A 1010813-nucleotide genomic window follows, 5' to 3' on the forward strand; every position below is an offset into this window, starting at 1 on the left:
AAAAATCGTGACAACGCCATCTTAACCACTATTCTTAGGGACCTCTCTGCCATTTTCTTTGTCCTATGAGCTCAAACTCCATTGAGATTCCTTTATTTTTTTCAAGAAGGATGATTTTTGCTGCACTTTCCTCAAGAGTTGAGCAAGTGAAAACAGACTAACCTTTAACATAGCAATATGGACATTTAGCTATAAAATACAATAAAACTGACACTTTGCAGTTGGTATAAGTGTTCCTGAAGGCAAAGAGATGGATAAATTATTCTATCAATATTCCTTCCTCTCTGCTGATTGCACATAGCTACTTATATTCTAGAGATGTTTAATACCAAATGGTACTATGAAGTATATGGCAGTCAATGAAAAATATTAGTTTATCAAGAATAAATGTGATTATTCTGTTCAATCATAGCAAATAGGCACATTTTCCCTACTTTGGGAAAAGCAAGGGCCGCACACATGGAGCTGACAGGTGCCATTGTGCAGTGGAAGAAACACAGGACTGTGACTGAACAAAAGGCTGGACAGCAAAGGGAGAGTCTCTTCCTCTCACAGGCCACACAGTGAGAAGAGGCAGGAGGCTAAAACTGGAGAGTGGCTTAATGGATCCCCCATTTAATGTCTGGTTTCATCTATTTTCCATACTGTGTTCTTAGTCTAGTGGTCTATTATGTATCTTCTCAGAAAGTAATAAAAGTGTCATATCCAATAATGCAAGAAAATAAACACCACCCTTTCCTCTTTTCTGAGACATACTAATGCTTGCTCTTCAAGGCAATTTAGTTGTACTATAGGAGGAAGAAAGGGCATTGCTTTAATTCTCTTCACACAGAAAGATATGTATTAAGTAAGAATGGTTCCCTGGAGCCCAAAAAAAGACAACCCAGGAGTTTCTGGAAAATATTGTAAGGCTTTTATACACATTGTTTTTCAGCTGCAAACATTGTTAAAAGCCTTATACAAATTCCACAGTCAATGAACAGTATGCAAGTGCATCAAGATGATAAATTCTAGGATGATAGAATACATGAACTCTATCCCTTGATATTATTTTCATATGCCAAACCATATCCAAAACTACCCATGTCTTCTAATTTCAGAATAATCCAGATGCATTAGGGCCACTCTGATATTGGCCTTAGTGTCAGTACTGTAACTTCAGCAGCTAGAGTATATGGGAAAATCTACCTCATAAGAAGCTGCTACCTATATGATTCTTCTCTGATGATAAATATAAAGCCCAGTGTCTTGGTAACTTTTCTTGTTGCTGGGACAAAATACCCAAAGCCCACAAGGAGGAAAAGTTAATTTTAGATCATGGTTTGTAGAGGTTTTAGTCCATAAGTTGGCCAGCTCCAAGGCAGGGTGGCATGGCAGAGGGGTGTCACAGAGGAGAAACAGTTCATGGCAGGGTAGGCAAGTAAAGCAGCAGCAAGCAAAGCAACAACAAGCCTCCCTTTCCTTTTTATCTCATCCAGGCTACAACCCTATTGGTTTGTGCCACTCATATCCAGGGTAGGTCTTCCCTCTTCACTTAATCTATTCAGCCACTCCCAGAAGTATGGTAATCCAATTTAGTTGGGTGTTTCTTACTCAAATTGACACAATCAGTAAACTATCACACCTAGATATAGTCAAATTAAGCATCAAAAGAACACAAACAGCTTAATTCACTTCAGTTTACACTTCAGCTCCATTTGTTCTGATCTCTTTTTTGTTCTTTCTAACTCCTGACCTTCCCACATTTGGCCATCAATTATGTCTGAACTTCCACTCACTAATGATGTTCTTCCCTTGCTTTAATATATGTGATAACATATAGTGTCTTATGAAATACTAATGGATCAGATTAGGGGTCTGCTGGATCAGTTTTTAAAACAATATATGAAGCTACTTTCAATAGGGTGTGTGAATCATGAAATTCTGAATGACTACCATTTGTTAGGATAACACTAGACCTGGTGACACTGTAATGATTGATTTCTCTATGTAAAGAGCTTGGAATCTGCTTGGGAAGTGTAGGTTACAAACAAATAAGAGTAAATCAAAACAGCATGTTCATGACTCAAACGGTGCAGGTCAGTTATTGGGCATTTAAAATTCAAAGAATGAGATCAGTGGTGGCTAAGACTATCAGAAAAGATGCAACAGAGCCATTCACCTACACTAGGAAATAAAGAAAGGCTAACATATGGGTAGGTGAGAAAAAGAAAGAAAATGAATATTCCAGTTAGAATAACGAAAGTCTTTATGATGCATAAGCTTATAATCCCGATGGCTTAACATAACAGACATTTATGTATTGCTTATAAAGTACAAATCAGTTATTTCTGTTTGGAGACAGTTTGCATTTGGGATGATTAAATACATAAAGTCATAATTCATACATAGGTTCCTGGCAACAGACATTATAAGCTCACTTAATGAAACTCTTTTAAATGTCTACTATAAATTAGCAACTGTTACTGGCTGATATTAGAAATACTGAGGCAAAAGGCGTCATCCTCACCCTTCAGGAATGCCTAACTGTGAGGAAGCCAGACACAAGAAAAGAAACAAATATTATCTCTGTGGAACACAAAAGAGGATGTATTTTACAGATTATAAGAGAACTCAAATGAGAACCTTTTAATGAAAATTATTTGACTGTCAAGTGAAACATTTGTTCTACTAAGTGCTTAAGATAAACACTGTAAACCACCCCATCCACTGGAAATCACCTCCTCTTTCATCTTTTTAATCTTATCAGCTACCAAGATCCCTACCCTGTCACTGCTCTTCAAGTTCAGGTATCTTTCTTCCCATGTCATCTTCTGGCACTCTAAGTACCTGTATATCCTATATTTGGTGGCCACTCCTGAGCAGAATTTTCCAGTTATCACATGGATACATCAGGAACTGCAAGCAGGGAGAAATAGGTTCTGAAACTGACTCTGCCTGTGACCAACTATGTCTGTCTGTGAGACTCATCAGTGTTCTGCTTGTACAATGATTTACAAAGTTTCTTATAGTTCCAGCTTGAAAGTATATGTTTCTAATTCTTTAATTGAAATTATATTTTTCCTCAAGATGTAGTATATTCCTCTTTGATGTAGTATATTTGATACTATCATGTTATTTACACAGCTGTAGCCATGAAAGCAATAGAGGTACTGGTTCAAAGTATGGGCTTTAACATCAGACTGACTACTTTCATTTCCTACACAATACTCTTTTTGGCTATGTGGACAAGACAGTAAACAGCTCTGTGCCTCACTTTCTGGAAATAAAAATAGGCCTTATCTCCTTTGGTTGATATGAAAATTAAATTAGTTAATTCAGGAAGCCCAAACTATTCACAGTGCCCTTAGGGTCTCAGCAATTCTTTTCTCTAGGCCAAAAGAAATTCCAATATTGTAGTTCTTTTTAAGTATGTCCAAACAACTTAGCACATATTTGTGTCCTAATAACTTACAGTAGTAGTCACTTGAAAATATAATGCATATACATTAGAAGAAAAATAGTATTTTTATGCTATTCTTAAGTAAACATTATTACTTACTAATAATATGTACATATGTGTCCCCTGGGAATCACACCATTTTCCCAACCTTGAAATCATTTCATTCCCCATGTGCATTTTCACATGGACATTTGTGTCTTACCTCAGTAACTGCTGAAGACAAAGTCTGGAAGGAATATTATGTGACTGAAGGCTGAAACTGTGAAATAACTTGAGTTATAAGATCAAGCAGTACCCTGGAGACACCAAGAATCACAGTATTTCCCTCAGGCATTGGAAGGGGTCCATAGAGAAGCTGTGAGTTGGCTGCAGTGCTCCCCCAGTACACTATTTGGGAATCTCAGAGTTAATCTGTATAAATCATTGAAAACACTACCTGCTACAACTGGGCTTCAGTACACATAGTTATTTTTCTACTTTATTTCTGATAGAGGAAGTGTGTCCCATTACAGCTATCTTCAGATTAGGAAGCTTCCAGGAGGTTAGGCATGCCACCCACTGATAGTGAGAAATGCAGAAAATAAAATTCAAGTTTATCTAAATCCAAAGTTTTCATAAACTCTTCCCAATACACCATACTGGCTTCTTTTGGTCAAAGACTTAGCTATACTGATGCACTTTCAACTCTAAGGTTTTATTCATGTTTGTAACACATTAGCTGAAGAACAGTCCCTGTATTATAATGGTGTAGATTTTATTTTTATTTTAAATTAATTACACATTTGAAATAAATTGAAAAGTACAGAAGATAATGTATAATTGCTACTAAAATTTTACAGATATTGCTATTTTGCGTATTTGTTTCAATGGTTTTAAATAAATAGATAAATACATAAACAAAGCTTTCCTTGAACTTACAACCTATCCCTCCTCAAGAAGGAACCAATATTGTGAAGCTGTGTCACTGCTATGGACATTTTTGATTTTTAACTATACACATATATGCAGTCTGCCTATCACACCAACTCTGGAGGGCCAGGATCATTATGTTTATCTCCCTATTTTCTTTTCAATGTTGTATTGCCAGTGCCTAAAATAATTCCTGGCATTGGTGGATTCTACAAATTTTCTGAATGACTAAATTATAACAATGTTTGCATATTTTTAAATAGAAAATATAGTATAAATATTATACTATGTATTCTCTTCCAACTTGATTTTTTTCAACATGTTTCTAAAATTAATCATCGACAATATATAGTTTGTTCATTCTAAATGCTATATAATTGTCCTTTCTGCATATAAACAGCATATTATCTGTTTCCTGAAGGATATTTAAATTTTTTCTGTATTAAAGCATGCTGCATAAGACATGGCTGCAGACTATAATGACATTGAGGTATTTTTTGATATTTGCCAGATTGATAAAATTTACTGTTATAATAAATGTAAGTGTTGGTAGTATGCATTGCTGGTGGGATGTTAGCAGTGGTTAGTAAAGTTTAAGATACTCCAAATCTGTGATCTAGAAATGCCACTTCTAGGTATTGGTTGACAAGGACACCAGTACAAGCATGCTCAGTCTCAATACTTTTAGAAGTCAAAACCATTTTTGCTATTTCTCTTGTTACTCTCATGTGTTTATGTGTAGCAAATTGACTTCGAAACTTAGTGACTAAAAATAACCATTATGACAATCATGGGTGTTGTAAGTCGGTGATTCAGAAAAGGAAGAGGAGGGACAGCTGCTTTTGCTCCATGAAGTCTGAGCTGTTGGTTGGAAGGAGTTCAGGTGTGAAGCATCTGGAACTATCTTTATTCACACATCTGACAGAGCATGCTGACTATTGGCAGGAACCTCAGCTGGAGCTTTTAGCTAGATTAATCCACACATGACCAGGCTCCCTCACAGCACCGAGACCTCAAACCACCATGGCAGCCCACAGCCCTTCAGCAGAATATCCAAAGAGAGCCAGATAGAAACTACTGTTCTTCTTGATCTACATTAATAAATCACACCGTATTGCTTTCAATATAGACACCATCTAGACAAAGGAAGAAAACATAGACTTCAACTATGGTCTGTGTTGAGAGTGGAGTCTTAAAATATATGCAATAAGATGGAAACCATAATCAGCTTTGTTGTCATGCATATATATATATGACATAAATATGGCACATACATAATGTCTGCATGTATACAGGCATATATATATAGTACATACCTATATCTGCATTCATAACTTTCTCTGTAACTAATACTATGTTATATCTATGCATAAAATACCACTTTTACCTGCCTTTGCCACCATGAACTGTTATGTCAACATGCTCACTACCTGGCGGTTCTTGAACATAAACAAGTGGACAAGCACACACTTGCACTGTTTCTACAGGCCTTCACTTGTTTGTCATACATGTTTATTTTTTGTTCTTTGGCCTCCTTACTTCTATAACAGGTTTTTCTCTAGCTGGGAAGATCTAGAAAACTGTAGAGTTTATTCCATCATTATTTTATTAGTTTGGGGGGTTTTTAGAGGACTTGTAGTTTATTTTTATGGCAAAATTCTTATTCCACACAGTTTTAAGTAGAACATTAAAAGCCAAAGTTCAGGGTTATAGCACAAAACAAATATCAAGTTTTAGGTTTAGAGAAAAAAACAGCAACACCAACAAAACAGTTCTGCTCATTTACAAATGAGTCAATTAGCAAAAAATATATTTTATGACTTTTGTTTTCCACTTCTCTTCCTTGTAGTAAATGCATTGCATGTCTTCATGAGTTGTTTATATGCTCTGAACAATCTTAGAATTTTATTTTGTACTGTATTCTACTTTTTATATGTTGGCACATTGTCTTTACAAATAAATTCCTAGATTGTCAACCTAAAAAATTACATTAGCATCTTTAAACATCATTTCATAATGCCTTGGTTTTTCTAAAATAAATTTGCTTGTCTTTAGGGGTTTCCCTGTGGGCTGTGGTATATTTCAAATGCCCTAGATAACCATAGGGATTTTCCAACCTCATTAAAGGGCTTCATACTCAGAAGTTATAATTTTAAATTACATGAGTAACTCAATATTTTTTCTTTTTTTTCCCTAGATCACCTAGGTTATTCAAGGCTTTATTTAATATTTGCTGTCATTAATTTTGGCCTAATCAATGAATAATGTCTCTTTTACCTTTCTTTTCACCTCTTCAACTCCCTGAATTTGTAATGTAACATTTGCTTATGCATGGATATATTTTCATTGCAATCATGCTGTTTTGTGCTTGTTTTTTTTTTAAAAAAATAAGCAATAGAAAGATTTAATGGAAATAATAAAAATAAGAAAAAAGAGAAAGGGACTGAGAAAAGAAAGTAAATGGTGAAAGTGCTTAAATCAAAGGTTAATAGAATGATCCTAGCTCTTCAATTAAGCAATTAGTTTTCCTTTCTTTTCCTTGCACTTTCCATTGGAGTCACACAAACTCAGCCACATTTCCCAATGCCCTGTGCCCTTTCCTGCCTCTCTGTGCAGGCTACGATGCCTGGAATGATCTTCCTCTTTCTTCTGCTGAAATCTTACTTTCAGCTCACATGTTATTTTCTCCGTGTCAAATCATAGTTCTTGTTTCAAATCTGAAGTTCTTTTCATGTCATCCTGAATTGTTATTTACATGTCTCTCTCTCCCACAAAGTTCCTCAGTTTTACTCATTTCTGTAACCCTAGTACCAGACAAATATTTGGTCAATAGAAGTACAAGGAATGACTACACTGTTGACTATGAATAAGATACTCAGCCTATTTGGGCTTTCTGCTTTGTAAAAGAAGGACTAATAATAGTGTCTGTCTGAGGATTGTTTGGAAGATTACATGAAATAATTCATGTAAAACATAATACCTGACACACTATTCATCTTCAATAAACATTTAGTTGTTGTGTATCTTTTTAAAAAATTTTACATTTAATCATCAAAATCATACCACTGTACATAATTGTCATGAAGATAGTTGTTTTGTTGTCTTAAGTTTTTCTTTAAGAGACCGTATCTCAGGTGGTGTAAATAACAAATAGATTTGTTTGCCACCACAACAAAATAACTTTCTGTGGAAAGACTTCATGAAGGATATTCTCATTCTATAATGGAAAAGCTGGTTTGAAATGTGACATCATAAAGTGCCTACAAGGAAGAAATACACTGAATGATTGCCAGCACCCCTGGCCATCAATGTAAGTTTTGAAATATTACGCATCTTTCTTAGTAGAACTTTAATCAATTCTTTTATAAGAAATAGCTCTTGCTTTAAATTTTTCATAATAGAAAATTCAGATTAATTTACAAACATACAACAGATACAGATTTTAGTCATGGGATTTGAAGGAGGTAAAATGTCACTATCACTTGAGTTTTTAGGTATTTTCATGTTTAGATAAATATTAAAGGTCATATCACACATATTCATTCAGACTATTTTATATTAAATATTGAATATCTTGCCAATAACAATATTCCATGAACATTTTATCTTTTAAGCTGAATATGTCCAATTCCAGCTTTCTTTTTGTTCCAGTGTAGTTCATTCAATACAGAGTATTAATGGATGGTAATTTTAAGGGTTATTTTCGGGGGGATTCCAGTGAGGAAACATTTTGCAGTCTATTTACATAACTCTTAGCTTTAGTTACCAGACTTCCCAAAATGAACACTTTGATTAAAAACATGCATCTAACCAACTTCATCCAAAACAATAAAAAAAATACACAGAGTTTAAAAAGTTTTACTTTCTAGTACCATACAACTGATCTGATCACTGGTTTATTTCTTAAATAATACAGGCCAATTATTGTATAACTCAGATGCTTCACTTATTTCAACACCTGTGGTGAATTAATCAACTATAATCGACTTATGTTCAGTAATTTTTTCCCAAACCATTGTACTTGAACACAGAGATTTCTTCATAACATTCCAGCTGACACACTGAGACAAAGGAGGACAGAAGGAAATAGTAATAACGTCAAAAGAAAAAACTCCTTAGTGTGAAGTTTTCTAGTATGTAGTCTACACTGAAATGCTTTATTCACCATAATTTTTTAAATGGGGAATGAAATGTCTTGCTTTCATTATGAGGATAGGTAGTGCAGTTGATGTACTTACTAATAAATATGTCCTGATCTCAACAGCCTCACTAAAAAAAAAGACTTTCTCATTTATGTGACATCTTCTGTGGGTCTGAGAAGCTCATGTGACCCTGTCCTTCATGTAATTCAGGTTACTTCAAGGCCTCCTCCTTACTTGCTTCATCAAATGAAAGGACAGCAAGACAGAATCTCACATGTACAATTAATACTTTGACTCAGAAATGATACTTATACTTGAATGCTTCATCCCATAAACTCATTTCCACTCACAACTTTTTATTTTCCACTCGTCTAGAAAGATGGAACTAAACATCCATGAAAATGTTAGAAATGTCTATCATGGAATTATGCATGGAACCTAACACAGTGTTTTCCCCTCAATAATCAATGTATGCATTAATTAGCTCCAGTTTTAAGTATCCAAATAATTTAGTTTAATCTGAGTTTTGTGTATGCAGCTTTGGGTCAGACATAGATGGGCCACAACTGGAATTCAGATATGTTTGATCTAGAGCTTTGATGGCTGGAGTTTTGGGGTACAGATCACTACAAAGCCCATTTTTAAGAGATATTGAGATATATATGAAGAGTCTATCTCATGGTAAGGGAGCAGAGAATTGAGAAGAAAATAGTGTTTCAATAAGAGAGCATTAGTTGTTGAAGAAGAAAGTCCAAGTAGTGATTGAGTGATACACTAAGTATAAAATTGAAGAGTCATTTTATGATCAGCTGTCAAAAGCTTTGTAATAAATTTTTCTGGTACTTACGGATACTCATTTAACAAATGTAATGCAATACAATCTGAAGAACTCTCTCCCAGCTTTGGGCCTAAAGAGAACTCAACACCCAGAAAGCTGTGAATTCTGCAATAGGAGCTGGCATTGCCTGGCAATAAATAAAAGGAGATATCCAGTAGAAGTGGCCAGGTGACCAGGCAGTGGTACCAGTGACCTGAAGACACAGTGGTATTGAGAAGATCATAATTAACTTGAAAATGATAGTTCATTACGAAAGTACATTGAAGAGCCTAGAAGAAGGGGATGGTGATACAATAGTATGACACAAAATTGGGCCAAAACCAAAAACATGGAAAATCTGTGTAGTTTCTATAGGGAAACTGAGCACATATCAGGGTAGGACCTGACATAGATCCACCTTAGCAGTCAGGATCACCTGTCTCCCAGCTGCTAGGGTGACACTGGTTCACTGTTCACAGCTGGTCCCTCTGTAGAGACTTGCTGAAAGTCAGTTGGGGATTCTCTTGCCCAGGAGATTGGCACCACCTCCAAGAGACACCCTAAAGTCAGGAATGCCTGACCTGGGGTGTTAAAGTCTGCACCTGCCTCAAGGTGGGATCTACTCTGGGCCCTAACCACATTCCCAGACTCCCTGTGGGATTGCGCTGAAGCTACCTTCTATCTGAGACCATGTACGTGGCTTGGCTTCAATTGCTGTTATCATCCCATTCTCCCTTCCTCGTGGACCTGAAGCCATTATAAATGTTGCCATTATGGACATCCTTATACATGTTTCTTAGTAGGTTTGAAGGACAACGATATATGTAATTGCAGTCATTTGATATGCATATTCATCACTGGTATGGCTTGGAAATGATTTTTTAAGTGTGCTTCCAAAATGTTCAGATGCTGGAAGCTTGGTTCTCATGGTGATAGTGGTAGTGAAATGAGTAAGAGGTGAGGCGAGAGGCCAGATGATTAGGTCGTAGGAACTTCACCCTTGGAAGAAATTAATGTAGTTTTCATGAGACCCTGCTTAGTTACTATGAGAGTTGTAAAAAGAGTAAGCGCAGGCCCCTGGATCTCTTTCTGGCTTCCTTTCTTGCCTTTTGGCCTCTTTTGCATATTCTCATGCTATTGTGATACCATTTCCATGAGACCCATCCAGAAGCCAAAGAGATGGGCCACCCCACACTTGGCTTTTTAGCTTCTAGAACTGTGAAATGAATAAACCTCTTGTCTCTATAAAGTACCAGCCTCAGATATTTTATTATAGCAACAGAAAACAGACTTAGAAGACAGTTTTATACAATATTGCTATCTAAAGTCATTGTGTGGGTTTGTATTCTTCGCATTAGCATGTAAGTATTCTCATTGTTCTTTATTCTTTCCATTGCAGTGCTATCCATACTTGATATTTTTAGTCTCTCACCATGAGACTAGTTTCATTTCTCTGACTTTTCTATCTTTTGCCTACATATGTATTGGCTTGTTTATCTTTTTTGATTTATAGAAATCCTCGTTCAGATATATATGCTAAAACTTTCTATTTCATTCTGTGGCTCATCATTACACTGCATTTATCAAATGCAGTTTTGATGCCCAGATATTTTAATACAGTGTATAAAGCTAGTTTTTATATGTATGTTTTTGTTTGCATGCTTACAAACCCTTCTCTATTCAAGTTCACAAAAATATTTTCCTATATTTTTGCCTATACAGTTGAATATTATTTTTTAATAGGTCTTAATGCATTTTAATTTACTTTTATGCGATGTGAAAAAATAGATGATTTTTTTCTTTCTATGTGAGGTTCATTTGATTCATTTAACAATAGATATTTTCCATCTTTTGGAACAATTTGAGAAATAAAATTCAGAAAAATAAATTTTTGGGAAAAAGCTTCATTATTAAAAAAAAAACCCTTATTTGAGATTATGGCTTTAGATCTCAAGTCAAATGGTTCTGCTAAGAATGGACTCCTACATTGGACATGACTTTCACCCAGCCACTGTCACAGGGGGGACCCTGTCAGCCTCAGGTGATAGAAATCCATACAGGGAAGAAGGGGAAGGAATCTCCACACCCACAGCAGATGGAGGGAGCAGGGAGGAAGGCATGGAGAGTACACACTCAAGTTACCTCAGACTCACCAATCAACTCACCAACATCCTTTCAAGATGTAGAGTCCATAAGGAGTAAGAAAGGAGGACAGAAGATAGTTTTAGCTGAAAGTCTTTGTGTAAAAACATAAGAAATGAAGGGTCAGACTCTTTGTTCCTTAATATTTGAAATATCAACAAGCACATGAATATGAACACTACATTAACGTGGGAGGGAGGGGTCATGTACAAAACTGTTAAATCAAACAGAAACGAGGTTGGAACAAACAAAGATGAGAGCCTTTTCAAGGTAGAACCAATAAACTCATTTTTGAATTTCCAGTTCCAGTTCTACTGTAGCCAGCCAGTGCTCTATTCCTTGTTTTTGAATGATTTTTTCTTATTTCATCCTTATGACTCATGCTTTGCTGTGCTTCCTAAAGTAAATTTGTTTCTTGCAACCATACAATCTATAAGTAGATTACAGAGACAGAGACAGAGACAGAGAGAAACAAAAAAGAAAATGAAAGATACTTCCATAAAATACAATTATCATATTTTCCCAGAAGATTTTAGGTGATTATACTCTTAAACTATAGCAGACAGTGGAGATAATCATGCCTGGAACAATTATTCTGAACTATCCACTGCTATATATAAGCGTTTCCACTATGACATTAGATAGAATAAAAGGATATTTTCAAATCTTACTTCTGAGAAGGGTTAAAAAATCAAAAACATCCTGGGTATGGTGGCACATCCCTGTAATCCCGGCACTGGGGAGGCTGAGGCAGGAGGATTGTAGCAAGTTCAAGGCCAGCTTGAGCTACACAGTAAGCTCAAAACCAGCCTGATCTACACAGCAACACCATCTCAAAAAAAAAAAAAAAAAATCAAAAACATAAAATGTTAAGAAGTCAAAAATAATTAAATCTATTTTAAAAGACAAACATACTTGATGCAGTGACTCTCAAATTCATCAGTTCCCATAAAATATGTATTTGATTTTAAAATATTAATATATCCCAAAGAAGTGGATTTATGATAGGAAGGCATAAGTGCTCTTATACTGTATGATCAATTAATGTTGATGTAACTGACAGAAGAAAAAAATCACACAGTTATTAAAAACTGTTAGCATACTAGTTAGGAAATGGAACTTTCTTAATCAGATAATGCTCATGCAAGTCTTATAACAAACTTCATAGTTTATTTAAATATCAATAAGTGTCCCCTGTAATCAGTAATAAGACTATCACTGCTCATTTGTTATTACCATTGTTATTTGATATAGAAGAGCAGTCAATATAACCAAGTCATTTTAGAAAGCAAAAGGATTGAAAAGGAAAACATAAAACTGATTCTTTTGGATGACTTGATAGCATGCATAAAAAAATGCCAAAAGAAGAGCATTAACCTATACTCAAAGAATTCATTGAATTGAGGAAGATTGCTCCATACAATGTCAATGTTTGGAACCAATTACACATTATCATCTAAAATAAAAACTACAAAATGAAAGTATTAAAATTAGACAGAATATTACCTAAAATAACTTAGCTAATAAGAAATCTGACAAAAATATGCACTCATAAAGCATTATTGAAATAAATCAGCCAGGAGCGGTGGTGCACAGCTGTAATTCCAATATTCAGGAGGCTGAGGTAAGAGGATTGCTATGAGTTTGAGGCCGGCCTGGGCTACATAATAAATTCAAGGACAGCCTGAACTGCATAGCAAGATCCTGTTTCAAAGGAAAGGAAAAGAAGGAAGGAGGGAAGGAAGGGAGGGAGGGAGGGAGGGAGGGATAGAGAGAGAGAAAGGCAGAAAGGAAGGAAGAAATCAAGTGGGGGAAGTAAATAGATATAGGGAAATACTATGTTCATGAATTGTAAAACTCAGGACTATAAAATTAAATTTTGTTCAAATTGATCAATGTATACATTATACAGTAATTTTTGTTATAAGTAGAGAAAGAGATTGCAAAATTTATAGTAAAATGAAAAAGCCAACAAGCCAGAACAAGCTGAAAAAAATAACAAAGCTAAAGAAATTCTATTACTAAATTGCTAGAAATTTATTAGAAATCTACAGTAATTAAGACAGTATAGTTTGGGAAAAGGGTAAATGAACTAGTAAAGCACTAGTTTAAAGTACTAATCTGAAAACCCAGATTCTAGATATATATGTATTATATATATTATATCCAACTGTTTCAGCTGATTTATGAGAAAGTAATATTGTATTACAGTAAAAAAAGAAAAGAAAAAATAGTGTATCTCAGGAAATACGAATTTTTCAACATAGGTGCTAGATCATTTGGATATTTATATAAAAAACAAACTTTGACCTCTGCCTCACACCATATACAACAATTAATTATATGCAAAATATAAAACACTAAGTTTTTATAAGAAAGAAAGGAAAATATCCTTAAGACTTTAAGACAGAAAATTATTTCTGAGATGGGATTGTACAAAAGCTGAAAAAATAAAAAATAATAAATTTGACTATGCTAAAAGAAGCAATTTCTGCTTTTTAAGACACCATTACCCTAAGGGCATCACAGTAAATTTTTAGAAAAGGGGCCAACCCCAGTGCCCAGGAGGAGGCTCCCAGCTGCCATTCTACCATTCCCAGGGCAGAGGAAGTGAGCTGCGCAGGTGCCAGCAGCATCCCCACCCCACCCCACCCCCGTGGAAATGAGAAGACACATAAACAAGCCTCAAAAACAGACTTTCAGATCACCTACAGCAACCCCAAATGGAAAAGAGATGGAACAATCTGATACTCAACCACCTAGACTCCCTGAATTGGCAACAAAAGAGGATCTGGAAAAAATGAAGTCAGAAATAATTTCTCAGATAACAGCAGAGATTGTGCCTATAGTGCAAGACATGATTAATAAATCTAGAGAGGAAAAAGATAAAAAAAAAAATAGAGGAGCTGAGGAATATGATGGAATCCCAACATAGGAAATAAATGGAATCCATCAAACAGATACAAAGAGATTTCCAGGAGATTAAAAACTCCACTGAAAGTCTACACAGCAGAATGAACCAATGGGAGGACAGAATTTCAGTTTTAGCAGATAAGATTTCAATTAGTGACCAGGAAAAGATAAATTTCTTTAAAATAGTAAGGGACCATGAGAAATCAATCTAGTAACTGCTAGACAATGCAAAGAAGAATAACATAAGACTGATTGGAGTCAATGAAGAAACAGGAGAGAGTGCAGATGACATAAACAAAACTGTTCACAGAAGTGATGGCAGAAAACTTCCCAAGAAAGGGCAAAGAACTTGACATACAGATAAGTGAGGCATATAGGACTCCAACTAGCCTTGATCAAAAAAAAATCTGCACATATGCATATAGAAGTTAGGATTCTAGAAACCCAACAAAAGAACAAAGTTCTACAAGCAGTTAGAGAAAAGAAACAAATCACATACAAAGGAAAGCCCATCAGAATCACAGCAGACTTCTCAACCCAAACCCTCAAGGCAAGAAGAGCTTGGAGTGACATATTTCAAGCCCTAAAGGAAAACAGCCTCCAATCCAGATTGATGTACCCTTCAAAACTATCTTTCAAAATTGATGGCAAAATAAGGTACTGTCATGGCAAAGAGCACCTTAGAAACTTCATGAATACCATACCAGCCTTCCCAAAAATTTCAGACAATATCCTAGGAAAACACAATGAAGATCACAAGCCCAGGAAGCCCAGCAGAATAACTCCATCTGGTACAACAAGAAATTACATGCAAAGGGAGAGAATCCAACAGAAAGAAAAAGTCATGACAATGATAAGTCAATATGCATCAGTTATAATCATCAATGTTAATGGTCTCAATTCACCAATCAAAAGAAATAGACTGGCAGAATGGGTCAAGAAGCAAGATCCAACAATATGCTACATACAAGAAACACACTTAATTCAAAAAGAAACTCATAGGGGCCAGGGATTCATCTCAGTGGTTTCACTGCCTGCTGTGCAAGAACAAGGACCCAAGTACGATCCCTGGCACACACACATACAAAAAACCAAACAAAAAGAAACTCATAGACTGAAAGTTAAACAGTGGAAAACAATACTCCATATGAAGAGAACACAAAAAAAAGCATGAGTAGCTATCCTATTTGCAGATCAAGTGGATTTCAAACCAACACTGATTAAGAGAGACAAAGAAGGATACTATATCCTTGTAAAGGGAACAACCCAAGAGGAAGAGATGGCAATCAGAAATATTTATGCACCAAACACTAGTGCACCCAACTATATGAAACAAATACTAATGGACATGAAAAATCAACTAAGCACTAATACAACAGTAGTGGTGGACATCAATACCCCACTGTCACAAATACATACATGAACTAGACAAAATATAAGTAATGAAATACTAGAACTCAATCAAACTCTTGAACAAATGAACTTAATAGATGTTTACAAAGTGTTCCACACCACAAAATCAGAATTCACATTCTTTTCAGCTGCACACAGGTCATTCTCCAAAATAGAACACATACTCGCTCATAGAACATGTTTAAGTAAGTGCAAAGGAATTGAAGTTATCCCCTGTATATTATCAGACCATAGTGGGGTGAAATTGGAGATCAATAGAAAAACAAACCACAAGAATTTCATAAACACATGGAAATTGAACAACACACTTCTAAATAACCAATGGGTCACAGAGGAAATTAAAGAAGAAATCAAACAGTTCCTTCAATTAAATGACAATGCCAATACAACATATCAGAATCCATGGGACACAATGAAAGCAGTCTTATGAGGGAAATTCATAGCAGTCGATACTCATATTAGGAAAACAGTGAGTCCAATTGAACAACCTGATGCTGAACCTCAAGCTTCTAGAAAAAGAAGAGCAGGACAACCCCAAAGCTCATACAAGGGAGGAAATTATAAAGATCGGAGGAGAAATCAATGCAATGGGGACTAAGAGAATGATACAAAAAACTCAATGAAGCCAAGAGTTGGTTCTTCAAAATTATAAAACAAAATTGACCAACCCTTAGCCAAACTTATCAGGAAAAGGAAAGAAAAGGCCCAAATCCGTGCAATTAGGAATGAAAGGGATGAAATTACAATGGATTCAGCAGAAATACAGAGGACCATCAATACCTACTTCAAGAGTCTATACACAAGTAAGATGGAAAACACAGAAGAAATGGACAGGTTCTTAGATAGATATGAATTACCAAAGTGTAATGAAGAAGACCTAAAAAATCTAAAAAACTCAATATCAACCAATGAAATTAAAAATGTAATTAAAAACTTACCAACTATGAAAAGCCTGGGTCCTGATGGCATCACCGCTGAATTCTACAAGACATTTAGAGAGGAACTGCTGCCACTACTGTTTAAACTCTTCAATGAAATTGAAAGGGAAGCAATACTCCCAAATTCATTCCTGGAAATAAGCATCACTTTGATCCCCAAAGCAGAGAAAGACCCAACCAAAAAAGAGAACTATAGGCCAATCTCACTAATGAACATAGAAGCAAAAATCCTTAAAATACTGGCAAATAGAATGCAGAAAATCATCAAGAAGATCATACACCCTGTCCAAGTGGAAGTCATCCCAGGGATGCAGGGATGGTTCAACATATGCAAATCAACAAATGTAATACAATATATCCATAGAGCCAAGGACAAAAACTATATGATCATCTCAATAGATGCAGAAAAAGCATTTGACAAAATCCAACACTCATTTATGATAAAAACCCTACAAAAATTGGAATTAGATGGTCTCTACCTCAATCTGATAAAAGCCATCTATCTATCAAAAACCAACAGCCAATATCATGCTAAATGTTCCAAAACTGAGATCCTTTACACTAAAATCAGGAACAAGACAAGTATCTCCACTATCACCACTCCTGTACAATATAGTTTTGGAAACATTAGCCACAGCAATTAGATAAGAGAATGAAATAAAAGGAGTAAAGACAGGAAACAAAGAAGTCATATTCATTTTTTATTGTTATTATTTATTATTTGCAGATGACATAATACTCTATATATAAGACCCCAAGAACTCCACCAAAAGTCTTCTAGACTTAATAACCAAATTCAGAAAAGTAGCTGGACACAAGGTCAATCCACAAAAATCAATAGCTTTCCTCTACATGAACAACAGACTCACTGAGAAATAGGGCAATCCCTTTCACAATGCATCCAAACAACTTAAATACCTAGGAATCAACCTAACAAAAGAAATCAAAGACCTCTTCTCTGAAAACTATAGCACTCTGAAAAGAGAGATTGAAGATGATATCAGAAAATGGACACACATCCCCTGGTCCTGGGTAGGAAGGATCAACATAGTGAAAATGGTCCTACTTCCAAAATTGCTGTATAGATTCAATGCATTCCCCACTAGAAATCCCAGCACCATACTTCACAGACCTTGGAAAACAATCCAAAAATTCATTTGGAACAAGAAGAGACACAGAATAGCTAAAGCAATTCTAGGTAACAGAGACATGGCATGGGGTATTACAACCTTTAACTTGAAACTATACTACAAAGCTACTGTGATAAAAATAGCATGGTACTGGCAAAGAAACAGACCTGAGGACCAGTGGAACAGATTAGAAGATGCAGAAACAACTCCAAACACATTCAGCCACGTCATCTTTGACAAAGGAGCCAAAGTCTCTCACGGGAGGAAAGATAGCCTCTTTAATGATAATGTTGCTGGAAAATTGGGTTTCAACTTGCCAAAGATTAAAACTAGACCTATATCTCTCACCATCCACTAAAAAAAATAAAAAATGATTAAAAATTTAAATATTAAAACAGAAACACTGAACTGGCTGGAACAGAGGTTAGGTAGAACTCTTGAAGACACTGGTGTTGGGAAAGATTTTATGAACAAAACCTCAGTTGCCTGTGAGCTAGCACAAAGAATCAACAAGTGGGATCTCTTCTTACTAAAAAGTTTCTGCACAGCAAGAGAAACCACCAACAGAGTGAAGAGACAACTCACAATGTGGGAAAAAATTTTCACCTGCTATTCCTCAGACAAATGTCTACTATCTAGAATCTATAAAGAACTTAAAAAAATCAGACCTCCCCAATTTAAAGACCCAATCTGAAAAGGGGCATATGAAATGAACAGACATTTCTCAAAGAAGTAGAAATAGCAAATAAACATATGAAAAAGTGTTCAACATCACTGGTCATTCAAGAGATCGAAATGAAAACAACACTGAGATTCCACCTCACTCCAGAAAGAATGGCTGCTATCATGAAATCAACCAATAACAAATGCTGGTTGGGTTGTGAGGAAAGAGGAACCCTGCTCCACTGCTGGTGGGAGTGTAGACTGGTGCAAGCACTGTGGAAATCAGTATGGAGATACCTCAGAGAACTAGGATTGGAAGTCCCATTTGACCCAGCCAATCCCCTGCTGAGTATATTTCCCAAAGAATGAAAAGAATCATACCACAGTGATATATGTGAGCCCATGTTCATAGCAGCACAATTTGTAATAGGTAAAACTTGGAAACAGCCCAAATGCCCATCAACTGGATACTGGATAAAGAAAATGTGGGTTTTTTAATAAAATGGGGTACTATTCAGTCATAAAAAATGAGAAATTTGAGTTATTTATCACTAAATAGATGCACATTGAGGCGCTACTCTTAAGTGAAATAAATAGGACACACATGTATAAATACCAAATAGTTTCTCCATGGTGAGAAAATGAAAGTGTAAATAAGGACTAAAAGGTATAATAGATAATATGAAATAGGAAGAAAAGGGGCAAATGGGAAAGGGAAGTGGTAGGGGTAGGGGAAAGGAAAGAAGGGAATGGAATTAATATGAGAAAATGAAAAAAAGGAATCAAAGTCTTTGTAAATAGGGAGGGATGGAGGGGTTGAAGGGAGGGCAGGGGAAGGGGGAAAAATAAGAGCCAGGAGAGATTATGTAAAGGTGCAAATTTCCAATGATGATGTCATTATATTGTATACCTAAAATGTACCGATAAAATTAAAATTTTTAAAAAAAGTTGTCAACGATGACCCTCAGGGCCCCTGTCTCTCTTTTACAGTGGTTCCTCTCACTCTACAGACCTGCCTTATTTTCTTTCCTTTAATAAATGTAAAACTTGACTACCTTTTGTGCTTGTCTTCTCTAATTATTTGTTGAGGACAACAAGAACTTGGAAAGAATCTCTGGGAAGACCGCACAACACCCCAGATCCTGGTAACAACAGTAATAGTTCTTTACCAAATACCCAGAGGAGTAAAATGCAACATTGGAATCCAAATTTTGTTCATCTCCAAATTACACCTGTGTTTTTTCTAACTCACCCCTGTGTTGCCTCCTCCTCTCAGAAAAGAGGGGAGACTAGAATGGATTGAATTGCTCACTAACTTCTCTATAAATAGGAAAGGTGAATATTAAATTAGAATGAATATTAAATTAGACTTTGGGGCTCTGGTGAATAATAAATAATGTTTCTCATCCAACCAAGAAGAAATAAAGAACTACGTTCCAGTGTCAGAATAGAACCAGTCTTTATTTAATTCTTTAATAAGACATTGTGACCAATTTTAACTGAACCTCTCTAGAGGAGAAAGGATTATTTTAGGATTCCCACGGAGTCTGGGAGATAAAACAGGACAACTCCAGGTGCAAGGGCACTTCAAAGCATTGCTTCCAGCCATGAAAGGTGGTTGCAAACTTCTTTAAAACAATAGTTCAGCAGGAGATAAGCAGTTTGGCATGCAGATTGCGCAATGGGGTAAGAAGGACTTGGCAACAGCACCAGCAGGTTCGGTAATAAGTGACTGTAGGAAAAAATTTCAAGAAAAGGTTTGACATGGGCACAGGTATACAGGAATGATCAAGATTTGGTCTGTGGAAACATCCACAGAGCTTCTCAAAAAACAGTTACTACTGAGCTGTTTTCTCTTTTACTAAGAATCCCAGAAAGGTAAGGTAAAGTCATAGAATTGTGAAAAAGATAAACATTGACAACTTATACCAAACATGGAAGGAACATGGTATATAGATAAGAAAAACGAAGCCCAGAAAAATCTAAATATCCTGTCCAAGGTTACAGGGCTATTTAGTGACCATTCAGCCTGGAGCTCAGGTCTGAACTCCACCACAGAGCTCTTTGCACTATTCTTGACATTATTCGGATCAGAGTATGGAATGCTCTTGTTTATTAAATGAAAGTGACTACCGCTAGATATGCAGCATAATCACATCACTAATTTTCAAAAAGATGGACCAAACTGGGCGTAATAATGCACAGCTATATTCTCAGCACTCTGGGAGGCCAAGGCGACAGATCCCAAGTTTGAGCCAAGGCTGGGAAACTTAGCAAGACTGTCACAAAAAATAAATAAATAAATAAGGCTAGGGATGTAGCTCTGTGCAAAGGTCCTGATTCAATTCACCAGTATGGGGGATTGAAGCAGGGCCTTTTTGAGGAAGAGTGAAGCCAACAAAACACTGAGGGAAACAAAAAGGATGGACTAAATTACATGGAATCCTAAAACTGCTCTAAGCAGAAGTGGGTGGGCTCTTATACAGAACCTCCAGTGCTGTCTTCTGAGAGGACCATAGGTCACTAGTCCATGTTCATCTTCTCAATTACTGCCTGATGGAGTAAATTATTCTCACAGTGGTATTTTCAAATATGTATGTATAAATAATTTTATCTCCTCCAAACAGGAAGAGAAAACTAAATAATATCTTTCTACACTGCCCTACATCTTTGTCAGCTCCCACTTGTGCAGCTTCAAAAGCTGACTTTAAAGTGGCAAACCACAGCCCTCACCCCTGCCCCTGGGGCACTTGCTGCTCGCTCTACTCTGCTTTCTTTCTTTCCTGCAAGGCAATTAGTGCAAGCTAATAAATGATAATGTACTCTTTTTTATCCTGTGAACTGGAGTGAAACACTCTGAGGGCCAGAAGGCTCCCTGACCTGGCATAGAAGCTCAGCAAAGATTTGAATGAGTGAATGAATGAATAAAAAAATATTTTTTAACTTTAAAAGTATACACAAAGGAGCCTGGCTTCATACAGATGGAATGTTTATAATATAAATTAATTTTACATGGAAGATTGAATTTCCTCTTTTCTCCAGTATATTTATTATAATGCAAGGTATAAACAACAACAAAAAAGATAATACCTAAAAGCATTTTGATCTAGTTTTTCAACCATTAGATTTTAAAATAGCTAGTAGCATTAAATAAAAATTTCATTGAAGCTTGCTAAAATTTGACTTTCATTTCATTTTTTACTTCATGGATATACAAAAAAGATTCTGGTCTTCCCAATGTGAGAAACTGCTGTTTCTATCAAAGGGTAGAAACAGGAGCACCTCCATCTTAGACTCTAGTCCACCCTAGGCAGCCCCTGCTAAAGACACTGAAATTACAGCAAAGGGCTGCTCAGTTTAAATTCTGGAAACAAAGCTGCAGACCAAGACAGCTTATCAATAGCAAAAGACCTTCTGTTCCCCTCACCCTTTCCTCTTCCACTCCTCCTTCCCCTCAGCAACCTTCCATTTGCCCTTAAACTAGCCAACTTTCATAGAGTGCTAAGCCTTTAAATTCAGCCAATGAATTTAAAGGATAGCTGCTTCCCATGTATGATGGGTTAAAAACACTGCTTCCCTACCATTCAGCGCCCACTCCCTTGTGTCTGAGTGCATTCCCACCCTTCTGTAAAAGTAAACTAAACTTTGCCTTGTCCAGTTCTTTTGCTTGCTGCTTGAGTGCATTCTTTCCAACACTGACAATTTGAGTTTGGGAGCTCATTTCTAACACTAAAACAGTAATAAACTTCAGAAATTTCTTAAAACCTGATTACTTTAAAGGTACCCCCATTGATTTACCACCTTTTTTTAAACCAGGTTTTGGAGTGCTGAAGTCCCCTTCTAGAGGTGGTCTCTAGGTTCTTTCTGTCCTAAACAAAGAATTGGTTAAGACAAGTGCAAAAGGTAGAGAGGTTTTACATTTATTAAAGGTAGGAATCAAAAATGTAGGAAAATAAGTACACTCTACAGCATGAGTGAAAACTCCTGTGAAAGAACACAGTAGTCCAAGAGCTCAGTGGTGACTGTCTTTTGTATCTCCCACTCCTCAGGCTGATGTTAGGTCTAAGCCATCCTGTCCAAAACTGCTCGAGTTCTTGGGTGAAGAACACAAGAGGGCTTTGGGAACTGTTCTGCACATGTGTCCTGTAACTTTGCAATTAACAGGTCACACCCACTTTCCCAGCCATCCTACCATGCTGTAATCTCCTGCCTCAATTCTTTTGCAAAATTTGTTGTTCTTGAGGTCACAGGCAGGAATCACCGAACAAGGTAGAACAACCTAGATAAAGCCATGCTGAGTGAATTTGTATGGAAATTGAATTTAAAAGCAATGACAATAATAACAGCTACCTGAATACATTGGAGAGATACCAAGGGTGCACCCTGTGCCCTGTAGTCAACAAGATCCAGGTCTCATACTGTGTTTCTCAGTTTATCTGTCCTCAACCTAGGAACTCCCTGCCAGTTTTACTATTTAGTTGTGTGCTCTCAAAAAATTCATTTTCAAATATTGTGGCCACAAAGTTCAGATAAACAAATGAGCTTCTATAAATCCTGCCAGACTATGAATCATCTAAAGTACATGAATTATAAATACAGCCCTGCAAGCTGAGGACATTTTCATTTCAGATAGGGGCAGTGGGCTTTCAGTGAGCTAGGTGGGGTAGAGTAGAGGTTGTCCCTCTTGTATCCTTCATTTCTTTAAGTGCTGGTTGAGACCAAGGATGTCTCTCAGGATCAATTTAGCTTTATTTTTGTATTGTGGGGGAGAGGATCATGGGGGCTTTTGGCTGAAGACAATGCAAACTATTGCAGATGTGTTTCTTACTACAGTGTTACTTTGGTTCATGAATGGTTTTGTTTGAAAGCAACTTGGTTTGCAAACAGAATCATTTGGCAAAATTTCTTTTTTGTTTGTGAACTTTGCATAAGGTGAGGAACATGACTGCAGCCATCTTTCCTGCAAGAATATGAACGTGGTTATCTTTTTTTTTTTTGGTACCAGGGAACAAACTCAGGTCCTTGTGCTTGTGAGGCAGGTGGCAGAATCACTGAGCTAAATCCCCAGCCAAACACGGCTATCTTTTCCAGAATTGCGGAATGAATTAAGTTCGTGAACTGAAGTATGAAGAAATACATACAAATAGAACTCCTAAAACTTGTGTTCATTTTTAATCAATGCTAAGTCAGACAAGATACCCTTAATATTGGTTCTGGAAATAAAAATATAATTCTAGTTCTAATAATTTGGGGGTTGTCTGACAATTTACTGAAGAGAGGTATATTCTTGTCAGAAATCTGAAATGAAGAAACTGACTCACTGTAATTTTTTAATTAATCATACTTTTAGCAGTATTCTTCTCAGAATGCATTTTAAATGAAAAATAATCTTGTGTACCAAATGAATTTTTGGATTGTTTTCTCAAGGTCCATGAAGTATGGTGCTGGGATCTCAATTGGAATTGCATTGAATCTATACAGCAGTTTTGGAAGTATGGCCATTTTCACTATGTTTATCCTTCCTACCCAGGAGCAGGGGAAGTCTGTCCATTTTCTGATATCGTCTTCAATCTCTTTTTCAGAGTGCTATAATTTTCAGAGAAGAGGTCTTTGATTTCTTTTGTTAGGTTGATTCCTAGGTATTTCAGTTTTGGGGATGCTATTGTGAAAGGAATTATTTGCCCTATTTCTCTCTCAGTGAGTCTATTGTTTGTGTAGAGGAAAGCTATTGATTTTTGTGGGTTGACCTTGTAAGCAGCTACTTGACTGAATTTGGTTATTAAGTCTAGAAGACTTTTGGTGGAGTTCTTGGGGTCTTCTATATAGAGTATCATGTCAGCTGCAAATAATGACAATTTGACTTCTTCATTTCCTATCTTTACTCCTTTTATGTATTTCTCTTGCCTAATTGCTGTGGCTAATGTTTCCAAAACTATATTGAATAAGAGTGGTGACCTAGAATAGTAAAAGCAATTCTAGGTAACAGAGACATGGCAGGGGGTATCACAATCCCCTACTTGAAACTATGCTACAAAGCTACTGTGGTAAAAACAGCATGATACTGGCAAAGAAACAGACCTGAGGACCAGTGGAACACATTAGAAGATGCAGAAACAACTCCAGACAAACTCAGCCATCTCATCTTTGATAAAGGAGCCAAACACCCTCACTGGAGGAAAGATAGCCTCTTTAACAAATGGTGCTGGAAAAATTGGGTTTCACCTTGCCAAAGATTAAAACTAGACCTATATCTCTTGCTATGCACTAAACTAAAATCAAAATGGATTAAAGATCTAAATATTAAAATAGAAACTCTGAACCGGTTGGAACAGAGGTTAGGTAGAACTCTTGAAGACACTGGTGTTGGGAAAGATTTTATGAACAAAACCTCAGTTGCCCGTGAACTACCACAAACAATCCACAAGTGGGATCTCTTCTTATTAAGAAGCTTCTGCACAGCAAGAGAAACCACTAGCAGTGTGAAGAGACAACCCACAATGTGGGAAAAAATTTTCACCTACTGTTCCTCAGACAAAGGCCTACTATCTAGAATCTATAAAGAACTTAAAAAGATCAGACCTCCCAAATTTAAAGACCCAATCTGAAAATGGACATCTGAAATGAACAGACATTTCTCAGACAAAGAAGTAGAAATAGCAAATAAATACATGAGAAAATGTTCAACATCACTGGTTATTTGAGAAATGCAAATGAAAACAAAGCTGAGATTCTACCTCACCCCAGAAAGAATGGCTGCTATCATGAAATCAACCAATAACAAATGCTGGCGGGGCTGTGGGGAAAGAGGAAGCCTGCTCCACTGCTGGTGGGAGTGTAGACTGGTGCAACCACTGTGGAAATCAGTATGGAGATACCTCAAAGAACTAAGACTGGAAGTTGCATTTGACCCAGCTATTCCCCGGCTGAGTATCTTCCCAAAGAATCAAAAGAATCATACCACAGTGATATATGTCCACCCATGTTCATAGCAGCCCAGTTTGTAATAGCTAAAACTTGGAAGCAGCCCAATTGCCCATCGACTGGAGACTGGATAAAGAAAATGTGGGTTTTTTAAATAAAATGGAGTACTACTCAGCCATAAAAAATGAGAAATTAGACATTTATAGCTAAATGGATGCACATTGAGGTGATACTCTTAAGTGAAATAAATAGGACTCACATGTATAAATATCGAATAGTTTCTCTAGTGTGAGAAACTGAAAGTGTAAATAAGGTCTAAAAGGTATAATAGATAAAGGTGCAAATTCCCAATGATGAATATCATTATATTGTGTACCTAAAATGTACCAATGATTAGAATGCATAATTGATAATGAGAAATAGGAAGAAAAGGTCCAAAGTGGTAGTGGAAGTGGGAGGGACAGGGGAAAGGAAAGAAGGGAAAGGAAAAATTATGAGAAATGGAAAAATGGAAACAAAGTCTATGTAAATAGGGAAGGGTGGAGAGAGTGAAGGGAGGCCTGGAAATGGGGAAAAAATAAGAACCAAGATGCATCATGTAAAGGTACAAGTTTCCAATGAGAAATGTAAATGTATTGTATACCTAAAATGTACCAATAAAAGAATTTTAAAAATAATAATCTTGTGTTGAAGTCCTCATACGTGGCTGAAAATAAAACTTGTTTTCAAAGAATATTGGTAAACTGTGGTTTTTAAAGATAGTTCTGTAAGTCTAAAGGTTGCATGTAAGTCATTGGAATTATATGGAATTAATCTGTAATTTTAGTGCTTCCCTCTAAACAAACTTGTCATTTAAATTTTATTTTTATTAAGGTAAGCTTTGATCTGAAAAAAAAAGTCTTGGTGTCATGGAATGCCTGCTACTTGGGAGCAGCCCCATCTGCTCCTTTGCCCAGTCCCAGAGGACTGCTTGAGGCCAGGGATGGTGCTGGGGGCACCCAGACAGCCTCCTTTGAGCAAAGATGACCTTGATTCTGGGTTCCTGAATGTCAGCAGCAAATGAGGTGTTTACTGTGAGCCTGGATGGCACTAGGACAGCAGGGCCACTAGTGTGACAAGGGCCAGATGGGGGACACTGGATGTGATGTGCTTAACAGTGATGTCTTTTAGTAAGAATCATAAACCTAGGTTAGTTTTTGGGGTTTTTTTAAAGATTCCTTTTGTTCTGAGTACAGTATTCTTATTTTTGATCTGGTAATGGTAAGCAGGGATTACTGTTTTAGAGTTCCCAAGCATTATTTGGAGTCATCATGCATGAGTAAAAAGAAAGATGTTAATCAGAAAAGGTGAAATTAGGGCCTGTAATACTGATTTTGATTTTTAAAAAACATAATCTAGAATCTCCTGAGTGATCTAGATGTACAATCATAGCATTATCAAAACAAGTTTCATATTTCTTACGAAATACGAAGAGAGGTTTTCATATCAGGTTTTCATTTTCTATTATATTAGCTACTTTTTAAAATTTTAGTTTATGTGTATTACATAATGTTTCATTTATGGCACTCGAATGATTAAAGTGATACTGACAACCTTCATCTGGTTTCTGTTTTTATTGAAGTAGTTTTGGCGTATTATCATATAAAATGATATGAACCATTAGTGTTTGTGATTTTTGCTTAAGGTTTTGCTTGTAATTAAATACAAGATTAGATTTATCCACATTCAATGGACTTAAGAATGCAGTTCAAATGCATTATGAGCTACAAAGGATCCATCAATCTTACTATTTTTAGTAAATTTCATGCATATTCTCCCTTACTCTTTAGTCACTAAGTATATCCATTTGTGTGAAATTATTAAAATAATTTAAGATACATGGACATAAAATTAATATTATCTCAATGAGTAACTTAAAATAAGCATAATAAATCAAAAAAGATGTTAAATGTATCTTATTGCAATACATAAAACCGGATGTGACTAAATTGAAATGGGTAACATATTTGTAATGTGTAATTTTATATCATTAAAGACTCAATTTTCTCTAAACTAATGAATCCCTTTAATGCTATTCAGTTAGATTCACAAGAAGTTTTCACTTTTAAATTAATAAAATCTATTTGGGGCTCAGCCATTGATCTTTGGAGCTTTAAAAGATGAAATCCGTAAAGCACTTTTTAAAGTTCACTTTATGACTAATACCTGAGGAAGCTTTTTAATGGAGATAATAGACATACATGTTCAGGACACTATGGAAAAAGAAAAAATATCTTAGATACATCTTAACTATGGATACTGTTCTCCAAGTTACTCCTCCTCACTCTAATTTAGGATACTGTGCTTGGGTTAAACATTCGTACTTCATATCTCATCTAATTTGAATCTAGGGAATGCCCAGATTCCCCGGTTAAATATACTTTGATTAGGCTGTCCCACAGTCACACTCACTTCTGAATCTCGAAATAAACACAGCTTAGCCTTAAAGAACATCACCAGCTGCAGTGGTTTATTTGATCAATCACTTTGAACCTTTGAGGGGTAAATGAAAACTGTAGGTAAGATTAGCACAGCAATCCCAATATGCTTCTGTCCCACCCTTTCCCAGCCTGGGGAAAGGTCATGCTCAAGAGAACGGACTATAGCAGAAAGTAAATGCAAACTTCATTTTAGGGATGCAGAAAATACAAGAAGAAAATGAGTACAGTTTCAACAATTGAAAGTTAAAACAAGGGTATGTGAAAACAAATCTCTTACAAACTGTGTGATTGAATATTGCAGGAATCTGAGAGAGAAGATAAAGCTAGTATAAAATAATTTAGGTGTTCAGAGGCTTGCTTTAAAAAAAAAAGCAATTTTAGAAGCTTTGCCTTTTAATGAGAAATTAGACCCCATTTCAAAACATGCGCCACTTAGGGAAAGTTATAACAGATCATCAGAAACTCAACTGAGCTTAAAGCCTCACAGATAACAGCATCCTATTCATTTATCCAAAATGTGTATTTCAGAATATAGTCATAAAATTTGCTTATGAGAACTAAAGACCTTAATGAGAGTAGGGGCCACTTTGGCTGTTAGTGAGCAAATCTGAGCACACTGCCTCAAGGAAATGGCACTTGACATCCCGTTCTGGGGGTGCAGGCCCTGATTTTACACTGTCCTTCCTGGAGCTGGAGGACAGGAAAGAGAGGAGGGGCTTTCCAGAGCCTGGGCTCCCAAGCCTCACCGCCTGCAGTCCCATTCTGCAGGTGAAAAAATTCAGAGAGGAGAAAAGGAAGGGAAGCTGATTCTCTGAAGTCTCCAGATACAGAGAAAGATGCGATAGTTTTCCTAGTCAACACATCTGCTCAACAGCCTACCAGAGAACTAAAAACTCCTTCACCTTCCTGACACAAATGAGCTTAATGCAAGTTGCTGGCTTGGCTACGTAGCAGTCAGTGCAGACTGAGGAGAGAGCTTGGGTAGATTTCTGACAAGACAGCTATAGCTTTACCATTAAATTGAAGAAAATTCAGTGGACCCTCAAATTACAGCCAGCCTGATATATGAACAACCTGAGTTAATTAGGTAAATGGAAGATTTATCCGCCTCTTGTTATCTATAGCATATACTCAGGTAACATCCAGATCTCGTCTGTATTGACCTACAACCAACTTGAGTTACAACCAGCCCTCGGGAACTGATCGAGTTCATAAATCAAGGGTCCACTGTATTGGAATAATGTTTAGAAAGATAATTGCTGGTATTTTGCATGTAGAAATCACTTCAAGTACTATGTCTCTTACTTTCCATCTAGTATGGGCAGTTGGGTGCTTTCAGTGCTGATGATCAATGTTTCAGTGTAGCGTTTTCTTTGATCACATTACAATGTTGGCATTGATAGCCTGTGATGCCTAGAAAGACCGGTGGGAAATCAGATACTGCTGCCAAGAACACCCTGGGCTCACATCTCAAGGGGACAGCAGGCAGGTCACTCACACCATGGTGTTGCAAGATGCAGCCAACATTTCTATCCAGCCTACAAAGAAGTGCTTTAAATATCAGGCAATTTCCCCTCCAAATCCTTATTCTTATTTCTGTCTTCTCTTGAAATAACCTGAGGACTCAGAAACCAGAGCCTGCATTCATCCTGGACGACAATGAACAAGAGCTGATTTCTGGCTGCCTCTTCACCCTGTCTGCCTCACGTTGTCCAGCCCACTAAGAATTTTAATTTTTAAGATGAACTCCGGACATATTTAACATTTCACAATAAATTACGTTGTACATGCCACCTCATGTACATTTATGATGTCTCCCCAATGAAACTACATTTCATCAAGGATCAGGATGCTTGTCTTTTACATGTTTCTGACCTCCCATGGAATTTCTTACTCTGTACTAATGTAATAAATGCATACAAATTTAGCTAAAACCTTATATGAAGCTTTAGAAGCATCCTGATAGCCTTGAAGTATAATGATGCACAATGAAGGAGACCATCTTCTGCTGCCCCTCTTCCTTTATGGGACTAATCCAAAGCTGAATCACACAAAGCCATGCCAACCACTTCTTCAAGATACGTCTCCTTTTGGCTTCTTTCCTTCAAGTCACAAGCAAGGCACCTTTGAAGCAGGTCCTGCCAGAGACCCGATACTGATCCATGATCAAGGAGCACACAGTGCTGTCATTGAGTCCCGGCTCCTGGTACTTACATGCTCACACTTGGCCCTGACAAAACACGTGTGCTCCAGTCCAAAGTGCTCCCTCTCAACACAGGGCACCCTGCAGGCTGTTCAGGCAAGGAGATCAATCAAGAGCCCCAAGGGCAACTAAACTTCCCTTATTTTGACATAGGCTGAGGCCAAGATGGGTCCAAATTAATTCACAAACATAGATTATTATGTAAAGTGAATGCACTTACTCTCTCCGCATTGTAAAAGGAGCCCTTAATGGATCAATATAAACTAGGTTGAAAGCACCAGTGAAATTTTTGGTGGTTTGCTGGGTGTAGGCAGTATGGAGCTGTGGTCCCATAACTATGATACACCAAGGTGGGCCAGTAGGTACAAGAAATCTGGCCTCTTTCTGGTACCTTGCTTTTTCTTCATATTTTGATAGCATGTTATGTGGTGTATTGGGAGAGCCAAATTACTGCTCAATGGAATCACTGTTATTGCTAATAATTAATAGAATTTGAATGGAATCCAAATCCTCATAACAAAAGAAAAATTGTTAGCTTTAGATCAGCCAAATGGTTGCTGGTTACAAAAAAAAGTGTAGCTACATTCATATATAATTTAGAACAAGATAATTTATAAGTCAAAGTGGTATAATTTTATCAAAGTAAAACAGGGAAGAATGTAATATTTGACATTCTTGTTTTGCAGACCCATTGGGTGTAGTATTGAGTTTTTTATAGGATGCTAGCGTTGCTCTTTGAATGTGGTTTAATCGCATCAAGTTATTTCCTGAAGTTCAGAAGATGAGGAACTAATGGACAAAGAAGGAAATGTCCCTGCAGACCTGCTTCTCATCATTCCTTCCTCCCTGAATGACCTGCTACTGGCCACACTCTTATGGTTCTGTAAAGTCAATTGTGTATTGAAGAATACAAGGGGAGACCTCACATGTAATTGTGTCCAATGAGTTACACAGCTTGTTAATAAGCATTAGTAAGTAGTAGGAATTCTATTCTTTAATATTCTACAAAACGAATTCTTGATCTTAGCCAAAATCCTATGTGCCTCCTTCCCTTCCATCTAAACACTCTTACTTTACCATACCCATCAATGCTTTTATTTTACCCTATCACAGCACCTATATTCTGAAATAATCATCTAAACATTTCTGTCATACTCACCACCTAGTGGGTGCTCCATAAAACTTTACCAAAAACTAATTAACAAATGAGGATTTAAAATTATTTTCAAGTTATTAAAGCAACATCAAAAATTTAGTGCATGTTCTTTATTTCCAAGTACATCTGCCTAAAGCATCTTGAGCATCAGCCCACCTCTTTCCATCTCTGAGCACTGATCCATTTCTTGGCTGAGATGGGGTGGGAACATAGGAGATCAGGGATGGAATAGAGTAAATCTCAAGGAAATGATACAGATTTGTTCTTCACAATTTCTAAAAATTACAGGACTCAAAAGTTTGCTGTTTTGTTTTATAGGGCACAGTAAACTATTGGTTACCTCAGCTAAAAGATAACATTGTCCCGACTCCCTTGGAGTCATCAAGCACGAGTTGTCCTGTATTTCTTCCAAGACTGCCTTTTATGGTGGAGTGAATCGGCTGGGACTGAGCTCTTTGTGCTGTCTCCTTCCTCCTCCCACCTCCTGCAGGAAGAGTCACAGAGGCTAGAACTCATTAGGGTGATGCTAGCAATGAAAGCTTCCTAAATCTAAAGGAGATAAAGGATGAAAATTGGACCTTCTGAAGGCAACATGGGGCCACCTTCCACCCTAGACTGTTATCTCTGAATACCTTTTTGACAGAAGTACACAGCTGTGTTTATCACTATTATTTAGGTTATTTCCTTTATCATATTCATCTAAAACTATGCTAATTGATGCATCATTAAAAGGACTGCAGTCAAATATTTCAAAATTATCAACTGAGTCTAAACTAACATGTTAAAATGGCTGTATTCCAATACCATACACTTTTCACAAAGCTTTTACCTCCTTTGTCATTTTTATCCTGAAAATATACCATACCCTATAAGTAAGGTATGGTTATATCCATTTACACATAAGAAAATAAGACTAAGGTGGTTATGTTCCACATCCAACATCTGTAGCTGGTAAATTAGAGTACAAATCATCAGAATCTCAGCCCAGGGCTCTTTCCAGGAAACTATATTGCCAGTTGCTAAAATATGCATCAAGGATTCCTATGTGTATCTTCTAATGACACTCATGATCTGTTTTCAGATTTCTTCACTGAGAATAGAACTTTTAAAATTTAAATACATATAAGGGAGAGTTGACACTAAGTTTTCTATTGCCATGGATGATTTCTTAAAATATTTCCATAAATTCTCAAATCTCTTCAACAGAGAAAATATAGCCAAAATGATACTATAGTCAAAGAACAGTCTTTTCTAGTTTAATCACTGGCAGTACATAAGGAATGTTGGCCTATTCATTTCAACAATATGGGCCCAATAACTGAGATGGTAGATATGAAAAGATACAGTAAGGTAAGGTCGGGGCTTGAGGTGGATTCTGCCAACACTTAGTACCAAGGTCAAATGGTGATACAATATCTCCAGTTATGGAGCCATTTGTATAATTACTGAAAAACAATCAGACTTCCATACTGAAAAATAATCAGGCTTCCATATGATCTATCCAATATGTTTAGGGCAACCATATTGTATATCAGTTTGAGTCACCTAACTAATCAAGTTGCATTAATACTACAAAAACCATTTGCTGGAGAAAGTCTGTTTTTCATGTAAAGGGAGACATTTGCCAAAGATAAGCTACAGTGTCATGTAAAATAATATTCACTATTGCATGGGTTGGTAAATTTAAACTACTAAATTAGTGGCTGGGTTTTCTTTTTTCCTGTGTAGAACTGGTTTTTGAGTATAAAATTATGGCTCTGCACTTTGGATGAATGAGCTCATAAGCAGAAAATCTAACTATTTCCAAAAGATTTTTGAACATCTTGACCACTAAGTTACTTAAACACTTGTTTGAATTTTGAGACAGTGCCATTATTTTTTCTGGAGATAAGATGAATGGCAGGCAGAGGCAATAATATCACACCAACACCAGTTCTTTGTATCAAAGACAATTTCTTCAAAAATAAGATGCCTGTCTATAACCTTATAGAATATAACTACTGTGTGATTTCTTCCCATTTAGAAACATTAACCTAGTGAAGAAATGGAGCTGTTATTCTGCCCAGTCAGTACCAATACTGTGAAGGATTTCTTGGGTGGAATTCTCTCAGGTTGTTTCCAGATTTAAGCACACCGCCTGGGATGCGATAACTTTTTGTCAGGAAACTTGCTGACTATTCTAAGACCTGGCTTCTCTCACCTGTAGCCCCTGTGTCTGGCATATACCTCTTCTTATACTGACACGTCACCTGTGTCTGGAATGCCCTGAACTCTGTCTTACATTGATGTTCTAATTCTTTGTATGGTTTTGACAATGTTTAATTTCACCTACTAAGTAATCATGTAGTAATCCACAACTAAACGCTAAGTTCTAGCTTACAATATTTAATTTGATAACCTAGACATTTGGGTAATATTTACTTAATAGATTTTAAGATATAATATTGACTCTTATGCTTTGAAAGAATTGCCAAAAACTCAGCTAAGCCTCACTTATTCCAACTTTATTCCCACTTACAAGTCACCTTTTCCTCAGAGCTAATATTTTTTCATGCTTATATCACATTCTTAGAGATGATTGATGTTTAAAATAGAAAGGTATATTACATTTTGTGATTAAATTTTCTTTCCATGGAAAAAGAAAATAAGTTTTGGTATAAAAATATTCATCATCATTGTTTCATCCTTAAACTACATTTGTTCCCAGCCAGTCTTACAGAAACTATTGATATCAGTTAAGCTGTTTAAATTACAAGTAAGAGAAAATCCAATTTAAAGTAGTGTCAACATAAAGGTAATTTCTTATCTCACAAGAAGCCCAGAAAGTAGGGTATTTCCAGAGTTGTTCTACTCAGTAAATCAATCTGATTACCAAGCACACAGGTGTTTTCCATGACTTTATTCTGTCATTTTCCACCATTGGCCTTTGTCCTTAGCATAACGACTACATAAAATAATAGTCCCAAGAAAATGTCCTTTATTATGTCTTTTTTTTTTTTTTGCTAGAAAAAAGTCTCCTAAGGATCCCATAATCTTATATATTCATTCCTAGACAAACCCCTAAGAAAGTGATATAATTACCTACCACATTTTACTTGGAAGAATCAAGTCTCAGCCTTATATCCTGATGCTTCCAGAAAACTTTGCCTATTACTTGAAACAATCAGTTATCAAGAAAGTCAGAGATGATAACCCTTGCTAAGGTGACCAAATCCATTTAGATACCAATGTTCCAGGTATGAAATAAATTAACCTTGTTGCTTATGACTCTATTTCTTTCTCATTAATTTTTCTGTTAATTTACGTTTCTCTAATAAGCTTATCAGAACTTAGCTAGGAGGACTTATTTGCAAAGAGTAACATCTAAAATACAATTTTAGATTTCCAATTGCCTTTCCAATTGTAACATCTAAAATACAAGATTTGAGAAATTCATTAGATTTGTTATTTGTAAATATTTTAAATTCCTTAGATGTTAGGTTATTTTTAAAGAATACAGTTAAAATGAAAGAAAAATTCAAGTTGATTGCTTAATTTGGATAGGTAAAATATTTCTCCTTTAAAGACTTTGAGCCTTAAAATAACCATCACATTGTTCTGAGACACATCGTTTTGCCATTAGATGCATGTAGTTTAATTTGAAGGAAAATTGTGACACAAATTATCACACAAACTTCTTAAAAACGTAATGACATGCTACATGCACATTTCATCCACAGATACAAGCAGATTTCCATCCTTAAGACAGCTTTGAAAACTAGCTGATTTTTATTAGGAAAATAAAGGATCAAACATACCTAACAATTTTTTATAAGATTAAATATAACTGTATTTCTCTTGATAGCTATGCATATGGATAAATATATATATATACACACACATATATATGCATATGTATGAAGATATACTCACATGCATATGTAAACATATATACACCCATCTGTAAACATAAAGACGTACATATAAATAGAAAGATAATTATATATATACAAATACTCTCTATTCAAATATTTTCACATTCCTTATAACCTGTACATGTAAATTTTTTTCCACTAAATTTATTGGTACATTTTAGGTATAAAATACAGTTACATTCATCATTGGGAACTTGTACCTTTACATGATGTATCTTGGTTCTTATTTTTTCCCCATTCACCTGCCCTCCCTTCAACCCCTCCACCCTTCCCTCTTTACAAAGACTTTGTTTCCATTTTTTCCATTTCTCATATTTTTTCCTTTCCCTTCTTTCCTTTTCCCTACCCCTTCCACTTCCCCTACCCCTTTAGACCTTTCCTTCCTATTTCACATTATCAATTATAGATTTTGATCCTTATTTACATTTTTAGTTTCTCACACCAGAGAAACTATTTGGTATTTACACATGTGTGTCCTATTTATTCCACTTAAGAGTATGGCCTCAGTGTGCATCCATTTAGCTATAAATGTCTCTAGTTTCTCATTCTTTATGACTGAGTAGTACTCCATTTTATTTTTTTTTAAAAACCCACATCTTCTTTAGCCAGTCTCCATTTGATGAGAAATTGGGCTTTTTCCAAGCTTTAGCTATTACAGACTGTGCTGCTGTAAACATGGGTGTGCATATATTACTGTGGTATGATTTTTTTAAATTTTGGGGGGAAGATATCCAGCAGGGGGATAGCTGGATCAATGGGATCTCTAATCCTAGTTCTTTGAGGTATCTCTTTATCAGTTTCCACAATGGTTGCACCAGTCTGCACTCCCACCAACAAGGAAGAAGTATTCCTTTCTCCCCACACCCCCGCCAGCGTTTGTTATTGGTTGATATCTTGATAGCAGCCATTCTTTCTAGGGTAAGGTGGAATCTCAGTGTTTTCACTTACATCTCTCGACTGACCAGTGATGTTGAACATTTTTTCGTATGTTTATTTGCTGCTTTTACTTCTTTCTCTGAGAAATGTCTATTCATTTCAGATCCCCTTTTTTGAATTGGGTCTTTATATTTGAGGGGTCTGATTTTTGTAAGTTCTTTATATATTCTAGATAATAGATCTTTGTCTGAGGAACAGCTGATAAAAATTTTTCCCACACTGTAGGTTGTCTCTTAGCTCTGTGGGTGGTTTCTCTTGCAGTGCAGAAGCCTATTAATAAGATGAGATCCCAGTTCCATACATGTAAATTTTAACATATTAGATACGTTATATACTCATAAAATACTTCATATTTAATTATGGTGGCATAGATGATGATTATCTATGAGGATAAAGTTGAAAAAATCAAAGTGCATTTTATACACTATGTTAAAAATACCCTATGCTTTGAGACTTTAAACAGATTGCTCAGTGTCTTTGCTGCATTGAATTTGGCCTTGGGGGAGTTACATCATTGTAATCTCTTAAAAGTAAATTTATCATTTGAGTACCATAGTCAAAAACTGATTTAAGTCTGATTTTCCCCAGGGTAAAAGTAAAGATAGCAAAGTCTTTGAGTTCACTGGGGAGGAATAGAAGCTCTGTTTGTTTGTTTTAGAATTTAGAAACATTTATTTTTTAGTTTAGGTTTACCATAGAAAATTTCCCCAACAACACTAATTATTCAGGAGCTCTTATCCCTTCCAGAAGAAGAACTAAGGGTCTCCATGTTTTTAAAAGTCATCAAGTATGTTTCTGAAGTTGTGATTTTGAGTTTAGACTTTTGCTCCAGATTTTAGGAGTGGGAGATGAAGGAGGGTTATAGCCCTCTGAAAAACATTTAAATTGGGGGATGTTGAAGAGAAAAATAAACAAGTCAATTTTTGCTTATATCATGAAACCCTGAAAGCCAATAAGCATGTTCATAAGATTTGTTTGGAAGGATGTTGTTTGGAAACCAGATTTTTCTATTCCACAAAAAGTTGTAAATTATGATAAGCTCTCAGTTTAGCTCTAAGAACTGAAGAAACAATGACACTGTAAATCCGACCACTGATTTGTCGAATTGTTGGCATTGGAAAACTCACATTACCCTGTGATATTTGATGGAAATTCTCCAGGAGGGTAGAATGATATTTTTAACAATTTTAGCAGCAGATAAATGACTGTGTGTGCATTGCTTTTCAAAGGTACATGCTTCTGGAATAGCATGAGTAGAATATCTGTACCTGATATGGATGGGGCGAGTAACAACTCTTGCTTCAGAGAGCTCAAACAGTCATGCACATGGCTGTTCGGTTGCAATGTGAACCACCCATGTGAGAGGCCCGTTTAACTGGCAGTCAGCCATTGATGAAGTGGGTAGTATTTCCTGAATGCCAACTTCAGAGTACTCACTGCGCTAGACTCTGGTGGAATAATGGCAACCAAAAGATAAAGAAGGTTTTGTCTTTCCAGGAGCTTGAAGACTAATTTGAGGTGCTGAGATAAGCAAACAATCAAGCAACCTAAAATTGCAATTGGGGTAAATGCTGGAAGAGACACATGCTCTGTTAAATAACAGAATAGGGAACTTGAAACTTGGGAATGATTTTCCTAAAAGACTTTCCCTAAAGGCTGTGTTAGAAGCGATCTGTCCAAGAAGGGTTGGGTAAACCAGTGGAAAGTCCTGAGAGGAGGCTAACGGGAAACAGGCTGAATGACAAACTGGTGTACGGTGAGATCTGAGAAGCAGATTGAGCACCAGAAGTTACCAAGCCTCACAGCTTAGGCTAAACACTTTGGTCACTAGCCTGAGAGCATTAGCAAGTCACTGAGTATTTTTTAATAAGTAGAGAATCATGATTTTTGTTTTTGTAACTATCAGTCCTGGTAGAAAATAAAGGAAAAGATGGAAAGTAAGCAGCGTTTTGTGGGCTATTGCAACAAGATGACCAGTGCTGGCAGCTTGGCCTCAGGACGTGTATCCTACTCTTCCTGACAGTTATTTAAACAAGGATTTAGGTTCTAAACCCAAAGCATCTGACTCAGTAGATTTGGAATAGAATACACAAATTTACATTAAAAACCAGTAAGCAATCATAAGAAAGGAAATTAAATAAAGATAACAGCAGAAAGCAATGGAGTCGAAAATGAAACAATTGAGAAAAATTAATAAAACAAAGAGCTGTTTCTTTGAAATATCAGTAAATTGACAACTTCTGGTAAGACAAAGACCAAAACAGATGATTCAAGTGAACAATGTCAGGAATAAAAGAGACACTGCTGCCATCAAAAGAATACTAAGGAAATACAACAAATAACTCTGCATATATAAATTTGATAATTTTGAAAAAATTGACCAATTCTTTAAAGTCATACAATTTCTACAATTCATCGAATATAAAATAAGCCACTTGAATATAACCATAGATATTAAAATAATTGAATTAATAATTTAAGAGCTCTCCCCAAAATTTAATTTTCTGGCCAAATAATTTCTCTCTGGAGAATTCAACAAAATTTTATAGAAAATTTAACACCCATTCCACACATTCCCTTGAAAAAAAAAACATAACATAAAAGACCATTTCATAATTCATTTTCTGAATCTAGTAGTTCCATGATTCCCAAATCAGAAAGACAGTAGTAAATCAAACCAAACAAAATTTCAGACCATTATCTTTCATGAATAAGATCCAAGATTCTTTAACAAAATATTGGCAAATAAAGTCTAGCAATATACAACACAAAGTATACACCATGACCAAATGGATTAAAGAGTAATTTAATATATGAGTATCAATTTAAATAGAGTTAAACATGGCAAATACGACAAATAATCTATGAAGAAAAATAATTTGAAAAAATCCACATCAATTAATCTTTCAATAAAACTCTCAGAAAAATAGAAATTAAAGAGAATTTCCCCAACTTGATAAACAAGATATACCAGAAAATCCTATAGCTAAAATTATATTTAAGGATGAAAGAATGAATGCTTGCTCTATGAGATCAGAAAAAAAGGCAAGAATATGTGCACTCACTCTTATTCAGCACAGTGCTTTAGTTCTAGCCAGTGCAATAAAGCGAGAAAAGGAAATAAAGGCATACAGTTGAAACAAAATGATAAAGTTGTCAGGTACAGATGATATGATTATCAAAATTGAAAATTGTAAAGAATGTGAAAAATAAAAACCTCCTAGAACTTGAAGGTGAGCTTAGAAAGGTAACAAAATACAAAGAAAATATGGAAAAATCAATTGCATTTCTGTATACTAGCAATAACTTTTTTTTTTTTTGTACCAGAGATCAAACTCAGGACCTTGAGCTTGTAAGGCAGGTGCTGGAACCACTGAGATAAATCCCCGGCCCAAGCAATAACTAATGAGAACAGAAATTTTAAGTACAATTTTGTGCCCACTGGTATAGCCTAGCATGTGCAATGCCCTGGGTTTGAACCTCAACACCTCAATCACTCAATCAATCAATAAAATTTCATTTATAAACACTGAAGATGACCAAAGAGTTTCATGTAATTTTATTAAAATTACAGAGCACTCCACAATGAAAACTACAATATGCTCATGGAAAAAGTCAAAGACAAACTATTCCAGTACACTCAACTTTCTTTGGACAAAGGTGCAAAAGTAATGCAATGAAGGAAAGATAGCTTTAAAGAAAGGCACCAGAATAATTAAACTTCCACTGGAGGTCCAACTGGATAGGCAAAAAAATAAACTGTGACCTAAACTTCATACCTTGTAATATAAATATTAACTCAGAAAAGATTATGAACTTAAATATAAAATGCAAAACTACAGAAGTTTCAGGGGAAAAAACATAGATTTTTGGAATTTAAGGCTAGGCAAAGAGTTTTTAAAACTTGAATCTGAAGGTATTATCTATAAAAGAAAAATGAATAAGTTGAACTTTATCAATATTAACAAATTTCATTTTAGCCAGGTATGATGGTACAGGCCTGAAATTCCAGAACACTAGAAGGCTGAGGCAGGAGGATCACATGTTAACGTCAAGCCTGGGCAACTTAATAAGACCATGTCTCAAAATAAAAAATTGTAAAAAAGGCTTTATATGTAGCTCAGTGCAAAGGCCCTGGGTTCAATCCTCCATATCAAAAAAAAAAAAAAAAAAAAAGCAAAAAATTATTTTGCTTTGGATCAGATCCTGTTAAGAGAATGGAAAGATAAAATATTGAGAGAATATTTGCAAACCACAAAGCATCCTAAAAGACTGGTATCTAATATATATAACAAACTCTTCACAGCTGCAGGTATAGCTCAGCGGTCAAGTGTTTACTTTTTAATGCATGCAAAAAATTTAAAAAGGAGTAATTCTCCATACTAGAAAATGAAACTCCAAATAATTCCATGTAATTCAATTATAAAATTGTCAAAAGACACGAATAAATATTTCACTAAAGTGGATATATAAATGACAAGCACATGACAAAATGATAAATATCACTAGTCTTCAGGAAAATGAAAATTAAAAGAAGAAATGTTCAACATTAATATCAGAATGAGTAAGGTAAAAAAAATTAGTGGCAGCACTAAATGGTAGTGAGCATATGGAGAAACCAAGTCATTAGTATATTTCTGGTTGGAATGTGCAATTGTATGGCTATTCTGGAAGACAATATCATGTTTTCTTATAAAAGATAAACATGCAACTATCCTATAAAACAGTAACTGCAATTCTGGGCATTTATCCCAGAGAACTAAAGACTTATATTAACACAAAACCTGTACACAAATGTTTATAACAATATTATTTGTAATAACCACAGAGTAGAAATAATCAAGATGTCCTTCAGGGGGTGAATGGTTAAACAAACTGTGTGGAATAACACTCGGCAATAACAAGTAATAAATTATAATCTACACAACAATTTAGATAAATCTTCAGAAAATTATGCTGCATGAAAAAAATTCGAAAACATTACATACCATATGACTCAATTTATATAACATTATTAAAATGACAAAGTTAAAGAAATGCAGACTAGATTAGTGAAATGAAGAGCAATGATTTCAAATTTTACCCAAAACTAAAACTTACATAAATGGCTCAACAGATTATTGGCCAGGGATTAGAGGAGGGAGGACAATCAGAAAGTCACCATAATATACCAGATGAGAGATTAAGTCTGAAACTGGGAGAAGAAATAGGACAGCAAGCCCCTAGTAGCCATTCAAATGATATTTGAAAGGAAGAAACAAGACCTGAACAAAGAGGACAAACTGTTTGAAGTTCTGTGTTGAGAGTGATAGACAGAAGTTAATGAAAAGTAGAAAACCCTGCATAAGGCTAAAAGGAAGATCTCAACTATGTATTGAAAAAGTAGAACCGAGAGTGTGAATACAGGCCACCCACATGTAGTATGCTGTTCATGAAAAAAAAGCAAAGATTTATCATGATGAATTGAAAATTGAAGGAAACAATATCTAAGAGGCTGGTTGCAGAAATTTAAGTAAAGATACAGCATTCTTTTTTAAACATTTGTGGTGATAAAGGATCTGCTAATCACAAAGCAGTAGAGAAATTCATTGGCAAATTTGCCAACGTCATCATTGATGAAAACCTGACCCCAAAACAAGTCCACGATGCAGATGCAACATTATTGTTTTTGTGGTTTTGCCTCAGAAAGACACTGACTACAGCTGATAAGGCAGCTCCTGGAGAAATTAAAAGTGTCAGCAACAGAATGTGCTGGCTGTACCAGTACAGTAGACAGAGTAGGTGTAAACTGGCTGCAACTAGAAAAAGCATTTGACAAAATCCAACATGCATTTATGACAAAAACCCTACAAAAAACTGGAATAGATGGTCTCTACCTCAAACTGGTAGAAGCTATCTATGAAAAACCAACAGCCAATATCATACTAAATAGTCAAAAACTGAAATCCTTCACATTAAAATCAGGAACAAGACAAGAATGTCCACTATCACCACTCTTGCTCAATAGAGTTCTGGAAACATTAGCCATGGCAATTAGACAAGAGAAAGAAATAAAAAGAATAAAGATAGGTAATGAAGAAGTCAAATTGTCCTTATTTGCAGATGACATGATACTCTATAGAGAAGACCCCAAGAACTCCATCAAAAGTCTTCTAGACTTAATAACCAAATTCAGTCAAGTAGCTCGTTATAAGGTCAACACACAAAAATCAATAGCTTTCCTCTACACCAATGACAGACTCACTGAGAGAGAAATAGGGCAAACAATTCCTTTCACAATAGCATCCAAAAAACTGAAATACCTAGGAATCATCCTAATGAAAGAAATCAAAGACCTCTTCTCTGAAAACTATGCCACTCTGCAAAGAGAGATTGAAGAGGATATCAGAAAATGGACAGACATCCCCTGCTCCTGGGTAGGAAGGATTAATATAGTGAAAATGGCCATACTTCCAAAACTGCTATATAGATTTAATGCAATTCCAATTGAGATCCCAGCAGCATACTTCATAGACCTCGAGAAAACAATCCAAAAATTCATTTGGAGCAAGAAGAGACCCAGAATAGCAAAAGCAATTCTAGGTAACAGAGACATGGCAGGGGGTATCACAATCCTCAACCTGCAACTCTACTACAAAGCTATTGTGATAAAAACAGCATGGTACTGGCAAAGAAACAGACCTGAGGACCAGTGGAACAGATTAGAAGATGCAGAAACAACGCCAGACACACTCAGCCATCTCATCTTCGACAAAGGAGCCAAACACCCTCACTGGAGGAAAGATAGCCTCTTTAATAAATGGTGCTGGGAAAATTGGGCTTCAACTTGCCAAAGATTAAAACTAGACCTGTATCTCTCACCATGCACTAAACTAAAATCAAAATGGATTAAAGATCTAAATATTAAAATAGAAACTCTGAACCACTTGGAACAGAGGTTAGGTAGAACTCTTGAAGACATCGGTGTAGGGAAAGATTTTATGAACAAAACCCCAGTTTCCCATAAACTAGCACAAACAATCAACAAATGGGATCTCTTCTTATTAAAAAGCTTCTGCACGGCAAGAGAAACCACCAGCAGTGTGAAGAGACAACCCACAATGTGGGAAAAAATCTTCACCTGCTCTTCCTCAGACAAAGGTCTACTATCTCAAATCTATAAAGAACTTAAAAAGATCAGACCTCCCAAATTTAAAGACCCAATCCAAAAATGGGCATCTGAAATGAACAGATATTTCTCAGATAAAGAAGTAGAAACAGCAAATAAATACATGAAAAAATGTTCAACATCACTGGTCATTTGAGAGATGCAAATGAAAACAATGCTGAGATTCCACTTCACTCCAGAAAGAATGGCTGCTATCATGAAATCAACCAATAACAAATGCTGGCAGGGCTGTGGGGAAAGAGGAAGCCTGCTCCACTGCTGGTGGGAGTGTAGACTGGTGCAACCACTGTAGAAATCAGTATGGAGATACCTCAAAGAACTAGGACTGGAAGTCCCATTTGACCCCCTATTCCACTGCTGGGGATCTTCCCCAAAGAATTAAAAGAATCATACCACAGTGATATATGTGCACCCATGTTCATAGCAGTGCAGTTTGTAATAGCTAAAACTTGGAAACAGCCCAGATGCCCATCAACTGGAGACTGGAAAAAGAAAATGTGGTTTTTTAATAAAATGGAGTACTACTCAGCCATAATAAATGAGAAATTAGAGACATTTATAGCTAAGTGGATGCACATTGAGGCGATACTCTTAAGTGAAATAAATAGGACACACATGTGTAAATACCGAATAGTTTCTCTGGTGTGAGAAATTGAAAGTGTAAATAAGGACTAAATGTATAATAAGTAATGTGAAATAGGAAGAAAAGGGGCAAAGGGGAAGGAAGTGGGAGGGCTAGGGGAAAGGATAGAAGGGAATGGGATTAATATGAGAAAATGGAAAAATAGGAACAAAATCTTTGTAAATAGGGAGGAATGGAGGGGTTGAAGGGAGGGCTGGGCAAGGGTGAAAGATAAGAACCAAGAGAGACTATGTAAAGGTGCAAATTTCCAATGATGAATGTCATTATATTGTATACCTAAAATGTACCAATGATTAGAATGAATAATCAATAATGTAAAATAGGAAGAAAAGTCCAAAGGGGTAGGGGTAGTGGGAGGGGCAGGGGAAAGTTAGAAGGGAAAGGAAAAAATGATGAGAAATGGAAAAAATGGAAATAAAGTATTTGTAAATAGGGAAGGGGGGAGGGCGTGAAGGGAGGGCTAGGAATGGGGAAAAAATAAGAACCAAGATGCATTATGTAAAGGCACAATTCCCAATGAGAAATGTAATTGTGTTGTATACCTACAATGTACCAATAAAAGAGTTTAATACAAAAAAAAAAAAAACAAAAAACTGGCTGCAACTGACAAAAGCTTGCATCCTTGTCTTTCAAAGGAGTGCATCTCTTACTAGTCCGTTATTATGCTAATGAAAAGTCATGGGTCCCAGGGACAACTTTTCTGATTGGTTTCATGAACATTTTGTACCAGTGGTTTTGGGCCACTACACAGAAGCTGGACTAGATGAAGACTGCAAGATTTTGTTACCCCTTGGCAGGTATTCTCTTCATCCTCATACCAAAATTCTCATCCAAAACAGTGTTTATACTATGTCCTTTCCACAAAATGAGACTTCATTAATTCATTCAGATGACCAAGGTATCCTTAGAATATCATGCTGGTAGCAGTGAAGAAAAGTGTAGATGTAAAAGGTTTCTAAAGGAAGTTTAGCATGTAGGAGGCTGTATATGCTGTTTCCTATGCTTGGAACAATCAGTAAAGTCCAGATTGTATAACTGGCACAACTTCTGGCCTGCGACTATGTTCCGCAATGAAGATAAACTAGTTGCTGACTTTGAAGAAGTCCATGTCTCAAGTGAGAAAAGAAAAGAAAAGATGCCTGACCTCCTTACATATGCAAAAGATATATCTTGAGAGTCTACCAGTAAGCTAGAAGTAGTTACTGAAGTTTTTAACATTGATAATGAAGGTCCAATTTTTCATTCATTGAAATTAACTGAAATGATTCTGAGTCAAGATGACTGTAATAATAATGGTGATGAAGAGGATGTTAACACTGCAGAAAAACCAAGTATGGTAAAATGTGTGATGAGCTTATCAAAGGACTGGAGCATTGTGCATTTATAACAAAATCAGATATCATGTTAGTTTATAAAATTAAAGGTAATTTTCTAAGACAAAAATCACTACTAATGAGGCAGATAAGGCTGAAGGAAGCATTTTTAAAAAATCATTGAACAGAATGACTCCTCATCCCTAGAAAACCACTTCCTGCTACTCAACTGCTTCTGACATTTATTTAAAACTAAAAAGTACACAAAATGATTGAATACATTGTACAGAATTTCCTTCAGGCCATATGTCTCAAGTATATGAAAAATGAATTTCTTGTATAGAAAATGAATAGAAATATATAGAAAATGAATTTCTATGTATTGAATTTCTGACACCCATCCCTAATATATCTTATTGTGTACATGTGCAATTACTCCAAGACTTGAAAAATTCAAAATCCATAACACTGCTCCTCTCAGGCACTTCAGAGAAGGAATATTCAACTTTAAAGAAAGTTAAACAATATATTCTAAGTATGTTTCATAGTAAGATGCACAGGGGCCTTCTTTTAGAAATATCTTTCTCCCAAGGAATGAGTAATCTTTTACATTAGAAGGCGTAGAGGTTAATATCAACAAATAATCCTAAAAACATCAAAATTTCCTTTCTGCCCTCTCCTTGTTTCTGTTCTCCCTTTCCTTTAAGCCAACAGCATTTCATATAAACCTTAAAATGCCAGGCATTAAAGTTAGGAATACATTTTGTATATATGGTGTATATAGTGTGATTTAGAAATTGAAAACTTTTGAGGTCTGAAAAATATGCCCCAAAGAAATGAATCGCTTATTTTTATACAACAGCAGGATTTGTCATTGCTCACAAGAACACCTTCAATAGAATTCAGTCATTCAAAATGAATTAGAGATGACAACCATGCTGTTTGTATCCACTATTAAATTCTGAAGTCCATGTTTACTGCTCAATGAATTGTTCCGTCAATCTAACTGAATAACCTTTTTAGGAAAGGTCAATTTATTATCATACAAAAAGGCTAGTCAATGTTTTTGAGTATATGAATTGTTACTACCAAAACAAAGCTACTTTTTAAAAATATAATTAGATAAATAGTAATATTTCATTTTTGTGCCCAGAAGGGTAAATTATACCAAAATCCCAAGTATCTGCATTGAGTTCCTATTAGAATGACATAACTTTCTAATTTCAACAAAAATTTTAGAAAAGTTATAATCAAACTATTTGGACACCCAAATTATTGTTAAAACAAAACAAAAAAATCCTTTAATCACAAAAACTAAAAATGTCTGTTCTATTTTGGGCTGTATAACTTACCAAAAATTTGAGAATTTAAAGTAAGTTTAGAGAAATGCCATAAGGATAACTAAGAGATTGAAAAACTGGGATCAAATAAGAATAAAGAAAAGCATTTAGACAAAGGGAGACAAGTAAAAGACTTAATGAACTTCAATTGTTGGAGAGAGTTGAACAGCTATATTCTAATGTTTGCTATCCAAATCTATTGCTTTACTTAGGAATAAGTACAGTAAATCCTTTACATGCTCTGTATTTTCATGAAAGAAGGCAATAAGGTTGTTTAAAAATTATAGAAATACAAGGAATATTCTAAGCACTATGGAATATATATATCTATATATATATTCCCATGAGACTCCTTTCATTTATCCAAATTTTTTTCTTCTAAAAGATTATCTCTTTAGAATATTAGATTTCAAGCCTATATCCCAGAGCCCATAGAGAGATGACCAGAAACAGTTATTCAAAAAATGTTTGAGACTTATTTGTTTTCTCACTTGACATTCAACAGACTTAGATCATTGTTATAACTTGACCATCAGTTAAATGAGAATTCACGGTACCACCTCAACATTAGTGATTTCTACAACATTAGTGGTTTCTACCCACAGCTTATAGTATTGAATCCTCTCTTCTGATTGCTGAAGACACTCTGATAGTGTATCTTTCCTGAAGTGTTCCTGTAGAGTAAGACTTAGGTCCATGTTCAATCCTGAATTCACACTTGTATTTACTTAGAGAATACAGAAGTATATATTTTACCTAACTTCTAGTATTGAATATCACTGTTTATGAGTTAACTTTTATAGTTATTCTGTAACTGACAATTTTATAGAACTTCACACTATGTGTGAATATTAAATTTATCATGATTCTCTTTCTTTTCATAAACTGGTGCTTGGCATTATTGTTGTTATTGTTTTTTGGTTTTGGGGGGGTTGTTTTTTGCATTTGAAAACTTGGTTTGTCCAGAACTCCAGAGAACAGGATTTGGGCCAAAGCTTCGCTAAAAGTTTAAAGGCCACATTTTATAAAACACACCCCCCCACACACACACCACACAAATTCCAAATTGCTTGCCAAATTTCATTGTTGTTAGCTTCCCACAATATTCTAAAAACTATCAGACAAACAGGCGTCAGTATGATTAATTCTGATGATTACTTAATTTTTTTCCTATGAACAGTGACCTCTAGAATCTCTGAGTTCAGCTAACTAGGCAGAATCTCTTCTGAAGTGTTTGTAAATAAATGATATCTCTTCTCCATTAACATGTCTCCATGTTGACCTACAAGAGAGGACTGCATGGGTAATGTTCGATGACTAATTTGCCTTTTCCCTAACTCATTGCAAGAAAGCAAAAAAGCTCAGAGAAACAGAAATATCTTTAAATATTCATATACTCAGGCACTACTGCATAAAGGAAACTTCTACTCAATTTAAATTTTCCTGTGAGGCTTTTTATCCATGAAGCCCAAAGTGCAGTAAATAATGACAAACAGTAATTTTACAAAAAGCCTGCCGCCTAAGTATTATTGTGCTCAAACTGCAAATGTGGAAACTGAGGCTGAGTCTCACAGACAGGAAATGCTTAGCTAGATCTTCATTTCTGGATCCAAACTCCGCCACCAAGACTGAGAATCTGAACATAGACGCACTTGACTTGAATCCATACACAAACAGAGATGCTGAGATTGCTTTTCACATATAACCAGTGAGCCACAAAACACAGAAAACAAAAGCCAAAATAGACAAATGGAATTGCATGAAACTAAAAAGCTTCTGCACAGATGAGGAAACAACAACAAAAAAAGAGATAACCTACTGGATGGAAGAAAATATTTGCAATATATACACCCAATAAGGGGGAGTTAATATTCAAAATATATAAGGAACTCAAACAACTCAATAAGAAGAAAATAACCCAATTAAAAAATGGATGAAGGATCTGAACAGACATTTCTCAAAAGAAGACATATAAAATGTCAACAGGTATATGAAAAAGTCCTCAGTAATCATGAGGGAAATGCAAATAAGTTATTAGCTTATACCTTTAAAACTGGATTTTTATCGAAAACACAACAAAAGAAAATAAATATGGGTAAAGACATGGAGAACAGGGGACAGTATTGGTAGAAAGGTAAATTAGTACAGTTGCTGTGAAACACAGTATGTTGGAGAAATGCATGTGTTCCCATGTTCATTCCAGCATTATTCATAATACCTAAGTTATGGAATCAAGCTCAGTGTCCATAAATGGATGAATGGATAAGGAAAACATAGCACATGCACACAGTGGAATACTATTCAGCTTCCGACATGAAGATAATTCTATTTGTTATAGCATGAATGAAACTGGAGGACATCATGCTTAGTGAAATTAGCCAGGTACAAAAAAGCAAATATCTCATATTCACACTTAATATATGGAATCCAAAAAACTTGAACTTGTGATTAGCAAGGGACCTAGAGTGGTGTTCTCAGACAGGGACAGGGAATATGTTGGTAAAGTTTCATTCAGATAGATAGGAAGAATGAATTTTGAAGATCTACTGTACAGCAACAGTGACTATAACAATAATATATAATTACTCAAATATTGCTGAGAGATTTTAAATATTTTCATTACTAAAATATTAAGTACATGAGTTGATGGATATGTTAATTAGTTAATTAGTCATGAAAAAATTCCCTTGTACATCATAATTTTAGACAGTTTTTTATTTGTCAATAAAATGATTAAGTTATAATAAAGAGATTTCCTCAAATTCCAATTTGCTTGAAAAGCACATCTGTGGTTAATGATATTATTCAGGCCAAGCCTGCGTTTGTGCAATTCAAAGCAAAGTGAAATAATACCTACATAATTAATTACAAGCCCTATCTATAAACTATATCAAGGATAAAAACATTATTACTTATCACTTTTTTAAAAAGTGAAATAAAACTTATATAACTTATTAGCTCCATCGACAAATTAATGAAAAGTCACCTTTGTATCCCTCCTCTCTGAAAACAAAAGAAATATACAGTTAGTTGATGACATAATCTAATTTTTAAAGTAATGCATTTTTGTTTTTTCATAATTAAAATTAATTTACTAGGTAGTTTTAGCAATCATATTATAATAATTCCTTAACTGAAATTTATGCTCAATTTTGTGTTAGTTAGCTAATATTAGCTCCTATAATTAACTTCAAAGTTTCAGTGGCTACAACAGAAGTTTATTTCTCGGTAATACAGCAGTCTATCCTGGGTATTTCTGGCAGGTTTATTTCCTTCATAGGTGTAATTAATCAGCTTCCGGTCATCATAATGAGATACTTAAGTCAATTAACATAGAGAAAAAATTATGTGGGGTGATTGCTTTAGACTGAAGGATGCAATCTATGATGGATTAGTGTCATTTTGTTTGGCCTTCTGGAGCAGCTGATCAAGGCAGAAGTTTGTGGCAGAGCAAATCACTCACCTCATGAGCCAGGATAGAAAAGAGGAAGGGGAAGACTGAGGTCTCTTAATACATGGACCTCTGGGGACACTCATCCAAACCACAGTGGCAGGATTACTGAGAGATCCAGATGACCTCTACCTTGTGGTTTTACCATCACCTGGGGCCTCAGTCTCCACTAAAGTGGCAGGAGGGGAAGAAAGCTTAGAAACAAAACACTCTACATGAGTAGAAGCATGGTTCCATTGGCGAGATCCTCTCCCACATCTCATCTAAAAGTAAAGAGAGCTGTAATCCCTGTCTCACCAGCTGATTCCCAACTAGACGTCTATCCTATAGCAGGAAGTCGTGAACTTTAGTGGCAAGCTGGCACTTCTATGTAGTTATGAAAAGACGTGTTATCTGCCAGTCTGTTTTTCATACACAATTAATCATTTTAATTCCATTTTGTGAGGTACATCTATAGCTAAGAGGCTAGGTAAATACACTTCCTTTGGGATGTGAATGCAATCTGAATATCATATCATATCAAATGTGTGACTTTTATAAAACAAAGAAAGATAAACCATATAATAATACAATACTGGATATTTATTCAGTTCAAAGAATTTGGTATATAGAATATACCTTTTACTTTATGCATGGTTTTGCATAATGATCTAGTAATAGCTAGATAGTCACATTTTCCATCTTTGATCTTGAAACAATCATAAAAGGTGCCTTTCATTAAACAGGGATAACAAAAAATAAAACAATGAATTTATAGCAGCTAATGTGACATATAATATGTCATATATTAACCATTCAACGCCTGCTGATACATTTTTGGAATGCCTGTAACAATAGAACATAATGAAATCGATTCTCTTCAAATTCTTGTTTCCTGAATTTTTCTAGGTTACATATATGAATTTCATGCAAAAATTCAATCTCCAGAATAAATGTATTAATATAGATTAATTCCATTAATATAAAGTGTATGTGAATATTTTCTAAACTATAAAGTTCATTACAAGTTTTATTACTGTAGATCTTAGAATTGAAAGCATGCTTTATAACATGAATTTGAACTTCAATCTTTAAAATGATTTACCAAATACTACCACTAGGATTGAATGGATTATATTTGGACAAACTTGTACAAGTTTTAATTGGTCATTAAAAAGAAAGTGGAAATATTTTCAATTTTTCTGTCTTTTAAGAACTTTGGTCTTAAAAATCTTTAGTAAATAACATGATATGCATAGGAAATTGTACCATAACTGAGAGGTCTAGAAGAATTCTGACTCGATAACTTGAAAAATACATTGCAGATTTAATGTCGGACTCAATGAAATTAACACTTTCTTTCAAATCTAATAACTTTTCTGCCACGTAACTACTGACAATCCAAAAATTAAAATGAAAACAATTGGTCTTAATGGTATAATTGAATACTACTGTGTCTAAATTTTGGCTTTCTGGGTTATTTCTATGACATAAGGATAATGATTTCTAGATAATATTTTTGCAAAAGCTAAAAATTGTTTATTTCATTTGCTTTCTTTTAACTAGAAGATAGTGTTATAATGGAAAGAGTTTTGAACTTGGATTCTTAAGTTGTGAATGTCCATCTCTGTCATTTTTTTTCTCCATATCTTTAGACAAATCACTTAGTCTCTTTTAACCTCAACTGACTCATGGAAATATTATTCTTTTCTCATGGAATTGTTGTAAAGAGTAAATACAATAATGTTTGTGATGTTCGGTTTCCAGTAGGTATTAAACAGTGTTGTGTGGGCTAACTTGAGTCAGAGTATACTACGTTGGGCTGGGAATGTTTAGGAAATTTTCATGGTAGACCCTGCAGAAGCCTATTTGCAAAGAGACTGGGAAACCCACAGGAGAGAACTCTCTGATAGAAAAGGGAGTCCTGAATGATGCGCTTATAACAGAAATCCATGGCTACCGGAGGTAAGAGGTGATTTGAGTGAATATGGCGTCTCTTCCTTGGATTTATCTGTTGTTCCAGGCTTCCTAGACTCATCTGACACAAACAGCAACCATATGAAAACCCACAAGGGCATCTGAATCAGGCATTGGAAGAGTAACAACACTTCCTTGACGGTCCTCAAAGAACTCTTTCTGACTTAATCCTGACACCTAAGCAGCTTTTATACAAGTATTCTATCCCTACTGGCTACAAGGGTTGGTGGGGAGAGGGTCTAGTGAACATAGAGACAGCAGATGTTGGGCCAAGATCTGAAAACAGACTGGATCATCACTGACTTGCATTTGTTGGGCAATCTCTGGTGGGGGAATTTCCAGTTAAATCACAGGGACTTTGCCCATGGGGCTTAGATCTCGTATCAGCAAGCAGGGGCAAAGCCAGGGAGATTATTACCAATATAATGATGCAATGTTCTGGTGATGTATGTGGAAAAACTCAAAATGCAAAGATATGTCATTATATCAAATAATTGTCCTAATTTTAATTTTTAAAAGAAAATCATGTTTTGTACACCCAAAGACTAAAACTTCTGTGAAATAGGATGTGAAATTTTTCAAACAATATTGCCACATTATTGAGGGTTTTTTTCTCAAAAGTAAAAAGGGATGTGAAACACTTTGCCATACTGAACATATTATGAGGATTCTTTTACAGAACAGAAATACCTATTCATTTCATTCACTAAATCACCAAACTAATATGAAATCTGAGATGCTACATATTATGATTTTAATTTTAAAAACTGAATGAACACACACTTAAATTGCCCAGGAACTTTTAAATAAAATTTGAGATGGTTTTCAAATGTCTGCTTTCTGGTTTTTTTTTTTCTCTTTTGTGGCACAGTGATATAAAGAAAAAAATCATAAACTCTTGGAATCTAGCAGTTCCTGACCCTTGCATTTAACTGGTTGCGACCCTCAGCAAACTCTTTAACCTCCTCTGTAAAATGCTACAGGACAAAATTAGATAATCTGCGTGTGACACCCAGGACATTCCCTCTGACATTCAGCAGTGTTGTTTTCCACCTTCCCAACTCCCCACCCCCATTTCCTCCAAACATACCTTTCCATTTCAATATCCACAGGCAAGACAGAAAAAATGGTTATGAAACTAAACTACTGCATGGGTACGTACTCTGTTTCTGGTAAGTTATGTTAACTTCTGTGACCTCAGTTTAGCACATTCCCCATAGCTTGTTATGGATGGTAAGCGAATTAAGTCATGTGAACTGCTTAAAGAACAAGTAAGGCCACTGACAGGTAAGCTCTACATGAATGTTTGTCACTCTTGTATCCCCGGGACATAGAACAGCACCCAGAGCAAGTAGGCATAAGTAAATGCTCAGAATACATAAATGAGCGCAGTAACGTGTTCTTTCCTCAGCCTGACCCAAACTATCCCTTTCCAGACTGTGTGCGTGGAAGGCAAGTGAAAATAATGAAGCCTCCCCTGGCTTCCTGTAACCTAATCTGTATTTTTCATTACCCTTTGTCACATGTCTCCCTAATAAACAGGACTTGCCCCAGCTTGTACAGGCACGGAACTGGGGTAGGTGTGTGAGCTCTTACATCTATGTCAGCACACCTTGCGCCACCTTCCGTCCAGGCTCAGAGGCTGGAGTCAGCTAAAGAGCAGGTGAGCGCCTATAACACCCAAGTCAGGGCTCAAGACCATGCTGCACGGGTGAATCACATTCCACAGTGCCTTGGGAAAAAATATTTGTAGTATAATGAGTTCTCTTTTGTAAACAAACCTTCAAATTTTTCCTGTCCCCTAACAATATCATTGTAAGTGGCAGTTAGATTAAGGGCATAGCAGTGCTAGGTTCCTGAAGGACTATCTTTAGTGACCACTGGCATTTGAGCAGATCAAGATTACTATGCATAACAGGCTCAGTCTGATTAAGCTGCTTTAAAAGCAAATAAAGATTTTACACTGACTTTGTCCCATAAAACTCTGTGAAGCTCAGTAAGACCTGAGCTATTTTATTTTCCCACATGTTTTTACATGTAGTTTCTGAGTTGTTAATCTCAAGCAAACCAAACAATTAAAATGACCCTAACAAGGCCTCAACCTGCTCTGATTTGCGAAAGCTTATATGATGACAGCAGACTGTGAAGGTCACGGGATGCTTTGCTGGACAAACCAAAGGAAGCCTACCCATTTTAGCGGCCTAAAACATGTTTCTTACTCTTCTTTTGTGATGAGCCAGCAAAAAGTCTACTATGAGAAGTGTCAGCCACTGCTGAAGGAACACAGTCAGATCAGCTGCCACAAGTGTGGACGGGGCACTGTGTGTAGGCCGGAAGTTCTGCATTTAACCTTCCATTTCATTGCTCCCTAAGCAAACAGCAGAGAGACAATTCCTCGGGAAAATGACTCCCTATTTTTAGAAAATTGCATTAGCTGCTCTCATTTCTTTGATCCTTCCATATTATAAAATGCCTAATGAGACTTCTTAGGACAATAGTTTTTCTTCTTGAAAGTGACCAAGGAAAGGAGATTTCAGTTCTTCATCCTAGCAATCAAAGAGGCTTATTATGATTCAAGAGTGAATCACTGTCTCTATTCCTGTAAGAAATTCATTCACTATTAGCAGACAAGAGGAACAGATATAGCAAACCCTCTTATTTGTGACTGTGCATATGTGTTCACATGGTGTGCACGTTTATGTTAAAATGCCACACTCCAAATATTTTTGGTACTTGTTATAGTTTGAGATTGATATCAAAAATACTCTAAAATCTTTTGCCATATTCTCATCTTTCCCAAATATTCTTGGCACATTTAATTTAATCTTTATTTAATTTACAAGTTGGACACGGTGGCAGAGGCCTATAATCCCAGCATTCTAGAAGATTTAGGCAGGAGGACTGCAAGTTTGAGCCCAGCCTGGGTTACTGAGTGACTTAGCAAGACCCTGTCTCAAATGAAAAAATTTTTAAAAAAAGTCTGAGGATATAGCTCCACATGAAGGGCCTGGGTTCAATTCCCAGTTCTGGAAAAAGGAAAAAGAACCTACAAATGCCAGTCTGTAAATGCTCACAGATATATGAACAGAAGCATTCCTCCCCAAAACTGAGAGCCTTAAGACTTACCTTCTATGTCTGGTTTGACACACCTCATCAGAGCATCTGTTTAGAGGATCAATGCTACAAATGTAAACACAAGTGTATGCACCCCCCCCACACACACACACTCTAGACAGCTGGGAAATAACACAAGAATAATGGGTGACAGGTGGACTTTCTTGAGCCTATTATATACTAAATGTTCATGTTCCTTTTATTTAAAAGATGACATGATGGTTGAATAACACCAAGATAGGTCCTTAACACTATTTTCAAGTCATCAACCCAGTAGGTGCAGCTCAGTAATTAATGCACTGAGAACCCCACAGCTTGGCTTATGAGTGGCTAATGCAGTAATTCTACACTTCCTTGGGGTATTAGACCAGTACTGAGGTTCTCACCAAAGCTCTAGACACTCTTACCTGAAGATGTAGAAACATAGACACACACAATTTTAAGTATAATTCCCTTGGTCTGGATCACAGTTTAACAGCACAGATCAAGTACCTGAAGTCTTTCCTCTGAAAGGCCTTATGAATAGCCATCGTCTGGACTAAGAGTCTACAAAGTATTGATAGTATTGCTTGTAAGGTAGTATACATGAACACAACTGGCAAACTCAATGAAAGTATGAGGATAAAATACACATATGTATTCATTTACCAAGTAAAATATACCTGCAGTCATCTACTTGACAGTATATATTTTACATTCAGTTGTAAGCTTTTATTAAGTTTTCCATAGTTCAAGAATCTCATATTTTTCTTCCAAATAATAGAAATGTATATTTTTAAAACAAAGTTTACTCCTTAATGACTAAATATTTTAGCTGCAAAACCATTGGCACTCTGACTTTTCCATAATAACATTTAGTTTAATCCTAAGGCAAAATATTGGCCAGTTTTTTAAAATTTGGAAACAATAATATTATAGCAGTTATATAATGTTCATTTTAAAATTTAAAAATTGCCAAATAGTTTTTACCTTAATAGGGGACTGCACTGTAGGAAAAGGATAAAATCTACCCAAAGGAAAAATATTCAAATGTACTGCTATACATACCTAGTCCTCCACTGCCTGGCTAGTGGCTGGATTTAATGTAAAATGTGAAATACTTGCAGGATTGTATAGCTATCCAAGGAGGCCAAAGTTTTATAGCCAAAATGCAATTAATACTAAGAGCTTACAGAGTCATGGCCAAATAGGCCACGAAGTCACAGTGTGACATATTTGGTTAGAAAATACTGGCGTATATTTGAAAATACTGGTATATATTTGGAATATTGTCAACTTAATGTCTATGCAGAAGTTGATGGTCAGTTTGCTATAGTTTCAACCAATGCCTGGAAACTACATGATTCCTAATGTGACAGCCACTGGGTAAACATCACCTTGGTCGAGGGTTGACTCTCAAATGGAATTGATTTTTGGAAAGAAATTCTAGCCCCAATGCTAGGATCATGCATGGGGATGGCTCAGCTCATCACTTTGCCATTCCATGGTAGCCATCCTATCCCTGATCCTAGAGAGTTTTCTGAGGTGTTCAGCAAAGCATCCAGAAATGCTCAGACATATTTTCCCTCAGTATTTCCCAACATACCTACTATGGAATGCTACTCCATAGATGCTTTGTAGAAGAAGGCAGGAGAACAATTTATTCTTGGATAAATAAGTTTAGGAAACATAGCACAAAATGTTCCCTCATATGTGAAATTTTCTAACACAAATTGGTAAAATTACTTGGAGTCTTCACAAAATTATTTCATAACCTGTTTTATTTGACTATTAATCTAAAACCTATTCACATCTTGGGAATTAATATTTTTATACACTTTGAAAAGTCCTATACCATTAGCTAGAGTTCATTCCTAGACTCTCACCAACTTGACCAGAAGCTCAATTCCCCTTATCTACTATCCCCTATCTCTACTATCACAAATTTCTTTTCCAAAAACCATTTTTTCCTTCTCTTCTCCAGAATCAATGTCAGATATGACCTAATCATTGATTTGTCCCCTGGAAACTTCCATTACAAATGCCTACTTTCCTGGAAGTTTAGAAATAGTTTGGTGATTAAAGTACCCAGTTAATAAAACATATTCTACTTTATTGTTTTTTGGTTGCAATGATTTCTCCTAATAAAATTAGCAAAATATATAGGTGTGCTAATGTAATTTGGCTGCCAAGTGGATAAATATTATTAGTTTACTGTTTATTTGATATAAATTTGGAAGATAAAGATTACTAAGTAATTTTCTATGAAAATGTCTTTTTAATTCAAATTTATTTTTAATTGATATATGAAAATTATACATATGAACAGTACATGTATAATATTTAAATCAAGGAAAGGGTATATCTCCTCAAATATTTATCATGTTTTAATTTGGAAAACATTCAAACTCCTTTCTTCTGCTTTTTGAGATACACACACACAATCATTATCTATAGTGAGCCTCCTGGGCAATAGCACACCAGAATTTCTTACTCTTATCTAACTATAATTTGGTTCCTATTGATCACCCATTGATCAGCCTTTGCCCATCTCTCCTCTCCTCTACTTTCCCCAGCCTCTGGCACCAATCATTCTGTTCTCAACTTCTATGAGATCAACATTTTCATTCCCCACATGAGAGAGACCATGCAGTACTTCTTACTGTATTACTTATTTCACTTATTATAATAATCTCCAGTTTTATTCAAGTTGCTGCAAATGACAGGATCTCATTCTTTTTATGGCACAATAGTATTTCACTGTGTTTCATCAATCAGTGGATGGACACTTAGGTTGTTTCCATATCTTAGATATCATGAATAGGGCTGCAGTAAATATAGTCCATGTCTCCTTGACATATCAATTTCCTTTCTTTTGGAATATAACCAGTAGAGGGATTATTCAAACACAGGTATTTTTATTTTAATTTTTTAGGTTTTCCATATTGTTTTCCATAGAGGCTGTGTTAATTTACATTCCCACCACTGGTGTGCCAGTATTTTATCATAATATGCTTTTGCTGAACTTGTGTCCTGGATTGACACAACCAGCCTTGAAAATGGCCTAGCTATTCATTATGCTGAAGACTATTGCTTTCTCATGGTTGACATTGGCTTTTCAACTCCCCTCAGAAAATTACAATTATTCACTCTTTCATGAGCTTTCTAAAAGTTATAGGAGTATTTCTACACCTCATTACAGAGGTGGGAAAGGTGCCAAAAACTGTGAGTACCAAACAAATTATTTTGGCTGGAAAGGGTTGGGAGTCAGAAGATGATCAACACTGACAAGTTCTAGATTGTACATTGAGAACCAAACAAATGATGAGTACTTGGACAAAATTTTCAGGTCAAAACGCTTCAAGTGCTAAATTCAACAGGTTTCAAAGCAGTTGAGTACCAATGTATGACTGTATTAGATTTCACATTAAAAAAGAAATATTGTTATCTCATATATCGTTTGAAAGGCTCCGAATTCTAATTCCTCCTATTAATCAGCACTCCACCATTCACTCTGTAACCTTGCCAAGTTAGCCATTTGTTGCCCTTGGTGTTCTAAAGTTACAAGTGATAAAAATACTAGCCAGGCATGGAGGCACATGCCTGTAATCCCAGCACTCTGAGAGGCTGAGGTAAGAGGATCACAAGTTCAACCACAGGTTGGACAACTTAGCAACACCCAGTTCCAAAATTAAAAATTAAAAAAGGGCTGGGGACATAGCTCAGTGCAAATACTCTAGGTCTAATTCCCAGTACTGAAAAAAAAAAGCTAAAATTATTAATGTCATCTTTCATAGATCTACTGAGTGGATACAGTGAGATAATCAACTCAAAGGGCTTGGAATATTATCTGGAGCATGGCAAGTGCTTAATAAATGTGAGTGGCTAATGCTTTAGTGAAAATGGTATAGATAACATAACCCAGACTTCAATATCCATCTTCAAATCCTGTCTCTCTCCACTCTAACTAGAACACGAATGTCCAGAGTAGTAAGCAGTTGATCAGAATAGAGGAAAGCAGAGCATTTGTTCCAGGACATAAGTAGTCAGAGTCAACAGAGAAGTTGTATGAATTGGCTGTGATACCAGATGTCAAGAAATGCAAAGACACAGACACTCTCAGAAGCAGCAAGTTACTAGTGCCTATGAAGACCTGAGCAATAGGCACACTTTGCCTGCAAACAGTAGGGAGAGAACACACTAGAACATTGCATGCTCTCACCTCCCGCTGTATTTGACAACATGTCACCTGCTCAGTGAGGCCTTCCCTGGTGACACTTATCACCTTTTTATACACCATGTAATTTATTGACTTATTCTGTGAAATATCTGGCTCTTTCAGCTTAAATGCAAACTTCTTTGCATGAGTAGTTTTCTTTTTTTCAAATCCATATCCCCAGCACTTAGGATAACTCTTGGTGTACAGCCAGTCCTGAATGACTGGTTTGGCTAGTGAATGAACAAGAAATCCAGAAGGAAGGCAGATACAGTTTTAAACCAGTTACTAAAGGATAGTAACAAGACTCAAGTCCATTCCATTTCTGCATTATGCCATCCACATAACTGGCTTCAACTTGAGTTTAAAACCTCATGCCTACAAAACAGCTACAGCGGTACCAGGCATAGTACCCTGATAAGACAATGTCCAAAGGAAGAAAACAGGAAAACTTTTAAAAATTAGAAAACATTTACAGAAGCTCTCAATAGATTTACACTCAGATCTCACTGAGCAGAATTTGGTCATGTAAACAAGTTGGTGTTAAAAAGAAAGGAATTTCTTTAAATATTAGACAAATCAAGATTTCCCCCACCAAATTAAAAAAAAAGGAACATGTTCCTCCAGTGGTAAGGTAAATATGTGAACCAACTTTGTGGGGGGGGGGGGCGTGTAAATTGGTGGATAGGGAGTTACTAAACAACAGTGTGTGCTACAAACTCAGAGCCCTGCTGCTATGCACTACTGAAGTGAGCTGTAGTAAGACTGGAAGCTTTTAAAACATCGAATCATACCATCCTTGGGTACATATGTTGTTATTTGGTTCTGGAATGCCCTTCCAAAGCCTCATGTGCTCAGCTCAGAAATGAAGCTTTTGGAAGTCCCTGGATTATGGGGCCCCTATGTTCATCAGTTAGGGTGAGGGTCGGCCCACTCACAGATCCATTCCTAAATGTGATGCTAGGAGGAGGGGCCTGGTCCAGCAAGAGGCGAGTCACTTGGGCCATGGCCTGGAAGGGAATGTCCCCTTCCTCACTCCTCCCTGTGCTCTCTGCTTCCTCCACCATGACCTGAGCAGCTTTCATCCACTGCACCCTTCCATCATGCTCCTTCTGTCTTGAATTCAGCTGAATATGGACTGAAAACTAAAAATCTTGAAGCCACATAGCCTTTCCTCCTTCAAGTTGTGGATGTTGGGTATTGTGTCCCAGCAACAAGAACAAACAAGTTAAGACAACAAACAAAAACAAAGCAGACCCACATTCAGGTAGGGTTAATTGGACTATTTCATGTGTGAGCTGACTTAGGGAGCATCATTCAACAACCAAAAGCAGTCGAAGGAAATTTCTATTTGCATCTTTTTCTCTGGATGCTAACTCTGCTTTCAGCAGGAGTGCAGAGGACAGTGACCTAAATAAACCCATCTGTGAACTAATCTATTCCAGGAATGTCCACTAAAATCTCAGAATGTGTTTGATATGCTCATGTTACAAAGATTACTTTTTATTTAACATAAATGATTCCCCTTTTGTTGCCTCTCCAAGTGATCAAGAAAAAAATTTTAAATGAGTATTTTTATGGGTTTGAAAATTGATGTACGGAAATATTTTATTGGTTTAAATTCAGTTTGGTACTCTTCTGAATTTGTAGTTGCTTAATAAAAATGAAAACAATGAGGCTTATAAAAGTATCTTCTAAAAAATAAAACAGCATGATTGAATATTTGCTCATGTATGCAAGTAAGAAATCAAATTTGGATTTTAAACGACTGAATTTTGCATTTAAAAAGTATTAATTAAAAATGATACAGCTTAATTGCAAACATTTCTAGTAATAGCCTGTACTTTCCTATCCTCCATCTGCTATTGGATTTTACATTATTTTACCTCGCTATTGGCACCTACACAAAAAGAAAAGTAGTTGCTACAAAAATGGTGAAAGTGAAATTAGTCCATTTTGCTAAAACTGAATACTTCTGGAATAACTCCTATCTTGGCTAGGATGACACTGCTGAATGACTGTGAATTTACCATGCCTTGTAAGGTAACTGAGACTTGAATCAAAGCCACATCCTAAAGAAATACTGAATGTTCTTCCAGAAAAGTGCAGCCTTTAAATGCACCTGACCAGAGTCTACTACAAGTAACAGATATTTCACAGGAACACGCTCTCTAACATTTTATTGGTTAATTTTACATCTATATTAGTTACTTTTCATGCATTTGATTGTCAAACCACACTTAAGGACTTCTCTGATTGCTCTATTTACAAATATTTCAGTGTTCCTCCCACCTCCAAGATATCCAGCTCCTTCATCCATCTATCTTTTTGCATCTATCACCTTCTTAGGCATAAGATAATCTGCCAGTTTATTCTATTTATTTCTTTGAAAAACTGAAAGCTGAAATTAGATAATTTATTTCTGATAGCTGTAAAGATGACACAAATTTAGCAAACAAATAATTAAGTAACACATTAAGGTTGGCCAAAAAACAATAACATTATGGTTGGGTTAATTTGTATTGTGATTTATGTGATAGGCTGGGTAGACAAATCAGATAGTAACATTTCCACATTCTACATTGTGCATCCTGAGGATTGCCTGCTTTAAGCAGAATACTTCTACCCATTTACCTGCATACTGAGGAAATTAGAAAAATGAAGGGTCAAAGTCTGCAGAAGGCCAAGACATGAGGACTCCTTTCATCAGTGGGAATGTGACGCATGTTTTCCCAGACATGCTGCCATCGCCACCCGAGAAGAGAGGGCTCTTTGTCCACAGTGTGGGAAGCTGCTGGACAATCACTCCAAAAAGTGCAAGCCTTTTTCATGGATAGGATGATCACAAATTCTGTATTCACCATAGTAAATGAATGATAAAAAAAATGAGCATTCTACTCATGATGTATGATGAATATTCTATTAAATGAGATGTCACAGTCAAGAGCCCAGGAGAAAACATAAGATCATATTTCTCACAAAGAAAACTTACTCCAGTAAGGACTGAAAAAAATGATGAATCTACTTAACTTTGAGAGTTCAAAAATACAAGAACTCATTACTATTGCAAGATTTAAGTAGCATACATTGAATAGTTTGAATGCAGATAAAGTAACTTTAGTGGCCTGGTGGGACCAAGTTTACAAGGGAATATTCAGCATAATCTGACAGCCCCAGGTCCATCACACTGACCCCCTAACTACATATTTCTATAACCCAGGTCCCTTTAGTTTTAATCATTCTGTACAAGAGACTACCTAATTGTATCTTTTTTTTTTCAAATTCTTTCTGAATAGAAGAGGAGTAAATTTTACCTGGTCAAATATTATTTTATTCCTATAGAGGAACATTTAAGATTGTAACATGCTTCCTAATATATTCATCTCCAATTTTACAGAGATATTCTCTATAACAAAAAAAGAGAAAGAAAAATCAGAAAGAGGAAGCAATTGAAATCAACTCTGTTCAGCACACTATTTAGATCGTATTTTGCTTTTGTATTAAAATGCGTGAATTGTATTTTATCTCAAGGTAACCACATTTTGGCCTTGAATTCTAAAGGTCTCTCTGTTTGTGGGAGCCAGCAGTCAAGTAACTTCACCATGATCTGGTTGAACAATAGTCAGTCACCTAAAATAAAACAGAATTGTCCAATGACAGTCAGATAGCAAAGAATTATTTCTTTCAGCCCAACATAGAAGGCTTATAGAGTGGCACTGCAAATCATAGATTCGTGCTAATATCTGAAATATAAGCATGTATTCCTCCTATCAGAAAGTATTATTTCTTAAATGTCATTGACAACAAATAGTACACAAAATGGAGGGGAAACAGACATACTGCACAGTAAACCAAACAAAAGTCATTTATAGAAAGTTGTAAAATACTCTCTCGAAATAAAATAGTCCTCTCCATGAAGATACATCAGCAGTCCTCAGAACTAAAAAAAATACATCAAAGATACTAAGATCAGTTATTAGGTATACTCAATAACAAGCTAGGCTGCCATTCAGCAGGTGTATAAACACTCAAGTATATTCCTGGCGGGGTATCACAAACAAGCAGCCTTTATAGTCTCTATCTCTTGAGAGATTATGATTTTATGAATGTTCAAATTACTGATCAATAATCTAATAATTATCACCTCCATTTGAATAGGCTATATTTCCCCCAAAACATATCCATGAAATAAACAGCAAAATTAAAGCAATTAAATACATCATGATCTGGCTTATGAAAAATTAGTATGTGTGTCTTTATTTCTTTGGTGATTGTTTTAGTTCCCCTAATGCAGCTTCTCCTTCTTAATTTCCTCTATGACTTTTTGGTCACAGAGTCAGTTGATGACTCATCTCCTCATTCTTGGGGGGAAAAAAGTGATTTTTAGTTGTATGGCTGGTGCCACAATTTTTTCTTTGTCTTCCGTGTGCCTTTTATTTTAAATACATTGTGCTTTCCTTCAATTAAGAAAAGCTTTCAACCTGTTCAAAGAATATTAGGTCTGTTGTTTTTCAAAATTTCTCCCTTGAAACCTCTAGACTTTCTAATATGATTTAAGGCATTCTGAATGTTTATCCTAGAGTCCTTTTTTAATATGATATTTCAAAAGCTCACTGAATATTAGAACTACAAACTATAATTCAGTCCAACTGGCAATTTAACACATGAGAAATGCAATACTTGGAATAGTTGTTATCTAATGGCTTAGTTAAATCATTATCTAGCAAAGAAATAAAAAGAACTTAGATTTCCTTAGCTATACACTAATACTCTTTCTAGGACACAATATAGCAGCCCATTATATGACACCATTAGAACCTCTCAGAAATAAACACTTTAATCTGCAACCTGTCATTATGTATTTATTAGTCAACATCGAGTTATTATTGAAAACAAAAACTGCATCTTATATGTGTAAAGTGTTGCAATAGGATGCAAGAACTTGATGGAGAGGTTATCTAAACAAAATATTCTTTGAACCTCTATAAATAGGTGTCTAATATTTAAAGATATCCATTCAAACAATGCCATCAGCAATATCCAATGAATTCACCTTTACAAATAATAATACTTGGAGTTGAGAAGGGAAAGCTCACAGAGTGATCAGAATGGATTGCATGGAAGAGCAGAGCTTTCCAGATGCATAGGGAATTTTAAAAGATTTTTATTGTCAAATATAACACAGAGACATGAAAATGCATCAAGGGAAAAAAATCATAAAGCAGTTACTCGTGTAGCATTACCCTGCCTTCCTCAAAATTCAACAAAATATTCATTCCTTTGCCTCCACCTCAAGACAAGTGCTCTATTATATGTGCTAATCACATTCCTCATTTTGCTTTATATTTTTCCTATTTGAGCATGGATTCTGAAATAAGATAGTTTAGTTTTGGCTCTTTTTGAGCTTTATAAAAGACACTGGCAGATGTGTTCTTTTGTATTCAACTTCTTTTGGTCAATGTTGGGTGTTTAGTATTCATCCATGAGATTCAGAGAACTGCTCCATTTATTTTCAGTGCTATCATCTGTTCTATGAATACATGATTTATTCATTCCCTCTTTGATGTGCTTTTTGCTTCCAGGGTTTTCATTATTAGGAACAATGCTACTTGGAACATTTTTGTGTTTGTAGCATGGCCCACATAATTGCGCATAAGGATTTAATTGCTGAGTCATCGTTTACATGCCTCTTTAACCTTACGGGATAAAGCCAGTTTTTACCACGTGTCTGGCGGTGTGTTCGTTCTACCTACTGGGTACGGTTTTATTCCTGGCAGTACATCTTCACTGGTATTTGGTGCTATCAGAATTTTACTTTTAAACAATGAGTGGTTTGTAATTTTTTCCCAAGATGGTTTCATTTGTATTTCCCTGATTGCTAATAAAGTCAAGTATTTTTCCATTTTTATGGCCATTTCTATTCTTTTTTCTGAAATGGCTATTTCAAGTATTTTGTCCACATATTTTTGGCTTGCCTGTCTTAGTTCTTATCTATTTGTAGGAGTTCATTACCATACTGTAAAATTTAGTTTTTTTATTACACATATGTCCTGTATGCACATGTTTTCAGGGTTTATGGATTACTTTCTCACTCTCTTAACGTAGTCCTTTGATGAAGAGAGGGTATTCATTTCAACATAGTCTCATGCATCATCTTTTTCATTCTAGATAACATTTTTGGAAGAATAGCATGGAAATGAGTGCATTTCAGCAGAAAAAAATCTAGGACAGTTCTAAGAGTCTTCTAAGTTAAAATATCTGATCTTCTTTATGTCTAAGTATTATAGAAGTATCAGGAGAAAGTTCTGTGCTGGGAAGTTCCAAGATCAGAAGGTGTTTTCAAGAGGTAAATCCTGTAATGCCCCAGTCTTAATTGGTGGTAAGAGGCAACAGGGAAAACTGCTCATATTATTTGGAAAGGCAGAAAATTCAGATGGAACTCTAAACACTTAATCACACAAAACAACCAGAACTTATGTGTTCAAGCTACTCCAATGTATGAGCACAAAAGTTTGATACATAATTATAAGATCCAGATTGCCTGGGCTTAGATACATGAGTAGTATTTAGTCCAAGTAGACATGAAGAAGGAAAGAGATGAACAAAGGCATAAATAACTCAGATAAGTAAAGAAGATAGACTATGTAATATACTAGAGAAAATTTAGATAGCTATGATGAGGCCAAACAATAGAGAGCACCCAGGGTTTTTAACAGGATAAATAAATGTATGCAGTGGTCCAATGGCTTCATGCAACAAAGTTTATTTAATCCTCACATAAATATATGGCAGAAGTCAGGCAAGGTGGTATACACCTGTAATCCTAGCACTCTGGGAGGCTGAGGTAGAAAAAAGGCAAATTAGCAACTTAGTGAGACCTTGTCCCAAAATAGAAAATGTAAAAAAGGGCTGGGGATGCAACTCAGTGCAAATGCCTGATTGGTGGGTCTTTACCTGGCAATTAAATGCTTGCTGAAATATTATACTACCAACTGTTCTTGTCAACTACAAACAGACAGTGTAACACACTAAAGTGCACAGGAGAAAAGGAAAACTGTGGGTAAAATTTGCAAGAAAATGTAGATTTCGCATGATAGATTAAAGAAAGCCATTCTTAAAATACTTCAGGAAGAAGCATAGAAGGGCTGAAGAATGTTTCAGGAAAGGCTGTGCTAGTTCTCTGCATGTGATATGATATAACATAAAGCTATAGGAATGGGGCTAGAGAATACTTAAAATGTATCTAGGGAAGTTAAGATTTAGTCTGAAGAAAATGGAGGCATAATTATGATGATATAAAGAGAAAGACAGAAGGAAATTGCAAGGTAAATGCTTGTAAAAAAGTCACTTTGGTTTCTGATGTATAAGGAGACAATGAAACAGCTAAATATAAACATCTAAGGACATAGATCTGGATTTCTGGTGACAGATATTGAAGATATTAATTCATTCCTTTTTAATACTTTATACAAAATGAATTAATTATCCACAGATAGTGAGATGATTTCTTAAAATTATTATACTTATGTGTATATTAAGCAGACTTTAATTTTGCCAAAATAGTCCTCGTGCATAAAAAATGTCTTCCTAATATCCTACATCAAATACTACCAAACCTCGACTTCCAAATAAAAATCAAACTTCCTAATATGCCTTTCCTCTTTCTAAAATCTAGCCATCTTACCTTGCCTTTCCTCACAGCACTGTTTTCTAAGCATCTTCCAGGCAGTCAAACTGCCTTTCTCTTGGGTTGAATGTGCCATGGAGTATATAAATGAATAGTAGGAGATAGATTCTTCATTTTTTCCATAATAAGAAAACATAAATTTAGTTATAGCACTAGTCTTGATTTTTACAAATATCAGCAGTAGCTTTTAAATAATATATGAAAATTTACTGTCTGCCACATCCAAACTCACTTTGTAGGAATATATAACTTTGGGGGAATAATGATTGTTCCTGGCCCATTCAGTTTGAAAATTTGTACCATCTATGTGAATTGGCATCATAACATCCTCTCTCGCAGGCCCTACTACAACTCCATGGCAGAGAATCTCAATGGCTTTATCATTAGTCAATGTTCTTTTAATTCCAGGGCTCAGAAGCTGCTGATCAGAAATATTTTGTTAAAGAGAATCTTTTCTGTAATCTGAAAAATCTATGTGCTGTTATATTGGTAGACCACATCTTTCTACCATCTTTCTGCTCATCCTAAAAAGTAATTTTCAATTTCCTGTCGTCCTAAGTGTGAACCATTGGAAAAGCTGTACCTGGTGACAGTAGGTTTTTTGTGCATTCACTGCTTTACTGTTCTCTGAGTGACAGATTTCCCACTTTGGCTAAGGATAACACCCTTTTCTATAATCAATACCTAATTTGAGAGGTGAATGAACAGTTCTCTTGCCTTTGTTAATTTTCTGAAATGTCAATCACACGGTACTTTTGAGTGATCTGTTGAAACATGTCTCCTCCTGTGAGGCACCAATGTTTACTACAGGAGTTGCATTCATTTGTTTTCTGAGATAAGTAATGAACATTATAAGCTTCCATTCTTTCATTTTGGATATTCACATGGATGCATATGTGGACATCTGATCCACATCTTATACTCCATTTAATAATATCTTGAAGCCCTGATTTTCCTTTGCAACTGTTCCAATTTGTCTGAAGAATGGCAATTCCATCCTACAGTTGCCCAGGCCTTAAACCTCACAGTTGTCTTGACTCTTTCTTTCTCTCATAACTCTACATTTAGTCTGTTAGAAAGTCTTATGACCTTCACCATCAAAAGAGACCCATAATTTGACCTTTTCAAATCTGCACTATTTTTTGGTCTGCCACTTCCACTCCAACCTCCCTTACAATCTATTCTAAAATGAGAAGCCAGAATGGCTCCTGAAACTTTATAAAACATGTGAGATATTTCCATGTCTCACTCCCTGCAATGCTTTCCCAACCACTCAAAGTGAAGTCAAGGTCTGAACCATGACCTATACCGTGTAGCCCTTGGTTTCTTCTCTTGTCATGATTTCCCGCTTCCCTCCCCTTCTCTGTGCTGGCCCACAGGCCTCTTACTGTTCACCAAACCCATGAGAAACAGTTTCACTTAGAATGCTAACACTCTCTTTCCTCTGTCTGGAACGACCTTCTCCCAAATAAACATATGACTTCTGAGGAATACAAAATAATATGTAAGCATAAATGCTTTATTAAGTATAAGAGTCCTACTAAATATCAAGTTATATGACACTGATATGTCTGTATGTTGGAATTTGCTAAAATAGTACAAGTGAAATAGCAGAGCTTTAATTGTAGCACTGGTGAAATCACCATCTGACACACCAATCTTTTAGGCAAGTACCACTTTTCTCATTAAGCTGTTCATTGCCATTTAGTGCCCCCTGTGAACCATATGCTGGATGAAAATACAATATCATATTTAATTCTTACCTTAAACCCAGGAGATAGGAAATATTTTCCCAATTTAACAAATGAGGAAATTGAGCTCTCAAAGATTAAATAACATATTTGAGGTCATAGTTAAATGTGTTGGTATTCAAAGCAAGAACCTTTTGACTCTGAAGTCTTACATAGTCCTTTTTATGCTTCACACCAGAATTAGAAAAACATTAGTGTAAATGTATGCATAGTTATCTGGTACATAATGCTCCTGAAAGCACTTGAACTATTTTGGATGCCACAGTAAGCTAGAGATAGAAAATTATTCCATGCCCTAAACGCAAGTGCAACCCTATTTCTATTTATCAGTTCACCAAATGTGGAAAATTTCTGATATAACAGTGCAGCACATTAAAGCAAAGAGCAAAAATAAGTTCAGAGTCAAAAAGCAGCAAAGAAAGAAACATGAAGCCTGTTTGTTGGGACCAGGAAAGTTTCACTTAAGGGAAAAGAGTTCCAGAATATTACACATAAAAAAAATCAAAACATGAAAACATCAAGTACTTTTTTTCTGTAACATTGAGCTCTGATAAACTTGGGTCATAGGATGGTAAGTCCAACCATAGGAGCCATAGATTCATGCTGAGATGTTTACAGTTGCCCAGAAAACAAATGGCCACATTGCATTTCTCTAGTCTCTTTTACCTGGTATTTGAAAAGGTGATGAGTTGTTTACTTTAGAGCCAACTGTGTAGTAATGTCATCTGTGCTTTACAATTTCTGGTCAAGAGTGGGCTCATGCTGGTTTTGAAGACAGCAAGCGATGCAGCTGTTAGTAGTTACCCTAAATTAGTGTGTGTTTAGACCAAAGAATGGAAGTTGTCATCTGGCTCAAGGATGCGCCTCTTTTGGATGAGGGAATGGAGTATAAGACTGTCACCCCTTGCTGAGAATCATTGCTGACCAACTGTCCAGTAACAAACACGTCTATTCCACTTGTTTGAAGGTTTTTAGAAATCATTAACTCAAAACATCGTTGCAATTGGTACACAGCTGCAAACCATAGATAGCTTGGGCACAACAGTTATAATGAAAGGACAATCAAGTATCAAAATGTTCTAGAAAGGTCTGTACATTATAAATATAATGCCGTAGCATATCCTGTAAAAGGCAAAGCAAAAGGCACTTTCAGATTTTGCTAAAGTATTTTGCATAAAAGAACTCTTGTAATAGCAAAATATGAAAAGATAACTAAAATTGTGGCTATTTGAAAGTTGTTCATAGTGCTAAAAGGGAAGAAAAAACCAACTTGTAAGGGTGGCTAAGAGGTCTTACAAATAAAGGAGGCAACACTTCCCTTTTCTTGGCCATCCAAACCCTATTTTTTCTTTTTAAGTATGCCAACGGCTATTTTGTAATCTAGAACAATCATTTTACAAAGAGGAGAAGCTGTGTTGGTCTAGATTCCATAAGTATTTGTTGAAATCCCACTCGTTCCTTTCATTTACTCAACAAATGTTTTCAAAGGACTTACTATGAACCAGACAACATTATTAGCACTAGGGATACAACAATGAAAAGATAAAGCCCCTACTTTCAAAGAGCTTCTATTTGAGTGAGACACAAAACTCATAACTGAATAAATAAATTGATATTATATAATTAAAGAACCTCAGAAGAAGATAAAACAGTAAAATACTGAGATGGTCTAAAAGAAGAAGGAAGCTGTGCATAATTCAGGGAAGCTTAGGTTTGCTGTCCTAACAACAGTACCAAAGCCTGAATGGTATGAAACCAAGGATTTACTTTTCTTCCCACAAGACACGTCTATCATGGTTCAGAATGGGCTTGGTTCCATGTTCTCTCTCAGGGACTCAGGGTGAAGGAGGCTTCACTGTTAAATGTCATCCAATAAAATGGGATCAATAAAGATGTGTGAAAATTATTTATCAGTGTTATGGTTTACATCTAAAATGTTCTCCAAAACCCTCATGCTCAAACGTGGGGCCTGGTCAGAGCAGGAAGCATGACTTGAAAGCATGTATTCTCCTCCCTGGCTCTTCCTTTCTCCCTCTCTGCTTCCTTACTTCTATGATATGAGAAGCTCTTTTCCATAAAGCCTTTCCAACATGCAGTTTCTGCTTTGGAGCCACCTTACTATGGACTGAACCTACAGAAACTATAATAACCTCTCCATCTTTAAGTTGCATGTTGGTTATTTTGTCCCAGTGACAGGAAAGTGACCAATAGAGAAAATACCACTGAATGTCGTCAAATACAACGGGATCAATAAGAAGGTGTAAAAGATTATAAAGATTTCCACCTATCAGTGTTAGTTGTGCAGTCTCACATTTTATCAAGGAAAGCAAGTCCCAAGGCCATGACTAATTTCAAGTAGTAAGGGAAATGCAGTCCTACTGCATGGTTGGCAGAAGTACTGGTGAAAGGCAATAATGAATGTCATAATCCATTTTAGGTAGTCTCACCATGGAATAGCTTTCTGAAATAAAAATATTTAAGGGAAGACTAGGATGAAGAGAAGCAATCATAAATAGATAAGCAAAGTAAGTACAAACTCTCAAGAAAGAGAAATCTTGGTGTGCTGCAGAGAAAGTTACAAAGATAAAGAGGCTGGAGCACAGATCAACAGTACAGTTAAGAAGACAGGGAGATTTTATGGATGGGATCAAAAGAGACATGTAGGGACCTTATAGTGTAGAATCTTACAGGTACTATAATAGTACCAAGTATATATTTTACTTTCAATTGAAGTCCATCTATAATATGTACAGACCAAAATGTTTTAAAAGTCAAACATAACCATTCGAGCTACAAAAGGAAGCACACATTTCCTTATTTGTTTGAACTCTTCATATTGTAGTGTCACTCTTTCTTTTCTACAGATTAGCCAAAGTCAGAAATGTTATGGAATAATGTATATTTTACAAAAACACCAGTACTTAGAAGTTCTCCTCTGAAAATATTCATAAATGTATGCAGAGATTCCATAACACGCTATTTATCACTGTGTTGCTTCATAGGATGTAACACACGCAAGCCTTTTAAGTTACATTATTAAAATGTTTAATCACTTGAGAAGATTTTTACAGTGTTTTATGTCCACGTAATTCATCTATATATTTGTAGTTTTAAAATATTCAGTTTTAGGAGAATGCATGCTTGTGTTCTATTTGCAATTTTTTTTTCTATTGGAACTCCTTACATATTTATTAAAACTCAAGGAAATACAAAAGATTTGCATGTTTCTTATTCTACATAGCCTCAAAGTCAGTTCTTTCAATGGCACTTCCATGTTCCTTAGATTCATGGAGCATCCTCAGAGTTCTTTCAAGCTGCAAATGAACGTTTACATTGCATATGTTCATCAGATTTCTAAAGACTGAATTGCAATTGCTAAGGATCAAGGACTTCCCAAAATATTTTCTGAATTCTTTACATTCAAAGCAGTTCTTTCCCAAGAGTTTCCATGTTCATTAATGTCAGGACTTATGTTAGCATCAGGACTAAAGTTTCCCCACATTTCTTACATTCATATGGTGTTGCTCCAAATGGTGCAGGTGTCTCTCTGGAAGGTGCAGGTGTTTCCAAGTGGAGTGGGTGTTTCACTGAATGGCATGGGTGTCTCTCCATATGGTGTTTCTCCGATGTGTTTCCTTAAATGTTTATTTATTTATTTTTTTTGGGGGGGGGATTTTAATTTATTAATTTTTTTTAGTTCTTTTATTGGTACATTTTAGGTATACAATTCATTTACATTTATCATTGGGTGTTTGTATCTGTACATGATGTATCTTGGTTCTTATTTTTTTCCCCATTACCTGTGTGCCCTTCACCTCCCCCCCCCCGCCCTTCCCTATTTATATAGATTTCATTTCCATTTTTTTTCTTTTCTCATAGTTTTTCCTTTCCACTTCCCATCCCTTCACTCCTTCATCTTTGGACCTTTTTTCCTATTTCAAATTATCAATTATTCATTTTAATCATTTTAATCTTTGTTTACACTATCAGTTTCTCACACTAGAGAAACTATTCGGTATGTACACATGTGTGTCCTATTTATTTCACTTAAGAGTATGGCCTCGATATGCATCCACTTAGCTATAAATGACTCTAGTTTTTCGTTCTTTATGACTGAGTAGTATTCCATTTTATAAAAACACCTACATTTTCTTTATCCAGTTTCCAGTTGATGGGTACTTGGGCTGCTTCCAAGCTTTAGCTATTTTAAACTCAATTCTAAGCAACAGAGACATGGCTGGGGGTATCACAATCCCCAACTTGAAACTATACTACAAAGCTACTGTGATAAAATTAGCATGGTACTGGCAAAGGAACAGACCTGAGGATCAGTGGAATAGATTAGAAGATACAGAAACAACTCCAGACATGCTCAGCCACCTCATCTTTGACAAAGGAGCCAACACAGGTAATGGTGAAAAAAATAAGAACCAAGATATATCATGTACAGGTACAAACACCCAATGATAAATGTAAATGAATTGTATACCTAAAATGTACCAATAAAATGTACCAATAAAATTAATTTTAAAAAAACAAACAAATGCTGGTGGGGTTGTGGGGAGAAAGGAACCCTTCTCCATTGTTGGTGGGAGTGCAGACTGGTGCAACCACCGTGGAAGTCAGTGTGGAGATACCTCAAAGAACTAGGACTAGAGGTCCCATTTGACCCAGCTATTCCCCTGCTGGGTATCTTCCCAAAAGAATTAAAAGAATCATACCACAGTGATATATGTGAATCCTTAAATGTTTATTAAGGCCTGAGTGTTCAGAAAAGGCTTTTCAATTTAAATTGGTGTGAGATCCTAGAATATAACTTGTGAAAGCATTTTTACTCTGGCCTGCAAGGGAATAATATCAACAATAATTGTCTATTTAGGTGAAAAAGTATTGTAGTCCTCTCTCACCGTAAGGTACTCACTGTTTTGGCAATAATACTTAAGACTTACACTGCAATAGAATTTTCATAATTCACTTATCTGTTGAACTCTAATCAGCACAAAAAGCAATAAACCCGGAAAAGACTTCTATCAAAATTTAAACTATTAAAATGTATTTATTGAGAACTTATATGATGTAATCTATGATATATACTTAGGCTTTTATCTCAAAGGATTTATATTTTAATTTGTCAAACAGTCACAGGATAATAAAGATTATCATTATTTATTAGTATATTTATTAATTGCCCAAATTTTGAATCCTGTCCTATCAGGAAGAATTCCTTTTCTTGTGAGTCTTAGTGGCAGGCAAGAAATCAGATATTCTTTCTCCTTAGATCCTGGCAGCTATGTCTTGGGAACATGGCAGAGATTTATTAGATATTCATATTCATAACTTTAACATTGAACAATAGAGAAGAAAAGAGAAGAGAATGAAGAAGAAGAGAACAGAACAGAAGAGAATGGAGAAGGAGGGGAAGGAAGAAGAGGAAGAAGGGGAAGAGGGAAGAAATAAGGAAGAAAGGGAGGAAGAGGGGAAAAGAGAAATAAAGAAAGATTTAGAATTGTAGTTATAGCATAAAATGTCCAGGTAGAACAATATCCAGACATGGTATTCTAAACCAACTGTGCAGACTCTCATATGCTTCCTGCTAATCTTGTAGGTTTTAACCAATTTTTAATACTGGTTATCAATATATCATGATGATTATGTAATAAAGTCAAAATAATTCTTCATAAATGAGCTGGATTTATTTTTATTGGTTGTGATCAATAATCTTGACAATGTATGTAACTACAGGCTCTGTAATGATGATACTAGTTAACATTTATTGAAGGCTTAAAATAATGTCTGTTACTTTACATCCACTATCACATTTAATGTTTCCAAGAAACCTATGAACCTATTTTGATTTTAATTTTGTTAAGATTGATTAGTTAACCTATCAAACATAGCTGATAAACAGCTTAACTGAGATTTGAACCTAGGAAGTTTGAATATAGAGTTTAGGGACTGGACCTTTACGTAGTATCTACTCTTTTTCCTTTTATAGTTGGCATCATGCATGTGATGTCAATCTGGGAAGTTAGCCTTGACTTTATATCATAGAAGGCAGAGAAATAATTACAATTCATAAGTATATTGATCAGGTTACTGTCGCTGGACAAACTACCTGACACAATTTAAAGGAGAGGTTTACTTGGCTCATGGTTTCAGATGTTTCAGTCCATGGTCAGCTGGTTCCAAGGCAGGAACATCATGGCAGAAGCATGTGGCAAAGCAAAGCTGCCTAGTTCATGGAGCCTAGGAAGAAGAGCAAAGAAACATTGCCAAAAAGGAAAAGGGCCAAGGTCCAAATATAGACGCAAGGTCACACCACCATGACCCATCCAGACGCACCTAGAGGTGTGGTTTACCAATCCTGTAGGCAGTTCCCAAGCCAATCAAGTTGATAACTAAGCTTAATTTTCACAATTTCTGGGGCCAGGACTATGATGTGTTTGTGGGTCATGAGGACAGCAGGTTTCTTTTAGAAAGCTTGGATTGTTGCATGAAACAAAGTGATAAAAAGCTGTAACCATTAGCATGGAATTTGGGTGCAAATTGATCATTTTAATAGAATACTAGAAAGTGTCTAAGTTATAAAATTGACATGACAGATCCTATTTTATTTGACTAAAATATGATTGAGCTCAAAAATTCTAAACAGTAATTTTTAGGTGTTGCATTGCCATGACTTGGTCAATTGTAAAAGAAAACAAAACTGTATAGGACTATTGATTTTTATTATAATTAACAAAAGTTCAGAGCATCACCTGTTCATAGGTAAAAGCAAATGAACTAATGTTTATCAGTCTTGGAGCACAGAGATCTAACAAACCTCTGCACCTCACATGCCATTAACTTTTTCCCACATAGTCATTTTAAAGGGCTGGCTGGATGCCTTCAGCAGGCTTTTGAGCTTTATTCTAATTGCATTACAGTTAATTGACTATTCCAGAGAATGCTTAGCTCATGGTCATCATCATCAATATTTAGTGAAGTTTTCCCTCTGGACTTCAAATGGTATAATGATGTACTCTCCTAGAACACAGAAAAGAGAAAACTCATTTCTTTCTTGCATCTTACACACTATTATGTCTAGATTTCCTCTATCCCTGCTATTATTATATCCCTTTTTAGAAAAAAACATAAGAAGAGCTGTATTTTGGGGGGTTTTAAATGTATTTTCATCATGTTGTAAGACAGAGGCAATGATTTAGCAAAATTATCACCACTGCAAGAATAACCTTTCTCCTGGATCAAATACCAACCAGTTACCACACCTACTAGGCAGTTATAGCTACATAGAAAACTGCTGGGACTTTGAAGTCATCCAGCTCTATGCTCTAAAGTGCAGAGAAGACTTGGCTCAGCTACACCTTGCTGTAAAGAAGTTTATAGGTGCTCTGAAGAGACATCATAGCTAAGAAGGGGTCCCCACAGATGATCAAATAATTCTAATAAATAAAGAGCATACTTCTGCAGTTATATACTTACAAAAAAGGAGCATGACTCTAAAGTTAAAATAGATTAATTTGCTAAACATTATTGGCAACTTACGATCTGTACTATATGGAGAGGTGTTCACACAAGGGTCATACACTTACTAATTACCTAACAGAAAATGATCAGATATGAAAATGAGTTGAGCAGGAGCTATGGCCAAGCCATGGGTAAAGTACAGGAGTACACAGCACTGGCTGATTGTTGTCATGTGGGAAGGGTGACTCCAATGTCACCCGATATTGGGACTTTTCCAGAGAAGTCAGAAATAACAGATTCCCACTTCTAAAAGTTAGCAACTAATTAATTTTTTAATATTGTGAACCAAACAAAAATTATTACAGAATTTGAAATCAGACTACTGCTGTTCATTTAATACCACAAATCTACAGAGATACCTATCATTGCTTTTCAAATCTTTTCAAGTCCCACTTAATATTTTCTCTATATATTGGAGTTCAGCCTTCATCTATTTATAATATACTAAGGGAAAATTCACCTACTCAAGAGGCATTGCTCAAAAACTACTGGTTGAATTAGTTCCAACCAATCTATCAGTCATAGACATATGGAAGGGAGGAAGGACCTTAAACCAGTAATATCAGGGAGGCAATATATGTAAAATATTAGAAAAAGTTCAAGCTCAGAGTCAGGGGGATCAGTGATTATATCCAAGTTTTGAAATTTGGTTCCTGGTTATCTGTTGGATAACATATTGTATTCTCACCCATAAGTTGAGTCTGGTACTATCTATGAGGATTAACTAGAGAGAAACATATGAAAATACTTAGAATGTCTGTAGTTTAAAGAAAAAAACTAAAAATTAGTTTTTGCCTCCTAGCAATGCTAAGGGAGTGATAGAAAATCTCTAAGACAGTCTGTCTTTAGCTTTCCTGTAAGATGTCCAGCTCAGTGGGGATTATGTTTGGCTATCTGTTATTTTTAAATACTTAAGGAAGGCAGGTCAAAAGAAGGAAATCTGCAGTTTTAGAGCAGCTCTGCTCTGTGACCTCTTCAGCTCTTTCCTGCCACCTTACTGCCATAGCTACAGTATGACTCTTGTCCACACAGTTCAAAATAGCATCTTCCTTCCAGGTCGCATGAGGGCTGAGTGACAAAAGAGAAAAGGAAGCAGGGAAAAGTGGTATATACCTAGAATCCCAGCACGTAGGGAGGCTGAGGCAGGAGGATCTCAATTTTGAGCACAGCCTGGGAAATTTAACAAAACCTTCTCTCAAAATGAAAATAAAAAGATGTAGCTCAGCACAAAGACCCCAGGTTCGATCCTCAGTCCTGAGATGAGAGAAAGAAAGAGGTGTCAAAGCTATCTCTTAAGAAAAGAAAACACTTTTTCTTTTATAGCATCACAATTCATAATAGTTAAATCTTAGAAGTGGCCTAAGGTCCATCAACAGATGAATGAATAAAGAAAACATAGTATTTACTCACAACGGAGTACTACTGTGCCATAACAAAAGATAAACTTGAATTATCTATAGGAAAATGAATGTACCTTGAGAGAACAATATTAAGTGAAATAAATCAGATGCACAAACTTAAATATCACATTTCTCTTATATAAGAAACCCAAATTATAAATAAAGAACAAAGTAAAAGATAATAGAAAGAAATAAAAGGAATAAAGATAGGAAAGGAAGAAGTTAAATTGTCCTTTATTTGCAAATGACATGATACTCCACATAAAAGACCCCAAGAACGCCACCAAAAGTCTTCTAGACTTAATAACCAAATTCAGTAAAGTAACTAGATACAAGGTCAACACACAAAAATCAATAGCTTACTGGTACACAAACAGCAGACTCACTGGTCAGAAATAAGGCAAACAATTCCTTTCACAATAGCATCCAAAAACCTGAAATACCTAGGAATCAACCTAACAAAAGAAATCAAAGACTTCTTCTCTGAAAACTGTACCACTCTAAAAAGAGAGATTGAAGATAATATCAAAAAATGGAAAGACATCCCTTGCTCCTAGGTAGGAAGAATCAACATAATGAAAATGGCCATACTTCCAAAACTGCTACATAGATTCAAAGCAATCCCATTGAAATTTCACCAGCATACTTCACGGACCTTGAGAAAACAATTCAAAAATTCATTTGGAACAAGAAGAGACCCAGAATAGCAATTCTAGGCAACAGAGACACAGCAGGGGGTATCACAAACCCCAACTTGAAACTATACTGCAAAGCTACTGTGATAAAACCAGCATGGTCCTGCAAAGAAACAGACCTGGGGACCAGTGGAACAGATTAGAAGATGCAGAAATAACTCCAGACACACTCAGCCATCTCATCTTCAACAAAGGAGTCAAACACCCTCACTGGAGGAAAGATAGCTTCTTTAATAAATGGTGCTGGAAAAACTGGGTTTCAGCTTTCCAAAGATTAACACTAGACCTATATCTGTCACCATGCACTAAAATAAAATTGCACTGGATTAAAGATCTAAATATTAAAACAGAAACGCTGAGTGAGCCGGCTGGAATAGAGGTTAGGTAGAACTCTTGAAGACACTGGTGTAGGAAAAGATTTTATGAACAAAACTTCAGCTGCCTATGAACTAGCACAAACAATCAACAAGTGGGATCTCTTCTTATTAAAAAGCTTCTGCACAGCTTTCTGCACAGAAGAGACAACCCACAATGTGGGAAAAAATTTTCACCTGCTGTTCCTCAGACAAAGGTCTACCATCAAGAATCTATAAAGAACTTTAAAAAATCAGACCTCCCAAATTAAAGGCCCAATCCAAAAATGGGCATCTGAAATGAACAGACATTTCTCAGACAAAGAAGTAGAAATAGTAAATAAACATATGAAAAAATGTTCAACATCACTGGTCATTGGAGAGATGCAAATGCAAACAAGCTGAGATTCCACCTCACCCCAGAAAAGAATGTCTGCTATCATGAAATCAACTAACAACAAACACTGGTGGGGCTGTGGGGAAAGAGGAACCCTGCTCCACTGCTGGTGGGAGTGTAGACTGGTGCAACCACTGTGGAAATCAGTATGGAGATACCTCAAAGAACTAGGACTGGAAGTCCCATTTAACCCAGCTATTCCCCTTCTAGGTATCTTTCCCAAAGAATGAAAAGAATCATACCACAGTGATATATGTGCACCCATGTTCATAGCAGTACAATTTGTGATAGCTAAAACTTGGAAGCAGCCCAATTGCCCATCGACTGGAGACTGGATAAAGAAAATGTGTTTTTTTTAATAAAATGGACTACTCAGCCATAAAAAATGAGAAATTAGAGACATTTATAGCTAAATGGATGCACATTGACATGATACTCTTAAGTGGAATAAGTAAGACACACATGTATAAATACCAAATGTTTTCTGTAGTGTGAGAAACTGAAAGTGTAAATAAGGACTAAAAGGTATAATAGATAATGTGAAATAGGAGGAAAAGGGGCGAAGGGGAAGGGGAAATGGGAGGGGTAGGGGAAAGGAAAGAAGTGAATGGAATTAATATTAGAAAATGGAAAAATGGAAACAAAGTCTTTGTAAATAGGGAGGGATGGAGGGGTTGAAGGGAGCACAGGGAAAGGGGGAAAAGTAAGAACCAAGAGAGATTATGTAAGGATACAAATTTCCAATGATGAATGTCATTATATTGTATACCTAAAATGTACCAATAAAATTAATTTTTTTAAAAAAAGATAATAGGAAATAGGGAGATAGATCTTTCTCAAATAGGGGACAAGAGAAGGGGAGTAAGAGGGGATGAAAGAAAAAATGAAGATGCACTGGGCACATGCACCACTTCCACAAAAGGAATGGAAACATTGTGTCCTGCACACATATATCTATCAACTAATTTAATTAAATTTTGAAGCAGCACTGCTAGTTTCTCAGCTTTAACGTGCTCTGGAATTCTCAATATGAGTATGAAAGACACAGAGGCAATCCCTTCTCAGGAAAAGAATGGAGCACTGACCATTTCTTCACTCATATAATTGACTGTTATTTTTCAAATATAGATCTTTTCTTCAAAAAGAAAAATATGTGACACATGATTGGAATTTAATGCATGTGTGATGACTAAGTGGGAAGAGAGAATGTGAGAAGGGAGGGGGAAAGGCAAGGAAGAAAAAGGAAGGATAAATGTCAAAGAAAATAAGGAAGGAAAGAAGAGAGGGCATCTCCACAGCATAGTAATCTCTTCTTTGACATACTGGACATTTATCCAAGTGACAGGAAGTTATTCATCATGAAGCAAGAGTCTTGCAGCTAATTATTAATGAGGTGTTCCTCCAATGGAACTAAAACCTACATCCACTAATTTCCACTTGTTCTATTCTGCCCTTTCCAAAACTAGATATTTAACTTCCACATCAGGGTACATTCGTTTTAGGAAAGTTGTTTCTGACTAACACAGGACTCACTTCCTTGGTATGAGGCAAGTTATTAAGTGGTGATGACATTAATACATCTTACAAAGGCAGACACTAATGTGTGCATTCAGTTGCTGAGTTAGGTTCAAAAGATAAAAATAGATCACGGGAAAATTCCCCACCTCCTCAGAACTCCCACAGGAGATGAAGAATCAGGCTGTGGTGAGAAAGAAAGCCAAAAAAGGGAGAGAGACAGAGACAGAGAAATTTGTTAGGATATGCAAAGATCCAAAAAAGAAAATTTTAAAAACGTAGTTCAGGATAAGGGGCTCAGAAAGATGATAAGCCTTACTGAAACATGCTGGTTAATGTTTAGATCTTGATCACTGTTCTTCAAACCTCTCACACCTGCAAAACTCCAGTCAGAGACTTACAGGGTGCAGTTTTTAGCGGGCGCTCACAGTATTGGTGCAGGATGAAGGGAAATGGGCTTGAAAAGACAACCCACATTTGCTTTAACAACAATAAAAAGCATTCATTGTGAACTATGCTGTATTTACACACAGTAGAGGTGGATATCAGTGAAAGTGAGCAGCAGACTGTGATGGCCAGAGCTGTTTATTACTCTGTCCTGATGAGCTTTAAAACCGAGTTACGATGGACTTTGACAAAGCAGCTAAAGCTACAACTCATTTGAAGTTACCATCTGCTTTTCTAATTTGGAGACTCCCCCAAAAATAGGAACTGGGTTTTGAAATATCTTACCTACAATATTTAGAATCTGAAACATTATTTTATCATTCTTTCTATATTTGCTAAATGTGTGTCCCTTTTTGGAAGCATTCTCTATGCGTGCGAATTTTCATTTTAACTGTATTTTTTAGGATAACATGTTTTCAAAACATGCAAACTGTGGGTAAAAAATAATGTTTGCCCATCACTCCATCTGGAGAAAAAATATATAATCTATGACTTTATATACACAAACTTCACATTATCAACAGAAAAGCGTCACTAGTAAGTCTCACATTTACAAGGAGCCAAATCTTTGGCTTCTCTCGCTTTTGTCTAAGAGAAATAGAGCTTACTACAAGTTAGGATAGCGATATCAACTGTAAATCACTCTTTTTTCCAAAAGATAAATAAAATTTGAATATTATAGGAGATAAAATAAAACATAGTTGAACTTCATTGAAACTATTGAATATTTAAATTCAAAGAATTTATCAGAAAGACCTTTCTTCTTTCTCCCAGTATTTGCCTATTTTTTTATTAATCTATATTCTGACAGCTATAGGTCTGTACTTATTATATAGACACACACACAGGAGTATACACCACCTGTACACACACACACACACACACACATAATTAACATTTTCTCTCACAGACACATACACAAAGGAATGTAGTAAACATACTAAACATAATCCTTCCTTTTCCTCCTGACTGTAACTACCTCCCCCTTCCTAAATGCCATATAAAAATTGTTAAGGATGAATGAATTATACTCAGAGTATGATCCTAGTCTCAGAATACACATTTTCATAAAATGGCCCAAAGTATCTAATATATTAAATATTGCTTGAAAAATACACCTTAAAAATAAAGTCCATGGCAAAAAAAAGGAGAGATCTTTGTGTTAAAGTTCATTATACAAATTATTCACATTATCCAAATTAATCTGCTTTAAGAAATGCTTGAGGAATTCAGATTGACTCACTCTCAAAACATGTGAGGGTTACTACAGTTTATCATTGGTTGTTTTATTTTGATTTTCCTGGGCCGATGTACAATAAAGGACTGATTTCAACTTTTTTTTTCAATAAAATTAAAAAGTCAGTCAGCCATCACTTTTTTTTTTTGCTTTTCACTATGCTGCCACCTGTTCCTAACTGTTCAACTACCTTTCTCCTTCAGCAGTGATGTGTAGGTTGGAGATCTCTGCAGGTCACCCTACCAGACCCTCTTCCATTGACAACAGAGTTTATGAAACTTACTCTGTTTTCTGTGCCCCCTCAAAAAAACTATCTGGAACAGAGCCAATATTTCACTCCAGGAAGAGGAAAGGATATCAAGAGTTTCCATGGCAATCAGTTGATGGAATTAAATTAGGCAGGAAATCTCTTCCGAATGCAAAGTAGTCTTGCAAAACAGGGTTATTTGAAATATCCAGGAAGTGTGTCACAGCAACATGAATGAAATGGAGACATGAATACCTCCATAACATAAACTCTTTACCCCTAAAATAAACAAGCAAAAGCTAGCCTTTGTCCCAATAAAATAAACTCCCAAACAATTGTCATTTCTAAGCAAATCTTTTGTGTCAGGTGGTTTTAGTTTTTAAATTCTTATCTGTTGTGATCAACATCATGGAAGAATAAAAATCCAATTGTTTATGTAATTGAGAAAAAATTTCTGTTATTACTGTTAAATAGTTTGTATGAAATTGTTTAAACTTCATAAGCTATTTCTTTACCAGTAAGATCAGAAGAAACTCCAAAACTTATTTTGATGAAGGAAAAAAGACGGAACATTGTTTAGTTTAGAGAAAGGAATTGGACTTTCAAAAAGGAAATTTTCATGGAAATTTAGATTACTGATTATTTTTAAAATATTGTTCCACTTCCTAGAGTAGAACAAAATGAATTTTGAAATTCTAGGAAACATAAAGAGTGAGAATTAACCAAGATTCCCTCACCTTGTCAACTGCCAAAACTTCGTAACAGTTTGCTTGAAAGTATGGTTTCTTACTATACGAAAGTAACCATTTCTAGTACACCACATACCACCTAAATGCTCTTTTTCTTTTTTTAAATGGTCGTGAGAGCAAAATTTCTTAAACAGATGGATCTACAATAAAATATATTTACACTATTTCTAAAAATCCATAAATCATTGATTACCCCAGATTATTAAGTTTAATTGTACCTGCTCTAAGTAAAATTATAGACTCTCTTTTCATAATAAACATCTAAAACAAAGATGTACATCTTAGAAGAGGACAATGCTTTAATTTTTATTTTACATATTCTGACCTTAATTTCAGTATAACTTGAAGTCATGATCTCAGTGCTTGCTGAGTACAATACAAATACCAAGCAGCATGGTTGTCATGCTTCCTGATGTTCCTCCTTGGCCTCCTTGTGCCAAGCTTTCCCCAAATTCTCTGGACTAGAAACAGCCTTGTATAGGCGCAGTTAAGCACGGCACATCACCATCATCTCTGTCTTGTCTTTCTCTCTGCTGTGACACACATGCACAAACACAAACACAGATACAGATACAGATACACACACACACACACACACACACACACACACACATCCACACAGAGAGAAAGCTGCCCAAATATAGAACTACCAATTAACACATGCCATAGATACGCACTCTTGGGAGAGCTCTTGGAAATTAAACACTGGCCATCAGGTCTAATCCCAGTTCCATTACTAGAGACAAAATGCAAGATCTCTTTAAATATAACTCTTAAAAATGTATTTTAATTTGATAATGTGCTACCTCTATATAAAAAGTAGAAAAATATTGATTTTCTTAGTTTGGGTCAGCAGACCCTGAAACAAAAAGTCAAATGCATGTGACTTTGGGGCTGGTCTGAGTAACAGAAAAAGGGAGTGAAATGAAGAAGGAAGGAGGCCGGCACAGCTAACCCCTGTACTGTCAGTGAAAACATTATCAGTGTGGGAATCTGGGTTTAGTCTCACTGGGATCCTCTGAGATGCAGTGCAAAACATTCCTTGGAGCCATCCTGGCAATGGTAGGAAAGTGGGGATATTTACCCACCACCTCTGATCCTGCATCCGTTGAGGCTCACTCTGAGGTATTACTTCCCTCACATCTCTGTCCTGCACTTCTTGGAACCCCCGCATTCCTGTGGTCAGAGCATCCTCTCAGGCACAGAGACTGAGGAAGCACCATTTATTCTAAACAGTTGAGTCATTCAGAAGCTCATAAGTGTTAATGACCCAAGTGTTTTTAGGTGCTATAGCACATATCTAGGGAAGTCTGGCATGGCAGACCAAGCCTTACTCTAGTAGCGTTACATACAGAGCAGTTTTTTTACCTGCTTGCTGGGGGCAACCAAAGTTTGTCTATAATAACACATAAACAGCCTCCTGACCCAAGTAGTTCAGTGTGTTTGAAAGTTCTTCAGTTACACATAACACAACAAAATGGCAGGAGACACAATATAGAATGAGAGCTATATAATTTTTCTGTATTGCATTTTTCTGAATTTGCTAACAAAACTAAGATTAGTGTAATCATGACGTTAACTGCTACATTCTATGAGGGGATTAATGGCAATGTGTCTTTTACTGAAATACAAGGTTTCCATTTAAATTTAAATATTGAGGAGCAGAGCCAGCCCCAGCACCAAGGAGGAGCCTCTCCGGCCGCGGGCCACCATATCACTGCCCCTAGAGCTGAGGAGCAGAGCCGCCTGCAGCTCCAAGGAGGTGAACCTATCCAGGCCACCGTACCACAGGCCCCAGTGACAAGGAGCAGAGCCACCTCCAGCACCAAGGAGGTGACCTGCATGGGCACCAGCAGCACACAAGCCACCCCCCGCTCAGCCAACACCTTCCCCATTCAAATGAGAAGACAAGTAGACAATTCTCAAAACCAGACTTCCAGATTACCTAAAGCAACCCCAAAGGGAAACAAGATGGAACAATCTGATACTCAACCACCTGGACTCCCTAAATTGGCAACAAAAGAGGATCTGGAGAAAATGAAATCAGAAATAATTTCTCAGGTAACAGCAGAGATTGTGCCCATAGTGCAACACATGAGTAATAAATCTAGAGAGGACACAGACAAAAAAAAATAGAGGAGCTGAGGAACATGATGGAATCCCAGCATAGGATACAAATGGAATCCATTAAACAGATACAAAGAGATTTTCAGGAGATTAAAAACTCCATTAAAAGTCTATGCAGCAGAATGAATCAATGTGAGGATAGAATTTCACATATAGAAGATAAGATTGCAATTAGTGACCAGGAAAAGAAAAATTGCTTCAAAATTGTAAAGGACCACAAGAAATCAATCCAGCAGCTGCTAGACGATACAAAGAAGAATAACATAAGACTGATTGGAGTCCAAGAAGAAATGGGGGAGTGCAGATGACATAAAAAGCTGTTCACAGAAGTGATGGCAGAAAACTTCCCAAGGAGGGGAAAAGAACTTGACATACACATAACTGAGGCATATAGGACTCCAATTAGACTTGATCAAAAAAAATCTACACATAGGCATATAATAGTTAGGATTCCAGAAACTCAACAGAAGAACAAAATTCTACAAGCAGTGAGAGAAAAGAAACAAATCACATAAAAGGAAAGCCCATCAGAATCAAAGCAGACTTCTCAACCCAAACCCTAAAGGCAAGAAGAGTTTGGAGTGATATTTCAAGCCCTAAAGGAAAACAGCCTCCAACCCAGACTGATGTAATCTGCAAAACTATCTTTCAAAATTGATGGAGAAATAAGATACTTTCATGATAAAGAGAACCTTAGGAACTTCATGAATAGCAAATCAGCACTCCAAAAAATTTTAGACAATATCTAGGAAAAGAAAATAAGGATCATGACCCCAGGAAACCCAGCAGAATGAACCCATTTGGTCGTGACAAATTAAACACAAAGGGGGAGAATCCAACAAAAAGAAAAGGCCATGAAAAGGCTTTTAAAACTTTTAACTTCATCTCCCTAATGAGTGTGTAATTCAATCTTGTTATTGTACCAATTAGTATTTTTCTGATTCTAGTGTTGCACACCTTTCCTTGTGCTGTACTGGCTATTTATCATCTTTCTGTGTCTGCTTTTTAATTGGGTTGTCTATTAATGATCTGTAAGAGTTCTTTATATATTCAGGTCATAGGTTATATGCATTGTAAATATGGTCTCTTTAAGGACTTTTCATTTTAATGATGTCATTTAAAGATCAAAATTTTGATGGAATCTCATTTATCAATTTTTTTCTTTTATACATCATGTTTTTTGTATCCTAGGAAGTTCTTGCCTACCCTAAATTCATAAACATTTTCCCTTATAATTTCTTCTTAAAGTTTTATACTTTTAGTATTTCATATTTAGGTTCATAGATCCTTTCAAGTTATTTTTATGTATGGAAATAAAGGGCTGAGGTTAATTTTTTTATATATGGATACCAGGTGTTCTAGTGCCATTTGCTGAAGACACTATCTCTTCCTTGGCACTTGAATTGAGTTTATATTCTATAAAATGTTAATGTTAAATAATCTTTCAAAACTCAGGGGACCATATATGTGTGGTTCTATTTCTAGATTCTCTGTTTTATTCCAATGATCTATATGTCTTTCCTTACTCCAACACTGCCTTGATTACTGTAGCTTTAGAAGAAGTCTTAAAATTAGGTACTAAACGCCTTCCAACACTGCTTTTTTTTTTCTTTTTCTTTTTACTTCTCTAGGTCCTTTGGACTCCTACATAACTTTTGAATTTCAATATCCAATTCTTCATTTATAGCAAGTATACACAGACCTGAATTTTTATATACACCTTGTGTTTTCTAATCCTGCTAAATTCAAGTACAAGTTCCAGGGGCTCCTGGAGATTTCTTAGTATTTTCTCTGTAGATGATCATTTCATCTACATATAAAGATTTTACTTCTACCTTGCCAATCCTATCCTAATTGTGTCATTTTATTGCCAGAATATTTTGGTTTAGGCATATGTTTCAAAGTTTAATGGACAGGTAAAGAGTAAGCATATCTGCCCTTGTCCCCACCTTAGGGAGAAAGCATTGTATCTTCTCCATTCATAGAAGGAGTTTTTGTTGGAAGTATGGAGTACATGTCTTTGATCTGTTGAGAAGGTTCTGTTCTACTTCTAGTCTCTTGATAGCTTTTATCATGAACAGCTGTGGAATTTAGTTTGATACTTTTGGTCCAACTAGTGACAGGATCAAATGGCTTTTTCCTTTCATCTTAAAATGATGACTTCTGAGGGTGGGTCTTCCAATGCTGAGCCAACACTGCCATACCTATAATAAAAACACTTTCTACATCCTGCCAGATCTGACTTCTAATAGTTTGTTTTGTTAAACAAATTTCTATCTGTGTTCATACTTTTTTCTTCTATTATCTTATCCAGTTTTAGAATTAGCACAATGTTGAGTTCCTAAAATGAGGGGAGAATTATTCCTTTTATTTGCTTTAAATGTTTAATATAATTTATCAGTTAAAATGTATATGAGCCTGTTGTTGTCATATAGGTAGGTTTTCAAGCTGGGAATATACTTTCTTTAATAGGTGCTATTCAATTTTTATATTTCCTCCAGAGTTAGTTTCATTAATTTGTCTTCCAAGGTACTTCTCAGAAGTTATCAAATTTATTTCAAAAAGATTTTTGTAATATGATTTCTAATATCCTTTTAAATTCTGTAAAATCTATGGTAATGTCTCCTAGATCTTCATATTGTAAATTTAAAAATGTACAGTTGATATTGTGTAATAGGAAGAAAATGTCTAAAGGAGCAGGGAAAGTGGGAGGGGTAGGGGAAAGGAAAGAAGGGAAAAGAAAAAAATATGAGAACAAAAAAAAAATGGAAACAAAGTCTTTGCAAATAAGGAAGGGTGGAGGGGGTGAAGGGAGGGCAGGGGAAGGGGAAAAAATAAGTACCAGATACTCATGTAATGGTACAAGATCCCAATGATGACTGTAACTGTATTTTATACCTAAAATGTACCAATAAACTTAATGGGAAAAAAATTTTTTTAAAGAAAAAAAATTGTTATGATTCCAGAAACCCAATGGAAGAATAAAATTCTACAAGCATTTAGAGAAAAGAAAAATCACATACAAAGGAAAGTCCATCAGAATCACAGCAGACTTCTCAACCCAAACCCTCAAGGCAAGAAGAGCTTGGAGTGACATATTTCAAGTCCTGTGGAAAATAGCCTCCAACCCAGATTGATGTACCCTGCAAAACTATCTTTCAAAATTGATGGAAAAATAAGATACTTGCATGACAAAGAGCACCTGAGGAAATTCATGAATACCAAACCAGCACTCCAAAAAATTTTAGACAATATCCTAGGAAAAGACAATGAAGATCAAAACCCAGGAAGGCCAGCAGAATGAATCCATCTGGCATGACAACAAATTAAACTCAAAGGGGGAGAATCCAACAAAAAAGAAAAAGTCATGACAATGATAAGTCAATACATATCCGTCATAACCATCAATGTTAATGGTCTCAACTCAACCAGTCAAAAGAAAAACTGGCAGAATGGTCAAAAAGCAAGATCCAACAATATGATGCATACAAGAAACACACTTACTTCAAAAAGAAACTCATGGACTGAAAGTTAAAGGATGGAAAACAACATTCCAAGCAACAGGAACCTGAAATAAAGCAGGAGTATCTATCCTCTTTGCAGATCAAGTGGATTTCAAATCAACACTGATTAAGAGAGACAAAGAAGGACACTACATCCTTGAAAAGGGAACAATCCAAGAGGAAGAGATGACAATCATAAACATATATGCATTCAACACTATTGTGCCCAATTATATAAAATAAATAGTAATAGACATAAAAAATCAAATAATCACTAATACAATAGTAGTGGGGGACCTCAATACCCCATTGTCACAAATAGATAGATCAACTAGACAAAAATAAGCAAGAAAATACTAGAACTCAATCAAACACTTGAACAAAAGAACTTAATAGATGTTACAGAGTGTTCGACATCACAAAATCACAATACAGTTTCTTTTCAGCTGCACATAGGTTGTTCTCCAAAACAGACCACATACTTGCTCATAGAACATGTTTAAGTAAGTGCAAAGGAACTGAAATTATCCCCTGTATATTATCAGACCATAGAGTGATGAAATTGGAGATCAACAGCAAAAGAAACCGTAAAAATTTCATAAACACATGGAAATTGAACAACACACTTCTAAATAATCAATGGGTCACAGAGGAAATTAAAGAAGAAATCAGACAGTTCCTTCAATTAAATGACAATGACAATACAACATATCAGATTCTCTGGGACACAATGAAAGCAGTCTTATGAGGGAAATTCCTAGCAGTGAATACACATATTAGGAAAACAGAATGAGCCCAATTAAACAACCTGATGCTGAAATTCAAGCTTCTAGAAAAAGAAGAGCAGGACAAACCCAAAGCTCATCCAAGGGAGGAAATTATAAAGATCAGAGGAGAAATCAATGGAATGGAGACTAAGAGAACAATACAAAAAAAAGAAATCAATGAAGCCAAGAGTTGGTTCCTCGAAAGAATAAACAAAATTGACAAACCCTTAGCCAACCTTATCAGAAAAAGGAAAGAAACGGCCCAAATCCATGCAATTAGGAATGAAAAGGGTGAAATTACAACAGACCCAGCAGAAATCCAGAGGATCATCAATACCGACTTCGAGAACCTATACGCCAATGAGATGGAAAACACAGAAGAAATAGACAGATTCCTAGATACATATGAATTACCAAAGTTGAACGAAGAAGACCTAAAAATTCTGAACAACCCAATATCAATCAATGAAATTGAAAATGTAATTAAAAACTTATCAACTAAGAAAAGCCCGAGTCCTGATAGCTTCACTGCTGAATTCTACAAGACATTTAGAGAGGAACTGCTGCCACTACTGTTTAAACTCTTCAATGAAATTGAAAGGGAATCAATACTCTCAAATTCATTCCTGGAAGCAAACATCACCTTGATCCCCAAAGCAGAGAATGATCGAACCGAAAAGGAGAACTATAGACCAATCTCACTAATCAACATAGATGCAAAAATCCTTAATAAGATACTGGCAAACAGAATGCAGAAGATCATCAAGGAGATCATACACCCTGATCAAGTGGGATACATCCCAGGGATGCAGGGATGGTTCAATATATGAAAATCAATCAATGTAATACACTATATCAATAGAGCCAAGAACAAAAACAATATGGTTATCTCCATAGATGCCAAAAAAGCATTTGACAAAATCCAACATGCATTTATGATAAAAACCCTACATAAAATTGGAATAGATGGTCTCTACCTCAAACTGATAAAAGCCATCTATAAAAAACCAACAGCCAATATCATACTAAATAGTCAAAAACTGAAATCCTTCACACTAAAATCAGGAACAAGACAAGGATGTCCACCATCACCACTCTTGTTCAATATAGTTCTGGAAACATTAGCCATGGCAATTAGACAAGAGAAAGAAATAAAAGGAATAAAGATAGGAAATGAAGAAGTCAAATTGTTATTATTTGCAGATGACATGATACTCTATATAGAAGACCCCAAGAACTCCACCAAAAGTCTTCTAGACTTAATAACCAAATTCAATCAAGTAGTTCGTTATAAGGTCAACACACAAAAATCAATAGCTTTCCTCTACATCAATGACAGACTCACTGAGAGAGAAATAGGGCAAATAATTCCTTTCACAATAGTATCCAAAAAACTGAAATACCTATGAATCAACCTAACAAAAGAAATCAAAGACCTCTTCTCTGAAAACTATGGCACTCTGAAAAGAGAGATTGAAGAGGATATCAGAAAATGGACAGACATCCCCTGCTCCTGGGTAGGAAGGATTAATATAGTGAAAATGGCCATACTTCCAAAACTGCTATATAGATTCAATACAATTCCAATTGAGATCCCAGCAGCATACTTCACGGACCTTGAGAAAACAATCCAAAAATTCATTTGGAACAAGAAGAGACCCAGACTAGCAAAAGCAATTCTAGGTAGCAGAGACATTGCAGGGGGTATCACAATCCTCAACCTGCAACTCTACTACAAAGCTACTGTGATAAAAACAGCATGATACTGGCAAAGAAACAGACTTGAGGACCAGTGGAACAGATTAGAAGATGCAGAAACAACGCCAGACACACTCAGCCATCTCATCTTTGATAAAGGAGCCAAACAACCTCACTGGAGGAAAGATAGCCTCTTTCATAAATGGTGCTGGAAAAATTGGGCTTCAACTTGCCAAAGATTAAAACTAGACCTGTATCTCTCATCATGCACTAAACTAAAATCAAAATGGATTAAAGATCTAAATATTAAAATAGAAACTCTGAACCAGTTGGAACAGAGGTTAGGTAGAACCCTTGAAGACATCGGTGTAGGAAAAGATTTTATGAACAAAACCTCAGTTGCCCATGAACTACCACAAACAATCCACAAGTGGGATCTCTTCTTATTAAAAGGCTTCTCCACAGCAAAAGAAACCACCAGCAGTGCGAAGAGACAACCCACAGTGTGGGAAAAAATCTTCACCTTCTCTTCCTCAGACAAAAGTCTACTATCTTGAATCTATAAAGAACTTAAAAAGATCAGACCTCCCAAATTTAAAGACCCAATCCAAAAATGGGCATCTGAAATGAACAGACATTTCTCTGAAAAAGAAGTAGAAATGGCAAATAAACACATGAAAAAATGTTCAACATCACTGGTCATTTGAGAGATGCAAATGATAACAACACTGAGATTCCACCTCACTCCAGAAAGAATGGCTGCTATCATGAAATCAACCAATAACAAATGTTGGTGGGGCTGTGGGGAAAGAGGTACCCTGTTCCACTGCTGGTGGGGGTGTAGACTGGTGCAACCACTGTGAAAATCAGTATGGAGATACCTCAAAGAACTAAGACTGAAAGTCCCATTTGACCCCCTATTCCACTGCTGGGGATCTTCCCCAAAGAATTAAAAGAATCATACCACAGTGATATATGTACACCCATGTTCATAGCAGCACAGTTTGTGATAGCCAAAACTTGGAAACAGCCCAAATGCCCATCAACTGGAGACTGGATAAAGAAAATGTGGATTTTTTTTATAAAATGGAGTACTACTCAGCCATCAAAAATGAGAAATTAGAGACATTTATAGCTAAGTGGATGCACATTGAGGTGATACTCTTAAGTGAAATAAATAGGGCACACATGTATAAATACAGAATAGTTTCTCTGGTGTGAGAAACTGAAAGTGTAAATAAGGACTAAAATGTATAATAGGTCATGTGAAATAGGAAGAAAAGGGGCAAAGGGGAAGGAAGTGGGAGGGCTAGGGGAAAGGATAGAAGGGAATGGGATTAATATGAGAAAATGGAAAAACAGGAACAAAATCTTTGTAAATAGGGAGGAATGGAGGGGTTCAAGGGAAGGCTGGCCAAGGGTGGAAAATAAGAACCAAGAGAGTTTATGTAAAGGTGCAAATTTCCAATGATGAATGTCATTATATTGTACACCTAAAATGTACCAATGATTAGAATGAATAATTGATAATGCAAAATAGGAAGAAAAGGTCCAAAGGGGTAGGGGTAGTGGGATGGGCAGGGGAAAGGAAAGAAGGGAAAGGAAAAATGCTGAGAAATGGAAAAAAATGGAAATAAAGTCTTTGTAAATAGGGAAGGGTGGAGGGCGTGAAGGGAGGGCTAGGAATGGGGAAAAAATAAGAACCAAGATGCATTATGTAAAGGTAAAATTCCCAATGAGAAATGTAATTGTGTTGTATACCTAAAATGTACCAATAAAAGAATTAAAAAAAAAATTGGTGGCCTACCATTGCCAGACAGCTTGTTTAGAAAAAAAGTGCAACTTAGACTAAAACGTTCAAAGAAAATGCAACAGACAAAATTTTCACAACTTAATGACATGCAACACTACATTGTGACACAGTTAATTTCAAAGTAACGATTCTATATTCTAGGTATGTTAAATCTTGCACCTGGATGAGGACTTGAACAATTTATAAAAATCAATAACCTTCCAAAAGTAGTTTAACTAGAACTGTAGTCTGCCTTATATCTGAGGGATACCTGAAAGTGTATCATGCATCCCTGAATTCAGTAACCATAGATAGTACTGAATCCTACATATATATCATAGTTTATCCTATGTACACATACTTGTGAAAAAAATTTAACTTTTAAGTTAGACACATAAGAGATCAATAGCAACAATGGATAATAAAATGGAAAAATTATGAAAATATATTAAAAGTTATACAAATAACTCCATCACTATAACTTTCTCCCTCAAAATATTACACTATATTCATCCTTCTTTGTCTTGTGATGATGTTAGATAGTACTTAAAGGAAGCACTCTACAGTTTCTCCTTGACATATCCAAATTCCCAGTATTTGGATGCTGCGAATTTGTGCCTTGCTCATGCCTTGGGGTCACTGTTAAATAAAATAAGAGTTATTTGAACACAAGCCCTGTGGTGCTACTATGTCCATCTGATAAATTAGACATATACAATGTGTATACACTGGACATAGGGACGATTCATGTCTTGGGGATAGGATTGGGATGGGGCAAGATTTCATCATGAACTCAGAATGGAACATGGTTTTAAGACTTATAAATGGGCTGGGGATTTAGTTCAGTGGTTCTGTCGCTTGCCTCGCAAGCACAAAGTCCTGAGTTCGATCCCCGGTACCAAAAAAAAAAAAAAAAAAAGACATATAAATTATTTGTGGAATTTTTCAAAGTGAACCATGGATGGGGAATCCAATGGAATAACATTAGCACAGAAAACAGGTGTTAGCAGTAGTGGTGTATTTGTTTAACGGCATATAGTAGTACTAGCACAAGACTAATGTAGTCACAGTATTCCATTTGTCTAGGACTATTTTATTATCAAGTATGTATACAGAAATAATTCCTTCCTATAGAGCACTGTATTAATAAGTTTGTGTTATAACAGGAATATTACCAAGCAATTTTTTCCCTATTATATATTTTAGTATTCGCTTTTCTCCAAAATTTTGTCTATTAATTAACTTAAGCCATTCTTTTCTAAGATCATTGTTATGTATCACTGAATTGGATGTTTTAGAATAAATTATTATTAAATTATTAAAATTTAGTATAAATTTTAGAATAATAATTATTTATACTGTGAAATGAATCTAAGGGGTAAGTTGGTAAAGTTAAAAAGGATTTGGAATTCACCTTACAAATCTTTTTATTTTATATGTTGGGGCTCAGATTTTAAACACAATTGTTTTTACTATTTCCCAGAAGACTGAACTTTACACTAGAAAACAAAAAATAACCTAGCCTGGTAGCACAGGTACGGTGCTAGTATGGTGGCACATACCCATAATTCCATCATTAGAGGAGACCTGTTTCACACATGTCGCAATTCACCACGAGGAATGTACTACAAACCTGCACTAACCAGAATAAATTAACTTAAGAAAAAGGGCTAGGGTCCTAGTTCAGTGTGAAGGCTCTGGAGTCACCCTGAACTAGCAAAAGAAAGAAAGGATGAGAGAGACAGAGAGGGGGAAGAGGAGGTTAAGCAATATATTCTCTTCTTTCGAGTTTCATTGGGATTCAAAAATATAAAATAAAAAATAAATAAAGTAAATTAAAAAATAAAGTAAAAAAATATATATATATATATATAGAATCATATCCAGAAGCTTGAATTAATGCCTTCTCTATTAGGAGTAAACAGAATTATTCCAAATTTGCATACTAATACATACATATGCCTAGAAAGAAAATGTGAAAGATACTTCTCAGAGTAGTAGGATGACAGGTATTTTGTTTCTAAAGCATCTATACATGCTGTCTTTAGAAGCAACAATAACTAAAAAGAGTGCACGGAAAAGGGAAGGGGCCTGAGAGAGCCTCCAGTGGGGGTGCAGATGGGAGGCACAGGCAGACAGCGAGGGCAGGTCAGTACAGACTGGTGCAAGATGTGAATCTTCTGCCGCTTTGCCCATAAACAAAGGCCCAACCAATTAACCTGGGATCTTCAAGACTATTTGACTGAGGTTGGGCATTTGCGGCAAGTTAAGTTCGTTTCTAGTCATTTACATGGAACAGGAGAGGAAAGGGAAGTGGTTAGCACAGAGGCTCTTCCCATGAGCAGTCAAGTCAGTCAGGGGACAAAGGAGGGGAGCGAGGGAAGTTTTCTGATTTTTCCTGAGAAAGAGACTTAGTGTCAGCAGCTTTCTAATTTCATTCTCTTAGCAAATTTCTTGTCCCTTGTGAGATAATGTGCACTGAGAAAAACATTTGCAGTCTCTGACCTGAAATTTAAATAACCTACTTCTCAAGATTATAGCTAATGTTATAGAAAGGCACACTGAGGGTAGAAAACAAGAAACCGGAGAGTTGGACAGAATACAGGGTGCAAAGAAATGCTCTAAGGCTCCTAGAAGTTCAACAAAGCCGAAAGTCCTCTGAGCTTCAGCTATACGAATGGGATTGATCTCCCCTGGCTGAGTCCACAGAAATCCTACCAGCAGGCTGGCATCTACCCTGTGAAGACTTGGAAGCCGTGTTCTCTTTTCTTCCACCAAAGTAGCCAGCAGAGCCAGGCAGCAGCCTTCCTGTCTATCATGGAAACCAGGGTGCTTTCTGCAGGGCACAAGACCTAAGTGTAAACCAGGATCCCAAGTCAGGCCTCCATAGCTATCATTACATCTCACTGAAAAGCTAAAATGCAGGGCTCAGTGGGCTCTCTCTAACACTGGCCCAGAGCAAGATTCTATGACACATTGAAGAAAAAAATAATTCTAGAACATGTTTGATTAAGGCTCCGTCTCAGACATATTTCAGACGTACTTCCTTTTGGAGACATGGAAGCCTTCAGAATAATTCTCTATTTACAATATAAATCTAATTATCCTTATTAGCTATTCTGTTTTTCTTGACAAATTAACATTTGATAGACTCGATAATTCTATTTAGAGATTTTATTATGGGAAAAACAACCCTCAACAAATGACTAAATTCCCTAAGCTTACCTCAGACATAATTATGGGATATAAGGTGCAGATTGCTTTGGTATTTTGGTAAATGGGATTAATGTTTCTAGGATTCTCCTCCTACCCCAGTGTGTGTGTGTGTCTGTGTGTGTGCGTGCGCGCGTGCACACGTGTATGTGTGTGGTTTAACAAGAAAATGGCAGAAGGCAAATGAGTTGAATCTAAGGCCTCTTCAAACATTGAGTGCTAGGTAGATATCCACCCCGGGCAACCAAAAAGTTCCTTTTGGCTTTTCTTTGCAAACTTCAGCTCTAGGAGGAAGATGTATTCTGATATAGAAAACTTGCACTGTTTTTATTATCTTGGGCTACATCTCTAAGCAGGGCTAAGATAGAAAGAATTCTAATGCCACTTCCTGTCTCCCTGGGTTAGCTCTAATACTTCAGTGATGACCACAGCAGATATGGTGTAGATTATAAACCACCCGTTAGCACAGGCCAGTAGATCCTGTTTCAGTCTGAAACAGCAAATGCCGCTAATCCCATTTAGAAAGTTCAGCTTTCCAAGTCATTGAAGGAAAGTATCTCTAAGGAGAAGTTTGGACATGATGGCATTAAGGTTCAATTCTCTCCTGTATTAGGGTTTGCGGACTTCTCAGTTACGAAAACAGCAACAGATCAGCAGAAACACACACACACACACACACACACACACACACACACACACGCTTACCAGAAATTTGATTGCGCACTGGTTTCTCCACCATTTTACATGAGCAAACTGAGCATTTCTATGTAGGAATCTATTTTCACGGCTTCGCTGCTTGCAATGTCTCTATTATAGTTTTTGATTTTCTGGTTTTAAAACTATTTGCCAAAGCCCAAAGCAAGGTATCTTTCGTTTTGCCTATTTTCTCTCTTTTTCATTTTTCTTTCTTTTGCTTATCTTTCACTTTCCCTTTTTTCTGCCCAACCTTTCTTCATTTCTTCTTTTGTCAGAGTGCTCAGAAAGACACCAAAGAAACACACACTGTTTTTTAGAGTTCTCAAAGTCTAAAAGAAAGTCTTAGCCAAAGCCAGAATGAAGTATTTAGATTCATAAATATTAAACACATCCACAAAAGGAAGTTTTTGGCAATAACTTCCAGAAAATTCCCTTTACTGAATTTGTGATGGTGAGACTGAAAAATAAATGTCAGTCCAGTAAAATACTCTAAAATCTCCAGACATTTACAAATTACTCAAAATGCTGAGCACTTAGAAATTAAAGATCTCTAATTTGCAGGTATTAGGTATTAAATACTGTCTAATGCAGCCTAATCCATAAATATCAGGTTCATCTGTTAACTAAGATAGCAGTTAGTAAGACAGGTATTTCATTCAATCACATAGGAAGAGGACGTACAGCTGTAATCTGCAAACACTCATAGCACTAAACAAATCAGAGTCCAGTCATGGGCTGTCACCTATTTATCTTAGAGGCTTCCTGAGGCACTGAAAGGTTTGGGTCCTGGTTCTCTCCAGTGAGAACGGGCCTTAAGCAGTTATTTCCATGTAAAAATACCATTCATCCATATCTTGTGCCTGTATAACTAGAATACAATTTTGGTCAAATAGCTTCAACTATTGGTTATTTTTAACATAGTTAAACCTACCTCTTTTTGAGTTAATATTTCATTGGAGATCAATCTTCATATTATTTCTTGCCTTTTTACTTCACATGAATAATTTGTGAGTGGAAAAGTGAAGGATTTACCTTTGATTTAATTTCCCATTATCTACATATAGAGGAAATAGAATATTCCCTTTTCACCTGCTTCTATAAAAGAAAGAATAAAGCAAAGAAAAAGAAAAAGAGAAAAAGAAATTTTTCACTTGCCTAGTTTTTATGTCTAGTGTTCTCCAAAAATAATTCATCCATTCCGACACACACCAGAGGAAAAATTCTGTTGCCATTAAGACAAGAAAACCTAGTCATAAAATTAATCTTGAAAACATACACCCACAGTTACATAGATTACCAATGTCCAAGAACCAGAAATCCATTTGGCCTGCCCCCAAAGTTAATGTCTGGAAAAACAATAATAATTTAAATTCTAATGCACATTTTCTGGTACAGCAAAGTATTTCTTAAGACTGTTTACGCTGATTACATTCAGATGTACCAACAGTATGATATTATTAAAAGTGAGAGAAAGAAGACAAGTCAAATCCCATTATCACAAATGAGGTTTCATGTTTCCATGCTAGAACAGTTAGCTCGTTCATTACACATAACTGTAATTTCAATGATGGGCTAAATTCCAGGACAGAGAGGAAGAGCTGTTAATGAAAGTAGAGATGACCCATTGAAATATCTGTACACTGAGTATAGGATATGAAAATCAAGAAATATAAAGACTTACAAGAAAAATATAGTAGAACATTTTAAATAACTAATGACTTATATGAAACATAGACTAGTAGAAAACATAGATACAAGTAAAGTGGTATTTTATTTATGTAGTGAACTAAAACACACCAATAGAATATTAAATAAAAAATATAGGTATGGGGCTGGGGATTTAGCTCAGTGGTTCCGCCACCTGCCTCACAAGCTCAAGGACCTGAGTTTGATCCCCAGTACCAAACCCCCCCCCAAAAAAAACAACAAAAAATATAGGTATGAAACAGTTTTAACTATCAATAGGTATGACTTCCCACAGAACTAGACATACAAAGGCTGGTCAAAAATGCAATGTGCACTTAAATTTTAAAATGTATTACATAAGAGACACATTGCCATTAATCTCCCTCAAAATACTCTTCCTTCTTTCAAACACACTTATCTTTTCTGAAGCAGTTCTGGAAATCCTTTTATGTGAGTATCTTTAAGAGGTTTCATCAAACATATGGTGAATGCAACCACAGAATGCCATCCAACAGAAAGGCAGTCTTGGAAAAACATTACAATGTACCCTTATCCATATTCACCACACTGGGCATCATGCAATTTCTGGCTCTTCGCCACAGTGAAAATAATCATGAAAGATGTATGTGTTTTGAATTGATTGAGGACATCAAGGCAGCCACAGTAGTCCAAATAAAGATACTCACAAAAGAGGACTTTCAGACCTGCTTCAGAAAGTGGCAAGAATGATGGAATAAGTGTGTTTGAAGTAAGGGGGAGTATTTTGAGGGGATTAATGGCAATGTGTCTTTTACTGTATAGATTTTCTAATTTAAATGTCTCATGTATTTTGTAATTATACCTTATACACACAGGAGAGCTCTCTTTCAGCAGAGCTAAAACTGAAACATTTAATGTCTCAATAAAACTCTACTATATTGACCAGACCCTTTAAGGCTCTTTCAGTCTTGACTGAATCTGTTGCTACATGGAATTCATCATACAGTTGTGTACAAAGAAAAGAATACTAGGTTTCCAGATAGAGTACATGAGTCTTGGCTTTAAGTTCCATTTTTAACTCTGTAAAGCCAAGGTTAGAAAGTCTTGCTTTATTAAATTGTATTGTATTAGGATAATTTGGCAACTACAGTAAAACTATTCTTATGATATAAACAATTCAAGCTTAAAACTTCATGGTCATGTGTGTAATGCAATATAGATTAGACATGTAAATAGAAGGGAAAGAAAATTTAGAGTCATTAGATTTGAGATGGAGATAGAGATATATAGATATAGATATATAAATATATACTGTAGTTTTGATTCTTTATAGAAGTTCTTTTATAAAATTGAATTCACAAACTACCTTTGAGGACATTATAAAGGCATTCATGAGAATATTATCATATTATGCCTAGTAGAGGAAAATTTTTGACTACGTATCTACGTTACATGTATACCATGGCTTTACACTATATAATAATGTATTTTTTTGGTAAAAAAAAGAAAAGATACAAAAGAAATATTTCTTTGGGAATTCAACATTTAAAAAAGCCCTGCCTCTCCTGAACAAAGAGTTTTCTTTCATTTTATAATCACCATGAATCTAAATACAAATTACTTTTCTCTCTGTTTTTGGAAAGCAATGGGCAAAAAGCTAAACAGATAAAAGGTCAATATCTTAATAAATGGCAGATGGTCGAACCAGTTTACCTTACTATTTTTATAATATTAGAATGAGCTCAAATTCCATCCAGCTGAACTCTGTTAAAAGAAACCACTTCAAACCATTATATGGAAAAATATCCTCGCTGAATATGGGAAACCTCTTTTTCTTCCCGGGTTTTCAGTAGTTCTAGGATCTGCTTTGCTGGTATCCACATATACAAATTATCAATTTAATCAATCTGACATTCATCACCTCATATATGATATTGTGGAACAATTAGTAATTTTTTTATCAAACAATGGTACAGAATGTTTGAGAAAAATAAATCTTAGACTTCGAATACTAAAAAAGAATCCACTTTTAGAATTTCAAAAGCTAATCCTTCTTGCATCATTTGTGCCTTAACTTTGAGATATCTGATTAATTTAGATTTTCCATTTCCTGGTTTAGGTACATGGATCATTTTGATAAGTTAGTTAGCTAAGAAATAGAACAGCCATGCTGTTTTGGTTGAGCATCTGGTAAGATCTTCTAAAAAATGATTGGAAAAGGTAGAACTCATAGTTGGCTTCCACAGCCTCCATCCTCAAATAACATTTTGAGTATTGTATCTAGACCAGGCTCAAAGTAATGAAAAGACTTGATTTTTTTATGTGGAGGTTGGCTACCAAGTTGTCTTCTAAATCAGCCTCTCAGAGAAAATTTCCTCAAGAATGTGGAATTATATTAAAAATGAATCTAGAAATGTACTCCATTCTAACAGTACAGTAGAGAAGCAAGAAAATGAGGTCACTGTGGGTTTTGACTCACAAATAAGATGAACACATGTGATAAGAGGATATTTACCATGAATCTCTTCATGAGCATAGTTGGAACAAAGCCAAAGTGGTAATGCAGGAAAGGTGACCTGAATGCAGTCAGCAGAGAATGACAATAATTTTGCTGGATTACCATCAAAATGGAAGTATAAGCTGGAAACTGGAAAAGGAAAGTTTCCTTAGCTGAAAAGAAGATAGAGTGTGGAGTTAGAGAAGGTGATCTTATCATCATATTACGCTTTTATTTATCATTCATCAATAGTACCCAATGGCTATTGGATAAGGATTTTATAATTTAAAATGTGAGACTTGTATAAGTCTTAAGTTGAGGACCTAGGTGACAAAGGAGTTCAAAACAACAGAGGGATGCAACAAAGAAAATAAAACAATGTGCTGTTTCACAGCTCATGACTCTTTTGTAGTGTAAAAAGATGATATTAGAAAGAAAAGTTGGATTCAAGTTGATGAGACCCCTGTAGACTGAGCTGAGAAATTTGTTATTAGAGAATTTTGGAACCAATAATGACTCTAGAAAAAGTTAGTATAGCTATCATACTTGTTTCTAATAAGTAACAATAGTGATAGTTTTGTGGATGATATCAGGGTGGATGAGAGGCAAGCAATACTATGAGGCAAGCAATACTGTGGACCTCCTCCAAGGAATATTTTATGACAAAAAAATAGATTTAAAAGATATGTGATTTGATAAAAGTAAAACCATATGCTGACTAATGGAGGTTGGAGAGCATCAGAAGGTATCAATAAGTCACTTACTCAACACCCAAGGGGATTTACCTAGTGGATTCCATATGCTAGGATCTGTGCTTGTTATGAAGGATAAAACGGAAAATGGAAATAAATATGGCTCCTGTACTCTTGGCAAAAAATAAGGAAATGAGAAATATAGTCATTTATTTAATAATTACTCAAAAGTATGTATTGCTCCAGAAAATAATAAGTTCTATGAAAAATAAGTCTATCTTGAAACAAGTTGTAAAAAACAAACATGCAAGAACATCTAAGATTGATACCAAAACCAGATAAGGACACACACAAAAAAAGAAAATTATAGACAAATATTCTTAAGAAACACACATGCAAAAATCCTTAATAAGACACTTGCAACCCAAATCCAACCACAGATTTTAAACAGTCATATACCATGATCAAGTTTGTTTCATTCCAAGGATACAAAGATAGTTTAATATATGCAGATCAATAAATGTAATACCCCATATAAAAGAATCAAGAATAAAAACTACATGACCAACTCAAAGGACACAGGAAATCCTGTCAACAAAAAGCAACGTTTCTTCCTGATAAAAGCCCTGAAGAAACTAGGTGTTAAAGGATCATATCTCAATAGGGAAAAGATTATATAAGACAAACCACAGCCAACATCATTCTCAGTGGGGAAAACTGAAAGGATTTCCTCTAAAATCAAGACAAGGATATCCACTCTCACCACTCTTGTTCATTATAGTACTTAAAATTTTAAGTAGAGAAATTAGGCAAGAGAGAAATAAAGGGCATATAAAAGAGAAAAGGAAGAACTCAAATTATTCTTACTTGTAGATGATATGAGCCTATATTTAGAAAATCCTAAAGAAGTCACAGAAAGACTTTTAGAGCTGATAAACAAATTCAGCAAAGTAGCAGGACACAGAAACAACACACAAAAATCAATAGCATTTCTGCATACCAATAATAAGCCTACTGAGAAATAAATCAGGGAAATAATTCCATTAAAAATATCTTCCAAAAAAAGAATTAACTAACCTGGGGTATAAAAGACCTCTACAAAGAAAATTACAGAACACTGAAGAAACTGAAGAAGATGCTAGGAGATGAAAAGACTTCCCATGTTCATGGAATGGCCAAATTAATATTGTTAATATATCCGTATTACCAAAAGCAATCTATTCAATGCAAACTTCATCAAAATTCCAATGATATTCTTCACAGATCCAGAAAAAAAATCAATCCTAAAATTCATATGGAAACACAAAAGATTCAGAATAGCCAAAGCAACCTGATGCAAAGAGAGCAAGGATGGAGGCATCTTAACATCTGACTTCAAGTTATACTACAAGCCATAGTAACACATCAAGAATGGTACTGGCACAAAAATAGACCCATAGATCAATGGAATTGAACATAACTGATGTCTGGGTTAGCAACTGGGCCTCACAGCAGAAGTTGAGTGGCTGGTGAGCAAGTGAAGCTTCATCTGTATTTACAGCTGCTCCCCATTGTTCACATGACTGCTTGAGCTTCATCTCTTGTCCTATCAGCAGTGGCATTGGATTCTCAGAGGAGCACAAACCTTGTAGTGAACTGCACACATGAGGGATCTAGATTGCTCTCCTTACAAGAATCTAATGCCTGATGATTTCAGATGGAGCTGAGATGGTTATGCTAGCCCTGAAGAGTGGCTGCAAATACAAGTTAATATTAGAAGAGATGTTTGCATAGAGACCATAATACATATGTGGGAGAAAAGACAGCCTCTTTAACTAATGGTGCTAGGAAAACTGGACATCCAACTGTAAAAGATTGAAACTAGATCCCTATCTCACTCCATATAAAAATCAGTTCAAAATAGACCAAACACTTAAGTATAAGTCTGGACATCTTGAAACTATTGGAAGAAAACACAAGAGAAACACTTGAAGAACAGTCAAAGATTTCCTCAGTAGGAGTCAAATAACACAAGAAATATAGAGAAAAATCAACAAATGAGACTACATCAAATTAAAAAGTTTCTGCATAGCAAGGGAAACAACCAATAGAATGAAGAAACAACCTTCAGAGTGGAAGGAAAATCTTTGCCAGCTACTCTTCCAGTGGAAGATTAATATCTAGAATATAAAAGAACTAAAAAAAATCAACACCAATACATCAAATAGCCCAATAAACAAATGGGCAAATGAATGTCAACAGACACTTCTCAAAATAAGTACACATGGCCAATAGCTATATAAAAAAATTAACATCATTAGTCATTAGAGAAATGAAAATTAAAATGATATTAAGAGTTCATCTCACCCTAGTCTCAGAATGGTTATCCTCAAGAAAACAATAAATGCTAGAGGGGATGTGAGGAAAAAGAAATGCTTCTTCACTGCTAATAGAAATATAAATTAATATAACCACTATGGAAATCAGTATGTAGATTCCTCCAAAAACTAAAAATAGAACAGCCATATAACCCAGCTACACCACTTCTTAGTATATACTAGAAGAAATTAAAGTGAGCATACTCTAGTACCTGGATACCCTTGTTTATTACAGCTCAATTCACAATTTCTAAGATATGGAATCAATCTAGGTTCCCACCAACAAATGAATGAAGAAAATGTGGTACATATGGACTATGTATGTATGTTATGTATGTATATAATAGTATGTATGTATGTATATTATTCAGACAAAAAGAAGAGTAAAATGATCTCATTTTCAGGAAAATGGATAGAACTAGAGATCATCGTGTTAAGTGAAATAAGCCAGATTTAGAAAAACAAGTATCCCTAGTTTTCCCTAATATGTGTAATCAGACAAAGATAACATGAAAGTAGAAAGGAGCTTCTATTAAATAAAAAGAAGGGAATAAGAAGAGGGAAGGCAGTATAAGAAGGGGTAGTGGGGAGATATTTACATAATTTAGAGGTCATGATGTTGACATGAACATGAGGTGAAAAGGTGTCCACTATGCCTCATTAAGTGAAATAGCAGGTTATATATCAGTATATATGATACTGTCAATTTTTGTTTTCAAAAATGCACTAATGTATAGCGATATCAATAAACAATCTAGAATGGTGTCCACTTAACTATTTTAATCTGTCTCTAAGAGTAAGATACTGAGCACATTTTTCTTTAACAGTATTTCTTGACTTATGCTATTATAAAATGTTTTTAAGCAGAGGAAATTAAGGATTTCCAGAAGTATATGAGGTGATATATGCTAATTAACTTTATTTCACAATGTTATGTATCTCAAAAAAAATCACACAGCTTAAAGATATATGATTTTGTCAGTTATACTCACTATATATAGAAAAGGAAAAAAAGAACGTTTAAGAGGAATTAGCACTTTACACTGGGACATGGAAGAAGTATGAGTTAACCAAGTAAAAGAACATCTGAGAATGTCCCAGGTAGAGAAAACATGGGCAAAGCTCCTGTAGGCAAGGCAATCTGACACACCTACATTGAAAAAAAGGTTATGTGGGTTCCAGGCTGAATGGTGCATCTGTGAGAGAATACAGGAAGGATGATAGAAAAAAGTAAGACTATGTGTTCTGTAGTGTACTTTTCTATTTTAAAATGTCTGCAAAACATTGGTTTGGTTGTCCAAGACAGGCAGGTAGGCAGGCTAGAATTTTGAATTCATCATTGTTCACATGATACTTTTATTAATGGCTTAATGAAGTTGCCCAAGGAATAATGTAGAAACAAAAGAAAAGAGCATTAACAAAGAACTCCAGGGGTAAACTAATGATTAAGAAATGTCCAGTAAAAAGAGAGAGAAACACAGACTGAAGAGGTCAGAAAGACAGAAAAAAGACACAAAAGTGCTGTCATGAGACTAATGCAGGAATCTCCACAGAGAAAATGGTTAATTGGGTCAAGTGCCATAAACTGATCAAGTACAATGTGCCATAGGAGCCCATGTGTGGTTAAGTCACAGATAAATTTGGCAAAAGATTTCACAATAGAGTCAGGAACGTCTCATAGACAATTGTTAAAACTAGCCTGACATTATTTTTACAAAAACAAATCTAATACCACTTGAGGAAATAATGTTGTGTTTTGGTGATTTCCTTGTAGAATCAGATCTGCTTTGCAAAAAGTCAAAAGTTACACATGAGAGTTAAGATATAATCTTACACACACACACACACACACACACACACACACACACATGCACAGAGCAGATGCCAAGAAAGCATTCAGGAGGGTGGGTAGTTAAGCAAATATTCTCTCAGTTCCGGTACTTTCCACTGGACTTTCACCATCTCAGTCTGAACTTGTCTACTGGGGAAGCAAAGAATGTAGTGGGAACATGTGTCAACAAGTGTACAGTTATTTCAAAACAGCACAAAAGAACGAAGTACATAGGTTCCAATGACTTTGAGTGCATTCACAAGCAAATGACCACTTCAAAGGGATTGGTGGACACAAATGTAAATAAATTAAAGCTTTTTAAACAGCTTTATTGTACACATATGTAATGTGTGCAAGTCAATGAGTTTGAACATAATGGAAACAGTCATGTTACCATCACCACAATCAAAGTGATAGACATACAGTACCCAACACCTCTCAAAGCATCCTTGTGTCCTGTTGTTCTCATATTTTTTGTTCCTTTTTGTGGTAAGAAACTTAACACGAGATCCACACTCTTAACAAATTCTGGCATGCACAATACCATAGTGTTAGCTATGCACACTGTGCTATGCAGCAGATATCTGTAACTTATTCATTAGCATAACCAAAACTATATCCATTGAACAGCAGCCTCCCATTCCTCCACATCCTAGCCCCAGCAATCACTATTGTATTCTCTGCTTCTATGGGTTTCATTATTAAAGAGGTCCCATGTAAGTGGAATCATAAAATCTTTGTCTTCCTCTAACTTATTTCACGTAGCATAATGTCTTCCATGCTTGTCCACGTTGTTGCAAATAGCAGAATGTTCCTTTCTTTTAAAGCTGAATAATATTCTATTATATGGCTATATCATGTTTTCTTTATACATTCATCTGTTGATAGACACTTGGGTTATTTCCATATGTTGGCTACTGTGAATAATTCTGCAATGAACATGAGAGTGTGGATATCGCTTAGGGATTCTCACCTAAATTCTTTTGGGTGACTACTCAAAAGAAAGAAATAAAACTGTATTTCTACAACTGGTGAAATACTTTTATAAGAATATTTCAGAAGTGTTTTAAAGTTATACATTCTTCTTTGTTCATGTCCTAGTATAGGTTTATGTAAAAAGACCAGTTTTTATCCCTGTTATCCCCAGGTACAAGTTAGACACACACACACGCACACACACACACACACACACACACATGCACAAATGCAAGAAGAAAACTTAGAGGCCATACAGAGCCCAAATAATCTCCAAGTTACTAATGAAGGAATAAAGCACATAATTTATTTCTCTATTAATTACTTTTAAATTATCTCTATATTAATTATTTTAGATTAGTAACTTCTAGAAAACTTTTTAAATCTACACTCTGGAGAGATTCATTAATTAGAATGTAAATGAACTTAAGAGTGTAAATACACAGCATAATATAATATAGTTGTACAATTTATGTACTGGTCTGATTATTTTTTCTGGTACTGGGGATCAAACTCAGGACCTTGCACTTGCCAGTCAGTTGTGGCCCCACTGAGCTAAATCCCTGGCCCATGATTTTATTTTATACAGCACACTTTTGCTCCATCTTGACCCCTTAGATTTAATTCCCTTTAATCAATTATAAAACCTCACTAGCTGGCTGTGGTAACACATGCCTATAAATCACAGCACTCAGGAGGCTCAGGCAAGTGGATCACTGCAAGTTCAACGCCAGCCTGGGCTACATAGCAAGGCCTTATCCCAAACAAACAAAACAAAGCAAAACTTCACTAAATGCTTTTCTATATCAATTTAGCCTAACCATCAAAACAGCAATCATGACAATAAAAACAGCTACGCTGTCTCCTGCTTCCTATTTTGTGGAAAACATGTAGTGGGTGCTTTATAAATATCACCACATTTGAAAGACAAGGAAACTGAGACTCAGAAAACTAATGCACCTTGTCCAAGGTCACACAGCAACTGTGAGAGCAGAAATGGAAACCAAGATATTCATCTGTAACACAAATTCCTACACTCACCACAAGGCAATCTCCTACCATACCAACAGCTGAGTGGAACTGAAGACATGGCCACCAGGCTATAAAACGAAAATCAACACACTAACATGTAGGAAGAAAGAAAACTAAAAAATATGTGAAGCCAAAGCTTCTTATGTGGTTTGAACGCTTGTTGTTACAGCTGAAAAATGATTCAATTTAGAAATCCCAATCAAGCATTCACAAAATAACTTTTATTCTGGAATCAATTTCTACATTGTAGCCATTTTTATGACTTTCTTAAGCAATACATTTGGATTGACCTTTGCTTGAAACTTTTTCCCTTAGTGCTTGAAGTTGAAGCTCTTGTTTTTACCCTGATATCCCCTGAAAACCACCCTAACCTCTCTAAATCCTGTTGATTCCTCTTCAAGGGAGGACATTCTCCAGGGTCTCAGCCTCCTCTGTCTCTGAAACACATCTGGTCTCTCTGCCATGCTGAGCTCCTCAAATAGGAGAACAAATTCAAAAGTTCAACCTTCGTGGCCTGGCTGGAGAAGTGGGTGCCGGTACTTTGCTGAACTGGGCACCACTCAGGATATTATCAATTTTATTATCCAATCACGTACCTGGATTGTGTGGAACAAACTACTAGGTGAGAAAAGGGAAAGAGAAAGAAACTGCACAGAGGCATTGCTGCGTTTGTTGGCTACAACTTCTATGCAAATGGCTGCAACACAGAGGCTGCTTTGTCTTGAGAGAAGTCTGAACTAACCTTGACACAAAAATGACAACTGCAAGTTTCCTCTGAAGCCACATCAAAACAAACACCCAAGGTGCACAGTGTGGAAAACTACTGGCAATCTCCCACACACAGAGATAGTCATCACCATTAGAAGTGTTATCTTTGAAGGGCCTACGACTAAGTGCTAACCAGGAAAAATACCCTAGACTGTGACACTAACAGATCAAAGCAAACTGAAGTTCCCTAAAGGAATCAGGATGAATTAATATTCATGTTTTTAAAATGAGGACACATTCAAACTATGTATATGTCACCCCAGAATATTGCCCATGGGGGTCCCCATCTAGATCACACCCTTGAGTGCAAAGGAATTCAGAGGATTAAGTTTGGCATGGCCAAGTTTTTTATGATTTTGAGGTTGGAAACCTTGAAATTCCTCACATTTCTTCCAAATCAAGATATTTAGATTGCAAACCTTTTAATCCAGCTAAAAAGAGATATTTGGGATGACTGAGCTCTCTGCCCAGATTGAAAGTTGTTTTTCGATTAGTACCAGGGATCGAAGAATTTTCTGGCATCTGCCACTAAGCAAGTATACTGAAAGAAGATAAAATAAACTTTGAAACAAAAACATCCAGCACATTTTAATTAACTTCCGGTAAGATTTAAAAGACAGCCTAAACCACAAAATGTCAGTTTCCAAAATACTGCTTTTTTATTTTTGCCAGACAGCATGACTCCACTGCCACTTATTAGTACTGATTTTTAAATACATTGCTTTTTTTATAGTAATTGATTTGTAAACAGGGAGAACATTCTCAGAAGAGCCAAAGCAATATTGGCATCTCTACATTCTTTTAAATTAATTCATCAACACTAAAATGTAAACACATGTCAATATTGACTGCTGGAATTCTTTCTAAAAAGAAAAAAGAATTAAAATATGTTATGTACATGAACCAATTTCCCACGAAGACTGCGATCATTATGTCCTACGAAGATGTACTAATAAAAAAATAAAAATGGAAAAACAAATTTGGAAATTAAAAACCATATATAAACTACTAAAAATCGAGGTCAAGTCCATTCCAAAATAGTACCATTTTCCTAAATAGTAGTCCATTGGGTTTTTAACAAGAGACTCTCTACACGTATACAATTGGGCCATAAAACTGTCTCACTTTGCCTCAACCACCCCTATTAACCTCACCTTTGGCAATATCCAAACTACAGCATTAAAAACATAGCTACACCTATTTTTTGTTATTCTGAGAAAAACCTGCCACTAAGCTATCAGGTTAGATTCATTTTTTAATTTAATTTATTAAAGTTTAGTTCACTATTAATATGACCTTTACACTTTAACTCTATCTTATAAAAGATGAAACTCTATAATGGAAATACTTATGCTAAAATCTTACCCAGGTGAGAAGTCTTATTCCTGTGGGAAATCTATTCTCCATACATAAAGGCAACCCAATGAAATGAGCTTCACAGTATGTACTTGTACGTAGCAGGGTTGGCAAAAATGAGATTTGCAGTTTTACCCCAAGAAAAGTGACTCATTAATCTGGCAATCACTTATGGCTTACCAAAGCCACTTAAACTCTGACCTTCATCACACATATGCTCCTTTATTCTGTTTGCTAATTACCTGTCTAAAGAATTAGCAATGCCTATTACAGATGTGCTACACTGCAGAGTTTACTTGTTGTATTAGTCCATTTTTTTTACTATAACAAAACACTTGAGGTGAGCCAAATTTATACAGAAAAGATGTTTATTTAGCTCACATTTCTGGAGATTCAAAGGCCTGTTACTGGCATCAACTCAGCTCTGATGAGAACCTCATGAAAAATGGCAGGAGGAGAGGGCATGTCGCCAAAGAGGCAGTCAGAGAGAGATTCAGGGGTCAGCATCAGATTTATAACAACTTGTTCTCATGGTTGGTGGGAGGTCCCAAGACAGCAACCTTAATCTCATCCAAGGACCACACTCCTAATGACCCGAGCACCCCCACACTGGTCTCCATCACTTACAGGTCCCCCTTGTTTCTTCCGTGTCACAGGAAGGACCATACCTTTAACACATGAACCTGAGGGCACAAACCATAGCCACTGCTTGGGATGTACCGAAAGGTCAGCAAGTTTTTGAAAGAAGGTGTTTTAAAAACATAATGACATATAACATGCATTTGTTTTAAAGAATACAACTGTGTAGATCAGATATACAATATGTGAAGTCTAATGATGTAGTTCTTCACCCTCTGACATTGTCTATAATTCTCTTACTCTTCACATCTCACCCTGGAGGCTACTTGAAAGATCACTGTGTTTTCCTTACTTGTTGACATTTCAGAGAGGAAACGCGATTCGATTTTTCCCTGGGACATCTTCTCAAGTGTCAGACTACAGGGCTTCATCAGAAGTTGTATATGTTTTATATGTTTTTGACAAGTGATATAAACTCAAATTTGCAGGGTCTACTTCCTTTCTTACACAACTATGAACGTTAAATTGCCTTTTTATTCCATATCCTCTGCCTAAATGGAGTTAAGACAGCCAGCTCCCATTGTCCTCCCTCTAGGTTGGCCTTCTGGACAGCCTCAGAACTGATTTTGCCTCTTGGAGATTATTTGGCCCAAGGGTGTAGCAAAATTGGATCAAATCTCTCTGGGACCCAGACACTTCTTGTGAGGAAGCCGAAAAACACAATAATCACCTGACAAAGAGTAGAGAAACTGCCATGCAGGAATAAACAATGCTCTATTCTGTTAATGGAAAGGGCATCTGTAGAGTGGGGAAAAGGAAAAAAAGCAAGACCAATCACACAAATTACAAATGAATCTCTTCAATTTTGCCCATATGACTGGACAATTGGAAATGTATAAAAGCAAAATACAAGCTGTCAAAAGACAGCCTTATCCTGATATGACCAAACCCCAACATAGTGTATGGCAAAGAGCTGCTGACAGCCCTTTCTCCTGCCCTCTCATCCTCTTCCCCCTCCTCTATTACCCAGTGTCTTCCCTTTAGCTGCTGGCTGAGCTCCCAGTGGATTCACCCACTTTTCCCCTTGATGCTTGATGACCTTTCAGCCTCAGGAAAGAGAAGAGGAGGAAAGAGAAGAGGATAAAAGAAAACAGCCTTTCTGGATCTAGCCTCAGAAAGAGCAGCAAGACCAATGGCTTCCTCCATCAGCCTGGCCACCTCCTCCCACAATTCCAGGAGTTATGACAGAGCCCTATCACAGCTTCTATCATACTGAAGACTTTTTTTCCTTTGAATTGGTGGACAATGAGGCCTCAGGGTAGGGGTATTTCTCTCTACAATACAGGAGGGGAACTCTAACCTGCTGTGCTGACTGTGAAATCCATCACATAAACTTCAAAGCATCCTAACCACAGCTGAGGGTGTTTGGAAACCCGGACTTCAAAGAACACACAGAATAGGTGAAATCAAGGAAATTCACAATCATCAGTTTGTAACACTTACCCTTTCACAGGAATTAGAGAAAGAGTCCGACATACATCATGCTTAGGACACAGATCCAAGAGGTGGGATAGACGTCGGCCACTTGAAGAGCTCTGGTTTTCCGTTCTGATTCTCAGGACTTTATTTTCTCCCTTTGTGAACACCTCACCCTAGAGTGAAATTAGCTATTTCCTCAGAAGCAAGAGAATGTAGGGAATTCAGGGAATCCTGAATGACAATATTTTTGAAGCTTTTCTATTACACAAATGAAATATTGTTCAACAAGTTGGTGGGGTCCTTTGTTCTGGAAAACCACCCACATGGGCTTTTGAGGTACACACAACTCCTCTTCATAGGTGGTGATACTTGAGATTTCAGCTCCAAGGGGCTGCGATTACTCGTGGATGAAGATACCAATGGTGACGTTAAAGGCAGCACCGCGTCTCCGTCTCCGCAGACCCAGTTAGACCTGAGCCCAACGTGGGTAGCCAAGAAAAGGAAAGGAACAATGAGCAAATGTCGAGGCATCCCCCAAACTCGCTGGACGGATGCTGTGAGGGAGCAGGTGAGATTGCAAAGGTCATGGGAGCATCTTCACTGGGAGCACCGGCAGCTCTGTCCTTCAGCCTGCAGGGCAAGAAAATGGTGGGATTTACTTCTTTGGACATCTGTTTTCTATCTGGAAATTTTAACAAATTTCCACCAATTCTAATAATTTTCCTGTTAAATTTTTTAAGGTACATTCTTATTATCTTCATTTAAAAATAATGTTGCTTAGGGCCAGGGATTTAGCTTAGTGGTTCCGCCACCTGTGTCGTAAGTACAAGGACCCGAGTTCGATCCCCAGTACCAATAAATAAATAAATAAATAGTAGTAGTAATAATAATAATAATAATAATAATAATGTTACTTTGCCCTTTTTTTAAAGTCCTACCTCCTCTTTTTATTTCTTCTTTTATTACTTTTTCCACAAAGCAGGGGTTTTTTTCCACTTTGTTTGAAGGATAGTATTGAGCTTTTTGAGTAGCTTTGAGAAATATAGATTTGAAGACAAAATACTAACGATAAAGGTGTTGAAGAAAATGATATATAAAATAGGATGACTACATAGGGCCGGGGATTTAGCTCTGTGATGCCGCTGCCTGCCTCACAAGCACAAGGTCCCAAGTTCCATCCCTGGTACCAAAAAAAAAAAAAGGATAACTACATACACACACACACACACACACACACACACACAAAGAGAGAGAGAGAGAGAGAGAGAGAGAGAAGCTAAAGAATATTTTAGATTTTTTAGCATGACCCAATGGGGAAGATTGGTAGGCATCAGAAAATAAATTATTGCATACTTTTAATGTGCACAATGGAAGATTAATGGACAATGACCAGGACTGTTACATGTTTTATAGAAACAAATGTATTACAATATGGAAAACTAAGAAAAATTTTAACATCAATTAATTTGAGCTCTTAATTTATAGACAGGGTAAAACATACGGATCAGGAAAAATTAGCACATTTAAAATATTCTATAATTCCAGGGTCTCACACAATTTTGTTGACACTGTTTTGATAACATTTAGATAAAGCTTCCATTATATGAGTCAGCTACAAATATATTGTATGTAGAAATGATTCCTAGAGAAATACTGAGAGATTACTGACACTAAAATATCCAAAAAGTAGCTATGGCTTACAAAACTTTCTCTATGATCTCAGTTGGTAATCACAAACCGTCTTTTATTCTTTTGCAAATTCCTGCCCACCAAACCTGATCTACTGATGGCCTCCATATGCAAACATGGTCCATCCTTACATGGGCAGTACAGCATCTGCCCTGTTTCCACCATTGTGCATGTAGACACATGTAGACATGTGTGTGTGTGTGCACATGTGTGTGTTCCTTGCCTCCCTCTTCTCCCTTCCCTATAAATCTTCACCATCCTTAGCCAAACTCATTTCCCTTATTCAAAGAAGGAAAACCAGTGACTTCTACTGCTTGCAAAGGCAAACCACAGTGGAAGTGGCAATTCATTTTTCCCTACTCTTAAGTTTGCTGATTATTTTCTTGGCTAAGTGGAGATTTTAAAAGAACCAAAAGGAAATTTTATGAAAATAGTTAACATGAGATAAATAATAAATAAATTTTTTAAATTATACATTAATGTTTTCAACATCTGTTCTATTTTGAAGACTGAAGTTATCCAAAAAATTAAGCAACCACTACTTGGAAAACAGTTTATTCACTTTAGTAGGTAAAAATGTTTTAATAGATGTAATTTAAGTTCCCTTATGTTGTATCTCTTAAAATACTGTCATGTATTTAGGGCAAATAGGCTGGCATTACAAGCATATTTCCCCTAGTTGCATCCCCTCACCTTCTATTAATGTATTTCACTTTCTTTTTCTAACTACCCTTCTGTTTTCAAGTGGCCCAGGGATTAGGAAGCAGTGGGTAGAAAACAAAGAGAGGATGAGGGCTATGTTGATGGGAGAAAGCTAGTTTCATGCAACCCTTTAGTTCACAAAAAAGAAATATGAGTAGATAGATGATAGATAGATAGATGGACAGACAGACCAACAGGAAATGATTTTTATCCCAGACTCTGATTCTGACAATGATAGAACAAAGCACATGCTTCCTCTATTCTTATTTTCTTACTCCATTCACTCTAACATCTGCAAAAAAAAAAATTATTAGGAAGTAATTTTTGGCATTGTTTTTGAGAAGTTATTTTTTCCCTGTTTTAGTTTCAGGACATTGGTCTTGGGCAACTTTTCCAAGCCTGATCCCAGATGTAGTAGTGGCTCTGAGTGACATTTGGTGCCTGTAATGGCCATCCTTACTGATCCTACCCTGTGGTTACCTCTTGATAACTCCAAGTCACTCAGAAAAGCAGGAGGAAATATCAAATCCCAGACAACTATGCATCTGTTCAACAAACATTTACTGTTAGGTTTGTGATATTTGTATTATGAACACTATGATTCTCTATTCAATTAACAGTGAATTTATTACATCTAATGTGCTAAAATCCCTTAGCTCCCCCTATAGGAAGGGTTGGATTAAAGTAGAGAAGAAAGGAAGATAAACTCACATACATTTAATTGCATGTCAGAGAACAAAATCTGTAAGAGTCTGTTCTTCTTGTCCCACAATGAAAAGGTCAAAAGACCAACTGAGTAAACTAATCTTAATTGGGCAGCTGCCTGGTGGAATGACCAACAGAAGAGCAATCTTTGCTGTTTTGTGGAAGAGGCAATAGCCAATTTTTTTAATCTTATCTCTGTTAATCATCCTTTCTATTTTCCTATTCCCTAAACAGCTAGGTACTACTAGCATCAGCAAAGGCTCTTATTGATGAAGTTTAATACCCAGCTTTGGTTTAATTCTCATTTAGGCCATGACATATATTCACTCAATAAATATTATTAAGCAACATATTCTATCCCATTCCATTCCACTCATAATTTCTTCCACCAATATAAATTCAATTTCTCCCCTTGACAGTCACCTTAAAATAGAGTAGACATATATACATATCTCCAAGTCATGAGAAGTAACAGAAAAAATATCAGAAAAAAGTGCTAGTAATGAACATTGAATATATTCAACCAGAGATCTATGACTAAAATAAGATTGAGGAATAGTGAAAGAATAAAACATTATATGTTCTGACAAAATGTGAAGACTTTATGTGGAGGGGAATAGAAAGAGAAATGGGAAAGAAGAATATAATCATTGGTTGTTGTATATTTAAAAGGCAGTCAGGTGATGCCATTTAAAACTAACAAGCTAGACAATAAAAAGTTAAGTCAGAATGAAAATGCAAGAGGAAATCTTCATGGTTTCTAGTTAAACAAAGTGTTTTTAGATACTAGAAGCACAATCCAATAAATAAATAATTGATAAATTGGACTATCAAAGTTAAAACACTAGTTTACTGATATATCCTGGTAGAAGAATAAAATGACAAAAAACAAAGAGAAAACATTTAAAAATAACAGGTCTGAAGAAATTTTATTGAGTATAAAAAATTTTCAAAATACAACAATTTCACAGCAAAGAACTCAGGGAAAATATATCAAAGGACCTTAAGAGACACTTTAAGAAGACATACAGACAGCAAATACACATATGAAAAAATGCTTGACATCAGTAGTTACTAGGAAATGCAAGTTGAAAGTAAGAGCTGAGCAAGGGGAACTCTCATATGTTGCTGATGAGGGTCCTAAAAATTACCTACTACCTCAGTAAATGGCTGGAAGTTTCTTAAAACTTTAAACATACACTTACCACTTCACCTAGCAGGCCACATCAAGGTATTTGCTCTAGAGAAGTAAAAGCTTATGGTCACACAAGTACTTGTTTATAGTGGTATCATTCACAATCAATTAAAAGTAAAACTCCAAATGTTCTTCACTGAGTACACGGATAGAAAAAAAAGTGGTATATCTATATAATGAGATATTTTAAAAGGAATGAACTATTTTTTTTTTCCTGTCTGGGAATTGAACTCAAGATCTTTGCACTGTGCTATATCCCCATCCTTTTTTATTTTCTATTTTGAAACAGGCTAAGTCATTACATTGCCCAAGTGAGGCTTGAATTTGCTATCCTTTTTTCTCAGCCTCCCAGAGTGCTGGAATTACAGGCTACAAATGAACTATTGATACATCCCAAAACATGAATGAAGTATATACGAATTATGTTAAACGAAGGAAGTCTGTTTTGAAAGTTTAAACACTGTATGATTCCATTTATTTGGCATTCTGTTAAAAAACAAACTGCAGGACAGAGCACATACAGCTAAGAGAGTTGTCAGGATCAATGATTACCAGGGATTATGAGCACAGGAAAGGAGTTGCTACCCTAAAAAGGCATTCTGAGGAAATTCTTTGAGGTGATGTTGCTGTTCTATAGCCTGATGATGGTGATGATTACACAAATAGACACATGTATTGAAACTAACCAAACTATACACCAAAAAGAGTTAATTTGGCTGGAAGTAAGTTTAAAACATTTTAATGATTTTTCTAGACTAAAAGAACCTGGCAATACACAAAATTAATTGCTGTGCATGAACCTAGATTAAATACTGTTATTGTTACTTTTGACAAGAAAAGAATAAAAGGAATTTTGATAAAATTTTTAATACGGACTTGATATTAGATGTTCTGAGGTGTGTGAAGAGTACTGTGTGTTTGTGGTAAATTATTCTTATTCTTAAGAGCTATAAGCTAAGATATCTAGGTATAAATTTCACAATGCCAGTCATTTACTTTCAAATGGGATGGCCAAAAATTTGAAAATATGTGTGTGTGTGCGTTGGTAAGAAGATTCATCTTACTATCTAAATTCTCATATTTGAACAATTTCATTGTAAAATGTTGAGGAAAAACATCACTAGTTGTTATGGTTTATATCTAGATGTCTCCCCTCACCCAGCCTTGCCGGGTGTGTGATGCTGGATTAGCCCACTGATGGGTTTACTGCTGATGTGGTGGGAGGTGAAATCTGGTGGGAAGAGATGGGTTATTGTGGGCAGAGCCTGGAAGGGTATATATCCCTCCTCCACCCCGATGGCTTGCTACTTCCTGTCTGCTATGCCATGGATTGTTTCTAGCCAGACTGAACCCTCTACAAACTGTGAACTAAAATAAACCTTTCCTCCTTTAACTTGTGGGTGTTGCAATAAGAAAAGTAACTAAGACACTAGGTGCACAGAGAGTTCATTTTGAGAGTACACACAGGACAAAAAATGTCATAAATTTCTGCTTTTGTTAATCTTCAGCACCTACTTCTCTTAATTTGTTTATTCTTAAAAGGTTAAAATAGAGTAGTAGAAGTTATCTACTCTTTATACTCACAATAGTGTGTAGTGAAATATTTAGGGTAAAATATACATCCTAACTATTTTTTTCTGGGAATGTATAGAAGGATGCACCCCATCAACTGAGGGGATCATCCAAGCATTAGGTGGATATGAGTCCAGGAATCCCTGACTCAGGAATAACACCAGCAAAGTCAAGTCAGTCAGAGGAGGACAACCAGCCCTGTGGAGGTGAAGTCAAGAATGCCCAATGTGTTTGGACATAGTGAGAGACTCACTACATAAATAATAGAGCTGGATTTTAACAGTAATAGGTGAAGAAAAATAAAAATAATTAGCTTCAGAGACAATAAAATGTAACAATGGGAAAATAATTATACTTTATGGATCAAGTATCAATAGTTTTTACAATGTCTCAACAAGCTGAATACTGAAAAATAAACAATATTATAAAACAATATATAAAAGGTCAGAGCAAGGGAAGTGTCCACGTGCCTGGTGAGGAGTAGAGGGAGGCAATGAAAAAGAAGTAAACTTTTCTCTTCCCTAGTACAGTCAATAGGCAATACCTAAAACTGAAAAGTGAGAAGTAACAAGCTACATAGAACAGTGTATGCCTGTAATCCCAGAACTCTGGGAGGCTGAGGCAGGAAGATTGCAAATTTGAGCCAAGCCTGGGCAACTCAGTGATTTAGCGAGATCCTGTCTTAAAATTTTTTAGAAAGGAAAGTGTGTTGGGATGTGTGTGGATGTAGCTCAGTGTGAAGGCCCTGGGCTCAGTCCCCAGTATGCCTCATACCCCAAAATAGTAGTAATGTAGCAATATAAGAATTTCTATGAGTTATGGAGACTAACAACAAAAGATACAGTTAAAAGAGATAGAATTATTAGAGAACTGGATAGGTCATACTAAACCATTTCACTCTTATACATGTCATTTTAATTAAAATAAAAACTAAATTTTAAAAATTATGATACCATTTTGATGGTATCATTTCCCTTTTTAAAAAAGACACCTGTAGAGATTGCAGTTACGATTTTAATTCATTACTCTCTTCTGTAGCCAAGGATCTCTCTCACTAAAGAGTTAGAATCTCATCCACTTCCCAACCTTATAAATACAAGCTGGCCATGTGACTGACTGTAGCCAATGAAATGATGCCTGGTGTTACAATAGCATCTGAAAAGTGCTCGCATGATTGGTCCACCATCCATTGTACCTGTGCATAGCATCAGCACATGCTTGGGTTCGCCTATTTCGGATAAGATATACAAGGGACAGAGCAAGGCTTCCCAGTTCTTTGAGAGAAAGTCAGCCCAAATCAAATGACAGTCACCCCAGAAATGTGAGTGAACCCAGCCAATCCCAGCTTAAACTGATGCACCACTGATTAGAACTGCATCACTGCTCACTGTAAGAAGGCACTGAAATTCAGGATCCCTTGTTATGCAGCATTCTTGTAGCAATAGGTAAGTTATATATGATGTACAGATTGAAGCAATATGGATTTCAACTTGAAAAGTAATGTGAGCTAAACCAGGTTAGCTTCATGTCTAGCAGGTGTAAGATGACATATTTGATGTATTCATGTTGCCTCCACTGCTCACATTCATTTCTAGGAATCCCCTACCTCTCAGGCTGACTTGAATTTTGTGGTTGAGTAGTTAAATGAAAGCCCAAATAAGACAAACAGTTTGAGGCGGAAGGAAATGGTCCCTGTTAACCCAGTTATATTCTCAGCAAACACCAATGTTCTCAGGCTACCTGGGTTTTGTGTACCAATGCATGAACTTGTGCTTTCATTCAGCTTTTCATTCTGAGCTATACTTGCAGCACCATCTGTACTGCCAGCCTTCTGCCCAGCTACTTTGTTTAAAAAAGCAAAAAACAGAATCTCCTTGATTTCACAGACCTCAAATTGAGCAAATGCCTCTTTTCTTTTTCTTCATGTAATAACTTAAAAACAGTTCCAATTTTGTCTTACCCTTAGTACCTACCTTGCAAGTTTGTGGTAGAGGTCATGTTTTGTGTGAGGTACTTTAAGTGCTGGGCATTCACTAAATATGTAGATGTTAGTTGCTGTTCTTACTGAGGAATGTGGAAAAGCATCCAAGCCAAGGTGAGACAGGTCTCGATTTATTAATAGTATCAGTCATACAACTCTGAAGGGGCAAAGATGATGCTCATTGTCCCCACTCGCCCACCACATAGCCCTGCCAGGATCCACTGGAAACTCTGACCCCTGGATCTGCCAGCTGGAGACAGAGGAAGAGAACAGTAACCATGACGACCACTGATATCTATTGAGCTACTTCTACCTGCTAGGTACTCTTTCAAGGGCTTAACTTCATTAAATCATTTAATACTTATGAAATGTGTGTCTTATGAAATACATGTGAAACTCTTTCTCAATGGAATCCCTTCTTACAGATGCAGAACAGAGGCAAACAACTTTATCTACTGACCTGAAGTCACACTCATGGTAAGGGGCACGTGTTGGTGACTAGAAACCCATCGCCTCTCATGGTAACCAGAGTTTCATTTCTACCCTAAGACCCCAGAAGCTAAGGGAGTATGGAATGATAATTTTCTAATTATTTCTCTAAAGAGGCCCATTTGCCTCTTTCCTGCAGGATGTCCTAAGAATTCCCTCAACTGGCCACTCGGGTTCAGACCCTAGACGTCTTCTTGGGTTCCTAGTGATACGGCTCCCAGGCCAACAGCTTGACTGATGGCAGTTCTGACAACACTACCTGTGCTCTTTGCCAGAGTTTCACACGCTGTATCAGTTGGGAAGGCTGACTGAAAAGTCTCAAGGTAAATAGCCAACCACTACAGCATGGTGATTCAGAATGTAGATTTACGGTTAGATATCAGAGATCAAATCTCCGGCTCTGCCTTTCAAAGCATAAACCTCCTGGTCTCAATGTTTTATCTGTATACTGGGGGCAAGAAGACCATCTGCTGATGAGGTTATCAAGATGCTGCTGCTGCTGCTGCTGCTGGTGGAGATGGAGGTGGTGATGGTAATGATGATAACACACATAAAGTGCTCACCACCAGCCTGAAAGTGTCCAGTAGACCCATTTTCCTCATTAAACTCTCATCTCCTTTTAGAATCTTTCTATAATGATTTTTCTCTTCTATCTAACTTCATTTTAACTGTCTTCTCTGACAATGGTTTTGTTTTTTGATTTTGTTTTTGTTTTTGTTTTTGTTTGGTACCAAGGATTGAACTCAGGACCTTGCGATTTCGAGGCAGGCGCTGGAACCACTGAGCTAAATCCCCAGCCCCTTAACAATGGTTTTAATGTGACAAATTACCTCTGTTTGGTCCTTTCCAAAATTAAATAGGATGCAAATAATTCAAAATTATTTATAGTGATATGAAAATACTAATGTTTGGGCAATGAAGTGCACAAATATTTTTGTCACAGTTGCTCTAATTAGGCTTTTCAGACAAGAGAAAGGAGTTGGGTAATGTAGTATTAGAGGGATGGATGGGGGAGGACAAAAGGTAAAGGAGGCAGAAGACCCCAGAACTCAATCTCACAGTGCACAGAGAAATAAGGACTGATTCTTCCATGGCTGCAGGGACCTTGGCAACCAGAGGTCAAATACCCTTCTATCTGCAAGACCCTAGTTACCCTCCCCTCTTCCCTTGTGCCTCTCCTCTCTTCTTGTACTATATTTGGCAGCAACCTCATCTTCTGCCCTATTTCCTTTACTCACCTACGCGTCTACCCATTCATAGTTTCCATCTTCTCTTCACTCACACAGAGCCATCATAGCCTGAGTCTGACCATTTCTGGTGAGTTTAGCTTTATCTCTCAGTGCCTGCTGATATCTATCTCATTTCATAGTTCAGGTTGTTGACAGAAAGATGCGGAATGACCCAGATCATCCTTTCATACCAGAATATGTCAGTCATAGGCCACTAAGCACCCTAACACTCAGAGAGTGTTCGGTTAGTTTCCCACCTTGGTCCAATTAGTGCTTGCAATAGGTAGAGTCAAATAATTCAGCCTACAACTGGACCACCAGCAAGATGCAGCGATTACCTTCCAGAGCCAGTGAGTATGGGAGGCACTGTCCTCATAGGAATGCAGGACTTGTAGGTTTGGTCAAGGTTTAGCAGCATAGGTCAGATCAGAATTAAAAACACTTTGTAACCCCTTTGTCAAGATTGTTTTTAATGAATAAAAGAAACTTACTTTGTTTCTATTAAAAATACTAAGATATCCACTCTGACAGATTCCTTGACTTAGGATGTTAATATTATCCTCCTATTTGTAGAGAGTTAGTAATTATCAAAATTAGGTTCAACTGCATACGAAAAGAAAGGAATTAACAATGGCTTAAACATGAAGTAAAAGAAGTATGGGCTCTGCAGCCCCAGGCTGAGTGGGCAGTTCCTCCGACCGTCTGTGCCCTCCCTTCTCTGATCTTTCACTCCAGGAATTTAGAGTGAGGAGCCTCATCCTCAGCATCCCAAATGGCAACTACAATGTACTTCCTGCAGCCCATTTGCCAGAACCTTGTCACATGGCTGCAAAAGGCTCCGGGGAGACTGAGAAATATTCTCCTTTAGCTGAGCAAACAGATTCTCAAAATGAATTTGGGGTCTATTAAGTGAAAAGAGAAGAAAAATGCATTTTGGATAGGCAGTTAGTGGTCGCTACTGCGATCTGTACTTTTGGATACTCGACTCCTTCCACGTCTGCTCCTTTGCTACCAAGGAGCCCATTTCCTCTCTGGGGCAGACAACCCACCATGGTCCCCAGGTACGTGCATCCCACTCCAAGTGCGGGCTGTCTGGGGGCTGTACAGTACCCCCACCAGGTCACAATACTGTGCTTCCTAATCTGGTGACCCACAAATGAATTCTGCCTCCAATACACTCGATGAGCGCTGGCAGAAAAGGCTTCATGCTGAGTGTAATAAAATCTCCCATGGGAAGAATGGCAACCCTGCCACACACATGACCCAGAGCGTTTATAAAATCCAGCTGAGCAGAACTGAAAAAATGCCCAGCCCTGGCATTGGAGTAAGGTCCCTGGTTGACCCTCTGTAGCCTCTGGTTCTACTTTCTGGAAAAACATTAATTTTCTGTGCCCTTTGCCTTTCTCCTGGGAGATTTCTCCATGTTCATGAACTAGGTCCTGGAAGGTATAATGGGGAAGGGTTATCACAGCTTGAACAGCCCACTTCCAACAGGGAACCAGGTTCACTACAGGGGTTTCATTGTCACAGGGCCCCAGACACCAAGTTTGTTGTCTCATTACAAATATCATCCCTCAAACCTTAGTGCTTCTGGTATATTTGTTTCCAACTAGTTTTATATACAAATGACCAAGATCTTATCTCTGTTTACATTTTCAGCCTGGTAACTTTCATCTTTTATTTACTGTCTTCTCTTCTTTACCTATTGCCCACTCTCTCACATGAGTAAACACCATTTCAAAAAAACAGATTTAAATGGGAAAATAAGAAAGCTAAATTTACATTTTCAATCTAGTTCCTGTAGTCTGTATGGAGCTCTTCAAATAAGGTTTGGAGGCAAAGTTCTCCCCACCTGAGGAGGATACTTTGTGTCCATCACTTGTAACAGATCTAGTTGGAGATAAAGGAAAAGGAGATTTTTCTCAGCTTCAACATCTAAAATTATAGGATTCACTGACAATTTATTCCAGGGACCGCTGGCAGAGAGAACCTAAGAAACAAGGTATTTCCTGTCTCTGCTTGAAGTCTGACTTCCAGGAGTCTGAGCTCATCTCCCACTCTTATAAGACATTGCTGAAAATGCCAAGAAATAGCCAACATGTACCAACATTCTGATATTTCCTACCATTTCCACCAGCACTCTAGCTCCAATCCATGTGTGGTTTTTATTCCAAAGGACAGTAGGTGGCAAGACTTCCAGACAAGAGTTATCAACTCTCCAGCCTGCAGTATCTGAGTCCTCACTATGCAAGCACCCCCACCACTAAACCACACCAGGGTTTGTTATGTTCTTGCAGTTTGCCTCCAGGTGCCAAATTCTGCATTCCTTAGGGTTCACTTTGGCAGTGTATAAACAAAACATCCCAAAAAACAGAATCTTAAACAAGAGAGTGGTTTGCTTTTCTTTCGAATTAACAAAAAAACCTCTGGAAGCAAATATGCAAGGGATCCCAATGGAGCAACGAGCAGGCATACTGTCAAATATGCTAAAGATGTTATCTTTCTTCAGAGCAAGGGCTGGCCTTTTATTTGCCTATTATAAAATATTTTAGTCACCTTTGAAGCTTGTTTCCCATAATCCAATCTTCTGCCTGTATTCTCTGGTCCCCTTCCATCACTCTCAGGGAACTGGACTTCATAAAACCAACACAAATGCTGGCACCCAGCTACTCTTCTTGCTGTGGATAATACAGCTTCCTCTTTCTGGCCCAGGTGTTACCTGGTTTCTTCCAGCACCCATGAAGCTGGGATGGGATAATTTCTGAGTTTAGGGTAGACTACCAGAAAAAAATCTCAGACCTTTCACCATTGTTGACAGATAAAATAGACAGTAAATATTAGTTCTGTTTCCAAGGTGAAAAGTATGCTCAAGAAGGTCACCAGAATCACCTGAAATCACACAACTCAGGGCCCCTTTTTACCCTCATCCTCCACACACTGCCACACCCATAGCTGCTTCTATGGAACCAGAAATCGTTTGGGTAAAAGACACAGAAAGAGATTGGTTGTTTTAGAAGAGGATAATGGGACTAGAATAAGGCAAATATGGCCCCCAAGGTGCAATTTAAGGAAAGACTCAGTCTCAGGGGCTCATCCTCTCTATGCCTGAGCCAGAGACCAATGTCCTTAAGTACAATGCCTTCAGACTTCATCCTGAGTGAAGTGAACCAATCACAGAAGGACAAACATTGCATGATGTTTTATGCCTGAGGTTTCTAAAATAGTCACACTCCTAGAAGTACAGAGCAGAATGGTTGTTGCTGGGGCTGGGCATCAGGGCAAAAGGAGTTTCTGTTCAATGGGATAAAGTTTCAAGAACAAGTTATAGAGATCTGCCCACAGTTAGCACACTTGGATTATACACTTTAAAATTGTTAAGAGAGTAGATCTCATGGTACATGTTCTTGCCAGAGTGAACAGACATACACGCATCCTGGCACCCACTCTCAATCCTGATCCCGCCCTTTGGGTAGGGTCCAGTACCCTTTCTGCCTTCAGATTGATTTCCCTCTCATTCATAATTGTGCCTTCTCATCTTCCAGCCCCATCATACTTGTCCTCAAAACCTGTACTTTGAAACAACCCAGAAACATTCCTACCAGCATCCAATAGCTGCTAACAAGTTAACACTATCTGCCTAGCACTGTTCAAATCCTCAAAGTAAGTTACTACCAAAGGAATGAACATTAAGAGAAGACTCTCGAGGATTTTAACCAGAATTTATGTTTCACTTGGAATGTTTTTTGGGGGGAGGGATACTGTTTTATGACACATAAAACCTAGACTATCAAAAAGTTACCTACAATGTTTATCTCTAAGATCCATGGCCCAGTGTATCAGCATTATTAATGGAAAAACAGAATTCATTTTGAGAAATTCTATCATTTAATTAATTCCAGAAGCAGAGATGACTTTAGTTGTCCATTTAAAGATGGAGGCAAGTTCTGAGGTGGAAAGGCGCTTCCACTGCAGTCTTGCTCACTCCAGCTGAGCCATGACAGGGAGGAAAGACCTTCTCCATCAGCCACACGGTGGCGAAGTCAAGTGAAGACAAACCTCAGATCCTCTGTCTGCCTGGAAGCTCCTGGCGTCTCCAGCCAAGTGCTGAACAGACAAGCCTTTGTGTGCACTTGTGATAGAGCCCTTTGAAGTCCTGGCATCCCGACTGGCAGCTTTTCCTATCTGGCCATCTCGGAGCAGGGGTGATTGGGAAACAGAGTGGGGAAGGACCAACAAAAGTGGGCGGCCTGTGACCGGCTCTGAGCCCACTGGGTAAACATGCCAGCTCCCTGCTCACACAGATTACTTTTCAAAAATGAAAAGGGAGTGTCCGGCTTCGTTTGGAATAAAGATGAGGAAATGACTCTCAGCTGTCTGCACAAAACAAAACAACCAGCCACTACAGAGTAGAGGAGACTTCCATCCAAGGTGGCCAGACAGGATTTCTCTCCCCTACCCCAAAGTACACGTTCCCCTTGGAGAATGTTTACACTACTGGTGTCTCCAGCACTGGGGCTGGGGACATTGTAATGAGATCCACAGTCTTTACTTTCTACAAAGAACACAGTCACAGACTTTCCTTTAGGACAAGCCAGCTTTGCTTTCCTGACTGCTTTCTTAATCTAATTATATAGATGGAGGCTGTGTGACTTTTTGTTTTGAATTTAGGGTTGAGTTTGAGACTCTAAGGTCCAGTTTTACTTTCATACCTAACTTCTTGTGTGGTCCTTCACAAGCAATTATTTTCCATCTCTCCTTTTCTGAACTATTAATTGGATTGTGGTGGTAGCATTTAGAGTGAGGAAAGGGAGTTATAGTTTTATACACTCAGAACTAATTTCAAGATAACAAAGTACTTAACAAGCATCTATTCTCAACTTAGTGGACTAAAGGGAAGAGAAAAAATGTAAAAGAAAAATAGAGGGATTTTCCAGTCAAGAAATTTGCGAGAAAATAGCCATTCAAGTGTATAATTGGATAATAATAGCTATAAGTACTGTAAAAATTTGAAAATATCTATCATTATCAGTGAGGGTATTTGACATTGGTCTTATAAAACAAAGAGAATTTAAGTTTAACATTTAAAAAAAGAAGAAAGAAAAAATACACTAACTCATAAAGAGAAGTAGTTTTCTTTATAAAGTAATTATATCTTCCAGATAGAAAATAAGCACAAAACAGCTTTATCATGGTTAACATCAAGATTGACCAACACATGATCTGATTCTCCTTTGTAATTTAGAGACTTATTAAATTACAACAAAAGCTAATAAAGAGATAATTTGCTGAATTATTAAGGAGACGATATTAAGATTACCACATAATAAGAGACTTTTGAGGATACTGAGCTATTATGCCTGCTCCCCAGACTCCTAACTACATCCAGCAGTATTTTTGCCACCTACTCTTTCTTCAGATTTGCATTTCCCGAGAGTCACACCAACTGATGTGCAGAGTGTCTCTTTTGAGTATTCGGCTGAATTCTGATCTTCCCATGAGTGAGGAGGAGAAATCACACAAATCAGGAAAAAGAACCACCTGAGGGGTCAGTCCTAAGATACCACAAGGGGACTGGAATAGATTGTGTCCCAGCACTCAAAGTGGAAAAACTTCATGGCACATTGAATTGAACCCATAAGATAAGGCTCAAGAGTGGGGAAAAACAAGCCCTAGCCAAAGGCTCTACTAATCTCACTAACCAACCTTAAAATCCACAAGGGTGAAGTCACTTCTTTCTCATCTTGGACAGGGTTGTCTTTGAGGACTCTCTGGCCCCTCAATAAGCATTCATCATTTGTTACTTGTTACACAAGTGGAAAGTAAATAGAGATTGTGACTCTGTCCTGACTCCCCAGTTATGCAAGTGCAAAGGAGGATGCGAGTGAAAACATCACAGAAGTGGAAAAGACAGATCACTCAATCGGCTTTCTCTTCTGTTTTGCTTCTCCCCCACCTCACCCTCAGAAGCAGAGGAATCCAACTCTCTGGATAGTCATAAAACTTAATGTCCCCATAAGTTTTTGAAGTGTTTAGGGAACTTGAGCAGGCAGCAGTGGAAACTGTTTACTTCCTTATTATGAGCAGACAATGTACCCATTGTTCAGTAGAATTAACTGCATTGTTGTTATGCAATTATCAACATAATACAGTTAAGGCATTGCCCTCCCAAAGCCGGAGCTGTTCATCTTCTCACCCATGACATTTGCTCACAGACTGATGCCACTGTTCATGAAACCATGGATTTAAAGCACTTACTAATGCTGTTATTAGAATCAGTTACTTTCCCAAGATTGGTCTTACTAGTCTTTTGCTGAAAAGAAATTTTTATTCATTTTTTTTTCTTTCTGAATTGGAAGATCCCTTACTACTTTTTGGAAAACAAAAGACTAATGTTATGATCTTACTCAGGATTTCCCACCTATTGTGATAGAAATTTTATGTTCCTCAGAAAAGCCCTGCTGATACAATCAATGCTAAATTGCTAATACTCACCATCTTGAGCAAGAATGGAAAGATACAACATCCTACAGCCACTTGGCTGGTGTCTTTGATTTCTGCATCCAGCTGCCAGGACTGGAGAGTGACTGCTGACTTCTCTATTTTGGGAGATTTGCAGGGAGGTAGGTCCTGCAAGATTTCAGTGGCTGCCTGGAATATCTGATCCTTTCCCCTCTCTCTGAGGGTCTACACAGATGAAATCAAACCTTAGGATGGAACCACATTCCTCCTTGATATGTAATACATGGTGACCTTTAATGATGAAACGTCAACAGGATGACTCTATTACCAACCTCCTCTTGGGAAAATTACAGCTTCCTGATGTTTCCTGGATTTAGCCATTGGCCAAATAAAGGTCAAATACACATGGTGGAGGGTAGATTCAGATATCACTCCTCTTTAGCTTTTTATTCAATTCATATTGTCTACTACTTTGCCAGGCAACTGAGAGAGGAAATAACCAATCAAACTCTGTCCACTCCGACCTGATATGGGTTCTGACATGTCACTGTCACCTGGTCACTGGTTTGGGGTAGAGAGGGACGCTGCCTTCCCAACTTAGCTGATGGGTCTAGAACTCCAGAAAAAAGCAGAAGCTCAGGGCTGCCCCCTACTGGGTCTAGAATTCATTCCAAGGGCACAGGGCAAAAAGAATTTGACATCATTTCATCAGCTCCCAGAGCAAAAAAATAAATTAACATCTTGACTTGAGTTTCCTGCACACAATTTCCTAAATTGTGTTAGAAAAAAAAAATCTTGAGATTCTTTAGCACATGGTGCCTTTTATGGTAAAGAAACTTTTAACTGAAGGGCACCATTTTCTCCAGTTTCACTTCATTTTTTCCTTCTATTAAATGGAAATAAAATTCAATGAGAAATCATTATTTTAAAACAGCATTATCATTTTATTCCATTTTTAAAACCATGTTTTTTGTCCTTCTACATAATAGAGATAGATAAATAGAATACACACACACACACACACATACACACACACACGCATCAAAAAATGTCTGGTATAAGTTTTGCCTGATGTTACTGATGGTGGAATTCAAGGTGGTAGGTTTCGGGTAAAATTTTTAATTAATCATTTACTTATTTACAGCTTGCTGCTTTTCAGTGTTTCATGAATAATGATGTGGATTTTCTTCAATTTTCTTATGAGGGGTTTAATTATTTATTTTTAATACTTTACTGTCTTCAAATGTCTATTCAAAATACAGCTGCTTTATTTTTAAAAGAAAGGCAGAAAAATGTTTCAATGCACTTGTAAAGACATCATAACATGTAGGGACCTTTGGAAAATGCATCCCCACAGCCCCACCTCTGAGCTGCGATGCTGAATGCAGGTTTAGGAGAAGCCAGCATTGTCTCTGCACTAGTGCAGGCCCATCTCAAACACAAGCTCAGGTAGCAAACTACAAATAACCTCAAAACATACTTTTGACATACAGCTCTTGACTATTTTTTTCCTGAAAGTCCCCTCCACGAATGGAAACAAAAGTCTTGGTACCCTACCCCCTTATTAATTTCTACCCACCCATCTAATTGCATCTTAACATCCTGAATGCATGGTAAATTAATCTCACAAGAAACTGAGAAGCTATGTCAAGCCCATTGCAATGACACCAGAAATAAAGAGGTTGTCAGTGGTAACGGATATTGCAACAAATAAATAGAATGGGCCTCACTATTATATTGAGACTTCGAGATGAGCAATGGAAAAAGCAGTATAGAAATCTAGAGAAAAATGGGAACAAGTGAAGAAACTCTGAGAAAAGTGAGTGGAAAAAAGACACTACCATCATGGATGAAGAGGACTTTATTTTCTTGCAAGATACCCTGTTATCACTCCCAATGCAGTTCATAAGGATAGAGAAGTTTAGAGAATACATACAAGCTTGGAGTGTGAAGAAGTGAGGAGTATCTAATAATATTACTATGTAATCATGGGGGGGAAGAAATTCTTGAATTTAGATAGTGTGTTAATTTGTAAGATCTGTAATTTTTAGCAGCTTTTCAGAATTCAAAGAGAATAATAGCAAAGTGGTGGTAAGAAGTGATGAAGGAAAATATTAGTGCACATTTTATTCTTTGCTTATGTTATGAAGCTTTTTGAAGAAAAACAAACATATTCTTTGATCCTGTGTTAACCCAACCAGATCTTGAATCAGTAACATAAACTATTGCTTAACTAAGGGTCAAAGTATCTTTATAGAGGACACAGGAAATAAAGTCAGGCCAGATATTGCACTCAAAACAGAAGTTTGCTTTCAAAGACCAACAATAAGAAATAGAATAAAATTATAGGATGTAATTTGCTCCCTAATTTGTGAAATCTAAAAATGATGACATGAAAGTAGAAGAGAGACTATTACTAGACAAAAGGAAGGGATGCAAGGGGGGGCTAATGGAAAGTGAGAAAAAATTATTAATTATATCATGAAGAGACCATGATGCCAGCATTAATTCATTGAGATGCAAAGGTCTCCAGTACACTCCATTAAGTGAAACAGAAGGCTACAAAACAGAATACATGGTATTGCCAATTCTTTATATTCAAAACAGTTTGTGTCTAGAATGAGGTTCACTTAACTCTTCCGGTCTGTCTCTGGGAATGAGATGCTGGACATTTTTCTTCTGACTTAAGAGTTTTTTTACTTGTGCTACTATAAAATGTGTCTAAGTGAGCGAAATTTAGGGTTGCTGTAAGTATGTGAGGTGATGGATATGCTAAATTAGCTTGACTGTAGTAACCATTTCACAAGGCATATATCTACCTCAAAACATGATTTTGTACACCATAAAAATATGATTTTGTCACTTATATTCACTAAAAATTTTAATCTGTAAATTCTACAAAAGAACACTCTATTAAAAAAATGTTAAGATCAGAACAAATAATTGTTGAACTCTTGGTCTATTCAATACATGAATGTCCACAACATGCATTGCAGAGTATTTAACAACATAAAAATGTTGGGTATGTGGAGCAGAGTGACTCCATTTTGGAGCTGTCTCCTTTGTTCTCTCAAATTTGTGCTTATCCACTCAAAATTCCTAAGTTTATTACCCAGCCATCTGTGTACTCAAGAAGGACATTCCGGACACACTATCTATAAGGTAAGCAGTTAATGGCTAACTGCCCACAAAAGATAGATGTGACCATTAGTCAGTGGATCTGCTAACCATCAGCTTATGACAGTCGACCACTAACCTTTGCCCCCTTCTCCCTTGCAAAAATCTATACGTAACCCCCTTAACCCCCCCTAAGCCTAACCAATCAAAACCCTACACTTCATATGTATTTAGTATTAACCAATCACCTGGCTACTAACAACCAAAGCTTGTTGTATACTCAATAAAAACCCTGCTAGTTTCGAGGCTCGGGGCTCTCAATCTCGATCCGCTGCGTCGGTGACAATTGAGAGTCCCTGCTTAAGCTTAAATAAACGACCCTCGTGTGCTTACATCAAAAACGGTCTCCTGGTGGTCTTTGGGACATCGCGATCTGGGCACAACATTTGGGGGCTCGTCCGGGACCCCAAGACCTTCAGGACTCCCGTACCGGAGGGTCAACGCCGGCTGGTGAGTGTTTTTTGTGTTTGTAAAGTCTGGGCCTATTTTCTGGAAAGGTCGGCAGACGGTCTAGGCGGACGCGCTGCAAGGGCCGCCGACCCGGGATCCTGAAAGACGTTCCGGATTCCGCTGGTGGGGACGGAGTGCCCCAAGAGTACGAGTCAGTGAGACTCCTGGAGGGACGGTGCGGGTCGCTCCCGCGGCACGGCAGGAGGCCGTCGTCCCATTTGCATTGCCTCCGATCAGGCGGAGGACGATTTTGTCTCGCGTGTTTTTCTGTTGTGTTTGTCTGTGTGTTATACTGACTTGGACTGAGACGATGGGACAGACTGTGACTACCCCCTTTCCCTCATGAAAGATCATTTCAAGAAAGTTAGAGAGAGCGCTCGTAACCTAAGTTTAAAAATTAAAAAGGCTAAGTTCATCACCCTCTGTAGCTCGGAGTGGCCCACCCTTGGGGTAGGATGGCCCCCCGAGAAAACTTTTGATTTGCAGATTATTCGCAGAGTTCGTAAAGCCATCCTCCCCCCCGATCAGATACCCTACATCGCCGTTTGGAAATTTCTGATTTCTAACCCGCCCCCATGGGTTAAGCTCTTTTTGCCTTCACAACAACAACAACCGGAGTTAATCCTGACGGCCAATAAAAAGGCTCCTAAAAAGCGCGCGGATAAAAAACAAACCAAAACCAAGCCAACCGCGCCACTTTACCCTGTCCTCCAGGGAGGGACCGAAGAAGATCTTATATTTCCTCCCCCCTATTCCCTCCCCTTTCTTCCGCCACAGCAGGCTGGAGGAGGTGACCCAGTCCCAGCCGGGGCTAGGGAGCCCGCCCCGGGCGCCGCCGACAACCGTAATGGTCCCGCCCAAAATACTCGTCACCGGCGCGCCGCCTCGCCGGCAGGACCGGCAGACTCAACTGTCTGCCCGCTGCGAGCAATAGGGCCCCCGATGAACATGAAAACCAGCCTCATCATTACTGGCCCTTTGCTACCAGTGATCTTTATAATTGGCGCCGACAACACGCCAATTTTTCTGATAACCCTAGAGATTTGATTAACCTGTTAGAAACCGTTTTGTTTACCCATCAGCCCACTTGGGATGACTGTCAACAGCTTCTGCAGGTCCTGTTCACCACTGAGAAACGAGAGAAAATCCAGAATGAGGCCAGAAAATTGGTTCCTGGTGACAGTGGTCAACCCACCACCAATGCAGACACCATCAACACCTCTTTTCCTCTGTCCCGACCTAACTGGGACTTCAACACGGCAGAAGGTAAGGAGAGACTTCGAGTCTATCGCCAGACTTTATTGGGAGGTCTCAGAGCAGCGGCGAAAAAGCCCACCAGTTTGGCTAAGGTAGAAAATGTACAACAAAAGTTAGATAAAAGCCCTGCTGCTTTCCTAGAAAAAATTCAGGAAGCTTTTCGTAGGTACACTCCTATGGACCCAGAAGCAGTTGAGACAAAGACAGCTGTAATAATACATTTTGTCAACCAGGCGGCGCCAGACATTAAGAAAAAGTTACAGAAAGTAGATAGGTTAGGAGAAAAGAATATTCAGGACTTAGTGACAGTGGCAGAGAAAGTGTATAACAATAAAAAAACCGCAGAGGAGAAACGAAAAAAAGCTGATGACCGCCAGACCCGAAACTTAGCTCGGATCCTTCTGGCTGCCACTGCGGGAGAGCAGAAAGAATGTGAACGTAGACTAAAAAAGATTGTGATGAAAAAAAAAAACAAAGAGAGACACAGAGAGCGCCCCCAGTTGGGAAAAAATCAATGTGCTTATTACAAAAAATACGGACACTGGGCCAGGGACTGTCCTAAAAAGAAACAGCAAAAAAGGATGCCCCAAGACCCCTATTCTGGCTGCGGATGAATCAAATGATTAGGGGGGACGGGGTTCGGCACCCCTCCCCGAGCCCAGGGTAACCCTAAAAGTGGAGGGGAGACCTATTGAGTTCCTGGTGGATACAGGGGCTCAACATTCAGTCCTACTCAAACCGTGTGGCCATATTTCTGATAAAACATCCTGGGTCCAAAGAGCTACAGGCATAAAAAAGTATTCATGGACAACCCAAAGAACAGTAGACTTGGGAGTGGGCCAAGTAACCCACTCATTTATGGTTATACCAGACTGCCCCTACCCCTTATTGAGAAGGGACTTACTTACTAAATTAGGGGCTCAAATTCATTTCCAACCCGGGGACACAAAAGTCCTTAATCAAGAGGGAAGGCCCATTCAGGTACTAACCATAAACCTAAAAGATAAATATCTGCTACATCAGAAGAGGGCCCCTCCTGATCCTGACATGAAACAATGGCTCATCATGTTCCCACAAGCATGGGCAGAGACTGGAGGCATGGGGTTAGCTGCACACAGAGCACCAGTGTTTGTAAAAATAAAACCTGGGACAGATCCTGTACAAGTTCGCCAATATCCTATGGCCCTAGAGGCCCAGAAGGAAATAACTCCACACATCAGGAGGTTGCTTGCTCAGGGGATTCTTAGGCCTTGTCAATCAGCCTGGAACACCCCCTTGTTGCCAGTGCAAAAACCTCATTCTAATGACTATCGGCCAGTGCAGGATCTCCGGGAAGTGAACAAGAGGGTTATGGACATCCACCCCACAGTGCCTAATCCATACACCCTTTTGAGTTCACTTCCCCCGAGCCATCGATGGTACACAGTCTTAGATCTCAAAGATGCTTTTTTTAGCCTTCCGCTAGCACCCAAAAGCCAACACATCTTTACATTTAAATAGAGTGACCCAAAACAAGGCCTCAACGGACAGCTGACATGGACCCGATTACCTCAAGGATTCAAAAACTCTCCCACCATCTTCGACGAGGCCTTACATGAAGACCTGGGTGAGTTTCGCCTCCAGAACCCCCAACTAACTCTGTTACAATATGTAGATGACCTTCTTGTGACAGCTGAGACACAGAAAGACTGCTTAAATGAAACCAAGAGACTCTTGATGGTCAGAAGAGAGCTGGGGTATCGGGTGTCCGCTAAAAAGGCCCAGATCTACAAACCCGAGGTAAGCTACCTGGGGTACGTGCTTAAAAAAGGGCAGAGATGGCTGTCGGATGCTAAAAAAGAGACAGTTCTTAAGATACCCACACCAGATTCCCCTCGAAAAGTCAGAAAATTCTTGGGATCGGCGGGCTTCTGCCGCCTATGGATACCAGGGTTCGCAGAGCTCGCAAAGCCCCTCTACGAGGCAACTAGAGACAGTCAGGCTTTTCAATGGACAGAAAAGCTACAAAAATCTTTCGATCAAATTAAAACAGCCTTGCTGACGGCACCAGCCTTGGGCTTGCCTGATATTACTAAGCCATTCCACCTTTACATTGATAAAAACAAAAGAGTCGCTAAGGGCGTCCTGATCCAGTATCTAGGGCCATGGCGCCGCCCAGTGGCGTACTTATCAAAAAGACTTGATCCAGTTGCGTCAGGATGGCCCCCGTGCCTAAAAATGATTGCAGCAGTAGCTCTAATGGTCAAAGACGCTGACAAGTTGACATTAGGCCAAAAACTATGCGTGACCGCCCCTCACGCCATTGAGGGAGTCCTAAAACAGCCTCCAGATCGATGGCTCAGTAATGCTCGCCTGACCCACTACCAGAGCTTACTCCTAAATCCAACCCGAGTTGTCTTTCAGGCCCCGGCTGCTTTAAACCCAGCCACACTGTTGCCAGACCCGAACTTAGAGGCTCCGCTTCACGACTACACAGACATCCTGGCCCAGGTACACGGAATTCGAGCAGATCTGAGTGACCAACCATGGCCAAACACAGACAACACCTGGTACACTGATGAGAGCAGCTTTGTTCGTGAGGGCCACAGGTATGCTGAGGCAGCTGTGGTGACAGAAACTGAGGTCATTTGGGCAGAACCATTGCCCACCGGGACCTCAGCACAACAGGCAGAGCTCGTAGCCCTGACCAAGACATTGACTTTAGGACGGGGCCTAAAGTTAAATGTATACACAGATAGCCGGTATGCCTTTGCCACTGCGCACGTCCATGGGGCCATCTACAAAGAAAGGGGACTCTTGACAGCTGAAGAAAAGACTATTAAAAACAAAAAAGAGATCCTTGCCCTCTTAACAGCCCTCTGGCTACCAAAAAAATTAGCCATTATCCATTGCCCAGGACACCAGAAGGGCGACACTCCAATTGCCAGAGGAAATAATCTAGCTGACCAGACGGCCCGAAAAATAGCTTTAAAGGTTGATCTGACACTGGCCACTCAGCTGCCCGATCCGGGAAGTGCAGCCCTACCAGAAAAACCCCAGTACACTGAAAAGGACTTAAATTAGATAAAACAATTACCTACGCCCCAGTGCCTCAACGGGTGATGAAAATCTTCTGATTCTAAAGTCATCCTGCCTAAAACACTGGGAGAACAAGTTCTCTCCAAGATACACCGGACCACCCACATGGACACTCAAAAAATGCAAGATCTCCTGAGACATGCTAAAATTAAGATCCGTGATGCTAATTCTACAATTAAACATATTGTTGCTACCTGCAAAGCCTGTCAATTGACAAATGCCACCCACAATAGGGCCAACCCAGGAAATAGGCTGAGGGGAAACCGACCTGGAGCCTATTGGAAATTGGACTTCACCGAGGTAAAACCTGGAAAGTACGGTTATAAATACTTGTTAGTTTTCGTAGATACTTTTTCAGGATAGACAAAAGCGTTTCCTACCAAACACGAGACAGCACAAAGTGTGACTAAAAAGCTGCTAAAAGACATCCTGCCAAGGTACGGTTTTCCAGTAATGCTAGGATCAGATAATAGACCCACCTTCATTTCCAAGGTGAGTCAAACCTTAGCACAGGTGTTGGGGACAGATTGGAAATTACATTGTGCATACAGACCCCAAAGCTCAGGACAGGTAAAAAGGATAAATAGAACCTTAAAAAAGACCTTAACTAAATTAACCTTAGAGACTGGCGGTGACTGGGTGACTCTCCTTCCCTTCGCCCTTTATAGGGTGCACAATTCACCCTATAAAATGGGGTTGACCCCCTTTAAAATCATGTTTGAAATTCCCCCTCCCATTATCCCCAACCTTCACTCAAATGTACTTGTTAAATTTGATGACCAAAAGTTGTTACTTTCTTTAAAAAGCCTCCAAAGTGTACACAAAGACATCTGGCCTAAGTTAAAAGCCTTATACCAGACCGGACCACCTCCTGAGCCCCATCGCTACCGACCTGGAGACTGGGTCTTCGTTCGGAGACACCGGCAGAAAGACCTTGAGCCCCGTTGAAAAAGACCCTACGTCACAGTCCTGACCACGCCCACTGCTCTCAAGGTCGACGAGATTGCTTCGTGGGTACACTACACCCACGTTCGCCCTGCAGATCCTCACACTGTCCTAAAAGACTTCGTTCCATCATGACAGGTGTCCAGAGACCAAGACAATCCCCTCAAACTCAAGCTACGTCGTCGACGATCGTGATTATGATAACTGTACTTTTGACACCGACACTAAAAAGACTCTGTGTTGCACTAGGTAAAAAATGCTGTTTCTATATAGATCATTCAAGAGTAGTCAAAGAATCCATGGCTAAAGTTAAAAAAGACATCGCCAAACGTAAACAAAAAAGAAAACAATCTCAAACCTGGTTCAAATCTTGGTTTAATTCTTCCCCTTGGCTCACTACCCTAATTTCTACCCTGTTGGGCCCCTTGCTTATCGTGTTGCTACTATTAACCTTTGGACCTTGCATACTTAATAGACTAGTTTCGTTCATTAAAAAGCAAATTAACGCTGTTCAGTTAATGGTACTCAGGTCCCAATACCAGCCAATACCTATTGATTTGACAAAATTAACCCCCAGAGGCCCATGATTGGCCCTCTATAGCACCATGAGAAGGGGGGAATGTGGAGCCAGAGTGACTCCATTTTGGAGCTGTCTCCTTTGTTCTCTCAAATTTGTGCTTATCCACTCAAAATTCCTAAGTTTATTACCCAGCCATCTGTGTACTCAAAAAGGACATTCCGGACACACTATCTATAAGGTAAGCAGTTAATGGCTAACTGCCCACAAAAGATAGATGTGACCATTAGTCAGTGGATCTACTAACCATCAGCTTATGACAGTCGACCACTAACCTTTGCCCCCTTCTCCCTTGCAAAAATCTATACATAACCCCCTTAACCCCCCCTAAGCCTAACCAATCAAAACCCTACACTTCATATGTATTTAGTATTAACCAATCACCTGGCTACTAACAACCAAAGCTTGTTGTATACTCAATAAAAACCCTGCTAGTTTCGAGGCTCGGGGCTCTCAATCTCGATCCGCTGCGTCGGTGACAATTGAGAGTCCCTGCTTAAGCTTAAATAAACGACCCTCGTGTGCTTACATCAAAAACGGTCTCCTGGTGGTCTTTGGGACATCGCGATCTGGACACAACAGGTACTTATCTGCTTTGACCTAGTTCCAAGAAAATTACCCAGAGCTATGGAAATCCTTGTCCAGCTATCTGACTTCTTCAAAAGTGGCTGTGATTAGGTGGGGCTAAAACTATGCTCCTAGGGGTGCCTGCCCCACTGCAGTTCTAACTCAGGCATGATTGGGAGGTGTGTGAGGCTTCCTCTCTTCCATCTGCCCTCCTCCCCAGTAATTGAGATTTTGTTATATTTAGGAAAGCTGCCTCGTTTGTCCCTTGTAAATTCCCGGAACTCTAATTCGGGATCAAATCTCTAAGGAAAAGGCCATCCATTTGTAAAATCTTTCTTGTGTGTTATGACTCTGATAAAAAGTCTAATTGACTCCATTTCTTTTTGAACATTTTGTTTATCGACCTAACTGTCCTGGGAAAACTGACGTGTTTACCAAGTTCAACTAAACAATTACACAGTAGAACAGATCAATAAAACAGGACTTTCAGAAAGAGTCTCGATACTAATGAGACTGTACTCTGAGTAGAGTACGTCTTATTTAGAAAGAGGATCATCTTCAGTTCAGTGGTTAAAGAGAGAATTAAATTCTCATAAAGGAAAAGGGACATCGTAAAGTGCAGCTATTAAAGCTTGTTTTATGAGCCATGTGATCATGACAGGTCCGTGTAAATCAACATAATTAAATGCAGTAAGCATTCATGTATGTAACAACATTTATGGGCTCGTTTCAAGCTATCTTCCTAGAATTTAATCAACAATTTATCTTTTAATACTCCACGTCCAGACTTGTTGCAGCACAGTGCCCTCTGTTGGCCACATGGAAGCACTGCATTATAAGGAAAACGGGAGAAAGGATGGAAGGGGGAAAGGGAAAAGACCAGTGAGAAGAATAAGATGGAGGAGCTAAGAAAGGAAAAGGGAGGAAAAAAGAAAAGAAGGAAATAAGACGTTAAATTGGGACATAAATTGGGAATCTTCAACTCCCAGCTGAGATCAGACTTTGATTGCAAAAACAATTTCAGTCAGATCCTTCAGTCTGAAGGATCAAAAATAATTTTACTGCCATTGAACGTGTTCTGGACTTACTTGTCCGGCGATGTTAATTAATTTAGATCATTTTCAAGGCACTTTAAAGGTTAGTGAAATAATGCCGGGGATTTAGCTCAGTGGTTTCGCCGCCTGCTGCGCAAGCGCAAGTTCCATCCCCATACCAAAACAAAACAAACAAACAGTTAAAAAAAGGTTAGTGAAATACAATAATGTCCCTCCCCTTCCCTTAGATTCGCTGTGAAACTAAGATTCTCACATCTGAATGATTATCAGGGGCCTCCTAGGGAATATGATTAAAATGCAGATGACTTGGGCCACATGTTTAAGGGTTCTGATTCACTAATACTGTAGACTTAAGGATCTGATTATTTGTTTAGTTTCCCCTGAGGGGACAGTGACACAGGTGTTTGGCTTTGTTCACGAGGGCTACTACGTATCCGGCGTCCAGGTTCAGGTGACAAAGCCCCAACCACAGAGGCTCCCCAGCCCACTGTTTGCATAGTAATCTCATCATAATCATCAGCAGCCACAGTTACTTCTATTTATTTGAACATTTCCTATGTGATGGAAACTACATTCTCAATGTCTTTACATTTCCACATACCTTTGACAGTCATGGTTTCAAAAGTGCCTCTACCTTCCTTCTTTAGCATCCAACTCTACATGAAAGAAGGCTGGCATCTACCTAGCACAGCGTTGGCTCTCCACAAATACTAGTTTTGCTTTCCTTTTGTGCCCTTGCTATTTTAGATTAAATGACTAATTACAGATGATCTCAGGATGCTTGTTCATCTCAGAGAACTCCTAGTTGCTTTCCATACTGATCAAAGGTATGTTTTATTTAAAAAGAGTATCAGAGACATCATTAACTGTTTCTTGGTTTTTAGTTTTGAGAATTTTTTGGTCATTTAGGGTGTTGCTGTTTCATTTTTTTTGAGACAGAGTCTTGCTATGTAGTCCAGACTGTCTTCTAACCCACTATGTAGCCCATGTTGACTCAGAGCTCAGTATTCGCCTCAGGCATCTTTAACTGCTTTCTGAAGCAGTTTTGATTTTCTTCAAAACATTGTGAAATATGACTGCTCCTTGTTGTTCTATAAAATGCTTTTATTTATGCTTCACTCTACTTTTCTCTGTCTCTAACATGCAGCCACATTTCCGGTCAGGTGTCTCTGTGTGCTGAGACAAGAAGAGCCAGCAGAGAAACTGGTGAGATTAAGTTCAAGTGGAAACCGTTTCCTTTATGTCGTAATCCACACAACTTGATAACTTCTCAGTAGACACTGCAGGGTTTTTTATAGAATTGCTTCATACCCACTTTACCTGTAGGGTCATCTCTACCTAACAAAACTTGCACACTTTAATAAATAAGGAAAGAGCAGCTGGCTAGTAGACTGAAAAGCCAGGAGATATTGCCAAATTGAATTGATGAGAACATATGTAGAAACAAATTGCATATATTTAAACTCAAACTGGTTTAAAGAGGAAAGGGATCTTTATATGCTTATACCACATGAATGTATAAGGGAAAACAGAAAAAAGGATGGAAGAGAAAAGAGAGAGAGAGAGAACAAAGAATAGGATGAAGGGAAAAGGAAGGAAAAAAGAAAAGAAGGAAACGAAGAAGTTAAATTGTGACATAATCTTCAACTGCCAGTCTTTGGTACATGGAATAACACTAGCATTGGGCAGGTTAGACTCAGGTTCTGGAAAGATGTGCTTAGAAAGCTTGTTTAATTCCTGGGTGACTCCCCACCCCAACCCCTTCTTGTGATGTTGGAAGTGGCCCTTCATAATCTCATGAAGAAAGACAAAATCTCCCTCAGTGAACTCAGCAAAAGACTTTGGTCGCCTGTCCCTAAATCAACCACCAAACAGGAGGAGAATAGACCAGAGTACATGCCCACCACCCCTTGTGGAAGGAGACAGAAATCCCAGACAAATCACACCATGGGAAAAGCAGCACGAAACTGGCAGGAAAAGAAAAATGCTCACTAGTCAGAGACACTTCTTGAAAATTGACAGAAGATAGCTTTTCGAAACTGAAGAGAAACATATCCATACCCCATGACTTACAAATCTGAAAGTGACTGTGACTCATCCTGGGTGGGAGCCAGCGAGGACCCTGATCTGGTTGAGTAACAGCAAATCTCAAAGGGGGGTAAAGAGAAGGGATCTAACACAGCCAGTGTGAATACAGGGACAGTGGCAAAACCAAACACAAAGCCAGGCTAAGAAAGCTGGTTTTCAAAATGGAAATGTTGGTACACATTTGTATTTAATAAGATGAGCTTGTTACTGAGGTTTGGAACAAAAAGGTGGTCAGAAACTGGAGACATTCTTCATAAGACAAATATGTTTTTGAAAGATTTAAAGAAAGAAAGTCTGAACTCCTACTTAGTCTGCTTTCTCTTTAAGTTTTACCAGCAGTGTTGCTGGCAGCCAATAGCTGTTCTCTGTCCATTTTCTCTGGGTTGCAGTGCACCTGGCCAAAGAATGAATCTTCCAACCTCTCCTCCAGTTGTCTGTGGCCATTTGGTGAAGTTCTGGCTAAACAGGATAAAGCAGAATGCTTAAAGAAAACTGCTCTCATTGTTCCCACATGACTCCTCCCTTCCAGATCCAGTTGCCTGAAGATGGAAGCAATGGATGGAGCTCCAGTAGCATGTTGAACCTTAAGGCTGAAAACCAGAAGGATAGAATGAAAGACCAAAAAGAAAGATTTGAATCCTCATTCCCTCAGGACCTTTTACCTCTGTTTTGTGGAAGGCAATGTGATTTTGTGCTTTCTGTTACTTACAGCCAATTTTAATGAGTAAAATGATTTTCAGATTTTAAAATACTGAGTATAATTTGAATGTAAACTTGTAAAGCACTTATGTGACGGTGAGGTGACCAGGAAAGCCTCAGGTCATTGTTAAATTCCTGACTGAAGGGATCAGAATCTGAATGGACTCTCACTTATTAGAAAATCAAGGGGTAATCAACATATATGGCAAATGTTTAATTTTTTTAAATTATTACAGTAAAAAGCACACTGCTGCTAATACCCCTCAACATACTGCCCTCTTTTCAAACTCACTTATCCCATCATTCTTGCCACTTTCTGAAATCATTCCAGAAGTCCCCTTTCATCAGTGTCTTAACAAAATGTGATTTTTAAAAGGCAGTTAATGCTACTGCCCACTGCCATCCCACAGTAACACAGGCTGGTAAAAATATCACGGTGTGTCCTCCTCCACCTTATTCACCAATCTGGTATCATGCAACTTCTGGCTCTTCCCCAAAATCAAAATGACCATGAAAAGTGAATGTTTGAATCAATTCAGGCCACCAGGGCAGCCATGACAGTGCAACTAAAGACTCGCAAAAGAGGACTTCCAGAACCACTTCAGAAAGGGCAAGACTGATGGGACAAGTGTTCAAAGTGAGGCAGAGTGTTTTGAGGGAGATTAATTGCAATGTGTATTTTACTGTAATAATTTTAAAAAATTTAAACATTCACTGTATTTTTCTTATCACACCTCATGCTAACCATCAGTTATAAGAAGGGATGACGCCTGCAGAGTGGCTCCTGACACAGCTTCTCAAAGGCCTTCCCTGGACCATGGGACCCCTCCAGTGTGATAGCGGAAGCTGAGTGCACAGTGCCTAGCTAGATTAGCTTAGGGACAGGTTCACCCAGCAGCAAGGAATTCAGTGATTTAAGAGCATAAATAGCTCCAGTGAGTGTAAACTGAGAACAGTCATCCAGAGAATGAGCTCAGAAATGAGGGGGCCGCAGTAGCTGGTAACTACCAAGAAACGTTGGCGTGGGCAGACAGCAAATGCAGACAGACTGAGGTAGGAGGCTGGAGACCCTGGAGGCCGACTGCGTAGCCAGTCTTGCCTAAGCAAGAAATATACACCAGTTTCTTTCTTTTGTTTGGATTTCTGAGAAATTAATATAGTCATTAAAATAATCATTATTCATACACTGGGGTTTTGTGACCTCAACTGATTAACATCAACATCTTCTTTTGTATTTCTTCCAGAATGTCTACAGGAAAGAAAATCAACAACACAAGTTTCTACCAATGATTAGAATGACCTTGCCTTTTCCATCTGAAAGCACACACACACATATACACACATGAAAAAAAAATAACTTAAATTTCAGAAGTCTGGAAAATCTGAATTAACTGAAAGCAACCCCATAGTCAAACATCAGTACTTTCCTAATAGAAAAGAAAGAGAAATTCTGAAGGTGAATCTGCAGGGATAACAGACCCTTCTCCTGAGCCTTCAGTGCAGATCAAAGCCATCAGCTTGCTCAGGCCTGATGAGAACACACACTCCATGGTCCTGATGCAGCAGTAAGCTCATTTGCTGCAGATTAAATAAACATGCCAAGTTGAATCAAAAAGTAAATAAAAGCCTCTTCTGACATAAGTTTGTATTTACAGAAATCCTGTGACTAAAAGCAACTTAAATTTGGACCATTAAAAAAAAAATAAGTTTCCCAAGTTTACATTAATCATACAATGTATCCAGAGACTCAGGGCCTGACAAACCATGCAGCAACATCTTAAAATATCAGCTGACTAACCAAAGGGTGTTTTAAACAAAAAATAAAGATTTTTTTAAAAAACAGTGGTAAGCTTACTCTTAGATGAATTCTAACTGTTAGTGACAACCCTAGTTATTTTGGAGTCAAGACACTAGGAAGAAGTTAAATAATTTATACCTCTGTATAAAATTCATGTATGTTATATCTCAATATCTAAGGAACAACATGATTTGACTTCTCAATCTTTATCTACTTTTAGTCTCAAAAAATAATACTAAAAGAAAAACCAAACGAGAAACCAAAATTGGCCCAAGTCGCAAGCCTCCTAACTCAATGACTCTGCCACTTGGAGATGTTCAGATCAGGCAGGCTGCCTCTCACAGGTCTGTGCTGAGTACATCACTGCCCCGGAAGGTGCAAATATGATAAGTGACATCTTTTCAGAAACAGCCAATGAATGTGCAGTGTACTGAGTGTTACAATAGCGCTAAGCGTCAAGGCTGTGGAAACAGATGGAAAGGCATCAAATCCAACCTGAGGATAGAGTCAGAGATAACTGTTTAGAAATGGTTTCTGAGAAATGAGCACTGCATGCTCTCACTCACTGGTGGAATATAAAAGACTTGCTGTCAGGGAAATTCAGAGTGGAGTGAGTGATTGATTACGAGGGGCATGAAAGAGTGCAGGGTAGGAGGGGTGGGACAGTTTGATACATGGGTACCGAGTCAAATAGAAATAAGAAGTTCTACTCCGCTACTGCGCTGGGGAGTGACGGAGCTCATTGTTGTGTACTGTGTATCTCAAAAAGTTGGAAGAAAGGATTTTGAATGTTTTCATGGTAGGTGGTTTGACAAAATAGATATGTTCAACCTGGTTACTCAATGTATACAGGTATCAAAACATCACATGACACCCCATTAATATGCACAGTTTTGTCTTTTTATGTATCAGTTTAAAATTAATTTGACAAAACAAAGAAAGGTTTTTTGGGGAAAAGTGAGACAAGTTTTTTAAGACAGCTAGAAATTATTGAGCAAAACAGAATGGAAATTCTAATCTGACAGGAAAACACTGGGCAGAGGTATAGGAGGGCAGGAAACAGGCCCTGTGATGCTTGTATTTAGTGGAAGTGGCCGTCGCTGTGGGAGACAGGAAGCAGAGAAATCTAAGACCAGAAAGTAAGCCAAGGCCAGAGCGTCTGGTGCTGAAGGAACCTAGAAGTGTGAACTTTGCCTGAAAGCTGCTGAAAACCACTGAAGGTTGGTGGTGGTTACTGGCATTTTTCTCTCAAGGCAGCAGCTCAGTTTAACCCATGCATCATAAGCCCATTCTATTTGGTACATTGGTCAGTCAGGATGGGTAGAGAAGACCGGAAGTAAGAGGCTGTTAGCCATGATCCATGTATGAAATGTCAAGAACAGCACTGAAAGCAAGAGTGGAGAAAGGAAAGATGCAAAGAAAATTAGCAATCACCTGGACTTGACAGGGTAGGAAGTAAGAAAACAGAGGCCGTAGCTGCTATTGAGTGATAGCATGGATAGCCCTTAGGAACTCAAAACCTGCAGTTATAAACACTTACAAGAATGCAATTGGACATTAAGTCATTGAATAGTAGAAGTGACCATGTCAGATGGGCAGGTAAAAGCGCCAAGAAGATAGCAAGGGAAACAATATTGGGAGATATGTATATAATACTTTATATATATACTGCTTCATGGTCTCTACAAGGGAAAGAAAGGATGTGATCCATACATCTCTCAGCAGTAAATGCAAAAGGGAAGCAAGAGACTCAGCAGAAATTCCCAGATCTGTGACTCTGATGCCACAACAGTGCCAGACACATAGAGACCCACTATCTTTCTTTTGTTACCACAATTAGGGCAAGTGAATTATGTTGCACCGCTTATTTATTGCTTAGATATCAATTCCTCAATCACAGAGACTTAATTTGTCATTCTCTAGAGTTGCAAATGGTCCTAGGTACATGTTAAGGAGTAGATAAATGCACACACACACACACACTCACACTTTCTCACCCCCTATACTTTAAATATTTAGTCTGAGGAGGTCCTCTTTTCTTTCTGTTTGGCATAAATTCTTCTCCTTTCCAAAACTAACTCCCCTGACTTTGTCCAAAAACCTATCTGATTGTCCTTCTGGAATTTTCTATGCACCCTACATACTTCATCCGCACTCAAGTAGGCACAAGATGACCCTGCTTTGAAAATAATTGCAGAATGTAGCCACATTGTGAAAGGATATACCACAAGACAAAAATTGTATGTATTTTTCTCTCTAAGGAAGGATCAGAACATCAAGTGAAAATAATTGGAGTTCAGTGAATTCTCCCCACCAGAAATATATGCATATCTTTGGATCACTTAGAGAATATTCTTCAGAAGGAGAAGGTGAGGCAGGGGAAGACAATAACCCCCTTTAGAAAGCTTGGCAAGTACCCACCTATTCGGGTAAAGCATACTATTCTGTGCCATTGATCTGCGCCTTACATTTTTAGTACCACTCTGTCTTAGACGTCTTTCCAGGTCAAGGGTCAGCTTGTTCATTCTATTCATTTTACTTTGTAGGTGCAAACAATTCCTTTGGATGGCCGAATCAGAATTTATTTAACTGTATGATTTGTGTTCTTGAAGCAAAACAGAAAACGGTTTCATCTCTGGGGAGAGGAGGAGCCAAAGTATCATTCCAGTAGCTCAGGCTCCATCCCTGACTCTGGATCAGAGCACAGTGGTGTGAGAGGACAGCAGCATGCCTTGGACCATCTGAGGCTGGCGGGTTTCCTGTACAACTGAAGTAGAGAGTGATGGTCTGGAAAGGAAACAAGAAGGAACCCACTAAGCGGGCAGATGCATCCCTGGCTTACTGGAAAGGCCAAAAGATGTGGTCATGGTAAAATTTAAGCTGTAGAGTATTTCTACAAGCTCAGGATATTTGCTAAAAAAAAAAAAAAAAAAATGAGCCAAGTATAATTCTCCATTGATACATTTCATAAATAATATCTCTAAATCAACTGCTTTCATTTTCTTTCCACTAATTACTTCTTTAAGCCTGCTTTGTTACCTATTATAACTTAAAAAGTCATGAATATTACGGATGCCTTAACTTCTGAACATAATGATCTTTCATTCATCTCTATTTGCCCTCCTGTCTCTATAGCTCTTGACAAGGTGCCACCACTAAAACTGCCAGATGGGGCTTTGGTTTTCATCCTGCTTGAAATTCTTTCTTAGTTTCACTACTCCCTGGCTATAGTCTCCCCTCACTTCTCTGTCCCTTTCCCAGCTCCACTCGTTCCTCTTCTTTTTTCTTTTTTGGTACCAGGGATTGAACTCCAGACTTGAGCTTGCAAGGGAAGTGCCAGAAGCACTGAGCTAAATCCCCAGCCCCATTGTTCCTCTTCTTTAAATTTTACTTTCCTCAACTGTGACTATGAATAACGTATGGTTAACTAGATGTCCATTATGTATTATGACATAGAATAGGATCAAAGGATAGAAAAAACCTTTGTCACAAAAATACTAGCCTAGCCAAAAGAAAACCTATGACCATAGTAGTATTAGCAAAAGTCAATTTTAAGAAAGTAGTACTAAAGATAGATATATTTTATAATGAAAAAAATCTCATGTGACCGACAGATAAGAAACTCAAAACTATAAAGAAAAAAGACAAGATCAGCAGAACTAGAGATTCATGATGACAATGGGAAAATGTAAACTACTTCCTCCAGTAACTGAAAGAGCAAGCAGGGAAAGCATTAAAGGCGCCTTGTGGAAGACCTGAAGGCTATAAGGAGCAAACTGGACCTAACTGATGTTTTTTAGAGCACTGTCCTCAACATTTCAGAACACATATTCTTTCCCAGTGTAATGGAACATATTTACTAAAACGGAAAATATGCTAGGCCATAAAGCAAGACTCAGTGAAGTTCAAAGGACTGAAATAATACCAAGAATACTTTCTGGCTTCAGTGGGATTAAGCTAAAATCAATAACAGAAAGAATATTAGAAAACTTCTAAATTTGTTAACCTTAAATAATACATTTAAAATAACCATTGGGGCAAATTGGAAAAGATGTACCTCATAAACATAATATTGAGCAAAAGAAGCCAGACACAAAGAAATACATACTGTATGATTTCAATTATATAAGGTTCCAAAGCATCTCCGAGAGAAATGAGAAAAACGGTCACCTTTGTAGGGAGGTTATTATGGCAGAGGTTTCCAGGATGGTGGTAATATTCTAGATCAGTGATGGCAAACCTTTTAAAGACAAGTGACCAAACTGCAACCCCAACCCCACTTATTTATCACAAAATACCAACATTGCAATTAAACATGAATACTGAGGTTTGAGTTTAGAAAAAACAATGCATACATTAACATCTTTTGTCTCAAAAGAAAAATAGGTACAACACATGCCATAGGTTCGCCACCACCGTTCCAGATTATTTGTGTGATATATAATTGCATCACTATAAAAATTCAATGTCTTACTATTATAATTCAATATAGACATTTGCCAAAGAGAAGAAATTCAAGTTCTTCTTTAAATGGAGCTTCTCTTTCCATCACTCCTTGTTTTTCCTCATCCACTGCCACATTTCAGTTACTTCCTCTTTGGCTTTGCTTATCACTCTATTTTTGACTGCTAATTTTAGGACCTGTCCTAAATACTTAAATTCCTTTCTATTGGCTATATCATTCATGATTCCAATGGTAACAGGTTTCAATCTGAATTCTGTTAGAATTAATATTCTGCCTTTCCCTAGGGTACAACATTTACCTAGTTACACAAGCACTCAACAATACACTTGTCTTGAAATTCCCCCTTTTTAAGTGTCCATATCTTATCAAGAATATCTAAAATATTTTCCTTTAAATTATCTCTTGCATACCTCCATTATTTTTATTTCTGCTAATCTGATAAAGGACCCATATCCATATAGAGAGCTCCACCTATCCTTGATCATATATCTACCAATTCCTAAGACTTTTGCAAAGTGTTCTCACTGGCCTCGACTTTCACACACTTCTTTTAAAACCTCCTTTATATATAAGCTGCTGCATGGATTTTCTTAAAACACTGCTTTCATTATGTTTCCATTACTAAAAAAATAAAATCTTATTATTTTCCGCAAACTGAGAGAAAAATGAAAATTTGAATTGGATATGTAGAATTGTATAGATTCTGACTCCATCTTGTTTTTCTAGTTTTTTTATAACAACATGGCTAAATTGGTCTTTTAGGTATCCCTCCTTGACCCACCTAGCTTTTAATTCCCTACCTGGCCTGCCTTCAACATTTCCCCCAAGTATTTAAATCATATCCATCTCTTCAGAGCGTTACATCCGAGGAGACCTTAAGCTTCGAAATCACAGTCTGAGCTGCAATGTCTCCGTTGCCACTTATGAGCACTGAGTTACTTAACCTAGGACTCTGAACTTTCTCATCTATGGTCAATAAATAATGATTAGATGATTTCTGCGTAGACACTGCTTACACACTCTGCTGGGCCCAAGGATGCATAAGTGAACATAAGCAGAGAAATCCGTCCCTGTTCTTATGGCCAACAAAAAGACTTTAATAAAACCATGCAATACCCACCTTGTACACTCAGTGTTAGGACTAGAGGGAATGTATGCAAGGCAAATAACACAATTTTACACACATAATAGGTTGGCAAATAATAATAATAGTACTATTAATTATTCAAACTCCAGTCAAATATCCATCTTCTGTCATTCAGTTTTGTTTTGTTTTGTTGATACTGGGGATCAAACTCATGACCTTGCAAGGCAGATGCAGCACCACTGAGCTAAATCCCAGGCCCAATTCACTCTTACACTTGAATTTCATCTCAGAGAAATCTGGAAATACATCACCTTCATGTTACCATGAAGTCTACAAAGATCTCATCATCCTCTAAATTCCTCTTTATTGTCTTTATCATACCTCTGGCAACTGATCACAGACTGTATGCGGTTATCTTTGTTATAGCGCTATTATACATTGCAAGCGTTCTAGCTCCAAACTACATCTAATCATTTGAAGAGTACAGGTGAATATTTAAATTTCTGTATGGACTAAAGTTCCCAGCACAAGCTACATATCTGTTGACTTCATGAACCCACCCCTACAAATCCAGCTCTATGAATCTCTGCAGAGGACTGGAAAGGATTCCAGAATGTTCTCCTCCCACACAGAAAGACAATCTGGCCAAGAAGATTGGGAAGTGGAAATATCATTTCTCACTTACCCTCTTTGTGAGTTTCCCTGCCCATTTTCCTCTTCAGCCTGCCAAAACTTTTCAGATTCCCAGAGTCCAGGAAAAGGGTAAAGAGAGGGATGAAATGTTGATTAAGAAGGGAAAAAGTTTTTTAAAGAGCCAGAGCCAGAGTCCCTGAAAAAAATATTTTAAAGTTGAAATTCTAAAAGGAGTCTTTATTCTTGGAGTATATTTATTTCCCCTCAAGCTTGAGAGATTTTCCAAAAGAAGTTAAAACCAAAATACTTCCCCCCCCTAGGAATGGGAGCCATTGGTTTGCCAAGTTTAGAATCTGCTAACTCACTGGGCTTGAGATTTGGAAGTAGTCACAAAGAATACTGTCACATTTTTTCCCCGGGGAAATGATTTCTAGTTTCAAAGCCTTAAAATGTTGTAAAACGTTAAGTTGTTCTTAAGTAATACTTTATGAATGTTAATACTGAAGAATAAAAACATAAGGATTACATTTTTTGTCAATTCGTTTTTGTTTGAAAACAGATGAGAAGGGTATATGGTAAGAATTTGACATTGTTTCAAATGCATACTACTAGGAGGAAAAAGAGAAAGTTATATTAAAGACTACATGGCTGGATTATAAGCAGTAACATTTTGAGAGATCTCTTACCCTATCATCTCCTAAAGAAAGCTGAAACTAGGCTTCTACAATGGATTTTTAAAAATATCCACTTGTACATATCTATGCATGGACTCTTCAATTAATTAATGCCTATTAACAAGTTTGATTGATTGGCCATATTTTGCTCCCTGTTTCTATTGAATTCCATAGGTATGTTCTGAATGACAGTAGCTTTCAGGGCATCAGGTTATTTTCATTGAAACCATAAAGATGAGCATCATAGCCTCAACCCTTCAGAGTTGTAACTCAGTGAGGGAGGGAGACATCACGAGACTAACAGAACAAGGGTACAAAGCAGAATTTTGCAAGCGTGGCTGAGTTGTGGGAGAGGAGACCTGTGCATGGGAGAGTGGGTGAATAGAAGGTCTAGACTCGTGAGGGAACCTAGGAATAGGAAGGCTTCAAGGAGAGATGGCTTTTGATCAATTATTAAGCAGAAATGTTGTGTGGACAAAAGCTTTCCAGACAGAATAAATCACTAAAAAAAGTTAAGAATATTTGCTGGAGGAGGAATATGTTGCCTACACCCTTACACATAGAAACATAGGAAAAGCTTACATGAGAAACATCAGGGAAAGGCTCAGACAAAGACAAACAACCAGGGGTTCTGTCACAGGCATATCCTGGTGTCCCATTGTGATTATGGGGCTCAGATGTAATGACAGAATCTCAAGGGGAAAGTACGGTCTAGATTCTGATGCACAGAAGATAATGAGAATCACTTCTAGAAGAGGAGTGGCAGTTGCCATGGTCAAGGGACAAGTCTAAGGAAAGGGAGGAACAGCATGGGACTCAGGAGCCAGAGCATGTGGGTGGCAACGGACGGGGGTTAAGAGGTACACATATGCTGGGAGCCTCCGGCCCCAGCCACCACTGGATGCTCCAGCCTCTGTCATGACACAGGGCCATGATGCAATGGCTCTAATGTCACCTGTGAAACCATTTGGAAAAGCAGATGTGCAGTCGATTGCTTTGGTTTCTCATCTACATAACAAGAAAAAGTGGTCTCCTTAGGGTTGTGCCTTCTATCCATTGATTCTTTCAGAATTCCACAGAGGTGACCCTCTTTTCGTGTGCATCAAAAGATGACAGAGTGGATGTCATCACACACACATTTCGGTTGTAACAAGACCCTGTCTCATAGGAATGCATCACTACATATTTTAGATTTACAAATTACATCAGAAGTATTTTTATATTCATATTTTGGAAACATAATATTGCCTATGAACGCTATAATGAAAGAACTATTGATTATTTTTACATACTTGGAAGAAAATAAATGATGTTATAAACCTGAAATATAGTTAAAGATCAAAAGTAGGAAACAAGTTATAAAACTAACATTTTTATCTTATTCTATTCAATTTTATTTTACACCTATTTTAGACAAGAATTTTCTTTGGTAGCTCACCTGCGAAACACTGACATAAAATTGTGCTATGCACCTAATCCCTAACACCCCTCTCCCTGTCACCCTCCCTCTAAACTTCTAACTCATTCCTACCATTTCTTTTCCTCCAAAATGTGGAATATATTTTTCAGCGTGATGTTATGAGGTAATTAGCAATGTAATTATGGCTTTATTATATGCAGTTTTATATAGTCTTTATTCCTTCTTTGTGAATAGACCTTCCAATAGTGGAAAGGCACAGGGGTTATTTTTTGGAAGGTGGTTTACTTTCCTTCTAATAGCACTCCAAAACTTTCTCTCCTGTCCTTCAAGAATTCATTGTCTATAGAACCAACATATGTCATGTAAAGGTACAAATTCCCAATGATGAATGTCATTGTATTGTATACCTAAAATGTACCAATAAATTTAATTTTTTAAAAAAGATTTCATTGAAAAAAAAGAATTCATTGTCCGGTGGTGCATACCTGTAATCCCAACACTCAGGAAGCTGAAGCAGGAGGATTGCTGTAAGTTTGAGGTCAGCCTGGGCTACATAGTGTTCAAGGCCAGTCTGAACTACATAGTGAGACCCTGTTTCAAAAGTCTAAAAAAAAAATTCATTATCTAATGAGCAGGGGAAAAACATCAAAGAGTACCAAACATGTACCAATAAAAAATTTAAAAAGAGCATGAAAGAATTAGGAAGACCAACAATTATGCCTCAGAAAACCTACAATACACGTGGGTCAAGGTAAATCCAAAGCAGCATGACAAACTATTTGAACATCTCGATTTAAAATAGATAGATAGATAGATAGATAGATAGATAGATAGATAGATAGATAGATAGATATATATATGTGATATATGTATCGCATATATATATAGAGAGAGAGAAAAACTAAAACTGGCAATAGACAAGCTATGACTATCAGGATTCAGAGTCTGGTCTTCACCCCATGACTATTAGCTCCTGCAAAAGAATTTTATGCCCTGAGTTAAGAAGTACAGTATCTCTAGGGCAAGCCTTACTTAACCACTGAGAAAGTATAGCACTGGAAAAGATGAAGATTTAGGGAGAATCAGAATGCGTGTGTCAAGGTGAACACTTGAAGAATCTAGAAGACATGAAGAGATACAAATTGAGTTTTGAAACCCTTGCTCCAAACTGGGATTAAATTTCCCTTCCTCTATGATTCTGTAACTCATTACCATGGTATGCAATGCACCATATTGGAGTTGTTCTTCATTTGGTTACTTGCTTACTTTGTTTTGTTTTGTTTCTGGGTTTTTTTTAATTAAGAGCATAATAACCAGTTTTTGAGCACTTAAAATATGCCAGTTACTCTTTGCCAGATATGTACACCCATTTATTGTCCTAATCATTAACAAATGAGATAAATGGCATCGTGATTCCATTTTATTGAGGAAAAAAATGGTAAAGTTGCCAAAGGCAGACAAGCTAGAGATTGACAGAGCCAATCTTGAACCCAAGGTATATAATTCCAAAGCCCATGGCCTTAACCCTTTAATATGTTCCCAGATATCACTAATCATACAATGTTCAGAAACAAATACAGTCATGCACCACATAACAATATTCTGATCAACAATGGATCACATATACTATGGTGGACCCAAAACATTATATTGCCTAGAGTTGTCATAGCTTTCTTAGTTTGTGTAAATACACTCTCTGATGTTCCTACAATGGCAAAAATCACCTAATGATGCATTTTTCAGAACACAGCTCATCATTAAGCAATGCATGACTATACATAATCTATATATTCTCTTCACTTCTTGATTGTCACTTACACCAGTTCATTAGAACTGGGTCATTAAGAGGAAGGAAAATGAAGGAAAGGAAAGAAAATGTTCATTAGATCACATTCATTAACTCTAGGAAATTGGTCACAAAGTTTTAATAAGCCCTTGTTTCTACATCAATACATAGTAATATAGGCATTTCATATCTTTCTGGATATTTTCCCCTTTTGCAAAAGAAGACTGTATGATTTAACAGAGGAATGAACTTGAATTTTAGACCCAAGTTTGCCACATGTAGAATGACCTTGGTATTTTAGGTTCCAAATGGCCCAGAGCTTTTGAAACAGACACTTCTCCAACTCTATAATTCTGGCATTCATATTTTTCATGTTAATCCTCATAGTTTTATATTACATGAAGCATTTAATTCAAATGAGGGGTGGGCAAATTGAGGACTCCACACATTAAAATTTCATTGCTCCGGAAACACTCAGCTATCCTATTAAATTTTTATTTTTTTATAAATAGATCCTAGCTATCCTCTCTTCAATCTAGTAGTTCTTGCTAATTCCAAGTCTATGATTTCAACTGCCTTTATTGCCCATCCAAAAGCCTGTGATTCACTACATACTTTAGCATTTACATTGCAGACTCAAAATAGAGCTCTGCCAGGCCCCTCTGCATGGCTTTCCTGTGTCCTAAATCCAGCCCAGCCCCAAGATAGCTATTAGCTTGGCCATCTGTCCTTTAAGTGCTGATGCTTACCCTTCCCTGAGCAGAATCTCCAGAGGGAGGCAAATGTTTGCAAAAAAGGCAGAAACAACTGCATTCATCTCACTTCTTCACAGGACTGCCCACAGTGCTTTCCCCTCACATACGGCAGCAGCACTTCTTCAAAATACTAAATACTCTTTCTGCACTGCAATTGTGGGATTTCTAGAAGCAATTTTTTTCAGCTCTCTGTAGGAATATATCTTATAAATTCAAATATAAGAAGCTCCAAATCCCCTATACCAAACAGAATTCAGGGCTTAAACTTGGATTCATAATACTGAAAGCAGAATGCATTCAATGTTATAAAAGTGTGATGGCACATACTCTCAAACACAGGATTAATATTCAATTTGAAAGATTCCAAATGGTTTTATTCTTATAGGAAAGAATATATGTTTTTATTACTGAAGCATACAGTTCTCAAAATTTTACAACTAAACCAAGGGATTCTGGCCAATTTAGCTCCATTATTTTAGCCTAAATACAAGATAAGCTAGTGGTAAAGTTTCAAGAACATGAAAAGAATTTTCAAGCTGCAAAAGGAGCCAGAGATAGAGCAGTTGAGGGACTGAACTGGGTAAGCAAGTGAAGCCCTGATAAATCTGCAGGTCAGAGCCAGGTGTGCTGGATGCTTGAGTGACAGGACCGAGAAAGAGAATGATAGCAGCCATCCACAAGGGTGTCCTGACTGAGCCTTATTTCAGATTCAGAATCTGAGCATATCAGCTACACAGACAGGAGAGGCCATTATAAGGGTATTTGCAGGGAGGGAAAAACTGCAAATTTGGCCATTGCTGAACTTCAAATTGATGCAACCCAGCAGAAATCTGTTTTCAAAAAGGCAAATGGAACTCATTTATAGATAATTCTTTCCCCAAGGAAAAGCATCAGGCAGGTAGTAACCCTTACCCAGTAACAAACCTTAGTATCAAAGAGGGTCAAGTGATTCTGAGCACCAAGAGGCAGTTGAGTATCCCCCCACCCCAGCCCCAATACCTAGCTGAGGATCGATGCAAATTTCAGCCCTAGTGAAAAGGTGAGTTTTCTTAACCACCTGTGTCCAGTAGGCATTGACCTGGGGCTGCAGTCCAGTGCAAATCCCACGGGAAAAAGCCTTTGTTCTGCCCTCACTCCACTACAACGATGAGGAAATTCTGATGGCTTTAGCACACAGGCAGACACAGAAGGAAATTGTGCCCAGCTGAGGAGCAGGAGAAGCTAAGGTGGCACCTTAATGAGCAGCTGGAGTGATATTATTAGGGTGCTGATGTGGCTTAATTTATTTCAAAAGTACTTAGAGGTAATGTTCAGGGGAGTGTAGATTCTGCATTAGCAGGTATATGTATTTACTCAACAAAACTTAAATATGGCAGTTCTGTGGCCTCATTTGTACCTAAAAGTCTGAAGATATAGTGATAGCCAATGCCTTAATATGGCATAACTACTATCTACTAATAAGTACTACAGGGGAAATTATAGCCATATATTCACCTTTCACATCTCTGCTCACCTCCTTCTTAACATTCCTCCACAAAACAAAGAAGCTGGTAACCAGACTGGTCAAACAGGGAGATTTTTTGTGTATATGTTTGCAATACATAATGTCTACATTCCTTACATGGACTTGGCACATACACATAACACATCTTAATCCCTCTTTTCATACCTTTTCCCTTCCATCCCCGTCCCTCCATCCCTTGATCCCTTCCCCTTTGAGAAAGATCTATCTCCCTACTTCCTGTTATCTATTTTTTATTTTGCTGTTTATTTATATTTTGGGTTTCCCATATTAGAGAAGCCATGAAATATTTAAGCAACCATGCGATATTGTATGTCTGATTTATTTCGCTTAACATTATGATCTCAAGGTGCACCCAGTTTCCCACAAATGGGCGCAACATTATCTTTCTTTATAGCAGAGTAGTATCCCACTGTATGTATTCCATTGTGTGTACCACATTTTCTTTATCCATTCATTTATTAATGGACATTTAGGCTGCCTCCAAGATTTCGCTATTATGAACTGTGCTGCTACAAACATGGGTATGCATGTGTCACTGTATTATGATGTCTTTAACCCATTCAAGAAGATACCTAGAAGGAAATGACTAAGTCAAATGGAATTTCTAGTTTCAGTTTTTTGAGGGACCTCCATACTGATTTCCATAATGATTGTACTAGTTTACATTCCCATCAACAATGGAGAAGGGTCCCTTTTTCCCCATAGCCTTGTCAGCATGTTAGTATTTGATTTATTGATAATGCCCAATCTTTCTAGGGTAAGAAGAAATCTCAGTGTTCTTTTAATGCATTTCTCTGGTGGCCGACAATGTTCAGCAGGGGTAGGAAGGGAAGAGGATGAATTTAGATGTATTATGTAACTGCACCATCTCCCCACAAGGAATGTAAGTATTATGTACTACAAGTATGTGCTAATAAAGAAAATGATCTAAAAAAGAAATGGAAATATCTATTGGTCATATCACTTTGGGATAGAATTCCTGTGCCCCACAAGGCATTGGTTTGTAAGTCATCCCCTTCTAAAACTGCTCCTTCTCCTCCTTGTAGCAGCGTTCACAGCTGAGCTGGAGCACACTCCTGCTGCAGGCTTGATCCTGCATCATTCACTCATTCCATGCAGTCCAATCCAGGCCTGCTTCACACCTCTCTGCAAAGGAACACCAAGTTTCAGAAGGGGCTATTAGGAGAGAAGCTCAACTTCAGCCTTGCATCTAAGTCAAATGCTCCTATTTGGCTTTTGACCAGATCTCTACTTTGCAACAACAGGTGTTTTTATACCAATAAACAATGTGGGCATTTAATACGCTTCCAGCCCATGAGACGAAATATCTCAAAATCCTCTGCCTGCCTCCATAATGCCATTATAATTCTATTAATTTTTAAGAACGTGAAAATCGACATGGTGATCATTTAAGTTCTTTAGAAGAGCAGGCTCACAAAGAACCTTTCTGTATCACAGATCTGTATTGAACTTTCCCCATCCTCTTCTAAGATAATATTGTCCATGGTAATGGGACCTCCAGATGCTTGCTGACAAAAGAAATTCCTCAGTGGGAGTCTATTTATATCAGTGCTTCTGCTGGAAGGGATCTATCAATACAATTCCTGCTGGTAGCTTGGGAGCCAAGCTCCCACCCACCACACATACCCATTATGCATAGCAAATACACCTGTTTTATGTAAATCTAGCCAGAGTATACCTATATTTTTGACCATGTAATATTAAAACACAGTCATCTATCTCTTCTCTTTGCTATACATCAAAAGCATGTCTCTCTTTCCGTATTTTCTAAAAATTAACAAGCAAAGTTCTATTATATGTTTCAATGTATCCATTGTTGCTCTGATTTTTAACACTCTATTTCTGCTCAACATTCATAAGCACTGACTACCTATTGTACATCTTATATGCACTCTGATAAAGGCTGTGGAAGTGCAAATATGATTTCAAAGATTTCCTTTTCCTTCTTTTGGTTTTTCTCTGGTTTTTGTTTTTGTTTTTTGAGATAGGCTGCCACTAAGTTGCCCAGGCTTGCATCAAATTTGTAAATCTCCTGGCTCAGTCTACTAAGTAGCTTGGGTTACAGGCATGCACCACCATTTCTGCATTCTCAAAGAAACTTAGAATTTTTAGAAGTATCTTAGAGTAGCTCTACTGTAATTGGTTGGCAGTTGATATACATGAGGACATATGGGCTTATGATCCTGACTCCACTTGGATTTTCACTGCAGTTTCTGGGGCCTACACTTCAACCATCCCAGATGTTGGAAGTGATACCTGTGGCAGATCCAAGACTAGGTTGTCACTTGATGTGTTAATTATTACTAAACTTGAGTTATTATTACTAAGCTTGAGCTTGGTCTGGAAAAACTGATTCCACTTTGGAATGTTGGCACTCAAATAAGAGTGACAAAAAACACATGGAACACCCGTCTTTTATTGTAAGCTTTACTATTGTGTCATCTTGCACAGCTAGGTCATCACAATTTTAACTGCCTCACCATAGGATTCAGAGTGACTTTCTGGAAGTCCCCAGCTCAACTTTACATAACATATCCAATTAGCTCAATTATCACACAGATAAAAAACCCAATATACTTTATCATTTCAGGGTAAGAATACATTTAACTGATAATATAACACAGCACTGAAAATGCATTTCATATATTAAAATCTCTATAGCTGAAATGAAATGCTTTGAATTTACTTCAAAATCCTGACTGCATTTGGGAAGAATGAGTTCAGTTAGAATAAGATTGTGTATGGATAATTATTGAAACTGAGTGATGAGTACATCAAGCTCATTATGATTTTATTTACTACTATGCATCCAATTTTTAATAATGTTTGAAAGATACAGGTAGTTACTAGGACATCAACTCTATGCTCTACCTATAGAGATGCCCACTCAGAGTAGCCAATTTATCATAAATATATCTTAGTACTTATCTAAGTGTTGCTATAAGAAATATCACTTAACCAATCAATAAATATTGTGATGCTATTTTATGTAAGCACTACTGTGAATTAAAGGACACAGGTATGTATCCAGCCTCCAAATAGATTCTGATTTAATAAAGTAAATAAAGCTTGAAAATGTTTAAGAATAAATCAAGAAAGTGTAAAGTGTCATAGGTCAAGTTTTGTGAGACAAAGTTTTACAATGTGTCTGAGATGAACAGAGAATTGGACAGGATTCCTGAGTCCACTGCTAGCTGCTTATCATAACCTGACCCACCCCAATAGGTCTTTCATGTCTTTTAATTTTTGTGTGTGTGTGCTTGTGTGTATACACATGCTCATAGATGAAAAGGACATCCAAAATCCAAAATAGAGGCTGAGACCCAAATATGTATGAAACATCTCCATAAAAAGTTGGTTAAATGGAGGAACCAAAGTGCTCTGTTAGACTGGAGGCAGGCTGAAGCCTCTCACTCATTCCTCAAGAAAAGGGCTGAGGAGCTCCCATGACCCCATCCTCCAAGCCCACACCTGAATTTAGGCCCACCAGACTACAACAGTTAAAGAACCTAGCCCAAGCACTGAGGAGCAGAGACCCCATCAATGCTGAGGTGGGCCTTTCGGGCCACCATACCACTGCCCCAAGCACCGAGGAACAGAGCTCCCCAAGCACCAAGGAGATGAACCACTCAGGAACCAGCAACACACACACACAAACACATGGCCCTGCTGAAATGAGAAGACATGTAAACAAGTCTCAAAAACAGACTTCCAGATCACCTAAGACAACCCCAAAGGCAAATGAGATGGAACACTCTGATACTCAACCACCTGGACTCCCCGAAATGGCAACAAAAGAGGAACTGGAAAAAATGAAATCAGAAATAATTTCTCAGATAACAGCAGAGATTGTGCCCATAGTGCAAGACATGATTGATAAATCTAGAGAGGACACAGATTAAAAAAAATAGAGGAGCTGAGGAACATGATGGAATCCCAACATAGGAAGCAAATAGAATCCATAAAACAGATGCAAACAGATTTCCAGGAGATTAAAAACTCCATTGAGAATTTACACAGCAGAATGAGCCAATGAGAGGACAGAATTTCACATATAGAAGATAAGATTTCAATTAGTGACCAGGAAAATAAAAAAATTTTTTAAATTGTAAGGGACCATGAGAAATCAATGCAGCCACTGCTAAATAATGCAAAAAAGAATAATATAAGACTGATAGGAGTCAATGAAGAAACAGGAGAGAGTGTAGATGACATAAAAAAAACTGTACACAGAAGTGATGGCAGAAAACTTCCCAAGCAGGGGAAAAAAACTTGACATACAGATAAGAGAGGCATATAGAACTCCAACTAGCCTTGATCAAAAAAATCTACACATAGGCATATAATTGTTAAGATTTCAGAAACCTAACAGAAGAACAAAATTCTACAAGCAGTGAGAGAAAAGAAACAAATCACATACAAAGGAAAGCCCATCAGAATCACAGCAGACTTCTCAATACAAACCATCAAGGCAAGAAGAGCTTGGAGTGATGTATTTCAAGCCCTAAAGGAAAAGAGCCTCCAACCCAGATTGATGTACTCTGAAAAACTATCTTTCAAAATTGATGGAGAAATAAAATACTTTCATGGCAAAGAGCACCTTAGGAACTTCATGAATACCAAACCAGCCCTCCAAAAAATTTAAGACAATATCCTAGGAAAAGACAATGAGGACCACAACCTCAGGAAGGCCAGCAGAACAAATCCATCAGGCATGACAAAAAATTAAATGCAAAGGGGGAAAAAGTCCAACAAAAAGAAAAAGTCATGACAAAGATAAATCAATACATATCAGTTATAACCATCAATGTTAATGGTCTCAATTCACCAATTAAAGGAAATAGACTGTCAGAATGGGTCAAGAAGAAAGATCCAACAATACTCTGCATACAAGAAAAATACTTAATTCAAAAAGAAACTGATACACTGAAAGTTAAAGGGTAGAAAACAATACTCCATGCTACAGGAACATGAAAAAAAGCAGTAGTAGCTATCCTCTTTGTAGATCAAGTGGATTTCAAAACAACACTGATTAAGAGAGACAAAGAAGAACACTAACTACATCCTTGAAAAGGGAACAATCCAAAAGGAAGAGATGCCAATCATAAATATATATGCACCAAACACTATTGTGACCAATTATATAAAACAAATACTAACGGACATGAAAAATCAAATAAGCACTAATACAATTGTAGTGGGGGACCTCAATACCCCACTGTCACATATAGATCAACTAGACAAAAAATAAACAATGAAATACTAGAACTCAATCGAACTCTTGAACAAATGAACTTAACAGATGTTTACAGAGTGTTCCACTCCACAAAATCAGATACACAATCTTTTCAGCTGCACACAGAATAGCTCCAAAATAGAACACATACTCACTCATAGAACATGTTTAAGTAAGTGCAAAGGAATTGAAGTTATCCCCTGTATATTATCAGACCACAGTGTGATGAAATTGGAGATCCATACCAAAAGAAACTCGAAAAATTTCATAAACACATGGAAATTGAATAACACACTTCTGAATAACCAATGGGTCACAAAGGAAATTAAAGAAATCAGACAGTTCCTACAATTTAATCACAATGACAATACAACATATCAGAATCTATGGGACACAATGAAAGCAGTCTTATGAGGGAGATTCATAGCAGTAAATACTCATATTACAAAAACAGAGTGAGCCCAATTAAACAATCTGATGCTGAAACTCAAGCTTCTAGAAAAAGAAGAGCAGGACAAACCCAAAGCTCACACAAGGGAGGAAGTTATAAAGATCAGAGCAGAAATCAATGCAATGGAGACTAAGAGAATGATACAAAAAAATCAATGAAGCCAAGAGTTGGTTCTTCAAAAGAATAAACAAAATTGACAAACCCTTAGCCAACCTTATCAGGAAAAGGAAAGAAAGGCCCAAATCCATGCAATTAGGAATGAAAAGGGTGACATTACAATGGACCCAGCAGAAATCCAGAGGATCATAAATACCTACTTCAAGAACCTATATATCAATAAGATGGGAAACACAAAAGTAATGGACAGATTCCTAGATAAATATGAATTACCAAAGTTGAAGACGAAGTTGTAAAAATTCTAAACAACCCAATATCAATCAATAAAATTTTAAAGGTAATTAACAACTTGCCAACTAAGAAAAGCCTGGGTCCTAATGGCTTCACCGCTGAATTCTACAAGACATTTAGAGAGGAACTATTGTCACTACTGTCTAAACTCTTCAATGAAATTGAAAGGGAAGCAATACTTGTAAATTCATTCCCGGAAGCAAGCATCAAATTGATCCCCAAAGCAGAGAAAGACCCAACCGAAAAAAGAGAACTATAGGCCAATCTCACTAATGAATATAGATGCAAAACTCCTTAATAAGATACTGGCAAATAGAATGCAGAAGATCATCAAGAAGATCATACACCCTGACCAAGTGGGATTCATCCCAGGGATGCAGGCATAGTTCAACATATGCAAATCAATAAATGTAATACACTATATCAATAGACCCAAGAAGAAAAAACATATGATTATCTCAATAGATGCACAAAAGGCTTTCAACAAAATCCAACATGCATTTATGGAAAAAAAACCCTACAAAAAATTGGAATAGACGGTCACTACCTCAATCTGATAAAAGCCATCTATCTATCAAAAGCCAACAGCCAATATCATACTAAATGGTCAAAAACTGAAATTCTTCACACTAAAATCAGGAACAAGACAAGGATGTCTACTAACACCACCGCTGTTCCATTTTGCCTTGGAAACATTAGCCACAGCAATTAGACAAGAGAAAGAAATAAAAGGAATAAAGATAGAACATGAAGGGGCCGGGGATTTAGCTCAGTGGTTCAGTGGCCTGCCTCGCAAGTGCAAGGACCTGAGTTTGATCCCTGGTCCCCCCCCAAAAAAAAAAACCACAGAAAAAAGATAGGACATGAAGAAGTCAAATTTTCATTATTTGCAGATGACATGATACTCTATATAGAAGACCCCAAGAACTCCACCAAAAGTCTTCTAGACTTAATAACCAAATTCAGTCAAGTAGCTGGATACAAGGCCAACACACAAAACTCAATAGCTTTCCTCTACACGAATGACAGACTCACTGAGAGAGAAATGGGGCAAACAATTCCTTTCACAATAGCATCCAAAAAACTGAAATACCTAGGAATCATCCTAACAAAAGAAATCAAAGACCACTTCTCTGAAAACTATGGCACTCTGAAAAGAGAGATTGAAGATGATATCAGAAAATGGAAGGATATCCCTTGCTCCTAGGTAGGAAGAATCAACATAGTGAAAATGGCCATACTTCCAAAACTACTACATAGATTCAGTGTAATCCCAATTGAAATTCCACCAGCATAGTTCATGGACCTTGAGAAAACAATCCAAAAATTCATCTGGAACAAGAAGAGACCTAGAATAGCAAAAGCAGTTCTAGGCAATAGAGATATGGCAGGGCGTATCTCAATCCCCAATCTGAAACTCTACTACAAAGCTACTGTGATAAAAACAGCACGGTACTGGCAAAGAAACAGACTTGAGGACCAGTGGAACACATTAGAAGATTCAGAAACAACTCCAGACACACTCAACCACCTTATCTTCAACAAAGGAGCCAAACACCCTCACTGGAGGAAAGATAGCTTCTTTAATAAATGGTGCTGGGAAAATTGGGTTTCAACTTGCCAAAGATTAAAACTAGACCTATATCTCTCACCATGCACTAAACTAAAATCAAAATGGATTAAAGATCTAAATATTAAAATAGAAACTCTGAACCAGTTGGAACAGAGGTTAGGTAGAACCCTTGAAGACATCGGTGTAGGAAAAAATTTTATGAACAAAACCTCAGTTGCCCGTGAACTACCACAAACAATCAACAAGTGGGATCTCTTCTTATTAAAAGGCTTCTGCACAGCAAAAGAAACCACAGCAGTGTGAAGAGACAACCCACAATGTGGGAAAAAATCTTCACCTGCTCTTCCTCAGACAAAGGTCTACTATCTCAAATCTATAAAGAATTTAAAAAGATCAGACCTCCCAAATTTAAAGACCCAATCCAAAAATGGGCATTTGAAATGATCAGCCATTTCTCAAAGAAGTAGAAATAGCAAATAAATACATGAAAAAATGTTCAACATCACTGGTCATTCGAGAGATGCAAATGAAAACAACGCTGAGATTCCACTTCACTCCAGAAAGAATGGCTGCTATCATGAAATCAACCAATAACAAATGCTGGCAGGGCTGTGGGGAAAGAGGAACCCTGCTCCACTGCTGGTAGGAGTGTAGACTGGTGCAAGGACTGTGGAAATCAGTATGGAGATACCTTAAAGAACTAGGACTGGAAGTCCCATTTGACCCAGCTATTCCCCTGCTGGGTATCTTCCCCAAAGAATTAAAAGAATCATACCACAGAGATATACGTGCACCCATGTTCATAGCAGCACGGTTTGTAATAGCTAAAACTTGGAAGCAGCCCAGTTGCCCATCAACTGGAGACTGGATAAGGAAAATGTGGGTTTTTTAAAATAAAATGGAATACTACTCGGCCATAAAAAATGAAAAATTAGAGACATTTATAGCTAAATGGATGTACATTGAGGTGATACTCTTCAGTGAAATAAACAGGACACACATGTAAATATCAAATAGTTTCTCTAGTGTGAGAAAATGAAAGTATAAATAAGGGCTAAAAGGTATGATAGATAATATGAAATAGGAAGAAAAGGGGCAAAGGGGAAGGGGAAGTGGGGGGGGAGAGGAAAGAAGGGAATGGAATTAATATGAGAAAATGGAAAAATGGAAACAAAGTCATTGTAAATAGGGAGGGATGAAGGGGTGGAAGGGAAGTCAGAGGAAAGGGGAAAAAATAAGAACCAAGAGAGATTATGTAAAGGTGCAAATTTCCAATGATGAATGTGATTATATTGTATACCTAAAATGTACCGATAAAATTAATTAAAAAATTAAATTTAATTTAAAAATTATAAAAAGAACCTATTAAAGGTGACCTTAAACAAAAGTCTCAATGAGGAAAGAGGCCGTTGTGCCCTGCAGCCATGAAAAGCAGTCTGAAGTATTCAATCCATGTCTCCTTTCTCATGGATTTTCTTTCCAGTAACTCTCTGAGCTGTCTGGGAGTTAGAAGAAAAGTAAGATATTTCCTCTCAAACAGGAACATACCCCAAAATTCTCTCCAGCTATAAGCAAGAGAAAAATAGAGTGAATCCAAAATGTGAGACAGTCACCAGAAAAAGGCTTTACTTCCAAGAGGATAGATTCTAAGTCTCAACCCATCTATAAACATGCTTTTAACCACTTCCATATGTACTTTAAAACGCCTATGTCTAGTGCTATTGTCCCATAATGTCCCTGAGGAAGCCATTTTATCCCCAACCCAGGTCACCATTTCTCTCCTCCTCTTCCTCTTTAGAAGTGAGAGGGAAAATAATGATTTTAAAAGCCTTGATTTCCCATTACACAAAGCATTGAACAAGATACTTATCCCTGTTGGAATCTGGCATGTCTTACAATTGTTTTCTTTGTGCATTTTTATCTTTCTTACAGGAAATTAAAAAGAAAAGGCTTAAGGGCTATCACTGTTTTCTTGATGCAAGAGAATGGACCGATCTCAACACTCAGTGATCCATTACCGAAGACCAAAGGCTCAGAGCCATTTCAGTATATTTGCTGTACAGACTCAGTGGACTGACATAAATATATGGAATCAAGTCATATATTTTCAATTATTCCATTCATGGAGATACATTTTCAATCACAACTTCTTACTGCTAGTCCAGCTGTTTGCTTCATATTATAGAACAAGTGCCAACTTTCAAAGGCAATGGAAGTTTTGTTATGCATGTCTAAAAAACAATAGCAGGCCAGCTAAGCAAAACTCTGGGACTTTATAGGTTTTACATAGTGTTAAATCTACCACATGTTGAGGACAACATTTTTCAACATTGATGAGGACTACTGAAAAAGTGCCATACCTAAAAAACAAGTTCCAGGGCCGGGGATTTAGCTCAGTGGTTTTGCCGCCTGCTGCACAAGTGCAAGGACCTGAGTTCGATCCCCAGCACCAAAAAAAAAATAAAAAATAAAAAACAAGTTCCAAATGTTACAAAACAGTTTTTTCTCATGACATACTATAAGAGTATGTCATTGGGATGGTAAATTGATGGAAAAAAATGTGAAGTTTGCTATAGGTGTTGACCAGTCCAGAAAATTGAATCTTATACAAAAATTTTAGCAGATTTGTGAGAGACAGCAGATTCAGCGAGCCGTTGTTCTAAAACTAAAACCAAGCGGTTCTCGCCAGTAGCTGATTGCTGCGGAGTGGAAACCTGAGAGATTCCCAAGCTCAGTTGTGTGGGCCACAAAACAGAGTGCACAAGGCTCCAGGTTGCTAAGGTCTCAGGGAAACAACCTTTCTTTATTGAGCTGTCCAGAGGTTATTTCTGACAATCTCTCAAATTTCCATACCTAAAGTTCTAGTTTGTGGGAACCAAGATATTTAACTATCTCTTGTAGCATTTTTTAAAAATTCTGCTGGCCAGCACCATGTATTTTGTTTGTTTAAGAAGGGTGCAGAGCAACTAGATGTAATGTTGCTCTTTGGCCTAAAGTGATTATCCTATGTTTTAATCTCAGCTGATTTCCTACTTGAGTCAGAAGAAGTTATCTTTTTATGTTTCCTTATCTGCTTTTCTGCTCTCTCTTTAGACAACCCCAGCTTGTTTGTCACATGAGGGCCATGCATCATCGATACACCCCATCCACTCTGAGTAGCCTTCACTGAGCAGGTGACCCTGATGGGTTCAAGCTCCATGTTAGGCACCAGCTACCAGAGCCCCCACAATGGGTTCTGATCTCCTGTTCAGTGCTATGGTGCAAAGTGAGAAGAAAGACACAGAGACAGAGTTAACAAGACAGAGACACAGGGAGCCAGGATGTCCAGTGCTTGAGCAGTCAGAGACTTGAACAAGCAAAGGCCCTGAACACCCAGAGCTGTTGATATTTATTGGTGACATCATAGTTAGGTTGAGGTAAAAGGGCTATGTGGAGGAACTACCTGGAGTTGCTATGGATATGTTGCTGATGTGGGCAAGGCTTGTAAAGGAAGAGACAAAGCTTCTTGAATTAGGAACAGAACAGACAAAATATAGGTTTTGGTTAATAATTAGCTTTGTCTTTTTAGTAAAACAGGTTAACTTTGGGAACAGAATTTGGGTAAGACTCACTCTGACCTCAGCATATAGGCTTTGGCTAGACTCACTTTTATAAACAAGCCAATTGTGGGGTTAACTCTTTACAGCCTGCACTGCTTACAGCCTGCTTTGGGCATAATCAAGGGGTGGTCCCTCACACAGCATAATTTATATGAAATGTTGGAAGACACAAGATGAAGAATCCATTTCTGTTTTCAGATTAATTACATCATTTTACCTGCCACTGATTCTTTGGAATGGAGAAAATAAGTGTGAATGGAAACCTATTTAGTCTTTGGGCTGCTGACAGGGACTCCTTCTGTTCCAACTAGAGAAACTCTCCTGAAGTTATGTGTTTAGCTGGAGTTATGTGTTTAGGAGACAAATGAATAGATGAAAAAATATTACTTCCACAACCTAAACTTAACATATGTAATATGGAGCCAGACAATCAAATTGTCCTTTGGATCCGTCTTTTTTCCCTGCATATGTAGACAATTTAGTGAAACAAAGAATACAGTAGCATGCTTAGGGCAAACATTATGAAGCCTTCTAAGAACTTTAAAAGAGAGAGAAATCCAAGTGCCTTCTATAACTACATGAGAAGCACATACACAGCTACATGAGTTAAAATATAAATATGTTTTATTACCAAATGTCATAGGTATTTAGTTTGTTTACTGATCTTTTTATTGGGAAAAAATTTGTTATAGAGCCACAGTTGGTATCTAATTTTATCCAATAACACTGAACTGGATTACCAGAATGCTATAAAGTAAATAATACCTAGAAAAATGATTTATATAATTGAGATGAAATTTGTAACAATCTTTCACAATGAGAAAATCACCTTAAGTCAATAGTGTCATTGCTGATATTATGTATATATGAGCAAATAGGCAATTAACAATAGCTATGGCTGTACATTTTGCTGCCTCATAGCATTAAATGTAAAGCTATATGTTTAGCAATTTTTCAGAATGTGTGTCTTAACCAACCTTGTGAACTTTTCAGTCTTATTCCTGAGCTAGAAGGAAATCTTTTAAATAACTACTTTAACAGAGTGAAAATGTAATTTTTTCTCCTTGATTTCTTATTGGTATAGAGGTATGTATTCAGTGCTGTTCCCCACTTGTTCATAATATGTTTTTCAATTATGTGTATTGTTCTGTTTTTATCTTCTTGCATGGTCACAAGAGAAAAACCTGAGAAAAATAACACCACAGAGATTTTTCTGGAAAATACACCAAAGCTAATGAGATTATCCTTTACAACCTAAAGCCCTAATTCATTAGCAGATCTAGCCCTCACACCGTCTAACTCCTTTGAATCTTCCTGTTTATGCACAAGTTAATATGTTTAGAGTGCTAGGGATTCCACTTTAACTTATTTTAGCTAAAGAACTAAAACTACATAAATAGGAAGGCCAAAAAATTTATTAACCAGACCCAGGTTAGATGTAGCAATAAATCAAGCTTCAGATTTAGAAAAGACAATAGATATTTTTATATAACTGTGTATATTCTTTTAATTTTATAAACTATTTTTAAACAACGTGTCAGCATATTTAAACTAGTTTAAAATAGAGTAGTAGAGTGACTTCTCATATCATAATACACTTAAGAAAGTAAGACTAGCTGGGTATGGCGACACAAGCCTGTATCCCAGCTATTGCGAGGGGTGAAGGAAGAGTGTGGTCACAAGATAGAGGCCAACTTGTGCAACTTGGAGAGATACTGTCTCAATGTTTTGAAAAAAATAAATATAAAAAGTGCTAAAAGTGTAGCTTAGTGCTCCCTGGGTTCAATCCCCAGTACAACACACACAAAATAAAGTCCCGCCATCTGTCATTAACGAAACAAACCTAACAATCTACTCTCATAGCAAAATACCAAACATTCTAAATTATTATTATGGGCATTTTAAACCTGCTTCAGGCATCATAAAATTCACCCTAAAAATGGCGAGAGGTTTTGAAAATATAGCCTTCTTCATAAATAGACTCATGAGTTTTTTGTTGTTACCACAGCTGCTCATTTCTTACAATGCCTGGTACACTCCATGGCAATGCACAAGCTCAAATATTATTTGATATATTTATGGCAATTGTGGTCTACCTGATCATTCAAAATAACAAACTCCAGAAATGACAGGATATGAATAGGAGTTGCCCATGTTTGGAGAATATGCAAAATGACTTGCCTTTAAATGCCCGTGAAATTATTTAAAATCTACTATGCACTAACCATGATTATAGGTGTGGAAAATTCTCAATACTTAATCTTCTCTATCTCTGATTTTGTCTGTTAGAGTATTGTGAATTTACCTCTTTCAAATAATTTTTCTGAAATTTTGTGTATTTTGTTATCCTTTCCATGTTTAAAAGGTGGCTCTGGGGCTGGGGATTTAGCTCAGTGGTTTCGCCGCCTGCTGTGCAAGCACAGGGACCTGAGTTCGATCCCTGGTACCCCCTACACACAAAAAAAGGTGGCTCTGCTGAGCAGTGAAATGATAGAAATGGCAATGATAATAATAACACCACCTTGCCAAATTGCCTTCCACATATATAATTTTACTATATTATTATTAACAAAAACAGCCACCAGCACGTGTAAGATGCAGATATGTATAATGTTATTTAGAAATTTAAAAATTAAGCCTTGGGACTTACTGAGTTCCCTTAAATAATCACATCTACTTCTGATGCAGACTCTTACTACTCATCAATTTTTCTTAAATATTAAAATAATTTAAAGTAATAGAGATACTTCTAGTAAAGCAACAGATCTATTATTATTGGTTGTATTTCTTTATAATAGGCACTGCTCTAATGCCTTATTTGGATTTTATTTAATAATGAAAAATAATATTAAAAACCACTGATAGGGTATATTTTCTTTTTTCAGCATTGTTTATTAACTTTTTTACTAGTACATATTTGTCATACATATTGGTCACATTCATCATAGGCAATTTATACTTGTATGTAATATACCTTAATTCTTCTTTTTTCTCCATTTTCCTTCCCTCCCTTCAACCCCTCTTCCCCTCCCTATTTACACCAGCTTTGTTTCTGTTTTTTCCCCTTTCATTCTCTTTTTTTCCTTTTCCCTTCCCTCTCCACTCTCCCTCGTTCCCCTTCCAATTTGAACATATTCTTCCTACTTTCCAGTATCTATCCTCCATTATGTTCCTTATTAAGCTTTGGGTTTCTCACACAAGAGAAACAATCCAATATTTAAACTTGTGTGTCCGATTTATTTCACTTAAGATTATGGTCTGAAGGTGCATCCATTTTCCTACAGAAGATTCCAGTTTATCTTTCTTCGTGGCAGAGTAGTACTCCATTGTATATAAATGCTACATTTTCTTTATCCAATCAACTTTTGATGGGCATATGGGCTGTACATTTTCCCATTTTACAGATAAAGAATTGGGCACAAGAACAGGAGGACCGTAAGTCGTTTGCCTGACGTCCCTCATTTGGGCAAGACACCAAAAGATTACAATGTTGTTTTGCCCATCTGAGTAGTAAGATAACAAAAATAGCTTAACTTTCAAATGTTATGTTTTCTTCTCATTTGTTTTGATTTTTCTGAATTTTCTACAGTAGCTAAAAAAGTAGAGTTCTTGTGAGGAAACAACACAACCTAGGGAAATCATAAAGAAAGAAGATGAAGAGGACTCATGATAATTTTAGCACTCCTGGAAATTATCTTTTTTAGGGAAATGATGGGCTGAGATGAGACTGAGGCAGGACGAACCCATTTCTCTTACATGATAGTCTTATCTGCAATTACCTCGGGGAACATTCAAGGGGAAACCGTGCATCTTTCAGTCGAAACTGGCATGCGCCAGGACAGCCTAGGGCCCGGGGTGTGTACTAATGACCTGTGTCTGACAGGTCATGCAAGCACATGCGTTACAAGCAAAGTTCTGTCTTTGGTCCCCACACAATGCAATCGCCAGTGCAGCCTCACTGATTGAAGTAACTCAGTAAGTACTAGCCTACTGGGGCAAGTCTCTGCTTTAAAAGTGAGACAAATAGTATAAAAGAAAGTGCTACACTCTCTGGAGAATCTGTCCCGTAAAAAAGCTGCTACTGGAAGAACGAAGCTATTCTATGACAAAGAGGTCTTCTACTCTCCTATTGCCATTGTGTGTTCTTCTGTCTTTCCCAAGGTTTGCCCTTGAGTTCCTGCCACAAAGCTTCAAATTAACTAAAAGGAAGCCCTTCCTAGACCAAATAACATCAGATTTTTCTTGTCTAAATGATAACATTTCACATCACGATTAATCTTCTAGATATACTTGCCTAAATTCCAGCTAGAATGTTACAGTTCTTACATGCTTATTCCTGAAATCAATGATCAAGAAAAGCAGCTTTGAAATAACTAGGGCCATTATACGTGGTTTTTTTGTTTTGTTTTGTTTTTTGTTTTTAAGAATTATGCCTCCTTCCAGTCCCTTTTACTGATTAGGGAATCACCTTATCCGCTGCCTAAAGCTTCTTCTCCTGAGATGACTTTGTGGTGTGTGTTCCACCCTGAAACCCACTTGCTTCTCTCACAGATGGGCTGTGTCATGTGATGGGGTGCATTCCTTATTCGTGGGCCCAGTGGCACTGCATCAAGGTCATGCAAAAGAAAGCACTGGCTGACCCCATGTCACTGCCAGGGAGGTCCCGTGCCCTTCCTATTGTTGCCACACAGTGAGCCACAGGGCTGTCTTTAGTGGAGTGGAACTTTGTATTTTCTTGTTGAGGAAAGCAACATGCTGTTGCCACTGTGTTACTGATACCACCCAGCATCTTAATCATCGGTACGGCGATTTTCTTCTGTAAAGCAATCCCACTGACTCTTTGGAAATACTGTTTTACAGATCAGCTAACACAACTGCCATACTGGGATTAACTCACACCACTGCTGGGTTAATGCCACTGTTCACTGTACTCTTTGAAGTTATCTTTCTTTCCTGTCTTGAATTCTTTTGTTCTTAGTGTTAACAGTGCTTGGTAAGAATTTTTTCTTCTCCAGTAAATTCTTCCAAATAAAGATATATGAAAACTATAGCTTGTAAGTCCCTGAGTCTGAGCCATTTTAGTTTGCTTTTCCACTTGGTTAATAATTTAGAGGAATGTGAAATTCTAGGTTCAAACCACTTTTTTCTCAGACCTTCCATGGCACTGATCTGTTGTTCCCTAACATCCAGGATTTCTATATTCTTCTGATTCTTCCAAATGTAAAGAAGGCATTATCTTCATCATCCTTTGACTCTCCAGGAGCGAGTTAAGATTTTTCTCTTGATCTGGAGTTTAGGAAATTTCATACAGGAGAATCCAGGCCCTCTTCTGTCACTTAGTCTAGCCATCCGTAGCTCCTTGGCTTCAAAGCCTGACTTCTTTCTTTAGCTGTGGGAAAAAAAAATGCCTTTCTCATATTCGCTGAAATTTTCCACCCTACACTTTTCTTTGTTCCTCATTTATGAACCTCAGATGTTGTAACTCTGATTTTTTTTTTTTTTGGTCATTGCTTTATTTTCTAGGCAATTTCCTAAGTACTACTGTCAAACTCTCCTGTGAAATATTTCACTTTAGTCAAGGTGTATTTAGTGTCTACATGTGTCTTCTCATTCTTTAACTTTTCATAGTTTCTTAATTCTTTTTTATTACATTATTCTCTGCTTACTCAATTATCTTCTTTCTTCCTACTGGTATCTATTCTCTTTCTTTTTGGTTTTACTTCCATTCTGTTGGTCTTCTTCATAACTTTTGGTTGTTTTCCAAACTTGAGAATAAAGGCCTGGGGATTTTTTGTCCGAGTATGCAGTAGGTTTCCTCTACTGGAAAGGTGTTGAATTCCTTCCCTGGGGTGTACAGATATACACACTTATATTTTGCCTCCATTGTCATTCTGATCTGTACATGGAAATCTATGTTCATGAGCAGGAATTGTGACTGGCAGGCTTTGCTTGGGTCCTCAGGCAGGAAACCAAGCTTTAGATGAAGAAGGTCTCTAAATAGCCCAATGAGGAGGGTTATAATCTAGGACAAAGGTATCCCACATTTTTTAACAGGAACTTCATATTATTTTCCATGTTTTGAACACAATGACAGGAAATCAGGGAGGTAGTGAATGCAGAAAGCATGTAGCTGTGAGCAAAATGAAGATCTACCTGGTGAGGCTTGAGGGTTGGTGTAAAGAGAAAACCAGAGCAAAAGAGCTGGAAAAACATCCAGAATCCTCAGTAGCTATAAATGAGAAAACGAATAGCACCCCAAATGAATAAAACATACTGATATGCTCAGCCATTTTAAATATTCAATGAGCGCCACCCAATGCTGATCAGTGCTCAATTCTTGGCTGTTCTTGAACTTGATTGTTTCATGGCAGGTGAGTAATTCTTCATACTCTTTTATCCGGCTAATAAAGAGCTTTCTTCCTGCTTCCTGCCTCTCAGAAGGCTACAGTGCAGACAAGTGTGGCCTAATCATGCACTCACCTGTTGGCATGACCCTGGGACCTGGGAGAGGCAGAATCTTGGCACAATTAACATTTACATCACCACAGCCTTACAAAGCTGAACTCTACAAGGAAGTTCCACAAACCAGAGCTGGCCAGGGACTGTTCCTGATTTTGGTCGTGCTGCAGACACTGCATTATTTATGTGGGATTGTTTGGAATTGTAACTGAACACACAAATGCACTGGTTGGTTTGTATTAAGCTCCTGTATATACATTAATGTCTCCATATTATATACGTATGGTTTTATTGCTTTGCTTACTCTTTAGCCTCTGGGAAATCTGACTTTTATTTTTTACTAAGTCAGGCTTTCACAAAGTATAAGTCTATGAATCAAATGACCCAGGGAGCTGGGTAATAATCTGGGCATTACACCAAACCCATGCTATTAAAAATGGGCCTCCTGGGCTTCTGCATTGTACCTCCTCCCCTCACTTGATACACTGGTTCTTTGGATCTTTGTGCATAATTAGGTTCTGTGAAAGATGCAAAAAAGGCCTTGAGCAACCCCTGTGCTGTGGGGAGAGGTCACCATGGGGAAAAGGTTGCAACATTTTATCACCAAATGCAAAGGGGGGGACAGTGACAGCTGTGTAGCCCAGCAGACCAAATGCCCGCAGGCCTCCTGAGCAGAGTTGTCACCTCGGAGGTGTAAGCTCAAAGAATCCTGTGGTGATTAAGAAAATGCTAGCTCCAAGCTTTGTTGAGGATAAGCCTGGAGAGGAATGAGAAAAGCGTTGGACAGGGGTGGCCTTAGCAATTTCTTAAGCAGAAAGTCATTGTTTCCCTTCCCTTTATAACTTTACTTTCAGAAAAACTACTAAAAACGAAGTGAAATCCATTCCTCTCACCTTATCAGGTAAGCATCTTGCAAACATTTTCTAGAAAGGGGCCTGGGCAGCTCAGTACAAGTGTGCAGCCATAAGGAGAATTAATTAGCCATACACAAGGTTGGGAAAATATCCCAGAAGACAAGAAACATTTGCATTTTTCATTTATATGGTAATGTTAATTTTCTCCCTTAAAGGGCAAAAACTGCGAGGCTTGTTTTGATTAAGAACATGTGACTGGGAAAATGCGAACATGCAGAAATAGTTAGCATATAGCACCCCCTTCAAAGCCAGGTGTGCCAGCCATCTTGTTACCACTCAGTGCTACCAAAATGCAAAAAGTGCTAGGTTATTTTAAGGAAGCATCTAATGTAAGTGTACATTTTGCTTTCCCAACTACAACCTTATAAATAACTTAAGTGGTCATTTGAAAGCAGAATAAAGGGTATGGAATCTGATGAAACAAAAAAGTTTCAAAGGTTAGTAAAGGGTGAATTCCTTACAGGTATACAGTCACAAAAAGTAAGGTCGGGGGAGGGAGGAGTACACTGGTAGAGAAGCCAGAAAAAAAGAGGCAGCTAAGTATTAAAAAGGGAACCATCTGGGAAAGAATTAAAAGGGTGTAGGAAGAGGTAGTGCAGCAGAGGAAGTAGCTGGGCTGTCCCCAAACCCACAGTAACCAAGCAACAGAGTAACTATTCCCTGAGCCTCAGGAGAGATGTGTTACGGTGTAGATTCTAGAACGTGCAGTCATTTCTACATGCTGTCCCTCAGCATCTGAAATGGCCACAGTTTTGCCCTTGGGTCGTCCACCTCAGGAAAATGGTACCATGAAACGACCACTGTCCTGATGTTTTCAGCCTCAGATAAAAATCCAGAGGAGCAGCAATCCTTGTCCTTCCATTTCATTGTTTTCAGGAACAAACCATAAATACTGGAGCTCCGCTCACAGCCCATTTGGTCTGCTTCCAGGGGTCTCATCACGTGCCGATTAAGCTGAGAAGCAGCAGACACCAGCTGAGGTCAGGAAGAGGATTTATCAGGTCCCACGGCTTCCAGTACTGGAGTCATTTCTCTCACTTGGTCTCACCATTGTAAGAGTTAATTAAACAGCAATAATCAATATGACTTTATGATGCTCTAATCCAATGAAGATTTTATTTACAGTTGTTTTGTGTTTTTCTTCTAAGGCAGAATCTGTATCTTTGTTCTTTTATGTCTGCTTAGAGAGAAACCAACCCACCCTGTACTCTATGAGAAACACAAGACAGATTCCTCCTGAGTCAAGTCAAGATGAAATGAATTCTTTATTTTGAGATCTCCCATGTAAAATACTGTAGGACGATTGGCAGCAGCAAACAAGCAGGAAAACAAAGACTGTTAAAATTAAGATTCTAAAATAAACTGAAGAGATTTTTTTAAAGTATAAAAATAAACTTTAATAACTTTTCTCTCTTCACACAGCCACATCCATGAGGATGCCAGTTTGGTCTTTCTTAATAGTTGAAAAGTTTCATGGAAAAATATTTGAATGGTCTTCCTGAGATATTTCTTTCCAGTAAGTATAAAATTCATTAGATTAAGGCCACTGGGAAAAAATAAAGGATAATATTTGGAATAGAACAGAAAAGGGAAGTAAATGTATATTCAGGATCACAACAAGGGGCTTGTAATGAAAGTGAATGAAAACTGGGTAATGAGAAATTGCTGGGAAGAAGTTTAAATGGCAATATCAGCACCATCTGAGCAAGACTCAAAGAAGAAAACCATATTGGTAAGGAATACTTGGAAGATGGTATAGAGAATTAAGGAATAAATTAATTTAAGGAATAACATCTCAAACTAGCCTGGAAAATCAAAATGCCATAAATATCAATTTATTCCATTTTCTATCTGCGTAGGGTTAAGTTCATGAATGTAAAACCCATATAAAAAGATTTATTCTCCAAGAAATTTAAAGAGCAGATTAGGAAACTTATAGTACCTCATTTTATAAAAGAAGTTCTGGAACTTATGGAGTCAGACCACAAAATGCAAATACCAGATGTCAACAATTGTGTTTGATGATGGCAAAGTGTGGTCAACAGCTTTAGTAGACTACTTCCTTTTCTGAACTACACAGCACCTACTTCCTCAGTCAACACTTTAGCCCCTTAAGTGTCCTGCTTAACTTGTGTAACTGTCTTTGGGCAGATATCTCAACTCCCACCTTTAGACCTGGAGATGCTAAGGAACAAAGGACATGTCTTCTATTTCTGCACCATTTGATTTTACAATATACAAGGAAATGTAACTGTTTGGTATCAATGATAGCCTTTGTAATGTCAGTGGAGAAACTTATACTTTCATTTGTAAAGTCATCTTTGAAATGAAGAAGATGATGCTTGATATTGATGGCCAGTGACTGCACTTATTACTTCAACTGAATCTAGTTTGAGAGATTTTAAAAGCTAAGGAGAGAAAAAAAATAAGGACAAAGTATATATATTGCACCACGCTCTTGGTGAAATCAATCTAACTGCATACTGTATTAGCCATTTTCTTGCTGCTGAAAAAAAAAATACCTGACACAACTTTAAAAAAGAAAAGTTTATTTTAGCTCATGGTTTCAGAAGGTTCAGTCCATGGTTTAGTTCATAGCTCCAAGGCAGAGTTGCATGATAGAAGGGCACGGTAGAGAAAAGCCCTGGCTTTCATGGCAGAGAGGGAAGGGAAGATCCAAAAAGAAAAAGGCCCTAAAAGTGTCCTACTTCTTTCATGGGATCCAGCTCCTAACTGCACACTTAGCTATGAATTTATCAACTGATTCATCTTCTAGTTGAAATAGCAACCTATGATCCCATCACCTTCTGGAAATACCACCTCTGAATAAATGAGACCTTTGGGGGACATTTTAGATGTAAACTATAACAGATACTAGGTATGCCTTGCATGCAGGGTGTCATCATCTCATCCCAAATATGTGAAAAAAAGAAACAGAATGCCTCTGTATGTATGTAGATCAGGCTGAAAGGGTAGGTAATAAACTAAAATTTAAGTGATGGGATTTCAAAAATTTACATAGTTCTTTATAAAACTGATTTGAAAGCAAATATCATAATTACCACCAATTAATTAAAAAGTGAGCATCACTAATAAATTCACTGCATTTACACATACAATTGCAATACACATAACCTGTATTGGTGACTTTGGTAAAGTCTCAAGATTCATTTTTTAAATTTCAGTTCTTTAACAAATATTTCTGGAGCACTTTTTGCCAGGGACACACACATGCAAGGTAAAAGCGACCATGCTTACTTTTTAGAGCGAGAGACAAAGGATGATGGTAATGATTTCTTAATTATTCATTCATGCAATAGATTGTCACTGAGTATTTCATATCTGCCCCTACTGTACTCTGGAAATACAGCAGTGAGTAAAACAAACTCCTTGTTGTTTTGGAGCTTAAACTACAGTGAGAAAGAGAAATCATCAATAAAAAGGTCAATACCCTCTGTATCTGTGCATTCTGCATCTGTGGATTAAACCCACTGCAGATAGAACATACTCAGGAAAAAAACTGCATCTGTACTAAACATGTACAGACTTTTTGTCATTATTCCCTAAGTATTCAATACTCCATGATTTACATAGCATTCACACTGTACTAGGTATTACAAGACAGTCAGAAATGATTTAAAATACACAGAAGGAAGTGGATAGGTTATATGAAAAACTACACCATATGCATAAAAGACTGGAGCATCCACAGAGTTTTGTAACAGTAAGGGGTCCCAGAAAACCAATCCCCCATGGATACTGAAGGACAACTGTATATTAAAATATTTTAAATGTTATGGAGCCAGATAGAGCACTAGGAAAAGAATCCTAGGAGGTCCAACATGATTTAAGTTGTGTGATCCAAGCCACCCTTTCCAACAGAAAGATAAAAGAGAGGCAATCAGCAAGGGAAAAATGTCCTACCACCCAGAAATGTTGATTTAAAGAACAGCAATAATAGTTTCATGTCTTGAAGCCTCCTTATATACTAGTAGCATTCTAAGTGCTTTGCATGTACTACTGTGTTTATTCACGAAAACCTCTGAGCAAAGTATTAAGCTCATATAACAGATGAGGCCCCTGCATTTTATGTAGAAGCCACATTAATTGTTCAATATCCCCAACTCATAAGAGTCACAATTTGAACCTAAGTGGAATAAGATAAAATTCTTGTAATAATTATGTAAACAACAGTAACAAAAAAAATTACAAACTTTGGCGGTGGACAGATCCTGTGAATAAAACAAAGGCCCGAAGGTCAACAGGGAAACCTCTCTGAGAGGAGCACATGTCACCCGAAAGCCAGAAGATGGAGACAAGTGACAGAAGATGGAGTGACAGAACTGGGATGGAACCCTCCAGGAGGGGCGAGGGCAGGGGCAGGAAGCAGGCCATGTTGGCCTGCAGGGATTCTGGACTTTTATTAGAAGCCATGAGGGAGCTATTATTCAGCCATTATCTGGTTTTCCTATTAAGGAATATCACTTTTGCTTCCATGTGGTGAAAGAACTGAATTTCCATAGGCAATTTAAAGAAAATGTGTTAGGAGGCACTTGCAGGGCTCACTTTTTACAACTATGCAACAAAAAGACAGATAAGGAATAACAAAGAGTCTCCAGCTTGTGTAAATGCATACACAGCCTATGATTCTGCCCGGTGCCTGGTGTTTACTAATAACTAAAGCAAAATTGCTTTGTAAAAAAAATTGCCTGCTTGGTCCTTTTGCCCTGTGAAACAGGCTGCATGCAAGAGGGTGTCTGCCGAGTCGGGTCTCCAAATCCTTGCTACCACAGGATTTACTGCCCAAGAAGGGGACTGTGTTTCTTCACCCTCATGAACTTCATTCTGTCGTTTTTGATCGTTTCTCTAACTACAGAAGGTCACTTGGAAGCTAGTCGGGACTTACTTGGATTTGACATGTTCAAAACCTTCTAGCCACACATTAAATTTAGTTCTCTGTGAGAAGAGGCCGTTGACCGAAGACCGTTCTGGAACTATACAAACGAACTCCCTCTCAATCTGTCTTCACAGGAATTTTCAGTGTTTTATAGCACACTGTGGTTTTTGAATTCAGGATCAAATCTGAAACTGGATGGCTTTCTGGGCAGTAAAGCAGAGCTAAAACGTCACAGCGGCAAGATTTCTTTCAGAAGTTTGCTATCGTGAGCGCCACCAAGCGGCCCGTGCAGATTCTACAAGTGCCCCGAAGTTCCAGTCCACTGGATGCTTTGCCTAGTTATTTACACGGAGAGCCCTGCTAAGTACACTCGTGCAAAGTGAGAGACTCAGAGAATCCATGCGTTAAACTTTCCCAAAATCTAACCAAAGCATAAACATTGCTGCCACAGTTTGAACTTCCAAATGTGGCATTAAGAGAACTGTCTGATGCACTCACTGTATTATCACAAAGGCATAAAGGAACTAAAACTAAGCCAGGACTTTAAAGTATCTCTCTCCCACTGATGCAGGCTGCTCTCCTTTTGCACAGCTGGAGAAATAAATTCGCATCTGTTCCTGGGGTGTAACCCAGTTTAATTGAGCAACTTTAACCTAAGAACAGGAAGATGAATTGCCAATGTCCTCAGTTTCATATCAGCACTGTTCCCATTCTACACGTGGACTAACGTAAGGTGTAAAGACCTCTCACACTGACAAGTTGCCTAATTTGTTCTTGTTGTCGTTAACTGTTCAAAAATTAGGTTCCGTGGAGCAATAGAAAATGTGGTCTCAGCCCTAGAGAGGCCGAGACTCAAAGGACAATGATACAATATCACATCCTCTTCTCTACTTACAAATGTAAAATACACATGGGGGGCGCGGGTGGCTGAACTGAGATAAGAGAGCCGACACAGAACCCTGGGAGGCTGAGGCAGGAGGACTGCAATTATGAAACTAGCCTGGGCAACTTAGTGAGAGCCTATCTCAAAATAAAAAGTAAAAAAGGGGGAGGGAGTGGAATATAGCTCAATGCAAAGGCCCTGGGTTCAAACCCCAGTACTCCATTTACAAAAAAGAAAAGGCTCCATCTTCAGCCCTTCCCATTCAATACATGCCTCACTACCCACACTGTGACAAACACAATTAGAACATTTAATCGATCCGGATTTATTCAACATTTTAGGGATTTTCATTTATTTTAGGCCCAAAGAGTGTTGTTTGGAAATGATTTCTTTTTTTCTCTTTTTTTTCTTTTTTTTTGTACCAGGTATTGAACTCGGGACCTTGTGCTTGCAAGGCAGGCGGCGGAACCACTGAGGTAAATCCCCAGCCCTGGAAATAATTTCTGTAAGTAGTAAGCAAAGGATTAAAGTTGCATAAAGTAGTTTCTAGAGGTGAAGACAGCGTGTCATGACGCACTTGCGTGGTATTTAAGATTCTGACGTAGGGAAAACACATAGGCCCGTGTCAGCATAGACAGATTTCAGAATAGACAGTGAGGAACAGTTCCCTTAGCTCCCAGGTAAGGCACTCTGGACCGACGGGTGCCCACTTTGCCCAATGACACAGAGCCCGGAAACTGCAGGGTCCTCTGGCGCCACCTTTGGAGTCACACGGTGTACTGCAGCTTACAGAGCATTCCGGTCCTCGTCCCCTTTCATCTGTATCTTACAAAGCTGTAGTAATAGGTTGAGCCATCACTCCGTGGAGAGGTGAGGAGACTGTGATTCTTGTCTCAGAGAGAGTAAAGGTCTATCAGTTGCTGAAAACTGGACTAGTCCCCGGCCAAGATGCTTGCTCTGCAATGATTGGTGTTGATTTCATTTTCAAAACACTGCAGTGTTTCATTCATTTCTCCCAAGTAGGCTACAAAATGGGTAAAGCCAGTGTCGATCCTATGTAACAAGTGAGCAAACTGACAGGAAAAAGGGAAAGTGACTGCCCGAAGGTCTTTCAGAGCTAGAGCTAGGAGCAGAATCAAATCTCCTGAATTCTAGCTCCCATTTCCTTCTCGGTATTGTCTACTGTCCCTTCTATATTCTGTTACCTGCTACAAGAATCAAAGCCAGTGTGGCTAAGGATGCTAGGCAAGTGTGTCCAACCTGTGCCCTACAGGCCACCTGCCTTCTTTTTTTAATGTTATAATAAAAACTATTTATTAAAAAGGGAAGTGTTGTTACTTGTATACATTAACTATATTATTTATTTTATATGCAGCCCAGGACAATTCCAATTCACTAAGTACTACACAGCCAGGCAAAAGTTGGACGTCCTTGCAAAGAAATAGGAACAAATTTGATGAATTTTTGAAAGAAAAAGTAGACCCAGAAAATATTTTCTGTTGTGGTTTTTGTTTGCAATCATTGGAGGGAGAAAAAAGGCATAACATACACAGAAGTCACACATTAAAGTCATGCCTTAAAGAAAAATATATCTGTCTGGTGAGTAAGTTGGAAGACAGTAAGGAAAAGTAAGCATTTCTGAACTTGTATCAGTGAATTTAGAGAGCAGGAGCTACACCTTTTTTCACAATTATTAAATAAATAAAAATATCACATATGCAAAAGGCAACTTGTGTGAAGATTTCATATTTATTAGCAAAGAGATTCACAACAAAGCTAGGTATGATGACGAATGCCAGTTATCCCAGCACGTGAGAGGCTAAGGCAGGAGGACCGCCAAGAGTTCAAGGCCAGCCTGGACTACAGTTAGGACCTGTCTCAAAAGAACACAACAAAAAAGGATTCACAACATATAGGAATTCCAGAACTATTTCTTGCAGACGGGTAAATAGATCTGAAAGCTTTGAACTTCATTGTTCAGGAAAGTCTGGTGGATTGGTAATCACAGGCGGCTCTGGACAGTTGAAAAGACAGCCAGTAAGTAGCTCACTGCTGAGACCCACAACTGTGTAGCTCTTATAGAAACACAGAATCTGAAAACCTGGTTCCATAAATCTCCCACAGACACAAAAGAATGACTGTATACATTTTTAATGTGAGTTTACATTGATGCATCCAACTCAAATTTAACATGCCATAGCATTATTTTATACTTACAACTCTTTGATGCTTTAGGTCTTGGGTCCTAATAATTTTAAGATACTTATCTGCTTCATCTTACAATAATAATAAAATACTTTCAGAATCACAATACTAATATTACTACTGCAAAGAAAACTACTCAGTAAAGAAAAAGGAAGGAAAAGAGGGAAGTAGGGTGGGAGGAAAGGAAGGGAGAGGGGAATGAAGGATGGAAGAGGAGGAAAAGGGCAGGAAGGGAGAGGAGGGGAGAGGGAAGGAGAGGAAGCAAGGGGAGAGAAAGCAAATAAACCTGGGATCCAGCTTGATTCTGCAACTTGGGAGTTAATTCACTACTTCCCAACTCAGCGCCCTCAACTGTAAAATGGTATAAATGATCATGTTCACAGTGACCCTATTGTATCAACCAACCACCTTGCTTACCTTCTCTCAATCATTCTGCACCCAACTCCATTATGTGCTTAATACATATACTCCCATTTGACTAAACCAATACCTAGGAAGTCTTTACCACATGCAGAGGTACCAAGGTCTGACTACAAAGGGCATTCCCTCATCTGCTTTATTAAGAGCTAATTCCTTTTTTCGTGGTAAAGTCATAAATTGGTGTCCTGGTTTTACATACTCATCACTCGTGTACCCTCTTTGTGATTCAGTCCCCTGAAATTCCGCTCCAACTGATGCCAAACTTCTGACATCTCAGAGCTAGAAGATCAGATCTCAAATTATGGTAACAGTGTGGCTAAGTGAAGTCCAATTAATGGTTCAGCAGCCAGTCACTAGAGATATCTCTGTAGGCCTGTTGCCAGGAGAAATTCTATCCACTATGATCCCACTGCCATCACTCTCTTGTGTTGTAACAAGATGAGGAAAAGCAGTGGATTCAAGCTGGACTCCCACTCCCAGGCTGGATGTGAGAGCCCACATTTATCACACACGAACTGTAAGGGTAAGAAAGCCATCATCCTGAACTTGGACTCTGACTAGACAGCGCTGAGATCTCAAGAGATAGTAGCAAGGACGGAAACAGACTTATTCACCAAATGTAGAATTTTGAAGTCAGCATGGGGGTAGACCTATAATACTATACTGTATTCTGTGAAAAACTAGCTAAGACCGCTTTGGGATAAAGTGAAGGGTGAGTTGACAATTGACTCAAAGAGGGAGTTGTGTTGCTTGGAGAAATGAATCGTAGGCTGGGAAAAGAGAAAAAAAATGCTGATTTTACAGCAAGGCATATTCAGACTACTGGTAGACCTAGGCCCCAGGCTACATTCATTCTCATAGACCGGAATTCGAGGCCAAAACAATTCACTCACCATCTCCTCCTAAAGCCTACAAGAAGTCAGTTTCCACAGGATCAGGTCTGGGGTTAGATAGGTAGAGGTGCAGCAAGGGCAAATGTGAACATTCTGGAAGGTGTGTGTTTGTGTGTGTGTGTGTGTTAGAAAACATTTCCACTGTAGTCTCAGGGAGTGGGTTGGGGTGATGTATAAGCTGAAACAAAAATTAGTCCTTCACTGGGGAAACACTGAACATATAAGAAAAACATTTCAGGCAAAATTCATTTCCTGCCTACTCCCTAAGTAAATATTTTAAATAAATACAAAGAAAAAATCAAGATTCTTAATATCCTTTATATAGAAACACCACCCCATTTCTCCAAATCAAGTTTGCTCTAGAAAAGGTCCAATCAGCCTAACACCTATGGACTGTTGTACAATTTGACTCTAGCTCTTTATGACTCAGGGGCTTGGTCCATCTGGTGAAAGGGATTTGCTTAACAAGTGAACCTAGTGTCAAGAGAACTTTTGAGACCCAGAATATGCAGCTAAAGAGCTTCGCAAAGATGAAGAAGAGCATCTTCCACTTGTCTTCTAGAGAAAGATACCATGCCTCATGTAGCATGGTCTGTTAAATATTAATGAATCTACAAGCTTTAAAGAACCCCTGGGGTGGCCTAATTACTATTAGAACTGTTTAATTCCTGTGAGTAATCCACTTCATTAATTTTGCCAAGTAATACTTAGTCTGTGTTTGATTTTTCATGGCTCATTTCCAAAATGTTAACATTAAGACAACAACACTGTCTGCAAACCACAGTGCGGTGATAAAACACTAACAGAAACACTAGGAACTTATGATTATATTAACTTTTCTGAGTTGCTCCACATCCTGCTTTAAGTTCAAAAACTCCCAGGTCTCAGCTTTCTAGTTTTTCCTTCCTATGACCTATAGTACTAGAAGAGTAACTCTCCTCAAAGATGTCTACCTCCTAATTCCCAGAGCCATGGATTTTTTCCTTATATGTCAACAGGAGATTTGCAATGTGGTTAGGATTCAGGTTTTGCAATACGGAGAGTGCCCTGGACCAGCCAGCTGGGGCCAGCGTGATCACAGTGGGCCTTAGAAGAGGAACACAGGAAGTCCAAGCACAGTGGAAGTCACCGTGAGAATGAAGCAGAGGCTGCAGTGATGCAGCCACACTCCAAGACAGCATCCTCTATGAGCTGGAACCAAAGAACAGATTCTTCCCTGGAGCCTCCAGAAGGAACTAGGTCTTCTAACAGTGATTTTCATCCTCTAGACTCATTTCAGACTTCCTACCTCCAGAACGGTATGACTAGAAATGTGTGTTGTTTTTAGCTGCTAAGTATATGGCAATTTATTATGGAAACAACAATAAACCTAAAAGAGATATATCTGTAAATTTATGAGATGTTTGAAACTTCACAGGAAACAGCCCATCAAGACTCAGTGGTTGCCTCATATGCTACCACTCTTTGAGCACAGAGCTTGCTTGGACAAGCTGTGGACAAGCCTGGCTCCATCTGATGAGCCACCTGTAGCTACAGATTAAGAAGAAAACACAAGGGCTGGGGATTTAGCTCAGTGACACTGCACTTGCCTTGCAAGTGCAAGGTCCTGAGTTCTATCCCTGGTAGCGAAAATAATTAATTAATTAATTAATTAATTAAAAAGATAGGAACAACAAAATATCCACTAATGGATGAAGAGAAAAGCAAATTTTGGTATATCCATACAAGGAAATATCACTTATCCATAAAAAGGAGAGAAGAACTGATACAAATGACAACACGAGTCAACCCATTATGCTACTTGAAAGCAGTCACAATGGGCACATAATATATGATTTCATGTGTATGAAATATCTATAATAGGAAAATTCAGAAAACAAGTGAGTGTCTGCAGAGTTTGGGGGGAATGGTAACCGCTTAATGGGAACAGGGTTTCTCTAGGGTGATAAATATTTTCTAGAACTACACATAGACAGTGGTGATGATTGCACAATATTGTGAATGTACTAAACTCTATACCTCTAAATGGTGAATTTCATAGTATATGAATTTTACCACAATAAAGATCATGGGAAAAGTATTTTATAAGGCATGGCAATTATTTGTCATATTCATTTATTTGCCACTACATAACTCTATCTACTGGCAAAACCATACATTGAAATGGTTTTACCATAAAACACAGCAGAAACCTCAAATGCTACTCTTCTTCTAAGTGTCTTTGGATTTGGGTTATTCCTTTGCCATCAAGGGCCCAGACTCCATGTACAACACAGATGCCTCTCCAAGGTCTCTTTGAGCCAGAACCAGAATTCCTTCCTCATGAGCCTCTCCTGTCAGCCTAAAACTTAACAGCTTGTTTTGTCAAATGGAGTAAAAAGCCAATCAATAGCATCTGTCCTGATTAATCTGATCCTATTCTAAGCTATGATCAGCAAGAAAAGCAATTCAAACTTTAGGATTATGTAGGATTTTCATTTCACAATTTTAATATATCAAGATAACTTAAATTGATTCCTTGATAAGGCTTAGTCACTAAGTAGATGACACCATTAGGAAATCATTTCTTTAAAGACAGTGACTGATACTTCAAAAGAATGTCATAGGTATGTATTACTGAGCTCTTCAAAACAACTAAAGCACTAAGTGAAAAAAAATGGTTAATTGGCCCACCCTTGCTGAAAAAGACAAAGTGGTACACTCCACTGCATTTTCTTATCAAAATATTCCAAAAGTGGATTTTGCAAGCAGCAGATGGCGCTATCAGCCTAGCTCTGAAATTAAGATGACAATGTCATTTTCTTTGATCCTCCATTATACAGAACATTATAGTGATTTCTTTCTTTTAATTGATTGTACACTTGGAATAAATGTCACTATTCTTGGAGTCAAATGCATCCCAAATCTTGAAATCCTAAGAAATGTATCTCAATTATCTCACAGAAACAGCTTTTAAAACATTATTACTATTAATTGGGTATTTTCTTATGGATAGGCACTTTACTGCATCCTCCCATACAACTTCTTACTTAATCCTGACAAACTCAAAAGACTATTGTTTCCACTTTTCAGAGACAAATGAGACAGACTTGTTCTTTGCCCAAGTTGCTCTCTCTGTTAGAAAGAGAACCAGAATTCAAAATACAGTCCAACTTCCTCCAAAGCCCACACCCTTAACCATGCACAGAGCCACAGTACTGTAGTGCTGGTCCTGGAATTTGGGAAAGGACATTTCAAAGACAAGTTCATTAGATAAATGTCAAAGTAGAAAATCTACTGATTACACAAGGGACACAAACTCACATCATTTAAAAAGCGAATGCCACTTATGTTCAGTTTTCATTCAAAGCTTCCAACAACTATGACCTTATTTCTCTCTGGGAAAAGTTAAGAATGAAAGATGGTCTCCTATTGAGTCCAACCATCTAAGACAAAGACCTTGAACAACATTCACAATGAAAGGTGACCTGAACCATAGAAATACTGCAAGCTTCATCCACTGTGTGGGGAAAAAAAAGTAAGGGAAACTGAGACAGTCTTCCCTACAGCAAAGAAGAGAGAAAGAAGCATGTCATTTGCATATATGAAATTTGACCTTTCCATCCTCAGCTATTTTTCTGAATTGTTAAGAGGAAAAATCAGTAGTTTGCCTGCTGTGGCACTATTTGGGATTAAAAAAAGCCTAGATATATAATGCAAAAGTTGGAAAAATAGTAAGGCACATTCTTTCTCTGTAATGATTTATAAATGTTATCTGTTTTTTTAAAAAATGAACATGGTATGAGAGTTTCTCCTCTTTCAAACAAAGTGTTAGTCATCTCTGAAGTAAAAGTAAACTAAGGGCCTCTCAGAACCCAGCACTCCATGTTCCTAGTCTCATTTAAATAAGTTAAATAAGGTTTTATTCTGAAACACTTGGGATGGAATAATACAAAAGCAGGTGACTCCCTTTACCTGCTGCCGCCCCTGATCGATAGCAAATCAGGACAAACCCAAGATGACAAAGCCTCACCAGGCTTTCCCATGACAGGGAGGCCTCCCCACACAGGGCGGATCATAGAGTCACAGGGCAGTGAGCACAGGACAAGGCCCAGCCCAAGAGGCCAGGTACACAAAAGCATGGCTTCCAATGTATTCCTTTCTCACCTGCACAGCCCTCACCACCTCAGCACTGTGTTCTATCAGTTTTCTTCCCTTTGATACTGTTTCTGGGGTGTCACCCAAGCAAGACACCTGTCCTATTCAAAACACAACTTTACTTTTTACCTCTTGTCATTTTTTAATGTGGAAATAATCCTTCCTTGCCCTTGGATAAACACCAGGTCTCATGCTTTTATTATAGGCAGCTAAGTTAGATAGAAGTTAATACACAGTTAGAGAAGGACTGGGCTCTCGACGAAATCAGCACAAAAAATAAAGACATCAGAACTGTGGCTTGGAGGTGCATCTGAAGGCCAGGCCTCAAGATGAAGAGGCAATGACCAGGCTTGGATGCCTCCCTAAGGGATAAACTATAACGAGATTATACTGTAATTAGCACCACATGGTCCAGTAACTCTGGATAGGCGGCAGTCACCCCGGTGGGTGGCCAGAGCATCTGGGCCCATCCTTTGCCAAAAACACATTTGTTCTTTCCATGTACCTTTACTACATGACTCATTTCCCTATTGGATCAATATTAGCTAAGTAGATATACACTTGTTATTCTATGGGCTGACTGTACTTTGACCCATGTTGTACCACATTAGGACTTTGCTGTATAAATTACCCCTGACAAAGGGCCTCAGTGGCCACTCAATCAAGACCTCTGGTGGAAATCAGGAGCTATTTGCTCCTTCTTTCCAAAAAACTCTCCCTTACTTCTTCCTTTGGTTTGTGACTTCGTTCCTTGATATTATATAGTACCACAAGCTCAGCACATTTGACATCTAACAAGGTGGGAATTGTATTTCTCCTATATTGCTTTTTCTGCTTACTCTTAAGTAATCCACAGTTTTATATATACTGAAAGTTGCAAACAGACTTATTTCAAAAATGAATACTTTGATGCAAAATATGCATCAAAACTCTTACGTGATTAAACATCAAAACCTTATCCCTTCCCCAGGCCAGGCTAGCTTCTGACTAAGCCTACAATGGGAAAATGACACATGGATAAATTCTTTGTACTTCTCCCACTGGCACTTGTCTCCTTCATGTCTTCTTCTATTTGCTAGTAAATACTTTCTCCTGTGTCAGAAGAGGAGCTGGCTGTGGGATGAGGAAGGGCAAAGTATGGGAAGTGGATGAGGAATACCACTGGAAATGATGTCACATTTGTCCAGTTTCCCCTCTGTGGCTCTGGCAGAACTTAGGGCCGACTGTGACTTACATGGAAGCCTTGTGGGCTCTTCAGAGCAGCCCATCACTGGAACTTGTCTCCTCACCCCCTTGACTCAGCAGTTGCTTCTCCATGCTGGGTGGCCACTTTCAAGAGTGAGTTTGTTTGTTTGGTTTTGTTCCTTTGTTTTGCTGCTAGCTGATGCTCCTCTCAAACCTCTTCTGTTTTGGCTTGGTGAGAACCACATTGCGCTTCCTAATGAGTTCCTCCTGAAAGATTCCTTTTCCTCCACTCTCAGTTTTTCTTGACACTCAAGGACAGCTATAAAACATTTTAATGTGCCTCTGTTTTCTGCAGCAGCAAGGCTGAGCTTTTACTAGGATACACTAGTGATCCCGTTCTTTTTAGTTGTTCAGTTGGTATTATAACAGGTCAACTTGGCCCCTGTAATCTGCAAACATTGTTTATTCAATCTGAGTCTCTTCCTCTTCCTTTGCGATAGGTCAAGGTTTATTTTCCACCTCTGTTTAAAATGATACAAATATCCCAGGCTTTTGGTCTTTATCTGCCCACTGAACACTTCATCATCCATCCGTGGCAGACTTGCATCCTGACCACCTTAAAAGACTGGACCACCACTGAAGTCTGGACCATGCTCCCTTCATCACGCCTTGGTCATCCTCCTTCTCTCTTTGGATACACTCGTACTCGTAACTGTGGAAGAATGTTTGGGTTTCAACCTATCAGTTTGTTATTTTCTATTTTTCCCATCTGTTGTTTCTTTCTTTTCTTTTTTTAACTGAGAATTAATCTCCATTACTGGTTTACTAACTTTACCTCTTCTTTAACTTCGTTTTCAATGTTAGCTCTATTGTTTACAATGCTCATCTCTGATGCATCAGTCTGGCTTCAACTATTTCATATGACTTCAGGGGTCCCTTGGGAGCATTCATCAGTACCCTCCATCACTGCCTCCACAATGTCTTTCACATTATGCTGCCCAGGTACTTGATCTCCACATACTTTAACTCCACATTACATTGCCATTGGTTTTTATTTATAGTCTTAATTACCATTTAGAGAAATTGAAACACTAGAACAGAAATTATACATAACCTCAGGGAGAAAAACTATTCAACAATTCCAGTGACAGCAGATTTATCATCAGGCCCTATAAAGACCAGAAGAAAGTAAACAACATTTTTCAAGAGTAGAAAGAAAAACATGTCAATTCAAACTTCTATATCCAGCAAAAATGTTGTAAGGAGAAAAATGAAAGATAGATAATGGGAAATAAGGAGTAGATCTTTTGCAAAAGGGAAGGGAACTAAGGGCGGGGGGGCGGGGAGCAGGGAGGGTCAGGGGAGGGAGAGAAAAGAATTAAGATGGGTTAGGTACCTGCATCAACTCTCTGCTAGGAATGTGATCACTGTGTACGGCAAACATGTGCTAATAAAAATGAAAATTGAAAGAGGGAAAAATATAATGGATATATCAAGAAAAAAAGAATCAGAGGGGAAATCAATATATTATCAGGTTAAGATAAATTCAGAGCAATTATCCCCAGCATGTCTATTCTAAAACAATGGCTCAGGAAAATTCGCAGAATGGAAATGATAAAAGATGAAACCTTGGAACATAAGCAAGAACAAAAGAAAAAGAATATGAGCAAATATAATAGACTTAACTTCACTTGAGTTTTCAAAATTATGCCTAAATCATGTTGCTTCAAGAAACAATCGTCTGAAGTAGTTCTCAGAGTATAGAAAGAAAAAATTAAGATAAATATATTGTGGGGGTGGGTAAAAGCCTTTTAAAAAGACTAGTAGTTGTCATGGGTTAGAGATGGAGGGTGGAAGAGGATAGGTAAGAAAAACAAAGGATGGACAAAGATTTTCATGATGGCGGAATAATTGTGTATCTTGATTACAACAGTGGCTGCACATATCTATGCATGTCATAAAACTACATAGAACTATATTCACACTTTTGAGTAACACTGATTTTAGTGACTGGTATTGATATTGTACTATAGGTAAGTAAAAGTGACCCCTGAGGGGAACTGGCAGAGGCTACAAAGAACCTGTGTGTTCTTCACAACTTCTTGTCAATAATTATTCCAAACCATATTTTTTAAAATAATTGTAAACTTGCCACAAAGAAAAATTAGGTCCAGGTGGACTTACAGCAAATGGTACAAAATGTTTAGAAAGAAGTAGAGTTGCAAAGAAGTCTTTCAGAAAATAGAAGACTTGATATTTCCTAATTTGTTTTATGAGACCACAATTACCCTGTACCAGAACCAAGAGGAGACATTGTAAGGAAACAATTTTGCTGATTAATATACCTAAAACTAGCAATGCAAAAAAATATTAGCTCTCAAAAATATATTAGTTCATTGATTCCAACAATGTAAAAATGATAACATATCATGACCAAATGAGGTACAAACTAGGTACAAATCTGCAGTTGGTTTGACATTTGAAAATATATTACCATATCACTTACCATATTAACAGAAGAAATAAGTAAACACATATGATCATCTAATAGACACAGATAAAGTCACCTTGAAAATGTCAACAATAATTCATGATAAAAAATACTCTCAAGACAGTAGCAATAAAATAGTACAGTTTCTCAAGGTGATTTTAAAAAACAACTATGAAACATTTACGGCTAACATTATTCTTAATTAAGAAAGATTATTTAAGGTGAGGAACAAGTAAACATAATAAGAAAGAAAAATAAAGAAAATTCAGAGATTTGAATAGGAAAAGTAAAACTATTTCTACTCATACATGTCATAAATATGTATGATAGAAAATCTTGAAGTGTCTACAAAAAAGCTACATTCATAAGTCAATTCAACAAGGTCAGAGGATATACAGACAATATTCAAAATCAACTGTACTTCTATACTCTAACAAGTAATTATGAAATAAACTAATTCAAAGAGAACCATTTATAATGCACTTACAAATACAAAATAATGGATAACAGATATAACAAAATACATCCAAGATCTGTACACTAAGTACTTTAAAACATCAAAGAAATTAAACATATGGAGAGGTATATAATGTCCACGGATTAAAAGGATATCATTTTCTCCCAAATTAATCATCAGATTCAGCAATTCTCAATCAAAATCCCCACAGGCTGTGTGTGTGTGTGTGTGTTTGTGTGTGTGTAAATTAACAAGCTGAGTCAGATATTAATGTAAAAAGGAAAATGACCTAGAATAGCCAAAATAACTTTGAAAAGAAAGACAACTTACAATGCCTGATTTCAAGATTTACTATATAGCTTAAATCAAGAAAGTACAGCACTGGCATAAAAATAAACATAAAGATTGATGGAATACAGTGGAGATGTCCAGAGATAGACTCACTTGTAAACAGTCAATGAATCTGTAACAAATGTGCCAAGGTAATTCAATGGAGAAACTTTAGCCTAATAAATAGTGCTAAACCAACTACATAGCTATATACTTTACTTAAAATGGACCTCAACTTTTTCTTTAAAAAAACACTTAAAATTAATTAAAAGTAGATAATGAGCCTAAACAAAATCTAAAACTATAAAATTTCAAGAAGGGACATGAGAAAAATTTAAAATATTAAAATGAGCAAAGATTTCTTTGAAAGAATGCAGAAAACACAAAAAAATTTAAAATAGATTTAAAATTTAAAATTTAAATTTAATTTAATAAATTTAATATTGTATTCTATAAAAATTAAAACTTCAGGGCCGAGGATTTAGCTCAGTGGCTTCGCCACCTGCTGCGCAAGTGCAAGGACCCAAGTTCGATCCCTGGTACCAAAAACACAACAAAACAAAAAAATTAAAACTTGTGTTCTAAGATACAGCAAGGAAAGTGAAAAGGCTAGCTACACCCATGAAGGTAATCTTCTCTGACAAAGAGGCTTTCTCCAGAATATGAAACTAATCTTAAACTCAGTAATAAAAATAAAACAATCTAGGGGCCGGGGATTTAGCTCAGTGGTTCCGCTGCCTGCCTCACAAGCACAAGGTCCCAAGTTCAATCCCTGGTACCAAAAAATAAATAAATAAAACAATCTAATTTTTTTTAAATAGGGAAAATATATAATAGAGTTTCCCCATAGAAGCTATATGAATGGCTCTGAAGGCATGCAAAGATCCACACCATTCATTACTCATGAGAGAAAGCCAAATTGAAACTAGAAGGAGATATCACTGCATATCAATGGGATATCAGCACCTGGTATTGTCAGCTGAAAAGACTGACAACACCAAGTTTGGCCAGTATATGAAACAAATCACAATGTAAATTAGTACAACTATTCTAAAACAGAAATTAAATTAAACATATTTTATATGACTGCAATTCTACCTATAGGTATTTAATAAAGAGAAATGAAACATATCTAAACAAAGCCTAGTACTTGCAAATATATAGCAGCTTTATTCATAATAACATGAAGTTGGCAACAGCCAAAATGTTTAATAATAGGTGAGTGAATGAATCAAGGTACATCTATGTAATGGACAAATACTCTGCGAAAAGGAGTGAACTACTGAAGTTGTACAGCTCAATCACAAAAACAGTGATTAGCAACAGAGTTAAATGCAAAAGATTGCATCTTATACCATTTTATTTAGAAATTACAAGATTAATCTACAGGGACAAAATGTAGAGCTGTGAGTGTCTGGGCTTAGGGGTGGGAGACAGATTGCTAAGTGGTAGAAGGAAATTTTGAGCATTTATGGAAATATTCTTGATCTTAGTTATGCTCCTCATTACATGGTTACATAATTCTTTTTTAAAAGTAACTAACATTTAATTTTAAACTTTTAAATGGAATACAATTTACTGTGTTTAAATAAAATATAAACTTTTTTTCGTAGATTTGAATTCACCTCCCTCCAGTAATAGCAGCCTTAAATCAGTCACCTATTGGGGCTACTCATTCTGGCTCCTTGTGTTTCTAAGCCATAAGGATAAAAACTATTGCTATTTGACAACAGCTTCCAGCCAGATATTTTTCCCTGTGTCATAAAACAAGTCAGCTTGGGCACCTTCCTTCTGCTGAGGCTCCTTGCCCACTACCAAGTTCATCCAGCAAACCCTACAAGTAACAGGTCAGACATTTAATGGAAGGACAGGACACATAGCTGTTCTGTAGCACAGGATTTTGGTATTGTGTCCTTCTTCCCAATTGCATCTCTTTCATATCTTCCCCTTGCTACTCACTGTGTCTTGATCCAATAAACCATGTGTTTTGAATATCTTAATTTGGTTTGTGAGATGTCAAATTCTGATCTCCAAAATAGTGTGCTGGCAACATACTTAGAAGTTAGCATAGAGTCAAGGTAATTTCTCATCAGGACAACCTAGCTATGTACTATGATATCCATAAATGTATAGTGAGACCAATCTTTGCATTGGAATTATCGATACTGGACCAAAAACTGTACATGTACCACCAATGAAATATAAAAGAGAAAAAATAAATAAAAATGAGTAGGTAAACAAAGAGAAATGGTGAAATAAGAAGATGCTAATTTCTTATACCATGAGAAAATATAGCTCATTCTGGCATTAGTAAAGGCCTGGTGTTGGTGAGACAAAATCCCTAATCAAGAGAAGCATTAATTTTTAAATGTATAGTTTTAAAGAATATGCTCAGATTTTTTAATTATATGACATATTTATACATTTTTTGGTGAACTAGCATAATTGTTGAAACAGCTTGGTAGGATCAGGTTGAGATATATATATAGGTGTTCTCCTTTCCTGCTCTAGGAAATTAGCATTTTTAATGTATGAAAAGATTAATATAACCCAGAAAATGTAGCTGTAGGTTTGGTTTCCAAGTAGTAAGAAAATGATGTAGGTGTCCAAAAGAACAGCCTCAGTAATTATAGCAGATTTAAAACATTAACAAAACCACTGATCTACATCATAGATCCTTTTCTTTTCAATAAGGGCAATCAACTGAAAAAAATACTGGTATCAAAGAAGAGCTAGATAAATTTGGTGCACTGATAATCTAAGCTTTGCAAATAATGCAAAAACACCTTGATCATGAAAACTGCCTGCCCACTAGGCCCTTAAAATCTAGTCTTTTCTCTCCAACCAATCTACATGGAAGAGTTTGATCATACAAGGTATGATCAAAAAGTAAAGTGAATATTTAAAAATTTTTTTAAATGTATAATAATAAATTACTATTCATTTCCCTCAAAATATTCCCCCTCACTTTGAATACACTTATCTCGTCATCCTTGCCACTTTCTGAAGCAGCTCTGGAAGTCTTCTTTTGTAAGAGTCTTTAGTTGCATTGTCCTGGCTCACTTGATGTCCTAAATTGGTTCAAAACATTTACCTTTCATGGTCATTTTGACTTTGGGGCATGGCCAGAAGTCACATGCTGCCTGAACTGGTGAATAAGGTGGATGAGGACACACTTCATTTTCACCATCCTGCCTTTCCTTTGGATACCATTCGGCCCCAGTTCTCATTACTTTTTTTAATCACATCTCATGAAGACACTCACAAAAGACTTCTAAAAGCACTCCAGAAAGATAATGGGATAAGTGTATGCAAAGCGAGGAGGAGTATTTTGACTGATATTAATGGCAGTGTATCTTTTACCATAAGAAATTATTTTTAATGTAGGCCTTCATTGTATATTTTGATCACACTACATATAATTCAAGCTTGTGTATTAATTATCAGGTGGAGGAAAGAAACAAAAACAGTGTTCAAGATACTTTAAAACAAACTGTATTTATCAGCAGTATGGAAAACCTCACTCCTGTCCTATCTTCAAGAAGAGTATACAATACGCTCTGGGATCAAGGTAACAGAATTATGTCAGATACAAACTGCCTTTCTGAATCTTCTGAGATATATTAGCTTCATAGTAAGAGTTAAAATCATGGGTACATATGAAACAAGATCTCCATCACAGCTTGGAGAAGGAAGAGGTTGTAGAAATATACAGACCAATGCTTCTCTCTGCATCTTCCACTTTTCCTCCTATGTGCAACCTTCTCAAAAGCTACCACCATGCAAAAATTAGCATTAGGGATCAATACCAAGAAGGGAAAATGAATAAACTTCAACATGTGGTGTTGGAGTCTAAATCGGACATCATCTGGGTCAAGTTAAATACATTGCCAGGCTGATAGGCACCAGTAGGTACTGGTACAGCCATCCAATTGTTAGTGTGTTGGAATATTTCACCCATAAAATGATAAATAGGAGCTGCAGCAAGTGCTCCTCATTAAATACACAGAGAATACCTTCTTTTTTCCTTGGAAATCCTACCTACCACTAAATTTGATTCACTGGGCCTATGACACATTGTTAAATATGTGGAATCTATCCAATTGCATATGCTAATTTATAAACAGGAGAAGATAAATGTAATACAACCTCCCTTAGGAGGGTGGGCTTTTTGGTTCACTGTGTTGCCTAACAATAAAAGGAAATGTTTATAGGGCCCCTTCTTGCCAATTTTTTGTAGATAGCCTTTTTAAATGAACAAATGTGGATGTACCCAGTAAGCACACTTAACACACAAATATTAGTGGCTTAAAACATAAAACTTACAGATATGAAACAAATTTTTAATTTAAGGTTACTGAGTATTATTCACATCGTTGTTAAGCAAAGGAACTTCTGAAGCACCTGAAAATTTACATAATTAAAAATATTTTAGTGGCTGGGAGTATAGCTCGGTGAGTGGTAGACAGCTTGCTCAGCATGCACAAGGCCTTGGGTTCGACTCAGCACATGTTCACACAAGGTGCGCGCACACACACACACACACGTGTTTGCACGTTATTTTTCTTTAAAAGATTTAATGTTTAAATCTTAGGCTCTTTAGAAGAACTAGACTCTTGGTGATCTTGTCTCACAAAATTCTCATTTATAACCTGTTCTGATTACTCTGCTGTGAAAATCCTTGGGTGTCTCTATCAATGGTATCATCTATTAGAGGAAGAAATAACAAAACACATAAGTTGATTAAGAGTTGTTTCTAGTCAATGTTTCAGGAAAATGGATGTCATTTATATGTGAAAAAGGAATATTAGATATACATAGATAGATACATAGTTACATACATAGATACATACATACATACATAGTTACATAGATACATACATAGATATATAGATACAAAGTTACATACATAGATACATAGGTAGATACATAGATACATAGTTACATAGATATATACATACATAGATAGATACACAGTTACATACATACATACACATATAGTTACATACATAGATACATAGAGAGATATATAGAATACATAAATCATGATATCACAGGTTCTTACCCAGGTACTCCATAAACATTTAAACATTTGTCTTCCCCCCTCCACACCCAAGCTCTGTTTCACTGCCCATGTGCTTATTCTGCTGTCCCTTGATTCCAGTGACAGTTAATGTCAGAATCAGAGATGATCTTCAGCTCAGCCTGTCAAGTTTCCCAAATGACTGGGCTCCTCAGCTGGTAAACCCTCTCTCTCATACAACTAGGATAATATTTTGGGCCAAGAAAAATATGACACAAGTCAATCAAAACTATTTAAAGTTAAAGTACAATTAGCACTTGAAACATTTTGAATTATAAATTTTTTTTTTTTTGGTACTGGGGATCGAACTCGGGACCTTATGCTTGCAAGGCAGGCAGTGGAACCACTAAGCTAAATCCCCGGCCCTTGAATTACAAATTTTCAAACCTGGCTGCTTCTCATCTTTTGGGGAAGGGACCTGAGAAATTTTACTGTATTTTTTTATTAGTACATGTTTACAAGACATAATGATAACATTCACTGTTGGTACACATATATATCAAATCTTAATCCTTTTTACTTCCCCTTAGGTTCCCCTTCCTCCTCTCTTCCTACATTACTAGATCTCCTTCACATCTGCAAAAACTCTACCTCCTCGTTTTCTATTATCTCTTTTGTTTTGCTCTTTCTCTTATATGAGAAATAATGCAAAATTTAATCTTGCACAACTGATTCATTTCAATTAGCCCTAAGGTCTAAAGATACATTTATTTTCTGCAAATGACTCAAGTCTATCTTTCTTAATTGTCTATAAGTACCACATATTCTGCATCCATTCATCTGTTGATGGACTTATAGGCTTTTTCCAAGATTTAGCTATTATGAGTTGTGCTGCTATAAACAGATATGCATGTATCACTGTAATATGATGTCTTTAACTCTTGGGAAAATACCCAGAAGTGCTATGACTGGTGTAAATGGAATTTCTATACTGATTTCTTCAGTGATTGTACTAGTTTACATTCCCACTGACAATGTAGAAGGGTTCCATTTTCCCCACAACTTCACAAGCATTTGTTTTTTGAGTTGTTACTGATGGATGATGGCCAGTCTTTCTGAAGATGGAATTCAGTGTTGTTTTCATTTGCATTTCTCTAATGGCTAGAGATGCTGAACATTTTTCATGTGCTTATTGGTCATTTATACTTCTGAGAAGTTTCTACTCATTTCAGTTGCCCAGTTTTTGACTGGGTCTTGTATTTTAGGGTGTCTAATTTTTTTTAGTTTTTATATGTTCTGGATATTAGTCTTCTGTCTGAGGAGTGCTGGCAAAATTTTTTCCATTCTGTAGGTTGTTTCTTTGTTCTACTGGTTGTTTCCTTTGCTTTTTAATTTGATATAATCCCATTTGTTGATTCTCAGTGTTACATCTTATGCAACTGGGTTCTGTCATAAAGTCCTTGACTATGTCTTCAAGAGTTTTGGCTATTTTTATCTTCCAGCAAATTAAGTGTTTCTGTTTAACAATCTAGGTCTTCAATCTATTTTGATTTTATGTTAGTACATTGTGAGAGAAATGGGTCTAGATTCATTCTGCAAAAGGATAATCTTTGCAAGAAGTATCCCCTTTACAAAATCATGTTTTGGGTCTTCACTCTGTGCTACATTCTAGCCCTTTCAAAACAACTTTTATTTTGAGAAAGGGTCTCACTAAGTCACCAAGTTGTCCAGGGTGTGCTCAAACTTGTGGTCTTCCTGCCTCAGCCTCTGAGTGGTGAGATTACAGGTGTGTACCACAAAATCATGTTTTTGGAGAATACCTAATATTATACCAGTGCATCCTCATGGTAAGAGAATTTTATGATTTAGTTCTTGGGCTTAGTGAGCTCACTTGAATAGGAGATATATAACAAATAAGAGGAACTAACTGAATTTATAATCAACCACCTTTTTTTGTATTCATTTACTTTCTCTTCACAAAGAAAAATGAGAGAGAGCAACTTAATCTTTACATTTCTGTCTTAGTTCCAATAACTATAAGAGGGCCTGTCTAGAGGAAGCCATATGTCTGGGAAGGCATTGCCTGTTTCCTGTCACCCTTCATGCTGTCTCCTATTTAGTCTTTATTTTAAAAATTGGAAGAACATCATCATCTCCGTTTACCTTAATAACTTGCCTGGGGTCACAGTGGCTCCTGATTAGGATTTGAACCCAGACATCCTGGCTTGGAGCAGAACAACAACTGGAGACTAGTAGGATTAGGATCGTTGTTCCTCACATAACTTCTAAAAGTAATAAGTTGTCATGGGAAGCATTAAGGCAATGATGAAAATCAAAAGAACCATCATGAAATGTGAGGTTAAAATCAATGCCTTCAACAGAAAATTCGCCTTTTATGCTCTTGTTTCTTATAGTTAGCACTGGAAAATCACATCCCATGGTGGCCACCAGGGTCCCACTGCTCCAGATGTTAGAAGCTGTCCTCTCATCTTCCCTAGGACCCACCATCAACTACTATCCATACTCACTGCCACAGGGGAAAAAAGACAAAATTTGGGTTCAAAAACATCTAAATTTGAGACCAATTTCTTCTACTTACAGCAAGCTTGGGCAAGTCACGTGATTCATTTTAGGTTTAACTTGAAGTGGGATAAATGATAGCTTTCAATAAAAAGTGGTGGTTGGAGCCTGAAATCTTTTGATCTCTTCTTTTAATATATTAGGGGGAAAATTGTGTCCTTAGAAATGACATTAAAGTGTACTTAACCAACCTGAAAGTTTAAGAAATCTCTCTAGGTAATATCAGAGTGAGAGGACAGATGTGGCCACAATCCAGTACATATACACAAATGAAGAAACCCTATCCCACCCCAAAAAGGTTTGCAGTAGGCCTAAAAATAAAGCTAAGTCATGTCATGGAGTGAGGGAGAGAGTCTCTGCTTGGATTTCTACAAGGTTTGATGAAACCTGGAGTCTTTGTGCAGGGAGCTACAAAGACACCACAGGTAAACCCAGTAAACTTAGTAAACTGAGTTTATTCTCAAGGCTCACTAGTTGCTATACCCCTTACAGAGTCATGTGAACATACACACAAGCTGGGACTTCCACCTAAAATGTACCCTGAAAGTCTTGTGTGTTTGAAGGTGATTAAACCATGGGCCGTCAAACTCTCCAGTGGATTTACCATGCAGATGAGTTCCTGGCTGGATGTGCCAGTAGGAGGTGGGCCCTGGCTGTAGGTGGGGCAGTGGGGCAGACCTGGAAGGGCAGATCCTTGTCCTGGCTCCTCCTTTCTCTCCCTCTGCTTCCTGACTGCCTTGGGCTGAACAGTTTTCTTCTGCCTGCCCTTTCCACCATGCTGTTTCTGTTTTGGACCCAGTGGACCATGGGTTCAACCCCTGGAAACTGTGAGCTGAATAAACCTCTCCTCCTTTAAACTGTGGGTATTGGGTATTTTATCCAAGCAATGGGAAAGTGATTAAGACAACAACACATAAATACAAGCTCTGTAGTTCTAAGCAGAGAACAATTTGAAACCAGAAAAGAGGTTTAAAATTGGAATGTGTGATTACTTTTTTAAACTGTAACAGAGGCAATGAATACACTGCATACAGAGTATAAAAGTCAAATTAGTTAGTTAGAAAACAACTTTAGAAATTCAGGACTCTGAGGAAGGAACTGAAGAGATGAAAATTAAAAAGAATACATAAATACTCATGACAGATTTCCAATGTGCACAAAATAGGATTGCCAGAAATACAAAGGTGAGCAGAGTGAAAATCAATAACCCACTAGATAATAAGAAAAACACTGTTAGGAACTTTGAGTTGGGTACTCACTCTAAACAAATCCATTGAGGTGTAGGGAAAATTACAGAATAACAATTTATATTTTACAACAATTCAGTGGATTTACTTTACTTCAAGAATAGATAGAGAATCCTATAAGAATGTAAACAGGAAAAAACCCGATAACAACATGGTCACGCAGTAAGGAGTGTCAGACTGACTACACGCCCTTCTTCCACACTCAACAACAGGAGACAGAGCACACTAACCAGGCAGAACACTAAACTGCTGCATCCAGAATGCCCTGGACTACGGGTAATTCAACATTCAAGCAACCTTCCCTTCCTAGGAGAGGCGTGAAAGACATTCTAGATTCAACAAAGATTAGTATCACCACTGTATATTTCCTCCAGAATTATACACACAAATAAAATTTTAGACAGTTATTAGTAAATCTGAGTAAATGAGAAGGATATGACGTATATGTTGAGCAGAAATAAAACCAATGAAATTAAATGTCAAAAGATTGAAAATTTAGTTATGAAACAAGCTGAATACTTTTACTAATTAAAATACTTGGCTAAAAACAACAAAATCTGATGCAATTGAACAATAACAATAATAAAATATTTTTCTTAAAACAACCCCTAAGATATGACAGGTTGGTTTAAAACAATGCAAATATATATTTTCTCCCTCTCTCTCTCTCTCTCTCTCTTCCTTCAGACTCCAAAAGACATCAACTTTGTCCTTCCTAAACACCCTCATGAGATCAAAATGGCTGCCATAGTTCCATGCATTACATTCAGATATGGTCGTATCCAATGGACAAAGGGGACTGTTTTCTTTACATTTAGTGATTTTTATTAATGAAAAAAGGTTTTCCTTGTCTTCCTCTCATATTTTATTGGCAAGAATTATACCACACATTTATGTTTATGTTTATATTTAAATTAACAGTGGTTGAAGGAGAGAATCACCATCCTTGGGCTAATATAGACCATGAGTTCTCAACATCTGCACTATCGCCATTTCAAGTTGGATAACTTGTTGTGGGGAGCTGTCTGCACCCTCCCGAATTGTGACAATCAAAAATGTCTCCAGACATCACCAAATGTCCCCTGGTTGAAAACAATGGGAATAGCCTGTCCTGGTGGCACATGCCTATAATCCCAGCACCTGGGAAACTGAGGCAGGATGACTGCTGTGAGTTCAAGGCCAGCCTGAACAACAAAATGAGACCTTGTCTCAAAAAAAAGACCACCAGAATAGACTAATCAAGATTTTCTCCTTGGTCTGGTTATGGAGGCCACCACCCCTAAATATAGAACAACACAGAAGAAAGGGAATTCTGTGCCACATCAACATCTGTCAGAAAAAGAGAACTTTTCTGAAAAAAAAAATAGTCTTAAGTAAACAATCTTCAGCATGGTAATTCTTTAAAAGGGATATAAAATACATATAAAAATATGAACTCTAATTTCTATATCAATGAATATGAAAATAAATGAGGCATTTTAGAAGGACAAACAAAGGACTGTTAGTGTATTGTCTAATCATAAATCACACAAAATACCAGTGTGCACTTACAAGAATTATAATCTGAAATTTAGTTGACTTTTATAAATATAACTTTGGGCATTTCATTGTGGATTTGAACATAAAACATTTAGCTCCTAAGAAACTTCACCAAGAATTGCACTTTTTGTGTGTATGCACACATACACACCCACAAACTGAAATGCAGATAAAATGGATGGACACACCAAGACACACACATGACATACACAAACACATAACATACACACACACGGGAAATAGGTAATTCTAATTCTAAATTCAATTTATGATTTATGTGGCCAATTAAACTTGTGAAAATACGAGCCACTACCATTGAAAAAAATTCGATCCCAAGTGTACAATATCTTTGATTTATTAATAATATATAATTAACCAGCCATAATGGCACATGCCTGTAATCCCAGCACATGGGAGACTGAGGCAGGAGGATCACCATGAGTTCAAGGCCATTCTGGGCTATATAGTGAGTTCAAGGACAACCTGAACTACATAGAGAGACTGTCTCAAAACAACAACAATAACAACGACAAGAATATATAATTAGATGCATTTATATTCTGTTCCTGAATGGAATGCTGTAGAAAATACCTACAATTTTATAATTTGGAAATTTTATGACCTATTTTTAAAAATTATAAAGAGGTATTATTTTACATGTTTTATCATATAAAATTTTCTGTTGAAGAAGGACTCTAAACAGAGGCTAACAGACAGTATTTGAGAAAATACTTCAATAAAATTAAAATTAGAATTTAAAGTATCCTCCACTGAACTGAATTTTCTCAAACTAATCAAGTAACCCAGTATCTTGGGAAGAATATCTTCTTAACCATAAATAGTATGATTTATAGAGAATTCTCAAAGCTGTTAACAATTCCAAATATTAAACACAGACAATTTTCAAGATAATTGCAGGCAATTTTATGAAAAAGTAAATAAAAGATCATGTGGAAAAAACTCAAGTCAGTATCAGAAAAATCTTCGGCCAACTGGTATCAGGCAAATACAGTTAAGAAAATGATTAACAGAGTCGGGGATTTAGCTCAGTGGAGGCATCGCCTGCCTCACAAGCTCAAGGTCCTGAGTTCGATCCCCCAATCCCCGGTACCAAAAAAAGAAAATGATTAACATAAATATATAAAAAGAATATCTTTAAATGTTTTATTATAATATAGAAAAATATAAATTTTAAAGAATTTTACTTTTGAGAATAGTCTTTAATAGAACTATTTGTGATCTATTACATAATAAAACCAAGTTTGGTTGACAAATATATATTTCAAATATCATTTTAAAATTGTGTAATTCCAATGACTTTTAGTATTTATTTTTAGTCTCAAAATTGTCTGGATGTAGGGGATAAATTATGTTCTCACACTGGTGGAATAGAGAACCAAAGATATGAATCAGCTCAGTTGCCACAGTACCTAGTTTCACTACTCTATAAATCTTTGGCTTCCTCTTTCCCATGTCCTTCTTCTTATCTATTAAAATGAATACTATGTGAGAAGATTAACAGGGAAGTAAGAATATTTTTAGTTTTATCTATACACCACTTCTAGTCAAGAACAAGTTGAAGGCTTACCAAGCCCTGCATCTGACAGAAATTTAAGAATTATTGTCCAACTGTTTTTTTGCTTTGTAAATATTGGATTTAAAATTCAAACTGTAGCCCCAGTTTCTTAGCTTTCAGCAGGAACAAGTCTTCTCTTCAAGAAGTTTATGAAAGGAAGAAAGCACATGTAGGTAAATATATAAATCAGTGGTACAGTAAAAGAAGATACAAGCTGAATACATGATCACAGAAAGGTGCAATTAGGAAAATGATAAAACTTACTGTACCAAAATGAGAATATTCAGATATCCATCTTTATAAACTTTAAATTCATTTCTGCTTTTAAGAGAATTCATATAGGTATAATGGCTGTCTTCTTAACATGATAAGCCAAATCCAACACTTAACTTCTAAAGTTAAAACACAAGAAGCACACTCTGCCTAATGTCAGGAGCAAGAAAACCATCTGCATTAGTCAGCTTCCCTGATGCTGAGGCTCAATACCTTACGCTTACAACTTAAAGGAGGAGAGGTTGAATCCAGCTCACAGTTGCAGGGGATTCAGTACATGTGCGGCAGGCTCCAAGGCAGGAACCGATCCATGCATCCTTAACTCTTAAATTTAGCCTCCTGCAAAGTCTCAGGACATGGGCATTTTGTAGACAATTTTTTGACAGAATGTAACATGCATGTTCTATAGTCCAACTGCCACAAGAATTCTTCCCAACTGAAACCTCAAGAACCTGGCCTTTACTATCTGCATTCCTGTTGCCACTCTGGTCTTCCAAGCTCTGACCAGAAGCTCCTGCCACCATCTACTTACATCCTAGGGCTTCTCTAGCCTACATCTCCAAACCTTTCTAAACTCCTCCTGCAAGCAGTTCCAAGGCTTCTAAACCACATGGTCAGGTACAGTTACAATGGCCTCACTTCTCTGGTACCAATTTTCTGTATTAGTCAGCTTTGCTGTTGCTGTGACACCTAAAATTTAATGGAAGAGAAGTTTAATTTAATTTCTGGTTTCAGAAGTCAGTCCATAGTCAGCTGGCCCCAAGGCAGAAATATCATAGTGGAAGGGAGTGGTAGAACAGATGCTTAGTTCATGGTGTCCAGGAAGCAGAGCAGGGCAACAGTTCCAGAGAGGGAGCGGCCAGGGTCCGGATATAGATCCAAAGCCACAACTCCATTACCCTCCCAGACACACCCAGGAATGTGCTCCATTAATCACCTGAGTAGATCCCAAAGTTAAGCAGAGTGACATTCCACACTAACTGCCATACCATCACTTGCATTCTTCAGGACTGCATTTGTTAATATACTCAGAGCAATTAGATAAAATAAAGAGAGGAAGGAAGGAGTAAAGGATAGAATAAAGAAAGGAGGAAAGAAAGAAGGGATTTATGAACAAATCAGTGAATTAGGGATGAAAAAACCTTGTATAAAAGGCCCATTAGTAAATATTTAAGGTTTTTTTAAATATATGGTTCTTGTTTTACCTCCTTAACATTGCTGTTTTAGTCCAAAAGGAGACAGAGATAATATGTAAGCAAAGAACATAACTATGCTCGGCCCACCAAATCTCCATTTTTGCACATGGAAATTTGAACCTCATATAATTTTCATGTATCAAAATATGATTTTTCCTTTGATTTTTTTCCCAACCATTGAAAAATGTAAAACCATTCCAAGTTCCTGGGCTATATAAAAATAAATCTACCAGGGCCGGGGATTTAGCTCAGTGGTTCCCCCGCCTGCCTTGCAAGCGCAAGGACCCGAGTTCAATCCCCAGAACCAAAAAAAAAAAAGTATACCAGACTTGTCAACTCCTGCCCTAGATCATTTTAACATCAATCAAATCAACTAATTATATTAATAACTTTCTATTGAACAAACAAAAACAAACTTATCTAATTGCCTGTTTCATTATTTTTGCATAATATGGTAATGGTTTTATAAAAATTATAAAGAATAGGCACACCCTACCAAGGTCATGAGTTGCACGGAACATGCTGAATCAGCCCACTGCAGACAGGCAGCCACCTGGTTCCACACTAGAAAGATGCAGAGGACACAAGACCACCAGACCACGGTACTAAGTCCCGCTGCTCCCGGCCCAGAGGTAGGGGCTTCTGAGCCACCATCCCACTGTTCCTGCTCCAGAGGAAGGGGCTTCCCAGCCACCATCCCTCCCACTGCTCCCAGCTCAGAGGAAAGAGCTTTTGGGTCACCTTCTGTCCTGCCACTCCTGGCCCAGAGGAAGGGGCTTCTGGGCCACCATCCCTCCCACCACTCCCAGCCCAGAGGCAGGGGCTTCTGAGCTGCCGTCCCACTGCTCCTGGACCAGAGGAAGGGGCTTCTGAGCTACCATCCAGCCTGCTGCTCCCAGCCCACAGGAAAGGGCTTGTGGGTCACCAGCCCTACTGCTATTTCTGGCCCCTGTCCCACCTCTCCCAGCTCAGAGGAGGTAATCCATGCAGGCGCCAACAGCTTCCCTCCCAGTTGAAATGAGAAAACATGTAAATAAGTCTCAAAACCAGACTTCCAGATCACCTACAGCAACCTCAAAGGGAAATGAGATGGAACACTCTGATACTCAACCACCTGGACCCACTGAACTGGCAACAAAAGGGGGTCTGGAAAAAATGATATCAGAAATAATTTCTCAGATAACAGCAGAGATTGTGCTCCTAGTACTAGACATGATTAATAAAACTAGAGAGGAGCTGAGGAACAGGATAGAATCCCAACATAGGAAAAAATGGAATCCATAAAACAGATGCAAATAGACTTCCAGGAGATGAAAAACTCCATTGAAAGTCTACACAGCAGAATGAGCCAATGTGAGGACAGAATTTCAGATAGAGAAGATAAGATTGTAATTAATGACCAGGAAAAGAAAAAGTACTTCAAAATTATAAGGGAACATGAGGAATCAATCCAGCAGCTGCTAGATGATGCAAAGAAGAATAACATAAGACTGATTGGAGTCAATGAAGAAACAGGAGAGAGTAGAGATGACATAAAAAAGCTCTTCACAGAAATAATGGCAGAAAACTTCTCAAACAGGGGAAAAGAGCTTGACATACAGATAAGTGAGGCATATAGGACTCCAAATAGCCTTGATCAAAAAAATCTACACATGGGCATACAATTGTTAAGATTCCAGAAACTCAACAGAAGAACAAAGTTCTCCAAGCAGTCAGAGAAAAGAAACAAATCACATACAAAGGAAAGCCCATCAGAATCACAGCAGACTTCTCAGCACAAACCATCCAGGCAAGAAGAGCTTGGAGTGACATATTCCAAGCCCTAAAAGAAAACAGCCTCCAACCCAGATTTATGTACCCTGCATAACTATCTTTCAAAATGGATGGAGAAAGAAGATACTTTCATGACAAACAGCACCTTAGGAACTTTGTGAATATCAAACCAGCACTCCAAAGAATTTTACACAATATCCTAGGAATACACATTGAGGATCACAGCCCCAGGAAGCACAGCAGAATTAACCCATCTGGCATGACAAGAAATTAAATGGAAAGGGGGAGAACCCAACCAAAAGAAAAAGTCATGGCAATGACAAGTCAATACATTTCAGTTATAACCATCAACGTTAATGGTCTCAATTCACCAATCAAAAGAAACAGACTGGCAGAATGGGTCAAGAAGCAAGATCCAACAATATGTTGCATACAAGAAACACATTTAATTCAAAAGGAAACTCATAGACTGAAAGTTAAAGGGTGGAAAACAATACTCCATGTGACAGGAACCCAAAAAAAAGCAGGAGTAGTTATCCTCTTTGCAGATCAAGTAGATTTCAAACCAACACTGATTAAGAGAGATGAAGAAGGGCACTACATCCTTGTAAAGGGAAGAATCCAAGAGGAAGAGATGACAATCATAAATATTTATGCATGAAACATTAATGCACCCAACTATATAAAACAAATACCAATGGACATGAAAAGTCATATATGCACTAAAACAATTGTAGTGGGGAACCTCAACACCCCACTGTCACAAATAGATAGATCAACTAGACAAAAAATAAGTAATGAAATACTAGAACTCAATCGAACTCTTGAACAAATGAACGTAACAGATGTTTACAGTCTTCCACCTCACAAAATCAGAATACACATTCTTCTCAGTGGCACATGGGTCATTTTCCAAAATAGGCCACATACTCACATATAGAACATGTTTAAGTAAGTGCCAAGGAATTGAAGTTATCCCCTGTATATTATCACACCATAGTGTGATGAAATTGGAGATCCATACCAAAAGAAACTCAAAAAATTTCATAAACACATGGAAATTGAACAACACACTTCTGAATAACCAATGGGTCACAGAGGAAATTAAAGAAGAAATCAGACAGTTCCTTCAATTAAATGACAATGACAATAAAACATATCGGAATCTATGGGATACAATGAAAGCAGTCTTACGAGGGAAATTCATAGCAGTAAATATGCATATTAGGAAAACAGAACAAGCCCAATTAAACAACCTGATGCTGAAACTCAAGCTTCTAGAAAAAGAAGAGCAGGACAACCCCAGAGCTCATACAAGGGAGGAAATTATAAAGATCAGAAGAGAAATCAATGCAATGGAGACTAAGAGAATGATACAAAAAAATCAATGAAGCCAAGAATTGGTTCTTCGAAAGAATCAACAAAATTGACAAACCTTTAGCCAACCTTGTCAGAAAAACAAAAGGCCCAAATCCATGCAATTAGGAATGAAAAGGGTGAAATTATAACAGACCCAGCAGAAATCCAGAGGATCATCAATACCTACTTCCAGAACCTATATGCCAATAAGATGGACAACACAGAAGAAATGGACAGATTCCTACATACATATGAATTACCAAAGTTGAATGAAGAAGACCTAAAATTTCTGAACAACCCAATATCAACCAATGAAATTGAAAATGTAATTAAAACCTTATCAACTAAGAAAAGCCCGGGCCCTGATGGATTCACTGCTGAATTCTACAAGACATTTAGAGAAGAACTGCTGCCACTACTGTTTAAACTCTTCAATGAAATTGAAAGGGAAGCAATACTCTCAAATTCATTCCTGGAAGCAAGCATCACCTTGATCCTCAAAGCAGGGAAAGACCCAACTGAAAAGGAGAGCTATAGGCCAATCTCATTAATGAACATAGATGCAAAAATCCTTAATAAGATACTGGCAAACACAATGCAGAAGATCATCAAGAAGATCATACACCCTGATCAAGTGGGATTCATCCCAGGGATGCAGGGATGGTTCAATATATGAAAATCAATCAATATAATACACTATATCAATAGAGCCAAGGTCAAAAATCATTTGATTATCTCCATAGAAGCAGAAAAAGCATTTGACAAAATTCAACATGCATTTATGATAAAAACCCTACAAAAAATTGGAATAGATGATCTCTACCTCAAACTGATAGAAGCCATCTATGAAAAACCAACAGCCAATATCATACTAAATGGTCAAAAACTGAAATCCTTCACACTAAAATCAGGAACAAGATAAGGATGTCCATTATTACCACTCCTGTTCAATATAGTTTTGGAAACATTAGCCATGGCAATTAGACAAAAGAAAGAAAAAGAATAAAGATAGGAAATGAAGAAGTCAAATTGTCCTTACTTGCAGATGACATAATACTGTATATAGAAGATCCCAAGAATTCCACCAAAAGTCTTCTAGACTTAATAACCAAATTCAGTAAAGTAGCTGGATTCAAGGTCAACACACAAAAATCAATAGCTTTCCTCTACACGAACAACAGACTCACTAAGAGAGAAATAGGACAAATAATTCCTCTCACAATAGCATCCAAAAAACTGAAATACCTAGGAATCAACCTAACAAAAGAAATCAAAGACCTCTTCTCTGAAAACTATGCCACTCTGAAAAGAGAGATTGAAGAGGATATCAGAAAATGGAAAGACATCCCCTGCTCCAGTGTAGGAAGGATTAATATAGTGAAAATGGCCACACTTCCAAAACTGCTATATAGATTTAATGCAATTCAATTGAGATCCCAGCAGCATACTTTATGGACCTTGAGAAAACAATCCAAAAATTCATTAGGAACAAGAAGAGACCCAGAATAGCAAAAGCAATTCTAGGCAACAGAGACATGGCAGGGGGTATCACAATCCCCAACCTGCAACTCTACTACAAAGCTACTGTGATAAAAACAGCATGGTACTGCCAAAGAAAGACTTGAGGACCAGTGGAACAGATTAGAAGATGCAGAAACAATGCCAGACACAATCAGCCATCTCATCTTTGACAAAGGAGCCAAACACCCTCACTGGAGGAAAGATAGCCTCTGTAATAAATGGTGCTGGAAAAATTGGGCTTCAACTTGCCAAAGATTAAAACTAGACCTATATCTCTCACCATGCACTAAACTAAAATCAAAATGGATTAAAGATCTAAATATCAAAATAGAAACTCTAAACCAATTGGAACAGAGGTTAGGTAGAACTCTTGAAGACATCGGTGTAGGAAAAGATTTTATGAACAAAACCTCAGTTGCCCGTGAACTAGCACAAACAATCAACAAGTGGGATCTCTTCTTATTAAAAGGCTTCTGCACAGCAAGAGAAACCACCAGCAGTGTGAAGAGACAACCCACAATGTGGGAAAAAACTTCACCTGCTCTTCCTCTGACAAAGGTCTACTATCTAGAATCTATAAGAACTTAAAAAAATCAGACCTCCCAAATTTAAAGACCCAATCTGAAAATGGGCATTTGAAATGATCAGCCATTTCTCAAAGAAGTAGAAATAGCAAATAAATACATGAAAAAATGTACAACATCACTGGTCATTCGAGAGATGCAAATGAAAACAACGCTGAGATTTCACCTCACTCCAGAAAGAACGGCTGCTATCATGAAATCAACCAATAACAAATGCTGGCGGGGCTGTGGGGAAAGAGGAACCCTGCTCCACTGCTGGTGGGAGGGTAGACTGGTGCAAGCACTGTGGAAATCAGTATGGAGATACCTCAAAGAACTAGGACTGGAAGTCCCATTTGACCCTGCTATTCCACTGCTGGGGATCTTCCCCAAAGAATTAAAAGAATCATACCACAGGGATATATGTGCACCCATGTTCATAGCAGCACAGTTTGTAATAGCTAAAACTTGGAAACAGCCCAAATGCCCGTCAACTGGAGACTGGATAAAGAAAATGTGGGTTTTTTTATAAAATGGAGTACTACTCAGCCATAATAAATGAGAAATTAGAGACATTTATAGCTAAGTGGATGCACATTGAGGTGATACTCTTAAGTGAAATAAATAGGACACACTTGTATAAATACTGAATAGTTGCTCTATTGTGAGAAACTGAAAGTGTATATAAGGACTAAAATGTATAATAGGTAATGTGAAATAGGAACAAAAGGGGCAAAGGGGAAGGAAGTGGAAGGGCTAGGGGAAAGGATAGAAGGGAATGGGATTAATATGAGAAAATGGAAAAATAGGAACAAAATCTTTGTAAATAGGGAGGAATGGAGGGGTTGAAGGGAGGGCTGGGCAAGGGTGAAAAATAAGAACCAAGAGAGATTATGTAAAGGTGCAAATTTCCACTGATGAATGTCATTATATTGTATACCTAAAATGTACCAATTATTAGAATGAGTAATCGATAATGCAAAATAGGAAGAAAAGGTCCAAAGGGGTAGGGGTAGTGGGAGGGGCAGGGGAAAGGAAAGAAGGGAAAGGAAAAATGATGAGAAATGAAAAAAATGGAAATAAAGTCTTTGTAAATAGGGAAGGGTGGATGGTGTGAAGGGAGGGCTAGGGATGGGGAAAAAATAAGAACCAAGATGCATTATGTAAAGGTACAATTCCCAATGAGAAATGTAATTGTGTTGTATACCTAAAATGTACCAATAAAAGAATTTAACAAAAAAATTATAAAGAATAATCCAATTACAAATCATTGTTCTTGGATAGGAAGAACCAATGTAGTGAATTTTAAAATAGTATTTTTATTTTCTCCTTTCAAAAAAGAGGGGACCTGATCTCTTTATCTGTTCATCATATTCCCGTAAACAGAGTAATCCTTAGGACTTTCTATTTGCTTGATATTTAATCTGGAGGCCTTGCAGAATTCCCATCAAGAACAAAGCTGTACAGAGTCTCTACAGTCATTCCCTTTTTGCTTTTTTATTTTTTTTCACAGTGCTGAATTTCAGCCAAACATATATTACCTGGGAAAGCAAAGGGTAGAGGAAAAAGAAGCACAAAACAGTTTTTGGCTTCATTTTATGAGAACATTCTATCTCATTTTAAAGAACAAAAGAAGAGCTATCTTACTGTGAGAAGCAGAAGTGGAAAGTGGTACTGAGTTTTCCAGGAAAGCCTATTTTGCTAAGTTTGCAGGAGACAATGCACCTGTTTTTTTGCAGGTGAGATTGTAGGTCATGGATGCGCGTGTATGTGTGCGCGGAGCCGGGGCGGGGGGCGGGCGGCACGCGAGAAACATCCAGAACACACTTTCAACAAGAGGACTGAGCAGGTCCGGTAAGCAAGCAAAGCTTCCAGATTATTTTATCAGTGTTCAATCTCTGTAATAATTAAGTGATCACTTTTTGCTATGAAAAAGTGAGGCTTTCAGTAAAAGAGAGAGAGTGAAATGACATTGCAATTTTCTTCTGCTACTGAACTAGAATTCTTGTGCTGGTTTTATAGTTTTATTCTCTGTTTATATTAATAATAGTGGGATAAACTGGAATCAACTCAAGATGACTCTTTAAAAATTATTCTAGAAATAATAATGGTTCTTCCTTCTATTAAGTTTTTCTTTTATTTCAAGCCATAGAATATTTTAATATAATATTCAAGTAAATGGGTTATGCTATACTACTTTTGAAACATAAAATCCTAGTGTCAGAAAATACTAACTGGACAAAGTTTATGAAACCTAATTGTGGACACGTGGTTGTATGCTTTCCAGGTATAGTGTAAGCTGCTATCTTGTCAAATTCAGCTGTATGCCCCAACTAGCTTAACCTTGTAAAGTAGTAATTTACCAAAAGAAGCCCTGTTCAACCAAAAACAGCAATGTACAAATTATATTGCTAAGATATAGAATATAGTTAATACCTATATTTATACACTATCAAACAATGTAAAACAGAAAACAAAGATCTTGATTTCGTAGAAAGTATGTGATGAGGGTACATAAATACTTGGAATTAAAAATAGTTTAGTTCTCTCTAAACTTGATAGGTTTAAAAGAGCAGAAACTGATAAAGTTAGACTTTCACCCGTTTTTTCTTTTCTCTTTCTCTGCTTTTCTGTCCCTAACAGAGAGAACCATTCTGATGCTCCCTCCAGACTGACTGTCCTTATGTCTTCTTTACACCTTGAACTCTAAAAGCATGTGAAGGTAAGTTTTTCACTTGATTTTCAAGGAAAATGACCAGACGCTCATAAAATTTTACAAACAATTTCAGGGTAAAGTGAGTTTCCCATAACTCATCCTCAGACCTTCAAGAACCAAGTGGATTGGGGTGCACACCCTGTCCTAAACGGTGCTCCTGTAGCGTCCCACCTGACATCGCACATGCTCAGCTCCTTGCTCCCCTATTGAAATCGAACTTTTGCGTGATTCGCTCTTTCAGGTACAAGATGACCAGTCCTTAAGGTACAAGAAAGCATCCTGAAATGTTTTGATTTACTAATTTGTGAGGACTTAAACGGAGATCTTTACCTGTCACCATGGTTACTGTTCAACAGGTATTCTAGTGCCTTAATACAAAAAAAGTAATAAATGGGTCTACAGCAGATTAGGAAGGGAAATTATTTAAATAAGCCAAGCAGAGAGTGGCAAACATTTTAAATTCAGAGAAGTGACGGAAGAGATATATCACTGAGGAGAAAATAGTGGAGTGAGAGGAATGAGGAAATGTAGGGAGAAACTTAGAATCCATGAACTTCCCACCAACTTGCGATTGTCTTTCATGACTACAGATGCTACTTTATATTAACTAGGCTATTACGATTGCCAAACGTTTTACCAATGTCAAAGCACTGCACTAATCTTTCAATTTTCCACAATGCTCAGTATAGTTAAATATAGCAACTTCCATGTTTGAACAGAAACAATAAAATCATTTGCTCTATTTTTGCCAAAGAATTTCATTGCTCTGGTGGTAAACTCACTTCTAAAAACACAAGTTAACAGGAAAAATGTTGTAAAGAAACTTGAAAAGTGTGAAGTCATTTCTACTCTATATAATCATTTCTACTCCCAGTACACACGTTTATCGCAAATTGGTAATAACTTGATTTTTCAAGAAGTTACAAACTGAAGTGCTTCCTTCAGAAGGATGAGAAAGATGAGTGACCACACAGGCATTGAAAGATAAGGCTCATCCATATTCCACTTGTCCTCTAATTTCTATTTTAAGCAGTATTTACTCATGTCTTATTTTGAGAAAGAGTTCAAATGTCTTAACCTATTACATCGAGAAGAATCAAAAGGCAAGAATATTTTTGTGTGCTACCAGTCACCTTTGTGTTACACTTTGCAGCTTAAAAGCAATTAACAAACCCCTAATCAACATCACATTGGAGTTTCTCTGAGGGGCTGTGCACTGGCAGTGCAGTTTTGAGGCAGGGCTATGTGGACCGACCTATTCACAGTCACTCGCGTCACACTGGCCCAGATATCCAAAATGTAACTTTTTAAAAAAATTTTATTTTATTGGTACATTTTAGGTATACAATATAATGACATTCATTATTGGAAATTTGCACATTTACATAATCTCTCTTGATTCTTATTTTTCCCCCCTTCTCCTGCCCTCCCTTCAACACCTCCATCCCTTCCTATTTACAAAGACTTTGTTTCCATTTTTTCTTTTTCTCATATTAATTCATTTTCCTTCTTTCCTTGCCCCTACCCCTCCCACTTCCCCTTCCCCTTTGCCCCTTTTCTTCCTATTTCACATTATCTAATATACCTTTTAGCCCTTATTTGCACTTTCAGTTTCTCACACTAGAGAAACTGTTTGATGTTTACACGTGTGTCTTGTTTATTTCACTTCAGAGTATTGCCTCAATGTGCATCCATTTAGCTATAAATGTCTCTAATTTCTCAATTTTTACAGCTGAGTACTACTCCATTTTATTTTTAAAACCCACATTTTCTTTATCCAGTTTCCCATTGATAGGCACTTGGGCTGTTTCCAAGCGTTAGCTATTATAAACTGTGCTGCTATGAACATGAGTGCACATATATCGCTGTGGTATGATTCTTTTGACTTGTTGAGGAAGACACCCAGCAGGGGAATTGCAGGGTCAAATGCAACTTCCAGTCCTAGTTCTTTGAGGTATCTCCATATTGATTTCCACCGTGGTTGCATCAGTCTACACTCTTACCAGCAGTGGACCAGGGTTCCTATTTCCGCACAGCCCCACAGGCATTTGTTATTGGTTGATTTCATGATAGCAGCCATTCTTTCTGGAGTGAGGTGGAATCTCAGCATTGTTTTCATTTGCATCTCTTGAATGACCAGTGATGTTGAACATTTTTCTTATGTTTATTAGCTATTTCTACTTCTTTGTCTGAGAAATGTCTGTTCATTTCAGATGCCCATTTGTGGATTGGGTCTTTCAATTTGGGAGGTCTGATTTTTTAAGTTCTTATAGATTCTAGATAGTAGACCTTTGTCAGAGGAAGAGCAGGTAAAATTTTTTTCCCACATTGCGTATTATCTCTTCACTCTGTTGGTGGTTTCTCTTGCTATGCAGAAGCTTTTTAATAAAAAGAGATCCCATCTGTTGATTCTTTGGGCTAGTTCACAGGCAACTGAGGTTTTGTTCATAAAATCTTTTCCTACACCAATGTCTTCAAGAATTCTACCTAACCTCTGTTCCAGCCAGTTCAGTGTTTCTGTTTTCATATTAAGATCTCTAATCCATTTTGATTTTAGTTTAGTGCATGGTGGGAGATTTAGGTCTAGTTTTAATCTTTGGCAAGTTGAAACCCAATTTTTCCAGCACCATTTATTAAAGAGGCTATCTTTCCTCCAGTGAGGGTGTTTGTCTCCTTTTTCGAAGATGAGATGGCTAAGTGTGTCTGGCGTTGTTTCTGCATCTTCTAATCTGTTCCACTGGTCCTCAGGTCTGTTTCTTTGCCAGTACCATGCTGTTTTTATCACAGTAGCTTTGTAGTAGAGTTGCAGGTTGGGGATTGTGATACCCCCTGCCATGTCTCTGTTGCCTAGAATTGCTTTTGCTATTCTGGGTCTCTTCTTGTTCCTAATGAATTTTTGGATTGTTTTCTCAAGGTCCATAAAGTATGCTGCTGGGATCTCAATTGAATTGCATTAAATCTATATAGCAGTTTTGGAAGTGTGGCCATTTTCACTATATTAATCCTTCCTACACTGGAGCAGGGGATGTCTTTCCATTTTCTGATATCATCTCCTATCTCTCTGTTCAGAGTGCTATAGTTTTCAGAGAAGAGGTCTTTGATTTCTTTTGTTAGGTTGATTCCTAGGTATTTCAGTTTTTTGGATGCTATTGTGAGAGGAATTATTTGTCCTATTTCTCTCTTAGTGAGTCTGTTGTTCGTGTAGAGGAAAGCTATTGATTTTTGTGTGTTGACCTTGAATCCAGCTACTTTACTGAATTTGGTTATTAAGTCTAGAAGACTTTTGGTGGAATTCTTGGGATCTTCTATATACAGTATTATGTCATCTGCAAGTAAGGACAATTTGACTTCTTCATTTCCTATCTTTATTCTTTTTCTTTCTTTTGTCTAATTGCCATGGCTAATGTTTCCAAAACTATATTGAACAGGAGTGGTAATAATGGACATCCTTATCTTGTTCCTGATTTTAGTGTGAAGGATTTCAGTTTTTGACCATTTAGTATGATATTGGCTGTTGGTTTTTCATAGATGGCTTCTATCAGATTGAGGCAGAAACAGTCTATTCCAATTTTTTGTAGGGCTTTTATCATAAATGTGTGTTGGATTTTGTCAAATGCTCTTTCTGCAACTGTTGAGATGATCATATGGTTTTTGTCCTTGGCACTATTGGTATAGTATTACATTTATTGATTTACATATGTTGAAGCAACCCTGCATCCCTGGGATGAATCCCACTTGATCAGGGTGTATGATCTTCATGATGATCTTTCGTATTCTATTTGCCAGTATCTTATTAAGGATTTTTGCATCTATGTTCATTAGTGAGATTGGCCTATAGCTTTCTTTTTCGGTTGAGTCCTTCTCTGCTTTGGGGATCAAGGTGATGCTTGCTCCTAGGAATGAATTCAGGAGCATTGCTTCCCTTTCAAATTCATTGTACAATTTAAACAGTAGTGGCATTAGTTCCTCCCTAAATGTCTTGTAGAATTTAGCGGTGAAGCCATCAAGACCCAGGCTTTTCTTAGTTGGTAAGTTTTTAATTATGTTTTCAATTTCATTGATTGATATTGGGTTGTTTAGAATTTTTAGGTCTTCTTCGTTCAACTTTGGTAATTCATACATATCTAGGAATCTGTCCATTTCTTCTTTGTTTTCCATCTTATTGGCATATAGGTTCTCAAAGTAGATATTGATAATCCTCTGGATTTCTGTTGGGGTCTGTTGTAATTTCACCCTTTTCATTCCTAATTTTATGGATTTGGGCCTTTTCTTTCCTTTTTCTGATAAAGTTGGCTAAGGGTTTGTCAATTTTGTTTATTCTTTCAAAGAACCAACACTTGGCTCCATTGATATTTTTTTGTTTTGTTCTCTTAGTCTCCATTGAATTGATTTCTGCTCTGATGTTTATAATTTCCTCCGCTGTATGAGCTTTCAGTTTTTCCTGCTCTTCTTTTTGTAGAAGCTTGAGGTTCAACATCAGGTTGTTTAATTGGGCTCACTCTGTTTTCCTAATATGAGCATTCACTGCTATGAATTTCCCTCATAAGACTGCTTTCATTGTGTCCCATAGATTCCGATATGTTGTATTGTCATTTTCATTGAATTGAAGGAACTTATTTCTTCAATTTCCTCTGTGACACATTGGTTATTCAGAAGTGTATTGTTCAATTTACATGTGTTTATGAAGTTCATGCGGTTTCGTTATTGTTCTCCAATTTCATTGCACTATGATCTGATAATATACAGGGGATAACTTCAATTCTTTTGCACTTACTTAAACATGTTCTATGAGCAAGTACGTGGTCTATTTTGGAGAATGACCTATGTGCAGCTGAAAAGAATGTGTATTCTGATTTTGTGGGGTGGAACACTCTGTAAACATCTATTAAGTTCATTTGTTCAAGAGTTTGATTGAGTTCTAGTATTTCGTTGCTTTTTTTTGTCTAGTTGATGTATCTATTTGTGCAGGGGGGTATTGAGGTCCCCCACTACTATTATATTTTTTTGGTACCAGGGATTGAACTCAGGACCTTGCACTTGCGAGGCAGGCACCAGAACCACTGAGCTAAATGCTGGTCCCCATTAGTATTTGTTTTATATAGTTGGGCACACTAGTGTTTGGTGCATAGATATTTATGAATGTCATCTCTTCCTCTTGGATTGTTCCCTTTACAAGGATGTAGTGTCCCTCTTTGTCTCTCTTAATCAGTGTTGGTTTGAAATCCACTTGATCTACAAAGAGGATAGCTACTCCTGCTTTTTTTCAGGTTCCTATCAAATGGAGTATTGTTTTCAACCCTTTAACTTTCAGTCTATGAATTTCTTTTTGAATTAAATGTGTTTCTTGTATGCAGCATATTGTTGGATCTTGCTTCTTGACCCATTCTGCCAGTCTGTTTCTTTTGATTGGTGAATTGAGACCATTAATATTGTTGGTTATAACTGATATGTACTGACTTATCATTGTCATGACTTTTTCTTTTTGTTGGATTCTCACCCTTTGCATTTCATTTCTTGTCATGCCTGATGAATTCATTCTGCTGGGGTTCCTCAGGTTGTGATCATCATTGCCTTTTCCTAGGATATTACCTCTTTGGCCTGTTATTTTTTCCCCTTCTTTTAGGCACCTCACTTCTAGACTCCTCAATTCTAGGCTCCTAAGAGTCTTAAAGATACAATAAGCCTATAATTTGGGCTTTGTTTTTCTTTACATAACTCTAAATTCACAAATTCCACAGACTTCCACCCTCAGTACCAAATAGGCACTACATCTCTAAACACACCCCCACAAATGGTTTGCATCTTAACCTCATTGATGAAGCCAGTTTTTGCTTTAGCCCACTGATGGATAACCTGATAGGCAAATAGTAAATACTCAAATAGTCCATCTGGAAGACACCCCAAAACCTCACCAATACCTCCAACCTCAGACCACCATATACTTGAGCACCTGCACGCCTTTCTGACTGCACTTCCTTGATTTTGCATAATAAACTTGCTGCTCACTGGCAATTCCTGAAATGTTTCTCTGTGGTGAGACTGGAAAAACCTACTCAGGAGCAAGTTGACACCCCCATCTCCTCTCCTGGGACCTCCTAGGACTTATTCAGTGACAGGCAGAGGCAGTTCTTAATATACTTTGCAATGCTTGTGGATGTTTTCTGTGTTCTTCTTAGTGGTTTTATTCTTTAATCTCTAATTCACATTCCCAACCACTTGTCACTAGCCCTTACAGCTCATGGATTCTCTCCTGACTTATGGCTTTCTGTTTCCTTCTCCTTTATTCTTTCAAATGTTTCCAAAACACCCATGTTTTTGTGTTTTCAACATGAAATTACCTACACCAGAATTGTTTCTAATCAGAACGCAAGGCAAAATTTAGAAGTCCCTTTTCCCATAATATAAACTGTCTTGGAAGGGATTAGCATCTCTTATTATTCAAGAGACAAAGGATGCTCAAGAGTACAGTCCAAAAGATTGCTGATAGTTGTAAGAAGTATGTCAAGATTAACCGCTATTTCCTGCATATTCTGAAATCCAGCACTTTCGCAGGATCCAGAGATATCATTTCAACCACCACCAATCATAACAGCATTTATTAAGTATTTGCTGGGTTCAGGGCCATGGTCCTGAGGCTTGAAGCACATCCCCAAATCCTCCATGCTACAATCCGGAAGGTCACCACTTCTTCGTATCCAGATGTAATTGTATGTGTTTAACATCATACAGGGTGTGGTCAAAATATATGGTGAATATTTACATTTTCACAAAATGTAATTACAGTAAAGAACACATCGCGAGCCGGTCCCAGCACCCAGAAGGAAGCTCCCCCGCCTCCATCCCAGCCTCCTAGGGCAGGGAAGCTCAGCCGGTCCCAGCACCCGGAAGGAAGCTCCCCTGTTGCCATCCCAAGCTCCTAGGGCACAGAGGGTGAGCAGGGTGGGCGCCAGAAGCACCCCCCCATGGAAATGAGAAGACACATAAACAAGCCTAAAGAGACTTCTGGATCACCTACAGCAACCCCAAAGGGAAATGAGATGGAACAATCTGATACTCAACGACCTGGACTCTCTGAACTGGCAACAAAAGAGGATCTGGGAAAAATGAAATCAGACATAATTACTCAGATAACAGCAAAGATTTTGCTCATGGTGCAAGACATGATTAATAAATCTAGAGAGGACACAGGTAAAAAAATAGAGGATCTGAGGAACATGATGGAATCCCAACATAGGAAACAAATGGAATCCATAAAACAGATACAAACAGATTTCCAAGAGATTAAAAACTCCATCGAAAGTCTGCACAGCAGAATGAACCAATGTGAGGATAGAATTTCACATATAGAAGATAAGATTGCAATTAATGACCAGGAAAAGAAAAATTGCTTTAAAATTGTAAGGGAACATGGGAAATCAATCCAGCAGCTGCTAGACGATGCAAAGAAGAATAGCATAAGACTGATTGGAGTCAATGAAGAAACAGGAGAGAGTGCAGATGACACAAAAAAACTTCACAGAAGTGATGGCAGAAAACTTCCCAAGCAGGGGAAAAGAACTTGACATACACATAAGTGAGGCATATAGGACTCCAGCTAGCCTTGATCAAAAAAAATCTACACATAGGCATGTAATAGTTAGGATTCCAGAAATCCAACAGAAGAATAAAATTCTACAAGCAGTGAGAGAAAAGAAACAAATCACATACAAAGGAAAGGCCATCAGAATCACAGCAGACTTCTCAATGCAAACCCTCAAGGCAAGAAGAGCTTGGAGTGATGTATTTCAAGCCCTAAAGGAAAACAGCCTCCAACCCAGATTGATGTACCCTGCAAAACTATCTTTCAAAATGGATGGAGAAATAAGATGCTTTCATGATAAAGAGCACATCAGGAACTTCATGAATACCAAACCGGCACTCCAAAAAATTTTAGACAATACCCTAGGAAAAGACAATGAGGATCACAACCCCAGGAAACCCAGCAGAATGAATCCATTGGGCATGACAAATTAAACGCAAAGGGGGAGAATCCAACAAAAAGTCACGACAAGGCTTTTAAAACTTTTGACTTCATCTCCCTAATGAGTGCATAATTCAATCTTATTATTGTACTGATTAGTATTTTTCTGATTCTAGAACTGCACACCATTCCTTGTGCTATACTGGCTATTTATCATCTTATGTCTACATTTTAATTGAGTTGTCTATTAATGAGCTCTAAGAATTCTTTATATATTCTACTCATAGGTTATACGCATTGTAAATATGGTCTGTTTAAGGTCTACTTTTCATTTTAATGATGTCATTTAAAGTTCTAAATTTCGATGGAATCTCATCACTTTTTTTTCTTTTATATATCATGGTTTTTGTATCCTAGGTAGTTCTTGCCTACTCTGAATTCATAAATATTTTCCCATATAATTTCTTCTTAAGGTTTTTTACTTTTAGGCTTTCTTATTTCGGTTCATAAATCCCTTCAAGTTATTTTCATGTATGGAAAAAAAGGGTTGAGGTTAATTTTTTATATACAGATACCAGGTGTTCATTCTAGTGCCATTTGCTGAAGACACTATCTCTTCCTCGGTTCTTGAATCAAGTTTATAATTCTATAAAATGCTAATGTTAAATAATCTTGCAAAACTCAGTGGACCATATATGTGTGGTTCTATTTCTAGATTCTCTGTTTTATTCCAATGATCTATATGTCTTTCCTTACACCAACACTGCCTTGATTACTGTAGCTTTAGAAGAAGTCTTATAATTGGGTGCTAAACATCTTCCAACACTGTTTTTGTTTTTGGCTTTTCTGGATCCTTTGTACTCCTATATAACTTTCAAATTTCAATATCCAGTTCTTCATTTATAGCAAGTATACACAGACCTGAATTTTTATATACACCTTGTGTTTTCTAATCCTGCTAAATTCAAGTAGAAGTTCTAGGGGCTCCTAGAGATTTCTTAGTATTTTCTCTGTAGATGATCATTTCATCTACATATAAAGATTTTGCTTCTGCCGTGCCAATCCTATCCTAGTTGTATCATTTTATTGCCAGACTATTTTGGTTTAGACCTATGTTTCAAAGTCTAATGGACAGATGAAGAGTAGGCATATATGCCCTTGTTCCCCACTTTAGGGAGAAAGCATTGTATCTTCTCCATTCATAGAAGGAGTTTTTGTTGGAAGTATGGAGTACATGTCTTTGATCTGCTGAGAAGGTTCTGTTCTACTTCTAGTCTCCTGATAGCTTTTACCATGAACAGCTGTAGAATTTAGTCCAATACTCTTTCTCCAACTAGTGACAGGATCATATGGCTTTCTCCTTTCCTCTGTTAAAATGATGACTTTGGGGGGTGGATCTTCCAATGCTGAACCAACACTGCCATCCCTATAGTAAAACCACTTTCTACATCCTGCCAGATCTGACTTCTAAGAGTTTGTTTTGTTAAACAAATTTCTATCTATGTTCATACTTTTTTCTTCTATTATCTTTATCCAGTTTTAGGATTAGCACAATGTTGATCTCCTAAAATAAGGGGAGAAGTGTTCCTTCTTTTTTCTGCTTTAATTGTTTGATATAATTTATCAGTTAAAATGTTTATGAGCCTGCTGTTGTCAAATAGGTAGGTTTTCAAGCTAGGAATATACTTTCTTTAATAGCTGCTATTCAAATTTTATATTTCCTCCAGAGTTAGTTTCATTAATTTGTCTTCTAAGTTACTTCTTAGTTGTCAAATTTATTTCAAAAAAGATTTTTGTAATATGCTTTCTATATCCTTTTAAATTCTGTAAAATCTGTGATAATGTCTCCTAGATCTTAATATTGTAATTTAAAAAATGTATAACTGACATTGTGTAACAGGAAGAAAAGGTCTAAAAGAGCAGGGGAATTGGGATGGGTAGGGAAAGGGAAAAAGGGAAAGGAAAAAATATGAGAAGAGGAAAAAAATGGCTACAAGGTCTTTGCAAATAGGGAAGGGTGGAGGGGGTGAAGGGAGGGCAAGGGAAGGGGAAAAAAAATAAGAACCAAGAGACTCATGTAATGGTACAAAAGCCCAATGATGAATGTAACTGTATTGTATACCTAAAATGTACCAATAAAGTTAATGGGGGAAAAAAAAAAAATATATATATATATATATATATATATATACACACTCATTAATAAAATGAAGGAAAAAAAAAAAAGAACACATCGCCATTAATCTCATTCAAAATATTCTCCCACACTTGGATCACACTTATACCATGGCTCTTGCCACTTTGCAAAGCATTCTGGAAGTCCTCTGTCATGAGTGTTTTTATGAGTTGTGATAAAAAATACAGTGAATACTGCTCCCAAGTGCCCTCCAGCAGAAAGTCAGACTTGTTAAAAATGTTACATTGTGTCCTCACCCACCTTATCCACTAGGTCTGGCACCATATACCTTCCAGCTCTTCCCCAAAGTCAAAACCACCAAGAAAGTAAACATTTCGAATCGACTCCAGATAGCGAGGTAGTCACAATAGTGTAACTAAAAACATTCACAATAGAGGACTCCCAGAGCTGCTTCAGAAAGTGGCAAGAATGATGAGATAAGTGTGTTTGCAGTAAGGGGGATTCGTAGTGATGTGCCTTTTACTGTAATTCACCTTTTTAATTTAAACATTCACTGTATTTTTGAATAACACCTTGTATGTCAGCTCAGTTAAATGTCTGTTGGTAGACATCTGCTATCAGAAACCCATTCCAGAGCTCTTCTTTAGTCCTGGCTTAACACATTGATTTCTCTCCTATTTCAGGATGAGGAGATGACATCACTTGGGTACAAACTTTTGAAGAAGGCCCCTTTCATGCTCAAAAAAGTAAAATGTCTCTCATCTAATTTTAAAAGATCATATAGATGCCTCATAGAAGGGGCAAAAATAAGAACTTTTGAGGGCCGGGGATTTAGCTCAATGGTTCCGCCTCCTGCCTTGCAAGAACAAGGTCCCAAGTTTGATCCCCGGTACCAAAAAAAAAAAAAAAAGGAACATTTGAAAGGATACGACAGTATTTGCTCTCCTATGTATGCTCATTGGACTAATAGTTGCTATTAAAATGAGTTATTAAAAAGGATTTTAAAAATGTGGTAGATGTATGCACAGTGGAGTATTATTCAGCTGTAAAGAAGTACAAAATTACATCATTTGAAGGAACATGGATTGAACTGGAGATCATCATATTAAGCAAAACAAAGCAGAATCAGAAAGATGAGTATCACCCATTTCCCTGAATATGCGGAATCTAAAAAGAAGACATGAAAGGGATACTATAATTAGACAAGAGGAAAGAAATGTGGGATGAAAGGGGGGGATGGATATGATCAAAATATTTTATATGCATGTATGAAAATAGCACATTGAAACCTAATATTTTGTAAAATTAATAGGCCCTAATGAAAACATTTTAAAATAAATAAATAAGCACAGAAAATATGGCACATAACACCATGGAGTACTATTCAGTCTTTGAAAAGAATGAAATTCTGTCATTTGTAATAAGTGGATAAATCTACAGCATATTGTATTTGAAACAAGCCTAGCAGAGAGAGACAAATTCTGCATGATCCCACTTATATGTGAAATCTAAAAAAGTCAAACTCTCAGAGAAAGAAAGGGACTCTGAGTGCGTGTTGGGGGTAGTGGGCAGAAATTGGCCAAAGGGCATGAAATTTCAGTTAGACTGGAAGAATACTTTCAAAAGATATATTATACATTGTGATGATGATAGTTAATAATACATTTCATACTTGAAAATTGCTATGAGAGATTTTAAGAGTTCTCATCAAAAAATAGTATGTGTGGAAATACATATATTTAAAAGCTTAATTTAGCCATTCTATAATGTATACATATATCAAAATATCATGTTGTATAGCATATAGACAACTTTAATATAAATGTACACAATTTTTCCTTGTCAATTAAATGATTATCTAATACTACAGGAAATTTTTATATGAAATGGCATTTTAAATCAGGGGTAGGAGACACGATTATGGAATAATGAACATTAGAGAGTAGTAGCCACCTGGGAAAAATAAATGTAGATTCATAAATCATACATTTGTATCAAAACAGATAACAAAGCTGTTATGAAAATGAGATCTCTGAGGTACCCATTCATCTGTTGATGGACATAAAGTCTACTTCCAAGATCGAGCCATTATGAGCTGTGTTGCTATACACATGGATCATTGTAATGTGATGTCTTTACCTCTGTTAGAATAGGAGAAGGCTGGGCTGGGGATTGAGCTCAGTGGTTTCGTCACCTGTTGCGCAAGCGCAAGGAACCGAGTTCGATCCCTGGTACCAAAAAAAATAGGAGAAGGTCAAGATTAGGAAGCAAGAAAGATGCCAGTGGTGCTAAGGGAACACTGCAGTTTCATCCTAGATGTTCCTCTTGCCTCGCCCTGGTCCTGCCTACTAGGTTTGAGTATAGTCAAAAAGAAAAAAAGACTAAAAGAAACAACTAGTACTTTGATTGTATGAATTTTCTACATGACCAAAAACTTACATAAGCAAAGGAAAAAGAGAGAAAGAACTGCAGCATATATCCCAAGAATAAATTTCTCTAATATACAAAATTTCTTAAAAACTAGTAAGTGGCACATGCCTGTACTCTTAGCACTCTGAGAGGCTGATGTAGGATGATTGCAAGTTGGAGCTCAGATTGGGCAGATTAGCAACATAAAGAGATCCTCTTTCAAAATTAAAAATTAAAAAGGCTGGGAATATGGGTCACTGAGAAAGCCCTGGGTTCATTTCCCAATACCAAACAGACAGACAAACAAACAAATAAATTGTGTGGCATGTAAAATAAATTAATAAGTGGAAGTTCAAGTCCTAGAAAAAATGAGCAACGGATTTGATAGTCCACAGAACAAAAAATGTATAACTCAAACATATGAGTAAGATTGACTACTTTGTGTGAAAATAAAACAATAATTTCTTTTCACCTAAGAAAAATTTTTAATTTTTAATCAGTCTTAATGAGAACAAAAGTGTTACCTCTCACATTACCGGAGAAAATATAAATCGGTACAGCCTCTATGGAGAATATACATCCAAATTATAAAGTCACATTCTCTAACCCAGAAATTCTGCTTCTCGAAACTTATTTATAAGCATATGTCCCCATATGCAAAATCACATATAAATAACTGTATGCTCACCAATAAATTTTTTTTTTTGGTACTAGGGATCGAACTCGGGTCCTTGCGCTTGCGCAGTAGGCAATGAAACCACTCAGCAAAATCCCCGGCCCACCAATAAATTTTTATACAAAGAGAAATGTTTGGAAACCATCTAAACTTGGAGATTGGATACAAATACCTATCTTTAACAGAATTAATTTAATAAAATATGTCCATTTAATGGAATATTAAACAAAAGAACAGTGGAATGATACTAAGAGATATATTAAAGCAAAATGTAAATTCACGTGTGCCAGTATTTGCTTTGTCCTGTTTCCTGAGACAGAGTCTCACTAAGTTGCCCAGGCTGGACTCCAAACTTGTGATCCTCCTGCCTCGGTCTCCCAAGTAGCTGGTGCTACAGGAGCACACCAAGGTACCTGGCCCTTTTTAAAAGGAAAGGAATATTTCATACACATGCACTTACGTGGATGGACATATGGACATATACAATCTGTGTACATATTCAAGAACCTGACCTGAAAAACTTCTGGGAGAAAACATAAGACTTAGTAATACTGCTTACTTATGGAAGACAAGTGGCAGGAATCATTTTTATCTTTTTAACTTCTGAATTTAAGCCAGCTGAATTTATAATCTATTGTCAAAGTAAAAGTGTATGATTTAAAGGGGTAATTTGCCAAATGACGCTGAGCAGGGAGGATTTTATGGGTCCTGATTTTAGAGACTCAAAAGTACAGCTGCTGAATGCTACTTTTTCTCTCAGCTTATGCTTCTCACAATCTGAAGTGCTAATTCATGAGGTTTTAGACCAAGGACAACCTATTTTTATACACTGTGCAAGCTAAAGAATGATTTTTACATTTTTTGATTTAAGAACTCTAAAGAATAACAATATGTTGCAACATGTGAAAAATCACATGAAGTTCAAATTTTAGTGTCTACGAAGACAGTTCTACTGCAACACAGGCACAGTCCTTTTTTTCATATATTCGTTGTGGTGTTGCTGCATAATAAAAGCAGAGTGGATTAAGTGCAAAGGAAACTTCATGGCCTTTAAAACCTCAAATATTTACTATCTGCTCCTACCGAAAAAACTTTTGGAGCTTGTCTCAAACTGCTGCTACTTTAACTTCTGCCAAAAATACTCCTGTGTTTTACTTGAAATGGCACAGTGTCTTGGTTTGAATGTGAGGACAGCTCATTCAGAGCTGAGCTGGTAAAGAGTGAGTCCTCTGTGTGCCTGAAACATTTTTTCTTGGGTGCATTAGGGCTGAAGTTAGTTGCCCAAGAGTTACTTCTGTCCCTTTGCCTAAACACTGCTGTCCTTGTTTCCAGCGGTTGTGCAGGTCTTGGGAAGAAATGGTGGCTGTTGAGGACAACCGTGACCCACACCCCTAATGTGGATTCTGTCTCAGGACACCCACACCCACCTGAGCTCAACAAGAAGAGTTATTGCATTGAAAACTCGGTTGATGCATGGAAGATCTAAGTCTAGACCTCCCTCTAAAAATATCAATAAATATTCTTAGGCTTAGCTTCCCACTAATCTGTTTTTTCACTAAGGAGTCTGACGTTGTTGGCAAATGCCAGATTTCTAACTATATCATAAATCTGAAAGGGCAAGTTGTAGGATTTCTTTTTACTTAAACTTTACTTATATTCCAAGTTTGAGGTTTAAAGTACCAACAATTCAAAGTTTGTGTTTAACTCTTATTGAAAGTAGAAAATACTGGGTTCAGCATAGGCTTATGTAATCACAGACATGCTTAGCTCTGTCAATTGTCTTTCTTTAAAGATTTATGGTGAATAAGTATACATCAGAATCTATGTTGTCTGTTGCCTACAATTTTCTCAGAACTCAAACCATATTTTAAAAATAATCCAATGTACCTATCTTAGTCTGTTCTGTATTGCTGTGACAAAATACCTAAAGCTGGGTAATTTGTAAAGAAGAGAGGTTTGTTTAGCTCCCAGTTCTGCAGGATCAAGAGCATGGCACAAGCACCTGCCTGCCTGTGGTGAGGGCCACGAGGCAGAGGGTATCACATGGCACGCAGCACACAGGGGGCATTCAGAGGAGCTGCCAGCTCACTCAGGACAATGCATCCTGGCAGGAACAAGGCCAGTCCTGTGAGACGGGACCCACCCATGGCACAGCACCGGGATGCTCATGGCAGAGCCACCAGGACCCAAGCGCCTTCCACTCGGTCCCACCTCAAAGATGCCCCTGCCTCCATTTCTCCTCCCCAAGGACCAAGCTTTCTGCACTGGAATTTGAGAAACAAACCATGTCCACACCCTAACAGTATCCAACTTGTAATTCTTTTACCCTTACCACAGTGAATGCTCTTGTTTTCTTTTAATTTAAGGAGGAAGTATTTAGCTACCATAAAAACTTTTTAGTATGAGACCACTGATAAAATAAAAATGACCCTGAAAAATGTACTGACAAGGAACTTCATTTAGGTTGTTTGCAAATTATAGGTTGGGATAAGAATGAAAGGATGTGATAATAATTATGACAGGCTTTTTCTGTAAAAACTTAAATACCAAAATTTTGGGAAAAAATTGACTCTATTGAAATCATATACCATGTGTTCACTGGAAATGAGTAATTTGTTCATAATATCCCTTCCTCTCTGGGGGTAGTATTGATTGTTATCTAACTGTACTGTAGTACATGTAAGGATCACTTCCTAAGCTATAGATTTTTTGTTTTGTTTTGTTTTCAGTTCTGTGGTTGGTTGTTTGTTGAGACACGTTCTCACTATGTAGTTCAGGCTGGTCTTGAACTCACTATATAGCCCAGTCTGGCCTCTAATTTGTGGCAATCCTCCTGCCTCAACCTCCTGAGCTAAAGATAATTTAGAGCCACCCCCTAGCAATGCTGATTGAGTGCAACTAAGATGGAACCTATGAATTTACATTTCTAATATGTTACTCAATGGTACTCATTCACATATTGAATGACACTGCTATAGACTTTATTGGGATGGTCTGTAAATACTGTAAGGTTTTTATTTTCTTATTAAAATTCTGAAACTTTTCATCTAACCCTATTGTATGTTTTGAACCAGTGTTAATCACTTAATTCCACTCTTTCTTAGTAACAACAAGCCATTGATGGTGATTGATCTCTTGGAGGATTGTCAATGCTGCCAAGGCAACTTTAGCTCCTATGATCCTATTATGAGTCTAATATGGAGTTTTTAAAACACATGTGACCTGGTTAGGATAGTTAAGAAGCTACTCAGTAAATTTCATATCTATTTATTTGTTTGTTCGCAGTACTGGAGATTGATTCTAAGGCTTTCTCACTGATCTAAATCTCCAGGCATTTTTTTTCCTTCAATTTTGAAACAAGGTCTTGCCCTTCGTCACTAAGTTGACCAGACTGGGGTTGAATATATGACCCTTCTGCCTCAGCCTCCCAGAGTGCTGGGATTATAGGCATACACTGCTACATGGTAGATTCCATTTTTAAAAAGATGTACCACCAGGGTACCACCATTTAACTAAAGTGCTTAAAACTACAGTGATTGATACCGATCTACTCAATCTATTCCTATGACATGGCCTTTGGAATTTGATATCCCTCTTCTCATTAAAAAAAGAGGTGGCATTAGGAACCTGCTGGAAGAAGTTGTCACACCAATGAGTCAGTGGGTAGCATGAGTTACTAAGTTAACTATAAACCTAGCGCTTCATTAGTGCCATCACCCCTGAATGTCTTCATGGACCAATTCTGTCACTCATCACTTCTCTGTGAGGAACCAAGAGACAGTTACTGATGCGAATGAATGCAAAACACTTTATTTTGTGATGTTACATTGAAGATGTCTTGGTTCTTAAAACTAATTGGCATTTTGTTTCCCTCACAGCACTAAAAAAAATATTTGCCCAAAATGAAGAAATACAAGAAATGGCTTAGAATGGTTTCATCATGCTGAATCTCATGGTACATGAACTAGCATATGTTAATGGATAATTTTAATCCCCCTTTTTGCTATATTCAAAACACACAGAGCTAAGCACTGGTGGATATAGAATATTATATGTAATTGTAAAAGGCCAAAATGTACATTTACTGAAAACTTAGTTCACATAAAATATTTTATATTAACTGTCAAAAACAATCTAATTCAATAACATAATTTATTTCTTCTTCTGCTAGCATGAGACCACTGACAAGAATTTACCACCTGATGGCCAATATGTGCCTCAAATCATATTTGTTGGTATGTACATAATCTCATTTTATCAGACTTACAAATTTGATAGGAATCTTAGCATTCTTGCTTTTATTTGTTTTTTAATTCCAGCTCAAGTACTATTCTTTTAAAGGGAAGACTTTAACCCAATCAATAACATTATGCTCTTGTTAATCCCACAATCAAAATTCACTCTATCACTTGAAAATTTTATGTATTTTTAAAAAGCAAATTATGCTATTAAATCAGTGTACTTTCACTGCCCCTAACTAGGTTAAGAGAAAGCTGAACACACTGAAAGGAAAATTCAGGTTAACTAATCATGAACTCACATATATGAAAGATTTATTTTGCTTATAAATTTTTCCTATTTGCTTTAAAGTAGGAAGATAACATGATTCGAGGAATATGCTGAATAATATTTCAGCAACGTTTTTTGATAGACCTTTTCTGTCAGACCTGATATACCTGGAAGATACCCTAATAGCTTATACACTCATGAGCCTACGTAAGTATTTATAAATTACCTTTGACGCTGACCTGGGACTGTTGGAAGGGCCAGTGGTGTGCTACATCAGCACTACCCCAGACCAAAACCACTGGGGCAGGTGGTGGTGTACAAAATGCAGATTCCTGGCTCCAGACACCTCAGGATCTGTTTTAAAGAAGACCCACAAACGTTCTTATAATCACTGAATTTGGGGGCAACTGAAAAGGATTTAGTACACACTAACAAGCTTTAAGAGAGACTCATTCTCTTGCGTCAAGGATCACACGTGATTTCCTCAAATAATAAAATATTTCTGTTTTCCTTTTAAAGAAGTACAGACTCAGGATTTCGATCTATTTTAAACAATATTTGCTATTAACTATCTTGAATGAGACCAATATACCTCTCAGATCCAACAGTACTGGATCAGTTTAATAAGTGATTTTTAAAAAAACAGATATTCCCTCAAAGATTCTCTAATAAAATTATTTATCATAAAGAAATTTGATCAACTGGCTCTGATTGGTCTAATCCTTAAATCTATACAGGTACTATTAATATAATATTCAAATATATATATATAAAATATTCAGTGTCACTCGTAAATTCCCACGTTTTCAAAGCTATTAAAGTGGCAAATTTCAGATCCTGGTGTTAATAGTTTACAACATTTGATACTTTGATTTATTAATAGCACAATATATGCTTACTCTTATTTCAGTGATAGAAAACATGAAGGAAGCATTAAGACTTTTTCAGTCAGAATTATAAGGAATGATGGAAAAACACCTTCTGTCATTAGTCCACCAAGGGACTAAAAAACCTCTGGCTTACTTGTATATACTAAAATGCCAGAATATGGATTAAAATACTATTTAGGTTATTTAATGTGTTCACAAACAATATTCTTTTTTTTTTTTTTGGTACCGGGGATCGAACTCAAGACCTTGCGCTTGGGAGGGAGGCAGCGGCACAACTGAGCTAAATCCCCAGCTTGTTCACAATATTCTTATGAAGGTAAAATTCTATTTCAATAAATGTTGAAACCTGAATATGATGATGTAGTAGCTTGATTGCTACTAGCAGCAATAGCAAAGAAACCTGGCCATGAGCCAAGGTCTTCATGGAGAGGTATCTACCTTGGTTGCCCCTACTTCCTTACCTCTCATTCATGCCACCAATGAATCCCCTTTTAATTCTGCCCTCTCCATATATTGAACCTGCTCCTGTAGATCACAGATTACCTCCATTTTACAAAAGAAATGGATTGATACTGTCCACTTATTTGAACTTTGAGTAGCATATTTCAGAGTTAATCACATCTTTTATTCCTTTAACATAAACATTTAAAACCTAATTATAGTAAATTTAAAATATACTTTAAAACTCCAAAAACATGTGTCCTTTAATTTACTTATTGGGTAAATACTTTTAAACTATTCATATGTGTTAAGTAAAGTGTAAATGCATCAGGAAGATTGAAGAATTTCTGGAGCTAATTAACAGGAAAGAATTATATATCTATCCTGAAATTACTAGATATTCAACCACTGGCTGAGTTTTTCACAGGAGGCTTCCAGAGGGTCAGTACCATGCCTTGCAATTCTTTAAATGACAACCAAAAATTGTGCTAAAAGAAATCCTATAATCAGCAGAAATAATTATCACAAGGTTGAAACTGTTTTAGAGGGGTAGAAATTTCCTAAACTGCAGAATTTGGTTTTATTTAACAAAATCAAAATGGTTTTGAGAGTAAAACATGCACTTTGAGCTGCGTGTGGTGGTCCACACCTCTAATCCCAGTACTAGGGAGTCTGGGGCAGGAGGATCATGAGTTTGAGGCTGGCCTGGACTATACAGCAAGACCCTGTCTGAAAAGAAAATAAAGGGGGGGTACTTTTACATGAGAGAGACAACCTCTATGATTAATTCAAAGATAGATTTCCTCTAGGTGCTATTTCATCACCATTCTGTTCATTTTAAGCATGCCTTCAGCAAACATCTATCTGGACAAACTGATCTATTTGGTTACCTGATCATCACTACTAGAATATTAAATATCCTACTTTTCTTTCTATAATCTCTTGTCTTATTTTTTATTTCAGATCAAAGTCTGGAATTACCTAGTGAAAGCTAAAAATATCAAAATGCACAGGCATCCTCTGATTAATGTGTGAAGACTAAAGGAACACAGTTGATCCCACTGCTGCATAAATGGCTAGGAGGCAGAAAATCTCAGCAGTCATTTGCTGTTAGCAGCAGGAGAGATCAGTTGACTATTTAGTTTGTTTAAAACTAGGGACCTGGGAATGTAGCTCAGTGGTAGAGCACTTGCCTAGCATGCATGAGACCCTAGGTTCAATCCCCAGCACTGCAAAAAAAAAGAAAAGAAAAGAAAAAGTTGTATAAAGAGTAAAGTTGAAGGCCAGGGTTATAGTTCAGTGGTGCTGTGCCTGCCTGGCAAGTTTCAGGTCCTGAGTTCCATCACTGGTACTGAAATGACAAACAGAAACAAGAGTAAAATTGAGCATTCACTTATTTTTCTTTAACTAGTATAAAAATGTTCCTAATGATGTATTCATTGTTTTTGTAATAAAAATGTATATGGCTTTGTAGTTTAATATACATGTAATTTTATTATGCATATGATTATATGTATAATACCATTTAATATACATGTATTATATATAATTTTTATATTAATTACATCAGTAAATGCTATAGCCTCATAGCCAATTTTTCCTGCTCTACCCTATTTTAACAAATAAACTGTACAACCTGGTTGATGTTTCTACCTAAGATATTCACTGTATGAAATTGGTTGTTTGGATTCAGTCACTTCTAAATTGACCCTTTTGAAATGTAGCACTACACTTGGAGGGGGATTCAGGCAGGAGGGTGTATGTATAACTTCACATCCATTATTTATGCTCACAATCTCCAAAAAATTAATCCTCCTGTAGTAATCCAATGCTAAGAAAAAAAAATTACTAGCACCAACTATCTGAAATAGTATGCACGGTTCCTTATGTACCAGCTTTGGTACAGAGGAGCTGGCAGAGATTTCATTTGCATTTCAAAGAGATATAGTAAAAGTGTATACATTCAAAAATGATTAGAAGAGTTGCATGACAGCCAACTAAATTTCAATCAGAAATAAACCACTTTTTAAATATAACTATGTCTTGTGCAACATTTGTGACATACTTGTATTAAAATATATTTGTTGTCTAAAATTTCAAATTTAAGTGGATGACTTTTTTTGCTTTGACTTTTTTGCTAGTACAGACAACTCTAATTTAGATTTATTGCTCTTCTCCTTTTTCTTCCTATTTTTTGACCTCAAATAGTAACATTTCCTTTACATTTCAAGGCAATCTCTCAAAATCAAATATCAAAAAATGCAATTAATGTAAATTTTTCCTAGTCATCTAACTTCTTCTTTTTTTGTTTTGGCTTTTTGCCTTTTTGAGATAGGGTCTTGCTGCATAGTTCAGGCTGGCCTTGAACTCACTATGGAGCCCAGGCTGGCCTCAAACTGGTGGTGATCCTCCTGACTCAGCCTCCCAAGTGCAGGGATTAATTACAGGCTTGCACCACCATGCCCAGCCCCAACATCAAACTTCCAATCTGTGCCAGATACTGTGTTTGGTGTTGTGGATCCAAAGATGGACCAGATAAAAATAAGGCAGTCTTGCTCCTCTGAAGGATTCAATCTCATGGTAAGGTGTACATATCATGATGGAAACAACTCCTTGTTAAACAGTGTAACTAGATGATGTGAGATTAGCAGAAAGACAGCCCAGCCTTCTAAGAGGCCATCAGACACCATACAAGGCGCAGCACGGCCAGGGGTGATGACCCACACCTGTAATCTCAGTGCTCTGGGAGGCTGAGGCGGGAAGACTGCAAGTTCCAGCCCAGCCTGGATAACTTAGCAACTTAGTGAGCTGCTGTCTCAAAATTTAAAAATAAAAAGTAGGGAGGTATGGGGAGGTAGCTCAGTACTAATGCCCTGATTGCCACAAAAGAAAAAAAATAAGGCATGGCACCCATGAAGCACGAATGATTGACTGATATGAGAATATATTCTATCATTACAGAAATAATTTGACAAAATATAAAACAAAGCACAATGTAAGGGCTAAAGAAATTCCAATTCATAAGTTTAACCCTAAAATACAAAAATATAGTTTTCTTTGTAGAGTGTTTCCAAACTTTAGAGTTCGCAAAAATATAAGCTTCAAGCAAACTTTTTAACAGATTGATTTATATACATAAAGATTGATAAAGATTGCTTGACTTTACAATAATGCTTCTTAAAACACAATTATATACAACCGGTATATTCATGGGCATTCTTACTAATGGAGAAAGGTAACTGTTTTCTTTTCTGCTTCTTAAATGTGTTTCTTGTGCCAACAGAAAATACTTGGGAGTGGGGAGGCAGAAAAGTCTCCTCCCAACTCCCCCACTCACACACACACACACACACACCACAGGACTGTGGGCTGCACCCACAAAAGGATTCAGTTAAACACATGACTCTAGTATTTGCAGTGATTTTGTTCAGGAACAACTTTTCTGCAGTGAATACACTGGGTGCAACTCGGGTCTTGCTGAGTACTGACTACTGCAAATTCTTGAAATATAGCTGTTCTCCAAGAGAGGGTACTATTATAGCTTGAAAAGTGCCCCTCAAAAAATGGTAAGTTGACATCCTAACCCCTAATACTGCCACACATGACCTTATTTGGAAACCAGGCCATTGACATCATATTGAATAGGTTGGCCCCCACGACAGTGTGACTGGGAAGAAATAAGTTTGTTATTGAGTCCACTCTGTGTGGCCTGGGCACTTTGTTACAGCAGCCAGAGCAAATCAATATGGATGCTTTCTCCTTCCAGGCCCAGTTGCAGGATTCCCACAATGGGAAGGAAAGGCCAATTTTCCCATCACACGCTTCAAAAGAAGCCCTGCTAAAATGGAAGACTCATTTCTCACAAGTTTGTTTCATTTTACTTCAATCCTCCAAACAATTTCCATCCAATTAAGTGTTATTTCGGTCCTCAGATTATCATGGATTAATCAAGCTTATAAAATACCTAAAACAAAAAAGTCATTCCTAGAGAAAGAGTGGATTATAGTTGATTTTTAGGCGTAATTAAAATAAACATATACTGAGCCTTTGTGTTTTCCAGGCACAGTGCTGAAGTCCGTGTGGCTTACTGCATGAATACCTCACCATCAATGTAAATGCTGTTGTCCTCGATTTCCTGTGGGCACTGAAGAGCCTCTGTACACCCAGCTAACCAGTCCTCAAATCCAACAAATTGGCTCTATGGCCACACACTTGACTGCCATACTATTCTGCTTTTGATTTGTATGCTGTGAAAAACATAAGATTAAATCGAATTGATACCGTGTAACACCTAAAACTAGACTATGACCTTTACTGAAGAAAAGGAACATTGATTTTAATTACATTTTATAGCAAAATCATAGGCCACGCCTCCAACAAACCTCCAACAAACCGAAGGACAGCCTCTGGCAGCCTCTGGGGCTCAAGGTAATTGTGACACAAAAACTGAGAATCATGGGGGCGAGGAGGAGACGGACAGAGCGATATTATTTCAATGTCCCATATACACTCACCACCATCTAGGATTCAGTTTCCTACAGCGAGGTTTTAAAGAAGAGAGCTGACCTTCAGCGGGATTCTTCACTTCTTTCGTCCCCTCCTGGGTTCCACATTGCCTTCTTAACTTTTCCTACCAGGGGCCCCTCCTCCCAAGAGACTTGTGAGTAAACTTTCTCAACCTCTTCTCTCTTCCTCTCTTTCAAACCCTTGTCTGCCCTTTGTCCAGGTAACCCTTAGGAGGTGTCCATGGTTAAAATAACGCACTTCTGTGAGGTATTTGTGACTAGCGGAACTTCCACTTGTATTTCCATATTTAACAGTGAGAAGCCAGCCAGGATGGACATCCCAGCTTTAGCAGTTCTAGGTATCAACAGTAAATGATAAAGGAAAGGGGCTTTCAACCACCCCTTACGGCCACCTCTTCCATCTACCTAAAGCTGAATCTCACTGAAGTCACAGTCTCCTGATTTTATTAATCCTATGAACACTTAAGGTTTTCATTTGCATTAACCGTTTAACTCTTCTGTCCTATAGAAAATTGCAGAATAAAGCAATTTGTCCCCTGAAAGCAGGTTTAGCTTGATTTGCTTTCATACTTAGATTAGGGAAATAACATGTATAAACTTCTAGAAGGCACCTCTGGAATTTTAGATAATCATTTTGTTTCTTGACTCAGGTATGGGAATATCAGTCCGGAACCTTGAAAAATTTATTGGTAATTTGTTTCAAAACTTTCACCCTTTGAAATATAGCAACTAGTCAATTTTCTTCATTTTGTGTTAGAATTTCCCAAAGAAAAATATTCTCAGAAGCCAGCCTTTCTGAGGAACACTGTATGTGAAGTGATTGATCTGAAATTTTTCTCCTGTGGAGGGCTTCTTCCAAAAGCAAAAGCAGCCACTTCAAGGAACAACTCTCCACTACAAAATCATTTTTCAGATTTTACAAACTTCCTGTTAGGTGACAGTAGTAGGCATTTCAGGCAACACTCTTACCGGAAGTATCAGCCGAATGTATGAAATATAGACCTGTGTAAAATAGGACCTAAGGGTCACTTTAAACAAACTACTGTAAGGAGTGTCTTGTTTGCTATCATCCTCTCTGCACTTGCTGGAAATAAGAAAATGAAAATCTTCAATCAGCTAAGGCAAGAAGCCATCCCTGTCGATGCTGTGCAGAATGTCCAATGATTTATTTATCTCACTAGGACGTCAGACCAGAGAATTCACAACTGTGTCCACCTTTCCAAATGTGATGGCGTCATAGCCTCTTTCTGACCCCACTACTGTAAAAAGATTTCTCTTTGAGAACCTGAAAGTAATTTTTATGGGTTGTAACAAATTCACACGCCCTTTCAGAATTTTATCAGGCAATCTCGTCACGGGGCAGCTCAAACAAACCAGGGCCCCGTCACATCAGGTGCCCTCACTTAGGAGCCTGAGAAACAGGATACCAGCCCATATCCTTCTCCTTGTAGGTGGGTGTTGGCGCACTTAAAGCAGATGGTGGGTTTATGGTTCTAATGTACTACATATTTCTCAATAGACAAATATTTGCACTGGACCAGAATAAATAAGAAAAAACCAATTTCCTCAGCTTAGCTTTCAAAGAATACCTGAAGTTTTAGGACACCTCAGCACTCAAAGTACTGAAGGAAATGAGTGAATGAACCACAAACCCTTGCGTTCCCCTTCCTTAGGCTGGAAGCTTACCCTGATCAACAAAAGAAAACATTCTAAAGGCACAAGCAGAGTGAGCTGCATTTTGGGCTCACTTTGTTTCTTCCATTCAAAGGTCTCTTGAAAACGCACAATATATTTTACCTCTGATTAAAGGATTTAACTTAAATTTCCAAAATAAGCCAGCAAATGTGGCCTATCTACTTTTCTTTCTCTAGTAATTTATGTTGTTTCTTCCTATGTACAAAAGTAGTCATTTTTTTCTGATACGTGAGTGCACTGATGAGGGAATTTGAGTAAATGTTCAACAGGTTTAAGAGAATACTATCAGGTTCACCGAACACTTTTTAGAGCAAGGGTGTGCCAGCCTATCTCTCCTGTGCAGGCTTGTTTTTCTTGTTTTGATTTTTCATGCACTTGTTAAAGAGGTGGTGTCAGTGTCTGATCTGGTTTCCCCTCTGAACTTGAAAGAGCTGCTCCCCTGCAGGGCCATGAGACCTATGGATTTCAATGAGGCAGTGAGGTCATGGAGAACACAGAAACTTCTTCAAAGCAGCAAGCAAAGAAAAGCAAGATTCAGCCTTTGTCATGAAAATCCATTGCACAAATTGAGTTAGTGTTGACATCCTCTAAAATTTGGCATTTTAACTTTTGGAATTCATGACCAGGAAACTTTAAGGAATATTCCACTCCAAAAGGAAAAGTAGTTTGAACTATAAACTCTCATCCAATGAGGCTAGAAAATTAAATTAAGAAAATTATTGGAGTCATCTAAGAGTCTCCGTAAGGAAAAAAAAAGTGGTAGAAGGATGCAATTTTCAAGGGGCTTCTTCCATGCCCTGCCAGGAGAAAGCTCCAGAGAAAAACAGCAAATGGGTCTTCCAATCACCCAAGAATGGCTGCAGATGGCTGGTAGCAAGACCCAAACCTCGGCAACCACTGGGAACCACTTGGGAGATGTGGGGAAGGTAAAATAAGAGAGAGCACAGGACCTGGGAGATAGTTGGGTACAATATGAGGGGGATGCACACAGTTACACAGAGATACATATTCATATTCTTTTGCATTCTCTCTCTGTCTCTCTCTCCTTCTTGTTTGAGAGAAATAGCAGAGGAAAAAAAGGGACTTAAGAAAAGGGAGGCTATACTCTGAAAAGAGAGATTGAAGATGATATCAGAAAACGGAAAGACAACCCCTGCTCCTGGGTAGGAAGAATCAACATAGTGAAAATGGCCATACTTCCAAAACTGCTATATAGATTCAATGCAATCCCAATTGAAATTCCAGCAGCATACTTCACGGACCTTGAGAAAACAATCCAAAAATTCACTTGGAACAAGAAGAGACCCAGAATAGCAAAAGCAATTCAGAGACATGGAAGGGGGTATCACAACCCCCACTTGAAATTATACTACAAAGCTACTGTGATAAAAACAGCATGGTACTGCCAAAGAAACAGACCTGAGGACCAGTGGAACAGATTAGAAGATGCAGAGACAATTCCAGACACGCTCAGCCATCTCATCTTCGACAAAGGAGCCACCCACCCTCATTGGAAGAAAGATAGCCTCTTTAATAAATGTTGCTGGAAAAATTGGGTTTCACCTTGCCAAAGATTAAACTAGACCTATATCTCTCACCATGCACTAAACTAAAATCAGAATGGATTAAAGATCTAAATATGAAAACAAACACTAAACTGGCTGGAAGAGAAGTTAGGTAGAACTCTTGAAGACATTGGTGTAGGAAAAGATTTTATGAACAAAACCTCAGTTGCCTGTGAACTAGCACAAACAATCAACAAGTGGGATCTCTTCTTATTAAAAGGCTTCTGCCCAGCAAGAGAAACCACCAGCAGTGTGAAGGGACAAACCACGATGTGGGAAAAAATCTTCACCTTCTCTTCCTCAGACAAAGGTCTACTATCTAGAATCTATAAAGAACTTAAAAAGATCAGACCTCCCAAATTAAAGGCCCAATCCAAAAATGGGCATCTGAAATGAACAGACATTTCTCAGGCAAAGAAGTAGAAATAGCAAATAAACATGAAAAATGTTCAACATCTCTGGTCATTTGAGAGATGTAAATGAAAACAATGCTGAGATTCCACCTCACTCCAGAAAGAATGGCTGCTATCATGAAATCAACCAACAACAAATGCTGGCAGGGCTGTGGAGAAAGAGGAACCCTTCTCGACTGCTGGTGGGAGTGTAGACTGGTGCAACCACTGTGAAAATCAGTATGGAGATACCTCAAAGAACTAAGACTGAAAGTCCCATTTGACCCAGCTATTCCCCTTCTAGGTATCTTTCCCAAAGAATGAAAAGAATCATACCACAGTGATATATGTGCACCCATGTTCATAGCAGCACAATTTATAATAGCTAAAACTTGGAAGCAGCCCAATTGCTAATCAACTGGAGACTGGATAAAGAAAATGTGGCTTTTTTATAAAATAGAGTAGTACTCAGCCATTAAAAATGAGAAATTAGAGACATTTATACCTAAATGGATGCACATTGAGGCAATACTTTTAAGTGAAATAAGTAGGACACAGATGTGTAAATACTGAATAGTTTCTCCAATGTGGGAAACTGAAAGTATAAATAAGGACTAAAAGGTATAGTAGAAAATGTGAAATAGGAAGAAAAGGGGCAAAGGGGAAGGGGTAGTGGAAAGGAAAGAAGGGAATGGAATTAATATGAGAAAAAGAAAAAATGAAAAGCAAGTCTTTGCAAATAGGGTGGGATGGAGGGGTTAGAGGGCAGAGGAATGGGGAAAAAATGAGAACCAAGAGAGATTATGTAAAGGTACAAATTTCCAATGATGAATGTCATTATATTGTATACCTAAAATGTACCAATAAAATAAAATATTTCTTAAAAAAGAAAAGGGAGGCTATGAATTATGACCTGGATTTCCATTAATGTTCTTTAAGGAGTACAGGGAAAAAATGGAGATTTTAAAAATTCTTTTTGTTGAATGGAACCATTTGGTCCCTGAGAGTTGAGTTGGAATCATCACTTTGGTCAAATATTCTGCTTAGTTATGATTCATCATCATGAAATGTTATCTTGTACATAGATATTAGAACATATCTATCTAAAATAAATATATAACATGATTAGATTTTTCCTTGAGACCCTCCTAATGTCTCAGATTTCCATCAGGCCCAAATACATGGACTATTACCTCTCTCCCTACCTTATGTAAACTCCCAGCAGGATTGCATAAAGTTAATGCTACCTTGAAATATTTCCTGTTACTATCACTGTGCATTCCAGCTTTTCCATCTGCCTCTCTGGCCAGTATTCCCTAATATCCTCCACAGCTGTTCTGGTCCTTGAAAGTGCTGGTGATAAGGAAAAATATAACTTCCTCCTTTGGTTTGCAACTTCATTTCTGAATGTTGTGAGACCATGAACTCACCACATTTAACATTTAACAGGAAGGAGTTATATTTTTCCATATCATAATGAAGGAATGAAGTTTTGAAGAAAAGAAGAAAGTTAGCAACATTTTATTGGAAATAGGAAGAAGGAGGAGGAGAGGAAGAAGAAGAATAGCTCCTCGATTTCCAGGAAGGGCCGCAACTGGGTGACCACTGAGGCTTTTTGTCAGGCATAATTGATACAAAAAAAATGCAACATGGATACAATACAACGTGGGCCAAACTACAATCAACCTATAGGACTACAAGTATGATCACTTAGCTAATATTGATCCAATAGAGAAAAGAGTTACATAGCAAGGGTATATGGAAAGAACAAAGGCATTTGGGGGAAGGGAGGGGAGCATGGGTCCAGATGTTCCAGTCACCTGGTGTGTCTGATGCCTGGCCCCACTGGACCAAGTGGAGCTAATTAGAATATAATCTCAAATTGTTGTTTATCTTTAAAAAGGCATCCAGATCTGGCTATTTGCTTTTCCTTCCTGAGGCCTGGTTCTTTTCAGATTTGTCTTCAGCCACAATCCTGATGTCTTGGTTTTTTGTTATTATTTTATTTTGTTCATTTGTTTTTGTGCTGACTTCCTCGAGAGCCCAATCTCTCTCTGACCACATAATAATTTCTACCCAACTTAGCTGTCTGTTATACTAGGACTTCATCCTAAGCCCTCCCTCATATTTTAACAATAATCTCTCCATAGATTGTTTCATTTACATCAGTTTATTTAAAACCCACTTATCTGCTGATGACTCACAATCTTATTTCAAGCTCTGACTTCACAGAGTACCAGGCTCATTACTAAAACTACATACCACCCTTATCCTCATCAAAGAAAAAGTTATCTCAAACTTTCACATTCCCAGAACTGAAACCCTGTTTTCTACTCATCCCCCAGCCAGACTACTTCTTCATATCAGTAAAGGGCACCATCTTAATTTTTCAAACCAAATGGGAAGTCATCTAGGATTGCTCCTATTCCTTGTTTCTCACAACTGGACGTTAAGTAGGTCCTGTTAATTGTACTTTTAAAGTGGATTTCTTTGCATATCTACTTTTTTCTGTCTTCAATATCACCATCCCAGGCATACTATGACCTCTCGTATATTACTACAGTTGTGTTTTACCTTTTAGTGTTCCTGGGTTTTTTTTCCTTTTGTGGTTCAATAAATGCCCCTTATTATTGTTATAGCTAGAGTAACCATTTTTTAAAAATAGAACAAAGACAATGTCACTCTGTGGCATAAAACCATATAGTGGCATCCTAATGGGCTGTGAGTCTGTTATGGGCTTTTGGAGTCCCAAAGAGGTTTTTTCCAGGTCCTAGGTATCCTGAACAAAGGATTGGACAAGACAGGTAGAAAGGGTAACAAGGATTTACATTTACTGAAGGTGGAAAAGAAATACACTCGGCAAAGTGAGAGTGGGCCAATAAAAAGGGTCCCAGCAGCCATGAGGAATAAAAGTGGGGCTCTTTTGTGTGTGGAATTCCCAGATTGCTTCTCCCCAACTCAAACAAGGGATTTGGGACTCACTTGTCCCAGCAAAACTCACTTGGCTGGAGCTCAGGTTTAAGCTATCCTCTGGAACACCCGCTTGGTTTCCTGCCAGATATAAATGAAGACTGGAATTGTCACTTTTCTAATCGGCCCCATGTACAGGGTTTGAGAACTCTACGGTCATCCCAGATTCTGTGTTCTGCACATGCGTCCTGGTTCACTGCTTAATGGGTTTGGCCCACCCTAGTCTCCTGCCTCTACTCTGCATGCTGACATAAGAAAACCCAAATCAAATTGGTTTAAGCAATAACGTACTGATGCACCCTTAAAAATTTAGAAGTAGAAGAGCTCAAAATTGTCATCAAAGTCCCATTTTCTTCTTTCTTCTGCCCTCCACAAATTGAATTTCTCCTGATGACAGCTCAAATGTGTCTACAAGGCATAATCAGGATGACGATTTGTCTTGTTTTCATGTCCAAAAGGAGGGAGAAAGGGTTCTGGTTTTCCTGGATCTGAGGCTCACACCTGAAACAATGACTTGGAAAATGCTGATCGGCATAGGTAAACCACCATTCCTTCATGGAACTGGTGGCAGCATCCACTTCCCCTTGAAGGGCATGATCAATGCACAAAGGAGGGAGAGGAGGGCTCAGAAAATCAGGACAATGAAAAGGGGGAAATGCAAGTTAGGGAGACAGTGCGCCCCCCCCAATGGTCCAAAGCCTGTAAGGTGCCAATGACCTCTCAGCTCCCTTGGTCTCCCCATCAGCCCACGTCGTTCTTGTTCTCATTGCTATGCTGAGGTTGCCTGTATCATTCCATCGTGCCAAGAAGCTCTTTCCTCATTCAGATTACTTGCAGGTGCTACTCCAGCCTGAAACGTTCTTTTCCTGCCGCTTTTCAAATAACTGAATCCTTTTGCTGCATCTTCCACTATGGCCCATGTAATCAAGCATGACAGTCTTACACAGCAACCATCTATGCCTTAGAAATCACATCTCTGTTGGATAGTTAGTATTTTTCCCTTTAAAAGAAATTTTTCCCTTAGCAAGAAATTCTATTATAAGAGCAATAGTCCCACAGAAAGAAGAAACATAAACTAATAAGTTTGAAGCTGTTGACTCAGGGCTCCTGTTTACAATTCCCATAGTGGAAGCAACAGCTCTGATTAGGCACGTGTCTTACCACCTGCCTGGGCACTGCCACCTTTTCTGAAGCATGTCTGAAGTCACCTCAATCTAGTGGAATCATTCCTTTCAAGAATAGCAAGAACTCAGACTGGTCTGGCATGTGATATGAGTTCACTGAGTAAGGCCTATAGGAACACGATGAAACTTCAAAAATGGGATGCTAAGGATAAAACAGGAATCAGCAATGTTTTGCTCATTTATAATTACAAGTGATTTTTAAAAGCTATAAATCCATATAAAAGTGTGCAGATGTGATATTTTGGGAAAAGCTAAATTTATGATGTTAGAAAAATAAATCTTACAAGAAAAAGTCAGGAAAAAAGGAGGTGAACAAAACAACTCACTGGAAAGGTTTAAATTGAATTGTGGAGTAAGCTTTTATTGTGCATATGCATGAAGTGCTTTAGTGAACTATTTACTTTTTAATATCCAATCTTGGCAACATTATGAGAGTAGCTTTCTCACCCATAAAATGGGGGCAAATGTACTGAAGTGAGAGAATCTAAACAGTTTAATAATTCCACCTGCATCACAAATTCATGCACTTTCTATTACCAAGGACTAATTCTAATTTGTTAATAAAACTATCTTCTAGAAGACATTTAAATTAAAAATTATCAAAACAGACACTTCTAGCCAGAGTTGAAAACAGGATCAAGTTGACATTAAGTATTTTTGTGAAGATAATGAACCAAGAGGGAAAAATAAATTAACTGGAAACAGATGGAAAGCAGAAATCTTCACGATTTCTTAACGTGACAAAACAAATTTTGAACAAAAAGTGTACGTATGGAAAGATGGTTCCATAAATTTTTTTTAAAAGTCATAATACGTAAACGAATGTGAACTTGTCTGCATTGATTAGCCAGAGGAATAAATGCAGATGTTAATCAGTGTTTCTGAACTCAATATTGCATTAAAAAATAAATACTGAAGGAAAATGTTTCAGAATTTTAAATATGGCAGACTTTATAGGACTGCTTTTTCCTTAATTTTTCTTTAACTTCTTAGGCAGTAACCTGAATGTTCCCCGGAGGCAACTTTAGATTTGCATTTTTTTTCTTATAGTCTTGATTAACATGCCCTTCCTAGTTTCTCTGAGATAATACTTGATTGAGCTGTGTTATTTTCTTTTATTTAAAATATGTGACACAATATAAGACAAATTTTAGAACTTTGGGAAAATTAATCTGATACCAACACTTTTATTAAATAATGCATAAAACTCTCATAAAGTTGGCTATTTACCTAATATTGTGCTAAGGAATTTAAGAAAAAGTCTTTCCTTAAGATGCATAACCAGGCTGCGGGTGTAGCTCAGTGGTAGAGCGAATGCCTAGTATGCATGAGGCTCTGGACTGTGAGGAGAAGGAGGAAGAGATGACAGTGGAGGACTAGAAGAACCAACATAACCAGATCTCAATATATAGGTCCACAACTGAAAATGCAAAAACAAATTAAGAAAATTAAACTATTTCCACAAATAAGCTTCGGACTATTTTTTTAAAAACAAAAAGACCTTTCTTGAAGCATCTCCCAGTAAGAGTTCAAATAACACTCTTATGACAGAACATTGAATTCACCCTGCCTGGTTTTAGATACCAGGCTATTTATGAAGAAATCTGGAAGCCTCTGAGAGCAGGCACATAAGTCAGGAAAGTTAGAGTGAGTCAGGAATTAAAAGGGCTTAGGGGGGTTCATTCTTGCAGAACTGGAAATTGAATGCCGGACTTCATGCATGCTAACCAAATAGCTCTGTCACAGAGCTACATCTCCAGTCCTTTGTTTTATTTTTATTTTGAGACAAGGTCTAAATTCCCCAGGCTGGCCTCAAACTTGTGATCTTCCTGCCTCAGCTTCCAGAGTAGCTGGGATTCCAGGCATGGTCCAACAGCACTGGCAGAGGGAATCATTCTTTTTTGCTTGACTATCTTTGTTATGCAAAGCTAGTTACCTATGATTTAAAATTCTTCCCTATTCAAAAAGCTGATGTTTTGAGCATTAGGTTCAAAATATAGAATAAGCAAGAACTAGTGTGTTCTTTATCATTTTACCATGGAATGAAAATTATCATTTAGAGAGAAACAGTAGTTAAAATATTTCTGCAACCAGTAAAGGATTATCAGGAAATCTGTTTCTGCAACTCCCCTCCAGGCCATCTAACACTGGATGGATGAACCTTAATTTAACGAAACTACCTGAGACTAATGAGTGGTGGTTAATGTAAATGTGCTGGCACTTTAACTTAATCCCTGAAAAAAAAAATCTTTTCAGACTCTTAATATGATTCACACTCCATAAGTGATGACTATTTGTAGGGCCATCTTAAGCATCTTCAACTTCTGTTCAAAAATAAGGAACATGTCCTTTTGTGGAAATGAACACTATTATTCAACTTGGGCCAGGTTTTCAAACTGTGAGTTAGAACTACAAATGGGACTGGAGGGAAAGGTAACAAGAGAGTTAACAGAGGGCCACCCTTGTCTCCTGAGGACAACTTCAGAGAAAGCTAATTTTTCAGGCATTAAAAGGATACAGAGAATGTCTTATGTTAGAAAACCAAGCTTTCTGGATTAGTCAGCTTTCACATAGCTAAGACACAACATCCAACACTCACAACTTAAAGGAAGAGAGGTTTAATTTGACTCATGGTTTCAGGGGATTCAGTGCATGGTCAGCTGGCCCCAAGGCAGAAACACCATGACAGAGGGGCAGAGCAGAGCAAGATGCTTACTAGTTCATGGCAGCCAGGAACCAGAGCAAGGGAGCAGCACCAGAGAGGAAGGGATGAGGACCAGATATCATCCCCAAGGCCACACCTCCAGAGACATCCAGACACACCCAGAAGTGTGTGGTATTAATTCCAGAGGTGGTTCCTAAACCAGTCAGGTGAACAACTGAGTTTAACCATCAAATCTGGCAATTGATCCCCTACAAGTAGTTTTGTGTTGTGCCTGTTAACCTCAGAGCCATCAGTCTCATGGAGCCCCATCAACACCACCAGTCAATAACCATGTACATTAATAAATTGGTTAACAGATCTGGAGCTCCCCTCAAAGCCCTAGTGAGTGCGCCTCATTCATGCTGTTGGAGATAATATAGAGTTTAAAAAGAAATATAGGGCCAGGGATTTAGCTCAGTGGTTTCGCGGCCTGTTGTGCAAGCACAAGGACCTGAGTTCGATCCCCGGTACCAAAAAAAAAGAAATATAGTTTATCTTCAAATTTAGTCTGTAACAAGACTTAGCTTATTCAAGTACTGCTAAAGGCTGCCTGTCAGTGAATGGATAAAGTTCATCTGTTTTTAATATAGAACATACACTGCATATGACACATTTATCTCAGTCTTCTGATATTTGGTTTTGTATTAAACTGCTCAACTTAGTTACTTGACTTAAGCAGGTAAATGTTTCCCTCTAAAATCTTATTTATATATTGTTTGGCACAGACTCACTTTTCCAAAAGTGTATCAAAGTTTAACATCAGCCAGCCGGATATGTGTTATCACAAGGTTCAAATGAATGATAATGGACAGCATGACCTCATAACTCTACAAAAGACACTGTTCCAAAGTGGTACTTAGCACTTAAATGATTGCATTAATAAAACTCGAAGCTAATTTTCTTTCCCTTCTGCTGTACCTAGATACTCAGACTCATCAATGGCAAAGGATTAGATTAAAAGAACAAAAAGGGACTAGAAAAAAAAGTAATGTGTAACTGTTATTGCATATATCTACATGTCTCCCTAAGACCTCACGTGCTCAAAGGTGGGGCTTCTGAACAGTGATTGGATTTTAGGTTTTGTAGATGACTTGCTGTTAGGGTGTGAGGTCTGGTTGAAGGGGAGGTGGGTCACTGGGGGCGTGGCCTGGAAGGGCTTATCTCCCTCCCTGACTCCTCCCTTCACTCTCTGCCTCCTGGATCCCACGCCCCTCTGGCCTGCCCTCCTGCCTGGAGCCAGCAGACCATGGACTGAGACTTCTACAAACCCCTTCCTCCTTTACATTGCAAGTGTTGGGTATTCTGTCCCAGCAACGAGGAAAGTAAATAAGACAGTAATAACAGCACCCTCTCTTTGGGGGTCAGGTAGTTACTGTAGTCACAGAATCAACAATCCAAGACACAATTGAGGCACATGTCAATGAATCTTATAGTAAAAGGACCTTGCCCTCTAATAGGACAGATCTGAAGTATTTGTGAGGCGCTCCAATTGATCCATGTTAATTAATAACGTACTCTGAGGGCATCTGTAGCCCCGCTACTTGAGAGACTGAGTCAAGAGCTTCACGAGTTGAAGGTCAGGCTGTGCAATTTAGCAAGACCCCCATCTCAAATAGTAAGAGTGATAATAGCACCCACTTTTCAGACTGTTGTAAGGAAGAGATAATGTAGCAAAGTGCCTAGCTGAGGGCCTAACAAATGTTTCATAAGTGGTGATTATTCATTCACTAAATATTTGTCCAATAATACTATCATAAGCTATGATTTGAAAACTAGAAGTGCACCCCATCCTACTCTGTATGGACTAAGCTCTTCATTGCAACAATGCAACTGTGAAGAGGACTATTGCACTCAGCACTGTGGAAATATTTTCTTGCAGTCTCTACATGTTTAACACATATTATCTGTGTGAGGGGATCTACTAATTTTGATACATTTATATCCTCGTGCTAATGCCATGACACCCAGAGTACTTTCCTTTCTATCTTCAGGCCTGATCTCCATTTTTAAAATGATCTCCATTTTAAAAATAAGGCCTCCTCATTTTTATATTTTATGTGAGCTAAAAGCTCAGTCTTTTTAGATCAGACAGGGATTTGATTCCTGGCTCCAACATTTAGTAGTTGTGAAATCTCTTACAAATGATTAAACTCTATGAACCTATTCACCTCATCTACAAAACTGAAATATCAGTAACTGCCTTACAATGGTATTAGAAGGATTAGAAACAAAAGCTCATACATTCCTGGAACAGAGTTGGCTCCCAATGAATGGGAGCAATATCATTGAAGTTATTTCTGTTATTTCAAATTCTAAATTTTAGTTGTAAGCTACATTATTTCATTCTTTGCAAAGATACAAATCTCATTCTGAATTTCCAGTTCCAGATGTTCTATGTAGATGTATTTTCTTCAGTGAAGGAAACAAGACAATTGGTTTCCCACACCACACTAAAAGAATGACTTAAAAACATTCTTGAAACAGAACAGGAGTTATAAAAGAAGGAATCTTGGAACTTCAGAAAGGAAGAAGAAAGAATAGGAGAAAGAGTAAGAAAATGGAGAAATACATCTGTCTTCTTTTGAGTTTTCCAAATTATGTTTATGGCTGAAGCTGAGATGATATTATACTATGTAGTGCTCAATATATGTGGAGAAAATATGAGATTATAATATACTATAATCATATATCATATTATGTAGTGCTTAAAATATATGAAGAAAATATTTAAGACAACTTTATTATAAAAGGGGGAAGGTAAAAGTACTGAGAGATGAAGCTTCTATCCTTGATTCAAAATAATAAAATGTCAATGCAGTAAATGATGCTAAGATGTTAGACACGGAGAGGCGCACGCGCGCGCACACACACACATGCACACACAACACACCTAGAGCAACCGCTAGAAAATCTACACCAAGAGATATACTCAGAAATACTATAGAAAAAAATTGATTCTAGGTAGTCATGCTTTTCACCAATATAAATTGTAGCCCGATTCAACCTCAATCTGCCTCTATTCTGAGTATTGATTATAACACATGAGTCTCCACTCAGTAAAACTCTCCAACATCCTAACGTCTTGTACACAATATTAATAAAAAGGTGCACTGAGAAACAATATTCAGGGCTGACTGAACAAGAGGCCTCTTTTGTCAGTCAGTATAGCTCTGGGTCAGGCAAGATCACAAGAGATGAGGTACTTGGACTGCACTGAATTGTGCCCCTTGACTACACACACACACACACACACATACACACACAAATATATGCAGGCATGTATGAGCAGAATAGGTCTTCTTATATTGTACTTTGGTATAAAGCTATCAGATGTGTTAATGTGAAGTCTTTTCAAAGAGACCACTGTGCATCTAATATTTTCAATAATAATACTCACCTCTTGCATTTATTGGCACCTGTTACATACCAGACATCTTGTATAAATTGTTACTAATCCTCACTACATACTCTGAAGCCAAATATTATCTTGTATACAAGTGTCTGTGCCAGAAGGGGAGCTTGGAGCTGTCTGGCTTCATCCACTCAGACTGATTGTACTGATAATTTTATTGCAACATTTTTTTCTTTTTCTGGGTTCAGTGTTCTCATGAGGAAGAAAGACCAGGACAAATTCTAAATTCAGATGAGAGAATACTGCCTAAGAGGAATTAGAATCCCAAATCCCAAGCCTGAAAGACAATCCATAGTAATTAGACTATGCAGCCAGGAGAGTACACTGGACCTATGAAAAGCTGGTGAAGACAGAAGAAAGGAAAAATCCATCCACCACAATGAATTCAGAAAGCAAAGTGTCACACTATCCTGATGTCATGTTCAAGTCCTCAGAGAAGACAACTCCTTAAGTGCTATTTTACATGAGAGTTCTAGAAATTTCAGTATAAATGGTAATTAAATGCTTTGGAATGTAAATTCCAAGGACCAGGTCATAAGGTAAGATCTGGATACAGTGGCTGGGTTTCTGTTCACTTTCTGGGGAGTTCTTGATATACTTGCCTAGCAGGAGCAGTCCAGATCCGAGCTGGGGCTTGCCAGGGTCTTTTGCTCCAAAAGGCCGCCTTTGTTGCTGAATGAGGTGATTTGGGATCTTGCCCAATTTTGTAGCACAGCAAGAGTGTTTGGTAAGCCCCCAAAACTGCTGTTTCCCCATTTGTAAAATAAAGAATCCAAAGTAATAAGTCTCTGAAGCCATTCTCAAATGTAAAATCCCAGTGGGTCACAGTGATACACACGTGTAATCCCAACAGTTAGGAGGTAGAGGCAGGGAAGTCCTAAGTTGGAGCCTAGCCCAGGTAATTTAACAAGACTCTGTCTCAAAATTTTAAAGAAATGGAGTTTTGTTTTTAAGTGCCTGGAAATGTAGCTCGGTGCAAAGGTTCAATCCCCCCAGTGCCAAAAGAAAAACAAACAAAAAATTCTGTGTTAGCTTGCTATCAGGAAGAAAGGTTTTTTGGGGCTCATGGTTTCAGAGGCTTCTGGAAGCTGGGAAGGAGAGAGAGACAAAGAGATACAAACCAACAGAGACAGAGTGAGCCAGAGGAAGGGGCCAGGGCCAAGATATATTCCCCTAGGACACACCCCTACAACCCTCTCCCTTCAATTAGTCCCTACACCCAGTTTCTGTCACCTCAAAATGATATCATCAAATGATGATCTACTGAAGAATTTGGAGCCCTTGTGATCCAATCAGTCCCCCAAAGCCAATCAGCCACCAAGCCTTTAACACAAATAAGCCTTTTAGGGGGACATGTTGGATCCTAACATAACTAATCTTATAATTCTACTGAAAATTTTGAGACAACCCTTTAAGGCTATTTGTCTGAAGACCATCATAAGCATAATTCCTGTCCAGCCACCTTGAAGTTGGGCTTATGGTTACTATTTGGATCCAGTAATTTTTATGACTGCTCAAACAACTTCATTATGACCACTTTATAATTTGTGTCATTCTTTAACATTGTTTAGCTTTTTCAACTGTCCAGAACACACATTAATACAACTGTTTTCTCATATAACTTTTCTTGCATTTGGATTGCACTGAATTGTCCCCCTCGACTACACACACACACACACAAGCATACATGCAGGCACACATGAACAGAATAGCTCTTCTTATATTGCACTTTGGCATAAAGCTATCAGATGTATCAATGTGAAGTCTTTTCAAAGAGACCACTGTGTATCTAATATTATCAATAATAATGCTCATCTTTTGCTTCCATGCCCATAAACTTTTCTTGTCACAGCGGCCAGATGATATACACTTCCCAGTGACCATGAATGGGAGCCAGCTCAGAAGATGATGACAGAGCACCATGAACCAGTTCCTGTGGAGAAAAATGCAACCCCAAACACAAGTGTCCCATCCAAGCAAGGTCCCAAGACGTGATGGGATTTGACACACGTGCAGCAAAGTGACTGTCACCAGCCAGCACAGCTCTCGGTGTCTGAGGAAATGGGGGGACACTTCCCTTGAAAGTGACCTTTTTCTTGATGTTAAAGGAATAATGATCTTGCCCCTACTTTCTCAGTCATTAGTTATAAGAGTCAAATAATAGAATGTACATATAAGAAATTCATGTGTGCAGAAGCATGACGTAAGCACCTCTGTCTTCTAGGAATTGGTTACACATTACCATATCAACAGTACAATGGTCTTGTTCTGTAAAGTATCTATTGTCATGAAACAGTTTCTTATCCGAATTCAAGATTTCTTGAAGTTCCTTCTGTGGAACGTTAATAGATGTTTTACCAATCATAGTGAAGCCCCTTCAAAACTTTTTGATCAAATAATCTTGAAATAGTCTTAATTAAGCAACATTAAATAGACTTTTTTCTTGCAGGACTTTATAAAGCCTTTAACATGTTAATGTGGCATCCTCCACAGACACGCCAATGTACAGCGATTTCCATGCTTACTTTTTGGCCATAGAACCATTTTCCTAGAGAATATCTCTTGGCTGTAATGCATACCAAGAATCATTTTGGAAACAGAGCACTAATAAACTGCTATGTTTCCTCTATAGCTTGCTGAATGGTGCAAAACCTGTTAAGCCTGTGCCCCGGAGCAGGACATGCAGGCAGACACATAGGAAGAAGGCAGAGGAGCAAATTCTAATTCAGCTTGGTTCATTATATTTTCTAATAGCATTGGAAAAATTATGATTTCTGGGCAGCAAATACTTTAGAAATAACACATCTCTAGATTCTAATGTTTTAGAGTAAAACCATAGGTAAATGGATATCATTTGGTCTAAACTCACTCACCTATGTCACCTCAGTTCTTCCTTCTTGTTTTCCATCTAGATTTTAGTGACCTATATTTTGCATCTATTTCAAAACTGGAGTCCAAATGTTTCTGCTATGTTCCTAGGGGTCGTGGTTGAAGGCAGATGACAGACTAAATAAAAACTTCTTCTGGAGCCAGACTGCTTGGATGGAAGGCCCAGGTCCAGTGTCCACAATGCACCATCTGCATGGCCTTAGGTGAGTTATTTCACTTTCCTTAGCTGCAATTCCTCCAGTATTAAGTAGATATAATAATAATATATCTTTCTTCACTGTATAAATCTCTTGCTTTCCAAACTCGCACTACTTGCTATCTGAAAACCAGGATCAAAATTGAGCAGGATATTCAAATCAGTATGATATTTGTCATTTACCAACTTTGCTACCCAAACTCAGTAGCTACATAGATTTGATAGTGAGGGATATTTATGGTATTTATATTTATGGTTCTTACATCACAGTATTGTCATGAGGATTAAATTAGTCAAGCATATGTGAGACTATTTGGCACCCAGTGCATGTTTGTCATTCCTATTATACTAGCTGATATGATGCTGTCTTCCTTAAGGAATATTAATGATAGAACTTTCCTACCCAATTCATTCCTATTGAGCACAGGATCTTGTTGCTTTAGCCCAAAGTTTTATTAAAGGATTGAGCCTCAAGTTTTACTCATATTTTCATTTGTTTTCAGTGGATGATGTTTTAGGAAAGAAAAGAACATGAAGCTATGAACTAGGAGAACTTGTTTCTAGCCCTGTCTTTGGAAAGTTTTAGTCATAACACATTAGACGGAAGACTGTCCTCTTCGAATTTGTTTCCTCTTCAGAAAAGTGGAACCAACACCTACCTTTCATACCTCACGAGATTGGCAGACAAAAGCCCTCTGTGAATGGTCACATGTTACCCTTAGGAAAGATGCTGTTGTCATCCCACATATTTTGTTTGTGGGACATAACCTCAAAATTATATTCCTCCTTCTGAAAATTACATTCAACCCACAGTTATGAACAAATCCAATGTTGCAGACAGAGGAGGAGGCTTCTGGGTATAGATCCCACTGCTCCGAGCAAAGAGGAGGAGGCTTCTGGGCTGAACTGCCAACCATCCCAGCGCAAAGGAGAAGGCTTCCAGGCAGATGTGGCACTGCTCCCAGCACAGATGAGGTGAACCTCAGGTGCCAGCAGCATCCCCTCCCTCGTCAAAATGGGAAGACATGTAAACAAGCCTCAAATACAGACTTCCAGATCACCTAAAACAACCCCAAAGGGAAACAAGATGGAACACTCTGATACTCAACAACCTGGACTCTCTGAACTGGCAACAAAAGAGAATCTAGGAAAAATGAAATCAGAAATAATTTCTCAGATAACAGCAGAGATTGTGCCCATAGTGCAAGACATGATTAATAAATCGAGAGAGGAACTGAGGAACATGATGGACTCCCAAAATAGGAAAAAATGGAATCCATAAAACAGATGCAAACAAATTCCCAGGAGATTAAAAACTCCATTGAAAGTCTACATGACAGAATGAGCCAATGTGAGGACAGAATTTCAGATATAAAAGATAATATTCCAATTAGTGACAAGGAAAAGAAAAACTGCTTTAAAATTGTAAGGGACCATGAGAAATCAATCCAGCAGCTGCTAGACAATGCAAAGAAGAATAACATAAGGCTGATCAGAGTCAATGAAGAAACAGAAGAGAGTGCAGATGACATTTAAAAACTGTTCGCATAGGTAATGGCAGAAAACTTCCCAAGCAGGGGAAAGGAACTTGACATACAGATAAATGAGGCATATAGGACTCAAACTAGCCTTGATAAAAAAAAATCTACACATAGGCATATAATTGTTAAGATTCTAGAAACCCAGGCTGGGGATTTAGCTCAGTGGTTCCATTGTCTGCCTCACAAGCACAAGGACCCAAGCTCAATAACCTGTACCAAAAAAAAAGATTGCAGAAAACCAACAGAAGAGCAAAGTTCTACAAGCAGTTAGAGAAAAGAAACAAATCACATACAAAAGAAAGCCCATCAGAATCACAGCAGATGTCTCAATGCAAACCCTCAGGGCAAGAAGAACTTGGAGTGATGTATTCCAAGCCGTAAAGGAAACAGCCTCCAACCCAGATTGATGTACCCTGCAAAACTATCTTGCAAAACTGATGGAGAAATAAGATGCTTTCATGACAAAGAGCACATTAAGAACTTCATGAACACCAAACTAGCACTCCAAAGAATTTTACACCATATCTTAGGAACAGACATTGAGGATCACAACCCCAGGAAGCAAAGCAGAATGAACCCATCTGGCATGACAAGAAATTAAATGTAAAGGGGGAGAATCCAACAAAAAGAAAAAGTCATGACAAAGATAAATCAATACGTATCAGTTACAATCATCAATGTTAATGGTCTCAACTCACCAATCAAAAGAAATAGACTGGCAGAATGGGTCAAGAAGCAAGATCCAACAATATGCTGCATACAAGAAACACAATGAATTCAAAAAGAAACACATAGACTGAAAGTTAAAGAGTGTAAAACAATACTCCATGCAACAGGAACCCATAAAAAAGCAGGAGTAGCTAGCCTCTTTGCAGATCAAGTGGATTTTAAAACAACACTGATTAAGAGAGACGAAGAAGGACACTACATCCTCGTAAAGGGAACAATCCAAGAGGAAGAGATGACAATCATAAGTATCTATGGACCAAACACTAGTGCACCCAACTATATAAAACAAATACTAACGGACATGAAAAATCGTATAAGCACTAATACGATACTAGTAGGGGACCTCAATACCCCACTGTCATAAATAGATACATCAACTAGGCAAAAAACAAGCAATAAAATACTAGAACTCAATCAAACTCTTGAACAAATAAACTTAACAGATGTTTATAGTGTTCCACCCCACAAAATCAGAATACACATTCTTTTCAGCTGCACATGGATTGTTCTCCAAAATAGACCACATACTCACTCATAGAACATATTTAAGTAAGTGCAAAGGAATTGAAGTTATCCCCTGTATATTAACAGGCCATGGTGTGATGAAATTGGAGATCAATAGCAAAAGAAATGGCAAGAATTTCATAAACACATGGAAATTGAACAACACACTTCTGAAAAACCAATGGGTCACAGCAGAAATTAAAGAAGAAATCAGATAGTTCCTTCAATTTAATGACAATGACAATAAAACATATTGGAATCTATGGGACACACTGAAAGCAGTCTTAAGAGGGAAATTCACAGCAGTGAATACTCATGTTAGGGAAACAGAGCGAGCCCAATTAAACAACCTGATCCTAAACCTCAAGCTTCTAGAAAAAGAAGAGCAGGACAAACCTAAAGCTCATACAAAAGAGGAAATTATAAAGATCAGAGCAGAAATCAATTCAATGGAGATTAAGAGAACAATACAAAAAAATCAATAAGGCTAAGAGTTGTTTCTTTGAAAGAATCAATAAAATTGACAAACCCTTGGCCAACCTTATCAGAAAAAGAAAAGGCCCAAATCCATGCAATTAGGAATGAAAAGGATGAAATTACAACAGACCCCAGCAGAAATCCAGAGGATTATCAATATCTACTTCGAGAACCTATATGCTAATAAGATGGAAAACAAAGAAGAAATGGACAGATTCCTAGATATGTATGAATTACCAAAGTTAAACGAAGAAGACCTAAAAATTCTAAACAACCCAATATCAATCAATGAAATTTGAAACATAATTAAAACTTCCCAACTAAGAAAAGCCTGGGTCCTGATGGCTTTACTGCTGAATTCTACAAGACATTTAGAGAGGGACTGCTGCCACTACTGTTTAAACTCTTCAATGAAATTGAAAGAGAAGCAATAGTCCTGAATTCATTCCTGGAAGCAAGCATCACCTTGATCCCCAAAGCAGAGAAAGACCCAACCAAAAAAGAAAACTATAGGCCAATCTCACTAGTGAACATAGATGCAAAAATCCTTAATAAGATACTGGCAAATGCAATCCAGAAGATCATCAAGAAGATCATACACCCTGATCAAGTGGGATTCATCCCCGAGATGCAGGGATAGTTCAACATATGCAAATCAATCAATGTAATACACTATATCAATACAGCCAAGGACAAAAACCATATGGTCATCTCAATAGATGCAAAAAAGGCATTTGACAAAATCCAACATGCTTTTATGATAAAAGCCCTACAAAAAATTGGAATAGATGGTCTCTACCTCAATCTAATAAAAGCCATCTATGAAAAACCAACAGCCAATATCATACTAAATGGCCAAAAACTGAAATCCTTCACACTAAAATCAGGAACAAGACAAGGATGTCAACTATCACCACTCCTGTTCAATAGAGTTTTGGAAACATTAGCCACAGCAATTAGACAAAAGAAAGAAATAAAAGGAATAGGAATAAAGACAGGACATGAAGAAGTCGAATTGTTGTTATTTGCAGATGACATGATACTCTATATAGAAGACCCCAAGAACTCCACCAAAAGTCTTCTGGATTTAATAACCAGTAAAGTAGCTGGATACCAGGTCAACACACAAAAATCAATAGCTTCTCTGTACATGAAAAACAGACTCACCAAGAGAGAAGTAGGACAAATAATTCCTTTCATAATAGCATCAGAAAAACCTGAAATTCCTAGGAATCAACCTAACAAACAAAATCAAAGACCTCTTCTCTGGAAACTATACCACTCTGAAAAGATAGATTGAAGATGACGTCAGAAAATGGAAAGACATTCCCTGTTCCTGGATATGAAGAATCAACATAGGGAAAATGGCCATACTTCCAAAACTGCTATATAGATTCAGTGCAATCCCAATTGAAATTCCAGCAGCATACTTCACGGACCTTGAGAAAACAATCCAAAAATTCATTTGGAACAAGAAGAGACCCAGAATACCAAAAGCATTTCGAGGCAACAGAGATATGGCAGGGCGTATCTCAATCCCCAACCTGAAACTGTACTCACTGAATGAAAGATAGCCTCTTTAATAAATGGTGCTGGAAAAATTGGGTTTCAACTTGCCAAAGATTAAAACTAGACCTATATCTCTCACCATGCACTAATGTAAAATCGAAATGGATTAAAGATCTAAACGTGAAAACACAAACACTAAACTGGCTGAAAGAGAGGCTAGGTAGAAGTCTTGAAAACATTGGTGTAGGAAAATATTTTATGAACAAAACCTCAGCTGCCCATAAACTTGCACAAACAATCAACAAGTTTCTCTTCCACAGCAAGAGAAACCACCAACAGTATGAAGAGACAACCCACAATGTGGGAAAAAAATTTCTTTTTTTTTTTTAGTTCTTTTATTGCTACATTTTAGGTATACAATTCATTGGGTGTTTGTACCTGTACATGATATATCTTGGTTCTTATTTTTTTCCCCATTACCTGTGCGCCCTTCACCGCCTCCACCCTTCCCTATTTACATAGATTTCATTTCCATATTTTTTTCTTTTCTCACAGTTTTTCCTTTCCCTCTTTTCCTTTCCCCTTCCCCTCCCTTCACTCCTTTGTCTTTGGACATTTTTTCCTATTTCAAATTATCATTTATTCATTGCGGGAAAAAATTTTCACCTGCTGTTCCTCAGACAAAGGTATATTTCTAGAATGTATAAAGTACTTTATAAAAATGAGACCTTCCAAATTTAAAGACCCAATCCAAAAATGGGCATCTGAAATGAACAGACATTTCTCAGACAAAGAAGTAGAAATAGCAAATAAACCTATGAAAAAATGTTCAACATCATTGGTCATTAGAGAGATGTAAATGAAAACAACTCTGAGATTCCACCTCACCCCAGAAAAAAATGAAATCAACCAATAGCAATTGCTGGTGGGGCTGTGGGAAAGAGGAACCCTGATCCACTGCTGGTGGGAGTGTAAACTGGTGCAACCACTGTGGAAATCTGAATGGAGATACCTCAAAGAACTAGGACTAGAGGTCCCATTTGACCCAGCTATTCTCCTGCTGGGTATCTTCCCCAAAGAATCAAAAGAATCATACCACAGTGATATATGTGCACCCATGTTCATAGCAGCACAGTTTGTAATAGCCAAAACTTGGAAGCAGCCCGATTGCCCATCAACTGGAGACTGGATAAAGAAGGTGTGCTTTTTTTATACAGTGGAGTACTACTCAGCCATAAAACATGAAAAATTAGAGACATTTATAGCTAAATGGATGCACATTGAGGCAATACTCTTAAGTGAAATAAATAGGACACACATGTGTAAATACCAAATAGTTTCTCTAGTATGAGAAACTGAAAGTGTAAATAATGACTAAAAGGTATAATAGATAATGTGAAATAGGAAGAAAAGGGCCCAAAGGGAAGGGAAAGTGGGAGAGGTAGGGGAAAGGAAAGAAGGGAATGGAATTAATATAAGCAAATGAAAAAATGGAAACAAAGTCTTTGTAAATAGGGAATGATGGAGGGATTGAAGGGAGGGCAGGGGAAGGGTGAAATATAAGATCCAAGAAACAAATGCAATGCAATACAATCCGAAGAACTCTCTCCCAGCTTTGGGCCTAAAGAGAACTCAACACCCAGAAAGCTGTGAATTCTGCAATAGGAGCTGGCATTGCCTGGCAATAAATAAAAGGAGATATCCAGTAGAAGTGGCCAGGTGACCAGGCAGTGGTACCAGTGACCTGAAGACACAGTGGTATCGAGAAGATCATAATTAACTTGAAAATGATAGTTCATTACAAAAGTACATTGAAGAGCCTAGAAGGAGGGGATGGTGATACAATAGTATGACACAAAATTGGGCCAAAACCAAAAACATGGAAAATCTGTGTAATTTCTATAGGGAAACTGAGCACATATCAGGGTAGGACCTGACATAGATCCACCTTAGCAGTCAGGGTCACCTGTCTCCCAGCTGCTAGGGTGACACTGGTTCACTGTTCACAGCTGGTCCCTCTGTAGAGACTTGCTGAAAGTCAGTTGGGAATTCTCTTGCCCAGGAGATTGGCACCACCTCCAAGAGACACCCTAAAGTCAGGAATGCCTGACCTGGGGTGTTAAAGTCTGCACCTGCCTCAAGGTGGGATCTACTCTGGGCCCTAACCACATTCCCAGACTCCCTGTGGGATTGCACTGAAGCTACCTTCTATCTGAGACCATGTACCTGGCTTGGCTTCAATTGCTGTTATCATCCCATTCTCCCTTCCTCATGGACCTGAAGCCATTATAAATGTTGCCATTATGGACATCCTTATACATGTTTCTTAGTAGGTTTGAAGGACAACGATATATGTAATTGCAGTCATTTGATATGCATATTCATCACTGGTATGGCTTGGAAATGATTTTTTAAGTGTGCTTCCAAAATGTTCAGATGCTGGAAGCTTGGTTCTCATGGTGATAGTGGTAGTGAAATGAGTAAGAGGTGAGGCGAGAGGCCAGATGATTAGGTCGTAGGAACTTCACCCTTGGAAGAAATTAATGTAGTTTTCATGAGACCCTGCTTAGTTACCATGAGAGTTGTAAAAAGAGTAAGCGCAGGCCCCTGGATCTCTTTCTGGCTTCCTTTCTTGCCTTTTGGCCTCTTTTGCATATTCTCATGCTATTGTGATACCATCTCCATGAGACCCATCCAGAAGCCAAAGAGATGGGCCACCCCACACTTGGCTTTTTAGCTTCTAGAACTGTGAATTGAATAAACTTGTCTTTATAAAGTACCAGCTTCAGATATTTTATTATAGCAACAGAAAACAGACTTAGAAGACAGTTTTATACAATATTGCTATCTAAAGTCATTGTGCAGGTTTGTACTCTTCCCATTAGTATACGAGTATTCTCATTGTTCTTTATTCTTTCCATTACAGTGCTATCCATACTTGATATTTTTAGTCTCTCACCGTGAGACTAGTTTCATTTCTCTGACTTTTCTATCTTTTGCCTACATATGTATTGGCTTGTTTATCTTCTTTGATTTATAAAAATCCTCTTTCAGATATATATGCTAAAAATTTCTATTTCATTCTGTGGCTCATCATTACACTGCATTTATCAAATGTAGTTTTGATGCCCAGATATTTTAATACAGTGTATAAAGCTAGTTTTTGTGTTTGTTTTTGTTTGCATGCTTACAAACCCTTCTCCATTCAAGTTTACACAAAACATTTTCCTATATTTTTGCCTATACACTTGACTATCATTTTTAATAGGTCTTAATGCATTTTAACTTACTTTTATGTGATGTGAAAAAACAGACAATTTTTTTCTATGTGAGGTTCATTTGATTCATTTAACAATAGATATTTTCCATCTTTTGGAACCATTTGAGAAATAAAATTCAGAAAAATAATTTTTTTGGAAAAAAGCTTCATTATTAAAAAAAAAAAACCCTTATTTGAGATTATGGCTTTAGATCTCAAGTCAAATGGTTCTGCTAAGAATGGACTCCTACATTGGACATGACTTTCACCCAGCCACTGTCACAGGGGGGACCCTGCCAGCCTCCGATGATAGAGATCCATACAGGGAAGAAGGGGAAGGAATCTCCACATCCACAGCAGATGGAGGGAGCAGGGAGGAAGGCATGGAGAGTACACACTCAAGTTACCTCAGACTCACCAATCAACTCACCAACATCCTTTCAAGATGTAGAGTCCATAAGGAGTAAGAAAGGAGGACAGAAGATAGTTTTAGCTGAAAGTCTTTGTGTAAAAACATAAGAAATGAAGGGTCAGACTCTTTGTTCCTTAATATTTGAAATATCAACAAACACATGAATATGAACACTACATTAACGTGGGAGGGAGGGGTCATGTACAAAACTGTTAAATCAAACAGAAACGAGGTTGGAACAAACAGAGATGAGAGCCTTTTCAAGGTAGAACCAATAAACTCATTTTTGAATTTCCAGTTCCAGTTCTACTGTAGCCAGCCAGTGCTCTATTCCTTGTTTTTGAATGATTTTTTTCTTATTTCATCCTTATGATTCATGCTTTGCTGTGATTCCTAAAGTAAATTTGTTTCTTGCAACCATACAATCTATAAGTAGATTACAGAGACAGAGACAGAGAGAAACAAAAAAGAAAATGAAAGATACCTCCATGATATATAATTATCATATTTTTCCAAAAGATTCTAGGTGATTATACTCTTAAACTATAGCAGACAGTGGAGATAATCATGCCTGGAACAATTATTCTGAACTATCAACTGCTATATATGAGCGTTTCCACTATGACACTAGATAGAATAAAAGGATATTTTCCAATCTTACTTCTGAGAAGAGTTAAAAAATCAAAAACATCCTGAGCATAGTGGCACATCCCTGTAATCCCAGCACTGGGGAGGCTGAGGCAGGAGGATTGTAGCAAGTTCAAGGCCAGCTTGACCTACACAGTAAGCTCAAAATCAGCCTGATCTACACAGCAACACCATCTCAAAAAAAAAAAATCAAAAACATAAAATGTTAAGAAGTCAAAAATAATTAAATCTATTTTAAAAGACAAACATACTTGATGCAATGACTCTCAAACTCATCAGTCCCCATAAAAATACATATTTGATTTTAAAATATTAATATATCCCAAAGAAGTGGATTTATGATAAGAAGGCATAAGTGCTCTAATACTGTATGATCAATTAATGTTGATGTAACTGACAGAAGAAAAAAAATCACACAGTTATTGAAAACCGTTAGCATACTAGTTAGGAAATGGAACTTTCTTAATCAGATAATGCTCACGAAAGTCTTATGACAAACTTCATCATTTACTTAAATATTAATAAGTGTCCCCTGCAATCAGTAATAAGACTATCACTACTCATTTGTTATTACCATTGTTATTTGATATAGAAGAGCAGTCAATATAACCAAGTCATTTTAGAAAGCAAAAGGATTGAAAAGGGAAATATAAAACTGATTCTTTTGGATGACTAGATAGCATACATAAAAAAATGCCAAAAGAAGAGCATTAATCTATACTCAAAGAATTCATTGAATTGAGGAAGATTGCTCCATACAATGTCAATGTTTAGAACCAATTACACATTATGATCTAAAATAAAACCTACAAAATGAAAGTATTAAAATTAGACAGAATATTACCTAAAATAACTTAGCTAGTAAGAAATCTGACAAAAATATGCAATCACAAAGCATTATTGAAATAAATCAGCCAGGAGTGGTGGTGCACAGCTGTAATTCCAATATTCAGGAGGCTGAGGTAAGAGGATTGCTGTGAGTCTGAGGCCGGCCTAGGCTACATAATAAGTTCAAGGACAGCCTAAACTGCATAGCAAGATCCTGTTTCAAAGGAAAGGAAAAGAAGGAAGGCAGGAAAGAAGGAAGGGAGAGAGAGAGAGAGGGAAAGAAAGAATGGAAGGAAGAAATCAAGTGAGGGAAGTAAATAGATATAGGGAAATACTATGTTCATGAATTGTAAAACTCAGGACTATAAAATTAAATTTTGTTCAAATTGATCAATATATACATTATACAGTAATTTTTGCTATAAGTTGAGAAACAGATTGCAAAATTTATATTAAAATGAAAAGGCCAACAAGCCAGAATAAGCTGAAAAAAAATAACAAAGCTAAAGAAAATGTACTACTAAATTGCTAGAAATTTATTAGAAATCTATAATAATTAAGACAGTATGGTTTGGGAAAAGAGTAAATAAACTAGTAAAGTACAATTGAAAATCCAGATTCCAGATATACATATATTATATATATTATATCCAACTGTTTCAGCTGATTTATGAGAAAGTAATATTGTAATACAGTAAAAAAAGAAAAGAAAAAAATAGTGTTTTTCAGAAAATATGAATTTTTCAACATAGGTGCTAGATCATTTGGATATTTATATAAAAAACAAACTTTGATCTCTGCCTCACACCATACACAATAATTAATTATATGTAAAATATAAAACACTGTTTACAAGAAAGAAAGCAAAATATCCTTAAGACTTTAAGATAGAAAATTATTTCTGAAATAGGATTATAAAAAAGCTGAAAAAATAAAAAATAATAAATTGGACTATGCTAAAAGAAGCAATTTCTACTTTTTAAGACACCATTACCCTAAGGGCATCACAGTAAATTTTTAGAAAAGGGGCCAATCCCAGCAGCCAGGAGGAGGCTCCCAGGCTGCCATTCTACCACTCCCAGGTCAGAGTAGGTGAGCCGCGCAGGTGCCAGCAGCATCCCCACCCCACCCCCATGGAAATGAGAAGACACATAAACAAGCCTCAAAAACAGACTTTCAGATCACCTACCGCAACCCTAAAGGGAAATGAGATGGAACAGTCTGATACTCAACCACCTGGACTCCCTGAACTGGCGACAAAAGAGGATCTGGAAAAAATCAAGTCAGAAATAATTTCTCAGATAACAGTAGAGACTGTGCCTATAGTGCAAGACATGATTAATAAATCTAGAGAGGACACAGATTAAAAAAAAAATAGAGGAGCTGAGGAATATGATGGAATCCCAACATAGGAAACAAATGGAATTCATCAAACAGATACAAAGAGATTTCCAGGAGATTAAAAATTCCATTGAGGAGTACTACTCAGCCATAAAAAATGAGAAATTAGAGACATTTATAGCTAAGTGGATGCACATTGAGGGAATACTCTTAAGTGAAATAAATAGGACACACGTGTAAATCCTGAATAGTTTCTCTGGTGTGAGAAACTGAAAGTGTAAATAAGGACTAAATGTATAATAGGTAATGTGAAATAGGAAGAAAAGGGGCAAAGGGGAAGGGGAAGTGGGAGGGGTAGGGGAAAGGATAGAAGGGAATGGAATTAATATGAGAAAATGGAAAAATAGGAACAAAATCTTTATAAATAAGGAGGACTGGAGGGGTTGAAGGGAGAGCTGGGCAAGGGTGAAAAATAAGAACCAAGAGAGACTATGTAAAGGTGCAAATTTCCAATGATGAATGTCATTATATTGTATACCTAAAATGTACCAATTATTAGAATAATCAATAATGTAAAATAGGAAGAAAAGGTCCAAAGGGTAGGGGTAGTGGGAGGGGCAGGGGAAAGGAAGGAAGGGAAAGGAAAAAATGATGAGAAATGGAAAAAATGGAAATAAAATCTTTGTAAATAGGGAAGGGTGGAGGGCGTGAAGGGAGGGCTAGGAATGGGGAAAAAATAAGAACCAAGATGCATTATATAAAGGTACAATTCCCAAAGAGAAATGTAATTGTGTTGTACACCTACAATGTACCCATAAAAGAATTTAATACAAAAAAAAACTCCATTGAAAGTCTATGCAGCAGAATGAACAAATGGGTGCACAGAATTTCAGTTTTAGACGATAAGATTGCAATTAGTGACCAGGAAAAGATAAATTTCTTTAAAATAGTAAGGTACCATGAGAAATCAATCTAGTAACTGCTAGACAATGCAAAGAAGAATAACATAAGACTGACTGGAGTCAATGAAGAAACAGGAGAGTGCAGATGACATAAAAAAACTATTCATAGAAGTAATGGCAGAAAACTTCCCAAGAAGTAGAAAAGAACTTGACAAGATAAGTGAGGCATATAGGACTCCAACTAGCCTTGATCAAAAAAAAAATCTACACATAGGCATATAGTAGTTAGGATTCCAGAAACCCAACAAAAGAACAAAGTTCTGTAAGCAGTTAGAGAAAAGAAACAAATCACATACAAAGAAAAGCCCATCAGAATCACAGCCGACTTCTCAACCCAAACACTCAAGGCAAGAAGAGCTTGGAGTGACATATTTCAAGCCCTAAAGGAAAGCAGCCTCCAACCCAGATTGATGTACCCTGCAAAACTATCTTGCAAAATTGATGGAGAAATAAGGTACTTTCATGGCAAAGAGCACCTTAGAAACTTCATGAATACCAAACCAGCACTCCAAAAAATTTTAGACAATATCCTAGGAAAACACAATGAAGATCACAAGCCCAGAAAGCCCAGCAGAATGAATCCATCTGGCACAACAAGAAATTAAATGCAAAGGGAGAGAATCCAACAGAAAGAAAAAGTCATGACAATAAGTCAATATGTATCAGTTATAACCATCAATGCTAATGGTCTCAATTCACCAATCAAAAGAAATAGACTGGCAGAATGGGTCAAGAAGCAAGATCCCAACAATATGCTGCATACAAGAAACACACTTAATTCAAAAAGAAACTCATAGGGGCTAGGGATTTAGCTCAGTGGTTTCACCGCCTGCTGTGCAAGCACAAGGACCCAAGTATGATGCCTGCTGCAAAAAACAAACAAACAAAAAGAAACTCATAGACTGAAAGTTAAAAGCAGAAAACAATACTCCATGTGAAGGGAACCCCAAAAAAAGCATGAGTAGCTATCCTATTTGCAGATCGTGGATTTCAAACCAACACTGATTAAGAGTGACAAGGAAGGACACTATATCCTTGTAAAGGGAACAACCCAAGAGGAAGAGATGACAATCAGAAATATTTATGCACCCAACACTAGTGCACCCAGCTATATGAAACAAATACTAATGGACATGAAAAATCAACTAAGCACAAATACATAGCAGTGGTGGACATCAATATCCCACTGTCACAAATACATACATGAATTAGACAAAATATAAGTAATGAAATACTAGAACTCAATTGAACTCTTGAACAAATGAACTTAATGTTTACAGAGTGTTCCACACCACAAAATCAGAATTCACATTCTTTTCAGCTACACACAGGTCATTCTCCAAAATAGACCACATACTCACACATAGAACATGTTTAAGTAAGTGCAAAGGAACTGAAGTTATCCCCTGTATATTATCAGACCACAGTGGGATGAAATTGGAGATCAATAGAAAAACAAACCACAAGAATTTCATAAACACATGGAAATTGAACAACACACTTCTGAATAACCAATGGGTCACAGAGGAAATTAAAGAAGAAATCAAACAGTTTCTTCAATTAAATGATAATGCCAATACAACATATCAGAATCCATGGGACACAATGAAAGCAGTCTTATGAGGGAAATTCATAGCAGTCAATACTCATGTTAGGAAAACAGAGTGAGCCCAATTAAACAACCTGATGCTGAACCTCAAGCTTCTAGAAAAAGAAGAGCAGGACAAACCCAAAGCTCATACAAGGGAGGAAATTATAAAGATCAGAGTAGAAATAAATTTAATGGAGACTAAGAGAACAATACAAAAAATCAATGAAGTCAAGAGTTGGTTCTTCAAAATTATAAAACAAAATTGACAAACCCTTAGCCAACCTTATCAGGAAAAAGAAAGGCCCAAATCCGTGCAATTAGGAATGAAAGGGATGAAATTACAATGGATTCACCAGAAATGCAGAGGACCATCAATACCTACTTCAAGAACCTATACACCAATAAGATGGAAAACACAGAAGAAATGGACAGATTCCTAGATACATATGAATTACCAAAGTGCAATGAAGAAGACCTAAAAATTCTAAACAACCCAATATCAACCAATGAAATTAACATAATTAAAAACTTACCAATTATGAAAAGCCCAGGTCCTGATGACTTCACTGCTGAATTCTACAAGACATTTAGAGAGGAACTATTGCCACTACTGTTTAAACTCTTCAATGAAATTGAAAGGGAAGCAATACTCCCAAATTCATTCCTGGAAATAAGCATCACTTTGATCCCCAAGCAGAGAAAGACCCAACCAAAAAAGAGAACTATAGGCCAATCTCACTAATGAACATAGAAGCAAAAATCCTTAAAATACTGGCAAATAGAATGCAGAAAATCATCAAGAAGATCATACACCCTGACCAAGTGGGATTCATCCCAGGGATGCAGGGATGATTCAACATATGCAAATCAATAAATGTAATACAATATATCCATAGAGCCAAGGACAAAAACTATATGATCATCTCAATAGATGCAGAAAAAGCATTTGACAAAATCCAACACTCATTTATGATAAAAACCCTACAAAAATTGGAATAGCCAGTCTCTACCTCAATGTGATAAAAGCCATCTATCAAAACCCAACCGCCAATATCATACTAAATGGTCAAAAACTGAGATCCTTCACACTAAAATCAGGAATAAGACAAGTATCTCCACTATCACCACTCCTGTACAATACAGTTTTGGAAACATTAGCCACATCAATTAGACAAGAGAACGAAATAAAAGGAGTAAGGACAGGAAACAAAGAAGTCAAATTCATTTTTTATTTTTACTTATTATTTATTTATTATTATTTGCAGATGACATGATACTGTATATAGAAGACCCCAAGAACTCCACCAAAAGTCTTCTAGACTTAATAACCAAATTCAGAAAAATAGCTGGACGCAATGTCATCATACAAAAATCAATAGCTTTCCTCTATATGAACAACAGACTCACTGAGAAATAGGGCAATCCCTTTCACAATAGCATCCAAAAAAACCTGAAATACCTAGGAATCAACCTAACAAACAAAATCAAAGACTTCTTCTCTGAAAACTATAGCACTCTGAAAAGAGAGATTGAAGATGATATCAGAAAATGGACAGACATCCCCTGCTCCTTGTTAAGAAGGATCAACATAGTGAAAATGGTCCTACTTCCAAAACTGCTATATAGATTCAATGTATTCCCCACTAGAAATCCCAGCAGCATACTTCACGGACCTTGGAAAACAATCCAAAAGTTTGTTTGGAACAGGAAGAGACACAGAACAGCAAAAGCAGTTCTAGGTAATAGAGACATGGCAGGGGGTATTACAACCCTTAACTTGAAATTATACTACAAAGCTACTGTGATAAAAATAGCATGGTACTGGCAAAGAAACAGACCTGAGGACCAGTGGAACAGATTAGAAGATGCAGAAACAACTCCAGACACACTGAGCCACCTCATCTTTGACAAAGGAGCCAAAGTCCCTCACAGGAGGAAAGATAGCCTCTTTAATAAATGTTGCTGGAAAAATTGAGTTTCAACTTGCCAAAGATTAAAACTAGACCTATATCTCTCACCATGCACTAAAATAAAATTAAAAAATGATTAAAGATTTAAATATTAAAACAGAAACACTGAACCGGCTAGAAGAGAGGTTAGGTAGAACCGTTGAAGACATTGGTGTTGGGAAAGATTTTATGACCAAAACCTCAGTTGCTGGTAAACTAGCACAAACAATCAACAAGTGGGATCTCTTCTTGCTAAAAAGCTTCTGCACAGCAAGAGAAACCACCAGCAGTGTGAAGAGACAACCCACAATGTGGGAAAAAATTTTCACCTGCTCTTCCTCAGACAAAGGTCTACTATCTAGAATCTATAAAGAACTTAAAAAAAATCAGACCTCCCAAATTTAAAGACCCAATCTGAAAATGGGCATCTGAAATGAACAGATACTTCTCAGACAAAGAAGTAGAAATGGCAAATAAACATATGGAAAAATGTTCAACATCACTGGTCATTCAAGAGATGCAAATGCAAACAATGCTGAGATTCCACCTCACCCCAGAAAGAATGGCTGCTATCTTGAAATCAACCAATAACAAATCCTGCCGTGGCTATGAGGAAAGAGGAACACTGCTCCACTACTGGTGGGAGTGTAGACTGGTGCAACCACTGTGGAAATCAGTATGGAGATACCTCAAAGAACTAGGACTGGAAGTCCCATTTGACCCACCAAATCCCCTGCTGGGTATCTTCCCCAAAGAATTAAAAGAATTATACTACAGTGATATATGTGCACCCATGTTTATAGCAGCACAATTTGTAATAGGTAAAACTTGGAAACAGCCCAAATGCCCATCAACTGGATACTGGATAAAGGAAATGTGGGGTTTTTTAATAAAATGGGGTACTACTCAGCCATAAAAAATGAGAAATTTGAGTTATTTATTGCTAAATGGATGCACATTGAGGCAATACTCTTAAGCGAAATAAGTAGGACACACATGTGTAAATACCGAATAGTTTCTCCATGGTGAGAAAATGAAAGCGTAAGTAACTACTAAAAGGTATAATAGATAATGTGAAATAGGAAGAAAGGGGGCAAAAGGGAAGGGGAAGTGGGAGGGGTAGAGGAAAGGAAAGAAGGGAATGGAATTAATATGAGAAAATGAAAAAAAGGAAACAAAGTCTTTGTAAATAGGGAGGGATGGAGGGGTTGGAGGGCAGGGGAAGAGGGAAAAAATAAGAACCAAGAGAGACTGTGTAAAGGTGCAAATATCCAATGATGAATATCATTATATTGTATACTTAAAATGCACCAATAAAATAAAAATTTTTTTGAAAATCCAATGTTACATAGGGAAGCAGAGCATGTTTCACAGTGATTAGTGGACCCGTGGTGTATAATATAATATATTAGAAGCAACATTCATTGAGACAACTGACATTTATTGAGCACCTCATAGGTACCCTGATCTGTTTTAGTGTCAAGCTGTTTGAGTCACAGCGCATGTGACTCACCACCTATAGAACCAGATATTACAATAAATTTCTCCTTTCACCTGCCCCATCACTGATCCTTATTAAATGCCTTATAATCTTTGCTCAAGCCTTCCCTGGAAAAATGGCCCTCTGCTTCATAAGACTATGACTATTTGTAAGAACGTGTTACTAAAATGTTTGTATTTCCTCAAAATGGAAGTCTAACTGGAAACCAGGCTACTTATCGCTAATATACCAGGGAACCGATTTCCACTGGCAATGCTTGCTTTGTTGTCCATTCATTTTCTTCCCTTGAAAGTTTAATACGTTTTATCTGAAGGGACATGAGTCCTTCCTGTATAACAGCACCAAAGGTATTTGTAGAACATTTAATATTTAGCCAACCCTTTGCAAGCTCAGTTTATTTCCCTCTTAGCAACCCAGCATAGTTTATGGCCATCACACGCTTTAGAAATGCAAAAGCTCAGGCCCCTGTATATAGTTTATCAAGTTCAACCACCAGTGTTATCTTCCCTCTTTAGTCAAGCGAGAAGTCACTAAGTTGAATAACACTTTTAGTTTTCTTTTTAATTTAACCTCTAAGTACAATTGAACATACAAGGATCTACTTGACCACGAAACAAACAAAAGGGAACAAAAGAAAACAAAACCTCAAAATATACATACAATGTCATACAATAGAAATTATTCTTTTGTTATATAAAAGAAATTATACTTCTTCTCTTTGATAGCATTTTCTCTTTAAATTGTCTGCTAAATTATGCAAATAATATGCTTTCAGGTAATCTAATACTAAATATGAAATTGCAAAATAAATACATAACCTAGGCAACTAAACGTACGTGCATCACCTCTCCAAATAAAAAAAAATCCTTGGTTTTTAGTTAGAAAATGTCAGAAGTGAGCTGCAACTCCACAGTCTCTGTACAACTTCACTAGTTCAAAAGCAGTAGTTTTCCAAAAAAAGGTCAGAAGCCCTGGCTGTCTGAGGTGACTTCAAAGCCTCATCTAGGCCCTTACAGTTTAACAATTATTTTATATACTTACTGAGTCTCACAGTGGCTGTTTGGAATCTTCTTTCCCCATACCCAATTTTACTCAAGTGTACAAACCATCTCCTCCTTGCAAAGGAGGTAAAAGTCAACCACATTGAATTCTGCCAGCTTCCCTGCCCCTCTCCACATTTCTACCTGCTGAAGAAGAGCTCACCCACAACTTTCTTGAGGAAAACTTTTTCTTTTTTTTCTTTTGTTTTTAAGAGTTTTAGATCAATAATTTAATCATTGACATTTTGTGAAGAAAAACTTTTTCACCACAATTCCTATACTGCTTTGCCATGGCTTCCGGTCTGTCTTTCCTTTACAATTCTTTTCCTGTAATCACTAGCAAGGTCAAATGGCTGCCACTGTAAAATAATCTCTTATCAGCCCTGCTAGTTTCTCAAACTATCATCTCCTTTCTAACTACAATTTCTTGAGTTATCAGTGTTTAGTTTTCCACAAATTACTCCTTACCCAACCAGACCCAAAACCTCTGAAAACCTGGCTTTTGGTCTCAGTCATCTATTTTCATACCACATACCTGGATGTATGTATTTATTCACTTTTAGAGTACATACTCTGCTGGTGCTAGGCATGCAATAGATACTTGGAGCTTACAGTCTAATGTGGAGATAGCCAAGAAACAGGTAAACACATTTTCAAGAACCTGCAAATCTTGAGGTGTGCTATGAAGGAGGTGAACGCGTTAAATGATAGACAATAGCAAAGGAAGCTGTATTAATCAGCTTTCCTGTGACTGGGACACCAACCCAGCATCCAAAACTTAAAGCTTTAATTTGACTCACGATTTCAGGGAAATCAGTCTATGGTCAGCTGACCCCAAGACAGAAACATCAGGGCAAACAAGTGTGGCAGAGGAAAGCTGCTTAGTCCGTGACAGCCAGGAAGCAGAGCAGGGGACCAACACAAGAGAGGAAAGGGGCCAGGGGACATACATGGTACCCAAGGTGACACACATGGTACCCAAGGGGACACCTCCATGATCCACTCAACATACCCAAAAGTGTGCTTTACTAATCTGCTAGGTATTTCTTCACCCTCCTTTTTTTCTTTGGTACCAGGGATCAAACTCAGGACCTTGCACTTTCGAGGCAGGCGATGGAACCACTGAGCTAAATCCCCAGCCCCTGCTAGGTATTTCTTAATCCAATCAAGTTTACAGCCAGTACAGAAGCCCACCCACTTAGGTGTGATGATTAGGAAGGCTTTTCTGAAATGGTAGCAAAAATAATCAATTGTTCTAATAAAAACCAAGTGATTCTTTGGAACAGAGTAAACAGCTCTCTAAAGACCAGATCAGGAAAGTGATAAATCCATTTGAGGAATGATGCCGATCAAAAGGATCACAGACCTGGAAAGACACTGCCTTGACTGGAGTCGGGCCAGTTCTGACTCTGATGCTGATTTTAATAGAACATCTGGTAAGGCAGGCAGAAACATGACCTAGAAATGGCAGTTCACGCAAACATTTCCAGAAAAGGGGGCAGGGATCCCTAACAAGGAAAAGAAAACATAGAAATATTCAGAAACCAAAGTGAGAAATTCCAACAGCTTCATGACTGAGCAGATGAAAAAGGCTCATTTACTAAATATCAGCTTCAGGAAGGTCTAGAAAGGTAAGGATAGAGTCTTATTTAACATTCAAAGGTAACTTTGGTTCCTTGCCTACAGAAAATTACTCTAGTACTTAACTGTGTATATGACACTGTGCCAGGTACCCCGGGAATTACAAAGAAGCCTGAGACATTATACCTGCCCCAGGGAACTTAATGCAGAAGTCAGGGATGGGGACACTAACAGTTACTGAGAGTATAGGAGGCATTTCCCTGGAGGGTATCTGCTGGTAATTTTGAAATATAAGGTCACGGACAAGCACAAGAGCTGGTCTGTGTGTAGCTGGGGTCACCAGGGCCCTGGTTCACACTGGACAGTTGGTGGCACGGCCAGATGGTGTGATACAGGGTGAATTGCTGGGGCTACAAAGACTGCACCTGGGTTGGATTTTGGCTTCCGGCTGAGAGTCTTTACGTAAATTTCTTAATCTCTCTATAGCTCAGTTTTCTCATAGGTAACCTTGCGATAAAATAGTAACTGCTGCACAAGATCTTTTAGAAGAACAAGTGAGTTAACATCTGTGACGTACCAACAGTGGAGCTTGGAACGCATGAAGTCCACTGTGGATGTTTTATATCATCCCAAGCAACAACCTCACTCACTTCTTCCTCTTTTCTAGCCATCACTTCTCTTTGGTCAAGTTACACTATCTCAACTGACAATTGCCACTTTCGTAAACAAATAACACAAACTTTTTCATGAATTAAGAATAATCTAGACACTTTTATGGAAAGATCCTGTAAACCCCAGGGTGGGAGGATTTCTTAAGTCTCCAAATTGTTAAATGTGACAGAAGCTTCTGGATAACTGAGTTTCCAGGATTAAATGTTTATGGATGTTCCTTAATAGTCTTTCACTTTATCTTCCTTTAGAGCAAACATTTTAATGAATACAAAATCAAAAGCAACATCATGTATCTATAAGTTAAAAATAATGTCTGTGCTTTCATTCACATGCAAATTGGAACTCAGAATTTGTTTCTCTCCCCCACCTACATCTATTCTAAGGCCTTAGAATCTGTAAGCTATGACATAACAGGAATTAAATTATTGAGACACTATGGTGCCATTGTAGGCTTGTCTACTCGCATTCCTATGTATAATCTGAGACTTTAACTGAGCTACTTGCTGGTGAATAAGCTGACTCACAGCACATCCAATTTATACTTGAGTTTCTTGGGGGGGAAAGTGTTTTGTAGTGGTGCAGCTGCTACCAAATAAAATTTAGCACTAGTTTACATAAAGTAACATATGATCGAGGGGGGACAAAACATGGAAGATATTTGGCAAAAATGGGGAAATTTATGGTCCACTATGAGAAATACATCTATCTTCAAGCGTAGTACAGTCAACCCTCTGCACCCCCAGATTCCAGATTCATGCTTCAACCAACAGCAGACAGGAAATATCTGGGAAAAAATTGTATCTATGCTGAACAAGTAGAGACACTTTCTTGTCATTATTCCGTAGAAAACAGTGTAACAGCTATTTACATTGTACAGTATTAGGTATTAGGAATCTAGTGATATTTTAAAGTACAAGGAGGATTGTGCAAACATATGCAAATTTTAAAGTCCAAGGGGATTGTGCGTATATGCAAATATATGCAAATACTACCCTATTCTTTGCAAGGGACTTGAGCATCTTTGCCTTTTGTTGTCTGTTGGGGTCCTGTAACCAGTCACCTACAGATGCTGAGGAACACAGCATACCTTGTATGTGCCAACCAAGTTACCTAAGGTACACTGCAGAATCACTGAAGGATCCTGTGGAAGAAGAAGAAAACTAAGGGGCCCCAAATCTCATTCAAAACAACTCACTTTATGTGTCTTATGCAGTGGTCTTCTGAGTAAAAAATTATTTTGGACAAATTATGTTAAAGACAAAACTTGCAAATTATTATTACAGATCAAGCCCTTCATTGATATTCTATCTTGTCTATCACATAGAATGATATCTGGCTTACAGGAGAAATTTAGCGTGTGTTGAGTGAAAGGAGACGGAATAATGCACACCATTCATTTAGAGCATAGAGCATGTTTAGGGGAGAAGTGAACAGGGTCACCATGGCTGAGATCTGGAGAGAACCAATTCATGAGTCAATGGTTTTCACACGACTAGTCAATAATAGTAATAACTTATTAAATTAAGTTTTTATAGGCTGACTCTGTACACTAAGTTCCTATATAATCAATTACAACCTAACTTAGAATTTAAACAAACTAGGAGTTTCTCTACAAATGGCCAGATTTCAACCAATCAAAAACCGCTAAGCATCAGCCAATCAGAGGCAACCAACTCATCACACCATGCCCAGATAAGGTAAATACTTCATGACATTATTCCTTGTAGTAAAACCCTTGCTGTGGTCAATCAGGCGATCTATCTTCTTCGTCTCTGTGTTCAGCCTGTAAAAGCTTGCTGCTTATAATACCAGGTGAGGCCTTCTGAATCTCTGCTGAGTGCTGCCCAATTCATGAATTCATGAATTGTTCCTTGCTCAAATGAACTCTGTTCAACTTGATTTTTCTGACCGTTATCTTTTAACATACTGATTTGAGTTGCTTTTTTTTTTTTTGATGGTACTGAGGATAAAGCCAAGGATCATGTGCATGCTAGCAAATGCTCTACCACTGAGCTATACCTCTGACCCAACACAGTGATGATTGTAAATGAGAGTTAGTGATTTAAGGAGGCTTTTAAGCAAGAAAAGAATCTGTTACATTGTTTCAAACAGGGAGAGATTGTAGTATAGAAGACGGTTTAGATTTGTAAACTAGACTTTAATGATAGGCTAATCTATGTTGTACCAATGGAAACTAAAAGAAGGGACAGACGAGGACTGAAACTAATTTGCAATCAATTTGGTATGAAAATGGGGAAGATACATTTCAATTTCAGATTTGTGGTTTAAAATGTTTCTAGCACTAAGTAAAATAGAATAAATGTAAGACAGCCATATTGTGATATTGTGTCTGATGGAACCTGAAAACCAGCCACGAGAAATGGCAACAAGGAGATATTTGACTTATTCTTTGAAAAAAAAATTTTTTAATCTGAACTTTCGTAGTTTCATTCTCTGCAACTGAAAAGCTCAGCTTTAGGAGTTTAAGCCCCACATGTTAGACCGATTTTGATAAATGAATTTCTGAGTTATTTCCTATGTTTAAATCTTTATTTGGTCCTTGTGCCAAAGGGTCATGTCTAGGGTTTGTCTTTTTAAAGGACATTTATCTTCAGTTACCCTAAAGAAGAAGAGTGGGTGACTTGTAAATTAGCATCAGCCAGGTCCTGGACAGGGACAAGGTTATCAGAAGATTCTGGGAACATAAGAGGCAAGCACAAGAGGCTGAGCGAATGCCGCTGAGATGCAGATCATCCTGGGGATGATGAAGGAGAACCCAAGATGCACATCAGCAAAAAGATTCATAGGATCTTTCCTTCTCAGAGATGACTAGGAGTAAAATCTGTGCCCTCAGACACCTACCCATTGTCTTACTGCAACCTTTGACCCCCACATTCCAGTTCATGCAAACCCTACAGAGCTCTGGCCCAGGATGTTCAGCCCATGGTTGGCACTGCACGGGCCCTGCTCCACCATGAAGTCCACACGCTCCTTCTCTCCCTCTTCCGGCCCCCAGCTCAACAGTCAAACATCCTTCCCTGCCCTGGCCCTCTTCCTCGGTGCTTTCATCCTTGCTCTTTCCTCTGTCTTCCTGGCTCCCTTAGCTCTTTCTCCATGAAGCCTTCCCTAAAGTCTGCCTTTAAAAAGTACAGAAGCCCACCACCAACACTGTGCATCCCTCTTGTGTTATTTTTCTCTTTCTTGCTTACCTACTAACACACTATATATTTTACTAATTTATATCACTCTCTGCCTCTCCGTACCAGATTGTCAGTTCTGAAAGGCTAAGGATTTTGCTGTTTTATTCACTGCTCAATAGCTGTGCCCAGAAAAGTGCCTGGATGGGGAAGGTACACCCCAATTATTTCTTGAATAAAATTTCCTTAACCCTTTCTAATGATTTATCACCACCAAAGATACTCAAGTACCTGGTATGCATTTACATTCAAATATAAACTCACATAAACACACATATATATACACACACAGGATAGCACATTAGATACATTTAAAACATGGTATTAAATATTAAACACTGAGTTTTCTTGGAATAAAGACTGCACATCCTAAGAAATCTCCTCACTTACCCTCTGTCCTATCAGCTTGCTTTCTTAGGTGTTTACACAAGGTGCATATATCCTGAATGTTATCATTGCTTATTCCAAGGTAAATAGAGAAAACCAGGAAATAGAGGCCTTCTTCCACTTACACAGAGAAGTCTGTAAGTAGGTGCTACTGCCATTCTTCCCATCCTGAATCAGGCCTTTCTCCACCTGGGCACCCATCTGCTGTTCACCACTACTACAGTCACCACCTGAGTGGGCCCAGGCTCACCACCCACTCTCCTCCTCATCTGCTCCATTCCTCAGTCTCCCTCTCCCCAGTCAACATGTATAGAGTAAAGCCGGGCCAGGCAGGGCTGGCTCCACCAGCATTGTACATAAAGCCACCCTTGTGTTACCATGGCAGCAGTGACTCCCCAGAAAACACTCTGTGCTATCCCTCTGGATCCCCTTTCCCAGGGAACAAATGGGTAGTCAAAGTAATCACGAGAGCTTACAGCAAAAATCAGTGCAGACCTGGGTACTGCAGCAGACTGAGTTGCTTTTATTCTCTACTCTACTCCAACTGACAGTTCCAGAAACTATTCAGAAAGGTCAAATAGAGGCAGGAGGGGGTGGCTCAGTGGTAGAATACTTGCCTAGCATGAGAAATGCCCTGGGTTCAATCCCCAGTATGAAGGGGGGGGCGGGAGAGAGACGGAGAGGAAAAGAGAGAGAGAGGAGGTAGGAAAGGAGGGAGGAAGGGAAGGAGAGGAGGAAGAGAATAGGGAGACAGGGAGAGAAAAGGAAAATGAAAGACACACTCTTATGAAACAACAAAATTCTAAGCTTGCCCTAGGTGTGCATATGGAAATGAAGTTTCTGCTATCATCTTTGGGCTGAAACCTTCTCAAGGACAGTAATTAACACAAAAATGCCCAAGGGCCAGAGAGACTAGTTAGGCACCTGCCAGACACTAATTCAGAAAAGCTCTGTAGAAACCTGAGTACTATGCAGGCAGCACCAGGACTCTAGCAGAACAATAATCCCCCAGTAAGAGGAGTTCACAAAGTTGCACAGACCACTGCAAGAAAAATGTTTGCCCAAGGAAGAGTCAATAAGTGAAGCATAGAGGTGTGTTTAGCACTTCTATCTCAAATATGTTTGAACTTATTAAGGAAATATTTAAAAGGAAAGAGACAATAAAGATAAATGGTTATAAAAATTAAACAGATGGGTTAGGAACTCAATTTACCTTCAAGATATGTAAAATATGAAGAAGTCAAATTGTCATTATTTGCAGATGACATGATACTGTATCTAGAAGACCCCAAGAACTCCACCAAAAGTCTTCTAGACTTAATAACCAAATTCAGTCAAGTAGCTGCTTACAAGGCCAACACACAAAAATCAATAGCTTTCCTCTACACCAATGACAGACTCACTGAGAGAGAAATAGGGCAAATAATTCCTTTCACAATAGCATCCAAAAAACTGAAATACCTAGGAATCAACCTAACAAAAGAAATCAAAGACCTCTTCTCTGAAAACTATGCCACTCTGAAAAGAGAGATTGAAGAGGATATCAGAAAATGGACAGACATCCCCTGCTCCTGGGTAGGAAGGATTAATATAGTGAAAATGGCCATACTTCCAAAACTGCTATATAGATTCAATGCAATTCCAATTGAGATCCCAGCAGCATACTTCATGGACCTTGAGAAAACAATCCAAAAATTCATTTGGAACAAGAAGAGTCCCAGAATAGCAAAAGCAATTCTAGGTAACAGAGACATGGCAGGGGGTATCACAATCCCCAACCTGCAACTCTACTACAAAGCTACTGTGATAAAAACAGCATGGTACTGGCAAAGAAACAGACCTGAGGACCAGTGGAACAGATTAGAAGAGCAGAAATAATGCCAGACACACTCAGCCATCTTATCTTTGATAAAGGAACCAAACACCCTCACTGGAGGAAAGATAGCCTCTTTAATAAATGGTGCTGGGAAAATTGGGCTTCAATTTGCCAAGGATTAATATATCTTAATATATATATAAGATCTATATCTCTCACCATGCACTAAACTAAAATCAAAATGGATTAAAGATCTAAATATTAAAATAGAAACTCTGAACCAGTTGGAACAGAGGTTAGGTAGAACTCTTGAAGACATTGGTGTAGGAAAAGATTTTATGAACAAAACCTCAGTTGCCCGTGAACTAGCACAATCAACAAGTGGGATCTCTTCTTATTAAAAAGCTTCTGCACAGCAAGAGAAACCACCAGCAGTGTGAAGAGACAACCCACAATGTGGGAAAAAATCTCCACCTGCTTTTCCTCAGACAAAGGTCTACTATCTCGAATCTATAAAGAACTTAAAAAGATCAGACCTCCCAAATGTAAAGACCCAATCCACAAATGGGCATCTGAAATGAACAGACATTTCTCAGACAAAGAAGTAGAAATAGCAAATAAATACATGAAAAAATGTTCCACATCACTGGTCATTCGAGAGATGCAAATGAAAACAACGCTGAGATTCCACTTCACTCCAGAAAGAATGGCTGCTATCCTGAAATCAACCAATAACAAATGCTGACGGGGCTGTGGGGAAAGTAGAACCCTGCTCCACTGCTGGTGGGAGTGTAGACTGGTGGAAGCACTGTGGAAATCAGTATGGAGATACCTCAAAGAACTAGGACTGGAAGTCCCATTTGACCCCGCTATTCCACTGCTGGAGATCTTCCCCAAAGAATTAAAAGAATCATACCACAAAAAAAAAAAATGTAAAATATAACCATTAAAGCATATTGAGAGTAGTAAATCGGGCCCATACTGTGGGCTGTGAATTTGGTCCTCAAGGACGACCGAAAGCAGTGCCATTTGTATTCTATACATGGGGACCTTCTTGGGGTGTCAAAAGGACAGCATCCTTCCCCAGTTGTATACTGCTGTGTGCAGTGAGAAGGCCCAATAATTCTCCACAGTCCTCCATGGGCTTTATGCTAAGAGACAACCAGCACGGGGCATCCTGGCTCAGCTCTGGGTGATGTAATTTCTTGTTGTGGTGTAACACTCTGCCTAGCGAATACACAGCATCTTGGAGGAGAAGCTCTGACGACACAAAATCTAGCTACTATGGGAACAGGTGCCAGGGATAAGAGAGGCCCAGCGGGCCTTCTGGGTTGAATGGCTACCTAGAAGAAGCACTGTCTCCTTTCTTCTCCTTATGCATTATCCACTGAGTCAGGACTGACCCTGGAGCTACTTGTTTCTTGGATAACGAAACAAGCTAAACAATGAACTGTGGCCATATCTCTGACCCTGACCTGTGGATGGAAATAAAATATAAAAGTTTTGCTACGTACCTGGCAGCCCAGAAGTTTGGCAATTAACTAGCATAAATCGCCCCCTGGGTACCACTTTTGTATGGCAACTTCCTTCTTCTGAGGTTAACAGGTCTTTGTGGTGTTATTGCCTAACCTAATACATCCTCCAGTGTCTTGCAAAGGAGGAATTGGCCACAAAATCAGAACCTCAGAAGGCAGTGCAAAGCTCTCATTTCCTAAAATTGTATACTTGTCCTGATCTTCAGGTCCACTGAAACCTGTAGCATTTCCAAGTGACGAGACATCACCGGATATACTATTGTTGCTGTCATGATATGCTTTGAGGAGTTGTTTTTTAAGATTAATCTTTCTTGGGCCACATATGCCAGAATAAATATTGTATTACTTCTGGTTGCTGATTTACACTAGCACAGAACATGTAGTTAGTCAACAAAGGACAGTGGTTTTGCAAAAATTCAGTTGTGTATACTGCTCAAAATGCTTACAGAAGTCACACCCAGATCCCATAAATTTCACTTTTATTTCTAACAGAAAATTACGGGAAAAACTGCCTTCAAATTCATACCTGTTCCCTAAAATGGATGAAATCACTACAGACTGCAAACATGTACTAATAAGAATAAAATATTTGGGGGCTGGGGATTTAGCTCAGTGGCACCGTGACTGCCTCACAAGTGCAAGGTCCTGAGTTCGATCCCTGGTACCAGAAAAAAATAAATAAAATAAAATAAAACCTCTTTTAAAATTCATCCTTAGTTTAGTAATCACAAAACAATAATTTCATGTCTTTTCATCCACTTTTCCATAAACCAGTAATAGTAAACTAAGTGACTCTATTAGGCAAAATTATGCAGGAAAAGGTTGATACAATGTTGACCAAAACAAAGTTAATCATGGCAACCAACACATTATGAAGAATAAAGCTAATGTAGAACATGAGTGATCAATTACGCTTTGAGAATGTTATGCTTAATAAATGAGCGCCATGATAAGGCCTCAGAAATCATAGCTATAGATTTAGTAACAATTTAAGACAAATGCTTTATCTGCTTTCAGAAATCATCAACAAATTTCACAGCCTGTCTGCTTTATTTCCCTTTTCCTGTCTTTAGGAAGTCAGGAATCCCAGTTTTCTAAACTAATCTGAGCTGCAAATGATGTACATTGTGGACGTATCACATAAAAGTCTTTGGAAAGCACTCTGAGGAAGTAGTTTCATTTAAGAGCAGTATAAATGAACCTGAGCCAGACTTGTGAAATGAATCAGAAAAAGCTAGTTAGGCTGTAAATATGTGTATATTCACTTGAATTTTTTATAAAATTCCTATCCATAATTTGCTAGTTAAAAAACTAAAAATCATTGTTGTGCTCATCTGGTATTTGAAACAGTGATTAATGATTCCATGTAAAAATCTCTATAGAATTTCTGATATTGACAGCCATACTGGCAGCCTCAAAATTCACCAAATTCGTCAAATAGTCCAAAATTTATAGTGAACAACTGGTAGAATTACTTGTACTAAGAGAGCCCTTTATTGGGCAACTCAGCCTAAAATGGGAAAAATAGAAAACTGGTTTAACGGTAATGAAGATACACTTCTAAAATTACATTCTAAATATTCACTGAATTGAAATCCATTTTCCCTCATTGTGTAGAGCCTAAAAGCCTATAAATAATGAACCAATGTGATCTGTACCTATAAGAGCAGGAGAGAAAAAAATGCCATGTGGTAAACAGAGCAAAGCTTAGTCTTGAAGTGATGACGAGGCCTTAAATCAGGAAGAAAGTAAATGTGGCAAGTTTCTTCTGTTTGCTTTTTGGGCTGACCTATTTCTGAAGACTCTGAGAATAAAGTTATTACAGAGTGAGTCATATGGAAAACACAGGCAAACAGAAGAGTACTGAGAACATGGTACGTGTTACTCTTTCATTGGTATTACAAGGATAAACATAAAAATTGGTCTGTACAAAGGGTCCCCAAAAGATTAATTTATGAAAAATATAAGTGTCTGTGTCTTTAATTTTAACTGATAAGTAAAAACACAAAAATGATACATTTTAATGGAGTACTATATGTTTTTATATATATATATATGCATTGTGTGACCAGATTAAACATATCTATCCCCTCTCTATCTCTTCTTTATGACAAAAATATTAAAAATCCTTTCTTTTAGGTTTTTTGAGATACACAGTACACCATCATTATTTATAGTCACCCTACTATGCAATAGGACACCAGAATTTCTTACTTCTATCTAGCTGCAACTTAGTGCCCATATATCAACTTTATATGTCTTTAAGTAACAATCATAGTAGTTTTTTGAAAATCCAAAAATTAACCCAACCCTGATTTTTTGGAATCTAATTTCTTTATGATGCTGCGGAATGATCCCAGCATCTCCCACATGCTAAACACATGCTATTCTACTAAGCCACATTCCTCACCCCAAAACCAGTTCCTTCATTTGGAGAATCAACATAATATCAATTGACATGAACTATAATGATGATACACTTCTAAAATTACATTCTAAGTACTCACTGAATTGAAACCCATTTTCCCTCATTGTGTAGAGTCTAAAAGCCTATAAATAATGAATAAGCACACATACTGAAAGCAAATTTGGAATCATGAATTGCAGAATATTTTGATCTTCCAAAAAGTAAATTCAATAAAGCTGCAAAACGTTGAGGTCTTGGAAAGTTGCTTATTACCATTTGACAGATAAGCGATGTATAAGCACAATAGCAACTTCCTTTTGAGATTATTGGTTTAATGGCAAAATACATTTTCTATTGTGGATTCAAAGTATTAAAATTTATGGTTTAGGCTTGTAAAAGCAAACTTCACAAGCTTCGAAGTGTTATTTTACGTGATATAGCATCTCATATGTTATATTTACCAAGATCATGTTGATATGTAATGTTCTTTTTCCATAATACACTAGTACTTATTTGTCACAGTCTTATAAAACACCTGCTATTTCAGATAGAGACAGAAAATCCAAGTCACAACCACAGAAAAATCAATTTACATTGGACAGGAAAATAATGATATAATAGCTTGTAAAGGAGCCAGGTGAAAAAAATTGAAAGAAATGTCATAGAACTGAGGTAAAAGAAAAGCTTTCTCATGCTGTAGTTAGGCTTTTCCAAAAGTCATTTCCATGACCGAGGAGGCCTGACACCTCCTGACGGTACCACTGCTTGTTCAAGACTCCACCCTGAGGAGTGTATTTGTCTTCTAATCATGTGGACTGCAGGGCAGATGCCAGCTGCTAAGGACACGTTGCCTTAACATGTATGAAATCTCCCTTCCCCATATGACTTAAGTTGAGACCCAGATTCTTTTCTTTTTTTTTTTTTCAAGGACTTCTGTTTCCAGCCTCTGGAAATTCATTAGAGTATATCATTTTGATGAGGAATTCTGAGTATTTACTGAGATTTGTTTGAAATTCCAAAAGAATGTTGTTAATGTCTCCTTTATAAACACTCATCCTCACAAAGATTCAAGTTCATGGAGAAATCATTTATCACATTGGATGTACCTCCTACATTTTCATTTTTGTTTGTTTTTTTGAGACAGGATCCTGTTATGTAGTTCAAGGTGGACTTGGAGTCACTCTGCAGCCCAAGTTGGCCTCAAACTTATGGCAGTCATCCTGCCTCAGCCTCCCAAGTGCAGGGATTACGGGTGTGCACCACACCTGGTTTAAATTACTTTTTATTCCTCCTTCCTTTTAAAGTGAAACTCCACGGTGATTAAAAGGATCGCAAGCTGTCAGCCTTATTCAGAAAAACAAGAGACTTGAATAACTATGAGGCTAGAGTCAAATCCAGTTTACTATGAAGTATTAAATTTCTGATAGCCAGGAAGAAATATTAAATTATGCTATAAAACAAGTGTGATGAGCTAAATGCCAAATTCTAAAGCAGTGGGCTCCTTGAGAAGAGCTAAGCACAGAAACTCGAACACTAGAGCAAAGGTTTTTAACCGGAGATCTATGGATTCTGCAAAGAGATCCTTGGATTGGAGTCAATATTTAAGAAAACCTTCGGAAATAATTGTAAAATTATGTGTTGACGTGCATTTTTCTGCAAAGAAAGTCAAGAGATTTCATCATCAGGAGTACATCATTTTTGGTCAAATAATGATATTTTTGAGAATAAAAGGCAACGTTCTCAATTATTATGCCCAGCAATAGGCTTATATTGAGACTATTTGGGCTTAAATTAAGGCTGTTTGGGAGAAACTGAGAATATAGTCACCTTATTCATGACCCCAAAAGATAATATACTACTATCCCAAAAGAGGTGGCTTTTCCTAATTTAAACCCAGGCACCACTCAAGAACTTTGACTTAAGGCAGCTGACTTACACATCCTCCACATGTCTGGCTCCAAGTCTCACTTGCATTTCACTCTGCAGGTTGCCTTGTGGATTCACAGGTGCTATAAATCTTGGACTCCGGCGTGGAGCACTGTTCTAGATGTTGTAACCTTGTACTTTTTGTGCTTTGTACATACCTCTTCTCCTCATCCTCCTAAATGCATGGGTATTGCCAAAGTTGGATGCTGAGCTTTCTAGTTTGCGCTTTTCCACAAGAAATGCATCTAATGACGTGACATTAAATATACCATATTAACACAATCACAAGAGGGCTGTAATTTGTATGTCTCACTGCTGGGCAGCTTGTTCCACTGGCGGTACATTCATGATTATCTCATTACAGTCAGCATGTACTACTGGTGGTTCCCGCCTGAGGTGACTTGTTAATGACTGATTTTCAGCCTTGAAGCACATCATGGTCTCAAACTTTAGACCTAGGAACCTTAGTTTACCTGAGGAGTAAATCTGCTCTCCTTCTTATTAAAGAAAAGAACAGAAATAGGAAGAGAGCTGGGCTGGGGTTTGGTTCAGGGTTTGCCTAGCAGGTACAACAGCACCACAAAAAATAAGTAAATAAATATTTTTTAAATGTTTTAAAACAGAATGGAGCTAATGAAGTTACTCAGACCTATAGTATAAAGACCTTTATATTAAGTTTAAATTTGGAAAATATTCTAATAACCTTCACGTGTTTGTCCTTTAAGGTTTTATAAGAGAACCATAAAAGATGCTTATATTTTAGATAAATATAAATGTTAGTTTTAAGCCTAGAATTATGATTTTAATTTGAAAAGTATAAGAATTATTCTAAAGCAATATGAAAATGGCTACTAAAATGTGATCCAGTGGTTTTTATTTAGAAGAATTGCTATAATGTTGAAAAAGGTATTACTGATGATTTGCAAAACTGCTCTGTTGCAAGTTTAGAAAGCTTACAAGAATTCAGTATAATGGCATTAAAATTACAAATATGGTTGAAAATATTTAAAGGAATTTCATTCATGAAGTTTGTAAAATTGAAGTTATTCTATTGAATTTATTATTTAACCTACTGAATTTAAGCATTAAAATGTAATCCAGTTAATTCAGGTGAATTTGATCTATTGAAATCAAGCTAAATTAATCACTAAGAAATAAATAAAATATGTGGCTATTTTATATCAATTTACTGTTTTCATAAAGTACATTTTTGTATAATTTCAGCAAATAGTTTGAGTTTATCTTAATATTTGAGAGGGTTTTTGTGCACACAGAAAAAAATTGTTTCTAGCTTCCTGGGTCTTCACTGATCCTTAGAATATTGAAGTTGAAACTTTAAAACCGATTCTTTCTAAACCTTAAAATCTGTAGATTTTGTGCATTTGTTTACAGTATACATGTCAAGATACGCATTTTCATGAGTCTACTCTCCCCGAGTTAGGGTATGGGGAGAGCTCGCTCATTCAGCAGTCTGCCCTGTGTTAGATGTGTGGTTTCCACAAATCTCCCGGGAGGCTAAGCCCGAAGTACTAGAGCTCATTTGCTCTGCCCTCTGCCTGACGTTCACGTAGTTCAGTTTCATGGGATTAGTGTGCATTTACAGTTTATCTTGTTACTTCCTGATGACAGAAGACAGGAAGAGGGACTGAGAGAAATGCTGATTGATTATCAGCAACTATGGGAAATTTTAGGTCTTCTCTCCTCGGTTTTGTGACTTTGGGCTACTTGTGTCTACTCATTTGAAGGTTTTTTTTTTTTTTTTTTTTTAAGAAAAACAATAAAATCTAATGAGGTTGTTATGAGGACAATTAGTTTTTCCAAGTTACATAGTGAAAGTTTAAGTCTTCTGAATCAAAAGTTCTGCTATCTGCTATTATGGAGTTAGCCTGATATCGCAATGATCATAGTGCAGAGAAGCAAACAATATATTTTGTGTTAATAATGAATATTTTTTGAGTACTTACTAGGTGCTAAGCACTTTATTATCTTACATCATCTTCCACAGTTCCTACAAAGCAAGTCTTTACAAGCTGGATGACCAAAGCAAGAGCTCAAGTAATCTCTCCTAGGTTAATAAAGTATGGAATAGTCACAAAGCTAGGTATGAATGCAAATCAGTGACAACCATACACTTGACAACCTTGACAACCACAACCACACACTTTCTCTTGAGAGTAAAGTCAAATCTCAGAGTAATATTAAAGGCCCCATGAAAATAGGCCCTAAACACCTTCCTAACTCCATTGTCTATTAGCTAACTGAATGGATCTCACCCCAGCTAGGCAGCTTCATTAAATAGCTCACAAATACATTTTTTAAAACTTTGCGTCACTATCTCCATCTGCAAGTCTTGCTTTCCACCACCAACTTGAACCTTCTAGTGGACAGGAATCTCTGCCTCTTCTGCAAACATAGTCACACCTGATGTCTATTCCACTTACTTGTGCTTTACTACACACTATTCTCCCATAAATGGTCAATTTTTAGAATTTTTCTGTCATGATTCTTCAAAGAGATTGAAGGCAAGGCCAGTGTGATAAATTTCTATGTGCTTTCTGTGTAATATGTCATCATCTACTATTACAGTTCTGTTTATGTCTAACTGACCACATCTTTCTCATCTTTATATTTTTAATGTCTGGCATAATATCTGCTACATAAATATAGTTATTGAATATTTGGTGAAGAAATGAATGAGTGAATAAATGAAACAAAATAGTTAAGTGTCCAGGCTGCTCAATAATTGGTAGTCATTATTTTTAGTTTCCAGAATTTATTCAACAATAGAAAATATGCCTGAATAAAAGACTTTAAAATTATGATGGGGCCGGGGATTTAGCTCAGTGGTTTCACTGCCTGCTGAGTAAGCACAAGGACCTGAGTTCGATCCCCAGTACCAAAAAAATAAAAAATAAAAAATTAAGAAAATTATGATGACACAGATGTTTAAAACACAAAGGTATAGCATCTTTTAATTATGGCCTTTGTTAGAGTCCTTGGTACCAAGCTCAGTTTTACTTACCAAACATTATATACTGAATTATCAAATCCTACTCAGGGAAACTATACTCAGATATTATCAAAAATATGAACCAACTATTAACATGTTTTTACAATATTAGGCAAATCCCAAAGACTGATCACGTGACAGCCCTGTTAAACACAATGAAGTTTAATAGCTTTACAAGAAAAACTCTTCCCCCAGCTACCTCAAAGCTACTGTAGGTACTCGCTTGTACCATCAACAGAATCCTATTTGCTTCCCATCAAAAAAGATACGCCAAAGATGCTATGGCCTCCAAAATGTATGTAAGTCTGAACTACTTCCTCCTTGCTGAACCTTAGCCACTATGACAAATACCAGGTTTTTACTCATATGAGACTAGCTGCAGGAATACAGTAATTATATAACATTATAATTAATTATAGAAAATCAGAGATGTTTTTGCTTATCAAATATTATGCCTGAGTAGTGCATCCCACTCATATGTGAAATCCTAATCCCCAATGCCTCAAAATGTGACTGTAATCAGAGATAGTGTTTAAAGAGTTTTAAGAGTTAAGTTAACCCCAGTTGAGTAGCATTCTCATAAGAAAAGCAAAGTAGGACATAAACAGGTACAGAGGGAAGACAGGCAAAGACAAGGGAGAAGCCAGGCATCTGCAACCTGAGAGAGGCCTCAGGAGAAACTAATTCTGCCACCATATTGATCTTGGTCTTCCAACCTCCATAACTGAGAATATACATTTCTGTGGTTGCACCTTCCAGCCTGTGCTATTTTGTTTTGGCAGTGCTAAGAGAGCAACACACCAAGTACACGTCCTCTCATTTCCTGTCTGATTCAGTAGTCAAGACAGTCGTGTGTACTGTTCCCATTTTATAGACAGGAAAACTAAAGTTCCAGAGATGTTAAATGACAACTCTGACATCATCCAATGAACAGAGAGCAGGATGCTGCCCAGACGCTTCTGACTCCAAATGCCAGGCAGTTTTCCCTTTCCCCAGATCACAGGCAAGACGACCCCTGGGCTATGCTCCCAGAGCTGGCCTAAACTACTTGTGGAATCTTGAGAAATTCATTACGTTTTGGATATCGTCATTCTTTATCTGCCAAGTGAAGAGGTTGAATTAAGTATTCTAAGAGCTAAATGGACTCATGTAAGAGCCATTCTAGTTTTAAGGATTTAGCTCCAGTCATTGTTTTCACCCCAACTCTTGAAGAAATTATCGCCGCAAACTCTTTCAGAATTGAAAGAAAATTCAGCACAGATTCACCATCCTACAGAATTCAATCCTACATTGGAAAAATACATATAATTGAAAATATTTTAAAATATTATGATCTTAACACATTTTAGCAGTTATTTTTATAGGGCTTGCATCTCCTTAGTTAAGTTTGAGTTGTTAAAGATTTGTCCAGCTGAGCTTTTAAGGGTTGTATGTGGCTTCATGAGCAAAACACAGAATCAGTATTTTCTATCAGAAAATTTGAGTTCCAGTCCTAAAATCCTCAGTGAGCAACTGATGAAACTAATGAGGAAAAAGGAAAGTTGCTTCCTGCATGTCTAGCAGAAAAGATTGCCATTAAGTAAGAAAACACCTGTGTAAAACGTTTGAACTTTTTGGAGGGAAGTTGTTGCATATATTCATCAGCAAGGCAATTATTACAAGCTCATGGTGTCAAGTTGTCTTTTTTCAATAACAGTTTTGAAATATTCTGTGGGTACTTTATTTATATTTTTTATGCCTGTAGTTAATGTGCTTTTTTCCCCCAAAGGAAGGAAGCGTTAACGTGGAAAGTAATTTGCATGGTAGTAGAGAATAGCAGGTTATAAGACTATGAGGGTTAGAATTCTGAATCATCTCTTGCCTGCTTTCATCCAATCACGTAAAGACAAATCAGCCTTCAGGCAAATCAAACGACTTCATTTAAAGCTTACCTGGATTTGGCACTCTGCCCATTTTTCCAACCCTCTTTACAACCTGCTTTCACAGTTAGAGACCTGCATACTGAAAAGCATTACCCTTTGCAATGTTAGTTTTTTAAAAAAACAAGGAACTCTAACCCAGAAAAGACAATTGCTTGGGGAAAGGAAAATTTGCTTCCGAGTTAGCAATACGTGAATACAGGATTAGTGGGTGGGATTGAGGTGAGCCCTGGTGCATAAATAGAGAGGCTCCCCGCTGCTGGCACACTCAGAAGCTTGGACCGCTCCCTGGCCACTCACGAGGCAGGTGGGTGGGGAATCCAGGTAAGGCTCTAGACAATACCTCTGGAATGGCTCTTGCTAGAGTGAGCTTTGGCCTCTGATCGCCGTGTAAAGCTGTGGGCAATGAAGGACAGACAGAAATGCAAGTTTCCCAGGGCGATAAAGTGGGATTTGGGAAGGGGACAGTGGAATTTTTCCAGACTTCCTGGGGCCTCCTTGGGCTGGAGCTGGCAGAATGTTACATTCCTGAGCAGGTGCAAAGTGATCCCTTCTTAGGAAACCAGAGCTGTGAACCTGGGTCAACTCCTGTTTTCAGCCTGGAACATGGCCCAGGAAATTCGGTCACCCGCTAAAGTTCTGCTTCTCTCCCAATGGCTAAGTAAAGCAGAAGTGCGCAGGCTTCTCAACTTTGAGAACACATCTCAGGTGCTGCCCTAGAATATGGATTGCAAGCCAGGAAACAGTTTTCTTTCTCTCTGGGGTGTAAAGAATTCTTGTTGCTTCCACCTTCTAATTGACGGGCTAGGCTTTCAGAGGAGAGAGCTGGTTGCTTTCCTGCAGCGCAAAAGAGCAGGGACACGGAAACCTCCTGCAAGTTTACCCCTTGTTAAGACAGAGATGGACAGAGACCCGTGAAAAGTGCTACTTTTACAGTGTTAGCACGCGCGCGCGCGTGTGTGTGTGTGTGCACTTCTCCAAATTATCAATATCTTCCAAAGTTAGTGTTTTGACAGGTTTATGCAGCAAGTTTGCAGAGTAGAATCTCTTCATATTATGAAAGAGAAGGATGTTTGTACAGCAGGAGTTATATTAGTCTTCCTGGAGTCATTGGGCCATAAAACACGTGCAATATATCAATAGCTCCAACCTATAACCCATGGAGCTGTTGCAAGGAGTTTTAATGGCTATTTGTACAACAACGGTCAATGGACTGAATACAAGCACTATACCACCCAGTTACTATTATTTTTTTCATATACATGTAGATATTGTTAGATAAAATACTATATTAAATGTTTGTTGATAAATTCAAAGTAATCTATGACATGTTTTTGAACCAACTAATGTTCCAAAAGTATAATTCTCACATTAAAGTTCCTTTTTTATTTTTACTTTTTAAAGACACGATAAGGGTTTATTAGAGGTGAATGTAGGACATACTCAAGAGTGGAGTACAGGTGCTCAGAGAAAGGAGGTGCAGGACAGTTGGGAGCTGGGAATCTCTAATATGTTTGGGGTGGTGGGAGTCTGTGGAATTTCATAATCTGTCATCTTAGTCTCTTCTCATGCTTAGGAGTGAGTGGTCCACCCATAGTGAGATAATGGTCTATTCGAAGGGAAAACCTGAAGGGTGGTCCATTGATGGTGAAAGAGGTTGCGTGTAAAAAGGAAATAAGCAGACCCATTTGTAGCTGAGAGGGAGTTACCCAGGCTTCTCACATTAAAGTTCTTGATTTTAATATTTTTAAAAGTCTTCATATAAGAGGGCTGGGTATCACTGACTTATAGTATGCGTGAGTTGTTTTTGCAGAACTTTAAAAAAACTGTTATTGGCATTTCTACATCTTAAGAGAATAGAAAATGAAGGAATTATACTCCTGCATTTTGCTTATGTCTTTTCTGTATAAGTCACTTTGTGGCTACGTACTAAGTCTTGGTTAATGATTGGTCAGTTTAATATAAGGCTTCACTTGGATTTGGTAACTTGGCAATGTTTTTCTTTTTTTAATCATCTCATGCTTTGCAAAGGTTCCCACTCAAACTATCAGATCATAAGAAACTTCACTCTTGCAAAAGTTAAGCAATGACAGTCCATCCTACTTCCTCTGCAGGGTTCATTAAACTTGATTCAAAACCTACATGAATTAGATGCAATAATTTCATGTTTCTTTCTAAGCAAGTTTACTGTTTGGCTTTGCCAAAACCTCAAGTCTCCAGCTTTTCATGTTACGGCCCCTGGATAACCTCAGTGACTTGCTCTACAACTTGGTCTGCTGGCTTGCTGCTTGCCTCCCTGTTCCTTCTAGAACCTCACATTCCTATAGGCACTGCTTCAGCTTTTCCTAGTAATTGACTGTGGAACAACAAAAGGGAAAAATGAATTTAATAGAGATACCCCTGGAGATTATTTCTCGGTGCTATGAATCTCACAGAATACTTTGTGCACTAAAATGCATGCCCATTACCGCCTACCTAAAAAGGTCCAGAGAGACTCAAAGAACCTCACTAGAAGAACTTGATATGATATGTCTTAGTCAATTCATAGAAAGTGGAACTTGAATAAACTACACTAGGGAGAGAATTGGGTGAGTGCCACTCTTCAGTTAAGTGACAAAGCTGGAAGGGTCAAAATTCAGTGAGGAATCAATCAATCACTTTATTCCTATCTCATTCTTCAATGGTAATGTTCCCATTTTAGCCATAGATTAAAGCAGTGTGTATGTATCTTTAGGGTATTTGTTTCAGGGAGGAAAGATGGGAACCAGCCCTACAAAATGGCAAGATCCCGAACTCTTTGTTCTGGACCCATTTCATAAATCTTTCCATCTCTCTCAACTTTAGGTTCTTATTTGTATGATGATGCATTGAGGAGGAAGAAAAGAGGCAACTCCTAACATACCTTCCAGTGCTACACTTTCTAAATATAAATTGGTTATGTAAATTTCCTCAGCTATAAGAGTGTAAACATCTGACAAGTTATTTCTTTAGAATGTATCTCTATTTCTCTTGTGAATCTACTACCCACTGATAGGTAGGGTAAGAGACAGATAAATTGATAAGTCAGTGGGTAGATAAATATCCACACTGTATATTCTTAGGAAAATTTTGTGGAAGGTAGATTTTACTCTAATCTCATGCGTCCAATGTCAAGAGAGCCTCAGTTTCTGTTGTAGTCCACTACTGAGACACAATCTGTAGATTCTGAAGATTACTAATTACTTTTTGTTTGTGTTCTGTATAGATTTGCCATGGAGAAAATTTCGGTGTCAGCATTCTTGCTCCTTGTGGCCCTGTCCTACACTCTGGCCAAAGAAACCACAGTGAAACCTGGAGCTAAAAAGGACACTCGACCCAAACTGCCCCAGACCCTTTCCAGAGGTGCGAGGCAGCTGCTTGTTGGCTTCCAACGAGACTTACTTCCTAACTCTTGGTGCTGAAGTGTGTACACTGAATGTATTTGGGGATGTGTTCTTCCTAGATTTATCATGGTTGATAGTTATTTCCACTTTCTCTAGAGGTTTTTCTTTTTCTTTGGTATTGAGTATATGTTTATCCCAGATTTTACCACTGTTTTTCAATAGGTTTGGCCCTAAAATTATAAGACAGTTTTAAATATATTGGTTCATTACTTTCCTAGGTTGGGGCGATCAACTTATCTGGACTCAGACATATGAAGAAGCCTTGTACAAAGCCAAGACTAGGTAAGGAGCTTTAGTCTTCTTAAGGCTCTCAAGAGCGCCACCTAGTGACAGCAAGCTATACACAAGGTCCTGGTCACTAAAAACCTCCCAACCTGTTTGTCCCCTACAGCAACAGGCCGTTGATGATTATTCATCACTTGGACGAATGCCCACACAGTCAAGGTAACTTATTCTCCCAAAAGTCCCTTATAGACTTTTAGGTAGGGCCAGTTTGGATCATTCATCTTTGTATCCTTAGAACCTAACACAAATAAGAAAGAATATTTTAGGTGGTAAAAACATTTCAAAATTACTTTGTGTATTTCCACATCTTGTGTTAACCATGGGTGCATATTTCGAATAAGCCCTAGGATTCATCCTGAACATCTTGACTTTATATCCCACATTCAGTACATCAGCAAATGCTGTGGCTTTTTGCCTTCAAAATGTATCCCACAGCCAGCTCTAGCTTCACAGACGTACAACCTGCTCTGCGGCACAGGGCCCGGAGCTTAGCCACTTCTCACACTTGGTTTAATGCTTGGCCATCACTGCCTTAAAATTCTTAACAATTCCTGAGCAAGGGCATCTGCGTTTTCATTTTCCCCTGGTCTTTCCAAACCACTACCTATTGCCTCAGTGCCTCAGCTTGTCCAGAGTGAGGCTGTGAAACACGAATCAGCTCCTCTCCCTCAGGTGCCCAGTGGCTTCTAATCGTAGGTAAAGTTAACTTCTAATTCCTGACCATGGCCAACAAGGCTGGACAGGAACTGGTCAGATGTACTTTCCTGTCCTAGCTCTCTCCCCAGACCTCCCGGCTCATCCCGCCTGGCCTCCATGCTGTCCCGCAACCTCTGAGCTCATCCCGCCTCAACGCTTTTGCTCTTGCAGTTCTCTCTGTCCAGGGTGCCCCAACCTCCAAATTTTAGTGATTTAGCCCCAAAATTGTCCAGTCCTCCCCTTCGGTATCCCTTCTCAAACCCGTCTCTTCAACCTGTGGCTTAATTTTGTTTTTCTTTGAAGTACATTTCTCCACCTGCAACTTTTTTTGTACCAGGGTCAAACTTGGGTCCTTGCGCTTGCGCAGCAGGCGCCGAAACCACTGAGCTAAACCCCCAGGCCACCTGCACTTTTTAAATATTTGTGCACTTGTTTATGGTCTGTCTTGCACACACTCATCTGAGCTCTTTGGAAATACATCTGCTTTTTATTATTCATTGCACTCTCCCCAGAGCATAAAACCATGCATAACACTTAGTAAAAATTCAATAAATATGGGTTGAAAAAAAGTGTATGAATGAATGAATGAATGAATGGCAAAAAGCAGAGGTAGACAACGACATAGATATTACTTCACAAATCACTTCCTAAAAGGGCAAAGTAGAAGGATTTACTTGAAACACAACAGAAAACCAGGTTTTTAACCAATGAGGAGATGCATGCTTAAAGATTTTTCTTTATATTACAGCTTTAAAGAAAGTATTTGCTGAAAATAAGGATATCCAGAAATTGGCAGAACAGTTTGTCCTTCTCAATCTAGTCGTAAGTTTATATTTTTTTCATCATCACTAACATTTCACCGCAAATTCATTCAGTGAAATGGATGATTCCAGTTTTTTCTGCATCTTAGTTATACTGAATTAACTGGAACATCTTCCAAATGTCCCATCTCACAGATTGGAAACAAGGAGATATTTCATCTTTTAATGCTCTATGTGGCCTATGCTTTTATTTAGTAGTTAATAACCTCAGCTTGGCCCTGTGGTCAGCATCATCTCTGCTGCAACTGGAAGATTCATGTATTTGCAAATTATTTCCTGTGTCATTTCCCTACACCCCTGGCCTAATCCCTGCCCTTCGCTCCCTGAAAGGGCCACTTCCTGGCTATCCCAATCCAATCCTGCCTCCAGGCTTCACCCTCATGTACCCTGCCCTCCTTCCCCAGCCCACCTCTCCTGGCTTCAAGCCTTCTTTCTGCACATTCTTTCCACTCAGTATACAGCTGGGGTCCATTTTCCTTCTAAAGTGAACAAAAATTGACTCGGCCTAACCATGTCCCTCTAAGCCTCTCTCTTCCTCACCCGAGGCTGGCTTCTTCAGAAAACGACCCACACCCACCATTCCTTCTTTCCTCCCTTCCTCTTTCTACCCCTCAGTGTCAGGGACTCGAGACATCTCTACTTGACCCACTTTTCGTCTTTCACATTCTCCACGGACATCATCTACACCTGCTTAGATTCTGGCATGCTAATTTCCACCTCTCAGTGGCAACATCTGGCAACTTGTCTATCCAGCCATCCTACACCATCTTATAATTAGCTTGAATGCAGCGTGTCCCACACTGAATTAATCAACTTGGGCTTTTTTTGTGTTTTTTTTCATATAGCTCATCTTTATTCTCTATATCACTGGATGTTCTCACTTCTTTTTTTTTTTTTTACCCCAGTTCTGAGAATTGAACCTGGGGCCTTTGCACTGAGCTGCAACCCCAGCCCTTTTTCTGAGACAGTCTCCGCTAAGTTGCCCAGTCTGGGTTTGAACTTGCAATCCTCCTGCCTCAGCCTCCCAGGATATTATTGTAACTTCTTCATAAACTCACAACCATAAAGTGTATACCTCTTTCACTCCACCTAGCTTACTACAATATTACCAAATGACTTTCTGCCTATATGAAAACCCATCTAATTCCACATGGCTGTCAGGGTAACTGCTCAAAAGACCAAATCATCGGGTTCATGGCACCTCTTCTGATCTCTCCCTAGTGGTTTTTAGCTATTTCTGAACGATGATGCACAAAGCCACGCACGAGCGGAGCCCTGCAGCATCCTGGGCAGTGTCTTCTCGCCAGCACCTTCCTGCCTCCCAATACAGTCCTTCCCCAGGCCTGGCGAGAGGGAAGCTCCATGCCCTCCATCCTCCTAACTTTGCGTCTGCTCTTCCCCTGCACAGGATGCCTTCCTTTCCATACCTGGCTCCTGTTCATTCCTTAAGCTCCTTCCTTACCCGCTTGAGAAAATCTTAGGGACACCTGCAGACAGTAAGTCCCCGACTTACAACCATTTGAGTTTTGAACTTTTGCAGATAAGAACGGACCTCGCATTTAGTTTTTTTAATGCTTTACACTGTATATTTCTGTCAGACTCACAAATGAATGTCCTCCTGGAATGGTATTTGTTTGTACATCGGGGACTTACTGTACTGAGATCAAGTCCTGCTCCAATCACTCACATCCCCCGCCAGAACATCTCACCCCCTGTACACTGTGTTCCCTTTCCTACCTGTCTCCCAACAGACAGTACCTTCACTAAAGATGAGCACTGTTTTGCTGCACCCATAAATCCTAAATACAATCCTATTTCTACAATTCCTCCAAAAATATTTTGTTTTCATGAATTTACAGTATCTGCTCCTACTTCATCCAAGATGTCTTCCCCAAACATCCTAATTCCTTCAGAACTCTCCTGCTTGAATGGTTTTGCTCCTCGTGCATCATGTTTTCAGCTGTTTATCTCACATTCTGCAACACATTCTGCTCTATTTTCTTACTATTTCATGCACACAACTTGTCTCCCCATCTGCATGATAAACTCTTTGTGGAAGAGGTGACCCTTAATGATATCTTAGGTCCCTGGCCATACGTGGACACTGTTATGTTTGCAAGTTTGAAAATAACTGCTGATAAACAAACTAAAAGCTGCTTTATTTTTTACTCTCAGTATGAAACAACTGACAAGCACCTTTCTCCGGATGGCCAATATGTCCCGAGGATTCTGTTTGTGGGTAAGTGAAGGGGACAGTAAGATACACCACACTCTTCCAGTGTGCTGAAAATGCACCCAGCACCCTTTTCTCCCCAGCGTCACCTGCCACTTCAGCACAGTGTGAGGACTAAGGTCCAGCCAGGGTATGAGACATCCTTCATTCTCATTAGGAAAATGGGGACTTTGTTTCCACACATGACTTCTTTGCTAACTTTCACTTTTCACCTTCTGCTACCAGTACATCTGAAAAGGAAGCACCATGCCTCTCATCGGTAAAATGTGCCTTGGTTATAATTCTGCATTGGTTAGGTGATGATTTCGTAAATACAGCAGAGACCGTCCCTGTCTGCTCCTCTTCATGACCCCAGCATGACCCTTTGCTAGGCTCTCAGCAAGTATTTGCTGAATGATTCAGTAAATGTATTGAGTTTGGCCTTGACCAAAGTCATATTGATTTAAGAAAAAAATCTGCAATTAAACTCATTGGATAACAGAGCTGTCTAATCAAGTGGTTCACCAGGTAGTTCATCAAAGTTTACCTTAAATGTATAAAATAGGGAAGAGAAAAAAATTGCAGAGGACCCTCAACTTACAAACTCAATTGGTTCCTGAGGGCTGGTTGTAACTCAGGTTGGTTGTAAGTCAATACAGCTGAGATCTGGATGTCTACCTGGATACACGCTATAGATAACAAGAGGCAGACGCATCTTGTTAACCTAATTAACCCAAGTTGTTCGTGTATGTCATAACTTGAGGGTCCACTGTACTGGGGGGAGGAAAGTTTTTTGTTTTCTGTTTTCTTCTTAAATTCCTTTATTGGTACATTTTAGATATACAATACATTTACATTTATCATTGGGTGTACCTGTACATGATGTATCTTGATTCTTAATTTTTCCCCATTACCTGTGTGCCCTTCACCCCCTGGGGGGAGGAAAGTTTTGTCAGAATTTAGAACATTAGATTTTTTTTCTCTTTAGTACTTCGGATCAAATCTAAATCCAGGGCTTCACTCCCACTAGGCAAGCACTCCACTAGGCCCACACCCTAGAGACTGGTTATGGCCTTATCGGAAAGGAGATCTTGTGTGCTGCTCTTGCCTCCTGAAGGACTTCTTCAAAGAGCATCTTCACCTTCTGGTGCTGAGCACAGCTCCTCTGCAGCTCAAGGCTTCTCTGTTTGGGCTGTGGGTTAGAATCACCTGGAGGCTTTTAAACCCCGCATCTCCCAGACCACACCTGAGACCCAGTAAATCAGAGCCCGGGAGGTGGGACACAGGCAGTTGATGTTTAAAGCTCTCCAGGTGATTCCACTGCCACCAGGGTTGTGAGCCACAGGCAAGTGTTTAAAATGCCATTGTGTTCATTTACTACGCACTCTCCACACCAAGCAGAAGTCTAGTCCTTAAAACTGCACTGAAAAAATAGCTGGGCATGGACTGTAATCCCAGCACATGGGAGGCTGAGGCAGGAGGATCACTGTGGGTTAGAGGGCAGGCTGGGCTACATAGTGAAACCCTGTCTCAAAACAACTGCACTGAACAAGTGAAATTCTGCTTCTGGCAACTTACATCCTTCGATCTTATTCTAACATTCTAAAATGACAGACAGTCCATTCTTGTACCAGCGACAGACTGCAAAAATGCAGATGGTCTTTGGTTTCTCAGTACTAGGGATTGAACCCAGGGCCTTTACACTGGGCTACATCCCCAGGCTTTTTTGTTTTTATTTTGAGACAAGGTCTCACTAAGTCACTGTGTTGCCCAAGCTGAGCTCAAACTGTGATCCTCCTGCCTCAGCTTCCCAGAGAGTGAAGATTACAGAAATGTGCTGCCTGCCAACCCAAGCTGAGCAGATTGTTCTCACATGTCCTCGGCTTCTTTTCAGGATAAGCTTTTAGGATCCTCTAATCACCCTCCAAATGTAAGGAAAGTTTCTAAACCCCTCTATCTTCCTATTTCCCTTTGGGTGCACTTAATGTAACTTTAAGTTACATATAAAATACCACAAAATAGTATTCATACACATGGTAGAAGTCTCTTAAATCTCTATTTTGAAAGTTTGTATTTTAACAAATTAAAAAATAGTGAGGAGCGCTGTGTATTCATCAGCTTTCCTGTGACTGGGACACAGTACCCAATGCCCACAGCTTAAAGGGGAGGTTTAATCTGACTCACAGTTTCAGGAGATTCAGTCACGATCAGCGGCTCCCAGGCAGGAACTGCAGGTGGAAGGGTGTGGTAGAGCAGAGCTACTTAGTTCATGGTGGCAGGGAAGCAGGCAGGGGAGCAGTGCCAAAGAAGAAGGAGTGAGTTACAGACCCCAGGCCACACCTCCACACCCCACCCAGACTCTCCCAGAAGTGCACTCCCGCAATCCCCTGGGCTGCTCCCCAGCCAATCAGATTATTAAGATTAACCATCATGCCCGGCAGCAGAGGCCTGTGATCCTAGCTCGTGGGAGGAGTCTGGAGGATCACAAAAGCAAGCCCAGCCCGGGCAACTGAACAAGATCTTGTCTCAAAATTTAAAAAATTTGGAAAGGCTGGGGATGTAATTGAGTGTGAAAGCCCTGGGTTCAATTCCCAGTACCACACACACACACAAAATTGATAATCACAACGTGCTCGTTTGATCTTGCTTTTCTCAAGGGCTTGCATTCTTTCATTATTGAAAAAGAAAGGCTCAGCACGGTGGCACATGCCTATAATCCCAGCACTTGAAAGGCTAAGAGGATCACTGTGAGTTCAAGGTCAGCCCAACTACATAGTGAGGCCCTGCTTCAAAACCAAAAAAAGAAAAAGAAAACCCAGGCCAGGGATTTAGTTCAGTGGCACACACCTGCCTCGAAAGCACAAGGTCCTGTGTTCATCCCCAGTACAGGAAAAAAAGAAAACCAGCATTGGAGGTTTCTGATTATCTAAGTTGCTCTTTGTCAAATATAAGTATTTCAAAAATTTGCAATAATTGCATGATAGAGAATGCTAATGTTTTCATCAAAACGAAGGAGCCCTCCCCCAGCATACGTCATCCTATTTTGGGGTCACTAGCTAGGAGCACGGGGCTCCTCGCCTTTTCCACAAATAGCACGGCGCTAGCCCCTCACCGCTCACCATGGACCTGGGTAGTGCAGTGCAGCGGCGGGCGCAGCTCCACACTGAGCTTCCCGCACAGGACACGGCTACCACGTAGGCTTCTGCCCTCAGCAGAGGTTACTTGAAAGCAAAACATCTACCCCCTGTCTCTCTGCAGACCCGTCCCTGACGGTGAGAGCCGACATCACTGGAAGGTACTCAAACCGCCTCTACGCCTATGAACCCTCAGACACGGCTCTGCGTAAGTGGCCTCCAGCCTGGGCGGGGTCGGTGCAGGGCCTGTGTTGCCAGTCATGGGACAGCCACCACTCGGGCCGCCAGAAAGCCAGCCTGACCCGCCCTGGCCTGGATCCCCAGGCAAATCACACTTCCGGTTTGTTTGTTTTTAATCTCAGTTGAGGATGAATCATTTAGATCTTTTTCTGTAGGAGGATTCTATGACCACATTACCTGTATTTCGGGTTTCCTCTCAGGCATACAAACCCAACCTGTCACAGAACTGAATGCAGGAGGTGTAATAATCTGATGCCCCCCCCCAACAAAAGTGAAATAATTTAGCCCAGCTTGTTGCTGAATTCGGATTCGATTTAAAGATGGATAGGCAAGAGGACCCAAAAAGTTGCTGTAAATGGAAGAGACAGGAGATGTCAATGGGGGGACATTGACTTCAGTGGGGGGATGCATCTGACTGTGACACCTGTCCTTTTTACATTTTTTAACTTTTATTAGCACACATTTCCAGTACATAATTATTCCATTAATGGTAGAGAGTTGGTGCATGTTCTTAACACATCTCAAACCTTTTTTCGTCCCCTGTCCCACCCCATTCCTCCCTCTCCTGGTCCCCTCACTTGCAAAAGATCCCTCTCTTTTTTTTTGTTTTTATCTTTGTGCTTAGTCTTTCTGGAAAGGAAACTGGATTTTATTCCTAGAAAACAGTTCTGATCAATTGCAGTGGCTGCCTAGAAACTCACTGTCCAGTATCTTAGCCATTAGCCACATTTGCTATTGAATTTTTACATAAAAGTAAAATTAAAATCTCAGGCTCTCAGTTGACTGGCCACATTCCCAGGATTCAGTGCACCGACACTGGACATTGTCATCACCACAGCATTTTCTCCTGGACAGCACTGGCGTAGGACGTAGGACACTGCGGGAAGTAGAGGTGGGACCTGGTCAGCAGGAAAAGCTCCTTGTGACCCATTAGCAAGGTGTCCTGTGGCAGCTGCTAGGCCAGGGGAAGCCATCCAGGTGCTCCCCGTGTTTGTATCTCAGGAAGACTGAACTCTTTAAAGGTGGTGTCTACACCTGGAATACCACAGCGTCCTGTAGAGGAGGCAGTCAGTGAATATTTGTAGTATTCTTGAATGAACAGCTTTGCAGTGCCTATCACATGGGAATCTTATTTCACTAGACCACATACCTTATTTTCACCAGTTTGCTGCTGCTGCAGGGCTAATGATCTAGAAGTCTGGATGCTGGAGCAGCAGTTCCATTATTTCTTAACTGTGTCATCTTGAGCAAATGAATCAACCTCTCTGAGCCTATTTCACCATCTAAAAGTGAAGTACTAACAGAGTATTTGTTAAAGGAATTTATCTGTGTAAAGCACTTGGTTTACTATCTTTATCATTTAAATCCCACCTACTTCTAAAATAATTTGCAGTAGCTGTACACACCTAGCAAGTCCGTATCATGAACATGATTTAAGCTTCACTTCTAAATTAACCAAAATTATTTGCTCTTGATAGAGCTTATAAAGATATATATATTTTTGCGGGGGGGAAGAAGGAGTTGGGAGAAGGCAGATCTGACAAGGAATAAAATACACAAGAGAAATGGATTGTCACAAATACCGTGTCATACAGGGCCAGGGATTTAGCTCAGTGGTTCCGGTGCCTGCCGCACAAGTGCAAGGTCCTGAGAGTTCAATCCCCGGTACCAAAAAATAAAAATAAAATAAAAAAATAAACCATGTCATATATAACTTTAGAAAAAAATTTACAAGATTACCAACTAGTCACCCTATAATTCAAACCCTGGGCCGGGGATTTAGCTCAGTGGCGCTGCACCTGCCTGGCAAGTGCGAAGTCCTGAGTTCGATTCCCAGCATCAAAATAAATAAATACATAACCCACTGAATGATGACTACAGTACTGAGGTTTGGGAGTTTATTATATCTATTGATGTAATTCATAAGGGCATCTTGCTTTTCCTTTTCCCCCTTTTAGTGTTTGACAACATGAAGAAAGCCCTCAAGCTGCTGAAGACTGAATTGTAGGGGAAAAAGCAAAATCCGCAAGCTCTTCCCTGCATGCCAGGCCTGGGGACTCAGAACCAGAGATGTTAGAAGACTGAAGCAAAGGGCTGGCCACATGCTCATTAGATTATGGTTTTATGTTACAACTGCTTTTCATTCTTAAAATTGGTTTCAGGTATACGTGTGTGAAAACAATATTGTACACTACTGCAGTAAGCCACGATTTTCTAAAAAATAAATCCTTTTGGAGGTACTTAAACTGAAGGTTTTTGCTTTTATTTTTTCCCCCAACTTGATCTTTCAGAGAACAGCTATTTGGCTCATTCAACAAACAGGACCATTGTATACGCACAAAGTTTTCATCCCACCATGTTAAGATGCTTGCAGACTAAGAGTAGGCATGAAATTAATCAATAGAAGCATCAAAGAGCACATGATTAGTGTGGAAGAGTGTGCAGAAAAGCATCGCAAGGAATTCAGCTTCCTAGAGACAACCCTCCTCACCCTGGCCAGACGCTCCTACGCACAACTTTAATTTAGAAATCCAATTTTAGTCCTATTTTGTCCCACTTAATGTTCCCAGGGAAAACCCTGGCAGCCAGCTTTGTCCTTCTCAAGACTAATCTAGTGTGAAGGTCATCCAAAGAACACCTGTCCTCCAAACATACCCTACAGACATCCTGACCACTGGTCTTGTAACAGATTTGATCTCTCAAGGATTCTCGAGTACAGGGCTAGAAGAAATTGTCTGAACCACTTCACTGCCTCACTAACGTGGGACAGACTGGGGGGGGGCGGGGGACAACAAAGGGCAGAAGTCAGAGGTCAATGAAGTCGGGAACAGTTCAGAGAGGGCATGGCTGCAGGCACGGAAGTAGCTTTCACTTTTAACTCCATACTCTGCCTGGCAAAAGTTGCAACTGTGGATTCGCTTCTTTGCCACATATGTAATCTCACATTCATTATTATGTCAAAGTCCTGTGTCACCAGCCACTGACCTCTTTGGTCCCTGGGCTGTGGTTTACACTGCACTCCACATGGACTGTCTCTAGCTCATCTTGGTTAACTTTCCTAGACAGATCCTTTTCTGAACAGTGTTTTGACATTAATTTTCTCAGGCTAAATAATGTATTTTCAATGCTTTTCTCTCAATATCACCAGTGCGTTTCTGAGCACTCACTGTTGACTTCACAACATACAAATCCTAAGCTAGAATATCACCGGGAACATGAGGTAACCCACATGTACTGAAAAAAGTAAAACATTCCACTTAGAAAGCTCACTGAAGCCAAATGGGGAAAAAAGAGGCTTCACTTCAAAAACAAATACTTTGAGTGACAACTTAGAGGTGAATCAAGTTTCTTTTATAGTACAGCAAACTGTTTACTTTTCCACTGGGCTGCTATAATATTGTTAGGTCCTTAAAAATGTACTCAGTGACCAGAAAGCAAGGTACAGATATTTATACACCCATGCTCCTGGCAGCATTATTCACAATAGCTAAAAGATGGACGTAACCCAAGTATCTGTCAATGGACAAATGGGTAAACAAAGTAGGGCACATATAGATACTGTGGAATATTGTTCCACCTTTAAAAAGCGGGAAATCCTGGCATGTGTTAGAATACGGATGAACCTTGAGGACATTAGGTGGGCTAAGTGACATAAGCAGGTCACTAACGGACAAATACTGTCAAATTCTACTTTTATGAGGTAATTTGTTTTCAGAGAGCCAGAGGGAGGGTGAGAAAGAGAGAATGGGGAGTGGTAGTCATCAGGCCCAGGGAAGGCAGAATGGAGAGTTAATTGTTTAGTGGGTGTGGAGTTTGAGTTTAGGAAGATCAAATGTTCTGCAAATAGATGGCGGTGATAGCTGCATAATATAAGTGTCATGGAACTGTACATTTAAAATAGTTAGAATGTGATGCTATATAGTTTTGTCCCAATAAATATTTTTCTCAGTTTTACCTGATCTTCCCCATAAATTATGAAGAAAAAAAAAGAGGAATTAATTTTTTTTTTTAATGCTGGTAACATAAATCATCCATAAAAGTCAACTGTGCAGACCGTCAACTGGCTTGGTGAAGCCATTTCCACCTATTTGAGAACAAGAGTTTTCTTCAAATGATCACCTCTGTCTGCCTGTGTTGTCTGGGCTCTTCTCGAATTCAGTAATCCTACAAAAACCCTAAGGTCCTCCTCTTAGTGACCACTGGTGCAAATAGGAGATGGACAGAAAAGCTCTAAGAACAGAATTATCTTCAGGACAAAAAGCCAGACTTCAGGTCCGGTCAAGTCACCCGACTTAGGGAAGGGCCACCTGCCTACTTGCAGGAGGTAAAACACCAAAAGTAAGCAACATAAGCAAACGAGGCTCCACCCTTCAAGATATGCCAGAGTCCACTCTGCCACATATTTAACTCGCCAGCAACTCCCTCAAGCCCTCATCTGCAAAGGAGTTCCAGAAGCTGGCTTCTCTCAGGACAGGAATAAGAAGTGGCCTGGCATCTGGCAGGGCAGGCTGACTGGCCCCTTTCCCATTGTCGCTGAAGTATTTCAATAAGAACAACTGCTCAGTTGTGAGATGACATTTGCTTCTTTTTTGTAAGAAACTTTTTGTTTTATGTCTTGCATTCTGAGTAACTACTTTGAAAACAGATGATACACAGTGTATTAACCATTGTTATTCTATTACTTTGTTATGAAATTTTATTTTTTCATAAAATAAAGTTTAAAAAGAAAGAACAACTGCACAGTCCTGTCTCACTACCCCTCTTTCTCTCATCAGGTAAAGGACAGGCTGCCCCCTTAAAACATACTCAGCCACACAGATTGTAGTATCATTCGGCATGGGGAGCCTAGTATAAAATCATCAGCCACTCTCAAACATAACAACTTCATATAAATCCCCTCCCAATCCAGAAAGCTAGAAAAGTTGGTCTTTAACTTGCTGTCATTCCTTTCTTTTTTTGTTGTTTTGTGGTACCAGAGATCGAACTCAGGACCTTGTGCTTGTGAGGCAGGTGTGATGCCACTGAGCTAAATCCCCGGCCCCATTTCTAATAAAACAAAACCATTCTCGTTTGAGTGATCATGTCCACACTGTCACAATGAGCACTTTTCTCACATGAATGCTACGTAAAAAAGTGGCTCTTTTTCCCTACTTTTGGAGATAAAAAAAAAGTAAAACTGTTTTCATGCATTTAGTGTATTTTCAGAAGAATAAACAAATAGGATTAAGCAAATTTTAGAAAAATTGCAGCACGCAGACTGGACCCCAGAAGCTGAGGTCTGAATGCCACACTTCTGGTTTTGTCCCCCTGAAAGGTTCCATTCGGCACACATTATTAAGGTCGAACATGCCGCACTTGGTCTTCATACCAAACAACCGTTGCTCACATAACTGAGGATCTGAAATGAACTGAAGCCACAGTGAGCTCTGATTTTAGAAATTATAGTCAAACCCTTTTTTCCTTTCTATTAGCATGATTTTCTCAGCTAAAATTTCACCTTCAGCATCAAGGCTAACCTGAAGAAATGTTCTAAGGAACATTCCTCTAAGTATGTAAACAGGGAATCAGAATTTTTTTGCAATTCCTTTTTCAACACACGTTGAGATTTGGATGGAAGGACACTTAGAAGATGTTGGGTTTGCCTTATAGCCATTTGTGGAAATTCTAGACCCTGTGTGGAAATTGTCACAGTATTCTTGTTCCCACAGGCGGGGATCAGCTTATCTGAAAGCTCACAACAGGGCCATTCAAGATTCAGGATGGATGCGTTCGGGGCCCTTTCCAGGGCATCATAACATGCTCAGGGAGTAGTGTCTGCACTCAGACACAAGACATGTCAGAGAAGGGCAGGGTAATCCATTCCCTTCAGATCTGCCAAAGAGAAAACCCAGATTCACTTGTCCAGGCTGCCATGGTGCTGGTGCCTGAAAATGTACTCATATATGTCTCGAGCAACTAATCATCAGTTACTTAATAACCCATTCGTAAAATCATATGGTTTAACAGCCCTAAAATTCATCCTGCCCAGACTGATTTTTAACTGGGTTAACCCAAATAAAACCACTGCGATTAGAACACAAACCAAGGGTATGGGCTGGTTCTCTCTAGAATAGACCTTTACACACATAATCATCTGTACCAGGAAAAGTATTATGTTAGGAGATTCCAGACCCTTACAAAATTTTGAAATGTAAATGACAAATAGGGAAAATATAGAGTGCCTTGAAGGAAGACAGAAACTTTTCCCTTCAAGTGTCTCTGAAGATCTTATCTTTGATATAAGTTGGAAGGAACACTGTTAGAATTACCCTAGAGCTCAGTAAGACATTCTGGAAACAGCACTGTTCTGTGTTTTGTTTTCTTCGAACATTAGCTACTACCACAGAGTCACAGAGGAGACATACCTACAAAACTCTCTAAAACTCTGCAGATCAGCCATTTGCCATCTTTCTTGATCTAAAATCTAACCATCAGAAAGTATCACATAAAACCTAGAATGCAAGATAAGAAATCAGTGATATTTGGTAGTTGGAAAGAACTTACATATTTTTCCCAAATAAATATGAATTACTTCCCTTTAAAAAAAAGAAGAGAAAAGAAAAACAATTTTCTCACAATGAGGACAAGATTAACAACTGAAATATTTCAATAAATGATTTTGGGATAATTACTATTTACTAGTACAGAAATTTCACTTTCATGGCTTGATTACACTAAAATAGCAACACCCAACTTAAGTCCATCAAGGAGAAACTAAAGCAGAAAAAAAAAAAAGAATTCCACCTAATTTAATTTATCAACTCTTCCATTATCTTCTCTTAATTCAAACATGGATACACAAAGAAAGGTTTCTATCTTTTAATTTTTTAACTTAATATACAGAACCACAACACTATTCCAATTTCAAATTATGGACGATATCACATTCAAATATGCTTGAATTTGACAAGTTGTTACCATACTGAGAAATTTCATGAAAAAGTTATTTAACAATTTTTAAGATAATCCAATATTGTTTTGCTATGTGGGCCAGTGCATTAATAGTAAATTGTTTTAAAATGCAGTCTTTTGGAGTTCAAATTATTAAAAAAGAACATCGAGATTATATAGATACACTTTCTGAAACAGTTATTCCATTTTGAAAATTGAAGGTGAATGTTACACATTAGAACTTCTCGTGAGATCGCTTCTCCTCTGCACTTACCTGTCGGAGTCAAAAGCAAAACCATAATCTCCTAAAGACATAGCTATTTCTACAATACATGGGTGTAATCATGAACGGCTACTCGAACTAAATTGTCACTTGTATATTAACACTTTTTACCACAACACATCTTTCCTAAAAGACAAAAATAACTGGGAATTTGGATTTCCCTTGCTGAACTTAACATTACAGACTCTCTTACTTTCTAGCCTTAGTAATGTCAGTTCTTTCCAGTGAGAGCTATCTACACAGTACATACAATGATTCCAGTGAAATGCATATTTACTTTCACAATATGATCAACATAGTAGTGCCATACAGAGGATTTCTGCAGATAAAAACGCTAAGGAAGGCCACAGTGGATAGTGCCGGACACTGTGAATGCAGTAGGTTACAGGTGTCACTGAGGATCTGGAGACCATGAGTTTCCATCATTGTTTTCAGCAATGAAAAAAGAAAAACATTTAGAGAATAAAAATATATAATTCCACTGCTGCTAATGTAATTTTTCAGATATTCTTTCCTTGGTTAAATGGACAAATTAGCTTAACTTAAAACTAGAGAAAATGGACAAAATCAGAATATGAAAGATTTTCTTGGTTTCTTCATCAAAGGAATGCACTAGGGTTAGCACGAGGATCTTTCTGGTTCCTGTACCTGTAGGTCAGCCAAACACCCAGGATCTGGATTAAAAAAAGAAGAAAAGAAACTTAAGTCTGCGGATATTTCAGTTATCAATTAAAATAACTCTGGATTTTCTAAATCGCTTTGCTCTCCACTCACTCAAAGGGGAGAGATTTTTTTCTTTTTGAATAAATTAAGTAAATCAAATGAGAGACCCTAGAAAAATTAAAATATGAACAGTGTGGCAGGCTGCACAACTGCTCCCCAAGGATGTCGACACCATGCGCCCCAGAACCTGGGAAGATGGGGCGTTCCTGGGCAGCGGGAGTCTGCAGGCATGACTGAGTTCGAGAGGACTGTCTGGGTAGGCTGATGACGCGCTCTCCGGGGCCGGGGTCAGACACACAGAGGGAAGGCAATATGGTGATAAACAAGGACGGAGGGTCAGAGAAGAAAGGCGAAGCTTGATCTTTTCTTCTCCCAGTTCATTAATAATAGCCAAATATAAAATGTTCATTCTTGAGAGGGGAAAAACAAATTAAAAATAACATTTATGAAATGTACACACACACACATACATGTATACTGTACACTAATCACAGATGCCTAAAAATGTATACACTATATACACAAATGCAATTCATCTATTATTTGTACATCTTACACATATACACACACATGAAGCATCAAAATGAGAAAGGGCTTTCTAGCATAAGTCAAAGGGATAAACCACCTGGGGGAAAAAAGCAATAGTAAAAGTAAAATCTTCTCCAAATTTAAAAAACCAAGTCATAAAATTAACAGTTAAGTATCAAAGAAGCAACAAAGCAAAGTATATAGGAAAAATGTAAAGGATGGTGACGAATTAAAAGAGAGAGAGAAAGGTTAAGAAACAGGAAGTAGGAAGCAGTAGGGAAGAGCAAACACTGGCTTAGTACTATGCCTCTCTTGCACTCCATCCCTGGAAGTGGCCTAGTATTCTTAGACATTCCTCTGTCTCACATGTGCTATTTTGAATTTGTATGTGCAATCTGAAGCGCTTCAAGTAAGACAAAAGTAAATGGGCAATTCACAAAAGAAGAAAGGAACAGTCAAAAACCATAGGAATGCATGGTCAAATTCACTACCCACTTTTCCAAAAGAGCAAATAAGAATTGAAAGTTTTAAACTACCAAATTGTCAATTATTTATAATAAAAATACCTAGACTTAGCGCTGGAATCAAAAGTTGGTAGAATCCTCCCAGAAGGCAACCTGACAATTCAGTCTTTACCAAAATCTTTTCTAATGTTCCCCTATGGTGTCATATTTCACATTTTAAAGTGTATTATAAGAGAAGAGGCTAGGGGATATATATGAAACAATCCACACACAGCAGTGACGCTGGGATTATTCATCATAGCAGCATATTAAAGGGAAAATTAAATGGTACCAGGTTAAATGAACACATAGAATTCCAACCCTACAAAATCTCTTAGGATTTTTCTGATATTCTTTTAGAGATACATGTTTACTCTTTACAAATAGCCTACTGTATAATGTCTATATTACACAGTCTTAATTAAAAGAATTATTTCATACATGTCATCCTGGTATCTGTTGAAAACAGGACTGTGAGGTGGTCATTACACCATGACAATAATAGAGGACTCCCTGGTTTTTAAATGGGGGATAATAGAGTGACTTATATATCATTAATTAATTAATTAATGGCTACAAAATGACAGCTAACACACAGCACCCACACGCACCAGGTACTATTCTATTCTGCATGTTACAAGGTTTACACCTATCAACTCCTTTAATCATGACAACAACCCGATGAAGCAGGGGCTATTATTAAACTGCGCTCATTTTAAAGATGAGGAGACAGGAGCACCCAATGGATAAGTAACTTGCCTGAGGTCTCAGAACTAAGAAGCATCAAGGCTGGGTTTCCAACCAGACCATCTTAGCCATTTGCTCCTGTGTGCCACACCTTAATTTAGCCAGCGCATTGTTCAAGAACGAAAGCTGACCTGAAGGATCCTTGTTATAAACAACAGGCAGCCTTATCTATTCATTTGCCGTAATGACACCATTATCTCCATGAAATAAAATACTAGAATTGGAATTTGAGTAAAAGAGAAAGGTTTCATCTTGATATATATTGTAAACTCAGAAGCAACAAAAATCATCCACAGATATTGAGAGTTTAATAAAGACACTGAGAGAAAAATAAAAAATAAATAAATAAATAAAGACACTGAGCCAGGCAGGGTGATACATGCTTGTAATTCCAGGATGCTGGGAGGCTGAGACAGGAAGATAGAAAGTTCAAGCCCAGCCTAAGCAATTTAGCAAGACCTTGTCTTAAAATAAAAAATAAACAGAGCTGGGGATGCAGCTTAATGTGAAGGTAAATATAAATGGAAGACAAGAGACTGTAGAGAAAACCCAGGCTAGTCTCATTTTTCATGTGTTCATTAGGTTTTACATCTAAGATGCGATATGTATATGTACCAATTCCTCAAAACAAATGTAACTACACCCGAAGAAATAGAGCGAACATCTCACGCTGCCATAAAGTTAAGCCAAGCTCCACGAGATAGTCTGACTCCAAGCAAGGGGACCTCCTGTTACCGCCCTGCTCTCAAGGGAAACATTCACATGTGTCCTCCACAACTTACATGCCATGCTAGCACGCAACATCACGCTCTCATGCCTTACGAAAGAGGATTCCCTGTGACAAAGGGGAAAACACTGAGTTACTGACACATACCTCTGTGAAGCTGAAGAAGAGGCCAATACCACCAACAAATCTCAAAACCTCCCCAGCGTATCTTCCTATTATCGGAGCACATGGTGGGCACAGATGGCCATCTTTAACACAGCTCTGTATCAATTAAAGAAAGACCTGTTATTTCAGAGTACATTATAAAGAGTATATAAAAACAGCACAGATGCCAAATTATGGTCAGGGTATTACATCCCATTTGGGGCATTTTTTTAGCAGTATGTAAACCTTTCAGATGGCCTGGGGTGTACACGCCGTGCCTGACCCTCTGTGGCTAGGCCTGTGCTATGAAAGGACAGTCGTGCCCATACTTAGGTTGTATTCTATATGACTGCATCTTTCCAGAAGGAAGATTTTTGTGCAAACTTGGATGCGGTCATGCTCAGCCACCAAGGAAACAGGGTCATTGGTCCTACAACTCTAAGGAACTAAATGCTACAACAACCACTAAGCTGGGTAACAGGACCCCAGTCCTCCCCTAAATTTCATCTTCCACCAATACCCATTTCAGCCCCATAAGACCTGAGCAGAGAATACTGCTAACCATACCCAGACTCCTGACCCATAAAAACTGTCAGACAATACACAACAGGTATTGTTTGAGGCTGTGAACTGTGTTATACAGCCATGGAAAAGTAAGACAGACACCTACAAAGAAAGAATGTCACAATTGAAGACTTTCACAGGGGGGATATCTATCTTAGGACTCAGAGAAATTCCCAAAATATAAACATACATGAACTTCTGAACTGAGCCAAGCCCTGAGTCTGTCCTCCTTGGACCCGGGTTGAAACTTCACAGTCAGGGGTCTGGCCTGAGACAGGAGTTTGGTTCTAAACAGTCCATCAATAGCTCAACTCCAAACACAAAGGGTATGAAATTGTAACGGAGAGAAGGGAGAGGGGTCTCTACCTTCAAGGTATTTAGCTAAGAAACCCAATTTAGTAGAGATCATTCTCAAGCCAAGATATTTATATACTTCCTCTAAATCTCTAAGATTGATCTATTTTCTATTCTCTTTCTTTCCCAACTTGTTCTCATAAGAGTCCAGTGGGAAAGAATTTGGGGCAATAAACCAAAACCTGTGGGGCTAACTGGGCTCTGGAATATTCAGCACTCTTGGGATATCTGAGAACAAGCAAATGCTACAATCATGTGTTTGAAAATATAATACAGGCATATGTGGAACAATTTTGAAATACAATTGAGCATCAGAAAATTCATTTCTTCCATGTTAATCATTATTTTTTAAAGGAATGCATTATATATGACGCATAATCTCTAAACTTGACTTACAGCCAGACAGGTGTCATTTGGGTTAAAACTTCGGAATCCACAGCAATCTAAATTTCTCTGGATATCATTTCGAGCACTTGCGGTATTGTTCCAACCAACCTCCAGAAGCTGACTCTAAGAAATTTAACACATAAATTAAAATGTATCATCACTGCATAAAATATACAAGCTAGGACCAACAGCTTTTAGTACTCAGCGTATATAAAATAAATACTATCCAAAGAGCATTAAGACTTTTCAAAGGTTTATCCTTTAATCTGCAACAAAAATTAAGCCACTATTTCTATCCTGGGAATAAAAGTCTTAATTTTTATATGTAATTTAAAAGAAGCACTTGGTTCATCGACACAATTCTCAGGGTAAATCAAGATAAAGTTTCTGTTGTCCCAAGAGAGGAATCCATATCTCTCTACAAACTGAAGCCTGGAAAGATGAATTTCTAAAATGGAATCACAGGCCTCCTAGAGCAAAGAGCTCACTGTAAATGGTGGGTAAAGACTGGGTAAACATCTTTCGGCAGAAATACTTTTTTCCCAGTGAGACCTACACCTTATTTAAAGGACACAAAACACAGCAACACCTCATAGTCCATTGGCTCCATCAGCCCTGCAAAAGCAATCAATTTAGCTGCTCAGAAGAAATAGCACTATTTTATACTCCAATCGCTTCTCCCTGTCTTCCTGTACTCATGCAATGCTGGTATAATAAAGTAGCAGGAAAAAGTCCACTCACCTGTTGCTCCTGATTCAGGGCTAAACAAGCACAAGACACAGAAAACTGAACAATGAATACAAGTAAGAGGATAATCATATACTGAGAGTTAACAGTTAAGGATATTTCTGAATACTCTTAAAATAGCACAAAGCAGAAGTATTGGCACAACTCTCAAATGCACTAGAAGCAATTTATTGAGAAAATAGAACAAACAGCACTTAAAACTTCAAAAAGGATACACACAATTGTTATTTTGGTAAAACACTGAGCCTTTAAATTCCTAAATATATACGGATAGATCTAGCATTAGAATTTCATTCAGAATAAAAATATTCTTACATATATAAAATAGGAAATAAGTGTAGACAAATGTCTATAAATTTATTAAATTTTAAGTCTAACAAACACACTTTTTTCTCAAATATAAGAATGTTGGAAAGGGCCCAGACCTAGAGTTCACTGAATCAATTCAAGTGAACTTTGAATTTGCAATGTGTGATTGGACTATCCTGAGCTCCCAGAATTCTTCATGACACAACAAGGAATGGGAATGTGTAAACATACAATAACTTCATGCTCAGAAATGTTCCTAATATTGGCTGAACAAATACCCCTAGGGCTTTCTAGGAGTTTCTTTCTGGAAATTAACTTTCTAATGATATTAAATTACTTGTAGTGATTAAGATAGTGATTAACAGCAAGTATGAACTCAACTCATGTGGTAAAAATCCCAATTTTAAGAAAGGATACAAAAAACAGCAACACCTGATGGTGTTTTACAGCTCCAATCAGCCCCACCAGTGCAATCAGGAACAGGAAGATGCCGACAGCAATGACCACACCGACCACTCGGAGACTGGAAATCAGCCCAAAGCCAATGCCCCAGGCAGCAATTCCGATTAGCAACAGACTAACCAACTGGAAAAACAATGGGGGTAGGGTGTCAATTTATAGAATATCAACATTTTTAGGTTGTTTAGATCTGATATCATTTAGTAATTACTAATAGTCAATACAATCCTCCCTCAGTGTTCCACAAGGGACAGGTTACAGGACCCCCATACCCAGATAAAAATCCAAGAATGCTCAGTTTCACACACAAAGGTATAGTATTTGTATAGAACCTCCACCTTCTCTTCTAGACTTTAAATCCTCTCTAGATTACTTATAATACCTAATGTGATGTCAATACTATGGAAATAGTTTTTATACTGTATCATTAAAGGAATGACAAGAGAAAATGTTCATGATGCAACTGTTTTTCCAACTAGTTCTGATCCACAGTTTGTTGAATCTGTGGTCATCTTAAGAACAGCGTATGCAAAATTTCTAAAAGCCAATAGCTGTTATCCTGACATGCTGATTTCTTTACATGGAAATTATCTTTTCCTTCAAAGCCCAAATGTCTGAGTGAATCCCTCCCCTCTCTGGCAACCTGTGTTCTTAGAATGAGGTCCTACTCTTCCCATCATCACCTCCACACTGTTTCCAAGCCTGTCTCTCCAGGAGACTAGGAACAACTATAGAATAAGGACCCACATTTCCTCACTCCTTGTCCCCCAAACCTGTCACAGGTCCCAGCCTTGGGAAACACTCAAGCACTGTTCACAGAGCTGTTGCTGAAATGAATTGTTTTAGATGTCATTAACAAGCATACTGGAATTCATAATTTCATATATATTAAGTTATATATGAAATTATACTTCATTCATACATGAATTGTATTATATATTATCTTGTATATAAATTACATATTAGCCATATATATGAAATTATATGTAATGTATATAATTTCATATAATTATATATACTTTCTTTCTGACCATTAGAACCTCTAGTACGAAAAAAGAGTATAAAAAGTTTTAGTTATTTAAAATGAAATGGCATTCTGAACAAGAAGAAATTATTTCATAGTAGGTCAATCATTCTACTTATATTTTATCCAATACAATCAGGTGAAGAAGTAGAATGCCTGTCTAATGGTTAGAACCTGTAAAACGTAAAGTTGCAATTACTTCCTTGAAATAACACTTGATGGTATGCTGGCTAAAGATTATAATTAACCACAGGAGATACAGATAGCAGATAGCAGAGGAGGGATGGGAGAAAGGTGAAGGGAGAGGGTTCCAGAACAGGACCCAGGCACCTGGAGTCTGCCATCTCCCGAGGCCATCTGATGGTATAACTCCCCTTTTGGAAGAAGTAAAATGTAAAAACAAAGTTTCCTAATAAACTCTATTTACAAATGTAAAAATGACCACCTACTCAATGGATGTATTTCTGCTCAAATGTGCAATTTTTCACATGTAAAATAGTTTATTAGACAATTTTACACTTACCAGTATATAAAACGACCTATGTAGAGATACAAGTGAACTCTAAATATTGTGCATCTATTTGTACTTCTATGCAAAAATTTTTTAAAACATTTTTGCCAAAGAGGCAAAACGTGAGGATGAAGCATTGCAGAGCTGCAGAGACTGGGGGGTCTCCACCGCAGGTCACGCACAGAAAGCTTTGTGTTCAGAGGGCGGAGGGCAGGGAGAGTTCTCACAAGTTCTGCCACAGAGAAATTTGTCTCCCTCCTTTCTCAACTGCTCCTTATCAGCAGGCGCCTTTCCTTCTGCTTCATTTTGATCATCTCCGTCTTCTCACAACGTTAAACAATTCTGCAGTTACAGAGTCCTCTGCCCCTTCACAGGGAAAGTTATTCCTGACTGTGGCGTCCAGATAGAGCTCGCTTCCCCTCGAGAGCTGGGAAAGGCCACAGCAGAGGAGGGGCGGGAGGGCCCTTGTGGTGTCCTAGGTGCCAAGCACTGCGCATGGTCGGAGAGGCTCGCTGGAGAGGCTTGCTGGAGCGGCCTGGGGGTAGCCAGAGGGACGGAACCGATAGGAAACAGCTGCCATTTGTCCGTATGTATCGATCAAGAGAAAATGATAGAAATCTTAAAGAACTGGCTCATATAATTGTCATGACTGGCAAGTCAGAAACTTGCAAGACGGGCCAGTAAACTGAGAACTCAGGCAGAATTCCTTTTTGTCCAGCCCTGGGGATTAACCACACTGAGCTCCACCCTCAGTTTTTGTTTTTTTGTTTTTTTTGAGACAAGGTCTTAAGTTTCGGGTTGGTGAGGCCCATTCACATACCAAGGTAATCTGGTTTCCTTACAGCTGACTGGCTGCACATGTCAGTCGTGCCTACAGCACACCTTCAGAGTCACATTAGTGTCTGACCAGATGTGTGGACACCATAGCCTATTCCCAAGTTAACAACAAATTAACCATCCCACTTGCCAACATTAAGTCCTGAATGGGATACTTTTCTTTGATTTTACTAATGAATATTAATTATAAATAATGGGTTTCATTATGACATTTTTCACACATGTATATAACATATTTTGCTCCTCCCCACAATATGCTCTTCTCCTTCCCCTAATTCTTCTTCCCCTTCAATTATACTTCTGTGTCTTTTTTTTCCCTCTAGATTCTACATATGACAGAAAACATGCAATAGTTGTCTGTGTTTGGCTTATTTTGCTTAACATGATGATCTCCAGTCCCATCCATTTTCCTTCTTCTTTATGGCTGAATAATCCTCCATTATGCATGTTATGGCTTGTGTGTAGCTGTCCCCCCACACCCTCATGAAGTCATAGATGGGGCTTTTCAGGGGTAGCTGGATCTAGAGTGTGTGACGCTGAGATCAAGGTGTGATGCTGGGACTGATTCATGGTACAATTCTAGGATTAACAGTGGGAATGCTACCCACTGGATAGCCTGGATAAAATATAAGAGACAGAAAGAGGGCTGCTGTTGTTGCTGCCTGTGGTTTGTCATTTGCTGCTTGCTGCCTTCTCCCTGCCCTGCTTTATCATGGACTGTTTCTCCTCTGCGATGCCCCTCTACCAAGCCACCCTGCCTTGGAGTCAGCCAACTATGAACTGAAACCTCTACAAACTGTAAGCTAAATAAACCTTTCCTCCTGTAACTTTGGCTGTTGGGTATTTCGTCTCAGCAACAAGAAAAGGAACTAAGACTATGCATATACAACATGTTTCCTTTACCGGATGGGATGTTCTCTTATTAATTCAATTAAATTCACAGGCAAGACTCTGTATTTCATTCTTTGACTCACAGAAACTTAAAGATTAGAAGCATGAGTAATCAGGCACCAAAAATTATCCTAATCCCATACAGTTTTAGAGAACCCTAAGGAATCATACCAAATCCTTACTACATTAACAAGATTGTTAAATACTGTATTAAAAATATTAAAAGATAAATATTCTTAAATATTTAAAGCTAATTATTTATCCACAAATAGTTGGTACTGATTATGTGCCAAAAGCCAGAGATAAAAAATCCCTAGTAGAACAGAAGTGAGCAAGGTTTCTCTTAAAGGACCAAGTATTACTCTCTGCCTTTCCAAATCACATGAGCCCTGGCACAGCTATTCAATTCTGACACTGTACACAATGATCACTAGAATTTAAATTCATGTAATTTTCATGACTCACAAAAATGTTACTGTTCTTTTGAATTTTTTAACCACTTAAAAACAAAAAAAAACATTCCTACCTAGCATGGTATACAGAAACAGGCAGTGAAATGGATCTGGCCATGGGATGTAGTTCACTGACCTTTGCTTTAGAAGTCAGTAGAGCAAGGAATGAACAATTACAATGAAACAAACAATTGCCTCATCAGAAAATTTTTTACAAAGTAGGTCAGAGTGTAGGACAATAGGGGGAAAAAGCCCTGGGTAAACAGAATAGGCCAAAGACTGCAAAGAAACAATAAAGGAGTAAGTAGAACAGACTGAGAAAATAACCCCACTGTGAAAATAATCTCACCTTCGACAGCAAAAGAATGAATACTGCTTATTCAGCAAAGTAAGTATCTGAAAGAGTTTATCCTGTGTATCGGATGGACCATAAATGTCACCATGAGCATCTTTATAAGAGGAGGACAGAAGGGAATTAGAGACATATACACACACAGGAAGTCAGGTAAAACACACACAAAGTAAAATAAAACGAAATAAAGCCAACAGTGATGCAGCCACAAGCTGAAAAGCTGCAGCAGCCACCAAAGACAGAAGAGGCACAGACGGATTCTCCCCGGGGCTCCGGGGGATCCGCGTGCTGCTACTTACACCCTGACTTTTGACTTCCGGTCTCCAGAACAGTAAAAGAATCAATTCCTGTTGTCTCAGTCCTGTTTGTGGTAATTCCCCACAGCAGCGTTGGGAAAGAATTACAGAACAATTCACCCACTTGGAGTTGGACAAGTCAGGGACCTGGGACCACTGCAGAGACTGCCTGTTGTCTGACTACCCAAGAAAGCCCTGCCCTGCAGCCAGTGTGGAATACGTGGGTGTCTTTTGTCAACACTCTTCCCACAAACCAAACCCTTAACATTGGCAGTATGTTGGCAAATGAGAAAACAGTTCTATGCTCACTTTGCTGCCAATTAACAAGCTCACTGATGACAATCTACTCCCCCTAACTATGTTTTTCTAAGAGATAGTTTTCCCCCATATTGCCCAGGCAGCGATTCTCCTGCTTCAGCCTCAATGATTCTTGGGCTCAAGCAGACACACACTACTGCGCCCAGCTCCAAAAAAATTTCTACAACCAAAAAGGGGGAAAAAGCACTAGCCTAGTTCTCAGAGTAGGCGCTATGTTATTGTTGAAAATATCCAGAACATTCAATACTCTGATCCCCTCACCCCTAATGAGGGAAAAGAAGAGACTGCTTCTTTCCTTAACACTCTGCTGAGGGAATTCCTCCACAAGGTGATTCTGCTCTGTCTTTGATATAATTTTCTGTCTCTCCCCATTACTTTCTACCCTATAGTCGTCTTAACAGATCTCACAAGTGTAGTAACTTAAAATGCCAGATTTGTTCTCTGCAGTTCCAGGGGTCAGAAGTCCAACTTGGATCTTCCTAGGATAAAATCACAGCATCAGTTAGGCTGCAGTTTCTTCTGGAAGCTCCAGGAGAGACTCCATTTCCCACCTTTTCCAGCATCCAGAGGTTGCATGCATTCCTCTGAGTGTAGCCCCTTCCTCCACTTTCAAACTAGCAGTGGACCATCTTCATAGGATGGGACCTCAGCTGTCTCCTTTTTTGACTCTGACCCTCTTAACCTTCCTCTTATATGAACTTTTGTGACCACAGAAGGGCTCATTCAAATAATCCAGAATAATGTCCCCATCCGGAGATTCTTAATTCAATCACACCTTCAAAGCCCCTTTTGCTGTGTAAGGGACATACTGACAGCTTCAAGGATTAGGATGTGGGTTCCTTTGGGAGCAGCAGTAATCAGCCTATCCCAGGGGGTTCTGAGAACATGGGCAACTAAATTCTCACAGAAATCTTTCCTGCTGCAAATATTTTTAAACACTGAAAGAGGTCCTATCATTTTGTTTAAACATATAGCTGAGCATAGAGAAATTATGGTAAGTTCCCATAAACCAGAAATGAAAGGAGAATCGAAAGCCCAAGCTGCAAGCAGCCACTGAAGGAGTGGGGCCCTGTGGGGCACAGGGGCTTCTGGTTTAGAACAATCCTTGAAGGAGAAAGACCTCGATGTTCAGCCAGACACAAGTAGGAAGTGGAACTGAGACTGCTGCACAGCGAGGAACCCCAAAAAGCTATTTTCTCAGGGTAAGATATTCTATAAAAACAGCAACGACATATCCAGCAGCACAGCAATTTTTGAAACTCATCAACATTCACCCCCAATTTAACCTACGAATTCAATGTAATTCTAGCCTGCCATGCCCATGTCTGGAATTTAAACATGTGTCTCCTGGGACAGACATCATCTTGCCAAGGGATTCAGATAAAAGCTGATCACAGGTTGTGATGGCAGTGAGGGAGGAAAAGCCAAACAGTAAATTCAAAAAGATTCAAGAGGGACAGTTCAAATCTCAGCCCCCAAACTATTCCCAAGTTAAAAAACAAAAAACAACAAAACAACTTTGCTACCAATCAAAAATCACAAAACACGTAAGAAAAATTAAATCTGATATCAGAGATGCAACACAGGCAGTAGAAGGATTAGAGCTCCCCAAGAACTTGAAGTAGAACTAAAATTAAAATTAACACATTTAAACTAAAAAGAGTAATAAAAATATGAGAAAATAAAACCATATTTATAAAATGTAGGCTTGATGTCTGGGGATTTAGCTCAGTGGTTCCGCCGCCTGCCTTGCAAGCACAAGGTCCAGAGTTCGATCCCTGGTACAAATAAATAAATTAATTAATTAATTTAATTAAATTAAATGTAGGCTTGAAAAAGAGCCAAAGAAAGTAGAAAAATACAGAAAGGATAAGTCATACTTATAAAAAGAAAAAAAAAAAACTTCCAGCAAAATTAAGAAAAAGAACAAGAATAAATTCCTCAAAATTTTCCTACCTGATTCAAAAAATCTATAAAAATCCCAGAGCAAAAGTCATACTCAATGACACAACATGAGAAAAATCTCCTTCAAAATTTCCGGAGCAAGATGACTTCTACTCAATAAGGTTGTGGAAGCCTTAAACAACTGAGTGTGAACATAAAACAAACATGAGGGCGTAGCTGTTACTATTCACAAATTAGTAAGTGTATCCACAAATTATTAAAGAACCAGCAAAGTGGCTAGAAACAGGATCAATATATGATACAACAAAAATATTTTTTCAATTAATTTCTTAGGATACAATTTGTAATAGGCCCCCAAAGTATAGGGTACACATGACTAAATCGAACAAAAGTAGTATAAGACCTTCATGGAGAATACTGTGAAATGGACTGGAGAACATTATAAACATCTAAGTTCATTTAGGAAATATATCATGTTCATAGAGGAGAGAGCACTCATGCCAATAAAGGATCGATTCACCCCCAATTTAACCTTTGAATTCAAGGTAATTCTAATCAATATCTTCATAGGGTTTTAAGTCCTATGGAAGAAGAGCTAGGAATATTTTTACGATTAAGGAGAAAGGCCTTTTCTGCTGTGCTTTTTCTCAACCCAGGCACAATGTCACTAGCACCAGGCAGAAGAGGTGCTCCAGGTGGCAGACAAGCACACCTTGCTAGTGCTTAAATCTAACTGTTCTGAACTCAGCCCGTGTCGCGGCTTCGTCATACTCTGAAAACCTGGAGCCTAACTTTACATCTTCTGGGTGTGTTTTATTCTTTAAAAATTTGGAAAACTAGCCAGGTGTAGTGAAGCAATCGGGAAGCTGAGGCAGGAAGACCACCACAAATTCGAGGAAAGCCTGGGCTACATGGTGAGACCCTGTTTCAAAAAAAAAAAATCAACCAAAGCAATCCACAACTTAGTGAGACCTTATGTCAAAATAAAATTGGGCTGGGGATGTAGCTCAGTGCAAAAGCTCTAGGTTCAATTCTCAGCACCACCAAATAAATAAATAAATGTAAAATTAAGTAATTAAGTAGATAATTACAAAATTTTTAAACTAAAGAGGTTAAAAACCATACTAACAAAAACCAAAACTTATTTTAATGGCTCAGTAATTAAAAATAAAAATACAGATCTAAATAAGCCAAGAGGGTAATCTTTGAGAGGGATGGAATTCTCAAATGGTATGGAAAGAAAGGGCTTAATCAGTAGCCATTTTGAAAAAGGACAGCAGGTAGTTCCTACTTCACCCCACAGATTTAACCCTAAATATGAAAAGCACAACCGAAACTTTTAGGCAAAAGTAGAAAAATACTGTCATGGCTTTGAGCAGTGAAAACTACAAGGAATAAGTCTAGAATTAGGAGAAGATATTTCCAGCGCTCACACATACTAGAGAATACATGCAATCAATTTAATAAGACAGAAAGCACCCAGAAAGGTGGTCAAAGGTAGTACCCACGCAATTCACTGTAGAAAAAAAAATCCCAAAAGTCAACCAACACCCGAACGATCTTAAATCTCATCAGAAAAAAAAATTAATTAGCACAGCAGGATCTCACCTGCACTCAAGTGGCAAAACCAAAGCCAGAAGACACCAAAGGTGTGAAGAATCTAGAACTCATGTGCAAGTAAAAGTAGAAGCTGCTGCAGCTTACAGAATAATTTGGAAGGAGGTTAAATATATGTATCCTTTACTAAGCCAGCAATTGTTTCTAGGTTAAGCCCCAAGAGAAATGTACTCATTTTACCAACAAGACACAAGCCAGGATTTGGCTGCAGCCTTGTTTGTAACAGGAAAAAATTAAAAACAACCCCCCACACAACATAAGGGAATTCATAAACTCTGCTGTAATCACACAACAGGATGCAACTGATATTTATTCCTGTGAAATCAATAAACTTCAAAAACATAACAAAACAGCTGGGCATAGTGGCCCACTCTGGGAGGCTGAAGCAGGAGTATCACAGGTTTGACCCCAGCCTGGGCAAATTAGCAAACCCCAATCTCAAAATAAAAATAAGAAGGGTTGGAGGTATAGATTTGTGTAAAAGCCCTGAGTTCAATCCCCAGGACAATGTACCACAAAAATAAAACACACACACACACACACACACACACACACACTCCATAAATCACAAAAAATAAAAGAAACATCATTTACATAGATTTTCCAACAAAAAAAAATTCTCTATGGATGACTAATATGTGAGATTGTCATAAATGTCATAGAAGTGTATGGAAATGTCAGGTGTCAATTTCAGGACAGTGACTACTTACCAGAGGGGAAAACAGAAAAATAGAAAAGGCACTATAGAGTGGACTATTAGCTCTATTGTAGTGTTTAACATTTTGTTGTTATTGCTGCTGTGTGGCGACTGAATCCAGGGCCGAGAGCATGTGCTCTACCACTGAGCAGCATCCCCAGCCCTGCATTTGGCCCCATAAGGAGAGAGGCAATGGCTGAACAATGGCATCTGTGAAATCCAGCCTGTGGGTACACAGAGCTCTGCCATGGTATTTTCTGTGCCTAGGAAATATTGCCTAATTCAAACTACAATATTTTAACAGTGCTTTCTTACAAGGGAACCAATTCTAAATTATCCTGCTTTGTTTTTCTATATAAACTGGCCCAATATTCTTCACCCAGCCTTAGTTCCTACTATTTCCCAAACCCAGTAATTTTTTTTTTTTTTGGTACTAGGGATCGAACTCAGGTCCTTGAGCTTTTGAGGCAGGAGGCGGAACCACTGAGCTAAATCCCCGGCAATTTAAATGACGATGTTCTCATTGGCTTTCAAACATTCTGTATTACAGTAATTCTAGTCAGTGAATCACCAAGCATGGTCAAAATTCCCTCTTGTAACTTGTTCCCATTTAGGAAAAAAGAAAGCTTTCAATTGAAGGTAGGATACACCTGAAGGCAGCAGGGAATGGATGATGATTTACTGGTTGTCTACACATGGGTAACAAAAAAGCATTCTCTGGGTCTCTCGCCTTTGGATGGTCTCAGGTATGAACCAAGACACAACCCTACTACCCTCTCTCTCTCTCTCTCTCACACACACACACACAAGTTTATCATTTGTAAGGGCCATTCCCAAAGGTGGATGAGAACACACACTCAACACTAATCTAAAACAAATTCTGCATCTATCTATTACCACAATGGTGAAACTAAGTTTTCATGAACTTATTGAGATGATCTATTTTCTGACTGAACCCCCAAATTATGTTTGGGTTTTTGTTGTTGTTTTTGTTTCATTTTGGTTTTATAGTACTGGGGATTGAACCTGGGTCCTTCACACTGAAGCACATCCCAGTCCTTTTTTTATTTTGAGACAGGGTCTCACTAAATTGGCCAGGTTGGGCTCGAACTTGTGACCCTCATGACTCAGCCTCCCAGAGTTCTGGGATTAAGCATGCCACCATGCCCAGCCCTGTTTGTTTGTTTTAAATTTTTATCTATTTAGTTTGTTTGCCTATTTATTTATTTTAGACAGGCTCTTGCTTTGTAGTTTAAGCTGGTCTTTAACTCACTATGTAGCCCAAACTTTGAACTCACAGCGATCCTCCTGCCTCAGCCTCTCCAGTGCTGGGATTACAGGCATGAGCCACCACTCCCAGCATATTTAGTATTTTTTTTATTTTTTTGGTACCAGGGATCGAACTCCAGTCCTTGCGCTTTCGCTTTCGAGGCAGGCGGCAGAACCACTGAGCTAAATCCCCAGGCCCGTATTTAGTATTTTTGAATAAATGGTATGACATTTAAAAAGTTAGTCTCTCCTGCTCCAGCCTCTATCTGCCAATGTAGTTTGTTTCTAAATTTAAAAACCAAAAGCAAGTGTTGATTCTGCGTGACTGACATTTTGAACACACAATAAAAAAATCCCCCAAATATTTTAAAATTAGAAATACAGAAATCCTAAAGATTTATAATATGTCTCTAAGATTTGGTTATCAGCATTTCTTTAACTTTTACTAAAAAGATAGCCTTTTAAAGATAACAAAACAATGTATTTGGGGTGGCAGTAATTACGTGTTATCATTGGGTTGTAATTAATGAGGTTATATGAAGTCTTCCAAGCTAGTGATCTAAAAATTATTGATTCAAATAAAATTAATTCTAACTGCATAATTAAGTCTAAGCTTGTCACTATAACTTGGTAGACAAAGAAACTGCAGTGAATCCTTTGTTCAATTATAATAACAGTTTCCTTATGAAACCAATTGTAATTGAAAGTAAATTTAGACCTATGACAAATAGTTTCCTTCCTCTGGGAGACAGAATGCTGATAAAAAGAGATCCTGGGTCTGTTAACTCCTTGATAGCAATGTTTTTATGAGCAGGAAGCGCCAACCTTTCCTGTTTTGTCTTCAAAACAAAGAAAAGTTTATCGCACAAGGGCTTGAAGAGAGTTAAAAGAGCTGTAATGGAAAAAGACACACCCCAGCAAGATTATAAAAGTGTCTAAAATTGGCATAGCTTCCCAAGCAAATCCCAGGAGGCAGTGCAGCGGCACAACTACCAGCACACACAGGAGGCAGCTGAGGTGGGGCGAGGGACAGAGGGACTCTCAGCAAGGCCCAGATCCTCTGTGCAGTTCCCAGTGAGTGACCTCAACCCAGTCCCTTCACGGTAGCCAGGTGACATGCCAAAGGACACAGCGCTACATCTGTAGCAAGCCCTTTGCTTAGTGCATTTTTCCTCCCTCTAGCACTCTTACCATAGCACCTGACGATGTATTTGTGTAATTTTTAACACTTCAATGGAATATGAAAGATGTGATTACAATGTCTAAGAAATTATAGTTTTTGCTTTGTAGTCAGATCAATACATGTGAGTAGCATCTTTTTAACTTATTCCCTATAAGAGCTGGCTCCATGGTGATGCGTGAAAGAAAAATAAAGCCCTCCATATGAACTATATTAGTTAACTACCAAATGCTAGCCAATTCTTTTTGGGCTTTTTTTTTTCTACCTGAATCAAAAATTTTGCCACATTCGCCTACACTCCTCCACAAGCCCAAGAGCACACGGTGAGATGGTAAAGCATGGGGAGCAAAAAGTTCTACTTAAGATGAAAATAACTATCTCTGAGATCATTTTAGTAAACAGAAATGTTGAAAACAAATCAACACGTGTTTGTTGGGGCTGCCACACGCCATACTATAAAAGAACAAAGAAAAAAATGTGCCCAGTGTTGTTTTGTAATGGAGCCTAATTGCTGAAACGTTAAACCGAAACCGCTACACTCGGCCATTTGAATGATGAAGAAATTACTGGAATATTCTAGAATTAGAAGATAAGAACCAAACAAAGCACTGCTCAGAAGAATGACCTCTGTAGTCTACATATGTTGCTTCTGCAACTTAGCACACATGTTTTTTTATACAACCTTTAATCCCAGGGTTTTACTGGCTCACTGTGACTTCCATCAGCAGTAGACATACCAGATTCAAGCTTACCAATCATGGCTTCCCATCCTGTCGACGGTGCTTGGTCCAAGGGGTAAATCCATAAACCAACACAGTCATTAAGTGAGTACCACATCTGACACAAAGACAATGAAAGAAAAAAATGGGTTCCTTTGGCACAGAAGAAAGCTGTAAGGACAAAGGTGATTCTGCCAGGGGCCATCTGCACATAGAAAGAGCTAGCCTCAAAAACAATCTAAGCAGAAGCAATCTACTGAAAAAGTGACTACAAAGATCCAAAGAGTTCTGATCTTTCCTGAGTCTCCAGATCCGGCCAAACCTTGTGCTCCAACAATTGGATTCCCAGTTATAGGAGCTAAAACATTCTTATAAACTCATCTCTAACTCAAAGCATCCTGATTAATAAAAGCTCCATCTTGCAAATGTTTATCATATTTTTTTTAGTAGCTGCAAACTTGCCAGATGTGGTGACACATTCCTGTAATCCCAGCATTTGGGAAACTGAGGCAAGAAGACTGCACATTCCAGCCAGCCTGGGCTACATGCAGAGTTCAAAGCCCGTCTGGACTACACAGGGAGACACTATCTCACCAAAGTAAAAAGCAAGTCAAAATAAAGCAAAAAATCCTGTGATCTTGACCTTGACCACTGTCACCACTGTGACCACCTTCCCTTCCCAAACGAGATTTAAATCTTTACCCTTCTCCACAAGGTGCTGGTTTTGGTTTGGTTTTGTATTCTTTTGTCAATGAGCCTTAAAAAACATGCGCAAATGCTTTTCATTGAAATAGAAGAGTGATTATCAAAGCCTAAGAAGGAGGTTGGGAAGGGATGGAGAGGATGATTAATAGGTCTAGGGTGCAGTTGGATGCAAGGAGTGACTTCTACTGTCCTGTAACACAGTAGAATAACTGGTTACAACTAACGGAACATTTTTAAATAGCTAGTAGAGAGAACTGTATATATTCCCACCACAAAGAAATGATGTTTTATGTCTGAGGACAGATGTGTGAACTGCTCCGTTCTGATCATTATACATTGTATGTATGTATTGAAATGTCACACACTAGTCCATAAATATGTAAGACTACTATGTGTCAAAAGATCGTCCTAACCCTTCCTATTGCAAGTTCAAAAAAAAGAAAGGATTAAGAAGCCAGAGTAACATCATAGGCTGTCTTTTTTCTGCAGACACCCTCTCCTAGGCTTACTAAATTGAACTTGACCCTAAATTTGACTGCTGAGTAGTTCAGCGGGTGCCTGCAAATGTGGACCAGGGGTGTGGGGAGAGGAACGAGTTGCAGAAGGGATGAGCAGACTTTCTGAGTGATGGAGAAGCTGAAGTGGGCTGGCAGGTGTGCATGTACTGTGTGTGAAAACTTACCAAATGCTACACTTCATGCATAGCTTATTCTATGTCAACAGTATCCAATAAATCGCCCTCCCCACAAAGCCTTATAAGGAAGAGTATTTTGCACAGAACAAATTATGGTGTCTAGAGTTGCAGATGTAATGTGGTGACAAGGGAGAAGACCACCGGATGTCAGGGACCATTGGGCAGGAAAGCAGATGTGGACTGGCTCCCTGGCAACATGCTTGAATCGTGTACTTGGTCTGCACTCCCTACGGCTTCACTCCTTTCTACATGAAAACAATAAACCATGGCCATGTTAGGCAGGGGTACCACTGGGTTCCTATTACCTGCAACTGAACTCTTCCTAACTGCTTAGGCCTGAATATGTCCTCCAAAAGCTCATGCATTGGAAACCTAACCCTCCAGTTCTTACATTGATGGAGGTGGAGCTAGAGCCTCTGGAAAGAAATTAGGGATAGATGAGGTACTGAGGGAGGTGCCTTACAATGGGATCAGAGCTTTACAAGAAGAGGGCAATCCTGAGCTTGCACACCCACTCTCTCACCAAGCGACGTCTTCCCCTGTGCTAAAATGCAGCCTCCAGAACTGCGAGGAATAAATTCCTTTTCTGTATAAATTGCCCAGCATGTGAAACTCTGTTATAGCAACAGAAAATGGACTAGGATATTAATGTGAGGGTGTTTTTTTTAAGCCCATCAAATGAGGTCCTTATGCTGACTCCCCTTTGTTTCTCATTTTAGGATAAAGTCTATATTCCTAGGATGTCAAACCCCAGATATCAAAGGCCTGGATTAGCTCTGGAGGGAATTCTTCAGCCACTGCTCCTGGGCCCCAGCCATTCTTTGAATTCTTCTGCGGAGTCCTCTACGCTAAAGTGTTGTTCAGTCAGGGCACACAGATCTTATACTCCCAGCACCTGGCTGAATGCCTAGCACTGAAGAGGTTTCGAAATATACTGGCTGTTAAAAGGGCTCTTGATACTGCTCATTATACTTTAAGGACAAGTAAATGCTTATTCTTCAACATAAACAATATTAGGAGTGGGGGAAGGAATTCAGTCTAATGGTGATCCAGATTATTCTTTGTCTATACAACTTATAAAAAAGATTCCCCTTCTTTCACCAAATATCTACTTCTCATTCACAAGTTGAAAAGACAGATGTGAATATTTCTAAAACAGCTACATTTTTTTAGCATGCAAATTCTACCAAGGTAAGTAGATGCTTTGAGGATAAAGGAGCTTAGAACACTTAAAACAAAAAAATGGACTATACGTGGTAATTAAACTATTCAAAACTGCTTTGTTGTCACTTCATTGAGAGAAGTTACAATGGGAGTGGAAGACAAAAAATTTTAAGGCATTATTAAGATACAGAACAACCATACCACCAAATTTAATACAGGGTCCAGTCACACTAAAGAAAACAACGGCCAGACTCCTCTATATGAGTCCACATTTATAAAAAGGAAGAATGCTAAAAAACTGAACCCTTTCATGCAATGTTTTAATATGGAAAACAAGCAATTCAGAGAAGATGAAGTATGCATTTCTATGATACCAAACATCTGGATGGAAATATGAAATTCTATAAATAATCTAGATATTGCTAAATAAAAAGATATTTAGTGCTGAAGCCAAAGCCTCTGTTCATTGTTTCATTTCTATTCTTCAGATGATACAAAATCCTGCAGTAGTCCTGCCTGTATTTTTCTTCCTTAAGGTTCTCCATAATCCCACCACTTTTATACTTACTATGTACAAATACAAAGTATCTAAAGACTCCTAAAGAGAAATTATACAAAGAGAATTGAAAGTAAAGGCCCCAGCTCATCATTTTCAAGGTTAACTACTTTAAAGTGTCATTCTCAGCTGCAAACAAAGTTCCAAGCCCTTCTTTGGAGCCCTGTTGCAAGACAAGACTGGAGCTATGGGCAGAGCTACTCTGCACCGATTCCTGCATTCAATTAACTAAATGCCAGTCATATGCAGGGCTGCACCGTGCACTTAGGAAAGCAAGAACGATGGGACACGGACCTTACTGCTGATGTGATTATGGTTTATCCTAAGGAAATTACAGGGTAACTGGTCCCTTCAATGTCTTCTTAATTGTTAAATTCAAGAATGGCTGCTATGAAGAAATCAACCAATAACAAACTCTGGCGGGGGTGTGGAGAGAAAGGAACCCTCTCTTTTTGTTGATGGGAGTGCAGACTGGTGCAACCACTGTGGAAATCAGTATGGAGATTCCTCTAAAAACTAGGATTAGGGGCTGGGGATCTAGCTCAGTGGTTTCGGCGCCTGCCTTGCAAGCGCAAGGTCCTGAGTTTGATCCCCGGTACTGAAAAAAAAAAAGAAAAACAAACTAGGATTAGAGGTCCTATCTGACCCAGCTATTCCCCTGTTAGGTATCTTCCCAAAAGAAGTAAAAGAATCCTACCACAGCAATATATGCGCACCCATGTTTATAGCGGCACAGTTTGTAACAGCTAAATCTTGGAAACAGCCCAAGTGCCCATCAACTGGAGACTGGATAAAGAAGATGTGGGGTTGTTTTTATAAAATGGAGTGCTACTCAGCCATAAAGTATGAGAAACTAGAGACATTTACAGCTAAATGGATGTACATTGAGGCCATACTCTTAAGTGAAATAAATAGGACACACATGTGTAAATACACATGTGAACAGTCTCTCTGGTGAGAAGCTGAAAGTGTAAATAAAGATCAAAATGTATAATAGATAATTTGAAATAGGAAAAGGTCCAAAAAAGAAGGGGATGTGGGAGTGGTAGGGAAAGGAAAGAAAGGAAAGGAATAAATATGAGAAAAGGAAAAAGTGGAAACAAAATCTTTGTAAATAGGGAGGGGTGGAGGGGTTGAAGAGAGGGCAGGGGAATGGGGAAAAAAATAAGAGCCAAGATATATCATGCAAAGGGACAAATTCCCAATGATGACTGTCATCATATCATATACCTAAAATGTTCCAATAAACTTAACAAAAAAAAAAAAGAAGTGTTCGCCAGGTGTGATGCACACCTATAATCCCAGATACTGGGGAGGCTGATGAGGCAGGAGAATCCCAAGTTCAAGGCCACTCTTGGGAAACTTAGGAGACCATCAAAATAAAGTTTTAAAAGGGGGTGGGGATATAGCTCAGTAGTACAGCACTTGCCTAGCACATGCAAGGCCCTAGATTCCAATACCTCCACCAAAACAAAACAAAAACAAGAATAAGTCTCAATGCTCACCTTATCAGCAGACTTGATGCATATGGCCAACCCCATCTCTGTGACAACTTCCATCTGGCTTCTAGGACACCAAACTCTACCAGACTCTCCTCCTACCTGACTGCTATTTCTTCCTTGGCTCTTCTGCAGAATCCACCCTGTCTCTTAGACCTATCAATGTACGAATGTCATGGCTTCGATCCATGGACCACTCCCTTTCTGTCTAGCTACCCTCACTAATGCTAACTTCATCTGATCTCAACTCTGTAAACACCATTCACTCTGAGGACGGGTCCCTGAATCTAAATCTCCTCACTCCCCTCTCCCTTGAACTCCAGCGTCATTAGTCTAAGTGTTACCTGATATTTCTATTTCGGTATCTGTGCACATCACATCTAATACTGAACCCTTTGTTTTCATCCCAAAGCCTACTCAACCTATCGTTAATGGCAAATCCCAGCTAATGGCAGCTAAAGGCATCCCCGTCCCCGTTAATGGCAAAGCTACGCTGCCAGATGCTTCAGCCACAACCATGAGAAATCTGTGCCTTGTTGCTCTTTCTCATACCCCATTTCTAACTCATCTGGAAATCATCTTGGCCCTACCCCCAAGAGGTCCAGAACTTGACTGTTTCTATTACTTTCATGGCCACCCTACTGGCCCAAGCCTCCATTATTTCAGAACCTAAATTGCATCAATAGCTTCCTGACTAGTGTTGCCGCTTCTGCCTGTGGCAGTTATCATCTATTCTCAATAAATGTGATCCAATCGAAATATACAGTGACTATTTACATTTTTTAAAATTTATTACTAAAAGACTTATTACTTTTACCTCCTTCAAAATACCCCCACTCACACACTTCAAACATAGTTACCCCAATGTTCTTATCATCTTCTGAAGCAATTCTAGAAGTCCTCTTTTGTGAGTGTCTTTATGAGGTGTGATCAAAAATCAAGGCAGAAGCTGGGCATGGTGACACACTTGTGTAATCCCAGCATTCGGGAAGCTGAGGCAGGAGGATTCTCTCAAGTTCAAGGCCAGCCTGGGCTATATACTGAGCTCAAGGCCAGCCTGAACTGCATAGTGAGGCCTTGTCTTGGGGGAAAAAAAAGTCAAGGCAGCTACAACAGTACAATTAAAGACACCAAAGAGGACTTCCAAAACTACTTCAGAAAGTTACAAGAAAAATGGGGTAAGTGTGTTTTAAGGGGGAGAAGGTATTTTGAGGGAGATTAATTGCAATATATCTTTTGCTGTAATAATTTTTTCAAGTTTTGGTACCATATTTTTGATCATACTATGTCAGAACTTCACCTCTTCTTTTACAGGAAAATCAGACCATGTCACCCCACAGACAAAAACCCCACCCACAGTCCCCCATTTCATCTGGTGTGGAAGCTCATAATACTCAAGGCCATGTATATTCTGGGTCCCACAACTTCTGTCATCATTTCCTGCCATGGCACTGCTTGCTGGCTCTGTCCCTTCCATAAACCAGGACTCCTTCGCCAGAGAAAACAAAACCCTCCTTATGCAAGTTTTACCTGTCAAGAATAGCTGGACAGGGGGTGGCCAAGTCTGCAAATTCAACTCGGGAAGTATTTAGAGAACATAAGCTCTGTGTCAGAAAGACAATAAAATAAAAATATCTGCAAGCTGAACAATGCAACAGGAGGGGAAAAAAACAGAAGAATATATACTCTCTTGTAACAAGAAGCTAATGGTCTAGCAGGGGAGAAAAACAGATCCACAATTATCTACAACACACAACACTGGTATGGTCAAAGGCAAAGACAGGATAAAAATGTGACACCACCAGCTCTCAGCTCTCAATGTAATCTAGAAATAGCTAGGAAACATTAAAAAAAAAAAAGTCACATGCCCTCTGCCTCATTGAATTATTCTGGGATGGTGCTCAGTAGTAAGATACCAGAGAAAATTTTAAAGTAAAGTTTTATTCAATAGCTTTACAGAGAAGGGTATAAGATTAGTGTCTTAGTTACTTTTCTCTCACTGCTGAAACAAAATACCCGACACCCAAAGTTAAAGGAGAAAGGGTTTACTTAGCTCACAGTTGGTAAAGATTTCAGTGCATAGCTAGCTGGTTGCAATGCAGAGTAGCACATGGCAGAGGGGTTTCACAGAGGAGAAACAGCAGTTTATGAAATCCCAAGACAGCAAAAAGGAGAGAAAAGAGAATCCTCCTTCTCTCCCTTGTATTGTATCCAGGCTATCAGAATCAGGGTGGTACCGAGCCAATCAGTGCACAGATTTAGTAACCACACACCCTTAATTCCAGCACCACCCACTCTGAAACAGCCCCATCTAAGGCTGCATGAGGCTTTGGGGGGGGATATCTAGACACAAACCATAACTTCCACCCCTGGCCCCCCAAAGACTCATGGACATTCCTTTATGCAAAAGGCATTTAGTCCATCTCTAAGGGTTGCCAAAGTCCTAACAGTTTCAGCACTGTTGAAAAGTCTAAGTCCCAAATCTCCTCTGAGATTTAAGGCAAACTCTAAGCTGCAAGCCCCTGTACCGATGAAAAGAATGTTAAATGCTTCCAACATACAATGGCACAACATAAACATTACCGTTCCAAAAGGTATAAATCGGGGGATACAAAGGAATGGAATCAAAGCAAGTCCAAAATCCAACAGGGCAAGCACTAAGTACTGTTGTTCCATGTCCAGCATCCAAAGCAATCTGTAGCAAGTAATGAACACCAAAAGGCTTGGTTGGCTCCGCCCCTACAGTATTTCCGGTGATGGTAGTTCCCATGGTTTCTCTTTTGGGCGGACTCTGCTCCCTCCTTGCAGTTTTCCTCAGATGATCCATGTTCCTGGCTTCTCTAAACTCCTGGGGTCTCCAATGTACCTCTGGCTTCATGCTCACAGCTCCACACACTGCCCTCTCAGGGCCACACTGTTTGGCCTCCCTGGCCTTCTGAAATCTGGTTGGAAGCTTTCCTGACCCCACAACTCTTACATTCTGCAGGCACCTAAAACCAGACCCAAGTGGATGATGCCAAGGCCTGCCACCATCTACAGCAGTAACCAGGCTTTCTTCTCTCTTGGCTGTAGGGGTCAAGTGCCATCCTGAACACTCTGAGTCCAATCTCGAGAAACAAATTCTATGGGCCACCACCATCCTGGAACATGGTACCCTGGGACATTCTTCTCAAAGTAAAAGTCTTTCACCTTTGCAACTCTGAGGTTGCAAAGGCTAGAATCCTGCTGGTCCTTGTGATGTCCTCAGGGCATCTTTTCTGTTTTCCTCTGAAGTACTTGGATTTTGTTGTTGTTGTTGTTGTTACAGGGATCGAACTCAGGACCTTCCACTTGTGAGGCAGGCAGTGGCACCACTAAGCAAAATCCCCAGCCCGTACTTGGGATTTTTCTTGCTAGTCTTTTGAACAACCAATTTCTCCTCTGTTCCATCTTTACAGGCCACAACTTTGCTGAAGCTTCCCTTCTGGCCAAACTCACAATGTTTTGAATCATTCTGCTGGTCTCTTTGCTCTTGATTCTCAACATAAATCCAGCTAAAAGCCCCCACCAGTAGCCATGCCACCATCTCAACATTAGACTGCCTTGAAATTTCTTCTGCAAAATTAATTAGCACACCACCCTTAATTTCAGTCTCAGGCAAAGTCTCTAGACAAGAGCAAAATGCAGACAAACTTTCTGCCAAGGTATAACACACACTGTTTGGGGTCCAACAGCCAATGCAGTCCTTCTTTCCAGTAGAAACATCCTGAGCCTGGTCTTTACTGGCAGCATTTCTATCAGCTTTCTGGTCTTCTGAGCTCTGACCAGAATCTCCCATCAAGCAAAGCCTAAGACATTCCAACTCAACTTTTTCAGCTAGCACGTCTCAACTTTTCCTAACTCTTCCCCTTCCCACAAACCAGCTCCAAAGTCTCCTAAACCACATGGTCAGGCACAGTCACAACAATGACCCCACTCCTGGTACCAAACTTCTGTTTTAGGTATTTTTCTCTTGTTGCTGAGACAAAATACCCGACACCCAAAGCTAAAAGGTAAAGGGTTTATTTAGCTCAGTTTGTAGAGGTTTTAGTGCATAATCGGCTCACTCCATGGCAGAGTAGCATATAGCAGAGGGGCATCCACAGAGGAAAAACAGCAGTTCATTAAAGGCCAAGAGAGCAAAAACAAGAGGGAAGACAAGCCTCTTTCTGTCCGTTATATCTAGGCTATCAGAATCAGGGCGGTACCAAGCCAATCAGTGTACTGATTTAGTAACTACATACCCTTACCCAGCACCACACACTCTACATTCAGCCACCTCTGAAAAAGCCCCATCTAAGACTGCATGAGGCTTTGGCGGAACATTTAGACACAAACCATAACAATTAGCAAAAATATCAAGACAGGCAAGGGCAAAAACTTGTTGGCTAAAATGTATAAAACAATATAAGAAGTTAGCAGGCAGTGAGAGATCATGAATGAAATATTAAAGAATTTGGGGTTATTCCCTTAGCACTTTCATTATTATTAAAAGTGGGTTTGGATCATTCCTTTCATGTGGTAAGATGGCTCAGAAGTAAAGTCAGGTCAAATGTGCTAAGAAGAAAGAGGGCCCAAACCCAGCCTGCCTGCTTCAGAACCCCCAGTGTGTTTGAAATGACCCCCACAGTTAGGTCACCTAAACCGAGATAAAAATTAGGAAGGTGGGACATTCAAATTGAGATGTGTTATGTACATATACCAACTCCCATGAGGAATGTAATCATTATGTACTACAAACATATGCTAATAAAAACAATTTTGAGATAAATAAATAAAATAAAAAATAAACTATGGACTGAATTTTTCCCAAAGTAAACTGTTTCTTTCTTTGGAAATGTCTTTAATAATTTTGTAGCTAAGTTGAGTGAATATCCATAAGCTCATTTCAAATGAAAAATGGCATGAATAGCACATTTTTGTTACAGTGTTTTTAAAATTAAAAGTCAGAAAAATTTTATACATACAGTATTTGGCGAAGAATGTGTGAGGTCTTGGGTTCAAGACTCAGTCCTCCCCCAAAAAGACATAAAAGATTATTAGTATCATTATAATAATGTCCTTTGAATCATTTTCCTAATTTAAAATGCAAGTCCATATTCAGCAACCAGTTAAATGCATTCAACAATTTAAACAACAGAGTTAATACTACAAATCTAATATTAAATCTAACACATTAAAATATTAAACTAGAATAATTTGAAAAATAATTGAAATTTTGAGAAATGGAAATACAATCACTTGAAAGAAAATGAGGTTTTTCTTTGGTTGCAGTAGATTTTTTTTTCATTTATTTTGTAGTTGAAACCGAACAACAGTTACAGTTTTCCAGCATTCTAATGATGACACCAGGACTCCAAAAGAGTGTAGCTAAATCTAAAATCTAAAAACTGCAATTCTGAATTCATATTTACCATCCTTCAGTCATTTTTTCTTACAACTGAAAGATTAGTTTTATTTTGCCTTCCCGAAGTAGGCTGTTGACTTAATATCCTGTATACATTAAAAATACCAATAGTGGACCTGGGATTTAGCTCAGTGGCACCGTCTCTGCCTCACAATTGCAAGGTCCTCAGTTCGATCCCTGATACAAAAAAAAAAAAAAAATGCCAATACCTTGAAAATTTCTCCATTAAAGCATGAAGGTTTGTGATTAGAAATTTAAAATAGTTCAACTTTTTCCACCTGAATCTGTAGCAACTTGATTTTATTTCTGTAGTATATTCAAAGCATTCATGTAGATCTTATTTTATCTTAACTCCATAAAAGAAGCATGAAAAATATCACCAACCTATAAATGAAGGAACTGATACTCAAATAAAATATGTTGTTTTACATGTATACGTAGAATTGGAAAGGTTTGAGTTTTCTTCATAAATCTAGCAGTTTTTCTCTCCATAAACTATATGGACTTATTTTATCATTTGACAGGTATGGTACATTTTATCTACTATAAAATGCATCCCAATTTCACAGATGTTAAAACGTAAATCATTGTGCTTTAAAATTGATCTAAATCAGAAAACACTGGTAGTCAGTTCATGAATTCAATTCTCTCCATGATTCTGGTTGCAAACCAAGTTGTACAAGAATTGAATCCAATTTCCCCATAAGGTCAACATTGAACCTAACCGTTGAATTTGATTCAACTCTTCTCCAACTCAGTTTGCGACCAAAATCATGGAAAGAATCAAATTTGTGAACTGAAATACCACTGTTACTTTTGATGGTGCTTGAGGACTTTTCTCAAAACAACTGAAGGTGTATGGGGGAAAAAAATCACAAAAGAAAGAAAACCAGCTGGAGATTTTAGAAGAATGAACACATAAAAAGAAACAAAACTGAAACTTCTGAAATTTCCTTCCTGATTTTAAGATTGTAAGCTATTTTCTGTTCCATATATAGCCATTCATTACACATACATATGTGTATGTATGTGTATATGTGTGTGTGTGTATATATTTTGGAGTACAATTCTTTAAGATCTTGGCACAGTGAATACATGTACTTTTGGTCATATTTTTCAGTTTGGGTCTATTTAACAAAGTCAGCTACTCAAGTTGTTTTTTTTTTAAATAGAACTTTCCTCTCTGGTTAAGAAGGACAAGGAACCAGGTGGCGGGGCACACCTGTAACCCAGCTACTTCGGAGGCTGAGGAAGAACGGTCACAGGCTCAAAGCCAGACTCCAATCTAGTGAGACGCTGTCTCAAAATAAAAAATAAAAAGGATGGATACAGCTCAGTAGTGGAGCCCTTGCTTAGCCTGTGTACAGTCCTGGGTTTCATCCCCAGTATGAAAGAAGAAAACCAGTATAAGAGAAGAAAAGAAAGGAAGAGAGAGAGGGAAGGAGGAAGAAAAGGAAGCACAAAAAAGGGTATTATAAACCTGGACCCTGTAGAGCTGAGATACAGTCACTGCATGAACACTTGCCTACCACTCGCAAGGCCCTAGGTTTGATCCCCTGCACAATTGAAAAAAAAAAAAACCACTTCAAAATGATATATATTTTAGTACATTTATTTCCTATTTCTCAAAATTCCCCACAAATTTATAGTTGTTTTCACTATTTGCCACAATATATTCATATGAAAATATGCTATTAAATCATTCTCCCAAAGTAGTTTTACTTTGTATTATCAGATACCTACAAGCTATTTCTACAATTCCCCTAATTCAATCTTTATTCCTACCACAGAAAGACCTTCCCCAAACCCTCATATACCACTTAATTTCCCCAGCTAGCTCCTGTCTTCCCAGGCCAAGTGTTTCTCTTTGTTATCTATTTCTACCCCACAGTTCTCAGTCCAGCCACACAGCAGGCCAAGTGTTTATTGACTGGATTCAGCTCTGGAGATCATGTGCAGAAAAGGTAGAAAATAAAAAAGAAGCTTCATAAAAATAGTGATTTTAAAGCCACATTTGGTTTCTGCTGTTCCAGACTGAGCTGACACATAGTAGGTATTCAACCAATATTTGTTGAATGAAGAAATGTTTTAAACGCTGAGCGTTCTGAAACAATTCATTGTCTCCTTTAAAACACCATGAAGGCACATTAAGGGACTGCAGCTCACTCCTTTCCTCATATACTTACAAACTGTTTACATACTCTGTATAAAAGTTGCTCAGTACTAGAGAGCCTCTTAATTGAAACAATCAAGGCAGAGAAAGAAAACAAAATCAACAGGTAACCTGTGCAAAACCACCTAGTCTCCATGACAAGTTTGGGGGTGTTTCTTTCAACTTGTTTTTGAGATCCCCTTTCTGGGCTGATGTGAAATCACGGCTCCTTAGAACAGCACCTCAGGGGGTATGCAATGGAGATGGTGGAGTCCTAAGTTCCTGAGGAAAAGGCCTCACCGAGATAGTGGTGACACAAGAGCAGGATTTGGCCTTTACACCTGCCACTCCCAGACACAAGCCTGCATCTACTCACACTTTCAGAAATGACCTCAGACCTAGGCCTGCAGCTCAGGATACTGGAGAGGCAGTGCCCAGGGTTGGATTAGAACCTACAAAGGGTCCTTTTATTCCTGTTTTATAGTAAAAAAATGTTTCCCAAGTCCCCAAGCTCAACCCCACACTCAACACCTCACATTTTCTTCATCTTAAAAAGCTGAAGGAGGAGCCAGGCAACACAAAGAATCTAAATAATTGCCATGGAACATTTTCTGCATCTACTTAAGACCTAGTTCAACTTTTTCCTGTCACTAACTTTCAATTTAAATGGCTGAATTTATTTTTGCCTACTCACAATATATATGGAGCAAGTAGCCATTAATTTACTTTTAAGAAATATCCCTTTGTCTCAAAAATCTAGTATTTTTAAAGGGCTAGCCATTTTTATAGTCCCATGAGTTTCCAATTAATTGTCTTACCACATAGCTATTCAAATCAATAGAACAAATACCCTTTGAAGGTCAAAAATTCAGAATAGATATTAGTCTAATATGTCCCTTTAAAATCAATCATTTTCTTTCCCCTTGTTTTCCTGGTACCTGCTGTAAATACAAGAAATGATATATCTTGAAAGCAACAGAACTTGATTTGAGAATAACTTGCTTTTCATATATATACATATGAAACATTAATCTACACAGACCTCCCTGCAGTGCAAAGAGGACATTGTACTGTGTGTAAGCAGATACTGTAAGACTGTCTGTGATGAACAAATACCTAAAAGGAATCAAACGTCAGGGGACAAAAGCCAGGCATGGTGGTGCATGCCTATAATCCCAGAACTTGGGAAGCTGAGGCAGGAGGATTGCTATGAGTTCAAGGCCAGCCTGGGCAACATCTCAAAAAAAGGTCAGGGGACAAAAGAGAGAGAATTTGAAGTTCTAAGCAGACCCTTCATGCTAATAAAAGAAAAAGTAAACGAACGGGTCAGCATTTCCTGAATAAATAATGTGACATCCATGCCTCATGTGAGACAGGTGGACTGTGAGACAGGTGCACTGTGATCTCCAAGTACCACCAGGTGTTCTGGAATTTTTCCCCAAGCTCCCATTAGTGACTGCGTTGACCAGATTCGTAAGAAGCCAAAACACACTCTATACCTGCTTCTGTCCTGCCTGCCATGCTCTGTCATCTCCTTCACATAGGAAAACAATAAGGGTAAAATGACCCAGCCTCTCTCTCCCCACGTAACCCAAGCTCGTCCAGTCGGCCTCACTCTGGCTAACGCGGGAGCAGGTTTGTTTTCAGGGTGGGTGCTGCTAGGCTCAGGTGTTTTTACGGAAAGGAGCAAGACCATGATGGAGGGATGGTGGTAGAAGATGAAGTTTCTTCCACCCTAGAGGCAGCCTGTAGGAAGATCTGGATTCCAGAGCACAGTTCCTCTCCCGCCCCACCAACTGCCAGCTGGAAAACTTACTAAACCCCTTTTGGGTCTTTATTTTACGTATAAAAATGCTGGCAACTCTGCTAGCCTCAGATAGTTGTCAGATGGTGATCAAACACCATGCCTGTAAAACCTGAGATGCGGTAGCTATTCAATTCACTTCAACTTGTCTCCCCCCTGTTCACACAGAATAGCGCCTCAAAAATCACCAAGGGAGCCCGCAGGTTCAAGCGAAGAGGCCTGGGCAGCTTGGCCCGGGAAGAGGCGACCCGGGAGGAGGCTTTGCTCATCCACTGGCGGACTTCGCTTGAAGGCAGCGAGGGTGCAGACACGGGAGGGGGAGGGGGGAGGGGCGAGGCACACACGGAAAAGCAGCCAACTGGCAGCAACACCCTCAAAAAGCATCCCTTTCTGCGAGCACCAAGCAAACTTCGGAAGCTGCAGACGTCCTGAGAACCTGCGGGGTGGTCTCCAGCCAAACGATCAGGATCAGCGCGAGCAGCCCCCGCCGCCTGCGCCGACTCCCCGGTGCCGACCACGCTATTCTGCAAACCCATCCTCCAGGCCCGGCCCGGATGGTCCGGATGCAGCAGCGAGGGGCGCAGGGATAGGGATCACGGCGGGGCGTGGGGCGGGCCGGGGTGGCGCCGGCTGCTCAGTGATCCCGGAGGGCTGCGCCCGGCGCGGCGGGGCCTGGGCGAGGCCGGGGCGCGGGCCGAGCAGGTGCAGCCCGGGCGCGGTACTCACGGTGTACAGCAGGTTGAGCGCGCACAGGCAGTTCTTGGAGCACGCGAAGCCCCCGCAAACCATCTTGGAGCCTGGCTTTGCCGTCAGCTGCAGATGGATCCGGTTGCGGGGGGGCCTCTGGGCTGCTGCTTTGTCCTCGCGCCTGGGGCCTGGCCGGGCAGGGCAGCGGCGCCCGCGGGCTGGGGACAGGACCGAGCGAGGCTGCAGCGCACAGCTCCCGCCCGCTCCGGAACCTGCGGCCGCCGCGGCTCCCGCGGGATGCGGGATCTCGGCCCCGCCCAGCGCCCCCTCCCACGTCTCACCCCTCGCGCTGATTGGCTGTCGGCGGTGAACAAAGGTAGAAATATGCAAATGAATGCGCTCCCTTGTCGGGATCCGGGAGGGGCGGGCCGCCTGGGCGAGGGGGAGGGGCGGCGGAGCCCGGGAGCGGCTGCCGGCGTGACAGTGGCCTCCGGGTCCTTCCCGAGCAGGTGAGGGGCGGGGCTCGGGGATCCAAGCTGGCAGGGAGGCGAGGCCAGCGCCCCTTGATCTCGGCCCGCGGATGACGTGGCACCATTTTGAATGCGATTTTAAAATTAAGCCCTGGCCTTTTTTGAATGAAGGAAGGAATGAAAGAAGGTGAAGGGTTTAAGAGAGCATGAAGCCAGGACGAATGAAAGAGGAAAATAAGCCAAAGAATAAAAGGAGGGAGTGAAATCTGTCTCTCTCAGAAAACGGGGAAGGAATGTGGCCTATCGTTGCGAATGCTGTCTGGTCGGGAAGATTTACCCTACAGGGATTTGAAAAATATTAATAAACTTTATAAACACGTACATGCGAAAGAAAATCAGGAGTGATAACTTTTGTGTCTAATGCCTGAATTTCAATAAGTTTATTTTTGCCCAAGTGAGAACTGTGAAAACCTTTAAATAGTCTTCTCCTCGGGTGATTCATTATCACTTTATTTCGTGTCTACTGTATCTGGATTCCTCATCTGTAATTGCAATATTAAAAGTACATCAAGCACTTTTCACAGTCTGGCCCAGAGTAAAGGCTGAGTAAATGTCAGTGAATATCAGTGGATCTGACGGTTTTTAAACAACTACTGGGTTCCAAACATTAAGCCAGTAAAGATTAGGTTGTTTCATACTACCTTCTGGGGGCGAAAAAGATTTTGAAGTTTACAGTACTTCTACAGAAACTAAAGTTTCAAATTCTCAATTTGAAGTTAAGTGAATGCCAAAGCTAAATGGTTTAAATAAAACATTGATTAGAGTAATTCGCCTTCTCTGAGTATTCTGATTCGTCCTCCGATTCGTCCTCCAGCCTCTTCTCTCTCCACCTCTGCACACCAACAAGGTGTAATCCACACTGAGAAGCACACCAAAAATTATTTTAGAAAATAACCCTCAACTCTAAACAATGTTTTGATAATTTGGTATCCTTTATAAAAGCCAGAAGAGGTGTTGGCAGGGAAATCTAGTCATCCTCTTTCTCTTCCCGGGTGTCATTAACATTTTTACCATTTCAACTATTGCTCAACCAGCTATGGCAGCTCCCCATTTTCCTTCTTCACAGTGCTCTCTGCTGTCTCCCTGTGGGTTGAGCCACTTGATTTTTCTCAAAAAAAAAAAAAAGCACTTATCAGCCTGGGCCCCAGCAGGAAGTAGATGGCTCATTCAAATAGTATAGCTGAGAAGAATTTAATAAAAGGACTATTTTTTTCAAATATGGACAAGTCTAAAGGAAGCCAGCAAAGGATGGTAAAGCATCCAGCACTAGCAAGAGCAGAAAGTTATAATTACCCTAAGTCTGGGGGATAATTGAAGGGAACAGTTATAGAATCCAGAGAGGGCCAAGACCCATAGTTGTAGAAGGATTATCTGATAAGACCTGTGGCCTTTGATAGAGAAAACAGAAAGCAATGCACAGAACAAACAGCAAAAGAAAACAAATGGATGTTGTGCAATTTCTCTTTCTGATTTGGATGTAGAAATTTTCAAAAGACCATTTGGCCCCACTACAGCAAGAATGACACAGTCTTAGAAATACTTATCAAAAAACTGAAGAACTAAAGACACCTAACAGAATTAAAACCCAGACATGATGAAATATTCTTAGGAAGGAAAAAAACCCACCATCCCTTTTGGGTTGGCTGGGAAGGAAAACTGCCATTGAGAGGGATAAGGAAAAACTAGGTGAACACTTACCATGGGGGAGGGGGGTGTGCTGGGGACTGAATCCAAGGTCTTTATACTGAGCTATATCCCCAGCCAGAAATGTGTGTGTGTGTGTGTGTGTGTGTGTGTGTGTGTGTTTCCAGATAGGATGTCACTAAGTTGCTAAATTGCCCATGCTGACCTTGAACTGGAGATCCTCCCCCTCAGCCTCCCAGAGGGCTGTGATTAAAGCCTTGTGCCACCATAGTCTAACCATCTTTTAATGGATGAGTCTAAAGGATACCAAATATTTAATGCCCAAATATTCGGCCAGTGTTACGGAATAGAATCCGAGGACCCCAGCCACAGAGCTGAGTCTGCAACTTCTTGCCGGCTGTATTGTGCTGGCTGTCACCTGGAACAGGGTAACAGTCCCAAAGGCTGTGGTCAGGCAAGAATACTCAGACACATCCTCCCTTCCCAACTATTTCAAGTGCCCAGGTCCTCCCCAAGTACAAGACTGTGGCTAAAACCTGGGTTAAGGTCAAGAAGAATGGGGGAAAATCCCTACAAACCAATCTGAATCTAGGACTAAAGGATGCACGGGAAAGAAAAACTTCTCTATGGTATACTGCAAGAGTCCTTGAAAGGCTGAGACAGAGCAACTGCACAGGGAGTGATCCCACAAGGTACAGAAAGAATACTCTCCAGCAAACAAAAGGGTAACAGCAGGTCACCAGGCATGGGACCTCTCAAGGTTCAGACAGCTGGTGGCCAGGCTGTAAAGCCTAGGGAGGCTGCATTCTGGTGAAAGGGAAGTTGTAATCATGCCCTGAGAAGTAAAGCAATGACAAACGGAGTCTACTCACCCCATAGTAAGTCTTGAGCCAGCTCCACCTCAGTGTAGACTCAGGGGCATACCATCCTCTGACACATGTTCAGTCTCCATTGATCTTTTATCCCCACAGTCTGCCTGCCACCCAAGTGAAAATTATGAAAGACTTGGATGATCACGAAAATTGGACTTGAGATCAAAAAGGACTTTCTGACAGTTGGGGAGATTGCTAAACCCTTTCCCACCCCCTTCCCTTTGTCCCTTGCTCCTTTGCTCCTCCGCTTTTTCCTCCCCTCCCCTTGGTTTTGAACCAGGACAAAGAGGAAATTCTTGGGCATTAGTCCAGGTCTTCTGAGAGGCCCGAGGCCTGCCTGGCTTAGGTGTGCTGGGAGAGCTGAACTACCACGGTGTAGGTCTGACAAATGGGGGGAGCCAGGGAAGAAAGGGAAGAAAGAAGGGAGAGGAGAAGGAAGGAAGGGTCTCAGCTCGCGAAGTAGGGTAAGATTCAGCAAAGGGTGCTCCGGTGGATATGGTTAGTGTCCCCGGACACCTCTTGTGTCAGGCTTGAATCCCCCATTGTGAAGTTCTAAGAGGGGAAACACTCCGTGGTGTTTCGCGGTGGGGTGGTGGGGAGGTGATTAGGAATAGAAAACAGTCATGGGGTGAACAAAGCACCACGACTGAATCCTGGCTGATTCCTAGGAGGGAGAGAGACCCAGAGACCCAGAACCCCACTCACGCTCAGCCTCTCGCCATGTGCAGCAAGAAGAGCATCACCACCTGCAGCCCCTCCGCCTAGCACCTCCAGAACCATGGCCCAAATGAGTCTCTTCTGTTAAAACCTGCCTGGTGTGTGGTGGTCTGCTATTGGCAGCAGAAAGCAGAATCTCTGGGTCACTGGCGTCAGAGGTCCGAGAACCCAGCGCACCCCTGGGATGAGCCTGCTTCTGGTGCCCCACACCCACCTGCCCACCAGCTGGAAGCCTCATGAGAGCCAAGACGGACTTGAGGGGGCACCGCAGGGCCAGCCTCCATCGCGCTCCCACCTGGATGAGAGAAGTCCTTTTGCTTACTGTTCACTATTACTGTTATGAGAGAGGCACATGTTCTTGATGAAAAGAATTTGAATTACATTTTCCCCTTATGTCCTATAACATGCTCTCCAGTCCCGTTTTGAAACCATCCTTCAGTTTTGCAGTGCGAATCATTTTAGCAGGGAAGGGAATTCTCAAGCTCTGAGTAATCCATCCTACACTTTATCAACCCTTCTAAAAATCTCTCCATGGTTTAGATTTGACTTGACCTTATCTCAACTTTCCTCTGTTTTCTTTTTCTTTCTTTTATGTTTTAAGCATGTTTCCCTATTTTCTTAGTATCATAATATTATTTTCTTATGAAATGTAATTCTTATTCAAAGTTAAGATCAACACCTCTTTTTAAATAATTCAACATCAGAATTTGATTGTGCTCAACCCAGCCCCAGCAAAATAATTACCCCTGAACCCCAAAGCACTGTTAACTGCTCTACCAAAATCCTTTCTACGCTTCTCGGGAATATGAACAAGAAATTAGATAAACATCAAAGTGTTCATACACAATTTATAGGCACATAAAATGTCAGTGATATAGTCAATTTCAAATTGCTTCTCCTGCAGTCTACTGTGTGAAGTTAAATCCCAGTGTAATATTTCCTTAGCCAATAAAATATTATCACTAGATAAATTAAATACCAATGTTTAAAATGTCAGTGGTTTCAAGTGGAATTGATATGCTTAAGTTGTTTGTGTTGACAAATAGATCTTTTATTATATTTCCCTCATTATTCCTCTGACATTCTTCTGTCTCCTGAGCAAATGAAGGCGAGAAGTAGAACCTTTTCCTTTAGAATGATGTGTAATCTTCGGGACAGAGCGGGACACCTGCAGGGAGACTGTTGTCCAACAATGAGTCAAGGAAGCTGAGCAACACCGGTCATCTCCCTCCATGCCTGTCCCTCGCTCTATTTTCTCCCGCTTACCCTCTCCCTCTTGGTGTATGGCCAGACTTTAGCAATTAAATGCAACACACTCATTCCTCCCACAGTCATATTCGGTCTCCCTTTTGCCACGCAGGATGTTTCACTATCCGTGCCAAAAGACTTCAAACCACAACTCAATTTTAAAAAGTGTTTTTCTTCCAACCACAAATTAAACTTGAAGTTTTTTCTTTTACCTGCAAGTTGTTATATGCAAATGCTTCTTTCCTTTCTTCGTCCATATCATGCCAGCAGCACTAAATCACACAATATGTACAACTACTGTATCTTGGTCTGACACAGACTCTCATAACTCTTCTGAATGGCAGCATTCTTAGTGCCATGTTTAGCTGTTGTAACATTTCACACAATGTCAGGGCTCAAAGGGCAAATCCAGCTTGATGGCAGATGAATTAAACCTGACCACTAGTCACCTGTCTTTCATGAGGAGAGAAATCCACATTCATGACCCATTAATGTGTCACTTTCTGCATTTTGTTTCATCCTCACCCTCCCTTCCAACTCTCCTTCATTCTTACCAACCATGCACCAATGAGATCACTGTTTAGCCTCAACTGATTTGTGTGTGGGTGCATGCGCATGCATGCAACGGATACTGGGGATTGAACCAAGGGCCTTCACCACTGAGCTACATCCCCAGATCTTTTTTATTTTTATTTTTAATTTTGAGACAAGGTTACCCAAGCTGGGTCTGATCTTAATACCCTCCTGCTTTCATGCTGGGAGTATAGGCGTGTGCCGCTTTCCTGTTGAATTGATGGTTTTGTTTTTTGTTTTCTTTTGGTACAGGGGATCGAACTCAGGTCCTTGCGCTTGCTCAGCAGGCGGCGAAAGCACTGAGCTAAATCCCCGACCCAGAATTGATGGTGTTTTTGATATTCCATCACAGGTAAAGAGTTTGCTGTAAACTACCCCTTTTGGATTCCTAGGCCTAAATCTATTTCCATTTTGACTAAGGTAGATCCGTATCAGCTGAATTTATTTATCCAACAACTACTTCAAATATGTGGGGTTATCTGAAAACTAATAATGCCATTTTAATTAATACACATATATTAGAGAGTGAGTGCTAAGTAAGAATGAGTAGGAGGAATCAGGCTTAGTGGTGGTCTCCTGTAATCCCCCAACTTGGGGGGCTGAGGCAGGAGGATCATGGGTTCTTAGTTACCCTGAGCTATATAACAAGACCACATCTCAAAAAGGGGGCGGGGATAACAATTAAGATGGTCAGCTGAATTTATTTAAATAAGTTGCCCTTAAGTTTTAGAAAATGGAAATCACCCTGGGAATTACAAGTGTGATTAAATATTTTAAATTACATAAAAATGTATCTTTCAGCTTCTTATCAGTGAGACTGATAAAATCAGTTTCAGCTCCCGATGCCTTGCTAACTCTCCAAGATGGAAACAACTCAAATAGCTATCAGCAGCAGAAATCCACAAGTATATCATGAATTCACATGATGAAACTCACACAATACCAGACAGGAACAAATGTAGCTGCTGCAACAATGTGGCAGTGTCTTACCAAACAGGAGAGGAGTAAAAGAAACTGGAAATACAACAATGTATATTGTACTATTCCATTTAGATACAGTAAAGCTCAAAAAAAATTCCTGACAGTATTTAGGGATGAATGTTTAGAGAGAAAACGTGTTCATAAAAATGAGGGATTGTACCCATTGAAGTCAGGGGAGTCATGTACACTGGACCCTTGATTTACGAACTCAGTTCCCAAGGGCTGGTTGTAACTCAAGTTGGTTGTAAGTCAACACAGCTGCGATCTGGATGTTTACCTGGGTACATGTTATAGGTAACAAAAGGCAGATGAATCTTCCACTAACCCAACTAACCTGAGTTATTCGAATGTCAGCCTGGTCAAAACTTGAGGGTCCTCTGTATTTTGGCCAGGAAGGAAGTGTAGAGATGATGTGAGGAAGGACCAGGGATGGTAATGTACCTAGACCATCACTTTGTGTCTACTCTGTGAGTAGAGGGGAGCCCAGCTCGGTGGCCTGCGCTTGTCCCAGCCGTCTGGGAGGCTAGAGGCAAGAAGAAATTCCAGTCCAGCCTGGGCTGCTTAGCAACGCAGTGAGACCCTGCCTCAAAGCAGAAACCATGGGCTGGAAGGCCCTGTGTTCAATCCCCAGTACCGAGGAGGGGGAAAAAGAGTAGAGAGGGGTGAAATGAGCACTTACAGCCTCATTACCAGTAACCTGAGATTTAGGTTATATAAGCAATGCTATTCTAGAAAAGCATAGTAAACTATGTGTATATTTTGTCAAGCTTAATTTTATACCCAAACTTTTCCTGAAAACAGTAGTGGTTTGTTAATAAATGTAGCTGATATGGGGAACTTTGTCGTTTTACTTCAGAGGGCTCTGTGCCCTGGATGTTTCTGCCCAAAGTGCCAATTGTGTCTTCCTGATATTTCTGGCAGTCCACGAGGTACAATCTAGGGCAGAGAGACATCATTTTTGGAAATAAAAGTGTGTCAGTTTTAAGTCACATCCTGTTTACACAACTTCGAGTATGCTGGAACATGTTGTTTAGTACTTTCCTGAAACAAAGAACCTAGTCCAATTTTTAAGACATTATACACCAATGAGAAAGTATTTTCATTCACCTCTGTAATTTGACTGAGAATTTTTTAAATGTGTCAAAGTCTAGGTGAGAAGGTATTTTTAGTTAGAAGTCAAAGGGCTTTTCTCTATTATAATTTGTATTCCAGTGCTGTTGAAAAGTCGAAAGCCATTCATTCTGATTCCTTCTACATTTTATGTGACAAGTTGTAATTATTTTTCTCTTTGGAAGTTTATAGAATCTTCTCTTTGAACACAGTATTCTGAAAATCTTCAGAAGCTTTTTAAGAAAAAAGAATATGAATCTGGTCATGGTGGCATATGTCGGTAATCTGACCACTTGGGAGGCTGAAGCAAGAAGATACAACTTTAGTCCAGCCTGGACTATGTTGTGAGACCTTGTCTCAAGAGGTCAAAAACAAACAGACAAAAAATAATATTAAAATACAAGCACCAAAATTAAGTTAAAAATATTTTAAATGGAAGAAAACAATGAATTACAAATTTTTACAAATGACAAAGCACTACAAATCTCCCTCACATATAGTTTTTAACTGCCTTATAACTAATTACTTTATAATATGTGACTATCCCTATATTTTTCCTATTTTTTGGCTGTTTACTTTTCAATATCTTATTTATATGACAATAGTTTTATAATAATTTTCAACAGAGAGACTAGAAAGGCAAGTCAGTCCTTCCTCCAGCACAGTTGATTAAAGTTTATTTTAGGGGCTAGGGATGTAGTTCAGAGGTAGAAGAACCACTGGTATAGCACACATCTTTACAACGTGTGTGTGTGTGTGTGTGTGTGTGTGTGTGTGTGTGTGTGTACTGGGGATGGAATACACCCCCAGCCCTTTTAAAATTATTTTTATTTTGAGGCTGGGTCTCCCTAAGTCACTAAGTTGCCCAGGCTCACTTGAATTTGATCCTTCTGCTTCAGTCTCCCATTGTGCTAAGACTCAAGGTATGCACTGTCGGGCCCAGCTTTGTTTGCAACATATTGTCACAATTTGTTGTTGATAATGCTATATGAATTTGAGGAAAGCCCTTGTCTCCATTATCTATTTGTACACAACACATTAGCCCCAAATTTAGAAGCTTAAAACAATAACCTTTTCTATATGTAACAATTTGGTAAGTGAAAGATTTGAGCAGGGCTTGGCCAGCCAATCCTTCATCTTGTCAACAGTCACTGGAGGTATCAGTGAGGTCCAGGCTGGTCTGGAAGGTCCAGCCTCACAATGCTGCAAGTCACCCAGCCTGTCCTCCCTTCTCCATGTCATCTCAGGACTTCTCGAAGTCTCACCAGCAGGGCCTGTGGGCTTCTTACAGAGTAGCTCATTGCTCCAAAGACAAGGTGGCATAGCTGGCAAGCAGACAGATGGCCAGCAGTGTATCCAGAAGGCAGAGTCCAGGTTCAAGGGGAAAGGACTCAGACCCAGACTCTGGCCGGGAGTTGGAGAAACATGTTGTGGCACCTTTATTACTCCACAGTGATTCTATTCCAGTTCTTCCTTGGTACCTGATGAACATCTCTTTTGTTTCTGCAGATTGCCCAGACTCGGTGCAGCATTTCTCCCTTGAAGCTCATCATTTTGCGGCAGATGGAGGGCGGGTGGGAGCCATCCCAGGGCCCTCGGTGGCTGGAAATACAAGTTGGCCTCCTTGCACTGTCTCGCAGCCTCAGCTGGGATGGCTAACTCCCTCTCCATGGTAGCCTAGAGGTGGCTGGACGTCCAGTTTGGTGTCTTGCTTCCTCTACAGTGCATGTTCCAGAAGCTCCAAGAGTCCTTCGACCCAGCCTCACAAGTCACCCAGCTCTTTCTACCACATTTTGCGGGTCAAAACCAAGCAACACAGCCAGTGTAGATTTATAGGGAGGAGACTGCATGTCTTAGTCACTTCCCTCATTGCTCAGACACGATACGGACACCTGCACCTTAAAGGAGGAGAGGTTTGCTTTGGCTCACTCTTCAGCTCAGTCAGCTGGCTCTGAGGCAGGAAAGCACGGTGGAGGGCGTGGCAGATGGGAGGCCAAGAATGAGTCAGGGAGGAGCTGGGAGGGAGATAAACCCAACCAGGGCACGCTGCCAGTGACCCACTGCTGCCCCCTAAGGCCCCCCTCCTAATAGCAAGTCACTATACAAGGACAGAAACACAGGAAGCATCGGGGACGTCTCTGAGACTGTGAATGGACACAGGGACATTAGAGTGGTCTGGAGAGCCATCCATTCACAGGACCAGCCATGTCATAACTAGGTATGGAAGTGACTGCAGTCTACACAACTGGGTCACACTTGCACCTTATTAACTACCCCCAACTCCATTTGCCCCCTAATTAAACTCAAATATGTTGACAGCATCTACAAAGCCACCTGACAGGAGGAGAAGCATGACAGGAGTCTGAAGTAGAGAGTCAGCAGGTTTAACTAATTGAGATTAAAATATCTGAGGTTTCAAATTTTCCAAAAACATTCAATAATGTAAATACATTACTAGAATCCCTCCCAAAGCTTTTCAAAGCCTAGATCACACCTATTTTTCAACTAATTCTTTCTATTGACATTTACGCTCTCCTTGATCAAATTATAATGAACTGGTTTTAATGTCCTGGTATTCTTTTCAAACTGGACCTTCTTCCAGTCATGGAGGTGCACATCTATAATCTCAGCAGTCAGGAGGCTGAGACAGGAGGATCACCGAGAGTTCAAGGCCAGCCTGGGCTTCATAGTGAGTTCAAGGCCAGTCTGAACTAATAGTGAGACCCTGTCTCAAAAAAGAAAAAAACTGGATCTTCCTAACTCCTAGGTCTGCATTAGGCATTGTATACTGTAATAAAAATTTTGACTCAGAAGTTTCATGATTACTATAGTACAAACATTTATTCACAAACATGCAAAATTGAGAGTCAGAAGAGCTGTCCTCCCTGTGGTGACCCAGCCACCCATGCAGCTTCTGGGTTATCACGCCAGAGGGAGAGAGGTGAGAGACACACATAGGTCCTTCAAATCTCCACTGGAGAGCCATCTGCTAAGGTTTGGATCTAAAATGTCCTGAAAAGGCTCATGTGGCAGAGGTGGGGCTTTTAGAAGGTGATTGGATCATGAGGATTCCAACCTGACCAGCAGTTTAATTCACTGATGGGTTCATAACTTGATGTAAGTATAAGAGGCGATGGAATTTGGGAGGTGGTACCCAGCTGAAGGACTGGATCATGGGGGTGTGGCCTCTGGGACTACATCTTGCCCCTTCCCCTTTGCTCTGTCTTTCTCCCTGTGCCTCCTGTCCACCATGAGGTGAGCACCTGCTCCACCACAAGCCACTTGCTATGACGCCCTGCCTCCTTGGGACCCATAAGCAACAGAGCCAAATGGCCATGGACTGCAATCTCTGTAACCATGAGCCAAAATTAATCTTTCCTCCTTTAAATTGTTTTTCTCATATATTTTGTCATAATGACAAAAAGCTAACTACCATTTGATCCATGAGGTGCTGGAGCTATATAGTTCAGTGGTAGAGCACTTACCTACCATGTGTAAAGCCTGGGTTCATCCCTAGCACCACAAGAAAAATGAGGTGATCCATGCAACTTCTGCTCACTGTCCTGTGGCCAGAATGAACCAAATGGCTGGTACAACTGGTGGTCACCACTGTACTGGTCACACTTTCCATCTAAGCATCTCTTACTACACCTACCACTGGCACTAACCCTACCAGTATCTTTATCACACTTGCTATCCAGGCCTTTTCACCTTTTCTCTACCTTTGATTAATACATAGTAAGTTATGCAAGAAGAAGAAGAAGCATATTTGTATCACTAAATATTTTATTCTCTCCTAGTACCCAGCAAATTTATGAGTAAATGAATAAAACATCTAAACAGTCAAATGTCTATTACAACTTTCCATAATCACCTGAATAAAATATGAAACACAATCACATACATTTCTTTTTTTTTTTGTATTAAATTCTTTTATTGGTACATTGTAGGTATATAACACAATTACATTTCTCACTGGGAATTGTACCTTTACATAATGCATCTTGGTTCTTATTTTTTCCCCATTCCTAGCCCTCCCTTCACACCCTCCACCCTTCCCTATTTACAAAGACTTTATTTCCATTTTTTCCTCACATACGTTTCTTCACTTGTTTTTATTACACTCCTATGAGATCATTATGATTTCTTATGTTCTTAACGCCACGTAAAAGATCTTAAAGTTGATCTTTAAGCCGTGCACATTGCAAGGGAAGGCCAGTCTTCAGGACTCACTTGGCCAGGTCCCAGGAAATAGTTCCTGAGCCCTTGTCACATTCTTCCTGGATACTGTGAATCTGTTTTGCATACCTGAGGCCTTGGACCATGCTGTATTTGTGGTGCATGACTGTTTGCTCTGGTGGGGCTGGGGAGCAAGGACCGGAGTCTGAGCAGCTGTGGTCTGCCAGGACACATGACTGACCTCCAGTACAATCCCGGATATCAAGGCTAGGGAGGACTCCTATAGTTCACAGCATTTTGCATGAGTTGTTGCATATTATTACTGGAGAATCCAGCTAATCCCATAGGAGTGCAGAGGGAGGGAACACCTAGAACCTTGTACCTGGTTACTCCCAGGCCATTTCCTTTATCTGTATCTTTTCTCTGTAGATAAAGTGTCACCAAGTGAGCAGCTGCTTTTCTGAGTCCTGTGAGTCCTTCCAGTAAATCAGCAAGCCTGAAGGTGACTTGGGGACCCCTACCACAATCTTAGTAAGCCAAGCCTTTTCCGGTTCCAAGGTATGTTTGCTGTAATCATGGCTTTCAGTTAGAAAATAAAAGCTTTTTGTAACTGATTTCTTTTTTCCAGTGCTGGGGTTGAACCCAGGGCCTCACACATGCTAATCATACATTCTACCACTAAGCTATATGCCCAGATCCTGAATATCTTTGTAATAACACATTCTCATGCTACTTCCCAGAGATAGATAGTGGTAGATTTGGAGTGTGTTAAAAGAACTCACTAAATAGAACAAAGAACAGTGTTGTAAATCATTGTCATGTTTCTTGGCAAGCATGAAGTAAATATTCAGCTCTGACCAGTTATCTCAAGGCAAATCCAGTAAATTAGTTTACACTATTAAAAGTGAGACTGATTGTGGTCTCTTCTTTTTTGAACATCATAGGAAACATGGCTTAATTTTAGCAGGGGAATCAACTGTGCTTATTCAGAGAAACAGTTTTGACCTGCAGCATGAAGCAAATCTGATTTGAGAGTCAATAAATCTCTCCCTTAGCCATGGATTAGGCTGCATAAATCCAACCTCATCTTGCTCGTCCATAACCTGCAATGATAACCTATTTTCTAATGCATCATTAAATCAGGGGTAGAAAGAAAAGAGTAAAACATGTGAAAAAAGTCAGGAAACATGAAAGCCATATGTGAATTTAAAGTGTTATTATAAACTCTCAATTTAATGGCAAAAAAGCTATATTTTTGATCTAGCTTATTGTGCACCTAAGAATTCTGCTCCTAGGTGGACCTTTGTATAGTGATTACAGGAACATAACCATGAGTCTAATATTAAAAGGCAAGCAGTTTTACACTAATCAGGCTAGGCTAGGTTATGATGTCATACTGTTAAGCCCCAAATCCCATAGATTAGTGAAGCCAAAGTTTCTTTCTTATTCATGCTTCTGTACCATATCGTCACATGGTGAAGGCTGATGGAGACTTTACCATCTAGTGATGTGAGTATCTCAGTATAAGATTCCTAAGGTCATTGGGCATGATGGCACCTGCTTAAAACCCTCGCACTCTGGGAGGCTGAGGCAAGGGGATCATAAGTTTAAATCCTGCCAGGGAAACTTAGTGATTTATTAAGATGCTTAAAATAATATATCAAAAAACTGCTGAGGATGTGGCTCAGTGTGATGGCCTTGGGTTAGACCCCAGTACTGAAATGAAGAAAAGAAAGAGAAGAGGGAAGGGGAGGGAGCGGAGGAGAGGAGAGAAGAGGAGAAGGGAAGGTTCGAGGTCATGATACACAGAAGGAGGAGTATGAAAACCTTGCACTGGCTCTTAAATGTATCAGTGACCCATCACAGCTCATTTTCTAGAGTAACTACCACAGCTCGGTCTTCCCGAGAGGTTGGTGTGTACAGGCTAATGAACCACCACTGCTGTGTCACTAACAGAGTGAGAAGATAAGCCAAACAAGCACAACCTGAGTCCTCCCTTGAACCTAACAGAACTAATTCTGAATGCCACAGGAGAGTCTGTGCTGCAGAGTTCTCTGCAGCAGACCGGGTGACCTATGCTGTACGTCATGGGGTGGGTGCTTGCTTTGTACCTGTTAACTCCTGCCACCACCTTGCCTGAAGGAATCACCATTTTCCAAAAGCAGCACTTGCAACTCAGAAGAAGCTGATCCCTCCCTACTTACAAGGATGGGAGGTGGGGGATCCGGAGGGATCCATATCTGGGCAATTATCCATATCTGGGCAATTTCATGTTTGTTAAACGGGAATTATGGCTAAGTCAAACTCCATTTCAACCTCACCCAGTCTGTCTTAATTTTTTTAAATACTAAACTCAAGTCATTTGTTCAGTGTCAAAAAAAGAGGTCGCAGTCATCCACTCATATGCATGGGGTCTGATCTCAAATACACTAAACGTGGAGCATAGAAACCAAAGCAAAGACAAAGAAATCTCACTCCCTTATACAGCCACATTAGCCCATTTTTTGTTGCTATAACAAAATACTTGAGTCTGAATAATGTGTAAAAAAGAGGTTACAAGGCCCGGGGATTTAGCTCAGTGGTTCTGCCGCCTGCCTCGCAAGCACAAGGAACCGAGTTCAATCCCTGGTACCAAAAAAAAAAAAAAAAAAGGGGCTACAGGCTAGGGATACAGCTCAGTGGGCACTGGGTTCAATCTTTAGTATTATCAAAAGGGGGGCTGGGGATTTAGCTCAGTGGTTTCACTGCTTGCTACCCGAGTTTGATCCCCAATACCAAAAAAAAAGGAAAGAAAGGAGGGAGCTGAGGAGGGAGGGAAGGAGGGAGGGAGAAAGAGAGAGATTGAGATTATGTAGCTCACTAGCAGTTCTGGCAGCCCCGTCAACTGGCCTCTGTTGAGGGTCTCATGGCAGGCAGCTTCATCATGGCAGGAGTGTTCTCATCAGGTGAGACAGGGAAAGAGAGGAAATCAGCAGTAAGGCTTGCTCTGCTCACTCACTGTCACAGGAACGGAATTCCGTAAGACTTACCTTAATCCATTCCAAGGGCAGCACCCCACCATTCCGCCACCTCCGCACCACAACACTGATGAGCAAGCTCCCAACACACGAACCTTGGGGAACAAACTACATCCAACCCATCGTGACAGCCAAGCTGCTATGGCCCGTCACAGGTTTTCAAGATAAACCATACCTGGTCCTTAAGAAGGAGGGGTTCGCAGTGCCTCTTGTTATACACAAGGCAGGGTAGAAGAGCATCTCTAAGAGCGAGCTGGCTTTTCCCAGCAAATGCCTCTCTGCATGAGAGGAGATAGTTTCCCATGGTGGAAAAAGGTGCCCACTCATGGAGGCTCCACAACTGGGGGATAGGAGTGCTGGCCTCTGTGACATTTCATTTCAGAACGGATGGTTCCTGGGTCCCTGAAAGTATCACTCCTAGGCCATGCAGCTGACAACCTGCCAATCAAGTTTTTCAAAAGGATTTACGTACACCTCAAGCAGAGAAGAAAGGATTTTCAGTTGCACATGTTCTAAAGCAAATCTCCAAGGAGAAAGACAAGAAGAAAATATCTTCTTATTTTCAATAAGGAGAATTAAGCCTCTTTTCTGAAATTTGTGCTAGGCATGGTGACACATGCCTTTAATCCCATAACTCAGGAGGCTGAGGCAGGAAGATTGCTACGAATTCAAGGGCATCCTGGGCTAGTGAGTTCAAGGACAGATTAAACCACATAGCAAGACCCTGCCTCAAAAATCAAACAAAAAACATACTTTTTAAAAATTTTATTTTATTGGTACATTTTAGGTATAAAATATAATGACATTCATCATTGGAAATTTGCACCTTTACATAGTCTCTCTTGGTTCTTATTTTTCACCCTTGCCCCGTCCTCCCTTCAACCCCTCCAGTCCTCCCGATTTACAAAGATTTTGTTCCTATTTTTCCATGTTCTCATATTAATCCCATTCCCTTCTATCCTTTCCCCTAGCCCTCCCACTTCCTTCCCCTTTGCCCCTTTTCTTCCTATTTCACATTAGCTATTATACAGTTAGTCCTTATTTACACTTTCAGTTTCTCACACCAGAGAAACTATCTGGTATTTACACATGTGTGTCCTATTTATTTCACTGAAGAGTATCGCCTCAATGTGCATCCATTTAGCTATAAATGTCTCTAATTATTCATTTTTTATGGCTGAGTAGTACCCCATTTCATAAAAAACCCCACATTTTCTTTATCCAGTCTCCAATTGATGGGCATTTGGGCTGTTTCCAAGTTGTAGCTATTACAAACTGTGCTGCTATGAACATGGGTGCACATATATCACTGTGGTATGATTCTTTTGATTCTTTGGGGAAGATCCCCAGCAGGGAAATAGCTGGGTCAAATGGGACTTCCAGTCCTAGTTCTCTGAGGTATCTCCATACTGATTTCCACAGTGGTTGCACCAGTCTACACTCCCACCAGTAGTGGAGCAGGGTTCCTATTTCCCCACAGCTCCACCAACATTTGTTGATTGTTGATTTCATGATAGCAGCCATTCTTTCTGGGGTGAGGTGGAATCTCATCATTGTTTTCATTGGGCATCTCTCAAATGAACAGCGATGTTGAACACTTTCTCATATGTTTGCTATTTCTACTTCTGTGTCTGAGAAATGTCTGTTCATTTCAGATGCCCATTTGTGGATTGGGTCTTTACATTTGGGAGGTCTGATCTTTTTAAGTTCTTTATAGATTCTAGATAGTAGACCTTTGTCTGAGGAACAGCAGGTGAAGATTTTTTCCCACATTGTGGGTTGTCTCTTCACACTGCTGGTGGTTTCTCTTGCTGTGCAGAAGCTTTTTAGTAAGAAGAGATCCCACTTGTTGATTCTTTGTGCTAATTCACAGGCAACTGAGGTTTTGTTCATAAAATCTTTTCCTACACCAATGTCTTCAAGAGTTCTACCTAACCTCTGTTCCAGCCAGTTCAAAGTTTCTGTTTTAATGTTTAGATCTTTAATTCATTTCAATTTTAGTTTAGTGCATGGTGAGAGATATAGGTCTAGTTTTAATCTTTGGCAAGTTGAAATCCAATTTTTCAAGCACCATTTATTAAAGAGACTATCTTTCCTTCAGTGAGAGTGTTTGACTCCTTTGTCAAAGATGAGAGGGCTGAGGGTGTTTGGAGTTGTTTCTGCATCTTCTAATCTGTTCCACTGGTCCTCAGGTCTATTTCTTTGCCAGTATCATGATGTTTTTATCATAGTAGCTTTGTAATATAGTTTCAGGTTGGGGATTGTCATACCCTCTGCCATGTTTCTGTTGCCTCAAATTGCTTTTGCTATTCTGGGTCTCTTCTTGTTCCAAATGAAATTTGGATTGTTTTCTCAAGGTCCATGAAGTATGGTGCTGGGATTTCAATTGGGATTGCATTGAATCTATAAAGCAGTTTTGGAAGTAGGACCATTTTCACTATGTTTACTCTTCCTACCCAGGAGCAAGGGATGTCTTTCCATTTTCAGATATCCTCTTTAAACTCACTTTTCAGAGTGCTACAGTTTTCAGAGAAGAGGCTTTTGATTTCTTTTGTTAGGTTGATACCTAGGTATTTCAGTTTTTTGGATGCTATTGTGAAAGGAATTGTTTGCCCTATTTCTCTCTCAGTGAGTCTGTTATTCGTGTAGAGGAAAGCTATTGATTTTTGTGTGTTGACATTGTATCCAGCTACTTTACTGAATTTGGTTAGTAAGTTTAGAAGACTTTTGGTGGAGTTCATGGGGTCTTCTATATAGAGTATCATGTCATCTGCAAATAATGGCAATTTGACTTCTTCATTTCCTATCTTTATTCCTTTTATTTCTTTCTCTTGTCTCATTGCTGTGACTAATGTTTCCAAGACTATATTGAACAGGAGTGGTGATACTGGACATCTTTGTCTTGTTCCTGATTTTAGTGTGAAGGATTTCAGTTTTTGACCTTTTAGTATGATATTGGCTGTTGGTTTTTCATAGATAGCTTTTATCATATTGAGGAAGACTGTCTATTCCAATTATTTGTAGGATTTTTATCATAAATGCATGTTGGATTTTGTTGAATGTTTTTTCTGCATCTATTGAAATGATCATATGGTTTTTGTCCTTGGCTCTATTGATATAGTGTATTTCATTTATTGATTTGTGAATGTTGAACCATCCTTGCATCCCTGGGATGACTCCCACTTGGTCAGGGTGTATGATCTTCTTGATGATCTTCTGAATTCTATTTGCAAATATCTTATTAAGGATTTTTCCATCTGTGTTCATTAGGGAGATTGGCCTATAGTTCTCTTCTTTGGTTGGGTCTTTCTCTGCTCTAGAGAGTAAGGTGATGCTTGCTTCCAGGAATGAATTTGGGAGTATTGCTTCTCTTTCAATTTCATTGAAGAGTTTAAACAGTAGTGGCACAAGTTTTTCTCTAAATATCTTGTAGAATTCAGAAGTGAAGCTATCACGACCCAGGCTTTTCTTAGTTGGTAAGTTTTAAATTACATTTTCAATTTCATTGATTGATATTGGGTTGTTTAGAATTTTTAGGTCTCCTTTGTTCAACTTTGGTATTTCACATGCATCTAGTAATCTGTCCATTTCGTCTATGTTTTCCGTCTTATTGGTGTACAGTTTCTCGAAGTAGATATTGATGATCCTCTGGATTTCTGCTGGGTCTGCTGTAATTTCATCCTCTTCATTCCTCATTGCATGGATTTTGGCCTTTCTTTCCTTTTCCTGATAAGGTTGGCAAAGGGTTTGTCAAATTTGTTTATTCTTTCAAAGAACCAACTCTTGGCTTTATTGATTTTTTTGTATCATTCTCTTAGTCTCCATTGCATTGACTTCCTGCTCTAACCTTTATAATTTCCTCCCTTCTATGCTTTCTGTTTGTCCTACTCTTCTTTTTCTAGAAGCTTGAGTTTCAGCATCAGGTTGTTTAATTGGGCTCACTCTGTTTTCCTAATATGAGTATTCACTGCTACAAATTTCCCTTGTATGACTGCTTTCATTGTGTCCCACAGATTCCAATATGTTGTATGGTCACTGTCATTTAACTGAAGGAACTGCCTGATTTCTTCTTTAATTTCCTCTGTGACCCATTGGTTATTCAGAAGTGTGTTGTTCAATTTCCATGTGTTTTTAAAATTTTTGCAGTTTCTTTTGCTATTGATCTCCAATTTCATCACACTATGGTCTGATAATATACAGGAGATAACTTCAATTCCTTTGCACTTACCTAAATATGTTCTATGAGCGAGTACATGGTCTATTTTGGAGAACAATCCGTGTGCAGCTGAAAAAAATGTGTATTCTGATTTTGTGAGGTGGAACACTCTGTAAACATCTGTTAAGTTCATTTGTTCAAGAGTTTGATTAAGTTCTAATATTTCTAATATGCTTTGTCTAGTTGATGTATCTATTTGTGACAGTGGGGTATTGAGGTCCCCCACTACTATTGTATTAGTGTCTAGTTGATTTTTCATGTCCATTAACATTTGTTTTATATAGTTGGGTGCACTAGTGTTTGGTGCATAGATATTTATGATTGTCATCTCTTCCTCTTGGATTGTTCCCTTTGCAAGGATGTAGTGTCCCTCTTTGTCTCTCTTAATCAGTGTTGGTTTGAAATCCACTTTATCAGCAAAGAGGCTAGCTACTCCTGCTGTTTTTAGGGTTCTTGTCACATGGAGTATTGTTTTCAACCCTTTAACTTTCAGTCTTTGAGTTTCTTTTTGAATTAAGTGTGTTTCTTGTGTGCAGCATATTGTTGGATCTTGCTTCTTGACCCATTCTGCCAGTCTGTTTCTTTTGATTGGTGAATTGAGACAATTAACATTGACGGTTATAACTGATATGTATTGACTTATCATTGTCATGACTTTTTCTTTTTGTTGGATTCTCCCCCTTTGCATTTAATATCCTGTCATGCCCGATGGATTCATTCTGCTGGTCTTCCTGGGGTTGTGATCCTCATTGTCTTTTCCTAGGATATTGTCTAAAAATTTTTTGGAGTGCTGGTTTGGTATTCGTGAAGTTCCTAAGGTGCTCTTTGTCATGAAAGTATCTTATTTCTCCATCCATTTTGAAAGATAGTTTTGAAGGGTACATCAATCTGGGTTGGAGGCTGTTTCCTTTAGGGCTTGGAATACATCACTCTAAATTCTTCTTGCCTTGAGGGTTTGTGTTGAAAGGTCTGCTGTGATTCTGATGGGCTTTCCTTTACATGTGATTTGTTTCTTTTCTCTAACTGCTTGCAGAACTTTTTTCTTCTTTTGAATTTCTGTAATCTTAACCATTATATGCCTATGTGTAGATTTTTTTTGATCAAGTCTAGTTGGAATCCTATATGCCTCTCTTATCTGTATGTCAATGTCTTTTCCCCTGTTTGGGAAGTTTTCTGCCATTACATCTGTGAACATTTTTTTTTATGTCATCTGCATTCTCTCCTGTTTCTTCATTGACTCTGATCAGTCTTATGTTATTCTTCTTTGCATCACCTAGCAGCTGCTGGATTGATTTCTCATGGTCCCTTACAATTTAAAGCAATTTTTCTTTTCTTGGTCACTAATTGCAATCTTATCTTCTATATATGAAATTTCTCCTCATATTGGCTCATTCTGCTTCATAGACTTTCAATGGAGTTTTTAATCTCCTGGAAATCTGTTTGCATCTGTTTTATGGATTCCATTTGTTTCCTATTTTGGGATTCCATCATGTTCCTTGGCTCCTCTCTCAATTTATTAATCATGTCATGCACTATGGGGACAATCTCAGCTGTTATCTGAGAAATTATTTCTGATTTCATTTTTTACAAGATCCTCTTTTGTTGCCAGTTCAGGGAGTCCAGGTGGTTGAGTATCAGAATGTTCCATCTCATTTCCCTTTGGGGTTGCTGTAGGTGATCCAGAAGTCTGTTTTTGAGGCTTGTTTACATGTCTTCTCATTTTGACAGAGAGGGCGGGGGATAGGGTGGAGGGGTGCTGCTAGTGCCCACGTGGCTCACCTCCTCTTTCCTAGGAGTGGTGGTATCTTGGCCCAGAAGCCTCCTCCTCTGCACTGGAGGCATTGGTACATTGACCTAGAAGCCTCCTCCTCTCACAAAAATAATTCTATTTTTTAGAGGCAGGTGTCATGGTGTATACTTGTAATTCCAGCACTCAGAAAGCTGAGGCAGAAAGGTCATGAGTTCAAGACCAGCCTGTTCTATAAAAAGTGAGACTCTTTCTTAATAAACAAAATAAACAAGTTTGCTTTTATCCTTATATGAGCCACATATCTAGATTTGACTTTAGATACCAAGAAAATAAAGTAAAATGGCCTATTATATACCAAATATATACTCAGCAAGTCAAAATTTTAAAATCTTTATTCTCAAATAAAAAGTTCTGAGAATTATAAAATAATTTTAGCAAGTGCTGTCCTGAGATTCACTTTGTAACCAAATTTGACCCCAAATGGCATGAGACTGGCCAGATATCCTTTTATCCTAGCATTCTGGGAGGCTGAGGCAGCATTATAAATTCAAGGCCAGCCTGGAGAACTTAGAGACTTGGTGAGACCATGACTCAAGATAAAAAAATAAAATAAATAAATCAAAAAAGTCTGGGGATGTAATTCAGTGCAAAGGTCCTGAGCAACAATAACAAAACTAATGATAATAACAAAAATGAAAGAAATGCATTTAAGTTGATATGAATAACCTTACTACATTTTGCTGAGGATTATTAATGTGCTTGAATGTATAGGCAATACCCAAAACTCTACTTAACTTCAGTTATTGTTTTATATTGAATTATGAAGAAAATATTAAAATGTAGGGTGGACATTAAGACATTACATGCAAAAAAAAAAGACATTACATGCAATATATATAAGTGGTATTCTTTAAAATTTAATTCCATATTATACTCAGTTAATGGAAGTCAAAGAAGTAGAAAGAAAAAAGAGGAAATAGAAAGACTGAGAAAAAGGGGGAAATGCAAGCATGATATATACACTTTAGAGCAAGAATCATCTATTTCTGCTAAATATCAGGAATGTAGCCCATATCCTAATACAGTGTAGAAGTGAAATAAGTATTTATTTATGGGAGTACAAGAGGAAGGACAGCTGGATAGGCAGAGAAAATGGAAAAAGACAATCGAAATAATCACCAAGAAAAAGAAGCAGTATATTCTAAAACTGAAGGGAGCAAGAGGGTGGAGAGAGATTGTTGCCAAGCACAGACAGAGGGGAAGAGGAAGACATGGGGGAGACTAGGAGCATCAGACTGACAGCGCCATGAAGACAAGAGACACTTAGGAGGCCCATTAACTTTGACCTTTAAAATGGTAATTATTCAATTGAAGACTTTTCCTCATGTCATTTATAATTAAATTTATAGAGAAGGCTTGTGAAAAGCCTGGCCCCAAAGGCTCACCAAGAAGGCAGTTGTTCTTTTGATTGAGCTGACAATGAAAGATGAGCTGATTGAAGTCCTACCAGTGTCTGAGGCCATAGAGAAGTTCTTTGTTTAGAGACGGGGTCTCACTAAGTCATTGTTTCCCAGGCTAGATTCAAACTTGCCATCCTAGGCCTCAGCCTCCCAGAGTGCTGGGATTGCAGGCTTGTGCTCTGTAGATCAGTTCTTTTCAATGAGTGAAAGATATGTCAGCATCTGGTATGTCTGCACTTGAGAAGAAATGTTTTCACAGCCTTATAGGAGTATTGCTCTTTTTCACTGGTTCTTTTTGTTTCTGTAATGTCATCTGCAATCATTCATTCTTTAAGAAGCTCTTTGTGGATGAATTATTTAGAAGATACCAAAACTTTCAAGTTTTTCACTATGGATATCTCCTCTTTGGGTTTTCCTTATTATAAATTGTTTTTGTCCTAACTCTGGAGATTTTATCCAGGTTATAAGGAATAGTAGGTAACTGAGTATGGGGGGAGGGGTTGACAGAAGAAATCATCAAGCAAAGCGCAGCATGGGAAAAGCTGGTGCTGCAGGTGGTAAAAAGAATTTACCAATGATAGTCAAGGAATATGGAAAATTAAGAGCTTATTAATACACTGCAAGAGAGCAGTGGGGAGTCTAAGAGAGGACCTCACCATCAGGGAGAAAGGCTGAGATTGTTTTATTTGATTAGGGATCTGGAAACATCATCCTGGGGGTGATTTCCTTAGGTCATGTGGTTCCATTGTCATCTGTGTTTACTTGTCTTTCATTGCTGAGACAAAATACCCAACACCCAAAGTTAGAAGGGAAAGGGTTTATTTAGCTTACATTTCATAGATGTTTCAGTCCATAATTGGCCGGCTCCAAGGCAGGGTTGGCAAATAGGCATCACAGAGGAGAAGCAGTTCATGGTGTCCATCAGGTAGCAAAAGCAACGAGAGATCTTAACAGTGTCTTTCTGCCCCTTTTATCTTATTCAGACTACTTAGGGCGGGTAGTACTTTTGCCCTTAATCCTAGTCCCCTCAGGCCTAGCCCCACCATGAATCAATCACACACTCTAGATTCAATCACCTCTGGAAAAGCATGAGGCTTTGGGGGGACATCTAGACACAAGCCATAACATCATCCATCCCAGTTCTGAGGACAGCCAGGTGTTTGAAGATGGATGTAGTGTTTTTGTTCTGCAGAGTTTTCTGCCCTTGGCATTGCTAAAAACAGTCTTTCTGAATAAAATTGACAAATGTGTAAAAGATTGACTAATGTTAGTGGTCATGGGTATCGGAATAAAATATTTATGCTTGCACTTGAAAGGGACTTTTGATGCTACATTGGAATAGAGGAAGAAATGGTGTCATTTAATATAAAACATGCGGTTAGATCCTCTGGTGATGTATGTGTGGTTTTTGCGCATAGTTTAAAAGGTGGCCCGTTAATGTTCTACTACAGACTCATCACTCAGCTGTAACATGGTCTTTAGAGAAACAATAAAAAAATAACCATGATTCCCAGCAGGAGTGTCCTAAAGGAAGTGATAATAAGTGCTGCACCCAGTGAGAAAGAACCAACCAGAGACTGATACTAAATCCACACAGGAGTTTATTACCGGCCAGGACGCGAGCCGAGCATCGGACTTGAGCCCCGACTGGGGGAAGATTAACATTTTATACACCTTTGAGGCCAACAGTTTCTAGGGCCCCCTATGGGATAGAACTAGCAAAGCAAGCAAAAGGTACAGAAGCAGAATGCCCAGTCGTTAGAACATTTGTAAAACAATAGTTGATTAATTATTGTTTCTAAGAGACGCTCTAAGGGGAGGAGGTTTCCAAGCTTCCTCCTTTTGAGTTCATCTAAAGGGCAAGCAGGTGGGTCATTCAGCAGCAATATGGAGTCTGTCTTGCTAACTAGGGTCCTTCAATAAGCATTATGTTAGCAATGTGAGAATTAAGATTTATAACACTAGAAAATAGAGTGAAAAGCAAAAATCTAGTTTTAGCTTTGTTATGGTTTAGATCCAGAAGCCTCATGCACTTGGAAGGTGACTGAGTCACCTGAATGGGATCAGCTAAATGTGCTATTAGCTGGTGGGGTCTGGTCAGAAGAGGCCTGTCACTGGAAGCATGACCTGGAAGAGTACATCTTCCTCTCCAGCCCCTCCCTTTTTCTCTCCACTTCCTGGTCACAGGGATGTGAACAACTTTTCATCCACCCTGCAGCACTGCCATGCCATTATTGCCTTGTGATATAGGAGAAATATAACTCCCAACCTACTAGATGTCAGATGCACCAAATTCATGTCTCCTGAAATCGAAGAATGAATTCCAATGACACAGAGGTTGTGAGTGGGAAAGACTTATTGATAGCTCCTGAGAGACGGGAGGGCCCCCAAGAGTGGGTTGCCACTGAGGCCCTTTGTCAAGGATAGTTTATACAGCAAAGTCACAATGTGGGTACAACATGGGTCAGGCTACAATCAACATATAGGATGACAAGTATCGCTGTTAAACTAATATTGATCCAATAGGGAAACAAGTCACATAGCACATAATACATGGAAAGAACAAAGACATTTTTGAGAAGGGATGAGTCTGGATGCCCTGGTGGATCACCCACCTGGGCAACTGATGCTTATATAGATTTTCTGGACCAAGTTGTGCTAATTACAGTATAATCTCAAGTTACTGTTTATCTTTAGGCAGGCATGTGGGCCTGGCCTTTGTATCTCTATCTTGAGCCCTGGCCTTCTTCAGATGTGCCCTCCAGCCACAAATCTGATGTCTTTATTTTTCGCTGACTTCCTTGAGAATCCAGTACCTCTCTGACTGTATATTAATTCCTATCTAACTTAGCTGCCTATAACACCCCCACCCCCACCGAAGAGCTAACCCTAACTATGGTTAGGGAGAATGGACATAGTTTCAATCTAGCTGCTTCAAGCTGAGAAGGGTTGGTATAGAGCAGACCACAGTCAATCAGCTGGCTCCTAGATCTCTCTACAGATGGAAGTTTTCTATAAATCCAATATTTCTCTGTCACAAGTCACTCCAGTTTTAGCTGTAAGAAGATATAATAGTTGTTCATCCAACCAATCACAAGCTAATCACTGAAAATATTTCACAGGTTGTTATAGCTTGTGTCTAGATGTCTTCCCAAAGCTTCATGTGGTTGTAGGTGGGGGTTTTCAGAGGTGGCTGGATCTAGAGTATCTAATGCTAGAATTAAGTGTGTGATGCTGGATTAAGAGTGTATGGTCACTAAATTAATCCATTGATTGGGAGCTGGGGATGTAGCTCAGTGGCACCGCACCTATCTAGCAAGTGCAAGGTCCTGAGTTCAATCCCCGGTACCAAAAAAAAAAAAATCTATTGACTGATTTGGGACAGTTCTGAGTGAGGATGGAGAAGGCCCACCCTGGGTGTGAATGCTACCTGCTCTGTGGGTGTGTAGCTGGATAGAATATAAGGGACAGAAAGAGGGCTCCTGTCATTGCTTGCTGCTTCCTCTCTTCTTCACTGCTTTGCTGCTTTCTGCCCACCATGCCATGCCATTCTGCCTTGGAGCCAGCTATGGATGGACTGAAACCTCTACAAACTGTGAGCCAGGTAAACCTGCTACTCTCCCCTCAGCCTACCCTGCTTCCATCTCAATACCAACCTCATTTCTTTTTTGTTCTGAGGCTTTATCCCACCTCCAATCTCCAGCAGCACCTGTGTACAGGATCATTGTTCACACCGCCTGGCCTGCCCAACCTCTCATCTTCCCTCTCTCTCCTCTCCCACCCAAGCCCAGGGCTCACAACACCTTTCTGTCAGTTGGGCCTGACCAAATTCTGTTCACTCTTCTGAGGCTGAGTGTTACCCTAGTTCTCAATCCGATCCACTTAATAAATGCCCTTACACTGTATATTTTTTCTTCAACGAATTCCCAACAATTGCAATTAAATTTATGTTCCTCTTTCCCAGTAGAAAATAAGCTCCATAAGATCACATAGGAGATCTGTCTAGCTAGTGCTAAGTGGATACCACCTAGCACAAGGCAGGTCTCCAAGTAGTCAAATATTTGCTGATTGACTAAAATGGGAGCTTCCTCTTTCTATGTGGGCAGTATCCATGGGATTAGTCTAATTTAGGAAGACTGATATACACTCAGGATTTTCACCTTTGCTCCTCTCACAGCAAGGAGCCAAGGATGAGGAAATCAGCTTACAAGGAACTCTACATTGGATCCTAACTGGGAAGGTTCAGCACTGAAGTTTTCCTAATATACTATGCTCTTGTATCCAGGTACTGTTTGATAGATTGTCTTTCTGAATGAACAAAGGCACTTGCCTGGCCAAGAGGTCCTTTAAGATTGCTATGCTAAGGGAATTTTAAAGCAGAGATCTGGCATGTGGTGTGTGATACAGAATACAGAGCCAGAGAAATGGAAAAGACATGACAGCTGTGATAGTTAACTGATTGAGTAAGAAATGCCCAACTCAATTTGATCAGCGTAGTGCTGGGTGTGGCTGAAGGGATTTACTGAAGGCAAAAGACACCCTGGATAGGTTTATAGCCTGAATGGAATAAAAAGAGAGCAAAGAAAGAAGGTTTGCTTCTATTTCTTCAGAGGAGCTCCAATCTTCACATTGGACATCATCTTCTGGCTTCCAGGGCAGAAGAACCTTCTGCCTCCTGATATGGACTCGTATGGGACTCTACAGTGAGCTCCAGGCCTTCAACATTTGACTGGATCCTTCAGATCTCCAGCACACAGACAGGCCTTTTGCACTCCTCCATACCTGACTGCAGGTAGCCATTATAAGGCTACCTTGTGTTGCTCGCTGACCCCAGGGATTTCCAACCTCTGACACACTTTGATTCCATCCTCAGCCCAGAAACATCCATACAATACTCATCTGTAGGAGCTCTACAATCTCAAATTATTGTTACCTCTGACCCAATGGACACTTCTAGAGTTCCTCTAGTCTTGTGCTTAAAGTTTTTATTTAATTTGACTAGCTGAGTCATTTCTGTTCCAGAGGCTACTCAGGTATCTAAAATGCTTCTGCTACTTTTCTTTTGGCCCAAGGATATGGACCAAGTATTAAAACCATCTGTACTAGTCACGGGACACAATATTCAACACTTACAACTTAAAAGAGAAAGGTTAACTTGGCTCACAGTTTCAGGGGATTCAGTCCATGGTCAGCTAGCTACAAGGCAAGAACATGGCAGAAGTGCATGGTGGAGGGCTGGGGATTTAGCTCAGTGGTTCTACTGCCTGCCTCTCAAGCACAAGGTCCCAAGTTAGATCCCTGGTACCAAAAAGGAAGTGCATGGTGGAGCAAAGCTGCTTAGTTCATGGCAGCCAAGAAGCAGAGCAGAGGAACAGTGCCAGAGAGGGAGGGGCCAGGGACTAGACATAGACCACAAGGTCACACCTTAATGACCTATGCAAACATACCAAGAAGTGTGTTTTACCAACCCTTCCACACACATACTTGGAAGAGCCAATCAGGTTGACATTCCACCCTAATCACCACACATTGAATAGCAACCTACTCTTTATTATTGTGGTTTTGGTTTTTTTTTAATTTTTAATTTTTTTAGGCAGGGTCTCTCTATGTAGTTCAGGCTTGGCTTAAACTCACCATGTAGCTCACGTTGGCCTCAAACTCATGCCAATCCTCCTGCCTCAACCTCCCAAATGCTGGGATTACAGTCATGTGCCACCAGGACTGGCATATTGTACTTTTTAAAAATCTAATCACCAGCTAAAAACCAAAACAATCAATGGGCTTCGTATGTAGCTGAGTGGTAGAGACTTTGAATACCACATTCCAGGTCCTGGGTTTAATCCTCAGCACCACAGAAACAACAACAAAAAAATCTACAAGTTTGTTTTAAAATAAAAATAGGTTTATAAAATAGAGGGGTTAGAGTCAGAGGGAGATGGGTGGAGAGGGAAAGGGGAATAAAAGAGAACTGAGATGTGTTATGCACATTTACCTACTCCCTAAGATCAAGGTATACTATGTATTGCAAACATGTACTAATAAAAAATGCATCATGGTTTGTGGAAATATGAAAGATGATAACAAAGGCATTTTCTCCTACATCATTTGCCTCAATCTTCTAACACTGACAGTTCATTAGGCTCTAGAAATGTCAAGAGCATTTTTTCAGGAATCTTGAAAAAATCATTCAGCACAAGTTCCCATAAGCCTCGTCCTTCCAGGAACTTGATATCGTGAACTCAGTCATCATCAGGAGAAGCTGCACGTATTGATTCCGCTAGCATCTCTAGTTGGCAATTGCACAGGAAGCACTCCCAGGGCAGTCAAACAGTATAGTCATCCACAGTCTGAGACCGACTTTCTGATCCTGGAGGAGCCCTGGAGAATGGGACTCAGGGCCTGTAGTTTCCAAGCCCAACAATAATCCAGGCACCACTGTTCCCCCATGATCCGCATGAGCAACCTGGGTCTCCTAGCCTAACTTTCTAAGGCATTCCTAAAGGTAGACAGGTGAAAGTGTACAAGTATACAAAAAAGGAGAAATTTACATTTTTAAAAAAATTTGTTTACCATAAATAATTACCCCACCCGCTCCTCCGTTTGTTTTTTCATGTTACTGGGGATTGGACACTGCAAGGGTGGTCTACCACTGAGCTACATACCCAGTCCTTTTTACTTTCTTTTTCTTTTTCTACTTTTTTTGAGGCAGGGTCTTGCTAAGTTGTCCAGGTTGGGCTCAAACTTATGATCTTCCCGGTTCAGTCTCCTTCGGTGCTGGGGAAACAGGCATGGGTAACCGCATGGGGATCTGACGGATCGATTTCAAGCTCTTGGGTATGACAAAGAATTGCAAAGAGTACACCTGATAATGAAAGGAAAGCCGCTGCATTTATTGAAATTCGCAGAGAGAGAGAGAGAGAGACAGAGAGATGGTCAGAGACTCTCATTACTATTAACCAACATGTAGCATGCGCCCATTATGTGCCTGATAACGTGCCAAGCATATTTCATGGTTAGTTCGTTTAACTGTGACTATAATTTTCTGAAAGGCTAAGTAACTTGTATGTGCAATAACTTGCTTAGTGAAATAGCATCGGTTATCTCACTCAATTGTGACAGCAACTCTGAGAAAGATTCTTTAACTTTTAAATAAAGACTTTACATTAGTAAAAGGTGCTTTCTACCTATGATCCCAGCTACTCAGGAGGTGAGGCCAGAGGATTACAAGTTTGAGGCCAGCCTGGCCAACTTAGTGAGACCCTGTCTCAAAATAATAAAAAATAACAAAGATGTAGGGATATAGCTCAGTGCAGCCCCTGGGTTCAATCTCTAGTATCATGAAAATAAATAACTAAATTACAAGAAATACAATTCCACCCATGATGAGTTTATATTTTTTCTTTAATTCTCTACTTTAAAAAAAAAAACTCACTGAGCTAATATATTTAAATATATTTCAGTATCATCAAATACATCAGAGTCAGCTTATTGTTTAGAGATGTTGAGTCCAAGGATAATTTTCATTTTTAACTTTTTCTTATAGACTCACAAAATAAACTTAGAATTTATATTTGAAAGTTACGCCCTTTCTTTCATGTACTAAAGTACCCAGGCAATCTTCCATGACTTGCTATCTGAGGATGAGTAATTTAGCTTTGCTTAGCTGCTTTGGCAGCTGTGAGGTCAAGTCAATAATGGTTCTATTCTACCCGGTTGCTTTTAAGATAAAAAGTTTTTGATTTTTTTTGCCATAGAGATAATTACTGAAATGACAGTTATATAAGCCTTGTCACATTAACAGAAGCCTATTGAATTACTATTATTTAATTTGGCAGATGTATAAATTACATATGAATGGCAAGTGTCCCAATACCAAAGCATTCTTGAAGATAATATTACACTGCATTTATTTATAATTCTAAACCTAAAACTAAGAAAAAAGATTATTATAATGTAGCATGACCACTATTTATAAATGAGAACTAAGAAAATTGATCATTACCACCCATTATGGATACTATTGATAATTATAAACCTAGAACTAAGAAAAATGATTGTTTTAATAGTATTTGTTACATTCATTTGTCTCTAAAAGCAATTTGTGATCAGTTTCAGGATGCTTGCTCATTTTTCTTCTTATCATAACTATCTTGGACACTTCAAAATAAATTTGCATGTCAACTTGATTTCAGCAACCAGCAGAGCTTTACACCCATTATTCAACTTTGAGTTCCACATAGGGTATATGGTTCCTTAATTGCTGTCTTCATCAGCTCAGGCTACTGTAAGGAGATACAGACTGAGCAGCTTAAATAGCAGGTACTTGTTTCTCTCAGTGTGGAGCAGGGAAGGGGGCCAGGCCACTCTCCCTGCCTGTGCTGGTCCCCTGCCTTCCGTGACTTCACCCCAGTCTCCTCTCTCCAAGCACCTGCTGGGCTGGGCCCAGATTGCCCCTTTTTGTCAGAACACCAGGAGAAATGGTTATGCAAACTTGACTTCAGTCTACTCTCCCCATCACAGCCTCTTACGTTTGCAATGGCTCCATCCCTAAATAAATCCACGTTCTAAAATTGGGAGGTGAAGGCACCAACAATATGAACTTGTAGAGGGCAAAAGTCAACCTATAATACCTACTTACCTTTAGTATCTATAAAAGATATTAATATCCATAAAAAGGATAAAAACATTTAGCTCCCAATTTATTTTTTACATTACTATGAAATTTTTTTTCTTTCTTTTTTTTGGTCCTGAGGATCAAACTCAGGACCTTGCCACTTACAAGGCAGGTACAGTGTCACTGAGCTAAATCCCCGGCCCTGCAATATTTTTTTGATGTAGTGTATGGTCTAAGTTTTCTCATGTGGTATCCTTCTTCAGTGAGAAGTACTACTAATGGTGAAACAAAATTCTGAACTTTGTGTAAGAAACATTCATAGAAAAAAAACCAAAACTAAGTCCTATGTGTCATGTGAGGTTATTGCCAAATAAAACTAGCAGTTTGCTCAGTTTCCTGTTATGGTCCTTTCAGGTTAAAAAGCGGTTTCTATATAAGCTGTTCAAAAGCATTTGATTTTGCATAAAGAAACTTTCACTACAGAGCTTTGATTAAAAGTCACTACTTAATTATTTATGTACCACTCAGGGTATTCAAATGATTTAGAAAGAACTAGCAAGTGACCTTTTACAGATTTGGGCCCAGGGGTGCATTAGTATCTTAGGGTGAATTCAAAACAGTATTCTGATCTGGCTTCTTTGAGTTGTGTTCATTAGCCTTTAGAAAAAGTTGCCAGCCAATGCAGTTTCCAATGAGATCAAAAGTCACAGGGGCAGGAAATTTTGCAGTTTTTTCCCTCTGGTTGGGAATCAAACACAGGGCCTTACTTCCACATGCTAGGCAAGAACGCTATCACTTAGCCCTGTCCTCAGCTCTTTGAATTTGTTTTATTTTAAGACAAAATCTCACTAAATTGCCCAGGCTGACCTCATATTTGCAATCTTTCTACCTCGGGCTCCCAATGAGCCAGGATTATAGCCATGTGCTGCCAAACTCCAAACTCAGCTGCTAGAAGAATTTTTGAATACTCACTGAAAATACCAGCCCCAGCACCGAGGTAGGGGCCCATGGAAACCTATGAGAACATTAAGTATCAGCACTGCTGTGGAAAACATGGTCCTCCAAAACAGCACAGAAGTAGCTTGCTCTTCATACAATCCAGCAAGTCCACTTCTAGGTCTACACCCCAAGAAGTGAAAGCAAGATTCCACATGTGTATTTGTGCACCCACATTCATAGCAGCAGAATTCACCTTAGCTGAGTGACTGACAGAGGAATGGATGAGCAAAGTGTGGCATGTACATACATCCAGTGGGATGTTCAGCCTTAGGAGGTGCCTCTCACCCCGGGAGAGGCACCGCCTCTGGATGGCTTGGAAATATGAGGACTTGGGTTCTTCCCCAGAAAGAATGCTGATCGGTGACCCAGTTGAGACTTCTGGCTTCCAGAATTGTACACTAACAAGTGTGCGTGCCGCGACATTGTGGTGATCTGCCTCAGCATCACTGGGCAACATACACGACAGAGGTCGGCAATGGGCCGTGGCTCTTCAGCCCAGGTGTTGCTTTTAGGCAACACAGCCAAAGCCAGGCCCCAAACTTGTTAAAGTGACAGGTGGGTGGTGGCCCCTGGGCAGCCCCGGAGTACAGAGCTGGGCATCCCTGCATGTGACTGCCTAGGGGGTGGGCTGGAAGGCTTATTCAGTCCAACAAAGACGCCCACACAGTAATTTTGGGGACCATTTAAAGGAACATTCGAAGAAACACCAATACCCAATACCTGTACCCAATTAGTGACTCTAATCAGTAAGCTCTGTGTTCTTCTTCCATCCGACTTAAGTCTCCCGTGAATTCGAATAGAGTTCACTGACCTTGACTCTTTTTGTTTGAGACAGGTCCAGAACAATCACACCAAATTGATAAAAAAAAAAAAAAATTTCCAACCGCAATACTAGTCCTTAATTAAATATTGATCTGTGATGTTTTCTCTGACTTCACAGTCCAGCTCTCTGGGGTTTGCTTTTCTGTCTCCATCTCTGCTCCTGCCCTGAGCTGGCTTCGCTCATCCTCGCCTTTCTGTCTTCTGAGCTAAGGATGTGAGGGCTGAGCGGATTTCGCGCATGCGTGCGTGCGTCCGGGAGTGCGTTGAGTCCCTCAGTATTTTCTGACAATCCTGTTGAAAGGTGAGGAAACAAATTTGTTTTCTCTCTCTAGACTCTTTTTTGTTTTGTTTTGTTTTGGTGCCACTATGGATTGGACCCAGAGCTTTCGCCCTGAGCTGCATTCCAAGTTCTTTTTCAAATTTTCATTTTGAGGTTAAGTCTTCCTAAGTCACTAAGTTGCTTTGAAGGATGAGCTCATTTCATCACTGCACTGCACTTCACTCACAAAAAATTTACCAACTGCTTGTTTTTGGGAATGACATCTAGGTGGCATTGGGGCTATGAAAATTCTTCAAATTTCTCATTTTGTCCACTAATGCCAACATTCTTCCCCGTCATTCTCCTTACAATAACTTCCGAAAGGTAGCACAAGTGGTTTATTTCCTGTCCTTCAACCCCAAATACTGAAGGAGAGTGATATGAAATTATAAAATAATACAAGTGAGTACCAGGAAGTAAAAAGAAAGTGGCACTTGCTCTGCCATAGGCCATTCACTAACCAGATAATCAGCTTCCAAATAAAGTTGGAGTCTGGCCTGTAATCCCAGCATTCTGGAGGCTGAGGCAGGAGGATAGCTCTGAGTTCAAGGCCAGCCCAAACTGCATAGTGAGATTCTGTCTCATAAATAGTGGGACATTGTCTCATAATTCTGGCTTCCAGAATTATAAACTAACAGGTCCAAGGAGTGAGCAGGTGAGCAAGTTCAAGAAGACACAGGGAAGGTGGAAACATCAATTTGTTTCTTTTTTCCTGTACTGGGGATCAAATCAATTCTTTTGCACTAAGCTAATCTCTAAGCCGGTGATGGTGAACCTTTTAGGGACCAAGCATGCAAACTGCAACCCAGAACCCACTTATTTATCACAAAGTGCCAACACTGTAATTAAACCTGAATACTGAGGTTTTAGTAAAAAAAACAACAACTCTACATTCACATGTTTTATGAGAAAAGAAGGAAAAAATGGAAACAAAATTTTTTGTAAATAAGGAGGGGTGGAAGGGTGGAAGAGGAATAGGGAAAAAAGAAGAACCAAGATATATCACGTACAGGTACAAATTCCCAATGATGAATGTGATCATAATGTATACTTAAAATGTACCAATAAACATGAAAAAAAAGAGAAAAAAACACATGTGCCATAGGTTTGTTGCCACTTCTTTAAGCCATTTTTCATTTGAGACAGGGTCCTGGTAAATTGCTCAGACTGGGCTCAAACCTGAAACCATCCAGCTTCAGTCTCCCAGAGCACTAGGCATGGGCCACTGTCCCCATGTAGGTTCTGGGGTTTTGTTTATGTAGTCAGGCCGACTGAACTCACTATATAACCCAGGCTGGCCTCAAGTTTGTGGCAGCAAAGTTTGTGAACAAACTTTGTGAGCAAAGTTCTGCCTTCTGAGTGCCTGGATTACAGGTATGTGCCACCATGCCGGGCTTAGTTTCTGTTTTATAAACAAGTATTTACTTAAATTAATTTAATTAATTAAATTTCCCTTATGTTTGCAAATCAATTTAAGGTTTAGTTCATGTAAAAAGCTTAATTGGAGCCATGTGGGATGATGCACGCTGTCATCCTAGGACTCTGGGAGGCTGAGACAGGAGGATTGATTACAGGATCAACTCCAGCCTGGGCAATGTAGTGACTTAGTGAGAACTTGTCTTAAAAATAAATAAATAAAATAAATAAAAAGGCCCTGATTTCAACCTCCAATACTGAAAAAAAAGGGGGAAGGTGCTTGTATTTGTTTTGTCTGCTCAGGGATTCTGCAGACTTTGTCTCCTGTTGTTTTGTTCCATTCTGTTTCTGTTTTTTCTCCCCAGGGCACTGTGCCCTCTGGACAAACACTATTGAACTACTCTTCCAGGCCACAGGTCTGCTTATTTTCACAAGTGTTTATGAAGAGAAGGAAAAAGAGATTGTACCCAAAACAGACTCGAATAGATCCCCTTCCTTAGTAGGCTATTGTGTTGGACGACTCAAATTAAGTACCTGAGAGTTCTTGTTTTGTTTTGAGACAGGGTCTGGATAAGCAATCCACGCTGCCCTTGAACTCACTGTGAGCCCAGGCTGCTCCGGAATTCACAGTGATCCCCCAGCGTCAGCCTTTCAGGTGCTGGGATCACAGGCCACCACATCTGGATCACCACACCTGGCCACCTGAGTTTTTCTGTTCGTTTTTGGTACCGGGGATCGAACTCCGGTCCTTGTGCTTGCGAGGCAGGCAGCGGCACCACTGAGCTAAATCCCCGGCCCCCCCACCTGAGTTTTTCAAAACAGAATTATTTGTACATGTATCAACTCCACACAAGGAGTATAGTCATCATGTACTGCCAACATGGACCATGAAATATTCTTAAAAACAGAAGTATACAGTGAGTTACCTAAACGATTCTTTGTCTGAAAATGGGCCATTGGGGTTTTGGCAGTGGCGTCCAGCAGTGCCCCAAGGCTGAGCGCCAAGGGAGAAGGGCGAGCCAGAGGCCCCTGTAGGAACCACAGGCTGAGCTCGACTCTGAGCCAAAGGTGAGGAAGATGAAAAATAAAGAGACCCAGAAACAAGTTAAAATCTGGGAGGCCAGGAGGACGGGGCTTATGTCTCCCTTCGACATCGAACCCCAACTGACTGGCGCACCTTGGCTTTATTCACTCAGAGCAATCAGAGTTCCACAGGCTTCATCTGCCTCCCACCCTCCACCGTACTTCTCCGGGTAAACAACTTAACCTCAGGTGTTTTACTTCCCCCAGCAGCGCGTTGGCACACTTGCCTGCCCTCTTTCTCCTCCGTGCTCACTGAGGAGGCCAGTTCGGCCTCATTCGTCCCATCTGGTCTCCACAGGCCCTGGAACAGGCTCGCCATTATGCCATCACCCTTCGGCTGCAGTCCTCTCTTTCCCCCTCCTCATATTATCCCCGGGAGTCGTGTTGGGAGGAAGTGGCCCCCAGGACAACAGCGAAATGCTAGCTGGGGTCTCCAAGCTTGGCAGTGGCACACACGCTTCCCGTGGGAGGCGGCTGTGACAACAACTGCACACTGACTTCGTCACCGTGGTTTGACAAACCCTCCCAGCTGGAGGCTGCTTGTTGTCTTAGAAGTGGTAGGGGTTTTTCATGAGTTCTCTGGAAATTTTTCTGAATGCACACATTTTTAACATAATTTGCAGTTCAATCTTCAAAGATATCTACTGTATTTCTCCCATTACTCACAAATCTTTTTGTTAGAATCACTTGTTATTTTCAGCCTGATTTCAAGAACTCGGGATATTTTCCTGGAATCTAAAATAAGGAAATAACGCACAAATCATAGGAGCTTCTAGAGAGTTCAGTCGCTCCAAATTTTGTTTTTATTCTGTGCAGAAAACTTTAACACAAGGGAGGAAGTTGAACAAATCTTTGGATCCCAACTGGAACAACTTTAAGAATAAAGGTTGGGCTTAATGATTACTTTCAATCATGTGGCGGGGAGGACCTTAACAGGGATTTGTGTAAATGTTACTGAGTATTACAAATTTGTGATGTGTGGAATTGGCAGATCTTTAAGTCGTTCTGTTATAACCTTTCTCGAGGGCACCCTGAAAATGTACCTATAGGGTTCAAGGAAGCCAGGAGAGAATCGCAGAGCTCCTCCAACTCTGCAGTCTTATTTGTGGAAGTACGGACTCATAGTCCACAAGGTCATCATGTCTAATGCTCTGATGTTTCAAGTGAAGGACCCCTGGCCAAGGCCAGATGAGAATGGATAGAAGCAGCCCAGGGGCTTTTCTCATGGGAGTGTGGCAATCACCTAGTGTGACTGACGCTCTGGGTTTAAGCCTCATCACTGGGGGAAAATAAATGAAACTAAAGAAATTTGTCAGCTTATCTACACTATTAGAGATTACAAAGTAGAGTTTTGTTTTAGAATTCAAAGAAATTATAGCAGATGGGAACTCAGATGCTTATGAAGTAGAGCACCAGAAATGGTGAGTTAATGGGTAATTATGAAGTGCACTGTCTTAGTTCAGTCTCCGTTGCTGTAACTGAATACCTGAGCCTGTGTAATTTATGAAGAACAACAGGTTATTTGGCTCATGGTTCTACAGGTGGGGAAGTCCAAGAGTATGGTGCTGGCACCCACCCAGCATCTGGCAAAGGCCTTTCCTGCCCCTCATAATGTGGCAAAAGGCATCACGTGGCAAGGCCCAGCTTGTGTCTCAGTGCAGTTCTGTTCCCTTATAAAGCCTCTCATGTAGCCAGGGATAGTGGTGTATGCCTGCAACCTCAGCACTCAGGAGGCTGAGGCATGAGGGTCATTGAGTTTATTTTTGGTTTCTGTTTTTTTGATGGTGCTGGGGTTCGAACCCAGGCCCTCACACATGTGTGGCAAGCGATGTACCACTGAGCCATGCCTCTAACCCCAAGGGTTGTGAGTTTAAGGATCAGCACAGATTTTTCATAATTACAAAGAAACACACAGGGACGGGGATTTAGCTCAGTGGTTTCGACGCCTGCTGCGCAAGCGCAAGGACCCGAGTTCCATCCCTGGTACCTGGCCCCCCCCCGCCCCAAAAAAGAAACACACAGAATTGGGGCTGCAGGAAGTAGCTCAGTGGTAGGGTATGTACTTAATGCACAAGGCCCTGCATTCATTCCTCGCAAGGTCAAATTAAAAAAAAAGAACCTGTAGGATCACTTAAAACAAAAATCAATAACATTGTATTCTGGACTCTCTAGATGTAATACATACTACAACAGACACATAAAGGACTGCGGAGAGGGTAAAAAGACCTATCCAATTACAGAGTATTTATAGCTTATGCAAGTCATCACAAAAGTAACTCCATCTAGAATGAAAATTTAAAATTTTGTACGGCAAATCACTAGAATGTTCACTACAAAGATGACATAAAGCACAGCTAAAAGACAACAGACAAATTAAAATGGAATTCTAAAAAGTAATTTATTCAAAAAGCAGGCAAGAAAGGAGGGGCAGAGGCATAAAAACAGAAAGGAGAGCAGGGACTGAACTGTAGAGATGTAGACTTTAATCCAACCATATCAATAATGGACCAAACATACCACTTAAAGGACAGAGATTATCAGAATAAAATTGTTTTTAAAGCAAGACTCAGTAATATGCTGTGTACAAAAGCAGGGGTTCAGAATCTCTGAACACTGTCAGCCACCAAGACCTTAATCAAATATGTAGAACACTCGACCCAACAAATGCAGATTATGCATCATTTTCAAGTGCACATGGGACACTCATCAAGATAGGCCATATGCTCGACTATAAAACAAGTCTCAGTAAATTTAAAGGCACTGAAATCCTATCTATGTTCTTTGACCACAGTGGAATTAAGCTAGAAAGCAGTAACAATGATATATTAGAAAATCCTAAGTATCAGGAAATTAAACAGTGCACTTGTAAATGATCCATGGGCCATTGGCATTGCTCTTAACATTTAGAAGTCATTTGGCCCATACATGCTCTGAAGTGGAACATGTTTTGATTTGAATAAAACAGTAAAGGCCATCTGGGCAAAGTGAATAGCTTTTCTAAATTCCATGGGAAAGCTTTAAAGTTGTGCCAAGAAAAGAGAAATGATAAAATATTTCCTCTGTTATTTTATTCTCAGCTTCAGTGCTGCGTCAGAAATGCTTGATCTTTTGTTGCAAGCTAGTTAGCCTAGCGCCCTACAATCTAGACTCCTCATCTTCCACTCCTCTGTTGTTGCCCTGTGACTCTGTAACCCGGAAGCTTGTTCTGAGCTATGTTGTCTGTGCTCATCAGCCCCATCTTCTTGTCCTTAGGAGAACTGTTGTTTGACACTGAGAAGCGTGCTGTTGTGATTCTTGATGAGCCTGCTACAAAGAAGGAAGGCAAGCAATATATTTTCATCTCATTGTTCAATAAGAAAAAAGTTGAGAAAAACCACTTTTTAGGCAATGTTCCCACGATTGGGAATGAAATGAGTGCACGTTACCTACCAGCCATCAGCTTGGTCTGCGTCATCTGACCACGGGCAGTGACATATATCATCTTCTATCAGGGGAAAGCTACGAAAGATGCTAAGTCGCATTGTCCCCAGAGATACTTTCCAGTGTGTCTTTTTAAACTTTTCAGTCTCTAAACAGTCAAGAAAATGAAATCTACCACCTCAGTAATCCCTTATTTTGTACCAATCCCTTGAGCCAATTGTCCATTACGTTTACATCCTTTTCAGGATGTCTTCCAAGATGGGTTGACTCCTAGAGATTAAGTTTGGCTTCTTTAGCCCGAGCATGCATCAGAATCAGCAGGACTTGTGAAAAGATGGCTGGGTCCACTAGTTTACGATGAGCAGCTCCGGGGTGGAGCCTGACAATAGCATTTTTAGCTGCCTGCTGCCACTGAGGCTGCTGGTTGGGAACCACATGTGTAAAACCAGTGCATTTTCTTGCTAATGGAGAAAGATGATACTGAGAAAGGGTCCTGGATTTACTAAGATTTAGTCTGTTGTAAGAAGTTAAGGTTGTTTGAGTTATTTCCAACTGTCCCATGCCTCTTAAGGATATTTCAGAGAAGACGAATTTGGGAGGATTAGAAACTGCAGATTCAACAGCTTTTGGGTTGGTCTAAAGCAAGGTCTCATTCTTTAGGGCTGGGCTGCTTCAATGTGGCTTTCACTAAGGGATTGGAAACCACTTAACCCAGTAGTTCCGTGCATGCTCATAGGACTAGAGGGGCCTGGAAGCTTGTGAGAAAAGCCCATCTACAAGACCATCCCAGGGTGCTGAGCTAGAAACCTTGGGCCTGTGGCCAGCAATCTATAATTCACAAGCCCTCCAGGTGACATGATGGACACTAAAGTTTGAGAACTAGTGGCCCAGCTCAGAGACATTTCACCTTTCTCAAACCTGCTCCAGGGCACAAACGCAGGTGGCCAACATCATAGGCTCAACACTTGAGAAATGCGTTGCTTGTTACAAAGCCAGGTCAGACAATCCTCACAGGAGAATATTTTTGCTTTATTTAGAAATGTATAGAAAAGATAGTGTCAGGATTATTTTATAAATAAAGGGAACACATTTTATTGGCTGTCTCGAAGAATGACAGTCAATAATAAAGCATTTCTATGTTTTTAATTTTGAGAATGATTTTAATCATTTCCAGTGACAAGAATGAAAAAGGTGGGGTTTAAAATCCAAGGAAGATCTTCTTGTTTCTCTGGGTTGAGTCACTGTTCATAAAAAGGCTTAAGTTAGTCACTATTACCTTGTCAACTCACAAAACCATGACTTTAATACATGTTAAATTTTTTGTTTTATTTTTAAAAGTTAACAAGTTTTAAAAGAACAATCTTTTTATTCTTTTACTCAACCTAATATTACTACTACTTGGCACATTAGATGAATACATTTTTCACTGATGGATGAACCTAAAACCTTGCCAAAGCAGTGTGATGCATTTTTATTTAGTGCATTAATCCAAGTGCTAAGTAGGAGTCAGACTGTGGTTTCAATGCTGGAGTTCTGTTTTGTTTTCTTTTTCTCGGTACCAGGGATCAAACTCAGGACCTTTCGTTTGCAAGGCAGGCACGGTGACACTGAGCTAAATCCCCAGCCCTGAAGTTTTCAAAAAAGGGATAAAAACATATTAAGATACATTTATTATCAACCCTTTTAAAAGGATTTTTTTTTTTCTGGTACTAGGGATTGAACCTAGGGCTTTCATACTGAGCTCCATCCTCAGCTTTTTCAAATTTATTGAGTCAGGCTCTTGCTAAGCTGCCCAGGAGATAGGCTTGAACTTGTCATGCTGCTGCCTCAGCCTCCTGATTAGCTGGGATTACACTGCTGCACCATCACACAGTTTAGAAAGGATAGCCAAAGCTTGGAAGCAGCCTATATGTCTACCAATAGATGACTGGATAAAGAAAATGTGGTATTTATACACAAGGCAGTTCTACTCTGCCATAAGGACAAACTTTAGTCATGTGTAGGAAAATGAATGCACCTTGAGACCATAAAGTTAAGTGAATTAGACATACAAGCTTAAATATTGGATGGTTTCTCTATATGAGAAACTCAAATTATAAAGAGCAAAAGGGAGATAGATCTTTCTCAGTTTTGAAGATCAAGAGATAGAGGGCAGGAGGGAAAAGGGATGAGAAAAGGAATTAAGATGTTATGTGAATGCACCAACTCCTCATGAGGAGTGTAAACATGTACAGCAAACATGTACTAATAAAAAAGAAAAATACACATAAGTAGCCAATTAACTTTCTAAAAAAAGGAATTCTTAATACACATTTGCTCATTTATTCATTTGAACATTTACTGTATGCCAACTTCCTGTAAAAAATAGAGAGTTCAGGAAAACAGTCCATCTCCTCGAAGGAAGACACAAAGGTCTGTAGAAAGTCCACACAAGACCAGATCTTAGCAACCATTTGGCCAGTGCTTTCCAGAGTGTGGTCCTGACACAGAGAGATCGACCTCTCCTGGGAAGTGGTAAGAGACGAAAATCCCAGGACGAGGTCTGCAGATGGACCGAGTCAGATGCTTGGTGGGGGAGCCCTTTGGGTGACCCTGACACCTGAGGAAGTCTGAGGACCAGCAATGCAGCCCAATCTTGTTTTTCCATTCTTGGGCCACTTGCCTCAGAATCTGATGAAAGTTTGCATATTACATGTAAGGGTCACAGTCCCAAGTTAAGGACTGATCTTGTCCAGACCTTTATTTTACAATTAAGCAAAGTAACTGTCAAGTGCTAAGTGCCTTGCTAATTAAACAGCTAATTAAAGGGCAGCCTGGTGGCTCTAAGCCCAGGCCAACCAGTTCCCAGTTCATCACTCTACCCCTCCTCTCTGCAGTGAAAGCCAAGTGTGGGAAGAAACACACACAACTGAAGCCTGTCATCTGTGGCTTTTTTCTTTTTAAAATCTACCATTTAACATGCGACAAAGCTTCTAGAGAAGGCAAGGATGACTTTCCTTTGTAATGACTTGTATGAGGACACAGTTATCTCCGCAAAACAGATACGAGCCTTGGAGTTACTCCCAGTGCCAAAAAGGAAGAGGGCAACAGGTTGGTCTATTAAAAAAGTGTTTGCACAATTCATGTATTCCGCTGAGAACTGGGCATTGTTGTTGGTAGTCCAACTGTGCTCACTTAATCACCCCTAGAAAGCAACTCAACACAGAGAATAATAAAACAAGGCAAAGTGATGCTGGGTAAGAGAACGCATTAACAAAACAATGCTCTGTGTATCTATGTCAAACACGGGCAGAAGAAATCCACGCTGTCAGAATACAGGGTCATGATTTCCCTTGAGGGTGGAGTCTGGAGGGAAGGGCACAAACACTAATGTTCAGTTTCTTCACTTGATTCTTGATGAAATAGTTGTGTTGTTTCCATTTAAGGTGAAGACTTAGATCTAGCTTTCTATACGTTGTATATTAACAAAATAACAAAACCTAGGTGCACTTTTTTTTGCTGTGCGAGGTTAAATGTAGGGTCTCGCACATTCGAGGCAAGCATTCCACCACTGAGCTATATCCACAGCCCTTAGGTCTCAATAAGTCACTAAATTGCCCAGCCTGAATTTGAACTTTAGGTCTTCCTGCCTCAGCCTGCTGAATAGCTAGGTTTAGATGCATGTACCACTACAACAGTCTAAGGTGTAGAAATGTTAGAAATGCAAAAGTGTCACGAAAGGAACATTATATACTTACCTGTTCCACAAGTAAAGGACCATAGCAGAGCAGGAGTTCCCACTAGCAGGGGCTTTGAAGATTATGTTTTGAAAGTACAGACCTCTGTAGGTTTGGGTTACCTGTTTCCACATACGAGAAAACATGCAGTACTTGTCTTTCTGTGACTGGCTTATTTTGCTTAACATGATCTCCAGTTCCACCCATCTCCTGCAAATGACAGGATTTCCTTCTTTTTTATGGCTGAATAAAATTCCATTGTGTATTTATACACTGTTTTTATCCGTTCATTTGTTGATGGGTACCTAGGCCAATTCCATTAACTTGGCTATTGTGAATAGTGCCACAATAAATACAGTCACGCAGGTGTCTCCTTTGAATGCCCATTTCATTTCTTCCAGGTTATAGCCAGGAGAGGTTTAGCTAGATCATATGGTATTTCTATTTTAAGTTCTCTGAGGAACTCCCATACTGTTTTCCACAATTAGGTGTCTGGTGTATTATTTTTATAGTAGCCATTTTGACTGGAGTGAGACAGGACCTCAGGGTTTTTTAGACAAGGTCTCACTATGTAGTTCAGGCTAGTCTTGAGCTCTTGGCAATCCTCTTGCCTCAGCCTCTCAAGTGCTGAGATTACAGGCGTGCACCAATATGCCCAGCCTCAGTGTACTTTTGATTTAGTTCCCTGACAGCTAAAGACGGTGAGCCTTTTTTCTTGTATTCATCACCCATTGGTACTTCTGAGAAGTGTCTGTTCCCGATCATTTGCCCATTTATTGATTACTTGTTCTTCTGTTAATAGTTTTGGGTTCTTTATATATTCAGGATATTAATCCTATGATATTGCCTTGAACTATGCTCAAAATGGGAGTAAAATGCATGCAAGTATATAGACCCAAATTCACAAAATGAGATCACATTGAGTTATAGATGTTCAAACCTTTTGACCCAAATTCCCTATTTTCTAAATAGCCACTGAAAAACAAAAATTTACGTAAACATTATAAAATGGTAATTTTTTAAAGCAAAAAGCTATAAAATACCATATATAGAACAGAATAATTAAATTATGCCCCATTTATACCAAGAACAATTGTTTAAAACCCATGTTTTTGAAGAATACTGTACTGATATGGTAAAATGTTACAGATTATTATTAAATAAAGAGCAGAATATAAAACTGGCACAGAATGGGACCAGGGATTTAGCTCAGTGGTTCTACCACCTGCTGCCTGCCTCACAAGCACAAAGACCCGATTTTGATCCCTGGTACCAAAACCCCCCCGCAAAAAAACCAAACCAAACCTGGCACAGAATGGACCTTTTATTTTTGGAGTTCTGAAGAGTGAGACCAGGCCCTCACACGTTCTAGGGCCCGAGCTATGGCCCTGGTCCTGGACTTCCTTTATTAAAGAATTAAGCAAAATCTTATTTGTAAATATAAGAATATTAGGAATGTTCCTCTTTGTGGTTGAATACTGAATATTTTTAAAGTTTCTCCCAAAAGCCCTTTAATACTTTCCAAAATAAATATATTACTTAAAAAAAATTGTAAATATACCAGATTCTCTTTTTAAAATTAAAATAGGTACAGGATAAAAAGAATCCCCCCCCCCCACCACCACCACCGCCGTTTCCTCCCACCCAGTGGATTCATCCCCTACTGAGTTTAGCAGCTAAGCATGTTGCCAAGTGGTGGGGGTCTGGTCACAGGAGGGAGGTCACTGCAGGTGTGACCCGGAAAGGTTTATCTCCTGACCCAGCTCCTCCCTTCCTGCTTCCTGGCCACCCTGCCATGAGCAGTTTCCCTGTACTACATCCTTCCACTACTCTGTTTCTGCCCTGGAGTCTCCAATCAAGGCCAGAAAATGTGAGCCAAAATAAGCCTCTCCTCCTTTAAGTTGTCAAAGTCCCCATAATGATGAGGAAAGTGACCTCAGACACCCTCTATGATGTGACTACCATTCAACTTCACAATCTGAGCTTAATATCTAAAAAGTGGGAGGAATTAATCACATTATAGATTTAGGAATGTGGCCAAGTCACGGGCAAAGTGTATTTTTTCTTCCTGATGACAAACAGCAAACTATCTTTTGGGCCCAGATGATTCAACAATGACAGAATTTTTCATACACTTAACCTTGGTGAGCAGTGTTCCTAATGCAGCCTCCTTTAGTCTCAGCTCTTAGATAAAATCTTTCCCTTGTTTTTCAAGAGTTAGGAAAGACACAATCACCTAGTTATAAATAAATATAAACAAAGACCTATTTGCATGTATACATTTTTCATCTCTCTAAACAGGGAATAGAGCTAAGGAAAATATGAGAAATATTTTCCTCACAATAATGTACATGGCAAATAATTGTGAATAACTTAATGATGCTAATGACAATGTGCATGTATATTTTGAGTTTGCTTCTATTTCACTATGATGATGAAATTTATTACTTATGATAAAAGGAATAGAGCAGTGTTTATGGGTAAGAAATGCAATCATTCAGCATTTTAGTTAGGAAAAAATGGTAACACTGAAATGCCGTGTGTGAGAAGTCATTACAGTAAAGAAATAAAAGCTGTGAGAATATAAGCACAGATTTTTAAAAAGCCATTTATTTTAAAAAACTGGTTTGTCAAATCACATACACGAGCTGATACACAACTACCAAAGTGGCCCTGTGATAGACACCAGTGGGCGTTCACCACAAAGTACCTGAAAAATACAGCTAAAAAAGGAGTCTGCTGAGTATTTAATTTCGATTCCTACTGGACTCCTCGTTGAATGGCTTTAAATTAGCGAATACAGAGTGAGAGGTAGAGTCCCAAGTGTGATAGCTGATGCCTCAGGGCTCCATTTAAAAACAAAACAAAAACAAAAACCATTTCCCCTCTGCACAAGGGAAGCCTATCCTATTTAATTTTCCTTTGTGAAAACAGAAGCCCAGTTTCTCTTCCCAAATGTTTCAGCATACCTAATTAAAAAGTGTGGTGTGTAATCTAGATATTATTGTGCTTGTCCAGCTGTTTAATTCTCTTCACCTTCTGATTCCGATTCTAGGAGAGAAGAAAGACAGAAGTCAGGTATTTTCCCCCAGACTCATTTTTAAAGTTAAGATCATCAAAGTTTCTAATCACCACTACTCCCAACCCTGTCCCAACCCAGGATGCTTCCACTTTTCACTGGGCAAAGCAGTTACGTCTGAGTGCAGACAGCAAACTCACGGCTTTTGCTGTAAGAGAACTGAACTAAAAAATGTAACAGGCTCATGTAATTTTTGGAGAATGTAACCTCTTTTATTCTTTGCGTCACCTAAAATAAAATTTCATTCTTGTTTAGATTTGCCCTCCTCCATAATTATTCTCTTACTTTTTAAAACACCAGCTACCTGGGAAAGGTGTTTTAGAAATCTATATAGTTCCCTAGCGTGTGAGCCTAAAGTGTTTTCCCCCTCCTACATCTGCTGATCTTCCTCATCATCTTTCATCTGGATGGACAACTGGAGAGTCTTTTCTTTATTTTTTATAAATATCACTGAGAAATTCTGATTGCTTTCATTTCAGAAAGGAGCATTAAGGCAAAGTATTTGATATGGGAGACACATTAAAAACTTCAGTTTTGGGAAAGTAAGAAAAAGAAATCAATGGAGGAGGCAGATAATTGCAAGTATAATGACAAAGTATTTGCTGAATGGCCATCGAAGTTATTAAAGGGAATCTTACCTTCTTCAGCATTCTGTAACCACTCAACAAATTTCTTCATCTGGTCAAGAAAAACACTTTTGCCTTTGGCAACATGTGCTTCCTTATACCATTTCAATATTGCTTCTTCGCTCAGAACATCAGCTGAAATTTCAAGTTAAAGAAAAGATGTCAAAGTTACTACATAAATGTCATGTTTAAGAACAACTTTAGGTCTAATAGCTTAAAAAACCACAATGTCTTTCAATGTTAAAAGCTCCATTGGAAAAGAAATCCACACCTGAAATGTACTGGGAGAATCCAAGTTCATTTCTAAGCAAGACAGTGCTATATTTTAACAGGTGAAGAAATGTTTTAGTTATGACGTGTAACTCATCAGGTACCGTACTGAACAGGGAAATAATTTCTGACCAGAAGGAGCCTGTGCTGGAGCTAACTGGGTAGCAAACAAATGGCTCCTACTAGCTCTGACCCCTCCTGTACCTATAAAAACATTTCTGTCCGTGTCTTACTCAGATTTGCGGGACTTGCTTTTCTCCCCTGTCCTTTGTTCTCAGTAGGGTTTCTTTGTTCTGCCTTCCCACTATATGCAAATAAGACAGAACTTAGTGCACTGTGAACCTGCTATGTGTAAAATTCTGTAACCAATAAGCTTGCTGGCTCCATATGTAAATGAAGGACTGGAACTTGAAAACCTGCCCCTTCCCTAAGTGTATAACAGCCCAGCTCTGGCTCAGTGGGGCAGTCAGTCTTTTTGCAGAGAAATCCCAGACTGACCCAGTGGCGTTAAAAATAAAGCTGTACACTCTGCCTCCAAAACTTCTGGGTGTGTCTTCCATTCTCCCGGACTACCTACATTGAGCTGCTACACTAGAGCTGCATATACTGGCTGGCACTTTGCCGGTACAGTATAATGTAGGCCTATACATTACTACTGGGACTTGGAAATCCAATTTGCCTTAAGTCAAGGTTATTTTGTAATTTTGCAAATGAATTAGCAATTCCAGTAATTTAGAACACTCAGTGTCTTGCCAAGTTCAACCATTCTTGATGGAATAACCTCAAATGATTGTTCTTTTAAGGGGATTTTCTTTTTGTAGGAAGAAATGACAAAGGGAAATAAACACAGATCGGCTACAATCATGTTGTAATGATTAGCTGTAAAGATGAGTTTGACCACCAGGCATGGTGGTGCACACCTGTAATCCCAGCACTTGGAAGGCTGAGGCAGGAGGATCACTTTGAGTCCGAGAGGCCAGTCTGAACTACATAAGGACATAGGGAGACCCTGTCTAAAAAAAAAAAAAAAAATCCAAAAACAAATCAAAAAGATGAGTGTGACTGACAATCATGACTGCCAACCTGAAGCATAAGAAACACCCAGCAGATTAGTAAAGCAATCTCTGGGTTTCCGGGAGCACGTGGGCGTGACCTTGGGGATACCATCTCATTGCCAGACTCGTGCCTCAGGCACTGCTCTCCCCTCTGCTTCTCAGCTGCCAAGAAGCCAGCACCTCATTCCACCACCTCGCTCTGCTCTGCCACAGTGTTTCTGCCTTGGAGCTGGCCAACCACAGGCACAATCCTCTGAAATCATGAGTGAAAGGAAGCCCTTCTTCATTTAAGTTGAGCACATCAGGCATTTGCTCCCAGTGATGATAAGCTGGCCAGTCTGAGCTTCCTGGCTGTGCTGCAGGGCCAAGACCCATATAACTCAAAGTTCCCTATTTATGTTACCAGTGCACACAAATGCGCCTTTCTACCCTCAAATTACCATCAACTTTTCTACTTAGTGTTAAGAAAAGGAGAATATAAAAAGAACAGTGTACATATTCTTACCAGGGTTCTAATGGGTTGTTTTTGGGATATGAGTGGGAAGGATACAGTAAATAGGTGATATAACAATATAGTAAATGATATAGTGAATGATATAGTAAACATTTACTATGATCCCCAGTGGGGGCTCAACCCATTACAAATGCTGATAAATCCACGCAAAGTTGATAAATCATTCTAATGACATATTAGTGACTAAATATAATCTTGATTTGTAGAAATGATTTAATATTATTTTTCTTTAAAATATCACTAATCTTTTTGTAACAAAACATAAGTATCTCCCTTTTCTTAAAAAAGGACTCTTAAAAGTCTCTTGGATTGAACTGAAGAGACAGAACTGACTACAAATGGACATGATTAGTTTTAGAAAACATGGCTTTTTGGTTGATTTTTATCATCAAATATGCTGTAACACCACAATTTGCAAAGGAAGGAAATCTGCATGTATTTACTTATAAGAACCGCAAGTGCAGGAGCTATAACCAGAGGTCCTGCAGACTGACTCCTTTCCTGCAGTCTTTTGGCTGGTTCTATTTCCAGCTCTCCATTCTCCTCTCTGAACAATGAAAGAAATTTTTAGTAGCCATCAAAGCCCAGTGTTTGGAGAGGGGAGGAACAGGCACTTATGGCTTCAGCAAGTGACTAGTTACTATGTAAGATCACCTTGCAGTGCTATTATTCAAGAACAACAGAGATTTTGTAAGATCCTTTTATACAACTGGCAAACCATCTTTAAGATGTTTGCTATTTAGATCAGTAATTTCTAAACTGTTGTGCTCAAAAGACAATTCTGACTGTGCATGCCTATTCTTGAATTTCTAAACTATATAGAAATACTATTTTACTATTATTATTACAATTATTAAAAACAAAAAAAACAGAACTAAGAGATGTGACAAACATGCAAAAGGAAATTGTACTTTCTCTCCAGGCCTTACTGAGTTGGGGATGATGCAGAGAACATGTGGGAAGCTGTTTCAGCCTGGTTAGCGATATTCTAACCATGTGAGGCTTCTTCCTTCAGAAGCTCTTGGAGCTCAGGCCTGGGTTTTATTGCCCCACAGAGGCTGAAAGAGGCCTTGCATTTACTAAAACATTTGCCTATGAAAAGACACTAAATGATAGGTGCTGAGGTTTACACCTGGCTATCCCAAGAACTTCCTGTGCTCCTACTGGGGCTTGTGAAGGGTGACTGCACGGTGGGGCGCCTCAGCTGAACGCGCTGTTGGGAGGCAGGGTGTTCTCTGAAGAGGGCATTACTGCGGTTGTGACCTGGAAGGGTTCAGTCTCCCTGCTCCCGGCTTTACTCACTGCTTCCCATCTGCCATGGGATGAGTGGCTTCTCCCAACCAAGGCCCTTCCACCAGGCTGCCCAACCATGCGAAGACCAAAGCTTCTAAAACCTAAGCAGAAGTAAACCTCTCCTCTAAGCTGCGGGTGTCAGGCATTTTTCCCAGCGAGGAGAAAGGGACTAAAACAATAGGTTAAAAACCTATCAAATGTGTTGCCACCTTAAACCAGATAAACAGTGCAAGGTTGCATTCCTACAAGCTAGCAACCCAATTTAGTAATATATATTTGCTGGAAGACCAAATTTCTAGCACCAGGGAATTCAGTATAAAAAGGAACCAAAGCAATTACACAGGACAACTTGTAAGGCAAAGCATGAACATCAAAAAGTTTAAGTGGAAATTCAACTTTTATCTAGTGAAAAGTCTAATGAAAAGGAAGAGACTTTTTTTGAGCAATGAAGAAGAGGGACAATTTTTTTCCCCACTATAGCAGAGAGGGGAGAAGGGTTAATTAAACTGGGAGACCACTAAGTATTTGTTCAGATTTTTTGTAAGTGTCTACTGGAAATACAATGAAAGCACAGCAAGAAAAAAAGACATTCTACCTTTGCTCACAGTTCCCCCAGATTACAATATAGGTTTCCCCTTCCCTTCAGGCCAACTCAGCCCTAATGTCTGGTGAAACGACTTCCCATCCCTCGGAATCCTTTCCTTTTCCTTCCAAAACTTCAACTAAGTCAGCTGCCTCTCACCCTCATCCCAGCACTTCACGTCCTCTCTCTGGGGAGGCTGATTTTAGCAACTAACACGCGAACTGTATTTCTTTGCTTTCTTATATATCCTGAGTTTCAGGAAGTTGGGGACTAATTTGTTCACCTCATTTTCAACACCGTAAGACCTGCCATATAGCATATATTCAATACGTGTATAGTGGAGAAATACATTAACTTGACCAGAAAAAAATATATTTCTCAATTTGTAGAGTTTAGATTTAAAATCTAGGTGTTCATGATGATCAAAGAGACAGTGTTGCGTGAGTAGTTTGAGAATTTCTAAGCTTTACAGAGTGTTAGTTATTTCTAAAACTATGTCACTTAGAATTTAGAAAACTCAAACTTATTAGAGATGTCACAAGTCAAAAAAAATTACCCCTAAGAATGAATGCTGGGAGTATCTGCTGAGAATGGCATCACTTTTAAAAACAAGAATAAGAAACTCCTTTTAGAAAAATCTGCACAAGGGGCAGAATTTAAGCTAAGTACTGCAAATAAGGAAACCTGGGATAGATAATAACAGTACTCAAGGAGGTAAATTTTATATATAGACCTTCTTGCTGAAACTGGCATTTACCTTCAGGGGGAAAAATTATTTTGAAAAGTGAATACTGTGATGTTTGAAAGTTAAGTGGATTTACTTTTTCTTCCTACCTTAGAAATACAAAAATCTAGGTTGTAATACAGAAAGTGAACTTTTGCTAAATGACTAATCATCAGTTTATTTCATTGCTCAAAACATCATTTATAGTTTAATTCACTTTCATTGCTACACTTTATATAAGGTTTTCAATTATTTCAACAATGGCAACAAACAGCACTGGAATATAGCAATATGGTTAATCATATCCCCAAATTTGTGTTATTTTCAAGTTCTGGAAATGTTGGAGAAGATGTGTATTTGCATGTAAGAAAGACAGAAATGAAAAAGAAGCAATGTTTTCTGTTATAGTTTTGAAAGCTTGCTTTAAAATAAAATGTTCTTTAAAAGGAATCCACACCACTACATAAAAAGGACACTAATATTTATAAAATGTAAGCATGTACATGGAAATAAGTATAATCTTGAACGTGGTGCTATAGCTCTGGAATCTGTTGCTTTGCAAACTCAATACCCTTCAGACCATGGTCCTGGTTCAGTCAAAGCACCCCCTAAAGCTTAAATGCAAATTCCCAGGTCCAACCATAGACTCCCTAAGTCAGAATCTGCGAAATTTGCGTTTTAACAAGTTCTCCAGGTGATTCTGATATACACCAGAGTTGAAAAAAAGTGCTTTAAAATTCACTTTTATCCAGTTTTTTTAGGTGTATAAAGCAGAAAGAGAGCACCCAAATCCTGGTACAAATACCTGCTTTCTGGTATACAAGTGTTTATTGAACAAAGTAATGTCAAAGGAAAAAGTTGGTTAAAAAAAAGAGGTACACGCAGTATAATATACAGCACTCTTAATAATGCCAAGGAACAATCAGTCTTCAGGGACTCCATATTCTCAAGAGAAAACATGTAATTATTTCATTTAGGAAAACAGGCTATGTGTAAAACTTACAAAAAATTATGAAATTATTTAGAACATAATATTTAGTCTTAACATCCCAGTGATATATTTTAAGGATTCTTCTAAAAAAGAAAGATTCTTGATTTCATTTCCAAACATAAGCCGAATAAAATTGATTTTGAGGCTGGATGTGGTGCCTATAATCCCAGTACTCTGGGATGCTGAGGCAGAAAGATGGCAAGTTTGAGCCCAGCTTGGGCAACACAGAAAAATCCTATCTCACAATACAAAATGGAAAAGGAACTGGGGATGTAGCCCCGGGAAGGCCTTGATGCAATCCCCAATACTGACCAAAACAAAGCCTCCCTCTGCGTGTCTCCTTGGCCTGCTCACGCCTGCCACAGACCTTATCTACTTTAACTTTTTAGTAAGTTGATCACCCGGCTAATTAATGAACAGCCTAAGGAGGAGCCAGTGCCTCTTTCTTTGCATTTCCTGGTAACCACTTGCCTTATTTTACAATTTCACATCACTCTTCCTTAGCATTTGGGACTGAAGGACAGAAAATAAAGTAGCCAGTTTTGTTATCTTTCGGTGGTTGTTACAAGGAGTATGATGGGGAAGGATGGTGGCATTAGTGGACAAAATGAGAAATTTGAAGGATTTTAATAGCTTCAATGCCACCTACATGTCACTGGCAATAACAAATGGCTTGTATAATTTTGTGTGAATTTTACGTATTAAGGAAAGGACAAATGAAGGGTTCCTTAAAGAAAGGAAACTGTTCCATAACCTAGTAAATAAACAGTTTGCTTTTCTGTAGTGGAAAAAGTGGATCGCTCTCAAAGCAAATGTAAAGCTGCAGCATAGGCCTATCAGTCTTCAGAATGGAGCCAGCTGTTGTCACGGTGGACAGAATGGCCACTGGCTTGGTGGACCCTGCTTCTCATTCTTGGCTACTGGTACCACACGTGGCGGGCACCATTACCTGCTAGTTTGGTTCTGATGGGTCACTCTGGGATCATCTGGTGTGCCCTAGTTTCAGACACTGGCATCTAGGACTATATGCATTAAGGCTCAATGGTGGTCAACTTCAAATGGGAGTTAGTAGCTATCACATTCTCCTACTGATACAGTAATTGTTGCTGAACACTTGAATTCTCTGCAAAAATAAAACATCGACCAAACACTTGTGAGCGAGATGTGTACGTCTGAAGAATCTGGATGGGCAATCTAAATTCATTGTGAATGATGTTACATGTTTTAAAAAAGCTATTAATTAATAAATGTAAGATTTTTTTATACTCTAAATCCCAAACCTTCACTCAAAATAGACAATTTTCAGAATACATCAAAGGGAATAGATATTTAATTAGTATTACTTTAATTCTTATATATTATGTTGCTTACATTTATAAAAACTACTAATGAGGATTTTATAATGTTCAAAATGTATTTCTTAAGTGTTCTTTTTCTCTCTCATAAAAGTATATCAATGTAGACCAAATACTGCAGGATCGTTTTTTTAATGTAGGTAGAGACAGATCAGTTGAAACCTTTAGCATTCATTTTTAGTGCCAGTTGTCATGACAACCTAAACCTTATAAATGCAATGAAAAGGCAGTAAACGTGAAAACCTAAAAATAGCCATTTCTTTGGAAAATAAAAGAATGACTAAAATGCCAAGTGAAAAGGCTAATTATTTCAGCAATTTTCAAGTCAGCTTTATGGCACCTAAAAGGGTCTGAACACAATATATATATATTATTTTGATAATCTTTGTTATTAAAGCTAATTGTTACAATTCAAAAGCAGACTGAATTATCTCATATAATTACATTCTTTCACCATCCCAAAAACAATAACTAGTTCATCCTCAGTCTTCTGGCAACTTTCACCAGTGAGAAATGCTCAGGACCTAGTCAGAATGGGTCCTGAGGCAACGTATATGGTGCATGGACTCCATGGTATGGGAGCCTCTCTGAGATGTCCACAAATTAGCTGTCCCCTCATAAACAGAACCCTGTGATTGCTACCTAACCCCTGCCCTGCCCTCAAAGGGCTTCAACAAAACAAGAAACAGTTTTGAACAACATGGATTTTATTTTTACCTTTGTAAAAGAGAACCACGATCTTCTGAAAGGCTTTCATGAAGTGGATGTTGTCGTAACAGTACTCCTGGACCTTCTGGAGGAGGATCAGCTCTGACTGGCCTTGGGAGCTGAACACAGCCAGCAGGGGAGCGTATTGCTAGAACAGAAGTGGACAGTAAACCCCGTTACTCTTGTGGGAACTGTGGTGCCAACACTGCTGCGAATGGAAGGTTTGCTTGGAAAACAGTGAGTTCTAGGATCATCATTCTGTGTCCAATCAAGACGAAGTGCTTTTAACCCAGTGGATTCATCTCACAGTATCCACTAAGAGATGAACCATGAAGTTCTCCCTCACTGAAGACAACTGCTGTGCCTCTGTATGGAATGTGCGCTACGTGCTGCCTATTTACCAGGTCAGTGCCCTGGAAGAGCGGGCTTCAACTTCCAGGCAGCCCAGACTCCTCCCTGGCCATCTGTCCCTATTGTTCCCTTTATCTCAAATGTCCCAGGCTTTCTCTCACTGATGTGTAGCCATTATTTTCTTCAAGACCTACTCAGTTCAACACTTATCTCTCCCAGGAGCTTCCCTGAGTAAGGCAGCTGGCACAGGCACAGCTGTCTCTTTCCTTCTCACAAACACCCAGAGTCCTTTTCTATGACCTTGATCTTGACCTTCCAGTTCAAGTGTAAACTCGGGAAGCAAGATCTAAGTCTTACACTTGTAATACAGTTTTATAGTGAGAAAACAATAAAAGCAAAATTGTGTATCAGTGCACAGAAATACACAACTGATGTACAGTAATTAGTTGATTTCTTTGACCACATACTCAACCAAGTCTATTATCAATTTATGGTTTTCTGATAACTTTTTATCACATGAAACAGAAAGAAAACCAATCATTTACATCCTATTTCTCTATAACGTGCACATCATATATGATGAGTCTGTGGATTTTCCTGGAATTATTTTTACTAAAAACTCATTCTGTGATACTTTATATGTTCTTACATCAGGAGCATATCAGACAGCAGCAAATTTGAAAAGGAAAAAAAAAAAAGGCTATGCATTTAGCTTAATTCTGGGAAAATCACAGGTGGAGCCTAATTGTGGTACCCCAGCTTTGTTTACTTTTTGAGACTGGGTCTAAGTTGCCCAGGCTGGCCTTGAATTTGTGGTCCTCCTGCCTCAGCTCCCCATTGCACCCAGCTCTTTCATGCTCGGAAGAAACACAATGGGCCCACAACGGAGACAGTTCCTTAGTAGGCTTTTACCTTCAGGTGCTTAAGAGCTTGTTCCGCAACAAGTTCTTCCTTCTTGTTCCACTCCACAGCATTCATTATACAGGTCCACAGGAGTCCAATCACGGCGGTTTCAGGGAGATCATTCCTCTTCATTTCTTCTTTGACATAAAGCACCACCTGCATTTAACAGAAAGAGGGTTAGAAAGCAAGAGGAGAGTGAGTTACTTGCTGTCTGGTCAGCAAGAGGTTTGAGGAAGGTTTAAGAAATGTTCTGTTTGCTCGCTCCTTCATATTGTCAGATTACAAGAGGAAAGAAAAAGTATAATTTGTCCTTAAAGCAGATTTACCTTTAGCCCAAAAACGAATAGGTTTATATCTGGCTAGCATGGACTAAGAGGACTTTTGTCCTCTTGTTTACATGGTGCAACCCCTTTGGGGTAGTGCAGGGACATGAGCCAGTTTGATTCTCTTGGGTTTCAAGAAGGCAAACAGAGCTGTGAATTTTTACCTCAACTTTAAATTGGGGCGTGGGGTGGTGGTATGAGGATTAAACCCAGGGCCTTCACAATGAGCCACACTCCTACCCCTTTTAAAATTTTAAGACAGATCTTTCTAAGTTGCTAAACTAACCAGACTGGACTCAAATTTGTGATCCTCCTGCCTCAGCCTCCCTGAGTACTGGGATTATAGGTATGTATCAAGATGCCTGGCTGATTCTGAACTTCTTTGATTTGTACAAGTCCATTTTCCACAATTTATTCAATTATTACCTTTGCTGATTCCTATGCCTCATTCTCAGTGAAAAGTTAATTTGTACACAAATTATAAATACAAAGACAAGTTTCTTTACTTGATACTCATTGTCTTAGTTACCTTTTTCATTGTTGGGACAAAATACCCAAGTCCCACAAGTTAAAGGAGAAAAAGTTTATTCTGGCTCACAGTTGGCAGAGGTCTGTCCATAGTGGTCTGGTTCTGAGGCAGAGTGCCATGGCAGAGAGGCAGCACAGAGGAAAAAACAGTTCATAGCTTGGTAGGCAGAAGACAGCAAGCAGCAGCCCACCTTTCCCATTTAACCCATCCAGGCTACCCGCCTTTTGCATCATGCCACCCAGAACTATGCTAATTCCAACCAGTGAACTAATTTAGTACCACACACCCTTAATCCCAGTATCACATGTCCTAGATCCAGCCAGCTCTGAAAAGCCCCACCTATGAGTGCATGAGGCTCTCAGGAGACATCTAGACAGAAGCCATAACACTCTTCAATTCAGAAATACATAGCAGGTTATTTTTGTCCTTTGAATTATGTATAAATGTGTAGATTTACTCTCATTTCTACCAGTAAGGAATACAGGTCTGCCTAGCAATGTATTTCATATTGTATTTATTTAGAATGTTGTTTCCTTTCAAAATAAAATCACAGATTGAGGTTAGGGCCTTAGAAGTGAGTAAAAACCATAATTTATCTTAAGTATTATTTTACAAGTAGCTTAACTTTTGTCTTCCTGTTACGGTTTTTTATCTTTAAAAAAATTTGTGTTTATGAGTACATGTGCACAGTACATAATCTTTTACATTTTGGGGGGCAGTTGGCACATGTACATGACACTTCTTAATTCCTTTTTTCATACCCCTTCCCCATTTCTTGAGTCCCTTTCCTTTTCTTTTGTACTTGTGTGCAGTTCACGTTTACATTCCTTGTATGGAGTTGGTACATGTACATAACACATCCTAATTCCTTTTTTTAGCCCTATGCATCCCTCCCTCCCCTACCTGGCAATCAAACTTGGGACCCTGTGCTTTCAAGGCAAGCAGCAGAACCACCGAGCTAAATCCCTGGCCACTGCATTTCTTAATCTACTCCCCTTTGAGAACACTCTATCTCCCTACTTCCTATTATCTAGATATTATTTTGTTCTTTAGTTTTACTCTGGGTTTCTCATATAAGAGAAACCATGTGGTATTTAAGCTTGTATATCTGATTTATTTCACTTAACATTATGGTCTTGAGGTACATCTGTTTTCCTACAACTGACTCAAGTTTACCTGTATGGCAGAATAGTACTCCACTCCCCAAAGGCTTCCTGTGTTCAGGGACTCTTGGAAGGTGGCTGGATCAGGAGGGTACTATACTATCAGTGGATGCTTCCACTAACGAGTTCAGTAGCTGAGTGTGCTGTTAGGCACTGGGGCCTGGCTGGAGGTTTGGGGCATGACCTGGAAGGGTGTACCTCCCTTCCTGGCTCCTCCCTTCCCTGTGCTTCCCGGCTGTCACAGGAAGCACACCTTTTCCTCCATAGGCCCCCTGCCATCCTGTTTCTGCCTTGGAGCCAGCAACCATGGACTGAAACTGTGAGCTGAAAAAAGCCTCCCCTCCTTTAAGTTATGGGTATTGGGTATTGTGTCTCATTGGTGAGCAAGTGAGTAAGACATTTCCCTTTCCTTTGTGAGGGAAGACACTGCTTTCTTGCCTTCTGGCCTGGATCACAGAACAGCAGAGTGGCTGGGCAATCCCGCTGTCTGAGCTGCCTGGGGGAGCTACAAAAAGGGTGAAATCCTAGCGTCTAAAAGCATCATGATGGGTTTTGGTTTTGCTTCATTTCCCACGAAAAGTCAAGCTTTGGCTTCAAGAAAATTATTGAGTGTATTGCTGACCTCACAGCCATGGGACTTGATTCAATACTTTATGTGCTGATGCTATCAATTTGAAATTTTCCAGCCCTCAACCATGGTAGGAGCCTTGCAGGGCTTAGGGTAGTGACGACAAACCATTTAGAGACGAATACCCAAACTGCAACCCAAAACCCACTTACTTATTGCAAAGTGCCAACACTGCAATTAAACCTGAATACTGAGGTTTTAGTTTAGAAAAAAACTTGTTATCTGATGCTTAGCTGCTGGGGCAACTTGGCTCACAAGCTCTCTGTCAGCACAGGAACCAGGTACTTTGCAATGAACAAAAATACATGTAAGGTAAGGAAAGCTTGTGCTACATGACCTATGTACATAATTCCTTTCATTTCTTTTTCCCCATTACTGGGGATTACACCCAGGCCTCGAGGGTGCTGCTCAGTGCTCTACCACCGTGCTACACCCTAGCCTTCGTTTGTGGCTGCCAGGTCTCCCACCTCCTTGATCGGGCATTCCTGCGACAGCCGCTCTTGGAGCTCCTTCTGCAGCTCCTTCCTGGTGCCCAGGGACTGCTGGATGCGGAGGAAATCCGAGAGCTCCTTGAGCCCCGCATCAGTGAAGTACTTAGCAAAATGATCCACACTCTGCCTGTTAACGGGGAAGAGCTCCTGGAAGAGCGAGGGAAGAGGCTGTTACACAAGAAGCTATTCAAATTTCAGAAAGCATAAAGGGCAAAATTTTCATATCATAATACCACTGAAGATATATTTGGAAGAGAAGAAACAAGGACTGGTTTGCAAAACAAATCTCTAGGATATTTATTGCACCAAGCAACTTCTAAAGTGAAGCAGTTTTTCAAAGAGAGAATGTTAAGCTACTTGGATAAATTAGCTTCACTCATCTTGAGCTCTTCGTCCTTCTATTCCTTTCCTTTAATCAATGGGAGCATGTGTGAACACAGAACTAACGTTGCTGAATTATATACAAGTAAGATACTTTTAAATAATAGTTGAGTTGTTTTAAATTAAGAAAAACTGAAATCATTACATATCTGCAGTTTTCTTAACTACAAGCTGACAAGAGTCAATTAATGCTGAAATGACTGGATAATATTAGAAAACAACACTATTGTTCTCTTAAGGACTTTTATTGTCATTTTGAGAAAATGCTGCTATTATTCTAAAATACTAGCTCAGGAGCAACAGAGAATTTTGTCATTATCTATTAATGATGGTGGTTCTCAAACTCATAGTGAGTACCAATTCTTCATAATTTGGATGTAATTATTTTTTTTTCAAAAAAGAGCAATATACCATAGCTGCTTTCACATTTTCACCTCATTTCATTTTACCCTGCCAGCTTGGAAGAATCTCAGAAACATTTAGTCATGATCTAATCTTGTATGAGCTCAACACCCAACTATGAAATTAAGACAATTTTCAAAGTTCTCAATTTTCAAATAGCTAAAAAAGACTCAAACTTTATATTGGTTAGATTTGCATGTATATAGCCAAAGGCTATGCAGCTCCCATATAAGACTCAGTGGAGAGATCTGTAATGGGTTTGCCACCAAGTATAGGAACACTGCCAGAGGGCTTCTTTGCCAGGACTTAAATTACATATTCCCTATATTATCGTCCTATAATTGTCCTCGAGGCATGTGTTTCAAAATGTCAGAACAGAGTTGGTGGGAACAGCTATCAAATACAGTACACATTTATATTAAAGCAAATATTTCACAGCACACTGGAATTTTGTCACTAATATTTTCACTATCACTCAAGAGCTTCCAAATAAAGGGGAAGGAATGAATTTAATTTCATGGAGTTTCTTCTATGAATCAAAAAGACTTGGTACTTTCTACATAATAACTATATAAAGTAGAAATTTTTCTACATGATAAGCTCAGCCTCAGTAAAGTTTAGCTGCTTGACCCAGTTTATATATCTAGAAATATTTAAGGACAGAGCAACTGGCAGCAGAGGCAATGCTTATTTCACTCCTCAGTCTGGAGCTCCATATTCTGTTCAGAAGAGTGTGACTGCAAAGCGTGATCTAAAGTTAGGCTCAGTGCAATATGCTGTCTGACATATTACTCATAGTTTATGAAGTACACCCAAAGTCCTTATGAATGCTATGTAATATCCTGAAAATTATTATTCAGATTAAACTGAGGCAAAGCCAGTCTCAATCAGACTGTGTCATTCTGTGGCTTGGAACATGGTTTGTATTTGTTGGAAAAACCTATTTTGTTTTCAGTTGTTTGTTTTGTTTTGTTTTGAAGTACTAGGCACTGAACCCAAGGCCTCACCTATGCTAGGTAAGCATTCTACCACTGAGCCACATCCCCAGCCCTTTAAAAAATTTTATTTTGAGACAGGGTTTCACTAAGTTGCTCGGGATGGCTTTGAACTTGTGATCCTCCTTCCTCAGCTTCTTGAGGAGCTGGGATTACAGGAGTGCACCAGCACACCTGGCAACAAAAAAACCTTACTTTGGTATAAAGCTCTGTCCTTTCATCTCTAGATTAAGGTCTCTCTGCTGTTGCCCTTGTTCCTGACAGTTCCAACAGTGACAACCACAGTGACTAAGAATCTAAAGCACATTATACACACATTTTGCAAAGAGTATTTCAAAAGCTTCCATGTCACTTGCAGTAAAGTCAGTGCCCAGATGACATGGGCTAGGTCCTTCTCTGAGCTGATCTACTCTTTGCTGCTGTCTTAAGGCCCACATGTTTTCTTTCTTTTTATACTTCACACTCCCTCACCTTTTTTAAGTCTTAGCACAAACGTTGCTTTATCACACAGGTCTTCCCTGGTCCTGGCAAACTGCTTCCCATATTCATATACATGCTTTAGCTTTTCCCAACATCATTTTTGCCATCATTTATGATGATACACATTTCACTTGCCTATTTAGTTCACTGCTCAGTCTCCTGGAGTAGAATGTTTGCCCCTGAGGGAGTGTGCTTGTTTGCTTCCTGTCAGTATCCCTAATTCCCAGAAATATTCAAGCAAAATATACCTGAAATTTACTTATTAAATAAATAAAGGACAACAGCAACTTCTTCAATTTCTTAATCACTCGTTGCTCCCTTTTTTAGTAATGGGGGAGCTTTTTCCATTCTCACTTCTTTCCAAACTGTGAATTTTTCTTCTATGCTACATTAGTAGATTGCTAAGATCTGATAATATGCTACTTTTCTAAAATGTAGTAGCTCACAGTTAAAGAGAATTTTACTGTATGTCTCCATGAACAAATATTTCCTCCTTAAGGATGGAACTGAGGCCCTAGTTCCTCATGCATGCACTCAGTCGGCTCACATCTGCAGGCAGTCCAGGACCTGACCTCACCCAGCTGGTAGAACCACCACATATGCATCTCATCCCCCAAATACGTGACCATGCAGATAACCCTGCTGCTGTTTATCTGCAAGGAGGCAGTGGGTTGAATTTTCCCACTCTATTGCCAGGCTGGCCAGTGACTTCCTTTGGCATACAAAGAGGGGTGGATTTGGACGCACTTGAGAGGCTCAGGTCAGTCTCTGTGTTCCTGTCCACTGCCATGAGCACAGAATGCCCCAGATGGGAGCTGCTCCTTCTGTCTGAGCCCTAGAATGAAGACATATGGAACCCAGCTGGGCCTAACCAAGATGCAGCTAACCCACGGGCAACTCAGGCTAGCAGACAAGAAATATGTTTGGTTTATTTATTCATTTTTCATAACCTTTGCTTCTATTTATAAGGATCTGTCCTAAATCTTCCAGAAAGTGGGCTCTAGGAGGGCAGGGAAATTTGCTTTCTTTTTTGGTGGTGCTGGGGATTTAAACCCAGGACCTCACACACGCCAATCGAGAGCTCTACCACTGAGCCGCATCCCTGGGGACTCTTCCTATTCTGTACCAGCATCACAAGTTCTAGGATCATGCCTGGCACACAGCATGCACTCAATATGCTAAATGAAAATTATTACTGCTAGCAGAAATCAATTAAAATCTAGGCTACAGGTTTCTTCTTTATCACGATGTAAAGACAAACCTCAAGAGACAAAGGAATTTTAAAATGATAGAAAGTACAACTATTTATACTGACAATTATTTTCAGGTTCTCTTGAGAAAAAGAGTTTTAGAACTACTAGCTGGATCAGCGCCCTTCCACACATACTACAAGGCAAAAGCAGACAACAGACTGGTGAAGAGAATATGGCAGGGGTGTCTTAATTTTAGACTCTTAGAATTGCAAAAGCAGCTCCACTGGGAGAAACACTTATTATCTGCACAGCCGATGTTTCTAGTAGAAATTGCAGGGTGCAGGCAGAAAGTATAAAAACAAAAAAATAATTTTCTTAACTTTCTTCAAAAACTACAAAGATGGAAAAATAAAAATATAATTAAGCACTTGTGATCATGAAAGTTTCAAATTAACTACGATTAATTTGTTTGCTTTCTTCAGTACCCTATTTTCAATCTTGTTTAAACTCAGATTTTATCAACAAACTATTTAACACGTTTGAGATCAGTGTAGTCTCACTCCTGCCCAAGACATTACAAGTATCTCACTTTGAGGGACTGACAGAATTTCTCCCCTCTCAAGTGCTGGGAATCACACCCAAGGCCTTGCATATGATAGGGAATTTAACAAAATCACATTAAAGCACCGATTTCCATACAGTTATTGGTTACCAAAGAAAGTTTAAATCCTGATAAAATGTTAGCATCTTATAGAAACTAACTTTCAGATCTGAAAGTCTTTCCATTCCTCGTGGTCCCTTAAATTTTTCAGGTTGTTTATTTACCAAAGATGGAAATGAAATTAGTTTCTTTTGACCAATTATATAAAATTAAAAGAAATGCATTCCCATTTCAGCACCAGCTCAGGCTTCTGAGTCGTCTATTACACTACAGGAATTGCCAAAGCCCTTGCAGGAGCATCGTGCTCACAACCATTCCCCCCTCTTTCTTTTTTTTAACATGAAAACACTTACAAGCAGCCTCTTGTCCAAGTTGGCTTTTCTCAAGGATGAGGTAACAGAGTTGGCATCTTTTTCTGCCATCCAGGCTTTAAAAAGCTTGACAGCAAATGAGGCTGCAATGCCTGTTTAAAAAAAAGAAGAAAATATCATTCTTTGAAGAAATAAAACCACTTGGCAACGTTTCTTACTAGGTTTCCTAAAATGGGTAAATAACTAAAAGACTTGATTTGATACAAAGGGAAAACAGATAGACCTGTAGGCATAGTTTTTTTCTGTTCATTACTACAAACAACATCTCACGAGAAAGAAAAAAAATAAAATACTTTTCAAAGCATACTTCCTGATTCCAAGTTGGTAGACTTTAATTATTTATGTGTTTATTTTCACTTGGTCAAAAACCTATTTGAAGCTCAGGGTCTTCAGTCCTCTGTCACCCTGTGGTTCACAAGTATTTCATGTTTGTGATGGTGATCATCCCTATTGGCTTTCTGAGCAGCACCATGGCAGGCTGCAAGACTAAACGCCTAGTAGAAGGCAGAAAAAAAGGAACCAAGAAATCAGTTGATCTGTCTTCTAAGAAACCTTAGTATAATGGGAAAGCACTCACTATTTTCAATATAAGAATTATTGGAAAATGCTAGGCATGGAAGTCAAGGAACCAAAATGGCATCTGATGGCCTCAAAGGCCCTGTATTTGAAATGAACCTTGCTGATGTGAAGAACAATGGGGGTGAGTTTAGAAAATTCATGCTAATTACTGTGGATATTCAAGGCAAAACCTGCTTGACTTACATCCATGGCATGCATCTTAGCCATGACAAAATGTGTCCAATGTTTAAATAAAAAAAAAAAAGCAGACCATGATTGAAATTCATCTTGATATCAAGACTACTAATGGTTATTTGCTTTTTTGTTCTGTGTTGGTTTTACTAAAAAGTAACTGCAACTATCAGATATGGGAGAATTCTTATGCTTAGCATCAACAGGTCCATCAAATCCAGAAGATGATGGAAATCACAACTCAAGAGGTACAGACAAGTGGCTTGAAAGAAGTGGTCTTGGGAGCCGGGGATTTAGCTCAATGGTTCCACTGCCTGCCTCGCAAGTGAAAGGTCCCGAGTTTAATTCCTGGTACCAAAAAAAAAAGAAGTGGTCTTGGCTTCCAGACAGCATTGGCAAAGACACAGAAGCCCTATTTGTGAAAACAAGCAAACAAAGCAAACAGCACAATAAAAACCATAGGACACAAAACTGCAATGTCAACAGATGGCAACTAGTTTGGTGATAAGAGAGAGCAGTAAAAGATTAATAGTAGCTGACAGTATAACTACGGCTGCACATGCATCTTCATTTTATGTTTCTTTTTTAGAAAAAAGTATTTTAACATATTTATGAGTTACACTATAAACAGGCTGCTTCAAAATAAACACTTTTTAAAATCTTTTCCCTGGAGATTGAACCTAGAGCCTTCACACTAAACTACATACCCAGCCCTTTTAAAAATTCCTCAGTAAGTCACTAAGTTATCTAGGTGGAACTCAAACTTGTAATCCTCCAGTCTGACTCTTCCCGAAGTGCTGAGATTACAGGGATATCAATGTGCTTGGGTTTTGTGAGTTTTTCTAAGAAGTATTTATGCTAATTGGAAACCACTGAATCACATACCCACATTTAATTATGACTTATTTCAAAATATAAATAATCAGAAAACTAATAGATGGCTCTTCTGTCAGCACTTCAAATTTCTAAATTTACATTTCATTTATTGAAGAGTTATGGAGTACTTGAAATATTTAACTGATTTTCCTGAATTGAAGTTTTCACCTAATAATGGTTGGCTAAGCAGCCTTTATTCTCCGTAACAGAAAACTCCCATTTTGTCCAGGCCAGGTGGCTTCTGATTGGTCCAAGTCCTGGCAACACCTTCTTAGGCACAAATTAGTGTGAAGACCTCAGGCTAATCTCATTTGCCCACACCATCCCTTTGGTAATTGCTATTGGGCCAGCACTGGTCATGTGGCCTATGTCAGCCAATTAACATCTTTATATGCCAATTTCACGCAAGTCTTCCAGGTACTTGCAGATGAAAGCATTCAATCCATTTATCATTTACACTGACACAAACTCTGCCTGATTTTTTTTTCAAATGAATAAACAGAGGAACTAAGTTAAAATAAAATTATGGCTAGGACAATAAAAGATCTACTTTAAGCCAGAGAATTTTAAGATAACAACTTACTACATGGATTTATAGTGTTATTAGTTAATAAATCAGTATTAAAATTCAATGTAAATTTATATAATTAAATCATATTAATACTAAGCTGTAACATATCTCATAAGTAAAAAAAAAAACTGTGGTCGAAAATAGTATAAAAATCTAGATTTAAACCTATGACTCTGCATTAAGGGCAGCAGCTCTTGGTGAAAAGTTTGGGAAATTTCTTTGTAGTCATTCTTCCAGCAAGTGGAATGACCCTACCCCCTTAACCATTTGCTGGATAGGAGATAGGAGGAAAAGAATTTCTTTTTTCTTTAATTAATTTTATTGGTACAATTTAGATATAGATAACGATGGCACTCATCATAAGGAAGATAATTTAACCCATTCTGAAATAGCAAACAAGTGTTTAAACCTCTTGTTTCTCAAGATGGTACAGTACAAGGAAAAACAGTATGTCACAAGTACTACAAGTGACTTCCACAGAAAAGGCATTTCCCCCCTCAATATTTAACTTTATAATTCAAACATATAGAAAAGTTGAACAAAGTGAGCCATACACACACACACACATTCTAGATTCTACAACTATTAATGTTTTGCTATATTTACTTTATTCCCTATCTGTCCATCTCTCCATATAATTTACTTTTTGGGCATATTTCAAAGAAGGCTGCAGAAATTATTTTGAGTTTTTAATGCAACCGGGACAGTGATTATGTTGTAATGGCTAGGATAATTTAATATTAATAATGTTCAAGGTTTAAATTCTTTGTGTGTGTAAAATGGCTAAAAACCAGAAAGATACGTGAAATACCATGAGTTTTCCTGAGAAAAACACATTCAAATGTCCTAAGACTAACAACAGACTAATACTAATTACAGAACATGGACTGTCACAAAGATGAGCCATTTTAGCTAGCGTGCTGCATTAATCTCAGCAATCTGGGAGACTGAGGCAGGAGGATCAAAAGTTCAAGCCCAGCTCGGGTAACTTAGTGATGTAGTGAGACCATGTCTCAAAATAAAAAGAATAAAAAAAGCTGGGGATGTTGCTCAGGGAGAAAGCCTTGGATTCAGTCTCCAGTGGGGTTGAGGGTGGGTGGGATGGGTGGGCGTTTTATAGAGACTCTCTGAATAATACAATTTGACTCTTAACTTACTGTATTTTTTTCTAAGCTACGAGAAAACTATAACCCCTTTCACTACAGGCATGAATGACGGTGGGACTTCATGTGTGTAGGAGGAAGACTTTTAAGTTCTTAGAATTAACAGATGTTCAGACAAAAGTTACATTAGAAAAATAACTGTTTTGTGTTGCATTATAATTTGAATATCATTATCCTCCTACAATTTAATAGCCTAGTTTTGTTTTACTCTGTGAGCAATCATTGTATGCACGCCTGTCCAATTCTTAGAAAAGCCTCTTTGTGCAGCAAGCGCTGACTTCTTCCTAAAAGTACTTATGGTGTGTAAGACAACAGAGGTCACAAATGTGAGCAAAATGGGCTCCTGAGAATGTTTCCCCAAATCTTGGGAGGAAACTGTTCAGGAGAGTGGCCATGTGGGGGTGGGATATTTTTTTAATCTGACAGGGTATTTTTTGATTGTTACATTTTAAAAACAATTTTTAAAATTTTATTAGTATGTTTGCAATTCATGCAGTTTACAATCATCTTGGGGAGTGGTTAAATGTTTGTTACATTAAAGGGGAGCCAGTGCTATTGGGACTTAGGTACAAAAAAATTAAAGACTGTACAAAGCACAAAGCTTCACTGCTCAATGGAGCACTTTCCTCCTAAGTGTGGGAGGAGCATCTCAGCTGAAAGAAATGGCCTGGACCTGCTACTGCATTCAATCTCCGCACTGAGATTTTGTTTCTTTGCTTGTTTTTGGTGGTACTGGGGAGAGAACCCCAGTCCTGTGCATGTGGAGCAAGCAGTGAACTGCTGGGCTAAATCCCAGCCTTCTCATTTTATTTTTAGACAAAGCATTGCTAAATTGTCCAGGCTGGCCTCAAACTTGTAATCCTCCTACCCCAGCCTCCCAAGTGGCTGGGATTACAAGTATAGGGTCCCACACCTGGACACAGTGAAGCGTAAGATTTTAGTCTCTGTCTGTGTAAGGTTGTGCATAATTTTCTTCTAATTTCTTACCGTGAGCACATGCACTCTTTTTATTACTTAAAGACTCCCCCGCCTCCCACGGAGGACCAGCAGTAGAGAAGGCTAACAAGAGGTACTGGTATTTTTCTATTTACGGCTTTCCTTTTCTTTCACAGGTGACGGGTGAGAAACCGGCAGTTACCTTCTTTGACTAAGCTGTCGGTGAAGAGGCTGGTGAGGATGGTGGCAGGAAGGGTGCCGTTACCCAGCAGGATCCCGGACAGCATCGCCAACTTTGTCTGCTCTGTTTCGGAAAAGGCTTTAAGGAAGAGGAGAAGCTGCGGGTCAAACAAAAGAAACCATGTCTATAAAGCAAGGGACCAAAGTTGGAGAGCACCAAGCAGAGTGCACACCCAGCTATCCAGGGACACGCACACGTCTAGTTACCTACGCGTCCTCTCGGAAGCAACGTTACTAGACACTGCGCCATTACTGTGTTCACTCATACATGGCTGTGAGTATTTAAGGAAAGAAAGGACACGTGGAGAAGAGTGTGTAGCATTTACATGGAGCACATATAAGGGATGACCAAAAGACATGGTGAATGTTAAAGAATGGTGAAATTAAAGCTCTTCTAGTAAAACACACTGCCAACAATGGGGTGTGTGTGTTACAAGCGAGGGGGAGTATTTTAAGAGTGATTAATGGCAATGTGTTTTTCATTGTAATACGTTTTTAAATATATATATATATTTTTTTTTGAGACAGGGTCTCACTATGTAGTTCAGGCTGGTCTCGAACACGTGGTGATCTTCCTGCCTCAGCCTTAAATATTTAAACATTCATCTTATTTTCTGATCCTATCACATACATGAAAAAGGGTAAGAATACACAACGCGCATAATGATTTCTGCAATAAACTGATTTTCACATGTTTTTCAGTTATGGTGATATACCCCCAGGTGTAACTGTCTTTTTTTGGGCGGGGGAGGGGATAGAATTCTCATGGCAAGAAAACAAAACCAAGGCCCAAACCACCGCCATCATCGACAACAAAACAGCAAAGAATCCATGGTGTTTTGGACATCCTATATTCACTTTCCTGAGCTCACAGGATATAACAATGTTCAGAGTAAGAATGCTGAAATAGGAAAAGGTTTTTTAAGTTCTTGATTTTTTAAAAATACTTAGATCCAAAACATGCCATTTATTGATGTCACAGTGTCACCACCACCCTTGGTGATGAGGGCAGTGCAACACGCGCAGTCAAGGAAGCTCTAACCAGGCTGTGGTCTTGCAGTGTGGGCTCGACACAGTAATTCTGGCCTAAGAGTGAGTGGGGGTGGGGGGTGTTGCTTGGGTCTTCTGGGTCCCTGTGTTCCAATCCTTCTGCCCAGTAGTGAAGGGAACCAAAAAGGGGCAACTCTAGAAGGTCTGAATGGGCGCCAAAAGCAAATGGGATTACTTTGCATTTTGAATGTTAAGAGTGATCGGACTTGTGGGTCACCCTCTGTTTTCCTAATTCTCCCCTGCTATGTGCTTTGACTATGTGCTTTTTCTCCATTCTATCACTTCTTAAGCATGGTACTACTGCGTTCTCCTGGGATGATAATTACTCAATACAGGGACCTGCTGGTCTTTTCATCATTTGGCACCAATGAAAAGTCACCAGCATCAATACAGACTTAGGTATTTACATGTTAATGACATGATTCTTCTGGTAACCGTGAGGTAGGTAGGGCAGTATTAATGTACTATCCCCCAACAGCTGAAGAATCATTACAGGAAGGTTGTGTGACTGTCTAAATATTTACATTATGAATAAGTGGCAGAACTAGGATGAACACAGTCCAGCTGACTTTCATCTATACTTATTAAATTTTCAACAAATTAAAAATTCCCTAAGAGCCGGGAGTGAAAGAGTGAGAGTAACACAGATCAAAGCTCCACAGAGCGTCAGGAGCACATTAAAAGAGCGCTCATTCATTTAAAAAATCTATTTAATCATGCATAATAATTTTAAATAATCACTGTTCAATGGATCAATATTATAATCATGTTGTTCAACAGAGATGGCTCTAAAATATAGAAACACGATACAAAAGAAATCCTTCTCAACAGCTTTATTCAATACATGAATAAATAGCTAGGGGCATTTTCAAGGTTCACATGAGCTGAGAAGTGGAAACATAAGTGGTAATAGTAGAGAAAATGTTTATTTGAACTTTTACAACATTTTTCTATTTTTATTTATTTATTCAAGTACTTGTTATTTTCTGAGCCCTAGGCAGGTGAGTGAACAATTTTCCCCCATTTAAAATCTTTCCATATAAAAATTAGTATATGGTTTCTGAGTGAGATCACATAATGTAGTATAATATAAAGATGTGAAAAATACCCTGTAATCAAACTCCCTTAGAATTAACATTATTAAGTTTGATCTGCGTTCTTCCAGAGTTTCTTTTTTGGTACTGGGGATCGAACTCCAGACCTTGTGCTTCCAAGACAGGTGCTGGAACCACTGCGCTAAATCCCCAGCCCTCTTCCAGATTTGTAAGTGCACAAATATATCTACACATACATATGCTTTTATATTATAATACACTGATAGAAGTAAAAACTTGTTGGGGACTTCCAGGAAAATGGCAGAGTGGTAAGCAGCAAGAAGTAAAAACTTGTTGAGTGAACCAGATACACTTCTGATCACACTTTCTGTGCATGAACATCTACAACAGTGCTATGACATAGTTTGAATGTCACCCAAGGATTTGCATATTGAAATTTAATTCCCATTGTGAGATATTAAGAGGGAAAGAACTTAATGCGACTATAATATACAGCGGTGGGGCCTTCAGGAAGTGATTAGGGTTAGACAGTCACAACTGAATCCTGGGTGCTTGGTATGAAGGAGAGAGACCAGGAGAGACCAGAAGCTATACATGTACATACGCATTCCCCATCTCCTGCCATGAGATGCCCTGAGTGAATACAGGACTCTGCCAGCAAGAACCTCAACCTGGGACCGGCAGCACTCAACCTTGGACTGGCAGAACCATGCGCTGAAATAAATTTATTTTCTTCATAACTCACCCAGCCTATGCTATTTTGTTAGTGGCTACAGAAAATGCACTAATATAAATAGCTTCAATCCCTAATTAAAGGCAAGAAAGCAGGAACAAAGAAATTACCTCGATCAAGGTCAAACTACTACTAAAGTTGTTGCTCTGCACCTTGCTTTTTCATTTAATTTCTATTTTTTTTTTGAGAAAGGGTCTCACTTTGTCATTTAGGCTGGGCTTGAACTCACTATGTGAGACTGGCCTCAAACTAGCGGGAATTCTCCTGCTTTAGCTTCCTGAGTGCTGAGATTACAGGCAGGTACTACCACACCCTTCATTTAATTTATTATGGGCATTCCTCCTTATCAATTCTTGTAGCTGAGCCTCATTCTTACAAGACTGCTTAATGTTCCTTCCAATATATGGATAATCTATAACCAGTGTCCCCTCAATGAACACTTAAGTTATTTCTCAATTCTGTGATAAACATCTTTATACATATAGCTTTACATTATACCTACTGTTCATGAATATCTGGAATCTCTAGTTTTCATTTTAAGCTCTGTGATATTTAAGATCATAATCTGTAAAACTATTCCTATTAAACAAAGCACTGTCTCACATTAAATATTAATGAAAAAAAAGCCCAGGAAAATCACATACTTCTTCCTTTGGCATTTAGCTAATGCTTTGTCACACTAAATCATTTATTTAACAAGCTTTTATTTAAAACTCATAATGTCCCCAGCACTCCTGGACTATCACTGTGAGTGTGTACCCTTCTATTCCACCACTTTAAACAGGCAGGCATTACAATTCAATTTCTTACCTTTTTCATTTCATCTTCAAACGCCTTTTCCAAATACTTGTATCTCCTGATGAGTTTATTGAAGACCTAAGCATAAAACAGAAAATATTATGTAAACAACTTAAAAATCCATAGAAGTGTAGAAGTCATCTTAATTACTATAATAACAAAGTATAAACATATTCATAGAGAGATATAAAGGCTGTAAGCATTTTAAAGGTGTTCCTATGATTTAGGCAAAAAATAAAATCAAGACCATCTAAAGGATGAAACTAATTCACTGAAGAAAAGAACAGGTAGAGAAACCAAAAATAATGTTGATGAAAATAAAAATGAATAGGATTTTTAATGTGTGAGACACAGAGACTGAAAATAATAACTAAAATACAGGGGTCATATTCACGTAGATGGAGACACACTCGGGAAGAGAGCACTTTCAGGCAGATCATACTCTAAGTGGGTGTCAAACATGTTGTTCACAGATGAGTAAAAATACTACTGGACTAACAATAAAGATTACTGGCCTCATGCCCAGGATGTGCTGCTGTGACAATTAAATTCTAGACTGTATGAAAGTTGAATTTTTAATTTAAATGAACATCTTGTAAATATTTTTAATACCTGTGGAAATGCTTTCTGAATATAGTTCCTTTCTCTTATATCCAAATGAATTACTCCTACCAATTTTTGGTGAATTTCTTAATGCAATTAAGATGGAGCTCAGAAGTAAAAGTTATACTAGTCCTTTGTGGGAAAAGAATAATGAAGTAGGCAGGGAATTGATATGAAGTAAAAAACAAAATTGCATTAAAATCCTACACATTTGATTTCCAACTGACACCAGCACTTACTTGTTTCTTTAAGTGATTATTAATAGGAAAAATAATTCTCTTTATCCAAGAATGATTATCTAAATACCCACAGGTAAATGTCTATGTAAGAGAACAAAAGTCATCGTTTTTACAAAAGCATTTTCCAATGAGCCAACAGCTTTTATGATTTATCTTCCCTCAAATATCCTTCCCATTTATGTAATCTCTCTCTGCTTGATGGCCTCATTCACCAGGTTTTTCTGTCAATCTGTAAGTATTCAAAGATTTTTTGTTTTTGTTTTTTTGGTACCAGGGATCAAACTCAGGTCCTTAGTATTCAATGATTTTTAAACTCAAGCAAGGTATCAAATTGTTTTCTCTTTCAAATACCTATAATCCAAATGAAAAATAAAATCATTTGTAAGAAGAAACCATTCAATTTAGATATAATGAAGAGGCAAACTTCATTATCTTTTTGTTTATAGAAATAGCTGTACTGATTTTTTTTTTCTAGGTCTTCTTTTCTTTCCTTCCAATGGAATTCAAATAATGAATAATATACCTTTGTCTGTATTAATTTGGCCCTGAAAAAATTCTATGTGGAAGGTAAGAGCCACTATTATTTGGCAGACCTGGCAATGGCTACTAAGTATTCAGATTCACGATCTGAATTTAGAAATTGTGATACCTTGTGAACTGCCCTTATCTAATACACAAAAAGATGACTGCAACAATTAAAAGCATCAGCTTCTGAACTGAGGGTATTTACTTCAGTATACTCCTTCTCACAGTGTTTACAGTTATTACATACTACCAGAAACAAAGATTTTCAGAGGATAGATTAGAATCTGGCCCACTCAATTCTGTCTACTTAATCTTTTGTACCATTTAAAAGTATTTCCTCTGGGCATGGTGGCACACACCTACAATCCCAGCACTTGGGAAGGCTGGGGCAGGAGGATCACTGTGAGTCTGAGGCCAGCCTGAATTATATAATGAGACCCTGTCTCAAAAATAAAATTCTTAGTTTTTGTGTCAATTTCTTAAATATAAAAAAGGGAAAAGAAATCTTTGCTAAAATAGCATATAATTAAAAATGTCTAAAGTTTAAATTGTTAATGGCTTTATATCCCAAATTACTTGCCTTCATATGCCTTGCACATTTTAATAACTGAAGGAAAGACAGTCTCTAGCATCTGAAATTTTACCACTTAGCAGTGGTTAATTCCTATGGCCTTTCCCATCTCATGTACCGAAATGAGTATGCAAGAAGATTTGTGAACCCGGGGCTTGCTCATTTCATGGTTTAGCTGAGAATAACTGATGTTAGACCACAGGAACATGCCAACCCTACTCTAGCTGGGTATAATGAATGCACTTATGCTCAGCTTTAAAAGGTAATGTCTAACATATTGTTCCATGTTACGTTCCGACCACTTCTAGTCCTTCATTAGGACTATTGAATACCTGATTATTTACCAAGAAAATGCATATAAAACAATCTGACTTTAGTAAGGATTTCTTTAGTACCAATGAGATCAAACATGTTTTCATATATGGGGGGGGGGTTTCTTTTGAAATGCCTGTATGTATCTGTTCCTTACAGATGGTCTTCATAACTTATTGTCTTGCAGTTTTCACTTAATCTAGATATGAACCTTTTATAGCTCTAACACAATACAAAACCCTCTTGCCTCTCTTTTTCATAGTTATACGGGAATCTTTATTAATACAAGTTGCCAAATTGTACTTAGTCTTCTATTGATTTTTTTTTTTGTTTTCTTCCTTTGCTACTTCAGCCAATGCTAAATGGCTATCAGCGTTTGTGGCATTTCACACATGTGTAAGCACAGCTACAGAATGATGTCTTAGAACTGAAACTGCTGAGCCAAAGGGAATGTGCAATCATGTTTTGAAAGACATTACTTTCCCTAAAGAGAGAACCAGTTCACTGTCCCACTGGACATTGCTGTGTGTACCTGGTGCCCTATATCCCTGACAGGTGAGTGGTTAAAAACAGTTTTATGTAGTGTTCAAGCCCGCTATTTTACTATGAAAGTAACTGAGTATCTTTTCATATGTTTAAGAGTTAGTTAACATCCTATTATAAAAGTGGGCTAGAGAGTTTTGTTTTCCTCAATCCTGTTCAACTGCTTCCCTTGTAAACCAATGGCAACCTCTTAATATCAGGCTCTACCTGAGCATAGTTTCGGATGGTTTCGTGATCTTCATTTGCTGAAAACACACAGTGGTTGGTCATCTTGGTCTTGTCACCGTCATCTATGCGTGTTCCTCCAGGGGCTGAAAAGAGAAAATTACATTTAGTGCAACAGCCAAAGGAGAAAAGCATTTGCAGAACACAGCACTTTCTGCATCCAGAAAAACAAGATGTGAACTATGAGTGTCAAAATTCCGGGGAATGTTCCTATGTAAATATATTACAGGTTGCTGTGTACTGATATTTCCAACATAATACAAACTGGTTGTTCTATTTCACATGCCAAACATAGCATATAACATTGTTGTTCCATATTCTTACATTCTCCCTATCCTATCATTATGAATCTGGTTATTTCCAAAGCATATCTTTAACTATGGAAGCTAAACAGCAACCATTATTCAGTAAATTTAATTCAATCAGTCTCAGCTCAATTCCTGATACTACTTGTGCTAGGACACAGTTTTTCGGGCTTGATAATGATTTGTCAGATTCCGCTTCACCCACCTATGAGATTGGTGAGATCTAATAGACCTCACTGGCTTCTACTCGGGTAGGTATTAAAACTGTTCCTTCTTCACAAACCCAGTTATCCATGCACTGTTGAACAGCATGTTCTCTGCCACTCTGCCATTTGTATTTGCTCATCCAACAGCTGCATTGGCTAGGAGAGTATTTTATTCTCCCTTATCTTTCTTCTTCATGGACTAAACTGACTAGAACAAATGATGCCTTTTTCTCTACAATTCAATTTTCCACATTCAAGGGCTTCACTTTTAAGTTTTCAATGTTGGCCTTTGTAAGCACTGATTGATTAGAAGGGCAGAATCAGAACACAAGGTATTTTTGTTTTGATTCTATTCCATTATAATTAGAGTAGAAGTTTTGAGCAGGTCAAGTCAAAGTAGTATCTTTCATATGCTTAACAAGTACTTGTAGCATACACACTCACACTAGCTACTGTGCTAGGCACCAAGGATACAACAATGATCCAAGCTGAAAAGGCACAAGTTATCTGTTCACCACCACTCTTTCTATTTACTTGTAAATTTAAGTGCCTTGATTTAACTTGTGATGTCAGATTTTCAGATGAAAAGGGTTATATATAGCCACCTTTGTTGCAAATAGAAGCAAATGAGAATTCAACTGAGTTACATTTTCCTTAGCTAGTGCATCTTCTATGGGCTTCAGACTCCAGCAGTTTTGGAAATAAATTAGTTTTTAGAGAAGTCAGTTCCTTCAGGAGTCTATTTTCATTCAATTAAGTTATGCATGAGATTTAATTAGCCCCTTTTAATGAACATATCACCTGGAACATAATTTTGAGATGATGATCTTCTAAAAACTCTGGGCTAATTACTCCTATCTGATAAAAATTACATAACTGCAAAGCATGATTTTGAAAGGGTAGTCTGTTCTCTTAAAAGGTAAGTTTTAAAATTTGCGTCCATTTACATAACACTTGTTATATATGTATTAATTATACTGTTATAACTTCCATTTAAAATTATTTTTTCCTGATATTGGAACTAAGGATTATTTGCCATTTCTAAATGGCAACTTTTCTTTAGGCTGGAGTAAAAGATAAAATATTTCTTGTAGCTATTATACCAAGGGGAAAACTGAAAGACCAATACAGTTGTTGATTCAAGAACAATTAAGAGAAGACAAATGTTTTATAGGTGTAAAGAAAACTCCTACATAGTTGATAAAGTGCTTATATTGAAAGAATATAGCTGGCTGGTTTCATCAATTACATGATAAACCTGTACCCAGTGGGCATCTTGAGCTATACCAAACAGACTGTTCTACCCTCTTCTTGGAAGTACAAAGTGTGAGGAATGAAACTTGGACTGCAGAAATTAATCTGCTGATCACGGCAGATAAAGCCCTGAGATAATCTGTGCAAGATGTACAGATAATTTACCACCTACTGAGGAGTGAGTCAAGTCCAGTGGCATCCAGAGAAGCAGGAGGGGGCCTAGAGGTCTGGTGAGAGGGGAGAAAGTACAACAGCTCAAGAATGACAGAAGGGTCGACAGGGCTGCCTGGAGGTCATTCTCCTGAAAACACTGCATATGGCTTTTGTACTTGACCTGGAATTATGTACAGTGGCAGTGAGTGATTTGTATCAACAGTAACAACAGAAGCAATTCAGTATGTAGTAAAAATCAGTGAACAGGGGCTTGGTACCAAATGGGACCACGTACCAAGAAAGAAGGAGCGATGGTTATGGCAAAGAGGGCCAAGGCTTTGTGCAGCCTGTACACTGCAGGAACTGTGCCATTAAGACATCCCTCATTCAGGCACACTCTGAAGTGAGCGTCTTCACCACTTCTGGGCTTCCCAAGCTCTATGTGAGACACAGTATTGTGTGAGTTGGGCCATGTGCCCGCGGTCGGAACTCCACCTCAGAAGCCTCAAGGTAGAAAACACCCTTCACCCAATCTAGACCCCTGGTGCTGGCCCGCAACTTCCACCGAAGCCCATACAAGGGGCTAAGGCCTACAGACTGGGGAAAGCCTATCTCGGGGGAGGCCTACAAAAATGGAGAATATACTTGAAGTAACAGCTCAGAAGAGCTTCCACCTCAAAAAGAAGATATCAATATACCTTTGTCTCAAAGTCAAAAGATGGTTTAAGTCGTTATTTCTCAATAAAAGGCACAGATTTTGGGCAGGGCATATTTGCACTGTGTTATTTTTGCTTTGTGTAGCAGAGCAGGAAGCACACCTGGGCCCTACTCCCAAGTCTTTGTAACAATTACATTTGCAAAGATCCCTCAAACAATTGAAAATTGCAGGCCCAGGAAAATCTGCCACTCCTAGTGATTTATGGCTACCACGGAAACTAATTATTAACAAGTAAGATCTAAGAATGTCCAGCACAGGAAAAATGGGTGGTTATGATGGCTACCAAACATTTGGAAGAGCTGTTTAATTCACTTAACTAGTATTCTGAAGCCTTCTTCCTGAACACCCCTGCTCTGCAATACACAACCTTTATTTTGCTGTCAGCAGCCTATAACAATCACCAATCTTCTATCTTTAATCCATCTATGTACAGTGTTCGCAGTTGAAAGGATTTTTTTAAAAACTAGGCATAATCTATATTTCTTAGCTAGTTTGTTATTTACAAGTGAAATGGCATTGACAAAACTTCTGAAAGTGGGGTGAGTTCAAAAGAAAAGCTACCCTGTGTCATGTAGGCTCATTAAGCACGTTGAAGAACCTAGACGACACAGTCACACTCTTCTGCAGAACTGCCACTTTCGTGGCCCCTCTATAAACATTTAAGGATTAGAAGCACATGGGACAGTGGCTTTCAGTTAGAGCAAAGTGGCAAACCGCACTGTTATGTCAGCAGAAACCCTTCAATTCTATGTCTTTATGAACCAGCAAACATTTTAAACCTACATTAATAGCATTCCAAGTTGTAACTGAGGTACAAACTGTAGACTCCTATTTGCATTTTTAAATCAACTCTAATAAATGGAAGCTTATAAAGATTCTATCTTATAAGGAGGCATGACAATAGAATTGAAATATACAAGAAGATGGTACAATGCATGGCTTACCCAGCATACTGCCAGCCACCAGGATGTCAAAGAGTGTGTCTGCATAGCGACGATAATCTAATCTTGAGCCTGTGGAGTCCAGAAATTTGGCTACAGCTTCAAGGTCATCACCAGCTTCATTAAGCCCCTGGACAAGTGTATCCCTGAAGACTGTGGGTTCGAATTTCTCTTTTTCATCTAAAATTTTAAAAAATCGTAAGATTACTTCTTTATGTACATATCACATTCCCCAAAGAGACTGACCATGTTCCCTTTGTTCACCATTGTTTCTTTGATAGAGTGATTATTCAGAAACTGAAGGATAATTTAAGTTTTTCCATCAGCTTTCCATGTTCCAAAACATCTTGTTTAAACATTTACCCAAGCAATAGTATATTCCTGTTCAAAGAGGCCACAGAAATAGTTTGACTCTCTAGCTCATAAGTAATAAAATTAATGGCTATTCATTTATGTCATTTGTAGGTTAGGGTCAATGTGAATTACTAACTCTAACCACCTGAGAAAAAACAGTGTAACAAGAAAGTTAAAATACTGTTTCATCCAAGATTGAGAAAGAAAACGACCAGAAAATCACCAAAGAATATAGGAGAAAATAAACATAAGCAAGGATTTACAGGGAGGAAATGAGGACTACCTGTCTTATAAGACAAATAATGCTAGCAAGTATGTCAGTATTTAGTAGGATACAGTATGAACTCTGTATGCATGTTCATGGTTTTGGAGCAGAGTCTCAGCTCTGTGCCTTCCTGGCCCCTTGACATTCTTACACAGCACTGAGGATTCCAAAGCGCTCTTTGTTCATAGAGATTACATCCATGGTGACTTATTTTACTAGACTTTCAGCTACAAAATTTCAGAATATTTATTAATCTTTTTAATGTCGTGGTTAATAAGTAGGCAGATGGATTCTTACATCCACTGCATTCAAGCTAGCCCAATATCACACATTCTACAGACTGGAAGACTCCTCAGTAAACTCATGGGAGAATATGTAAGAAGTAAGTAATATCTTAGGATTATTATAAAAATGGTTTTAATTTTGAGCATCTCTTGAAAGGGCCCCAGAGGACTTAAGGGAATATAAATATAACACAGCCTTCTATCCTCAAAGAACACTGATAAAACAAATACAGAACAATCACAAAGGTGTAGGTTAAAGGTGTTAAGTGAAGTGCTACAGTGAGAGAAGTGGCTTCGGGGTGTGGTGAGGTCAGGAATCGGGAAGAGTTTTGGTCTCACCTCTAGAGATACAGAACTTTAAGTGGGATGCTGACTTGGAGCCAGAAGATAAGAGGAAGAGGAGAAAGGGAGGAAGAGGGAGGGACAAGCACTATAAAAAACTTCATGAATAAAAGTGAGTCCTTGGAAATAAAAAAAAAACTGAAAAAAACTCAATGAAACAACTGACAAGAAAGCTGAGAATCTCTGTTAGAAACTAGAAAAAGGTCAAAGACCTAGAAAATAAGAACAAAAAGGGCAGACCAGTTAAATGTCCAAATAAAAGGTATGGCAAAAAAGACAGAATTTGTAGTTGTTGTAAACATTTTTAAAAAGTTTCACAGAACTGAAAAATGTCCAAATAAAAGGCTGCTTGAGTACCCAGCATAAGAACTAAAGTGCATACGCACTGCAATAGTTATATCCATCATCATATATTTCAGGAGACTGGGCACAAAACAACTATCTGAATTTTCTAGGACAAATAAAATAAAGCAAAATAAAAGAGCAACAACAAAAATAAGTCACACACAATATCAAGAAACAAAATGACACGAATTGCTCAACAGTTCATGAAGTATCAGAAAGCAGAAGAAATTTCATCAAAGTTCTGAAGAAAACAATTTCTAACCCAGAATCCTAGTTTGGCCAAACCTTAATCGAGGGTAAGAGCAAAGTTCACATATAGTGAAATATTCAAAGTCTCAAAAATGGAGAATAAGGAATAAAGTCAAGAGATCCTAGAAAAAAGAAAAGGAACCATGTAAAAGACAGGGAAACAGCATTCTTGTGGGAAAGTGTGAAAGGGGATTTCAAGCATTCTAAATTGACAGCTCTGCAGCTGGCTTAGACAGTAACCTGACCAGGAGTGAATTCTTACTACACAACACAACGTGATGAGATGGAAGAATTCCTTCAATAAACTACCACTGCTACAGTCCCTAAAAGTGCTTTGTATTAAGAGATTTACACAACAAAAGGAAAGGCTGACTAGTTCCAAGGCACAGGAAACTAAGCCAAAAGAAGATAAATTATTAAATTTATTTAATAGAGATAATGAAATAATTTCAAAAAAAGAAAAATAATCAAGTATCAGTTTAGCTGTGACTAGCATGTACAAGGGCATAATAACATAAGCCCTAAACAGTGGTCCAGCTGCAATTAGTATGGAATGAAAGAACAGAGTGGCAGAGCACAAGGTATACAAGAGGGCGTGGGCAGTGAAAGAGAGCTGACGCCTCAATTTCTCCAGTAGGAAGTGAGTATTTAAAGCCTCCCAGAAAAGCCAAGAGATAGCCATAGAAGAATGCTCTTTGGCAGCATGAACATAAAAGTCAAAGGCAGCAGTTAGAAGAGTTGAAAGAGTTCCTCTGGGAGTAGACATGCTGTTGTTATAACATGTCTTACAGAGCTATTTGACTCTTTAAACCATGTGATTGCATAATTTTGATAAAATTAAAACTACATTTAAAAACCAAACTGTCTGGTCTGTACAGACTGACTGCCTGGAGTTGTCTAACACAAGGGATGGGTTATAAAAGTGGTTAACACCGCTTACATCAGCCCCCGACCCAGAGAAGAATGGCATTCCCAGTACCAGTTGGAGTCACAGGGCGTGAGACGCCACAGACACACATAAATTAACTGGAACAATATTTGTCATACACAAGAGATAGAAGGGCCTTTTGATGCCATAAGGAAAACATTATGCAGCCAAGGACATGCTAATATTGATGGGGGGGGGATAATTAGGGTCCATTTGTGAGAGGGGGAAGGGAAATAGATAAGAACTCCTGCAGAATGTATTCTGTGGGGCTGGGGGAGGGGGCAACTGTATCTCTAAGCAAGAGGAACCCACTGGCAAGCAGAGATAACTTCAACCTTATTCAGGATCTGGCCAAAGTGGAATTTTTCCTCCTGGGAGAAAGACTTTTTTTTTTCCTTTTCTATGAGAATATAGGAAGTGAAAAGACCACAGGCTGTTTATTAAATCTTCCAACCAGCTTCCAAAGTCAACTGAGGCCATCCCCACCAACACACTACAAGTTCGGATCAAGTGGTAGATCAGATTCTGATGATTTGAAAATTATGACTTGAGACAATGGGAATATAAGTAGGGTAAATGAAAAAAATACAGGCTATGCTGAGAATCTCTATCAAAGACTTTGTTTTGAATTTAAGAGACAAATTTAAAAACTTGTGATTCTATTCCCATTAATATTGCCATTATAATTTTCCAAAAGAATTACCAGGGAAGAGGAAAAGTTAAAGAAAACATATCATGACCAAGGATACTTTAACAGTGAGCAATAAAGCATTATGTCAAAATGATCACATATATTGACTATCTTAGAAGATATGATGGCATCACAGAATATCCTTTTGTATGCTGAAAAAAAAAAATCTCCCACCTGTAAAGACAGTCTCCATGAGGAAAAGAAAACTCCTACACTAGAAAATGGTAAGAGGGCCGGAGATTTAACTTAGGGGTGCCACTGCCTGCCTCGCAAGTGCAAGGTCCCAAATTTGATCCCTGGCACCAAAAAATCAATCAATAAATCAATCAATCAATAAATAAATAAAATTTTTTTTTAAAAGAAAGAAAATGATAAGAACACTAATGGAAATCTGGTAATCAAGACATTTTACCCAACGATTCCTTTCCATCTGGAGCAACTGTGTATCATGCAGTTTGTATTTCATTTGTGAAAGAACTAGCAGAAAAATTTAGAAATGCCATTGCCTCCTTTCACAAACCTCCCTTGAAGTAGAAAGTATATAATTAGGGCCTGAAACTTATACTGCTAGTGAATCACAAATATGACACCAAGAGTTAGTCATAATAGCCCTTACAGAGAAACAAGCCTATTCTTGACACTCAAATATGCCTGTAAGTTATCTAATTGCATTGCTTACTGCACAAACTATAGCAACTGGTAAATATAGCATTTGCCCAATTTGTTAATGAACTGATGAATAACATATCCTGTATCTCTTCCTGAAGGTTACTAAATTATAGTAAGAAGTATCATGTATTTTCTAATTATACACACTACTTGTATATATATTTCAGGGTTTAAAGGTTTATCCAGTTATTAACACCACTTATGGTAAATCTTTTTTTTTTGTTTTGTAGTGCTGGGAATTGAACCCGGAGCCTCATGCATGCTAGGCAGGAGCAGCTCTGCCACTGAGCTACACCCCCAGCCCAGTAAATCTAATAGTGATTTTAAATGAACAGCACAAAGCTCAAGTCTCAGGGAGAAACCTGAATACGTGGTCACTTCAAGTGCCTACAATTTGTTCACTTTCTTCCCTCTATTTTCACTAATTTTATCCAGTTTCCCTAAACATGCAAATCTTGGCAGCAGAAAAAATATATGTAATAGGGTCTTGTTGTATGGAGGGGGATGATAAGAACTCTAAAGAAATATATTCTGTGAGCTGAAGAAGGGGGTAACTGTATCTGTAACTAAGAAGAACAATATTAAGACACCCTCACTCTGGATCTGGCCACCAAAAGGTAATTCTTCCTCCGAAGAGAAAGACGTTTTCTAGAATATAGGACGTGAAAAGACCACAGGCTGTTTGCCAAGTCTTGCGACCAGCTTCCAAAAACAGTTGAGGCCCATCCCCACAGACACTACAAGTTTGGATGTTGTAGCAGGAAAGCCATTCAGTTATTCCAATTAGTAAGGCATGGTAACAGCCGAGGGGAGAAATTTCATCCTTTCAGGTTCCCACAAGCCACATTAGACAATGTAGCTCTGGAAAACATATACGATAAGCAAGATATATAGTATTTTATAAAGGAAAAGAGGGTGTTAAAGGGGTTCTGTATGATGTCTAAGGGAACAGTTTCAAAGTGAAGACAGATCTTCAGATAGTTTAGCAAAGGACCGAGGTATCCTCAGTACTTTCTTCTCCTTTACCTCACAAAACTGCTATATATTTATGTGAAATCAGCCATATCATAATGGCAAAGCAAAGCCAAAGTATGGTAAGTCGTCAGGAGGCAATGTGAAGTTGACACAATTTGTTTTTTCCAGTCAGCAGTTTGGCCCAAAATGGCTCAAATGTTGCTTAAATTCCCATCTGACCTGAGTTATATAAATTCATATCTACTGACAAACAATATATATTTCCCAGAAGTTTTCCCTGAATGCTCTCATGACATAATCACGATGACCAAATGAATCAGAGGCAAACCTGTGAAGAACTGGAAAACCCTTCCAGTGGCTGCCGGGAAGGCCGGTTTACCTGGGGATCTTGTCTGCTCTTGCTCAATACAATCTTGGGCCGCCTTGGCTCTTGAGCTCAGTGAATCAGCGTCACACTCATCAAACTGCTAGAGCTAGAGATCCAGGGCTGAGATTAGCACATTCCCTCCGCAGACGGTCAATGGCAAACCTTCTGTGCCTCCCAGTAAGGTGTATATTAACTAGTATCACATTCCCAGGGCCCACAATCACTTCCCTGGAACAAGGTCATGGTTCACTCCTGATGGCTCCTTTCAAAATCATCTATGCAATTTTTTTCTTTAAAAAGACTTCAACAGTGAGACAATAAATACATGCTAGTTAGCTTGTGTTGATATCTGCTTCCAGAGTCCAATGGAGAAACACACAGTCTGTACGACTGAGACAAGGACTAAACAGAAGAAGGTGGCGCAGGCTATCCATGTACTTACAGCTTATGTAATCAAGTTGAGTCTTACTGGTGTCTAGTGACTCCTTTAGGCTCTTCGGATATATATGATAGACTGCACTGGAACTTCCGGTCTTCCTAGCTGACTATACCTGCTACCTAAGTGGACACAGCCCTGCAAGAGAACGTGGGCTGGTCGTGCTAAGGGCGTACAAAGTGGGCTACCAGCTGAGACAACTCTGCTCAAAGATCACCTGCCTTCACAACATACTTTCTTAAATATTTTGTAGCCATTCTCCAAGTTAACAATTCATCTCATGTTTCCTCTTTGAAAGAGTTTCCTTATGGAGTTTCAGTTTGACTATTTTTATACAAACAATACAACTCCACAAACTATAAATATGTAATATTTTTTATATAATCCATACCAAATTATGCAAAACTATATATTTTTGCAACACTATGTAATTGTATAAAACTGACTAAATATTAAATCATATTTAAAATATTCTTCAGACAAAATGGATGGTAAAATAAACAACAAATAAAAAAAACAAGTCACTCACATAAAGACAAGTTTTACCAGCCATCATCACACAGTGTCTACTACTACTACTATTCTACCCACAATAAAAGCCACATGAAAATATTATGAATTTTAAGGGTATTCAGGGCAGAACATTTAATTTGGCTTCCTAAGTTCTGAGAAAGTAAAAAACTTCAGTACCAGGGCCAGGGATTTAGCTCAGTGGTTTTGCCGTCTGCTGCACAAGCGCAAGGACCTGAGTTCGATCCCCGGTACCAAAAAAAAAAAAATTTTGCCGCCTGCTGTGCAAGCACAAGGACCCGAGTTTGATTCCCGGTACCAAAAAAAAAACAAAAACAACTTCAGTACCGCTCTCCCTAACTTATTCCACAGTATGAGCATCTTTGCCATCGACAAAGAAACAAAGACAACAAAGAAAACAAAACTCAAATACAAATGGTGAAGTTAAAAACTTCAAAGTTTATCAATTGTTTGAATTTTATAAAGATATATATCCCAGGCAAGTGGATTGACTTGTCCAACAAAGACCTAAGGAATTGGCAATCCTATGGTTTGACTTCAGATTCTACATTTGGATCTCACAGGAATAAATTTGTGAGGTTAAGTGGAAGTAGAGATCACTGTAACTCTTATCTTCCAACCTTAAATATTGACCTTATATATAAACATAAACCTACCCCTTTTCCGAGTTTTGAACCGCTGGCCTGTTAGCACTGGCTTCTGATGCTTATTCATAAAATTTCTGAAAAAGAAAATAAATATTAGGTATTTTAAAATAATTACTTCATAGAAATATGTAGTTATCAGTGTGTGTTCAACTTGCAACACAAATAAAAATACTTTTTTAACTACTGAACTAGCAAAAACATTAAAGTGTTGGCAAAGGACATAGGGAAAACAACCGCAGTCATTAACTTTGGCAGAGGCTGGACTCCACGTAATACCTTTTGGGGAGCATATGATGAAAAGCTATAAATACTCACATGGATATAACCTGTGGCCCAGGAATTCCTATACTAGGCATTTGTCCTACACTTAAACCCACAGGAGGATGCAAATATATGTTTGTCTGTGTATCTGTAAAAAGGTTTAACTGCAGCATTGCTGAACTCATGAGCAAAATGAAGTTAAATAAATCCCCACAAATATGAATCTGGTTAAAGAAGCTGTCATTTAGCTACTGCCTGGGACATGATACAACCTTGTAAATGAATGAATGAGATCGAACTGTGCTGCACTTCTTACCCTGGCTCCATTTCCGGCTATGTATTTATATGAAATCCCCCCTCTTCCATCACTCATGGCATTCCAGCCACACTGCCCTCATTGCTTTGCTTCCTATAGAGAGCATGAGGTCTGGTCTCTGAAGCTGTGTGCCTGTCTCTCTTTCCAGAAGGCTCTTCCCTAGCCTTCCAGGGCTCACTTCCTACATTTATTCAAAGGCCTCTTTTCAGAGAGGCCTCTGGACTATTCCGACATAAGTGGCTCTGTGTCATTCTTTGTCCTTACCTAGATTAATTTTTTTCAGGATCCTTTGCACTTCTTGCTATTTTACTATTATGTGTTTCTCCGTAGTTACTTTTTCTCATGAGAGAATTACCTCAATGAGGTTTTATGCAATACTGTGTCTTCATACCTAAAAACTGGGGATGGTGTAGGCATTTATTAAATACTCATCAAATAAGCTGTTCTACTAATATGGAAGGGTGTTCAAGGCATATTGTTTGTGGGGAAACAAGCAACTAACTAGAACAGCGTAAAGCGTAACTTTTCTGGCTAAATGGGGATAAAATAATATATACAAGGAAAATTTAAGGATAAAAATATGCCAAATTTGCCCATAAGATATCTTAACAATTGAGAATAAGGCAGTCTGAATTACAGTATACAGTGAGACCCTATCTCAAAAAACCAAAAAGAGAAACTAATTACAAATGAAGTGGAAAACACAAAACATAATTTAACATTTGAACTGAAGGAATTCTTATCAATTCTATAAAGTAAAATGAACTCACACATTGCTTTGAGACCAATAGGTAACTAAGCTAGCATCAACAACTTGAAGGAACCTAGTGGAAGAGATAAAATCCAAATACCTTTAATACAATGTGAGAGTTAAAACAATAGCAGTACCAGCATAGTGAGGGTACGCAAAGCGGACTGATTTGTTGTCTGTACATGGGGAAACAGATACATTTTGAAATAGTTACAAATGCTATAAACTCAATGTAACCTCGTTTTCATTGATGGATGTTGGAAACAGAGCTTCTAATCCATCGTTTATACTCACTACAACACTCATTCAGAACGCTCTCTGTTGGGGCTTGCATCAGAGTCACCCTGGATGGGCAAACATTTAATTGGAGCAAAAGTGATGACGCTGTATATTTTTCCCTCACCTCCCAAACTGGGCAAATATTATTCCAAATGTATGCTTATTTTAAGGAAAAAATAAAACAGAACAAAAAGCCTGTTAAAAGAGTTTAAAGTTACACTCTAAAATTAAAAAAAAAAAAGATAAGAGTCCAAATAGCTTCAAATATTTTTAGCAGGCGAATGTGCAAGCAGTTACTCTCTACTGATGTTTTTATTCTGTAGCTTAAAAAACATTACATTGTGAACCTTGTCTAAAACTTCTTTTTGTCTGGAATACAAACTCATGGAATTCCCTTTTGAACTTTATCTTCGCACCTTTTCCTATTTTTTCTGATGCTGGAGAATTACCATAAATATACACCATGAGAGAACTACTGTGTTTCTAACCTCTGGGTTTTCGAAACACACAAGTTTTTCTACACAGCTCAGTTTTAGGGGCTTACTCTCTACACCCCCAATACATCCTCTGTACAGAATGCAAAGATTTTAACATACATGCCCGCGACATGTAGAGCAAAAACAAAAAACTCACCCAGGTAGTGAAAGACTGAAGACACCGCTTTCACTAAGCGTCTATCTCACAGCTGTTACTATTTGGGGCACAGGCACGGCTTCCCTCTAAATTTAGCTCTCTGAGCTGCACTGTAATCTGCTCTGGTGAGGGTCAGCCTTTATAAGGTCCTCACTGAGCACATACAAAAGCCTGGCCCAAGAGAAGCTGGGGCACTTGCAATCAAAAAAAAAAAAAAATGGTGGGAGCTCAAACCTCAGAAAATAACAAAGAAAGAGTAACAAAGGCAGTTCTGTTCTATGTTTATTACATCACATTACAATTTGACATTAACGAAAAATATGACAGCTAAAAAAAAGTTTAACAGAATCCTCAAAAGATAAATTCATCTGAGGTACAATATATGCATCATGATCTGACTTCCACTAAACAAATACACAAAGAAAAAGAAACTGTAAGTCAAACACAGACAATAAAATCTCCTGTCCCAACAAAATGTGACAGCTCTATGGTTTGAAATAGTATTAAAATGCATATAAATTGGTAAACAAAATGGATTTCAGCAAGTCATATAAGAGACTAGATTTCTGGGTTATCTCAGAAGATAAAGGAGCATCAGAAAAATAATCAATGGATCAAAAATTTGGAAACTAGTTATTAATGAATTAAACACTTGTGAAAAAAATTCCTGTTTGAATCTAAACTGAAAGGTTTGAAGAGACAGTTTTGGGTCTGCTATGTTAGATGTGTGTCACCCACACATCTAGTGACAGGACTGTCCCCATCCCCAGCAGATCCCATCCCTTAACTCCCAGACTCGGGGATGAGGTGCGGCAAGGGGCAGCAGCAAGCACAGGCCTTCTGGTGTGAAAGTGCTAGCTGCCCAGCCCAAGTAAGGGACAGACACCCTGGATGTTGACTGATAAGTCTTCCCTGGTGTTCTTGTCTCTTTAATTCTATTTTAGAAAGTAGCTGATCTATCAGAGAAGGACCTAATCTTCCAACTGTCCTGACAAAGAAGTGATTGTTCTTAACTAGATAACACAAAGTTTTGGTCTGATACCCTTTTGTGTGTTGAAGATCAACCCTTCCTCATCTTTTCTTTTTCTTAGTCACTAACTTGCCAGGGTTGGGCTTGGACTGCCTCAGCTTTTCAGGGTGGTAGAATCACAGGTGTATGCCCTGCTTAGCTATATTTTTGACTGGTCTTCTTTAAACTTGGAAAACCTGTCTTGTAAAGACAGGCCATACCGCTAACATATTCTATGCGTATGATAATTATGCTATTCACACAACCTCAACCTTCTGACATGTGTACTTCAAAGCAAGGGTCACAATGAAAGGACAGAAAGAGTATTTTAAGCTCAGTGGGCTACATGGTTTCTTTTTTAACTACTCAGTCCTGCTGTAGCAACCTGAAAGCAGCCACAAACTATACGCAAACAAATGGCCATGGCTGTATTCCAATAAAATTTCATTAGCAAAACAGAGAGTAGCCCTGATTGGGCTCAGCTTGGCTGTGAAGTATATTCAAGACCAGTGGTGGTGAACCTCCGGCATGCGTGCGGCAGCGGGCTGTTTGTATCACTGAAAGCTCTAAAGGTTCTAGTCAGTGCATCCAACAGAACCATTCTACATTAGAATCATAATCTCTATTATTATATTATCATACAGTAGTAAACACACTGTCCAATGTGTCAGTGGACATATTTGGCTATTGGGTCCTTGAATTGTGGTATGACTGAGGAAGGAATATTTAATTTTATTTCATTTTTATTGATTCAATTTTAAATTTAAGTAGTCAATGTGACTAACAGCTACTCTGTTGGGTAACTCAGTTCTAAAGCAACGCTTACAGCTACAAATATGAAAGTTGAAAAAAATGTGAAAACACAAAGAATAGAAGTATCTAATTAACATATTTCAAATAAAGTGGCACTAAGGATCATTTTGCCCAAATTTCAAAGTCACACAGCTACAGTGGACAAGGAAAAAAAAATCACCACATTGCAGAGAAACCTATGTATTTAGTTAATATTCTTTAAGACTTTAGAAAAGGATTTTAGAATCTAAAAAGTATAGAGTAATAACATCACTTTCAAAGGAGAAAGTGTTTCATAAAGATAAAAATAACACCAAAAGAGAACTCCACGAAACTGAGCTATTCTCATGAAGTTCTTTGTATTGAGTAGCAAGAGTCTTAAGAATTACCTTCTAATTCATATTCTAAAGGAGCAGGATAATCTATGAAAGAAAAGATTATAAATTATCCACAATTACAAACAATTCTCCTTTCCATTAAAGCTAAAACTATAAGAACAGCATCATGAAATCCTTTAAAGAACATCTAGGACCCAGGAAACTTCGAGGTTGGTAACAATGTAACAAAATTCTCTCCAAAGAAACAAAAATAATTAAATTGGCTCTTTATGCCTATAAAAACACTATAAACAATCTGTTGCCCAGAATAACATTAGCTTGTTTAATATCCTTATCTTGGTCTTGTAACTAATGGCCTCTTTATACTCAAAATCCACCCTCTACAAAAAGCTTAATTAAATGTTCTCACAATTCTAGTTTTAGTGCTTAAAATTATTAAAAAATTTAAAATAGCAAACAGTCTAACTATAAGTTTATAAATAAACTCATATTCTTTTCTGTAATACAAAAATAACTGCTGTTACATGCCTGCCCCTTCATTCTTATCCTGTTTAATACAAAATAACGAAAACATTTTTTGTCAAAAAGCATGAAAATTAATGTTTCTTCCAAAAATTTACAAACATAAAAACTGAAAAATGAAAAGTGAAGAATATTACTGACAGAATAGTATACATTGGCTTTGAGGCAACTCATCCCTCAAATATGTTTCGGGGTATTTTCATAGCAAAATGTCCCAAAGCCTCTGATTTAGATAAGATTCTGAGAATCTTTGTCTACAAGATAACATGATGATAATTACTGCATACTTACAATATTAAAATTTGTAAATCCTGAAAATTTTGAGGAAACTAGCATAACACAAGGAAGTGTCCAAGGACAGCTAAACGTCCAGTTGTGGTTTCAATACACTTAGGGACACACCAAGCGCTTTTGGATGCCTGCTCTGTGTAAGACATTAGAGAAGAACTTATCAAGAAGAAGTGATAATTTTATCCCCGAGGGGGCCACTTGGCAACGCTGAACACCCTACGTGCACACACGGCAAAGCCCTCCACAGTAAAGATTTTGTCCCAAACCTCAAGCGTTAAGGCTGTAAGCTATACTGGATGAAATGGAACAGAGGTAGCCCTGGTCTTAGGAGTGGAAAGTGAGGCAAGGGACTGAACCTTCCAGACCAAGGACTAAGCAGATAGTCCCCTGAATGGCTTGTCTGTATCTGCCAAATGCGGATTCAGACAAAACCAACTTATCACTTACTAGACAATTTTATCTGAAAGTAAAAGTGTGATTAGAAAAAATGTTCTTTAAAGTAAGTACAAAAAAGTATACATATTTAGAAGACAGGTGCATGCCTAGAATCCTAGCTTTCAGGAGGCCAAGGCAGGATAGTGGGGAGTTAGAGGACAGGCTGGGATACAGAGCGAGTTCCAGGCCACCCTGAACTACATACATAGCAAGACCCTGTCTCGATAAGTAAAAAACAAAACAAAACACATATTTTAAAATGCATAAAATCAACTTTTCTGGTCTCTGATACTAACAGATGTATTTCTACATTATTCACAGGACGGTTATGTTATTCACAGGATGGTGGTGAAGAGGCAAAATAAGAAATTTAAGGAGAGATGTACAAAACAGTAAGGTGAGCATCAGTGAATAAACTTTTCTAACTTCAGGAAGTTGCAATAATGAATAGGAACAAAAAGATAAAGAAAACAGAAATTTTAAAATGCAATATATCACTAAATATGAAATTGTCTTATTTTTATTACTTGGAGAAAACAATATATGCTAAGTATATTCAGCAGAATGACAAATTTTGTGTACATGATATGATCTTGGCTACACAAATACAGTAGCACTCAATGAGCAGTGGGCTCAGGGAGACATTTTATTCTTATCTATACTTCTCTGGATTTTCTACAGTATAAATATACAGGTCACTTCTTGAAAATTATATATATTTAAATTTTACCCTCTCCTGAAATTTCAACCAATTCCAAGTTACAAACAATAGTATTCTTGCATAAAGAGAAATGATATTTAGACATGATCTTAATTATATTCTCCGCTATTAGATATCATTTTCTACTAAAAGAAACCAAAAGTCCTTGAATAAAGGCTGATTCCAAGATTGGAGCAAGGAACATTTACCATGAATCTAGACATTTTGTGTTAGGGAGCTGAAAATAAAAATCAAAAGATTAAAACAACACAGAAGCATCTTGAGGAAAATTTGACTTCCCTAGCCCAAGACAACTTGATCACCAAAATACTTAAAAGAAAACAATGACTAAAAATCTACTGAACTCAAAGGACCATACTTGTATCACTTTATGTTCATTCTGAAGTAAATAACTGATCAGTACACAATGGAAAGGGGAGTAACTGGGGAGAAGGGAAAGCATTTTCTCAGTAGAATGCTAACATTAAACAGAAAAGGAAACACGGAGTTAGAAAATTTGCCTCTTTCCAATCTTCACACCAAAAATTGATTCATGCAAGATTCATCAACGTATGCTAAATCTAGATGAATGTACGTGTGGGCGAGTATGTGTCTGATGATCTACAGGATACATATGTAGCCTCAAAGTATTCTGATATAAATTACCAAGGTAAAAGGAGTAACTACACACTGGAGAAACAAGACAATACCTTAACTAGGGGAAAGGGACAATCACATATTTTCAAAGGATTTACAATGAAAAGCACATGATATTGCTCATGTGGTTTTACAGATAACGATGCATGACCTGAATCTAATCATGAAGAAACAAATGCCTATCCAGGAACATTTTTCTAGACAAATGGCCTGTATTTTTTAATATCTCTAAAAAAACAAAAATTAGAAAACTGTTCCAGATAAAGACATAACAACTATGGCAGCTATGTTAAATTCCTTAACATTGCACTGTGTATTCTGTAAGAAAAGTAACATTAAGAAATATACATTGAAATAAAAGGATGTAGTGCATGAAATTCACTCTCCAATCATTCAGAAATAAAAATAATTACATATACATAGAGCCAGAGAGCAAAGGCAAATCACAGGAAGCCATAGGGCTCTTAGGGAGCTGAAAAAAAGCTCAGGAAGCTGCACACCATGGAGATTTTGTATTTTCTGGGGCTCCTTAGAAAGAAGCTTACCACAGAGAAAGGTAACATAATTTACCAAATCCCTCAGAAACTGCTCAACTGTAAAATAGGAAACAACTCAGCTGTACTGATTGTGCATTCCAGGAAAAAAACAAATTAACTTCTGACACAAAGATGTCTATAATAAATACATTATTCCTGAGCACCAGATAAAAAACATTTTAAATGCTGTTACTGCTGCGTCAGAAGAGGCCGTGTTTCACCTTGCTGCAAACCTGAACTACATGAAATCCTTGGCCTAAGTGAGCCACAAACTGCCTACCCATGCCCTATGCTGTCTCTGTAAGTCCCGCCCTGGAAATATTTTTCCATATTACAGTCTTGAGTGAGGAAAATCAATCATTAAGATCACCACCATGAGAAGAGTAAGCAAAAAAAAAGTGTGTATGTGTGTGCATGCACATGTACAACAAAAGAGCGGAGGCTTTGAAGAACAAATCTAACCTTCACTAATTCAAAACAAATACATAAAGAAAACATTACGACTCCTGCACAGAAAAGTTTAAAAATTTCTCAGTGAAACCCATTATTTTTCTACATATTTAAAAAAATATCAAAACAATACCCATGTACACACAAAATGTTACATAGCAATTTAACTGATTAAAATATGCATCCCAGAATTACTCACTGAAAGATCTTTTCCCCTCAAAAACCTATGATGTTGCCAGTTATCAATGCTCTTTCAATTAATAAGGTTCTGAAACCTCCCTTTCTAAAGAATCTCCCCCAGTCTATATTTTCTTAATTATCCTCAATGATGAAAAATTTGCTGTGATGGATGGTTTAACCGTAGCTATCATCTGATATTTCAGAGTCTAATCTGGGGAAGCCTGTGGTCCTTCAGAAGCTGTCCGCCTGTCCATTTCAATATACCTCCTGGCACACACACCCTTCTGCATGCATTTGTAATGAAATGCTGAAATATTGAAAGGAAACAAAAGACTAGGTGATCAAGTTGACAACAGCCCTGTTAACTGAAAGTGAGAGATGACTATAAATCAGTGAGCTTGATTTATATGTATGGCATTAAAAGCTAATATATACTTTTCAAAAGCAATTTCAAAAATGTATTAATAAAAGTAATCGACAGAGTAAATATATAATTTCACAAGATGATTTGGAGGTTCCATATCTGCCAAGATCTGAGCTTATTTTACCCATTATGCTTGGGTAATGGGTAATGCTTGGGTTTATCATGTTGTATTTATTTTATATAAATATTAATCTCATACATTTTACATATAATGGATACAGCTTGCTTATTTAATAAAGGTGTGCAGAAAAAAACCCTGTTGTAGATAAAAGAATTCGTTTAAAAATCATTGATTATGAAGTTAAGCTTACCATATAGATTACAGAAAATTTAGGGACAAATTAAGAAAAAATATCTCTAACTCTAACTTTCTGTAATAATCACTACACACAGTGATATTATAAAATCCTTAATTCCTGAGTAAAAACTTAAAGTCTAATTATCACATTATATTTTTAAGCTTAGAAAAAATGGTTTATATCCTTTTATTTTAATTATCCCCTTTAAACTCTAAACTGGGGGCAAAACAACAACAAGCATTAACACAGTGTAGAAGGACATAAAATAAAAAGTTATGTTTACTTCTCAGCCTTTCACTCCGCCCTGGTGTCCCAGTACTACCCCTTGCTTGGAAATACTTTTAACCCTTTAACATTGTCTTATGGAACCTTTTGGAAAATGACTATGCATTTGAAATTAATAAAAGGAAAAGGTAGTATTTATAAAGAGTCTTCTCATCTCCGAGGCTCATTTCTTCAGAAAAGTGCTGCTTCATTGAAGACAGCTCACTAGATGGTGAGCCAGACTTAGCACAGGAGAAAGATGATTTTTTTTTTGGTATCAGGGATCGAACTTAGGACCTTGTGCTTCTGAGGCAGGTGCGGTGCCACTGAGCTAAACCCCCAGCCCCCTGAGAAAGATGATTTTTATGCGAGATTTCCTTTCCACCTGGAACATGAAATTGGAGACAGCACACATCAAAGGCCTTCCTTAGTGAGACAGGGAAAACCAGGAGATGAGAAGCAGTGAGGAGCAGAATGTCAAACACAGGCCAACAGGTCAGTTTGTAGAGGCCTGACAGACAGAAGTGATGGAGTGTTTTCGACTACTGGGCAGTCAGATGGTCAGTTATTACAGCAAAGTGTTGAAGCGTATCCTCTTCAGTTTTAATCAAGAAGGAAAGAATACAAGATCTTCTGGAAAAAATACCTTCATCTGCTAACCAGTGGGAGAATTCTGCTTTGTTGAAACTGTGTGAAAACCACGGTGGTAGGCAGTTGGATGGGTGTGCTGGTGCCCCACGCCTGCAATCCCAGGTACTCGGGACACTGAGGCCTGGACGATTTATTGACTTAGTGACACCCTGTCTTGAAATGAAGGGGAGTGGGGTGTGGATGTAGCTTTGTGCAAAGACCCTGGGTTCAACCCAGCTCAGCAAAAAAATCAAACATGATAATGACCTTCAGGAAGCTCAAAGGTGTTGGTGGGCATGAGTCCAAACATTTGCTTACTTATTAATTCTTCCAACCAAGAAACTTCTGCCTCATCATCCCAGATTTGACTGGGGTAGGGTGTGCCCAAGCCTGTCTAGAGAAGGTGGACCTTTATTTGATGGAAGGACACACACACACACACACACACACACACACACACACACACACACATGCCTGTAATACAATGAAAACAGGAACCGGTTAAAAATGCTGAAAGCCAGCCTAGGACTTCATGGGCTACAGCACACCAAGGAAATGGGGATGCATTCCTTGATAATTTTGTATAGAAGTAGACCACCTGAATTCAAATTGAAAAAACAAAAACAAAAACAAAAAACAAAGACCAGTGCAGTACTACAAATCCTCTCAATTACTTTTTCAACAAGGCTCAAATACGGACAATTATTCCTTTATTTACCAGTTTGTCAACTACTCCAGTCTGAACCTGGTCAATAGAGGCAGCAGGGACCGGACTAGACAAGTTTCATGGTGGTCACTATCTAGTAGCTGGCGATTTGTTCTGAGTACCGACAAAACATCTGGAAGTATGCGGATACAAGCACTGACAATCACTGCTCTGCTAAGACACAGAACATGGCGTGCATTTGGATGGCAGCTATACTTACTACTACTTTAACAGTTGTGGTTTCTACTTTGTAACTCATAATTGACATCCAGGAGGAATGGAACACTTTGAAAACCATGGATCTACACAGAGATGTCAAACCACATGGCCGAGGCCATGCATTTCATTTTAGCACTGGTGACACCGCAGAGAGCAAAGCGCAAACATCCCTGCCCATCTGGAGCTGTCACAGATGGAAGAGTCGGGGCCGGAACCTCATCAAGTGTCTTCTCCACTCAGGGCACCACCCGAGAGCCAAAGTTGTTGCAAGGTCTTGGAACGTTATTTATACAATTCCTAAAGGCAGCTTTTTCATTATTTGCTTCATAGATTTTATAGTTTAGAATTAGATAGAGTAGAGCATAAAAATTAAAGTCTGGTTCAGTACTTGGATAAACTGAATTAGCATATGTTACCTCCAAAATGCAAAACAAGTTCTCCATGGAGTTCTATTAAGGAAAATAACCACTATGGCTAAAAAAGAGGATTTAACAAAAAATACTGCCTCTTAGGGACATATAAATCTCAGGAAATTTATTGCACCATGATTTCTATCACTATAGGATCCAGTTTTTAAATTGTTTCCTGCAGAGGCTCAACTCTAACAAAAGCACAGTCTTCACACTCTCAAACACCAGTTCTACATCCTCTTCCACTGGCCAGCAGTTTCCTCTGCACCATCAACTTGGGCTTCTTCTTCCTGTTTATAACAGCTCCACTCTATTACCTTGCACACTGAGAAAAAACATCTGTCGCGTTGGTTTTTTTCCCATAGAAATGACCATAAACCTAGGAAGCTACCCAGATTAGTTTGGAAAGCATTAAAGACCTCCGAGTGAATAAACAAAAAGAAAAGGATGATAGTAGACCTTTATGGGGTTGCACACTCGGCAGTAGCTTATGATACCCTCTCTACAGTGCAGAGCACTGTTAACCACGCCATCAGCCTTCATTATTGCCCGCTTCTGCCCCAGGGCTTTTCTTAGGATTTGGAAGTCCTCAAAAATAACAATATAGTACATCTGATGACTGTTTTTAAAGGTCCTCTTCTAGCATAAAAATGTTGAAATATGAAAAAAACTCTAATTTTCCATCTTACACAAATTGTTTTCCACTAAAATATTAATATTTCTAGAGTTAGAAGAATTACAAATAGCTAAAGTATTATACTATCCTTAATATTAACATGAGGCATTATTCTTTCTTGTTTATGCTGTCATTACATTTTTTTCTTTATTTTTGGCATTAAAAAAAAATTCAAGGGAAACACCTAATGTTAAAAATCAAGAACGAATAAAGAGAGCATTGTCTCTTCAGCATTATAACAAGGACTGGTTCATTCAGTGAGTGACCTAAACCTTTACTGTCAAAGCAGATAGTTTACAATTATGAGTATCTGAGCATTTTTGGCACTCTTTACTCAACACACGGCACATTCAGAACAGGCCAAATCACCGCACTTGGCACCAAACTGCCCGAAAGATGCTTGGTGAAGAGATCTACGGCCTCAATATGCAGGCAGCACAGTAAGTAAGGTAAGAGTGGAAAGTAGTCTTGTGTGTGACCTGCTAAGATTGGCAGGTTTTCATTCAATTAAATGCTCTCTAAAAATCCTTCAAGTAAAGTCCAGGAAGACATTTAGAAAATATTTAACATACACAAAATACAAAAGAAAAAAATTTTGGCAGTGGTGGGCATCAAACCCAGGGCCTCAAGAATGCTGAGCAAGCACGCTACTACTGGGCTACCCATCATCTGCCCTCCAAATTTTAAACATCAAGAAACATAAACTATAAAGCTACAAGAATCAGAAAGTAGGTGTCCAAGTAAGAATCCAGTCAAGCAAACCACGAGTAAAGGCCTAGCAAGCACACCTTGTCCTGAGACCCGTCTGATTTCCCTGTATTAATACAGCTATCCTAAAATGCTGATACTGGCTGTAATGGATTTTGTATTTTTGGGGAATGCCTTCTGAGGCAGCCTGGGAGGCACAGAAGAAAATCACTATTGTCACGTCTTGATTTTCTTAGCTGAACTAAGTGTATCTGCACTCCTTCTTTGGACTTGTCTGCAGATCACTTTCTCAGTTTGCAAAACAGATGGAGGTTAACTGCCGGTGAGATACTCATAACCCTGGGAAGAAGCACTGAGGAAGGTCCCCTAGCGCCTAGTTTCGCTGAAAAGGTGAAATGTGATGTGCTTAGGGAAATGCACTGTTTGCAAGACAGTCCTCTGTGGGTTTAGGGTGTTCTAACAATGAATACCACAAAAGCTAAACTCCAAGTATAGAGAAATGATGCTCATATTCTTATTTCCTTCGGTTTTGTGGAAAAAGCAAAACAAAAATTTCTTAGGGGCTGTAATACTTCCAGACTTTCCTTTAAAAAACCTCATCATGGACAATTTCAAACATACCCAAAAGTAGAGGGAACAGTGTAAAGAAGCTATCTATCACCCACTTCAACCACAACAACATAGTCCATTTGGTCTCATTTAAATTCCCACCCCATCCTTGTCTCTCAATGTCTCAGAATTATGTTAAAGCAAATCCTAGATACCGTATCATTCCCTCTTTGCATCGAGTATGCATTTCTGAAAGATAAGGGATCTTTTGAAAATATACCCATAATATAATTTCAAACCTAAAAAGAAGTAAATTCTTTAATATCACCAGGTAGTCAATCAGTTGGAAATGTACCTAGAATAAGTATAAGAAAAGGAGCCAATGGCAAGTAAAACAGTACCCTGAAAGATACAATACTCAAAACTCAAAAACCCCCACAAACTATCCCTGCAGCAGAAAGCAAACTGTTTTAAGGCAGAGAGGGAACTGGAGAACAGAGACGTGACTGGACTCATCCAGAAATGGTACACCAAAGCTGTAACATGTGCTGGAGTGAGTTTTTTCTTAGTGAGAGCATCCACTAGAATGTCAAGAAGTCTGAGTCTCAAAACATTTAAAGACTCTGCCTCTGCTTATGGTCATGTGTGCTTAATGCCACATCACCTCACACTGCCAGGAAGGATTAGTCAAGTAGGGAAACAAATCCACCTAAAATAACTTAAGAGATCAAATGAATTCAGCTCAGCATGTACTACTGAGCACACACCAAATGCAAGACACTGAGTTACACTTTGAGAAACAAAGATCCAATCAGGTGAGCTAATTTTTACTCTAGAAAAAGAAGATGTTGAACAAATTAATAAAAACTGTAATAGAATGTGATGAGACATTTTCATGGATGTCCAGATCCTGAAACAAGATGCTAACTCAGAAGGTGAGAGGAAGATGGCTGGGCCCATAAGAAGACAGAAAGGAATCAGAGGATCCAACAATAGGACCAGCGACTTGGGTGCATGCCAGTCCTACCCTTGTGCAAAGACTTTATCTCCTCACTGAGAGACAAAGAGGAAGGGTGTTTACTGGTGTCTGCTCTCCTTCGCCACAGAGGGGAGGAGAGGTGAACACAAAGGTGAAGAGAAGCAGTCAGATTTAAGTAACATCTGCAGAGTGGAATAGTCCATCAGATGTGGGGAGGAGCCTAGGTGAACAAGGGAGGTCATTCCAGGAAGAGAAGAGCAGAAACAAAGGGCTGGAAATGACTGGCAGGTTAGGGAAGAGCCTGGTGGCCTTAAGGCTGGTATGTGGGAGTGGCTGGCTGACTGGAAATGCCCACTGGGACCACAAGTTGAAGCCTTATTTTACAACCAGTAGGAAGCCAGTAACAGGATGGGTGCTCAATGTTTTTTTGAATTGAGTTCCTTGAATAGTTCCTTGAATTCGCTGGATGAGGAGAGGTCAGAGAAAAGCAACTACTTAGGAATCCACTGCAATAGGCCAGAGAAGGTCTAGAACAGTAGTACAAAGAATATTTCATACATTTCGGAAATGATTATTTCTAAGAAGTTGAACAAGAAAAAGAAGAATGTGTTATGCAAATTCTATTATGCGACAGTCTGTATGTTCCCTTTTCTGTAAAAGGACAATCATGGAAATATAGTGAAAAGGTTTTAGAGGCAGATAAATCTAGGTTCCAATTCTGGCTTTGACACTTCTAACAGTGGGGCTGGGGCTGTAGGCAAGTTAACTTTCCTTACTTTCAGTTCTCTTATCTGCATAAATGGGAATAATACTGGCTAATTTCTGGGTTGTTGTAACAGTGGTTAGAATAATCCTATGCAAAGTGTCTGGCATAATATCAGGAACAGATTACTCAATAAGAGTAGCTACTTTGTTATCAATACAATTCTTTCATATGAATACATTCTAATACACTCATTAGCTAATCTTATTCCTGCATTCAATATTTACATTGTAACAATATTAATATAATCTGATAGACAGTTTCCATTAGGTATCTACTCCTAGAAATTGAAACTGAGCACACGATTTTCCTGCATTTCTAGGTGGATGTTAGCTTTTCTTTGTTTTTAAATGTCACTGACTCTAAACTGACAGAGGTGATGTATTCACAGAGGACTAAATACCACCCAGGTGTCACAAAGCACAAGAAAATAGTTAATAAGTTGCTATCCTGGAAGAACCCCAGTGAGACAAACAGGTGTGACCTTCAAGTAACCATGGCTCAGATTTGGCACTAGAGATGGAAATACTCTGCAGTGAAACACCCAATTCTGTCTGTGCATCTGCTGGGAAGATATCACAGGCTGAGGTTACTCCACATGCATTTTCTTAGCTTTGTGGGTTCCTTTTGCATGACACATTATAAATCAAGTGCAACTGTGGCAGTAACAGTATTCTAAGTGTTACAAAATATTGGTCACTCCTAAAAGCCATTCTACTCCTTTGAACAGACCCATCATTATTAAAGCATTACCAAACACAAGTTTCTTTGTCATACACTGAGATGAATAATTTCAAACCATTTTCATGTGAGATGTTTGGGCTCAGATCTGCCACTCTTCCCCCACCTCAAAGCTGGAGCCTTGGTAGGAGGCAGCTGGAGTTCAGGAAAGACTTTTGTTAAAGGCAAGCAATAATAAACATCTTCCAGGGATCTCAGAAGCGTTAGTAAAGCGCTTCAAGCAAAATGAAGGGGCGGAAGGCCAGAGGAAAATGCATTAACTTTATACACGCACTGGGAGAAGGGAGAGTGTTTCCGGGGATGCTTAACAGAGACCATCTACATAATGATTCAAATATTTCTCTTTGACACAAATGAGTCTTGGGAGAAACATCAACACTAGTCTGTCGAGAAACACCAGTAAACCTGTAAACTGTAATTTCTCCAGAAGCTTTCACAGATGCAGGCAACAGCTTACGGATGTGCACCGTGGAGGAATGTCTGACTACATATTTTAGCAAACAAGTCTTCTTTCTGAGGCACAGAAAGGGTGTCCACTTGCATTCACCTTCCCCCTTCTTCCATTTACCCACGAAGCTCTGGGCTACAAATTACAGTTCAATGAAGGCTGAATTAAGAGGCTAATCTGAGGCTGTATATAGACAGCAACACAAATTTCATCTCCACCCTTCCCTCCCTCCCTTTCTGATTCCATAAATCTCAAGATCTGAGTTACAAAGAGAGTGGGAACTCTGGCAGCGCTCAGAAGCCTTCCTGCGCCCTCCCCCAGGCTGTCTCCTAAACCAAGTGTAGTTCCAGACATCCTCCAGAGGCACCGAGGGGCGACCCGGTCCGGTTTTCTCCTACGGTTTCCAGAGGCCGTGGGGAGGTGACAAGTGGCGGGGAGAGCGAGGCCTGCCGCAGAGCCACCTCCAGGGGCCCCTGCGCCGTGCGCCCTCCTCGCGGCGGAGGCGGAGCCGCCTGGCTCCCCTCGCTCACAGCCCGGGCGCCGGCCTCCTGGGCCACATCTGGCGGCGCCACACACAGGACCGCGACCACGCGCACCCTCCGCACTCCGCCCGCCGCCCGCTCTCCCGCGCCGGGCGCAGACGCGAGCCGGGGTCTCCGGCCCGGGGCGCGGGCGCACGCGCGTGGGGACGGCGGCGCTGAGCGAGAGCTCCTCGACCAAGAGACGCCCGGCAGGCACACGCTTCCTCCCGCAGCCCTCCCGGCGGCCCCTGCCGGACTCCGCTGCTTCCTACCTGTCCGAGGAGGTAGCGACGACGCGCGAAGCTGGGGGCTACGGTGCTTCCTGGCGGAGCGGCGGCGGCGGCGGCGGCAGCGGCGGCGGCGGCAGACAATGGAGGAGTGAAGGACAGACACATTGACATAGACTCACGGAACCCGGCGCAGCTCCGCCTCCTGCACGGCGCCCGCCCCCGGCCCGCCCCCGTCCGGCCCGCGCCACTCCCGGGGATTTGGGGGCGGCACCGTGAGGGCTGGGCGCCTCTGCACGCTCCAGGAAGGCATTGCTGGACAGAGAACTTCCAGAGAGAGGAAATTTAATATTATTTGTCTCTAAATATCTGTTCCTGGCAGGATTGGGGTGAGGAGTGTGTGAAAAAAGTTGGATTCCCCCCTCCAATTTTATCCACTTGGTTCTTCCCTCCGGGGCTGCTCCAATTGAGGGCTCTTGCTGCAGCCGCTTGCAGCTCATCCTCTCGGTTCGGCCAATGATGCGCGGGGGGTGGGGTGGGGCCCTCCGAGCCATCTAGACCTCCCCACTCCTTGGCTCGCCGGAGCTCGCCCAGCCCGCCTCCCGCGGGAGCGAGCAGGAGGCGGCGGCGGCGGCGGCGGCGGCGGCGGAGGAGAAGGAAGGCGAGGAGGAAGCGGGCGCTTCCGCGAGTTGCGACTCAGCGTCCAGGTCTCCTCAGTGCGGCTGACGTTCCTAGCACAAACACCTCGTTTCCTTTTTAACACTTCCAGAGAAACAGAATAACTTTCAAGCTGGCGGGAGCAATGGTGCACATAAAGAAAGGCGAGCTGGCCCCGGAGGAGAAGGAGCTGCTGGAAGTCATCGGGAAAGGTAAGGCTGCGGGGCTGCGACCTGCGCACTGCCCACCTGGCCGGGGGCGTGGCAGAGCCCGGGGGCGCCTGGGCTGCGGGGTTGGCCTTTGGGGCCGGGAAAAGCGTTTCTCCTTTCGGTCCGGGACCGATTGCAGGGGCGGGGCCTGGGAGGGAGGAGAGAGGAGGTTTCGGGGCTCTGGCTTGGAGCGCCGTTTGGAGACCTCCGCATTCCCACTCTCTCTTCTGGTGCTGGAGAGCGCGCCCGGTGTGCGCCCCGGAGCGTGCGGTAGGACTCCTCGTCGGGTGCTCGGCGACAGTGGCCTGGTGCTGCCAGGCTCGTAGGCGGGTGTCTGAAGGGCCGTTTCGACTTCCGGAGGCCCAAAGAGCTGGATCCCTGGCGCGTCCTCGCCCGGGTGCATCGAGATTTTCGCATTCAGGACGCCCCTAGCTTGCTTGGGTCCAGAGGTCCTGGCCGCCGCAGGAGCTTGCAGGGAGGCGAGGAAAGCTGGGAGACGTCCACACCCACCCTTCTGCCTGTGCTGCACCGCCGAAGTCCGAATCGTGGTTTCTCTTCCTCTCTCCCAGTGCGTGTCCTACTTCCGCCGCACGGGGCGGTAGCCTGGGAGCCGCGAAGCCATGTTTTGCGCTCAGTCCCTGAGCGGTTGTCCCGGAGGAGTTGCCTGGCAAATCCTGTTACTAACCTGGCAGGTGACATCAGCGTGACCGCGTGCTTCGCCTGCTCTGGGAAGAGAATGCGTGGGACTGCGTGCTTGATCATAGGGTTTCAGATTCGAAAGGAGGAAAGCCACATCCCCCTGACAGGCCTGACATTGCAGCACAAAGCTTGCCAGCCACCAGTCTTTTCTAAGTAGCCAAGAGCAAATCTGGAATCCCATAGCATAGGGCAACTTTATTGTTCACAGCACAGAAAGTCTAGATGTAAAGAAACAAAAAAGTCGGGTTTGAATTCAATACATAGATCATAGGAGCTGAGCCCATTTCATCTGATCTGAACAGTTATGTCTGTCACGGCTGGGTTTATCACGATAAGTGTTGTTTGGAGCTTTGGGTTGGGTTTTTATTGTTGGAACTGCAAGGAGCTCAGTGACCTATTTGGCACTGCCGTCTTTGTGTTCTGCCCGTCTCTGGGTAATTTCTCCCTGCCTTTGGTAGCATAGGGATTCTGTTGTAGGAATTTGTGAGTTCCAGCTGTGTGCCAGCTACTGTGCTAGGCAAAAAAAAAAAAAAAACCCAAACAAACAAACAAAAAGGATTAACTCAAAACCCACCAGAGGTGAGAACTCTGATTTTTAAACAGACCATAGCTTTTACATGTGCTCTTAGAAATGAAGAACCAGTCACTAGTTTTATAAATTAGGTCTCTGAAAGGGCAGAGGGGAGTTCTTGGATACAGTCTGAGATGACCACCAGTTTTCATTCTGAAGATTATATAAAACACTTAATGTGCATTTACTCATTAGTGCTATGATACTTCAGGGCTCACATTGTGCATAAAGTTGCATGAGTGCAGTTTCTTTTCCTTTTTCTGTGTTGAGGGTCCTGGGGATCAAACCCAGCACTGAGTATATCACCCCCCACCACCACCACCCCCCACACACACTTGAGGCAGAGTCTCTATCACTGTTGCCAGGCTGGGCTGGAACTTGAAATTGATCTCCTCCTTAGCCTCTTAAGAGTGCTGTGATCCCTGGCATTGCCACCAGGCTGCCTCTCTCATCACTTTCATTGGCCCAGGCCAATGCAAAAAGAACTGAGTTGGCTTTAGTGTGCCACACATTCTTCTCAAATGAAGGTCTATGGGACATGACTGCCCTCTCGAGAAAAGTTAGTAGGAGTTGTGAGAAGATAACTATGACTGATGTTGGTTGAATGTCATTATGACACGCATAATTCTAAGCCCTTTGCATGTGTTAATGCATTTGATGTTGATGAGCTAGAACTTATTTTTCAACTCTAACATTATGAGATCCAGCACAGAAGGGTAATTGACCATGGACGTCGGGGTTGAAATCCTGCTTCAGTGATTTACTGGTGAGGTAGCCTTGTATAAGTTGCTTTTTGGGAAACTGAAGTTCTCCCTGTGACAAATGTGACAAATGGGAAGAATAATAGTATCTACCTTACGACATTGTGAGGACAAAAGCGTTAGTAGCAGTAAAGCAGTTAAAATACTGTGTTACTTGTTGCTTCAATAAATAATAATGGCAATTCCCACTTTATAGACAAGGAAACTAAAGGGGGAGAATGTTAAGGAACTTAACACAAATTCACTTGTTTGAAATCCATGTTATAATTAGAAGTCTGCAATATATTTATAGCTTTACATCTGTTACTATACTGGTGTATATATACCTCTTTAAAAATTAAAGCACCTTAAATATTTTTACATTATTTTATTTACATTATTTTGTTCTGTTTTACATTTTTTAATTTACATTATTTTATTTGACATCACAGCAGCTCACCAGCCAACCTGTAACTTGGATATAGAGCCCTTGAAGTGTTCATATTTGGGAATTCTGCTAGATAATTATTCAAGTTCATACATATCTGGGGGCTTGGGTGTAGCTCAGTGGTAGAAGAACCCTTTTGTAGCATGCTTGAGGCACTGGGTTTGATCCCCAGCACTGCACAAAGCAAAAACAAGTCCATACATGCCTGAATCTCATCACTTTGTGATGGAATGCCAGAAGCAGAAAGTCATAAGTTTGTTTCTCACTTTGTGTTTGTTTTGGCGACATCTCCTTGTCTTCAGTAGTGATCTGTAGTCTCAATCCAAGTGTCAGAAATGTGAGAAGGAATTGTATTGTGCTGCTGTGAATATAAAATAAGAACGTCTACTATGCACTGAAGGCTTACAGTGTCCCACATTAGAGCAGGTCCTGGTCCTCAGAACCCTGTGGGATGGACCCCACTACCTTTGTTCCGTACATGAGGAAACAGGGTTTGGTGCATCTTGATGATGTTCATAGCAGTCCTGGGAGGGCTGCAGTGTGGAAGAAGAAAGAGCAGTAATAGCGAGAAGATCATTGCACCATCCCTCTGCTGAAATGCTGGTTTATCCAGACAGGTTTACCAGTCCCACCAGAATGAAGCAGGCTGTGTTGTTTTCTTCTTTGAACAACTGGAGAAATTCTCAGAAGGGAAACAAATCATTCATATTACGTTCACTGCTTTAGATCTGGTAATTGTCTCCATTGAAGGTAAATGTTGACTCATTACAGTCCTTTCCTACACTTTTGTGTCCCCACCTTGAGTTTGCTAAATCTGATTTAACACAGTTCCTTCCCAGAATAAAGCAATTAATTACACTTAATTAAAACTTAATTGCAAAATACTGTTTAGGCGTCTACTATGGACAATAAGGAGTGACAAAAAGCGAAAATCCTTCTGTGTAGGCCATGTGTTTCACATTCCTCTGCTTTGCTAGACTATCTTTATCTTCTTCCTAATGTCATTCAATTAGGATCACCAAATTAGAAGCCATCACAAATTTTTTCCTTTTGGGGAATTTTGCTTATATATTTTCCAAAATCTGCTTTCATTCTATAGCAGCAAACACTATTTCAGATATTTTTCTTATCCTGGCCCCTTCATTTCAAAAGGCTAACTTTAACCTATTGAGTGGTGTGTGTGTGTGTGTGTGTGTCTGTGTGTCTGTGTGTCTGTGTGAAATAAGAAATATATATATTAGCTGTCTGTCACTGGTTCCTATCACAGAACTCCTAAACTCCCTAATCTCCTAAACAGTAAAGGTGCTAGGTGCATTACTCTTTTCTCTTCTTCTTTTCTTTTCTTTACTTTTCGTTTCATTTCATTTTGTTTTCTGGTACTGGTGTCCGCTGGAGAATTGTTTGGTGTGTATGGGGGGAAAAAGCCTCCCTACATCTGGAGTCAGAAATGAAGTACAGAGTAAGAGTTTATTAGGAGAAAACAGCCTTTTTTTTTTTCCTGCATTACACCATGACCCATTTTTTTTTTTGTAAGTTCTCTGACCAGGCAGGTTAGATTTTTGGCCACTGGGCAAACATTTTACAGAATTGGCCACCTGTTCTCTGAGGGCTGAATGTTTATGATTATGATCCTCATCTTCCCCCAAACATGTGAAAGGCTTCCACATGTTCACAATCTCTATAATATTCTTTTTTCACTGCATAAACTACAGAAAGAAAATCACTTCAGTTCTCAGCAGAGAATATGATTTAGCTGAAGTGTCCTCAAGTGAGAGTAGGATGCAGAAGTTTTTGTTCTGTTTTAATTCTTCTCTAAAGCCATTTGAGAAAGTCTCTAAGTCATGGATATAGGTAAAGTTTCCCAGAATTCCCAGAATTGAAAGCTCCCCTCCCTGCTTTTTACTGCAGCCCTGGGAATTGAACTCAGGATTTGGAGCCGGTGGTATGAGCTCTACCACTGAGCTACACTCCCCTGTCTTCTGTGGCCATGCAATCAATGATACCAATTGCTTTTAGATGGACTTCAGGGTCAGAAAAATGCACTATTTACAAATATAGCTGCTGTCATCCTCCAGGGACATGTAGATCATCCTCTTGACATTTTCCCAGCAGAGGTGGGTCTCTGTACTGGCGGTGAGGCATTTCTGTTCCTTCTCTGTTGGTGAGGAACGCAGAGGCAGCTTGACTCAGAAGCAGCTTAGGGAGTAGCAAACATGCTCATCTAAATTCTACACACCGCCTTCCCCTCTGGAAAATGAGCAGAATTTTGGTCATTCTCAAACCATGATTCTAAAGGGAAGAGATAACCTTGTGGGGGTTGCTCCTATTCTTTCATGTTCCTTCAGAGGAGAGGATTATCTCCTTTCTCCCAGAGAACATACAATTTCATTGTTCTCTTCCCAGTCAAACCAGAAATTATTTGGCAGAACATGTAGCTGTCGTGTATTAATGATGCTAATAGCAACATTCTCTCCTGCAACCACTTGCTTCTGCTATTATCCCTCTCAGAAAACTGGAAAAACCTGATAATTGTGGCCCAATTACAGCTTGTTTCCAAATTTACAGAGAACTGACCTTCAAGTTTAAGTCTGCTCACTTTCAGTACAGTGGTCTGAATGCTGACCATGGAACATTTTTCTATAGTGCCGGGCTTCACAAATGTTTCACATAAGCAAGTCCAAACCAAGCTTCTGTTATAAACATGCCATCAATTTACAAGACCTGGTGCTGACAAATTATATAAATATCGACTGCAGTTTTGGATTCCAAGTTTTACATTGACTGGAATTTCAGCTTTAGGTGCTGATTTGGATTAGATTGGTTTCAGTGTTATGTCATCTTATTCTTTGTGGTTATTTTATTACCGCCAAAAAGAAAATGTGGCCAGTTTAATATAATTTAAGGTCAGTGAGAGTAAAAACAAAATGGAACTATTTTAGTTACTGTAAATCTATTACTCTGGACAGTTTCTTTGTAAAACAAATAGTGTGATTGGATGCTTTCTTAGCAACTGGACCTGATTGGTCTTAGTTTCAGATAACCCTTTAAAGTTTATTGCCTGGATGTTAGATTTTTTTTCCTATTCCAGTGATAAATAATCTTATGTTTCATCTTTTCTTTTCCCCTTAGGTACTGTCCAAGAAGCTGGAACTCTACTATCCAGTAAGAATGTTCGTGTCAACTGTTTGGATGAGGTAAAAAAAGAACATTAATAAAGTATTTTACTTCCTATGAGAATATATAACATATAAAATATGTCAGTAAAATGTGTCTTCTAGGGCTGGAGATTTAGCTCAGTGGTTCTAGTGCCTGTCTCATGAGCTCAAGGACCTGAGTTCAATTCCCGGTACCAAAAAAAAAAAGTGTCTTCTAGTACTTGTGCACAAGTTATACTAATATCTCTAAATCAGATGTCAGCAGGCAGGTCACAAAAGATAATTAAGTATCTAAAAACACATCTAATCTTATTAGGAGTCGAATAAGTGCAGATCAAGTCACAATCATATCCTTTCCTGTCAAATATGTGAAATATGGTCTTTTATTTCATGATTATATGTATTGTACTATTTTATAAAGGAAAATTTAGTTGATATGAAACAAATCCATCAAATGCCATGGAGAATTTGCACATAAAGATATAAAATAAATGAAACACATATTCGGGATTTTTTAGTTTAAATAATTCTTAGGCTATTGAAGAAATAGAAATGGCCTACTGTGCAGAACTGAAAATACAATATGTATCAAATGCTGCTGTTTATCAAAAGCTATGTTAAGTGGCTAAAAGCAATATTTATAAGAAATTTTGTATCATTTATCATTGTATTTTCAATCTTTGGTTTTTCAAGATTTCTAACTCATGAAATTATATAAAAAGGGTAAAATATACTAAAAAAGAAACAAGAAGTGATTTAGAAAAATTAAAACAATAAAAAAAACTTTTTAAGTCAAGTATAAGCAACAAAATAAAAAATAGATAAATTGGAAATCATCAAAATTAAAAGCTTTTGTTTTTCCAAGTGTACCATCAAGAAAATGATTCAGACAGGAGAAACATTTTACAAATCATATCTGATGAGGAACTTGTAGCAAAAGAACATATTAAAAACTTATACAACTGAATGATAAAAAGACATATGACCCAATTTATAAATGGGCAAAGTATCTGAGTAGATGTTACTCCAAAGAAGATGCATAGATGGTTAATATACACATGAAAAAAATGCCTAATATCATTAGCCACCAGGGAAACATAAATCAAAGCCACAGTGAAATACCATTTCACACTTATTTAAGATAGCTATATTCAAAAAGGTAGATAATTATAATTTTTAATGAAAATGTGAAAAAATTGAGCTCTTCTATGCTGGTGGGACTGTAAAATGGTATAGCCATTTTGGAATATAGCCTAGCAGTTCTTCAAATGATTAAGACCAGCAATCCTAGGTCTGTATTTAAGAGCAGTAAAAACATATCCAAAAAATCTCTTGCACATGTGTATTTATAACAGCATCATTCATAATAGCTAGAGCTGGGAAACATCCCAGATGTCCACCAGCTGTAAACTGGATAAACAAAATGTGACATTTATACAGTAGGATGTTCAGTCATAAGAAGGAATTAATTACTGATACTTGGTACAACATGAATGTACCTTCAGATCCATAGGGACAGAAGTAACTTAGTGAGTATATAAACCTAAAGCAAGAAAGAAAAAACATAACTGCAGTTATAAAGGGATTTGTTACATCATATGTGTAGACAAGGACTTTTTGAACAGCATTCCAGTGGCACCAGAAATAATGCCAAGAATCAACAAATGAAATCATATCAAATTAAAAAGTCTGCACAACAAAGGAAACAACAGAGTGAAGAGAGCCTACAGAATGGGAAAAAAATTTGTCAGCTGTTCCTCAGAGGGCTAACATCTAGAGTGTATGAAGAACTCAAAAAAATTAGACCCCCTCCAATATAAAAGATCAATCAAAAATGTTCAACTGAAATGAATAGACACTTCTCAGAAGAAGAAGTACAAATGACCAGTAAATACACGAACATCACTGGCCATTAGAGAAATGCAAATTAAGACATCATCAAGATGTCATCTTACTCCAGAAATGTCTATCATCGAGTAATCAAATAATAAATGTTGGCAAGGCTTTAGGGAAAAAGGGAATTCTGCAATGCTGGTGGGAATGTCAACTAGTACAGCCACTATGGAAATCAGTGTGGCAATGCCTCAAAAAAACTAAAAATGGAAATTCCATTTTACCCAGCTATTCCTTCCAGATATCTTCCTGGAAGAATTGAAGTCACTATATTACAGTCATGCATGCATACCCATGTTTATAGCAGCACAATTTATAGTAGCTATATCTTGGAAACAGCCTATATGCCCATCAACAGATGAATGGAAAAAGAAAATGTATTTATACACAGTGGGGTACTAGTCTGCCATAAAGGATAAACTTGAGGCATTCGTAGGTAAATGTTTGCACCTTAGACTTGTTAAGTAAAACACACACACTTTATGTACCACATGGTTTCTCTTTACGAGAAATACAAAATACAAATGAAGAGCAAAATAAAAGACAATAGGAAGTAAGGAGATCATTTTCAAATGAGAAGGGGAGCGAGATGGGGAGAGGAAGGGAAAATGATTTTTTAAAAAAAGAAAATTGGAAAAAAATGGCAGTAGAGCTTTTGCAGATGAGAAAGGTACCAGTAGTTAGATGGAGCAAGGAGGAATGGGAAGGGATGAAAAGAATTCAGATATGTTACATACATGTACAAACTCCCCACCGTAAGTGTAATCATTATGTACTGCAAACATGTACTAATAAGGGGAAAAAATAAAGAGGATTGTCATCTCTTTCTTAACCAATACATTTGAACATCCACATGAACTTTGTAGAAAAATAAAACAGTAAAATAGTAGAATAATTAGGAAGGTTTGTGTGAACCTTTTAAAATATTTATCCCCTTAAAATTTGAAAACCTGAGTAAGCTTTATGAAACTTTAAACATCAGTTCATTCTCATTTCATGCAAATTATAAAAGGACAGGATGTAGTTAGCTCATTTGATAAAGCTTGTGTAAGGCCAACGCCACAAAGAAAAAAGACTCCCCCCCGCAAAAGCTTGAGACCCATTTCATTTTATAAAAATGTTTCTAAATGTACTAAATGAAATGTTAGCAAGTGGATGCAGTAGTATATCCAAACGTTACAAGATGGCACAACCAGGTTTTTTCAATGGTTCAGTTCTAGAAAATGTTTCAATGTGATCCACTGTATTACAGAATAAAAGAGAAATAAATATGATCATCTTGACAGATGCCATAATGTCTGCAAAAATTTAATAACCATTGATTATTTTTTTTAAAAAACTTCAAAGAAAGAAATAAGGATAGAATGATTCTTTCTGTAACTTGATAAAAAGTTGGTAGAAAACTTCCACAAACATTAGTGTTTTTTTAAAAAAGCCCCAGGATGGAGACAAGGAACTTCTCAGGTGTTCCTGGAGATGCTGAGTGGCTGTGGACAGACTTGGCCTTTCCAGTGGGTCCTCAGCACAGTGCAGATGCCTCTGTCCCCAAAAGTTCTGCACCTGCATCCCCTCTAGGTGGGCCATGCTTTCTCTGCTTGTTTATACCTCCCCACAGGCCTTTGTTCAGCTGGACGTTCCTTGAATGTATTCTAAGAAGTCTTTCCCTCTAGCGCTGCCTGATTCCCCTACTCTGTTATTTCCTCCTAGCTCTTGGATCACTAACCGCCATGTTTTCCTACTGTATTAGCCAGCTTTCTCTTGCCGTGACAAAATACCTGAGAAAAGCCACTGAGAGGAGGAAAGATTCATTTTGGTGCAGCGTTTCTGAGGACTCAGTCCCCCTCCTGGTGGGAGAGAACTAGGAGCAGGGCTGTTCACCTCTTGGCCACACGAAAGCAGGAAGAAGGGAAAAGCCAGGGCCCACTACCCCCTCTCAGCACACATCCTTGATGACCTAATTTCTCGTGCTAGGCCTCACCTCCTAAAGCTCCGTCATCTTCCAGTAGGACCACAGCCAAGTGGCCAAGCCTTTTGCATATGGGGTTTGAGGGACATTTAAGATTCAAACCATAACATCTAAAATTTAAGTGCCAGGGACTTAGAATGTATGGGCGTGGAATTTGTTTATTGCTACCGCAGTGTACAGATCTGGGTCTGGGGTATATTAGATGCTCTATAAATAGTTGCTGAATAAGTAAGTGATGTATTTAATAAGGAATTGCAACATAATCACCTAATATTGATGGACGCTTTAACTTAAGAATTATAGAAGATAGGGCCAGGGATTTAGCTCAGTGGTTTCAGTGCCTGCCATGCAAGTGCAAGGTCTGGAGTTCGATCCCCAGTACCCCCCCCCAAAAATTATAGAAGATAAATATTTTTAAGGTTATTGCACTTAAAGAATTGCAGACTGGGGATTTAGCTCAATGACACCTCGCCTGCCTTGTAAGCACAAGGTCCTGAGTTTGATCCCTGAGAAAGAAAGAATTGCAGAAGCTCTTTTATCATACAATTCAGCTGAACAAATTTCTCAGTTTGTTTTTGAGAAATGACAAGGAGGTGGGAATTTTCACCCTCATGTTTTATTAGCACTCAGATGCCATAGATATAAAGACTCATTTAGATTTCAGAGATATTAAAAAATGAAAAGGATGTCAACTGAGTGTAATTTATTAGATTTATTATTGTAATTTACTGGATTCTAGTACTTGGAAACTGAAACTCAGTTTCAGCAATGTTAAATATAAAAATGAAATGTTTCTTAGAAATGTATGAATTCTATACTGTGATAACATTTTATGAAACTTTATCACTACTTGCCTACTTTGAGCAGAGATGAGCATTCTATATTTTCATTTTCTTCCTGATACTGTTATGCCGTTTATAACTAGAATGTAACATTTTAAATTTCATTTACCAAATTTACTTAAACATGAATCTATTCTCTTCTTCTAGTAGATTAGCAGTTCAGTTTCAAACTATTAATTTTCTTTTCCTGATACACTGAAACACTATAAGAATACTAGAGAGATTAGAAAATTTATAGTAGGGTGGCTTTATACCTCTATAGAACATCAAAATTTATTAATATTATTACTTCATTTTTCTCATGGTCCTTTGAAATGTTTCCATAAAAGGTGGTACTGGAACCAAAATATTTATAGTAATCATTACACTCAAAATGTACAGCTTCCATTGCACTGTTCTAAATCTTTATAACACAAAATTAAACTAAGATAAGAAAGGATGAGTGATCAATAGCATTTTTAGTTTCAGTGGAAAGTGGGCTAGCCTATGGTTGATGTTAAAGTTTAAAAACTTATGAACGTTAAAAGCATAAATGTTAGAATCTTGCCCAAATGCTCCCCAAAAATGATGGTGATCAAATATTCCATTTTTTCGAGGATTAATTCTAAAACTGAGGACTTAGGTAGATTGTCTCATTTCTTTCTCACCTAGCCATCCCCAAATCTTTTGCCCCTGAAACTTCTTGAGAAAATTGCCTGTATGGGAGCATTATTTGCATGTTAATGCCAAAAACACTAAGCATTTCTTTGTCACTGTTAAATGAGGTTTTAAATATTTACATCAAATTAAACACAGAACTCACTTGATGGCTGTTCATAGTGGAAATAAACGTGTGTTAGACAGATATGCTGACCCATTTCTTTAACATGTTACTAGGTTTGAGAACCATTTCAAAATATTTTGCTAAACTTTAGAATATATAAAGTAATGAATTCATAAAATATAGCCTCTTAAAACATGTTGAAAGATTTTAGAGTAGTACATTTTCCCTCTTAATAACAATTTTTGAAGTTATTGTACATCAATGATAGTCTTTTTTAAAATCAGTTTTTCTTAAAAAGTATATTTTATGTAACATATAATCAGTGATCTAGATTTTGGCCAGTAAACTAAGTGCTTTTATATCTGAAGTTGACTTCAAAAAGCCAGTGAACAGTCCTCAAACTTATACTCTCAGGCAACTAAAAGAATAATGTTCAGTTATGGAATCTAGAATCAAAGCACTTTGTATTGTTTGCTTTTAAAGTGGCCTAGAGTTATAAACTTGAATCATAAAGAGTAACATTTTATATTAATTAAAGTTACATATTCCATTTGTTGTATACACGTACTATATGTGTTATGAGGAATGTTTAACATTACCTCCAAGTCGGCTTGTGCATAATAACCTCTTAACAAATACTGCTGACGTGGTTTCTTAACGGAAGCATTCTGTGCTGTCCTGTGATGTGTTGTACTCTTACTGCTTGACAGTAAGTTTGTAAGGAATTAGAACTGTGTGTTCATAGTACCTTTGTGTAACAAAGATGTAAAATTAAAGATGAGGAATGTGCACCAATGATCATTCATTGTTTTTAGAATTGGTTGGTACTGTGTCTAAAGTGTCTATGGTTTGTAGGTTTTAACTTATACTTTAAACTGCACAGAATAAATTAGAGTGAAAAAAAAAGTATGTGTGATATCCAGTTCTTTGAAAAACCTGCCTACACGTGTTACTTACCAAAAGATTGGTTTCTACTATGCAGGAATGCCCAGCACAGCGCTGAGATTGCTGAGAAAAATGACAAAACAGTGGGTCCCGAAACTGCACAGCAAATGATGTAACTTAGATAACTCTTCACCCTTTTGGAAAGAAGTGCTCTCATTAGCTGACTCTAAAATGCAATCCCTGCTGGTAAATGAGGAAGAACAAAAGAGAAAAAAGGAAGAAAGAGGGAGGGGGCGGAAATTTTAAAACTAGGTCAAAGCAGTAGTGGTAAACAAAGGCAAACAGAGACAGACAGGTAAAGGACAGAAGTGATTAACACAGTCCAAGCAGACGAGAAAACAGGTGCAGTTTGCACTGTAAGATCCCAAAGCTTTGCACAGAGGTTGACCCTTTGCTTCTAAGCAGATTGTCACATTATCTTGAGGGCCTTTTTGGTTTTTTGTTTTCAAACAACAGAACACTTGTGCAGTTTCTGGAGTATTCATTCTGAGAGCTGGATAACCTGCAGTTGCAGGATGGGATTGCTAGATAGTTGGCTGCCCACCCGTTTAGGGCAGCCTGAACAGAAAATACTCCTTGACTCAGGTCGGCTTCTGGAAATGTGTGAGAGAAATAGCTGGTTGCTTTTTTTCTGGTGGCTTTTCCTGTAATTCTTTGCCCTATCACCACCAATTCTATATACTGTCCTCTTATGTACAGGTTACCTTGCCCATCAGGATGCCACCCCATTCCCTCCATCTGTTTTGCCTCATTCAAAACCCACTGACCCAGAGGTCCGTTCCTTCTCCCTAAAGCACTCCTGTGTACAATGGGATTCTGATTACTGCCGCTAACCCACCCACTTCCGACATAATAAATGTCCCATTCGCCTAGAAATGCCCAGCTGAGGGTTTTAAGGTTATAATCTCCTATTGTTGCTCCTCCTCACCTGAAAGATCCAAACCTCCCTATAATTCTCATGTCAGCAACCCTTTAAGAATAGTATGGCATTGTGTTAACAAGATGATTGCTTAATATTAATAATGATAGTCTGGGATCACCAATTATTTAAATTTTGCTAGCATTCATTCTAAAATTTATAAAAGTAAGGGATTATGTGTTTTAGGGAGGTTTTCATCATAAACAACTTTGACTGTAAGCACTTAACAAAGTTGAGCCAGGGTTACTGGCTCACTTAAGGAAACATCTCATTCATTTATCTGCCAAATATTCTATGGTGCCCAGCACATAGTAAGTTGGATGTTTCATTGTTATACATGAAATATATGGAGAGCAAACAGTACAGCCTAGTGTGTATACTATCAACTATTTCTCCATAGTTAGAGAATCATAAATATATAATCATGTATATACTGTCATCAAAATATACATATAGTTTTGAGGATATTGTTTTTTAAAAAAGATACCACTATAATAAACATTTCCTGTGTCTTCGTTTTTTCATTGGCAATGATTTATAGAAAATTTTCTACTTTAAATGAATTCGTTTGTTTAAGCTTTATAATGTCCCCTACTATGGATATACTATTCTTCACTCAGCTTTCCTCTTGATAGGCATTTTGTTTATTTGAGGTTTTTTTTTTTTTTTTTTTCTGAGTTTGTATCTGTTTGTTCATTTCTTTCCCCAGGAGCTAAATATATTTGGTAGAGATTAAAACCTGGGAAAGTCTGGGTTCTGACCCACTAATTTCCTAGTCTCTGATGTGTAATCTGTAATGTGTAATATTTTTTCTGTAATTGGTAAAAATCCTTCAGGTAATAAAACCATCTCTTTGGGCCAGGGATATAGCTCAGCAGCACAGTGCCTAGCATGAGGCCCCAAGTTCGAGTGTAGATACCAAAAATAAATAAGTAACCATCTCTCTTCTTTTTTTTTCTTTTTTTTGTACCAGGGATCGAACTCAGGTGGTCCTCGTGCTTGCGCAGCAGGCAGCAAAACCACTGAGCTAAATCCCCGGCCCCCCATCTCTTTTCCTTAGAAGTCTATGAAGCATTGGGGCAGGGAGGGGGCGGTGAATATAAAAATACAGACTGTGAAGTTGGTTTTTATTAATTTGTGTTTATGTTCATAGGTAAGGAAAAGATAAATGGGTAAAATCAATATATTTTTTCCTTTTTTTCTGTTAGAATGGAATGACTCCTCTAATGCATGCGGCATATAAAGGGAAACTTGACATGTGTAAATTGCTTTTACGACACGGAGCCGATGTGAATTGTCACCAACATGAACATGGATATACAGCCCTAATGTTTGCTGCACTTTCCGGTGATGTTTTAGCTTTACTTTGTTCATATTAGTTACTTATACAAACTAAAGAACATATATTTTTTAAGTTAAACACATTTTTATTTTAGTAATTTAAAAAGTTTTATGGAAATGGTGAGAATTAGTGGGGTTTATTTTCGTTTTTTGAGACAGGGTCTCGCTGTGTAGTCCAGGCTGGCCTTAAACTCACTGTGTAGCCCAGGCTGGTCTTGAGCTCATGGCAGTCCTCCTGCCTCAGCCCCTCAAGTGCTGTGATCATAGGCATTTGCCACTTCTGGTTGAGAGTTGTTTTTTTCAAAGGAACAATATATGGAATAATTTTATAGTTAATGTGGTGATGTTTCTTTAGTGACTTAAGTCAATTAGTTCTTTATGTGGATAATATGTTTTGGTAGAATAGAGGAGCTGAATCTATTATTCTTTCAAGTAGTTTCTTTGATGTTTTGTCTTTAGATTTTGAGATAATCTGAACACTCCATTGTTCTCTTGATCAAACAGCTGGTGTGATAGAGCTGTTTATCTCACTGGAATTTATGTACTTAGTATGATCGTATATTTAGAAACTTACTCCTACTCATCTTTATTACTTGAGAAATGCTGTCTAAGATTTCATAGGGTTATCTGTGATTATTGTAGTTCTTTCAGAAAATATAGCCATAATATAGCAATCAGATTTTAAAAGAATAACCTATATTTTTATAACCCTGGAACACAAGCATTTCTGAGCATTATATATAAAATACAGAATCCAAAACACTGACCCAGTTGCTTACCTACAATTTTAACCTTGTCATATATGGGATACACCGTAAACAGAGTTAAAATACAAATGAGAAATGAAGGAAAATATTTATTGCATGTCATATTGGGTCATATTGCTATATATAAAAAATTCCTTTACAAAATTAGAAGACAAGTACTGCTATAGAAAATTAAACAGAGAACAAATAATATAACTGGCTGATCAACGTATAAACCACTTTCAGCCATAATCAAAAGTAAATTAGTACAATAAATTATCATTTACACTGATTTTATTGGCAGAGGTTAAGAAAATGACAGTGCCTAGGAACTCTTTTGGACTGTTTTGGGAATGGATTTCAGTTCAGCCTTGCTAGGCACAGCGCATTTAAAATACGCATGGCCTTCAACCCAGGTATGATTTCTAGGAGCTGTTGCTTCAAACTTGCAAAACTAAATGGACAATCCTGTTCACTAAATGCAGTTTATAATAGCAGAATATCTGCAGTGATTTCATCAGTGATGGAGTGTGACTAGAATAACTGGAGATTGAGAGAGAAAAAGCTTGTTTAAGGACAGGTCCCCAGTGATTCACAGTTATTCACAGCCTGCGGGTGTGAGGGATGAAATGTTAGTGGATGTTAAAAGAAGACTTCATTCAGATTTTTCTCTTCTGTCTTTGTTTCTTTGCTATTTTTGTATGTTTGTTTTGGTTTTATACTAAGCATCATCATTAAGAAAACATTTTTCTTTTAAAAAGCGATACTCAATTCTATACCATTTTAATATTGCCTGATTTGTTTTCCAGAAATAAGTTCATGTCCAGTAGTGCAGAGTGAAACTAGGGATTTACCACTGAGCTATATCCCTATACCCCACACTACTACCCACCCTTTTAATTTTTTATTTTGAGACAGGATCTTGCTAAATTGTTCAGGCTAGGCTCAAAGTTGTGGTCCTCCTGCCCCAGCCTTCCAGAGTGCTGGATTATAGGCATGAGCCACGTGTTTGTCTGAAGATAGGATTTTTAAGTACAGTAGGTTCTGTCACTTTTTTTTTTTTTTTTTTTTAGTACCGGGGATCAAACTCGGGACCTTACACTTGTGAAGCAGGTGGTGGAACCACTGAGCTAAATCCCCAGCCTGCATTTTTCTTTTTAATGTGATTATGATTCTAGTTTGGAAAAAAATGAAAATATTCATATGAAAGACCTACAAGTAATTGTGTGGGGTGTCAGTAATTTGAAGGAGGTGTTTAAATTGTGCATTCCTCAATATTGACAAATCTATTCCCTTAACTCCAGGTAATAAAGACATCACCTGGGCAATGTTGGAAGCTGGGGCAGAGACAGATGTTGTCAACTCTGTAGGAAGAACAGCGGCTCAGATGGCAGCCTTCGTGGGTGAGCTTTTGCTGTAGTTTTACATTAGAGTTTTTTCAGTCTTTCTGAAAAAAAAAAATACTACTTTACTTCTCAGGTTGCAAATACTGTCACATTTATTTTTTAAAAAATAAGCAGGTACAATCCACACTGAATAATGTAATAAAATACCTAGTGACACTGTAGAAAATATGAATAGCTATTTTGAATTTCCATTCTGGGAGATTGAAAGACTGGAAGGGCCATTTTAATTGTAGTTGTGCTTTGAAGAGTATTTTCTCTCTCTGATGCAAGTAGATTAGCCTAACGTTTAAGAACATGAACCGTTGAGTCAGCAATCTGGAGTGGAAATTCTAGCTGTGCCACTTAATAGCAAGCTACTTCATGATTCTTACCTTCAGTTTCCTCACTGTAAAATGATTATAAGATTGTGTCAAGGTTTAAAAGAGATGATAGACTTAAAGGGCTTTATATATAGCAGTAAACACAAAGTCAGTTACTGTCATTTATAATAATTGCAACAGTGACCCGATTCTCTCTTAGAAGGTACATTTGATAATAATATTCAGTTGCTTCATTATCATATTTATCAACCACAAACATTTATTTTGTGTGACTAATAATTCTTGGCATCTGAATCCCATTGACATAATATAGGAGTGTAGGCGAGAATGAGAGTGAACACTTGATCGTTGGTAATTTAAACTCATTGAACTGGCAGTTTAGAGAGTCCTCTGATGGGAAAGCAAGGATAGACTGCCAGATGCGTATAATCCCAGAACTTGAGAGCCTGAGGCAGGAGGATTGCTCTGAGGCCAGCCTGGACTACGTAGTTGAGTTCAAGATGAGCCTGTACTATGTAGCAAGACCCTGTCTCAATAAACCAAAGAGGAAAAAAGAAAAGATAGAAACATCTGATTTATTGGAAGTACAATAAATGTCCTTGCAGGGACCAATAATTTATTAAACAATTTCTTATTGTTCACAACCTATATACCAAGTCTCACTCTAGGTCAGTTGGTTACAGTGGTGAAGAAGATGTTGTTCAAGCTTTAATGGCATTTAGAGGCCAATAACAGCAACAAGCAGGGTGAAAGTGTAAGGGAGAAGAGGGAATCTTCTCTCCTGTTCCACCTGGTTTTTGAGAGAAATTAGAGATACAGTGGGAAATAGCCAAGTACACACAGTGGTAACTGTACATCATTTTAAATTTTATTATTAAAATTTCTTGAAACTGATAGTAGCTACCATTGATGTAGCCCGATGCTCAGTCAGCTTTATGAAAACAGATGTTCTTGTTGTATTTTCTTTTCATTTTATTTCATTTCAGGAGTATTTGAAAAATGAATGGCCTTGCTGTGCTTAAGAAAAAATATTTTATCTCCCATTTAGGGACCTCACAGTTGCCCCCGACCAACTTGTAAGTTCCTTTGAGGGTGTCAGTGCAGTGGGAAAAGAGCTGTAAACTAGGAATTTGGAGGTTTGTATTTTAGTTTGTGTTGCCTCCTAATTAGGATTGTGAGAAAATTCCCTCACTTTCATGGGCCTTAGTTTTTTGTTCTCTATGCAATAAAGCCAGGGAATTAAGTGAGCTCCAAAAGTTTACTTAACTTTACAGTTTTCTGTTATGTCTATGATAAAACAAAATGGATCTCAGGTATAACTTCCCTAAAGTCACAGTTCTGGAAATGAAAGGGCTTTTTCCTTTTTTTGGTACTGGGGATCGAACTCGGGACCTTGAGCTTACGAGGAGGCAGGCAGCGGAACCACTGAGCTAAATCCCCGGCCTGAAAGGGCTTGTTCAGTGAACATGCTGCTCTTTTCTTTTACAATATCAACAGAAATCTAAGGCAGAAAATGATCACATTCTAAAATGTCCCATTCTAAAATAAAAGTAATGTTTTTGTTATATTTTAAAGTATTTAGACTAATTTCATAGATGGAAAATTACATTGCAACCTTCCAGTTGAAATTATATTTTCCATATAATTAGCCTTTTATTTATTTATTTATTTTTCGATACTGGGGATTGAACTCAGGACCTTGCGCTTGTGAGGCAGGCAGTGGCACCACTGAGCTAAATCCCTGGCCCTTATGATTAGTCTCTTAAAAGAGTCATTCTTCCTGTTTGTTTCCATCAAGTGGATCAGTATATGCATAGTATGTACACACATGTCCAAGATTTTTGTCATTTAAAAAATGCAATCAGGGGCCGGGAAGTTAGCTCACAAGCATAAGGTCCCGAGTTCGATCCCTGGTACCAAAAAAAATGTAGTCAGTCTTTTTTTTAAAAAATGTTATAAATGCAAAAAAACCCTCTTTTGCCCACCTCTTTCTTTTAATCTTCATCATTTCAGTAGTGTAACTTATAAACATATAGGTGAATTTTGGGGTTTTTTTGTTTTTTTTGGTACCGGGGATTGAACTCGGGTCATTGCACTTGTGCAGCAGGCGGCGAAACCACTGAGCTAAATCCCCGGCCCTGAATTTTGTTTTATAAGCCAAATGATAGTCTCTTTTAGCAGGTATTTAGATTATGCATACTTAATATAATTACTCATATACTCAGTTGCAGTGTTTATTTTTCCTCAGTCATGTTTGTGTGTGTGTGTGTGTGTGTGTGTGTGTTAATGTGATTTGCTTGGTCAGATCTGTACCTCAACCCCAGTCCCCAAGGCACTGTCTGTTTAGCAATCCATGAGAAGATGGAACCCTCATAGCTGATTTTTCTACTTCCTCTTGTTTTTGCCTTCTCAGGCTACAAGTTTGTTTGTTTTTTCCTTCTGCTTCTTCCACTACCTCAAAGCCAGTCACATTTCTAACTGTGAACTTTATATTTTTAGTACCATTGTTATTAGAATGTCATTGACAGCATGTTGCTTTGCTTCCAATAATCCTGTCAACAGTATGATTTCTTAGTCATTCTGTGACCCTCCACTGTTCTCTTTCTCCTCTCACTCCTGAGATCTCTGACCTCATTTAGGCTTTGGTTGCAGGACCTTCTCAGATGAGTAGGCTGCTGTGTTTTTCAACTTTCTATCACTGTGACAAATACTCCACGTAACTTAAAGGAGGAAGGGTTTATTTTGGCTTACTATTTCAGAGGATTTAGTCCACGGTCACCTGGCTGCCTGACAGAAACATCATGGTGGAAGGGCATGTGGAGGAGAACTGTTCATCCCATGGCAGCCAGAAAGCAGAGAAAGAGAAAGAGCTAGGGAGGGAGAGAGGGAATGGCTGGGAAGAAGAGACACCTTTCAAATGCCAGGATCTACTTCCTCCAGAGGGGCTTCACCTCCTAATTGCCCTTTCAGGTGAACTTGTAAGTGGGCTAATGGAATTAATTCATGTACAGTTGTAAATTTGCACACACAAATACCTGTGTGATTTTGATGCTTCCATGTTCATAACCCACTTGAAAGCAATTAGATTTGTTCAAGGCAGTTATGATCATTTTCTAAACAGCTCAACTTGATTTATTTCAGATTTTAATATAGATTGATGCTCTTTTGGGGGGAGGACCGACCCACTGCTCCTCCTCTAAAAAAAGAAAAAATCAGGTGTTGTGGTACTTAATTAACAGTAGCATCGAATGCCTGAAATACAGTGATTACTACTAAATTCTCTTTTCAAATCGGAGATACTTCTTTCATTTGTTTAATCCATGCCATTTCTAGGATATATCTATATCTATATCTATATCTATATAGATATAGATATAAATATAAATTTACATGTATTAATATATACTTATGCATTCATATACATTTATATATTCATACATATTTATGTATATTCATATGCTTTATATATATTTAGATTTTTGGATTTCTTCAGCATCTCTATCATAATGACTTCTCTCTCTGAATTATTCTCTGCTTTGGGATAGTTTGTCCACTTGATCTACAATTACCTAATTGAGTTCTCAGTAGTAAACAGAATTACCTCTTAACATTTGTTTATTCATTTTTAAAGTTTGAATCTTTCTGTGGGTTTTTTTCCCCTTCCCTGGTAGTGGGGATTGAATTTAGGGCCTTCACAGTCTAGCTATAAAGTCCAGGCTGTGCTGGACTGAAACTCATGATCCATACCCGGCTCTTTCTGTTTGGTTCTTGGAGGGCTTTTTTTTTTTTTTGCTGTAGTCACTGTTGGAGGCTCTGCATGGATCCCCAGGGAACTCTCTCTCCTAGGCAGCCAGGTGAAGCCCAGGGTGGTGGAGCAGCACAGGGAGGTGCTGTGGTCTCTGACCTATGGGCCCAGGAACACCCAGCCAGCTGAGTCACAGGGGAACTGCCCCCCCACCTGTGTTCCCAGGACCTCTGGGGCAGGCAGAGCCCTCTGCCAGCCTCGGGCCAGGGTGCAGCTGGCCACCGAGCCATGCCCCTGCAGGTCACCTGTTGTCCCCAGGGTAGAGGGGGCACGCCCTGCATCATGTGCACATGGGGTGGGGCCTTGTGGGCTGCCCAGCGTGGTGGACGGGTCTCGGAGTGAGAGCATCTCTGGTCCCTTGCCCCCAGGCAGGCAGAGAGGAAGCAGTCTCCGAAGGGCTTTGAAGGGCCCAGGTATGCTCCCTGCACATCCTGCCTGCTGGCCAGGGTGGCCTCCTCCTGGCTGCAGACTGGGCGGAGGGAGAGCTTGGGAGGGGTCGCAGCAGAGCCACTGCCAAGGCACCAGGCCACACCTGCGCAAGGGAGGGGTCTCCCACTAAACCATCCCAACATGGGAGAGGGCCCAGAGCAGCGGCCAAGAGGTGAGTGAGAAGCCCTCACACCCTCACCCAGATTTCAAGCTTAAGGAGCCAGAGATTTTTCTATACTTCATTTCACAGAACAGCCAAGCTTTTCTCAAATTCAGGGAGAGGGGAATATTTAAAAATATTAATAGTAATTATAATAAAGCTATTTACATAGTGTATATTTAAATTATGTGTGATTATACCTGGCTGTGATTTAACACGGTTATGATTTTTATAGAGGGGGAAGAAGAGACAAATTATAATCAATTCTTATAAAATACTTTTGGGGTCCATTATAATTTGAACAAGGTTTTTTTTTAATCTACATATTCTTCATATGTATTAATGTATTCTGTGATGTGTGTGTGGTACTGAGGATTAAACCAGGGCCTTCTCATTGTGCTACATTCTGATCCCTTTTTAAATTTCTTATTTTGTAACAGCATTTCTTTGTGTTGCTAAATTGCTCAGCCTGGGCTTGAACTTGCAGTCCACCTGCCTCAGCCTCCCAGAGTCCTGCGATTACAGGCCTGCACCATCACATCTGGCTAGAATGTGTGTCCTTAAAAGACGATTCTTTTAGTTTAAAATGGTTATCAGTGTTCTTTAACTCTCATCCTCATCCTCTGTTCCTCTTTTCTGAAGAATAAAGACATTATTTGCCTATTTAATTCACATGAAAATAGCAACATAATAAAAAAATCCAGACAGTTTCTTGTTAACAATAAAACTACTTTTCTATTTTTCTACTGAAAGGTCAACATGATTGTGTGACAATAATCAACAATTTCTTCCCTCGAGAGAGACTGGATTATTACACGAAGCCTCAGGGACTGGATAAAGACCCCAAGCTGCCCTTGAAGTTGGCTGGCCCACTGCACAAAATCATCACCACCACAAATCTTCATCCTGTCAAGGTAGTGCAGTGTTTGTCACACTTGCCTTTTGTTTCAGTATTGCTTTGGAGTTTGAACCGCTTTTACTCTGTGTCATGGTTGTCTTGGGTTGTATTTTGTAGACATAGAGTTTGTAGAGCTCTCTCTTGTTCGTTGAAGGGGTCACTGAAGGGGAGCTCCCAGCCAAAACCTGGGGAACAGCGAGGGAAACGCGGAGGAGCAGGAGAATAGGCCTGGCCCAGCCAGCCCTCATCCACAGGCCGCGCTGGAGTGGGGCTGGCTGAGAGGCGAGGGAGTCAGGCTTCCGTATCCATCCATTGGTTGTTGGTCAAGGTCTCTTTCTCTGAGGTGGTGCAGTGAGGTGGCCCCCTTGGAATGAAGACAGTTCTGTGGAGAAGGAGGCCACCCTGAGCCCACAGCAGCCAGCACTCTGCGTGAGCTGCTGGGGCCTGGTGTGCAGGCCTGGTGTAGGGAAGCTGAGTGGGCCACTGTCAGCGTCTGCTGGAAGCGTGAGCCTTCTGGGAAATACTCCGACCTGTGATCATGAGCACATTTCTAACAAATGGCTCTGATGCCTTTATGTGACACAGTTTTCGTAAGGAGTTAGTGGGATGACACCATCAAACTTTCAGACCAACACATAAATTCCAGTTGCTTAAAGGAAACTAAAGAGCTGTCCCGAGAGCTTCAAGAGCTTCAAGAGCTTCACTGCTGTTTTTTGGGGGGATCAGTCATGTTATAAACAGCAACAAAGAGATGAAGAAAAAAATCTGAACGAAATAGACTTAAATTTACCTTTCAGAATATTTAGTTCTCACCCTCCCAGTGCACATGGGGACCTGAGGGCTCTGAGGAGTCCCAGGGGCTGCTTACCCATGGCGCCTGGGCTTGGGCCAGGCTGGGCTGAAAGACAGGACATAGGCTTTTCATCAGGGTCCAGCATGGTGCAGAGAATGTGTGTGGGTTAAAAGACCCTCGTTCCACCTTGGCCTGAGCATTGAAGGATATTCTAGTTTAAATTTGATTTGAAAAAGTTCTTTTCATTTTTCTGATTCTACCTCACTATGCCTTCAGACTGCAGTAAGTTTCTGGAATAATTTTTGATGGTTCTATGGAACCCAGTCTCTCAGGGTACAATATCCTAAGAATTATTCCATCCTTAGTTATCTTCAAAGGCATATATTTTAAGTAAATTAGATTAAGGACATATTTAAACAGGCAATAAATTGCAAAGGTCATTTTGTTTACTTAAAACACTTTCTTTTATCCAGTCTTTGGAAATAAAAGCTGCCCAGTTGCTTTTGTGATGGCCCATTTCCATTGCTCTACCCTTTTTCAAGCTAGCGTGGTTCTTTATAGGGAATATTATTTTAAAATAGTAACAAATAGACCCTGTCTAAAGTGAAACACCTTTTAAAATAAGTACAAAGATTCAACCCAGTATACAACTCTCCTTTTCACTAGCTGGCATCTAACATAGCTGCATTTGTGTCTAGGTTCAGTGGCTGCTATAGCAATAACAATGTGTTTGTTTTCAAAAGGGACTTGGGAATTATGTTGATGCCCAGAAAATAAAGGTTATCTAGGAGAAAAACAGAATCCTGGGGGGGTGGGGGGAGAATGGCAGCAGATCTGAGCCTGAGTAGAAAGAAGACAGGTATACACAGAGTAATCTTGTCTTTGATTATTAAGACAATTTTCAAGCTCAGAATTGTTGATTTAGCAATTTAAATGCTGCAATGGGATTTGGGACTAGAGTTATAGCTTAGTGGTAGACTATTTGTTTAGCATGCATGAGACCCTGGGTTTGACCTATAGCACCAATAAAAAAAGATATAAAAAATAAGAATTCAAAATGCTACTGTGTGAACTTTTTTTAAGGTAGCAGTTCTTTGAGAAGATTCATATAGTTTTGATGGCAGAAGCAATATATTCTCTTTGATATTTAATAAGGATTTCTTTTATATTACTTCATAATTCTGCAGAGATGAAAGGAAGAAAACCAGTACAAATAGTCCTTGTGTGCAGCTAGGTATATACTTCAGTAAACTCAGTAATGCTTGTAAATATTTGCCTTATATTATAAAATAAATAAGGTCTAGTATCTCAAGACAAAAAGAAATCATTAATCTGAATTCTATTTGAGATTTTTTTTTAAAAAAAATTCTCACTTATAAGAATTTATACTGTGATTATAAATGCCTTACATAAAAATATTGACCAACTTTAAATTGTTTCAGTTAACAGAAGTATAAGAGATAATTAATGAGTCTTCTCTGCCACAAAATGATTTTTGGTATGTTTTTGTTGGGGAAATATAATCAGAATCCTTATTAGTGAATTTGTTGATTACTTATTTATTTCGAGTTTCTTAAATCATTATGTGGTAGATTTTTAGAAAGATTTCATGTGTAAATCTAACAGTGTCAATAATAAGTGAGAATCCTCTTAATTTTTGATGGACAGCCATTCTATGTTACATTTCCAAGTAGGAGTCCAGGGATGGGTTTTACTTCAGCTAACAGATCTTTCTTTGTGCCTAAAGAGAAGAATGTAATTCATGTAGTCCCCTACCCATTTCCTGATATTTGCAGTCCCGGGCAGGTACTTAGCTGTAACCCAGCACGAAGGTTAGGGAGTACTGACTGCCCCGAGTGTACTGTTGTGCCCATGTCACACACGTTTATAATACTTTCATGGCATGAGGGACTTCTGTGACAGTCCTGTGAAGACCAACTTCAAGTAATCTACCCTATCCCAAAGCCAGTAAAAAAATCCTCATTACACTAAATTCAAGCTTAACCTGTGCATTCATAGGACATGTGGGACTTGCACTGTGTGAGATTTGGTAACTGTCTACTATTTCCCTTTCTAAGACTATTCATGGTTTCTTGTTGACCTATACTCACCATTACTATAGGTCACTGGAAGCATCTTCAAGAAAATTTCCACAGAGAAAGGTAGTTAACTGGAAAGTAAAACACATTTTATTTCTAGACTTCTTTTTGTAAAAAAATCTCATTTTCTTATAATTATTAAGAATTAATGAGAATAGTAGTTCACTTAGCCATGAAATTAGAGAGCTTAATAATGTCAATGAAAAGGTGCTCGGTATTTAATTCATATGTAAAGGCTGTGCACACATGCCACAGTTTTCTTTAGTACAGACAATAAAGCCTTGTAGCAAGCACCCTATTTAGATGGATCACATTTAACTTTGATAGCAAGAAATTTCTTGAATCAGGGTTCATCTGTATTAGTTTCATAACTTTGATCCAGTGGAAGTGTCTTCTAATTTGAATTAGAACAATAAGTATATGGTAATCTCTTGAAATCAACTAAACCAACTACCTAATTTGTACATGTAAAAGTCTCTAATGCAAAACGTAAGTTTACTGGACTTTCTTTTAGATTGTGCTGCTTGTAAATGAGAATCCTCTGCTGGCAGAAGAAGCTGCCCTGAATAAATGCTACAAGGTGATGGATCTGATTTGTGAGAAATGTATGAAACAAAGAGACATGAATGAAGTCTTGGCTCTGAAAATGCATTATATTAGCTGTATCTTTCAGAAATGCATCAACTTCTTAAAAGACGGAGAGAATAAACTGGATGCCCTGATCAAAAGGTACTGCTTTTACTGTGTCAAGTACACAGTACACTAAAGTGGACAATATTTTATTATATTATGCCTAGTTATGGATTTAAAAATAAAGCATTGTAGCAGCAGTTGATGTTGTTGGGATCACATGTAGTGTGCAAGAATCAAGGGACAACATTATACTTAGATGGAGTTGTTACTCAGTTTGTACTTTCTGTAATGATTTTGAGTTGTTATCACTGATTTATGCAGGAGGAATCTTGAGGTTTGGAGAGGTTAACTAGCATGTGTAAGATCACAAAGCTGGAAAGTGGCCACAGGCCAGAAAGGAGATTAAGTGTGCCATGATGCAGGTTGCTGTTCGGATTCATAAAACCATTAATGGAGCTCTCTTATGGTACCTGGGAGAGTTGTATGTAAGCCTTGTCCTGTGACCAACAGAAATCAAATTCTCTGTAGCTTACTGAGAAAAAGGAACTAAATTAAAAGGGTGTGGACCCAATGAGACTTTTCATTCTTCCTACACATAACAGAAATGGTAATAAGTAACTAGTTAATCCGATAACAGCATTTAGCCTTTCATGGTGGGGGTCAACCTTTGCCTGTGTATCCCAGGGCCTGGAAACCTGATAAGGCCTAACCTAATGTTCAGTTTGAACAGCATTTTGGATTGAGTCATCATCATTATTTGAAGACTCAATGAAAAAAATCTTAAGTAACAAAAAAGAAACTCCTAAAAGCTGTTGGGTTTAGCTAGGAGGAAGTTCCTAGAGAGTCAACTTCAATTGCTCATTAAAAATATCTTTCAGCTTGTTAAAAGGCCGAGCTTCTGATGGCTTTCCAGTATATCAAGAAAAGATCATTAGAGAAAGTATCAGAAAATTTCCTTACTGTGAAGCCACGCTCCTCCAGCAGCTGGTACGAAGCATTGCTCCTGTTGAAATTGTAAGGCTCCTCTTAAGTTAACTCTATCAGTGAAACTTAATTACCGTACATTGTGTTGTTACAGACAAGTTCTCTTTGAGTTTTGTATTCAGAAAATATTTCGGAAGAAAGTGGGGATAGAATTACCTGCTGAGCCTGTTTCTTCCTGTCCATTGCTCCTCTCTTGAGCCTCTTACATTTTTGTAGCTCTCACCTTAGTAAACAGTATTTCCCTATGTAGGAAGTAGCAAAATATGAGTGATTTGTCAACTACAAATGTGGTTTGACTACACATATCAAACTCCAACTGTCAATTAAATAGATAAGGGTCTATATATTCAACATATACCCAAACACACAAAAGTAGACGGATCAGGTCTGGCATAATGTTTCAGACTGGATTAGGGATCATTACATTTTCCCATCTTTTCACCCAGGATTCCTTTGCCATGTAGGTTTTCATAGTCTAGCTTGTGACAACGTGGTTGCAGGCACTTGACGACCTAGGCTCATCTGCCCATTCCGTGCAGGCAAGAACAAAGGGGTCTCTACCTAGAAAATAAAAGCTCTTGCAGACCTGCTCTGTTCTGTGTCAGCTGACCACTCTCAGCCACACGGGACCTGGTAAAATGAGTGTTTTTGGCTTATTTATTCACTGCTGCTCTGAAAGAAATTATGCTTCTGTTAGTGAGGAAGTGGGGTGGCTATTAGAGAAGCAGCTAGCAGGGCCTGCTCTGGCGTTTTCCAGCACTCACAAGTGGTAGCTCATGTGCCACCTTCGTGGGAGAAAACAGAAGAACTAAAAATAGCAGCCTGGAGTTCTCAGAAACAGTCAAAGCAGGTCATTGTAGGGGTGAGCAATTCATCTTAGCTCCATATGATAGAATAATGGTAAAGTTTATAGGGTGTGATGATTAATGTTTATCTTAGTGATCAAGTCATCGAGACAAGGCTTATAATAAAGTTAAGATAGTATGTGATAAGGTTTAGAAAGACTTCTCTTTAAAAAATTCTGTTCATTAAGAGTTATACATTGTACTCTCTGGAGAACACCTTGAGTGCTTGTAGTTGAGTATCCGGGTTGGCCCCTGTTTGCTGCCTAGAAGTTTTTGTGCACTATAGGTTTTTAGGCCTCTGAAGTATGCTGCTTTTTGCGTAACACAAAGTTCTCAGGCCCACCTGCTGTGAGGGTCTGCTCTGCTGCTTCCTGAGGGTACTGATGCCTTCACCTAGGTGTGCAGGTTTTGATTGTCTCTGTCTGGTGTGGGACTCTAGCTTCGGACTGTCTCAAAGCTCAACAGGAAGTGTGATAAAGGATGAGTTCAAGAAAAATACTGCATTGTAGTGGAATATGCTGTTCAAGATGTTTTGCTTTATCCGCTGACAGCATACATTTGGAGTTTTAGGAGAGTGGCTCATTTTCCTGATTTCACAGCATACACTGAATAAAGCATTCTGTTTGTTTCCAGACTGAGTATCTTTCCGTGAGAAGGAGCTGTGACATTGAAACATTCTGACGGTATAACAAGAAAGTTCTTATCACACAACAGGGACAAAGAGGATTCTGTGTGGATACTTGTTTGTACCACTGCTAAGGAAGCGAGAGTTCACACGAACATTGTGGTCCTACAAAATATCCTTTAGTTTCAGCTTCAGGGCTGGGGTGTAGCTAAGTGGTTGAGTACTTGCTTAGCACAAGGGAGGCCTTGGCTTCTCTCCCCAACACTGAAGAAAATATCAGTGCGTTGCATGACTCTCCCACAAACACCCCGTATTGGGAAAGATTTTAAACATGTCTCAGGCAATTCTGTGAAAAATGTTTGAATATGAGAATATAATTGTTGTGCTATCTGTTGGATGTATCATATTCTATTGATTGATTGGCCAGACTCCTGTCTGATCCAGTGTACTACTTTTGAAGCAATAAATCAGATTTATGAGCATTTAATGTAATATGAAGTACCAGTAATTCTCAAACATTTAATATGTCTTGGAATTGCCTGAGAATGTTGGTAACTGTGCAATCTGATCTACTCCCTTAAATATTCCACTTTAAAAGGTATGGGCTGAAGGGTTGGATTTGAGTTTTTAGCAAGTTCTCTGAGCACAACTGCTGTAGACCTTCATTCCTGATGAAATGATTGTAACCTCTGCTATCTGTCTTCACTGCACCTCACTTTCTTCATCAGTGCATTATAGTCAGTCTAAAAAAGAGTCCCTAAGCACTTTCATATGAAAAGTTAACATTATTGTCACTATCACATGTATTCAGGAGCCTGAGAATTTTAAAATGAATTTTACTTCTTGTATCTTTTGAGTTTTTTCTTTGACTACTTTGGGTTTATAGAATAGTGTAGAACACTGTTCCCACATGATATTTTCTATTATCTACAGTTGGTAAGATAATAAAATAAGCATTCTTAGGAAAAAGGTAAAACTAAGCATTCTTAGGAAAAAGAAGCAAAGACAAATGAAAATGAAAATTTGAAAAGTGGCAAAATTTTGTTTGTGAATGAATGTGTAAATTTGAAAAACTTGGTACAAAGAACTGTTAAGAGTAGGTAAGGAAAATAGATATTCCATAAGTATTTTTGCTTACTCTAGATTAAATAGTACTTTAAATAGCACTGCCTCAGGCAGCTATATATTTTCCCTTATAACTTTCTTCATAAAAATTTTATAAATCCTCTTTAGTAACTTACTCTCATTTCAAAGGCCATATAATAATAGTTTTCACATTGTTGGCTTTTCTTAATATTTTGATGCAATTTAAATGTTTTTGTTTTTTTTTTAATTTGTTTTTTGGTACCAGGGATCAAACTCGGGACCTTACACTTGCAAGGCAGGCGCTGGAACCACTAAGCTAAATCCCCGGCCCTTTGATGCAATTTAAATGTGTGTTAAAATTTCAGTGATAAAGGTGATAATTTAACTATTTGAATTGTAGACCAATATCTAATAAATAATTTTAAATATATGGTTTTTAAAACACTTAAATTGCACCAAACTTCTACAAATTGTTAGTAAAATCCTTTTGATATGCTGTATAATTGTCCCACAACTACATGAATATTGTCTTGATGTCAATTCTCAGATTATTTTACTGTTTTTAGACAACATTATGTACACTGGATGACATCTCTGTAGTCTTCCATGGTGATTTCAGAGGGGTTTTTTTCTCGTCTTCTCGCCCACTCTAGGGTTCAGATCCCACTGCATTCTCTGTACTGACCCAGGCCATCACTGGGCAGGTGGGGTTTGTGGATGTTGAATTTTGTACCACCTGTGGAGAAAAGGGAGCAAGTAAAAGATGTTCAGTATGCAAAATGGTAAGAATGGAGTTCGTTTTTCACTGACACCTGGTTAAGATTGCATGCAAGCTGACAATCGAGTAGTGATATTCTGTAAACATAAAGTGGATATTAGATTTTTAAATAAATTGTAATACATGAAAGTATTGCATCTAATACTAAAAAAGTAACTTAAAAGAACAGTAGAATAAATGTAGTTCTGTGATTCTGCCAGACTCTCAGTGAATTAGTCACTTTCCTATTGCTGGGACAAAATACCCAACACCCACAACTTAAAGGAGGGGAGGTTTATTTTGCCTCACAGTTACTGTGTATTCAGTCCATGGCTGGCAGCTCCAAGGCAGAAATGACATGGCAGAATGGCATGGCAGAGGAAAGCTGTTCATCATGTGGCCCAGGAAGAAGAGGGGGGAGGAGCCAGGGCCAAGAATACGCACATTCAAGTCATGCCCCCAGTGACACACCTCTAACTAGGCCCCACCTTCTAACAGCACATTCAGTTACTAAACTTAGCAGTAGATGAATCCACTGCTGAGTGTGATGCCCCATGATCCAGTCACCTTCCACATATGAGATGTTGGGTGGGGGGGATTTTACATCTAAGCCATAGAACCCAGTTTATGTCTACAAGAAGAAATGGTATTTGATAAATATGAGAAAACAACGGAGATTAGAGAGCAAAAGTACTGCAACTGGGCTGGATAGGAAAATGTAGTTTAGGACAATTCATAGGTATACAGTCAGTTCTTTTGATGTTGAATTTAGTTAACTACAGTCTCATCAGCTCTGCCTTTTAAGACTATAACTTTGAATGGCACTAAACTCTATTTCTGAGAGAATACACTGCCCTCTCTGCCAGAATTATTTTTATAAAAGGCATATATGATTGTGTTCATCTTCTCATGTCCAGATACTGCACACATGCCTGTATCTGTACATGCACTTAATTCCACAGGTAGCATTAATCTCCTATTGATTTTAAGGTTGAAATTCTTCAACATGTTGAATGTAACCCATCTCAGTCTGCCATAATGTACTTTTGCAGCATTATCCCTTTTCATTTCTCACTTCTCTGGACCTCAGTTTCCTCCTGTGGGAAATTGGGCTGGAGTTGTGAGAACTAAATGAGAACATCTTTGTTGGTTAACTACTGCTGCATGTGGAAACACTGTCAGACCTGTGCTGAAAATAGTCTCTTACTCTTTCACCATTTGTGCTTGGCTGGCCTCAGCTCAGGCAGTGGGGCAGCTGAGTGTGTTCTCATGACAGTGGCAGAGGTACAAATCAGCAGCTAGAAACGCACAGGGGAACTTGAGGCCTCGCTATGAAACCACCCATGCCATCTCGTCCTGTTGGTATCACAAGTCAGGTGGCCAAATCCAAAGTCAGGTCTCTTCAGTGCAAAACACTGAATTCACATGGCAAATGTGAACACATCAATGAGTGAAGACTTAGAGCCAGTAATAAAACCTGTAACCTAGCCCAGGTCTTGGCATGTGTTTAAGGAGTTTTATTCCCATCTCTTTACCACATCCACTTGCAAAAATATAAACTCATTTATTATAAAAACTTATTGTTCTTCTTGTACATATCATTCACTTTTCTATTCCTATGTTTTGTTTAAGATGTTCCCTCTATCTAGAATGCTTTGTTCCCATTTCTCTGCCTATTCTGACTCCCTCAGCTAAAGTGAGTCACTGTTTCCTCGCATTTGCCCATTGCTCCTAAATCCTATCCATAGTATGCTAACATTTGTACTCATAATCAGCCACACTGTTAGCTAGGTGCAGTAGTGCCTTCCTGTAATCCCAACTAATTGGGAGGCTTCCAAGTTCAAGACCAGCCTGTGTAACTTAGTGAGACTCTGTCTTATAATAAAACATAAAAAGGGCTAAAGATATGGCTCAGTGGTAGAGGACTTGCCTAGCATACATGAGTCCCTGGGTTCAATTCCCAGTGCTGCAAAGCAAATAAATAAGGCATGTTGTCAGACATCTGCCTCCCTCCATTCTATCCCATCCTAGTCTTTCTTCACGTTTGTTTCCTAGAGGACAGCTCTGTCTTCCTTGTCATCCTACTGATCCAATTCCGGTACCTAAGAGAGTCTAAGGCATTTCTTAGAGTCCTTGGTAGACTGTTTTGTTATATATCTATTACTGATTTGAAGTATAAGCTAAAACTTGAAAATCCAAATCAGTATACAACCATACATCATGGTTTATAAATAATGGAAATCTTTTTTTTCCTTAAATTCTTCTATTGGTACATTTTAGGTATACAGTACGTTTACATTTATCATTGGGAACTTGTACCTGTACATGATGCATCTTGGTTCTTATTTTTTCCCCCCATTTCCTGTCCTCCCTTCACCCTCTTCACTCCCTTCCCCATTTACATAGACTTTGTTTCCATTTTTTCCTTTTCTCATAATTTTTCCTTTCCCTTTTTTCTTTTCCCTTCCCCTTTCACTTCCCCTACCCCTTTGGACCTTTTCTTCCTATTTCAAATTATCAATTATTCATTTTAATCATTTTAATCCTGATTTACACTTTCAGTTTCTCACATCAGAGAAACTATTCGATATTTACACATGTGTGTCCTATTTATGTCACTTGAGAGTGTGGCTCAATATTCATCCAATAATGGAAATCTTAATATTTTTATAACATTATTCTTGGCTTACTCTCAGAGTTGGCAAATTTGCAACTAAAGCTCTTGAAATGAAAATAAACTTATGATTACTTTCAGGTAATATATTGTGATCAAACTTGCCAAAAAACACACTGGTTTGCACATAAGAAAATCTGTAAGAATCTGAAGGATGTTTATGAGAAGCAACAGTTGGAGGCTGCCAAAGAAAAGACTCAAGAGGAGAATGGTATGTATATAGTTCTACCCACTTAGGATGGGGAGAAGGCAACCAGAGATCCAGCTAGAGCTTGTACGTCCTTTTGCCCTGGAGGGATAGATGATATTAACACTGAGCACATAGGAACTGAATATTTTCTGGAGACCAAGAAAGCACTGGGGTGACCAACATAAGGATGAAAAAAAGAATAGAACTGTCAAAATGGGAACTCCCAGCGACATACCACACAATATCCTAAACATTACAAACACCGTTCATTTCCTTTCTTCAAAATGTAGGGCAGACTCTACTACAGATGGCATTTTGTAGGTAATACAGGTAAGGAAACAATACAGGCAGTTACCTACACAAGGACACCAGGCTAATTGAAAGGAGAACTGTATTCAAACACAGATTGTTTTCAAGTCCCGAACAATGGTCTCGATTTAGAGGACTGGCTTTGGACCAAAGGCCTAAGTCCTGAGTTCAGCACTCATTTTTGCTGTTTCACAAGTTGTGAAACTTGGAGCAAGGAATCACACACTTCTCTTCTCATTTTCCCCATTTGCAAAACTGATGATAATCATCCACCTTATGTGATGCAGAATTTAATTAGTTAATACACATGAAACATAAGAGTGTCTGGGACATTGTAAGAATAAAATACCTGCTTTTTTTTCTCTTTATCAGATGTCAAATCAGATGTGAACTCTAATTGTGCTAATGAAGAGCAACCAGAGGCTGAAATGCGTGTCTCCCAAGAGGATTCCAGTCCTAAAGATGCTGTAGAAGGGGAGAAAGAGTCTCCTGGAAGTGAAGCTACGTTGGAAAGTGGACAGGATGCTCCTGCAGGCCCACAGGTGTCTGAGGAGTAGAAGCTCAGCAAGTGCCAGCATGCATGGTCCTCACCCTGGCAGGCACCTGGAGAACGCATGTGACTGTGTCCTCATTGCCTCGAGACACCTGCATGGCACCACGGTGGGGTTGCGCATTTCATAGAATAGAGGCTTTCAAGCAAAGCTCTGTCTACTGTGCCCTGATTTCCTACTGATTTCTGTTCTATAATTGGACAAGTATTTCTAAAGGAAAATGTTTTCTTTCAAAATACAGGAAAAACATTTCTATTCCCTTTCCTAGGCTGATGCCCCAGCAATTGTTCTCAAAGGAAAACAAATCTCCTGAAAGAAAGAAATGCAGACTCCAGGGAACAAAAGGACAAGAAGAAGAGATAGGAAAAAGAAGAGATTTTTCAGGAAAGAAAAATTTTTATGGCCACAGAAATGAGTCCTTAAAAAGTCATAACTTACATGTGAATAAAATGCATATAATAGCATTTATAATAGTGAAGTTCTACTTATTAAGATGTAATGAATTGAAGATAGGGTGTGTATTAAAAAAGATCTTTGCCATAGCTTCAGCTAAGTGTAGTTTTATATAGAAATTGTCCTGAGAAGTCTGAACTTTATGTAGTTCCTGCAGCGAAGTTCCTTGGAGTATTTGTACTTTGAGAAATGTCAGCTCCCATGGAAGGAACTAAGGTATATCATAGCTAGGTCTGTCCCCGCATGTGCACTCTTGAACATTTTTATTAAATACCGGCTATACGTACTATATATACAATTCTTATGAAACTGCGCCATACTCTACCTGAAAGGGTTTTATCATCCTGCAAGCTTTTTATGGGACTCTTCCTATCCAGAAACTGTAATTTATAACTGTCATTTTGAGAATGTCCTGCCTTGTTTTTAGCATATGTGGTATTTAAACAGAGCTTGAGTGTGATGTCTGAAGATTATGCTGTGTTTCAGTGTTTCTTGTATTGATTTTTTTCTTATATTGATTTTTAAATAACTCACCTAATATAAACAACTCATCTTGTTTCGTAATTTGTTGTTAGGAGGTGACACATATAAGAGAATGTAACAAATAAAGGGAAACCGCAAATAATGGCAAAGAAAGTAAATATTATTTTAATATCTACAGTCGCAAGTCAGAATGACTAGCATTTTCACTTGACTTTACTGATCACATTCAGGTATTAGTTGATGTTGCAATCTTGATCTTAAAAGCCACATGGAGGCTAGCAGACTGGCAGGCCATTCTGGGACTTTTTGTTGTCCATAGATGTTAGTGTTTCCATGTTGCTGGTTATTCCATTTCCAGAACTGGAATATATAAGGGAAAAAAGAACTTCCAGAGATCTCACCAAATGTCCCGGATCCTAGGGACCCTAGCCAGCTTACCAGAGCCCAGCACCCTGTGTGGCAGAGAACAGGATGAGCAAAAGGAGAAGCATGCTGGTGACACAGACACGCAAGATCATTACAAACCAGAGAACTCGGGTAAAAAACACGTGTGTGGGAGAAGGAGGCCTGGGAAGACTCTTAATACCTAAAGGTGGACGCTTCTCACTATATAGAAGAGGTACTTTGATGAATAAATTTATTTTGTCATGGGAGTCAGCGTAATGGATTAGTTCAAATGAAGTCACTCATTGAATTCTTCCTCAGGTCACTCTTAATACTGAATTTTCTCACAGGGAGACAGAGTGTGTGAGAAAGAGTATGTATGGGGCTTGGAGAGAGGTGGCTGAGTGTAAGGAAGATAAGAATCAGCAAGACGGAAGAATGTAGCCTGCCCCAAAATGGAAGTCACCAGTCCACATAATGACACGAGCCAATTCTTTAAAAATAAATCTGTATTTCCATGCATATAGCTATGAGTTCTGTTTCTCTGGTAAACCCTAATCCATCAGGTGTTTTGATCAGTTTGATTTACTGTTACACATGATCATACATTAGGTTTACACCACAAATACATCTCGGTTCTGGGGCCCAGAAGTCCAAGATGCGGGTGCCGGAGGATTGGGTTCCTAGTGAGGGACCTCTTCCCAAGTTATTGAGGACCATTGATTGTGTCCTCACATTGAAGGAGATAAACTGGCTCTCTGGGCTCGTAAAAGGGGCTGATCCTATAAGAGAGGACCCTATTCTCATGACCCAGTTACCTCCCACGGATCTCAAGTAGGAATTAGATTTTAATATGTGAATATGGACAGGACCTCAACATTCGGTCCACATAGCAAGTACAGTCCCCAAGGGGCGCAGTTACTTTAGGATATGATATATGTAATAGCTAAAATATATCGAATACTTACTTTAAGAAAGCTACTCTACCTTGCACTTTATATACATTATCTTAATCCTTGAGACTTCTGTGAGGTCACTACTATTATTTAATAAGAGGAAATTGAAGCCACAGTGGTTAACTTTTAGTAACAACTAATAGAGGTAATAAGAGGTAAGCTAGGTTTGTCTGATTCCAGAACCCCAGACTTTAGCCAAACCTTGTATACCTCTGTATATTAGGATTTTGTTTTCTAGGCATGAGACCTTCCATTGGGTCCTGAAATAAATATGCTTTCACTTGAGCCAATATGAGTGCATCTCTGTCATTTAAAGCAAAGAACATAATTTTAAACACCCTCTCAATAAATGGTTTATCTCAAAATATTGAAGAGTTGTAGGTAACTTATGGGTCATATCTTCTAGTTTATTTCCCCTGAAATTATATTTAATATAATGTTTTCCAGTCATAGTCACTCATTCATTATTGAATAAAAACATCCAGTACTGAAGAACGCACTTTAACACAAATCTTTTTCTTCATGCAAGTGGGGCATGTTTCCATTAGTTCTGTAAAATACAGAAGTAAAATTTTTTAGACAGTTTTTCAAATCAGCAAATTTGTCATTCTTTTCAGTGATTGTGGAAGTAAAACAAATCTCCTTCAAAGTTATTAATGAAAATCAATAAGCCTTATTCAGTTTCTGCAACCCAGAAATTGAGGAGCAGCTTAACCTAGTGGTGCTGGTACGGGGTTTCTTTGGCTGGAGAGCACAGGGGAGCTTTCAGACGGCTGCACTCACCTGTCTGAAGTTTAACCAGCAGTTGACACGAAGCCCCCAGAATAAACAGCTCTCTCAATAGGATTGCTTGAGTGTGGTTACTAAATGGCAAAGTTAGGGATCCAGGATGCAGAGGAAGGAATGTTTTGACTTCTTCTATCACCTAATCTTACACTCCACTCAGTCACTGGCTTGATCTCAGGCACCTCACGTAAATGCACAGATCATTGCTTTTTCATTACCCTAACACAGCTTCCTGCCAGGGGCCATACCTGAGGTTTTAGACTGGCTGTGTATGGGGTCCTAAGTGCCACAGGTGAAAGGAGGATACTGATTCTTGGTGTTGATTAACTATGCTTTATGCTTTCTAAGCTTTCCTCTCTTGCCTATTTGGAAGTCAGTCCCACTTTTACAGTGTGTCTGGGCTTTGTGCAAAGTCACTCTTGCCTTGTGTAAGCATTGAACCCAGCCCTGTAGTTCGGACCAGCAAGGAGTTTCAGTTACCTTAAATGTCTGTTTTTCCCTTGGAACCAGGTAATTGCCAAAATCTTATCTAGTTTCCTTTTTCCCCTGGCATCCATGTCTGGGTAGGCCAAGTATAAATCACTAGTCCACACCCAGAACTGACAACTGTCTCCAGAGGCAAGCAAAAACAATAACTACTCTGAGTAAATATAAATTGGAGAATACTATACAGCACTGAGAATGACAGAATTATTGCTATGAGCAAGAACATGGATAAATCTTACAATATTGAGTGAAACAAGCCAGACATAAAATATTCACCTATTCTATGATGCCTTTTACCATTAGACATGATTGCTTTATTGTCTAGAATCATGACAGTGATTGTTTTGGAAGGGCAGTGCCCAGTAACAGGAATGAGCGCTGCTAATGTTCTGTTTCTTGGTCATGAACAGATGACCCTGTCTAGGTTTTGAAAATGTGTAAAGTTGAATGCGTACGATCTGCATACATTTCTATATACATGTTCAATTTCAATGGAAACCTTATAAAGCCTACACTACAGTAATATTTTTATTATTAATGTTTCTATGAATGTTTAAAAGACTCAAACCATAGCAAAATAAGTGCATAATATGCTAAGTCACAGGGAAGTTTAATATACAACCGAACGCCAGGAATGCCAGGGGTTATCTCAGTGTAACTGTGAGCATCTGAGCCGTTTCCGTGCCTTCCTCCTGAAGGTACTTCTCCTCTTGAGTGGGAACTGTGTCCCAGTACATGGAGGTCAGAGTCATCACTGATCTCTTCAAGGACCTTACGAAAACAGCATCTTCTGGGTCATCAAATACAGTTCTGTGAGGGCAGCAGTTATGTCAGAAAAAAATAAGTTGATCAACCTGAATTTTTATTTAAATAAATAAATGCCATATTTTCTGTGTTGTTTGTAGTACAGTGGCACTATCAAATACTTTGTAGACTCTACCGACAAATGACTTTCAGGCTAAGTGACAGTATTTTTATTGTATATAGGGTTTATGTCTAAAATAGAGTATCTGGATATATTTGGGGATCTGCTGTTAATAGCTTTAGTCTTACACTCATGCACATACTTTTGGAAATGACGTTAAATGAGATAATTAAAATACTTTAGCTATTATGCATATTAATTACATTTTATTATAAAGTTATTTATATCATATTTTGTAAATTTACATGATAGTATTTTCAGTAAATCAAAGAAAATGCTGAAAATGCAACAATGAAAATTATTTTTAAATTCATCAATATTCATGATTTTGAAATATCTCCCATAGTTAATGAAGTGTTTGCTTTTGAAATGCAAATTTTAGTGAGTATAAAATATTAATCTACATAATAATTGCTTCCACTGAATATATTTAGAGGAAAAATAAACAAAGTCCCTCACTTGGGACAGCTAATAATTACCGAGTTTCTTTATGCATTAAATCACCTTGACACTTGAGTTATAATTATTATATAAAAACCTTAAACATGTCAAATATAAATACATAGCTGGAACTCATTTATTACAGAAAAGCATAGCCATTTCCTCGTCTATTAAAGAGCTACTCATTTTGTAATTAATTAAAATCTATTTTAGAAAGCAGTGATAATTTAAGGAACAAGTCCATTATGAAATAAGCTAATAAAAGTAAAATTTTAAAAAAACACTTACTTGTCTACATTATCTGCAAATCCAAAGTCTAAAATAAAAAAATTCTAAATTAGTGTTTTTCAAATTATTCATCTTCATTTAAAAACAATGGAATAAGGTTGTAATTTCTGGTTTCAGGCAATTTAGCAAAAATGCCTTGATACTTAATAAGTTATCTTGATACTTGAAATTTTCTCTTAGTTATGGTGAGTTTTGCCTTAGGTTTTGGAACAAATTTATTAATACAATACAACTCTCAAAATCCTGAGAACAGAACACTTAATCAGTTCAGTTACTACCAATGGAATCCAAGTGGGAATTTCAAAAATGAAGTTACTGAGGCTCAGAGTTGAACCTTTTCCTTCTGATAGGTATATGCACCTATGAATGGGAGAATAGTCCAAATGAAGAGAAGTATTTAGGGCCATTTTACTCACTTAGATTCTTGGCATTAACTTCAAGGAAAGAATAAACAAACCTCAGATCACAAGAATCTCTGTCTTCCCTAGATTTAGAGCAGATGCCTGGCATTCTTATAGCATCTTCCAGACTCGTTGCTTGCTTTATCCTCTCCAGAAGGCCAGGCTGGAGGTGGAACTGATCAGCGCCTGTTAGACCACCAGGGTCCACACATGAGCTCTCACCAGTCATGTGCAGCAGAGCACGCAGCCCTGGGCCCATCCATGGCCTCGTTCCCTGCACACATGGCTGACCCAAGTCTCCCAGGCCTTTCCGATCTCCCTAGTCTCTTTCTTTCTCTACGTTTTCTCTCCAGTGTTATCAAGTTAAAATTGAAAGATACAAATTGTACATATTTAAGGTGTACAACTAGACATTTTGATGTACATGTATATTGTGAAATAATCACCATAATCAAGCTAAGTAACATTCCCATCACTTCACCGTACTTAGTTATCATTTGGTTTTCCTTTGGGGCAGATGTATAGTGATGAGATCATTTCAGATCTACTCTTTTAGCAAGTGTATTACATTGTTAATTATAATCGCTTTACATCAGCATAATTTCATCATCTTGCATAGCTTATACTTTGTTCCTTCTGCCCAACATCTCATTTCTCTCTCTCACCAGTACCCTGGCAGCCACCATTCTATTTTCTGATTCTAAGAGTTTGCCCATTTGAAACTTCATATTCAAGTAATACTATGCAGTATTTTTCCTTCTGTGTCTGGTTTATTTTACTTAATATAATATTCTCTGGGCTTATCCATATTGATGTAAATGGCAGTGTTTCCCGATTTTTTAATATTTTTAATTATAAAAGCACCCCTTTCTCAATAGGGTCAGATAAAAAAAAATAGAATAGCCCACTTAGGTTAAGAGCTAATCCAAGCAGCTAAGGCAAGCTTAAACACACAAAGATAAGCACAAGAAGAAAGACAAAAGCTACAATAAAAAGGGAGGTGAAGACCTTTCCTCCCAGGAAGGAGGTATGCTAAGTTAGTTGACAGTTCTTTTCTACCTCACATCAGAGAAAACATTAGAAATGCAAGATAACCAGCTTCTTTTTTTTAAACATTTTTCAACTGTCTCCTTTGAAACAAGACCCCATGCTCTGCCTATCTATATAAGGCCAAGACAAAAAATGCATGTTGGATTTCTTCCCCTCTTGGTGGGTATCCACCAAGAGCTTTTTCTTCTTCTTATTTCTTATAATCACTCTCCTAAACCTCTCCTTTTATCCTCAAATTTCTTCTTCAATTTTGGTAGACAAGGAGCTCAGATTTATACAAAATTATATAAATATTTTTTATTATTTATGTGTCACATTGGCACTTCCTCTGGACTTTAAATCAAGATTCATAGGAGGTAAGAGGTCAGAGTGTTTATCTTTTCCCCTGTTTTTTTCCCATTTCACCATGATTATATTCAGCAGGTAGATGAGGTTGATGCTGGTTTATTTTTTCGTTTGTTTCGTTTTTGCTGGATAGCCTTCATCTCTTCCCACAGGTCAAGTTCCTGTGCCTTCCCTTCTCCCCTGGCCTCCCCCAAGAAACAAAGCAGTTGGTAGCAGCATATCCTCCAGGGCGAATCAGACTCCCAGGCCTATAGCTTCTCTGTGGCTGCCGGATTCCAGGACGCTCCAGTGACCTGGTTTTCCATCTCCGGGACGGCAAGTATCTGCCTCCCTGTGACCATTCAGTGCTTGGTTCATGACTGTTTCTCACTAGTTGTCCCGTGACTCTAGAATGAAGCTGGCCTTCACTTTCACGAGTTGGAGAAGTGTGCTCCGTTTGGAGGGTGCTGCAAAGGAGGTGTGCATTTTGTGTCTCCAGGGATGGGAGTTCGTCACCTTATGTTTTGTGGGTGGATAAAACATCGTCACACAACCCACATTTTGGATCTCCTATTTCTTCTGACTTATTCCTGGACCTTTTTCTTAAAATGTGGTCTAGATTTAATCTTCAAACTCTTGAAAAAATGAATGAGAAAGTTTTAGTTCCAATTTGTCTGTCTTTCTGCTTTAGAATAGGGCTGGGAACTAGGCAACATCTCTGCTCTCTTCTCCCCCTACCCAAGAATGCTCTTGGGCAGGGTGGGCTGCTTGGCTTTTAAGGCAGGCCCAGCACAGCACCAATGATACTGTTTGTAGAACAGAAGGCAGTCTTAGGGATCCTCATGAGTTTGATGGCAGCTTTAGGCAAAACAGGTGTTAAGGGAGCCAAGAACTACATCTCTCTTGCTATGATTTCTTTCTAGAACATGTTGTCACACCAGCAACCAAGTTCTGTACCCAGAGATATGCTAACTGAGGGAGGGCTGAAAAAGGTGAAGTCTACAGTTCCTGTGAATCAAGAGAGCTGAGGAGATGGAATGCAGGCACCACTAAGAGCAGTAGTCCAGCTCTAGTCTCACTTTCTTGCACACCTCCAGCTCACTGCCGCTGCCACTGGATGGGGTCAGGCCTAAGGGACGCCTTAGGGACAGACAGGGGCTGGGGCGCCTCCTCTCCCCTGTTGTTTATCCATACTGGGGAGACTGATGTGGAACACAGCTTCCCCTCCTTTCCTTGGAGTACAACTTAAGAGCTAGGACTATTGTGAACTCCAGGTGCTTGGTTTTTTCTATACCCATACCTGGCCTGAGCACCCCCTGGGAAAGGGGAAAAGTAGTTGCCAAAGAAAAATATATAAATCACAACACTATACCTTTGATGGTCTGTCCCTCGGGAGAGAACATTTACATAAGAAACAGCTGTGGCTATCAAAGGAGCAATTTCCCGTAGTAACTAATACAGAGGGCCCTGAGGAGCCTGCGCTGTGGTAGCAGCTATTTTAAAGATTAAGGTAGGTCCTAAACCTAAGATCCTTCTTAAAATAGTCCTTGCTTTCAAGGATGTAAAGAGCTTTTCTCTCTTTCCTCTTCTCATTTCTATTATTGGTGTTAACTTATTACAAGAGATTTCTGTGAGGATTCGCCTACCCCCTAGGGAAAGTTCTGACTAGTCTAGTTATAAAACTACAACTATAAGAGATTCTTATAGTTCAAGTTGGCCAATACACCTGAGTGATTTAAAAGTAATTGTTTTGTGTGTTCTATATGTTTCTTGTTGGTTCATCTGCCTGTTAAATTGTTTTAATAAGTAGTTAAGATACTTACAGCTGCTTCATCGAAGTTTTTTTAGCTCATATTAATTTCATTTCTCCCTCTTATTTTTGAGGCTCTTTGGAGACTCTCTCCCCCAAAAACAAGTTGTATAGGTTTTCAGAGAAACCAAACTCACTTAAAAAAATTAGAGGGTAGATAAAATGGTAGGCTTCAGACTTACATGAGGCTTACAGGTGAAAATGTTAGGATTTGATAATATAAAGGTCATATATGATTAGCTAATGTGTATGTTTCTGTGTTAACTTTCAGGTATTTATTATCCTCAAAAAGTTCTACATAAGTTAGCATACAGATAAATAGGCGCACATGATGTTAGCCCAAATGTTTATGTTATGTAACTGTTTATGTGGCTTAACAGTTGGCTAATTTAAATTCATTGGTAAAGATAAAGGTGTCTTTAAAGGCAGTGACATATTTCTAACCAGGTTGTTCGCCAGTCAAGATAATGTAAAAAAAGTACTGGCTTTATAAATGCAGTGTCTATTATCTGTGTACAATAAGAGTTTTCCTTGGTTAAAGATAATATGTATCGTTTAAAAGTGTTAATTGCTAGATTTTGTTCTCATGAATCGTCTAAAGTAATTGTTAAGATAAATAATTGGGGACCCCTTGGGTTTGTGGAACCATTGGCCAAAACTAGCCCCCCCACTGCCCCGCGGCTTAAAGAGCAGTTGCCTGAGTTGATTTGTTCAGTTTTCTCCACTGATGGGTGACTTTTCTGCTTTTTCTAAGAGTTTGACTGTGGCACACCCCAACAAACATTATTAAATAATTATGATATATTTAAGTGGGTTATAATTAAAAAGCTATGTCTAAAGTAATAAGGTGTCCTTAAGATATTAGCATGTTCCCTCTGGCTTGCACCACTGATGGTGCATGCCTGACTGACCCACTGGGTGGCTGCTATCACTGGTGATTAGCTATTTAACATCAGACAAGGAAATTCAAATCAGAGCTGCCCAAGACATACAAATTACAGCTGTCATGAGCATGTTAAAATGCTCTTAAACTTACAAAACTAGATTAAAAAGCAAAGGTTCTATATTTTACTAATTTCTTGTGTTTTCTATTGGTAGCCTTTTGGTTACTAAAGACTGAGTTTTGTAAGAGTTAAAGATTATTTAAATGTTGGCTTGTAAAATGTTTTCCATAATCAGTTTATGATTGGTTGAATAAACAACTATTATCTTAGTTTATGAGATAACCTATATGGCTAGGAATGTATATAAAAAGAATACATGCTATGAGGCTAAGCTTTAAAGTTAAGCTTATAGAGTTAAGACTACATAAGTTTAATACATACAAAGTAACTAATAGGTGCTCTCTTTTCATTGTTATACATCTATACTTTTTTGTTATACATCTATACTTTAGACATATAAAATGATCAAAAACCCCCTGCCAGCAGCAGCCCTGCTGGAGCTGGAACCACCGCACAGGCCACACTCCACGGCCCACATCCCGCTGGAGCAAGCTGCACAGTATCTGAATCCACACTGCAGAGGCACAGGGGCGGGGGGATAAAAGCCATGGTTATGAGCCCCAGAAGATAGAACAGACGTGAACAACAGAGAGAACCTCTCTGTGGTTCCTCAATGAAAATTGAAGCCCACTGGGAAAGTGAAGAAAATCTCTGCAATAGAGGTACACTTGACCACTGTGGTTGGTAAATTGGTGGGATCAGCACCTCCCATAGAAACCGGGACTCACTCAGGGGTGAAGACAGCTGAAACCTGCAGTAGAACCTTGCAGAGTTCAATCCTTCAGGAGGCCAGGGACCTCAACTTGGGCCTTGTAGCCAGAAATCAGCCTGAATCTCAGTAGACTACAGCTGGCTTGCTGAGCCTAATTAACATAGACCTGCACACTGCTGGCCACACTGTCTACCAGCACAGCAGAGACATATCCTGAGGGAGGCCTTTTTTTTCTCTCTCTATATATATTTTTTTTCTTTTCCTTCTCTCTTTCTCTCCCTTCTTGTTCTGCATTTCTCTCCCTCTTTGTTCCTGTTCCTATCCCATTTTGAATTGTTTCTCTCTGTGTGTCTTTCTCTTGACTGACACTATTCTTATAGGAAGATGAATACAGTTTCTAGCTTCCCTATTGCTGTTAGTTTGTTCTGTTCTTGTCTCTGTTCTTTCACTCTGTCTTTTCCTCCTGTCTTTAATGGTTTCCCATAATTTGCATGATCTTCCCATGTTCTCTAGCCTGACTTCTAACCTTTACCTCTCCTTCTGTCTCTCTATCTCTCCCTTCCCAACTCCTTCTAAATCCTTATCCCAAAGGATAAATTTGCTATACTGAAGGGTTTATTTACTACAAACGTATTTTGGGCTGGCCCTTGATTTTGATCTAGCTCACTTGGTAAAGGTGACAGATTAACAGCTACCACAAACTGTCATTTTCTAAGCTGCATTTGATTCTGTTGTTGATGCTGATTGTGTCAATTGGGCTAAGGTGTTGTGATTGATCTAATCAGTTGTCCTCCCTAGTATACTGAAAATGAGATTGCCTAAGAGTCATTAGAGACTCAAAGCCTAAAAAGACCAGCTATACCTGGAAGATATATCTGAGAAGCAATCGCTCTATAAGGGCTCTAAACACAAGTAATAAAGATACTTACTATAAGCAATATTGAAGTATCAGCCCAGGAATTAAACCAAAAAACAACACCAACAACAAAATTAGAAATGAGAAGACACCTAAGCAAGGCGCAAACTCAGACTTCCAGCTCACCAAAGGCAAATTCTGGGGGAAATGTGGAAAAATCTGATAATCAACTACCTGGACACCCTGAACCGATAGCACAGGAAGCAACAAAGAAGATGAATGAGGCACTAGAAAAATTCAAAACAGAAATAATTTCCCAGATAACTACAGAGATGGTGAGCAGAATGAAAGACATGATTAGAAACTCTAGCAGATAAAAAAATAAATGAGCTCAGGACCATGATGGAAGCCATGAATGCCCAGCATAGGAAAGAAATGGAAACCATGAATGCCTAACATAGGAAAGAAATGGAATACATGAAACACACTCAAACAGATATCCAGGAGATTAAAAACTCCATTGAAAGTATTCACAGCAGATTGAATGAATGTGAAGATAGAATATCAGATATAGAAGACAGGATTGTGGTTAGTGACCATGAAAAGAGAGATTTCTTAATAATAGTAAGGGACCATGAGAAATCAATCCAGCAGCTGCTTGACGATGCAAAGAATAATATAAAAAAATATAAAATATATAAAAAAGCAGGAGAAAGTACAAATGACATATAAAACTGCTCACAGAAGTAATAGCAGAAAACTTCCCAGAGGAAAAGAATTGAACATACAGATAAGTAAGGCATATAGAACTACAACTAGCCATTATATATAAAAAAATCCACACCCTCATATATGATAGTCAAGATCCCAGAAACCCAATAGAAGAACAAAATACTACAAGCAGTTAGAGAAAAGAAACAAATCACATACAAAAGAAAGTCCTTCAGAATCACAGTGGACTTTTCAACACAAACCCTCAAGTCAAGGAGAGCCTGGAGTGAAATATTTCAAGCCCTAGAAGAAAATAACCTCCAACCTAGACTGTTCTATCCTACAAAATTATCTTTCAAAATCAATGGAGAAATTAGATACTTCCATGACAAAGAACACCTGAGAAACTTCATGAATACAAAACCAGCACTCCCAACAATTCTAAACAATATCCTAGAAAAAGACAATGAGGGTCACAACTCCATGAGGCACAACAGAGTGAAGCCATCAGGCAAGGCAAGAAACTAAAGGAAAAGGGGGAAAAATAAAAAATAAAAGAGCCAACAAAAACAGTAAAATACCATGACAAGGATGAATCAATATGTATCAATTAGAACCATCAATGTTAATGGCCTCAATTCACCAATCAAAAGAAATAGACTGCCAGAATGGATTAAGAAGCAAACTCTAACAATATGCTGTATACAAGAAACACACCTAGTTCAAAATGAAATCCATAGACTGAAAGTAAAAGGATGGAAAACAATTCTCCGTGAGACAGGAACCCAGAAAAAAGCACGAGTAGCAATCTTATTTACAGACAAAGTGGATATCAAATCAAAACTAACTAAGAGAGACAAAGAAGGTCACTACATCCTTGTAAAAGGAACAATCAAAGAGGAAGAGATGACAATCATAAATATATATTCACCAAATACTAATGCCCACAACTATACAAAACAAATAATGGATATGAAAAACCAAATAAGCTCTAATACAATTTGTAGTGGGGAACCTCAATACCCCACTGTCACAAATAGACAGATCATCTAGACAAAAAATCAACAACAAAATACTAGAACTGAACCAAGTGTTTGAACAAATGGACTTAATAGATGTCTACAGAGTATTCCACCCCACAAAATCAGAATGTACATTCTTTTTGGCTGCACACAGGTCATTCTCCAAAATAGACCACATACTAGTGCATAGAACACGTTTAAGTAAATGTAAAGGAATTGAAGTTATCCCATGTATATTATCAGACCATAATGCAAATAAACTGGAGATCAATAGCATAAGGAACCCCAAGAACAGCACGCCCTACCAAGGTCGTGAGTCATGCGGAACACGCCAAATCAGCCTGCTGGAGACAGGCAGCCACCTGGTTCCACATTACAAAGCTGTAGAGGACACTGGACCACCAGACCACAGTACTGAGTCCACCACTCCTGGCCCAGAGGGCAGAGAAGCTCAGTCGGTCTCAGAACTTGGAAGGAAGGTCCCGGCTCCATCCCAGGCTCCTAGGGCAGAGAAGCTTAGCTGGTCCCAGCACCTGGAAGGAAGCTCCCCACCTCCATCCCAGGCTCCTAGGGCAGAGAAGCTCAGCTGGTCCCAGCACCTGGCAGGAAGCTCCCCTGCTGCCATCCCAGGCTCCTAGGGTAGAGAAGGTGAGCCAGTCACAGCACCTGGAAGGAAGCTCCCTAGGGAAGGTGAGCCACATGGGTGCCAGAAGCACCCCCCTCCCGGTGGAAATGAGAAAACACATAAGCAAGCCTCAAAAACAGAGTTCCAGATCACCTACAGCAACCTCAAAGGGAAACGAGAAGGAACAATCTGATACTCAACCACTTGGACTCTCTGAACTGGCAACAAAAGAGGATCTGGGAAAAATGAAATCAGACATAATTACTCAGATAACAGCAAAGATTTTGCTCATGGTGCAAGACATGATTAATAAATCTAGAGAGGACACAGATAAAAAAATAGAGGATCTGAGGAACATGATGGAATCCCAACATAGGAAACAAATGGAATCCATAAAACAGATACAAACAGATTTCCAAGAGATTAAAAACTCCATCGAAAGTCTGCGCAGCAGAATGAACCAATGTGAGGATAGAATTTCACATACAGAAGATAAGATTGCAATTAGTGACCAGGAAAAGAAAAACTGCTTTAAAATTGTAAGGGAACATGAGAAATCAATCCAGCAGCTGCTAGACGATGCAAAGAAGAAAAACATAAGACTGATTGGAGTCAATGAAGAAACAAGAGAGAGTGCAGATGACATAAAAAATCTGTTCACAGAAGTGATGGCAGAAAACTTCCCAAGCAGGGGAAAAGAACTTGACATACAGATAAGGGAGGCATATAGGACTCCAGCTAGCCTTAATAAAAAAAAAAATCTACACATAGGCATATAATAGTTAGGATTCCAGAAATCCAACAGAAGAACAAAATTCTACAAGCAGTGAGAGAAAAGAAACAAATCACATACAAAGGAAAGCCCATCAGAATCACAGCAGACTTCTCAATGCAAACCCTCAAGACAAGAAGAGCTTGGAGTGATGTATTTCAAGCCCTAAAGGAAAACAGCCTCCAACCCAGATTGATGTACCCTCCAAAACTATCTTTCAAAATTGATGGAGAAATAAGATACTTTCATGATAAAGAGCACCTCAGGAACTTCATGAATATCAAACCAGCACTCCAAAAAATTTTAGACAATACCCTAAGAAAAGACAATGAGGATCACAACCCCAGGAAACCCAGCAGAATGAATCCATTGTACATGACAAATTAAATGCAAAGGGAGAGAATCCAACAAAAAGAAAAAGTCATGACAAGGCTTTTAAAACTTTTGACTTCATCTCCCTAATGAGTGTATAATTCAGTCTTGTTATTGTACTGATTAGTAATTTTCTGATTCTAGAGTTGCACACCATTACTTGTGCTATACTGGCTATTTATCATTTTCTTATGTCTACTTTTTAATTGGGTTGTCTATTAATGAGCTCTAAGAATTCTTTATATATTCTGGTCATAGGTTATATGCATTGTAAATATGGTCTGTTTAAGGACTACTTTTCATTTTAATGATGTCATTTAAAGTTCTAAATTTTGATGGAATCTCATTTATCAATTTTTTTCTTTTATACATCATGTGTTTTGTATCCTAGGTAGTTCTTGCCTACCCTGAATTCATAAATATTTTCCCTTATAATTTCTTCTTAAAGTTTTATACTTTTAGGCTTTCTTATTTAGGTTCATAGATCCCTTCAAGTTATTTTCATGTATGGAAAAAAAGTGTTGAGGTTAATTTTTTATATATGGATACCAGATGTTCTAGTGCCATTTGCTGAAAACACTATCTCTTCCTTGGCTCTTGAATTTAGTTTATATTCTATAAAATGCTAATGTTAAATAGTCTTTCAAAACTCAGTGGACCACATATGTGTGGTTCTATTTCTAGATTCTCTGTTTTATTCCAATGATCTATATGTCTTTCCTTACACCAACACTGCCTTGATTACTGTAGCTTTAGAAGAAGTCTTAAAATTAGGTACTAAACGTCTTCCAACACTGTTTTTTTTTTTTTAAACTTTTCTAGGCCCTTTGTGCTCCTACATAACTTTTGAATTTCAATATCCAATTCTTCATTTATAGCAAGTATACACAGACCTGAATTTTTATATATACCTTGTGTTTTCTAATCCTGCTAAATTCAAGTAGAAGTTCTAGGGGCTCCTAGAGATTTCTTAGTATTTTCTCTGTAAATGATCATTTCATCTACATATAATAATTTTGCTTCTGCCATGCCAATCCTATCCTAGTTGTGTCATTTTATTGCCAGACTATTTTGGCGGAGACTAGGTTTCAAAGTTTAATGGACAGATAAAGAGTAAGCATATCTGCCCTTGTTCCCCACCTTAAGGAGAAACCATTGTATCTTCTCCATTTATATAAGGCATTCTCGCTAGAAGTATGGAGTACATGTCTTTAATCTGTTGAGAAGGTTCTGTTCTACTTCTAGTCTCCTGATAGCTTTTACCACGAACAGCTGTAGAATTTAGTCCAATACTTTTTCTCCAACTAGTGACAGGATCATATGGCTTTTTCCTTTCCTGTGTTTAAATGATGACTTTTAGGGGTGGATCTTCCAATGCTGAACCAACACTGCCATTCCTATAACAAAACCACTTTCTACACCCTGCCAGATCTGACTTCCAAAAGTTTGTTTTGTTAAACAAATTTCTATCTATGTTCATACATTTTTCTTCTATTATCTTTAACCAGTTTTAGGATTAGCACAATGTTGAGTTCCTCAAATGAGGGGACAAGTGTTTCTTCTTTTTTCTGCTTTAATTGTTTGATATAATTTATCAGTTAAAATGCTTATGAGCCTGCTGTTGTCATATAGGTAGGTTTTCACGCTAGGAATATACTTTCTTTAATAGGTGCTATTCAAATTTTATATTTCTTCCAGAGTTAGTTTCATTAATTTGTCTTCCCAGGTACTTCTTAGAAGTTTGTCAAATTTATTTCAAAAAAGATTTTTGTAATATGCTTTCTATATCCTTTTAAGTTCCATAAAATCTGTGGTAATGTCTCCTAGATCTTGATATTGTAATTTTAAAAATGTATAACTGATATTGGGTAACAGGAAGAAAAGGTCTAAAGGAGCAGGGGAATTGGGAGGGGAAGGGGAAGGAAAAAAGAGAAAGGATAAAATATGAGAAGAGGAAAAAAATGGAAACAAGGTCTTTGCAAATAGGGAAGTGTGGAGGGGATGAAGGGAGGGCAAGGGAAGGGGGAAAAAAATGAGAACCAAGAGACTAATGTAATGGTACAAGATCCCAATGATGAATATAACTGTATTGTATACCAAAAATGTACCAATAAACTTAATGGGGGGAAAAATAAAAAAATAAAAATAAAAATAAAAATAACAAAGAATCCCCAAGAACTTCACAAACACATGGAAATTGAATAACACTGTCCTGAACAACCAATGGGTCACAGAGGAAATTAAAGAAGAAATTAGACAGTTTCTACAAGTAAATGATAATGCCGATACGACATACAGGAATCTATGGGACACAATGAAAGCAGTTCTACAAGGGAAATTTATAGCACTGAATGCCCATACTAGGAAAACAGAGGAATCAAATAAACAACCTAATGCAGAACCTCAAACTCCTAGAAAAAGATCAAGACAAACCCAAAGCTCCTACATGGCAGGAAATTATAAAGATCAAAGCAGAGATCAATGCAATGGAGACTAAGAGAATGATATAAAAAAATCAGTGAATTGAAGAGTTGGCTTTTTTAAAGAATAAAATTGATAAAATTGAGTAAATGAATCGATAAGCTAACCTTATCAGAAAAGAAGGAAAAGGCTCAAATCCATGCAATTAAGACTGAAAAAGGTGAAGTCACAACAGATCCAGAAGAAATCCAGAGGATCATCAATACCTACTTTGAGAACCTGTACTCTAATAAAATGGAAAACAGAAGAAATGGACAGATTCCTAGATACATATGAATTACCAAAGTTGAATGAAGAAGATATAAAAAGTCTAAACACCCCAATTACAATAAGTCAAATTGAAAATGTCATTAAAAATTTACCAACAAAGAAAAATCCAGGTCCTGATGGCTTCACTGCTGAATCCCACAAGACATTTAGAGAAGAACTATTGCCACTACTGCTTAAACTCTTCAATGAAATTGAAATGGAAGCAATACTTCCAAATTCATTCCTGGGAACAAGTGTTACTTTGACTCCAAAACCAGGGAAAGAACCAACCGAAAAAGAGAACTACAGGCCAATCTACCTAATGAACATAGATGCAAAAATCCTCAACAAGAAACTTGCAAACAGAATACAGAGGGTCATCAAGAAGATCATACAACCTGACCAAATTGGATTTATCCCAGGGATGTAAGGATGGTTCAACATATGTAAATCAATAAATGTAATACACTTATTAACAGAGCCAAGGACAAAAACCATATGATCATCTCAATAGATGCAGAAAAAGCATTCAACAAAATCCAACATGTGTTTATGATAAAAACCCTACAGAAAATTAGAACAGAAGGTCTTCATCTCAATATGATTAAGGCTATCTATGAAAAACCAACAGCCAACATCATACTAAATGGTCAAAAACTGAAAACTTTCAAGCTAAAATCAGGAACAAGACAAGGATGTCCACTATCACCACTCCTGTTCAATATAGTTCTGGAAATATTAGCCACAGCAATTAGGCAAGAGAAAGAAACAAAAGGAATAAAGATAGGAAAGGAAGAAGTTAAACCGTCATTATTTGCTGATGAAATGTTACTCTACATAGAAGACTCAAAAGACTCCACCAAAAGACTTCTAGACTTAATTGACAGATTCAGCACAGTAGCTGTATACAAGGTCAACACTCAAAAATCAATAGCCTTTTTGTACACAAACAGCAGACTCACTGAGAGAGAAATTAGGGAAACAATTCCTTTCACAATAGCATCCCCCCAAAAATGAAGTATCTAGGAATCAGTCTAATGAAGGAACCAAAAGACCTCTACATTGAGAACTACAGCACTCTGAAAAACGAGATCAAAGAGGATATAAGAAAATGGAAAGACATCCCTTGTTCCTGGGTAGGAAGAACCAATATAGTGAAAATGGCCATACTTCCAAAACTGCTATATAAATTTACTGCAGTCCCGATTGAAATCCCAACAGTATATTTCTCAGAACTAGAGAAAACAATACAAAAATTCATTTGGAACCAGAAGAGACCTAGAATAGCAAAAGCAATTCTAGGCCACAGAGACATGACGAGGGTATCATAATCCCCCAACTTGAAACTCTACTACAAAGCCACCATGATAAAAATAGCATAGTACTGGCAAAGAAACAGACCCAGGATCAGTGGAATAGACTAGAAGATGCAGAAACAACTGCAGACATACTCAGCCACCTTGTCTTTGACAAAAGATCCAACCATCCTCACTGAATGAAAGATAGCCTGTATAATAAATAGTGTTGGAAAACCTGGATTTCAACCTGCCAAAGATTAAAACTAGACTCATATCTATCAGCATGAACTAAACTAAAATCAAAGTGGATTAAAGATTTAAATATTAAAACAGAAACGGTAAACTGTCTGGAAGATAAGTTAGGTAGAATTCTTGAAGACATTGGCATATGAAAAGACTTTATGAACAAAACCTCAGTTGCCCGTGAACAAGTACAACCAATCAACAAGTGGGATCTCTTCTTATTAAAAAGCTTTTGCACTGCAAGAGAAACCACCAACAGAGCTAACAGAAAACCTACAGTGTGGGAAAATTTTTTTAGCAGCTAAACCTCAGATAAAGGACTACTATCTAGAATATATAAAGAACTTAAAAAAATCAGACCTCCCAAATTTAAAGACCCAATCCAAAAATGGGCATCTGAAATGAACAGACATTTCTCAGACAAAGAAGTAAAAGCAGCAAATAAATATATGAAAAAATGTTCAACATCACTGGTCATTTGAGAAATGCAGATGAAAACAACAAGGAGATTCCACCTCACCCCAGAAGGAATGACTGCTATCAAGAAATCAACCAATAACAAATGCTGATGGGGGTATGGGGAGAAAGAAACCCTTCTCCATTGTTGGTGGGAATGTAGACTGGTGCAACCACTGTGGAAATCAGTATGGAGATACCTCAAAAAACTAGGATTTGAGGTGTCATTTGACCCAGCTATTCCCCCGCTGGGTATCTCCCCAAAAGAATTAAAAGAATCATACCACAGTCATACTTGTGCACCCATGTTCATAGCAGCACAGTTTGTACCAGCTAAAACTTGGAAACAGCCCAAGTGCCCATCAGCTGGAGACTGGATAAAGAAAATATGGTTTTTTAATAAAATGTAGTACTCCTCAGCCATAAAGGAACTAGAGACATTTATAGCTAAATGGATGAACATTGAGGCCATACTCTTAAGTGAAATAAATAGGACACATCTATGTGAATATTGAATAGTTCTCTGGTATGAGAAACTGAAAGTGTAAATAAGGATTAAAATGAATAATTGATAACGTGAAATAGGAAGAAAAGGTCCAAAGGGGAAGGGGAGGTGGGAAGGGTAGGGGAAAGGAAAAAATATGAGAAAAGGAAAAAATGGAAACAAAGTCTTTGTAAATAAGGAGGGATGGAGGGGTTTAAGTGAGGGCAGGGGAATGGGGAAAAAATAAGAACCAAGATACATTATGCAAAGGTACACATTCCCAATGATAAATGTAAATGTATTGTATACTTAAATGTACCAATAAAAGAATTTAAGACAAAAAAATAAAATGATCAAAATTTTTGTCATCTCTTCTAATTTGGTTCTGACATTTAAAACTTGATCTATGGCTATTGACTGATTAAACATTCTGATATTTTATAAATGAGATACACTTGTATATTGGGTAATAAGTCCATTTGTGATCAGTAAATCCTAAATTTGTAAAATTCTAAATTCGTAAATCTGTTTCCTAAGTTTGTAAAAACTCTAAAGATGTCCTTTAATTTTTGTCAGTGCAGGTAGGTGTCAGTACACCCTGTAAACCTGTTAAAGGAGTCTCAATCAATTTTGCCTTGAGTAAAACTAAGTAAATACAGTACATGAGAAGATTTCTATGCATCTGTGATGCTAGTTATTGCTAACCTCATGGTATATTAAATACACTTGTGTTTCCTAAGTGTACAGGGTTTCAAGAATGCAAAACTCTGGAAAACATCTCATCATACTGATAACTTTCAGACTAAAGTTGTTTATGGTGGTGAAAATTTCAGACTCATGCCTGTGTGATTGTTATGTAATTGTGTTATGATAGTTAAGTATGCCAAAACAATATGCAATCCAGGCAATGTCACTCTAAACTTTAAAGACTAGGCATTAATAATCTATGAAGTACATCTATATACAAATACATTCTACTTAAATGGTACTCTGTTAAAAGGTAACAAATTTAGGTAAAAATTTTTTATGTCATTTAATTAAAAAAATTTTTTTGGTTCTATTTTTTTTTTAGATAGAGTCTGCTATACATTGCAGGCTAGCTTTGAACTGAATATGTAGCTCAGGCTGGCCTCAAACTCTTTGTAATTCTCCTGCCTCATCTTCCAAGTGTCAGGATTACAGGCATGTGCCACCAAGCCTGGCAAAGGTCATTTAATATTTTGTAATTGGATAAAGGTAAATGACTAAAGAGTTAGTTTATACTAAAATTGGAATTAAAATACATGTTTAGAGCTTTAAAAATTTGGTTATTTTATTGTTTTTTTTGTACCAGGGATCAAACTTGGGACCTTGCACTTGCAAGGGTGGTGGAACCACTGAGCTAAATCCCCGGCGCCAAGAATTGTTCATTTTAAATGCAGAGAGCCACCTGTGATTGGTGACCAGTAAAAAACAGCAATTCCCGTGCTCCACTTATCCATAAAACATTCTGGACCAAGGGGCCATGTGAAACTCTTTTCGGAGTCTCCTCCTGCAGAAATCAGGAGCCTTTTTTCTTCACTTTATTTCCAATAAAAACTCTCCTAACTTCCTCTTTTTACATCATGAGAAACCTGAGTTTGGTTTGCACAGAATTAAGTGTTTCAGTACTTGAGAGTGAAGTGCTGCAATGTCCGTTTCTGAAACACTTCTGGGGTCAGCAGCACAGGGATGTTTTCTGGTTCCTCTGACTCTGGGGATGACCAGTGAGCTGTGAGAAGCTTCTGAGGAGGCAGGCCTCTCTGGAAAAAGACGCAAAGCCCCACCTAGGGAGGCTGGTGAATGTGGCTGACTAACTGGTGAATAAGCACACGCAGATATAAGCATTTGATATTCTTTTACCTTTTTCTGTTAGAATGTTTTCGTAATAGAAAGTTGTGGAAGAAGGCTTGAATTTTGCCCTCATTCTTCTTCTTTTCCTTTGTTGCTCAGGGAGGAATATTAATTTAGTTGCTTATCCAGTTCTTTGCCGGCTACTGTTTTCTCTCAGCATTTTAAAGACATTAGATCACTATCTTCTGACCTCCATCATTGGAGCTGAGGAGTTTTTTGTGAATCTGTTATCCTTTTGTAGATAATCTGAATTTTTCTGATTGATTTAAAATTGCTTTGTGTTTAGCATAAACTTTATTTTTTTATTTTTAGGTTATATGTCTTTGAATTCATTTTGTCTTGCAAGCCTAAGGATTCATTTAATTTATCAATTTTGGAAAATAGTCATTATCACTTCCAACATTATCTTCTGCTCAATTTCTTTTGTAGTTTTTCCTTCAGGAATTATTACTAAAATTATATTTGCTCTTCTATTTCTAATATCTCAATATCTAGTTAATATCTTCTATTTCTTTCTCTCTGGGTAATTTTCTCAATATTATTTTCCAATTTAATATTTTCTCCTGTATTTCCAGAAAATCTATTTCATTCTTTTCAATATATGTTTTAATACATGTTGTCCAGTTGGCAAAATATCATGAAGAAAATAATTATATTGTTTGCACCATTTTTCATCCCCTCTTTCTTCTTTCCTGGAATGGAGATGTGATGCTTGGTATAGCAGCCACCTTATAATTATAAAGCACACTAAGAAAAGCAGAATAAAAAGATAAATATATTCTTGAACACTGATGATATCTTGGTACTTTACACTAATCTTATATCCTATCTCTGTAAAAATAACCCCTGATTGTTTGAGTCTGTTATATATAAGAAATTAAATTCCAACTAATGAAACAATGCTGAAAAATATTTGTTACATTTACATATAACAATCTTGCATGTGAGTACAACCAAAATGTCAATAGTGCTTATTTCTGGGTGGTGAAATCGCAAATCATTTTTATTTTTTCTTAATATTTTTCTATATCATCATTAGCCTTAAGTGATGAAACTGTCTTGTGTTATTGGTAATGACGTAGCTACAGTTTATTGATGCATTTATATTGTGCCAGATACTGAGGAACAGGCTTCAGTGTATTATCTCATTATCATATTACCTCACTTAATTTAACATGTATGAAGGTGAAAATGCATATTCACTTTGACTAATAAAATTATAAATTAAGAAAATTAGAAAACATGTTATACTTTGAATCTGAAATGTCTCCCAAAGTCCCATGTGTTTAGAGATGGGGCTTTTGAAGGTGATTGGATCATGAGGCACTATAGTCATCAGTGAAATGATTAACTGATGAGTTTATAGCTGAATATGCTGATAGGAGGTGGGGACTGGTGGGAATGTGGGTGCCAGGGCACAACCTAAAAAGTTAGCGTCTTATCTTTGACTCCTTCCTTTCTCTCTCTGCTTCCTGGTTGTCATAGCACAAGCTCCTTCCTTCTGCCATGACCTTTCATATTTCTGCCTTGGAGCCAGCTGACTATGGGTTGAACCCACTGAAACTACGGCCAAAATAAACCTTTTTTCCTTCAAGTCACGGTTGTTGGGTATTTTTTCTCAACGATGGGAAATGACTAATCCAAAGTAATTACATATTATTTTGCTAGATAGGTACTTATCTTATTTTAAATTAGTTATAATCAAATTTTCCAAAATCTTAAGGAATTTTAACTTCACTTGTTATTTTTTCTTTCTTTTCTTTTTTTCAAAATACCTGAAGACAGTCTCTGGGATGGTTTCTGCTTTAATGGCAATTTAGGATTCCAAGAGGCATCTACTTTTCCTCCAAATGCAATTGATTGAATGGTATGAGCCTTTTTGTGGTTAAAAATGGTAATCATTGATCTTTTTTCTTTTTCTGTAAATTCTGATAAATATGAAAAGTAATATTAGAGCATAGTATTGGATTGTAAATACATATGCACAATGACTCAAAAGAGAATTGAAGGCTTTCAAAAATGTATTTAAATGAAGTAGGTTATGTGACTATCTTGTCAATTTAGATTTACTCACGGTTAGTTTTATAACCTTACAAGCCCTCATTACACACTCCTCACATCATAAAGCTGAACTCAATCCTGCAGTCTAATGCATCCTGAGCACTTTTTAACACATTACCAGAGATAAGTGACAGCATGATACATCCCTTTATTTCCCAGGGGCCACTGAGAAGGGGATATATTGTCACAAGGCTTTGATGTATCTCATGGAAGTAGCTCAGTGATAAGAACATTCAAGAGCTATGGATATTGCTCAGTGGGAGAGGATTTGCCTAGCATAAGTGAGGCCCTGAGTTCAATATCCAGTATCAAAAAAAGAAGAACATTCAAATTTGGAGATAAAATAGGTCTTTAAAATGTACAATGTAATGTACTGACTTTGATTGTATGTTTGTGGCTTATGTAAACCAAACATGCTAGTTTATTTCTAATGTATGAAAATGTATTATAAAAAGTTATCATTGACTAGGTTAATTTAAATAATAAAAATTTACAGAATTTGAAAGAGAATAAATTACAGCTTACATAGGCCTTAAGAGACTTAGTCCAATTCTCTCATTTTTGAGATAAGAAACTAAGGTTCCAGAGGATAAATGACTTGGCATCTGACACGTTAATGTCAAAAGCAGGACCAGAAAGAAGCCTTCCTTATGCCCAGCTACATGGCTTTTCTAGTAAAGTGGGATGGAGACATGCATTCCTAAACTAGGGGAAATCTCAGAAAACAAGTATCTAAAAAATAAATAGTTAAAAAACCCTTTCCATTTCAAAGGCAATTATTCATTTACAAATACAATTATTGTATTCATTTACAAAGACAAAATTTCAATAGCATTCTGCATTTTTAAACTACTGCATTGTAAGACTGCTTTTCCAATATTTCTATGCAATAAAAAGTTGTCCTTATGATTTCTGTCAAGTAGCTCTACTCCTGGAAGGTGGTAGATTATATACAAACGGTACAAGTTATATTGGCACAAAGGATTTTGGTGTAGACCTGCAAAGGAAGAATACAAAATAAGGTGTCAGATTTCAAAGTTTTATTTATCACTTGATAAAACAAGAGAAATTAAGGAGTTCATGTACAACACAGACATGAAAAACTCCATCTCACATCAAGCCAGTGACCCTAGTAAACCCTTAGATGTTCAGAGCAGCATTTAATTTTCTTATCTGCTAAATTCATTCATTCAACAAATATTTACTAAGTACTACTACTATCTACTAAAAACTGTGCTAGGTGGTAAGGGTATATCATCGACCCAAATCTGCCACAAATGAAAAAAAGATTAAACTTCCACAGTAAATTTGTAAAGGAAGAATGAGGTATCAGGTCTGTGGGAATCTGGGGCCTCCTTTTGGTTACAGTATCACGTGGGACTTTTCTTCCAGTCTCAAAGTTCCCTGGGTGCGTGTTTGGATTCTGTCCCAGTAGAACTTTCTCCACTTCACACCACTGTGCATAATTTAAAATATGCAAATGCTAGTAGCAGCTTCAGATCTGAGTAGGAGCAGAGCTCAGCAGCTATGGATGTTGCAGCTTGTTCATCCCCGGCGAGACACCCCCAGATCTGAGATCCTAGAGTGCTGGGGCTGGGATGCCTAACAATATTGACTCTCCATGAAGGGACCAGGGGAGGCAGGAATGTGGGTGCAGGGGAGCTTCTGACACTTCCGTCATCACAGCCACTCCGGAAGTAGCATCTAGATACAGTTTTTTAAATTCCCAACTAGACGTCGTGAGGGTGTTACTTTCAAGTAAAATCTTTTACTTATTAACCCTTTGATGAGGTTAAACAGGATTATGTCAACAGTGTGAAATAAAGCTTTTATCATTTCCAGTTGGGCATCTTTAGCTATTTGGATTCTGCTTCTATGCGATTTCTAGAAAATACTTCCAAAACAAATTACACACAGTGAGAAGATCCACTAGATGGCAGTAACAGAAAGAGCTGTAGCTACTGCCCAGCGACATTCCTCAACAAAATGAGGCCTGCTTACTGTACATTTAGGGTTGAGTACTACTATCAACTATTCATAAAATACAGAGAAGCTTAATAAAGGCATGATCATGTTAAGTATTAGAAATACAGGAAAAAACTGATTCATATTTGTAATGCACAGTTTGCAATATAAAGAAGATTGGGAGGGGCATACTCAAATGACTACAAACTAGTTAAAAACTGAAAACAAATCAATAATCTGGATTTTCTCTGTAGGCAATAAAGCATTCTGATTTTTTTGTATAAATTTTTTCTGGCTAATAAAATCCTTATATATAACTGTTCCCTGTGGAAAGCATGAGCATTAAAGGGACATAAAGCAGGCAATGGAAGATACCTGGTGTATAACAAACAAAAGTTATAAGACCGAGGAAAGGCATAAAAAAAATGTAAAGCTGGGGGCAACAAAGACATTTAAAAGAATAGGAAATACATATGTATTGGGGGAAGTGAGAGGAAAAATGGAACAGAAATTTTTCAAGATTTCTTAAATGACAAGAACGGTTTGAATTTTATTCTTAAAAGAGACAGAATTCAAAGTGGGAACAAATAATTATAACTATAGGACAGGGAATAGAATGGATGTATATGAAACCAGTAATAAGGACAGATTTGAAAAGATCCACAGGAATCACGCATTGTAGTTTGAGCCAGAGAAAGTAATGGGCATCCTTGAAGCATATAAAAGCAAAACACAATTGCTTTTAATGAGAACTTAGGGGGAAGAAAAAGTCACAAATGTTTTGATGCAGAAGGCTGCTCTGTGGTTACCGTCTTGGGGAATCACATCTGACACTTCATTACCCTGTACTGCATTATAGCAGCTGGAAGTCAAGTCTGCCTTTGCGTGTGACATTGGTGGAAAATATACACACATTTTGCAACGGCGGATACTCTTGGTGGACTCCTCGCCTTGTCTTTCCCCTCCCAGAACATTACTGTTTCACTTCATTTCTTGGCTATATCTTTGAATTCCTAGTTAAGTAAGTTCTTTATGTAAAATTAAAACCATAGCTTCAGTTAAACAGAGCACCAAACAGATTTACATTACATGACTTATGAACAAAGTGTTACCACACTGAAAACTCTATATGCTTGTTGTGGGTCTCCATTCATCTTGTCTTAGTGTAAAATCTGAGTGACACAAAGTCAGAAAACTGACGGGCTAGCCCATCCTCTGCTCACATGACCTTAAAAAAATAAATTGAACTAAATAATTGAAAGGCATTTTATCTTTATTATACTTCATTTTTCCCCCTTTGCTCTTAAATTTTAGAAGGAAGCAGTCTTTATGTCTACCCTCCCCCCTTATATACTGTAAACATTTAACATTTTGGATTTATGAGTTTTGGATGGATGCTACTGAAATTACCATAAATTAAGTTTCTAAGATATGAAATCAGTTTCCTGTCTCTGAATCTTCTGAAAGCCCCCTATGATGTATGGGCACATTCTTTTAGAAACTCTGAAGCAAAACTGCTTACACTTTCACTTTCAATAGGTTAATACTATTTAATCCACCTTCCCTCTAGGCTACTTATAGAGTACACCTCAGTGGCGCCAGCGCTGTCTTGCTTATCTTAATTTGGGATTCAGAGTCTAAGCAATTTACATTTACCTAATAATATATCAAAATGTCTCTACCACCTTACCACACACTTGAGTTACATGAGCCACATGTGAGAAGTTACTCCTTAGTAACAGAGAAGAGGAGAAAGAAAGAAAGAGGAATTAAAGAAGGAAGAAAGGAAGGATACAGTCATCTGAATAATTGGCTCCAGTTAATTTTTGAAACTTTTAAAGCTTGACTTTAAAATCATTATTTAAATGGACCCAAATGTTCTTAAGGCACCTCTGAGGAAAGTTGATGTGATTAATAAAGGATTAATGTATCCATTTTAATAGAGGGGAAGCCTGTACAAAACAGCCCGTGAAAAGAAGCTCAGCTGTCCACAATCAGACATCTAGATTTCAAAGTTCTGGGCCAATATTACTTATATGGGTCAGTGACTCCATTGTTAGCACCATCTCATTTTAACTGAAACCTATGAGCCACCATACAACACATGCTTTTACTAAGCATGGAAATCACCTTTGATTTTTCAAAGGAAAACAAAGCAGAAGGTGAAGAGAGTGGAAGGATCAAAACCTTTTAACTTTGAGCTAATGAGTAAATAACCTTGCTGATTATTTTTATGTGATGAATTGCTCTGTAGTTGGAAGAAGTGTTCTCACTTTGATGGGCCTTAGAGGGAGAGGCTCAAATGAAGTCCCTTGAGATCATGATCCTTCTCTGTGCCCCAGCATTCTGCTTCACCCCTGCCTTTTATTGTCACCAGCAGGGGCTGGGGCCACTGGTGACAGTAAGAGAAGAGAATTCCAACAAGAGCAATTCCTGTGGGAACAGGGAAACCCTCTCCTAAAAGAGGGAACCTCAATTTCAGGGGTGAGTGCTGAAAGCTCCACTAGGAAGCAGGCCTTAACAATTACAAAATCTAGGGATCTAAGGACACTTTCCTATCGAGGAGCTTCATGAAATATAGAAAAAATCTGAGTGAAATGAGGAGAATAAGGTTCAAGACCAGGGGAATGGGTCAAGTGTTTTGTTGGTGGTGTTTCTTCCCGTAGCGCTCAGAAAGGCAGGGAAGACTGAGGTGAGTGAAGTCACCAACTGTAGAATGTAGACTGAGTCTTTGATATGCATGGATTCTGATTTTGAGTTTGGAGGAGGGATGGAAAAGAAGCAGGGAGCAGGAGGGAGGGTGTGAAAAGGTGGACCTCCTGGAGAGACGAGGTAGGGCGTTGAATGCCTGGGCATTCCAGTTAGCAGGACCTCACACTCTGTCGCTGGGTTTGGGCCTCCCTGAAGCACCTACCCATGTGTCTCCTGGGCAATCTCTTGGCAGTTCTCCTCATAAATGCCAGCGCAGGGTGCAATGCTGCAGTGGATTAGAGCTTACCCCCCAGGCGATTTTCTCACCCTCTGAAGAACTTGTAATTGGAGTGGAATAATAATAACGCTTTCGATTTTTATACGGTTTTACAACTTGAAAATACACAAATTATAACAACATTTGAAAATGCATGGGTTTCTCATTTTAGTTAATGAGCTGAATCTAACCTGTGATTGGAAATGAGGCTCACAGAAACTCAATCTGAGGACATTACTATACAAATAATGCTGGTAGTCAAGTAAATGTAAACTTTTTTCTGTATAATATCTTTAACCAAATTGGTTACATTTGATCAAGTTGTAAAACCTCACTACCAAAAATCTGCAGAAGATGCTTTTCTTTTTTTCTGGTTATTGGACATAACATTTTTCTCTATTTCAAAACAGTCAGCCTGTGACAGGATCCTCTAATGGAAGAATTATAGTTACAACTTGAATTACATCACCATGGTTTTAAGTAGATGTCACTATAATGGTCATGATAAGTAATAATACAGATGCCATGTTACTAAGATGGACTTCAAAGAATGGCAAGGCATTTTGCCTCATCCCCAGGCCTGACAAAATTCTGTGCTCACATCTACCCTTGACTGTTAGGGCAGGGTCTACTCAGAGCTGGACCAGGTACCTTGTTTCAGGGCATAACCCTGTTTGCCACTATTGGGCCAACCTTGCTTACTACTCTCTGATTATTGTTTTATAACAAAGTTTGCTTAAATTGTTGAGTTTTAACATGTAGCAAATTGTTCAAATAGACGCTTTAACTCTCTAAAACATCCTTAGATTGTAAGCCCCTAAAGCTGTAAGCCCCATAAAGGTCCAGATTGGACTTTTCTTGTTCAGCTTTGGGTTCTACTATACAGTAGAGTATCACAGAGTAATGTGTGATAAATATTTATTGAGTGAATGAAAAGTTATAGATATTTATTGACAATGAGTAAATGATAAATGAAACAAGACATGAATTTAAGTTTTGATATTCTTTGTTAGTTTGGGTAAATCTTGGTCTTGCATTTCTAGTACTAAAGAAGGAATGGTTCTACTCATATCCTAGGATTACTATAAAGATTTAAATGAGACTATAAAATTTTTTTCTCAACAAAAGGACATTCAAACATATTACTATAATGATTATTGTTTACAATATCATTTAAAAATTTAGTCCATTTGCTATTTAGTAGACTTTCTGGACTGTAAGCAACTTCTTAATTCATTATTTTATTTATATAATAATACACAATACATTTTAATTTTTGTTACCTCAAAATAACATTAATGGTGAGTAATTTTTAAAATAAAATTTACAGATATAGTTTGCATATATCTGCTTAGCCAAATGAATAAAATACATGAAAGTGTTTAGAGTGGATATAACTGGAAAATGAGATTAAGAAGGTTTTAATATTTTTTCTATTCTTTCCTCATTTATAATTTTCTAAAATTTTAATTTTTATTAGTATATATTTGCAGTGCATTATTATAGTCTTGTGTGGAGTTAGTACAGGTATATAACACATCTCAATTCTCTTTATGTTCTCTTCCCTTTCCTCCTTCAGTATCTTGTTCCCCTGAGAAATGTTTTCTTTTTTCTTTTCCTTTTCTTCTTTTCCTTTTATTTTTTTTAGGAGAAGTGGGAGGGGTAGGGGAAGGGAATAAATATGACAAAAGGAAAAAATGGAAACAAAGTTTTTGTAAATAGGGAGGGGTGGAGGGGTTGAAGGGAGGACAGGGGAATGGCGAAAAAGTAAGAACCAAGATACATCATATAAAGGTACAAATTCCCAGTGATGAATGTCATCATATTGTATACCTAAAATGTACCAATAAACTTAATGAATTAAAAAAAGAGAGAGAGAAATGTTTTCTTACAAAGTGTTTTACAGTTGCTTTAGGAACAATTAAGATGGGAGAGGAGAGTAGAAGCCAGTAGCAGATCATAGCCTCTCTGGAATGGGGACTCCTGGATGACAATTTAACAAAGAGAAAGAGAAGAAGAGTTCTGAGAATCAAGAAAGAGCTAACAGGAAAGCTAAAAGTCATGAAGATATTGAAGATAATGCAGAGAAAAGAATGAAGCAATCTGGAACACTAACTCCAGGTTCTAAGAAGGAGGACCTATCTCAAGCACAATGTCAGACTGGAGAGGACCAGTAGCTCCAGTGATAAATAACAGCCCAGTAGTGCTAGTCCCAAGGAAAACCCATGGCTGTGGAAATCTGCAATCAGTGCCGGGTTTTACACTGAAGATGACTCCTTCTGCATGGCAAGCTAGTGTTGGAGAAGAAATCAACTGCAGTGCCTATAGCACTGAGGCAGACAACATACCATTGACTGACCCTGCCCAGTGGGAAAGGTGGGGTAGAACTCAGCATTCACACAGCAAAAAGAAGGTGCAGAAGCACAACAGTTCCAAGTTTTTACTCATAATCCCTGTCCCTCTCTTTTAGATTCTAATCCTACAGGACATGGAAAAAACTCTTCACCCAAACACTTCAATATGGAAGAACTTTTTGGATTCATTTCCTTTTTTTCCCGTTTTTGATCTTCTTTTCTTTTTCTTTTTAGCTATTTAGTTTACTCTATGCTATTATTGCTCATTTCTTTTGTATTGTAGCAGTAATGGTGATACAGTTGTTTATTTTAGTAGATCTTTATTGTTTATCAAGATCTAATTTGCCTTTGTGTTTCTATTATTATTGCAATCTCTTGTATTATTAATGATGGCATAGTTTTTGCTTTTAATTGGTTTTTACAATATTCAAAGTTTGATTGTCTTTGAGTCTATATTATTGTTGCTAACTTCTATTGTTAATGGTGGCAAAGTTATTAATTTTAGGTCTTTTTTTCTGTATTTTAATATATGGTTTCCTATTGTATCACTGAAATTATCGTGACTCATTTTCTTCTTTCTGAGTGGTGCCAGGGATCAAGCCTCCCTCAAAAAGGCTGGACAATAAGTTCATCCTCAAATAAAAGTGGGAGAGATAGCCATCCCAATAGATACACAAATCTCAATATAGAAGCACAAGAATTATGAAAAACAAGGGAACATAATGCCTCCAAATATTTGTAATTCATTAGCAACTGCAAAAATATCAAAGTAGATGAAATGTCAGACAAAAAATTCAAAAGACTAATTTATAAAATGATTACTGACTTCAAAGAACATACAAATAAAGTTGAATGAAATAAGGAAGACAATGTAGAATATGAGGGAGCAATTCAACAAGGAGAGATTTTGAAGAACTGAACAGAAATCCTGGAAATGTAAAGTATAATAAGTCAAACAAGAAACTCAATGGAAAGCCTCAGCAACAAAACCAAACAGAAGAATTTAAGGGCCTGAAGATGGGCTTGAGAAACTACTATTTACAGACATTAAGACAGAGCTCCCCACAAATTACGAACAAAATATCCAAGAATTTTGGGACATTCAAACTTATGAATTTTTGGTGTAAAAGAGGGTGCCAAAGAGCAGACTGATGTCATAGAAATTCTATTTTATAAATAACAGAAAACTTCTGAAATCTTGGGAAAGATACGAGTGTCCAGGTACAGGAGTCATTCAGAACCCCAAACAAGCATGAACATGAAAGAACCTACCCATGTATATAATAAAAATGGCATGAATACAGGACAAGGGAAAGAATATTGAAAGCAGCAAGAGAGAAATGCCAAATTACTATAGAGGCAAACCTACTGGACTTCTCCTCAGAAACCCTAATGGCCCTGAGAGCATGGAATGATGTATTTTAAGCCCTGAAAGAAAGTAACTGCCAACCTAGAATATTATAAACAGCAAAACTGTCCTTCAAAATTCAAGGAGAAATAAAGACCTTCTAAGGAAAGCATAAACTAAGGACATTCATGATCACTAAGCCAGCATTGCAGAAAATACTTAAAAGAATGCTGCACAAAGAGCAGTAGACAAGCTATTGAGAATTAGGAAAGAATCAAACATCAGAAAAACAACAAAATGACAGGAATTAGTACATATTTTTCTACAATAATTGTGAATGTGAATGATCTTAATTCTCTAATTATAAGACAGATTGGCAGATTGGATTTTTTAAAAGACCCAACTCTCTGCTGCTTGCAAGAAAGACACTTCATTAGCTAAGACATACAGACTGAAAATAAAAGGATGAAGAAAAAAAATTCCATGCAAATGGAACTCAAAAGCAAACAGGAGCAGCTATACTCATGTCTGACAAAGCTGATTTCAAGACAAAATTAGTCATATGAAGCAAAGAAGGCCATAAATTGGTAAAATTACTATATATTGATAAAAAGAACAATCCACCAATAAGATAACAATTGTATATATATATATATATATATATATATATGTGCATGCAACATCGGTGCACCCAACTTCATAAAACAAACACTACTCAACATAAAGTACGTGTATATCTGAATATAATGATAGTGGGTGACTTCAATACTCCAACCACACAAATACATAGGTCATTCAAAGAAAAAAATCAACAAGGAAACCTCAGAGTTAAACTACACCACAAATCAAATGGATTTAACTAATGTCTACAAAACATTCTATCTAATAGCAACAGAATACACATTCTTCTCGGCAGCTCATGGAATGTTCTCCAAAATAGATTGTATTTGAGGCCGTACAACAAGCTTTAACAAATACAAAAAATTAAAGCAATTTTTTGTATATTTTCAGATCATAATGGAATGAAACTAGAAACTGACAGCAAGAGAAACCACAGAAACTACAATACATGGAGACTGAACAACTCACTTTTGAATGATCAGTGGGATCTTTGAAGAAATCTAGAAGGAAATAAAAAAATTCCTAGAATCAAATGAAAATGGAAATATATCAGAATCTCTAGGATACAGCAATGACAAGTCTAAGAATATAGTTTATGTCTATGAGTGCCTACATAAAAAAATCAGGGATCTCTAATAACCTAATGATACATCTCGAGGTTCTGAAAAAACAAGAACAAACTGAAACCAAACCCAATAGGAGGAAAGAAATAATAAAGATCAGAGCTGAAATTCATGAGATTGAGACTAAAAGAATAATATACAGGGTCATTGAAACAAACAGTTTGTTCTTTGAAAAGAAGAACAAAATTGACAAACCCATAGTCAAACTTGACAAGAGAGAGAGAGATGACCCAATCAATTCAATTAGAGAAAAAAAAAATGGAGATGTTACAACAGATACCACTGAAATCCAGAGGGCTAATGGAGACTACTTGAAAATCTATATGCTAATAAATTAGAGAATCTAATAGAAATGGATATTTTTTAGACATATATGACCAACCAAAACTGAACTAAGAGAATATAAAAATATAAACAGATCAATAACAAGAAATGAGACTGAAGCAGTAATAAAGTCTCCCAACAAAGAAGACCCCAGGATCAGATGGGCTCACTGCTGAAATTCACCAGAGCTTTAAAGATGAACCAACACAAATTCTTCTCAAACTATTTCATGAAATGTAAAGGAAGGAATGCTTCCAAATCATTCTATGGCCTCAATATTAATGATTATAGAATTAAAATTTCATTAAAGAATATAAAAACTTTGATACCACATATCAATCATGTCATCACTCATGGTTGTAGTTCCCTTCCATTTTCATGAAAATATAAATTTAATTTGAACTGGTTGAGTCTGTTATGTGCATCTAGGAAAAAAAAGGTATATCAGTATACTATCATTCACTTCATCTATACATCACTGATAAAAAGTCATAAAAATTATTATTTGGGGAATTTTTCCACCAGGAAAATACATCTAAGGTATTTTTTAAATTTTTTAAATGAGGACACATTATATAAGGAATGCATTTCCAGATTATGTTTTCTTATTCACATGTAATTTGTGTTCATATGTGAAGTATTTTGGAAAAATATCTGACTCGACTTCATTTACACTGTTAGAATGTATTTCTTAGTGAGCTAATGTTGTTTTCCCATTAAATTTTTGGAATTAGTTTAGTAATTTAAAATATCATTATTGATTAAAATAGAATATTTGGTTCAGTCCCTAAGCTTGTTTACCTTAGCCCCTTTGCATTATTTTCATTTTATTACTGAATCAATTCTAAAACCTTACACTACAAAGCCAATATTTATAAATAGCCAATACTGACTGGCTAACCTTCTAATTAGAGCATTGAATATCAACCAAGTTATCTCAAAGTAATCGTGCTTCATGATCTATGAAAAAAAATCTTTCTCCTTACAAGTCTTGTTTTATTTATTAGACAAAATTATGTCTTAAAAGTTTTAAATATTTAAAAATGTATATGAAACTCACCTCTAAACTATGAAAGGATCCATTCCAAAAGCCCTTTTCAGAATTTATGCAAAGTGGGCAGCTTCTCTTCTTACTGACCTAGTAGTTTAAGCCATGAGTCAGAAAACTATATGGCTTTCAGGACAAATCCAGCCTGCTGCTGCCTGTTTTTGCAAATGAAGTTTTACTACAAAAGAGCTGTGACTATTTCTGTATAGTCCATGACTATTCATGTATTTGTATCTATCCCTGCTTTTGTTACAGCAGCACGGGTGAGTACCTGCTACAGAGACCACATGGCCTACAAAGTCTAAAATATTTACTGTCTAATAAATATTTACTGAAAAAATTTGCCAACCTCTATCTTAAATACTTTCATATTAAAAAACTATTTAAATGTTGTTAGAATTATAAGGATGCAACTACTTTTCAATTTTCTTCATTATTAATTTCTGTGGACTAACCTGGATTATCTAAATACTCCTTAAAACCTTGTTCCTAAGAATTCTTTAAAAGACCAAGTTTACCTCTGCAATCAGATTTATGGAAGCAGCCAATCATGGAAAGCTATTGGCAATAGCAAGCACTGCTCCAATATAAATCTAAGGTTTATTTACCCACATAGAAAAACAAGAAAAACTCTTTGATATTAGAAATTTCCCAATTCTTAAAAGTAAAAAACTACAATGGCTTTTAAGATTATATGGAATCAATTTTTCAGATAATATACTGTTAAAATTCAGTATTAACATATTCATATTCAGTAATATGTTCATATTCAGTAACATGTTCATATTACTTTCATATCTAACTTATTGCTCATCAAAAGGTTTTGCAAATTATCTTCTCTACTAATCCTACCTCTCTTCCTCATCTTTAATATTCAAATTCTAGTTTTTAATCTAATTTATTAAAACTTTGTTGGTATTCTTTACTCAACCAAATGCATTTTTACCCACATCTCTAAGCGCTAGGAAGTAACTTTTAAAAGCACTGGCACTACCAATATCACAAGGGCTGTGGAATAAATTCCAGTGATTTGTTTAGATATCATCAGAAGATCACCTTCTGGTGCCTTTAAAATCTTGGAAAGACATACATGTATTTTGTACTACTTGTCTGCATGATTTCTATAACTCAAAAATTCAACTACTTTTCCACAAATATTAAAATATCAGAAAGTACTGATTTTCTTAAGTTTTCAAAGTCATTAGACTTTTGTATCATTCAGTAGAAAAATAAAATGAAGCTACCACACTTATAATTTAGGCAAAAAAGGTTTTTTCAATAAAAACATAGAAATATTTTGATTTATATATTACAATGAGTCAATATGAAGTCAAAATCCACAATTAACATGTTAATAAAAATTCTGAACACCGTCCTCAGAACAGTTTCTATACAAGATTTACAGATGTCTAGTGCATGCCGTTTTTCCTCAGTGTGCTACAGAGCTTAGAGGTTCTGCTCAAATATTCCCCAAGTCAAGTGCAGAATCTGTCTCTTCATCAATTTCTCCAATGACTGCAACATTGTCACCTCTTACAATGTATAATCCTAGTATCACTTGTTCACCTCCCTGTGAAGAGCTGAATACTCTTCCATGGCTTTCATCCAAAATCAAATTAATGGTCTGGTCAAAAACTTTAAGTGTACCCACAATCATTCTGCCATTAGAAGTAATAACAGCAACAGTTCAGTTAATGTAATTCTCAAAGGCGGAGGTCATGTTGCTCAGCCCAGAGGACCTGGGCAAACTATGGCCTCAATATTAATTCCAAAACTGGACAAAGACACAAAAACAACAATCTAAAGACCAATATCCTTGATGAATATAGATGAAAAAAATTTAATGAAATACTTGGAAACCAAATTCAAGAGCAAATTAAAAAGCTCACACACCATGATTAAGTTGGCTTCACTGTAAGGATTCAAGAATGGTTCAACATATACAAATCAGTAAATGTAATACACCATATAAACAGAATCAAGAATGAAAATCACACGATCATCTCAATTGATGCAGAAGAAGAGTTCAACAAAATTGAACATCATTTTATGACACAAACTCTGAAGAGACTAGATACTGAAGGATAACTCCTCAGTATAGTAAAGGCCATATATAACAAACCCACAGCCAACTCATTCTGACTAGGGAAACACTGAAAGCATTTCCTCTAAAATCAGGAACAAGGTAAAGATGTTCACTCTCTACACTCCTATTCAATAGAGTTCTCAAAATTTTAGCTGGAGCACTTAGGTAAAATAAAGCAATAAAAGAGATATAAATAGGAAAGGAAGAAATCAAATTATCCCTTTTCACAAATATATGCTCCTATATTGAGAAGACCTCAAGGATTCTGTCAAAAGACTTTTAGAGTTAATAATTTCAGCAAAGTAGCAGGATATGAAATCAGCATTAAAAAATCAAAAGCTTTTTCTATACAACAAGAATGGACTAGGTGATCAAGAAAATATTCAAAAATAAAATACACATGGATCAATTTTACTGAAGAGGTGGAAGATCTGTACAATGAAAATTTCAGAACACTGAACATAGAAATTGAGGAAAACACTAAAAGGTGGAAATACCTCTTGTGTTCATGGTTTAACAGAGTGATTATTGTTAAAATGGCTAAATACTACCAAAGGCTATCTACAGATTTAATGCAATTTCCCAATTACCAGTGTCATTCTTCACAGAACTAGAAAAACAAATTCATATGTAAATAGAAAAGATCCAAAGATCCAGAGGAATCCAAAGCAACCAAAGCAAGGATGGAGGCATTATAATATGTGATTTCAAATTATACTACACAGTCACAGTCACAAAACCAGCATGGTATTAGCATAAAAATAGACACAAACACCCATGAAACACTCTAGAAGACACAGAAACAAACACTTACAATTCCAGGCATCTGATGCTGTAACTAAGAGCTAAAAATATAAATTTGAGAAAAGGCAATCTCTTTAACAAATGGTGCTGGGAAAACTGGATAGCCACTTGTGATAGGTTGAAACTAGATCTCTATCTCTTACCCTGTACAAAAACCAATTCAAAATGGATCAAAGACCTACTCATGAGACCTGAGACTTTGATACTCCTAAGAAAAAACACAGAGGAAACAACTGAAGCTATAAACATAGGCAAAGACTTTTTATTTGTTTTTTTGAGACAGGGTCTCATTATATATTTCAGGCTGGTCTTGAACTCACTGTGTAGTACAAGCTGGCCTTGAGCTCATGGGGATCCTCCTGCCTCAGCCTCCAAAGTGCTGGGATTAGAGGTATACACTACCATGCTCAGATAAAGACTTTTTGAATAGATCTCTGAGAGCACAGGAAATAATAGAAAGAATCAACAAAAAGGAGCATATCAAATTAAAAAGTTTCTGCACAGCAAGGGAAACAATCAACAGAGCAAAGAGATCATCTATAGAATAGGAGAAAATCTTTGCTTTCTATGCTTCAAACAGAGGACTATTATCTAGAGTACATAAAGAAGTCAAAAACAACACCCAAAACTCAAACAGCCTAATCAATAAATTGGCCAAAGAACTGAACAGACACTTCTCAGAACACGTACAAATGGCCAATAAATATATATAAATATTAAACATCTTTAGCCATTAGGGAATGGAAATCAAAATTACATTGAGATCCCCTCACTTTAGTCAGAATGGCCATCATCAAGACTACAAAAAAAAAAAAAAATACAGTCAAGGAAATGAAGAAAAAGGAACCCTTCTACACTGGTGGTTAGAATGTAAACTGGCACATCCACCATGGAAATCAATAGAGAATTTTTTCAGAAATTAAAAAACAGAACTACCATTCCACTCCTTGGTATGTACTGAAAGGAATTAGAGTCAGTATACCATATGGATACTTGCATACCAATGATTATTGTAGCAACATATACTTTAGGCTGAAAAGCAGCCTAGATGCCCAACAACAGATTAATAGGTGAGTCAAATGTAGTGTATACATAGTGGGGTATTACTCAGCCAGAAAAGGAATGAAATTTTTTCCTTTGAAGAAAAAGTGGAGGTTTGAGGAAATCATCATGTTAAGTGAAATAAGCCAGGCTCAGGAAGACAAGCATCATAATGTTGTACCTAATATGTAAAATCTAAGAAAGATGACAAGATAGAAAGGAGGCTGTAATTAGACATGAGAGGAAAGGAGAAGGAGGTATAAGGGTATGAATATGATACAAATACACTATACACATTGAGACCCACCAAAAATGTGAAACTAAAGGTGAAGGAGATGATGGGGGAGGAATAATTAAATTATATTATGTGCATGTGCCAATCTGCCATGAAACTTATTAATTTGTATGACCAATATGCGCTAATAAAAAGTGGGGGGGAGTGTTTAATAGAGTTATCTCAGTGTTTCAAGCCATCTTGAGGTAGCTATTAGCCTATTTTATAGAAAAATAAAGATACATAAGAGTTCCAGAACTAGCACAGGTAGTCTTTTAATCCTGGAAGCATTTGTTCAGCATACAAGAGGTAGATAAATATGAAGGGCAATCCTGAGTCTCTTATGAAATATCATAAAGCTGCAAAAACCTCCTAACAGTAAGTGGCCATATCACATATCCAAATCACAGAATTGCCATGAATGTAGTGTGTATTTAATGTTTAGATTTAAAGCATCTACCTATCAGCATGAGTTATTTCTCCTCCATAAAGCAGATGTTACTGATAACAATGAAAATGCATGAAAACTTTACTTTCTATATGTTGATCAGATTAAAAACTTCACCTTCAACACTAGTTTACATATATTCAAAACACTGACTTGGGCAAAATGAATAAAGGAAAAATATCTATTTCATGACATATAAATTTCAAAGTCTAAAAACACACACATTGACCTGAGAATCTTTCACCATGATACATCTAGAATCACTTGCCTAATATTGCAGTTGTGTACAAGATTGGCAACCCTGCAAGACGATAAACTTACTGAGAGTAGGAATGGCATGTTATCCATCTTTTATACCCATTTCCAGACAGATTTCTTTTTGATACTGAGGCAGTTCCTCACTAGATGTAACCCAGTGCATGGGAATGAAGTATTCTGCTCACTTAATTGAAAGCTTAAAACCTTTTTCTTTTTTGTTGATTATTAATTTGCTTTATTAGTATACTTCACATACTGGATCAGTCATTTAAAATATACAACCCATTCATTTTTATGATATTCAGTGAATTGTACAACTTATCACCATAAAAAATTTTAGGCCATTTTAGAAGCCCTTACTTTTTTTTTTTTTTTTTTTTGGTACCGGGGATCAAACTTAGGACCTTGTGCTTTCAAGGCAGGTGGCAGAACCACTGAGCTAAATTCCTGGCCCAGACGCCCTTACTCTTTAGTTAGCCCCTCCCAATTCCCTAGTCTCCCAACTCCTAAGACAACACTAACCTATCTAAAATTACTTCTCAGCGTTATTGTCTCTCTGGATGTGCCTCTTTGGGGTATCTCCTACAGGTAGCATCATATAATATATGTTAAAACTTACTTTTCAGATAAAAGAAAAAACAGATTTAAACATATAAATCATTTTTTCTACTTTTGTCATTTTCAATTGCTATGCCATATCATTTACAATTATTTCCTACCTGTTCTTTCAAAAGCATGTCTTAAAAAATAATAAAATCTAGTCATGGCCTGCCATTCCATCAGTAAATGTGCACAGATCCCCAGGAGCAGCTATGTGGACCAGAGCAGCACAACTGTGTGGACTAGCCATGGCTCTGTCCTGACTCCAGAGGCTGGGGCACACACCCTCAAGCCAAAGTCCCTCCCAGAAAAGAACTGCAAAGGCACACACAAGGTTCAACCAGAGGCCCATCACACCATCAGCCACAGCAAAGGATCTGCCTGGAAAAGAGCTACACAGATGCACAAGTAACAGCCAGATGCTCACCTCAATACCATTGATAAGTGCATGGAGACCCTAGCCAGAAGCCTATGCAGACAACATGAACTGGAGTGCACAGCCCCTGGTCAAAGACCCTCCCAGACAACCACTACATAGGGGCCACAGGGAGAGGCACATTTAGATACCATCCCAAGTGCGCACAGGCCCTAGCCTGAAGCCCACCCATACAACAGATCAGCTCAGGGATCCAGAAGGCCACCACTCTGAACCGAGGAGTTGGTGTACTAGTGAGCAGCAGAGTAAAGGCTACTCAGTGGCTTGCTGAGAATTGAAGACCACTGGGTGAGTAAAAAGTCACCTCAACAAAGGCACAGCAGGCTGCATCTGGTGAAATGAGACGACATGTAAATAAGTCTCAAAACCAGACTTCCAGGTCACCTAAGGCAACCCCAAAGGGCTATGAGATGGAACAATCTGATACTCAACCACCTGGACTCCCTGAACTGGCAACAAAAGAGGACCTGAAAAAAATGAAATCAGAAATAATTTCTCAGGTAACAGTAGAGATTGTGCCACTAGTACAAGACATGATTAATAAATCTAGAGTGGACACAGATAAAAAAATAGAGGTGCTGAGGAACATGATGGAATCCCAAGATAGGAAACAAATGGAATCCATAAAATAGATGCAAACAGATTTCCAGGAGATTAAAAACTCCATTGAAGTTTATGCAGCAGAATGAGCCAATGTGAGGATAGAATTTCAGATATAGAAGACAAGATTTCAATTAGTGACCAGGAAGAGAAAAATTTCTTTAAAATAGTAAGGCACCATGAGAAATCAATTCAGCAACTGCAGATGATGCAAAGAATAATATCAGACTGATCAGAGTCAATGAAGAAACAAGAGAGAGTGCAGACAACATAAAAAAAACTGTTCACAGAAGTAATGGCAGAAAACTTCACAAATAGGGGGAAAGAACTTAAAATACAGATAAGTGAGGCATATAGGACTTCAACTAGCCTTGAACAAAAAAAATCTACACACTGGCATATAATAGTGAAGATTCAAGAAACCCAACAGAAGAACAAAATCCTACAAGCAGTTAGAGAAAAGAAACAAATCACATACAAAGGAAAGCCCATCAGAATCACAGCAGACTTCTCAACACAAACCCACTAGTCCAGAAGAGTGTGGAGTGATGTATTTCAAGCCCTAAAGGAAAACAATCTCCAATATAGATTGATGTACCATGCAAAACTATCTTTCAAAATTGATGGAGAAATAAGGTACTTTCATGACAAAGAGCACCTTAGGAACTTCATGAATACCAAACCAGCACTCCAAAAAATTTCAGACAAAATCCTAGGAAAAGATAACAAATATCACAACCCCAGGAAGCCCAGCAGAGTGAATCAGTCAGGCATGACAAGAAATTAAATGTAAGGGGGGAGAATCCAACAAAAAGAAAAAGTCATGACAATGATAAGCCAATACATATCAGTTATAGCCATCAATGTTAATGGTCTCAATTTACCAATCAACAGAAATAGACTGGCAGAATGGATTAAGTAAGAATCAAGGTCCAACAATATGCTGCATACAAGAAACACACTGAATTAAAAAAGAAACTCATAGACTGAAAGTTAAAGAGTGGAAAACAATACTCCATGTGACATGAACCTGAAGAAAAGCAGGAATAGCTATCCTCTTTGCAGATCAAGTGGTTTTCAAACCATCACTGATTAACAGAGACAAAAAAGGACACATCTTTGTAAAGGGAACAACCCAAGAGGAAGAGATGACAATCATAAATATCTATGCACCAAACGCTAGTGCACCCAACTATATAAAACAAATACTAATGGACATGAAAAATCAGCTAAGCACTAATACAATAGTAGTGGGGGACCTCAATACCCCACTGTCACAAATAAATAGATCAACTAGACAAAAAACTAACAAGGAAATACTAGAAATCAATCCAACTCTTGAACAATTGAACTTAACAGATGTTCACATAATGTTCCACCCCACATAATTAGAATACACATTCTTTTTCTTTTGGTACTGGGGATTGAACTTGGGTCCTTGCGCTTGTGCAGCAGGTGGCAAAACCACTGGGCTAAATCCTCAGCCTAGAATTCACATTCTTTTCAGCTGCACACAGGTCGTTCTCCAAAATAGACCACATACTCACTCATACAACATGTTTAAGTAAGTCCAAAGGAATTGAAGTTATTCCCTGTATATTATCAGACCATAGTGAGATGAAATTGGAGATCAATACCAAAAGAAACTGCAAGAATTTCATAAACACATGGAAACTGCACAATACACTTCTGACTAACCAATGGGTCACAGAGGAAACTAAAGAAGAAATCAGGTAGTTCCTTCAGTTAAATGACAATGACAATACAACATATCAGAATCTATGGGACATAATGAAAGCAGTCTTACAAGGGAAATTCATAGCAGTGAATACTCATATTAGGAAAACAGAACGATCCCAATTAAACAACCTGATGCTGAACCTCTAGCTTCTAGAAAGAGAAGAACAGGACAAACCCAAAGCTCATACAAGGGAGGAAATTATAAAGATCAGAGCAGAAATCAATGCAATGGAGAGTGAGAGAACAATACAAAAAAATCAATGAAGCCAAGAGTTGGTTCTTCGAAAGAATAAACAAAATTGACAAACACTTAGCCAACCTTAGAAAAAGGAAAGAAAAGGCCTAATTCCATGCAATTAGGAATGAAAAGGATGAAATTACAATGGACCCAGCAGAAATCCAGAGGATCATCAATACCTACTTCAAGAACATATAACCCAATAAGACGGACAACACAGAAGGAATGGACAGATTCCTACATATGTGTAAATTACCAAAGTTGAGCGAAGATGACCTAAAATTTCCAAATGACCCAATATCAATCAATGAAATTGAAAATGTAATCAAAAACTTCCCAACTAAGAAAATCCTGGGTCCTGATGGCTTTACTGCTGAATTCTACAAGACATTTAGAGAGGAACTACTGCCACTACTGTTTAAACTCTCCAATGAAATTGAAAGGGAAGCAATACTCCTGAATTCACTCCTGGAAGCAAGCATCACTTTGATCCCCAAAGCAGAGAAAGACCCAACCAAAAAAGAGCCAATCTCACTAATGAACATAGATAATGAACATAGATGCAAAAATCCTCAATAAGATACTGGCAAATAGAATGCAGAAGATCATCAAGAAGATCATACAACCTGACCAAGTAGGATTCATCCCAGGGATGCAGGGATGGTTCAACGTACACAAATCAATAAATGTAATACACTCTATCAATAGACCAAGGACAGAAACCATATGACCATCTCAATAGATGCAAAAAAATCATTTGACAAAATCTAACATGCATTTATGATAAAAACTCTATGAAAAATTGGAATAGATGTTCTCTACCTCAATCTGATAAAAACCATCTATGAAAAACCAACAGCCAATGTCATACTAAATGGTCAAAAACTGAAATCCTTCACACTAAAATCAGGAACAAGACAAGGATGTCCACTATCACCACTCTTGTTCAATATAGTTCTGGAAACATCAGCCACAGCAATTAGACAAGAGAAAGAAATAAAAGGAATAAAGATAGGAAATGAAGAAGTCAAATTGTCATTATTTGCAGATGACATGATACTCTACATAGAAGACCCCAAGAACTCCACCAATAGACTTCTAGACTTAATAACCAAATTCAGTAAAGTAGCTGGATACAAGGTCAACACACAAAAATTAATAGCTTTCCTGCACACCAAAAACAGACTCACTGAAAGAGAAATGGGGCAATCAATTCCTTTCACAATAGCACCAAAAAATGGAACTATCAAGGAATCAACTTAACAAAAGAAATAAAAGACCTCTACTCTGAAAACTATAGCACTCTGAAAAAAGAAATTGAAGATGATATCAGAAAATGGAAAGACATCCCTTGCTCCTGTGTAGGAAGTATCAACATAGTGAAAATGGCCATACTTACAAAACTGCTACATAGATTCAAAGCAATCCCAATCGAAATCCCTGCAGCATACTTCGCAGACCGGGAGAAAACAATCCAAAAATTCATTTTGAACAAGAAGAGACCTAGAATAGCAAAAGCAATTTAAGCAATAAAGATAAAGTAGGGGGTATAACAATCCCCAACTTGAAACTCTACTATAAAACTACTGTGATAAAAACAGCATGGTACTGTCAAAGAAACAGACCTGAGGACCAGTGGAACAGATTAGAAGATGCAGAAACAACTCCAGACACACTCAGCCATCTCATCTTCGATAGAGGAGCCAAACACCCTCACTGGACGAAAGATAGCCTCTTTAATAAATGGTGCTGGAAAAATTGGGTTTCAACTTGCCAAAGATTAAAACTAGACCTATGTCTCTCACCATGCACTAAACTAAAATCAAAATGGATTAAAGATCTAAATATTAAAACAGAAACACTAAACCGGCTGGAAGAGAAGTTAGGTAGAACTCTTGAAGACATTGGTGTAGGAAAAGATTTTATGAACAAAACCTCAGTTGCCCGTGAACTAGCACAAACAATCAACAAGTGGGATCTCTTCTTATTAAAAGGCTTCTGCACAGCAAGAGAAACCACTAACAGAGTGAAAAGACAACCCACAATGTGGAAAAAAATTTTCTTCAGCTATCCCTCAGACAAAGGTTTACTATCTAGAATCTATAAGGAACTTAAAAAATCAGACCTCCCCAATTTAAAGACCCAATCCAAAAATGGGCATCTGAAATGAACAGACATTTCTCAGACAAAGAAATAAAAGCAGCAAATAAACATATGAAAAAATTTTCAACATCACTGGTCATTGGAGAGATGCAAATTAAACCAACACTGAGATTCCACCTCACCCCAGAAAGAATGGCTGCTATCAAGAAATCAACCAATAACAAATGCTGGTGGGGCTGTGGGGAAAGAGGAACCCTGCTCCACCACTGGTGGGAGTGCAGGCTGGTGCAACCACTGTGGAAATCAGTATGGAGATACCTCAAAGAACTAGGACTGGAAGTCCCTTTTGACCCAGCTATTCGCCTGCTGGGAATCTTCCCAAAAGAATTAAAAGAATCATACCACAGTGATATATGTGCACCCATGTTCATAGCAGCACAATTCGTGATAGCTAAAACTTGAAGCAACCCAAATGCCCATCAACTGGAGATTGGATAAAGAAAATGTGGGGTTTAAAAAAAATAAAATGGTGTATTACTCAGATATAAATAACAAGGAACTAGAGACATTTATAGCTAAATGGATGCACATTGAGGCGATACTCTTAAGTGAAATAAATAGCACACACATGTGTAAATACCGAATAGTTTCTCTAGTTTGAGAAACTGAAAGTGTAAATAAGGACTAAAACATATAATTGATGGTGTGAAATAGGAAGATAAGGTGTAAAGGGGAGGGGAAGTGGGAGGGGTAGCGGAAGGGAAAGAGGAATGGAATTAATATGAGAAAATGAAAAAATGGAAACAAAGTCTTTGTAGATAGGGAGGGGTGGAGGGGTTGAAGGAAGGGCAGGGGAATGGGGAAAAAATAAGAACCAAGATGGATTATGTAAAGGTACAAATTTCCAATGATGACTGTCATTATATTGTATATGCAAAATGTACCAATAAAATTAATTTTAAAAATCTAGTTATGTTTTGTTATTTTAATTATAAACACTGCTCCACTAATCTTAAATTTCACAAAAAGAAAAATGTCTTGTGTTATTTCTATTTTAATTTATGGTCATATAAAAATGCAAGCTGATACTTAGGGTTTTCAGATTCAGCATTCCCTTTAATTCCTTCACTGTTGCATCAATGTTTGTTAACTCATTGTGGTGTAGCAGGAGAATATGCAAGGAAGGCAAGCAATGCAGCCCTGAAAAAAAATAAAATGATAAAATGTTAAGGATTTTTTCAGTTCATTATTTATTTTTAACATTGACAAATGAAAATAAACATTTTTAATGCTAATTCAACAGGCTAAAGAAAGGACTACATTATGAATGGTAAGAGGAGGAATACCTATTAATGATATTGTAGATTATTATTAAGCATAGAAAAAAGTGTAAGAATTCAAGCATCTGATTGGAATCTGGGAATATAGGAATAGTAGAATATTTTCCCACTATTATTATTTTTAGCAATAAAGTTTGAGTTTGGAGGGAGCATTTTCTTTCTTCTTTTTGTTTGGTTTTGTAATACATGTGTGTGTTTGCAAATGCTTCTTAAACTTATAAAGCCAATCAAGTGAATAATTACTCACCCAATTCACTGCTTTCCTCCAAATTGCTCAGTTAAGTACTTCCTTTATACAATAGGAAACCACATATTTATATCATTTTACTTTTTCCCGCATTTTTAATCATAAATAAAAGTGAGGTGATTCTGTGAGAAAGTTGAATCATAGTTTAATTGGCAAGAATGAAGATGGTACATGAAATTATGATGCACATTAAAATTTTGACATTTTGATTCCATGACGCATGATAGGAAATAAAAGTGTTGTTTTCTGTACTCCTTCACATTTCATAATCATGGCATGTTATATACTTTTATACCTGGCTTGAAATCATAAGCTTAGAGATCTTCGCACAGACATATGAAGTTAATTCAGAAAGGAAACAGGAATTTGATCAGTAAAAATTACAGTTAGTAATATCTTTTAAGACTATAAATATTCCATATTTATTAATACTCTCAAAATATTGTTAAAATTGGCTACCATAATATTTGTTTTGTATCAAAACTATTATTATAGTTCAAAGTTATTACTTAGTTAAAAAACTATTCAATCAACTGAGAAAACTTGAAACATACCTTCTATCTCAAATATTGCATTGTTGTTTAGATATAGTTCAGTCAGACAATAGTTTCTGGTTAAAAATGCTATCCCATGGAGCTGAAAATGAATGTTAGAAAATAATATAGTTTCTACAATAGTTACAGATATATTTACAGTTTCAAGAAGACAATAGAAATTTGACTTTTGCAGGTGTTATTTGTGACCTTTTGGACTGAGCAATGTGTTTAATCTGGATTGTCTTTGAGGACTTGTGTGATAAAAAGGATGATTTTAGTCAATTTAAAACAAACTTCTCTTCCCATATCGAGGCCAGGCTCCTTCATCTCACTTTCAAAGACTCTGTAATATTGCCTAGTCCTTTTGCTCCACTAGTTTCTCCTAGTTCTGCTCCATATAGTCTCATTGATCTGGGTGCACACATCCACTAATCTGTTAGTGTGTTATTATCACTAGCCAAGGGCTCTTCTCAGATAATGCTGTAGCCATTTCTGCATCCGTATGAGCCATGATTTCCCTTTGCCTATGAGTGCTTTCTTCCTGATACATGTCTGATTATGTTTAAAGATCAGCCCCAGGGTGGCAAGACACACCAAACCACGCTTGAGCAGACCATTACAGTACACTTTCACAATTTTAGAGGTTTGTTGAAACCATCCTTTCACCTCCCTGTGGCTCATGACTGACTTGTTGCTCTCCTTTGACCCACTTTTGTGTTTCTCTGAACTTCCACATGCTCTAGCCCTGTTAGTCAGATCTTGGGAATAATGGTCTAATTGTGGACTCTTGTTTGCCCTAGTCCCTAAACCATCTCTTGGTCTCTATTTCACTATTCTTCGAGCACACAAATCTCCTCAATTTAGCCAAAGACAAAGGAGGTGACACTGCCAATGAGCCCTGGTGCTAACAGGTCAACCAGCCACCAGCCACAACTTGAGGACAAGACACAAAATAACACAAATATTTCTGTTACTTTGCAGATAATCATTTTCTCAAGACCTTTCTTGACATCCCCTGTGTTCATGAACCTTCATTTTCTTTCCTACTTCACCATTTGACTTGTACAATCAATCACTAGATCACCTCAGTCTTGCATCTTCTTAAGAAAGAAACTCTATTTTTCCAGTATCTTATCCTTTCCACTTCCCTGCTCTCCTAACAATATGGTGAAGTTACATCTTAACTTTCATGATTTGATTTAAAATTCAGTGTGTATAAACTAGAAATAATCAAAAGTACTCTCTTAAAAATTTCTCAAATGAACTGTTAAGAATATCCATATATATTATACATATATAATGTATATATATATGGATATTCAATGCCAGAAATCTTTCTGTTATCCCACAGAGAACCTCATTTAAAGTATATTAACTCTATACTCTTGATAAAATTTCACATCTTTGTTTAAATTATGAGACATGCTATAGGTCAGGTAGCTATGTTGTAAGAGAAGCAGAAAAGTTAAAAATAAAATTGTTGTCTTTACTATTTAATGTAGGATCTAGCTAGGGAAGAGTCTCATGAAATAGTTACTGGTCAAATACTTACATATACAACAAGATATGCTTACGATTAAAATTTGTTTTTCTAAAGCTTATCATAGAAACTATTATTATTACCTAAATAGAAATGTTTTTATCATTGAGAAGACTTGGTTAAATAGATGCCAGCCCATCTGACAGTGAGAATTTATTAGAAATTTTATTTAATCTCCTCCTACCCCATAAATGCCACATCAGGTTGTATCCAAAGCTTGAACATTGATTTCTTTGGTAAATTTTCTTTAATTTCTTTTAATATTAATAACATTCACAGATCATGATGCTATAAAGGGTGTACACATCATTCACCTCATCATTCCACAGACTCATCTTCATCAAATTATGTCGGTACTCATTTGGCAGAACCACCAATAATTTTACCATGGCTTTCATTAAGGCCTGGGAAGAGCCATGTTTTCCCAAGGTAGGAAAAATCATTCAGAGCAAGAAGGGAAGAGTCTCCAGTGGCTTTTTGTGCCTTTTTACTTTTCCTCTTGGTCTCCTGGCAGCAATTCAGTACCTTATGTTTCTCCTCTCACCACTCCCTGCTCTAATAATAACCACACTTGACGCCAGGGTAGGAAAAGAAGACCGGTGGAAATCATAACCTTTTTATCTCTTTTCTAGTTATCTGCTGGCCACCCACAAATAGAACATTATTAATTGGTTGAGGCTAATTTCTCTTACATTACTCATCAATGTGAGAAGAACATTACTAAACTTGACAGTTTCATCTTGGCTATACAATCATAGCTTCCCCAAAATCACTGACATCCTGGAATCATGATTATTGGGATGTTAAGAGTGTATTGTTTACTGAGGTGAGGATGGGACAAGGAGAAAGAGACAAAGCCAGATCTTGATGACTTTGGGGAGCTATTAAAAGGTTTAAGCCAGGAATGGTGGCTCATGCCTGTAATCCTATCACTCTGGGAGGCTGGGACTGTAATCCTATCACTCTGTGACTGTCACATTTGAGTCCAGGTTGGGCAGTTTAGTAACTTAGCAAGACCTTGTCTTAAAAAAAAAGAAAAAGAGCCAGGGAGTTTGAAGGGCTTGGGTTTAATCCCTAGTACTACAAAAATAACAAAATCAACCAAGAAAACAGCAACAACAACAACCAAACCAAACAATAACCATCAAAACTGATAAATTGATTTAGTAAAGTTATAGGACCTAAAGTCAACATACAAAAAACAGTTGAATTTCTATGTATTAACAACAAATTCTCCAAAAAGGAAATTAATAGAACAATCCCATTTATAATAGCAATAATAACCAAAAATGCAGTGGTGCCTTGTTTCATGAACTTAATTAGTTCCATGACTCTGGTTGTGAAACGAAGTGGTTGCAAACCAAATCAAATTTCGCCATACAGTTCAATGTAAATAAGGTTAATCTGTTCTGATCCCCACCAATGTGGTCTCAAATGGATTTTGGTTGCAAACCAAATCAAATTTTTTCATAAGGTTTGATGTAAATAAGGTTAATCCATTCTAAACGATATGTATTTTTTAAACCACAAAAAATATGAAACAAAGTACAGTACAGTATGAAGAGAGAGAACAGTAACCTTGCTTGAGGAAACTTCTGGCATGGAGGACAGGAAGGTTATTGTTTGGAGAGAGTCCCCTCCCTAAAGACATTGGGGAGATCTCCTCTAGGGATTTCCTTTCTTCTTTGTCTCTCAGGAGCAGGGTCAATTTTGATGAAAAATCTGTCTAATGTCATTTGTTTTCTTCTGTAGTGCATAACCCTCCAGAATGAGAGACTGTTACTATTCATCAGATTCAACACTCTGTTTGTTACGGTTATGTTGGGGTGGTGCATCTCAAAGAAATCCTGGCACTCATTCCATTTCTCCATAATGGATTTTATCACATTTTTATCCTCCTTGTGTTCCTCTTCCTCAGTGGAATGGTCCTCAAGTACCTCAAGAACTGAACTCTAGAGTTCAGCAAGTTCTTCCGCCATCAGCTCCTCCTTGTAGTCCTCAGCAGCTCCTCTATATCTGCACCATCAACATCCAGACCCATACCCTTGCCCATGGACACACTCTCCTCCACTACCTGTACATCAGACCCTTCAAAGTCACATTCAGGGACATATTCTGGCCACACCTTCTTCCAGGGTGATTTTAAGGTCTGGTATGGAACATCTTTCCAGGCTTTGTCAATGAGGTCGATGCAGTGGAGGACATTGAAGTGTTTCTTCCAGAACTCTTTCAGAGTCAAGGATGTCTCTTCAGTCACATGAAAACACCTGGTGAAGACTGCCTTTGTGTAAGGCTTCTTGAAGTTGCAGATCACTTTCTGGTCCATGGGATGCAGAAGAGATGTCATATTGGGAAGGAGGTGTCATATTGACTTTTAGGGAGTTATATTCAGTACCTGTTATGGCTTGTGTCTAGATGTCCCCCCAAAGCCTCATGCAGTCATAGGTGGGGCTTTTCAGAGGTGGCTGAATTTAGGGTGTGTGCTGCTAGCATAAATGATGTGATGCTGGGATTGATTCAAGGTGCTATGCTAGGAGTAAGGGTTCCCCACTTTGAGTGTGAATGCTACCCGCCCTAAGGGACAGAAAGAGGGTCATTGCTTGTCACTTGCTGCTTGTTGCCTTCTGCCTGCCTTACCCTTCTGTGGACTGTTTCTGTGATGTCCTCTGCCATGCCACCCTGCCTTGGAGCCAGCCAACTATGAACTGAAACCTTTACACACTGTGAGCTAAATAACTCTCCTTTAACTTTGGATGTTGGATATTTTGTCTCAGCAATGAGAAAACTAACTAAGATAGTGTCCATATTATCCAACCAGGCTGGAGGGTGTGCTGGCACATTGTCCATCAGAAGAAGGCACCTTTGAGGCAGTTGGTTGTCAGAAAGATATTTCTTAATGGTGGGTGTGAACACCTTGTGCAGCCATTCCATGAACAATTACCTTGTGACCCAAGCTTTTGCACTGGCCCTCCACATGACAGGCCATCTGGTCTTGTTCACATTGTTCTTTGAATGCATGAGGGGTCTGTGGATGGTGCACCAGTAGTGACTGAATCTTCAGTTGGTACACAGCAAAAGGGTCAATCTGCTCTTCACAGGCCTGTGCCCCACTAGTGCCTTTTCCTCTTGTGTGATATAGGTTCTGTTCAACATCTTCTTCCAGAAGAACCCTGCTTCATTGCTTGTTGAGCAATGTATCTTTCTGCCTTCATGAATTCCATGAATTCTTTCTTGTAGGCTTCCACAGTGGCCTTGTCAGAACTGGAACCCTCACCATGTCTTAACACATCGTGGGTGCCACTTCTCTTGCAGAATTTATCAAACCACCCTCTACTGGCTTTAAATTCATCACTTGTTGCACGCATAGAGGGGTTTTCTTGCATTAAATCACTGTGCAATTTCCTGGCTCTTTCACACATCATAGCTTCACTAATGGTATTTCTCATTCAACCACACTAACAAAAGTTTTTTTACCTCTTCCAGCACTTATGTCCTCTGCTTTCTTCTGATGGCATCTTTATTCTTCGAAATAGTCGAGATTGTCAACTTTGCCATCTTGTAATCTGAGGCCAGATCAGTTACACTAATACCATACTTGGGCTTTTCTACAGTTTCCTTCTTCTTCTTACCATTCTTGCTCTACACTTTCTTGTTACATTCATTATTGTGATCCTCCTGCCACCACATGATCATAGGTGTGCCACCATGCTGGCTCCAACATTTTTTATTTTGATGCAGTTCTGGGGTCAAACCCAGGACCTTGCACCTGCTAGACAAGTGCTCTACCACTGAGCTACGTTCCCAGCCCCAATTGTTACGTTCATTATTGCTCTGCACATTCTTGTCACCTTCATTACTGCTCTGCACTTTCTTTTTACCACCATGCTTGCTCTGGACTTTCTTTGGAGCCATGCTGGATTGAATAATACCATACCATACAGGGTGTGCTAAAAAGCACACAAAAAAGTTTCACAGCGAATGTGCACAGGTCTGTCTGCAACCCTGATCTAGACTAGAGGAAGGATCAACCATGTGTCAGAGCAGGGAAGATGGCTGCAGTCGTGTTCATCAACCGATGTTGCGAAAATTATGCTGAATGCTTCTGTTCGCAAACCGAATTGTAGAAGCATTTGTGACTGAGGTATTACTGTACTTTGGTGTAAATTTAACCAAGGAGGTGAAAGACCTGTATACTGAACACTAGAAAACACTGATGAAATTGCATAGAACACAGTCCTTGTCCATGACTTGAAGGGTTAATATTGTGAAAATATCCATACTATCCAAAGTAATCTATAGATTCAATGCAATTCCTATCAAAATTCCAATGCCATATTATAGAAATAGGAAAAAAATCCTTAAGTCTAAGTGGAGACACAAAGGACCCCTAACAGCCAAAAAGGTTTCAGTGAAAGGAATAAAGCTTGAGGCATCACAGTCCTTGATTTCAAAATATATTACATGAAGCAATTATAATTAACACAGAACGGTACTGGCACGGAAACAGACATCTCAAACAATGGAACAAGCTAGAATGCCCAGAAATAAACACATGCATTTATGGTCAGTTGATTTTTGATAAAGGTGCCAAGAACACACATGATGAAAGGATAGTCTCTTCAATAAATGATAGGAAAACTGGCTATTTATTAAATTCGATACTTAGTTCACATCATCTACAAAAAAGCCCCTCAAAATGGATTAAAGACTTAAAAATAGTAAGACCTGAAACTGAAGCTGCTAGAAGAAAACATAGAGGAAAAACCACACGACATTGGTCTAGGCAACAATTTTTTGGCTATAATCCTGAAAGTGTAGGCAGCAACAGTAAAAATGGATAAGTTGGTATCACACTAAAAGGCTTCTGCACAGCAAAATAAATAATTAACAAAATAAAGAGGCAAAGTACAGAATGGGAGAAAATGTTTGTAAACCATATATCTGATAAAAATTAATATAAAATATATAAGGAACTAAAAAAACTTTCTAGCAAGAAAACAGCTTAATTTAAAAGTGGACAAGGGACCTGAACATTTTTCAAAATAAGAACATACAAATGGGCAACTGGTACATGTAAAAATGCTCACCCATCACTGATCACTAAAGAAATGCCAATTAAAATGAGAATGATATATCAACTCATACATGTCAAAATGGCTTTATCAAAAAGATTAAAGATAAGTACAGTATTGGTGAAGATATGGAGAAAACAGGAAAGGCAATTCTTGTATAATATTGGTATAATATTACTGGGAAAATAAATTAGTATAGCCATTATGGAAAATGGTATGGGATCTCCTCAACACAATAAAAATAGAATTAACATACAATCTTCCAATCCTGCTTCTGAATATAAATCCAAAGGTATTGAAATGAATATGTCAAAAGGGTATTCACACATTGCTAGGCTGATTGTAGCATTACCCACAATAGCCAAGATATGCAATCAGTGTAATGTTCATCAGTGGATGACTAGATAAAGAAAAAAAATATATATATATATATTATGCAGTCTTTGAAAAGGAGAAAATTTTGTCTTTTCAGCAACATGGAGAAACCTGTATGACTTTATGCTAAGTACAATAAACCAGGAACAGAAAAGAGTTGAATTCGGAGTAGAGAGTAGAAACATTGTAGCCAGAGGCTGGGAGGATGGGGAAGGAGAAAATGCAGAGTTGGTCAAAGGATACAAAGTTTCAGAGGAACAAATGGAATAAGTTTTTTTTTTCCTGTTTTCTATTCTTTTTTTGCTCTTTTTTTATTTTGGATTTCTCATATAAAAGAAGCCATACAATATTTAAATTTATGTATCTGATTCTGATTAATTTCATTTAACATTATGGTCTCAAAGTGCATCCATTTTCCTACAAATGACTCAAGTTTATTCTTTATGTTAGAGTTACACTCCATTGTAAATAAATAAACCACATTTTTCTTTTTTTAAATTTAATTTTATTGGTACATTTTAGGTATATAATATAATGACATTCATCATTGGAAATTTGCAACTTTACATAATCCATCTTGGTGCTTGCTTTTTCACCCTTGCCCTGCCCTCCCTTCAACCCCTCCATCCCTCCCCATTTACAAAGACTTTGTTTCCATTTTTTCATTTTCTCATATTAATTCCATTCCCTTCTTTTCTTTCTCCTACCCCTCCCACTTCCTCTTCCCCTTTGCCCCTTTTCTTCCTATTTCACACCATCAATTATATGTTTTAGTCCTTATTTACACTCTCAGTTTCTCAAACTAGAGAAACTATTCGGTATTTACACATGTTTGTGCTATTTATTTCACTTAAGAGTATCACCTCAATGTGCATCCATTTAGCTATAAATGTCTCTATTCACATTTTCATTATCAATTTATCTGTTGATGGACATATAGGCCACTTCTAAGATTTATGTATTATGATTTATGCTGCTATAAAACAAGTAGAGTAACTTTTGAGACCTATTGCATAGCAGTGTGACAACTGTTAATAATAATTATGTATATTTCAAAATAATAGTAGATTTCTCACCATAAAAATAAAAGTGAGGTGATGGATATGTTAATTAGCTTGATTCAACCATTCCACATTGTGTACTTATATCAAAATATCAATGGTACTCCGTAACGGTATACAATATGGATTTCTAATTAAAACAATATTAGTAAAGTTATATATAATGTATATATGTGATTATGTAGATGAGGAAAATGACATAAAGATACAGATTATACATACGTACTTTTATTTCATCCAAAAATTCATTTAAAATGACAGTAAATTCTTTCAAAACATTTTAATAAGTACAAACAACAGGAAATGAGACAATAATTTTGGAATAATTTTGGAAGAAGATAATAATTTTGGAAGCTGGGAAGCAAATTGTCAGGAGGTAATAGAATTATAGACATAAGAAAGTCAAATTCTAACCAGAAAACAACCTTATATATACCATAATGTCCTAAAAGGACTCAATAACTGCAAGTAAAAGAGTAGGAGAGAATTAAATAAACATTGTGGAAAGCTGTTTAAGAAGCAGTTCCATTCCTAGAGAAGGTTATCAGTTTTCTACTAGGCAGGAAAGTATCTCTTATCACACAGAAAGACAGAAGGTACATATCTCAGAACGGAAGAAGTCCCATACAGTTAGACACGAGGCTGAGTTGAAGGTAGAGGAACTATACTAAAAATGAGGATTAAAGAATACGTACACACTGAATGTTGAAAATCCTCTTCCATCTTTGCCCAGCTTGGCTCTCAGAGGGCTACACTCAAGCCTTGACCCCACCAGTAGGAAACTGGAAAGGCTTTTTGGGGGACTCTGGCCATCAGGAGGCAAGAACTGGACATACTAATTCCAGGGTTTCCCAAAAATCTCCCCTGCCAGATAAGCCTACAGTGAAGCTCACAGATGAAAAGCTTCAACTGGATATACTCAGTACCTCTACTCAACATCTTAAATTTCCTTCTTTTTTTTTTTTTAGTACCAGGGATTGAACTCAGGACCTTGCACTGCAAAGCAGGTGGCAGAACCACTGAGCTAAATCCCTGGCCCTCAACATCTTAAATTTTCATCTTGAAGGCGACCCTTCAGTCAAGGCCATCTGAGGCAAAATTCTGACAGAAATCCAAATAAGACATATATATATATATTAATATATATACATACATATTAAATAGCAGCAGTAACACCACTATCATTATTAGGCTTGATGAAATTTGAGAGGATATTTTATCTTTGGAACAAGTAAAAGGTAATATAAAATATATATTTTAATCACCTCACAACTGTATAGATAGTTATCATCAAAAAATAAAATATAAGTGTTGACAAGGATTTGGAGAAATTGGAACGCTTATAAACCTTTGGCAAGAAGGTGAAATGGTGCAGCCACTATAGAAGACATATGGAAGTTCCTAAAAATATTAAAAACAGAACGACTATAGGATCCAACAGTCCTACTTCTGAGTGTATATCCAAAAGAATTGAAATCAGGATCTCAAAGAGTTATCTCCCCTCCCATATTCATTGCAGCATTACTAAAAATGGCCAAGGGGTAGAAACGACCCAAATAACCATCAACCAGTGAAGGGGAAAATCTGGCATTTACACACAATGGAATATTACTCACACTTAAAAAAGATAAATGGAAGTCCTACAGTTGTGAAACTATAGCTGAACCTGGAGGAGATTATGCTAAGTGAAAGAAGCCAGTCCTTGAAAGACAAATACTATGTGATTCCACCTATGAGACATCTGAAACGGTGAAACTCATAAATGCAGAGAGGAGGATGATGGTTACCAGTCTACCAGAGGGGGGAAGAACTAGGGAGTTGCTAATCAGTGGTTATGAAGTCTCAGCTATAAAAGATGAATACATTTTAGAGATCTGTTATAAAATATGATGCCTGTAGTTAACGTGCTATTGTACATTTAAAAATTTGTTAAGATAAATCTCCCTTACTACAAAAATAAACAGAAACAACATGAAAGAGCACTAGGAGTCTTTTTTAAGTAAAGAATACGTTTGTTATCTTGGTCATGGTGATGGCTTAATGTATATATGTGTATGGTCACACTCATCAAGTTGTGTGTATTCAACATGTGCAGTTTTTTATATGTCAGTTATGCCTTAATGAAACTGTTAATATATTTTTAAACATAATAGTACATAATTACCTAGAAGTTAACCAGTTAGTTGAGAATATTTGAGGCAAAATTCTGACATAAGAAGGATTTAAAAATAAATGGAAATAAGATTTACAGAAATAAATATATTTTAATATAGTATATTATACAAACATACATTTTTACTAAATTCTTATTAAAAGATAATACAAAAACAAACATTCAGAGAAAAAAAGAGCCTTTGAAAATGACAAAGTTGGAGGGAGACATTAGGATCATAAGAGCAGAGGTGGAAGGCAGAGTTGAGGAACTTGCCCAGAAAGTGGAGTGAAATAATAAAGACTGGAAAATAAGAAAACAAGATAAAATATAAGAAAATTTGAAGACCAGTTAAATAGTTCAACATACACACAGAAGTTCCAGAAAGAGAGAACAGTGGACACCAAAGAGGCAGAAATCAAAATACCTCAGGAAAATTTTCCAAAATTGGAAGAAATGAGTTTCCAGATTAAAATTTCCCCAAATTTAATGGAATGAGTGAAAACAGACACAGACTAATGCACACTGTTGTGAAATGTCAGAATACTGAGGACAAAAAGAGTGTACAGGACTCTAGACAGAAGCACACGCACACGCGCGCGCACACACACACACACACACACACACAGCCCGTATGCAAGGAGCAGGAGTTAGAACAGCTTCACATCCTTCTACAGTTACATTCAAAAAAAGACAACAGTGGAGAGGTGCCTTATCCCTAACCTGGATTCTATAACAAGCCCAAGTATTGGGTCAAATATGAAAATTGAATACACGTAATTATAGGCATGTACAGTCGTAAACAATTTACCACCTGCAACCTTTCTCAGGAAACAACTGGAGAATGAATGTTAGAGAAAAGAAAGATGTGCAGTAAGAGAAACAGGAGAGGGGCAGAGGAGAGGGGCAGTGACTGGAGCTGTGTGTGGACTCAAGCCCAGTGGTCTGGAGCAAGGGAGAGAGGCTTGCGCAGGTTTCTTCATGGACATGAAAATAACTGAATGTATTAAGCAAGTTGGTCAATTGACAGAGTTCACACGGAATAAGTGATAACAGTAGTTTAAAAGGCTACTAGTTTGCTAAGGCTACCATAAAGAAATGTACTAATGATAGCTTACTCAGCAGAAAATTTTCCTCACAGTTCTGGAGGTCTGAAGTCCGAGATCAAGGTGTGGGACTGGGCTTCCTTCTGAGGCCTCTACTTGGCCATCTTCTTCCGGTGCACTCACACAACCTCCTCCCTGTAGTGTACACATGACTGACGTCTCTCTCTGTCCTAATCTCCTCTTTGTACAAGGACACCAGTAATATGAGTTAGGGCCCACCCTAATTACCCCACTTAAGTACAATTACTTCTTAAAATGCCCCATCTCCTGATAAAGTCCCATTCTGAGGTACCATGGATTAGGACTTCAACATATAAATTTGGGATGGAAAACGATTCAACACACACACAAAAAATCAAATAAAAAAATCAAACAAATATAAACTGCAGGGGATTAGAGCAAGTACAATAAATAAAAACAGGGTATAATACATAGCTTAGATCTGAAAAGCACACTTTCTTGTAACAATATAGGCACACATTGATTTAACTCAAATTACAATATGACCACATCAGAAAACCGGGGAATGGAAATTATGCATGTGTATGTGGCAGAAATAGGGACAGGAAAGAGAAAGAGTTAAATCCTCATTTTCCTTAGTAGGAACAAAGTATCTATTGTCTAAGAGAGGAAAAAATAAGGAGAAATAGCACCGCCAGCATGTGATTTAGAGAAATACGAATAAATAAAACATCACTTAAAAGAACTGAGAGTTGCTGCATCTGAGGAGTAACAGATGAGGCCAAAGTATCTGGAACTCTCCATAACTTGTAGAAGTAGCTAATTAAATTATTGTCACAGGCATATATGGCTCTGGGGAAAATAAACGTAGAAAATGAGTAAGAAAATGGGATCTTTTTTTTTTTTTTTGGTACCGGGGATTGAACTCGGGTCCTTCCACTTGAAAATGGGATCTTAATATTTACCCTATGATCATTACTGCATGTGAGTTTCTTTGATTAGCACTTCTATATGCCAGCTCATCTGTTTTTTGTGACAACTCTTGAAGTACTCATGAAGAATAAATGCTCTGTATGACATAAGAGGGGACATGGCTCTGCAGAGACTATGTGACTTGCTAAATGCTGTCAGCTGGTTAATGACAGAACCATACCTACAACAGAGCTCTCAGGTCAACATTCAGTTATTAAGTAACTGCTCTGTTCTAGAGCTCTGATTGAATCATCAGTGCAAATATTAGGGTTATTCTTTTGGTTTTCATCTTTCTAAACATCATCTAATACAATTTGGAAAACACTCACACGCCTTTGGATGCTCAGCACCTTCTAAGCCTTCTCCCAATAATACAAAAAATTCCCCAATTAGCGAGTCTTAGTGGGACACCAATTGGTGGGACCCATTGAGCGAGACATTGCCTTCCTAGACTTCCAGCAGGTAGGACACAGGCAGGTAGGACTGGACCCAGGCTAAGCCAACCTGGACACCCACTCTGAGCTTTCAGTCAAGAAACAGCAAGGCAAAGAAGTTGAGACAGATGGGAGTACATCCTGGTGGTGGCAGAAATGGAGACGACGTGTTTGCTTTCCATAACAGCAGAAATGACACCAATGGTGACAGTGAGTGTGCCCAGGGACTGGTTACAGTGACACCCACAGTGCAAGCTGTGCTTCTGCTGTCGACTGGCAACTCAATGATGTTTTGGGAAACCAGTTCTGTGACAGGTTTTGACAGCAGCTCCCTTCAATCCTGAGAATTTTCTGAACTTGATTCTTAAAATCCATCATATCTACCCCAAATCTTTTCAATACATGCTTTTCTCTGCTTAACTCAGTGGAAGCATGCTTCTGTCAGGTGAACTTGCTACCTGAAGTAGTACTCATACAAAGAAAAGTCTCCAGCTATGGTGTCCAATAGACAGAAACTAACAATTTCAAATAAACAAAAGAGCAACATACCAACTCACCCTCCTCAAATTTATAATGGATGGCATCACATGTCATTTGTGACTCATTGACAAAATTGAATTATTGAGTTACTGTATTTATGAGGAAATATTAGAATTTTAATTTATTCATTCTTTTATTCAACAAACATTGTGGGACAGCTACTGTGTGCCAGACTTTGTTATACTCTGGGGAATTAGCAGTGAACATAAAAGCCAAAAAAATAAAGAATTCCTGCCTTTGTTGTAATAGGGAAAAGTGAAATAAACAATACATACAATAAGTCAATTGTATACTATGATAAGTTTATAAGTGTTGTGGAAAAACAGAAAGGCTGGAGATCGGAAGTTCCAGAGGGAGTGGTGGTGGAGAGAGAGGTTGCTCAGGGACAGCCTCTGGCAGGAGGGACAGCGGCTTGGTGGGAGGTCTGCAGGAGCATCGCCAGGGGACAAAGCAGGGGTTAGGCCGCAGGCAGTGTGCGCCTGAGGAGGAGGAGGACCGAGACAGCCAGGGCCCGCTTTGTTTGGGGCCTTGTGGGTTAATGTGAGAACTTAGATGAAAGGAACAGGAGCCAGGACATGTGTTCACTTAGGGTTCCAAGGGCCACCATTTTTGTCGTCTTGAGGGCTGGGGGCCATTTTGTTCCCCTAGGGAGCATTTGACAATGCCTGGAATAGTTTCAGTTGTCATTTGGAATAGTTTCAGGGTACTCGCCTACAACTTACTGAGATACTACTAAATATCTGAAAATGCACAAAAACAGCTCCCACCATTACAAATTATCCATTTTAAAAAGTCAGTAGCATCCAGGTTGAATAACTTCAGGGGCAAAGACCAACAGACCAGTGATTAAACAAATAACAATATATAATTATTTTATTCTTGGGTATTGAGATTTCAGTGCTGTCTAAGTTTTCATAGAACTTTGACTATTAGCTGGGAAGAATTTTAATAATATATAGTGAATTACATAACAAGGAAAGAAAGAACAATTTTGATATATTTTCAGAATTCCTAAGTTAATTTTTATCACCATCATATCTAATAAGTTAGAACAGTGCATTCATTTCTATCTTAGTTCAAAATACGTATAGTACTTAAAAATAAAATCTGTACTTAAAATATTCAGAAATAACTGCTTCTATTTTATACAAACATACTTTTTCATGTTTTCCGCGGTCATTTTCAAGTTACTGAAATTTTGGCATATGCTCTTTTCAAAAATAGATTTGTTTTTTTATTCGTTAGATCAGAACTGGATACTATATATTGTGCATATCCATGAATTTCACAACCATACAGTAAAGCCTTATTTTGCTTATGTTGATTTAATTTTTTAGGAGGTTTTAAATATTTGGCAACATATAATCCTTTCAACAAAGTTGACATAAGCAATATAATTAATGTTTCCCTGAGGTAACAGAAATACATAAGAGCACAAATTATGTGGGAATGCTCAACCATGGGGTTTGTGTGCTTTTAATTATTTTTTGGAGAAAGGTAAAGTATGTACAATTGAATAATTACATATACTCAAGCTTAATGCAAAAATGTGAAGGAGTCCCCCCACCCCATTCTACCATACAAAGTAGGCTGGAAAATTATCTGCCAAAAGTATGGTAGTGAGTCTGTGCCAAGTGTGGGTTCACTTTCCCAAGATTAACATAGTTGGAAAATAGTAAATGGAAAATTCCAGAAATAAAGAAGAAGTTATAAATTGCATACCATTCTGAGTGGCTGAATTAAACCTCCAATTGTCCTGCTTTATTCTGCCAGATATGTGAATCACCCCTCTGGGCAGCATACCCACAAGGTCTACGCTACTTACCCATTAGTCCAGCAGCCATCCTGGTTGCTGGATCAACTGTCTCAGTATCATAGTTCCTGTGTTTAAGTAATCCTCATTTCACTTAGTAATGGTTCCAAAGAATAACAGAAGTGATGCTAGAAATAGTGATTCACTCTCCCCCCACCCCACCATACAGGGGGACTGAACCCAGGACCTTCACACTAAACTACATCCCTAGATCTTTATTTTAAATTTTGATACAGTGTCCCGCCAAATTGCTAAATTACCCAGGTTGGGCTTGAAATTTCTATCCTCCAGTCTCAGCCTCTCAGAGTGCTGGGATGACAGGCACACCCCTGCACCTGGTTTGTAAAGCGCTTTATTTAAATGAAAATGTGAAAGTCTGGTGGCACAGTCCTGTAGTCCTACCACCCTGGGCAACTTAGTGACTTAGGAAGATCCTGTCTCAAAATTTAAAAAAAAAACAGTTGGAGAGGTAGCACAGGATGAAAGCCTTGGGCTGAATTCCCCAGTACTGCAAGAAAAAAAAGTAAAAGTATGATAAAATATTTTAAGAGAGAAGAAGACAGACAAAAACCACATTCACGTAGCTGTTATCACAGTATACCATTATAAATGTTTTTATCTCTTTATTAGTTATTGTTGTTCATCTCTTCCCATGCTTAGCTTATAAATTGGCCTTTACCATAGGTATGTACATATGTATAGGAAAGACGCTACATATAGGATTTGGTACTATCTGTAGTTTCAGGCATCTATGGTAGGGGCAGGTGTTGTCTCAGAACATATTTCCCACTGAGAGGGGAGGACTATACTATACTACTATTCAAAGAATTCTTTATCAAATATTTATACTAGCACAATAAAATAATTATTTCCGTCTTTAAATTGGGATTTGGTGATTTTGTGTAGAAATATTCTTTCCTAAAGTACAAAAATTTGTGCTGCTTACCCAATTCTCAGTATGTGCTGAATGTTGGGGAGATAGGCAAAAGCAGCAAATCTTAATAGCATATCAAAAGCATAGAACAAGCTGAGGGTTTTTTTTTTTTTAAGAAATCTTTATTTTTTTTGACAAAGCCTCACTATCTCATGTAATCTCAGCTCCAATTCCTGAGCTCAAGCAATCCTGCTTCAGCCTCCTTAGTAGCAGAGACAAGACATGCACCACCATATCCTACTAATATCTTATTCTAATCTGACCATTCTGGTCAGTTAGTCTGAGCAGTGTTATTATAAATATTTAAGTTATTCTTTAGATGATGAAGGGGAAGCTTTTTTATTTAAACTCCATTCATAAAATTTGTCAACAACTATGTTTTTGGTGCACAACAGAAACCTATATTCCACTTTGGACTGTTGCTTGGTAAGACATTACACAGGTTCTTCAAAAAGTGGTTATCCTAATCTGAGACAAAAAGAAACATACCCAAGGTACTGGTGTCTTTAGAAATAGAAGTATACTGACATGTGACACTATTATTATGAATATAGAGCGCATTATTAGAAACCCATAAAAGAAAAATTTTGTAGTAATGAGACAAAACAGAAAGAGATCATATGTATTGGTATACTAAATCATAGTATATAATGCAAGTCACTTAGGTCAGCTGTCTGAACTAGACCCCACTTCTCCTGAAAGGTTAGAAAGGATGAACTTGTGGATCAAAAGTTTTCTTGGTAAGACTTGGTTAGAGGATGAGAAAGAAAAAGGAGCCTTTAGAAGTGTCCAGTTAGTATGCACTTACGAGCAGTTACTGTCCCAACTATATCTAGGGCATTAGGAAAATAAAATCCCCAAAGGGACCAGGTGGAGTACTAGTAAATATCCATGCAGTATGGGGAGGAAATGAGCCCTCAGAGAGCATTATGGAGGACTTTGAGTTGCCAAAGGGAATCTGGGAAACCTGAGACATTGGTCACCCTTAGAAACAAACTTGGGACTACTTCACCATATACTCCAGGTTCAGAGCAGAAGGTCAGGTCTTAAAATCTACTAAATAATGATTGGAAGAAGGATGCACCCTTCTAGCATTGTAGGCGTTAAACCCACCAAACTATATTTGTAATCTCCAATGCCACTCCATTCTCTCACTGCAGACAGCTTACAAGTGCAATGTCCTCCACATTGTCCCTACACCCTGCCCAATTTTGTCACTAGAGCAGCAGCATCAAATTTGCTCTGTCAGTGGCCTCATGCAAACACAGGCTAAGCAGTATTAAGTGACTTGGGCTCTAAGTGACTTCTAAGTCCAACTCAGGCCAGCACAGAAGACAGGAACACTTACTACCTCACCTACCGAAAAGTGCAGATGTCACAAGAGCTCAGTCTTGCCATCACCACAATTCTCTGGGTTGTTTCATCTTCCTCTAAATGTTGGGCTCACTAAGTCGGTAGGATAGCTTCTGCCTTCATATCCAGGAAAGAAAACATCAAGAGAGAACAAGCGATTTCCCTTCTTCCACTCTCTTTTAGGAAGAGGGCAACATCTTCCAGAAGATTCCCAGCTCAGATGCCCTTGAGTCTCCACCATACTTGGGTTACATCCCCATTTATTCACTCAATAAAAAGGTGGGATTATCTTGATGGCTTAACCTGTGCAAATTAAAACAAGGCTAAGATTCCATCTTACTCCAGAAAGAATGGCAATCATCAAGAAACAAAAAACCAATAAATGCTGGCGTGGCTGTGGTGAAGAAGAAACACTCCTACGGGGTTGGTGGAAATAGAAACTAGTACAACCATTATGGAAATTAGAATGGAGATTTCTCAAAGAACTAAAATTAGAAATTCCAGATGACTTAGTTATCCCCCTTCTAGGTACCTTCTCCAAAGAGCTTAAGACATCATACTACAGGGATACAGACATACAAATGTTTATAGCAGCATAATTCATAATAGCCAAATCCAGGAAACAGCCTGTATACCCATCAGCAGATGATTGGGTAAAGATACTGTGGTATCTATATATAATAGAATATTACTCAGCTATAAAGAAGGACAAATTTAAGACATTTTTAGGAAAAGGGATGGACCTAGAAAAATAATGCTGAGTGAAATAAATCAGACATGCAAACTTAAATGCTGCATGGTAACTCTCATCTGAGTATGGCAGAGTACAGTCTAAGAGAAAAATAAAGGAAGGATAGAAGTAGGGATAGGCCTCTTGCAGATAGGAAAGAGTGAGTGCTGAGGGGGAGGAGATGGGGAAGTAGGTAGAGTGAAGGTATGTCAGCTACAAGGTCCTAATAACCTCAATGAATGTGGACATTATATGCCATAAATCTGAACTAAGATTTACAATATCAACAAGAATGTAAAAGGGAGAAAAGAGAGCTGGAGGAGAAGGGAGGAAGGGAGAGGGAAGGTGATTAAAAAAAAGAAATAAGTTATATTGCGTACACATACCAACTCCCTAAGGTGATTGTAAAATGTACATACTACAAACATGTACTAATAAAATAAAATTTAAAAATAAATAAAACACAAAGACAAAAAATTGAAAGGAAACAAAAAATTTTAAAAAAGAATAAAATAGTTGATAAAGAATGTAGTCCCTTCCCTTGTATATAATGTATTTGCAGGTCAACTGTGTGAAAATTCAATGAATGATTGGAAGTCAGGCGATATCTACTCCCAGAAAGCCAAAATATGCTGCAAAAACCCTAATTCCATGTCCCTCTTTAGACACAACGCCAACACTTGTACCTGTTCTTTCCTTCAGAGCTAAACATTGCTCAGCACCACAAGGAGCACACACTAAAAACAAAGATGAGCCAACTGTGCCATGCCCGATGAGTCCCATGGTTTGTAATCAGAGGTCCTATGCTGTGACCCAGGAAAATTTTAAGCAGAATGTACATGTATGCCCTTGAGGGATGCATGCACCTTCCATTCTAGTTGGTAGTTGCCTCGACCTTGGAGGTATTTGTTCTCCTAGAAATTACCTCAAGCTTATGAGATTCATGCTTTTACTTAATATAGAAGCAGTAACACTTTCCATTTTCCAATCATTTGGTTAAAAAGAAGCCCAAAGTGCAATGAAATACTGAAATATTTTCAGAAGTATGGGTGTTTAAAGATTTGGTGTGATTGTGAACTTCCGCATGAAGGCAGATTACAGTTAGAATTTTTTTCAATCAGTTGGTGTTGAAAGGTATAAATTCAAAATGCAAACACGGAGTTATTGAAAAATTACATCACTAAAAGTTGAAAATAGCCTCCTGACTAGGTAACCATAAAGATGGTTAGGGTTTGAATTGTAGTTGAGTTTTACTTTTTTGCTTGGAAAGAGTTTGGAGCTCCACACTTAGGCCTGTACTATGACAGAGGGGATGAGAGAGTACTTCCTCCTAAGTCCTATCACTGAAGAGAAGCTTCAAAGACTATATTTTGTGACCTTGAGGCTTGTTCCATGCAGTTGGGGACCTGGTGGCCTCATGCCAATGCTTCATAAAGAAGCTAACTTCATGAGTAGCAACTAGGCACAACAAGCCCCTTGGCCTCTGACTGCAGGACAAAGATGTGTGTGTCCTGGGGAGTGGGTGTTGGGGCCACTGTAGGAATGCTGATCTTTGAAACTACAAGGGGTTCTGCTCCAGGGTATAGTTTGCCAATGTTCAGAGATCCTAAGTTGCAAGTTGCATTGAAATGAAGCTAAGCTGAGGTCAGGAGTGACCAGTGAACAGGAGCTGGTGTTGAAGAGCCCTAGCAAGGAAGCTTCTGAATAGTCCATAAAGAAAAAAGTCACTTTGGAAGATCTGCTAGTACTGGAAATACAAAGCACAAATAGCCATGTTTCCTTTGCCTGTTTTCTACCTCCATACCACCTCATCCCATACGAAACCTGGAGGACGCTGGGTACAGGCAAACTAGGCAACCACTCTGCCCTAGTTAATAAAGAGCACAAACTACCTGCAATCAGCCCTAGCTGTGAATGGGAGGCCCTGTGTATCCCATTTGTGAATAAAGAGGGACAGTTGATTAATTTACCCCCATTTATGAATGGGACTACAACTATGACTACATGGACTACAGGATTTTTGTGTTACCTAAGAGAAGAGTCAATGATACTGTCCAAGTTTTCTTCCAGGATCCAGGGAAGAAATAGTCTCTACTGAACAGTTTGCCAGGACATGGGAGACAGTTATAAAATTGCACATTAAGAGGATCTCAGAGATTGTCCTTGCTCAAGATCCCAGATATACATTTATTTGATATAGAGACCCCAGCTACATATGTACCAGATATGCAGGTCATATATAAGTTTCTTATCTATTTAAATGTAAGTATAAAATAATAACACTTCTAAATATTAATGTTGTTTAAAAACATGAAATTAAGATAATTTAATTTATTAATTTAAAGGTAAAATATACTATTACCTTGTTATGGTGAAGCCATAAGTATTTTAATTTTCTAAACCTAGAAAGATCAATGACTTCTGTCAGTTCCCTGGAAAGAAAAAAAATTGAACATTAGCAATGATTAATTCACTCATGAGCAAGCTGTTTATACAGGTAGATGGCTTGGAAGTAACTAGAAAGACCTTTCTGTCTTCAAAATTGTTGGCACACTGCCTGCTAGTTTCTGAAATTTGTCATTATAACTCTGTTCATTTGGATGGAGATTTCATCAGATAGTTAATGCTAATACATACTTAGAGGAGAGCATGTTATCACATTAGCAGAAATTCACATTTCATAATGACCAAACTTACTGCAACCTCATTTCAAAACAGATTTTACTGGGGAGAGGGCAGAAGGAAAAAAGAAAGTGAAGAAGATATTGGATTTTCATGTGAATGTAGAAAAACACAATTGGGTCTTGCTTCAATATTTTCTGTAGGGTTTTTACTTTGGAGTCAGTCCTGATCTTGACTACATTGGATTGAGGAGATGAAAACTGCAGGACACCAGGAGACAGAGACTGAGTAGAGTGCTTTCTTGTGTCTCAGCTGTAGAGTCTGTGTATTCAGCGCTTGCTGGACTGTGTGGGATTCTTGCTGTTCTGCCTGTGGCCTGGTCTTTGATTGGTATGGCTCACACACAAAGGGGCAGGGGCAGGGTGCTTGGAGGGGCTGTCAGCAAGAAGGGCAAGGCCTCTGAGGAGAGGTGGCCGTCTGACTGATGTGGCTTAGAGTTTTCAGATCTCTCACTTCTCAGAGCAGTATTGTGAGTCCCCAGGACTTACACATACATTTTTCTTTTATTTATAACATACAGCACATACTGTGACTTCCTCTTACAATTACTTGTAACCTTGGGACTCTGAGAGACAAAAATTTTTCAAATTTTTATGATAAAATACATGTTTTAAAACAGGCAAACAATATTTCTGAGCAACATAAACTTTTCTAACCAATTTTTACATTGACAGATTTCAAACCTAAGAAAAGCTGAAGGAATGAACATTATAAGGACCTTCATAATTTTTAATATATTGCCATAATTTTCTTATTCTACTTGTGTCATAGATTTGATAGCTAATATATATATTTAGGTTGATAATTTTTTTTGTGAGCCATTTAAAAATAACCTGCAGGCTTATTACTGCAGGCGTGTCACTTCTGAATAATTCAGTATGCATATCCTACAAGTCAGGATATTCTTCTGCAAAGTTACAATACTTTTATCACATCTAAGAAGATAAAGTTGAATTCCATAGTGTTATCTAAATTATCATTCATATTCACATTTCCCCACTGACCCTACATTTCTTTTATAGTTTGTTATCAGCATTTACACCTTGCATTCAATTTACACAATCTTTCCGTCTTTTACAATTTCATCACCTTTCTTTTGTTTCCCATTGATGTTGATTTCTTCAAGAGCCCAAAAGAGTTGTCTAAAAGAATGTCCGGTGTTCTTGATTAGTCTCATAGTTCCCTAACAATTAAATTAAAGATAAATCACTTCTTGGGGCCGGGGATTTAGCTCAGTGGTTTCGCCACCTGCTGCACAAGCACAAGGACCCGAGTTCAATCCCTGGTACCAAAAAAAAGATAAATCACTTCTCAATTGCAATGGTGGTGATTATGGCACATAGCAGATGTCAGTTTTGCTCACTCTATGGGAAACCAAGTTCAGTCATTAGGTTAAGGCAATATCTGCCAGGTCTCTTTATTATAAAAGTACGAATTTTATAATTGCAAAGTAAAATGTGGAGCTGAACTCTGACTCCACATGTAGATCGCGTTCCTCCAAAGCTATTTACTCAATGGGGTTAGCTTCAATTGATGATTCCTACCTGAAGCAACAGATTTGGGATCATAAAGTGAAGATTTTTATCATTTTCTCATTCTTTGTACATGTATTAATGAATATCCTTCTGAAAAGAGTACCTGCCCATTTCTTTTCTTTCTGTCACTCTTTCTTTTCCTATCCTCTCTGGATTTACAGAGATTTTTCTTAATTCTTATCAATTTAAAAAAAAATTCTCAAATTACTCAAGCTGAGGACTTTTGAAGGAAACTCCTGTGTCTTTTTGACATGCAGCATTAGTCTTTGTGATCTTCCCTAGCACAACAAAATATTGCACACTCCTCTAAAGCAATTTTCAGTTAGAAATTTACACACTTAATATGTCCTCTTTCACTGAGGGTCTCCAATCTATTTCTGGGAAAGAGTACTTGCACCTTAGTGCACTTTATCTCTTGCACTGGGCATTAATGGTCGCACATTAACATCACCTCTTACTTCGATGATATAATAAAGCAGTCATTATATGGCAGCATCAAAGGATCTCAAGAGGAACTTAAAGGATTTCTCACAAAATTTATTTTAATACATTAATGCTTCAAAATGTTAGTTGTGGTAAGATGTTATTAATTTTCTTGTAGTAGCAATATCAGTGCTGAATTTTCAACTCTTAGATAATATATGATTCACTTTTTTGAGGGAACATTAACTCTTTTGAATTGGAAAGGTTTGTTTCCCTCATAAAAAGCCTGTCCTAAATCAGTTAGGAGCGAATATATTTTAAGGTGAAACCAATGAAAGACAATGACAGTAATGCTACTACTAATGATGGCAGTGATTAGTGCTGACACTCATTACAGTGTATGCTTTTCATGATTACTCATGGAGATACTGATAAAACGTTTTTCATTTTCCAACAGAGATTTCAGCAAATAGCCATTTCACCTTGTTTATTGGCCTCTGCAATGTGAAATATTTCCCCCAGCTAAATTAAATGATAATTTAGTATTCTAAGGCTATAAAAGGTATTGTCCATCATGTAAAAGCATTAAATATTTATGATCAGAGGATCAATATTATTTGTTGTAAATTTTTCTAGTGTTTTAAAACTATTCTATTTACCCTAGTGATCAATAAATAGTGTATAATTGTCAAAATGACAATATGCTTAGATATGAAACCTATTGAGCATATAAAATATTTATGATTACTGTAAAATTGATCTATGGAAAGGCTCAAATCATGACCTTAAGTATTATATCTGTTCCATTCTACAATATGTACGTGTTTAAAATTTCAAATTAGTTATTTCTTTATTCCCTTACTGCCAAGAGATTCAGGGCTGCAACAAAGATAAACATTTTTTCTGTGCTATTACATTAAGAATAAATATTTAATTATAACAAAATAAATATATTTATTAATAAAGAATTTACCTGAATCACTAGAGATAAAATTGAGTAAGCTCATTGATAAACTAGGACATTTTCTTTATGAAGAAGCTGAGTTTCAAAGATTACATATGAGTAAAAAATATGACAAACCTATTTTAAAATAATACATAGAGTTCACAATCAGTGAAGAACATGAAGGAGGAAAATGAGTAGAAACAGAGTCTAAGTCTAAGTCTTAGAGTCTAAGTGTGTGATGGTTAAATGGAGATGTCAACTTGATTGACGTGGGAGGTACCCAGGGGATTAATAAGCACACTTCTGCGTGTGTCTGGGTCACGGGAGGGTGTCTTTTGAGTCTATATTTGGTCCCTGGCTCCTTCCTCTCTGCCACTGTTCTTGGCTGCCATGAACTTCGCTCCACCATACCCTTCTGTCATGATGGTCCTGCCTTGGAACAGCTGGTAATGGACCAAATCCTTGAAACTGTGAGCAGATTAAACTGCTCTAAATTGTGAGTATTGGGTATTTTATCTCATTGCCAGAAAAGCTGACTAATACATGTTACTATAACAGCACACCTGAGAATGAATAATTTATAGAGAATGGAATTTGTGTCTTACAATTCTGGAGGTTGGGCAGTTAGAGATCAGAAGGCCCACATCTGGCAAAGGTCTTCTTACTGTATCATAATATAGTGGGGTGCAAACTCATTCTTTCACCAGGGATGCACTCCTGAGATAACTATACCTCCTCTTCTTATTATAGCTAGGTACTACCTCAGGCACTGGGACTGTTCCACAGAAAAACTCACTTTGTCATCTGCCATTTTGGGGAGTTTGTGTGGGACCAAATGGGGCTGTTGATATAGGAAAGAATTTTCCTGTTTATTGGAAAGATTAATATAGGGGTTGTTCAGGATTATAGCTTAATAAGGGTTATTATTATATAGGAGTATAATGGAACATAATTCCTAACAATAATAAACATTAACTGTATTAATGATAACTGAGTGCTCACTGTATACCAAGACCTCTTCTAAATTTCACTAACTCACTTAATCTTCACACAATCCTGTGACTAAGGTAATATTATACACAGGAAATTGAATTGCATGATAAATTATAGGGTAACAGGGTTGCATTTGAATTTCAGAGAAACAAGAAATTTTCCAAATAATGTGTGGAACAGACTCACACTAAAGAAATTATATTTATTGTTTCTCTAAAATTCAGCTTTAACTGGGCATTCTATATTTTTCATTTGCTAAAAGTGACAATCCTAACAGAGAGGCTATATATAATATCTCAAGATTATCCAGCTGGAAAAGATAAATCTGAGATTCAAACTCAGCCTGGCTCATTAGTCTTTGTTGTTTTGGGTTTTTTTTGGTACCAGGAATCGAACTTGGAACCTTGCGCTTGCGAGGCAGGTGGCGGAACCACTGAGCTAAATCCCCGGCCCCAGTCTTTGTTTTTATCCATTTCAATATCCTACTTTTCTCATAGAAACAGTGGATCCCCCCCAAAATAGTAAAGTAACTGGAGTGAGGTTGTCTACCCAGTCCTTGAGGTGTGGGAGGAAATGGAAAAGAACATTTGAATCTATTGGAGATTATAACATGATACTTTTTTAAAAAACATAAAGCACATTTACTTTTGAGAGAGGAACAGCTCAAAGACATCAGCATCTCTCTTATGGCCACGTATCTTTAGCTGATCTTCAATTGCCTGATAACATATAATTAATCTGCCAAACCACATTCCGATGAATGAAAATACTGAGAACTTTGCAGTCAATAACAATACGTCTGTGAGCAGATCAAAAGAAAGGTGAATTTGAAAGCAACCACTCTAGAATGATAAATTCCAACACTACATTTATATATTATTTACTCCTTTTTGTGGTTGAATTTCATTATTCTTAATCTTGGACAGAGGTGTGTAAATAAGTTTTAATCAGAGAGAAAAAAATGTATATGTGTACATATACACCAAAGACAATTTTTTTTTTTTTTTTTTTTGGTACCAGGGATCAAACTCCGGTCCTTGCGCTTGCGCAGCAGACAGCGAAACCATTGAGCTAAATCTCTGGCCCAAAAACAACTTTTAGATTTTCTATGAGGCAAGGTAATTTGGTTTTTAAAAATTATTATTATATGGTATATTGTTATAGCAGATTCTTTTTATCACCCACCACAGCATACTTGGCTCTAAGTTCTCAAGCATCAAACAAATAAATAAGTCAGTGAATAAATATCATTTTTCTCTGAATAAATTAATAAATGTATTTTCTCTTGTTTGACAAGCAAAAGAATCTTCATTTTTCATGAGTTATTAACAAATCCATACTGTGGTATTTTTTGTGAAGAAATAGCAACATTTTTTCCCATAGGTTTGGCTTGGAAAATAAATATCCAGCGACAGCAACTGAAGTGCTTCTTCTTAAAGTTTCTTTGCTAATTTACAAAATAACAATTGTGGCCACATGCCCTAAAATGATATGGAAAAATTAGAACCTGTCTTGCCATGAAAGAGCAGAGCTAAGACACACAAGAGAACGTGTAGGTATAATTGTTGCAATTCTGGAATATAGCAAACATTGTAACTGTCAGAATCAAAATAATCACCAAATTTCAGCCGGGATTTGCTGTGGGTGGTAAGGTTGTAATGCCAGCAAATGATTCTTAACGCTTGGGAAATTTTTTTTTTTTTGCATTTAGTAGAGCACTTTAAGGAGAGTTAAATTTGGTGGTATGAACAAATATCTAAAGCAGTGAGGAAAGAGGTATCCTAGTAATAGAAGACAGCTGTAAAGTTACAGTTCTAAATTCTTCTCAATTCTTGTTAAGCAAGCTCAACCTAGGGGCTTGGAGAACGCATAGGCTCAGGCTTAGGTATTCTTTTTTCTTTTTTCTTTTTTTGGTACTGTGGTTTGAACTCGGGTCCTTGCGCTTGTGAGGCAGGCACCGAAACCACTGAGCCAAATTCCCTGGCCCTAGGCTTAGGTATTCTTATCAGTGTTTTATTACAACTGGAATCTTGGAAAAGCTCAATGGATCAGGCTTAGCTGTTCTTATCTAGGTATTTTAACTTTAACTATCCATACTTTCAGCCTCTGCTATTTGTGGTCAATCACAACTTTCCAAAGTGTTTAGGTGGTTGAGGCCAATCAAAATAGAATTAAAACTATGCAGTCATCTATTAAAATTATAAATATATTTTTCGGAGAATTCTATTTTTATTTGATTTAATCTTTTTACATTTTTTTATTAGTACATGTTTGTAGTACATAATGATTTCATTCATTGTGGGGAGTTGGCACTTGTACATAACACATCTTAGTTCTTTTTCGTCTCCTTTCTCTGTCCTTCCCTCCCATCCTTCTCCCTTTATCTTTTGGTCTCCTCATTTGTAAAAGTCCTACCTCCCTGTTTCCTATTTTCTGTCTTTTATTTTGACCTTTAATTTACTTATACTTTGAGTTTCTCATATAAGAGAAACCAACTCTCTCCCAATTCACTGCCATTACTTAGAAACATACGTGCATGTACACAAAGAAAAATGTAAGTGTCATCGTTCATGTCAGCATACTTCACCTGTGGTTGTGAAATACTCTCAATAATTGCAGCGTAGCTTAATGTGTGACCTTACATTGCACAGCAGTTAAAAAATACAGAGAGAGCATGCAATGGTTAATTTTATATGTCAACTTAACTGGGTGAAGGGAGGGTCAGGCAGCTGCTGAAACGTTTTTCTGTGCATGTCTGTGCCTGTTTCCAGAAGAGGCTGGTATTTGAATTGTAAAGTGAGTAAAGGAGTTCACTGATATGGGTGGGTATCACCAATCCATCAAGGCCAAAAATAGAATAAAAAGGCAGAAGGAAGGACAAATTCACATTCTCTCCTGCAGCAGGGCCATCATCTGTCTTCATCTGTCTGCAGACACCAGCATCCTCATGCCCAGCCTTAGGTCTTGGGCTCACTCCACCCCGGGCTTTCCCAATCCACCCGCTTGGAGACAGCGGATCGGAGGACGTGTCAGCCATCGCAGTCAAGAAGTCAGTCCCCCATAATGAATCTCCCTCGGTATTTATTTATTTTTCTTTTTTAAAAAATTAATTTTCTTGGTACATTTTAGGTATACAGTACAGTTACATTCATCATTGGAAAATTGCACCTTTGCATAATCTCTCTTGGTTCTTATTTTTCCCCCTTCCCCTGCCCTCCCTTCACTCCCTCCACCCTTCCCTATTTACAAAGACTTTGTTTCCATTTTTTCATTTTCTCATATTAATTCCATTCCCTTCTTTACTTTCCCCTACCCCTCCCACTTCCCTTTGCCCTTTGCCCCTTTTCTTCCTATTTCACATTATCTATTATACCTTTTAGTCCTTATTTACACGCTCAGTTTCTCACACTGGAGAAACTATTCGGTATTTATACATGTGTGTCCTATTAATTCACTTAAGAGTATCTCCTCAGTGTGCATCCACTTAGCTATAAATGTCTCTAATTTCTCATTTTTTATGGCTGAGTAGTACTCCATTTTATTAAAAAACCACATTTTCAGGGGCCAGGGATTTAGCTCAGTGGTTTCGCCACCTGCTGTGCAAGCGCAAGGACCCGAGATCGAGCCCTGGTACCAAAAAAAAAAATTCAAAAAACCACTTTTTCTTTATCCAGTCTCCAGCTGACGGGCAATTGGGCTGGTTCCAAGTTTTGGCTATCACGACTTGTGCTGCTATAAACATGGGCGCACATATATCGCTGTGGTATGATTCTTTTAATTCTTTGGGGAAGATACCCAGAAGGGGAATAGCGGGGTCAAATGGGATTTCCAGTCCTAGTTCTTTGAGGTATCTGCATACTGATTTCCACAGTGGTTGCACCACTTCAATCCATTTTGATTTTAGTTTAGGGCATGGCGAGAGATATAGCTCTAGTTTTAATCTTTGGCAAGTTGAAACCCAATTTTTCCAGCACCATTTATTAAAGAGGCTATCTTTCATCCAGTGAGGGTGTTTAGCTCCTTTGACAAAGATGAGATGGCTGTGTGTCTGGAGTTCTTTCTGGATCTTCTAGTCTGTTGCACTGGTTCCCAGGTCGGTTTCGTTGTCAGTACCAAGCTGCTTTCCATTTTCTGATACTGTCTTCAATCTCTTTTTTCAGAGTGCTGTAGTTTTCAGAGAAAAGGTCTTTGATTTCTTTTGTTAGGCTGATTCCTAGGTATTCCAGGTTTTTTTGGATGGTACTGTGAAAGGAATTGTTTGCCTTATTTCTCTCTCAGTGAGTCTGTTGTTCATATAGAGGAAAGCTATTGATTTTTGTGTGTTGACCTTGTAACCAGCTACTTGACTGAATTTGGTTATTAAGTCTAGAAGACTTTTGGTGGAATTCTTGGGCTCTTCTATATAGAGTATCATGTCATCTGCAAATAATGACAATTTGACTTCTTCATTTCCTATCTTTATTCCTTGTATTTCTTTCTCTTGTCTAATTGCTGTGGCTAATGTTTCCAAAACTATATTAAACAAGAGTGGTGATAGTGGACATCCTTGTCTTGTTCCTGATTTTAGTGTGAAGGATTTCAGTTTTTGACCTTTTAGTATGATATTGGCTGTTGGTTTTTCATAGATGGCTTCTATCAGTTTGAGGCAGAGACCATCTATTCCAATGTTTTGTAGGGTTTTTATCATAAATGCATGTTGGATTTTGTCAAATGCTTTTTCTGAGTCTATGGAGATAATCATATGGGTTTGTCCTTGGCTCTATTGATATAGTGTATTACATTGATTGATTTTCATATATTGAACCATCCCTGCATCCCTGGGATGAATCCCACTTGATCAGGTTGTATGATCTTCTTGATGATCTTCTGCATTCTGTTTGCCAGTATCTTATTAAGGATTTTTGGATCTATGTTCATTAGCGAGATTGGCCTATAGTTCTCTTTTTCAGTTGGGTCATTCTCTGCTTTGGGGATCAAGGTGATGCTTGCTTCCAGGAATGAATTTGGGAGTATTGCTTCCCTTTCAATTTCATTGAAGAGTTTAAACAGTAGTGGCAGCAGTTCCTGTCTAAATGTCTTGTAGAATTCAGCAGTGAAGCCATCAGGGCCCGGGCTTTTCTTAGTTGATAAGTTTTTAATTACATTTTCAATTTCATTGGTTAATATTGGGTTGTTCAGAATTTTTAGGTCTTCTTTGTTCAACTTTGGTAATTCATATGTATCTAGGAATTTGTCCATTTCTTCTGTGTTGTCCATCTTATTGGCGTGTAGGTTCTGGAAGTAGGTATTGATGATCCTCTGGATTTCTGCTGGGTCTGTTGTAATTTCACCCTTTTCATTCCTAATTGCATGGATTTGGGCCTTTTCTTTCCTTTTTCTGACAAGGTTGGCTAAAGGTTTGTCAATTTTGTTGATTCTTTTGAAGAACCAACTCTTGGCTTCGTTGATTTTTTGTATCATTCTCTTAGTCTCCATTGCATTGATTTCTCCTCTGATCTTTATAATTTCCTCCCTTGTATGAGCTTTGGGGTTGTCCTGCTCTTCTTTTTCTAGAAGCTTGAGGTTCAGCATCAGGTTGTTTAATTGGGCTCGTTCTGTTTTCCTAATATGCGTATTCACTGCTATGAATTTCCCTTGTAAGACTGCTTTCATTGTGTCCCATAGATTCTGATATGTTTTATTGTCATTGTCATTTAATTGAAGGAACTGTCTGATTTCTTCTTTAATTTCCTCTGTGACCCATTGGTTCTTCAGAAGTGTGTTGTTCAATTTCCATGTGTTTATGAAATTTTTTGAGTTTCTTTTGCTATGGATCTCCAATTTCATTGCACTATGGTCTGATAATATTCAGGGCATAACTTCAATTCCTTTGCACTTACTTAAACATGTTCTATGTGTGAGTATGTGGTCTATTTTTGAGAACGACCCATGTGCCGCTGAGAAGATTGTGTATTCTGATTTTGTGGCGTGGAAGACTCTGTAAACATCTGTTAAGTTCATTTGTTCAAGAATTCGACTGAGTTTTAGTATTTCATTACTTATTTTTAGTCTAGTTGATCTATCTATTTGTGACAGTGGGGTGTTGAGGTCCCCCACTACAATTGTATTAGTGCATATATGACTTTTCATGTCCATTAGTATTTGTTTTATATAGTTGGGTGCACTAGTGTTTGGTGCATAGATATTTATGATTGTCATCTCTTCCTCTTGGATTCTTCCCTTTACAAGGATGTAGTGTCCTTCTTCGTCTCTCTTAATCAGTGTTGGTTTGAAATCTACTTGATCTGCAAAGAGGATAGCTACTCCTGCTTTTTTTCGGGTTCCTGTCGCATGCAGTATTGTTTTCCACCCTTTAACTTTCAGTCTATGAGTTTCCTTTTGAATAAAGTGTGTTTCTTGTATGCAGCATATTGTTGGATTTTGCTTCTTGACCCATTCTGCCAGTCTATTTCTTTTGATTGGTGAATTGAGACCATTAACGTTGATGGTTATAACTGAAACATATTGACTTGTCATTGCCATGACTTTTTCTTTTTGTTGGGTTCTCCCCCATTACATTGAATTTCTTGTCATGCCAGATGGGTTCATTCTGCTTTGCTTCCTGGGGTTGTGATCCTCAATGTCTGTTCCTAGGAAACTGTGTAAAATTCTTTGGAGTGCTGGTTTGGTATTCACAAAGTTCCTAAGGTGCTCTTTGTCATGAAAGTATCTTATTTCTCCATCAATTTTGAAAGATAGTTTTGCAAGGTACATCAATCTGGGTTGGAGTTTGTTTTCTTTTAGGGCTTGGAATATGTCACTCCAAGCTCTTCTTGCCTGGATGGTTTGTGTTGAGAAGTCTGCTGTGATTCTGATGGGCTTTCCTTTGTATGTGATTTGTTTCTTTTCTCTCACTGCTTGGAGAACTTTGTTCTTCTGTTGGGTTTCTGGAATCTTAACAATTATATGCCTATGTGTGGATTTTTTTTGATCAAGGCTATTTGGAGTCCTATATGCCTCCCTTATCTGTATGTCAAGCTCTTTTCCCCTGCGTGGGAAGTTTTCTGCCATTATTCCTGTGATGAGATTTTTTATGCCATCTCCACTCTCTCCTGTTCTTCATTGAGCCCAATCAGTCTTATGTTATTCTTCTTTGCATCATCTAGCAGCTGCTGGATTGATTTCTCATGTTCCTTTATAATTTTGAAGCAATTTTTCTTTTCCTGGTCATTAATTGCAATCTTATCTTCTATATCTGAAACTCTGTCCTCACATTGGCTCATTCTGCTGTGTAGACTTTCAATGGAGTTTTGCATGTCCTGGAAATCTATTTGCATCTGTTTTATGGATTCCATTTGTTTCTTATGTTGGTATTCCATCATGTTCCTGAGCTCCTCTCTAGATTTATTAATCATGTCTTGAACTAGGGGCACAATTTCTCCTGTTATCTGAGAAATTATTTCTGATTTCATTTTTTCCAGATCCCCTTTTGTTGCCAGTTCAGTGGGTCCAGGTGGTTGAGTATCAGAGTGTTCCCTCTCATTTCCCTTTGGGGTTGCTGTAGGTGATCTGGAAGTCTGGTTTTGAGACTTATTTATGTGTTTTCTCATTTCAACTGGGGAGGGGGTTTGTTAGTGCCTGCAGGGATTACCTCCTCTGAGCTGGGTGAGGTGGGACAGGGGCCGGGAGCAGCGGTAGGGATGGTGACCCAAAAGCCCTTTCCTGTGGGCTGGGAGCAGCAGGAGGTATGGTGGCCAGGAAGCCCCTTCCTCTGGACCAGGAGCAGTGGGATGGCAGCTCAGAAGCCCCTCCCTCTGGGCTGGGAGCAGTGGGAGGGATGGTAGCCTGGAAGCGCCTTCCTCTGGGCCAGGAGCAGTGGGACAGAAGGTGGCCCAAAAGCCCTTTCCTCTGGGCTGGGAGCAGCGGGAGGGATGGTGACCAGGAAGCCCCTTCCTCTGGACCAGGAGCAGTGGGATGACAGCTCAGAAGCCCCTACCTCTGGGCCGGGAACAGTGGGACTCAGTACCTTGGTCTGGTGGTCTGGTGTCCTCTGTGTCTTTGTAGTGTGGAACCAGGTGGCTGCCTGTCTGCAGCGGGGTTATTTGGTGTCTTCCGCATGACTCAGGACCTCAGTAGGGCATGCACAGACCTTCCTGTGTGCAGGGGGCTGATTCGGGGTGTTCTGTGGGACCTTTTGATTATGTTTTTAATTTCATTGATTGGTTTTGGGTTGTTTAGAATTTTAGGTCTTCTTCATTCAACTTTGGTAATTCATATGTATCTAGGAATCTGTCCATTTCTTCTGTGTTTTCCATGTTAGAGTACAGGTTTTCAAAGTAGGTATTGATGACCCTCTGGATTTCTGCTGGTTCCATTGTAATTTCACCCTTTTTATTCCTAATTGCATAGATTTGGGCCTTTTCTTTCTTTTTTCTGATAAGGTTGGCTAAGGGTTTGTTAATTTTGTTTAGTCTTTCAAAGAACCAACTCTTGGCTTCATTGAGTTTTTGTATTGTTCTCTTAGTCTCCATTACTCTGATTTCTGCTCTGATCTTCATAATTTCCTCCCTTAGTATGAGATTTGTGTTTTTACTACTCTGCTTTTGGTAGAAGCTTGAGATTCAGCATCAGGTTGTATAATTGAGCTTGCTCTGTTTTCCTAATATGTGTATTCACTGGTATGAATTTCCATCATAAGACTGCTTTCATCTTGTTCCATAGATTCTGATATACTGTATTGGCATTGTCATTTAATTGTCAAAACTGTGTGATTTCTTCTTTAATTTCCTCTGTGAACCATTGGTTAGTCAGAAGTGTGTTGTTCAGTTTCCATGTGTTTATGAAATTCTTGTGGTTTCTTTTGTTTTTGATCTCCAATTTCATCGCACTATGGTCTGATAATACACAGGGGATAACTTCAATTTCTTTGCAGTTAATTAAACATGTTCTATGAGCTAGTATGTGGTCTATTTTGGAGAATGAACTGTGTGCAGCTGAAAAGAATGTGTATTCTGATTTTTTGTGTAGAACACTCTGTAAACATCTGTTAAGTTCATTTGTTCAATATTTGATTGAGTTTTGGTATTTCATTGTTTGTTTTTTGTCTAGTTGATGTATCTGTGACAGTGGAGTATTGAGGTCCCCCACTAGTATTGTATTAGTACTTATTTGGTTTTTCATGTCCATTAGAATTTGTTTTATATAGTTGGACACACTAGTGTTTGGAGCATATATATTTATGATTGTCATCTCTTCCTCTTGGGTTGTTCCCTTTACAAAGATGTAGTGTCCTTCTTTATCTTTCTTAATCAGTGTTGGTTTGAAATCCACTTGATCTGCAAATAGGATAGCTACTCCTGCTTTTTGGGGGGTTCCTGTCGCATGGAATATTGTTTTCCACCCTTTAACTTTCAGTCTATGAATTTCATTTTGAATTCAGTGTGTTTCTTCTATGCAGCATATTGTTGGATCTTGATTCTTAATCCATTTTGACAGTCTATTTCTGTTGATTGGTGAATTGAGACCATTAACTTTGATTGTTATAACTGATATGTATTGACTTATCATTGTCATGACTTTTTCTTTTTGCTGGATCCTCCTCCTTTGTGTTTCATTTTCTGTCCTGCCCAATGGAGTCATTCTGCTGGACTTCTTGGGGTTGTGATCCTCCTTGTTTTTTCCTGTATTCATGAAGTTCCCAAGGTGCTCTTTGTCATGAAAGTATCTTATTTCTCCATGAATTCTGAAAGATAGTTCTGCAGGGTATATCAGTCTGGGTTGGAGGCTGTTTCCTTTAGGGCTTGTAATATGTCACTCGTGCTCTTCTTGCCTTGAGGGTTTATGCTGAGAAGTGTGCAGTGATTCTGATGGGCTTTCCTTTTTATGTGATGTTTCTTTTCTCTAACTGCTTGTAGAATTTTGTTCTTCAGTTGGGTTTATTGAATCTTAACTATTATATGCCTATGTATAGATTTTTTTTTGATCAAGGCTAGTTTGAGTCCTATATGCCTCACTTATGTGTATGTCAAGTTCTTTTCCCTTGCTTGGGAAGTTTTCTGCCATCACTTCTGTGAACAGTTTTTTTTTATGACATCTGCACTCTCTCCTGTTTCTTCATTGGCTCTAATCTGTCTTATGTTATTTTTCTTTGCATTGTCTCACAGCTGCTGGGTTGATTTCTCATGGTCTCTTACTATTTTAAAGAAATTTTTCTTTTCCTGGTCACTATTTGCAATCTTATGTTCTATATCTGAAATTCTGTCCTCACATCAGCTCATTCTGCTGCGCAGACTTTCAATGGAGATTTTAATCTCCTGGAAATCTGTTTGCATCTGTTTTATGGATTCCATTTGTTTACTATGTTGGGATTCCATCATGTTCCTCAGCTCCTCTGTTTTTATATCTGTGTCCTCTCTAGATTTATTAATCATGTCTTGCACTATGGGCACAATCTCTGTTGTTATCTGAGAAATTATTTCTGATTTCATTTTTTCCAGATCCTCTTTGTTGCCAGTTCAGGGAGTCCAGGTGGTTGAGTATCAGATTGTTCCATCTCATTTCCCTTTGGGGTGCTTTAGGTATCTGGAAGTCTAGTTTTCAGACTTGTTTACATGTCTTCTCATTTCAAGGGGTTGGGGGGGTTGTGTGTTGCTGGCATCTGTGCAGCTCACCTCCTTAGTGGTGCTGGTGTGGCTCTGCTCCTCTGTACTGCTGGTGGTGCTATGGTGGCCCGAAAGTCTCAGCTACTTGTTGCTGTGGGCCTCTGCTCCTGTGTGCTGGGGACAGTGTTATGGTGGCCTGAAAGGTCAGCTACCCTCCCTTGGTATTTATATTTCTTTTTGGTTATGCTTCTCTAGGGAATCTTAATACTCATAGATACTTAGACATACAAATACATGCAAAATATGTTTTTATGTTAAAAAGAAATGGGCAGTATAATCTGTATAAGTGGAACAATCTTTTTGTTAAAAATAACATCTATATGCATATAAATGCACACAGTTCAAATTGGTAGCAAAAGTCATCACTTGAGATTATGAGGGAGTTTCATTTCTTAGGCAATATATTTTTGTTTTCTGAAGCAGGGTCTCCCTGTTACTTATGGGTGTAAATGATCTTCCTGCCTCAGCTCCTGAAGTTGGAAATATAGGTATGCACCAAGCCCCCTGGCTCCAGGTAATACATTTTTAAGTGCTTGAATATTTTATAATAAACACAAATTAATTTGATAATCAGAAAGTAATACGTATTTTGAAAATTTTAATCATGGAACAAATAAGGATTTAAATAAAGTTTAGAAGCTATAAAAGAGGAAACTGAAAGTATCTGCATACTATGAAATTTGCTGGCATAATCAGTTACTCACACAGCTCTTTATCGTGGAATGTTTCTTTCCAACCAAAAATTTTGTATGAGTTGATACAAAGTATTAGTCGTAAAGTGCCAAGAAATGTGAAGATGTGCCAAGCAGTTTCTGGCTTCAGTGAATCTGTAGTGGGGCAGATGCAGGTGCCAGCCCACACCCACCTTTCCCAGTGGTAAACTCATTCCTTCACCTAAGGAAGCAAAAATATCCTTTTTCCTGCTATTATTTGCATTGTAAAATATACATACCATACAATTTGCCATTTTAAGCATTTTTGAGTTTCCATATCTGTGGCATTAAGCACGTTTTCAAGAAGCACATTTTCATTTCTGTGGGATTTGCCCACCACCCCTTTCCAGAACTTGTCCTCTGTAATAGAAGCTCTGAACCCATTCAACACCGACTCCTCACTTACTCCTCCCTCCAGCCTGAGGCAACTATCATTCTCCTCCATCTCCCTGGGTTTGAGTACTCTAGATACCTCATATAAGTGAAGTTATTAGTCCATGTGTGATTGGCTTATTTCCCTTAATGTAATGTCAAGAATCATTCCTAGTGTAGCATGTGTCAGAATGTCGTTCATTTTCAAAACTGAGTAATATTCTCCTGTATTTATATACCATATTTTCTTTACCCATCCGTCAGTCAGTGGATACTTGGGTTGGTTCATGTTTTGGCTATTGCAAATAATGCTCTATAAACATGGTGTACAAAGATCTGCGCAAATTGCTGCCTGAACTTGGGCACTTCATTTGGGTAAATGCAGAAATGTGGAATTATTGGATTAGATGGCCATCCTGAGTTTCAGTTTTTGAAAAATTGCCCTGCCACTTTCTACAGTGGCTGTGTACAACAAGCATTCTTTAAGATGAACGTGCTTACAAATAGTAAGTCCAAACAGATTCGCTTAGCCACTTGTCAAACCATAAACTATGGAGAGCTTAGTTCAGCTTGTGAGTAGTTTGATCCAGCCTGTGATTAGCTAGTGAATGTAGCAATGAATTGGGTAAGGTGCCTGCTCTCCACAAGCATATCTTATAACAGCAGAAGTAAGGGACACATAATACCATGTAAGACGGTTGCCAATATTAGGGGCTATGAGAAAATGGAAACACACTCTGTCAAATTCAGAGGAGGAAGAAGACTTCAGGGCAGGTCCAACAGGAGGGCCTCCAAGGGAGAGCAGGACACAGGGTGTTGATGGAAGACGGGAATAAATACATAAAAGAGAAGAAACAGCATGAGACATGTGAGCCTGTACAGGCTTTCACTGTAATGAAAAGCACGTGGAAGTCAGTTGTAAGAAAGGTAGATCGGCATCATATTATGAGTGCTAACTTTGAAATTTAGGCTTGGGAGTGTTCACTTAATCAGGGCCCAAGAAAAGCTTCTATATGCTTGGAGAACTGTGACTGAAAATCAGTTTATATAAACTAATTTAAAATTAACTTAATTTTATATGACCTATGTACCTACATACATACATATGAAATACATATCTACTAATTAACTATGTGATAAAATCCACGTAAGAAAGTCCAACAAAGCTCTGATTTTTCCCATGAGAACCACATCAACCTTTTAAGCAATATCCTATATGAACTTATTACGAAAGCATTTTTCTTCCTTCTCTTTTGGTGTCCTTGCATGTTGGTACTCTAAAATCACGTGCTTAGTTACTCAGTTTTGCAGGATCCAATTTGAAGCAAGGGGCAGAGAGAACCAAGTGGGGAGCTCCTGAGCCTGCCTAGGCTGATGGCAGTGGGGATGGGCAGTGAGCAGTAGGTGTGGAGAACACTGATGGGAACTGGCACGTTACAGGAGGGAGAGAGTAGGTGCAAAGAAGTCACAGGAGAGATGTTGTGTGACTTGATGATGAGAAGGTGTAGGGGAGAGACAATGGAGTCAGTGGTTGAGGCTCTGGCGGAACACAGAAGTCAAGGCATCCAAGAGAAAGCTGAGGTGTACATGCAGATCTCCTCAGAGGTGTCAGGGAGGTTACGCAGAGCTGGGGAGTTATGTGAGCCACAGGAGCAAGCGGTTCCTTCTACTGCCCAGTGATTTATCATCTAGATGCGACAGGAAATTGCTTTTAAATTGTGGAATTATTAATTCCTAGAAGAATAAAGCCTGCAGTAAAGTCCATAGGAGAAAACATCATTTGTGATGATCAACTCTTGTAACCACATGCAGCACACACCACACATTAGGACTTAGTGTGTGTAGCTTTAAATTCATTATAAAACTCAGCCTGGTTTAATCACAATAGCTCCAAGGCTCTCCAGACAAGTCAGCCAGCCTTTCCGTTGGAGGGCTCTCAACAGGAGCATTTCTGTAGTTTTGATCACACCTCTGGAAGACACTCAGGAAAGAGAACTTCCAGAACTGCTTCGGAAAGTGACAAGAAGATGGGATATGAGGGAAAGTATTTTGAGAGGGATTAATGGGAATGTGTCTTTCACTGTAATACATTTTTAAAAATCAATAACTGATGGTGTATTTTGATCACACCTCATATTTGTAATATCAGGAGTGTGTATATATAGTAGTGTATATGTAGTGTGTGTGTGAGATTCAGGAGTCCTTAACTAGTGGCGTGTTAATCTCTAAGCCGCCCTCCTTATAGCAGCAGAGGTTGCTGAGTGGAGGCCAATCTATTCCTGCAGACCCCTAAAGTCCCCCGGCCCTACCCAGGAGATTCTGGACCTCTGGCCCAAGATAGGGGACCGGGTGGGGAGGTCCGGGTGGGAAGGTCCCTCAGCCGCTAGGCCCAGACCCAGGAGCGGCCCGTGGCAGGCAGGGTCCCGGGGCCGGGTGTCGCTTACCCTGCGGCTGCTGGTCAAGGCCAGCTCGGGAGCCCGAGGGGGACTGCGGTGGGGAAAGGCGCGGGTCATGGGGTGCGGTTCCAAGTTACCAGGAAAACGAGGGCGAAGGGCGGCACCAGTAACCCGTGAGGTCGCCGAGGCGGCTCACTGTTCCGTCACAGAGTTTATCGTCTACAAGCCAATCTCAAGCCGGGAGACCTGAGGTCACAGCCTGGCTTCTGTGACGCTGTGGGTGGCCCCGAAGCGCCCTCGAGCTTCCCGACAAAGACAGCTAGAAAGAGAGTGCTCGGCTGTTCCCAGACAAAAACCAGAGGGCCAGGAGGAGGCAGCCGGCGCCCATTTCAAGGATTCCAGAGGTATCAGCAGAACCAGGCTCCTGAAGGTCAGATGTGAGCGGGGACCGCTGGTCAGATGCAGAGGGCGAGCGCGAACTGGTTCCCTGCCAAGTCAGGGGGGAGCTTGAGAAAAAGGAAAGGAAGCACTACCGATCCTGGCTTGATTGCATGAAGATATTTATTCTAAAAGCAGAGCTTCTGGTGCCTCCTTACGCCTTGCACCACGGCCAGGACCTCTCTTGCCTCATCCATCCTGGACCCAGACCCATGACGGAGGCGGAAGTGGCAGTAGTAAGGCTCCTCAGAGCCTGAGCAGAAAAGTGAAACTTTCTGCTGAGTTTGTTGGCTAAGAGCAAGGGCACATGAGTCAGTAGCTGAAAAGTCCTTCGTCTGGTAGAAAGCATAATAAATTGAGCCACTGTTTGGCAGGTGTCCTCTAATCTTGAAAAAAGAAAACCTTTAAAAATGAACATGTCCCCTAGCTGTATTGAAATCTGTAGTGTAGATTATTTTATAATCTCATTTATATGCATCTGGTTTCCCTCTGTTTGGTATCTTTGGAGGCAGGATCCTGTTTGTGACATCTCTATTTTATGCAGGGGCCTAACACTGTGCAGTTAATAGAAATGAATGAATTGGCTTGTTGGCATCATATTTGAAAACAACATTTAGGAATCAAATGTAGCTTTTTGAAATGGGTTAATCTAATTAAATTTTTTAAAATGGTGTTGAAAATAGATCATTGAAAAGATCTTAGATGAGAAGGCAAGTATATACTCTTTCAGTGCTTTTAAAAAGAATTTGGAGCCAGGTGTGGTGGCCCACACTTGTGATCCCAGCACTTTGGGGGAAGGCTGAGGCAGGAGGATCTACAGGAGTTCATCGTAAACTACATAGCAAAACCCTGTCTCAAACAAACAAAACAACAACAAAAAGAATTTGGGCCTGGGGCAGGACTAAGAATCCTCCAAGTTATCATTGAGGAATAATTATCTGAGAACTATTGTTTAGTTTTTATTACAGAAATAAAAATCAGATGAAAGGAATGCACTACTGTGAAAGTGCATAAAATAATTTATTGGCCCCTTGTCTTCCGTTTTTACTGTTAATATGCCTAACAGTATTTCAGATATTGTTCATGAATATGCTACATAGAAAAATGGAAATGCTATTTGTTCACATTTGTGCATCACACAAATGTGATATTTTTGAGCCATGTGCAAAATAAGTTAACTGAAGTCTTACGGAGGTGCAACTACTAACCAGTTAATTTCTACTAAAATCACATTTTATACATTTGTCCTGTTTATTTTAAACCCTTTTATCTTATACTAAGATGATTTTTTAAAAACCACAACAAAACATTTTCTTAGGAAAACAACTGAAAAACTCATTTACTATAAAGTGTTCATGTGTTTCCCTCTTCAAGGAAAAATAATAATTTAATGATTATGAAGGCTAAAATAATGCAAATTTAACTATGAAAAGTCAAGGACAGAGGTTAATGAAGGCACTTCTTGAACAAAACTCCTTCACAGACATCCTCGCATTGGTAGGATATATTTTTACCAAAGAATTATCCCTAGCAAAGTGAGAAGAGAGAATTTTTACTTTTGTCAGGTGGGATCATAGCCTGAGAAATCCTGCCTAAAATTTTAAAAATTCATGTAATACGTGCATTCTCCTTTACAATCAATCTTGTTTTAATATAAAGATAAAGTGGCGCCCCTGACTCTCCTCAGATCTGAGTAATATTTACACTAAAGCAAGACACCCTGTGTTTACCCTGTGGCTTCCCTCCCTGGCACGACGCCATTGCCTGTGGGGTGTGCACACCCTGGTTTGAAAGCTCCATCATACCATGCATATGGGTTTGGAAAAGAAGAAAGAGGCTTGTGCTCCAAGTCAGGGCATGAGGGCTTTAGTCTCAGCTCCGACATTAATGGGTTGTCGGCCAATTTCAAACCACTTACTGTCCCTGGGCCTCAGTTTCTTCAACAGTAAAATAACGTTTTTTTGCCATTAGGTTTATTGGTACATTTTAGGTATACGATACAGTTACATTCATCATTGGGATCTTGTACCTGTACATGATGTATCTTGGTTCTTATTTTTTCCCATTCTTCTGCCCTCCCTTTACCCCCTTCACCCTTCCCTATTTACAAAGACTTTGTTTCCATTTTTCCCTTTTCTCATATTTTTTCTTTTCCCTTCTTTCCTTTCTCCTAACCCTGCCACTTCCCCTACTCCTTTAGACCTTTTCTTCCTATTTTACAATATCAATTATACATTTTAAAAATTTATAAAAAGCAATAAATGTAAAAACCCCCACTTATTTAATTACCCTATCCTACATGAGTAGTATTTATTGTTTACGAGCTAAAAGATTGCTGTGGAGATGTTGACATATAATTATTTTTAAGGAAAAATTTTGCAGTCAAAATGTGTTAAGAAAAATGATGCATGTGGTTGTTATTAAACCTACATAACTTTTAAAATTCTCTTTCTAAGTTTGTCTCGATTAATTCCAATGGTCAGCACAGATATTCTTTTTCCAAATGAGTAGAAATATTTATTAGATAAAATTATCATTGACACCCATTTTCTGCTGTAAAGAATGAGAGTAGAATGAACAATATATCAGCTGCAAGCAAGGCATATTCTTTTTTTTTTTGGCTTAAATTCTTTTATTGGTACATTTTAGGTATACAATACATTTATATTTATCATTGGGTGCTTGTACCTGTACATGATGTACCTTGGTTCTTATTTTTTCCCCATTACCTGTGTGCCCTTCACTCCCTCCACCCTTCCCTATTTACAAAGACTTTGGTTCCATTTTTTTCTTTTCTCATAATTTTTCCTTTCCCTTCTTTCTTTTCCCCTTCCCCTCCTACTTCCCCTACCCCTTTGGACCTATTCTTCCTATTTCAAATTATCAATTATTCATTTTAATCCTTATAGCAATGCATATTCTTATATTTCATGGGTAAAAAGATATCTTTTCATGGTATTTGATGACCATAGTATCAACATTTTCATTGTCATAAGCTTAGGTGCAATAGCAATCCATTTCAATTGACAGTCACAGTTTTTTTCCCTCAAAATGCAAATCACAATGGAATGGTAGGGGACAATTACCAGTCTCTTACCCTGCTGCTATATTTTCAGGGAAGCTTGCATAGTGAAAAGCCTCAGAAGACATAATGTCTACCAGCAGAGGAAAAGTCAGGTATTTTATTTTGTTTCTGTTTTTACTGAAAATGCAAATAAAAATAATATCTTGTCCCTTGTAATAAAGATAAGGCCAACCAGCCTTACTGCTCAGTATAAAAGATATGGCTTCCCTAAGCTCAGAGTTCCTCTTCTGTAGCACAGGGCACTATTGCACTTTTTTGGAAATTGCCATTTTCATTCTTTCTGTAATTTACTTTGCATACTCATTGCTTAATTTATTTATTTATTTACTTTTTGGTACCAGAGATCAAACTCGGGACCTTGTGCTTGTGAGGCAGGTGGCGGAACCACTGAGCTACATCCCCGGCCCTCATTGCTTAATTTTTAACATCCAAATATCAACTACTAAAATTCCACAAGCCAGAGTAAAAGGTTTCCTACTTATTTCATGAAGTCATCAGTGGGTTCCTTCGGTCATCTTGTCAAGTCCTACAAGGTGGGCACAGCCACTTGTGCCATGGGAGGTGGGAAAGTGCAGTGAGGATGAAACAGGGCCTTCTAAATAGTAGCACCAAGAACAGAAAGGCCTTTGTCTTGCTGGAAGTTAGAGATGGTACAGGGTGGAAAATATGTGATCTATAAAAACTAACCTCCTTATGGAATTTCAATATGTGAAACCACTGAAATTACTTTCTCCTTGCATTGTTCAATTTAGCCTTGGCTCAAATTTTCACAGAATTTTTCCTAAACTTGCAGAGAAGACGTGTTAATGCTAGCAAGAATATTGGTTCTTGTCACATATGATTTGACAATCAGGCATTTGGAGCATAAATACTCAATATAAATATGCACACATATGCATCCATAAAAGCACGTGTGTATACATTTTGGTGTGTGTATATACATGCAGACATACATACACAGAGTAGATACTATATAGTTTGGATGTGATTTATCATGCAAGATTTCATGTGTTGAAGGTTTGGTCCTCAAAGTAGCAGGTGGTAGAACTTTTAAGGGCTGGGGGCTAATGGGTAGTGGTTAGGCCATTCCCTACCCTGCCCTTGAAAGAGCTTAAGGTAGTTCTCTTGGGATCCTGGTAGCTCCCTAGAGAGTAAATTGTTATAAAAGAGAAAGCTTCACCCCTAGACTTCCTTTGAGTTTCTCTCTCACCAAACGCTTCCTCTCTCACATGCTCCTGCCATGATATCATACACCATGTGGCCCTCATCAGAGTATGGACAAATGTGAGAGGTCAATCTTGGACTTTCGGCCTCCAACCCTTCTTTTCTTTCTACACTATCTAGTCTCAGGTATTACAGCAATGGGAAATAGGCTAAGAAGGCAACCTTGATAATGCGTCCAGTGATCCCTGCCTCTGGGTTTTCACATCCTTGTATGATAGCCTCTCCTTGCACGTGGGTTGGATTTATGAACTCACTTCTAATGAATAGAATAAGAAGTATAGGAAGTCACATCTGAGATTAGGTTATGAAAAGACTATGATTTCTGTCTTAACCTTTTTCTTGCTTTCTAGCCCACTTTGAAGGAAACCAGTTGCCATGTTATGAACTGATCTACAGGGAAGAAAACATAGTCATCAGTCGTACGTGTGGTAGGGTTCTGGTGGCCTTCAGCTTGGTTCCTTACTGAATTATTCATATAACGAGGTAAAGTATAAGGAATTCCACAGAATCTAAATTAGTTGTTGGTGTATCTTTTTTGTGCAAATGTATGGATAATTGGCAAGCTTCTGGGCAAGTACCCCCTTATTCTGTAAAGAGATTTTCTTTCTTTATTATAACCACAAATGAATTCATTGCAACAAAAATGATTTTGTAGAACTTCAGAAGCCTTAAAAACTTGCAGTGTAAAAATCTCTCAAAGCCTTTGCAGTTTTTTAAAAAAATATTTCTTTTGAACTACTTTTCAACATGTAGTGCCTCTAATTAAAGTGATTATTGAACTTTACTCTGCTATTTGTTTTGTATGAAAAGGTGGAAATGAAAGGATCATTAATAAGAACCTAGCAGCTGAATAAAGGCCACAAAGAGCGCACAGTTAATGTGGTCACTAAGACAGTTAGGAATTATGTATGAAGGCAATTGAAATACTTCAGCCTCTAAGCAAATAATAGTAACATCTTTAATGATCCATTTGATTGCCAGACAATACCAAGCAGAACAAATACAATTAAAGCCCATTTAAAGCTATGAGTATTTAGGCTATTTGCTTTCTAATTTCCAATCTTTGGAGAGTCTCTTATTCATGTCCTCAGTCCCTGGTAGAGTGTGTGGTTTATGGTAGGGACTCAGTTAATTTCATGCCTGCTGACTCAATGAATAAATGAAGGATGCCAGATTATCCAAAATAGTTTCCTTATGCAGTGAAAAGAGTACTTTAAACAGTTGGATGGCCCATGTCTGACCACACGTGGTGACCCAGGTTTCCTGGAGAGGATCCTGGAGCCTCATCTTGTCATCATAGAATGCAGAAGACAGAAACAAAGGATCTGTGGCTGAGGCTCCTGGGTGCCACTGCTAACAGTGATCATCTGTAAAATATTCCAGCCCAATAAGGAAAATGATTTGCCAGCTCAATCTTCTTTCTCAAACCTACCTAAAAATGGTGAGAGGCTACAGAAGAAGACTCCAGTGTCCTCCAATGTTTCAGTTATAAAGAATTCTGTAGAATATATATACAGGCTGCCCCCACTGCAGTCTCTGGTTTTCCCCTCTTATAGCTCCCAGTTGCTTTCTCTGTGGCACACAGAATCCTTTCTGCTGAACTGTGAGTATAGGAGGCTAATGAACTGCTGTTGGTCTCATCTGTCCAGTGTCAGACGGCTCCTGTCTGGCCAAGGTTATAACCCTAGGTTGGGATCCCTCCTATAACAACGTGGTGGAGAGGAAGCAGTTAAAACCAACTGTGAGACAAACCGGATGCTGCCAGGCCAGGTTTCTAGCTTAGAGAGCAGCTGGTACAAAGACAGTACAGAAAGAGGCAGAACTGGGAGTTACTTGCAGACTTGGAATTCTTGGCTTCAATCACCGCTGAGCATCTGCTTTTCTTACTACATTTTCGAAAATTCTCCTTTCACTCTTGTCAATTTGATTAGGGATTCTTTCAGTGGCATTAAGCATTCAATGGATGGAGGCAGGGAGAAGGAAAAAGAAAATGAGAGTTGTACAGGGTGAGTTGTACATAATGAGCACACTAACCATTACCTCAGTATTAGCAAAGGCAAAGCTATTTGGTTGCCTATATTTGAGTTGCAACGAGGAGTGTGTGAATTATATTCCTTCCAGATTGAGAGAACATATAACAGATAAGAAAGGCACATAATTGTCCTGTATAATGAACAAGAAAAAATATCTCAAGATGCATAAGTCATATTCTGTAGTGGGCTAGTGAAGACATCACTTTTCTAAAGTGACCCTCCAGAAGAAAATAAAATATTAAGAAATTAGAATATTGCCTATCAACTAGAATTTATACTTAAAAGCACTAAAGTGATTGGGAGGGCTGATGTTTTTATCTGGAAAATGAAGGGCTCTTAAAGTCTATAACCTGACAATTTTTAAAAACATTTTTAATGGAGGTTTTCAAGTGTACAATTCAATGTAATTTAGTACATTCCCAATGCACTCTTCACTTCTGTCTATTTGATCACTCCTAAAGAAGACCCCTTATGCATTAAGCAGTTTCTCTTCATAGAACCACCCCAGCACCCACTAATCTGCTTTCTGTCTCTATGGATTTACCTATTCTGGTGTTTCTGTAAATGGAATCATATTACATGTGATCTTTTATATCTAGCTTCCTTCACTTACCAAACTTTTTGAGTTTTATATTTGTTACATGTACTTCATTCTTTTTATGGCTGAAAACTATTCCATTTATAGATATACCACTTTTATTAATCCATTCATCTGTTGGCAGATATTTGAATTTTCTCCACTTTTTGGTGATTAGGATAATACTTAATAATTACACTTGTTTTCAAGTCTTTGTATATTGGAGTTTCAGTTTTTTTTGGATATATATCTGAATGGAATTACTAGGTCATATACTAATTCTAAGTTTAATTTTTGAGTAGCCAACAAACTGTTTTCCACAGGGACTGCAACTTTTCATATCCCCACTAGTAATATATGGGGTTTAAATTTCTCCATTACCTGCCAATATTCCTGTCTTTGCATTGCATTTCCCTATTGACTGATATGCTGGACACTTTTCACGTGCCGCCTGCCATTTATATATCTTCCTGGGGAAATTTCTATTCAAGATCTTTGTTCACTTATTAATTAGGCTGTTTGTCTTTTAGTTGTTGAGTTTTAAGGGTTCTTTATATGTTCTGAATATTATACCCTCATCTGATATGTGATTTGCAAGTATTTTCTTCCATTCTATAAGGTTATTTTTAAAACATGATGATTTTTATAGGCTGTTTATAAATGTTCTCTAATTAATGTTAATTAGAATCTTTCCTACATGCATTCTTATTGAGGCTTCATTTTTTTATCTTATCCATATGAGAGGTTTTGTTAAACAGTCAGTAGGGTCTATGTGACCTCCTCAGTCTCAGTATTTGATTCAAAGGTAGGAACCTAAATTTAATGGGCCTTATAAACTAGCCACACATATTGGTCAGAGACCAAAGCCACACAAATCAGAATCCTCTAAAATCTTTTCATAAAGCTGTTAGTATATGAATCTAGAAGCTGCCATCAGCCATGTTTCTTCCTACAGGGTGGATGGTAATGGAAGAAAATACACAGTGCAAGAGAACAAATCTTGTAATACTTGAGTACATAGTTCTAACTAGCTCTACACACACTTTTATTGTAATTTAATTGTCCAGATTTTTTTTTTTTTGGTTTAAGCTAGTGTATTTTATATTTTTCCATTTTATATCAAAATCTGACCAAGTCAGGTGATGTGGTAATGTTATCATGTGAGCATTTCTCATAACATCACAGCATTGTCACAATTATGTGTCACTTAGAGGTTTATCTTGTCCTCAGTTCTGCTAATTGTTGCTGTAAAGAGTGCATCTTCTGGCTTCTCTCACTAAATTAAAAAGTAACAGAGACGTGGAAATTATTTCTGGTAGGACTGTTTTATTGCTCTTTGTTTTTATGTAAAAATTTAAAAATATTGGCCAGGTGCCAAGAGCTTAAAATACAGCTGCATTCTGTGAATAATTAAATACCATAGCCCTGTTTGCAGTTGCGAACAGTACCTGGAATGAATGTTATAAAAAGAGCATTTCCTAAAAGGAATGTGTTGTGAAATTTAATGTATGGTACGTGTAGGTGGTCTAAAAGCTATTTTACTGCATTCCTACTTTCACTTAGAAACTTTTAAAATACTGTCACTAATGTGTGAATACCATTCAACTAAAGGAAGTCAACTAAGCCTTTTATATGGCACTATTTTAAATAATCCTTTCTGTATTTTCTAAGTCAGATTGTATAATTAGCTAATCCATCTACCTATTGTGATATGAGGTGGTGAAAAATGTCATGCATCCTGTCTTTGGTGTAATTACATACATTCCTTTTCAATTTCCTTTTGTTGACTTTAGTTATGTTTTGTAGCATAGCTTTAGTAACTGGGATATCTTTTGGGCACAGAAATCCCTTATTTCCGATCTTTGTCATTTACAAATCAATGACTCAAAGTATTACAAGTGCACTTCCATAATTGTTTGCCTTGGTGTGGCCCATGATGAAAATGATTTCCACTATTAAAATTACACTGTTTCTCTGACATGAGCTCTTGGTATTTTTCTGTTTTCTGTAGAAGTTCAGGAATTGTCTGTCGGAAGTTCCTTGACAAGAAAATTTAACAAGATCATTATTGAGTTGGTAAATTTGACAGTTTCTTTCCTAAGAAATTCTGACTTTCATAGTTTAAATTTTTCTTGCCCTCTAGCTATTTTTCTCCTGCTTCATTTATTTCATATATGATTCTTATTTGAATAAACAATTTTTATTACATTTATTTTTAACTTAAATATAGATCATGTCTAAATTGTGCAGCTATGGAAACATAACAGGTTCATGCTTTGCACTGATTATGAACATTTAAGAAGTTTCATTTAACTATGGAATGACCCTGAGGCTCTTGTCTAGAATTCCACTTCAGAGGCCCCAAGGGGAAATCTTCACATCTGGCTATGGCTTTCTCCCAGGTAAGGACATATATTAAGCTCTAGAATCCTACATTGTTTATCTATAAATCATCCTCACTGTGGCTTCCAATAGCCTGCAATATAAGCCCCTCTAATTCATTATGCATACAGCCATTAACAAGCAGACTTAGCTATGATATGTGTTAGCTTTGGAGTAAAGATATTATCAATAGTTAGTTACAATGCTTTTTCATTATTATATTGGGACACCAAGATCTACTTGTTTAAACAATAAAGAAAAGTTTTTCCTCCATTAACAAGAAGTCCAAAGGGGGATCAGTTTTATGTTTCATCTAAATCTCTGCTAGGTCTAAATCCTACACTCTTCTAAGTTGGCTTTCTTTTCAGGTCATCTGTCCCCAAGATAACAGTAGTTCTAGATTTCATATACTGCCATGTCTTTATATTGATAGGAAAAGATGGCCTACTTTATTCCATTATCATCTTCTTAGAAAGAGAAAAGTTTTTCTGGAACATTTTCTTACGCACTTCCATTCATGCAGCCTTTGCAGAACTGAGTCAAATATCCAGCCCAAATCAGTATTGGCAAGGGGAATGGCATTGCTATGATTGGTAGTAAAGAAGATTCACTTGCTGGAGGTAGGGTTGGCTGGGCAGATTAAAGAGACAGCTGAACAAAGAGGTGAGGTTTCAGATTGGGAGGAGAAAGGATTGGAATGGATGCTGGTAGAAAAAGGTTATTATTTTTCCTAGCTATTGTTTATTGTAGTCTGAAAAGTTGAGACCCTTTTGTTTCACTCCACTGTATTCTATTCCATAGTAGTAGAAAATGCTGATTCCATAGTTCCTCCTATCTCTCCAGTTTTCACAATCTGTACTATACAGTGACTAAAAAGGAGAGAATCTGTTCTGATGCTCTTTCTAGTGAAAGAATCAAGAACAGAGCCAGGGAGCTATGTCTCAGCATTGGGTGATTTTCTACAAGGTTTTCAGGATTACTATTTTTTAAATTATTTATATATTTATTGGTACACTTTAGGTATACAATACATTTACATTTATCATTGGGTGTTTGTACCAGAATGTGATGTATCTTAGTTCTTATTTTTTCTCCCTTTACTTGTGCACCCTTCACCCCCTCCACCCTTCCCTATTTACACAGAGTTTGATTCTATATTATTTTCTTCCTCATAATTTTTCCTTTCCCTTCTTCCCTTTCCCCTTCCCCTCCTGCCACCCCTACCCCTTTGGACCTTTTCCTATTTCAAATTATCAATTATTCATTTTAATCATTTTCATCCTTATTTACACTTTCAGTTTCTCACACTAGAGATACTATTTGGTATTTACACATGTGTGTCCTATTTATTTCACTTACGAGTATGGCCTCAATATGCATCCATTTAGCTATAAATGACTCTAGTTTCTCATTCTTTATGGCTGAGTGGTACTCCATTTTATAAAAAAATCACATCTTCTTTATCCAGTTACCAGTTGATGGGCACTTGGGCTATTTCCAAACCTTAGCTATTACAAACTGTGCTGCTATAAACATAGGTGCACATATTTCACTGTGGTACGATTCTTTTAATTCTTTGGGGAAGATTCTCAGTAGGGGAATAGCGGGGTCAAATGGGACTTCCAGTCCTAGTTCTTTGAGATATCTCCATACGGATTTCCACAGTGGTTGCACCAGTCTGCACTCCCACCAACAATGGAGAAGGGTTCCTTTCTCTCCACACCCCCGCCAGCATTTGTTATTGGTTGATTTCTTTTTTTTTTTCTCCCCTCATTAAGTTTATTGGTACATTTTAGGTATAAAATACAGTTACATTCATCATTGGGATCTTGTACCATTACATGATGTATCTTGGTTCTTATATTTTTCCCCCTTCCCCTGCCCTCCCTTTACCCTCTCCACCCTTCCCTATTTGCAAAGATTTTGTTTCCATTTTTTTCCTTTTCTCATATTTTTTCTTTTCCCTTCTTTCCTTTCCCCTACCCCTTCCACTTCCCCTGCTCCTTTAGACCTTTACATCCTATTACACAATTTCAATTATACATTTCTAAAATTACAATATCAAGACCTAGGAGACATTACCACAGACTTTATGGAATTTAAAAGGATATATAAAGCATATTTCAAAAATCTGTTTTGAAATAAATTTGACAACTTCTGAGAAGCACCTTGGAAGACAAATTAATGAAACTAACTCTGGAGGAAATATAAAATTTGAATAGCACTTATTAAAGAAAGTATATTCTTAGCTTGAAAGCCTGCCTATATGACAACAGCAGGCTCATATACATTTTAACTGATAAATTATATGAAACATTTAAAGCAGAAAAAAGAAGGAACACTTCTCCCTTCATTTTAGGAACTCAACATTGTGCTAATCCTAAAACTGGATAAAGATAGTAGAAGAAAAAAGTATGAACATAGATAGAAATTTCGTTAACAAAACAAACTATTAGAAGTCAGTTCTGGCAGTATGTAGAAAGTGGTTTTATTATAGGGATGGCAGTCTTTCTTCAGCATTGGAAGATCCACCCCCAAAAGTCATCATTTTAACAGAGGAAAGGAAAAAGCCATATGATCCTGGCATTAGTTGGAGAAAAAGTATTGGACTAAATTCCACACCTGTTCATGGAAAGAGCTATCAAGAGACTAGAAGTAGAACAGAACCTTCTCAACAGATTAAAGACATGTACTCCATACTTCCAGCAAGAATGCCTTATATGAATGGAGAAGATACAATGCTTTCTCCTTAAGGTGGGGAACAAGGGCAGATATGCCTACTCTTCATCTGTCAATTAAACTTTGAAACATAGGCCCAAACCAAAATAGTCTGGCAATAAAATAACACAATTAGGATAGGATTGGCAAGGTAGAAGCAAAATCTTTATATGTAAATGAAATGATCATCTACAGAGAAAATGCTAAGAAATCTCTAGGAGCCCCTAAAACTTCTACTTGAATTTAGCAGGATTAGAAAACATAAGGTATATATAAAAATTCAGGTCTGTGTATACTTGCTATAAATGAAGAATTGGATATTTAAATTTAAAAGTTATGTAGGAGTACAAAGGGCCTAGAAAAGTTTAAAAAAAAACCAACAGTGTTGGAAGACATTTAGTACCTAATTTTAAGACCTCTTCTAAAGCTACAGTAATCAAGGCAGTGTTGGTGTAAGGAAAGACATATAGATCATTGGAATAAAACAGAGAATCTAGAAATAGAACCACACATACGTGGTCCACTGAGTTTTGAAAGACTAGTTAACATTAGCATTTTATAGAATATAAACTAAATTCAAGAGCCAAGGAAGAGAGAGTGTTTTCAGCAAATGGCACTAGAACATCTGGTATCCATATATAAAAAATTAACCTCAACACTTTTTTTCCATACATGAAAATAACTTGAAGGGATCTATGAACCTAAATAAGAAAGCCTAAAAGTATAAAACTTTAAGAAGAAATTATAAGGGAAAATATTTATGAATTCAGGGTAGGCAAGAACTACCTAGGATACAAAACACATGATGTATAAAAGAAAAAAATTGATAAATGAGATTCCATCAAAATTTAGAACTTTAAATGACATCATTAAAATGAAAAGTAGTCCTTAAACAGACCATATTTACAATGCATATAACCTATGACCAGAATATATAAAGAATTCTTAGAGCTCATTAATAGACAACCCAATTAAAAAGTAGACATAAGAAGATGATAAATAGCCAGTATAGCACAAGTAATGGTGTGCAACTCTAGAATCAGAAAATTACTAATCAGTACAATAACAAGACTGAATTATACACTCATTAGGGAGATGAAGTCAAAAGTTTTAAAAGCCTTGTCATGACTTTTTCTTTTTGTTGGATTCTCTCCCTTTGCATTTAATTTGTCATGTACAATGGATTCATTCTGCTGGGTTTCCTGGGGTTGTGATCCTCATTGTCTTTTCTTAGGGTATTGTCTAAAATTTTTTGGAGTGCTGGTTTGATATTCATGAAGTTCCTGAGGTGCTCTTTATCATGAAAGTATCTTATTTCTCCATCAATTTTGAAAGATAGTTTTGGAGGGTACATCAATCTGGGTTGGAGGCTGTTTTCCTTTAGGGCTTGAAATACATCACTCCAAGCTCTTCTTGTCTTGAGGGTTTGCATTGAGAAGTCTGCTGTGATTCTGATGGGCTTTCCTTTGTATGTGATTTGTTTCTTTTCTCTCACTGCTTGTAGAATTTTGTTCTTCTGTTGGATTTCTGGAATCCTAACTATTATATGCCTATGTGTAGATTTTTTTTGATCAAGGCTAGCTGGAGTCCTATATTCCTCCCTTATCTGTATGTCAAGTTCTTTTCCCCTGCTTGGGAAGTTTTCTGCCATCACTTCTGTGAACAGTTTTTTTATGTCACCTGTACTCTCTCCTCTTTCTTCACTGACTCCAATCAGTCTTATGTTATTCTTTTTGCATCGTCTAGCAGCTGATGGATTGATTTCTCGTGTTCCCTTACAATTTTAAAGCAATTTTTCTTTTCCTGGTCACTAATTGCAATCTTATCTTCTATATCTGAAATTCTATCCTCACATTGGTTCATTCTGCTGCACAGACTTTTGATGGAGTTTTCAATCTCCTGGAAATCTGTTTGCATCTGTTTCATGGATTCCATTTGTTTCCTACGTTGGGATTCCATCATGTTCCTCAGATCCTCTATTTTTTTTTTTAATCTGTGTTCTCTCTAGATTTATTAATCATGTCTTGCACTATGGGCACAATCTTTGCTGTTATCTGAGAAATTATTTCTGATTTCATTTTTCCCAGATCCTCTTTTGTTGCCAATTCAGAGAGTCCAGGTTGTTGAGTATCAGATTGTTCCATCTCTTTTCCCTTTGGGGTTGCTGTAGGTGACCTGGACATCTGTTTTTGAGGCTTGTTTATGTGTCTTCTCATTTCCACGGTGTGTGGGGGCATGCTTCTGGCGCCTGCACTGCTCACCTTCTCTGCCCTAGGTGCGTGGAATGGCAGCAGGAGAGCCTCCTTCCGGGAGCTGTGACTGGCTCACCTTCTCTCTCAAGCATTTAGGACAAATGGGTCAGCAAGAAGATCTGTACCAGCAAAGAGGGGGAGCTCTTCTGCCACAGACAGGCCTATTGGTTGATTTCTTGATAGCAGCCATTCTTTGTGGGGTGAGGTGGAATCTCAGTGTTGTTTTCATCTGCATCTCTCAAATGACCAGTGATGTTGAACATTTTTTCATATATTTATTTGCTGTTTTTACTTCTTTGTCTGAGAAATGTCTGTTCATTTCAGATGCCCGTTTTTGAATTGGGTCTTTGAATTTGGGGGGTCTGATTTTTTTCAATTCTTTATATATTCTAGATAGTAGACCTTTGTCTGAGGTACAGGTGCTAAAAATTTCTTCCCACATTGTAGGTTGTCTCTTAGCTCTGTTGGTAGTTTCTCTTGCAGTGCAGAAGCTTTTGAATAAGATGAGATCCCAGTTGTTGATTCTTTGTGTTAGCTCCTGTGCTACTGAAGTTTTGTTCATAAAGTCTTTTCCTATGCCAATGTCATTGAGAGTTCTACCTAACTTATATTCCAGCAAGTTTACTATTTCTGTCTTGATATCTAGCTCTTTAATGCACTTTGATCTTAGCTTAGTGCACGGTGATAGGTATGGGTCTAGTTTTAATCTTTGGCAGGTTGAGATCCAGTTTTTCCAACACCATTTATTGAACAGGCTATCTTTTCTCCAATGAGGTCGATTGGCTCCTTTGTCAAAGATGAGGTGGCTGAGTATGTCTGGAGTTGTTTCTGCATCTTCTAATCTATTCCACTGATCTTTGGGTCTGTTTCTTTGCCAGTACCATGCTGTCTTTTACCACAGTAGCTTTGTAGTATAGTTTCAAGTTAGGGATTGTGATATCCCCAGCCATATCTCTGTTGGCCTGAATTGCTTTTGCTATTCTAGGTTTCTTCTGCTTCCAAATGAATTTTTGAATTGTTTTCTCTAGTTCTGTGAAGTATATTGTTGGAATTTTAATTGGTATTGCATTAAATCTATATAGTAATTTTGGAAGTATGGCCATTTTCACTATGTTGATTCTTCCTACCCAGGAACAAGGGATATCTTTCCATTTTCTTATATCCTCTTCAATCTCCTTCTTCAGAGTGCTGTAGTTTTCAGTGTAGAGGTCTTTTGCTTCCTTTGTTAGGTTGATTCCTAGATATTTCATTTTTTTAGATGCTATTGTAAAAGGAATTATTTCCTGAATTTCTCTCTCAATGGGTCTGCTATTTGCATATAAGAAGGCTGTTGTTTTTTGAGTGTTGACCTTATATCCAGCTACTCTACTGAATCTGTCAATCAGGATTACTATTTTAGTCAGTTTGGACTGTTATAATACAATACCAGCAAATGACTTCTTGTTAACAATAGAAATGTATTTTCTACAATCCAGAAGTCTAAAAGTCCAAGCTCAGGGTGGCAGCATGGTCATGTTCTGGTGAGAGCTCCTGCTGGGTTGCAGATAAGTGCCTTTTTGTTGTATCCTTACATGAAAGAGAGCAAAAATAATTCTCTAATATCTCTTCTTATAAGACCACTGATCCTGTTCTTGAAGGCTCCACTTCCATGGCCTAATTATCACTCAAGGCCATACCACTCAATTCCATTGCATTGAGGATTTGAATATATGAATGTTGGGGACATAAACATTCAGTCTATAACAACTATCTAGAGCATGGGGAAAGATGTGGTCACAAAAGGTAGCTGTGCTTTATCCTACACCTAGCGTGAACTGTGCTGAGCAGTCATCACAGCCCTACTGAGCTGTGTTTACCCCACTGTAAAGGATATAGAGTCAAATGACAAGCTAAACTTTAATTGTACCTAGTGATGATGGTGTATATGGGATTCTTTGTTTGAAGGTGGAAATATTGTCTCAAGAAGTGGGTGATTTCTCCTTCTACAGAGGAAACTTGCCCTGGCACTATGGTGGAGTATTATTGTGGCATTTTGTGTGTTCTTTGAGTAAGTGTGGGTTGGAACTGTTCTCTGTACTTCAGTTTGCACCTGGAACTACAAAAAAGAAGAGGAAGAGAATCTAGAACAGAGAATGCAAGCACAGAGTAACCAGAATTCAACAACTGGAGTACCACAGGTGGAGCTATTTATTGCACCATAACAAAGATTTAGCAACTGTGATGTTGGAATTCAGTGCAATTGTTTCATTTACATGCTAATTCTCCCCTGCTGGAGCTCTCGCACTGGTCGTTGGGCTTCCCTCCCTTTACAGGGGTGTTTGCCTTCCCTAGTGTAGACTCTGACACTGCACCTAATTGTCCTCCAACCCCTGTAGTAGGTTGATCATTTAATGGGCTGCTGAATTTCCCACATGAGCTGTCTCTGCATGCTATTTTCTCCCAGCTCAGGCTCTTCATGCTGCCAACACTGACTGCTCACCTAGCCACATCCTAGTCCATCACAGAAAAGCTTTCTTAGAGGCAATCTTTATAGTAATCTATTTAGAGAAGGAAGTGGATATGGCAAATAGTTATGGCAAATTTGGGGGGATGGGAGGGGAAGAGAGAGAGATTTTTCCTCTTACAGAAAAAAATAGGGATTGTTAGGAGAAAAACCTATGATGGTGTATGCACACTGTCACTGTAGTACATAATACAGCTAACAATTGTGATTTTCATAAGCTGGAAAATGCATATATTCCCATCTCCCATCAGCAGTATGTCAAAGAGAGAATAGCAATTTGAAATGACATTTTAACTTGGTAGAACTTTGTGGTGATACCAATTAGAACTATAAAAAATAAGGATCTGGCTTTCTTTTACAAAAATGAATTTAAAATAGAATAGTTGTATTTTAGGAATTAATGTCATGATTCTTCTAACCAATCCTTATTACAACTGCATTGTTCTTGCCAGCAGAAGGCAACAGTAGACTGGCAGTAAATCTCTCTATATAATGTGCAAGATGTCCACAGCAGGCTTGTATTAGTCTGTTTTGGGTTATTATCATGAAATATTGACTATTTTTTAATATAAGACTGGAGTTTATTTTGGCTCATTGTTCTACAAGTCCTAAGTTGAGGAGTTGCATCTAGTGATGGCCTTCTTGCTGTGGAAACCTAAAGTGGCCCAAAGACAGGGAGTATGCATACATCTTTTGGTCGCTTTTTATAAAGCCATAAGAATTCAGTCGTGGGAGTTCCACCCAGAGGCATTTAATCCCAATCACCTCCCAAAGGCCCTACCTCTCAACACCATTGTCAGATTAAGTTTCACCTCTTAATATTTCACAATGGTCGTTAAATTTCAAAATATGGACCCTTGGGGGACACACTCCAACCACAGCCAAACCATAACAAAGCTCATTTTACAGATGATAAAACTAAGGCATGGAGAGTTCAATAACTGGTCTGGAGTCACATAGCTCCTAAGAGAAACAGGCAAGATTCACCCTATTTTGTCTGGCTCCCCTGCTCTTATCCTCCATACTGTATGCTGCCTCTGGGTAAAAGAGAATATATTATTGTAGCATTACCTTTAACACAAAAGGGCTAGGAAATAGCAATAGAAGGAAAAAGAAATTATTAATCATCCACTTTGTCCAAATTAACAGGCACCCTGTGTCTTCCAACTCACTCCAAGTAAACAATAGACACAGCCCTGGTCCATGGATGGTCCTCTCTAGAAGAAAAACCCCAAAGCATCCAAGAGATGTAGGGGTCCTTTTTTGGAGCTTTTGTTGAGGATTGACTGGCTTTCAGCCATGGATGGTCTGTCCAGAACATCCTGACTTGATTTCTGTTTAACTTCCTCAGGAGTTCAAGTTCATCATATGCTGGAGAGGAGTCTGATGCGGGGAAGGCATGTAAGAATGAGATACAGCTCTTGGCATGGGGAGTTTGGATTAACCTTCCAGACTACTGCTTCCAAACCTTAGGCAGCTCCATTGAAGTGGCCACATTTTGATTCTGACCATGGGAAAGGACCAACATCCAGAACGCAGAACCCAGTAAGTAAAGCCAGGAAACACAAACACCTCCTGTCCTGATTTCTTCCTCTTTTTTTTTCATACTAGTCACTACATAGTGTTGCTTGTCATCATATGAATAATATCAGGCTTCCTTGCTAGATTCAAACTATACAATGCCAGATCCAGTGCCCAGGGAGCCCAGACTCTGGGCCAAGGATCAGAGGGAAGACTCAGAGAAGCCCCCTCCCCTAATAAGGAAGCTCCCCCTAAATAACCATAAGGTCCAGCAGTCAGTTGGGAGGTCCTAGGGCCTGCTGAAAGGAAAGATCTCCATTGCTGGTGATATCAGCATCATTTCGATGTTCAGTAATTGGTAAATCATTTGGTGAGGGAAGTTTCTTACTTGGTGTTTTTTAAAATAATGAATAGTAAGTTAGCTATAAGTATTCTGATGAAAGTAACATTGCTCTCAGTTCTCTTTTTCATGCCTTTGCTTATTTCTTATAGGAGTTCTATTTACCTCACGATATTTGTTTAATGTCTTCTGTGTCACAAGCATTGTTTTAAGTGGTAGAGACAAATCAGTTTTAAAAATTTCTTACCCTCATTAAGATTACATTTTAATGGTTACAAATTATATAATTTTTTATATCATTATCCATATATCTATTTCCACTAAAAACAAGAAAAACAGAAAGTTTGCTTTTTAACAATGAAGCATGGCACCACTAGACTGTTTGTCATATTTCCGGTCTTTCTCAGTTCCTGACACATGGGTTAGAATGTACTTCTTTGCCCCTTTCTAGTTGAGTGGAACCAGATGACTAGTTGTCACCAATAAGTTGTAAATAGCAGTAACTTGAGCAATTTCTAAGCTGGAGCCTTGAAATGCCAGAATATGGCTCTTCAGGGCATTTCTTTTGTCGGGACGTGAAGATGTGTAACATTTGATGCAGGGGTTGCTTCATAAATCTCTGTAACCAAAGAAACCAGCAGCAAGAAGACAGAAGAGAAAATGAGGCGTAGGACACCAACTTTTGCAGGACCTCCCAGAAGGACTGACCTGCTATATGGTCATCACTGACTCGCGTCATTGTTGGGCATGAGGCCCCTTGCAGATCTCCAGGACTCTAATTTGTACCCCATCCTCCTCTTCTCTTCTTTTCTCACCAGAGCATTAAAGCTATGCCTAGGGCAAGGGATATTTAAGGATAGAGTCCATGTCAATGGAATTATATTGTAAACCAGTGAAGGAGAAATAAAGATTGGGAAGAAACTGGGATGGGGTTGGGAACCTGAGCAAAGGTGACAGGCAGGGATAAAATGGCACACACAATGCCCCAGATAGGCTGGAAGGACCCCTCCTTTACTGGGCAGCCATTTGTGTAGTGTGTAATGTGTCTGGGCAAGAGAGGGGCAGAGGATGGTACATGACATATTTTGAAATAGAAATTAAGCGGTAATGGAACAATTTTTTTGCAGATTGCTTCTACATTGTTTTGAATTATAGAAATTGCTGATGACAATTTAGTCAAAGCATAGGTTATTTCTAAGAAAAAAATCCAAAGAGTTGAAAGACATAGAAAAGGAATATTTTAAGGAAGAAGGAACCTGAGTCTGCCTTGATATTATTTTTCCAGGGTGTATTAGGTATGAAAGTATAAATGTGTTTTACATTAAAGGCATATAAAGTGACTGTGGAGGCTGGTTCATACCCACTTCCAGGCTTGCTTTCTTTTCCTTTTTCCCCTTAGCAACTCTTTAAACCTCCCATCCTCCCCTACCCTCTGTTGTCAAGGTTTGCAAGGGAATAGATTTAATACAGGACACATAATTTACAGGATTACTTTATAATATCCACCCCAAAAGTCATACATAGAAGAGTGGAAGAGATCAGTTCACACTCTAAAGACCCAAAGAATCCAGTGGAAGGCCTGGATCCCATGGCAATGTCCTTCACCAGTCCGTATCAAGGATCTGCACGGGGAAGGACCAAAGACCCATGGGAGAAGCTAGAAAATCTGTGCCAGCGGGCTGAAGGATCTGTACCAGAAGGCTGAGGGATGTGCACTGGAGCCAGGAAACAATGTTCAAGGCAAAGACCAGAGTTGCCCTGAAGAGAACAGTGGCCATCCCTAGTGGCGACAGGGAGGACCTGGACCAACCCCTTCCAAGAGAACAACTGAGTTGTATCAGGAAAACCAGCCGCAGCAAGATTCTCCAGGAAAATCAACAGCATGCAACCTTCCCCTCCTGTTTTACTTTTATACCATTGGCAGCAATCATCAGATGGGTTTTCCAGGCCCAGAACCACCTGACTCAGTTCAGCTGGGTGTTCCCACTCGAGTTGACCATTAATCCAACACACTAACTACCCCACCCCTTGTCTTCTGCATTTCCCTTGACTGCCATGGCCTCTCCCACTGCCAGATCAGCACATTAGCTGTTCTCACATAGGCCTCCTTTCATCAGGGTCATCCCTTCTTGCCTCTTGTGTCTATTCTCTAGGGCTGAATCCTCATCTATATTAGAAGACTTTTCCTAAAGTGAGCAATCTCATTTGTTTATTACCTCCTAGAATCCCTGAAACATGAAGGTGCTGCCAAATTTCCCAAGACTCCTTGCACTGATTTATCCAGGGACATTTTGCTTAGTGTTCCCAAGAAGTGAGTTACTGAAGCCCTCCATGTTTGCAAAAAGCTCCTGTTTGTCCAAGGTGGGTGACAGGATGGCAGAATGCTACTTGAAGCTGAAATCTGCAAATTCCAGCTGAGAGTTTCACTATTTCTTCTCCTTAGTTTTCTTGTTTTGGGTCCAGAAGACAAGCTCCTTGTTTGGTCTAATCTAGCTGATGACAGACCCTGCCAAGAATCCTTGCATGGAGTCCTTGATGCTTCATTGTCTGCAGCCTGTCAGTGGGGAGATGGCATGGCCTTGGGGAGTGGAGTTCGTGGTGGCTCCCACATTCATTTTGCCTTTAACACCCTTTGTTGCCCCAAGATCTTTTGCTTCTCTGCCTTTGATCAGCTATTTTATTTTTTCCCAATTAAATGGAGAGTCTCATTTTCATGTTAGGGAATAGATTGGGGAGAGAAAATGCAGAGTATGTCAGAAGCACTGGAAAGGTAAGGTTGTTTGAAAATAGCTTTTCCCTCTTATAAGATTGTTATGGATTTTAAAAAATAAAGAGGTGAAATCTTGCCTTTCTCTTTTAAAGTTATGTTCCAGTTACTTCATAATGATTAACTGCAAAAAATTTTAACAGTGGACTCAACTTTTCTCAAAACAAATTTTTTATTGTTTAATGTAAAATTGCTTACTGGTTTCACATTTATTACAAAATGAATTACTACATCCTTACTATGCAAATGAAAGCAGCCCCAATACATATTCAATATGACCTCAACATAATTTTTCAACATTTTCCTATGTGGTAACTTATTTAACTAGAACATATATTTTAAATCTAATGAACCTTTGTTTACTCTACTCTCTGTCCTCATGTGCCTTACTATGATACCTGTTGACATTTTTTATTCTTTGTTCTTTTAATGACATTTCCAAATGTATCTAAATGTAGAGAGAATATCTTGACAATCTGATTTTATCCACTTATCTATATTTTTTTCTTGGAGGATTTTAAAACAAATTCTGTGCATCATATCATTTCATTATAAGGCATTTCAGTATATAACTATTAGAGATAATGATGTTTTAAAAATTTAAACATAACCACAATACTACTAAAACACTATTTTAAACAGTTCTTATATCATCTAATATTCATTCCACATTCAAATTTCCTCAACTATCTCAAAAATAGCTTTTTGCAATTTGTTTTTTTAATCAGGATGTGAAGAAGTTCCATAATTAAGAATTGGTTAATGTGTTTCTTAAGTCTCTTTTAATCTATTTCTACTTATTCTCTTTCTCCAGTCTTATACCCTTTAGTTATTGAAAAACCTGCCTAATAGGCTTTTAAAATAGCAATCCTCAATCTCTTTGGCACCAAGGACTGGTTTTGTGGAAGACAATTTTTTCATGAACCAGGGGGTCAGGGGAGGGTGGTTGGGGGATGATTCAAGTACATTATATTTATCATATATTTATTTTTATTATCATTACAATATTGCAATATCATTGCAATATATCATGGAATAACTATACAACTCCCCACAATGAAAAATCAGGTAAATAAAATCATGGCCAGGCTATGCATAAACTAAAGTTCATTCTAATTTAAAGCTTGCCACCAGATGCAGTTGTAAAATTAAGGTACATCAACTCTCTTGCCACTCTAAAGCCTGCCCCCAGATGTAGCTTAAACATCACTTGCCACTCACTGAGAGGGTTTGGATCTGAACCTGTGAACAGTAGGGTTTATTATGGTCTCTGTGCAAACTTTTTTTTGCTAATATGAGTCACTGTTTACAGCTGCTCTCCAGCACTAGCATCACTGCTTCAGCTCCACCTCAGCTCATCAGGTGTTAGATTCTCATAAGGAGAAAGCAGCCTAGGTCTCTTGTTATTCACAGTTCACAGTAGGGTTCACATATGAGAATCTAATGCCACTGCCAGTCTAACAAGAGGTGGAATGCAGGCAGTGATGGGAGTGGCTGTAAATAGAAATGCAGCTTCTCAGGCTTGTTCATTGCTCTCTTCTGCTATGCGTCCTGGTTCCTCACAGGCTGCCAACCAGTCTGTGGCTTAGGAGTTGGGGACCCCTGCTTTAAAAACTGCCCTTTTCTGCATTTGGCTGCTTACTCATTATAATACAGTATTCACGTGTGCTCCTATTCCTGTATTTTTCAATAAACTGGGATTTGGATCTATTCATAGGCTTGTTTTAAATTCTAGTGCCATTTTTTAGGGAAAATATTTTATAGATGGCACTGTGTACTTCTTAATATATCATTCAGGGATGATCGCTCCTGTCCTACTTTTGGAGATACTAAGATTGGTCAGTTGTTTCAGGAGATGTCAGCCTGTTTAACCTCTTATAATTTTCCCTATGATCCTTTGATTGAGTAGACTTTGATGTTTTTCTAGTCCCTTTATTTTTTAGGGGTTGCAAAATAGGGGTGGTGGTGACTGCTTTTTCATTCTCTATACACTTATTACCTGTAATTCTTCTGTGAATAACTTTGTCTTACCCATCAGTTAGCCACCCAGACAAACAGTGTGACAATGAAAATAGGACAAATGTTTTATTTTTTTTTCCCCTTTGTTGATTCATTTTTAGAAATGGTGAGTTGGTACCAGAAACCTCTAAAGATGATCAGTGAATTTTTATTAAAGTTTTATGGTGAATTTATGGACTCCATATTTAATGTATTTTAATCCATTATAGTCAAAATTATTTAAAAATCTATTATTATTGTATTTCAGAACATAAAATGTAAAGCTTGCCCAAATGTTCTCAACTTGGGGAGTTACCAAGCAGAGATTCACTCGTGTATTAGTGTCATCGGCTAGCATGGGTCCTTGCTTTAGTGATAACAAAAACTGAAAGGATGGATTTATAGGAAAAGAGCTTTAATTAAAAGTAAGAGAACATAGGGGGAGCACAGCTCTGACAGAGATCAAGCTGGTCTCCTAAGAAGGAAAGGAACAGCAAATAGGGAAATATGTCCAGCTTGAGTAGCTGAAGGAGGCATACTGTGATGAGGAGGATCAGGCAGGCCCATCCACAAGGGCAGGAGGACAGTTTTAAGGATTAGCTAAGGTGGGCCACGGTCCAGTTGATTATTATCTCAGTCCTGGTTTCATAGTTCAGCTTGAATCCTGTGACTTGAGGGGCAGCTGTATTCCCATGAGAGGAATCTTTTGTAGCTTGAAGGGCAATCTCAGTCATGTGAGACTGGTGGAATCCAAGCTGTCCATAGGTTTAGGGAAATGGAAACACCTTGACATCCGTGTTTTTAGCTTTGAAAGGCAATGAAATAGGCTGGGTAAATTTAGAGTTAATCGATTTTGTTTCGTCAACTTTTCGACAAATGTTCCTTAAATGACTAACATAGTTACATGCAGAGGTGAGAAGAATTTGACCCAAAATTCCAAAAAGTGACAGTCAAGCTTTGTTTTGTTTTCAGTTGCCTACTGGACATTTTTAGGCACAAGTGAAGAGTCACAGTTTTTAGCAAAAACCACTTTCAAGGCCTTGTCTATCTTAGGTGAAAGCATTGAGTCATGCTTTTAATGAATAACAGGTGAAGGGCCCTAGAGTTTGTACTTTGTTCCTATGTGGCTTTCTGATTATGTCATTAGGCCACGAGGAGTCCGGTTTATCAAAATGGACCTGGCATGGTAAAAGGGTACTGCTAAAGTTCTCATAAAAGGCAGTAGATACATGGTTGTTCATTGTAAAATTCTTTCTTTTACAATATAGTATTTGGAAAGTTGGAAAGAACTGGTTTTTCCAAGTTGAGACTCACTGAATGATCACATGGAAAATTATAAAACTACACAGGGAAAAAAGAGTTAAGGATATAAAAGGTGCTGTGTATCTTTCTATTAGCGTCATAAAATTTTAACAGTGGCACACTCAGACATCTACAGTTTCTGTTGACCTCTGATATATGACATTTCTCTCAAATTAAATCAAGACTATTTAACTTTCTAGGGATAACACAATCTTGATTTGTTTGAGAAACACATTTGGAAAAGTTATGATGAACTTTAATGGGAAACATACTTGCATAGAGGCCTGGGCATAAGATTGAAATTGATCATCACATTGTTTGTTTAGAAAAGAAAATGTAACATTCAAAGAATATGTTGGAAGCATTGGATTTCTTCACATGAGAACACACACATTGAAAATGATGAGGCTTGGATAAAGCATAAATTACAGACTATTTTTTCTTTTCTTTAGAGTGTTGAGCTTTAAAAATATACATATATTATTGCATATATTAAAAGTTAATTAAAATTTTTTTGCTTGGGGAATACACTTTAGAAAAAAGATACAAAATAATAAAAACTTAAAAAAACTAATAACCAACTTTGGGAAATAATTCTACAAATGGAAGACTGAGATGACAATTTACAGCAAGCCAAATACGTAGATTTTAGGTGGCAACCTATCATTGTGCAGCATGGGTGGTCTCCCATATCCAGAAAAGGAGATTGCTAAGCTTCAGGATAGTCAGGCTGTACTCGCTTCCTAAGGGGCCTTTGTGTGGGGGGTGCAGGGAAAATGGGTAGCTTTTTAAACAGTCATAGAAAGAGGTCAAAAAACATAGAGGAAACTTGCAAAGTTATACAAGCCAATCCACTTACCCTCAAGAAAAACCACACCTAAATTCTTCCAGACAGATTAAAATCTTTCCTGTTTCTAAAGACCTCCTGAGAAGGAGTTTCCATTTCCTTGCTGTAGTATTTAACAACCTTCACTCTCAAGACCACTGTCTTCTTGCTTATGTTAAATCCTTCACGATACTGCCAAGAGCTGTATTTGTTCTTACAATACCCTCACAGGGAAGGCGGATACTGAATGAGCTTGTTTCGAGTGCTCTTTCTCTTCCTCACATTTCCTCTCAGTTTCTTTAAACCAAGGCTTACCTTTATGGGTTGGGTAGATAATATACAGCTTGTAGGATTATAGACTGTAGAAAATATGTACTATTAATATGTATTTTTACAAAGCCTGTAGGGAGTGATGATGGTAAAGTGGAGAAACAATGTTATTCTAAAGGCATTTAATTGTATACTTATTAAATGGACCAATTAGGTCAAGTCAAATCCAGCTTTGGGCTGAATTCTGCTTGAGAGGGACTATGGCCATTAGTTGAGGTGGTCAACTTTATTGCATTAAGAAACACCTACTGGATTAGTAAAGCACACTTTTGGTTGTGTCTGGGTGGATCACTGAGGCCTTGAGTTCTGTATATGGTCTCTGGCCCCTTTCTCTCTGGCATTGTTCCCCAGCTCTGCTTTCAGGCTACCATGAGTTGAGTAGTTCTGCTCCACCATATTTTTTCTGTCTTGGAGCCAACCAACTAGAGACTGAACTCTCTGAAACCATGAACCAATGTTATGGCTTCCATTTAGATGTTCCCCCAAAACCTCATGCAGTCATAGGGGGAGCTTTTCAGAGATGGCTAGATCTAGAGTGTGTGGTGCTAAGATCAATGGTGTGTGATTACTAAATCAGTCCACTGATTAGTTTGGTACCTGCCCTAAGCCCAGTAGCCTAGACAGAACACAAAAGGGACAGAAAAAAGCTGCTAAGGTCACTTGGCCTTGCTTCTTCGGTACTTTGCTTTGCTACCTTCTGTCTGCCATGAACTGTTTCACCTTGAGATGCCCCTCTGCAATGCCACCCTGCCTTGGAGCCAGTGGATTATGGACTGAGACCTCTACAAACTGTGAGCCAAAATAAACCTTTTCTCCTTTAACTGGGTGTCGAGTATTTTGTCTCAGCAATGAGAAAAGTAACTAACACAGCCAAAATAAACCTCTCCCACTTTAAGTTGTGAGTATCAGGTATTTTGTCCTAGTGATGGAAAAGTGACTAATACAATCACCTGCTTATATCTTTGCTTTACATCTTTCCTGAAAGAGTAGGGCATGGTACTACTTGCTTATGTATACAAGTGAAAAGCCTAGGCTTAATTTAGTTCTGATTCATGTCTATATTCTCCAGTGCTATAAGCATTCATTGTAATATGATTTCTTTCGGGCACTAATACTCTCTACAAGAGATATTAATACATGTATTAGCTATGAGATAACTTCCAGTGATCCATGCCTGTTGGTATTCATACCCTTGTGTGTCATCCCCATGCAATCCATAATATTGTGGAAGGATAGTGTGTAACTTCTGACACTAGGTAATATAAATCATTGTAACTCTTCCCTTTATCTCTTAAATCACTTGCTACAGAGGAAACTACCCCCCTTGCTGTGAGAACATGAAAACAGCTCTCTGCACAGAATCTGAGGCCTTCAGCCAACAGTCAGAATCTTGCTAGACTAATGAGTGAGCCACTTTGGAAATGGATTCTCCAGATCCAACCAAGTCTTCAGATGACTGCAGGAGCAGCTGACATTTGACTTCAATTACACAAGAGTTTCCAAATGAAGACTGCTCACAGAGCCCTTCCTGAGTTGCTGGCCACCAGAAACTTGACTTGATCAGTGTTCATTTTTTTTAAAGCCACTATGCTTTGAGGGGTCAATTGTTAGGTAGCATTAGATGACAAATGGAATGTTGTGCATTGACAACCACAGTAATGTCCCTTAAGACGACTAGAGTGATCAATCCTGGTGATCTACTCCTTTTAATTTTCTTGGCAATGGGATGGGGATTCTTCAGGAATGTGGAGTCAGGAATAATGTAGAATCTAGTTTATCTTATATGGATACATATCACATTATCCAAGTTCTTGCAAAAAAATATTTCTTTTTCTTGAGTTTAGAGAAAAAGATAGATGGGTCTTCCATGCTAGTCTCCTGAAGAGCCACTTGGGGCTTTTGCTTCCAGGTCAACAGGCCAGTAATCTGTTCTACTATTTTGCTTAAGTAGAATTAGTGCTATGCAGAATCAAATAAAAAAATTAGTTATGGGATGGTTAAGTGGAGACCTATTAGTAGCGATAAAAATGTTGATCAGAAAAAAGTGAAGATGCATACGAATGAGAATGTGTGCCATTCTGACTAAAGTCATGTAGATTTATTTTTTTATTTAAAATACAAAAAAGCTAAAAAGGAGGCCATGGATAGCCTGAGGTCTTCAAGACTTTCCGGCACTTTTCTCCAGCCAGGCAGTGGAAGTTCCTACCAACATCGATAGGGAGCCAGAGAAACAGGACAACAACTCCTTAAAGAAGGACTGGGCTGTGCTTGCCCTTGCATCTTCAGAAAATAGCCATGCTCTATGGTGTGGAGAAGCATAATGAGCAAGGGAGGTGCTATGAGAACTTGCTCAGGATCCCCGAGAGCTGGCTGTAGTGCACACCCATTCCCTGAGCAGGTGTGTTCCGTCCTCAACTCACTGGAGCAGATACATGAAAAACCAAAAAGTAAGTCAAAGCCAAAGCCACAGGGGACTCATTAGGAGACTAGAAAGGAAAACCTATCTACCTTTTTCCTTCAATCCAAGAAAAAGAAAGCTTTTTCCAAGGAGGAGTTGGTTAGTAGCGATTCTGAAGGATAGCAATTAGTGCCAAGAAGAAAAAATCTTCACACAAGAAAAAAAAAACAGTGATCACAAAGAAGCAGGATGCTGGAGTGACTCTCCAGGAAAAAGCGGACTTCTCTTCCAAAAAGGAGCCAGGCAGCAGTGACCCTTAAGAGAAAAGTTCCCACAACTATCCCAGGAAGATTAGAATGGACATTCCCTGGGGGAAGCACATTCCCTGTGGTGACATTTCCCAACCTGTCCTATTCCCCAGGGAAAAGAAATTCACACACGCATACACAAGTAAAATAAAATAAAAAATACCCCCAGGTAGCAGATGCTTTTGGTGCCCTGCTTAACTTCCTTTTTGCTCACCTTTCTTTTTAGCTGCATCTGGGTGGCCAGCTCTAGGCAAGCTCACACTGACGATGACAACATCCTATTTCGAACATGTGCCAGAAGTGGAGCTGCCAGACTTAGAGAAAAAGAATGAATATATCCCTTTATCTTGCTCCCTACAAATACTCCTCAAACAAATATTCTTCCATTTCTTTGGATCTATGTTTGGAGGCAGGCAACCTAAATTAAGACAACATATTTGTGCATAAAGGCAAGTGTCAGCAATTCGTTCCCCCAAAATACTTGTAAGTAGACAAAAATTTGAAAAATGAGTTTATGGTTACCTAAAGACATAAAGATATAATTTCATATATTAAATAAATGTCTTTGAGGAAGGAACATTTTCATTATTTGACTGTAAACCAACTCCTTGCTCATATTCACTTAAGGCCAAAAAATCCTCACCAATATATATACAAAGTATTCAAATACATTTTAAATGTAATACTAGTTTTGTTTAAGGAAGTAATAAAGACAGTTTATATAAGAATACTTGCAGTAGGGTTGGGAGGTTTGTGATTATTAGTCCTCAAGTAGTTCTGGTCATCAGGTTAAAATTGTGATAAGAGTCAAGAGTTACATTCATTTTTGGCAGTACTGTGCATTTCATCAACCATAGATTTCAAGTACCTTTAGACAGTGCTAGGTTCTGCATAAAGCAATCAATCATCTCCTTTTGGCTGTTTGGCAGCGGCATCTAATGACTTGTTCTGTCATGAACTGAATTCATAGATATTCATGAGGCACAGAGAAACACTTCATTGTTCCTGATTGTTTTGTTACTTTAAAATAAATCATAAAGGCACTATCCCACACATAGCTGGCAAAGAAATGTTTGTCCTTACTTTTATGGTATAGTGTTGTGACTTGCATAGTTTAGCCCACATTATAGGTTTTCTTTTTTACAGTATGTTGCGTACTTTTTTAAAGTACCATGTGTCCATGACCTAATATCATCAAAATTTGGAAACACCTAAAAATCAATATGACATATGTCTCTAAATCAAAATGATGTAGTTTTTCACAGACTAAGGGACTCGTGGTACAATGGTAAGCTCCACATAGGAGGGAATTGTCCAAGTACCCAAATTCCATCAACCTCAACCTTCATCATCCCTTATTTGTTTGTGAAGATCTTTCAAAAATCAGCTGTAGTTACAAATTTTTTATGCTGTCAGGATATCTGTGTGAGTTTTAGCAAGAGCAACAATAGCATACACAGCATGGAAAAAAACTTGGTGAGAAAGCGAGTTTTGTACTTTTGATAAACAGAAAAAGAAGGTGAATATTTGTATTTGAAGCCATCTAACTTCCTTACTTTGTCTGCCATTCCCTAATCAGTGTAATCACACACTGGTGAAATCTTACAAAGTCCAGAAGGCTAAAAATCCAGAGAAATAAAACTCAGAGACAAAAATTCCCAGAGACATAAAAGCTGTTGAGCATTCTGATCACCACCAACGTGGTTCTCAGAAAAGACAGTTTACTGGATCTTCCTTGGCTAAGAATTATGTTTTCAGCAAAAAAACATGATTGAAACATTTACTGCCTTGGAGTATAACAATAGCTATTTGTTTAGATGGCACAGTGCCTACTTAGAACTCTGTAAAATTCTTGCCATAGGGATCAACACTGTTTAAAAGGACAAACATTATTAGAAATGTGGCTCCACGCAGGGTTGTAGTCAGATTACTTGGGTTTGAATTGTGGCCCTGGATGTATTAACTGGTGAACTCAGATAATGTATTTGATTTTTAACTCCAGGTTTTCTTGCAGTATTTACTTCACCATTTTGAGAATATGTTTTAGTATAGAGTAAGACTTTATAGATTTAGCTATTATCTTATTATTATTATTATCAGACCATGCAAAGAACAGAACTCACCTAAGATAAATTCAACAAAAGAGGAATAAAAGAAACTGAGTGATTAGCAGATTCTGGGGGGTGGGAGGGACCAAGAATCAGACTTGGCAGTGACATAAGTGGAACCATTGCAGAGACAGCTGAGGGACAGAGTGGAGCTCACACAAGAGCTACAGAAACTCTGGGACTCAGTGCACGGTGAAAATATGGGGCTACTTGTTCAAAAAATAAGTAAATTTCTATTCAAGCTTTTAAAGAATAAAACTCTTTTTTTTCATTCACTCTCAAACTAGTCATGAGTTTTTAAAACTTACTACTTCATGTTCTAAGAAAAACTAAAATAATTAAAAATTTAGGATGAATTTTATCATTCATCGTTATGGCAGTTTTAAATGCAAATATAAGAGCATTTAATTTGTATGCAGAATTACTGAAGTTACCACAATTTATGTATCATAGCTCGATTGTGCTCCAACTCTCTCTACCTTTGGCATACTTGTGAGAAAGGAAGAACCAGAAAGAAAAGGATCTCTGGGTTGTCTTGTGTTTCTCTTTCTTTAATTTTTGGTGTAAGTGGTTAGCTATTACAGGGAAGTTACAGGAAGAGGAAAAGATCAAAGAGGGTTCCATTCTTGTTGGTGCTTCTTGGAAGGACATAGTGTTTTATCTGCTTTGGAAACAAGTTCTGGTTCAAACAATGAACGCAACCCCATCTGGGGACAGTCAGCCTCCCCTTCCCCCTGTTCCTCAGGAGATGTTAACAGTTACTCTGGGCCTGCTAGGAGCCTCACTGAATGCCCACACATCACAGGTTTACTGCACAAGTGTGCTCGTGGCTCAGTAAATGCTGTATGCAAACCCGTAGTGAGGGAAAGGGGAAGATAGGTTGTGCATGTTGTGCAAATTATCACATTTACATTACAATCTGGTTGGGGTGTGCCTTGGAAATTTTATTTTTCACCTAAAAAGGCACATATTTTACTGGCTGTGAATACTCCTTTCTAAGAAAGCAAATGCTAATGCTAGAATATGTACATATTCTGTTCAAAGAAGCACACAGGCTGCCTAAGACTAAGTAGAATAAATGTGTACCTAAAATCATCATTGTCCTGTTAGGCATAACGGGGCTAAGGACAAAAATCCTCTGATACAGCACATTGTATAATCTTGATCCCTAGCTAACAAATGCCTAGTGGCAAAACTCCCAGACGCTTAAGCCATCTGTTGTCCTAGAAAGTCAATTTGTTAGAGCTGTACATACTTGCCACTCAGTTCCTGAGGAACTTCACCCAGGACCTGTCATCAATATTCACCTTCTGTGTACTGTAATGAGTCAAACTAATATCAATACAGTACTTTCTCTCAAATAACAAAGGGTGGATGTAGTATAAATTCTCCATGATAGACAGTGTATTATACGTTCTTTAAGTTCATTTTTCATTCTATTTTAACTGCATACTATTCTTTAAAAAGAATTTGTTCTTTAACTTTAAAGATAGGTTAATTTTGATATGTAACATATTTTGCTCCACTATTACATTAAAATATTACTCAAATAACTTATGTGAAAAATTTCCTGGCTCTAAGATTTTTGGTATATTAATTTATTTATTTTTTCATACTTAGGATTGAACCTAGGGTCTTCACACTGAGCTACATTTCCTGCCATTTTTTATCTTTGAGGCATGGTCTTACTATATTGCCTAGGCTGAGCTCAAATTCTCAATCCTCCTGCCTCAGCCTCCCAGAGTGTTGGCATTAAGGTGTGTGCAACCTGGCAAGGCTTAATTTACCATTTTGATTTATTATAAAAGTAAGGCATTTTATCTAAATTCTAAATAAAAATTAAAATTAAGACCAAAATACATAATTTTAATACAGAAATGACATTGCTAAAATAGCTTCTATTTCTTCCCAAATATTTAATAGTTCAGATGATTGATATAGATAAATGAATACTGTGAACCTACTTCGAGACTGTTACTGATATATTTTTCAGAACTGACACAGGTAATTTATTGCTCAATAAATATTTATTTTAAAAATAACTCAAATATTACCATGATTCTATGAAAGTGTTGGCCCAGTTCATAACAGAAAATAGACCTAAGTAAAGAAATTCCATGCAATTAGATTTCTCATTTCAGATTAGTAGCATCTTCAATTAACTTTTAAGAAACTTTTATAATTACTTAAAAATTTTTTAAAATTTCTTAAAATTTTAAATGTGGTTAAATCAAGTATTTAAAGAAAGTGAGTTAGCTCAAGTATTTAAAGAAAAATACTTCTTCCTTAGCGGTCAGATGTTCAGTGAGGTGCATGGTGGCCCATGTTAAAGACTATGTTTCCCCCAGACATCCTTACAGCTGGCTGTGTTCTGGGACTAGATTTTCTTTTTTCCGTAATTACACTTTAAGACCAATGTGGTATGAGTACAAGTGATGTGTACAATTCAGGTTGTGTTGTTCAAGGGAGAAGAATAAAAATCAGCCTATACAAGTTACTGTGATTTGGGTTTTAGGTATATAGGCCAAACCTTTGTTCTAGATAAAGGTCCATTCAAGATCCAGTGTCTTTGAAAGCAGAAATATGGTAAAAACCATTTTCTCTATTGAAATCCATGAATATAGAATGGGAATATTTGGATTACATACATGTGGTTACATGTGCACATGTGTGCTAGCTTAATATTTGAAGACATACCTTTAAAATCGTTTGTTTAAACTCTCCCTGCTTTTGGAGGCTTCAGTTTCTTCAAATGTGAAGCACTGGTTTAGCTCAGCTCTGGACTTCAGGACTATCTGAAACATCAATGTATAGTGCATGACTGAACTAAACAGAAACTTCGTTGGAATTATTTTTTAACTTACTTTAGAGTCAAATCACGCTAGGTTTGACTCCTGGTTTAATCGCTTGCTAGTTGTTGATAAGGGGTTAATTGCATCCATTCTTTGAAAAGTGTAAGTTACAATATGACCTGCAGAATGGCTGTGAAGATTATAGATAATATCACAGCACATTCATGTACCATTGCCTGGTACACTAGAGGAACTCAGTAGATGGTTACTATTACTACTGAGATTACAGAGATACAATCTATATCTCATGGTTCTAGTATGTCAAGTAAAAGTTAAATGGAGGAAGAGAGGAAGCCTGACAGGAAAGATGTAAGCCATATTTTAAACAAGTGTACTTTGCAAGTGAATTCACTGAAGTTACTCTTGAAACACATTTAATACATAACATATATTATAATAAAGAGTTCTACCCATGGATAAGACAATTTAAAAAATCCACAAGTCATATATGAACAGACACTTGTTAAGAAATATATAAAAAGACTTGAATAAATTTAGAGACACTTTGTGTTCCTAAATGGTAAATATATTAAAAGAAAGCCTTTCCCAATTAATTGGTAGATTGTCACTATTCTAATCAAATTTGTCACAGTTTGGGTCCTCCAAAAAAAAAAAAAGAAGTTGAAATAGAATAGAGTACAAGACATTTATTATGGATTGCCCCCTGAGAAAGAAACGGTAGTAGGACAGAGCAAGAGCAGAAATGGAACTGAGACACAGAACATACAACCCTGAGCCGAACCAGGGAGGAGCTCCACAGCAGACATGGTCCAGTGGAGCCATCACAGGTAGCCAAAGTGGATGACTGTTATTACCACGTCACCCAGTTACCCTGTGGCAGTGGCCTCAGGAAGAGCAGGACCCAAAGCAGCCGCCAGCTGGAAGCTGTCTATGCGCTCCCCACAGCTGAGCAACTGTCCCTTCCTTGAAGTGGCATCTGGTGGCACATGTCCATGTTTACCATGATTTTCAGACAATTTGACAGTGATTTTGAAGTTCAACGGCAAGGATAGTCAAACAAGAATAGCCAACTATTTTTTTTTTGAAAAGGGGAATACTGAGAAAGGTATTTTCTGTGCCAGGTATTAAAACACATTTTTAAAGGCTCAGTAATTCCTGGTGTTGCTGAGGGATAGATTAAAGGTGTTGTCACAGGGATAGATTAAAGGTTCAATGACACCTATGTGAAGACCAGAAACAGCTCCCTGTACACATAAATATTTAGTGCACAGTTGTGGGCCAACAAGTTTGTTCTGTATTTATTTTTTGTGATACTGGGAAGATTAAGGCAGTGAGATCATTCACAAACACCAGGGTACTGTCTGATTCCCATAACCTTTCTTCATGTGCCGTTGGCCTTGTTGGTAATTAAATTTGTTGAAAAATTTTTTAATTAAAGACAAACCTAGATAACTTTGTGTTCATAACAGAGCCATACATGGAAGCAATTATATTGTTAATGTTATGTTCTGCTGGAATGGGAACATACGCCCCAGATATTTAAGACTCATGGCAAAACAAAAGTTTGGTTCTTAATGCCACCATGACAAGCTCCCATGTGGGATGTCACAAGCAGTTATGATCTTTACTAGGAGTCAAACAAACAAACAAACAAACAACTACTCTACTACTGCTCTGTGGGTCTTTGTCTTTACATATATCTGGCTAATTAATTCATAATTATGATACAGTGAAGAAGAATAGAAGTAACAAGATTGGTATCTTGTTAATTTGTAATTCCTCTGAAACTCTGAAATACTAAGGGACAAAATGAGTGGGAAAAGACTCTACGTTCAGTAGAACCTATTTTAAAATTTATGTAACTTTTTGAGAATAATTTTAAAAGGTAATTACCTTTTACACTATATCAAATAAACTTTATATAATAAAGATAATCAATTACAGAACACTAAAATGTACATACATATTTATCTGACCCTGGGGACAGGAGAAGCTCTTGTATCCATGAAGGTATAGTTGGAAACCATAAAATGCATGTGTATAGGTTCTGATAACACCCATGCACACACACTGACACAGATAAGCCTCATCTGTAAAAGCATATATGACTCAGACTCACAGCATATTTAACTTCTAGGTTAAGACAAAAGTTTACATGTGAATGGTCTATTTAGAGATGAGATCCCAGACAGCAGGAGCAAGTCACAGAAGGTGGGAAAGAGGTTAGCAGAAACAGTTGATAAAGGGGTGCCTTATCCAGCTGGCCATCCTTGGTGTGTCAGGGTATTCTATCCCTAGGGATATGAGAAGGGGAAAGGGAAGGGGGAGGGAGGGGGGAGGGGGACGGGAAGGGGGAGGAGGAAGAGAAACAAAGAAGGAAGAATGAAGAAGAAGAAGAGGAAGAGGAAAGAAGAAGAAGAAAGAAGAAGGAGGAGGAGGAGTGTCCACTTGAAAAAATATGGAAGAAATACCATTGCTTCCAGATCTGGTCAATGGTGACAATAATCCAAAGATGTTAAATCCTCCAGATTTTCAGGGTGCACCATAATGCACAAGTAGATCCTTGGAGTATCCTACTCAGGGGTCAGAGAAACCTTGGACAGGTGTGGGACAAGGGCCTTGAGGTGTGGGACAAGGGCCTGAGGTTGCATCTCAGTGAGGCTGGTGGAGCCATCTGGGAGCTGGACTGTACAAAGATGGCTGGAAAAGAGGGAAGACTGGGGCATGTGGAGTTGAGCACAAGAGTTAGGTACAAGAAGCAAACAAACAACCAGAAGCATAATTAAGTAGCAAATGAAACTGAAAAATATTTTCTATATATGATAAAGCATTAATGGCTCACAGGTAAAGAACTCCTACAAATACACAGAAGGAATGAAGCAAATACAATTTAAAGATGCAGAGGCAAATAATAAAGGGGAAAACACCTCATGATAAACATCAAAAATGGCCCTATTCATTCATAGTTTTATAGATGATTAATCACTCATTGAATAAGCAATTCAATTAAAATTTACAATAATAAACACTGATAAGAGTGGGACTTATACACTGCAAGTAACTTTGTACACAAGCTCCAGAAACAAGTTAACATCATGTATCAATCATCACTGAATCCATTTTAAGGAAATAATATAAAATAAAAATATTTGTGTACAAATATTTTTGCTTCAGAGGAATTTAAATTACTGAGGGAAGAGCCAGGTGTGGTGGTGCATGCCTGTAATCCCAGCACTCAGAAGGCTGAGGCAAGAGGATCACTGTCAGTTTGAGGCCAGCCTGGGCTTCATAGTGAAACCCTGTCTGAAAAAAAAAACCACTGAGGGATAGGTTACAACTAAAAAATGCCAAAAGGGTAGAGGATTTAGCTCAGTGGTGCTGCCACCTGCCTCGCAAGTGCAAGGTCCCAAGTTCGATTCCCAGTACCAAAAAAAAAAGTCTATATGAAACACAACTGTAGACCTTAAAGTTTAAAAAATACTAGAATCAGCCCAAGTCAAGTGAGGAACAATACAAGATTGCCTGTCCTTACTAATATAATTTAATATTTGTGGAAAATTTAATCAGAAGAATAAATAGTAAATGATAGAAAAATACAAATATTAAAAAGTGAGTAATAAATTTACCATTACAGATATATGATTTAATTATCAAGAAATATTGAGATAATTGAAAAAGCATTATTACAATAGTCCACTGCAAGATCAGTTACCAACTTCAAATGGTTTTCAATAACCATGTAGCATATATGGGGCAAGAAAATCCCACTTTAACAGCAGTCTAAAATATAAAATACCTATGATTAAACTTAAGAAATGTACATAAAGAAAACTACAAAACTTGATTCAAGGATAAGAATAAGAGGAATAACTGAACAAAGTTGGAAAGAAATTAAATAATGCAAAGTTTTCAATTAAACTCTTTCTATTTAATCTATTAATTCAATAAAATATCAATGTTGCACCTACCTACATGATAGCAGTAGTAGATAGCCAGTATGTAAGGATGAGTTTTTAATTTAATTTATCCCTGAATATTTCTGGGCTACCCCCTTATACATGTTATTTCTTTTTAAAAGTTGCCATATGTAGGGGAACAGAGCTTTGGCCTTTTCACAAATCATTTGCAAATCCTAAGAAGTTTTAAATTATTTAGTTCATGAACTTTTAGCCTGAATAATTGCCATTTTCATTTTAAGTGTGCTTAACTGCCTAGGATTTTGGCGATTTTATTAAATGATAACCATTTGCAAATGAAGGGACTGAGCTCTCTGCCATAGCACTTTTGTAAATGATAATGGTTACTTTGTTGCACTTCAAGTTAAAAAGAAGAGCCATGCAAGGAATACTTACTTACCAATTCAGTCAAGAAACACAGGACACCACGTTTTTCCCAGATGTATCCTAGTCACGTGGGAGCCAACAATGAACAAAAAGAAAGGCCCCTTGTCTCCAGGGGTGGAGGAGGTAAGACAAAGTTAAGCAAGTATAGCTGAAAATGACCAGTGAAAACATCTCTTCTTTGGTGACATTTATGCAACAGGTACCTGAGGGAAAAATGTTTCAGGAACAGGAACAGGGTCACTGCTAGTGCAAAGGGCCTGGGACAGTGGTACATTTGAAAGACAAAGTGTGAGAAGAGGGGCAAGTAGGATATGGGACAAGTACATAGCAAGGGACCAGCTTAATCACAGTCTCAAGAACATTATTAGTTGATGGAAAGGAACTATGGGTTATAAGCGAAGGAGTGATGCCCATAGGAGGAAGTAGGTAAGACATCGGTTTTGCAGTTGTCCAGGTAAGAAGATGATGGTGTCTTGGACCAAGAGCATAGTGGAAAGGGTAGGAGGTGATTGGACCCTAGATACAATTTGAGGTTAGCATAGAGAGTATTTGTTGGTAGCACATATAACACGAAACCAAGAAGAAGTTTTTGACCAAACAAGTTGGATATGATATTCACTTCATAAGAATGGAAAGTATGAAGATTTCAGGAATGTCCTTGTCTCATTTTGGAACTAGGTCAAGTTAGAACCAGTAACTGGTCCAACAGTGCTAGGAGGTTAGGGTGAATAAGATAGTCATCTGTCCCTTTTCTGAAGAAATGGAATGCTATTGAAATAATGTGCTTCCCGGCTCTCTTTCATCTCCAACTGCAGACTTATGATATCAGCAAGTGTTGCTGCCAATCTCCTAAGCACCTCCACAACTTCCCTCATCTTTATATCTTCTTCTACTATCCCTCCATCCCCACTTTCTCTCCCTCTCCCTCTCTCTCTCTCCTCTCTCTGATTTATTCTCTCTCTGCTCAGCCCCTTACTTTCTGTCCATCTCTCTTCAAGCCCAGGTACACTTCAGCCTTCTATAATTTGATAGATGTAATCATGCTATGCTAAATATTTGGAATTTAATTTCCTTCTGCCATCCCTCAGTCTTATCTAACCAAGATCTCATGCTCATCATGTCATTTCTTTGCTCAAAATTCTTCTAGAGGTCCCATTGACTTTCAAATAAAATTTAAACTTCTTCAGAGGGCAAACACCAGTTATTCAAAATCTTGGCACGATTATCTTTTTATCTCTCTTCCAGCTACTCCATGGGAGGCATTTCAAGACAAGCAAGACATTTCTAGTTTCCAAAATTGGTTATACTTTCCATTACTACCAGATCTGGGAGCGCATACTATTTCTTTGGTGTCAAATGCTCAGGTCACTTGCTTTTATCATCTGACTATTCTTATTTAATTCTCTGTTCAACATTTACTTTCACACTTCTTTTTGGCCAGAGGTGTTCTCCCTTTACCTTACTCAAACCCTATATTTTAATTATCTGTTTAGCTGACTGTCTTTATGTTATGCTGTAAATTTAGGGGAGGTAGCTTAGTTCTCTAACTTCAGGGCAGGTCACAGTCTCTAGGACATGACAAGTACTCCACGCATATTAGTTAAAAGATGAATAAGTGAAGGGAAACAAAAAAAAGCGTATTATAAATCCCACAGGGGAAAAATGTATTCCTTTGTCACTGATAAGAAAAACTCAGTTTTTAGACTGGGGAGGTTAGACGATGCAGATGAGGATTTAAAATGTGAATTCTCGAAAGGCTGTAGGCCTTGTTTTAAATCATATGATGATTCCACTGGATCAAAGAGAGGTTTGGCAAGCAGTTGTTAAGGAACCCTGAAACTGTGCCAACATTTCTGAGCTGATCTTCTCAAGAGTGAATACATATTAAGGAACTATAATTATCATGTGCATTAGCCACCTTTATAATTGGAAAAGCAAAATAGCACAGAAACAGTGCTATAAATGACAACATTTATGTGCTTAAGGGTTGTCTTTAAAGGCTCAATCTTATAAAGATTTGATCTGCAGGGATACAAGCCTTTCAAGTGCTTCTGCCTTGGACTTGTAAGGTATTTGGAGACAGAGTCACCCTAGGGTGTGGCTGTGCACAGTTGCAGTTTGTTTTGCTCAGCTTCTGAAGCCAGCCAGATTCCTGAGACTACCAAGTATGGCAACAAAACTAGCAGAATATTTAGATGGTCACTGAATGGCTCACAATGTCCTGGCAGGAGTGGACTTTCTCCAGTTTGTTGCAAGATCGTCTTTGGCTGTTTGTCAGGGAAGCCTGGTCTCCCCAGACACTGGCAGCCGACAGCGCCCAACTGTATTATAAACATGCTGGAGAATTAAGCCTGGAGACAATATAAACTGTTAGTCGACATAAAAATTCTTAACCATAAGACATTTTAAGGATCCTCTTTGTCTTTTCTTGTTCAAAGCAATTTTAATCAATGCCCCCTTAATCAGAGAATAATGATTAAAGTGTTTCCATGAGATTTTTAATTGACTTTGTTTGCTAACTGTAAACAAGGAGAAAAGCCTTCAAGAGAGTTTGCAAAAGTACCAACTAAAGGTAAAAGCAATGGCATACAAAAAAAGTAATGGTCACAATGTAGGTGTTGCTTTTCTATAAAAAATATTGTTCTCTTCAAAACAAACTTTTTAGTCTTATCTCTTCATATCTATTTCAGACTCTGCTCAATGTTGACATGAAATCAAAGTTACCCAGTAAGTTCTTATCTCGAGACTCTAGAGAAGGTATACTTTATTTTTGTTGGAATTATTATTTTATGGCCATTATTATTATTGCTAAACCAAAGACCTTCTCATTGAGCTAAATCCCTAGCCTTTTTTATTTTTCATTTTGAGATAAAGTCTTATTAAATTGCTAAATTGTCAAGGCCGGGCTCAAACTTTCAGTCCTCCTGCCTAAGCTTCCCAGAGTGCTGGGATTACAGGGATGTACCACCATGTCTAGCTGGAATTAATTTTTTACATGAAAGAATGGATATCACAAAATTCCACACATAATGATGTCAATGTAAAAGAACACTATTTACAATGGTTATGTTCTCTTTAATCAGTGTGGAAAGGTTTCGAAATTAAAGATTGACTATAAGCATATCAAGATATGTAGAATATCTTGGTATCTTGCAAATGCAAATGTGCATGAAAATGGTGTGGATCCCACCTAATGAACTATTTACATTTTATGACATACATATTTTTAAGTAGTTTCTACAGCCTTAGTTTTAAAAAGAGTAGAGACAAAAGTGCGGAGGGCCATCCAGACACTGCTCATCAGGGTGTTCTCCCTCTGCTCACTGCTCAGATCCACGAACCCAGGCTGCAGAATATCTTTGGGTCTAGACGCTCTCCAAGTATACATCCATCCAGGTCCCGGAATCTTTGATGAATGTGGTTTCCAGCCCTCTCTGAAGCCTGGCCTCCTGTCTGGGGCCCCATCAGGGAGAAGGATTTGGCTTCTGGTCTTTCTAAAAGTGCATGATCTCAACCCAATTCTTCCACTCCTAGTCCTCTTCTTCCCCAACTATCTGGATGAAGGGAATTTTAAAAAACCAGTGGAATGAAAACAGAATACTGTAGATCAAAACAAATGCCCTGCCACATAGATAAAGGAGAAAATCTGAAAATGTGCTGAATATCCATCACTAGAGAACTGGATAAATAGATTAGAGTATATCTATAAAATGAATAGGTTAAAGAGAACAAGGCAAATCTGTGTATGGGAAAATGAAGATGTAAATTAAATGCAAAATATAGCTTCAGAAATCATATGTATAGAATGATCCAATCTGCATGAAAAATTTAAATATATATATGTGTATATACACATACATTTACCTATATATGCATTTGAATTCAGGAAATGTTGGAAAATAGTATAATAAACTCTTAACTGTGATTATCTCTGATGAATGAATGGGGGAGGGATGGGATAAGGTAAATTATTCTTCTACTTAATGAAATATTCATATTTTACAGCATACATATTTAAAATGTTTATAGCTCCAGTTTATAAAAAGATAAAAATTCATGTGAATCTTTTCCATAATCCAATCAATTTTTTATTTGTTTATACATTTTTAAATAAGTTTAAGTATTATTAGATAATTATATTAATTTTCCTGTTGCTGTTTTGGGAACAATAAGAATACTTGTTCAGAAATGTGAATATTTAAAGAAGTGTTCCCTTTCAAGTTTTATAAAGTATATATGCTAAATAATTGCATTCTTTCCTCTTATATTTCAGTACATAAATTTATTACATTTTAAATTATTTTATTAATCCTAAGTGTGTCTGCTGTATTTTAGGGCTGGCAATATAATTATACTATTTTATTAAGATTTAAATAAATGTCCATTTATTATTTTAAATTATATAACAGAACTATCAAAAATCCATATCCCAGATGTTTAAAGCTTACTTTTGCCCCAATAGTCCTTATGTTTCTTTTCCATTGTTTGATTAAATCTATATATTCAAGAAAGCCTTCAAGGAGAATTTTAAATTATTAAAAGATCATACATGGGAAAGAGGTGCTCTAGGCAGGAGGAACAGTATGTGCAAAGGCAAGAAATCATTAAATGGAATAGCAAGGATGAGAAACTACTATGGAAGCATATAATACAAGAAATGGAGCTGCAAGAAATGCAGGTAACTGGCTCATGAAGGTTTTTTCATGCAGGTGAAGGGAGCAACTGATTTTTAAATGAGATGTTCAGATATGTGCTTTTAACAGATTATTCTGGATCTTGTGGGGAGTGTTTCAAGGTGGCAAGATTGGAAGGCAAGAGATGAGTTAAAAGTAATGACAGTAGTTCAGGCAAATGATTATGAAAACTTAAATTAAGCCAGTAGCTATACAGGCAGTAAAAATATCTGAGAGATAGTTGTTATTTATGGTTTCATATAAAACACAAGCCATACTTTTTATCTATGCAATAGTTTATTCTACTTAGAAATTACTGAAGCTAAAAGTTAATTTAAAAATCTAGGGGCATGCTTAGGTGATACATAGATATAGATGTATAAATGAAAGTTTGAAACCAGTGTTGTTTGACAATACTTTTCTGAAGCAAGGTTAATATACTAACACATAGGAGAGCATCCTAAAGTTCTGACAGCATCTGGAAAGATTTCTTGAGTTCTGGGTCCAGGTATCTCTTAGACAACTTTTCTTGGATTTCTATCAGCACCCTAACCCCATCTGGACTCACCTGCACTCATTATTGTCTTTTCCATCCCTGGTTCTCCTGGTTCGCCCCCATCTCTCAGTCACCCAGGTTTAAAACTTTATTTTCACCTTTGTCTTTCTAACCACCTGGCAACCTAGCTTTGCAGTATCTCTTACCTCCATCCTTGCTTTTCCCCACTTCTTCAAATTCAGGATCTTATTCCTTTTCACCTGGTTTCTTGCAATGATGTTTCCCCTTCCCATATCCTAGTGTAGCCACATCTAAACCACTGTATACATTGCAGCTGGATTCAGTGTCCCAAAGCACAGTGTTGACCATATCCCTGTTTCAAATCTATCAAGGCTAGTGGAAATTTCAATTAATAAGATTACTTTAGAAAATCATTTGATAGTATCTACTGAAGTTGAACATGTATGCATCCTATATCTCATTGGTTTCATGACTAGATCTGTAGCCAACAAAAATATATGCCTATATACTATGCTTCAAAAAGACAAATGCAAGAGTGTGTATAGTGTCAGCATCATTCACAGTAGCCTGAAACCTGGAGATAACCCAATTTAGTAGACCAGATAAATAAATTGTAGGGTATTCTTATAAAGCCATAGTACCTAACAATGAAAATGGGCAGCTTTTTATATCAAGTTTTAAAACAGGCAAAACTAATAACCAATGTTAGAAACTAGGAGAATGGTTTAGATTAGGGAGAAGGAAAGAGGTAGTTACTAGGAAAGGCGAAAGGGTTAACTTCTGGAAATGGAAAGATTTCTATCATTTGACATGGATGGAAGTTACATGGTGTTTTCATTTTGTGAAAATAAACATAAACATATTCACATACACACATTCTTTAATGGCTTTCTACCAGATAATTTTCAAATTTCTAAACCTACAATGCAGAATTAGCCAATGATTTGCTCCAATCTACATTTCCAATCCATGTAATAAACTTGTTACCTACCTAATATCATTAAGAAATAGCAGAATTGAAATGAGAAATTTTGCAACAACTTTAATTCCCAAGAAAGACTGTGACATTGTTAGAGTTAAATCCTCTACTAAATTCTTTTAGTCCTCCAGTTTTCTGGCATAGTAGGGAACTGCAAACTCTGCAGTCTCCAAGCTCAAGTCTGTACTGGTGATGTAAAATCATAACAGGCTTTGCCACGAAGCCTGCTGGTACTCGAATATAATACTCCTCAGGAAAGAGTGAAGCAACACTGCATATTGCCAGGGCCAGGAACCTGATTTGGCTGTGCATGCCCATAAGGCAGTGGACAAAAATCAAAACCATGATCAAAGTACTTGGCCTAAACCTGGGTCAGTGTTGATTTCTGAGCAAATCAGACATGGCTGCCAGAATTTCTAGCAAGGGATGATACCGTGGCAGGTAGTAATTCTTATGGTTCTAAGTGCTCATTTCTGTGGAACAGCGCATTAGTCAGTAACATAGGAACACACTGTCAAGTCCTGAGGGAGAAATAAATATAGCAAAAGGAAATGGATCAGGGTTTTAGCCAAGTGGGCTGAGCTGAGGGCAGGGCTTCCATCTGACTGAGAATGGGAAGAATCTGGCGCAGAGGCTCAGTTAAGTACCCTGAGGAGGTTAGGCCACTCTCCTGGACTGTGGGAAGGTCACAGTGACGAAGGCATGTGCTGTACTAAAACAGTGCATCTATAACTTTAGCATGCAGAAGAATCATCGGGCAGCTTGTTAAAACACAAGTTTCTGGGCTCTGCCTTAAGCTGTTCTGACTCTGGTCTGAGGTTCCACTCAGTGTTTGCCTTTCAGTCTCTCCCTTTCTTTCCTTTCTTTCCTTTTCTCCCTTTCTTCCTTTCCTTCCTTCCTTCCTTCCTTCCTTCCTTCCTTCCTTCCTTCCTTTCTTTCTTTCTTTCTTTCTTTCTTTCTTTCTTTCTTTCTTTCTTTCTTTCTTTCTTTCTTTCTTTCTTTTTTCTTTCTTTCTTTCTCTTTCTATTTAGAGACAAGTTCTCAATAAGTCACTACATTTCCTAAGCTGGGTTCAAACTTGTGATCCTCCTACCTCTGGAGGATGCTCCACCATGCTTGGCTCAGAGTTTGCATTTCTAACAAGTTCCCAGAGGAAACATTGTTTTAGAACAACTATCAGGAAAACAAAACAACAACAAGAACAACACTAATTTCAGTTCCCATCCACCACTGGGGGCAGGATATTTAACATGCTGTCAGCCTTGGTCAGATGCAGTTTAGGGAATACATGGGCCAGAGGCAAAAGATGAAGACTTCAATTCCTATTGCACAAGATAGCAAGTGGCAATAAAAAAAACCTCACCTTTGCCTCTAGTTTGAAAAATCAGATGAAAGCCCTGTCCCTGCTGTACTAACTGGCTTGGGTGGGGGACATGTTATTAGCATCTAGTAGAAGGTAGAACCCAGGGGTGCACCTGAACATCTACAATGCACAGGACCCCTCATCGACAGCAGTGCTGCATCAGAGGGCAGTGCTGCAGAGACTAATGTTACCTAGCAGTCCACCCATCAGACTGGGTTTCGCATCAGTTCACACAGATCACTGTAAGTAGCGTTATCCAGACTAACGCTGTCCATACTGAGACAGCTTATGATAAAAGAAACATTTGTTCTACCAAAGCAAACAAGAAGCCTCTCAAGAGGATAAAAAGAAAAGACCCAACAAAGGTAATGAGAGAGGAAGAAAGAAAACTGTACAGGGAAATTAGGTTAAGGAGGTTTACCTTAGTGAAATTCTAAATAGGAGTTTTTGGGAAAAGGAAGATGAGGCAGGCTCCATGTCTCATGTCACTTTGCCAACCTGGAAATACTGGGCTCAGGGCATGCTGATATAAAGGGCATGAAAGTGGTTAGTCCATCTTCCTACTGAGGATTTTTATGGATAAAGACACTACAGTAGTTTGTTGGGTTTTTTTCTATACATGTGCTATTCACTTTTCTAGTTAACAAATTCTACTCTATTAATTGAAACTCTCTTAAAATAGTTAAAACCATGAAGTACCAGATACAGTCCATCCTTCATCCAATAAATATTTTTGTTCATATTTATTCTAATTCTTCTCTTGTCAAAGAGAATAAATATATGAAAAAAATGTTCAACATCACTGGTTGTTTGAGAGATGCAATTAAAACAACTCTGAGATTCCATCTCACTCCAGAAAGAATGATTGTTATCAAGAAATCAATCAACGACAAATGCTGGTGGGGCTGTGGGGAGAAAGCAATCCTTTTCCACTGTTGGTGGGAGTGCAGACTGGTGTAAACACTGTGGAAATCACAGTGTCATGGAGATTCCTCAAAGAATTCAAACTAGAGGTTCCATTTGACCCAGCACTTTCCCTTTTTGGTATCTTCCTGAAAGAATTAAAAGCATCATACCACAGCGATAGATACACAGTCATGTTTATAGTGACACAGTTGGTAGTAGCTAAATCTTGGAAACATTACAAGTGTTCATCAACTAATGAATAGATAAAGATGTGGGTTTTTTTACACAATGGAGTACGACTCTGCCATAAAGAAGGGTGAGCTTGAGACATTTCTAGCTAAATGGATGCACCTTGAGACTATACTCTTAAGTGAAATAAATCAGGCATACATGTTTAAATACCACATTGTTTCTTTAGTGTGAGAAACCAAAAGTTGGAATGAGGACCAAAATGTATAACATATATTGGAAAACGGAAAGAAAATGTTCAAATGAGAAGGGGAACAAGGGAGGAGGGAGAAAGGAAACAAGGAAAAAGAAAAAAAACAGAATAGAAGGAAAAAATGGAAGGAAAGCTATTGTAAATAAGAAGGGGAAGAGGGGAGGGGAATGGGGAAAAAAAGGAGAAGCAAGATATATCATGTACAGGTACAATTTTCCTATGATGAATGTTATCATTTTCTATATCTAAATGTAAAAATAAATGTTTTGTTTAAAAAAATATAGAAACAGTGAAGTTAGTGTTTTTTAAATTAAATTAACATTTACTCTCTTACTTTGTCAAGCTAAATAGTATCCTTTCTCTTAACCTTTTTGTTTTATACCTTAAAAAGTAATTATTTTTATTTGAGACATCTCTAGTCTTTTCAAAGTCATGCTCACAACTGGGAAACTATAATGAGAAATAGTAGTTTTGATTCACATTCAATGGAATTTTTCCACATTTTTTGGCCAGGTTTTATGATAGATAGACACTTTCATTTTTTTGGTACTGGGGATAGAACTCGGGACCTTGCACTTGAGAGGCAGGCGGCGGAACCACTGAGCGAAATCCCTGGCCCCACTTTCATGTTTTTTGTTGCTACCTAAGGTAGGTATGTTTGATCATGATTTACAGATGAAGGAAATGACTCAGAGTTTTAGGAAATATATCAAAGTTCATGCAGATTGTAATTGGTTGAAATGAGATTCAAGTTCAGGAGCACACCCTTTTATGGAATGAAATGCTGCTCAATTTAGAATTGGAAAAAAAATTAAGATCTAAAAATAAGATTTCAATTCAGTTTTTCTGATTCCAGTTCCAGGAGTCATACGATAAGCAAAACTATTTAGAACATAAAAATTTATTTCAAGCTTTTGTATATCAGACCAATAGAAGTAATTCTGATCCCATTATTTGATTATTATAATTGTTCCACATTGATGACTCAGCTGTGAACTGAAAAAAAGGTCTCAAAGTGCACCCAAAGAAGAAAAGTACAGTCACTACGTTTGCTAGTTCCACCTAGGACACTCTCAAGGCCTGGTATGATTCATAAAATGGCTTAATGGCAATATCTTCATTTTTATATAAATAATATTGTTTTGATTATCTACGATTGTATGACAAATTATCTGCCAAAATTATTATCTCTTGGTTCCTGCAGGTGCCTCTGGCTCAATGTCTTTCATAGGGCAGCATTCAGGGTATAGGTCCTGGCTGCTGGCTCATCTGAAGGAGTAGCTGAGAGATTTTGCTTCCCAGCATATTGTGTGTTTTTCGATGGAATTCTGGGCTATTCAGCTGAGGGCCATAGTTCCTTATTGGCTGCAGACACCAGTTCTTTGCCACATATGCTTCTTCACAGGGGAGCTCACAGCAAGGTAGCTGGCTTCCATCAAAGCAAGCAAGGGGAGAAAGACATGAGTCACAGACTTTCAGGAACCTGGTCTTAGAAGTTATGTCTCATCATGTTGGTATACTCTACTTATTAGAAGTTCATCATTACATTCATCCTCTCAAGAAAAGGGATTGCTACAAGGTTGTGAATACTATGAGGAAGAGAATACTTGGTACCATGTTGCCTACCACAAATATTTATTAATCTTTTTATATGTTAAAATATTTTCCCTATATTTCTTTCTTTCTTATTTTGGTACCGGGGATCAAACTCAGGACCTTGCACTTTCAAGGCAGGCGCGGTGCCACTGAGCTAAATCCCCAGCCCCCTAAATTTCTCAAATATTTAAGTTACCCACCTATTCAGTGATATTTATAAAGTAAAAGTGGTTTTGCTATCACAAGGCTTTTACTTAGTCCTTGTGCCATCTAAATTGGACTTGAAGAAAAAAATAGATTTTAGCCAAGAAAGAAGAGAGCGAGGTGAGGATATTCTATGGAAAGGGAAAAATATATACATACCAAGGCCTAAAAATAAAAAAGAATCAGTTATAATATTAAACATCCTCACCCATAATCTTACCAGAGTATTATTGTTTGTGATTATCCATAATGACATAAACAGATCCGAATAACTGTTAAAGGTTAAATAATGGTTATTTCTATTTTATCATAGTTGTTTTCTAAATTTGACCCCACAAGATATACTGGGCCTAGGAACCAGGAAACATCCATCAACTAATTTTGCTTCTACCAGAGGGGATCTCCTATGGTTGAGCCTACAGAATGCTAGGTGCAGAGCAGATTTTGCAAGTACTTGTTAATATGGCCAATTTGGGCCCAACCTGATAGTCAAATAAAAATTAAAGTATCTCATGTTCCTGACACAAAACAGAAAATGCAGTAGAAGAGGATTTAGATTTTATTTTTTGGTACAGAGGATTGTACTCAGGAACCTTGCACTTGCGAGACACGCAGCAGCACCACTAAGCGAAATCCCTGGTCCAGGATTTTGATTATTTTGACTCTCTTCCTGTAGGGATTGGGTTTACACGTCAATGGTTAATATTAACATACTTTGTGTAATAAGTGTCAAGTCCCCTGACAAGCAGGGTAAAAAATTCATTATAGTATTTCTGAAGGTTGTTTGATATATAATCTCCATTTACAAAAAATACGTTCCTTTTCAAGAAGGATGTTAGGGTGAAAAACAGCATGCAACTTTAGGATAGAGTTTTGATTGTTATTAAGAGGTATGTGTACATTAAATTGTTATGTACAATGTAGAACATACACAAGAATAAACAGAATAGAATACACCATCAAACTATGAACGATTTTTCAACACCCACACCCCTAATGATACTCCTTCCATGTTACGGTTTTCCGTATTACTTTTGAAGCTCATTATAGACACCATATAATTTTATCTATAGATATTATATAGTATAGACTGCCAAAGAGGTAGCCATTTTTATGAAGCAAAACATTAATATCATTTTTTTCCTGAAAAAGAACAATATTTCCTTACTATTGTTAAATATTGGTTTTGTATTCTTATTGTTACTTTTTAAAAATAGTGAGGTGGATGGACAGACAGTTGGTTCTCAGTCTGGGATGATTTTACCCACTAGGGGGCATTTGGCAATGTTTGGAATTATTTTTGTTACAACTAGTTGGGGGGAGATGTGCTACTGGCATCTAGTGAGTAGAGGCTAGGGATGTTGCTAAACATATAGGACAGTCCCCCATGATAAATAATTGCTTTTTCCAAAATATCAATGGTGTGACTGTGGATATGCCCACTTAGGTAGATAAGAGCAGGAAAGAAAGGTAGAGGGAGGGGGAAAGGAAGGGAGGGAAGGAAAAGAGGAAGAAGAAAGAACAAAGGAAGGAAGGATGAACAGCAGTTAGAATGGGTAATAGCTTATATAGAAGAGAGATACAAAATATTCATGCTCTCTGGCAATTTTAGTCTCCACCCTAATGACAAAAATGGATTTATAATTGAAAAGTTGGTTTATAATATGTAATTATTTCAATCAAAATGTCCCATAAATCAGATGAAGCTTCCTATTTTTTAAGGGAAGAAATATTAATAGACCTAATGTTAATTAATAGAACATTTATTTCAAGTGTGGATAAAGTAGCATTTCTTACTTGGGCAGCAGAGTCAAATGAAATAATGAAGAAAATGTTTAATAAATAGAGGTCATGTTCTACAACAAATGAAAACTCTAGAAAAAAATTTAATTTGCTAAACAACAATTTGCCCAAGATAGCTTTCACTTGTGTAAAGTGATGCTATGAATGTTAATGGTTATGGGATATTTTAAAGATGAGCATTGGTATTAGTTACTTTAATGCAGATAGAACTCTGCTCATTATTTTCTACTCAGAAACTGCTGGCAATAATTTACCTAGCAGCGCAGCATTTCAAACAGATCAAAGCAGCATTATTTAAGTGTGTCCAGAGGGCAGATTTTAGCTGTCTTATACCTCAAGAAATAATACTAGCTTGCTTCCCAAGAAATAAAACATGCTTAACTAACTACCGTCTTCACACAAGTCCTGCACTCCATAAACGCACATGAATTCCACCTGTCATCTTGAAAGAACCCTCTCTCTGTCCCAAATAGTCTAAAATCTGAGGGGAGTATAGAACAAATGTGAGAAAGCCAGTCTCTTTAAACAAAAAGCAAAGTATTTTCCTTTAAACTAAACAAATGTAAACTAGATTCAGGAAAGGAAATGGCAGAGTCTGTAGTTGCTGTAGAAAGTGCCTGCTTGCTTCTGCTCACAGAGAAGTGAAGTCCAACTCTGAAATTTCAGGCAATTTGTATATCAAGCTCCTCCTTTTCTACAGCCTTCTTTTCCATTGGTAAAATTCTTTTGCAGGGTCATGTAGGGATCCCACCCCTTCTCTATGTTTTCACTCTGGAGCTCCACACAACTTTACACCTGAATGAACGCCAAGCCTCTGTGGATATATAAAGGGGACCTTGAGGAGGAATTTCAGTTACAGTGCAGAAGCAGAGGGAAAGGCATTAACCAGCTCTTCAGCCAAGCAAATCCTCCACTCACCATGCTTCCTCCTGCCATTCATTTCTATCTCATTCCCCTTGCATGCATCCTGATGAAAAGCTGTTTGGCTTTTAAAAATGATGCCACAGAAATCCTTTATTCACATGTGGTTAAACCTGTTCCAGCACATCCCAGCAGCAACAGCACGCTGAACCAAGCCAGAAATGGAGGCAGGCATTTCAGTAACACTGGACTGGATCGGAACAGTAAGTGTATTTCACATGTACAGTTTTTCTTCTTCCTACTTGGTAGCATTAGCTCACATTCCTGTCAGCTTGTTTCTTTGTTAACTAACCCGAACCATATATATCTTTGCAAAACAATCTGGGACCAATTGCTGCATGTGTAGCTTGGCATTCTTCTCTAGGTAGAGTTAACAGAATTAAAATAGAGGCTTGCTAATGACAAGTACAGAATTAAGTTTTACCAAACAACTACAATCCAGGAATTAAACTGTTGCTTTTTTTTTTTTTAACACTATGCAAAATAAGAATTTGAAAAACTGTTGTTTTACACAATTTAAGTTCAGGCTGTTTTGTCAGTTTATATCAGGATGTGCAATTTTGGTGAAGTGTATAAAAGTAATGAACTAACCAAAAGTACCTAAAGGAAGTCACAAGAGAAAAAATGTTCACATGATTTCCAAGATATGTCTAGTGAAATAGATTGCTGATGCTCAATGTAAGCGGCATAAAGCTAAAAATTCTGGATAGTCATTTTTTTCCCCCCCAAAAGTCCTTATTAATCACATCAAGTTTTAGGTAACTGTATATTTTTGCAAAAGACTGGGTATTTAAAATAACAGTACACTAATGTTTTGTATGGGGAGCATTTTTAAATCCTTTTATGTTTGCTTAATTGACACTAACTGATCACTACCTAGGGGGATTCAAATTTCTCCTTCTAACTTTTGTTTCGTTCTTTTAGAAGAGTTCACATGTTAATAATCAGGTTGAGAGAGAGAGGAAGAGAAAGGAGAGAGAGAGAGTGCAACAGTGTACAGGAAATCTTACACAAATCTCTTGCATCTCTTCCTTAAACTCTATTCAATTAGAGAAACATGTTAATGTCTTCCTAAGAAAACCAAGGTGTTTTAACTTTCCTGAAGGCTGTTGCTGCATTTAAGTACATAGGAAAGATGTGATTATTATGATTACTGAGCAATGTGGTAGGTATTCATTGTCAATGAACTGTCACTGCAAAAATGCTGAATCTCTGTATGCACAGGAACAAAAAGCTAGACAAGTCAAAGGCATCTCTGGCTGTTTCCAGGTGCATTCCTAAGGCAGCTGTGGGAAGGTGAGCTGGAATCAGGAGGGGCAAGTCCAGCTCACCGTGGAACCCAATTGTTTACCCTTTCATTTCAAGCTCACAATGCTAGATCTATACACATGTATGTGTACAGATGTATATTTTCTCACACTATTACATTCCCCCTGAGCTGTATCTCTTATCTCAGAAGTACTGGGCTACAGAGATGAAGTAAAACTAATTTAGTTTCTACTCTGAGTTAGCTTTTGTTATTCTATATAGGAGCACTTCAATGTCTTTTGTAATTTTTACTTTTAAAATTCTATCAGCCCTGTGCTTTTAAACATTCTTTTGTTTTTCCTAGAAAATAAACCTTAATTTCTTTTTGAGCTTATTATAGGGAAGCTTGTTATCCTAAAGTTTTGATAACAAAGCTCTGTTAAGGAAAAGTTCAAATATTGCAAGATTAATATTTACCGTAATTGTGTAAGACACATTATAAGAAACAATTAGAGAACATACTTATCAAATCCAAATAAGTAAAACAAAAAATTTGCCATGACCAATATTCAGGAAATGAATACCATGGTTCCTATTGCAGTTGTAAATCAGACATGTTAGGTATTTTTCTGCCATAAAATTCATGGAAATGTGGCCAAGTTGTTATGGCAACCATACATTCTTGATTTAGGGGCTTTTATACTCTTTAAATTTTGAGTTGTGGTGGTGTTTTGCCTTTCAAACATTTTACTATTTGTATTTTTAAAATAGAGTTTGGGAACTTATATTTAAAATGTACTTATTAAGTTTGATATGCAAAATGTCAAGGGTTGTACTCATGTCCACGTATGATACTGTGCAGATGAATTCTGTACTTGAAATCATACATTACAGAGTGCATATGTATTGTACACACTATTTAAATACTTTCCACATTTTTTCAACAGATTTTTTAAAAAATCTGATTAAAAGTACTTTCAGACATTAATTAATCAATAGGACCCATGAGAAAGAGAAGATTAAAGTATGTTCTTTTAAACTCATTACAAAATGAGTATTTACACATACATGGAAGAGCTGCTTAACTTTTACTGGGGGATGAGAATAAACAAATGAGGTTTCCCAATACTCTAATAAGCAATTAGCTAATGTTATACATGAAAAAAGTCAGGCCTAGATTTTTCTTTCCAAAAAAGCTATAGCCTTTATTTAAAATGATGCAACTGATGTCTTTCATGAAAGTAGGTACTTTCTTTTTGGCAATTTGTTATTATTTGGATATTATTTTGTCATCACAGCTCACTTTTTTTTTTTTTTTAAGAAGGGTTCCTTTGCTTTTTGTCTGTGATGCATATTCTTTTCTGTTTCCTGCAGGTCAGGTCCAAGTGGGTTGCCGGGAGTTGCGGTCCACCAAATACATCTCTGATGGCCAGTGCACCAGCATTAGCCCTCTGAAGGAGCTGGTGTGTGCTGGAGAGTGCTTGCCACTGCCGGTGCTCCCTAACTGGATTGGAGGAGGCTATGGAACCAAGTACTGGAGCAGGAGGAGCTCCCAGGAGTGGAGGTGTGTCAATGACAAGACTCGCACCCAGAGAATCCAGCTGCAGTGTCAAGATGGCAGCACACGCACCTACAAAATCACGGTGGTCACTGCCTGTAAGTGCAAGAGGTACACCCGGCAGCACAACGAGTCCAGCCACAACTTTGAGAGTGTGTCGCCTGCCAAGCCAGCCCAGCATCACAGACAGAGGAAGAGAGCCAGCAAATCCAGCAAGCACAGCATGAGTTAGAACTCTGACTCTCAGGCTGCACTGACTCTAACCATCTGCTTTACAGATTTGATTGCTTGGAAGACTCAAGCCTGCCATTGCTATTTTCTCACTTGAAAGTATAATGCTTTCTGCTTTGATCAAACCCAGCAAGCTGTCCTAAGATTCAGGACCTCCTCTGGGAATAGCTTTTCCTCTTAGTTTTTCAAGATGTGTGTATGTTCATGAATGCAATTTGCATTTAAATTCCATACATCCTGTAGTTTTAATCCCCGTCATTCTTAAAAGACTATTGATACTACACGCATTGCTCAGTCATGACATTTTAAAACAGAAAAGGCCTCTCTGTTCCTTAGCCCATCCCTGTCCTTTCCAGAATACATCCCTTCAAAACAGAAGTTTGAAAAAATTGTTGCCGTGAATCTTCACAGTAACATTTGAGAAAGGTGCTTTTTCAGTAATTTTCATGGGAATAGTTTAGCAGCCATGAGTGATCTTCCTTTGAAAGAGGGAGAAAGACCTTGTGACATTTCACTTCAAAAATAAGCCCTGTAGCTTTTTACAGTCTCATAGTTTAAATTATACCCTGCATGCTGACCCTTGCTTGGAATGGAATGCCAGAAATGCATGGCAGCAGCTAATAAGTAAAGCTGATTAACTATTTATTTGTCAATGTTATTATTTAATGAGCTTTCACATGTGATTGTTTTCAAAATGTTAATTTTTTATGTTTTGAAGCTTTTTCATGTACCTAAATATTTTCCTATATGATTTGTGGTTGATCTAGAAATATGAAAATACATTTTGTAGATATGTAAAATAAATATTTTAGTTTCCTTATTATGTATGTGTTTCAACATGAACTGTATCAATAGTATGGATCTTTTAAAACCAATAAGATGCTTTGTAAAGCTGAAATATGTAATACTTTCTTGTTTAGTTTGTGCAATCAGAAGGTGACTTGACCTTCAATTCTATTCGTTTCTTTTAACAAAAATAAACACTGCTAAAGTTATTGTCCTTGCCTATAAATGTAAAAAAGGATACATGTTTGCAAAAATTGTAGAATAAAGTATGAGTAATTGCTTTTGTGTGTGTGTGTGTGTGTGTGTGTGTGTGTGTGTGTGCACGTGTGGGCTAGGGATTGAACTCAGGCTTTGTGCATGCTAAGGAGAGCACTTTAACACTCAGCCACCTCACAGCCTCAGTAATGGGCTGCTTGGCTAAGTGACATTCAAACTTTGACAGAAATGTCTTATAAGAAAGGAGGGAAAGGGAAAGAAAGGGAGATCATGTCCTTAAAAAATGGGATCATTGAAAAAGTTGAGTGGCAGTCCAGCAGTCCTAACAAGAATACCAGATTCTCTACCACAGTAAGCGCCAACATTGCTGCATGTTACAATCACCTAGAGGCGTATTCTGAGACTCATTGCCCAGGCTTTCATCCAGGCTACATCAGAATTTCTGGGGACAGAACTCAGACATCAGCAGTAAAGTTTTCCAGGTGATCTCAATGTGCAGCTAAGTTTGAGGAAGAAAGAAATTGTGAAGAAACTAGTATGTTATACTAAGGAACTTTGAATATTATTGTATGGCCCCAAACCAAAAAATTAAAATAAACAACAATCTCCCTCCCCTAAACTACCTTTTCAGTATTTTCAAACATTGTTATATTAAGCAACATAATCACAGACTTGAACTTGATTTTAGAGTTAAATGACTGATGTGTTAATTCAATCCAATGATTGATTCAGTTACCCTAAATGAAGAAAATCAGAGTCTGGGTTATGTATGGGCAAGGTTTTCAGGGTTTTACCCTTTTAGATGCTGAGCACGGACAACTCCTTAGCACATTTTTTATAGCAGATTGTCCTTTTTTGTAATTATAAGCTTAAAAATCACATATATATTCTAGAAAACATCTCTAGACTTTACAATAATGCTAATATTGTATCATCAAAGAAAAAATAAATTATTATTGATTTATTATCTAGTCTTAATAACTAAGATTTTAAACTATCTTATATCATAAAAATTATATTAATGTTGAATATACCAAAATTTGATATTACTTACATCTATTTTACTTGTTCATCCTCAACATGGGATATTAAAAATAACAAAACACTTGGGACGATTTTGGCATTTCTTCCTTCCCAGTAAGATAGCTTCTTCTATAGAAGACCTTGGACATGGCCTCGAAAATTAGTGACCTAAGATCTGAGACAGGAATCGAAATGACTACGTTGTTGACTTTTACTAATAAAACACTGAAACAAAGCTTTCAGTTTAAATAAAATGCTTAAATCTTTCACTGAACTGATTTCTAATGGTGTATTAGAAAATATGTCACGAATAGACTGAGAAACAGGACATGGTGGAAAAGAAGCTTATAAATAAGACTTCTGTAGTTTCTGCTAAGCCAAGAATTGGATCTATTTCTTATGGTAACATTCAATTCGTTGATCTGTGTCAGCCCATGTTACACTGGCAATGCATCCATTGCACGAAATTTAACATCAAATTAGAGGAAAAGGTCAGCAATCAGAAGGAAAGGCCTCGCATAAAATCCATCTCTCAGTGAAGTGAAAATTAAAAATCAACGGAGTAGCTTCTGGTTATTATTTTAAAATGAGACAAGGGACTTGTGTCTGAATCGCTGATTATATTTTAGGTCTTTTCCCCCAGTTAACTCACATGCTCAATCTGATAAACTAGGTATAGTTTTATTGTCACTTTAATAACTATCATTTCAAAATGGTGGATTGTGGTAATTTTAGAAAGGTCTGATCTTTAGTTTACATTCAAAATATTCATCCATAAGAGGATTTACTTATCAAATTTATTTTGGCCACTGGATAAAGAACTTTTTTCAAGTGGTGTGATACATAGATAGCTACATGGATAGATATAAGTATACTGATATTTAGAGCCATAGTATATATATGTATCCCACATATAGACATATCAATAAGGTAATGAAAGAAAATTAATAGCACATATACAACTGAATTAAATATATAGTATGCTAGACTTAAGCCAAACATGGACATGGAACCTTAAAAATATGTATTTGCAGACAAGTTAATATTTTAGATCATTTATATTTATTAATTTATGCTAGTTAAAAATAATTACTCACTGGCAGAAATTTAATAATCATGTTTATTTTACTGTATAGTTTTTGAAGAGCAATGAAAATTAAGGTGTGTGTGTTTAATAAAAAAGACCAAATTTTAACTCATTCCTGCCCTTCCTCAAATAAGTAAGGTCTTACCAGGAGATCTTACAGTATCATTTACCCTATAAATCACTATTAAATATCCACTATGATGCTGGAATTAATTTTTTAATGTGCAATATGAATTGTCTGTTGAATATGTTTTTAATGGGTACTCAGCAAAATGGTCATACTTGGATAAAATAGTATTTAGTAGTAGCAAAATCAGGAAACTTTCAATTTGCTAAAATTGCTGAAAGCTTACATTTAGTATGCTATTCTATTATTTTTTGCCATCACCATGAAATTTGAGGGATCAAAATCTAATTCATTGTCTTCGGGATTAAAGTGTTATGTGGATTAGACTAAACTCTTGAAATTATTTGTTAGTTATAAGATGATAATTTGTTCATACCTTAAACTCAGCATTTATATGCTTTTACTAGTCATTAAGTTCCAATAAAAAATGAAATGCATGGCAAGGTTTTGATGGAATCCTTGTAGAAAGTCAGAAGTATGATGGTAAAATAACTTAGAATGTTCGGTGCTGGAAAGTAGCATTCTCTTGTAAGAATACATTTCTCTCCCTCAAGGAAGCCATGGCTTCCAGCGTGGTTTCAGTGGAACATATTGAAATTCAGTTTTATGTTGAAATAAGTTGAGATTTTTGAACTAAGTAGACATTTGGCCACTAGAAATCTTTGTTATATCCACCAAAAGAGGCCTTCTGGGATAGAATTCCCTAGGGCATTCTACACCTCAATGTCATTTTCAATTCCAGTGAAAATTCTATTTCATTCCTTCAACACATTTGGTCCATTTGTCTGTATATTTTGCAAAATATTTTGAAGAGCTATAAGGTAACAACTACTGCAGAAATCCCTTTGGGAAGATGTTTCAATTTCCAGGTTCACGAATTGATTAAAATGAATTCATGCCAAACTGACGGCATAATTATTTCCAGAGCAAATTAGACTGAGAGATAGTTTATCATCTGCATTGGCTGACTTGCTGAAGGATTTATTTTGTGTTAACAAATGAATGAAACAGTTTGGGGGATTCCTTATGAAAGAACTTAAAATATTTAACTTTAATTTTAGTAACTGCAAACCAAGAGTTAGCTTGTATTACTGATTTCATTTTTCACAGTGGGATTAGGTACTTGCATCTAAGACAGAATGCTTAAACTGAATGACATTATCAGTGACTCAGGCTTAGTCAAAGTTTATTGTTAAAATTAATCCAGAGTTTTCTGTGGCTTAAAGATGTTACTGTTAAAATATAAACATCCTTTTTTCAGTAGAAATAAATTCTTCTTCGAAAATTATCTTCATTTAAGTTCACACATATTTAAAAAATTTATCATATAGTATTGAAAAATGTTTCACAAAATAATCATTTGTGTCCTTCTATTCATTCAGTTGTTAATCTAAATTTGGTGCTTGACAATCTAACTGTCCAATAATTCAGACTTTAAATAGCCCTCTATAATCTCTAATAAGCACTGTATTTTATGTTAAATACTAGACAGCTTTTACTTACTTGTGTGTATATATAAATTATATATATCTATGATGTATATTATATATAAATATAATTATTTGCCTTGCTTCCTACTTTTCATACATAGTTTATAAGTTGCAAAATAATTTTTTCACCTTTTTAAAAAAACTTTCTTTAGTTCAAAAGTTTAAAAGAAAGAGTCTCTTAGGTGGGCATGGTGGTGCATACCTGTAATCCTAGCACTCTGGGAGGCTGAGGCAGGAGGATCAAAAGTTTGAGCCCAGCCTGGGGAACATTAGTGAAACCTTGCCTCAAAGTAAAAAAGTAAATAAATAAATTTAAAGGGGCTAGGGATGTAGCTCAGTGCAAAGGACCTGGGTTCAATCTCCAGTACCACAAAAACAAAACAAACAAACAAAATCTTTCTTGCCACAAATTTTTTATTACAAATGAAAGACAAAAAATTGCCAAGTGCATTTAATAAGAGTTTGCTTTGTTGGCATTACCTTTGCTAAGAGTTAATTTTAACTCATTTTTATGCTGATAAACATTTCACAATTAATCTGTGACCCAGTTTGATATGTTAAAAATAGTAAATGAAGTTTTCAATTTGACTCATTTGCGGTGAGTTTCAAAATGTGAAGTTGCAAATAGAAGACCTGGCATCTGGTTCACACTGCTCTATGACCAATGTGTTGGGTGAATTTGTGCTTGTTCTCTTAGTTTCCTGAGTCTCAGTGACTTCATCAGTAATGTAAAGGAGTTGAGGCAAATTATGTCTAAAAATCTTTTATCTCTAAAAGTTTCATATTTCATTATCTCAGACAATATGATCATATTTCCAGTCCTAATGACATCCACAAAAGCAGGTTTGATTTAAATCCCTTGAATTCTGATTGTTTCCTGTTTGTTCCATCATGAGATTTTAGAATAAGATTCTGGTTGAAGTTGTTATGGAAGATGATGTAGTGTATCACATCCAGTACCTGTGTGAGGCAGGCAACATGAGATAGAAGTAGAGGACCAGCTCCAGGGGGATGGAGATAATAGCTTGTTCGTAGGTACTTTCATTCTTTGTCCGAACTTGAGCAAACACCAGGAAGATGTTAAGGACAAGGGAAAAGATGAGGGAACTTGGTACAAAACAGATTAAAAATTGTCTGTTAAAAAGTCCATTACAGCTCTATTCCCTATTTCCTTCTAGAAAAAATATTAAGGGAAAGAGACTGCAATCTATAATGAGAATTTGTTTTATTGTAAAATGATGGTGTTATATCTTTTTTGAAAGCTTATATTTAAAAATATTGAGCATACATATTGCTTGTATCCATTGTTTAGAAAGATATTTTAAAGTAATTGAACACTTGTGAAATAATGCCATTGTAATCAATTTGCTCTGGAGAGGGGTGTGTCGTGATAGGATGCTCTGCTTGGTTGTATATATTAAGGTCCCAGCAAAGATATCTCCAAGGATCTGGAAGATTTTAGATTATACTAGATGACTCCAGTGATATCATGCAAGCCATGCTGTTATTGTATAAGTCGGCGCTCAGTCATTAACATATGTTTGAGGTTAATAATTTTTAAAGATTTGAATTGCATTTGTGTAAATGTATATTATATTCTCATTCCTTAATCCATATATTTGGGGAAAAATACAAGGAGATACTTCTAGCAGATGTTGGAGCTGGAACAAGGCTCTTTTTTGATCATTGTGTTCCTTTGGAGTTAAGACTTTTTTGATTCTGTAATATGACTAAGCTGAAACAGGTGTGGTCATTGGACATTCCAGGTTATGGATTTTTCTACTATGTTTTATTATCTCTTTTACTACCAGCAGTAATCATAAGCATGTTCAATAGGAAGATGACCATAACACCACAGGAGCTGTATGTTGGGCTGAAATGAAGAGCTAGAAAATGCTGATGATGGAGGGGAAAGGCCTGTAAGGACACACAATCAACACTGTAGAATAGCTCTGAAATGAGTTGTGGAAGGCCACAGTCTCTCAAGACTGCTGTCCAGAGTAGGAACCTTCAAACACTGTAATTTGAAGGCTATCAGAAACCTTGATGCTCTTTGCCTGGTAAAACAAAACACAGCAACAAAACAAAACAGCTCTTTCCAGTTCTGTAGCTACAGATTATTTCTGTTGTTTAACTTTTTAAATCACTGTCAAATATAAACATCTCTATAAGGGAAAACACAGCAAGGCAAGGTTTGCAGACTCAGTGCCACTGGGACCGGTGGGTTGGGAGCATAGCCAGGGAAAATGGTAGAGACCACACAGAAGAAGACAGCTTCAAATCTGCCACTGTACAGTAGCCAAATCATACCAGAAACCCAAATATTTTATATAAATCTCACTAATTTCTATACTAGCAGCAGATCATAAACATTCTGTACCTGCTGAACTATATATACCATACCTATTAATGGGCCCAGTTCAAACCATTACATGGGAGAGTGGAATATTTCAGTGAACTTTCCGAAGTTAGTAGACCTGAATTTTAATCTCAAATCTGCTATTTTGAATGACCTTAGAAAATCTGGCTAAATTGTAAACTTCCTGAGATCTGAGTTTATATCCCTGTGTTAATTAGCAACCCCAAAGGAGACAGATGACATATTCAGAGTAAGTTACAGGGGCTTTGTTTACGAGAAACTAGTCATGAAATTCTGGATGGGGAGAGCACAGGCAGGCCCAGCAGCAGTGTAGCTGCCATCCCTGGAGTCCTGAAAAATGGAGGAAGGATGAGGTTATTGAAGATGCAGAGAGAAGGGAACACAAAAAGAGACACAATGGGCTGTGGTCAATCTGAGTCCATCAAAGGAACCTGCAAAGCAAGGGAGCCAGGGGAAAAATAACCTTGTCATTCTCCCTGCTTCTTCCAGATGATCTCCTGCCAAGGCTTCCCACTGGCTGAGCTCATCTGGAGAGCAAGGAGTTGGGAGCTGGTGAATGTAATCCACATCAGTCAGCCCTTGCTTCCTTTCCTTTGCAACCTCCGAAACAACGCCTTGAATTTATTTGGCACTGAATTATTATAGAATTTGCCAGTTTTGCCTTTTGCTTAATTTCTAAAATGTAGCTATGAAGGTGCTCTCTAAGGTAATTTCCAGCATCAATCTTTCCACTTCATTATTTTGTACTTGAGATGAGAATGTAAAAGGGACAAATTTGAGAGCAATTCTGAGAGCTTTGGAAACTTTATTTTAAAATGCAGGTATCATATATCTCACAACAAAAGTAAAAATAAAAACAAAACAACAACAAACCAAACCAAATCAACCTAAATTAAAGCCAAAAGACACCAAAACTAAGATAACATTTTTTTGAGCAATATAATACGGCATATGAAATACAGGGCAATGTTTAGTATAGACTTCTATGGTCTCTGAGAAATTTTTGCATATTTAGCTTCCAGAGTGGGAGTAGGGGTTGTTGTTCCATGCTTTAATAACAACCATATACCTAGAATATGCTATGAATCATTCATAGATACTATTAATGCTTGATATCTGATCACCTATTAATTTTAATTTGAGTGTTTCAAAAAGTTTACTAAAGACTTGAAATGATATTAATTGGAAAAAACCTTAATAGTGTATAAATCCATTAAATTCACTATTAGACAAGGAAGGGAATTATAGGGAGGAGAGAGGATGGGTAAGGGTGGATGAATTTGAGAAAAATATATTAAACACATCGAACTCCCCCAATGTGAAACTAGTAGGGAGGGGAGGGCAAGAGGGGTAATGGGTTTGTGGAAATTATCAAATTATGTTAGGTGCATGTATGAACCTGTCAAAATGAAGGCCATCAATCTATACCAGTAAAAAGTAGAAAAAATGTACTGAGAACAGTGACTCAATATAATGCTCACCAACACACACCAAAAACCCAAAAAAATACATTCTATGATAAGTTTATTCCTCAACCTTAGAAAAGAAAGCATTTCAGGGCTCACCCTCCCTTATTCATTTTTTCCATAAAGGAACAAGAGCAGCTTTTCTCTTGCATCATTCCTGTTTTTACATAGTTTCAACAAAGTATGACTATTCCATCATAAATGTTTAGATTACTAATTTAATCTATTTTCTCTTTTTGTTTTGTTTTTGTTTTTGGTACCAGGGATCAAACTCGGGACCTTGTGCTTGCAAGGCAGGCGCCAGAACCACTGAGCTAAATCCCTGGCCCTATTTTCTCTTTTTAATAATTCAAATTCATTGATGGTTCATAACTCCTTAATGTCAGTATCTAATTATTTCCACCATTTTCCTCAAAAGAAAAAAAATTTTGTATTACTTTCCCCTATATATACTTTACTTATTTATAAATTCTATATAACCTTATCAATGTATTAGATACATTATAAAACACACATTTAAAAACATATTGGGTAAAATGAGACATAACTGAATACATCATTTTTTTCTTATACTCCAGTGGTTCATTAAGGATTACAAACAACAATATTGCTCTGATGTGAATACTTGTGTCCCCTCTACCACACTTCATACATTAACACTTAAGGCCAGTGTGAAGATGAGGTGGTCTTTGGGAGGTGGTTGGGTCTTCAGGGTTCTACCCCAGGACTGGATTACTGCTCGGATCATAGAAACTGCAGAGAGCTAGGCAGCCAGTCCCTCCTGCAGTTTAAAGATGGCATCTGTGAGGAACAAGACCTCACCAGTCATTGCTTTGATCTTAAAAGTCTCAGCATCCAGAACTGTGAGAAAGGAATGCTTATAAGCTTCTCAGTTTATGGTGTTTGTTATAGAAACCAGAAAAGGCTACAACAAAATGCACTAAATTAGCTGAAAATAATAATCCTCATATAATTTTGGAAAAATTAAGGAAAATTTTATATTTATTTGAACTGTACTTCTAAGAATTTCTTGCTTATTTTCTCAATTCAGTTACTACCCAATAAAATGCCCTGTGTCATCAGTACTTGTACATCACAAATGGGGTTCCTTTGCAATTACAACCTGATTAATCCTTCTCACATTTAGTAATTTATTTGCCATCACTTACTTTCATACTTGCCAAGATGGTTTTATTCACGTAAAATTCAGAATAACATAAGCTGAAATAAAATGTGTAATACTATTCTAAAAAGCACTGGCTGAATTTCAGAAAAATGTGTCCACATTTTTCAAGCTATATTTTATTCCTGGTCTTGTGAGAGGATATTTGAAGGAATTATAAACAGAGGCTTTGCTGCAAAAACTTCTTTCAGCATGGTTTGCTGGTATAAAAATGTTTATACCAGTATACCTCTATTGTGGGGGCATATTTCTTTTCTAGCCTTTAGAAACATTACATTCCCAATTAATGTCTGTATTTAATATGGCTAATACCTTTTCATTTGTGTCTGTCTCATAAAAGAAAGGCACATTAGATACATTAAAGTTGTCATTTCTGTAGATGAAAAGCTATTATTTTCTTTTACTTTTCTATGCAAGAAATAAGCATAATTTGGTAATTTCAAAATGACATCTAGCTTGTTTCCTGTTTTATGCTTGTTTTGCATAGGCAAAACCATTGTCATGTAAGTGACAACAATACATATAAACCTTATATTAATGATCAAACCCTCCTGGGATGAAAATAAAAATAATATTATTATGCATACCCATCTATTGCCTTTTTAATGTAAATCATGAAATACAGTGCTCACTTACATTAGGTTTTAGATACTTTTCTCTTTAATTTGATAGGAATTTCTTCGAGGAGTACACTATATTTTGTATCATCCATCTGTATAGCTTATGTGATGTCAATACTCTCTTGATAAGGATGAATTAGTCTAGCTTTTCCAAACCACAGAACCCTTAAACAGGTGAGGGACTGCTGACATGAGACAAACAGAGGCTCTCAAGGCCCACAGATAGCAAGTTGGTTGAAAATGTCACCTTATATTCCTCTACCCACAGAAATGCCCACCAAGCCATGTCAAAGAGGCCTGGCTACAGCTCTCCCTTCCTGTCAATGCTGGGCCTGGCAGTCAGTTCTTGATTCTTGGCTGGCTGAGGTCTCTTTGTAACAGATGAGTACTAAATATACAGTTGAGATTAATAAATTGAAAAATTGAAAGTGTTGGTGAGCTTTGTTGGGAGAGGCAGTTGAACACACAAACTGGATTTAGCATGTGTTAGGATTTTATGGAAAATCTGTTTCATAAGGATCATGTTTTTTTAATGTTTCTTATCATTTTCCCAACATTTTTTCAAGATCATTATCTCAACTCAGTGTTACTCTCCCAGTTCTCTTCTACATTCTCAATTATGCAATTGAGTCCCTTTTTGGGGTGGAAATAGGCATTCCAAATATGGTTTTGGAGCTCAAACAGATGACTTACTACAGTACATGCATGTTACCCTTAGCACAAAGAATCATTGTTTAATAAAACAGAAAAATTTCAACAATGTGTATTAAACAAAGTAGGTTTCTGTATAAATCTAACTGGTGAATGTCTTCTTTGATATGGTTTTCATATATTGAAATAGGGTTTTAGGGCTGAGTCAGGCAGTTATAATTGTTTTATTTCTTCTTTCTTAGTCCTAATAATCTTTTAACAATGTTCATAAAATGTTTTGCAACCATATCCAAAAAGGCATTGATATTGACATATTCTTTTAATTTGGTGAACCTTGAGACAACTTGGTCAAAACCTTTACTTCAGCCCTAACTTGCTGTAATTTGTTGTTTATTGGCTAAATTGTCTTTTCCCAGTAAAGATGACACTAGGGATTTAAAGGGCCATAGCAATGGCCTAAGGTGAGTAAATAGTTCACTATCACACTAGATCCTACCTATTTCTGTAAAGATAAAACATGGCACATTAATTACTAGTAATAAGATAAGCTGAACATAAAGATTTTAAAGTTCTATTTCTAATTCCATTTCTGAACCATAATGACTTAATAAAAGTCATTTTATTATTCTGCTTTAATTTTTTCATGTTGGCTAAAACGTGTTATTGGTGGAGGAGAATCATATATATTATTTAAGTTATTGGGATAGGTTTTGTCATATAGTTGCAATGTTTCAAGGTCTACTATATTGGCTATAGTTAAATTGATTCTGTGTATTCATGAGCTGTATTCCATTTAAATTCTATTGTTTTATGCCTTTGGATTATTTATTATCAAGGCTAAGAATTCTGAACATATTCTGAAGGAGAAAGTAGTATAATTCAGGAAAAAAAACTTAGATAAAACCACAAGAAAAAAATCATAAAGAGATGGCCTACACTTTGCTCATATGAAGCCTGAAATCTCACCAAAGGACATTGCCTAGAGACAAGGGACATGGAATTGTAAAGGATGCGTCCTCTATAGGGTACAGAAGCAGCTGTCAAAGTGTGGCTTTTAAAGTCTTAAGCATCAGCTTCATGTGAAACTCGTTAAAAATTCTAATTCTGTGCCCCTTCTGGAGATCTACTGAATCAGAAAGTCATTCAGGAAACAGTATGTTTTTACAAGCCCATCAGGGGCTTATGGTGCCTAAGTGTGTAAACCACTGGGCTAGTGTAAGGCTGGAGAGACACCTGAGCCGGCGCCAAACACATCACTAACTACAGATCAAATATGCTGTTGATATATCACTGAGACTGTAGATATTCTAGTAAGCCCTGAGGTTTTTTTTTCATTGTTGTTTGCATTGTTAAAAATTAATAAACTTCAAGTTTTAGAGGAGTTCTAGGCTCACAGCAAAATAAAATGGGAAGTACATACAGCTTCTGTATAAACTCTGCTCACTTGGGGAGGCTTATGACCTCCCTGAGTATCAACATCCCAGATCAAAGTTGTGCCTTTGTTACAAGAGGTGAACCTACACTGGCATGCCATCACCCACACTCCATAGTTTACATGATGGTTCACTTTTGATGTACATTCTATAGGTTTCTTAGTAATATGCACTTAAATGTCCTCTAATTTTTTTAGGCTTGATGGCTGAATTTCTTTTCAGTGCTGAAGAGTTTTCCAATGTCTGGATGTACCACAGTGTATTTATACACTCACCTACTGTGGATATCGTGGTTGCTTTCAAGTTTTCTTATTCTTGGATTCAATCCAGTCAATTAAATTCAACTATGTCAACTCTGATGAGGAATCATCTGTATCTCTTTACTGTTTAGTAGTTTTTGCCTCATGTATTTTGTCCCTTTATTAGATATATGTGTACATATTGAAGATCATTATGTCTTCTTTTAGAGCTGACTCCTTTATAATTTTGTAGTATTTCTCTTTACCCTTGATGAGTTTTCTTGTTCTAAAGTTGACTGTCTGAAATGAACACCTCTACTTCACACTTTCAAAAAATAAGTGTTAGTATATTTTTTTCAATCCTTTTACTATAAATTTACATGTGTCTTTATATTCACAGTGGATTTACTATAGATAACATATAGTGGGGTCTTGTTTGTTGAGCTACTGTGACAAACTCTGTCTTTCATCAGTATATTTAGAATATTAACCTTTAAGGGTATCATTGATATAATTGAATTAATACTAGCACTTTGTTATTGCTTTCTATTTGTTGCCCCTTTTCTTTGTTTCCATTTTGTCTTTCACAGTTTTTCTACCTTTATGGTTTCATTTGAGGATTAAAATTTTTTTCTATACATTTTATTGCAGATTATCAGGTTATAAAAACAAAAGCAGTCCATTCTTAATGTGTCATATTTGTGAACCTATTCATTTAAATAAAAACATGATACATCACAAAAACATAACTATAAATCTACTCTTAAAATTTATTAATCCAGAAATATCTACAGTATTTGGTGGCCCTGTACCAACCAATAATATAGTGAATAGTTTAATATTTTTATAAATATTGGGAAACAAATTTCTTTGGCATTGTTTATTATTGTTCTTCCAAGAGACTTATTGATTCAAATGAAATTAGGTCTGGATTTTTTTAGTTCATAAAATCTTTGGGGTCCAGTACAACTATAGGCTAATCGGAAATAGTTAGTAAAATTTTAATAAAGATAAGTTTGCTCAAAAATCCTTGGGAATCAGTCTTATTTTGAATTAGCACATTTTAGTCCAAGTTATGTAATTAACTGTCTTAATTAAGAATTTCTATGTAATGCATCCTAATGCCAAGTGACCACTAACAAACATGCTATTTCCAATTATGATGACTCTTGATTTGAAATAGAAGGTATAAAAATATTGCTAGCTGCAATACTACCACTGTCTCTGCTCCCTAAAGAAAAATCTTGTTTTAATATAAGAAATTCATTGACTTAAATGAATGTTAATTAAAGACAGTTTAATACTGGGGAAAATAAAATCTTCTAAATATACAGGAAGCTTATGAAAGAATCCATCATCATAATGAAGAATGGTTTTTCCAATAGTCTCACTTCCATGAATGATATTTTTATATGCCCAGGCCAACTTATCCAATGGATACTAAGAACCTATCATAGGTATCAACCAACTAACTTCCATTCCTACTTGAAGGGCTACTGCAAATTGCTGAAATTCTTCCTTGGTTGGTGAAAGAAAAGCAGCTCCAAATGTTAGGGTGTCCTGTGGGTTTACTTCAAAAGAACTTCTGCTGCTAACAACATTTACTCATCCTCCATATGAGACAAGTTCCAAGTCATTACTAAGATTTACATTAGTTAACATTTCAGTAATCACATCAATCTCTTTTTCATCAACAGTTTTCTCAATTTCATCAATATAATTAATTTTTCTCCGATGAAATGGTTCAAGAACTCCGTTTTCCAGAACAATTTTTGTCCCTTCTCAGTACCAGCTGAGCCCAAAACCTTTGAGTCATATGCTCTAGCAGTTTGTTATGTTCTAATCCTACTCCTCCACTAGCCCCTCCACTAGAACCAGAACCCTTTCTCCAGCCTTCTTACAGGCACTGTGGAGCAGAGCTCTATAGGCAATAAAGTATGCAATAGTGACGGCGACTCCTTGTTTGAAATCCAGTTTTCAAGCTGTGTGCAAACAGTGTGATCTACTATGAAAGCATATGTGGTTTAACCATTGAGATTGTGATGCTACAAAAGCCTGTTGTCTAAGCAGATACATTATCTCCAACAGATTCTGTTAGCCCAGTCACGTCAGAGCCAGGAATAGGGGTAAAAGTGGTTTTCTACTATAAGCACTGGAACAATATGCCTCCATTGAGTTGGCACCATGTAAGTGGACTTTGACCTGAATCTGTTGGTTATTTTGGAATTCTGAACTGTAACATCCAGCTGGATTTTCTTCCCTCTGGTCTACCAAAAAGTTCTAATAGCTTTTATCAGTTTCTGTCCAGTTGCCTGATGATCTAGATAATGCCTCTACAGTAGGAATCAAAATCTGCTAGGCCTCCTTCAGACTCTACAGAAGAAGTAGGCGGCCAGCTTTCTGTAACTTTTGTCTTATTTGAGCACTTTACATAATTCCCTTTTTCTCATTTTTAAAATATCAATTATACCTCTTTAAAAAAACTTTTCTTAGTAATTGCCCTAGAGTCTGCAACATACATTCACAACTAAACAAGTCCACCTTTAAGTCTTCAGTCATTCATGCTTCCTAACATTCAAGTGGCCAAAGAAAGCCACATAAGTGAGGTGTCAGCACTTCCTATCTATGGATTTCACAACTACAGACGAAAAATATACAAAAAATTGCACGTGTATTTAACATGTGCAGATTTTTTTCTTGTCAGTATTCCTTAAACAATGTAGTATCACAATCTTTCACATAGCAGTTACATTGTATTAAGTATTATACATAATGCAGAGAATATCTAAAATATATAGGGGGGATGCATATGGTTGACATGCAAATACTACACTACATTTTAGTATCTGTGGAGTGTCTTGGAACCAATCCCCTATAGATAACAAGGCACAACTTTTGTCTTCTTATTGGAAGAAACTGAAAAGTAATTGTGGGAGAGGGCAGTGGTATACAAGAATGGGTAAAGATCTGAAGTAATTAAATCTACTACACACGTCTTCATCCAAATCCAGTCTATGTCCCAGATCTTGGAACACTGCAATGACTCAATCCTTGTCAAAGCATTTGCAGTTATTGATTAGGTAGATATAAAATGCTGAATTGAACGTTTTTGAATTTTTATTATATTCACTATAAAGTATTTAGATGAAAGATTTAAAGCTTACTGTTCTGCAACATGATTTTGTCAGAGACATTTGATACAAAGAAATAAATAAAACTTTCAGCTTAAAAAAATCACTATTTTCAGACTTGATTCTGACCAGCCTATGGAAAAAAACCCCTCTCATCTCTCCAAAAACTTGAATGATCTTACATGGTGACCAATAAAAATTTGTCATTCTTAGGTAATGAAAACAAAGAAGGAAAGCAGTAACATTGAAAATGTGAAAGGTATATCAATAAAATATGGACTCAGGTCTGTTCTAGCATCCCTAAATACAATATTTTGCACAAATTAAATCATCCAACCCAAAGTTTTAAAGAAGAAAACACAGAATGTGTCCACTTATTAATCCCAAGAATATTGTTTTAAGCCTAGGAATATAACTTGATTCTTTGGACCTCTGTGTTATCGATTGTACAATGAGGGGGTAGGATAATTGATACTAAAATGCCTTTCTATGTGAGCATATTCATATTCTATTACAAGTTCATAGTGCTTATTCCATTATTAGTGCTCGTCCATTATTTGTACTAGAAAACAGTATTCGATTAAGAGGTCCTTTTTTTCATCCCTTGTTATTTAGGGATGGCCTTTAGCAAAATTTTAAAGTGGGCTAGAAATTTGTTTTGGCTTCTGATAAACTTGAAAAGAACAATGAAAGGTCAGTGGTCATTTAGACACTGCTGATTTCTTGAATTTATTCGTCTAAGGCTTCTTCAATAAATTTTAGGTGCTGTTACAGGTGGACGAAATACAGTGTTGAATAAAACAGGATAGGATTCCTTACTCATACACTTATAGTGAAGAGGAAATTTGTTTAATCACATTGGAAAACTGTTTGGCATATCTACTGAAACTGAACACATGCATACCCTATGACCCAGTAATTCCATTGCTATGTATAGATGCCTCAGAGGAGTATACATATGTTCACCAAAAGACATTACTTTTCATGAACATTTATTTATAGCACTATTTGGAATATTTCCAAGTAGACACTACCCAAACGCATATCAGCAATAAAAGAGACAATTAAACTTGGTATATTCACATAAAGTAATACAGGGCAGTAAGAATGAATAATCTAAAGTTTTCAATCAACATAAGGAAATATTTGACATAATTAACTAATGAAAAGAAAAGGTTTGTTCTCTCTCCCAGGTTCGGAGGTTCCAGTCAAAGACTTGGCAGATCCAATGCTTTGGCCTTTGAAGGGCATGGGGACGGCAATGGAAGGAAATATGTGACGGACCCTCATGTTCAGGGAGCAAAACAGAGGAAGAAGAAGGGGCTGGGCTCCCACAGCCCTCAACCCAGTAATATCCCCAGTAATCTAAGGACTTCCCAAGGCCTCATTTTCCAAAGCTTCCACAACCTCCCAGTAGCACCACTCTGGAGAGCAAGCTTTTAACACTGGACCTTTGGGGGACACTTACTGAAACCTCATAAACATCATACCGAGGAAAAGAAGCCAGACACAAAATGGTCCATCCTTTATAATTTCATTATATTAAGTCCAAGAACAGCCAAAACTAATCTTAGCTCTTAGAAGTCAGGAAATGTTTACATTTGGAGTACAGTTAGTTGTTCGTCTTTTATTAAAGAAATCTCCCTCCCTAAGAAAAGTGACTATGGGTAGCTTACAATTTAGAGAAGGAGACAAATAAGAAAACAAATACATGGCACTAAATGCAATGAAGGAAGTGAAGTGATTGTGATAAATATTGAGTGTCTGTGATGGGGAAAATGCACTAGAAAAAATGACCTTCGTTTGGCAATTACAGTCAATATACACAGAGCCAGAAATGATTCAAAACTGTTGTTTGCCTTCTGATTCTGAAGATACTTATTCAATAGGAGGGTCTCCATCCCTAGTGAAGCATGTAGATGGGTCAGTTGGTTGTAATGATATTTCAGTGTGCACAATTATGCAGTGTTCCTTGCATACCCTTGCTTTAAGAGCTGTACTTATTCTGCCCACCATGCCTATGGTTGCTCCTCCCCATTCTGCTACAATTTGTTCTCTTTTATCTCTCCTGCCCTGATGGATGTACTAACAATCAGCAGGCACTTGAGGACTTATAATGGGAACTGGTGACATTAAGAATATTTGAGTGGCTGGTACTTTGACTTCATTATGGACAAACATAATTTATATCTATTTATAATTTTTAGTAGTTGAAATCCAAATATTGGATGCATTTTTTTCAAACTAGAAAATCATTTTTTTGTGGCTATACTTAGGCATATGGGAAATTTCTGGCATACATTTAAAAATGACAGTAAAATCTGCCAATTTGAAAAGATCCCCACTGTGTTGCTGTAATAAATGAATATTAATTGACTGAACTCAAGTTCTACTTGAGTGGAATTTAGTCACCCATCTAAAAGTAGGTTACATTACACCAATCTGCCTGGGAAAGACCCCCGAGGTACTAGGTACATAATGAACTAATGATGAAGCCTTCATCATCACTTTTTTTGGCAATTAACTTGTGGCCAAAAAACTCACTTTCTATAATTACAAACAATTTTTAGAAGCACAAAATGTGTTTACAACATGCTGTCAATATGCAGCAGATTAAGTAACCTCCAAGAGATGTAACCCTGATGTTTGAGAAGAAGAGTCATCTCCATTTACCCCGTGCTCCCAAAGCTCTTAGCCTGGTCATCAAACCCCTGAATGTTACATCATCAGCGTGAGAATTAACTGATCTTGACACTGAGTTCTCCAGTCTGTGAAGGGGACAACAATTTGAAATCTCTTTTTGACAAGAGCTATTTTAAGCCTACTCTTAACTATTTGGAATCCAATTATCTATGATCTAATTATCTAGTTGTCTTTATTTGGGGCTTTGCCTCTCCTCCTCCCTTGTTCTTTGTTTTGTGGCTAATTCACTCCTCATTAATTGAACCAAATAGGAGGTAGATAGGGTAAGAAAAGAGAAGGGACTTAATTGGTCAATCCAGCAGCTAAATACAACTCTGGGCTTCTTAGAATTTTTACAATAAAAGCCAGGCAGAGATAACATTCATCCACTGATTCAGCAAAGTGGTATTTAGGAGAGTAAGAAAAATTGTGTTTAAATTTAAACGTTAGGGAAAGCAAATTTAAATAGTTCAGAAAATGTGATTATTTTCTAACTTTCAAGTTCTTGATTCAATTTCTTAAAGTAAAGATAACAGTATCTTGAATGGTTAATTTCTAAAATACATTCTGTGACTTTTCTGATTTCTGCAAAGTAATTTCTTGAATTATATATTTGGAAGAAAAAGTGAAAGTTGTCCAAAGAAAGGCATATCCTTGAGAATGGATGTACTTATGTCCAAGCACACAGAGAAAGATTCTTTCTTTCTCTGCTCAAACACAAAAGTATGGTTTTTGGAAAAACAGAAACTTAGATAAACCTGAATTTTAATCAAAAGTATACCCATTGTTTACATATATGTATACACATAAACACAGGAAATTTTAACGTTACTTGGATATGGGAGAGCTTAAAACATTAGAAATAAATTCAACTCAAACTAATTTTTTCAATCTTTTTCATTATGAAAGAAATTGGAGACAACTCATTGAATTCTATCAAATAAACAGTTAAGTAAATACCTCAAAATTTATAATGAGCATGCATATTCTTTTGAGAGTTAATTCCTTCATTCACAAGTATTTACTGAGTAGCTAGGGTACGCAAGGCACTCTTTTGTCACAGGAGACACTGCAGAGATATGGACAAACTGTTGTCCACACAGCTTTCATTATGGAACAAAATGACCAAGGAGCAGCAGAACGGGAAAAATTCAACAGTGCAACCATTGAGAACAGAACACAAAAACTGCTTTAATGATTAACTGCCAAACTTCCAACACTTCTGTGGGTGGCAGGTTGACTGCCTAGACAGGTATAAATCATGCATTCGCTCAGGACATGCTTTGCCTTTTTATTTATAAAAGTGCTTAGGGGCACACAAGTTGGTACTGGTTGGAACCCTCAAACACCATCACTTTTTTTCTGAAGAGGAAGGACAACCTGGAAAACAGAAGGCCACCATTCTTTCATAAGCTTCTTAAAAAAAAAGAGCTCACAATGGATAAAGTATTGTGTTAGACACTGAGGAGTGTGTAATAAAAGTATAAGGCAGAAGGAGATAGCATTTTTCCAGTCAAATGTGATGATACACAACCCAAGAAATAATAAGCAATGTTAGCAGTGAGTTTTCTTTAGAGTTCATGACAAATGTTCACATATACACACACACATATATATACACACACATATAAATATATACACATGTATATATATACACACATACACACATATATACACATATATTTCATAAACATTTTATTCTGAAAACAATCGTGTGAAGTAAGACAGGAAAATGATATTGTTATGCCCAATTCATGCAAGAAGAAATTGAACTCAGTAAAAATGAGAATGACTTTTTCAAGTGTTGCAGTGCTAGGGATGTAGTAAGATTCAACTTGGTTCCTCCCACTGAATGATCCGTTATGTTTTTCATCACATCTTACTTTTCCCCTAAGATTGTTAATGGACTCACTCATTCATTTATTTATATATTTATTAAACTTCTATTTTCTAGCGATTGCAAAAAGTACTGGACATATAAAAATGAGGTATTGTCTTTTCTCTAAGTTTCTACACATGTGAATAGCACTTTATCTCTTATAAAACTCTTCACAAAAACAATAATAATTATCACATCCTATGCAATGTATCATTATTACTTATATTTTGCAGATGAGCAAAACATTTTACAACTTACCAAAGACCAGAAAGGTAGTAGGGGCTCAGAAGTGGCAGGACAAAAAAAGAATTGGGCCGGGGATTTAGCTCAGTGGTTCCGGCGCCTGCCGCGCAAGCACACGGTCTCGAGTTCGATCCCCGGTACCAAACAAAACAAAACAAAACAAAACGAAAACAACAATTAGGATGTATTACATACATGTACCAACTCCTCATGATAAATGTGATCACTATGTACTGCAAACATGTACTATAAAAAGATAAGATAGAGCTCAGGGAGATTCATTCATTACTTAAGTATAAAATGTGTATGAAGTAGAGGACACTAGTTCTAAATTTTTTTGGACATGCATCTTTCACTAAAGACATTTCATCATGTACTAGCATACACTTTTAGTTTGCATCTTTAAAAAGTTTAAATAGTATCATGTGCTACTGTACTAATGTTACTCTACAAAACTCACAAAAGTACGAATGGAAGTTTTACTATTTACTCCCTGTACCCTACTGGATTATTTTACATATCTTCAAGGGTACACATACTTTCTTTGGAGATCATTGGTGTAACAGACAATTAACTCTGAACAAATATTAAAAAGAGGCAGTCAATACCGGTAAGTGGTAGTTGGACTGAGTTCAGGGTGTGTATTAAATGATAGGCTAATAATCAGAAATCTAGCAAAATCTGATCCTCAGAACCAAGCACGAATGTCTATATGAAAATACTAGTGAAATGTCAGTTTTCTATATTCACTCCTATCAGTTTTTTTCTGGGTTACATTTTTCAGCTTTTTGACAACCTGACAATCAAAAAGGTTGATTACAGAAAGACTGTGAACAAATGAAAGTCTGCTCTACAAGCACAAAAAAGAGAAATACATTTCATTCATGTAACAATCATACAAATCCTTTTTAAAACTCAAAAGAGGGGAGGGACTCTTTGAAACTTAGAAACATTTGATTTCAATTCTCCATTAGCTATTAATATAATTTGTGCTGTCACAATAACTGCACCCCTCTATGACAAGGGTTAGTTTCCATTCACAGAAGAAGAGCTCACTTTTCCCTCTAAAACAAACTCTAGTTGAGCTCCATTTTAATTACTTATTTATAATTTGTACAAACTGTCTCTCATATAAAGAGTTTCCACTTCAAATGCAACCATTTCAAAATTCAATTTTTTATGTAGATGCTAGCTCAGTGAGCAGTTTTTACCAGGGGAAGAAAAGAAAATTTTAATTCACTATTACTTTGAAAGATCTAAAACACATAATTTAGGAGCTTACAATCTTTTTAAAAAAAATTCCAAACCAAACACACACACATGCACACTTACACATAAACTGCCCCCCACCTTCTAAAATTAAACAAGAAGTAAAATAATACGAAATGAAAATTTTCATTTGTACAGCTGTATTATTCAATTTCAGGAATCAAATTTACAGTGTATTTTCTGGCCATGGTGACTTCTGGAATTTTGCAACATGGTGGTCTCAGCCCCTATTAAGTCAGAACAAATTACTGGGAAATGAAAATATGGATTTTTAAAGGAATAATTATGTCTCCATGTTACATGAAGGCCCTTTGAAAAACTAATTGAACATATTTAAAATTCAAAAAAAGCCTTTTCAAAGTTCAACAACAAAGACTGTTAAAAATTGAGTCACTGTGCAATTTTTGGGAATATTTCATCATGAATAGAGAGTTCAATTTCAATTTATTTAACCCTTTTATTCAAGAAGAATTTTAGTATTTTTTCTGGCTTATGTCAGTAAATTTTTGAGTTTTTTTTTTAATGCAACCCAAGACTTAGCACATATGAGATGATTTTGGAAATAAATCTTAGGACAAAATTAAAATGTTGAAGGAAGATGATAAAATGAGTAAATAGAAATATGGAAAAATAAATTTATACTATGGGATGATGATGTAAGAGCTATTATTCAAGATAAAAAGACATCTTAATTTCTAAGGCATCTTTAGTTTTCAATGCCTTCTTCGCTTACCACATCTTATTTTATGCAGGGAAGTTTGCACTAGCAGATAGTGTTAACTGGAGAAAAATCTACTGCAACATTTTGAAAAAAAAAAAGGCATAAAAGAGTTGAACCTCACTACAAAGAGTACTGAAAACAGATTGGAAACATTGTCTTATATTTTCAGAGGCAACTACAGATTGGCAGATCTGGGGTCTCAGCCCATCAACATGTTTTGGCAAGTCACTAATTTCAGGTTCTGTATCTGTAAAAAAGGAGCAGTAATAAGCTTTGTCACAAAAAGTAGCTGAATGAATTATTCATATGAGCACCTAATACTGTGCTTGATATGTAATACATATGATTTGCTATAATTGTTCAACAAGCTTACATCATCATAGAGTAAAATTTGGTATACACAATGAATGCTCTCATGTTCAACTCCTTATACAATACTGCCCTCTGTTCACCCTGCTCAGTGACAAGTTGTTAAACTATACCAGGGTTTCTACCTGTGTGGAAATCTAGCATAGTGATTATCAACATAGGTGTTTATCAAATGACCCCTTCCAAGCTCCTATCTCACACTGTGATTTAGCATCTACACTTGTAAAAACCTCACAGATGATTCTGATGTGAGAACTACTAATTCAGGTTGTGTGCCAAGGAGAAAGCGAGCCTGCTTTTTATCTCCAAACTCTCCAGTTTATTAGGGCAAAGCTGTTTTTGCCTTAGTTGTTGTTATTACTATATGAGCTTTCTTTGCGTCCACATGAGGTGGAATAGAAGCCAAAATAAATCAGGTAATGGCAAAGAGTAAAGATGACCACTTTCCCTATTTCATCTGAATTTCTCCATGACTTTTTCCACTGTTTTCTGGCCTGACACATTTACTTATGTTCTTCAGATTTGTAACTGGGAAGAAGGCTCCAAAAGATAGGATTTTAATCCAATTTTAGTACAAATACATGAAGAAGCAATTTATAGTTCAAGTGTAGCATACATGATTTCAAATGAGAAGTCTCATTCAACAAGTTTTTTGAAGTGGGAGCCCATATGAGTTAGATTTCCTGATGCTGGGGGGAAAATATCTGACACAATTTAAAGGAAGACACGTTTCATTTGGCTCATGGTTTTGGTCCAAGGTTGGCTGTCTCTAAGGCAGAAACATCATGTGGAGTGTGGCTGAGTAAACCTGCTCATTTCATGGCTGTTGGGAAGCAGAACACAGGAGAAGAGCTCTAGTGAGAGATAGACCCTCCAAAGACAGGTCTCCAGAGACCTTCATCCTCCAACTGGGCTCTACCTCCTAGCAGCACATTCAGCTATGAACATCATGGATTAGTCCACTGATGAGCATGGTGTCCCCATCATCCAGCCACTGCTCCATGACTGACAATCATGATTGATGGCCACCCAGAGCCCATGTCATATGAAATGAGTTAGGTAGGTGAAATACATTATTTTCTTCTCATAGTTACCACCAGTGGGTTATTTATCAAAAACTGATATGGAGTAGTCATTCTGTTGAAGCAAGTTTATGGCATCTCTAGTAAACACTAGGGGCCTTTGGCTCCCTATGCAACATAGTATAGGCTTAGTGTTCAGAAATTCCTGGTTGGCTCAGTGTATAACTCACAGTGGAGAAATAAAGCCCATATTATTTTGTAGAAATTTCTCTATTTTAGAGTAAGTGGCTACAATAAATTGAGTATAAAGTGAATGGCGGTATAATTCTTTTTAAATTTAGTATTCATTTAGGTATGGTCCATACCTACACTGAAATCACCTAAGGAGGCCTATGAAAAATACAGATGAGCTGGGCATGGAAGCTTATGCCCGCATATCTGAAAGGTTGAGTCAGGAGTTCAAGCACAGCCTGGGCAACTTAGCAACTTAGTGAGACTCTGTCTTAAAATAAAAATGTAAAAAAATAGCTGGGGATGTAGCTCAGTGTAATGGACTTGGGTTCAATCACCATCACCACACTTATACCCACAAAACTGCAGATTTCTGGGATCTCAGACATACTGAATAAAAATGTTGTTAGCAGGTATTAGGAATACATTTTTCACTGCCCCCCAGTGCCAAGGAGCAAAGCTGCCCCCAGCGCTGAGGAGCAAAGCTTCCCCCAGTGCTCAGGAGGAGATAAGTCTTCAGGGCCAAAATACCACCAACCCCAGTGTTGAGGAGCAGAGCTGTGAGGGCTCCAAAAGCACTCTCAACCCCTTGAAATGAGAAGACACGTAAACAAGTCACAAAACCACTTCCATTTCACGTGAAGCAAACCAAAAATGAAAGGTGATGGAAAAATCTGATACTCCACCACCTGGACTTCCTGAGCTGGCAACAAAAGAGGATCTAGAAAAAATGAAATCAGAAATAATTTTTCAGACAACAGCAGAGATTGTACCCATAGTGCAAGACATAATTAATAAATCTAGAGAGGACATAGATAAAAAAATAGAGGAGCTGAGGAACATGATGGAATCCCAGTATAGGAAACAAATGGAATCCACAGAACAGATGGAAACAGACTTCCAGGAGATTAAAAACACCATTGAAGTTCTCTAAGCTGGACTGGCTAGGTGAGACAAGCAGCTCGAAGCTCTGAGGCTGTCCTGGGACCTGCCCATGCCACGGTGAGGTCCACTTAGTGGGGCACCTCCAAGGTGCAGTACCCCCTACCCCGCCGTGTGCCTCTGGCCTTCTGGCTTTTCTGCTACCTGGTCCCATACTACAGAGGCACAGGAGATTATAAAGACCCTTGTCCTGAGCACCACAAGATAGAGCAGAAGTTAGTAACAGAAAGAGGGCTTCTCAGGCTCCTCAATGAAAACTGAAGCTCAGCGGAAAAGTAAAGAGAACCTCTACAATAAAGGCACATCAGACCACTGTACTTGGTCTGCTGCTGGTTTGCTGAGACTCATTGACTTGTATATGCACATGGATTCCTACATTACCTACTGTGACAGCAGAGACACACCCCGAAGGAGGCCCATAATTTCTATTGCTATTTGCAAAAAAGATAAACTTTTTTTTCTCCTATTTTCAATTATTAATTTTTACTTTTTTTCTACTCTTCAAAGTTTTACTTTTCTTTCTTTTATCTTTTCTTTCTCTCTCTCTCACTCATTCTCTTGCTGTCCCACATTGCTCCTCATCTCCCCATTTGTTCCTTTCTGCACTGAATTTGGATTTCTTCCTTATTGTTCTTTTCTTCTCTTTTTCCTTCTCTTGATTATCATTAGGTTTAAAGGAAAGTAAATTCGGTATCTAGCCTCCCTGTTGCTGTTAGGTGATTCAATTCACATCTTTGTTCTTTCATTCTGCCTTTTTCTCTTGCCTTTAACAACTTCTTAGAGTTTGTGTGATCTTTCTGTATCTTCTGGCCTCACTGCTAATTTCACCTGTTCTTTCTACCTGTCCCTCCCTCCCCAACTGCTTTTAACTCCCCACCCTGAAGGGGAAATATGCTATATTGAAGAGTTTATTCATTATAAACTTATGTTGGGTTGGTCCTCAGCTTTAATTTAACTCACATAGTTAAAAGTGATAGATTAATAACTACCACAAATTGTCATTTTCTAAGCTGTGCTTGATGCTATGGTATTGCTGACTATGTCATTTGGGCTAACATGTTGTGATTGATCTAATTAGTTTTCCTTCCTGGTATAAGGAAAATAAAATAGCCTCAGAGTCATTAGAGTCTCAAAACCCAAACACAAGCTATATTTGGAAGACACCTCTGAAAAGCAATCATTCCACAAGGGTTTTAAACACAAGCAACAAAGATACCTACATTAAGCAATTTTGAAATATCAACCCAGGAATTAAACCAAGGACAGTACCAAAAACAAAAATGAGAAGACACTTAAGCAAGGCACAAAGGCAGGCTTCCATGCCACAAAAAGGAAATTCTGGGGGAAATGAGGTGGAAAAGTCTGATAAGCAACCACTTGGACACCCTGAACTGATAGCACAGGAAGTAACAAAGCAGATGCATGAGGCTCTAGAAAATTTCAAAACAGAAATAATCTTCCAGATAAATACAGACATAGTGAGCAGAGTGAAAGACATGATTAGAAGCTCTAGAGCAGAGACAGATAAGGTAACAGAAGAGATCAGAAACATGCTGGAAGCCATGAATGCCCAGCATAAGAAAGAAATGGAAAACATGAGCCCAACATAAGAAAGAAATGGAATCCATGAAACAGATTCAAACAGATATTCAGGAGATTAAAAACTCCATCGAAAGCATGCAGAGCAGACTAAGAGAATCTGAAGAAAGAATATCAGATATAGAAGACAGGATCACAGTTAAGGACCATGAAAACAGAGATTTCTTAAAGATAGTAAGGGATCATGAGAAATCAATCCAATAGGTGCTAGATGATGCAAAGAAGAATAACATAAGGCTCATAGGAGGCCACGAAAAAACAGGAGAAGGTACAATTGACATAAAAAACTGTTCACAGAACTAACAGTAGAAATCTTCCCAGACAGAGGTAGAGAATTGGACGTAAAAATAAGTGAGGCATATAGAACTTCCACTGGCCATGACCAAAAAACATCTATACTTAGACTTATAATAGTCAAGATCCCAGAAATGCAACAGAAGAACAAAATTCTACAAGCAGTTAGAGAAAAGAAATAAATCGCCTACAAAGGAAAGCCCATCAGAATCATGGCAGATTTCTCAACACAAACCCTCAAATGAAGGAGAGCCTGGAGTGAAGTATTTCAAACCCTAAAAGAAAATAACTTCCAACCTACACTGTTGTATCTGGCAAAATTATCTTTCAAAATTGATGGGGAAATTAGATACTTTCACGACAAAAAACACCGAGAAATTTCATGAACACTAAACAGAGCTCCAAACAATTTTAAACAATATCCTAGAAAAAGACAGTGAAGCTCACAACTCCATGAGACCCAGCAGAGAGAAGACACCACGCAAGGTAAGACACTAAAGCGAAAGGGGGGAAAATAAGAAAGAAAAGAGCCAACAATAGTAAAACATCATGACAAGGATGAGTCAATATCTCTCAATTATAACTATCAATGTTAATGGCCTCAATTCACCAATCAAAAGAAATAGACTGACAGAATGGATTAAGAAGCAAAACCCAGCAATATGTTGTATAAAAAAAAACACACCTAACTCAAAATGAAATCCATAGACTGAAAGTAAAAGGATGGAAAACATTTCTCCATGCCACAGGAACCCAGAAAAAAGCAGGCGTGGCAATCTTATTTGCAGACAAAGTAGATTTCAAACCAAAACTAATTAAGAGAGACAAAGATGGTCAATTACATCCTTGTGAAGTGAACAATCCAAGAGGAAGAGATGATAATCCTAAATATATATGCACCAAATACGAATGCCCCCAACTATACAAAACATATTAATGGACATGAAAAACCAAATAAGCACTAATACAACTGTAGTAGGGGAACTCAACACCCCTCTATCACAAATAGACAGATCAACTAGAAAAAAAATTAACAATGAAATTCTAGAACTGAACCAAGCTATTGAACAAATGGACTTAATATATGTTTATAGAGTGTTCCACCCCACAAAATCAGAATGCACCTTCTTTTCAGCTGCACACGGGTCATTCTCCAAAATAGATCACATGCTAGCTCATAGGACATGTCTAAGTAAATGTAAAAGAATCAAAGTTATCCCCTGTATATTATCAGACCATAGTGCAATACAATTAGAGATCAATAACATAAGAAACGGCAAAACTCCCATGAACACATGGAAATTGAACAACACCCTCCTGAACAACCAATGGGTCACAGAGGAAATTAATGAAGAAATTAGGCAGTTTCTACAAGTAAATGATAATGCCAGTACAACATTCAGGAATCTGTGGGACACAATGAAGGCAGTTCTATAAGGGAAATTCACAGCACTGAATGCCCATATTAGGACAACAGAGAGAACTCAGTTAAATAACCTAATGCAGAACCTCAAGCTCCTAGAAAAAGAAGAGCATAACATACCCAAAATTCATACAAGAAAGGAAATTATAAAGAGCTGAGCAGAAATCAATGCAATGGAAACTAAGAGAATGATACAAAAAATCAATGAATCAAAGAGTTGGTTTTTTGAAAGTATAAATAAAATCGATAAACCTTTAGCCAACCTTATCAATAAAGGAAAGAAAAGGCTCAAATCCATGCAATTAAGAATGAAAAAGGTGAAGCCTCAACAAATCCAGTGGAAATTCAGAGAATCATCAATACCTACTTTGAGAACCTGTACTCTACTAAAATGGAAAACACAGAAGAAATGCACAGATTCCTAGATACATACAAATTGCCAAAATTAAATGAAGAAGATATAGAAATTCTAAACACCCCAATAACAATGAGTGAAATTGAAAATGTAATAAAAAACTTAACAACAAAGAAAAGCCCAGGTCCTGATGGCTTCACTGCTGAATTCTACAAGACATTTAAAGAAGAACTATTGCCATTACTCTTTAAACTCATCAAAGAAATTGAAAGAGAAGAAAGGCTTCCAAATTCATTCCTGGAAGCAAGTGTTACTTTGATCCCAAAACCAGGGAAAGACCCAACCCAAAAAGAGAACTACAGACCAATCTCCCTAATGAATATAGATGCAAAAATCCTCAACAAGAAACTTGTAAACAGAAAACAGAGTGTCATCAAGAAGATCATACACCCTGACCAAGTCGGATTTATCCCAGGGATGCAAGGATGGTTCAACATCCATAATGCAATAAATGTAATACACTTTATTAACAGAGTCAAGGACAAAAACCACATGATCATTTAAATAGATGCAGAAAAAGCATTCAACAAAATCCAACTCCCATTCATGATAAAAACGCTAAAGAAAATTGGAATAGAAGGTCTTTATCTCAACCTCATTAAGGCTATCTATGAAAAACTAACAGCCAACATCATACTAAATGGTCAAAAACTGAAAATTTTCACACTAAAATCAGGAACAAGACAAGTATACCCACTATCATCACTCCTGTTAGATATTGTTCTGGAAACATTAGCCATAGCAATTAGAAAAGAGAAAGAAATAAAAGGAATAGAGATAGGAAAGGAAGAAGTGAAACTGTCATTATTTTCTGATGATATGATACTTTACATAGAAGATCCAAAAAACTCAGTCAACAGTCTTCTAGACCTAATTGACAGATTCAGTAGAGGAGCTGGATACAAGGTCAACACTCAAAAAAACAATAGCCTTCTTATATGCAAATAGAAGACCCATTGAGAGAGAAATTCGGGAAATAATTCCTTTCAGAATAGCATCTAAAAAAATGAAATATCTAGGAATCAACCTAACAAAGGAAGCAAAAGACCTCTACACAGAAAACCACATTTCTCTGAAAAACGAGATCGAAGAGGATATAAGAAAATGGAAAGATATCCCTTGTTCCTGGGTAGGAAGAACCAATATAGTGAAAATGGTCATACTTCCAAAACTACTATATAGATTCAATGCAATGCCAATTGAAATTCCAACAATATACTTCACAGAACTAGAGAAAATAACCCAAAAATTCATTTGGAAGCAGAAGAAACCTAGAATAGCAAAAGCAATTCTAGGCAACAGAGACATGGCTGGGGGTATCACAATCCCCAATGTGAAACTATACCACAAAGCTACTGTGATAAAAACAGCATGGTACTGGCAAAGGAACAGACTCGAAGATCAGTGGAATAGATTAGAAGATGCAGAAACAACTCCAGACATACTCAGGCACCTCATCTTTGACAAAGGAGCCAACCACCCTCATTGGAGGAAAGATAGCCTATTTAATAAATGGTGTTGGAAAAACTGGATTTCAACCTGTCAGAGATTAAAAATACCCATACCCCTCACTGCACACTAAACTAAGATTGAAGTGGATTAAAGATCTAAATATTAAGTCAGAAACACTAAACTTGCTGGAAGATAAGTTAGGTAGAACTCTTGATGACATTGGCATAGTAAAAGGCTTTATGAACAAATCTTCAGTAGCATAGGAGCTAGCACAATGAATCAACAACTGGGATTTCCTTGCATTAAAAAGCTTCTGCACTGCAAGAGAAACTACCAACAGAGCTAAGAGACAATCTACAATGTGGGAAGAAATATTTAGCAGCTGTAGCTCGGACAAAGGTCTGCTATTGAGAATATATAAAGAACTGAAAAAAATGAGATCCCCTAAATTCAAAGACCAAATTCAAAAAGGGCATCTAAAATGAACAGACATTTCTCAGACAAAGAAGTAAAAACAGCAAATAAATATATGAAAAAATGTTCAACATCACTGGTCATTTGAGAGATGCAGATGAAAACACCACTGAGATTCCACCTCACCCCACAAAGAATGGCTGCTATCAAGAAATCAACCAATAACAAATGCTGGTGACGGTGTGGAGAGAAAGGAACCCTTCTCCATTGTTGGTGGGAGTGCAGACTGGTGCAACCACTGTGGAAATCCGTATGGAGTTACCTCAAAGAACTAGGACTAGAGGTCCCATTTGACCTAGCTATTCCCCTACTGGGTATCTTCCCCAAAGAAATAAAAGAATCATACCACAGCAATATATGTGCACCTATGTTTATAGCAGCACAGTTTGTAATAGCTAAAGCTTGGAAACAGCCCAAGTGCCTATCAACTGGAAACTGGATAAAGAAGATATGTTTCTTTTAAAAAATAAAATGGAGTATTACTCAACCATAAAGAATGAGAAACTAGAGACATTTATAACTAAATGGATGCATATTGAGGGAATACTCTTAAGTGAAATAAATAGGACACACATGTGTAAATACAGAATAGTTTCTCTAGTGTGAGAAGTTGAAAGTGTAAATAAGGATGAAAATGATTAAAATGAATAATTGATAATTTGAAATAAGAAAAGGTCCAATGGTTTGGGGATGGTGGGAGGGCAAGGGGAAAGGGAAGAAGGGAAAGGAAAAATTATCAGAAAGAAAAAAAAATGGAATCAAACTCTGTGTAAATAGGGAAAGGTGGAGGGGGTGAAGTGTGCGCAGGTAATGGGAGAAAACATAAGAACTAAGATACATCATGTTCTGGTACGAACACCTAATGATTAATGTAAATGTATTTTATACCTCAAATATACATATACATATATATATATGTGTGTATATATATATATATATATATATATATACTTTAAAAAACCTCCATTGAAAGTTTATGCAGCAGAATGAACCACTGTGAGGACAGAATTTCAGATACAGAAGATAAGATTGCAAATAGTGACCAGGAAAAGAAAAATTTCTTTAAAATAGTAAGGGACTGAAAGAAATCAATCCAGCAGCTACTAGACCATGCAAAGAAGAGTAACATAAGACTGATCAGATTCAATGAAGAAACAGGAGAGAGCACAGATGACATAAAAAAACTGTTCACAGAAGTGATGGTAGAAAACTTCCCAAGCAGGGGAAAAGATCTTGACATACAGATAAGCGAGGCATATAGGACTCAAACTAGCCTTGATCAAAAAAAAAATGTACACACAGGCATATAATAGTTAAGATTCCAGAAACCCAACAAAAGAACAAAATTCTATAAGCAGTGTGAGAAAAGAAACAAATCACATACAAAGGAAAGCCTATCTGAATCACAGCAGACTTCTCAACCCAAACCGTCAAGGCAAGAAGAACTTGGAGCGACGTATTTCAAGCCCTAAAGAAAAACAGCCTCCATTCCAGATTGATGTACCCTGCAAAACTCTCTTTCAAAATGGATGGAGGAATAGATACTTTCATGACAAAGAGCACCTTAGGAACTTCATGAATACCAAACCAGCACTCCAAAAAATTTTAGACAATATCCTAGGAAAAGACAACAAGGATCACAACCCCAGAAAGGCCAGTAGAATGAATCCATTGGGCATGACGAGAAATTAAATGCAAAGGGTGAAAATCCAACAAAAATAAAAAGTCATGACAATGATAAGTCAATACATGTCAGTTATAACCATCATTGTTAACAGTCTCAATTCACCAGTCAAAAGAAATAGACTGGCAGAATGGGTCAAGAAGCAAGATCCAACAAATATGCTGCATATAAGAAACACAGTGAATTCAAAAAGAAACTCACAGACTGAAAGTTAAAGCGTGGAAAACAATACAGGAACCGCCCCCAAAAAGCAGGAATAGCTCTCCTATTTGCAGAGCGAGTGGATTTCAAACCAACACTGATTAAGAGAGACAAAGAAGGACACTATATCCTTGTAAAGGGAACAATCTAAGAGGAAGAGATGACAATCATAAATATATATGCACCAAATACTAGTGCACCCAACTATATAAAAGAAACACTAATGGACATGAAAAATCAACTAAGCACAAATACAATAGGAGTGGGGGACCTCAATACCCCACTGTCACAAATAGATACATCAACTCGACAAAAGACAAGCAATGAAATACTAAAATTCAATCAAACTCTTGAATAAATGAACTTAACAGATGTTTACAGAGTGTTCCACTCCACAATATTAGAATACACATTCTTTTCAGCTGCACATGGGTCATTCTCCAAAACAGACTACATACTCGCTCATAGAACATGTTTAAGTAAGTGCATAGAAATCAAAGTTATCTCCTGTATATTATCAGACTATAGTGCAATAAAATTGGATAAAATTCAATACCAAAAGAAACCACAATAATTTCATGAACATATGGAAATTGAACAACACACTTCTGAATAACCAATGGGTCACAGAGAAAATTAAAGAAATCAGACAGTTTCTACAATTAAATGACAATGCCAATACAGTATATTGGAATCTATGGGACACAATGAAAGCAGTCTTAGGAGGGTAATTCATAGTAGAGAATACTCATATTAGGAAAACAGAGCAAGCCGAATTAAACAATCTCATGCTGAACCTCAAGCTTCTAGAAAAAGGACAGCAGGACAAACCCAAAGTTCTTACAAGGGAGGAAATTATAAAGATCAGAGCAGAAATCAATGCAATACAGACTAAGAGAATGATACAAAAAACATCAATGAAGCAAAGAGACAAAAAAATCAATGAAGCAAAGAGTTGGTTCTTCAAAAGAATAAACAAAATTGACAAACCCTTAGCCAACCTTATCAGAAAAAGGAAAAAAAAGGGCCAAATCCATGCAATTAGGAATGAAAAGGATGAAATTACAATGGACCCAGCAGAAATCCAGAGGATAATTAATACCTACTGCAAAAACCTATAGGGCAATAAGAAGGAAAACACAGAAGAAATGGACAGATTCCTAGATATGTATGAATTACCAAAGTTGAATGAAGAAGACCTAAAAATCCTATATCAAATCCCTATATCAATCAATGAAATTGAAAATGTAATTAAAAACTCACCAACTAATAAAAGCCTGGGTCCTGATGGCTTCACTGCTGAATTCTACAAGACTTTTAGAGAGGAACAACTGCCACTACTGTTGAAACTCTCCAATGAAACTGAAAGGGAAGCAATACTCCTGAATTAATTCCTGGAAGCAAGCATCATCTTGATCCCCAAAGCAGAGAAAGACCCAACAGAAAAAGAGAACTATAGGCCAATCTCACTAATGAACATAGATGCAAAAATCCTTAATAAGACACTGGCAAATAGAATGCAGAAGATCATCAAGAAGATCATACACCCTGACCAAGTGGGATTTATCCCAGGGATGCAGCCGTGGTTCAACATATGCAAATCAATCAATGTAATACACTATATTAATGGAACCAAGGACAAAAGTCATATGATCATTTCAATAGATGCAGAAAAAGCATTTGACAAAATCCAACACGGATTTATGTTAAAAACCCCACAAAAAATTGGAATAGATGAACTCTACCTCAATCTGATAAAAGCCATCTATGAAAAACCAACATCCAATATCACACTAAATGGTCAAAAATTGAAATCCTGAAATCCTTGTTCCTGATTTTCAGGAACAATACAATAATGTCTACTGTCACCACTCCTGTTCAATACAGTTTTGGAAACATTAGCCACGGCAATTAGACAAGAGAAAGAAATAAAACGAATGAAGATAGGAAATGAAGAAGTCAAATTGTCACTATTTGCAGATGACATGGTACTCTATATAGAAGACCCCAAGAATCCCACCAAAAGTCTTCTAGACTTAACCAAATTCAGTAAAGTAGCTGGATACAAGGTCAATACACAAAAATTAATAGCTTTCCTCTACACGAACAACAGACTCACTGAGAGAGAAATATGACAAATAATTCCTTTCACAATAGCATCCAAAAAACTGAAATACCTAGGAATCAATCTAACAAAAGAAATCAAAGACCTCTTCTCTTAAAACTATAGTCCTCTGAAAAGAGAGATTGAAGATGATATCAGAAAATGGAAAGACATCCCTTGCTCCTGGGTAGGAAAAATCAACATAGTGAAAATCGCCATAGTTCCAAAACTCCTATATAGATTCAATGTAATCCCAATTGAAATTCCAGCAGCATATTTCACGGACCTTGAGAAAACAATCCAAAAATTTATTTGGAAGAAGAAGAGACCTAGAATAGCAAAAGTTAGGCAAGAGAGACATGGCAGGGGGTATCACAATCCCCAACTTGAAACCATACTACAAAGTGACTGTCACAGAAACAGCAGGGTACTGGCAAAGAAACAGAACTAAGAACCAGTGGAACATATTAGAAGATCCAGCAGCAACTCCAGACACGCTTATCCACCTTATCTTTGACAAAGGAGCCAAACACCCTCACTGGAGGAAAGATAGCCTCTTTAATAAATGGTGCTGGAAAAATTGATTTTCAACTTGCCAAAGATTTAACTAGACCTATATCTCTCACCATGCACTAAACTAAAATCAAAATGGATTAACGATCTAAATATTAAAACACAAACGCTGAACTGGCTGGAACAGTTTAGATAGAATTCTTGAAGACATTGGCGTAGGAAAAGATTTTGTGAACAAAACCTCAGTTGCCCTTGAACTAGCACAAACAATCAACAAGTGGGATCTCTTCTTATTAAAAAGCTTCTGGACAGCAAGAAAAACCACCAGCAGTGTGAAGAGACAACCCACAATGTGGGAAAAAATCTTCACCTGTTCTTCCTGAGACAAAGGCTTACTATTTGGAATCTATAAAGAACTTAAAAAGATCAGACCTCCCAAATTTAAAGACCCAATCTGAAAATGGGCATCTGAAATGAACAGACATTTCTCAGACAAAGAAGTAGAAATAGCAAATAAATACATGAAAAAATGTTCCACATCACTGGTCATTTGAGAGATGCAAATGAAAACAAAGCTGAGATTCCACTTCACTCCAGAAAGAATGGCTGCTATCATGAAATCAACCAATAACAAATGCTGGTGGGGCTGTGGGGAAAGAGGAACCCTGCTCCACTGCTGGTGGGAGTGTAGACTGGTGCAACCACTGTGGAAATCAGTTTGGAAATACCTCAAAGAACTAGAATTGCAAGTCCAATTTGATCCAGCTATTCCCCTGCTGGGTATCTACCCCAAAGAATTAAAAGAATCATACCACAGTGATATATGTGCACCCATGTTCATAGCAGCACAATTTGTGATAGCTAAAACTTGGAACCAACCCAATTGCCCATCAACTGCAGACTGGATAAAGAAAATGTGGTTTTTTTTTTTAATAAAATGGAGTACTACTCAGCCATAAAAAATGAGAAATTAGAGACATTTATAGCTAAAGTTGTGCACATTGAGGTAATACTCTTAAGTAAAATAAATAGGACACACATGTATAAATCCCAAATAGTTTCTCTAGTGTGAGAAACTGAAAGTGTAAATAAGGTCTAAAAGTTATAATAGATAATGTGAAATATGAAGAAATGGGGCAAAGGGAAAGGGGAAGTTCAAGGGGTAGGGGAAAGGAAAGAAGGGAATGGAATTAATATGAGAAAATGAAAAAAATGGAAACAAAGTCTTTGTAAATAAAGAAGGATGGAGGGGTTGAAGGGAGGGCAGGGGAATGGGGAAAAAATAAGAACCAAGAGAGATTATGTAAAGTTGCAAATTTCCAATGATGAATGTCATTGTATTGTATACCTAAAATGTACCAATAAAATTAATTAAAAAAGGAATATGTTTTCCAAGATTATATAATACATAAATTATTTTAAATATTTTGTAAAACAATTTTTATACAATATTGTATATACAATATATAATATAATACTATATTATATAAAATACTTTAAAACTGTATAGTTGTTCTCAAGCAATTCTTATGAAAAGTTAAACCTTAATACAGTTTATTAAGTCAATTTCACCTTTCCGTTTTAAGAGTATTTACTATTGTTTACCTTTTTTAGGTATACAGTAAAAAAAGTGTATAGCTGATAATTAACTTTGCAAAAAATACTGAGTAAATGAAAGATAGTATTTTTATCATTTGTTGTTAATTAATCTCCATTATCTACAGAAAGACCTCAATTCTGAGGTCACCTTTATTATGTATAAAAATGAATTAAGTGTTAGAGGTTAATAGACTGTATCATTTATACAAGATCCACAATGGCAAAACAGGAATAAGAATTCATCAGCTCACAGAAATGCTGGGCCTGACTCATGGAAGTATGATCATGTATTTTCTCCAGTTCTGATTGCAACAGTGAAAGAGTAAACCATGAAGATGTTAATTAGTGTTTGTGAGCAACACCACAATTCATATCTAGAAATGGTATTAAAGTAATATGTGTGGTTGAGGAGGGAAATGACTGGTAGTGCTAATTATCTTGAGTTAACTCTAGAAAAATTAATCCTACTAGAAATAAAATTCTTTAATAATAATAAAAGAAATCTGTACGATTAATCTTCCAGGGTATACTGACATGTCAAATGAATAAAAAACAAGTTTTTAGTCTTTCTGATATAAAAATGAAGGCCAGTTCTATTTAGTGTGCACATCTAAGTACTTTGAAAAATAATGACACCAGGAACTAATAAATAATTAGATCAATGTTGCAGGATATAAAATTAGCATAAAACATCAATTGGATTCTATGTATTGTACCAGCAACAAACAAGAGGAAATTAAAATAAATACACAATACGTTTGCTATGGCTTAAGCATGTATAATGATGGCCCCTATATTAAAGGCTCGGTCCCCAGGGTGGTGTTTAAAAATGGTGCAAGTCCTTAGTTATGAGGGTGTGCACTCGGGAAGCACTGTTGGATCCTAGTCTTTTTCTTTCCACTTTAGTTTGAGATGTGACTGTTGCTCCAACAGGTGTTCCAGCCATGATGTGCTGCCATCTACCCTTCTCACTAGAAGTAAAACAACGGTCTCTGCCCACCCTGTGCCCACACCTAAACTGTGGCCCTCCAAAACTGTGAGCTAAATAAACATTTAAAAATATATAAGTTGGCTGCCTCAGGCAGTTTTTTGTAACGCGAAGCTGATTAATACTGAATAGTCATTTACATAAAAACCATTCAAAATATGTAAGATGTTCATGAGAAAAAATGCAAAATTGTGATGAAAGACATCAAAAAAGCACTAAAGGTGTTCCATGTTCATGCAGAGAAAAATATCAAGATGTCAGTTTTTCCTAACTTGAGCTACAGATTCAATGCAATTTAAATCAAAATCTCAGAAAGCTATTTTGTGAATCTTGCCAAATTGATTACAATGTAGATGTGGAGGAACAAAAGATTCCAAATAGCCATGAAATATGGAAGAACAAAGTTGGAAGACTGACACTATCTGACTTCAAGAAATATTATAAAGCTACAGTGATCAAGAGAGTGGTATTGAACAATAGAAAGAACCCCCAAATACGTCTACATAAGTATAAATCATTGACAAAGAGCAAAGGCAATAAATGGTGCTAGAACAACTGGACATCTACATGGAAAAAAAATAGATCTAGACATAGACCTTATAGGCTTCACAAAAATTAGTTAAAGAAATAGATCACAGGTTAAAGATAAAATGTAAAACTATAAAGTTCCTAGAAGATAATGTAAAGGGGGAGAATGGGTTGAATTTACAAAGCACAGAAGATTTTACAGCAATGAAACTACTTTGTATGATACTATAACGGTGAATATGTATCATTTGAAATTTGTCCAAGCCCACAGAATGAATGCACAATACCAAAAGTAAACCCGAGTGGAAACCATGTGTTTTACTTTTTCTTTACTGGGGCAAATACCCAACACCCACAACTTAAAGGAGGAAAGGTTCATTTTAGCACAGTTTTTAAGGGTTTCAGTCCATGGTCAGCTGGCTCCAAGGCAGGGCGCCCTGTCAGAGGAAAAACGGTCCACAGCGTGGGAGGCAGGAGACAGTGAGACTTCCTTCTTCTTTCTCTTTTATTTCATCCAGGCTACAAGCCTATTGGCTGGTGCCATCCTCACTCAGGGCAGGTCTTCCCTCTTGAGTAATTCTATCATCCACATTCAGAACCATGCTAAAGTGATCAGTGGACTAATTCAGGATCACACAAAAATGATCCAGTCACTCCCCAAAGCCCCATCTATGAGTGCATGAAGATTTTGGGGGACATCTAGATATAAGCAATAACACCACAGATTGTGGGTGATAGTGATGTACAACGTAGGGCCATCAGTTGTCACAAATGTACTACTCTGATGAGGGTGCTGATAATGGGAAAGCTATCCATGTATGGGGGCGGGTGGTATCTGGGAAATCTCTGCATCTTGCTCTCAGTTTTCCTGTGAACATAAAACTACTCCAAAAAGTAAAGTATATTAAAAAAAAGTAAAGTCATGGTAAAGTAAGTTTAGTGCTTCATTTTTTCAATCACCTCAATGTACAAAGTGTGATAAAAATATGGTGAATGGTAAAATTTTTAAAAATTATTACAGTAAAAGTTATAGTGCCATTAATTCCCTTCGAAATACCCCTACACACACACACACACACACACACACACACACACACGCACACTTCAAAAACACTTACCATTCTTGTGACTTTCTGAAGCAGTTCTGGAAGTCCTGTTTTGTAAGTGTCTTAGTTGCACTGTCATTGCTGCCTTGATGCCAGAACTGATCAAAAATATTTACCCTTCATGGTTACCTTCACTTTGAGGAAGAGCCAGAAGTCACAGAGTGGTAGATCTGGTGAATAAGATGGATGGGGGCACACTGTAAATTTTTTTTTGACGGAAACTGCTGTAAAGGTTTGATCAATGGGAGGTGATCACACACTATGGTGAATGTTTAATTTTAAAACGTATTACATTAAAAGACACATTGTCATTCATTCCCTTCAATGTACTGAAAATACTTCCCTTCTTTCCGAACACATTTATCTCATTGCTGTTGGCAACATGTCTTTTACTGTAAGAAGTTTTTAAAAATGTAAACATTCACTGTATCTTTTGATGGTCCCTTGTATTTTTAACTATGTGTAGCTTCATTTGGAGATTAAAGTCAAATTGCAAATGTAAAGCTCTTCCCAAGTGTGAAACTGCGTTAGTTTCCTAGTTTTGCCATAACAAATTACTACAAACTCTGTGGCTTAAAACACAAATTTATTACTTACAGTGCTGGATATCAGCAGACAGAAAAAGGCAGACTTGTTCAGGGCTGTAGAGAAGCAGGACTGTACTCTTCTGGAAGCCCTGGGAGAAGAATCTGTTTCTTTGCCTTTTCCAGGTGTAGAAGTTAACTGCAACACTCTGACCCTTCTTTAACTCTGATCTTCTTATAAGGACCCTTATGATTACCTAGGGCCCACCTAGATGATCCAAGCTACTCCACTCATCTCAATGTCCGTATCTTAATCATATTTGCAGTGTCCCTTTAGCAATGAAACATAACATATTCATAGGTTTTGGGGATTAGGACATGGGCATTCTAAGGGAACCATTATTTTGCCTACAACAGAAGCCCACAACAAAAATCATTCCAAGAGTTTTCCCACTTTGTATGCTTTTCTTTGAAATATAGATGAAATTTATTTTTTACTGGCAATAGTGAGGGTTGAACTGAGGGCCTCTGCACAGAACGACATCCTCAGCTATTTTAAAACAGTTTTAGAGATAGTGTCTGGCTAAGATACAAAGCTGCCCAGGCTGGGCTTGAACTCATACTCCTGCTTTAGCCTCCCAGAGTGGTGAGATTACAGGCTTGTACCACCATGCCGTTTAGGACTTATTTTTTTCTGAACTCTCTAATTGATACCATAGAACAGTTTAACCAACAGGTTTCAGAGGATCTCACTTTCTAGGATATGCACTTTTAAATGACAGATATAGAGATTTTCTCATAATATGGCTGCTCTAACCTGGTATAAAGTAACAGGAAATGATATGTTTTTTCCAAAAGATGCATAATATGGATCTCATTGTATCTCTATGACAAAGATCCATGAAAAAAATGTTCCTTCTTATGTTATATATATGAATGAACACTGTAGTCTGTACTTTTGCTCACCACTCTTGATCTGTTAGACACTGTTCATACATGTAATGTAAGATCTAAGCATTCATAGTGAACAGAACTAAATTAATAAATCTGTTCTAAGGACAAAACTAAAACAACCAAATAAGGTTCTGGTTAAAATTTGTCAAGGTTTGATTCTATGGCAATTAATAAAATAAGATGTTATTACTATATCTTGTTTGTAGCAGATTAAGGGAAAACAGGTTTATGTCTTTTAGATTAAAAAGTAAAGTTTAAAGATCAATATTAATAGAGCCAGTAATTTGATTTGTCTTTCTGCTCTCATAGACTCATGTATTCATTTATTCATCCAGTTAAACAACAGATACTCACCAAAAGCAAAGTATAGAAAAAACACAGGTATGGCAAGGGTGCTACAAAGCCAAGTACAGCCATAAATTTGGTTAATTTAATTGCTGCCTCACATTCATTTTTAGTTTACTTGAAACCCAGCTGTACCTCCTCACTTTTAGCTTGGTTACAACATCCCTTCCTATTTTGGTGGTTTGAACATAAGACACTTTATCCTCATCTTCCGAACTCAAACGCCAACACACACACAGCTGCTGACCATGATAAAGGCTAAAGGCTCATAGAGTCGCATAAGTTATCTCTTTGTATGGGATTTAAACAACTGAGCAATCCATAACCACCATGGAAAGACCAATTGCTCACAGACTTTAATAAAGCCATGGCACCACAGCTTGTCTTTCTTGCTGCCTACCTGCTAGTTGAGTCCCTTGCTGTCTCCACTCTTCCTGTTGTGTCTTTTGCACACCCTCTCCCTTCTCTCAGGATCTGTAAATGATAAAATCCTTCGGTTATTTCCTGTTTGGTTGTGCTGCCTGATGTAGTAGCTCACCTGTCCAGTAACAAGTCAAAACTTAACCCCTCCCCACACAGGGGTCTCCTAGAGTGATTTTCTTGGCTTTTTAATGGCAATTCTCAAGAGAGTCAAGAGAGTCAGGTTGGAAAGAAACCGTTGGAATAAAAATCGTTAAGTATACCGTGATGCCTATCTTCCATTTCAGAGTCAGCAGTGTGACAAACTTCAACCAGCATAGGAGCTAATCACTGGTCATAATGAAAATAACAAAAACAAAACTGTGCTTTATTATACTAAACAAAGAATAAGAGCAGAAAGTTTTTATTTTCTTTGCTTTAACTGGCAAAATGGATAGAAATGATAAAAATGAAATATTGGTAATACTTTCAGTGTTCAAGATTCTTTTTTAGTGAATCCCTTGTATTAGCTATTGGTGGGTAAAGATGGATTACTATGAACTAGCAAATAATTACCTATACTTTATTAGTAATTTATTCAGTCAGCAATTCATTCAATAAATATTAAGCTTCTGTTACATTCCAGGAGCCTGGTGCAGGAAATGTCCTCAACCTGCCCCCAAAGAAAAACCCTGCTCTCATGAAGTTTACATTCCAGGACGTAACGCAACAGTGCTCTGGCACTCCAGATGCCTCATTATATTTTCATGGTAACACCATCATGACAAGGAGGCCAGTACTAAACATGGGCAAGATACGCTTTGGGCCTGGAATTCCTCAACTCTGGTATAGTACTTCTGCTCTGCCATTAGTTGTGCACTCTTGCGCAAGGTAAACATTCTGTCTCCTCCCCCATTCCTCCCCCGCTGTATAAGAAAAATGGCAATGCTGGAAGTTAAAGGAGACCTATGTGTTGACTGTTCAGCAATTATTACAGCTGCTTTGGTTCTGTGGTACCGGAAAAAAAGTATCTGTTCCTTAGACTCTCAAGGACCTTTAGATTCCAAAGGCCAGGCCACACACACCAATTAAATCCCAATCTTTCTGGAATAGATGGTTCCGTTGTGCAGACAAACTCGGAAACCAAATCTGCAGCTTGGATTACTGTCGTTTCAAACATTTGCCTGTCTTCACCCCAGTGGAACCTAGAAGTCTCGGAATTTAATGGAATTCAGAGAATCGAGGTGCACACACACTCTGGGTCCCGAACTTTTCCTCCAGGGATCCTAAAGGGGGTTGGAGCAGGGCAGAGTCCCGGCTGACCTCGGTCGCGCGCACAGCCCGGGTCAGGACCCTCAGGCGGGAGGGAGGACGAGCGGCGGCTCGAGGCCGGCGGCCGGGGAAAGCAGCGGCCTCCCGGCGGCGCTGGGCCGGGACAGACGACCGCCAGGCTCGGCCCCTTCCCGTCCGCCCGCCGCCCCCTCGTCGTGGAGCGCACCGCGCGGCCCTGGCCGTCATGGAGCCAGCAGTGCGCGGCCGCCGCGGGTCCACAGAGCTCAGGCCTCTCCTAAGCGGCGAGCGCGGAGCCCAGTTTGGGGCCTCGGCCTCCTCGCCCAGCGCGCTCGCCGTGGCCGCTGTGCTGCCAGCGGGGGGTTGCGGGGAGCGCATGGGCGTCGCCACCCCGAAGCAGTTCTGCCGGGTCCTGGGGAGGCCGCTCATCAGCCACACCCTGCAGGCTCTGGAGAGGTAACGCGCCCGGGGCCCGTCCCCGCCCCGCTCCGCGGCCCGTCCCCGCCCCGCTCCGCGGCCCGCGCCCCGAGCCCCGCCAGCCCCTCAGAGACCCGCAGCTCTCGCCTTTGAACAGAGGGGCACAGAAGCGGGAGCTGCTGACGGAACCCTTTGTGTGTGCAAGCACAGAACGTGGTGGGGAAAGTGCGGCCGAGAAGCTGGGTTACTGAGTGGGGACTGAGGGATTTAGTTCCATGGCGGCGTTCGGGTCAGCGGTCCCGACGCCTCCCGCCTCTGCGCATGCGCGCGTCGAGTCGTCCCAGTGTCGCGTCCAGTTTGCTGGGCGTTTGGCCCTTTACAGATAGGCGCTTACTGGGCGCTCGCTGTGAGACAGGTAAGCTAGTTACCAGGTGCTCAAGGTGGAGAAAGGGGTAGGATTTAATCCAAACCTTTCAACAATAGAGATGGATTAAAAGGTGAAATTGAGGCCAGTCCACCCTTTATTCTTAAATAAAAGGGAGTGGAGGTAACTGGTTCAAGAAATGTAGGAAGGAGAGGGAATGAAGTCAGAAGCACCAGGATAGAAGTAGCGAGGGGGTGAAAAGGAGGAGAACGGTATTTCTGCTTTGTTTTTAACCCCAAGTAATGTAATGGGATGGGATGGGATGGGATGAGGTACAGGGTGAGTTCCCGAGGAGTGGGAAGTAGCGGAATGATAAGAGGGCAACTTTTGCCAGGTGTTTAAACTACTTTGTCAAGACAGTGGGGAGCTGTGGTAGTTGTTAACCTGGATTGAGGCAATCTTTTTACATGAGAAGATAATGCCCTTTGCAAAAAGGAGGCTTTTGTGGAACCACTGGACTTGGCATGTTGTCCAGAAAGCCCCCCACCCCCAGCCAAAAGGCCAAAGTTATTTCTTATAAGGTCATTTTACTTTCTGAATATTACCGTTTGGAAGATAAAAGCGTAAAGAACCATAATCACCCTTGATGAATGTAATCAGCCCAGTGGTTATGGCTGAAACTCATTCAGACTTCGAAACTGTCCCAGTTACTACATTTCAGTCTTCTGTTTGTCTGGGTAGTGGCTCTGGAGAGGGGTCTCTGAAACTCGTAATTAGTCGAACCTGCAGTGTTCTAGTGCCACAGACATGGTGACAGCTTAGTTCATCTATGCACGTGATTCTATGGGACGTAATGGATCTTGGCCAGCAGGATCTTTGTCTAAATGGTAATTAGAAGGGAGAGGGATGGTAGTCATTTTTACTTGTAACATTCCTTTCCTTGGAAAAAGTTTTGTATTTGTATTTTTGCATCTTCTGAGGCAGTCTGAGGTAGGTAGACAGTAAAAATTAAATCTTTGAAAAGTGAAAGAATTTTTGGAAAGATCTTGTTTATGGAAAATAAGGCAAAAGAACACTTGCTTTCCATTTTCACTTAATTGACAATAGCAGTTATGAAATCTAATAGCCTCATAAATCTAATAGCAGTCATGAAATCTAATAGCACTGAGGTATGATATCTAACGAGTTATAATTTAAGAAAACTTTGATTTTTTTCCCCCCATCATTTTACTAAGAAGGAACTAGGATCAGGGATATTAGTCTGTTAGTAGCTACTGATTTTTTTTTCATTAAGTTTATTGGTACATTTTAGGTATGTAAGACAATTACATCCATCATTGGAATTTTGTACCTTTACATGATGTATCTTGGTTCTTATTTTTTCTCCATTCCCCTGCCCTCCCTTTACCCCCCCTTCCCTATTTACAAAGACTTTGTTTCCATTTTTTTCCTGTTCTCATATTTTTTCCTTTCCCTTTTCTTTCCCCTACCCCTCCCACTTCCCCTACTCCTTTAGACCTTTTCTTCCTATTTCACAATATCAATTATACATTTTGATCCTTATTTACACTTTTTTCTCACATCAGAGAAACTATTTGGTATTTACACATGTGTGTCCTATTTATTTCACATAAGAGTGCATCCACTTAGTAGCTACCAATTTGTGACCTGAGTTTGTACAAGGAAAGATTGCTCCAAGAAATCATGTGGCAGTGGGGTTATTGACAGGGATATAAAACTCAACTGTAACTGTAAAATTCACTCAATTGATCAACTCATGTACCTACGTTTTACTGTTTAGGAAAATTTGTTCCTAGGATCTGAAGTAGGAAGTTGTTTTGTCCTTTACAACCATTCATGAGAGTCTTCCTGTTCAGTAGGGGAATTTGGACAAGGGAGCACCCCAAATCCTCTGACAATGGGGCTGCATGGAATTCCAAACAAACAAGCATCAAACACCAGATGATCACTCTTTTGGGTGCCAACCTAAACCTAAACAATTTGAACATCTTTATGAGTGCCCAGAATGTTCAAGGCTCTGGCCTGGGCTAAAATCTCCTGGGAGAAACCTGCAGCTGGCTGGGTCTTGGAATGGTCAAGGAACTTTGTGATTTTAGTCAGGACACAGAGAAAGTGGGGGTGGCAAGAGAGGGTGACCGGGGACTCTATAGGATAAAAATTCCTACCAGCAGTGTACTTTCTGGTTTCACATCTATAAGGAAAGAAATTGTCATTTAGGAGGGTTGATTAGCCTGGACTAGCTGCGAAGTGGACAAGATGACAGGGAATATGCCAGGAACAAATGAGAGGTGCTTATTCGTTGTCTGGGCTGGGAATGTCTGACAGTAGACGTGAGCAAGGGGAGGGCTTTTCCCATAGCTCCTGAGGTTTCTTGAGCTCTCTTAGGTGGAGGACCTGGCTTAAGATAATGTGTTCCTTGATAGGACTCATGCTTATCAAAAACCTTATTATAATTTAGCCCACCATATAAATCTACAGGAAAAAGGTGTGCTGTCTTACTGGGAAGAAGCATTCCAGACCTTGTGACAGTAGTGTCTAATGTCTGTCATTGTAATTAATATTTTGGCATTTCAATCCGTGTTTCAGTCTCTTTAGTTTGATTGGAGTGAATTGGTCATGGTATAACAACCCTCGGTAAATTAAAAAAATTTAGTTTTGTAGAGCTGCATGTGTGTAGATAATGGACATGCAATCTTGTGAATGAGATTTAGTTACTTTCTTGTCTTAATGCTTGGAAAATCAGTGGTTAGATAACAAGAGTCCAACAGGAGTGTGTGTGTGTACCAAGGTGTGTTTTGCAGCGTATTAACTTATAGTTTAATTTACTGTTTCTTTTGCTTTTCAATTTAGTTTTTGTATTTTTTTTTGTACTTTAAACATTATTCTGTTCTATATTTCTTGTCCAAATTCTATTGAACAAAATAGCTAGAAGTAAATACATGAATGTTAGTTCAAATGAACAGTATTGTCATGTGAATTAAACTAAAGTAGGACTGGAGTGCAGGAGAAATATTTAGCAAATAGAACCAATAGTTCTCAGTGATTACCTGAATTTAGAAAGAGAAAGATGTGGAAGATGCTTTTAGTTGAATGGTCAGATACTTGAGTTTGATCTCAGGCCTCATTAAGAATAGGGTCAAGTCTGAGTCAAAGGAAGGAATAGAAGGCTATTTTATTTTGTATGGATCGATCACATGATTAGAAGTTTGTGTTGAGTTCCCAAAGGCCCCTATGAGACTCATTCAGAACAAGAGCAAGACTAATAGGCTGAGGCTTGATGAAAACCAGAAGTCTTCACGGACCATAGTAAGGACATTTTGATATTGCAAAGGCATCAGGAACCCACCCATCACACCAATTCAGTATTTGGCTGCTAAAAAAGCAGGATGGGTATGGAGAGATTGAAATCCATAGACAATGGCTACAGTGCAGTTCAGAAGCCAAGTTTCCATAAAGGCTATCATGACAGAACAGCTGCCACCTTTCGTTTGAGGCCAAATCTCTTCAGCCTAGATGAAAGTGTGTTAGAGTTGTTAACAGGGCTTGATTTTCTCTTGCTTTTTTTTTTTTTTTTAAAGCATTTAAATTTTTTTCCACTGATCTTATTAAACCGTCTGAACAGGGTTGCTTGTAAGTAATATTATTTCAGGAGAAAATTACTTCTGAGATATTACGTTTCTTCCTCAAAATGTCTGTAGGTGTTATAGAGTTTGGGGCTAGGTTTATATTTGCCTATGGAATGTGCTAGGAAGGAAATAATCAAGAGAACGTGATAGGATCAAGTTGCTGGGGTTTTGGTGTGGACTTGCCTTCAGCTAAGAGGTAGACAAGATGTCTTTACTCAGCAAATATTTGCTCAGTAGGCACTGTGTGAGGTACTTAGGCCTTTCTCAGTCCCATGATTTTACATTATTAAAAGCTTTTTACAGTATTAAAATTTAATTCGATAAATAGAAAAGAATGTGGATAAATCCTTTGAAATACAAACAGTGCTTATAAAGGCTTGCAGGCACTGGGTGTATCCTTGGTTGCTGAACAAAGCAGCATAAGCCCGTTATCTCTTGAGTAGTATAAAATAATAGGTATTTTGGATTTTTTCCCCATTATGTGCTATGCATTTTAATTTTCCTACTTTCATTTGTTTATTTACCCAACAATGTTGGTTTGAACTTATCAGTTGATTTCACTATGAACTGGGTCCTGAAATTTACAGTTTGAGGAACAGTGGTTTAAAACATTATTTTATATTGAGAATCTCATACAATTGAAATAGTCTAAGGCTACAGGTATCTGTTTGTAATTATAGCTACTGTGACTGTTTTCTGTTTGGAACAGGGGGAGTTGTTTTATAGATATGATAAGGTATTCTGATAAAATTGGGAGCAAATACATCAATGCATTGAACAGATATTTGATGGCTGCGATAGCCTTTTCTATTTCTTCCTCTTCTATATTTTAATATTTAATTCAATTTATTTTTTTCATTAGAAATAACAAGGTGATTTCTCTAAAAGTTGTTTTTAATTGATTTTCTGGTGGACTATGTTACAAAAAGTAACAAAGGTGAATGTTTAGGGGAAAAATTAATCTTTTGCCTTATGGAAAAATCCTGCCACTGATTTGGTTGAATGTGTGTTATAATTCCTGTGTTTCAATGTGATGTCACATTAAATAATTGACATAGGTATATACTTAAAAGCAGTCTAATTTTCCAGAATTCTCTTTATTCATTTGTTTAACAGCTATTTGTTAAATATAGTCTTTCATGCAAGGAGTTCTGACAGTTTTTGTTTATTACTGTGTAACTAGCATCAGGCTTAATACTAGGAAACTGCTAGATGCTTGATGTTTGCTGAATGTCTCAGTGAATACATGGGAGAAGGAATGTCTACTTTTGCTGGAGTTATCAGAAATTATAAGAAATTAGACTATTTCATTATAAAAGCAACAATGCCATATAGTTCAGCCCTGGAATCATAAATGAAGTGTGGGAGACACAATGATGTGGAATGGTGTTTTCTTCCTGGATGTTAATGCCCTTCGACTGTAACAGTGTTAGTGCATTTGCACAAGCTAAAGATGTGAACTGCAAAGTCAGATTGAGGTGACAGCCTGTGCCCTTCATGTTCTAGCTGTGTGAGGATGGGTAGGTCATTGTCTCTGTGTCCTGACCTATACAATTGAGATAATGCTGATTCAGCTCACAGAGCTAATAGGGATATCAAGTGAGATATTGCAGGCTTGAGCCCAGCCTGGGCAATTTAAAGTATGCTTTTTTTTTTTTGGTACTGGGGATCGAACTCGGTTCCTCGGTTCCTTGCACTTGCGAGACAGGTGGCAGAACCACTGAGCTAAATCCCCGACCCTTAGCCTGGGCAATTTAGTGACTTAATGAGACCCTGTCTCAAAATAAAAAATTAAAAAAAAAATGGGCTGGGGATTTAGCTCAGTGCAAAGACCATGGGTTCAATCCCCAGTACTGCAAAAACAATACAAAATAAAACTGCATAGGGAATGCTAATTTTATTTGTGCTTTTTGTTTTGCTTTGTTTTTTATAAGAGTAATGAGCAGATTTTGTTTTCATCCTCATTGAGCCTGTAGTGCCTTATAAGATGTTACACTGCTCCTGGTCATTTATTCATTCAACAAGTATTTATTGAGCATCTACCAAGAACTAAGTGTAAGGCAATGGAAAAACAGATCACCTTTCAGGAAGAGATGTCCAGGAGATTACAGAAATAGAATGTTTTTGTCTTAATGAAAAATAGTATTTTTTTCTATTTCAAGTTCTTTTGGGAATGAAATGGTAATATAGAGATTTTTAATGTATATGTTCATAACTTTCTGACTTGTTTCCCACACTGTAAGACAGTGTAGAAGTGTTACAGTGAAGAGTGCATAAAATATGAAAAATGCTTAAGACATAGTAAGATCTTAATTTTTGTTAGCGATTGTTTTATATTATGTGACAGTTGATATATTCTCAAGACTTAGCTGGTCTGGGATGAACATCCAGGGTCTCACAGACTAGAAATTCCATTACATTTTAAAGAGACCTTTTTTAGAGTTGCTATGAGGGGTCAGAGGCGGTTGTCTTGGCATGGGCCTCATGTCTGTGGAACATTGAGCCTTCAGTGACTCTTGCTTCTGGACAGCAGACTTCTTTATTTCAGTAGCCATGTACTGATCTGGACTACGGCAGTGCAGTAAGTCAGTAGATCTTTCTTGAGGAAAATGTTTAGAACAGGAAAAAAATTGATTTATATTTCACTGCTTTACGTTTCATGACTCAACGCTTTCTTTAATTCCACCGACTTATTTATACATACTTGATTATTATGATATCCCCACTTAAACTGCATGTTTAATCTTAGTGTGGGCAGGATTTGTGTTGAGGTGATTTATCCAGCTTTGATATTTGTGTGGCTGGTTGCCAACTCAGTGGACCTCTTGAAAAAACAGCTGACTTAGAATTAAAAAGTACTTCATCCCATTGAGGAAAAAAGTGGTAGGAAAAATTTAAAAGCATATTCCAATTCTCTATTCTCCCAATCTACTGACACACCAACTGTTCAAATTTAAGTAAAAAAAAATCCTCATATAGCTGATAAGTAGTATATTGTTTCTTTGTATACTATATGATCTACAATACAATATATACAGTGTGAAATACCATCTCTATAGTGTGACGTGTTGTTTGTTTCATACATTCTTTACTGGACTAATACAAATGCGTAGAGCTTCGTTAGTTATTAGCTTTCAGTTTTTAATTTCCCTGTGTCTGTACTGTGATATGTATTAGTACTGTAATTTTAATTTTGTTATTAGTTTTGGGTGCTAAGGATTCATGTATGTGAAGTGTATATGTACTTTCCTTTTAGAGTATGTTGGATAAAGGACATTGTTGTGGTAGTAACTGGAGAGAACATGGAAACAATGAAAAGTATCATTCAGAAGTATCAGCATAAAGGCATCTCACTAGTGGAAGCTGGAGCGACACGCCACAGGTCAATTTTCAATGGACTAAAAGCACTGGCAGGGGACCAGGCTTACTGCAGACTCTCCAGACCAGAAGTTGTGATCATCCATGATGCTGTTAGACCATTTTTTGAGGAAGATGACCTCCTCAAAGTTGTCAGAGCTGCAAGGGAACATGGGGTAAGTATTTTTACTCTTGAGAGTGAGTAAAAGGGGCAAACACTGTATAGTTTGGTTTGTTGAATTTTGATAGGAATATATTTAAATATCATTATTTAACGTAAGACTGTTGACCTGAAGACATTGCGGTAATATGTTTGAGGAACTTCATAGTATTGCAGATTGTGAGACTGTTGTGGAATTTCTTTTGCTATGGTCATTAATCAAAAGGTAATATGAGCTATTTGAAGAAAAATACATTAATCATGTCATTAGAGTGTGGACTCAAGTGGAACTTCAATGAATGAATTTAAATAAGCAGTTATATTAAAAATACTAGAGAAGTCTTTTAAAAGTGCAAGGTACACATAACTAACAACGACAAAAAAGCCCACTGAGCTCAGTTTTGTGTTAGGAATTTTCAGAAGTAGTTTGTTTTCTAGTACAAATAGCCATATAAGAGTTTTGTACCTTTTCAAGTAAATCATTCTGAGATGACAAGATTATTTCCCTTTCTGTTTCACCAAATTGAACACAGGGATTGAAAAATCACCTACTGTAATCACTGGAGTATGTTTGTTCTTTTCTTTCTATTGCCAGGTGAAATTCTATAAATGTGGTAATACTAAAGTTTGCAATCTAACTTTGAGACATAGTGAAAAAATTTATTGCACAGAAATGGCATAGTATATAATAGTATTAGATTGTGAAGTTGGACAGACCCAGTCCTGAATTTCTAGTTTTTCTAATTACCAGTGGTATAGTGTCTTCAATTCTCTCTACCTCTTTCTACCTGTAAAAATACAAACAGCATTACATGTAAGGTTATTTGGGGGTTGGAAATTCATTTGGTAATGTCATAAAAGGCAAAAGAAGCCTTTTTGTCCTGCCCCAATTAATATGCTAAGAATATCATTGTTTTATGTGTGATTAATAAAGCATATTAGAATGTATAGTAATTATTTCTTTTGTTGAACATTTATGATAATCCCTAGTAGACTGTGTAATTTTCTTAAATTATGTTCTGATTAACACATTTAAGATTAAATCACATTTATCTTAAAACCAACAGATTGTACTTTAGTGCAGTCTATAAAACTTTTTGATTATACTTAAGACATTTGTTTAGAGCCACAACTTTATAAACTATTCATTTTGAAGAAAATTTCAGAAATATAGTCTCTTTAGAGGCTTTTTTTTGATGTTAAAGGTTAATTTTAAAAAATGGGTAAAATCATAAGTCTCATATAAATACATGTATTTATTTATTAAGAATTTTCCATAATTCATTAATGAGGAAACTAGACAGATGTTACAACTGGTTCAAAATTGAATCCCAAGAAATACAAACATATAATAAAAAAGAATGTTGAGATGAATGTAAAAAGAGGCAAAATGAGGATTTCCATGAAGGAGTCAATTTAAACCTCTGCAGGACAGAATTTATTTGCATATTTATATAGGCCAGAGTTATTTTGTATTGCTTATTAGCTATCTATAACTTTTAGAGTTGTAGAAGAATTCAAGGTCTATATCCAGCTAATCTGGAAGGGTCTGCTCTAAGGAATATATTTTTCCACTGTAGCCACTCAGTAAGCTCTTTTGTTTGTTCTGAATTTCCTTACATTTGAGGTAGTGTTCCAGTCGCCTCGCTTAAATCCAAGCACTACTTCCTGCCAACTCTAACGTTGTTCTGACTTGTAATCATGCAAACATAAATGCAATTGAGACTTATGCTAGTAGTTGAACTTCTTAAATTGATGGGAAATACTGGCATCTTTTCAACCTGTCAACAAAAACTGTGGAAGAGTGATGTGAGTCATATGCTTCCCCATGGCATGAAAATTCTGTTGACTTTGCTGAGAGCCACTTCAGACTGTCTTCCATGGCTTCCTTTTAACTTTCCATTGTTCTCTTACATAATATTCTACAGACTCTTTAATTGATTCATATTCTTGCTCCTGCTTGCTTGCTTGTGCTTACTCTTGCTCTTTCTTGCTCCCAATTTTCAAATTCTACCCAAAAGTAGTTTCTTGACTAAGTTACCCTGACTGGGGAGGGATAGGGTAGTTAGATGTGCTGAGGATGACTCTGATATTTTCAACTTACATTCCATTTTTGAGTTTTAATGCAATGAATTGGTGAAGATGTGTTACATCAGGAGACTCAGTATAAGTCTGGCATCAAGGTGGCCTGCACACAGAGAAGCTTAGAAGTGTCACCAGGCAGGACTCAGTTTTTCTTTGTTTGTAATGGAGGCTTGGTGGTTTCTGTAGGACCACAGGCTAAATTCTTGCAGAATATTTTTCCCTTACTGTTGATGAGAGTTGGAGTATAAAGGTCTGCAATTTCTTTCCTTGTTACTTTGGAAATAGATTATTTCACCATTTCCTGGCTTTTTATGCTACTTTTGAGAAGTCATCTAATTTATACACACTGTATTCCCTTGAACATAATCTGCTTTTTCTTTGTTAATGCTTACACTTTCTCTTTGGTTCCAGGGATCAAACTCAGGACCTTGAACTTGCAAGGCAGGCAGTGGAACCACTGAGCTAAATCCCTGGCCCAATGCTTATACTTTCTTATAGTTTGTTCAGTGTCTATGATGTGCCTAGACATGGATTTGTGTTTTTCTCCTTACTTTGGTTTATTGTCCTTTATGAACTTTGATTCATGTCTTTTTATCTAGAAAATTGTGAACCATTATGTGATTGAATTTTCAATCTTTGCACCATTTCTTATACTAACAATTTTTTTGCCCTCTTATGAGTTATTATATGTATGTTAGATTTTTTAAAATCCTGTCTTCATGTTTCTTGAGTTCTTCCACATTAACATAGTTTTGTATGCTGGCAAATCTGTTTTCTATTTTGTTCACTTTTTAACTATGTCTAATGTTCTGCTTAAGGATTTTTAACTTTTTAAATATTTTTCAATTATTTGGAGTTTTTATAGTGGTTTTTTCAGATGTGATTAGCCTTTCTTCTGTTTTTGACTACATTTTTGTCTTTTAATAGTTAAATTATACATTGTAACTAATAATTATACTTCTTGGTAGTTGTCCAAATTTTCATTTCTTGTCACATCTGCTCAGGATTTGTTTCTTCCTTTGCTTTGTAATTTGAATTTTAAGCTCATATTTGGCAAGACTTTATCGGAAGAATCCTTTGGGCATGGGATAAAGGTGTGTCTGAAGCGTGAACTTGTGTTCCTTCTGCCAGTGATTCCAAGCACTTTACCAACTTGGAACAACTTTATGTTAATGTTGGTTTGAGGTTTTGTAGATCCTATGGTAATGTTAAGTCAAACTGTAAATCTACATGAAGCTAAACTGATGGTGATGACTTCTCAGAAGTGACTGTCCCTGCTCCTTCGACCCAGAGCCAAGACTGACAATCCTGTTTGTTATCTTCTTTTGCTTGTAGGCATTTTTTATGAGTTACCTTTTAAATTATGGCACTGTTCTTCCTATGTCTTTATGTGAGTGCCACACTTCTAACCAAGTAGGACAGGCTCAAGACATCTAGTTCCTCATTCTTTATTATCTGTTAAAAAACAAAACAAAACAAAACAAAACTAAAGCCTCTTGCTAACCCAAAGGAGCCCTGCCATTTTAATTTCCTTTGTGTCTAGCTATTATATTTGTTACTCCCAAGAAATTTTGTTATCAGTACTGTGAAACTTTTAAAAGCCTATAATGTAAAATTCTGTCTTGTGTTTCTTGTTCTTTTTTTTTTTAATTGAAAGCATTTTCCAAGATACTGTCAATGCCATTTTGCTAAAAATGGTAGTATTTTCATCTGTCTAAGGATGAAGTATTCATGTAGTTCTGTGTAATTATGTCAAGAGATGAATAGCAACAGGATTTCTTATAAGGGAAGTGTTGAAAAGAGTAAAGTAAATTGGAATATTGAAATGACCCAGAAGGTGGGTAAGAATCATTTTTATGACTAACACGCTATTGTGTACTCTAAGAACTGCCCATAATAGCATGGATTGAAAAGGAGATGGCATCAGCCAACCAAATTTTTAAAGACTTGCTCTTAGAGGGAGATGCTTCCTAAATTACTTGTGCATCTTTCTTTTCTCAGTTCTGTTTGTTCAGATATTTGCAGACGTTATCTTCTCCTTCTTAGTCAGCTTCTTGCAGGAATAGGTCATCCTTTCTGTGCTTCCATACTCCAAGTTTATTACCCAGTACCCAGAATCTGGGTTCTTTTTATCTGTGACTCTTCTTTTAAAATCTCTTGTGGCTTCCTGATTTACAGATTAAATTACATTTTTTGGGCTGTTTAATAAAGAATTTGACTGGCTTTGTTTCCAGGTTCCTAGGAAGAAGAATCTAAATACTTGGAACTGTCCAAGGAATCGTAGGATTTTTGCTATTCCCAAGCCCCTTGGATAACACCAGAGCTTATGCTAATGAGATAACACGATTTGGGATGTGCACTGACCCTGGTAACCACCACCACAGATAGGTTATAGAATGGTTTGAGTACTCCAGAGAATTCTCTCCTGTGCTGTGCACATTTGGGCCCAGCCATAAGTTCTGACAGTCATGTGTTCTCTTCCTATTATTTTTGCCTTTTCCATAGTACCATATAAATGGAATCACGTAGTGGGTAATTTTTGAGACTATTTCTTCACTTTGCATAATGCATTTGCATGTATGCATTTTTGTTCCCTCTACCTACTGGTATCTCCTAAATCTCATATGATCTGGCCTTTCTCCTAAATTCCAGACCCCTTATATTCAGCTTCCCACTTGACAGAACCTTGAATTTGCATTTTTTGGTGTCTATGGCATCTTGTACCTGTTTGAATTTGTTAATCCTCTCATGTCTTGCCTTGAATTTTATTCTGTAGGCAATGAGAGAGCAGCATTGATTCCTTGCACTCTGCCCCTTTCTGATCAGATTTAGATTTTGTAAAGATTAGTAGATTAGAGAGTGAGTTTGAGGGAAATGAAAATTAGTTTGGAAGCTGTGGTAATGGCCCAGTTGAGAGGTAATGAAGGCCGATCCAAGCCCTCAGGACTGAGAGGAAGGAAGAGAATGTTCAGGGAGCTGGATTGTCTGGACTTGATTGACTGGATGGTGTGTGAGCCAAGAGGTAATGAGACGCACACATTTTGTGTTTCTCTGATCCTTCCCTTCTGCTAACGGTAGACCGCATCACCTCTTCTCCTGTGATTTCGGTGCCTCTGCCTCCCCCACCTTCCCTATATATCTCCCAGGTTCTATGAGATTAAAGCTTAGATACTGGCTTGCTTGCTGCAGTTTTGCCTATGTACCTATGGAAATTATATTTATGTAGGAGATTTAACTGCCTGAGGCTTCTTAAGTGCTAGTTCATGGTACGTCTTACTGCTTATCTCTTTAGACAAGATTTTCTGCATTTGCCTCCTTTTTTGGGTTGAATCTGCAGTAATTAAAACAACAGGGATTTTTGTACCCGAGAACAGTCTCCAAACCTTTGAATACTGATATGGCTCAGGGTTTCTGGACTTTAGCATCACTGACATTTTGTTAAGATAATCCTTCCTTGTGGGCCACAGTCCTGGGCACTTTACGGTGGTTAGCAGCATTCCTGCTTACCTCCTGCAACCTCTGTTGAGAACCAGTAATGTGGCAGGACAGTGACCTTAAAGAGAGAACATAACTAACTGTTCAGCATACTAAGCATGAGGGTTTATTGTTATTCCTTAATAAGGGTGAATAATTGTCTTAATAACTTAATGAGCAATTGAGTATAATGTGAGTTTAAAATGGCTCTGGTTATTTTTTTGAACAGGTTAAAAAACTTTAGTACTGGTAAAATGTTAAATCAAAGGACTTTTTATAGAAATAATTTGTGTAGTAAACTAGTTTTTAGTTAAAAATATGCATTCTCTTCACCATTCCTCTCGAGAAACAATGAAATTTATGTAATTAGAAATACTGATAGCAGAGTGTATCTTTGTAATCTCTGGATTCTGCAACATGACTATATTTAGTAGTGATTAACAGTACCCTGGGAAGCCTATTAATGTTTATATATGTGCATTTGGAAGAATACACTTTTCTACTACCTACTTTTACAAATTTATGCCATATTTTCTGGGAATGTATTTTAAAATAGAAATAGAAAATCACTTGGCAGATTTTTGACTCTGGATATTTGACTTTAAGTAGAATTAACTATAGCTAATCACTTACGTTTGATTGTAATCAGTGCACTGAAAATCAGATTTATTTCTTTGTGTGTATGGGGTAACACATTTCCTGGGTGATTGGATTCCATATCATTATTGGAGAGGAACTTTGGTAATGATTTACATCCTAGGGCTAACGAGGCAGTTCTGTGGGAAAGCAGTAAGTTCAGATAACTGTGTGGGAAATTTTAGTCTTCCTTTGACAAATTAAAATGCCCAGGGTACATACTGAACTAGCCTGTGGACCTCCATGGGATGAGGTGAAATGTGATCTATTTTTGATGTTGGAAAAGGTACTTAAAAAGCTTTGGTTTGGCTTTATTTAAACTACCCCTATGTGTCTATGTATTACCTATAAATAAAGTCAGAACAAGTAGGTCAAAAACTGATGAGTATATCTAGGAATGAGAAGGAGATGGTGTTTATTATTGCACAAGTATAATATTCCTGATCATTTTAGAATTAGAATAAATGGTAACAACTTTAATATCCAGGAATTAGAACTTAATGTATGAAATGGAAGCCTTTCTATTCTTTTTTGTTGTATATGTATTTTTAGTGGTGTTTGGTATAATAATAAAATAATTTGAACATAAGTTTTTCTAGAACACCTCTATTTCAAGGTGTTTACTCAATTTCTTTGTCAAAAAAGAGAAAATATTTCACATTTTTATACATTTTCCCATTTTCCCAAATCTCCTAATTGCCAGTGGTTAGCTTTGAAGATGCCATGTTCTGTAAACATTTATTAAGTAGTCTTTAAGTGAGACAACTCACTAAGTAAAATCATAATTATGTGGTTGGAGGATTTTTGTTGTACATTGTTTTAATTAACTAGAATACAGATGCCTGAGGAGGAATTCATGTTAGCATGCACTGTATGGATGGAGCATAGGTATTGTTCGATTTTGCTTTTAAAAGGTAAAGGTGAGGTTAATTCTTCTGCATTTTATTATTTATATCTGTGATGATTTTCAGGCATTGACAGGTGTAAATACTTTGATAGATTAGCTGGAGAGGCAAGTAGTAACTCTAGTGCTGTGCTTCTAAGCTTCCGTTTAGAGCTTATTAGGCTAATACCTAAAGAGATGCTTTCATTTGGTGACTTGGGAATGATACTTCCTGTAACTTCCCAGATAGCTAATATTTATAGTTAACTGGCTTTGTCCATTCTTGTGTCACAGTTTTGATATTTCAATTTTCAGAAAATATCATACAACTAAGAATTCATTGCTTATGTTTGTTTTTCAGGTCTGCTAACAGAAACAGTTCTGGAGTACATGCCTGCTAGCATTAGCATCTTTCTCTAGTATGTGTTTATACCCAGTGGCTATGTGAAGGTCAGAAGGTCAGAAGAATCAGCAGAAGTGTTCACTTGTGATTTCTCTTTGTGGGCCTTTTGTTTATTAAACCTCTGAAGCTGCTGCTACCTTGTGCATTCAGATCTCTTCATATTGTATTACATTTCCGACTGATCTCAAAGCTTTCGTAGATCTAGAACCTACTAATTATTGGAATTTACCATTTCCACCATCATGGTATCTGAAATGTGGATGGATTCTGTTTTTGAGAATCTAGCTTTCATTAATCAAGACAGAAGCCTGAAAATACACACTTTAGAGATTAAAAGAAATATTGAAAATGTGGAGAACTTCAGAAATGTTAATGTCTACTATTTGGTATAGTAAACAGAACATAATCACTAACTTTGAAACTGTCTCCTCCCTATTCTCACTTAATTTCCTCTTATGTAGATAAACATTTCTTGAAATTTATTGTTCTGGGGCCAAGGATTTAGCTCAGTGGTGCCGCCCTGCAAGCACAAGGTCCTGAGTTCGATCCCCGGTACCAAAAAAAAAGAAAGAAATTTATTGTTCTTTTGCTTTTTTCTTTAGTTATGTATCATGTATTCCTAAAGCATGTGCTGATTAAGTTTGCAGGACTTTTAACTTAAGTTTTGTATATAGTTTGACATTTCTTGCAGCATATATTTAGGGAAATGATTTCATGTAAAGGTGTGAAGCGGTTTTATTCATAATCACTACTGTATATATCATAGTTCATTTATTTTAGAGGTGACTTAAAAAGTTTTTGACAGTGCAGATGCTGTTAGTATAAACATTGTTGTACATGTCTTCTGGTGTTGATGTGCAAGGATTGCTTCAGAGTGGTATATGGAAGTTATCATTTTTACCATATAATACTGAATTTCTTTCAAAACTTGTATCAAATTACAATACCATGAATAATCTATAACAGGAATTTGAGCTATCCTCTGTCTGCACTATCACTTCATATTGTTATGCTTTTTCCCAATGTACAAGGTATGATTCGCATCTACAGTGAATGTTGAAATTACAAAAAAATCTTTTACAGTAAAAGACACATTGCCATGAATCCCCTGCAGAATACTCCCTCTAGTTCTGAATGCACTTACGCCATCATTCTTGACTCTGCAGTGGTAATAGAAGTTTTCTCTAGTGAGTATTTTTATGAGTTGTGATGAAAAAAATACGGTGAATGCTGCTGCCCAGTGCCATCCAACAGAAAGGAAAGCTTATAAAAATACTGCAGTGTGTCCTTATTCACCTTATTTAATGGATATGATGCTATGCAACTTCTGGCTCTTCCCCAAAGTCAAAATGACCATGAAAGGTAAATGTTTTGAATTATTCAGGACATCAGGGTAGCCAAGACAGCAAAACTAAAGATAGGCATGGAGAGGGATGTCCAGAACTGATTCAGAGAGAGGCAAGAACAATGGGATAAGTCCATTCCATGCAGGGGTGGCTATTTTGAGGGATATTAATGACAGAGTGTCTTTTACTGTAATAAATTTTTAAAATTAAACATTCACCATGTTTTGATAATACTTCATAGTTAATGGGAAGTGTTTTCCCTCTGCAGTTTAAAGTAGCATTTTGTTAGTAGATTGGGCACTTAAAAAAATATTTATGGGTTTTATTATGTTCATAAAATGTTCATATAGGCCTTTTGTCCTGTTTCTCTTTTTTAAACAATGACTTATAGGAATTATATATTTGCAGCACTAATACTTGGCATATACTATGTTTAATACTCAACGTATACTATGACATATACTATGTTTTCTGAATAGTGTTTTGCAAAGGAAAAGCTTTATTTTAACACAGTAACAGTGACTAATGTTGTCTCTCATGGATTTTGTTAGTATATTTTTAAAGAGAATTTTTCTTACAATGATGTCATGAAGATAACAGTTTTTTTGGGGGGGGTACTGGGGATTGAACTTGGGTCCTTGCACTTGCAAGGCAGGCGGCGGAACCACTGAGCTAAATTCCCAGCCCGAAGATAACAATTTTTAAAAAATGTTATGTGAGAATATAAAATTCAAAACTATCTCTTTGGACTGTGTAGATTAAGAGACTGATTTAATTTTTTTCTTCTTTCATTTCTTCCTTCCTTCCTTGAAAAGTAACTTGCAACTCCAGCAACATTTATAGAATAATTGCTTCCTCTCTGACTTGCACTGCCACCTCAGTCGATTATTAAGTCTACGTATGCTTGATTCTATTGCTACTCTTGTCATGAGTCTATTTTTAAGCCCTGATTTCATAAATATAGCTTTTTAATGATTTTTTTCATAACTGCTAGATCAAGCACCCTATCATCATTTTTCTTAAGTACACTTCTTAAACTACTTCTGTGGTATAATTTTCTTTCATGTGATTTATACTTCTGTGTGCATATGCCTTCTAATGTTAGAGACTTTTATAGAAATTAGAGATTTTTATAGAAATCATTTGCTCAACCATATATCCATTCAGCAAGCACTTGAGAACCACATACTTTAGGAAGTTATTTGCCTCCCACATTTTTTTCTGGAACTCTGGGATCATTGGCTCCAGTATTTTTCAGAATTATATCTTATAATATTGCCTCACTTTTCAGTTATGTTCACTAGAGTTTAAGATCCTTGACAAGAACAATTATTTTACTTGTGTGAATCCTTAGAACCTTAGGGTATGTACTACAAAGAAGGTACTCAAGAAATATTTGTTTAATAAATAAAGACATGAAAGAATACATTTCAGGGAAAAGTGATATAACTAAGAAGTAGATTCTTAATCAGACTATCTAGGGAGAAAGAGTATGTATCCATGGCATATTTTATGCTTTTCATTGTTCTACAAAAGTGTGTGAGAGAAATTGTTTTTATTTAAACCATATAATTCTTTCAAAGTAAAATGAAGCTGAGTGAATGGTCCTGATTTTGCTGTAATGAGAACCTGTCAGGAAGTTTTTACAACAGGAACTGGTACCAAAATTAATATCAAAGATAATTTTATTAGTGGTTTATATTTATCAATGAACTGATATGTAGGAAACAAGTACAGAGAGTATTTATAGCACTTTAATGTGTTTATAATCAGTCCCCGACACCCATCTCTACCACCGCCACCACTGCTCCACTACACACAACTATAAACCTTTGAGAGCAAGGATTGCCTTGTTCCTTTGTTCCCCATTATTTCAAGTACAGTAGTTGAGAATATAGCTATTGTCCAGTTTCTTTAAGGTAATTAATATAAATGTATTGTATGAAATAGATAACTGAACAAAAACCATGAAGAATCTGAGACTTCTATCTACCTGTTTGCACTGCTGAGATGCAAATCTTCGGCATGGGTGACTATATCATATGGATTTTCTGAAAGATTTAAAAGTATTCTGCCATCTTGTGAAACTTGTGTTCTGTTTTGGTTTGAGAAATAACCATAATGTATCTATTATTATGTAGAAATGTAGGTAAGTTAAAAGGACTTAAGGGGAACTTTGACATAGGGAACTGTCTTCATAAAATAGAGTATTAAAACTAGGGGGAGCTGCAATAAAATATATATTTAATATTTTTCATTCCATAAAAATAAACATAAATGGGAAAAAATGAATTTGTTTCCGGCGACATGGCTGGTTAATGGCATAATTGCAATATCACTGCTGATAGACTACAAATTCAGTCTGCTTATTACAAAAAGGTGTCTCTCTTCAAGGGAATTGGATTTGTTTTGGCCTCATATTAAAAGCTTTTCAGATGCTGTTTCTGTATAAAATATTAAAATATGTTTCCAAGTGATACTCTTACTTCCTCATGTGGTCTGACCAGTGTCTAATGTTGGCAGACCTAGAGCACTTATTGAGTTATTCAGCCAGTGGCTATTTATTGAGTGCATGCTAACGTTTTCAGTTCTGGAGAGACAGAACTCATAGAGTGAACATTCTAGGGAAATGCTATCCAACAGAACATTCTGCAGTGATGAAAATGTGTAACTTCACCACCTGGAACTGTCACCACTAGGTACATGCAGCTGTTGAATGCTGGAAATGTTACTAGTGATAATGAGGGATGAGTTTATATTTAAATAGAAGGACCTTGATTAATCCCCTGAGTGAGATGGAAATCTATCGGGAGATCTTGAACAGAGAAGAGATATAATCTTACTCATGTGAAAAAAGGTTTTCTAGTGCTTTTTGAAGAATAGACTGTTGGAAGGACAAGAGTGAGAGGAAGACTAATTGGGAATCTATTGGAAAACTGTCAGAGAGGGAGGATGTATGGTTTAAATTCATAATGGAGTGGTGGAAACAAAGAAAAGTGAGTGGATTTGAGGTATGTGGAAACTGATGAGGCCAACTGATGAACTGGGAATGGATTATGAGAGTGAGGAAGAAATTAACAATGACCTTTAAGGTTTTGGCAAGCATAACTGGGAGAATAGAGTTGATATTTTTATAGTTGTTTATAGGACCAGATTTGGAGTGTGTGGAGTGGGCAGAACTTTGACTTTAATATTTTATGGTTGAGATGTGAATTTTGCCTTGAATGGAGACATCCAATAGGCATTAGGATTTACAACTCCAGAGTTGAAGAAAAGTTTTGGACTGGGATATATATGTTTGGAAGTTTTCATATAGATGGCCTTTAAAGTTATGGGACTTGATGTGGTCATCTGTGGAATCAATGTAGACAAGTCTGAGATCTTAGCTCTGAAATGGTTTAACATTTAGTGTTTGAGAAAATAAGGATGCAGGATGGAGTATGGGAAATTGAAAAGAGAATGTTTGTATATGGTTCCTGAGAACCAAGGAAAGACTCTCAAGATAAAGAACTATCAATTATGTTTGGTAGTGTGGGGATCATTGGTGACCTTGGTAAAAGTATTCTTGTTGCAAGGTAAAATCCAGGTTGAAGTGGATTTCAGACAGGATGGGAGGAGAGAGAAATGGGAGATAGAATGGGAGATAGGTAGTCAGAAATTTGCTTTATACTGGCATGAAGAAATCTGATACTAGGTGGAGAAGGACGGGGAGTCAAGAGGACCAATTTGACGGCAGATGTCACAGCACGCTGGTGTGTTAATGGTGAAAATGCAGTAGAGGAGTAGAAATTTAGGATGGAAAGAAGATAGTTGATGTGCAAGAGAACTTGGAAGGAAATGGGTAACAATCTATAGTAAAGATATTGACCCTTAGGAGCTGGAAATTTTTTTTGTAGTTTTCTCAGTATAAGTTTTGAACTTCTTTTGTTAAATTTACTCCTATTTTATTTGTTGTGAGTCTATTTTAAATGGATTTTTTTCGTACTTTAATTTTTGGGTTGTTCATTACTATTTTATAGAAACTAAGTTGATTTGTGTATATTGAACTTACTCTATGCATACTTTCTAAATTTGTTAATTCTAAATCCTTTAATGAGTTCCTAAGGGGTCTCTATATACAAAATGATGCTATGTGCAAATAGAGATAATTTTACTTCTTTCGGATAGCTTTTATTACATTTTAAAAACTAATTGTCCTGGCTAGAACTTCTATTACACTGTTTAATAGAAGTGGTGACTGGATTTCTGTCTTTTTTTTTTTCTTGATCATAAGAGAAAAACATTCAGTCTTTCACTAAAGTATGATCTTAGCTATGGGTTTTTCATAGATGCTCTTTAGATTAAGATTTCTTCTGTTTGTAATTTGTGTATTTTTTTATTCAAGAAAGGCTGTTGGATTTTGTGCAGAGTTTTCTGCATCTATTGAGATGTTCATGTGTTTTGCCTTTTATTCTATTAATATGGTATATTGCATTGATTCTTTTTTAGTATGTTGAATCAATCCGGCATCCTGGAATAAATCCCATTTGGTCATGGTTTGTAATACTTTTTATATGCTGCTGAAGATGTTTTGTAAGTATAGTCAGTCCTCCATATCCTTAAGTTCCACATTATAGATTCAACCAACTGCGGATGGAAAATATTTGGAAAAATCCTGCATCTGAGTGGAACATGTAGGGACTTTTCTTGTTCTTCCCTAAATAATATAGTGTAACAACCATTTTTATTGCATTTACATTGTTTTAAGAGTCATAAATCAGAAATGATTTAAGGTATATGAAAATATGTGTAAAACCCTATAGGGTTTGAATATAATTACACACATTTTCATATACTTAGATAAGTGGTATTTATCTAAGGGACTTGAGCTTTAAGGCATTCTCATATGTACAGGCATTTCTGCAACCAGCACCCCTAGGAGACAGAAGGACAACTATTTGGGGGATTTTTCGCATATATGTTCATAAGAGGTATTTGTATAGTTTTCTTTCCTTGTGATGCCTTTGATTGGTTTTGGTACTGGGGTCTTACAAAATGAGTTGGGAAGTATTTTCTCCTTCTTTCACTTTCTTTGGGGAAACTTTGTAGTAATTGATATTAATTTCTCTTCAAATTTTTGGCATAATTAACCAGTTCACCATGTAGATCTTAACTGCATTGTGAAAAATTTTTAAGATACCATTTCAGTTTCTTTGCCTTAGGTCTATTCGAAGATTCCATTAATGAGTTAGTTTTGGTAGTTTATCTTTCAAGGAATTTGTTCGTTTGTTCTCTAATTGGTTGGAATATAGTTACTCATAGTTTTACATTTGCTATTTCTTTAAGATTGATGGACATGTCACTACTTTCATTTCTGATTTCATTAATTTATTTGTCTATTTTGGGTTACTAGTTAAAAGTTTGTCAGTTATGTTTTTTTCTCCAAAATCATATTTTAGTTTTTTGTTCCTTTTCTCTTTTCAAAGTATGAGAGCAGAAATCAATGATTTCCTATTTATGTCTTTTTTAGATTTTTCTTTTCAGTGCCCCAAGATGGAAATTTACATTTTTAATTTCTGAGTTTTCTTTTATATAGGTATTTTTAGTTAAAAATTTTCCTCTTAAGTTCTGCTTTAGCTGAATTCCTTAGGTATTTATGTATTGTTTGTGCTTTTATTTCCGTCTTTTCAAATTTCCTTAGTGATTTTCTTGATTTGTTGGTTTTGCAGTAGTGTGCTTTTCAATTTGCACATATTTGTGAATTTCGCAATTTTCTGTTATTTCTACATTCATTGTATTTTAAGCAGAAAACATACTTAGCATAATTCTCCTTTAAATTTTATTGAGTTTTTTTTTGTGGTCTAGAATATTGTCTCTCCTGCACAATGTTCTGTGTACACTTAAGAACCTATATTTTGTTATTGTTTGGTGGTATGTTCAATAGATGTCTGTTAGATTTATTGTTTTTATAGTAGTTTTCAAGTCTTTCATTTCTATGTTGGCCTGTCATTGTTCTGTTATTAAAAGTGGGGTATTAATGTTGCCAACTGATGTTGAATTGTTAATGTTTTTCAATTGTCAGTTTTTCCTCATGTATTTTGGGGATCTTTTAAGTGAATATGTTTAATTCTTCTATCTTCCTGATAGACTTATAATTTTCATTATAAGATGGCCCTGTTTATCTCTAGTAATATTTTTAAAAGTACATGTATTTATTATAGTATAGCTACTTCAGTTTTCTTATAGCTGCAGTTTGCATATGTGTCTTTTTTCAGTCTTTCATTTTCTACTTTTGGTGCATTTGCATCTCACTTGTGTATCCTATATATAGTAGTTGGAAATGGATTTTTAAATCCAGTTTGACAGTCTCTGACTTTTGATTGTTTATTCCTATGTATGTATCAAATAGTTGGATTTTTTTGGTATGTAATTTTATATTTTGGTTTGTGTGTGGGTGTGTGTGTGCGCCATGTGTCTTTACTATTTTCCTTTCCATTAAATGGCTATTTTCTATTAGAACATTTTAATCCTTTTAATTATATTCTTAAATTTTTGACATTTTTATGTTGTTCTAGAAACCACATTATACATGTTATTATGGATTAGAATTTTGCTTATCTTAACTCCAGTGAGCTGTTGAGGCATTACTATTATATGGCTCCATTCTTTTTTACTTTTATGTTATTGTACATCTTATATCTAAATGCATTAGAAACTCCAGTCTCTTGTTAGAGTTACCAGTTTATATTGTCTACTATAGCTGAAAAGAGAAGAGTAAATGAGTGTATATTTATAGCTAACTTTTTTGTTTGCCATTTTTTTTTTTTTTTTTTGGTACTGGGGATCCAACTTGGGTCCTTGCTCTTGAGAGGCAGGAGGTGGAACCGCTGAGCTCAATCCCCAGCCCTTGATTGCCATTTTTAGTTTTTGTGTTTTGTTTTGTTTTGTCTTTGGTACTGGGGATCAAACTCAAGACCGTGAGTGTGGGAGGCAGGCGCGGTGCCACTGAGCTACATCCCGGGCCCTGCCATTTTTAGTTTATTTAGTGCTACATATTTGTTGTCTTTCTCTCTGCTTTTTTTTTTTTGTTAAATTGTTACATTTTAGTATATGATAGGCAGATTATTTAAGTATATATTGTTTAATTCAGTTGCTCTTTCAATCAGTTAATATTGTATAAGAAGGGAGAAATAAGCATTTTCAATCTTCTAAAATTACATATTACCTTTATTGTTGTACTTTGTTTTTTTTTTTAATGTGCCTCAGAATAGCCATTTGGGGTTAATTTCTTTTAGTTTGCAGAGCATTTTATGTTTTTTTTTTGTAAGATAAATTTTCTAGCAAAGCATTTTGTTCACTTTATATGACTTTTTTTTTTGTATTAAATTCTTTTATTGGTGCATTGTAGGTATACAACACAATTACATTTCTCATTGGGAATTGTACCTTTATATAATGCATCTTGGTTCTTATTTTTTCCCCATTCCTAGCCCTCCCTTCACGCCCTCCACCCTTCCCTATTTACAAAGACTTTATTTCCATTTTTTCCATTTCTCAGCATTTTTTCCTTTCCCTTCTTTCCTTTCCCCTGCCCCTCCCACTACCCCTACCCCTTTGCACATTTTCTTCCTATTTTACATTATCGATTATTCATTCTAATCATTGGTACATTTTAGGTATACAATATAAGGACATTCATCATTGGAAATTTGCACCTTTACATAGTCTCTCTTGGTTCTTATTTTTCACCCTTGCCCAGCCCTCCCTTCAACCCCTCCATTCCTCCCTATTTACAAAGATTTTGTTCCTATTTTTCCATTTTCTCATATTAATCCCATTCCCTTCTATCCTTTCCCCTAGCCCTCTCACTTCCTTCCTCTTTGCCCCTTTTCTTCCTATTTCACATTACCTATTAAACATTTAGTCCTTCTTTACACTTTCAGTTTCTCACACCAGAGAAACTATTCGGTATTTACACAAGTGTGTCCTATTTATTTCACTTAAGAGTATTGCCTCAATGTGCATCCACTTAGCTATAAATGTCTCTAATTTCTCATTTTTTTATGGCTGAGTAGTACTCCATTTTATTAAAAAAACCACATTTTCTTTATCCAGTCTCCAGTTGATGGGCATTTGGGCTGTTTCCAAGTTTTAGCTATTACAGACTGCACTGCTATGAACATGGGCACACATATATCACTGTGGTATGATTCTTTTAATTCTTTAGGGGGAAGAAACCCAGCAGGGGAATAGCGGGATCAAATGGGACTTCCAGTCCTAGTTCTTTGAGGTATCTCCATACTGATTTCCACAGTGGTTGCACCAGTCTACACTCCCACCAGCAGTGGAGCAGGGTTCCTCTTTCCCCACAACCCCACCAGCATTTGTTATTGGTTGATTTCATGATAGCAGCTATTCTTTCTGGAGTGAAGTGGAATCTCAGTGTTGTTTTCATTTGCATCTCTCGAATGACCAGTGATGTGGAACATTTTTTCATGTATTTATTTGCTATTTCTACTTCTTTGTCTGAGAAATGTCTGTTCATTTCAGATGCCCATTTTTGGATTGGGTCTTTAAATTTGGGAGGTCTGATCTTTTTAAGTTCTTTATAGATTCGAGATAGTAGACCTTTGTCTGAGGAAGAGCAGGTGAAGATTTTTTCCCACATTGTGGGTTGTCTCTTCACACTGTTGGCGGTTTCTCTTGCTGTGCAGAAGCCTTTTAATAAGAAGAGATCCCACTTGTTGATTGTTTGTGCTAGTTCACGGGCAACTGAGGTTTTGTTCATAAAATCTTTTCTTACACCGATGTCTTCAAGGGTTCTACCTAACCTCTGTTCCAACTGGTTCAGAGTTTCTATTTTAATATTTAGATCTTTAATCCATTTGGATTTTAGTTTAATGCATGGTGAGAGATACAGGTCTAGTTTGAATCTTTGGCAAGTTAAAGCCCAATTTTTCCAGCACCATTTATGAAAGAGGCTATCTTTCCTCCAGTGCGGGTGTTTGGCTCCTTTGTCAAAGATGAGATGGCTGAGTGTGTCTGGCGTTGTTTCTGCATCTTCTTATCTGTTCCACTGGTCCTCAAGTCTGTTTCTTTGCCAGTACCATGCTGTTTTTATCACAGTAGCTTTGTAGTAGAGATGCAGGTTGGGGATTGTGATACCCCCTGCCATGTCTCTGTTACCTAGAATTGCTTTTGCTATTCTGGGTCTCTTCTTGCTCCAAATGAATTTTTGGATTGTTTTCTCGAGGTCTATGAAGTATGCTGGTGGGATCTCAATTGGAATTGCATTAAATCTATATAGCAGTTTTGGAAGTATGGCCATTTTCACTCTATTAATCCTTCCTACCCAGGAGCAGGAGATGTCTGTCCATTTTCTGATATCATCTTCAATCTCTCTTTTCAGAGTGCCATAGTTTTCAGAGAACAGGTCTTTGATTTCTTTCATTAGTATGATTCCTAGATATTTCAGTTTTTTGGATGCTCTTGTGAAAGGAATTGTTTGCCCTATTTCTCTCTCAGTGAGTCTGTCATTGGTGTAGAGGAAAGCTATTGATTTTTGTGTGTTGACCTTGTAACCAGCTACTTGAACTGAATTTGGTTAAGTCTCGAAGACTTTTGGTGGTGTTCTTGGGTCTTCTATATAGAGAGAGTATCATGTCATCTGCAAATAATGACAATTTGACTTCTTCATTACGTATCTTTATTCCTTTTATTTCTTTCTCTTGTCTAATTGTCGTGGCTAATGTTTCCAGAACTATATTGAAGAAGAGTGGTGATAGTGGACATCCTTGTCTTGTTCCCGATTTTAGTGTGAAGGATTTCAGTTTTTGACCATTTAGTATGATATTGGCTGTTGGTTTTTCATAGATGGCTTCTATCAGTTTGAGGCAGAGACCATCTATTCCAATGTTTTGTAGGGTTTTTATCATAAATGCATGTTGGATTTTGTCAAATGCTTTTTCTGCATCTATGGAGATAATCATATGTTTTTTGTCCTTGACTCTATTGATATAGTGTATTACATTAATTGATTTTAGTATATTGAGCCATCCATGCATCCCTGGGGGTGAATCCCACTTGATCAGGGTGTATGATCTTCTTGATGATCTTCTGCATTCTGTTTGCCATTATCTTATTAAGGATTTTTGGATCTATGTTCATTAGCGAGATTGGCCTATAGTTCTCTTTTTCAGTTGGGTCTTTCTCTGCTTTGGGGATCAAGGTGATGCTTGCTTCTAGGAATGAATTGGGAGTATTGCTTCCCTTTCAATTTCATTGAAGAGTTTAAACAGTAGTGGCAGCAGTTCCTGTCTAAATGTCTTGTAGAATTCAGCAGTGAAGCCATCAGGGCCCGGGCTTTTCTTAGTTGATAAGTTTTTAATTACATTTTCAATTTCATAGGTTGATATTGGGTTGTTCAGAATTTTTAGGTCTTCTTCGTTCAACTTTGGTAATTCATATGTATCTAGGAATCTGTCCATTTCTTCTGTGTTTTCCATCTTATTGGCGTATAGTTTCTGGAATTAGGTATTGATGATCCTCTGGACTTCTGCTGGGTCTGTTGTAATTTCACCCTTTTCATTCCTAATTGAATGGATTTGGGCCTTTTCTTTCCTTTTTCTGACAAGGTTGGCTAAAGTTTTGTCAATTTTGTTGATTCTTTCGAAGAACCAACTCTTGGCTTCATTGATTTTTTGTATCATTCTCTTAGTCTCCATTGCATTGATTTCTCCTCTGATCTTTATGATTTCATCCCTTGTATGAGCTTTGGTGTTGTCCTGCTCTTCTTTTTCTAGAAGCTTGAGGTTCAGCATCAGGTTGTTTAATTGGGCTCATTCTGTTTTCCTAATATGCGTATTCAGTGCTATGAATTGCCCTTGTAAGACTGTGTCCCATAGTTTCTGATATGTTGTATTGTCATTGCCATTTAATTGAAGGAACTGTCTGATTTCTTCTTTAATTTCCTCTGTGACCCATTGGTTCTTCAGAAGTGTGTTGTTCAATTTCCACATGTTTATGAAATTTTTTGAGTTTCTTTTGCTATGGATCTCCAATTTCATCGCACTATGGTCTGATAATATACAGGGGATAACTTCAGTTCCTTTGCACTTACTTAAACATGTTCTATGTGTGAGTATGTGGTCTGTTTTGGAGAATGACCCATGTGCAGCTGAGAAGAATGTGTATTCTGATTTTGTGGGGTGGAAGACTCTGTAAACATCTGTTAAGTTCATTTGTTCAAGAGTTCGATTGAGTTCTAGTATTTCATCACTTATTTTTAGTCTAGTTGATCTATCTATTTGTGACAGTGGGGTGTTGAGGTCCCCCACTACATTTGTATTAGTGCATATATGACTTTTCATGTCCGTTAGTATTTGTTTTATATAGTTGGGTGCACTAGTGTTTGGTGCATAGATATTTATGATTGTCATCTCTTCCTCTTGGATTCTTCCTTTTACAAGGATGTAGTGTCCTTCTTCATCTCTCTTAATCAGTATTGGTTTGAAATCTACTTGATCTGCCAAGAGGATAGCTACTCCTGCTTTTTTCCAGGTTCCCATTGCATGGAGTATTGTTTTCCACCCTTTAACTTTCAGTCTATGAGTTTCCTTTTGAATTAAGTGTGTTTCTTGTGTGAAGCATATTGTTGGATTTTGCTTCTTGACCCATTCTGCCAGTCTATTTCTTTTGATTGGTGAATTGAGACCATTAACGTTGATGGTTATAACTGAAACATATTGACTTGTCATTGCCATGACTTTTTCTTTTTGTTGGGTTCTCCCCCTTTACATTTAGTTTCTTGTCATGCCAAATGGGTTCATTCTGCTTTGCTTCCTGGGGTTGTGATCCTCCATGTCTGTTCCTAGGATATTGTGTAAAATTCTCTGGAGTGCTGGTTTGGTCTTCACGAAGTTCCTAAGGTGCTCTTTGTCATGAAAGTATCTTATTTCTCCATCCATTTCGAAAGATAGTTTTGCAAGGTACATCAATCTGGGTTGGAGGGTGTTTTCTTTTAGGGCTTGGAATATGTCACTCCAAGCTCTTCTTGCCTGGATGGTTTGTGTTGAGAAGTCTGCTGTGATTCTGATGGGCTTTCCTTTGTATGTGATTTGTTTCTTTTCTCTGACTACTTGGAGAACTTTGTTCTTCTGTTGGGTTTCTGGAATCTTAACAATTATAAGCCTATGTGTAGATTTTTTTTGATCAAGGCTATTTGGAGTCCTATATGCCTCCCTTATCTGTATGTCAAGCTCTTTTCCCCTGCTTGGGAAGTTTTCTGCCATCACTTCTGTGAAGAGATTTTTTTATGTCATCCCCAGTCTCTCCTGTTTCTTCATTGAGTCCAATCAGTCTTATGTTATTCTTCCTTGCATCATCTAGCAGCTCCTGGATTGATTTCTCATGTTCCCTTATAATTTTCAAGCAATTGTTCTTTTCCTGGTCACTAATTGCAATCTTATCTTCTCTGTCTGAAATTCTGTCCTCACATTGGCTCATTCTGCTGTGTAGACTTTCAATGGAGTTTTGCATGTCCTGGAAATCTATTTGCATCTGTTTTATGGATTCCATTTGTTTCTTATGTTGGTATTCCATCATGTTCCTGAGCTCCTCTCTAGATTTATTAATCATGTTTTGCACTATGGGCACGATCTTTGCTGTTATCTGAGAAATTATTTCTGATTTCATTTTTACAGATCCCCTTTTGTTGCCAGTTCAGTGGGTCCAGGTGGTTGAGTATCAGAGTGTTCCATCTCATTTCCCTTTGGGGTTGCTGTAGGTGATCTGGAAGTCTGGTTTTGAGACTTATTTACGTGTTTGCTCATTTCGACTGGGGCAGGGGGTTGTTAGCGCCTGCACGGATTACCTCCTCTGAGCTGGGTTAGGTGAGACAGGGGCCGGGAGCAGCGGTAGGGATGGTGACCCAAAAGCCCTTTCCTGTGGGCTTGGAGCAGCTGGAGGTATGGTGGCCAGGAAACCCCTTCCTCTGGACCAGGAGCAGTGGGATGGTGCCTCAGAAGCCCCTCCCTCTGGGCTGGGAGCAGTGGAAGGGATGGTGGCTGGAAGCCCCTTCCTCTGGGCCAGGAGCAGTAGGACAGAAGGTGGCCCAAAGGCCCTTTCCTCTGGGCTGGGAGCAGCAGGAGGGATGCTGGCTGGGAAGCCCCTTCCTCTGGACCAGGAGCAGTGGGACGACAGCTCAGAAGCCCCTACCTCTGGGCCGGGAACAGTGGGACTCAGTACCTTGGTCTGGTGGTCTGGTGTCCTCAGTGTCTTTGTAGTGTGGAATCAGGTGGCTGCCTGTCTGCAGTGGGGTGATTTGGTGTCTTCTGCATGACTCAGGACCTCGGTAGGGCGTGCACAGACCTGCCTGTCTGCAGTGGGCTGATTTGGCATGTGTTCCTTGTACCTGGGGACCTCGGTAGGGCGTGCACAGACCCGCCTGTCTGCAGCGGGCCCACTCGGCGTGTGTTCCGTGTGACTGGGGACCTCCACTTTATATGACTTTTTGAGATTTTGGTTTTGATGATTTAAAATCTTTAATACTCACTGCTAAAATAAAAAAAGAGTCATCCTAGTGCCTGCTAGCTTTCATTATTTCTGATGAGAAGTCAGTTGTTAATCTTATTGGTAATCTGTAATGATAAAATCTTGAAAGCATTAAGAGAAATGACTTTTCTTTGCCTTTGGCTGTTACCATTTTACTAAGTGTACCTAGATATGGATTTCTTTGCATTTAATTTACTTGGAGTTTCTTGTGCTTCTTGAAGTGCAGAATTTTCTGTAACTTCTTGGGAAATTTTCACTCATAATTAAAATGTTTTACTAGTCTTTTCCCTCTCTCCTTTTCTTCTGGTGCTTCCAATACAAAATTGGTGTGCTGAGTGGTCCTATGTTTTCTAGGCTCTGTTCACTTTTCCTTTTTTATTCTGTTCTTTGGATTGGATGATCACTCGTGATGTAACTTTCAGTTCACTGTTGTTTAGATCTAGAATGTCCCCAAAGGCTCAGGTGTTCAGAGTTTGGGCTTTTGGAAGGTGATTGGCTCATGGAGGTGCTACATTCATTGGTGGATTTAATGCACTGAAGAGTCCAGAGCTGAATGTGCTGTTAGGCAGTCGGGTCCATATGGAAGAGGCAAGTCACTGAGACCTTGACCTAGAAGGGTGTATTTCCCTCCCTAGCTTCTGTTTTCTCTCACTGCTTCCTGGCTGCCATGGATTTGCAGCTTTCCCCTGCCAGACTCTTCCCCTGTGTCCTTCCTGCCTTGGAGTTAGCTGACTATGGGCTGAATCCTCTAAAAATTACGAGTCAAAATAAACCTTTCCTCCTTATGTTGCAGGTGTTGAGTGTTCTGTCAAGTGAGAAAAAGTGACTCAGATACAGTTCATTGATTCTTTTCTAGTTCAGTCCTATAATTGAGCTCTAGAAAAGTGTTTAGTTATTGAAGTTCTCAACTCTAAAAATTTACTGTTTTAAAATTTTAATATTGAGATCAATATTGATATTGTCATCATACCTTTCTTTATTTCAAGTATGATTTTCTTTAGTTCTTTGAACATATTCATAAAAGCTGATTTGAAGTCTACCTGCTAAATTTGACACATTGACCTTCTCACAGGCAGTTTCTATAGCTTGTTTCCACAGCTCCTACCCTCCCACATGTACAGGCCATACATTCCTCTATAGATGCTTTTTTTTTTTTTGTTAAAAATGGGATATTTTAGAAAAATATTTTTGATTTCCAGATACTAATTCTATAACTCCTGCCTTTCAAACACTTATAATCGCTTGCTTATTTGTTTATAATGTGGCTGGTATATTTTAGTTGGTTTTCTTTTACACAGAAAATTTTCAGTTGCTTTTCAGAGAGTGCAGACTTTGATGTGTTGTAGTCACATTGGAGTGAGAGTGGTTTTAGCTGGACTCTTCCCTGACCTCTTAATACTGTCTGGCTCTGTTAGTACCACTCCTCACTGTTAAACTCCTCTTATTGCCTGCTAATTGCTAATTTCTTGATTAAGTGTGTTTTCATCTGCTGAAGAGGTTTCTTTAGCAATTCTCAGGGGTTTAAATTGTTTTAAGAATATCTTTCACTAGTTGTTTTGCTGGTGTGAAGGTGCTGAGTTCCTCATACTGCCATTTTGGACGTCTCATGTTCTCTTTTAGTGAATTTTTGAAAATTTCATGGCCTGGAATATAATTCTAGTACTACTTCTAGTAGTTGCATGAGACATTTCATTTTTTCCTTAAAAAAGAGTGCATGTTTGTGGGTACAGATATGCTTCCTTCCTATCTTCTAACCCCTATCGGGTGTCAGGCTTGGCTGGTTGGGCTTGTTCTTTATCTACTTTTCACCCAGTTGGACTCTGTTTCTTCTCTCAGTCTCAGCTGCTCCACTTTTGCATTTATTCCTGCTCTAAATTTCCACTTGAGGCACTGGAAATGGTGATGCAATTTGTAAACTGTCTACTTGGCTCATACATTAGCTTTGATTTTCAGCCAGTCCCTCAGCTTTTGTAAACCAGCATGTGGAGTGTATCTTGCTCAGATGTTGGTCTCTTCAAAAGCACACTTGTTCTTTGTGGATGCTGGCTTTATTTACTGTGATGCTCATGTAACAGTTGTATGAAAGAAAGGACATTTTTGAGTCATTGTAAGGTTTGGATAACTGCCTGTTACAGATCCTCATTTTAAGGCAACTTCATCAAGGCTGCTGTTTGGGAATGACATTCAAGACTGCATTACAAATGAGACCCCATTAAAAATAAAGAGAAAATCGTCAGATGTGACGGTGTTTCTTTGTAAGTTTAGATGCAATTATTAATGAGACAGCTTTCATCATATTAATGAAAATCAAAGGGTATATTGTCTGAGGAAGCTTTTTGTGGAGGTTATGTTTGAAAGGAACTGTTTTTTAAAGGAATTAGAGTAAGATGTAGATTCATTGTTATTTGGATTATTTGGAGATCTTGGGAGTTAGTCTGTTTCCTTAAATTATGTAATGTGTAAATTAAATGTTCTAAATACAACTAATTAGTAAACATCAATTTGTAACTCATTTCAATTATTTCATAACAGTCTCTCTTTCTGCTTCCCATCTTCAGGGAATATCCAATTGTATGTTAGCGTCTGTGTTAGTCACCTCTTCGTTGATGTGACTAAATACCTGAGAAAACAATTTAGAGGAGGAAAGGATTATTTTGGCTGGAGGTTTCCATTCATGGTTGACTAGCTCCATTACTATAGACCTCTGGCAAGGTAGATGCATCATTACAGAAGGGTGGCAAGAGAAAGCTTCTCACATAATGGCAGCCAGAAAGTTGACAGCCAGAGAGAAGGGGCAGGGACAGGGCGTACCCTTCAAAGGCATGTCCTTAGTGATACGCTTCCTTCCACTGACCCAACTTCCTATTATCTCAGTCAACTATTAATTCATTAGCATTAATTCATTGATGAGGTTCGTGCCCTCATGATCCAATCCCTTCTTTAGGCTGACTGTGACTACATTGATTTGAGACTTAGGGGAATACTTCATATTTAAGCCAGAACAGGCTCCTTTTGATGGTATTTGATGATAGTAATGTACTTTCCTTGTGAGGAAAGTCATTTTAAACCTATCATAAGAGTTATAATTTTTACTTAGTGTATGGAATGACAACACAAATTATTTTTGGCCTGAGATAATATTTTGACCTGTGAACTGAGCAAACATTTGTTCAGAAACTTTTTGAGATAAGTTGTTGACAGTGTACATATCCCAGAATCTGTATCATCTGTAGTGGAAATAAGCATGCTATTTGCCTGTTTTTCTTTTTTTGGTTCTATAGGCAGCAGGAGCAACTCGACCTCTGGTATCTACTGTCATCAGTCCCTCCACTGAAGGTTGTTTAGACCACTCATTGGAACGTGCCAGATACAGAGCAAGTGAAATGCCACAGGCTTTTCTGTTTGATGTGATCTATGAAGCCTATCAGCAGGTGAGAATCTTGGGTTTTTGAAGAAGCTGCTAATATGTTGTACTTCCTAAAAGTATGTTGACATTTGGAGAATTTCTAAGAAAGCATATGGAACATAGTTGTATTCTTAGGCCAAGATTTATTGCAACAAAGTCATAAGGATATGTAGCTTGAACAGAAGAGAGATACAGACAGTGTGGAGGAATCCAGTTGGAGGCTTCCTTATCCTCTCTTTCTCCCCTAACAAGACATAGAGCATGGTCTACTCCAGAGAGTATTGAATGTCATATATTGGGCTTGTCAGGAAACTTATTAATGAAGTAGGTTAAAGTAACTGATTCTGTGCTGGTCTAATATTAGACATTCAGCAAATAGTTTGAGATAGATTTTTTAGGATTATAGGGCAAGGATAATATGAATATTGATGTTTATGTTAGAAAAATATAATTTTTTTTTTTTTTTTTTTTTGCGGTACCAGGGATCGAACTTAGGACCTTGTACTTGCTAGGCAGGTGCTGTGCCACTGAGCTAAATCCCTGGCCCAAATAGGTATAATTTGGATAGAGGGTTATTTACCTACAAAGACTGAATTATAAATCAATAATCTTGACTCCATCAGTTACTTTTAAAAGTGAGATTTATTATTTAAAATCCATTATAATGATAAGAATGATCCATATTGATTTAGTATTTTCTTAAAATAACGAATTTGGTATACAGAAATTTACTTTTAAGATTTGGTCATTAATTATATACATCTTATGCTATAAATTTCTTCAGATTTTGAGTTTATATATTCTATTTTTAGCCTAATATTGGTAAGCTACCCTACCATGTACCATATTTCTAAGATTGATGGAAGAATTTATACACTTTCATATGAACACTCATATTAGAGTAAATATGGTCTATAAAAGGTATATTTCAGAAGAAAGTATAAGTATGATTTTCTTATACCTGCATTAGAATAGTTTTTCAAAAGCTTTTGCTGTGTCTTTCAGGTGTAGAACACAGTGTAAGGTTTGTGAGGCTGGAGAAGAGTGTGGTCATGGGGACTGGGAGCAGACATGGTTGGAAAGGACCTGGTTCTGTCTGTAAGGTCCTCAGGGCTCTAGAACAGGCCTTTGGACTTTGCTATGAATGAGATGGGAAACCACTGGAGGTTATTAGGTGAGGTCTTTTATGGTGTCACTTTGTCAGTTGTGGTGGTGATAAACTACAGAAGGGCAAAGGAAGAAGTAAAACACTCTTGTGGTACCCATAACCGTGGTAGAATGTGATAAAGACCATTAAGACAGATTGAATAGTGGAGAATATAGTGGGAAGCTGTTGTATTCTGAATATATTTGAAGGTAAAACTTGGAAAACCAGCCCAGTAGGTTGTACATGGGATGTCAAAGATAGGGAAGAGTCATGGACTCAAATATTTATTCTTAAAAACTACAGTACAGAGAAGAGAGAGATAGAAGAGAAGATTTTGTGGAAGCAGATCTGGAATTTAGTTTTGATATACTTGAGATTCTTGATAGACATACAATTGCAAGTGTTAAGGAGGTAGTTGGATATATAAGTCTAGAATTCAGTGGAGAGGTTTACTAGAGATATCTGTGGGAGTTGTGGTCACGGAGCCACTTAATGTTTCGGGAGATTAGGATCATCAGAGGAGTCAGAGCAGACAGAGTAGAAGGGGTCAAAGGTTAAACCACAGTTTTGAGATCTCAAGAACATTAATTTCCTATTGCTGCAACAAATTACCAGAAACTTAATGAATTAAAACAACAGAGATTTATTCTCTTACATTTCTGGAAATCAGAATCCTGAAATGGAGGTGTTAGCAGTGCTGAGTTATTTCTGGAGCCTCTAAGGGAGAAGCCCTTTCCTGGTGTTTTCCTGTTTCTGCCTGCATTCCTTGTCTCCTGGCTCTTCCCTTGCATGCTCTGACCTCTGCCTTTCATTGCAACATCTACTAGACCTCACTTTCATTCTCCCATCCCTTTCATACTAATGTCCTTGTAATTACCCCAGGCTCAGGTCTCACCTGGAAAATTCAGGATAATTTTCTCATCCCATACTTAATTTAATAACATGTTCAAAGTTCCTTTGCCATCTGTTAACGTGTTCACAGATTTCAGGTGTTAAGATATGACCATCTCATGAAGGGCGATATTACTCAGCACTCCAGTGAGGAAGAACCAGCTGAGGGAAGAAAGAATTGCCATAGGGATAAGCAAGTATTGTCCCTGAAGCCTGGGGAATACAATGTTTCAAGACTGAATTGCTGTGCTGAATGATGGATTTTGGTTTAAAGAAGCAGTGACTGAGAACTGCCCCAAAGCTTGAGCAATATGAGACCTACCTTTGTTTTGAGGGTAGTGTTAGATAAGAAAACCTGGCTGGGGTTGATTTAAGAGATTAGGAGGACCTGTTTTGCAGGGAACTTTCATGTGTAGTGAGGAGAAAAAAGAAGAGGGTAGTTCAAAGAAGTTATAGATTAAGAATTTTATGTTTTAAAGTAGATGATATAACAGTTCATTGATAAGGTGATGGAAGTGATTCAACAGAGAGGAAAAGACAGTGCTGGAGTAAAGAGAGTGGGCTTCAGGACACCTAATAGTGTTGGAGTTGACTGAGGCTGTGAGTGAGTATAGCTCATCAATAGGGACAGGAAGAAACAGAGGGTGTCGGTGCAGATGAACTAATGGATGTGGCAGGAGGGTTTGAAATTTGTCTTCTTCTCATTTGTTTTCTTTGTGATCTAAGAAGTAGGTCCTCGGTTTAGAGGGTGGTGAGTGAAGTATTGAGGATTTAGGAAAAAGAAGAAATTTGCAATAGTGTATACTGCCTTTCTTGTACTCAGCCTTAAAAATATACAAAACTATCCAAGAACAGAAATGTCTGGTCTGTTTTTGGAGTATTCATGGCAAACTTTAATAAAAGCTTTTGATTCAAAAAATCTACAAGGCTATTGAATAGTTTAGTCATTTTTATGTTCTTGAGATACAGAAGAATTAGGTTTTCTTTTTATCAAGGTATAACTTTCCCTTGTGGAACTCATGCAGAAAATACATAGTATTGTATCATTTTCTGACTATTGATAAAAATTGGACAGTTGTGACTAAGATCATTGAAAGTTGGACCATTTTTAGAAGAATCACATAAAACCTGAATTACAGTTGTTGCATACTGTGGCAGCGTAGCAGTGTGATGTGTCAGTTGGAGAGTATAGATACTTTTCTTTATCCAGTGATGTTGGAAGATTGTAGAAGTCAAGAAGCCATTCTGTATACTGACCTGCTGGATTGTTCATTGACCCTATCAGAGTGATGGTGAACCTTTTAGAGACTGAGTGCTCAAACTTCAACCCCAAACCCACTTATTTATTGCAAAGTGCCCACACTGCAGTTAGACCTGAATATCCAATGCTTGGCTTCTGGGGGGTGCTGGGGTGACTTGGCTTGAGTGCTGATGGAGAGGGCTTTGTGTGTCCACTGTGGCATGCATGCCATAGATTCACCAACTCTGCCCTATCATATGTTCTAGCTATGCTCACCTTGTTTTATTTCTTCAAATACAAGTTTCCTCCTATCTGGTATTTTGTTACCTATCTTTCCATTGATCCTTGAGACCAAGTAAATCATCACTTACTCAGAGAAGCTTTTCCTGATCTGTGCAAACTAAGACAATCTGTTATGCATTCTTCTGGTGCCTATTTTTCTTTTAAATTCCTTCCTAGAATCAGAATTATGATTGAAGTTATTTGGGTATTTAACTATGAAGTGTCTGATTCCCCTGCTAGACTGGGAGCCCTGTGAAGACCTGTGTGGTATCTGTCTTATTGTTAGTAACCTGCCTGATAATTTACTACTATCATGTATGAGGTACAGTAAGTCCCTGACTTATGAACCAATTCAGTTCCGGGAGAACGTTCATACATTGGATCCGTTCATAAGTCTAACTACACCTTTGACTAAACATAAAATGTAAAGCATTAAAAAAACCAAACACACACAAATACTGCAAATACACTGTTTTTATTTGCAGATATGTGAGCTACTTTTGTGATTTGTTCACATCTAGGAATGTTCATAATGCTAGGTCTGTTTGTTTCTGTGAAAGTTTGCAATTGAATGTACCTAAGTTGAGGACTTTCTGTATCATCAAAACATACACTGAATGTTTAAATTACACATAATTATTACAGTAAAAGACACGTTGCCATGAACCTTCCTCAAAATATTTACCCTTTCTTTGAACATATTATCCTGGTGTTCTTGCCACTTTCTAAAGCAGTTCTGGAGGTCTTCTTATGTGAGTGTCTTTAATTATATTGTTGTGGTTGCCTTGATGTCCTGAATTGGTTCAAAATGTTTATCTTTTATGGTCATTTTGACTTTGGGGAAGAGCTAGAAGTTGTATAATACCAGATCCAGTGAATAAGGTGGATGAGGATACACTAGTGTTTTTGGGCCTGCCTTTCTATTGGATGACACTCAGTAGCAGCATTCTCTATATATTGTTTTTCACACCTCATGAAGACACTCAGGAAAGAGGACTGTGTTTGAAACAAGGGGGAGTATTTTGAAGTAGATTAATGGCATTGTGTCTTTTACTTTCATAGTTTTTTAAAAATTTAAACATTTACCATATATTTTAATCACATATTTGTGCAAAGAATGATGGTGAGAGAGTAGTGAACATATGATTATGAGAGGAAAAGCCTTAGTCCTAACTTTTTTTTTCTGTCTGGGCCACATTTTTCGGATTCTCTCACTACCTGTTTTCACACGTCATTTAGGTCTTTATGTAAATGTGGCCTCCTCAGAGAAGCCTTCCCTGGTGGTGGTATATGAAATAGTCTCTATCATTTACCTCTTTATTCGGCTTTAGTTTTCCTTATTAGATACCACTAGCTGACATGTCCTCTGTTTTGGTATTTGACCATCTTCCTTACTGGAATGTTAGTTCCATGAAGACAGGAACTTTCTCTTGTTCACCATTGTATCTCTAGTACCTGGAAATGTTTAGGGTTAACATTGGGTTATTAATACCAATGTTCTGCAAAATGAATTTTATGTATATATATATACACAGACACACACACACACACACACACACACATATATGTATGTGTCTGTGTATATATGGGTAAAACCTTGGGTTGCAAATAACTTGTTCTGCAAGACAAGCAAACATTTCTAATAAAGTTCAACTTGATAAATGAGCAAAGTCTTGCAATACAAGTAGTACATGATGCCTCATATTACCTGATCACAATGGAGTTAATGGTTCTTCTCCCTCTTTTTTTGCATAACATTGTGGATGATCATCTCCCCAAGGCAAGAGGTTATTGAGGAGATCTCCTCTGCAGAGGAGAAGGAGAAAAAGACAGAGGAATCCCTCACTTCAAATGAGATTAGGGAGGTGTATAAAATGCAGGAAACAGTGCAAAATTTTGTAGAAAAGTACCTCTTGAAAAAGGCTGTAGCAGTGTGAGCAGTGAATCTATTTAATGACAATGCAATGTCACATTTCCAAGAAATTCTCAAAAGGAGGCAAAACCAATTACCATTGGATAGATTCCTTGTTAAAACTGCATGAAAAGAGAAAGATTCCATTGAGCCAATAGATAGCAGTGATTCCGTTAATGACAGTGAAAGTCATCCTGCACGATAACCCTCCTCTCTCTTGTCTCCCTCACACCAGCCATGAAGGTTTTCAAAGGTAAGTGAGGGTTAATTTGTTTCTTTTTCATTTTCTTTATGATTTTGTATTTTCATTATTTTTATATGAATATTTTTGATTTGTGGAAGAAATCATCTGAGTTTTTATTATTTCTTATAAGAAACTTCCCCTTGATATACCAGTGCTTTGGATAACAAGCATGTTTTCAATTTGAATTATGCTTGGAAACCAAGGTTTTACTCTATGTGGCTTCTTTACAAAGCTGATCGTTTTACCAACCAATCTCTCCCCTGCTCTGTCTTTGTGAGCCACGAATTTACTGTAGCTTCCTTTCTGGCCAACTTCAAAACTTTTAAAATCAGTCAGCTCGGTCATTTGCTCTTCATTCTCAGTGTAGAATGTAGAGCTGGCTAAAAACCCTCAGCAGTACCTAAGTCAGCTTGAATGTTTGCTTGCCTTGAAATTTCCTTTAGCTGATTAGCTCATCACCTTTAATCTAGTCTCCCTCAAAGTCTCAGGACATGAACAAAATACAGACAAACTTTGTGCCAGATCGTAACATACATGGCCTAGAGTCCAACTACAAATGGAGTCCTTGTTTACAATTGAAACCTCCTGAGTCTGGTCTTTTTCTCTGCTATTTTACCATCATTCTGATCTTCTCATCTTTGAACAGAATCTCCCATCAATCTTGGCTCACAGCATTCTAGGGCTGCTTCTCTAGCCATCATTTTCAGACTTTTCCAAACTCCTTCTGCAAACCAATTCCAAAGTTTACTGAACCACATGGTCAAGTAGTTACAGCACCTACCCCCTTCTGGTGCCAACTTCTGTCTTTCTTGTCACTGTGATATAATACCTGATCAAACAAATTAAAGGAGGAAAGATTTATTTTGACTTACAGTTTCGAGAGGTTTCAGGCCATAGCTGACTCATAGGCAGGCCAGCATGGCATACAGACATGGTAGAGGTGAGACAGCTCATGGCATGATGTTGGGAAGCAGAGAGAGATCAAGGAAAGAGGGGGAGATACACCCCTACTGTGCCCCAGTGACTGACCTCCTCTGACCAGGGTTTACCTCCCATCCCATCACATTTAGCTATAAAGTCATCAGTGAAGTAATCCACTGCTGTGTATCATCCACTCATGATCCAGTCACCTCCCAAAAGATTCACCTATGCATATGAGGCCCGGGAGCACATCTAGATATAAACCACAATATGTGACCTTGGCTGGGATCCTAAGTGTAATCATTACCCATAGAAATTTCTTACTAACTGGCTGAAAACCATGAAGTCTCTTTTGTATCTCAGTTGTAGTGTGTGGTCATGAGCTGATTATTGATTCTAGTTGTATATGTCTCTGTAAGTTTGTTTAAATTCAGTTTTGTAAGTTTATCAGTGTTTCTAGTTTCAACCATGTCTTCTGTAGCTTTTAACGTTTACTTTTCTAATTTTATCAGTTTGGTGCATGTATTGTGCATTTCTGTCTTTTAATATGTACTTATTGCTGGTAAAGATGAAGCTTTGCATATGTATGGTTTTTTTTTTCAATTTTCTGTGTTGCTTATTGGTGTGATCTTAATTTCCATGTCCTTCCTAAAATTCATATACTGAAATCTGACCTTGTGATGATGTTAACAGGTGGGGGTTTTAGAGAGGTGGTTAGGTCATTAAGGTTTCATCCTCATGAGTGAGATTAGTACCTTTGTTAAAAGAGGCCTGAGGGGCCTTGGGTGTCCCTTCCACTATGTGAGAACACAGGAAGAATTCCATCTATCCGGACATGCCATCTATGAGGAACGGGTATTCAGGTTTAATTGCAGTGTTGGCACTTTGGGATAAATAAGTGGATTTTGGATTGCAGTTTGACACTTGCTTTCTAAAAGGTTTGCCATCACTGTCCTATATTCTTTTCTTGGTTTTGCACATTGCAAGTATTTTCTCTTAACTGCTCAAAGTTGTCTTTAATGTACTTCATTTTGATACTGTCAAATACTGAGAGTTTTAGATCTTAATTTTTCCCTACCTCCCAGTAAATATACTCCCTTCCTTCTACATGGTGGCTATATTTTATTTTTAAAACTACTTTCAAAATTGTCTTTTTTGCACAGGTTCCATAGGAAATAGAGCCTCAGGCAAAGCTTAAATGCTGATGCAAGGTGATAGATATATTACCAGTCTGGCCACTGCTTCACAAACAAACACAGCTGGTCATTTCACATGGGACATATCCAGACAAGTTTATCCAAAACTGTTTGCATTTTTCCCTCCAGTGGACTGTTTTAAGAAACAGAATTCATCTGTTAGTTACCTCTTAGTTAACATTTCTCCCATAGAAATGAACTCCTTCTATTCTCCAGCCCTTTCAGGGAAGCTAGATCTCATGACAGGTAGTTCAGTGCTTTACCTGTGGTAAGAAGTAGCTTCAAGGAGAAACCAGAGACTCTGGCTTGTGTCCTCAGATACATGCGGGCCCACATGTGGCCATTTGCCTTGGTATATAGGGCTGGGAGACAGGTGAGACCAAGAGAGCCCAGGGCAGGGCATCCAATGCGACTGGCACACCATATATAGACCTTATTACCTTTCTGTAAATCAGATATCTTAGGGTAATTCCCTCCGTTTGGTATTTATTGGGATTAATATTTATTGGAATTTTAAACTTGGGGATTAAGTTGATGTCTTTAAGTTTTAAATTCTCATTTATGAACATTTATCTCACTTAGATCTTTTACATTCTTTGAAGGGCTTTTATTGTGTAGTGTTAGTAATTTCTTCAATTACATATTTTTACCTGTTACATAGTATTCTGATATTTTTAGGTGTTTTTCTTTACTATATTGAGCACACAGAAGACAAATTTCTTGAAAACATGGTCTTAAGTTGGACTTGCATTCTTGGTTTGCAACACAAATGATCATATCTGAAGATGATGAAAAATTTATCCTTTTCCTTCTTGTTTTTCTTTTTCTTTGTTGCTTTTCCCAGGACCATGATATCATGTTACAGAACAGCAAATCTAGTAGTTGTTTAAATGTATGTCATGTAAGAATTTATAAAAGAAGGATTTTTTAATAGCATGAAATTTGGCATGGTCTTAAAACTATGAATGTATTTTCTTTATATACCATAGACTTGAAAACTGGGTTTACTGTAGAATCCCTGAAGAAAAATACTATCAAAGTTTTAGACTTTCCCCTTAGTTCATACTTTTTCATTAGGGACCACGTCTTAACAAGATGTGAACATCTGTCTTTGGCTAGGTTTTATGGAATTTTTAAAAAAAGTCCAACAAGGATGGAGCTTAGTTGAAAATATGTGTGTGGGGAGAAGGTACCACAAATAAGTTGCTTTGCTCTTGTGCTCTGTCCTGAGTTCTTGACATTGTACTAGGAAAAAAATTGGATCCTGGGAAAAGTTTTCATGCTGGAAGATTACTAAATTCTCCTGTTTGTGCTTTTCTGGTAAGAAAGTTAAAGGTGGGGAATGGAATGTATAAGAAGAGGAATACAATAGGAACACTTATTATGTCACTAAGAGAAGGTAAAAGGGCCTCTTGAAACTGTCAAGGGCCTTTTGTTTTATCTTTTAAAATCCTGATCTCTTCATTACAGAATTTGGCAAAAAAGGTTCCCTTAAAAAAAAAAAAAAATGACCACTGTGACACAGAATCGCTTCTCTCCTGATCTTTTACTGCAGGTTTCTGCCTCTCAAATCGGGTGCTGACTTCTGGTGGGCAGTCAGGTGACAGCTGTTTATAAGGAAGTTTTGACAAAGTGCACAGGTGGACACCAAATAATTGAATGTAACTGGCAAACTCTTAACTTTGTATGTGGCAAGAGCTGACAGACACCAGTACTCAGGTGACCAACTGACATTCTTCTAAAGATGACAGAGCCAAATGAGAAGGGAAGGAAAACATGGAAACAAAGCTTTTGTAAATAAGAAGGGGTGGAGGGGTTGAAGGGAGGGCAGGAGAATGGGAAAAATTAGAACCAAGATACATCATCTTATAGGTACAAGATCCCAATGATGAATGTCGTCATATTGTAAAATGTACCAACAAATGTAGTGAATACAAAAATAAAGATAGCAGAGCTGTAGCTGACCCAGCAATCCCAGGATAGGATTACTTGTGATCATATCACAAGCTATGTGCTAGCAAGGACATGCCACTCTTTAGGGAGAAGAAATAAAATTCAAGATGAAAAGTTTATATTCATTGGAATACTAAAGAAAATCTTGATGGTACGGGTTCATCTTGGATGACAGGGTGAAATTAGGTTATGTTTTGATCTCCTTTGGTCCTGTGGATCTCAGTCCTTTTTAAGCAGATTTGTGTAATAAAGGTATTATCATCCATGCAGTACCTTAACGCCTTATCACCAGAATAAACCCATTTCCTACAGCAATCTGAGAATGTCACTGCCTTATACTTTTGGCTGATTTACTTCAGAAAATTGTAGCGTGATGGAAAAAGTACAGTTGTGCTTTGGTTTGTGTTTAGATGTCTCCCCCAAAACCTCATGCCGATGAGGTGGGACTTTCTTTTTCAGGGGTAGTTTAATCTGGACTGTGTGATACTGGGATCAAGGGCGTGCATGTGAGGGATTAGTTTGTCACCTGCAGCCTAGTCCCGGTAGTCTGAATAAGATAAAAGGGGCAGAAAGATCCTGGTAACTCTCTTGTTACCTTTGCTACCTCCTGTGCGCCATGTTGTTTCTGCTCTACTGTGCCTGTTTGTCATCCCTGCCTTGGAGTTGGCTGATTATGAACTGAAACCTTTATGAACTGTGAGCCAAATAAACCCCTTCCCCTCTAACTTTGGGTGTTGGGTATTTTGTCACAGTAATAAGAGAGAAGTAACTAGCACAAGTAGGACTGAGAATATATTTTATCATGAAGAAATATAGATTTTTAAATTATATAATAATTTTGTTCACTAAGCAAATGAATGTCTTTTTCTATAAATCAGAACTATATGCTATTCATCTGTGGTGGATGTTGCTGTATTAGTTTTGGTTCAACTGAAAACTTTTCCTCAATTACATTCACCAAAAGAGCAATAGGAACTAGGCATGGTAGTGCACGCCTGTAATCCCAGCATTTGGAAGGCCGAGGCTGGGGGATTTGCAGTGAGTTCAAGGCCAGTCTGAACATGAGACCCTTTCCCAAAAAGCTGGAAAAAAAGCAATATGAATAAGATTTGGGAAGCTGATGTGAAACAGAAGCCATTTTTCTCCAATGACCTTTTTGTATGGTGACCATAATGTTCTTCGGTGGGTTTCAATGTGTTACATCCACTTAGGGGTTATATAAGCAACTTTGACTGCCTTTTACTATTGCCACATTATTTTCTTACTTAGAAAAGAATAAATTTTTGGAAGATGCATGTCTCTTACAAGGTAGTAATTTTCCATCTGGCATATTTTCCTGACTTCTTACAGTGCTGACTGTTATTAGCTCTGGATTCATCACCAGACACTGGACTGGGGACCCACAGATGCACAGACCCCTTACAGTGTCCCTTTAGTTGTCAAGTGTGCTTGGCTTCAGTTGTCTCTGATTCTTCAACCAACCCTCCAGTCTGTCTCTTCTGTTTCCTTTCAAAACCACATAGGGTTTAATTTATATGGTCTCTTATCATATCCCACTTATTGTGCCACTGGTCATCTTCAATTCAACTACAGAGTTATGACTACATATTAGGTCCCGTTAGACGTTATATAAGCAACTCTTACTGCCTTTTACCATTGCTAAATTATTTTCTTACTTTGCTTAGAAAATAATACATTTTTAGAAGATACACATCTCTTATAAGGTAATAATTTTCCAAGATGCTTGATGCCAAAATCATTTGAGTTTGTGACATGACTTTCTTTCTTGGGTGTATTACTAAGTATTTAGCCATTGGCAAAAGAGCTAGAAGAAACAGTTTTGCTTTTAAATGGTTCTGGCAGTGTTTTGGTTATTGGTATGCTGCCTAGAACATTGGAAAGTCAGGTGTAATTTCTAAAACAGATTAACTGTCTGCTAATATGACAAGCATGTTTACGAACCACCTTTGTTGTAGAAATTAGTCATCTCTCAATTTTGTTAGATCCATACCATACAAAATTATATGCCTTTAAACAAATACATAGCATTATAGGTGTTGAACAAATAAAAAGAGAATGTTTCCTTACACATGATTTCCAAGTTCATGTCATTATTTATTTTATGGACATTACTTGTGGGCATTAATATTTTGAGAGAGTCTTTAATATTTCTAGTTATGCGGTAGAAATGCATTTTGTATGATATGGCAAATTAATCATGTTCATAAGCTTTTGAATAAACTTAATTTCTTTATTTTTCAAGACTGATGGAAATGAGTTTTTCAATGAGAAAGAGAATTTTAAACAAGTATTTAGTAGTGAAATTTGTATTTATTATCGAATACCAAGATACCTACAAATTTCAGAAACCTCACAGCAGGTAGCATGAAGTATCAAGTAGTGAAAGTTCCCTCCATTCCATTCCATGACATAGAATCCAAAGAATATGGTTAGATTCTTTGTCAAATCATTACCCAGGGCTTTTGACTCCTAGTCACGACAGAAGAGCTGGTACAGCCACCCCTTTGGTGGACAAAAATGACAAATTCCAGTTTATGTGTAGAGACTGCTGGGGAAGCAGATAGGTTTGACACTTTTGTCCCAAAGAAGTTTGTTGCTCTTAGCTCCAAATCCACCCTGTTGGCTTGCTGGACCCTGCAAACCTTTCTCCTTTGCCAAAGCCTTGTAAGCTTCACGGGTGGAGGGTTCTGAAAAGACACAGACCTTGAAACTAGGTTTTCTTCTTGATTCTCCATTCAGTATAGAATGGAGATTGCTAACTCCACAGCTGTCATTAGCATGTATGTGGCACTTCATGGTGTTTATTACGTAGCAGATTTTGGTTCCCACTCTGGCCACTTTTGTCTGTGCACACTGGTGGAGGTTTTCCTGGTTATTTTCCTCCTGGCATGGTTCTGTGCTCTTAGCCATGGTGCACTGGTACTGCAGCATAGACTTCCACCTTGCAGGTCCCATCTAGAGTTCTGTGATCAGCAGCCTCAGGCTCCTTGGCCATCCAGAGAGGGCTGTCAGCTTGCCAGTCCACGTCTGCGGTTTCTGACACACCAGCCTTGGCCTACTGACCTTGCCCCAGTTCTTGCTCTGCCCAAGCCTGTAAGCTTTGATTATATTTTGTTACTTAGCATGGTGAAGATGTAGAAGCTGTCAAAGCAGTAATAAGGTCTTGTTAACACTGTAAGAGATCATATCATTTCATCTTTTATAATTATGTTTAAAGTGGTAAAGGTTTTAAAAATACTTTAAGTCATTATAAAAAATGCTGACCTTTTTGCTATAGTGCCAAATGAACAGGAACCTCCAGCAGATGCCTAACCAAACAAGCTACGTTTTGGTGTCTCTTTTAATTAGGGTCAATATGTCCTGCCACCTTGCTATCCCAACATCTGAACCTCCCTACTCCAAGCCTACTCTGAGAGTGATGTAAGACACCAGAAGCAATAAGGACATTGGCAGTCCAAAACGGCCCATTTTCATTTCTAGCTCAGTGATTTCGAACAGTAATGATCACCAACTAGAATTTCTCTGGACCTATTTTTGTACCTTTGAATGAGAGCTTTGGACCAGATGATCTTCAAGACTCATTTTAGGCCAGACTTCATAATTCAGAAACAAGTAAAACTCTGGCTAAGGTAACGATTTTCCAAAAAGCATCAAGTAGAGATGTAAAAGACAACCGATTGTAATTTGGTTGGTTACGTGAGCATAATAGGCATGAGAGACTAATTCACCTGGAACACACTGTACTGATGGATGGATCTAGGTAAATTATATGAAGAGTAGTGGTAAAGACATTTATCACATGAATCACTGCAATGACATTTTAAATTGTGTTGGAGAAGAAACAATTGCCTTTAAGGAGATTTCATACTTGAATATAAAACAAACCAGGAGGTTCATATTCAATGGTAAAATGTTAGTCTTTATATCCATAACTCTAGTAGTAACAGATTCTTTAGCTTACAGAACTAAAAACATTTAATAACTCACATTTCTATTCAATAACATATTGCTTCCTTTCTCTAAATTTTTTAATGTAGCAATTGTATCTCAGAATGTATTACTAGTGGAATGAAAGAAATACATCCCTATTATATTGTTTATGGCTACTTGTCTTTTGCCTTAACTGCAATTCTGATCTGGGCATCTGTTGTATCTAAGCAGCTACTTGGAGCTGACTTCTGTTTCTTCTTTTTGGTACCAGATATCAAACTCGGGACCTTACGCTTTCGAGGCAGGTGGCAGCACCACTGAGCTAAATCCCCAGCCCTGTTTCTTCTTGATTATTGTGCAAGTTGGGAGTTTGGATAGAGTAGGGATTGATGGAGGAGGAGTATACATATGTTTTTGAGAATATTAGGTCGCTTTAAATTCTGAGCTAACATGACCTCTTCATACTGTCGTAAAATATACTTCTGTTGCCAAATTAACATAGAATTTTCAATTCATGCAGGAGGAAAATAGTTCTTTGAATACCCACTCTGTGGGATGCATAATAACTGGTAAGTGACAGCCCCATCTTTAAAATAAGTCAAAGTACTTGCACAGGACCAGTAGCTATTAAATAGCAAAAGCAAGATAAAAATTGGTCTTATTACTGTACCTGTTACATTTCTAGAAGCTGAATCTTACATGCTTTATTCTAATAATGTTTTTGATGACACATGCCTATAAAAAGTAATTACTTAGGCAAATACCTTTTGATAAGATTTGGCAACCTAGTATGAAAAGGCTATAAAGAATATTTCTTAGATGGTTAGGTCAGTGTGTTTTTATCCATATATTGTCTACAATTTTATCTGTGGTTTTTATCTCTCTGGTTTAACTCTGTGGTTTACTCTTTATGTTGAGTATATTTTTGATATATATGACTTAGGGGAAATAAATCTATATGAATATATGAAATAAAACAGATGACTAACTCTATTTTCTCAGGGCTGTAGTTCAATGAGGAGGATCAGGAAGCCTCCCATTAAATGTATGTGTTTAAGGACAGGAAATTCTTTTCTTGAAAACACACCCTTTTTTCAACCACAGTCATCTTGAAAACTGCAAGGAAAAATTTTATGCCCCCCTCCCCCATTTCTCACAATAGCTAACAATGAAGTTTCTTTTTTTCTTTTCCTCCAAGGTAATCTCATATTTCATTGGAAGCTAGAAAAAATGGAAAAAGTAAAAGTCCAGTGCCTCTTTTTTGCTGATAAAGATGTTACATCCTTTCATGCAGTCTGTGTGTTCCGTACCACAAAATATTATATGGAATTAAGAGTATCAGGAAGTCAAATAGACCTTTTTCCTTTCATTAAAAGTGAGCCGATCTGCTTACTGCATTCCTGATTCTGATGATTGTGGAACACACAAATGCCCTTTGTTTCCAGCCATATTACAAGTCATCATGTTGTATCATGTCCTGATGTGTACAAAGCAGCACAGCATTATATGGTGAGAAATCTCACTTAGATACACCGAGTGTTGCAGTTTTTATTCATACTCTGGTTTTATTAATACAAATTGATTTATTAAAGCCAGTTGTGTTATAGAAGGAATGTGTATCACATATCTTTTCCAAGAAAGTTTTGTTGTCATTATCAGACCATGTACTTAAAATGTAACTTGACAGTAATTTCAGTAAGGGATTTCTATTAAAACTGAATTTAATTTGGTAAGTTTCTAAAAATCATATTTAAATGATACATAATAAAATCATTCATTTTTTTTTTTGCTGGTATAGCTGCTTGCTGCTTTTTAAAGTTTTATTTTTGGTCAAAAGAAATTGTATTTATGGGGTACAGTATGTGTATTTAGTAGAATGACTGAATAGGGCTAATTGTTCATCATCTCAAATATTTATACATTCTTTGTGAGAACATTTAAAATCTTTTTGCTTATTTTGAAATATACAGTTTGTTATTCCCATGGTGTGTGGCAGATGACTCGAGCAACTTCCCAGGTAACTGAAGCTTTGTATCTTCTGAACAGTTTCCCTGCTTTCCCTGTCTCCTGCCACTGCCCCAGACAAGCTTCTGATAAATATTCTATTCTCTGAGTTCAGATTTGTGTTTGCACATGAAAGTGAGATCATATGTTATTCTCCTATCTGTACCTAGCTTATTTCACTTACTGTACTCTCCTGGAGGTTCGTTCACATTGTTGCAAAGGACAGAATTTCTTGCTTTTTTTTTTGGTACTGGGGATCAAACTTGGGACTTTGCGTTTTTGAGGAAGGTGCCGGAACCACTGAGCTAAATCCCCAGTCCCCTATTTCCTGCTTTTTAAGGGCAGACTAATATTCCACTGTGTACATAAATCACATTTTAAAAATCCATTTGTCCTTTAATTAATAGATTAATTCAGTAGACTCCATGTTTTAAGTATTGTGAATAGTGTGCTGTAATGGACATGGGAATTCAGATATCTGTTCAACATACTGATTTCATTTTCTTTGGATATATACCCAGAATTGCAATTGCTGGATCATATGGTAATTACCTTTTCAGTTTTTTGAGTAACACCCATACTGTTTCCCATAATAACTTTACTTTCACTAACAGTATACAGGTGTTCCTTTTTCTCCAAATCCTCACCAATACTTACTGACTCCTACATGCTGGATAATACCCCATCTAACTGGAGCGAGGTGCTATTACATTGTGAACTGATTCATATTTTCCTGATATGTGATGTTAAACACTTTTTTCCCAAACCTCTTGACCATTTTTACATCTTCTTTTGGTAAATGTTTGTTCAGATTCCTTGCCCATTTTTAAAACATAGCTATTGATTTTCTTATTTCTTTGCATACTTTGGATATTGTCCTCTTAGCTGATGATTCACAAGCATTTGTTCCCAGTATGTTGGTTTTCTTCTTATGTGATTATTCCCTTTGCTGTGCAGAGGTTTTGTACTTTGCAGTCCTGTTTGTTAATTTTTGTTGCTTGTGTTTTTAGTCCTACCCAGGAAATCACTGCCCAGATCAATGGCATGAAGCGTTCCCCTTGTTTTCTTGCATTACTTTTATGGTATCAATGATTACATTTAAGTCTTCAATCCATTTTGTGTTGTTTCTCATATAAAGGGTGATGTACAAAGGTCTGTTATCATTCTCCACATGTGCAGGTCCAGTTTTTCCAACATCATTTATTAAAGAAATTGTTTTCTACATTGTGAATTCTTGGTACCTTTCTTGAAAATCAGGTGGCTGTGAGTACATGGATTTCTGGGTTCTGCATTTTCTCCCATTAGTCTGTGTGTCTCTTTTATGCCTATACCATGATGTTTTCATTACTGTATCTGTGTAGCAGATTTTGAAATTCAGTAATGTTATGCCTCCAACTTTGTCCTGTTTGCTCAAGATGGTGTTGTCTATTTGGGGTCTTTTGTAAATTTTAGTATTTTCTATCTCAGTGAAGAATGACATTGGAATTTGGGTAGAAATTCTGTAGATCACTTGGGGTGGTATGGACATTTAAAGAATGTTTAAAGATTTAAAGGCATTTAAAGATGTCCACAAACATGGTACATCTTTCCATTTATTTGTAGTATGTTCAATTTCTTTCACTCATGCTTTGTAGTATTTATAGAGATAGATATAGATTAACCATCTTAAATTTACTCCTGAGTTTCCTTTTTTTATTATTGTATGTAAGATTGCTTTCTTTTTTTTTGTATTAAATTCTTTTATTGGTACATTGTAGGTATACAATTACATTTCTCATTGGGAATTGTACCTTTACATAATGCATCTTGGTTCTTATTTTTTCCCCATTCCTAGCCCTCCCTTCACGCCCTCCACTCTTCCCTATTTACAAAGACTTTATTTCCATTTTTTCCATTTCTCAGCATTTTTCCTTTCCCTTCTTTCCTTTCCCCCGCCCCTCCCACTACCCCTACCCCTTGGCACCTTTTCTTCCTATTTTACATTATCGATTATTCATTCTAATCATTGGTACATTTTAGGTATACAATATAATGACATTCATCATTGGAAATTTGCACCTTTACATAGTCTCTCTTGGTTCTTCTTTTTCACCCTTGCCCAGAGCTCCCTTCAACCCCTCCATTCCTCCCTATTTACAAAGATTTTGTTCCTATTTTTCCATTTTCTCATATTAATCCCATTCCCTTCTATCCTTTCCCCTAGCCCTCCCACTTCCTTCCTCTTTGCCCCTTTTCTTCCTATTTCACATTACCTATTATACATTTAGTCCTTATTTACACTTTCAATTTCTCACACCAGAGAAACTATTCGGTATTTACACAAGTGTCCTATTTATTTCACTTCAGAGTATTGCCTCAATGTGCATCCACTTAGCTATAAATGTCTCTAATTTCTCATTTTTTATGGCTGAGTAGTACTCCATTTTATAAAAAAACCACATTTTCTTTATCCAGTCTCCACTTGATGGGCATTTGGGCTGTTTCCAAGTTGTAGCTATTTCAAACTGTGCTGCTATGAACATGGGTGCACATATATCACTGTGGTATGATTCTTTTAATTCTTTGGGGAAGATCCCCAGCAGTGGAATAGCGGGGTCAAATGGGACTTCCAGTCCTAGTTCTTTGAGGTATCTCCATACTGATTTCCACAGTGGTTGCACCAGTCTACACTCCCACCAGCAGTGGAGCAGGGTTCCTCTTTCCCCACAGCCCCGCCAGCATTTGTTATTGGTTGATTTCATGATAGCAGCCATTCTTTCTGGAATGAAGTGGAATCTCAGCGTTGTTTTCATTTGCATCTCTCGAATGACCAGTGATGTGGAACATTTTTTCATGTATTTATTTGCTATTTCTACTTCTTTGTGTGAGAAATGTCTGTTCATTTCAGATGCCCATTTTTGGATTGGGTCTTTAAATTTGGGAGGTCTGATCTTTTTAAGTTCTTTATAGATTCGAGATAGTAGACCTTTGTCTGAGGAAGAGCCGGTGAAGATTTTTTCCCACATTGTGGGTTGTCTCTTCACACTGTTGGTGGTTTCTCTTGCTGTGCAGAAGCCTTTTAATAAGAAGAGATCCCACTTGTTGATTGTTTGTGCTAGTTCACGGGCAACTGAGGTTTTGTTCATAAAATCTTTTCCTACACCGATATCTTCAAGAGTTCTACCTAATCTCTGTTATAGGATTGCTTTCTTAATTTCTTCTTCACTATTAATGTATAATAATGCTGTCTTTTTTTTTGTAAGTGAATTTTGTATTCTGCAACATTATTGAATATATTTCAGATCCAGTGTTTTTTTGGTGGAGTCTTTTCCATACATTTGATCTTGTCAAAAAACAAAATTTAACTTTTCCTATTTAGATTCCTTTTGCTTCCTGGCTAATTACTTTGTTCAGGGCTTCCTAGTATTAGGTTGAATAGAAGTAGGGAAAATAAACATCTTTGTTTTGTTTCTTAATCTTAGAGGAAAGCCTTGAGTTTGGCTTTGAGCATGGTAACTGTGATCTTGTCATATATGCCCTTTCTTGTGTTGGGATACAGTTCTTCTATGTATGATCTATTCAGAATTCTTATCAGGAAGGGATGTTGAATTTTATTGAATGCTTTCTCTGCATCTATCAAGATGATTCTACTTTTTTGATTCTTCATTATGGAAATTGATTTACATTAGATGAACCATCCTTGTATCCTAGGGATAATTTCCACTTGATCATAATGAATGATACTATTGGTCTGCTGTTGAATATGATTTCCTGGTATTTGTTGAGGATTTTTATATGTGTTCATCACAGATAATTGTCCTGTAGTTTTCTGTTCTTGTATAGTGTTTGTCTGGCCTTGATGCTATAGGTTGATTTGGCTTTGTAAAATGAGTTTGGTAGCATTACCTTTATTTATTTATTTTGGAAAAGTTTGCAAGAGATTGATACTAGTTTGTCTTTAAATATTTAATAGAGTGTAACTGTGTAACTGTGAAGCTATTGGTTTCTGGCCTTTACTGGGGGGTGGGCGAACTTTTAATTGTAATTCAGTCTTATTGTTGGTCAATTCAGATTTCTTTTGGTAGTTTATATGTTTCTGCTATCCATTTTTTTCTTGGTTCCCAATTTGTTGATTTGTCCATAGTATTACTTAGGATCCTTTTCATTTTTGTATTATCAGTTATAATGTCTCATTTCATTCCTGATTTTGATTTTCATTTTCTTGGTTAGTCCAGGTAAAGGTTTGTTGATTTTGTTTACTATTGCCAAATTTTGTGGATTTTTATTATGTTTCTATTTTCTATTACATTTATGTTTGTTCTGATTTTTATATCTTTCCTCCTATCTTTGGATTTAATTTGTTGTGTATTTTCTTGGATGTGATATTAAGTTGTTGGAGATCTGTTTTAATATAGATGTTTGTTATAAATTTTCCTCTTAGAACTCCTTTTTCTCTATTCTATAGTTCTAAATTTCACTTTTAATCTTTGATCCAATAGTTGTTCTGGGGTATATTATTTAATTTCCATATATTTATTAATTTCCTATGCTTCCTTTAGTTTATGAATTCTACTTTTATACCACTGTGGATGAAAAATACTTGATACTTTTATAAATTTGTTAAGACTTGTTTTGTGGCCCATCATAGGATTTATCCTGGAACATTCTCCACAGCCCATCAAGGAAATGTAGTTTGTTGCTGTTGGCTAGAAGGTTCTTATGTCTGCTAGGTTCATTTTATCTACAATGCAGTTCATTTGCAGTGTTCCCGGTTATATTTACTGTCTGACTAGTCTATTGTTGAATGTGTATTGTGAAATCCCTTAATACTGTATTGCAGTCTGCATCTCTTCAGATTTATTAATATTTGAGATACACACACAGAAACGCAGACACACACATGCATATATGCTGTGATGTATGGTGCACATGTTTATAATTTTTATATCTTCTTAATGAATTGACTTTTTTAACCACTATATTTTGACCTTTTCTGTCTCCATATGTCAGTTTTGGGTCTAAATTTTTTTCCTCTGAAATAAGTATAGCTACTACTGCTCTGCTTTGGTTCCCATCTCTTTGCTTTCAGTCTGTGTCCTTGAAGGTACATTGAGGGTCTTGAATGCACCATGTCACTCTGTCTCATATTCATACTTGTTCAACCCTCAGTGCCTTTTGGTTGGAGAACTTAATCCATTTACATCCAAAGCACTCATTAATAGGGAATTATTAATACCTTTTTGTTAATTGTTTTTGTAGGTCATTTGTTCCTTTCTGTCTTGGTTTATTCCTTTGTGATTTGATAACTTTTCTGGTGTTAAGTTTTGGATCTTTTCTTTTTATCGTTTGTGTGTGTGTGTTATAGTAGTAGTATTGAAGTAGGATAGAAGAAATGAAAACTAGGTAGAAAGGAGACAAGGAAATTGAGACTTTAAAATTAAGAAAAACTGCAGCTTCAGGACACAAAAGTTAATCCAGTTTTCCTTCTAGGAAACTCACTCAAAAATTTCCTAACGGTCCTCTTAGAATAAGCCTGTAAATCAGGGCTCTGAACACATGTAGGTGGCTAGCATTGTAACCTGACAGTGAAAATACACAACCTAGGTCACCCATCTTGAAGTCACCTCCTTAAATGTACCCCACTCTGGCTTGTAGTGTGTCTCCTTTCTGTGCACCCACACTCCATTCTTTTGAGTCCGTCCTATATCTCTGTCTCTAATAAATCCTTCTCATGCCTCTTTTACTGACATGTCCTGAAATTTTTTTTTCTTGCATTGAGAGAATAAACCTACAAACTTATTTTAAAAGGGTGGGACAGGTTCCTTGTTTCATACCTCACAGACCAGTCTGGCGATGGTATCATTTTCTTCAGTTTGTATCTAGCTGACTGAGGCGAGTGCAGCTGGAAACACAAGTAACTTACTTTTTACAATTCATATATATAAGTACTAGACTTGAAGTAGGACAAGGATATATTTACTGATGCTAATGTTAGAATTTAGCCACTAGGAAGGAGAATATTACAGTGGTAAAGTCATAGCACTTTGAAATTAGACTGGCTGGACATGATCCAGCTGTGACTGTGGACAGGTCTTCCAATCTCATCTTAGAGGTTGGTGGGGAGTTTGGATGACCTAACCTACATAAAATGCCTTTTACTGTGTGTAGTATTATAAATACATGTTGGTTGTTGTTGTGCACAGATACTTTCAAAACTCTGTAGGCAACAATAATCATTTAGTGTTCACTTGTCTCCAGGTTGCCTGGGTGATGATTGACACAGGCCGGACCTGGTAGCTGGCTCTGCTTATGGCTGCAAGTCTGACTGCACACAGCTCCTCCCCGAGGGCTATGCTCTTGTTTACTCTCTTTCTTCTGAGCTAAAGGGGCAGCAAGTTATTTCACATTGGCAGGAGATGTGTGATACAGTCGAAAAAATGGGATTCTTTAGAAGGAATATACACGAACTGCCAATTCCACTCACATTTCCTTAATGAAACCAGGCCATATAACAAGGCCACCATCAGTGCAGTTCACATCTAGCATATTTCACATCCATGAGGCAGGTCTGGGGTGTGGATATATCATTCTGTCTAAAGAGGAGGAAAGTCTGTGACCAACAATGGAGTCTACTGCAATAGTCAAGAAATACTACTAGCTTCTGCTATTTTTCTTTTAATTATTCTTAACCTCCTTTTGTTCTCTTGCCATACACTTTCTGGCATACACAAAATGGGTGCTGAACCTGTAGCATTCTTGTGGTTTTAGTGGCAGTGCAATCCTGAATAGCCACATTTCTTTTTCTCAACCGACACAAGGTCTTTCTCTTACACTTTGGCTCACTTTCAACCCTTTTGTCTCAGACAACATATCACCTTCTTCTGGAGCCTTCCTGTGTGCGCTTTCTCCTATTTTATAATCCTTTATTTCCTTTATAGTACTCTTTTCTGTCTAGTTGGTATATTTATTTGTTACCTTTATTCTCTGTAATATGCTGTCCTTGGAGACAGGACTTTGTCTTGTTCAAGGCTCAGCATGGTCCCTGTTATGTACTAGCCATGTGGTAAATATTTCACCCCTTATAAGAATGAAACACTTGAAAGAAATGATGGAAAATGGATATTTATGTTTAGTTTAAATTGATTATCTTCTCTGTGACTCATTTTGGGTGGCAGTTTACCATTATTTATTAAGTAAAACATTAGAATCCTCAGATATTCAATAAAGGACTTTATTTGTGGGATAGCATCTTTATAGAATAGTGAATTTAGCAATGAGTAAATAAAAGCTTTTATATTTTAATGAGACAGAGGCCTAAAGAAAATTCTTTGATTTTTGCCACCTGCTGCGCAAGTGCAAGGACCCGAGTTCAATCCCCAGTACCAAAAAAAAAAATTCTTTGGAATCTGAAGGAAAACACTGCAAATGTTCCAGGTGTGTTAGCAGACTGCTTATGTTATTAGAATGAATTTTATACCTGAGGGTCAAGGAATGCTCTTGGTGCCTATGTGTCCTACATATTTTCAATGTTTTTAAAATTTATGGTATTAATCAGTTTATTCAACATATGCACAATAACTTACATAGTTTGTCTACTAAGTACAAAATCTAGGTTTCTTTAGGACAGTTTCACTTCCTTGCTTTTGTTCTTTGAATATGAGCTCTATGTTCCTGTTTGTTAACTTACCTCTTGTTTTCTCAATGGATACCTTTAGGAACATAATATGGCAACACATGAAGTAAAGTGTTCTGTTTACAGTTTGCTTCTGTAAATGTGATGTTGCTATTTATTCAACAACTTTCCTGAAATAATTCTGAAAGTTCTCTTCTCACTGTCCAGTAGGGTTATTGGATTACCTTTGGATAGCTTGGCATGTTTGGAACCTATCATTCTCCCATCCTTTGCCTAGGGGCTTTGCATGCATTGGGAAATGCATTTTTTCAGTGCACAGGGAAGTAATTTACATCTCTGTTTTAGACCTTTTATCCTATTTGTGCAGAGGTACGTGGTCATCTAGACCTGGGAGTATCTTCCCTTCTCAGGTTTTTCTTGGGCATGAGCACAGCTCTGACCATATATGTGGCCTTTTCTAGATGGTCAGGAATAGGTTTGAACTTTTCAGAGTCTTTTATCTCCTTCTCCAGCTTATTCTTTGATGTATCTGATATGCTCATTTCCCCTTTATTGGCAGCTTAGATGTGATATTAAACAATTACCACTGATTGTTTTTAGCAAACACTCCATTAAAAATGTTGCACTCAAAATTGAGTAAAGTAGAAAGACACACCTTAGAATTAAGAGTTTCTGAGGAAGTTCTAGACAGCTCAAATTATAGTAGTTTTCTGGTAAATGGGATGGAATAACTCCAGTCTTGCTTTGCCTTCTCTAGTAGCTGCTGGGGTTATGGTTTTGTTCTGTGGTTATAGGCCACTATTATACTCAGTTTGCAAAGGAGGAATAAGGCTCTAAAGAGTTCATGGTCCAGTTTCCTTGCTCTCTTGTTTTAAAGGTATTTCTGTATATATGATCTGCATCAACCTCATCTTCTTCAGATATTCCCTCTTCACACCTTAGTCACCAATTTCAATACAATGTTTATATCCTGGATTTCTATTTGATATCTTTTCATGGTCTCTAATTCTTTATTAAAATGATTATTGTTTTGTATCATCTTGATTAGTTCACCCCACTTTTCATTTGTCTTCTTTAAGTTTATTGATCATTTTGTCAATTAAGTCCCTTATCTGTTTAGTGACATTATCTTTGAGTATGTTGAACATGTAATGGAGATCCATTTACTTATTTATTCTTTTATCCCTTGAAACATTTTAACTATTGGACTTTTTTTTAAATTTCCTCCACATCAGTGCACATGGGTTCAGCTTTGGGGGAGGTAAGAATCTTTAAAGGGATCTTATTGCCTTGTTTTCTCATGTTTCTGTTTCTTTTTTTGTGCAAAGCTGAGGATAAATTAGACTAGAAAAATTCTTTTGCTGGTATGGAGATAACTTTAGTTAGTGTATGTTTCCCCATGATAGATCTTGGCTTTGGTTATGACTTGGTATTTATACACCTCTTCAACCTACTCAGTTAAAGGAGATCAGTCCCAGACACTACATTGCAGGGAGAGAACTACTAATAGTTACATTAGCATCTTCATAGTCAACCATATCTCTCATGTAGTGTAAAACATGTTCAAATGATTTCATCCTTTTTTAATGATTCAAAAAGACTGCGATACATTACTATTGATAGGCTGGGATATAGAGGATCAGGGAAGGAAAAAGAGAAAAAGTAAGGGAGTAGGTCAGAAAGAAGAAAAGAAAAAACAGAGATAACAGCAAATGAAGGAAAGAGAAGAGGTCAAATTTTTGTTAAGATTTTATAACTGGACTGGGGGGCTGGTGGAAAGGAAGTTTGAGAGAATATTTATGGGAGCAGGAGAAGCGATGTGGGGAGAAGGAAGTGTAGCTGGAGATGGGGGGAAGCTATGAGAAGGTTAGAACCTGTTAATATCTGGAAGTAAGCTTCCTCCGTACATCATTTTTGGTGAGAGTTATCCTGATATGACCATGACAATATTTAGGTAAAAGCACTTGTCAATTCTTATTCTTTTTACATATACAGAAAGAAAAGAATAAGAAAGAACTAAAAAAAGAAAAAACCCCACATGTTACAAAAACACAAATTTAAAGTGTTCTCTTAGTCCCACTTATACTGTACTCTGAATTCAACCACTGTGCTCTTCCACTGAATTCACAAATGGAGAAACCTTTGATTTGGAGAGACTTCTGCACCTGTCTCCTTACTACACCTCTGTAGTCCACAAAGCGCCACTGAGTTCACAAAGTGCCTTTTCTTCTCACCTTTATCAGTTCATTGCCCATCCCCATGACTTACCGAGCCAGCTTCTCTACTGCTACTGTCACTGCTACTGAGTGGACCTCTGAGCCTGCCTCTTTTCTGCAGGTGGTGCTTTGCCTTTATCTTGTGATGAGACACTATACTTGAGTAGGGAGCAGGGGAGGGAAGGGGAGGGTGCAGCGTGGTTGGGCTGGTACCCAATCTTTTCCTGATTCCTGGAGGGCTTTCTTTTTTTTTTTCCCATTAAGTTTATTGGTACATTTTAGGTATACAGTACAGTTACATCCGTCATGGGGATTTTGTACCTTTACACGATGTATCTCGGTTCTTATTTTTTCCCCATTCCCCTGCTCTCCCTTCACCCCCTCCACCCTTCCCTATTTACAAAGACTTTGTTTCCATTTTTTTCATTTTCTCGTATTTTTTCTTTTCCCTTTTCTTTCCCCTACCCCTCCCACTTCCCATACTCCTTTAGACCTTTTCTTCCTATTTCACATTATCTATTACACATTTTGATCCTTGTTTACACTTTTAGTTTTTCACACCAGAGAAACTATTCAATGTTTACACATGTGTGTCCTATTTATTGCACTTGAGAGTATCACCTCAATGTGCATCCACTTGGCTATAAATGCCTCTAGTTTCTCATTCTTTATGGCTGAGTAGTACTCCATTTTATAAAAAAAAAACACATTTTCTTTATCCAGTCTTCAGTTGATGGGCAATTGAGCTGTTTCCAAGTTTTAGCTATTACAAACTGTGCCGCTATAAACATGGGTGAGCATATATCACTGTGGTATGATTCTTTTAATTCTTTTGGGAAGATACACAGCAGAGGACTAACTGGGTATCAAATGGGACCTCCAATCCTAGTTGTTTGAGGTATCTCCATACTGATTTCCACAGTGGTTGCACCAGTCTGCACTCCCACCAACAATGAAGGAGGGTTCCTTTCTCTCCACATCCCTACCAGGATTTGTTATTGGTTGATTTCTTGATAGCAGCCATTCTTACTGGGGTGAGGTGGAATCTCAGCATTGTTTTCATCTGCATCTCTCGAATGACCAGTGAAGTTGAACATTTTTTCATATGTTTATTTGCTATTTCTACTTCTTTGTCTGAGAAATGTCTGTTCATTTCAGATGCCCATTTTTGAGTTGGGTCTTTGAATTTGAGGGGTCTGATTTTTTAAAATTCTTTATATATTCTAGATAGTAGACCTTTGTCTGAGGAACAGCTGGTAAAAATATTTTCCCACATTGTAGGTTGTCTCTTAGCTCTGTTGTTGGTTTCTCTTGCAGTGCAGAAGCTTTTTAATAAGATGAGATCCCAGTTGTTGATTCTTTGTGCTAGTTCTCGTCTTACTGAGGATTTGTTCATAAAGTTTTTTCCTATGCCAGTGTCATCAAGAGTTCTACCTAACCTATCTTCCAGCAAGTTTAGTGTTTCTGTTTTAATATTTAGATCTTTAATCCACTTGGATTTTAGTTTAGTGCATGGTGAAAGGTAGGGGTCTAGTTTTAATCTTTGGCAAGTTCAAATCCAGTTTTTGACTGTTTGATATAAAAATGTTAAAGATTATGTCTTCTTGGAGAATTGACTTCTTTATCATTATATATTGTCCCTCTTTATCCTTGATAACGTTCCCTGTTGAATTTGACTGTGTATGATATTAATTTAGCCACTCCCATTGTATATTGGTTAGTTTTAGCATGATTTATCCTTCTCAATCCATTTTTAAAAATTTTTTTGTGTAGATTATATATGATTTGTTTAAAGTGAGATTCTTCTAATCAACATAGAGTTGGATTTTTTTTTGATTCAATAACAATTTCTCTTTAATTTGCATATTTACATTAACATTTAATGCCATTATTGATTCACTTGTGTTATTATTAACTACTTTTCTTTTCTGTATGTTACTTTGTTCCCATTTGCCTTTTGCTGCCTTTAATTAAATTTAGCATTTTGTCTATTTTACCATTAAATTATTTATAGCTTTTTTCAGTCTTTGTTATATATGTTTTCATATATGTTTACAACTAATCTCAGACTACTGTCAAATAACACTGTGCCTCTTTATAGGTAGAGTATTTTATAACAAAATAATCTTTATTACTCTGTTGTAGTCCTTTTATCATTGTTATTTAGTTCACTTTTAAACTGCCTATGATTACACATAAGCATATGCAATTGAATACATTATTATTACATTGTTATTCTGAAAGTACTTTATCTTTTATATAAAGAATTATAAAAATAAAGGCTAGGAATGTAGTTCAGTGGTTTAGTGTTCATCTAACATGCACAAGGTGCTGCTTTCCATCCATAGTACAGCGAAAATAAAAGCCCCCTCCCAAACTCTTACATAGACTTCCATTTGTAATGTATATCACTTCTATCTCTCCTCAGAGTTTCTTTTAGCATTTCTTGTGAGTCAGGACTACTGGCAAGAATTTTCCTCAATTTTTGTTACTGAGAATGTTTATTCATCTCTCCTTTCTGAAAGACAGCTTCACAGAACATAGAATTCTAGGTGGGTGGTACTTTTTACTCTCCCAACATTTTGAGAATTGCACTTATTCCCTTGGTCGCATAATTTTCAGAAGTAATCATTATCTTATATCTTTGATTTATATTTATTTCTCTAGCTTCTTTAAAGATTTTCTTTTCCTTTCTTTGATTTTTCTGTAGTTTGCATATTACCTACCTAGATGGAGATTTTTGGCATATTTTGTGCCTAGTGTTTGGAGCTTTCTGCATCTTTACTGTGTGATGCTGAACTATGGAGATTGTAATAAGTTTTTCAACCCTTCCCTCTGATAGTATTCTGCATTTAAAAAAATTTTTTTTGTCATTCCTATTATGTATACAGTACATCTTAGATCATTGTCTCACAGCTCTTGAGTATTCTGTTTATTTTTCTTTCAGTCATTGTTTTCTTTACCTTGAAGGTGTTTATTGAATCCTCAAAGTTTAGAGGTTCTTCTATAGTCATTTCCAGTATACTGTTGAGCCTGTCAAAAATATTCTAGAGTTCTGTTAGTATTTTATCCCTAATTTTCTTCTTAAGGTTTGTCACTCTGTACATAATTTGCCCATGTATTCTTCCATGAACTGTCTACTTTAAACACTAGAGCCTTTTGTATATAATACTTGTCTTAAATTCTCTGATAATTGCAACAACCTACTGTATATGGTTCTAATTTTGTTCGTTCTGCTCAACTGTATTTTTGCCTTTTAATTTGCTGTATAATATTTTGTTGGAAGATGGACACAGTGTACTCAGAAAAATAATCTAGAGCAGTGATGATGAACTGATGGCACATGTGTTATTTTTCTTTTAAGACACAAGATGTTAATGTATGAGTTGTTTTTCCAAAACTAAAACCTCATTATTCAGGTTTAATTGAAGTGTTTGCACTTTGCAGTAAATGAGTGGATTTTGGGTTGGAGTTTGGTACTCGTCTCTAAAAGGTTCACTATCACTGATCTTGAGGAAGTAAGCCTTTAGTAATTTGATGATAAGTTTGGTCTGGGGGGTGAGGAATACTTCTATAGTGCTAGCATTAAAAAGTTTCAGTCTTTTTGTGAGTCTGTCTCTCTGGACTGTGAACTTGTAAGACAAGTTTTTCCTTTCTCCTTAGGTCCAACAGGGGAGCTGGAGGGCTGGAGTGGGTATTTCCAATCTCCAATATAGAGAGGGGTAGAGGTAGCTCTACTTAGATATTTCCATTTCTCCAGGTCAGCTGAACTCTGAAAAAATTAGCAGTTCAGGCTTTCATTAATTTCTGTGACAGGTAAGTTTAGTTGGCAACTTTAATGGCGTGGGGCCCACCTAGGGGATTGGTAAAGCACACTTCTGGGTGGTTCCCAAGATGTGACCTTGAGTCCTCTATATGGTCTCTGCCCCCTTCCTGTCTGGAGCTATTCTTCTGCCCTGATTCCCAGCTGGCATGAACTTTTCTCTTTCATGCTCTTTTGACATGATGTACCTGCCTTGGAGCTAGTGAAATGTGGACTGAATTCATAAGCCTAATTAGACCTCTTTACCTTTAAGCTGTGAGTATTGGGTATTATGTTTCAGAGATAAGAAATCTAACTAATAAGAAAATAAGTAACAGGAGTTAGGGCACTGCTGTGGTTGTACCTGACCATGTGGTTTAGAAGTTGCTGGAACTGACTTGTGGGATGTGTTTGAAAAAATGTGAAGAAGCAGGATGGAGAAGCCCTAGAATGCTATGAGCAGAGCCTGGTGGGTTATTCTGGTTGGAGCTCAGAGGACCAGAATGCTGATAGGAATGTTGACAGTAGAGGCCAGGCTCAGGAGGTTTCACTTGCTAAAAATGATTCTGTTGGGAAGTGTCACATTATGGCAAAAATTTTGTCTACTTTTGCCTTGAGATTTAATAGTGTATTGAGATTTAGGATAGTCATCTAATTGACATGAAGAAGAAATTTCAAGGCAACCCAGTGTTCAGGCTGTGGTACGAGTAGTGGAAGCTTCTTTTGTTCATATTTTTTAATTAGTACATATGTGCAGTATATAATACTTTACATTCCTTGTGTGGAGTTGGTACATATATGCAGCACATCTTAATTCCCTTTTTCATCCTTTTCTGTCCCCTTCATGCCTTTCATCTTTTGATGTGTCCTCATTTGAGAAAGATTTATGTCCCTACTTCTTATTATCTATTTTTTACTTTGCTCTTATTTGTGATTTGAGTTTCTCATATAAGAGAAGCCATGTGATATTTAATCTTGTGTGTCTGATTATCTGATTTATTTCACTTATTTTAGTCAGATTTATAGTGAGAATTGGGAACAAATAGTAGAGTAGAGTAATTTGAAAAATTTAAATTTTGGGCCAAAAGGAACCATGTGAAAAGTTGGAGCCAAAGGCAGTGTGGTTGCTGAACAGATTAGTGCCATTAAGTCAAAACTAATACTTTGTATAAGGACAATAAGAGATACTGTCAGGTTATCTCAGAATTCAGCAGGAATCCACCCTGGGTGCAAAATGTCAATCGTTCACTTGAGAAGGGAGTCCCTGAGACCTTTGTTCAAGAAGGGTTTCCTAGGGAATTGGCTTTCCAGGAATAATTTCTTTGTCCTCAGTCATCTAGGCACACAGAGACTTCTGCAGCCATGGTCCAAGGGTACCTGGCTGTTGCTTTTGCAGACAGCAAATGCTGGTGTTATCCATAGGATGCTTGTTTTACCAGCATACAGAATAAAGAGTTGTGAGTTCCAGGAGGCGTCTACCCAGATAGCAAAGGAAGGCCTGGGTGGCCAGGCATACCCTTCTATAATGAAGCTTCTGCTTTGGGTTCAGCCAACCATGGATTGAATTCCTTGAAACCATAAGCCAAATTAAACTTCTTTAAATTGTGTCTCAGTGATGGGAAAGCTGACTAATACAACTAATTTTTCCTAAGTAAGAAACTTCCTGCTGGAAGATTTTCTACAATGTTTATTGTAAGAACCTCATCAGAGTGCTATAGATAGAAAAAAAATACAGGGGCCATCTATAACTGGGACTGTTTGGAATTTTTAACTTTAAGACTTGTCCAGACTTGAGCCTCCCGGAATTAATCTTCTGGGGAAAAATGGGCAAATTGAAAACGAAAATGCTAAAAATGGAACAAAAGTAATGCCCTAACTGCAGTTACTGATTTTCTCTGTTCTGACATGAAAAAGATACTATGATTCAAGACTGTTTTTTCCTCATTGTAGCAAGACAGTCAGAATTGATACTAACTGATGCAAACATAGTATCATTTTTATGATTGATAGTTTTTCAGGCTCGAGAGAAAGTTAGTGCTATTTGGAGTTATATCATGGAATCATACCCTTCTTTATACTTGTATAATCTAGCGATAACTTTTAGTCTTCATCTTCAGTCTAATCATCCTGAAGTCTTTCGTAAGTATGCATTATACTTCTAGGAAAAAAGAATTACACATTTATTTAAATTCTGTAAGATTTGGCCAGAATTAGGTAGTATGTATAAAATCTCTTTTTAAAACTTGGAACGTAACACATAGAAATTTCTTAAATGTATTTAACATAAATTAACACGTTCCCACCAGCTTGAATCACCAGTGGTATACACATGACTCTCCCATCGGGCAGCTTGTACCAAGGCTGGTACAAATGGATCTAATCACTTTTATTGATCTTTTTACTAATAAAGTTAATAAAAATTGCCCAATGGGACAGTCATGCATGTACCACCAGTGAATCGATCTGTCCAGCAGTGGGACACATGAATTACTGCCCCACTGTGAATGTGTTAATCCCTTTCTCCACTTTAGGAGTATTGCTTACTTTTTGTTGCTGTTGTTGTTGTTCCATTGCATATAAATTGAGATAGTTTTAGCTCATAATGGACATGATAGTTATTAAATCCTCTCTTCATATGAGGATTCCATAGAGGAACAGAATTTGTGATTGGCTTTGGAGGACAGGTGATCCATGATATATACATTTTAAGAGATTTCCTACTTTAATATCTACAGATGTTTCACAGTGAAATCTCATCAGAAAGCTGATATTTTCCTCTTTTTTCATATTTAATCTAGGCTGTGTCTGTTAAACATCATTATAACACTTTGGGAGCTAGAATGTGCTTTTGCTTAGATTGAATAGCAGTAAATAAATGTCAATACTCAGAATATAGTAATTATTAATCTGGGAGGGAATGTAGTTCTTTCAGAGGACTTAGAGCTAGTTATGTGTAGGAGTCATGTTTTAGCCTCATTGCTCTTACTGACCCCCTTCCATAGGTTTTCCTGAAGTATATTTTGTATATTAAAACATAGTTGGGATATTTGGGTATGATGTGAATGTATACCTCCAAGTTTCTGGGCTGGAAATTTGGTCCCCATATAATGGTATTGAGATGTGATGGATCTTTAAGAGATGGGGCCTTGTCAAAGGTGAGCAGGTCATAGGGCACCACTCTTGGAGAGGTTTGTACAGTTCTCTCGTGACTGAGATGGTTCTGAGAGACTCATTTGTTATGAAGTGTGGCCACTTCATATGCTTGACTCCCTTCTGTAGTCAGCTGTTTACCTCTACTTCTCTGTCATGTGACACAGCCACTGGGGCAGGATGGGGTTGATGCTCATCAGATGCCAGTGCTGTGGTGTTCAGATATCCAGCCACAGAATCATGGGTCAAATAGACCTCTTCTCTTACACATTACACAGTCAGACATTTTGTTATAGCAATAAAAAATGGACTAAGACAATATTTTGATCTGTATGAAGAGTGTTATACACCATGATTTTTTTTCTTTTTGGTACCGGGGGTCAAACTTGGGTCCTTGTACTTGCGCAGCAGGTGGCGAAACCACTGAGCTAAATCCCCAGCCCTATACACCATGATTTTTGAATGTAAAGACAAAGTTAAGAGCAGTTCTCAGACAGACTATCCATTATTGTGTTACGTTGCCAAATGTACATATAATCTGTTCTAAAAAGAATGTCATTCCTTTTGAAGTTGGTTGCATAGTGGAGTCCTTTCTACAAATATACTTTATAGTTAAAAATGATATACTTTGTTTGAAAATGTGTGGTATCTAGAATGATTATGCATAGAGATCCCATCAGTGTTCCTAAGTATGAGCTGGTATTCTGAAGATTTCATATGCCCTGTTAATGAGGTATCTAGCCAGCACTTTCACAGAGTTTTAATGTAATGACTCCTTGTCATTTTGGTGTGGAAAATGCTTTTGGTAATTTGACAAATTTACAAATGGTCCTTAGTAATGCTGTCATACTTGTACAGTCACCACTGTGTTGGAGATTTTTGAAATCATTGCCTCTATTCACACTCATTATCATGCCTGAAATTTTCCAATGTCCATGGAATTTTCCAGGCTAGCTCTTATGTTTCCAAGGAACAGAGACTCAAAGTTTTCCAAGAAAGACATATTTTATCAGAAAAACAGAATTGGTTGGGAACTAGTAAGTTAAGACCTGAGTTATTTCTAGAGTTTGCAATTCTTTATGTGAATAATCTGTTTTTTTACTTGCCATCTGCTTAATTTATGATTTTTATCTACCCCTAACTTGATCCTTAGTTTCTATATGTCTCTAGCTGAAGAAGATTGGTGAAATTCTTTCCTTATGTTGTAGTACAAATTCCTTGCAGATGCAGCATGATTTACTAGACTTTGTCAGCCAACTCATCTAGATTATAAATCACTAACTAACAACAAGCTGCTTGAGGATAGGTCCTCAGCAACAGACCACTTAGAACCTTTGGAACAGGGGTGGAGAAGGAATGGCAAGAAATAAGAAGGGCAAACACTTTCTTTTTTCCCCAAATGTTTTTATTGGTGCGTATTGGCTATCAGATCAATGGGTTTCATTTGGGCAGATTTTTTCCATGTACATTATACACTTTAATCGTCCCCTTATTACCCTCTTGCCATACATTCTCTTGTAATTTCCCATTTTTGGGGCTTCAGTGTGTAATGTTTGGTCATATTTATGAACCCTGTTCTTGGCTCTTGGCACCCCCTTGTCTTTTTCCTTCTGCCCTTCCTTCTGTTCCTCTTTGTTTTCTTGTCACATTTTTTAGATTACACATATTAGGGAGAACATTTGATATGTGTCTTTTTTTTTTTTTGGTACCGGGGATCGAACTCAGGACCTTGCACTTGCGAGGCAGCCGCCAGAACCACTGAGCTAAGTCCCTGGCCCCAATATGTGTCTTTGTTAGTCTGGCTTATTTTGCTCAACATAATGATCTCCAGATCCCTGCCTTTTTCTGCAAATGGCAAATTTTGAATTTTGCTATCATTACTATTAAACTTTATGAATTTAGTTATTTAATTTACTCTGTGCTATTGTAGCTGATTTCTTTTGCTAGTGGTGGTACAGTTGTTACTTCTGGTAGATCTTTGTTAAATGTCAATATTGGCTTTGTCATTGTGCCTCTATTGTTATTGCTGATTTCCTTTTTTCCAAGATCAGAAGAGATTGGGTGCTTTCAGGGTGGTATGACTAGATTGGTGATTTGTCATAGTTTTTTCTTGGTGCTAAGGAATCTTAAGAAGTTGTTTTAGAATAGATGATTACTTATTAGAGAAGAATTGCTGCAATCCCAGAATCACTGGTTACCTTCCCAGTGTCCTCGGGCAGTTGTGAGCTATAACAACTAAATGCTTCCTCCTCAGTCTTCAGCTGTCTGTGCTATAAAGTTCATCTTGATTCAGAGATGACATCCTAGCTGTCCTCTGGTGAGAGAGTGGCATGAGGGGCTTACTCCATTCTCTGTAAGGAAGGCCTTCATTTTCATATGTGTATGAATTTTTATGATAGAACATATTCTTAAGTGTGTATTATATACATTTGGTAAATTGATCCAAAGATACTATGGCTTATGTCTAGATATCAACCCAAAGCCTCATGTGATCATAGGTGGGGCTTTGGAGAGTGACTGGATCACGGGAGTGTGATGCTGGATTAGTCCACTGATCAGTTTAGCATAGTTCTGGGTTGGGATGATGGATTTACTGAAGAGGGGAGACCTGGGCGTGGGTGGCACTAACCATTAGGCTTGTAACTGAGATGGAATAAAAAGGGAAAGAAGAATGAAGTCTTGCTACTTTCTGCCTGCCATTGCATTCACTGTTCTCTGCCATGCCACCCTGCCTTGGAGTCAGTTTACTGTGGACTGAAACCTTTACAAACTGAGCCAAAATAAATCTTTTCTCCTTTAACATCTGGGTGTTGGATATTGTGTCTCAGTGATGAGACAATAACTAAGACTGAAGACAAATAGTGGGTATTTAATTTTATGTTCATCCAGCTTTCATGGTGATCACGGTGATCACCAAATATCACCAGTATGGTATGTGACATCCTTTGTATTTTCCTTCCTGTTTGCATCCCCACTTCTGATTATATTCCATTCTTTCCTATTATTGTCCTTAATTTTGTGTTATTAAATTCATTGCCTTGTTATTATTTTACCACATATGCAGGTGTTTCTAAAATTGTTTAGTGTTGGTGTTCTTAATGAATAGAATCATACTAGTGTTATTTTTTGTTACTTTTTGCACAATGATTTTGTTAGTAATTTCAATTGTGTATATTTACAATTCATTACTTTTGATTGCATTAATATACTGGGGAATGTTTCTTCACTGAATTCTTTTTACTTTTTGGCTAATATGAAACATCTTTTCAACACTTATATCAGTTTGCTCTCGTTATGCAAATAGTGTGTAACAAAACCATCCAGGAAGACAGTTGCTTAATGAAAACTAGTTTATGCTCAGGCTTCTGTGAGTTAGCTGGGGCTTTGCTGATTAGAATGGATTTGACTAGGCAGCTCTGCCTTATACTACAGATCTGGACAGTTCTGATCCATGTTGTGTCATCTTTCTTTGATAAGGAGACTGTTAAAGCATGTTCTTTTGGAGATGGCACAGGTGCAAGAAGGGGGAAATCATGCAAGGCTTCTAAAAGGCTAGGTTGCAACTGGTGCACTGTCATTTCTGCCTCATTCTATTGGTTAAGGTAAATTACACAACCAAGCTCAACATCAACAGATTTTACTGCTCAGTGTAGAGAAATGTAAAATTACATGGCACAGGGTATGCATATGGGGAAGTATTTGGAGTTGGGTTCCCTAATGACATTTACTATAGTTTACCCTCTTAGCCACAGCTCTTCGCATCCCTCTCATACTTAAGTATGTTCAAGAAAATATAGGATCCCTTAAATTTTCATGTAGTCATATCATTGTGCTCAAGGCCTACAATGCCATGATTCATATGAGATCCTAGATCCTAATGTAGCATCTTTTTGTGTGGAGACTTTTAAACTAAAATGAAGAATACAATCATGGAACTTGAAAGAATTACAATGAATGCTTCTCTTCAAATGGGGCAAAGATGGGAGGCAAATACTAACCACTGACCCATAAAAATGTTAAATTCTGCTGAACAATGTTGTCAAGTTTTCTTACCCTGATCAGTTTCTTAATTAAATTCTGGTTCTGTTCCCTGAGCTTGGACAGCAGGGCTCTGGATTTCACGGTTATTCTCAGGTTTTTTGTAGTTTGAAAATCTTTGCTAGGTAGATGGGGGTGAGTTTTATTTTTGAAGTTGTGAATGGATTCTCTGCATTGTTTTTAAGTTCTGTGTGCAAACTGGGCCATTTTTAGCTATTCTAATTCATACGGTACCTTCACATACACATCTCAGAAGCCAGTTCATGCTTTAACATGCTCCCTGGTAGCCATTTTCTCCCAGTTCATGTATTTATTGGATAAATTATCTATCTTCCAACATACTGCAGATCCTTCCATACTTATGCCACTGCAAGGAGTGATGAAAGATAGGGTGAATGCTTAAATTAAAGAACTTATTACAGTAAAAGATGCATTGCCACTACTCCCCCACTCAAATACTCTACCTTACTTTGAACAAACACTTGTATCCCATCATTCTTGCCACTTTCTAAAGCAGTTCTCTTTCATGTGGGCGAATGGGTTCATCCTCCATCATGACAATGTTCTCTGTCACACATCATTTCGTGTATGGAAATTTCTGCCAATAAAAACATTATGCTGTGTCTTCATCCATGTTATTCCCCAGATCTGGCTCTTTATTACTTCTGGTCCTGCCTTAAATCAATGCCGCCGTGACAGTGCAACTAAGGACACAACAGAGGATTTCCAAACTGCTTCAGAAAGCAGCAAGTATGATGGGATGAGTGTGTTTGAAGCAAGGAGAAATGTTTTGAGTGACATTAATGGCAATGCGTCTTTTGCTGTAAGGATTTTAAAAAAATTTAAACATTCACTGTTTTTAGATTATACCTCAGATATTACAAGTGTTTCTTTTTTTTTTTTCCTCTCAATTTCTTTGCTTCCAAATCCCAGGTTCCTAAAGGAAAAGTATATTTTAAGTTTTGGTGTTGCTGTCTGTATTTTGAAGGTGCTCATTTTAGTGCCCTAGGACTGCTCTAAAAAGGTTTCAAAATGAAGTGGATTAATAAAATAAGACATTTATGGTCTTCTGTAAACTGAAAATCCAAGATCATGGTGTTGGTAGGGCTGTGTGCTCTTTCTTAGGTCTCTGGGATTGAATCTTCACTTGACTTTTCCAGCTTGTGGAATTTCCTGGTAGTCCTTCCCTTTTGGGGGCTAATGGTGCATCATTTCAACCACTTAGCTGTCTTCTGCCTGTGTGTCTCCTCTTTGCCCAAGGTTTCTCATTTTTATAAGAACTAGGGCTCATCCTAATGACGTCATTTTGACTTGATTGCCTCTGTTAAAACTGTTTCCAATGGTTTCATGTCCTGAGATACTAGATGTTAAGACCTCAGCATATGTTTTTGCTAGAATACAATTCAACCCATAATGGGTCATCACCTTATATAAGCGATTTCTAGATAATTTACATCCATATCAATTTGCTATAGCTACACAAATGTTCCATAGTAGAAACCACTCAGCTAGTGGTCTAAAACAAAAATAATGTATTTCATAGGATCTGCTGCTAGTTGTGCTTTTTCCTGCAAAGAGGATGGTTAGTTTGACAGCTTAGGCCAGTGTCTTTCTAGCCAGAGTATCATGTTTAAATAGAGACTAGGAGACACATAAGAGCCCATGTACGTACATGAGAGGACCCTTCAGTTTTTGGTTTGGAACTGCCACACTGTTGTTCTGCTTCATTCTGTTATCCAGGCAAATTGTAGACTTTACTCAAAGTCAAAGGGCAAGGAAAAAAAAACACCATTTGTAGAAGTACACAGTCATGTAGCCAGTTGACATGCATGTGTGGGCAGGGAAAATTCCATCAACCATAATGGTCCTGCTTATGTCTCCTGGGCCTCTGTGAACTATGTACCTAGAAGACATAATTAAGAGAGGAATTTGTCATATGATATGTGCACATTTAAATTTATTAGAAAAGCAAAATGTTTTCCAAAGTGGTGGTGCTATCTTATGCTTCCAAGCCTTGGGTGTAAGAGCTCCTCTTTCTTCAGATGCAACATTTGATGTGGTCCATCTTTAAATCTTTCTTAATCCAGTATATGTTAAGAAATAGCTCTTGAGTGTTTTATTTTGCATATTTCTGATTATTAGTAATGTTGTGTTTCTGATGTGTGTAGATAATTTGTGTTTTCTTTTGTGAAATTCCTTTTCCAGTTTTTAGTGTTGACTTCTTACTGATTTCTTAAAAGTCCTTTTTATAATCTAGATGCAAATTATTTGTTATTAATGGTGTAAATACTTCTTTTATTTGGGCTTTCCCCAAACTTTCTGGAGTTTTTGGATGAAGAGAATCTCTTAATTCAAATATAGTTGAGATTGTCTTTCTTGTTTAAGAAATTCTATTTTGAGGCCATAAAAAATTCTATTTTTTGCTGAATTTTCTTTATATTCTTTGAGGTACAGGGAAATTTTTACTTTTGATAGCTATAACCATTTTTACCAGCACTATTCACAGAATAATTGTTAGTGTGCAACTTACCTGTAATTTCAGCCATGTCACATGTCAGGTATTCATACACATATGAATCCTTTTCTACTATCAAGTTCTAAGAGTTTTTTATTATTAGATTATCTTAATTCTATCATATTATTAGGCTATCTTAATTGCTATAGTATTATAATATTTTATACAGTAATGATAAAATAATAAACATTACATCATATATAATTTTAATGGCAATACAACTATAACATTTAATATTTAATTAGCTCCATCTTATTAAGTGACACTTTTCAGTCAGGAAAATGTGATAATTTTGGGCCTTATTTGTTATATAAAGTTCAGGATCAATTCATCAAGTTTCATGAAAAGCATTGTTGGCAGTTTATTTGGTCTTCAATTTATTTATGGATCAATTTGGGAACTGTTACCTTTCTAAAAATAACATTTATGCCTAACAGTTATTTCTCAAGATATTTTTAAAGACCTAAATGAAATTTTAATTTTCTCCTTATAGGTCTCTTACACTTTTTTTGTTAAATTTATTATTAGGTAGTTTGTCCTTTGTTTGTTTTGATTTTATTTTGTATTTAAGGTTAACTGAGGTAATTTATATGAGATAAAAATTCATCCAAATTATTCACTGAGTATTGAAAAAGTTACACATTCTTGTAACCCTTAACTCAATCCACCTAAAGAATGTATCCATCACCCCACAAAGCTACTTTGTGCCCTGTTGAGGTTGGGTTGATTTTATACCAGAATGTCCTTGGTACCATTAATCTGTTCTTTAGTTTTCCTTTTTTAGAAGGTCGTACAAGTGAAATCAAGTGATCTTTTTGTTATGCTTGTTGCTTTAAAACATAATTTTGAGATTCATCCATGTTGTTGGATATATCTATATCTCTGTTTTATTGTAGACAAGCTGTATTTGATTAGCATTCACCTAATGATCTAGTTATTTGGGCAAATTTAATTTTTCTTTCTGTTATGGTATCTCTCATGCTTGAGAGCATAAACTGTAGAGAACAGAGAAAAGATATTTGTAAAGCTGAGGACCTACATAGTGTTTCATAGAAAACATTTTAGTCAAGAGTTGATGCTGTGGGAGCTAGATTGCAAAAGGAAAGACTTGCAGGAAAGGTTTGAAAATATATGAACCATGAACTAGAGAGAAGGTAGAAGGTACTAAACATTAGTATAAGGAGTAAGTCTGCAAGATACTGTTTGTGTAGAAAGTGGGAACCTGGTCAATAAAAGACTTGAGATGATTTCTGACTAGGTTTTAAAGCAGATTGTTACAGTTTTAATTGCTTATACTAAACTCATTTTAACTCCGGTACAATTTATATTGTATCTAATGTATCTTTTTTTTTTTTTTTTAAGAAGACATGGTCTACGAAGAATCATTGGACCACACTCATCAGTTTCCCCAATGTGTAAACACACCTCTACTGTGGTGATCTTGAGTTTTTGTTTTGTTTGGTTTTTTTTGCAACCTTACTCATCCTTCTCAACTATCTTGCCTGGTAAACTTCCCAGAATTATTTGTTCAGTAAATGAGTAAATGTTCTCTAATTTTTCCAATCATTCCTTTTCATGTTTCTTCCATAAATAATGGTCATATATTTTGAATTGCCTATGAGAATTTTTTACTAGATGTGCTACTGTTAATTTATATCTGAACCACTAGCCTGACCAATGCATTTTTTCTTTTTTACTACATCATCCAATGTGGTTAATAATGTGACCACTCCTGTTGTTACTGAAATAATTTCTGAATCTGGGCCATCTTTTCTCTGTATCTTGTGGATGATTTCAGATTCTTACAGCCTTTTGATGAGATCATTGAAAAAGCCTTGTGACTGTTCTCCTCAAGAATCTAAGCTTTATCACTTGTTTTGGATAGTGATACAAGATTTTGACTCTTTTCCTTCAGTGTTTATGTTGGTGTTAGGTACATTACTTGATACATAGCTAATTAATTCTTTGTTCCAAAAGGCTAGTAATTTGTGTCTCATGGAAGTATCTTTTTTCCTCCTCTTACTGCCAAACTTTTGATCAGTTTACTTTATTAAAGAAGAAAAGAGAGAGTAAAACATTTCACTGAAATTCTTACATTTTATAGCACTTGATAATATTTGATTATGTGGTTCAGCAGCAATGGTTGGGAACACAATTTTAAGGGTGAAATTCATATCTTCTAAATTATTTGGACATGTACATAAATCTAAGTAATGTTTAACTGACAGGTATGATCATGTTGCTTGTGAGTTCATAATGGATTTTGGTTGGGTAGGGCTGTTAAAAACTTGAATAAATTATAAGTTTATTTTTCCCACTGATAGTTATTTAAAAGACTTCTGTGAATGAAATTGTATTAAGCTCATTAAAATTTTTCTACCCAAAGAAGAAATCTTGTCCTTTGCCAGATCATTTGTACTTTTGTGTCTTATGGAATGGAGGTTTTTTATCTATATTGTTAGATTCATGCAGACTTAGTCTGACTTGGTTATCTGTTCATAAAATGATCTGATATATAATAAGACAAAGCTTCTTAGACAACTTTCTCTCATGCAATTCTAAAATGTATTGCATAATTCAAACAATGTAAATGTATGCAAAATATTTTAGGTTTGATTTTTAGATGATAAATTGAATGCAGGTGTTCATTGTTTACCTAATTGTAAGATAGTCTATTCTGTTTCTACTTGAAATATTCTGAACATAGCTTTCCAACTGCAGTGTGACAAACCTGTGCATACATGCCTTTGATTTAGTTTTACTCTAATGTATATGTGGTTCCTTGTTAGGCATACTTCCCAGGCTGCCTTGCCAACATAGTATTGTGAATTGTGTTAAAGCTGGAAGGGTATGTAATCAGGTTACTTGTAGCCATAGACCATTCCATGGTTATGATAAAACAATGGTTTCTAACTTGTCAGTGTTACAAAGCTTCTGAAAGTTGTAGAATCCCTTCCCAGGGAAATACTTGCATTATACGCAAAGTATGTTTATCAGTCCCAGTGAGTCATATTATTTTACCTCATATTAAAAACTCTGCCATGTTTTCACACATTGTTTATGGGAATATCAGTGGAAACACACCTTTATGGAAGGCAATTTGAATACTTGTCTAATTAGAATACACATACTCGTATTTCTAGGAAGAGATTTATGTGATTTAGCTCACTACTCAACCCCCCATTAAAGCTGCTAGAAAGTGACATAAACTGAAGAACAAGAATAAGAGAGGTGACACTGGCAAAAACTAGCTGGAAAGCAAGGGTATTACTAGTGACAGACTCAGAAGATATGAGAAGGCCAGATTATAAGCAAATAGTAAGGCAAGTAAAGAGTTTGGTGTAGAATTCTAACAATTCAGGATCTGGTAGCATCAACTACCTCAGGAACTGAATGGATCAGGAAGGTTTGCTGAAGGGTGACTAAGTGGCAGTCTGATCTCTAAATCACTTTCTGCACTCTGTGACCATCTTAAGAGAGGCAGGTGTGAGCAATGTGCTCTGTGTGACTGTCCTGGTGGCTTGGCTTTCTGTCCTGGCTGGTACTTGTAAGAGTTTTGTTTGGCCAATCTGGCTAGTCTAAGAAGAAAGTCTTAAACACTAACCTTAGAAGTTCCCATAAGCCTCTCAACACAGTTACATTATAGAAAGCTATTGGAGGGTTTGTTCAAGGAAAACAAGTCACTTAAGAAAGAAGATCACACAGGATACACAAATTAAAAGTCCATGATACAATAGAGGTGAAGAATTATCCCAAGCTGGTGGTATAGAGAGTTCTTGGTTGGTAGCTGTGTGACTCGCAGATAATATTGCAAAAGGTTAGAGAACTTTAAGGGTAACTTTTTTTCTTTTTAGGAAGATAAAAATAGTGGAATGCTTCATGTGTTAGAACATCTTGAAAATAGATTTGGATGAAAAGCTAGTGTTTGGTGTTGAATGACTCATAAGCGTATAGAAATCTAACCACATCAAAACAAAAGATAAGCTCTAATTCCATGGAAAACAATGAGTTATTCAAGAAAGGATTTCAATAATAAGTGATTCAGCTATGAGTAGTGTTCATATAGTCAAGGATGTAAACACTCAATATTGATTTAATCAAAATTATGATATTGAAAGAATGGGGAATGAGAAGTATGGGTATGTATTGTGGTGAGTTTGGAAAGGACAAATTTACAAATTGTAAACAAAACAGAAACACCCAGAGACAGTATGAAAGGTCTGTTATTTAAAAGTGTTGATGGTAGGTAAGTTACTGAGCTGGATGTTTCATCCTCTGTAAAGTGTTCTGCTTTGGTACCCTCATCATGGCCTCCTGGAGGATGAAGTATTTCATCCTAGTCTCTGGATTTGGCTGCCTGACTTCCTTTGGACAATGGGCTTTTACCAGATGTAACAAAGGGGGACCCTTAAAACGTGGTTGTGCTGTTAGGCTTGTCCTCTTGTGCTGCTCTTATTGCCATAAAAAAACGTACTCGGTTACTGCCTTTCAGTGCCCTGTGGCTGAAGCAGTGTTTTCAGCCACCACACAGATATGTGAGTGGAAATGAAGTCTGCTGCCACATGCCATTGAAATTTTCTACATATTTGTTACTCAGCAAAAGTTGACTGTTACACGTGAAGATAAATAGTAGAGAAGTTGGTTAAAAGAAGGAATAAGGACTGCCTTCAAGGAAGAGTGACATAAAAGAGATGGGATGAATGGCTTTTCATAACAAATCTTGTGGGGATGTTTGGTTCTTTAAACCATGTGTATGACTTCTAAGGCCAACAAGGGATGTGTTCATTATCTTTTTAGTGGAATGAGGGAAAAAGTGATGATTATTGCTAGTTATCTTTGGAATTTATCCCTGAGTTAAGGAGAGAACTCTGTTCACAATATAAACAGCTCGCTCACATGCTAGTAGGTAGCATTGTGCAGATGCCAAAAGTACAAAAAGTGTATATGTATATATAGTGCTTAAATTATATTTTGTTGATTTTTTTTCTTTTTGGCCTATGCTTTAGCTTGAACCCAGGGTCTCCACACTGATCTATATCCCCATCTCCCTTTAGTTTTTAGGGTTGTTTTAGTACATGTTTGCAGTACATAATGATTACATTCCTTGTGTGGAGTTCATACATGTATATAACACAACTTAATTCTTTTTCATTCCCTTCCCCCATTCTTTATGTTATTTTCTCACAATGAAAGACTGACTGTTTCCATGTTCAGGAATAACATGTATGAATATATTGATGCTTTAAGTATTAAAATGAATAAGAGAACTGCAACCTAACCTATAAATGTCCTAAATGAAGAATTCTCATATAGTAATTCCTCAGCTGTAGCTTCTGGCATTGTATAAATGGGCTTAGAGAGGTAGCTTCTGAGCAAAGGAAATAAAATATTGCATTTACCTCTCACCTGAAACTATTGCAGGGACCCAGAACTGTTGGGATGGCTGCAGCATTCCTTTTTACTCTCGTTTTGCTTTGCTTTATATTATAATATAACCAGTGGCTCATTAAATGGTCTGTGAGTTCTCTGTGCTCTTCCTCTTGTGATTGCAATTGTTTATGAAATAAAAGGGTTGTTTTTATTTAAATTGTATTGTCATTTGTTAACTCCTTTTCTTTGTTTTCCTTTTCACACTAGTGTAGTGGCTATGACTTGGAGTTTGGAACTGAGTGTTTGCAGTTGGCTCTAAAATACTGTCATGCGAACGCCAAACTTGTAGAAGGATCCCCTGATCTCTGGAAGGTAAGAGAGAAGGTCCTTCGTTCTGGTTCTTCTCTACGCGTGTTCACCTGAGTGTGCACATGCGCTTACATTCTAAAGTGAGGGAATGCTTAGAAGATGTCAGAAGAGTCCCACTGGGTTTCCTGAGCTGTATAAGTACGATTTCATTTCTGTCCCATGACCTCTAGTAAATTCACTTTGAGTAACTCAGAAAACTCCATTTTAGCCTGTCAATCTGTTTTCTTTACCTTTCTAAAGAAAGGTAATTTCTCCTTTTCTAAGCTTCGGTACTTTATTCACTCAATTGGAATGACGCTGCAGCTCTGCTGCCCACGGTACAACGTTTCCTTCAAATGCTGGGCTGGTAGTTCCAACCTAACTGGGTTGAAAGCCGTCTGCCACGGTGTAGGGCAATGGCTATACCCATTCTTGGCCCCAGATGAAGAGTCAGACTCTTTCCTTTGGCAAGTCCCAGCTTTTATAGTAGCAAGCTTTCTTTTGAGTGGAATGGAGTGGTTGCTGGATACAGAGTAGGAGCACTCTCCCATTGGCTGTTAACATGGGGTACTTTTACACTGTGACTCACCTTTGTTTCATTAGGTAGAGATATGCTGAACTGAGGTGTACATTAAAATAGAGTTGTAGAATCACCTTGTAATTTTAAAATAGGTATAAATTCTTTGGAAATATTGACTAGAATGTCAGGAAATCTTCATAAAATGTCTACCAAATTCTGATTTGTACAGAATCATTCTAATTGAGATGATTTGATTTCATAAGCATATTTCCTTATTGATTCTTAAAGCAGAAAGCCCTATCCATTGAGTGAGTATTTTCTTCAGGATTGTGGTGGGTCTTGCTGCTTGTTAAGATTGTCTCAAACACACAAAAGTTCCAGAATTATTGACATGCTTGGATTATTGCTCAGTAGAAAAAAATCATGCAGTATTTTTTCTCATTTAAGGATGTCTAAATGCTATCAACCCAGCAAGCAAATGGATTTTTCCATTTTGTTTTTGCTTTACTATATATGTCTCCTGTAGGCTTCTCTCAGTTATACTTTATGGGCATTTCTGAGGCTATTTAGGGATATGTTTGATACTTTGCCTCTGGAATGGGTCATGGAAAGTCAGTTATTGCTGTTCATCTTCGGCATTCAACCGTGTGTTCCAAAGAAAACTGTGCTCACTATATATGCATCTCACATCCTACTGGTATACCACTAGGAGACTACTGGGATGGTAATATAATATTAGCATGCTATTAATATTTTTGGTGACATAAATTTTAATTATGAGGATTTTAGCAATTGCTAGTTAAGTGTTTTGTTAAAGATCCCAGCCCACACCTCTGCATAACTCCTTTACCTGTCTACTAGACCTAAAATTTGAAAGCCTGAAAACAAATAGAAACACTGAGGCATTGTGCTGCTACTCACCTGTCTATACTCTGGCTTCACTGGACTTCTTTGGAGGTGTGATTATTTACCTCTGTTGGTTATTCTGAGTCTTCATCAAGCATGTAAAGCACCGAAGCCTATGGCTAACAGGGAAACATCAACATTGCACTTTGAATTTTCCACTCTCTTCACTGTTATTTATTTTAAAGTGATCCTATTTCATTACTGTCTTTGGCTACAGAGAATTATTCCTCAGATGCATTTCCACTCTGTGCCTCCTTGTTGTGTGCATTGAATAGCAGGGCACTGTGATGTGCCTGTCCTGTCCACAGTGCCTTTGTTGGCTCCACTGGCGAGTCACTTTTGCACATGCTATTATGGGAGTTGTCTCCCCAAAAAAACATTTGTTCAGGTCTTAAACTATGGCACCAATTAGTGTGATCTTATTTGTAAAGCAGGTCGTTGCAGGTGTAATCAAGTTAAAATGAGGTCATAGTGAAATAGGATGGGTCCTAAACCCATCACAACTGGTGTTCTTGTCAGAATAGAAGAGGCACAGATACAAGGAGAATGCTGGGTGATGATGAAGGTGATACATTTGTGAGACAAGGAATGCTAAGGCCTACCAGAAGTTAGGAATCAGGCCAGGAAAGGATCTTCCCAAAAGCCATCAGAGGGCGTCTGGATCTGCCTACACCTGGATTTCAGACCTGGATCCTCCACAACGGTGAAAGAATGGATTTCTGATGCTTTAAGCAATCCAGTTTGTATTGATTTCTTACAGTAACCTTGCAAAACATGTGCCCAGGGAGTGAAATATTTAGGCCTGCAGTGGTTGGGAGTATAGCATCACTTCCCAAATTGGAGCAGAGGGAGAAGGCTTCACTGCTAGTAATGAGGGTTAATTAATAATGCTCATCAAAAGGATGTTGGACACTGAAAGGCCTGTGACACAGTGGATTGGGCAAAATGTGTCTTGTAGATCACTTTGTAAGTGTTCTCATGTACCACGTTTCTTTGGAGTGAAGGGAGATTATTGTGAATGTAAAGGTTCCAGTTATTCCAAGTTTCCTGTCTTCTTCTCCTGCCTCCTGTCTTATGTCTTTGTGGCATTTTCTTTGCTGTTAGCCTCTATTCTTTTTGGTAACATCGTATAATTTGTCTATAGACTTTTAATTTACTTTTGTAATATTATTTTTTATGAGCAGAGTATTTTAATTGCTATTTAAACCACAGCAGTGAAATCTACTCTTTGAAATTAGTCTTAGATGTGCTAAACTGCTAAAATTGCTGCAGGATGCAGACAGCAGGGCCAAGTACTTGGAATGCGATTTGGAAGTTAGATGTAGTGAATGAAAGTTAGCTCTGAGAGGTTACTGAGAACAGCTCATACTTTAAAACAGTGAGGCAAGAGAAGGTTCTAGAGATTAGGGAGTTGCCTCTTTGCCTATGGGTCAGAAGCCAGAGGAACAATGACTAGAAATTTCTGCATGAGGACTATTTTAACTGTTGCCTGAAACTCTAGGTGGAGTATTTGACATATTTTTGATATATTTTGATAGAAGTTAATACAGAAAGACAGCATTCAGAGTTGATGGCGGCTTCCTCTGCTGGCTAGTCTGGTGTCTGACAAAGCATCATTTTTTTCTTTTTATGTCACCATATAGGGAACAACCCCCTAGAATAAACAAACAAAAAAACATAGAGCATTCGCTTCCGGAAATCATTCTGCTCTCAAACTTCCTCTGAGTAGTCATCTGTGGTAGGTCTCAGTAACCGTTTTTGTTTTGAGATAAAATTTTGTGTAGTCTTCATAAGAATTAAAATTTATAGTTGTGCTCTGATTTTGGCCTAAGACACGTTTAAATACTTAGCTGGGTCACTCTCTGCACTGTGCAGTCTTGATTGAACAGACTACTTGTTTCTCAATGTCAGAACCATCTTCAAGGCGGGAGATTTATAACCAGCTGTTGAAGAAATTAAATGACTGTGTTTCATTGTCCGGAAATGCTACTTGAGAGGAGTCTGAAATGTTTTTGTCATCACAATATTAGTGAAATGAACAATTTGAGGATTCCTTTTGATGAGGTCTGCGTTTTTTTAGATCTGGCATCTTTGTTTAAAAACAAAAGAAACAAAATATCATTGTTTGGTTTCTGACCTCAACAATACAATAAGGTAATGTTGTTTCTTTCCTAAAGGTTTTCATACAGTTATCTGAGAAAAGTGCATTTTCTAGGTGTACATAATTGATGAAATGGAAGTAAAGTTCCAAAAATATCTATGTGTGTAATGAACATTGTATAGGTTTAAAATATAAGGATTTACAGCCTTTTTAAAAGGTCTAAGTGTTAGAGTTACATACTTACTATCTTACGAGGTGACATGTCCGAGAACATTAGATGTAGTCTTACTCAGGGAAGGAAGATGTTGGCCAACTCAACTCAGCTCTGTCCTGCAAGATCTGCTTTACTGTTTTGTGTCTCAGTAGAGAGACAGAGTAACCAGATGTAGTTTTAATCATCACAGCTGGAGTCAGATGATTCCTTGAGGTAGCTGAGAGTCCTGGCCTAGCAATGAGAAGGCAATTATGTCTGTAGCTGTGAGCTTCTGGTTTCTCTTCTCTTGAATTTTGTCTTTCAGCTAAACATATTACTTAGATGAATTATTGCATATAGACCCAATCAAACAAAATAGACAAAAATTGAGCTGAATTAGGTTAGTGGCAGATGTTGGGCTGGGATCTCATCTGCACTGAACATCAGACACTGTTGCCATTCTTGATGTCTTGATGTGGCCCTCAAGGATCTAGCTATCACAGTTTGAAAATAAGTCAATGAAAGAATTGGCATTCAATCCCCTCCCTTTTTTGGGTAATATTTTTCATAATAGTGTATTGTGCAAAGTCAAAGGAAAACTACAGATCATGCTACCAGAAGACAATCATCTTTAAAACTGATTGTTAGGATGCCCTTTTAAAAATTAAAACTAAGGAAAGGACAATCTGTATTACTGTAAAAGAAAAATGAATAACTCATCAATTTAGAATTACAACATTTTCCAGTAACACTCTCTTTGAAGTATACTAGCTTTTTTATTTAGGAAGAAATAAGACTGTTCTTCCAAAATTTGTGTACTTCCAAAGTTTTTCTACAATACGTTCTATATTTTATTCTCATTAAATCAGTATTTTTGAGAATTGTGGTGGAGGTAGGCCTATAGGATGAAGTAGACAGTGAAAATAAGTTTAAGAGCTTTTCTCTTTTAGACAATGTTAAAAGAGAGCAAACTTTTAGGTAATAAAATGTGTATTTTAAACATAAGACTAATTCCAATGCAAAAATTGTCTTATAAGTACTATAGTCTGTAAGTCATTTTCATATTTGAGAATAGCTTTTCTATAAATTTTAAAATCCAGCATTAAGTTCTACTTTTAAAAAGTTACTTTCATAATACTATTTTTATTTAGAATATAGTTTTATCTCTTAAGACAGGAGGGGATAGAAAATGAATAATGGTAGCTAATTTCTGTGGTAGGTTTATACAGCAGGCAGCTATTATAGAGAAAATTTCTCATTTAAAATGACTTCAGATATGTACTTAACTTTGGATTTTCAAGAAAAACCATTCAACTAATTTTACTCAATTTCACACAAAAAGTTCTAAACTAAATTGCAATCTCTACAGGTTAAAGATTTTGCTTGCTCTTTTTCTTGTTCTATTCTCAGCACTTGGAGCTAGGGCTAGAACATAGTAACTTGATAAATAGTTGTTGAAAGACTGAATCAGATCAATACTTTTGGTAAAATGTACAGCATGTCTGTTTTCTATTATCAGTTTTTCCAGATAACAGAATTACATTGTAGATCACTAATTAGCACTGAAATTCAGTAATGTTGGTTGGTATGTGCTTGTTTTAGAGAAAATACAGAGATTTTAATAGATTGAGTGAATTCTTGAGCAACCTTTTATGTGTATTACCGAATTCACTGCTACTTTGATTTTGAGAGAGTAAGGTATAGTTTTGGTTCAGAATGTACTTGCCAAATGAAGGTAGAGTAGAGGAATCCATTTTGTGTAGAAGTGCTGTGGTTTGCCTGATCTAAACAAAGCATCTCTGGAAATCCAGATATGAGCTAATCCAGAGGAAGAAAGTCCAAAAAAATAGGTACACTAAAGTGCATTTTGGGGGAACATTTGTTGCCATGGGTAATTAGATGATTATTATCATAATCGTGTGAGTACTACAATGATGAGCTTTTATGACCTTATTTTACTTAATATCATTTTTAAAAATTTACTACAGCTTTCACTTCTGCAATATAAGATCTAATTCTCCAGTGCACTTTCTTGTTCTCTACCTGAGCTCACTGAGTAAGACCTGCAAACTATCTGCCACAGAGAAAAAACATATACTGTGACCAGTTGCATTACAATGACCAGACACAATTAGGTGGCTGTATGTTTCTAAAATAACAGTATCCATCTTAATTAGGCATACAGTGGTACTCTACATACTCTTTCTATCAAAGCCATATTTTAATAAATATGTTGCAAAGTGATTCTTATCTGGGTTTGTAAAGATGTCTTCAATTCAGAAGGAAATCACTTTTAATATGAGTAGATCTTTTAGAATTTCAGTTGAGAATAATTCTTGGAGTTCTTTTGTTGTACAGAGCCTTTTGTCCTTTTCAATATAAAACTTTTACTATTAAATAATAATATTAACACTTTTATTTGAACACTATCATATTTTCTTTGATTACAGTATTTCAGTTATGTTAGTAAAATTTCAGTAATTCCTGCTAAATAATATCTTAAATCAAAGAATCAAACAAAACTTTCAGTCATGTGTAGAAATAGATTTAATGTGAATTTGCTAATCCTGTTCTAATTTAGATATTGTCAATGCTATATGTGTATAGTTTCTCCTAAATCAAGAATTTCCTTGGGGGCATTATTTTATTGCTTTCACATTCCTCCTTACTCTGTTGAGTCTAATGAGGTTTATTTGTCCTCTAGGTGACCTACAAACGAGATCTGTATGCAGCTGAATCGATTATTAAGGGTATGTTTGGCCTTGTAATTGTCAGTTCCCATGTTTCAAAAACTGTAAGCCTGTTCTGAATTTCTCATGACATTTTAAATCCCAGCTGTCGCAAAGCTTAAATTGCTGTAGGCCGCTGAGTTCTGTGATTTGTTTTTAGAAAATAATTATATTCTGTTTCCTGTTATGAAATATCACTTAGGGCACAATGATTTTAATTTTTACAAAAGAAATACTTTTAATTTAAGTATGGGGCCTTGGTACTATTGTGAGTCAACAGTGAAAACTGATATTTTAATGGAATTGTAAAGGGATCTCCTGTTTACTGCTAAGATGACTGCTCCATCCCTTAAATGTCCTACCACTGCCTCAGACAGCATCTTCCTATGAAAACAATATTTTTAAATTCCTTTTTTGTTCAGATGATGACTGCCATTTTGTTTTGTAATTTTAGATACTGCATATATGACAAACCCTTTCTTGTTTTTTTAAAGCACAATAACTAACATCCCAGCTACACAGAGATTGTTCTAATTAATAACTACACAGTCCTCATTATTGTCCTTAATACTGTGCTAGGAATATAATGAAGCTGCAGAAGGATATTTCTGTAGTTTTGCATCGTCTATCATTCTGTCAGATTTCTCAACCCATATGTCAGCATGCAGCATACTGACATTATAACCCTTGCAGTTCCTTGACTTTGTTTGGGCATTGTGCGTTGCATAGTAGCATGCTTTTCCTCTGCTCACTAGAGAGGAAGGACGCTTTCCTCTCTCACTTCTTGCTGGATTGAGTCTCCTGATAATGTCAGACGTCCCCTTGGTGATAAAATTGCCCCTAATTGAGAACCATTGTTTTAAATATATAGACTTAGCAAGATCAGAAGTGGTTACTCCAAATCATAAAACAAATACAGTGTACCATAAGAAGTTAGGAATTGACCATCAAAATTAGATTATGGATAGAATTATGCTCAAGTTTTGATTGAGAAGTAAACTTCTAAATTCAAACATTTATCAAAGTAGAAAAAGTACTGAATTTGAATTCTGAATGTATTAGTTCATTCTAAAAATTTTGGTAAACACCTTAGCACCTTGTTTTTGATAAAACTATCAATTGGCTTCACATGCAGAAAACAAAAATCTCTTTTCTGATCATGACACTGTTTTTGCAGTTTATACTCCAGTTCTTTGTTCTTCAAGCATATTTAGTTTCAAACCATTAGGGTACTGTAATTTGTGTATATAAACAGACCTTCTATAACCATAAATCAAAATGTTGACATATATTTATATATCAACCAGGCAATGTGTAAATATTACTTCAGAGAGGTTGGCTAAACCATGATGTAGTTGGTTTTACTCTCAACATAAATATAAATCTCAGTTTGATTTTGTTACAAGCCCATATCTGAAACACTTAGGTAAAATGGGAATGGGTTCTTTTTTGAACAGTTAGTAAGTGGTTCACCTGAAGAGTCTTATGATATTAAAAACCTATATTTTAACTGTAATTTCAGAGACTATGACTTTGGAAATTGTTAGAGAGAATGTGTTTTTCTTATTAAATATTTGAAAAGTGTTGTATTTTATGTCAGGGAAAATAATCATGCTGTTTGTATAAAAGCAGTGTTTTACGTTAACAAACTCCAAGATTTCTTTACCCGCTAAGATTTGTGTTCTAGACTGATGCTGCTGGTACGTAGTGGACCACTGCGCTGGTTACACCCCAGAGCAGCTACAGTGTGGTTAACAGAGGCCTTGGAAGTAGAATTCCTGGTCCCACCCCATCACCCAGAATCTGCATTTTGAGACTCTGGCTGACTACTTTGTAAATTAAATTTCAAAAGCATTCCTCTGGGCTGCCCCTCAGCCTTTTGTAACTCCTTTCTTTCTAAAATACTTTATTGCATTACAAACTTTGGGTCTTACTCTGCTATACCAGTTCCAATTGCTTATTTGCTCACCTGAAATAACCCCCGACCTTTGTGCTTGTACTAAATACCATCTCTGATAATTGAGGTACTTCTGAACTTAGGAAAAAGAAAACTTTTGGATTTAAAAAAAATTAAATTCCAAAATATAATATAGATACAAGACTATCTGAGCTATAAATTCATCTGTTTTACTTTCTTTCATGTATTGATCATGTTTATCCAGAGAAAGAGAATGGGTAGGGTAGATATAGATATATAGGGATTCACTGAGAGGGCTTCGATCACATGATTTGGGAGGCTAAATTCGTGATCTCCCATCTGGAGGCCTGAAAAGTTGGTGGTTGGTGTCTGTACAATCCCAAAGGCTCGAGAAACAGTAGACCCAGTGGTCTCTGAATTCAATCTGGGACTGAGGACAGGAGAAAATGAATATCATAGCCCCAGAAGAGGGAGAATTTGCCTTCCTCTGACTTTCTGTTCGAGTCAGGCCTTCAGTGGATTGGAACATGCCCATTCATACTGATGCCCACCATGTCTCCTCTGCTCAGTACACCCACACCAGGCTAATTTCTTCCAGAAACACTCTCACAGACACAAGCAGAAATGTTTTACCAGATATCTGGGTTTTCCTTAGCCCAGTCAAATCAGCACACAAATTTAACCATCACATGTAGTAAATATTCAAGTGCTTTTCTAAACACTACTCCTGTTATATAGTACTTGTGTATTGTCTCTTTGTCTCCTTCAAGAACTCAATGATGTGAGTGTTACTGTTACTATGTTATAGTATATTTAAAGATTCTAAGGCAAACATTGCCTTGAGAAGGATAGAAAATAAATTCTTAACTGCAAGTCTTTGCCTTAGGCACTTTACCTCCTTCATTACATACCAGTTTTCCTTCTTTTATCTACCTTAAGTAGAGATTTTCAGATTGTCTTACTTGGAAGCTGTGAGCTACATGTTTTTTGGAATTTAAAAACTTCATACTTTTAGAAGCTAAAGCACCCCATATATTATACCATATTAGAATTTGAGACAACCACTGGGTGAAATTTATGTGCATAAATGTTTAAGCTCACTGCGATAATAAATGCTATGGAGCTGCTAGCCAGTTTGAGTTCAGGAGTGATTTTGCCAAGTTATATATGAAAGCACTCATTTTTGTTTTAAGATTTTTTTTAGATTTCAGGATTGCCCACTGTAGGATGACCACATTTCAGGTTACAGTTCAGTGAGGTGGGGAGACTGTCTATACTTTTGTTTGTTTTGGATCCTCTAATATTGAATTGCATTGAATTGTGTGGTATGCTAACAGGTGCAGCTAGTTATTCCTTACTCTAAAGCGGCGGTGGCAGGTCACAGCAGGCTGTTATTACTGAAAGCTCTAAAAGGTTCACCATCACTCTTCTAAAGGTTTAAATTGTGGAAACATATGGCCTTCCTTCCCATCTTACTGGTTGCTATGCTTGCTTTGAACAAGTGCATACTGGAATCCAGCATGCCTACTCCAATATCATGTATCTTCTTTTTTCTTTCTTCTTAAATGTAGAAATATTATAAAGTTTGAGTGTTGCTGTGTTGAGCTTTACCAGGACTTTGAGCATATAGCACTTGGGCCACGTGCTTTATATTTGTTGTCTCATTTATTCTTTACAATGTTGTAAAGTAGAAATTACTGCTCCCATTTGGGAGGTGGGAAAACTGAGACTCAGGTTAGGTACTATCCTCTGGATCACACAGTTGGCAGGAGCAAGACCCACAATTTAAACTCATGCCTCCACTGGCCTTCATTCTGATGCTACTATGGAACATGGCTGTTTTGTACCTCTGAATCATGCAGGTATCACCCACTGTAGTCAGTATCAGCTTCCCTGGGCACTCCAGTCATTCCTGAAGTTCACTCTTCTCAACTCTCATTCTTTTGGGTTGGGAACTATGCCTTCAGCTGGCCTGATGAAGAAGGATCGCACTTTTAAGACTGGAGATCTTACCACCCACTGCTTTCCTGAGCACACAGTATAGTCTTCTAGAGAGCGATTGTTGCTGGCATCACAGGTGTGTGGAAAGCAGTATACTAGTGAGACGACAGATTTCTAGATATGCCCAGGGAAAGAATAAAAATCTGCTAACAGAATAATCGTTTTTAAGTGATCAGTTGCATACTGTTTATTATTTATTTATGATACACTTGGCAGTTTAATGATGATTATATAGACATAAAAGGCTTTTCTTTTTTAGGTTGGGACCTTTTCTCTTGCTGTGATATGAGTCTTAGTGTTCTGTAATTTGTCACTCTGAACTGCTTTTACTCTTGAATATGAATTACTGATGCTCAATAAATATGCTCAAGAAAATATACTATTTTCTTGCTAATTTATTTTTCAGAATGTAAAACATTGCTTGGAAAAATATCAGATCTCTTGTATTTAAGAGCATTTTGCGGCCAGGGATTTAATTCAGTGGTTCTGCCACCTGCCTCGCAAGTGCAAGGTCCCGAGTTTGATCCCCGGTATCAAAAGAAAAAAAGAGCATTTGTACTTTCCCACGTACTCTACTAGAATAGTGTAAATGTATTTTGATTCATCTTCATTTATGTTCAGGTCAACATGGGAATTTAGATGTTAGGAAAACCAATTGCATTTCATTGGTGTTTGACTTAGGTTTCCTAATTTTAGGCAACCTTGTGACCACAGTCTCTATCTAAACTGTGGTATGTGCTAAGTGTGGTGATTAAGTGAATTTCAACTTGATTGACTTTGTGATCCATCCCTGGGATGGAAGGAGCATATTTCCAGGTGTGTCTGGTTGGGTCCCAGAGGGGCAGTCTTAGCGGTGTGGCCTATGGGCCTGGTCCCTTGCCCCATCTGTCAGGCCTCTTTCCCCCACTCTGTCATGAACTAAGGAGTTTTGCTCCACCACACCTCCCACCGTGACGTCTCAGCCTTGGCTCTAGACAATCATGGGCCAAAACCATAATCAAATTAAACCTGTCCTTCTTTAAGTTGTGGGTTTTGGGTGTTTTCAGTGACAAAAAAGTTGATTAATATAGTGAGTCTTCAAATCTGTTTTTTATCTTACGTTGTTAATTTTTAAAAATCTGAATTTATTCTAGCATCAGTGTTTACATGGCTTTCCACTTACGGAAATTAAAAAAACATGTAGAAAGAGTAGTACTCTCATATTTGTCTTCCACAGAGTTTCTGTTAATATGTAGTTAATCATACATTTCCGGTTATAACTATGTAGTAGTTTCAATATTCTTTTTTCTTGAAATAGAGAGTAGGTTTTGGTCATTGTTCTTTAGTGTTTAACTCTTCCAAGCATCTCTTCTGAAAATTAAAATAAACTTTTCCAGAGTAGTGTAATTAATTGGTGCAACAAGACATTGGGCTGACTGATAAGTTGGTAAACATCCACTTAACAAAGAGGCATTGCACTTTGGTCTTACAAACTGGTTGAGCCCACCCAAGCCTGCTGTACATGCTCAGGCAAACCCAAACTATATTAAAGTGGTACCAGATGCCAGAAGTAACATACTTTATCGAGATTTACATAAGCCATACAAACAGTCACAACCCACACTTGATTTAATATTCTGACCATATCCTGGCAAAAGGGTCAGTATTCTAAGATCTTCTAAGGCAAAAACTCATTATGGATTTTAGAAATAAAAGATTGTGTTTATTTTCTAAAATTCTTCAGCAACCTTCTAATGTATTCAATTTTGTGGGTAAACAGTGTTGTAAAAGCAATTTCATTTTATTTTTTCCTGGATATAATTATACCATCCTAAGCAAAGTTATGTTATAAAAACTGTCTGTAGTGCTTTTTTTCATATGGTAATTTATATGAAAATGGAAAATAAAAGTTAAAATTGAAAATCATTTGTTTTAACTGGCTCTGGTTAAAATTAGTTAATAATAATGCTCATGTAAAAATGTATGCCTTTTCCCAGTCTTTATGTAACTTTTTCCATTTGTTAAGTATTGGTCTTATTTTAAAGGGAAAATAATTGAATTTGATTTCTTTGATATAGTACATCTCTTATTGGGTCAGAAATTTATATTTTATACAGAAAAATACTTTTTTGAAAATCAGTGATGAAGTGGATTTCATACAGTAGTTATTTAGGGAGAGCAAAGCTATATATATATATATATATATATATATATATATATATCTCCTCATTTTTACATAGTTAAAATTATGCTAGTAGGAAAGCAAGGGAGTCCTTTTGCATTAGTACCTTGAAGTAGCTGAATATACTTTTAAATTGGCTCTTTGTGAAAGAAATAAAGTAAAATCACATGTGAATAAATGTGGTTCAGTATTATTGAGGTTTAAGAGGACTTACTGTATTTTTCTCAAGCAGATGAAGAAATCAGTGCTTTAATTTCATAGTGAGCCTTATACATTTTCACTTAGAATTGTGATTTTAAGTGCAAAGTTGTTTTGAAACTTTTGAATCAAGTTAAAAAGATGAACACCATTGAGTCAGGTTTCCTGCATCTGTAACTGTACCGTGCTCTGCAGCTGTGCTGTGTTTGCATCTGGCTTTTCTTGTTAAATACTCACTGATGGCAACACTTATGTTACTAACCGTATGTTTTTTGGACAATGCAAAGTGACAGCTAAGATTTACTTACAAACCTTATTTTTTGATGTTTCTGTTGCTTTTGACTGATACTTAATTTCCCGTTTTCTCATTACTACCAAAACTTCTTTGTACATAATGGTTTTTGTTCTTTACTGTCTTGAAAATGGAACTGTGATTGTATCTGATGTAAGTGTGTAAAAGTATTTGCATCAAGTTTAATTAGCGAAAACTGGGAGGCTGCAAAATGATTTAAAAGGACTTTGGTTTCCTTGGAATTTATTGTTCAAAAAGATATAAATTGAAAAGTTAAATGTTAAGGTCAAGATGAGAGAAAGTAAAGTTCATTTGTTTGTTTATAATTTTCTTAATTTGTCATCAGTGAAATGGTAACTTGAGCATGAGGAAGTAAATCTGTCATTTTCACAATTTTGAAGGCCACAATGCATCATTAAATAACTAGATAAATAAGACTTGATAACAGACAAAAGCCAGCCACTTGCACTTCATTCTGACAGTAGTTAAAAAGCCCCAAATGTGGCATTTATGTTCAAAGCAATAATACATTTATAAAGTCTGATGCGTCAATCACCAACCTTTGAAAATTATATTTCTTTCAAATTTATTTTTCTCAACTGAAAAAGTATATACAAGAAAGGCAAAAAATGTTTGATCATCCACTTGGAAAACAGTAATATGTGTATACTGCTTATACATAAGTACATGTACAGGACACAAAAATGTCACGTGCCTGCCCCTTATTTTGAGTTCTCATATAAGAAATTTCATTCTGTATTCTTTGATTCACTTAAAAATGTAGTTAAGATCTGAGAATATAAAACATCTTTTTAAAAACCTGCCTTCAGTTGAAACATGCACAGTTAGCAACGAAGCTACCTGCTTGGAAGAGAACACTGACCTCATGATGTGAGTGCCTGTGGTTCTCTGGCAAGTCTCTGTTTACTGACCCTGTTGTGCTCTTGTCTTGTAGTCTTGGCTTGTTGGCTGCTTTCTCTTTATTACCTGCCTTCCCCCTTCTTATACTAATATCCTGTTAATTTGTTCAGAGAAACTTTAAGCCTCTTACTATACATGCAACTGAGACAAGGGCATCAAGGCTCAGTAGTGGTGATTCTGTCTAGTATCACTTTAAAATCTTTGAGAGGCAGAAAATAGACCCTAAGATTGTCTTTTTATTCAGGGAACTTGGTTGGAGAATGAGAGGACTGCCCCCACTTTGGATGGATTAGAGCACTGGTGTGCAGCCTTTTGGCCTGCCGAGGCCACATTGAGTGAAGAGGGGCTTTCCTGGGCTGCATGCCTTATGCATGATATAGTTAATTTGTACAAGTAACAAGACTTTATTTGTATACTTTTGTATGCAACATATTGTTGCATCTTGCTTCTTGACCTATTCTGCCAGTCTATTTCTTTTGATTAGTGAGTTGAAACCATTAAAATTGATGGTTATAACTGACATGTATTGAGTTGTTATTGTCATGACTTTTTCTTTTTGTTTGATCCTCCCCCTTTGCTTTTAATTTCTTGCTTTTAATGAATCCAGCGGATTCATTCTGCTGGGCCTCCTGGGGTTGTGATCCTCCTTGTCTTTTCCTAGGATTTTGTCTAAATTTTTTTGGAGTGCTGGTTTGGTATTCATGAAATTCCTAAGGTGCTCTTTGTCATGAAAGTATCTTATTTCTCCATCAATTTTGAAAGATAGTTTTGCAAGATACATCAATCTGGGTTGGAGGTTGTTTTCCTTTTGGGCTCGAAACACATCACTCCAAGCTCTTCTTGCCTTGAGGGTTTGCACTGAGAAGTCTGCTGTGATTCTGATGGGCTTTCCTTTGTATGTGATTTGTTTCTTTTCTCTAACTACCTGTAGAATTCTGTTCTTCTATTGGGTTTCTGGAATTTTAACAATTATATGCCTATGTGCAGTTTTTTTTGATGAAGGCTAGTTGGAGTCCTATATGCCTTGCTTATCTGTATGTCAAATTATTTTCCCCTATTTGGGAAGTTTTCTGCCATCACTTCTGTAAACAGTTTTTTTTATGTCATCTGCACTCTCTCCTGTTTCTTCATTGACGCCGATCAGTCTTGTGTTATTTTTCTTTGCATTGTCTAGCAGCTGGTGGATTGATTTCTCGTGGTCCCTTAAAATTTTAAAGAATTTTTTCTTTTCCTGGTCACTAATTGCAATCTTATCTTTTATATCTGAAATTCTGTCTTCACATTGGCTCATTCTGCTGCATAGACTTTCAATGGAGTTTTTAATCTCCTGGAAATCTGTTTGCATCTGTTTTACGGATTCCATTTGTTTCCTATGTTGGGATTCCATCATGTTCCTCAGCTCCTCTATTTTTTTATCTGTATCCACTCTAGATTTATTAATCATGTCTTGCACTATGGGCACGATCTTTGCTGTTATGTGAGAAATTATTTCTGATTTCATTTTTTCCAGATCCTCTTTCGTTGCTAGTTCGGGGAGTCCAAGTGGTTTAGTAAAGAGTGTTCCATCTCGTTTCCCTTTGGGGTTGCTGGAGGTGATCTGGAAGTCTGGTTCTGTGGCTTGTTTACCTGTCTTCTCATTTTGACAGCGAGGGAGGGGGGTGTGTGTGGGGTGGGTCTGTGTTCCTGGTGCCTGCGCGGCTCACCTCCTCTGGGCTCGGAGCCGTGGTACGCCTACCCGGAAGTCTTCTGCTGCCTGTTTATTCGTGTACTTTTATTATAATATTTTTTAAAAACAGGCAACATAAACATAAAACTAGTGACATATTTGACCTCATTTTTATGATACTAGTGTATCCGTATCTGGTTCCATGGAAGTGGTTATTAATTCATAGTGAGTTCTTAAGGTGCTCATGAGAAAGTTTTGATCCAGTGTACTTTTCATGTGCTTCACCCTTGAAAGTAGTTGTTCACAAATGTATGTTCTTGCCAAAAAGCGATGACATGAGGCATGATTGTGAAGAGAAGGATATTTTTCTCTCAGAAGATAAGCCCTATAAAGATCTAGTAATGAGAGATGATTAAATTTTTCTTTTGAGTTAATTTTCTGATTGAAACTTTATACGTTCCATTTAAAAACCTGCAAATAATGTATTCATGTTGACTATAAATGAAGTCACAAATGTACCAAAAATTGATGATTTTTTTCAGAAATCTTGAAACATTTCTCAAATTTCTATATTCAAAGAGAGTTTATTTTATGAAATAATGCACATGGCTAAGTTTAAGTCTTACATGCCTGCTTAGTAACAATAAAAACCTGTCTTTACAGGCACATGACATATAGGTATGTTGAAAGACTATGACTGGTAATTGCTGTGTTTTATTTACCAAGTCACACAAGGACATGCAATGTCTGATACACCGGGTTTCCTTTTCATTTCCTGTGTGTGGCGGACATAGGATGCAGAGTTTGCACTGCATTGTACTCTCCCCTACACAGTGTTCTGTTGTCACTTGTGCAGTTGGTGCTCAAGCACTGCACAATTAAGTCATGCAAAATATTGCTAAAATTACATAATATTCAAGTTTACAACCTTGTGTGGCCACATGCAGCCCAGGACGCATGGGTTGATTACAGCTTGAAACATCTTTTCAGAAATGGCTACTTTCAGATTTGATATAATTCTTGTTTACGTAAGTACACAAAAACTTTGATTTGAGAGGTCAGCACAGTGCACAGAGAAGCCTGGTGGAAGAATATCATGGTGTTAAATGATTTCAAGAAAATTAAAGACTGACTTGTGGATTTTTTGCCTGCTTGCTTATGAAACTAATGTAATATGCTTTATTTATCTGAAGGGGAATAAAAGGAAGTTTTAAACGATGATTATGTTACAACTTTTGTTCCCTTTCATAAGCATTCAGATTTATGTGCTATAGCTTATGAAGGAATTTAGTTATAATACTGGACTTGAACATTTGTGAAATGAGATTGTATATAACCTCATACTGCTATACTATGAATCCAAATAAAAAGTGTTGAAGTTTTAGATTGCAAAGAACATTGTACGAGGGATGGAAAGCCCTGAGGAAATTGTATACTTAGAACTTGATTGAAACTTAAGAGAACTTCAAAGGAGTCTGGCAGTTGGAGCTCTGATATATTTCAAACTTTGACATTCAGGATATCAAACCCTGCAGGGGAAATGGTTGGAATTCTGACAATGTTCCTCTCTTTCTGCCACCATCAACTTCTTGAAGAGCAAGGAAGTAAGCAGAAAGAGGAGCACCCTTCACCCGAGTCTCTAGGTCTTCTATCAGTTGCAGCTGATAGAACATAGTAATTGTTGAATTGAAAGGTCCTGAATAAAGAACAACTAACCTTCCAGGAAATTGTCTCCTCCAATTTACTTCTGCCTGTGCTTCAATAACCATGATTTGCTTTGGTGTTTGAGCGTATTGTCTTTTTTAGTACATTGTAGACCAGTGAAGTAGTCAAGGCTTCTAGTTCTATATCCCTAAATATTCTATTTAGAGTACTCTTGGGGAGTATTCTTAGCTCAAAACTGATTAATATAATTACAGAAATGGGAGCATGTTTTTGAAATTTAAATGCCTGGACAATCTTTATTGTTTCGGTACATGATGGCTAACGTTCTGTTAGATAAATAGTTGTGAACTACAAGGTTATATTGTGTGATTAGAGAGACTTTGATTAAAGTCATGTTCTTTTTACTTAAGGTGCAGTTGATTATAAGAAATATTTATATACTAATAAGAAAGCAGGCACTTGAACTGTAAGTTTTATTTTTATTTAGAAACTTTTATATTAAATAAACTTCTATATTTAGACCGATTTTCATCTCACTTGTTTATATATAAGAAACTTTGCGTAGGGTTTTATTTTTAGGAAAGATGGACCAAGATACTTATTTCTGCCACCAAATGAAGCTGTAAGACTTGGAAAGAACAGATGGATTAGCCATTTCACTATTTGAGGTAAATAGTAGCAGGTAGATTAATGAAAAAAGACCAGAGTTGACATCCTGCTTGGCAGTGAAGTTTAGCATTTTATTTCCCTGGATCTGGAGCAGCCCTCAAACTAGAAATGGGTATCAGACTAGACAGAGCTACAAGAGATGCTTTCTGAGTCTTATCAGAGGAGCAAAAGGGCATCTTGCTTTTGAGAAAAAATTCCTCCCTCTCCTCTTCCTTTTTCTCATACTCTAATATTTTATTCCATGCAAAACCACAGCAGCCATGGCAGTGACAGTGACAGCAGGGGAGGCTCAGTGAAGCCTAAAATCCTGAGAGGAGAAAACATTTCCCTTTGACCTGAGTTGGTGTGGTCTGTAGGTGGGGTGAGCACCATTACTATTTCTTGTTTCTCTCCTCCTGTTGCTTAGGTCTGGACACAAGTGTAGTCATTGGAAATGTGGGGCAAGTACTGTAAAACTCAAAGGGATGTATGAGGGAAAAGGAAAGACAGCAGATGTTGTGGTCGAGAAGCATGAAAGATCATAAATTTCTTTATGAATTTCTCACATACTCTTGAGCTAGTGGATTTAACCCTGAGCGTCATACCATGGACTTTCAAAATGGAATTAAGAAATAGACCAAGTCTCAGACTGTCCACTGAGAAGTTTATTCAGATGGTACCATTAAACTTTGGATAAATGGAATTGTGTTGAGAAGTGTGACAGAAGATGGTTAAAATTGAGGCCTGAGAGAACCTGGGTTGAATTACTGCTAAAACAATACCAATGAAATAGAATACAGAGTTTCACAGCAGAATATAATCTACCGGGATAGTACCTCAACATATAGAACATTATCCAAGAATTAGGAAACCTGAACAGACATCAGAAAAGGAAATCAGTAGTCTTTTGTCGAGATGGCACATGTATGTATCTGAAAAGTTTATTAAAGTGCTGATTATAAAAATGCTACAGCAATTCTAGTGAAATGAAAGATGGAAGAATCTCAATGAATAGAAAACACGAGGAACCAAATGATAATTTTAGAATTTAAAAAGAAGTCCATATTAAGAATAAAAACTTGCTGGATGGGCTGAGTATAAGAATTGAGGTGACAAAAGTTGAGGTGAAGTCAAAGTGGTCACTCATTTGAACAACAGAATAAAGATAGATTAGGGGTTAGAAATGAACAATGATTGGCACCTGTGGGGGACACTAATAAGTCACTTCCATCACAGAAAGAGAGGAGAAAGAGTGTAGAACAAGTGAAAGCTTGAATTAATTATGAGTAAAAGCTCCCAAATTTGACATAGCATACAAATTTATCAATTCAAGAAGCTTAACCAACTCCAACCTGATAATCCAAGAGAAATCCAGTCCAGATACTTTTTAATCAAATTGCTGAAAACTGATGACACACTAAGAATCCTGCAAGTAGCTAAAGAGAAATGGTATATTATGCACAGAGGAAAAAGGATTTGAATGATATAGATTGCTCATCAGAAATTATGAAGTCCAAATAAAGCTAAACAAGATTTGTAAAGTGCTACAAATATGTTATTAACCTGGTATTCTATATCCAGCCAAGAATATACTGCAGAAATAAGTGAGGTATTTTCTCAGATGATGGGAGACTAAGAATTTATTACCACCAGATGTACTGTAAAAGAATGTCTGAAGAAAGCTCGTCTCAAAGAAGGAAATGCTGGAGGAAACAAGAAGCATGAGAAATTAAAGAGTAGCAAATACCTGGCTGACTACATTCATCAAATTCTCTTTAGCTTTTAAACTTATTTGACAGCAAAAAGCACAGATTACATTTTCTAAAGGAGAGTTCATGTAGGAGACATCAACATCTTTGTAAACATCACCATAAAGCAGGTGTGGTTAAGGGACCTATACCATGGTTAGGTGTCTGCTTTCCATTTGACATGGGGAAATATTTCATGTAGATTATAGTAAGTGAAATATGCATATCATAATTTCCACAGCAAATGCTAAAAACAATTTAAAACAAAAACTACACAAAGATTCAGTTACACACACAGGAGAGTTTTAAAAATACTAAAACAAGCCAAAAGATGCCAGGCATGGTGACTCACAGCTATAATCCCAGCCCTTGAGATATGAGGCTGGAGGATCCCTGCGAGTTCCAGGCCGAGCCTGAACTACATAGTGAGAACCTGTCTCAGAAAACAAAAACAAAAAAGCCGAAAGGAGATAAAAGAGAAGCAGAAGAAAACAAAAATAATCTATATCCAAACATAGCAGTTACAGTAAATGTAAATTGTTCCAGCAGCACACCAATTAAAAGGAAAAGATTTTGTAATATTATATGCAATATGGCCCAGTTATATACTCCCTAAAAGACCTCACCTTCAGTATAATAAAGGTTTGTTAAAGGTTTGTGAAGAAAAAAAATACTACACGTATGCTATTGAAAAGAAAATTGCAGTGGTTCTATGGTCAGCCCAGGAGAGTAGCACAGAAAAGCTTTCCTGTGATGAAGAGGGATATTCCATCACACAATCTGGGGTCTTACTCCATTTGTGCTGCTATAACAGAGCATTACAGGCTGGGTAATTTATGAAGAACATAATTTCGTTCTCTCATAATTCAGGAAGCTGAGAAGGTCCAGGTGCTAGTATCTGGTAAGGGCCTATTAGTGTGTCCTCTCATAGATGAAAGTAGAAAGACAAGAGGATAATCACCTTGTCCTTATGTGCTAGGAGAGCAAGCTATAAAGATTGTTTTTCAATTTCATGAAGTCCAATTGTCTTTTTATTTTTCTTTTAACTGTCTGCCCCTTTGGTGTTGTATCCAAAAAGTCACGGCTAAATCCAGTGTCATGAAGCCTTTGCCCTGTGTTTTCTTTTAAGAGTTTTGGAGTTGTAGATATTATATTCATTTTGAGTTACTTTTCAGATATAGCATTATGTTACATTCAGTGTGGTTCTTTTGCAGGACCATTTATTGAAAAGGCTCCTCTTTCTCTCTTGAATGATGTTGGCTCCCTTGTCGAAAATAAAATGACTATGTATATTGAGGGTTTACTTTTGGGCTTTCCATTTGATGCTGTTTGTCTTTATGGCCATACCACACAGTTCTGATTACTATAGTTCTATAGTGACTTTTGAAACCAGCGAGGGGAAATCCATAGGTTTCATTCTTTTTTTGTTTGGGCTATTCAGGGATCCTTTGAAGTTTTATATAATCGTAGAATGGCTTTTTCTTTCTCTGCAAAAACAAAAAATGAAAACTAAAAACAAAAAATAAATTATCATGGGCACTTTGATGGGAATTGCTTTGAATCTGTGGAGAGTTTTTGGGTAATATCAACATGTCAACAATGTTAAGTTTTTCAAACTATGAACAGTGGATTTGTTTTTATTGCCTCCTTGATTATTTCAACAGTGTTTTTATGATTTGTATTGTGTCTTTCACGTCCTTGGATAAGTTTTTTCCTAAGTATTTTATTTATTTTGATACTATTGTAAATAGAATTACTTGCACAATTTCCTTTTAAGGTTTCTCATTGTTAATATATAAAAAATTAATTTTTATTTATAGTCTTTGTAGTCTATGTTTTTTTCCTTAAATTCTTTTATTGGTACATTTTAGGTATACAGTACATTTACATTTATCATAGGGAACTTGTACCTTTACATGACTCATCTTGGTTCTTATTTTTTCCACATTCCCGACCCCTTTACCCCTTCCACCCTGCCCTGTTCAAAAAGACTTTGTTTCCTTTTTGTCCATTTCTCATAATTTTTCCTTTCCCTTCTTTCCTTTCCCCTACCCCTCCCACTTCCCCTACCTCTTTGGACCTTTTCTTGCTATTTTGCATTATCAATTATTCATTTTAATCATTGGTACATTTTAGGTATGCAGTATAATGACATTCATCATTGGAAATTTGCACCTTTACATAATCTCTCTTGGTTCTTATTTTTCCCCCTTCCCCTGCCCTCCCTTCAACCCCTCCATCCCTCCCTATTTACAAAGACTTTGTTTCCATTTTTCCATTTTCTCATATTAATTCCATTGCCTTCTTTCCTTTCCCCTACCCCTCCCACTTCCCCTTCTCCTTTGCCTCTTTTCTTGCTATTTCACATTACCTATTATACCTTTTAGTCCTTATTTACACTTTCAGTTTCTCACACTAGAGAAACTATTTGGTATTTACACATGTGTGTCCTATTTATTTCACTTAAGAGTATCGCCTCAATGTGCATCCATTTAGCTATAGATGTGTCTAATTTCTCATTTTTTAAGGCTGAGTAGTACTCCATTTTATAAAAAAACCACATTTTCTTTATCCAGTCTCCAGTTGATGGGCATTTGGGCTGTTTCCAAGTTTTAGCTATTAAAAATTGTGCTGCTATGAACATGGGTGCACATATATCACTGTGGTATGATTCTTTTAATTTTTTGGGGAAGATAGCCAGCATGGGAATAGTGGGGTCAAATGGGTCTTCCAGTCCTAGTTCTTTGAGGTATCTCCATACTGATTTCCACAGTGGTTGCACCAGTCTACACTCCCACCAGCAGTGGAGCAGGCTTCCTCTTTCCTCACAGCCCCACTAGCATTTGTTACTGGTTGATTTCATGATAGCAGCCATTCTTTCTGGAGTGAGGTGGAATCTCAGCATTGTTTTCATTTGCTTCTCTCAAATGACCAGTGATGTTGAACATTTTTTCATGTATTTATTTGCTATTTCTACTTCTTTGTGTGAGAAATGTCTCTTCATTTCAGATGCCCATTTTCAGATTGGGTCTTTAAATTTGGCAAGTCTGATCTTTTTAAGTTCTTTATAGATTCCAGATAGTAAGCCTTTGTCTGAGGAAGAGCAGGTGAAGATTTTTTCCTACATTGTGGATTGTCTCTTCACACTGCTGGTGGTTTTTCTTGCTGTCCAGAAGCTTTTTAATAAGAAGAGATCCCACTTGTTGATTGTGCTAGTTCAAGGGCAACTGAGGTTTTGTTCACAAAATCTTTTCCTTCAGCAATGTCTTCAAGAGTTCTACCTAAACTGTGTTCCAGCCAGTTCAGCATTTGTGTTTTAATATTTAGATCTTTAATCCACTTCTATTTTAGTTTAGTGCATTTTGAAAGATATAGGTCTAGTTTTAATCTTTGGCAAGTTGAAACCCAATTTTTCCAGCATCATTTATTAAAGAGGCTATCTTTCCTCCAGTGAGGGTGTTTGGCACCTTTATCGAAGATGACATGGCTGAGTGTGTCTGGAGTTGTTTCTGCATCTTTTAATATGTTCCATTGGTCCTCAAGTCTGTTTCTTTGCCAGTACCATGCTGTTTTTATCACAGTAGCTTTGTAGTAGAGTTGCAGGTTGGGGATTGTGATACCCCCTGCCATGTCTCTGTTACCTAGAATTGCTTTTGCTATTCTGGGTCTCTTCTTGCTCCAAATGAATTTTGGGATTGTTTTCTCAAGGTCCATGAAGTATGCTGTTGGGATATCAATTGGAATTGCATTGAAACTATATAGCAGTATTGGAAGTATGGCCATTTTCAGTATGTTGATCCTTCCTGCCCGGGAGCAGAGGATGTCTTTCCATTTTCTGATATCATCTTCAATCCCTCTTTTCAGAGTGCCATAGTTTTCAGAGAAGAGGTCTTTGATTTATTTTGTTAGGTTGATTCCTAGGTATTTCTTTTTTTTTGGATGCTATTGTGAAAGGAATTATTTGCCCTATATCTCTCTCAGTGAATCTGTTGTTGGTGTAGAGGAAAGCTGTTAATTTTTATGTGTTGACCTTGTATCCAGCTACTTTACTGAATTTGTTTATTAAGTGTAGAAGACTTTTGGTGGCCTTCTTTGGGTCTTCTATATAGAGTATCATGTCGTCTGCAAATAATGACAATTTGACTTCTTCATTTCCTATCTTAATTTCTTGTATTTCTTTCTCTTGTCTAATTGCTGTGGCTAATGTTTCCAAAACAATATTAAACAAGAGTGGTGATAGTAGTGGACATCCTTGTCTTGTTCCTGATTTTAATGTGAAGGATTTCAATTTTTGACCATTTAGTATGATATTGGCTGTTGGTTTTTCATAGATGGCTTTTATCAGTTTGAGGTAGAGGACATCTATTCCAATTTTTTGTAGGGTTTTTATCATAAATGTGTGTTGAATTTTGTCAAATGCTTTTTCTGTGTCTATGGAGATAATCATATGGTTTTTGTCCTTGGGTATATTGATATAGTATATTACACTTATTGATTTGCATATGTTGAATCATCCCTGAATCCCTAGGATGAATCCCACTTGATCAGGGTGTGTGATCTTCTTGATGATCTTCTGCATTCTATTTGCCAGTATCTTATTAAGGATTTTTGCATCTATGTTCATTAGTGAGATTGGCCTATAGTTCTCTTTTTCAGTTGGGTCTTTCTCTGCTTTGAGGATCAAAGTGATGCTTGCTTCCAGGAATGAATTTGGGAGTATTGCTTCCCTTTCAATTTCATTGAAGAGTTTCAACAGTAGTGGCAGCAGTTCCTCTCTAAATGTCTTGTAGAATTCAGCAGTGAAGCCATTGGACCTGGGCTTTTCTTAATTGGTAAGTTTTTAATTATGTTTTCAATTTCATTGGTTGATATAAGGTTGTTTAGAATTTTTAGATCTTCTTCATTCAACTTTGGTAATTCATATGTATCTAGGAACTTGTCCATTTCTTCTGTGTTTTCCATCTTATTGTCGTATAGGTTCTGGAAGTAGGTATTGATGATCCTCTGTATTTCTTCTGGGTCTGTTGTAATTTCACCCTTTTCATTCCTAATTGCATGGATTTGGGCCTTTTCTTTCCTTTTTCTGGTAAGGTAGACTAAGGATTTGTCAATTTTGTTGATTCTTTCGAAGAACCAACTCTTGGCTTCATTGATTTTTTGTATCATTCTCTTAGTCTTCATTGCATTGATTTCTCCTCTGATCTTTGTAATTTCCTCCCTTGTATGAGCTTTGGTGTTGTCCTGCTCTTCTTTTTCTAGAAGCTTGAGGTTCAGCATCAGGTTGTTTAATTGCGCTCGCTCTGTTTTCCTAATATGCATATTCACTGCTATGAATTCCCCTTGTTAAGACTGTGTCCCATAGATTCTGATATGTTGTATTGTCATTGTCATTTAATTGAAGGAACTGTCTGATTTCTTCTTTAATTTCCTCTGTGACCCATTGGTTATTCAGAAGTGTGTTGTTCAATTTCCACATGTTTATGAAATTTTTTTGAGTTTCTTTTGCTATGGATCTCCAGTTTCCCCTTACTATGGTCTGATAATATACCCGGGATAACTTCCATTCCTTTGCATTTACTTAAACATGTTCTGTGAGTGAGTATGTGGTCTCTTTTGGAGAATGAGCTGTGCACAGCTTAGACGAATGTGTATGCTGATATTGTGAGGTGGAACACTCTGTAAACATCTGTTACATTTATTTGTTCGAGTTTGATTGAGTTCTAGTATTTCAGTACTTATTTTTTGTCTAGTTGATCTATCTATTTGTGATAGTGGGTTATTGAGGTCCCCCACTACAATTAGTGCATATATGACTTTTCATGTCTGTTAGTATTTGTTTTATATAGTTGGGTGCACTAGTGTTTAGTCCATAGATGTTTATGATTGGTGCCTCTTCCTGTTGGAGTGTTCCCTTTACAAGGATATAGTGTCTTCCTTTGTCTCTCTTAATCGTGTTGGTTTGAAATTTACTTGATCTGCAAAGAGGATAGCTACTCCTACCTTTTTTGGGGTTCCTGTCGCATGGAGTATTGTTTTCCACCCTTTATCTTTTTGTCTGTGTGTTTCATTTTGAATTAAGTGTGTTTCTGGTATGCAGCATATTGTTGGATCTTGCTTCTTAACCCATTCTGCCAGTATATTTCTTTTGATTGCTGAATTGAGACCATTAACATTGATGGTTATAAGTGATACATATTGAGTTATCATTGTCATGATTTCTTCTTTTGTTTTGGAATCTTCTCCTTTACATATAATTTCTTGTCATGCCCAATGGGTTCATTCTGTTGTGCTTCCTGGGGTTGTGATCCTCATTTTCTGTTCCTAGGATATTGTCTTAAATTTTTGGAGTGCTGGTTTGGTATTCATGAAGTTCCTAATGTGCTCTTTCTCGTGAAAGTATCTTATTTCTCCATCAATTTTGAAAGATAGTTTTGCAGGGAACATCAGTCTGGGTTGGAGGCTATTTTCCTTTAGGGCTTGGAATACATCACTGCAAGCTCTTCTTGCAGTGAGTGTTTGTGTTGAGAAGTCTGCTGTGATTCTGATGGGCTTTCCTTCGTATGTGATTCATTTCTTTTCTCGACTGCTTGTAGAACTGTGTTCTTCTTTTGGGTTTCTAGAATGTTGACAGTTATATGCCTGTGTGTAGATTTTTTTTGATCAAGGCTATTTAGAGTCTTATATGCCTCACTTATCTGTATGCCAAGTTCTTTTCCCCTACTTGGGAAATTTTCTGCCATTACTTCTGTTAACAGTTTTTTTTATGTTATCTGCGCACTCTCCTGTTTCTTCGTTGACTCTAATCAGTCTTATGTTTTTCTTCTTTTCATTGTCTAGCAGCTGGTGGACTGATTTCTCATGGTCCCTTACAAATTTGAAGCAGTTTTTCTTTTCCTGGTCACTAATTGCAATCTTATCTTCTATATCTGAAATTCTGTCCTCAGATTTGCTCATTCTACTGTGTAGACTTTCAATGGAGTTTTTGATCTCCTGGAAATCTATTTGCATGTGTTTTATGGATTCCATATGTTTCCTATATTGGGATTCCATCAGGTTCCTCAGTTCCTCTCTAGATTTATTAATCATGTCTTGCACTACTAGCACAATCTCTGCTTCTATCTGTGAAATTATTTCTGATTTCATTTTTTCCAGATCTTCTTTTGTTGCCAGTTCAGGGAGTCCAGGTGGTTGAGTATCAGAGTGTTCCATCTTATTTCCCTTTGGTATTGCTGTAGGTGATCTGGAAGTTTGGTTTTGAGACTTGTTTATGTGTCTTCTCATTTTGACGGGGGGAGGGGATGTGCTATTGGCGCCCACACTGCTCACCTCCTCTGGGCTGGGATTGGTAGAAAGGCGGCCTTGAAGGCCATACCTCTGAGCTGAGAGTGGTAGAATGGCAGCCTGGAAGCCCCTTCCTGTGGGCTAGGAGCGGTGTAAAGGTGCAAGAGATCTCTCTTTTCATGGTCAGTAACCACAATCCTGTCTTCTGTATCTGATATTCTGTTTTCACATTGGCTCATTCTGCTGCTAATACTTTCAGTAGAGTTTTCAATCTGGATATCTGTGTGAATCTGTTTCATGGATTCCATTTCTTTCCTATGTTGGGCATTCATGGCTTCCATCATGATCCTGAGCACATCTATTTTTTCATCTGTTTCTGTTCTAGAGTCACTAATCATGTCTTTCATTCTGCTCACCATCTCTGTAGATATGTGGGAAATTATTTTTGTTTTGAATTTTTCTAAAGCCTCGTTCGTCTGTTTGGTTACTTCCTGTGCTATCAGTTCAGGGTGTCCAGGTGGTTGATTATGAGATTTTTCCACTTCATTTCTCCCAGAATTTGCCTTGGGTGAGTTGGATGTCTGGGTTTGTGCCTTGCTTAGGTGTCTTCTCATTTGTATTTTTGTTGTTGTTGCTGTTTTTAGTTTAATTCCTGGGTTGATACTTAAACATTGCTTATTGTAAATATCTTTGTTGCTTGTATTTAGAACCCTTACAGAATAATTGTTTCTCAGAGGAGTCTTCCAGAGATAGTTGGTGTTTAGGTTTTGAATCTCTAATGATGCTTAGGCAATCTTGTTTTCAGTATTCCAGGAAGGACAACTAATTAGATCAATCACAACACTTTAGCCCAAGTGATACAATCAGCAACAACAATAGCATCAAGCACAGCTTAGAAAACGACAATTTGTGGTAGCTATTAATTTATCACCTTTAACCATGTGAATTAAATCAAAATCGAGGACCAGCCCAAAATATGTTTATAGTAAATAAACTCTTCAATATAGCAACTTTATCCTTGTGGTTGAGGACTTAGAAGGAGTTGGGGAGGGAGGGATAGATAGAAGGATAAAGTAAGGTAGAATTGATGCCAGAGGACACAGCACAGGAAGATCGGGCAAACTTTGAGAAACTGTTGAAGATGAGAGAAAAAGACAGAACAAAAGAAGAAAGACAAGAACAGAGCATACTCACATCAATAGGGAAGCTAGAAACTGTATTTACTTTCCTATAAAACTAATGACAATCAAGGGAAGGAAAAAGAGAGAAGAAAAGAAAAAGAAAGAAAAAAGAAGTCCAACTTAGGACAGGAATAGGAACAAAAATGGATAGAGATGCAGCACAAAGTGGGAGAGCAAGTGAGTGAGAAAGTGAGACAGTGAGTGAGAGAGGAAGAAAAGAAAAAAAAACAGAAAAGATAAATTTGAAAAAAATAAAAACTAAAAATATGAGAAAAAACTAACTTTGAAAAAAAATTAAAAAAAATAAAACTACTCCTTCAGGTATGTCTCTGCTGTCACAATAGACAGCATGGGCAGGAATGAGCAGATTCAAGTCACTGAGTCTCAGCAAACCAGCAGCAGTCCACTGAGATTCAGGCTGATTTCTGACTGGAAGGCCCAAGTTGAGATCTCTGACCTCCTGCTGTATTGAATTGTGTAAGGTTCTATTGCAGGTTCCAGCTGCCTTTCCCCTGAAGATAGTCCAGGTTCTGATGGGAGGTGATGATCCCTCCAATTTACCAACTACAGTGGTCTGGTGTGCCTTTATTGCAGAGATTTTCTTCACTTTCCCAGTAGGGTTCAATTTTCATCAAGGAGGCTCAGAGAGGCCCTCTCTCTGTTGTTCACTTCTGTTGTATCTTCTGGAGGTCAGAACAATGGCCTTTATGACCCCCTGCACTGGTGCCCTGTGGCCAGAGGGAGTGCGGGGGTGGTGGGCTTGAGGCCTGGGTGGTGCTGCTGGTGCCCTCAAGGCTGGGTTCCTTGGAGGCTTGGCTCCTGGGAGGCCCAGGGAAGCCTGAGGGTCGGTGCTGCTGGCAGCCCCCGAGGCTCAGCTCCTCAGTGGCTCAACTCATCAGTGACTTTTTGAAACCTATATTCTAGTAATTTGGAAAATAGAAAAGAAATAGATAAATTTCTGGACAGAATGACCTATGAAACTTGAACAGATCAATAAGAAATAATGAGAGTGAAGCAATAATAAAAAGTCTCCCACAAATGGGTTTACTGCTAAAGGCTCTCATACTATCACATGAAATAGAAAAGGAAGGGATGTTTCCAAACTCATTCCAAAAGGCCAACATTACCCTGATACCAACAATGGATAAGGGCAACAACAATTACAAGTCTATAGGCCAATATCCCTGATAAACATAGATGCAAAAATCCTTAATAAAATACTTGCAAATTAAATTCAACAATACCTTAAAATATCATGCATCATGATCGAATTGCTTTTATTTCAGGGTTATAAGACTATTTCAGTATATTCAGGTCAATAAATGTAATACACTACATAAATTAAATCAAAGATAAAAATTACATTGCAGACCAGATAATGAGGATTGAGGCCTAATTGACCTTCTCTGCAAGCACAGAAGAGAAAAACAGCAAGCCTCCTTTCACAACATGCAGACATGCTAGCACATTGCAAGTTCCAGTGAAGAGTCAGTACAGCTGCAATCCGGATGTTTACCTGGGTACATGCTATAGATAACAAGAGGCAGATGAATCTTCTAACCTTGGTTGCTCCAGTGTCTAAGTGAATAAAAGTGAGGTGAGCCAAATGCTCAGAGCTCTTTGTCCACTTGTGGCAAAGAGCCCCTAGCCCCTTCATTCCAAATTATCTTTGTGTATTTTGTCTTTCATCTTCATTTGCCCCCTAGTCAGGATAAACTCATAGGCAGGTTCCTACTTACATAAACATCTCAGTTGACACAGAAAACACTTTTGACAAAATTCAACATCCCTTCATGATAAAAGCCCTGAAGAAACTAGGTATTGAAGGATTGTATCTCAAAATATCAAAGGCTATGTATAACAAACTCACAGTCCACATCATTCTGCATGAAGAAAAACTGAAAACATTTCCTCAAAATCAGGAAAATGCAATGATGTCCACTCCTACTCCTCCTATTCAATAAAGAACTTAATATTTTAGCTATAGCAATTAGGAAAGAGGAAACAGAAGGGAAACAAGAAAGTAAAAATTCACATTATCTTATTTGTAGATAAGATACTGAGAAAGCTCTAAGGATTCCACCAAAAGACTTTTAAAAGTAATAAATTCAGCAAAATAGTAGGACACATGTAGACATTTAAATAATTAATAGCTTTTCTACGTACCAGTAAAGAAGCCACTGGGTGACAAATCAGGGAAAGAATTTTATTCAAAGTAGCCTCAAAAAATTCAAAAATACTCAGGGGTCAAGCTAAGTAGGAGGTAAAAGACTTCTAAATTCTGAATTACAGAAGATTGAAAAAAGAAACTGAAGAAAATAGTAGAATATGGGAACCAAAGAAAAAACAACACCAAAAAAATCAAATAGTCCAATCAATAAATGATCCAAAGAACTGAGCCAACACTTCTTAACAAAGTACAAATGCCCAATAAGTATATGAAAAAAAAATTAACATCTTTTACCATTAGGGAAATACAAATCAGAATAATGAGATTGTATTTACCATAGTCAGAATGGCTATCAATACAGAAAACATTAAGTCCTGGTAAATTGCAGAAAAAAGGAACCCTTATACACTGCTGATTGGAATGTAAATTAATACAGCCCTTATGGAAAGAAGTATGGAGATTCCTCAAAAAACTATAGAACTACCATTTAATCTACCTTTACCACTCTTTGGTTTATACCCAATGGAATTAAAGCCATATTGCAGCATATTATAGCATGTTACCTTCATGCCCATGTTTATTGTGGCATAATTTACAATAGCAAGATATGGAACCAGCCTAGTGCCCATCAACAGAAGAATGGATAAAGAAATTTTGGTATATTACATAATGATGGATTATTATTCAACTGTAAAGAAGAATGATATTGCAATTTGCAGGAAAATGGTTGGAACTGGAAATCTTCATTTTAAGTGAAATAAGCCAGTCAGAGAGACAAGTATTGCATTTTCTCCCCAATATGTAGAATCTAAAGAAGATGACATGAAAATAGAGGGAAGACTATTTTTAGGCAAATGGAAGGGAATATGGGGGCTGTAAAATGGTGGACAATGGTAGAATGGATATGATGAACATATGCAATGATACCTAATATTTTATAAAGTTAATAGGCATTAATAAATATTTAAAATGAATGACTCTTTAACCTAGTTTCATTAACTTTTATTTTTCTTACAATTTCTATTTTTTTAAACCAAGCCCATTTGGCCAGTAGGTGCCCTTTTTCTAAATCTTGAATACATAGTTGTTAACTGTGTTGTTCTGTATTGTGTTGTTCTGTATTTCTTTGCCTTTTATAAATTACCTGCTGGATTCTGGAGCTTGTTCAGATTTGATACATTTTTTTTTAACAAGACCATAGATGGTATAACTTTTTATCAGATGGCACCCTAAAGATGATAGCCACTAGCAGTTAATTCTTGCCTTTTTTAATTGGAGGTGCAAATAATATTTTAATATAACAATTAGTTTCATATGTCAGAATATTTTAATAAAAATGTTTCTTATAATCTAGTTGTACAGTAATCCAGTTTACACTGGAAATATAAATGCTTGATTATTTTTCTTTCAGTTTTCAAATGAATGAACAAGAGGAAGGATGCAAGAATGGCATAAATGATTTCTTCTGTCCTCATTTTAGTCCTATAGAATAGTTGTGTGGGTATCTGTAAACATTTCTTTGAATATGAATCCTTTTTCTACTACTCAGAACCCTGTGAAATTTGACAAGTTACTTCATTTCTCTGAAATCAACTTTCCAGAATTTGTTGATAGACTCATAATAATATTGTTCCTGTAGGGCCAATATGAGATTTGGATCATTATATCATGTACCTCCAGAACATAGAGTATTTTTTTCAGATAGTTTTCTTTATTAGTACATGTTTGCAGCACATAATGTTTACATTCTTCTGGGAAGTTGATACGTGTACATAATATATCTTAATTCCTTTTTCTCCATTCCCTTTTTGATAAGTGTGTGATAGTAATACAAGAATCTGTTAACTGGTGATATTATTTTAACTGGTTTCACCACCTTTGAAAAAAATCATTATTACTTGGTCAGTGGTTTTATAGAACACATTTCATAGATTTACTCATGCAAGAAGAAGCTTGGGTCAGATGTTAATTGGACAAACTATTGACTCCTATTTGAAATTAAGCTTTGTTTTCTTTATCTCTGACATACTGTAGAATGGCTCCTTAACTGGCAGCTATAAACCCCCTTCAGATTTGCCTGCTATAGAGGGGGACTGTGTGTCTTTTAGGAAAATGATTTGCAGAGTATATATTGGTGTCATACAATTTGTATTTTTATATCTAGCCATTTCAACCTATCAAATTTGAGGAAAATTGAACTATTGTATTGTTATAGTAAGTGTCCAAACAGGAACTTAATTGTATTGAATTGGAAATCTAGAGGACTGCAAAGGAAAATGCTGGACTTAGCCTGGCATTTTTGTACACCTTTCAGCTTATAGAGTGAATTGGTCTGAAAGGTGAGAATCTCTCAGATTTTGGGAGACTCCTTACATATATGAAGGATTGAAGTGCTAAGCCAAATGGTTGTCACTTTCAGTCATTCATTTCCTTTCAAATTTAAAGTAAGACCTCTTATTTCTGTTGGTTGTATGATGGCTGGACACCAACCCACATCATGCTTAATGCAGAGGTTTATTGCTTTGTGTGGTAAATGATTCAAGGATATCTTAGTGTGTAGTACAGGTCACTCTACTTGGTCTAAAGCCGAAACCTCCCTGGTTGTGGCCAAGGGCTGTGAAAAGCATTTGAGCTTAGGTTTCAGCACAATAAGGGTTTGTTCTGTATTTTTTTTCAATGCTAAAATTTTAACTGTTTTCTTTTTAATTTCAGAGAGAATTTCACAAAAGATTTGCATAGTTATGGATATGAAAGAAGAAAAAGAACATGCAGGTTATCTTCTTGAAACAGTGCTAAAAAATGAATTAAATGTAAGTTTGATAGACTTTACTTGATTGCCCAAAAGTTTTGTAGATAAAGATATCTTCCTTGAAAAAACATAAGAAAATTATTGAATCCCATTGCTATAATTTTGCCTGGATGAGATCCTTTGGTCTTTAACACTTAGGACTTGAAATGAATTCCAGCCCCTTTTCACTTCCTCTGCAGACTTTCTCTGATGCCATGTGTGACTTCCTCTAGAAAGCTCTGCTTGATGCTTTTGCTCCCAAGCAAAGGCCCAGACTTTTCTTGAGTGCCATATTGCCCACATGCTAGGGGCTTAGCAAATTTTGTTAATTATATGAAACAAGAGTGAGATTGAGAAGATGGATGGGAATAAAGAAAGACAGATGGGGCCAAAAGATGGGAAAATCAGTAAGTAAGTGTATGTACCTCGTTTTTTCATTAGTTAATTAGTTAACTCCTTAGTTAAACTCCTAATATTAAGGCTAGGAAAGTAGAAGCAGTGATAAGTGGGAGGGCATCCATAGGAACTATGTACAATTTTTGCCACTAAAACTTCCATAACATGACTATTTTAAGTTTTGAAGTATTTAGGTTGCTTAAACAATTTTAATACACTTTAATTTTCTGCTTTAATTCAAATGTCAAATTTATCAGAATGTATGTCAACATACAGTGACTTTGTAATGTACATGATGTACATTTCTTGTCAAAAGCAGAAAAAAACTCATTTTTGTTAGCATGCAGTTTTATGACAGCACAGTTGGAAAGAACTGGCACTGATATTAGACTGTACTTGGATGTCACTTGCTTTGCTTAATTTCTTTATCTGTAAATGGAATATATTAAAAACATTCAGGAGGTGTGATCAAAACATGTGGTGATTGTAAAAGTGTAAAAACATTATTACAGTAAAAGACACTACCCACTCAAAATACTTATGGTAGGATAATTATCCTATCATTCTTGCCACTTTCTGATCAGTTCTGGAAGTCCCCTTTCATAAGTGTCCTTTGGAGATGTGAACAAAAATGCAATGAGTGCTGCTACCGAGTGCCATCACACAATAGACAGGCTTGTCTAAATATTATGGTGTGTCCTCATCCAACATATTCACCAGATCTGGCCCTGGGTCACTTCTGGCCCTTCTCCAAAGTCAAATGACCATCAAAGGTAAGTTCTCTTGAATCTTTTCAGGACACCCAGGCAGCCGTGACTCAACAGAAGATACCTCCAAAAGAGGACTTCCAAAACTCCTTCAGAAAGTGGCAAAAAGGATAGGATAAATGTTTTTGAAGCAAGGGGAAGCATTTTGAGGGGAATTAATGGCAATGTTTTTCTTTTTTACTAAAATATTTTTTTTCAAATTTAAACATTTATCTCATGTTTCAATCAACGCCTCACACTTTATGAAGGTGGTAAGGTTGAATAGAATATATTCAAAGTACTTATTCTTTGTTATATAAGGAAATATGTATTTAATACTCACCCTAAACCCATTTGTTGATAACCCTGGAAATCATTTTAGCTGTCTAAAACTAATCCTCCTACAGATTATCTAGTGAGGATGCATGGGACAGTGTTTACAGTTCCATGTGAATAAAATATTCCTTGGCTCAAAATCTTTAGGGTGATTTTGGTTAGATTAAAAATAAAAGAATGCAAAACACCTGGGTGTTTTGTTTTTCCTTGAGCATCTTAAATATGCAACCTCTTATATTTTGATCAAATGTGATGAAGATCTTATTTTTCTTTCTCTTATAAGTGATGTAGTGTCCTTGTCTGGATACCCAAAGAATTTTTCCTTTGAAGTCTTTTTGTTTTTATTAAAATTTTTTTCATAATAGCCATTTTCATTGATATTTCTTGCTGTATAATGTGTTTTTTTATTCTGTAGTTTAAAGTCTTTAATGAAAATTCTTAGTACTTTTTTTTAGTATTTTCTTCTACTTTTGTTTTCTTGTTTAGAGATTGCTGATGAATGAAGGTTATATATTCTTTCCCTATCTGTAGCTATTATTTTCTCTTGGAATTCTTTAATCTCTTATTTTTTTAAATTTTAGAGTTTTCTTTGTATCTTCTGTTTCTTTACATCTTAAAAAGATGTGTTTTTTCACTTTGCTGTTCTTTTTTAGTCTTAATTTCTGTGATAAGCGAATTATTTCTGTTTTTGCTTCCAAGTTATTCCAGTTCCACTTAAAATTTCATTTAGCTTATTAAATATAAGATTCCATTTTCATCTGTATTCTGAGCAGTTCTTTCTGATGTACATACATCACTTGTGGAAACATCACTTTGCTCTTTATTTCATATATTAAAATTTTATGAGACTTGTTTGAAATTCTCTACTGGTACACCTTTTAAAGAAAGATAATGTCTCCTTTTAGGAGGAAGGAGTGGGTTAGAATAATCTTTGTAGCGTAATGGTGTAATATTCCTCCTTTATTTTCACAAAAAGCTGAAAGATAAATCCATGTCATTTCTGCGTTCTCAACTCTGTTGCCCTCCTCCTATGCCTGAGTATTCTCTTTTCTTTATTCCTAGCCTACCTCTCTCTGCCAGTCTAGACTCTTCCTTCAGGTTGGTGCTTTCTTCTATAAAAGTGCTTCCGTCTATTAGTTGTGAGTGTTCTTTGGGCCCAGTCTCCAGATGTCCTTAGCAAGATGAGAACCTTCATGTTGCTCTTTTATATTCACCTGTGAGGTTTCACCCATAGAGGCCTCTCTTGGCTTCTTTTGTTTTCAGACTTGCCTGCTAAACTAACCAGAACGTACCTCATGATGATTGTGGCAGTTCTAGTGGTGTTGGTTTTCTTCTTTCTGCTGCAGTGTGGGTCTATAGGTGCTGGCGATTTATCCCTCCCTACTGACACTGGTTTTGTGATAGATATTGCCTACAGATTTCTAGTTTTGATATCCTTCTTATACTCTCTGTTTTTATAAAGGAATCCACAGAAATTCAAAGACTAATGCAACTATCTTTGCAGAATCTTTCCCCTCTTTATTCTTAAATAAAATGGCTCTTTTGCCCTTTTCTAATTTTAAAAACTTAAATTTCTTTTTAAATTTTAAATTTAGATATAGTTGGCAACTTTGACATTCTTTAAAAAAATAGGTTTTTCTTGAGGTTAGGTATTCACTTATAGAATAAACAGAGGTAAGTAATATATATATATATCCAAAAGAAAGAAACATTATTTTCTCAAGAACCTCTTGTTACATCTTCTTTTGAGAGGATACATTAGACTATTTGTGTGTAATTTTCAATGAGCTATTGTAGAAATTTTTGAATTTTAATTTTTAAACATTTTTATTTTGAATCAATACATAATTGTATATATTTATGAGGTATAATGTAACATTTCAATAAAAAATATATAATGACCAGATCAGGGTTGGTGTATTAACCACCTCACACATTTATCATTTTATTTTGTTGCAAACATTCAAAATTTTACTTGCTTTTATGAGATATTCAATTACTGTACTTGTCAACCATGGTTACGCTGTTGTGCTGTAGAACACTGGACGTCCAATATAGAACTTCTGACGGGGAAGTTTGGATGTCCTGCTATTTTACTTGGAGAGTCTTGTTGACCTTGGAAGATGTGGTCTCCCTACTTAGCCCTCCATAGCTTCTAGATTTGTTTAACAAACTGCTAAGCCACAGGAAGGCTTATCGTAATTTTTTCTCTCATAAACAGCCACAACCCAACAATTTTGCATAACTTTCTTTGTGCCTGCAACAGTACTATACACTTTTGTCTTTAAAATCACCCTATGACTTCCCCCTTTGTTTTACAAATAAACTTTCTGATTTTAATGATTTGCATTAGTGAATATGGGTGGTAGTTAGTACAATATGGTTTCTACAAATTAAAATTCTTCTAAGAAAAAGTGAAATGAAAGAAGAGAGACTTGTTACATTTGACAGAGGCCTTATATTTAAGGTTTAAAAGAAGTTATCCTGTTGGGAAACAATGTATCTGTACTTTTGTAATTTTTCTCTTTCCTTATAAAGGAAATTTATCTTGTGTTTTTCATCCAATAATTTATAGCAAACACAAAATGACACATATTCTAACATTTTTTCTTTCTTTCTTTTTTTAACCTGTGAGAGCTTTTGTTTCTTTTGAGAAGAACATATAAAAAGAATGAAGTCACCACTTTTGAAATCTGTAGGGCAGATCAGTGTGGGCGTGGAGCTGCTCAACAAACAATGGGAATATTGTTTTACTGATGTGAGAAGAAAAAATCCTCTCATTGAAAATGAAGAGATTGGGTATGCTTATGGTAATTACCTGTGCTAGAATTTTGAGACATACCTTAGGGGTGATCCAAATGTCTAACTCTGGTTTAATGGAAGACATCAAATTCATGCAAGAGGTTCCTAAAATGTAAAAAAAGGAACTAACTGGTTAAGAGACGCCTCTCTCACCCTCATACACATTTTATTGATACATGAATTACAGGGCTGTATTACCAGTCTTGCTGTATCCCTTGTTGTTTTCTTTTTCTTTTATTTTTTTAAGCACTTTGAACAGAATCTGCTTACTTTAGAGATAGAACTGACCAGAGATACATCAAGATATCAAATAGCGATGAAAGGGAGCTCTTTCACTTCTTCCTCTCAGAAAATATTGAAAAATAGTCTGAAAAGTAGTAAGTGTGTATACGTAGGAAAATGTGATCAGCCTTTTGTTTGTTCCTTAATTCATTGTTTATAAAACAATAAATGCCTATCATAATAGAGTCATTGGTATAGATTTGAATGAAGCAAGGATGGTTCTCAGTTCTCAAAGAGGTTATTGTCCAGGTGGAGATAAAACAAACAGCTGGAAGTATAAAAGAGTGTTTAATTACAAGTCATTATGGATATTGTAAGGAAAAACAAACTGCTTGTGTAAGAAAGTAGGGAAAATTATATATTGGGAGTGGAGAGCAGTGAGTAAAAGCTCTTGGTAGACTTGACAGTTAGGGCTAAAGTGGTAATCAGGAGTCATCTATTTAAAATGCAAACCAAAGGAACAGTATGAGAAAGACACATGTAGAGCTTGATTGAAGGGGACTAAAATAAGGGTTCTATGGTTTGAGTGGGGATAGAGTGGTGGGAGATGATGGTGGAGCTGGGGACAAACTTGGAGGCAGCCTTGTAGGTGAGCTGTTGTGCCCAGATCGCGATGTCCCAAAGACCACCAGGAGACCGTTTCCGATGTAAGCACACGAGGGTCGTTTATTCAAGCTTAAGCAGGGACTCTCAATTGTCACCGACGCAGCGGATCGAGATTGAGAGCCCCGAGCCTCGAAACTAGCAGGGTTTTTATTGAGTATACATCAAGCTTTGGTTGTTAGTAGCCAGGTGATTGGTTAATGCTAAATACATATGAAGTGTAGGGTTTTGATTGGTTAGGCTCGGGGGGGGTTAAGGGGGTTACGTATAGATTTTTGCAAGGGAGAAGGGGGCAAAGGTTAGGGGTCGACTGTCATAAGCTGATGGTTAGCAGGTCCACTGACTAATGGTCACATCTATCTTTTGTGGGCAGTTAGCCATTAACTGTTTACCTTATAGGTAGTGTGTCCGGAATGTCCTTCCTGAGTACACAGATGGCTGGGTAATAAACTTAGGAATTTTGAGTGGATAAGCACAAATTTGAGAGAACAAAGGAGACAGCTCCAAAATGGAGTCACTCTGAGAGAACAAAGGAGACAGCTCCAAAATGGAGTCACTCTGGCTCCACATTCCCCCCTTCTCAGGGTGCTGTAGAGGGCCAATCATGGGCCTCTGGGGGTTAATTCTGTCAAATCAATAGGTATTGGCTGGTATTGGGACCTGAGTACCATTAACTGAACAGCGTTAATTCGCTTTTTAATGAACGAAACTAGTCTATTAAGTATGCAAGGTCCAAAGGTTAATAGTAGCAACACGATAAGCAAGGGGCCCAACAGGGTAGAAATTAGGGTAGTGAGCCAAGGGGAAGAATTAAACCAAGATTTGAACCAGGTTTGAGATTGTTTTCTTTCTTGTTTACGTTTGGCGATGTCTTCTCTAACTTTAGCCATGGATTTTTTGACTACTCCTGAATGATCTATATAGAAACAGCATTCTTTACCTAGTGCAACACAGAGTCCTCCTTGTTGAAGGAAAATTAAGTCCAGCCCCCTTCGGTTTTGGAGGACTACCTCTGCTAGTGAAGTTAAAGACTCTTGGAGGTGGGAGATGGAGCTTTTTAGCCTTTCAATATCTATATCTATGGCTGTCCTCAAGTCATTATAATATTTATTGTGTATTAGTAGCGATGAAACTCCCGTTCCTGTCTCAGCTAGTCCTAATCCTAAGAGAACGGTCAAAGTAATGGCCGTTACAGGTTCTCGCTTAACTCTGACCTGGGTTTCAGCCAGGCGGCTGGGGATGTCTTTTTCTGAGTGATATAACAACCGGGGGACTAATTGTACAAGTACACAGAAATCTCTTGTTTGTTTTAACACTAGCCCATGTACACATGGGGTAAGTCCAGAGGAACAGGCCCACCATCCATCATAAGGGGGAATGAGATATTTAGGCCTAGGTCTAAGGACGGTTTTGTTACAAAGGTGTTGGTGGGAGGCCGGGACACTGCCGACACAAGTTCCTTGCCCAGTTACTGATTGTAGGGTCAGCCTAGCTGTCCCTTTTTGTTGCCATCTACATTGAGTCGGGCTGTCTGACTTAGTGAAATTGTCTAGATAAGCTACTGCTTCATAGTATGGGGGCTTAGTATCATAACATAGCCAGCAGGACTGAGTGAGGTCTGGCCTAGATGCATTTAGGGCTTTAAAGGTGTGAACCATCAGTTCCCAAAGGGGGTCCTGGTCCCGGTTATGATCGACTTTATCAATCTGGGTGATCATTTGAATCAAGGGCGGGGATGTGGAAGCGGAGGTTAAGTCTGATGGCCGTACAGAGGCGTTTGGTTTTGGTGACATAGGCGAGCTTTTTGGGGGAGGGGGCTTAATAGGTCTGAAAGGGGCTATTGGAGCTAGCGCCAAGTTTGGCCCTATTAATTGGGGAGACCCTATGGTGAGCGGCTCTGCCTTCAGTTTTATAGTGAATAACAACCCGGTATCATAACCATCTTGATATAGACGGAGTCCCCAAGTCTGGCCTGTTTCCCATTTAGTGTACCTTTTACCTGAATCCGTGAATGAAAGTCTGACCGGGTTACAGAGGAACCCGGTACAGGGGCCACTAAGAACTAAGAAATTACCACCCTTTTGATTTGTCTGCAGGCCAGGGGGCCCAGGGACTCTTTTTAAAGAAATAAAATCGTCCTTGACAGGCGGGGCCCAGGAGACGGTGCCCGTGGACTCACATCCCCATTTGGCACAATAGAACTGGTCAGGTCCCCCGCACTTGTTTATCTGAGACTGTGTGCGCCTTTCTCCCGGACAAACATAAAAGGGGGTGCTTTGTAGGATGTTTTTATCAAGAGAATGGCTACACCCAGGGTCAAGTCTAGGAGGGGCCATGGGTACTGGAGCCATGGGCAGGGATGTTCTATTAGTATTACATTGGCCTATGTCTTTTTTACATATTGGCTCTCCTCTAGGCCCGATTTTTCAGTTTTCAGTGTTCCAAGTCCCTGTGGCGAGCGAACACAGGTCAAAGTCTAGGTCTGGCCACCAGGTAAGTGGTGGAGCCACTTCGGATGAACTATTAACAATGTTGCCCGTAGACGTACTAATGATCATCCAGGTTAAATTTAAGGGAGCATATGGGTTTTGTCCTCCTAGTGTCGGTGTCAAAAGTACAGTTACCATAATCACGATCGTCGACGACGTAGCTTGAGTTTGAGGGGACTGTCTTGGTCTCTGGACACCTGCCATGATGGAACGAAGTCTTCTAGGACAGTGTGAGGATCTGCAGGGCGAACGTGGGTGTAGTGTACCCACGAAGCAATCCCGTCGACCTTGAGAGCAGTGGGCGTGGTCAGGACTGTGACGTAGGGTCCTTTCCAACGGGGCTCAAGGTCTTTCTGCCGGTGTCTCCGAACGAAGACCCAGTCTCCAGGTCGGTAGCGATGGGGCTCAGGAGGTGGTCCGGTCTGGTATAAGGCTTCTAACTTAGGCCAGATGTCTTCGTGTACACTTTGGAGGCTTTTTAAAGAAAGTAACAACTTTTGGTCATCAAATTTAACAAGTACATTTGAGTGAAGGTTGGGGATAATGGGAGGGGGAATTCCAAACATGATTTCAAAGGGGGTCAACCCCATTTTATAGGGTGAATTGCGCACCCTATAAAGGGCGAAGGGAAGGAGAGTCACCCAGTCACCGCCAGTCTCTAAGGTTAATTTAGTTAAGGTCTCTTTTAAGGTTCTATTCATCTTTTCTACCTGTCCTGAGCTTTGGGGTCTGTATGTACAATGTAATTTCCAATCTGTCCCCAACACCTGTGCTAGGGTTTGACTCACCTTGGAAATGAAGGCGGGTCCATTATCTGATCCTAGCATTACTGGAAAACCGTACCTTGGCAGGATGTCTTTTAGCAGCTTTTTAGTCACACTCTGCGCTGTCTCATGTTTGGTAGGAAACGCTTCTATCCATCCTGAAAAAGTATCTACGAAAACTAACAAGTATTTATAACCGTACTTTCCAGGTTTTACCTCGGTGAAGTCCAATTCCCAATAGGCTCCAGGTCGGTTTCCCCTCAGCCTATTTCTTGGGTTGGCCCTATTGTGGGTGGCATTTGTCAATTGACAGGCTTTGCAGGTAGCAACAATATGTTCAATTGTAGAATTAGCATCACGGATCTTAATTTCAGCATGTCTCAGGAGATCTTGCATTTTCCGAGTGCCCATGTGGGTGGTCCGGTGTATCTTGGAGAGAACTTGTTCTCCCAGTGTCTTAGGCAGGATGACTTTACAATCAGAAGATTTCCACCACCCGTTGAGGCACTGGGGCGTAGGTAATTGTTTTATCCAATTTAAGTCCTTTTCAGTGTACTGGGGCTTTTCTGGGAGGGCTGCACTTCCCGGATCGGGCAGCTGAGTGGCCAGTGTCAGATCAACCTTTAAAGCTATTTTTCGGGCCGTCTGGTCAGCTAGATTATTTCCTCTGGCAATTGGAGTGTCGCCCTTCTGGTGTCCTGGGCAATGGATAATGGCTAATTTTTTCGGTAGCCAGAGGGCTGTTAAGAGGGCAAGGATCTCTTCTTTGTTTTTAATAGTCTTTCCTTCAGCTGTCAAGAGTCCCCTTTCTTTGTAGATAGCCCCATGGATGTGCGCAGTGGCAAAGGCATACCGGCTATCTGTGTATACATTTAACTTTAGGCCCCGTCCTAAAGTCAATGCCTTGGTCAGGGCTACGAGTTCTGCCCGTTGTGCTGAGGTCCCGGTGGGCAATGGTTCTGCCCAAATGACCTCAGTTTCTGTCACCACAGCTGCCCCAGCATACCTGTGGCCCTCACGAACAAAGCTGCTTCCATCAGTGTACCAGGTGTTGCCTGCGTCTGGCCATGGTTGGTCACTCAGATCTGCTCGAATTCCGTGTACCTGGGCCAGGATATCTGTGCAGTCGTGAAGCGGAGCCTCTAAGTTCGGGTCTGGTAACAGTGTGGCTGGGTTTAAAGCAGCCGGGGCCTGAAAGACAACTCGGGTTGGATTTAGGAGTAAGCTCTGGTAGTGGGTCAGGCGAGCATTACTGAGCCATCGATCTGGAGGCTGTTTTAGGACTCCCTCAATGGCGTGAGGGGTGGTCACGCATAGTTCTTGGCCTAATGTCAATTTGTCAGCGTCTTTGACCATTAGAGCTACTGCTGCAATCATTCTTAGGCACGGGGGCCATCCTGACGCAACTGGATCAAGTTTTTTTGATAAGTACGCCACTGGGCGGCGCCATGGCCCTAGATACTGGGTCAGGACGCCCTTAGCGACTCCTTTGTTTTCATCAATGTAAAGGTGGAATGGCTTAGTAATATCAGGCAAGCCCAAGGCTGGTGCCGTCAGCAAGGCTGTTTTAATTTGATCGAAAGATTTTTGTAGCTTTTCTGTCCATTGAAAAGCCTGACTGTCTCTAGTTGCCTCGTAGAGGGGCTTTGCGAGCTCTGCGAACCCTGGTATCCATAGGCGGCAGAAGCCCGCCGATCCCAAGAATTCTCTGACTTTTCGAGGGGAATCTGGTGTGGGTATCTTAAGAACTGTCTCTTTTCTAGCATCCGACAGCCATCTCTGCCCTTCTCTAAGCACGTACCCCAGGTAGCTTACCTCGGGTTTGCAGATCTGGGCCTTTTTAGCGGACACCCGATACCCCAGCTCTCCTATGACCATCAAGAGTCTCTTGGTTCCATTTAAGCAGTCTTCCTGTGTCTCAGCTGCCACAAGAAGGTCATCTACATATTGTAACAGAGTTAGTTGGGGGTTCTGGAGGCGAAACTCACCCAGGTCTTCATGTAGGGCCTCGTCGAAGATGGTGGGAGAGTTTTTGAATCCTTGAGGTAATCGGGTCCACGTCAGCTGTCCGTTGATGCCTTGCTCTGGATCACTCCATTCAAACGCAAAGATGTGTTGGCTTTTAGGTGCCAGTGGAAGGCTAAAAAAAGCATCTTTGAGATCTAAGACTGTGTACCAGCGATGGCTCGGGGGAAGAGAACTCAATAGGGTGTATGGATTAGGCACTGTGGGGTGGATGTCCATAACCCTCTTGTTTACCTCCCGGAGGTCCTGCACTGGCCGATAGTCATTAGAATGAGGTTTTCGTACTGGCAACAAGGGGGTGTTCCAGGCCGATTGGCAAGGTCTGAGAATCCCCTGAGCAAGTAACCTCCTGATGTGTGGAGTTATTCCTTTCTGGGCCTCCAGGGGCATAGGATATTGGCGAACTCGTACCGGATCTGCTCCAGGTTTTATTTCTATAAACACCGGTGCCCTGTGTATAGCTAGCCCCATGCCTCCAGTTTCCGCCCATGCTTGTGGGAACATGGAGAGCCATTGTTCCATATCAGGATCAGGAGGGGCCCTCTTTTGATGTAGTAGATATTCATCTTCCAGGTTTATGGTTAGTACCTGAATGGGCCTTCCCTCTTGATTAAGGACTTTTGTGCCCCCGGGTTGGAAATGAATTTGAGCCCCTAATTTAGTAAGTAAGTCTCTTCCTAATAAGGGGTAGGGGCAGTCTGGTATAACCATAAATGAGTGGGTTACTTGGCCCACTCCCAAGTCTACTGTTCTTTGGGTTGTCCATGAATACTTTTTCATGCCTGTAGCTCCTTGAACCCAGGAGGTTTTATCAGAAATATGGCCACACGGTTTGAGTAGGACTGAATGTTGAGCCCCTGTATCCACCAGGAACTCGATAGGTCTCCCCTCCACTTTTAGGGTTACCCTGGGCTCGGGGAGGGGTGCCGAACCCCGTCCCCCCTAATCATTTGATTCATCCGCAGCCAGAATAGGGGTCTTGGGGCGTCCTTCTCGCTGTTTCTTTTTAGGACAGTCCCTGGCCCAGTGTCCGTATTCTTTGCAATAAGCACATTGATTTTTCCCCAACTGGGGGCGCTCTCTGCGTCTCTCTTTGTTTTCTCCTTCCATCACAATCTTTTTTAGTCTACGTTCACATTTTTTCTGCTCTCCCGCAGTGGCAGCCAGAAGGATCCGAGCTAAGTTTCGGGTCTGGCGGTCATCAGCTTTTTCTCGTTTCTCCTCTGCGGTTTCTCTATTGTTATACACTTTCTCTGCCACTGCCACTAAGTCCTGAATACTCTTTTCTCCTAACCTATCTACTTTCTGTAACTTTCTCTTAATGTCTGGTGCCGCCTGGTTGACAAAATGTATTATTACAGCTGCCTTTGTCTCAACTGCTTCTGGGTCCATAGGAGTGTACCTACGAAAAGCTTCCTGAATTCTTTCTAGGAAAGCAGCAGGGCTTTCATCTAACTTTTGTTGTACATCTCCTACCTTAGCCAAATTGGTGGGCTTCCTCGCCGCTGCTCTGAGACCTCTTAATAAAGTCTGGCGATAGACTCGAAGTCTCTCCTTACCTTCTGCCGTATTGAAGTCCCAGTTAGGTCGGGACAGAGGAAAAGAAGTGTTGATGGTGTCTGCATTGGTGGTGGGCTGACCACTGTCACCAGGAACCAATTTTCTGGCCTCATTCTGGATTCTCTCTCGTTCCTCAGTGGTGAACAGAACCTGCAGAAGCTGTTGACAGTCATCCCAAGTGGGCTGATGGGTAAACAAAACAGTTTCTAACAGGTTAATCAAATCTCTAGGGTTATCAGAGAAATTGGCATGTTGTCGGCGCCAATTATAAAGATCACTGGTAGCAAAGGGCCAGTAATGATGAGGCTGGTTTCCATGTTCATCAGGGGGCCCTATTGCTCGCAGCGGGCAGACAGTTGAATCTGCCGGTCCCGCCGGCGAGGCGGCGCGCCGGTGACGAGTATTTTGGGCGGGACCATCACGGTTGTCGGCGGCGCCCGGGGCGGGCTCCCCAGCCCCGGCTGGGACTGGGTCACCTCCTCCAGCCTGCTGTGGCGGAAGAAAGGGGAGGGAATAGGGGGAGGAAATATAAGATCTTCCTCGGTCCCTCCCTGGAGGACAGGGTAAAGTGGCGCGGTTGGCTTGGTTTCGGTTTGTTTTTCATCCGCGCGCTTTTTAGGAGCCTTTTCTTTGGCCGTCAGGATTAACTCCGGTTGCTGCTGCTGTGAAGGCAAAAAGAGCTTAACCCATGGGGGCGGGTTAGAAACCAGAAATTCCCAAACGGCGATGTAGGGTATCTGATCGGGGGGGAGGATGGCTTTACGAACTCTGCGAATTATCTGCAAATCAAAAGTTCCCTCGGGGGGCCATCCTACCCCGAGGGAGGGCCACTCTGAGTTACAGAGGGTGATGAACTTAGTCTTCTTAATTTCTAAACTTAAGTTATGAGCGCTCTCCCTAACTTCTTTGAAATGGTCTGTTACAAGGGAAAGAGGGGTAGTCACAGTCTGTCCCATCGTCTTGGTCCAAGTCAGCACAAACAGACACACAAACGCAACAGAGAAGCACAAGGTGAGACAAAACCGTCCTCCGCGCGATCGGAGGCAATGCAAATGGGACGACGGCCTCCTGCCGTGCCGCGGGAGCGACCCGCACCGTCCCTCCAGGAGTCTCACTGACCCGTACTCTTGGGGCACTCCGTCCCCACCAGTGGAATCCGGAACGTCTTCCAGGATTCCGGGTCGGCGGCCCTTGCAGCGCGTCCGCCTAGACTGTCTGCCAACCTTCCCAGAAAATAGGCCCAGACTTTACAAGCACAAAGAAAACACTCACCAGCCGGCGTTGACCCTCCGGTACGGGAGTCCTGAAGGTCTTGGGATCCCGGACGAGCCCCCAAATGTTGTGCCCAGATCGCGATGTCCCAAAGACCACCAGGAGACCGTTTCCGATGTAAGCACACGAGGGTCGTTTATTCAAGCTTAAGCAGGGACTCTCAATTGTCACCGACGCAGCGGATCGAGATTGAGAGCCCCGAGCCTCGAAACTAGCAGGGTTTTTATTGAGTATACATCAAGCTTTGGTTGTTAGTAGCCAGGTGATTGGTTAATGCTAAATACATATGAAGTGTAGGGTTTTGATTGGTTAGGCTCGGGGGGGGGTTAAGGGGGTTACGTATAGATTTTTGCAAGGGAGAAGGGGGCAAAGGTTAGGGGTCGACTGTCATAAGCTGATGGTTAGCAGGTCCACTGACTAATGGTCACATCTATCTTTTGTGGGCAGTTAGCCATTAACTGTTTACCTTATAGGTAGTGTGTCCGGAATGTCCTTCCTGAGTACACAGATGGCTGGGTAATAAACTTAGGAATTTTGAGTGGATAAGCACAAATTTGAGAGAACAAAGGAGACAGCTCCAAAATGGAGTCACTCTGAGAGAACAAAGGAGACAGCTCCAAAATGGAGTCACTCTGGCTCCACAGAGCCTTGTATGGTGAGTAGGCTGTGGTACTGCTAATATTATTTATATTTTGTCTTAAGGTAGAAGACTTTAGCTGCAAATGACATGGTCCAATTTACCATTTCCAAAAGTTCATGCTGGCTACTGCTGCAGCTTAGTATAGATGAAGCCGTGGTGATATTTTAATGTTTCATATATCACATTACCCCTAAGAATACATAAGTCTGTTCAGCCCAATCCTGTAATAAAAGAAATGGAGCTCCTAAAGAATTCCAATCTATAATCCTGAACAATCAAGGACTACAGAAGCTTTTTGTGTGTTTTGCTTATTCACTCCTTCCTGTTTCCTGGAGCACATTATTTAATTATTGTTTTTTGTAACCACAAATGACAAGCAGGGTATAACTGGAAGTCATTTGTTTTCTGGGGTGTAAAGCATGCACTGGTTTTGTTGAAGCTGTTTTATGGAATCTATGTTGTTTTTCCCTAAAGTCCTCCAGGCTGTGTCCAGTATATGGATCAGTGCCTTTTGTTATAGATCTCACCAAATTCAATGTATGACATTAGCTAGGAGAGCAAAAATAGTGAATGAAGCAAAAGAAAAATCAGAAATGAAAGAAACAGTAAATTAAGTCATAGCAGCATCTTAAGCCCCATTCAAAGTAGTTATTTTGTGCTTATTTTGATACAAAGATAACATATTTTAATCTAAAATATAGGATTTTCCCTTTTTATTCCTAAGCACAAGTTAATAATAGTGAAATGACACTGTAAAACTTTCATTTGAGCCTCCGACTCTGAATGATAGCAGTCAGTTCATCTTGCCGGTGTGTTGTGTGAGTGTGTAGAACACCAGAAACCAGCTGAAGACTGTCCCATTAAATACACTGGACTTTTAGAAGTTAGCCAGATTTGCTCATGAGTTCTCTAGAGCCAAGCTATACATTGCTCAACTTAGTATTAATTATATTCATACTGTATTTAATAAAACTAGCTGTATTTAATAAAAATAGTTGGTTTTCATGGCTTTATGACATTATTATGAATGAGGGATGTGGGATAATCTTCTCTGTCATTTTATTTATCACTCTTCTATCTTTTTAAGTGTACATTCTTGAGGTAAAAGAACCAGTCAAAAAAATGTTACTCCTCCTAGACAAATCAGATGGGCCATTTGTAAAAACGGTCTTTGCATCCCTGTCCACTTAGGAATGATGTCATCCTTCACAAATTCTAGATTAAACAATTCTAGATAAAATTCGAGAATTCTAGAATTCACAAATTCTAGACAAAAAGCCAATGTTTACTATTCAGCATGTATTTGTGAAGCTGGATCTTCTCATTCAAAAAATTGCTTTTATGTGTAAATCTTTCTAGAAGGAAAAATCCATATATAACATTGAAAAAAATTGTTCATTTGGGCTGGCAACATAGGTCAGTGGTAGAGCACCTTCCTAGCATGTGTAAAACCCTAGCTTTGATCCCCAGCATGAAAAAAATATTGCTTTTTTGTCATGTACATTATATAGTTGCTAGCTTTCAACAGTTCATTTCAATGCATATATACACATTTACTTGCTTATGCTATTTAAATTGAGATAATTTTGGAGTTTACTGTGATTTCACCTCATTTTACTGATTTTTAAAAGCTGATTATAGGATACATGATGTTTTAAAATATCATTTTATATTTTTAAATATTTCTCTTAATATTTGACTTAGGCAGTGCATTTCACTTCAACTATTTGCATGATATATATTTATATTTTACAATACCAAAAAGTAGACTTTTATTATTCCAGTGGCTTTAGCTAAATAATAGTTCCAGGGTTTTGATGATTCTAGGAAAACCAAACCAAATACCCCCCTTTGGGCTTGTGGTCAGAATAAATTACCCATGGCACTTTGTTACTTGAAAACTTGTTCCCATGGCCTACATCTACCAACTTGTCCATCCACTTGAGGGAAAGATCATATTCTTTTTCCTTTTACCTTGACAGTGTATATCTTCAGTGACTACTCAGGGCACTGGAGTCAAATACAGTCCCTGCAGATGGCCGGTCTGTTAAGGCCTTCCCCTCTCTGTACTGAACATTTCTCTTACAGTGTTATTGCTCTCATCATCAAACATGTCATAAATGTCTTGAAATGGTATAATTTCATTTTTCCCCTCATTTATACCAGCATCCTACTTGACTGCATGCCTTCTCTACTTGTTGAGTTTATGTTTTAAGGTAGAGTTTGTTATTATCCCTCCCATCAGGTTGTCTCTATGTTTCTAATTCTTGAACCTCTAAAACTCACCGATAGTGGTATCATTCTGCATAGCCCTCTTTTAACAACTTTGTCATTGTTATGCACACCTCTTTCACCACCTCTTATCACTGATCCTTGCACAGTGCTGTGTGTATGGTGGGAGTCAGATAAATAGTTGTGCTTAATGATGATAGGATGATGTATAAGCAAGCTTCTAGAATACTTTTCCACCTGGACATCAGCCAAATATGTTTCTGTAGATAAAGAGGTAGCAGCTGGGTGTCCATCAATCATGTGAACGGTTGAGAAGAGTTCAAAACACAAAGTACACCCAAGACGCTCTAATTGAGCTCCTAACCAGAATAAATGACTGTGTTCATAAGCGAAGGGAAGGGTTGGGCAGGACAGCTTGCAGATGTTGCAGAGATTAGATGAGCTGGTGTCAGAACCTGTGATGAAATGAGGATGAGCAGTCTTCTGTCAAGAAAAAGAGACAGTGATGGAGAAATGGGTAGGCCGAGCAGGAAGGTGAAGAAATAGATCCATAAGCAACATTTAAAAATTCTTGAGGATATGCAGTAAGATTCTACGTTGAGATTGGAATCTATCTTTCTATATTGTCTGGAAAAGTTCTACTTTAAAAAAATAATCTTGAAGAAAGCAGGGTATGGTGGTGCATGCCTGTAGTCCCAGAACTCTGGGAGCTGAGGCAGGGGGATCACAAGTTGGAACCCAATCTAGGAAGCAAGACCCTGTCTCAGAAGTAAAAAGGGTGGGGGCTGTAGCTCAGTGCCAAGAGCTTCAATTTCGTCTCCATTACTGAAAAAAAAAAAGTGACATATACACATGATGCCTCACATGTGAAAAAGGTAATATGATTGTATTTTTGCTTTTTTGTGGAAAATGTGATTGATCTTTAATGTTTTAAAAGTATTTTGTAACTATAGGCTAAATAATATCTAATAGGTTAATAATGTAGATCTTATAAAAGTTTGTATAAGTTGGAAAAATTTTATATAAATATTGCAGGCATATTTCTCATTCAGGAGGAAAATACAGTAACAAAAATAGCTTGTGTTACTATGTACAGCTAGATGAAATATAATAGCAGTATTCTAGTTGATTCTAGTTAGTAATTTTAAGTTAATAACATTTTATTTAGAATATAACTTGTTTGTTATATATGCTTTAGTGTGTATTTATATGGAAAAAGTCTGTAATTATACTTTTATATACATCTAGGTTGTATTCATATTACTTGGAAAAAATTAAATCTTGTATATGTAAATAAAATTAGGCTTTGATATAAATTTGGCAAGAACTTGAAGGAAAATCTGTTGAAGTCTCTAATTTAAATCATTTATGTTTGCCATGCTGGTAGATGGAGTAAGGATATAGGTAACTAATTTTAGATGATACAGAAAGACAGTTATTTTGGTTTTGTTGAAGCTAAAATTGTCTTTGGATTGCTAGATGGCAGCACAAAATTAGAGAAGGCTTTTAGATTAATATATGTTTAAATGACCTAACCTCTTACTGTTTCATAGTGTGGTACGTGGACTGGTAATGAGAGTATCAAGGGGGAGTTTCTTAGAAATATTTCTTCTTAGGCATATACAACATCTAAGAGAAACTTACCTATGCACAGATAAACTGTGTGATTTCAAAATGTGTATTTTTAACAGTATTCTCAAGGATTGTGATACATATTAAAATTTGAGAAACAGCAGTCTAAACTTCTTTGTATTCACAGTTTCATATAACCTCCTTGAGGGCAGAAGCTTCTCATTCTTTGATATACTCTCAATATGAAATGTAGTCCTCAATAAATATTTGTTGGTCAAATAAATGAAACGTTATATTAATCCATATCCACTAGATAGGATGCTCTACTTTTCTTGACTCTGTATTGTTAAGATAAATAGGATTTGTTTATGTCAGCCTGGAAATTCTTATCTTGCAAATGTTTTATACATTGTTGTTAAACAGATTGTATTACTGTATGTACCTTTACAACATATCATCCTTTGTTGTTTCAACTCAGTAAGACCTATAAATTATGCTGGCCAAACATGATTTAATGGGTCATTGCCCATTATTTCCCAATTAACTTGTAATATTGTCTACTGGTTATATGATAGCATAATATTCTCTGGTGAGAACTCAGCAGAAAGATAATCTTCAGCAGATTTGTACTTGGTATCTTTATATTTTGTTTAAACACTATCCAGCTTTGGATATATAATCTGTATAATAAAATAGGAGCCTTGAATTTCTTCTTATGCTAGGTTGCTCAGTTTTTCTAGGATTAGAGCTTGTTGTTTTCCATTCCATAATCTTTGTAGCTTTATATCAGAACAATCATTGGACTTCAATGTGAATTTTAACAGAGACAAATGAATTTCCAAAGGAAGACTGTTCTTAAGGGAGTTTTACCACCATAATCCCTTCTTGCTAGTTTCTTAGCATGTATTGATTCATATATTTGCTGTGACTTAAAAGCACTTGACACTTCTCCAAGATCAAAAACTGAAGAGTTGTATTAAGGGACAAGTTTTAGATATTTTCTTCCTTGTCTAGGACCTAGAAAGACGGTCAGAGTTTAGAGCATCAGCAGTTAGGGTTGTTAGTATTCAGTTGATTTCTGCTGGATGAAATGTTTCTTCTCAGGTGATTTGAGTATCTGTTGTGTTACACTGCTTTGAATGTAGTCTTGTGATTCCCATAAGCAGGTAAAACTACTCGGAGCGACATTGTTCAGTTTACTTTAGATGTGTGGATCTGGGGAGTTCAACAGGCTGAAGTCTGAATTCACCTTTCTTTGCTGTGTGACCTTGGCTGGATGCCTTCCCTCCCATGATACAAGGACAATGACAAGACCTGCCCATGCAAAGCTACACAGTGTGATTTCAATTTGTAATTGCTTAAAGTTTTTACCATAGATTCCAACAAATGATAAAGCCCCAATAAATGTAAGATATTAAATGAGAAGTAGTTGAGATATGATAATTTGCTAGTTTTGTATAAAAAATAGGGAAGTTAAGTAAGCAACATTTCAGTAAACATTTAATATACCACTGTATGCAACTAGCATAATGGTGAATGTTTAAATAAAAAGTATTATTACAGTAAAGGGCACGTTGCTATTAATCCCCCTCAAAATACTCTCCTTGGTTTTGAATACACTTAGTATGCCATCATTCTTGTGACTTTCTGAAGCAGTTCTGGTAGTCCTCTTTCATGCAGGTCTTTAGTTATGTTGTCCTGACTGCCTGGAATGCTGGAATTGATTCAAAATGTGTACTTTCATGGTCATTTTACTTAGGGGAAGAGCCAGAGTGACATGGTGACAGATCTGGTGAATGAGAACACACTGTAATGTTTTTACAAGCCTCCCTTTCCATTGTGTAGCATTCAGCCGCAGCATTCACAGTATTTTTTATCACACCTCATAAAAATAGTCACAAAACAGGAATTCTAGAACTACTTCAGAAAATGGCAAGAACTATGGGATAAGTATGGTTAAAGCCAGAGGAAGGATCTTGAAAGGGACTAATGGCAGTACGTCTTTTACTGTGATTAAATTTAAACATTCACCATAAATTTTGATCTCTCTTTGTACACTAGACTTTTAACTTTCTAGAATAGTGCTTGTTGGGGAAGGCCTACGGACTCAAAAGCAGAGAAAGTGTTTACTTCATTATACGCCATTGCAAAGGGGCTTTGAATGCCACCTGTTAGACTACAATCTTTGTCCTGTATGGCTTTGTAAACTGTATGATTAGGAAAACACTAGCCCTTTCCCTGGTGTGATGAGGTATTTGGATCCAACAGCAACGTAATACAGCAGGCCTTGGTTATAATGTTCTTCTATTTGGCATGTAGGACTGTGGGTGTATCAGCTCCTCCTTTGATATGACCAGCTGCTAAGGTCTGAATCTATGGTAGCAGTGTTTGAAGTGGAGGCCACTTGATTCACCATTCCAAGTTGGCGTCCTGTGGTTTATGTATCATAGCCAGTTGGTACCCTCATCGATTGTTCACCTCAGAACTCTACCAAGAGTGAACACCTGAGAGCCGTAGCTTTTTTTTTTTCTCAGAATCTTTCTTCTCTAAAACTTTCTAGGAGGATGATCTGTATAGAAGGGATTTTGGAAAATCTAATCCTTACATCTGTTATATTAATTTAGCAAATTCTTGTGTTGATTTTTATGAGGTGCTCATTTTACTTATGAATGAAATGAGCCACAGGGCTTAAGTAGCTTATCAAAAATCATACAACAAGAATGTCCCAGAGATAGATTCAAATCCAGGGAGCTTAGCTGGAATTTATGTTCTTAATTACAAAATAGCTTAAAAATTGATCCAGTAATCAAAAGAAGATAATAGTAAATGCCCAATGCTTGGTGGAAAAAAAAAAAAAACAACTCTGCAAAGTGGAAGGAAAATGCCTCACTCTACAACTCACGTGCTTATATCCATATTAATGCTGTTGTTTGAATGGGAGAGAGGTGAGAAATTGGCAGAATGAGATTCAAGGATGACCCAGAAACACATTTCGGAACCTCTGACTCATGGGACTCAAAGCAATCTCTTTCAGACTTGGTTAAACTCTGACTCTTCTGGAAGTGAAAACTTTTTTGACAACCCACCTTCCATACTAATATCCATGCTTTGAATAGTATTTTGAGTATGCAGTTGTTTGCAAATCTTTTTTGAATTCTTGTTATACTGTAGGGAAAGGATTTAATTTTTTTGATACATTTCTTTAATTTTACTGAGCACATTGGAAAATTGTTTTATATTTTGTTTAAATGTTCTTTGAATCAAAATATTTACAGAACAAGAAGTTCTTTTAGCCAGCAGCTTGTTCCATTTGTTGTGTTTGAGTGTGGAAACATTTGGAATGACAGCATAAGATGCCATGAGCTTTTCCATAAACAACCTAATAGCATTGTCTAATGTCTTTGTTTATTAAAGGTGTCAAAGAATCCTTTGCTATATTTAGGCAAAATTTAAGTTTCTTTACTCAAGCATGGAAAATATTGATTGCTTTCTGGTATGGAGGAAAGCAATATGGGTAAATAAAAGAATTACCCTTAACTAAATTGTTATTAAGAGATTCAGTTTCAAGAAGAGAAAAATTGCAGTTTGGTTTGTGTTCTTTTTAAAAAGTATAAAAACACTGATATTTTATACTTTTTATAAAAATACTGTGTGTACATCTGTATCTTTGTGAACATTAGCTGATGAATGATTTTGTTTTAATTTGATTTTTAATTTATGAAATAGCTAAGGAAATATATTTTTAGTGTAAAATAATACTGTCTAGCATATCTGGCTGGTGTGCGCTATATGTATCTATACCCTATATTTTGAGAGTTTGATTTTTATTAACTGTTAAGTTTAAGACACACACACACACACACACACATATATTAACTTTAAGAAAGACACAAGTATATATTCAAGTCAATGTGGATTAAAATTGTCACAGGAAAGAATAGCCCAGTGGTTGTGATAATAGAAGAAAATGGTCTTAGTATTTAGATATTTGTGAAGAAAAGAGTTGAATGCTTAGGGTTTGAATTGGTAGATTATAAAGAGATTATAGAAGACTTTAATAAAATGTTAATTTTTTTTAATCTAATAGGAGTTGCACACAAACACATAGATAAAATTGCACATTCTTATTTAGAAAAAATAAAATGAAGCTCTGTTTTAGCAATACTAATACTAAAATACTCTTACTATTTTCCTAACACTTTCCCATTTTAGAATGAGCAACATCAAAGTAAAATAATTTCTTGGAATATTTAAGAATAATAGTAGCAACCAGTAAGTATGATAAAATCATTTACAAAAACCTCCCCTCTCTAGTGTTTTCAGAATGCAAAATTAGTAAATAAAGCAAATAAAGGTACTAATAAAAACCAAACAAAGCCACATGGCCCAACGTTGGGCAGAGGTTTTAAAAAAGTAACAGTCAAGAGGAAGGGGCTTCTGGGCCACCGTTCCACCGCTCCCAGCCCAGAGGAAGGGGCTTCCGGGGCGCCGCTCCACCACTTCCAGCCCAGAGGAGGTGAGCCGTGTGGGTGCCAAAAGCACCCCCCACCCCCGTCGAAATGAGAAGACATGTAAATAACTCTCACAACCAGATCACTTACAGCAACCCCAAAGGAAAATGAGATGGAACACTCTGATACTCAACCACCTAGACTCCCTGAACTGTCAACAGAAGAGGATCTGGAAAAAGTGAAATCAGAAATAATTTCTCTGATAGCAGCGGAGATTGTGCCCATAGTACAAGACATGATTAATAAATCTAGAGAGGACACAGATTAAAAAAAATAGAGGAGCTGAGGAACATGATGGAATCCCAACATAGGAAACAAATGGAATCCATAAAACAGATTCAAACAGATTTCCAGGAGATTAAAAACTCCATTGAAAGTTTACACAGCAGAACAAGCCAATGTGAGGACAGAATTTCAGACATAGAAGATAAGATTGCAGTTAGTGACCAGGAAAAGAAAAATTGCTTCAAAATTGTGAGGGACCACGAGAAATCAACCCAGCAGCTGCTAGACAATGCAAAGAAGAATAAAGTAAGACTGACTGGAGTCAACGAAGAAACAAGAGAGAGTGCAGATGACATAAAAAATCGGTTAACAGAAGTGATGGCAGAAAACTTCCCAAGCAGGGATAAAGAACTTGACATACAGATAAGTGAGGCATATAGGACTCCAACTAGCCTCGATCAAAAAAAATCTACACATAGGCATATAATTGTTAAGATTCCAGAAATCCGACAGAAGAACAAAGTTGTACAAGCAGTTAGAGAAAAGAAACAAATCACACACAAAGGAAAGCCCATCAGAATCACAGCAGACTTCTCAGCACAAATCCTCAAGGCAGGAAGAGCTTGCAGTGATGTATTCCAAACCCTAAATGAAAACAGCCTCCAACCCAGATTGATGTACCCTGCAAAACTATCTTTCAAAATTGATGGAGAAATAAGATATTTTCTTGAGAAAGAGCACCTTAGGAACTTCATGAATACCAAACCAGCACTCCAAAAAATATTAGATAATATCCTAGGAAAGACAATGAAGATCACAACCCCGGGCAGCCCAGAAGAATGAATTCATCAGGCACGACAAGAAATTAAATGTAAAGGGGGAGAATCCAACAAAAAGAAAAAGTCATGAACTTCATCTCCCTAATGAGTGTATAATTAAATCTTATTATTGTACTAATTAGTATTTTTCTGATTCTAGTGTTCCATACCTTTCCTTGTGCTGTACTGGCTATTTATCATCTTCTTGTGTCTACTTTTTAATTGGGCTGTCTATTAATGAGCTGTAAGTGTTCTTTATATATTCTGGTCATAGGTTATATGCATTATAAATATTGTCTCTTTAAGGACTACTTTTCATTTTTTTAATGATGTCATTTAAAGTTCTAAATTTTGATGGAATCACATTTAACAGTTTTTTTCTTTTATATGTCATGTTTTATATGTCCTAGGAAATTCTTGTGTACCCTAAATTCTAAACATTTTCCCTTATAATTTCTTCTTAAAGTTTTATAGTTTTAGTCTTTCATATTTAGGTTCATAGATCCTTTCAAGTTATTTTTATGTATGGAAATAAAGGGTTGAGGTTAATTTTTTATATACGGATACTAAGTGTTCTAGTGCCATTTGCTGAAAACACTATCTTTTCCTCTGCTCTTGAATTGAGTTTATATTTTATAAAATGTTAATGTTAAATAATCTTTCAAAACTCAGTGGACCATGTATGTGTGGTTCTATTTCTAGATTCTCTCTTTTATTCCAACAATCTATATGTCTTTCCTTACTCCAACACTGCCTTGATTACTGTAGCTTTAGAGAAAGTCTTAAAATTAGATACTAAATGTCTTCCAACACTGTTTTATTTTTCTTTTTACTTCTCTAGGTCCTTTGTACTCCCACGTAACTTTTAAATTTCAATATCCAATTCTTCATTTACAGCAAGTATACATAGACCTCAATTTTTATATATACCTTGTGTTTTCTAATCCTGCTAAATTCAAATATAATCTCTAGGGGCTCCTCAAGATTTCATAGTATTTTCTCTGTAGATGATCATTTCATCTACATATAAAGATTTTACTTCTACCTTGCCAATCCCATCCTTATTGTGTCATTTTATTGCCAGACTATTTTGGTTTAGGCCTATGTTTCAAAGTTTAATGGAAAGATGAAGAGTAGGCATATCTGCCCTTGTTCCCCACCTTAGAGAGAAAGCATTAGGTCTTCTCCATTCATATAAGGCATTTTTCCTAGAAGTATGGAGTACATGTCTTTTATTTGTTGAGAAGGTTCTGTTCTACTTCTAGTCTCCTGATAGCTTTTACCGTGAACAGCTATAGAATTTAGTCCAATACTTTTTCTCCAACTACTGACAGAATCATATGGCTTTTTCTTTCTGCTTTAAATGTTTGATATAATTTACCAGTTAAAATGTGTATGAGCCTCTTGGTGTCATACAGGTAGGTTTTCAAGCTAGGAATATACTTTCTTTAATAGACACTATTCAAATTTTATATTTCCTCCAGAGTAATTTCATTAGTTTGTCTTCCAAGGTACTACTTAGAAGTTTTCCAATTTATTTCAAAAAAGATTTTTGTAATATGCTTTCTGTATCCTTTTAAATTCTGTAAAATCTGTGGTAATGTCTTCTAGATCTTGATATTGTAATTTAAAAAATGTATAATTGATATTGTGTAATAGAAAGAAAAGGTCTAAAGGAGTAGGGGAAGTTGGAGGGGTGGGGAAAGGAAAGAAGGGAAAAGAAAAAATATGAGAAAAGGAAAAAAATGGAAACAAAGTCTTTGCAAATAGGGAAGGGTGGAGGGGGTGAAGAGAGGGCAAGGGAAGGGGAAAAAAATAAGAACGAAGATACATCATATACAGGTACAAGATCCCAATAATGAATGTAACTGTATTTTATACCTAAAATGTACCAATAAACGTAATGGCAAAAAAAAGTAACAGTCAAGGAAGAAACTGAAGATGATTTTCAGGATCATGATGTCTTCATCATCCTGTCTGTGGATCCCTGAGACATTTTCAAGGGGGAAAGATGATTTATTAAATAGAGATAAATCTTAAGTTTTAACGTAGCATCAGACAGCAGAGCTGAATTGAAGGCTAGGGGAAAAATCAGAAAAATCTTTCAAGAGTAGAAAAATCCCTTAATTTTTTATGACATTTCAGCAAAGGCAGGGGCTCCTAACGGTTTCTACCAATTTTTAACTGTCCAACTCATAAAAAATTTCCAGAAAACTATATAATTTGTACTGAAAGTAATCATGGAACACACAAATCTAATGAAATAAATCTAGAAGAATCCTAAGACTCTTCTTGTCCCCAAAATATCACATCTTTTTATTCTATAGAACTTACAATCTGAATTCAAAAAATGCTAAAGACCATATTACAAGAGATTAACAGTGATTTGAATGAGGGAATAAAATTAGAACAGCTAGAATAGCACTATTACAGAACTGACTAATCTATTAGAAACATAGTATAGCAAAAAATTCCATTATTATTATAGAGGGGAAATTTAAGATAATCATAGTCTATTCCAAATAAAAAGTAAGTAAAATAGAATAGATGTGAGTGATAAAGGCATCCAACATATTGGATAATTTTTGTATATCAAGTAGAAAAGCCAAGAAATTCTTTAGGAAAGTAGAAGAAAAATTCCTTCATTTAATACACTGATTCTGTAAGACCTGAAGAGCTTATTTTCAGTAAAGTTGAGAAATAATAATTGGTAATAAAACTTACTGTGATTAAGATTGTAGCCTACATGGAGAATTGTCCAGAAATACACCCAGGTGAAAACCTGAAACTGAGACAGGAATGCAGACTCACTGACTTCACAGGTCTCCAGATTTCCCTCCAAGTGTAATGATGCCTCGCCAAAACAACTTCTAATGAAAACAGAGTTCCAGAATATTCCCACTGGCCAAATAGACTTTCAATTATAAAGAAAAAAGCAAATAGAATTTCAAATGTAACATCTATGATGATTTCTTTGAAAAACTGAAAGATACCCAATAAAATGAAGACAAGAGTGCGGCTGAATAACAGAGTATAGGAAGTTCCAGGGAAGCACACAGTGTTTAAGTGTAATGGGGAGTGACTACAGATCTGTGAGGGAAACACAGTGTGAGGCACCTTTCATTTCTAGATAGTAATCTGTTTTTGTAGCACAAGAGGAAAAGCTTGAGAAGTAAAAATATGGTGAAGATTTTCTGTAAAGAAACAAAAATATCTACAGTATCTTACAGATGACATTCACCCAATAAAGAAATGAATAAAACTAAATAATTTAGAAGTAGAGAATATTGTTTACAAGTTAGTGTTTTTGAATTATATGTCTAAAATATTGTAAATTATGGCTACAGTTAGAATATGGATCTAATAAACCTTATGTGGATAAAAATAGAACTGTTGGTGAAAATTAGGATATATTATTTCTTCCTCTCTCAGAAGGAAGTCAATATTGACTTATACATGGATCAAGGGGGTCATTGAAAGTCTTTATTGTATCTTTATTATGTGTCTGTTAACTCTTTATAGCTTTTAGAAACTAAGTAGCCTCCCTGGACGTGCAGAATTATCTTAAATTTAGCGAAGTCTTCACTGGTACTATATTTGGTTTTCTTTCATTAAAATTAAATAATTAAAAATGGCATGAAGAGTACAGTCTCATTTTAATAAAATCCATTATTCCTTCAGCTCATACATATGTTATTGATAGAGAATTGTAGGAATGGTACCTATCTAGTATTGAAAGTGATTTTCTTTGGAGTAGTATTTTTGAATAAATTTTTTTTTAACTTCTAAAAATTTTTCTCTACACTGCCAACTTTAAGGACATAGATACATTTATTTTTTGATAAAAGACCTTTTTCCTTTAAATAATGGTGACAGAATTTTGAAATATTTGCCAAGCATTTGTTGAGGGTTAAAAACATGACCGTTTCTGTCTTTATGAATTCCAAGGACCGTATTAAAGGATTTACCAATTTTTTGTATTCTGATTTGAAAAGCTGAATGCGAATATGCCTAGCATTTTCATCCTATGCCTCATTTATTTATATTCCAAAGGAATTTTTAGTGTAAGTTATTTTTTCTAAGTGTAGAACTCACTTATGTATCTTTGTTGAAGGTAAGATCTGATGATGTCTTGTTTTGTATCTGTCAAGTCAGAAGCTTGTTAGGATGTGAAATTATACCCTACTTGCATGCAAAAAAGTGAGTGTGACACAGTGTCATAGATAATTGGCAGAATACCTGGGACTCTAGTAAAACAAAGTAGCACTAGTTTTCTAAATTTCAAATCTCATAGAGAAATAGAGTTTGGGTTTCTTGCTGTTAAAAAGAACCTTTATATTAGAAACCCAGGCTGTATAACATGGGCTGATGACAAAGGAGCTCATACTTCTGTCCCAAGAGAGACATTATCTTTATTACTCTGGAATCTCCTGCAAATCTACTCCAAGGAAACTGGTATCTCTTTGTTTTCTGGAAAATAAGTAAATCTGCCCAAGAAGAGAAATAGCTATGTATGCAAACATTCTTGAAGATGGAGCAAATTAACTGTTAATGCTTTTGAAAATGTTTGGGAACATGAAAGACTTAAGGAGAAAAATGTCTCCTTGTAAAATCTAGAAGAATAGAAGATGTGACTTGATGATCACAGTTAATACCTCACAATGGAAGCTGATGTCTTTTATATTGTCATAACATATAACTCGTGGCATGCAAGGTTGTTCTTTTAGTGTTCTCCTTGATCTTTGTGTCCAGTAAAAATTATAAGTGGAAATACATGTCTTAAAATTTATAAACCAACTAATTTCTATAACAAAGCTAAGATCTTGCAATCTTTCCTTCCTCATTTCCCAACATTTTGTTAAAGTTATGTAAAATTAAGCTATTTAATAGATAATGGTCTTACAGGTTCAGTTTGTTGTTTTAGTTAAGAACAGCTTTGTAATTTGGAACTGTGAATTGTAAAATATGCTAAATGGAATGCCAGTATGAACCACTGAAATATGAGTTCCAGTGGATTCATTAGAGATATCTTATAAAAGATCCCTTTTGTATTAAGTTTTGAGATTTTGTTCATATCATGGTAATAGGAAGAACTTGAAGTAGAGTATTAAGTTATAGGAAATAAAAATCTTATTCAGAAAGGTCATATGCACCCTTCCTTCCAAGTTTGAGACTATCTCTTGTATTTAGCTCTTTGGCAGTCTGTTTTTCATCTATTATTATTGCCCAAGTTCAAATCTTTTTTCTCTGATGGATACTGTTGTAATAGTTTCTTATTTCCTTCCCATCTTTAAATCATTACAGGTTTAGTGATTTCTATTCTTTGTAGCTACGGTATTTAACTTGCTTCCGGAATCCTCCCACCATCCCTGTCTAACCAATCTTTCTATTGTAGTCTTTCAGCATTCTGTGCAATAAATTTATCATGTAAGTTAAACCAGAGTGAGGCTTTGTGGTGCACACCTGCAATCCCAGCACTCTGAGAGACTGAGGCAGGAGGATTGCAGCTTGGGCAACTTACCACTTTACCAAGATCTTGTCTCAAAAAGGGGGAAGGGCAGGGGATTTATTTTGGTGCAGAGGGTTTGGGTTCAACCCCGTTCTGCAAAAATTAACCAAAACATAAAAAAACAAGACCTCTTGTCTGTTTCTGAATATATTGTATCTTTCCTACATTTTTCTTATCTGAACCAATTTATTCTTGTTTGCTAAAATAATGCTTATGATTCATGGCCTGATTGAAATGTCTTTCTCTTGGTAACCTGATACAATTCACCCTGGATTTATTTTTGCATATTTTCCTAGGCTTTATAGTATCTCTCCTATAGCAACTATAGCATATAGTATGCAGAGTTGTTTATGTTTGTATTATGTATTTCTGTCCAATTTGTGAACATTTTTCTATATGCATTTTCTCCTAGCATGTAAAAGTCACATCTGTGGTTCCATGTCACGATGGCAGCAATATTCAGCACATCATCTTAGAACAGTGCTACAGTTTTGTTTGTATGAATGTAAGTAGTAATTACAAATGATGGAAAGAAGTTAAAGATCTGAACAAAAACTATCAAAGAGAAGTACTGATATTTCTGGATCTTTAAATATTTGAATGTAAAGTTTTGATAGTTGAGTCGTTTTATGTAGTATGTATTTGGAAATTTCATTTTTTATCATTTAATAGGAAAATGACATTTTCTAATGAGTTAATGAAGAAGGTGGTGTTTCTTTAGATAATATTTTTAGTATTTTTTTTTTGGTACCGGGGATCCAACTTGGGTCCTTGCACTTGCGCAGCAGGCGGCGGAACCACTGAGCTAAATCCTCAGCCCCTTTAATTTTGTTTTATACTTAGTATTAAGTAGGCTAAATTAATAAGTAACTCAAATTTAATACATATATATATCTTATGGATTTTTAAAAAATTGTTTGAAAAATACACTTGATAAATATTTTGAATGTGGTGTAAGATTTCTCCATTTTTCTCTTAAGTTTTAAACCATGTAAAAAGCTTCTTTTCACTTTCTTGGTCTTCCAGGTTATGACAACTGATTTTCAAAACACCCAGAAACTACTGGGCATGCTTGAGGAAAGCAACCTTTCCGTTTTATATCCTGTAGTTGTTGTTTCGGTAAGTGAATGAATGCCAACTTTTCTCATCAAATTTGCTCTTCCTTACCCATAACTCAGCATTTCTATTTAACGAAGTTTTATCCAGTGACGAGCAATGCCTGAAACTCAGGAAGAAACTTTTTCTTGTGGATTTGTGAGGTGATTCTTTTTTTTCTGCTGTGACTTCTTTGAACACCTTGCCTTTATTACACCAATCATTTGATTGAACAGAATATTTTAAAAAACTATTTAATTCCATCTAACAACCAATTTCATTCCTTTTTCTTCATTAAAATCTCAAAGTACATGGCTTGTGTTTGGTTCTGTGCCATAAAGGGGAGCTTCCAGGGCTACAGCTTCTAATGGAACCCAAGTCCACCTATGACTGATGTACACAAATATGGAGGTTATCATTGAGCTGTTTGTTTTGGGAAGATTATGGAAAGAACCCAATGCTGGAAGACTCTAAGGCTCTGTAGGAGAGAGGCAAGTTCAAAGTCCTGTGTTTGGCCCTCTTTTCCTCTCCACATGTACTTGCTTAGAAATGTCATTCTCTCCATGTTCTTAAGTATTATGCCTAAAAGGTCATACAGTATAAAGGGGGGGCGGTTGAACTCAGAAGCCCTTGGTTCCTTCATCAAGCTCCTTAAATTTTTCTGAGGTTCAATTTCCACTTTGTACAAATGAGGCTGATATCCCTATTTCTTAAGTAGTAATGATGGAAATGAATGAGTGCAAAATGTAGTTGATAGGGCAGTGCTGAGTCCTTGGCAGACAGCACTATTAGTTTCAGTTCATAGACGAGGGTCTTTCCTTCACACTTCAGTTAACTCCAAGTTCACTTCCACTGTTCTAATCTGATTCCTGAGCTTCAGGGATACATTTCCCATTTTTCTCTTGGTTACTTCCATGGGAGTGCTTCACTTCTCTAGTTTATGTCACATCAATCACAAAAGCACATTGTCCCTAAGTTAATGTCTCTTCATGGCAATGCAGTTGTGATGACATAGGCCCTCAAGTTGGAATCTATCATCTTTGAGACTTCTTTCTACCTTTCTCCTTCTTTCCACCAAATACATACATACACACACTGTCTTACCTTTTAAACTGTTGTTTCTTATTTTCTACTGTTGTATCTCAACCCTAGGCCTTTATTGCTTCCATTAATATACAAATTAAGTTTTGTGGTGAGTTCTCTTGAGTTGAATTTCATGGGTCCTAGAAAATGCGAAAATTGTTTGGCTACTTAAGTGTTTTGTATCAAACTAAGAAAAAGATGAACAATTTTCAAGTTATAGGTCAAATGTATCTTAGAACTAGTATAAGAATTATTATAGGTCTTCACACTACAAACACTCCAGAGTTGGAAGATTGTCACCCCATCATTATTAACTGTGTACTCATTTTCTCATTGCATCACACCACTCAATGTGGTGATATTGAAGTTTTATTAAATTTAATAGGACAATTTGTTATTTAATTTTCCTATATTTTAATTAGGAAAATATGTTGTAGCCTTAGGACAGAACATGTCACTAGACAGGGTGGAGTTAAAAATATTGGCTTCTTAGATGAGTGGTGAATACATAGTCTCTAGAGTTTTGAATTATTCTGTAAATGATTGTGACTATTGCTTATCAGGGTTCATCCCTTTCCCTTCTGATACCACCTCCATCAATGATGGCCAAAGGACCATTTTAGTTTTTCCATGAATGAAAATTTAATAGAACCATTCAGATATTCCCCACACTAATAGATGTGTGGAAAATAGTATGATGATTGTACAATAAAATTAAAACACTTAAATTTGAGTCTGAGTATCTTGGTTCATACATTAATGAGTCAAATATATACAGTACATAGATACATACAGTATTTGGGTGTGTGAGTGTGAATGTATGTGTAAGACTTATGTACAAATGTGTGTGATTGAAATGATGTTAAATGTATCAGGCGTCTCAGAGACTACAATGTCCATTTTGGTTTGATCTGAACTAACTTTGCTGGAAGGTCAAAGAAGAATGAAAGGGCTCTGCCATGGTTTTTATTGTAGATTCCTTTTAAATAAGACTTTTGCTAAACAACTGTAAGCTCTGAGAATGGTCCAAAAGGAGTCTGATTATTTGCTTCCCCAAACTGGTAGCCTTTTTCGTCAGAAACATACTAAAAATGCCATCAAAATCATAGATAAAATTTTTTTTCATCTTAGAGTTAGGTAATTCATAGATTTTGAATTGATATATTATAAAGACCTATTTTGTCTTAACTGAGATGTAATACAATAATCTTTTTTCCTATGCAAGGGTTATCAACTTTAAATTTTATTCCCTCTGAAGAGAGGAAGATTTAATAGGAATTAGCCAGAAGCAGTGATTGTGATTACTAGACACTTAATAACTTTTTCAAAATAGAGAATGTCAATCTAGGTAAGGTTGTCATTTGGAATACCATCATGTTTCATGTACAAGGGCAAATATTTGAGGAAACGTGGCTGAAGGTGAGTTTAGCTAGGACATTTGGCAAAAATAATGTTGATTGGTATTAAGCTACAGTACTGATAAAGTTCAACTTACCTCATATTTTCAGGTAGGTATAGAAAAATATTTTAGAATTCTTTTGTATGTGTCATTCAATAGTCACTCAAAAGGGACATATAACTTTTAATCTCACCTAGAATATTTAGGAAGCTAAGTACCGAAAGAAACAAAAATTGATGGTTGTGATTCTTGGAATAGGGATATTTTGCATGATTAGTTTTATTTTGTTTTTGTTTTGTTTTTTTGGTACCAGGGATCAAAATCGGGACCTTGCACTTGCAAGGCAGGCGCCAGAAACACTGAGCTAAATCCCCGGCCCCCGACATGATTAGTTTTAGATTAAGTTCTACAGAGGTCTCAAAAATATAATCGGTTCTCCTGAAAAGTGAAATGGCTTAAGAAATATGTAGGTTTAAAAAAAAAGAAATATTTAGGTTTGTATTATCTAAGATAAACTAGCAGAAATAAGAGGCTTTTACTTTAGGATTCTCTTGAAAAAGGATACAAAATTTTATCATGAAGAATAGAATAAATGGGACTTTATCATGGAAAGAGCTAAAGTATTAAGAACTAAGATATTAAAATAATTTTATTTTTCTTTAAAGAGTTTCTTTAAAAAAACGTAATGTTTATAAAACTAAACTTTTGCATAATCTTATCAACATTATATAACAGTATGTTGGGACTTCAAGTGATCACTTTTAAAAAATATTTTTGATCTCTTTTAGTTCTCTTAAAAATCCTTCAATGATCCTTTGACATTCAGAATGCTCTTTGGAACTTCAGTCTGATCATTGTTCGTGTTTCTTTTCTTATGATTTGTTTTAAGTAGTCTAATTTTGCCAACTTTAAGACTTGATGTCAGTAGCATTTAATATGATTTATGAATTTAAATAACGTTATTTAGTTCAACCTAAAATCTTTATACTTTGGGAGATGTAATGTAATATAATGGAATAATCATAAGTTTACAAGTTTCTACAATCAGAGACCGGTCTAAACTACATGATCTAAAATAGATGACTAAAATAGACAACTATACTATATGGTCTAAAATAGACCGGTCATTGACTACATGGTCTAAAATTTCAGGAGGCAAAACTACGTATAGATATTTTCCAGAGGAGATTATATAAAACCAATTGTAAACCCCTCAAAAAGAGTAAAATAAGGATTCTAACTTATTTGTTTCTGGCAAAGGTTCCACAAAACATCCTTTGATACTATCAGATAAAGCAGTAGATAATACATTCATATTATCTTCACCTAATAGGCAGCAAATGAATGTTTAGTTATTACAATTGGGAAGAAATGGGCAATAAACCTAAGTGGAAATTAAAAACTGAGAAGTAAAGCAGATTCTTTAATTTTGTTTGGTAAAATAGTTTGTTACTTTTCCAAAAGCAGAATAATTTTACTGTAGTTATCTAGATATTTATATGAGAGTTCTATTTTTATCTGCCAATGTCCAAAATTTTATTAATGCATCATGACGGAGGAATAATTTCATGAATTTACTTTAGCAAAGACATAAATTACCAAGGGGAATTCTAATGCTTTGAAAAGCATAAATAAACCTTCAAAAATACCTGGTTTTGTTCTGTTCAGTAGAAAGTAGTTTATTAACAGATCAGAATAGGCGATGTTTGAAACACTTCAAAATGTTTAATATTTGAACATGTCAGCAAATTATAAAAAAAAAAACACCCAGAAAATCACCATCCATTGACACTTGATACTTTCACATATGGGGAAGCTGTCACAGGGATGTAAATTGTTTCCAGAGGGTTCCACAGCTCGCAAGTGTAGCACCAGAAAGAGAATCAATCCAATGTGTACTGTATCATATACACTTGTTACTTTCATGCTCTTATATTAAATAATGGAAAAGATAAAAAATATGCATGTACACATACATGTACTTAGTATTCCTTCCTAATAAGGAACAAATGACAACTGGGAAAACAGAGATTTCTTCTTTCAAGTGCTAATGGCTTCTTACATTAGTTTTACAGAGCATTGAGCCTTTACTGAATTTAAGTTATAACAATCTAGGCTCCTGTTAAATTTTTTACCATTTCTGAGATATGAATCTTGTCACCTTTTACTTTACTGCTTGTTGTGTATATTTCCTCCTGTTAACCCTGTTTTTACTAGATTAAGAAAATGTGTTTTCAAGGTACAAGTTTTTATAAAACAAAACAAAACAAAACAAAAAAACCGAGAGCAATTTTAATTCTCACTGCCTCCCTGTTGGGTTTACTTTTTACAGCTTGTATATTTCAGGTCCCTGGATTATTCGTTCTTATTTTTAGTGGTGTGTGATCTGTTCATGCATTAGAGAGAGACAGAGAGAGAGAAAGAGAGAGAGAGAGAGAGGGAGACAGAGAGATAGAGATAGAGAGATGGAGAGACAGAGAGAGACAAAGAGACAGAGAGACAGCAAGAGAAATAGAGAGACAGCAAAGTAGAGAGAGACAGTGAGAGAAACAGAGTGAGGAGAGAGAGACAGACAGAGAAAGAAATAGACGAAGACAGAGACAGAGTGAAAAGAGAAAAGAACTAGAGAAAGACAACCATTGATCATTGACTGGCCTCATGAACAGGTCCAAATCCTTGTTCCCCTTCAGTCTCAACCTTACTGCTATTTTAGCCTTATGAATACTTTTCTTTTTCCTTCAGAGAAATTATAATTCTATAATATATTGAATTTTTATAATATTTCACTTAAGATATATTAAAGTTTTCCTTTTCATGGCTCATATAGCCAAAATAGCAGAAATAGAATCAGTTTTAGATTCTAAAAATTCTTTCATTTATTTTCTGCTAGTAAGTCTCAGGTATTTCCTCCCTGAATCAATAATAAAACCTAAATAAACATTGTTTAAAAAAATACCTTTAAAACGCTTTCCAACTGTGGTCATGAAGGAATTCATTTCTAACACAAAGATGAGGAATGATGAAATCATTCTATGGGAAGTGTTGAATACAAAGAATTGGTTGTGTTGTTCTGAGTTTTAGGAGATCTTCACTTATGGCTAAGTGGTTAGTGAAAATCTTTTTTTGTGGGATATAGAAACTCCCTAGGATTAACCATGATGGACGTGTAACTGATGATGTATAAATAAATGATTCTCATAGGTCTCACCTACCAAGTGTTCATTCTTTTGAAGAATAAAGGTCACTTATTTTCAGATACAGTGGTGTTCTAATAAAATATTCAAATAGAATAGGATTCGGAGGCCTTTTTCTAATTTTCATGAATACACTTTCCTAATTGAGCACTGAGTTTGGAATCACTCAGTATTTTGAGTAGTTTGTCAATTTGGTTAGTTATTTGCCAGCAGTGACCTAGAAAATCACTTTATAAAATTTAACATACCAAATGCATAGAGGACAAAACAAATGAAACTAGATTGCTTTGTTAGGCAGCTTACATTGATTTTTAGGCCTAGATAGGAAATGCATAATTGATTTGGTTATTTAGTTTTCCAAAAATGTGCTTGAGAATTTCTCACTAGATTTTGTGGTACTGAATTCTGCTTAACTAATAACAAATGTTCTTTCACATAATTCTGTCATACTTTTTCTTTACAAAGATGAAACCAAGTTCATTTTTAATATTATTTCTAAGTTACTTATTATACTTGTATAATTAATAGATTAACATTTTATACATAACTATATACATATATGCAGGTTTAGAATATTCAGAAGAGATTTACTTTTTGGAGAAAAATAAATTGTGTTTTTGTAAAACTAACATGTTAAAGATGTTGAATATGGAGTTAGGTTAGGATACACTACTATAAATAATACATACTGTATCTCCTAACCTGTCCAAGTTACTTAACGTCTTGGAATTTCAGTTCAAACTTTCTTATTCATCAACAAAGTGGATGTCCTTCATCTAAGTGGCTTTTCTTTCTAAAAATGTTTCTTATATAACAACATGTTGTAAAGTCATTTTACTTTTATGTGAGCTACAATGGGTGCTTTTAAGCTATAGTAGAGCATTTGAATTATAACAGGCATGTTAAATATGAATCAGGTAGAATGACTCAGCTATTTTTGAGACCATGTGTACTTTAATCTTTAATGCAAGATTCATGAATTATTTTTATGTTCTGTCTTTATTTGTGCTTTTCTAATTTTTTAAAAAATATATTTTGGTTCAGACTTTGCTTTTAGCATCTCAGCCCTCTTTTTTATTTCTTTTTTTTTTTCTTCATCTCTCTGTTCTTCTACATTTATCTTGGGCCTTATTTTGTGAGAATGACTCACTGATTAAAATTGCACTGTTCTTTTTTCTGACCATTTCATTTTCAACTTAGACTCTATGTAGTTAGTACTTTACAAAGAAATATCTTATCCTCTCTATTTCCTAATAGATTGCTTAATGTAGATTTATATTTTATTTATTGTGTTAGACCCAGCGAGAAAGAACCAACCAGAGACTGATGTCAAATCCACACAGGAGTTTATTACCTGCCGGTACCCGCCGAGCCCTGCATCGGATGAGCCCTGACTGGGGGGAGACAAACATGCTTTATACACCTTTGAGGCCAACAGTTTCTAGGGCCCCCTATGGGATAGAAGTAGTAAAGCAAGCAAAAGGTACAGAAGCAGAACGTCCTGGAGTTAGAACATTTGTAAAACAATAGTTGATTAATTGTTATTTCTAAAGGGACCTTTTAAGGGGAGGAGGTTTCTAAGCTTCCTCCTTCTGAGTTCATCTAAAGGACAGGCAGGTGGGTCAAGCAGCAATATGGAGTTTGTCTTGCTAACTAGGGTCCTTCAATTGAACATCTGTGTAACAGGTATTTTGAATAGCTTATTTGATAATGTAATCTTTTTTTAATGGCATGTTTGATAAGTGAGGTATTACAGTATAAGGTAAATTTATATTTAGCTGCATCAGTTAAGGAAATAGCTATATTTATGTGTTGTTTCCTAATGTCGGACATTTTTTTCTAAAATGAAAATTCTTAATAATAACACCTTAATTAAATAACATGAAGTGTTCTGGGGAAATGCTCCTGTGGCTTTGAGTTCAGAGGATCCTGGTCCTTTTCCCTTCAGTCTACCATCCTAAAGCTTAAGAACTGTGTGTGACCAGGTATAACTGAGAAAAGCACAGGTTAGCCTGAGAGGTTTCATTATAGACAGAAAGGAGTATATGCTCAGAGGGATGAGCAGGGTTTAGCTCTGAGACCTGGGAGGAATAGTGTTTCTTCATTGATAGGACAGCTTAGAAAATGGTCAGAGTTGGAAAGAGTCAGGAGTGGGTCTGATACAGCAGGAGCCACACATTAGGGAGGGGTGAGGCTGTGGCTAGGTGGGCCCGAGATCGAGTTATAGCTTTGAAATTGGAACTCTGAAGCTGCTCTGATTGGTAGAATTGATGTGATTTGCATTTTACTCATTCTGAATGCAGCAAAAATTGGACTGGAATAAGCAGAGAGATTCCTTGATGTATTTGATTCAGTTAGAAAGCAGGGCTTTCAAGTCATACAATAAATAATGTTAGTAGCTAGGATAGTATCAGAGGGTGATCAATCCTCTGACTGCCTAGAATGGGGGACAGCGAAGGCTAAAGAAAGAAAGACAATAGAGACTCGTGTAATTTCATAATACACAGGGGACTGTAAGGTCAGTGCCTGGGCAAAGACAAAGAGCCTCATGAGCTAGCCATTATTTATTGGGTACACACAATAATCAGAAGGAGTATCAGGTGACTTAGATGGTGGCAGTAATCCTATGTTGATGAGGATCTTGGGTTGATAAGGATATTAGGTCATGAGGATCTTGTGTTGATGGCAGTAAGGAGAGGATTCTTACAATAGTAGGTGGGACAAGATAGCAGGCTAATAAAGAATTGGTCCTCCCAGGTGAAACATTTTTTTCTTTTTCTCTCTCTTTTTTTTTAATCTACTTGGTTCTCAAAGAACCAGGATTTCTTCAGCTGATGTACTTTTGCCCTTGAGCATCACAGTATCACAGGACCATTAAGGTTTTAACTTGTGATTGGAGGCAAAACAGAGCAATGTTTCTGCATGGCATAGCCAGCTCACAGGCAAGGTGACATTGGGCCTTAGACAGCTGTAGTCATAGTTTAATTATGAAATGATTTCCCCCCCAAAATTATGTAGATTGGCTCTCAACAGACTAGGATAGTGTTATGAATAGAAATGTTTATGTCTCATTCTCCCAAATTCATTTGTTGAAATTCTAACCCCCAAAATGGTTATATTAGCAGGTGGGACCCATGTGAGTTGGGTCATGGGGATAGAACACCCATGAATGGGACTAGTGCCTTTATAAGAAAAGGCAACGGGGATAGTTTGCTCTTTTCACAACTTGAGGATGTAGTGAGACAATGGCAATCTGCAGTATGGAAGAGAGCCCTCATCAGAATACAACCATGCTGACACACTGATCTGAAATGTTCATGCTCCAGAACTGTGCCAATTTTCTCTTGTTCATAAGGCACCCAGTGTGTGGCATTTGCTATAGCAGTACAAACTAAGACAGGTGATTTTAGAGGGGACACACAGAGAAGGAACAAAGTTATGGTTAAGAAATCAAGGAACTAATTATTGGTGCTTGATTAAATGAGACAAGAAGTATAACTTCTAATTTTATGTCTAGGTAACTCATAGTAACATAGGGAACATTAGAGCAGGATCCTTTTTTTTTCCTGAAGGTTGAGTAGGTAAATGATTATCCCAGATTTGTTGGGAGAATATAATTTGACATATTTTAGACATATTCAAGTACATTATATTCATGTGTGTATGTGTAGGAGCTGTTGTCCAAAGCTTATTTGGAAAGTTAAGTTAAATGGTTCCATATTCTTTAATATTTGAATTTTAATATTATTTTTATATTGAATTATAAGTATGGGCACAGTTTAAAATCTTTTCTTTTATATTACAACAACTTTGTCCAGTCTAATATAGCACCTAGATCATGTTTTTTATGCAACATTTTCTGTAGTTAATACCTTATATTTTTAAAACCCAAAGCAGAAATCCTTGTCCATCGATAGCATCATTAGCAGACAGAAAGATGGTGAGAATATGACCAAACCTAAATGTTGTTCCTTTGGAATAAAAATCTGTGAATGCTCAAAACTGTGTTACGCTTGCAGTTTCCTGAAAAGCCTGTACGGTTACATAATCAAAGGTAGAAGGTGGTGGAATCTGTGCAGAGAACTTCTTGATCCAAACATGCTTAGGCTTGAAGGCCATTAGTAACATATCTGTGTCTGACATTTTTGAAAAGCATGGTGTGATTCAGTTCTTCAGGCACTAGAAGTTTCATTATATGGGATTCTGAAATTTAGACTTAACCTATCTTAAGTGTTGTAATACTTGATTCACTGGTGCTTGCTAAGGTGAAATGTAGCAATTTGTAAAATAGTTCCAGTGTCAGTATTGGAAAACTGTTATTTCAGAATGACACCTACCTGTCTGCTCTGAGTGGTGAATATTATTTCCATTTCTAGAATGTATTGAGAGACTATAGAGAACTTTTTTCTAATTTATTTCATGACAATGATATTTTATTTTATAATAGCGATTAAGTTGCCAGTTTGTTCAACCAATGAGAATCCATTGATAATCTTGTCTTTCTTGGTCTTTGCATTTGAAAGAGTTGCAACTCCACTGTGTTTATAATTCTCAGAACTGTCCTAAGAAATTCTGCTTGCTAATGCATATAATTAGTGTAATTATGTCAGTGTTAGTTGTAATAGACACCTATTGACTGCTTGAATAAAACAGATCACCATTCTCTTCTTTTAAAATAAATAATCCCATTTAATCTTTAGTGCAATCCAGAGAATTGATTATCATAAATGTTATTATCCTCAATTAAAAAATAAGTCTAGTGCTCAGTTCACTTTATCAGATAATATTCATAAGTATGGTCCATACTTGACCCCTTTGAAGAATGAAATCCTATCTTGTTAGAAGGGAAAAGGATCTTTAAAATAATTTAATAGAATACAGCACTCTGATTTTATAACAAGTAACTCAAGCTCTTTCTTTACCTGATTCTCAGATGATTTCTTTATATTAGGAGGTGGAACATTCTTCTTGTGAGTGGCTGAGTAGTAAATATTTTAGATTTTGCAGGCAGTAAAGTCTTTGTCATAGCTAGCCTGAAGATCATCTTAATCTTCCTTTATTCTCAACTTCATCTTTCAACTCAGAAATGAAACCCACATTACCTGAAATCCTTTTAAGTCAGTAAGATGGGATACATGGATTGCTCACTTCATTTGCTTCTCATCTCTCAAGGCTTATTCTTCCTTCATTGTCTCATGTACAATGTCTTTAAAATCATTGTTTTATATAATTTGTCTACTATTTTAGATGTTCCAAATGGAAAGATAAATCTGGTCTTTGTAGTAACATTAAGGCAGAAATGAAAATTCTTAGGTCACATAGACATATAAATTAATGATCAACTGAACTTAATGGGATATATGACTAGCAATGATATTACATAAGCATCTTTTGTTTTATATGACTTGTCTATTAGCACTTTTACAATGATAGAATGTTCTGGGGAGACAGAGCAAGATAGCACACAGTAGGACTCTTGGGTGTCGTCTTCTCATAGAAAAATCAATTTAGTTGGGTCAAATGAGACCTCTCGTCCTAGTTCTTTGAGGTATCTCCATACTGACTTCCACAGTGGTTGCACCAGTCTGCACCCCCACCAACAATGGAGAAGGGTTCCTTTCTCCCCACACCACTGCCAGCATTTGTTATTGGTTGATTTCTTGATAGCAGCCATTCTTACTGGGGTGAGGTGGAATCTCAGCATTGTTTTCATCTGCATCTCTTGAATGACCAGTGATGTTGAAAATTTTTTCATATGTTTATTTGCTGTTTTTACTTCTTTGTCTGAGAAATGTCTGTTCATTTCAGATGCCCATTTTTGAATTGGGTCTTTGAATTTGGGAGGTCTGATTTTTTTCAGTTGTTTACATATTCTAGATAGTAGTCCTTTGTCCTGCTGGATAGCTTCCCAAAAGAATTAAAAGAATCATACCACAGCAATATATGTGCACCCATGTTTATAGCGACACAATTCATAATAGCTAAAGCTGGGAAACAGCCCAAGTGCCCATCAACTGGAAACTGGATAAAATGGAGTACTACTCAGCCATAAAGAATGAGAAACTAGAGACATTTTTAGCTAAATGGATGCCTATTGAGGCCATACTCTTAAGTGAAATAAATAGGACACACATGTGTAAATACTGAATAGTTTCTCTAGTGTGAGAAACTGAACGTGTAAATAAGGATTAAAATGATTAAAATGAATAATTGATAATTTGAAATAGGAAGAAAAGGTCCAAAGGGGTAGGGGAAATGGGAGGGGAAGGGGAAAGAAAAGAAAGGAAAGGAAAAATTATGGGAAAAGGAAAAAATGGAAACAAAGTTATGTAAATAGGGAAAGGTGGAGGGGGTAAAGGGTGCATGGGTAATGGGGAAAAAATAAGAACCAGGATACATCATGTACAGGTACAAGCACCCAATGATAAATGTAAACATATTATATACCTAAAATGTACCTATAAAAGAATTTAAGCCAAAAAAAGGGAAGAAATAACCTATAAAATAGTTAAAATTTAGATATAATGGTAGTAGTAACTTATTACTGATCAGTCATTATCTTGAATGTAAATAAATGATTAAATTCTGCAGCCTAAAGACACCAGAGTCTGGGAAGTATGTGGGAAAAGGGGAGACGGTTAACAGGTCCAAGGATAAAGTTGGGTAGCAAGAGTAACTTCTAATGTTCTACAGCACAGTAAGTAGACTGTTGTTGACAACTAATTGAATATTTCAAAGTAGCTAATAAAGTAGATTTTGAATTTTTTTAACACAAAGAAATGATGATATGCCAATTACTTTCATCTTATTATTATACATGTATTAAAATGCCATACTGCACCCATAAATATGAACAATTATTATGTATCGGTTGAAAATTAAAAAAACATTAAAAATGAAGTCATGAGATACATCCTAATCTCATATAATTGTGTTCTTAGAAGAAGAAATTTGGACACAGACATATAGAGAATAGAGGCCTCGTGAGGATATGCCAAAAGGCAGATATCTGCAAGTAAGAAGAGGCCTCAGGAGAAAACAAATCTGCAAATAATTTGATCTTGGACTTCTAGCTCCTACACTGTGAGAGGATACCTGTTTAAGAAAAACAGCAGGAAAAATCCCTTACCTTTCCAGAGAGTAAAACTGAGTTCATTGTCTCATAGGAATCAGGAGAGATTACTTACACACACACACACACACACTCACACACAGACACACATACAGATACACACACAATTTTGAAACCTTTTAAATATTTGTACAGAATGGTTTTGAAAATTTAAATTTACTTTTGGGACAGTTTTCCAAGAAACTAAAAATATTGATCTGTAAATAATACCACAAGGAGAAAAATGTTGTTCAGAGTAACAAATGCATGATGGAGAATTGATGAAAGATTGTGTCCATCAGAAATCCAAAGTGACAACTGATTAATTTAAATGTCTTAATCACCTGACCATCAGAGTTTGGGTTTCTTCTGTAGGAGAATCTGAGTCAAATACTTTGTCCAGTGCTTAGAATCAGGTTGTGTTTTATGGTGCCTCACATTTGGGTCATAGTCCTATGTGGATTTTTTTCTTAATTTTTAAATGTAGGTATCTTTTTAGTGACTGCAAATATATATGCCTTTGCTTCATCACTAGACATGGTAACCATAATATAAAATTTGTATAATGCTATCAATTTTATTCTTGACCATATTCTTCATAGGGCTTGTGGCCTTCCTCTTCTAATTGTACCAGCGTTATTTGTTGAATTACATGTCTCTTACTCTGAATTTGCTCATCTAAAAGTGATGTGTGAATGCATGGATCACCTTTTTATCCCAAGGTGAGCTTTTCAGAAGGTGACAGATAAGAAAAGAATTTGCATTTCTGGAAACAAAATTGAACCAATGCATCAACCTAACTAGTATGTTATGATTTTTGAGGTAATAAATTTTCTTTATTGTTCAAACTAGTTGATGAAGCAGTGATGATAAAACCTTTTAGAGACGATTGCCCAAACTATAACCCAAAACTCACTTCTTTAGCACAAAGTGCCAGCACTGCAATTAAACCTGAATACTGAAATTATAGTTTAGAAAAAACAACTCATACATTAACATTGTTTGTCTTAAAATAAAAACAAATAATATTCGGTCCATAGTTTTGCTACCACTGATGTAGGGCTTTCTGCTACTTGTAGCTGAATGTGTCCTAATACAGAAGCTAAAAATTCAGTATTTCTTTTCATCAAAATGCTAGGTTTGTCTCCTCCCTTGGTCCCTTATGTTTCATTTTTTCTTTATCTCCTTTATTGTTTTGAATAAATTTCTTTTTCAGATAAGTGTTTCTTTGGAAGGGTGTATGTAAACCACACTTCGTGAGTCACGGTATCTTTAGCTACTGTATATATTTTATCAATATATATTGAAATGTATAAAATTATTGAATGAGCGAATGGACTTTTAAAAACTGACACACCACTTTATATTAACTGTAACAGGATCATTTATGGGTACACATAGAATGTAAATGAAGGGTTGGAAAAATATATTCTAAGCAAATATAGATGGGATGAGTGCAGGATTGTTGTGCTTATGTCTGACAAAATAGACTTGAAGCCAAAAACCATGAAAGAGCATTGTACACTAATGAAGGAATCAGTTCAGCAAGATGATGTCCCATTTGTGAGTACGTAGAGCCAATATTGGAGCACCTAAATATATGAAGCTACTGTGAATAGTCCAGAAAGGAGAAATAGAATACCATGCAGTTCTAGGGGACTCCAACACCTCACTGTGAGCCATGGACAGATCAGACAAAATCATGTAAAGAAATATCAGATTTAAACTACTCTCCAAATCAAATGAACTTAACAGGCATATATAGAGTGTTTTTTCCAATGTCTGAAGAATATATGTCCTTCTGAGCTCCACACGGAGCATTCTCCAGGATTAATCATGTTAGCTTATATAACAAATCTTAAGACATTTATAAAGATTGAAATTCTTATTTCTCAGGTTATTATTTTTTGCATACATAAGGAGAAGCAGGAAGAGTTGGTTGGGGCTAGTTTAGTATTACTTAGATATTTTACATGCCTGTATTTTATGCATTTTGGGTCTATCTTTGAACACTTCACATTTTCTCTCTGCACTCCAGATACTATATTTTCTGCAGAGTTCTTTTACAATTATTTTCCCTGCTGAAACATATTCAATGCATAGATACATATTTTTTAATCATCTACGAATATAGGCATATACATCAGAGTTATTTCTTACAAATTCTAGATAATGTAATGGACTTTATAGTAGTTGGCCAAAATGCACAAGGTCTCTTTACTTGTGGACTCCAAAAATATTCATCACTTTCAAAACCATATAATGGTGATCTAGGTGGCTTGCAGATAACATTAACATCAATTATTGTTTAAGCAGTAATGAGTTTAATGTAAAATAAAATGTTGACAATTCACTAAATTGCACAGATGGTGCTGACTTAAGATGACTCAACTTGAGATTTATTCCAGTTTTCAATTGTGCAAAAGACATACATATTCAGTACAAACTGTGGTTTGATTTTTGCATTTTGAGCTTTTTGTGGGCTGGGATGCACAATGTGATGCCCTTTCCCCATGCTGGGCAGCGGTCCTGAGCTGCAGCTCCTGATCTGCCATAGAGGCACAAAGCTGAACAACTGGCTCTCCACAGTGTACTGTGTTGCTAAATTGTGATGTTTGGGGGGTTAGACCTGTTAAATGCACTTTTTACCTACAATATTATAAACCTATAGTTTGCTTATTAGAATGTAACTACCTTGTAAGTGAGGAGTATTTGTGTAAATATGGTACATAACCAGCAGAATTTTGAAGAATCATCTACCCAATTTGTTGTAACTTCCTTCTTGGATGATTTATATTCTATGATAGTTTTCTTAAAGTGGAAACAAATAGATAAATCAATTGGTATTAAATAGCACTGGGGAGACAAATTTATATATATTAATCATTTAGATAGTTTTTAACTTTTGATTTTAAAATTTGTTACAGATTATCAATTACAGATTAATTACAGATGTTAATATAATTGTAGATATTTGACATATGTAAGATTATTGTGCTACCTTATCACAGTGGCAAAGATAAGTTCTTAATTTTTTTTCATTAAATTCTTTTATTGGTACATTGTAGGTATACAGCACAATTACATTTCTCATTGGGAATTGTACCTTTGCATAATGCATCTTGGTTCTTATTTTTTCCCCATTCCTAGCCCTCCCTTCACGCCCTCCACCCTTTCCTATTTACAAAGACTTTATTTCCATTTTTTCCATTTCTCAGCATTTTTCCTTTCTCTTCTTTCCTTTCCCCTGCCCCTGCCACTACCCCTACACCTTTGGACCTTTTCTTCCTATTTTGCATTATCAATTATTCATTCTAATCATTGGTACATTTTAGGTATACAATATAATGACATCCATCATTGGAAATTTGTACCTTTATATAGTCTCTCTTGGTTCCCATCTTTCACCCTTGCCCAGCCCTCCCTTCAACCCCTCCAGTCCTCGCAATTTACAAAGATTTTCTTCCTATTTTTCCATTTTCTCATATTAATTCCATTCCCTTTCCCTTCCACCACCCCTCCCACTTCACCTTCCCCTTTGCCTCTTTTCTTGCTGTTTTACATTATCTGTTATACCTTTTAGTCCTTATTTACACTTTCAGTTTCTCACACTAGAGAAACTATTCGGTATTTACACATGTGTGTCCTATTTATTTCACTTCAGAGTATTGCCTCAGTGTGCATCCATATAGCTATAGATGTGTCTAATTTCTCATTTTTTAAGGCTGAGTAGTACTCATTTTATTTTAAAAACCCACATTTTCTTTATCCAGTCTGCAGTTGATGGGCATTTGGGCTGTTTCCAAGTTTTAGCTATTACAAACTGCACTGCTATGAACATGGGCACATATATATCACTGTGGTATGATTCTTTTAATTCTTTGGGGAAGATCCCCAGCAGTAGAATAGTGGGGTCAAATGGGATTTCCAGTCCTAGTTCTTTGAGGTATCTCCATACTGATTTCCACAGTGGTTGCACCAGTCTACACTCCCACCAGCAGTGGAGCAGGGTTCCTCTCTCCCCACAGCCCCGCCAGTATTTGTTATTGGTTGATTTCATGATAGCAGCCATTCTTTCTGGAGTGAAGTGGAATCTCAGCATTGTTTTCATTTGCATCTCTCGAATGACCAGTGATGTGGAACATTTTTTCATGTATTTATTTGCTATTTCTACTTCTTTGTGTGAGAAATGTCTGTTCATTTCAGATGCCCATTTTTGGATTGGGTCTTTAAATTTGGGAGGTCTGATCTTTATAAGTTCTTTATAGATTCGAGATAGTAGACCTTTGTCTGAGGAAGAGCAGGTGAAGATTTTTTCCCACATTGTGGGTTGTCTCTTCACACTGCTGGTGGTTTCTCTTGCTGTGCAGAAGCCTTTTAATAAGAAGAGATCCCACTTGTTGATTGTTTGTGGTAGTTCACGGGCAACTGAGGATTTGTTCATAAAATCTTTTCCTACACCAATGTCTTCAAGGGTTCTACCTAACCTCTTTTCCAACTGGTTCAGAGTTTCTATTTTAATATTTAGATCTTTAATCCATTTTGATTTTAGTTTAGTGCATGGTGAGAGATACAGGTCTAGTTTTAATCTTTGGCAAGTTGAAGCCCAATTTTTCCAGTACCATTTATTAAAGAGGCTATCTTTCCTCCAGTGAGGGTGTTTGGCTCCTTTATCAAAGATGAGATGGCTGAGTGTGTCTGGTGTTGTTTCTGCATCTTCTTATCTATTCCACTGGTCCTCAAGTCTGTTTCTTTGCCAGTACCATGCTGTTTTTATCACAGTAGCTTTGTAGTAGAGTTGCAGGTTGGGGATTGTGATACCCCTGCCATGTCTCTGTTACCTAGAATTGCTTTTGCTATTCTGGGTCTCTTCTTGTTCCAAATGAATTTTTGGATTGTTTTCTCGAGGTCTATGAAGTATGCTGGTGGGATCTCAATTGGAATTGCATTAAATCTACATACCAGTTTTGGAAGTATGGCCATTTTCACTCTATTAATCCTTCCTACCCAGGAGCAGGGGATGTCTGTCCATTTTCTGATATCCTCTTCAATCTCTCTTTTCAGAGTGCCATAGTTTTCAGAGAAGAGGTCTTTGATTTCTTTCATTAGGATGATTCCTAGGTATTTCAGTTTTTTGGATTCTATTGTGAAAGGAATTATCTGCCCTATTTCTCTCTCAGTGAGTCTGTCATTGGTGTAGAGGAAAGCTATTGATTTTTGAGTGTTGACTTTGTAACCAGCTACTTGACTGAATTTGGTTATTAAGTCTAGAAGACTTTTGGTGGAGTTCTTGGGGTCTTCTATATAGAGTATCATGTCATCTGCAAATAATGACAATTTGACTTCTTCATTACCTATCTTTCTTTATTCCTTTTATTTCTTTCTCTTGTCTAATTGCCGTGGCTAATGTTTCCAGAACTATATTGAACAAGAGTGGTGATAGTGAACATCCTTGTCTTGTTCCTGATTTGAGTGTGAAGGATTTCAGTTTTTGACCATTTAGTATGATATTGGCTGTTGGTTTTTCATAGATGGCTTCTATCTGTTTGAGGTAGAGACCATCTATTCCAATTTTTTGTAGGGTTTTTATCATAAATGCATGTTGAATTTTCTCAAATGCTTTTTCTGCATCTATGGAGATAATCATATGGTTTTTGTACTTGGCTCTATTGATATGGTGTATTACATTGATTGATTTGTGTATGTTGAACCATCCCTGCATCCCTGGGATGAATCCCACTTGATCAGGTTGTATGATCTTCATGATGATCTTCTGCATTCTGTTTGCCATTATCTTATTAAGGATTTTTGCATCCATGCTCATTAGTGAGATTGGCCTATAGTTCTCTTTTTCAGTTGGGTCTTTCTCTGCTTTGGATGCTTGCTTCCAGGAATGAATTTGGGAGCTTTGCTTCCCTTTCAATTTCATTGAAGAGTTTAAACAGTAGTGGCAGCAGTTCCTCTCTAAATGTCTTGTAGAATTCAGCAGTGAAGCCATCAGGGCCCAGGCTTTTCTTAGTTGATAAGTTTTTAGTTACATTTTCAATTTCATTGGTTGATATTGGGTTGTTCAGAATTTTTAGGTCTTCTTTGTTCAACTTTGGTAATTCATATGTATCTAGGAACTTGTCCATTTCTTCTGTGTTTTCCATCTTATTGGCATATAGGTTCTGGAAGTAGGTATTGATGATCCTCTGTATTTCTTCTGGGTCTGTTGTAATTTCACCCTTTTCATTCCTAATTGCATGGATTTGGGCCTTTTCTTTCCTTTTTCTGGTAAGGTAGACTAAGGATTTGTCAATTTTGTTGATTCTTTCGAAGAACCAACTCTTGGCTTCATTGATTTTTTGTATCATTCTCTTAGTCTTCATTGCATTGATTTCTCCTCTGATCTTTGTAATTTCCTCCTTTGTATGAGCTTTGGGGTTGTCCTGCTCTTCTATTTCTAGAAGCTTGAGGTTCAGCATCAGGTTGTTTAATTGGGCTCGTTCTGTTTTCCTAATATGCATATTCACTGCTATGAAATTTCCCTTGTAAGACTGCTTTCATTGTGTCCCATAGATTCTGATATGTTGTATTGTCATTGTCATTTAATTGAAGGAACTGTCTGATTTCTTCTTTAATTTCCTCTGTGACCCATTGGTTCTTCAGAAGTGTGTTGTTCAATTTCCATGTGCTTATGAAATTTTTTGAGTTTCTTTTGCTGTGGATCTCCAATTTCATCCCACTGTGGTCTGATAATATACAGGGGATAACTTCAATTCCTTTGCACTTACTTAAACATGTTCTACATGTGAGTATATGGTGTATTTTGGAGAATGACCCATGTGCACCTGAGAAGAACGTGTATTCTGATTTTGTGGGGTGGAACACTCTTTAAACATCTGTTAAGTTCATTTGTTCAAGAGTTCGATTGAGTTCTAGTATTTCATTACTTATTTTTAGTCTAGTTGATTTATCTATTTGTGACAGTGGGGTGTTGAGGTCCCCCACTACAATTATATTAGTGCATGTATGACTTTTCATGTCTGTTAGTATTTGTTTTATATAGTTGGGTGCACTAGTGTTTGGTGCATAGATATTTATGATTGTCATCTCTTCCTCTTGGATTGTTCCCTTTACAAGGATGTAGTGTCCTTCTTCATCTCTCTTAATTAGTGTTGGTTTGAAATCTACTTGATCTTCCAAGAGGATAGCTACTCCTGCTTTTTTACGGGTTCCCATCACATGGAGTATTGTTTTCCACCCTTTAACTTTCAGTCTATGAGTTTCCTTTTGAATTAAGTGTGTTTCTTGTATGCAGCATATTGTTGGATTTTGCTTCTTGACCCATTCTGCCAGTCTATTTCTTTTGATTGGTGAATTGAGACCATTAACATTGATGATTATAACTGAAACGTATTGACTTGTCATTGCCATGACTTTTTCTTTTTGTTGGGTTCTCCCCCTTTCCATTTAATTTTTTGTCATGCCAGATGGGTTCATTCTGCTTTGCTTCCTGGGGTTATGATCCTCAATGTCTGTTCCTAGGATATTGTGTCAAATTCTTTGGAGTGCTGGTTTGGTATTCACGAAGTTCCTAAGGTGCTGTTTGTCATGAAAGTATCTTATTTCTCCATCCATTTTGAAAGATAGTTTTGCAGGGTACATCAATCTGGGTTGGAGGGTGTTTTCTTTTAGGGCTTTGAATATGTCACTCCAAGCTCTTCTTGCCTGGATGGTTTGTGTTGAGAAGTCTGCTGTGATTCTGATGGGCTTTCCTTTGTATGTGATTTGTTTCTTTTCTCTCACTGCTTGGAGAACTTTGTTCTTCTGTTGTATTTCTGGAATCTTAACAATTATATGCCTATGTGTAGATTTTTTTTGATCAAGGCTATTTGGAGTCCTATATGCCTCACTTACTGTATGTCAAGCTCTTTTCCCCTGCTTGGGAAGTTTTCTGCCATTATTTCTGTGAAGAGATTTTTTATGTCATCTCCACTCTCTCCTGTTTCTTCATTGAGCCCAATCAGTCTTATGTTATTCTTCTTTGCATCATCTAGCAGGTGCTGGATTGATTTCTCATGTTCCCTTATAATTTTGAAGCAATTTTTCTTTTCCTGGTCATTAATTGCAATCTTATCTTCTCTATCTGAAATTCTGTACTCACATTGGATCTTTCTGCTGTGTAGACTTTCAGTGGAATTTTTCATGTCCTGGAAATCTATTTGCATCTGTTTTATGGATTCCAGTTGTTTCTTCTGTTGGGATTCCATCATGTTCCTGAGCTCCTCTCTAGATTTATTAATCATGTCTTGTGCTAGGGGCACACTTTCTCCTGTTATCTGAGAAATTATTTCTGATTTCATTTTTTCCAGATCCCCTTTTGTTGCCAGTTCAGTGGGTCCAGGTGGTTGAGTATCAGAGTGTTCCCTCTCATTTCCCTTTGGGGTTGCTGTAGGTGATCTGGAAGTCTGGTTTTGAGACTTATTTACGTGTTTTCTCATTTCAGCTGGGGTGGGGGGCTGTTATCGCCTGCTCAGATTACTTCCTCCGAGCTGGGAGAGGTAGGACAGGGGCCGGGAGCAGCAGTAGGGCTGGTGACCCAAAAGGCCTTTCCTGTGGTCTGGGAGCAGCAGGAGGGATGGTGGCCGGGAAGCCCCTTCCTCTGGACCAGGAGCAGTGGGATGACAGCTCAGAAGCCCCTACCTCTGGGCTGGGAACAGCGGGACTTAGTACCTTGGTCTGGTGGTCTGGTGTCCTGTGCGTCTTTGTAGTGTGGAACCAGGTGGCTGCCTGTCTGCAGCGGGGCGATTCGGGGTCTTCTGGGCGATTCGGGACCTAGGTAGGGTGTGCACAGACCTTCCTGTGTGCAGTGGGGTTATTCGGCGTATTCCGCGCGACTGGGGACCTCGGTAGGGCGTGGGCAGACCTGCCTTTCTGCTGCAGGGTGATTCCAAGATAAGTTCTTATAAGAGAGACTACCTTATGAAATAATTTGAAGAAAAGTTTATGGTTTTTAAAAAATGCTTTAAAGTTTTTTCTTGATTGTTAAATGTGAAGTTTTGATTTTGTTACTTGTATTTCTCAAGTAAGGATCTGAAACAATGTGTACTAAAATGAAACTTTTGTACCAATATTATTAAACATTTACTTTTAATTGTTTGAATCAAAAGAAACAGTTAAATCTCTTGTGTGGTTAATGTTTATTTGTGGTGCTAGGGATTGAAACCAAGGCCTTGTTCATGTAACACAATCACTGTGTTACTGAACTACAGTCCATCCTAGCATGTATGTTTAATATTTTACTGTGAGATGCTGTTTTTCTTATTTACTACCTTATTGTTAAAAGTCATTATTTCTCAACCTAGCAATATTTCTGGTATTGTATTTTGTGAAGATTCATAAATGAGTTTTTAAGCATTTGCTCTGAATTTCAATGATAGCTTATAACTCAATTAGTTTCTATTCATTATTAGCATTGTGAGTTGTCTTTCATGACATTTAAACTTGCTCTTCAGTGAAGTGGTTCAGTATTAGATGTTTGTTCTTTTTTAATTTATAAAAGTACTGTTTATTAAGTTAAAGTAATTCTTATTAGTAGAATCCATATAATTCATAAATAGTTGAAGTAAGATGAAAGCTTTTCGAAAACTTTTTCTAATTCTTGAGATAAACTATTCCTTTGATCTTCTTAGTAATTGGCCAGTTTCATCATTTATTAGGTTTCCTTCATACTTCTTTTGAAAAGAGATGTTTTGAAGATGCTGGGCCTCATTCCCTCAATTTATTTTTCTATACACATATGTAGATAATTTTGAAGGGTCTATTGTGTGGATTCCAAGAATCTCTCTGGCCTATCTACTGATTCAAAGTTCTTTATTTGATAATTACCAGAACTTTCATTTTGACTGTACTTCCTTCCACTTTGGTGGGCATTAAGCAATGCATTATTTGGGTAAGTACTTAAGCTTCACAAATTAACTTTCTTCTTAGTCAAATAAACAGAGTATTTCCCCTTGTACCAGCAGACAATCTAGCTTTCTTCTCTCGCTGTCCTGTGAACGCGGACTCTGGAATAAGGGGAAAGTGTTAAATGTGAAGTTTAAAGGAATACTATGTTCAGTAGTAGTTACACTCTTTTAATTAATGTATCTCTCCTGAGAAACAAGTGGAAAAAAATCACATTTGAAAATATAAAAAATTAATCGGAATTCATCTGGGGCCAGGAATATATTCAATGGCTGCTAGACAAATCTAAAGCATGTGTAGAACTGGATGTAGAAGACAGAAGAGGCTCTGAAGAGCCCTTTTCAAACCCCAAGAGCCAGAAGCTGTGCCCACCCACAAAGCTAGGAAGTGGTTCACATGTTAAATGTTTAAGCAGTTAGCCAATGTGCTTGAGTAAATTTGCTACCTTTTATCCAAGTGAAGTTAGAGATTCTTTTTTGGAGAGAGTGAAAGGAAATATCTTTATCTTTTTAAATGTACATATGTATAAAAAAGAACTGTTCAAAATGTTCTATTAATAGGGAATAGTTTTACTGTAATTTCCATGTGAATTAGCAAATAGTGCAAAAAGGTATTAAAAATAAATTTACTTAATGTGGCTATTAGCACACCTATGGAACTCATTATAAGTGAAACGTTCTGCTGTGTTTTAGTGGATGTTAACCTGTCCAGTCTGTATGTTTATTTTCTTAGCACAAAAAATTTACATTTCTCCTCATTTACCACAATACTTATAAAACTTTGCTGTGATTGTATAAACTTTCCTCATTTACAAACATAAAATAATTGTTTTTGTACCAACTAATCCCCCCCCCAAAGAAAAATCATAAATACAGTAGTTGTTAAATTGTAGAAGTTAGGGTCAGGGATGTAGCTGAGCGGTGCAATGCCTGCCTGGCAAACACGAGACACTGAGTTTAATTCCCGACACACACACACACAAAATTGTAGAAGTTAGAAATTAGTAGCACTGTGTAAAGTATGTTCTTAAGATTCATGGTATTGGACCAGGGATTTAGCTCAGTGGGGCCATGCCTGCCTGGCAAGCATAAGGACAAGGCCCTGAGTTTGATTCCCAGAACTGGAAAAATACCCAAAAGATTCGTGGTACTAGGGACCACACCTGCAAGAGATCCTCTTGTGTTTTTCATGTTACCAAGCTTTTGCAGCTGGTAGAAGAGAATTTTGAGATGCATCCTACAATCCTACTTCTTTACACTTAGTTTGTTAAACTGATTGGAGATTCCCAAACATCAATGTTTATACTTGTATTTCATTAGAAGTTATAGCATCAGCTGGCTCAGTGCCCAGCAAATAGTGAATATTCACAAATGGGACCTGTAACATTACTCCTACATCTTGCTACTTCATGTCTTCAAATTTCCCTATAATTTTAGGCACTTGATTATATGGAATAAAATGGGTAGGATGGTTAGATATACAACAGCTTGTTTAGAACTCACTTTTATATACCATGTCTTTGATTTTTTTGTCATTTGACCTAATTCTTCTTTTTAGTTTATTAGTACCTGTGTGTAGTACATAATGGTTACACTCCTTGAAAGAAGTTGGTACACTTATGTAAGACATCTTCATTCCTTTTCTCATCCCCTCTTCCTTTGTTTCCTCCCCCTCCATCCATCGCTTGATCCCCTTCCTTGCTTTATATGTTTCCAGTACATAATAAACATTCCTTATGTGGAGTTGGTGCATGTACATAACACGCCCCAATCCTTTTTCATCCCTTATCCCTTCCTTTCTTTCTCCCATTCCCTGACCCACTTCCCCTCTATCTTTTATTTTGCTGTTTATTTTTACTCTGGTTTTCTCATATTACAGAAACAATGTGATGTTTAAGTTTGTACGTCCAATTTACATACCTTTAATTCTTGGAATGTGTAGTGAAGAGGTTTGGACTACTGATACCGTCAAGTGCCATGAATTTTTCTATTTCTGTCAGTGAGCTACTTAATGTCGGCCGTATCCCACAGATCTACATCGGAGTGAAAACCTTCCAGTCCCCTTTTAGGGATCTCAGGAGTTTGTAGGAATTCTAGAAACTATTGTCAATTTCCTTCATTTCATCCTAGATACTTTCATTATAATGTGTGTCTGAAAGAAAAGCTTTTGTACCATTGGTAAATAGGAGAGTTAGGGCTGTAAATGAGGATGAGGCATCCAACCATAAGCAAATTCTGTAGACAAGAACAGTCAGAAAAACAGGGATAGGATTATAGCCTTAGAAAGAAAAGGAGAAAACCCACAGCTTGGCCGCTGAGCAGGAAGCACGAACCTTTACTCTTGTAAGAAAGTGAGAAAGGTACGCTTGCTCCCCACGCTGACCCCCAGAGAGGCTTCAGCTGCTGGCAGGTGCAGTTCCTCCTGTGCCTTCCTCCCTATGCAGAGCTCTCTTCCCAGTACATTGTTTCTTCTCCCATTTATGTTCCCTTTTGTTCTTTCTTGTGCATTTTAGATATCTATAGAGGTTATAATTACAAATTAAAGAGGTCATGTGTTGTGCCCCATAAGCTCTTTTTCCACAAATTCCTTCCTCATCTTTAAGTGTTATGTTTCATAACTTAAAATTTGTTGGGAAAACTTGTATTAATCCACAAATGCCTAGGTACTTGTCTTACTTCAGCAGTAAGGTTGACCAGGTTGTGCACTGTAAAACTCCAGGATACTCCAGTCATGAAAGCTATGAGGAACTTGAAGCTCAGTGGAATTTTGTGCTATGTAGGGAATACAGGCAATTATGCAGTTTTTAAAATTAAATAGTATGTTGAGGCTTTTAACACCAAATGGCAGGGTGCTCTTGAATCCAGCTGGCTCTGTATCACGGTATGTTGTCTTCTGGAAGGAAGGGCTCAGTCGTTCCCCTGGCTTTAGATTGTTATCAGGACTACAATTTCTGAAATTGTCTTTGGTTTGGTGAATTAGCCTTCTTTCTGTTATAATTCCCTGCCAGTGGCATGTGTTGGGCTGAATATTCCAGACTTGTAAGAAGCAGCCTTTATGGCCCTCATTTGTTGAACTGTGTGCAGGAGTGGAGGCAGGTGTGTGTGTCCTCTCTCCCGGTCTCAGCGGTAGGCCACTGCCTCTCATTCCACAGCTGCTCAGGAGTGAAAGGAAATGATAGAAGGTGGGGTGTCAGCTCCCCTGTTCCAAGGCTGAAGCTAGGAATAGGAACCGGCACCTCTTGAGTTGTTGTGAGCATTTAAGGTCCAGTCCCACACACCTGTTTGTAAGCTGAAGTACACTAACGACAGATCCAGCATTTATGGCTCACGCACAGTTCCTCCAGTCTAGCTGTGGTTCACCAGGTAGGCACTGTACTTTTACTGTAAGCAATACTGTCTTGAAACAGCTAAAATTCTAGTGTTAAAAATTCCAAGAAAACAGAGCTAAGAAAAGGTGAGCCCAAGATTATAGGGTCACTTTGTCTAGTCATCAGCTGTATAGCAGATAGAAAAACATTTCTGCTTTCATTTTTCCAAAAAAAGAAGTACTTTCTTTCCTTTGCCTATTCTTTTGATTTCATTATGAATTGAAACTTCTAAGATTTAAAATATATATGTATTTTAATTGACCATAATAATTGTGTTATGTCATTTTAGATTTCAGGAGGAAGTAACTGTATGAGTATATCTTCATTTAACTGTGTTTAATATATCATTCCTCAAAGTAGTTGGTGAATATCTACTAAATCTATAGGACTTACACTGTAGAATTCTAATTAAAAATTGTTGTTATAGGGGTAGGAGTATAGCTCAATGGTAAAGTGTGTGACTAGCATGTAGGTGGCTCTGGGTTCAATCTTCACCACCATTATAAATAAATAAGTAATGTATTTTCCCTGGAAAAGAAAAATGCAGTGTTACAGGGGTAAAAAAGTCAAATTCTCATGTGTTACAGAAAAAAATGTAATAAAATGTTGAGAGTTTTCTATGAAGTATATTTATATGTGGGTGAGTAGAAAAGAAGCCAGTGTATTTATGTAAAGTATGAGGGTGGAATGCATTTTCAAATACTTCTATTAATAAATACACATAGGAGGACAATATATGATTCTAAAGAGATTTTTAAAATTTAATTTTGCATTAGAATGTGTGTTTTTGCTAATGCTCATTCTATATGTGCATTTACCTAAAAACCTGTTCTTTTAAGCCTGTTGTGATTTAGCCCTCTTATGCTTCATAAGAGACAATCTCCTGTGGGACCTCAGTAATTTGAAAAATTGAAGGGACATCATCTGAGGTCCTTAAAATTGAAATAAAAATAATGTTTTAAAATACTTTAGTATTTTCAAGAAAAACAGTTTATTACTGCTTAAAAAAGCATTTATATCGAGCTCTCCTGATTTACTTTAGCAAGTAAATAATTATTAGAGATACAAATTATTTATTGTTCTAAAAAACTTTACTTAATTAGGTAATGTCTGTCCTTAAATTTCATTTATAGTTCTTATTATATAATGCTGAAATGTGTTGTCCAGCTATAAATTTTGAGGTTGAATTAATAAAATCATATTCATACATTTTACTGATGTAAGCTGAAGTAGAATGAGTATGTTTTTCAATATTGTATTCCTAGTGAGTATTTATTATGTCTTAAACAGGATTTGTTGACTTTTTACATATATATAGCCTGAAACACAGGCTAGTAATTAACATAATTAATAAAAATATTTAGAATATTATGACTGTACTATGAGCCCTTTTCAAGTGAAATTTGAAGGTAATGATATCTTCTTGCCTTTCTTTTTATTTTGTAGGTGCATTTTCTTGATTTTGAACTAGGACCTCTCAGTCAGAAAATGGAAAGCCTAATGTGGATTAGAAAATTTGCAGTAGAAGTAAAGAAAAGAAATATTTTATTATGTGGCCTAATAATAAATTACTCACAGGTAGGTAAAATACTGGGACCTTAAGAATGAATATTCTGTGTATTATAATTTTCATAGTAGGAGACTGATTTTGTTGAAAGCAAAGGATATTAATGATGAGGAAAATTACTCATCTGTTCATGTGCTGTAATAAATAGAACCTACTGACTCTCAGAAGAGTTAAAAAAAACATTTTCAGAAAAAGATAAAAATTAGCAAATATGTCATACCAGGTAGCCCACATAGAATTGCCAGATTTAGTAAATAAAATTCAGAATGGCCAGTGAAAGTTGAACTTCAGATAAACAATATTTCTTGTTTTCCAAATTTGGAATTAAAATTTTAAATGTAACTTAACTCCTATATTTGACAGGCCTACAACTCAAAGCCCATGATCCTAAATCACTTACATTTGTTAGGTTCAAAATACTAACACTCCAGTCTTCTTCTCTTCTAACATGTTACTTAAGTACTTGAAATCAATGCCTGAAGTTCAGAGTCTGAAGGATTGTAGGACTAAATTTTATAGTTAATTTATTTAGTAGCAGCAAGTTAATTAACTTGAAGACAAAATGAACTAGCATTATAGATTCTTTGTGTAGAGAAATACTATTGAAAACTAAGAATTTGGAGAATTTAGTAGAGAAGTTGGATGTATCCTTTGTGTACAGATAGCTTTCATCATACTTGTGACTACTTTAGAGTCTCCTTGAGTGTGCATACAGGAGGCCTAGTAAGTTGCTCAGTTACCTTTCTAGAGGTCTAGTATAAAGATGATTTAGTTCTGACGGCCCAAGGAATAACAGATATTTAAAATTATATATGAGCTATGAAATTATTGAAGGTGCCTTTTTAGCTCATAGCTTATATTTTTTAAAAATATGAATTTTAATTAGATATAAGGACTGTCTTTTAGCCAGTTCTGTGGTTTTAACTTTGTGATTGTTTCCTTTGCCTCCAAAACATGGAAGAATGAGATTAGTTTAGTCATCAAGAAGAGGACAAATAGTGTACTTAGGATAATGGTATGTTAATGTAGTAGGGGCTGTTGAAGTCAGGACAATCAAGGGCCAAGGACAGATGACTGGCAGGGAAATGGTAAGATCTCAGGTCTGTATCCTTGGTTAGGAATATTTCCTCCTCAATAAATTATCATTTTTGATTATGCTGCACATAATATGATGGGGAAAATAAATTAGTTCTTCTCTTTATGCTAAGCAAAGGGATTGTGGTTGCATGCTACAAATGCCACATTGTGCAGATATGAAATAAAATTTATTAGCCAGGCATGGTAGTGCATGCTTCAGCAATCTTTGAGGCTGAGGCAGGAGGATCACCAGTTCATATCTAGCCTAGGCAACTTAGTGAGATCCTATCTCAAAAAAAAATTTTTTTTAAAGGGTTGCAGTATGTAGCTCAGTGTGAGGGGTCTGTGTTTAATCCTCAGTATTGTAAAGTTAATTAATTGATTGAGGCAAATCTCAAAAGTAGAGAAATAGAAAAAGCATATATAGTCCCTGAAATGGTCATGATTCTACAACTTAGACCAGGCATCTACATGTAGGTGACTTTGCAGTAGAAAATAGGGTTGCTAGGTAAAATACTGAATGCCTAGTTAAATTTGAATTTCAAGTAAACCATGAATAACTTTCAATATTAAATATGTCCAAGTATTACATGGAATATGAATAACCTGTGTTATTATCTTCTGAATCTTACAACAGATTATAATAGAGTATTTCCATACTTGGCAGGTTCTACATATTTATGGGGTGTGGGACATATTTATGTACTCTATATCCGTCAGAACTCCCAGATCATAAAAGTGAATCTGTTGGAAAGAAAAGGGCTTTGGAGCCTATTTCTTGATATCAGACTGTTGGTATTCTGAGTGGGGAGACCAGCTCTCTTTTGAGATACCAAAAGTGGAGAGGAGACAAGCCCGTAAAGCCTTTTTCAAGAGGCAAAGACACCTACATAAAGTAGAACTTCTATTCGCTGTACATTGAAGGCCCACAAATTAAATGGTGTAGGTTTGCACTTTCCATTAGTGGTGTGAACTAGAACTTTTTGTAGTTTTAATACATTGGACTTTGATCTCTAAATCTAATCCTTTTCTGTGGTTGCTCTTAGTGTGTTTGACCAGGTCATTATTGTATATCTCTAGTTTCTGATCAGAGAAGCCTTTAAATTTTTAACCATTTTTTTTTATATATCTCATCAAGTGCTGCTACTTTAGATAGGTTTTCAGTGTTTTTTATAGTTCCATCTTGAAAGAGAGTATGTGTTGAATTGACCTCAAAGTATGTGCTACATACATGGTTCTTTGGATTAAGGAAGACCTGCCTTTTTCTGTACATGATATTTCTGATAATATAGATAGTCTTCTTTTTCTGGCTGTACTTCTTGGCCTGATTTATGTGATGTTTATAGTTAAATAAAATTATTTAAACTTTTAAAAATCTTAAAAACATGCTCTTCATTTGTGTTTATGTAGGCTTCTTTTATACACATGCAGAACTTTCTGTGTTTCGTGAATTTAAACACATTAGTATTACTCTATTGTTTCAGTCTTAATATTTGTGATTCATGATATAATACAGGTATAACTGCTTATTTCATATTCCTTATGAATTTGTCTATATTTTGTGTGCACTTTCAGACAATAACTGATTTGGAAAAGGACAAGAGTTGATCCTTATTCTAGTATCTATATGTTTCCTAAAATGTTGTAAATGATCAATTATTAATCATTCTTTGATAATCTAAAGATATCTTTCATTACTTTATCCATATTTTCTTTAATTATATCATAAATTCTTCCAAATACTTTGTTGAACTCCAAATATGCCCCATAAGGATACATTTTCCAGATCATAGAGGTTATTTACTAAATTAGGGAAAATATTTGATTCCTTAGCTAGGTTGATACAAGCAAAGCACTTATTAACTTCTTCCTAAATTGATTTTAAAATACTTGTTGACAAACACAGAAAGAAAATCATTTAAATGAACCCCTTGTGGGTAGTTTAAACTTAGGCTATGGATCATGTTATTAGGTTGGCCATTTATATGTAATATAAAGTTTTCTGAATTTATTATTCAATGTGCATTTCCTTATGTTGCCAGTGAACTAGGAAAGATTTGAAATTTATGCTGTAGACTAGATGTGCACTATAAAGTTTGCCATGAAGTTTGTTGGATGATTTAAATCAGGTTGTATCCCTCTTCCTAAAATAACTATGCAAATACAACTATAGATAATTAAAGTGAGATTTTATAGTTTAATCCATATAAAAGATCTTAGTCTCATTAAGTACTTAAATCTATGGATAAAATACTGCTCTTTATTTATCATTTTTAATCAAAGATTTCCACATAAGTCATTGAGCCCCATGATATAAAATTATACTGGGGAGACATTTTTTAATAACCTGAAAATCTATTCTGGTATGAGTAGTATGAGTAGTGAATTTATAGAGATATACTATTTCTGGTGGGAATGTTTCAAGTCAACCACTTTTCATACTTAATTTTGCTGAAAGCTAAAGTATTTTACAATAATTTTTAATGCAAATATTTGCAAGTATACCTTTTTCAATAAATTTCAAATATGAATTTCTGTGACAATAAAATTTTAAAGTCTATAAAATTTATAACCTCTTGTAACATTTTTCTACTTTATATGTGCATTTTACATGCTCAGAAATTTCAAGATACAATTACGGAGCTTCAAGGTTACAGAGTTTTCTATAACTATAACAACTGATTGTTTATTTTGCTGTATTAGTGTTTATGCTTTTCTACATTGAAAAACTAGCTATGTAACCTTGGGCAACTAATGTAACGCTTTCCATTCCCAGATTCTCCATTTTATGCCGACTTTAGATCTCCCACCTTAATCCTTGTCCTGGATGCGGGGACAGGGACTCAGGAGAGGTGGGGACAGCTCATGCATCTGTCTCTGATACACATTGGCACCGGAATTTGAGCCTGGTTTTTCTTCAGGAGATGATCACAAACTTCACTTACATTATTTTCTTCACATCACTGAGAAATTATTCATTGTAGCTAGTACATTTTAGTATAGTTAAGAGAAGGAACTTTTATTTTTAGACATAATAAAAATAGTGGAAGACAATAAGAGGGGAGTTATGATGCACCCAAAGAAAGCTGAAGAAAATATTAAACGTAGCAACATGGCAGTAAGTGTGACCATTTAGTGTATTTTTTTCTTTGTCTTTTGTTCACACTGAGCTGTCATTCTACTGGGTATGATGCAATAAGAAACAACTTTTGAAAGCAGCATTTGACTTTGTGAGCATATTCACAGGGTAGGGACATCGGAACAACGGGTACCAGGTGACAGAGTTACAGAAACCAAGCTTGGAGCGGTGAGGGGACTTCATCATCCTCTCCCTCTGCTCCAGTTCTAGTCTTTCTTCTTCCCGCCACTGCCGATATGGAAGGCATACAGAAAAGGAATACAAAGCACTTTTGTATAGTAACTATTTGTCAATTACATACGAGAATCATTGCATAAATCTCCAAAGCAGTATATAGAAGTATGAAATGAAGTTTTTTAACAGTAGCAAATTACATGAAGTTATATAAATTGGTCTTATATCACAGAGTGTAACAGACCACTCTACTTGATGAGATAAATACTATCATTTTTCTCTATTGTCTGAGTTTTAAAGGTTTTATGTATGCTATGAAGATATCCAGGATACATTCTTGACTATGAATCTGCTTGTAATTACCAAAGTGAACTCGTAATGAAACATTAAGAAACATATGAGCAAGTGGAATTGCTGCAGAATACCTTGGGGCCCAGAGAGTGAATTTGTAAGACACAATCCATCTTTCTATCTCAAATCCTCCCCCATTTGCCCATATGCCTTCTCAGTGTTGGAATTATCCTTCAAGTGTGCATGATTGTTTATAGAACAAGTATGTGTATACTATCAAGAAGAAGTAGAAGAAGGAGAAGAAAAAAGACTTAAAAAATTATAATCTTGAGGGAGATTAGACTTTGTTTCCTGAAATGAGCAATTAGTTGGAATTTAACTGGTGATTATTTACTAAACACGATGCTTTCCATGACACTGAATCACATGGCATGTGCTCCAAACATGCAATACAGAGTCTGTTTACAGACACCCGTACTATCCTGTTCAGAGCAGTCAGACTTTTTTGATGTGGAAATGTTTATGACACTACATGTTCTTCACTTTCAATATTGTTTTGGCTTTTATAGTTTAGTCACTTGGGGGAAAATGTGAAGGTCATAAAATACAATGTCTTTAAAATTGTTTAAGTTTAAAAAACAAAATTGTTTTCAGGGATTTTGCTGAGCTCACTTGGCAGGCTCATTAAAGACTAGCAGTAAGATCATTTTACTTAGACATGTTTAAATGAAATACAATATTCGACACAAAAGTTTGCTACAGATTTCTCTGGTTTTTGATAAAAGCAGCAACATTTTGTGTGAAAATGAAGACAAGTATCCACTAAGGAATTATTACTATGGAATATTCTAAGAACTAATTCCTTTGAGCAATATATTCATTATCCGCTACTGAATAAACAAAACAGTGGCTTAAAACAGCAGCATTTGTTCTTTCAGTCTCTGGGTCCCCTGGCTGTGGGTCTTGCCCAAGGCCGAAGTCATCCCAAGGTTGTCCTTGGATCGGAACAGGTGGTGCTGATCACGGGCAGCTGTGGCCACCACAGCAGGGGCCGCAGACTAGTGGAGGGCTCATGTTGTGTGCTAAGGCTTTCTTCCTACCCTCCTCCAGGTAGATTAAGGTCTTTTTAAGGTAAATAGGGCTAGAATGTGTAAATATGAGAAACACTGCATATGTATGTGCATATAAGTTTTTCTTGATACGTGAATAGAATAGTAACAGCTAGAGAGGGTATAGCAGAGTTATAGAGGGCCAAAGAGATGTGAATTTACTTCTGCTTTATCTATACAATTGTTTTTAATATGTTTGATATACATTAGTATTCTTGTATTATTTTCTAATTTAATTTTTCATTGAGGAAATAGCAATTGTATAGAAGTGAAACATATGAATGGAATATTTAAATGCACATCTTCACCCATAACTTTTAAGTTCTTGATTTACATCCTGTGGCCGTCCTCAAGTCACTTCAAATGGCCATATCCTTTTAGATGCTAAACTTATACTAATAAGGTCAAAAATATTTTATTTCCTTTTTATAGAGAATAACAATAGTTAATATACTGTGTACCATACTTTTAAAAGAACGGTCAAAATGTTATTCAGAATACAAGTCATAGACAAAAAAGACTCTCTCTTACAAAAAAGAAACAAACAGATAATAACACAAAACTTTCTTTTCATTGAACTAAGAGATACTAGTAGCATAAATGAAATAACATATATTGAAATATTTTTGAAACATTGGAATAGAGAATTGGAGGAATTATTTGAATTTCACCCTACTTTCTACTTCTCTGTCTTCTACTTTGCTCTTTTTTATATGTGTATATATTTTGAATTTCTCATATAAGACAAACCATGCAATATTTGAAGCATTTGTTGGCAAATGAATGCAATTTGAGAACATAATGTTAAGAGAAAGAAGTCAGACACACAACCTTAAGTTTAAATCAGGCATTCTTACCTGGCAAAGACATAAAGTCAAGAGATAGAAAAAGGCCTATCTCATTCCACAATGTTTTAGTTTCATGTGGTTCAACCTAAAAGTTTGCATTTTAAATTTTCTCTTAGATATTGTCATTCATTCTCAGTCCAATCATCTGGCTTATTTGCTGAGAGCCCAGTGTTTATTTTGAACTACACTGTGTTGGGCACCAGGGAAAGTATAAGTTTCAGACCAGGTTTTAGTCTGTATGATGTTCTCAGCTTGGAACAAGACACTGAAATTACAAGGACATGCATCTTATATGCGATTAAGGAGATCAGAATGTATATGTGTAATTTTTTTTCATTCCATTTCTATCACACTTGAGTGATGAATTAGCTACAGACGTCTTTGGTAAGGGCAGAGCAGGCAGTAGCTGTTAGAGGAGCTGAGACGGAGAGCGTAAAGGTGACTCTTTTTGCCCTGCCCAGTCACCAGGTGCAGGGCAGCTTCCATGCTGTATGGTGGCAGGCTCCATAGGGGTCTGTTGTACTTTGCTGTACAATAATACTATACTAAGGAGTGTTTTCAAAAAGTTATGAGAAAAGACCAGCATTTAAGAGTGTCTAATAGAGAAGATTAAATGGATTATCTCACATTAGTGAATTATAGATTGCTTATTTTGTCTACCTAGTGAAATGAAGCATTTTCAACTCAGGATAGTTAAAAAAGCATTTCAGTATAGAAGAACAAACACTGCAAAAAGCAAGAAAAGTAGTGTGAAATACAGAATATTAGAGAGGCTGTTGTTAGTGCATTTTTTAGTAGATTTAAGATGAAATATTAGAAAAACATAAAAAGTAGAGATATCTCAATGATAGTAAAATAACTTATTTTTAAACTATTTACTATATCTTGTACTTTATTGCATTTTTTTTTTTGCTTAAATTCTTTCATTGGTACATTTTAGGTATACAGTACGTTTACATTTATCATTGGGTACTTGCACCTGTACATCATGCATCTTGGTTCTTATTTTTTCCCCATTCCCTGTCCTCCGTTCACCCCCTCCACCCTTCCCTATTTACAAAGACTTTGTTTCCATTTTTTCCTTTTCTCATAATTTTTCCTTTCCCTTCTTTCCTTTCTCCTTCCCCTCCCACTTCCCCTCCCGCTTTGAACCTTTTCTTCCTATTTCAAATTATCAATTATTTCTTTTAATCATTTTAATCCTTATTTACACTTTCAGTTTCTCACACCAGAGAAACTATTTGGTATTTACACATGTGTGTCCTGTTTATTTCACTTAAGAGTATTGCCTCAATAGGCATCCATTTAGCTAAAAATGTCTCTAGTTTCTCATTCTTTATGGCTGAGTAGTACTCCATTTTATCCAGTTTCCAGTTGATGGGCACTTGGGCTGTTTCCCAGCTTTCACTATTACAAACTGTGCCGCTATAAACATGGGTGCCCATATATTGCTGTGGTATGATTCTTTTAATTCTTTTGAGAAGATACCCAGCAGGGGAATAGCTGGGTCAAATGGGCCCTCTAGCCCTAGTTCTTTGAGGTATCTCCATACTGATTTCCACAGTGGTTGCACCAGTCTACACTCCCACCAGCAGTGGAGAAGGGTTCCTTTCTCCCCACATCCCTGTCAGCATTTGTTATTTGTTGATTTCTTGATAGCAGCCATTCTTTCTGGGGTTAGGTGAAATCTCAGTGTTGTTTTCCTCTGCATCTCTCTAATGACCAGTGATGTTGAACATTTTTTCGTATGTTTATTTTCTGCTTTTACTTCTTTGTCTGAGAAATGTCTGTTCATTTCAGATGCCCATTTTTGAATTCAGTTTTTAAATTTGGGGGGTCTGATTTTTTTCAGTTCTTTATATATTCTAGATAGTAGTCCTTTGTTTGAGGTACAGCTGCTAAAATTTTTTTCCTACATTGCAGGTTGTCTCTTAGCTCTGCTGGTGGTTTTTGTTCATAACGTCTTTTCCTGTGCCAGTGTCTTCAAGAGTTCTACATAACTTATTTTCCAGCAAGTTTAGTGTTTCTGTTTTAATATTTAGATCTTTAATCCACTTCGATCTTAGTTTAGTGCATGGTGATAGATATGAGTCTAGTTTTAATCTTTGGCAGTTGAAATCCAGTTTTTCCAACACCATTTATTAAATAGGCTATCTTTCGTCCAGTGAAGGTCGTTGGCTCCTTTCTTTATTGCATTTAAAATTTTTTTTGTGATGTCATCATTTTCCCCACATAAAATAAGAGATTATTTTGGCACTTTATTTTCTCCTTTATGTTACAAATATAGTATTATTTAATAAAGACCGCATACATTTGTTGGTAGGCTATATCATTTCAATTCATGTTACGGAAGCCAGTAGTACAAAATAATTGCTATACAGTGGTGATATCACATGTGAGAAAGTTGAGATCTCTTACATTAACAGGTTTATAATTCAGGAGGTATTGTGTCTCTGAGGCTTGGGAAAGCACTTCTAGAAAACAGATGCTAGTAAGTCAAGAGGAATAGAAAAAACAAAGAAGCCAATGACTGTGACACCTGGGGTTCTACCAGGCATCTTAGGGCAGACCCAACTGCAGACTTAAACCTCATTAGGAATTGTGTTTTCCTGTAAACTGCCCAGTGCAATTTCTACTCTCGCACTAATGTTAAAGAAAAATTAAATTAGGACTTAATTGTAGTCCTCATCTAATTTTTGGTATTTTGAGTGGTGAAATAGGAAAAAAAAATAACTATGACCAATAGGCTTAAAGAACAAACTAAATAATTAGTCCTGGAAAATTGAGAGTTTTCAAAAGTACGTGACATAATTTTAGCCACTGGAAATAGTATCTATACTGCTTGTAGCAGTTTTATGTAGACATTCCTTAAGTAACATTGAGTGAAGAAACTGTCATTCTGTTTTCATTTTACAGAACACTAATTACCCAAATGCAGACACAGCTATACAAAGAACTCTAAAATTGCTGTGTTTAACTGCATTGAGTAGTGAGCATCATATGCACGTTGGAGGACTTGAAAACATTAACTAGGATGGGAAGTGAACTAGATAGGAGAAGCTAAAATAACTTAAGGTTTGACATTCTAAGTTAATGACAATAAGTCTGTGTACTTAGAATCATTTGGTGCCTATTGATGATTAAGTAATTTGTGTAATATTGATCAAAGTCACTGGTTTCCAAAGAAAGGAACTGTGTTTGTCCAGGGTTCATTTTCCAAGAAGAGTCGAGAGATGGGAGCCTTTGTTCCTATACAAATTCCTTATTTTCTGCTTGAAACAGTATTTTAGAAAAGAGTTTGTATGGTCAGAACTTGTGTTCATTGTCTCTTCTGATTATGATCAAAATAGAAATAGTAAGGAACCTTCTCCACTGAAAATCAGAGAGAAGTGAGTAATGTTTGGCATATAGATTTGTGTATAGAAAATGGTGAGGTTTATTAGTTTTACATCCACCTCATTAGTTACCTTTGACAACTGGTAAGGTCATATGTTTTAATTAACCTTCAGCTTCCTCGTATTGAATGGAGAATGGCAATTATATGCTAATGTTATTAGGAAATAATTTGTTTTAATAACAAACATCTACAGTAACTCCTTGTGGATTCTAGATTTTAATCGGCGGGAAAAAACATAGATATTGGACAAAGATGCCTTTCGTGATTATTGTGGTTCTATTATTGTTTGTAGTTTGTAGTCATTAAATTGTTCTATAAAATGATCAGTTTTACTAATCAGTAAAAGTGTCAGTAAAAATAGAGGGAAGTAGTGTTTAAGAAGTGTGCAAAGACAATTGGGCACATTTTAAAATTGTATATTATAATATTTCCATTTCTATTCTTTTCTAAAAAATATGATTAAAAAATTTTATTTATAGCTTAAGCACTTCCAAATTATAAAGAATTAAGCCAAAGATTTTATATATGGACAAATCTTTCAAAGGAAGTGTTCAGAAACATAAGGAAATAGATTTTTTTCTATTGTTTACCAAAAGCTATTGGTATTCATTCAAAGTATTCCAATTAATATCCAAAAGAAGTTCAGTTTTAGTTCATAGCCTTTCGCACTGAAATTGAGGCCATGTGAAACATGGACCACTACCCTAATCTGTGTGTCGCCTACTGGGTGCATTGTTACAGTCAATTAATTTGCTACTTTGGGCCAACCTTGTACTCCATTGTAAAGAGTGCAAAACGTTTGTTTTTTGATTCTATAGTAGGGGGTACGCTTTTGGGAAAAGATACCAAATACCAAATACCACTCGCCAAATATCAAACCAAAGAATTATTTTATTTGGTATGAATAAAAATGATTTTTAAGTATGCACACACTGTACATTTAGATTCTTTCTAGTGGAAGAGAACATTTCTTCTTCTCTGCTGGTTACATACCTTAGATTCTGTCTAGATCTGTTGGGGTTTGAATTTTAAGTAGGAATAATAAGTTTTGCTGTATGTGCTAGGACTTAAATTTAATTGTGCCATATTCTTTACTACTCTAAGCCTCTTATCCCTTTGTTAAATTTCTGACTCTATTTTTAAAATGTGTTGATGCAATTAAAGGATTTAGGGTCATCCGGGAGGGTGGTCTTGTTTTTTAAGAAAGTCCAGCATTAACACAAACTTAATTATATTTCTCTTGCCCTTATGAGGAGAAACAAACTAAAGCCCTAGATAAGAAGTTGCCACAAATTTTACTGAGTTCAGTTATGCACTGTGGAGAAATGATTAGGCATAGTTCCCAAATCTAACTTTTTGTATGCAAATGATTATATAATTTTTCTAAAATATGCTGTTCCTAGAACAGAGATTAAATGATGAACTGACAAATCTTTCTGAACTTTGATAGCAGTTTCAAAAATGAAGGCATGACATTTAATTTGATGATTATCAGTTTAAACAGCTACATAAACATAATTAGTGGGTGTGTGGGGGGGTCTTAATGATTTTTATCAAGTGACCTGGTCAGTTGCTTTGGTTTGAATTTGTTCACCAAAGTTCATCTGTTAGAAACTTGATGCCAAGTGCAATAGCGTTGTAAGGTAGGAGTTTGAAGAGTTGACTAGATAATGAGGTCTCTGCCTTCATGAATGGGTTCATGTCATTACAGAGAAAGTGTCGTCTTTGTAAAGGATGTTTGGCTCCTTTCTTGCTCTTTCCTCTGTGGGAAGCCTTATGTCATGCTGTAATGAAGCGAGAAGGTTTTCAGCAGATGCACTCCCTAATTTGGGACTTACCAACCTCCCGAACCATGAGCCAAATAAATTTGTGTTTATCATAAAATAGCTGTTTTGTGCTATTGTGTTATAATGGTACAAAATGGACTAAGACACTAGCATAGTTTCAAGCCTCATTCATTTTTCTGTGCTTGCACCTCTTACACAATTATGTTATTCAGCTTCCAAACACGGAGACAAAATACCTAAGAAATCAACTTAATGAGAAAAATATATATTAAAAGAGGACATGTTTATTTTGGATCGTGAATTCAGAGATTCCAGTCCATGGTCATTTGATGGTTATTGGAGCCTGTGATGAGGAGAACATCAGTGGGGAGCGTGTGATAGATCAAAGCTGCTCATCTTGCTGAGACCAGGGAGAGGGATGGGCAGAGGGGAGGGGAGAGAGAGGAGAAAGAGGGTGGGGACAACATACTCTTCAGGAGCACACCCAGGGTACCCAGGCCCCCTGACTAGCCCCTCTTTCTCAGGGGTCCCTCACTTCTCGGTGGCCCATGGATTTAGATGAGAGCCTTTACAATCCAGTCCAGGGGCCCTGTCTCTGAATACTCTGGATTGTGATCCAGCCTCCAGCACATGAGCTTTGTGGGGACATTTGCAATAGAAGCCATAGCAATTACAATTTCATTTTGCCTAACAAATGAAGAGAACGCCAGACTTCAACCGCAATATCATACAAACATGGCTTTTCTTCACAAATACACTGAAGTAAATCACAAGTGTATGTGTTGTACTTTTCCTCAATTTTTTGCTATTTTTTCTAAGACCTTAGGAAAAATAAAAGACAGTTTGTCATAGTTTTGTTTTAAAGCATGTTAAAAGATATCTTTGCAGATATCTTGCAGAAATGAAATAATGGTTTAGTCTCACCCCTTGAACTCTAGTACACGTTTCATTGAAGGAACTGTATCAGGTTATTTGGGTGTTAAAATGAGTAATTTTTGTTAGAGTTTTCTTATTTCAATAAGTATTTTGTATTAGGCTTATCTGGAGGAACAGAAAAGATATGCATTATTATTCAGGGGGATTTATGGATGGATTATAGGATTAGAGCTGGGAGTGTCCACAGTGGCCATGTGTGTGCTAGAGAGCCAAAGAATCCAGAAGCTTCGCATCCAGCAAGATGGAAGCAGCAGAGCTAGGAGGATCAAGAATGCAGCATCAGTCCAAGGTAGAAGGCCAGGAAACTCACTGAGGGTTGTTGGTGTCAGTCTTCTTTGGAAGGGTAAAGAAACTGGAGATCTGGAGAGCAATGTCCAAAGTGACAGCAGCAAAAGATGGAGCCACTCAGGAAGACTGGAGCTCTTCAGTATGGGGACACTTCCTGAGGATCCTCTTTCCCTTTTTATTCCATCCAGGCTACAAGCCTATTGGTTGGTGCCACTCACAATTAGGGTGGGTCTTCACTCCTTGTTTAAGTCAGTCATCCAGACACACCCAGAACTGTGATAAACCAATCTGCTAGGCATTTCTTATTCAAGTTGATACCACAATTAACTATCACAATCCTCATTCATTTTTACCTTTTTTTTTTGAGATGAAATCTCCTTAAGTTTCTAAATTGACAGGTGGGGCTTGAATTTATAATAATCCTGCCTCAACTACCCAGAGGGCTGAGATTATAGGTATGTGCTACCACACCAAACTAAACTGGTAGTTTTTAACCAGAGGAAATAAACATTGGTCACAATTTGTGCAATAACTGAATTTTAATTTCATTTCTAAAGTTCTAGTTGGTTACTTTGCAATTTTGTATATAATGTTTTTCATCTCTGTGAATGACAATGAATAGGTATTTAGCTGTGTGATAATGTAAGCTTTCAGTGTGATGCTTCCTAGACAAAATTTGTTATCATTCAGAAATGATTTTTTTAAATTCAGTGTTTATGTTAGATTTAGCTACATTTATTTGTGGAAAATCAAGGCACTGTGGATTTTTAAGCCAGGTGGATTAATTGATGAACTAACTTATCATCTAGGACTTTGATTGCAAATGTGAGAAATACAAAACAAATTGATTTAATAATATGAAAAAAATCCCAGATTTTGGCTGTAGGCATTGGACTTAAATGTTAAAAGTACAGTTGACTTTCTTTCTCTCTTTTCTCTTTCTCTTCTTCACCTCTACCCATGCCAAATATCTTGTTTCTTCATTCGCAGGTATTTTCTATTTTAAATAGTATCAGTGATTTGCTGCTCTCAGTTTATATTCTGTAAGGTTATTAAGCTCATGAAAAGTTCCTCTGTCTCAATATTTTCACCAAAAACTTTTGTTCTGTCTTCTTAAGCTTGTTTTCTAAACATATCTTTATTTTCTGACTCAATTACTGTGGCCCATGTAGAGGTTCTTTCTTTTAACTAGTCCTAGGTAGCTTTAACCACACCTAGAGCCAGATCAGCCAATGTATGGATGAGAATAAGGGTAGATTGTGTTCCTCAAAGAAAATTGTGTTTCCATTTGTCTTAGTCACTTTCTCGTTGCTGGGACAGAATACCTGACACCCACAAGTTAAAGGAGGGAAGGTTGATTTTAGTTCACAATTTGTAGAGACTTCATTCCATAGTTGGCTGTCTCCAAAGCAGGATGACATCACAGAGGGTCATGGCAGAGGTCCATGACATGGTACATAGGAGGAAAGTAAGCTTTCTTTCCTTCCCTTTTTGCATCCAGAATGCAAACTCATGAGCTGATGTCACCCACACCGAGGGTGGGTCTTCCTCCTTCCTTAAATCCATCACTCACACCCAGAACTATGGTAAACCAATCAGTGGACTTTATCCAGTATCACATATCCATGATCCAGTATCACCACACCCATGACCCAGTTAATCCCAAATGCCTCACCTATGAGCACATGAGGCTTTGGGAGGACACCTAGATACAGACCATAACACCATTCTCTGTAAAGTGGGTGACAGATGTGGGACACATCTGAGCAGTCCATCATTATCAGTTTATTGTTTGGGCCAGCTCTCTATTCTACTAAACAAGTGAAAATAAGTAAACATTATGTGTCCATTAGACATAAACTTTGGGTGCTTGACTAATAACTTGTTACAAAATTAGAGAGGATCAGATTTTCATGGACCTTAAAGTGTAGCTAACCAGATTATTTTTGAAATACTGCCAACTATAGTTATTTTTAACCATTTGTGAAATGAATGGTAAATTGTATACAGTGTTACCTCAGCTCACAAACCCTTTTGTTTGCAGTTTGGTTTCCAAACAGAAGAGTTTGGCAAAATTTTGTTTTTCTTTGCAAACTCTGCACTGGGTGACAGAACCGTGGCCATCTTTCCCACATAAACACAAATGTGGACATCTTTTCCAAAATCATAGAACAAATTAAGTTTGTGAACTAAGGCACCACTGTATTACTAAAAGTAGATCTAAAGCTTGAGACGTATTTTAATAAAGGTAATTAGCCTCTATGAGTAATACCTGTTTGTCTCACTTCATCCCAGCATACTGCCTAGGCAAGGAAGGGAAGGATAGGTCACATCACAAACATCATTCCTTAGCTTTTTCACACTGGAAGGAAATGGTCTAAAAGTTATTGTTCTACCATATCTTTCAGCCTGGCCAAAACTATCTTGTTCCATAAAAAATAGAGCTTTTGTGTGCTTACTCTGTTTTATAATAATGCTTGGCTTTGTTTTTTTAGTTTTAATTGGTATTGGTTTGTTTTCAGATGTACTCCAGTTTGTATTGAATGTGTCCTGATTCTACTTTGCTCTGTATTGGATATGGCCCATCACCTCACATACACTTTCTCCATGGCAGTTTAACCCAGTCTGGTACATTATCTATCTCCTTCATGTAGAATTTAAACCCTAAGCAGGCAGGCTATTCTTGTTTTGTCTTAGTGTGGTTCACTTTCTGATTTCTATCATGTAGGATAGAGGCTGGTACATGGTAGGCACTCAATAACAATATGTAGAGTGAATAATAGAGTGTTCGAAAATGAACAAATACTTGCAAGAATTACATCACTATTACATGGAGTGGTGTACTCGCTGTATTACATGGAGTGGTATACTCACCTTTCTTATTTAAGGGACTGTGTTTCTCTGTTTGCATATACTAAGCCTGTCGCATTCCTGAAAGTATGCAAGATGTTAACAGGATGGCAGTGAAATCATATATTTAGGTCGTTATGGGTTGAATTAGTACAGTGGTAAAGAAGTCTGAATTGTAGCAACAAAATATTTCATAAACATGGATTCAAATTGGTTTGTCCCAATGATTCAGACATAGTTTACTTGTTTTTATGATAATAGGTATGAAACCCCAGACCTTTACACTGAGCTACACTCCCAACCCTTCTTAATTTTTTCTGTTTTTGAGAAGGTCTTGCTAAATTGCTAAACTGCACAGACTGCTCAAACTTGTGATCTTCCTGCCTTTCATTTAAAAATTCGACTATAATAATTTACCTCATTTTTTAATTAAAGAAGATAAATAATCATATCATTGCAAAGGTTGGAGAAAAGATATGTGATGCAATTCAGCACCAATTATGATTAAACTTAAAGTAAACTGAAGGTAGATTTAAAATTTTCGAGTTGATGAAATTATGTAGCAACAGTATGAGGTAAGCATCAAACTTAATGTGTCAGGACATTGTCTTGAATGTGCAAAGAATGGCTGCAGTCACCAGTTCTGGTCACCCTGGTACTAGATGCTTAAGATAAGAGAGAAACAAAAAATAAAAGGAATGGAAAGTAAGAAACAAATCTGTCATTATCTGCTAATAATATTGGCTACATAGAAACCTTGAGAAGGCACAGACAAAATTTTTAAGAGCTCTAAAGTGATACATATAGAATCAACATACTGAAATTTTCATTTCAACATAAATACAACAAATTGTTAGAAACCTCAAATGCTAAATTTTATTAAAATTGTATTGTCGGGGGAGGGGTATGTACTTCCTTGATCTCTCCTTTGAGCTTATATGAGAAATGATTATTACTTTATTTACTTTGTAGTGAATTTGATTTCTTAGTGCATGTAAGTGTGTGCTAAAAGTATTGATCAGTATTTTTAGATAGCTCAAACATATTAAGAAAAGGCTTAGATTTTTAAAAATAATAAAGGAACAAAAATACAGCGCCTTCATATTACAAGATTGCAGCCCTAACCTCTTTTGTGGTGAACTGTTAAGCAATAACAGCTTTTGATATCTGTGTGCAAGAAGTTTCTGTTTCAGGTTTCTGCATGCTTAGTCACTGTGTTACCGTGTGAACATGCATTGTCTGGTAGGTTAGCATTGTTGCTCAAGGGAATTGATGACATGCCAATTTATTAATCTTCACAATACGAGCCGATTAAATGTATACTTACATTTTGTAAAAAGCTTTGTGATTTTATTTTGCGTTTTTTTGCAAATAAATTCCAATTAATTTTTGAGAAATCTTAAGATGTATGGTTGCTGCAGTTAAATATGCTGTTTAGAAATCAAATTAAGAAGTAACTTTCATTTTTATTTGGAGTTCTGTGTGTCAAATAATCGTAGGAATTCTTAAGTGATTTCAATTTGTAGGAATATGAATACCAAAAAGAAAATAGTTTTGATCAAATATAAAATATTCCTAGATGCTCATTATAAGTACAGCTATTATTATTAGATAATAATATTTTAAATAATGATATTTAAAATAATATTATTTTATCCTCTGCTCTTAATTTAGAAGACACTTTGTCTTTTGCTTTTTATTTTGCTTTTTCAATGCTGGGGATCAAACCCTGGGCCTCACACTTGCAGAACAAGCACTCTACCTCTCAGCTACCTTCCCAGTCCAGAAGAACCACTCTTTGAAACACTGTGTAGATCACAGTTTGGCAGATTAACATCCCAACTTTATTGTAAAAGAATATTTTCCCAAGATCCTTAATATTCAAGTTTCTAGTTATGCTGCAGCATGAATCCCTAAAATGATGAAAAGCAAGTCATTTAGTGAGTGTGCAAGTTTAACCAATTTTCATCTTGCACAAGAGCTCCTGTGAGGTGGTACAAATTCATTTATTTGTAGAAAATCAATTATGTCTGTAGTAAGAAAGCCACTTCTTCTCAAAGTTTATACATTTCAAGGTGATGGCTCTGGAACATGTTAGAGTGGAATGTGTAGCTCCATGAAAATTACAAAATCTGGAAACCAGAAACAACATCAATGAATCTGCCACAATGAATTCTCTAGGCAGTGCAAAAATATTTCATCAAGTGAGTGAAAAATCTTTACTGACGTTTTTTAAAAAGTTAATTTATGGTTTGGGCATATGTTTAGAAGACATAAAAGTTATGCATGGAAATGTAAGAGAATTTTATTGGAATGGTAATAAATATGACTTTAGTTTGTTTTCACAGAAGTAACATTTTCTTTTTTTCTTTTCTTTTCTTTTTTTTTTTTTGGTTCCGGGGGTCGAACTTGGGACCTTGCGCTTGTGAAGCAGGCGGCAGAACCACTGAGCTAAATCCCAGGCCCAACATTTTCTTTTTTTGATGGGAAGCTCATACTACAGAGTTAAAACTTAGAATCATACTAAATAGCATACACATGTTTATGTGTTTGTTTATAGAATTATTTTAAAAGTTAGGGGATTAAATATTTATTATTTTTCTTTTATTCTAATGATATTATTAGGAAAATTTTATCTTCTAGTGCTAATCTTGATTTTAAAAATTAATCATTGGACATTTTTTATACTAATTAAAGGTGCAGTAACTACTGTCAAATATAAAGCCAGACATGAGTTAAAGCAGTGAAAACAGATTATATTCAGTAACTATCTGACAATGGGTGAGAGTCTATGTCCATTCATTTTGTACAGAAGTTACTGAACATTTTAAAGGAAGAATGAGGTGCAGATGGGGAGAGAGTGGCCCTCAATTGAAAAATTATAAAGGATTGGTTAGTGTAAATGTGATTAGGCCAGCTCTGGATGGCAGCTGGCAGCTAAAGAAATTAGGATTCTGTTTTCCCATGGAGGACGGGAGAGTGAGGCCATGTCCTTCATGATGATTACATTTCATAGGAATGGCTTTCAGGTCATATATACATCTCAAAAAGACAGAGAAAGTATTTACAATTGTGCGACCTTTTTAATGAAAGCTCTAAGAAAGGGAGGTCAGGGGATTATCAAAGGGAGTTGGCTGGAACAAACAGCAAATTGTCAGGGCAGCCTGGAGCTTTCTCAAGCAGCATTTTGAGGAGGTCTGGAGTCATCCTAGGAACATGGCCCTTTATTGCTCAAAGTCATACTGGAGTTTGGTTTTCCCTTGAATGCAGTGGTTTAGGCAGAGTTATGTGTTGGGAATTCTGCAGTTCTCATGTTATATAAAACTCAAATGAAAAGATTTACTAATTTCACAGCAGAAAAGAGGATATTACTTATTTGACGTAAAGTTGCAAAGGAAAAATATTCTTTCTTGAATTGTGTATTTTTAAAAATTGTTTTGTACATAAAAACGATGAGAAGTATGTGTGTTTCTTTTTAGGATATATATTTTTTAACCACTGTAAACAGTGGAAAGCCTCCTGCCATCATATTCCCGTCAACCTGGTCCCCGGGTACTATGCTAACAGTAGCTTCTGTTATTGCCAGGTGTGTGATTTGGTTTCATAACTAGGTTTTCCTTTTTGCCCTGGAGCATTCCAGATGCACAATGGGGCATTCATGATGTAGGTGTGTCTTGTTGATCATGTTTACTTTATTTGTCTGACCTGGGTTTAGGTAGATTTTGCTTTGTAATTTTTTGGAAAGGGATTTTCCCAACCACATTGTCAGATGAACAAAGATGCCTGTTGTGTTTAACTAAAACATGATTGTCATCATTTGAATAGTCAACAAGGTTTTCTTACTTTCTTTTTTTTGGTACCAGGGATTGAACTTGGGACCTTGGACTTGCGAGGTAGTCGGTGGAACCACTGAGCTAAATCCCTGGCCCTCTCATTTTCTAATAAAATAATACACATCATCAGGTTATGTGAAAGCATTTTACTATGGAAATAGCAAAATTTAAAGAGTGATCAAGTTGGCTTCACTGTGTTTGCTACTGAGGGAAAATGAAAGCAAGAATCATTACTTCTTTTGTGTGATCAGAGAGTTCAGTGTGGTGGGAGCAGATCAACTCCCCCGATCTGTGAAGATGGTTGTTGTGTTTTGGACTATGACAGCCAGGAGCTTGGTCCAGCTCTTTCTAAACACTCAGGTCTGAGTTTGTATCTCTGTGTCTCAAGTTCAGTCTGTCACATTATTGTGAACAGCACTGTATTTCTCCTAAATGCACGTGTTACTGACACTGTCCTTTCTGTCATCTTAACATAGTTAAGATAACTTCTGACTCAGATTGTATATATTATTTTATTTTCCACAAGCCCATCCTAGTACAGCTACTAAATAAAAGGCATATGTTAAAATCAGTCAGTATATGAGAAAATGATGAATATTTTTTGAAGATCCTTTCCCAAGATCCTTAATATTTAAGTTTCTAGTTATGCTGCAACATGAATTCAAATCCCTAAAATGATAAAAAGCAAGTCACTTGTGAGTATGCCAGTTTAACCAATTTTTATCTTGCACAAGAGCTCATGTGAGATGGTACAAATCCATTTATTTGTAGAAAAACAATAATGTCCATAGTAAGAAAGGCACTTCTTCCCAAAGTTTATACATTTCAAGATTATGGCTCTTGAAAGTGCCACACACTTTCATATACTCTGTGTGTGTGTGTATGTGTATGGTGTCCTGGAATTGAACCTAGTGCCTTCACACTGAGCTACAGCTATAGTTTGCATGCACTTATTCATTCATTCATTCATTCATTCATTTATTGTGGCACTGAGGATTGAACCCAGGGCCTTGCTGAGTATGTTCCCAGCTCATTTTTTATTTTGAGATAGATTTTCCTAACTAGCTAAGTTGCCAGTGCTGGGGTCCAATCTGTGATCCTTCTGTCTTAGCCTCCTAGGATGCTATGATTACAAATATGCACCACCATGACTGGATTTTTTTTCTTTTCAGACAGGTTCTTAAGTCACTAAATTGTTCTATTGGGTTTGAATTTAAAATCATTCCAGTCTACACTCCTATTGATAGCCCTAGCCAGTCTATACCATCACTTCTTAGGGAAGAATGAAGAGCCAGAAATGTAGCTGAAGCAAATGGTCAGTTCCTAAGGTGGAGACAGTGAATGTGTAGGTGTGGAGGGGGCTTGGAAAGAACAGCCTGAAGAGATTCTTTGAGGAAAAAGTCATATGAAAGAGAAGAAGCTTTTTATAATGTAGCATTCACAGTCTGCCCCTGAACATGGGAAGAAAGACATTAAGATTCATTGACCAGTTCAGGAATTGCTGTACTTTCTAAGAACTTGTCAAAGCGAAGCAGAAAATTCCACAGAAGTTGACATCTTGCTAAAAGCAGGAGGCTGAGGCCCTTCTCTGCTTTTCTTTGATATGCCCACCTCAGTACAGTTGGATCTGATGTTGGCTATGACATCACAAGACCTGGATGGCTTGTTTCCTGGATGAACTTTATAAGTTGCAGTGAGGTCAGAAAGAGAAAGGCAAGAAGTATAGAGTAAGTCAATTTAAAGTTTAATGATGTTAAGGAAAAGCAAAATCTCTGGAAATACTTGGTTATAGGACTGGTTCTCAAAGACTTGGTCTTTCACTGCTGAATTTCGTTTGGGATGTATTCCAGATAGCACTAGGGGACCATAGCAGTATTTCTCCAGTGCTGCCCACTTTAATTATCAGCTTATCTCAATTATCTTTACTTCCAGGCATCAATGTGTGGCTTACTTTGATTTGGGTTAGGCACTTAATTGTATACTGCATAGAACACTGTAAACGGTGCTTTTCATGCTTTAAATTTTTTTAAAAAAATATATTGCCAAATTCTTAATGGGAGTGAGATAATAATTGTGGTGTTGCAAAAACATGCCAGAGTGTCCTGAGAAGTTGCTTCAACTGCAAAATTCTCCACTCTAATCTCATACCCTACTGTTTTCAAGATGCCACTTTGCCAACAACATTCTTAGAAAGTGCTGATTTTTAGGTATATTAAGACAAAATAAAGCAAACAATAAGAACCACAAAGACAAACAAATAAAAATACCATAAGGCAAAAAAAGTTTTAAATTCATGATCAGAGTATAATTTCAAAAATTTGCACTACACAAATTTCAGAGAGTAAGTGTAGATCAGACTGCGGCTATTCAGTTGGACATCTTGGTCTTCAGTTTCTCTCCTTATCTTGACCCTCAAGAAAATTTACACCTTAAGCTCAGGCACCTCAACTCATTTATTAAAAAAAAAATCTTACTGATGAAGTCAGTGCAACCAAATAAAAGATAATACAAAAAGTAAATCCAAAGTTAGTTTTCTTTGGCACTCACATTCTTTGGGTAGAGAAATATTTTCCATCAGTTTTTATCTTTCCTGATGTATATTTAGTGCTTAGATGGCAAATGTGCCCCAGAGGTGTATAAGCTAAAGGCTAGGTCAGCAGCCTGTGGTGCCATTTGGGAGGTAGGTTGTGGGGCTATTAGAAGGAAGTGAGGTCTCGATGGGAGTTAGAGTTGGAAAATAAGCAGTAGCAAAAGTGTATGTGTGTACAGAATCTCTCTGGGGGCAGAATAGGAACATTGTGCTTCATCGAGGACTTCTACTTGGGCAGAGTGGACTTAATGTCATATCACAGGAGCTGGAGATGAAAGCTCCTTGTCTCGTCCAGAAGGGAAGAAAGTCTCTCACGTCAGAGTTCTAGGTAAACGGTGATGTGCCTGGAGAATAAGGAACTCAACCACAGTCCCTCCACCCTCCGATTAGCCTAAGTGAGGCGTCTTCTAGAGCCAGCAGAGAACCCTAATATGATTTAAAAGACTCTGTGTTCCCTTTTGTCACTCTAGTCCCCTGTCTGCTTGCTAATGAACTTTTGTCATGAGTGAACAGGTGTTTAATTCTACATAAGGTTTAAATGGCCCCATCCTGATAAAAGTTTACCATTGATATTTTCAGTTTTAGTAAGATCATCTGATCAACCACAGTGTATAACATATCCGAATCAGGGCTGTTTCATTGGAGGAAGAGGAGCTTGGGGTGAAGCAATTAGGAGAATTTGAATGCTTGAAGAGAAATGAGCCAGAGAATCCTGCACAAGGTGAAGAAAGCATAGTTAGTTGGTGGGCCCTGCTCACACCAGGGCTAGTCCTTGTGTTTCTGTCCTGCCTCAGCCAAAGCAGCGCTACTTAATTTATGATAGTGATATTTATTTCACTCCTTTAATATTTATATGTGTATGATAATTAACCTCTTTTATATTTATGGCATGTATACTCGAATGTATATTCTTTCCTAATCTATGAGCAGCACATTAAAATATAGTGCAATTGTCATCTTAAAATTTAGATTTCTTAATTTATGGGAGACTGGTTGAGAACACGAGTGTATCACAAATTATAAGCAGTTGTTTATTGAAGCAAACTTAGGAGTACTGTGCTATGTAGAATATTAATTTTGCAAGTTTTAAGTAAGTATTTTATGAAAAAGTTCCATAATTAACTAAAGTTAGGCAATTATTATATCCTTAAATATGAGGTCAGTATTTTATAATCAGTTTTATTTTCGTGTACTAACAATCAAAAATGGAAATTAACATTAAAATGAACTATCACTTTAAAGTAGCATGATAAAATATAAAAAACTTAGGAACGTGGTATATGAAAATCTTTACTATCTCTATACTGAAAACTACAAAGTATTGGAGAATAATTAAAGAATACCAAATAAATGGAGATGCATACTGTATCATGTTCATAGATTGACAGGATGACAGTTGACCACCACTAAGCTATAGTTTGGTCAACTCCAATCAAAATATCAACTGGAATTTATTTTTCAAAATGAGAAGTTAATTCTCAGATTTCTATGGAAATCCAAAGAGCGTAGAATTACTCTAATTTTTTTTTTATTTCGGACTGGGGATCGAACTCAGCACCTTGCGCTTGCAAGGCAGGCACCACAACCATTGAGCTAAATATCCGGCTAATTACTATAATTGTTAAAAGAATGACAAATTTGGATGGCTGAGATCAACTGATATGGAGGGTGCAGAACTAAGACTTTTTGCAACTGGTGAAAGAAAGGTAAGTAAAGAAATTGAACAAAATAGTCTAAAAAGAGACACGTATACAGTTGATTGATTTTTGACTAACTCATCAGTGATTGAATAGAGAAAGAAAAATCATTTGGACAAATTATTGTAGTACAGTTGGGTACATTTACTAGAAAACAGTGAACTAGAAACCTCTACCTTTCATCCAATGCAGGAACCAATTTAGGATCATTAGCAACCAACACATAAAAGTTAAAAAGCAAACTATTCACACGTCTACAACAACAAAGTCAAGTGTCAGAAACATGTTGAGCAATATAAATCATTTCTAAAAATTGTATAATATATTATTTATTTTATATGAAGTTTTAAAAATATTTATATATATATGTATTTATTGGTACATTTGAGGTATAAAATACATTTATATTTATCATTGGGTGTTTGTACCAGAATGTGATGTATCTTGGTTCTTGATTTTTTTCCCATTACCTGTGCACCCTTCACCCCCTCCACCCTTCCCTATTTACACAGAGTTTGATTCCATTTTTTTTTCTTTCTCATAATTTTTCCTTTCCCTTCTTCCCTTTTCCCTTCCCCTCCTGCCATCCCCAAACCCTTGGACCTTTTCCTATTTCAAATTATCAATTATTCATTTTAATCATTTTCATCCTTATTTACACTTTCAATTTCTCACACTAGAGAAACCATTCTGTATTTACACATGTGTGTCCTATTTATTTCACTTAAGAGTATGGCCTCAATATGCATCCATTTAGCTATAAATGTCTCTAGTTTCTCATTCTTTATGGCTGAGTAGTACTCCATTTTATTAAAAAACCACATCTTTATCCAGTTTCCAATTGATGGGCACTTGGGCTGTTTCCAAGCTTTAGCTATTACAAACTGTGCTGCTATAAACATAGGTGCACATATATCACTGTGGTATGATTCTTTTACTTCTTTGGGAAAGATTCCTGGTAGGGGATTAGCTGGGTCAAATGAGACGTGTAGTCCCAGTTCTTTGAGGTATCTCCATACTGATTTCCACAGTGGTTGCACCAGTCTGCACTCCCACCAACAATGGAGAAATGTTCCTTTCTCTCCACACCCCACCAGCATTTTTTATTGGTTGATTTCTTGATAGCAGCCACTCTTTCTGGAGTGAGGTGGAATCTCAATGTTGTTTTCATGTGCATCTCTCTAATGACCAGTGATGTTGAACACTTTTTCATATATTTATTTGCTGTTTTTACTTCTTTGTCTGAGAAATGTCTGTTCATTTTGGATGCCCATTTTTGAATTTGTTTTTTTTTTGGTACCAGGGATTGAACACAGGCCCTTGTGCTTGTGAAGCAGGCGGCAGAACCACTGAGCTAAATCCCCAGCCCTTGAATTCGGTTTTTAAATTTGGGGGGGGTCTGATTTTTTTCAGTTCTTTATATATTCTCGATAGTAGACCTTTGTCTTAAGTACAGTTGCTAAAAATTTCTTCCCACATTGTAGGTTGTCTCTTAGCTCTGTTGGTAGTTTCTCTTGCAGTGCAGAAGCTTTTGAATATGATGAAATCCCAGTTGTGGATTCTTTGTGCTAGCTCGTGTGCTACTGAAGATTTGTTCATAAAGTCATTTCCTATGCCAATGTCATCAAGAGTTCTACCTAACTTATCTTCTAGCAAGTTTAGTGTTTCTGTCTTAATATTTAGATCTTTAATCCACTTTGATCTTAGTTTAGTGCTCGGTGATAGGTATGGGTCTAGTTTTAATCTTTGGCAGGTTGAAATCCAGTTTTTCCAACACCATTTATTAAATAGGCTATTTTTCCTCCAGTGAGGGTGGTTGGCTCCTTTGTCAAAGATGAAGTGGCTGAATATGTCTGGAGTTGTTTCTGCATCTTCTAATCTATTCCACTGATTTTTGGGTCTGTTTCTTTGCCAGTACCATGCTGTTTTTATCACAGTAGCTTTGTAGTATAGTTTCAAGTTGGGGATCGTGATACCCCCAGCTATGTCTCTGTTGCCTAGAATTGCTTTTGCTATTCTAGGTTTCTTCTACTTCCAAATGAATTTTTGTATTGTTTTTTCTAGTTCTGTGAAGTATATTGTTGGAATTTCAATCGGCATTGCATTAAATCTATATAGTAGTTTTGGAAGTATGGCCATTTTCACTATATTGGTTCTTCCTACCCAGGAACAAGGGATATCTTTCCATTTTCTTATATCCTCTTCGATCTCCTTTTTCAGAGAAAGGTAGTTTTCAGTGTAGAGGTCTTTTGCTTCCTTTGTTAGGTTGATTCCTAGATATTTCATTTTTTTAGATGGTATTGTAAAAGGAATTATTTCTCGAATTTCTCTCTCAATGGGTCTGCTATTTGCATATAAGAAGGCTATTGTTTTTTTGAGTGTTGACCTTGTATCCAGCTACTCTACTGAATCTGTCAATTAGACCTAAAAGACTTTTGACTGAGTTTTTTGGATCTTCTATGTAAAGTATCATATCATCACCAAATAATGACAGTTTCACTTCTTCCTTTCTTATCTTTATTCCTTTTATTTCTTTCTATTTTCTAATTTCTATGGCTAATGTTTCCAGAACAATATCGAACAGGAGTGGTGATAGTGAGCATCCTTGTCTTGTTCCTGATTTTAGCATGAAAGTTTTCAGTTTTTGACCATTTAGTATGATGTTGGCTGTTGGTTTTTCATAGATAGCCTTAATCAGGTTGATATAAAGACCTTCTATTCCAATTTTCTTTAGCGTTTTTATCATGAATGGGAGTTGGATTTTGTTGAATGCTTTTTCTGCATCTATTGAGATGATCATGTGGTTTTTGTCCTTGACTCTGTTAATATAGTGTATTACATTTATTGAACTATGGATGTTGAACCATCCTTGCATCCCTGGGATAAATCTGATTTGGTCAGGGTGTATGATCTTCTTGATGATCCTCTGTATTCTGTTTACCAGTATCTTGTTGAGGATTTTTGCATCTATGTTCATTAGGGAGATTGGTCTGCAGTTCTCTTTTTGGGTTGGGTCTTTCCCTGGTTTTAGAATCAAAGTAATACTTGCTTCCAGGAATGAATTTGGAAGCCTTGCTTCCCTTTTAATTTCCTTGATGAGTTTAAAGAGTAATGGCAATAGTTCTTCTTTAAATGTCTTGTAGAATTCAGCAGTGAAGCCATCAGGACCTGGACTTTTCTTTGTTGGTGTTTTTTATTACGTTTTATTTACATTTTATTACAAGTTTTTTATTACATTTTCAATTTCACTCATTGTTATTGGGGTGTTTAGAATTTCTATATCTTCTTCATTTAATTTTGGCAATTTGTATGTATCTAGGAATCTGTCCATTTCTTCTGTGTTTTCTATTTTAGTAGAGTACAGGTTCTCAAAGTAGGTATTGATGATTCTCTGAATTTCCACTGGATTTGTTGAGGCTTCACCTTTTTCATTCTTAATTGCATGGATTTGAGCCTTTTCTTTCCTTTATTGATAAGATTGGCTAAAGGTTTATTGATTTTATTTATTCTTTCAAAAAACCAACTCTTTGATTCATTGATTTTTTGTATCATTCTCTTAGTCTCCATTGCATTGATTTCTGCTCAGATCTTTATAATTTCCTTTCTTGTATGAATTTTGGGTATGTTATGCTCTTCTTTTTCTAGGAGCTTGAGGTTCTGCATTAGGTTATTTAACTGAGTTCTCTCTGTTGTCCTAATATGGGCATTCACTGCTGTGAATTTCTCTTATAGAACTGCCTTCATTGTGTCCCACAGATTCCTGAATGTTGTACTGGCATTATCATTTACTTGTAGAAACTGTCTAATTTCTTCATTAATTTCCTCTGTGACCCATTGGTTGTTCAGGAGGGTGTTGTTCAATTTCCATGTGTTCATGGGAGTTTTGCCGTTTCTTATGTTATTGATCTCCAATTGTATTGCACTATGGTCTGATAATATACAGGGGATAACTTTGATTCTTTTACATTTACTTAGACATGTCCTATGAGCTAGCATGTGATCTATTTTGGAGAATGACCCGTGTGCAGCTGAAAAGAATGTGCATTCTGATTTTGTGGGGTGGAACACTCTGTAAACATACATTAAGTCCATTTGTTCAATAGCTTGGTTCAGTTCTAGAACTTCATTGTTAATTTTTTTTCTAGTTGATCTGTCTATTTGTGATAGAGGGGTGTTGAGTTCCCCAACTGCAATTGTATTAGTGCTTATTTGGTTTTTCATGTCCATTGATATGTTTTGTATAGTTGGGGGCATTCGTATTTGGTGCATATATATTTAGGATTATCATCTCTTCCTCTTGGATTGTTCCCTTCACAAGGATGTAGTGACCATCTTTGTCTCTCTTAATTAGTTTTGGTTTGAAATCTACTTTGTCTGCAAATAAGATTGCTACTCCTGCTTTTTTCTGGGATCCTGTCACGTGGAGAACTGTTTTCCATCCTTTTACTTTCAGTCTATGGATTTCCTTTTGAGTTAGGTGTGTTTTTTTTATACAGCATATTGCTGGGTTTTGCTTCTTAATCCATTCTGTCAGTCTATTTCTTTTGATTGGTGAATTGAGGCCATTAACATTGATAGTTATAATTGAGAGATATTGACTCATCCTTGTCATGATGTTTTACTGTTGTTGGCTCTTTTATTTCTCATTTTCCCCCCTTTCACTTTAGTGTCTTGCCTTGCGGGGTGCCTTCTCTCTGCTGGGCCTCATGATTTTGTGACCTTCATTGTCTTTTTCTAGGATATTGCTTAAAATTATTTGGAGTGCTGCTTTGGTGTTCACAAAAGTTCTCAGGTGTTCTTTGCCATGGAAGTATCTAATTTCCCCATTGATTTTGAAAGATAATTTTGCCAGATACAACAGTGTAGGTTGGAAGTTATTTTCTTTAAGGGCTTGAAATACTTCACTCCACCCTCTCCTTGATTTGAGGGTTTGTGTTGAGAAATCTGCCATGATTCTGATGGGATTTCCTTTGTAGGTGATTTGTTTCTTTTCTCTAACTGCCTGTAGAATTTTGTTCTTCTGTTGGGTTTCTGGGATCTTGACTATTATATGTCTAGGTGTAGTTTTTTTTTTATCATGGCTGGTTGGAGTTCCATATGCCTCACGTATCTGTACATCCAATTCTCTACCTCTGTCTGGGAAGTTTTCTACTATTACTTCTGTGAACAGATTTTTATGTCAATTGTACTTTCTCCTGCTTTTTCGTGGCCTCCTATGAGTCTTATGTTATTCTTCTTTGCATCATCTAGCAGCTGTTGGATTGATTTCTCATGATCCTTTACTATCTTTAAGAAATCTCTGTTTTCATGGTCCTTAACTGTGATCCTGTCTTCTGTATCTGATATTCTGTCTTTAGATTCTCTTAGTCTGCTCTGCATGCTTTCAAAGAGTTTTTAATCTCCTGGATATCTGTTTGAATCTGTTTCATGGATTCCATTTCTTTCTTATGTTGAGCAATCATGTTTTCCATTTCTTTCTTATGCTGGGCATTCATGGCTTCCAGCATGTTTCTGTTCTCATCTATTTTCTTATCTGTTTCTGCTCTAGAGATTCTAATCATGTCTTTCACTCTGCTCACCATGTCTGTATTTATCTGGGAGATTATTTCTGTTTTGAAATTTTCTAGAGCCTCATGCATCTGCTTTGTTACTTCCTGTGCTATCAGTTCAGGGTGTCCAAGTCATTGCGTATCAGACTTTTCCACCTCATTTCCCCCAGAATTTCCTTTTTGTGGCATGGAAGCCTGCCTTTGTGCCTTGCTTAAGTGTCTTCTCATTTTTGTTTTTGGTACTGTCCTTGGTTTAATTCCTGGGTTGATATTTCAGAATTGCTTGATGTAGGTATCTTTGTTGCTTGTGTTTAAAACCCTTTGGAACGATTGCTTTTCAGAGGTGTCTTCCAGATATAGCTTGTGTTTGGGTTTTGAGACTCTAATGTCTCTGAGGCTATTTTATTTTCCTTATACCAGGAAGGAAAACTAATTAGATCAATCACAACATGTTAGCCCAAATGACATAGTCAGCAATACCATAGCATCAAGCACAGCTTAGAAAATGACAATTTGTGGTAGTTATTAATCTTTCACCTTTAACTCTGTGAGTTAAATTAAAACCGAAGACCAACCTAATATAAGTTTATAATGAATAAACTCTTCATTATAGCATCTTTCCCCTTCAGGGTGGGGAGTTAAAAGCAGTTGGGGAGGGAGGGACAGGTAGAAAGAACAGGTGAAATTAGCAGTGAGGCCAGAAGATACAGAAAGATCACACAAACTCTAAGAAGTTTTTAAAGGCAAGAGAAAAAGGCAGAATGAAAGAACAAAGATGTGAATTGAATCACCTAACAGCAACAGGGAGGCTAGATACCGAATTTACTTTCCTTTAAACCTAATGATAATCAAGAGAAGGAAAAAGAGAAGAAAAGAACAATAAGGAAGAAATCCAAATTCAGTGCAGAAAGGAACAAATGGGGAGATGAGGAACTGTGTGGGACAGTGAGAGAGTGAGTGAGAGAGAGAGAAAAAGAAACGATAACAGAAAGAAAAGAAAGAAAAGTAAATATTTGGAGAGTTAAAAAAAGTAAAAATTAAGAATTAAAAATAAGAGAAAAAAAATTTTCTTTTTCTTTTTTGCAAATAGCAATAGAAATTATGGGCCTCCTTCACTGTATGCCTCTGCTGTCCCAGTAGGCAGCGTAGGAATCCGTGTGCATATAGGAGTCAATGAGTCTCAGCAAGGCAGCAGCAGACCAAGTACAGTAGTCTGATGTGCCTTTATTGTAGAGGTTCTCTTTACTTTTCCGCTGAGCTTCAGTTTTCATTGAGGAGCCTGAGAAGCCCTCTTAGTAACTCAGAAGTTACTAACTTCTGCTCTTATCTTGTGGCGCTCAGGACAAGGGTCTTTATAATCTCCTGTGCCTCTGTAGTATGGGACCAGGTAGCAGAAAAGCCAGAAGGCCAGGACTGGGCCTTGGAAGCGCCTATGTGGGTAAGGGGACCTCACCGTGGCGTGGGCGGGGCCTAGGATGGCCGGGGAGCTTCAAGCTTCTTGTCTCACCTGGCCGGTCTGTTGCAGCTTGGGGAGCCATATGAATTTTTTGAATAGGCAAAAGTAACCTACCATAGCAAAAACCGGAACTGGAAAAGGGTGTTGGGGGGTAATGGAAATATTCTGTGTATTGAGATGGTGGATATATAGTTTTTATATCTGCTCAAACTCAGAAAGCTTTTTACACCTAAAATGTAATTTTGTGGTAAGTATCTGAATTATGCCTCAATAAAAATAAATTTTCTTTAAAAATGTCTTTAAAGGGCCTGGGATTTAGCTCAGTGGTTACACCGCCTGCCTTGGAAGTGCGACGTCCTGAGTTTGATCCCTGGTACCAAAAAAACTTCGCAAAAAATCAAAATTGTCTTTAAATTGTTCATGTTTCCTTTGCATCACTTGGCCAGTGTATCACCAGCATTTTTGCAAAATGTGGTCTGCCTCAGAGCCCAAATATCAAGCAGTGTACTCCAGATACATAGAGCTAATACACTGTGGAGGGAGACATGAAAAGAGGGTTTGACACCTACTTATTGGAGCTAGCATGTCTGAAGTCTGTAGGGCAGGCCAGCAAGTTGGAAATGTAAGCAAGATTTTTTTTTCTAGTCTCAAGGCAAAATTCCTTCTGTGGGAACTCAGTCATAGCTCTGAGAGCCTTCAGTTGTGATTGGATGCTGCATAGTATTATGGAGGATAATAATTTTTTCTTCAAGTCACCCGATTACAAATGCTAATCATATCTAAGAAGTATCTCTATAGTTACATCTAGATTAGTATTTGACCTAATATTGCAGCTATTTTATGCTCTTTGCATTTCCTTTGACTCTAATACACCATATTGTATTTACTAATTGACACATAAATTAATCATCAATGCTTATAATTGGGTGAAATCTTGTGCAACTATAGATAAAGAGTAGGAAATTTTAGGGAAAGAAACATTCCAAGTAGAAGAATGATGGTTTATAAGTTGTTAATAAAACATTCAGATTATAGTTAGAGCTGTTAGTCTTGTCAATGGTATGAATGATGTTAGGTTCATGAAATAAACTCTACCTGGATGAGATGAACTTTGGTTCTCACACAAATACTAAACCTCCAAAAGAGAAGAGATACCTTGCTTACCCATGTTACCTTTACCATTTTATGTAGAAGAGTTAAAAGTGTAATTATATAAATTTCCAAATAGTGATTGTATCACATTTACTAATGGGAGACTCACTTGTTTCTTACAAGTGTTCTATAGATTGAGCAGGAGAGACTTCATCTATTTGCTGGAGGGACTTCTTCCCTTTGTGATGGATGAGAGGTTGTAAACACTAAGATGGGCTGACTTGTCAAGGGTTTAGTCATTTCAACATCACTCATTTTGCCAGATTTCATTTTAAATCACAGAAAATTGGTACATGTGTGGACCTTACATTCTTGTGGGTGGAAGATAGAGTACAAGTAATTCAAAAAAGCATACAGTAAGTTGAAGAATAATGAAGTGTGATGAGTGCTGGGGGAATTAAATGGATTAAGGTAATGGGGGACACTGAGAATACTTGGTGGGGGTTTGCTTTTTGAAGAAGATGGAGTGTAGGCAGATGCTTGAAGGAGTTAAGGGAAGGGAAGGAACCCTGCAGGTATCCACTCCACTAGTGGAAGCACCCAGTGCAAAGCCCCAAAGTCTGCTAATTTCGATGAGAACCATGGTCCTGTGCAGTTTGTTTTTTTAGCAAATAAGCATTGAGTAGACTTTCTCTGAAAACTCAGTGCTGGGCAGTGGAACTACAACATTAAAAATAAATACAGTGCACAGGAAGTTTCTAATTCCTTACTCTCTTCACCATACGAGTATTGCTAAATCATAAACTATAAAGCAGTTACCAAAGTCTTTAAATATATTTTGCTTTCAGAACTCTTTTTACACAATGAATTATTTTTGAGTATATAGAAATTATGTAATTGATGAAGATCAAACATTCCTAAATTCAAAACTGTAATTATGTAGTTTCAAGTGATAAATGCCGAAAGTTTGTCTAGGTGATATAACCTATGAGTGATTCTTAGTTGATAATAATCCTCATTTTTTAGCATGTTGGAAAAATCCTCTGCTCTACACTATGAGAATGCTAGACTGGAGTTAATTCTAAAAACTATACTAAAAAATTACTATTTATAAAGACAAGAGAGGACATTGAAAGTTTAGCTGGAATAATAACATGATCAGACCTGTGTTTTTTGCAAGATTACCTTTCATTGCCAGTTAGCTAATGGAGGCCAAATAGAGTAAATGTATTGAGGAATGCTTATTGTCAGTTATAGTTATCTGATTCATTTTGTTGCACAGTGATTGAAGTTGTTCTGTATTTAATTCCTTTGTTCCTATTGCCCAAAACAGCTTCAAATTGCAGGGTTTTTTGCATTATATAAAACAGTGCTTCCAAGTTGGAAATGTCTTCTCTTAAAGGTTAACAATTAAAAATAGCTTTCTTTTAGCTTTGCCTGAGCAGCTTCAAGTGAAATATGGGGAACAATTGAAGCAGACACTGGTGAAGGTGTGTGCACACACTTGCAGATAGACATCTGGTTTGCATGTCTGTGAGCTGGTTTGACATTTATATGTTTGGATAAACTTTCATTGTAGTCTCCTGTTTGAAAATATAGCCTTCTGTGTTCGAGCTTTTTAATTTGATCTTGCTAAATTAGGGTGAATGAAAGCATTATTACATAAAGATTTTTATATTGAATATTGAATTTGCCATCAGAAAAGGTCCCTCTACTGTTACTTAATATTGAGTGGCTTTAGATTGAGATCCTTGCTGTTTAAGAAAATGGAGAAAAAGATAGAAATCAATATATTCTGGCTTGACTGGCCAAACCTCTATTTCTTTGTAAAAGATTTCACTTGAAATCCTCCACATGTTCTCTCTTCTATTTCTGTGCGATATTCTTTCCCATTCCAAAAAGCCTTTCTGCTGTGGTAATTGTCCTTTGTTTCATTGTTTCACAATAACCAAACACACATTCTTGATAAATTGTCCTATATCATGTTATATTTTGATCTTTGATGTTGCTGTCAGGAAGAATACCAATATGAAATTGTAAGTGTGGTTTAATTCAACCTGTGTGGTGCTGGAAATAGTATGAATATTCATTTTTTGGCAGGATTTATGCCTTTGGCTTTGCTGGTGATTTAGATTTTCCATGCATATGGATGTGTGGTAGCTCTTTCTCAAATATCTAATGCTCATTTGCAAATGTTTCTCACTTGCCAGATGGTAAATATGCAGCCAGTATTTTCCAGACAGTATTTTTTGTCTGAGTAGAAATCTGTGTATGTTTTACGTTTTTCTTGTGTCTTTCTTATCTGTGTAAATATTAAATGAGATAAGTCCACAGCAAAGTGTTGGTTCTGTGAATCCTCAGATTCCTGCATTTGTGGTTTTATTCAACATCGGGGAATGCTTCACTTGCTAACATAGTGGTTGCTAGTGAGATAATCTTAACCAAACTCTTGCTGAAATATGTTCTAGTCCTGATCACCTATATCAGCCAGAGAGAAAAAAAATTAGAAATGTTAAAATCTATCTGAGTATTTATTAAGTGTGTAGATCCACTTGGGCCTCAGGAGATGCAGAATAATGTTGGAACACACTGAATGTTTTCTTGAGAATTGTTTCAATGTGCATTTAAAATTGCTTTTTCCTTTCTTTCTCTTTATTAGTTTTGATTATTTTTTAATATTATGACTAGAAAAGCTTATGGTCCTGTATATCTTGGGAGTTTTGAAGGAACTTGTAAGAGACCTGTAAAAGCCCTGATTAATCAATTATTGTTTTAATTATATTAATCAATTATTGTTTATAAAATACATTTGAATTGGGAAAATGACAGAATACCAATGTTAGCCTTCAAATTAACTTTGTAAATGAGGCATTTCTTTTGAAATAAATGTGTATAAAACTCAGTGTGGCATAATGTAAATTACCCCCCCTCCCTTTATTTTTTTGGTACCGGGGATCGAACTCAAGACCTTGTACTTCTGAGGCAGGCGCGGTGCCACTGAACTAAATCCCTGGCCCTAAATTACAGTATTTTTGAAAACTTGGGTACGTGAGTGAATATTATTCATTGAAAACCTGCCGTGTTCCTGCACTGAACTTAGGTCTCTAGGTCATCAGATGTTAAACTTAAAATGATTCTGTCGGGATTATTACCATTTTACAAGTTAGAAAACACAAAGTATTTGAGTTTTTGTTGTTTGCTCAGTCATGCTTCTAGCAGAGGGAGACATAGGGTAGAATAACAGGCCAGTTGGGAACTAAGCCTTTAATGTCAACAACTACTATACCATGGTTGAAATAAGTATATGTTTTTCAAATAACAATGTAACTATTTCAAGCAATGATTTTGGCTTTGAAACCACATGGCTATCATTAATATGAACTCCACACTTTAACGGTACTCTATTAACAGCATACCTTCACCTTGTCATCTCTTTCTCTCCCATTATACATTTGTCCTAGTTGTCTTTGCTATAAAATAGTACAAAGTAGATTACTTCGAGATTGAAATGATGACTTCATTCAAATTCATGCATATCCTCTTGGCATTGGTTCAGTTCCTTGTTTATGTAAGACTGGCAACTAGATCACATTGCATCCTGAAAGGCTCATCTCGGGTATTGGCATTTGCCACTCTTTAAAGATGTCTTAATTATATCCAATGCAATTATCTGTTTCAACCATGCAAATCTTGAGACTCTCTCTTATGTGATTCTTGCTTTATATTCTATAAATTATCTTGTCTTCCTCTCAAGTCCATGTATCTTCGTTAACTCTTCCCTTCTCAAGAAATTGTGTAATTCACATCCATCCCACCTTTCCTAAAATAGTAGAAATGTGTGTGTGTCTACTGAATCACAATTCTTTTTCTTTATATAGAACCTGAAGTGTTTTCTTATGTATTGTGTATTTATATTTAACTCAGGATATCTGGATTTGTGCTAAGCACATCATGGATACTTGTTGTCTGTTAAATGAGTTGCTTTGGATATTTTAAGATAAACAGAAACAGCAAATATATTTTTAGATAAGGAGAAATTAGACTCAAAAAGGATTCAAGAAAGTGTCCCACTTCCTGCTTTCTCTATAACAGTACTTATAGATGATTGAAATGCTAATAAAATCTTTTGTCTAGGATATTATAAATGCACTTAGTATGCAATAATCCAGACATATCATGAGGTTCAATTTTAGAACACTCCCTAGGAATTTATCTTGAGACAGAGCATTATTCACTCTACCATGGGTAATTAAATGCATGACAGCAGAAGAGAAAGGAAATGCATGGTAAATGTGCATAATGGGCCCCAGTGCTTTTATAACCAGTAAATTAGGCAGCATGAGGGTGACACTCAAGGAAGAAAAACCTTGTCTTTGCCATTTAATCTGTAAATCCATGCGTAATGTTTGAAAATTAAAGTCATCTGGTGTTTTGTTTTTCAACTTTGCTAATACTATGAAATTAAAAAGTAGAAGGTTCTCCTTTCCATTGGCTGGCTATAGTCTCTTCTTTAAAGGATTACCCTAAATCTTTTCTTAAAATGGGGAAATTCTGAAAACTTGAATTGGGGACTTTCCTTCATTTAAATGCTTTAGTTTCATCTTTTGCATACATGAGAAGAAAATTATAAAATTATATAATAAAATTAAAATAGTAGGTCTTGTCCAAGAGCTGCTTTCAGAAGAATTTCTATATAAATTAAGGTTGCTAAATACACTACATCTACTATGATGGGACTGAGTCCTGTCCTCCTACATCCTAAGTCCTGTAGATTCTGCTCTCCTGAGCATATTTGGGAACTCCAGGAGCACATTTCTGTTCTTGCCCATATTGTTACAAAATCAGGACTTTTATAACCATGAACTGTAAAATGCCATGTCTTGATTCCAGGACCTCTTTGATAGTCTGTTGTCATTTTTATTTGAGTAGGCTATATTTTTAAACATTTTATTGAAAACTCATACATACATCGACCAATAAACTTTCAACCCCGTCCCCCTTAGGTCAGGATGCTGTAACAAATTTCCATAGAATGGATGGCTTATGTAACCTGAAAATATATTCTCACGGTTCTGGAAGCTGGAATTCCCAGATCAGAGTGCCAGCATGGTTGGGGTCTAGTGGTGGCCATGTTCTGAATTTCTAGCCAAGATTGGTTTCCTGTATCCTCACATTGTGCAGAAGAGCTCTCTGGCCTTTTTCCAGAAGTACTAGTCTCATACATGAGAATTTCATTCTCATTACAGAACTACCACCTCAAGGCTCCATTTCTAAATACATGACATTAGGTGTAGTACATTAGAATTAGGTTATCAACATAGGAATTTGTGAGAGGGAGGCACACTGAAGCCATAAAACCCTCTAAAGAAAATGACTACTAACATTTTAGTGGGAAACATTTTAGTTTTCCTAGATGCATTTATTTCCATTATCAAATCTATCCATTTATATATCTGTGTATACATATGGAGTTTTATACCCTGGAGGACTTTCCATGCCAGTATGTTTAACTCCTTTATTTTGTTGTAACTGCTATAAACTATTTCATGGTCTGTTGATACTGCAGTGAACATTAAAGGGTGTATTTTTTTTGGTATCATGCTCATGTGTGCTTATTTCTGTATAAGAGAAATGGTCTGTTTTTAGAAGTGGAATTCTTAGATTAAATAGTATGTGTTTTCTTTTATGGTTGCTACCTTCTTCATTGCCACCACCAAGCTCATTATTGTGCCTGCCTCTTCTTTCCTTGTTTGCATTTTTACTACCTCTGGCCATGTCCTTGGCCATACATGGTGTTTCACATAAAACTTGACACCTGGAAGATTTACTTTTGCCTGATTTTTCAACCCCTCAGGGGAACATAAAATATGTATTACAAGTTGTTGTCTTACTGCAATTCTTATTACTTTCCTAGTCACCAACTGACCTTAAAACAAAACTAAGTGATCATCCAGAAGTATGTTTCACATATTCAGGTTATGAGGGGCTGGGCAGAAGCCATATACAAAAGCACTGAGCTCTACCTTTTCTATATCTACTCCTACTACTTTTGTTTGCCATAATTATTGTAAGGCAGAAACCATAGGTTAGAAAAGTGAGTCTTAGAAATAATACAGCAATTAAAAATTGTTTCTATCCCCTAGAAAGTTATTTTATTTCTGACAATCTATACCATTTAAATTGTCATAAAAGTATAGAGAATTGTATGTATAAAAGTGTCCCAGACAACATTGGAAATCACTTAACTTACTCTACAGGAATAATTGAATAAACTGACAGAGCCTCAATGGTGAGTTATAGATTTGTTAAAAACTGCTAATAACAATTATGAAAAAAAATTATGAGAAAATAGCAAATATTTGTTATGTTAAATAAGTAACAATCAAAATTATGTGAAAACATATGATTTTGGTTGTGAAATCTTAGTCCACACAAAACAGAAAAAAACATAAACTGAAAAAATAATAAAAAGCCTGTGTCCTTTAATTGTATTTCCCATGATATCTCTATCGTAGAGAAGAAACAAAATAATTATTTTCCAAATAATATATTTTAATTTTTGAAATTTAGAATAATATGTTGTTGTGTAATATGTAAATATGTAAATATTAATATGTAAGCATGTTAATATTTAGTTCATATTCAGGCCCTTGCTTTTCTACCAAATGAGATACTTGTTAAGCGGTCATATATCAAAAAAATTTTAAGTGTTGAACAAAATTATTTTACAAAGAAATATGAAATAATATCAAATAAAAGTTTTAGTATTTTAAGCATTGGCTGCTAAATTGGACTATTGTATGTTGTTTATAGAATCTATGATATTTTGCTAAAAAATAGTGCTTGGTCATAGATTGAAAATCGTTAAGTGTGGAAAAATTTAGAGATTATTTTTTGTTTCTCTTGCCTTAGTTACTTGCTTAAATAATCAACTGTGTTAATTAAATGATGCAATAAATGTAGACTCATGTACTAGTAATTACTGTTATAAATATGGAGGCAATACAATAGCATGAGTTTTACATTCTTACTGCGTAGATTGCAAATTTTATATTTTTTATTGTCTGGTATGATACATTATAATGTTAAAAATTACATGCTTTCAAGTATTTGTTATATTTCTTTGATGAATAAAATTAATATAATGCTTTGGGCAACAGGATTATTAATGGATTTGAAGTAATGAACACCTACCCCACTAGTAAGATCCTTAATATTTTACAAAAACACTTAATCTGTGTGAGTACTTATGAAGAATGATAACTTTTGGTTTACATAGAGGAAATCCATGAGAAGAAATTGTGTTCAGAAAAAAAGAATGTAGAAGTTAATCTCTAGTATGTACAAGGCTCTGTGTAGATGCTTTGCACATGTTATTTTACTTGAAATTTTCAGTTGCCCTGTGAGATAAGATGGTATTAGTGTCTGTATTTAACTGCAAAAGAAACTGAGCCTCAGGAAGTTTAGATAGTTTCTCTAAATAATAAATAACTATAAGAGCTGGAATACAAAATAGTTTTGTTAGTTCCATGTGTTCTTGGAACTTGTCATGATCTTTGACCGAGAAAAGTGAGATTTATCTAGTCCTAAGAGGTGGTACTAAACAATCACCATGATTGTTACATCACCCTCATTCATACTTCTTCGGAATGGTTGGAATATTCTGCTGGGAATAGAATTGTGGAAGTATCATGTTTACCTAATAGAACCCCTATCATTTAATGGCCTTTGCTACCAAAGAGTTCTCTGTTTGTTCACTAGATTTAAAATTATTAGAGCAGTGAGCAAAGCTTCTTTGTGATCATGTAGTTTGCTCTCAACATCAATTCTATCCTAAATTCTTGGGGCTCAGTCTAAACACTATAATGCTTTTTCCATACTGGTAATTAGTTTAGGAATAGAGGATTAAATTAATCCTAGTCATTAGTATATAAAGAAAATTCTGCTAAAGGATATGGAAAATTTTTCTTGATCTTAGGAAAACATGACCAAAACTGGAGGTCTTTCTCACTTTCTTCAGCACTGTTTTGTGACTTGTTTCCTGTACTTGTGATTTCTAAAACCCTCATGGCTATCTTGCTAGCATTTTGTCAATGGAACTGACATTAAAGATGACAAAGCAGACAGATATTGGATCTTGGTGACATAGTTCTACCACCAGATGAGTTATCCCTAGGATATATTTATCTGACTTCTCTTACATGAACCAAAAGACTTCATGCTGCATAATATTTAAATAAAGGATATTTTTCATTCCTGTCCAATATACTCTTTTCTGGGGTAGCATTTATTACATGTGGTGGGCACTGCTATTATGAGATTTTAAAATGTGTGTATGAATGAGTAAAGTGGATAGGGAATACAGCAGAGAAGGCTCTTTCAGGATGGGATGTAAGTGATCCTTGTTATTTCCTTTAGAAACACTGGAAACTGTACCTCCTTGTGCCTTTGGAAACCGACCATGTGCCTGTAAACTTTAGAGGAATGACAAGAAGAGTCAGTACCTCGTTGTTTTGAGTATGTTTGCAATATACAATGAAGAAGCAAACTTACGATAGTTTAGCTGTTTCAAAGATATTGCTAGCTGTGACTATGAAGCTAGGTATTTAACAGAAGATAAGTTTAGGAAAGATGAATCTAATGTCTCTTGCTTCTCGTAGGGACCTGGCATTAAGCATCCATTGTATCATCAAAAGGGTGGAGGCATAATTAATACGTGAAATTCTATTTGACATTATTTTTCAATCACTTCATGGCAGAGGCCCTTAAACTGAGGATGGTAAAACAGACAATTACAGAACCCATTGGGAACTGGAATGTCCAGATACTTCAAGTGGGACTGAAACTCACAAGTTACTTTTAAAAGCTTCTGGATTTAACTACATACAGATACTTTGGAGGCCTCCTGAGTCTTTGTGATAAATCTGTATGCAAAGCACTGCTTATCCTCCTGACAGCCTGTAAATGCTAACTCCATAAGGCAAGTCTCCAGGCTCCTCAGAGTACTGAGGAAATGACCTAATCTAGGTGGTTGAGAAGGTGTTCTCCATGCTGCTTCTTAGGGGTTGGATCTTACTGTCCCACAAAGGCTCATGTATTGAAGCCTGCAGGGTCAGTCAAGGGGCCATGGACTGAAACATCTGGAGCTGTGAGCAAAAATAAACCTTTTTTCAGAAGTTGATTTTCACACATTTTATCATGGTGATAGAAAACTAACTAACAATACTTTGTTCAGTTAGGCCCATAGAAGAAAATGGATGTGGTCAAGGCTTTCAAAAAGTGAAAACGTGCACTATGGAGGAATAGATTTGCTTCCCAAATCTAGAAATCTCTTTCCCTGTTTTGGAGTATATGATACAGGGGTGCTTGGAACAGTGATATCTTTGGATTGGTTTGTATCTACTCCTTTTCTTGTATTTTGTCATACTATTTTGTTTTTTCTCCACTATTGACGGATATGTGAATGTGAAGGAGTACATATACTTCATCATTTAGTTATCATTCACTGAGCAATTTGAACTAAATAGCTGTTACCTGGAAATCCTAGGCTTGATTCAGGGACCAGATGAGACTTTGTTTTTTTCTCTTTTATGAAAAGAATAGGAGCATGAAAGTAGGGCTGGGCATTTTTGAATAAATGGTAATAAAGATGCATGTAGAAATTTTATAGCTAAAACTGTAGTTAACATTGTTGGCTGCCTACTGAGCAGCTATTGTCCTCTTCTTCTTTTCTAAGAGAACCGAAATTTTAGTATGTATCTCTGTTGCATAAAATCATGTGCCTGGGGAAAGCCAACCTACCTTTGTCCCAGGTATGACTTGGTTACTCTAAAGATAATCTCATATCTCTTGCTAATGATTGCTTTGGAACTTGACTGAATTTTAGCCATTGGGATGAGAAGAGACATTTTCTGGAAGTTTCTGAAAAAAATTTTTTTTTCTTCTTTTCCAAGAAGTCTATGGAATCATTTTCTCTTGCTGGGTTTGAAGAGACAAATCTCGATTTCCTCTACATAAGCATCAAAAGTAATCCCCAACATGAGGCTGGTACTGCTGACACCAGATCACAATGATGGAGATCTAAATGGTCAACAGTTATAAGAAAAAAAATGCTCAGTATAATTGATCATTAGTGAAATGCAAATCAAAACCATGATGAGCTAATACCTCTCTCCAAGAAGAATGGCTAGTATCAAAAGGAAGAGGATAAATGCTGGCCAGGATGTGGAAGAAGGACCTTTTGCCCACTATTGGTGGGAATATAAATTAGTGGAGCCACTATGGAAAATATTATGGAGTTTCCTAATATAATTATAAATAGAGCTAGCATACTCAGTGTATATGCAAAGGAAATGAAATCAGTACGCCAAAGAGATACCTGTACTTCCATGTTTATTTTAATACTGTTCACAATAGCCCAGATACAGAATCAACCATCCATTAATGGATGAATTAATAAAGGAATTGTGTATCTATTAGTTTGCGTATGCATCAGAATACTGTTCTTCCATAGAAAAAGAACAAAACCTGTCACGTGTGACAACTTAAATGAACCTGGAAGACATTATTTTAAGTGAAATAAGCCAGACACAGAAAAACATATAATTTCATCTATGAACTCTGCAAAAGTTGATCTCATAGAAACACAGAGTAAGTTTCCAAGTGCTGAAGGGAGGGGTGAATACAGAGATTGGTCAATGGGTACAAAGGTACAGAAGAGGAGTACTTTATGGTATTTTATTTGTACAGTATGGTGACTATTGTTAATGATAAAATATTTTATGTTTCAAATTAAAGAGGATTTTGAATGTTTTATTATAAAGAAATCTTAAGTTGATGAGTATAATTACCCTGATTTAGTCATTATACAATGTATACATGCATTAAAATATCACATTGAATTTCATAAATTTGTAGTTACTATTAATGGGAATTAAAGTTTTTAAAAAATCATACAGAATATGTTCATAATGGAGAGACCCTGGATCCTTAATGAGAAGCTGGTGCCCTGACTGTAAAGAACTTGGAGAATAAGATAATATATGTCTTTATTAATCTTAAATAAGCCTGTGTGATTTATGATTTTCTGTTACTTGAAAGGTAAAAGTCTTTACTGATAAAGATTTTCCTTGAACATATACAGAAAGTGGCTTAATCCAAAGGCTGATTTTATTACTTCACCAACTTGGAGTCATTGACACAGTCTAGGAGAATTTAATAAGGCAGAGGTGGGCTACCATGCTTTCTTTGTCATGATTTGTTTCTTTTAACTTGAAGCAGGGGAAAATATGCTGAAAGTGCAGGGTTGTAGAATAGGCAGAAGAAACCCAGAAGAGGAAGAAGACAAATTTGTCCCAAGTCACAAACTTTCGATGAGTTCAAATTGATGAATTAAAAATTGCTCTGGGTGAGTAGGGCACCATAGTGAGAATCAGGAGCCGGGGCTGATGTTTCACTAACAAGTAACTTGGCTGTAAAAAAATAAGTGCAGTTCCTTGGTACCACTTTCCTCTTGCTAAAATGGAAAGACTGACATGGTTCTTCTCTTAAATCCCATATAGCTCCAAGGTTCTTAAATTATTCGATCAAGTGAACACTGGAGTTTTGCTTTGCATAATTTATGAAATAGTTCTTTTATTTCTCTCTTTATTACAGGAAGATTTTGTTCCCAGTGGGCTGACTTATTACCATGGGAAAGAAAAGACTTTTATAATCTCTTGTGTAAATCTATATTGTGATTTTTAAAATCATTTTTTGTTTAAACAAGGAATTTTGCCATGAGTTGTTGGCCAGAAGCTCTGACATGTTCTCCCCAAATATCCAGTAAACATTTTATTTCATCAACTTTACTAATAAAAATATTTTAAACATATAATAATTAATGTAATTTTACTAGGATAAAATATTTTTCCTCTTATGTCTATTAATTTTTTCTAACACCAATTAGGGCCAATTATAGAAGAATCTGAAACAGTGTATTTAAGCCAGATGGTAAAAGAGATTTTGTGAAACAAATGTAGAATGTGGATTACATATGTTTTTATCTATTCAGTGGTAAATGTTTAGCAACCTCTATAATGACTGCACATTAGGTTTACAGATTGTGAAATAAATATTGATGATATCAAAGTTACACTAGTTCTGTTGCTCATTAGATTATAATTACATTGTTTAAATGTATGTATATGAATTACATATGGAAAAGTTTAAAAATCTGTAAGTTATTTACTGTTAACAGAACAGTTTGATTTAAGAAACATGAAAAATCTCATCAATGCCTTTTTCTTTATTAATATTCAATATTTAGTATTCAGAAATGCTTTCATTTCTTAGTATGGAAGTATCTAAAGCACTGTTAGTATATGTTGGGGAAAATAATCTACACAGATTGTAGAATATTAAATGTCACATCCTTGAGTTCATTCAACAATTTAGACTGTCATCTTTTGATTGAAGTACCGCTTTATTTTTCAAAAGAATGTGATTTTGAAAATGTCTAGTTTTACAGGTTGATTTGTATTACAACAATGAAAAACATCGATTTCATGCTGTTAAATATGCGTTTTTGTTTTAGTACATTTCATAACACACACTAATTTTGCTTATACCTTGCAGCTGAAGATTTGGTGAATAGGCAACTTTGAGAGTAAAAAAATTCTAGAATTTAATTTTTAACAACATGTATATATTTTTCCACATGTAAAATTTAATTATTTTGATAAATAATGAATGATAATATTGTGTAACATCATTTTAATGATATCCATTATGAATATTAACATACTGTATTTTAAACTGTATTTGGAGAATATGTTTTTAAAGTTCAATAATTAGAATACAGTGTGGTGTAGTTTGGATGTTGAATGTTTCCTAAAGGGTTGGCTTTTATGTGTTCATATTCTTATTAAGATCCTGAGGCAGATATAACGATAAGTCATTGATATTCTGGGGGTTTTTTTGGTACCAGGGATTGAACTCTGGACCTTGCGCTTGCGAGGCAGAAGGCAGAACCACTGAGCTAAAACCCTACCCCTGATACTCTATTGTTAATTAAATATATAACATCCTGTACAGGAAGGACATTTAAATTACTCTGAGGGCTACAAAGAATGATTTTAGTTTAGCAGTGAAAGATTTTTAATAGGAATATACTTATGCTTTCTTTGTTTCTTGACACAAAAGTAAAATGGTTTATCCCACTATTTCCCAGTACTTCTTGTAAGAATTTTTGTACATATGCATACATATTTTCTTTAGTTTTAGTATGCTTCCAGTTACTTTATTTTAAATTATAAAGTGTTACAGCATTAATTATGACTCCTCAGAAGTTCCATTCACAACCACATTTCTTATGGTTTTGGAATCACTACTCACCTATATTTACACCTTTCCTTATGAACCAGACAAATCACAGTAAGTGCTGTATTAACCTGTTTGTCACTTCCCTCATAGTGCCCTGTAGCATATTTTACTTCGCTGGTTGCCAACATCTTCTAGGTAGGTGCTCTCCTACTAAATCCAGGAGCCAGAATTTTTCTTCAGCACCCAGGATAAGATGTATACTGTAGTTATCTTTAAAAATGTTCAACTATCTTAAATAAGTTGCAGCCAAACTTGCCTTTTCTTCTTACTCTGTACAACTTAGAAACCTCTATTTACTCTTCTCTCTTCTATTTGCACTTAAATACCTTCTGTTTCCTCATTTCATGGAATATGGTGGTACAGTGAATGTACAGGAATATATAAAAATAATTTCCTTAGTAGATCCAAGGCTTGGATAAACCACAGTTTTTATAGTGAATTCACAAAAATCCCAGATGAAAAGTAGCAGTCTGTTTTATGGCTCATGTAAGAAGATGTCAACTTTTATAAAATGACAAAGTACCTATTATTTCTATTTAACTCCTGATGTACCTATTTTAAAATAAAAGATGATTTAGATTGTGACGTTAAACTTTAATTGAAATGTTTGCTTTTTAGAAGCTATATTAATTGATGTAGGTTTTGAATCATTTGCTTTTGAATTTCTTACTGCTTTTTCTTTGTAAGAAATATATACATATATTCTTTTCTGCATTGATTATATTTATTTCTGTCATTTGCATGGACATAACTTCGCAACAGAATGCCTCTAGTCCTAAATGATCATCTGATCTCTAGAATCTTAATTATAACTATTTCAAATAATTATGATTCTGTTTATTACATACAGGCTTGGCGATCAGAAGATACTCCATTACCACTTTTTAAATGAATTAACTAATTAACTTATCCTAAATATAACATATACTCTATCCCTTTTGATATAACTTAGAACACTTTGTTCTAAATGTATGTAAAATAATCTTTTCTTGGTATACTGTTCCATTAATTTTAGCAAGTGAATCAAGTAACCACTAGTACATCAAGACAAAACATTTCCTCACCACAAAAATTCCTTCAGCCTGTCTCATTTTATTCTTCACCCTACACCTAGGAACTATAGACTTTTTTTCTGTTCATACAGTTTTGGGTTTTCAATAATGTCATATAAATGGAATCAAACAATACACATTTCTTTCATTTAACATTATGCACTGGAGCTGACTCCATATTACTGCTGAATAGTATTCATTTTTATGGAGGTACAATATAATGATTAACATGACCCTGTAGAAAAGTATTTGATTTATTCAAGGGTTTGGTGATTATAAATAATATTGGTATAAATATGCATGGTGACATATTTTATATGACCAGAAGTTTTTTTAAGAGTGAAGAGTTGAAAGTGTGATTGCTGAGTTATATGGAAAGTGCATATTTAATATTTTTAAAACATTCCCCAAATAATTTTTAGAGTAGGTCTACCATTTTTTCTGAGATTAGAAATGTGTAATATTTAGTCCTTTATTCTACACTCAATGTTACTTGTTCTTTTTTTATTTTAATCATTCTAATATGTGTGTAATGATATTTCAAGTGGTTTTGTGTTTCTCTAATGACCATTGTTGAAGATTATATTGTTTTGGTTCTCATTTGCTTTCCATATAGATTTATGGATGAAATGTTTGTATAAGTCTTTTGTCCATTTGTTAGTTGGTGGTTTATTTTTCTTCTGAGCATTCTAAGAGTTCTTTACTACAAGTCCCTTGTCTTATAGGTGATTTGTGAATTTTTGTCTTAATTTTTAATTTGCCTTTTTGTCTTCATAGTGCTGTCTTTTGCCTAGTAAATACATTACTTTTTTTTTTATTTTCGGTACCTGGGATCGAACTCGGGCCTTGTGCTTGCGAGGGAGGCACAGCACCACTGAGCTAAATCCCTGGCCCAATACATTACTTTTTATGGGAGTTTGAGTCCAGGACCATCGTGTATACCACAATCTGTGGATACTCTAGTTCCTTTTGTGAAATGGCAAGGCATTTCCATATAACCTAAGCAATCCTCCTGAGTATATCATCTCTAGATTACCCGTAATAATTAATACAATGTAAATGCTATGTAAATAGTTTTTAGGTTATATTGTTTAGGAAGTAATGGAAGAAAAAAAATGTACATGTTCAATATAGGTACATTTCTTTCACAAATCTTTTCTTTCTGCAGTTGGTTAGATCTGTAAATGTACAATAGGAAGATACAGAGGACTGACATACCAGGTTTTTTTCTTTTATGGAGTGTAATTTTTGCATTTTGTTTAAGCGGTTTCTTAGTTCAAGGTCAAAAGTTTTGTGGTTTTCTTCTAAATGTTATGTGATTTTTTTTTTTGGTTCACATTTAGGTATAGGATCTATTTTGAGTATTTTTGTAGAATACAGTGTAGCAGTTTTATACACACAGCTATCAAATACAACTTATTGAAAAGACTGTTCTTTGCCAATAGAATTCCCTAGCACCTTTTTCAAATATCAACTGGTGATGTATCTATTTCTGGACTCATTCACTTCCACTGATCTATGTTTATACTTGTGCCAATACTCTGCTGTCTCCAATGCTGTAGCTGTATAATATCTTAAAATCTGTTAGTGTGGTCTGAGTGTGTAGCTCACTAATGGAGCACTTTTCTAGCGTTCAAGAAATACTGTGCTCCATCCTCAGCACCAAAAAGTAACTACAGAAGCAAAGCAAACAAAACAACAGAAAACAAAATACATAGCACAAAATATGTCAGTGTAATATTCTCAACTTTTATACTCTTCAAAATTGTTTTGGCCCTCCCAGTTCATTTGATTTCCTATATATGTTGTAGAATAAGCTTATCATCTATTCAAATTCTTGTTTGAGCTTTGTTTTGGTTTCATATAGTCTGTAGATCAATTTAGCAACAATTGACAACTTGAGAGAATTCTTTTAATCTATGAATATAGCATCGAAGGTAAGATCAGAAATACAATGAATGTTTAAATTTTTAAAATTTATTACAGTAATAGACACATTGACAGTTAATTTCCTTAAAAGTATTCCCCTCAGTATACTCCTTCTTGCTTTGAGCACACTTATACTGTTGTCCCTGTCACTTTCTGAAGCAGTTCTAGAAGTCTTCTTTTATGAGTGTCTTTAGTTGTGGTGTCACAGCTGCCTTGATGTCTGAATCATTGCAAAAGATTTATCTTTCATAGTCATTTTGGTGTTGGGGAAGAGCTAGAGGTCTTATGGTGCCAGAGCTGCTGCAGACACACCATAATGCTCTTACCAATCTGCCTTTTCACTGGATGGCACTCTACAGCATTCACCATATTTTGATCATATCTTATAAAGACACCCACAAAAAGAACTTCAATAACTGCTTCAGAAAGAGGCAAAAGTGGTAGGATAAGGAAGGATATTTGAGGTGAGGGAATGTATTGTGAGTGGAATTAATGGCAGTATTTCCTTTTATTTTTATTTTGTTCACTCTTTATTCAACTTTTTTGCCTTGTTGCATTAACTAGGATCTCCAGTACAGTGATAAAGAAAAGCTTTAAAAAAGAGCATTCTTTACTTCTTTGTAATTTTAGTAGAATGGTACCAGTAAAGTATGATGTTGCTATAGGTTTTTCCATAGATGATTTTTATCACTTTGGAGAAGTTGTTTTCAATTTTATTGTTCTTGTCAAAGAACCAGTTTTTCATTCCATAGATTATCTTTCTACTGTTTTTCTCTTTTTAATTTCATTGATCCTAGCTCTTTACATCTGGCTTTTGGTTTAGTTCACCTTTTTCTGTCTTTCAAGGTAGAAATTTAGATTATTGCCTTGAGACATTTCTTGTTTTCTAATATAAACATTTTAATGCTGTGCATTTCATTCTAATCACTCTTTTAGCTTTGTCTCAAGAATCTTAATGTGTGGTGTTTTCATTTTTTATTTTAAAAACACTTTCTAATTTTTCTTAAAACTTTATCCACTGATAATTTATAAATGTGTTATTTAATTACCAAATATTTAGAAGTCTGTATTTGTTAATTTGTTGTATAATTCTATTCAAAATATACTTTGGATGATTTCAACTTTTAAAATTTGTTTTAAGATACAAGATACAATCTATGTGTTCTAGAAAGAATATTCAATTGCTATTGTGAGTGGAATGTTTGTGTTGGTTGAGTGTGTTCTTTTTAGGGTTTTATATCTTTGGTGATTTTTAATCTTCTTGTTCTATTAATTTCTTAGTATTTTTTGTATTTCCAAGTATTGTGGATTTCTCTAAATCTCTTCTTCTATCAATTTTTGTTTCACATATTTTCAAACTGTGCTCTGATAGGGTCATATATTTACAATAGCATGTCTTTTTTTGAATTGATTCTCTCCTTATCTAATGCTACTTTAACTCTGGGAATTTTCCTTGTCTTGAACCTTATAATTCATGTCCCGGTCCTTCTTTGAAATTAATATTGGCACTATGGCTTTCTTTACTGTGGTGTTTGCATGGCTTATTTCCCCATTGTTTTTACTCTTAACTTTTCATTGGGATTAAGTGTCCAATATATACTTTCATGGAGGACATATTCAAAATATAGCAAACATCTCCCTGCTTAAGGAAGTAAAATTACTAGATCACATAGAAATTATTTTAAATTTTTTTCAGGTACTACCATATTGTCTTTTTTTTATAGTGGAAAAACTATTTTACATTATTACCAGCAGTGTAAATGTTTTCTAATTTTTCCATGTCTATGCCAAAATTTATTTTCTGTTTTTCTTTTCATTTATGATAACCATGTTCGTCAGTGTGCAGTGATAGCTCATTATGGTTGTGTAATAGTTTGTTATTGTTGCAAATTTTTTCATGTATTCATTGGCTCTTTGTATCTCTTCTTTGAAAAGATATCCAATCCCTTCACTTACTTTTGAATCAGGTCCTTCATAATTTGTCTTTTTGTTCTATGAATATCTATCATTGCATTTATCTCATGGAAATTGTTCTTCATAAGGCTTGATTGTTATTTTTGCTTAAAAATCTTTAGTAATTCCACCATTTGAGTCAAGATTCTGTCTGATTATCTTTTTCCGTGAGAATTGAGATTTATTTGGTCTTTTGTTATTCTGAGTAAGTTTTTAGTAGTTGTCCTTCACATTTTGTGTATCATAAAATGCTGAATCCTGTTAAAATCCTGTCAACAATATTAATATATTCTTTGAACATTTAATTGGCCAAAATATATTCAGATTACAAATCCTACCTGCTTCTTGTAGGCGTGGCTTCTTGTGGGCTATGCAATCTGCTTAGTTTTCTGTGTCTTTGCAGTGTTATGCCATCTCCTGACGTGTGTCCCATCGTGGCAAGTCTGAAACTTGGGCAATGATCTACAAGGTCATTGTTTTTCAGTTATTTAAAGTATGATTTGGGTCAGTTTTACAGTTCAGAGTTGACCAGGGGTTCAACAGATTTAAGGAGTATCTTTTATTTTATCATCTCTTTGATTTCTCCTGCACACTTTGGCTTCCAGAGTCTTCTTGCATGAATTTATGCCTCTTAAAGTCTAATGATTGATTAACAATTATAATTGCAGAGTTTTGGATAAAGAAAAATCATAGACATCCAAGTGAAAACTGTATATATTATAAAACAAATCATTTATGATATAGTCACTAAATGAATCCTAGATATGAAATTTTTATATAAACTCTTACTATTAAGAAGAAAATTGGTAAGCTTTTCTTGGTAGGCTCATGTTTACAACATTGAGAAAAATGAAAAAATGACAGAACATTTTATACAAAAAAGAAAGATATTGACTTGTAGAGAATTTTAGATTTAAGATATAATAGTTCTTTGGTTGGCATCATTGTATACATGGAAATCAGTTTTTTCTTGTACCTAAACTGGCATTCTAAATCTTCTATTTAAGTATTATCATATTGATCACATTTTCCTTGCCAAAGAACAAAGAATAATTTGCTCTTCCTATAGTGAACCTTTGAAAGGCAGGTTCTAAGTTTATGGACTCAGATGTTGGAATACGAAGCCCGATGCCATGAGGATCCATGTGGTTTGCAACTTTGTCTTCTTCTCCTTACAATTCTTTATAAAATGAAAGGACTGATAATTTACATTTCCATCATTCCCATAATAAATGAGAAGAGTGTGATGTTTGTATCCATCATTCTTTTTATTTTTAATGGAGAAGAGGAGGATGTTAGAATAACACATGCATATAGAATAGATGCTCATTCTTTTAGAAGCTCATTTCTTTTAAAAACAAGTAAGGTATATAAAATATTATAATTTAGACTGGAAGCCCTTTAATTGAAAGAAATAGTACTTGAGAGATGACTTGTAATCCACTATTAATATTTTCTTTTAAATTAAAACAAGTAGAGTTTTGTAATTTGTATGTTTAAAACTATCCAGTTAAAGACTTCTAAATAGTAAGTTTTCAAATTGTTCTACTTCTTAAACTTTACATATATTCACAAATTCACTAACTTTAATGTCATGCTGCTGACTCTGAGAACCATCTTCATTGGTGTCCATGGACTCCCTAAAAATGTAGTACATTTCTGTGAGCCCATATGAGCATATGACTGTGAAAAATTTCCAGATGTTACTTGAAAAACGGCAACAAAAATTGCCTCCTATTCTCTCTGTTGGAGACCTGAGATGTATCTCCTCATTTGTTTTAAAATACGTGGAAATGTTTACACTTCAGTTCTCCCCCCCTACACACAAAGTTTGTTGGAATATTATGTATTATTTTGTTATTAACGTGAACATTTTGCCGAATAATGTAAGGGTTACCTCAAAGCCCTGTTTGGAATCTATTAGCTGAAAGATTTTTTTTATAAATAATTTGAAATCCATTGATTTTTCTTTGAAGAATTTCATATAAAATCCATGTTCTACATTTTAAAAACTGAAATTTTCTCAGGTATTTTGTGGTTGATTGAGTACTTCCTTTTGAAAAACAAGTAGAACTGAGGGCAGTTTTATCTTCTAATTCTGTAACTTAAATCTATGTTTCTGTCTTCATCATTTAATACAGTTTTCCTTGTGAATATGCATGAAAGACTTGTGACCTGATTAACTCTTATTTTGCAGATTTTTAAAGCAAGATTTGACAAACTACTGCCCATGGCCACATATTTTTGTTGGCTCATTTTTATAACTACAGTTTTATTGGAACACAGCCCCATCATTTATTTATGTTGTCTATTTCTCCTTTCATGCTGCAGAGCAAAATTGGATAGGTAAAGAAACCGTACAGCTCCTAAAGCCTAAAATACTGTCTGGCCCTTTACAGAAAGGCCTGTTGACCTCAGTTTCCAGTAATGAAATGTTACCAATCTGGACTCTGTGTTTCCCCCTACACTTGAGGTTATTATACCATTCAGTTTTCTGAGTCACATCAGGATGACTCTGTCAGGCCCTGAAAGGACGTTTTCAGTGTGGCTTGTAAATGGAGTCCTATAGAATATAGACTTTTTTTGTCTGGCTTTTAAAAAACAATTTTATAAAAGAAATCCTTCCTCACAGACAACAAAGTTAACACATTTCTGTGTATCATACTCTATTAACTCATTGATTTACCTTCCACATTTACAAATATTAATGCATCAGAAGTCTAGTGTTTTATATTATTTTAGATAACTGATTTTTTTTATTCATTAAGTTTATTGGTACATTTTAGATGTACAATATGATGACATGCATCATTGGGATCTTATACCTTTACATGATGTATCTTGGTTCTTATTTTTTTCCCCATTCCCTTGCCCTCCTTTCAACCCTTCTACCCCTCCCTATTTACAAAGATTTTGTATCTGGTTTTCCTTTTCTCATATTTATTCCTTTTCCTTCTTTCCTTTCCCCTACCTCTCCCACTTTCCCATCCCCCTTGGACCTTCCTATTTCACATTATCTTTTATACATTTTGATGCTTATTTACACTTTCAGTTTCTCACACCAGAGAAACTATTTAGTATTTACATATGTGTGTTCTATTTATTTTGCTTAACAATATGGCCTCAATGTGCATACATTTAGCTATAAATGTCTCTAGTTTCTCATTCTTTAGGGCTGAGTAGTACTCTATTTTATATAAAAAAAAAATCCACCCTCATCTTCTTTATCCAGTCTACAGTTGTTGTGCAACTGGGCTGTTGCCAAGTTTTAGCTATTACAAACTGTGGTGCTATAAACATGAGTGCACATATATCGCTGTGGTATGATTCTTTTAATTCTTTTGGGAAGATACCCAGCAGGGGAATAACTGGGTCTACTATTTAGAATATGTAAAGTACTTAAAAAAATGAGACACCCCCAGATTTAAAGACCCAGTACAAAAATGGGCATCTGAAATGAACAGACATTTCTCAGACAAAGAAGTAAAAATAGAAAATAAACATATGAAAAAATGTTCAACATCATTGGTCATTCAAGAGATGCAAATTAAAACAACACTGAGATTCCACCTCACCCCTGAAAGAATGGCTGCTATCAATAAATCAACCAATAACAAATGCTGGCAGGGGTGTGGGGAGAAAGGAACCCTTCTCCATTGTTGGTGGGAGTGCTGACTGGTGCAACCACTGTGGAAATCAATATGGAGATACCTCAAAAAACTAGGATTAGAGGTCCCATTTGACCCAAGAACTGATCTTTTTTTTTTCAGTATAGTGAGCTACTGGTTTCAGTATTATTTACTCATTAGTGTTCTTAAAGAAAAGCAGTAAGAATTTTTACTGAGACTCCACTGAATATGCAGTTAACTTGAAGAGCATGGCTATTAAAACTAATAAATTATTCCATGCAGTAAAATGGAGTATCTCTTGATTGTTTTTAGGCCTTTTAAAAGGCCTTGATCTCTTTTTTCTGTTAGGGATCCATGAATACTTTGTTAAATTAATTTCTATATACCAAGTAGTTTTTCTTACTATTGTAAAGGTTTCTCATTTTATCGTATTCTATTTGTTTCTAAGTTAGAGGAGTGTCATTAATTCTTATAAATCGATCTTTTAATTGGTCATCTTGCTGCACTTTCTGATTAGTTTAAAGAGTTTGTTAATTTTACTGGTTTTTCTCAGTGGATCACATCACAGACAGCAAGTAGTAATAATCTGATTTTTTCCTTCAAACTACATATTACATAGCTTTTTTCTTCTTTCCATTTTAGCATTGACTGGACTTTCATAAATACACTAAATTAGCCATGAGATTAGAAATACTCATCATCATAGTCTCTATTATTAAAAATGGTTCAGACATTTTTCACTTAAATATGGAGTTTTTCTAGGTTTAAATCTCAACATTTAGCAATGAAATACTTTTTCTCACAGTATCTGTATTCCCCAGCAGAGGTAGATCTGGGATTGGACCAGTAGCACTAGATTCACCTGGGAGAATTTAGGGATATCTTTTTGGGGGTCTGTCTCCGGAGTTTTTCATTGAATTCATCTGGAATAAGATCCATACTTCAGCAAGATTCGAAAAACATTCTTTTATGCAACTACATTGAAATTCCCTGGAGCAATGTATTAAATTAATTGACTTCTAAACAATGTATGTCTAGTTTAAAATGTTAAATATTGACTTTGTTTGAAATTATATTTCAAAACTATAGAGAGCTGTGAATTTATCTAGTTAAAAACAAAGTATACCAATGATTTTTTTTGATATCATGAAATTTAGTATATAAGAAGACAGTTTTAGTTTCCTAGGGAGAAAAGCATTCCTATTGGAATTTGAGTGTATTGATAGCTTCTTAATATTTAATATTTCTTAAAATATGCCCCCACCCTAGGATCCCTCATGTTCTATTTAAATGTCACCAAATGAATTGAGATTAAGATTAAAATGTTATATATATTCTGCCTATTGATTTCATGCATAGTCAAGAATTATTAAAGGGTAATAAAGGATAAAGAACAACTTAAAAATAATTTAATCAAATATAAATCATAAAATGAAACTAATAAGTAATGTTTATGTGTATTATCAGAATATGTGTTCATGCAACACTCAAATATTAGTAGGCCCTGTTTTAGAAATCTGATAGAAATAACACATGTATCCACATGTCATCTGTTCAGGGCTCATATTCTTGTCTGACAGGGCTGTCATCAGTGCAAAATATTTTTCTTTCTGACTCCCTACGTCATAGAACACACCTATCCTCTGTACCATGTCCTTTTTTGTCTCAGGTCACCCAGTTTTCATGTCATGTGCCCACTGCCCTGACTATCCCACACTTAGAGGGTGATGTCGACTTCTGCAGATGCCTGACCGCCATACTTTCTCCTCTAGCTATGGATCCAACTTTGGCACCAACCTCCTTCCTGTTCTCTCTGCCCATTATTCCTTGTATGATTACAGAGGGGAAATTCCCAGTGATTTTATTACAGTATCTATGGTGAATGAAGAATTGGGAAGGAATCCCTTCAAATTACCAAAGCAAGAGTATGTAGGAGGTAGAAGAGCAGTCACGTTGTCACTATAAGGAAGTACAAAAGCATCCTAGGAAAGGAAGAAAAGTATGGTACTACACATAACATCCTTTTTTTTTTGTATTAAATTCTTTTATTGGTACATTGTAGGTATACAACACAATTACATTTCTCATTGGGAATTGTACCTTTACATAATGCATCTTGGTTCTTATTTTTTCCCCATTCCTAGCCCTCCCTTCACGCCCTCCACCCTTCCCTATTTACAAAGACTTTATTTCCATTTTTTCCATTTCTCAGCATTTTTCTTTCCGTTCTTTCCTTTCCCCTGTCCCTCCCACTACCCTTACACCTTTGGACCTTTTCTTCCTATTTTACATTATCAATTATTCATTCGAATCATTGGTTCATTTTAGGTATACAATATAATGACATTCATCATTAGAAATTTGCACCTTTACATAATCTCTCTTGGTTCTTATTTTTCACCCTTGCCCAGCCCTCCCTTCAACCCCTAAATTCCTCCCGATTTACAAAGATTTTGTTCCTATTTTTCCATTTTCTTGTATTAATCCCATTTCTTTCTATCCTTTCCCCTAGCCCTCCCACTTCCTTCCCCTTTGCCCCTTTTCTTCCTATTTCACATTACCTATTATACATTTAGTCCTTATTTACACTTTCAGTTTCTCACACCAGAGAAACTATTCAGTATTTACACATGTGTGTCCTATTTATTTCACTTAAGAGTATCGCCTCAATGTGCATCCACTTAGCTATAAATGTCTCCAATTTCTCATTTTTTATGCCTGAGTAGTACTCCATTTTATAAAAAACCACATTTTCTTTATCCAGTCTCCAGTTGATGGGCATTTGGGCTGTTTCCAAGTTGTAGCTATTACAAACTGTGCTGCTATGAACATGGGCACACATATATCACTGTGGTATGATTCTTTTAAATCTTTGGGGAAGATCCCCAGCAGTGGAATAGCGGGGTCAAATGGGACTTCCAGTCCTAGTTCTTTGAGGTATCTCCATACTGATTTCCACAGTGGTTGCACCAGTCTACATTCCCACCAGCAGTGGAGCAGGGTTCCTCTTTCCCCACAGCCCTGCCAGCTTTTGTTATTGGTTGATTTCATGATAGCAGCCATTCTTTCTGGAGTGAAGTGGAATCTCAGCATTGTTTTCATTTGCATCTCTCGAATGACCAGTGATGTTGAACATTTTTTCATGTATTTATTTGCTGTTTCTACTTCATTGTCTGAGAAATGTCTGTTCATTTCAGATGCCCATTTTTGGATTGGGTCTTTAAATTTGGGAGGTCTGATCTTTTTAAGTTCTTTATAGATTCGAGATAGTAGACCTTTGTCTGAGGAAGAGCAGGTGAAGATTTTTTCCCACATTGTGGGTTGTCTCTTCACACTGCTGGTGGTTTCTCTTGCTGTGCAGAAGCCTTTTAATAAGAAGAGATCCCATTTGTTGATTGTTTGTGGCAGTTCATGGGCAACTGAGGTTTTGTTCATAAAATCTTTTCCTACACCAATGTCTTCAAGGGTTCTACCTAACCTCTGTTCCAACTGGTTCAGAGTTTCTATTTTAATATTTAGATCTTTAATCCATTTGGATTTTAGTTTAGGACATGGTGAGAGATACAGGTCTAGTTTGAATTTTTGGCAAGTTGAAGCCCAATTTTTCCAGCACCATTTATTAAAGAGGCTATCTTTCCTCCAGTGCAGGTGTTTGGCTCCTTTGTCGAAGTTGAGATGGCTGAGTGTGTCTGGCATTGTTTCTGCGTCTTCTAATCTGTTCCACTGGTCCTCAAGTCTGTTTCTTTGCCAGTACCGTGCTGTTTTTATCACAGTAGCTTTGAAGTATAGTTGCAGGTTCGGGATTGTGATACCCCCTGCCATGTCTCTGTTACCTAGAATTGCTTTTGCTATTCTGGGTCTCTTCTTGTTCCAAATGAATTTTGGATTGTTTTCTCAAGGTCCATGAAGTATGCTGGTGGGATCTCAATTGGAATTGCATTAAATCTATATAGCAGTTTTGGAAGAATGGCCATTTTCACTATATTAATCCCTCCTACCAAGGAGCAGGGGATGTCTGTCCATTTTCTGATATCCTCTTCAATCTCTCTTTTCAGAGTGCCATAGTTTTCAGAGAAGAGGTCTTTGATTTCTTTCATTAGGATGATTCCTAGGTATTTCAGGTTTTTGGATGCTTTTGTGAATGGAATTATTTGCCCTATTTCTCTCTCAGTGAGTCTGTCATTGGTGTAGAGGAAAGCTATGAATTTTTGTGTGTTGACCTTGTAAGCCACTACTTGACTGAATTTGGTTATTAAGTCTAGAAGACTTTTGGTAGAGTTCTTGGGCTCTTCTATATAGAATATTATGTCATCTGCAAATAATGACAATTTGACTTCTTCATTTCCTGTCTTTATTCCTTGTATTTCTTTCTCTTGTCTAATTGCTGTGGCTAATGTTTCCAAAACTATATTAAACAAGAGTGGTGATAGTGCACATCCTTGTCTTGTTCCTGATTTTAGTGTGAAGGATTTCAGTTTTTGACCATTTAGTATGATATTGGCTGTTGGTTTTTCATAGATGGCTTCTGTCAGTTTGAGGTAGAGACCATCTATTCCAATGTTTTGTAGGGTTTTTATCATAAATGCATGATTGATTTTGTCAAATGCTTTTTCTGCATCTATGGAGATAATCATATGGGTTTGTCCTTGGCTCTATTGGTATAGTGTATTACATTGATTGATTTTCATATATTGAACCATCCCTGCATCCCTGGGATGAATCCCACTTGATCAGGGTGTATGATCTTCTTGATGATCTTCTGCATTCTGTGTGCCATTATCTTATTAAGGATTTTTGGATCTATGTTCATTAGCGAGATTGACCTATAGTTCTCTTTTTCAGTTGGGTTTTTCTCTGCTTTGGGGATCCAGGTGATGCTTGCTTCCAGGAATGAATTTGGGAGTATTGCTTCCCTTTCAATTTCATTGAAGAATTTAATCAGTAGTGACAGCAGTTCCTCTCTAAATGTCTTGTAGAATTCAGCAGCGAAGCCATCAGGGCCTGGGCTTTTCTTAGTTGATAAATTTTTAATTACATTTTTAATTTCATTGGTTGATATTGGGTTATTCAGAACTTTTAGGTCTTCTTCGTTCAACTTTGGTAATTCATCTATATCTATGAATCTGTCCATTTCTTCTGTGTTGTCCATCTTATTGGTGTGTAGGTTCTGGAAGTAGGTATTGATGATCCTCTGGATTTCTGCTGGGTCTGTTGTAATTTCACCCTTTTCATTCCTAATTGCATGGATTTGGGCCTTTTCTTTCCTTTTTCTGACAAGGTTGTCTAAAGTTTTGTCAATTTTGTTGATTCTTTCGAAGAGCCAACTCTTGGCTTTGTTGATTTTTTTGTATCATTCTCTTAGTCTCCATTGCATTGATTTCTCCTCTGATCATTATAATTTCCTCCCTTGTATGAGCTTTGGGGTTGTCCTGCTCTTCTTTTTCTACAAGCTTGAGGTTCAGCATCAGGTTGTTTAATTGGGCTCATTCTGTTTTCCTAATATGTGTATTCACTGCTATGAATTTCCCTTGTAAGACTGCTTTCATTGTGTCCCATAGATTCCAATATGTTGTATTGTCATTGTCATTTAATTGAAGGAACTGTCTGATTTCTCCTTTAATTTCCTCTGTGACCCATTGGTTATTCAGAAGTGTGTTGTTCAGTTTCCACATGTTTATGAAATTTTTTGAGTTTCTTTTGCTATGGATCTCCAATTTCATCACACTATGGTTTGATAATATACAGGGGATAACTCCAATTCCTTTGCACTTACTTAAACATGTTCTATGTGTGAGTATGTGGTCTATTTTGGAGAATGATCCATGTGCAGCTGAAAAGAATGTGTATTCTGATTTTGTGGGGTGAAAGACTCCGTAAACATCTGTTAAGTTCATTTCTTCAAGAGTTTGATTGAGTTCTAGTATTTCATTACTTATTTTTAGTCTAGTTGATCTATCTATTTGTGACAGTGGGGTGTTGAGGTCCCCCACTACAATTATATTAGTGCATATATGACTTTTCATGTCTGTTATTATTTGTTTTATATAGTTGGGTGCACTAGTGTTTGGTGCATAGATATTTATGATTGTCATCTCTTCCTCTTGGATTCTTCCCTTTACAAGGATGTAGTGTCCTTCTTCGTCTCTCTTAATCAGTGTTGGTTTGAAATCTACTTGATCTGCCAAGAGGATAGCTACTCCTGCTTTTTTACGGGTTCCTGTCGCATGGAGTGTTGTTTTCCACCCTTTAACTTTCAGTCTATGAGTTTCCTTTTGAATTAAGTGTTTCTTGTATGCAGCATATTGTTGGATTTTGCTTCTTGACCCATTCTGCCAGTCTATTTCTTTTGATTGGTGAATTGAGACCATTAACGTTGATGGTTATAACTGAAACATATTGACTTGTCATTGCCATGACTTTTTCTTTTTGTTGGGTTCTCCCCCTTTACATTTAATTTCTTGTCAGGCCAGATGGGTTCATTCTGCTTTGCTTCCTGGGGTTGTGATCCTCAATGTCTGTTCCTAGGATATTGTGTAAAATTCTTTGGAGTGCTAGTTTGGTATTCACGAAGTTTCTAAGGTGCTCTTTGTCATGAAAGTATCTTATTTCTCCATCCATTTTGAAAGATAGTTTTTCAGGGTACATCAATCTGGGTTGGAGGCTGTTTTCTTTTAGGGCTTGGAATACATCACTCCAAGCTCTTCTTGCCTTTAGGGTTTGCAGTGAGAAGTCTGCTGTGATTCTGATGGGCTTTCCTTTGTATGTGATTTGTTTCTTTTCTCTGACTGCTTTGAGAACTTTGTTCTGCTGTGTTTCTGGAATCTTAGCAATTATGTGCCTATGTGTAGATTTTTTTTGGTCAAGGCTATTTGGAGTCCTATATGCCTCACTTACTGTATGTCAAGCTCTTTTCCCCTGCTTGGGAAGTTTTCTGCCATTATTTCTGTGACGAGATCTTTTATGTCATCTCCACTCGCTCCTGTTTCTTCATTGAGCCCAATCAGTCTTATGTTATTCTTCTTTGCATCATCTAGCAGGTGCTGGATTGATTTCTCATGTTCCTTTATAATTTTGAAGCAATTTTTCTTTTCCTGGTCACTAATTGCAATCTTATCTTCCATATCTGACATTCTGTCCTCACATTGGCTCATTCTGCTGTGTAGACTTTCAATGGAGTTTTACATGTCCTCGAAATTTATTTGCATCTGTTTTATGGATTCCAATTGTTTCTTATGTTGGGATTCCATCATGTTCCTCAGCTCCTCTCTAGATTTATTAATCATTTCTTGGACTAGGGGCACAATTTCTCCTGTTATCTGAGAAATTATTTCTGATTTCATTTTTTCCCAATCCCCTTTTGTTACCAGTTCAGTGGGTCCAGGTGGTTGAGTATCAGAGTATTCCCTCTCATTTCCCTTTGGGGTTGCTGTAGGTGATCTGGAAGTCTGGTTTTGAGACTTATTTATGTGTTTTCTCATTTTCACTGTGGCGGGGAGCTGTTAGCACCTGCACGGATTACCTCCTCTGAGCTGGGAGAGGTGGCACAGGGGCCGGGAGCAGTGGTAGGGATGGTGACCCAAAAGCCCTTTCCTGTGGGCTGGGAGCAGCTGGAGGGATGTTGGCCAGGAAGCCCCTTTCTCTGGACCAGGAACAGTGGGATGGTGGCTCAGAAGCCCCTCCCTCTGGGCGGGGAGCAGTGGGACAGAAGGTGGCCCAAAAGCCCTTTCCTCTGGTCTGGGAGCAGCAGGAGGGATGGTGATCAGGAAGCCCCTTCCTCTGGACCAGGAGCAGTGGGATGATGGCTCAGAAGCCCCTACCTCTGGGCTGGGAACAGTGGGACTCAGTACCTTGGTCTGGTGGTCTGGTGTCCTCTGCGTCTTTGTAGTGTGGAATCAGGTGGCTGCCTGTCTGCAGTGGGGTGATTCGGTGTCTTCCACCTGACTCAGGACCTCGGTAGGGTGTGCACAAACCTTCCTGTGTGCAGGGGGCTAATTTAGCCTATTCCCAGTGACTGGGGACTTCCATAGGGCATGGGCAGACCCGCCTGTCTGCAGCAGGGTGATTCAGCATCTTTCCCGTGACTCAGGACCTGGATAGGGCATGCACAGACCTGCCTGTCTGCAGCAGGCTGATTCGGTGTGTTCTGTGAGACTCAGGACCTCGGTAGGGCCTGGGCAGACCTGCCTGCCTGCAGTGGGGTGATTCAGTGTCTTCCGCATGACTCAGGACCTCGGTAGGGCGTGCTCAGACCTGCCTGTCTGCAGCGGGCTGATTCAGCATGTTCTGTGCAACTCAGGACCTCCATAGGGCATGGGGAGACGTGCCTGTCTGTAGCGGGGTGATTCGGCGTGTTCTGTGCAACTCAGTACCTCAGTAGGGCATGGGCAGACCTGCCTGTCTGCAGCCGGCTGATTTGGCGTGTTCTGTGTGACTCAGTACCTCAGTAGGGCATGGGTAGACCTGCCTGTCTGCAGTGGGGTGATTTGGTGTTTTCAGCATGACTCAGGACCTCGGTAGGGTGTGCACAGACCTCCCTGTCTGCAGCGGGCTCTACACATAACATCCTTTAGTATGTGTTCAAATAAACCACTTGAGAAATTTATATGTCTACTACAGTTATCAAAAGGTTTCATAGAAAAGAAATGGCAATGAGCAAGTGTATGTAGTAAGAATGTTCAATATCCCCTAAGTGTTTTGGCTAGGGGGCAACATGCAGAACCACTGATAGAATGAACTTATTTCTAAGAAAAAATGCACTCTTTGTTGCTGAGTTAGCTTTCAGTCCCTGTGAAAGAATACCTGAGTTAGAGAGCTTGAAAAGAGGAAAGATTCATTTTGCGTTGGTTTCTATTCATGTTTGGTTGGCTGTGTTGATTTCAAACCTGTGACAAAGCAGAACATCAGGGCAGGGAGGGTGTGGAGCACAGCTGATCACCTCATGGCAGTTGGGAAGAAGGTGCAAAAGGAAGGGACTGGGTCCTGTATCGCTTCAAGAGCATATCCAGATGACCTAAATTTCTCCCACTAGGCCTCACCCACTGAGAGTTCCACCACTGCCCCATAGCTCCATAGGCTAGTGACAAGCCTTTAGCATATAAGCCTGTGGGGACATTCAAGATCCAAACCATATGAGTCCCGCAGAACACGCCGAATCAGAAGGCTGCAGACAGGCAGGTCTGCGCACGCCCTACCGAGGTCATGAGTTGTGTGGAACATGCAGAATCAGCCGCCACCTGGCAACAATCCACAGGAAACCCCTGCTCCCCCACTCCTCTGTACAGCCACCTGGTTCCACACTACAAAGACACAGAGGACACCGGACCACCAGACCACGGTACTGAGTCCTGCTGCTACCAGCCCAGAGGTAGGGGCTTCTGAGCCACCGTCCCACTGCTACTGGTGCAGAGGAAGGGGCTTCCTGGCCACCATCCCTCCCACTGCTCCCAGCCCACAGGAAAGGGCTTTTGGGTCACCATCCCTACGGCTGCTCCCGGCCCCTTTCCCACCTCTCCCAGCTCAGAGGAGGTAATCCGTGCAGGCGCTAATAGGCCCTTCTCCCCGGTCAAAATGAGAAAACACATAAATAAGTCTCAAAACCAGACTTCCAGATCACCTACAGCAACCCCAAAGGGAAATGAGAGGGAACACTCTGATACTCAACCACCTGGACCCACTGAACTGGCAACAAAAGGGGATCTGGAAAAAATGAAATCAGAAATAATTTCTCAGATAACAGGAGAAAGTGTGCCCCTAGTGCAAGACATGATTAATAAATCGAGAAGAGCTCAGAAACACGATGGAATCCCAACATAAGAAACAAATGGAATCCATAAAACAGATGCAAATAAATTTCGAGGATATGCAAAACTGCATTGAAAGTCTACACAGCCGAATGAGCCAATGTGAGGACAGAATTTCAGATATAGAAGATAAGATTGCAATTAGTGACCAGGAAAAGAAAAATTGCTTCAAAATTATAAAGGAACATGAGAAATCAATCCAGCACCTGCTAGATGATGCAAAGAAGAATAACATAAGACTGATTGGGCTCAATGAAGAAACAGGAGCGAGTGGAGATGACATAAAACATCTCATCACAGGAATAATGGCAGAAAACTTCCCAAGCAGGGGAAAAGAGCTTGACATACAGATAAGTGAGGCATATAGGACTCCAAGTAGCCTTGATCAAAAAATCTACACATAGGCATATAATTGCTAAGATTCCAGAAACACAACAAAAGAACAAAGTTCTACAAGCAGTCAGAGAAAAGAAACAAATCACATACAAAGGAAAGCCCATCAGAATCACAGCAGACTTCTCAACACAAACCATCAAGGCAAGAAGAGCTTGGAGTGACGTATTCCAAGCCCTAAAAGAAAACAGCCTCCAACCCAGATTGATGTACCTTACAAAACTATCTTTCAAAATGGATGGAGAAATAAGATACTTTCATGACAAAGAGCACCTTAGGAACTTCGTGCATACCAAACTAGCACTCCAAAGAATTTTACACAATATCCTAGGAACAGACATTGAGGATCACAACCCCAGGAAGCAAAGCAGAATGAACCCATCTGGCCTGACAAGAAATTAAATGTAAAGGGGGAGAACCCAACATAAAGAAAAAGTCATGGCAATGACAAGTCAATATGTTTCAGTTATAACCATCAACGTTAATGGTCTCAATTCACCAATCAAAAGAAATAGACTGGCAGAATAGGTCAAGAAGCAAAATCCAACAATATGCTGCATACAAGAAACACTTAATTCAAAAGGAAACTCATAGACTGAAAGTTAAAGGGTGGAAAACAACACTCCATGCGACAGGAACCCGTAAAAAAGCAGGAGTAGCTATCCTCTTGGCAGATCAAGTAGATTTCAAACCAACACTGATTAAGAGAGACGAAGAAGGACACTACATCCTTGTAAAGGGAAGAATCCAAGAGGAAGAGATGACAATCATAAATATCTATGCACCAAACACTAGTGCACACAATTATATAAAACAAAAACGGACATGAAAAGTCACATATGCACTAATACAATTGTGCTGGGGAACCTGAACACCCCACTGTCACAAACAGATCGATCATCTAGACTAAAAATAAGTAATGAAATACTAGAACTCAGTCGAACTCTTGAACAAATGAACTTAACAGATGTTTACAGAGTCTTTCACCCCAGAAAATTAGAATACACATTCTTCTCAGCTGCACATGGGTCATTCTCCAAAAGAGACCACATACTCACACATAGAACATGTTTAAGTAAGTGCAAAGGAATTGGAGTTATCCCCTGTATATTATCAAACCATAGTGCGATGAAATTGGAGATCCATAGCAAAAGAAACTCAAAAAATTTCATAAACATGTGGAAATTGAACAACACACTGCTGAAGAACCATGGGCCACAGAGGAAATTAAAGGAGAAATCAGACAGTTCCTTCAATTAAATGACAATGATAATACAACATATCAGAATCTGTGGGACACAATGAAAGCAGTCTTACAAGGGAAATTCATAGCAGTGAATACGCATATTAGGAAAGCAGAATGAGCCCATTAAACAACCTGATGCTGAACCTCTAAGTGACCATTGTTGGACATAGCCCAATTTTAGCTCGGCATTCAAAAGTAGTATATGATTATTATACTTTCCCAATGTAGTTCTTGAGAGAGGCCCTAATAAAATGGCAATAAAATATAGGACTCAGTTTTGATCATTCCTGGGCTACTCAGTCACACTGTGGACTAGGTGGACCTTACCACATGAGGTTCATTTTTCTTTCTTGAAATATATAGCCTTAGTGTTTCATCGTTAAGCTTCTTACATTTTGTCATCAGAGTAAGTATATTTGCCTATTAATGCTTCACCTACTGTAAAAAGATAAAACAAAGCAATCATTTTGTTAGTTTATTAGACGTATTTATTTAAGTGTAATTCACGTTCCTGGGATTTCATTTTAGATTATTATTAACGACTTTTAGTTGTGAAACTGTGCTAGACAGATGCAGGGTTAGACACATACATATGGAGCTTGTTTGATCTTTCCATTATTTTTATTTCTTCCACCAGGATGGATTGAATTTTTCTATCTTGTATGGTTTTCTATCTTTATTTAATTTCCTGTTTATTAATGTACTATGTATAGCTTTTAGCTTCCTCTGTATTATTTTTCTCCATTTGAATGATGTTTTGCCTTGTATAAATTAGGGAAAATTTACAGTGAAAATAAGTTGTAATTTCCATGATTTTTTTTTATTCATGTAAGACAGACATGATGATGGGATTCTGCCAGCTAATGACAACAGAAAGCTGTATTTCTGGGATTTAGATTTCAATTTCTTATATCCTGTGTGCCTGAAACTTCCCTATATAGATGGACAGTGACTACATTTTTTTTAACTGTGTGGGGTTGTGATTTTATTTGAGGAACTCCCTCAGGAACCATTGCTTTGCCAGGAACTGTCAGGCAAATCTAATTGCAACTGCTTGAGTAGTTATCATCACCTCATTTGTTGAGAAACTTTGCTTTCATTAACACTTGTGTAAATAAAGCTGCATAGTATATACATTTCTTTTTTTTTCCTCCGTCAGAGTGTACTTGTTAACCTTAACCTTCAGGCTGACTAAAATCGAAAAAAAGAGTTTATTTGTATAGCCTTTGAATTTCTTTTTAGAATTTTCCATAGATATTTCAGACTAAAGGAAATTAGAACTCTCTTGTGTTGATAATAAGAGTGTTCTCATTTTCATGTGAATAGCAGTGCCAGCTCTGACTTCAGTGCTTTATTGATGGGGTGTGTGTGTGTGTATGTGTGATTTTATTTCACTGTAATGATATATCATTCTGAGTTCTTATTTATGCAGGATTAATTAAACTGAAACACTGGTGCTAGGTGTGGAAATATTAATGACTATATATTCAATATTTTCATATTTTCCATAATATTAGTCTATTCTGATATAGTAAATATTAATAATGATTTATCTACAAAGAATGTAAGTCTATTCTAATGTAATTAATACTAATAATGTATAAATCTCTGATGTAGCACATATTAATCTTGTTATTGTTATGTAGTACATATTAATAATGGTTTATATACAAAGAAATATTCTAGAATTAACTTTTTATTACATCATGCAGTATTTTTTGTCTATTCATGTTATTTCTCAATTAAGTTAAATTTTCTACAGTAAAAATTATAGTTAATTTTTCCCAATAACTAGCTTTAAAAAACAACCCAATCAAAGTCATCTATAGTGAATCAAGTTGGAAGAAGTATTTATTGATATCAAACTGAACAGCCAACTTGGCAGCGAACGTGAATGATCTGTTTAGCCAGTTCACACAAAGAAGATATAGTTAGATCCATGTTTGTACATTTACCTGACTTTATCACTTTCTTTATGTAATTTTTTTCCACCTCAAATATCTGCAGGATGATTGGTGACCATAACCAAATGCTAGAAACATATGGAGAAATATGAAAAGTCACTTGTGAGACTTGAGGTAAAAGTAAATGTTATATAACAGGAGAAAGACCAAGAGAAAGAAATAGTCAATAATTGTTATTTGCATATTTACACAGTGTACCAGATATGCATTGTGGAATGGCATGATGTGATCCATTATAGCAACTTATAGTCTCTACTAGGAAAGACCAACAGTGAATAAAATGGGGGAGAAGAGTGTGATAACGTTGTTAAGAATGTGCTTGGCTAAGTGAGACCACCTGTGCCAAACATAGGCATCATCTGTTAGGAAATGTACCAATAAAATATGGCCTTTTCCAATACTTTACAAAGTTTGTCAATTAGATGACAAGATTGGATCAGATTAACTCAACACAATCAGTTAGGAAAATGCATATAAGTAAATGCCAATTTGTGTTATGGCCTAACACATTCTCCACAGATTTGGAGAAGCTGATGATGGAAATTGGTTGGAAATGACGAGGAAGGCTCTCTTGAAGAGGTTGCCTGCAAACACAGAATTGGGTTGTTTTAGGACCGCATTGGAAGACAGTGAGTAGAAGCGCACTGCAAAGGCTGGATGTATGAAAGAGCTCACTGCTGGTAGCAGAATGGTGCTGGATTAACACTGGAAAACAATGGGATCAAACAAAACAAGAAAACCAGTCAGAAGCATTTAACATTGGCACATGAGCCAGTGGGAGAGGAATTGGTCTTGAGTAGGCCAACATATTTTTAACCAATTGAGAATCAGTGGTTGTTGGAGAATATACTTTGCAGTGGTTTGTTAAAAATAGTTTACGTTGTAGCAATGGAATTAAGAGATATTCACACAATGTATTAGTGTATTCCTAATGAACCACTTAAATACAGAAATGTTTATCACTTACATCTCCTTTACTCCAAGCCTACAAAAGAAAACAGGCAAAACTGGTGTAATTAACAAAGCTGCTGAACAGAAACACAGGTTTACTTTGTGTACAAACAAGGGTGTTAAAACACTTCAGAGGCAACAAATAAAAGGGAAACCATAAATGTTCATGTTGAGACAGAAGGTGAGCAGGGACATTCTGTGCTTATGTTCAGCTAAGGAAAATTTAATGTAAGCTTTGGAAAATATTTCAGTGAGGAGAGGGTGAATATACAACAGTTACAACCTCCTGGCCTTGTTCAAACTGAAAATTTTACAATGTGAAAATAGACTAGAACTGATCGCTCAGTCACGAAGGGCTTTGCAAGTGCACCTGGTAGGACCTCTGCAGGTGTCCATCACCAGATTGATGTTCATGAATTATTAGAATATGCATGTATCACTGTCTAGGAAGTTCGAGCGCTAAGATAGGAGAGGTTTTCCAGGCAGACGTTTTTGTAGTGTTTGAGTGCTGATGACTTTTGTAGCAGTGTAGCTGGGAGTAGGGAGGGGAGGAAAGTGAGAGGTGGAACAAAACTGTCATGGCATTTCATAAGCTCATTCTAAGTATTTTCTGAGGAAAAGGCTATTTTTGAATTTGCATTGACATGTGGGTTCCATGTGACAGCAAGCATAGAAAGAAGCTGGTTAATTGGCGACTTTTCCTTGTGTGTGGTGGTCCCATACACAGATTGCTGCTAGAACATGTATGGTCTTATATTGTTCTTCAAGGGCAAGAACATGTTTGTGAGAGTGATCTATTTCTTGGAACTGATGCTGAATAAATATATTTTAGAAATGTGGCTATTTTTTCCCAGATGTCAAACTCAAATATCTGGGTTTAGTTTGTAAGACAGATTTAAGTATATTATCCTAGGACTATAGCTAGCTTTTTTGTATATCTTAAACAGATCATTATTCTCCCTGATTCTCCTTTAACATATGCAGTCATAAATAAAATGTTGCAGACTTTAGTAATTTAAAATATCCAGAATGTTGGGGTTTGCTTGGAGAAAGAAAGAGATGAATAGAGAAAAGCTGCACATCAGAAATTTATGTATGAAAATGTATAAGATGGTGGGTGTAGGCTGGGCATGGTGGTGCCCACCTGTAATCCTAGCACTAGGGAGGCTGAGGCAGGAGGATTGCCTCCAGTTTGAGGCCAGCTTGGACTACATATTGAGTTTAAGACCAGCCTGAACTTCATAGCAAGACCCTGTCTGGGAAAAAAAAAAGCAGATAAGTTTATAAAATTCCTACTTAAAGAGATCGCTTTCACAAGCAATTGTATGTTAGATTGTGTCCAGGTTTCACTATGTTTTATTAATAAATAAAGCCCTACTACTGTTATAAAAATAGTTTTTAGGCGTAGCCTCAAATGCTTTATATATTTCTTCCTAACTGCAGTGGTAGCTTGGTTAGTAGGCTCAGCAAAAGCAAGATTGTAGACCAAAAAAATTTTTTTTTGATTTATTAAAAAAAATCTAATGTAAAACAATATTTTCTGGAAAACTGTCAGCTTCACATCAAGAAGGATGTCCTAGTGCAAGGGAACCTGCCTAGCTGACTAATAGACTTGGGGGGAAAGCTTAGATAAGGCTTTCTCCTATGGGCTTGGAGCCTTGCCAGAGTAGAGCTCTAGCCTGGTAGTGTTATGAGTCTCCCTAAGGAAATTGGGAGGCCAGATCCTCAAGGTCAGATTTTGTGTCTGTGACCAGCTAGCATCATTCTCTTGGCTGATTAAATGTTTCTGGACTTTGCTATCCATATCTTTTGAAATTGGAGTGCAAACATAACTTTTGTCATGGAGTTGTTGTAAAGATTGTGTTAAACATGTCAACTGGGTAAAATATGAGTTACAGAAATGGTATCTGTAATCATTATTATTAGAATATGAATGTATCACTGTCTAGGAAGTTCGAGCCCTAAGATAGGAGAGGTTTTCCAGGCAGACAGTGAAGACTGAGGAGCCAACCCATGATGGTCCTGAGGGAAGATAGCATTAGAAGATGGGGACCTGCTGAGAAGTAACCATACAGGAGCAAAGAAAATCACACTAGTGTGATACTGTAGAAACTAAAGAGAAAGGACATTTCAGGAAAAAGGTATTAGTTAAATTACAAAAAAGGAAAAAAAGCGGATCTCTGTAATTATCTCCAAGTACCACCATTAGGTTATAACTTACATAAATATAACTGTCTGATGTTCCTGTGCTTCAAAATTATAGTGTGCCCAAAGTTGACTGGTACAGAGGAATCTCATATTCTCAAAAGGTGCAAAGTAAGGTAAATAAAATATGACCTATTTGCTAACATCGATTAGAAAGTTGTGGCAAAGGAAAAAAGTGGTGAGCTTGAGAGTTATTGTTAGAATATAACTGTTAGACAGGGACAAAATACCAAAAAGTTGAAATCTGAGAACTGGGAAACTAGAACAGTTGTACCTGTGAAAAGGAAGACGAGGAAGACAACTGACAATTACAGGAGAGTTGTATTAAGATAGGCAAGTGTGCCACCGTTGAGATATTTATAAGATATGGGAGAGAGAGAGTGGTGCTCAGTAATATATCTGCAGGGTGGGGTACCCAGCATAGTCAAGGGGTGAGCCTTAAAGAGGAGGGAGAGGTGCAGCTCTAACAGAATCGAAGGGGAAAAAGACAGTCTCCTCGGGAGCTATTGTGCAGCTTTGGTGGTAACAAATTGAAGAAGCTCTTGTATGGTGGCCAACACTTTCTCTTTGAAATAAATAGATACACACTTTAAGAAGATGCTGTAAAAAGTCAGTCTTCAAGTAGGACTCAGTACCACAAGGCAATTTGAAGTAGAATTTGAATGGGAATAGAGGCTGTCTTGAATTAGTAATTCGTTATTGAAAAAATAAGGTCTCATAGTGAAGCTACAGTACTGGCATGGGAACCTGAGAATTCAGGACTGGCAGCAGTGAAGCTTCAGGAAGTTGGAATTAATAAGCATCCCCAAGAAAGCAAAGAATGCTTACAAAAGGAAGCCAAATTAGAGTCTGTAAAATAATGTGAGAAGTGGTCCATAGAGCTGTCAACTGTGCTTTTTCATCAAATAAAAAGGATTATTAATATGGTACAGAAAAACACTCCTAAATCCCCATTGCTTCATCTATTTTATTTTTTATACCAAAGAATTCCCTCTTTCAATATTATCCTATAAAAATCAGTTTTTCTTAATAGGCCTTTTTTTTTTTTTTGCACAAGTGCTTCTTTGACAATATAGAAACTTTACTACAGTGTTCATTTCTATAACAAATTATAAAACATGTATGATGCAGACAAAGACTTTCTATTCTGAATGAAGTCAACTTCAAAACTAGCATAGATATTAGATAAAAATTCTATATTGTAGTTATGTCCAGAGTTCTATTTTCCAAGGAGCTAGGATCCCTTTAGTAATTATCCCATGTGACAAAAAAACTGACATTTTTCTTATTTGGATTTAATGATTCCATAGTTATACTGAAACTTCAAAACATTTTAATGTAAGCTGGAATTTATGGAAAACATTAATCTAGTAGTTTTGTACCAGATGATTCTGATTTAGATTTTTGCATTCCTCTTCCTATAGAGCCTTGTAACAGGAAATTTCATCCTGTCCATTCTGCATAAAAGTTGGTTTACCTTAGTAAGTCACTTAGAAATGTAGACACAAAATTAGCTCTTGAAAGTTTTACAAAGTTTGGTATTAAACGCCTGTTTTTGTTATATGAATTTGTTATTGCAGATATTAGTATTTACTAGTTTTAAAAGGTTTGCTTTGAGGATTTGTCAAAATTGGATAAATTATAATATGTTACAGAGTTTACAGTTCGCAGTTTTTCTAAAGCCTGATACTGTATCATTTAGGGTAAAGGGCTAATCTGCTCTAACAAAAATATCTGTAAGGGCAGGGACTCAAACAAGGTAGAAGTTTATTGTTCTTCTGGGTGACAGTCCAGGCAGACCATCCAGATCTGCTAGGAGTTCTTTTCATACAGACAATGTCTCTGCCATTTTTTTCATCCATGGCTTCCAGAAAGAACGAAACAGAAGCCTTGGGTCAAAGACTTCCTTTGAAGTAAGTCAAACAGAAGTTGCTCATATAATTCTTGCTTGGCCTCCCTTAGGAATAAGAGATTAATCACATGGCCAGTCATGTGCCAAACAGGACTTGGAAATGTAGTAAAAACAGGACTTGTGGTAGCCAGCTGCCACGACCTGGGCACGCTACCATAACAGGAGGGAGAAATTTCTCCAGTAGGTAATGACATGCAGCAAAGATGCCATCAGATGTGTATTGAAAAATATATTGTGTTGGGCCGGGGATTTAGCTCAGTGGTTATGCTGCCTGCCTTGTAAGCGCAAGGTCCCGAGTTCGATCCCCAGTACCAAAAAAAAAAATTATATATATTGTGTTAAGAACGTTTCCACCTAGTAGGAGATTTTTGAAAAGTAAAATTTTGCGTTGTCAAATTAAAATTATGCCAGATTGCTCTCTCCTGCTGAAGATTGTATTACTGTATATGATCTACATGTAACATATTTTAGATATGCCAGAAAGAAAGAAAGGAAAAAGAAACCTCCTAAAGGAGAGAATAATATAAAATTATATAAAAGCCACACTTTTACAAAATTTCACGTGTACCTGTTCTATTTTTCAGTTGATTGAGTTATTTTCCTAAAGTAACTCATTTAGAAATTTTACTAGAAATTTATTCAGAAATAAACTTAAATAGCCTCATATTACATTTGGCATGGGGGATCCTCCTAACTACAGTGTTAGAATTCAGAAGGGAAACTATATGACAGTAATGTATGATACATAAAATTGAGGGATATCACAAAGGAAAAATCATTGAGCTCTGTGAAGTATGGGTGCCAGGATACTAAGTCAGTGTAATCTCCTTGGTACTTCTAAAACCCCTGGAGTAGGTGAAGGTATTCGTGTGAAATCTTTACAAATAGTCTTCTAGAATATTCTGATATATTAAGTTCATAATATGAAAATTTAATTTCAGAATGCAATACCATTTCATGCTTTTATTATTATAGTTTAAGATAATGAAATAATAGTATGTTTTCACTGTTTAATAGCATATTAGAATCCATTTTTGTTTTCAGTGCTGGAGGTCAAAACCTGGGCCTCATGTGTGCTAGGCAGTTTACCACTCAGTTGCAGCTCCAGCCCCAAATCTATGACAAGTTATTGAAACATATGGTGAATATTTAAATTTTTAAGAAGTATTTTAGTAAAAGACAGACTGCCACTAATCCCCCTCAGAATACTCCTTTCTCTTTGAACACACTTACTCTTCTTATTGCTTTCTGAACCAGTTCTAGAAATAACTTTTGGTGAGTATTTTTAGTTATGCTTTTTTTGTTTAAGTTCTGTTTTCTTTTTTTATTTTATGAAACAACACATTTCATAAAAAATAATGAAAATAATAATAATTACACTGTGTAATTATCTTCAAAGTAGATACTCAGAGTATAAGACATTGACCAAAAAGATTTCCTCTTGCAAAGAAGAAACAAACAGATATTAGCACAAAACTTTCTTTTCAATGAACTAAGAGAAACTAGTAATAGAAATGAAATAAAGTAATATACATATTAAAATATTTTTGAAACAATGAAATAGGTAATGTGGGCGATCATCTGCACCTCTCTCCACTTCCTATTTATCTATCTTCATTTTGCTCCTCGTTGGCATACGTATAATGAGTTTCTCATATAAAAGAAACCATGTTATATTTAAGCTTGTGTATGTCTTATTTCACTTAACATTATCATCTGGGAGGTGTATCTACTTTCCAACAAATGACTCAAGATTATCTTTCTTTAAGTCAGATTAGTACTCCATGGTATGTAAATGTACATTTTCTTTTTCCATTCTATAAGCCATTTCTAAGATTTAGCTATTATATATTGTGGTTCTATAAATATGTGTATTCATGAATTTCTATCATAGGATGTTTTTAACTTTTTCAGGAAAACATCTAGAAAGGAAATACCTGGATTAAATGAAATTTCAATTTTTGGTTTTTTGAGAAGTCTCCACACTGCTTTCCATAGTGGTTTACAAGTTTACATTCCCACCAACAATGTAGAAGAGTTTCTTTATCTCCACATCATTGCTAGTATTTATCATTATTAGATTATTTGGTGATAGCCATTATTTCTCATGTAAGATGTTATCTCCAACTAGTTTGAATTTGCCTTTCTCTAGGCCAGTGATATTGAACATTTTCTATGTATTTATTGACCATTTATACTTCTGAGAAGTGTCTGTTCATTTGGGTTGCCTGTTTTTGATTGGATCTTTTATTTTGAGGGGGTTTGGATTTTTTTAGTTCTTTTTATATTCTTAACTTTTATATTCTAAACTTTTTACATTAGACGTTCTTCCTCTGTGGAATAGCTGGTAACATTTTTTTTCCCCATTCTGTAGGCTTTCTCTTCACTTTGTTGGTTGTTTCCTTTGCCGTGCAGAAGCTTTTTATTTATTGTTTCCCTTAGATTCTTTTATTGGTACATTTTAGGTATACAATACATTTACATTTATCATTGGGATCTTGTACCTTTACATGATGCATCTCGTTTCTTTTTTGTCCCCCCATTTCCTGTCCTCCCTTCACCCCCTCCACCCTTCCCTATTTACAAAGACTTTGTTGCCATTTTTTCCTTTTCTCATAATTTTTCCTTTCCCCTACCCCTTCCACCTCCCCTAGCCCTTTGACCTTTTCTTCCTATTTCTCACTGTCAGTTATTCATTTCAATAATTATTTCAGTTTCTTACATCAGAGAAACTATTTGGCATTTACACATGTGTGTCCTATTTATTTCACTTAAGAGTATGTCCTCAGTATGCATCCATTCAGCTATAAATGTCTCTAGTTTCTTGTTCTTTATGGCTGAGTAGTACTCCATTTTATAAAAAGAACCAAAAAGACCCCCACATCTTCTTTATCCAGTTTCCAGTTGATGGGCACTTGGACTGTTTCCAAGCTTTTGCTATTATAAACTGTACTGCTATAAACATACATGCACATATATAGCTGTGGTATGATTCTTTTAATTCTTTGGGGAAGATACCCAGCAGGGGAATAGCTGGATTAAATGGGACCTCTAGTTCTAGTTCTTTGAGGTATCTCCGTACTGATTTCCACAGTAGTTGCACCAGTCTGTACCCACCAACAATGGAGAAGGGTTTCTTTCTCCCCACAACCCCGCCAACATTTGTTATTGGTTGATTTCTTGATAGCAGCCATTCTTTGTGGGGTGAGGTAGAATCTCAGTGTTGTTTTCATCTACATCTCTCGAATGACTAGTGATGTTGAACATTTTTTTCATGTGTTTATTTGCTGTTTTTCCTTCTTTGTCTGAGAAATGTCTGCTCATTTCAGATGCCCATTTTTGGATTGGGTCTATAATTTTGGGGGGTCTGATTTTTTTAAGTTCTTTGTGTATTCTAGATAGTAGTCTTTTGTCCGTGGTACTGCTGCTCAAAATTTTTTCCCACATTGTAGGTTGTCTCTTAGCTCTGCTGGTGGTTTTTGTTCATAAAGTCTTTTCCTGTGCCAATGTCTTCAAGAGTTCTACCTAACTTATCTTCTAGCAAGTTTAGTGTTTCTGTTTTAATATTTAGATCTTTAATCTGCTTTGATCTTAGTTTAGTGTATGGTGATAGATATGGGTCTAGTTTTAATCTTTGGCAGATTGAAATTCAGTTTTTCCAACACCATTTATTAAAGAGGCTATCTTTCCTCCAGTGAGGATGGTCGGCTCCTTTGTCAAAGATTACATGGCTGAGTATGTCTGGAGTTATTTCTGGATCTTCTAATCTATTCCACTGATCCTCAGGTCTGTTTCTTTGCCAGTACCATGTTGTTTTTATCACAGTAGTTTTGTGTAGATTCAAGTTGGGGATTGTGATACCCCCTACCTTGTCTTTGTTGCCTAGAATTGCTTTTGATATTCTAGGTCTCTTCTGGTTCCAAATGAAGTTTTAGATTTTTTTCTCAAAGTCCGTGAAGTATGCTGCTGGAATTTCAATTGGGATTGCATTGAATCTATATAGCAGTTTTGGAAGTATGGCCATTTTCACTATATTGGTTCTTCCTACCCAGGAGTAAGGGATACCATTCCATTTTCTTGTATCCTCTTTGATCTCTTCTTGCAGAGTGCTGTAGTTTTCAGTGTAGAGGTCTTTTGCTTCCTTTGTTAGATTGATTCCTAGATATTTCATTTTTTTGGATGCTATTGTGAAAGGAATTGTTTCCCTAATTTCTCAGTGAGTTTGTTATTTGTGTACAAGAAGGCTATTGTTTTTTGAGTGTTGACCTTGTATCCAGCTACTCTACTGAATCTGTCAATTAAGTCTAGAAGTCTTTTGGCAGAATTTTTTAGGTCTTCTATGTAGAGTAACACATTGTCAGCAAATAATGACAGTTTAACTTCTTCCTTTCCTATCTTTTTTTTTCCTTTCATATCTTTATTCCTTTTATTTCTTTCTATTTTCTAATTGCTGTGGCTAATGTTTGCAAAACTATATTGAACAGGAGTGGTGATAGTGGACATCCTTGTCTTGTTCCTGATTTTAGCGTGAAGGTTTTCAGTTTTTCACCATTTAGTATGATGTTAGCTGTTGGTTTTTCATAGATAGCCTTAATCAGGTTGAGATAAAGACCATCTATTCCAATTTTCTATAGGATTTTTATCATGAATGGGCATTGAATTTTGTTGAATGCTTTTTCTGTATCAATTGAGATGATCATATGGTTTTTGTTCTTCACTTTGTTATATATTGTATTACATTTATTGATTTACGTATGTTGAACCATCCTTGCATCCCTGGGATAAATCCAGCTTGGTCAGGGTGTATGATCTTCTTGATGATCCTCTGTATTCTGTTTGTCAGTATCTTGTTGAGGAGTTGTGCATCTATGTTCATTAGGGTGATTAGCCTGTATTTCTCTTTTTGGGTTGGGTCTTTCCCTGGTTTTGGAATCAAAGTGACACTTGCTTCCAGGAATGAATTTGGAAGTATTGGTTTCCTTTCAATTTCATTAAAGAGTTTGAAGAGTAATGGTAATAGTTCTCTAAATGTCTTGTAGAATTCAGCAGTGAAGCCATCAGGACCTGGGGTTTTCTTTGTTGGTAAAGTTTTAATTACTGTTTTCAATTTCACTGATTGTAACTGGAGTGTTTGGAATTTTTATATCTTCTTCATTTAACTTTGGCAATTTGTATGTATTTAGGAATCTGTCCATTTCTTCTGTGTTTTCCATTTATTTAGAGTGCAGGTTCTCTAAGTAGGTATTGATGATCTTCTGGATTTCCTGGATCTGTTGTGACTTCACCTTTTGCATTCCTGATTGCATGAATTTGGGCCTTTTCTTTCCTTTTTTTTTGATAAGGTTGTCTAAGGATTTGTCAATTTTATTTTTGAAAAACCAGTTCTTTGATTCATTGATTTTTGTATCGTTCTCTTAGTCTCCATTGCATTGATTTTTGCTCTGATTTTTATAATTTCGTCTCTTGTATGAGCCTTGGGTTTGTCATGCTCTTCTTTTTCAAGGAGCTCGAGGTTCAGAATTATATTGTTTATTTGATCTCTCTCTGTTTTCCTAATATGGGCATTCAGTGCTATGGATTTCCATTATAGAACTGCTTTCATTGTGTCCCACAGATTCCTGAATGTTGTACTGGCATTATCATTTACTTGTAGAAACTGTCTAATTTTTTCTTTCATTTCCTCTGTGACCCATTGGTTGTTCATGAGAGTGTTATTCATTTTCCATGTGTTTGTGGGGATTTTGTGGTTTCTTATGTTATTGATCTCCAATTTTATTGCACTATGGTCTGACAATATACAGGGTTAACTTCAATTCTTTTGCATTTACTTAAACATGTTCTGTGCACTAGTATGTGGTCTATCTTGGAGAATGGCCCGTGTGCAGCCAAAAAGTATGTATATTCTGATTTTGTGGTGTGGAACACTCTGTAGACACCTATTAAATCCATTTGTTCAAAAGGCTGGTTCAGTTCTCGAATTTTCTTGTTGATTTTTTGTCTAGATGATCTGTCTATTTGTGACAGTGGGATATTGAGGACCCCCACTACAATTGCATTAGTGAGAAGCTTTTTAATTTGATATGATTCTCCTTGTTGATTCTTCTTATTATTTTTTGTGCCATTGAGGTTCCATTCTAAAAGTCCTTGTCTATGCCTATGCCTTCAAGAATTTTACTTTTCATCAAATTAAATGTTTCTCCTTTGACCATTTAGTCCTTAATCTATTTTGCATTTAGTTTAGTACATGGTGAGATTTATGGGTCTAGACTCAAACTTCTGCCTGTGGATATCCTGTTTTCCCAGCATCATTTATTAAAGAAGCCATCTTTCCTCCAGTGTATATTTTTGGCCTCTTTTTCAAAGACCAAATAGCTATATGTGTCTGGGATTATTTCTGCTTATTCTATTCTATTCCATTATTAGCATCCAAGAATGGTTTGGGAAGTAGTCCTGCTCTCTCAATTTCATTAAAGAATTTGAGGAATATTGGTGTTCGATCTTCCCTGAAGTTCTTGTAGAATTTGGCTGTGAATCCATCAAGTCCTTGGATTTTCTTATTTTTTATTGCATGCCTATTTTTGTGCCAGTACCATACTGTTTTAATCACTATAACTTTATAGTATAATTCCAAGTCTGGGATTATGATGCCACCTGCTTTGCTTTTGTAATCTCAGATTGCTTTTGCTATTATTCTGGGTCTTTTTTGTTTCCTATGAATTTTAGGATTGTTTTCTCTAGATATGTGAGATATGCTGTTGGTATTTTGATTGGGATTGTATTGAATCTGTATATTAATTTTGGGAGTATAGCCATTTTGATTATATTGGTTCTTCCTATCCAGGAAGAAGAGATATCTTTTCTTTCTTTCTTTTTTTGGTACTGGGGATTGAACTTGGGTCCTTGCGCTTGCTCAGCAGACGATGAAACCACTGAGCTAAATCCCCGGCAGAAGAGATGTCTTTTCATTTTCAGATGTCCTCCTTGATTTCCTTTTTCAGAGTGATGAAATTTTCATTGTAGAGGGCTTTTACTTCCTTGGTTAGGTTAATTCCTAAGTATTTAATTTTTTTCATGCTATTGTGAATGGTAAGAAAAATAATTCTAAAATGTTTTTCAATGTGTTAATTATTAGTTTATAAGAATGCTATTGATTTCTGTGTTTATTTTGTATCCTGCTACATTGCTGAATTTGATTATTAATTCTAAGAGTTTTGGTAAAGTTTTTGGGTATTGTAAGTAAAGGATCATGTCATCTGTGCATAATGATACTTTGGCTTCATCCTTTCCTATACATGTCCCTTTTCTTTCTTTCTCTTGCCTGATTACTCTGGCTAATGTTTCAAGGACTGCTTGTCTTGTTTGTGATTTTAGAGGGAAGGCTTTCAGTTTTTCCCTATGTATGACTTTTATCAAATTGAGACAAGGCCCTTCTATACCTATTTTCTTTAGTTTGTTTTTTTAAATTATGAATGGAATTTGGATTTTGCCAAAGATTTTTCGGCATCTATTGAGATGATCATGTGATTTTTGTCTGGTTTCTGTTTTTGTCTGGATGAATTGAATTTATTGATTTGTTTATGTTGCACCATCCTTGCCTCCTTGGGGTGAAGCCTACCTGGTGGTGGTGTATGGTCTATTTGATAATTTATTACGTTCTGTCTGACAGTATCTTCTTGAGTATTTTTGCATCTGTGTTCATTAGAGAGATTGGCCTTCAGTTCTCTTCTTTTGGTTGGATCCTTGTCTAATTTAGGGATCAGGATAATATTACTTTCCAAGAATGATTTTGGAAGTAGTCCTTTCCTCTTAATATCATTAAAGAATTTGGGGAATATCAGTGTTAAATCTTCCCTGAAGTTCTTGTAGAATTTGGCTGTGAATCCATCAAGTCCTAGGCTTTTCATAGTTAATAGATTATTTTTAAAAAATACTGCTTCAGTTTCATTACCTTTTATTGTATTGTTCAAGATTTCTAAGTCTTCTTGTTTCTGTTTTGGAAATTCATATGTATCTAAGAATAGTTCCATTTTTTCTGAGTTGTTTGATTTTTTGGCATATGTTTGTATGGTAGTTGCTAATAATTCTCTGGATTTTGATGGTGTTATGATTTCACCTTTTTTATTCTAATTGTGTTGATTTGTGTCTTCATTCTTTTGGCAAGATTGGGTAAGGGTTTGTCTATATATTTTTTCAAAGAACCAGCTCTTTGATTCATTGATTCTTTGTATTGTTTTTTTAGTCTCCATTTTATTGATTTCTACTCTTACTCTGATTTTTATAATTTCCTTCCTTGTACAGCTCTAGATTTGGATTGTTCTTGTTTTTCTAGGACATTGAGTTGCATCATTAGGTTATTTATTTGTGCTCATTCTGTTTTTCTAATGTGGGCATTCACAGTTATAAAATTTTCTCATAGAACTTCTTTCACTGTGTCCTGAAAGTTCTGATATGTTGTACTGGCATTATCATTTAATTCTAGGAATTGTCTTATTTCTCCTTAATTTCCCCTGTGACCCATTGATTATTTGAGTCTGTTTAATTTCCATATATTTGCATAGTTTGTGTGGTATCTTTTGCTATTGATTTCTATTTCCATTTCACTGTGATCTGATAATACATATGGTAAAAGTTTGATTTTTTTTTGCATTTACTTAACCATGCTTTATTAGGCAGCATGTGGTTTATTTTGAAGAAAGTACCATGTGCTGCCAAAAAGAATAATTATTCTCTTGTTGGGTAGAATGCTCTATAGATATCTACTGTGTATTTTTCAAAGGTTTGATTTAACTCTGATATTTCCTTTTTACTTTTTTGTTTAGTTGATCTGTGTAGTTATGATAGTGGGGTATCTGATCTTTTATAAAAAGTCCATTAACATTTGTTTCACGAAGTTGGGTGCACTGTGGTTTGGTGCATATGTTTAACATTGTTATATCTTCTAGTTGAATGGTTCCATTAACCAGTGTGTAATGTCCTTCTTTGCCATTTTGATCAGCTTGGCTTGAAGTCCTCTTTGTCTGAAAATAGAACAGCTACCTCTGCATCTTTTGGGTTTCCAATTGCATAGAATATTGTTTTCCATCTGTGTTAGTTACTTTAATCTCATTGCTGAGACAAAATACCCAACACCCAAAGTTAGAGAGGAAGGGGTTTATTTAGCTCACAGTTTGTAGAGGTTTCAGTCCATAATTGGCTGGCTCCAAGGCAGGGGTGGCAAACACACATCTCAGAAGAGAAACAATGTGGCACATACAAGGTAGCAAAAGCAACAAAGGGGCCTAAACATCATCTTTCTGCCCCTTTTATCTTATTCAGACTACTAGGATTAGGGTGGTGCCTAAACAATCACTCACATGGTGTAGTGATTTGGTAATCACATTCCCTTAATCCCCATATCATACACTCTAGATTCAGCCACCTCCAAAATAGCCCCACCTCATTCACATGAGGCTTTGGGAGGATATCTAAACACAAGCCATAGCACCATTCTTTGATTTTTTAGTCTATGAAGTTCTTTTTGAGTGAAATATGTTTCTTATATATTAGTTGTGCTCTTGTGGCTGCCTCGATGTGCTGAATCATTCAAAATGTGTACTTTTCATGGTCATTTGGACTTTGGGAAGGGATTGAAGTCACGCAGTGCAGTTCCAGTGAATAAGGTAGATGAAGACAAGCCAGAATATTTTTACCAACCTGCCTTTCTATTGGATGGTAGTAGCATTACAACCAGGAGTAGCATTCACTGTATTTTTGAACACAACTCTTACACTCACAAAACAGGATTTCTATAACTGCTTCAAAAAGTTGCAAGAACAATGGGATGAGTGTGTTCCAAGTGAAGGCAGCATTTTGAGAATTAGTTGGCAGTGTGTGTTTTACTCTAATAAATTTTTAAAATTTAAACATTCATTGTATATTTTTACCCCACCATGTACATTTAATACACAATATTCCCTATATCTTTACTTTCTAATTAAGCAATATAAAGATAGCAATATGAATAGTATCCCTTCTTTTTAATGCAAGCAAAACTTGGTTTATGAGTTTAAGGCTGGTATAATTTTTTTACACAATCTTTATTAAGACAAAATGAGTTAAAATAAGCATTTTCCTTTATCTTCAACTATACAAAGTGATAAAGTATTTGTCATAGAACATTTTGAGTTATCTACAAATTCAATAAAATATTTGGGTATTAGAGTAGTGGCTCAAAGGGGCCAAACCAGAGAAATAATGTTGTTAGATTTGCTTTATAGAGATATCCCCTTCAGAGCAGCTTGCTGGATGTATTGAATAGTTGGAAGGGTAGAAAGATGCAAGTAGACAGGTAGCAAGACCAGAGGAGGGGTGTTGAAAGCTCGAGGCTTTCATGGAAAACAGAGAGGAGAGCCCAGGGTAGACTTGAAGATTTAAGTAGAGTTGATAGATCTTAGAGAGCAGATGCCAGAGGAGAAGGACATACCTACAATGACTCCGTCTCAAGGCTGCTGCCAGCATAGGTGGTGATGAAGTCTCCTAGAGTGTCTAAGAAAGATGAAAGGGCCCAAAGAAGGACTGAAACATGTGTTTTTATTTATAAAATTTAATTAATATTGTTATTAATATAATTACAATAATATTCAGAATGACTTAATTTTATCCCAAAAAATACAACCTTAAAATCATATTGTTTCCATATGAAAACAGTCGCCTGACTCTTAGCTATTAGTCTAAGTGCTTTATTTAATTCTAGTTGCTTATTTTATTCAATTCTATTCTCCAAATCAGAATAACAAGAATAAGCCTGAGAATTTTACTTCTTAACTCTTTGGGAAAAATATAAGGAAGGCTATATTTTTACTCCCCCAAATTTCCCATCCCTCAAGAGCACAAAACATATTTCTTCTCTTTCTGAGAAACTTTCTGCAAGTTACGTTAATGTTTGTTACGAAAGAAATTAATTTGAGCCACTTCAGGCATTCAATTGAAAGTGACCAAAAGGACTATGTTTTTGCTGCTCACTTGCTGTGCTGCAGTAGGCACATAGGCACATCTATCACCTCATTAATTTTTCCATTTGTAACATTAAAGGAATTGTTTTATATAAGGGGTTTCATTTGATCGACGAGCTCCCTAAGAGTGTAATAAATTCTGCATCTTTGTATAACAAACTTTTTTTTAATAACCACATCTTTCATTGGGATTTTAGGGTTCTGATATCCCTCAAATTTTTTAAAGATTATGATCATTTGACATGAAGACATTTCTTGCTGTGAAGCCTCTGTATTTTAATGGAGACAAAAACATGCTATAAGACCTGGACTAAGGTTTTTGTAGATGTAGTTCTGTCATTTTATGAATTCATTTAAAAGGCATACAGTATTTTTCCAGTGCCTTTGTGAACTTCTAAGAGGCTATCAGTGAAATTCTAGCATCTGGTTCTTCAGGGAGAGGAAAGAATGGCTCTGGAGAATTAATGAATTTTAGAGAGGTTACCAGAGGGAGGTTTCTGTGTGTGGTCAGAATTTTTGCCACCTGACTCTCAAAAGTAGAAGCTACAGGACAGGATGTTAACCTCTTGGAATAGCCCTTTGAAGAAGCTGCCAATGTCTGTACTAGACACAAAAATTGGCTGCAAAATAGAAGTGTAGGAAAAAATAGCCAAAATCTTGTCTAACTGAGATATAACAGTGACAGTTAATTAGATAAAGTGAGTGAAATAAAATGTGTGTTGACTCTCAAGCTATTTTTAAAGACTGAATTGTCCAATGCTTTAATTTATCAACCTGAAACACAGTTTGTTTTAGGCTCTACATAGAAAACATAGCCAAATATTAAAATATTTTTGTGGGTTGTTTTTTTTTTTGCTTTTCAGTAAACATGCAGGATTTAGTTTCATTTATGTTTGATTAACCCCCTAAAATGGTTTAGTCCTTAGGAAATTTTTACAATCTTTGAATTGGCCTTAATCATGTTTATCTATGTTGTCCTTTCCCTCTAAATTCCCCCTGTATTTCTACCATCTTTAAACAGCAGTACCTCTCAAACTGAGGTTGAAGAAGCTTTTTCACTTGTTTTATAATTTCCCCATGTTACCATTTTTCTATCGTATATGCCCAGTAAACAACTTGTAAGTGTGATTCATTACCTGAGTTTCCCAATATCTGAACTTGGCCTGTCCAGTAGTGGAGGGCCACTGATCACTCCTTTGGATATGGCAGGGACATAATTTGCAGTGGCTTGCACCATTACAATGAGAAGATAACTGATACATGTAGAATAGTTATGATGGGAGTAGTCCATAGCTTTGGGAAAAGAAAGCAGTACACACAAAGCCGCAGTATTGTTTTGTATTCAAACATCATAAAAAATCATTATGAATAATGACACTTTTTCACACTTTCAAAGTAGAATCATTACTAAAATATGAATATATAAAAACACTAACTGAAGAAAACTATAGAAAAATACATTGTTCAAGTTTTGTTACAAAGTCAAGCATTAAGAAATGTCTTTATTACTTTTCTCATTGCTGAGACAAAATACCCTACACTCAAAGTTAAAGGAGGAAAGATTTATTTGGGTTCACAGTTTGTAGAGGAGGCATGGCAGAGGGGCATCCCAGAAGAGAAACAGTTCGTGGAGAGCAGCAAAGTGGCAAAGTAGCAAAGAAGTAGCAAACCACAAGCAAAGACAGCAGCAAGCTACCATCTTTCTGTTCCTTATATCCTATCCAGGCTACATGCTCTTAGGGCCGGTAGCACTCACGCTCAGGGTGGTGCACCCATTATCCACACCCAGAACCATGCCAAACCAATCAGTAGACTCATTTAGTAATCACACCCATGATCCCAGCATCACACTCTGGATTTAGCTACCTCTGAAAAACCTACCAATGACCACATGAGGCTTTGGGGGGACATCTAAACACAAGGCATAAAAATAAGAAAATCAAAATGTATTCTCCAGTCCTAATCTGGATTAAATGTCTAATAATATTAATTCATCAATAATTGTATGTTTAATATTCAGGCACAGATTTTTACCTTGGTGAGTTAGACATTGGATTTTGTTACTGAGTACTTGGATGCAATACACTCTTTATAAATATTCCCTCACATTCAGCTTATAATTCATGTGGGAAATCAAGCCCATAAAACTTAACCAGTATTCAATAAATGTGTTTATGTTTAAATTCCTTAAACAAAAACTTTTTGTTCTGTTTTTGGTTGGTTTTGGCTTATCCTATTATGATGAATGGAAGGCAGGCCACTATACATGCTAACATCAGCTTATTACTGCTGCCTATTATTAGACTACTTGGACATACTGACTGACCCAAGGGCCGCATGCTGTTGAATTTCAATAATTTACTCAATGAGGGGCATTCCAGATATAATTGTTTCAAATGAATGTCTATAATTCTAATTTTGGGTAAAGCGGTTAAATGTCTATGTTCTGCTACATTAAACACAAATCAAATGAGCATTACTTTAATAAATAAGTTAAAAACTCAAGAAGTCATTTTTGCTTGATATTTAATTGTAGTAGTTACTGTTCACTTTTGCCTTGAGTTTATCAAAATGGCACCAGTTGGAGAGTTTAAAATTAGTGGGACACAATGCTACTTAGACTAATTAGTACATAGTGAGTACAACTTATTTTTCTAAGGAGAGCTACTCAGTATTTTAGGAACTCAGGTAGACTCTGTAAAATGGACCTTATAAGGTCAACTACATACAACTCTTTGAGATAGAATCATAAAACATCTTAGGTAATACTTGCCTTCTACCTATGACATATTAAGTTAATTGGGTTCCTTGTGTGAGAAATGAGTAAGAAATAGGACTTTGTAGATACAGATATCAGTACCTTTTATTTACCTGATCTTTGTTTTGGTGTATGCACTAAATACATTCCAGAAGTAGCTACCCTAAGTTTTTGAATTAAAAAAGATAGCAAATTATTCAATACCAAGTATGAGCAAACTTTTTTTAAATGGAAAGATTGTAATTAGTTTAGACTTCACAGGCCACTTACAGTCTCTGTCACATTTTTCCCGTCCTTTTTAAAACAATCCTTTAAAAGTACAAGAAGCATTTTTGGCTTATAGGCTAAACAAAAGTAGGCCACAGGGCACGTTTTGGCTCATAATTATAATTTGATAACATGATTTATATTGATGTTATAACAGTTTGACTACTTCACAAGTAATTTATGTATAAAGAAATAATGAAAAGAAATTGGCAGTGAATTTTTCTGATAGGCTAATAAATCTTTAATTTTTACCCTATTTAAAAACAAAAATTTCTGTTGTTAGTTTTGCTTAAAGCTAAGCATAAATAAAATCAACCATGCTACCAACAACATACTCCTTTGCCCTAAATGTTGGAATTCTAAGTAGCTGAAGACCAAATCGTTAAATTTTTATAAATTAAGGAAAATACAATTAAACATACTGTAATTATGCAGATTAGAATTTGTTTTGAAAAACAGTGCTGGTTTTATTTCTGAAAAATATATTGTGCTTCCTAAGAAGTGTATATTAATTGGAAACTAAAATCCCATTTATGATCGGAAGTAAATCTGATCCACATTTCTGCAGATATTTTGGAAACTTCATATATTACAAGATTTTTATTGAGTTAGTAGTTTCAGTGCTGCCCAAATAGGAATCACATCATGTTCTTAGAAGTCAAAATAATAGTTATGATATAGGGGGAATAGATGTAACTCCCAAACCTAGATATCGGAAACATGCGTTCATGTTCTCTAAAATAAAAAAATGAATTCTAGCAACAATGAAGGTTAAGAGTAGAAAAAATTTATTGAGAGAAAGATAGCTTCTATCTAAGAGGGACAGAAGGGTGAGCAGAAAATGGCTTGACCTTCCACCTTGCTTTTCAAAGGCATTTTATTGAGCAAAGCCACAAGATGAGGCAGGTTCAAGGTGAGACAAACTATAAGACTCAATGTAAAATTACAAGGTGGGCATGAGGTGGGACAAAACCATGATCAACCAATAAGATTACTAGTATTGCCACCCAAGTAAAATTGATTAAATGGGGATCAAATGGGAAAGCAAGTCATGCAGAAGGAATTTCTAGAAAGAAAATGGGCTAGAGAGATTGATGTCTATTTAGAAAATTAATCACTGCTATTCATCTCTAGGGGAAGTAGTACCTCTTTTCTTTCTAAAATGCTAACCAATGAGTATGCCTCAGCTGTTTTTCTCTGCTGAGGGCCCAGCTTGCCTAACTTCCTTATAATAATTTCTAATTAACTTAGCTATCTGCAATTGTTATATTTCTTTTGTACACTCTAAAAAAAGAGAGAGAGAGCTGATGGGTTTAGTTTCTTCCTTTACTTAATAGTCCATGAATATTTCATATTTAATGCAGATTTTAAAGTCAATATGTAGAACTCTTATTTTAATTTAGAAACCACCAAAAAACTTTGAAAAGGTCTTAAAATCATATCCTCAATTTTAAACCAAGACAATGCCTTTCATTTTAACTTAGGACACAAACAATAATATGATTTTTTTATTTGGAAATATAGAAAGAACAGTGATTAATATGTTTTCTAATTTTTTCAACTTCAGTTTGACCACCATTCAACCCCATAAATGCTAACTCATAACTGTTCATTGGAAGTAATAAAACTAATTAGTACAAAAGCTTTCAAGCAATTTTAATTATTTTTCTAATTCATAGTAAGAAAACTATTTGTTTAAAAGTGACAATTTAATGTTTGTTGACTCTCCCCAGAGTAGTGACTGATTACTCGAGACTCACGAGTCAAATAAAGTCATTTTTTTCTTTTTAAATATCAGTTATTCACACCATTTTAAATCTCATGTAAAATATGTCTTGTAAACCTCGCTGAAACATATATACATTTTAATATGCATCAATTGTCTCGTTTCAGATATTTTGTTTTTTGTTCTTATTTCTTGATTATGAAGTGCAGTATTTCTCTACTTATATATAAACTCCTAGAATTATTATGTAGTCTAACATTTCTACGATTTTTTTTATGGTTTTAAAATGCTGACCGTTTTTTACATTAGTTATTTTTTTACCACTATGCAGTCATTCTCTATTTGTGGTGATTTTGAGAATATTTATGGATGGAAGGAGCCTAGATTTCTCTGCTGTTTTGTAATTCTTCAGAATTTAAAATGCTATTAAGAATTTCTGTTATTGAGCTTTGTTAGTATTTTAATGCCATGAAATTTTGCCATGAAGTTTTCAATTGGGTTGTTATGTTTTCAGTCAGGAGTAACATAATATCTAAAAATTTTAACCCACTTTTAAAGACACCATAGCATATGTGCTGCAATTCCCTACAATATTTACCATGTATGCCTAGAAAAATTACATTGAAAAATATTTAATTCCCTGCATTCTTCTTGAAAAGAAGTATTTTTCATAAAATAAGCTCATGTATTATAAATGGGAAGATCAGATAATTTGTGTAGTATTTGATTTCTAAAAGTATGTTTCTACATAAATGTAAATACATAAATACAGCAGAGAATATACGGGACAGAATTCTTCAACCTTCTAAAAGGGTTTTTCTACCTCGCACAATGAAAATAATTTTTGTAATTAGAAAAATATATGTACTTATGGGAATGAGTGTAATTAAAATGTTACTGCTGACTATATAAGACAGAAGGAAGATAGACTTTCTTCTCCTCTACTATTTTAAGATCTATAGTTGCTTCAGATAACAAATCCTCACAGACCACATTGCCTTTATACAAATATTTCAGACAGCTTTGAGCCTGAGATGAATTTCAAACTAATATGTTTTCTTCAGATTCCCTTCTCAAGGTAACTGAATAGATTTTTGCTAAATTGATGATTTCAGTGATGGTTTCTAGTTTGCCGAATCTCTTCTGTCTGTCATGAGCCAAAATTATGCTTAGAAGAGGCAAAAAAATGAATGATTTATTATTTTTGGTTTGTTCAGTGACACATTTTCTTCATTTACATTGTCTCATTGTACCATTTAGCAGTCAATATGGTGAATGTTTTCACAAAATTCTGTTTATTATTTTTGATTAATGGTTCAAATAGCAGATATTCTATAGTTTAAATCTGTCTGCCTAAAAACATGTGTTGGAATTTAATTCCTGATGAGCCAGTGTTGGGAGGAGGGGCCTGATGGGAGGTGATTGAGGCTTTCAGGCTCCACCTCCTTGCTAAGAGTTTCTTAGGAAAGGAAGAACTTGGCCTCTTTCCTTCCTCTCTCCACCCAGGGCCTTTAACCTTGGGACTAGGTAGCAAAGGGCCCCTGCAGGTGCCGGCACCCCAAGATACTGGATATGTCAGCCTCCAGAACTAGGAAAAATCAGTTGCCTTTAGCAGTACAAAGGCTTGAGATGAGAGGATTGAAAGTTCAAGTCCCACCTGGACAGCTTGGGGATACCCTGTCTGAAAATAAAAAATAAAAATGTCTGTGAGGTTATCGTTCAATCCCCCATACTAGAAAGAAGGAAAAAAAAGGACTAAGACAAGGCACCATCAGTATTTCTTAGCAGCAGATTGATTGTACTCACTCAGCAAATGCTGCTGACGTATGTCTAAAACAACAAAATAAAATGAACTGTCTTTTTTTTCTACCAGAATCTTAATGTGAAATGGGAAGAGCTATTGAAAAGCCATGACTCATACTTTGAAAAAATTCCATGGGATTCTTTCAAATTCTATCTTGTTTAGTATCATGAACAATAGTGATTTGTTAATAGAGTCATTTTAATGTTCTCCATTGAATAGCCATTTAGTTAACGTTAACGATACCCTTAAGTCAGGGAGATTTTTGCTTCAATATTTAAAATAAAATTTTTAAAATTCTAAAGCCATAAAAGGAAGTTACTAGTTATTTTTAAGTTGAAAAGAAAAATAAAACTATTAACTAAATCCTAGTCCCTTAAATATTCCATTAAATTGGGTAGTACAGCATTTTTGATAAATCTGTCATTAAAAAGTCATGTTCATCTAAGTAACAAATACGAGAGTAAAAATTTTAAATAAGTACTGCATAAAATTACTATATCTAACAGAAAACACCCATTTTATTATAAGAATGTTTCAATGCAGTTTGAAAAAAGACCTTCTATGACTATGCGATATATCTGTTTATAGGAAAGTAGATAATTTCTTTTGATTTATTGATATAATTGAACTTCTAAGTGTAATTTTTATGTGTTGGTTTGCTGATTATCTACAGAACTACTTCAGTTTATGGGGATGCTATATATTTTCAATATGTCTTAACGCTTGAAAGTTTAAAGATACCAGATAAGGTGCTTCATTTCCTTAACACTGAATACTTACTCTGTGAATATATTTATTCAATGTTTAAAAATTATCAGAGTTTTTAAGACCCTAATGGGAAATTTCTGGGCATGGTATTTAAAGGACATACCCAGGTGCTTTCCTTATGGAGTGCTGTTCTAGATACCGCATTCTGTAATACCATCAAAGACTTTGTCTTTCTTTCTGGGCTGTGGTGGGACAGAATATGTAAGTTCCAACTTCTTCAGTATTTACATTGTTTATGTTGTATGTGATTTTGACCAAGAGGAGCCCCATGGGCATTAAAAAAAATCATTAAAAAATATAATTGCTGAGATTCATCAAATCTGAGTCACCCAAATGCCTTCTGTGACTTTGTTCATGGTGACTTGGTGAAACAAATCATATCTAGACCTAATTACTTTTTAGTCTTGTTTTTTAATTTGTTTTTATCATGAGTATAGGGCATTAAAATTTGAGTACTAGTAAGGTACTGATTTTCCCCTACTTACAATAAACGTATTATTTTAGAATATCACCAAGGTGCTACTTTTAGCAATAAAGAAGCTGCAGAAAGGTTAAAGAGTTTTCATCCTTTATGAGAATTAAGTGGAATGGGAAAATGTGGGAGAATTTTTTAAACTTGAGTATAGTTATTTTCAAATTAAATTTCAAATATTGTTATTCTCTAACACAGTATTCATTTTCTCGAGACAAATTGTGTTTCAATTCCAAAGGATATGTTGTTTTAAAAACTTAAACTGAGAAAGGCATTTTGTTTGTGTTTACCATTTGCAATTATTTTCTCTTGTGCGTGAAGTAAAACATTCTGCATGTAGTTTACTGTTGATCTGCTTATTTCACTGTAGTACGTCAACTAGTTTTTATTATATTTGGCTTGTTTATTTAAGAAGTATTGAAGAACATGTTTTATAATTTTATTTGCAAAGGAAATATATCCTATCCTTACTCAACAGTTCTGCGTCAAACCCTCTCCAAAGGCAGCAGTCCTATGGTCTGTCTCCCCATGGAGTAGAACCTTGTGTGCTGGAATTTCTTCAGGATACAAGGGTAAAAAGAAAAGAAAAGAAAAAACAAAATGCAAGAATGATTTAAATAAACTCCCATCTTTAGAGCAATAATTATTATACATTTATCCATATCTCACTACTTTTACTTGGTAATCAGTATAAATACTATTGGCCAAGATTCATGAATATTTCATTTTTCTCTAATGGGAAGTTCTTGATTAATTACTTAATTCTTCAATGTTGATAATAAAGCACAGATAATAAAGCAACAAGATAAACAATAAGTCATAAGAAGGCTATATTTGTTGGAGACAGACAGAGAAAAGCTTTGTGAATGTGAATCATTGGGAATTTCTAAAAATGGTCCAAGTGAAAGGGTCAGGGATTTAGCTCAGTGGCACCATGCCTGCACAAGGTCCTGAGTTTGATCCCCAGTACTGCAAAAAGAAAAAAAATTGGTCCAGATGAGGTACATGGTGTGAACCAGGAAAATACTTTTCTGGAAGCCAGAAAGTTTTTAGAAGTCTTTAGAACATGTGGTGAAATGAACATTTGAGTTTTATGATTTTAAATTTGATGATTATAAAGTTCATTAGATTCTATTAGAACCTATTTTTAAATTAAATGTACTTTTGACTGTTAACAAAATCTTAAAAATTGTACTTATTAATGGGGCACCATATGATGGTTCAATACATTTATATTCTCTAATGTTTAAATCAGGTTAAACATACCTTTTCCTCCCAAATTTCATTTCTTTATCATGAAACATTCAAAATCATTTCTTCTAGTTTTTTTGAGATGTAGTCTAGAATTGTTATCTACGGTTGCCCTACTGTGTAGTAATTCACCAGGACTTCCTGTTTCTTACTATAGTTTATTAAACACTGAGCACCCTCTAGTGTATCAGACTTTTGACCTACAAAATTATAAGATAATAAATTTATTCCTTTTAAGCTACTAAATTTGGGTTAATTTATTATGGTAACCTATAGACAATGAATCAATATTCACTAGTTTAAGGATCATGAATAATCTATTAGAAATGGTGTGAAATAAAATATTGTATATTAATTACACAAGAAGTTATAAAATGAATTGTTGACATTATTAGCATTTATTCTCTTAATTTTATTATGATTTTGTTTGGTATAGTTTTGAGTATGATTCTAATGAAAAACATAGGGAACTACAAAATTTTTTATTGTTATAGATTAAGGAATAATAACTTTAATGGAGCAAAAATAAAAAAGTTAACATAATTTAGGCAGTCAGAAAGACATACTTATTTTTAATTATAACAAGACTATAGACATGGTGGCAAACCAGTTACTCATCTATAACTAACACAGTATGAATAAAATGCCTGAAATCTGCATAGATTAGAATGTCATGCTTGTAAGAGATACTACTTTATCCCACTTGTACTTGTCTTTGAGGTCAGGAATTTTTATCTTGCCAATAAAACCATATTGCTAGTTTGGGATTCAAAACATATAAATCTAAATCTCACTATTTTCTGCTTGCATTTTTGTCTTTGAATTTAAATTTCTTTATCACTGGTTGGATCTCTATCTGTCCTGCTGTCTTGGATTCCTTCCTGGTTTTTGTAAAGCTCACATGACCTTGGATTCTCTTCAATTGCCTAAGTGTTGTTCTTCTTACTCCCCAAGAAATAAATGACTGTGTAGTTACATTTACCCAAAAGATGATTTATAAATATATCTTGAAAACTCGCAATTTATGCTGACTTTAATATCAAAGATGACAGGAAATAAAGCATGAAAGAGATGTGCTGGATCCCTGGTTTCTCACATTTGGTTGATGGTGAAGCCCTTCTACCTATAGTGTACATCTCATGTACATTTATTTGGAAAATGCCTCCACACAGAAATATATGCATGAGGAAACTGAGGTGCAGGAGTTTACGGCTGAGAGACAGGGAGGAGATCACTATAACTTTATACTCAATAAAATTTCCTATTATTTCCTTTATTTCTCTCTTCTCATTTCTATCTTCACAGTAAGGTTTTTATGGTATTTCTGACAGATTTTAGAAATAATTACATATTTGTTCCTTTCATTCCATAACCTTCACTTTCTTTTTGTTCACTGTCATATAATATTCACTTTGATTTCAACTACCCCGCTTTTAAAATGTTTTGTACTCTAGTAAAAATTTTTCATGACATCACTTGGTTTAGGAGTTACACACTAACAATTTTATAGAACCCTCTCTGAAACCCAACCTATCACTGGCTCAAAGGTATAAAACTATAAATTCCATTCAAAGACTTCTGCATAGAGAGCCCAGGGGCACAGGCTCACACAGGGCCACCCAAAGCATCGCCTCCCTGAATTCATTTCCCTATGTTTAGCCATCAGGACACTCCGGTTGTTGCACTCATGGTTGAAGTCTGCTGGCGAATGGCTAATGGTAGCAGTAAACTTTGCCATCATTCAGATGATGCTGGTTTTGCAGGCCTACAAAGGGCAGTTTTGTGGAGTCATGGACACTTCTACTGAGATTTCAATGGAAAACCTGGGAGACAGGCAGTATTTTACAGTGTCAATGTCTCTTCAGGTGGCTGCTGACAGGGCACTGTGTGGAGCCGTGAGGTTAAAGCTTAGGCTGTAGTTGAGACTTTAGTAACTATATCGATCAGCTTTCTCATTCCTGAGACAAAAATACCCATCATGGGCAATTTAAAAGAGGAGAGTTTAATTTGACTCACAAAGTTGGAAGTTTTCAGAGGTTTAAGTCCATCTAAGGTAGAAATATCATAGTAGAAAGGCATGACTCTCTCTTCATGACAACTGGGGAGCAGAGCACAAAAGAGCATCAGGGAGAGTGATACCCTGGAAAGGCATGTCCCCCGACCTCTTAAGTAGACCCCCCCGCCCCCACAAAAGAACCTTTAGCTATGTGTGTCAGATGAGTATAGCACCCCATGAGCCAATCACCTCTCCAGAACCCTCTCCACCTAGTAAAGTTGTCAATTAAGATGAACTGGCACAGGAACTCTTGTACATGGACTAAATGCATTTTGCATTGTATGATGGACATGAGATTTGGAACCATGGACAAAATACCATGGTAACTATTTGGAATGCCCTTCAAAGACCTATATGTTAAAGGTTTGCATCTCAGCCCATGGTTCTACTGGGGATTTGAGGAGTCTTTAGGAGATGAGAGCTACTGGGAGATTTTAGGTCATTTGGGCATTGATTTGGGAGCAAAAGGAATTGTGGGACCTTGATCTCTTCCTCTCTCACTTCTTACCATGAGTTTTAAGGGATTCTTCTACCAGCACTACCATAATGATGTACTGTCTTGCCACAAGCCCACAAGCCCAGTGGGGACCAATTGGCCATGGACTCAAACCTCCAAAACTGTAAACCCCTTCTTAAGTTTGTTATTTTGTTACTGTGATGGGAATGTGATCATTATAGTTCATCCATATTGTTGTAAATGGAAGAATTTCCTTCTGTTTGAACTGAATAATGTTACCTGTCTGTCTTAAATTTTTCTTGTCCTTTCATCTGTCAGTACACATTTAGGTCCTTTCCGTATCTTGGCTAGTATGATTAATGCTGCAGTGAACATACGTGTCTCAGATGTCTCTTTGGGATAATAATTACATTTTCTTTGAATATTTAACTAGAAGTGAGCTTGATAGATTATATTGTAGTTCTATTTTTCATTTTTGAATGAATCTCTATACTGTTTTTCAGAATGAAAATATTCTTCTATTACATGAATGTGGAATCTTTTTCATTTATTTCTATCATCATTTCTTTCATCAATACTTTATAGTTTTTAGTAGACAGATATTTTACCTCCTTAAACTTATTCCCATTTATTAGTTATGACTGGAATATATGAGATTTTTTAAATTATGTTTTTGGATAGTGTGGTTTTTGTTTATAGAAATAAAACTGATTTTTGTATATTTTTTATCCCGCAATGGAACTGAATTCATTTATTGCTGAATTTATCTGTTAGTTTTATCATAGTCTTTAAGGTTTTTGTTATATGAAATCATGCCATCTGAAAAGAGACCATTTTACATCTCTTTTTCAGATTTGTATGGCTTTATTTCTTGTACTTTTCTCATTCTTCTGACTAGAACTTAGTACAAATATAAAACCTTTCAGTTTTTGACAGTTAAGTGTGATTTTAGTTGTAGGCTTGTAATATATGCCTTTTATCAAGTTAGGGTACCTATGTTTGGTACCTAGTTTGGTGAGAATTTTTAACCATGGAAAAATGTTTTGTTTTGTCAGGTACCTTTTTTGCATCTATTGAGATGATCATGTGAATTTTGTGTGCTAGATCATATTTGTTGATTTGTGTTATGTTGAAACATTTTTGCATCTCAGGGTCTCACTTATTCATGGTATTTGACTTTGGTAATATGCTGTTGAATTCAGTTTCACTCTTTTTAATGGATTTTGTGTCCTTATTATACTTCTCATTCTGTTCTTATATTCTTTTCCTGATTTTATTTAGTTATTTATCCATGTGCTCTTGCACATTGAGCCTCTTTAAGGTTATTTTGAATTCATTATCAAGAGGTTCATGGATCTCTGTTTTTTAGGGTTGATTTCTAGAGATTTTCTTAGTTTCCTTGGAGGTATTTTATTTACCTGATTTGTTACCATGTATGGGTGTTTGTCTGGAAGAAGATACTTCTTCCAGTTTTTACTGTGTTCAGCAGGTATAGCCCTCCTGGGAAGACTGCCTCTGCACTTGTGTTCTAGAAATCTGGAGCCAAGACTTGTGGTTGCTGCTCCTCTATCAAGTTCATGGTTCTGCTATTACCAGGGGCTTGGTATTAAAGGCTATGACTCTTCTTGGGTCTCTGAACATGCTCAGCTGGTTCCCAGTGCTGCTTCAGGACAGAAGTCAAGTCTGACCATGGGTGAGGCTCATTGGTATGTCTTGTGGCAGGTAGCACTGCCTTCTGGCTAAGGTGCAGTGGGGCTGGTGCTGGATCACAGTCCTGCTTCAGGGATCCAAGTTGGGTCTGACTGGCAGGTGTATTGCCTAGTGTGCTGTGAGCTTGTTCCTCCCAAGACCCTTTGGCAAGTCCCTGAGGAGGCAGGACTACTGTGGGACTCAGGGAGAGTGGGCATGGACGTGGTTTACTGTGTTGCTTCAGAAATTAGAGTTGTGTGTGAGGTTGGCAAGCCTATTACTGTTGACGCAAATGGATGTGGATTTGCTTGTGTCCCTTGGTGCAAGGAGATGTTGGCAGAATTATAGACAAACAGGCTTGGTGACTACGTCCTATGGGGACAAAGCTGCTGCTGGTCATTACCAGTACCAGAGTTCACGGGCCTGCCACCATTACCTAGGCCTACTTTAAAGCAGCCCTCTTTGGTCTTGGATCCCACCTGGGTTTGATTATTGCCTTGATCCCCCAAAATCCCACTGAGCCACTAAATGGTTGCCAAACACTTATTCTTAGGGACTAAATAGACTGGAGAGTGTACTATGTCATCTTTCTGCCATCATCTGCTAAATACTTTGAATTCTAGTTCTGTTTTTCTGACTTTTCTCGCCCCTCCCCTTCTTTGCTCCTGCACTGCTGTGTGTTGGTGGGGGTGTTAGTTACTTTTCTCTCGTTGCTGAGACAAAACACCCAACACCAAAAGTTGGAAGGGAAGGGGTTTATTTGGTTTACAGTTCATACAGGTTTCAGTCCATAATCAGCTGGCTCCAAGGCAGGGATGGCGAATAGGCATTGCAGAGGAGAAACAACGTGGTGTGCACAAGGCAGCAAAGGCAACAATGGACATTACCAGCATCTTCCTGACCCTTTTATCTTACTCAGGCTACTTAGGGTGGGTAGCACTCACACCCTTAATTCTAGTGTCCTTGAGCCTGGCATTGCATCTCGAATCAATTCCAGCTCCACTCTCTAGATCAAGCCTATGACCACATGAGGCTTTGGGGGAACATCTAGACCCAAACCATAACATTCCACCTGGACCCCCAAAGACTCCTATATATTCGTTTACACAGAATGCATTTAGCCCATCTCTAAGAGTTGCCAAAGCCCTAACAGTTTCAGCATTGCTGAAAAGTCCAAAGTCTCCTCTGAGATTTAAGGCAAATTCTTAGCTGCAAGCCCCTGTACAAATGAAAACAAAGTTGAATACTTCCAACATTCAATGGTACAAGATAGACGTTGCCATTCCAAAAGGCACAAACAGGAGGATATAAAGGAATGGGATCAAAGTAAGCTCAAAATTCACCAGGCCAAGCATCACATTCCACAGTTCCACTTCCAGCATTTGAGACAATCTGTCAATTTGTGAACTCCAGGGCTTGGGTAGCTCTGCCCCTGTGGCACTTCTGGTGGTTGTAGCTCCTATAGCTTTCATCTTGGGGCTGGCTCTACTCCCTCTCTGCAGTTTTCCTCAGATTATCCATGCTCCTGGCTTCTTGCAACTGCTGGGGTCTCCACTGTATACCTTTGACTTCATAGTCACTGCTTCACACACTGGCCTCTCTGGTGCATACTGCCTGACCTCCCAGGCCTTCTGAAATCTGGGTGGAAGCCTTCCTGACCTCACAACTCTTGCATTCTGAATGCACCTAAAACTAGCACTGCATGGATGATGCCAAGGTCTGCTGTCAGCTAGAGCAGTGTCCGGGCTTTCTTCTCTCTTGGCTGTAGGGGTTGAGTGCCTGGATTGCTGAGCGCTCTGAACTCAATCCTGAGGAATTGATTCTCTAGGCTTCCATTTTGGAACAACTTCCTTAGGCCGCCGCCATTTTGGAACAAGTTCCCTAGGCCATTCTGGAACATGGTGCTCTGGGGCTTTCTTCTCAAAGCAAAATCTTACCTTTACAACTCTGAGGCTGCAAAGAGAGGAGTCCTGCAGCTTCCTGTGATCCCCTCAGGCCATCTTTTCTATTCTGTTCCTTCTCAGCAATCAAGAACTCCTCTGCTCTATCTTTGTAGTCCACAGCTTTACTGGAGCTTCCTTTCTGGTCAAACTCAAAATATTTTAAATCATTCTTATGGGATTTTTGCTCTTGATTCTCAACACAGATCTGGCTAAAAGCCCCCAACAGCAGCCATGCTACCACCTCAATATTCGACTGCCTTGCAATTTCTTCTGCAAGATTAATTAGTCCACTACCCCAAATCTCAGTCTCAGGCAAAGTCTCTGGACACAAACAAAATGCAGGCAAACTTTCTGCCAAGCCATAACACACATTATCTGGAGTCCAACACCCAATGCAGTCCTTCTTCCTATCAGAAGCCTCCCTACCCTGGTCTTTACAGGCGTTCTGGTCTTCTGATCTCTGACCAGAATCTCCCATACAGAACATCCTAAGGAATTCCAGTGCTGCTTCTGTAGACAATGTCTCTGGATCTTTCCTGACTCTTCCCCTTCCCACAAGCCAGTTCCAAAGGCTTTTGAGCCACATGGCCAGGTAATGTCACAGCAGTGATCCCACCCTTGGTACCAAATTTCTGTGTTAGTTACTTTTCTCTCATTTGTGAGGCAAAATACCTGGCACCAGAAGTTAAAGGGGGAGGGATTTATTTGACTTACTGTTCACAGAATTTTCAGTCCATAATCAGCCAACTCCAAACAGACATGGCAGTGCAGAAACAACATGGCACACACAAGGCAGCAAAATTAACAAGAGAGTTACCAGCATCTTTCTGCCCCTTTTATTTTATTTTATTCAGACTACAGGGATTAGGGTGTTGCCAAACCAATCACTCACATGGAGTGGTTTATTAATCACACACCCTTAACCGCAGAATCATACATTCCAGATTCAACTACCTCTAAAAAAGGAAGTCCTACCTCATCCACGTGAGCCTTTGGGGGGACATCTAAATATAAACCATAACAGCAGGGACAATTGTAACCGTTTTGCCTAGGTGATCCCTTTGGTCATGTCTTCCCTGAAAACTACTCTGAATTCCCACCAATGAAACATCTGACTATATTTCCTGCTTCTGTTGCACGTCCAGTTATCGCTGTATTATGCTCCCACTAAACATGAGTAATGCTAAGTGCATTAGCACTTTGTATATATGACTAGAGAAACCATGCTAGTCATCCCCCTGTCAGAGAAAAATAGGCTTTAAAATATTGCAAAGGTAATCTTCACGTGTCCACTGTCAAGGACTCCTTTGGAGATTGAGTAGCAGTTGCATATCTAGCAATATTATTGGCACTTTACTTCAGGTGATCATGAACTGGTTGCTATAGACAAACACTTACCTTGCTTTCCCCTAGCTGAAGTGGATCTTATAGTACATAGGTTTCACTGCTATACTTTTCTGGTGCTTTATGTGAACGGGTGTTTTAGTCTTGAAATTGTTGCAGAAGAGAAGTTTTTAATTACTTGAATATTATGTGATAAAACCTTTCTGAATGGTGGAAATTTCACCTCAGTTATGCTTCACCTAGAAGCATACATTTCTGACTGGTACTTTCAGGTGCTTCAATCCCTGAGAGGAAAACTGTCTACAGATGAATTTTGTGTTTGTTTTTGTTTTATTTCCAAGATGTAGTGGTGGTGGTAATGATCATGGTGCAAAGTTTGTATGCTGCTTCCCCTGTATCAGGCTTTATTCTCAGTGCTTTGAATACATTAACTCCACCAATTACAAGCCCAAAAATATATCTTCCTTTTCCCAAGAGTGTCTACTGTGAGTTTCAGTATACTGCAGAACTGCCAAGCTTGCACAGTTACAAATATCTACTATAATTATTTTGTTCTTGATATATTACAGACATTTATTATTCACCTTTAAATCACGTTGGTGAACTTAGGTAAATATGAAGAAACCCAGTGTAGGTGCACTAGTGTTGAGATTCATTACCCTTTACTCTGGTGATTTGACAGTCCATTAATATTCTGTGTATCTGAAAATGTTAACTCATTAGAATTTATCATAGGATAAAATTTTGAATTATACACTATTTCCAAGAGATTTATTACACATCTATTGTTAAAGCATATAGGTTACATTTTGAGTAGGCTATGCAGTATATCCAAAGAAATTTAAACTATTGGTTTGTAAATACAGACCTGCAGAACTTACAGATTTTACTTTTATTTAAAAAATGGACATTGTTTGGCGCCAATTAAGAATATCTCAAAATCTAAAAGTTTTATCAGTACTTACATTAAAGTTACTATTTGGCTCAAAGTGTAGTCTTTCTTCCCTTACATAATCTCTTTAATGCAATGTAGACTTTTCTTGAAAGAACATTCTCACATTGAATATGATTCTTTATGTGAGTTAACGTACAAGTTGAATGTTTGACCATAGTAGATGAATACATGCATGTTCTCTTAGTGAAAGATCCAGCCTTGCATAAAATCAGTAACATAAATGTTTTGATGAATTTCTCTTAGATAATTTCAAATACAATTAAATGACCTTTCTATACACTAATAATTAGCCGGAGTGAATGGTAGAATATATAGGACCTGGGTTTTTTTGCCCTTTAAAATGAAATATTTTAATATTTATATTTGAATATATCACTTAAATCTCTTTTGTTTAATATTTAATATGTGTTAGTCTTTGTAGAATACTAAATTAAAATTTCTATTCGGCTGTTAGCTCATTTCAGGTCTGTTTTGAACTCATTTACATAAGTTAGCGAGGAAAATATGGGAAAGTTGGTTCTTGACATTTTATGTAGAATGCAGTAGTCAAACGTTGATTAAATATTTAAGAAGTTGTTTATTTAAAAGGGGTTTCAAAATATTTTGTTTATAACTTGTTATAAAAATAGTTTTCTTTTTCTTATGAAGAGTGGCAGAAGGTACATGAAATTTTGAATCTTAAACTCTGCTGTAGTAGTGCAAAGGCAGCCATAGACAAAACATAAAGGGGTGGATGTCCGTGTTTCAGTGACACTTTAATTAAAAATTTAGATAGCATCCTGGATCTGGTTGAAGGGCATTAATATATTGACCTCTAGAATAGAATGTAAACATAGAAGAAGGAAGATACAGGGCACAGAATGAGATAGGCAGGACAAACTAAGGAAGGGTTCTTGACATCGGGTCCACTGACCGCTTTTAGGCTTTCATGTGTAAAATGTGCTTTGATTCCTTTTTCTTGAGAAATATTCCATACCCATCCTTCTTGCTGGGGACATCCTTAAGTCTTCAAATGCATTTGTTTATACCATAGATGAATGATTGGTGTGATTGGAAGATTCATTTTTAGCAGTTTGTTATGTTCAATGTTAAAATCTTTTCCATTTTAAGAAATGATGGAAATTTATATAAAAAATATTCTGGATTATTAAAACAGATATATAGGAGATAATGGGAAATTTGTGATACCTGTTGAACCTGATTTTTGCAGAAGATTCAAGCTGCATGAGGGTTGGGAAGGGTAGAAGGGAATGAATTAAGAAGGTTCATGAGTTACCTGAAGTCTCACCCTTCTTACCTCTCAGAGCTTTGGTTAGACTCTGCCATTTTCTTCTCCTTGTACTTTCACCAATACTCCATGCTGCCTCTTCCTCAATTAATAGACTTGGTGGCTTTCTCATATGAAGTCAGCTGCTAACAAAGAGAGTAAATAGTTCTCTAAAACGTTTAATAGATATTAACTAATGTTTCTTACTACCATTGGTCAAATACAAGATAATTTTAAAGAAAACATTTTATTATGATTTCATACCATGTAGGAATTTTTATAAAATGCAAATTATATTAGGATCATTAAGTTACAGTGTTTTCTTGTTTATGTTTTGGAACTTGTTTGGCATTGCAATTATAATATGTTCATACCTCATTAATGGTAGATAAAACATGAAACACAGGTTAATCAGGTATATGTAGACTGGAGTATAATCACCCTCTGATGTTCTCTTAAAAACTCTTGAACTTTTATAAATATTCTTGTTTAATCTTTGACGATATTCCAGATTTATTATCTGTGTTTCTCAAGCTATTCTCAATCATAATTTTAGCTTCTCCCCTTTACACCAAGGGATCATGCCAGTTCTACTCTTGCATAGATAAACTCTTAAGCCATTTATAATGGATACTTCTTTTATCCATAGTTTCTCCTAAATGAGAGATTCTCATTGTAGATGGTAAGTAGACAGTAGGCATTCTCTAAAATAATGGTTTTGTTTTCACATAAATAGCCTTAGCTATATAAAGTTTCAGCTAGAGAAATATGTTACATATGTATGAACTATTGACATAGTTTATGATCTATGACCTATTTTTACAGCACACTTCAAATATAAATAAGGCTTATATTCTGAAATATTTATCCTGCATGTTATTTTCCTCAGGTTTTAATAAAGCATTACTAGTCGTTCAGTGCTCATACTTCTTGCAAGATTATAATTGCAAGCATTTGCTATATAACTCATCATGTGTTATTTATATACTACACATAATATGGTAATGAAAAGCAAAGATCAACTGTATATAATATGGTAATGAAAAAGCAAAGTTCTCAGTTATCTTTAAATCTGGCTGAGAAGTATTCATTATGTTTATTCCCCAAATATTTTTCTGCAAGAAATTCTTACAGGAAAAGCTAGAAACACTCAGAGGATATTCTAATGAGAAACTGAAGTATAGCATAAGTCTAATTGCAAGAAAAATTAAATACCTTATTGGAATAATATAATTTAAAATGTAAATATTCTTCAACATATTATAGTACATGGACATTTTTCTGTAGCTATGTCTAATATTGAGCCCCTCTTTGGAGTGTTTAATTTTGAATATGTTATGTCTTTTTTTTGAGTGTGTTAAGTCTTCTTTTATCTGTTCATTCCATTTCCTTCCCAAGGTGTCTTAGTCTTTTGGAGCTGCTATAAAAAAATCATGGTAGGTGGCTTACAGACAGCAGAAAAGAAATTTGCACAGTTCTGGAGGCTGGGAAGTCCAAGGTTAAGGAGCTGGCAGATTCAGCCTCTGGTAAGGGCCTCCTTCCTTTCTAGTTCATACATGGAGCCTCCTGTCTGTCCTCACACGGTAGAAGAGGCAGGATGATCTCTGGGGCCTCTTTTCTTAGGACACTAATTTCATTCATGAGATCACTACTCTCCTGACCTATATACGTCTCATAGGCTCTGCCTCTTACTTAACATCAACCTAGCAGTTAGAATTTCTGTGTAAGAGTTTTGGAAGGATGCAGTGATACTGTGCCACAGAGGTAATCATATTAAAAAGGTTGAAATCTGGATAAATAGAATGTTCTACTTCAGTTTTACTTACTGAAGTAACTTCATGTATAGAATATCGTTTTTCACAAATTACCTCAGTAGACCTGGTCCAAATTATAGAGTTCATATCTCAAATATAGAGAATTCCTCTAGGGATCATGTCTAGACACATTTTAAAATAAAATAAAGATCATATATATTTTCCCACTTTTTTCCTTTTGCAGTAAATGATGGGCCACTAATTTCTTCTAGTGATAGACTGATGCTCCACATCTTTGACATAATGAAGACAGCTTCAAAAATATTATGAAAATGAAAATGTTTGTCTGTAACACTAAACTCTGAGTTCATTAAGAACAAAGACCCTGTGGTTGTTAGCAATTGTTTGCATTAATTTGTAACTCTCTTTCAGGATCAATATATTTAAAGTCAGTCCAGCTTCTCATTGGGTCCTTTTTGAACTTTAAAAAGGAAAATCATAACATCCCAATAAGGAAATTATTTCTGAATTCAGATGGAACTGAATTTAATGCTCAGGGCCATCACTTATTTGCCTTGTAACCTTGGTAAGATAGATTGTCTTTGTGATGTTTGCTTTCCTTATTATAAATCTAAAATAATATACCACATGGTTATCAAGTATATGAAATGAGTTAATTTAAAACTTGTTAAAAGGTGTTCAAGAATGTTAGTTTAGATTACATTTAAATATCTGTAGATTCCTATACTTTTAAAATATCAGTTTTGAAGTTATAAGGTTTAATACTTGATACTTTTGTGGCCAAAGTAAATTATGAACTTCATTTGCCATTTAATCTTCTTTTTCATGTTGTTTTCACACAATTGCATTTTTTAAAATCTAAAGGTAAAATTGAAATAATATAAAAAAAGTAGGCCAAGAAGTGTGAGATTTTGGGAGATAGAAAAGGAGCTAACTGAAAAGAAAGCAGGGTTTTTTTTCTGAGAGAAAAATGTGAATTTTCCTCTGCCAAGGACATGGAAAAGAGAATGGTACATAATTACATTATAAAGGGCACTGTAAGAGTTTTCATGCTTCAGAGATAAACAGATAATCATTGCCATACACAAGTTAAAAATAGTATGGAAATAGTTTTTCATGGGAAATTAAGAACTGAAGCCAGAAATGTTTGTGGTTGCTCATATGGAAATTGCTTTGTTAGACAAATGTACTGACTGGGCAAGAAGTAGTCATTTGTGTCAGCTTCAACTTTCGAAGTTCAAAATTCTATATAGGTGGCTCTGATTTCAGATAAAGTTGCATACGTTGGTAGAATTATCATCTCTCTTTTGGCTTTTGAATCATTTATGAACAGGATTTTTTTATTTAGTGAAAGGAATAACCTTCCCTCTGGCTTTGTTTATTATCAGAGTATAGTGTTCCTGAATGCTTGCTCCTAAATGTTCATAACAAGCCTGTGGATCCCAAAAGAGGCTGCAGAATTATTTCTGGTGGTCTTTGAGTCCATAATTACTGCCAGCTGAGGAAGCAAAATTCCCAATAAGTTGAAGAAACTTTCACAAATAACACTTACCATAATTACAAGGCATAAAGCTCAATATATAGTTTATGTAATAAAGTCTAAGCTAACAAAGCGTTCAAGGACCAGAGACCTTACAAAGGTATGTATTAACCCTTTGCTTGACACTCTACTTGTTTTCATTTATTAAAACCTTCTGGGTTTTCTTAACAAACCCTTCTTACATTTTCCTGATTTCTTATAAGCAATTCAAAGGACATGTAACAACTGGTAAAAACATGATCTTCAAAAAGTAGAAATCCTTCATCTTTGACCAGTGTTTGCTCAGGGATGTTGGAATTAAATTGTTTTGAGATAATAGCCAAGGGCATTCAGTGTTAGTACTTATGTGAAGAAGAGTATTTCCAGTGTAAGGAAACTTAATATAAAAATTCAACTTCCAAAAGGGCTTATTAGTAATCACACTACATATTTCTGTATTTTTTAGAAAAGTTTGATATTGATAGCATTGATAAGAGAATTCTGGGATGTCTTAAATGATGTTACAGACTAGAGAAAAAAGGAAGGAAAGAGATAAGAGAAATGAATTTAACTGACAGCTTCCAGCTAAATTTACAAAGGAAAGCAATTCCATTGTCCTTTCCTGTATGTCTGGGTCAGCACTTTCTGCTTCTGGAACCAAAACCAACTGAGAAGCATCAAACGCTTCTCTTTGTGGACTGTCTTCCTATCCAGGGCCGTTGCCATCTTCACACTGTCCTGTCCCTCTTATCTGTAGCCAATACAGATTCAGTGAAAATGATTGGTGTGCCTTCTTTCCAGATTTTCATCTGAAAGTACCCTGGCTCCTTAGATTTCTTGGACATTTTTCCAACTGTGATTCCATGCTGCTGGAGAATTTGCTAGGAATTTGCATTTTTATTTTTGGCCAGCATCTGTAGAAGCTTAATAAACCCTTCATTTCTGAGATCTCTTGGTCCCAAAAGATTGACCTATCAAAGTATTCACTTAAATATAGAACTTCTCTCAAAACATTTACTTTATGATTAAATTCAATTGTGTACAACTTTTTACAAACCTTCCTAATATTTTTTACAAGAAGTAAATTTGTATGTGATCTGGCTATACTACCATCATAATTTACAAAACCCAGTCTTGGAAATATCAGGGTTTCTTATATTTTCAAGATTTCCTATTATCATTTTGCCCTGTTTTTGTTTTGTTTTTACCTCTCTGTTAGAGGTCCAGAAAGGGTTTTTGGATTATTTATTATTGTGAAACCTATTGTAGACCTATGTTTCAAATGAAGAAATTATCTACTTAACATATCTTGGTTATCCTTCCTTTCCTTTCTCACATCATTAAGACATATTTACTCCTGCTTTCACTTTTTGAGTAGTATTTTTTCCTTTTCAAAGTCATGACTCTTAACTCATCTTCTTCTAACAGAGAATTCTGAGTATGTTTTCTTCACTACATACCAAGTATCTGTTTAGATTCAGTCCTTATCACTGTAGTCAAGGTCTCTTGAAGCACATTGTTCTAAGTTGTGAACCTGTGTAACCAACATTTTATGTTTTCTCAAAATATGATGGTGCAGCAAAATGTTCCAACCCCAAGAGGGAAAATTCTCTTCGAGTTTAAAGCTTGAGGATAACTTTTTGGCTCCAGGCCACATCCTAGGGTGGGCTATCAGCTGTGACTCCCCCTCCACAGTTCTCTGTTTAGGCTGTGCCTCCACTGCCTGGGACACTGAACTGCAGTTCTCAAAGATGGAGGCCCAATCCCACACCTCTGCCTGATGTCCTTTGAAACCTAGGAGGAGACAGCCATAACTTCTGAGCACTCCACATAGCTACAGAATTTGCTGTGTCCTCCAAGAGGTCAGCCACCATATCCCAGCTTTCTCTGCAGTCCAGCAGAGCTGCCTTTGGGACAGTCTCTCCTTTGAAACTGCTCTAACCTCAGTGCCCTGACCCTCAGGGACATGATATGAACGGCAGCCCCAGTGATCTTCAATTTGCTTGAGTGTCATTCTCACATGGTCTCGAACAGCAGCTCCTGGTTTCTGTTTAGAAAGCTGATCCATACCAATCCGCACACTAGTAATGAGCTGAGCCTAGCTTCTGTTGATGTGACTGGTACGCGCTAATCCCCTTATCACATGGTCACCTTGCCACACCCTTAGGATTCTCTCCTGAAGGCTTCAAGTATGGACAGGGTGAGCATTTTCCAAATCTAAGTTCTGCCTCCCTTCTGATTGGCAATTCTATCTTTAAACCATTTCTCTCTTCTCACATGTTACCAAAAGTAGTCAGGAGGAATAAGTCCTTCTGCACTTTGCTTGGTAATAGCATTAGCTAGCTAAATGTCCAATTTGACTGTTTGCTAGTACTACCTTCTGCAAAATACTAGAACGCAGACACAATTCAGCCAAATTCTTTGCCACTTTATAACAAGAATCATTTTTTGTCCAGTTTCCAATGACGGTTTTTTAAAATTTCCACCTGAGAACTTATCAAAGTGTCCTTTACTACCCATATATCTGTCAATATTATGTTCACGAATACTTAGATGATCTCTAAGAAAATAGAGCCTTTCTCTACAGTTCTTTTTTTTTTCTGAACCCTTAGTAGAATTACTCCTAATGACCTGCTCACAGAGTGTGCTTTTTCTTGCACACATCTCAAAATTCAGCCTCTACAGGTTACTCACTTCCAAAGCTTTTTCCACATGTTTAGTTAGTTGTTAGAATAGTTTCTCCTTCTTGCTACCAATTTTCTGTGTAAGTCTATCTAGGCTGCTATAATGAAATATCATAGATGGATGACTTATCAGCAACATTTATTCCTCATATGGTAGGTGCTCATCTTCCTTTTCACTACAGATTCAGTTTTATTTTGCAGCTTGATATGGGCCCTCTAAGATATGATTAGTGTTTTTTGTACAATATTTATTTAGAGAAAGTTTTTGTGTTCACTCTTTCTTAGTCCTGCCTGCCTGGAACATATCTGATATTATAACAGTGAAGAAATACAATTCATGAATTATTCTATTTTCAAAACAGAGTATCATCTATTCCTAACAACAGAAATCAGAAAATGTATATCTTAGTATTGTAATGGCACTGAACTCCTGTTAAACCTTTGTTCAGGAAAATTGACTTTCCAGGGGCATGTGACAGACATACTGTGGATGGAATCTGAGATGATCCAAGGTTTTTTTTAAAAAATCAGTAATTATTTATTTGATTATGTGCTTTCTATTTCTTGTTCCATGCCTTATGTGAAGCTAGGTACCAATCAGAAAATAATGAGTCCCAAGAATTGGAATGATCATATATCAGAAGGGTTGGAGCCCTTTGTAGTTATTGCAATTTAATATTAATGAGGACTGGGAAAGGGTGGGAGTAGGGCGAGGAACTGTGTACTTAGGAAAAGAGAAAAAGTTACACCACTAAAGAGTTACAGAAACTCAGCCAAAAATAGTGCCCTAAATCTAAATTCTATTCCTTATGCATTTATTTATTCAAAATATGCACTGAACATCTACTGTGGTTTGGGTTTATGATAATACTCAGGATGCAATTCTGAGCAAAAACATCCAAGATAACATGGCATCTGGGACTGCAGCACAGAGCTGCAGGCCAGGAGAAAATCATACTTACATAAAGCCAGGATGGAGACAAGAGCTACAAAAGAAAGCTACAATGAGAACTGGTAGGAGAATTTCCTTAGGGAGGTCAAGAAATTTTTTTTTTTTTGACAAAGACAAATGAAGTAAAGAACAACTTTTTTTATCCGATTAGAGATCTGAAGATGGAAGAAAGTGTTCTAGGGAGAGGAAGTTTTTGTTCAAAGACCCATGGCAGAAGGAAAACTCAAAAGGCCAAAAGTAGTCTTGATTAGATTGGAGAAAAAAGGAGTGTAATTTTAGTGTGACAAAGAAGATCAATGTCATTTTCCACTTAAAACAATGGGTTTGATAAACCTAATTACAATTGGATGAACTGATAAATTTTGAATCTTTTGTCTGCATGCTTTTACTCCTATGGTTTAGCTACAATAATCGAAGCAATATAAACCAGTGTTTCATTTATAACTGCACTATAAGGCTGAAATAATTTGTATATTGTGCATTTAGTTATGGAGGAAAAATAAATTTTTCTTCTCTCTAAATTAGTTGCTACTATATCTACAGGGCAATCTTCTTTCTTCTCTTAGAGTTGTCCTTTGTCATAATAATTTTGTTTTCTATTTCTGTGATAATCATAATTTGTTATAATCACAGTGTATTTGGCTTTTTCTTAATTTTGTTATGGGATCCTTCTAAATTGATATGTTACTTGGGTCCAATTTTTCCATCTGGCCTACATGTTAGAAATTGTATGCACTCTTCTTTTGTTTTTAACTTTTTTTTCCTATCAGTATGAACTCTTAGGTTTTATATTGTGGCCCAAACCCATCTTTCCGGCTGAGTTATTCCATTGGCTTTATTTTTCCGACATCTCCTATTTACTTTAGAAATCAGAGATTAGTTCTAACCCAGAATAGTAGACTTCATTTAAATATTCTTCTAGTTTCTTCAAGCATAGATAACCTTTGAGTTTTGTATATCACTTTAGGAAAAGAAGAGAAAATGACATTCTTGGTCACTGGTGTTATTTAAGGAGCTTGAGATAAATTGCAGATTTAAAATGCATCTTTATTCTCTTCCCACATCATACCTGAAAACAGCAAAATAAATGCCTTTTGCAGCTGGAGTTGCAAAACTGTATAAATGTGTTCTTTAATGAGGTCTGGACCAATGTTAACGTAACACTTGATTTATAAACAAAAAAAAATCCAAAGAATACTAATAACTGTAATAGTCTTGTGTTTTATTCTTTTTGAACATCCTATAAATGTAGTTAAATTACTTATTTTGAATATTAGTTCTTCAGTTCTATTATTAATTTGTAATTTTAATTTGGAAATGATGTTTGGCCTCATACTTTTTAAGACTCCATTATGACTATTTTGTGGGATCTGGGTCATTTTGTTTTATTATAGTAATTGTGTTTTTTAAACTACAGTTTGCAATTGATTATTGGCAGTATTTTGAAAGCTACATAATTTTATGAATGAAATCTTTAAAAGTATGAAATTTTGTAATTGCTAGTCCTTTTATACAGGATAGGTCATAGGATTTTGTTGGATGATCTTGTACCTAACCACTTACTGAATTCTGTCAATAGTACTTTTATACTTTTGAGTGACTACCTTCTTGGTTGGAAGGAAGGATAGATTTATGTCTTTCTAATATTTAACCTTATTTATATTTCTTGTCTTGTTACATTGGCTAAGATGACAAATGTAATAATACATTTTAGTAGTGGCCTCAGTTACTCTTGTGCTAACTCTAAGGAAGATTGTCAAAATAATGAAAGAGTGATTCTTCTTTCCCTTTCCTTTATGCCTTTTGTTTTAAGGAGTGTTGAACAGTACTAAATGTTTTATAGGATCTGTGTTAATCATTTTTCTTTTCCTGTGACAGAATACCCACAATAAAGCAACTTAAAAGGAGAAAAGGGTTATTTTGGCTCATGGTTTTAGAGGTGTCAGTCCTTGGTCAGTTTGTTTCATTGCTTTTGGGCCTTTGGCAAGGCAGAACATTGCGGTACAGCAAAGCTGATCATCATTTTGTTGCAAGGATGCAAAGAGGAAGGGACCAGAGCTCCAGTATCCCTGTCAAAAATTTGCCTTCCATGGCCAACTTTCTTCCACCAGGCCCCACATTTTAAAGGTTCTATCATATTATAGTTGTTATATCAAATGTCTCCCAAAGGGCTCATTATGTTGAAGCCCTCCTTTGCAGCTGTTGGACTTTTGAAGTGATCAGATCATAAGGCTTCTATCTTCCTTAATAGATTAATCCAGTGATGGTATCATAATTTGATAGCATTATTGAGAAGTGATGGAAACTGGAGGTAGGGCCCAGTTGAAGGAAATGAATGATGGGGGCATGACCTTGGGGACTATATCTGATCCCCAACCCCTTCTTAGGCTCTTTCCCTGTTTTCTTGCTTCCTGGCTTCTATGAGGTCAATAGTTTCGCTCCACCATGCCCTTCCACCATGTTGTGCCTCACCTCACCCCCAATACAATAAGCTAGACCATCATGGACTGAAACCTTTGAAACCATGAGCCCAAATACACCTTTGCTCCATTCAGGTGTTTATCACAGGTATTCTGGAACATTCTGACTCAATTGTCCATTTCATTTATTTCATCTTCATTTGTATTAATTCTGTTGTATAGTCTATTGGATTTTTATTTGAATCATAACATTCTCGATGTCTGCAAATGCAATTCTCGATATTTTAAACATGATAGATTTTTAGTCCTCATTTGGATATCAGCCATCTATTAGGAATATTTTTTTTCTCACTCCTAACTCGTACTGCTTTATAGAAGGATATTCTTAACTTTGATGACTTTATTTCATGATACTGGCCCCCCATAAACATTGGATTACTGTCAAATACTGAAATTAACCAAGGTATATTTTAGTGACTGAAGTTGAGCAAGTGACTCATTTGGGCCTTCTGTACTTATAGGTTGTTTCCTTCATGGCGGAATCCTTTTTTTCTGGAATTTCTTGGCAACCTAAGGCACTGCTATTTCTCTGGGTCAGTTGCTCACATGATCTCTTTTAGATTGTGAGTAAGCATATGTATTGCCATTTCTTTGATGCCAATGAGGAATGAAGCATGGACTAACGTTTTTGCTGCTAAAAATATACAGATACTTCTCTATTTGTGATCAGATTGTATTCCCATAAGTCTACCCTAAATTGAAAATATGTCAAAAATTCATTTCATAAACTTGCCCTACTGCATATGATAGCTTAACAGGACAGTACAGTGGAGCAGTGGAGTAGTTGTGTTCTTTTTTGTGTGACTGGGAGCTGTGGCTTGCTGCTATTCCCCAGCCCATATTATCAAAGGAATAGATCAAAATTTAAAATTTAAACTATAGTTTCAATTGAATGTGTATTGTTTTCACAACATCATGAAGTGGGAAAACAATAAATCAAGCCATCATAATAATTCAAGCCAGGGACTGTAGTTCCATAAATACTTACTCCATAGATCTTTTACTGATCCTGTTAAATAATCTCAAAATTGACTTCTGAAGAGCACATGTTTTAGTCTGTGTTTTTGTTCCTGCATTCCTGCCCGATCCCCTCTTTTTCTATTTCTCAGAATTTCTCCTAAATTCCTAACTACATCATAGTATCCTCCTTTTCCAGTAGATAATATATGTGATTGTGTGTATATCTACTTTCAAGCACACTTCCATGGTACATCTAATTCCATCATCACTACCACCAATACACACTCGTAGGAACTGAAAACGAGGAAGGTGTGTGTCCTCATGAGGCTCCCATCTGGATGGGGCTTAAAGATTTCTTGAAATGAGAAATACTTACAATTATAAAATGTTGTCCTTTTGATATATTTTATCAACATCCCTTATACAATCTGCTTCATAAAATTAAAAGATAATTAATTTTTCTTTAAATATATTCTTAGAATTTATAATACTTTATTTACCAAAGAGTCCACTATCATAATTTTCATTTTTTGTTGTTGTTAAATTCTTTTGTTGGTACATTGTAGGTATACAATACAATTACATTTCTCATTGGGTATTGTACCTTTACATAATGCATCTTGGTTCTTATTTTTTCCCCATTCCTAGCCCTCCTTTCACCGCTTCCACCCTTTCCTATTTACAAAGACTTTATTTCCATTTTTTCCATTTCTCATCATTTTTCCTTTCCCTTTTTTCCTTCCCCCTGCCCCTCCCACTACCCCTACCCCTTTGGACCTTTTCTTCCTATTTTGCATTATCGATTATTCATTCTAATCATTGGTACATTTTAAGTATACAATATAATGACATTCCTCATTGGAAATTTGCACCTTTACATAGTCTCTCTTGGTTCTTATTTTTCACCCTTGCCCAGGTCTCCCTGAAACCCCTCCATTCCTCCCGATTTACAAAGATTTTGTTCCTATTTTTCCATGTTCTCATATTAATCCCATTCCCTTCTATCCTTTCCCCTAGCCCTCCCACTTCCTTCCTTTTTGCCCCTTTTCTTCCTATTTCACATTACCTATTACTCATTTAGTCCTTATTTACACTTTCAGTTTCTCACACCAGAGAAACTATTCGGTATTTATTCATGTGTGTCCTATTTATTTCACTTAAGAGTATCACCTCAATGTGCACCCACTTAGCTATAAATGTCTCTAATTTCTCATTTTTATGGCTGAGTAGTACTCCATTTTATAAAAAAACCACATTTTCTTTATCCAGTCTCCAGTTGATGGGCATTTGGGCTGTTTCCAAGTTTTAGCTATTACAAACTGTGCTGCTATGAACATGGGTGCACATATATCACTGTGGTATGATTCTTTTAATTCTTTGGGGAAGATCCCCAGCAGTGGAATAGCAGGGTCAAATGGGACTTCCAGTCCTAGTTCTTTGAGGTATCTCCTTACTGATTTCCACAGTGGTTGCAGCAGTCTACACTCCCACCAGCAGTGGAGCAGGGTTCCTCTTTCCCCACAGCCCCGCCAGCATTTGTTATTGGTTGATTTCATGATAGCAGCCATTCTTTCTGGAATGAAGTGAAATCTCAGCATTGTTTTCATTTGCATCTCTCAAATGACCAGTGATGTTGAACATTTTTTCATATATTTATTTGCTGTTTCTACTTCTTTGAGAAATGTCTGCTCATTTCAGATGCCCATTTTTGGATTGGGTCTTTAAATTTGGGAGGTCTGATTTTTTTTGAATTCTTTATAGATTTGAGATAGTAGACCTTTGTCTGAGGAAGAGCAGGTGAAGATTTTTTCCCACATTGTGGGTTGTCTCTTCACACTGCTGGTGGTTTCTCTTGCTGTGCAGAAACCTTTTAATAAGAAGAGATCCCACTTGTTGATTGTTTGTGCTAGTTCACGGGCAACTGAGGTTTTGTTCATAAAATCTTTTCCTACACTGATTTCTTCAAGGGTTCTACCTAACCTCTGTTCCAACTGGTTCAGAGTTTCTATTTTAATATTTAGATCTTTAATCCATTTTGATTTTAGTTTAGTGCATGGCGAGAGATATAGGTCTAGTTTTAATCTTTGGCAAGTTGAAGCCCAATTTTTCCAGCACCATTTATTAAAGAGGCTATCTTTCCTCCAGTGAGGGTGTTTGGCTCCTTTGTCAAAGATGAGATGGCTGAGTGTGTCTGGTGTTGTTTCTACATCTTTTAATCTGTTCTATTGGTCCTCAGGTCTGTTTCTTTGCCAGTACCATGCTGTTTTTATCACAGTAGCTTTGTAGTATAATTGCAGGTTGGGGATTGTGATACCCCCTGCCATGTCTCTGTTACCTAGAATTGCTTTTGCTGTTCTGGGTCTCTTCTTGTTCCAAATGAATTTTGGATTGTTTTCTCAAGGTCCATGAAGTATGCTGGTGGGATCTCAATTGGAATTGCATTAAATCTATATAGCAGTCATACTTCTCATTGTAATTCAGCAATTAAAACCTCTTGGTACTGTCTTTTTCACATCATCTTTAAATACGTGGTGATTCCTCTCCAGTGAATTTATTGCATTTATTTTTAATGAGCTGACAAATTATCACTGGGTTGTGTGAAAGGAGCAAGCTGTTTTTAGATAAATTGTACATTATATAGGTGGCCCCAGAGTAAATGACAAAGCTATGTTTGCTACTGTTTTATTATTAGAAAAAGGTTGAGTAGTCACTACAGTTAAAGTAACAAAAACTATGCTTTATGTTTATTCAACTTAAAAAATTTAAAAGTAACATTTTGCCACAGTTATTTAAAAAGGAACTATTCTTTTGTGGTGTTCTTTCCCCACCCTCACTGAAAATAAGGGATTATATTTTAATTCCACTTCAGATTTCTGAGTGGCTCTTTTAAGCACTTTAAAAACAGGATAAAAGTTTGTTGCTTAAATGAAATTTAATTCACATTTTTAGTTTGTTTTAATTCTTATTTTGTAAAAATTTTAATACTGGAGAAAATTTTTATATATTTGTCCTTCAATTTGTTCAGTCATTTTTCTAAAATGTGGAAGTTTTAAGCAAAGCAATTAAATCAATGCATATTTAAATTCCTTTTAAATCTCCAGTTCATGGCATTATATAGAGTTTAATGTGATGCAATTACTTTGTCCCATTATTCCTAAGCATTATACAACTTGGCTGTAGTGGTTTATATCTAGATGTCCCTCTAAAGCATCATGCAATCATAGACAGCACCTTTGGAAGGGGATTGGATTATGGGGCAGTGTAGCTGACTTGCTATTAGGAACTGAGGCCTGTTTGGAAGTGGGAGGCCACTGCAGATATGACCTTGAAGCTTATCTCTCTCTTCTTGGCTCCCCCCTTTGTCTCTGCTTCCTTCTCACCATGCCCTGAGCAGCTCTACTCCACCATGCCCCTCTGCCATGCCATCCTTCCTGGAGCCAGCTAACTATGGACTGAAGTGCAAGCCAAATTTAAACGTCTCCTTCCTTAAGTTGTGGATGTCAGGGATTTTTGTCTCAGGAATGAGAGAAGTGATTAAGACATTGGCATAGAGCCTATATTTTACAATTTATTGTCATCACATGATATTTACTGGATGGCTAGTATTTTGTGTGGTTCTTTGAAAAAATCTATACAACAGTTACTTTTAGAAAATATCCTTGGCCTCTTGTGGATAAAATGAAAATAGAGGTTGCAAGGTAGAGATACTGGGTTTTTGAATCTTATTTCTTGTTAAATATGACAGATTTTTGTGAGTCTGATAGAGTTTCCCTTTTGACTTATCTGAAATTTGAGTTCCTTATGGTTTATCTATATTTAGTATTACCCTTGTACAACTGAAACTGATTTCCTGCTGTTCCTTGGAAATTAGCAGCACACCAAACTGAAGGAAATGACAACTAATTATTTTGTTTTGAGGGGAAGAAAAATAAGTACTTAGCAACTTAATGTAATTTCTTAGAATGTTTAAAGATCAAGCATATTAAAGTATGGCATTTATTGATTGCATTTATAATCTTTCTTGATTTTTTGATTAATAAGCCTATTATGAGCAACCATAGTAATATTGTGAAATGTTGGAAGCTCTGAATTATCTTCCACTTTTAAAAAATCATATATTTAAGATATGCTTAGCTAAAAGCAAGAAATAAGTTACTGTTCTTTTAAGCAAATCTATTTTATTTCCCTCTTAAAACATCTGCTTTATTCATTTTATCTGCCATTTAATTCATGAATGGCAGAAATTTGATATATACTATAAAGTTAAATACAAAGAAATCTGTCACCTCCCATTGAAAATAATTATTGCAGATGAGGATATTTTTCAAGCATGGAATATGGAGAACACAAAGAACAAGCCCTAGGGCTTCTTCCATAGCAATTAGAAAAATTTCTTTCCACCACTCCTTTGATAAAATCATAAGAATGATTTAAAAAATAAGTGTCTATAAGAGCGCCAGAATGTTAGACTTTTTATAGATATTCTGAATGAGTTTTTGTTTTGTTCCTGTAATGATGATTGATGACCACATCAGTGCTTAAACCCAAGCAAAATAAATCTGAGGAGGCTATGTACAAGTTTTTCTTTATTTTTTTAAGTTGCAGAAATCAATATTTCATCCTGCTAGAGGAATATGTTTTTGTAAGAATGATGTATATAATTTGAAAAATTTATTACTGAATGTGAATTTACTGTTGTCTTTCAACATGTTCTTATAATTCAATCAGTTTTGAGCTCAACAGATAGTGTTCTGCATGTAGTAGTCTCTCTCTTTTCAGTGGAAATATTCATAATCAAGATGTACACTTTCTTTCTTGTAATAATTACTGCTCTTTGCTAGATTTTAATTATTTATACCCGCCAGACATTCATTGGCCTTTAAAGGCCTTCCAGTCCCAATCAGAATGTGTAAACAATTAAAAGGAAGAAAGATTTTATACCCCGTCTTTTGCTTTTGATTGTGTGTGTTCTATATAACTCTTAAATTATTCTTTATGAAATTAGTATATCCAGGAAACTGGAGAATTACACTTTCGGCTGAGAGGATGGAAAAACATGCTAGCATGTCCTTTGTAGGGTTTCCAGGGTGCCACAGGAGATTACTAATGTGCTGCTTTTTGTATTCTCCCCAGATCCTTTTCAGTTTATTATAATGCTGGAGCAATAATTACATATTGCCTAGACTTTCCTGTGTCCTCCACCTCACCGAAAACGTGTCAGCAGAGAAAGTGCACATCCATTATTTCTCAATACAAAACAGATCCTGCCAGGGATCATGCCAAATGCCACTGACCGTGACAGTCAAATCAGTGTGTGTTTTGGTTTCAATTCTTATTTTTTGCCTTTGCGTTAGCAGTTTAAATCTGGCATTTGTTGTCCCCCATAGCTTATCATTCGATGGCATAACAGCTCATGAGATTGCAAAGGCTTCCTGCCTAACTTTGTAATGTATGCGTGTGACTATATAAACTATAAGAGAAAAATGACATTTCAACTCGGTAAATGTTTGCTTTATGTCCACATCTGTCTTACATACTTTTATACTCTTTCATAATTATTCAGTGAAAACTACATGCCTGTACCTTTTGTCTGGGTGCTACAAATTCTGGAATCATTAGAGTCCTAATTTTCAAGTTAGGAATTTTATTATTGACCAACAAGAATTAATCGATTCCTTAATTTGCATTCATGTCATAAACCATAAATAACTTGTTTTTATTTTTGTTGTTTTTGTTGTTATGGAGGCAGGCTATATATATATATATATATATATATATATATATATACAAACACACACACACCATATGACTGTGTGTTATAGCCAGTGTTTTGGTGTTGAATCATTTAAGATCTCAAGAGAGGAATTATGTTTTGTGAACTTATGTGAAATTGCACAAAAATTAATGGAACTAAACATCAGTTGTTCATAAGCAGGTTTTCTTATATAAGACTGCCCTTTATGGAGGTTTTAAATTCTCATTCTGATTCTAGGTTGAAGCCTGTGTTTTTCAGTCACCATCAATATGACTTTGGACAAGCTAGTCAATCTTTCTTGGTTTAGTTGTCTAAATAATAAAATTTACCTCATACGGTTTATTATATTGATTTTACTTTTTTCCTGTTAATTTTATAAGATACAATTCTGACTTACTGCTGATAGATTCTTGTTTTTAAAGCAACTACTTTTTTTTTATTCTTTTATTGGTACATTTTAGGTATAAAACACAATTACATGTACCTTTACATAATGCATCTTGGTTCTTATTTTTTCCCCATTCTTAGCCCTCCCTTCACCCCCTCCACTCTTACCTATTTACAAAGACTTTATTTCCATTTTTTCCATTTCTCATCATTTTTCCTTTCCCTTCTTTCCTTTCCCCTGCCCCTCCCACTACCCCCACCCCTTGGCACCTTTTCTTCCTATTTTACATTATCGATTATTCATTCTAATCATTGGTACATTATAGGTATACAATATAATGACATTCATCATTGGAAATTTGCACCTTTACATAGTCTCTTTTGGTTCTTATTTTTCACCCTTGCTCAGGCCTCCCTTCAACCCCTCCATTCCTCCCTATTTACAAAGATTTTGTTCCTATTTTTCCATGTTCTCATATTAATCCCATTCCCTTCTATCCTTTCCCCTAGCCCTCCCACTTCCTTCCCCTTTGCCCCCTTTCTTCCTATTTTACATTACCTGTTATACATTTAGTCCTTATTTACACTTTAAGTTTCTCACACCAGAGAAACTATGTGGTATTTACACATATGTGTCCTATTTATTTCACTTAAGAGAATTGCCTCAATGTGCATCCACTTAGCTATAAATGTCTCTAATTTCTCACTTTTTATGGCTGAGTAGTACTCCATTTTATAAAAAAACCACATTTTCTTTATCCAGTCTCCAGTTGATGGGCATTTGGGCTGTTTCCAAGTTTTACCTATTACAAACTGTGCTGCTGTGAACATGGGCGCACATATATCACTGTGGTATGATTCTTTTAATTCTTTGGGGAAGATCCCCAGCAGTGGAATAGCGGGGTCAAATGGGACTTCCAGTCCTAGTTCTTTGAGGTATCTCCATACTGATTTCCACAGTGGTTGCAGCAGTCTACACTCCCACCAGCAGTGGAGCAGGGTTCCTCTTTCCCCACAGCCCCGCCAGCATTTGTTATTGGTTGATTTCATGATAGCAGCCATTCTTTCTGGAGTGAAGTGGAATCTCAGCATTGTTTTCATTTGCATCTCTCCAATGACCAGTGGTGTTGAACATTTTTTCATATATTTATTTGCTGTTTCTACTTCTTTGAGAAATGTCTGTTCATTTCAGATGCCCATTTTTGGATTGGGTCTTTAAATTTGGGAGGTCTGATTTTTTTTGAATTCTTTATAGATTTGAGATAGTAGACCTTTGTCTGAGGAAGAGCAGGTGAAGATTTTCTCCCACATTGTGGGTTGTCTCTTCACACTGCTGGTGGTTTCTCTTGCTGTGCAGAAGCTTTTTAATAGGAAAAGTTCCCACTTGTTGATTGTTTGTGCTAGTTCATGGGCAACTGAGGTTTTGTTCATAAAATCTTTTCCTACACTGATGTCTTCAAGGGTTCTACCTTACCTCTGTTCCAACTGGTTCAGAGTTTCTATTTTAATATTTAGATCTTTAATCCATTTTGATTTTAGTTTAGTGCATGGCGAGAGATATAGGTCTAGTTTTAATCTTTGGCAAGTTGAAGCCCAATTTTTCCAGCACCATTTATTAAAGAGGCTATCTTTCCTCCAGTGAGGGTGTTTGGCTCCTTTGTCAAAGATGAGATGGCTGAGTGTGTCTGGCATTGTTTCTGCATCTTTTAATCGGTTCCACTGGTCCTTGGGTCTGTTTCTTTGCCAGTACTATGCTGTTTTTATCACAGTAGCTTTGTAGTATAGTTGCAGGTTGGGGATTGGGATACCCCCTGCCATGTCTCTGTTACCTAGAATTGCTTTTGCTATTCTGGGTCTCTTCTTGTTCCAAATGAATTTTGGATTGTTTTCTCAAGGTCCATGAAGTATGCTGGTGGGATCTCAATTGGAATTGCATTAAATCTATATAGCAGTTTTGGAAGTATGGCCATTTTCACTCTATTAATCCTTCCTACCCAGGAGCAGGGGATATCTGTCCAGTTTCTGATATCATCTTCAATCTCTCTTTTCAGAGTGCCATAGTTTTCCGAGAAGAGGTCTTTGATTTCTTTCATTAGGATGATTCCTAGGTATTTCAGTTCTTTGGATGCTATCGTGAAAGGAATTATTTGCCCTATTTCTCTCTCAGTGAGTCTGTCATTGGTGTAGAGGAAAGCTATTGATTTTTGTGTGTTGAACTTATAACCAGCTACTTGACTGAATTTGGTTATTAAGTCTAGAAGACTTTTGGTGGAGTTCTTGGGCTCTTCTATATAGAGTATCATGTCATCTGCAAATAATGACAATTTGACTTCTTCATTACGTATCTTTATTCCTTTTATTTCTTTCTCTTGTTTAATTGCCGTGGCTAATGTTTGCAGAACTATATTGAAGAAGAGTGGTGATAGTGAACATCCTTGTCTTTTTCCTGATTTTAATGTGAAGGATTTCAGTTTTTGACCATTTAGTATGATATTGGCTTTTGGTTTTTCATAGATGGCTTCTATCAGTTTGAGGTAGAGACCATCTATTCCAATTTTTTGTAGGGTTTTTATCATAAATGCATGTTGGATTTTGTCAAATGCTTTTTCTGCATCTATGGAGATAATCCTATGGTTTTTGTCCTTGGCTCTATTGATATAGTGTATTACACTTATTGATTGATTTTCGTATGTTGAACCATCCCTGCATCCCTGGGATGAATCCCACTTGAGCAGGGTGTATGATCTTCTTGATGATCTTCTGCATTCTGTTTGCCATTATCTTATTAAGGATTTTTGCATCTATGTTCATTAGTGAGATTGGCCTGTAGTTCTTCTTTTTGGTTGGGTCTTTCTCTGCTTTGGGGATCAAGGTGATGCTTGCTTCCAGGAATGAATTTGGGAGTATTGCTTTCCTTTCTATTTCATTGAAGAGTTTAAACAGTAGTGGCAGCAGTTCCTCTCTAAATGTCTTGTAGAATTCAGCAGTGAAGCCATCAGGGCCTAGGCTTTTCTTGTTTGATAAGTTTTTAATTACATTTTCAATTTCATTGGTTGATATTGGGTTGTTCAGAACTTTTAGGTCTTCTTCGTTCAACTTTGGTAATTCATTTGTATCTAGGAATCTGTCCATTTCTTCCGTGTTGTCCATCTTATTGGCATATAGGTTCTGGAAGTAGGTATTGATGATCCTCTGGATTTCTGCTGGGTCTGTTGTCATTTCACCCTTTTCATTCCTAATTGCATGGATTTGGGCCTTTTCTTTCCTTTTTCTGACAAGGTTGTCTAAAGGTTTGTCAGTTTTGTTGATTCTTTCAAAGAACCAACTCTTGGCTTCATTGATCTTTTGTATCATTCTCTTAGTCTCCATTGCATTGATTTCTCCTCTGATCTTTATAATTTCCTCCCTTGTATGAGCTTTGGTGTTGTCCTGCTCTTCTTTTTCTCAAAGCTTGAGGTTCAGCATCAGGTTGTTTAATTGGGCTCATTTTGTTTTCCTAATATGCGTAATTCACTGCTATGAATTTCCCTGATAAGACTGCATTCATTGTGTCCCATAGATTCTGATATGTTGTATTGTCATTGTCATTTAATTGAAGGAACTGTCTGATTTCTTCTTTAATTTCCTCTGTGACCCATTGGTTCTTCAGAAGTGTGTTGTTCAATTTCCATGTGTTTATGAAATTTTTTGAGTTTCTTTTGCTGTGGATCTCCAATTTCATCACACTATGGTCTGATAATATACAGGGGATAACTTCAATTCCTTTGCACTTACTTAAAATGTTCTATGTGTGAGTATGTGGTCTATTTTGGAGAATGACCCATGTGCAGCTGAGAAGATTGTTCATTCTGATTTTGTGGGGTGGAAGACTCTGTAAACATCTGTTAAGTTCATTTGTTTAGGAGATTGATTGAGTTCTAGTATTGCATTACTTATTTTTAGTCTAGTTGATCTATCTATTTGTGACAGTGGGGCATTGAGGTCCCCCACTACCATTGTATTAGTGCATATGTGACTTTTCATATCCGTTAGTATTTGTTTTATATAGTTAGGTGCACTAGTGTTTGGTGCATAGATATTTATGATTGTCATCTCTTCCTCTTGGATTCTTCCCTTTACAAGGATGTAGTGTCCTTCTTCGTCTCTCTTAATCAGTGTTGGTTTGAAATCTACTTGATCTGCCAAGAGGATAGCTACTCCTGCTTTTTTTCAGGTTCCTGTCACATGGAGTATTGTTTTCCACCCTTTAACTTTCAGTCCATGAGTTTCCTTTTGAATTATGTGTGTTTCTTGTATGCAGCATATTGTTAGATTGTGCTTCTTGACTCATTCTGCCAGTCTATTTCTTTTGATTGGTGAATTGAGACCATTAACATTGATGGTTATAACTGAAACGTATTGACTTGTCATTGCCATGACTTTTTCTTTTTGTTGGGTTCTCCCCCTTTCCATTTAATTTCTTGTCATGCCAGATGGGTTCATTCTGCTTTGCTTCCTGGGGTTGTGATCCTCAATGTCTGTTCCTAGGATATTGTGTCAAATTCTTTGGAGTGCTGGTTTGGTATTCATGAAGTTCCTAAGGTGCTCTTTGTCATGAAAGTATCTTATTTCTCCATCCATTTTGAAAGATAGTTTTGTAAGGTACATCAATCTGGGTTGGAGGGTGTTTTCTTTTAGGGCTTGGAATACATCACTCCAAGCTCTTCTTGCCTTGATGGTTTGTGTTGAGAAGCCTTCTGTGATTCTGATGGGCTTTCCTTTGTATGTGATTTGTTTCTTTTCTCTGACTGCTTGTAGAACTTTGTTCTCCTGTTGTGTTTCTGGAATCTTAACAATTATATGCCTATGTGTAGATTTTTTTTGATCAAGGCCATTTGGAGTCCTATATGCCTCACTTATCTGTATGTCAAGCTCTTTACCCCTGCTTGGGAAGTTTTCTGCCGTCACTTCTGTGAAGAGATTTTTTTATGTCACCCCCCCCCCGCCCCAGTCTCTCCTGTTTCTTCATTGAGCCCAATCAGTCTTATGTTATTCTTATTTGCATCATGTAGCATGCAGCTACTTTTTCTTTATTAATTTAAAATGAGTGATCATTTTATACATTTTTAACTTATCTTTTTGAAATGAGAAATCTAGTACTACTTTCAACCCTGTCATCACCTGGTCATATCCCAAGGTTTTGTGATACACTTTTAAAAGCTGTATCCTTGCAGAACTATTAGTTACATTGTTTTGCTTCATAACCTATTAAGTTGTCCATCTTCATCTATACAAGTGATTCAGTTTTTCTATGATACTAAAGAAAAATAATTTCACACTTTTTACAGATAAGAAAGACTATTCAGGGTACTACTGCAAGAGGGTCTTGTTGTAGGGGAGAGAAATTGAGTTCAATTCTGAATACAACAAGGAAAAATGCACATTTATAAGGAGTACAGGGAATGGATGAAAATAATGATTTGGATAACAATGATGTCATAGCTTTTCCTGTCTTCTTCAAGACAGTACTCTAAAAATGTACATAAATTTGACTCTGATCTGCCTACTGGAAGTAGATTAATTTAATTAAAGTACTAACTTCTGTGTACTACTGACATTGATGGGATTTAATGTTTTTAAATTAAGAAGAAGAAACATTAAGGATAGCAAAGGACTCTGATTAAGTTACTTTGTTAGGATTTTTGCTAAGTGTAGGCCAGGATAATCAGGTGTCACCTGGGGGTGGCCGGAATATGATTAGATATGGAGGCTGAAACCTGAAGGTGGGGAATTCTTGCTAAAATGACTTAGCAGGATTCCCTGTAACACTGGATGGTACAAATATCAAGTTAAAAGCCTAGAGGAGCCTGACTGGTTTGATCAGGAAGAAAATCTTTGTCAGTAACAACCTGCAATCACTAATGGTTAACAAGCTACCATCTTCTTCATGACTTTTATTTTAACCTCAGGTTCCACGATGCCCCTGTCTCCTGATTTCTTTCTACTAAGTATGCCTGTTTCACCCAAGAATTCTTGCAACCTTCTTCACTTCTACTAGATCCTAAGTGCTGGTGATTCTTAGGAGAATGTCCTATGTGATCCTAAGGAATTCTAACCGATTCCTAGGGTTTTAAATACCCCTCATTTGCAAATGACTTTTTCCGTGATCTAGAATCACGTATGCAGCCATTTACTTGGTATCTTCTCATGAATATCCCTTGGCCTATCAGGATTATCCAGAACAGACTTTGTTATTCCCAACACTCAGAACCTGCTTCTAGAGGATCAAACTTTTAATCACATCTATAGTGACACTCTGTGATACTGCTGTTTGTTTTATAACTGAACACAGTGGGTTCACATCTTGATGAGAGCAAAGACAAAAAGCACAAGCAGAAAATAAAAGAGTAGAGAAAGATTTATTATCTGCATCAGGTGTTATGGTTTAAATATGAAGTGTCTCCCAGATGCTCATTTATTCAGGGGCTTGATCCTCAATGTGCCAATGTTCAGAGGTAAGACCTAGTGAGGTGATTTGATTCTGAGAGTGCTAACATCACCAGTGAATTAATCCATTGATGGGTTCAAGCTGAACGGATCATTAGGATCTTAGGTTTATTTGGAAGAAGAGGATCCCTGGGGACATAGCTTAGAAGGATGCATCTTGTCCTTGGTCACTCTCTCTCTCTCTCTCTCTCTCTCTCTCTCTCTCTCTCTCTCTCTCTCTCTCTCTCCCTGGCCCTGGCTCATGCTCCCTCTATTTCTGGGCTTCCAGTAGGTAAGAAACTTTCTTCCACTGTGCCCTTCTGCTATGATGGTTCAGCCTTGGGACCAACTGACCATAGACTAAAACATCTGAAACCATGGGCCAAAATAAATGTTTTCTCCTAAAAGTTGATTTATATTAGGTGTTTGGGCACAGTAGCAGGATGCTAACTAACAGAGCTAGTAAAGAGAGCATTGGGGTTATTTGCAGAGCAGTGCTCTCCCCAGACAGAGTATGAAGATTATATTTGATGAGCTTTTCCATCATCATGTAGGGAAGCACATGCAGGGGCAGGTGTTTTTCTGAGCATGTTCAATTGACAGTCATAAATCACATGTTTAAAAAGGAAGGTATTGGACATGCTTCTGAATATGGTCTGTTCAGTTTCAATGTGCTAAGTTTACATGAGGTTGCCTATAAGAATGAATCAGAGTGACTTACTTCATCACATTGGCTGAAAACAAAAACAAAAACTTTGCAGTTATGTTAAGGGTCTTTTAAAGCATGTCAGCTTTCTCTCTTCTAAGTGGAGGAGTTTGCAATGAAAGGGCCCTGCCTTACTTAGGGCTAACAGTTTTAAAGCCCATAGTTTCCTGGTGAATTCAGTGATTCAGGTTTTGTTTTGGTATTGATCTGATGTCATCTTTTTTAATCACTTAAGTTTCAGCCTTTTATGTTTTTGAAGTTTTAAGTATCTTCACACTTAGGTCAGGATCACTCTTTTTAATGGTGGTTTTAGATTAATTTTATTTATTTTCAAGCAAAGCATTTATTGACACATTTTAGATATACATAATGATAACAGTCATCTCATTAACTCCTCTTTCCCTTCTGTCCATGGTTTTTCAGGTTCCCTTAGTTAACACAACAGATTGTGGGAGAGCAGGACCGTGAGCAATCATTAAAATTTGGTCTCTGTCTCTGTCTCTCTGTCTCGGTCTCTGTCTCTGTCTCTGTCTCCCCGCATCTGTCTCTTTCTCTCTCTCCCTAATTTAGATGTATTTTGAAGTTTGGTTTTTCTTTGTCTTTAAATTAAATTGAAAGTGCTGTGTGTGTGTGTAGTTATATTTTATCTTGTCATTGTGGTTATTATTGTTTTTGGAGAAAATATTGAGAGAACTGCTACTAAATTTGGCCACTGGCAAGACCCAACTGGATTTTACTTCATTTTTTTCTGTACTGATTTAGAAGTTTCATATTCTATTTTTACATATTTTACCTGGAATTATACTTTGCATATTTACATGAAAATTAAAGTTAGTATTTTAATCACTCTCCCAAATCTTTCATCAATTTCAGATTATTTAAAGTTTTATCATCACCTCTCATCTTTCATGGTTTGATTCTTATCTAATATTTGGTTTTCTTATTGTAAATATAGCTTACATTTACATGTTATTTCAATTGTTTTATGGAGTCTGATTTTTTAGATTTATGTACTTATTTTATTTTATTTATTTATTTTTTGGTACCAGGGATTGAACTCGGGACCTTGTGCTTGCGAGGCAGGTGGAGGTACCACTGAGCTAAATCCCTGGCCCTATGTACTTATTTTAAAGCTTATTTTATTTTCCATGTTTTCTTACCTCTTTGACCTTTATATTGAGATTATTTTCCTTCTATTTTGAAGTATATCCTTTGTGATAGGATTTTTAGGATTGAACTGTTATACTTTTTATGTAGAAGATGTTCTATTTTCTGTTCATTCTTGTAAAATAATTTTTTTTGGTAACTGTGGACGTTCTATTTGATAGATTTGAGGACGTTTATTTCCGTTTTTTTGTTTATAGCACTTGGAAACTATTGTGATTTTGTTCTTGCTAACATTGTCGCAGTGGGGGAGATGACTGTAAGTCTAACTAGTGGTCTTTTGCTGGTGTGCTCTCTAGCTACTTCAAGATTTTCTTCATATTCAGTTTCAACAATTTCCTGTGACTTGTCTATTCATTGATCTTCCTTTTTATCTGTCCTGAGAGTCATAATGTTTCCTTTATTACTGAATTTATGTTTACCATAACTTGTAGAAAAATTTCAGCCTAAACATCTTTATTATTTTCACCATTGTCTCTATTTTTTTCTGCTGAGATTCTGATTAAATATATATTATCCAACCTGATGTCTGCCAGATTTCTTAATCTTCTTTTACATTTTCCATTGAATTATCTTCTCTGATATGCATTTTGAGTAATTTCCTCAATTCTGTCTTCAGTTCCAACTCTCTCTTCAGCTATATCTACTTTGTTAATTTGTCCTATGAGGATTGTTTGTGGTTTAAATTCACTATTTGTCATATATAAAAGTTGTATTTTATGTTTCAGGTTATTTAAGTAGATTGTATAGTTTTAAAAATATTTTATGCCTGATGAAAATTTTTATGTTGAATTTATTTTATTGCTTAATTTGTCTATTATTTATTCATAGGTTATAATTCTGAATGTTTATATATGCATATATGTGTTTACATGTTTATCTAACTTGCCTGAATACATTTTTCAGAAAAGGAAAAAATGTCCATCTGTTCATCTTTTCATACATAGCTTAAAGCCTGGCATTAGGTAAATTCCTGAATATAATCATTGAATGAATAAACAACTTCATCATTCTCCACTTATATCATTGTTGAATAAGCTAAGTGTTAAAATATTCCTTTTCTTTAGAAAGACTTACTTGTTGGTATACCTTCACAGTCCTTTTATGTACCACGGTGTCTCCAATTTTGTTGATCTAACAGGATTCCTAGCAATCTTTCCCTCCTAGTCTGCTGTTTTCTAGTGCTTAGTATTCTAGAGCAGTTATGCAGTAGCTTCTCTTGTTTGTTGAAAATAATTTGTATTGTGTTCTAGAGGCTGTTGAATCTTTTGTCTTTAATGTGAAGGTGTCTTCTGAATATGACTTCCTTTTGATGTTCTTTCACTAATTTTGTAAAATTAGTCACTAAATTATATTTATCTGTAGACCATTTGGGTTATTTTCTTCTACCTTTTAATAATGATTTCTGCATTATTTGTTGCTTTGTCCCCCCCAGGCTTCTCTTAAAAATTTTTGTTCTATAATTAATATCTGTCACTGTTTTTAACTTTTTACTCTTGTAAATTCTAGACATTTTCAAGTCTGTCCTCTATTTATGTAATTTTATTTTATATAATAAAGTTAGGCTGTACATTGGCCTAACATACATCATTGCAGTTTAATTTAAAAGTACCCCTGTTTAACATCTGCATGATATCTTTTTTAATATCAGATTATCCCTACTTTATCTCCCATATCTTGGGTTGTTTCTTTAATCTGCCTGAGAATGAAAATAAACATCTAAGTTTTTCTGTGTAATTGAAAAGCAAGATTTCAGAGAGAGGATTGTTTATTCCATTCAAAGAAGGAGCTTTGCCAGGCTTTTTTTAACCGCTTAAAACTAATAAAAAGTCTAATCTGGTCAAGACAGAACTCTTTTCACATGTTGCAATTCACAGCCTTCTTCTGGGTGGAGATAGTTTTTGAAATAATGATGGCCAATTTTTCATGAAACTTGGAGATTAAAACTTTGCTTACTATCCTCCCATTTAGTTGACCAGCTCTCAGTCATCTAGTGGTTACTAACTAGAGGTCTTTTACTTTTGTAACTGTTTAACAAAGTCACACAGTAATCCACCCTGTAACATACACCCACCCTATGTGTGGATAGATTTGAATTGGTCCATTTCCCATTTTAGTTTTTTTCTTAGATTAAGTTTGTAAGTAAATATTTGCAGCCAGGGGACTGTGTCTGTAGCTCACTGATAGAGTGCCTGCCTAGTATGCCCGAGGCCCTGGGCTCAATTCTCAGTACCTAAAAACATAAGTAAAACTAAATTCTATGGCTTAAATTGTCTTTCTGCTTTAATAGAAATTATTGATGTTGTTTTACTGACTTCCACTTAAGAACAAGTGCTTTTAAGCTTTCTCTCTTTTGTTATTTTTCATGTGAGTTGGAAACTACCTGTTGCCAGCCAATACTATTTAGTGTGTAGTTTTTCTTCTTTTATAGCCACTCTGTGTAGGTGGATGCCTGTCTGACCATCTGTCCTTTCCCTCTGAACTGAGTATATTATTATAGACTTTTCAGGGTCTCTTAGGCTTTCAACCAGTGCTTTCTCATAAAAGACGAATCGTGTAGCACAAATTCCTTGCCTTTGATATGCTTTCCAGTTCCCAAACACAGAAACAAATATTTTCTTATTTTCCAGGAGTTATTTGAGATATAATATATCATTTTTCTAAAAATGTTGATATTTCTAAGTTGTCTTAATGGTGAACTCTAAAGCAGGATCTTTATAGAATCAGATAACCTGGTTAGTAGTTATTGAATATATTCTACGTATATCAAACTTTATTCTATGTTAGAATATAATTTGGGGGAGTTACCTTTTAGTATCCTATAATTTAGCTGAGAAAACATGACCTGTAAATGTATAAACCTAAGAAAAATACTAGTAAAAGATTTTTTGAGAAAAACTATGATAATATAAATTGCTGATGTGAAGTGAAATAGATGGCTTCATAAGGGAAGCCATCACATCTGGGGCTTTGAAAATTGATATAAATTAGAAAGATGGTTATTTTACTGGGGCAAAAATTAATCCTGATTATACCACTGTGGCTATAAAAGTGGATACGGTACAGTACATGTGCGATAATTGCAGTTTTAGAAGGGAGGATTAGGTTTATTGTGGGTGGCCTTGCATGCTAAGATGAAATACTGAAAATAATGTGGGTTTAATGAAGTGAAAATGAGTCTTCTAGTGAGCTTAGAGCAGTAATTTAAGGTAAAGAGGTGACCAGTTAGGACATCCTAGAAGAATGCAGGTACAGGATGGTATGAGTGTGGGTTTAGAGTGGTTTAAGTATGACTGATGAAGAGGTCTTAATAGAAAATTAGCAGGACATGGTAACTGTTGGGTGAGTTGTATAGAATCAAAATATTTTTTCTGATTAGAAGGGACATTGTATATGGGACCACTTTTTTAAGTTTTTGGAGTTGTGGAATAGATATTATGAATGATGTGGTAAGAAAATAAAGTATGACAGTGTGACAAGTTCCAGATCTAGAAATAATTGACATGATAATTAACTGTTTGTTCCTTAGACCAGATGTCTGGTGCTTTCAGCTGCTCACATTTTATCCCATTGTAATATGGCTCTGAGCATTGTATAGTTTGGATCTTTATGTTCTGTTATTGTTCAGCGAAGTATTTTTGCTGCCGCCCAGTGGTTGATTTGTTTTGTTTTTAATCCTGTTTTTTGCTTTTCTTAATTAAGGGTACGTATTGAGCACCTATTAGGTTGCTAGGCACAGCAAATAAAGGGAGCTAAAATTGTTGTGTAATAATTGTTAATCATTAAACCCTACTACATTTTCAGTAGTATTTTATTATCTAGTTCTAAATATTTGGAAAAGTAGTTGTTTTAAAAGAGCAAGAGGAAAAAATTCTTCATTTGAAGAGAGTGGTTTTGTTTTCTTTAAACTTTGCAGTTTTGGAAACTTACGAACATAGAACATTTATTTTCTTGTCCACTAGGTGACAGTGTGTCGTCGTTAGATTGTTTTTTCTTCCATTTCAGCAAAAGGTATACAAAAAGAAATTTATCCTTAAGTTATTTTGATTTGGTATTAGTGATATTTTTAATGATCTTAGCAACTTATGGTGATTTATAAAATCTGCACTTGTGATTTTTGTATTTTATACATGGTATATCTAGACTTAAGTACACATAAATGCATCTGTAGTTAAAACTATTTTTTAAGCTATTTGAAATTTTGTGGCATATAAGAGAATAATTTTTGCATGCATTTATAAAACAAGGCTTTCAAAGGATATTAATATCAAACTACAAGTAGTCTAAATTTCAGAATATTTTTGTGATTCATGGAAATCAAATCAGGCATTTGGAATGGAATTTGCTTAGACAATGCAACGTTTACTTTTCCAAGAGGACTGTATAATCTCCTGAGACATCTAAAGCCTAAATATATACACATATCTTTTAACTTTATAGTTGTCCTTAGCAGGATACATTGTGTGCTTTGGGAATGGTGTGTGCAGAGGGTAAATATGCCTAAAAATTTCCTTTCAGGTTGTCTATAAAGATTTGGGAAACAATGATACCACAGCCTTTCCTGCTATTCTTTGAGATAGAATTCCACAAAATCTATATAGATTTTTTTGAACAGCCTACCATAAATTTAATTGCGTTTCTTCAAGTACTAATATCTATGTAGTACAGTGAGATTTAATGTTTAATGGCACACTTTTAAAATAGTTCAAGTACTCTGGGAATAGTTTCTACAAAAGCTGTCTTTGGAGAAAAATTAAAAGGCACAAGAAATAAGGAATAGGGACGACATGGCCATCATAGAAAATACACCACTGGTACACTTGCCAGATTTATGTGTAGTAATCTACTTCCCTATCCAAATCTTTTTTTTTTTTTTCCTTTGGTACCAGGGATCGAACTTTGGACTTTGCGCTTCCAAAGCAGGTGGCAGCACCACTGAGCTAAATGCCCGGCCCTTCTCTATTCAAATCTTAAGGAGGAGGAGGAGGCTGAAGAGGAAGTAAACGAACTGTTAGGAATTGTGGAGGTGTTGCTGTCATTCCTCAGCTTTGGTGCAATTAAGGAATCTCTTACTTGTCCTGCTTTGCCAAAAGCCTGGCAGAGGCAAAGCCTCAGAAGTTCCACATGAGTTTCTGCACCAAGACTTTATTACTTTGTTAAAGATGATCCATACAGTCATCGGAGAGAAACCAGTACATCCACCAAGACAGGAGCAAAAAGACATACACAGAGAGACAAAAGCACTGCACCAGATTCCACTGACAAAACGTAGCCACTGTGGAGTAAATTTAGAATCACCTTATGTGTTTAAAAGATAATGGCGATTAGAACTTTCCTTTTGTGCATTTTTCATCAAACCATAGTATATTTCACCTTAATCTTGAAATTGTAAGTGATTGAGAAACAGTTAAGTAAACCTTTCTAGGTAAAACTCATGATGAAGTATAATATTCAGTTTGAGAATATAGAACATTAAAAATAGCTATTCTGTACTAGTTTTCTTGTGGTATTCTCCTCAATATTCATAAAATCCAACTACTTAACTCTAAGATCTTAGTGAATAATTTTTATATACTGAATAAAGTTAGATAAAATAAATAAAATTATTGTTACTTTAGATTAACTTTCACGATGTTTTCATAACATGTAAATCAACAGAATCCGAGGCTTGGTGGATTATTAATTTGGTTCTGTGGGGGACCTTTTACTGAATACTATAATTTTCAAAAGAAAATTTTCTTTGTACAGATTTTGAAGATATTTGTGGAGAGAAGTGTTTTCTAGAAATTTTAACAATGTTCTATATATTGATTTTATGCGATAAAAATCAACAAGTGGGATCTCTTATTATTAAAAAGCTTCTGAACAGCAAGAGAAACCACTAACAGTGTGAAGAGACAACTCACAATGTGGGAAAAAATTTTCACCAGCAGTTCCTCGGACAAAGGTCTACTGTCTCGAATCTATAAAGAACTTAAAAAGATCAGACCTCCCAAATTTAAAGACCCAATCCAAAAATGGGCATCTGAAATGAACAGACATTTCTCAGACAAAGAAGTAGAAATAGCAACTAAATACATGAAAAAATGTTCAACATCACTGGTCATTTGAGAGATGCAAATGAAAACAATGCTGAGATTCCACTTCACTCCAGAAAGAATGGCTGCTATCATGAAATCAACCAATAACAAATGCTGACAGGGCTGTGGGGAAAGAGGAAGGCTGCTCCACTGCTGGTGGGAGTGTAGACTGGTGCAACCACTGTGGAAATCAGTATGGAGATACCTCAAAGAACTAGGACTGGAAGTCCCATTTGACCCTGCTATTCCACTGCTGGGGATCTTCCCCAAAGAATTAAAAGAATCATACCACAGTGATATATGTGCATCCATGTTCATAGCAGTACAGTTTGTAATAGCTAAAACTTGGAAACAACCCAAATGCCCGTCAACTGGTGACTGGATAAAGAAAATGTGGTTATTTTTATAGAATAGAGTATTACTCAGCCATAAAGAATGAGAAATTAGAGACATTTATAGCTAAGTGGATGCACATTGAGGCAATACTCTTAAGGGAAATAAATAGAACACACGTGTAAATACCAAATAGTTTTGCTGGTGTGAGAAACTGAAAGTGTAAATAAGGACTAAAAGGTAAAATAGATAATGTGAAATAGTAAGAAAAGGGGCAAAGGGGAAGGGAAATTGGGAGGGGTAGGGGAAAGGAAAGGGAATGGAATTAATATGAGAAAATGAAAAAATGGAAACAAAGTCTTTGTAAATAGGGAGGGATGAAGGGGTTGAAGGGAGAGCAGGGGAAGGGTGAAAAATAAGAACCAAGATAGATTATGTAAAGGTGCAAATTTCCAATGATGAATGTCATTATATTGTATACCTAAAATGTACCAATAAAATTAATAATAAAAAAAATCAAATTTAATTTCCTTAATGGGCTTTGTAGCTAAATTTAAAATACTGTTTTTGTGTATGAAGTGTACAGTAAGTTCATTATGGAAGCTTTGAGAATATAACAAAGTACAAGGAAGAAATGCTGTCATAAATCCAACATCTAAAAACAAGTATTAACGTTTAATATTTTTCCTCCCAATATTTTCAGAACACTGACTGTAGCAGAGTATATATTTTTCCTTTTTAGATGGTTTATATTTTTGGTTATAATACAGTATTAATGAAAAAGAATGAATGCTATGTTTTCATCTAGACATTTAATTTTTATCATTTTATGAGAGGATGGAATTAAAAAATTTTTTAAATTCATGAATTCTGACATGATTATGAAGTGAACAAGACAATAAAACAAGTAACATTAGCCAAGACAAATTTAAGAAGATAGGTCAAACTTTTAACACATCTTACAACATTTTATACAGTAAAATAGTCTTCTGTTAAATTCAACAAATGTATGCTTATGATTTTTATGTGTGGACATGTAAACATAGATGAAACAGTGTTTATAGTTCATGCTCTTTATGGCTGATGAACTGAATTTGAGGTAAACTTGAACCCTGGAGATTAATGTTGTCAGAGATATAGAGAGAAAATGCTGATATATTTATCTTGAGTAGCTTTTCTTTACTTTTTAACATAGGAATTTGGGTACCCACCTTTTTTCTAATAAATTGCTATGCTCTAACTTATGACATAGATGTGCCACTGTAGGAATCAGTCATCATCTCTGGTTTCCAAAGTATTTCTTGTCCACTCTGAACTCTACAGTTGCCTTCTGATCTCACCATGCTCTGAGTTCCCTCTTCCTAAACGCTCAGTGACAGCAATATTACCTTCAGTATAGTTTGTACACACTTTTATACATTACATAGCAGTACTTGTCTAGGAATGGAATTGACTTTTTTATTCTTACTTGTTTCATGAAGTAAATGTTCCCAGGTGGTTTGGCTGCTGGGACAACCCAAATGTTACAAAATGTGTTACAAATGGTTTCTTAGTGGTGAGGGCAGTGGCCATAGGTAAGGAAGGAATAGGACACTGGGATAATTACCATTGTGTAAAACTCTACAACATTGAAATGATCATACTACAAAGTCCCTGTGTTTTCATCTTTGTGTGCTTCAGCTCAGATTTTCCTTTTAAAAACTGACCTTTAGAGGGGCTGGGGATGTAGCTCTGTGACACCACACCTGGCTGGCAAGCTCAAAGTTCTGAGTTCAATCCCAACACCAAGAAAAAAAAAAAAGAAAAGAAAAACTTACCTTTAGGATTATTCATATTGTCTCTACTGTACTGCCTATGTCACATTATACCAGTCCAATCATATCTTCAAGCATGATATTTTATCACTATAAGATAGTCTTTATTATAGGTTCTAATTCTAGAATTCAAATTCTTGAATTTCCATTTTCTACTTTAATCAATATTTTAACCTTTCCTGTTTTTCAGTATGTTAATCAATTATTTTGAAATCCTTGCATGCCGATCCCAATATGTATATCATTTCTGGATCTGCTTGAATTGATTTTTGTTTTCTTCTTGGTTAGTCACTACTTTTTTACTATTTCTTTGCTTGTCTTATAATACTTTATTGCATGCCACACTTTAATTGCAAAACATTATAAAGAAAGGCATACTTTAGCTTCCTCCAAAGAACACAAAAAATTTGGGAAGCAGTTTTATTACAGGGGATGAACTTGATCTTGTAGAAGTTTTTAAGCTTTCATTGGGAAGACCTAGTTCAGTTTGGCCTTCACTTGCAAATTGCACTTAACATAATGTTCTCCATGTTCAACCATGTTGTTGCAAATGACAGGATTTCATTCATTGTTATGGCCAAATAGTATTCCATTATGTGTATATACCACAGTTTCTGTTCCCTCCACCCATTGACGCACTGTTAAGTTGATTCCACTTCTTGTGAATAATGCTGCAATGAACAAGAACAAAGCACATGTCTGTTCAAGATAGGAATTTTATTTTCTTTGGATGTATAACCACTACGGGGATTACTGAATCCTGTGGCAGTTCTATTTTTAGTATTTTAAGAAATCCCCAGACTGTTTTCCATAGTGGCTACACTAATTACATTCATAAAACAATATGCGAGGATTCCTTTTTCTCCACATCCTTGGCCATATTTGTTTTCTTTTGTCTTTTTGATAATAGCCATGCAACTAAAGTGAAGTGATATTTAGATGTGGTTGCATTTAATAAGTGTGTGAAAAAATGCTTAAAATCACTAATCATCAAGGAAATTTTTCAAAATAAATATTTGAGTTGGCATTTTCCTGTGTTATTAGTACTCTTTTAGAGATATGGGTTTTTGAGATGAGTTCAAAATTTATAAATTATTTATCCGATCTTTATACATGAGTTTTCCAAATATATATATATATATATATATATATATATATATATATATATATGCCTCACCATGTTCTTTCACCAGTTTTGAAATCTCCATATTGTCATTGTGCCACTTTCATCTTAAATGCATAAACTGGTTTCGAAAGGGCTGCAGAGATAGACCTTTTCTGTTTGTTTTTAAGAGGAAGCCTTAATTATTATCATCTGTGTTATTTTAAATTTAATAAATGAGAGGGTAGACATGTATTATAGATTTTGCACCATTGTAATTAGTTGATCATTAAGCATGAAAATGCATACTAATAGTTGCTTTGTATTGTTTTCAGTTTTAGAATACTTCTGTGCTTACAAATCAATGATGTGACATGGGTGATAATCCTGTCCCGTATAAGTAGATCATATTTTAAGTTTAAACATTCTTGGCTAAGAATGATTTGTTTATATATAATATAATCAATCTTACGATATTCTGGAAATCAGAAAAAAACAATTGAAGTGCACTATCGAAATGTCATGTAAAATGCACTTGTAAGGAACAAAGTAGCCACCATTTCTTCCCTAGTTCCACACCTTAGAATTTCAGGGAAATTGGTAGAAAAGAGCAGCATAGGCCATTGTTCCCATGAGGAGGAGCCCAGGGCCCTCCTGATGGAGGCAACTTGGTGGCAGTAAAACTTCAAAGATGTTTTTCTCTGTACTATTGCCAGGCCTCAGGCTAAATATTCAAATAGGAGTACACAAAGTAACCAAATAACAGCCAATGTCAACAGATGAGTGAAACTGAAAGGGTGATGATATCTCTATCACAGTCAAAGCGTCCCTTGCTTTGAATTCCTTATAATTTATGGAGTGCCACAATGCGTTAGGCATCAGGCTAAGTATTCCATATTCAGAGAGAAAATGAAAAATGCTTTACATCATGAAAATTGTCATCTGGTGGCATAGATGGTCAACAGAAAAGACCACTGAAAGTGCAGCATGCTAGAGGAATTCACAGCTGAGCAAACAGAGTCACTGCATCCAAACTGGGCTAGCAGATAGGAATCAGGGTAGATTTCAAGAGTCATGGATACCTGGGTTGAGACACAAAGAGTAATTGGGGTCAGGGAAGCTGGGAGGGTGTGGGAAAGCTGTTCTGGCGAAGGAATCACAAGGAATAGAAAGGTCCGAGCTCAGAAAAACAGCTTGTGTGGGCAGTCTTAAGTAGTTCTCTGTGGCTTGGAGGATGGGGTGATTTTAAGGGAATGTCAGGGGGCTGGGAAGATAAACAGCTTTTTATTACTACATAAAGGGAGTCAGACTCCCTCCTGAGGTTCAAAGGTACCCTTTAAAGGCAGGATAGTGATGTAATCTAATCTACCTTTCAGAGTAAGTATTGGACTGGTCCATGAAATGGAGAAGGAAAGACTTTAGGGAGACTGTTTATGAGATCATTCCAGTCATTGAGGACGAAGATGTTATGCTGGCATCATAATGACTTATCCTAATGTATAAGGATAGAGTAAATGATAAGGAAGTTGATGCAGATCTCCAGGGTAGAGGAAAGGCATTAAAGACAATAAGAAAGTTCAGAGATGGCTGGCAACATCTTTTTAAATGTACCATGTATCATAACCTGGAGATCTTGAAGTTGGTAGCTTTGTTTCCACTTTCTCTTCACATTATAATATCTTCATACCTTCAAGAATCCTAAATAGTTAAAAAAAATAGCTAATTTTCACAAGCAATTTGATTTCAAAGGCAAAACCACATCCTAGCAACTTGTAAAATAACTCATTTGATGAATTTGCTTTATCTTTATTTCATATGCAAGTCTTTCCCCACACAAGTACTCAGAAATAGTTCATAACAAAGTTGGAGAACACTCAGAAACAAGAGGAGAAATGCTTGCATCACTGAGGAAATATTCACACTTCAGTGGAGAGCCAAATTGGTCAGAATTGGATTAAGGGAAAATAATCTCTTGTGTCTTTTGATTAGCATTTGAAACTGTGTCAGTGTCTTTCTTTGTATTTTTAGCAGATTTTTTCCCCATTTTGTCTGTAATGAAAAGTGCTTACAGAAGTGCTTTCCCTTTATATAGGGGACTCAGTCCCTGCAGGTGATTAAGATCTGAGCTCATGAAATGTCAAGTCCAGAGAGCAGCAGATACTGCTCCTTATCAAATTTAATGTGTGACATGTTTTCTTTCTGAAAAAATCATTGTTTTGCCTTTTATTTTCAGGATGAACAAAAGCTACAGGAGAGCTTAAGGCAAGGGGCCGTCATCATTGCTGCCTTAATTAAAGAAAGAAATTCTGCACTCCTTGGCCAGCTGCTGGTAGCATGAAGAACACAGACAGAAAATCACCTTCTGGGCTTCTGAAAACATTTGCCTAAGTCTCTATTGCATTTCCTTCCCCACCCCACTCCCTCTTATATGTGGGAAAATGTTAAAGTTGTTTTCTATATCTTATAATTATACGATGTGATGCTTAGATAATAAGAGTAGATCAATGTTTGTGTCTGTTAAATTGGCTATGTCAAATAAATTGCCTGAATGAGAAGAGTAAGGAAGTGGACAATAACGGCCTTCACATAAAGAATCTTTTCACAAAGCTGAAAAGTCAAATTGAGATAATAATGGTGAGCTATTCCTTCAAGGAATGAAAATTTAGAAAACATCAGCGATTATCTTAACTCTAATAAATCATATTATAATAAGCTAATGGATAAGGTTCTAAAATTGTTTTTCTCTTGTACTGGAATTCTCCATTTCTTAAAAGTAAAATAGGTAACAGAAAATGGAACTGCTTCAGATATTCTTACCATTTGCCTCTTACTTCCCTAGATCCCTAAAGGAGATGTAATCTTGTGCTTTTCTATTATTTTTAAATTTTATGCTTCCTTTGGTTTATGAAACGTAATTTTGACTTACATTGTTTTAAAGAGTCTAATTTTTCTAAATAAGTTTAAAAGAACCCTAGAGAGCTTCATAAGGATTTAGTTATTTGGTCAGGTCCTGCTTACGGTCTTCTTTGAGGCCTGAAATCCATAGTTAAACAACTCCTGTTGTAGATACCGCTCCCTTATCAAATCCAGTTCTTTTTCTTTTCCAATTTCCATTGACACATGCATTTTAAATATGAATATTTACCTTACATTTAAATATTACTTGTATTTAGTCATTAAAGATGACCTTATTCTGTAAGTACATTTATTTTATAAAATAGATTAGATTACATCACTCAAGGGCTTAGCCTGTTTGTGGAATTTGTAAAAGTTGCATCAATTGTTTTCATTTAAAGATGGGCAATATAATATCTATCTGTAGAATAATTCTTTAACATGTTAGATGATTTTTCTCTATATTTCTCAAGTACCAGTATAATAGAGTTTATATTTTACATTTAAGAAAAATGTAGCATATAATGGGTATGGAATAATGGTTGCAATTCATTCTCCTAAGTGAGATGGGTTCTTTGAAGATAGGCTTGGATCTAACTTCCTTGCTTCACCACTGTTTCTCTCTCTAGGGATGTTAGGAAACATAAATCAGTTAAGTCAAATTCTTGAGGTTGAAAGGATGTGGGCAATATGTAGATTTTGCTTAGAATGTCTGCCTCTCTGTTGAGGTGGGCAGCTGCTTGGTAGAAGGCATTCGGGCAAATTCCACACACTGTGCTTGTTGAAGTCTTTAGGCAAAAATGTTGTAAGACTTTGAAAGTGCTCACAAAAGCGGAAGGGGAAATGTTACTAAGGTCTTAAAGAGAGGGTAAGTGGCTTAGGAAGAAGGCAGGAAACTCAGCAGAACAAAGTCACTGTCCTTCATCTTTGAGATGTTAGCTGGGTCAGCATAGATTTCAGGTTAATAAGGGTGTATTATAGTGGACAGGAATTCATCCTGGCACAGTTAATTGAAAACAAGAGGAAGAAGAAAATGAAGCCAAAGAGGAGGAGAAGGAGGAGGAGGAAAAAGACCCTCACAGTCTTCACTGTTTAGATGAGGAACCTAGGACTCTGGGGTTGTATTTAACCTTGCCCAAGGTCATGGGGCTGTATTGTAGCAAGAGGCAGGGCTTAACCTCAGGAAGACTTTATCCCTGTATAACAATGACTTCTAGCCAAGGCATCCAAAAGAGAAGCTGTGAAATGGAAACCAGAAGCTAGAAGAAAACACGGAGGAATGGACCAAGAGGAAAGGGGAATGAGTCCAGTGACCAATGAAAATCCCAAAGCTGCTGACTTTCTAGCCACCTGTCCAACATGCAAAAACTATGGGCAGAGGTTAAGGAAATGGAGAAGTTCATTGGCCAAGAGATAAAGATAGATTATTTTATTGTTTGTAAGAGATCCAGCAGTAACCTTACACTTACACTTTTAATCACTGCTTTGCAAATTTAATGACTTTAATAAAAACTGTTCATTGTCACTGTATTTTCTTTAAAGTCCCTGGAGAAAGAATAATATCTATATCTCAATGTTGATGAAATTGCTTCTGCTTATGGGAAGTTTTTAGAAAGACTTTTACTTCTAAATTCATGCTACTTAGTTAAATGCAGTTTAAAGTTTATCTTTTTAGGAATTCAACACTGAGCAGTGCGATCAATTACTTATATTGGTAAGAAGTAGTAGTTTTTCCTGTTAAAGTGCTCAGCTTAAGAGATGGCATTGCAAGTATACTCATCTACAGATAAAAGTCAGACCCTTATATCTTACAGGGTCCTTTGTTACCACAGTCATTTTAATCATTTTGCATTGATTTCATAGGAAAATTATTTTATGGTAATTTTATTAAAACTGTCAAATTTTATTTCACACGTATAAATGCAGCAATTTATATGAAAGTCAAATTACAGAACATTTTCTTATATTAGAGAAAATATGGTCTTTCTATACAATGTAGTACTACACTACCATAAGGAAGGATAAACTCGAGTCATTTGTAGTGAAATAAATGCACCTTGAGACCATAATGTTAATTGAAATAAATCAGACACACAAGCTTAAATGTTGCATGGTTTCTGTTATATAAAGCCCAAAGAATAAGTAAAGAGATGCTAGGAATATAAATATGAATGAAAGATAATAGAATATAAATAAAAGATAATAGGAAATTGTGAGATGAATCCTTTCAAAGGAGAGGGAGACCGAGAGACAGAAGGGGGCAAGGAAAGGGAGGGGAGGAGACGAAAAAGGAATGGAGGTGTGCTGTGTACCTGTACTGCTTCCTGATGAAGAATGTAATCATTATGCACTGCAAACATGTACTAATAAAAACTTCAAACAATAAACAAAAATCTGTAAATGTGGCTGTTTCGCTGTTGAAACTAATTGTGGATTTGTAGAGCAGAAATCATAACATTTTAATTAAAACATTAAGAAAACCATTTGGAAGAAGAAATACTGAAGTTATTTTAAAAGTTCAATTTGGAAATAAAATAAAAAATGTAAGTGATTTAGGATTCATTAGCATGGCTTTAAATGAATAAACTAGAAAGGGCTATGAAGGTGGTGTTTGACATTGTACTCTTTGTATATGTCCTTGGTACATCTTAGTTTCAAAATTGTGAAAATTATGCATCTTTTTAAGATGAAAAATAAATTATTAAGCGTTCTAAATATACTCTCTTTACCAAACAGTATATAAGTAATTGATAAATAGCTAAAAAATTGATATTTTAAAATCTAATGGCATTTTCATTTATATTTAGAGCATAGGTACATAGTTTTAAAACTCAAAATTGAATAAATCTCAAATACAACAGTGCATTGCTTTGTATTTTAGAAAGATAGAATTTGAAATCCAGATTGATTGATTGATTGATTGGTACCGGGGATTGAACTCGGATCCTTGCACTTGGGAGGCAGGCGCCAGAACCACTGAGCTAAATCCCCGGCCCTGAAATCCAGATTTATTATTGTATAATTTTTAAAAAATTGTAATGCCCAATATCTCAAGTGGAATTTTCCTTGTTCCCCTCATGTTTAGCAGGTTTCCTAGCAGTCCTAGTGGCTAAGTACTATGTAAAAGCTATTATATTTGAGCACAGTAGAACAAAGGATATGAACACAGTGAAGAGATGCATTCTTTTTCAGAAATACTCTGTTCCTCTCCTCTCTTTCCTTCCACGGAGGAACATCTTTACCTCTTGCCTTCGTTGTTGATCACATGACCAGCTTTGGCCAACAGAGTGAGTCAGAGGTGACACTGTGCCACAGAGTCAGGCCTCAGGACACCTCCTGAGTTTCTGCCTGCTCTCTGTGTCTTCAGCCACCATGGAGAGAACACAGCCTGGCTGCTGCCTGAGAAGGAGACTGGAGCCTACATCAGCCGACCTCCAGCTCACCCACAACGGATGAAAAGCATAGCTGAGGTCCGCAGAGCCACTTCGTTCCATTCAGCTGACCTCCGGCCAACATGTAAGCTAAATAAGTGTTCATTGTTTTTTACTAGTACTGAGTTTTGAGTCTTGGTATTGCATATCTTCATAAAGAGAAAATCTGTGGCAATGTGTTGTTTATTTTACTTCACAAATCTACTCAGTATCTGAGATTCACTTTGCTACACCAGAATGCTTACAGGAGAAAGTGTCATGGGTCAGTCAGGGCAGTGAGCCCAAAGACTCTGAGGATTACTTGCTCTGTATTCAGTAGTTTCTAAAGTGTTTTGGGAACATTTTCAAAAGAGATGAAACTTTCTTAGATATGAAGTGATACAAGTTAAAATTGTAGACATTTAAACTAATAAATAATAACAGCTAACACTAATTGAATGAAGTGATTTGAGTTAAAATTGTAGACATTTAAACTAATAAATAATAACAGCTAACACTAATTGAATGATTACCTACCATAACTTTTCAGTGCTTTAAATGTGCCTGATGACCCAACTTATTATTCTTCATAATAACTTTATGTGCTAGTAGCATACATGTCACCATTTAAAACACAAGGAAATGGAGACACATACACTTTAAGTAACTGAAGCAGAGTCAACCAAGCCACAAGTGGGAAGAAATGAGGCTCAGATTTGGTTGTTTAGCCTCAGAGTTTATATCCCTAAGCACCATGCTATGTGATATTACAGATCAAACTATTTCAGGATCACTTAAAAGGCTCTGAAAGATAGGACTCTTGGTATTTTTCTTTAATAACAAGATAATTAAAATGAATAAAGTTCATTACTATTTAGTGTTTCTGTATTCTTCCTTCCCTTAGCCCTTTGGAACCAAGCAAATATACAGTATTTTGGAACCCACTTGGATCTGCATATGAAAGCAGCAAAGACTGATACCCACCTCATATTATTAATGCCATCTATGTGAGCTCTAAAGTTATTGGCATTTCCTCAGACAATACATAATCAGTCATAATTGGATAATAAAAAACAAAAGTAAGCACTCTTTTGATTCACAAGAGTGCCAGATAGCCATTCATGCCTCAGCAAGACAGCAAGTTGAAATCCATTCACTAACTACAAGAGAAAGGAAGGTCTAGAGAAGAGCTCAGGACCTAGAAAATAACACCTTATCTTGCCTTGAAATTCTCTTACTCACATATGCTCACTGATGTTTGTTCTTTAAGAATTTTTTGGAACAAATGGTGGCCAGTACGATGAGCAAGGCCAGAGTGGAGCCAGATCGTTTTTTTCTTTTACCATCTGAAACTCTGGGTTCTTTGATTTTTATAAATGTCTTCATAGCTGAAATGTATCATGCAAATTAATTATTTAGTGAGGTTGCTACCAAATAATCTGAATAGTTATTAAAACCTGTGGATCTACTTAGTTGCATAGATAAAGCCTGACTTGTCCAGTGCATTTTTTTCTTCCAGTTTACGCTTCATTAATCTCCACCTGGTTTCTGAGGTAGGTCTGCATTGACCTTGTGATAGGACAGTTGCACAAAGGACTTGAGATAACCTAGTGCACTGGAAGCCAGACTGACCCTTACTTTGGAAAGATTTTTAGAAAGTGGATCACAAATAGGAAAGGCTATTCTTTACTTAATGGTTTGCAAAATCTGATCTACATCTACACCCAGAATTTTACCTGGATGTGCCTGCTCATTTTCCATTTTGTAAAACTGAAGTTGAGTCCAGAGGCAAAAGCTTCAAAAAGGCAAACCTAGTGATCATTTTGACCTGAGTGGAGACATGACTGAAGACACTACATGAGGGGCAGTGTTGCAAAAATTTCCAGTGGTCTGCAGACTGTCATAATTGAGTTATGTGGCTAAGGTTTGCATGTCTAGTAGATGAATTGAATGAGGATTCTGGAGCTGTGCCATCTGGAGCTGTACATTATGTTCTTTTTTCTTCCTCATTATAAAATGAGCTATGCAAATTGGTTGGTTTACTATTGTGTTAGATATATCTCTATATCTATCTATATCTATCTATATATATATATTTCCTTTTTTATTCTTTACATCTGAACCCTTAATTTGGTTGAAAGCAAACTCTTCAGTCTAAGTGAATAACAAAACATCCCTTTGAGGAGGAGGAAATAGATGATAAAATCTGTGTTACTAATTTTCTTCAATAGTTTGCAGGAATTTTTTTTCCATCCTGTGTGTGTTTTTAAGACCCTGTTAAGTTCATAGTTCCTCTTTCTTTTCTTGTTTGAATAGAAAATAATTCTCTTTAATACCACCTGAGTTTTAAAAATGTATTATTGAACTGCCCAGTTCAGGAATTCAGTTGCCTATTTTACTGAATCTAGGTATGTATGACTTGATGGTAAAAGAATGCCATTCAAAGACTTTTCCGCCTGTTTGTTCCTTGGATCAGTTGCTGTTCACATAAGTCTGGAAAGAAGCCAAAAATATGTAACTGAATTAAGAATTTGGAGGTTCCCACTGGGAATATCTATAAGTTCTGCCATAAACTTCCCATGATAAATGTAATCATTATGTACTACAAATATGTACTAATAAAAATACATAATAAAAATAGCCTTCAAAAAAGAATTTAAGATAAATGCAATATGGTATAATTGCAGGGGGGAAGCAACTATAGGATAACTATTTTTGGCCTTGGTTTGGAAATCTTAATATTAAAAGTTTGGATGAATTATGCAGTTATATATAGCACTACTTCCAAAATCTATGTATGTTGCCTAAATGGGATTTTATTTTTATTTTACTAATTGTTTTTTGCTTAATAAAGCGACTATTGGGCCAGGGATTTACCTCAGTGGTTTCACTGTCTCCTGTGCAAGCGCAAGGACCCGAGTTCGATCCCCGGTACCAAAAAATAAAATAAAATAAAATATAAAATAAAGCAACTATTCAATTCTGGGGCCACCTTTTTATACTTTAGTCCCCTAAAATTTATAATATGCAATTATTTATCTTTATCATTGGTAAAGAATTATTCTCTTTATATAACTGATATGTCGGTGAAAACATTGAAAGACAACTTGAAAGATAGAGATTTATTTCCCCCTAGAGATTCTTTGATAGACATACTTTACTTGAAACTGTCATTTTTGGCATATGAACTGAAATTTTTGTTGGAAGAGGTAAGGGATAATCTGGTCCTTACATTGCTCTTTACTGAGTGGTAAAATTTAAATTTAAAGCTCCCTTTTAATACAATCCAAAAGTTTAACTTTACCAGTATATTTTCACTAATTCCCCCTGCCTCTCTTTCTCTCCATGTGTGCAGAGACTGAGAACAAGTTCATAGAAACAAGAAAATATGTTTATTTTCATGTGGACATTTTCTTGTCCACATGAAAATACAATGCAATTCTAGTCTATGCTTTGTGAGCATATCCTTCAAGAACTTCTAAAGGCTAGGTGTCTCTGATTTTGCAAAGTGGGAGAAGAGAGAAAAAAAGCCTGATGTATGTACATAGTAAATACGTGTTTATAACTAATAATTGTATGTAATTAACAATACCTATTGGCAGTGAAGATTGAACACATCTTTAAGTGATTTCTATCTTTTATGTTGGCAGCTTTACTAGTCCATTACCTAAAAATAAGATTACACTTTTACTTGTTTCACTTTTAATCCTAAATTATTATAATATGAGCCCATATGGTTTCTGCCAGAAACTAACCTGACTCACAGCATCCTCCCCAGCAATTTCCCGCTTGCTTCAGCAGTCCTTCAGTTTCTTGTGTTCTTCCTCTTTTGTCTTGACAATACTCTCATGCCTTTTTTGCTCATGATCCCATGAAGAATCCCCTCAGCTGGGCACTGCCCCTGGTCGTGACTGCTGCTGTGTATTCCACTAGAGGAGCTGCCATCGCATCTACAGAATCATTTGGCTGCTCTTCAGCTCATCGGTGCAGTTTGATCTCAGATGCGTGCAGTTGGTGAAGGTAGAGACTTAACTCTCCCTGATTCTGTGATAATCTTTCTGTTGTAACAGAGGCATGTAGAGGAAAACGTAGAAGAAAGAGAGAAAACGTAGATTTGTCTCTCATACCAAGCCTGTCACCACTTGAACCCTTTCAGAGACTTTCAATCCTTGCATGTTTGGACCTAGCTGCTCCTGAACTACAGAGCAGGCAGTGCCTATCCTTATCCACACCACCATGCAGAGGATTTGGCTCATTTCTTTATCAAGATTAGCTACTCCCCCAAATAGATGATAGAAACATCAGCCATTCCCTTCGAGAAAAATGCTCATGTGTCCAAGTTAAACCCAAAATAGTGTGAATAACCACATATTTTCCAAAAGATAGATATTTTAACTTTAATTATAGTCAAAACACTCTGATCTTTAAAAATACAATTGAGAGAAATATTTCAGGCGACTAAATAAATTCAAGGTTAAATTTTACCTAGAAACACAAGTATGGGCAAAGTATACATGTAAGAACTTCAATAAAATCTCAGTGATCTTTAGTATGGTAAACTAGTATCCTGGAGATAAGGTCTTTAGTGTGGTAAAGTAGTGTCTTGGAGACAAACTGGTTATTTCACAATGATTGCCATTCAGTTATAGTTTACTCTTTGCCAATTTTTGCCGCTTACCTGATACACCTTTCTTGAAGACTCTCAGTGATTCATACATCACAGCAGAGCCTGAGGCTTGAAGAGAACTCAGTGAAGATGTGGCGATCATGCAGCCAGTGAATGGCATGGCTGGTGTCCAAAGCCCATTTGTTGTGTTCCTTCTGTCCTGCATCTTGTCAATTAGAATGAAAAATGATCTTCAATAACTGTAAGAGAATCATGGATGTAGTGATAGATATTTAAAATATACTTATTCAGTTTGTTCCAGGTTTTTGTTTTGTTCATTCTCCTGTGGACTCCAGGCCAAGGGCAGAGTCAGTCATTTGCAATGAATGTGTCTCCTGGACACTAAGCTGTCAACTATGTAGCAGACCAAATCCTGATCTCCTGATTATTTATTGAGAATCTTTTATGACCAAGAACTCTAGTTTCTATGGGAATTGTACACAAACAAAAGGCGGGATTCCTATTCTTGACATATTTTCTGCAAATGTGAAAAAAGCACATGAATGTTATGACAATGGACATGGTGTCCTGCAAAATCAAGTTATCACTGTTAGTGCTAGTTCAGAGGAGAGAACCTTCCAGTGTGTGCTGTGCAGAGAAAACTGTCTTTTTGTAGACTTAGTATTTGAGATTTGCCATAGGCTTCTATTAAATTCTGTCCCTAAATTTTTCTATAGGGCTGCACATGCTTCTTTGGGGTTTATAGGGTTCATACAGTGCTGATGGTGCTTATTATATATTATATCGAAATGTTCTCCTTATATTCCTTTGCTTTTAAGATGTAATCTCTGTGAGACTAAGCATTAAGTTTTAGCCATCTTCTAAGATCCTTTCAAGTGTAAAACATAATTCCAGTCTAGTAGCATTATCAACAGTGCTTAAAGTAAGCCTTTGTCTACTGGGATATAAACCCTTGAGAAATTCCTTGTTTAAAAAAGGAGACAGATGAGATAAATCAAGTGATATTTAAGAATTCATTGAAAAATGTGTAATGTGTTAGAACCTCAATTTATAAATTCATGTGTCCAAATATACCTATTTTTAAAAAACTCAATCTATCCTTTTTTGTTTGTTTGTTTGGTACTAGGGATCAAACTCAGGTCCTTGCACTTTCGAGGCAGGTGCCAGAACCACTGAGCTAGATCCCTGGCCCTGTCCTTAATTTTAAGCCTTAATCTTAAGGGATTAGAACAAATTTGGTAGAATTAGTCATGAAAGGCTTGTCTCTTTTCCTTTTATCTGTGTAACTATCTCTGTTTCTTTGACTGATTTAAAGCTGGGCTTTCTGTCCCTTCTGTGTATATCTTTACCACTGCAAGCTGCCCAGGCCCTGTATGCCAAGCTTTCCTGCAAACCACTTCCACCTGCTGATCAGCATGGTGTTCTGCTGCCTTGTGACTGAACACGCTGTTGATGTGTCTCTGTTAGTCTGATTTGCTTTTCACATACATTCATTTCTTCTTCATCTATGCTTATATAATGCTTTATTTTTGAACTTAAATTATTTCACCACTAAGTAAGAGTAGAGGATGTTTTATACATCTTTATTTTCTTTGAATCTAGAATAGTGAATGTTAGTGACAAGTGTAAAAGTTGTCAGGCTAGCAGAAAGACAGGTTCAATATTGAATGAATCACCCCAGTTTTCTTCCCCTTAATATGCTCTATAAAGAATGTTGACCTCATTTGTATTCTGGACACACTATCTTCAATAAATGCTACATTTCTGTCTAGGAAACCCAACATTTGTCTGTTCCTATGTCTTGCATCACCTTAGTCCACAACATCATCAATCTGGTTCAGTATTTTAATGCAGCATGTACCTTTAGTGGAAGCACACATATTGGCTTTCTGACCACACACCTGCTCACCCCCTTCCTGCTGCTAAACTTTGACAGGTGTCCTTGCTCTTCCAGGGAGCACATCACCTGCCCTCTGCTTATTCAGTTCCCATCCTTCCTACACCATTCATTTCTGTTCCTGCTTGACTAGCATACCTTCCCTGGCCTCTCTTCATTGTTTTAGAACATATAAGTTATAAACTCAAATCAATGCTGCATTTCACAATGCAGAGTTGGGAAAGACTAATTTGAGTATAATTGCATGTGATTTGTTTCTTCTCAACTTAGGGATGAGCACCATGTTTTGCTTTATAATTTGCATCTTTCTTCTATCATTCAATGGTAAATATCATGTCTTGGCTTATAATTGGCTCTTTTACAAGCCAATGTCCAGCCCTGCTTTGGACACACAATGGACATTTCATGGACAGGGAGCACATTGATTTGGTAGTATTAGACATGAAAGGCATGTCTCCTTTGAGAATGTGGTAGAAATAACTTTTACTACCAGCTGACTCTATTTCAAATCCTGCAGTAGATGCTTGTTGTACTCTACTTAATTTCATCTAATGGAGAATACATGTTCTGGAGTTTAACATAGAGATCAATCTTTACATAACATGAGCTGTTTCTTTTGATAATTTTTCTTCTTAGGCCTTGTTAATGTGATGATCTGTAGTTTTTACTTGAGGGCAGGCACTTAAATGTACAGGAATTTAACAACATTCTCACACAAACAAAGGGAAAAGAAAGAAAGGAAGTAAGTTGTCAAATCATTTATGAGTGGCCACTTAGTGTCTGATTGGTTGAGTACTCCTATGAAGAACTCTTAAGGTCTTGTGATAACCAGTACTTGTAACAGGCTTTTAAAACACTTGATCTTCTTTGAAGTCTGTCTATTTTCTGCAATCTTGATGTATACAAAGAACTCAAACTCTTGAAATCCTCTTTATGTATCTGCTGTTTTAATGGAAACTAAGCTCCATCTGGTGGTAGAATTTGCTTTTAAGTTTGAACTTTAGTGTGTGCATTGGCTGAGAAGCAATCCGTTCATATCTATGCCTATACCTACATATATGTATCACATGTCTATGTGTTTCAGGTTTTCCTATGTCACAAATGTTATGCAATATGCTTGTTCTTTATTTTGACATTTAAAATACAGAATTCAACAATTTCAAATGTTCAGGTTATCAGTGATGATCTTACTGTGAAAATCATAAGCCAAATTTTTCTTCTTACCTATGTCTCCTATTGAGATTGTTTTTGAAACAATTTCACTACTACTAATAAAAAAGTTTCAGTGTTTCTATAATTAATATAAAATCAAAAAATAAAATGTTGAAATAATTGAAAATATTGCCATAATGTTGGCTAGTCAAACCCTTTATTTGATACATGGATATGTTCTTTCTCTCTTATAAACACACGAGTGTGTTATTATATATAGCTCTAAAGTTGAATGAGCTAATTTTGCAGCTTTCAGCTTTTTAAGTTTTGAAAAGTAGCCAGAGTTTACACTCTGGAAACCCTCTGACTGGGTATAGTCCACAGACCTGTTTTGTCCTATCTCCACTAAAATATAAAATAATTGCTTATTAGGGAATTTGGAAATTTCCTTACAAAAATGCAGCTGTCCAGCAAGGAGGGTCGTCTTCTTGCAAGGCAGGTGATCTCAGCCTGAGAATAAGCTACTTCTTTTTCAGAAGACACATACTCATTTCCCAGAGCCTCCACCACTCCTTAATGCAACACCCAGCCTGGCTTCTTTCCTCTTTATTGTCTGCTTTCTGTATCCATTTGCATTCACGATCACTATAGTCCATTTGTGATGGTTGTCTGAAACTTCATAGTTAGCAGAAGGAGGAAATGAAGAGATAATAATTATCAACAGCATGAAGGAAACACCACAAATAGATGGTATAAAACTGCTTTCTCTATCATTTTGCAGTGTGCAACAGTGGTAGCATAGGTTGACTTCAAATGGTATTTAAAAGGAAGGAAGATCTTTCCTAACTATGACTGATAGGTTTTATTCCCTTTACAATTCAAACCCAAGCCAGAAAACACATGAAGCTGTATTAGTTTCAATATGAGATCATTTTAGTTGCTTTAGGCATCATTAGATCCAACCACTTGTTTTACAGAGATGATGGACTCTAGACAGTGATTTTACAAGGTCACAATTCCTCAGCTGAAAAGCTAAAGCTAAAATCCTGAAAGTCATTTCTTTCCCTCCATAGAGGGGAGAGAAGTCATAGTTAACACCTATGGTTTGAGGACTATGGGAAACAGAAAACACGACAAAGAGAGCTTAAATAGGTACAAGGCATGAAAAGATAGCTTCTTTTCCCCCAAGATTTCCATAATCTCTACATATGTTATGCAGATTAAAATGACCTATGGGAATAGTCCCAAAAGATTGTGGTTGATTTTGCCCACAGTTTAGTGTATGTGGAAAGGCTCCAGCCAGTGCTGTTACAGATAAAAGGATGCTCTGATTCAGGTAGATGGGTTTTTGAGATAAAGTTGAGTGGAAGAGTTTGAGAAGGAAGTGTAGTTGCTCAGGGGTGGGGAGTTAACAGTTAAATCTAAGAGTTTAGATATCAGAGTATTAAAACTTTATAAATAGGGGATTTAGCTCAGTGGTTCTGTCACCTGTCTCGCAAGCGCAAGGACCTGAGTTCGATCCCTGGTACCAAAAAAAAAAAAAAAACTTTATAAATAAAAATGACTTGTGTATACCAAGTGTTTTATATAAATAAATTGCAAGAATGTTCTTTCCAACCTGGAAATGCTTTTCTGAAAGCACAAAGGGAATTTGAATCACTACTCCTCTAGGTTGATTATTGACAAAGTACTTAGGGGGGAAAAAGCATACATTTTTATAGCCCTTTTATGCCCTTTATGGATGAGCTCTTTCAGAATGGAGAGTATGTTTTAGTTACGATCACTATTTCACACCATTGCTTGATATTTTCTGAGCTACAGGATGTTTATGAGATTTTACTCCTGTTACTTCTGAGCAACCAAAGTGCTGAACCACTATTTCCAAGAGATGATAGCACTGTAAGATCTGTATTTTAGAAAATACCACTGGACTGGATCACACGGATGTCAGGTGAGTGTGGGCAGACACTGATCATGCACATTCAGAGGATGTAGAGGGCACTGGAGTCCCCAGGCCCACATATTCATGCCAGGAGACCTCTTGGTGGAAGAACAGGAGACCATGCTAGGTTTGCAAGGAGAGGAAGAGGATGCCAACTGCAATTGTGTGTAAATAATAGTAATAACATCAGTTACATATGTCAGTACGTTGTGATGCTCTGAAGTGGATATTTCAAGGAACCCTTCCTATAGAAAAATGTACTTCGTTTTCTGTTCTCAACCTGTGAGCTAAAACTCATCTCTGCAGCTCCACCCAGTTCTCTTCATGGTTCTCTTTCACTTGACTAAAATGTTTATTGTTTTAAAGTATCAAGGTGTCTATAAAATCTATTGTTTCTCTCATTTAGTTTCTATCTTTTCCTAATGTTATTTGCTGGAAGCACGGCAAACACTAAATGCACCATTCATCTTGGTATTCATACCATTAAACAAAATGTATAAACTAGTTGCTCAATATTGGGTGAAGGGACCAAAAAGAAGTGTTTGCATCTGTGTTTGCAATTTATTTTCAGTTTAAGGAAAGCTTAGCTCCAAGGCTGCTGCCTTCTCAGCTGGTCTCAGTTTGCCCTGAGCTTCTCAGACTGTAATTTCACCAAGCTCAAGGTGGTTCTAGAATTTAATGATGAATATTTTTCAATATGGCCCTTAACTGTTAACCAGGGATGTAATGTAGTGCTCATTCAAAGAAACCAAATTCTTTTCCACATGGAAGGAAAATATAATTAAGAAACAATGTGTTTGTCTTCAAATGTCAGTTTTTAAGGAATTCGTAAAGGTTTGTGCCTGATTTCTCCCCTGGTGGTTGATATTTCAGATCTTGCGGCCTACAATCTTCCCTCTTCCCTTCTCATGGAAGATGTTTAAGTCTCTGGTGCTAGGATTGATTCTTACATTTCAGTAGTTACATAGAACATCATCAGGGGATTTGTTAATATGTTGCTTATTGGACGACACAAGTAGAAATTCAGATCAGGTAAACCGTGAGTTGCATGTTTGTAAATATTTCACGTGAATCTTGCAGGTTAAATTCAAGGCCACACTTTGATGAAGGTTGCTTCGGATTGCTTGGTATACTTATGCTGCCATTTAGTTGTGCAAACATCACTTCGTGGTCCAAGTAATATAATTTACAAATATATGTATCATCTAGTTGCCATGTCCAATTCTTTTCTGCCTCACACCTGCCTCCCCACGTTAGTAACCATGTGATGATTTTACAAAGAAAGTGATGCTTATGAAGAGACCCAAGGCAAATAAAATATGATAGAAAAGGTCCTATAGTTCTCCTCTGAAGTTACAGCTCTTTTCCACCCTGCACTGATTGTGCCCTGTCTGCCCAAGTCAACCCAGTGTGATCCATCCCAAGCCTTTTCTAAGTTTTATTAACCACACACCATTTCTGACTCTCTCTTCCCACCAGACAAGATAGCGGCAGATCACCCAAAAGGCAAATCCGTCGGTCATGTGGTATAAGTGAGAATTAGTTAATGGGGTGAGCTCATACATGCAGCCTGGGGTTTCGTCTTCTTCCAGAGTAAGCATGGTTTTAGCGTCTACTTGGCTGTAGGGTCTGTGCTAACTCAAAGAGGCAAATTTCTCTTGTAAGTGGGAAAATGATCTGACTTCTTTGAGCACTAGATTATAGTTAACATTTAGAGGTCATATTGAAAAATGCTCAACTTTAAATTCTAGAACCACTTTGAGCTTGGGAAAATAATAATCTGAGAAGCTCACGATAAACAGAACATCAGAGGAAGGAGATGAGAATTTTGGTCAAGGAGCCTATAACATACTAATGTGAATTTCAATATGAAGCCTTTTTCAGCTCTATTGAGGCAAAATTGACAGATAGAGATTGTGTATATTCAAGATGTACAATGAGCTGCTTAAATATGTGCACACATTTTGAAATAATTACCCTAAACAAGCTATTTAAAAATCTGTCACCTCACATTTACCTGTTATCAGTGTGACAAGAATAGTAAAGTCTCAGCAAATTTGAAGTACACAATACATTTTTTATTAGCTACAGACACTGTGCTTCACATTAAGTCTCCAGAATGTATTCATCTTAAAACTGCAAGTATCTATCTTTCCCTATACATCTTCCTATTCCTTGCTCTTGTTCTTCCAGAAACTACTAGAAACCACCTTTCTGTTCTTTCTAGAACAGTTTTTAGATTCTACATTTAAGGAAATCATGCAGTATTTGCTTTCTATGCATGGCTTATTTCAGTAACACTATGTCCCGAAGGTTTATCCATGTTGTGAACAGCAGAATATCCTTTCTGCAGGCTGAATAGTACTTCAGTGAGTGTACAATCACACTGTATTTTTGTATTTTCTTTGCCTACTCATCCATCCACAGACTTCTTTCCTTATTTTGGCTATCATAAATAATGCAGCAGAGATCATGGCAGTGCAAAAATCTCTGACATATGGACATTAACCTTTTGGATAAATACCCAGGAATTGCTGGATCATATGGTAATTTCATTTTTAAAATTTTTTGAGAACACCCCAGTGTCTTAGCCCATTTTGTGTTACTGTGGCACAGAGCAGATGATTTAAAAAAAATTATTTCTCCCCATTCTGCAGGCTGGAAAGCCCAAGATGGAGGGCTCAGCATGTGGCAAGAGGCCTTTTCCTGCATCATCCCATGGCAAAGGACACAGAGAGGCAAAGAAGTGGACTCAACCCCAAATCCTTTGTGATCAGCAGGAATCCATGCATGCTGAGGGAGCGCTCACAACCTAAAGGACCATTCAGCCCACTCCTAAAACTTACTGTGGGGCTTAAGTTTCCAACACATGCTTTCTGAGCTACACATTGAACTATAGCACTCCAATATAAACCCCTTTTAATAGGAAAGATTAATCTGAGCACCTGGCAAGTCACAGTTGGACTAAACCCTGCTACTGTGTATGCATAGTTGCCCTTTTGTAAATTTTGGGGGGTCATTTAGGCTCCATGAAGTGTTTCTCTTCCACTGATGCCTAGCAAAAAATAAAGTTGCATACATCTTCCTTCTAGTAGAGATTATGCAACTTCACACAAAGAGTACTATTTCTCAAAATTCAGAGGAACAAACATTTATTGGGCACATTTATCTGTTTAAACAACTTTTGGATGTGATAGGCAGTATATAATGGCAAGGAAACAACTATCTTATGTTTATAATTTCATAGATTTTTTGATGCATTCTTATTTTGTTTCTCCTGGCTGAAACATTGTATTTTTTTTCAATTTTTTTTTGATACCGGGGATTGAACTCGGGACCTTGCACTTGAGAGGCAGGCGCTGGAACCACTGAGCTAAATCCCCGGGAAAGTAAGTTGGGAAAACCCTAGGTTTTTTTTTTTTTTTTTTTTTGTACCAGGGATCGAATTCGGATCCTTGCGCTTGCAAGACAGGCGACAGAACCACTGGGCTAAATCCCCGGCCCTTTTTTTTCAATTTTTATTTATTAGTCCATGCTTGCAGTACGAAATTATTACATTCCTCTTGGGGAGTTGGTACATGCCCATAACACTTGTGCTTCTTATTGTATTAGTTTTCATTCCTTCTGTAGCTATTATTATGCTGCGATGCTGCTTAAATATAGCATAGGCTGGGTTGGAAGGGGATAAACTTCCAAGGTTGTTCAAGTGCTCCAAGAAGTGCATATTAAAGCGTGGGATGTGGACTTGGATTTGGTATAAACAAATTCCTAACAATAGTTATCCTCAGATAGAAACTTCAGGTCTCTTTGGGGAGAGATATGACTGACCGTAAAGTTTCAGAATCACTCGAACTGTTGAAGACATTTTTTATTCAGGAACGCAAGCACCTTGCTGAACGTTCCATTCAAAAATTGTCCACTAGAGGGAGTAGAACATCATAAATACTGCTTTGCGGCTTTGCTTTTTGCTAAACTGAGTAGCAAAGCAAGATTCAAGTAGAAAGACCTAGAGCTTCTTTTATAGTACTTTCCCCAATATTTTTTATTGTAATCTTATTGAATATTCTTATAAACTGAGAAAATTGTGCTAAGAAAAATTAATATGTCGACTATAACAATACATTAATATTTTTACTTTTGCATGTGAAATGTTCACAACTTAAAGTCATCATTGGACATGAGATCCAGAGCAATTGTTTGGACCTAACAATGTAAAACATCTTGAGCTGCAATATGCTTCACCACATTTTGTTAGATCTTCTGTTTTATTTGCTGTTGATGCATTAATACATTTGTTTGAATGCTATTTCAGAACTGTTTTCCAAGCATTTGAGATAAACTACTGCATTTCAGTAGACTATTCTTTTGGTTATATCAAAGCAAAGCTAAATGTTTGATTTTCAAGATTTAAAAAATCTGCTACTACTTGAAGGAAAATTAAAAATAAGTAATGCTTAAGGATAAAAGTACTAGTTAGAAGAGGGATAGCCTGAATTCTTTTTTTTTTTCATATTTTCATTAACATTTCATATATTTTTCTTGGCTTCAGTAAATAATTTCAAATGTCAAATACTGCTATAAATTTTCAAGTTTAGTTTGGGACTAAATTTGTTTATGTTGGAATGTTTGGAGAAAAATTAACAATAATTTATATCATCTATTTTGAAGCATTTATTTTGAGCAATACAATGGCATTTAAAAATTTTAAATAAAACAGGAAAAATTCAAATATTAGGTATTTCTATGGTAAAAATTTAAATTTGAATTTACGTAATTTTCATCGAGGAAAAAGAAGCATATGTCAAATTAGTGAAAAAGCTTAATTTCTTGACATCTTAACTGATGAAAAGTCATTTCTAACTCATTTTCTTCTTTAGTTACACAGTGTTGGCCTCAAGGGCTGTAAACAAATTTTTCCTGACTCCTCCAAGATCACTAAAAATTATTTTTTCTATTTAAATGGGAATAATTTTCTTTTTCTTTTCCTTTTCTACACACACACACACACACACACACACACACACACACACACACACCCTTTGCAAGTGATGTATCAGTGTGGAAACAGCTACTTCACCTAGATTTTACTCTGCCATTTGGAAGTAACTTGGGGATCGCTCTTCCTTGATCTGATCTTCACTTCCTTTCTGACATCTGCCTTTCCTCCACTGAAGGACACTATAGGCTCGGGCTTCTTCATTTGTAAGTAAAGCCCCATCTCCAGCCCATCCGGAAAGCCAGGCTTATTCCTTTGCATTTTAATTTTGTTAATATTTAGAAAAGTTCAATGTGAAGTTAATACATACTGATTGTAAATAAACAAAATATATGAGTTCCACCAAAGGATAAAAATTAAAAGGTAAATATTTTTTCTCTTTTCCTTAGACGGTGCTATCCTTCTGTGTGGTTTAAATCTTTCCAGATATTTTCTAGCCTGTGCTATACTGTATATATTACATTATTATATATGTATATTTCCATTTTTTAACAAATGAGGGGACATGAAAACTTACTCTTTGGTGATTTGTCTTTTCTACTAACAATGTGTTTTTAAGATGTTTCAGTGTCGGTACTCACAGAATTCCTTCATTTGTTACAGTTACATAAAGCCACATATTTTATTTAAACCCCAATTTTATATTGATAGAAATTTAAATCATTTTCAGTACATCAAACAGGGCTACAATGCAGAAATTTGTATAACTATCTTTGGAATCTTATACATTTCCTAAATTTTTATAAATAAAATCCTATAGATACTGAAAACAGCTGACTTGTTATTACTTACTTTTTATTCATAGTCTGCCTATTTCCACAAAGGTTTTAAAATGCAGTGTTTTATGTTGCTCAGGGTCTCTGGAAGATATTTGCTTCTATCAACAAAACATGTTAGTTGCCAACAATCAGAGTTGAAAAAAAATGCTACTTGCCAGAGTGCATCTATAGTAGAAAGTGAAAGAGGGAATCATTTATCTCCATAATTATTCAGGTAATACACTCTTATGTAAAAGACTGGAGGAAAAAAATAATATCTGCACTATTTTACCAGAATCATTGTGACTTTAGATCAGGTTGGTCAAATATGAAATTAACTATTGAATATTAATATTTTTGTTAACTGAATGGCAAGCATTGAGTGATTGGGTAAAAATTTAATAGCATAAGCTCTGGATTATTCTGTAGTAATTGAAAGTGCCAAACTAGACGTAGACAAAATTGCATAAATATATTGTGAGGATTTTTTAATGATTAAAAGTAATAATCAGAATGAATCAAAATCTTAATGTTTTTGATTATTAGTTTATAAACCAATGCACTTTACATTAAAATATACATAAGATACTTCATATTATACAGAAATTCATAGAAATCCAAGGGTGTCAGATACATTAGCATAGTTAAAGAGAGGAAGGTGAATTGGATTGGGAAATAGACACAGAAGAGAATTAAAAGAAGATAAAGAATAAGCATTTAGATGGCATTCTCCTATATTTTGGGATACATAAGTGTCTTTTTGTAGAGAAGAGTGGTTAATTTCCTATGAACACTTTCCAAATTGACTTGCTCCTGGAAAACTTTTTTCTTTCAAGTTTATATTTGTTAGAATGGGCAGAAAAGATCCAAAGTAATATTTCTCAGGTCCATTGATTGGAATTAGTATCTCACTACACTTGTGTGGCCGTGAGTGATGGTGTATTTTAAAGACAATTGAAGTTGGGAGTTACTTTTATTCTGGGTGCATTGGCTCATTTTCCAAAGTGGTTAAATTTCTAAAAAGACGAGAAGTATATGGTGCTATTTATTATATCTTTCTTATAACATGACCTGAAAGCAAGGGCACAAGAACCACCCAGGCAGCTAGCTGCTTGAACTACCATCCAGGCTATTTGAACTACCCCCTCCCAAGAGGTGGGAGCAGAGCCTGAGGGTGGCTAGAATCGTCCAACAGGCAAGGCACGAGCCAAGGGGAACTACCATAACCTGCATCTGGAGTTAATGATAAAAGCCAATCGGTAAGACTTAGCGCTTTAAAATGTACCTGGCGGGGGTTTGAGTACTTTTCACAAGGTACTGTCTCCAAAATGAAGCTTAGAGAAGAAGAAAATGGGCCACAGGAGGTTAATGTTAGAACTGGAATTTGAAATCCGGGAAGACTGCTGCAGAGCCCCTGTGCTTCACGCGTGGCCTCTTTGAAGAGGGTGATGGGGATGAAGGGCCCAACGCAGCCTGTCTAATGTTCTGGGTTCCAGTGTGCTTCCTGGGGCTTCCGCGTCAAATCCAGTGATCTGCCGGGAAGGCTTGGCAGGATGTGAAGGGGAGGGTCAGGAAGACAGAGCTGGGAGACACCCCTCAAGGCGGCCCTCTGTGGAGGGAGGCAGTTCTGAGGACCCTCGGCCCTCTTAGCACCAAGCTTGCCACAGAACGAATTTCAGAATAGTAAGGTCGCCCGTGTAGAGGCAGGGCTGTGGAAACGTGATACTCTTTGTTTTGGTGAGGTTGGCAGCCCTCTCGGAGTCTCCTTTCTGGATGAATAAAAACCCCAAACATCATGAGCCGGATGTTTGATGTTTTTAAACCTTGTAATTTTGTAAATTGTCTGTTCCTGGCCCTTTCCCTACCACATTCCCAGCCTGGCCGAATCTCATGATGTTCTTCATTTCTTTTGAGCTTTGAATGAAGAAAATGTAATGTGAGTTTGTTTTCTCAGCAAGGTGATGCCAAAAGGATATTTATGGTGTTGAAGAATGTCAGCCCTTTCCTAGACATGTAGGATGTGTAGTATATTTAAAATCATACTCTCCAGGATATCTCCCTTCTGCGGAGATAATAAAATCGATCAGATGTTTCCAGGTTAAATAAACTGTTGCAATGATCTGGCAGCTGCCTGCTGGTTGTGGCTTGCAAAAGCAATTACTCACTCTGGAGTAAACTTTGAACTCTGCATTTTAATTGAAACAGCTAATTTTAGGTTGTTGATCCTGATTTAGCATTTGATTTGGCAGATTAGGAAGTAAATGCATTTGTGGAGGGAAGGCAAGAGGGAGACAAAGTAGGTGGAAATGTTGCTGAGCTCCAATTTCTGTTTATATGGGAAGATTTTTCACATACACACTGTGCCTTGTGTGCTTACGGACAAAATGCGCTTGGACTGACAAGTCTCTGAGGCATTTGTCTGAGATTGGTCTGCACAATCCTTATTTTCGGTTTATATTCTCGCTCATCAGCCATCCCCTGCTATGCTCTGTGCCTGTGTGTGTGTGTGTGTGTGTGTGTGAGATGCGTGATACTGTCAGTGTTAGTTTCTTAAATTTAATTGAAGTCTGAAATTTTCTTTTTCCTTTTTTGGTACTGGGAATTGAACTCAGGACCTTGTCCTTGCCAGGCAGGTGTTGCACCACTTAGCTAAATCCTCGGCCCCCCACATCTGAAATTTTCAATTAAGAATTTTCAAGAATGTTATCAGACCGTGTTAGGTGTCTCATCAGAAGCTTATTAAAACCTTCCAGATGCTAGTGAGTGAAAATTCCCTTTTCACTGAAACACATCCAACAATTTTACTAAAATTCAACTAGCTATAGGAATTGTTCATATGTCCAAAAGAACAAATCAAGTCTGTATTTGAATCCTTAAAATTCTTAGTGATTACAAAAGAAGATAGTTACATGCACATTTTCTACTCAGGACAATTAATAGCATCCTTAAAGTGGCCAGAAAATCCTTAGAATTGATCTGAAAAGTGAGTAAATTTTTTCTTCTGTTTTGTTCCCATCTAAAGGCAAACTTACTCCCTAACAGGTTTACTTAATACAGACGGTACTGTGCATTTCGGAGATACATGTTGTGTAACTTTCAAACATACATATGTGCATGTATGTGACTTTTTAGAGACTGTGTACTCTGAGAGTGATTGGGAGCCTGTACTTAGAATTATCTGTGAATCTAGCAACACATTTGGCAGTCTAAATTAGGGCTGAAATAAAAGGCATGAATATATAAATGCACTAATTTTACAAGATGCTTTAAAATACAAGCTATGTTTTCATGGAGAAGTTTCATTTATTTTTAGTCATTTTGTGGAATGCAGATTTGGCTCATCCTAGTTTTGCTGATATTTTCACTGACCTCATAAATATAATGTAATCTCTACATATCAGCTTTCTGATCTGTGAAAAGAAGATACATATTCTTCCCACACACTTTGGGCCACTCTGTATACTTTGTACTCTACTGTATCGAAACAATAAGCAGGGTTGCAATATATGACTTGGAGTATTGCTTCAGAATCCAAAGTCCTCTTTATCAACAACAAAGTGTGCTTGACATTTATTTGGTATTTCCATATCAAGTTTGAAGATATTATAGTTAATGAAAAAAAGAAACATCTGTGTTGATATTCTAAGAATTATACTGAAGTATGGAATCAGTAGAAATATTAGCTTCCTACTATACAATTTCCAAGAGCCATTCAACAATCATATAGGTCCTCAAGGTAAAATGACTTTTCACAAAGAAAAGGAAGGGACCCTATAGATATGGAGAACATTTGATTCCTTCAAAATATTTAACACAAAATTTATTTATGTATTATTTTACTCATGGTCTCTACTTTGGGCTTAATGCACTGGTTTAGAAAATGAAAAAATGGTTTTCATAGTGACATGAAATAAGTTTTTCTTGTGGGGGTTAAAAAAGGGTTGAAGAAAAGGTTAGGTTTTTACAATAATATTATTTGTAGCAGAATGTAGAGACAATGGATTAGCATTTTAGTTACAGGAAATCTTCAGACTTGAACATATTTAGTTATACAATGCTTCTTTAAAAATACTATGCAGTTATTGAAGTAAATAGGATTCTCTTTGATAGTCTTAGAATATAGGAAAGATATATTTCAAATGGCAATTCTGGAGTCTGGATTTCAAAAACAAAAGAAAACAAAAACACTTCTAGCATGATGGTATAATAGATATTACGGATTTTTTGGCTGTAGATAAACAAGGTGGAATTACATCTCAGGTTACTGCTTACTTTTGACTTGGGACAAAGGATAATATTCTGATAAATCACAGTTTCCTCATCTGTAAATTTTGGGAATAATACTCCTAATTAGATGATGGTCCAGATTAAATGAATCAACATAACTAATATAAGATAAAAATACCTAATATGTACTAGCTACCATTTTCCCATTATATAATATTTACTTTTGTAAGTAATGATAACTGATTTTCCTTAAAATTATCACAAAGAAATTACAGAAATCAAATCACAAAGTCATTTGACATGAAAAATGAAATTCAGGTTTTAGGAAAGTTAAGAACAATAATCATATAGATCCATAATTTATATTCTGGCATATGAATAGACTTTTCTTTAGTTGTCAAAACTTATACGGGAAAAAGGGAGAGTAGATTTATAGATTTTTGCACCTCATTCACAGATGTACACCATTAAGATAAAATTATTAGAATAGGAAAAATACAGGTGAGAATAACTTTTTGTCTTGAGGTAATTTCTCATTTTATTTCTATGCAATATATTTTGATGTTAGACGAAATTCGTAGATAATTTGTCCTTTCCAAGAAAGGGGAAAGGATCAGAATTATACTGTTGATATAAGTGAAAATTTGTGACTAGTAATAGCTATTGAGAGTTTATTGTAGTTAAAGCCCACACTCCAAATTCTTACCCTAGATATGATTCTTTTCTATTGTTTGGCACTCAGGCATTAGCTCACTAGCAGTTCTCTAATGTTACCTGAATTTCCCTGCATTAAAAGAGAATTGTGTTCACACGTGTGTGTGTGTGTGTGTGTGTGTGTGTGTGTCTGTGTGTCTGTGTGTCTGTGTCTCCCCTGAGAGACTCCATAGCATGGTGCGGGGGTCACCAGCTACTACCTGCAGTAGGAGGTAGGATCAGGTTCACTGAGAACACTAGCCAAAGCAGAGGCATGACTCTTAGGCTCTCCAGTTACTCGCTCCATCTGCTCTCTGCTCTGGTGGAAGTTGCATGATGAAGACCGCATTTTGCTTTGCAGACGTACACTTGAGTCTTATTGAGATAATTTGCTGCTGCAAAGAAACTCTGGCTACTGCTCAGGTGAAACAACTTTCTTTCCATACGGTTTCACTTTACTGGAGGTGAGATCCAAGAACTGCTTTTTAATAGGAGAAGAAGGATTTCTCCAAGACGACTTGCTGGAGTTTCTTTGTTCACTCTACTTTCTTTCATTTCGAATTGATTGAGGGACATCAGATAGGATTCTTGTTTCACCCTGCATGCTTCTTGTCAACTATCTTGCCTTTCACAGCCTGGCTACACAGGGACATTTACAGCCTTCCACTGGGGCCTGCCAGACCTAGGTGTTATGCGCCATACCTCCAGGGATCATTACCATATGGTATTTTAGGGGAGGACACAGTTCATTTCAATGCAATTCAAATGAGCAGATTTCTTTTCTTTATTACACCATTGCATTTGGCGGCAATCCACCAGAGGCAGAATCTAACTCTCAAAGGAATGCTCTGCCCACTCTGTCCATTTAACAGGACATTTGGCTCGAAAACCTAGTCGGTTGATCACACATGTGCAACAGATGTGTGAGCATGCGTAGCAAAAATAAAAAATAAAAAATCCCAGCAGTGTACTGTGGGAAATGTTGCAGAACTACTGGAAAACAGGGACACAAAAGAAGTCTGGTACTAAAACTTTGATTTTTGTCATTGGAAGGAGATGTTTCTCATTAATCTTTTCCTCCTTTCTTCAGAGGGAAAAGGTATGGGTTTCCATTATTATTTTGCAGTGATTATTCATAAAACACTTGTAAGGAAAATTTGTTCCTTTTCACAGATCTCATCTTATAAAGATATAATTCTAAATATTTGGACTGGACTTTCTTGGGCCTCTGCCTCTCAGGAACTGAGTGCTGGCATAGTTCCACTGAAAAAACCACCCATTTACAAGAGAGGATATCAGAAATATACATCCTTTCATCAATGCCCCACAGGCTTACACGGAAAGAGCACCAGCTGTTTTTCTCATGGTGAATAAGGGCTACTTGGGGAAATCTGTCTTCCTGTTTTTATATGGACAACTAAATTGTTGCTTAGCCAGTTAATTTTGGGTAGGTCAACAGCACAAGGTTAATTATTGGAACCTTCCTCTTTTGCCCGTGTAAGATTATTAGAACCAAAGGAAGATCATGAAATATAATGACTTATTCTAGAAGCACTGTTTATTTGGGACGTTTTTATTTTGTTTTTATTATATTTGAAGAGATTTTACACTTACTCATGCTTGTCTTCTAGGAAATAGTGTAAGAGGATTTTGGAAACATGAGTGATGTGAATCTAATCAGATTCAGAAAGAAATTTATAATAAGCATTTAGAAAAAATATCACTTTTATTTTATAATGGAATCATATTATAAAAGCTAGACCCATTGAGTAACCTATGAGATAACTTTGAGATGTTTTCCTACTCTCTGATACCTCTTCAATTGGGCCAGAATAATGTTATGCATTTTTAAAATCTATATTGTGATGTCCTATTCTCTTTCTGACCTTGGGTTAATTAACACATCAAAAGGCATATGGATTGATTTCTTTCAATGTACTATAATATATTTTTATCCAGCTGCATGTTATTACATAACTTCAGAATAAAGGAGTCATATCACTGTTGATATATTGCACTTCTGTCTTTGGATTTGGTCAGCATTACATATGGAAGGAGAAACTCACCCTGTATTGTTATAAGGATGGTTTTTCATTCATATCCTTGTTGCTCTTAATAAATGTCCCAAAGAAAAATATTCTGGAGCAGCTACTCATAAAGAAGCAGAAAATGGCAAAACCACAGCGTAGAAGGAAACCTATGTGAAAACAGTGGTTGTGTCTTCCTGGATACAGAAAACAAATAGAGCTTTTGAAAGAGCTTGCCAATATATGCCTGCCAAATAAAATATTGTTTTATGAAGTCAGGAAAAAACTAATTTTAAAGGTTATTGTAGGTTATTTGTGGTCACTTCTGGTGTGCATGTAGCATGATGTCATCCTGAACTCTGCTATATTTATATTTCAATCTTAGAGGTCTTTTGTCTAAGACTTGAGCTCAGCTACTAGAGACATCTAAAATGCTCTTATTACTCAATACTCATAAAAATCTAGATTGAAAAAGATTAGAAAAGATGGAAAGAATTCCTGCCAAGAAATCATTCAGGCAGACTCATCTGAAATCATACCTACACTGTAGATGTCTTCTTAGGACACACGTGCTCGAGAACTTCCCAAATGACTGGGAAGCCACCATGTATCCAAGTGGCTCAGAGAGAAGGGAAGCCAGGGATTCCTTGCACAGCAAAATCCTTTCTCCTTCAGAGTGGCCTACTGCCTGTGACTCTGAATGTCTTTCCATGTGCTTATGTGATTTCTTGCACCAGATTCTCTTCATCCTTGTACCAGAGCCAAATTTGTTTCATTGTGGATTTTTTGGGGGGGCTTGAAAAACCCCTGTTTGTCAAGGTAGTGCTCATTAACTAGGAAATGTAAAACAACTACTGGATAAAGACAGACTAAGCGGTGAGATGTGAGCCACTGGACAGGGTGAAAGTTGAGGAATTGCCTGAGAAAAAGAACTACAGCAATTGGATATTAAAAAGAGCATACAAGTTTCACTAAACTGTGAAAAAAGACATGTTGATAGTAGAAAAATTCACATTTAAAAGTTGTATCCAGATACCAAGCTGATATCACTTATATCATCTTCAAACCCATTCATTCATTCAAAATATACAAAGGCACACTGATATTAAGCAAGAGAAGAAATAATAAGTCATAGAAAAGTAGATGTTAAGTGCTACTGAGAAAAATGAAGCAAGGAAGAAAGGTAGGAATGTTGGTGGGGTTGATATTTTAAACTCAGTGACCCAGTAATAAAATGCTTGTTGGAGCAATACATAAATTTATGAAAGAAGTGAACTATATCCTCTGGGAGAGCATTGCAGGTGGAGCAAAAGCAAATAAAATCAGAGTCCCGAGCCAAGGGGATGTGTCGTGTGTAAAAGGAACAACACACAGGCCAGGGTGAGTAGTGTCTCTGTGGATACGTGTTCATCCAACTCACACATGCGCACACACACACACACGTACACATGCACATGCACAACCCGGACCTCTATACATGCAGGTGCTTCAAAATGCCTGTGTCATTCAGAGCAACTACTTCAATAACACAGTTTTATCACTGAGCACAAAGGGTTACCATTCATAAACCTAGTTTATCTAAATTTTTGAAAATTTGCTTTTGGTATAAGAGTGGAGCTTTAGCAAATCCAATGAGCTGCACTTGAATTCTGAACTCACTGCCTTAAGTCAGTAACTCTCAGGTTAGGTGACATGGTTATTTGATAATCACAGTGGTTATATTGCACCAATATTTTACAGCATATTAAGCACTCCAACCCTATAAACAATTTTTATCAAGAGACTGGCAGTGATTCCTTACAGTCTTTCCTTTTGGAAAGCCTAGCCTGTGAAATTATTTCCTCATCTTTTTTTGAGTAGCTTTGAAAATGTGAAGCACAAGATTCCTTCAGCTCTGATAAAGTTGTAGAGTGTTCAGGACATAGCAGCATGTGGTGAGTCAGTAAACAATAAAGGGAAGTCAAAACTGGAACATCAGTTGTCCCCTTAGTGCAGCTCTCCACTACACTGAATGCTTGTTCACCAGCTAATTTTAGAAAGGTGTGATTTGGGGTTTTCATGTTCCTGGGTTGCTGTATACTTGGAGTCATCTCTTGAAAGAGGAAAGACAAAATGAGCTGTAGGAAGAAACAACTGGAATACTCTATTGTTCCTCCTTCAACAGCAGGAGGCAAGGCATCCATTTCGGCCCTTTGATAAGGTGATGCATGCTCACTGACCACACTGGGGAGCCCTGTAGCAAACCACCCAATGAATGGAGCACACACCAGTCACCTCCACTGGAGACAGACTTGCACCTTGTCAATCCTGCTTCTACATGAAGAGAGGAAAAGTGTTTTGTCTTCCAAGATTTTCTTTAGTTTTAAAGTCTGAAGAAAAAAAGTAAAGGACCAACTAAGCACACTAGGTGAAAAGTTGACATGGAACAGCATGGACTAATGCCTAGGGGAGTCAGATCACCACTGGCTGTCCCTGTGTCACTGCAAGGTTCATTGAGCGGGCCTCAGAATGGAGCTGTGTCCTGATTAAGGGACAGCACCGGTCACAAGGGTGAGTAGCCTGCCATCTGTGCAACCGGGGGATCTCTAAATTTCAGGAGGGCTCTGGCTATAAATCAGCCTGAATGATCCCAGGGACCCTCATTTGCCTCTTTCTGCTCCTTCTCTGTTACCAACACTGACAACTCAACTCACTTCTAGTGATGATTATAAAATATTTTACAAGCTCTTGAAAAAACTTCTTGCAATTTCACCTCTGAGATTTACTTAGGGTTTTTTTTTTCCATGCAATGAAAGACAGGTATCATTACACATCATGATAAGGCATACTGTGTCCTGATAGAGGAGTTGAAACAATGTTGACTGGAGGGAGGAAAAGAAGGCTGTAGAATCCATTAGGTATGTGAACAATGAAAGTTGGGCACAATGCATTTTATTTTGGTATCACAATATTTTCTTACTTATTCATGTATTCAGATAAAAATGGACCATTCAAATAGGAAGAATATTTTTTTTTCTTAAATTCTTTTATTGGTATATTGTAGGTATACAACACAATACATTTCTCATTGGGAATTGTACCTTTACATAATGCATCTTGGTTCTTTCTTTTTCCCCATTCCTAGCCCTCCCTTCAACCCCTCTACCCTTCCCTATTTACAAAGACTTTATTTCCATTTTTTCCATTTCTCAGCATTTTTCCTTTCCCTTCTTTCCTTTCCCTTGCCCCTCCCACTACCCCTACCCCTTTGGACCTTTTCTTCCTATTTTGTGTTATCGATTATTCATTCTAATCATTGGTACATTTTAGGTATACAATATAATGACATTCATCATTGGAAATTTGCACCTTTACATAATCTCTCTTGGTTCTTATTTTTTACCCTTGCCCAACCCTCCCTTCAACCCCTCCATTCCTCCCTATTTACAAAGACTTTGTTTCCTTTTTTCCATTTTCTCATATTAATTCCATTCCCTTCTTTCCTTTCCCTACCCCTCCCACTTCCCCTTCCCCTTTGCCCCTTTTCTTCCTATCAAATAGGAAGAATATTACCTAGTATAGGAGGGCTTATAATGAAACACAGTAGTTCTCTGATTGCAAGTGTTTCTATCTACAGTCTCATTCCAAAGAAGCAGCTCTTGTAATTTTACACTTTTTGTTCTATACTTGTGTTTTCACAACTCCAAGCCAAATAATATCATTACACCAATGTTTTATTTATATAAAATGTCCAACTGACAATTGGTGCTACAGCTTATTTATACTACCATGGGCACTTTTGTCCATACTACTCTTCTGTTTTGGACAACTACAGTATAATTTTTCTTTCTTCTTTTTGGTTATACTAACAGTCAGAAAACTCAATTCAATAATTCTGATTTTATCAAATCAACTTCTTGTCATTCTCAGTTATGAAAATTGAGAATATCCATACCACGAACTTCTTTTGACTCTTCTTTATTTTCGCTCCTTCCATTTCTGACTTTTGCTTATTTGAAGCTTTACTTTTATATTTTCAAGATTGGTAAGATTTGATTGTTTTGCAAGAACCCTAATTTTATCCCTGGGCAACATTTATAGTATAATGGTAGTTTTTAAAAAATTATATGATATGAAAAGCTAAACATTGTTTTAGATAGGATTAACTTATTTAATTCTAAAATGGTGAATTATCACAATGTTTGTGGCACTTGAAAAAAATTGCTATAGTGTCAAAGGATTATCTTTTCTTCAGTTCAGCAATAGTTCAATGTTTCATTTTTGTTAGCTCATTATTTTCTTGTATTGGTTTTCAATTTCTCTGAAGATTATGCTAACATTTTTCCCACTGAGAAACAAAAGATACATCTTGGCATATATATCTAATAATATATGTATTTTTTACATAATTGTTAATATGTTTCATTTGTTTATTCATTTTTCTTTCCAGTTACTTGCTTACATTTTAATTTTAAATGGATAGCTAGGAACACAGAATTGAATTAATTCTAATTAGTGGTTTATGACACTGTCATCATTTCTTTATGTATGAGATGTGGTAAAAAATATAGTGAATGTTTAAATTTTTTAAAATTATTATAATTAAAGATACATTGCCCAGATAGTTTTTACATTCATTAACATCAAAAGGACTTAAGTTAGCATCAGGACTAGTTAAAGTTTCTCCACATTCCTTATATTCATATGGTATTCCTCCAAATGGTGCAGGTGTCTCTCCAAAAGTTGCAGATGTCTCTAAACAGTGTGAGTGTCTCCCTGAATGGTGTGGAAACTCTCTCAGGAGAGAAATGCTTTGAATGTAAGGAATTCAGAAAATGTTTTGGGAAGTCCTTGATCCTTAGCAATTGCGATTCAGTCTTCAGAAATCTTATGGATATGTGCAATGTAAACGTTCATTTGTGGCTTGAAAGAACTCTGAGGATGCTCCATGAATCTAAGGAATATGAAAGTGTCATTGAAAGAACCCACTTTGAAGCTATGTAGAATAAGAAACATGCAAACCTTTTGTATTTCCTTGAGTCTTAATAAATTTGTGAGGTGTTCTAGTAGAGCGAATGGGTTGATTTAAGAAGGGTGGAAGTGTAGTTCTGGCAAATAGTTTGATTTCACAGTGGAGAAAAACTATATGAAAGCTAGAGATGCTGTTGGAAAATCACTTTTTATATTATTTAACTGACTAAATTGTGTTCTAAACTGAACAGAAACTACATGTATGTGGTATGGGATTTACTTTACTGTCCTAAAGTCTTATATAATTGTCATGGCTTTCTGAATGATCCTTTACATAAATTTTGAATATTTCAAATATTTCATTATTTGTGTACTTTTATAACTTGTTATAAATTTCTAATTTTCACTGTAGTGTTCCTTAAAATGTATATATTTAATGTGACTGAAAATTGTGCTTTATTTAGGGTCTGATGTCTGCATACTTAAACACTGAGAAATGATAAAGATAGAAAAAGACACATTGCTACAAATCCTGCTCAAAATATTCTCCTGCACATGAAATACACTTATCCCATCCTTCCCATCGCTTTCTGAAGCACTTCTGGAAGTCCTTTTTCGTGAGTCTTTAGTTGTGCTGTTGTGGCTGCCCCAGTGTCCTGAATAGATTAAAAATTATGTACTGCAAACATGTGTTAATAATTGTTTAAAGGGCAAGGAAAAATACTGGCAAGTAAAGGGGGTTTATGGCAATGTATCTTTTACTTTAAACATTTTTTTTAAATTAAAAAATGTTTACTTTTCATGGTCATTTTGACTTTGAGGAAGAGCCAGATATCCTGCAGTGCCACATCCAGGAATAACATGGATGAAAACACACTAAAATGTTTTTATTTGACAGAAATTGCCATTTCAGAAGCACTCTATGACCAGAGCATTGTTGTGATGGAGGATAAAACCATTTCTCAGGCTGTTTTCTACTCACATCCTTGATGAGTAGAAACACTCTGATAAACTCTTAAAAAATTCAGTGTTCACCATGTTGTTCCTGGGTCCAAAGTCAGCTTGGATAATCCCACCAAGGTCAAAAAACACAACCAACATGGCTTGATTGATTTTTCTTTTCTCTTTCTTTCTTTCCTTCTTTCTTTCTTTCTCTCTCTCTCCCTCCCTCCCTCCCTCTCTCTCCCCCTTTCTTTCTTTCTTTCTTTCTTTCTTTCTTTCTTTCTTTCTTTCTTTCTTTCTTTCTTTCTTTCTTTCTTCTCTCTCTTTCTTTCTCTCTCTCTCTCTCTCTCTCTCTCTCTTTCTTTCTTTCTTTCTTTCTTTCTTTCTTTCTTTCTTTCTTTCTTTCTTTCTTTCTTTCTTTCTTTCTTTCTTTGTTTCATTCCCATCAGCAGAACTGGGCAATTTCCATTAAAAACTCCATGAATTCGATCCCCAGCACCACAAAAAAAGAAACAACAACAAAAAAACCAAAACTCCATGAACTTTGGTCACAGCTTCATAACTATAAACCCAAGTTTTATCTCCCATAATGACTTTTTTAAAAAAGCTGGAATCTGAAGATCCCACAAATCCAGTGAAACTGACAGTATTTCAGGTCAATGTCTTGTTTGTGATCCATGGTTTAAACTACACTTCAACATACACCTTCTCTCAACCATAGCTCATAGCCCATGGATGGAATCAAACAAGTTGAAACTTATCACACACTGTTACTAAGGTTCTATGTGTTACTTCTTATATTAAAGGTCGCTTCCTTTCTGTTGACGGCAAATGCTAGCAGCATTCACCATATTTTTTATCAGACTGCATTGTATTAATGTATTTATTTATGTTATTATGAATCTTCACAACAATATTCAAGTTTTAGAAGACTAAGTTTGATTTATTTTAAAATATTATAAACTGGGTACCATGCAGTATGTGATCTTTGAGACTAGATGCTTTTTAAACATTGTCTATAATGTTCGTTCTGTGTTGGCACAGGGGACTTTGATTAACTTATTTTTACTAGAGTATAATTCTCTCTGCATGTATATAGTTGGTCATCCTGATGACATACATTTAAATCTTATTAGTTCATATTATAAAGACTACTAAAAATGAATATTATTATGCATGTTTCATGTATATGCTTATATGGTGAAGTTATTAGGCTATAGAGTATAAGATTACCTAATTTTAAAAGATAACACATGTATAGTTTTTAGTGTGCGGGAACCAAATATTTCCTCTACCACTAATGCACAAAAGAATGGAATTACATTAAGAGTGTAACTTGCACTTACCTGATTATTTGTTGCAGCTTATTTAACATAATTGGTTTTGTTTAAGTTATATAGAAGATAGTTACTATTGATTTTAAGAGAAAAATTAATGAGATTGGAAATTATACAGTTATAGAATCACCACTACATCAAAATATAAATGAATTCCATCACTCCAAAAATGTTCTTTCTTCCTGCTCCTTTGCCCCAATCTAGTCCCTGGGCTGACACTGATCTTTCTGTCACTATACTTCACTTCTAAAATTTCATATGAATTGAATCATGGAGACTATAGTCTCTTATTTGCTCGTTTCCCTTAGAAACTTAAAAAGTTCAACTACATTCTTGGATCCATTAGTAGTTCATTTTGTCTTGTTGCCGAGTAACATTGCAATGTGCAGATAAAATACAATTTTTTATTATTAGATGCTTAGTGGAAAATGGAGTTGTTTCCAATTTCTGGCTACTATAAGTAAAGTTGCTAACCATAAAATCTTTGCTAACAAGTATTTTGGGGTATCTATTTCTGTTGAGGAAGTAATAAGGAGTGGAATTGTTGGGTAATTTGTTAATGCTTAACTTTAGCTGATATCAAACAATTTTTCCAAAGTGCTTACATTATTTCACATTTCTTCCAGCAATGTATGAGAATTTCAAGTGCTTCACATCCTCATTAATGCTTTGGAAGTTTAATCATTTTAGAGGTGAATAGAGATACCTCATTTTTGTGTGTATATGTGTATGTACACATATGTTAAATATTTGTGAAATATTTTTATAATTTTATCATACTATTAATTTTACATATTTATTCAGCCTTGTCTTTTACTGAATATACATTCTGCATTTTTTCCAGGTGTATGGCTTACATTTTAATTTTCTTGACATTATCTTTTGATAAGCAAATGAGACTTGTTAGTTATTTCTACATAGATAGCCATAAGATCTGCAAATAAAGTTTGACTTACTCCTTTTCATTGTGTCTAAATTTTTCTAAGTATATGTATAGATAGATGTATGCATGTATTTTTGGCTTATTGTACTGGCTAACACATTTTGTACAATATAGTTTATTTGAGAGGACATTCTGATATTTTTTCCCAATCTTTGCAGATAGGAATTAGAATTTCATTATTAAGTCTATTTTTATTTATAGGTTTGACATGGATTTTTTTTTTTAAACCAAAGCAATGAAAGTCTCCTCTATACTTAGTAAGCTGGAATATTCTACCATAATTGATATTACATTTTTCAAATATTTTACTTCATCAGCTGGTGATGAACTATCACTTGAGATGATCTTGTGTTTTTTTCCCCCTCATTTTTATACAATGTACACTTACATATCACCTTTACATAAGCACTTTTGGAAGTTCTTCTCTATGCCCCACCTACTGTGAGGTCTTTTTCTCTAGCTATGTGGAACACTATTATCAGGTTTGTGTGAGCTCCAGGAGTTATTCAGCCTAAAGGTTTCCAGTTGTTCTTTCTGCTGTCTTAGTTATTTATCTCATGAGGGCACGGATTAGTTCTAAGAAGTACTTGTTCTCCAGAGCTCTCTCCCTATGAAGCTCCTCCTTGTCACCAACCTATTCCACAAATTTTGGCTATGGTGACCTCTCAATTTCCAATCTTAATTTTCAACTCAACTACATGACTGGGCTCTGTGGGTTTCTCTCTCTGGGCTGTCAACTTTCCTCTACTATAACAAAATACCTGAGATAATTAACTTGTAAGGAGAAAAGAATTATTTGTGGTTGGAGTTTTGGAGGTTTCAGTCCCTGACCAACTGGCTGTGTAGCTTTTGGCCTGTGGTGACCCATGACTGGGGAAACACACGCAGTGAAACCCCTCACTGTGTGACCAGGAAGAGAGGAAGAGAATAGGCTCTCACAATCCCTTTTAGGGTCATGTCCCAGTGGCCTAAATTCTCCCCCTGGGCTCACTTTTTAAAGGTTCCACCACTTCCCAATAGTGCCAAGCTGAGAACTAAGCCTTTGAGGCTTTGAGCTATGTTTAAGAACCAAACTAGAGCAAACAACGATCAGATTGAATGAACGGAAGATTTGTTTCTGTGTATGGGTACAGTATCAGCTGGTTTAGAAAAACTTTCAATTGGAATTTTACTCAAATCATTAAGATAACTAACAACCAACAACTGGAACAGATGAAAATAGATAACTAAAGATTAGCCAGCTGGGTTTTCAACATTTACACGATCTTCCGATTTCAAAAGTAATATTCAAGTCTCCTGAAGTTTAGGTTTGGATCATTGCAGAGTTATTGAATAAAGGAACATGTTGTTGAAAACTTATTTCTCTCTTATCTTTCTGATGTAACACATGTCTACTTGATCACTGATGTAAATTTAACTATGAGGAGCTTACAGAGCTGACATAGGTCATAGTCCTTCACACCAGCGAATCTGTGAAAATTTTTGACAAGCTCAGATTTACATCAGTTAAACAAAAATGCCTTCTGCTTTCTCATTTTTGTGTTACTTCTGCAAAGGCTACCAACACTGGCAGCTGATTTAGCTCCAGCTATAGCCAAATTCATTCTAGAGCAATTAATGCCAAAATAAACTTGAAAAAAATTTTTTTCGCAGTTCCCAAGACAGCAGTTGTCAATTGGCCAGGGAATGCATGTGGGTAGGCCAAACCACAGACAAATATTCTTATCTTGTGTATATTTACTTTACTATTTGGTATATCATAGATATGATCCAAATTTCCTTTTCTTCATGAAATGTTAATATATGAGTTGTGATTGGGGACTGGAAATTGGTGCTATACCAGTAATTTTTAAAAATAACAGAACAAAAATATTCTTATTATATCCAGATATTTCACTTAATGCATTTAAAACTCTAAAACTTATTTAACTAGACTCAAATAATATTTAAAATATGTATAATATTCGAAAATAGAACATTCTTATTCCTTAAGTACATTTCAAAGGAAAATATTCTGATTTGTAAATTAAATAATGTTGTGCCTATAAATAGTTCTATCTGGCATGTAACATATAATATGTACCCAAAAAAGATTTTATAACTTATTAAGAAAACAAAATAGAACTATGATTGTGTAAATATCTAATCATTTAGTATATTAACTGTGATTATTTAAATTTTTATATATTCAGTTTAATGTAAAACCCTTTTTCAGTAATCCATTAATATTAATGAATAATGGAAAATATTATATGTATATATTTTTAAGTTTCCTGTCTTCTGTTTTGAAAATTAACATCTTAAAACTAATTAAAATATGAGTTTATAAAATATTTTAGCTTACAAAATTAGAACACAAATTTTTTTCCCTTCTTGTGGGAACAAACTTAAAAGGACAATAACAATAATAAAAATGAATCTTATAAGAGTGACAGAACTAGAAAATAATAAGTAGTATACTAGAAAATTTAACAAGAACAACAAAAGGTGGATGAGAAATCTTTCTAGCATGCAGTATGACAGCCTACATACCCTAATTTGACGTGCCTGAAAACCACCGAAAGTGCTGGGTACAATGTACATAGTGTCAATTAAATTTGTGAATGTTTTATAAAAATATAATAATTATTTGAGTTAAAAAGCAAAATGAAAAAAGGAGAGCAATGATGTTGTTTTCACTTTGAAGATGTCAAACTCAAGTAAACTTTAGAATCAACTTTCAGGGTTTCAGAGCTCACAGGAAATATGAGATAAACCCTAGCGCCAACACAGTGTGGAAGGTCTTACTCTGGAGAGGACATGTTCTTAGTTGGCACACACATGAGCTCTGTCCCCTAAGATCTCCTGCTTTCCCATCCCCACTCCACCTTGCCACTTCCCACCCACACCCACACCATTGCGACTAATAAAAAGAAAATTTTTATTTTGAAATTCAGTGTGAGTAGAGGAAAGAATAATACTTCCAAGAATATGTTAAGAATGTGTAAACAATAGGTTCTTTTTTTTTTTTTTTTTTTTTGGTACCAGGGATTGAACTCAGGTCCTTGCACTTGCGCAGCAGTACAATAGGTTCTTAATGAGTTTTTCAAACCAATGCTATACCAACTGAAATTTCTGACAGTTTTGAACCATGAATTTTTAACATTTTTGCTCTAATGTGTAAACTCATAATACACAAAGCCAAAACAATGGGTAAAATAATAGAAAACTACTGAAAAGAAAATACAAGCATGTATATTTTCTAAGCTTGCCACTACTTACACCCTCATCTGCAAGGTTGGTCTGGGTTTTTATAGGCTGTGAGTATGCTTATGTAACTTTATTTTTGTGGTAATGCTAGGATGAGTTCATGGCTACAGAAGGAGCTAAAATTAAGTAGGGAATTTAAGAACAGAAGTGGATTTTTGCCATAAATTGTCATACTTCACTAAACTTATAGACCATTTTCCAAGACTGTAGAAATATAGATTTACTTGGAAATAACTAGGAATACCTAGAAATATAAGAGAATGATGAATACAAGCCAAGCATCCTGTAAATTTAGAAGTAAAACTTCTCTGACCTAAGCAGACATTGTTATGACATCCTATACTTGATTTCATAACATTCCCTAAAGTGAACACATAATTCAGGCTAAGGATGGCTGTGCAAACTACTTGTCAGTTGTTCAGCTTTTAAGAATGGATTTGTTTTAGATTTGCAATGAATGGCATTGGATATTATAGTTTTGGTAAATAACCTAATTGCCAAGTGTAACATAATATAATTTGCTTGTTTCAAATGGAGATTTATTTTCTATACTGCATTACTTCTTAAAGTTTCACCTAAAATAAAAATACCATTTGGATACATGGCTGACTGGGAGAAAATCCTGTCTTCCCTGGGTTATTTCAATCTCCTTGTTAGATGATGGGGCAAAAGCCATTGTGAAGTCCACTTTACAACAGAAGCTACAATAGGAGAAAATTGTAGATTGGCTGAAGAACTGACCAGCGGACTGAATACTGGTGTTAGCTCCATCACTTAATAGGTATATTATTATGACTGAATTGCAAATAGCTGTTTGGGTCTTCAATCTCCAAATTTATATTCATGATATTTTCTGATCTACCCCGTCGAAAATAGGACAATGAACGTGAAACTGGACCCTAAGATGCCATATCCATTTTAGATATTACTCTTATGTACCAAATGTCACAGAATTCAAGAATCTTGTCATTTAGAAATGGGATTTGGAAGAATTATAAGTATAGAAAAAAGAAAAAAAATACAGAAGGGCAGTTGAGGAGGGAAAGAAGCACTTAAAATAGTAGCAGAATCAGAAGTCCTAGACTAAAAATTTGCAACTCGAAGATGAGGAAGATGAGAATGGTTCCTGCTCATTTTGGCAATTTGTTTTTCTACATGGATGATGATTCCCTAAAAGAAATAATGCCAAGCAACATAAATAACTGAGTAAAACTTCTTAAATGAAATAATTCCATTGGCAGGGGGCAGTAACTGAATAAAGGATAGGGCTTTATAAACTCTGTGAAAATACGAGAAAATTTTCTGAAAACTTCACTTTCTTCGTTTAGAAGAAGCATTCTGACAATGTGGTTTTAACTTTATGATATTAAAGATTATATAAACTTAATCTTAAGTAATGTTGTTTCCTCAACTTAAAATGAGTCTATTTCCTTTTATTACTTTTTAGTGGAGAAAGGAAATGGAAATTATTCAGAGTCACTTTCATTTATTCTCTTATACAGGAATACACATTATAAGTATTGTGAACATTTTTCATGTACCTATTGGTCACTTTGTGTCTTCTTTTGAAAAATGTCTATTTAGGTCTGCTGTCTATATGATTTTATTTTTTGTCATTCAATGTAAAGTATGAAGATCAGAACTTGCTCACCTCTGTTCAACAACACCACTGTCAGGACTCAAGGACAAAATGTTAGCCTTTCACTTTCTGTCTCTGTAAGAGTAGATGGGGGAGGCAGTATACCCAGCCCACAAAGCACATCTCTCAGCTGTGCTCGCTCATAGGATGACCCACAAGATGAAGAATATCTTCTAGGTGAGATGGAAAAAGTGGTTGGGTGAGACTTCTTGAAAAGCTTATTCAGATCACAGATGTCCCTTTACCTTCCTCTCTTTCTATAGCTCTTGTTCTAAGAAGCTAAATTTCATGTTCTAGACTTAATGCAGTAGGAATGAGACTATACTCATGTAGCAGGGTACAGACAGTCTGTATTGGACAGGCTGACATTCAACACCGATCACGACCAACCTTTAAGGATCTGTGATAACTACATTTTTCTATTGTACCAATCTCAGTCCCCTTTACATGAGAGCTGGTGAAAGCATTTTCTAGAGCTGCCGTAGCAAATATCACAGAATGGCTGCCTGGAACAATAGAAATTTATCATCTCACAGAGTTCTTGAGGATGTAAGTCTGAGATCAAGGTGCTGGCAGAGTTGGTTCCTTCTGAGGGGTGTGAGAAGGAATCTGTTCTGGGCCTCTCTCCTAGCTCCTGGTGGTTTTCTGGCAATTTGTTGTGTTCCT

The 1010813-nt window shown here is 37.3% G+C and overlaps 8 protein-coding genes, 2 long non-coding RNA genes and 2 pseudogenes across 30 annotated transcripts; 5 read left to right on the forward strand and 7 right to left on the reverse strand.

The window, feature by feature from the left end:
• Positions 1-74408: 74408 nt before the first annotated feature.
• LOC110348120 (uncharacterized) lies at positions 74409-226818 on the reverse strand. Of its 2 annotated transcripts, none has more exons than XR_015449365.1 (3): positions 226550-226818; positions 112356-112961; positions 74409-74983 (listed from the first exon to the last, which is right to left on the reverse strand). It is a non-coding gene; the product is annotated as an uncharacterized LOC110348120 (long non-coding RNA). The 2 variants fall into 2 exon arrangements; XR_015449364.1 differs by lacking the exon at positions 226550-226818 and adding an exon at positions 127597-127710.
• Positions 226819-291783: 64965 nt separating this feature from the next.
• Positions 291784-304665, forward strand: Agr2 (anterior gradient 2, protein disulphide isomerase family member). Its single transcript, XM_004839594.4, has 8 exons — positions 291784-291933; positions 294854-294990; positions 295250-295313; positions 295423-295475; positions 296761-296834; positions 299009-299072; positions 302304-302387; positions 304378-304665. Exons 2-8 carry the CDS (start codon positions 294861-294863, stop codon positions 304425-304427), a joined length of 519 nt encoding a protein of 172 aa, XP_004839651.1. The 5' UTR covers positions 291784-291933; positions 294854-294860; the 3' UTR covers positions 304428-304665.
• A 4597-nt stretch (positions 304666-309262) lies between these two features.
• Tspan13 (tetraspanin 13) lies at positions 309263-343034 on the reverse strand. Its single transcript, XM_004839595.3, has 6 exons — positions 342618-343034; positions 315783-315950; positions 315051-315131; positions 314319-314432; positions 313008-313121; positions 309263-310306 (listed from the first exon to the last, which is right to left on the reverse strand). The coding sequence occupies exons 1-6, from the start codon at positions 342678-342680 to the stop codon at positions 310232-310234; spliced, it is 615 nt and encodes a 204-aa protein (XP_004839652.1). The 5' UTR covers positions 342681-343034; the 3' UTR covers positions 309263-310231.
• Positions 343035-387856: 44822 nt separating this feature from the next.
• On the reverse strand, positions 387857-444095 carry Bzw2 (basic leucine zipper and W2 domains 2). Of its 3 annotated transcripts, none has more exons than XM_004839596.4 (12): positions 443943-444095; positions 427193-427257; positions 420104-420280; positions 416506-416609; positions 413518-413583; positions 409832-409967; positions 405316-405425; positions 400827-400997; positions 397726-397872; positions 396472-396610; positions 388982-389104; positions 387857-388315 (listed from the first exon to the last, which is right to left on the reverse strand). In XM_004839596.4, exons 2-12 carry the CDS (start codon positions 427248-427250, stop codon positions 388287-388289), a joined length of 1260 nt encoding a protein of 419 aa, XP_004839653.1. In that variant the 5' UTR covers positions 427251-427257; positions 443943-444095; the 3' UTR covers positions 387857-388286. The 3 variants fall into 3 exon arrangements, with proteins under 3 accessions (XP_004839653.1, XP_004839654.1, XP_021109814.1); XM_004839597.4 differs by lacking the exon at positions 443943-444095 and adding an exon at positions 429424-429544; XM_021254155.2 differs by lacking the exons at positions 427193-427257; positions 443943-444095 and adding an exon at positions 425582-425799.
• Positions 444096-444483: 388 nt separating this feature from the next.
• On the forward strand, positions 444484-480921 carry Ankmy2 (ankyrin repeat and MYND domain containing 2). Of its 4 annotated transcripts, XM_021254153.2 has the most exons (11): positions 444489-444766; positions 447835-447971; positions 450351-450415; positions 458913-459051; positions 461096-461194; positions 466665-466825; positions 470216-470430; positions 471213-471348; positions 474528-474656; positions 477387-477516; positions 478177-480921. In XM_021254153.2, exons 4-11 carry the CDS (start codon positions 458919-458921, stop codon positions 478359-478361), a joined length of 1188 nt encoding a protein of 395 aa, XP_021109812.1. In that variant the 5' UTR covers positions 444489-444766; positions 447835-447971; positions 450351-450415; positions 458913-458918; the 3' UTR covers positions 478362-480921. The 4 variants fall into 4 exon arrangements, with proteins under 4 accessions (XP_004839655.1, XP_087062818.1, XP_021109812.1 ...); XM_004839598.4 differs by lacking the exon at positions 447835-447971 and having other exon boundaries at positions 444484-444766; XM_087206692.1 differs by lacking the exon at positions 447835-447971 and having other exon boundaries at positions 444484-444766; positions 471213-471321.
• Positions 477270-659501, reverse strand: Lrrc72 (leucine rich repeat containing 72). 2 transcript variants are annotated; one of them, XM_087206694.1, is made up of 8 exons: positions 565154-565283; positions 546768-546837; positions 526381-526462; positions 525827-525948; positions 525329-525439; positions 502075-502227; positions 483558-483585; positions 477270-482713 (listed from the first exon to the last, which is right to left on the reverse strand). In XM_087206694.1, exons 5-8 carry the CDS (start codon positions 525348-525350, stop codon positions 482548-482550), a joined length of 369 nt encoding a protein of 122 aa, XP_087062820.1. In that variant the 5' UTR covers positions 525351-525439; positions 525827-525948; positions 526381-526462; positions 546768-546837; positions 565154-565283; the 3' UTR covers positions 477270-482547. The 2 variants fall into 2 exon arrangements, with proteins under 2 accessions (XP_087062820.1, XP_087062821.1); XM_087206695.1 differs by lacking the exons at positions 525827-525948; positions 565154-565283 and adding an exon at positions 659395-659501.
• Positions 508660-525273, reverse strand: LOC147829262 (U6 snRNA-associated Sm-like protein LSm8 pseudogene; annotated as a pseudogene). Its single transcript, XR_015449367.1, has one exon. The product of XR_015449367.1 is annotated as a U6 snRNA-associated Sm-like protein LSm8 pseudogene (transcript).
• LOC101712100 (uncharacterized) lies at positions 565392-594279 on the forward strand. 5 transcript variants are annotated; one of them, XR_015449370.1, is made up of 8 exons: positions 565392-565535; positions 568660-568720; positions 570203-570335; positions 574474-574538; positions 574693-574864; positions 581897-581991; positions 583669-583862; positions 592711-594279. It is a non-coding gene; the product is annotated as an uncharacterized LOC101712100 (long non-coding RNA). The 5 variants fall into 5 exon arrangements; XR_015449369.1 differs by lacking the exon at positions 581897-581991; XR_015449371.1 differs by lacking the exons at positions 574474-574538; positions 574693-574864.
• On the forward strand, positions 616623-620807 carry Sostdc1 (sclerostin domain containing 1). The gene is made up of 2 exons (XM_004839599.4): positions 616623-616978; positions 619398-620807. Exons 1-2 carry the CDS (start codon positions 616654-616656, stop codon positions 619811-619813), a joined length of 741 nt encoding a protein of 246 aa, XP_004839656.1. The 5' UTR covers positions 616623-616653; the 3' UTR covers positions 619814-620807.
• LOC110348123 (zeta-crystallin pseudogene) lies at positions 629255-651564 on the reverse strand (annotated as a pseudogene). Its single transcript, XR_015449366.1, has 2 exons — positions 640464-651564; positions 629255-639706 (listed from the first exon to the last, which is right to left on the reverse strand). The product of XR_015449366.1 is annotated as a zeta-crystallin pseudogene (transcript).
• Positions 659502-662990: 3489 nt separating the features above from the next.
• On the forward strand, positions 662991-973763 carry Crppa (CDP-L-ribitol pyrophosphorylase A). Of its 8 annotated transcripts, none has more exons than XM_087206686.1 (10): positions 663003-663350; positions 670579-670855; positions 696478-696627; positions 741314-741418; positions 747819-747864; positions 774406-774503; positions 803676-803768; positions 804290-804382; positions 831910-832041; positions 854929-855134. In XM_087206686.1, exons 1-10 carry the CDS (start codon positions 663121-663123, stop codon positions 854932-854934), a joined length of 1230 nt encoding a protein of 409 aa, XP_087062812.1. In that variant the 5' UTR covers positions 663003-663120; the 3' UTR covers positions 854935-855134. The 8 variants fall into 8 exon arrangements, with proteins under 8 accessions (XP_087062813.1, XP_087062815.1, XP_012925754.1 ...); XM_013070299.3 differs by lacking the exon at positions 854929-855134 and adding an exon at positions 970697-973763 and having other exon boundaries at positions 663008-663350; XM_087206691.1 differs by lacking the exon at positions 854929-855134 and adding an exon at positions 964024-964487 and having other exon boundaries at positions 663008-663350.
• Positions 779683-790704, reverse strand: LOC147829263 (uncharacterized). Its single transcript, XM_087206553.1, is given in 3 exon segments — positions 779683-782609; positions 782924-787065; positions 790683-790704. Coding segments are annotated over 3 exon segments (4197 nt in total). The 3' UTR covers positions 779683-782576.
• Positions 973764-1010813: the final 37050 nt, after the last annotated feature.

The sequence above is a fragment of the Heterocephalus glaber genome, unplaced genomic scaffold (genome assembly GCF_053883595.1).
Source record: "Heterocephalus glaber isolate CG9 unplaced genomic scaffold, H.glaber_assembly_v1.0 deba00000676, whole genome shotgun sequence".
In the NCBI taxonomy this organism is placed as follows: Eukaryota; Metazoa; Chordata; class Mammalia; order Rodentia; family Bathyergidae; genus Heterocephalus; species Heterocephalus glaber.

What these genes read in the sequence shown, in the direction of transcription:
- Crppa (XM_087206691.1), top strand. Translation starts at nt 663,121, where the DNA reads ATGGAGCCAGCAGTGCGCGGCCGCCGCGGGTCCACAGAGCTCAGGCCT. An exon ending in TGCTAAAAAATGAATTAAAT is followed by an intron (nt 774,504 to 803,675) that starts GTAAGTTTGATA and finishes ATTTTCTCCTAG; the next exon opens with CATGTAAAAGTCACATCTGT. An exon ending in TAATAATAAATTACTCACAG is followed by an intron (nt 832,042 to 964,023) that starts GTAGGTAAAATA and finishes CTTTGGTACCAG; the next exon opens with GGATCGAACTTTGGACTTTG.
- Agr2 (XM_004839594.4), top strand. Translation starts at nt 294,861, where the DNA reads ATGGAGAAAATTTCGGTGTCAGCATTCTTGCTCCTTGTGGCCCTGTCC. An exon ending in GCCCCAGACCCTTTCCAGAG is followed by an intron (nt 294,991 to 295,249) that starts GTGCGAGGCAGC and finishes TTACTTTCCTAG; the next exon opens with GTTGGGGCGATCAACTTATC. An exon ending in TTGTACAAAGCCAAGACTAG is followed by an intron (nt 295,314 to 295,422) that starts GTAAGGAGCTTT and finishes TGTCCCCTACAG; the next exon opens with CAACAGGCCGTTGATGATTA.
- Lrrc72 (XM_087206695.1), bottom strand. Translation starts at nt 525,350, where the DNA reads ATGCTGAATCTGAAAACCCTAA. An exon ending in GCTGAATCTGAAAACCCTAA is followed by an intron (nt 502,228 to 525,328) that starts GTATCAGCTTGC and finishes CATATTTATCAG; the next exon opens with AATTTACAGAAAAAGAAAAA. An exon ending in ATCCCAGAGACTGTCTTCAG is followed by an intron (nt 483,586 to 502,074) that starts GTATTTTGAAAA and finishes TTTTTATTTTAG; the next exon opens with ACTTTGGATTTGCAGATAAT.
- Ankmy2 (XM_004839598.4), top strand. Translation starts at nt 444,700, where the DNA reads ATGGTGCACATAAAGAAAGGCGAGCTGGCCCCGGAGGAGAAGGAGCTG. An exon ending in TCAGATGGCAGCCTTCGTGG is followed by an intron (nt 461,195 to 466,664) that starts GTGAGCTTTTGC and finishes TTCTACTGAAAG; the next exon opens with GTCAACATGATTGTGTGACA. An exon ending in CTGGATGCCCTGATCAAAAG is followed by an intron (nt 470,431 to 471,212) that starts GTACTGCTTTTA and finishes AATATCTTTCAG; the next exon opens with CTTGTTAAAAGGCCGAGCTT.
- Tspan13 (XM_004839595.3), bottom strand. Translation starts at nt 342,680, where the DNA reads ATGGTTTGCGGGGGCTTCGCGTGCTCCAAGAACTGCCTGTGCGCGCTC. An exon ending in ATCAGGTGTTGCTGTTTTTT is followed by an intron (nt 315,132 to 315,782) that starts GTATCCTTTCTT and finishes GTTAACTCTCAG; the next exon opens with TATATGATTATCCTCTTACT. An exon ending in TCTTCTTCAGCTTCACAGAG is followed by an intron (nt 310,307 to 313,007) that starts GTATGTGTCAGT and finishes TTTTTAATCCAG; the next exon opens with ATCCTGGGTGTTTGGCTGAC.
- Bzw2 (XM_004839596.4), bottom strand. Translation starts at nt 427,250, where the DNA reads ATGAATAAGCATCAGAAGCCAGTGCTAACAGGCCAGCGGTTCAAAACT. An exon ending in GTTCAAAACTCGGAAAAGGG is followed by an intron (nt 420,281 to 427,192) that starts GTAGGTTTATGT and finishes TTAAAATTTTAG; the next exon opens with ATGAAAAAGAGAAATTCGAA. An exon ending in CGTGGTTCTCTTTTACAAAG is followed by an intron (nt 389,105 to 396,471) that starts GTAAAAATAAAA and finishes TTGAAATTTCAG; the next exon opens with CTGATGTTCTGAGCGAAGAA.
- Sostdc1 (XM_004839599.4), top strand. Translation starts at nt 616,654, where the DNA reads ATGAACGCCAAGCCTCTGTGGATATATAAAGGGGACCTTGAGGAGGAA. An exon ending in CACTGGACTGGATCGGAACA is followed by an intron (nt 616,979 to 619,397) that starts GTAAGTGTATTT and finishes TGTTTCCTGCAG; the next exon opens with GTCAGGTCCAAGTGGGTTGC.